The sequence below is a fragment of the Bufo bufo genome, chromosome 3 (assembly GCF_905171765.1).
Source record: "Bufo bufo chromosome 3, aBufBuf1.1, whole genome shotgun sequence".
In the NCBI taxonomy this organism is placed as follows: domain Eukaryota; kingdom Metazoa; phylum Chordata; class Amphibia; order Anura; family Bufonidae; genus Bufo; species Bufo bufo.
Window position 1 is genome coordinate 289,120,088 of NC_053391.1, and position 930,414 is coordinate 290,050,501.

The following is a 930,414-nucleotide window of genomic DNA, read 5'->3' on the forward strand; positions in this document are numbered from 1 at the left end:
TCTATCAGATCCGATAAAATCTGAAAAATAGAAAAAAGAAAAACATAATAAGTAAATAGGTGAGATATTAGACACCATAAGTGATCACAATACCAGAGTACAAAATGAAGGAGACAAATCCACAGGAGAAACGGGAGAATTCCCGCAAAGTCACACTACATAATATTCCATTTAAAATCGACATTCAGGCCCTGTAGTTTAAGGGTCTGAAGACGATGTATCCAACGCAGTTCCCTTTGTTTAAGGGTCAAGGTGCGATCCCAACCTCGTCTAGCCCTTGGGACCTGGTCTATTATCATGCATTTCAGTTCTCTCTCAGCATGGCCATACTCAACAAAATGTTTAGGAACCGGCAAATCTGTTCTTTTACGCCTTATAGAAAAGCGATGGTTATTCAATCGTGTTTTCATGTCACATGTGGTCTCCCCCACATAGAGGAGACCACATAGACATTGCAACACATATACGACAAACGAGCAAAAAATGACGGATATCAAATTGTGCTCCCGTACCCGGGTGTGTGAAAGAACTTCCCTTGATCATATAAGGGCAGTTCACACACGTCAGGCACGGGAAACAACCCGTTTTTCTTGAACCAAAAAAGGTTTGCACCTTTCTCTTGACGGGGACATCCGCCCTAACCAACTTGTCACGCAAGTTGGTAGGACGCCTGTATGACAAGAGTGGGGGAGAAGAGAAGGACTCTATCATGGGAAAATTACTCTTTAAGATGGGCCAATGTTTCCTCAAAATATCGGCCAAGTCTCTACTTTGTTCTGAATATGTAGTGACAAATGGTATCTGTCTAGGTTTGGGTTTCTTTTCTCTCGCCTCCATTCCCTGAGGGTATTGTATCTTCCTCAGATGTTTGTAAAGGTTCCCTCGTGGGTACCCTTTCTGTCAGAATTTTTCAATCATCTGCTCATAACGGATAGGTAAACACTCTGGGTCTTGTACAATCCTCTTGAGACGTAGCAGTTGGCTACGTGGTAGGGATTCGATGCTAGGTCTGGGATGACAGCTCTCATAGCGCAACAAAGTGTTGCAGTCAGTCGGCTTGGTGAAAATGTCAGTAGACAGTCTGTCACCAACGATAGACACCATTGTGTCAAGGAACTGTACCTGTTTGTCAGAATGTGTGAGTGTAAAAGCAATCTCACTGTCCAAGTTATTCAGGAAACCATGAAATTGCTCTAGAGACTCAGTCACCTTGCCAAATGAGGAAGACGTCGTCTATGTACCGCCACCAGCCCAACACCTTGCTGAAGTCGTGGGATACATAGACAAGGTCCTCCTCAAGAGCCGCCATGAAAACATTTGCATACGTGGGGGCCACATTGGACCCCATTGCGGTCCCATGTAATTGCAAAAAGAACTGGTCCCCGAACATAAAATAGTTATGTCTCAGGACCAGATTCAATAGTTCAATGATAAAATCACAGCATTCTGTCGAATAGTCGCTATGTTTCAAACATCTCCTCACCGCATTAACTTCCCGTACATGATCGATCGAAGTATAGAGGCTGGTGACATCAAAGGATGCCACCAAGCATTCATCAGGCAATATCACAGTGGAAACTATTTGCAAAAAATCCTCTGTATCCCTGATATAGGATTTGGTATTAGTAGCGTACATGCGGAGTATGTGGTCCAGGAAGATGGAAATGTGTGAACAAGCGGAGTCAATACCCGACACGATGGGTCGCCCAGGGGGGTTCGTCAGGGACTTATGTATTTTTGGCAATACGTAAATAATTGGTGTACGTGGATTCTCTATCAATAAAAAGGAATGAGCTTTTTTGGAGAACTACAACCATTGATGACCGTCTTGCCCATGGTCTGAGGATTTTGCACCAGGATCTACCATTAAAGGGCTTCTGTCACCCCACTAAACAGTTTTGTTTTTTTTTGGTTACTTATAATGCCTATAATGCGATTTATGCATACATACTGTAATTAATCATTTTCGTTCAGCAGATTGTTAAAAACGTACTTTTAAAATATGCAAATTACCTTGCTACCAGCAAGTAGGGCGGCTCCTTGCTGGTAGCAGCCACATCCTCCTATCCTAAAGACGCCCCCTCAGGGCTCCAGATGGCGACCAAAATGGTCGCCAATGCGACTTAGAATTTACAAATGGCGACAAGACTTTTTAGTCTTGTCGCCATTTGCGACTAGACCCGCCGCCGTAGCTCTGCTCAGTACAGCGGCGGGGCACAGGAGATGATCGTTCTCACCAGCGCAGTGGAGGAGTCTCTCCCTCCCCCCTGTGCTGCTGCTGCCTCCGCCAATAAGAAGAGACGGGAGGAGGAGGGGAGGGGCTGTGGCCACTGCGCCACCAATGAAGAAAACTGACCTGTAATACAAATACAGGAGGCGGGTGCCGGAATCAAATAGCCGACACCCGACCTTTTGTGACAGGGAGCTGCGATCGGCTGCAGTTGAGTTAACCCTACAGGTGCGGTACCTGAGGGGTTAACTGCCGCTGATCGCAGCTCCCTGTCACAAAGGTCGGGTGTCGGCTATTTGATTCCAGCACCCGCCTCCTGTATTTGTATAAGAAACATTGGTGGCACAGTGCCCCCCCCAGTATAATAAACATTGGTGGCACAGTGGGAAGTGCCAATGAGGGTTAAAAATAATAAAAAAAAATAAACTCTCCTCCTCCAGTTGATCGCATAGCTGCCGGTCTCCTGTTCTTTCTTCAGGACCTGTGGTGACGTCACTGAGCTCATCACATGGTCCATTACCATGGTGATGGATCATGTGATGAGCACAGTGATGTCACCACAGGTCCTTTGACAGGTCCTGAAGAAAGAACAGGAGACGATCAATTGGAGGAGGTGAGTTAATTATTTTTTTATTTTTTAACCCTCATTGGCACTGCCCACTGCGCCACCAATGTTTATTATATTGAGGGGGGGCGCACTGCGCCACCAATGTTTATTATATTGACCTTCTACTATGCATTCTGTATTAAGAATGCTATTATTTTCCCTTATAACCATGTTATAAGGGAAAATAATACAGTGAATAGACTTTCATCCTAGCAACCATGCGTGAAAATCGCACCGCATCCGCACTTGCTTGCGATTTTCACGCAGCCCCAATAACTTCTATGGGGCCTGCGTTGCGTGAAAAACTCACAACATAGAGCATGCTGCGATTTTCACGCAACGCACAAGTGATGTGTGAAAATCACTGCTCATGTGCACAGCCCCATAGAAATGAATGGGTCAGGATTCAGTGCGGGTGCATTCCGGTATTTTGAATGCCAGATCTGGCACTAATACATTCCTAGGGGGAAAAATGCTGGATCCGGCATTCAGGCAAATCTTCAGTTTTTTTCGCCGGAGATAAAACCGTAGCATGCTGCGTTTTTCTCTTTTGCCTGATCAGTCAAAATGACTGAACTGAAGACATCCTGATGCATCCTGAACGGATTAGGGCTCTTTCACACCTGCGTTCTTTTCTTCCGGCATAGAGTTCCGTCGTCGGGGCTCTATGCCGGAAGAATCCTGATCAGTTTTATCCTAATGCATTCTGAATGGAGTGAAATCCGTTCAGGATGCATCAGGATGTCTTCAGTTCCGGAACGGAACGTTTTTTGGCCGGAGAAAATACCGCAGCATGCTGCGCTTTTTGCACCGGCCAAAAATCCTGAAGACTTGATTTAAACGTAATATTTTAGAGTACTTTCACACTAGCGTTTCTTCTTTTCCGGCATAGAGTTCCGTCACAGGGGCTCTATACCAGAAAAGAACTGATCAGGCATATCCCCATGCATTCTGAATGGAGAGTAAGGCCTCTTTCACACTTGCGTTGTCCGGATCCGGCGTGTACTCCACTTGCCGGAATTACACGCCGGATCCGGAAAAACGCAAGTGTACTGAAAGCATTTGAAGACGGATCCGTCTTCAAAATGCTTTCAGTGTTACTATGGCAGCCAGGACGCTATTAAAGTCCTGGTTGCCATAGTAGGAGCGGGGAGCGGTATACTTACAGTCCGCGCGGCTCCCGGGGCGCTCCAGAATGACGTCAGAGCGCCCCATGCGCATGGATGACGTGCCATGCGATCACGTGATCCATGCGCTTGGGGCGCCCTGACGTCACTTGCTGCAAGGCCGGATCCAGAATTAATGCCCATTGAAAGGCATTGATCCGGATCCGGCCTTAAGCTAAACGTCGTTTCGGCGCATTGCCGGATTCGACGTTTAGCTTTTTCTGAATGGTTACCATGGCTGCTGGGACGCTAAAGTCCTGGCAGCCATGGTAAAGTGTAGCGGGGAGCGTGGGAGCAGCATACTTACCATCCGTGCGGCTCCCGGGGCGCTCCAGAGTGACGTCAGGGCGCCCCAAGCGCATGGATCACGTGATCGCATGGCACGTCATCCATGCGCATGGGGCGCTCTGACGTCATTCTGGAGCGCCCCGGGAGCCGCGCGGACTGTAAGTATACCGCTCCCCGCTCCTACTATGGCAACCAGGACTTTAATAGCGTCCTGGCTGCCATAGTAACACTGAAAGCATTTTGAAGACGGATCCGTCTTCAAATGCTTTCAGTACACTTGCGTTTTTCCGGATCCGGCGTGTAATTCCGGCAAGTGGAGTACACGCCGGATCCGGACAACGCAAGTGTGAAAGAGGCCTTACTCTCCATTCAGAATGCATGGGGATATGCCTGATCAGTTCTTTTCTGGTATAGAGCCCCTGTGACGGAACTCTATGCCGGAAAAGAAGAAACGCTAGTGTGAAAGTACTCTAAAATATTACGTTTAAATCCCCCTTTCCCAATTTTACATATAAAATATATAAACAATAAATAAATAAACATATTACATAGCGCTGTCCAAACTATTAAATTATTAAAAAATATCTCCTATGCGGTGAGCATTCGCCATTTTTTAGTCACCTTGTCACCCCAAAAAATAGCATAGGACAGTTCTATTATGGGCCGAATGTTTCATAAAATGCGAAATGCACGCGGCTTTTATTGGTGTTTTTTTTTTTGCGCGGTATTGAGTATCGCAATACTTTTTTATGGTGACGAAAGCGAATCAAAATTTTGGTTTCAAAACAACCCTACGCCAATCTGATCGGCGTAGCGTTGTCACGATACCAAAATTTTGATTCGGTTTCGATTTGGCTCCTAAATTTTTCAGTTCAGGAGCCAATGGCTACTAGGTATTTTTTTTTTTTTAGTCTGGACCACTGCCCCTCCGCATGCTGATTGACAGGGCCAGCGGACGGGATCTTTCTCTGCTGGCCCTGTTTGCATTCAAAATCTGGCGCAGGCGCCAGAGGTCTTCAGTCGGCGCAGGCGCACTGAGAGGCGGACGCTCGCTCGGTCGCTCCATCCTCAGTGCGCCTGCGCCGATGACGTAACATCTACACCCGGCGCAGGCGCATTGAGGAAGGAGCGACCGAGCAAGCGTCGTCCTCTCAGTGCGCCTGCGCCGACTGAAGACAGGTACGGCGCAGGCGCCAGATTTTGAATGCAAACAGGGCCAGCAGAGAGAGATCCCGTCCGCTGGCCCTGTCGATCAGCATGTGGAGGGGGCATCTTTAGGATAGGAGGATGCGGCTGCTACCAGCAAGTAGCCGCCCTACTTGCTGGTAGCAAGGTAATTTGCATATTTTAAAAGTAAGTTTTTAACAGAATCTGCTGAACGAAAATGATTAATTACAGTATGTATGCATAAATCGCATTATAGGCATTATAGGTAACCAAAAAAAATAAAAAATGTTAAATGACATAGGTGTCTCTCATCGATAATAAGACGATGTACAAGAGGCATTATTGTGGAAAGAAAACATTTCTCAGCTTTTATTTACATTTGAGCAAAAAGTGTCCAGTCCAAAATTGACAGAAGTTGATTTTTTTAACTTCATTTTTTTCAATCCCTGTCGGCTGAGGAGTGGGAGGGGCGTGGCCTAACCAGATCAGGGGCATGTCCTTTTGAACAGCTCACACTCAGACAGCAGCACTGTGCTGTCTGAGTGTGAGCTGCAGAAAGAAAGTCACTGTCCCTCCCACCCCTGCAGAGGAGTAGAAAGGGGTGTGGCCTAACTGGGGCAGGTTTTTAAGTTCGAATTTTGAGGGTGGACACATTGTGTCAGGGGGCGTGTCTGAGCTCCTTCCTGCATGAGTGGCGCCCCTCCGGTCACCTTACTGGCTCATTTGCATACCAAATAAACTGGATTTTAAACATCTATTTCTGGAACAAAGGCACATCTTGAAATAAGGTACTAAGTGCTATTAGGCCATGACACCTGATGTACCTGTGTGCCAAATTTCGTGATTGTAAATTTGACGGTGCGGTGAGGCTCCCATAGGAATACACAGAGAAACTGGCTTCCTGTCCACACATAAGATGCTGTGTTATTTGGAGAGTCTGAGTACATTCACTACAGATTACATAATGTACCTTTCTAACAGGTCAGAGAAATTTCTTTTTTTGCGGGAGTTCTTCTTTAAATCCCTGCAATCTCTGTTAGGCCCCTTTCACACGAGCGAGTATTCCGCGCGGATGCGATGCGGGAGGTAAACGCATTGCACCCGCACTGAATACTGACCCATTCATTTCTATGGGGCTGTGCACACGAGCGGTGATTTTCACGCATCACTTTTGCGTTGCGTGAAAATCGCAGCATGCTCCTCTTTGTGAGTTTTTCACGTAACGCAGGCCCCATAGAAATGAATGGGGTTGCGTGAAAATCGCAAGCATCCGCAAGCAAGTGCGGATGCGGTGCGATTTTCACGCACGGTTGCTAGGAGACGATCGGGATGGAGACCCGAACCCTTATTATTTTCCCTTATAACATGGTTATAAGGGAAAATAATAGCATTCTGAATACAGAATAGCTAAGTAATAACAGGGCTGGAGGGGTTAAAAAAAAAAAATCATTTAACTCACCTTATCCACTTGCTCGCGATGCGGGCATCTCCGTCTGACTCTTTTACTGTATAGGACCTGTGGAGAGCATTAACTATAGTTTAAGGACCTGGGATGACGTCACTCCCGGTCACTCACATGGTACGTCACATGATCTTTTACCATGGTAATTCACCATGGTACAAAAGATCATGTGATGACCAGAGTGACGTCATCCCAGGTCCTTAAACTATAGTTAATGCTCTCCACAGGTTCCTATACAGTAAAAGAGTCAGACGGAGATGCCCGGCATCGCGAGCAAGTGGATCTAAGGTGAGAGTTAAATGATTTTTTTATTTTTTTTTAACCCCTTCCAGCCCTGTTTTACTTAGCATTCTGTATTCAGAATGCTATTATTTTCCCTTATAACCATTGTTATAAGGGAAAATAATACCTATTTACAGAACACCGATCCCAAGCCCCGAACTTCTATGAAGAAGTTCGGGTTTGGGTACCAAACACGCGCGATTTTTCTCACGCGAGTGCAAAACGCATTACAATGTTTTGCACTCGCGCGGAATAAATCGCGGGTGTTCCCGCAACGCATCCGGACATTTTTCCGCAACGCCCGTGTGAAAGAGGCCTTAGGCCCCTTAGGTGACTGATTAGGTCCGGGTGCGTTCAGTGAAACTCGCACCATTTTGAAAGCAAGTTCAGTCAGTTTTGTCTGCAATTGCGTTCAGTTTTTTCCGCGCGAGTGCAATGCGGTTTTCATGCGCGTGATAAAAAACTGAAGGTTTACAAACCTCTCCTAGCAACCATCAGTGAAAAACACATTGCATCCGCACTTGCTGCCGGATGCAATGCGTTTTTCACTGAAGCCGCATTCACTTCTATAGGGCCAGGGCTGCGTGAAAAAATGCAAAATGTAGAACATGCTGCGTTTTTCACACAACGCAGTGCGGGTGCTATGCGTTCATATCACGCATTGCACATGCGCGGAAAACTCGCTTGTTTCAAAGGGGCCTTAGACATTAGCCCCGGGTGTCTGCTGTATGAAATGCCAGAAAGCCAGCAACTGTGAGCCGCTGCAATTGCGAACAGTCATGATTTTTATGGTCCGGACTTCTGCCTGGAAATGGTTAAATCCTCTATGCTGCTAAATTGATTGTAAAGGGATAGGCTAAGATTATGATTGAATGGGGATGAGCTCTAATACCAAACGCCAAGAGTTATTTTTTACTGTTTTATTGGGAAGGGGGGGGGAGTCATAGTTCCATGCAGTCTAATCAATAATTTTCCTTTGTTCAGGCTTCATTAAGCATTCTATAGTCAAATTGCTAATTGTGGCTGACCATGAGGAGGTACTTACACCTAGTAAATGTATGACAAAAGATTGTTTCAGTAAGCAATGGTCAATATTCTTGGAAAAAAAAAATCAAACTTTATTTCTACTTTTTTATGGTAAAAGTATCCACGACTTCAAAATACAAGTTTTACAGAAATCACGGTGGATGAATATCGAATGGTGCTGGCGACTGGTAAGACTATGCTGAATCACCTTGTGTGACTGTATGAAAGCACATTTATAGAATGAAAGGCTTACTTCTGCTTTATGTTTATGTTTTATCTCGTTGAGACTGAGAAATCTCAACCATAACACTCTGTTCTGTAAGTATTCTGCTGAGTGGTAACATATATCAAGAGCTCAGAAATCTCCTATATTATATGCAAATTAATGTTCAGTTTCCCCAAATATCACTGGAGATAGTGATTGCTGAATGTAAGACCTGAATATTTCTATTCTGTACCCGTCTTGTACTGTTTATTGCACCCAAACAGAATAAATATCCTTTATACTGACAGATTCTCTGAAGCAGATGGATGAGATGAAAAAAGGAATGTGGAAGAGGCTCAAAGACAAGTTTAATGTGAAATCCCCTCAGGACGATGTTAAGGAGTAACACCATATTGTTCATATCGCAATTTGTGCTCGCTCCCTTCCTCCTGTACACACTCTATTAGTTCCATATATGAAGTCTCTTAATAAACAGACTTTTTCTTCCCATTTCTTGCAAGCTCTTGTTCTTATCCACAAAAATTGGGAACTCTTGCCCATGGTTTGTCCTGTATATTTTATTCTCATTTACTGTACACTAAATAACCATGTTTTGGCATTATACAGATTTTTAGATGTAAAGTTCTTTGTAGACTGTGGAGGTATATGCCAGGAAGGTCTGTTGTATACCGCCAAAGGAAATTTGTTATGTATGCCGCTCTCTAGTCATGGGCCACAATGTTAAAGTACAGTAAGTACACATGCAGTATATGTTTTTGCAGTGGCCGGCATTATAGCAAAGTGCAGTTTGCTGTGCAGCTGAATAAGCAAGTAGGTATCTCCCAAGAAAGTGAACCATTTTGTCAGAGCCACCTACGGCCTCTTTCAGACGGGCGTTGCGGGAAAATGTGCGGGTGCGTTGCGTTTTGCACTTGCGTGAGAAAAATCGTGCGTGTTTGGTACCCAAACCCGAACTTCTTCACAGAAGTTCGGGCTTGGGATCGGTGTTCTGTAGATTGTATTATTTTCCCTTATAACATGGTTATAAGGGAAAATAATACATTCTGAATACAGAATGCATAGTAAAATAGCACTGGAGGGGTTAAAAAAATAAATAAAAATCATTTAACTCCCCAAGTCCACTTGATCGCGTAGCCGGCATCTCCTTCTGTCTTCATCTTAGCTCTGTGCAGCAACAGGACCTGTGGTGACGTCACTCCGATCATCACATGATCCATCACCATGGTAAAAGATCATGTGATGACCGGAGTGACGTCACCACAGGTCCTGTTCCTCCACACAGCTAAGATGAAGACAGAAGGAGATTAACCACCTCCGGACCGCTGTACGCACAGACGCGTCCTGGAGGTGGTTGATTCATTCCGAGTGGACGCGCCGGCGCGTCCTCTCGCGATGGCCGAGATTTCCTGTGAAATCTGGGTGAGATAAATATCTTGGTAAAATGCCAACTTTGTATAAAAAAATGGGAAAAGTTGTCTTTTGCCAAGATATTTCTCTCACCCAGCATGGGTATATGTAAAATGACACCCCAAAACACATTCCCCAACTTCTCCTGAGTACGGAGATACCAGATGTGTGACACTTTTTTGCAGCCTAGGTGGGCAAAGGGGCCCATATTCCAAAGAGCACCTTTCGGATTTCACAGGGCATTTTTTACAGAATTTGATTTCAAACTCCTTACCACACATTTGGGCCCCTAGAATGCCAGGGCAGTATAACTACCCCACAAGTGACCCCATTTTGGAAAGAAGAGACCCCAAGGTATTTGCTGATGGGCATAGTGAGTTCATAGAACTTTTTATTTTTTGTCACAAGTTAGTGGAATATGAGACTTTGTATGGAAAAAAAAATAAAAAATCATCATTTTCCACTAACTTGTGACAAAAAATAAAAAATTCTAGGAACTCGCCATGCCCCTCACGGAATACCTTGGGGTGTCTTCTTTCCAAAATGGGGTCACTTGTGGGGTAGTTATACTGCCCTGGCATTTTCCAGGGGCCCTAATGTGTGGTAAGTAGGTAAATGACCTGTGAAATCCGAAAGGTGCTCTTTGGAATATGGGCCCCTTTGCCCACCTAGGCTGCAAAAAAGTGTCACACATCTGGTATCTCCGTACTCAGGAGACGTTGGGGAATGTGTTTTGGGGTGTCATTTTACATATACCCATGCTGGGTGAGAGAAATATCTTGGCAAAAGACAACTTTTCCCATTTTTTTTATACAAAGTTGGCATTTGACCAAGATATTTATCTCACCCAGCATGGGTATATGTAAAAAGACACGCCAAAACACATTCCTCTCACTTCTCCTGAATACAGAGATACCGATATGTGTGACACTTTTTAGCAGCCTAGGTGGGCAAAGGGGCCCATATTCCAAAGAGCAACTTTCGGATTTCACTGGTCATTTTTTACAGAATGTGATTTCATACTCCTTACCACACAATAGGGCCCCTAGAATGCCAGGGCAGTATAACTACCCCACAAGTGGACCCCATTTAGGAAAGAAGAGACCCCAAGGTATTTTCGTGATGGGCATAGTGAGTTCATAGAACTTTATATTTTTTGTCACAAGTTAGTGGAATATGAGACTTTGTAAGAAAAAAAAAAAAAAAAAATCATTTTCCGCTAACTTGTGACAAAAAATAAAAAGTTCTATGAACTCACTATGCCCATCAGCGATTTCCTTAGGGTGCTGTACTTTCCGAAATGGGGGTCATTTGTGGGGTGTTTGTACTGTCCTGGGCATTGTAGAACCTCAGGAAACATGATAGGTGCTCAGAAAGTCAGAGCTGCTTCAAAAAGCGGAAATTCACATTTTTGTACCATAGTTTGTAAACGCTATAACTTTTACCCAAACCATTTTTTTTTTTTACCCAAACATTTTTTTTTTATCAAAGACATGTAGAACAATAAATTTAGAGCAAAATTTATATATGGATCTCGTTTTTTTTGCAAAATTTTTCAACTGAAAGTGAAAAATGTCATTTTTTTGCAAAAAAATCGTTAAATTTTGATTAATAACAAAAAAAGTAAAAATGTCAGCAGCAATGAAATACAACCAAATGAAAGCTCTATTAGTGAGAAGAAAAGGAGGTAAAATTCATTTGGGTGGTAAGTTGCATGACCGAGCAATAAACGGTGAAAGTAGTGTAGGTCAGAAGTGTAAAAAGTGGCCTGGTCTTTAAGGGGGTTTAAGCACTGGGGGCTGAGGTGGTTAAGATGAGTTAAATTATTATTATTTTTTTAACCCCTCCAGCGCTATTTTACTATGCATTCTGTATTCAGAATGCTATTATTTTCCCTTATAACCATGTTATAAGGAAAAATAATAATGATCGGGTCTCCATCCCGATCGTCTCCTAGCAACCGTGCGTGAAAATCGCACCGCATCCCCACTTGCTTGTGGATGCTTGCGATTTTCACGCAACCCCATTCATTTCTATGGGGCCTGCGTTACGTAAAAAAACGCACAAAGAGGAGCATGCTGCGATTTTCACGCAATGCACAAGTGATGCGTGAAAATCACCGCTCATGTGAACAGCCCCATAGAAATGAATGGGTCGGGATTCAGTGCAGGTGCAATGCGTTCAACTCGCGCATCGCATCCGCGCGGAATACTCGCCCGTGTGAAAGGGGCCTAAGTGGCTGAAAAAATGGTATACAGATATATACATCCTAACTGGGTGACTGTAGCCCTATGGGTGTGTTTGGCATTAATGTTGAGAGCTTTTCCCAGCATGTATGACATAAGGTTTTAACACTGTGTGCAGAAAGCCCAGCATGTTTCTGACCTTCAACTTTTTTTTATTTTTTTTATTTTTTTTTACTTTGTTAAGAATATCTCTATCGTACTGTATTGCCTTCGTGAAGGTCTTTCCAAAGTTTCAGCAAATATCGTAAGACTTACTTTGTCTTGCCTCTATCACGTGTCACTTCATTTATTTGCATATATTACGGTTTCAAAATATGAAGCCGAACTCTGCTTCGTGTCTCATTAACAATGGTTTTTGAATTTAAGGTTTCCCATCAGAACATGGCCCAAAGCATTACACTGGCTCTGCTGGGTTTCCTTCTCTTGCTTAGGTAATGCTCCTTGCAGACGAGCGTGTGTCATGCTGCAAGTCTGCAGCGCAGCTCCCTGCCTGACCTCCCAGCACTGATTTATTGATTTATGATGCTATGTAAGCCTTACAGTTCGGTAATGTATTGGATAACACTAGCAGCATTATGTCAGTGTCATCTAATACATTCCAGAACTGTAAGGGTTACATAGCATCACAAATCAATATAATGCTATGTGACCCAGTCAGTGCTGGGAGGTCAGGCCGCGAGCTGTGCTGCGTACTCACAGTGTGACACAGGCTCGTCTGCAAGGGGCCTAAGTGATGCGCACACACACAACCAGCCATGCACATTGTGCAATGTCATTCATCAGACTAGGCCACCTGTTTCATTGCTCCAAGGTAGGGTCCTAATGCTCATATGCATCTTTTCACCATCAAAAGTGCAAATAAAGCTGTACAGCACTGTATATTCTGGCAGCTTTCTGTCATAGTCAACATTATATTTTTCTGTACTACAGTATTTCTGTTGGGTCAGACTGATCTAGTCTGCACTAGACATGCATCAATATGTACTGGCCATTCATTACCTTTCATTACCTTGTGGCAGAGTTCACTATGTCCTTCTTTGGACTGCTTTTGGTATGTACTAACTACTGTATATGGGAAGAAGACCTGCTATTTTGCAGATGTTCGGCTCCAGTTGTGTAGTCTTCACATTAGGCCCTTGTGTAAGTTGTGCAGTTCCTTATACTTGCCTAAATTTTCCTACTTCCAAAACACTTCAACTTACAGAACAGACTGCTTACCTCTTGTCCAATATGTCCTACTACTTTATAGGTGCCATTCTTACAGCAATGTTAGTAACTTCACCTGTTGGTGGTGTTAGGCTTGGTTTACACGATCCGATTTTTTACAAAGTTTTCAAAGCCATATGGGGCAAATACTAGCTCATGTCTTTAATTCACTCCTGGTTTTGGCTCCAAAAACCAATCGGAAAACCTGAACATGGAAATCCAGCTTGAATAACTAGAAGGAAAAAAATAGAATATGTAAAAGACAAATAAACACAGCCAAACTAGAGACAGAGAGCTTAATTGCCACAGAGTAAAACTAAACCTAAAATGTTCTTCAATTATATAAATGGTAAAAAGTATAAATCTGAAGGTGTTGGCCCTTTACAGAGTAATGTGGGGGGGGGGGGGTGTTGTAGAGAGCGATGTGGAGAAAACAAAGCTATTTAAATATTTTTTTCTCCCTTTCATCCTCCACGACGGCACATACAATGAGATGACCCTCCTTCCACTTGGTAGGGACAGGAAGCAATAAATGAGATCCTCCTTCAGCTCCACCTCAGTGTCTTCCTGTCCTTTCCAGGTGGGGAGGGAGTAGGCAGCAGCTCCTCAGCAAATTCTGATGGTCTTACCTAGTGGTAGTCGTGCTGGCTGCCTGGTGCACTGCGGTCTCCGGATCCGTCTCTCAGGGGGGCATGGCCATGCCGCGGCTTCTCACGTGGGCAGGCGAGCAGGATGCGAGCCTGCGTCTAACGTAGTGCGTGAAGGAGGGTAGGAGATCTGCCTCTAGGACGCAGTCGGGAGTGATGTCCTAGGCGCTAAGATTCAAGGCGGATGTCGCCCTCTGATCTCAAGAATGAAGATGGGGGATAAAAAGTTGATTACTTAGGCGGAAACAGGAGACTTAATGGAATCTGCCCAGGGCCCTGGAGTTCTAAGTTTGGCAGTATTTCTGGTCTAGCTGTTTGAAGTATCTGCTATTTATCAGCTTTTATGTTGTTCCCCTTTTTTCCTTCTGGTGTGTTTGACTATCTAGAGTGACAGACATAGTACTTTGAAAGCAAAAACTGCAGCCAATGCATCACAATACAGAAGTATTGTGATGCATTGTAAAGGGGATCAGACCCCCAGAGTGGGACAAAAAATAGGGCGGGTATCGGCGCTTCCATCAGGTTCCCGTGCTGCTGTGACGGGGACCCGATGGCATGGAAGGCAGCCTGATGCCTTCCGGGGCTGCCTTCCGGTGGAGAGCCTGTGAGATCCAGCCCCCTGGATCTCACAGGCAGGAAGCTGTGTGAGTAATACACACTGTATTACTCATACAGCCAACGCATTCCAATACAGAAGTATTGGAATGCATTGTAAAGGGGATCAGACCCCCAAAAGTTGAAGTCCCAAAGTGGGACAAAAAATAAAGTGAAAAAAAAGTTAAAAAAATAAGTTTTCCCCCCCAAAACATTATATTTCAAGTAAAAAAAAAAAAGTCATTTCCCAAAATAAAGCAAAACACAGTAGTGTAAAAAAGGTAGGACATATTGGGGTATCCGCCCGCGTCCATAAGCAACCTTGCTCTATAAAAATACCACATGACCTAAACCCCTCAGTGTGAACACCGTAAAAAAATAAAAATAATTACTATGTCAAAAAATGGCTTTTTTTTGGTCACCTTTACATGACAAAAAGTGTTATAGCATGCGATAAAAAATAGTCAATACTGCACCCCAAAACTCATACCACTCAAACAACCCGTAAATCTCATCCAGCAAAAAAAGACCTATGAAGCTGTCAGACTATGGGAGACACTAAAACATATTTTTATTTGGTTCAAAGATGCTATTCTTGTGTTAAATGTAAAAAAATAAATACGACATATTAGGTATCAGCCGTGTCCATAATGCTACCTGCTCTATAAAAAATACCACATGACCTAACCCCTCAGGTGAACACCGTAAAAAAGATAAAATAAAAACGATGTCAAAAAAGCATTTTTTTTTGTCACCTTGCATGACAAAAAGTGTAATAGCAAGCAATCAAAAAGTCATGCACTCTAAAATAGTGCCAATCAAACCGTCATCTCGTCTTGCAAAAATTATACCCTACCTAAGACAATCACCCAAAAAATAAAAAACTATGGCTCTCAGACTATGGAGACACTAAAACATGAAATCAATTATTATTTTTTTGTTTAAAAAATATTATTGTGTAAAAATTAAATAAATAATAAAAAAGTAGACATATTAGGTATTTCCACATCCATAACTACCTGCTCTATAAAAAATATCACATGACTTAACCCCTCAGTTGAACACTGTCAAAAAAATTAAATAAGAACTGTCATAAAAACCATCTTTGTCACCTTACATCACAAAAAGTGTAATAGCAAGTGATCAAAAAGTCATATGCACCCCAAAATAGTGCCAATCAAACCGTCATCTCATCCCCCAAAAATGATACCTTACCAAAGACAATCGCCCAAAAAATAAAAATAAACTATGACTCAGACACTAAAACATGATTTTTTTTGTTTGTTTCAAAAATATTATTGTGTAAAAATTAAATAAAATAAAAAGTATACATATTAGGTATTGCCACGTTCGTAACAACCTGCTCTATAAAAATATCACATGACCTAACCCCTCAGGTGAACACTGTAAAAAAAAAGTGTAATAACCCCTCAGGTGAACATCACAAAAAGTGTAATAACAAGTGATCAAAAAGTCATACACACCCAAAATCATACCAATCAAACCGTCATCTCATCCCGCAAAAAATGATTACCTAAGACAATCGCCCAAAAATTATATTATTGTGTTTAAATGTAAAAAATAAAGTAAAGTATACATGTTAGGTATTACCGCGTCCGTAACAACCTGCTCTATAAAAGGTGTAATACCAAGCGATCAGAGTCATATGCACCCTAAAATAGTACCAATCAAACCGTCATTTCATACCAAAAAAAATTAGCCTCAACATAAACATACCAAAAAAAAAAAAAAAACTATGGCTTTCAGAATATGGAGACACAAAAAAAAAAATTTTTTTAAAAAATGCTTTATTGTGTAAAACAAACAACCAAAAAAAAAGTTGGCATATTTGGTATGGTCGCGTCCGTAACAACCTGCTCTATAAAAATATAAAATGATCTAACATGCCAGATGAACATTGTAAATAACAAAAAATAAAAACTGTGCCAAAACGGCTATTTTTTGTTGCCTTGCCTCACAAAAATCAGAGCAACAAAAAATCATATGTACCCAAAAATAGTAGCAATAAAACTGCCGCCTTATCCCGTCGTTTCCAAAATGGGGTCATTTTTTTTTTTTTAGTTTCTACTGTAGGGGTGCATCAGGAGGATTCTAATGGGACATGGTGTAAATAAACTAGTCCAGCAAAATCTGCCTTCCAAAAACCATATGCCGTTCCTTTGCTTCTGTGCCGTTCTGTGTGCCAATACAGCAGTTTACGACCACATATGGGGTGTTTCTGTAAACTACAGAATCAGGACGATAAATATTGAGTTTTGTTTGGCCCTTGCTTTGTTACTGGAAAAAATGGATTAAAATGGAAAATCTGCCAAAAAAGTTAAGTTCTGAAATTTCATCTCCATTTTCCATTAATTCTTGTGGAACACCTGAAGGGTTAACAAAGCTTGTAATATCAGTTTTGAATACCTTGAGGGGTGTAGTTTCCAAAATTGGGTCACTTTTTTGGAGTTTCTACTTTAGTGGTGCATCAGGGGGGCTTCAAATGGGACATGGTTTTAAAAAACCAGTCCAGCAAAATCTGCCTTCCAAAAACGATATGCGTTCCTTTCCTTTTGTGCCCTTCTGTGTGCCAATACAGCAGTTTACGACCACATTTGGGGTGTTTCTATAAACTTCAGGGCGATAAATATTGAGTTTTGTTTGGCTGTTAACCCTGGCTTTGTAACTTGAAAAAATTGATTAAAATGGAAAATTTGCCAAAAAAGGTTCTAAGCCTTCTAGTGTTCCCCAGAAATAAAATGGCATTCACAAAATGATTCAAACATGAAGTAGACATATGGGGAATGTAAAGTAATAACTATTTTTGGAGTTATTGCTATCTATTATAAAAGTAGAGAAATTTAAATTTGCTAATTTTTAGTACATTTTTTTTAATTTTTTTAAATATAAATAAAAATGAAATATTTTGACTATATTTTACCACTGTCATGAAGTACAATATGTGACGAGAAAACAATCAGAATGGCCTGGATAAGTAAAAGCGTTTTAAAGTTATTTCCACATAAAGTGACGCATGTCAGATTTGCTAAAAATGGCCTGGTCCTTAAGGTGAAAAATGGCAGGGTGCTTAAAGGGTTAATCCCAAAAATACTGATTCCGGTAAGCAATGACTGTGTGGAACAGGTAGGTGGAAGGTAAAATAATTTTTTTCACGAGGAATGGGGAACAGTATCCACAAGTCTGTGGATTCTAAGTTTAATAAAAAATGGATATTCCAGTCCTTTTCTGTCTCCCCCTCACCCGTATTTCAAAATAACTAGTTCAGAAATCCCTTCATCTTCGAAAAGCATTAGGAGGATGACATTCAGGACTTGCTGTTGGGAAAAGGTATTGTTGGCAGTCCCTCCAGCTGAATATGGTTGGGGATACAATTGGACGTTTTTTTCTCGTGAAAAAACCCAGCGGGAAGTTCCAGATTGGTAATAAATCAAAAAAAGGAACAAATTATAGAATACAAGAAAATAAGGAGGAACCTAAAATCCATGATAAATTTACTTCAGGAAGGGGACTAGCTTCCCTAGATCTTCAGGATGTTTCTATTTGCTTGAAAGATCAAAAATTCCTGAGACTAGCGGTATACATAAAAGGGGAGGTAAAACACTTTCAGTTTCAGGCTCTTCCTTTTGGGTTAACAACAAACCCCCGGGTATTCACAAAGATAATGTTAAAAGTAGTAGCCCACCTAAGAAGGAGGAATGTTTTGATTGTTCTATATCTGGATGATCTGTTGGTGATAAGCAACTTGGCTACCTTTTTGGAGAACTCAGTCCTCCAAACTGGTCAACTCCTGAATCATCTGGGGTGGATTATAAATTGGAAGAAGTCCAGTCCGTCTCCATCCCAGAGGTTGGTTTATTGGGAGTCATGTTAGACTCAGTCAGTCAGATGAGTTTTCTCCCGGTTGAAGAACAGGAAATAAAATCCTTGACTTTGTGATAAGAATTTCAGAAATCGGTCCTTTCTCTCCATTCGTCAGGCGATGGGATCCCTAACAGCTGTATCCCAGCAGTTTGTTGGGCCCAGTCTCACACCAGATTACTTCAAAGTGCAATCCTAGACTCTTGGAACAAAACTCAGGAGATTCTGGAGGATTCGCTTTTTGATCTCTCGAAGTCTGTCCTTGACTTGGTGGGTGGATTCAAGGAGTCTACAAACTCTGGTCACTTGGAATTATAACCAGTTGACTATAAATAACGGACAGACGCGAGTCAGTGGGGCTAGGCGGCCCCAATTTTCCCAGACATCTCTTTAGGGAAATGGTCTCGGGAACAGTTAGAGAGGTCCTCCAACTTAGTGGAGTTTCTGGCAGTCTGGATGGCCCTGTCAGCACTGTCCAGTCAGATACTGGATTACAATGTTCAGATAAGGTTCGATACTGTAACAGTGGTCTGTTGAGTAAAACTAGACCCCAAGGAATGGTCCCTGGATCAACGGGTATTTCTGTAGATTGTAGACAGATGGAAGAGCCGCAAATAGACTTGTTTACCTCAAAGTTCTATCAAAAGTATTGACGGGAAATGGGGGAATAGGAGTGGAGGCATTGAGTCAGGAATGGAACTATCATCTAAGTTATGCGTTCCCTCCCCTTCCTCTGATTCAAGAGTACTAAAAAAAGATCAGGAAGAAAAGGCGAAAGTAATCTTTTTTTTTTTTTGTTTCAATCGTTTTTTATTGGCATTTCAAAGTAATACAAAATTACAATAAAGGTGCATTACAATCGTATCTGTCAGTCGAGTTATTTATAACAACTACAATACAATAACATAACTGTTGTACATATTGATTTCACGGATTTCTATGACGACATCCATGTCTGGCGCATATTTATCACATAGCCATATTTTTTTAATACTTCCAAGAGTAAAGCCTTAACTCTCTGAAAACCTGTCAATTAGATAAACCACCCCCTCTCCTTAATATGATAAACTGTATTCCCGTACATTTATTGGTAATCCAAAGCGCACATATACATGTACCTAGTCAAAGGCAGATCAAATATATTCTTCCCTCTCTCCTTCTACCCCATTTTACATTGCGGAGATGCTATCCAAGCTTGCCACTGTTTCGTAAATTTTTGGTAGGAACCATTCCCTAGTGCTATGATTCTTTCATAGGCAAAAGTGGTATTGATAGCTGACACTAGGTCTCTTAGTTGCGGTACCTCATGAGATTTCCATCTCTGCAATAGCAGCAATTTGGCCAGGACACAAAGAACGCATATTAGTTTCCTGTTTTCCACAGGGAAATCTGTCACTCCAACCAAAAGTAGGGCAAGTTGCGGTGTCCACCCAAACCTCTGTGGGACCAATAGGCCCAACATTTCTCCACATGCTTTCCAATATTTTGTTATCAATGGGCATTGCCAAAGAGTGTGAAGAAGTGTACCCCTACCTCCACAGCCCCTCCAACACTCACCGGACACTCCCTCATACATATATTGCAACTTTTCGGGAGTATAATACCAGTGCAAAATTGTTTTCAAAGCCGATTCCACGTGAGTAGAACAGTGTAAGTGAGAATGTATCAGCTTGATTGTTTTCTGCCAATCTCTTTCGGTTATATTAATATTCAGTGATCTTTCCCACTTACACATGGGGTGAGATTTTTTAAAATTGGGTTGGCTGGAGCAATGTTTCATATAGTAATTTAATCCCTTTAAAATTACCAGAATGGTATATCATACCTATTTAAGTGCAGCTCAAATTTGAAGGGCTTAGTGTTTGTAACAAATGCCAGATTTGTAGGTACTTAAAAAAATCTGACTTGGGAAGCAGTAGTTGTTCCTGCAAGGATTGGAAGGATTTCAGCGTCCCATTTTTATACAGCCATTCTATTGTGCTTTTAGTCTCCATGTGCCATCTAGAGAGTTCTGCGTGCGGGAGTAAGGCTCTAATAAGAGAAAAAGGCAGTGAGACCAATGTTGGCTTGCACCCCTCATTATTAATGCTATGAAATTGTTTCCATGCCGTAACGGATGCCAGTATTGTTGGATTCAAGTTTTTAGGGATCTGAATATTCCAGAAAGGTAAATGTATTAAGTCTGGCAAAGTAAAAGGTGCTGCCTGCGCCTGTTCTACTTGTACCCAGGGGATCTCCAATTTTTCTTGCTTCCAGTTTCTGAGCATAGATACTAACGTGGCGAGATAATACAGTTTCATGTCTGGAACCGCAAGACCTCCCATTGCTCGGGGCCTTTGAATAATGTTTCTAGCCACCCTCTGTTTCTTATTTTGCCAAATATATTTGGATAGTATGTGTTGCACCTTATTAAAGAACCGTTTTGGCAACAAAATTGGGACCGTGCGTTATAGATATAAGAAACGAGGGAGAATAAACATTTTAAAAGCTGCAATCCTGCCTAGCCATGATGTTTCATGTTTGTGGAATTCTTCCAGATCTTTACCCACCTCTGTTAGCAGGGATTCGTAATTAAGACTATATAGTTTTGACACCGAGGGGGTCATGTTAGTACCGAGGTATTTGATGCTATCCGTGCACCAGTCAAAGTCCCATTGTTCCCTAAAGGACTTTGTTAGAATTTCCGGGACGTTGATCGGCAAAGCTTGTGTTTTGGAGGAGTTAAGATGATAATATGAAATGTTGCCATACAATTCTATTTGGTTCATAACCGCTGCTAATGATGTTTCCGGATTTGATAATGACAGTAAAACGTCATCTGCGTAAAGTGAGATTACATGATCCTGCTCTCCAATCTTAACCCCCGAGATTAAGGGATCCAATCTAATAGCTTGAGCTAATGGTTCCATGGCTATAATGAAAATCAAAGGGGACAGTGGACAGCCTTGTCTGGTGCCATTGGTTAAACCAAACGTCCCCGACAAGGCCCCATTGACATACAGTATACACTAGCCGTGGGGTTGCTGTATAGGGCCTCTATTGCGGACATGATGTGGCCACTAAATCCCATAACCAATAACACCGAGAAGGCAAAAGACCATCTTATTCTATCAAATGCCTTCTCGGCATCCAAGGCCAGAACCAACAAGGGGCTTTTCTGTTGTATGACTTGATGGAAGATGCCCAGCATTCTCCTGGTGTTGAAATAGGACTGGCGAGTCGAGACAAAACCTGTCTGGTCGGTATGAATTATGGAAGGGAGTATTGTAGCTAACCTAAGAGCTAGAAGTTTGGCATATATTTTAATATCCTGATTCAATAAAGATATGGGCCTGAAGTTCTGGGGTCTATCAGATGTCTTACCCGGTTTAGGTAAAGTAATAATGATAGCTTGTAAATTTTCTTTAGGGAAACGTCCAGAGGATAGGGTGGACTGACAGAAGTCCCAAAGGAAGGGGCTTAAGATATGTGGGAACCGTATATAATAATGGCTTGCAAAACCATCCGGGCCAGGTGCCTTATCCTGGGGCAAGGATGCTATTACTTTCTCAACCTCTTCAGTTGTTATTTGGGCATTAAGGGCTTGGAGTTGTATGTTTGTTAGGATAGGTAGGTTTAGGGTACTGAGGTATGTACTCGTCACGTCAGCCAATTTTAGGGATGATGGTATTGAATCCCTTAAATTATATAAATCATGGTAATATGTCTGAATGCCCTCTGCTATATCTAGTGGGGAGTACAATTTAGTTAGTGTTTTAGGATGTAGGAGGTAGTGTATTTTACTTTTTGTTCGCTTCGCCTTAAGGCTAGCCGCCAAAAGCTCCCCCGCCTTATTCCCTTGGGAGTAGTATCGTGCTTTGGTTTTTCGAAGCCCCTTCTCAAAGGATTCTAACATATGGTTCCTCAGGTCTTGCCTGATTTGTTTTAAGGCCTCCACGTTTGAGGGTGAGGGGTTGTTTTTGTTGCTATCCTCCATTTGTTTTAATTTGGTGAGCAATTGTGACATGGTCTCCTCTAATTTCCTTTTCCGCACCGCACCCTGTTGTATGAATGACCCTCTGATACATGCTTTATGGGCATTCCATAATATCACGGGGTTAGTAGCGTCTAGTTTGTTAAGATGGAAGAATTCTTTCAAGTCTGATTCAATGCGCCGACCATGCTGTGGACAAGATAGTAGGATAGGATTGCTCCTCCAGAGATATCTTGGGGAGTACTTGTTGTCCTCTGACAGCTTCATTGTTATTGCAGCATGATCGGACCATTTAATCTGTCCTATCTCCACGTCTACCACTTTTAACAGTGCCACCCTATCCACCAAGAACATATCTATGCGAGAATAAACATTATGTACCCCTGAGTGAAACGTAAAATCCCTGTCTGGATGCTTAATGCGCCAGATGTCAAACAAATCTACCTTCCATAAAGTATCACTTAAGGACTGAACAGTTCTACAGGAGGAGGAGGACGTGTCTATTTCAGGGTCTGTAGTGAGATTGAAATCTCCAAACATTAATAGTTGCCCCTTCTTTTTCTTATTAGTTAATTTTAATACTTTCTTAGGTGCATATACCGATACCAGAGTGAAGGGTGCGTTGTTCAAAGTGCATGCCAGTATTACAAATCTCCCTGCTGGATCGTTTACAAGTTCTATCAATGTGAACGCTAGGGTGTTTTTTATAGCTATCATAACTCCCCTGGTTTTGGAGTTGGAATGGGCTTGAAAAATATGGGGGAATTGAGCGTTTTGTAATTTGTGAGCATCTTTAACTAGTAAATGGGTTTCCTGTACTCCTAAAATATCACAATTAAGAGATCTGGCCTCCCTCCACAAGTGTGATCTGCGCATTGGACTATTTAACCATTAGCATTAATACTTGCAAAAGATATTACCATAATAAAGCAGTTTAAAGAGTAAGGTATATAAGTCGCATAGTAAACTGTAAAAAAGGTGCAGGACGCCTCCCAGCCAGCGCGCCCGCAACCATAACACGAAGGTGGTGGAGCATTGTACAGGCATAAGTTTAGCACCATTCATGGATGTGACATCATATAACAGTGGTAAAATATAATAAATAACCAAAAGCATAAACCTGTAGGTGTACCCGTAAGAGCCAACAGGCTCCCCGTTAACCTGAAGAACTTGGGGTATTAAAGTCCCGTCTGAAGCCTAGGTAGTAACCTGACTTGGCAGATTTTCAACCCCGGCAATTGGCACTGAGAGCTATTCCACCCTCTGGTGACTCTTTTCAGCGAGCAGTGTCCCAATCCTTCTGGATTTTGTCAGGAGGCGCCCGATGTTGCTCTGTCTGCGGATCTATAGGAACGTCCCAGCTCTGCAACACTTTCCTTCCTTCCTCTATGGATTTTATAGCATATATTTCTACCATATGGTGGATCAGAAGGCGCACAGGGAACCCCCATCTATATTGGATCTTGGTTTTTGTAAGGCAGATGTGATAGGTATCAGGGCCCTTCTTTGCCTGAGTGTAGCAGCCGATATCTCAGCATATAGAGATATTTTATGGCATGATGCTGGTAGACCTCCATTTTGCCTGGCAGAGGACATCAGTTGCTCCTTGATAGTGTAAAAATGAACTCTAGCGAGAACATCTCTTGGAACGTTTTCGTCCAGGTGTCTGGGACGCGGGACTCTGTGCGCCCGATTGATCTCTAAATCTTTGTCACTGCAGTGAGGTAAAACGCATTTAATCAGTGCTTTGACATATGAAGGAATGTCCTTTGCCGCCACGTTCTCTGGAATACCTCTTAGCTTGATGTTATTGCGCCTACTGCGATCCTCCAGATCCGCCATTTTATTTTTTATAACCTCCACTTCAGCTTCTAAAGCATAGTGAGCGTCAATGAGGTCGTTATGGGAGCCTGCAAACTCCCCAAATTTGCGTTCCAGATGGTCTGTTCTAGCCCCGAGGTCCTCCACCTCTACTTTCAAAGGGGCCACTATCGAGCGCATATCATGTAAAAGAGAGCGCCTCTGTATCAGAAGCATGTCCCTCATGGCAGTGTCCGTCAGGACCATGTTAGTGACTGGCAGCGCCAAGAATTCTGCCTCCCCTGTGTCTTGGAAGTCTCTATGCGTTCCCAGTGTACCTGCATGATCGATACCTTCATCAGGAGATCTGGTACGTGGTGTGTTATGTGGAGACTCCGCTGATCCTGTTGCCGCTTCTCTCCCATTTATTCGGGTTGAAGCGGTCGCGCCACATTCTCCTTCCTGCCCAATATATGATTCTCCGTTTTCGGATGCAGGTCTCGGGGAGTTCGGTGCAGCCGGCTCTTTCCCAGGGTCCGGGCGACTAGCTGAATGAGTGTCGTCCTCTCGGTCTCTTACGGCGGCATTTCCGTCCCCGGCGCCATCTTGGGATCTTCCCGCCTCCCTGGTAAAGTAAAACTTTGTCAGCTTCGGATGCTTCAGCACCCTTTTCTTTCGCCCCGTCATATTCAGAAAGGGTTTGGTGCTTATTCCTTCCAGTTTTTGATATGTTCACCGTGGTTTTTGTCGCTGTATAAGTCGCTGAATGTAGTACTAACTCCGGAGCTGTAACACACTACATCCGCGCGCCTCGGCAGCCAGACCACGCCTTCCTCGGCGAAAGTAATCTTAATCTCCCCCATATGGACAAACAAACCTTGGTGCCCATTAAAAATCCTAGCTGGGGGGGCCTCTTCCATTGACCCAAAACCTTTTGACTCAGGGACCAATCTTGCATCCACAAGGGGAATGTTTACATTTAGCTGCCTGGATGCTGAAAGATTAAAACTAAGAGCTAAGGGCCTTTCGGATGGAGTGATTAGCACTATGTCCGCAAGCAGGAAAGAGCAAACATCTAAAATATATTCTAGAATTTGGAATAAATATCGCAATTAGTGTAGTAATGAGAAAATTTTATCTGATTATTTTTCTGTTCAGGCGATGTTAGGCCTAGATTAAAGTCCCTAGTTCATCCTTGGGATCTTAATATTGTTCTTTGAGGCTTATCTGAGTACCCGTTTGAACCACTAGAAGACATTTCTATTACGCTCCTTACTCTTAAAACAGTTTTTCTTGTGGCAATCACCTCGGCAAGAAGGGTACGGAGATCCAGGCCCTTAAATCTAAAGAACCGTTTTAAAACATTTTGGATGATAGGATTATTCTAAAGTTAGATCACGCTTTTTCTCCAAAAGTGGTGATGAATTTCAACAGACAGGAGGAGATTGTTGTTCCTTCTTTTTGTGATAAATTCACATCTACCAACGAAGAGACACTTAATAGTTTGGATGTTAGATGCTCGGTGATTCAGTATCTTAAATCCACCAGGTCATATAGAAATTTGGATTTTTTGTTTATACAGTTTCAAGGTAACGGTAAGGGCTATAGAGCCTCTAAAGCGTCCTTGAGTCATTAGATTAAAATGGCTGTGAAGCTTACAAGGCAAGAAATAAGGATCCTCCATCTAAATGGAAAGCCCACTCTACCAGGGCTCTGTCTATTTCATGTGCAGAGCTGAGAGGGGCTTCAATTGATCAAATATGTAAGCATTATAGAATTGATGTGCTTAGGGCTGATGAGGTAGCTTTCGGTAGAAATGTGCTTCAGGCAGTAGGCCTGCCCTAATGTGTTAGTTATCTGGTAGGTCTCATTGTATGTGCCGTCATGGAGGATTAAAGGGAAAAATCTAATTACACTTACCGGTAATTTCCTTTCCATGAGACGGCACGGTTTAGTTCCCACCCAAAAAAAAAAAAAGTAGGTATATAGATGAGAAATAGAGAGATAAAAAATTACATAAATAGATATGTTGTATGTGGTGGTGCTGCTGATTATCCTAGGCTGTCTGGTTCCAGTAAGACACTGAGGTGGAGCTGAAGGAGAATCTGATTTATTGCTTCCTGTCCCTACCTAGTGGTAGGAGGGTCATCTCATTGTATGTGCCGTCGTGGAGGATTCATGAAAAGGAAATTACTGGTAAGTGTAATTAGGTTTTCTCCACTGTATTTAGTGAGGAAAATAAACTGTCAGATGAAATGCAGAATGTAAAATTAAATTCCCCATTAACCCCTTAAGGACACAGCCTTTTTACACCTTAGGACCAGGCCATTTTTTGAAAATCTGACCAGAGTCCCTTTAAGTGCTGATAACTTTAAAACGCTTTGACTTATCCAGGCCGTTCTGAGATTGTTTTTTCGTCACATATTGTACTTCATGACACTGGTAAAATGGAGTCAAAAAAATAATTTTTTTTGCACCAAAAAATACCTAATTTAACAAAAATTTTGAAAAATTTGCAAATTTCAAAGTTTCAGTTTCTCTACTTCTGTAATACATAGTAATACCCCCAAAAATTGTGATGACTTTACATTCCCCATATGTCTACTTCATGTTTGAATTGTTTTGGGAATGATATTTTATTTTTTGGGGATGTTATTATAAGGCTTAGAAGTTTAGAAGCAAATCTTGAAATTTTTCAGAAATTTACAAAAACTCAATTTTTAGGGACCAGTTCAGGTCTCAAGTCACTTTGCGAGGCTTACATTATAGAAACCACCCAAAAATGACCCCATCTAAGAAACTACACCCCTCAAGGTATTCAAAACTGATTTTGCATACGTTGTTAACCCTTTAGGTGTTGCACAAGAGTTATTGGCAAATGGGGAGGAAATTTGAGAATTTCATTTTTTTGTCTAATTTTTCATTTTAACCCATTTTTTCCACTAACAAACCAAGGGTTAACAGCCAAACAAGACTGTATCTTTATTGCCCTGACTCTGCCGTTTACAGAAACACCCAATATGTGGCCGTAAACTACTGTACGGCCACACAGCGGGGCGTAGAGGGAAAGGTGCGCCGTATGGTTTTTGGAAGGCTGATTTTTATGGACCGGTTTATTTACACCATGTCCCATTTGAAGCCCCCTGATGCACCCCTAGAGGAGAAACTCCCTAAAAGTGACCCCATCTAAGAAACTACACCCCTCAAGGTATTCAAAACTGATTTTACATACGTCGTTAACCCTTTAGGTGTTGCACAAGAGTTATTGGCAAATGGCGATGAAATTTGAGAATTTCATTTTTTTGCCTAATTTTCCATTTTAACCCATTTTTTCCACTAACAAAGCAAGGGTTAACAGCCAAACAAGACTGTATCTTTATTGCCCTGACTCTGCTGTTTACAGAAACACCCAATATGTGGCCGTAAACTACTGTACGGGCACACAGCGTGGCGTAGAGTGAAAGGTGCGCCGTTTGGTTTTTGGAGGGCTGATTTTGCTGGACTGTTTTTTTGGCACCATGTCCCATTTGAAGCCCCCCTGATGCACCCCTAGATTATAAACTCCATAAAAGTGACCCCATCTAAGAAACTACACCCCTCAAGGTATTCAAAACTGATTTTACAAACTTTGTTAACCCTTTAGGTGTTGCACAAGATTTAATGAAAAATAGAGATACAATTTCAAAATTTCACTTTTTTGGCAGATTTTCCATTTTAATATTTTTTTTCCAGTTACAAAGCAAGGGTTAACAGCCAAACAAAACTCATTATTTATGGCCCTAATTCTGTAGTTTACAGAAACACCCCATATGTGGTCGTAAACCGCTGTACGGGCACACGGCAGGGCGCAGAAGGAAAGGAACACCATATGGTTTTTGGAAGGCAGGTTTTGCTGGACTGTTTTTTTTTACACCATGTCCCATTTGAAGCCCCCCTGATGCACCCCTAGAGTAGAAACTCCAAAAAAGTGACCCCATTTTAGAAACTACGGGATAGGGTGGCAGTTTTGTTGGTACTAGTTTAGGGTACATATGATTTTTGGTTGCTCTATATTACACTTTTTGTGCGGCAAGGTAACAAGAAATAGCTTTTTTGGCACCGTTTTTTTTTTGTTATTTACAACATTCATCTGACAGGTTAGATCATGTGGTAATTTTATAGAGCAGGTTGTCACGGACGCGGCGATACCTAATATGTATACAATTTTTTTTATTTATGTAAGTTTTACACAATGATTTCATTTTTAAAACCAAAAAAATGTTTTAGTGTCTCCATAGTCTAAGAGCCATAGTTTTTTCAGTTTTTGGGCGATTATCTTAAGTAGGGTCTCATTTTTTTGCGGGATGAGATGACTGTTTGATTGGCATCTATTTTGGGGTGCAAAAAATGGCTTTTTTTACACCGTTTTTATTTTTATTTTTTTACGGTGGTCATCTGAGGGGTTAGATCATGTGATATTTTTATAGAGCCGGGCGATACGGACGCGGCGATACCTAATATGTATACTTTTTTTTTATCTATGTAAGTTTTACACAATGATTTCATTTTTGAAACAAAAAAAATGATGTTTTAGTGTCTCCATAGTCTAAGAGCCATAGTTTTTTTCAGTTTTTGGGCGATTATCTTGGGTAGGGTATGATTTTTGCGGGATGAGATGACGCTTTGATTGTTACAATTTTGGCGTACATGCGACTTTTTTGATCACTTTTATTACCTTTTTTGGGAAGTAAGGTGGGCAAAATTTCAATTTCATCATAGTTTTTTTTTTTTTTTTTTATGGTGTTCACCGTTCGGGTAAAGTAACATGACCGTTTTATAGATCAGGTCGTTACGGACGCGGCGATACCAAACATGTGTAGGGAATTTTATTTTTTTCATTTTTTATCAGTGATAAATGTGTTTTTTGATTTTTACTTTTTTTTTTCACTTTTATTCACTTTTTTTTGACCCAGACCCACTTGGTTCTTGAAGATCCAGTGGGTCTGATGTCTGTATAATACAGTACAGAACAATATATATTGTACTGCACTGTATTTTACTTACACTGAACAGATCTTTGCCTTTCAGCATAGATCTGTTCAGCACCATGGATAGCAGGACGCCTGAGAGGGGATCTCTCGGGGGGCTGTCTGGGGGCTCTCTCCCTCTCCATCGGGGGGCTGCAAAGGCACAGCAGCCCCCCGATGGGAGAGGGAGGGAGCTCCCTGCGCTGTTAACCTTTTCCATACAGCGGTCCGTACCAGGGATGGACTGGGACAATAAAGTGGCCCTGGACTTCAGCCAGACCGGCCCACTTTATTTTTCCCAAACACACTAAAAAAAAAAACATGTGAATGGCGCTGTTATGGAGGGGATCTGTGAATGGCACTTTTATGGAGGGGATCTGTGGATGGCACTGTTATGGAGGGGATCTGTGGATGGCACTGTTATGGAGGGGATCTGTGGATGGCACTGTTATGGAGAGGATCTGTGGATGGCACTGTTATGGAGGGGATCTGTGGATGGCACTGTTATGGGGGGATCTGTGGATGGCACTGTTATAGAGGGGGATCTGTGGATGACACATACCGTATATAGCATCTTATGCTATGTGTCATCCACAGATACCCCTCCATAACAGTGCCATTCACAGATACCCTCCATAACAGTGCCATCCACAGATCCCCCCCATAACAGTCATCCACAGATCCCCCCATAATAGTGTCATCCACAGATCCCCCCATAACAGTGTCATCCACAGATCCCCTCCATAACAGTGTCATCCACAGATCCCCTCCATAACAGTGTCATCCACAGATCCCCCATAACAGTGTCATCCACAGATCCCCCATAACAGTGTCATCCACAGATCCCCCCATAACAGTGTCATCCACAGATCCCCCCCCATAACAGTGTCATCCACAGATCCCCCCCCATAATAGTGTCATCCACAGATCCCCCCCATAATAGTGTCATCCACAAAACACTGTTATGGAGGGGGATCTGTGGATGACATTGTCATGGGGTGGATCTGTGGATGACACATATAGCATAAGATGTTATATACGGTATGTATCATCCACAGATTCCCCATAACTGTGCCATCCACAGATCCCCCTCCATAACGGTGCCATCCACAGATCCCCTTCCATAACGGTGCCATCCACAGATCCCCCTCCATAACAGTGTCATCCACAGATCCCCCTCCATAATGGTGCCATCCACAGATCGCCCCCATAAGTGTCATCCACAGACCCCCCCCCCCCCATAAGTGTCATCCACATGACAGACCCCCCCCCATAACAGTGCCATCCACGGATCCCCTTCCCTATAACAGTGCCGTCATCCATAGATCCCCCTCCCCGCCACTCACAGTAGTATACATTAATAAATCGGTATCCTGCAGGCTGCAGACAGTAACTTTAATTTTAACACAGCGCTCATCTCTTTACTACCTTACATTCAGCTCCCTCCAGTAACAAGTGCGGGCGGCAGCGCTCACTCACTGACGTCACGCGCCTGCGCCGCCTAGTGGGAGGAGCAGGCGTGTGACGTCAGTGAGTGAGCGCCGCCCCCACACTGCCTGCTGTTACTGGAGCTGAGTCAGTGTAAGATAGTAAAGAGATGAGCGCTGATTTTAAAGTTAACACACTGACAGCAAAAAAATTAAAATGGCTCGGGACCGGCCGGGCCCCCCCGGGGTCCGGGCCCCTTACTGGGGTATCGGCTTTACCCCCCTGATGGCGGCCCTGGCCGGCCCATAATTCGATCGGCCCACCGGGATTCTCCCGGTACTCCCGATGGCCAGTCCATCGCTGGTCCGTACGGACCGCTGTATGGAAAGGGTTAAACGGCTGACATCGCATCGCAGATGTCAGCCGTTTATACCAGGGTGCCAGCAATGTGCTGGCACCCTGGTATACCCACTGAACACCAATGAATTTTCAAGGGGAGGCGGGCGGGGGATCGCGATCCCGCCTGCCGCACCGCCCGCCTCCCGCACCGCCCGCAACCCTCCCCCTGCACCTCCCGCCACCATAAAAATCATTCGGGGGTGCAGGGGGGGGGGGGTGAATAAAACTTTTTTTAGGCATATAAATTTTCTGATCCCCGCGGTCAGGGACCAGAAACTGCAGAAATCGCAGCAAACCGCAGGTCTGAATTGACCTGCGGTTTGCCGCGATCGCCGACATGGGGGGGTCACGGAACCCCCCCGCGCATTTAGCCTAGGTGCCTGCTCAATGATTTGAGCAGGCACCGTGTTCCGATCACTGTGTCCTTAAGAGGTTAAAAGTGCCCTGTCTAACCCAAGAAGAAGTACAGCGGCATCTTAAAAAGATTAAAATAGACAAATCGCCGGGACCAGATGGCATACACCCCCGTATCCTAAGAGAATTAAGTAATGTCATAGCCAGATTGATATTTAAGGACTCTATAGTAACAGGGAGTGTTCCACAAGATTGACGCATAGCAAATGTGCAAATATTCAAAAAGGGTCCAAAAACAGAGCCCGGGAACTATAGGCCGGTGAGCTTAAAGGGTTTCTACCACTTCGTTTTCACCTAATTAGCTTTCAGACACTAGCGATCCGCTAGTGTCTGCTCTCCCAAACCATCCTAATATAACTGTTTATTGTCCTGCCGTTTCGCTAAAAATCAAACTTATATAGATATGCTAATGAGCCTCTAGGTGCTATGGGGGCGTCATTAGCACCTAGAGGCTCAGTCTACCTTCACAAACTGCTGCCGCCCAGCGTGTCCCTCCAGCCTGCCCATCTCCTCCGGAATGCGATCCTCCCCGTGCGCGTCTGTATTCGGCGCATGCGCAGTTAATGTCTGACCGCTTCCCTGCTCAGACATCTCCACTGCGCCTGCGCCGATGACGTCATAGTGCTCCGAGGAACAGGCGCAGTGGAGATGTCTGTGCAGAAAGCGGTCAGACATTCACTGCGCATGCGCCGAATACATACGCGCACGGCACATGCGCGAAATTCGTCCGATGGCTCACAGGGAGGATCGCATTCGGGAGGAGATGGGCGGGCTGGAGGGACGCGCTGGGCGGCGGCAGTTTGTTAAGGTAGACCGAGCCTCTAGGTGCTAATGACGCCCCCATAGCACCTAGAGGCTCATTAGCATATCTATATAAGTTCGTTTTTTAGCGAAACGGCAGGACAATAAACAGTTATATTAGGATGGTTTGGTAGAGCAGACACTAGCGGATCGCTAGTGTCTGACAGCTAAATATGTAAAAACGAAGTGGTAGAAACTCTTTAACATCTGTCGTGGGTAAACTGTTTAAAGGTTTTCTAAGAGATGCTATCTTTGAGTACCTCAATGAAAATAAGCAAATAACTCCATATAAGCATGGCTTCATGAGGGATCGGTCATGTCAAACTAATTTAATCAGTTTCTATGAGGAGGTAAGTTCTAGACTTGACCACGACGAATCAATGTATGTTGTATATCTTGACTTCTCCAAAGCACTTGATACTGTACCACATAAAAGGTTAGTATATAAAATGAGAATGCTTGGACTAGGGGAAAATGTCTGTATGTAGGTAAGTAACTGGCTGAGTGCTAGAAAATAGAGAGTGATGTGAGCGAGCATGCTCGGCCAAATATCTGTTCTGCTCGAGCATCGCTATGCTCGGCACATGGCGGTACTCGACCGAGTACCGCATGTGCTCGAGTCTCCTCCCCACGCGTTTCGCAGGTTTTAAGCAGCCAATAAAGGTGCAGGTAAGTACTGCCCTCACTGTAATGCCAGTAGCCATGTTGGCTGCTGGAATTACAGTAATTGGCTTGCCGGAATGCGTCATTGGGTGCTATATAGCGCCCGATGACGCATGTTCGGCTCAGATGTAGACAGGGATAGCAGAGCGTTGGAAGGGAAAGACAGAGTAGGGAGCGAATTTCACAGTTTTTATTCGGAGAAAGCCAAAAGTCCTTTTAAGGACTACTGTGTGTGTGTGTGTGTGTGTGTGTGTCTTTTACAGTAGCAATCTATTTACCTGCAGTCTCAGGGACAGCGCTGTAGTTTCAAAACATTTTTTATTGAGGAGTATAGATCGTTTTTTTTTTTTTTTATTATTGTTTCCGTAAAAGAGTAATACTTTTTCTTAAAAGGTCAGATGTGCAATGATGATTTTACAGAAAATAAAAAATAAGGCTAATCAATAATCACATATAATGCGAAGAGTAAACATTAAGTAGATAATGGGGAAAAAAGGGGGGGGAGGGTTTACAGCTTGTTAAGTCGTCAAGTCTGGAATACAAACCAACTGGAGATTTCAGTCTACTATAGGGATTTGTGTAGTGTTACTGGATAGCCATTGCTTTTCAAAGCCTCTAAATGACACCCAAGGGTACCAGGTCTTCTGAAAAGCTTGAGTGGATCTGGTTTCCCAACCAGCTATCTGCTCCATTCTATAGATATCATCACATTTATTAAACCACATAGCTAATGTGGGAGGTGAGTCACATCTCCATTTAGAGGCGATAATTATCCTAGCAGAGGCCAGCAAGGAGGTTATCAGTTTCTTTGCATGTCTAGGGAGTGGTATCGGATCCAACAGGTTAAATAGGCATAGTTGTGGTGTTGGTTGAACTTTGGTTTCACATATCTCACTAATCGAAGAACATATAGTATTCCAAAAGGAAGCTATATGGCTACATTGCCACCATATGTAAATAAATGTACCAGATTCCTGTTTACAACGGACAGTGCTGTAGTGTAGGGAGAGAAATTTGCTGTTTTTACTACCAAAAGCTTTTCAAAGACCCCAAAGTCCTTTTAAAGAGGACCTTTCACTAGTTTAAAAACTAATTATATCAGTGGGCAGAGTGGCGCCCAGGGGTCCCCCTGCACTTACTAGTATGTCTGGGCACCGCTCCGTTCACCCGGTATAGGCTCCGGTGTCTTCAGCTCCCTCTGTTGTACTGGGCAGAGTTTTTGTATTAGGGTTGTCCCATGTTGCAGCGCTGGCCAATCGTAGCGCACAGCTCATAGCATGGGACTCCCAGGCTGCAGCAAGTGACAACCCTAATACAAAAACTCCGCCCAGTACAACAGAAGGAGCTGAAGACACCGGAGCCTATACCGGGCGAATGGAGCGGCGCCCAGACATACTAGTAAGTGCAGGGGGACCCCTGGGCGCCACTCTGCCCACTGATATAGTTAGTTTTTAGTTTTTAAACTAGTGAAAGGTCCTCTTTAAGGATTACTGTGTGTGTTTGAAAGCAGCAAGATATTTTTATTTTATACCTATTAGTGACATATACTGTACATCATCCGCAGACTGTGTCTTTAATAATCTGGGCCACATCTAGTGTCCACTAGCTTTGTGTAAAAAAAAAAACTACTGAACTACATCTGCAAACAGTGTCTGTATTGCAAATTCCAATAATCTGGGCCTAAAATAGTGTCTATAATCTGTGGTGTTCTGTAACCAATACTGTACTACATCAGAAAACAGTGTCTGTATTGCAAATTCCAATAATCTTTGCCTGACATAGTGTCCATAATACAGTCCTGATCAAAAGTTTAAGACCACTTGAAAAATGGCAAAAAATCATATTTTACATTGTTGGATCTTAACAAGGTTCCATGTAGAGCTTCAACATGCAACAAGAAGAAATGAGAGTGAGACAAAACATTTTTTGAGCATTCAATTAATTGAAAATAACGATTAAACTGAAACAGGCTGTTTTTCAGCTGATCCAAATTTTAGGACCACATGCCTTTAAAAGGAAAAATCTGTGCAAAGATGTGGATTCATTGTTATTTTCTGTCAGGTAGTCACATGTTGTGATGGCAAAGGCAAAAAAACTCTCCCTTTTTGAACGTGGTCAGGTTGTTGAACTGCATAAGCAGGGTCTCTCACAGTGCGCCATCGCTGCTGAGGTGGGACGCAGTAAGACAGTCATTTGGAATTTCTTAAATGATCCTGAGGGTTATGGAACAAAAAGTAAAGTGGAAGACCCCAAAAATTTCATCAGCACTGAGCCGGAGGATCCAATTGGCTGTCCGTCAAGACACTGGACAATCCTCGAAATTAAGGCCCTTACTGGTGCTGACTGCAGCCCCATAACCATCAGACGGCATCTGAGACTGAAGGGCTTCAAAAACAAAAAACGTCTTCAAAGACCTTGTCTCCTTGAACGCCACAGAACTGCTCGTTTGGACTTTGCAATAGAGCACCAAACATGGGACATTCAAAGGTGTAAGAAAGTTTTATTCTCTGATGAGAATTTTTTTTTACCTTGATGGTCCTGATGGTTTCCAACGTTACTGCCATGACAAGCAGATCCCACCTGAGATGTTTTCTACGCGCCACAGTGGAGGGGGCGCCATTATGGTCTGGGTTGCTTTTTCCTTCAGTGGAACAATGGAGCTTCAGGAAGTGCAGGGGCGTCAAACGGCCGCTGGCTATGTCCAGATGTTGCAGAGAGCATTCCTCATGACTGAGGGCCCTCGTCTGTGTGGTAACGACTGGGTTTTTCAACAGGACAACGCTACAGTACATAATGCCCGCAGGACAAGGGACTTCTTCCAGGAGAATAACATCACTCTTTTGGCCCATCCTGCGTGTTCCCCTGATCTAAATCCAATTGAGAACCTTTGGGGATGGATGGCAAGGGAAGTTTACAAAAATGGACAACAGTTCCAGACAGTAGATGGCCTTCGTGCGGCCGTCTTCACTACTTCGAGAAATGTTCCCACTCACTTCATGGAAACGCTTGCAGCAAGCATGCTGAAACGAATTTTTGAAGTGATAAACAATAACAGCGGAGCTACTCATTACTGAGTTCATGTTTGGAAGTTGGATTTCTGTTTTAAGGTGTTGTCCTAAACTTTTGATCAGCTGAAAAACAGCCTGTTTCAGTTAATTTGTTGTTTTCATCAAAGTGAATGCTCAAAAAATGTTTTGTCTCACTCCCATTTCTTCTTGTTGCATGTTGAAGCTCTACTTGGAACCTTGTTAAGATCCAGCCATGCTAAATATGATTTTTTTGCAATTTTTCAAGTGGTCTTAAACTTTTGATCAGGACTGTATGTTGTGTTCTGTAGCCAATACTGTCCTACATCAGAAAACAGTGTCTGTATTGCAAATTCCAATAATCTGGGCCTAATATAGTGTCTATAATCTGTGGTGTTCTGTAACCAATACTGTACTACATCAGAAAACAGTGTCTGTATTGCAAATTCCAATAATCTGGGTCTAATATAGTGTCTATAATCTGTGGTGTTCTGTAACCAATACTGTACTACATCAGAAAACTGTCTGTATTGCAGGTTCCAATAATCTGGGCCTAATATAGTGTCCATAATCTGTGGTGTTCTGTAACCAATAGTGTACTACATCAGACAACAGTATCTGTATTGCAAATTCCAAAAATCTGGGCCTAATATAGTGTCCATATTCTGTGGGTTTTTGTGACATGTGCTGTCCTGCATCCAAAAACTGTGTCTTTAGCGGACAGTAAAACAATCTGTACCACATCTACTGACAAAACCATTAATATGAAGATGGCGAGCACTAAGGGACGGGGAAGTGGCCGTGATGCTGATGGTGCACGCAGAGGCCGTGGCCCTGGGCGCAATTAAACTGTGCCTGCTGCCAGTGCACCAGAAAAAAAAAATCCACCATACCCAGCTTCATGTCCAACTTAGCTGGGCGGTGCAGGACAACACTGTCCTAGTCGGACCAGTGCGAACATTTGGTCAGTTGGATTGCTGAATATAATGCTTCCATTGGTTAAGCACCACCCTCTCTTCCACCAAGTCCAGTCTCTGTAGCCAAGAGTCTGGTCAACCGAATCCTCACTCTGATCATCCTTCTTCCCACTATGGAGAGGCTTGCCAAACGAGTGATCCCACACTCGGATATTCCGAGGAGCTCATTCTAGCGCCACTATTACATTTGGCCCTCGCGCCCAGCACGCTTGAAGAGGCACCTGAGATATTGTGCCCTGATTCCCAACCTCTTGAGCCTTCACAGTCTCAAGAAGATGACGGTGGTGAATGGCAATCATTCGTTCACGAGGTGGATGATTATTAGACACAGTTGTCAATCACTGAGGTTGTGGTTAGGTCAAGTCAGGAGGATTAGCAGAGTTAGGAAGTGGAAGAGGAGGTGTTGGACGATGAGGTCACTGACCCAACATGGGAAGGTGAAAAGCTGAGCGAGGACAGCAGTACAGGGGAGAGGGATCCGCAGCACTGCAACAGGCTGGAAGAGGCAGTGGGGTTGCAAAAGGGAGAAGTCGGCCCACATCAAACAGGCCCGCAACCATTACACCGAGCACCCCCATGCGTGAATGTACCGTGCCAAGGGGTAGGTGTTCCGCAGTATGGCGCTTTTTTGAGGAAAGTGCAGATGACAAAAGAGTGGTAGTTTTTAACCTGTGCCGTACCAAAATGAGCCAGGGCGTGAACACTAGCAACCTCACCACCCCCCTGACTAAGCTTGAGGCGAAAACCTGGTCGGGTGTGCACAAGGCTGCTGTGTTTTACCTTTGACTTGTCTATACTTTTATGGAAGTTTGTGAGTATAATAAATACCTGTTTATACATACATTGGAGACGGTGCTTCACTATTAGAGCAAACACCTTGTAGGATCACCAATGGGAAGGAGGACCATGGATGTGCTCATAACTATAGCGCTTGTCTGAAGTGTCTGCATATCAACGTGCGCCTGTGAGTATATTATCAGGAGTGCATACAGCTAACAGCAGCAGTATATCACTATCAGTGTTATTTTCTGACATTCCATAGGAATAATTGGAGGAGGAAAGATACCTGTGGAGACTAATATTTTACCCATACATGCAGGAGTGGAGTGGCTACCTTGAAAATCGCGCGGTCCACCAAAACGTATTGAACTGACTTAATGTTAGGCTGCCTTTCCCGCGACCCTCGCATTATACGCATTTTAGATAGCACAGATTACTGGGTGTTCACCCTTCTCGACCCCGCTACAAAAAGAACTTCTCATCTCTTAATCCTGTGGTGGAGAGAACGAGTAAAACGGTGCAATACCAGAAGGTACTTGTTGAGAGATTGCTCCAAAATTTTCCATCTGACAACGCGGCCGGCAGAGTCCGTACTTCCTTAGGCAACCAAGGAAGGGAGACAACGGGAACACACTGAAGTTCCAACAAAGGCAGGGCAACACTCTCCAAGGCATGGGACACTTTCATGACACCCTGCCAGCAACCTCACCCTGAAGCGCGGCCTAGTGGTACATGGAGGGAAATGTTTTGGAAGATGGTGAAGGAATACATAGCAGACCGTGTCAACGTCCTAAATGATCCCTCAGTGCCTTACAACTACTGGGTGTCCAAGCTGGACACGTGGCACGAACTTGCGCTCTACGCTTTGGAGGTGCTGAGCGTGTATTTAGTGCTGCTGGTGGCATTATAAAAGATAAGCGTATCCGCTTGTCCACTGGCAATGCTGACAGGTTGACTCAGATAAAAATGAACAAGGCCTGGATTGCCCCTGACTTCTCAAATTCACCAAAGGAGAGCTGAGCTGATGATGAACGTAAAGACAATTTCAATCTATCATTGATAATGTACTCAATCTACTGTAGTGGATTCCCATGCACCTTTTCCACCACAAAAAAAGAGTATATGGTTGAATCTTGTTTTCTCCTCCTCCTTATCCAGATTGTATATATTACCTCCACTCTAATTTATTTTTATAGGGTCAGCTCAACTGCAGGCCCTCAACTCAATTTTTTTTTACAGGGTCAGCTGAACAGCATGCACTTGCATATAATGTTTTAGAGCGTCAGCTGTACAGCATGCACTCGCATATAATGTTTTAGAGCTTCATTTGAACAGCATGCACTCGCATATAATGTTTTAGAGCATCAGCTTACCTGACGGCACTCGCAAATAATGTTTTAGAGCGTCAGCTGAACAGCATGCACTCGCATATAATGTTTTAGAGCGTCAGCTCACCTGCAGGCACTAGCATATAATGTTTTAGAGCGTCAGCTCACCAGCAGGCACTCGCCCCTCATGTTTTGAATGGTGAGATCAGCAAGCCCTTGCTCCAAATGTTTTTGAGGGTCACCAGCAGGCCATCAATCATAATTTTTCAAAAGTGTGTATGATGCCCTCCTTTATGTGCTACAAAGGGTGTTTAGGAGTGCCTTGTAATTTTTGGCAGCCCACTTAATGCATAGGCTTTAAGAGTGTAGGAGTCCCACTACCTGAATAATTGTACCACAATGTGAATGAGGCCCTCCTTTATATGATATATAGGCTGTTTCGGAGTGCCTCTTGCTTGTAATTTTTTGCAGCACTTGCACTATATATACAATTGAATATACAGGAAAGAATGTTTCCTAACAATTTTTCCTGTAAAATAGATTTTTTGGGGGTCATTGTGCTTATTTTTGTCAGTCTGTAAAACTGTACAACTCGGACAACATGGTTCCCAGCAGCGACCCGGGAGTCTGAGATGCATTCATACATCGTCCCCATGCTGTTCCCGACCCATTTTGATGGTGTTTATGTCACTTTCTGACTTTTTCCATTGGACCAGTCACCCTCCCCTCTTCAGAGCAGGGCGTGCCTGGTTGTCTCCCATTGTCCGCCATTATACTCGTGTCCTCGGTAGAGCGCGCTAATATAGCAATGTGCTCGAGCTGAATACTTTGGTGCTCGATCATCACTATGGTACACACTCAGATTGTGTCACTGTCACTAGTGGGGTACCACAGGGGTTATAGTTATTAACGATCTTGTAAAAGGCTTGCACAGTAAAATATCAATTTTTGCAGAAGACACTAAACTTTGTAAAGTAATTAACACAGAAGAGGACAGTATACTGCTACAGATCGATCTGTATAGATTGGAGGCTTGGGCAGAGAAGTGGCAGATGAGGTTTAACACTGACAGGTTATGAAAATGGTTATGCACATGGTAAGGAATAATGCAAGTCACCAGAACATACTAAATGGTAAAACACTGGGTAACGCTGACATGGAAAAGGACTTAGGAATTTTAGTGAACAGCAAACTAAGCTGTAGAAACCCCAGTATCAGGCAGCTGCTGCCAAGGCAAATAAGATAATGGGTTGCATGAAAAGGTGCATAGATGCCCATGATGAGAACATAGTCCTGTCACTTTACAAATCACTAGTCAGACCACACATGGAGTACTGTGTACAGTTCTGGGCTCCTGTGAAAAAGGCAGACATAGCAGAGCTGGAGAGGGTTCAGAGGAGGGCAACTAAAGTAATAACTGGAATGGGTGGACTACTATAACCTGAAAGATGATCAAAATTAGGGTTATTCAATTTAGAAAAAATATGACTGAGGGGAGATCTAATAACGATGTATAAATATATCAGAGGTCAGTCCAGAGATCACTCCCATCATCTCTTTATCCTCAGGACTGTGACGAGGGGACATCATCTGCGTCTAGAGGAAAGAAGGTTTGTACACAAATATGTTTTGTGCGGACATCCTAGTATCAAGAGTACTAAAGAGCTGGTATCCAGGTCTTATTGGTGGCCCACCCTGTTCAAGGATATCAAGTCCTATGTGTCGGCCTGTAAGGTATGCTAGGTCCAAAACCCCTAGGACTCGTCCTGCTGGTGAACTGCGACCCCTACCCATTCCCAGTAGACCCTGGTCCCATATTTCTATGGACTTCATCACGGATCTGCCACCTGCTGAGGGTAAAACTGTGGTTTCGGTAGTGGTTGACAGATTCAGTAACATGGTATACTTTGCACCCCTTGCTAAACTTCTGAATGCTAAAACTCTGGCCTCTGTATTTGTGGAACAAATTGTACGTTTGCACGGTGTACCCGAGAACATTGTGTCTGATAGAGGTGTCCAGTTTGTGTCGAGATTTTGGAGAGCCTTCTGTCAGAGGTGCCAAATCTCATTGTCCTTCTTGTCTGCCTATCATCCTGAGAGTAACGGGCAGACGGAGCGACTTAATCTGTCTGTGGAACAATTTCTCAGGTCATATGTCTCTGGTGATCAACAGTTGTGGGTTAAATACCTTCCTTTGGCAGAATTTGCGATTAACAACCATGTTAATTCCTCCGCTGGTGTCTCCCCATTCTTTTGTAACTACGGTTTCCATCCTCGTTTTCATTCTGGGTCATCTGTCTCCTTGTATAACCCTGAGGCGGATAAGGTCTCATATCTGAACTGTGCACAGTTTGGGCCCGGGTTCAGTCGAACCTAGAGAAAGCTCAAAATAATCAAAAAATCAAAGCTAATAAGAGACGTTCGAGGGGGATTGATTTTCAGGTTGGGATCAGGTGTGACTGTCCTCTAAGAATGTGCCTCTCAAGATGGCCTCCAAAAAGTTTGCACCTCGTTTTATAGGTCCATACGAGATTACGGAGGTAATCAATCCAGTGTTGTTTAGATTTAAGGTTACCTGATTCGTTCCACATCAATGATGTCTTCCATAAATCTCTGCTGAAAAGACATGTTACTCCTGTTGTTCCTTCACAGCTCACTCCGAGCGCCAGTACTGGTAAATAATTCTGAGGAATTAGTGGTTTCAAAAATTTGAGATGTCAGGAGAGCCCACAACTCTTTAGGTCCTGGGTACCAGCTAAGGATGTTCACGCCACTAGGCTTGGCCAAAAATTTCATTTGGAACATCCTGAGAAGCTGTCGTCGGGGGCCTTGGGTCCGGTGGCCCCGCGGGGAAGGGGGGGTACTGTCACGATGCGCTATGTGCGTGGTTCCAGGAGGCGGGCATGGCCGAAGCGCTCTCGCGTCATCAGCACACCCGGCGTCGCCCGTTCCCGTGGGAACCACATTGGGGCTAAGTGCCGAGCTGATCAGTCAGCGCTCGGTTGTATAGGCTGCATTGGAACTCAGGAGTCATGTGACGCTGGCCACGTCACATGACTCCACTAGTGCACTATTTAAACAGGCAATCTGCTGGCTACAGATTGCCTGTTATTGAGGTCCTTCCTGCATGATACTCACCTGGTTTGTTTATTCCTGCTTGGCTTCTGATTTCCCGTCCATCTCATCCTCAGGTCTTGGCGTGCTCTCCTGGTTTGACTTCGGCTTGTCCTGATTCTCTGCTTGCTTCTCCGGTACCTTTTCTGCTCTCTTGGTTGTGACGCGGCTTGTTTGACCTTTCTGTTTGTGTTATTTGTCTTCCCTGCACTATCCTAGCTAAGGTTTGTTGACCAGTTGTCCCTTGTCGCTAGGACTTGCGAGGCAAATAGGCAGGGTCAGGGGTGAGGGTGGAATTCAGTGGTCACTACCCCACCCCCTGTGTGTGTGACAGACTCCCTATGTTAATTATACCGCAGCTCAGCCAACTAATGTTAATCAGACTCCATACAGACCTCAGATAAGACCCCTGATGTTAATCAGAGTTCAGAGAAGAAGAAAAAAACTCACCTATCCTGTTCCCGACATCAATGCCGCTCTTCCTGCTGTGCTGTTCTGTGACCTGACGTTGCACATTGTGAGGTCACAGAGCACGCCTACATCTTTAGGCCTCTTGTAAAATTAATACAAATAAGTCACAGGCGCCTGATGGGATACACCCAAAGCTATTAAAAGAGCTCAGCGGCAAACTAGCAAAACCATTAACAGATTTATTTAACCAATCACTGGCAACAGGAGTCCTCCTAGAAGATTGGAAATTGGCAAATGTTGTGCCCATTCACAAGAAAGGTAGTAGGGAGGAATCGGGCAACTATAGGCCAGTAAACCTGATATCAATAGTGGGGAAATTAATGGAAACCATACTTAAGGAGAGGATTGTGGAACATCTAAAATCCCATGGATTGAAAGATGAAAAACAGCATGGGTTTACTTCAGGGAGATCATGTCAAACTAATCTTATTGATTTTTTTTGATTGGGTGACTAAAATAATAGATGGCGGAGGTGCAGTAGACATCGCTTATCTGGACCTTAGTAAGGCTTTTGATACTGTCCCACATAGAAGGCTTATCAATAAATTGCAGTCTTTATGCGTGGACTCCCATATTGTTGAATGGATTAGGCAGTGGCTGAAGGACAGACAACAGAGGGTTGTAGTCAATGGAGTATATTCAGACCATGGTCTTGTTTCCAGTGGGGTACCTCAGGGATCTGTTCTGGGACCCATATTGTTTAATATCTTTATCAGCAAATTTGCAGAAGGCCTCGATGGTAAGGTGTGTCTTTTTGCTGATGACACAAAGATTTGTAACAGGTTTGATGTTCCTGCAGGGATACACCAAATGGAAAAGGATTTAGGAAGACTAGAGGAATGGTCAAAAATCTGGCAACTAAAATTATACTGTTGATAAGTGCAAGATAATGCACCTGGGGCATAAAAACCCAAGAGCAGAATATAAAATCAGTGATACAGTCCTAACCTCAGTATCTGAGGAAAGGGATTTAGGGGTCATTATTTCAGAAGACTTAAAGGTAGGCAGACAATGTCATAGAGCAGCAGGAAATGCTAGCAGAATGCTTGGGTGTATAGGGAGAGGCATTACCAGTAGAAAGAGGGAGGTGCTCATGCCGCTCTACAGAGCACTAGTGAGACCTCATTTGGAGTATTGTGTGCAGTACTGGAGACCATATCTCCAGAAGGATATTGATACTTTGGAGAGAGTTCAGAGAAGAGCTACTAAACTAGTACATGGATTGCAGGATAAAACTTACCAGGAAAGATTAAAGGACCTTAACATGTATAGCTTGGAAGAAAGACAAGACAGAAGGGATATGATAGAAACTTTTAAATACATAAAGGGAATCAACAAGGTTAAAGAGGAGAGAATATTTAAAAGAAGAAAAACTGCTACAAGAGGACATAGTTTTAAATTAGAGGGGCAAAGGTTTAAAAGTAATATCAGGAAGTATTACTATACTGAGAGAGTAGTGGATGCATGGAATAGCCTTCGTGCAGAAGTGGTAGCTGCAAATACAGTGAAGGAGTTTAAACATGCATGGGATAGGCATAAGGCCATCCTTCATATAAGATAGGGCCAAGGGCTATTCATAGTATTCAGTATATTGGGCAGACTAGATGGGCCAAATGGTTCTTATCCGCCGACACATTCTATGTTTCTATGCACGCGACCGTATGGCTTTGTCTGTATTTTGCGGTCCGTTTTTCACAGATTCGTTTTTCCGTTTTTGTTTGAGTAGTGTTTCTGCTTCCGTTCCATTTTGCAGTTCCGTTTTTCCGTTTGGTGTCAGTTTGTGATCCGTTTTTGCGGATCGCAAACGGAAATGGAAGCATACAATAATGTTTAAACAGTAAGTACATAAAAAAAATTGGGTTGGGCATAACATTTTCAATAGATGGTTCCGCAAAAATAGAATTGATACGGAAGACATACGGATATATTCCGTTTTTTTTGCAGACCTATTGACTTGAATGGAGCCACGGATCGTTATTTGTGGGCAATAATAGTTCTATCTTTCAGCGGAACGAAAATACGGAAACGGAATGCATACGGAGTACATTCCATTTTTTTTTTGGCGGAACCATTGAAATTATTGGTTCCGCATACTGACTGCAAGCATAATCTGCAAAAACGGAAAGGAAACTGAAAAAGAATGCAGCATGCAGCACCTGCTGGAGGAGACCAGGAAGCAGTGAGTACAGAGCCGGCACAGGAAGCAGCTGCATTTACTGCTCCCTGGTCCTGCTGATGGAAGTACTAATTAGTATTCATCCCATAACAAACACATACATTCTTTTGCCACTTTGGGAGGGGGAAAAGTGTGTCTTATAGGGTGAAAAAAGATGGTAGTTTTTCTTATGTTTTCATAAAGAAGATTAAAAAAATGTATTTGCATTATCATATTCTGACATCCATAACTTTGTAGAGTTTCATCTACGGAGTAGTGTAAACAGGGGTGCACCGCCAATGAGGCGAGGTGAAGCGATAGCCTCAGGCAGCACCAGGTAGGGGCAAGAGGGGGGCAGCGGAAGGGCCATGAGCAAAGAGCACTTCCACTGTGGAAACGCTCATCTCTACAAATTCAACTGCATCGCTGTAGTCAGGACAGCAATACAGTTGAATGTCGCGACGGGGCATGGGAGTGATGTCTCCCTAGCCCACCGTTTCCTCTAATAGGCTTCAGGAACTAGGACTATAGCCTATCAGACGCCGGTGTCATCATTATCACACTGCCTGAACCGGGCTGCATAGAGCTCAGGGCACAGACTAGAAGAGGTCTGTGTCTTGCACTGCATCACTGACAGCAGAATTGAGGTAAGTATTTGTGTTTATTATTTTTATTTGACAGCATGCTGTTGTGCCACAATGGGTGGGGGTCATTATTTTGTAACTGAAGAAAGCACTATAGGGACATTGTGGCTGTAAAAAGGAGGATTTTTGTACTGGCACACATTATAAGGGGGCAACTATGGAGACATCCTTTCTACTGGGGGCACTAAAACGGAGTCGTTTTTTGTGCTGACACACGTTATAAGGGGGCATTTTTTGTACTTAGCGCATATGATAAGGGTGCATTTTTGTACTGGCACACATTATAAGGTAACCACTATGGGGACATAGTACTGGAACACATTATAAGGGAGCAATTTTGTACTGGTACCCATTGCAAGGGGGAATTATTTTACTGGCAAACATTATAAGAGATGGCTGAAAGAAACGCTATGGGAATTAGATAAAACTAATACTTTATTAAATATGCAAAAAATAGAGGAAAGGAAACCTACTAACTATATAAAAATCAAAGTGACCAGAGTGTATCCACAATTCCTGTGGCGGATTGAGGTAACACCAGAAGGACCACGATCCGTGGTACCACTCAGGTGTGGGTACGGTCACTAAGAGATCCACTTCAGGTGCACTATAGTTGATTGCATAACCATGCCTACGGGTATAGTGATCTATGCACAACCAAAATTGTGCACCGTGGCACGGACAAGGTGCTCAGCTCATTCACCCAGTTTAGATGGCCCTGGACTAGATTAATAAATAGACTAATCCATTGATAAACATCTACCCTTAGGATCCGACATGCATCAAGAACCACCTGTCATGTGTATGAACCAGATGTCTGATTGTCGGCCCTTAGAGCACGAATCGAGGGACACTAACTACCTGGGTGTGAGCAAAAAGAAGCTTGAGTGCATCTGTTCACATATGGCAGAGGGCTGAAAAAACGCAGACCACTACTGCCATGTAAACGCCATTCAAGCAACAATCAGAAACATAAGTCTGCCCCCACTAATTGCTAGACACGTTTCACCATACTCTTGCTCGTCAGGAGCACAAGTTGTGGGTAAAAAGACAAACAAACAGATTAGCTGCTAGCCTCCGTGACAGAGGCTGCAGCTATCAGCACTGAGTGGCCGTACGGGGCCGCAAGGACACGCGCTATATAAGGAGGACACTCCTCTCCTCTTTCCAGATCAAGCCCCTGGAGCGGCCAATAAGGAGGAAGGAGGCACGGCGACGCCGCAACAAACTTCCCGCCCAACTTACCCGCCCCCTCTATGAGACGATCGCAGATGAATGTCAACACATTCACATACTGTTGTTAAAGGGACAAAACGGCAGTTTAAAAATAATAATAATAATAATGTAGCAGGGCATTGCAGGGACAGGGATCATTGTCAAATTCTGGTAAGTGATGTTGTGTAACTAATAGCTAGTGTAGTGTTCGTCACTAACACAAGATAGGTCTTACAAAATACAAAATGGAAAGTGGGAGATTGTCCAGGGAAATGGAGGTGATGTATCATGTGGAATTTTTATATAACACACCACCTACCCAACTCTAGAATAACTTGCCTACATCGGGACTCAAAGGAAGCATACAAAAGAGTTGTACTCATTAAGTCCCTCTGGTTGGAGTGTGCGCAAACGGTAAATCCACTGTGTCTCTTTTTGTAGCAATTGCCTATCAAAATCACCTCCTCTTGGAGATCTTCTCACCACCTCTATGGCCTGGAATTTCATCACGTCCATATTGCCACCATGAGAGGTGGAAGTATGTCTCGCAATTGGGGTATCAGCCCCCTTGTGAATATCATTGAGATGTTCTGCTATTCTTCTGCGGAATTCCCTAAAGGTTTTCCCCACGTATTGTTTTCCACAGATACATGTGGCCAAATACACCAAACCTCTAGTCCTACAATTAACGAAGGACCTGATGGTGAACGTTTGCTCTGTTACGCTGCAAGTAAATGTAGCGCCTAGTTGAACAGCAGAGCATGCCACACATCTTCCACATCGAAAGGTCCCTTTGAGGTTGGTACTCAGCCAAGTGGTTGTGGGGGCGGCTTGAAAAAAACTGTGGACCAGGCGATCCCTTAAATTACGTCCACGTCGGTAAGTAATCAAGGGTGTATCTCCTACCAGATGCCCAATGTCTGGGTCTGATTTTAAAATGCCCCAGTAATTGGTAAGTAGTTCTCTTACTGTGTCGTGTGCCTCATCATAAGTGGCCACGATACGCAATTGCTCTGACCCAGGGGGCTCTGATTTTGGTGGCAATAAGGTGTCACGATTCAGGGCCAAAGAGTGTTGGTAGGCCTTAGCTAACACATGTTGTGGGTATCCCCTACTTCTGAATCTTGACTGCAGATCATTAGAAGCAGCCCTAAAGTCAGACATCCTAGAGCAATTGCACCTTACCCTCAAGTACTGCCCTTTAGGGATTCCTCTTTTGAGGGGAAGGGGGTGGCAACTGTCCAACCTAAGTAGACTATTCGTGGCCGTCTTTTTGCGAAATAGACACGTGCCAATGTTGCCATCACCATCCCTGAAAATAGTGAGGTCAAGAAACGCAATTTGCGATTCTTGAATTTCGCAGGTAAAAAAACAATCCCAATGTGTTATTATTCAAGTCTGTGACAAAGCTCTTGAAATCAACTACACTTCCTGACCACAAAATTAGCACATCATCGTGGTAAAGTAACCATAAATTAATATGGTCAGCCCATTTATGGTTATTCTCATCGAACACAACTTCCCGTTCCCACCAGCCAAGGTACAGGTTGGCGAAAGTGGGGGCACAGGGGCAGTAGGACTAAGTCCAATCTGAATAAGAGTGAAATAGATGCATTGCTCTCCCTGGAACGTGATACCTCCCTTGTCATCAAACCATCTGACAATGGCGGAAACATTGTTGTCATGAATCACGATCAGTATAAGACCATGTGCCTCAGCATCCTCAGTGACGAACTGTGCTATCGTGTGTTGGAATCCAATCCAACTGAGGTGTTTCAGAAAAAACTGAAAAACCTCTTGGATACATCACAGGAGCACGGTCTGATCAGTCGAACAGAACATGATTTTTTGTTCCCCAAACACCCACAGACCCCTTGTTTTTATGGATTGCCCAAAGTACATAAGGGCTTATCACCATTAAAGGGGCGTCCCATTGTCTCTGGGACAGGAAGTTTGACACATCCTATCAGTACGTACGTGGATCAGATTTTGCGCCCGTTCGCGGTGGCCCTATCCTCGTACGTACGTGACTCAATGGATGTGATCAAAAAATTGGAGGGGATCCATATTGGTGAAACTTTTATGCTTGCCAGTTTGGACGTGGAGGCACTTTACAGCTCCATACCTCATGATAAGGGGTGTGGAGTTGTAGCCTCGTTTTTAAATCAGCGTGGTATCCATCTTTGGCAGCATAATGAGTTTGTCCTTGAACTTTTCAGTTTTATTCTTGAGCACAACATATTTATTTTTAACCATCGCCTGTACCATCAGCTCAGGGAGGTGGCGATGGGGAGCCCCTGTGCCCCCACTTTCGCCAACCTGTACCTGGGCTGGTGGGAACGGGAAGTTGTGTTCACTGAGAATAACCATAAATGGGCTGACCATATTAATTTATGGTTACGTTACCTCGATGATGTGCTAATTTTGTGGTCAGGAAGTGTAGTTGATTTCAACAGCTTTGTCACAGACTTGAATAATAACACATTGGGGTTGTTTTTTACCTGCGAAATTCAAGAATCGCAAATTGCGTTTCTTGACCTCACTATTTTCAGGGATGGTGATGGCAACATTGGCACGCGTCTATTTCGCAAAAAGACGGCCACGAATAGTCTACTTAGGTGGGACAGTTTCCACCCCCTTCCCCTCAAAAGAGGAATCCCTAAAGGGCAATACTTGAGGGTAAGGCGCAATTGCTCTAGGATGTCTAATTTTAGGGCTGCTTCTAATGATCTGCAGTCAAGATTCAGAAGTAGGGGATACCCACAACATGTGTTAGCTAAGGCCTACCAACACTCTTTGGCCCTGAATCGTGACACCTTATTGACACCAAAATCAGAGCCCCCTGGGTCAGAGCAATTGTGCATTGTGACCACTTATGATGAGGCACACGACACAGTAAGAGAACTACTTACCAATTACTGGGGCATTTTAAAATCAGACCCAGACATTGGGCATCTGGTAGGAGATACACCCTTGATTACTTACCGACGTGGACGTAATTTAAGGGATCGTCTGGTCCACAGTTTTTTTCAAGCCCCCCCCCCACAACCACTTGGCTGTGTACCAACCTCAAAGGGACCTTTCGATGTGGAAGATGTGTGGCATGCTTAGGCGCTACATTCACTTGCAGCGTAACAGAGAAAACATTCACCATCAGGTCCTTCGTTAATTGTAGGACTAGAGGTTTGGTGTATTTGGCCACATGTATCTATGGAAAACAATACGTGGGGAAAACCTTTAGGGAATTCCACAGAAGAATAGCAGAACATCTCAATGATATTCGCAAGGGGGCTGATACCCCAATTGCGAGACATACTTCCACCTCTCATGGTGGCAATATGGACGTGATGAAATTCCAGGACAAGAGGAGGTGATTTTGATAAGCGATTGCTACAAAAAGAGACACAGTGGATTTACCGTTTGTGCACACTCCAACCAGAGGGACTTAAGGAGTACAACTCTTTTGTATGCTTCCTTTGGGTCCCGATGTAGGCAAGTTATTCTAGAGTTGGGTAGGTGGTGTGTTATATAAAAATTCCACATGATACATCACCTCCATTTCCCTGGACAATCTCCCACTTTCCATTTTGTATTTTGTAAGACCTATCTTGTGTTAGTGACGAACACTACACTAGCTATTAGTTACACAACATCACTTACCAGAATTTGACAATGATCCCTGTCCCTGCAGTGCCCTGCTGCATTATTATTATTATTTTTAAACCGCCGTTTTGTCCCTTTAGCAACGGTATGTGAATGTGTTGACATTCATCTGCGATCGTCTCATAGATGGGGCGGGTAGATTGTTGCGGCGTCGCCGCGCCTCCTTCCTCCTTATTGGCCGCTCCAGGGGCTTGATCCGGAACGAGGGGAGGAGTCTCCTCCTTATATAGCGCGTGCGGCCACTCAGTGCTGATAGCTGCAGCCTCTGTCACAGAGGCTAGCAGCTGATCTGTTTGTTTGTCTTTTTACCCACAACTTGTGCTCCTGACGAGCCAGAGTATGGCGAAACGCGTCGAGCAATTAGTGGGGGCAGACATATGTTTCTGATTGTTGCTTGAATGGCGTTTACATGGCAGTAGTGGTCTGCGGTTTTTCGGCCCTCTGCCATATGTGAACAAATTGCACTCAAGCTTCTTTTTGCTCACACCCAGGTAGTTAGTGTCCCTTGATTCATGCTCTAAGGGCCGACAATCAGACATCTGGTTCATACACATGACAGGTGGTTCTTGATGCATGTCGGATCCTAAGGGTAGATGTTTATCAATGGATTAGTCTATTTATTAATCTAGTCCAGGGCCATCTAAACTGGGTGAATGAGCTGAGCACCTTGTCCGTGCCACGGTGCACAATTTTGGTTGTGCATAGATCACTATACCCGTAGGCATGGTTATGCAATCAACCATAGTACACCTGAAGTGGATCTCTTAGTGACCGTCTCCACACCTGAGTGGTACCACGGATCGTGGTCCTTCTGGTGTTACCTCGATCCGCCACAGGAATTGTGGATACACTCTGGTCACTTTGATTTTTATATAGTTAGTAGGTTTCCTTTCCTTTATTTTTTGCATATTTAATAAAGTATTAGTTTTATCTACCGTATTTTTCGCCCTATAAGACGCACCGGCCCATAAGACGCACCTAGGTTTTTGGGGAGGAAAATAAGAAAAAAAAAATTTTAACCAAAAGGTGTGCTTTTGGTGGGTTTGGAACTAATGGTGGTCTGTGGATGGCACTGTTATGGGGGGGATCTGTGAAGGACACTGTTATGGGGGATCTGTGGATGACACACTGTTATGGGGGTATCTGTGGATGACGCACTGTTATGGGGGGGATCTGTGGATGACGCACTGTTATAGGGGGATCTGTGGATGACGGACACTGTTATGGGGGGGAATCTGTGGATGACGGACACTTATGGGGGGATCTGTGGATGACGGACACTGTTATGGGGGGGATCTGTGGATGACGGACACTGTTATGGGGGATCTGTGGATGACGGACACTGTTATGGGGGATCTGTGGATGACGGACACTGTTATTGGGGGAACTGTGGATGACGGAAACTTATGGCGGGATCTGTGGCTTGCACTGTTACAGGGGGATCTGTGTATGGCACTGTTACAGGGGGGGTCTGTGGGTGGCACTGTTATATATGTGCCATCCACAGACCCCCCCCACCCCTTAACTGTGCCATCCACAGATGTTCCCCATAAAACTGTCATCCACAGATCCCCCCCCCCCCGCCGCTCCAGTATACTAATATAAAATGTCTTATTCAATGAAAAGTTATTAAACATGCCCCCTCACTCCTATTATTACCGTACATCCTAACCGCTTCAGTAGAATGCAGGCAAGCAGGCCGGGCAGCCGGTGCGTCACTCACTGACGTCACTTGCCTGCGCCGCCTGCTTCATTCATAAAGTAGGCCTCGCAGGCACGTGACATCAGGGAGTTACGCTGCCGCCTGCCTGCATTCTACTGAAGCGGTTAGGATGTGCGGTAATAATAGGAGTGAGGGGGCATGTTTAATAACTTTTAATTGAATAAGAGATTTTATATTAGTATACCGGAGCGGCGGGGCTATAGTACACTGACTGCACCGCCCCGCCGCTATTGCCGGCCCCCAGCTCCTCCTCCCAGTCCCTCCCCGCTCGCTCGTACATCGCAGCCTGCGATGTAAAACTGCCAGCATTCGCCCCATAAGACGCAGGGGCATTTTTCCCCCATTTTGGGGGGGGGGGGGGAGTGCGTCTTATGGGGCGAAAAATACGGTAATTCCCATAGCGTTCCTAACTACAGTGATATTATAATTTGATGGTGGAACGTCTACCTATATTAGCCTGTCAGTGATTTGATGGCTGAAAGAAATCATCATGCTGGTCTGAATGGAGAAGATAAAGAAAGAGAACGTCAATGGATGTAAGAGATACCTGGCACTGTATTACCCTGTATGTTTTGTAGCTCTGTATGCAATGTTTTCCAAATATGTCTTTAACAGTAGAGCTGGTGGGAAGGGGTTAGGTTAAGAAATTGGCATGGGGTGGGGGGTGTTTCAGTTTTCGCCTCAGGCAGCAAAAAGGCTAGGTGCACTCCTGAGTGTAAGGATTACATTTTTACAAGCTGATCTGTAATTTTCATTGATTTTATTTGAGGTGTATATGACTTTTATGTCACTTTTTATTCAGTATTATTTGGGAGGTGACAAAAACTGCAAATTGACCATTTAGATTTTTTTGTTATGCCATTCACCGTATGGCATAAATACTATAATATTTTAATAGTATGGGCATTTTCAGACACAGCAATGTGAATAATTTTCAAATTTTTATTTGTTTATTTTTATTTATTTTTTGTAAAATGAGGACAGGCGTGATTTGAATATATTTTTTTTATATATATATATTTTTAAAAATGTCCCATAGCTTTTTCATTTTTCTGTTGTCAACATAGCAGTATTGGCTTGTTTTATACAGGACAAGTTGTATTTTATAGTGCCACCATTTTGAGGTAACTCTACTGTATTATATAATATTTAAAACATTTTTGGGGATGATATTGTGAAAAAACAACACCATCAATTTAGGGTTTTGTTTTTATAGTGTTCACTGCACAGTGAAAATGATGTACGGTATTAACTTTATTCTGCAAGTCAGTACAGAAAATAAAAGTATATAATTTTATAATCTTTTACTGCTTTCAAAAATGATCTCCAAAAGGCATGAAGTTAAAGATGAAACACACTTTCCATCATTTTAGGGAGGTGTATCTTGCAAAAGTATGGGAACCCACAAAGATGTGAGCGTTCAACTTTGACCAAGGTATAGGGCTTTAAATAGTCTGTTAGGGTGAAGGCTTGTTCACAATCATCATTGGGAAAGGCCAGGTGATGCAAACTTAAAAGCTATAAAAAATTCCCAGACTCGGGATGTGGCTTGGTCGCTGAGCAAAATGACCTTGTGAAGCAGCAGCTTCTCAAAAGCACATCTCTAACATACACTCACCTAAAGAATTATTAGGAACACCATACTAATACGGTGTTGGACCCCCTTTTGCCTTCAGAACTGCCTTAATTCTATGTGCATTGATTCAACAAGGTGCTGATAGCATTCTTTAGAAATGTTGGCCCATATTGATAGGCTAGCATCTTGCAGTTGATGGAGATTTGAGGGATGCACATCCAGGGCACGAAGCTCCCGTTCCACCACATACCAAAGATACTCTATTGGGTTGAGATCTTGTGACTGTGGGGGCCATTTTAGTACAGTGAACTCATTGTCATGTTCAAGAAACCAATTTGAAATGATTCGAGCTTTGTGACATGGTGCATTATCCTGCTGGAAGTAGCCATCAGAGGATGGATACATGTTCTCATTCTGTTTACGCCAAATTCAGACTCTACCATTTGAATGTCTCAACAGAAATCGAGACTCATCAGACCAGGCAACATTTTTCCAGTCTTCAACAGTCCAATTTTGGTGAGCTCGTGCAAATTGTAGCCTCTTTTTCCTATTTGTAGTGGAGATTAGTGGTACCCGATGGGGTCTTCTGCTGTTGTAGCCCATCCGCCTCAAGGTTGTGCATGTTGTGGCTACACAAATGCTTTGCTGCATACCTCGGTTGTAACGAGTGGTTATTTCAGTCAACGTTGCTCTTCTATCAGCTTGAATCAGTCGGCCCATTCTCCTCTGACCTCTAGCATCCACAAGGTATTTTCGCCCACAGGACTGCCGCATACTGGATGTTTTTTCCCTTTTCACACCATTCTTTGTAAACCCTAGAAATGGTTGTGCGTGAAAATCCCAGTAACTGAGCAGATTGTGAAATACTCAGACCGGCCCGTCTGGCACCAACAACCATGCCACGTTCAAAATTGCTTAAATCACCTTTCTTTCCCATTCTGACATTCAGTTTGGAGTTCAGGAGATTGTCTTGACCAGGACCACCCCCCTAAATGCATTGAAGCAACTGCCATGTGATTGTTTGACTAGATAATTGCATTAATGAGAAATAGAACAGGTGTTCCTAATAATTCTTTAGGTGAGTGTATGTTCCTACACTTTCCAGCAACAAAATAAGCACTAAATTGGAACCCCAGAGAATCAGACCAGGCAGGAAAAGAATTTATAGGGCTTCTACACCCCTCAGACACAAGGTATCTCACTTTATTTAATCAAGCAGCCTCAGCCCAAGATGGCGCCGGAACTTTCTCAGATGAGTCTTCCAGCTCCTTCAGCTTCAGTTCTGTGGCATCAAAGGAACCCTGGTAACAACCCAACATAAAACAAGGGCGCAATCCCCACAATAGCCTCCAAAACCCCCTATGAAGCCAAGAACTGCCAGGAAAAACATAGAAGAACCGCCATTGCATATAACAAAGGAAAAGCGGATAACAGCATCTAAAATGGCAGACGTCTCTCAGCTTACAAGTGCATCTAAAATGGCGGGCACCCCTGACTATGCAGAATCTGTCACCTTATTTCACACCACAGAAGATGGCAACAAGATGTTTAATGATCCAGAGAAGGACACTTTGCCAACATTTGGTCCTTTAAAACAGAAAAGCAAAAAACAGAGTCAAAGCACAGAGGAAAATTTGAGTACTGATTGCAATGCTGTTCTGTCTTCCACTATGTCACTAGATAATTTTGCTGAGTTCCAATCTAGTGATAAAGAGCTAGCTGCTCAGCTCATAAGAGACATGTTGTTAGCATTACACAACTCCATACATGGAGATTTCAAGCAGGCCATTATGCCATTTCAGCAGTCTATTAGAGAGTTGGGAGACAGAGTGTCTCCTAAAGAAACAAAGATGGAAAGCTTTGCCACCTCAAACAATGAGCTGGTGGATTTACATAACAAAATGGAACATCTTGCAAGCTAAGTTAGAAGACAGGAGCAGACTCAATTACATAAAATTTAGGAGCATCCCTGAAACCATGGCAAGCAATGCACTAGTGCCCTACATCACTACCCTGATAAAGCTCCTGATTAGAGATGAGCTAATCGACTTCCGATGAAGCATCTGTAGTCGATTCTCATAATACTTCGTTTAAATACTGTACGGAGCGAGCACTCCGTACAGTATAAGAATATATTGGCTCCTATGATCCGAAGTTGTTACTTTGCAAAGTCTCGAGAAACTTTGCATAATAACTTCATAAATAGGGTTGAGCGAACCCGAACTTTAGGATTTTTGGACCCCGGACCCGAACATTTCAGTAAAAGTTCGGGTTCGGTGTTGGCACTTTTTTAAATCAACAAGCGTTTAACTCTGTGCCCTTAGAAGCCACCACAGCCATGCCTATAATGGCATGGCTGTAATTGGCCAGTGCAGCATGTGACCCAGCCTCTATATGAGCTGGAGTCACATAGCGCTGCACGTCACTCTGCTGTGCTTAGTGTAGTGTAAGGGGTTACACTCTCAGGCTGGGCGGTGATGACAGATTCTCTTGCAGACCACATGGTTAAAGTCTAAATGCTGCTTTATTTATCCCACTCCGGCAATACAGGCAACCCCAGTTATAATTCACTGGGTAAGGTGAAGGTCCAGCACCACAAAAAATAAACACCTGCCCGTCTGGGCCCTGGCTAATACAGTGAAGATCCTAGCTTACCTATTGAACACAGGTCACACAGAGAACTCGGCTTCTCTAGCCAGCAGGGCAGCCAGCTTCCCAGACTTTCTCCAAGCATTACTCTCCTCAGACTGACAGCCTGGACTGTGCTTTATTTCCCCTTGATGATCCCAGCTGAATCCCTCAGGCTAGGGGAAAACCTGTCCCGGAATGGGGTGGACTGGGGAGGTCCCTCTACCAATCCTACCTTCTCCCAGTCCAATAAAATCCAGCCCATAAACTTAACAAAACAGTCTCAGCAACCTACACATTGCTGAGACCATTTTAACCTTCTTGATTTTATTTACCTCACCCAGTTGAGGAAGCTGGGTGGGATATACACCCCTTCCAGGACTTTACCATACACTTTTCTGTTCACCTTACCACAGTAGGTATAGGATGCTGCTGTTGTGAGGGAGAGAATAGGAAATAAACTTTATTCAGAACTGCAATTGAACTCAGCGATCTACATAGATTTTGTTGTGTGGGTGCAGTGCACAATCTTTTTACCCTGCCCTGAGCCCAGTGACTAAGAAAAATAACTTTTATCCGTCTGTTAGTTAGGTGGGTGGCGGCGGCCATTTTATGCAAGCTCAATGCACCAGCACTGCATATGTGCTTTAGTGACATTGAAATCCAAGCTTGAAATACTGCAATAATAATCTGGGTTTAAAAAAAACACCCATTTTTGGCAATATCCTACATCTGGTGCCTTTGCAGCATTAGTCAGTGTGCAATTTAAGCTAGAAATACAGCTATCATTTTCTGGGTTTTAAAAAACACCCTTTTTGGGCAAAATACTCAATTTTAAAGCCCTTGCTGCATCTGTACGTGTGAAATTCAAGCGTTATATACTGCCGTCATATTCTGTTATTCAAAAAACACCCATTTTGGGCAAAATACTTAATATTGCAGCCTTTGCTGCATCTGTGATTGTTAAAAACAAGCTTAAAATACTTCAATAATTTTCTGGATTTGAAAAAACACAAATTTTTGGCAATACCCTCCATCTGGGGTCTCTGCCACATTAGTCAGTGTGCAATTGCAGCTAGAAATACAGCTATAATTTTTGGGGTTTTAAAAAAAAAACACCCATTTAGGGCAAAATACTTAATTTGCGGCCTTGTCTGCATCTGTCAGTGTGAGGCCTCATGCACACGACCGTATTTTTTTGCGGTCCGCAAAACGGGGTTCCGTTTTCCCGTGATCCGTGACCGTTTTTTCGTCCGTGGGTCTTCCTTGATTTTTGGAGGATCCACGGACATGAAAAAAAAGTCGTTTTGGTGTCCGCCTGGCCGTGCGGAGCCAAACGGATCCGTCCTGAATTACAATGCAAGTCAATAGGGACGGATCCGTTTGACGTTGACACAATATGGTGCCATTTCAAACGGATCCGTCCCCATTGACTTTCAATGTAAAGTCTGGAGTCCCTTTTATACCATCAGATCAGAGTTTTCTCCAATCCGATGGTATATTTTAACTTGAAGCGTCCCCATCACCATGGGAACGCCTCTATGTTAGAATATACTGTCGGATATGAGTTAGATCGTGAAACCTCATTTCCGACAGTATATTCTAACACAGAGGCGTTCCCATGGTGATGGGGACGCTTCTAGTTAGAATATACTACAAACTGTGTACATGACTGCCCCCTGCTGCCTAGCAGCATCCGATCTCTTACAGGGGGCCGTGATCAGCACAATTAACCCCTCAGGTGCCGCACCTGAAGGGGTTAATTGTACTATCATATCCCCCTGTAAGAGATCAGGGCTGCCAGGCGCAGGGGGCAGACCCCCCCCCTCCCTAGTTTGAATATCATTGGTGGCCAGTGCGGCCCCCCCCCCTTCCTCCCTCTATTGTAATAATTCGTTGGTGGCACAGTGTGCCCCCCCCTTCCTCCCTCTATTGTAATAATTAGTTGGTGGCACAGTGTGCGCCCCCCCCCTTCCTCCCTCTATTGTAATAAATCGTTGGTGGCACAGTGTGCGCCCCCCATTGGCCCCCCCTCCCTCTATAGCATTAACAACATTGGTGGCCAGTGTGCGGCCTCCCACCCCCCCCCCCCCCCCCGATCATTGGTGGCAGCGGGTTACTAGCAATAGTACAATAGTAAAAGATTCATACTTACCTGGGAGCTGCGATGTTCGTGTCCGGCCGGGAGCTCCTCCTACTAGTAAGTGACAGTTCATTTAGCAATGCGCCGCACAGACCTGTCACTTACCAGTAGGTGGAGCTCCCGGCCGGACACGAACATCGCAGCAGCAGCAGGTAAGTATGAATCTTCTACTATTGTACTATTGCTAAGTAACCATGGCAACCAGGACTGTAGTAGCGTCCTGGTTGCCATGGTTACCGATCGGAGCCCCAGCGATTAAACTGGGACTCCGATCGGAACTTCGCTGCCACCAATGATGGGGGGGGGGGGGGGGAGATGGGAGGCCGCACACTGTGCCACCAATGTTGTTAATGCTATAGAGGGAGGGGGTGCCGATGGGGGGCGCACACTGTGCCACCAACGAATTATTACAATAGAGGGAGGGAGGGGGGGGCGCACGCTGTGCCACCAACGAATTATTACAATAGAGGGAGGGGGGGAACGCACTGGCCACCAATGATATTCAAACTGGGGAGGGGGGGGAGGGTCTTCCCCCTGCTGCCTGGCAGCCCTGATCTCTTACAGGGGGCCGTGATCAGCACAATTAACCCCTTCAGGGGCCGCACCTGAAGGGGTTAATTGTGCTGATCACGGCCCCCTGTAAGAGATCGGGTGCTGCCAGGCAGCAGGGGGCAGTCTTGTACACAGTTTGTAGTGTATTCTAACTAGAAGCGTCCCCATCACCATGGGAACGCTTCTGTGTTAGAATATACTGTCGGTTCTGAGTTTTCACGAAGTGAAAACTCAGCTTTGAAAAAGCTTTTATGCAGACGGATCTTCGGATCCGTCTGTATAAAAACTAACCTACGGCCACGGATCACTTGACACGGATGCCAATCTTGTGTGCATCCGTGTTCTTTCACGGACCCATTGACTTGAAAGGGTCCGTGAACCGTTGGCCGTAAAAAAAATAGGACAGGTCATATTTTTTTCACGGCCAGGAAACACGGCTCACGGATGCGGCTGCCAAACGGTGCATTTTCAGTTTTTTCCACGGACCCATTGAAAGTCAATGGGTCCGCGAAAAAAAACGGAAAACGGCACAACGGCCACGGATGCACACACCGGTCGTGTGCATGAGGCCTGAGAAACACACTTTACATACTCCTGTGCTATTCTGGTATTAAAAAAACACCCATTTTGGGCAAAAATCTTAATTTGCGGCCTTGTCTGCATCTGTACGTGTGACATACACCCTTTAGATACTGCTGTGCTATTCTGGTATTAAAAAAACACCTATTTAGGGCAAAAAAATAAATTTTGCAGCCTTTGCTGCATATGTCATTGTGAGATAAACCCTTTAGATACTGTTCTATTCTGCTATAATGAGATACATGTCTTAGATACTGTTGTTCTATTCTGTTATTAACCGCCTCCGGACCGCCTAACGCAGGATCGCGTTCCGGAGGCGGCAGCTGCAGGCAGAGTCACACATATACGCGTCATCTCGCGAGACGCGAGATTTCGCTCAAAGCCGGCCCGCGCATGCGCATCGCGGGCCGGCAAAAGTTAGAGGAGTATTTCATCACCAGCCTGCCAGCCAATGATCGTGGCTGGCAGGTTGATGATTTTTAAAAAATCGAATCACAAGCCATCTAACACCTTATATTTATAAATATAAGGTGTTAAATGGCTTCTCTGCTCCTCTGCTGGTCCTTTTGGTCGGTTGGTTCCAGCAGAGGAGCAGACATCACAGTGAGTAGCCACCAAACACTACACTTAGCCCCAGATCACCCCCCATCACCCCAATTAACCCTTTGATCACCCCTGTCAATCACTAGTGAAAGGGAAAAAAGTGATCAGTGTAAACTGTCACATTTTTTTTCCACTAGTATTGACTGTTAGGTTTAGGATAGTTTAAGCCCCTTGGTTAGGTAGTTAGCGATCGTTTAGCGCCCAGCCCACCGCACCGCAGTCACCTATTCGCTGATTAGCGTATCGCTAATCAGCATTTGTACTTTTATAGTATCTGTAAGTGATCAAAACTGATCACAGTCAGATCTATAATAGTATTAGTGTCACCTTAGCTCGCCCTCCACCCAAAATGCTGTGTCTGCCCGATCAGGCCTGATCGGTCGCCCACACGTGCGTTCACCCACGCCCGCCCTGCCGCAGTGACAAAAAAAAAAATTGTTTTTTGATCTCTGCACAATAACTTTACAAGCAAGCCTGTCTTACAAATGGGAGGCTAGCAAAATTTAGGGGTATTCCCTGAGACTACCCAAGAAAAAAAGCATTCCTCATCCGACTGGGTCAGAAGCCTGTAGGCCTCTTCAGAAGAATACCCCCTGTTTGACATTTGGACTACAAAATTTAGGGGTATTCCCTGAGACTACCCAAGAAAAAAAGCAAGCCTGTCTTACAAATGGGAGGCTAGCAAAGTCAGAGAAAAATTTATATATGGATGTCGTTTTTAAAAAAAAAATTACAACTGAAAGTGAAAAATGTCATTTTTTTTGCAAAAATTTCGTTAAATTTCGATTAATAACAAAAAAAAGTAAAAATGTCAGCAGCAATGAAATACCACCAAATAAAAGCTCTATTAGTGAGATGAAAAGGAGGTAAAATTAATTTGGGTGGTAAGTTGCATGACCGAGCAATAAACGGTGAAAGTAGTGTAGTGCAGAAGTGTAAAAGTGGCCTGGTCATTAAGGGTGTTTAAGCTAGGGGGGCTGAGGTGGTTAAAAAAAACACCCATTTTGGGCAAGATCCTAAATTTGAGAAATATTAGGAAAGCGTCAATAAGGGATGTGGCCCAGGTTGTGGTGCTGCTGGTGGAGCTCCTGTTGCTGTTGGTGGTCGATCTGTGCCAGCTACACGCACAAGCAAAACACCTTCCTCAGGTGCGAGTAGGCGACAGAACGGTATTTGGTCGGGGCTAATGCGGCTCTACGAATGGTGAGGCCAGAACAAGTACAGGCGATAGTAGATTGGGTTACTGACAGTGCCTCCAGTTCCTTCACATTGTCTCCCTCCCAGTCTCCTGCTGAAAGATCAGAGTTGGCACCTGCAGCCGATGTCCATCAGTCTTTTACCTCACCCCCTTGCAAATCAGCCCCAAGTCATGCAGCAGTCTCTTCTGCTTTTTAATGACTCTGTTAGCAGGGTTTCTCTGGGCCATCCACCTAGCCCTGCCCCAGAAGTAGAAGAGATTGAGTACACCGATACCCAACCACTTATGTTTCAAGATGAGTACATGGGAGGACCATCATAGCACTTCTCGGATGATGACGAAACACAGGTGCCAACTGCTGGGGCTTTCGAAAGTGTGCAGACCGACAAGGAGGGCAGGGGTGAAGACTGGGTGAAAGATGATGTGGAGGACGATAATGTCCCCGAACCCACATGGAATCCAGGTCATGCGAGTGACCTGTGTAGTTCGGAGGAAGAGGCGGTGGTCGCACAGAGCCACCAGCACAGCAGAAGAGGGAGAAGGGTGCAAAAGCGGAGCGGCCTTCCCCTAGACAGTACGCCTTCTACTGCCCACCGCAGCAAGGAACCAAGCACACCAAAGCCAGCTCGAAGGAGTTCCCTGGCGTGGCAGTTCTTCAGACAATGTGCTGACAACAAGACACGAGTGGTTTGCATGCTGTGCAATCAGAGCCTGAAGCGAGGCATAAACGTTCTCAACCTGAGCACAACCTGCATGACCAGGCATCTAAGTGCAAATCACGAGCTGGAGTGGAGTATACACCTCAAAACCAAGAAAGGTCTCGGGCTCCTCCTGAAGTCTCGGCCTCTTCATCCACCTCTGGAGTTTCAGTGCCATCTGCCACCCCGCAAACAGAGGATCTGCCAGCAACACCACCATCTGGGTCACCAAGCGTCTCCACAATGTCCCACGGAAACGTTCAACTCTCCATCTTCCAAACACTGGAGCGGAAGAGAGGTACCCCCCCTACCCACCCGCGATACCTGGCCCTGAATGCCAGCATTTCAAAATTACTGGCCTTTGAAATGCTGTAATTCCATCTTGTGGAGACGGAGAGTTTTAAAAGCCTTATGGCTGTGCCTGTCCCACAGTACGTCATGCCCAACCGCAACTACTTTTCCAGGCGTGACATCCCTTCCCTGCACAACCAAGTGGGGGACAAAATCAGGTGTGCACTGCGCAACACCATTTGTGGCAAGGTGCACCTCACTACGGATACGTGGACCAGTAGGCACGGTCAGGGATGTTATATCTCCATAACAGCACACTAGGTCAATGCAGTGGCGGATGGGCCTGAGGCGGATAGCAGTTTGACGCATGTCCTTCCACCACCGAGGATTGCAGGGCGCTTCAGTTTGCCTCCTGTTGCTTCCTCTTCCTACTCCGCTTCCTCATCCTCTACCGGCTCCTCATCTTGTCAGCATAACACCTTCACCACCAACTTCAGCACAGCCAGGGGTAAACGACAGCAGGCAGTTTTAAAACTGCGCGGAGCTGTGGACGGGTTTTGAACAACAGACCGATGAGTGGTTGGTGCCAGTAAGCCTCAAGCCCAGCCTGGTGGTGTGCGATAATGGGCGAAATCTCGTAGCAGCGTTGGGACTTGCTGATTTGACGCACATCACTTGCCTGGCGCATGTGCTGAATTTGGTCGTACAGAGATTCCTTAAAAATAGCCCCGATATGTCAGAGCTGCTGCATTAAGTGCGGGCGGTCTGTGCGCGCTTTTGGAGTTCTCACCCTGCTGCCGCTCGCCTGTCAGCGCTGCAGAATAACTTCGGCCTTCTCGCTCACCGCGACGTGCCCATAAGGTGGAACTCCACCTTGCACATGCTGGCCAGACTGGGCGAGCAGCAGCAGGCGATAGTGGAGTTTCAGCTGCAGCACGTACGGGTGAGTCACTCTGCGGAACAGCACCACTTCACCACCAATATCTGGGCCTCCATGCGAGACCTGTGTTCCTTGTTGCGCTGTTTCGAGTACTCCACCAGCATGGCCAGTGCCGAAAAAATGCTTCGGGAGATGATGGAAGAGGATTGTCACCGCCAGTTCTGTGAGAATGTCTGTTAGACGTTCTTCTCTACCTCTTGCATGACGTTCTTTGTTTTGGTTTCACTTTGTCATCTCCTTTCCTTCTCCCAGCTGACACCTATTTACACTAATTGTCTCCCTTTATATTCCCTCCCATACTGCCTCACTTTGCGGTTTATACTACTTCCTGGATGAGTTGTTCACTGCTGGAGGCTGCTACTGCTGATTCCTCAGATAAGTATTTTTCCTTTATTTGTGTTTCCTTGCTGGCTTGATTCTAGGTGACCCTGACTCCGTCTGTATTAAGTGCAGGGAGCCGGTGGTCGTGTCCCCTCACTATTATAGGGTTTTCAGGTGTCACACAGTATTAGGTACGTGGTCATGCAATCGTCTACCATAAAGACCTTTGCATGGGCATAGCAGTCAGGGCGAGCTCTAGGGGTTTTATAGGGCTCACCCATATGCTCCTTAGTTTGGGATCAAGCCAGTCGGATGTTTATCTATAAGTTCCAGCTTTCTGCAATACCACCCGTGATAAGGATGTGGCACATGAGGAGGAGGAAGAGGGATCATTTGATAGGGTTTCTGGCCAGTCATTCACAAGTGGCTCTGAAGTTGGGTTCCTGCACCCACAAATGCCAGGTACACAATTGTCCAGCCAGGGCACAGTTCTGGAGGATGACGAGGTAGAGGATGAGGAGGGGGAGGAACCATATTCACAGCAGGGTGGCACCCAGACCAGCTCATGGCCATCACTGGTGCGTGGCTGGGGGGATACAGAGGACACAGACGATACACCTCCCACAGGACAGCTTTTCGTTGCCTCTGGGCACACATGAGCGATTACATGCTGCAGTGTCTCCGCAACGACCGCAGAGTTGCCCACATTCTAACTTGTGCTGATTACTGGGTGGCCACTCTGCTGGATCCCCGTTACAAGGACAACATACCGTCCTTAATTCCCTCACTGGAGCGTGATCGTAAGATGCGTGAGTACAAGCGCATGCTGGTAGACTCGCTGCTGGTGTCAATCCCACCTGACAGCGGGGGCACAGTGGAAGTACAAGGCGAAGGCAGAGGAGGAGGAAGAGGTCGCCAACGCAGCTGGGGCACCGCCAGCACCTCAGAAAGCAGGGTTAGCATGGCCGAAATGTGGAAAAGCTTTGTCAGCACGCCACAACTACCAGCACCACCAGCTGATATGGAACGTCTTAGCAGGAGGCAGCATTTCAGCAACATGGTGGAGCAGTATGTGTGCACACGCCTACACGAACTGAATGATGGGTCTGCCCCCTTCAACTTCTGGGTCTCCAAATTGGGCACATGGCCTGAGCTTGCCCTTTACGCCTTGGAGGTGCTGGCCTGCCTGCAGCCAGTGTATTATCTGAACGTGTGTTTAGCACGGCAGGGGGCGTTATCACAGACAAGCGCAGCCACCTGTCCACAGCCAATGTGGATAAGCTCACGTTCATTAAAATGAACCAGGCATGGATCCCACAGGACTTGTCCGTACCTTGTGCAGAATAGACATGTATACCGGCCTTAACCAGCCATTGTTATACTACAGCGCAATTGCTCATTCTTGTATTTTGGATATTTCACACTCTTTTGGAGTGTACCCTAATAAAAATAAAAAAACTGTGTTGGCTACTTTGTCCTCCTCCACCGGCTGCTTCCACCTACACCGCTACGTCCACCGCCTCCTCAAACTCCTACTCCATATGGACCTCCACCTCATAAATCTATATATTTTTTTTATTTGTACGTATTTTATTTTATGTCATTTCACTAAATTGTGTATTAAATTTTCGGGTGAAATTCACCAATTTTTGGGTGTGATATACCACTGCTCTACCTAGTAGACAGGTAAAAAAAATTCACAAATTTGTCTGTTACATTTTCGGGTGAAATTCCCCAATTTTTGGCTGTTATAGACCCCTGCTCTACCTAGTAGACAGGTTAATAAATTTCCCAAATCTTTCTGTTACATTCTTGGGTTGACATTTTTAAAATAATCTGTTCCATTGGTGGGTGACATTAACCCATTTCTGGCGATGAAAACCCCCCTGCTCTGCATAGGTGACAGGGACTGAACGTGTGTTTAGCATGACTGGAGGGGGTTATATTTGCCAATGTTTTGGGGTGTACCCTAATTTAAAAAAATATAAATAAATTTAAAACCAAAAAGAAGTGTAGGCTACTTCTTCCTCCACCACCGCTTCCACCTACACCGCCACATCCACCGCCTCCTCAACCTCCTACTCCATATGGACCTCGTCCTCCTAGATCAAGATTATTATTTTTTATTTTTACGTATTTTATGTTATTTAAAGTCATTTCCCTATGCACATTTGTTTGCAGAGCACTTGCCATGCTCTTAACCACATTTTTATGCCATTTGCAGTCCTCTAGCCCTTTCCATTACATTTTTACAGCCATTTTAGTGCTCAAAAGTTCGGGTCCATATTGACTTCAATAGGTTTCGGGGTCAAGTTCGGGTCCCGAACTCGAACTTTTTTGTGAAGTTCGGCCGAACCCGAACAACCAGGTGTCCGCTCAACTCTATTCATAAATTAATTTCTACTATAAAAAAACATCTCCCGAACTCGTGTTCGCTTCCAACTTTTTCAAAACTAGTGCAATGAAGCTGTGAAAAATGAAAGGTGGAATCAGTTTGATAAATTATATATATATATATATATATATATATATATATATTGAAAAAAAAAATTGGCACTCTCAAACACTTTATTCACTCCTGTGGTCGCAATGTTTTCTGCTCATTCAGAGCCTTTTTTAAGCTATGAGCTAAAACGTTGCGACTAGTGTTGAGTGAACTTGTGTTTCAAGTCCGGCGTACAAGGTTCAGGTTATCTAATTCACACGTCCGCAACTGTTTTGCGGTCCGCAAATTGTGAATCCGCCAAACACGGACACCGGCCATGTGCGCTCCTCATTTTGCGGACCACACATGGCCGGTACTATAATAGAAATGCCTATTCTTATCAGTGGCTGCAGACAAGAATAGGACATGCTCTATTTTTTTCGGGGCCACGGAACGGAAGTTCGGATGCGGACAGCACATGGTGCTGCGCTTCTTCTGCAAAATTGCAAATTGGATGCGGACTCATTATGCGGACGTGTGAATGGACCCTTGTACACCAAACTTGAAACCCAAGTTTGCTTATCCCTATTTGCGACTACAGGGGTGAATAAAGTGTTTTTCTTTTCACTCATATTTTTTGTGAGAGTGCTGCCATTTATTTTACTGTAATTCTTATATTGTCCTGGATTTGTTGCCAGATCCATTGTCCTGCACCTCCATATTTATATTTGGCCTGATGTGCTGCCATTATTATATATTAGGGTTATTCCTGCAGTATATAAATCTTTTGCTAGAAGTAGTTGTGCATTGTGTGTATGTGCATATATACATTACTCTTTTTATGATGCAAGGTAACCAAAAAATGGCTGTTTTTATTTTTTGTTTTCTTACAATGTTCACCTGACAGAGTAGATAATGTGATATTTTTATAGAGCAGGTCGTAACGACAATGCGATACATAATATGTCTTTTTTTAATATTTTTTTTGATTTACACAAATAAAAATTTTGGAAAAAAATCATGATTTTGTGTTTCCATTTTCTGAAAGCCATATTTATTTTTTATTTTTTGAGCAATTGTCTTATGTAGGGGCTCATTTATTGTGGGATGAGGTGATGGTTTGATTGGTACCATTTTGGGGCACTTATGACTATTTGATGGCTTAATATTACACTTTTTGTGATGTAAGGAGATGAAAAATAGCTTTTTTGGCACTTTTTTTTTTACAACATTCACCAGACGGATTGGATCACATGCAATTTTTATAGAGCAGGTTGTTACTGACACAGCGATGCCTAATATGTGCTTTTTTTATTTTATTTAACACAATAAGAGCATTTTTGAAATAAAATCATGTTTTTGTGTTTCCATTTTATGAAAACCATATTCTTTTTATTTTTTGGGCAATTATCTTATGTAGGGGCTCATTGATTGCGGGATGAGATGACGGTTTGATTGGTACCATTATGGGGCACATATGACTTTTTGATCGCTTGGTATTACACGTTTTGTGTTGTGAGGTGATAAATGGATTTTTTGGCACGGTTTTTATTTTGTTTTTTTTACTGCGTTCACCAAATGGGTTAGCTCATGTGATATTTTTATAGAGCAGGTTGTTACGGATGCGGCGTTACCAAATATGTCTTTTTTTATATATATTTTGGTTTTACACAATGAGAGCATTTTTTAAACAAAAAAATCATGTTTTAGTGTCTCAGTTTTCTGAAAGCTATATCTTTTTTTTATTTTTTGGGAGATTGTCTTATGTAGGGTCTCATTTTTTGCGGGATTAGGTGATGGTTTGATTGGTATCATTTTGGGGCACATATGACTTTTTGATTGCTTGATAGTAGACTTTTTGCGTAAAAATTTTTGAACCAATTATATGTGCTGATAGGATTAAGTTAGATTTTTTTTTTTTTTTACACTTTTTTGACCCAGACTCTCTCGGTTATTGAAGATCCAGTGGGTCTGATGCCTCTACAATAAACTGCAGTGCACTGTATAGTGTACTGCAGTGTATTGTTATTCACAGTAAGGCCTCATGCACACGACCGTTGTGTGCATCCGTGGCCGTTGTGCCATTTTCCGTTTTTTTTCGCGGACCCATTGACTTTCAATGGGTCCGTGGAAAAATCGGAAAATGCACCGTTTTGCAGCCGCATCCGTGATCAGTGTTTCCTGTCCGTCAAAAAAATATGACCTGTCCTATTTTTTTGACGGACAACGGTTCACGGACCTATTCAAGTCAATGGGTCCGTGAAAGAACACGGATACACACAAGATTGGCATCCGCGTCCGTGATCCGTGGCCGTAGGCTACTTTCATACAGACGGATCCGAAGATCCGTCTGCATAAAAGCTTTTTCAGAGATGAGTTTTCACTTTGTGAAAACTCATATCCGACAGTATATTCTAACACAGAGGCGTTCCCATAGTGATGGGGACGCTTCTAGTTAGAATATACTACGAACTGTGTACATGACTGTCCCCTGCTGCCTGGCAGCCCCCGATCTCTTACGGGGGGCTGTGATCTGCACAATTAACCCCTCAGGTGCTGCACCTGAGGGGTTAATTGTGCATATCATAGCCCCCTATAAGAGATCAGGGGCTGCCAGGAAGCAGACCCCCCTCCCTCCCCAGTTTTAATTTCATTGGTGGCCAGTGCGGCCCCCCCTCCCTCTATTGTAATATCATTGGTGGCCAGTGTGCGGCCCCCCCTCCCTCTATTGTATTATCATTGGTGGCCAGTGTGCGGCCTCCCCTCTCCCCCCGATCATTGGTGGCAGCGAAGAGTTCCGATCGGAGTCCCAGTTTAATCGCTGGGGCTCCGATCGGTAACCATGGCAACCAGGACGCTACTGCAGGCCTGGTTGCCATGGTTACTTAGCAATATTACAATATTAGAAGCATCATACTTACCTGCTGCGCTGTCTGTGACCGGCCAGGAGCTCCTACTACTGGTAAGTGACAGATCATTAAGCAATGCGCCGCACAGACCTGTCACTTACCAGTAGGAGGAGCTCCCGGCCGGTCACAGACAGCGCAGCAGGTAAGTATGATGCTTCTAATATTGTAATATTGCTAAGTAACCATGGCAACCAGGCCTGCAGTAGCATCCTGGTTGCCATGGTTACTGATCGGAGCCCCAGCGATTAAACTGGGACTCCGATCGGAACTCTCCGCTGCCACCAATGATCGGGGGGGGGGGGAGAGGGGAGGCCGCACACTGGCCACCAATGATATTACAATAGAGGGAGGGAGGGGGGGCCGCACACTGGCCACCAATGATAATACAATAAAGGAAGGGAGGGGAACCGCACACTGGCCACCAATGATAATACAATAAAGGGAGGAAGGGGGGGCCGGGGGAGGCCGCACACTGGCCACCAATGATATTACAATAGAGGGGGGGCCGGGGGAGGCCGCACACTGGCCACCAATGATATTACAATAGAGGGAGGGGGGGCCGGGGGAGGCCGCACACTGGCCACCAATGATAATACAATAAAGGGAGGGAGGGGGAGGCCGCACACTGGCCACCAATGATATTACAATAGAGGGAGGAAGGGGGGGCCGGGGGAGGCCGCACACTGGCCACCAATGATAATACAATAAAGGGAGGGAGGGGGGGCTGGGGGAGGCCGCACACTGGCCACCAATGATAATACAATAGAGGGAGGGGGGGCAGGGGGGGGCCGCACACTGGCCACCAATAATATTCAAACTGGGGAGGGAGGGGGGTCTGCCCCCTGCTGCCTGGCAGCCCCTGATCTCTTACAGGGGGCTATGATATGCACAATTAACCCCTCAGGTGCAGCACCTGAGGGGTTAATTGGGCGGATCACAGCCCCCTGTAAGAGATCGGGTGCTGCCAGGCAGCAGGGGGCAGTCATGTACACAGTTCGTAGTATATTCTAACTAGAAGCGTCCCCATCACTATGGGAACGCCTCTGTGTTAGAATATACTGTCGGATATGAGTTTCACGATCTAACTCATATCCGACAGTAAATTCTAACATAGAGGCGTTCCCATGGTGATGGGGACGCTTCAAGTTAAAATATACCATCGGATTGGAGAAAACTCAGATCCGATGGTATAATAGGGACTCCTGACTTTACATTGAAAGTCAATGGGGGACGGATCCGTTTGAAATTGCACCATATTGTGTCAACGTCAAACGGATCCGTCCCCATTGACTTGCATTGTAATTCAGGACGGATCCGTTTGGCTCCGCACGGCCAGGCGGACACCAAAACAACTTTTTTTTCATGTCCGTGGATCCTCCAAAAATCAAGGAAGACCCACGGACGAAAAAACGGTCACGGATCATGGACCAACGGAACCCCGTTTTGCGGACCGTGAAAAAATACGGTTGTGTGCATGAGGCCTAAGCCTGATCATGCTCCTGCCATATTTAAGATGGTACTACACTCCAAGTAAAGTACATATCATGATTCAGAGTTGTCCAGATGTATGCTGGAGATAGTGTGAGAAAGTGGGCACTCTGTTACACACATTATGAGAATATGATCATATTAGGCCTCTCTGGAATGCAGCTAAGAATGTTTTGGGGTCAATACTGGGATATGACATACAGGTCTCTCCACAATTGGTGCTGCTCCTCATAGGTTTGGGTGATTATCCACCAGAACAAAGGTAAATTATTGCACATATCATGATGGCTACCAAACTTGTGATCACTAAACACTGGAAGTATCGAGATACTCCCCACATACAAGAGGTTCTGGGATCGGTAAACATTACTTGCTCCTATGAAAGAGTGATTGCACATATTCAAAACCGCATGTCCATGTTCCAGTTCAGATGGGCCAGGTGGATAGAGAGTAAATATTATACACCTTTAATGGTGAATATCATGTTAGAACTGCAAGTTAGTTTACACATTACTATTATTGATATATTTTCTTTTCTTTTAAGTTGGTATGTACACTCACCTAAAGAATTATTAGGAACACCTGTTCTATTTCTCATTAATGCAATTATCTAGCCAACCAATCACATGGCAGTTGCTTCAATGCCTTTAGGGGGGTGGTCCTGGTCAAGACAATCTCCTGAACTCCAAACTGAATGTCAGAATGGGAAAGAAAGGTGATTTAAGCAATTTTGAGCGTGGCATGGTTGTTGGTGCCAGACGGGCCGGTCTGAGTATTTCACAATCTGCTCAGTTACTGGGATTTTCACGCACAACCATTTCTAGGGTTTACAAAGAATGGTGTGAAAAGGGAAAAAACATCCAGTATGCGGCAGTCCTGTGGGCAAAAATGCCTTGTGGATGCTAGAGGTCAGAGGAGAATGGGCCGACTGATTCAAGCTGATAGAAGAGCAACGTTGACTGAAATAACCACTCGTTACAACCGAGGTATGCAGCAAAGCATTTGCGAAGCCACAACACGCACAACCTTGAGGCGGATGGGCTACAACAGCAGAAGACCCCACCGGGTACCACTAATCTCCACTACAAATAGGAAAAAGGGGCTACAATTTGCACGAGCTCACCAAAATTGGACTGTTGAAGACTGGAAAAATGTTGCCTGGTCTGATGAGTCTCGATTTCTCTTGAGACATTCAAATGGTAGAGTCCGAATTTGGCGTAAACAGAATGAGAACATGTATCCATCATGCCTTGTTACAACTGTGCAGGCTGGTGGTGTAATGGTGTGGGGATGTTTTCTGGGCACACTTTAGGCCCCTTAGTGCCAATTGGGCATCGTTTGAATGCCACGGGCTACCTGAGCATTGTTTCTGACCATGTCCATCCCTTCATGACCACCATGTACCCATCCTCTGATGGCTACTTCCAGCAGGATAATGCACCATGTCACAAAGCTCGAATCATTTCAAATTGGTTTCTTGAACATGACAATGAGTTCACTGTACTAAAATGGCCCCCACAGTCACCAGATCTCAACCCAATAGAGCATCTTTGGGATGTGGTGGAACGGGAGCTTCGTGCCCTGGATGTGCATCCCTCAAATCTCCATCAACTGCAAGATACTATCCTATCAATATGGGCCAACATTTCTAAAGAATGCTATCAGCACCTTGTTGAATCAATGCCACGTAGAATTAAGGCAGTTCTGAAGGCAAAAGGGGGTCCATTCACCGTATTAGTATAGTGTTCCTATTAATTCTTTAGGTGAGTGTATATATACAGTACAATTGAAAAAAACTGATATGATACCTAACCAAACGCAATAAGACTTAATATCTGCATTTTTGCATTACTCTTTGAATACGTGTATTGCAATATTTGCTTTGACGTTTGCTACTTTCTGATGAAACTATAATAAAGGAATATTTAATTGTTCAGGTATATATATATATAAAAAGGAGATACACAAATATATAATGATGTTAATGAAACTGATCTCATACTTTCATATTTAAGATTATCTGTGAAAAGGATATAAATTTACATTGATGTAACTGTGGTTGATGTCATACTGTCTCGTTATTGATTTTCCTTTTTACTCATTTTTATATGTTATTACTCAAAATATACTCAGACTCCTCTAACCTTGTCCCAAAAAACAGCAGCCATGAATTCTAAGCAGCTGCCCAACACTCTGAAAATGAAAATAGTTGAGGCCTACAAAGCAGGAGAAGGTTGTAAGAAGAAAGCAAGTGTTTTCAGGTTGCCATTTCCTCAGATTTGTACCTATGACACTAGCTGACCTATTGTATGTGCGCTTGGCAGCTGAAGGCATCTGTGTTTGTCCAATGTTCATATGTGCCTACATTGCAAAGAAAATGAATTTAAGCAAATTAGTCTCTAGGAGCAACAGGGTATTGCTGTTAAACTTAGGGGCTCCGCTTTCACTACAACTGCTGGGCTCCCTGCACTTTGATTGACATTGCCAGGCAGGTGTGATCACATTTACACTGCCTGGCCCTGTTAAAGTGCAGAGGGCACAGCAGTTGCAGAAAAAGCAGAGCCTCTAGGTGTAACGACAATGCCCACGTTGCACCTAGAGGCTCATTTACATATATTAAAACACAATTTTTCTCAGTAATGCAGGCAAATATGAACATAGGACCAACATAGGCCTTCAGCTGCCAAGCGCACATGTAACAGGTCAGCCAGTTTCATCGGTACATATCTTCTGAAGATGCCTTTTAACCCCTTAAGGACACAGGGTACGCCCTGATGTCCCGGTACTTAAGGACACAGGGCGTACCTGTATGTCCTGTGTAGTTCCGATCACCGCCGCGCGGCGGGCAGTGATCGGAACCTGGTGCCTGCTCAAATCATTGAGCAGGCACCTTGGCTAAATGCGCGGGCGAGTCCCGTGACCTCCCCGTGTCGGCGATCGCCGCAAACCGCATGTCAATTCAGACCTGCGGTTTGCATCGCTATTTTATGTTTAACCCCCCACTGCAGCCCTCTGTGTTATGTGCAGCGGGGAAGGGGGGGGGTGCGGGGCGGTGTGGCAGTGCAGGCGGCGATCATCAGGGCGGTGCTGGGGGGGGCGGGCAGGCACGCGATCATCCACCCGTTCCCTCTCTAAAGATGGCCGAGTGGTTCGCAGAGTGTCAGCACATTGCGTTTAACCCCTTCCATGCCGCAGTCCGTAGGGACCTCTGTATGGAAGAGGTTAACAGGGAGGGAGCTCCCTCCCTCTCCCATCGGGGACTGCTGTGCCTTTTCAGCCCCCGATGGGAGAGGGAGGGGCCCCCCTCCCTCCCCATCACCCACTGCTCTGCTGTGGCAGCGAGAGATGGTTACCATGGCAACCGGACACCTTCACAGGCTAAAGGCAGAAGTCTAATCAGACTTTGTAAAGTGAAAATACAGTACAGTACACTATATAGTGTACTGTACTGTATTATACAGACATCAGACCCACTGGATCTTCAAGAACCAAGTGAGTCTGGGTAAAAAATAAAAAAAACATATTTATCATTGATAAAAAATGAAAAAAATAAAATTCCCTACACAACTTTGATATCACCGCGTCCGTAACGACCTGATCTATAAAACGATGTCATGTTACTTTCCCCGCACGGTGAACGCCATAATTTTTTTTTAATAAAAGCCATGATGAAATAGAAATTTTGCCCACCTTACTTCCCAAAAAATGTAATAAAAGTGATAAAAAAAGTCGTATGTATGCCAAAATAGTACCTATCAAACCGTCACCTCATCCCGCAAAAAATGAGCCCCTACATGAGACAATGGCCCAAAAAATAAAAAAACTATATAAAAATGATATTATTGTGTAAAACTTACATAAATAAAAAAAAAAGTATACATATTAGGTATCGCCTTGTCCGTAATAACTTGCTCTATAAAAATATCACATGACCTAACCCCTCAGGTGAATACCGTAAAAAATAAATAAATGAAAAATCGGTGTAAAAAATTTAATTTTTTGTCACCTTACATCACAAAAAGAGTAATAGCAAGCGATCAAAAAGTCATACGCACCCCTAAATAGTGCCAATCAAACCGTCATCTCATCCGGCAAAAAATTAGACCCTACCTAAGATAATCTCCCAAAAACTGAACAAACTATGGCTCTCAGACTATGGAGACACTAAAGCATGATTTTTTTGTTTCAAAAAGGAAATCATTGAGTAAAACTTACATAAATAAAAAAATTGTATACATATTAGGTATATTAGCGCATCCGTGCAACCTGCTCTATAAAAATACCACATGATCTAACCTGTCAGATGAATGTTGTAAATAACAAAAAAAAAGTGCCAAAACAGCTATTTCTTGTTACCTTGCCTCACAAAAAGTGTAATATAGAGCAACCAAAAATCATATGTACCCTAAACTGCCACACTATCCTGTAGTTTCTAAAATGGGGTCACTTATAAAATATTGAGTTTTGTTTGGCTGTTAACCCTTGCTTTGTAACTGGAAAAAAATGATTAAAATGGAAAATCTGCCAAAAAAGTGAAATTTTGAAATTGTATCTCTATTTTCCATTAATTCTTGTGGAACACCCAAAGGTTTAACAAAGTTTGTAAAACCAAATTTAAATACCTTGAGGGGTGTAGTTTCTAGAATGGGGTTTGGGTGGTTCCTAATATGTAAGCCTCACAAAGTGACTTCAGACCTGAACTGGTCCTTAAAAAGTTGATTTTTGAAAATTTCTGAGAAATTTAAAGATTTGCTTCTAAACTTCTAAGCCTTGTAACGTCCCCCAAAAATAAAATGTCATTCCCAAAATGATCCTAACATGAAGTAGACATATGGGGAATGTAAAGTAATAACTATTTTTGTAGGTTTTACTATGTATTATAGAAGTAGAGAATTTGAAACTTGGAAATTTGTAAATTTTTGCAAATTTTTGGCAAATTTGGTATTTTTTTAATAAATAAAAATGATTTTTTTTTTACTCCATTTTACCAGTGTCATGAAGTACAATATGTGACGAAAAAACAATCTCAGAATGGCCTGGATAAGTCAAAGCGTTTTAAAGTTATCACCACTTAAAGTGACACTGGTCAGATTTGCAAAAAATGGCCTGGTCCTTAAGGTGAAATATGGCTGTGTCCTTAAGGGGTTAAAGAGGTTGTTCGGTCCCAAAATCAAACTTCTCATTCTGTGCTCCTTACACCCCTCACAATGCAGACATATGTCCCCAATACCTGTTTTTCATTTCTGAGCTTTCCTTCCCCCCTGATCTCATATAAGTGACATCCACAGCGCTCCCATAAAAGTGACATCCACAGCGCTCTCATAAGAGAGACATCCACAGTGTTCCTGTAACAGTGACCTCCGCAGTGTACCCATAATAGTAACAACCACAGTGTCCCCATAACAGTGGACATCCACAGTGCCCCATAACAGTGACATCCACAGTGCTCCCATAACAGTGACCTCCACAGTGCCCCTTTTTGCCATCCATTGCGCTATCCAGTGCCCCATTGTGCCAACCAGTGTCCCTTGTGTGCCATCCAGTGCCCCCTTTGTCATCCAGTGTCCCTTGTATGCCATTCAGTGCCCCCTTTGTCATCCAGTGTCCCTTGTATGCCATTCAGTGCCCCCTTTGTCATCCACAGCGCCTTTTGTGTGCCATCCAGTGCAACTATTGCCATTCAGTGCCCCTCATGTGCCCCCATTGCCATACACAGTGCGCCTTTGTCATCTACAATGCCCCTTGTGTGCTATCCAGTGCCCCTTTGCCATCCACAGTACCCCTTGTGTGCCATCCACAGTGCCCCTCATGTGCCTTTCAGTGCCCCCTTTGCCATCCACAGTACCCCTTGTATGCTATCCAGTGCCATCCACAGTGCTTCTCATATGCCTTCCAGTTCCCCCTTAGCCATTCACAATGCCCCTTGTGCCATCCAGTGCCCCCTTTGCCATCCACAGTGCCCCTCATGTGCCCCCTTTGCCATTCACAATGCCCCTCATGTGCCCCCTTTTCCATCCACAGTGCCTCTCATATGTCCCCTTTGCCATCCACAGTGCCCCAGTGACCTGTAAAGCATAGAGATCAAACTCTATGACTGATTGCTATGCTGAGACTCAAACACAGCGCTTACATCATGCTGTGTATGAGTCGGTACAGGCTTTGCATAGAAGCCTGTACACTCAAGACAGCCAGGTCTCGACGCATACACAATAATGTGCATGAGTTGGGATCTGGAAAGGCCGGCAGAAGGCGGTGATGTCAGCAGTGAAGTTCCATCTCCTGCCTCAGGGAAGAAACGAAGACGACGGTGCTAGACCGGAAGACTCGAAAATGCTACAGGAGCAGTCATGTGACCATGAAGATGATCCTGGGAACCACTGCGTTGCAGAAGGTAAGTATACCTGTAATATACTTCCCCCCACAGGTAGGGGCCGGAGAACCCATTTAACAAATGGCAGTTAACAGGAACAGTGGAAATCAAGAGAAGGTCTGGAAGACCAAGAAAAATTTCAGAGACACCTGCTTGTAGATTTGCTAGAAAGGCAAATCAGAACTCCAACTTGACTGCAAAAGACCTTCAGGAAGATTTAGCAGACTCTGGAATTGTGGTACATTCTTCTACTGCCTAGCAACGCTTCAGAAGAAAACCTCTCTTGTCTCCTCACCAGAAAATTCAGCATCAGAAGTTTGCAAAAGAACATCTAAACAAGCCTGATGCATTTTAGAAACAAGTCCTGTGGGTCGATGAGTTTAGAGTGGTTGTCCAAATTTTAATATTAATGACTTATCATCAGGACTAAGCTGGCAGCACTTCTCATGACAAATCATTACTAACTGAATTTCCAGTGATTTGTTTAAAACTTGTTGCTCCTGGTCAGTTATCTAGCTTAATTCTATTGAAAATGGTGTTTGTTACAAATTCTATGTTTCGTAACATATTTACATGAGTAAACATACTGGCCTTCATAATGTAGCCTGAGACAGAATTGCCAGAATCAGCAGTTATTATGTACTATGGATGGAGGGCATTTTATTAAGACCAGCATTACACATGCTGGCCTTCATCTGAAATGCGCTCGAGATGCTCTATATTTAGAAGTGCACACCAGAAAACAACTACACTGTGACACTGATCGCGCGACAACGTGGCCAGGATCACAGAGTAGCGGTGATACCATTCTGATCCAAACACTACTGGAATTCTGGCGACTTTCGCAGCAATTCTATTAATTTCTATGGGATTACAGCTACTCTGCGATCCTAGCCCCACCAGTGTGGCTCTGTAGCGGAAACCTTATTAAAGTTTCACTTCAAACTTTTTAAATGCAACATTCTTAAAAATTACTTTAGGGATTTAGGTCACAAACTTAGGACAAGGACCTCAAAGGTAGTGTTTTCCAAAACACCGGGTTCCTGGAAAACTGGGCTGACTGCTCTGTTGGCTACAGGCTCTATCGTAGGGATGGGCTGCACTTCAATGAGGAACATGCAGCTGTTTTGGGGGAGAAGATGGCTAGAAGGTTGGAGGAGTGTTTAAACTAAGGACTAGGGGGAGGGTAATTACATTACAGGAGGGTAAGATAGTGCAGATGGAGACCGGGGAGAGGTAATGGACCTGGGAGAAAAATGGAAGGAGGGACTGGAACAGTTCATAAGGAAAGGTATAGGGCAAAAAATATACATAAACCACACAATTGTATGTACTGTGACACAGTGAGGGTTTGTGTCTGGCAAGGCAGGTATTTTCCTCCCAGCATGTGCGGCTTGGCTGGTTTCCAGCCAGGTGCGGTCAAATACCGGACAGGAGTTTAAGTGCCGTTCCGGGTTTTGGCAGCACCTGGCTGTCCTTAAATAGGCAGCTGGGCTGGCAGAGATGTCTCTTTTGGGATGAGGCTTTGTGCTGTGCTGGAGGGCTGAGAGCTGCATGCTGGGGAAACAGGCCCCCTAAAGCCTGCTGTGGACTACTGGAGGCAGAACTGCCTGCAAGGTGACTTGTGTTATATGAACTTTCCATTGTGTGTGAATTAACACCAAGACTGCAAAGTTACGAGCTGTTTTGTGCAATTGCCTCAAGTGTGAATAAACACTGCCGTATTGAGTTAAGAACTTGCATTTTGACTCTGTACTGCACCCGCTTACCCTATCTACCAGAGCAAAACCCCACAATTGGTGGAGGATGCGGGCAAGAGGTTTCTGCATTTTTCAGGCACGGTTGTATGTCGTACATTAAACCAGCTTTATTAAAACCAGTGCCCCACGACAAAATGGAGGCCATTGTGAAGGCCCTCATGGAGGCTAATCTGCAGCAACGAGAGACAAACCTGCAGCAATGCGAGGCTAATAAGCAGCAGCAGGAGACTAACCAGTTGCTGCTATAACACGTAATGGCTTTGCAGACAGCAGGAGCAACCTCGAGCATCCACAATGCCCGGAAAGCAGTCTGTGCCGCGATCCCTAAGATCACCCACGCAGACATCGAAACCTACCTGGCGGTGTACGACAAAGTGGCCATGGGGGAAAAGCTATCCCGTGAGGCGTATTGTACCAACCAAACCCACCAGGGGTGTACCCTCTACGGACCTGGCTCTGATAGTCTGTTGGCGGTGTCAGGAGCCAGGCCATGTAAGAGCTGACTGTCCCCATCAGGTGGAACCCATGGATACTAACTATGGCTACCGTCAATCGCTATATGCTAGGAAGCTGTGTGCAGCAGGTACCCCAAAAACTCTAAACCACCTGTGCCAGGTGGAGGTAGGAGATACTCCATCGGAGGCTCTGCTGGACTCAGGGATTCTGGTGTCCCTAGTAAGGGCTCCCCTGGTACGGTCAGCAGAGTATACTGGCAGAAAAGTCAGGGTCATGTGCACCCATGGAGACCTTAAAGACTATCCCACCGCCCTGGTGTCTCTAACCACAGGGGCTGGCAGATGGACTAACAAAGTGGCAATTGCCCCAAATTGACACTACGAACTTCTAATAGGGAGAGACTTCCAGGCACTGTGGCCTGCTATGAGAGTGACTGATACCCATGAGACAGGGGTAACCCTAGCAGAGTGGCCCAGCTCAGGGGGGAGACCAGAACCCTGGGAACCTGAGACCGAAGGGCCAGCGGTAGGGGTGACCGCCACTTCAGTGGAAGGGGGGGAGACAACCCCGCTAAGTGTGATTGTGGTAGACGTGGAGGACTTGCCGCCGGGTCCTAAATTGGCAGACCTCAATGTCTTCGGGGATAATTTTGGTACTGCCCAACATCGGGACCCAACTTTATCCCGCGCCTGGGAAAATGTGTTAATAGTAGATGGTGAACCACAACAACCTGGGGCGGAGTCAGTGTTTCCCCGTTTTGTGGTTCATCAGGATATGTTGTATCGGGTAAACCAACTACGGGGTGAGCCTATTGAACAGTTAGTGGTCCCCAGGGCTTATCACAAGCTTGTGTTAGATCTAGCCCACCAACACATTTTTGGGGGTCACCTGGGGCTGCAGAAAACTCAGGATCGTATTTTACTGCGGTTTTACTGGCCCAACAAATTCAAAGAGGTGGAAGAGTTTTGTAAGTCTTGCCCGACCTGCCAGATAACTAGCCCCCAGACACATTTCTGAGGTTCCTAGTACCTCTCCCGATTATCGAAGTACTGTTTGACCGAATAGCTATGGACCTCATAAGCCCAGTACCGAAGTCTGTCAGAGGGCATAAACACATCTTAGTCATTCTAGACTACGCCACTCGGTACCTGGTGGCGGTGCCACTGCGACATACCTCGGCCAAACTCATAGCTAAGGAATTAATGGAGATGTTTTCCCGAGTAGGACTACCTAAAGAAGTTCTGACCGACCAAGGGACCCCTTTTATGTCCAAGGTGATGAGGGAACTCTAAGTTGCTGCACATAAAACAACTACGGACGTCCGTTTACCATCCGCAAGCAGACGGTCTGGTAGAACAGTTTAACCAAACATTCAACATTTTAAAAAAAGGTAGTGTCTAAAGATGGGAAGGACAGGGAACTCCTTCTGCCCTAACTCATGTTCGCAGTGCGAGAGTTACCCCAGGCCTCTACTGGGTTCTCGCCCTTTGAACTGCTATATGGCAGACACCCTCGCGGTCTCTTGGACGTGGCCAAAGAGGCGTGGGAACAACAACAACCCATTCCACATAAAAGTGTCATTAATTACGTTACCCAGATGCAAGATCAAATAGAGAGTGTTGCCTCTTGGTAGGGAGCATATGGAGGCAGCTAAACAGACTCAGGAGGCCAGGGAGTTCGCTAGTCGGAAAACAGATGTGTTCTCGGACCTCCTTGGATGCACTTCCATAATCCAGCATGACTGTCACTGAGCCTCAGGCAAAAGTCTGATTAAAACCATACCGGGTACCCGAGGCTCAGTGACAAGCCATATCGGAGGAGGTGAAGCTAATGTTGCAGCTAGATGTCATTGAGGAGTCAAAAAGTGAGTGGGCTAGTCTTATAGTATTGATACCCAAGCCGGACAGGACGTTGTGGTTTTGTAAAGACTTTCGAAAACTTAACAAGGTTTCCAAATTTGATGCGTAATCCATGCCCCGGGTGGATGAGCTCCTCGAGAGGTTAGGACAAGCCAGGTATTTTTCTGTTTTGGACCTCACAAAAGGGTACTGGCAGGTGTCCTTAACCCCTTAGTGACCAAGCCTGTTTGGGCCTTAATGACCAAGCCAAATTTTGGAAATCTGACATGTGTCATTTATAGCTTAGAATAACTTTGTAACAGTTTTGCACATCAAAGTAATTATGACATTGTTTTCTCGTCACATATTATACTTTACTTAGGTGGTAAAATTCTACCGATAAAATATGCGTATCTTTATTAAAAAAGTGAAAATTTGTAAAAATTTCAACTGCAATATTTCACATACATACATAAATTCTATTCAATATTTTTATCAGAAATATATTTCCACATCTTTACTTTATTTTGGCTGCACTTACAATTTTTTTTAACTTTTTAAAATTTTATTTAGGAGACTTAACATTTTAACATAAATGTTAAAATTTTTGAAGTACATATTTTTTCCTGCAACAAGCCAAGTTTGCAGAGGCTTATAAGTGTCAGAGTAATAGAACCCCCCAAAAGTGAACTTATTTTAAAAACTAGGCCCCTTAACGTATTTATCTATGGGTGTAATGAGTTTTTTGACCCACTAGTTTTTGAAAGAAATTAATGCTAAGAAGGTAAAAAAAAAAAAAAATCATTTTTTTACACAAAATATTAATTTAAAGACATATTTTTCCTACAGAGCACATGAAAATGAAGATGTACACCCCAAAATGTAATACCTCAGAAATACCTCCATTGTGGTCCTAATCTTATGTCTTGACAAACGGCAGGGCCCAAACATAAAGGAGCACCCAGGAGCACAAAATTTGCTTGAAAAATGTTCAGGCCCCATTGCACACTTGTAAGGGTTCCATTTGTATATAGACACATTTGAAGATTCTTTAGGTAAAATCGAGATCCAGGGATATCCGAAAAATTCTATTCCAAACCAGGTTTTCTCACATATAAAGGTGGGGCATGAACAGGGGGATGTCAACCACTGATGAAGGGGTCACTGCTCTAAAACCCCTAAAATGCATCTTGTACTACCCCCATTTGGAAAGCACATCGACAGACCGAGGCAGGCATGGACACTATCTTATGAAACATCGAACCGCCTAAGAAAAACCTTCACTGCACGAACGATATCCAGCATCACTATAAGATCACGTGTGTTCAGAGGTTTGGCGCGGAATTTAAAACCAAACAAAACAGCCCTTGAGACCGGAACCTAAATCCTCAAAAAAGGTACACAGTGTCGAGGGCATGAAGTCCATTCAAAAGACCTCCCGGTAAGACTGTGCTAATTCCTTCCGAAAACAAGCGATCGCATTCTGTTGAAAATACAGCGGGACGCCGCTTTCTGCATACAGTGAGTGGGACGCCGCTCCATATGCTACTGACTTTCATTGGTGTTTTAAATCGAATAACACCTGACTATCAACTTTGTTTTGTGCTAAAAATCGGATAGTACCTGGTACATAGTTTGAACACTTGAAAAACCTGATGTTCTATTTTCTTACGATTTTTCCATTATCGAATTTTATCAGCCAATTCTATTTTTCGAATATTTATATCGAATACCGCATCTGGTCGATAATTTTACCACTTGTCTTATTGTGATTTCTTTTAAACCATCAGAGAATTCACAGATTGTTGTTTTTTTAGGAATTACATTATTAATTGGGATCCATATATTTATGTATAATATTGTATTGTTTTTATTCTAGAGTTTAAGGACTTCTAAATATATTAATATTGTTACTTATTGTTGCTAATTAATTTGAACTGTACTATATTCTTGACTTTAAACTATTTATTGTCAAAATTTTATCCGATTATCAATAAAGATCCCATTACTATAGAGAGTGCCCCACTACTACAGTATTTATTTATTTATTCACACTTTGTCAGACTGGGTGTTGTCTGTCAGTGGGAGCACCTCTGAGAGATCCCCTCTCACTCTAGTGCGACATATGCTGCCAAAACAATAGAAAACCCCCATAATGGACCCCATTTTGAAAATGAGACCCCCTAAGGTATTCATCTAGGGGTGTAGTGAGCATTTAGACCCCCTAGTTTGTTGTAGAAATTAATGCAAAGCAGGCCGAAAAAATTTTTTTTTCATTTTTCACACAAAAGTGTCGATTTAAAGACTGATTTTTTCCTACAGAGCACATGAAAATGAAGCTATACACTCCAAAATGTATCACCCCGTTTCAGAAATACCCCCATTGTGGCCCTAATCTTATGTCTTGACAAACGGCAGGGCCCAAACATAAAGGAGCACCCAGTTGTTTTCAGAACACAAAATTTGCTTGAAAATGGTTCAGGCCCCATTGCACACTTGTAATGGAGTTGAGCTGCCAAAACAATAGAAAACCCCCATAATGGACCCCATTTTGAAAACTAGCCCCCCTAAGGTATGGTGAAAAGGTGAAAAAAATCATAAGGGGTAAAATTGGCGACATTCACATTAATTTGGGCAGTGGATCAAAATTGGGGTACTTGGGGGAAAAATGAAGTGGCAGGAACCCAAGTAGCAAAAGGGACGGGACCGCTGGGTAGAGAACTAGAGGAGGTGGCGACTTCTACCACCATAGGGCTATGGGGTCTGGGGATGGAATCGGAGTCCCCGCTATCTGAAAATATTTCCACCTCTGAAGCGGTGTCAGATTCAGAGTGGTCAGAACAGAGAAATTCGTATGCCTGCTCTGCACTGAATAATCTCTGAGCCATTATTTTTTTCTGTACAACTCAGAAAGAAATTAAAATAACTGACTGTCCCTAATAGACTGGTAATGGACGGCAAATGACTGACACCCACTGACGGACTGACACCCACCGACTGACTGACACCCACCAACTCACTGACACCCACCAACTGACTGACACCCACTGACCTCCAGTAACAGACGGACACAGGGTCCCTAATAAAGATAATTGACAGTCACTAATAGACGTCTAATGACGGACGCCTAATAACGGACACCCACTGACCGCCAGTTACTGACGGACAGTTTATAATTAGATTTGTTTTCTTTTTTTTCCACAGTATGTAATCACAGAGCCAGGACAGAAGTCTGATCTCTCTCTCCTCACAGAACAACTGCGTTGAGGGGAGAGAGAAGCGCAGCCCCTGTCCTGGCTCTGTTTTGTAAATATAATGGATGTGATCTCCATGATAGGTTTATCATGGAGACCACATGATCAGGGACCATTATTATTGATCCCTGATGGTTACTGTGCTGAAGGCAGATCTTCAGCACAGTAACCAGTGCGCATGTCTGCGCCATTTTTTTTAAAATTAGATGTGGGGGGGGGGGAGCGCCCTAATAACTTTATTTAAACATATTTGGGGGCCAAATTGGGGGCCCGATCGGGGCATAATTTGAACTTCTCTCTCCTCTCCTGAGGAGAGAGACCTTACTGTGAGCGGCGGCGGCCAGCTTTCAGTCTGCGCATGCGCCGGGCTGCCGCGGCCATCTTTCTTTAGGGTAAGAGGGGGTGGGGGGTGAGGATCGGGACCCAGCTTAGGGTCAGAAGAGCTGGGGGACCCGATTGCTGCACCGGAGACTTTCTCCCTCCGCTGCCGGCATTTTCTGTGATCGCCGTGATAAAGTATATCATGGCGATCACGTGATCAGAGACCGCTTGTAACAGTCTCTGATCACTGCCCCGAGCCCTCAGCTACCTCAGGAGCTACAGCGATTGATTTTATTGCTAACTTGGGCTGAAATGCCGCTGTAAAAAGGCGGTGCTCCAGCCCAAGGCCCTTTAGTGACCGCCGTAAGAACTCGTATGGGTGGTCACTAAGGGGTTAACGGAGGCTGCCAAAGAGAAAACTGCCTTCATCACGCCTGAGGGGCTGTATCAATATAAGGTCTTACCCTTTGGTCTGCATGGCGCCCCCACCACTTTTCAGTGACTAATGGAAATTTTGCTTCGTCCACATCGTCGGTACGCTTTGGCTTACCTGGACGATATTGTTATCCACAGGGAAAGTCACCTACCCAAAGTGCAGGCTGTAGTGGACTCCCTTCGGAAAGCTGGCATAACCTCTAACCCCAAAAAATGTGCGATAGGGTTAGAAGAGACTAAGTACCTGGGGTATGTCATTGAAAGCGGAGTCATCAAACCCCAAATGAACAAAATAGAGGCGATACGGAATTGGCCCTGACCTGTCACCACTAGGCAAATAAAGTCATTCCTGGGAATGGTGGGCTATTATATGAGGTTTGTTACCCACTTTGCTTCTCTAGCCACGCCCTTGACAGGGCTCTTGAAGGGACGAAAATCAGTGATGGTTCGCTGGGATGATCAGGCGGAAGAGGCTTTTGCTGCTTTGAAATCGGCCCTGTGTGGGTCAGCGGTTTTGGTGACACCCGACTTCAAGAGGGAGTTTGCAGTACAAATGGATGCCTCTGAAGTAGGCCTCAATGCTGTACTGTCTCAGGAAGTCAACAGGGAGGAGCATCCCGTTGTGTTCCTAAGCCGCAAGCTCACCCCATACTGGACTTAGTATTAACCAATAGAACTGACAGAACAACAGAAGTGCAGATTGGGGGACACCTGGGAAATAGTCACCATACAATAATAACCTTTCAATTGTCATTCAAAAGAGTGTTTATTCAGGGAGGAACAAAAATACCAAACTTCAAATAAGCAAAACTTAGCCAACTAAGAGAGGGCATTGGCCTAACTAACTGGGACAAAGTCCTCAAAAATAAAAAAAAATACAGCCACAAAATGGGATATTTGTAAAGGCATCCCAAACTCTAATTCTGAGAGGTACATACTGTACCTTATGGGAATAAAAGGGTAAGGAACAAGAGCCAATGTGGAAAAATAGAATTGTAAAGAAAGCAATAAATGACAAAAAGAAAGCAGTAGTGAGGACGCATTGAAAAACTATAAGGAAAAAAATAGAATATGTAAAAGACAAATAAAAGCAGCCAAACTAGAGACAGAGATTTATTGCCAAGAGAGTAAAACTAACCCTAAAATGTTCTTCACTTATATAAATGGTAAAAAGTATAAATCTGAAGGTCTCGGCCCTTTACAGAGTGATGAGGCATTGATGAGGAGAAAGCAAAGCTATTAAATATTTTTTTTTATCCACTGTATTTACTGATGAAAATAAACTGTCAGATGAAATGCAGATTGTAAAAGTAAATTCCCCATTAAAAGTGCCTTGTCTGACCCAGGAAGAAGTACAGCAGCATCTTAAAAAGATGAAAATCAACAAATTGCCGGAACCAGATGGCATACACCCCCGTATCCTAAGAGAATTTAATAATGTCATAGTCAAACTGTAACAGAGGCTGCTGTGCGCTGCTGTTCCCCTGCTTATCGTTGCGGTCCCGGGCGCCGTGTTTAGTGGTGATCTGCTGCCAGTGCTTCTCCATTCACTGCTGCAGTCCTGGGCTCTATGTAGGTACTGTTCTGGGATCCGCTCAACAGTTTCCTTTCAGCCCTGGCCACAGTATGCTTGCTGCTTGTTCCCTGCAGCACTTCCTTAAGGGCCGGTGCGCGTTACTTCCTGTGCTTCATAGGTTAGATCATTTGACTTCCCTGACCAATCCTAGCCCTCCTGCACATACATAAGTAGCTCAACCCCCTTCCCAGATGCCTCAGCGTCAAGGTCCTTCTGTCCTGCTAAGGTTGCTGGCATCTCTGTTTGTGTTCCTGGACTCCGTTACCTGTTTGATCCCTTTCTGCTTGCCTTGACTCTCCTGTTGTCAACCCGGATTGCCTGCCCTGTACCTGTGCCGCCTGCCTTAACCTATTGCTTGTTTGACTTCGCCTCTGCCTCATCCTTCAGTCCTCACTGTTGCTCCTGGTTATTACTCGGCCTGCTGACTATGTCCTGATCCACCTTGACCAGCTGCCTTGTGTGTCAATCCTCCTTAGAAGAGAACGACCTGGTGTTCCCCTCGGGAAAGTCTATCCCCACCATCAGGGGTACTGTGAAGATTGAGGGGTTTACTTAGAAAATGCCCTTAGAGGAGGTAGGACATGTGGCACAGTGGGTCCACTTCCGCTGGTTCGTGACAGTATGCTGAGGTCATGGACCCCGCTGGTCACCCCAAGCGTGTCATTCAGGAATTGTTACATGAAGTGAGGCGTCAGAGCGAACGTCAGGATGTCATGGTGCAGTTCATGCAAAATGTTGCTGCTCGTCTGGATGCCATCTCTTCTCCAGCTACTGCAGGGTCGCCAGTCGCTGCTACCCCTGCAATACCCACTCTGGTGAATTCAGATTTGTGTCCTGCTGGTGTGCAACTCCCTCTGCCATTACACTATGTAGGACATCCAAAAACCTGTTGTGGCTTCCTGAACCAGTGCCTGATCCACTTTGAGTTGCATGGGCAGAAGTTTCCCACTGAGCAGTCCAATGTTGCCTTCATTGTGTCCCTGCTGTCTGATGAGGCCCTTGCTTGGGCAAATCCTATTTGGGACTATGGAGGTTCAGAGACCACTAATCTGCAGTCTTTCCTGGTTACTTTCCAGCTGGTCTTTAAAAACCCGGATGCACGTCCTCCGTGGCATCAACCCTGCTGCGTCTACAACAGGGTTCCTTGTCTGTGGGTCAGTACGCCATCCAGTTTTGTACCCTGGCTGCCGAACTTGCATGGAACAATGAGGCTCAACTGGCTGTTCTGGGAGGCCATTTCTGACCGGATTAAGGATGAATTAGCTGGTTGGGACCGTACGTCTTCTGTGAATAACCTGATCACCTTGGTCACAAGGATAGCTATGAGTTTCATGGAACTTTCTAAGGAGGTTGCAGGCACCAGAAGACAACATCTTTGGGTCATGAGCCCATGCAAATAGAGCGCCTTCGATTGTCTGACCAGGAACGTTTACACCGCAAAGCAGAGAACCTGTGTCTGTATTGTGGAAACAAGGCCCGCTTTGTGCATAATTGTCCACAGAAGCTGGGAAAAGCATTTCCACAGAAGCTGGGAAACGCCAGTGTCTACCATCAGTTGGAGAGGTGGTCCTAGACCAGGAGAAGTCTTCTCGGAAACTTTCAGTTCCGGTTGCTCTCTCACAAGGGAGTCACACGGTCTGTGCCTGCATTTTTGGACTCTGGGTCAGCCGGTAACTTCATTCAGCAAGCTCTGGCCCATCAGTACCGACTCCCTACCATCCATCTAGAAAGGCCTCTGTCAGTGGCTTCCGTAAATGGACTGCCACTTCCTGAAACTGATTATAGGAATGAATTAAAATTAGTGGCTTCACCTGTATACCTCAGAATACGCTGGTGCACACCCCACGACCTACCCAAGGTCGTGTGAACCGTAGTAAATATGTAAATATATATCTATAGAAATAAATATATATACTAAGTGAGGGGCCTTCAGTCTTATGGTAGAAACTGTGCTTTCTGTTACTATGCCCCTTAAGTTGCAAATAGGGGTTCTACATTCAGAGATTATCTCCTATGTGCTGCCAGCGTCCATGAATCTGGTCATCCTTGGTCTTCCCTGGCTGCACCAGCACACTCCAGTTCTGGACTGGCACTCCAGTCAGATTCTGCGGTGAGGATCATCCTGTCAGTCCACCTGCTTATCGGAGGTCCGATTCGATTCCTCGCCTACTGTACCTGTAGACCTGCTTGGACTTCTGAAGCAGTATGCCAGTTTCATGGATGTCTTCAGTAAGAAAGAGGCCGAGACCCTGCCTCCTCATAGCCCATATGATTGTTCGATTGACCTTCTGCCTGGTGCCACTCCTCCTTGTGGTCGAATCTACCCACTCGCGCTTCCCGAGACCCAAGCGATGTCTAATTACATCAAGGCGAATCTCAAGAGGGGGTTTATCTGGAAATTTACTTCACCAGCCGGTGCAGGGTTCTGGAGAAAAAAGATGGATCCTTACGGCCCTGTATCGACTATCGAGGTCTGAATAAGGTCACGGTCAAAAATCAATACCCTCTCCAAACTTTGACAGGATCCAGGCAGCAAAGGTCTTCATGAAATTAAGAGGTAGCGACCTGGTGTTCCCCTCAGGAAAGTCTATCCCCACCAGGGGTACTGTGAAGATCGAGGGGTTCACTTAGACAAAGCCCTTAGAGGAGGTAGGACATGTAGCACAGTGGGTTTACTCCGGCTGGTTCGTGACACAAACCCTTATTTCTGATATTTAAGGACTCTTTATTGACAGGGATTGTTCGACAGGATTGGCGCATAGCAAATGTGGTGCCAATATTCAAAAAACAGATATTGGAAACTATAGGCCGGTAAGTTTAACATCTGTCTTGGGTATACTGTTTGAATGTTTTTTAAGAGATGCTATCTTGGAGTACCTCAATGAAAATAAGCAAATAACGCCATATCAGCAAGGCTTCATGAGGGTTCAGTAATGTCAAACTAATTTTATCAGCTTCTATGAGGAGTTCTAGACTTGACCGCGGCGAGTCAATGGATGTCATATATCTTAACTTCTCCAAAGCATTTGATATACCACATAAAAGGTTAGTATATATGTTAGTTACATGTCTGTATGTGGGTAAGGCCTCATGCACACGACCGTTGTTGTGTTCCGTGTCGTTGTTCCATTTTCCGTGATTTTCTGCGGACCCATTGACTTTCCATGGGTCCGTTGAAAACTCGGATAATGCACCGTTTGTCATCCTTGTCCGTGATCCGTGTTTTCAGTCCGTCCAAAAAATATGACCTGCCCTATTTTTTTCACGGACAACGGTTCGCGGACCCATTCAAGTCAATGGGTTCGTGAAAAAACACGGAGGCACACAAGATTGTCATCTGCATCCGTTTTTTTCCTATCATTTGCAAGGCAGACTTGACTTAGATTTTTTTTCACTTTCCTTCATGTCTGGTGATCCTCCAAAAATCAAGGAAGACACACGGAAACAAAAACGGAAACGGATCACGGAACAACGGAACCCCGTTTTGCGGACCGTGAAAAATTACTGTCGTGTGCATGAGGCCTAAGTAACTGGCTCAGTGATAGAAAACAGAGGGTGGTTATTAACGGTACACACTCAGATTGGGTCGCCGTCACTAGTGGGGTACCACAGGGGTCAGTATTGGCCCTATTCTCTTCAATATATTTATTAATGATCTTGTAGAAGGCTTGCATAGTAAAATATAAATTTTTGCACATGACACTAAACTGTGTAAAGTAATTAACACAGAAGAGGACAGTAGATTGTTACAGATGGATTTGGATAGATTGGAAGCTTGGGCAAAGAAGTGGCAGATGACAAATGTAACGTTATGCACATGGAAAGAAAAAAAAATACATGTTATCAGTACATACTAAATTGTAAATTTACAAATCACTAGTCACACCACACACTGTGGAGTACTGTGTATAGTTCTGGGCTCCTGTGAACAAGGCAGACATAGCAGAGTGGGATAGGGTTCAGAGAAGGGCAATTAAAGTAATAACTGGAATGGGTGGACTACAGTACCCAGAAAGATTATGAAAATTAGAGTATTTCAGTTTAGAAAACGGCTAAGGGGAGATGTAATAACTATGTATAAATATATCAGGGGTTAGTACAGCGATCTCTCCCATCATCTATTTATTTCCAGGACTGTGTCGAGGGGACATCCTCTGCATCTAGAGGAAAGAAGGTTTGTACACAAACATACAAGAGGATTCTTTACGGTAAGAGCAGTGAGACTATAGAACTCTTTGCCTGAGGAGGTGGTGTTGGTGAATTCACTAAAAGAGTTCAAAAGGACCCTGGATGTATTTCTAGAGTGTAATAATATTACATGTTATAGTTACTAGAGATGGGTTGTTGATCCAGGGAGTTTTTCTGATTGGAGTCAGAAAGGAATTGTTTTCTCCTGAAGTCAGAAAAATTGGATTCTACCTCACAGGAGGTTTTTTGCTGTCCTCTGGATAAACTTGCAAGAACGTCTTTTTTCAACCTTATAAACTATGTTACTATGTAACTCACTTGTTCATAGAGGTATGCCATCATCCATCATCTTTTCAGTTGCTACTCCATCTCCCATCAAGATAAGGCTCAAACCAATGTACATGGTAAAGACTGTTTAATTTTAGAGAGGGCTATTGTATTCTGTCTATTTTTGTGTTTGCTTTACTTTAAAGGGGTTTTTCGGGAGTACAATACTGATGACCTATAATCAGGATAGGTTGTCACTATCAGATAATTGGGGAGGACAGACTTCTGATACCCCTGCATTCAGCTGATTCAAGAGGCTTTAGTTCCAGTTACCAGGCCTACAGTATGTGCATTTACAGTGTTTTTTACCTGTTTTGTCTCACATTGTACAAGTCACCAGAATAAGTGCAGGATACAAGCGTCAAAAAATGCAGCACAGTTATGAAATGAAAACAGAATCCAAATCCAGTCCCATGATTACACACATTTGAGTATTTTATTAAGAGGTAAGGAGAAACTATTTTATTACCATTTCTATGTTTTACTAGTTACACAACCTCCCCTTCTTCTCTGTAAACAGTAGTTTTCTCAATTAGCAAAATGCCTATTTCATCTGCAACAGGCCACGTCTATGAAATGAGACATAGGAATATGCACATGTAATATTTGTAAACCTATAAATTTTTCACAATTGCAATTAAACCATCCAAACCAACCAAGTACACAAAAATTATATACTTGCGGGTCTATTAAGATTTTTCATCTGCACTGAAATTAACATCTATATTTGCTGTACCCAGTCAGTACTATTTAAGGATTGGTCTATTACCACTAATCTGACCTCATTCAATATTTAACTTCACTTCTAGTCTGAGGAATAGTTAATGGTGCAATCTGCCTCAACATCTAAAGCAGACTATGCAAAATGAGTCAATAATTGTATCAATCTTATTAATAGCCTGACACATTGCCAATAGCGCTTGGAGTACTAGGTAGGTGCTGCTAATTATTTGTGGTAGTGAAAGATTGCATTATATTAATCTTCTTTACAATATCAAGAACCATTTAACAGGATTAATACATGTTCTAATTGAACTTTGTGCAAAGGGCTTTTTCCCCTTTGTGTTTTTAATATTTCATTCCAGTGTTGTTCATAAAATCCCTGTGCATATAGACATTTACAGATATTGCACCACAGCATGTCTGCCTGGATCCATTTTAGTTCCAGGAAACTTGGTTCTTCATTGCTACTATCATGTCCTGCACTTACATACCCAAAAACCTCCTTGTTTCACATAAAGAGCAGCAATATCATTATGATGCATATCAATGGCACAGTGTTAAACTACGGTCTTCAGCAACATTTTATGGTGCACAGCTAATTTTCAGTCTTTCCACTCTGTCATTGACTAACTACAGCTTGGTTGCTGGCCATTGAGTGCCCCACATTCGCCTGTACATCCACAAATCCCATTCTCTGCCGCCGCTTCCGTTGCTCAGTCATCTAAATGAAAAAAATGTACAGGAGAATTAACAAATATTTCTCTATATTGGTTTCTGCCTCAGTACTTACACTCTGAAGTCCAGCATATACAGGTGAAACTCGAAAAATTAGAATATTGTGCAAAGTTAATTTATTTTAGTAATGCAACTTAAAGGGTGCAACTAATATATGAGATAGACTCATTACATGCAAAGGGAGATATTTCAAGCCTTTATTTGTTATAATTTTGATGATTATGGCTTACAGCTTATGAAAACCCCAAAGTCACAATCTCAGGTACCCTTTGTTTAGGGGGCTATGGATTAATTAGCTGACTAGAGTGTGACACTTTATGCCTAGAATACTGAACCTTTTCACAATATTCTAATTTTAAGTTGCATTAATGCAACTCCTTTTAAGTTGCATTACTGAAATAAATAAACTTTTGCACGATATTCAAATTTTTCAAGTTTCACCTGTACTAATCTCTAAGGAAAGTTAAGCAAATAATAAATTACTTGCAGAGTGTTTGAAGGAATTCCAGAAGAGTTGAAACCTTGACATCCAATACTAAAGCAGTAAAACGGAATTCTTTAATATGGAAAGGGTGAGAGATCCATTATCTTCTAGGAATAATTATTCACCATCATAATAAACACTAGAAAAAGTCAGCCTCAGACCTTCTATAGCCATAATAGTTATTGGTGGCTGAATGTGTTGTTCATTGGTAGACAAAGCCAAGAATATCCAAATCATCCAAGTATGCATGTGGCATGTTAAAACAGATGGCATATTGCAAACATATAGTTTTATAATATAGTGCCACACAATGGCTCCATAGTATGACTCCTTAAAGGACTTCATGTACCTCCTCTACAATTTACAGGGGGGTGCATGTACAGGCTGAGCCACATGAGCTCTGTTTAGATGCAGATTTAGCCAGCCAGATAGCAATCCAATGGTAAAATGTAAACACATTTTAATCACAACAATTCTAAAGTTATTTTAGAACTATGTGACTATATGGTGCTAGTCTGTGACATCATCTATTTTCATACTAAGCTGCCACTGTCGTTTATGCCTCTATAAAATATCCATCCATTCCCACACTAGCTAACTACATAGGCTTTGTGACTGCCCATTGCCCTCTGTTAGTGAAACGGATTAAGGTGAATTCTGTACCTGTTCTTTGAGTTCATTGAGCTGCGATGTTAAATGAGTAACCAGCCGCATGGTTGAGTTCAGTTTGTCCTGGAGGCTACGTATCTCATTTTGCTCTCCTTCTCCTTCGTTACTGACTAGAGACATTGCTCTCATCCTGGGGAACCAGTCCAGGTTTTTACTCTGCAAAAGAAGTCATTAAATGTAATGAACACATATTGAAATTGGTTCAACAAACGTATTTAACTATATGCCCACTCAAATACATATCTGCAGATGTCTTGTTTCCTCCCTGCATATATTTCCTAATCTTGTCAAATTTTTAGACAGAGTAAAGAGTAAATCTCTGTATGGAAACAGGTGCTTTTCCTCATATTCAGCATGATATACTGCCCTGAAATGATGATTTAGGTGTCTGCAATAATTTGTTCCCAATAATCAACCCAACAATTACCACTTGTAAATCCCACGTTAAGTATAGAGAGATTTAAAGGGGTATTCCCATCTGAGACAATGGGATATGTCCCCATTGTCTGATAAGTGTGGGTCCCACTTATCGAGAACGGAGCAGGGACAGTGGTGGCTGGAGGACCTCGGGTTTCCGCTGTTCGGCCACCACCAAGTGCTCTTTCCATGGAAGTGAATGGGAGTGCACCATGTTTACGCGGGCCACTGCTCTCATTCGTTTCGGCGGCCCCATAGAAATGAATGGAGGTTGGCTGCATATGCACAGTGTGCCCTCCACCACTTTCAGGGCTCCATTGTCAGTAACACCAAGCTGTTATTGTACCTGAAATGAAGTCTAGAGCAGTTAATGCATTATGCTACCCCACACCAAAATCCCGGGAGTAGGACTGGTATGACATTTCCTTGTGAAGGCCTCTTCATGGTTTTGTCCATGTGGTCTACAGATCAATCTCTGGCTATCACTGTGTCGGAGACGAAAGTAGGATGCTGAAGAGAACAGACCTACATTCCAGCTTCCATTGCAATCTTGATGTGCATCATGATAGCCTTTTGAGAGTGGTGGTGTGAGGTCAATGAACACCTGTAGCTGGACGTCTGGCTCATAGCCCAATTTTGTCCAAATGCCTTCTGATAGTTTGTGGAAACTGTTTGCCACCTTGACATAGGATGCATGTCCAATTTCACTTGCAGTACAAAACGTATCACTACATGCCATTCTTCTAATTAGATGATCTGTCCGTGCAGAGATTCACCTCTGTGCTCCTCTTGCTATCATTCCAGTTTCTAATTGTTCTCCCAAGTACTGGGGGTATGCATTGCTGAACTGTGCTGAAATCTTGGCTTAGGTGCATAGCGAACTGCTGGAGTGATAAACCAAGGTCTCTCAGTTCAATGATTATGTCCCTCTCAGTTTGCTACAAGTGGCAAGAACTGGTATGTCGATGAGCATTGCACAATCATCCCACATGACTTGATTTTTGAGGTTTCATGTGGTTGAAAAACTTTTCTTTCAGTCTAGCGTTTATGCCCCTTCCACATTCCACAGATTGGAGCAGAGTGTTTAAAAATGTGATCATTTGCAGATTTTAGCAATACCTGCTACTTCCTCAATTTGCATAACCTTGTGGTTAGTCCTTCTTGATACTGCAATTTCATTGTTGAGGAGTATATACAGTATATCAATCTGCTCAGCTCATTCTGTTAATATGCTGCCTGCAAATTGCACTGCACATTGTGGTGACAGGCCCTCTTTAAATTGAATATCCACCTTTGTATAGCATTTTTTCTTAGTCATTCCAAAATCCTAGCTGATTGATTTCTTGATATATCTAAACAGTAGTTGGAGTTATATTTCTGTTGGAGTTCCACTACCAGCAGTGGTTAACTTAACACGCCCTTCCAAGATTGAAAGGGTCCATCGAATTAGTCCTCTGTTACAAGTCATTATGCGCTTCCTTGATTACATAGACAGGGAGGCCATCTTGAGCACATTTCGGGCAGGAAATCTTCGAAACAGCTCAAGGGCCACCAGATGCTCCTTTTTGCAGACTTATCTGCAGCAGTCACTACGAGGAGCCACAAAAGTATCAATGTCTGCTCTCTTCTTGTCAAGCGGCAGATCAGATTTCAACTACAAAACAGTCTTTTGGGTGACAACCATAGAGGGGAAAACACTCACCTTCCGGGCTCCTCAAAAAGCGGACTTCCTGCATTCCTTGGATTCTACTGTGCCAGAGAAGAAACTCGGGGGTCACAACATCTATGCTGGATATTCGCGTTTCTCCTCCCCCAGGATGTTGTGGTCAGAGGTAGTTTCAGGAGCAAGGGTGCCAAAACAGGAGGGCCTAACTCTGAGGAGCCAGCATCCTCTTTGCTCAGGGAAACCTGGCAAGATTATCCACCCCTCGGATTGACTCCAGTGACCTTTTCTTGTTGTTGGCTGGGGCTGTCACTGTTGGAGGGGTGGTAGGCTTGTTTGTCTACGCTCTATGAGAGCTAGTATTATCGGTTTTACCAGGAATTTTCCTATGCATATGGTTTTCAATACTTAACTGTATAGGGGGACTGGATCGGTACAATCCCAGAAAAAAATGAGATCCATAATGCAAATATGGTGGGATATTTTGCTAGCAGCAGTTTGTTTTTTTGTGTACTGTTTGGTCGGGAATTGGGGGGATAGTTTGGTTATGGAGTTTTGCGGTCTTCGGCTCTCTCAATTTCCAATCTAACGACAGCTGTCATATCTTTGGGACCCCTGCCTGTGGGTATTGAAATTCAGATGCAGAGATCATTGTGCATTTATTACTACACGGGTCATTTCCTGGAACATTAAGGGATTACAATCTCCACAGAAAAGGATGATGTCGCTGCGTTACCTTAAGAAGCTCAAACCAGACGTGGTGCCCCTTCAGGAGACACATCTGAGTAGTTGGGACTTCGACAAAATGAAAAAATTGTGGCTAGGCCAAGTATTTGGCTCATCTGTTATAAATAGAAAAGCAAGGGGTCTTTATCAAATTCTTAAACCCTTCCCACGTCAGGTCACATAGGTTGCTTCTTATGACCAGGACCACTGGATACACATAGATACCCTGGGAGATCATTTAGATACCCTTGGAGATCATTTCATTCAGGGATGTTCGGCGCTCGGTAACAAGATCTGTTTTGGCAGTCCTTGATCAAGTGCATCTCAACAAGGTGATGGGTGAATCTCCAGCCCTACTTACCCTGGATGCAGAAAAAGCTTTTGAAAATGTCGGGTGGGTTTGGCTGGAAGTAGTTTTGGACAGGATGGGCTTTCGGGGTGGGGGGGCGGGGGCTTTTGGATCTGTCAGGTCTGTATGCAGTTCCCAGGGCTCAGAAATACACTCCAGGTTTCCTGTCTGCCCCTTTTACCCTTCAAAAGCGAACTCGTCAGGGATGCCCCCTATTCCCATTAATACTTGATCTAGCTATTGATCCACTGGGAAGTTTCCTTTGTGACTCCCCATTGGAGGGTGTATCAGTCACGAACTGTCGAATTAAAGCAGCTCTATTCACCGACAATATCAAGTGGAGCTTACTCTGGCTACAAAATTAACATCTCAAAGTGTGAACTTCTGCCGCTGTCTTCGAAGAGAGGTAATAGGGTCTTTCGGGCCTGGATCTCACCCTTTACTATTGCTAAAACATACATCACCTAGCTTGGAATTAAAATTGGACGCACTCCCGATAGTCTGATGTACCCCGCTTTAATAACAAAAATAGAATATGACTTAGTTTGCTGGTATTCTATACCTCTTTTATGTCTTGGCCTCTGTCATCTAATCAAGATGATGAGTATGTCTAAACTGCTTTATCCCTTACAGATTATCCCCCTGCTCCTAAAACATTCGGATGTCAAAGGTGTGAAATTCGCTTTTTCTAGATTTATCTGGCAGGGGGCCCAACCACGGATATCTCTGACTAAACTCATGATGCGTCGTGAACAAGGAGGGGTGAACTTTCCAAATTTGAGGGGTTACTCGAACTTGACCCCTGAAGAAGCGCTGGTGTCACCATAGGATATTAGGGCTAATGTACAGAATAAACTTTCCCATCTACCATCCTCTATTAAGAGATCTTTAATGTTTTGTGACTCCGTTCTCGCTTGGAAGATCCTTCATAAACAGTTTGGCATCTCATATCAAGTTTCCAAACATTACCTGATTTCTTACCAGGACATGCTAGTACATTGTTCAGGACATGGTCTGAACAGGGGGTTAGGGTACTGGGAGACTCCTACAGAGATGTCCCCTAGGTTTGGTCTGAAGGGCACTAATTGTTTGCAAGTTATGCAGCTTAAGTCTTATTGTAAACATTTACTTTGTGATATGTTCAAAGAATGGGCTCCTAATATGTTTGATTCCTTTATTTTGAGATCTCAACGCCCCAGTATATCTCTATTGTATCGTGACTTAAAAGACAGATTTCTCACTTCTCACCCAGATAAGGTGTTCAAGCGCTGGGAAACCATCTTGAATATTGCAGATGTAAAACAACTTGTCAACCAGGGCTTATTGGCAATCTAGAATCATATAGTCAATGAAAAATGGAGGGAGACACACCTAATTTTATTCACCAGGCCATATATGCTTTAAAAGTTCCTCGCACCCCAGCTACACTTTATAGATTGACTGCTTGTCTGCAATGTGCTCAGACATAAACCAATAAACAAGAACACACATATACATAAATAACAAATATTGTATTAAATAGTCACATAAAGGACAATCAGACTGACAATAATAAATATAATTAGTACATAGCAGTAATGCAGTAGCGCTGCGAATCAGCGCCACACCAAGGTTACACCGGATCACTGTACCCCCACAGTGCACCCCTCCTAATGGCCTGCAATAATGTAAGTGCAGAGATAAAAAATCTCCCCAGCAGGCCAAAGGAAAACGTGCATTGTGATAGACATACAGGTGAAAACATGCCAACCAAGTTGCAATGGTAATTGGAAATAATATGTAATATCAGTATCAAAAACATCAGACACACTCATGTGCCAAATCCATCTGGAACCCAAATAACCGCAACAGGCATGTAAAACACTAATAAAGCATGTAAAGGGGGACACACCTTAGAGCCCTGGTGAGCGCACCCCGACGCGCGTTTCACTCGGCTTTTTCAAAGGGGCGTCGGGGTGCGATCACCAGGGCTCTAAGGTTTGTCCCCCTTTACATGCTTTATTAGTGTTTTACATGCCTGTTGCGGTTATTTGGGTTCCAGATGGATTTGGCACATGAGTGTGTCTGATGTTTTTGATACTGATATTACATATTATTTCCAATTACCATTGCAACTTGGTTGGCATGTTTTCACCTGTATGACTATCACAATGCACGTTTTCCTTTGGCCTGCTGGGGAGATTTTTTATCTCTGCACTTACATTATTGCAGGCCATTAGGAGGGGTGCACTGTGGGGGTACAGTGATCCGGTGTAACCTTGGTGTGGCGCTGATTCGCAGCGCTACTGCATTACTGCTATGTACTAATTATATTTATTATTGTCTATCTGATTGTCCTTTATGTGACTATTTAATAAAATATTTGTTATTTATGTATATGTGTGTTCTTGTTTATTGGGTATATTGAGTTTATGCTCACACATGATATTTTCATCTTTGTTGATGATTATTTCGGTTATAATGTGCTCAGACAGCCACAGACTTAAATCATGGTCTATGGTTCAGTCCTCTTTATTAAATATATTGAGACCAGGTGGGTAAACTTTTGTAGAATGTCAGCACATTCCATAGATCAATGCAGAATACAATAATACTCTTCCATTCAGGGTCTCTGTCAGTGGACAGTAGTGGGGGCACTCCTACAGTAGGATTCCAGCCATTGGTCACTATTTTAATAGTGGCCAAAAAATGCCTCCTCCAAATCTGGCTCCATCCGAAGGTCCCTCCAGGGGAGTCAGGTGGTCTCTCTGACAACTAAGATACTTTTCTTAGAGAGGTTGGAAGTTCTTAAGTATCAGGAGAGGCCATGGAAGATGTTTATTATGTGGCTATCTCACCCCTGTGGAAATAGGGAACTTTGAGTCCTTTTCGCCTTACCCCCTGCTACCTGGAGAAGGATTTCAAGGGGACTTTAAGTGGGCTTTGTGGGGGACTTTAAGTGGGACCCAAAGGGATTATTAGGTGCTGCCATTTGGGGTGGGTGAGTTTGATGCCGCATGGGGTAGAGGGAAGGGCTTTACTAGTAAATTATAGGGCTTGGCTCTGAGAATACCTCATCGGGGGAATTCTGTTTATTCTGGATATGGACATTTTGATTACTTGTGCAATCCTCTGTACATTTTCTTTCTTTATTGTACTAAGTCATTTGTTGATATGCCTTTATATTTTTTATGGCTGCATTATCTTCTGAAAACTTTAATAAAAAGAAAAAAAAAACACCAATACGGCACATATGTTTTTTTGTGGCAAAAAAACAAAACTGTGGAGGTCTATGGAAGAATGCCAGGCAATTAGGGAAAAAACACCAGACTCAATGCATGCTACTGACCCAAAAATGCACCTCAAAGATGAAAAAAACAAAAAAAAGTCAGTTTATCCTACATTTAAAATTTGACATAGACTTTCATGCAATATCTGGAGCTGACATTTTTTGCCTTGAAAAGCCATAACAGCAGCTTCACAAAACATGACAGCAGCTTTACAAACTTTCGTATATATACAGTATATATACACAGTATACAGGGTGGGCTATTTATATGGATACACCTTAATAAAATGGGAATGGTTGGTGATATTAACTTCCTGTTTGTGGCACATTAGTATATGTGAGGGGGGAAACTTTTCAAGATTGGTGGTGACCATGGTGGCCATTTTGAAGTCAGCCATTTTGAATCCAACTTTTGTTTTTTCAATAGGAAGAGGGTCATGTGACACATCAAACTTATTGGGAATTTCACAAGAAAAACAATGGTGTGCTTGGTTTTAACGTAACTTTATTCTTTCATGAGTTATTTACAAGTTTCTGATCACTGACACTAAACTGTGTAAAGTAATTAACACTGAAGAGGACAGTATACTACTACAGAGGGATCTGGATAGATTGGAGGCTTGGGCAGATAAGTGGCAGATGAGGTTTAACACTGACAAATGTAAGGTTATGCACATGGGAAGGAATAATGCAAGTCATCCGTACATAGTAAATGGTAAAACACTCGGTAACACTGACATGGAAAAGGATCTAGGAATTTTAATAAACAGCAAACTAAGCTGCAAAAAACAGTGTCAGGCAGCTGCTGCCAAGGCCAATAAGATAATGGGTTGCATCAACAGGGGCATAGATGCCCGTGATGAGAACATATTCCTACTACTTTACAAATCATTAGTCAGACCACACATGGAGTACTGTGTACAGTTCTGGGCTCCAGTGAACAAAGCAGACATAGCAGAGCTGGAGAGGGTCCAGAGGAGGGCAACTAAAGTAATAACTGGAATGGGGCAACTACAGTACCCTGAAAGATTATCAAAATTAGGGTTATTCACGTTAGAAAAAAGACGACTGAGGGGAGATCTAATTACTATGTATAAATATATCAGGGGTCAGTACAGAGATCTATCCCATCATCTATTTATCCCCAGGACTGTGACTGTGACGAGGGGACATCCTCTGCATTTGGAGGAAAGAAGGTTTGTACACAAACATAGAAAAGGATTCTTTACGGTAAGAGCAGTGAGACTATGGAACTCTCTGCCTGAGGAGGTGGTGATGGTGAGTACAATAAAGGAATTCAAGAGGGGCCTGGATGTGTTTCTAGAGCGTAATAATATTACAGGCTATAGCTACTAGAGAGGGGTCGTTGATCCAGGGAGTTATTCTGATTGCCTGATTGGAGTCGGGAAGGAATTTTTTATTCCCCTAAAGTGAGGAAAATTGGCTTTTACCTCACAGGGTTTTTTTGCCTTCCTCTGGATCAACTTGCAGGATAACAGGCCGAAATGGATGGACAAATGTCTTTTTTCGGCCTTATGTACTATGTTACTACTATGTTACTATGTTACTTATAAAATGTGTTCAATGTGCTGCCCATTGTGTTGGATTGTCAATGCAACCCTTTTCTCCCACTCTTCACACACTGATAGCAACACTGCAGGAGAAATGCTAGCACAGGCTTCCAGTATCCGTAGTTTCAGGTGCTGCACATCTCGTATCTTCACAGCATAGACGATTGCCTTCAGATGATACGAGATGTGCAGCACCTGAAACTACGGATACTGGAAGCCTGTGCTAGCATTTCTCCTGCGGTGTTGCTATCAGTGTGTGAAGAGTGGGAGAAGAGGGTTGCATTGACAATCCAACACAATGGGCAGCACATTGAACACATTTTGTAAGTGGTCAGAAACTTGTAAATAACTCATGAAAGAATAAAGTTACGTTAAAACCAAGCACACCATTGTTTTTCTTGTGAAATTCCCAATAAGTTTGATGTGTCAAATGACCCTCTTCCTATTGAAAAAACAAAAGTTGGATTCAAAATGGCCGACTTCAAAATGGCCGCCATGGTCACCACCCATCTTGAAAAGTTTCCCCCCTCACATATACTAATGTGCCACAAACAGGAAGTTAATATCACCAACCATTCCCATTTTATTAAGGTGTATCCATATAAATGGCGCACCCTGTATATACATACATATACAGTGCTGTGAAAAAGTATTTGCCCCCTTACAAATCTCTTGTTTTTGCACATTTGTCACGCTTAAATGTTTAAGATTATCCAACAAATTTGAATATCAGACAAAGATAATCTGAGTAAATACAAAAATGAAGTTTATAAATGATGATTTCATTTATTAAGGGATAAAAGCTATCCAAACCAATCTGGCCCTATGTGAAAAAGTAATTGCCCCTTAAACCTAATAACTGGTTGTGACACCCTTGGCGGCAACAACTGCAATCGTTTGCGATAACAGGCAATGAGTCTTTCACATCTTTGTGGAGGAATTTTGGCCCACTACTTTTGCTGAATTGTTTTGATTAAGCCAAGTCGGGTTTTCAAGCATGAACGGCCTCTTTAAGGTCATGCCACAGCATCTCAATTGGATTTAAGTCTGGACTTTGACTAGGCCACTCCAAAACCTTTCTTTTGTTTTTTTCAGCCATTCAGAGGTGGACTTGCTGGTGTTCTTTGGATCATTGTCCTGCTGCAGAACCCAAGTATGTTTGAGCTTAAGGTCACAAACTGATGGCTGGAAATTCTGGTAGAGAGCAGAATTCATGGTTCCATCAATTACAGCAAGTCACACAGGACCTGAAGCAGCAAAGCAGACCAAGACTATCACACTACCTCCACTATGTTTGGCTGTCAGTATGATGTTCTTTTTTTAAAATGCTGTGTTAATTTTTTACGCCAGATGTAACTGCACGCACACCCTCCAAAAAGTTCCACCTATGTCTCATCAATCTATTGAATATTTTCCCAAAAAGCTTGGGGATTATCAAGATGTTATTTGTGAGACGGGCCTTTGTATTCTTTTTTTGTCAGCAGTGTTTTTCGCCTTGGAACTCTCCCATGGATATCATCTCTTTCTCATTGTTGAACGATGAGCACAGACCTAACCTGAGACAAATCCACAAAGTGAAACAGCCGGCACTCCACTATTCATGCGGGGTGCACGTGTCCGGGGTCGGTGTCCCGCAGATTCACAAAGGAGAAGACCGACACTCGCTAAAGTAGATGCAATGGTTCTTTTTATTGCCACATGGAAGAAACCAAGTAAGTGTATTCGATTACAGAGTCGAAACGCGTCACTTACTTGGTTCCTCCATTTGGCAATAAAAAGAAGCATTAAATTTACTTTAGCGAGTGTCGGTCTTCTCCTTTGTGTGTTGCTTACCTGAGACAAGTGAGGCCTGCAGTGCTTTAGATGTTGTTATGGGTTCTTTTGTGACCTTCTGGATGAGTCGTTGATGCACTCTTGGTGTAATTTTGGTAGGCCAACCACTCCTGGGAAGGTTCACCACTGTTCCAGGTTTTCTCCATTTGTGGATAGTAGTCTCACTGTGGTTCGCTGGAGTCCCAAAGCCTTAGAAATAGCTTTGTAACCTTTTCCAGACTTATAGATGTCAATGACTGTGTTGCTTTTTGAGATCTTTTAGCCTACTTCATGTTGTCACACAGGTTTTAAGTGATTTCTTGATTCGACAGTTCTGGTAGTAATCAGGCCTGGGTGTCTGTACTGAAATTGAACTCAGCTTTCCAAAAACTGTGGTTAATCACAATTCATGGTGAAAGGGAAATTATTTTTTCACATAGGGCCAGGTTGTTTGGGATAGCTTTTTTCCCTTAATAAATGAAATCATCATTTAAAAACTGCTTTTTGTATTTATTCAGGTTATCTGTGTCTGATATTCAAATTTGTTTGATAATCTGAAACATATACGTGTCACAAATGTGCAGAAAGAATATAAATCTGTAAGGGGGCAAATACTTTTTCACAGCACTCTGTGTGTGTGTGTGTGTGTATATATATATATATATATATAAAACTAAAAAATAGAGCAGCACTCCAGGTTGGTGCTGCCATTCATTGCATATACACTCACCTAAAGAATTATTAGGAACACCATACTAATACGGTGTTGGACCCCCTTTTGCCTTCAGAACTGCCTTAGTTCTACGTGGCATTGATTCAACAAGGTGCTGATAGCATTCTTTAGAAATGTTGGCCCATATTGATAGAATAGCATCTTGCAGTTGATAAAGATTTGAGGGATGCACATCCAGGGCACGAAGCTCCCGTTCCACCACATCCCAAAGATGCTCTATTGGGTTGAGATCTGGTGACTGTGGGGGCCATTTTAGTACAGTGAACTTATTGTCATGTTCAAGAAACCAATTTGAAATGATTCAAGCTTTGTGACATGGTGCATTATCCTTCTGGAAGTAGCCATCAGAGGATGGGTACATGGTGGTCATGAAGGGATGGACATGGTCAGAAACAATGCTCAGGTAGCCCGTGGCATTTAAACTACAATTGGCACTAAGGGGCCTAAAGTGTGCCCAGAAAACATCCCCCACACCATTACACCACCACCCTGCACAGTGGTAACAAGGCATGATGGATACATGTTCTCATTCTGTTTTACGCCAAATTCGGACTCTACCATTTGAATGTCTCCACAGAAATCGAGAGTCCAATTTTGGTGAGCTCGTGCAAATTGTAGCCTCTTTTTCCTATTTGTAGTGGAGATGAGTGGTACCCGGTGGGGTCTTCTGCTGTTGTAGCCCATCTGCCTCAAGGTTGTGCGTGTTGTGGCTTCACAAATGCTTTGCTGCATACCTTGGTTGTAACGAGTGGTTATTTCAGTCAACGTTGCTCTTCTATCAGCTTGAATCAGTAGGCCCATTCTCCTCTGACCTCTAGCATCCACAAGGCATTTTTGCCCACAGGACTGCCGCATACTGGATGTTTTTCGCTTTCACACCATTCTTTGTAAACCCTAGAAATGGTTGTGCGTGAAAATCCCAGTAACTGAGCAGATTGTGAAATACTCAGACCGGCCCGTCTGGCACCAACAACCATGCCACGCTCAAAATTGCTTAAATCACCTTTCTTTCCCATTCTGACATTCAGTTTGGAGTTCAGGAGATTGTCTTGACCAGGACCACCCCCCTAAATGCATTGAAGCAACTGCCATGTGATTGGTTGACTAGATAATTGCATTCATAAGAAATAGAACAGGTGTTCCTAATAATTCTTTAGGTGAGTGTATATATATATACACCTGCAGTACTAAGAGCATTTTCAGTGTTGAAGCTGACCTTTATCATCTGTGCCACATAGCTCTCTGGACCAGTGTAATCTGTCTTGTTCTTCACTCTCACCAACACGATGAAGTACAGATAATTCCAGATATTGTGCTCTTCCTTAATGTGCTCCTCAAAGGACACGGTCTTATTGTCAAACTTATCTCTCTCCAGTCCTGCAGAAGTGAATAAGATTCCCATTTTACAAGCAGATAAGAATATTGATAGTATGTGTGACATTAAGACAATCTTTAGTGCAGCTGTGTCTGTGATAAACCATATTCAGACTGGGGCAACTGCATAAGGCTACTTTCACACAGGTGTTTTGGTTTCTATTTCTGAGATCCATTCAGGGATCTCACAAGCGGTCCAAAACGGATCGGTTTTGCCCTTAATGCATTCTGAATGGATAAGGATCCGCTCAGAATGGCTCAGTTTGGCTCCATTCCGCTTTGGAGGCGGACACCAAAACGCTGCTTGCAGCGTTTTGGCGTCCGTCTGACGAAACTGAGCCAAACGGATCCGTCCTGACACACAATGTAAGTCAATGGGGACGAATCAGTTTTCACTGACACAATATGGCACAATAGAAAACTGATTTGTCCCCCATTGACTTTCAATGGTGTTCAAGACGGATACGTTTTGGCTATGTTAAAGATAATACAAACGGATCCGTTCTGGACGGATGCATGCAGTGCAGATCCATGACGGATCCGCACCAAACGCGAGCGTGAAAGTAGCCTAAGACAGGTATTGAAAGATAACATTTTTATTGTTTTATTATATATGTGATCTACTGAAATTTTTCTTTAATCACAAGGGAAGTAATAAATTGAATTTTTTCTCTTTAGAAAAAAAACTGAATTAAAACAATTTTAGACCTGAATTACCGTACGAAATGGCAAGAATTTACATTTCAAAGTTATAACATCATCTTTGTCCAGTATAAATGAAAGCAGCTGCACTATAAAATATAAGAAAATATAAAAAAATAAAAATACTGGAAACTGGAAAGTCTATCCAAATGGCCTTATGGTTTTGACAGGCCTCATGCACACGACACATGTTTTATTCCATGTCCGTTGTTCCGTTTTTCGTGATTTTCTGCGGACCCATTGACTTTCAATAGGTCCGTTGAAAACTCGGCTGATGCACAGTTTGCCATCCGCGTCCCTGATCCGTGGTTCCAGTCCGTCCAAAAAATATAACCGGTCCTGTTTTTTTCACGGAAAACGGTTCGCGGACCCATTCAAGTCAATGGGACCGTTAAAAAACGCAGAGGCACACAAGATTGTCATCCGCGTCCGAGCGTCCGTGTCCGTTTTTTTCCTATCATTTGCATGGCAAACTTGACTTAGATTTTTTTTTACTTTCCTTCATGTCTGGTGATCCTCCAAAAATAAAGGAAGACACATGGAAAAAAAAACAGAAACGGATCACGGAACAACGGAACCCCATTTTGCGGAACGGAACACAACAACGGTCGTGTGCATGAGGCCTAAGTATTGGAAAATGTCAGAAAGATAATGCCATGCATGATGAGAAAGGGAGCCACTTCCTATTCTTTTGATTGTGTTTACTCTTGCTCCCATTTGTATATGCACTAGGTGCCGACAGTTTGATACAGAATGCGAACTGGGACAGAGACGGAGGATAGAGTTGAACATTTTTTCCTTATGACTAGTTTTATACGGAATGGTCTTACTATCTGTACTACAAAGTTGCCATTTTCATATTATGCATACTTTATATGCATATCATTATAAATCGCTGCCTCGGGAAGGAGATGCTGACATTTTTGGAGTGAAAAAAAAAATGTTAAATCATTTTTACATGTAGAAAATGTCACTAATTTCTGGCATTTCACACAGATTTAATGCTGTTTTTAGTGTAGTTCACTGAGTTACCCTCAAGCTTTCCTCTCATTAAAGTAACTGTCATTAGCTGAAATGACAATTTGGCAACATGAGTCTTGATAGTCTAGTGACTAGTTTGTACAGTACTTGCTGATGAGGTTTATATTTATAATATAACATAGCTTGTGCAATTAGTATGTCAGCTTGGGATATTAGTTTTGGTGTAAAACACCTCGTGCCTGAACCAAGGTGACCTTTTACTGGTTACAATGAGACTTAATGGGCATCTGTCTGCAGATTTGTATCTATGAAACTGGCTGACCTGTTGCACGTGCGCTTGGACGCTGAAGGCATCTGTGTTGGTCCCATGTTGTGCCCACATTGCTGAGAAAAACAATATTTTACTATATGAAAATGAGCCTCTGGGAGCAATGGGGACATTGCCATTATTCCTAGAAGCTCAGCTTTCTCTGCACCTGTGCCCTCTCCACTTTGATTGACAGAGCTAGATATTATGATGTTTTATTGCCTGGTCCTGTCAAACTGCAGGAGGGAGGCAGTTGCAGACAGAGCAGAGCCTCTAGGAGTAATCGCAACTCCCACGTTGCTTGTAGAGACTCATTTGCACATATTAAAACATCATTTTTCTCAATATTGTGGGCACATATGAACATGAGACCAACAAAGATACCTTCAGCTACCAAGCGCACATGCAACAGGTCAGCCATTTTATACAGTGTGGTGATGTATACAGTATAAGTCCTGGGAGGAGTGTATATCCCACCCATATACCTCAGCTGGGTGAGAACTGAAATCCAGAAAGCTGCAGTGGTTTCAGCAAAGTGTAGTTTGCTGAGACAGTTTTGTCTAGATGTTGTTCTGAGCTGGATTTCATGTGGACTGGGGGATAGGTTTGGTAGTGGGATCTGCCAGTCCACACCCTTCCACTACATGTATTGTCTTTTGCCAGAGGTGATTGCAGGTGAGGCCTTTGTAAAGCTTGAAGTTTGGGGGGCCCAGCGACGCCTACGGAAAGAGGGTTGAACGGTCAGAGTAGGGAGGACTTTGGACCATCTCCCCCCAAGGGTGCTGGTGTGGTCACAGTCTAGAGGCTGCTGGACCGTATATGGCTGAGGAAGCCAGATCTAATCCTGTATGTGAACGGTGCTCTATTGGTGAGGTAGAGACGACACATGTATTAGGTAGAGCCCAGACAGGCAGGTGTTTATTTTCGATGTTTGTGTGTGATGGTGCTGAAGTGCCCAAAATAAAGCACCCTATGGACTTGAACACCATTGTCAGAGGAGAAGTCTTTGATTGTGACCCCCCTGAGAGAGAGCGATCCCTTACAACAGGTACAAATCTGCTGACAGATGCCCTTTAACCCCTTACGGACACAGGGCATACAGGTACACCCTGATGTCCCGGTACTTAAGGACACAGGGTGTACCTGTACGCCCTGTGTATTTCCGATCACCGCCGCGCGACAGGCGGTGATTGGAACTAGGTGCCTGCTGAAATCAATCAGCAGGCACCCTGGGTCAATGCCAAGGGGGATCCTGTGATACCCCCTGTATCGGCGATCGCTGTGGATTAACCCCTTCTATGCCGCTACCGCGGCATAGAAGGGGTTTGTGTTTGAGGGAGCCCATCGAGTCCCCGTGCTGCTGTGGCAGGCACTCGAGCCCGGTGCCATGCAGAGGCTTCCCAATGCCTTGCACTGCATAGGGAACTGCCTTCTACGGGAGCGGAGGAGATCTAGCCTCAGGCTGGGTCTCCTAGGTAACCTGTTAGTGTATTACTCTGTGTAATACACTAACAAGCAATGTATTACAATACAGACGTATTGTAATGCATTGCAGAGGGGATCAAACCCCCAAAAGTGAACATCAGAAATAAAGTAAAGAAAAAAAAAGTAAAAGAATGTTTTTAATAAAATTAATCATGTAAAAAAAACACCCCTTTCCACTTATTTTATAATAAAAAACAAAACAAAACACACATATTAGGTATCGCTGCGTCCGTAATGACCGGCTCTATAAATATATCACATGATCTACCCTGTCCAATAAATACCATAAAAAATAAAAATTAAAATGGTGTAAAAAAAAGCCATTTTTGTCACCTTACATCACAAAAAGTGCAACACCAAGTGATCAAAAAGGCATATGCCCTCCAAATAGTACCAATCTAACTGTCACCTCATCCCGCAAAAAATGATCCCCTAACTAAGCCAATAGCCCATAAAATTAAAAAAACTATGGCCCAGAATATGGAGACACTAAATCTTTTTTTTTTGTTTAAAAAATGCTGGTATTGTGTAAAACTTAAGTAAATAAAAAAAGTAGACATATTAGGTATCGACGCATGCGTAAGAACCTCCTCTATAAAAAATATCACATGACCTAAACCCTCAGGTGAACACCGTAAAAAAAATTATATAAAGACTGTGTAAAAAAAAGCCATTTTTTGTCACCTTACATCACAAAAAGTGTAATAGCAAGCAATCAAAAAGTCATACGCACCCCAAAATAGTGCTAATCAAACAGTCATCTCATCCTGCATACGAAACCGTCATCTCATACCCTACCAAAGATAATCGTCCAAAAACTGAAAAAACTATGGCTCTCAGACTATGGAGACACTAAAACATGATTTAATTTGTTTAAAAAAAGAAATCATTGTGTAAAACTTAAATAAATAAAAAAAAAGTATACATATTAGGTATCGCCGCGTTCGCAATAACCTGCTCTCTAAAAATATAACATGACCTAACCCCTTAGGTGAATACAGTCACCTTACATCACAAAAAGTGTAATAGCAAGCGATCAAAAAGTCATATGCACCCTAAAATAGTGCCAATCAAACCGTCATCTCATCCCGAAAAAAATGAGCCCCTACACAAGATAGTCGCCCAAAAAAAAAATATATATTTTTTATGCTTTGTTATGTATAACTAACAAATAACTAAAAAAAAGTAGTCATATTTGGTATAGTCGCATCCGTGACAACCTGCTCTATAAAAATACTGCATGATCTAACCTGTCAGATGAATGTTGTAAATAACAAAAAATAAAAGCAGTGCCAAAACAGCTATTTCTTGTTACCTTGCCTCACAAAAAGTGGAATATAGAGCATTAAATTCACTTACTAACAAACCAAGTATCTGGTTGTAGACTGGCAAGTCTGGCTAGAGTAAAATTTGGCTTTTTGAAAAAAAATATATAACACATTTCCTGTAAAAGCTCAGAAAAATTGCTTATGTAAAACATGCTTATAATAAAAAAGATTTTATTTATAATTAATAGCATATCACATTAAAAAATGAAGCACTTTTTGCAATAAGAGGTAAAAGAGCATTACTTGCAGTAGCCTTTTCTCTCCCATATATTGAAGAATTTGGTTAGTACTTTGTATTGATATCTGTAAGCCAAACCTAGGAGTGGGCCAAATAGACAAAAAGTATATTCATGTCTTCCAAGATGGAAATCCACTACTGGTTTCAGCTTGCAAAGTACTGACCAAAATATTCCACATGTGAAAGTGGTAAGGAAAGTTAGTAAAATCTGGCTACAAAGGGTTCTAAAGGGTTACATACATAGGATTACTAAGGCCAGAAAAGTTAACTACTTCAATTTATTTATATAGATTTGAAGCTATAGAATACTTCTATGACATGACATCAGCACACTGTATGTAACACATCTATGAAAAGATGGAATAAATCCTGCACTGAATGCAGATATACAGGAACCAGTCTTTGGGAGAGATACAAATTCAAGATTTAAATATAATATTGCCCCTCTATAAATCCCTTCTTAGGCCTCATTTTGGGGGGTACGGTTTTGGGCACACTGTAACATGGACATAGAATTATAGGGGAGAGGGATTTAAAAAACAGACATTAGCATATACAGTGGATATAAAAAGTCTACACGCCCCTGTTAAAATGTCAGGTTTCTGTGATGTAAAACAAAAGAAATGAGACAAAGATAAATAATTTCAGAACTTTTTCCACCTTTAATGTGACCTATAAACTGTACAACTCAAATGAAATACAAACTGACATCTTTTAGATACAGGGAAGAAAAAAATATAAAAATAAAATATGGTTGCATAAGTGTGCGCACCATTAAACTAATACTTTGTTGAAGCACCTTTTGATTTTATTACAGCACTCAGTCTTTTTGGGTATGAGTCTATCAGCATAGCACATTTTGACTTGGCAAGATCTGCCCACTCTTTGCAAAAACACTCCAAATCTGTCAGATTGCGAGGGCATCTCCTGTGCACAGCCCTCTTCAGATCACCCCACAGATTTTCAATTGGATTCAGGTCTAGGCTCTGGCTGGGCCATTCCAAAACTTTAATCTTCTTCTGGTGAAGCCATTCCTTTGTTGATTTGGATGTATGCTTTGGGTTGTTGTCATGCTGAAAGCTTTCTAGCAGAAGCCTGAAGGTTTTGTGCCAATATTGACTGGTATTTGGAACTTTTCATAATTCCCTCTAGCTTAACGGCCCCAGTTCCAGCTGAAGAAAAACAGCCCCAAAGCATGATGCTGCCACCACCATGCTCCACTGTGGGTATGGTGTTCTTTTGGTGATGTGCAGTGTTGTTTTTGCGGCAAACATATCTTTTGGAATTATGGGCAAAAAGTTCAACCTTGGTTTCATCAGACCATAACACCTTTTCCCACATGCTTTTGGGAGACTTCAGGTGTGTTTTTGCAAAATGTAGCATGGCTTGGATGTTTTTCTTTGTAAAAAAAGGCTTTCGTCTTGCCACTCTACCCCATAGCCCAGATATATGAAAAACACGGGAGATTGTTGTCACATGTACCACACAGCCATTACTTGCCAGATATTCCTGCAGCTCCTTTAATGTTGCTGTAGGCCTCTTGGTAGCCTCCCAGACCAGTTTTCTTATCGTCTTTTCATCAATTTTGGAGGGAGGTCCAGTTCACTGTTGTGCCATATTTACTCCACTTGATGATGACTGTCTTCACTGTGTTCCATGGTATATCTAATGCCTTGGAAATTCTTTTGTACCCTTCTCCTGACTGATACCTTTTAACAATAAGATCCCTCTGATGTTTTGGAAGCTCTCTGTGGACCATTGCTTTTGCTTGTGGGATGCGACTAAGAAAATTTCAGTAAAGACCAACTAGAGCAGCTGAGCTTTATTTGGGGTTAATCAGAGGCACTTTAAATGATGGCAGGTGTATGCTGACTCCTATTTAACATGATTTTGAATGTGATTGCTTAATTCTGAACACAGCTACATCCCCAGTTATAAGAGGGTGTGCACACTTATGCAACCACATTATTTTCGTTTTTTTTGTTTTCTTCCCTCCACCTAAAAGATTTCAGTTTATTTTTCAATTGAGTGGTACAGTTTATAGGTTACGTTAAAGTTTAAAAAAAAGTTCTGAAATGATTTATCTTTGTTTCATTTTTTTACTGCACAGAAACCTGACATTTTAACAGGGGTGTGTAGTCTTTTTATATCCACTGTATATATATATAAAAATATATATACACTGTATATACATACTTGGGAACACTTACAAAACACTATGAGGGGCAATGCTGATAGCAGTACAGCAGTGCTCATTCAACTTGTGTCTGCACTGCAAAGGGAACCGGACAATCCCTAGCATGCACTTGATCAGAGTCATCACAAGCTCCTAAGGGAGCAGGGCTAAAAGTGAAATGTCTGCAGTCATGGGAGTACATAGAAATCATTGGGCCCCATAGCAAGAATCTAAACTGGGCCCCCATGCCTGATATATAGCCCCTCCTGCTACCTATTCCTTGCCCCTCCCCTTACTCCGTGAACTGTGCTTGCTGCTGTTGCGTGTTATACAGTGTGCCATCAGGGTTGGACTGGGATTACAAAACAGCCTGGCACACAAACCCCACCAGCTATAAATTATATTGTATAATACACTGCTCAAAAAAATAAAGGGAACACTTAAACAACACAATGTAACTCCAAGTCAATCACACTTCTGTGAAATCAAACTGTCCACTTAGGAAGCAACACTGAGTGACAATCAATTTCACATGCTGTTGTGCAAATGGGATAGACAACAGGTGGAAATTATAGGCAATTAGCAAGACACCCCCAATAAAGGAGTGGTTCTGCAGGTGGTGACCACAGACCGCTTCTCAGTTCCTATGCTTCCTGGCTGATGTTTTGGTCACTTTTGAATGCTGGCGGTGCTTTCACTCTAGTGGTAGCATGAGACGGAGTCTACAACCCACACAAGTGGCTCAGGTAGTGCAGCTTATCCAGGATGGCACATCAATGCGAGCTGTGGCAAGAAGGTTTGCTGTGTCTGTCAGCGTAGTGTCCAGAGCATGGAGGCGCTACCAGGAGACAGGCCAGTACATCGGGAGACGCGGAGGAGGCCGTAGGAGGGAAACAACCCAGCAGCAGGACCGCTACCTCCGCCTTTGTGCAAGGAGGAACAGGAGGAGCACTGCCAGAGCCCTGCAAAATGACCTCCAGCAGGCCACAAATGTGCATGTGTCTGCTCAAACGGTCAGAAACAGACTCCATGAGGGTGATATGAGGGCCCGACATCCACAGGTGGGGGTTGTGCTTACAGCCCAACACCGTGCAGGACGCTTGGCAACACCAATATTGACAAATTCGCCACTGGCGCCACTGAGCACATGTGACAGAGTCTGGAGACGCCGTGGAGAACGTTCTGCTGCCTGCAACATCCTCCAGCATGACCGGTTTGGCATTGGTCAGTAATGGTGTGGGGTGGCATTTCTTTGGCGGGCCGCTCAACCCTCCATGTGCTCGCCAGAGGTAGCCTGACTGCCATTAGGTACCGAGATGAGATCCTCAGACCCCTTGTGAGACCATATGCTGGTGCGGTTGGCCCTGGGTTCTTCCTAATGCAAGACAATGCTAGACCTCATGTGGCTGGAGTGTGTCAGCTGTTCCTGCAAGACGAAGGCATTGATGCTATGGACAGGCCCGCCCGTTTTCCAGACCTGAATCCAATTGAGCACATCTGGGACATCATGTCTCGCTCTATCCACCAACGTCACGTTGCAGCACAGACTGTCCAGGAGTTGGCAGATGCTTTAGTCCAGGTCTGGGAGGAGATCCCTCAGGAGACCGTCCGCCACCTCATCAGGAGCATGCACAGGCGTTGTAGGGAGGTCATACAGGCACGTGGAGGCCACACACACTACTGAGCCTCATTTTGACTTGTTTTAAGGACATTACATCAAAGTTGGATCAGCCTGTAGTGTGTTTTTCCACTTTAATTTTGAGGGTGACTCCAAATCCAGACCTCCATGGGTTGAAAAATTTGATTTCCATTTTTTTATTTTTGTGTGATTTTGTTGTCAGCACATTCAACTATGTAAAGAACAAAATATTTCAGAAGAATATTTAATTAATTCTGATCTAATGTGTGTTATTTTTGTGTTCCCTTTATTTTTTTGAGCAGTGTAATAATGGTGCACAATGCACACTGCAGAGGTGAATTTCGCTTTACTTGGTCATGTCATGACCCTATGTAAACCGTTAATACAAGAAAGGAAATAAGATTGTCCACAAAAAATGCTAATCACGTGGTCATGGACATACGTTACCCTCCCTAACAGCAACACATACACAGCAGCATCTAATAACCAGCATGCAGCATAAATTATCTCCCAAGCTTCACCATATAAATACAACATAGCAGCACAAAATACTTCCCCAACAGTGCTAAATAATTATCACCATGAAGTAAAAAATACCCAGCTTTATTGTCCCCTCACAACCCCTAACCCATAGGCAGCAACATTGTCCTCATTGAAATGTCTCACCTCTTTTTGGGACTTGCAGGACAGGAGCAGTGAGGCGGGAGTTGGAGGTAGCGAGCCTCCTGGTAGATGGTAGAACAGAGTGGGTAAAAGGAGGTGTGATGTTACAGGTCACATTTCCAATGGTCAGATAATAAGAGGTATAATAGATGCAGTTGTACAGATATATAGTATATACTGCAGTGTACTGATATGATAGTCTGCCTCCATTGGAGGTACACCACTGTTTGCAGTGAGCCTGTGATGAAACCAGGGAAATACTGGGAATAAAAAGCAGCCATGGCACACAAACTCCACCAACCCATATCCTGTTCAGAACACATGACGTACCGGTACGTCATGTTGTCCTGGTACTTAAGGACACATGACGTACCGGTACGTCGCGTATGGTTCCGATCACCGCCGCCCGGCGGGCGGTGATCGGAACCCGGTGCCTACTCAAATCATTGAGCAGGCACCTAGGCTAAATGCGCCGGGGGGTCCTGTGACCCACCCATGTCGGCGATCGCAGAAAACCGCAGGTCAATTCAGACCTGCGGTTTTCTGCGTTTCCGGGTTATTCCGGTCTCTGGGTACCCGATAACCCAGAACAGGATGGTGATCGGTGGTGTGATTTTACCCCACCAATCACCATCCTGCGATCCTGAGTGGTGATGGTGACATCACCTCTCAGGATCGCCTCTGATTGGTTGGTGGGCGGTCCGACGGGAGATTCAAATGTTGCCAGCGCTCCTCTCCTCCTCCTTTTGTGTCCCGGAGCCGGAGGAGAGAGGAGCTGCCTGCACGTCGTCGATCTGTGCCAGCATCACCCCATCTGTGCCCCCCAGGACCCGATCTGTGCTCCAGCACCCCCCATCTGATTAGCAGGTACTTTTATTGCATCTTTTATTGCATCACCCTAAGTAGGGTGTCTGGGGTCCACAGCACAGCTGTGTGACCCTAGACCACCCAGGGGTGCTGCCGCTTGCCCCCCCCTCAACATTTTTGGGGTGCAGGATTATAATTATTTTTTTGTGTACGCTGACTGTGGCCGGCACTCTTAGCATACGGCCACTGTTAGCGCATCGCACACCCCACCGCTGATCAACTTCGGACGGTTGATCAGCAGTTTTTAATTTTTTGCCCTTTTTTTAAGTTAGTCTTTTTTTTTTATAGTTTTAGGGTGAGTTCGCGAACACCCATGCCCCCACACACACGCACACCAAATAAAGATTTACACGCACGCACATACACACGCAGACACACATTCCCCTATGGCCCGCCGGACGTTCTCGGCCGAGAAAGCATACGCCCAGCTTGCCTCTGACTCCGAGAGTCCCAGTGAAGACGAGGAGGACCCCACTTTCCTGTTGTCATCCGCGTCCTCCTCATCATCTAGCGATGATGATGAGCCCCCAAGGCGGCGGAGACGCTGTGGCCTACCCTAGTACGAGCAGCTCTGGGGCTCGTACTGGAGCCCCCTGCCGGTGAACTTGTCTGGTGTACCCCAGAGCGATATGAGCCCGCGATTCCTGATTTTGTAGGCCAATCAGGAATCCAGATTTCCACAGTGGGCTACACTGAATATGACATTTTTTTGTCATTTTTTCAGTGACCCACTGGTAAATCTGATGGTGGAGCAGACGAACCTGTACGCCCAACGGTTCGTTGCTCAACACCCGGGCTCCTTTTTGGCTAGGCCCGGTGGCTGGACGCCGGTCAGTGCAGCCGAGATGAGGACATTTTGGGGCCTCGTGCTGCATATGGGCCTGGTCAAGAAACCCAGTGTCAGGCATTACTGGAGTGGGGACGTCCTCTACCAGACCCCACTTTACAGTACGGCCATGACACGCTCCCGGTTTGAGGCCATCCGGAAATGTCTGCATCATTCAGGAAATGCAGCATGTCCCCCCTGAGGTGATACTGCCCATGACCGTCTGTATAAGATACGGCCAGTCATCGATCACTTTGGTGTCAAATTTGTACAGGCCTATGTACCTGGAAGGGAGGTCGCGGTTGATGAGTCTCTCATTGCGTTCAAGGTGAGACACATTTTCCGCCAGTATGTTCCCTCAAAGCAGGCGAGGTATGGCGTGAAGCTATACAAACTTTGTGAGAGTACCTCACTTACAAGTTTCGTGTATACGAGAGGCGAGAGTCACGTTTTCAACCCCCAGAATGTCCCCCCACTCTGGGTGTTAGCGGGAAACTTGTGCGGGACCTTATGCACCCACTGCTAGATAAGGGTTAGCACCTCTACGTGGATAACTTTTATACTAGTATCCCCTTGTTCCAGTCACTTGCCGCCAGATCCACGTCCGCTTGTGGGACCGTGCAGAAAAATCAACGCGGCCTCCCTGCCCTCCAGTTACTTATCCCCAGGGGTGAGACCCGTTCCCTTACCACTGGAAACCTGTTGCTGGTCAGGTATAAGGACAAGAGGGATGTCCTTGTACTGTCCACAATTCATGGTAACGGCATCACCCCTGTCCCTGTGCGAGGTACCGAGGCAACGGTCCTCAAGCCCGATCGTCGACTACAATCGGTATATGGGAGGAGTTGATCTCGCTGATCAATTCCTCAAGCCATATAATGCCATGCGCAAAACCCGGGCATGGTACAAAAAATTTGCGGTCTACTTGGTGCAGGTTGCCATGTACAACTCTTTTGTGCTGTCCCGGAGCGCTGGCAACACAGGGACATTCCTTCAGTTCTATGAGGCAGTCCTCAAGGCCCTGATCTTTTCTGACCGGGAAAGAGCAGGCCGGAGCGTCCCTGGCCAACACTTTCCAGGTTGGTCCCCCATACTGGAAAGAAGGGATGAACCCAAAAAAGGTGCAGAGTGTGTCATAGGAGGGGGATACGGAAGGACACCACTACTCAATGTGACATGTGCCCCGATCATCCGGGCCTCTGCATTATTGGTTGCTTCAGGGAGTACCACACTTCCATGGAGTACTAAATGTATATCCCAATTTAGCCACTGACATCGGATAAAAAAACTGCTTCTCAGACTTGAGACACCCAAAAAAATTGTAAAAAACTAAAATAATTTATTAAAAGTATACAAATTATTTATCTTAGCGTCGGTAATAATCTCCTCTATAAAAATACCCCATGACCTAACCCCCCAGATTAACACGGTCCAAAAAAAAAACCAGTGCAAAAAAAGTATTTTTTTTTGTCACCTTACATAACAAAAAGTTTAATAGCAAGCGATCAAAAAGTCATATAGCCCCCAAAATAGTGCCAATAAAACCATCCTCCCATCCCGCAAAAAATGAGCCCCCACATAAGATAATCAGCAAAAAAAAATAATAATGACTCAGACTTTAGAGATACAAAAAAATTTTTTTTGTATCAAAAAGGATAATATAGTCTAAAACCTAAATAATTGTATAATATTTATTAGGTATCGCCGCGTCCGTAAGAATCTACTCTATAAAAATACCTCATGACCTAACCCCCCAGATTAACACGGTCAAAAAAATAAATTTAAAACTGTGCCAAAACCACTATTTTTGGCACTTTTCCATTTCAATCCGTTTTTTCCGGTAACAAAGCAAGGGTTAACAACCAAACAAAACTTTATATTTATTACCCTGATACTGCAGTTTACAGAAACGCCACATTTGTGGTCGTAAACTGCTGTATCAGTAAAAGGGAGGCCGCAAAAGGAAAGGACCGACATGGTTTCTGGAAGGCCGATTTTGATGGCCTTTTTTTATTGACACCATGTTCCATTTGAAGCCCCCCTGATGCTCCCTAGAGTAAAAACTCCCTAAAAGTGACCCCACCTAAGAAACTACACCCCTCAAGATATTCAAAACTGATTTTACAAACTTTATTAAACCTTTAGGTGTTCCTCAACAGTTAATGGCAAATAGAGATGAAATTTCAGAATTTCAATTTTTGGTAACCTTGCCTCACAAAAATGTAATATAGAGCAACCAAAAATCATATGTACCCTAAAAATAGTCCCCAAAAAAACGCCACCTTATCCCATAGTTTCCAAAATGGGGTCACTTTTAGGGAGTTTCTACTCCAGGGGTGCATCAGGGGGGTTAAACCACACTGACTGATCACCAGTCAGTGTGGTTTAATATAAGAACTGTGAAAGAGTCCCACCACACAAAAACAAAAGTTTTAGATTTTAGAAAAACAGACTTTTCAAAAATGAAATTAGTCATAAATGAGTCCTTATCAGACTGGAACGGATTACATGGAGTCCAGGAGAAATGGGACTACTTAAAAGGTGCATTATTGAAGGCAACAGAAAATTGCATTAGACTTGTCAGTAAAAGCAAAAAAAGGAAGAGACCACTGTGGTACTCAGCAGAAGTGGCCCAAATCATTAAAAATAAAAAGCTAGCATTTTGGAATTATAAAAAAAACCAGAGCAATGAAGATAAGGAAATCTACAAGATTAGGCAGAGAGAGGCCAAGCAAGTTATAAGAACTTCTAAAGCGCAGGCAGAAGAAAAACTAGCTCAGTCTATGAAAAAAGGGGATAAGACATTCTTCAGATATATAAATGAAAAAAGGAAATTAAAACAAGGAATAACTAAATTAAAAACAAAGGACGGAAGGTATGTAGAAGAGAATAAAGGGCTAGCCGACTGCCTTAATGAACACTTCTGTTCAGTTTTTACAAAAGAAAAAGGAGAAGGACCTCCACTAGAAAGGATGACTAATAAATCATTTGATGCATGTATCTTTACAGAGGAAGATGTTCTAAGTTTGCTGTCTAAGGTGAAGACAAATAAGTCACAGGGGCCTGATGAGATACACCCAAAATTATTAAAAGAGCTTAGTGGTGAGCTGGCAAAACCGCTAACAGATTTATTTAACCAATCATTAGTAACAGGAGTCGTCCCGGAAGATTGGAAATTGGCAAATGTCGTGCCCATTCACAAGAAAGGTAGTAGGGAGGAATCGAGCAACTATAGACCAGTGAGTCTGACATCAATAGTAGGCAAATTAATGGAAACCCTATTAAAGGATAGGATTGTGGAACATCTAAAATCCCATGGATTGCAAGATGAAAAACAACATGGGTTTACTTCAGGGAGATCATGTCAAACAAATCTTATAGATTTTTTTGACTGGGTGACTAAAATAATAGACGGTGGAGGTGCAGTAGACATAGCATATCTAGATTTTAGTAAGGCTTTTGACACTGTCCCACATAGAAGACTTATCAATAAACTGCAGTCATTGAGCATGGACTCCCATATTGTTGAGTGGATTAGGCAGTGGCTGAGTGACAGACAACAGAGGGTTGTAGTCAATGGAGAACATTCAAAACAAGGTCATGTTACCAGTGGGGTTCCACAGGGATCTGTACTGGGACCAATTTTGTTTAATATCTTCATAAGTGATATTGCAAAAGGCCTCGATGGGAAGGTGTGTCTTTTTGCTGATGACACAAAGATATGTAACAGGGTTGATGTTCCTGGAGGGAAACGCCAAATGGAAAAGGATTTAGGAAAACTAGAAGAATGGTCAGAACTCTGGCAACTGAAATTTAATGTGGATAAGTGCAAGATAATGCACCTAGGGCGTAAAAACCCAAGGGCAGAATATAGAATATTCGACACAGTCCTGACCTCAGTATCTGAGGAAAGGGATTTAGGAGTAATTATTTCAGAGGACTTAAAGGTGGGAAGACAATGTAATAGGGCAGCACAAAATGCCAGCAGAATGCTTGGATGTATAGGGAGAGGTATAAGCAGTAGAAAGAGTGAAGTGCTTATGCCGCTGTACAGAACACTGGTGAGACCTCACTTGGAGTATTGTGCGCAGTACTGGAGGCCATATCTCCAGAAGGATATAGATACTCTAGAGAGAGTTCAGAGAAGAGCTACTAAACTAGTACATGGATTGCAGGATAAAACTTACCAGGAAAGGTTAAAGGACCTTAACATGTATAGTTTGGAAGAAAGAAGAGACAGAGGGGATATGATAGAAACTTTTAAATACATAAAGGGAATCAACTCGGTAAAGGAGGAGAGCATATTTAAAAGAAGAAAAACTACCACAAGAGGACACAGTTTTAAATTAGAGGGGCAAAGGTTTAAAAGTAATATAAGGAAGTATTACTTTACTGAGAAAGTAGTGGATGCATGGAATAGCCTTCCTGCAGAAGTGGTAGCTGCAAATACAGTGAAGGGGTTTAAGCGTGCATGGGATAGGCATATGGCTATCCTTCATATAAGATAGGGCCAGGGGCTATCCATAGTATTCAGATATATTGGGCAGACTAGATGGGCCAAATGGTTCTTATCTGCCGACACATTCTATGTTTCTATGTTTCTATGACACGGTGTAAATAAACCGGTCCATAAAAATCAGCCCTCCAAAAACCACACGGCGCTCCGTTCCCTCTACGCCCCGCCGTGTGGTCGTACAGTAGTGTACGACAACATATGGGGTATTTCTGTAAATGGCAGAGTCAGGGCAATAAAGATACAGTCTTGTTTGGCTGTTAACCCTTGCTTTGTTAGTGGAAAAAATGGGTTAAAATTGAAAATTTGGCAAAAAAATGAAATTCTCAAATTTCATCCCCATTTGCCAATAACTTTTGTGCAACACCTAAAGGGTTAACGGCATTTGTAAAATCAATTTTGAATACCTTGAGGGGTGTAGTTTCTTAGATGGGGTCACTTTTAGGGAGTTTCTACTCCAGGGGTGCATCAGGGGGGTTGAAACAGGACACGGTGTAAATAAACCGGTCCATAAAAATCAGCCCTCCAAAAACCACACGGCGCTCCTTTCCCTCTACGCCCTGCCGTGTGGCCGTACAGTAGTGTACAACCACATATGGGGTGTTTCTGTAAAGGGCAGAGTCAGGGCAAAAAAGATACAGTCTTGTTTGGCTGTTAACACTTGCTTTGTTAGTGGAAAACATGGGTTAAAATGGAAAATGTGGCAAAAAAATGAAATTCTCAAATTTCATCCCCATTAGCCAATAACTCTTGTGCAACACCTAAAGGGTTAACGATGTTTGTAAAATCAGTTTTGAATACCTTGAGGGGTGTAGTTTCTTAGATGGGGGTCACTTTTAGGGAGTTTCTACTCTAGGGGTGCATCAGGGGGGCTTCACATGGGACATGGTGTAAATAATCCAGTCCAGCAAAATCTGCCTTCCAAAAACCATATGGCGCACCTTTCCCTCTACTCCCTACTGTGTGATCGTACAGTAGTGTACGACCACATATGTGGTGTTTCTGTAAAGGGCAGAGTCAGTGCAATAAAGATACAGTCTTGTTTTGCTGTTAACCCTTGCTTTGTTAGTGGAAAAAATGGGTTAAAATTGAAAATTTGGCAAAAAAATGAAATTCTCAAATTTCATCCCCATTTGCCAATAACTCTTGTGCAACACCTAAAGGGTTAACGACGTTTGTAAAATCAGTTTTGAATACCTTGAGGGGTGTAGTTTCTAGAATGGGGTAATTTTTGGGTGGTTTCTATTATGTAAGCCTCGCAAAGTGACTTCAGACCTGTACTGGTCCCTAAAAATTGGGTTTTTGAAAATTTCTGAAAAATTTCAAGATTTGCTTCTAAACTTCTAAGCCTTGTAACATCCCAAAAAAATTAAATATCATTCCCAAAATGATCCAAACATGAAGTAGACATATGGGGAATGTAAAGTAATAACTATTTTTGGAGGTATTACTATGTATTATAGAAGTAGAGAAATTGAAACTTGGAAATTTGCAATTTTTTTAAAATTTTTGCTAAATTTGAAATTTTTTTCTTTATAAATAAAAATGTATTTTTTTTACTTCATTTTACCAGTGTCATGAAGTACAATATGTGACGAAAAAACTATCTCAGAATTGCTTGGATAAGTCAAAGCGTTTTAAAGTTACTACTTAAAGTGACACTGGTCAGATTTGCAAAAAATGGCCTGGTCCTTAAGGTGAAATAAGGCTATGTCCTTAACCACTTAAGGACCACAGGTTTATACCCCCCTAGTGACCAGGCCCTTTTTTACAAATCGTCACTTCACAACTTTAGCGGTTTATTGCTCGGTCATGCAACTTACCACCCAAATGAATTTTACCTCCTTTTCTTCTCACTAATAGAGCTTTCATTTGGTGGTATTTCATTGCTGCTGACATTTTTACTTTTTTTTGTTATTAATCAAAATTTAACGATTTTTTTTGCAAAAAAATTACATTTTTCACTTTCAGTTGCAAAATTTTGCAAAAAAAACGACATCCATATATAAATTTTTCTCTAAATTTATTGTTCTACATGTCTTTGATAAAAAAAAAATGTTTGGGTAAAAAAAAAAAAATGGTTTGGGTAAAAGTTATAGCGTTTACAAACTATGGTACAAAAATGTAAATTTCCGCTTTTTGAAGCAGCTCTGACTTTCTGAGCACCTGTCATGTTTCCTGAGGTTCTACAATGGCCAGACAGTACAAACACCCCACAAATGACCCCATTTCGGAGAGTAGGCACCCGAAGGTATTCGCTGATGGGCATAGTGAGTTCATAGAACTTTTTATTTTTTGTCACAAGTTAGTGGAAAATTATGATTTATTTTTTTTTGCTTACAAAGTCTCATATTCCACTAACTTGTGACAAAAAAAAAAAACTTCTATGAACTCACTATGCCCATCAGCGAATACCTTGGGGTGTCTTCTTTCCAAAATGGGGTCACTTGTGGGGTAGTTATACTGCCCTGGCATTCTAGGGGCCCAAATGTGTGGTAAGTAGTTTGAAATCAAAATGTGTAAAAAATGACCGGTGAAATCCGAAAGGTGCTCTTTGGAATGTGGGCCCCTTTGCCCACCTAGGCTGCAAAAAAGTGCCACACATGTGGTATCGCCGTACTCAGGAGAAGTTGGGGAATGTGTTTTGGGGTGTCATTTTACATATACCCATGCTGGGTGAGATAAATATCTTGGTCAAATGCCAACTTTGTATAAAAAAATGGGAAAAGTTGTCTTTTGCCAAGATATTTCTCTCACCCAGCATGGGTATATGTAAAATGACACCCCAAAACACATTCCCCAACTTCTCCTGAGTACGGAGATACCACATGTGTGACACTTTTTTGCAGCCTAGGTGGGCAAAGGGGCCCATATTCCAAAGAGCACCTTTCGGATTTCACCGGTCATTTTTTACACATTTTGATTTCAAACTTCTTACCACACATTTGGGCCCCTAGAATGCCAGGGCAGTATAACTACCCCACAAGTGACCCCATTTTGGAAAGAAGACACCCCCAGGTATTTCGTGATGGGCATAGTGAGTTCATGGAAGTTTTTATTTTTTGTCACAAGTTAGTGGAATATGAGACTTTGTAAGGGGAAAAAAAATAAAAAAATAAATCATCATTTTCCGCTAACTTGTGACAAAAAATATAAAATTCTAGGAACTCGCCATGCCCCTCACGGAATACCTTGGGGTGTCTTCTTTCCAAAATGGGGTCACTTGTGGGGTAGTTATACTGCCCTGGCATTTTCCAGGGGCCCTAATGTGTGGTAAGTAGGTAAATGACCTGTGAAATCTGAAAGGTGCTCTTTGGAATGTGGGCCCCTTTGCCCACCTAGGCTGCAAAAAAGTGTCACACATGTGGTATCGCTGTACTCAAGAGAAGTTGGGCAATGTGTTTTGGGGTGTCATTTTACATATACCCATGCTGGGTGAGATAAATATCTTGGTCAAATGCCAACTTTGTATAAAAAAATGGGAAAAGTTGTCTTTTGCCAAGATATTTCTCTCACCCAGCATGGGTATATGTAAAATGACACCCCAAAACACATTGCCCACCTTCTCCTGAGTACAGCGATACCACATGTGTGACACTTTTTTGCAGCCTAGGTGCGCAAAGGGGCCCACATTCCAAAGAGCACCTTTCGGATTTCACCGGCCATTTTTTACAGATTTTGATTTCAAACCACTTCTCACGCATTCGGCCCCTAAAATGCCAGGGCAGTATAACTACCCCACAAGTGACCCCATTTTGGAAAGAAGACACCCCAAGGTATTTCGTGATGGGCATAGTGAGTTCATGGAAGTTTTTATTTTTTGTCACAAGTTAGTGGAATATGAGACTTTGTAAGAAAAAAAAAAAAAAAATCATCATTTTCCGCTAACTTGTGACAAAAAATATAAAATTCTAGGAACTCGCCATGCCCCTCACGAAATACCTTGGGGTGTCTTCTTTACAAAATGGGGTCACTTGTGGGGTAGTTATACTGCCCTGGCATTTTCCAGGGGCCCTAATGTGTGGTAAGTAGGTAAATGACCTGTGAAATCCTAAAGGTGCTCTTTGGAATGTGGGCCCCTTTGCCCACCTAGGCTGCAAAAAAGTGTCACACATGTGGTATCGCCGTATTCAGGAGAAGTTGGGCAATGTGTTTTGGGGTGTCTTTTTACATATACTCATGCTGGGTGAGAGAAATATCTCGGCAAAAGACAACTTTTCCCATTTTTTTATACAAAGTTGGCATTTGACCAAGATATTTATCTCACCCAGCATGGGTATATGTAAAATGACACCCCAAAACACATTGCCCAACTTCTCCTGAGTACGGCGATACCAGATGTGTGACACTTTTTTGCAGCCTAGATGCGCAAAGGGGCCCACATTCCTTTTATGAGGGCATTTTTAGACATTTGGATCCCAGACTTCTTCTCACGCTTTAGGGCCCCTAAAATGCCAGGGCAGTATAAATACCCCACATGTGACCCCATTTTGGAAAGAAGACACCCCAAGGTATTCAATGAGGGGCATGGCGAGTTCATAGAATTTTTTTTTTTTTGGCACAAGTTAGCGGAAATTGATTTTATTTATTTTTTTCTCACAAAGTCTCCCTTTCCGCTAACTTGGGACAAAAATTTCAATCTTTCATGGACTCAATATGCCCCTCACGGAATACCTGGGGGTGTCTTCTTTCCGAAATGGGGTCACATGTGGGGTATTTATACTGCCCTGGCATTCTAGGGGCCCTAAAGCGTGAGAAGAAGTCTGGAATATAAATGTCTAAAAATTTTTACGCATTTGGATTCCGTGAGGGGTATGGTGAGTTCATGTGAGATTTAATTTTTTGACACAAGTTAGTGGAATATGAGACTTTGTAAGAAAAAAAAAATAATTTCCGCTAACTTGGGCCCAAAAAATGTCTGAATGGAGCCTTACAGAGGGGTGATCAATGACAGGGGGGTGATCAGGGAGTCTATATGGGGTGATCACCCCCCTGTCATTGATCACCCCCCTGTCATTGATCACCCCCCTGTAAGGCTCCATTCAGATATCCGTATGTGTTTTGCGGATCCGATCCATGTATCCGTGGATCCGTAAAAATCATACGGACATCTGAATGCAGCCTGACAGGGGGGGTGATCATTGACAGGGGGGTGATCAGGGAGTCTATATGGGGTGATCACCCCCCCTGGAAGGCTCCAGGGAGACGCCTGTATGTGTTTTGCGGATCCGATCTATCAGTGGATCCGTAAAAATCATGCGGACGTCTGAATGGAGCTTTACAGGGGGGTGATCAATGACAGGGGGGTAATCAATGACAGGGGGGTGATCAGGGAGTCTATATGGGGTGATCACCACAGTCATTGATCACGCCCCTGTAAGGCTCCATTCAGACGTCCGTATGCGTTTTGCGGATCCGATCCATCTATCAGTGGATCCGTAAAAATCATGCGGACATCTGAATGGAGCTTTACAGGGGGGTGATCAATGACAGGGGGTGATCAGGGAGTCTATATGGGGTGATCAGGGGCTAATTAGGGGTTAATAAGTGACGGGGGGGAGTAGTGTAGTGTAGTGGTGTTTGGTGCTACTTTACTGAGCTACCTGTGTCCTCTGGTGGTCGATCCAAACAAAGGGGACCACCAGAGGACCAGGTAGCAGGTATATTAGACGCTGTTATCAAAACAGCGTCTAATATACCTGTTAGGGGTTAAAAAAATCACATCTCCAGCCTGCCAGCGAACGATCGCCGCTGGCAGGCTGGAGATCCACTCGCTTACCTTCCGATCCTGTGAGCACGCGCGCCTCTGTGCGCGCGTTCACAGGAAATCTCGGCTCACGCGAGATGACGCCAATCGGCGTTAGCGTAGCCTGGGGGAGCCGCCGCGATGACGCCTTTCGGCGTTACAGTTGCGGCAAGTGGTTAAGGAGATATACAATATCCCCCCGAAACATAGAAAAATGGTGGTGTGCAATGTGTGCTATGAATCTTTATTTAACTGTTTATGTCCCTCATCCCTCCCTTGTGTATATGTAAACCACACCACATCATGACCACAAGACAAAAAATAATAGTGGACACTAGAAACACCTAATCACCCGGTCAGGGACATTGCTACACAATGGACTGGTGTATATACTGAATACTGCTGTAGAATGGACTGGTGTACATATTGTATACTCCTGGAGAATGGATTGGTATACACTCTATACTGCTGGAGAATGTACCAGTATATACAGTACAGACCAAAAGTTTGGACACACCTTCTCATTCAAAGAGTTTTCTTTATTTTCATGACTATGAAAATTGTAGATTCACACTGAAGGCATCAAAACTATGAATTATGAATGTGGAATTATATACATAACAAACAAGTGTGAAACAATTGAAAATATGTCATATTCTAGGTCAGTGATGGCGAACCTTTTACAGACCGAGTGCCCAAACTGCAACATAAACCCACTTATTTATCGCAAAGTGCCAACACAGCAATTTACCTTGAATACTACAGTCCAATATAGAATATCTTCCATGTACTTTATCATTTATTTACAATATCCCGCCTACATTCAATGCGCTGCCTGTGCTGTTCATAGTGCGCCCTGCGCTGCTGAATGGCAGGAAAAGTCTAAGGCTTATTGGTACACCATAGACTTTTTCCAGGGTGTGGGTGCCCACAGAGAGGGCTCTGAGTGCTGCCTCTGGCACCCGTGCCATAGGTTCGCCATCACTGTTCTAGGTTCTTCAAAGTAGCCACCTTTTGCTTTGATTACTGCTTTGCACACTCTTGGCATTCTCTTGATGAGCTTCAAGAGGTAGTCCCCTGAAGAAATGGTTTTCACTTCACAGGTGTGCCCTGTCAGGTTTAATAAGTGGGATTTCTTGCCTTATAAATGGGGTTGGGACCATCAGTTGAGTTGAGGAGAAGTCAGGTGGATACACAGCTGATAAATTTGTATTATGGCAAGAAAAAAGCAGCTAAGTAAAGAAAAACTAGTGGCCATCATTACTTTAAGAAATGAAGGTCAGTCAGTCAGCCAAAAAATTGGGAAAACTTTGAAAGTAAGGGCTATTTGACCATGAAGGAGAGTGATGGGGTGCTGCGCCAGATGACCTGGCCTCCACAGTCACCGGACCTGAACCCAATCGAGATGGTTTGGGGTGAGCTGGACCGCAGAGTGAAGGCAAAAGGGCCAACAAGTGCTAAGCATCTCTGGGAACTCCTTCAAGACTGTTGGAAGACCATTTCAGGTGACTACCTCTTGAAGCTCAGCTGTAGTATAGTAGTAGGACTATCAGCTGTGTATCCACCTGACTTCTCAACGCAACTGATGGTCCCAACCCAATTTATAAAGCAAGAAATCCCACTTATTAAACCTGACAGGGCACACCTGTGAAGTGAAAACTATTTCAGGGGACTACCTCTTGAAGCTCATCAAGAGAATGCCAAGAGTGTGCAAAGCAGTAATCAAAGCAAAAGGTGGCTACTTTGAAGAACCTAGAATATGACATATTTTCAGTTGTTTGACACTTGTTTGTTATGTATATAATTCCACATGTGTTAATTCATAGTTTTGATGCCTTCATAGTCATGAAAATAAGGAAAACTCTTTGAATGAGAAGGTGTGTCCAAACTTTTGGTCTGTACTGTATAATATATACTGCTGTAGAATGGACTGGTGTATATACTGTATACTGTTGGAGAATGGACCTGTGTATATACAGTGTACTACTAGAGAAATTTGAGACAACTAAATTTGTGACTTTTTTATGCTGCTCTAACTTCTTTTACCTAAAGTGGGTGGAGTTCAGTTGGAGTGGCTGCAACTGTGTGAATGTGTAGTCCGTCACATTTATTATAATTTAGGCCAGAAACAAATTATAATGCAAATCTATGCCAGCTCATAGCTGACATTGCTAGCATTTAGTCGCTTGGACTGCTTAAAAAGATGCCTAATTTATTAGGAATACGCCTCTTAATCTGCCCCATGGTGTTTTGTAGATTTTTTTTTGCAGTGTGGATATGCATGCATGTATATGGGAGAGTTGTGAGGGATAAAGTGCAGCACTGCCATGTGCCACGCTAACAACCTACAGTAGGCCTACAGTGATAATGTCCTTACGCTTGAGTAAGGACGTTCTGAGCGGGACTTAGAGTCAGCATCGCCTCCTTGCTGTCTTAGAGTACAGGAGCATTGTGGCAGGAAGAGAAGAATGAGGCAGCAGGAGGCGGCTTTAAGAGTGAGCACATTGCTCGGAGCACAGCACAGAATGCTCAAGGGGCAAGTTCACCTTTTCACTACAAAATAACAGTGAGACAAAGTTGGCACTGTGATTTTGTAGTAAAAAGATCACGGAGAGGCACGGAGCATTATCAATCATGTTAATGCTCCGTGTCTCTGCTGTCCAGAGCGGGGCTTGGCTGTCTTTCACGCAGCGGATTCCACGGACGGCGTGTGAAAGAGCCCTTACTCATCCAAGCCATTCTGAGATTGTTTTCTCGTCACATATTGTACTTCATGACTGTGGTAAATTTCAGTCAAAATATATATTTAATAAAAAAAAAAATTTCAATTTCTCTGCTTTTAAAACAGATAGTGATACCTCCTAAAATAGTTATTACTCTTCATTTCCCATATGTCTACATCATGTTTGGATCATTTTGTAAATTATATTTAAATTCTTTTTTTGGGACATTAGAAGGCAAATCTTAAAATTTTTAAGAAGATTTCCAAAACACAATTTTTAGGGACCAGTTCAGGTCTGAAGTCACTTTGTGGAGCTTACATAGAAACATAGAATGTGTCGGCAGATAAGAACCATTTGGCCCATCTAGTCTGCCCAATATACTGAATACTATGAATAGCCCTTGGCCCTATCTTATATGAAGGATGGCCTTATGCCTATCCCATGCATGCTTAAACTCCTTCACTGTATTTGCAGCTACCACTTCTGCAGGAAGGCTATTCCATGCATCCATTACTTTTAAACCTTTGCCCCTCTAATTTAAAACTATGTCCTCTTGTAGGAGTTTTTCTTCTTCTTTTCTTCTTACATATTAGAAACCACCCATAAATGACCACCTCCAGGTATTCAAAAAAGGAGTTTACAAACATTGTTAACCCGTTAGCTGTTCCACAAGAATTAAAGGAAAATGTAGATGAAATTTCAGAATTTCACTTTTTTGGCAGATTTTCCATTTTAATCAATTTTTTTTTTCAGCTAACAAAGCAAGGGTTAACAGCCAAAAAAACCTCAATATTTATTACCCTGATTCTGTAGTTTACAGAAACACCCCATTTGTGATGGTAAACTGTTGTACGGGCACACGGCAGGGAGCAGAAGGAAAGGTGCATCATATGGTTTTTGGAAGGCAGATTTCACTGGGATAATTTTAAGTTGCCATGTCACATTTGAAGCCCCCCCTGATGCACCCCTAAAGTAGAAGCTCCAAAAAAGTGACCCCATTTTGGAAACTATGGCAAAAGGTGGCGGTTTTGGTACTGTTTTTATTTTTTACAATGTTCCTGTGCTATGTTAGATCATGTGCTATTTTTATAGAGCAGGTTGTTACGAAAGCGACTACTTTTTTGTTGTTTGTTTCAGTTTTATATAATAAAGCATTTTTCTTTACGGTGTTAACCTGAGGGGTTAGGTCATGTCATATTTTTATAAAGCAGGTTGTTATGGAAGCGGCAAGTAATATGTATGCTTTTTTATTTATTTAAGTTTTACGTTTTACGTTTCGGTCACATAGGACCTTCATCTGCGGTCACATTTTTATCTGTGGTGGCGGGTATGTAGGCATGTGGGGTGCTGGATGCATCCAGCGCCCCACATGCCTACATACCCGCCACAACAGATAAAAATGTGACCGCAGATGAAGGTCCTATGTGATCGAAACGTCCGGTTTAAGAATAGTGTTCATACTTACTAAAATAAATATTGGGCGAACGGATGAAACTACTATATGATTTGATTTGAATGAATAAATTCCTTTTGAAATTGCAATACTGAAAACTGTGTGCCTCAAACTTTACTATCTGTGTCTGGATAGACCTCACCACAGGATCTAGCTGCTGCCTTGAGAAGGAGAAAGTACAGGGTGGGCCATTTATATGGATGCACCTTAATAAAATGAGAATGGTTGGTGATATTAACTTCCTGTTTGTGGCACATTAGTATATGTGAGGGGGGAAACTTTTCAAGATGGGTGGTGACCATGGCGGCCATTTTGAAGTCGGCCATTTTGAATCCAACTTTTGTTTTTTCAATAGGAAGAGGGTCATGTGACACATCAAACTTATTGGGAATTTCACAAGAAAAACAATGGTGTGCTTGGTTTTAACGTAACTTTATTCTTTCACGAGTTATTTACAAGTTTCTGACCACTTATAAAATGTGTTCAATGTGCTGCCCATTGTGTTGGATTGTCAATGCAACCCTCTTCTACCACTCTTCACACACTGATAGCAACACCGCAGGAGAAATGCTAGCACAGGCTTCCAGTATCCATAGTTTCAGGTGCTGCACATCTCGTATCTTCACAGCATAGACAATTGCCTTCAGATGACCCCAAAGATAAAACTCTAAGGGGGTCAGATCGGGAGACCTTGGGGGCCATTCAACTGGCCCACGACGACCAATCCACTTTCCAGGAAACTGTTCATCTAGGAATGCTCGGACCTGACGCCCATAATGTGGTGGTGCACCATCTTGCTGGAAAAACTCAGGGAACGTGCCAGCTTCATTGCATAAAGAGGGAAACACATCATCATGTAGCAATTTCGCATATCCAGTGGCCTTGAGGTTTCCATTGATGAAGAATGGCCCCACTATCTTTGTACCCCATAAACCACACCATACCATCAATTCTTTTGTTCCAACAGTCTTGGAGGGATCTATCCAATGTGGGTTAGTGTCAGACCAATAGCGGTGGTTTTGTTTGTTAACTTCACCATTCACATAAAAGTTTGCCTCATCACTGAACAAAATCTTCTGCGTAAACTGAGGGTCCTGATCCAATTTTTGTTTTGCCCATTCTGCAAATTCAGTGCGCCGATCTGGGTCATCCTCCTTGAGATGCTGCAGTAGCTGGAGTTTGTAAGGGTGCCATTTGTGAGTAGCTAATATCCGCCGAAGGGATGTTCGACTAATGCCACTCTTCAGTGACATGCGGCGAGTGCTACGCTGTGGGCTCTTGCTAAATGAAGCTAGGACAGCCTCTGATGTTTCTTCATTAGAGACAGATTTCATGCGTCTACATTTTGGCAAATCCAACACTGAACCAGTTTCACGAAACTTAGCAAGCAGTTTGCTAACTGTAGCATGGAAGATGGGTGGTCTCGTAGGGTGTCTTGCATTGAAATCTGCTGCAATGACCCGGTTACTCCGTTCACCAGACATCAACACAATTTCTATCCGCTCCTCACGTGTTAACATCGGCGACATGTCAATGGCTGTAAACCAAGAGAAACTTGTAAATAACTCATGAAAGAATAAAGTTACGTTAAAACCAAGCACCATTGTTTTTCTTGTGAAATTCCCAATAAGTTTGATGTGTCACATGACCCTCTTCCTATTGAAAAAACAAAAGTTGGATTCAAAATGGCCGCCATGGTCACCACCCTTCTTGAAAAGTTTCCCCCCTCACATATACTAATGTGCCACAAACAGGAAGTTAATATCACCAACCATTCCCATTTTATTAAGGTGTATCCATATAAATGACCCACCCTGTAGATCTGTGTTTTACCACAGCAAGGGGAGAGGGGCAGGGGCAACACTCCCATGTCAATCAGACAGCAATCAAGTCCCGCAAACAACCTTAGTGTGCACACAGCATGGCCAGGTTTAGCAGACACATGAGAATAGCACACTCTGTCTAAGGGGGCGGGGTTAAAAGAGGAATGTCACATGATGGGCAGACAAGCATCATTCTGCATCACTGAATTGTTAGGATAGTGTCATGTGACTGCAGGATTAGAGCGGAGAAGGATCCCAACCTGAAAATAAGTAATTATTAGCAAGTAACTTGCTTTCTAGAGGTATATGTATAGTATTTTTACACATCTATTTTTACCTCACTGAACAACCCCTTTAAGAAAAATTACCAATTTTCTAAATTTTTATTTCTCTGCTTCTACAGGCTATGGACACCTTTGATGCAAGTTTTCTATTATTGCATTGCACTAATTTTGAGCTAAAAATCACTTTTTTAGTTGGTATTTATTAACTTTTTGAGCCCTTTTCTCTGTACAACATTAAGATTCTCTAGTAGCATGCTCTGTATTTTTACTGTGTTCTGTCAGACAGCTCAGCTGACGACTCCTTATTTCCGACCTTACAAACATTCATTATAGCTCAATTCTTACTGAAAAGAACATGGCTTAAATAAGTGTTTTTGAGCTATTAGCAATTAAGAGATAGGGGTTATTGGATGACTGACACAAAAGTGAAAGTATGATTCTCGCAGCTAGGCAAACATTACCCCTTTATGACAAAGCTCCTGAATATTGTTAATAAAAAACAATTGAAAAAATTATTTTAAGCCTAAAATGAGTAAAATGCAATCATAAAAAAATGATCCCTTAGGCCGCTTGCAGATGAGCATTCCTCCCGCAGAGAGTACGCAACGCAGCTCCCGGCCTGACCTCCCACCGCTGCCGGGGGTCACATAGCATTATATTGATTTATGATGCTATGTAACCCTTACAGTTCTGGAATGTATTGGATAACACTGGCATTAGCCCTGCAAAAAAAAAAGAACATGTCCTATTCCTGTCCGTTTTGCGAACAAGGATAGGCATTGTTACAATGGATCCGCAAAAAAAACAACGGATGCCTATTTGCGGACCGCAAAACACATACGGTCGTGTGAATGTAGCCTAAGACAGATAGTGATACCTCACAAAATACAGTGGGATGCAAAAGTTTGGGCAACCTTGTTAATCATCATGATTTTCCTGTATAAATCGTTGGTTGTTACGATAAAAAATATCAGTTAAATATATCATATAGGAGACACACACAGTGATATTTGAGAAGTGAAATGAAGTTTATTGGATTTACAGAAAGTGTGCTATAATTGTTTAAACAAAATTAGGCAGGTGCATAAATTTGGGCACTGTTGTCATTTTATTGATTCCAAAACCTTTAGAACTAATTATTAGAACTCAAATTGGCTTGGTAAGCTCTGTGACCCCTGACCTACATACACAGGTGAATCCAATTATGAGAAAGAGTATTTAAGGGGGTCAATTGTAAGTTTCCCTCCTCTTTTAATTTTCTCTGAAGAGTAGCAACATGAGGGTCTCAAAACAACTCTCAAATGACCTGAAGACAAAGATTGTTCACCATCATGGTTTAGGGGAAGGATACAGAAAGCTGTCTCAGAGATTTCAGCTGTCTGTTTCCACAGTTAGGAACATATTGAGGAAATAGAAGACCACAGGCTCAGTTCAAGTTAAGGCTCGAAGTGGCAGACCAAGAAAAATCTCGGATAGACAGAAGCGACGAATGGTGAGAACAGTCAGAGTCAACCCACAGACCAGCACCAAAGACCTACAACATCATCTTGCTGCAGATGGAGTCACTGTGCATCGTTCAACCATTCGGCGCACTTTACACAAGGAGATGCTGTATGCGAGAGTGATGCAGAGGAAGCTTTTTCTCCGCCCACAGCACAAAAAGTGCTGCTTAAGGTGGGCTAAAGCACATTTGGACAAGCCAGCTTAATTTTGGAATAAGGTGCTGTGGACTGATGAAACTAAAATTGAGTTATTTGGCCATAACAAGGGGCGTTATGCATGGAGGAAAAACAACACAGCATTCCAAGAAAAACACCTGCTACCTACAGTAAAATATGGTGGTGGTTCAATCTTGCTGTGGGGCTGTGTGGCCAGTGCAGGGACTGGGAATCTTGTCAAAGTTGAGGGACGGATGGATTCCACTCAGTATCAGCAGATTCTGGAGACCAATGTCCAGGAATCAGTGACAAAGCTGAAGCTGCGCCGGGGCTGGATCTTTCAACAAGACAACGACCCTAAACACTTCTCAAAATCCACTAAGGCATTTATGCAGAGGAACAAGTACAACGTTCTGGAATGGCCATCTCAGTCCCCAGACCTGAATATAATTAAAAATCTGTGGTGTGACTTAAAGAGAGCTGTCCAATCATGCTCGGAAGCCATCAAACCTGAATGAACTAAAGATGTTTTGTAAAGAGGAATGGTCCAAAATACCTTCAACCAGAATCCAGACTCTCATTGGAACCTACAGGAAACATTTAGAGGCTGTAATTTCTGCAAAAGGAGGATCTACTAAATATTGATTTCATTTCTTTTTTGTGGTGCCCAAATTTATGCACCTGCCTAATGTTGTTTAAACAAATATAGCACACTTTCTGTAAATCCAATAAACTTCATTTCCCTTCTCAAATATCACTGTGTGTGTCTCCTATATGATATATTTAACTTATACAGGAAAATCATGACGATTAACAAGGTTGCCCAAACTTTTGCATCCCACTGTACTTACTAATATCCATCATATATCTACTATGTTGGCATCATTTTGTAAATGATATTTAACTTTTGTAGGATTTTAGAAGGCTTAGAATTTGTTAAGCAATTTTTCAAATTTTCAAGAAAATTTCTATAACCATATTTTTTAAGGGCTGTTTTAGAAACTACACCCCTCAAATTATTATTAATTAATTTTTTCCTGTAGCAAAGCAAGGGTTAACACCAGAACAGACTTCAATATTTAATATTTTAACCTCAATAATTATTAATATATGATTCTGCATTCAGAAACATCCCATATGTAGTCGTAAATTGCTGTATGGACACATGGCGGAAGGGAATAGAATGGGTTTTGGGTATCATGTCACATTTTGGCAACTACCAGCCTCAAGGAATTTTTGAAATGTAATTTCTTCCAATATATGTTGCTTTAGCCCTAATTTTTTTTATTTTCACAAGGGGTAACATGAGAAAAAGCACATTTGTTACACACTTTCTCCTGAACATGGAAATACTCAATATGTGGTCGTAAACTCATGTATGTAGTAGCAGGGCACATGGCAGGGTTCTAAAAGAAAGGGGCACCATTTAGAGGCCAGATTTCACTGGAATTGTTCTCGGGTGCCATGTCACATTTGCAGAGCCCCTGAGGTAACAGCACAATGTAATACCCCAAAAAGTTACCCCATTTAGGAACTAAAACCGTTCAATAAATTCACCTAGTGTCACGACCTATCGCTGACCCTGTGGTGCCTGGGGTCAGAAGGTCGCAGCGGGTGGCTACTCACTTGTTTTCAAGGGATTGCTCCATGACCTAGTTGTGGGAATGGTATCCGGTCCAGGTTTTCCTGTTTTGGTTTGCGATCCTTTTTGTCCTTATCTAGGTATCGGTAGTTTTCCTTTCAGTTGTTCTTTGTCTTCCACTCCCACCTACTATATATTCTCTCTTCCTACTTCCCTTCCTGGTGGTGTTGGAGTTGCTTTGGAGCTGCTGGAGCAGTTGGAACCGGTGCTGTCGGATCTTCGGTTCTCTCCAGTTTGTTGTCTCCCTTTGGGAATTATATGTGGTGTTTGTGTTGTTTGTCCACTCCCTGTTGTTACCCTAGGTGTCAGTGGTGAGGACTAGTGCTCCAACTGCCCTACTCACTACCTAGGGCTTCTTTTAGGATAAGCCATGGACGAGGCATGTGATCGGCATATGGGTGAGCAACCCGTCTAGGGACGTCAGGGCAGCCAGGTACCAGGTGAGTTAGGGGTCACCACTCCTCGCTCTCCCTTGCAAAAGCGCACCCTCCTTCCCTTTTCTCTGCACCGCACGTCTGTTACCTGCCATAGCAGACGTGGTACCTAGGGGTATGGTGATTGGCTTGTTACTACAGGTGTTTCATAGATTTTTTTTTTATTATTGGAACATGAGATAAAGCATTACAATTTTATTTCAATTATATGTACTTTTTGCTTCAAATGTTTAATTTTCACAAGGGGTAATAGGAGAAAATGAACCCTATGTGGTCATAAACTGCAGGGTTCAGAAGAGAAAGGGCACCATGTGCATTCAAGGCTAGTTTGGTGATTTATACAGCAGAGGCTCTGAGGTTAAAAAAAATAAAAGAAACCTCCAAAAAGTGACCACATTTTACAAACTACACCCCTCACAGAATTTACAGAGGGGTGTAGTGACCATTTTGAAGCCACAAGTGTCTTGCAAAAATTAATTTAAGGCCTCATGCACACGACCGTTGTTTTATTCCGTGTCCGTTGTTCCGTTTTTCGTGATTTTCTGCGGACCCATTAACTTTCAATGGGTCCGTTGAAAACTCGGCTAATGCACCGTTTGTCATCCGCGTCCGTGATCCGTGGTTCCAGTCCTTTAAAAAAATATAACCTGTCCTATTTTTTTCACAGAAAACGGTTTGCGGACCCATTCAAGTCAATGGGACCGTGAAAAAACGCGGAGGCACACAAGATTGTCATCCGCGTCGATTTTTTTCCTATCATTTGCATGGCAAACTTGACTTAGATTTTTTTTTACTTTCCTTCATGTCTGGTGATCCTCCAAAAATAAAGGAAGACACACGGAATCAAAAATGGAACCCCATTTTGTGGAACGGAACACAACAACGGTCGTGTGCATGAGGCCTAAGGCAGATGGTGCAAAATGAAAATAGCAATTTTTACATATGCCATTTTAGTGCCCATTATGCTGAGTCCAGCATGTGCCAGTGTCTCTTCTGAGATGCACACCAAATAGGCAGGTTCTACTGGGTATGGAAATGCCATATATGTTGAGGGAAGCTGCTATATGGGCACATGTCAGGGCTCAGAAGGAAAGGAGTGCCATTTGGCTTTTGAAGCATGGATTTTGCTACAATGGTTTTCGAATGGTACATCACAACTGCAGAGCCCCTGAGGTAACTGTGCAGTTGGAAACACCCCTTAAGGTACTTATCAAGTTATCAAGGGGTAGAGTGAGAATTTTGACACCACCGTATAAACTACTATTTGGGTATGCTGCAAGGTTTAGAAGGGAGAGACCAACTTTTGACTTTTGCAGCACAGATTTTGATGGATTGGTTTACAGGTGCCATCTTGCTTTCGCAAAGCCTCTGGTGTACCAGTACAGCTATTTTCTGAGAACCATCCATTTTTTATTTTTTTTTATCTCAAAGGAGCTACGTAAATGGTCTTGTGTGAGGACGTGTTTTTTGCAGGATGATTTGCCATACCATTTTTGGGGACATACAATGTTTTGATTGGTTCATACTGTGGCAGAGCCTGACTGGCTTCTGTAGCTGGCAAACCTGGAGGCCTTTCTAAGGCCTCGGGCTGCCACTGCAATATTTGACACCCCACAATCGCATCACGGGGAGCCAATGGTGCGAGAGGGAGCTCCCTTCCTCTACAAACTGTCTAGATCCAGCAGTCAGCATCGACTGTGGCATCTAAGGGGTACTGCTGTCATCAGAGTTTTCAAGCACACTCCTTGCCAGCTGAGCAGTACATGTATGAAGCATGTCGGAAAGAGGTTAGCATTGCCTAAAAATAAATAATAATAATAAACCTATTTTTAAAGCACAAGTGCAGTCGCATCATGTCTGTGTGGTGTATACTGCACTATTTGTACCAATTCATTAAAAACAGATGTGAGAGAGATTGGAAAAGTTCAAATTAAATCAATAATGGGTAGGAAGGATCTCCACTAAACCTACTTGTGGCTTAGTTAAGACCAAACTAATTTTAAAATTCAAAACTATTACTTCCTTTAAAAATGCAATATACAGAGTTACAGGTATTTTATGCTGTATATTAAATCAAGGCATCTAGCAAGTTACTGGTAGGGATCTGGAAGGAATTACTGCTATGTGGCTTACTGGTCTATGCTGAGTGGTTTTAGCCTTACCTTGGAATTAAATAAGCTATGTTAGGCCTCATGCACACAACCGTTGTGCGGCCGTTACGTACATTGGGGACCGCAATTTGCGGTCCACAATGCAGGGCAACGTCCGTCCAGCGGCTGGGATGGATCGAGACCCATTGAACTTGAATGGTTCTGTGATCCGTCCGCACCGCAATTTTGCGCAGGCACGGACAGAAACATCACGGAAGCACTCAGTAGTGCTTCCGTGCCTCCGTTCCGCATCGCCGCTTTGGATTGCGGAACCATTCAAGTGGGGGGGGGGGGGGGGGGGCACACGCTATTTGCGGGCCACAATACGGCCACAGCCGGGCAACGGCTGTGTGCATGAGGCCTAAGTGTTAGGATATGGGTACATGTGGCAGGTTTGTTGCAAATTTTCTGTAGTGGAAAATCTGCAGCATATCAGCTGGAATTCAGCTGCACCAAAATCCATTTGATTTACTGCATCATTTTAGTTGTAGTGAATTAATTGCACAAATGCTGGCCACAGATTTCACCATCATTGAAAGTGAAGAAATGCAGAAATCTGCAACATAAATTGACATGCTATACATATAAAATCTGCACCACATGTAGAAGTTGCAATAATGCTAATACTGGTGTTATAGACAACTATACAAGTAATTTTTATGCTTTTTAAAAACACTCTGGTTTATTTATCATTTGAGGTTGTTCATGTTTCAGTTTTAAGTCTGGCCTTGCTTTGTGTGCCTGCAAAATATATGAAATGGTGCACCTTAATATATCTAGCGTCATAGAAAATGCCACAAAAAAAGTTGTAGTTACCACGACTTGCAATTTTTTTAACCACAAAACTGCTATCCTTGTTGTGTCAGTGATTTTTATGGACCCACAGACTTCAATGGGCGTGCTTGGTCTGCATCACGGATCAAAGTAGTGCCGTGATTTTTTTTATTATACTCACGGTCAGTAAAAAAAAAATACTGAAATGTGAACAGACACATTTAAATCAATGGGTACGTGTGCTGTCTGCAGAAAAAGCGATCAGCACACGTCAGTGAAAAACAGAAATGTGAACGAGGCCTTACAGTGATTGGCTGGAATGCACTAGTATACAATGTATACCAATGCATTATTCTAAAAGTAATCTTCCCCCAATAAGTATGAAAAATAATAAAGTTTAACAGAGTTTACTAAAATAAATAAATAAATATACACATGCACGCATATATTATATATCGCCACCACACGTATAATAAATATAACATTATTTAAACTGCCCCATGAACAAGATAAAATAAAGGTGAAAAACTTACCAAAGACATTTTATTTTTTTCTTCCAATACACCTCCCCCCAAAATATGACACCATATTTTTTGGACTATAAGACACATTTTTCCACTAAAAGGTAAGGGAAAAGTTGCAGTGCATCTTATAGTCCAAATGGTAATGACCGGTTCCATTATGGAAGTGGTCATCATCATGCGGGATGCACAGGGAGGTGAGGGCAGCCCTGTGCTGGCTGTACTCACCATCCCTTGTCTTCTGTGACTCGCTGTGCAGTTTGTCCTAATGGTGCACAACGTCAGGATGTAGTGCACGTAGGCACGCACTACATCCGTCAGGCTTCAGTACACAGCGGGACCCGGAAGAAGCTGTGCAGGGACCAATGAGTCCTGGAAATGCAGTGCCGTCCGGAGCAAGCAAGATAAGTGATCTTAGGTCTGATGGGCGTCTGATCTGAGGCTGATGGGGCCCTATGTGAGACAGATTGGGGGTCTCATTTGAGTCTGATGGGACCTGGGGGGGTCCGAAGTGTGGCTGATTGGGGGTATGATCTGAGTTTGAGGGCTGGGGGGTCTGATGGGGGCTGAACTGAGGATAATGGAGACGGGGGAAGGGGTTTGATCTGAGGCTGATGGAGGTTGGGGTGTCTGATCTGAGGCTGATGGAAGTTGGGGTTCTAATTTGGGGTCTGATCTGAGGTCTGATGAAGAACGGGGATCTGATTTGGGAGTCTGCACTGAGGTCGCTAGTTGCGACTTATAGTCTGGTACGTCTTATGCCTAACGTCAGTGTTTTGGTAGGGATTTCCATCAGTGATTGTGAGCCAAAACCAAGAGGGGCTCTAACACAGAACATGCGCAGATCTTTCCCTTAAGGCTCCATTCACACGTCCGCAAAATGGGTCCGCATCCTTTCCGCAATTTTGCGGAATGGGTGAGGACCCATTCATTCTCTATGGGGACGGAATGGATGCGGACAGCACACAGTGTGCTGTCTGCAGCCGCAATTGCGGAGCGCGGCCCCGATTTTGGGTCCGCAGCTCCGCAAAAAGATAGAGCATGTCCTATTCTTGTCCGCAGCTTGCGGACAAGAATAGGCATTTCAAAGGGGGTGCCGGGCTGGTGTGTTGCGGACCCGCAATTTGCGGGTCTGCAACACACCACGGACGTGTGAATGTAGCCTAAACCATATACATGTCTGTGAAGGCTCAAATCCTGGTTTTGGCTTACAATTACTGATGGAAAAGAAAACTGGCTTAAATGAAGATACATTGGTTGGGGCAACTGGCCACATCCCCTTCCCCACACTTGCCATGCCCCCTTTAAGGAAAGTGGTGAGGGTGGCGTTAAACTGACAGATGCAACAATTAAAAAAAAAAGTCCCATGTGCGACTTTTTAACACCACATTTCAGGCGTAAGAGAGATGAAAAATCTCCCCCCAGTGGGTCTTGCCACAAGAATTTTCTTAATGGAGTTTTTCTTTATAGAGAAAATGTTGTTAAATGCCTGCATGCTGCATTTTTTAAAGAAAGACAAAAATGTGATCTAACTTAGGGCGCAGTACCAGCAAGGTGTATGAGAATAGACAATTTCATGTACACTTTGCAGTATTTTGACCTGCTGTGCGCATTTCCAAATCTGCAGAATGTCAATTATGTTTGCAATTTTAGCTGCATTTAACCCTTTTCAAATGAAGGGTGAGATCTGTGGCAAAACCACATTAAGGCTTTGGCTACATGGTGACATGTTGCTAAAAAGTCGTGCAACGTTTTTTATGATAGTCAATGGTGTCAAACTGCAACATGCTGCAACACAACAGTCGCAAAAAATCCATCCATGTTGCATGTCACAGTGCAACACCATTGACTCTCATTACAAAAAATGTCACGCTACATTGGTGTGACATGAATGACATATTGTAGTTGTTCCCTGTTTGTCACATGTCGCAGTGTAGCCCTAACTTAAATACATTCTCATTTTGCATTTTTGTTATGCATTTTCTCAGTAACCACCACAGTTGTAATTTTCATTTTTTGTGATATATGAAGCTTATTTGTTATATTTTATTTTAGTAGTTTGATAGACCATTGTAACCACATGAAAACTCCTGGCTCAAAATGCATCTGGTTGCAAGGATAAAATTTACTTCCTTTCATAAAGGGATTAGGAGCAATAACAACACTTTCCCACATTTATTAATCAATACTAATTTAATTTACAGTGGATATTGTATACACTTAAAATAACCTAATAGTTTAATGGTTGCTAACTCCTTTCTTGAATAACAGTAAATCAGACTAAATGCACCACAGATTTATCAGTCTTTCTTACAGGATCTTTAATATACTAGGAATCCTAGAGATGAGCAAAGTTTTGAAAAATTAGATTTGGCCGATTCACCAAACTTCGACCAAAAATTTGACTAGTTACAAATTATTTGTCTCGAATCACTATAAATTAGTAATACCTGTAGGTCACGGTGGCTGAGGCAATGTATGGAGCAGGTTGCCAGCTGCATCATTGGGAATGGCGATCCCACCTAACCCCATCATTTAACATCTCAAATGCCGCAATCAACACTGATCGTGGCATCTGTGAGGTAAGGCTCTGATTGGTTACCATGCCATGAAACAGCTGAGAAGCCAATTGTCCCATTACTTTTGGTCCCTTAACAAGTGGGAGGCAGCCCTCTCTCTCAGGCTTCCTCAGCCTTTCTCTCTCCAAGTCATGCACATAGGGTTGTTTTATCCCTCCGTGATTACAGCAGCAGGCCTCACCTGCGATCACCTCCGGCAAAAGACAATACATGTAGTAGAAGGGTGTGGACTGGCAGCTCCCACTACCAAACCTATCCCCCAGTCCACATGAAATCCAGCGCAGAACAACATCTAGACAAAACTGTCTCAGCAAACTACACTTTGCTGAAACCACTGCAGCTTTCTGGATTTGATATCTCACCCAGATGAGGTATCTGGGTGGGATATACACGACTCCCAGCACTTATACTGTACACATCACCACAAAATACAGTATATATAGTGTATATGTGTGTGAGTGTGTGAAAGTCTTCAATGTCTTGCTACTTTAATGATAAGGTCCAGTACCGTATATTTGGTTGAAAATATGTATTCTATAAGATTATTGGATATACAGTACACATATATGGGATCTGGTAGGACCCAACTGAAAATATAAAATAGCCTTGCATTTTATTACTGTCGGAAACAATTATTCAGCAATCAGAAAATAACTGAGAATTAAACTCTACAATTTCAGTGGTACATATAGGTTATCTCCTGCAGTTTTCTAAATTATAAATCTGACCTTGAATTTGTGGCCTATTTTATTAGTAGAAATAGGACCTAGTGATAGTTGTTCTTAAACATACTATGGGCAGTTTTAAAGGTAATAAATTTATTGGAGGAGAGTAGTCAGCACTGCTAGGTATCATAGATGTCCAAAAAAAAATATGGAGACAGCACGTCCAAAAGGCGGAATTTTATTCCAGATGCAATGTTTCGGCTTAGTGATAGCCTTTGTCTTGCTTGACAAAGGCTATCACTAAGCCGAAACGTTGCATCTGGAATAAAATTCTGCCTTTTGGACGTGCTGTGTCCATTTTTTTTTTTTTTGGACATCTATGAGTTGTTAATTTTGGGGGGCTTTTTACCACCTTCCTTGGAGACGAGCACCCGCAGCATTATTACTAAGGAGTGCTGTTCACCAGTGTTTTTGCCACTGCTAGGTATCTACAGCATGCACTCTTAGCGGAGAAACCAGAATATAGGTGCTGTATTTTATGAAATAATGAAATGAAGAACATAGAATTTTATGGTGAGTGCCACACTTTCTCGCTTCTTTTTCTTTAGTTTTAAAGGCAATCTTTAAAGTACCCTTTCTACATGATTTTGCACTCATTCACATGTCAGTGTTTTTGTCTGTGATTTCCATTAATGGCTATTAGCCAAAGCCAGGAGTAGAGCCTACACATAGATTAAGTATAATGGAAAGATTTGCACCTATTCTTTCGTTTTGACCCCCACCTGGTTTTGGCTAAAAGTCACTGATCACTAACCAAACACTGACTGTGTGACCTAGGCCTTAAACTGCGCTGTTGATTCTTACCACAACTGAGATCTGACAAATTCTTACCACAAATAAAGCAGGTAGTCTTCAGGACCTCTTCTTTCTTTTGTTTCTCACTCCTCAAATCAGCAAATGTGTCAATAATAACACCAAAAATGAGGTTCAGAACAATGATAATAACAATGAAGAAGAAGAGAAGATCATAAATCACACGGGCTGGAAACAGGGATTCCTGTTAGCAAAACACAAAAGGTATTCGTATTCAAATACAGGAACATGAATGAAGTCGCTTAATGTGCTGTGAAAACGTATTTCCTCCTTCCCACTTTCATCTGTTTTTGCATATTTGTCACACTTTAAAAAAAATTTCGTTTTTAAATTATTTATCATTTATTGAAGGGTAATGTTGTTCAGTCCTGCCTGGCCCTAACTGAAAATGTAATTGCCCTGTAGCTATTAAATAAACCAGTTAACAATTGGGTCCAAAGTCATTGGCCCAAACCAAGCATGATTACTGTCAAACTTATTGAATCTGAACATCACTTAAATATAACCTGGCTGGCAACATGAAGCAGACTAGATAGTCTCAAAAAGCAGCACATGTTGCTCTGTTCTAAAGAGATTCAAACACAGATGCAAACAAAGTCACTGAAATGTAACAGTCTGGAAAGGGTTATTAAGCCAATGCTAAAGCCTCAGGGACTCCAACAAATCTATAAATGGAGAAAACTTGGAAGAGTGGCAAGGCTTCCTAGGAGTGGCCAGCCTGCCGCCAATTTTCACTAAGAGCCCATCCAGGAGGTCACAAAAGAACTACAGGCATCACCAGTTAAGGTCAGTGTACAGAATTCCACATTATCAAAGACACAGGGTAAAATGGCATCCATAGAAAAGCTGCAGAGCGCAAACCACTGCTGAGCAAAAAGAGCACAAAGGTTTGTCTCACATTTCACAAAAGACATCTAGATGAACTCTAAGATTTTTGGGATAATATTCTTTGGACAGGCGAGTCAAAGGAGGAACTTTTTGTAAGACATATGTCCTGTTAGATCTGGTATAAAGCTAACATCGCATGTAACCACAAGAACACATTAGCAACAGTCAAATATGGTGGTGGTAGTTTGGTGGTCTGTGGCTGCTCTGCTTCTGCTGGACCTGGATGACCCATGAATTCTGCTCTGTATCAGGAAATACTAAAGGAGAATGTCTACCCAATAGTTTGTGTGCCTTAAAGCTCAAGCACTGCTCAGTTATGTAGCAGCAAAATGATCCGAATTACACAAGCAAATCTAACCTTGAATGTCTCAAAAGAAATAAAATTAAAGTTCTGACAAAGTTCTGACTTGAATACAGTTGAGATGCTGTGGCAAGACCTTAAATGCTCAAAAACCCTACAATGTAGCAGAATTAAAACAATTCTGAAAAGAAGAGTGGGCCAAAATTTCTCCAAAGCAATGTAAAAGGCTTATGACACAAATGTTAGATTGCAGTTGTTACTACCAATATTTTGAATAAATCTTTAACTTCAATAAATGGAAAGATCATTTGAAAGCTTGTGTTGCCTGTATCAAAATTAGTTGGATAAACTGAAACATTTAAATGTGACAAATTAGAAAAAACAGAATACATTAAGCCAAATACTTTTTTACAGCACTGCATATTATATTATGTGTATCTCTCTCTCTCTCTCTCTCTATATATATATATATACACTGCTCAAAAAAATTTAAGGGAACACTTAAACAACACAATGTAACTCCAAATCAATCACACTTCGGTGAAATAAAACTGTCCACTTAGGAAGCAATACTGAGTGACAATCAATTTCACATGCTGTTGTGCAAATGGGATAAACAACAGGTGGAAATTATAGGCAATTAGCAAGACACCCCCAATAAAGGAGTGGTTCTGCAGGTGGTAACCACAGACCACTTCTCAGTTCCTATGCTTCCTGGATGATGTTTTGGTCACTTTTGAATGCTGGCGGTGCTTTCATTCTAGTGGTAGCATGAGACGGAGTCTACAACCCACACAAGTGGCTCAGGTAGTGCAGCTTATCCAGGATGGCACATCAATGTGAGCTGTGGCAAGAAGGTTTGCTGTGTCTGTCAGCGTAGTGTCCAGAGCATGGAGGCGCTACCAGGAGACAGGCCAGTACATCAGGAGACGTGGAGGAGGCCGTAGGAGGGCAACAACCCAGCAGCAGGACTGCTACCTCCGCCTTTGTGCAAGGAGGAACAGGAGGAGCACTGCCAGAGCCCTGCAAAATGACCTCCAGCAGGCCACAAATGTGCATGTGTCTGCTCAAACGGTCAGAAACAGACTCCATGAGGGTGATATGAGGGCCCGACGTCCACAGGTGGGGGTTGTGCTTACAGCCCAACACCGTGCAGGACGTTTGTCATTTGCCAGAGAACACCAAGATTGGCAAATTCGCCACTGGCGCCCTGTGCTCTTCACAGATAAAAGCAGGTTCACACTGAGCACATGTGACAGACGTGACAGAGTCTTGAGACGCCGTGGAGAACAATCTGCTGCCTGCAACATCCTCCAGCATGATCGGTTTGGCATTGGGTCAGTAATGGTGTGGAGTGGCATTTCTTTGGAGGGCCGCACAGCCCTCCATGTGCTCGCCAGAGGTAGCCTGACTGCCATTAGGTACCGAGATGAGATCCTCAGACCCCTTGTGAGACCATATGCTGGTGCTGTTAGCCCTGGGTTCCTCCTAATGCAAGACAATGCTAGACCTCATGTGGCTGGAGTGTGTCAGCAGTTCCTGCAAGACGAAGGCATTGATTCTATGGACTGGCCCGCCCATTCCCCAGACCTGAATCCAATTGAGCACATCTGGGACATCATGTCTCGCTCTATCCACCAACGTCACGTTGCACCACAGACTGTCCAGGAGTTGGCAGATGCTTTAGTCCAGGTCTGGGAGGAGATCCCTCAGGAGACCATCCGCCACCTCATCAGGAGCATGCACAGGTGTTGTAGGGAGGTCCTACAGGCACGTGGAGGCCACACACACTACTGAGCCTCATTTTGACTTGTTTTAAGGACATTACATCAAAGTTGGATCAGCCTGTAGTGTGTTTTTCCACTTTCATTTTGAGTGTGACTCCAAATCCAGACCTCCATGGGTTGAAAAATTTGATTTCCATTTTTTTATTTTTGTGTGATTTTGTTGTGAGCACATTCAACTATGTAAAGAATAAAGTATTTCAGAAGAATATTTAATTAATTCAGATCTAGGATGTGTTATTTTTGTGTTCCCTTTATTTTTTTGAGCAGTGTATATATACACACACACACACACACTCATTGACAAGAAATAATGCACCCATATAGAAATGTTGAATTGCTGCAAAACTTGGCATGCAGTTATGTCTCTGGCAGATATGTAAATAATTACAGGTATAGTCTGATCAGACACTGCATCCTGCCACAAGAGCGCATAAAAGCACTTCCCCCACTGCCCTAAGAAAAGGATCCCAGTGGCTACTTTTTGCTAGTGTAACTCTTAGGGCTCAGGCACACGAGCGTTCCGTATAAGGGACGTATTTTTATTCCGTATATACGGAACCATTCATTTCAATGGGTCTGCAAAAGATGCCGACAGCACTCTGTGTGCTGTCCGCATCCGTTGCTCCGTTCCGTGGCCCCGCAAAAATTATGAGGAATGTCCTATTCTATGCGTTTTGCGGACAAGAATAGGCATTTCTATAATGGGCCTCCTATTCCGTTCCGCAAATTGCAGAAGGCACACGGGCGGCATACGTTTTTTGCGTATCCGCAATTTGCGGACCGCAAAAAACGGCACGTTCGTGTGCATGAGCCTTTAGAATAGGCATAGGCAGCCCCTTAGGGCTCATGCACACGACTGTGCCGTTTTTTGCGGTCTGCAAATTGCGGATCCACAAAGAACGGATGCTGCCCGTGTGCCAGTAGTGAGGATTGTTTGACCACTGACAAGCACAAGTAGCTTCCACAATTTTGTTGTACACCATCCAGACACAAGTGGCCTCTTGATTACATATCCTTCTTCCCAGACCATTTCCAGGCACTTAGCAGAAGGGAATTTGGTGTCATGGTATCCATTACGTGTCCTGCCATTGACAGCCAGCCACTATTGCCTTTGTTTGCAGTGGTGACGTGAATGAGACATTTGCACTGCTACTGTTTAGGATCCCCAAACAAGGTAGTCAACTATGTAGGCCTTATCGTGAGCTCTTCAATCCTGCCTTTTCTCTGGAGCGGCACAATGCCCTAACTGATCTGGGTCACCTCTCAGTGATATGTGCATGTGACATTCTGCGGCCACATGTGTTCCCTCTCATAGCAGAGCTTCCAACTGTAATTTTTCAGCAGGATAAGGCCTCATGCACACGACCGTTGTGTGCATCCGCGGCCGTTGTTCCGTTTTTTTTTCGCGGACCCATTGACTTTCAATGGGTCCGTGGAAAAATCGGAAAATGCACCGTTTTGCAGCCGCATCCGTGATCCGTGTTTCCTGTCCGTCAAAAAAATAGGACCTGTCCTATTTTTTTGACGGACAACGGTTCACGGACCCATTCAAGTCAATGGGTCCGTGAAAAAACACGGATGCACACAAGATTGGCATCCGCGTCCGTGATCCGTGACCGTAGGCTACTTTCACACAGACGGATGCGCAGATCCGTCTGCATAAAAGCTTTTTCAGAGCTGAGTTTTCAGTTCGTGAAAACTCAGATCAGACAGTATATTCTAACACAAAGGCGTTCCCATAGTGATGGGGACGCTTCTAGTTAGAATATACTTTGAACTGTGTACATGACTGCCCCCTGCTGCCTGGCAGCACGCGATCTCTTACAGGGGGCTGTGATCTGCACAATTAACCCCTCAGGTGCTGCACCTGAGGGGTTAATTGTGCATATCATAGCCCCCTATAAGAGATCAGGGGCTGCCAGGCAGCAGACCCCCCTCCCTCCCCAGTTTTAATTTCATTGGTGGCCAGTGCGGCCCCCCCTCCCTCTATTGTAATATCATTGGTGGCCAGTGTGCGGCCCCCCTCCCTCTATTGTATTATCATTGGTGGCCAGTGTGTGGCCTCCCCCGGCAACCCCTCCCTCCCTCTATTGTAATATCATTGGTGGCCAGTGTGCGGCCTCCCCCGGCACACCCCCTCCCTCCCCAGTTTTAAATTCATTGGTTGCCAGTGGGCCCCCCCTCCCTCCCTTGTATTTAACACATTGGTGGCCAGTGTGGCCGGCCCCCCCTCCCTCCCCTGTAGTTAACACATTGGTGGCCAGTGCGGCCGGCCCCCCCTCCCTCCCCTGTAGTTAACACATTGGTGGCCAGTGCGGCCGGCCCCCCATCCCTCCCCCTCCTAATTAAAATCTCCCCCCCTATCATTGGTGGCAGAGGAGCGCTCCTCCTACTGGTAAGTGAAAGGTCTGTGCGGCGCATTGCTTATAGCACAGACCTGTCACTTACCAGTAGGAGGAGCGCCGGCCGGTCACAGACATCACAGCTCGCAGGTAAGTATAATGCTTCTAAAAATTGCTAAGTAACCATGGCAACCAGGACTGCAATAGCGTCCTGGTTGCCATGGTTACCGATCGGAGCCCCAGCTGCCACCAATGATAGGGGGGGAGATTTTAATTAGGAGGGGGAGGGAGGGGGGGCCCACTGGCCACCAATGAATCTACAGTACTACAGGGGAGGGAGGGGGGGCCGGCCGCACTGGCCACCAATGTGTTAACTACAGGGGAGGGAGGGGGGCCGGCCGCACTGGCCACCGATGTGTTAACTACAGGGGAGGGAGGGGGGGCAGGCCACACTGGTTACCAATGTGTTAACTACAGGGGAGGGAGGGGGGGCCGGCCGCACTGGCCACCAATGTGTTAACTACAGGGGAGGGAGGGGGGGCCGGCCGCACTGGCCACCAATGTGTTAACTACAGGGGAGGGAGGAGGGGCCGGACGCACTGGCCACCGATGTGTTAACTACAGGGGAGGGAGGGGGGGGCAGGCCACACTGGCCACCAATGTGTTAACTACAGGGGAGGGAGGGGGGCCGGCCACACTGGCCACCAATGTGTTAACTACAGGGGAGGGAGGGGGGGCCGGCCGCACTGGCCACCAATGTGTTAACTACAGGGGAGGGAGGGGGGGCCGGCCGCACTGGCCACCAATGTGTTAACTACAGGGGAGGGAGGAGGGGCCGGACGCACTGGCCACCGATGTGTTAACTACAGGGGAGGGAGGGGGGGGCAGGCCACACTGGCCACCAATGTGTTAACTACAGGGGAGGGAGGGGGGCCGGCCGCACTGGCCACCAATGTGTTAACTACAGGGGAGGGAGGGGGGGGGGGCGGCCGCACTGGCCACCAATGTGTTAACTACAGGGGAGGGAGGGAGGGGGGGCCGGCCGCACTGGCCACGAATGAGTTAAATACAGGGGGGGGTCTGCCCCCTGCTGCCAGGCAGCAGGGGGCAGTCATGTACACGGTTCTTTTAGTATATTCTAACCTGAAGCGTCTCCATCACCATGGGAACGCCTCTGTGTTAGAATATACTGTCGGATCTGAGTTTCACAATCTAACTCAAATCCGATGGTATATTCTAACATAGAGGCGTTCCCATGGTGATGGGGACGCTTCAAGTTAAAATATACCATCGCATTGGAGAAAACTCAGAACCGATGGTATAAAAGGGACTCCTGACTTTACATTGAAAGTCAATGGGGGACGGATCCGTTTGCAATTGCACCATATTGTGTCAACGTCAAACGGATCCGTCCCCATTGACTTGCATTGTAATTCAGGACGGATCCATTTGGCTCCGCACGGCCAGGCGGACACCAAAACGACTTTTTTTTCATGTCCGTGGATCCTCCAAAAATCAAGGAAGACCCACGGAAGAAAAAACGGTCACAGATCATGGACCTACGGACCCCGTTTTTGCGGACCTTAAAAAAAAAACCGGTCGTGTGCATGAGGCCTAATGGTCGCACACATGCAGCATGGGTTTTCCAAGAATGTCTCTTCCAGATTGCAACACATCCACAGCCTGCAGGGTTTTCAGATTTATCACCAATTGAGCACTTAAGGGACCAGCTGGGTGGCCAGCTTTGGCAACCTATGGGTGCGTAATATCTAAAGGCCCAGCTGCAACATCTGTGGGCAAACATGTCGCAGGATACAATACAGAACATGCCTCCATGCCCAACCATATGTTATCTTGTACCCAGGCTAGAGCCAGGCCAGCAGTTGTATTCAAGCCTTCTTTCAATTGTACAGTTTTCCCAATAAACATCCTTTTGATCGAATATTGTACATATATCATCATTACATTCACACATATATGGGCACATTTATTAAGACAGGCATTTTAAACACTGGTCTTAATAAACCCCCATTGCTGGCAGTGGATCATCGAAGTTATGCAGAGGCGCAGGCCTCTTTATAACTTCGGCGGATCCAATGCCTAAAACAGGCGTAGAAAAAGGGAGATGAGATGGGCCATCTGGCCCGTCCCCTTCCCCACCAACTTATTTAGACCTAGCATGAGCGGGGAAAAGTCGCAGATTGCGGCACAAAGGACCTTTGCGCGCAATCTGCGCCAGAAATATGCCTAATATAGCATATTTTAAATAAATTACCCCCATAAAGTTTCATTTGATTCTAACAACTCCTTCTTGATGCTTTATTTGACAATGAGTTTATATATATATTATTTAGTGACTTTATGTGGAATAAATGTTAACTTTCTTACTTCTTTAGAGGGTTTTCTCAAAATGTCTCCCACACCTCCTCCGTTTCGCAACCCATGATTAAGAACGGTGACAATGCACATGAGCAGTGTATCACAAGCTCTCTCTGTGCCATCATCCTCATCTAAAAAGATAAGAGATTAGTAAAGAAAATTAAAGGTAGAAGAAATATAAGACGGTAAGTTTTATTTTTTGGTGCAAAGGGAAAAGTGGAAATGCGGCTATTTGTTGTAACTTTTGAATTAGCTTCTCAAAAAGTGATAGTAATTTTTTTTAAAACATTGGATGGATTGAACATGCTGACATTCTGAAGTGATTTAAAAAGCTAGCTTGAAGCTGATAACTAATATGGCCCACTTCTTGTTATTGACTATTGTTTTAAAGGGAATCTGTCACCAGTTGCATGCTGCTCTATCTGACATCAGCATAAACTGGTGACCATGAGCAATACAGTGGATCACTCACTTGAATAGACCCAGCAATACTGCTAAAATCTGTATTAGGCTCCATTCACACGTCCGCAATGTGTTTTGCGGATACACGGAGACACGGATCCGCAAAACACGGAAAGCGGCAATGTGTGTTCCGCATTTTGCGGACCGCACATTGCTGACATAATAGAATATGCCTGTTCTTGTCCGCAATTGCGGACAAGAATAGGACATGTTCTATTTTTTTGCGGAAACGGAAGCACGGATGCGGAAGTGCGGATCCGCAAATGTGGATGCGGACAGCACATTCCGTCCCCATAGAGAATGAATAAGTCTGCACCCTTTCCGCAAAATTGCGGAAAGGATGCGGACACATTTTGCGGACGTGTGAATGGAGCCTTAAAAGCAGCTCTCCTCTCTGATGACTGACATATTCTTCACCCTGCAATGAGCAGTGGCGGAAAACCAATGGGAAAAGTTGGAAGTTCATGAATATAAGGACTCCCTGCACTGAAAAGCTCCAGAACTTGGGTCATGCTGAAAATGTTCAATAAACAGCAAACAGAATAATGTAAGTAAGTGCTCACAGCATTTGTCATCAGTTCATGTTGCCCTCACGTAGGGCAGCATAAAACTCGTGGCCGATTTAGGGCCTGTTCATAAATGTTACCAGATACTCTGTCAATACCCTGCTAACAAAGATTAACAAAACAATCTACTATATAAATATCTCTATATAAAATATCAACATAACATTTTTATAGGCTTCCTTCACACACACTTTTTGTGGCTATTTTTTTCTGCTGCATTGTTTTTCTTGGTGACATATATATTACACATTTTGTTATGTTTTGAAGGGCCACTAAACCCAGAATCCATACATGGGAAAAAGAACAACCAACTAAATTAACATAATCTGCTTTTGTGTCTGTTATTTTGCACTTGTTTTGTCAGATATCACAACTGCAGACCATGAAAAGTAAACTAGAAAAGCAATGCATTGTTCTCTCAGGCTGCAGCCATCTCTTCTCCCCTTCCCTCTGATGTTAATGCAAATGAGCCAGGAAGATTAGGAGGAGGGAGCTGGGTTTAGTCTGGATTATTTTTTGTTTAGTTGGATTTTATTAATTTTTTTTTAACAGTACCAGCCAAAGAACATACAGCTTAATTTCTACGGTTGGTTCACATCACGTTTTTGCTATCCGTTTAACGTACACAAAAAAAACATATACATTAACGTATGCCTCAGACTGATGCCATATGGTGGCATCCGTTCACAATAGAGTTCCACTGTTAAAAAATAATGTATACGTTAATGTATACTTTTTTTTTTCCACAGAATCTGTAGGATACAAAAGTTTGGTGTGCTGCGTTTTTGTATCTTTTTATTTTTTTAAAACGTACCCGTTAAACGTATAGCAAAAATGTGATGTGAATCCTAAGATGCCTAGTCCTTCCTTCACTGCATAATTGTGCAGATTTGCCTTTCAACAGCTTTGGAAAGTTGGGTAGCATGTCCAGGTATGCAGAAGATCACACTACATATATAGTAGATACACACTGTCTTCATTACATTTATGTAAATATTTTATTCAGAATAATATATGCACCAAGTGTGGCCTCCATTTAAACTCTGAAGAGGTTGCAGCCCAGCTTTCCCAGACGCTGAATTCCAAATTTGCCTAAATATGAAATGAGAAATCAATTATAGATAAAACAGCTTGCTGCTCAGGGTTCTGGAAAAGCTTGGTGACAACACTGTGCAGCTGCATTTTGTGTATTTTATATAACCAATATGCCCCCCTCCTTCCCCCCAGAGATTGCTAACCAGCTTTCCCAAAGTGCAAAATGCCAGATCAGCCTATTTATGAATCAGTAAATCCCCATTATTGTACAATATCTATCTGTAATGTGCTAGCTAGGAGCCTGGAAAGTCTGAGCAAGAATCTCAGTGGCAAATAATCCATACTGTAGCATAGCTAGACCATTTTTTCATTCCTGGGAAGGCTGGATAACCAATTAATAATGATGATGATGATGATAATGTCTAAAGTGCTGCGGAATATGTCGGTGCTTTATAAGTGAGTAAAATAAATAAATTATATGGACCTGTAATAGGGACTGCTAAATAATAAGTCTACCTAAATAAGTCATTCTCCTTACTCCTAATTGGTGCCATAGCTAAGCAGGTTTACCTTTTAGGGTCCTAGGAAAGCTGGGTTACCACCATGAGGAACTGTAATAGATTGCAAAATGCTAAATCTACTATGATAAATCACCATTGTGACTCTCAAATAGCGTCACAGCTATGGAGATTTGCCTCTCAGGATAATGGGAAAGCTGTGTTATCACCATGTAAGCTGTAATAGAAAAAAATAAGGGGTTGGGTCAGCACAACCTGCCTGCAGGTGCACATCACTATGGCGAAATACATATACAAACGGAAAATGCAAATGTGATCGCACACTGCATCCAGCACTCTGCCCTCCATGCTGGATGAGACATTGGTTTACTATGAGTGGCTTACTATGCTTTGGCCAAAATATAAACCAATGTCTCATCCAGCATGGAGGGCAGAGTGCTGGATGCAGTGTGCGATCACATTTGCATTTTCCGTTTGTATATGTATTTCGCCATAGTGATGTGCACCTGCAGGCAGGTTGTGCTGACCCAACCCCTTATTTTTTTCTTTGCAGTATATATTGGAGGCGTGGCGATCTCCTTGGAGTCATTGCACACCTGACCAGTTAATCTGTCCTTGAGGCTGGTTTTAAAGTCAGTATAAAACTGAGTCTGCTTGTATAGAACCTACCATTAGCCATCTGGCTCCAGGAGAAGTATATGGTGGGTTCAGCATGCATGTTGGTACTTGCATCCCTGGATCCGATGAAAGCTGTAATGGCACCGGACGGGGTTACAAGCAAAGTGTACTTGGCTTGCATGCTGACTTGCATTCCCTGGATTTTATGTGGCTGTCATGGCCCATGAACAGGTAGGAACAAGAGTTAGGGACCACTCATGAGACAACCTTGACGCGGTGAGTGGCTTACTATGCTTTGACCAAAATATAAACCAATGTCTCATCCAGCATGGAGGGCAGAGTGCTGGATGCAGTGTGCGATCACATTTGCATTTTCCGTTTGTATATGTATTTCGCCATAGTGATGTGCACCTGCAGGCAGGTTGTGCTGACCCAACCCCTTATTTTTTTCTTTGCAGTATATATTGGAGGCGTGGCGATCTCCTTGGAGTCATTGCACACCTGACCAGTTAATCTGTCCTTGAGGCTGGTTTTAAAGTCAGTATAAAACTGAGTCTGCTTGTATAGAACCTACCATTAGCCATCTGGCTCCAGGAGAAGTATATGGTGGGTTCAGCATGCATGTTGGTACTTGCATCCCTGGATCCGATGAAAGCTGTAATGGCACCGGACGGGGTTACAAGCAAAGTGTACTTGGCTTGCATGCTGACCTGCATTCCCTGGATTTTATGTGGCTGTCATGGCCCATGAACAGGTAGGAACAAGAGTTAGGGACCACTCATGAGACAACCTTGACGCGGTGAGTGGCTTACTATGCTTTGGCCAAAATATAAACCAATGTCTCATCCAGCATGGAGGGCAGAGTGCTGGATGCAGTGTGCGATCACATTTGCATTTTCCGTTTGTATATGTATTTCGCCATAGTGATGTGCACCTGCAGGCAGGTTGTGCTGACCCAACCCCTTATTTTTTTCTTTGCAGTATATATTGGAGGCGTGGCGATCTCCTTGGAGTCATTGCACACCTGACCAGTTAATCTGTCCTTGAGGCTGGTTTTAAAGTCAGTATAAAACTGAGTCTGCTTGTATAGAACCTACCATTAGCCATCTGGCTCCAGGAGAAGTATATGGTGGGTTCAGCATGCATGTTGGTACTTGCATCCCTGGATCCGATGAAAGCTGTAATGGCACCGGACGGGGTTACAAGCAAAGTGTACTTGGCTTGCATGCTGACCTGCATTCCCTGGATTTTATGTGGCTGTCATGGCCCATGAACAGGTAGGAACAAGAGTTAGGGACCACTCATGAGACAACCTTGACGCGGTGAGTGGCTTACTATGCTTTGGCCAAAATATAAACCAATGTCTCATCCAGCATGGAGGGCAGAGTGCTGGATGCAGTGTGCGATCACATTTGCATTTTCCGTTAAGCTGTAATAGAGTCTGCAGAATACTAAATCTAAAAAGGTAAACCCCCTTCTCACTTCCAAACAGTGCTATAGCTAGGCATATTTGCCTTCCAGGGTCCTGGAAAAGCTAGGTTACAAACATGTGGTGCTGCAATAGACTGCAGAATACTAAATGTTCCAAGATAAATCCCCCACCTCACTCATACATAATGCTACAGCTAAGCAGATTTGCCTGGTAAAAATGTGTTACTTGCACAATATAAGGGCTCATGCACATGAACGTATTTTCTTTCCGTGTTCGTTTTTTGGGGGACCGTATGCGGAACCATTCGCTTCAATGGGTCCGCAAAAGAAAACGGAAGTGCATTCCATTTCCGTATGTCCGTATTTCCGTCCCGCCAAAAAATAGAACATGTCCAATTATTGTCCGCATTACGAACAAGGATAGTACTGTTCTATGAAGTGCCAGCTGTTCCGTTCCGCAAAATACAGAATGCACACAGATGTCATCCGTATTTTCTGCGGATCCGTTTTTTGCAGACCACAAAATACATACGGCCGTGTGCATGAGCCCCAAGGGTTACATTTCACGGACATTGTACAGCTCCACAAGACTTGTAATTGAGGTCGCCAACACTGATGAATGTCAAATTTGCCTGGACAGACATTGAGAAATCCCTCCTGTCTATATTGGCAAAATTGCTATTCATACACCTGTGAAACCTGGGTAGCACTTTCTGTAATTTCAGTGTCCTGGTCTCTTTAGTATCCTTGCACACATACAGGGGAATTGTAAGAAGCTGATGCAGTTTCGCTGTGCTCTGAGTGTCAATTGAAGTGAAAGCAGTGTTAAGCCCCGCCCCTTTCCAGAACTTCCTGTTTGCCTGTAAGTTCATGCTAGTGCACAGAGTCAAATTTAAACTGAAGATGGAGAGGCCGGGAGAAAGGAGATATTCATCTGACTGCACAATATCTGTTTAACAGGTTTTTTTGCAGCACTTTGCCAATGTCTATGAAAAAAGAACCGGTTTTGCCAAAACACGCGTTGGGGTGTGCGGTTCTCCTGAGGTGATTATGTATTATGGGCAGGTTACGAGTTTCATGATTTATCCACTGGTTGTTATTGTAGGAGGGAGTTATTTATGATATACTGCTGCATTATTGTTTAGGCTAATGATTTATAGTATTACTTCTTATCTATTATCTACTTTGCAGTTTAGTAATCATTCTTTACAGCTACCCTCCACTTAGACTATACCTCCATATTCTCCCTCGGGTAGTACCGCACTTTACATTGATGTGATGCATCTCTTTTTATTATGTTTTGTATATTAATTTAATAAAGACTGTTATATGTTTTGAGCTATAAGGATGTCTTTTTATGTAGTTTACATTGTTCAGAGTCACCTCATATATATTTATCTCCTATTTTAGGGTGTTAATATTTGTTCTCATGTTTGGTAAACCTTTATGTGATAATGCTATAGCTTAGTCACATAAGTGCTCAGCCTTGTATGTACAGATCTTAAGTTCAAGGCTTAGGCTACTTTCATAATTGCGTTTGGGGTTCCGCTTGTGAGATCCGTTTGAGGGCTCTCACAAGCAGCCCCAAACTGATCCGTTCATCCCCAATGCATTCTGAATGGATAAGGATCCGTCCAGAATACATCAGTTTGGCTCCATTCCGCTCTGGAGGTGGACACCAAAACGCAGCTTGCAGCGTTTTGGTGTCCACCTGGCCAAACGGATCCGTCCTGACTTACAATGCAAGTCAATGGGGACGGATCCGCTTGACGTTGACACAATATGGTGCAATTGCAAATGGATCCCCGTCCCCCATTGACTTTCAATGTAAAGTCAGGAGTCCCTATTAATATACCATCGGATCAGAGTTTTCTCCAATCCGATGGTATATTTTAACTTGAAGCGTCCCCATCACCATGGGAACGCCTCTATGTTAGAATATACCATCGGATTTGAGTTAGATCGTGAAAACTCAGATCCGACAGTATATTCTAACACAGAGGCACATAGTGATGGGGACGCTTCAAGTAAGAATATACCAAGAACTGTGTACATAACTGCCCCCTGCTGCCTGGCAGCACCCGATCTCTTACAGGGGGCTGTGATCCGCACAATTAACCCCTCAGGTGCCTCAGATATTACTGGTGTCTATAATCATATATTATGCTTGTGAATAAAGCAGAAATATGTATATAAGCTTTCTGAGCATATCTCAATGTGGTTAGGCTACAGTACGTGGTGTATATGATGTGTACATGCGAGGATACAGCTCTGCTCTCAGTATGCTGATGTCTAGTCCTGTTAATAAAGGGGGGGGGGTGTACAGAGCACAGAGGGTGTTACAAAGCAGTGCTCAAAGGATTCAGCACCACCCCCTGGTGTTCCAACTTGCTCATCTGCATATGAATACAAACACAGAGATCTCTGCAGCTGTTTACCATACAGAAATAAAGAATAGTATTATTTTAATCAGCATGATGTGCCCTACCAGTTAGTATGCCTGGTCAAGGTTTATCATGCTGACAGAGCCTCTGTAAAGGCTACTACAAGATAGGCCAGTTTAGGAAAAGGTTTTTTTTGGTCTGTTCTCATTAAAGGTGTTTTCTGGAAATAATTAACTAAAGGCCCATGACCTCCATTGCCTATTGAAAGATTCATACTTACCTGCTCCAGGCTGTTCCAGTGCTGTGCACTAGCTCCCTTTCCTTTATCTTCCCATTCCAAGATTTCTACTCTACCAGCCAGGTATGGAACTTGGCCTCGGGTGCCACTGCAGCCAATCACTGGATTCAGCAGTAATGTGTGATTAAGGGATACTTCACTACTGAAGTCAGCCATTGGCTGCAGCAGCGCATAAGACTATGTCCAAACCCAGCCAGAAGCCAGGGACTGTTAAATGAAGGAACTAGAGTGGTGGAAAGCAGATAAGTAGACAATGCAGTCTAGGGCCTTCAGTTAAGTTATTTATGGAAGATTTCTTAATATCGTTTTTTTTTTTCTTCTCTATCTTCCTTGACAATGATCGTTATCTATAGGCAGGTATGTGTCACTAATTAAACCAGAGTCACAGATTTCTATGGATGCCAAAAGAAAATAAATCTTTAATAAGTAATCTTGATTAAAATGGGTGAAGAAACCCCTATCAGACCCAAAATCTCTTGTTAAACTATATTATATGAACCTTATTATGCCTGATAACTCAGACCCCCCCCCCCCCCCCAAGCAGTAGGCATTCCCCTGCTAATGACATTAAGGGGAATTTCAGGCAACCAAGGAACATAATCCATATGGGCAAGTAGTCCCTGGCATGAGAAGAAGCCTATGTCCTTATCCAAAAACTGTTGATTAAATTGTAGAGGCTAGTAGGGTTGTTTCGATACCAAAATTTTGATTCGGCTTCTATACCATAAAAAAGGAATGCGACACTTGATACCATGCGGGGGAACAAGGCGACTAAAAAAAGTTGACGAATCGCACAGTTTTCATTTATTTTTTTTCTGTTACGGCATTCACCGCATAGGACTTTTTAAATATTTTAATAGTTTGGACTTTTCGGATGTGGCGATATGTAATATGTTTATTTATTTATTGTTTATATATTTTATATGTAAACTTGGGAAAGGGGTGGTTTATACTTCATATTTTGGTGATTTTTTTATCTTTTTTTTTTAAAACTTTTTTTTTAAATAACTATTTTCCCCCTTAGGGGCTAGAACCTTGGATCTTTTAATCCCTTGTCCTATTCAACCTAATAGAGCTCTATTAGGGTGAAGAGGATCTCACACTCTCCCTGCTGCTCTGTGCTTTGTGCACGACATGCGTGGCGAACGTGTCCTGGGAGCCGGCCAAAAGGCCGAGACACTGCCACCACATGTACAAACACCAAACGTTGCCACGGGCAGCCACAGACAAAGGGAAAATGTCAGAGTGCATACAAAACATAAAACACAGTGCACACCAGACATTCAGAAGACACACCTAACAGACAGGTTGCCAGGTGCAACCGCATGCACATTGCAGCAAGCTGCCTAGCACCAGCTCAGGCTGCTATACTGCGACAATACAAAACAACTTGTTGCCCGCGGCAGTGAGGCAACACACTAGCGGCCCTCACCTGTGGTTGAACACCCAAACCAAACCGCAGGCAACAGCATGCGGTTCAAGAGTCACGACAATGACCATGGCCGTGACACCAGCTCATTATTATTCACTGGCTGGGCGGCTTTTACAGTCCCCGATCCTCCCGAGCCGACGCAGGCGCAGCAGGAGACGCTGGCATTGAATAAGGGACGCAGGCGCACTGCGAGTGAGGGTGCCGGGCAAGTTATCCGGCGCACGCGCAGAAGGTACAAGTGAGTTCAATGCAGCAGGAGACCCTGTTTTTACATGGATTAAAACGCCGACAGGGGGTACTCTTATGTGATTGTAATACACTTTAATAGACCTATGACTGCATAGGAATAACTAAATATGTTTATCGGGCCTGTCAGTGTCCCTTTAAGGAGGAGCATGGCCCCTAGACCACCAGTTAATCGTGAGAACTTGTCCTAAAACACACACTTACACAAAAGATATTCTCTTTCTTTTTTTGTATACATAAAGACAATTGAATATTTCATCTATATAGGGTGGGAATAAATCCCGGGTGCTGTCATAGGCTTATGGAAAAGTGATTACTGGTGAGTGTAATCTTAAATTTCCCTTACACCCATGACAGCACCCTTGAGAGACGACTAGAATAGAAATCCTTTTATGGGGGGGGGGGGGGGGTACTGCCTGGAGGACTTTCCTACCGAAAGCTAACTGCTCTCTAGAGCCTAGGTCTAGTCTGTAATGACGAAAAAAGGTACACGGAGACTGCCATGTGGCTGCTCTACAAATCTGTTCTAAGGTAGCATCAGCCCTCTCTGCCCAAGAAGTGGAAACTGATCTGGTGGAATGAGCACCAAAACCTTTCGGGGAAGTTTTCCCTGCTGAAGAATAGGCCAAAGTAATGGCGCTCACAATCCATCTGGAAAGTGATTTAGGAGAGGCTGAGAGACCCTTGATTTTTCCACTGAATTTAATAAAAAGCTTAGAGGTTTTCCTCCATTGACTAGTAATGTCCAAGTAATGGGATAGACATCTTTTTACATCTAAGCAATGGAGTTTCTTCTCTTTTTCCATTATTTGGATTTTGGCACAGAGAGGGAAGGACAATGTCCTGTGTTCTATGGAACATAGAAACTACCTTCGGCAGAAAGGAAGGGTCTGGCTTAATAAGTACCCTGTCATCCAAGATGTTAGTATAAGGTGGGGATGTTGAAAAGGCTGAAATTTCCCGACCCTTCTGGCTGAGGTGATTGCCACCAGGAAGGCAGTTTTGAATGAAAGGAGTCTTATAGATAAGTCCTGTAACGGTTCAAAGGGAGGCTCCATGAGGCTAGTGAGGACTAAGTTGAGGTCCCAAGGTGGAACTGAGGGTCTGAGTATCGGTCTAACTCTGCTGATGGCTTTAAAAAATCTCCTAACCCAGGTATGGTTAGCGATCGGGGAATCAAAAAAGGCTCTAAGAGCAGGTACCTGTACCTTGAGAGTGCTAGGCCTCAAATTCTTCTCATGACTGGTTTGTAAGAAATCTAAGATCTTACACATAGGAGGAAGGTTTAAAGGATTAACCAGATTCTTAGCAAACTTTTGGAAGGTCTTCCAAATTCTGAGGTAAATCGAGGAGGTAACCTCCTTTCTGCAAGATGGAAACTACTTTCTTGGAGAGGACTCTACTTTCTAGGATTTCCCCCTCAAGAGCCATGCTGTTAGATGCAACTGTCTTACATTCGGATGGATGACAGGGCCTTGAAACAAAAGATCTTGCCTCTCCGGGAGAACCCAAGGGTCTGCTAGGGAGAGTTTCCTCAACCAGCTGAACCAGGTTCTTCGGGGCCAAAATGTAGCAATTAGGATCACTCTCGTTCGTTCTTGTTTTAAATTTTGGAGAAACCTTGGAAGGAGTCTTAGCGGAGGAAACGCGTAGAGAAGCTGATTCGGCTAATGAAGGGAGAAGGCATCTATCCCCGTTGGTGAGTTTCTTGCCCTGAGGGAAAAGAACAGTTGGCATTTTCTGTTCTCCCTGGTTGCAAATAAATCCAGATGCGGACGACCCGAGAGGAGAATTATTTGGTTGAAGATTTTTTGATTTAGACACCATTCCCCCTGGTCTAGTGTGTTTCTGCTTAAGAAATCTGCTACCTTGTTTTCCATCCCCTTTAGATGTACCGCCCTGAAGGTTTTACAAGAGAAAAAAATGTCTGCGGCCAACAGCATAAGACTTTCTGATTTGGTTCCTCCTTGTCTGTTCAAATAGGAAACGACTGTGGCGTTGTCTGAGAAAATCTTTATAGCTTTCCCCTGAATTAAAGGAAGAAATTCTTTTAAGGCAAAAAGAACTGCTCTCAGTTCTCTCATGTTTTGAGAGTCTTGACTCTCCTCCTTTTTCCATACGCCTTGTCGTAAGTTTCCCTGACAATAGGCCCCCCAGCCGAAAGGACTTGTATCGGTGGTAAGGGTTACGAAATTCTGTTCATTCCAAGGGAGACCTTGGGACAGATTTAAAGGATTCAGCCACCAGCGTAAAGATTGAATTACCTGAGGGGTGAGTGTGAGTGGTGCATCTAGTGGAAAAAGGGCGCCCCGCCATTCTTTCAGGATTTGCCACTGGAGGGGTCTGGAGTGAAGCTGGCTCCAACTGACCACCGGTATAGTGGAAGTCATTCTGCCCAACACCGCCATTGCCTGCCTGATAGTACGGTTCTTTGCGATATCAGGGACTAAACGCCTTCTGTTAATTTTTGTATCTTGTCTTGGGGAAGGATACAGCATGATTTCTGCGAGTCCAGGATCATTCCTAGAAAGACACATTCTTGGGAGGCTATTAGATGTGATTTCGCCCAGTTTATCTGCCAAACGAGCTTTTCTAGGATCCGCACCACCTCTTTGAGATGCAAGTCCAGACTGTTCTTTGACTCTGCTACCACCAAAAGATCGTCTAGATAAGGGATTACTAGAATGTCTATTTCTCTTATGTGGGCCATGACTTCTGCCATTACTTTTGTGAAGAGTCTGGGAGCCTTAGAAATTCCGAACGGAAGAGTTGTATATTGTAGGTGATGGATCTGATCTTCTATTGAAACTGCGACTCTGAGAAATTTTTGATAGTCTGCGTGAATAGGGATGTGGTAGTATGCATCTATTGTGGCCGTGAAACAGCCCTTTGAATAGATGTTTTAAAACTGACTGGATTGACTCCATTCTGAACTTCTTGTAAGAGAGAAATTGATTTACATCTTTTAAGTTTATAATAGTTCTGAACGTGCCATCTGGTTTGGGAACCAGAAAAAGGGAAGAATAAAAACCTTTTCCTTTCTCTGACTCTGGTACTGGAACCAGGACATTTTTCTCTAAAAGAGAAACAATCTCCTGTTGCAAATCTTGGTTTTTTACTGAATCTCTTAGGATGTTTGTGACTTTGAATCTGTCCGGCGGGCGAGAGACAAACTCCAGATGAAAACCTTCCCTTATAATGCTCAAAATCCAGAGGCTTGAGGAGATTTCCTCCCAAGCGTGAAGGAAATGAGAGAGTCTGCCGCCCACAGGAGAGAAACAGTCATTGCTGAGTGGGTCTGGAACCTGAGGAAGATTGGGAATTGAACAGGAAACCCTTGTCTTTCCTATTTTTATTACCTGCTCTGAAATCTTTTCTTTGTCCCTTATAAAATTCCTTTTTGTTCTTTCGAAAAAAACGCAGGGGTCTGGAGACAGGGAATCCTTTTTTATTGTTGAATGCCTTATCCAAAAGGTAATCTAAAACAGACCCAAAAAGATAATCGCCCTGACAAGACCACCCTTTGAGCCAAATAGCTCTCCTTGCTGAATTAGAGAGTACGGCTGACCTAGCATTTAATTTCAGCGCATCTCCTGAGGCGTCTGAAATGAAATCAACCGATTTAAGGATAGTGGGAAAAACAGCTAGCAATTGATCTCTCTGGGTTTTATTTTGAATGTGAGATTCCAATTCTTGTAGCCATAATTTTAAAGATCTAGCAGTGGATGTGGCGGCAATATTTGGCTTGAAGGCCTGAGCTGAGGTCTCCCAGACTTTTTTGAGGTAAACATCAGCTCGTCTATCCATAGGATCCTTAAGAGTGCCAAGGTCCTCAAATGGTAAGGCCGACTTTTTCTAAATTTTAGCAACTGGTGCATCTAGTTTAGGAGGCCTGTCCCAATTAACAGAGTCCGCCTCATCAAAAGGATATTTCCTTTTTAAAGGGGTTGTCCCACTTCATTAAATCTGTTTAACCCAATTTACTTTCCCCAATGAACATTTATTCCTATCTATGTCATTAAAAAAAATGCTTCAATCTTCTGCAAACAGCTTCTATTAGAAGCTGTTGTTTACCCTGGTGTCCCATGGATACGGCCGGCTTTTTGCCGGCCGCATCGTTTCGCCGCGCCTGCGCACTACAGGCAAAGAAATACTCGGCCGGCCTCTCCATTACATGAACGCGAACGACCGCGCATGCGCAGTATATCCACCGGGTCTTAGATAGAGCTGCGCATGCGCGGCCATCCGAACAGTTCGGGCGAGTCAGCGGAGTGAGCGGACGGACGTCGGAGTATACTGTAAGTATAATATCTAATGGCCCACTAATAGACCAACGATTATTGAACTCTGCAATAGAGGGGGTTCATAGTGAATTCAATAGGGGCATATTTATATATAGAACTTTGGGCAACTATATTATCTCTATTCACACTGGGGGCAACTATATCAATTTTATGCACAATGGGGGCAACTATATCAATTTTATGCACAATGGGGGCAACTATATTATAACTATGGACACTGGGGGCAACTATATTTATTTTATGTACAATGGGGGCAACTATATTATATCTATGGGCACTGGGGGCAACTATATTATATCTATGGGCACTGGGGGCAACTATATTATATCTATGTAAACTGGGGGCAACTATATTATATCTATGGGCACTGGGGGCAACTATATTATATCTATGTAAACTGGGGGCAACTATATTATATCTATGGGCACTGGGGGCAACTATATTATATCTATGGGCACTGGGGGCAACTATATTATATCTATGGGCACTGGGGGCAACTATATTATATCTATGGGCACTGGGGGCAACTATATTATATCTATGGGCACTGGGGGCAACTATATTATATCTATGGGCACTGTGGCGAACTATATGAGTTTTATGCACAATGGGGGCTACTATATTATATGTATGTACACTGGGGGCAACTATATTATGGGGGCGGATGGAGGAGGCACTTATGGGGGCGGATGGAGGAGGCACTTATGGGGGCGGATGGAGGAGGTACTTATGGGGGCAGATATGCAGAGATGTGTATATGGCGGTTTAGAATCAATGCGGGTGAAATATAGAATCAGATGTAGCAGAGCTGAATAAGCGCTGTTCAGTCACAGTACTAATGGTGAAGGAAATAGACGGATTTAGCAGAGATGTGTATGTGGCGGTTTAGAATCAATGCTGGTGAAAGAGAAACAGATGAAGCAGAGCTGAATATGCGCTGTTCTGACACAGTGCTGGTTGAATAGAAAAACAGATGTAGCAGCTCTGTATATGTGGCAGGTCAGCATCAATGCTGACAAAAGAGAAACAGATGTAGTAGAGCTGAATATGCGGCTGTTCTGATACAGTGCTGTTTGAAGAGAGAAACAGATGTAGTAGAGCTGAATATGCGGCTGTTCTTATACAGTGCTGTTTGAAGAGAGAAACAGATGTAGTAGAGCTGAATATGCTGCTGTTCTGACACAGTGCTGGTTGAAGAGATAAAAGGACAGATGTAGTAGAGCTGAATATGCGGCTGTTCTGATACAGTGCTGTTTGAAGAGAGAAACAGATGTAGTAGAGCTGAATATGCGGCTGTTCTGACACAGTGCTGTTTGAAGAGAGAAACAGATGTAGTAGAGCTGAATATGCTGCTGTTCTGACACAGTGCTGGTTGAAGAGATAAAAGGACAGATGTAGCAGAGCTGAATATGCGGGTGTTCTGACACAGTGCTGTTTGAAGAGAGAAACAGATGTAGTAGAGCTGAATATGCTGCTGTTCTGACACAGTGCTGGTTGAAGAGATAAACAGACAGATGTAGCAGAGCTGAATATGCGGGTGTTCTGACACAGTGCTGTTTGAAGAGAGAAACAGATGTAGTAGAGCTGAATATGCGGGTGTTCTGACACAGTGCTGGTTGAAGAGATAAACAGTCAGATGTAGCAGAGCTGTATATGCATCTATAAAGATACATAGTGTGAGGTTTATGCACAACTGGAGTACAGCTGTAATGGAAACAAATCTGCATCAGTGCTGGGGGGTGGGGGTCGGTCAAGCTTTTGGGCTAATGTATAATATGGAATTATAGTTTTTGATGCACAGAATGGGTTTGTAAAAGATCAGACAGAGATTTTATGTGTAAAACTGTACACTGAGCTCACTTCACATGGCTCTGAGTGACCATTCCCCTCACAGACACTGCATACGGATGAGTCATACTCTTCACATGAACGAGCAGCGCTCAGTGTGATGTCATAAGGAGGTGTGGCCGGCCTTCACTCTAGCTGCCTAAGCCCGCCCAGCCTTAGCTGCAGAAAACCAGGAAGTACCAGCAGAGCTGGCTGCAGGTGAAGCTGATTTAGCAAAGTGGGAAAACCCCTTTAACCCCTTAAGGACCTAGGACGTACCGGTACGCCCTATTTCCCGAGTCCTTAAGGACCCAGGACGTACCGGTACGTCCTGACTTAAAATCTGTATTCCGGCGCCCCAGGGGTTAATTGGAACGGGATTTCGGCTGAAATCATTCAGCCGGCATCCCGTAACAATGCAGGGGGGGGTCATTTGACCCCCCCGTATCGGCGATCGCAGCAAACCGCAGGTCAATTCAGACCTGCGGTTTGCTGCGCTTTTTGCAGTTTCTGATCGCCGCGGTCCCTGACCGCGGGGATCAGAAACTTTAGAGTGGCTAAAATAAATATTTTTCACCCCCCCCCTGCACCCCTGCACGATTTTATGCCGGAGGGTGGTGCGGGGGGGGGTGTCGCAGGCGGTGGGGGCGTTGCGGGAGGCGGGCGGTGCGGCAGGCGGGATCGCGATCCCCCGCCCGCCTCCCCATGAACGATCGTTGGCTTCTAGTGGTTGTACCAGGGTGCCAGCACATTGCTGGCACCCTGGTATAAACGGCTGACATCTGTGAAGATGTCAGCCGTTTAACCCTTTCCATACCGCGGTCCGTACGGACCGCTGTATGGAAAAAGTTAACTGTCATCGGTCAGGGAGCTCCCTCCCTCTCCATCGGGGGGCTGCTGTGCCTTTGCAGCCCCCCGATGAAGAGGGAGAGAGCCCCCAGAGAGCCCCCCTCAGCCCCGTGCTTACCCTTCCCCGTCTGCGAAGTTCTGAGCAGACGGGGAGGGTTCCCATGGCAACAGGACGCCTGCTCAGGCGTCCTGCTGTCCATGGTGCTGAACAGATCTATGCTGAAAGCATAGATCTGTTCAGTGTAAGTAAAATACAGTACAGAACAATATATATTGTACTGTACTGTATTATACAGACATCAGACCCACTGGATCTTCAAGAACCAAGTGGGTCTGGGTCACAAAAATGTAAAAAAAAGTGAAAAAAGTTAAGATAAAAAAAAAAACATTTATCACTGAATAAAAATTAAAAAAATAAAATAAACTACACATATTAGGTATCGCCGCGTCCGTAACGACCTGATCTATAAAATGGTCATGTTACTTTCCCCGCACGGTGAACGCCATAAAAATAAAAAAATAAAAACTATGAGAAAATTAAAATTTTGCCCACCTTACTTCCCAAAAAAGGTAATAAAAGTGATCAAAAAAGTCGCATGTACGCCAAAATAGTACCAATCAAACCGTCATCTCATCCCGCAAAAAATGAGACCCTACTCAAGATAATCGCCCAAAAGCTGAAAAAACTATGGCTCTTAGACTATGGAGACACTAAAACATGATTTTTTTTTTTCAAAAATGAACTCATTCTGTAAAACTTACATAAATAAAAAAAAAGTATACATATTAGGTATCGCCGCGTCCGTATCGACCGGCTCTATAAAAATATCACATGACCTAACCCCTCAGATGACCACCGTAAAAAAATAAAAATAAAAACAGTGTAAAAAAAGCCATTTTTTGCCATCTTACGTCACAAAAAGTGTAATAGCAAGCGATCAAAAAGTCATATGCACCCCAAAATAGTGCCAATCAAACCGTCATCTCATCCCGCAAAAAATGAGACCCTACTCAAGATAATCGCCCAAAAACTGAAAAAACTATGGCTCTTAAAATATGGAGACACTAAAACATTTTTTTGGTTTTAAAAATGAAGTTATTGTATAAAACTTACATAAATAAAAAAAAATGTATACATATTAGGTATCGCCGCGTCCGCGACAACCTGCTCTATAAAAATACCACATGATCTAACCTGTCAGATGAATGTTGTAAATAACAAAAAAAAAAAACGTGCCAAAAAAGCTATTTCTTGTTACCTTGCTGCACAAAAAGTGTAATATAGAGCAACCAAAAATCATATGTACCCTAAACTAGTACCAACAAAACTGCCTTATCCCGTAGTTTCTAAAATGGAGTCACTTTTTTGGAGTTTTTACTCTAGGGGTGCATCAGGGGGGCTTCAAATGGGACATGGTGTAAAAAGAAACAGTCCAGCAAAACCTGCCTTCCAAAAACCGTATGGAATTCCTTTCCTTCTGCGCCCTGCCGTGTGCCCGTACAGCGGTTTACGACCACATATGGGGTGTTTCTGTAAACTACAGAATAAGGGCCATAAATATTGAGTTTTGTTTGGCTGTTAACCCTTGCTTTGTAACTGGAAAAAAAATATTAAAATGGAAAATCTGCCAAAAATGTGAAATTTTGAAATTGTGTCTCTATTTTCCATTAAATCTTGTGCAATACCTAAAGGGTTAACAAAGTTTGTAAAATCAGTTTTGAATAGCTTGAGGGGTGTAGTTTCTTAGATGGGGTCACTTTTATGGAATTTCTAATCTAGGGGTGCATCAGGGGGGCTTCAAATGGGACATGGTGTCAAAAAACCAGTCCAGCAAAATCTGGCTTCCAAAAACCAAACTGCGCACCTTTCACTCTACGCCCTACTGTGTGCCCGTACAGTAGTTTACGACCACATATGGGGTGTTTCTGTAAACGGCAGAGTCAGGGCAATAAAGATACAATCTTGTTTGGCTGTTAACCCTTGCTTTGTTAGTGGAAAAAATGGGTTAAAATTGAAAATTAGGCAAAAAAATGAAATTCTCAAATTTCATCCCCATTTGCCAATAACTCTTGTGCAACACCTAAAGGGTTAACGACGTATGTAAAATCAGTTTTGAATACCTTGAGGGGTGTAGTTTCTTAGATGGGGTCACTTTTAGGGAGTTTCTCCTCTAGGGGTGCATCAGGGGGCTTCAAATGGGACATGGTGTCAAAAAACCAGTCCATAAAAATCAGCCTTCCAAAAACCAAACGGCGCACCTTTCCCTCTACGCCCCGCTGTGTGGCCGTACAGTAGTTTACGGCCACATATTGGGTGTTTCTGTAAACGGCAGAGTCAGGGCAATAAAGATACAATCTTGTTTGGCTGTTAACCCTTGCTTTGTTAGTGGAAAAAATGGGTTAAAATGAAAAATTTGACAAAAATATGAAATTCTCAAATTTCCTCCCCATTTGCCAATAACTCTTGTGCAACACCTAAAGGGTTAACAATGTATGCAAAATCAGTTTTGAATACCTTGAGGGGTGTAGTTTCTTAGATGGGGTCATTTTTGGGTGGTTTCTATTATGTAAGCCTCGCAAAGTGACTTCAGACCTGAACTGGTCGCTAAAAATTGAGTTTTTGTAAATTTCTGAAAAATTTCAAGATTTGCTTCTAAACTTCTAAGCCTTATAACATCCCCAAAAAATAAAATATCATTCCCAAAACAATTCAAACATGAAGTAGACATATGGGGAATGTAAAGTCATCACAATTTTTTGGGGTATTACTATGTATTACAGAAGTAGAGAAACTGAAACTTTGAAATTTGCTAATTTTTTTCAAATTTTTGGTAAATTAGGTATTTTTTTGTGCAAAAAAAATAATTTTTTTGACTTCATTTTACCAGTGTCATGAAGTACAATATGTGACGAAAAAACAATCTCAGAATGGCCTGGATAAGTCAAAGCGTTTTAAAGTTATGAGCACTTAAAGTGACACTGGTCAGATTTGCAAAAAATGGCCTGGTCCTTAAGGTGAAAATGAGCCCGGTCCTTAAGGGGTTAAGTTTTTAGGAACAAAAATTTTTTTATCAGGTTTTTTCCACTCTTTTTGGATCAGGAATTTTATGTTTTCATTTACGGGAAAAACTCTGGATTTTCTCTGTCCTAGATCGCCGAACATAATATCCTGAACGGATTTCGGATCTCTGGATTCATCAACTTTCATCGTAGGACGGATTGCTTTTAGTAAAGCTTCTGTATCATCAGGAGAAAAAAGTGGCCTGCCAGTGGTTTCTTCGTCAAATTGGCCATTTTGACCCTTTTTCCATTACGCCATTCGCCGCATTGGAAAAATATTTTTATATTTAAAAATAGTACGGGCATTTTCGGTCGCGGTGATACCCATGATGTTTATATTTTTTCTTATTTATGGTTTTTTTTTTCTGTGGAAAGGGGCTGATTTAAACTTTTACATTTAAAAAAAAAAAATTATACTTTTTTTTTTAACAGTTTTTAGCTATAGCCTGTAATATTATTACACTCCAGAAATTCATCCAAGCCCCTCTTGAATTCTTTTATTGTAATCACCATCACCACCTCCTCAGGCAGAGAGTTCCATAGTCTCACTGCTCTTACCGTAAAGAATCCTTTTCTATCTTTGTGTACAAACCTTTTTTCCTCCAGACGCAGAGGGTGTCCCCTCGTCACAGTCACAGTCCTGGGGATAAACAGATGATGGGAGGGATCTCTGTACTGCCCCCTGATATATTTATACATATTAATTAGATCTCCCCTCAGTCTTATTTTTTCTAAAGTTAATAACCCTAATGTTGATAATCTTTCAGGGTACTGTAGTTGCCCCATTCCAGTTATTACTTTAGTTACCCTCCTCTGAACCCTCTCCAGCTCTGCTATGTCTGCCTTGTTTACAGGAGCCCAGAACTGTACACAGTACTCCATGTGTGGTCTGACTAGTGATTTGTAAAGTGGTAGGACTATGTTCTCATCACGGGCATCTATGCCCCTTTTGATGCAACTCATTATCTTATTGGCCTCGGCAGCAGCTGGCTGACGCTGGTTTTTACTGCTTAGTTTGCTGTTTATTAAAATTCGTAGGTCCTTTTCCATGTCAGTGTTAACCAGTGTTTTACCATTTAGTATGTACGGGTGATTTGCATTATTCCTTCCCATGTGCATAACCTTACATTTGTCAGTGTTAAACCTCATCTGCCACTTCTCCGCCCAAGCCTCTAATCTATACAGATCATCTGTAGCTGTATAGTGTCCTCTTCTGTGTTAATTACTTTACACAGTTTAGTGTCATCTGCAAAAATATTTTACTGTGCAAGCCTTCTACAAGATCATTAATAAATATAATGAAGAGAATAGGGCCCAATACTGACCCCTGAGGTACGCCGCTAGTGACAGTGACCCAATCTGAGTGTGTACCGTTAATAACCACCCTCTGTTTTCTATCATTGAGCCAGTTACTTACCCACATACAGACGTTTTCTCCCAGTCCGAGCATTCTCATTTTATATACTAACCTTTTATGTGGTACAGTGTCAAACGCTTTGGAGAAGTCCAGATATACGACATCCATTGATTCGCCGCTGTCAAGTCTAGAACTTACCTCCTCATAGAAACTGATTAAATTAGTTTGACATGACCGATCCCTCATAAAGCCATGCTGATATGATGTTATTTGCTTGTTTTCATCGAGATCCTCCAAGATAGCATCTCTTAGAAAACCTTTAAACAGTTTACCCACAACAGATGTTAAACTTACCGGCCTATAGTTTCCGGTGTCTGTTTTTGCACCCTTTTTGAATATTGGCACTACATTTGCCATGCGCCAATCCTGTGGAACACTCCCTGTCATTATAGAGTCTGTAAATATCAGAAATAAGGGTCTGGCTATGACATTACTTAATTATCTTAGGATACGGGGGTGTATGCCATCTGGCCCTGTCGATTTGTCTATTTTAATCTTTTTAAGTTGCTGTTGTACTTCTTCCTGGGTCAGTCAGGGCACTTTTAATAGGGAATTTACTTTTACATTCTGCATTTCATCTGACAGTTTATTTTCCTCAGTGAATACAGTGGAGAAATTTTTTTTTATAGCTCTCGTCGCTCCCTGCAATTCCCCCCTCATTGCTCTGTAGAGGGCCGACATCAGATTTATACTTTTTACCATTTATATAACTGAAGAACATTTTAGGGTTAGTTTTGCTCTCTTTGGCAATTAATCTCTCAGTCTCTAGTTTGGCGGCTTTTATTTGTTTTTTACATATTCTAATTTTTCCCTTATAGTTTTTCAGTGCTTCCTCGCTACGCTCCTGTTTTAGTGATTTAAATGCAGTTCTATTTATCCACATTGGTTTCTTCTTGTTCTTGTTCTTTAACCTTTTATTCCCATAGGCCTAACTAACTGGGACAATGTCATCAAAAATAAAAATACAGCCACAAAATGGGATATTTTTAAAAGCATGATAAAATCTAATTGTGAGAGGTACTCTCACAATTAGATTTTATCATGCTTTTAAAAATATCCCATTTTGTGGCTGTATTTTTATTTTTGATGACATTGTCCCAGTTAGTTAGGCCTATGGCCTCTCTTAGTTGGCTAAAGTTAGCTTTTGTGAAGTTTGGTATTTTTGTTCCTCGAAACAAAAATACCGCTCGTTTGAAGGATAATTGGAAGGTTATTAATTTATGGTCACTATTTCCCAGGTGTCCCCCAACCTGCACATCTGTTGTTCTGTCAGGTCTATTGGTTAATACTAAGTCCAGTATGGACGTCCCTTTAGTCGGGTCCTGAACCAGTTGGGAAAGGTAATTGTCTTTGGTTATTGCCAAGAACCTGTTTCCTTTATGAGATGTACAGCTTTCAGTTTCCCAGTCTATATCTGGGTAGTTGAAACCAATTGCTGGCATCATCATTGGCCACAGAGGATGCCGGTAAGAAGCCTGGAAGCACGAGCTTCTGGGTTTTTCACCCTTTAGATGCTGTGATCTTACTTTATCACGGCATCTAAAGGCTTTAATGACCACGATCGGCATTATTGCCAGTTGCGATCATTAGCCGCAGGTCTCTTCTGTTTGAAACAGTGGAGATCCCCAGCCATGCCCATCTCTCCAGCGCCGTACATTTACAGTGCTGGTAGCGAAGGGGTTAAAAGAACACTGAACATAGAAATTATTAGTTGGTAAGGCTGATTAGTCAGCCTGCATTTGTGGGAGGGGCGGAGGCTCTTCATATACGAGCCACAGCCTCACTCACAGGCGTGTGTTCTCAGGTGCACAGCTGCTGCTGGGTGTCATTAGCAAACTAGCTTCTCTGGTGGTAGGATTCTTTCTTTGCAGCATGGAGCCAGAATAGAGCTTGTTATACTCTCCTACCGTAGCATGCACGCGCCATACTACGTAAGTACGTTGGGCCGGGGCCGTCTCTCCTGGCCAGTCAGAACCGACTTTTCTAGCGAACGGGAGGCTTTGCCTCAGAATCTGCTACCCCAGGTTTGCTCGTTGGGGCTAAATACTTCTATTTCTTTTCAACTTTGTTTGTTGGTAATAGAAGTTGGTTCCTATAAATCTTACAAGTTTTACTTCGCTTTGTTCATCTCGTATGAAAAGTTACTTCAGCCGATTTGCTGTAAAGGAAGAGTTACCCGGGCTGCACGTGACGTCATGTTTGGAGATCAGACGCAGGGTTTATTATTTAGGCTTCTTGGTGTAGCTGTTCCTTGCCACGTGTCTCCCCCTCCCCCCGCTACCACCATCTTTAGACTTCACGTATTTCACTGCTCCATGTACTTAAAAACCCTGCCGCACTTTTATGCTCTGCTGTTATCCTGAGCAGCATTTACACTTTCGGCTTTTATTTCATGTCTTATGCTGCATCCGCACGTCTTTACTGTCCTGCACTTTCCTACTTTTGGTTCGTATTCACTCAGATTGGTCTCACATTCAAGCTGCGGTTACCTGTTGGCTGTTACATCTCATTCCGTACTCCGCCGACAGCCGGATCCGTATTACACGCCTGTTATTACATGTTGTGTACTCGGCTTACAGCTGCTACTGTTACTCCTTTTTTTTCTCGGGACGCACCACCCTGGTGTTCACACCTTGTTCCACTCACAACCAGAGCTGCATTCATGCGTCGACTGGTATACCATGTTTGCTCTGCTCACTGTGAGAGCTGTGTTTACACATCCGCTGTCACAACATATTCATACTAGGCTTGTTTCAGAGCTGCATTCACGTTCACTGTTACATCATGTTTATGCTCCACTCACATTTAGAGCTTCTGTTCTACCAATTTCATTCTCGGCCACACCCAGAGGTGCATTCACACTACGCTGTCAAATCATTTTTTGCACTCCACCCTCGACCAGAGTTGCATTCATCTGTCTATCGGTATATCAGGTTTACTCTACTCGCACCCAGAGCTGCGTTCACATGTCCTATGCTACTACAGGTTCTTTCCAGGCCCATTTCAAGAACTGCATTCATGTCGCTGTTACATCTATGTTATGCTCCGTTCACAACCAGAGCTGCTGTATTACCAAATTTCATGCTCTGCTTATACCCAGAGTTGTGTTCACACTTCTACTGCTACACCAGGTCGTATACCCCACTCACCAAAGCCATTTTCCATGTCTGCTGTCACATCAAGTTGATATTCCGTTCACATCCAAAGCTGCGTCCGCATGTCTGCTTTTACATCTTGTCCTATACTCCATTCACTACTAGAGCTGCGTTCACGTGTCTGCTTTTGCATCACGTCAATACTCTGCTCACTTTCAGATTGCATTCATACGTCTGCTTTATACCATGCTTTTCATGCGCTACCCATACTCAGAGCTGCGCCCATACCATGTTTTTTAGGTACCACTCACATCCAAAGCACCATTTACCCATTTGTTGTTACATCATGTGTTGTACTCTGCTTCCACTCAAAGCTGCATTCTCCTGTTCATTGCTACGTCATGGTTTTACTCAATCTCACCGGGGCAGTCTGCACCCACCGCTCTGGTACCTCTCTCCCGAAAAAAACATAACTGTGTTCTTTTCAGGCTTGCGTTCCTTTCATCGGTGGTCTGTAACATTCCATAGGCCTACTTTTCTGTTCACCTCAGGGAGAATTTTTATTTTTTTGGGGTCTTCTTTAATCCTGGTTCATATTCAGTCTCCTTTTACTTCTGGTTTGTATTCACTCAGATTGGTCTTCTGCCCCAGTTCACCAACCAGCTCCTCAGCGGAGGTCAGTGGGCCAATAAGAGTAAGTTTCCTGCTATGTTTTCACAAGCTGTTCATTTGTTTGTCACGATAAGAGACTTCTCTTAGCGAACTTGCAATGCCTCAGGCTCTTGTTTTTCTCCCACCTCTGTTTCAATTTCATGTTTACGTTTTATGGTTCGCGGTGGTTAGTGTTTTATGTATGCACGTGCTTCGGATTACTAATGTCTATATTTTCAACTCCTGTTGGCAGTTAGGTTCTTTAGGCCACCTTCTAGCCAATACAATCATTCAAGTCGCTGCATATCCCATCAGGTCCGGCTTACGTTTTAATTACTTATCGTCACCGCAACGTCATCCCTCTGGCTTCGGAGGCCCTATGACTGATCCGGCCTCATGGCTCTGGGGGGCCGGGGGCCCCATGACCGTTTTTCATGTTTTGTTTTGTTTGTTAGGGGTATGGCATGGTTGTAGGCTGGTTAGTGTCCCAGGTTTGCTGTTGGAGGGGGTCATGGTTATGCGAGTCCCAAAGGCATTCTGGTGCTGCATAAGTGGTTTAAAAAAAACAAAAAAACATAAGAGGCTCGCCTGAGTGGCTCTTCGCTTATAGGACCTCATGATTGGCACCGACACTTGTAGTTCGCACGGCCATCTGATACTTTTCTCCGCCATAAGAGTCTCGCACGCATGGCTCCTCCCATAAAGACTCGCATGAGTGGCTGTTCGCTTATAGGACCTCACGACTGGCATCGCCATTCGTAGTTCGAACGGCCATCTGATACTTTTCCCGCCATATGAGACTCGCACGCATGGCTCCCACCATATGAGACTCGCACGCATGGCTCCCGCCATATGAGACTCGCACACATGGCTCCCGCCATATGAGACTCGCATGCATGGCTCCCGCCATATGAGACTCGCACGCATGGCTCCCGCCATATGAGACTCGCACGCATGGCTTCCGCCATATGAGGCTCGCTGGAGTGTCTCTTGGCTTAGAGGAGTTCACAATTGTCATCGACATTGGTAGGTCATACGGCCATCTGATACTATTTTCCATGGCACACCTTTCAGAAGTTTTCTTTTGTTCATTTATATTTTACAGATTAGTACTTGCGGTTCATTTCAGCCTCATTTCATTAAGAAGCTTTACCCCATGTCTTTGTTCCTTAATTCTAAGGTTCGCATCCCGGTGGCTGCCCGGCCCATGGTGGTTGTTTCGGCCCCATGGCTTCAGGGGTCCGACCAATGGTTGTCTGTCCACCTGTGCAGCTATGCTTTTGGTTTTGAATGACTCACATCTTTACCTGCTTGCCAGCTTATGTTATTTAGGTTCATTTTAGTTAATGTCCGTTATTATCTCCATTTTCTGTCACGTTTCCCTTCGTCTTTTCAGGTCATGGAGTTGAATTCATGTTGGGGGTCACCTTCCACATCGGTCAGGTCTCGTTCCTAACGATATTTCACCTTGAATGTCATTCAGGCCACGTAGTTTATCTTAGGTATCGCCTGCCACATCGGTCAGGCTCATGGTTTAATTTCACCAGGTTACTTATTATAGTTATAATTTCTAGATTTAAAAAAAATAAAAATAAAACTCGGCCCCATGGCTTCGGGGGCCCGATGACGGCTTCGGCTCCATGGCTTCGGGGGCCTGATGACGGCTTCGGCCCCATGGCTTCGGGGGCCCGATGACTGTTTTCAGTCCTGCTGGGCTGATTGCCTGGTTGGTTGTCCATCTGTGCATCTGGGCTGATTTGGCCCGTATGTATCACATACATACCTGCTTCCCTAATAACCCATGTTGATCGCTCACTTTATGTTTTGACCGCAAACTGGTCCGGTTCGCCCTACAGCATCATTGTCATGTCTTACGCAGATATTTTGTCTTGCTTTAATTGTTCATGCTTTCGTTCAGGTCTTGCCAGAGGAGGAACAAGTAGGGTAATTCCCTCTAGCATTTCAGTCTCTGATCGTAGTCGATCATGTCTTGTCAACCAGGTCCGCGCGCAAAGTCTTTTTACCACGACCAGGAATTCATTTTCACCGGTAGCTTCATTGCAATTGCAATCCCTCACTCATGGGAGGGCATAGACAGAATCTTGTATATTATGGCTTCGTAGCTTCTTGCCGCACTAACCTTAGACTCCCTACAACCATGTTGAATCGGGTTTTGGACAAGGTTCAGCATTTCCTCACGGTAGAAGATTCAGATAGTAGGTCTCAAGCGTTAAAACAATTCTCAGGGGCACACAGTAGAACAAAGTGCGTACCACGGCTAGCAGATAGCTGTTGTCTGGGGAACTATTCAAGGATTCTCTTCCTATCTACATAGTTCTTGTTGGCCCTGATTCCGGCATAGTCTAGGCAGTTAGGTTGCGGTCCAACGATCTCCTGAGGCTAGGACATTGCCAGTACTCCCTAGAACCAAAACTTTACAAGGTTCAGTTGGTTTTCATGATCCATTTCACAACGTATTCCCGGTCGCCCATTCCGCTTTTGGGCAGTATCCGCAATATTGAGCATCATGTCTCTGGCCTTGTCATCCACAAGATGGGTTGTAGGTCTCCTTCTGGCCTTGCCTCATACACCCCAAATTTTTCGCTCTAGATCCCTGACGCCTTGCAGTTGGCTTGGGGATTAGTTTGCACATGCCATTAGAGTTCCTTTTCTACCCTACTTGGGTTTGTTTTTGCCCACTTTTAGGCCTACCCACGATCATGGCTTAGGGCACACAACAAGCCATTTAGTCAGGTTAGCTAAGACACGCCTAGCTGGGTTAGGTTGTTCCCGTTGTTTCTCTCCCTAGGGTTCTTCGGATATCTCTTGGCCGTAGCCATGACCACAAGTTGGTAAGGCTGATTAGTCAGCCTGCATTTGTGGGAGGGGCGGAGGCTCTTCATATACGAGCCACAGCCTCACTCACAGGTGTGTGTTCTCAGGTGCCCCACCCTCCCTCCCTTATCTTCTCATTCCCACAGGGTATGCCCACTTATAGGCCTACCCACGATCATTGCTTAGGGCACACAACAAGCCATTTAGTCAGGTTAGCTAAGACACGCCTAGCTGGGTTAGGTTGTTCCCGTTGTTTCTCTCCCTAGGGTTCTTCGGATATCTCTTGGCCGTAGCCATGACCACAAGTTGGTAAGGCTGATTAGTCAGCCTGCATTTGTGGGAGGGGCGGAGGCTCTTCATATACGAGCCACAGCCTCACTCACAGGTGTGTGTTCTCAGGTGCCCCACCCTCCCTCCCTTATCTTCTCATTCCCACAGGGTATGCCCACTTATAGGCCTACCCACGATCATGGCTTAGGGCACACAACAAGCCATTTAGTCAGGTTAGCTAAGACACGCCTAGCTGGGTTAGGTTGTTCCCGTTGTTTCTCTCCCTAGGGTTCTTCGGATATCTCTTGGCCGTAGCCATGACCACAAGTTGGTAAGGCTGATTAGTCAGCCTGCATTTGTGGGAGGGGCGGAGGCTCTTCATATACGAGCCACAGCCTCACTCACAGGTGTGTGTTCTCAGGTGCCCCACCCTCCCTCCCTTATCTTCTCATTCCCACAGGGTATGCCCACTTATAGGCCTACCCACGATCATGGCTTAGGGCACACAACAAGCCATTTAGTCAGGTTAGCTAAGACACGCCTAGCTGGGTTAGGTTGTTCCCGTTGTTTCTCTCCCTAGGGTTCTTCAGATATCTCTTGGCCGTAGCCATGACCACAAGTTGGTAAGGCTGATTAGTCAGCCTGCATTTGTGGGAGGGGCGGAGGCTCTTCATATACGAGCCACAGCTTCACTCACAGGCGTGTGTTCTCAGGTGCCCCACCCTCCCTCCCTTATCTTCTCATTCCCACAGGGTATGCCCACTTATAGACCTACCCACGATCATGGCTTAGGGCACACAACAAGCCATTTAGTCAGGTTAGCTAAGACACGCCTAGCTGGGTTAGGTTGTTCCCGTTGTTTCTCTCCCTAGGGTTCTTCGGATATCTCTTGGCCGTAGCCATGACCACAAATGAAAGTAAACACGAATTATAGTGGTCCTCATTGTTTTTCAGTCTGCAGTATGTTCTGCATGGTACTGACGCAAACAGTCTTTTAGCAATCCCGCAAATAACAACAAGAGTTACGGTAAACTCCCGTTGATCTATCGCATCTTTGGCTGGCGACACAGGGACTAGGGCTTAGCAAAGGGGGCTTAAAAATCTTTTGGGTCTACTGCAGACAGGGTGGGGACGGGGAGCTCTTGCTCCAGCCAGTTGTCTTACAGTAAGAAGCAGAAGAAAGGACATAACTGAGCTCCTGGGACTCAGAGAAGTTTTCTTTACATATTTCTCAGATTTAATAGTAAAATGACACAAAATAAAAGGAAAATAGGAGCTTAAGGAAGGAAGTGCAGGTGTGTTTTCTGGTAAATTAAATGTTCCTTTAAAGTGTAACTGCCGTTTAATTTTTTTTTTTGCTAATGTGTAGGGACAGTGAACATTTTTGTAATATACTTTATTTAGGGAAAACGTTTATTTGTGGTAGAAAACTTGGTCTGAAATGTCCGTTGGCAGCACTCCTTCATAACTGTCCCTTTCATAACAGCTTCCCCTTGCCTCCCTGTAGTGAGCGCTTACTATTCACACAGGCATCGCTCCTGGCGGCTGGTTCATTAGTCAGCATGCCGGGAGTGCAGGGGGAAAGCTCACTGACAGCGCTGGTCAGTGAGCATAAACATACTGTAAAATGGGAAATGTATATTTAATTTAAATATACCACGCTCCTATCCCCACCAGGATGTGAGGGAGCAGGGCAGGCAGAGGCCCGCAGCTCCTAGCACAGCCCGTCTCTCTAGTCAGCACAGTACTATGCTGATAGAAGACGGATGTTCCTTAGAAATGCTTTTTTGAAAGAGGGACATATCAGACCAAGTTTTCTACCACAAATAAATGTTTTCCCTAAATAAAGTATATTACTAAATATTTCCTGTCACTGTCCCTACACATTAGCAAAAAATAAAATAAAAATTAAACTGCAGTTACACTTTTAAGGCCTTTCAAAGTAATACTACCATAAGCTGTACTGGGATTTCCCACTGGGAAATTTCCCTGTAAGATCTATGGCCAATGTTGAATGCACATGGCTGGTATCTGTATTTTGTAAATCCCTGATTTGTGGACCGCAAAAGCACCAACGGTCGTGTGCATGACCCCTTAGGAGTATGCAAACACTGTTTTAAAAAAAAATAGTTTCCAATGTGCCTAGGGAAAATTCTTGATGAGCTGAATAGAAAGATACAGAGGTATATTGAAAGCGTAAAGTATTTATGATTGTCAGACTAAGACAGAGTGCCATAACCAGTTTATAGCAGTAATTTTTCACCATATCACCAGGATATTCACCTTCAGGATTATCAAGTACTGTAACCTCAGAAGTGCAGTCAGTTTGGTCCGTTCCACAATATTCTGCAAAGGAGTTTGGTCCCACTGACTGAGTCATAGTCCGAGGGGCTGTGGAGAAACAAACTCATTCAAATTACTTTCACAGTATTACAGCTTATTATGCAGTCGGTTATAATGTGTAAAAAAAAAACTTTCCTAAATAAAATTTTTTGATTAACTAGCATAAAATCAATGTTATAATGCAATCAGATACCATGGCTTTCCACCTGTACTGCAGAAAGACTATTCCTCTACAACTCACCCTGGGGAAGCCGATCCACTTCCATAATGAAGTCATCTTTCAAGAAGAGGAAGCCCACAATGGAGAAGAGGTAGACCAGGATCAGTGCAAGTAGGGCAGTCAGGAGAATTGATCGGCCGTTTCGTGTTACACTCTTAATTACATTAAATAGTGTTTCTTCACGATATATCAGGTCAAAAAGCTTAAGTTGAAGGAAAAGAGGATGAAATTAAAAAATCAACAAATTAAAAATCAACCAAAACCAAATATTAACATTCTCCATTCCATGAATGGAACTGTAAATAGGATTGGCTTTAATGTGTTTTTCAGTTCAGCATCTATTTGCAGCTTTCTTTTAATGACTTTGTTTCTTGTAGCTACTTTATGACATTCCTAAAACTATAGCACCAGGTTTTCGAACAACAGACTTGGACTGCTTAAAGGGGTTGGCCACCATAAGTATAAAAAACAATAAAGTGCCCCAGACAATAACTAAAGCCAAGAGGAATTTGTATCATGACAGATATACTGTATATACACTGCTCAAAAAAATAAAGGGAACACTTAAACAACACAATGTGACTCCAAGTCAATCACACTTCTGTGAAATCAAACTGTCCACTTAAGAAGCAACACTGAGTGACAATCAATTTCACATGCTGTTGTGCAAATGGGATAGACAACAGGTGGAAATTATAGGCAATTAGCAAGACACCCCCAATAAAGGAGTGGTTCTGCAGGTGGTGACCACAGACCACTTCTCAGTTCCTATGCTTCCTGGCTGATATTTTGGTCACTTTTGAATGCTGCCGGTGCTTTCACTCTAGTGGTAGCATGAGACGGAGTCTACAACCCACACAAGTGGCTCAGGTAGTGCAGCTTATCCAGGATGGCACATTAATGCGAGCTGTGGCAAGAAGGTTTGCTGTGTCTGTCAGCGTAGTGTCCAGAGCATGGAGGCGCTACCAGGAGACAGGCCAGTACATCAGGAGACGTGGAGGAGGCCGTAGGAGGGCAACAACCCAGCAGCAGGACCGCTACCTCCGCCTTTGTGCAAGGAGGAACAGGAGGAGCACTGCCAGAGCCCTGCAAAATGACCTCCAGCAGGCCACAAATGTGCATGTGTCTGCTCAAACGGTCAGAAACAGACACCATGAGGGCCCGACGTCCACAGGTGGGGGTTGTGCTTACAGCCCAACACCGTGCAGGACGTTTGGCATTTGCCAGAGAACACCAAGATTGGCAAATTCGCCACTGGCGCCCTGTGCTCTTCACAGATGAAAGCTGGTTCACACTGAGCACTTGTGACAGACGTGACAGAGTCTTGAGACGCCTGCAACATCCTCCAGCATGACCGGTTTGGCATTGGGTCAGTAATGGTGTGGGGTGGCATTTCTTTGGAGGGCCGCACAGCCCTCCATGTGCTCGCCAGAGGTAGCCTTACTGCCATTAGGTACCGAGATGAGATCCTCAGACCCCTTGTGAGACCATATGCTGGTGAGGTTGGCCCTGGGTTCCTCCTAATGCAAGACAATGCTAGACCTCATGTGGCTGGAGTGTGTCAGCAGTTCCTGCAAGACGAAGGCATTGATGCTATGGACTGGCCCGCCCGTTCCCCAGACCTGAATCCAATTGAGCACATCTGGCACATCATGTCTCGCTCTATCCACCAACGTCACGTTGCACCACAGACTGTCCAGGAGTTGGCAGATGCTTTAGTCCAGGTCTGGGAGGAGATCCCTCAGGAGACCGTCTGCCACCTCATCAGGAGCATGCACAAGCGTTGTAGGGAGGTCATACAGGCACGTGGAGGCCACACACACTACTGAGCCTCATTTTGACTTGTTTTAAGGACATTACATCAAAGTTGGATAAGCCTGTAGTGTGTTTTTCCACTTTAATTTTGAGTGTGACTCCAAATCCAGACCTCCATGGGTTGAAAAATTTGATTTCCATTTTTTAATTTTTGTGTGATTTTGTTGTCAGCACATTCAACTATGTAAAGAACAAAGTATTTCAGAAGAATATTTAATTAATTCAGATCTAGGATGTGTTATTTTTGTGTTCCCTTTATTTTTTTGAGCAGTGTATATCATTTTTCTACTGCATTCGGCATAGCATGCTCCCATTAATGAGAGGCTGTGTGGGCGGAGCAGCAGCAAAGTTAAAGTAAAAATCCCAGCATGCATCACAGCAAAGCGTCTCCAGGGGAGCAGTCACATGACATCTCTGCCTACTTGTGATACCATAGTGACAACAGAATATTAGGTGTCATTTCATCAGTGCTTTAGCATACCTCCCAACTTTAGAATAGATGGAAGAGGGACACTACGTGCCCAAGGCTACTTTCACACTTGTGTTTTTTGCGGATCAGTCATGGATCTGCAAAAACGGTTCTGTTACCATAATATAACCGCATGCATCCGTCATAAACGGATCCATTTGTATTAGGTCTTCTATAACCATAACGGATCCATCTTGAACACCATTGAAAGTGAATGGGGGACGGATCCATTTTCTATTGTGCCAGAGAAAACTGATCTGTTCCCCTTGACTTACATTGTGTGCCAGGACGGATCCGTTTGGCTCAGTTTCATTAGGCGGACAGCGTTTTGGTGTCCGTCTCCAAAGAGGAATGGTGACTGTACGGAGGCAAACTGATGCATTCTGAGTGGATCCTTTTCCATTCAGAATGCATTAGGGCAAAACTGATCCATTTTCGACAAACCTCCCCCGTACCAGGACTGCCATTGAAATCCGGGACTGTCCTACCGGATACTGGAAGGAGGTATGGCTTTAGGCCTCATGCACATGACCGTAGCCTGCCTGTGCCTGTATTGTGGCCAGCAAACAGGGGGTCTGCAATATACAGGCACCAGCCGTGTGCGCACCGTATCAAGTGATGGGTCTGAAATCCGAAAGATACGGTGTGGTGTGGAATGGAAGCGCAGATCGGAAACCTATGGAGTGCATCCATGGGTTTTCTGTCTATGCCTCCGCACTGCGAAAAAGTACTGTCGGATGCAGATTGCAGACCCCATTTAAATGAATGGGTTCATGTCTGCAGACAGTGGACACACTGTCGGCGCCCATGCATTGCAATGTACACACACACACACACGTGTGTAAATATATGTATATAAATATGTATATATACATATGTGTATGTATAGTCATATATATATACATACAGTGGGATGCGAAAGTTTGGGCAACCTTGTTAATCGTCATGATTTTCCTGTATAAATCGTTGGTTGTTACGATAAAAAATGTCAGTTAAATATATCATATAGGAGACACACACAGTGATATTTGAGAAGTGAAATGAAGTTTATTGGATTTACAGAAAGTGTGCTATAATTGTTTAAACAAAATTAGGCAGGTGCATAAATTTGGGCACCACAAAAAAGAAATGAAATCAATATTTAGTAGATCCTCCTTTTGCAGAAATTACAGCCTCTAAATGCTTCCTGTAGGTTCCAATGAGAGTCTGGATTCTGGTTGAAGGTATTTTGGACCATTCCTCTTTACAAAACATCTTTAGTTCATTCAGGTTTGATGGCTTCCGAGCATGGACAGCTCTCTTTAAGTCACACCACAGATTTTCAATTATATTCAGGTCTGGGACTGAGATGGCCATTCCAGAACATTGTACTTGTTCCTCTGCATAAATGCCTTAGTGGATTTTGAGCAGTGTTTAGGGTCGTTGTCTTGTTGAAAGATCCAGCCCCGGCGCAGCTTCAGCTTTGTCACTGATTCCTGGACATTGGTCTCCAGAATCTGCTGATACTGAGTGGAATCCATGCGTCCCTCAACTTTGACAAGATTCCCAGTCCCTGCACTGGCCACACAGCCCCACAGCATGATGGAGCCACCACCATATTTTACTGTAGGTAGCAGGTGTTTTTCTTGGAATGCTGTGTTCTTTTTCCTCCATGCATAACGCCCCTTGTTATGGCCAAATAACTCAATTTTAGTTTCATCAGTCCACAGCACCTTATTCCAAAATGAAGCTGGCTTGTCCAAATGTGCTTTAGCCCACCTCAAGCGGCACTTTTTGTGCTGTGGGCGGAGAAAAGGCTTCCTCTGCATCACTCTCGCATACAGCATCTCCTTGTGTAAAGTGCGCCGAATGGTTGAACGATGCACAGTGACTCCATCTGCAGCAAGATGATGTTGTAGGTCTTTGGTGCTGGTCTGTGGGTTGACTTTGACTGTTCTCACCATTCGTCGCTTCTGTCTATCTGAGATTTTTCTTGGTCTGCCACTTCGAGCCTTAACTTGAACTGAGCCTGTGGTCTTCCATTTCCTCAATATGTTCCTAACTGTGAAAACAGAAGCTGAAATCTCTGAGACAGCTTGCTGTATCCTTCCCCTAAACCATGATGGTGAACAATCTTTGTCTTCAGGTCATTTGAGACTTGTTTTGAGACCCCCATGTTGCTACTCTTCAGAGAAAATTAAAAGAGGAGGGAAACTTACAATTGACCCCCTTAAATACTCTTTCTCACAATTGGATTCACCTGTGTATGTAGGTTAGGGGTCACTGAGCTTACCAAGCCAATTTGAGTTCCAATAATTAGTTCTAAAGGTTTTGGAATCAATAAAATGACAACAGTGCCCAAATTTATGCACCTGCCTAATTTTGTTTAAACAATTATAGCACACTTTCTGTAAATCCAATAAACTTCATTTCACTTTTCAAATATCACTGTGTGTGTCTCCTATATGATATATTTAACTGCCATTTTTTATCGTAACAACCTACGATTTATACAGGAAAATCATGACGAATAACAAGGTTGCCCAAACTTTCGCATCCCACTGTATATATATATCTTTATATGTACACATACTTAGGCTCCATTCACACATCAGCAATTCCATTTCGCATTTTGCAGAACGGAATTGTGGACCCATACATTTCTATGGGGCCGCACGACGTGCGGCCCTGATCCGGAATTGCGGACCCACAATTCCGGGTCCGCAATTCCGATCCTGAAAAAAATAGAACATGTCCTATTCTTGTCCGCAATAGCGGACAAGAATAGGCATATTCTCTTAGTGCCGGCAATGTGTGGTCCGCAAAATGCGGAACGCACATTGCCGCTGTCCGTGTTTTGCGGATCCGTGGATCCACAAAACACACACGGATGTGTGAATGGACCCTTAGACATAAATACATACACACACATACATATAGATACATACACACATATATACATATATATACACGTACGGTCAGTGCCCATGCATTGCGGACCGCAATGTATATACACATATAAATATATTAAACACGTGTGTTATATTTTGTGTATAAATAAATGTGTGTGTATATATATATATATATATATAGCAAAACAACAGCACTCTCATTAGATGAAAATAGAAAGATTATTCACCCATGTGGACGCGATGTTTGTATGTATATATATATATATATATATATATATACACACATCTCTATCTATATATATATATATATATATATATATATATATATTCCAAAAAGCAGGCAGCACTCCAAGGTAAAGGTGTATGTGTGTGTATATATATATATATATATATATATATATATACAGTACAGACCAAAAGTTTGGACACACCTTCTCATTCAAAGAGTTTTCTTTATTTTCAGGACTATGAAAATTGTAGATTCACACTGAAGGAATCAAAACTATGAATTAACACATGTGGAATTATATACATAACAAACAAGTGTGTAACAACTGAATATATGTCATATTCTAGGTTCTTCAAAGTAGCCACCTTTTGCTTTGATTACTGCTTTGCACACTATTGGCATTCTCTTGATGAGCTTCAAGAGGTAGTCCCCTGAAATGGTTTTCACTTCACAGGTGTGCCCTGTCAGGTTTAATAAGTGGGATTTCTTGCCTTATAAATGGGGTTGGGACCATCAGTTGCGTTGAGGAGAAGTCAGGTGGATACACAGCTGATAGTCCTACTGAATAGACTGTTAGAATTTGTATTATGGCAAGAAAAAAGCAGCTAAGTAAAGAAAAACGAGTGGCCATCATTACTTTAAGAAATGAAGGTCAGTCAGTCAGCCGAAAAATTGGGAAAACTTTCAAAGTAAGGGCTATTTGACCATGAAGGAGAGTGATGGGGTGCTGCGCCAGATGACCTGGCCTCCACAGTCACCAGACCTGAACCCAATCGAGATGGTTTGGGGTGAGCTGGACCGCAGAGTGAAGGCAAAAGGGCCAACAAGTGCTAAGCATCTCTGGGAACTCCTTCAAGACTGTTGGAAGACCATTTCAGGGGACTACCTCTTGAAGCTCATCAAGAGAATGCCAAGAGTGTGCAAAGCAGTAATCAAAGCAAAAGGTGGCTACTTTGAAGAACCTAGAATATGACATATTTTCAGTTGTTTGACACTTGTTTGTTATGTATATAATTCCACATGTGTTAATTCATAGTTTTGATGCCTTCATAGTCATGAAAATAAAGAAAACTCTTTGAATGAGAAGGTGTGTCCAAACTTTTGGTCTGTACTGTATATATATACACACACAAAATCATAGTTCCTGGCTAGATGTCCTGCTTTCCATGTTGGTTACGGGGCATGGCCTAACGGAGCCGGTGGGCGTGGCTTAGCGGGTCGGCTGTGTGGTGCAGGGGGGGATGGGGATTGACAAATTAGCTACTGCAGTTGGGACTCGGAAGGTTTTTACTACAGCCAGCTTCTGACAGGAATCAGCTGTTTGTAGAGCGGGAACAAGCAGCTGATTCCTGTCGGAGTTGGAGCGGGCAGCAGGGAGCTGACCACTGACAGGAGCAGACTGCATATGCGCATGGACGAGCTTCCTCTCAAGCTCCTCCATGTCGCGAGCAGCCATGGACGAACTCAGCTGCAAGGTAGAGTAGGACTAAGGGGGAGTGGCTTATAACTGAAAGAGAAGCAGGCAGGTGTGTTTAATGAAGTATATTAGGAACTTCATTTTTTCCCTGCCTGCCACACTGTAGTGGAGAGTATTTAAAGAGTGGCCAACCCCTTTAATAAAAAGGAATTTACAGGGGGAAAAGGAGAATTGGTGCAAAGTCTGTTAAATCAGTGATGTTTAGCATAATAATGCAGCTGTGTAGACTTTTTGCTGACCTCCATGATAGCGGTGCTGATGCCATCTGGCTCGAGACAAATATATTTCTTTGTACAATATTGTCTCAAAGATTTAGCTTAAAGGTCCATTTACATGGGACGATATTACAGCAGATTGTCAGGAAGAAAGCATTCCTTCCAGACAATCTGCTGCTCCCAGTCTATGGGGAGGAGCGATCGCTAATGTCATCGCTCTTCCCCATAAGGACTCGCTGTTTTCCGGCAGGAGATTGTGTTTACACGACACAATCTGCTGCTGATAAATTATCATTTTTGAGTGCGCACAAACGGTCAGATTACCTGATGAACAAGCGTTTTGCTCATTCATCAGGTAATCAGCGGTACATTTACACTGCCCAATCATCGCTAACGAGCATTACTATGAACGCTCATTAGCGATAATCTGTGCAATTCTCAACCCATATAAAGTGCCCTTAGGCCTCTTACACACAAATGGTTTTTTTCCGTTTCCATTCTGTTTTTTTGTGCTCCGTTTGCGGTCTGTATGCGGAACCATTCACTTGAATGGGTCCACAAAAACAAAGGAAGGTACTCCGTATGCATTCTGTTTACGTATTTCTGTTCCAAGATAGAACATGTCCTATTATTGCCTGCAAATCACGTTCCGTGGCTCCATTCAAGTCAATGACTCCGCAAAGAAAAAACTGAATGCATACGGAATACATCTGTATGTCTTCGATATCCGTTCCGTTTTTGCGGAACCATCTATTGAAAATTTTATGCCCAGCCCAATTTTGTTATGTACTTACTGTTTAAACATTATTGTATCCTCCCGTTTCCAATCCGCAAAAAACGGATCACAAACGGAAAGGAACGGAAAAATGGACCGCCAAATACAAAAAAAAGCCATACAGTCGTGTGCAAGAGGCCTTAATCAGTAAGGTTGTGATGCGTAACTCACGGCTATTGCTACTTCTAAACCCAGAAATATTATAGTCAGTCAAAATACTGCATTCAATAGCCAAGCTTGCATGTGGTACACCAATTACTTACCAAGATGCTGTAAAACAGTTCATGAGCAAAGATTCCTAGGAAACTGGTAAGGATGTAGGCCACGTGATAAAGAAATTCCATATCCATTATCATTGCCTTATAGCCACGGATGAAAGTTCCTCGATTGCCCACAAAACTAACCACAAAAACTATTTTGTTTGTCAACTGTTGGGGAAGAAAAAAAGCGTTGAGAGTTGAACAAATAGGGCATGTTTTGGTAGAAAGAATATAGAAAATGTACAAAGTTTATTCTACATACGAAGCAGACTAAGGCCTCCTGCACACGAACGTATTTTTTTGCGGTCCGCAAAAACGGGTCCCGTTTTTCCGTGATCCGTGACCGTTTTTTCGTCCGTGGGTCTTCCTTGATTTTTGGAGGATCCACGGACATGAAAAAAAAGTTGTTTTGGTGTCCGCCTGGCCGTGCGGAGCCAAACGGATCCGTCCTGAATTACAATGCAAGTCAATGGGGACGGATCCGTTTGACGTTGACACAATATGGTGCCATTTCAAACGGATCCGTCCCCATTGACTTTCAATGTAAAGTCAGGAGTTAATATAGGATGGGAGTTTTCTCCAATCCGATGGTATATTTTAACTTGAAGCGTCCCCATCACCATGGGAACGCCTCTATGTTAGAATATACTGTCGGATATGAGTTAGATCGTGAAACCTCATTTCCGACAGTATATTCTAACACAGAGGCGTTCCCATGGTGATGGGGACGCTTCTAGTTAGAATATACTACAAACTGTGTACATGACTGCCCCCTGCTGCCTAGCAGCATCCGATCTCTTACAGGGGGCCGTGATCAGCACAATTAACCCCTCAAGTGCCGCACCTGAAGGGGTTAATTGTACTATCATATCCCCCTGTAAGAGATCAGGGCTGCCAGGCAGCAGGGGGCAGACCCCCCCCTCCCCAGTTTGAATATCATTGGTGGCCAGTGTGGCCCCCCCCCCCCTTCCTCCCTCTATTGTAATAAATCGTTGGTGGCACAGTGTGCACCCCCCCCGCCCCCCCCCCCTTCCTCCCTCTATTGTAATAAATCGTTGGTGGCACAGTGTGCGCCCCCCCCCCTTCCTCCCTCTATTGTAATAATTCGTTGGTGGCCAGTGTGCGCCCCCCCCCCCTTCCTCCCTCTATTGTAATAAAACGTTGGTGGCACAGTGTGCGCCCCCCATCGGCCCCCCCTCCCTCTATAGCATTAACAACATTGGTGGCCAGTGTGCGGCCTCCCATCTCCCCCCCCCCGATCATTGGTGGCAGCGGGTTACTAGCAATAGTACAATAGTAAAAGATTCATACTTACCTGGGAGCTGCGATGTTCGTGTCCGGCCGGGAGCTCCTCCTACTGGTAAGTGACAGTTCATTTAGCAATGCGCCGCACAGACCTGAGGCTGTCACTAACCAGTAGGTGGAGCTCCCGGCCGGACACGAACATCGCAGCAGCAGGTAAGTATGAATCTTCTACTATTGTACTATTGCTAAGTAACCATGGCAACCAGGACTGTAGTAGCGTCCTGGTTGCCATGGTTACCGATCGGCGCCCCAGCGATTAAACTGGGACTCCGATCGGAACTCCGCTGCCACCAATGATGGGGGGGGGGGAGATGGGAGGCCGCACACTGGCCACCAATGTTGTTAATGCTATAGAGGGAGGGGGGGCCGATGGGGGGCGCACACTGTGCCACCAACAAATTATTACAATAGAGGGGGGGGGATGCCGCACTGGCCATCAATGATATTCAAACTGGGGAGGGGGGGGGGAGGTCTGCCCCCTGCTGCCTGGCAGCCCTGATCTCTTGCAGGGGGATATGATAGTACAATTAACCCTTTCAGGTGCCGCACCTGAAGGGGTTAATTGTGCTGATCACGGCCCCCTGTAAGAGATCGGGTGCTGCCAGGCAGCAGGGGGCAGTCTTGTACACAGTTTGTAGTGTATTCTAACTAGAAGCGTCCCCATCACCATGGGAACGCTTCTGTGTTAGAATATACTGTCGGTTCTGAGTTTTCACGAAGTGAAAACTCAGCTTTGAAAAAGCTTTATGCAGACGGATCTTCGGATCCGTCTGTATAAAAACTAACCTACGGCCACGGATCACGGACACGGATGCCAATCTTGTGTGCATCCGTGTTCTTTCACGGACCCATTGACTTGAATGGGTCCGTGAACCGTTGGCCGTGAAAAAAATAGGACAGGTCATATTTTTTTCACGGCCAGGAAACACGGATCACGGATGCGGCTGCAAAACGGTGCATTTTCCGTTTTTTTCACGGACCCATTGAAAGTCAATGGGTCCGCGAAAAAAAACGGAAAACGGCACAACGGCCACGGGTGCACACAACGGTCGTGTGCAGGAGGCCTAAGGCCTTATGCACACGACCGTATTTTTTTGCGGTCTGCAAAACGGGGTTCCGTTTTTTCCGTGATCCGTGACCGTTTTTTCGTCCGTGGGTCTTCCTTGATTTTTGGAGGATCCACGGACATGAAAAAAAAGTCGTTTTGGTGTCCGCCTGGCCGTGCGGAGCCAAACGGATCCGTCCTGAATTACAATGCAAGTCAATGGGGACGGATCCGTTTGACGTTGACACAATATGGTGCCATTTCAAACGGATCCGTCCCCATTGACTTTCAATGTAAAGTCAGGAGTTAATATAGGATGGGAGTTTTCTCCAATCCGATGGTATATTTTAACTTGAAGCGTCCCCATCACCATGGGAACGCCTCTATGTTAGAATATACTGTCGGATATGAGTTAGATCGTGAAACCTCATTTCCGACAGTATATTCTAACACAGAGGCGTTCCCATGGTGATGGGGACGCTTCTAGTTAGAATATACTACAAACTGTGTACATGACTGCCCCCTGCTGCCTAGCAGCATCCGATCTCTTACAGGGGGCCGTGATCAGCACAATTAACCCCTCAAGTGCCGCACCTGAAGGGGTTAATTGTACTATCATATCCCCCTGTAAGAGATCAGGGCTGCCAGGCAGCAGGGGGCAGACCCCCCCCCTCCCCAGTTTGAATATCATTGGTGGCCAGTGTGGCCCCCCCCCCCTTCCTCCCTCTATTGTAATAAATCGTTGGTGGCACAGTGTGCACCCCCCCCCCCGCCCCCTCCCCCTCCCTTCCTCCCTCTATTGTAATAAATCGTTGGTGGCACAGTGTGCGCCCCCCCCCCTTCCTCCCTCTATTGTAATAATTCGTTGGTGGCCAGTGTGCGCCCCCCCCCCCCTTCCTCCCTCTATTGTAATAAAACGTTGGTGGCACAGTGTGCGCCCCCCATCGGCCCCCCCTCCCTCTATAGCATTAACAACATTGGTGGCCAGTGTGCGGCCTCCCATCTCCCCCCCCCCCCCGATCATTGGTGGCAGCGGGTTACTAGCAATAGTACAATAGTAAAAGATTCATACTTACCTGGGAGCTGCGATGTTCGTGTCCGGCCGGGAGCTCCTCCTACTGGTAAGTGACAGTTCATTTAGCAATGCGCCGCACAGACCTGAGGCTGTCACTAACCAGTAGGTGGAGCTCCCGGCCGGACACGAACATCGCAGCAGCAGGTAAGTATGAATCTTCTACTATTGTACTATTGCTAAGTAACCATGGCAACCAGGACTGTAGTAGCGTCCTGGTTGCCATGGTTACCGATCGGCGCCCCAGCGATTAAACTGGGACTCCGATCGGAACTCCGCTGCCACCAATGATGGGGGGGGGGAGATGGGAGGCCGCACACTGGCCACCAATGTTGTTAATGCTATAGAGGGAGGGGGGGGCGATGGGGGGCGCACACTGTGCCACCAACAAATTATTACAATAGAGGGGGGGGGATGCCGCACTGGCCATCAATGATATTCAAACTGGGGAGGGGGGGGTCTGCCCCCTGCTGCCTGGCAGCCCTGATCTCTTACAGGGGGATATGATAGTACAATTAACCCTTTCAGGTGCCGCACCTGAAGGGGTTAATTGTGCTGATCACGGCCCCCTGTAAGAGATCGGGTGCTGCCAGGCAGCAGGGGGCAGTCTTGTACACAGTTTGTAGTGTATTCTAACTAGAAGCGTCCCCATCACCATGGGAACGCTTCTGTGTTAGAATATACTGTCGGTTCTGAGTTTTCACGAAGTGAAAACTCAGCTTTGAAAAAGCTTTATGCAGACGGATCTTCGGATCCGTCTGTATAAAAACTAACCTACGGCCACGGATCACGGACACGGATGCCAATCTTGTGTGCATCCGTGTTCTTTCACGGACCCATTGACTTGAATGGGTCCGTGAACCGTTGGCCGTGAAAAAAATAGGACAGGTCATATTTTTTTCACGGCCAGGAAACACGGATCACGGATGCGGCTGCAAAACGGTGCATTTTCCGTTTTTTCCACGGACCCATTTAAAAAAGTCAATGGGTCCGCGAAAAAAAACGGAAAACGGCACAACGGCCACGGGTGCACACAACGGTCGTGTGCAGGAGGCCTAAGGCCTTATGCACACGACCGTATTTTTTTGCGGTCTGCAAAACGGGGTTCCGTTTTCCCGTGATCCGTGACCGTTTTTTCGTCCGTGGGTCTTCCTTGATTTTTGGAGGATCCACGGACATGAAAAAAAAGTCGTTTTGGTGTCCGCCTGGCCGTGCGGAGCCAAACGGATCCGTCCTGAATTACAATGCAAGTCAATGGGGACGGATCCGTTTGACGTTGACACAATATGGTGCCATTTCAAACGGATCCGTCCCCATTGACTTTCAATGTAAAGTCTGGAGTCCCTTTTATACCATCGGATCGGAGTTTTCTCCAATCCGATGGTATATTTTAACTTAAAGCGTCCCCATCACCATGGGAACGCCTCTATGTTAGAATATACTGTCGGATATGAGTTAGATCGTGAAACCTCATTTCCGACAGTATATTCTAACACAGAGGCGTTCCCATGGTGATGGGGACGCTTCTAGTTAGAATATACTACAAACTGTGTACATGATTGCCCCCTGCTGCCTGGCAGCACCCGATCTCTTACAGGGGGCCGTGATCAGCACAATTAACCCCTCAGGTGCCGAACCTGAAGGGGTTAATTGTACTATCATATCCCCCTGTAAGAGATCAGGGCTGCCAGGCAGTAGGGGGCAGACCCCCCCCCCCCCCCCCTCCCCAGTTTGAATATCATTGGTGGCCAGTGCGGCCCCCCCCTTCCTCCCTCTATTGTAATAAATCGTTGGTGGCACAGTGTGCGCCCCCCCCTTCCTCCCTCTATTGTAATAAATCGTTGGTGGCACAGTGTGCGCCCCCCCCTTCCTCCCTCTATTGTAATAAATCGTTGGTGGCACAGTGTGCCCCCCCCCTTCCTCCCTCTATTGTAATAATTCGTTGGTGGCACAGTGTGCGACCCCCCCCCCTTCCTCCCTCTATTGTAATAAATCGTTGGTGGCACAGTGTGCGCCCCCCCCCTTCCTCCCTCTATTGTAATAATTCGTTGGTGGCACAGTGTGCGCCCCCCCCCCCTTCCTCCCTCTATTGTAATAAATCGTTGGTGGCACAGTGTGCGCCCCCCATCGGCCCCCCCTCCCTCTATAGCATTAACAACATTGGTGGCCAGTGTGCGGCCTCCCATCTCCCCCCCCCCCCCCTCGATCATTGGTGGCAGTGGGTTACTAGCAATAGTACAATAGTAAAAGATTCATACTTACCTGGGAGCTGCGATGTTCGTGTCCGGCCGGGAGCTCCTCCTACTGGGAAGTGACAGTTCATTTAGCAATGCGCCTTACAGACCTGTCACTTTCCAGTAGGTGGAGCTCCCGGCCGGACACGAACATCGCAGCAGCAGGTAAGTATGAATCTTCTACTATTGTACTATTGCTAAGTAACCATGGCAACCAGGACTGTAGTAGCGTCCTGGTTGCCATGGTTACCGATCGGAGCCCCAGCGATTAAACTGGGACTCCGATCGGAACTCCGCTGCCACCAATGATGGGGGGGGGGGGGGAGATGGGAGGCCGCACACTGGCCACCAATGTTGTTAATGCTATAGAGGGAGGGGGGCCGATGGGGGGCGCACACTGTGCCACCAACGAATTATTACAATAGAGGGAGGGAGGGGGGGGGGGGCGCACACTGTTCCACCAACGAATTATTACAATAGAGGGAGGGGGGGGCCGCACTGGCCATCAATGATATTCCAACTGGGGAGGGGGGGGGGGGGGTCTGCCCCCTGCTGCCTGGCAGCCCTGATCTCTTACAGGGGGATATGATAGTACAATTAACCCTTTCAGGTGCCGCACCTGAAGGGGTTAATTGTGCTGATCACGGCCCCCTGTAAGAGATCGGGTGCTGCCAGGCAGCAGGGGGCAGTCTTGTACACAGTTTGTAGTGTATTCTAACTAGAAGCGTCCCCATCACCATGGGAACGCTTCTGTGTTAGAATATACTGTCGGTTCTGAGTTTTCACGAAGTGAAAACTCAGCTTTGAAAAAGCTTTATGCAGACGGATCTTCGGATCCGTCTGTATAAAAACTAACCTACGGCCACGGATCACGGACACGGATGCCAATCTTGTGTGCATCCGTGTTCTTTCACGGACCCATTGACTTGAATGGGTCCGTGAACCGTTGGCCGTGAAAAAAATAGGACAGGTCATATTTTTTTCACGGCCAGGAAACACGGATCACGGATGCGGCTGCAAAACGGTGCATTTTCCGATTTTTCCACGGACCCATTGAAAGTCAATGGGTCCGCGAAAAAAAACGGAAAACGGCACAACGGCCACGGGTGCACACAACGGTCGTGTGCATGAGGCCTAAGAGTGGTTTCATACACACCTTTTTGTTGAAAAATGCCACTGCAGTTTTTGATGCAGTCTTCTGAACCACAAGATGGATCCAGCATAATGTATAAGCTCTACCTTCATTTTACCTTTTTTTTTTTTTGACTTCTGGCTTTGGTTCAATACTGCATCAAAAGCTGCAGTGGCAGTTTCCCAATAACACTGGGGCAGATTTCCTAACCTACAAGTGGCATAAACTTAGGCTGTCTAGATCTGCACCAGATTTATCACAGTGGCTCAGGCTTGATTATAAACCTGGTGCAGGGCTAGACAATTTTTTCTAACTCTATATCAACTTTTGGTTGGCTTAGTTTGAGACAGAATTTTAAGCCAGAATCCAAGTGAAGTCACACCCCTGTTCTCTCTAAGACCCAGCCCCTTTTCAAGCGAGTCCGAAAAAATTGGTGGCATCTGTCATCATAGAGTTTCATTGTAAAAACATATACATTTTTTTGCAGGATTCTACAGGATGGAAAAGTGTGGTGTACTGCGCTTTTGTATCCTTTTTTTCAAATATAAACATAGGGCAAAAACATGATATGACCCATAAGACAAGAAAAAGAACCACATGGAGATTATACATGCAGTCAGTGGGTTTCGATGGATATGTTGTTGTTTTCCCTGAATAGTACGACAGAAAATATATAGCTGATATTGGAGTACTTTAAACTTGCGACCAAGCTTGGTGGCTCAAATAATCCTGGATACAATAAGTAGGTGAACCCACACTTAGCTAACATTGCTTGAATGACTTTACTAGCTTAGAGGAATGTGACGTCTAAGGGCTGTTTCACACGAGCGGATGCCATGCGTGACATCCGCTGCGTGAATGACAGTCAAGACCCGATGCAGACTGCAGAGGCACGGAGCATTAACATGACTGATAATGCTCCGTGCCTCTCTGTGATCTCTTTACTACGAAATCACAGTGACAACTTTATCTCACTGTGATTTCGTAGTAAAGAGATCACAGAGAGGCACGGAGCATTATCAGTCATGTTACTGCTCCGTGCCTCTGCAGTCTGCATCGGGTCTTGGCACTCTTTCACGGAGCGGATGTCACGCACGGCATCCGCTCGTGTGAAACAGCCCTAACAATCCCATTTGAAGCACAAACAAAGAACAGAACACCGAAAAAATATGTTCTGATTCTATGTGAAGATTTATAAAAGTGCCTAAAGTAAGGCTGGGTTCACACGGGCGTCACGTTTTGGCTCAGGATGTGTCCCGGGTGCATTGCGGCAAACCCGCGCTAGTAGGTACGCAATTTTAGTCAGTTTTGACTGCGATTTCCTTCCATTGTTCAGTTTTTATCGCGTGGGTGCAATGCGTTTTGCATGCACGTGATAAAAAACTGAATGTGGTACCCAGACCCAAACTTCTTCACTGAAGTTCAGGTTTGGGTTCAAGGCCGTGTAGATGTAATTATTTCCCCTTATAACATGGTTATAAGGGAAAATAATAGAATTCTTTAATACAGAATAGGTGGTCAATTGAGGGTTAAATAATTTTTTTTTTAAATAAACTCACCTTCTCCAATTGATTGCGTTGCTGCTGGTCTCCTGTTCTTTCTTCAGGACCTGTCAAAGAACCTGTGGTGACATCAGTGAGCTCATCACATGGTGATGGACCATGTGATGTATCATGTGATGAGTACAGTGATGTCACCACAGGTCCTGAAGAAAGAACAGGAGACCGGCAGCAACGCGTTCAATTGGAGGAGGCGAGTTAATTTAATTTTTTATTTTTTTAACCCTCAATTGATTACCTACTAAGCATTCTGTATTAAAGAATTCTATTATTTTCCCTTATAACCATGTTATAAGGGAAAATAATACAGTGAATAGACTTTCATCTTAGCAACCATGTGTGAAAATCGCACCGCATCCGCACTTGCTTTCACGCAGCCCCATTCACTTCTATGGGGACTACGTTGCATGAAAAACGCACAATATAGAGCATGCTGCGATTTCCACGCAACGCACAAGTGATGCGTGAAAATCACCGCTCATGTGCACAGCCCCATAGAAGTGAATGGGTCCGGATTCAGTGCGGGTGCAATGCGTTCACCTCACGCATTGCACCAGTGCGGAAAACCCGCCTATGTGAACCCAGCCTAAGAGTGGCTTTGTTGCTCTTAGCAACCACAGCACAGCTTTAATTTCTAATAGTGCTTTTTAAAAATGAAAGTTTCTCTGTGATTGGTTGCTATTTCTTATAGGCAGTTTCATAAATCTGCCCCTAACTACATGCTGTGTGCAATACACATACAAAAGGTAATGGTATTTCCTGCCATCTACAATCACATAAAGCCTTACATTCAGAGCTCCCAATATGTAGAGTGTTGGACCGATTCCCAGGTAGTACACGGAACGCAAGATCAATGCCACAATAAGTGGTCGAAGACCATAACGCTTTGTGAAAAGGGACATAACTGAGAAGCAAACCATGGTCCAGAAAATAAGAGAGATAAGGGGTGAATCCAATATTCCTAAAAAAAAAAAAAAAATAAGTGTTACAGAACGAATATTAGATTTATTTTAAAAACATTAAGACCAATATTATTTTACAATAGGTTGATGGAAATAGCTCACTAGCCTCACACACATGGAAGGTGCACAATCTAAGTTGATTCACGTTAAGCTAGTAACAGTAGAAGATTGGCACACTAGCACATACGGAGCGACACGGGATATGCTTCACAATTTATCACAGCTGTATATACTGATTAAAATGAAATACAATAAAAATGCACATAAATGAATGAATATAAAAAATATAAGATACAGTATTCCCAATATGCACAATGAATTCAATTAATGTCTCGCAATGTCATGGTCACCTGATACCATCAACATAGAATCAACCGCTAATTAATGTCCACAAATTATGCAGGTACTCTAGGTGTTTCTTTGGTATACGTCCTACTTTGTTGTTATGCAAAAATAGTGCATAAGTTGTGGATCCTACTTTAGTAGATAGCAAAATGTTCATATAGCTAAATAGCGCATGTAGCGATAGTTTGAGCCGCAGTAAGAATGCACAAAGTCCACAGGTATAACAAGATGGTAGTTAGGACTTTTCTAGTGGACGAGAGTATAGCTTGGCAGCAAACAGGTGCGTTTATCCACTTCTAAGTGCGGCCAACCCAATTTTCAAACACACTGGATCCGATGTTTGAAAAGTGAAAATATTCACAAAATTCGCATAAAAGGTCAATACTGAAGATATTCGCAAGGTGCGCATAAAAGTCAATACTAGTGACCCACGTTCGTGGGCTTACCTTCTTTTGTTCCCAGCTGGTTTTTAGTTTCTTGTGTTAATTGTTATTTTACATGTATTTAAGACAGGACTTGTTTCAATGGTGTATTACAGTATTAGGCCTCATGCACACGACCGTATTTTTTCACGGTCCGCAAAACAGGGTTCCGTTGGTCCGTGATCTGTGACCGTCTTTTCGTCCGTGGGTCTTCCTTGATTTTTGGAGGATACATGGACATGAAAAAAAAGTTTTGGTGTCCACCTGGCCGTGCGGAGCCAAACGGATCCGTCCTGAATTACAATGCAAGTCAATGGGGACGGATCCGTTTGACGTTGACACAATATGGTGCAATTTCAAACGGATCCGTCCCCCATTGACTTTCAATGTAAAGTCAGGAGTCCCCTATTATACCATTGGATCTGAGTTTTCTCCAATCCGATGGGATATTTTAACTTGAAGCGTCCCCATCACCATGGGAACGCCTCTATGTTAGAATATACTGTCGGATATGAGTTAGATCGTGAAACTCATATCCGACAGTATATTCTAACACAGAGGCGTTCCCATAGTGATGGGGACGCTTCTAGTTAGAATATACTATGAACTGTGTACATGACTGCCCCCTGCTGCCTGGCAGCAACCGAACTCTTACAGGGGGCTGTGATCCGCACAATTAACCCCTCAGGTGCTGCACCTGAGGGGTTAATTGTGCATATCATAGCCCCCTGTAAGAGATCAGGGGCTGCCAGGCAGCAGGGGGCAGACCCCCCTCCCTCCCCAGTTTGAATATCATTGGTGGCCAGTATGCGGCCCCCAGCCCCGGCCCACCCTCCCTCTATTGTATTATCATAGGGGGCCAGTGTGCTGCCCCCCCTCCTTCCATCTATTGTATTATCATTGGTGGCCAGTGTGTGGATTCCCCCGGCCCCCCCTCCCTCCCTCTATTGTAATATCATTGGTGGCCAGTGTGCGGCCTCCCCCGGCCCCCCTCCCTCCCTTTATTGTATTATCATTGGTGGCCAGTGTGGGGCCCCCCCCCCCGCCCCCCCTCCCTCCTTCTATTGTATTATCATTGGTGGCCAGTGTGTGGCCTCCCCCGGCCCCCCCCTCCCTCTATTGTAATATCATTGGTGGCCAGTGTGCGGCCTCCCCTCTCCCCCCCCTCCTTCCGATCATTGGTGGCAGCGGAGAGTTCCGATCGGAGTCCCAGTTTAATCGCTGGGGCTCCGATCGGTAACCATGGCAACCAGGACGCTACTGCAGGCCTGGTTGCCATGGTTACTTAGCAATATTACAATATTAGAAGCATCATACTTACCTGCTGCGCTGTCTGTGACCGGCCGGGAGCTCCTCCTACTGGTAAGTGACAGGTCTGTGCGGCGCATTGCTTAATGATCTGACACTTACTAGTAGGAGGAGCTCCCGGCCGGTCACAGACAGCGCAGCAGGTAAGTATGATGCTTCTAATATTGTAATATTTCTAAGTAACCATGGCAACCAGGCCTGCAGTAGCGTCCTGGTTGCCATGGTTACCGATGGTGGCACACTGGCCACCAATGATATTACAGTAGAGGGAGGGGGGGCCGCACTGGCCACCAATGAAATTAAAACTGGGGAGGGAGGGGGGTCTGCCCCCTGCTGCCTGGCAGCCCCTGATCTCTTATAGGGGGCTATGATATGCACAATTAATCCCTCAGGTGCAGCACCTGAGGGGTTAATTGTGCAGTTCACAGCCCCCTGTAAGAGATCGGGTGCTGCCAGGCAGCCGGGGGCAGTCATGTACACACTTCGTAGTATATACTAACTAGAAGCGTCACTATCACTATGGGAACGCCTCTGTGTTAGAATATACTGCTGGATATGAGTTTTCACGAAGTAAACAGACGATCCGTCTGTATGAAAGTAACCTACGGCCACGGATCACGGACGCGGATGCCAATCTTGTGTGCATCCGTGTTCTTTCACGGACCCATTGACTTAAATTGGTCCATGAACTGTTGTCCGTCAAAAAAATAGGACATGTAATATTTTTTGGACGCACAGGAAACACGGATCACGGATGCGGCTGCAAAATGGTGCATTTTCCGATTTTTCCACGGACCCATTGAAAGTCACACAACAGTCGTGTGCATGAGGCCTTAAGATAAAAAAATCTACAGAATGTAATTACCATATTTTTTTTATTTTCCCCAAAAGTGGGGGGGAAATAGCACTGTGTCTTATGGGGCAAATGCTGCAATTTTACACTGATGCATCACTGCCGCGCTGCTGCACAGCGCGGCCAGCGTGTGTATCAGCGGAAGGGAGGAGGGAATGGGGGCCGGCATCTTGTTTTGTAATGGCAGCGGGGCCCGGTGCAGTAACTGTATTCTACTACACCGGGCCCCGCTCACTGTAGTAATCATATAGGCAATGTTAATTCATCTCCAATCCAGGCTGTAGTACGGTACTTACTACTAACTTCCATAGCAGGCAGGAGGCCGGGCGAGCGGGCGGGAGCATAACTCACTACGTCACGCGCCTGCTCCGCCCACTTTATGAATGAAGCAGGCAGCGCAGGCACGTGACGTAGTAAATTACGCTGCCGCCTCCCGCCCGCTTGCCCGGCCTCCTGCCTGCTATCGAAGTTAGTAGTAAGTACCGTACTACTGTCACCGCCAGCTGTCTGAGAAGATCTGGCAGACGTTCTTCTCTACCTGTTGTATGATGTTCTTTGTTTTGGTTTCACTTTCTCATCTCCTTTTCTTCTCACAGCTGTCACCTATTTGCACTGATTGTCTCCCTTTATATTTCCTCCCATACTGCCTCACTTTGCGGTTTATACTTCTTCCTGGATTGTGTTCACTGTTGGAGGCTGCTTCTCCTGATTCCTCAGATAAGTCTGTTTCCTTTATTTGTGTTTCTTGCTGGCTTGATTGTAGGTGACTATCAATGGAAGATTGGCACACTCATACATGCGGAGCCCCACAGAGTTTGAACAATTTATTATAACTGTATCTGGTAAAATACAATAAAATACAATAAAAATGCACACTAGATAAAATATCTAAAATAAAAATGGATTAAACAGTAGATTCAGTTACTTCCAATGTTACTCAACTTTTCTTATTGCAGATACTGATATATACAGGTATCTGCAAGGGTTGCAAATGCCCTGGATATTTCTTTAATATAGCCTACTCTGCTAGTATGCAGACGGCTATAATGGCACATAGATTATGGCTGCTATCTTAGTAGGCGTGTTTCTATGTCTGGTTGTTATATATCACAATGGTTGAAATAAAAATACATTCAATTATGGATATCTGATGTATCTCAGCAGCGAAACAACAGCACATAAATATACACCACTACTTGTCGATGCAGTCCATATATTTTCAAATGCTCTGTAATTAATTCTCATGAAAATGTTCACAAAATTTCATATGGACTTTCGTTTTAGATTTTCATTCGAAAAAACGGCTTGAAAAAAATCGGCACAAAAAATCATATGAAAATGTTCACAGGATTTCACATAGACTTTCGTTTAGATTTTCGTTCGAAAAAATGACATGGAAAAATCGGCACGAGATCACATGAAATAGTCTCCTACAGGCAGGAACAGTACTGGTGATATTTCGCAGGGTGTAAGTCAAAGTCAGTACCAATAACCCACGCTCGTGGGCTTACCTTCCCTTTTTATTCAGCTGGTTTTTTCGAGTTGTTGTTAGTTTCCGATTGCAGGCCGGCGTCCCGGTTTTTGCTGTATCGGCGTCTCGATGATCTGTAAGTCACATGGGTTCTGTACATACCTACCTTAAATCAGCTGGACACTATCACTGGGAACACAACCCATGTGACTTACAGATCATCGAGACGCCGATACAGCAAAAACCGGGACACCGGCCTGCAATCGGAAACTAAAAACAACTCGAAAAAACCAGCTGAATAAAAAGGGAAGGTAAGCCCACGAGCGTGGGTTATTGGTACTGACTTTGACTTACACCCTGCGAAATACCACCAGTACTGTTCCTGCCTGTAGGAGACTATTTCATGTGATCTCTTGTGCCGATTTTTCCATGTCATTTTTTTTAACGGAAATCTAAACGAAAGTCTATGTGAAATCCTGTGAACATTTTCATATGATTTTTTTTGCCGATTTTTTTCAAGCCATTTTTTCGAATGAAAATCTAAAACGAAAGTCCATATGAAAGTTTGTGAACATTTTCATTCGAATTAATTACAGAGCATTTAAAAATATATGGACTGCATCGACAAGTAGTGGTATATATTTATGTGCTGTTGTTTCGCTGCTGAGATACATCAGATATCCATAATTGAATGTATTTTTATTTCAACCATTGTGATATATAACAACCAGACATAGAAACAACACGCCTACTAAGATAGCAGCCATAATCTATGTGCCATTATAGCCGCCTGCATACTAGTAGAGTAGGCTATATTAAAGAAATATCCAGGGCATTTGCAACCCTTGCAGATACCTGTATATATCAGTATCTGCAATAAGAAAAGTTGAGTAACATTGGAAGTAACTGAATCTACTGTTTAATCCATTTTTATTTTTGATATTTTATCTAGTGTGCATTTTTATTGTATTTTATTGTATTTTACCAATTATAATTACAGTTATAATAAATTGTTCAAACTCTGTGGGGCTCCGCATGTATGAGTGTGCCAATCTTCCATTGATAGTTACTTAAATTGAAGGGTGAATTCATCAGATTGTGCACCTCCCGTGTTTGTGTTGTTAGTGAGCTATTTCCAAGATATTTTATCAAGTTTGATTGTAGGTGACCCTGACTCCATCCGTATTTAGTGCAGGGAGCCGGTGGTCGCGTCCCCTCACTATTATAGGGTTTTCAGGTTTCACATAGTATAAGGTACGAGGTCATGCAATCGTCTACCACAAAGATCTTTGCATGGGCATAGCAGTCAGGGAGAGCTCTAGGGCTTTTATAGGGCTCACCCATATGCTCCTTAGTTTGGGATCAAGCCAGTCGGATGTTTATTTATAAATTCCAGCTTTCTGCAACACCATCCGTGACAACTACAGCCTGGATTGGAGATGAATTAACATTGCCTATATGATTACTACAGTGAGCGGCGCCCGGTGTAATAGAATACAGTGACTGCAGTGGGCCCCGCTTCCATTACAAAACCAGATGACGACCCCCACCCCCTGTATTGGGGGTCATTCACTACACAGGAACACTGTTATTTTTCAATCTGTGGATGACACATATGGTAGCATAAGATGCTATGTGTCATCCACAGATACCCCCCCATAGCAGTGTCATGCCATTCCCAGATGCCCCCCATAGCAGTGTCATGCCATTCCCAGATGCCCCCATAGCAGTGTCATGCCATTCCCAGATGCCCCCATAGCAGTGTCATGCCATTCCCAGATGCCCCCATAGCAGTGTCATGCCATTCCCAGATGCCCCCATAGCAGTGTCATGCCATTCCCAGATGCCCCCATAGCAGTGTCATGCCATTCCCAGATGCCTCCATAGCAGTTTCATGCCATTCCCAGATGCCCCCATAGCAGTGTCATGCCATTCCCAGATGCCTCCATAGCAGTTTCATGCCATTCCCAGATGCCCCCATAGCAGTGTCATGCCATTCCCAGATGCCCCCATAGCAGTGTCAAGCCATTCCCAGATGCCCCCATAACAGTGCCATCCCCAGATGCCCCCATAATAGTGCCATCCCCAGATGCCCCCATAACAGTGCCATCCCCAGATGCCCCCATAACAGTGTGTCATCCACAGACCCCCATAACAGTGCGTCATCCACAGATACCCCATAATAGTGTCATCCACAGACCACCAATATTTGTTTTCTTATTTTCCTCCTCAAAAACCTAGGTGCAGCTTATGGGCCGGTGCGTCTTATAGGGCAACAAATACGGTACTTATAATTTACTAATAAGTCACCATCACTTTGCCTTTAGTGATCACGCAATGAATGCTCTACCCCATCACAGAAGACTATCAGGTTTGGACTGCTGTCGCCGAACCGGATTTGTTTTAAAAATTTGTCAACAATATAGGCTCTGTCATACTGTAAAATGTATGGGCACCACTGAGGTGTTTGCGAACTTGCAGCAAATTTCACGAGACTTACTTTGTCTCTCATCTATGACGTGACACTTTGTTTATTCGCATAAATTACAATGTCAAAATCCAAAGCTGAACTCAGCTTCTTTAATGAGACAGGAAGCAGTGTTCAGCTTCAGATTTTGACACTGTAATTTATTTGAATGAACGAAGTGTCATGTCATAGATGCGAGACGGTAATCCAAACCAGATTCGCTCAACACTACTCCTCACTGCCAACAAAGTGTATGTGTAGTAATCGTCTGCCCACACCTCTCCTTCCCTGATTAGTATCTCATCTCCAGTCTTAGCTGTTCATCAACTTATCCCCCATCCACCCCCTGCCAGAAGCTCCCTCCCACCAGTCTCACACATGTCTCACTCAATGTCCACACTTACCTTTCTGCAAACTCTGCTCCACTATCCATTGTGTCCCACTGTACCTCTTCCACTGCCATTAACCTTACACAGTGCATTTATATATTCAGGTCTTTCATCCTCACTTTTCCTCCCTGCTTTTACCGCACTCACCAAGATCATCTAACACTCCCTTTTCGAAACCCCTAATTGTAGCCTTACATAAGTTAGGGATATTTGGCTTTTGGGTGAAATTTATGGAAAACGTAAAATGTTCATGCTACAGTGATATTATATCATGAAAGTAGGGCATTTACGTAGAGGCATACAATGGTGATTTGCTCATCTCAAACAATTTATTGAAACAAAAACCAACAACAGTGGTGGGCATGCCCCCACAAAAATGTCAATGTCTCAAAAACTCGTCATGTGGTCTTGAGCATCAATTACAGCTTGACAATGACATCTCATGCTGTTTACAAGTTGACTTATTGTCTGCTATGGCATGGCATCTTCTTGAAGGGCAGCCCTCAGGTCATTGAGGTTCTGGGATACAGAGTTACGAGCCTCTACATGGCAACTCAGCTGATCGCATAGGTTTTCAATGGGATTCAGGTCTGGAGAAAGTGCAGGCCACTACATTTGAGGTACCCCAGGCTCCAGCAGCTTTTCCCTGATGATGCAACCTCAATGAGCTGGTGCATTGTCGTCCATGAAGATGAAATTAGGTCTGTGTTGTTCATGCAGAGGTACAATGACTAGATTAATTATGTTATTTAAGTAGTATGGGCTTGTCACTATACCATTCACAAAGTGTAGGGCAGTTTTGTATTGACAAGACACAACAGCCCACACTAACACCACAACCACTGGTGACAACCACTCTCTCCTTGATGTCTCCAACATCATTGGCTGTCATCATTTCTGCTCAATGTGAATCGACTTTCATCAATGAACAGCACTGAGGCCCACTGGTTCCTCGTCCATTGTAGATGCTCCCTGGCCCATGCAAGACAATGCCAACTGTGCCAAGACAATGACACCTGTGCCTGGTGGTGTGATTAGGTACCTTTGCAGGTCGTCTAGCACGCAGACCACGCTGATGTAAACTGTTTACAGTGGTCTGACGTGACACTTGGGTGTCTCTCACCTCCCTTAAATGTGTCTGGAGTTGTGTGGCATTCATCATCTGGTTCCGCAGGGCATTGTTCACAATGAGAGTGGTCATCAGCGTGGGATGTGGCCAAAGGACGTCCACTTCTATGCCTTTCTGTGACTCTTACAGTCTCTCTCTATCTCTGTTGAAACCTGCTAATGACACTCTGTGGCACTTTAAGCTCAGTGGCAACTTCCAACTGAGAACATTCTGCTTGAAGCATCACAACGGCGAGGTACTGTTGATCAATTGTTAGGTGCCGTCTTGTTCTCAATATGTCAAAATGTGAACAGCATGATGAGAAGGAATGTTTAAATACCACTTATAACTAAACCAGGAAATTTATTGGGCGATTCAAGGATCAAAAAACTGTTCTGAATTTTGCCATTTTGCAGCTCCTTGTTAAAGAACAGCAAGTAAAATTCTAAAACAATGAACAGTTGGACATCTGCATTCAAAAGGTCACATTCAGTTCACCTGTAAAGGTTAGAGTGCATCTTAGGTTCATCCTAAAATTTCACCCACAGTTACCTGTCTGTAATCCTTCCCATGTCATTCAACCAACAAACAATGCGATAATATTTTTGTCTTCCAGTACTCTATCTTTACCTGCTATCAGGTATCCTTCATACCAGACTGCCATGCAATCCGTCCAGTTTTCAATATATACATCTCCCTCCCCTTCTCTCACTGCACCCCCTAACAATGATCAGCTGTTCAACCTTCCTCACAGCCCAATAAACTGTTATACAGTACATCACTATGTTTCTTACCAATAGAAGTACCCTCTACATAGGGATAGAAAAAGGCTATGATCAGGTTAATAAAAACCGCCAGGTTGAAAGAAATGGTTCCCCATAGTGTCATTCTACGTGAAAACCAATATATTAACGGCATACCTAAGGGAAAAGCACAAAACAGACAAAAATAATATGAGCTATTTGTTTTTAATAAAGTAATATTCAATGTAATATACAGTAATAAATAATAGTATTTGGTTCAGAACATTTTTTTACTGTGAAGTCCACATTTAAATTTGTATTTTCTCATTTAGGTTTTTTTTTCATTTTCTTTCTTTAGCTTTTTCTATATTTAGTTCATAAAGTTAATGCAGACTAGGTCTGAGGTGATAACGCATTGGACTTTTCTTTTCTAGCTCTTTAAGAATTTGTTCACATGTGCAGTTGCTTTTGTGTTATGGGTGCTATGTTGATTTTAATAAAACTTTTTTTTAGAGATTACTGCAGTTTACTATTTTTTTTAAACATCAGCCTGCTTTTTACTTTATTTTTTATCAACAGCAAAAAAATGCTGATGTAAAAAGCCACAAGTTAAGGTTTTTACATGTGGCACCATATGTGTTTTTAAATTAAGATTGATTAGATCATGATCAGACAAGGGACTAATGAGGAGAAATTGTCTTCTGCAATATTCCAGACTGTTGCTACCATTTTCTTAAAACAACTCTACTTTGATGACATTTGATCAATATGGGCAATATAACTTTTTATTTGCGTTAGATTTCTTACTGTCAATATTATGATCTATGATGGAATACCTTCTATTGGTAAAGAGGTAGAAATCATTGAGCTTTATATATATAAATACTAGCAGAAGGACCTGGCTTCGCACGGGTATATTTCATCTATTTTATTTAATGTTTGTGTGTGTCGTTAAAAGATAGAAAGTATTCACTATAACAGTGACATCTATAGTACCCCGCCCCTTTAACCGAGACCTCCACAGTGGTCTGCACCCTTAACAGTAACAACCACAGCGCCCTCCCCTTTAACAGTGACCTCCACAGTGGCCGTCCCTTTATTAGTGACCTCCACAGTATCCCGTCTCGTTAACAGTGATTTCCATAATAACCCACCCCCTTAACAGTGACCTCCACAGAGCTCCGTTCCCTTAAAATGTGACCTCCACAACACCACGCCCCTTAATACTGACTTCCATAGCGAACCGCCCCCTTAACTGTGACCTCCACCGTTCCCTGCCCCCTTAACAAGAACCTCCACAGCGCCCGCCCCTTTAACAGTGACCTCCACAGATGCCCACCCCTTAAACAGTGACCTCCACGGCATCTCGCCCCCTTAACAGTGACATTTCCTCAGCAGCCTGCCCCTAGGGTTGCCAGAGGTCCAGTTATGGAAACCTGGAGTAAAACGGTGTATGCGGAGGCTAACAGCCTGCGAGCTTCTTTTGGCTGATAAGGGTCATGTGACCAAGCTTCTATTGGCTAATGCATTTTTTGGGGAATATCTCAGGAACGGTACGTCCTAGAGAGCAGAGACCTGGTCTAAAACCATCCTGAACATCTGATGTACCTGTCTACCAAATTTTGTGATTGTAAATGCGACAATGTTGATTCCTTTAGCGGACATACATACACACACATACACTGAGCTTTATATATATATATATATATATATATATATATATATATACACACATACTGTAAGACGGTACCTGAAATCATCGTGGATGGAAGGTATGTGTCACCAAGGTTGCTGTCCTCTGTGAAGTAAGAGCCGGTACTTTATGTGTCAGCAGCAGCTGTTGCTAATTGACACCTAAAGATTTAGCATGGCTGTTATAGCTGATCCGGGACGGCTCTTACTCCCTATGTTCCAGGCTGGGTTTTGCCAGGCATAAAAACCAGACAGCACTGCCAGGCGTGTGGATTTACCTCCCTCTGACAGTGAAGCTCAGGAGTCTGTGTGTTGTGAACTGAGGGCTCTGCTGGGATTTAAGGTTTGGGTCGGGCTGGAGAACTCAGGCCCCTCTAAAAGGCGAACAGGCCACCTATGGACTTGATGAGGCTGAACAACTAACAGGGTGTGAATTAACATCCAGGAGAAAAGGTGACCTATTGTTTATGGATTTTCCTTGTGTGTGAACAAACACCAAGCCACCTGTGTTTTGTGATACACCTTATCTGCATTTTGTTACACACCAATGTGTGAATAAACACCGCTGTTTGAATCAAGAACTGTCTACTTTGCCTCTATACTGCATCCGCTAGTCCTAGTGCATTTCACAGCTTATGTAGGGTGCATTAGGGGACGATCCATAGAGAGAACACAAAAATCAAGGTCGTCCCACAGATGCTCAAATTGGGTTAAAGTCTAGGGAATTAGGGGGCCCGGGCAGTACTTTGAAATCTTGGCTATGTTCTTCTAACCCCTGTCAGACATTTTTAGCAGTGTGACATATCGCATTGTCTTGCTGTAGGTGGTGGTGCTCTGCAGTTTCCACATCACTTATTCAAAATAGTACCATTTATTTACTCAATACACTAAACTGCATGGTTTTAGAAATACTGCCACCCTTGGCCCTAAAGCCAATCATTCCTTTTTGCAACTCTGATCAATTGCCCCTTTTACCCATGGCAGCAACAAGGGATACCCACCAAGCCAGCTCAGGATGACTTCCTTCATGAGCTATGCGCTGCCGATGTCAAAAGTAGGAAGTGGACATAAAAATGTGACTCGACTGTGTGTGTGTATATTTATATATATATATATATATATATTCACAGCCCGATGCCCCCATAACAATGTTCTCCATAGTGGCCTCCACAGCAGCTCAACCCCTGAACAATGACATCCACAGCACCTCATCCCCTTAACAGTGACCTCCACAGAACCTTGTCCCTTAACTATGACCTCCACAATGCCCTGCCCCCTTTACGCTGACCTCCCCAGTGGCCTGCCCCTTAACAGTCACCGCACAATGCCCCGCCTCCCTACAAGTAACCCCTGCAGTGGCTTACCCCTTAACAGTGACCTCTACAGCACCTCGCCCCCTTAACATTGACCTCCTTAGTACCCTGACACCTTAACTGTGCCCTGCATAGCGGCCCGCCCCTTAACAGTGACCGCTACAGCACCCCACCCTCTTAGCATTGACTTCTACAATACCACACCCTCTTAAACCTGATCCCCACAGTGGTCTGCATCTTTACTGTGACCCTCCACAGTGATCTACTCCTTCCTCAGTGCCCTTAACACCCCCTTAACATTGACTCCACAGCATTCGGCCCCCTTAACTGTGACCTCCACAGCGACCTGCCCCTTAAAACTTACCTACACAGGGCCCCTAATTTTAAGAGTGACCCCCCCACTGTACCATGTCCCCTTAATATAAGACTTCCACATCACCCTGCCCCCTTAAAATGTGACATCCACAGTACCTTGCCCCTTAACAGTGACCTTTACAGCACCATGCCCCCTTAATAGTGAGCTCTAATAGTGAAGAAAAATGGCTTTGTTATGGAAACATGGTGTAACTGTGTATGTCAAGACTGAAGGACCTGCAAGTTTCTATTGGATAATAAGGGTCATGTGACCGTGTGAATGGCAGTTAGAATGTGAGTGAAGCTGCAACCTCCTATTGGCTAATACGTTTTTTGGGAATATCTCAGGAACGGTCTAAAACCTTGGTGGGTCTGTTCTGAGGTCTAATCTGACATCTGATGAGGAATAAGGGTCTAACAGGGGTCTAATCTGAGGTCTTATGAGGACTCGGGGTCTGATCTGAGGTCTGATGAAGATTGGGGGTCTGATGAAGATTTGGGCTATATCTGATGACTGATGAAAAATATTGTTTTTCTCATTTTGCGTGCGTCTTATGGTGTGGGGGAATACGGTACATTTATTTATATTTTACACAGCATCCCAACTTTTTGGGAATTGGGGTTGTATATACAGTGCCTTGAAAAAGTATTCATACCCCATGAACTTTTCCACCATTGTTCACAGTACACCCACAAAATTAAAAGTAATTTATTGGGATTTTATGTGGTAGACCAACACAAAGTGCCAACTATATGTGAAGTGAAAAGAAAATGATACATGGTTTCCAAAATTTTAATAAATAAAAATCTGGTAAGTGTGGCGTGCATTTGTATTGAGCCGCCTGTACTCTGAATAATGTACTCCCCTAAAGAATGTAATATAATTTATTGTCAGCATAACTATGGCTGTACTGTGAAGGCCTCAGAGGTTTTTTAGAGAACATTAATGATCAAACACAATCATGAAAACCAAGGAACACACCAGACAGGTGAAGGATAAAGTTGTGGACAAGTATGGATATAAAAAATATCCCACGCTCTGAACATCTCACGGAGCACTTTACAATCCATCATCTGAAAATGGAAGGAGTATGGCACAACTGCAAACCTGCCAAGACATGGCTCTCCACCTAAACTGACAGCCCAGGCAAAGAGATCACTAATTAGAGAAGCAGCCAAGAGGCCCATGGTCACTCTGGAGGAGCTGCAGAGATAAACAGCTCAAGTGGGGGAATCTATCCACAGGACAACTATTAGTTGTATACTCCACAAATCTGGCCTTTATGGAAGAGTAAGAAGGAGAAAGCCATTTTTGAAAGCAAGCCATAAGAAATCCCATTTGCAGTTTGCTACAAGCCATGTAGGGCAGCGGTCCCCAACCGCCGGGCCGCGGCCCAGGACCGAGCCCTGGAAGATGGTTTGCCGGGCCGCGGCGATCAGGGCAGTCTTTAACTCTGTACTAATGAAGCGCTTCCATTATGGAAGCGCTTCATTAGTACAGAAGGACCAGGAAGCGGTGAAGGATCTGTACTCACCACTTCCTGGTCCACGGCTCGGCTATCGGCTGTGCAGGGCTGCGCACAGCGTGAGGTCGCTCTGTGACCTCACACTGTGCGCCGCTATACACAGCCAGCCGACAGCAGAATGAAGAGGATCGCGGGAGAGGTAAGTGTTTTTTTAATTTTATTTTATTTGCACGGGGGGCTGATAGCTAACCTGGGGGACATATGGCTCACATGAGGGGCTGACATGAGGGGCAGGCATGAGGGGCAGACATATGGCTGACATGAGGGGCAGGCATGAGGGGCAGACATATGGCTGACATGAGGGGCAGACATGAGGGGCAGGCATGAGGGGCTGACATATGGCTGACAAGAGGGGCAGGCATGAGAGGCAGACATATGGCTGACATGAGGAGCAGAAATGAGGGGCATACATGAGGGGCAGGCATGAGGTGCTGACATATGGCTGACATAAGGGGCAGACATATGGCTGACATAGGGGGGGCTTATGGCTGACATTAGGAGGGCTTATGGCTGACATATGGCTGATAGATGGCTAAAGGTTTGGGGGTCTGATCTGAGGTCTGATTAACATTGGGGGTCTGATTGCTGGTCTGACCTGAGGTGTAATGAAAATATTTTTTTCTTATTGTTCTCCTCTAAAACCTAGGTGCATCTTATAGGGCGAAAAATACGGTACAGTGCAGCAGAGACCAGTGCAGCAGAGACCAGTGCAGCAGAGACCAATGCAGCAGAGACTATATTCAGTTTATATAATCGTTATATAGTGTTATATATTTTAATATGCACCTTGTGTTTTGTTATGCGCGTGAATCAGTCATCCCCGCCCACGCCCCCTTCCCCCCCACCCCACCCGGTCCCTGGGAAAATTGTCTTGCATGAAACTGGTCCTTGGTGCAAAAAAGGTTGGGGACCACTGATGTAGGGGATACAGCAAACTAGGCCATTCCAACACATTTTCATGTTTCCCCTTAAACCAGTCAAGTGTTGCTTTAGCAGTGTGTTTGGGGTCATTGTCCTGCTGGAAGGTGAACCTCTGTCCTTGGCTCCAACTTACGAACAGAGTGGTACAGGTTTTGCTCAAGAATATCCCTGTATTTATCACCATCCATCTTTCCCTCAACTCTGACCAGTTTCCCAGTCCCGGCTGCTAAAAAACATCCCCACAGCATGATGCTTCCACCACTATGTCTCACTGTGGGGATGGTGTTCTTTGGGTGATGTGATGTGTTGGGTTTGCGCCAGACATAGCGTTTTTTGATGGCTGAAAAGTTCAATTTTAGTCTCATCAGACCAGGGCACCTTCCTCCATACATTTTGGGAGTCTCCTACATGCCTTTTCGAAAACTCACAACGTGCCTTTTTGTTTTTTGCTAAAAATAATGGCTTTCTTCTGGCCACTCTGCAATAAAGCCCAACTCTATGGAGCGTATGGCTTATTGTCGTCCTATGTACAGACACTCCAGTCTCTGCTGTGGAACTCTGCAGCTCCTCCAGGGCTACCTTAGGTCTCTGTGCTGCCTCTCTGATTAATGCCCTCCTTGCCCGGTCTGTGAGTTTTGGCAGGCAGCCGTCTCTTGGCAGGTTTGCTGTTGTGCCATGTTCTTTCCATTTGGTTATAATAGATTTGATGGTGCTCCTGGGGATCATCAAAGATTTGGTTATTTTTTTATAACCTAACCCTGACTTTTACATCTCAACAACATTTTCCCTTACTTGTTTGGAGAGTTCCTTGGTCTTTATGGCAGTGTTTGGTTAGTGATGCCTCTTGCTTAGGTGTTGCAGCCTTTGGGGCCTTTCAAAAAAGGTGTGTATATGTAATGACAGATCATGTGACACTTAGATTGCACACAGGTGGACATCAGTTCACTAATTATGTCACTTCTGAAGGTAATTGGTTGCACCAGAGCTTTTTATGGGCTTCCTAAGAAAGGGGGTGAATACGTACACACATGCCAATTTTCTGTTTTCTATTTCTAAACAATAGTTTTATTTATATAGTTTTCTCATTTCACTTCACCAACTTAGACTATTGTGTTTTGATCCATTACATAACATTCAGATTAACAAAACATTGAACTTAAAGGGAACCTGTCACCATTTTTATGGTGTCCTAACTAAGGGCAACATAAATAAGTGATTGATTCTCTTAGCACAATGCTGGGTCCCTTTCTTTAATCTGCCAACATCTTGTATTGAAAAGCTCCAGCTGATAATGATGCGTCATGAATATTCATGAGCTCCTGACTCTCCCTGCCCACCTGCTGCAGAATGACAGTTTGTTTCCATATGAATCAGCAGCAGGTGGGCAGGGGAGTGGCTATAGCTCTGAATTAAATATACGCTGGACTCAATGACATCACGCTGGACTCGAATCAGCTCATTAGTATGCGGCATCTTTGTGTGTATATTATGAGGTAACCATCTGTCACACCAGTAAGTGAATACATCTAAAGTACTTTTTAGTAGTTAATGATTGTATATAATTAGTTAAATTATAATCAAATATCCACATGACAGGTTCCCTTTAAGGCTGTAATATAACAAAACACGAAAAAAGTCAAGGGGGGGGGGGGTGAATACTTTTGCAAGGCACTATATATATATATATTATATAAAGCTGAGTGTATGTATGTGTGTGTGTGTGTATGCATGTCCGCAAAAGGAATCCGCACCGTTGCATTTACAATTACAAAATTTGGCACACAGGTAAATCAGTTGTCCGGGAAGGTTTTAGACTGGGTCTCAGCTCTCGAGCTTGTACCATTCTTGAGATATTCCCAGAAAAATGAATTAGCCAATAGAAGCCTGGTCACATGACCCTTATCAGCCAATAGAAGCTCGCAGGTACTTAGTCTCCACATACACACAGTTTTACAGCAGGTTTCCATAACAACCCAGCCATTTTGTTTCACTGCTGTAGGTCAGCTTTAAATTGAGCAGAGTGCTGTGGAGGTCACAGTTCAGGGGCAGGTAAGGTGGCCATTCAGGCCACCCTCAAAAGATGGACTTAAAAACCCTGCTCCCAGGTTCTGCTAAGCCACACCCCCAACCCGGTTAGGTCACACCCCTCCCACATTTCGCAGCCGACGAGGATTGAAAAAAATGAAGGTAAAAATCAACTTCTGTCAGCTGCAGGGAGGGTGACTTTCTCCCTGCAGATCACATTCAGACAAGCACAGTGCTGCTGTCTGAGAGTAAGCTGTTCAAAAGGACATCCCTGTGTCCGTCCAGGACCTACTCCGGATGACAGGGAGTCTGAAAGCCGGACTGTCCGGCCTAAAACTGGACCTCTGGCCACCCTAGGGGCAGGCTGCTGTGGAGGTCACAGTTAAGGGGACAGTCCGTTATGGAGGTCAGTGTTAAGAGGCAGATTGCTGTAGAGGCCACTGTTAAGGGAATGAGTGTTGTGGAAATCCCGGTTAAGGAGATGGGGTACTGTGGAGGTCACTAATAAAGGGGCGGCCACCGTGGAGGTCACTGTTAAAGGGGCAGGCTGCTGTGGAGGTCACTGTTAAAGGGGGCCGACTGCTGTGGAGGTCACTGTTAAAGGGGCAGGCTGCTGTGGTGGTCACTGTTAAGGGGGCAGGCAACAGTGGAGATCACAGTTAAGGGAACGGTCCGCTGTGGAGGTCAGTGTGATGTAGAGGTCACTGTTAAGGGGGCAGGGTGTTGTGGAGGTCACATTTTTAGGGAACAGAGCTCTGTGGAGGTCACTGTTAAGGGTGCAGGTTATTGTGGAAATCATTGTTAACGAAACGGGGTACTGTGGGGGTCACTAATAAAGGGACAGCCGCTGTGGAGGTCACTGTTAAAGGGGAAGACGCAGTGGATGTTACTATTAAGGGGGCAGACCGCTGTAGAGGTCACTGTTAAAGGGGCGGGATACTGTCTGTAGATGTCACTGTTATAGTGGATACTGTCGATATCTTTTAATGACACACACAAACATTAAATGAAATAGATTAAATATACCCGTGCGAATCTTCAATTCTAAAAGTAATGGCATTTCATCACATTTGGTCATTTATCAGTAGCAGAATGTGTGAAAATTAGGTCTGATGAACTTTTTAATGGTTGTTGTATCTAGTCAAAAAACTGCTTCTGACGTTTCTCAGAATAGTTGTAGGTAAAGATTGGTCTAATTGTCAGCACTCTGTGTACAGATGTCAGTCAACCAATTATCATCTGTTTTCAGTGCATAAGACACTTTCGGCCTTATCCATTTCTTTTTAGGACTGGAACAAGTGCTGAAACCACACAACAGTTAATTTCCTGAAAAAAACACATTAAGAGCTTATCTGAAAAGGCCATACTGCGCAATCTCTTCTGCCACTCCATCTCATTATGAAGGAAAGATGACTGGTCAAAGAAATCGCTAACTTTGCTGCTTTGTTCGTCCTGCTCTGTGGTAGTGAATACTCTGTGCTTTGTCTCTTCTGTGAGGAACTTGCAGATATTTGGAACAGGAAACACAATTTGTTCCATACTTCGGTCTGAACGTACAATCTATGGAAAGCAAACACACAATTCATGAGGCACATCAAAAAAAGTATTCACGCAATTGGCAATGTGTAAAATAAATGTGTACAGTAATAGAGCTGAGCATACTGCTGCCTGAGGCAAAACCAAAGCTTCATGATTCTCACGATTTATGCAATCTATTACTTTCACATTTACATTGCTGAATCTTTCTCAATAATTAAATTCACTGAGGACAAATTTTATCTGACAACGGCAGGAGATACTGGGGGCACATTTATCAAAACTACCTAAAGGAAAGTGGTCTTTGATGTCCTTAGCAACCAATCACAGCTCACTTTTTAGAGCAGTTTAGAAACAAAAGCTGAGCTGTGAATGGTTGCTATGGGCTATTTTCTTATAGACAGTTTTGATAAATTATCATTACCTTGGTTTATCATTCTAGTAGATCGCTATGCGCCTAGGCCAAGATGCCAGCACTGTTCAACACTGCATGTCCCAGGGGTACTTTTACATTTACATCACCAAAAGTTTCTCAGTAATTAAATTCACTGTGGAAAAATTTTATCTGACAACTGCAGGAGATACTGGGGCACATTTATCAAAACTAACTAAAGGAAAGCTTGTCTTTGTTGTCCATAGCAACCAATCACAGCTCAGCTTTCATTTTACCAAAGCAGTTTAGAAATGAAAGCCGAGCTTTGAATGGTTGCTATGGGCTATTTTCTTGTAGACAGTTTTGATTAGTTGTATTTATATGATTTCAAACCACTTTCCTGGCCTGAATTAATATACTCCAAGAAGGACCAGCTGTATGGTTATGCAAATCAATAAAGTAGCAGGTATCACTAAGCTCTGCAAATGATCAAATTTCCAACCAACTAAATCAAATCTGTGGCATATAGGAGGGGCATAAAAGCTGGATTAAAAGCAAGGTTGATCATTACCTTGGCTTATCACTCTGGCAGATCTCTATGTGCCTAGGCCGAGGTGTTAGCACTGTTCAATATTTCATGTCCCAGGGGTTGAGAACTGGAATGACAGCAAGAGGTGCACAGAGGCGAACCTCTACACAGACAGATTGTCTGATTAGAAGAATGGTCTGTAGTGATCCATTCTTTACTGCAAGTGAAAAAGGATATCACTTCCCAAGCCTAGTGGCAAACAGTGTCTACACAAACTATTAGAAGGCCAGATGTCCAGCTACAGCTGTACCCCTGACCTCACAGCACCTCTCTCACAGGTTATTATGATGCACAGCAAGACAGCGATGGACACTAGAATGGGGGTCTATCATCTTCAATGATGATTTCCGCTTTTGTCTTAGACACAATGATAGCCGTGGACTGGTCAGCAGACCACACAGGCAACGCCATAAAGAAGTATTCAAATGGAAACATCACTCTGGTTCTACTCCCAGGATTACGGTGTGGGATGGTGTAATGTATGGTAGCCGAACCCATCTAGTCTTCATTTCAGGTACACTAACAACTCTGTGTTACATTGATTTGGTCATGGAACCAGTGATACGGCCATTTCTCCAAAGTGTACCACAAGCCGTTTTTCAAACAAGATAATGCCAGGCCGGATGTTGCTCATGCTACTGTGAGCAGCCTGCGTGGCCTAAATATGCTACCATGGCCTGCTGCATCTGCAGACTTTTCTCCCATCGAGCACATCTTGGGGCATCATTGGTCCGCAATTGCAAAAGGAGCTGCTAGCAGCGGATCTTAAAGATTTACATGCCCAAGTTCATTCAGAATGGCAGAACGAACCTCAGAAAACCATTAATAACCTCATTCATAGCATGCCAAGGAGTGTGTCTGTGTACTTCTGCTTGTGGAATTCATATTCTATACTCAAACAAAACGTTTTGAATATATTCCATTTTTATTTGTCATACAACTTTTCCTTCTTGCTGTTGCAGTTTCAATGCTGAGGAGTGTACTATCCTAACTGCCTCACAACTGACCTGTTCCTACACTTTTTCCATCTATTACTAGAGGTGCCTATATACTTTAGTCTAAAGTTGATCAAAAGGATTTCAACCAAAGCTAACATTCATTAGTTGAATTTTAACAATGAACAATAATTTTAGTCGACTGATTACACACCATTATTGTCTGAAAGTAAGTTGGACGTTTTTAATATTTTCATCCAGTAGTTGGAAGAAAGACCTTTCATTCAAAAAAGGTAATTCACAGACAAAAGATCTTTCGTCCTTCGCGTGGTTTCATTGAACATGTATGGCCAGTTTGAACATCTCTAACGGCCAATAAGGTCCATGGCTGATTTGCTAAACAAACAGTCATCAAATTAGTTTTTTTTAACTACTGTTAAATTGTAAACCAACTACAAGGTAATGTGTATGGCCAACCTATGTAACAAGATTACCTCAATTTGTGCAGTATGCTTGGCATAATATACCAGAGGATCTTCTTTTTCTTCCTCCACTGGGGCAGTTTTCGCCTTCAACATTTGTGTCAGCTGTTTATTATTTAGGCTGAGCTGCAAATTAAATGTATGAAACACGAGTAGCTCATTAATAAGATTAATGTATTCTCACTTTCTAAAGTTCTTTTTACAGTTGTTATTATATGCTGTTCTAAATAACCAGAATAATAGGAAAATATGGACTATCTGATAAGTTTCACCAAACTTCACATGTCATATACCAAGCATTCTGAGCTAAGAATATTGGCTGTATCTTGATTTTACACTGGCACCTTTAAAAATTTTGGTGCCTAATATACACCAGTAACAGGTACTGAAATGCCACTGTTGATATTATTCAATTTAGGTATATGAACATCCATGCATCAGTTTATTAACTTTCTAAAAAACATTATTCTCAGGCCTCTTGCACACGACCGTATGGCTTTTTCAGTATTTTACGGTCTGCAAAAAACGGATTCGCAAAAAATACGGATGACGTCCTTGTGCATTTCGTTTTTTGCGGAACGGAACAGCTGGCCCCTGATAGAACAGTACTAGCCTTGTCCATTATGCGGACAATAATAGGACATGTTATATATTTGAACGGAACGGAAAAATGGAAATTCGGAAACGGAAGGCATACGGGTCCGTATAAGGAACGCAAAAAAAAAAAAAAAAAACGTTTTTGTGCAAGAGGCCTCAATATGATAAGTGTGTAGACTTTTCTTATGGGATGAATGTGGAAGAAAAAAAATATCTGAATAAAAATACTTCAAAGTCTCTGCTAAGATTCAAACCAGGCATCTCTACATGCAAAAGTTTTATCTTAACATCTAAGCTATAGCATCACCACATAGAGGTGTATGGTTTTTCTATACATATAAGATAATGCATATTGCCAGTGTCTGCATAATCATATATTGTGTGGGGATAAAGCAGTAATATGTATATTAGCTTATAATATCTCAGTATGGTGAAGCTATAGTACAGTGTATACAGTAGATATGTATAAGCCAGGCACATCTCTGCCCTCAGCCTGAAGTCTTGCACTGTCAATCAAGGAGAGGGGGATGTGTGCAGAGCAGTGCTCACAATATTCAGCCCCGCCTCTTAGTGCTTGAATTGCTCATTTGCATATGAATACAAATGCTGATATCTCTGCAGCCGTTTAACATACAGACAAAAGAAATGTATAGTTTTAAATCAGCATGATAAGCCCTACCAGGAGTTGATCCTGGTGACAGAACCACTTTAAAACATGGATGAAAATTTGACAAAAAATGAAAAGTGACTGGTTAAAGGGGACCTTTCACCTGGATATCCTTAATCTAATTATTATTCTACCTTATAGTGCAGCCCCCACTGATGTCTTGGCACTTTTTTTTCTCTCTAAAGTTCGTCCGCTGTGGTCCCCGTATCTTTTGGCGCCTCATATGCTAATGAGGCGACTCGGTTATACTAGGCATGGACTTGTATTTCTCCTGGGCGGGGTTATCTTCTCCCTGGCTGTGAGCGCATCCAATCAGAGTGCCCCACTCTTAACCAGGGAGAAGGAGCTCAAGTTCTCGCAGGAGAAGGAGCTGCGACTCTCGCGAGAAATTGAGCTCCTTCTCCCTGGCTAAGAGCGGGGCACTCTGATTGGATGTACTCGCAGCCAGGGAGACGATAACCGTGCCCAGGAGAAATACAAGTCCACGCCTGATATAACTGAGTTGCCTCATTAGCATATTAGGCGCCAAAAGATATGGGGTTCTTTAGAAAAAATAAAATAAAAAGTGCCAAGACATCAGTGGGGACCGCACTATAAGGTAATGAAGTAGGTTAATGATTAGATTAAGGATATCCAGGTTAAAGGTCCTCTTTAACTTTAGTTAGCTGGAGGTGTCCTATAAGCTATAGTCAAAGCAGACAATGTAGAGAAAAGCTTCTAAGCCTTTTCACTATGTTTGCCTGCAGCCAGCACATTGATCTGTGTACAGTACTCCAGGGTTATCAGTTAATTTCACCAGAAAACTACGGTTTGTTCGAGACTTGGTTTGTTCGAGACTTTTAAATGAATCAACATGAATTATTGATGCTTATTTCCCTTTACAAAATGTTTTATCTTTCTATAAAAGTAAATAATTTAAGGCAGACAACTGTCATTAATTGTTTCTGAGTTATACATGTTCTGGATTGTGGTTGTTTTTACTCATAAAAATGGGTGGTCGTAACCATGGAAACGAGCAGTGTATAATGTGATGAAAAAATTATTCCAGCCAGCAAAGGAAACACTATGGATAATAATACATTAGTAAGTGCCTTGTATTAACTTTCTCTACATAATAAATGCCATTTGCTGAAGTGAGACAACCCCTTTAAATCTGAAATAGAGGCAAGTGAGACTAGTGGATGTGAAGATGTGTTTGGGGTCAATCTGATAAAAGGTGGATGGTTAAACACATATATATTAATGTGTATACTGTAGCTAGTATTACCATAGTAGAGATACTTTCTTCTTCCTCTTGAATTCTATGGATAGGCTTCAAAAGATGTTGTAGGTGCCTGTTGTGACGTGACAGCTACAAGAAAATATCAAGACACAACATTTCATGACATTCTCTCAATTATTGAATGGTTTGAGCAGTTTGTGAACAAAAAACAACAGATACAAAATTGTGCCAAATTACATTAATTAACTGTATATTATAGAGAGGGGAATTAGCCATTAGCTGAACTGCTGATCTCATGTTTTAAAGGGGTTATCCAATTTCTGAAACAGCCCCCCCATGTGCTGGGCCACTCACAGGTAATATACTTACCCCGCTCCCGGCGCAGCTCCTGTTCCCCGCACCGCCGCTGCTGCTTCTTCCTGTACACGGATGAAAACATCCGGTGTCGGGGGGGAGGGGGGGAGCAGCCAATGGAAGGCGGGGACGAGCCTCCCTAGCATTGTGGGTGACGCTAGGGAGGCTCGTACCTGTCCCCACATGCCATTGGCGGCTCCCCCCTGACACCGGATGTTTTAATCCGTGCACAGGGAGAAGCAGCAGTGGCGGTGCGGAGACCAGGAGCAGCGCCACTGTGAGGGGCCTGGCACACGGCTGGGCTGTTTCAGAAATTGGATAACCCCTTTAAGTAGCTACATCTATCACTCGGTCTGTGAATAGCTAACTGTTTCTTTTAAATGACATGTCAATCAAAGAATCAAAGGTAAAATGGTGACTGTGTGCAGTGACCACCAGGGAGAGCATAAGATCTTAACGCATACTCTTTTATCGGATTTAAAGGAATTTTTAAGGAATGGTATGATAACGTACTCCAGCAACCCATCCAGAAAGTGACTAGGGTGGGTTGCTTTTACTTCTACAGCTGCTTGGGGGGTGGGGGTGGGGGGGGGGGGGGGGGTCATTACACATACTTTACAGCAGGAACTATGCTGTACTATAGAGATGAGGGGCACTCCGTATAAGGGAACAGGAGGCGGTGGTGAAGGATTAAACTTTAATTAAAAATAGCACACTAATACATCAAATGGTCATAAATACAAACGTATTATCATATCACAATAAAATAAAATAAAATAAAATAAATCAATGAGAGCAGGGCCCTAGAATAACCAGATAATAATAAAAGTTCAAGGGTTAATGGGACACTCCCCACAATGTAAGTCAGTCCCAGCAGGTTAAATCAAACTAGATGAGGCTCCAAAAGCGCATAGCTCAGACGGAGGGTATGAATATCCAACACTGTCCAACTTCACACCTCCACAGTAGGAGTATAGACAATTGTGTCAAGTCCAGAAAGGTATAATTATTCGGATGTTGTAGCGAATAAGTGGCAAAACGTCTCTTACCCTGTGTCTTCATTTGGCTTACTGCGGTGAATCCAGGAAACAGCCGATCAAACGCGGCGTCTCACGTGATGTAGAGTCTAAACGTGACGTCTCACGTGACTCATCGGCTGGAGCTGTAGTAACGTAACCAGTTGAATTTGAAAGCAGCCCCTCATGCGAGACTGGCTATGCAGATCACCCCGACCGATGTGATTTCTTCTCGGTCACTTGTAGTGCTTGGGGGAAAAAGGCTCACTGTCCCGACTTGCCCACATTTATTGCCCTTGTCCAACGTGATATTTCACAAGCTTTGCGGGATTTGAGACAAAGTGGGTGTCATTTAACCCATAATCTCTCACAGGTTGAGAAAACAAGCTATTCATGATTTAATACAGGGCAACACTTTGATTCTTAAACCTGCAGATAAAGGAGGGGCTCTTGTCCTTATGGACAAAGAGTATTATACCTCTGAAATTTTGGGACAACTAGCTAACACTGAGGTTTATCAACCATTACCAGGGGATCCTGTCTTTGCTATTAAAAATAAGCTTTGTACCGTAGTGGACATATATCTACAGGATAAAACTATAGACCAAAAGTTGGACCAATTCTTGATCAATCATCATCCTGTCACGCCAGTGTTTTATACACTTCCCAAGATACATAAGTCCCTTAATCAGCCCCCTGGTCGACCAATTGTTGCTTTGACCGACTCTATTCTGTCCCCCCCAGCTATTCTGCTTGATAAGGTTTTGACACCCCTGACTAAAATCATGCCTTCTTTCCTCCTTGATACTCAGGATTTTTTTAAACAAATTATGACACTGGCATTACAGGATGACGATTTGCTGGTAACTTTTGACGTATGTTCGCTATATACCTGTATTATTTATTCTAAGGGTATACGTGCGGTTGATTGGCTATTATCCCTCTCTACTTACACTATGCGTGAAAAATCCTTTTTTCTGGATTTATTAGAAATTATTCTACATGAGAACTATTTTCTTTTCCAAGATACATTTTACAAACAATGTTGTGGGACCGCAATGGGTTCGAATGCCACACCGCCGTACGCAAACACATATATGTCATGGTTCGAAGACAAATATATTTATCCTAATGATTTATTCAATTTCCATTGTATTTTTTGGCGAAGATTTGTTGACGATGTGTTTTGCGTGTGGCAGGGCGGCATTGGAACCCTTCAATTTGCTGATTATTTAAATTCAGTGTGGAGTGAACTTCAATTCACTCTACACTATGATGTCAATAGGATTAGTTTCCTTGATACGGTGGTTATAAAAGGGCAAGATGGATTGCTAGTAACTGATTTGCATATTAAGAGTACAGACAGAAATTCTCTTTTACATTATTCTAGCAACCATCCCCCCACTCTAAAAAAAGCATTACCTCACTCGCAGTTTCAGAGGATCCGTAGAATTGTTTCTCAGACTGATATCAAGGAAACTCGCCTCAGCGAGATGAGCGATAGGTTTAGACATCGCGGTTACCCCATTTCTTTACTTAATCAGGAGAGGAATAAGACCCTTCCTACAGTTGATAAAACTATTAAAAAATCCCGCATCCCTTTTGTTTCAAAATTCCACCCTTGGATCCACAAATGCAGATTAATTATTAATCACCATTGGAATATATTATCTAGGGCTTATCCCTCAGTTGAGGAATTCCAGAATCGTCCGTTGATCTGTTATAAACGGAACAAAAATATACGTGATATGGTGGTGCGGGCTGATATTGGCAGTGTTCACAAGACACCACGACAAATGACTTTATCTACACCAAAAAATTGCACTTTTCCCTGTTTAGGCTGCATCCATTGTTCCAGCGTGATTAAAGGTGAGTCTTTCTCACACCCACATACAGGAAAACAATTTCCCATCAAGGGTTTCTACAGTTGTAATAGCAACTTTATTGTTTATTTACTAAGGTGCCCATGTGGCTTATTATATGTAGGCGAGACCTCGATGGGCATGCAGGATCGTTTTTCCAAACATAAATCTACCATACGGAAAAAGAACCTGCTTCTACCTATACCGCACCACTTTGAACGTTGTAACCACAATATTTCGCAACTGCGGTTCCAGATGATAGAACATGTTTCACAACCCCGTAGAGGTGGTGACAGGGTTAAGATGTTGAAAAAGCGTGAGTCCTATTGGATTCACACTTTGCAAACATTGGAACCCAAGGGCTTGAACCGCCCTCCACAGCTTTTTGTGAATCTCCAGTTCCCGTGAGATATATATATTTTTTGTTGTATAACCCTTTTGTATAGAATAACATGTACCATTGTTGCAAACCAATGTATCAAATAACTTGTTTACTCTTTACTTTTAGGGCTCTTTCACACCTGCGTTATTGTCTTCCGGCATAGAGTTCCGTCGTCGGGACTCTATGCCGGAAGAATCCTGATCAGGATTATCCTAATGCATTCTGAATGGAGAGTAATCCGTTCAGGATGCATCAGGATGTCTTCAGTTCCGGTACGGAACGTTTGTTGGCCGGAGAAAATACCGCAGCATGCTGCGCTTTTTGCTCCGGCCAAAAATCCGGAACACTTGCCGCAAGGCCGGATCCGGAATTAATGCCCATTGGAAGGCATTGATCCGGATCTGGCCTTAAGCTAAACGTCGTTTCGGCGCATTGCCGGAGCCGACATTTAGCTTTTTCAGAGTGGTTACCATGGCTGCCGGGACGCTAAAGTCCTGACAGCCATGGTAAGTGTAGCGGGGAGCGGGGGAGCAGTGTACTTACCGTCCGTGCGGCTCCCCGGGCGCTCCAGAGTGACGTCAGGGCGCCCCAAGCGCATGGATCACGTGATCGCATGGATCACGTCATCCATGCGCATGGGGCGCTCTGACGTCATTCTGGAGCGCCCCGGGAGCCGCACGGACTGTAAGTATACCGCTCCCCCGCTCCCCGCTCCTACTATGGCAACCAGGACTTTAATAGCGTCCTGGGTGCCATAGTAACACTGAAAGCATTTGGAAGACGGTTCCGTCTTCAAATGCTTTCAGTACACTTGCGTTTTTCCGGATCCGGAGTGTAATTCCGGCAAGTGGAGTACACGCCGGATCCGGACAACGCAAGTGTGAAAGAGGCCTTAGAAAACTTGAAGACATCCCAGCGGCATCATTATTTTGAAACTTCATTTAACCCTATCACTGCTATTATGGAATACTTACTATTTGAATTGTCAATTGATTGCGGCTGGGATCCTTTCTTCATTTTCTTCACCTGCTACATCTCAATTGTTTAATTATTTAGTTGATATCGTCACCATGGTAATGTGATGTCATTTCCGCCTTGGCTGGCTATTTAAATGCCGTGTGCTTATTCCTGTTTGTACCATATCCTATACGTCTGAGGAAGGCTCCAGATGTGAGTCGCAACGCGTCACGGATTATATGTGACAATAAAGATTTCCTTTTCTTCAAGCTACAGTGAGTGCCGGTCTTTCCTTACTACTACTACAGGGATGCCAGCTGTCCGGACCCACTGAGACGAGAGAAGCAGACCTTCCGTACAGCGAGTGAGGGGAAGAAGCAGGACAGGACCTGTGTGGTGTGTCAGCCAATCGATGTGCTGCACACAGTCAGCTTTAGCCAATCTACCAATCACTGGTAGGGAGGAAGGAGTTGGCTCCGCCTACATTGTTTCTGCCCGGAGTGAGTTCTGTGGATATGCACAGCAGGTTTCTTCAGTCCCTGCTCTGGAGAAGTGGCCTCCATGTGTAAGGAGGGGAGGTCAATGTCTGCACCAGGTCAGGGCTGCAGGGAAGAGGATGGCTGTCCAGCAATTGGAAAAGGAGCATAAGTCAGTGTCTCTACCTGGTCAGGGATGCAGTGAAGAGGATGGCTGTCCAGCACTGGGGAGGAGGAGGCTTTGGACATGTGCTGGCAGCAATCATCTTCACTATGTTATCTGTGGGCAGAGCTGAGGCAGTGAGGGCTGTGGACGATCTCCCTGTGTGTATAACCTGTATCAGCCTGTCCGAACTGTGTCATTCACATGTCTCTAACACACAAGCATTAAACCCCCTATAAAATTTGCCAGAGTGCCCCCATAATCAGTGAGTGGTCAGAGTCCCTCTGTAATATGCATCATCAATAATAGCAGAGTGCTCCCACAGTCAGTGAGTGGTCAGTGTCCCTCTGTATGGCAGCATCAATAACAACAGAGTGCTCCCACAGTCAGCGAGTGGTAAGTGGTCCTCTTAGTGGTATGCTAGAAATGTGAGGATTATTAATTTAGTGGCCCCCAATCTGTGTGCAGTAGCCACACCTATTGGTGTTTAATCTGGACCTCCACCTTACAGCAGATCCAATTATGTGAACCTTTACAAAAAGTAGATAAGTGAATCTTATGGGGGCGAATACTAATGAGCGCTCATTAGTACAGGAGTACCTGGGCTCTGTACTCACAGCTTCCTGATCTTCCTCGGCCACTCACTATGCTGTGACTGAGAACGTTGGCGCTCTGAACTCAGCCTGAGCAGGAGAGGTAAGTTGATTTATTTAATTTTTTTTGTCTGCACTAAACATGGTGGTCTGAATAGGAGTCATTAGGGCTCTGATCAGAGGTCTAAATGGGAGGTCTTCTTAACATTGCGGCTGTGATCTGAGGTCTAATTGGGGATGATTCACATTGGGGGTCTGATCTGAGGTCTGATTGGGGTATTAACATTGGGGGTCTGAGCTGAGATCTGATTGGGGGTCTTTATTAACATTGGGGGTCTGAGCTGAGGTCTGATTAGGGGTCTTATTAACATTGGGGGTCTGATTGGGGCTCTGAGCTGAGGTCTAATAATATATATTTTTTCTTATTTTCCTCCCTAGTTCTGTCGTATGGGCAGGTACGTCTTATAGGGTGAGAAATACGGTATATATGAATACAGCCATGTCAGGAGGGTCAGCATCCTCTTTAACTAAAGCAGATTGACTTTTTGTATGCCCCGCTGGCAGGGACATACACATCTCATAAGGCCCATAGCAAAACTCACTACAGTACCCTTCCGTCCCACCCAGTTCCCCAGTATGCTTGCATCAAACTCTCCCAGGCAATGCAGAATGCAAAGAGGGACTCCCCAGATTTCTGATGAATGTAAATATTTTTTATCAAAAGGAATAAATACAGTTATCCCCAGCCTCACAAACTTTATCTGACTCCTATGTGAGAAAAAGTGAAATATGCTGCTCATTCTGAACACTATGGGGGAGATTTATCAAACTGGTGTAAAGTAGAACTGGTTTAGTTGCCCATAGCAACCAATCAGAATCCACCTCTCATTTTGCAAAGGAACTGTCAAAAATGAATGGTGGAATCTGGTTGCTATGGGCAACTAAGCCAGTTCTACTTTACACCAGTTTGATAAATGACGCCTTGTATTTCTATATTTATTTACATCAGACATGTGGCATAAATACATTGTAAAAAAGAGGTGTCTGGCTGTGGCTCTCCTCTCTACTTGTTCGGTCTTTGGTTGTTGGTCGAGTGTTTGGCCGACATGTATTGAAGGTGTATGGGCAACTTAGGATACAATTTCTGTATGATACACTGATTTGCTGATATCATAATCGGACATTCAGTCAATCTGAATTAGGCCACATGCACATGACATGTCTGTTTTGTGGTCTGTGATCTGTGTGCTTTCCGCATCTGTATGTCTTTTCCGCAAAGAGTTAGAACATGTCCTATACTTGTCCACAAAATGCTAAATCAATAGGAAATTGAATCAAAATTGAAGTCAATAGGTCAGTAAAAAATGTGGATGCCACACAGAACCGCATCTGTATTTTGCAGATCCATAATTGCAAATGCAAATGGTTGTTTGTAAAAGGCCTTAGGCCTGGGCTACACCGACATTTTGTAGGGCAACTAATTGATTTTAACTATTGAATGGCAGTTGCAGTCCACAAGATTGCATTCAAATGAATTCATTAATTTGGACTACAGCTGTAGTTAAATAGTTAAAATTAATCAGTCGCGCTACAAAAAGTCCCAGTGTAGCCCAGCCCTTAAAATTAAGTCACCTTTTATGTAGTTTGTGTTGCTCCTTTATACAAAAAATATACATTTACACATGACAGAATCATAAATTGTGTGCATAACAACATTTGAAAAGTACCCTACGACTACATTATAATTAGTGATGGCCTTGCGGTTCGCCCGGCGGTCGGTTTGCGGCGAACATCGCGATTCGCCGAACATGTGAACATATGGCGATATTCGCACCCGCCATATTCTTTTACATTGTGAAGAACTTTGACCCATGACACATCCAGGGCTGTGGAGTCGGAGTCGATGGCAATTTTGGGTAACTGGAGTCGGCAAAAAATGAACCGACTCCGACTCCCACTACACTTAAATTGGAATAAAAAAAAAAGCAAGTTTAAATGTCCCAATTCACAAAAAGTTATAATTAACTACCGTATTTTTCGCCCTATAAGATGCACCTGCCCATAAGACGCACCTAGGTTTGTGAGAAGGAAAATAAGAAAATAAATATTTTGAACCAAAAGGTGTGCTTTTGGTGGGTTTTGAACTAATGGTGGTCTGTGGATGATACTATTATGGGGCATCTGTGGATGGCACTGTTATGGGGGCATCTTTGGATGGCACTGTTATGGGGGCATCTGTGGATGGCACTGTTATGGGGGCATCTGTGGATGGCACTGTTATGGGGCATATGTGGATGGCACTGTTATGGGGGCATATGTGGATGGCACTGTTATGGGGGATCATTGTGGGGGCATCTGTGGATTGCACTGTTATGGGGGCGTCTGTGGACACATATATAGCATCTTATCTTATGTGTTATCCACAGATCCCCCCATAACAGTATCCCTGTGTAGTAAATGGGGGCCGGCATCTGTTTCTGTAATGGCAGCGGGGCCCGGTGCCTGCTTCATTCATAAAGTGGGCGGAGCAGGTGCGTGACGTAGTGAGCTACTCTACGAGCGCCCACCCGGCCTCCTGACTGCCAAGAAGTTAATAGTAAGTAGTACAGCGCTAGATTTAAGATGATTGGAATACTTTAACAATACCCACAAGTTAGATATGGTTACCGTATACTACAGTGAGCGGGGCCCGGTGTAGTAGAATACAGTGATTGCACCGGGCCCCGCTGCCATTACAGAAACAGATGCCGGCCCCCAGCCCCTCCTCCCTCTCAGCCTATTCACCGGACGGTCGCAGCAATCGCCCCATAAGACGCACTGCTATTTTTCCCCCACTTTTGCGAAAAATACGGTACTTCTCTACTGTAAGAATAAAGGTCAATGCATGCAGTGCGTCACGTTACCGCAAAACGAACACATTAAGTGACCATGAAGAAGCATGCTTTTCATATGCTTCACTATATGGCACGCAACGCACAGTTAAGGAGCGACAATACTTATACTTTCCATTGTGTTGTGTTCCGCTGTTACAGGGAACGTAACGCCCATGGTTAACCTAGCCTCTCACTGATAACTGATTAGGAAATATGTTTTTTGCAGGACTAGACACTTGTATAAGTGACGGGAATGGATAGTCAATGCTCAAGACTGAAGCTGTAAACCATTAGAAAAACTGCTGTCATTCAGCTAAAGCTATAAAAACTTGTAAACTCAGATTGTTAGCTTAAACTTTAAACATAACTATGGGATTGTACTAGGGAAATCATGTTTTACAATAAATGCCCCTTACTGGATCCTCCCACTACCCTATCTTCAGCAGAAGATCAGCACACAAAGGAGAAGGCAGCAGCTTCCTAGCCAGTAGTTCTGTGGTAATGACATGACATTCCTTCAAGGAATGTATAAAATACATTTGCATATTAAATACAGAGGAGCCAGAGTCGGAAGTACCAAAAACTGAGGAGTCGGAGTTGGAGTCGAAGCATTTATCTACCGACTCCACAGCCCTGGACACATCCATCTGATGGTACAGGAGAGCCAATAGAGACGTTTCAGCACATGGACATACACCCTACATTATAAATAGACCCAACATTTTACATTCAGGGCCAGATTTATCATTAGTTCAGGTCAGAATAATGGAGTGAAAAAGTCCCAAATGTTAAAACTGCGCACAAATTTGCGACTTTTTTCTGCTCTGCACTATGCTCGCCAGTTTTCTGAAAGTGGGCGTGTTTTCTTATGTAAATGAATCTCTAGACAGATTTACTATTGGGACTATTTAAAAAGTCGCAATTTGACTCCAGTGAGGACCATGCTTATCTTATGAGACTTTTTAATAGAACATGCGACTTTTTCATAAAAACGTGCGACTTTTTCGTAAAGATGTGCGACTTTTGTAAAGCTGCTTACTGACGGATAAACTGCTACCGTCAAACCACATTTATTACAGTCTTAAAGGGCCGATGCTAAAACTGACTTTAGCCATATGTTAAAGTGGAGTGAGCTGTCAGAGTCATGATAAATCTGGCCCTCAGTCTTTTGTCAGTGTAGGGAAAGGTTGCTGTGTGGAGCATGGACAGACTGTTAGGGACAAAAACGTTATCAAATAGGTCCACAAAAGTCCTTTTAAGGACTGGTATAGGTTTGTTATCGATAGGTGTGATATACTGAGGAGTGTAATACACTTATAATATACTTTCTAACATAGAAAGCATATTATAGTGGATTTGTATTGTGCAGCGGTGGTGAGCGGTTCTGCAGCGATACTGCAGCTACACAGAGTGACAAACGCAATTAGAAAAAATAATTATAACTGGTGTTATATACCAATCGCCCCCCCAAAAAAACTGATAGAAACGGGTTATGTTATGTACCAATAATATACTTTCTATATAGTCCATTTGGGTACAGCAGCATTTGTTTGCTTTTTTGCTGCGTTCCCTCTGCTACACACAGTGACAAACGGTATTGGAAAAAATAATTATAAGTGGTGTGCGCATGCACGTCCGCGAAAATTATATTGTCGATATTTTGCATTGAAAAAAATAATGAATGGAGATCGCAAATTCGAATAATACATCTGGTATGTCACTGTCCATGTTGTGGGACTATTTGTGCACTTCTAGTAATTATTTCTTGGCTGCAAATATGAGCTGAAGGTTTTTCAGGCTCGTCTGCCATTAAAATGAATGGGACCCACCGCAAACTTGCGGTTCGCGAACATTTGATCGCGTTCGTGCGAGCGAACTGTCCCTGCAGATGTTCGTCCATCACTAATCATAATAGCTTAGAGCTAACTTCATCAACATTTTGTGGTAACTGATTCAATAGCCAGCAATACAGGGTACTGGAAAAATGATAAGAAAAAAAGATGTGAGTCCTGACCTGCAAAGCAAGGATGTAAATGTTATGTCCAACTTCTTGTGGTGACACATCAGAGCTGTCCCCTTCATCTTCTTGATAATAAGCCTTCTTGATAACATCCACCTAATTAAAACATTTGTAAGTTTAGATACAAGTCTGCATACATTTAGATCACGCTTACAGTGTGCGCGTTTTATATACTGGTATAGCTAGGCCTTATAGTGCTAAGATGGCACTTCTAGAAATAAAATCAATCACATTTTATCATTTATGCACTTTCAAACTACAGCAATGTCAGTGCAGAAGACCCTGTCTTGATGAGCTCAGCACAATACACAGGTATTAGAGTTAAAATAGTATAGTAACGTACAGTATATTAATTTTACATGTTGTGTTGCTGATTTTCACAATTTTTCATTCTGCCAGTTGACTAAAATCTATTTTGATTTATAAAATTCACTTAAGACATTTTTGCATGATTTTTTGTGTGTGCAATATTACAGGTTTTGTAAAACCACAGCATGCTCTAGACAATTTTCTTTCAGGAAAATGCCTAAAAAAAGCATGTGATAAGCATACAGTTAAAAACAAACTGTACAAAAATGCTGCAAAATAGGTAAGAAAAGGTAAAAAAAAGGAATGGCTTTTTACCACTTTGAAAATAAAACACTAACTAAAATTATATGTGAAGAAAAGCTAAATGAGTCATACTACATGTGACTCGGAAGCCCCACCCAAATTCTCCAACACATCCACATGCGATAGAAATAGAAAAAGTACCATAACATTTTCATAAATTGCTTTCTGACACAGTGTTTAACTCAAACACCATATTTGTCAATGTATTTACACCAGAAAACTATGTTGCAAATACACTTATAAATCTACCATGTTTTGATTTTTTTATTCCATTGATACATTCTTAAGGAGCTTCATGAAATTATTCTGTTCATAGCTCCAATGAACAATACATAGTATACAGTTGCAAGAAAAAGTATGTGAACCCTTTGGAATGATATGGATTTCAGCACAAATTGGTCATAAAATGTGATCTGATCTTCATCTAAGTCACAACAATAGACAATCACAGTCTGCTTAAACTAATAACACACAAAGAATTAAATGTTACCATGTTTTTATTGAACACACCATGTAAACATTCACAGTGCAGGTGGAAAAAGTATGTGAACCCTTGGATTTAATAACTGGTTGAACCTCCTTTGGCAGCAATAAATTCAACCAAACGTTTCTTGTGGTTGCAGATCAGACGTGCACAACAGTCAGGAGTAATTCTTGACCATTCCTCTTTACAGAACAGTTTCAGTTCAGCAATATTCTTGGGATGTCTGGTGTGAATTACTTTCTTGAGGTCATGCCACAGCATCTCAATCAGGTTTAGGTCGGGACTCTGACTGGGCCACTCCAGAAGGTGTATTTTCTTCTGTTTAAGCCATTCTGTTGTTGATTTACTACTACGCTTTGGGTTGTTGTCCTGTGGCAACACCTATCTTCTGTTGAGCTTCAGCTGGTGGACAGATTGCCTTAAGTTCTCCTGCAAAATGTCTTGATAAACTTGGGAATTCATTTTTCCTTCGATGATAGCAATCCGTCCAAGCCCTGACGCAGCAAAGCAGCCCCAAACCATGATGCCCCCACCACCATACTTCACAGTTGGGATGAGGTTTTGATGTTGGTGTGCTGTGCCTCTTTTTCTCCACACATAATGTTGTGTGTTTCTTCCAAACAACTCAACTTTGGTTTCATCTGTCCACAGAATATTTTGCCAGTACTGCTGTGGAACATCCAGGTGCTCTTGTGCAAACTGTAAACGTTCAGCAATGTTTTTTTTGGACAGCAGTGGCTTCCTCTGTGGTATCCTCCCATGAAATCCATTCTTGTTTAGTGTTTTACGTATCGCAGATTCGCTAACAGGGATGTTAGCATATGCCAGAGACTTTTGTAAGTCTTTAGCTGACACTCTAGGATTCTTCTTCACCTCATTGAGCAGTCTGCGCTGTGCTCTTGCAGTCATCTTTACAGGACGGCCACTCCTAAGGAGAGTAGCAGCAGTGCTGAACTTTCTCCATTTATAGACAATTTGTCTTACCGTGGACTGATGAACAGCAAGGCTTTTGGAGATACTTTTATAACCCTTTCCAGGTTTATGCAAGTCAACAATTCTTAATCTTAGGTCTTCTGAGAGCTCTTTTGTGCGATCATCATTTACATCAGGCAATGCTTCTTGTTAAAAGCAAACCATTAACTGGTGTGTGTTTTTTATAGGGCAGCTGTAACCAACACCTCCAATCTCATCTCATTTATTGGACTCCAGTTGGCTGATACCTCCCTCTAATTAGCTCTTGGAGAGTCTAGGGGTTCACACACTTTTTCCACCTGCACTGTGAATGCTTACATGGTGTGTTCAATAAAAACATGGTAACATTTAATTCTTTGTGTGCTAGTTTAAGCAGACTGTGATTGTCTATTGTTGTGACTTAGTTGAAGATCAGATCACATTTTATGACAAATTTGTGCAGAAACCCATATTATTCCAAAGGGTTCACATACTTTTTCTTGCAACTGTAACTGGTTGTGACAAATGGTTGCAAAGACCTGTAGTAAATCTGTTCAATGCAGCTGTTTCTGTCATATGCCAAAAAATTATATTTGACAGCAATGGATCACAGCAAAAGACCTGTTACAGTTCAGAACGTGCACTTTAAATCCCGATATACCCTATACTAATTAACATGGTCATAAAGAGGGAAGTGAAAGCTTATCTTCTCCATTTTGCTTGTATCAGCAGGAATTTATTCCTGCTGACGGGCAGTCTGCTATATGAGTGCGTTACAGCGGCAGAGCGTGGCTCTTGCTGCTCTGCTTACCTCTCCATGTGGTCCAGACCCACCTCGCTCTATCTCTTTCCTGGAAGCCGAGCCGCTGGGCTTGCTCTGTTCCTCCAACAGGCTGTGGCTTGCCTTCTGGCAAGGCCTCTCCTCCAGTGCCCTTGGGTGAGCGTGCATGCTCCCTATGGCTCTGAAAGGGCCGATGCATGTGCACCCTATTCTTCACCAGCCAAGACTGGCAACCCTTGGGTACTTAAGGCATCTTCCCCTGTGGGGCTAAGGTGTTCTGGATTTGTTTGTCTCCTCATAATCTGACTTCTGCCCATTTACTGTATTCTGACCTCTGCTGCCTGCCCTTACCTCAGACTTGCTCATACTCTTCATTGGTCTGTCCTTAACTACATTTTTCCCTGACCACTTGATGCTCTGCGCCAGCGTCTCTGACCAGGCTGCTACCACAGGGACTACTCCAGGTAGTAGCAGCCTGGTGGTTCCCCTGCAGTGAAATTCAGATCCTTGTACAGGGCTTATAGGATAATGGCCAAAAGCCATATTTGTTGGCTGCCACAGTGGTTCCACACCCACTGCCATAAGTGGAGTGTGGTAACATTTGCTAATGATCTCCAGCTACAGTATTTATTTGCTTTTAGCATCGGCTTACTCTACGGGTGTCCATAGCTTATACAAATATGGGGAGCATGCAGTTTTACCATGAGTTGCCATGATTTTCCAACTTTGGAAGCAGGGTTTAGATTTGCACCAACTATGTGTGCCATTTCCTCCTAATTCACATATTAAGCCCAAACTACTGTTTCTTTGGAGTCCAAGGACTTTATTGTTTAGAAAATTCTTGATAAAAAATTTTCACAAATTTACAGTGACCCACATCATTACCTCCGTTATTTTATTAGTACAGTGTATGCCTTAAATCTTGAATACATTTCTTAACAAAGGTAGAGCAGGCCATTTTATGATAGTCTCCTGGGCAGCTATGCTCTAAAATAATTTAATATGGTGATATGCTTACCAATTCTTGGGGTCGTAGACTGATCAGAATTCTTTCTGCATTTTCACTGTCATGACGACTTTCCATGAGAGCTAAAAGCAGTTTTGATGCATTGTCCTGTAACAAGTCAAATTTAAGTATCAAACAGATACAATATTTAACATATGGGATAATGTATTCTCTTCTGAAAAGTATAAGTAGTTACAAAGGAGAACTATAACAACATAAAATAGTGAAGAAACAACAAGTCTAGCTGAAGGTTCCCTATAACCATGCCCACTACAACACTTTCCAAACATGGACCCAAATAGTGCATGCCACATACAGCCAATACCATTTTGGCCGCAATAACATTTTGGACCAGTACATTGACTCCTTTAGAAATGTAGTACAGTCTACAATACTGGACAAACATATAAAAAACATTCAACATCAACATACAGGAAAGGAGGGCGATTCAAACCTTAAAAAACAACAAAGGAATCACCATAAAACCTGCAGATAAAGGTGGCGCTATAGTCCTTTTGAACACTTTGAACTATTTAGAAGAAGCACATCGACAACTTACAGACACACGATACTATATCAAAATGGAGGGAGACCCAACTCAGAAATATTTGAAAGAGTTGAAAAAGGTCACCAGGGGTCTTCCTGCAGGATCCAAGCAACTTTTAGACTTGGTACCTGAGAATCCCAGGATCGGAGTATTCTACATGCTTCCCAAAATACACAAAGCAGGGAATCCAGGGAGACCGATCATTTCAGGTGTGGGAACCCTCACTGAAAATATCTCAGGTTGGATAGAGGTCATCCTGAAACCATTAGTGAGGAACACAACAAGTTATCTACAGGACACTACTGACTTATTGAACAAACTGTCAACCATAGGTCCCCTCGCTAGAGGCACAATCTTGGCAACCATGGATGTGGAATCCTTGTATTTGAATATCCTGCACAATGATGGATTAACTGCTTGCCTAGTATACTTGGAGGCGAATGGGATCGTCTCAGAGTCTGTACTACAATTGACCAAATTCATCCTCACCCATAGCTATTTCTCTTTTGACAAGGAGATATATTTACAGTCCACTGGGACCGCCATGGGCATTAAAATGGCACTGCAAATTTCTTAATGGCAAAACTGGAAAATTACTTTTTGGTATCCTGCCTCAAAAAACCCTTTACCTATTTCCGTTTCATTGATGACATCCTAATAAACTGGACCGACTCTGAACATGAACTGATAAAATTTCATGAACAATTCAACAAATTCCATCCCACCATAAACCTGACCCTCAACTATTCACACACAGAAGTCAGCTTTCTGGACACCAAGATAAAACTTCAAGACGGCTCAATACAGACACCCCTGTATCGAAAACCTATTGATTAGCCTACATACCTCAAATGGGACAGCTTCCACCCCAAACATATTAAAAAGTCCATCATCTATAGTCAAGCCATCAGATATAACCGAATCTGTTCCAGCCCATCAGACAGGGATGAGAATTTACAATATCTGAAATGGACATTTTTACACCAGGGCTATCATCCTGCTTCAATTGAAGATCAGATCACAATAGCCGCCAAGATCCCCAGAAGTCAACTTCTCTAATACAATGAAAAGAAACAGAACCAGCGAGTACCTCTGGTTGTGACTTACAACCCACAACTAGAGGTACTGAGGAAAACTGCCAAAAAATTACATCATCTCCTACGTAAAGATGAACAACTAAAAACAATCTTCCCAGATCCCCCCTTACTAGCTTACCGACAGCCTCCAAATCTAAGGAACATTCTGATAAGATCCAGTTCAAGGCCATGTACCACAGAAAAAGGAACCCATCCCTGTAATATAAGAAAATGCAAAACCTGTTCCCATATAATGACAACAGATAAGATCCGGATCCCCAACACACAGCAGGACTATAGGATCCCTGGGACATTCACATGTTCTACATCTAATGTTGTTTATCTGATTCTCTGCACTAAATGTCCGGTTGGAGGCCTCTATGTTGGAGAAACAGGAGAGAGACTCAATGAAAGGTCCCACCGCCACACAATTAAAGAGAAGAAGCTACACTTTCCTGTGGCTAAGCATTCCTGTAGCCCAGGACACAATGAAGAACACATGAAAGTATTTGGGAATACAAATTTATAACACTGCTTGACACTTTCAATACTGGACTAAATTTGTCCCCAGGATTTATGACACACTACAAGATCTATCTTGTTGCAGCCTTGTCGCACTCTGTTCAACTTTGCTTGGAGTAGGGTTCCCGCCCCAATTATACATGAAGAAAAAGCGTAATTTGAATAATCTTGCTTTCTTTTATTGTATGGTTACGTTTCGGCCGAATGGCCTTCTTCAGACTAATGCCGCTGGTGATGGAGAGAGATCAAGCGCACTGCAGAGGTCAATTGCGGAGATACCGCTAGTGAAGATAGCGCTATCTTCACTAGCGGTATCTCCGCAATTGACCTCTGCAGTGCGCTTGATCTCTCTCCATCACCAGCAGCATTAGTCTGAAGAAGGCCATTCGGCCGAAACTTAACATTTAAGCCGCAATAACCATACAATAAAAGAAAGCAAGATTATTCAAATTACGCTGGAGTCTTTTTATTCATACACTACAAGATCTAAAGAGTCTTCTATAGACATAGTCGGGGCACCAGGTCTCTGAGATAACATCAATTTAGAGACCATAAAACTTTCACACCCCTTATCTGTAAGGACTCATTCTCAAGAGCTTTGATATTATGTTCTGTTTTTTTTTTTTTCAAATGTCCATTCATTCCCCCATGTCTCTGTTCTTATTGTATATATATATATTGCTGTTTCTTCATGTATTCTTGTAGTACGCCTGATGAAGGGACTGGTGATGTCTCGAAAGCTCGCTATGTAACATCATTACTTCTATTTTTGTTGGCCATTAAAAGGTATCAAACCTGCAATACTCTTATTTTGTTTCTCTTAATGAGAGCACTAAACACATACAGCCAGTCACGCAGTGCAGTGTCTGCCAGGGCCCCAAATATTGCCATCTACCATGCCATTAATACATTTCTAGAAGCAAATATCCCCATACAGTGCAAGTCACAGTGCCCCTCATATGCCGCAAGAAAAGATCCCCACAGACAGTGGCAGCTACAGATCTTGATGTTAACCTCTGCAGTTGCACACAATTTTATTATATACAAATGTTGTTATTTACATACTGTAAATGCAGGGCCGTTGCAACCATATAGGCGAACTAGGCGTTCGCCTAGGGCGCCGGCCTGCTGGGGGCGCCCTGGTGGGCTCCCCCTGAATGGGGCTGCAGCCCTTGGTGAGCGGCTCGAGAGCCGGCCCTAGTGCCGTTACAGGGGGGCCAGGAGGTGGAGGTCCTTCTTAAATATGGCAGAGCAGGCATCTGCTTACCCTGATGGCAGGTGCCTGCTCTCCCAGTAAATTACCGGAGGAGAGGAGGCGGGTGGCAAGGGAGGCTGTTCTATCAGCTCCCCACTCCTCCCTCGTGCGCCCTCTGTGATGCCGGAATATGACGTCATTCCGGCCCCGACATATTAAACGGCGCGCTGGAGGACTGAGGAGTTGCACCACACTGGACCCCAGGGAGGTGAGTGTTTAAGTGTTTGACTGAGTGAGTGTCTGCCTGTGTATTTATGTCAGTGAGTGAGTGTATGTATGTCTGTCTTTCTGTCAGTAAATGTATGTGTGTCTGTCATTGAGTGTCTGTGTGTGTATGTCAGTGAGTGTGGATGTCTGTCGGTCAGTAAGTGTCTGTGTGTTTGTCAGTGAGTATGTGTATGTTTGTCAGTGAGTATATGTGTGTGTTTGTCTGCCAGTGAGTGAGTGTCTGTCAGTGAGTTTCTGTGTGTTTCAGTGGGTAGGTGTATGTCTGTCAGTGAGTGTCTGTCAGTGAGTGAGTGTATGTGTGTCTGTCAGTGAGTATGTCTGTCAGTGAGTTTCTGTGTACGTCATTCAGTGAGTGTCTGAGTACGTGTCTGTCTGTCAGTGAGTGTATGTCTGTCAGTAAGTGTATGTCTGTCTGTCAGTGAGTGTATGTGTGTCTGTCAGTGAGTTTCTGTGTACGTCATTCAGTGAGTGTCTGAGTGCGTGTCTGTCTGTGTCTGTCAGTGAGTGAGTGACATGAGGGGGCGGCAAAATGGATCTTTGCCTAGGGCGGCAAAAATCCTTGCACCGGCCCTGTGTAAATGTCAATAGAAAATACATCAAATATATTTTATTACAAATTAAGGTTACTTGGGGCTGCAGCACCATCATAAGTTTTTTTTCTATTACAGACTTAACAGAAAAGAAAAAAAAACTTGACATGGACAGAGAGGTTATACCTTCATTCCCTATATTGCCAAATAGGTCAACTATTTCCTATACAGTCCGTGAAAAAGAATGTGAAATGGTTGTGCCTGCTGTTACTTGATGCTTCAATGCCTATGTCACTGACAGAAAAATCTGAGCTGAGCCGTCTCTGTCACTACCACTGATTTTGATTGAGTGTCAGGGTGCATGCTCTATCAACTCTCCAGTCAAGCTCCTCCTGGCCGCAGTGGGTGACTGTGGGGGGTCTCAGAGATCAGACCACCAATCTAGCATTTCTAACCTATCCAGTGGATAGGTGCTAAAGGCTTCTGGCTGTAATACCACTTTGTCAAAGCTTAAATATTCATAATGCTTCAAATATGTCAAATTATGATACAAAACTATAAAAATGATCTGACTTAAAAAGCGAAGAACTCTGATCTTTGTACTAGTAGTCTTGGGAAGGAGGTAGTGTCATGCCTTCACAAGTATTAATATCAGTTTTTATTATGTGCATTTCATATTCCCTATTGTAATGTATTGCTCTTGCGAATTACTTTGCCAACAGCGCCATCCGCCGTCTTGATGCAGCCTGTTTTACACCATTTCATATACTAGTAATTAGCTCTTGCTGAGCTCTCTTAAGTTTGGCCATTCCAGTCACCTTAGTTTTCCCATCAACCCCTTGGGTCCTGCCACTTCTTCTTGCAGAAGCCATCTTGTTCTCATGAAAGCCAGATATGTTGTCTATCTCTCGACAACCATTTAGCTTCATCCTGATGTTTAACCCTACCATAGCACAGTCGGTGAGTCTTACTACTTTTCTACTCATCCCACACTGGTTATCTTTGTATTGCTGTTCTCTTTGCTGTACCCATGCTAGTACTATGCAGTCAGCCATCTTGCCCACATCTGTCTTATTCATGCCCATATGTATTTCAATATGTTTGTTTTTACATTTGCTCTTATTATACTGTGTCATGTATATATTTGTCATGTATATATTTGCCTATATTTACTGTTATTTTCCTTGTTGTAGTTTTACACTGATCCTTTCAATAAAAGCTGTAAAGGACCCCCAGCGTCTACCTCAGTGCATTGTTAGGAAAGAGTTTAGCTGCCTGTCAACTCATTCTCTTTGTTAATATGCCATTTGATTATGTTGAGTTAAAAAGAGGAATCAGGGTGGAGAGCAATAAGGAAAGGGGACATCCCTGTCTAATAGTTGAAACGTTAGCTATTATGATAAAGGGGGACCCAGAGATTGCAGGGTTTGGAGTCAGGGGTAGAGGGGACAACATTTCATTATTTGCTGACAAGCTTTAAATTTTTTTTAGATGGTGCAATTATGTCACTTACATAGTTAATATGGTTGAAAAAAGACTATAGGTGGGGATGTAATTTTAGAAAAAAGGGTAATGAGACACAGATTTCTACCCATTTTGATAAGCATTAATGTAATTTACTTTTAAGAATTCATCTAAACTTTTTTTTTAAAATACCAACTGTTCCTGCTGTGACCACGTCCTGAGGGATATTATTCCACGGATGTACAGTTCTTACAGTAAAAAAGCCTTGACACCTCTGGAGACTGAGATTTCTGTTGTTATTTGAGGTGATTTTACATGGAACAGCTTTTCATCATAATTTTTGTATGGCCCATTTATATATTTGCACAGGTTAATCATGTCTCCCCTTAGATGTCTCCTCTCAAGACTAAATAAATGTAATTATTTTAATCTTTCCATTTCATCCACCATGACAGCTACACATTAGATTGACCCCTTGACCTCTATAGGGGCAGGAACACAGAGTTTAAAAGGCCACCGTCCACTCTCACCCTCAGTGTTTCTGTCCGTATGGAGCACCTCACAGAGAGACCGCCCAATGGGAGGTGATGTTCTAATTTTATTTCTTTAAGAAGAGGTTACCTTTTTTATCTCCTTCCCCTCAGCCCTCCTGCGGTTTCTAATAAAGTTGGGCAGAGGTTATATACGGGAGTTGATTCTCATCCCTGACAGCAGGGGCCTGTTTTCACTGCATACCACTGGATCTTCCTTCCCTTCTGTGAGGAAGCAGACCGGTAAAGGAGCTCGCTGCACGCCGTGTCTCATGCGCGCCGCAGTTTTCGCTCTGTTCCCGGCTTTGCAGGAGGGGGCAGGGCCTAGGTTCACTGTGAAGAGAGCGCCCGCACACCTGTGATGTCAGACGCTGAGCTGGGTGAAAAAGAAGGGGAGAATTCAAACTGCCGCTGCCTCCACTGTGTTTCCTGCTCCGGTGAGATGTCAGCTCCTGATGCCCCTGCACAGATGGATATCGCAGAACCGCCCTCGGCTACTCCTATCGTGAGTTTCCCTTTGGGGTAAATATCTGTGATCTTACACTGTTTATGTATTTACAAATATCTGATACTTGGTTGCTCCTCTCTTTATAGGAAGTGAAAGAGTCCAAGGTCAAATCTAAGTACACAAGATGCGCAACTTGTTCAAAAAGACTCCCTGAAGGTCACAAAAAGAAGCTCTGTCAGTCTTGCATTAATGAGCTTGTAAAGGAAGAACAACCATCTATCCTCATGGAAGTTAAATCCATGATTCAAAGTGAAATAAGATCCTCCTTGGCTTCCCTTAAGTCTGTTCTTCCTATGCCTCCGGCCAAAAAATCCAGAATGTCGGTTCCATCCTCCTCTGACGCAGAGGACATGGACGAGGAGGCTTCCACCTCTAGACAAAATATAGAGGATGATATATTGTCTGAGGGGGAAATTGTGGAAGACGAAAATAAATTTTACTTTTCCTCTGAGGATATTGAGGAGTTACTGAGGGCTGTGAGAGCTACTATGGACACTGAAGATGTTCAAAAGCCCCGGTCAGTTCAGGATGAGATGTTTGGGGGACATGGATCAAAAAAATCTAAAGTTTTCCCTGTAAATGAAAATATGTGTTAACAAAAATTTGGCAGGGAGTCCTAGACTTGAAAAAATTATGTGTGGTATTACAAGTTCCCGAGCGAGAAAGGGGAAGGGGCTTCTATTCAAAGTTATTTTTAGTCCAAAAAACAGGCAGATCGTCCCGTACTATTATAAACCTAAAGAGATTAAACAAGTCTATAACCTACAGAAAATTCAAAATGGAGTCAATTTCATGAATAATTCCCCTGGTCAAAAAAGGAGCATATATGACATCCATCGATCTAAAAGATGCTTACTACCATGTTCCCATCCATCAAAAGTCACAAAGATACCTCAGATTCTCACTGAAAGAAAAAGATGGCATAGTCAGTCATTTTCAGTTCACTGCCCTACCATTCGGCATATCTTCCGCCCCAAGGGTGTTCACAAAGCTGATAATAGAAATGATATCCCCTCTCAGACTAGAGGGCTTAACATTTTTTCCCTATTTAGACGACTTCTTCATAGTACAAAACTCAGAGCTGTAAACGTCCAGACAAACCAATTTACGTGATACAGAAGATCTCAGAATTGGGCTGGTTGGTAAACGTGAAAAAAATCTTGCCTAGTACCAGCTACAAAAAATAAAGTTCTTAGGGGTAATGCTAGATTCAATTACCCAGACTTCATCTCTCCCACAAGAAAAGTCTGAATCTTTCAGGGAGAGAATAAGGGTATTCCAGTCAGAGGGGCAATGAGCATTCTAGGAATGATGACATCATGCATTACAGCAGTTGCATGGTGTCAGGATCACACCAGGTTAACACAAACCTGGATTCTAGGGAAATGAGACAGAAAACAGTCCTCGATAGACAAAAAAATAAACGTCCCTTACCACGTAAAGTGGTTTGAACTGGTGGAAGAGAAGGGAAAATCTGTAAAAAAAAAAAGGGGTAGCCTGGCTAACCGTTCCAGAAATTCAGATTATGACAGACACAAGCGGCATCGGATGGGGGTAAAAGTGGCCTCCTCAAGCTGGCAGGGCAGATGGTCATATGAAGTAAAGAGCAGATCATCAAATTACAGAGAACTGCGAGCAGTCTGGGAAACCCTGAAAGTATCTCAACACATGTTATTCAAAAAGCACCTGAAAATATTTTCCGACAATACGACAACTGTGGCCCATCTAAAACACCAGGGAGGCTCCAAGCTTGAGGGAACTGGCAGAAAGAATATTCTTCCGGGCAGAAAAGTATGTCCTTTCAATTACAGCAATCCATCTTAAAGGTTCAGAAAACATAGAAGCTGATTATCTCAGCAGAATAACGTTAGACCCAGGGAAGTGGTCTCTAAACCCAAAAATTTTTTAGAAGATTTCCAAAAGATGGGGAGTACCTCAAATAGACCTAGTTGCTTCAAAAACAAATGCGAAAATAAGGCGGTTTTGTTCCTTAAATCCAAGAGAAGAACCATGGGATGTCAACGCTTTCTCAGTCAGGTAGACTTGGAACCTCGCATACGCCTTTCCTCCCTGGGCCCTAATCCCTCAAGTTTTGCAGATGTTATTAAAGGACCCAGTAACGGTGATTCTAGTAGTCCCCTACTGGCCCAAGAGAAGCTGGTTCTCCATATTAAAGGAAATGGCTGTGGAAGAACTGTGGAAAATACAATTTCAGAGGGACATTCTGTTGCAAGGCCTAATCCTTCATCAGGACCCCAGCCTGTTCAAGCTATCAGTCTGGATCCTGAAAGCGAGATCTTAAAAAGTAGGGTGCTTTCGGAAGAAGTCATTAATATCTTGAAATCTAGCAGAAAGAAAGTCACCTCGGCTATATATCTCAAAATCTGGAAAATATACGGTAATTGGCTAGGGGCAGTCTCCCCGAATAGGTCACCCCCCCCATGTATCCAGAAAATATTAGATTTTCTCCAGAGGGGGTTGGATATGGGTCTTAGACCCAGCACACTAAAGGTCCAGATCTCTGCCTTGGGGGCTTTCTACTACATAGACTTAGCCAACCATAGATGGTTAAAAAGATTTATAAGAGCTGCCTCCAGACTAAGACTATCTCTAACCCTAAGGGTTCCCCAGTGGGATTTAAACTTGGTCTTGAGGGGACTAATGAAATCTCTGTTTACTCCTATATCAGGCATTTCAATTAAACACCTTTCATTTAAAGCAGCATTTTTATTAGCTATAACATCAGCTAGACGCCTGGGAGAAATTCAGGCTCTCTCCTGCCGAGAACCCTACCTTTCAATTTTTCCGGACAGAATAGTACTGAGATTAAATCTGGGTTTTCTTCCAAAAGTGGTCTCAAATTTCCATAGAGATCAGGAAATCATCCTACCTTCTTTTTCTATGGACCCACAAAATTCACCTGAAGTTCTCTAGTTACTGGACGTAAGAGATACAATTATCCAGTACCTGACAGCTACTAAAGAATTTAGGAAGGAGAACAACCTCCGTATTCAGTTCGCAGGTCAAAATAAGGTGAAAAAAAGCTTCCAGGGCCTCCATTGGTCGTTGGATTAAAACCACAATATCCTGCTGTTACTCAATGGCGGGTCTTACTAGTCCCACTAACGTTAGAGCCCATTGCACTAGGGCAATAGCATCTTCTTGGGCGGAAAAAGCTGGCGTTTCCCTTGACAGGATCTGTAGAGCGGATACCTGGTCAAGTATAAATACAGTCAATAAAGCATTATCATAAAGCTGTTGCCTCCCTACCAAGTAATCTGGTCGTTCTCATGTGTAGCCGTCATGGTGGATGAAATGGAAAACTGTAATTAGACTTACCGGTATTTCTGTTTCCTTGAATCCACCATGATCGGCTCGGATATTCCCTCCCTTAGTGGATCAGATTTTGAGTATGAAGGAATACTCAAAAATATAAAAAAAGTTATATATATAAATATATATATATATATAAAATACATAAGAAATATAATATATGCTTGCACCCACTTTGGTAATTTGCAAACACTGAGGGTGAGAGTGGGTGGTGGCCTTTTAAACTCTGTGTTCCTGCCCCTATAGAGGTCAAGGGGTCAATCTCATGTGTAGCCGGCATGGTGGATTCAAGGAAACAATTACCGGTCTAATTACGGTTTTCTTCATAACCAAGACCCTCCATGCCCCTTATCAGTTTAGTTGCTCTCCTCTGTACTTTTTCCAGCTGCAGAGCGTCCTTTCTATGGACTGATATCCCATCCTCGATATAATTAATAAATAAATAAAATAAAAGAGGACCCAGCACTGAACCTTGGGGTACACCACTTATAACCCGGGACCATTCTGAATAGGAATCATTGACCACAACTCTCTGGACACAGTCCTTCAGACAAACTATACTTTCCAAGCCTATAGAGCTTATTTTGCCTAATAAACGTTTATGAAGGACAGAACCAAAAGCCTTTGCAAAATCCAGAAACACTACAACCACACCTGCCCCTCTATCCAGGCTTCAACTCCCCTCCTCATAAAAACAAATCAGGTTAGTCTGACAACTTCTGTTCTTGGTAAATCCATGTTGGTTATCACTTATGATATTATTTACAGTCACATACTCTAACTGGTCTATAATTACCTGTAGAGGGGGCGTGGCCTGGACGCTGATGGCGCTGGCTGCCTAGTTGAGGAGCTCCGCTTCCAGCACTACAATCCGGCTTAATCTCAGCCTTTCCTGCTACCAAATTTATGAGGATCTCTCCTCCTGCATCCTGTCCACATATGGGGTGAGTCAAGAAGCGCCAGGCTCTGGCAAAACTCAGAGTTCTTTCACAAACCTCCGCCGTTGAGTGGAAGCCCGAAGCTGCCCTCCACGCCATCTTGTGATGGCTCCTCCGCTTCCTCGCCAAGCGAAGTTCGCGCCACATCCCGACAACTATCAGATAGCTCTTCACCGCTTACAGAGGAGCTGCTCCGGAGTATGCTGGATTCCCTATGATCTTCCACAAAAAAGAGGACTTCCACATCGTTCTCAGGGAAGTACAAGCTGAAATAACACAGCTGGGAGATCACTTAGCATCTAGAAGGCAAGATGGCGGAACTTACCGCCTCACATAATCTGCTGATAGACGCTAACGCTGCCCTTGAGGAGGAGATAGGCAAGCTAACATCTAAAGTTGCCGACATGGAGGACCGGAGTCGACGAAACAATGTAAGACTTCGCGGTGTGCCCGAGAAAGCAGGAGTTTTAATAGCGATAAAAAGGAATGTAGCGTTAACTTTGTCCTCTTTAATGACGGACAGCAAGGGCAGATATATTATAAAAACGGGTCTATTAGATAACCTACAAGTGACTATAGCCACCATCTATGCACCTAACAGCAAACAAATATCCTTCTTCTGCCGTTTTGTTTCCGCTAACTTAAAGCAGTGGCGTCAGGCTCCACTGTGATTGGGGGTGACTTTAATATACCGGCAAATGCAGATATGGATTGTAACAATCACACCCTGACACACAGACGGGACCTCAAATACTTGGTCTGATCATGGTCCCATAACTCTTGAGATCCAAAGAGGTTTCCCAAGTCCCTCCCCTCCACAGTGGAGACTGAATGCTTACTTGCTGAAACGACTAGAAAGGGTGAATATATAGACAAATCCATTGGTGAATTTATTGATATAAATGATAGTCCAGGGATCTCGGCATCTACCCTCTGGAACACACACAAGGCGTATATGAGAGGTATTCTACTCCAACTTGTATTCTACCTCCTCTCAGAGGCGCTAAAGTCACTTTCCAAAATTGACTCAGAATATAAACTGCACCCCAGCCCTTCACTCCAAAAACAACTATTTGATGCAAGGGCTAATCTTAGGATCTGTTACACGACCATAAGCGCTCGCTTAGACGAATGAAAACCACCTATTATAATATAGGCGACAAAGCGAAATCCCTACCCGCTAGAAGGGTAAAATCCAAAAATGTGACAAGCAGAATTGCCCATCTGAAATCAGAGAATTCCCAACTCATCACCCATCCCCAAAAGATTTCGGATACTTTTGCAGAATATTATGAAAACGTATATAACCTACGTAATAGTAGCTCCACTCCCCAGCCCCAGTCTGAAGGCATAGCAGCCTTCTTAGATCGTTTATCTCTCCCCCGCCTGTTAGAGTCTGATCTAAACACCCTAAATGCCCCTATAGAAGCTCTATAAATAGAACGGGCGATACGCTCAGCCAAATTACATTTTGCCCCTGGCCCAGATGGTTACATAAACGAATACTATAAAACTTTCCGGAATTCCCTGACCCCACTCCTGCAGAAGCAATTTAACACCTTCTTATGCACAGGCCACATCCCCCCTGAAATGCTAACCGCGACGATAGTCACATTACCTAAACCTGGTAAATCTGCAGATTCCCCTGGCAATTTTAGGCCCATATCCTTATTGAACACGGATATCAAACTTTTTTCAAACATTTTAGCTTCTAGACTCCACAAAGTTCTTCCAACTTTGGTGGATATTGACCAGGTGGGATTTGTGGCCGGCAGGCAATGCAGAGATGGGACCAGGCGCATCATAGATCTCCTGCATATGTCAGAGCTTTCTAGGTCCCCCACAGTGTTCCTGTCTCTAGATGCTGAGAAAGCATTTGATAGGGTGAACTGGGGGTACCTGAAAAGAGTACGGTACTCCAAAAATGTGGCTTCTCGAAACCTATCGTGAGAGGTATCATGGGGTTATACTCGAGCCCTTCAGCCAGAGTATTGGCATCGGGGTTCCTCTCCAGGACATTCCACATAACAAACGGTACCCAACAGGGGTGCCCCCTGTCTCCTTTAATCTTTGCACTGGTAATGGAACCCCTTGCAGAAGCCATCAGGTCAAATAGTGATATAGGAGGCATCCCTATCTGTGTGCAACATCACAAGTTGACCTTATCTGCTGATGATGTGATCTTAACCATGACTAATCCTGAAAAATCACTAGTAGCTGTGTGGGATGTCTTACAGAGGTTTTCTGAAATCTCCTATTACAAAATTAATGTCTCAAAATCCAATATACTACCCCTGTTCATACCTGATTGTGTTCAAAATAACATCCAGAATAAGTTTCAGTTTAACTGGGAATTTGACCATATCAGTTACTTGGGCATTATGCTAACCCCATCAACCCAACAACTGGTATCCACAAATCTTAAAGCTTTAAAGAATAATCTGCAAAAAGTCTGCTCACAATCTGTCCTGGATAGCTAGGATAAACCTAGTTAAAATGCTAACCTTACCAAAGATTTTGTATAAACACCAGTGTATTCCAATGCAGGTGCCCATAAACACACTCACCCATATCCAGAGGGAGATGCTGAGATTTATATGGGGCAACACTAAACATAGGATTTTTAAATCGGCTCTCTATCCAGCCATACGTAGGGGTGGTTTGGGGGTGGCAGACGTGAAGACGTACTATTGGGCCTCATTACTCTCTCAGGCAAAGGAGTGGTGGTGTCCGTCCGGTCCGCAGAGATGGCTACAACTTGAGGAGGCGTTAATTAAAGGATCTTCCCTTAGTAGTTACCTCGCTGCTCAATCTCTGGGGCAGCTTCACATCAATTTACCCACAGGGCCTATGGTGGCTACCTCTGCGGCTTGGAAACATATGCTATCTAGCCTTAAATTTTCAATTCACAGATTGGAAACAATTTCCTTTAAAAACACTAGAGTTCCTTTTTCCAGGTTTGTCTCTTTCCCCTTGGTATTCTAGGGGCATTGAAACCATAGGGAAACTCTTTGATGGCCAACATGTAGTACAATTTGAGTCTCTGCATAGTCAATACACCCTGCCTAACCACAATTTCTATCAGTATCTCCAGGTCCGGCACCTCCTGAGCTCACTCCCTCCTCTTACAAATGAGAGATCCCCACCCATGGTCATAGCAGCCGTTAAATTCCTCACCCTAGCTCCTTCTACAAAAAAAGGGCTATCCATATTGTACCAACTCGTGACCTCACATTATACTGAGCACAAATTGCAATTTATGACCAGATGGGAGGAGGACCTTGGCACTACGTTTCCACTGACAGTATGGCAAGACACGTTGTTTTGGGCAGTTAAACCATCCAAATGCATTAACAATGCAGAACAAAACAGAAAAATTCAGTTCAGGTGGTACCTTACACCTGATAGGCTAGCACATGTATCAGCAGGTTACTCGCCCATTTGCTGGCGGGGTTGCGGCCAAAAAGGTACTCCTGCTCACATGTGCCCTCTTATTATTCCCTTATGGCGACATGCACGTGATCTCATTGCCGAAGTTACTGATCTACCCATTGATTTACCCCACAACTAGCTATACTGTGTATCGGGCTCAATGATGCTCCCTACGACCATAAATGGGTGATTGCACACATACTTACGGCTACGCGCAAGGTCATTGCTCGTCACTGGAAACAAAACATTACTCCCCCTTTTCTAGAAGTTAACCAGCTGGTAAACCAGCATATGCAACACGAAATTATCTACTCGCCTGACCTGCAATCTAGAACCAGGTCCCTTAATCAATGGATGCCATGGCTCTCAAGTGTACACGCTGTAACTCTCCCTGATGCTATACTATAACCGGAATGTTAAGGTATTTCTAGCTCATTGGACAAAAAATAAAGTAAAAAAAAAGTTTAAAAAAAGTTTTTCTAAAAAAAATTAAAGTTTCAAGTAAAAAAAAATATACAAATATCCTTTTGCCAAAATAAAGGTATTTTTTTTTAAATAGGGAAAAAAAAGAAAAGTTGACCAGCTCTATAAAACTATCACATGACCTGACCCCTTAAGTGAACACCGTCAAAAAAATTTAATAAAAGCTGTGCTAAATAAACCATTTTTTGGTCACCTTATATCACTAAAAGTGCAACACCAAGCGATGAAAAAGGCGTATACCCTCCAAAATAGTACCAATCTAACCATCACCTCATCCCGCAATAAATGAGCCCCTACCTAAGACAATCGCCCAAAAAAGAAAAAAACTATGGCTCAGAATATGGAGACACTAAAACATTTTTTTTTTGTTTCAAAAATGCTGTTATTGTGTAAAACTTAAAACGTAAAAAAAAAAAAGTATACGTATTAGGTATTGCCGTGTCCGAAACAACCTGCTCTATAAAAATAGCACATGAACTAACCACTCAGGTGACCACCGTAAAAAAATAAAAAGGTGTCAAAAAAGCAAATTTTTTTTTTACATCACAAAAAGTGTAATTGCAAGCGATCAAAAAGTCATAGGCACCCCAAAATAGTGCCAATCAAAGCGACATATCATCCCGCAAAAAATGAGCCCCTACATAAAACTATGGCTCTCAGAATATGGAGACACTAATACATGATTTATTTTTTTTTAACCTCTTGGAGACACAGGGCGTACAGGTATGTCCTGTGTATTTCCGATCACCACCGCGCGGTTTGTGGTGATTGGAACAGAGTGCCTGTTGAAATCATTCAGCAGGCACTCTGTGACAATGCCGAGGGGGTCCTGTGACCCCCACCGTATTGGCGATCACTGCAAACCGCAGGTCAATATAGACCTGCGGTTTGTAGCGCTTTCGGACGTTTTTGAGCCCCGGTCCGTGACTGCAGGGATCAGAAACTTCAAAATGACACATCTGCTCTCTCATTTCCAGGATGGCCGAGCGGTTAGCAGAGTATCAGCACATTGCTGACACTCTGCTTGAAACGGCTGACATCTGTGCTGGCACAGATGTCAGCCGTTTAACCCCTTCCATGCAGCGGTCCGTAGGGACCGCTGTATGGAAGGGGTTAACAGGGAGGGAGGGAGCTCCCTCTCCCACCGGGGGTTGCTGTGCCGTTTCAGCCCCCGATTCTTGACGGGATCACAGAGGGAGGGGGCCCACCTCCCTTCCCCATCACCCGCTGCTCTGTTGTGGCAGCGGGTGATGGTTACCATGGCAATCGGACACCTACACAGGCTTCCGGCTTGCCATGGTAAGGCTAAGTCTGATTAGACTTTTGCTAAAGGCAGAAGTCTGATCAGACTAAGTGTAAAGTGAAAATACAGTACAGTATATAGTGTACTGTATTGTATTATACAGACATCAGACCCACTGGATCTTCAAGAACCAAGTGGATCTTCAAGAACCAAGTGGGTCTGGGTCCAAAAAAAAGTGAAAAAGTGAAAAAAAAAAGTAAAAAATAAAGTAAAAAGAAAAAAAAAATTTAGCACTGATTAAAAAAAAAAAAATAACACATATTTGATATCACCACGTCCGTGATGACCTGCTCTATGAAACGGTCACTTTCCCCGCACAGTGAACGCCATAAGAAGATAAAAATAAAAACAATGATGAAATTGAAATTTTGCCCACCTTACTTCCCAAAAAAGGTAATAAAAGTGATCAAAAATGTCATATGTACGCCAAAATGGTACCAATCAAATTGGCACCTCATCCTGCAAAAAATGAGCCCCTACATGAGACAATCGCCCAAAAAGTAAAAAAAAAAATATGGCTATGGAGACACTAAAACATGATTTTTATTTTCTAAAATGCTGTTATTGTGTTAAAGTAAAATAAATAAATAAACTATACATATTAGGTATCGCCGCGTCCATAAGAACCTGCTCTATAAAAATATCACATGACCTAAGGGCTCTTTCACACCTGCGTTATTGTCTTCCGGCATAGAGTTCCGTCGTCGGGACTCTATGCCGGAAGAATACTGATCAGGATTATCCTAATGCATTCTGAATGGAGAGAAATCCGTTCAGGATGCATCAGGATGTCTTCAGTTCCGGTACGGAACGTTTTTTGGCCGGAGAAAATATCGCAGCATGCTGCGCTTTTTGCTCCGGCCAAAAATCCTGAAGACTTGCCGCAAGGCCGGATCCGGGATCAATGCCCATTGAAAGGCATTGATCCGGATCCGGCCTTAAGCTAAACGTCGTTTCGGCGCATTGCCGGAGCCGACATTTAGCTTTTTCAGAGTGGTTACCATGGCTGCCGGGACGCTAAAGTCCTGACAGCCATGGTAAGTGTAGTAGGGAGCAGTGTACTTACCGTCCGTGCGGCTCCCCGGGCGCTCCAGAGTGACGTCAGGGCGCCCCAAGCGCATGGATGACGTGATCACATGGATCACGTCATCCATGCGCATGGGGCGCCCTGACGTCATTCTGGAGCGCCCCGGGAGCCGCACGGACTGTAAGTATACCGCTCCCCGCTCCTACTATGGCAACCAGGACTTTAATAGCGTCCTGGGTGCCATAGTAACACTGAAAGCATTTGGAAGACGGCTCCGTCTTCAAATGCTTTCAGTACACTTGCGTTGTTACGGATCCGGCAGGCACCTCCGGCAACGGAAGTGCATGCCGGATCCCAACAACGCAAGTGTGAAAGAGGCCTAACCCCTCAAGTAAATACCGTAAAAATAAATAAATAAAAACGTTGTCAAAAAAGCCATTTTTGGCACCTCACATCACAAAAAGTGTAATAGCAAGCGATCAAAAATTTATATGCCTCCCAAAATAGTACCAATTAAACCGCCATCTCATCCCGCAAAAAATGAGCCCCTACATAGGACTATCGCCCAAAAAAATAAAAAAATATGGCTCTCAGACTATGGAGACATTAAAACATGATTTTTTGTTTAAAAAATGATGAGATTATGTAAAACTTAATAAAAAAAGTATACATATTAGGCATCGCCGCATCCGTATAAACCTTCTCTATGAAAAAAAACACATGACCTAACCCCTCAGGTGAACACAGCAAAGAAAATAATATAAATACGGTGCCAAAAGCCATTTTTGTCACCTTACATCACAAAAAGTGTAATAGCAAGCAACCAAAATGTCATATGCACCCCAAGATAGTGCCAATCAAAGCGACATCTCATCCCGCAAAAAATGAGCCCCTACATAAGACAGTCGCCCCAAAAAAAATAAAAATAAATATGGGTTTCAGAATGTGGAGACAAAAAAAAATATTTTTTCAAAAATGCTTTATTATGTAAAACAACAACAAAAAAAGTAGTCATATTTGGTATTGTCACGTTCGTAACAACCTGCTCTATAGAAATAGCAGATCAACGATGTAGACAAAAAATAAAAACGGTCCCAAAACAGCAATTTTTTTAACAAATTTTCAATTTTAATCAATTTTTCCAGTAACAAAGCAAGGGTTAACAGCCAAACAAAACTCAATATTTATTGCCCTGATTCTGTAGTTTGCAGAAACACCCTATATGTGGTCGTAAACTGCTGTATGGCCAAACAGCAGGGCACAGAAGGAAGGGAACGCCATATGGTTTTTGGAAGGCAGATTTTGCTGGACTGGTTTTTTGAAGCCCCCCTGATGTACCCCTAGAGTAGAAACTCCAAAAAAGTGACTCCATCTAAAAAACTACACCCCTCAAGGTATTTAAAACTGATTTTACAAACTTTGTTAACCCTTTAGGTGTTCCACAAGAGTTATTGGCAAATGGAGATGAAATTTCAGAATTTCCATTTTTTGTTACCTTGCCTCAAAAAAAGTGTAATATAAAGCAACCAAAAATCATATTTACCCTAAAATAGTACCAATAAAACTGCCACCTTATCCCGTAGTTTCCAAAATGGGGTACATTTTTTGGAGTTTCTACTGTAGGGATGCATCAGGGGGGGCTTTAAATGGGACATGGTGTAAATAAATCAGTCCAGCAAAATCTGCCTTCTAAAAACCATATGGCATTCCCTTCCTTCTGTGCCCTGCCGTGTGCCCGTACAGCAGTTTACAACCACATATGGCATGTTTCTGCAAACTACAGAATCAGGGCAATAAATATTGAGTTTTGTTTTGCTGTGTTACTGGAAAAAATGGATTAAAATGGAAAATTTGCCCAAACTTTTTTATTCTGAAATTATTCTGAAATTTATCTCCATTTGCCATTAATTATTGTGGAACACCTAAAGGGTTATCAAAGTTTGTTAAATTTGTTTTTAATACCTTGAGGGGTGTAGTTTCTAGATTGGGGCCATTTTTGGGTGGTTTCTATAATGTAAGCCCCACACTTGACTTCAGACCTGAACTGTTCCTTAACCACCTCAGCCCCCAGTGCTTAAACACCCTGAAAGACCAGGCCACTTTTTACACTTCTGCACTACACTACTTTCACCGTTTATTGCTCGGTCATGCAACTTACCACCCAAATGAATTTTACCTCCTTTTCTTCTCACTAATAGAGCTTTCATTTGGTGGTATTTCATTGCTGCTGACATTTTTACTTTTTTTGTTATTAATCGAAATTTAACGATTTTTTTGCAAAAAAATGACATTTTTCACTTTCAGTTGTAAAGTTTTGCAAAAAAAAACGACATCCATATATAAATTTTGCTCTAAATTTATTGTTCTACATGTCTTTGATTAAAAAAAAATGTTTGGGTAAAAAAAAAATGGTTTGGGTAAAAGTTATAGCGTTTACAAACTATGGTACAAAAATGTGAATTTCCGCTTTTTGAAGCAGCTCTGACTTTCTGAGCACCTGTCATGTTTCCTGAGGTTCTACAATGGCCAGACAGTACAAACACCCCACAAATGACCCCATTTCGGAAAATACACACCCTAAGGTATTCGCTGATGGGCATAGTGAGTTCATAGAACTTTTTATTTTTTGTCACAAGTTAGCGGAAAATGATGATTTTTTTCTTTTTTTTTTTTTTTCTTACAAAGTCTCATATTCCACTAACTTGTGACAAAAAATAAAAACTTCCATGAACTCACTATGCCCATCACGAAATACCTTGGGGTCTCTTCTTTCCAAAATGGGGTCACTTGTGGGGTAGTTATACTGCCCTGGCATTCTAGAGGCCCAAATGTGTGGTAAGGAGTTTGAAATCAAATTCTGTAAAAAATGACGAGTGAAATCCGAAAGGTGCTCTTTGGAATGTGGGCCCCTTTGCCCACCTAGGCTGCAAAAAAGTGTCACACATCTGGTATCTCCGTATTCAGTAGAAGTTGGGGAATGTGTTTTGGGGTGTCTTTTTACATATACCCATGCTGGGTGAGATAAATATCTTGGTCAAATGCCAACTTTGTATAAAAAAATGGGAAAAGTTGTCTTTTGCCAAGATATTTCTCTCACCCAGCATGGGTATATGTAAAAAGACACCCCAAAACACATTCCCCACCTTCTCCTGAGTACGGAGATACCAGATGTGTGACACTTTTTTGCAGCCTAGATGGGCAAAGGGGCCCACATTCCAAAGAGCACCTTTCGAATTTCACTCGTCATTTTTTACAGAATTTGATTTCAAACTCCTTACCACACATTTGGGCCCCTAGAATGCCAGGGCAGTATAACTACCCCACAAGTGACCCCATTTTGGAAAGAAGAGACCCCAGGGTATTCGCTGATGGGCATAGTGAGTTCATGGAAGTTTTTATTTTTTGTCACAAGTTAGTGGAATATGAGACTTTGTATGAAAAAAAAAAAAAAAAAAAAAAATCATCATTTTCCACTAACTTGTGACAAAAAATAAAAAATTCTAGGAACTCGCCATGCCCCTCACGGAATACCTTGGGGTGTCTTCTTTCCAAAATGGGGTCACTTGTGGGGTAGTTATACTGCCCTGGCATTTTCCAGGGGCCCTAATGTGTGGTAAGTAGGTAAATGACCAGTGGAATCCGAAAGGTGCTCTTTGGAATGTGGGCCCCTTTGCCCACCTAGGCTGCAAAAAAGTGTCACACATCTGGTATCGCCGTATTCAGGAGACGTTGGGGAATGTGTTTTGGGGTGTCTTTTTACATATACCCATGCTGGGTGAGATAAATATCTTGGTCAAATGCCAACTTTGTATAAAAAAATGGGAAAAGTTGTCTTTTGCCAAGATATTTCTCTCACCCAGCATGGGTATATGTAAAATGACACCCCAAAACACATTCTCCACCTTCTCCTGAGTACGGAGATACCAGATGTGTGACACTTTTTTGCAGCCTAGGTGGGCAAAGGGGCCCATATTCCAAAGAGCACCTTTCGGATTTCACTCGTCATTTTTTACAGAATTTGATTTCAAACTCCTTACCACACATTTGGGCCCCTAGAATGCCAGGGCAGTATAACTACCCCACAAGTGACCCCATTTTGGAAAGAAGAGACCCCAGGGTATTCGCTGATGGGCATAGTGAGTTCATGGAAGTTTTTATTTTTTGTCACAAGTTAGTGGAATATGAGACTTTGTATGAAAAAAAAAAAAAAAAAAAAAATCATCATTTTCCACTAACTTGTGACAAAAAATAAAAAATTCTAGGAACTCGCCATGCCCCTCACGGAATACCTTGGGGTGTCTTCTTTCCAAAATGGGGTCACTTGTGGGGTAGTTATACTGCCCTGGCATTTTCCAGGGGCCCTAATGTGTGGTAAGTAGGTAAATGACCAGTGAAATCCGAAAGGTGCTCTTTGGAATGTGGGCCCCTTTGCCCACCTAGGCTGCAAAAAAGTGTCACACATCTGGTATCGCCGTATTCAGGAGACGTTGGGGAATGTGTTTTGGGGTGTCTTTTTACATATACCCATGCTGGGTGAGAGAAATATCTTGGCAAAAGACAACTTTTTCCATTTTTTTATACAAAGTTGGCATTTGACCAAGATATTTATCTCACCCAGCATGGGTATATGTAAAATGACACCCCAAAACACATTCCCCAACTTCTCCTGAGTACGGCGATACCAGATGTGTGACACTTTTTTGCAGCCTAGATGCGCAAAGGGGCCCAAATTCCTTTTAGGAGGGCATTTTTAGACATTTGGATACCAGACTTCTTCTCACGCTTTGGGGCCCCTAGAATGCCAGGGCAGTATAAATACCCCACATGTGACCCCATTTTGGAAAGAAGACACCCCAAGGTATTCAATGAGGGGCATGGCGAGTTCATAGAAATTTTTTTTTTTTGGCACAAGTTAGCGGAAATTGATATTTTTTATTTTTTTCTCACAAAGTCTCCCGTTCCGCTAACTTGGGACAAAAATTTCAATCTTTCATGGACTCAATATGCCCCTCACGGAATACCTGGGGGTGTCTTCTTTCCGAAATGGGGTCACATGTGGGGTATTTATACTGCCCTGGCATTCTAGGGGCCCTAAAGCGTGAGAAGAAGTCTGGAATATAAATGTCTAAAAAATTTTACGCATTTGGATTCCGTGAGGGGTATGGTGAGTTCATGTGAGATTTTATTTTTTGTCACAAGTTAGTGGAATATGTGACTTTGTAAGAAAAAAAATAAAATTCCGCTAACTTGGGCCAAAAAAAAGACTGAATGCAGCCTTACAGAGGGGGGGGGGGGGATCAATGACAGGGGGGTGATCAATGACAGGGGGGGTGATCAATGACAGGGGGGTGATCAGGGAGTCTATATGGGGTGATCACCCAACTGTCATTGATCACCCCCCTGTAAGGCTGCATTCAGACGTCCGTATGATTTTTACGGATCCGATCAGTCTATCAGTGGATCCGTAAAAATCATGCGGACATCTGAATGGAGCTTTACAGGGGGGTGATCAATGACAGAGGGGTAATCAATGACAGGGGGGTGATCAGGGAGTCTATATGGGGTGATCACCACAGTCATTGATCACTCCCCTGTAAGGCTGCATTCAGACGTCCGTATGATTTTTACGGATCCGATCAGTCTATCAGTGGATCCGTAAAAATCATGCGGACATCTGAATGGAGCTTTACAGGGGGGTGATCAATGACAGAGGGGTAATCAATGACAGGGGGGTGATCAGGGAGTCTATATGGGGTGATCACCACAGTCATTGATCACTCCCCTGTAAGGCTGCATTCAGACGTCCGTATGATTTTTACGGATCCGATCAGTCTATCAGTGGATCCGTAAAAATCATGCGGACATCTGAATGGAGCTTTACAGGGGGGTGATCAATGACAGGGGGGTAATCAATGACAGGGGGGTGATCAGGGAGTCTATATGGGGTGATCACCACAGTCATTGATCACTCCCCTGTAAGGCTCCATTCAGACGTCCGTATGATTTTTACGGATCCGATCAGTCTATCAGTGGATCCGTAAAAATCATGCGGACATCTGAATGGAGCTTTACAGGGGGGTGATCAATGACAGAGGGGTAATCAATGACAGGGGGGTGATCAGGGAGTCTATATGGGGTGATCACCACAGTCATTGATCACTCCCCTGTAAGGCTGCATTCAGACGTCCGTATGATTTTTACGGATCCGATCAGTCTATCAGTGGATCCGTAAAAATCATGCGGACATCTGAATGGAGCTTTACAGGGGGGTGATCAATGACAGGGGGGTGATCAGGGAGTCTATATGGGGTGATCACCTCCGTCATTTATCACTCCCCTGTAAGGCTGCATTCAGACGTCCGTATGATTTTTACGGATCCGATCAGTCTATCAGTGGATCCGTAAAAATCATGCGGACATCTGAATGGAGCTTTACAGGGGGGTGATCAATGACAGGGGGGTAATCAATGACAGGGGGGTGATCAGGGAGTCTATATGGGGTGATCAGGGGTGATCAAGGGCTAATAAGGGGTTAATAAGTGACGGGGGGGGGGGTGTAGTGTAGTGGTGCTTGGTGCAACATATTACTGAGCTGCCTGTGTCCTCTGGTGGTCGATCCAAACAAAGGGGACCACCAGAGGACCAGGTAGCAGGTATATTAGACGCTGTTATCAAAACAGCGTCTAATATACCTGTTAGGAGTTAAAAAAATCACATCTCCAGCCTGCCAGCGAACGATCGCCGCTGGCAGGCTGGAGATCCACTCGCTTACCTTCCGATCCTGTGAGCGCGCGCGCCTGTGTGCGCGCGTTCACAGGAAATCTCGCGTCTCGCGAGAGGACGCACCGGCGCGTCCACCCAGAACAACAGGACCGCCGCAAAGACGCAATCCTGCGTACGGCGGTCCTGAGGTGGTTAAAAAGTGGGTTTTGGAAAATTTCTGAAAAATTTCAAGAATTGCTTCTAAACTCCTAAGCCTTGTAACGTCCCCAAAAAATAAAATGTCATTCCCAAAATGATCCAAACATGAAGTAGACATATGGGGAATGTAAATTAATAACTATTTTTGTAAGGTATTACTATGTATTATAGAAGTAGAGAAATTGAAACTTGGAAATTTGCAAATTTTTAAAAATTTTGGTAAATTTGGTATCTTTTTTATAAATAATAATGATTTTTTTTTACTCCATTTTACCAGTGTCATTGTACAATATGTGACGAAAAAACAATCTCAGAATGGCCTGGATAAGTAAAAACTGGTCAGATTTAAGTCCTTAAGGGGTTAAGGTGAAAATGAGCCTGGTCCTTAAGGGGTTAAAAAAATTTAATCATTGTGTAAAACTTACATAAATAAAAAAGTAGACATTAGGTATCGCCGCGTCCGTAATAACCTGCTCTATAAAACTATCACATGAACTTACCCCTCTGGTGAACACCGTAAAATTTTTAAAATAAAAACAATGTAAAAAAAGCCATTTTTTGTCACCTTACATCACAAAAAGTGTAATAGCAAGCGATCAAAAAGTCATATGCACCCTATAATAGTACCAATCAAACCGTCATCTCATACCGAAAAAATAATGAGCCCCTACACAAGACAGTCGCCCAAAAAATAAATAAAACTATGGCTCTCAGAATGTGGAAACAGTAAAAAAATCATTTTTGGTATTGTCAAAAATTACAAATATAAAAATACCACATGATCTAACCTGTCAGATGAATGTTGTAAATAACAATAAATAAAAACGGTGCCAAGACAGCTATTTTTTGTTACCTTGCCTCACAAAAAGTGTAATATAGAGCAACAAAAAATCATATGTACCCTAAAATAGAACCAAAAAAAACTGCCACCTTATCCCGTAGTTTCCAAAATGGGGTAAATTTTTGGGGAGTTTCTACTCTAGGGGTGCATCAGGGGGGGCTTCAAATAGGACATGGTGTAAAAAAAACAGTCCAGCAAAATCTGCCTTCCAAAAACCATATGGTGTTCCTATCTTTATGCGCAATGCCGTGTGCCTGTACAGCAGTTTACGACCACATATGGGTGTTTCTGTAAACTACAGAATCAGGGCCATAAATATTGAGTTTTGTTTGGCTGTTAACCCTTGCTTTGTAACTGGAAATAATTGATTAAAATGGAAAATCTGCCAAAAAGGGAAATTCTGAAATTTCTTCTCTATTTTCCATTAATTCTTGTGGAACACCTAAAGGGTTAAAAAAGTTTGTAAAGTCAGTTTTGAATACCTTGAGGGGTGTAGTTTATAAAATGGGGTCGCTTTTTGGAGTTTCTAATCTAGGGGTGCATCAGGGGGTCTTCAAATGTGACACGGCAGCTTAAAATTATCCCAGTGAAATCTGCTTTCCAAAAACCATATGGCATTCCTTTCCTTCTGTGCAATGCCGTGTGCCCTTACAGCAGTTTACGACCACATATAGGGTGTTTCTGTAAACTACAGAATCAGGGCAATAAATATTGAGTTTTGTTTGTCTGTTAACCCTTGCTTTGTTAGTGGCAAAAAATTGATTAAAATGGAAAATCTGCCAAAAAAGTGAAATTCTGAAATTTCATCTCCATATTCCATTAATTCTTGTGGAACACCTAAAGGGTTAACAAAGTTTGTAAAATCAGTTTTGAAATACCTTGAGGAGTGTAATTTTTAAAATGGGGTCATTTTTGGGTGGTTTCTAATATGCAAGCCTCAAAAAGTGAATTCAGACCTGAACTGGTCCTTAAAAAGTGGGTTTTGGAAATTTTCAGAAAAATTTCAAGATTTGCTTCAAAATTTCTAAGCCTTCTAATGTCCCCAAAAAATAAAATGGTATTCGCAAAATGATCTAAACATGTAGTAGACATATGGGAAATGTAAAATAATAACTATTTTTGGAGGTATTACTATCTATTACAAAATTATTGAAATGTAAATTTCCAAATTTTCCACATTTTTGGTAAATTTTGGAATTTTTTTCATAAAAAATAATCATTTTGACTCAATTTTACCACTGTCCTGAAGTACAATATGTGACGAGAAAACAATCTCAGAATGGCCTGGATAAGTAAAAGTGTTTTAAAGTTACCACATAAAGTGACACATGTCAGATTTGCAAAAAATGGCCTGGTCCTTAAGGTGAAAAATGGCAGGGTCCTGAAGGGGTTAATCTATGTTTAATTGAAATAGAAGCTTTCTTTATATTTTTGTAAACATTTTCCCATTGCAGTGCGATTCCACACCCCATCTCTTGCTCCCAATTCTCACTCTTAAATTCTCTCTCCTCCTCTGCTAACCATAGATATTTTTACTTAATCCGGACTTGCTTTCTTCCCCATATCAAATCATGTATAATTCTTTCTAACAAGTTAAAAAACGAGTCTTCTATTCAGATTGGGCAAGCAGTCAATATACATAGGACTTGCGGGAGTATTACCATTTTCACCAGAGCAATTCTTTTCACTCGGGCCAGCGGGAGCTTCTGCCAAACTCTTATCTTTTACCTTATTAACCATCAGAGATAGATTTAATTTATTATAATCCTTCAAGTTAGCAGTAATTTTTATCCCCAAATACTCAAACTGTTCTGTAGGTTTAAGCATTCAAACACCGGTAGTATTACCACCCACTTGTCGGTTCAGTGGCAACAATACCGATTTTGCCCAATTTATTTTGGTGAACCCGACATAGCACCAAAATCATTTACCATCTTAATAACATATGGGAGAATTTTCCATCCTGCTTTCAAAAAAAAAATAAAAACATCATCTGCATAGAGGCTTATTTTATTTCTAATCCCACCTTCCCCAAATCCTACTATCTTATCACACAACCTGATTTTACAAGCAATTTTACAAGGTTCTATGAAAATTGAGAATAATAGAGGAGAGAGTGGACATCCCTGTCTAGTACCTCGATATAACTTAAATTAGTATGACCATACTTTATTTACATTTATTCTAGCAGTAGGGAAACTATATAATAACCAGACCCACTTAATAAAGTTTTCTCCCATATTCATAACCTTCCAGAAGAATTTCCACTCCACCCTATCGAATGCTTTCGCTGCATCCATAGACAGGATGGAGCGGTCCTCCCCCAATTGAATATTTACCAGTACTCTGCAAATATTTGTTTGAGCATGCCTTTTAAGGATAAACCCTGCTTGATCAGGATGAATCAGCTTATTTATCACTTTCTTAAGCCTATTTGCTAGTACTTTCGCGCAAATTTTTAAATCTGTATTCAATAAAGATATTGGTCTATATGATCCTATTTCCTGTCTATCCTCATCTTTCTTTAAAATAAGCGTAATAACCGCATCAGATAGAGAGGATTGTAGACTTCCTCCTTCGCAGGATTCATTCAGAACTTGATACAAATTTGGTAACAACACCTCCCTATATTGCCGATATATTTTAAATGAGAGTCCATCTAAGCCCAGGGAAGAATTCCCCCAAATATCTCTTACGGCTTCTCTTAAAGGGATTCTGTCACCTCTCATAACACAAATTCAGATTTTAAACCAGTCATGCTCCACAGCTTACCTTGAATCGGCTGTGCTGTTCTATATTGTAATCCGTCCAGTAGTTTTGCAGAAAAACTACTTTTATAATTATGCAAATTAACCCTGAAGGTGCCCAGAGGGGCGTTATGTTCCCCTTTGTGTGCCCAGTAACGCCCCTCTTACAGTGCCCAAAACGCCTTCCTCCAGAATCCCTAACCGCCCACAGCGTCTCATCCCTCTCCTCCCCCTCCCTGACGGCCGAGCGAAGTCTCGCGCAGACGCAGTACCCACTGAGGGCTGCGCCAGTGCGATTTGCTGGAGACTGATGGAAGAGCGAGCATCGGACGTCACGGGGCTCGGCGCATGCCCAGTGACGACGATGAAGCTCCTGCCCTCAGTCTCCAGCAAATCACACTGGCGCAGCCCTCAGTGGGTACTGCGTCTGCGCGAGACTTCGCTCGGCCATCAGGGAGGTGGAGGAGATGCTGTGGGCGGTTAGGGATTCTGGAGGAAGGCGTTTTGGGCACTGTAAGAGGGGCGTTACTGGGCACACAAAGGGGAACATAACGCCCCTATGGGCACCTTCAGGGTTAATTTGCATAATTATAAAAGTCGTTTTTCTGCAAAACTACTGGACGGATTACAATATAGAACAGCACAGCCGATTCAAGGTAAGCTGTGGAGCATGACTGGTTTAAAATCCGAATTTGGGTTATGAGAGGTGACAGAATCCCTTTAAATCACATAACTGTATGGGGGTGTTTAAATTCTCTCTTTCCTCCTCCAATAGAGCTGGGATATCTATCTTATTCAGATATGTCTCTATTTCCTCATCTTTCCCTCCCACCTCAGATTGATATAATGTAGAATAATAGCCAACAAACTCCCGCCTAATAAATTCCGGATTCTAAGTTATATTACAGTCCTTCTTCTTAATACACCTAATATGTTTATTCTCTTTTTTGATTTTGCACTATCGATGCTAATAGTCATACTGGTTTTCCTGCTTCACAAAAATATCTCTGACCATAAAAAAAGATTTAAAGTTGTGCTTTATTACATAAGTAGTTTCTCTAATCCACTAACACTCTCCTCTAACTGCTTCTCCATTTTAACAAATGTTGACCTCATTATCCTTATTTTACCATAATATAAAACCCTAAGAAATGCTTAAAGTGCGTCCCAAACAAAATGGATATGAGTTGATCCAACATTTCTATTCCAAAACTCTCTAATCTCATTACCTATGAGGTCTTGTTCTTTAACTAAAATAATCAAATAAGGATTCACTCTAAACCTCCTAACCTCCCTGTACAGCTCCTTTTCTTTCACCACCAACAATATAGAAGAGTGGTCAGAGACACTATGTGCTTCATATTTCATACTAACCACTTTCTATGAAATCACGACTGGTTAATGCAAGATCAATTCTTGACATCGCGTTATATGAACAACTATCGCTATATAAATGACGCCAGATATCCATTAATGCCATTTCCTGACATGTTCTAAAAAGCAACGTGCTACCTCCTGTGGTTTCTTTTCGAATAGGTATGGTAGAGACTCTATCCTTCTCCAACTCCATTACACAATTAAAGTCTCCCACCACTAATATCGGGCACTTGCTCTTACTACAATTTCAGCTAACTGTGACATAACCTGCATTGCAAATGGTGGAGGAATATCTACAAAAGCCAACATACTAATAATCCCATTCCACCGACAGTATGAAAAAAAACTAATCTTCCCTCCCTATCTATCATCTGTCCTATTGGCTCATATTCTACCTTCTTATGTATATATACACACTCACACCACGTGAATGTGTTGAAAGACATGAGGGATATTCATACTGAGCCCACTTTTTCATATAATCCATATTCTCTGATATCAAATGAGTTTCAACCAAACCTACAATCGCAGGAAGATGTCTAGTTACTAAATCAAAAACTGCTCTCCTTTTTATCTTTTCCCCTAGCCCTCTCACATTCCACATCAATAAATACCCTTAGAAATAAGGTTTGGGTCCACGCTGAAGGTGCTTAATGTAGAGGTCAGTTCACACACAATTCCTTTTCCAGAGGCCGTTTCCTCAGTCTCTGGCTTTAGCCCCCTCGATCTCTGAGCCAACCGGTAGCAAAAACTGTTGTTATCCCTTCAAATGGAAACATAGTGCAGACCCGCAAGTAAAAGAATTCTCAGTGCTTTATTGTACTTACAGAATCTGTTCTTTTAATATCGCACATAATAGTATACCCTATTGCTCATGATCCTATATTATACAGGGTGGGCCATTTATATGGATACACCTTAATAAAATGGGAATGGTTGGTGATATTAACTTCCTGTTTGTGGCACATTAGTATATGTGAGGGGGGAAACTTTTCAAGATGGGTGGTGACCATGGCGGCCATTTTGAAGTCGGCCATTTTGAATCCAACTTTTGTTTTTTCAATAGGAAGAGGGTCATGTGACACGTCAAACTTATTGGGAATTTCACACGAAAAACAATGGTGTGCTTGGTTTTAACGTAACTTTATTCTTTCATGAGTTATTTACAAGTTTCTCTTTGTTTACAGCCATTGACATATCGCCGAGGTTAACACGTGAGGAGCGGATAGAAATTGTGTTGATGTCTGGTGAACGCAGTAACCGGGTCATTGCAGCAGATTTCAATGCAAGACACCCTACGAGACCACCCATCTCCCATGCTACAGTTAGCAAACTGCTTGCTAAGTTTCGTGAAACTGGTTCAGTGTTGGATTTGCCAAAATGTGGATGCATGAAATCTGTCTCTAATGAAGAAACATCAGTGGCTGTCCTAGCTTCATTCAGCAAGAGCCTACAGCGTAGCACTCGCCACATGTCACTGGAGAGTGGCATTAGTCGAACATCCCTTCGGCGGATATTAGCTACTCACAAATGGCACCCTTACAAACTCCAGCTACTGCAGCATCTCAACGAGGATGACCCAGATTGCGCACTGAATTTGCAGAATGGGCAAAACAAAAATTGGAACAGGACCCTCAGTTTACGCAGAAGATTTTGTTCAGTGATGAGGCAAACTTTTATGTGAATGGTGAAGTTAACAAACAAAACCACCGCTATTGGTCTGACACTAACCCACATTGGATAGATCCCTCCAAGAAAGTTGGAACAAAAAAATTGATGGTATGGTGTGGTATATGGGGTACAAAGATAGTGGGGCCATTCTTCATCAATGGAAACCTCAAGGCCACTGGAAATGCGAAATTGCTACATGATTATGTGTTTCCCTCTTTATGCACTGAAGCTGGCACGTTCCCTGAGTTTTTCCAGCAAGATGGTGCACCACCACATTATGGGTGTCAGGTCAGAGCATTCCTAGATGAACAGTTTCCTTGAAACTGGATTGGTCGTCGTGGGCCAGTTGAATGGCCCCCAAGGTCTCCCGATCTTACCCCCTTAGACTTTTATCTTTGGGGTCATCTGAAGGCAATTGTCTATGCTGTGAAGATACGAGATGTGCAGCACCTGAAACTACGGATACTGGAAGCCTGTGCTAGCATTGTTCCTGCGGTGTTGCTATCAGTGTGTGAAGAGTGGGAGAACAGGGTTGCATTGACAATCCAACACAATTGGCAGCACTTCAAACACATTTTATAAGTGGTCAGAAACTTGTAAATAACTCATGAAAGAATAAAGTTACGTTAAAACCAAGCACACCATTGTTTTTCTTGTGAAATTCCCAATAAGTTTGATGTGTCACATGACCCTCTTCCTATTGAAAAAACAAAAGTTGGAGTCAAAATGGCCGCCATGGTCACCACCCATCTTGAAAAGTTTCCCCCCTCACATATACTAATGTGCCACAAACAGGAAGTTAATATCACCAACCATTCCCATTTTATTAAGGTGTATCCATATAAATGGCCCACCCTGTAGTATACAATCAGATCAATCCTTCTACCATCTTTATCCTCAGTGGCTCCTGCGATTACTCCCTCCCTCCCCCTTCCATCCCTCCCTCCCATCAACCCATCTTCATAGATAGACCACCTCATAAACCTCTTGCCATCTGCCTAACCCCCTCCTCCCCCCCCCCCCCCGCATGCATGACAATACCCATGAGCTCATATCTCCACAGAAACAGAAATATAAATAGCTTATAGTCCCTTACTATCTAACCATTCCGCAGCTTCTTCAGGTTTGGGGAAAAAAATAACTTGGTCCTTATATATTATTATAAGTTTTGCCGGGTATAACATGGAGTTTTAATTTTAGCCTGCATAAGTCTCCTTTTGACATCACGATATTCTCTCCATTTATTCTGTTTCTCTTGAGAAATCGGGATATATTTCTATTCTACTGCCATTATATTCTAATTCCTGCATTTCTCTCTTTCTTCTCAACACCAAATCCCTATCCTCTGAACCCATCACCTTTGCCAGGATTGCTCTCTGTGGCCTTCCAACAGGAGTTTTTTTTTAGTTGGTATCCTGTGGGCACGTTCCACCGTCAACCATGGGGATAAATATTCAGAACCAATTTCCTCTATCGTCCACTTTTGGATAAACCCTGCTGGATCCTCTCTACTTCTTCAGGGAAACCCACTACCTGAAGATTTTATGTCCGCTCCCTATCCTCTAAATCGGTAAGCTTCTCTTTCAGCATCTTTTTATCAGATTCCATTTCATTCATTCTTTTATTGTTCCTAACCACCTCCTCTTTCACATCTCTAACGGCTATCTCTGCCTCCTTAATCCTATCCCGCATTTTATTCACTTCATCTTTTATCAGGGTAATATGATTTTGGACTGAGGCAACTTTTGCAGTTAAAGCTACCAAATATTGTATTTATTCACTGCACATAGTATATCTTCCAATTTGTTATCAATCATATTTATCTTGCAATCAAACCCCTCATTATTACTCTGGACATCCTCTTGCCCCCTTTCTTGGGGTTCCCCAATATTATATTGATCACCACCATCCTTCTTTCCCTCCATAAATCCCTGATTTTTCTGTGCCATTCTGGTCTTACCTTAACGGACTGACTATTTGCCCCACCTCCTTTAGGTGATACCATACCCACAGATTTCCTATTCTGGGCTTTATCAGGCATTTTTCTCCCTTCCACTTCCTTTTTTTTCCCTTTTTCCTTCCCCCTTCCCCTTTTTTTCTTTCTTTCTTTCTCCTTTCCTTTCCCCCCTCCTTTCTGTTTAACAATTCACACAGTGATTAATTTGTTTCTTACTAATATAATCCAAACAGCATAATACTTTAAATACAAAAAAAGAAAAGAAAAACAACCCCAATTTCATGATATCCAGTGGTTAACCCAAATATGCATCAATCCTAATTAATAGACTCAACACCTTAAATAACAAGATGGTGGACATTCAATCTTAAACAAACAAAGTCCTTTTATATTATGGTTATTTCTTCTTCATGCTTTACCCGTCTTCCTAACTTTAGTTTATAACCAGTCCGTTTGGGCTAAATCCTCATCTTACCACTTACAGAGAATAAAGTGCTTTAGTGCCAATATATCAATAAATTAGGCAAGAGAAAATACCATAATCCATAGTTCATAATGTCCAATCAATGTCACCCAATTACTTCTAAAAATTGAAAATCTACAGTGGTTATATTGGTACTCAGATAAAGAGCAAGTGTATAACTGCACTCAGCCACTCAAGCTCCTTGTCTGTTAGATAATATGTACTGCGCCATTAAACCTTCATTCTCCAGCATCTGTTTAAAGAAGGATTTCACCTTGGGGTTTACTTATATTAAGTTGTTTTTAATACCGTTCAAAACGCCAATCCAAAATGACCCTTTATAATATGTCATAAAAATATAGACCCAGGTTTTTCTCCGATTATCTGCGGGTGCCTGCCGAACTACCTTTTCAAAAACATGAGATCACATAAACCTAAGTCTCGGGTCACCACCACAGCACCAAGGGAAAAGGAGCTGGACACCTAGATGACGTCTGGACGATGGTAAGTGACCAGAAATTATATTCTTTGCACACCTTAGACTCACACCAGCAACACCATTTAGGTATGAGGTGATGTTTCTCAATGAAGTAAAAACTTGCAAGTTCACGCTTCCTCCATCAAACCACCAACCTGCCAGCTTCTCACGCACTAGAGAGGGACCGGCTCCAAAGGCTCACATACATCATAGTTCTCCACCACCACGCCGATAAGTCAGCTACACCGTTGGCTCACCACGTCTTTACACATCTTTGCACCACGTGACTAATGGCACCAAAACTCAGTGGTATACCGCTGGTTCACTCCTTCTTGTCAACTTCTTACGGCTTCTCCAAGTTCTTTCGGGATCCTCCTGCAAACCATGTGAGCTCAAAAGCTAAGTCAGGTGCTCTGCAATGAAGGGAATCCACCCCCCTGCACTCAACCAGGAACGCCAGGCTATTGTTGCACGAGATCGTACTGTGGGGGTGAAAAGGAGGGAGAAAGAGGGAGAGGGCGGGATTGCGACACACCCACGTCCTTACTTCAAAAAGATACAACTGACCCCTTTTTGTCATTTATTGCCATTCTTACAGTAGCTGTAAGCCATGGGGGTGTCACGGACGTTTGATCTGTGGTTTGATCTGACATGTTTTCAGTTTGGATCAAATAACGTCTGTGTTGTTTCTGGTGCTTGCCACACCTTCTTTCCCCAGGTGTGGCTATTATGGTAATTTAACCTTCTCTATTTATTGTTGTTTCTCCCACTATGCTATGCAGTTTATAGCTTCAGTTTGAGTTGTGGATAGCTGGTATGTGGATCTCGGCTGAGTTCCTGGTGCTGTCATAGCCACTTGAAGTTAAGTGTTTTCTTTCCCTTTTGTATTTTGTTTGGGCTATTTTGAATGTTTCATTTCCCTGTCATTTGTATCAAGGCCTGAGGGAGACTCCTGTTCGTCCTTCCTTTTGGAGGAATAGGTTGTCTCAGTCCTGACATTAGTACCAGGGTCCTATAGGGCGAGTTAGGACATTAGGTATTCCGGTCTATGAACCTAACTCTGGGGTCTGTTCATACTGGTAGTTAGTCAGGACTTTGATTAGGGTTTTACCAGGAGGTGTTCATCTGCTTTTCCTAGTTTCCAGGCCTTATTCCCTCACCCTGTTGTGCATTTTCATACGTATACAATATTATCTAATGACATTATAACCAAAATGAATGCTCATCTCATTGCCTTTAAGAATAAAATCAGCCTGAACCAAAGTTATATTATGTGGCTGAGGAAGCCAAGATGAGTTCATGGCAAGTTCAGTTTATATAAAAATAATTGTGAACATGAACGGACATTGTATTTAAAAGTTATTACTAAAGATATGAGATTATCTATGGGGAGTAAACTAGCTTCCTCAGACATGTCTGTCTGAAGGGAACAAGGTTGTTTCATGGATAAGACATGACGTGATAAGGATTCATATCCTTGATGCACACCTGCTGTATGAGGTTCAATTTATATATTCATAATTAGATTACATATATTTCTGTATGGTATATTTAGTTTACAACATATTTTAATCAATAATTCATATAATGCGTTATCAATGTGTAACAATGTATCGATTTATATATATGTTATACCATGTATTTATCATTTAGAAGGTATTGTAGAAGGTACAGAAACATTGAAGTTTATGTTAATTGGATTTCTGAGAAGAGTAAATGTTATTTCAAAACAATAATTATTCATGGATGTAGATAAGTGAAATGTACAAGTTTCGATGCCAAGCATCAAAGCCATTATATAAAATTTTCATCAAGTTAACACATATTTAAAAAAGATAGGAGAAGACAGCCAACTCCAACAAGTCCAGGATATAGGTAATTAAAAGTGTCAGGAAAAGACCTTCCTCAATGATGTATATTAAAAAGGTCAAGATGGTCATGTGAATGTATTATTAGATATTTAGTTTTAAATGCTTAAAATTGTGATGTTCATCTGCAATACCACTGGAGGCAGATGGACAATATTATATTATTTCATTATTTGTTCTATGCCATATTAGGAGTTAACATGAGATCATTGTATTATTAGCATGCGAATACACCCACCTTACCTGATTGGGAATCCCTAATCTAAAGGGGATGATTCTTAGATAAGGGGGGAATAATTACTCATGTACAGAGCATTAGGACAGATCTATTGATCCATCCATTCAATCAAAAAGAAAACTTTACCAGAAGAAACTTGGATTATTTTTTGGGGATTACTAGGAGAATTCTTGAGAACTGGTCCCATCTGAACTCTGTCTACCTTTGACCCGTATATTTTGTGATATTAATAAGATATTTCTCTCTGTATATAGCCAAGAGTTCCCATACTGTGAGAATATATAGTGTTAGGTGCCTCCATAATGCTGATTATTCTCTTAGCAAAGATGCATATTGTTAATGGAAGATCTGACATTATTTGAAAAGAGGACTAAAACCCTTGGAAAGTTATTTTCCATAGTCTGATTGCCGAGCTGAATATTTTATCATATTAATATCATATATTTTTGATTGGTCATAGGAAAACAATTATTTTCCTGTATAATCCGTTTGTTTATTGTTATAACCTGTTTGATAAACAGATCCTAAGTTTCTCTAGGTATATGAGTCTGTTTGTTAAAAGTATGACACTGTTTGTTAAAAGTATGACAATCATACTGTGCTGGTGAGATAGGGGTGTGTTAGCGCCACCGTGTGGTACATTTTCGGTATTATTTTCTAACTTCATCATTTGATTTGCAATTGTATTGATTTTATATAATTTGTTTTATAATAAACGATTATATATTTCGCATATACAATTGTCCCTTTGTTTCACTGCTTGCACAAATCAAATTAAGATACTTGATAAAAAGAACTTAGAGGCGATTATGTCCGCCTGAAAGAAAATATAATTTTTATGATTTTTTTTTTATCCTCTCTTTTATAAGAAGATTCTTTTCAAATAGAAGATATATGACAACCCCTTTCCCTCCTATGTTCGGTGTGGTGTTTTCCTCCCACACCCGAACATGACAGGGGGGTTTTATTTTAGCAGTTTATACTTGTTACCTAAAGGAATACATTTTTTAGTGCAATTACTCAATGTGTATTTAAAGCTCTCCCATCTATCCTCAATATTATTATGTGACAGTAGCTACTCCCATTCTATGCCCTGAAATGCTGCCCTCAACCCAGGGAAATTAGCCTTTTTAAAATTCTGCGTTTTTGCTCTACCAGCCAGAGTTTGCTTCTTATAGTTCAGGGGGAATTTAATTATATTGTCATCACTATTACCTAGTGTTTCTCGAAGAGTAACATTTCCAACAAGCTCTGCATCATTGAAAATTACCAGCTCCAACAGAACATTGCCCCTAGTGTGCTCTTTTACAAACTGGCCCATGAAGTGGTCCTGCAGCAAGTTGAGGAATCTTCCCCCTTTTGCAGTTCAGGCAGAACCATGACCCCATTCAATGTGTGGGAAGTTAAAATCTCCCATTATGCCCACTGTACCAACCTGTGCAGCATGCTCTATTTGATTATACAGTTGAACTTCTATCTCCTTTGTGATTTAGGGGGTCTATAGATTACACCAAGTATTTTTGTAATTCCACTCATAAGGTTTCATCATCCTCACTATCCTCAACCAGAATTGCCTCTTTCACACTCTCCTTCATATCACTCCTCACATACAGGCACACACCACAGCCTTTTATATTGACCCTGAACCACCTCCCTCCCTCCCCCCAAATCCTAATTTAAAAGCTCCTCCAACCGTCTAACTATTCTTTCTCCCCAGAGCAGCTGCACCATCCCCATTAGGGCTCATTCACACAACCGTGGTTTGGTTCCACATCCGAGCTGCATTTTTTGCGGCTCAGGTGTGGACCCATTCAATTCAATAGGGCTGCAAAAGATGCAGACAGCACTCAGTTTGCTGTCCGCATCCGTTGCTCCGTTCCGTGGCCCCGAAAAAATTATAAGTCATGTCCTATTCTTGTCCGTTTTGCGGACAAGAATAGGCATTTCTATAAAGGGATGTCCGCTCTGTTCCGCAAATTGCCGAAGGCACACGGGCGGTATCCGTGTTTTGCGGACTACAAAACACGGCAGGGTCATGTAAACAAGCCCTTAAGGTGCAGTCCGTCCCTACTGTAGAGCCTGTAGCCGACAGAGAATCAGCCCAGTTCTCCATGAACCCAAACTCTTCCTTCCTGCACCAGCTTCTGAGCCACTTATTTAACTCCCTAAGCTCCCGTTGTCTCTCTAGTGACGCTCATGGCACTGGTAGTATTTCTGAAAACAGTACCTTGGAGGTCCTGGACTTGAGCTTCTCTCCTAGTTCCCTAAAATCATTCTTAAGGACCTTCCATCTCCCCCTGACTTTGTCATTGGTGCCAATGTGTACCATGACTGCCAGGTCTTCCCCAGCCCCACCCAGCTATCTGTCAATCTGATCCGCAATATGCCGAACCCGAGCACCTGGAAGACAACACACTTGTCGGCATTCATGTTCTCGGTGACACCTGGACCTTTGCAAGCACCATCAGCGACCACATCCACTTCCGTGTCACAGAGCAGCGTCCAAATGTCCATACCCAAGGCCTTTGAATGCAAGCGAAAATACCCAGCCACCCGCCCACAGGCCAAAGCACTAAATGCGCAGCTTTCTAAATTACTGGCCATGGAAATGTTGCCACTTAGGCTTGTGGACACTAAGGCCTTCCCGCAGTCTGATGTCGGCGGCCATCCATCATTACCCAGTCCCCAAACGCCACTATTTTTCAAGGTGTGCCGTGCCAGCCTTACACCATGTGTCCCTTAAAATCACAAGTGCCCTGACCAACGCAGTTACTGGGAAGGTCCACTTAACCACGGACACATGGACAAGTGCTTTCGGCCAGGGACGCTACATTTCCCTGATGGCACACTGGGTGAATGTGGAGGCCGGGAGCAACTCGTACTCTGGGATGGTACAGGTGCTACCGACGCCAAGAATTGCGGGCCCTAATTCCATCAGGGTTTCCGCCACCACCTACGTTAGTGGCTCCAACCCCCACTTTTCCTCCTCTGCCTCCTCCTCCACTTCCACCTCAGAATTATCCTCTTACAGCACCAGTCAGCCATCAGTTGGTAGCTGGAAGCAGTGTAGCACTGCAGTGGGGAAGTGGCAACAGGCCGGCTAAAGCTGATATGCTTAGGGGACAAAACAGCACACCGCTGCAGAGCTGTGGCAGGGGATAAGAGACCAGACTGAGCTGTGGCTCTCGACACTCAACCTAGAACCCGGCATGGTTGTGTCTGATAATGGCCATAACTTGGTGGCGGCTTTGGAGCTGGGCAACCTTAGACACATCAAGACACAGCCTTGCCCATGTATTCAGCATTGTGGTTCAGCGGTTTCTAAAAACATACCACAATTTGCCTGAGCTGCTGGTGAAGGTGTGCCGTGTGTGTGCACATTTCCGCAAGTCATCAACATCGTTGAAATCCGCAAGCCGGTCTGTCAATGCTGCAGCAGCGCTTGAAATTGCCAGCTCACCGGCTGTTGTACAACGTGAGCGCGCACTGGAACTCGACGTTCCATATGTTGGCCAGGCTTTGTGAGCAGCAGGGGGCAGTAGTGGAATACCAGCTGCAGCATGGTCGTCGCCTTTCCAGTCAGCTTCCGCTATTCAAAAGCGAGGAGTGGGCATGGATGTCTGACCTCTGTCAAGTTTTAAGAAACTTTGAGGAATCAACACAGATGGTGAGCGGCGATAACGCTATTATCAGCGTAACCATCCCACTTCTGTGTCTACTCAAACGCTCGCTGCTCACAATTAAGGACGAAGCTTTGCATGTGGAAGAGGTGGAAATGGGGGAAGACAATACACAGGGTGATAGCCAGACCACCCTCAGTTTGTCTTCTCAGCGCGAATTGGATGATGAAGAGGAGGAGGAGGAGCAGGAGACGGTTGCCTCCGCTACAGAGGGTAGTATTCAAGGAAGTTCAATTCCATCTCTTCAGCGTAGGTGGACAGAAGAGGAGGAAGAGGATGAGGAGATTGAGAATGATCCTCCTGATGATGACAGCGAAGTCTGGCTGACTTCATGTTAGGCTGCATTTCCCGCTACCCGTGCGTTATGTGCATTTTAGACAACATGGATTACTGGTTGTTCACCCTTCTCAACCCCCACTACAAAGAGAACTTCTCATCTCTCATTCCTCTGGTGGAGAGGACGAGCAAAACGGTACAATACCAGAAGATCCTTGTTGAAAAATTTTCTCAAAAAATTTCCATCTGACAACGCTGGCGGCAGAGTCCGTAGTTCCTTGGTCAACCGAGGAAGGGAGACAAGGGGAAACACGCAGAAGTTCCAACAAAGGCAGGGCAACACTCTCCAAAGCCTGGGACAGTTTCATGACACTCTGCCAGCACCCTCACCCTGATGCGCGGCCTAGTATCACAAAGAGGGGAAAATTTTGGAAGATGGTGAAGGAGTACATAGCAGACCATGTCAGCATCCTCAATGATCACTCAGTGCCTTACAACTACTGGGTGTCCCAGCTGGAGGTGCTGGCCTGCCCTGCCGCCAGTGTTTTGTCTGAGCGGGTATTTAGTGCTGCTGGTGTCATAACAGATAAGTGTATCCGCCTGTCAACTGAAAATGCTGACAGGTTGATTCTTATAAAAATGATTGACCATGAATTCTCGACTCCACCAGAGGAAAGCTGATGAACATAAAGGCACTTTAAATGTGTTGTCTATAAGGTACTGAATACACTGTATTCCCATGCACCACTTCCACCACGAACAAGGGTATATGGTTGAATCTTCCTTTTCTCATCCTCCTTATCCTCTTCTATCATATCAACACATGCTTATTTGTCGCATAAATGCCCTTCGCATATAATGTTTTACAGGGTCAGCTCAGCTGCAGGCCCTCGCATATAATTTTTTAGAGGGTCAGCTCACCAGCAGACCCTCGCATATAATTTTTTAGAGGGTCAGCTCACCAGCAGGCCCTAGCATACAATGTTTTACAGGGTCAGCTCACCAGCAGGCCCTCGCATATAATTTTTTAAAGGGTCAGCTCACCAGCAGGCCCTCGCATACAATGTTTTACAGGGTCAGCTCACCAGCAGGCCCTCACATATAATTTTTTAGAGGGTCAGCTCATCAGCAGGCCCTCGCATATAATATTTTACAGGGTCAGCTCACCAGCAGGCCCTCGCATATAATGTTTTACAGGGACAGCTTACCTGCAGGCCCTCACTTACAACCTTTTAGATGGTCAGCTCACCAGCAGGCCTGCACCTAAAATATTTTACAAGGTCAGCTCACCAGCAGGCCCGCACCTAAAATATTTTACAGGGTCAGTTCACTTGAAGGCCCTCGCATATAATGTTTTAGAGGGTCAGCTCACCTGCAGGCCCTCACCTACAACCTTTTAGAGGGTCAGCTCACCAGCAGGCCTGCACCCAAAATCTTTTACAGGGTCAGCTCACCAGCAGGCCCTCGCATATAATCTTTTACAGGGTCAGCTTACTAGCAGTCCCTCGCATATAATTTTTTACAGGGTCAGCTCGCCAGCAGGCCTGCACCTAAAACCTTTTACAGGGTCAGCTCACTAGCAGGCCCTCACATATAATTTTTTTACAGGGTAAGCTCACCAGCAAGCCCACACCTAAAATCTTTTACAGGGTCAGATCACTTGCGCGCATGCTGCCTTGCTTGGATGTGGTATCCGTAGCTGTTTCTCAGGCTCCCTCTCCGGAATCGAACCCTCATTCCCTGTTAGCCATAGTCATCATGGTTTGCGCTGACAATAACATCAAAAGTTGATAGGCCAGACATCCGAATGGCTCGTTGCCATCACGGGGACGTGCGATCAGCCCCAGGTTATCTAGAGTCACCAAAGCGGCAGCCATAATATTTTAGATGGTCAGATCAGCAGGCACTTGCTCCAAATGGTTTTGAGGGTCACCAGCAGACCATCGATCATAATTTTTCAAGGCTGTGTATGATGCCCTCCTTTATGTGTAACAAAGGGTGTTTTGTAGTGCCGGTTCCTTGTAATTTTTGGCAGCCCATTCACTTAGTGCATAGGCTTTATGAGTTTAGGAGTCCCACTACATGAACAATTGTACCACAATGTGAATGAGGCCCTCCTTTATGTGATATACAGGTTGTATCGGAGTGCTTCTTCCGTGTAATTTTTGGCAGCACTTGCACTTTATACACAAGTAAATATACAGGAAAGAATGTTTCCTAACAATTTTTCATCTAAAAACTATTTTATCTTAATTTTTGTGCGTATTATCAGTCTGTAAAAGTGGCGTACTACTTGGACAACATCGTTCCCAGCAGCGACCTTGGAGTCCAAGATGCATCCAGACATCCTCCCCATGCTGTTCCTGAACCATTTCGGTGATGTTTCCATCAATTTGTGACCTTTTCCTATAAACCAGGCACCCTCCCCTCTTCAGAGAAGGGGGTGCCTGGTTTAATGCTCGGGTTCTCCTGATGTGTTCGGCCCGAGCCCCTAAGCACCCGAGCACTATGGTGCTCGATCAACACTAATGTACACCAAGATACACTTTCCCTGCATGCCGGGAAATAGCTGATTTAGAAAGCGCTTTGTGACAAATTAATTCGGATCGAATCAATAAAAATATAAAAATTCAGCAAACATAGCTCAACTCTAATGGCAACTCAAAAATGCTTGTATTGTGTAAAACTGAAAACATGGTGAATGTTAATAACTATTTAGTGAGTTATCACTGTCTAAAAAGCATATAAATTCAAATATAGAAAATAGAAAATGTTTACAATTTTTGGAAAAATTTGGATTTTTTCTATAAACATATCGACCCAAAATTATCACAAAAATAAAGGACAATTTGTCAGGAGAAAATCTTCTAAGAATGGGTTCAATAAGTAAGAGCTGTATTACACCACCAGATTATCTGACCAATTTCTGTCCAATCAGACCAACAGCTGGTGTGTATAACAAAATATCTGTGCATGTAAACGGCCATCTGATGATCAATGCCGCTCAGGGACATATGGACCGCTCACGGACCGTATATCTCGGAGGGCATACGGTCGTGGGCAAGAGGCTCAGAATCCTTTTCATCCAAAAAGATATCTATTAGGATGAATAGGACAAAGGATCAAAAGATCCCAGTATCTAGCCCCATTCATGAGAAACTACCGTATTTTTCACCCCATAAGATGCATTCCCCCCCCCCCCCCCCCAAAGTGGGGGAAAAATGCCCCTGCATCTTATGGGGCAAATACTAATGAGCACTTCTATTATGGAAGCGCTCATTAGTACCGGAGGACCAGGAAGTGGTGAAGGCTCTGTACTCAATGCTTCCTGGTCCTCGGCTGTCGGCCAGTTCACAGCACAGCCGACAGCAGGAGGAAGAGGATCGCGATGTAGGTGAGGGGCGGCGGTGTCCAGGAGCAGGAGAGGTAAGTGTTTTTTTATTTTATAAAACATGAGGGGGCTGAGAGGCATAATGGGGGCTGAGGCATAATGGCTGATAATGGGGGCTGAGAGGCATAATGGGGGCTGAGGTATAACTGCTGATAATGGGGGCTAAGTGGCATATTGGGGGCTGAGAGGCATAATGGCTGATATGGGGGCTGATGAGAGGCATGGGGCTCTTATCAGAAGTCTAATTGGGGGTCATTTACATTGGGGTCTCAGCTGAGGTCTGATTTGAGGTCTTATTAACATTGGGGGCCTGATTGGGGCTGTCAGCTGAGGTCTGATTAACATTGGGGGGCCCAGCTGTAAACGCTGATGTCATCAGCAGATTAACCTCTTATATGCTGCAATTAACACTGACTGTGCCATATAAGAGGAATGCAGATGGAGGAGGCTCCCGCTGCCTCTCCATCAGCCCCCAGGCTGGTTCTCACAGTGTGAAACTGACAGTTTTAATGTAGTACAATACAGCAAGTCCCTGTACTGGAACTAAAATAAAAAGTTTAAAATGTAATAAAAAATGTTTCATAAAAATAAAAAATAAAAACTTTACAGTAAAAAAAAAGTTATAAAAATAGACATTAGATATTGCTGCGTCCGTAACGAGCGGCTGTATAAAAATATCACATGACCTACCCCCTGAATGCCGTGAAAAATAAAAACTGCCAAAACAGCCATTTTTTGGTCACCTTGCCCACAAAAGCTTAATATTGAACAATCAAAAAATCTTAATTACTCAAAAATGGTACAAATGAAAATGTCAAACTCTTCCTGCAAAAAATGAGCTCCTATACAACATGACTGGCAGAAAAATAAAATAAAATATGGCTTTCAGAAAATGGAGCCACAAAAACATAATAAAAAAAAAAGCTTTTTATTGTGTAAAACATAAATAAATAAAAAAATAGACATTAGTTATCGCTGCATCTGTAACGACTAGCTCTTTAAAAATAAAAGATGATCTGTCCTGTCAGATAAATGCCATTAAAAAAACTAAAATAAAAACTGTGAGAACAGGCATTTTTTGGTTACCTTGCTTCACAAACAGTGTAATATCAAGCGATCAAGAATCATATGCACCCCAAAATAGTACCAATAATACTATCACCTTATCCCGTAGTTTCCAAAATGGGGTTTCTACTGTAGGGGTGTATCAGGAGGTCTTCAATGTGACATAAAATTATCCTAGCGAAATCGGCCCTCCAAAACCCATATGTGGCTATTTCCGTTCTGCGCTCTGCTGTGTGCCCATACAGTAGTTTTTACCACATATGGGGCGTTTCTGTAAACTGCAGAATCTGAGTAATTAATATTGAGCTTTGTTTTGCTGTTAACCCTTGCTGCCTTACAGGAAAAAAAATTATTAAAATGGAAAATCTGCAAAAAAGGGTCAACAAAGTTTGTAAAATCATATTTGAATAACTTGAGGGGGTTTAATTTCTAAAATGGGGTCATTTATGGATGGTTTCTATTATGTAAGCCCCACAAAGTGACTTCATAACTGAATTGGTCCTTAAAAAAGAGGGTTTTGGAAATTTTCTTAAAATGCAAAAAATCGCATCTAAAAACATAAAATAACATTTACAAAATGATTATTTTTTTACTTCTGTGCCAGGCATAGTACGGTATATTACCTAAACAGTGTGACAGAAGAGTGCAGACACCAAAACAAAAGGAATTAACAAGCAATTAATGCTATATATATGACAAAGGATGATTTACAAGCATTCAATTCCAATATAATATATTGTATTGCCTCTCCTAGTTCTGTATACTATACCTTCAGCTGTAGAACTAGGTCCATCCTATATTTACACAAAGGACTGATGTCATTTAAAATTAAGGCTGTTATGATGTCAATGCCATTGGAGTCATGTGTAACTATACAGGTCTGCAAAAGAAAAAAGTTATATTATGTTTAACACATTTCTTAATTTAGTCTAAGCTGCTTGAGGGATTTTAACAGCTTCCTGCACACATGTTTATCACTGCATTAACCTTTACCCTGCCAGTGTGGCAATTCAGTAGCCAAGGACGTACCTTGCATGTCCAAGGTACTGATGGCGGGATCTCAGGCTGTTTAACAGCTAGCGATTCCAGCTTGGTCTTGTTTTAAAGATGACAATCAAGACTCTAGCTGTGACAAAGCTGCTTATACTGGTCCTGCAGCTTTAATCCTCAATATGATTTCTAAATGCTCTAAGAGCCTATAGCTCTTGTTTAAAGCTGAGATTGTAATGAATGTTACACAGCCGAGATATGCCAGCAGAAGGCAGCCCTCCCCTTCAGCTGGCTGAGATGTCAACCAGCTGAGAAGGAGGGGGGCAGTGGGGGAAGAGCTGACAGGCAAAGACATAGCTTATCTCTCCCTGTCGGATTGAACATGTCCCCAGGGGAAGGATAATATGGACTGCTGTGCATGCTATCAACCCCTTTCACCCATATGCTCTCCGATTGTCACATATGGGGGTCCTTCTTTGCAGAAAATGTGTGAGAAGATGATCATTTGCTCCTCTAATCACCCCTCTGTGGCTAATTAGGCTATTTATTGATGCTATGAACTAGACATTTACCAGCATCTAGATTACAGCTCCAAATACGTTACACCAAACATACCACAAGCGTCAGTAAAGTTTACAATTTACGCTGTCCCTATCCTGTCCATACACGATCTATAGAGTAAAATATACGAATCACTTCTCTAGTCATACCTGTTACACGCAGCAGTAATAGCGATAATAATTACATTAGAGAGAAATATCTAATATATTTAGATGGAAAAAAATATTCATCAGTCAGAAAATACATTTTCACTCACTGACTGACCATAAACGATGGTTTTAATTATTATTATTTTTTTTAGCCGGTATTCAGACACTTTTTCAGGTGCAATAATGGGCTTTTCTTTGTGCCCCTGAACCAGGACCTACTGCGGTTCATTAGAACCATTGGTATGGCACTCTAACTCATTTTCTGATTAACTACAGGAGGTTTAGGTGTTTGGGCCATAACACAGGGGTAATAAAGTACACATATTATACCCGTCTAAAAGTGTTATTAGTTAATACATTATATTCATTTTAGGAATGTATTATTATTAATTAGGATTATAGATATATAGATGAAAATTCTATACTACACCAGGGCTTGACAAATTTCCTTGGAATCTAGGAGCCAGCTAAAAAATTTGGGAGCCGTTTTTTTTTTTTTTACCTTATAAAGCCTTATTTTCAGTGACAAAAATAACACCTCTTAAATTAACATATAAAGAAGTCTAGAACCAAACAACATGGGAATTGTTTATTATCAGTGTACTGTGACGTCACTGTGTGCTGCATCTCTTCAGTGTTTTTCAGTGTACTGTGACGTCACTGTGTGTATAATCCCTGCGCTGTGACGTCACTGTGTATAATCCCTGCGCTGTGACGTCACTGCATGTATAATCCCTGCGCTGTGACGTCACTGTGTATAATCCCTGTGCTGCAGCTGACAGAACTGAGATCCCTTCCCCAGGATGTTTGGTCCCGGCTCATCATTCATCTCATAGTTCTTCTCTTGTAAACATATTTTGTGACTAGATAAAACTGAAGCAGCGCTGGGTTTGAAGAGAAATGTCCCTTGCCGCCTGTATCCGCCGTGACTGCGGGATCACTGCCCTTCTGCCTTCCCGGATTATTTGTCCTGTCCGGAGATAATGCAGTCGCTGTTGTCGGCGTCTCCGGGGCCGTTCTTGTGCTCCCTCCGCTGTGGAAGCGCACTAAGTCCAGGCCGGGATTTGGTTCCATCTCTTGCCGGATTTACATCCCGTGCTGTGATGGGGAGGGGGTGGGGCTGCGGTCCTGTTTGTCGGAGGGATCTCGGAGTCCTGTCAGTGCGTTAAGCCTCATGCACACATCCGTGGAACACGGACGGTGTGATACCGGCCTGGATTTTTTCTGAATGCAGGAGCGCACGGCATCATTGGTTGCTATGACGCCATGCGCTTCCTGCTGCCGCAGTACAGTAGTACACTGGTATGATCTATACCAGTGTACTACCGTACTGTGGCGGCAGCAGGAAGCGCACGGCATCATAGCAACCAATGATGCGGTGATGAGACGGCTCCTCTCCGGGAAACGCTGGAAGAGTCTTCGTGCAGGAAAATGGAAACCCCACCGTAGTCACCTGCGCCGCTCCCGGGACATGGGGCGTGCTGTGAAGAGCGCCTAGCGGGCAGGTGAGCGCTGCCACGTACATGTCGTGTGTCACTCCGCGGCCAGCTGACACTGACAGCCAGCGGGGAGAGGGAATGATGTCACTCGGCTTAACCCGTCATCTGCACCGCCTGTACAATTGTTAGCCTCGCGGTCTTAAAGAGGACCTTTCATCTGGCAAAAAATTGTAAACTAAGTATCATGATATGTACAGCGGCGCCCAGGGATCTCACTGCACTTACCATTATCCCTGGGCGCCGCTCCGTTCTCCTGCTATGCCCTCCGGTATGTTCGGTCACTTGGTTATAGTAGGAGGAGACTGCCCTTGTTCTCCTGGGCGTCTCCTTCTCCAAGGCTGTAGCGCTGGCCAATCGCAGCGCAGAGCTCACAGCCTGGGAGAAAGAAAACTCCCAGGCTGTAGCGCTGGCTAATCGCAGCGCAGAGCTCACAGCCTGGGAGAAGGAGACGCCCAGGAAAACAAGGGCTGTCTCCTCCTACTATAACCAAGTTTCCTAAGTCTCCGCCTACTATAACCAAGTGACCGAACATACCGGAGGGCATAGCAGGAGAACGGAGCGGCGCCCAGGGATAATAGTAAGTGCAGTGAGATCCCTGGGCGCCGCTGTACAGATCATGACACTAAGGCCTCATGCACACGACCGTATTTTTTTGCGGTCCGTGACCGTTTTTTCGTCCGTGGGTCTTCCTTGATTTTTGGAGGATCCACGGACATGAAAAAAAAGTCCTTTTGGTGTCCGCCTGGCCGTGCGGAGCCAAACGGATCCGTCCTGAATTACAATGCAAGTCAATGGGGACGGATCCGTTTGACGTTGACACAATATGGTGCAATTTCAAACGGATCCGTCCCCCATTGACTTTCAATGTAAAGTCAGGAGTTAATATACCATAGGATCTGAGTTTTCTCCAATCCGATGGTATATTTTAACTTGAATCGTCCCCATCACCATGGGAACGCCTCTATGTTAGAATATACTGTCGGATATGAGTTAGATCGTGAAACTCAAATCCGACAGTATATTCTAACACAGAGGCGTTCCCATGGTGATGGGGACGCTTCAGGTTAGAATATACTAAAAGAACTGTGTACATGACTGCCCCCTGCTGCCTGGCACGTGCTGCCAGGCAGCAGGGGGCAGCACCCCCCCTGTAGTTAACACATTGGTGGCCAGTGCGGCCGGCCCCCCCCTCCCTCCCCTGTAGTTAACTCATTGGTGGCCAGTGGGCCCCCTCCCTCCCCTGTAGTTAACTCTTTGTTGTCCAGTGCGGCCGGCCCCCCTCCTCCCCTGTAGTTACCTCGTTGGTGGCCAGTTGGCCCCCCTCCCTCCCCTGTAGTTAACTCGTTGGTGGCCAGTGGGCCCTCTCCCCTCCCTCCCCCTCCTAATTAAAATCTCCCCCCTTATCATTGGTGGCAGCGGAGAGTACCGATCGGAGTCCCAGTTTAATCGCTGGGGCTCCGATCGGTAACCATGGCAACCAGGACGCTACTGCAGTCCCGGTTGCCATGGTTGCTTAGCAATTTGTAGAAGCATTATACTTACCTGCGAGCTGCGATGTCTGCGTCCGGCCGGGAGCTTCTCCTACTGGTAAGTGACAGGTCTGTGCGGCGCATTGCTTAATGACCTGTCACTTACCAGTAGGAGGAGCTCCCGGCCGGACGCAGACATGGGGCAGTCATGTACACAGTTCTTTTAGTATATTCTAACCTGAAGCGTCCCCATCACCATGGGAACGCCTCTGTGTTAGAATATACTGTCGGATCTGAGTTTTCACAAAGTGAAAACTCAGCTCTGAAAAAGCTTTTATGCAGACGGATCTTTGGATCCGTCTGTATTAAAGTAACCTACGGCCATGGATCACGGACACGGATGCCAATCTTGTGTGCATCCGTGTTCTTTCACGGACCCATTGACTTGAATGGGTCCGTGAACCATTGTCCGTCAAAAAAATAGGACAGGTCTTATTTTTTTGACAGACAGGATACACGGATCACAGTCTCGGCTGCAAAATGGTGCATTTTCCGATTTTTCCACTAACCCATTGAAAGTCAATGGGTCCGCGAAAAAAAAAGGAAACCGGCACAACGGCCACGGATGCACACAACGGTCGTGTGCATGAAGCCTTAGTTCACAATTTTTTGCCAGATGAAAGGTCCTCCAGTGGCTGCGCCCGGCTGCTGGTGTGCTGGGCCTATTTTTAAGCAGGGGCAAATACCCAGGTGCCAGGACAAAATTCCTGATCGCCATGGCGACCTGGGATTTGTCGAGCCCTGTACAATTCCCAATACTTGCATGCAAAAGTTATTTGGTGCATTCCTGACGTTTTGCATTTGTTTAACACATGAAGCATTGAATGTAGACATGTGTGATATGTATGCAAAAAACTGCAAGATGTGAGGAGTTCAGACTATATTTTGTGTGCATAAGGACTCTGCTAGAGTATGCATTGTAGTCACAGATTAAAATTTTTGTCCAATTTTTGCGAATAATCACTGTTCTGCAAAGTTGCATAAAGGTGGTTTTGTGTATTAGATTATATTTGTATACACAGTACGTTTTGCACTCTCAGAAAATGTAGATTCTGATAACCTAAAAGGGTTTGACGTGTATAGTATAAATTTTTAACACATATGTAGATGACGATCATATGTTACATGGCCTATGTTCCAGCTGTGGTACATATGAGATTTGCACACCTTAATATATTACATATATGTATTTATGTGTAAACTTCTGCTTGGATGTACTTTATAGATGCAAATGTTTGTTTTGATGCATTTTTTTTTAATTCCTGTTTGTCACAAAGTTAGGGCTCATGCACACGACTATGTATTTTGTGGTCCGCAAAAAACGGATCGTAAAAAAATATGGAAGACGTCTGTGTGCATTCCGTATTTTGCAGAACGGAACAGCTGGCCCCTAATAGAACAGTCCTATCCTTGCCCGTAATGCGGACAATAATAGGACATGTTTTATTTTTTGCGGAACAGAAATACGGACATACGGAAATGGAATGCACACGGAGTACCTTCCGTTTTTTTGCGGACCCATTGAAATGAATGGTTCTGCATACAGTCCGCAAAAAAAAAACGGAACAGACATGGAAAGAAAAATATGTTCGTGTGCATGAGCCCTTACTTGAAGGTAGACACGGTTATCAATAATTTGTCAAGGCAACAGCAATCAGGTTGTCTTCAGGAAATATATAGGTTTTGGAGGTGCATTACTTTTAAAGGACGGTAATCCCCGTATTTTACAGATTGCTACTTTTTTTTAATTCTCAGTTTTAAACCAGGATTTTTGTTCTTTCAAGTTCTGATGATTTTATGAAGATATGTGAATGTAAATTTAGGCCGAAGTGGTATGGACCATATCACCTTCTGCATGGGTATCATTTTTACTGTTATCAACTTTTATGAAAATGTTCACTTTAACACAAAGTTGCATGGCATTTCGACAATGTATTGGGTGTATACTTTCAGAAATTATATGGGTATGAGCCGTAAGTATGATTTTTTATTTTATAACTTGTGTTTTATTTGTACAAATAAAACTGAGAAAATTGTCCTGGCAGCGAAAGGGTTAAATTATTATTATTTATTATTAAAGTGCCATTTATTCCATAGCATAACATGAACAATAAACTGATAGAGAAAGAGAGAGAGGACCCTGCCCATAAAGGCTTACAATGTATATATCCATATGAGGTAAGCTCCTAACATTGCATATTAGTATTGCATTGTTGCTGTGTTTTTTTTTTCCCGCTGTAAGAGTATGTTCACATAGGCCGTGCACGCTGATAATTTTCTACTGCGGTATTGTGGGTGTTAAATCCACAGCCAGTGGAGTAACTAGAAATGTCTGGGCCCCACAGCAAATTTTTGAATGGGTCCCCACCCCAGCAACTTCCTCACAAACCCCTCCTCTCGTGAAACCCCCACTCTTATGGCTAGTCAAGATCTCACTCTCAGATGAAGCCCGGCAGCCGCTTGGTCAGTTTTCTACAGTGTCACTGTATGTAATGTCATTTTATAGTACTGTTGAGGGGGCCCTGACAATAAAATCTTTTAGTACTCATCCTGGGTGGGCCCCTTCTGAGTTTGGGCCCCAAAGCAGCTGCTTCCCCTGCTTCCCCTATAGGTACGCCACTGTCCACAGCCTTTTACTGTAGCTGGATAATGATGAGATGTAAACAAATCTTATTCACATACCCTGTAATAATTCTGTGCAACTGGAATGCGTAGTGGATTAAAATTTGTCACATGTCGAAATGTACTGCAGATTTGCATCATAGTGTTCACCCTTTAAAATGTCACAATAACACCTGTAGAAGCATCATAGACTGTGGGCCAGATTTATCATTCCACTCCACTTTCACATATGGCTAAAGTCACTTTTGGTTAAGTCAGATTTATGATTGGCCTTTAAGACTGTAATAAATGGGTTGACGGTAGCAGTTTATATGCGTCAGTAAGCAAGCTTTACAAAAGTCGCATGTTCTATTAAAAAGTCGCATAAGATAAGCATGGTCCTCCCTAGAGTGAAATTGCGAATTTTTTGGCGACTTTTAAAATAGTCGCAATAGTAAAATCTGTCTAGAGATTCATTTACATAAGAAAACACACCCACTTTCAGAAACTGGCGAGCATAGTGCAGAGCCAATAAAAGTCGCACATTTTGCGCAGTTTAAGCGATTGTGCAAAAATTTTGCGACTTTTTTAACTCCATTATTCTGACTTGAGCTAATGATAAATCTGGCCCTGTGTATTTTTCCACATGGTCTTTTTCTACTCAGGACCACTGTATCAGCAGCCTGCCGGGTCCGGCACACAGGAAGCCCTGCCGCTCATGGACATCTCCAGACTAAACAGCACATTATGTGTACAGGACCTGTGGTGATGTCACAGTCATGTGATCTACCAAGTGTGGGGGAGGAGTAAAGCGAACTCCTGAGAGTCCGTGTAGGACTGTGCTGGGTATGAAGGTTCCTTAGTGGAGCATGTGTACCATATAAAGCAGGGCTATGTAAGCATGTTGTGCAGTTTTCTGTGTGGCAGAGCTGTGTATGCAGTTAGCACCATGTAGCAGAGTGGTGTATGCAGTCAGCACCATGTTCCTCCCAACAATCGTCTGCTCACTAGCTGAGAAGACCGCTGTTATTACATGCAGCAGCCTTCTCTGCAGCATGGGGAGGAGCAATCACTATGCCATCGTTCATCCTCACGCAGTATATTTTCAGACAGCAGGTCGTGATTAGACACCACAATCTGCCACCTGCAAAGAATATTTTTTTAACATGTTAAAATATTTGAATTACCTGATAAATGAGTGTTTGCTGTGGCATGGGCAGATGTAGCAGACTTATGTCAAGAGGGAAGAGCTCCTTCCCATCATACGAGGAGACAGTAATCTCCTCAATATAGGGGTGAATGATCGCTAATGCAATGCTCGTCCCTATACATTCTCATTGTTTGCCGTCAGCGGAGCGCTTATTAGATAGCACAATCTGCCGCTGGCAAATAATGACGATTTTTTAGCATGCCTAAGGATCCCGATTACCCGATGACTGTTCTTCGGGTAATTGGCAGCAGTACTTCTCTTCCAGATGATCGCTAATGAGCGTCACTACAAACGCTTGATAGTGATCATATTAACGATAATCCCTCTTGGTTTTAATTTTTTTGGTTGAGCACCCACAATACTGCTTTGTTCTTTAATCTGACAGTGCAATAGGCCTTTAAACTGAGAGATGATTGCTAAAGAGCGTTCATATGAACACTCGTTAGCGATCATTGGCCAAAATACCGGCTTGTGTAATACAGGGCTATATACTACATTGTGTGTAGTGAAAGAGTAATCACTAATGGTGCATTTTCACAGCCTGAGAATTGGGCAGATTACCCGAACTAGAAAACTGTACATATGTGTATCGCCAGATTGATTTGAACTTTCATCCCAACTTCTGCAGCATTCTGTACTATAGCTGCAGTACATGGCAGCCTCCTCTCTATGGCTTTTCCGCAAGTACTACTAGTGCATATTTATGGCACATATAAGAGCATACCCAATGCCAACCCTGGACTATCCTGGCATCATCTGTGTGTGTGCACAAGCTCAGACTGGCCCACAGGGGATTCCCCTGTGGGCCCCTGAGCAAGGTGGACCCCTAGTCTCCCACCCCCTGCACAAGTGGCACATAACACAGTAGACTTACTGCGCTACATACAAATATTCAATGTACAGCTCCTCAACCAGCCTATGTTCATATAAAAACCTTGTTAGATTATTTATTATATTTGAAATGTGTCCATATGGTGGGCCCCCAAAATAAATTTTACTGGTGGGCCCTAGGTACCCCAGACCGACACTGTGTGTGCATATATGAGTTCCAAATTAACCAGCTGTAGATGGCAGAGCAGAGTGGGGAGGCTGCCATGTACTGCATGCTTTATTACTGAAGGTTGCTCTCACATCACAGCCTGACCTCTCCTGTATCTTCAAGTCACTGCTCGCACACATCCCACTTACCCCCCCGACGTGCCATTCATCCTCCGCTGCTCACACAGCCCATATCTCACCCAGCACTGCCCGTATCTCACACTGCTCATCCAATATCTCGAAGTCACTGCTCGCAAACCCCCCCCCCCCCCCCCCGCCCTCCGTGCATTTTTATCCTCTGCTGCTCACATAGCCGTATCTCATACGTACAAGCCTGTCTCTCCAAGTCACTGCTCATTCCAAACCCCCAGCCATGTGCCATCCATCCTCCGCTGCTCACACAGCACAGTCCTGTCTGGCAACGTGGGCTCGGGCAGCATACCTGAAAGAGCAAGTGGCAATGGGATAATGGACAATGGGCAGTGAGTGGTCCCCCAGTTTGATAGCACTATGTGTGAGGTGACATGAGTGGCCAGAGCGCTGTCATTAGCATACAATGTGTATGCTAATTACAGCATTGGCGATTGTGTTAGCACCTGCCAGGGATGTGTTTTACAGCCCCTAAGGGCTTGTTCACACGACCGTTCTGTTTTTTGCGGTCCGCAAAAAACGGATGCCGCCCGTGTGCCTTTTGCAATTTGTGGAACGGAACAGGAGGCCCATTATAGAAATGCCTATTCTTGTCCGCAAAACGGATGAGAATAGGACAAGACTCAATTTTTGTGGGGCCACGGGACAGCGCAACGGATGCAGACAGAACACAGAGTGCTGTCCGCATCTTTTGCGGACCCATTGAAATGAATGGTTCTGTATACGACAGAATGCGGAACGCAGAAAACGGCCTGTATACAGAACACAAAATACGTTCATGTGAACGAGCCCTAATAGACATGGCAGGACTGATAATGAAAGTGCAGACGCCTGGGATGTATATTAGGAGCTATAAAACACATCGTGGAGACACTGTAAATCCACTGAGAGCAACCTGCTGTGCATAGGAAGCACAGCAGGTTGTAGAGCAAAAACGAAAAAAGAAAAATAAATACAACCAATTGGAGAAATGATTTCCTCCACAAAATTAAATTAGTGGTAATATTTTTTTTATTTTTTGACACAAAGGTGTGGATAGCCTTTAATGAATAATAAAACAATAGACATACCTGGTTCTCATGACATGGTCCTTGGCAATATTCTGTGAGGGTCTCCAAAGTCTGGGTTATAAGGGCCACATTTTTTTCATTGATGTATAGACCCAACAGACCAGACCCCCTGTGGTGCTCCACACATGATATCCAGGAACTGTAAAGTCTCACATACTAAGTTGTAATGGGTCCTTATTATTCTGATTCCGCAAGAAATTCTGATAGAAAAAAAAAATTGATTAAATTAAAAATAAGCCTTTCTGCAGATTATGCATACGACAAAAATGTGCTAGTTTTTCATACAGCATGCAGGAAATGTTAACATTATTGAGGCAAATACACGAGCCAGGGCATAACTACAATAGCGGCAGACCATGCTTATCTCCTCTTCTACTGGAGGTGAAAATTTGGTCAGGCCCCTGCACACGACCGTATGTATTTTGCAGTCCGCAAAACAAGGATCCCAGAAAAAATACGGATGAAATCTGTGTGCATTGCATATTTGCGGAACGGCATGTTATAAGGGAAAATAGTAAAATCTACAGAACACCTAACCCAAACTCGAACTTCTGTGAAGAAGTCCGGGTTTCGGTCTGGGTACCAAATATGCAGAATTTTTCTCACGCGCGTGCAAAAACGCCTTAAAAGGCTTTGCACTCGCGCGGAAAAATCGCACATTGTCCCGCAACGCACCTGCATCTTGTCCTGCCTCACACGCGACGCCCGTGTGAAAGAGGCCTAAGGGTACGTGCACATTTCCAAATGCAGTATCAGCAAAGTGAATGAGATTTGAAAAATCTCATGTACACTTTTTTTATTCCATACGGAAATAGAAAACAGAACATTGACATAAAAATACAGAAAAAAAACAGACAAACAACGCAACAAAACTTGCGATAAATACAGCGGATTTATGTGTTTTTTGTACGGTTTTGGTGCATATTTCATGCAGCTTTTCTGTATACAAGTATGCACTGTGTTCAGGTACCCTTGATGTGTCATACAAATTCTGAGCTAGTTTTGTTCCTCATCAAATTGTCCCTGCAGCCTAACTTGCAAAGTTATAATAAAAGGAAAAAAATAGTTTTGAAAAAACACTGATTAAAAATGGCACCCCTAAAAACAGGCATTCATTTTCACAATACAAAAGCAAAAAAACAAGTGTCACACCACCCTAAATTTATAATTCAAATTTTGAGCCTTTGTTCTCACAGGCACACAGTGGTATAGAAGACTTAAGGCCTCTTTCACACGGGCGTTGCGGAAAAATGTGCGGGTGCGTTGCGGGAACACCCGCGATTTTTCCGCGCGAGTGCAAAACATTGTAATGCGTTTTGCACTCGCGTGAGAAAAATCGCGCGTGTTTGGTACCCAAACCCGAACTTCTTCATAGAAGTTCGGGCTTGGGATCGGTGTTCTGTAAATAGTATTATTTTCCCTTATAACATGGTTATAAGGGAAAATAATAGCATTCTGAATACAGAATGCTAAGTAAAACAGGGCTGGAGGGGGTTAAAAAAAATAAAAAATCATTTAACTCACCTTAATCCACTTGCTCGTGATGCCGGGCATCTCCGTCTGACTCTTTTACTGTATAGGACCTGTGGAGAGCATTAACTATAGTTTAAGGACCTGGGATGACGTCACTCTGGTCATCACATGGTACGTCACATGATCTTTTACCATGGTGAATCACCATGGTACCATATTAAGGCCCCTTTCTCAATTTAAATTTTGATTTTTTATATTTTATTTTAATTTCTCTGCTTTTAAAACAGATAGTGATACCTCATAAAATAATTGTTAATGTACATTTCCCAGATGTCTACTTTATGTTGGCATCATTTTGAAAATGTAATTTTATTTGTTAGGACTTTAGAAGGCTTAGAAGTCTAAAAGCAATTCTTAAATTTGTTTTAGAAAACCTCCAAAACCCACTTTTTAAAGAACCAATTCAGTTAAGAAGTGACTTTGTGGGGCTTACATAGTAGAAACCATCCAGAAATGTAACTACATCTTCAAGTTATTCAAAACTAATTTTAAAAACTTTGTTACACTTTAGGTGTTCAACAAGAATGAAAGGAAAATGTAGAGCAATTTTTTTGCAGATTTTCCATTTTAATCTATTTTTAGCGTAACACAGCAAGGGTTAACAGCCAAACAAAACTCAATTTTTATTACTCCGATTCTGTAGTTTACCACTTATGTGGTTGTAAACTGGTGTATGGGCAAACGTTAGAAAGCAAAGTGAAGGAGCAACATATGGATTTTGGAGAGCAGATGTCGCTGGGATAATTTTATGTTGCCATGTTGCTTTAAAAGACCCCCTGATACCCCCTACAGTAGAAACTCCCAAAATGTATCCCCATTTTGGAAACTATAGTTTTATTGGTACTATTTTGGGGTATATATGATTTTAGATCGCTCAATATTATGCTTTTCGTGAGGTAACCCAAAAAATGGCTGTTCTGGCACAGTCTTTATTTTTTATTTTCTTACAGGGTTCACCTGACAGGATAGGTCATTATAGAACAGGTCGTTATGGGTGCGATGATCCCAATTATGTGTATTTTTATTTAGTTTGTTTCAGTTTTACATAATTTTTCTGAAAAGAAATCATGCTTTTGTGTCTCTATATTCTGAAAGCCATATTTTCTTTATTTTTCTGCTGATCGTCTTGTGTAGGGGCTTGTGTTTTAAGGGAAGAGTGGATGTTTTTATTGGTACTATTTTTGGGTACATATGATTTTTTGATCGTTTACGATCATACTTTTTTGGGACTTAGGTGACCAATAAATGGCTGTTTTGGCACGATTTTTATCTTTTATACGAAGTTCACCTGAGGAGGGTAATTCATGTAGGGTTGTTTCGGGTATCGAATTTTCGATACCCAATCGATACTTTTGTCCTGGTTTTGATACCGGGATTTGCCTTTTATCGATACTAGGCTGTGCTACTGCACAGCCCAGTATCAGAGATAATGGATCTCGCTGCTCTCAGCGCGGCCATGTTCCCTCAACAGCACGGGGAAAAGATAGCGGTCTCTCCCTCCCCCCTGTGCTGCCGCTGCCACCAATGGGAACGAAGAGGAGAAGAGGGCACACTGCGCCACCAATGATAACTAACGTTTAATACATTACAAATACAGGCGGCAGAAACACATTGCCGACACCTGACCTCTAACAGGGCACTACGTCCGCGGCAATTAACCCATCAGGTGCCGCACCTGAGGAGTTAATGCCGCTGACCTATTAACTAGCTCTTTGTTTAGAAATACAAATATGAGGTACCTTATAATTGGGTCACAAAAACTGATGAGAATATGGGTAGCCTTTAAAATATAACTTTTAATATTATATATATAAAATATATGCCCTTAGATAATAGTGCAAATTCAATCAGCGAGATGTGAGACCACCCCACTGTGAGGTGGGTAAGTCCTAATACTAGGGAGGGAAAGGAGAAGAGGGGAAGGGGCTGCTGGGTCTCTGCCCCTACTACACACCCTGGTTAAAAAGCCCTTCTCCAGGTCCACCGCAACCTCCTACAGTCCCTATGTCCTTCCCTAAACAGTGCTCTGACTGCCCAGCTTCGTCCTGAAGGGGAAGGAAAGAGAGGGGAGGGATCCCTAGTAACACTAATACCCACACACAAGGTTGCGCTCCCAGAGCCCTGGGACACACCTATTGGATGCAGCGCTAGGATGATGGAACCCTGCGTCCTGCATAGACAAAATCGTCAGGTGTCACAGTCCGTGAAACACCCGACAAACATGAAGTTACTGATGACAATAAATGCTGTAGAAGACACCAGTTAGTAGCCCGACGCGTTTCTCTGATGTTTGTCAGTTCGTCAGAAATAAATCCAGGCCCCTCTTGAACTCTTTTAGTGAATTAACCATCACCATCTTCTCAGGAAGAGCGTTCCATAGTCTCACTGCTCTTACCGTAAAGAATCATCTTCTATGTTTGTGTACAAAACGTCTTTCCTCCAGATGCAGAGGATGTCCCCTTGTCACAGTCCTGGGGATGAATAGCTGCAAAAAATGATACCCTTAAAGAAAATCACCCAAAAAATAAAAAAGCTATGGCTCTCAGACTATGGAGACACTAAAACATCATTTTTTTGGTTTCAAAAATGCTATTATTGTGTAAAACTTAAATAAATAACAATCTTCTCTATAAAACTGTCACATGACCTAACCCCTCAGATGAACGCTGTAAAAATAAATAAATAAAAACTGTTCCAAAACAGCCAATTTTTTGGTCATAAAGTGTAATAATGAATGATCAAAAAATCCTATGTACCCAATAATGGTAACAATAAAAACCTCAACTCTTTCTGCAAAAAACGAGCCCCTGCACAAGACGATCGGCAGAAAAATAAGAAAAATATGGCGTTCAGAAAATGGACACACAAAAACATAATTTCTTTTTCAAAAATGCTTTATTATTTAAAACTGAAACAAGCAAAAAGAGAGTAAACATATTTGATATCACTGCGTCCGTAACAACCTGCTCTATAAAAATAGCACATGATCTACCCTGTCAGATGAATCTTGTAAAATATAAAAAATAACAAAACGGTGCCAAAACAGCCATTTTTTGGTTACCTTGCCTCACAAAAAACTTAATATAGAGCAATTAAAAATCATATGTACCCCAAAACAGTACCAATAAATCTGGCACCTTATCCCCTAATTTCCAAAATAGGGTCACTTTTTGGGAGTTTCTACTGTAGGGGTGCATCAGGGGGGCTTTAAATGGGACATGGCATCTAAAAGCCAGTCCAGCAAAATCTGCCTTCCAAAAACCATGCGACGCTCCTTTTCTTCTGCGCCCTGCCGTGTGCCCATACATCAGTTTACGACCACATGTGGGATGTTTCTGTAAACCGCAGAATCAGGGTAATAAATATTGAGTTTTGTTTGGCTGTTAACCGCCTGGCTATGAGCTGAGCGCTGTGATTGGCCAGCGCTACAGCATAGTAGAAAGAGACGCCGGCAGGTTCCCCTGGGTGGAGCAAAACTATGAACATACCGGAGGCTATAACCGGAGAACGGAGCGGCGCCCGGGGATAACAGTAAGTGCAGGGGGATCCCTGGGCGCCGCTCTACACGTCTATATAGTCAGTTTAGATACTTTATTCGGGTGAAAGGTCCTCTTTAAGGTGAACCGGTCACCACAAAATGTAATGCAATCTGAAAGCACCATGTTATAGAGCAATAGAAAATGAGAAGATTTGTGGGAACAGATTCAGTAAAGCCTGTAATTTATACATTGATATATTTTCTTTTTCTAAGAGCTATTGGTACAAGGAGGAGGAGTTATCAGTGACTAACAGCTATCCCTGTATTCACACTTATACACACAATGCTATCAATAACTGATAACTCCTCCCTCCGGTACCGATGCTGTAACAGCAGGTAGAAAAAGCAGAGATATAAATGTAAAAATTATAGGCTTTACTGAATCTTTTCCCACAAAACTATATATAAATCTGGTCAGCTTCTCCTGCGGTGCTTTCAGGTTACATTGCATTTTGTGGTGACAGTTCCTGTTTAATCAGTAGTCAAATTCTATTCTGTCAATTATATCCCATATGCATATGAACTGTTTCTCAGATTCAACTTTATTGTACACGTGACTGTCAACTTTTTATAAGGACAGATATACAATGCATTCGGAAAGTCTTCAGACCATTTCACATTTTGTTGTGTTGCAGCTTTGTGCTAAAATAAAACAAATACATTCCCCCTCCCACATCAATCTGCACTCAATATTCCATATTGAGAAAGTGGAAACAGAATTTTAGAAATTTTTGCAAATTTATTAAAAAAGAAAAATCCAAAATTCACACTGACATAAGTATTCAGACCCTTTGCTATGACACTTAAACTGTCTGGAGTTTACAAAAAAAGCACCTAAAGGACTAAGACTGAAAAAAAAGATTCTCTGATCTGACGAAACAGAGATTGAACTTTTTGGCTCCAAATCAAGCGTCATGTTTCGAGAAAACCAGACACTGCTCATCACCTGCCCAATACCATCCCTACATTAAAACATGGTGGTGGCAGCATCATGCTATGGGGATGTTTTTCAAAGGCGGGGACAGGGAGACTGGTCAGGGTTGAGGGAAAGCTGAATGTAGCAAAGTACATATATACAGTCATTTCCATAAATATTGGGGCAATGACACAATTCTAACATTTTTGGCTATATACACCACCACAATGGATTTGAAATGAAACTAACAAGATGTGCTTTAACTGCAGACTGTCAGCTTTAATTTGAGGGCATTTACATCCAAATCAGGTGAACGGTGTAAGAATTACAACAGTTTGCATATGTGCCTCCCACTTGTTGATGGACCAAAAGTAATGGGACAGAATAATAATCATAAATAAAACTTTCACTTTTTAATACTTGGTTGCAAATCCTTTGCAGTCAATTACAGTCTGCAGTCTGGAACGCATAGATATCACCAGACGCTGGGTTTAATCCCTGGTGATGCTCTGCCAGGCCTCTACTGCAACTGCCTTCAGTTTTGTCTTCAGCAAATGAAATGCATGCTCAATCAGATTCAGGTCAGGTGATTGACTTGGCCATTGCATAACATTCCACTTCTTTCCCTTAAAAAACTCTTTGGTTGCTTTTGCAGTATGCTTTGGGTCATTGTCCATCTGCACTGTGAATCGCCGTCCAATGAGTTCTGAAGCATTTGGCTGAATATGAGCAGATAATATTGCCCAAAACACTTCAGAATTCATCCTGCTGCTTTTGTCAGCAGTCACATCATCAATCAATACAAGAGAACCAGTTCCATTGGCAGCCACATGCCCACACCATGGCACTACCACCACCATGCTTCACTGATGAGGTGGTATGCTGAGGATCATGAGCAGTTCCTTTCCTTCTCCATACTCTTCTCTTCCCATCACTCAGGTACAAGTTGATCTTGGTCTCATCTGTCCATAGGATGTTGTTCCAGAACTGTGAAAGCTTTTTTAGATGTCGCTTGGCAAACTCTAATCTGGCCTTCCTGTTTTTGAGGCTCACCAATGGTTTACATCTTGTGGTGAACCCTCTATATTCACTGTGGTGAAGTCTTCTCTTGATTGTTGACTTTGACACACATACACCTACGTCCTGGAGAGTGTTCTTGATCTGGCCAACTGTTGTGAAGGGTGTTTTCTTCACTAGGGAAAGAATTATTCGGTCATCCACCACAGTTGTTTTCTGTGGTCTTCAGGGTCTTTTAGTGTTGCTGAGCTCACTGGTGCGTTCCTTCTTTTTAAGAATGTTCCAAACAGTTGTTTTGGCCATGCCTAATGTTTTTGCTATCTCTCTGATGGGTTTGTTTTGTTTTTTCAGCCTAATGATGGCTTGCTTCACTAATAGTGAGAGCTCTTTGGATCTCATCTTGAGAGTTGACAGCAATAGATTCCAAATGCAAATAGCACACTTGAAATGAACTCTGGACCTTTTATCTGCTCATTGTAATTGGGATAATGAGGGAATAACACACCTGGCCATGGAACAGCTGAGAAGCCAATTGTCTCATTACTTTTGGTCCCTTAACAAGTGGGAGGCACATATGCAAACTGTTGTAATTCCTACACCGTTCCCCTGATTTGGATGTAAATACCCTTAAATTAAAGCTGACAGTCTGCAGTTAAAGCACATCTTGTTTGTTTTATTTCAAATCCATTGTGGTGGTGTATAGAGCCAAAAATGTTAGAATTGTGTTGATGTCCCAATATTTATGGACCTGACTGTATGTGCTCTGGACCTCAGACTGGTCCGAATGAGAAAACACAGGGAGGGACAACTCTGTGAATGTACATACTTGAGTAGCCCAGCAAGAGCCCTGACTTAAACCCAACGCTTAAAAATCATTGTTTGCCGGCAGCAAATTGTGCTGTCTTATTACGATCTGCCGCTAGACAGCATGGGGTTGAGTGATAGCATAGTGATCACTCCTCCCCATGCTGCAGAGAAGATCGCTGCATGTAACAGCAGCGGTCTTCTCCGCTAGCTATCAGGCGATTGTCAGGAGGGAACGCTTCCCTCTCAACAATCGCTTGCTCAATCGGCTTGTGTAATACAGGCTTTAGCATCGGGCAAAAGACACTTTAAACGAGTGCCAATCAACTTGTGCATCCAAGTACATGAAATTCAAATCGTTAAAAGCCATGTAAAAAGTGTATTGCAACATCTCTGGTAAATATAGATATGAAATAAATATGGAACACAATATAAGTACCGTGGTGGTATGAAAACAAAAAAGTGTCCTGCATCATCCTAAAGCACAAAGAGCAAGGCAATGAAGAATTTAAAATTAGTGGCCTAGTCTAAGAGGGCATCAGCAATACATATGCGGAAACTGGTGTCATACAGACTGGAGGGTTTAACTTCAAATTTTTCAAAACAGCTTGCTATTGCTTTTCACCCTCCTCTCTCCATTTTTCGTTCTCCAATGATGATCTGTAGACACAACATTTGACTGCTATAACCAACCTCAATGGTGTTGGCATGACACTGCTTTGCCAGTGATTTTTGGCAACAGGCACATGTAGTGTCTACAGGTAATCACTGGAGCCAGAAAAACTGAGATTGGCAAGGTATCAGGAAAGCATCAGCATTGGAGCAACAGCATAGTACTCCATCTGGTATACACATCTTATGTGTAATGTCCCATTGGGTCATAAAAGAGATATACCTATACCTTTAGACATCTGAGAGGAAAATATGCAAGTTAGGCCTCTTGCACACGACCGTTGTTCTGGTCCGCATCCGAGCTGCAGTTTTTGCGGCTCGGGTGAGGACCCATTCCCTTCAATGGGGCCGCAAAAGATGCATACAGCACTCCGTGTGCTGTCCGCATCGGTTGCTCCATTCCATAGCCCCGCAAAAAAAAAAAAAAATAACATGTCCTATTCTTGTCCGTTTTGCAGACAGGAATTTCTACAATGGGCCGCCTGTTCCGTCCCGCAAATTGCAGAAGGCACATGGACGGCTTCCGTGTTTTGTGGATCCGCAAAAAACAGAAAGGTCGTGTGCATGAAGCCTTAGAATTGATTAAATTGGTTCTCCGGGCATTTCGTCTAATTGATGTAATGTGCGAACCTGTGGAGGTAAGCTCTTTTACAGTAGTACTTCCCTCCTCACTTTGCACTGTCAGTTCATTAGAGTCAATGCAGCTCAACAGGAAAAGAAGTGGCCACATTTGGTCGAACAGCTGCAGCGCATGCCAGTACAGTGGAGACCCACAATGTAGCAAATAAATCCAAGTGGGCGCTAAATCTTCAATTCATGTATCCTTTATTTCATCTTTGCAACAATGGACGCGTTTCGGCCCATCTAGCCTTTGTCAGCTGACGAAGGCTGAACGGGCCGAAAAGCATCCATTGTTACATAGATGAAATAAAGGATACATGAATTGAAGATTTAGCGCCCGGTGGGATTTCTTTGCTACATTGTGGATTTCTTCCTTCCCGTGTGGGAGCGTCCCACGAGGTTGAAAGTGCTGAACGCTCCTGACTACGTAGTACAGTGGAGACAACTGCGTTGGAGGGTAAGTACTATGCAAAAGAGCTTCCCTCCACTGATTAGCACCATACATTAATTGGCCAAAATGACCAGAAAACCCCTATAAGCGCGAAAGAAAAATATTCCCACAAGTTGCCTATGGTTTCAAAGTAATATTTTGACATTTGCTGACCAGGAACTGGTGTTTCTTCTTACCTGTAGGTCTGGATTGTGGTTTTCACACAAGAGCTGAAGAAATCTCAAAATGGGTTCCATAATTAGTACAACAGGACCAACTTCATTACCTTCACCAAGCTCTCCCCCTTCATGTCCTTTGCGATGTTGGGGTCCTCCTGTTAGGACCCTTGAAGTAGGCACCACAATCCCTTAAGAGATAAAAGTAATCAGCAACAAATGGTTAACATTATACGTTTTAACAACTACTTATCTTAGGCTACTTTCACACTAGAATTTTTTGCGGACCCGTCATGGATCTGCAAAAACGCTTCCGTTACAAAAATACAACCGCATGCATCCGTCATGAACGGATCCGGTTGTATTATGTCTTCTATAGCCATGACGGATCCATCTTGAACACCATTGAAAATGGGAGACGGATCCGTTTTCTATTGTGTCAGAGAAAACGGATCCTTCCTGGTAAGTCAATGGGGACGGATCCATTTGGCTCCGCTTAGTCAGGCGGACAGCAAAACGTTCCAGGCAGCATTTTGGTATCCGCCTCCAGAGTGGAATGGTGACTGAACGGAGGTAAACTGATGTATTCTGAGCGGATCCTTTTCCATTGAGAATGCATTAGGGCAAAACTGATCCGTTTTGGACCGCTTGTGAGAGCCCTGAACGGATCTCAAACGGAAAGCCAAAACGCTAGTGTGAAAGTAGCCTTACCCGTCTTCATCAGAATAACTTTATCTTACTAAAGTTTATATGTGAAAATCTAAAAAGCATTCCTATTGTTTACATTTTTTTGATAAATTATTAGTGTATGCAAAGATCAACTGTAATGTAGCTTTTTAACCCCTTAAGAACTAGGCCATTTTTCACCTTAAAGGACCAGAAAGATTTTTGCTAATCTGACATGTGTCACTTTATGTGGTGATAACCTTAAAACGCTTTTACCAAGCCATTCTGAGATTGTTTTCTCGTCACATATTGTACTTCATGACAGTGGTAAATTTGAATCAAATTATTTCATTTTTATTTATAATAAAAATACCAAATTTACCAAAAATTTTCTAATTTCCATTTCTCTGCTTTTAAAACAGATATAGTGATACCTCATCTAATACTTATTACTTTACATTTCCCATATGTCTACTTCATGTTTGGATAATTTTGTGAATGCCATTTCATTTTTTGGGGACGTTAGAAGGCTTCTAAAAGTTTAGAAGCAAATCTTGAAACTTTTCAGAAAATTTCCAAAACCCACTTTTTAAGGACCAGTTCAGGTCTGAAGTCACATGAGGCTTACATAATAGAAACCACCCAATAATGACCCCATTTTAGAAACTACACCCCTCAAGGTATTCAAAACTGATTTTACAAATGTTGTTAACCCTTTAGGTGTTCCACAAGAATTAATGGAAAATTAAGATAAAAGTATTGCCACACGGTAGGGCGCAGAAGGAAAGGAATGCCATATGGTTTTTGGAAGGCAGATTTTGATAGACAGTTTTTTTACCGTGTCCCATTTGAAGCCACCCTGATGCACCCCTAGAGTAGAAACTCCAAAAAGTGACCCCATTTTAGAAACTACACCCCTCAAGGTATTCAAAACTGATTTTAAAAACTTGAGTTAACCCTTTAGGTGTTCCACAAGAATTAATTGAAAATGGGCAGATTTTTTTTGGGCAGATTTTCCATTTTAATCATTTTTTTCCGCTAACAAAGCAAGAATTAACAGCCAAACTAAACTCAATATTTATTGCCCTGATTCTGTAGTTTACAGAAACACCCCATATGTGGTTGTAAACTGCTGTACGGGCACACGACAGGGCGCAGAAGGAAAGGGATGCCATATGGTTTTTGAAGGGCAGATTTCATTGGGATAATTTTAACTTGCCATGTCACATTTGAAGACCCCCTGAGGCACCCCTAGAGTAGAAACTACAAAAAAGTAATTCCATTTTGGAAACTACGAGATAAGGTGGCAGTTTTATTAGTACTATTTTAGGGTATAGATGATTTTTGGTTTGCTCTATATTACACTTTTTGTGAGGCAAGGTAACAAAAAAAAAAAATAGCTGTTTTGGCACAGTTTTTATGTTTTGTTATTTGCAACGTTCATCTGACAGGTTAGATCATCAGCTATTTTTATAGAGCAGGTTGTTACAGACGCGACAATACCAAATTTGGTTGTTTGTTTCAGTTTTAGATAAAGCATTTTTGGAAAAATATTTTTTAGTGTCTTCATATTCTGAAAGCCATATTTTTTTTTATTTTTTTGGCGATTGTCTTATGTAGGGGCTCATTTTTTTCAGTATGAGATGACTGTTTGATTGGTACAATTTTGGGGTGCATTTGACTTTTTGATCGCTTGCTATTACAAAATTGATTTTTGACACAGTTTTTATTTTTTACGGTGTTCATCTGAGGGGTTAAATCATGTGATATTTTTATAGAGAAGGTTGTTACGGACACGGCGACAAATAAATAAAAAAAGGTATACATATTAGCTAAGTTTTATACATAAATATTTTTGAAACAAAAAAATAAAATAAAAATCATGTTTTAGTGTCACCAAAGTCCGAGAGCCATAGTTTTAGATAATAAAGCATTTTTGAAAAAAATGATTTTTTAGTGTCTTCATATTCTGAAAGCCATAGGTTTTTTTTTTTTGGGCGATTCTCTTAGGTAGGGTATCATTTTTGCGGGATGAGATGTCGGTTTGATTGGTACAATTTTGGGGTGCATATGACTTTTTGATCGCTTGCTATTACACTTTTTGTAATGTAAGGTGACAAAATGGCTTTTTGACACAGTTTTAATTTTTTTATTTTTACGGTGTTCACCTGAGGGGTTAAATCATGTGATATTTTTAAAGAGAAGGTTGTTACAGACGCAGCGATACCTAATATGTATACTTTTTTTTTTTTTTTTTTTACATTTAGCACAATAAAAGCATTTTTGAAACAAAAAAAATAAATAATGTTTTAATGTCTATATCAGGGGTCCTCAAACTACGGCCCGCGGGCCACATGCGTCCCTCCGATGACACTGATCCGGCCCGCCGGGTGTTTTGGCCGTTTCAGCAATTCTGGCAGGGCACAGCAGGAGATGAGCGCTGCGCTTCCATTGCGCTCATCTCCATAGTGATCTGCATCGCCTTCCTCAGGACAGCGATACAGATTGCTGTGCTGTGGCAGGGGAGGGAGATACGTCTCCCTTCCCTGTTCCTCTGATAGGCTGCAGGCCTTGTGCCGGCAGCCTATCAGAGGCCAGTGCAGACGGCGCGATTACATCAGACGGCTTGAGCAGTACAGAGCGGGACACAGGCCAGAAGAGGCTTGCACCACACCGCATCGCAGATGGTAAGTATGAGTGTTTTTTTTATTTTATTAAATCGGCCAATTTTTTGGCCCCACTTATTACTGGCACATGGGGGGGCAGCAATTGGCACTTATTACTGGCACATGGGGGGGTGGCAGCAGAGAGGAGACTGGCACATGATGGGGGAGAATTGGCACTTATTACTGACACATGAGGGGTGGCAGCAGAGAGAAGACTGGCACATGATGGGGGGGAGAATTGGCACTTATTACTGGCACATGGGAGGGTGGCAGCAGAGAGGAGACTGGAACATGATGGGGGGGAGAATTGGCACTTATTACTGGCACATGGGGGGTGGCAGCAGAGAGGAGACTGGCACATGATGGGGGGGAGAATTGGAACTTATTACTGTCACATGGGGGGGGTGGCAGCAGAGAGGAGACTGGCAAATGATGGGGGGGAGAATTGGCACTTATTACTGGCACATGGGGGGGGGCAGCAGAGAGGAGACTGGAACATGATGGGGGGGAGAATTGGCACTTATTACTGGCACATGGGGGGTGGCAGCATAAAGGAGACTGGCACATGATGGGGGGGAGAATTGGCACTTATTATTGGCACATGGGGGGATGGCAGCAGAGATGAGACTGGCATATGATGGGTGGGGGGGAGAATTGGCACTTTTTACTGGCACATGGGGGGGGTGGCAGCATAGAGGAGACTGGCACATGAGTGGGGGGGGGAGGAGAGTAGCACTAATTACTGGTACATGAGTGGCGGGGAGAGGCACTTTTCACTAGCACATGATTGGGGGGCATCTATGGGGGCACCTCTTACTGGCACATTATTGGGGGGCACTATGGGGACATTTACTGAGGCCACAAAGAAGGGGTATTTTATATGGGGGGCTCTGTGTGGCACTAATATTATCAGTGGTATTATCTGTTTCTGCAGTATAGTATTGGGGAGCTCTGGGTCCGCCACTGGTTCTATTCATCTTGCCGCGCAGGCGCACCTCCTTCCAGACCTGTGAACCTCATGTGCAGCTGCGTCACAGGAAGTCCGGAGAAGAAGAAAGGAGAAGGAGACGTTCAGGGGTAGGGAAATGTGTTTTTTCACTTCAAAATAAGATATGTGCAGTGTGCATAGGAATTTGTTCATAGTTAAAGGGGTTTTCCCATCTTGGACAATGGGGGCATATCGCTAGGATATGCCCCCATTGTCCTATAGGACCCGCACCTATATAGAGAACGGAACCCCGAAAGTGAAGGAGGGCGCACTACGCATGCCCAGCTGCCCTCCATTTATTTCTATGGGGCTGCCGAAAATAGCAGAGCGCTGGCTCGGCTATTTCCGTTGGCCTCATAGAAATGAATTGGAGCATGAGCAGTGCATGCGCGGTACGCTCCCATTCACTTTCGGGGCTCCGTTCTCTATATAGGTGCGGGTCCTAGCGGTGGGACCCGCACCTAACTATATGCCCCCATTGTCCAAGATGGGAATACCCCTTTAAACTATAGTCCGGCCCTCCAACGGTCTGAGGGACAGTGAACTGGCCCCCTGTTTAAAAAGTTTGAGGACCCCTGGTCTATATAGTCTGAGCCATAGTTATTATTTTTTGGGGCGATTGTCCTATGCAGGGGCTCATTTTTTGCAGGATGAGGTGACAGTTAGATTGGTATTATTTTTGGGGGCATACACCTTTTTGATCGCTTGGTGTTGCACTTTTTGTGATGTAAGGTGACAAAATGGCTTTTTTTTACATCGTTTTTATTTTTTATGGTGTCTATCGGACGGGGTGGATCATGTGATATATTTATAGAGCCGGTCGTTACGGACGCAACGATGCCCAATATGTGCGTTTTTTTTTCTTATAAAATCAGGGGAAAGGGGCATTTTTATTTTTTTTTAACTTGAAACTTAATTTTTTTTATTCAAAACACTTTTTTTTACTTTAAGATAAAACTAAACAAGAAAACTTTACTTCTGTCCCACTCTGGGACTTCAACTTTTGGGGGTCTGATCCCCTCTGCAATTCATTACAATACATGCATGTATCTCCTCGGCACCCGTAGAAGGCAGGTCCCGATGCCGTGCAAGGCATTGGGCAGCCTCTGCACGGCATCGGGCTGCCATCTGACACATCGAGTCCCCGCCACAGCAGCGCGGGGACGCTATGCGCTCACTCACCCGCCGGAAACAACTTCTGTGTCTTGGTCAGCGTGGACCGCGGCATAGAAGGGGTTAATCCGCCTGCATCGTTGTAAACAGCGATGTCGGCGGATACAGCAGAGGCCCGGCTACCAGGGACTGCCAGGCCCCTGCAGTGATCGCGCGCGCACCACTTCAGTGCCCACCCGATCAGCCAGCCGTGCATGTATACGGCGGAATGCATTCTGGCAATGCATCCCCCGTCGTTCATTCACCGCGTTTTGCGTTTAGGGGTTAACAAAAACAACTTCTTGATCCGTATTTTGTCCCTACAGCGGGCTACTGCACTGTCTGTAAAGGCTGTATTACTCCGGATTTTGATGATCGCTAACGAGCGTGCATCGTGCAGTGTAATACTGCCGCTGATTGCCCGATGAATGAGGAAAAACTTGTTCATCGGGCATAACGATCGCTACTCCTCATGCTGCTGAGGACAGCGCTGCAGTGGTCTCCTCCACTAACTAGCAGGCGATTGCCGGGAGGGAACGCTTCCCTCCTGACAATCGCTCGCTCAATAGTCCTTTGTAATGTCTACACCAAAAATCTGTGTAAAAAGTGCCACAAAATGGAGCATCAAGGGTTTCTACACTTTTTCTGACATACTTGACAAGGGGGTGGGGCATAGCAGAAGAGGAGCAGCTTTGTGTGAAAGGGAGAGACATGAAATGTGCCATTTTGCACCAAACATTAGTGTTGAATTTCCTTGTGCTTCGTGGTAACTAATAAATTTTCCCTGAAATGGCGATAAAATAAAAAAAATAACAAAATAAAAAATATAAAAATATTCATACCTCATCCTCTTGAGAGCAAAGAGGCCGCCTCAGCCATCTTGCTTGAAGATCCCGCGCAAAATCTCATCAAGCACTGCGTGAGATTTCTCACTGGATCTTCAAGCAAGATGGCCACAGCAGCCTCTTCGTGCTCAAATGAATAAGGCCTCTTTCACACAGCTTTTTTTTTTTTTTGCATTCACGGGGGTTTTTTTGCGTTCCGTATACAGATATTCATTTCAATGGTTCCGCAAAAAAACAGAATGTACTCCCTACATATTCGCCGTATTTCCGTTCCGTTGAAAGATAGAACATGTCGTATTATTACCCACAAATCACGTTCCGTGGCTCCATCCAAGTAAATGGGTCCGCAAACGGAACACATGCGGAAATTAATCTGTATGTCTTCCGTATCCGTTCAGTTTTGGCAGAAACCATCTATTGAAAACGTAATGCCCAGCCCAATTTTTTCTATGTAATTACTGTATACTCTATATGCCATATGGAAAAACGGAACAGAAAAGGAACCAAAAAACGGAACAACGGATCCGTAAAAAACAGACCGCAAAACGGTCGTGTGAAAGAGGCCTAAGGTTGAGAGCCCGCAAGTCCTTTTTTTTTTAAGATTAACCACTGATAGGCCTTAATATTAATCTCAGGTGCTGTGGTCAGCCATGAACACGGTATCCAAGGGGTTCAATGATGGGGAGGCACAATCGCTGTTCCCAGTCATTGCGCCTGCTACCTACAAATAATTTTTTTGAAAAATTTGGTGAATCATTTATTTATATTTTTTAAGAACTTCGCTCATCTCTAGCCACAATTATGGTGTAAAAATCAATCTCAAAGTAAACCAACCAATAGTTGGGATAAAGTCAGAGAAAAGTGTCTATTCCTGCACCAGGATTGTCATCCAGCCTGAGCCACTGCAATAAATCTGTACAGGTCTAGACAGCCTGTCTAAGTTTATGCTATCTTTATGATTAGTAAATCTGGGCCTATGTGAGGAATAGGGGAGAAAGACAGGGTTCTTGCACATAGAAATTCTCCCGTCACACAGATCATGGTCTAGTAAGTATTCTACTACTGCTGTGTGCTGAGGAGGGGACATCAAACAGCTTTCAGTTCTCATGAAGGGGTGCTGAACACAGTAGTGAACTTCGTAGAAAACGAACTCAGGACACTGATTAGGGCCCTCTTCATTAGAAGGAATCATTACAAATATCAGTGGTGCTAGGTGTTGGAGAATATTATAGCCCCCTCTGGAGCTAAGCCCCCCCAAGAAAACCGAGCCTGCAGGGAGTGAAAACTGGCAAAAAATGATTCATACAAGTAAAATTATGGTCATGTTATTACAGTACACACAATGAATTGATACTGAAAAGTCACCTGGACTGGTATACATTAAAAGTTTAAAGCAAAACATTATTTTTGTTTGCAGGAAAGCCCAACCTGCGGCCCTCCAGCTGTTGCAAAATTACAACTCCCAGCATGCCTAGAGACAGTCTACAGCTATAAGGGCATGCTGGGAGTTGTAGTTTTGCAACAGCTGGAGGGCCAAGCATCCCTGCTTTAGGGCATGTTCACATTTACGCTAATATTTCCCTTTTTCTGCTGCGTTATAGGAGCAGAACAACGAAAATAACAGAACTGACAGGAACAGAGTCAAACAGACCCTGGACTTTTTCATTTTTGGCAAACTCTGTGATGGAAGTCCCAAACAGAGCCTCCAGCACAGGTGTGGATTTCTGTTTTATTTAAATGTATTTTACTTCTTAATGCTGAAAACACATATAGGTATTTTGTACAGTTTTTCTGGTTTTAGTGCCTTTAGGGTTGTTTTTGCTCCAGATGATAGCTGAAAGTCTATGGATGAGATATGCAGAGCAGATTAGTGTTCTGGTGGATTGGTGGAATTTTTGTTTCTCTGAAGATTTTTTTAAAGGAGCATATTGAAGCTTTCTGCATTTTTCAGGCATTTTTAATACCCTTCTTTATAGGAAACAAATGCCTGCAAAAAACAGCATCCACGCATTCATTTTGCAAAAAGATGTATAAAAACTCCATAACAATGCATGCTGTATACAAAAACGCAATAGGACTTTAAAGCTTTCTTTACTGCCAAAAACACCAAAGCAAATTCATGCTTATAGGGTCCCATAAGAAGGGGTTTTTCAGGAATTAGAAATTGATGACCTGTCCTCATAATAATAGGTAGGTCATCAATATCAGGTCATGAAATGAATGACCTGTCTTCATGATAGGTCATCAATATCTGATACCCCACCGATCAGCTGTTTCAGGCTGCTTTGTAGTTTCTGGTAGTGGCTTACTGCAGCTGTGGATGAGAGCTGAGATACAGTATCCTGGCACAGCCACCACACAGTGGATGAGGTCTTCGGATTCTGCTTCCAACCACTGTATAGTTTCCAGCACTGGCTGCTCTCTGAAACAAGGGGCATAACGGGTGTTGGACCCCCACCGATCTGATATTAATAACATATCCTGAGGATAGGTCAGCAATAGCTAAGTCCTAGAAACCCCCTTTAACAACTTATACACATACTACTATAAAAGTAAAAATATATTAGTACTGTGTTAGCCAATAAATAGAAAATATATTTAAAAAAATGATTCCTTAGTAACTAACTGGCAAACTGAAAAGATGATGACAAAATGGCATGCTTTCAATGCTACTCAGGTCCATCAGACATGGTATAATACAGTATCTTAAGATTCATAAAAAGGTTTTGTGTATAAGTGAAACTTCAGATACTGTGTTATAACATGCCTGAGGAAGAGACCTGTGTAGTCTTGAAAGCTTGTACTTTTTTCTTTTCCGTTAGCTATTAAAATGTATTAATATGTTACCTTTTGTGGTAAGATTTCCACCCGCCTCATAGGTTTCATTTGACCCCAGATCATTCATGTTCACAGACATTGTGGATTTTATTTCCTGCTGAGCACTTTTAATTCTTTCAAACAGGACCTTGAAAAACTTTTCTGACTTGATGTCACCCTTCATTAAATTGTAAAATGAATTCTGGGAACAAACAGATATGTAAATCTAATTAACATTTATTTTTTTTGTTTACAGACAAACATTGTGTCTTTGTGTATAAGGTACAGTATTTTGCTTTGCATTTTAGTGTGATTTTCTGTATGCTTACATACTGTAAATATGGTACACTGCAACGGGAAAACCATTTTTAAATAGAGAAACCTTTTTGCGTATGTCTGTTTCTCAACTGTGTCAGATACACGGAAAGTCTTGTCAGATCAGGTCCAAAGTGTCCCTTATATGGCTGCCTTTACATTTTTAGTCCATATTTTGATGTACCATATGTAAGGCATGTTGCGGGCTTAATCCCAAAGCATCATGCATACAACCGAATTTTGTATCTGTGTTCAATCAGCATTTTTTCCGGATTGCATAAGAAACCATTCATTTCTTAGGGTCTGCAAAAGGAACGAAGCACCGTTCTGCAAAAGATAAAAACATGTCCTTTTCTTGACCGCAAAATGGACCATGGACCCAGTGAATCAATCGGTCCCCAAAAACAGATAATACAAGGACATCACCTGCATTTTGCAGACTTCAAAACAGATACGGTTGTGTGCTTGAGGCCTATAGCTGACAAAACCCAATGATATTGAGCAACTGGTATATGTATATTATAAGAACATTTTATCTTTTAAAGATATTTATTTTACATAGGTGAGTAGTATTCAGTTGTGTATACAATAATTTCCTGAAAGTTCCAAATATTACAAACTCAGTTCTTCAAAGGGGTTTTGTTATAATAAAGTGATAGCATATTCCTATCATTTACTGATCAATGGGGTTATAACTGCCAGTACCCTCAACCAATCCTCAGAATGAATGAGCAGTATTACTGGTTGAATGGGCCTGAGCTGCTGCTCCCTATACAATAGGTGTCAAGGTGCACTGCTGTGCAGGAAATAAGTCAAGTCCCTTTATTCTCATTATTTTCAGTGGTCTCAGATTTGGACTCCGACCAGTCAATGTTATTACATATCGGTGGCATGACCTAACAATGGTGGAGTAAACACACGCTACAGTGGAGCTCCTGACACAGAAGTGCTACAGCACAGAGCATACCTTCCTTCCTTACTGCACCCAATGGTGAAGAGAAATCAAGGGGGTATTTCAGCATGGACCCAGAAAATCCCCACTACTGAGAGAGGCGGCCTACACTTATCTCCACAGCATGGCCTCCTCGCAGAGCAATAAGAGAAGCTACGTTACAAGGGCTATGCCATCACACCTGTACCTCTGCTCTGGCCAACTACCACAACAGATTGTAGAGAGGTGAGAGCCAAGAGTAACATCTGTCCTTGCATATTCCCAGTTCTGGATATGTTCAGCCGTAATGAAGCCTTAGCTCCCCTTGCCACCTCATAATTGTGAATGCCAGAAGCAGCCTTTAGCTCCGACAGAGTCAGCTCCTTATGGACTTATCGACTAGGGTATTGCAGCAAGTGCTGGGACATCTATTTATATTGCTGAGCATGCTGCAGAGCCTGGGCATTCTTCACCAGGGCAGGGCTCTCATTGGGACTGGAGGGAGCATGCGAAGGGACATTTTGAACCCAGAGGCGCAGGCGTTAGATGTTAAAGTTAATGAGGTTTGTACGTGTGAAGAGTACCTCTTCTCCAAGGTAGATAGTATTGATCTCCAGTGGGACACTCATGAACAACACATAACTGTAATCGGGTTGATGCAGAAAACAGGAGTCAGAGGAACAATATTAGGATCAGGGGCCTACATGAGTCTGTTAACACTATAGACCTTCTACCTATGCCCCAGAATATATTCAATGATATTCTAAGCAACCCAGGAAGTGCTAGAGATCAACAGAGCACACAGAGCTCTGGGCTCCATTAACCTAGATGTGAGTAGGCCTCATAACGTGATCGGTCAAATGCATTACTACTCTGTGAAAGAGAAAATTATGCGCTGGAAGAGCATAATGTGGATCACTATGAATATGGTGGAGCCCAGATCATCTTTTTGCAGGACTTGTCATGTTCTACATAACTACTATACAAAGCATTGTGCCCCCTCCTGGATCTCTTGAGTGAATATGAGATTCCTTACCTCCTAGTGATTTCCATTCCAGTTGGTGGTACACAGGAATGGGGGGCACCTGGAACTCTGCAACCTGGCAGACCTACATCATTTTCTGTCAGCTCTAGATTTTCCTGCATTGGCTCTACCTGATTGGTCCCCCATCCCACCCATGTCAGTATGCCATAAATCTGGGAGAGATGATCAGGAAAACCGGGAGAATGGAGTATAGACCTGGACAATCTTCTGGAGCTGATGACAGAACATAAATATGCAGTAGGAGTTTGGTGAAGCTGGAGCAGCTCAGTCTTGTTAGGAGACATGTTAAACTACGGCTTTGTAGTTATTCTGCGCTTACTTCAGGCTTTTGCTCCTGCACTAATGTGCAGTGGCCTCCATTGGTACCAACTTGCTGTAAGAGGCATTTGATATATTCACAAGTTGAACAAGAGGCCCGGGGGAGAAGAGGGGAGCCCACAGTGGGGCTATGGGAGTTCAATCCCATGTGGGAGAACGTTTCACTTATGTTTCTATGTTCTTACGCATTTTACACATTACAGTCTTTGATACTCAACCTTGTTAGTCCATAGAGGGAGGAAATGCAGTTATTTAGGTATTACAATAATTCTGCATCGTTCTCTCTATTATTGTTTGTGTTGGTCCACACCACTTTAGGATAGACGTCTTTAAGTGTTATGTTGGCAAGTGGACTTTTGTTTTCTGTTCAGGTTACACCCTTTCTGACCCGCCCTTAGGTTGAAATGTCGAACAGCAGTATTAAACTAGCCTCATTAAATGTCTGAGGTTTCAATTAACCTCAGATCATATATACAATGCATAGGCAGAAGGTTCATGTCCTTTTTTTGCTGCAAACACATTTTAAAGGGCATCTGTCAAGCAGATTTGTAACTATGAAACTGACTGATCTGTTGCATGTGCGCTTGGCATCCGAAGGCAACTGTGTTGGTCCAGTGTTCATATGTGCCCATATTGCTGAGAAAAATGATGTTTTTATATATGCAAATGAGCCTCTTGGAGCAATGGCGGCATTGCCGTTACACACTCAGCATTCTCGATACTATAAGCTCCAGATCCACCTGAAGGTGTACACAATTGGCGATGTGTATCTTTACAATCAGGGTAAAGCTCTTAAGGACATATTGCTTCAGACTGTTTCTTTTATTGAAGGGGTCTCATATTAGGAGGGGATTACAACTTTGTCATAGACCCCCCTCCCTGGACTCCTCCTCCGGCAGGACCTTGGTCCCCCACTCTTACTAATGATTGGCTAAGGACACCTTACGGGATCACCAATTAGTGGATGTTTGGTGGATCTAGAGACAAAGATTATTCATATTATTCCCCAGCTCATGTGTCACACAGCAGATTTGATATTTTTTTCATTTCTCAATATACCCTGACCTTTAACCCAATGGCTTAGATTGGAGTCAAGGTGTGGTTGGACTATGCCTCAATCTTGATGACCTTGTGTCTGCCAGAATTGGAGTCCAGGGAGCAGTAGTGGCATCTCAATGAGTCTCTTACAGGGTGTAGTCTGTAGGAGTGCAGCAGAGAGAGCAATCTTGAACATTATTACTGATCATGCCTCTCACTGTACTCCTCTTCCCATTTAGTGGGACGCATTATAATGTGTAGTTGGGGAGGTACTGATTCAAGAGGGTCAAGACTCAAAAAAAAATACAGATACTTTCCAACAACTCCTTACTAAGTTGACAGAACTAGATAGGACTCACAAGGAAACACTGACCAGAGAAAAATTGAAAGATGTGATTTCCCAGATTTATAAAGAGAAATATAAGAATATGAACGCGTAAATAAAAAGCGGTAAGGCCCTTGCTAGAGTCATTCACCTCAGACTGCTGGTATGCCACACAGCCTTGATCAGAAATTTGGGAGGAACTGAAATTGATAACACCAGACATATTACGAATATTATTTAGTATTATGAATCCTTATACAATATAGAAGGTCAGTAGGCTAATCTTCCGATATCTTCTCTTGATGCGAGATTATGTAGAAGACACCAATCTTGTTTTTCAAGATGATCTAGTGAGAGAGTTACACTCCCCGTTTACTGAGAAATAATTAGGGTTAGTTGTCTCTTAAAGGGGGGGAAAGTCTGGGTCTGGATGATTTAACGGTTCTATTATACAAAATGTTGCATACATCCTTGTTAAAGGGTTTCTATCACTTTGTTTCACCTATTTAGCTTTCAGACACTAGCGATCCGCTAGTGTCTGCTTTATCTAACCATCCTAATATAACTGTTTATTGGGCAGCCGTTTAGCTAAAAAAATAACTTATATAGATATGCAAATGAGCCTCTAGGTGCTATGGGGGCGTGATTAGCACCTAGAGGCTCTGTCTACCTTAACAAACTGCCGCCGCCCAGCGCGTCCCTCCAGCCCGCCCATCTCCTCCGGAATGCGATGCTCCTCGTATTCGGCGCATGCGTAGTGAATGTCTGATCGCTTCCCTGCTCAGACATCTCCACTGCGCCTGCGCCGATGACGTCATAGTGCTCCGAGGAACAGGCGCAGTGGAGATGTCTGAGCAGGGAAGCGATCAGACATTCACTGCGCATGCGCCGAATACGAGGAGCATCGCATTCCGGAGGAGATGGGCGGGCTGGAGGGACGCGCTGGGTGGCGGCAGTTTGTTAAGGTAGACGGAGCCTCTAGGTGCTAATCACGCCCCCATAGCACCTAGAGGCTCATTTGCATATCTATATAAGTTATTTTTTTAGCTAAACGGCAGGACAATAAGCTCTTATATTAGGATGGTTAGATAAAGCAGACACTAGCGGATCGCTAGTGTCTGAAAGCTAAATAAATGAAACAAAGTGATAGAAACCCTTTAACTCTTTTGACTAAGATATTCAATAGAATCTCTTCAACATTCCCACTCCCTAGACAGGCCTTGTAGGCCCGCGTGGAGGTTTTGTCCACACCCAACCAGGATCCATCAATTTGTAAGAAAAAAAATCCATCAATTTGCTCTAATTATCACCCTACAGTATTTACCTAATCAACTACATGGTTAAATTGTATTCTAAATTCCTGGCTAATTAGGGAAGGATTATTCCTAATATTTTAGATAGAGATCATATTTTTATAGCTTTATATTTTTTTTAAATAAATAAAGTGAAAACAGTTCTTACTGGCCTCCATGAATCAGATTGGCTTGGGCCCCAGTGTCATAGACAGAGCGCTGGTGTTATACCCTCCCCACACATTTTGATTCCATGCATTCTCTGAGAAGTGGACTAGCTTGGCAGTTTGAGTACCTTTAAAGGATTACTGTCATTTTTATTTGCTAGTTTATTAGCGCTATGCATGTATACCTGAGTTAGTTAGTCTGTCAATGATTGCTAAAAGATCTGTAATTACCGTACAGGGAGTGCAGAATTATTAGGCAAGTTGTATTTTTGAGGATTAATTTTATTATTGAACAACAACCATGTTCTCAATGAACCCAAAAAACTCATTAATATCAAAGCTGAATATTTTTGGAAGTAGATTTTAGTTTGTTTTTAGTTTTAGCTATTTTAGGGGGATATCTGTGTGTGCAGGTGACTATTACTGAGCATAATTATTAGGCAACTTAACAAAAAACAAATATATACCCATTTCAATTATTTATTTTTACCAGTGAAACCAATATAACATCTCAACATTCACAAATATACATTTCTGACATTCAAAAACAAAACAAAAACAAATCAGTGACCAATATAGCCACCTTTCTTTGCAAGGACACTCAAAAGCCTGCCATCCATGGATTCTGTCAGTGTTTTGATCTGTTCACCATCAACATTGCGTGCAGCAGCAACCACAGCCTCCCAGACACTGTTCAGAGAGGTGTACTGTTTTCCCTCCTTGTAAATCTCACATTTGATGATGGACCACAGTTTCTCAATGGTGTTCAGATCAGGTGAACAAGGAGGCCATGTCATTAGATTTTCTTCTTTTATACCCTTTCTTGCCAGCCACGCTGTGGAGTACTTGGATGCGTGTGATGGAGCATTGTCCTGCATGAAAATCATGTTTTTCTTGAAGGATGCAGACTTCTTCCTGTACCACTGCTTGAAGAAGGTGTCTTCCAGAAACTGGCAGTAGGACTGGGAGTTGAGCTTGACTCCATCCTCAACCCGAAAAGGCCCCACAAGCTCATCTTTGATGATACCAGCCCAAACCAGTACTCCACCTCCACCTTGCTGGCGTCTGAGTCGGACTGGAGCTCTCTGCCCTTTACCAATCCAGCCACGGGCCCATCCATCTGGGCCATCAAGACTCACTCTCATTTCATCAGTCCATAAAACCTTAGAAAAATCAGTCTTGAGATATTTCTTGGCCCAGTCTTGACATTTCAGCTTGTGTGTCTTGTTCAGTGGTGGTCGTCTTTCAGCCTTTCTTACCTTGGCCATGTCTCTGAGTATTGCACACCTTGTGCTTTTGGGCACTCCAGTGATGTTGCAGCTCTGAAATATGGCCAAACTGGTGGCAAGAGGCATCTTGGCAGCTGCACGCTTGAGTTTTCTCAGTTCATGGGCAGTTATTTTGCCCCTTGGTTTTTCCACACGCTTCTTGCGACCCTGTTGACTATTTTGAATGAAACGCTTGATTGTTCGATGATCACGTTTCAGAAGCTTTGCAATTTTAAGAGTGCTGCATCCCTCTGCAAGATATCTCACTATTTTTGACTTTTCTGAGCCTGTCAAGTCCTTCTTTTGACCCATTTTGCCAAAGGAAAGGAAGTTGCCTAATAATTATGCAAACCTAATATAGGGTGTTGATGTCATTAGACCACACCCCTTCTCATTACAGAGATGCACATCACCTAATATGCTTAATTGGTAGTAGGCTTTCGAGCCTATACAGCTTGGAGTAAGACAACATGCATAAAGAGGATGATGTGGTCAAAATACTCATTTGCCTAATAATTCTGCACGCAGTGTATAATAATATAATGCCCTCTGTCCCTTTCCACTGCTCCCTTAAAAGACCGTTGCTAGGGCTCATCTGTCTCCCAACTTAATGTAAACAAAAGACAGAGGGGCGGTCCTTCACACTGCCTGCCTGCATTAGGCTTCAGAGTGAGGAGCCGTGTCTTTCAGTAATATAATCTGATTGGCTGGCAAGAAGCTGCTGGCTACAGCAAGTGTGTATGGGAAGGGAAGGCAGTTTTGGCCTCAGAGAGCTGGTAGAGGAGCCATCTTGAGAAGATCCTCATATTGTAGGATTCAAGACAGCCGTAACTAAGGGGAAAACCCAAGGAAAACGGTGGTATGTGAAGAAACTAAAGATTGCTTTATGCATAATGCTGCATATGCTAAAATAGATTTTATGATGAAAACATGACAGTTATCCTTTAAGGTTAATTTGTTAAAATCAGGTGTAAAGTAGAACTGGCTTAGTTGCCCATAGAAACCAATCAGATTCCACCTATCATTTTTGACAGCCCCTTTGGAAAATGAAAGGTAGAATCTGATTGGTTGCTATGGGCAACTAAGTCAGTTCTACTTTACACCAGTTTTATAAATGACCCCATAAATGTTTCCCTTGCAGAGCAAATGGTCCAATCCCCTCAGAGCAATTTTTCCTTCTGGTGACAAGGTCGGTGTATCACTTACGCAGTGATTCCATTTCAATCTCATTGTTTGTTTACTCTCAATACTTACCTTTACAGAAGAAACTGACCTGAAGTGGTATAATTTAAATCCTGCTTCGTTATGCTGAGCGTAGGAAAAATGGAAATCTTACATAGGTTCCAATATCAGTTTCAAACATTACCACTATATATTCCTGTTACCTTCTTTAAAGTGTAACTGTCACGTTTTCATTTAAAAAAATAAAATTTAGCATATGTTACTGCTGCAGCTGCATTATGCATAAAGCAATCTTTAATTTCTTCACATACCACAGTTTTCCTTGAGTCTTTCCCTTAGTTACGGCTGTTTAAACATTTACAATATGAGGACCTTCTCAAGAAGGCTCCTCTGCCAGTTCTCCGAGGCCAAAACTGCTTTCCCTCACTTTACATAAACACTTGCTGTAGCCAGCAGCTCCCTGCCAGCCAATTAGATTGGATTACTAAGAGACACGCCTCCTCCCTCTGAAGCCTAATGCAGGCATGCAGTGTAAAGGACCGCCCCTCCGTCTTCCTGTCTTCTTAGCCAGAGACAGACAAGCCATAGCAACTGTCTTTTAAGGGAGCAGTGGAAAGGGACATAGGACATTAATGGAAGCTATTATTATAAGGTAATTACAGATCTTTTGACAATCATTGACAGACTAACTCAAGTATACATGCCTTGCTCTAATAAACTAGCAAATAAAAAAAATATATAACAGTTACACTTTAAGGCTGTACAGAAATCTCTTCTCATTTGTTTGGCGCAAAAGCAATCCTAGGCTAGGCAGAAAGATGACAGTGCTGGTTTCCCTGATTTTAAGCTACACCATGAGATGGCAGTGCTATCATGCATTAAAGATTGGGCACATAATGGTACAAAGAAACTGTGGGTGTCTTTACAGTTGACATTGACACCAGTAGATCTAAGGCAGATTCCTTGGTTGGCTCCAGGGGACAGACCATCTGCAAGGAGGTTACCATTTCTGGTTCCTTTTGTATTAGGCTATTTTCACACTAGCGTTTTGGTTTCCGTTTGTGAGATCCGTTCAGGGATCTCACAAGCGGTCCAAAACGGATCAGTTTTGCCCTTAATGCATTCTGAATGGATAAGGATCCGCTGAGAATGCATCAGTTTGCCTCCATTCAGTCTCCATTCTGCTTTGGAGGCGGACACCAAAACGCCTGATGAAACTGAGCCAAAGGGATGCATTCTGACACACAATGCAAGTCAATAGGGACGTCCCCCATTGACTTTCAATAGTGTTCAAGACGGATCTGTTTTGACTATGTTAAAGATAATACAAACGGATCCGTTCTGAACAGATACATGGGGTTGTACTATCTGAACGGATGCGTTTGTGCAGATGCATGACGGATCCGCACCAAACGCGAGTGTTAAAGTAGCCTTAGCTGTCTGGGATAAGTGGGTCACCTCTAACCTTTGTGTAGCCAGGTCCTGTGCTCCCATTGCTGCAGAATCCTATCTTTCAGCCTGGTCTCTCTGTCAACTCTTTTATATGGGACACAGCGACTGCTCCCTATCTCAGGCAGGTTATGGATGGAAATAAGTTGATCTCTACTCTACAATTCCAAAGCAATGGCAAGAAGTTATCATGGCTCTAGTATCGACAATTAAGCTTCTCTCCTGCTCTAACCAACTTTGAGAAATTGCTTTTCTGTCCCTCTGCTATACCTCAATAGCTCTCCTTTCTGCACTAGTTGCTTAGTATGTGCAGTAATAGGGAACAAGCCCCACTCTTTCACAAATGGGAGGAGAAATTGGGTATCACTCTTGCTTCTATGGATACTGTGAAAATTTGCATCTTTACGTATGTCATGTCTATGGCAGCTCAAGTCAAGGAAAATAAGTATAAGATTGTCTGTAGCTGGTATTATTATCCTGTCTGCATTCACCTCATGTTTCCCACTACCACGGACCTCTCCTGGCTATGTGGGGTAAACAGGGGTACCATGGTCCATACTCGGTGGTAACCACTTATATTAGTCATTGGCTCTCGGAGTTACACAGCATCATGAGAATGGAGGAACTGGTAGCAGATGCACACGACTGCTCATCTGCAGACAGTGGCACTCATTTGTAGAGACTCTATTTTAAGAGATTGACTTAAAGGGGTTGTCCGGGTTCAGAGCTGAACCTGGACATACCCTTATTTTCACCCAGGCAGCACCCCTGATGTTGGCATCGGAGCATCTCATGCTCCGATGCGCTCCCTTGCCCTGCGCTAGATCGCGCAGGGTACGGGCTCTTTTGTTTACAATAACACACTACTAGGCAGAAGGTTCCACCTGGCAGTGTGTTCGGACCACTTTACTGGCTAGGGCAGCGCTAAAGCCCACCCATCAGTGTCGGTGACGTCACCGGGCTTCCTGGCAGCTCTATAGAGAGCCCGGTACGTCACCGCAACTCTTGAAAATGCCTTTGCCCTGCGCGATTTAGCGCAGGGCAAAGGATAGCATTGGAGCATGAATTGCTCTGATGCTCAAGTCAGGGGGCTGCCTGGGTGAAAATGGAGGTATGTTCGGGTTCAGCTCTGAACCCGGACAACCCCTTTAAGGTCCAAGCCCATCGGGCACAGTTTTTGAAAGACATCACGGATGGCAACTGTGGGGACTCTACTATTAGGAGCTGATGGCATCAACTTCTATCCTCATTCCCCTCTCCTCTTGCCCCCAGACTACCCTCCCCATCCTCCTTTTTAAATTATTTTTCTTTATTGCATATGTTGATAACTTCGGCAAGATATGGCTTAAATCCAGAATTTGTAGCGTGTTATATTATCACGTTATGTTATCTAAAGATGCATGAATATCATATTTGCTACAGTCAGGTCTATAAATATTGGGACATCGACACAATTCTAACATTTTTGGCTCTATACACCACCACAATGGATTTGAAATGAAATCAACAAGATGTGCTTTAACTGCAGACTGTCAGCTTTAATTTGAGGGTATTTACATCCAAATCAGGTGAACGGTGTAAGAATTACAACAGTTTGCATATGTGCCTCCCACTTGTTAAGGGACCAAAAGTAATGGGACAATTGGCTTCTCAGCTGTTCCATGGCCAGGTGTGTGTTATCCCCTCATTATCCCAATTACAATGAGCAGATAAAAGGTCCAGAGTTCATTTCAAGTGGGCCATTTACACATCAAATCTGTTGCTGTCAACTCTCAAGATGAGATCCCAAAAGTTGTCACTATCAGTGAAGCAAGCCATCATTAGGCTGAAAAAACAAAACAAACCCATCAGAGAGATAGCAAAAACATTAGGTGTGGCCAAAACAACTGTTTGGAACATTCTTTAAAAAAAGGAGCGCACAGGTGAGCTCAGCAACACCAAAAGACCCAGAAGACCACGGAAAACAACTGTGGTGGATGACCGAAGAATTCTTTCCCTGGTGAAGAAAACACCCTTCACAACAGTTGGCCAGATCAAGAACACTCTCCACGAGGTACTTCACCAGAGTGAATACAGAAGGTTCACCACAAGATGTAAACCATTGGTTAGCCTCAAAAACAGGAAGGCCAGATTAGAGTTTGCCAAACGACATCTAAAAAAGCCTTCACAGTTCTGGAAAAACATCCTATGGACAGATGAGACCAAGATCAACTTGTACCTGAGTGATGGGAAGAGAAGAGTATGGAGAAGGAAAGGAACTGCTCATGATCCTAAGCATACCACCTAATCAGTGAAGCATGGTGGTGGTAGTGCCATGGTGTGGGCATGTGGCTGCCAATGGAACTGGTTCTCTTGTATTGATTGATGTGATGTGACTGCTGACAAAAGCAGCAGGATGAATTCTGAAGTGTTTCGGGCAATATTATTTTCTCATATTCAGCCAAATGCTTCAGAACTCATTGGACGCGCTTCACAGTGCAGATGGACAATGACCCAAAGCATACTGCGAAAGCAACCAAAGAGTTTTTTAAGGGAAAGAAGTGGAATGTTATACAATGGCCAAGTGAATCACCTGACCTGAATCCGATTGAGCATGCATTTCACTTGCTGAAGGCAAAACTGAAGGGAAAATGCCCCAAGAACAAGCAGGAACTGAAGGCAGTTGCAGTTGAGGCCCGGCAAAGCATCACCAGGGATGAAACTCAGCGTCTGGTGATGTCTATGCGTTCCAGACTTTAGGCTGTAATTGACTGAAAGGATTTGCAACCAAGTATTAAAAAGTGAAAGTTTGATTTATGATTATTATGTCCCATTACTTTTGGTCCCTTAACAAGTTGGAGGCACATATGCAAACTGTTGTAATTCCTACACCATTCACCTGATTTGGATGTAAATACCCTCAAATTAAAGCTGACAGTCTGCAGTTAAAGCACATCTTGTTCGTTTCATTTCAAATCCATTGTGGTGGTGTATAGAGCCAAAAATGTTAGAATTGTGTCGATGTCCCAATATTTATGGACCGGGCTGTATATTCAGGTATATCACATCTGGCAATGTTCATTTGCATTGTATTGGTCCCTTTTGATTGTATGGCATTATGCTGTTGATATACTCATGTGGTGGAATGTTATGTAATCTTGTTTCTATACTAATAAAAAGAGAGTATACATAAGTTATGACATAATTCAGTGATATATCAAAACATTATTAGATTGCAAAATCCCTTTATCTATGTTTTAAATGTAGGGAGGCTATCGCTTTGACTGTTTTACAATACCTGTATTTCTGTGTTACCACCGTCCAATAATCTATTGGCCAATAAAATGCTTTCTTGAAAGATCTTATCATTTTTGGAACTCATTATAAGGTCAGCTACAAGTTTTGTTGCTCCTTCTCGGTCCAGCTTACATTGAATTGGTGCTATTAAAGACCAGTCCTGGTCCAGACCTATCAAAAAAATTGGCAATATAATTTAACAATACAGCAAATAAAGTAAAAAGAGGAAAATTATGACTGTCAGGGGAAAAAAAGAAATGAAAAAAATAAAACATGAAAAATATACTGTTACTATAATACTAACAGAAAACTATAGACAATGGTCATAAAATTTTAAATAATAGCAAGCAGCAGTACAAACAGCAATGTTGCTCCTGCACTGAAACTATGAGTGCCAAGAAAAATGCTGATTTATCAGGAAGGTGAAATGTTTATTACCAGTGGCAAAGGTGTCAGTTGTCTCGCCTTTAGCATTTGACTTCTTGTTTTGCAGGTAATTATTTAGAAGGGTTTTCCTTAGTAAATTTCCCTATGGGAGCAGAAGGGAGAATCTAGTCATAAAGAGAAGGAGGAAAACTTGGAAGATTAATTTATAAAGATATTAAGAACCTGCATGATAACAATGAACATGCAGAGCTGGAGGAGATGCTACTTATCTGTATTCTGGTAAAGAACAAAATGCTGTACATATTGATGCTGAACACCCTATGATTAAAGAAATGCAATAAGCACGTCATACATGCTTAGATTTCTCCATTCACTGCTATGGGACTTCTGGCTATCTTCAGTAGACCCATAACAGTGAATGGAGAAGATGCCATGCTTGGACAGCATGTTTTTTCATTCATGGTTGGGTCCCATTCTTGAGAAAAGAGAGAGTTCCAAAGCTGGTCCCAAAACTGCACCTATCCTTGCTATATGCCATAAATGTCCACATGGGACACCCCTTTAAGGCTGTGCTCACATCCGCGTTGGGGCCTTCATGACAGATGGGCATCGTGGTGGGTAATTTGTTAGCACTGGTTCCTTGCAGCACTGTGTTTCAATCCTGATTGAGGACAACATCTGAATGGAGTTTGTATGTTCTCCCCATTTTTGCATTGGTTTCCTCCAGTTTCCTCCCACACTCCAAAGATATACTAATAGGGAACCTAGATTGTGAGCTCCAATGGAGACAGGAAGCAATGATAATGCCTGTAATGCACTGCAGAATATGTCAGCGCTATCTAAGTGAGTAAAATAAATAAATAAGATGCAGTCAAAAATGGCAAACTAACAGCATGTTGCACAATTTTGCTGGTGTCTAATGTGTCTAGTCTGGCACTTCCACAATTTTCATTGTTCTGATCCTATGATAGAGAAGCACAGCTGAAATCAATAGCACAGATGTGAATGGAGCCTAATGGTGGATTTACAAAAAGAACTGACAAAAAGAGGTTCCTAGAGAGTGAAGCCCATGGGGATTTTGAATAAAAAACTGAGAGGATTGATAACCCAAAAAATAGTCCCTGTACAGTGTCACCCTCATTAAGATAAACATAACTTTTACTATTTATGCTAAAAGGAAATACAAGTGTGATCCATTAAAACTATCTGGGTACCGCTGTCATGCTATTATGTTATGGTGGACAGATCATGTCTTTCATCTGATAGGATATTAAAGTGAGGTGCTGGCTCAAAGTGCACATGAAATTCTGGTGAGGGGTTGATCCACCAGTATTTTAGGGTGAATCTATAGGTATCTAGATTACCCAATACGTCCCAGGTCTAGTGGTCTCTGTGTGGTCTGGCTGCAGGCTACTTATTGGATTCTTCCAAAGAGGCAGAGAAGTAAATACTCGCATTAATGAGCTGTCACTGATAGGTGTGGAGAGTGACCTCTTCCACTCCTGAGAAGGTACGTTCAGATCAGACATACACACTCCTATCAGAAACTAGGTGTGGAGAGAGACCTCTTCCACTGCTGGGGTCTTCCCTGGGCAGTATGCCTTCTTCCCCTTCTCTTTTCCCGCTTAGGCGTGTAAGAAAAAAGGGGAGACCCCGGCAGTGGAAGAGGTCTCTCTTAACACCTAGGTAGTGATAGGAGTGTGTATGTGTGATCTGAACGTACATTCTCCCCCTCTCTCCTTCGCCTGTTTAGGGGTGTAAGAAAGGAATAAGGGGAGATCTCAGGAGTGGAAGAGGTCACTCTCCACACCTATGTATGACTGTTCCTTAAAGCGTGTATTCACAAAATCGAGTACTCCTCTGCCACTTCGAAAGAATCCAATAGGTAGCCTGCAGCCAGACCACAGAGAGACCACTAGACCAGGGACGTATTTGATCATCTAGATACCAATAGATTCAACCTAAAATACTGGTGGATCAACCCCCCCACCAGAATTTCATGTACACTGAGCCAACACCTCACTCCAGTATCTATCACGTCTGGTATGGCATGTACCAGACGAGCAGCACAGAGGCAAGGGAGACCGGGTGCTTTAACACAAGGGAGAGGGAGGAGTGGTGACCCCTAACTCACCTAACACTGGCACCTGGCTACCCTGATGTCTCTGGACAGGTTGCTCACCTATACTCAGATCACATGCCTCATCCCTGGCTTACTCTGGAAATAAGCCCTAGGTAGTGATTAGGGCGGTAGGAGCACTAGTCCTCACCACTGACACCTAGGGTAACAACAGGGAAAGGACAAACAATATTAACACAACATATAACCCTGAAGGGAGACAACAAATAGTAGGAAACAAGCTGGAGAGAATCGGAGAGCCAACCGAACTGGTTCCAAAAGCTCCAGCAGGTTCCACAGCTACACCACCTGAGGTCAGAATAGATAACCTGGAAGGAAGGTCTATATCTGGCAACAAGGGAAGCAGTAAGGGAGAATATATAGTAGCTGGGAGTGGCTGACAGAGAACAGCTGAAAGGAAAAGCTACAGATTACTAACAGGGACAAAAAGGATTGACAACCTAAGCAGGAAAACCTGGACCGGAATCCATTTCCACCACTAGGTCATGGAGTGATCTCTTAAAACAGAGTGAGTAGCCACCCACTGCAACCTTCTGACCCCAGGAACAACAGGGTCAGCGATAGGTCGTGACAGTACCCCCCCTTTCTACGAGGGGCCACCGGACACTCAGGACCAGGTCTTTCCGGATGAGAAATGTGGAAAGAACGAATTAATCTGCTGGTGTTTACTTCTAATGCTTGCACCCACATTATTTCTTCCGAACCATACCCCTTCTAATGCACCAGATATCAGCCATACGTTTATATCTGTCTGCCATATTTTTCAAATTGCTTTGAATCTTCTGCCATACAGAGGAGAGTGACGACGTAAACCGTTCTTCCGGAATCCCAGACTGCTCCCCCTCACTGAAAGTACAAAACTGAGAATGAAAATCATATGCACCAAAAAATGGTGACTTACCAGTTGATTCTTGACGGTGATTGTTTATAGCAAACTCTGCTAAAGGTAAGCAAGATGAACATTCCTCCTGATTTTCACACACAAAACACCTAAGGTAAGTCTCTAGGATTTGGTTGGTGCGTTCAGTCTGGCCATTCGACTGCGGATGGAAGGCTGAGGAAAAAGACAAATGTACCCCCAGACGAGAACAAAAAGGTCTCCAGAATTTAGAAATAAACTGGGTTCCCCGATCCGAAACATCGGAAGGGACCCCGAGAAGCTTCACAATTTCACTGATAAAAACCTGAGCCAGGGTCTTAGCATTTGGCAAGGCGTGTAAAGCAAAGAAATGCACCATTTTACTGAACCTGTCTACAACTACCAGGATAACAGTTTTACCCACAGATACAGGTAGTTCCATGATTAAGTCCATCGACAGGTGTGTCCATGGACTGTTGGGAATGACCAGTGGTAACAGGGACCCCTGCCGGACGAGTATGAGAGAGACTTTAGCGCGTGCACAGGTTGTACAGGTGGACACAAAATCAACTACATCCTGATGCAACCTCGGCCATCAAAAACGATGAGACAATAGCGCCGGGGTTTCCCTACTGCCCAGGTGTACTGCGAGTACAGAGTTATGATGTTCTCTTAATATTTCAAGGCGCAAGTTCAAAGGCACCAAACTTTCCTGGGGGGTAGGCGACCGGAGACACCCTACCCTCCAGGTCTGAGTGTAACGCAGAGACAACCACCCCTTTTGTAAAATAGGGACCGGATCAACAACATCACGCCCTCCAGGAAAACTTCGGGATAATGCATCAGCTTTGGAATTTTTAACCCCCCGGACGATAGGTGATAACGAAATTAAACCTGGCAAAAAACAAAGACCACCTGGCTTGTCTAGGGGTAAGAGGTTTAGCATACTCAAGGTATAACCGGTTTTTATGATCTGTAATCACCATGACGGGATGAGCTGCCCCCTCCAAAAAGTGACGCCATTCCTCAAATGCTAATTTAATAGCTAAAAGTTCCCTGTTGCCTATATTATAATTTTTTTCAGCTGCCGACAATTTCTTAGAAAAGAAAGCACAAGGACGCCATTTACTAGGAGATGGAACCTGAAACAGTACAGCCCCCACCTCTGACGCATCAACTTGCGCAATAAAAGGTTGAGAAACATCCGGCTGGACCAGTATGGGTGCCGAGGTGAACCTCGATGAATAGTTCTGAATACATTTTTGATAGAAATTGGCAAAACCCAAAAAACGCTGCAGTGCTTTCAGGTTCTCCAGAAGATCCCATTCAAGAATGGCACGGACCTTCTAAGGATCCATACGGAATCCCAAAGCCGATAGCAGGAATTGTACCTCCTATACGGCAAATACACATTTCTCCAATTTAACATATAACTTATTCGTCCACAAAATCTGGAACACATACCTAACATGTACTTTGCGTATCTCCAGATCGGGTGAATAGATCAAAATATCGTCAATATATATTACAACAGATCTGTCGATAAGATGACAAAAAATATCATTAACAAAGTGAAAAAAGACACCAGGAGCATTGGTCAGGCCAAAAGGCATGCCCCTCAGGAGTGTTAAACGCAGTCTTCCACTCATCCCCCTCTTTAATGCGAATCAGATTGTACGCTCACCTCAAATCCACCTTGGAAAACCATTTCGTACCAGCAATCTGATTAAACAGGTCGGGAATGAGAGGGAGAGGATAGGGGTCTCGAAAAGTTATCTGATTTAGATCACGGAAATCTAGGCAAGGACGCAGGCCCCCCCATCTTTCTTCTTCACAAAGAAGAACCCTGCAGCCACGGGTGAAGTAGAGGGTTTGATATGTCCTTTATCCATACTAATCATGGCTTGTCTTTCAGGGCCAGAAATATTACATAACCTGGTGTGGTAAGGTGAACAGAAAGGTGTATGGTAAAGTCCTGGAAGGGGTGTATATCCCACCCAGCTTCCTCAACTGGGTGAGGTAAATAAAATCCAGGACAGGTTTTCCCCTAGCCTGAGGGATCCCAGCTGAAGCCAGCTGGGATCATCAAGGGGAAATAAAGCACAGTCCATGCAGTCAGTCTGGGGAGAGGAATGCCTGGAGAAAGCCTGGGAAGATGGCTGTGTTGCTGGCTAGAGAAGCCGAGTTCTCTGTGTGACCTGTGTTCAATAGGTGAGCTAGGATCTTTACTGTATTAGGGTTCTTTCACACTTGCGTTGTTCTGTTCCGGCATAGAGTTCCGTCGTCGGGGCTCTATGCCGGAAGAATCCTGATCAGAATTATCCCCATGCATTCTGAATGGAGAGAAATCCGTTCAGGATGCATCAGGATGTCTTCAGTTCCGGAACGGAACGTTTTTTTGGCCGGAGAAAATACCGCAGCATGCTGCGCTTTTTGCTCCGGTCAAAAATCCTGAACATTTGCCGCAAGGCCGGATCTGGAATTAATGCCCATTGAAAGGCATTAATCCGGATCCGGCCTTAAGCTAAACGTTATCGACGTTTAGCTTTTTCTGAATGGTTACCATGGCTGCCAGGACGCTAAAGTCCTGTTTGCCATGGTAAAGTGTAGTGGGGAGCAGTATACTTACCGTCCGTGCGGCTCCCGGGGCGCTTCAGAGTGACGTCAGGGCGCCCCACGCACATGGATGACGTGATCGCATGGATCACGTCATCCATGTGCATGGGGCGCCCTGTCGTCATTCTGGAGCGCCAAAGGACCCGCACGGACGGTAAGTATACTGCTCCCCCGCTCCCCACTACTACTATGGCAACCAGGACTTTAATAGCGTCCTGTGTGCCATAGTAACACTGAACGCATTTTGAAGACGGATACGTCTTCAAATGCTTTCAGTTCACTTGCGGTGTTACGGATCCGGCGGGCACTTCCGGCAAATGGAGTACACAACGGATCCGGACAACGCAAGTGTGAAAGAGGCCTTAGCCAGGGCCCAGACGGGCAGGTGTTTATTTCAGTTTGGTTTATGTTTTGTAGTGCTGGACCTTCACCTTACCCAGTGAACTATAACTGGGGTTGCCTGTATTGCCGGAGTGTGATAAATAAAGCAGCATTTGGACTTTAACCCTGTGGTCTGCAAGAGAATCTGTCATCGCCGCCCAGCCTGAGAGTGTAACCCCTTACAATTGGTGTCGGATGCGGGCAGGCGTACCTGCTAAAAAAAGCCAACAGTCGGTTGCTAAGGGCAACGGCGTGACAGTAAATTATTTCCTGTCCTGGGTGAAAGCTGCTGCAGCTTTACCAAGTTCACCAAATACCATGGAGGAAATGATGAAGATGTTGTTACAGGCCAATCTGGAGGAAAGGAAAAGACATGCTGAGGATAAAAAGAGACACGAAGAAGCCTTACGTATCCAACAACAGGCTAATGCGCAACAACAACAGGCCATGGCACAGCAGCAGGAAACTAATCGTTTGTTGATGGAGCAGATTGCTGCAATAAGAGAGACTGCTGTAACTCCAGCCCCACAAGTGGAGGTAAGCCCCCCAGAGACTTTCAATGTGAGGAGGGTTGTGCAGCAGGCCTTGCAAAAACTGACACTTGATGATGATATCGAGGCCTACCTGACCGTATTTGAGAGGGTGGCGGAAAGAGAGAAGCTGCCAATAGCAGAGTGGGCAGAGGTCCTTGCGCCCTTTTTGTCCGGCGAACCACAAAAGGCCTACTATGACCTCAGGGAGCAGGATGTCCGGGACTATGTCAAATTAAAAATGGAGATCCTGGCTCGTTTGGGCGTTACACCAGCGGTTCGTGCCCGGAGGGTCCACACGTGGAGCTACACCATGGACAAGCCTGCCCGATCTCAGATGTTTGACCTCCTCCATCTTGTACGGAAGTGGCTGAAACCTGAGACTTCTACACCAGACCAGATTGTGGAGAAAGTAATGGTGGATCACTACTTTAGAGCCCTCCCAGCGGAGCTGCAACGGTGGGTCGGACATGGAGACCCCAAAACTGCGGATCAGCTCGTAAACCTGATGGAAAGGTTCCTGTCGACCGAGGACTACCTCCGTGATGTCCCTACCACACCAACACCTCCCCGGAGTGCCCGACCTGTGTCATCTGTGGGTAAGAGAGTTCCGGTTATTGGGGGTGTGTGGAAGGGTGCAAGAGGGAATAAGGCTCTAGAGGTTAGGCGTGGGCATAAGACTGAGTCTCCCGGGAAGTTGGGACCCGGAGAGGTTTTCTCACCTAGAAGACCTGGGGCGACCCAGTGCTGGAGGTGCCGTGAGTGGGGACACATTGCTGCCTATTGCCCTCTGACCTAAGAGCCCATGGAGTGTGTCGGGAGCCGGAGACAGTCGCTGTATGCTGTGCCAGCGTGTGCGGCCTCCCCAGGACTAGAGACTGAGCCGCAGATGTGTACCCTGGTGATAAATGACTGCTCTGTCAGGGCTCTGTTGGACTCCGGTAGTCTGGTCACCTTAGTGCATGCCAGCTTCGTGGCTGGTAATTATGTGCCGGACAAAAGAGTAAGTGTGCTGTGCATCCATGGGGATGCAAAATCATACCCGGTGGCTTGCGTTAAGCTGGAGACTCCGGCTGGGACTGTATCCTATGAAGTCGGGGTCGTAAAAAGACTTATGCATGATATGATATTGGGCCGGGACTTCCTCTTGTTTTGGAAGTTGTGGGAGAAGAGAAACATTCCTGCAGAATCTGTGCCATCTCCTTTAAATAATCATTGCTATAAGGGGCCCATTGAATCCAATGGTTTACAGGAAAAGACCATTGAAAACAATGGTGCCGATAAGGTGCAAAATGAAGATGTCATGGTAACTGAAATGTCTGATGAAAGTATGGGGTTATGTGACATACCTGATAATGACACTTTTCCATTGCAGGTGTTAGCTGGTGAAGATGAAGGTTCCCCAACTGGGGAAAATGTGTTGGACTTAGGGGTGTCTCGGGGTAACTTTGGTACAGAGCAATTGAGAGACCCCACTCTCATGAGTGCTCACGAAAATGTTACCGTGATAGATGGTGTACCACAGGTACCAGAAGCTGACCAAAAATTTCCGCATTTTGCCATGAATGGAAACCTGCTGCATCGAGTTAATAAATGCAACAATGAAAATGTGGAGCAGCTTCTGGAGCCAAAACCCTATAGACGTATGGTACTAGATCTTGCACATAACCACGTACTTGGGGGTCATTTGGGTGTTAGCAAAACACAGGAGAGGGTACAAAAAGATTTTTCTGGCCTGGAGTATACAAGGAAGTGGAAATATACTGCGAGTCCTGCCCAACCTGCCAGATAAGTGCCCCGACCTCACATTTCCGGAGTCCCTTGGTGCCTCTTCCCATCATTGAGGTACCTTTTGAAAGAATTGCCATGGACTTGGTGGGTCCCATTGTTAAGTCAGCTAGGGGGCACCAGTATATCTTGATTGTGTTGGACTATGCCACATGATACCCAGAAGTGGTACCCTTGCGAAACATGGCATCCAAAAATATTGCCCGGGAATTATTTTTCATGTTCTCCCGCACGGGGATCCCTAAAGAAATTCTCACGGACCAGGGTACCCCCTTTATGTCGAAGGTCATGAAAGAGTTGTGTAAGTTGTTCAAAATCACCCAGATACGTACCTCGGTGTACCACCCACAGACAGATGGGTTGGTCGAGAGGTTTAACAAGACGCTGAAAAAAAAAGTAGTAGAAAAGGACTGGGACTGACTCCTGCCATACCTTATGTTCTCTTTTAGGGAGGTGCCTCAGGCTTCTACAGGGTTCTCACCATTTGAGTTGCTATATGGCCGTCACCCGAGGGGTTTACTCGATGTAGCTAAAGAAAACTGGGAGACTGAGGCTACTCCCTATAAGAGCATCATTGAACAATGCTGACATGCAAGACAGGATAGCGACAGTAATGCCCATTGTTAAAGAATATCTGCAAAGAGCCCAGGAGGCTCAAAGAAGAATTTATAACAGGTCTGCCAAGGTAAGGGACTTTAATCCCGGGGACAGGGTCCTGATTCTAGTTCCCACTGTAGAAAGTAAGTTTTTGGAAAAATGGCAGGGTCCCTACGAGGTTGTGGAAAAAGTGGACGAGGTGAACTATAAGGTGCACCAACCAGGAAGGAGAAAACCCTACCAGATTTACCAAAAGATCTGATCAAGCCATGGAAAGATCGGGAGTCATTGGTGGCCGCACAGACCATGAGTAAGGAGGTGTCACCACCAATTCCTCCGGTAAAAATTTGTGAGGCATTGTCAGTACCCCCAGAAACAAGAAGTAAAGGAGTTTCTACAGAAAAATAGAGGAAGGTTTTCTGTCCTACCAGGCCGTACCCACCTGAGTAGACAAACTAATTGAGAGGCTTGGGAAAGCAAGGTACATCACGACCCTTGACCTTACAAAAGGGTATTGGCAGATACCATTATCAGATGATGCAAAAGAAAAGACGGCATTCTCCACTCCAGAGGGACTGTTCCAGTACACAGTGATGCCGTTCGGGTTACATGGAGCCCCTGCTACATTTCAGAGGTTGATGGACCTGATCTTGAAGCCACATCGTGACTATGCTGCTGCTTACCTTGATGATGTGGTCATTTTTTCATCTGATTGGAGAAGTCACCTCTGGAAGGTACAGGCCGTTATAGACTCCATTAGTGATGCTGACCTAACCATAAACCCTGAGAAGTGTGCAGTGGGTTTAGAGGAAGCAAAATATCTGGGCTACATTATTGGTAAAGGGCTGGTTAAACCCCAGATCAATAAAGTAGAGGCGATACAAGACTGGCCTAGGCCCTTAACGAAGAAACAAGTCAGGGCCTTCCTTGGCATGACAGGGTACTACCACCGGTTCGTACCGAATTTTGCCTCGATGGCAACACCATTGACTGACTTAATGAAAGGCCCTAAGTCAGTAATGGTGAAGTGGACCCCAGAGGCAGAAAAGGCCTTTCAAAGCCTAAAGTCCGCTCTCTGTCAACAGCCGGTGCTCATTTCCCCGGATTTCAGAAAAGAGTTTCTGGTCCAGACTGATGCATCTGAGACAGGCTTGGGAGCGGTCCTGTCACAAGTGATAAATGGGGAGGAGCACCCAGTGATGTACCTAAGTAGGAAGTTGACCCCAGCAGAGAAAAATTATGTTATAGTGGAATAAGAGTGTCTAGCTATTACCTGCTGGGTAGGAAATTTCTGTTGGTAACAGATCACGCTCCTTTAACTTGGATGAAACAAAACAGGGAGAAAAACGCAAGAGTGACCAGGTGGTTTCTCTCCCTGTAAAATTTTCATTTCAAGGTTGAACATAGGCTGGGGAAATTACAGGGGAACGCAGATGCTTTGTCCAGGATACACTGCTTGTTGGCTAAAAATATCCAGACCTCCGGTCTAGAGAAGAGGGGGGGGATATGTGGTAAGGTGAACAGAAAGGTGTATGGTAAAGTCCTGGAAGGGGTGCATTTGGACTTTAACCCTGTGTTCTGCAAGAGAATCTGTCATCGCCGCCCAGCCTGAGAGTGTAACCCCTTACACTGGTCTTAGGTAAATTTGCTCCAGGGAGCAGGTTAACCGGGGGGTAATCATACAGACGATGGGGTGCTAACTCTTGACATCCCTTCTCAGAGAAAACATCTTCAAAATCATTCACAAATGTTAGTAAGGTTGTAATGGAGGTGGCTGAGCAACTGCTACTTAAAGGGTTTCTGTCACCCCACAAACGCATCATTTTTTTTTTGGATAGTTAGATTCTCATAGGGCGATATAGGAGAATATAATAGTATTACTTACTTCATGCGGCCGATTCTTTATAAAACGAAGTTTTATAATATGTAAATGAGGGCTCTACCAGCAAGTAGGGCGTCTACTTGCTGGTAGCCCGCAGCAGAAAACCGCCCCCTCGCCGTGTTGATTGACAGGGCCAGCCGTGATCTCCTCCTCCGGCCGGCCCTGTCAGTAATTCAAAAATCGCGCGCCTCTGCTCATTCGGCGCAGGCGCTCTGAGATGAGGAGGCTCGTCTCTCAGCACTCCCTCAGTGCGCCTGCGCCGATGACATCACCGAAAGAGAAGACGTCATCGGCGCAGGCGCACTGAGGGAGTGCTGAGGAGACGAGCCTCCTTATCTCAGAGCGCCTGCGCCGAATGACCAGAGGCGCGCGATTTTTTAAATACTGACAGGGCCGGCCGGAGGAGGAGATCACGGCTGGCCCTGTCAATCAACACGGCGAGGGGGCGGTTTTCTGCTGCGGCTACCAGCAAGTAGGCGCCCTACTTGCTGGTAGAGCCCTCATTTACATATTATAAAACTTCGTTTTATAAAGAATCGGCCGCATAAAAGTAAGTAAGACTATTATATTCTCCTATATCGCGCTATGAGGAATCTAACTATCCAAAAAAAAAAAAAATGAGTTTTGTGGGGTGACAGAAACCCTTTAAGCAATTGTCCCTACAATGTTCACTCCACTCCATTATCAACAACATGATTATGCGCCACCAACCAGGGAAGACCTAATACCATAGGAGTAGGAAGCCCTTCCAGAACATAGAAAGAAATAACCTTATTATGGAGGGCCCCCACCCAAAGATGTATGTCATGTACAATGTGTGTCTGATTCCCCTGAGTAAGAGGAGCAGAGTCAATAGCAAATATGGGATAGATCTAAACAACGGACTAAAAGAAAAACCCAAAGTCCGAGCAAATTGGGTATCCACCAAATTGACCCCCGCCCCACTGTCTAAGAAAACAGAAATCTTCTCAGTTTTATTACCTGAAACTACAGTAGCTGGCAAAACAAACTGAGACGTTCGTATAGAGGAAATTTATACGCCCAGGTTGTCATCCCCCGCACAACCTGGGGTCAGTAGTTTTCCGACGGTTGTTTCTTTTTCTTAGGTACCGATGGACAAACACCAATTAAATGACCCCTCTGACCAAACAAAAAACAAACCCCAGATTTACGACGAGCCCCAGGAGGACCATCCTGACGAGTGGCTCCCCCTAGCTGCATAGGTTCGTCTGCGTCAGAACAAGCTGACTCCTGGTTGAGAGCAGTCGGTGGGGGACAAGAACTCCTCAGCCTATACCTAAGGTGTCTATCAATTCTTATAGATAGTGACATAGCGACCTCAAGGGATATAGGAGTCTCATACAGCGCGAGCGCATCATTTACCTTTTCTGACAACCCTTGGCAAAACTGACTCGTGAGAGCAGGGTCATTCCACTTAGTATCAGTGGCCCACCTTCGAAATTCGGAACAATAAACCTCTGCTGACTGATCTCCCTGCTGAAGCCGCCGTAATCTGGACTCGGCTAGAGAGACTCGGTCAGGGTCATCGTATATGAGACCAAGGGCCTCAAAAAACCCATCTACCGACCGGAGGGCCTGGGTACCAGCTGGCAGTGAAAAAGACCAGGATTGAGGATCCCCTTGAAGAAGGGAGATAACAATCCCCACCCGCTGTTCATCATTACTAGAGATGGCCTTGCAGTTCGCCCGGCGGTCGTTTCACGGCGAACTTTGCATGTTCGCAATTCGTCATATTCTTTTGCATTGCGGGGGCGTAGCTAGCCGACCACGTTGAGCTCCCGCATACCCTCGGGCTTTTTATCCTGATACACCGATTTATATATCCTACCTGGACCCCCTCAAGCTGCCCTAAGGTGTACTGAACCTTCCGGTATCAAGATCCTGAGGAGCGGCGCGAAAATGGCCAGCCGGAGAGGAGCTAAAGGTGCCGACAGGGACCTCCAAGATGGCGCCGGACCCGACACTCCGAGACGCCGGGAACGCACTGGGGAGGTTCAGCGCGAAGCTGCAGCCAAGCTGGGCAGGTATGCCCGTACTACCACCTCTTCCCCAGCAAAAGACTCCAGCGGCAAGTGCTATAATTCTCCTGCAGATGATGGCCCTGACTCAGAGGGGGAAGGTGCTGCTGTAGATGCTGCAGCGGAGCATACCTCTACTAAAAGTAACCCCCTGCTGCCCTGTAAGATCAGACCTGAGCTGTATGCCTTGGATTCAGAGCCAGAGGAACCCACTCTTAAAGATGTCCTGCAAGCCATTACTAAATGCAGTAAGTCCTTAACTGCTCTCACAATGCAAGTGGGTACTATTAAAGAGGACGTATCCATAGTGCGCCATGACTTAAAAAGGCTGGCGGAACGCACCACTGCTCTGGAAGGCCGCATGGGGGATTTGGAGGACGCCATACCATCTCTCAGACGAGAAACAAGTGAACATGCACGTAAGCTGGATGCTATTGTGGCCAAACAGGACGATTTGGAGAACCGTCTCCGTAGAAACAATGTGCGGATTGTGGGAGTGCCGGAGAAAGTGGAGGGACAGAACCCTACTGATTTCTTTGAAAACTGGATTAAGGAGCAATTTGGGACAGAGTCCTTGACCCCACTTTTCGCAATAGAAAGGGCTCACCGGGTCCCGACTCGCCCCTTACCACCAGGGGCTCCACCCAGACCGGTGCTTATGAAAATACTTCACTACAAAGATCCGGACATTATCCTCAGAAAGGCATGTGAAATGCCTGCAATAGCTATTAATGGCCAGAAGGTGTCACTCTTCCCCGACTACTACCTGGATGTCCAGAAAAGGAGGATGAGATTTCTGGATATAAAGCGTCGACTGCGAGGACTTAATGTGTCTTACTCAGTGCTATATCCAGCAAAATTGAGAGTAGTTGCCTTTGGGACTACTGCCTTTTTTGAAGACCCGAGAGAAGCGGTGCGTTGGCTGGATCAGCATGAGCGTCAACTCCGCGCGGCGGAGCCACAGGTGGACGGAGACTGAATCATCTCTGCTCTTGACCGTCACTGAATATTTGAGTATAATATACTGAGAGCATGCATGAGAATATGTGCCTGAGTGTGTGTACAGATGTGTACTAGAGTTTCTATTCTGATTGCAATGCTTTCTTTCCTATTAAGAGAAATATGGGGGGATCCGTGGAGGCTGTATGGTGTAGTTAGAATTAAGTTAATATTACAATTACATAGTCCGAAGGAGCAACAGCGATTGTGGAATCTATTTTCATTGTTCCGTGATATATTTTTTAGAGTTTATTATTGCATTTGACTACCTCGCCCCTCACGGGGTAAGTTAACTTTGGGGCTGGGCCCGGTAGCGCTGACAGGTTTTTGTTATTGAACCCGCGGTCCTGTTATGGGAGCTTTTGCGGGGACCTGTTGGTGCGGCCGGTATCCGTCCTTTGGTTCCAGTTGTTTACATGGGGTGGGAGCATGGGGGGTTCTAGGGATTGCGGTCAGGGAAGATTGGGTACTTAAGAGGTACACTATCTGTTCATTTGCTGATATTTGATGACTATGGCTAGCGCTGTTAAACTCTTGAGCTGGAATGTGAGAGGGATTAAAGATGCCAATAAAAGAAAAGCGGTTTTAGACAGTGTAAGTCAGCACCAGCCTCTGATCTGTTGTTTGCAGGAAACGCACTTACTCCCCTCTGACGTACACTTGCTCACTCCCTCGTGGGCTGGGCATAGCTTTCATGCTACATACGCCAGGGGAGTGAGTATTCTTGTTCATAAAAATATTCAGTTTACCTGCATCACCAGACGAACTGATGAGGAAGGGAGGTATATATACCTGCACTGCACTTTGTTTAATGTTGAATGCGTTCTTATAGGGATATATATCCCTCCACCCTATTCACCGTTACTGGTTAGGAAGATGTTTTCTTTTATTGCAGATCTGCCACAGATTCCCACCTTACTTTTTGGCAACTTTAATACTGTACCTTGTCAACAATTGGACAAGCTCGGCAGGTCCTCTAGTGTGGTCAGTGAGGGCGTTACCCCCTTTGAACGCTTAATGCAGGAGGTGGCGCTCTTTGATTTCTGGAGAAAGAGAAATCCGGATGCACGGCAGTATTCCTGCCACTCTAGTTCGTATGGCTCATTATCCAGAATTGATTTGGTGATAGGAAATGAAGTTATGGGCGGCTTTATACAGGATATTATATATCTCCCCAGGAGGTTATTGGATCATTCTCCGCTACTGACAGTTGTTACTCTGCAGCCGCGCTTGGCGCAGGGAGATAGGTGCTGGAAATTTAACCCGAGCTGGCTGCATATACTAGTAGATGTAGCGGGTGTTAAAGAGAAACTAACAGAATTTTTTTATTTTAATTTACCTACCGCCTCAAGACTGATAGTTTGGGACGCGTTGAAAGCTTTTCTGCGCGGTCTATTAATAGCGAAGGTTAATGGGAGGAAAAAAGAAACTAGAGAAAAAGTGAGGAGACTGACACAAGAAGTAGCGGAGACGGAAGCTGAGTATATATTAAATCCATCTATAGACTCTGAAAATAAATGGAAAGAGGCCCAAAGGATGCTAAATGATAGACTGCTGCTGAACGCACAAAATAGGAGATTTAAAAAAAAAAAAACAGCGGTATTATGAGGAGTGAGCAAAGGCGGGGAGACTATTGGCTCTTTTAACCAAGGCCCAACATCAGTCCAGCTTTATAGCAGCTCTACGTAACTCAGAAGGGAACATCTGTACTTCCCCGGAACAGGTGGTGGGGATCTTGTATTCCTTTTATTCTGATTTATACTCTTCAAATATTACTGCTTCAGAAACTCAGATGGAGGACTTTCTCACCCTGCTTAGTCTCCCTGCTATTACTCGAGATCAACAATCCCAGCTGGATGCCCCAATTTCCCTTATGGAATTGGAAACGGCATTGCGAGACATGTCCAATAATAAAGCACCCGGGTGGGATGGCCTGCCGGCTGAAATATACAAACTGGGGCACAGTAGTTGGAGGTGTTTAAGGAGGCTCAAATTGGTAATTCTCTCCCAGCTTCTTTGAATGAAGCCATTATTGTGGTTATTCCAAAACCAGAGAAGAATGCTTTAGAGGCAGAATCATATCGACCCATTTCTTTTTTGCAGGTCGACGTCAAAATGCTAGCGAAGGTGTTGGCTAACCGCTTTAACTCTGTGATCACGTCCGTGATCCACTCTGATCAAGCCGGATTCATACCTAACATGTCGACGGCAGTGAATATTAGACGACTGTACCTGGCAATCCAGGTGGGCCAGATCCACGCGTCGGACGCAGCGGTCGTGTCCTTGGATGCGGCCAAAGCTTTCGATAGTGTGGAATGGCAATACCTCATTATGGTGCTAAAAGCCATGGGATTTGGGTCAGTATTAATTATTGGATCCGGGTATTGTACGCACACCCTACAGCTAGAAGTGAATGGCAGGCTTTCTGACTCCTTTGAATTACACAGAGGGACTAGGCAGGGGTGCCCCCTTTCGCCACTTTTGTTTGCGATCGCGGTGGAACCTTTGGCAGCAGCTCTCAGGAAGGCAGAGGCAGTGAAGGGTATCACTTGTGGGGTCGGTAACAGAAAAGGTCGCTCTCTATGCGGATGACCTTTTGCCTGTTTCTAGACGACTGGACTTCTTCTCTACCGGCAGCTATGGAGATTATTAATAATTTTGGACATCTTTCTGGCTTGACAATTAATTGGGCAAAGTACTAATGCCTTTGGGGGGGTTTCACAGACAGACCACAGATGTACGGCGGGGCTTACAGATTGTAGCCTCCTTCAAGTATCTAGGTGTTCAGATATCAACGAATCCTCAGGATTTTATCCGTCTGAATTTATTGCCGCTGATGGATAATTTCAGACGGAAGGTCCAAGTATGGATTAAAGGTGTTATCCGACTTAAATAAATCTATTCTAATGCATTTATTGTAGACTAGTGAAAGATTCTTAAAATCACTTTCATTACCTATCTATCACTATTTGGGCCAGTTCAGTTCAGGGTCATGTGACCCCTGACGTCAGTAACCCTGCTCTGCTGGTGACGTTTCGTTTACAAGCTTTTCCTGCTTGAGGGAGTGTCCAGGCTGTGTAAACGAGACGTCAGAGCCTCTGGTGCCCTCCCCCCTCCCCCTCCAGCTCTCCTCACACTGCCCGGCTCTGCTCTGCTGCTGATGATGTCTCGTTTACAAGCTTTTCCCCGGCTTGAGGAGTGTCCAGGCTCTGTAAACGAGACGTCAGAGCCTCTGGTGCCGCTCCCCCCTCCCCCCTCCAGCTCTCCTCACACTGCCCAGCTCTGCTCTGCTGATGATGTTTCGTTTACAAGCTTCTCTATGCTTGAGGGAGTGTCCAGGCTCTGTAAATGAGACGTCAGAGCCTCTGGTGCCCTCCCCCCTCCAGCTCTTGTCACTGGCCTCGCTCTGCTATGCGATCGCTCATGTGCAGTACAAACCAGAGCCGAGGTGATCTCCAGCAGCACAGGTATGTTTGTCCCTCCTGCATTCACTGGGGCTAGAGGTGGCAGTTTGTAAACGTTCCCCTCTGCATCTGGGGATCGTTATTACAGCCCTGCCCCCCCTCCCCCACTAGTACACATTCAACACCCCCTGGGAAATATAAATAAATTATTGGCCATCATTATTATGATCATCATCATCATTATTCAGCTATATAAAATCCTTATCTGCCACCAATATATGGATTTATCTAAGCAATATCCTTATTGAATATATATTTGAATAATATAGATATTGCTTAGATACAGATAATGCTAATGATATTTTCACACTAGCGGCAGGACGTATCTGACAGGCTGTTCACCCTGCCGCTATTTGACGGTGCCGCTGGACGGATCCGTTATTGCAATTCATTTCTAGACGGATCCGCACCTGGATCCGTCTACAAATGCTGTCACTTGTCACACTGATCGGCGCATCCAGCAGGCACGCAGCTCCGACGATCCGGCGTTGCAAAACAACTGAAGGACGGATCCGGCCCTTCCGGTCTGCGCATGCGCAGAACATGAAAAATGTGAAAAAGGACTGACAGAGGGATCCGTCCATCCACAATGACAAGCGGATAGACGGATCCATCCTTCCGGTCTACGCATGCACAGAACATGAAAACTGTGAAAAAGACTGAAAGAGGGATCCGTCCATCCACATGACAAGCGGATAGACGGATCTGTTATTGCAATGCATTTCTAGATGATCCGCACCTGGATCCGTCTACAAATGCTGTCACTTGTCACACTGATCGGCGCATCCAGCAGGCACGCAGCTCCGACAACGGAGCTGCCTTGCGGATCCGGCGTTGCAAAACAACTGAAGGACGGATCCGCCCTTCCGGTCTGCGCATGCGCAGAACATGAAAGCTGTGAAAAAGGACTGCAAGAGGGATCCGTCCATCCGACATGGCAAGCGGATAGACGGATCCGTTTTTGCAATGCATTTCTAGACGGATCCGCACCTGATCCGTCTACAAAATGCTGTCAGTTCAGTTGTCCAACACTGATTGGCGGATCCGGCGGGCAGCTCCGACGATGGAACTGCCCTGCCGGATCACACTAACGCTAGTGTGAAAGTACCATAAAAAGTCGAAAATCCAGGACTTTTAGTCAAGTGGCCGACTCGCTGTGCACTGCCGTGCTGCGCCATAGCTCCACCACCGTCCCCTTTATAGTCCAATGGTGACAGAGCGGCAGTCCAGCGGCACGGCAAAATAGCGGCTGGCCGGATCCGACAGGGTGAACAGCCTGTTGGATCGATCCTGCCTCTAGTGTGAAAGTACCCTTAGGCTCCATTCACACATCCGCAAATGGGTCCACATTTGTTCTGCAATTTTGCGGAACGGTTGCGGACCCATTCATTTCTATGGTGACAGAATTTGGAATTAGTGCAAATACGTCCTCCTTGATATACTGTAATAACAGAAAGAACATTTTTAGACTAGAAACAAACCAAACATGAAAGAAATGTATGTAAAATAACATAACTTACACTGTACAGCTGCAATGTGACAGGGAGGTCTTCTGCCCGTGTGTGTGTATTTTTATATTTTTTTTTTGCAAAGTGCAGAGCAGGGGGAGGAAAGGTCAGGTTGTTCACACCCAGAAATATTCATGAGGCAGAGCTCAGGCTTTGTTGTTATACGCCCCCTCAGCATGTACTTCAGCATGTAAACAAAGCAATGACAGAACCATGAAAAGGTGCAAATATGGGTTTTAACTTGATGAAATCAAGCTTAACCAAATTATATGTATATCCTGATGGATTTTAAGTGTTTTTTTTTTATTTTTTATTAACTCGGATAACCCCTTTAAGGGTTTCTATTACTTCATATCACATATTTAGGTGTCAGACACTAGCGATCCGCTAGTGTCTGCTCTAACAAACCATCCTAATATGATAGGTTTTGGGGCAGCCGTTTTGCTAAAATAAGAACTTATATCTATATGCTAATGAGCCTCTAGGTGCTATGGGGGCGTCATTAGCACCTAGAGCCTCCGTCTACCTTCCTAAACTGTCGCCGCCCAGCGCGTCCCTCCAGCCCGCCCATCTCCTGCTGAATGCGATCCTCTCCGTGCGCGTCTCTGTTCTGCGCATGCGCAGTGAATGTCTGACCGCTTCCCTGCTCAGACATCTCCACTGCGCCTGTTCCTCGGAGCACTATGATGTCATCGGCGCAGGCGCAGTGGAGATGTCTGAGCAGGAAGCGGTCAGACATTCACTGCGCATGTGCAGAACAGAGACGCGCACGGAGAGGATCGCATTCAGCAGGATATGGGCGGGGCTGGAGGGGACGCGCTGGGCGGCGACAGTTTAGGAAGGTAGACGGAGCCACTAGGTGCTAATGACGCCCCCCATAGCACCTAGAGGCAGCATTAGCATATAGATATAAGTTCTTATTTTAGCAAAACGGCTGCCCCAAACCTATCATATTAGGATGGTTTGTTAGAGCAGACACTAGCGGATCGGCTAGTGTCTGACACCTAAATATGTGATATGAAGTGATAGAAACCCTTTAAGCTCCCTTTGTCCGCTTATTGGCACGCATAATCTGTTGAAGATGATCCTTATGCCACAACTTTTGTATATGTTACATAATGCCCCGACCTGGATCCCAGTTACGAATATTTCATACTATCCAATGCAATATTCGAGATCATCATCTGGAAAAAAAAAAGATACCTCGTATAAGGCTTACTGTTTTGTGTAGACCCAAAACTCAAGGGGGGCTGAGCGTCCCTGACCCGCGGATGTATTATATTGCAGCCCAATTGCACACCTTCGGGGATGGGGAGAGATGGATAAGTTAAATACAGCTGGGAGAGTTGTGCAGCAACTTGTTCATAACAAGAATTAATAGCAGCATTAGAGGGCGCACTTTTTATGACAAAGGCAGGCAATTTTACGCAGCAATTCACTCAGTATGGTGGAAAGCTAAAGAGATTCTAGGGGTATACCCGAATTCACCCCAATCTTGGCTAACTATATGTATAAGGAGCTAGAATATGGTAACTAGTGTAAAAATTTGGGACACCTATGGTCTTAATCGATGTGTCTGGCTGTATGAGAATAATTGTCTAAAGTCCTTCAGTATGCTACAGCAAGAGTTTGGATGCCTAAAACCGTGTTATATGTCTACCTTCAGCTACGACATGTTGTGCAGATACAGGACCGTAAGGATAAAATAGTACCTGCTGATACGCATTTGATTATCACTCATACGGCCTCCAGGGGGATACAAAGGGTGTGATCTCTTCGTATTACTCGAGCTTACTAGAGGCATTACATAAGGCCCATCCCCTGCAGCTACACGCTAAATGGCAGCAAGATATCGCTGGCTTGACAACAGAACAATGGGAGGAGATTTTGGAAGATTTTCCTGTGGTAGCGGTGAGTGAGGGCCCACTATAGTCTCACAACTGCTATTACTACACAGAGTATATAGAACTCCGGCCTTGTTACACAGGATGGGATACAGGACGTATGATACTTGACCTAGATGCGGGGCACATAATGCTGATTTAATCCATTTAATGTGGAACTGCCCGAGGCTGCGGCGATACTGGTCTGATGTTGTGGATCTAATCCGACTGTGATTGCTATAACTATTGATTTATCTCCTACAGTATGTATATTGGGGTATACTAAAACACTACCTGCTACTCTTGAGCTTAAAATAGCTATTTTGTGAATTCTTACCAGGCAAGGAAGCTAATTGCATTTCACTGATTGCCTCTGCTCCTCCGGTCATCCAGGATTTAGGGATAAAATCCATATTCTGGTGAGGCTAGAGAGTTAGGTGTATAAAAAAACGAGGGAGTAGTAAGAAATTCGAGAAAATATGGTCTCTGTGGGTAGCACCCTATAATATTATGGTTTAACATGATAAGCTTGCTGATCTGTATGACTATAGGTATCTACTGCATGGTGATTTGTGCATAAGACTGGTTGACGGATGGCGTGACGGCAGGATGTAGTTGTGGAATTGGAGACTAGTTGGAAAATCAAGCACTAGACCACTCTGACGGTCTTACTGGACCCTGGACTTTGGAGAAATATGAGAACTCTTTCGGTGCCTCTTCTGTGGACTTTCGTGCGACCGCAAACCTGGGACTCAGGGTGAGGGGTGGGGGGGAGGGCATGTGTTTTCAGGGTGTTTGCAATACTATTGTTAAAACTTAATAAAAATGATTTGATAAAAAAAAATCCATCCATCAGGTGGGACAGGACAGACAATTGAGATGTTTAAACACATGGACACACCCCCACCCTATAACGGAATCCGATCTGGCAGCCATTTTACATTCTGTGCTTTGCCAGTGTAGGGAGAGGTTACTTTGTGGAGCAGGGACAAGCTGGTAGGGACACCGAACACTAGCTAATAGGGCCACAAAAGTCCTTTTAAGGACTGTATAGGTGTGCCTATTAATAGGTGTGATATACTGAGGGGTGTGATATACTTATAATATACTTTCTAACATAGAAAGTATACTATAGTGAATTTGTATTGTGCAGCAGTTGTGTGCGGTTCTGCTGCGATACCGCAGCTATATAGAGGGACAAGTGCTATTGGAACAACTATTTGCAATGGGTAGTGATATACCTGTTGCCACCAAAAAAAACTGATTGAGGGGTGTGATATACCTGCTTCAAACAAAATACTGATTGAGGGCTACGATATACCTGTTGCCCCAAATAAACAGGGTGGTATGATATAACTGTTGTAGCAAAAAAATTATTGAGGGCTGTGATATACATGCTTCCACAATATACTGATTAAGGGGTTCGATATACCTGTTTCTACCAAATATTGAGGTATGCGTATACCTGCTTTCACAAAATACTGATTAAGGGTTTGATATACCTGTTTCCACCAAATATTGATTGAGGCCTGCAATATACCTGTTACACAAATACTGCTCTTCTCTAGGGACAGGCACAGGGTAATTTTGAAAATGACAGGCAGAGGAAGAGGCAGGCCATTCTGCAAGGGGTCGGGCAGGTGCACCAGGCCGGAGCGCAAGTGGGAAGTTGGAGAAGGCGTGTGTGATTACTTCAAATGACGCACCAGCCTTCCGCTTCTGCACCCTCCTCATCCTTTGTATCTGCACCCCCCTCACTCTCTGCTGGGTGCTCCCCCAAAGACACCACCACCACAGCCCCCCCCACTCGAGTCAGAGGAATTATTTTCCCATCTATTCCTAGACCATACCGATGCGCAGCCAGCCATTCATGACATCGGATGAGGAAGAGGAGGTAGCAACGGCTGCCAACCAGCGGTCTGACGACAGTACCCAGATCAGCCCTAGGAGTGTGGTCCCCGCTGTTGCTGCCTACTCCGAGATCTCAAATGTCAGTGGTGGAGAAGAGGACGATGATGACGTTTTGATGACGTCACGTGGGTGTCCACAAGAGAGGAAGAGGAGGGGAGTTCAAAGAGAGAGACGGAGCAGCAGAGAGGGAGGAGAAGGAGGAGAAGCAGACAGAGCTCGCAGGGCACAGGAAGGCAAAAAGCAGACTGCAAATGTATCTCGAGCGAGCCATCCACGGTCACTTCTGGCGCTCCCAGGACTCCGGCACATGGCTCCGAAGTGTGGGCTTTTTTTTTAACGTGTTAGGTGCTGATAATAGTGTTGCCATCTGCAGCCTATGCTGTCAATACATAAGTTGCAGTAATCCCAACATTCACCTAGGGACGACCGCCTTAAGAAGGCACCTGCCCTCCCATCACCGAGCCCAGTGGGAGCAACGGTGTCAGAACCCACAAAGCCACACTACCGGCGCTACACGTCCTGCCTCTTCTTCTCCTCTCCTCCCATTTGTCCTCCACTCCACCTTCCACCAAGCCATCATCGCGTTCATCTGGCAGAAGGCAGGCTTCCGTAGCCCAAATGTAAGAGCGTAAAAAGTTGATAACGCCGGATAACCCTCTTGCCCAACGGCTGACCGCTGGATTGTCAGAAGTGCTAACCCGCCAACTACTGTTGTATAAACTGGTGGACTCGGAGGTCTTTAGAAAATGTTTGGCAATTGGAACACCGCACCGGAAGGTTCCTGGAAGGAAATATCTCTCCCAGAAGGGCATCCAGAGCTATATGGCCACGTTTAGCTAGACATGTGGTCTAGCAAACATGGGCAGGGAAGGTACATAACTTTTACTGCCCACTGGGGTGAACCTTCTGATGGCTGTCACGCATGTAACCCGTTGCTCACGAGTGGATTTGGCGTTACCCGCCAGGGATTTCATGCAGGCCTGCCTATTCTTCTTCTCCTCCTACTCCATCCTCCGTCTCCTCCTCGGCTGACTCCTCCTTTTCCACTGCTATCGCCTCTTCTGCTGCGCCCCCCAGAACCTATTCAATGTGCCAGGTGAGACGTTGCCATGCCGTGCTGCGGCTGTTATGCCTGGAAGCCAAAAGCCATACCAGTCTTGCACTCCATTCAACTATGCGCTCACAGGAGCCGATCAGCGGCTAACCCCGCTCAATTTGACAGTTGGTAAAGTGGTGTGCGACAACGGTGCCAATCTGCTGAGCGCGCTGAAACAGGGCAAAATGACACACGTGCCTTGCATGGCACACGTTCTGAACTTAGTCGTGCAGCGATTTGTTGCCAAATACCCCAGGGTCCAGGACGACTTGCGGCAGGCCAGGAAAATCTCACCTACAACCTGCCCGTCAGACATCCGTGACAAACCGACGCGCTCAAACTCCACCTTGTATATGCTTGATAGGCTGCTCCAGCAGCAATGTGCCGTTAACGACTACTTGTACGAACTCTGCAGCAGGACAGGTTCTGGGGAGCTTGGTTTCTTTTCACCCAGCCAGTGGATGCTCATGCGCGACCCATGCAGGCTTCTGCGGTCATTTGATGAGATCACCAAACTAGTCAGTCACAGCCAGGGCGCCATCAGTGACATCGTACCTTACACCTTCTATCTGGAGCATGCATTGCGTCGTGTTATTGATCAAACCAGTCGAGGAGCAGGAGCTAGAAGATGAGGGGGAATTACTCCATCTGAGACAAGTTATCAGGAGTCTGAAGAGGAGTCAGAGGAGGATGGTGGCTGGGGGGAGGAGTGAGAAGGAGCAAGAAGAGCAGGCTTTGAGGGGGAATTCAAACTTTTCGGGATCCCTGATGTTGTTAGTGGCTGGGCGAGGAGAATGAGGACGACATTCTCCTGGCCGATGAGCAGGAGTCAGGGCACTCCACCGCTTTCAATTTAGTGCAAATGGGGGCCTTCCTGCTCCAGTGTTTGAAGAGGGACCCTGATATAAAAAACATAAAGGGCAAGGAACCAGTACTGGCTGGCAACGTACTTAGACCCCCGGTACAAACATAAAATGGCGGACATGTTACCAGCATCACAGAGGGCTGTCAGAATGCAGCATTTCCAGGCCTTGCTGTGAGAGATGCTGCATCCTGCTGTTGCAGGCGCTGGCAAAGGAATTTCCACCCATAGAAAAACAGGTGCAGGTACCAATCCTATCGCGCATGCAAGAAGAGGGCGGTTTGAAGATGTGTTGGTCACTTCGGATATGAGATCATTCTTGCAGCCAACCCATCGACAGCCGCCCTCCGAATCCAGCCTCAGGGAACGCCTAGACCGACAGGTGTCCGACTACATTGGGTTAACGGCTGATGTGGACGCTCTAAGAAGCAAAGAACCCCTGGACTACTGGGTGTGCCGGCTTGACCTGTGGCCAGAGCTGGCACAGTTTGCCATGGAACTCTTGGCTTGTCCCTCGTCGAGTGTCCTGTCCGAAAGGACATTAAGCGCAGCAGGGGGGATTGTGACCGATAAGCGCACTAGCTCACAACAGTGTGAACTACCTCACATTTCTAAATATGAATGAGGCATGGATCTCTGAGGAATTCAACACCTGTGACGACCACGTGTAATTGAATTTCCTCATGCCAGCCCACACATATCTGCCCCCAGCCAGAACATAGAATAGTCCTTGTCTTATGTACATACAGCAGCATAAAAGGCCTTTTCTGTCAGGTAAATGCCTAATTTTGGGGTCTCTAACTCTAGTGGCCTACAGTAAAAATTTTATCCAGTGACCGCCTAATGTACCTCCAGCCACATAATCACAAGTTCTTTTCTGTCAGGTGAATACCTAATTTTCTGAGCCTGTACCGGCCTACAGTAAAATTTTTAGCCAGTGACGGCCTAATGTACCTCAAGCCACATACCGTAATCACAAGTTCTTTTCTGTCAGGTGAATACCTAATTTTTGGGGCCTGTACTCCTGTGCCCTAAAATAAAAAATTTCTAGGCTCCAGCAGGCACATTTTTAAGAGTTCCCCTTTTAAGACGCATAAAAATGGCCCCTGATTAAAATAAATATTTTTTGTGGGAAGTTTTGCCAATGATCCCCCTCTGGGATGTCACTGTCCATGTTGTGGGACTATTTGTGCACTTCTAGTAAGTATTTGGTGGCTGCAAATATAACCTGAAGGTTTCTCAGGTTCGCCTGCCATTAAAGTCAATGGGGCCTGCCCGCGAACGCACGGTTCGCGAACATTTGATTGCGAACGCGAACCGTCCCGGCCGATGTTTGTTCATCACTACTCATTACCCGGAGAACTTGGGCGCAGCCTGAAATACAATTTACAGGCTTCACTGAACACCACAAATTTGTCTCTTCCTCCAGAAAATCTGTCAGGGAGAGAAACCCTAGGTTCCGGATTGACCTGGTTACCCATGGCAACCACTGGGCTCAAGGACTGCTGCAGCTCCTGGTGCTGAAGGATTCTTCAATTCTGTCACTTTATGAGACAGACCTTGAAACTGCTTTGCCAAAGCAGCAATAGGATCCATAGTGGATCTTAAAAAATTATATATATTTTTTTTTCTTCAAAATAAGGGCCAGATATAATATCACGTGTGGTATGGCAGGTACCAGGCACAGAGGAAAGGGAGACCGGGTGCCCTAACCCAACGGAGAGGGAGGAGTGGTGACTCACTTAACACTGGTACCTGGCTACCCTGATGTCCCTAGATCGTTGCTCACCTGTACGCCGATCACATTCCTCGTCCCTGGCTTACCCTGAAAGAAGCCCTAGGTAGTGAGTAGGGCTGTGTGAGCACTAGTCCTCACCACTGACACCTAGGGTAACAACAGGGAATGGACAAACAATATAAACACAACATATAACCCGGAAGGGAGACAACAAATAGTCGGAAACAAGCCGGAGAGAACCAGAGATCCAACCGAACTGGTTCCAACAGCGCCAACAGGCTCCACAGCTACACCACCTGAGGTCAGAATAGATAACCTGGAAGGAAGGTCTATATCTGGCAACAAGGGAAGCAGAAAGGGAAATATATAGCTGGGAGTGGCTGACAGAGAACAGCTGAAAGGAAAAGCTACAGATTCCTAACAGGACAAAAAGGATCGCAAACCTAAGCAGGAAAACCTAGATCGGAATCCAATCCCACCACTAGGGTCATGGAGTGATCTTTTGAAACCGAGTGAGTAGCCACCAGCTGCGATCTTCTGACCCCAGGCATAACAGGGTCAGCGATAGGTCGTAACAGTATCCTATGATGATAGACATGATCTGTACACCATAACATAATAGAGTGAGAGCGGTACCCCGATAGTTTTAATGGATCACAATAGTATTTTCTTTTTTTTTCCATAAATCTCTCTTTTTATTGAAAGTATTGTCCACAGAATGCAATTGAAAATTTCAACAACAGATGAACTGCACGCAGGTGGCCTATGAACCATAGACTATAAAAACACTATTCTCTAATTGTTGCAATAAGCCCACGAATGCATCATCATGCCCACTTAAATGTCCTGATATTTGTGAATGATTAGGGCTACAGATATGGAACCTAAATTCAATTTAGAGATAAAAGTGCTCTCAATAGATTCAAAATAAAATAAATACATAAATAACATAAAAATAACAAAATAATAATGACGAGGTTGTACAACTGACACACTTTGGTTCAAGAGTGTTGTGACTTGTTTAATGATTATTTGGTACCATGTATAAATAAAATGCTGTTGTAGAGATAGTAACAGGTACATCTAGAAAAACAACAAAGTAACACAAGTGGGTAATCACATTTAGGGCCTCCATATCCGTAAAAACTGTTTGTGTCTGCGGTCGATCCAGGTGGTAAGTTCCTCAAGCCTGCAAATCTGATCAACCCTATTTAACCATTCCCGTTGAGAAGGGGGACAGGCACTCAACCAATGTAAAAGGTATTAAAAATTTGGCTGCAAGAATAAGGAAAGTGGACAATGCCGTTTTGTTAGGGCTGAAAGAGGAGGTGTCTTGCCATAACAATATTAGGGTTTTGGCGTTAAAGTCGGGGTTCAGGACAGACCTTCCTTGATTGTTTCCTCCACCCCTGTCCAGAAGGCTTAATCTTTTCACAGAACCAGCATATGTGTGATATGTTCCTAGGTTAGATGACATCTCCCGCAGACATCTGGTATCTACCACTCCCCTTCACATACAAGTATGCTGGTGTCCTGTACCATCTAGATAATGTCTTATATGAATTTTCTTGCAGACGAATACATCTGGAAAAGCCGATGTGATCTGCTGGGCATCTGTGTTGAAAAGGAGGTACGTAGTTCCACCTCCCAGTCTTTTAAGAACGTTGGTATTTCTGTTGTCGCGTCATTTAGTATTAATTTGTAAATTTTGGACATTGCCCTCGGCAAGGGTCGAGCAGAGAACAGTGGTTTTCTCAAGTTCTGTGATTTGTCTACTATTTGAGCTACTAAAAATAGGCTTTTTGCAAATATGATGAAAATGTGAGTATTTTGCGCCTGCGCCGATGACGTCTTCTCTTTCGGGTTAGGGGTGACGTCATTGGCGCAGCGCGCACTGAGGGAGTGCTGAGGAAGCGAGCGTCGGGGTGGCAGTCGGGGTGGAGAAAGGGTATTCTATCTCTAGATAATTGTATGTGTACTTGGTTAAGCAAGGGATCGTAATTCAGGTCAAAAACCTTAGAAAGATCATTAGGTAGCTTCATTCCCAGATATGTTTATAGAGGTAGTTTTCCGGGGCAAAGGGAGTGGAAGCTTTCAGGTTCTCCTTTTCTTCTGTTCCTAGAGTAATTTGAAGAACTTCAGATTTCCCCAGATGTATCTTGATATTGGATAACTGTCCCAAATCTTGAAATAGGGAAAAAACATGTGGGGATGCGTGTGCTGGGTTGGTAAGGAATATTGAAAAGATCATCCGCATACACGGCTGCAGTATGGATACCCAAGGGGGCTTGTAATCCACAAATATGCGGGTGTTGTCTTTTTGCTTGATCAATGTTTCCATACACATAACAAATAGGCTGGGCGAAAGGGGACATCGCTGTTGCGTGCCGTTGGCAATGTTATAAGTTGGTGACAGTGAGTTGTTAAAGGGCTTCTGTCACCCCCCCCCAAAACTCATTTTTTTAATTTTTGGGCATTTTATAATCCTTATTGTACGACTATTCAATATATAGGGCTCTTACCTTGTTCTGTCGCTTCATTTCATTAAAAATCGATCTTTAAAAATATGCAAATGACTTCACTACCAGCAAGGACGGCGTCTACTTGCTGGTAGACGCCGCATCCTCCTTTTAAAAAAAACGCCCCCCTCCTCCAGTTGATTGACAGGGCCAGCGAGCGCTCTCCTCTCCGGCTGGCCCTGTCAGCATTTCAAATCCCGCGCCTGCGCCTTACGTGTCTTTATTCGGCGCAGGCGCTCTGAGAGAAGGACGCTCGCTTCCTCAGTGCGCCTGCGCCGATGACGTCTTCTCTTTCGGGTTTAGGGGTGACGTCATTGGCGCAGGCGCACTGAGGGAGTGCTGAGGAAGCGAGCGTCCTTCTCTCAGAGCGCCTGCGCCGAATGAAGACACGTAAGGCGCAGGCGCGGGATTTGAATTGCAGACAGGGCCAGCCGAGGAGAAGAGCGCTCGCTGGCCCTGTCAATCAACTGCGAGTAGGGGGCGTTTTTTTAAAAGGAGGATGCGGCGGCTACCAGCAAGTAGACGCCCTACTTGCTGGTAGTGAAGTCATTTGCATATTTTAAAAGATCGATTTTTAGTTAAACGAAGCCACAGAACAAGATAAGAGCCCCTATATAGGAATAGTCGTCCAATAAGGATTTTAATATGCCCAAATATGAAAAATTCATTTTGGGGGGTGACAGAAGCCCTTTAACCTTGACTCTTGCCGATGGGAATGTATATAGCGAAAAAATAGCATTGAGAAGAGGCAAACCAAACTTAAGCAGCGTCCGTGCCGAGAAGAACCATAGGTATTTTATTGGATTTGGCAAAATGTATGGCGTTTGGAAACTCTATTAGCGTTGTCTTTGGCTTCCCTGGATGGGATAAAGCCTGCCTGTTCCTTATGTATCAAAGGAGGAAGAAATACCTGTATGCGTCTAGTCAGTATTTTTTGCCCACAGCTTGACATCACTGTTTAAAAAGGGAAATGGGGCGGTAGCTACCACATAGCTCCAAGTTCTTGCCCTCCTTTGGCAAGATGGCAATGTGTGCCTCCAATGCCTGTCTAGGGAGCTCCCCATCCTTCACTAACATCTGACAAAGGGATTGAAAATGAGGTAACAGAATATTTTGGAGTTTCTTGTAATAGCTTATGGGAAGACCGTCAGGCTTTTCCCTACAGGTGTCGATGATAAAGCTTGTTGGATTTCCAGCATAGAAGTTGGTGCTAATAGTTGAGAGGCTTCCCCAAGTGAATGAGCAGGAAGATGTAGATAATCCACACATTTTATGATATCCCCTGCTCACTCCTCTTTCTCCTCCAAACTCATGTTTAAGTTGTATAATTGCTCATAGAAATTGGCAAATTGAGAAGCTATTTCTTCAGTTTGATGCAACTAAGAGTTTGTGGAAGAGCGTATATAGGCAATGTGAGAGATGGCAGAAGGGACCTTAAGCAGGGCAGTAATCATCTTCCCCCCTGTATCCCCATGAACATATAAGCGCTGTTTTGAGTACATTAGGTTTTTCACAAATTTTACCCCCAGTAAATTTTTTAGCTGGCTTCTTAAGTGAGATAGCTCAGTGAGTTGTGAGACTGCTAGAGAACGTTTATGTACTTTCTCTAAGGCTGAGATCCGGCCTAGCAGAGAGTCAACCTCTTATGAGCTCTTTTTTTTTTACAAATGTTCCTAAAGCTATGAACTCTCCTCTGATGTAGGCCTTATTCCCATATCACGGGGAATGAGACATCAGAAGTGATATTAGTGAGAAGGTAGAAAAGTTTCTCACCTAATGCTGAAATTGTGGTATCATCTTGTAAAAGGGTTTTGTTGAGTCTCTAGGACCAAGCTTTCCGGCCAGGAGATGGAAGCTGTAGAGTTACATGAATTGGAGCATGATCTGAGACTGAGATTGACTCTATACCAGCCGATCTCACCCCAGCTAACTGTGCCTGAGAAATGAAAAGATAATACACTGGTATGAGTGGTGCACCTGTGGGGAAAAAAAAGTAATCTTTAGCATCTGGATGAATGTCTACTAAGTGGAGACTCTCTAAAGAAGCCTTCAGAGTACGTAAACTTGTGAATGAAACAGCATAACGAGAGGATGATAAATCTAATAACGGATTAGGAGTGTCATTGAAGTCTCCGACGAACAAAATTATACCTTCCGCAAACAAATGCAGTTGTTGGATAATGTTAGTTAGCCATTTCACCTGGCCCCGATTTGGGCTATTACACATTTGCTAAGGTAATTGGAATGTCGTCCACCTTCCCTTTTACAAATATAAATCTGCCTTCTGGATCAGATTTGGATCGGGGACAAGTGAAGGCCAAACCTTTTTTTAAAGCGATACTAACACCCATTGATGACTGAGGACCATTACAGCTGTGAAACCATTGGTTGAAAGGTGAGTATTGGAGTTTGGGAATTTTTGAGTTTTAAAGTGTGTCTCCTGTAAGAAGAGGGTGAGCTCTTGCGTATCAAAGAAAAAAAAACTGAGATCTCTTTTGAGGTACATTGAACCCCTTCACATTGAAGGGGTAGACCGTGTGTCTTGTCATGTCACAAATTGAAGAAGGGTAGGTCCCCCATAGATAGTGTGCTCCCTCGTCTCACCCGCGGGCCCCAGCAAGCAAACAAAATAAAACTTAACATAATTGAAAGATTGCATTAATAAGTACAAAGGAGGTAATATTTTGACGAGCTCAAGTCGGGCTGACTCCACCGGATTGGGCTCGTCTAATGCGAAAGGACAGTCGGGGTGGAGTTGGTGCAAATGTGACACCATTACTTAAGCCTGCCCCACATAGGCAGGCAGACCTGGCTAGCATAATACCCAGAGGAGGGCATCAGCATTGAGATGACCAATAAATTGTATGCTGTGGAGTCTTATAGTAGAACAACAACAAGGATGGATGAGGGAAAAGGGACCTCAACATAGATTTTGGACCCACCAAGTGGCTACATAAACATATGGCGTCAAACCCTTTCTTAACTTCTGAACCAGAAAGTATACCTTACTTATTATGGATCCGGCGGTGCAGGCAGAACCGGTAGATCATTCTCCATCGGGACCGGCATCCAAGAAAAAACTTGTACTGGTGGGATTTCCACTTTAGACCAAGCAGCCTGTAGGTCTTCTGGTGTACGAATGACCAATTGCTTGTTGTTTTTCACGATCACAATCCTAAAGGGGTAAAGCCACCTATATATTAGGCCATGAGCTCTTAGGTGTTCCAGTAACGGCTTAATGGTTCTTCTTTTGGCTAAGGTGGTAGGAGAGAGGTCCTGATATAAATGCACTGTAGCAGACTCTAGCAGGATGTCCCCTTTCTCTTGTGCTTGACGTAGGTTTGCAGAAGTGTCTGCAAAGTTCAGCAATTTACATATTACATCCCTCGGAGGTTCAGCCGAACCCGGTTTGGGACGTAGGGCTCTGTGGATACGCTCAATATTATAAAGAAAATGGTGGCAGCTACCTGATGAAGATCCTCTGCAGCATGCTTTTCCGGTATGCCTTTAAAACGCAGTTTATTCCTGCGATTGCGATTTTCTAAGTCCTCTAACTGGTTAAAGGCAGCATTAAGCTGGCGCTGCTGTTCCATGAACTTGAATCTCACCGAATCGCTGAAGGTAAGTATCGCAGTTTGCTGGTCTTCTAGTGTATCGACGCGGCCTCCCAAATGACAGAGGTCCACCCTGATATCCATTAGTTTTTTCATAATTGGCAGCATGGCCTGCAAAATGGTTTGCTTTAAAAAAGTACGAGTGATGGCTCCAAATCTTTCACCCCTCCTGCTGCGCTGTTTGTGTCCGATTCCTCTGCTGCATCCGAGTCTAGTGTATCAGCAGCCGGCGCCATCTTGGTCACCACAGCTCCGGCAGCAAGATCCTTGTTTTTTAGAAACTTCTCCATCTCCGCCTGCTGTTTCAGGGGTCTGGGGGTACCGGGGTCTCCTTACTTCTATCCCTGCCGATTTTCCCCACGGTAAGGCTGCTGATAGCTGATAAAAAGCCAAGTAAGGCGCCAAGTGGGAGAGGAGCTCCAGACTACACTTCCTTCTCCATGTACGCGCAGGCTCCACCCAAATTGTATTTTCTTTTAGCATAAATAGTAAAAGTGATGTTTTTATTAAGACCCTGTACAAGAACTATTTCTTGGCTTATCAACCCTGTCATTCAGTAACGGTGGATTGAGACAAACCAATAACAGTCTAGATTATCAGGAACAACCATTCCTGTGAACGTAGGTTACCGATAATCGGGCCAGCTAAATGTGCCACTGATTACCCGATGATGTGCAAAAACACTCGTTCATTTGGTGATCTCATCGTTCATGCAGGCACACCAATCATCATTTCTGGAGAGCCGATTGTGCGGTCTAAACAGTGATCTGCTGCCCAGAAACAATGATTCTGTATGGGGACGAGCGACCACTATAGCAATGAGGACAATCATACTATGAAGGAGATTTCTGCATGTAAATACAACGGTCTCCTTCACTGAGTGAGCAGCCGATTCGATTTACCAATACCAATCTAAGCTTTATGGTCTGAAAGAGTAACATGACAGGGCTTTACTTGCTAATTTTATTCAGGCTACAAACCTGCTCAAAAGTAATTTAATACAAAGAAAAAGTTATTTTCAAATGAATTTGAAGTAAAATATACTTGAAAGCCTGAGTTTAAGGGCCCATGCAGAAGACCAGGTGCATTTCAGCCCATAATACTTTGCCTATTATGGAACCGTATTTTGCAGCATATTGCACCATACACCATATTTCCATGTCATACACCATATTTGCATGACGCCATAGTTCCATGTGAGATACCATATATCTGATAAAGTGCTCCGTGAAAACACTGCTTCTAGTACAAAACTGTGTGCATGGTGAGGTTGGCAGAGATTAAAATGTTTGGCCAGTTTAAGACTACTTGGATTGTCTGAACACTAACATTTTTAAAACTACTGTCGCGTAATCGGCTAAATCTTGCCATTCCCCGGCTGCTTCCGATACAATGCTTGCTGGGTCCTCTCTGGTATCCAAATTCTGGTCCCATCACATAGGAAATGTCACCATCTTAGGGCAGAGTATCCATTATTTTATTGTTTTACAACAAAATTAGCTTTTATTTTTATTCAGTGGCTGGTCAACCAGTATATCACTTCTCAATATGGTGTAGTTTTCATAAAAGCACAGCTGGTCAGATGCAGTGCAACCTGGGAGCTGTGAGGCAGGATTCATTAGCTGTGTGCTAACCAGCCCACCCCTGCTGATCAAAAGCTTTCTCCCACATTCCTTTTAACTTCATCATAACTACATGTTTTGTATTGTATATGTATTTTCATACAAATACACTTTTACATAAATGAATTGCAGGATACTAAATAGCAGAGGAAGTATGTGCCAGTTGTAACAACTTACCCGCTCTTCATAGTTATTTTTTTTTTCTGCAACATTTGCTGTAATGGTTCTTAAAACTTTTATACAGAGCTTTTCTTCACTAGACATAAGATTTTTAGTGTGCTGAATAAGTCTGCAAAAAGTTAGAAAAAGGAACTAATTTAAAAGTTCGAGCATTATACATGACACAATAATAAATCAATTCTGCTCCTGTCCCACCAAACATATATTGCCTATGTGAACTAGTTATGATACATGTTATTTCTGTTGCTAAATCTAGTCCAGATTCTAAAATTCTTACTTGGAAATAAAGCCTCCACTCTCACATCGTGAACGAGGGTCAGTTCCTTCAGCGAAGAGTAATTCAGGGTGATGGAGAACATCTACAAGAACAGACTGTTCTGCTTCTACAAGAGGCTTCAGCTGTTGCTCTAGCACATGTATAATATCCTGAAAAGACACAGGTCAGTTATGTAGTTAATGCAAGACATTTGCTTCTCATGCAAAGTATAGTGTGTTAACGGGGTTGTCTCATCTCAGACTTTTCTAGCATAGGATATGGCGTCAAAGTCAGATAGGTTTGTGTCCCTCGAAGCATAGCTCGCTGTGCATGTGCGGGTCCCTGTCTTCACTTCTATGGGAGTTTAAAAAATAGCCAAACGAGAATGCTCGGCTATTTTTGGAAGCCCCATAGAAGTGAATGGAGAGTATGCTGCGTATGTGCAACACCTCTTCATTCACCTCTATGGGACTGCTGTAAATAGCTGAGCCAGCACTTGGCTATTTTTGGAATTCCCATAGCATGAATGGAGGGAGGCCTTGCTTGTGCGGTGTGCTCTACTTCACTTTGGGGGGCCATCCTAGAGATATGCCATGAAAGTCTGAGATGAGACAACCCCTTTAAACACCTGTTCCCACACACATTTATGTAAATTTAAGAAGCAACTTATGAACTCATAGAGTACTACTTATTCCACTGGATAACAATGTTCTTACAGTAATTTACTATGCTTGTTTGCTTGACAAAAGGAGTATTAAAAAGGTTGTCTCACTTCAGCAAATAATTATCATGTATACAAAATTAATACAAGGCACTTACTAATCTATTGTGATTGTCCATACTACCTCCTTTTTCTGGTTTCATTAATTTTTCCATCACATTATATACTGCTAATTTCCATAGTTATGACCACCCTGCAATCCATCAGCGGTGGCCGTGCTTGCACACTGTAGAAAAAAGGATCCGCCTATGCACACTCCTGTGGTCTCGGCCACCAGAGAGGATGGTGCTTTTTCCTTTAAAGTGCAAGCACGACCATGCTGCTGGATTGTAGATTGGTCATAACCGCTGGATACGAACAGTGTATAATGCTATGGAAAAATGAATCAAGGCAGGAAAGGATGCAATATGGGAAACAACAATACAATAGTAAGTGCCTTGTATTAACTTTCTCTACATAATAAATGCTATTTGCTGAAGTGAGACAACCCCTTTAATGATTGAAAATAAACCACGATGGAAAAAGGTACCAGTTACCTGTATTTTCATTTTGTATTTTGCGTATATGCCCTTTAAAGATTAAAGTATAACTGTAATTTCAGTTTATTTTTAAATATTGTGTGGGGACAGGGACGCTATAGATTTTTGTAGTATACTTTATTAGGGAAAGATATTTCTTTGTACTAGAAAACAGGGTGTAAAGAGTCTTCTTAGCAAAGCTGATTGTTGGAAAGTAAGAAAGTCTGTCTTCAGTCCTACAGAGCACTCCTGGATGCAACATATAGAGCCTTCCAGCCAGCCTCTTGTCAGTGTCTGTCTATGTACAGGTGCCCCAAATATTACTGCCCAACACCCTGCCTTCCTGACTTGTTTTACATAGGTGTGTTCAGCACTCATTAGAACCGAATACTGAAGACAGGCTCTCTTTAGCAACCCCTTCGTTAGAGCTTTGCTAAGAAGACTCTTTACACCCTATTTTCTAGTGAAAAACATCCTTCCTTATAAAGTAAATTACAAAAATCTTAAACATCTCTGTTCCTACACTATATTAATAATAAACTGAAACTACAGTTACACTTTGAAGCTGGGGCTACCCAGTGACATAAATATCACAATGTCGTCCTGCAACATTGCATATAATGATTCTTCAATTGGGTGACCATGAGAAAAAGCAACATGCTGCTACTGTGACAACAGTTTTTTTGCCCGCAGATTCCAAGTCTTACACAACTTTGCAGTCATTGAACACTATGCATGTCATGTGTGACTGACTTGTCTGCAACATTTCTGAGATCTAGCTGTGTTTTTATAGCCAAATCCTAGCTCTAAAATAGTTGCCCCGGCATATACATAGTTATCTCCATACAAAATTTCATTGGTGGCAGATTAAATAATAGTTGATGCCTGCCACATTACATGAGGTCCCAACTATTTCTCCTTCCTGCTGACCTGCAACTTCTCTACAATGTTCTTGTAATCCCACTGGTTCTGTGTAGCACTGGCACGAGTAAAGGTTCTTGAGGATGTAGCTTGCTTGTAGGCGGGCTGATTTCTCTGAAGTGAACTTGAGGAACTGTTCAGTAAAGAACTAACATGCGAATCTAAATCCATGGGAAGTGATATGTTGCGACTCTTTGCTAAAAAAAAAAAAAAAAATATACAAAAATGAAATAAGAGAATATAAAAATGTATGTATCTCATTATACTGCACTGTCAGCATACATCCTCACAGAATGGAAAAAATCCATTACACAAATTTCCTCCTCATTCTCATGTGGATTTTCTTGCCATGGGTTTCACCCTATACATTTCAAAAGGTGAAATCCTGGTGAAAGTCTGCAGAAAAATGTACATGTTGCAGTTTTAAAATCAGAAACGCAATAATTTACACATTTTAACAAGTCGTTTGGATGAGATGTGTCACATACTACTGTAATATGTGGTGGATCTGCAGATCCAGATAGAAAGTCCACAGCATAGAGGGTTTTGTACCCTGATGTTTGTTTTTAGAAATTATTTTGCACATTATGTATTTTAGTTTTACATTTTTATTAAAATGTCATGCCTAGCATCAGGCTGTTCAGTTAAAATAATGTAAAACTTCTTACCAACCACAGCCAAGGCCCTTATGCATGCTTCTACTGATCCCTTATACTGCTGCTGAAGCCAAGGACACTCTAAAAGCCGAGTAGTTGACTGCAGAAGTTGGACTACTATTGCTTGATGAGTCTTAAAAACAGTAAATTGATTAGTACAAGTCTCATTCTAATATAATGCAATTTATATTACTTAATATATAATATTGATGACTAACAAGTTCAAGACTAACAGGATAACACAGTGAGTATTAAGTCAGTGGACAAATTCAGTGTCCCCCCCCCCCCCCCCCCCTTCATCTCATGTTTGGTTGTAAACTGACCACACAACTTCACAAACATTAACTATTTTAAATAACTGAAGTCTTTAGATATATTATAGAGACAATATAGAATGTACTTCTTTAAGTCTGTCAATACTGTGGTATAGCATTCAGCAGTGGGCTTGTACTCTTTCATTCTACAAGGAGGTGCCTCAGGTCCTGTACTCCCACTGAATAAAACTTTCCATATATCTCTATGACATATTAGAAAGTCTTCTGAAATTATAGTTAAAGGGGTTGGGCCACTAATATAAATATATTCCACCCAACAGAAATTGCTGCTATATTACTTTCCCCAAATACCATTTTTCAGAACTGCCTTCAATTGTTGGTTACATCCTGTAGTGGAGCCTTTTATTACAGGACACAAAGGCTCACAGCACTTCTTTTCTTTTCCTTCAATAACCACTCCTCTATGTGCAGTGTCAGTTACGGATGGATGGACAGATAAATAGATAGATAGATAGGATAGATGGATGAATTTTGCTCTAACAAATGATGAAAATTAGCACAAGTTGTGCCTGTTGTAAAACAAGTTACACAATGCATTTTGACTATGTGGAGGTAAAAAATGGACTGGTTAGTGTCACATTTCCTACTGATGTCAGGATTCAAGCATGGTGGATAAGAGAAAACTGAAAATTAGGTAAATTTGAAAAAATTGGAAAAACACAGTCCAAGGAGGAATAGGAGCTAGATTACTTGATGAAAATAGTAGTTTATGGAACAACCTCTAACATCTTAAAGATTATTCACAGTTTTGATGGTCATTTTAGCATTGTTACAGTAATGATTAAAAGAACTGCTTCTGTCTTCTCTTTTTAATAAGCGCTATGTAGTGAATAAAGGCAACAGTACGGCTGCTGCTCATATTGAACCTCTAATGTTTTCCGCTCTATAGAAGCCCTAGTAAAAGTGACAAACTGAAATAACGATGTTTCCCAGGTGTCTTTAAAGGACCTCTTGGCAGACATATTATGTAAAAAAAATAAAGACAAACATAAGAAAAAAAGTTTTATAAAAGAAATCAATTTAAATACAGAAAGACAATATATTTTTTCTTTAGCAATCATTAAATTAAAAAACAAAAACCTACACATATAAGGCTACTTTCACACGAGCGTTCGGAGCGGATCCGTCTGATGTTTCATCAGACGGATCCGCTCCGATAATGCAGACATTTGCATCCGTTCAGAACGGATCCGTCTGCATTATTACTTAGAAAATTTTCTAAGTCAGAAAGTAGCCTTAGCGGATCCGTTCAGACTTTACATTGAAAGTCAATGGGGAACGGATCCGCTTGAAGATTGAGCCATATGGTGTCATATTCAAGCGGATCCGTCCCCATTGACTTCCATTATAAGTCTGGACGGATCCGCTCGCCTCCGCACGGCCAGGCGGACACCCGAACGCTGCAAGCAGCGTTCAGGTGTCCGCTCACTGAGCGGAGCGGAGGCTGAGCGCTGGCAGGCGGATGCATTCTCAGTGGATCCGCCTCCACTGAGAATGCATTGGGGCCAGACGGATGCGTTCGGGGCCGCTCGTGAGCCCCTTCAAACGGAGCGCACGAGCGGACACCCGAACGCTCGTGTGAAAGTAGCCTTAGGCATCTACATGACTGTAAGTATGGTTATTAATTCAATGGATTATTTAGTATTAAAGGTGAACATTGTAAAAATGCCCAAAATTGTTCTTTTCTTTATTACCATCACAAAAAGTATGTAAATTGTACCCCAAAAGCAGTGGCAAAACAGAAAACAATTTCTCCCTTATAAAACAAGTCCTCATACAGTCACGAGTGAAAAAAATAAAAGTTAGACTGCAGAAATGCAGAGTAAAAAATTTAAAATATGAAGCCAATCATTAAAGTCTTGTGAAGTCTCGCATCTGTATGTTGACTTCAGGGTTCGGCGCAGGCAGTACAGTAGCGTCCCAGACAATAGATTCTGTACTGTATCTCTGCCAAACACTAAAGCCAATCTGCAGAAGAGAGACTTTGGAACACTTTGGTGCTAGGTTTGATTACTGCTTCAGTACCTAGCCGTCAGTCAAAGTGGTGGTGGCGCAGTAAGCAAGTGAGTGAGTGGAGCCTCTGGGTGCAACAAAATGCAACGGCACCACCCACGTTGCACCTCAGAGCTCAACTGCATATTATTAAAAAGTGGATTCCTCAGCAATGCGGGCACATAGCGAGATGGAGTCAACACCATCCCTCTGGTCAGCTGGTTTTATTGAGATATATTTGGTGACAGATTCCCTTTATGGGATTATGTAATTTTAATCAAAATTAGCAAAGCTATATAGAAAGGCTAGCATGAATTTTGCTGTGGAAGGTCACATACCTGAAGAGAGGTGCTGTTCTCTGAAAATGGTGAGTTAAAGAAGGATCTTATTGTTTCCAAAACCACAGTGAGAACATACTTTTCTAAGGTAGGATCTGAAAGGCGTTTCTCTCGTTTATTACATACCTGTAAAAACAGAGGCAATTATGTAAATAATATTGTAGAAATTTAGCGATATATAGACATGAATGTTAGCCAGAAAAGGAAGTGAAATACTAGTTGCAATAATAGGAACCCACAATCTGAGGAAAAAAATATGTTTTATGATCTGCTAGATCCCTTTTGTGTTCTGAGCTTACTGGGTGCTATGTTTTTTTTTTATAGAGACCTCCTAATAATTATTTGTGGTCTGTTCTATAGCTTTTGTTAGAACAATTCTGTTGTAGAATATGTTAGTACTTTGTCACAGGATTTCTAGATAGAAGATAATTTGTTATCTCCAGTGTAGGTGTGATGAAATTCAATCTCTTGCGGTCTTCACGGCCCCTTGCAGAGGTGAGAAAAGTGTCTTCAGATAGGGTGGTGGTTCTTTGGAAGGAATTTTTCAAGATACCTTCAGATAACCCAGTCTGAAGAAATAACGAAGACTTGGGCTTGTTATTTAAATGAATGGTCGCTAATGTAGTTCCTCATAATCCTTTTACATTAGTTACAGGGCATATTAGCCATTTTTTGTAAAGAGCTGTAAAAATGTACTAGGCTGTTAACATCCACACTCTTGAAATATGTCTGTGTCTGTAATTGAGTTAGAGATATGCCCAAAGTAATGTGGTTCACTTTTTTTTTTCCTTTTTTCAAAATCCTGGGCCTCATGTTTACTGCTGTCCCATAATATAAACAAATTATTGATATAGTGTTGGAAATTTACCAGTTATGGGTCATACCTAGGGCTATTAACTACAAGAGCATCTTCGAAAATTGTAAAGATTGTAACTGGGGGGAAATCTTTTGCCCATTGCAGTCCCCTTCTTCTATAGAATAAATTGAAATGTAATAGAGAAGTAATTATGTTCTAATATAAATGTAATGTTGTTTAATATAAAAGGTTCCCTGTCTGGGACTCATAGGTAGATCCTTAACGTTTCAGCTATTGTCCATATACTCAGATCATGGGTGTACATCTACACATGACATCCAAAGTTGGAAGGATGAATGAATCCCTCCATGATATTGAGTTGAGATCTAGTATCAGTTACTATGAGTCTCACAGGTAAGTGAGTAGTTGGGGCACATCTTTTTGTAAATGTTAAATGTTGATCTAATTTTTTTTGGTGTCCCAGAGAACTTTTAATAGTACAAAACTTTTCTTTCCTTTTGGGATATGAAACAATAAATGACACCAAAAGCTAGGAATCACACTTACTCGAGCCATGTCTAGAATGAAGTTTTCAAAAAGGGTCCAGATGTGGTTGCTTGTATATATTTCTTTCATTTCCACCTCAGTGTCCACATAACAGTGATTTACAAAGTTCACATAGGATATTTTTACCTTTGAAAAAAAGTTGTTCATAATGGTTAAACAAAGTGCCGAAATATCCATAAACCAACACGAAATATGGGAAACATGCTATTAAAATCATATTTAGAACTGCATATTGTATTGAGGCATATATTGCTGTACAGAAGAAATACTATCTTTATCTTTACTCTGCATTAGATCAAGAGGCTGTTCAGCATTTATGTTTAATACATGCTTTAAGTAAGGGAGTATAAATGTTTTACTACACACATTAAAATGTACTACATCTCTAAACTTATAATAACTACATACTGTATTTTTTGCCCTATAAGATGCACCTGGCCATAAGACACCTATGGTTTACAAGAGGAAAGTAAGAAAAAAAAGCAGACCTTAGATCAGACCCCAATGTTAATCAGACCCCAATGTTAATCAGACCTCAGCTCAGACCCCCCTTTTTTTTTCCTTCCTCCTTTCTTAATCTTTATTTTAATCTTTTCATTATAGAAAAAACATTGAACAACAACTCCCCATCCGAATCACACAAATTAGGGATTTATACAATTCTAATATAAAATTATATATCTATATATCTCACACAATTGCCCCGTTTCCCTTCCCTCTCCCTAAAACCCTGCCCCTCCCTTGAGACAGAGAAGGCACTGCGACTTAAAAAAAATTTTTATCTGGGTAATCTATGATTTCCAATACTTCTAATGTAACGCCTTCTTCCCCTTATTTTGATATATAACCTTTTCTTTTTTCATCATCTACTGCATTTTTCCATTCCAAATATGTAGGTGGTTTTGCTATGTTCCATTTTTTTAGGATCAATAATCTGGCTTCAAACATGACTTTCCCAATCACCAATTTAATTCTATTTGGTATACTTAGCCATCTCATGCCCCCCAGAATACACACAATTGGGTCTCTGTCTAATTTATAGTCATATACTTTCTTAACTGTTGCAATTATCTCAAACCAATATCTAAAAAATTTTGCGCATCTCCATAATAAATGTACCAACCTATGTTTTCTTTTTTGCACCTTGGGCACTCACCTATTTCTCTCACCGCCATTCTTTATAGCTTAAATGGAGAACGGTGCAATCTATGCACCAATTTTTTTTTAGATATTCTATGGGAGGCATTAAAAGACACCTTTTAAAGGAGAGCTAGTTATATCTATCTATACTTTATTCTCTATTATTCCAACATTATTTTCCCATTTACCCCTTGCAGTCACTGTTATGTTATTATTTTTTGCCCTCAAAACCACCTTATACATTATCGCTAATGCCCCTTTCGATTTCAAAATCCTTAAACAGATCCTTAAATTCCTGATCCTCTTCCTTCTTATACCTTTCTGGATCAAGTGACGAGCCAATCCTTACGTGAAATCTAATATTCACTTACCAATTTACCAAATTCCTTCATTATCCGTCCTTCAAATATTTAACTTAATCTACTCATGCCCCTTTGTTCCCAATTAACATATTGCCTAATTTTTTGTATTTCTTGTAAATATACATTAGTCCATATAGGAGTGAATTCTAAATAACCCTTCATCCCCATAATTACTTTAACCTCCTCCCACATTTTATTCATCAAATACAGTACTGAATTTACCCCACTTTTACTGCTTAAAAGCCCTGTTTCCAACACCTGAAATATTGAATCATAGTTAATTTAAACAATTCATCCTTTATAATATCATTCATCTCAAAATTATTTATGTGAACAAATTGGTATATTTATTATTTGGTTGCACAATCAGGTAACGTCAATCCCCCTTCCTTCCCAGGTAATTGTAGGGTTTCCTTTCTAATTCTTCCCTTCTTACCCCTCCAAATAAACCCTCTAGTTATTTTATCTAATACTTTAAATATACTCTTAGGAATTACCATTGGTGTGTTTTGAACAACAAAGAGAACTTGAGGAAGAAAGATTAATTTTCAACAAATTAAATCGGTCCTATCATGGACATTGGAATCCTACACTATAAACGTCTTCACCCTAAACTTACTCACCAAATGGAGAACATTTAACTTAATATACATATTTACATCTGATGTAATATGAACGCCTAAATATTTAATACTACCTTCTTTCCCTATTACTTTTGCTATGGTATTGACATTCAATCTTTACGTGGATCTAACACCATATAATCCCTTATCGCCACCATGAGATAGTTTTGTTTATCCACCATATATTTATGTAATATACACTCACCTAAAGAATTATTAGGAACACCATACTAATATGGTGTTGGACCCCCTTTTGCCTTCAGAACTGCCTTAATTCTATGTGGCATGGTGCTGATAGCATTCTTTAGAAATGTTGGCCCATATTGATAGGATAGCATCTTGCAGTTGATGGAGATTTGAGGAATGCACATCCAGGGCACGAAGCTCCCGTTCCACCACATCCCAAAGATGCTCTAGTGGGTTGAGATCTGGTGACTGTGGGGGCCATTTTAGTACAGTGAACTCATTGTCATGTTCAAGAAACCAATTTGAAATGATTCGAGCTTCGTGACATGGTGCATTATCCTGCTGGAAGTAGCCATCAGAGGATGGATACATGTTCTCATTCTGTTTACGCCAAAATCGAGACTCATCAGACCAGGCAACATTTTTCCAGTCTTCAACAGTCTAATTTTGGTGAGCTCGTGCAAATTGTAGCCTCTTTTTCCTATTTGTAGTGGAAATGAGTGGTACCCGGTGGTGTCTTCTGCTGTTGTAACCCATCGCCTCAAGGTTTTGCGTGTTGTGGCTTCACAAATGCTTTGCTGCATACCTCGGTTGTAACGAGTGGTTATTTCAGTCAACGTTGCTCTTCTATCAGCTTGAATCAGTCGGCCCATTCTCCTCTGACCTCTAGCATCCACAAGGCATTTTTGTCCACAGGACTGCCGTATACTGGATGTTTTTCCCTTTTCACACCATTCTTTGTAAACCCTAGAAATGGTTGTGCGTGAAAATCCCAGTAACTGAGCAGATTGTGAAATACTCAGACCGGCCCGTCTGGCACCAACAACCATGCCACGCTCAAAATTGCTTAAATCACCTTTCTTTCCCATTCTGACATTCAGTTTGGAGTTCAGGAGATTGTCTTGACCAGGACCACCCCCCTAAATGCATTGAAGCAACTGCCATGTGATTGGTTGACTAGATAATTGCATTAATGAGAAATAGAACAGGTGTTCCTAATAATTCTTTAGGTGAGTATATAGCACCTGTGGCTTGTAAGGAAGGGGTATATAGATATTTGCTATCACCATACATATCCCCTCGATCATACATGTTACAAAGACATATCTGCCTTGATCAGCTACTTGAGATGCAATAAACTCATATTTTATCTTACTATGAATAAATATGGTTACACCCCTAGAATAGGAATCTTTTGACCATCTACCCTACCGAATCCTTATCCAGATGCGTGTCTTGAAAGCAGATGATTGCCGGAAGATATCTCTTCACCCAATCAAAAATGGCATATGTTTCTAATTTATCCCTTACATTCAATTATAATCATTTATCTATAAATAAAAAAGAGAAAACACACAATCTACTCATCCCTGGCGTTCCCTGCCTCCGAACCCACCCCACCCTAACCCTCCTCCCTTTCCCCCTTCTTAGCTCCCATAAACCTTAAATAGGAGAGCTCCAAAACCATGCATAATCCCTATCCCCCTCCCCCCCATTTATTGCCTATAAGGAGGAGGGGGGATATATTTCTGCCTTTCTTTACTTGTATTCAAAGAATAGTCGGGGAATATCATAATTTTTTTTACCCTGTATTTAAAAATTGTCTGATGTCCTTGTAATTTGTACAATCCTGACTCTCTATTCCTTCCGTTATTCTCAGACATCTTAAATTTGTTCTGCGTGCCCTATCCTCCAGCTCATTCACTTTATTTTCTAATGCAAATTTGTTGTTTTAAGTAAAGCTACATCTTTCTTCAAATCATAAACTACATCCTCAACTTCTAATACTCTCTCCTGCATTGTGTGGATCTGATCTATAATTTTCCCCATATCATCTTTTATAAAGCTCAGGTCGGATTGTACCATTCTAATTTGACTAGCCAGATTACCCATCATTCCTTCCAACTTGGTTACCATATGAAATATTTCTTAATAGTTTTTGCATCTTACTGCATACTCCTCTCTCCATACTTCTCTCCTCTCTGGTCCTGCCACCATTTTCTCTCCCTTCTCCTCTCCCACATTTTGCCTGAGTTTAGGGGATTGGGAAGGAGTAGCTGCTGACATATATTTGTTCATTGCATTTTGTTTTGACAGAGACTCTATACCCACAAACCCATCCCAGACCTCCTAAACATTTCCCCCTTGATCCTCTTTTTTGGACGGCATTTTCCCCTTTTTTTTCCCTTTTCTTTTTCTCCTTCCCTTTCCCTTCCTTTCTCCAAAGAAACACTTAAATGGCAATATATAAAATTATACCCAAAAAGTTAAAAAAAGAGAAAACAATTAGAGGAATATACTAAAATTGCCGGTTGTCTTGTAAGTTATTTCAATTACTATTGACCAGATACTCTCTCCTCCCCCCAACCTCCTTCAATCCAACCACCAACCCCTTTCACTATTAAAAACTAAAAGAAAAAAAAAATAAACACTCCCTCTTGGAATATCAGCAGTTCCTTGGTCCTTGATCTTTTATAGTAAATTATCAAAGGTTAGGTGACAGTTTATATTAGTTCAGCCTTAGTCCCGAAGTAAGCTTCGTTAGCAAAAAACAAATCAGAGCAGTAAGGGAACACAGATTCTTCTCCTCCCCCTCACAGGTACGACAAAACTGAACACCACCAGGTCCACAGTGAAATGTATTATAGTCAGTCTAGTAAAGTTACTTTAGTTTACCGAAGTTAACATGGATTAGCAGTAGTTGACAGGTTTAATTAGCAGCGTTAGTTTAGTTACCAAATTTGGCTCTTGCAGCTGTATGGACATCACATTTCTGGAGACTTTACTCTCTGGCAGCTTTACACCCTGCTCCAACAATACTCCAGTTTACCAACTAAACCCAAGTTCGTTGACAATTTGAATTACTTCAGCCTTAATCCTGAGATTAGCTTTGTTCAAAAATAAAACACTCAAGGAAGCTGAGAAACATCGCTTCTTCTCCTCCCCCACACAGATACGGCAAAACCAAGCGCGGCCAAATCCAAAGTAAAATACAGCCAATTAAACCTGGCTATATAGTATATCAGATTATCATAGTTACTCTTAGTGGTAAGGTTAGTTTAGTTGGCAGAAATTTACGGGGATTAGCAGGAGTTAACCGGTACGATAAAACTGAAGACAGCCAGGTCCAAAGTGAAATGTAGCAAATTAACCTGACTGGAAATCAGATTATCCTAGTCCGTTTTATTGGTATAGTTTAGTTCGCAGAAGTTAAGGATTAGCAGGAGTTAGCAGGTTTAATTAGCTGAGTTAGTTTAGTTAACAAGCTTAGTTCATGTAACTCACAAAACATCACTTTTCTGGCAGCTTTACACCCTGCTCCAACGTTGCTCACGCTTATCCACTGCACTACTTCACTGCTCAGCAGGGGCGTTGTTAGGTTAAAACATTTTGGGGCCTGGGCCCCTGATGTCTTGTCCCAGGCCCCGAATGTCCTGCCTGCTAGATACAACTGTATTGCCCTCCTCAGGACGGCAATACAATTGAATCTAATGCACTGTAAAAGCTGAAGGACCTGTGGTGACATCACAGGTCATGTGACCAGCAAAACAGGCAGTGTTTGGGAAGGACCTGCAATGATGTCACCATCATGTGACCAGTGCAGGAGAGGAGGGAAGTGAAGAGGAGAAGTCCTGGGGGAAGAAGCTGTGCTGATGTCTGCTACATGAGGAGAGATAAGTTAAGGGAGAGTCAAAGCAATGCTTGGAGTTGTAGTTATTTAACTGAGACTGTATGTTAGGGCTGAAGGGAGGGATGTTATTTACATGGGACTGAATGTTGAGTGGGTGATGTTATTTACATGAGGCTACATGTTGGAGGTGGTTGGGGCAGAGTGATGTTAATTACATGGGACTGTATGTTTATGGTGGTGTGGGAGGGAGTAATGGTTTTTGCATTGGACTGTATGTTGATGGTGGCTGTGGGAGGGAGTGATGCTATTTACAAGGGACTGAATGTTGGAGGTCACTGGAGAGGGGATTATGTTATTTACATGGGACTGTATGTTAAAGACGGTTGTGGGAGGGAGTGATGTTATTTACATGGGACTGTATGTTAATGGCGACTGAGGGAGGGAGTGATGTTATTTACATGGGACTGAATGTAGTAGGGGGCTGAGAGAGGGGGTGATGGTATTTACATTGGACTGTGTGTTGGAGGTGGCTAGCGGGGGTGGGGTGATGTTATTTACATGGGACTGTATATTGGAGGGACTGAAGGGAGGGGAGTGATATTTTTTTACATGGGACTGTATTTTGGAAGGGACAGGATAGATGGTGTGATGTTATTTAGATGGGACTGTATGGTGGATGGAGGAATATAACTAGAGGGGGCATTATAAATACTGGGGGCACTGTAGGAGCATTTTAAATCCAGGGGGCATTATAGGCGTTCTTATTACCACTGGGGGAACAGTAGGGGGCCTTATTTCTACTGGGGGCTCTGTGAGGGTATTTTTAATACTGGAGGGCTCTTCTACTAATGGGGGCACTCTTGTGGAGTATGATCACTGTGGGGTACTGTAGGGGGCAGTATTGTGGAGCATTATCACTGTTGGGGGTATTACTAATGGGGGCATTCTAGAAGGGAATTACTATTGGTGGAACTATGAGGAGCACTATTACTATGGGGGCACTGATATTTCTTTAGGATAGTATTTGGGGTTATCGGGGGGCACAGCGAGCAACAGGATAACACTGTGGGCACTCCAAGTTGGGGGAAGATGTCCGTGTCACACTCTGTCCGGACCAAATGGAGAAGATGATGACAGAGAAGATTTACATCAGAGGAGATGTCACCTGGAGGCCCTGGAAGTGAGAGATACGTGCTGCTGTATAGCAAGTACAGTAAAATGCTGGCGGAGGGGGGGTGGCGACTTAGAAAACTGGGCCATATTCATTGGGGCTTGGGCCTCGGATCTTTTGAGACCCTAGCAATGCCCCTGCTGGTCAGCCACATGTTTAGGCACAACTCGCACTCAGACCGACGACTTCATATACCTCTCCAGGGCTTCTCATTTCTGTTTCCCTCAACGGAACCGCCGTCTTCCTTTCTCCCCTCTCTCACAGGTGATCTTCACCACCACCTCTCTGGGTTCCCCTCCACTCCAGCCGCCACTCAAAACTGCAATTTCACCCCCCAGAGGGAACTCCAAAGACATTCGGCTCATCCGGCTCACCGCAGCGAATCTTCAGCGTTAGTAATCAGCTAAGGCTATGTTCACATCAGCGTTCAGCCTTTCCGTTCTCCTTCTCCGTTATAGGATCATCTTCTGAGCGGAAACCTAACGGACCCCATTATAGTCTATGGGGGTCTATGAGGTCCGTAGGCTCCGTTCGGCTCAGTTATGAGCCGAATCCGTCCTTTCCGTTTTCCTGCTCCTATAACGGAGCAGGAGAACGGAAGGGCTGAACGCTGATGTGAACAAGGCCTTAGACAGCTCCCGCCTCACAGCTCCTGTCTCTCCACACATGGCTCCCAGCAACTCCACAATCCCCCAGCGTTGCTGCTCACATCTCCCGGCAGCTACTTTCTCAGCAGTCCCTTCGGCAGACAAACACACCTGGCCCTCCTCACATCCTCCAAGAAGGCGGATCAGTCGTCCTGTGTCAGATGCTCACCATGCTCCCCCAATGTTAAAACAGACATCAAATCAGACCCCCCAATGTTCATTAGACCTCAGCTCAGACCCCCAATGTTAATTAGATCTCCAAACAGATCTCAGATCAGAACTCTAATATTAGGCTACAGCTCAGATCCTCAAAAAGACCTCAGATCAGACCCCCAAACAGACCTCAGATCAGTTGGGACCCAATGTTAATTAGATCCCAGCGTGCCTACATCCTTGCGCTGTGCGCTTGCAGGAGAAGACCAGGAAGCAGTGAGTACAGAGCCAGCACTGGAAGCGCTATATTCACCACTCCCTGGTCCTACTGTACTAATGAGCGCTTCCATAATGGAAGTGTTTATTAGTAATTGTCCCATAAGACGCACTGACATTTTTCCCCCACGTTTGGTGAAAAATATGGTAATTAAAGAATTTATATTAAACAGTAACTATTTAATGAAGGCACTTCACAATTCAGGGCATGATCTTATAAGAGAAACACAATAATCTCCAAAAGGTAGACCACACATTTTTATTACCATTCCTTGGACTTGTCCTGATTCAAACTTATCCTGTATAAACCTAGTTTCAAGGACTCGTCTAGCTGACAAAATCCATCTTTATGCACGCTATTAGATAGCTCAGAGTTAATAGAAGGGGTCCTCTGTTCAGGATAGTTATTTCTTGGCCTTTACTTTACTCAAACAAAATGCTGATGTGCATTGACACGACAGTATGCTATGCTTATTTTCTTCTGTGGTGGAACTACAATGTAACTGAACATTTACTGCTGGGTTACCCCATAGTTCACTGCTGATTGCTAAGTCTGTAATCAGCTTATGGTAAAGAGACCCTACTAAATTACATTTTCTCCAAAGTGGACAACCCCTTTAAGATTTTTATAGGTACAGTAGCATCTATGGATCCATCAAATATAAGGGAAAAGTGGAACAGTTAGTTTCATGCTTTAACCAAAGCAGAATTTAAAAATCTGACCTCTGTAATGCAGTCTTCATGAGTTACGACTCGTACAACATCCTCCAGAGGTAACAAAGACGTGCACTTGATCTCAGTGTAGACATTTTTGCCCTCGGCGCAAGCAGCTAGAAGATCAACTAGTGAAATGTGATACATAAGCGGACTGTTCTCATCTACACCTTCACGGGCTACTGCCATCATTTCCAGCATTGATGTAAATGAAGTTTTGTCATTGTAGAAAACAACAACATCATCTCCTGCATTTGTGAGCTGCAGAAACAAATACAAAACATACTTTTACTTGCTACTGGGCAGGGATAGGGCAATCAGTCAGACAGTAATTTACAATAGTCTTTCAATTTGTTGTAGAGATTAGGGAGCTTGTAGAAGAAAACATATTTCCAATTCAGCAAACAATAAAAGTTAAAACATCTTTCCCTAAAAACTAGCATACTGAAAAGATAAAGTAAAAAATGTATTACTGTTATGTACAGTTTTCTACCTTTTAGTTTACATTCCTTTTGTATTTATCACATTAGGACCTGCAATCACAACCTACAGTTCCTGTTTGCTATAATACAGTTTAATTTTATATAGACAACAGCATTTCTGGAATTTAATCAACTCAACAAATACATTTTAGCCTAATTTTGGGTTGCCCTATACTTTATCCTGTTATCCAGATGTAGACAACTAGACAATCTTTACCTCTGTCATGATCATGTCCTGACATTTTTTTATATATTTGCCTTCAGCTTTGATGATGGTGTGCAGGAAGTCTAAGTATTGCACATGTCTCCCATGTGTGGCTAGACAATGGATAAAGTGTTGAAGAACAGTCTCATGGATCTCAGTGCACAGGTGGTAATTATTCAGAAAAATGTGTTGCATAGTCTCAGCCTCTAAGAGCTAAAAAACAGAACAAGGAAACAAGAGTTAAATTTGTACAACCTATCACAACCTTTAACAATATGATCTTATTGAAGAATAAAGGAATCCAGCTAATAACTTCATTCATTCAGCAACCCCAAACCAAAAAAATCGTAAACAGAAACAAATGGTAGGTTCACACGGCCTAATAGTCAGGCAGATTATCAGGGACCAACAGTCCTGCGAAGCTCATTCCCGACAATCTGCCTGTCTAAAGGTGCAGCGATCACCCGATGAATGAGCAAATGCTTCCTTCCCAATGATCGTCTGCTCCTTGGCCCATGTAAACCCACCATTAAGCTAGTCATGCACACTGGGCTAGATTTAGGCTGCTTTCACACTGAGTGTTTGATCAGTGATTTCCATCAGTTAAGGCTCATTCTGATGACCATATGAATGGGTCTGCATCCACTCTGCAATTTTACGGAACGGGTGCGGACCCATTCATTTCAATGGGGCTGTAAAAGATGCAGACAGCACACCATGTGCTTGGTAATAGATGTCGGGCGGCACTGCTGGGTTGTGGGTGCACAGTCCGCAGGCGTCGCCCCAGGTACTTGATTGGAAGAAAGAACCGGCACTCCTTGCGATGTAGTTATCAATATGACGCGCGTTTCGGCACGTGCAAGTGCCTTTGTCAAACTCAAGCAAACAGCGAGTGGCAATGAAATGAACATGAACATATGTTTAAATAGCCTGCCCCTCGTCACATGATAGAAGCCTTCAAGTCATATGATTCTGACGTCATGTTGGCAAGACAACCAAGGTATGTTTACTAACATCCAGAAAGAAAAAAAGGAAAATAAATGTGATCCTTCTGTATCATCGAAGATCGCTATAGATCAGTTACACTGCGGAGACACATAGGAAATATGAGAACGAAAATAATTACTTAAATCTAGCACCAATGCATGGTTATATACAATAATCATCTCCTACATGTTTTCATAGGAAGCTGCTCACCGCGTACTCCCGATTCAACCCCTTGGGTGTCATCGTTTGTAGGCGGTGAATTCAATAGGCTTCACGCTTCAATAATAGCATAACCCTATTACCTCCCCTTCGAGGGGGCAGTACCTCCTCGATAATTTGGAATCGAAGTTGGGACACATTATGTTTCTGTTGGAAAAAATGCAAAGGAATTGGCAATAGTAGATTTTCATTACGGATTGTCGATTTGTGTTTAGCAAATCGATCTTTCATCCGCATCGTGGTCTCACCTACATAGCAGAGCCCACATGGACATTTCAGCAGGTATATAATGTAGGAACTATTGCACGTAAAGTGACCTTTTACTGGAATTTGTTCCCCACTATGTGGGTGTGAAATATAAGGACCTTTTATTATGCTGGAGCAGTGAATACAGCTTAGACAAGAGAAGGTGCCTTTCCTGACAGTAGAAAATGTCATTTGTCGGGGGCCCTTTTTAATAGTGCCTATATCCACTCTAATAATTTTATCTTTTAGATTACCTGCCCGCTTGTAGCATAACATAGGGGGGCTTTGAAATCCTGCAATCTGGGGATAAGACCTAGTCATAATGTTCCAGTGCTTATGAATGACTTTCCTTATGCGATTAATCCAAGGGTGGCACTGTACAACTAGGGGGAGTCTATTCTGTGGTGTCTTACTCTGCTCTATTGGAGATGTTTCACATTTATTATGCTGATGTGTAAGTAACCATTCCGGGTATCCCCTTTGCCCAGGGTGTTCACTCTTAGGAGGCATATAATGGCTTTTCAGCCGTAAACCAAATTGCTTCAAAGTCAATGAACCAGTAATTTCATCAGAATGTCCAATGTCCCCTGATGCGGACTCTCTCTCCTTAGAGAAATGAGCTTTTAGCCGCATAGATTGGAAAAAACGTTGGAGATCCATGTCCAAATTAAAGGTGTCAAGAGGTGCAGTGGGGCTAAATGATTTTTTGGAAGCGTTTCATAGACGATGTGTTTTGCATATGGCAGTGCGACATTTTGATCCTTCAAGAATTTTTTGTCTTCATCAATAGTATATGGCCCGAATTAAAGTTCACAGCACATACTGATTTTTCCAAAATATCTTTTCTGGACAAGGGTCAAGATGGTGAATGTCAAACAGATTTATATACCAAAAATACAGATCGCAACAGCCTGCTTAGCTACGAGAGCAATCACCCACCTGCCACTAAAAGGTCTATACCTTATTCACAATTCCAGAGGATCAATAGAATTGTTAGTGATCCCTCTACCCGTACTGTTCGTCTCCAAGAAATGACCAACAAGTTTAGGCAAAGGGGATACCCGGAATGGTTACTTACACATCAGTGTAATAAATGTGAAACATCTCCAATAGAGCAGAGTAAGACACCACAGAATAGACTCCCCCTAGTTGTACAGTACCACCCTTGGATTAATCGCATAAGGACAGTCATTAATAAGCACTGGAACATTATGACTAGGTCTTATCCCCAGATTGCAGAATTTCAAAGCCCTCCTATGTTATGCTACAAGCGGGCAGGTAATCTAAAAGATAAAATTATTAGAGCGGATATAGGCACTATTAAAAAGGGCCCCCGACAAATGACATTTTCTACTGTCAGGAAAGGCACCTTCTCTTGTCTAAGCTGTATCCACTGCTCCAGCATAATAAAAGGTCCTTATATTTCACACCCACATAGTGGGGAACAAATTCCAGTAAAAGGTCACTTTACGTGCAATAGTTCCTACATTATATACCTGCTGAAATGTCCATGTGGGCTCTGCTATGTAGGTGAGACCACGATGCGGATGAAAGATCGATTTGCTAAACACAAATCGACAATCCGTAATGAAAATCTACTATTGCCAATTCCTTTGCATTTTTTCCAACAGAAACATAATGTGTCCCAACTTCGATTCCAAATTATCGAGGAGGTACTGCCCCCTCGAAGGGGAGGTAATAGGGTTATGCTATTATTGAAGCGTGAAGCCTATTGGATTCACCGCCTACAAACGATGACACCCAAGGGGTTGAATCGGGAGTACGCGGTGAGCAGCTTCCTATGAAAACATGTAGGAGATGATTATTGTATATAACCATGCATTTGTGCTCGATTTAAGTAATTATTTTCGTTCTCATATTTCCTATGTGTCTCCGCAGTGTAACTGATCTATAGCAATCTTCAATGATACAGAAGGATCGCATTTATTTTCCTTTTTTTCTTTCTGGATGTTAGTAAACATACCTTGGTTGTCTTGCCAACATGAAGTAAGAATCATATGACTTGAAGGCTTCTATCATGTGACGAGGGGTGGGCTATTTAAACATATGTTCATGTTCATTTCATTACCACTCGCTGTTTGCTTGAGTTTGACAAAGGCACTTGCACGTGCCGAAACGCGCGTCATATTGATAACTACATCGCAAGGAGTGCCGGTTCTTTCTTCCAATCAAGCACACCATGTGCTGTCCGCATCCGTAGTTCCGTTCCGCGGCCCCACAAGAAAGATAGAGTAAGTCCAAAAATAGTCATGTCTATCATACTTGAAGGCCATGTGTGGTCCGCAAAATACAGAATGCACACAGCCGATATTTGTGTTTTGCGGATCGCAAAACACTATGGCCGTCTGAATGAGCCCTTATTATGAGCCAAAACCAAACTGTTTGCCCAGACACATAGCTATGGTTCACCAGATTAAAACATCTTTCTTTTGTTGATCCGAGGTTCCATTCTTGAGGTGATACTTTTTAAAATGCAAACTAGGCCTTTGGTTCAATGAGGGTGTCACCATTGCTCTTGCTGCACCCAAGCTCTGCTCCTTTTTGTGGCTAGCCCCTCGCTTACTGCTTTTACAATACTTGGCCCTGTCAACGAAAGCGGTGAGGGAGGGGAAGGCCACAGAGAGGAGAGGAGCGTGCAACAAGAGCAATGGCGACACTCTTCTTGCACCAAAGGCCTAACTTGCATATTAAGAAAAGGTGCCATAACTCGGAATGCAGCCTTGGATCAACAAAAGAAAAACAGCATTTTAATCAGGTGAACCACACCTATGTGTCGATGTATCCATTCTTATTTTGTCTCTTGATGTACTTTCTGCATAACAATGTATTAAATACCCCCTTTCAAAGGCTTTTTCAATGGCTTTTGTTGTCTTTTACTACACTGGCTCACAGAGACTGTTTAAGAATGGATGCAGCTGTATCTATGCAAACAGTTCATTAGGGAGGTTGCTGGTGACAGATTCCCTTTAAGCTGCCCATACACCTTTAATAGCTGTCTGCTAATAGCTCTCTCTTTCGATTCCGCCAGATACACACTTGGTTTGGCTTGCATATGTGTTTTTAATGAGAAGAAAGGAGAACGCCATTGCCAGACACCTGAGGCCCCCTTACACATTAGTGAATTGTCAGCTGAAGACTCTAATGTGTATGGGCTGCTACTGACAGATGATGTCAGGGAACAGAGGGATCAGGCGAAATAAATATTTTTGTCCGATCAGTTTGTTCTCCTGGGAGATAAGTGTCTGGCAGCTGCTTTCTCCATTTCCCCGATAAAAAACACATTCAGCTGATGAGAATGTTTATGTGTAATGGGAAGCATTGAATGTGTATGTGGGCCTTTAAGGTGGCCATACACATAAGATAGTCTACAGCCATCCGCCATGCTGGAAAACTTCGGCCATTCATCGTCCGAAACTGCATGTTGATGACATGATCAGCTGAATTCCGCCAATAATTTACCATTAAAAACAGACTCACTGGTCGGCAGTTCAGTTGGTGGAATCGTTCATAGGAATGATCCCATGGACAACTGATCGGCCGCAGTGTATCTCAAATGTATGGCAAGCTTTAGACTAGACAGTCTAAAGATGTGTCAGATTTATAACAGTGGCTGATATGGCATGACAAATCTGATGCACCTTCAAGCAGTCTTGTTTAAGTTCATACTCGCTGTTTGTTTTTTTCTTAATATTCTGATGTAACTGTGGTACATACTGTCACATCTCAAGCTACACCCTGCTAAGCCACACTCCTTGTCATGAATGGCGAAACAGTTTCTAAATAAATGTGATGTAAGGCCAGATATTAAGCCAGAATTTTTATGTACGGTTGACTGAAGACATCGAACATCTAATGTGAATGGGTCCTCCCAATTGTACCCCTAAGACAGATGATGGGGCAGAGAAGGATCAGGAGGTTAGATTTCAACTTATACTTTTGTTCTCCGGGAGATAGGTCACCTGTCAGAGATGGGAGGCAGCAACTTTAGTCATCTCATGGTATGGCCAGCCTAGATAGCAATGACTGACACTCTGGATATACCAAGAGTTATAAAGTAGGACTATGGAGATAACTAGACAGGAGAAGGAAGGGACAAGCTCACTTCAATAGGGATGGTATTTGGTCTAACTTTATAGGCTTTAACAAGAGATGTGTCTAGAGGTAATCTCGCAAGGGCAGAAAGAAGAAACTGAGCCAAGATATCCAATTTAGAGACTTTTCTAAGTAAAACAAAAGAGATATCAGAGGCTCATCGTTAATTGCCGATATGGAATAGGGGTGCAAAAGAAAAAAAATGTAACATAGTAGGCACACCCAAGTCTGGATAAAATTCTCAGAGTCACAAATATATTATAAAATACTTTATTTTCTAAAAAATTAAATAACAGAATACACTGATATCATAGCAGGGCCCTTGTTATTATAAAATACCTTGTATCCTATAAATAATAACAATATAAAATAGACACAAGTCCTGTGATCTCTTAGGCCCCTTTCACACGGGCGAGCTTTCCGCACGGGTGCAATGCGTGACGTGAACGCATTGCACCCGCACTGAATCCTGACCCATTCACTTCTATGGGGATGTGTACATGAGTGATGTTTTTCATGCATCACTTGTGCGTTGCGTGAAAATCGCAGCATGTTCTATATTCTGCGTTTTTCATGCAATGCAGGCCCCATAGAAGTGAATGGGGCTGCATGAAAATCGCATTGCATCCGCAAGCAAGTGTGGATGCAATGTGATTTTCATGGATGGTTGCTAAGGAGATGATGTTAATAAATAGGGATGACATTGGCCATTTACTTTATTATTTTCCATCATAACATGGTTATAATAGAAAATAATAGCATTCTTTAATACAGAATTCTAAGTAAAATGTTCATTGAGGGTTAAAAAAAAAAAAATAATTACTCACCTCATCCACTTCATTGCGCAGCCGCTATCGTCTCCTTTCTTCTTCTTGCAGGACCTGCTAAATGAAGATAGAAGAACCTTCTGTATTGAAGAATGTTATTATTTTCCATTATAACCATGTTACAATGGAAAATAATAAAATCTACAGAACACTGAACCCAAACCCGAACTTTAGGGAAGTCTGGGTTTGGGTCTGCGTACCAGCATTCAGTTTTTTTATCGCACGCGTGCAAAACGCATTAAAACGCTTTGCACTCGCGCGGAAAAAACTGAACAACGCAACGCAATCATAGACAAATTGCCTGAACCCGCCCGCAACGCATCCGGACTGAATCCGGCACGCTCATCGGCAAGGGGCCTTATAGTAATTAGGTTGTCATAGTAGGTATACCAAAAGGTTAATCCAATAATGGTAGTAGATTAATAATTAGTTGTTAGTAAGTCCCAATGTATAACTCTGTTTCATATATATTTGTAAGTTCATAGGATATTCAATCATAAATACTCACATACATATCAGTTTAAATAAGTCGCTCTGCAGAGCATCTTACCACCCCCCTCTGTAGTCCAGGCTTCAAAGACAATGAGTTGAGAGCAGATACAGGTGCACAATGCAGATAAGGTATAACCTTACAGGCAGTGTCGGACTGGGGTGCCTAGGGCCCACCAGTAAAATTTATTTTGGGAACCCACTGTACAGATACATTCAAATATTACCTGCTCACACAACAGCAAGTCCCTGCAGCAACTTTGAGAAGGATATTGGATAGCTTTCCTCTATACCTAGAAGTCATCTCAGCTATCTGATCGTGTCTAATAAACTGGGGAGTTTCTATCAATAATCTATCAAGTTTTTTTATATGAACATCGAATGGTTGAGGTGCTATACATTGAATATATGTATGTAGTGCAGTAAGTCTACTGTGTTATGTGCCACTTGTGCAGGGGATGGGAGGGCCCACCAAGGGATTCACCTTTACTCCCTGTGGGCCAGTCCGAGCCTTCTTGCAGTTATCCGTGGGGCCAGAGTGGAGTGTGTCTCCCTTACAGATGCACTCACATAGTCTGGCTGCTTGATATAATAATAAACTGCTTGTTCTCAGCATGTCCCATGTGGTATAGCTGCTGTAGTCAGCTTGTTGCAAATATCATGCACGACAAGCAGATCCTCGCTGATTGCATTATGCACTCACTGCATGACTTAGCCTGGGGATGGCGGTTAGGTTGTGGTAAAGTTGTGGTTACTATGCCAGATGCGTTTCAAAGATAACCAACTTCTTTCTCAGTGGCAGTACCCACACTAAAGTATCTAATCTGGGGCAAAAGATAGCACCTTTTATAAAAAAAAAATGTAAAGGAGGGGAATACAATTTCAAATTGGATAGGCCTGAAAGGTTTTTTTCCGGTGTGGGATTTGTAAGAACACTAGTTGTTCGGGAAAAAAAAATATAAAAAACCTGTCAGTCACATCAACACAAAATATGTACAAATGGGAGATAAAAGAAGCGCTGACAAGTTGCTCTACGAACGTTATATTATTGAGTGTCCATGTAAGAAACAATATATAGGACATACAAAACGTACATTGAAAAAAAAAAGTAGCTGAACATATCTACAACATTTGGACAGGTTATGAGCAACACTCCCTGTCCAAGCGTTTTAAGGACCATAATGACAGCGATCCATCAGGTCTCTCATTAAACATCACTGGATTGGGGAGAATCACATAATGAGAATGTCTTGAGCAGAATCCAAAATGATACATGAGTTTGGTACAATCAGTCGAGGAGGTCTGAATGTGGAACTTGAATTATTTAGTTTTTTTATCGTGTCAAGAGTGGAAGTGCTCTCCAGTGATGCGACAACAGAGTCAGGCTGCATTTCCAGCACTCTGTTGTCTCTTCCCGTCTTACCCCTATACTAGGTATAGAAATTGGTTATAGTGATTTATACCAGTGATTTATAATAAGTAATATATAATAGCACTATTTACATTAGATATACTATTATGGGTGAATGTTAATTGATTTTCAGACTTAGGATGCAAATTTAAAGATCATTTCATCGATTGAGCACATTTTTGACTGATAAGTTGTAATAGAAGGAATAGACTAGAAAGACAAAAAAAAGCATAAAAAATGCATCAAAAACACAATGTCAAATATAATAGCAAAATGAAGTGTTACTGACAGATGGTAATACAATAAAATACAATATTTCAATGAAAATGTGAGGTTTTCGTATATTTACCGGTAAGTATATTTTGGGGAATTAGACATATACACTCACCTAAACACTTATTAGGAACACTATACTAATACGGTGTTGGACCCCCTTTTGCCTTCAGAACTGCCTTAATTCTACGTGGCATTGATTCAACAAGGTGCTTATGGCATTCTTTAGAAATGTTGGCCCATATTGATAAGATAGCATCTTGCAGTTAATGGAAATTTGAGGGATGCACATCCAGGGCACGAAGCTCCCGTTCCACCACATCCCAAAGATGCTCTATTGGGTTGAGATCTGGTGACTGTGGGGGCCATTTTAGTACAGTGAACTCATTATCATGTTCAAGAAACCAATTTGAAATGATTCGAGCTTTGTGACATGGTGCATTATCCTGCTGGAAGTAGCCATCAGAGGATGGATACATGTTCTCATTCTGTTTACGCCAAATTCGGACTCTACCATTTGAATGTCTCAACAGATATCGAGACTCATCAGACCAGGCAACATTTTTCCAGTCTTCAACAGTCCAATTTTGGTGAGCTCGTGCAAATTGTAGCCTCTTTTTCCTATTTGTAGTGGAGATGAGTGGTACCCGGTGGGGTCTTCTGCTGTTGTAGCCCATCCGCCTCAAGGTTGTGCGTGTTGTGGCTTCACAAATGCTTTGCTGCATACCTCGGTTGTAACGAGTGGTTATTTCAGTCAACGTTGCTCTTCTATCAGCTTGAATCAGTCGGCCCATTCTCCTCTGACCTCTAGCATCCACAAGGCATTTTCGCCCACAGGACTGCCGCATACTGGATGTTTTTCCCTTTTCACACCATTCTTTGTAAACTTTAGAAATGGTTGTGCGTGAAAATCCCAGTAACTGAGCAGATTGTGAAATACTCAGACCGGCCCGTCTGGCACCAACAACCATGCCACGCTCAAAATTGCTTAAATCACCTTTCTTTCCCATTCTGACATTCAGTTTGGAGTTCAGGAGATTGTCTTGACCAGGACCACACCCCTAAATGCATTGAAGCAACTGCCATGTGATTGGTTGACTAGATAATTGCATTAATGAGAAATAGAACAGGTGTTCCTAATAATTCTTTAGGTGAGTGTATATTAAACTTATATTGTAATCCATGCCGCGTTTTGATTAATACTAGAAGAATTCCATGCCACCTTTGGTAATCTTTTTGTGATCCCTATAAATATTCAGCCGTCTGACAAAATGGTTACTGCCACTGAGGAAGAAATTTGTTAACTTTGAAACGCATAGTAACCACAACCTAACCGCCATCCCCAAATAACAGGCTAAGTCATCCATTGAGTGCATGATGCAATCAGCGAGGATCTGCTAGTCATGCATGGTATTTACAACAACCTGACTAAAGCAGCTACATCACGTGGGACATGCTGAGAAAGAGTAGTTTATTATTATATCAAGCAGCCAGACTACGTGAGTGCGTCGGTGAGAGAGACACTCCACTCTGGCCCCACATATTTTTTTACTCTACTCCATCCCCATGGATTACTGCATTGCGCACCTATATCTGCTCTCAACGCTACAGATCGACGTTTTTTAAATGATATATATTTGAGCACATTTTATGATTGAGTATCCTATGAACTTACAAGTAACTCATATGAATCAAAGTTATACATTGGGACTTACTAACAACTAATTATTGATTTACTACCAATACTGAATTAACCTCTTGGTATACCTACTATGACAACCGAGTTACTATAAGAGATCACAGGACTTGTGTCTATTTTATATTATTATAGGATACAAGGCATTTTATAATAGCTAGGACCATGCTATGATTAGTGTATTTTGTTATTTTATTGTTTAGTAAATAATTTATTTTTGAATATATTTGTGACTCTGAGAATTTTATCCAGACTTTGCCTACTTTGTTATTTATTTTTTATTTTTTTTGCAAAAGAGATATTAGCATTATGTGTTACCATTTTGAGTCGAATACAGACATTTATCTTTATCTCAAATCCTTACTGTACATCAGTGTTCCCTAACAATTAATGCCACATTTGACTCTTGGGCTTGGTATATTTGACTTGCCAGCTAGATACAATAGCGCCTGGCACCATTATTACACTAGAACAATCTGGTACTAGGATCAAAACTGTATCACTGCCAATGAATACTTCATATGATGGAAGACTTTATACTTTTTAATATGCAAATTAGGCTTTTGGTTCAATGAGGGCAAGGTTCACTTTTGGCCACATATCTAAAAAGATTCTTCACTTTAACTATTCAGTGTACAAACAGTGATAGAATTAAGAGAGAAATAAAATATAGGCCTGTATTGAACTGGCTAAGGGTTGGGCAGATTATCGCTGGAATGCTCGTTAGCAATGATCTGCCTGTGTAAAAGTGCTGCCGATTACCCGAAGAATGAGCAAATGCTCGTTCATAAGGCAATCACATCTTTTATGCAGGGTAAAAAATTGTTTGCTGGCAGCAGGTTGTGCTGACTAATCACGCTCTGCTTCCGGCAAATAATGATTCTGTATGGGGACGAGAGATGGCATTAGTGTAATTGCAGCTTCCTTCCTGACAATTGTAATGTTCATCTACTAGTCTAATACATTATTACACAATTCTGTGTGCTTATCTATGGCAATGTGAAAAACAAGATAAACTGGATCATATCAATGTAGTATGTGATAAACACCGTAGACATAAAAGTAAGTCTGTATAGTCACCACTGCTTATTGCATAAAGAAATTAATTATTATGATTGCAAACAACTGTTGCTTTTCTTTGAAGATATTAAATATTTGACAAATACAGTAAAGAATGCAAATATCCTCATCAGCAGTACAAGATAATGCAGTACAATATAAAAACTGGAGGCTCAGATTCCAGTGCTATACTCCCCATCTGCTGTAACTTACACCAGGAGTTAGGAATAGAGACAAGTGCTTGTGTAAAAGAGCTTGATTTTCTGGGTTTCCGGCGCAGAATTTCTGCAGAAACTGGTGTGTGTACTTCAAAATCTCCTTCATTTTCAAGTCTCCCTGTAAAAACAGTACAAACCAATTAGTAAAGTGGATTTTCGTCTTTTGAAGTCATGTTCACAGAGTCCAGTTTCTGAAAGGGGTTTAAAGTTTTTTTTTCCCCCACTGCTGATGTTTATTACTTATTCTCAGTATAAGTGATAAATATATCATTACTGGGTGTCCCTATTGATTACTAGAATGTGGGTTCTGGGTTCCACCCAACCGCCTGTGGGTAGACACTTGAATGGAACAGCAGTTGTGCATGCTCTCTGCCTCTCCATTCCGTGTCTGTATGGCTGTACTGCAGCAAACAGATGAACACTGTACATGGCTGTCTCCATCAGTTCCATACACTTTGAATGGAGACGCTGTTATATCCGGTGCCAACAGATGCCTCCACTGCAGTGCTACCAGCGTCCGGTTGCTATGTAGATAGACGGGACTCGCTGTGCCAAGTGCTTCATGTGACCAGGAGGCGCAGACTATTTAAACAGGCAACCTGCTGGCCACAGATTGCCTGTGAATGGTTATTCTTGCCTTACTACCTACTGCACTACTAACATTTAGACCTCTGATTTCTGACCTTGGCTACTCCACTGACCCGGATTTTTGGATTCTAATGTTGGCTTGGCTGTACTGTTTCTCCCTGGCTTGGATCTACCTGATGGATTTGGACCCTGTTGTAACCACTCGTGTTTGACCTTGGTTTGGTACCGTACTACTCATTGTCTTCTTTTGGTTCTGCTTCTTTTATTTCCCCTAGTGCTTGCCTGTCACTACATTTATTGTTTACTCGCCTTGTTTTCTCCCTCGTAAACCCCAGCACTCAGTTAAGCAGGGAAAGCTGGCCAGTTGTAGTCCGCCGTTCAGGTATGGACAGAGGTGCAGGTGGTGTCTAGGGCTCACTTCTCCCTACTGTGAAAGAGGCACTGTGCATGCTCAACTGCTGCTCCATTCAAGGGAACCCAATGACAGGGCACCTAACATATGTGTATGAAGTGGTACTGTGAAAAACATCAAAAGTGTAGAAACTTCAAATGAACTATTTTCCAAGGTTTCAAACTTATTCTGACTAAATATAAGCAAGTATTATGTATGAGATGTCATATCTGATACCCAGCTACTCTCCTTAAAGGCTATGTACACCTTCAGAGGCAAAAAAATAAATTATGATAGCATTTTTCTCATTTTGGGAAAAACAAGATTTTTGTATAACTTACCAGTAAAATCTCTTTCTCGCTCTTTCCTTGGGGGACACAGAAGACCTTGGGTATAGCTCATCTCCATAGGAGGCGTGACACTAAGTGAAAGCTGTTAAGCCCCTCCTCCACAGCTATACCCTCAGCCTGGAGAGAGAGACTGCCAGTTGCGTGTCCAAGCAGTGAGAAAAGGCAAAGTCCAACAAAGAACCAACAAGCCAACTACCCAACGGGTAACACAAACTCGGAAACCGTGTAGAGAAAAACAATGAATGGGTGGGTGCTGTGTCCCCCAAGGAAAGAGCGAGAAAGAGATTTTACTGGTAAGTTATACAAAAATCTCGTTTTCTCGCCCAGTTTCCTTGGGGGACACAGAAGACCTTGGGACGTTCAAAAGCAGTCCAAAAGGGGAGGGACCACAGCTCCAAGGCGAAGCACCCGAAGGCATCAAGGAACCGCCGCCTGCAGACCCAGGTGGACCAAAGCAGCATACGCCGAAGCCAGAGTATGCACCCTGTAGAACTCTGTAAAGCGTGCAAGGAAGACCTGTGGCCGCCTTGCTCAAATGCATGGCCGAAGCCCATACCTCCGGCCCAGGAGGCACCGACCGCTCTGGTGAAATGAACGGTGACAGCAAAGGCAGAATCCTGCCCTCGGTGCGGTAACCTCAGCAATAGCCAATCTGATAAAGCGGAGGAAAACGACCCTGGAGTCCGTCAACTCTAAGCGCGGACCTCCAGGAAACCCAAGAGACCGAACGTCGACAAGAGTCGGAGATCTCCAAGTAAAACCGGCAAGGCCCAAACAACGTCCAAATCGGTGAAGTGTTGAAGCGAAAGGCAACACCACCTTCAGAAGGAAGGAACGCGATGTAGAAACAGCCCTGTCCTGGGAAAAGACAGAAGGCTCAGAACAAAAAAAGGGGCCATTCAGGCACCCGTCAGAGACACGACTGATACGGAAACACAACCGTACAGGACAGGCGGGGTAGAGAGAACTTCTGTAACGGCTCCAAGGAAAAGATTGGAGCGCCGAGAGCTCAGTATGTAGTTCCCAGGGCGGTACCGAAGGACAGTACAGAGGAACCCAAGAGCCATTTCAAGTAAGAAGGTCTTGACAGGCCCAGAGGGCCGGGGAACGCTGGAAGAGGAAGAACAGCGCTGACACTTGACACCTCAAGTAAAGGAATCTCAGTCCCAGGTCCAGGCCGGACTGGAAAAAAGACAGAACCATGGGGAGAGAAAAAGTCAGAGTGGGGAATGCACAGCTTCCCACAGAACCCCAGACAAAAAAAAAAACCATAAGTCTTACGACAGATCCTGGACGAAAATACAGCCAGGAGCGGACAATAGCGAACCCGCTGGAGTCGCCTGGCAAGCGGGCGAAAACCCAATGTGATCAGGCGCAGACCAGTAACACGGGCAGAAGTCGACAAAACTGGTCCAGTCGGCCCCCGAGCAACGTTGTCCCGTATCCACCCAGTGGGGGAGCAGAAGGACAGACGGAACGGAACCAAAGGGTCCGCCCAGTATCCGCCAGATGCCAGGACAAGACAGGCTAAAGTCCATGCTGATGTAGCCATGTTCTACAGTCCCGGTGTGGGAGATCAAAGGACAATCTGGACCGAAAGGTAGTCCCCCCAAGTTACCGAGAAGGTAAGTCTACAGCAGGACCATTGTCTTAGAATGGACCACGCAATCTGCACTCAGCGGGAGGACAGAACGCGGTAGACTCGGTAAATAGGCACAGCCAATACAGCCAGTGTGAACAAGGGAGACAGAACGAGGCCAAAAGGAACACCGGAACCATCCACATGAACAACCATGCTCTTCCCAGAGGGGAGGACAGTGAAGGAACAGCCTCTGAAGTCTGGCGGGACAGAAGCCACATCGGAGTGATCTGTACCGAGCGGGAGCCAAACAGAGCCAGCGAGATAAGGTAGTCGAGACAGAGGCCGGCATAACACCCTCCAACCGAACGGAGGAGTGGGCAACAGGGAAGCCATAGGACAGCTCAAAAGCAGAACCCTGCTACACTGCGAGATGCCCGGTTCACCGCCTCGCAGAAGGCGAATACCCTGAAGAACCCAAGGTGGAGGTCCTCCGACCTGGGTAATCGAGCACCCAAGAGAATTTGGGTGACCTTCCCGAGAAAAGCAGCCCGCACTTGGTAGCAGATCAGACTGAAGCGTAGAGGCGCCAAGAGGAAGGACTTATACCACACTACATCCGAAGAGGAGGAAATTTGAGCAGGCAAGGGAACCGCAGTCCTGCCAGAGCCAACGAAGAATTCGAGGGGCGCTCCAGACAACAGCACTCTCGACCATGTGACCACTAGCGCAGGGAAGCAATACCGCGGAAGGACGAATGGGCACGCATCTAGGAACCACGAACACTCCCTGGGATGAAGGGCCAACTAAATGAATGAGTACCACCCAGCTCCGTGCAGCATAGAGCAAGTAGAGCCCGTCCGGGTCAGGTGGACAGAATGAACTCCTTAGAGACGAGTGCAAGGCTTGCGGCAAGCATCGTATCCCAAGAAAACAAAAGTATGCCGCAGGAAGCAGATGAGGCATACGTACGAGCAGCTCGTAAGCAGTGAGAAGGCCAACCCACCTACAGGAGGAGAAGGCATACACGGCCCAAACAACGCACAAGAACGTCCGCTCACTGCAAAAGGTTAATTCAGCGAAAAAGGGGGCTCGCCACAGAGTGCCACAGCATGTACGTAATTGCAAAGTGCAACCTGCAAGGGAGTTATGCACAAGCCTAGTATAGCATGCGATGGAACGCAAGCAGTCCGCCCCGAAAGGGGGGAAATTGTATCTGGCAAACTGCAGTCGGCAAGAGTGCAAAGGCCGGTCCCAAAAGGGAGTGATGCCTAAGGCCGTACCTACTTCAGAGAAGCAGGACATACCATATAATCCAGCAGGAACGCAGGAGGTCCACCTAGTGAAAGGGGAACATGCACAGGGTTATCCTAGCATTAAGTGAGTGTGCAATAATACACCCAACACTGACTTAGCGAGAGTGCAACTACTCTGCCAATGAAGGGGGACATGTACAAGTCCAGCACAGCCATACAAGGACAGCCGTGAATCTCATGAGCGTGCCAAATTCTGCCCATGGAATGTGGGGTGGTCACGCACAAGGCCAGCACCGTATCCAATGGGAGTGCAAGCGTTCCACCCATGTTAGAGGGCCATGCTCATGGCCAGCAAGGTATCCGGTGAGAGTGTAGCATGCCGCCCAGACAAAAAGGGGGGGTAATGCACATGGCCAGCATCTCATCCAGGGAGAGTGCGTGCACCCGCCATGTATGGGAGTCATACACATGGCCAGCAACGTACTGGCGAGAGACAAACACAGTCAGTGAGAATGTATGTATGTCACCTGAGGAAGGAAGGCATGCCCATGGCAGGCAGCGAATCCAGCGAGAGTGCGTACACCGCCCACGGAAGAGGGGTCATGCATATGGCCGACAGCGGATCCAGCGAGAGTGCAAGCACCCCGCCATGTATGGGGTACATGCACATGGCCAGTAACGTACCTGCGAGAAAACACCACAGACAGAGGGATGTATGTATGCTGCCTGAGTCATGCCTATGGCTGGCAGCGAAACCAGTGAGAGTGCAGCATAGTAACATAGTACATAAGTACATCATAGCCCATCAGAGAGAGTGCAGCGTTCCGCCTATGGAAGGGGGTCGTGCACATAGCCAGTACCGTATCCGGTGAGAGTGCAGTATTCCGCCTAAAAAGGGGGGGTCATGCACATGATCGGCAACTAATCCAGTGAGAGCGCTGCCTTCCGCCCATGGAAGGGGGTCACGCGCATGGCCGACAACGAATCCAGTGAGAGCGCTGCGTTCCGCCCATGGAAGGGGGTGACGCACATGGCCGGCAGTGAATCCAGCGAGAGTGCAGCGTTCCGCCTAGAGAAGGGGGTCGTGCACATGGCCGGCAGCAAATCCATAGAGAGAGTGCAGCATTCCGCCTATGGAAGGGGGGTGTGCACATGGCCAGCACCGTATCCGGTGAAGGTGCAGTATTCCGCCTAAAAGGGGGTCATGCACATGGCCAGCCGGCAGCCAGGGAGAGTGCAGTATCCCGCCTAGGAGGGGGGGGATGCACATGGCAGGCACCATAACTGGAGAGATGATGAATGCTGCCTACGGAAGGGCCGCATGCACTTGGCCAGCGCCGTATCCTGGAAGAGGGCAGGAAAACCGCCTAAAAGGGGAAATGCCCTAGCAGCGACGCAGGTTGGGAGCGCAACACTATGCCGCCTGTGGAAAGAGGGCATGCAGACATGCAGCACTACTGATGAGGCTGCAGCGTCCTGCGCAGTCCAAAAGAAATCTGTTATTATTATTATATATATATATTTATTATTATTTCTTTTTCTTTTTTTTTTTTTTTTTTTTTTTTTTTTAAAAACACAGCCTCTCTGAGGCTAAAGGGTGCCACCATATAGGGGCACAGATAGTCAGGAAAAAGGAAAAAGGGGGGCCAGCCATACCGGCCCATTGGGATCCGGCCTGTACCCAAAGGGTTAACATGGATCCGGCCTGGAGGGCGGCGCTGCGATCCCCTGGGGGCGGAGGAACCTCCCGGCGGGAAAAATTCGCGCCTGGAGAAGTTCCCGCCCCCTCCACCAGAGGCCGGAATTTTGCGGCCTAGTAGGCCGTGAAGCCGGGGACTAAATTTGCGGCGCCCGGTATGTACCGCCAGGACCTGAGGCGGAGTGGCGCATCAAACCGGCCGCGGGTGCCCACCCCGCGGGCCGGTCGGAATTGCGGCCCAGCAGGCCGCGAAGCCTGGGCCAAAATTTGCGGAGCCCCACCGACCGGCACCGACGGTCGGCCGGGGCCTGCTGGGCCTAGAAGTCAAGCCCAAAGCCGGCCGCGGGAGCCCACCCCGCCGGCCGGAGGAGTCAGGGGCCCAGAATGGCGGCTTGCCGGCCGCGGGAGCCCACCCCGCCGGCCGGAAGAGTCAGGGGCCCAGAGTGGCGGCTTGCTCGGAATGGCGGCTTGCCGGCCGCGGGAGCCCACCCCGCCGGCCGGAAAAGTCAGGGACCCGGAATGGCGGCCTGGCAGGCCGCGGAGCCTGGGCTAAGATTTTTGCGGCGCCCGGCCGCACCGGAATACCAATGTCGGCCGGAGGCGAGGCCTTACTCCACAGCCGTCAGGAGCCTCAGGCCTGGAGCAACACTCCGGTAGGAGATGTAGGGGGGGACCCAGAGACCGGGTGCCTGTGCTGATAAAGAAATAAACTATGTTGCCGCTTCTGTAGCTGGCTGTGGAGACAGCCACTGGCTGCATGTCCCAGGCAGGAAGGGGGCAGAAGGAGATTGCCGCTCTGCGGCACCCCAGGGGCCAGCATAGATCCAGCAGGGGACTAGAGGCCCAATATGGGGGTCAGGCACGCAGGAGACCAGGGTGGGGGGGTGGGAGACGTAGGGCTGGAGAAGCCAATCTCTTACCACAGCCGTCTTCACCCTCGGTCCATTCCAGCAGGGTCGCCCCTTCAGCTACTGGCACCGTAGTGGCAGGACGCTGGAAGAGGGACTTGGCGTGCGGGCGACCCTTGCGCTGGCGGGATGTAGGGGAGCTGGGCTGCCCTGATCCACCTTGTCTTCTGTGGGGGAGGCAGCAGTGCGGGTGACCGGCACTGGCGCAGCTCAACCCCGGGAGAACAGAGAGGTCTAGTGCGTCTCTGTTATCCCTGATGATCTGGAACAAAAAGAAAAGAAAAAACTAAAAAACTAAAATTTAAACAAGGAGAAACCAGCCCTGCAGAGCAGGGAGTGTCTTGCCTCCTTGGACACTAAGCAAAAAACTGGCAGTCTCTCTCTCCAGGCTGAGGGTATAGCTGTGGAGGAGGGGCTTAACAGCTTTCACTTAGTGTCACGCCTCCTATGGAGATGAGCTATACCCAAGGTCTTCTGTGTCCCCCAAGGAAACTGGGCGAGAAAAACATTTTTTCAATTGGTCTTTATTAAAAATATTGAGGCATTCTGTCACAAAGAGATAACTGTTTACCTGTGTGAAATGTACATTTTACTTTCACTGTGTCATCTAATAACCGTTATTTCTAATTTACTAACAGGCTATAAATACTTATTTAAGCCACATTCTTATGAGTAAGATAAGAACTGAGCAACTGAACTGAGTGTTTATAATAGCAGAAAGCAGAGATAAGGAGCGTGTCAAATTAGATAGCTGATGGAGCAGAGAGAAATTTCTGATTCCTCTGTTAGAGCATCTCAGCTATGTACAGAAAAAAGGTTCCATATTTGTAATAAAGACCAATTTAAAAAAGATTTTTAGCTCACAATGGGTATAATACAAATTGTACATAGTGAGTTGTCTCACTTCAGCAAGTTGCATTTATCATGTAGAGAAAGTAATACAAAGCACTTATTCAGTGGTGTGACTAGAGTGTTATGGGCCCCAGTGCAAATTCATTTTATTCTATCTCATCCAGGGTGTCGCTCACAGTAGTTATGCCAAATTGTGTGCCCCCTCACAGTAGTTATGCCAGATTAGGTGCCCCCTCACAGTATGTATGCCAGATTAGTGCCCCCTCACAGTAGTTATGCCAGATTTGTGCCCCCTCACAGTAGTTATGCCAGATTAGGTGCCCCCTCAGTAAAGATGCCCACTTTTGTGCCCCCTCACTCTAGTTGTGACCGCCCTTTTGCCTCCAGTGCCCTCTCCAGACTGCAGCTTTATGAAAAAAAATAAAAACACATACTTACCTTCTTCCCTGATGACGTGACATCGCGCTGCTGGCTGTGCTGGAGACAGATTCCTGGAGCTCAGAAGAACAGTGAAGCAGGGAGCAGAGAGGGCTTCCTGCTTCACTCTGGAAACAAACAGCCCGGCAGTGACAAGAACTGCTGGGTGGGTGCGCATGCTCGTCATTGCCTCTGCGTCCCCTGCCTCTGCAGCCCCCCTTGCCCCCTGCGCCCGGGGAGCATATTATACATGTTTGAAGAGCGCTCTGACGGGGCCCGGCATTGTCACTGTACTTCATGCTGGGCCCAGTCAGAGCGCTCCCTTTACATGTGAGTACAGCGGGCCCCCTCCCCCCGCCTGGCCCGTTACGCCCCTGCACTTACTAATTTGTTGTGATTGTTTAGATTGTTTCCTTTGCTGGCTTAATTAATTTTTCAATCACATTATACACTGCTTGTTTCCATGGTTCCGACCACCCTGCAAGCCATCAGTGGTGGTCGTTCTTGCACACTACAGGAAAAAGTGCTGGCCTCTCTGGTGGCCGGGATCGTGGGAGAGGACATATGCTAGTGCTTTCTCTATAGTGTACAAGCATGACTACAGGTGCAATCCTGCGTTCAAGAGTGCACTTTTCTAACTATTTCTTCCTCCTTCTAAGCTATAGCTATAAATCTTTTTCCCCAGATAAGAAATCAATGTATTGCCTGGGCCCTGTCAAACATTTTTTCAGGGACAATTTCATGTGAATTGAGGATAATTTGGAAGAAAAATGTCCCATTTATAATTTGTGCCTCATTTAGATGAGAACCGCCTGAGGAAGAAAAGAAAGCAAAGAGAACTAACACTAAACTACAGCTATAATTTACGTGCTTCTAGAATGTTCCATCTATGTGCAGAAAGCAAGAACAATACAATGTGACATTATTTGCCATACTTAATATATACTCATTAAATTTTATAGGTTTGCAGTATGAATGTAAAACATGATCTATTCTGTATGCATGTGTTATTTAATAGACTGTAGAGAATTACATATGCATTTTCTTTTCAGCACCACATTAAAGTATTAAGCTTTGCAGTTCAGAAAGAAACACAAACATAAAAATGCAAATAAAAGATCCAAATATTATATCCAGATATATTAGATGGTGAAAGACAGTTAATGAATATAATGGATATAAAGACCAAACTGCCTAACATATACCGTACTCCACAAGATACGGTAGGTGTTTCACAGTTTCTAACTGGGAAACATTAAAGCATTTCCTTGCCTGCATAATGAAAAATGGTCACCACTGACATTTCCTACAAATTACTATGATCACTTTACTGTAGGCGGTCCTGCTCCTGTTAGATGGAGATTAGTCATTTGCAGGAAATCAATGTGCATTTTGCAGGGGCAAAACCTAATTTATAATATGATGGTAATCCATAGAACCAGAGCCAAAAGGGGAGTTATTAAAGAAAGTAATTTTAAATTATGACAACAAATTAATTTCTGTGGACAATTAAGTAGTGTGTTGTCAAAACAAAGTTCTTTCTTCATTTTTAGGGAAAGTGCCATAGTAGAGTTCTGACTTCAAAGTCAATGGATGACAGAACACTACAACTGCCTAACTGCCCTAGTATAATTCTTAAAGGGAGAACTCTTTGTGTAATATATTGCTGAGCCAAGAAATAAAGATGCCAGGATAATGTATTTTTCCTGAGGCATTATTGATTCAAGGCTCCTTGCAGATAATTATCATAGCCACCTCTTGCTATTACACAAATAGGACCTAATATGAGAAGGGAAAATAAGCTAATAAGAAAATGGGAAGATCTTAAAACTCTGTTATCGCTACTGATTCGGATTTCCTAGTGTGGCTTTAAAGGGAACCTGTCACCTGAAAAACGCATATTAAACCGACCACAGTACCTTACAGTATCCCCCAGTGTGTTGCTAATCATGTTTTTCTTGCCTCATGATTAGCAACACACTGGGGGATACTGTAAGGTACTGTGGTCGGTTTAATATGCGTTTTTCAGGTGACAGGTTCCCTTTAAAAAAGCTAATTTTGTACTCGCCATACGGCCACATTCACATGACGGGATAGGATGCGGACCCATTCATTCAATGGGTCCGCAAAAAAAATGCTGTTCGCATCCGTACTGTATGTCCATTCTGTAGCCTCGCAAAAAAAGATAGAACAGGTCTTATTCTTGTCTGTTTTGCAGACAAGGATAGGCACTGTTACAATGGATCATCCAAAAAACGGATGCAACATGGATGTCTTCCATATTTTTTGGGGATACACGCTTTGTGGACCACAAAATAAATATGGTCGTGGGACATAAAATCATTAAAATGAATCACCACTTTTTATCATGTTTTCATTAGCTTTGTGTCTCTGAGCTTTAAATCCCCTGCATTGGCAAAGATTCTGCACTTGAAGACCTTTTACACTGGTTTGGGCAGATTATCCCCATACTGTGGATGAGATCGCTTCATGTAAATGCAGCTTTCTCCTCCGCTGATGAGCAGGCAATTGTCAGGAAGGAACACTTCTTGACAATCACTTGCTAAATCAGACCATGTGAAGGAGCCTTTAGTGAAACAGTATTATCAAGCCACTGGTGCCTATGTCTGATAGTTTAAATTGCTTACCCTTTTTTTACTGCATTGATTCTTACTCATAGTCCAACACTTCAGTCCCAAAATGGCTGATGATGGATGGAGCTGGGCACATAACCCTCCATCAAAGGGCCATTTTGGGACCAGATTACCAGACTGTAAGAATCAATGCAGTAAACAGGGGGTAAACAATTTAACCCCTTAAGGATCTTACCACTTGTCACCTTAAGGACATGGCCGTTTTTAGTAAATTTGACATGTGTCACTTTATGTGGTAATAATTTTGAAATACTTTCACTTATCCAAACCATTCTGAGATCGCTTTCTCGCGATACATTGTAATTCATGATTTTGAGTTGATATAATTCACCTTTATTTAATAATCCAAATTTTACAGAAAATTTTGAAAAATTCACAATTTTTTAAATGTTTATTTCTCTGCTTTTAAGGCACATCGTTATACATCATAAAAGAGTTATTACTTTACACTTCACACATGTCCACTTTAATGTTTGGATTATTTTTTCAATGTAATTTAAATTTTTTAGGATGTTATAAGGGGCTTAGAAATTTAGAAGCAAATTTTAAAATTTTTAAGAAAATTTCCAAAAACCCACTTTTTTTTAGGACCAGTTCAACTTCTGACATCACATTGTGGGGCTTAGGGCTCGTTCACACGAACGTTTTTTGCTTTCCGTATACGGGCCGTTTATTGCGTTCCATATACGGTCGGTACTCCGTGAGCATTCAGTTTCCGTATGTCCGCAATTTCGTTCCGCTAGATTTTGAGTCTTGTCCTATTCTTGTCCGCAAATCACGGTCGGTGGCTCCATTCAAGTCAATGGGTCCGCAGAAAAAAACGGAACACATACGGAAATGCATCCGTATGTCTTCCGTATCCGTTCCGTTTTTTGCGGAACCATCTATTGAAAATGTCATGCCCAGCCCAATTTTTTTCTATGTAATTACTGTATACTGTATATGCCATACGGAAAAATGGAACGGAAAAACTAAACCGAAACGGAAACACAACGGAAGCAAAAAAAAACAGAACAACGGATCCGGAAAAAACAGCCCGCAAAACACTGAAAAAGCCACACGGTCGTGTGAAAGAGGCCTTACATAGTGGAAACCACTCAAATGACCCCATTTTAGAAACTATACCCCTCAAGTTATTCGAAACTGATCTTACTAATTTTGTTAACCCTTTAGGTGTTTCACAAAAATTAAAGAAAAAAGGAGATGACATTTAAATTTCACATTTTTTGGGAAGATTTTACATTTAATAAATTTTTTACATCAAGGGTTAACAGTCAAAGAAAACTCAATGTTTATTACCCTGATTCGGCATATGTCGTTGTAAACTGCTGTGTGGGAACATGGCAGGGCACAGAAGGAAAGGAGCGTCATATGGATTTTGGAGGGTAGATTTCACTGGGATAATTTTAAGTTGCCATGTGACATTTAAAGATGCACCCCTAGAGTAGAAAATCCCAAAAGTGACCCTATTTTGGAAATTACAGGATAAGGCTACACACGAGCGTTGTTTGTTTCCGTGTGCTGTTCACATCAGTATGTCCGTTCCGTTGCTCCACATTAAAAATAGTGCATGTCCTATTTTTTCTAGTTTGCAGACAAGGATAGGCATTATTACAATGGATCCGGAAAAAAAAAAAAAAAGAGGCCATACGGAACATAATCCGTTTTTTTTTGCAGACCGCAAAACACATACGGTCGTGTGAATGTAGCCTAAGGTGACAGTTTTATTGGTATGGCTGTTCTGGCACAGTTTTTATTTTTAGTTTTTTATGGCGTTCACTTGACAGGTTAGATCATGTGCTTTTTATAGAGCAGGCTGTTACGGATACGACAATACCAAATATGTCTACTTTTATTTTTATTTTGTTTCAGTTTTACATAATAAAGTATTTTTGAAAAAAAAAAAAAGTTTTTGTGTCTCCATTTTCTGAAAGCCATATTTTTTTTATTTTTCTGCCAATCATCCTATGTAGGGGCTCTTTTTTTGTGGGAAGAGTTGACGTTTTTATTGGTATCCTTTTCAGGTACATATGATTTTTTGATCAGTCAATATTACACTTTTTCGGGCAAGGTGACCAAAAGATGGTTGTTTTGGCACAGTTTTTATTTAATTCTTTTTTACAGCATTCACTTTATGGGGTAGATCATGTGATATTTTATAGAGCAGGTTGTTAGGATGCTAGTCAGACCACAAATGGAGTACTGTGTACAGTTCTGGGCTCCTGTAAACAAGGCAGACATAGCAGAGCTGGAGAGGGTCCAGAGGAGGGCAACTAAAGTAATAACTGGAATGGGGCAACTACAGTACCCTGAAAGATTATCAAAATTAGGGTTATTCACTTTAGAAAAAAGACGACTGAGGGGAGATCTAATTAATATGTATAAATATATCAGGGGTCAATATAGAGGATCTATCCCATTATCTATTTATCCCCAGAACTGTGACTGTGACGAGGGGACATCCTCTGCGTCTGGAGGAAAGAAGGTTTGTACACAAACATAGAAAAGGATTATTTACGGTAAGAGCAGTGAGACTATGGAATTCTCTGCCTGAGGAGGTGGTGATGGTGAGTACAATAAAGGAATTCAAAAGGGGCCTGGATGTATTTCTGGAGCGTAATAATATTACAGGCTATGGCTACTAGAGAGGGGTCGTTGATCCAGGGAGTTATTCTGATTGCCTGATTGGAGTCGGGAAGGAATTTTTTATTCCCCTAAAGTGGGGAAAATTGGCTTCTACCTCACAGTTTTTTTTTTTGCCTTCCTCTGGATCAACTTGCAGGATAACAGGCCGAACTGGATGGACAAATGTCTTTTTTCGGCCTTATGTACTATGTTACTATGTTACAATACCTAAGGCTTCGTTCAGATGACCGTTCAGCCTTTCCGTTCTCCTGCTCTGTTTAGGAGCAGGAGAACGGAAAGGACGGATTCGACACATAACTGAGCCGAATGGAACCTAGGGCCCCCATAGACTATAATAGGGTCTGTTAGGTTTCCGCTCAGAAGATTATTTTGGAGCGGAGACAAAAGTTGTGCATGCAGGACTTTTGTCTCCACTTCAAAAATCTCCCTCTTTGCCCTCAAATAAAGGGGATTCTGGGAACAAGTAGAACACAAATTAAACCAAATATGTGGCACCTCCATTCATCTATTGCCCTCGTCGGTCTCATTGTGGATCCCGTCAGACAACTGGACTCCAAAGGCATCTGATTTGCCTACTTGGATGGTCCAAGCAGCTAGGTACCTAATCCCCTTGCACTGGCTTAGCCCCAACCCCCCAACTATTACTCAATGTGAGTCAAAAATCGATCATGGAGGAATTAGCAAGCTGGGCAAATAGAACTCACTCTAGATTCCTAAAAACTTGGGCTCCTTGGAAAGAATCTTCCTCTGAGCAGAAACCCAACTGACCCCATTATATAGTCTATGGGGTCCTTAGGTTCCATTCGGCTCAGTTATGTGCCAAATCCATCCTTTCCGTTCTCTGCTCCTAAACGGAGGAGGAGAACGGAAAGGCTGAACAGTGATGTGAACGAAGCCTAATTTGTCTAATATATATATATATATAAAACATATCTTATGTAGGGGCTTTTTTACGGCATGATTGATTAGTAGTATTTTTGGGTACATACAACTTTTTGTTCGCTTGATATTATACTTTTTTGTGATGTAACGTGAAAGAAATATGGCTTTTTCGCATAGTTTAACTTTTTTTAATGGTATTCACCTGACGGGATAGATCATGTGATATTTTTATAGAGCAGGTAGTTACAGACGCGATGATACCCAATTTGTCTATTTTTGATCTTTATTTTGTCCCCATTTTCTGAAAGCCATATTTTTTTTTTTTTTCGGTGAATGTCTTATGTAGGGGCTCATTTTCTTGCAGTATGAGGTGATTGTTTGATTGGTACTATTTTGGGGTATATACAACTTTTTGATCGCTTCATATTACACTTTTTGTGATGTAAGGTGACAAAAAAAATCACTTCTTTTGGCAGTTTTTTTCTTTTACAGTGTCCACCTGACGAGATAGATCATGTGAAATGTTTAAAGAGCCAGTCTTAACGGATGCGATACTTAATGTCTGTTTTTTTTTTTCAATTTTTTTGACAATTTTGTATGTCTTTTACGTTGTGTGCATCCGTGGCCGTTGTGCCGTTTTCCGTTTTTTTTTCACGTGATCCGTGTTTCCTGTCCATCAAAAAAATAGGACCTGTCCTATTTTTTTGACGGACAACGGTTCACGGACCCATTCAAGTCAATGGGTCAGTGAAAGAACACGGATGCACACAAGATTAGCATCCGCGTCCGTGGCCGTAGGTTACTTTCATGCAGACGGATCCGAAGCAATATTACAATATTAGAAGCATCATACTTACCTGCTGGCTGCTGAGATGTCTGTGTCCGGCCGGGAGCTCCTCCTACTGGTAAGTAACAGGTCTGTGCGGCGCATTGCTTAATGATCTGTCACTTACCAGTAGGAGGAGCTCCCGGCCGGTCACAGACATCTCAGCAGCCAGCAGGTAAGTATGATGCTTCTAATATTGTAATATTGCTAAGTAACCATGGCAACCAGGCCTGCAGTAGCGTCTTGGTTGCCATGGTTACCGATCGGAGCCCCAGAGCGATTAAACTGGGACTCCGATCGGAATCTCTGCTGCCACCAATGATCGGGCAGGGGGGGAGAGGGGAGGCCGCACACTGGCCACCAATGATATTAATACAATAGAGGGGGAGCGCACACTGGCCACCAATGAAATTACAATAGAGGGGAAGCGGGGGGGGGGGGGCGCACACTGGCCACCAATGATATTCAAACTGGGGAGGGAGGGGGGTCTGCCCCCTGCTGCCTGGCAGCCCCTGATCTCCTACAGGGGGCTAAGATACGCACAATTAACCCCTTCAGGTGCGGCACCTGAAGGGTTAATTGTGCTGATCACAGCCCTCTGTAAAAGATCGGGTGCTGCCAGGCAGCAGGGGGCAGTCATGTACACAGTTTGTAGTATATTCTAACTAGAAGCGTCCCCATCACTATGGGAACGCCTCTGTGTTAGAATATACTGTCGGATATGAGTTTCACGATGTAACACATATCCGACAGTATATTCTAACATAGAGGTGTTCCCATGGTGATGGGGACGCTTCAAGTTAAAATATACCATCGGATTGGAGAAAACTCCGATCCTATGGTATATTAACTCCTGACTTTACATTGAAAGTCAATGGGGGACGGATCAGTTTGAAATTGAACCATATTGTGTCAACGTCAAACGGATCCGTCCCCATTGACTTGCATTGTAATTCAGGACGGATCCGTTTGGCTCCGCACGGCCAGGCGGACACCAAAACGACATTTTTTTCATGTCCATGGATCCTCCAAAAATCAAGGAAGACCCACGGACGAAAAAACGGTCACGGATCACGGACCAACGGAACCCCGTTTTGCGGACCGTGAAAAAATACGGTCGTGTGCATGAGGCCTTATGGGAAAGGGGCATTTTTTTCTTTTTTTTTTTCTTGAAACTTACATTTTTTATTGTTTGTCCCACTATGGTACTTAAACATTTAAGGTTCTGATCCCTGTTTCATTGCAGTCCAATACATCTGTATTGTACTGCATTGACTATCAGGGTATTACACAGTGTAAAACATTGACAGTTTGCCAATGAGACCCAGCCTGGGGGCTGGGCCTCATAGGTCTCTGTAGCTGCCGACCCCAAGGCCTTTAAAAGGCTTGGGGCTGCCATGGCAACCACAGGGTCCCCGTCACCGCAGGGACACAATAATCAGGACCGCGGCACATGTCGGGTTAATCCAACAGCATCAGCATTGTCACCGATGCTGGTGGATGCAGCAGGGGTCCGGCTGTCAGTAACTGCTGATCTAGACAGCACAAGTAGGGCAGGAGAAGGGCCGCAGTTTAAAACGAGTATTCTCATCCTAGGTCCTTAAGGAGTTAAACAAACAAACACTGGCACCAATAGATTAAGGCTGGTTTCATACTGGCGTTGCGGAAAAAGATGCGAGTGCGTTGCGGGAACATGCGCGATTTTTCAGCGCGAGTGCAAAACATTGTAATGCGTTTTGCACGCGCGTGAGAAAAATCGGCATGTTTGGTACCCAAACCCGAACTTCTTCACAGAAGTTAGAGTTTGGGTTAGGTGTAATGTAGATTGTATTATTTTCCCTTATAACATGGTTATAAGGGAAAATAATAGCATTCTTAATACAGAATGCATAGTACAATAGGGCTGGAGAGGTTAAAAAAAATAAAAAATAATATAACTCACCTTAATCCACTTGATCGCACAGCCCGACTTCTCTTCTTTCTTCAGGACCTGGGTAAAGGACCTTTGATGACATCACTGCGCTCATCACATGGTCCATCACATGATCCATTACCACTGTGATGGATCATGTGACGGACCATGTGATGAGTGCAGTGACATCACCACAGGTCCCTTTCCTGTGCACAGCAAAGATGAAGACAGAAGAGAAGGCGGGCTGCGCGAACAAGTGGATTAAGGTGAGTTATATTATTTTTATTTTATTTTTTAACCCCTCCAGCCATATTGTACTATGCATTCTGTATTAAGAATGCTATTATTTTCCCTTATAACCATGTTATAAGGGAAAATAATAATGATCGGGTACCCATCCCGATCGTCTCCTAGCAACCGTGCGTGAAAAATCGCACCGCATCTGCACTTGCTTGCGATTTTCACGCACCCCTATTCGATTCTATGGGGCCTGCGTTGCGTGAAAAACACAGAATATAGAACATGCTGCGATTTTCACGCAACGCACAAGTGATGCGTGAAAATCACCGCTCGTGTGCACAGCCCCATAGAAATAAATGGGTCCGGATTCAGTGCGGGTGCAATGAGTTCACCTCACGCATCGCACCGCCGCGGAAATCTCGCCCGTCTGAAAGAGGCCTAATAGTGTATCCCCAAAGTGCCTTTATGTGCTGTTTCCAGCATATGTGCAGAAATAAACATATATGGGGTCATTTATCAAACTGGTGTAAAGTACAACTGGCTTAGTTGCCCATAACAACGAATTACATTTCATATTTTATTTCTGACGGCTCCTTTGGAAAATGAAAGGTGGAATCTGATTGGTTGCTATGAGCAACTAAGCCAGTTCTACTTTACACCAGTTCGATAAATGACCCCAATAGTGGCCAAACCTTTTAAAACTTACATATTGATTTGTTTATGTCTCAGTTACATCTGGCAGTTAGATCATGTTGACTCCCAATATGAATCTCATAGGAATAAACAGAGAAACTTACTTCCACACAGCAGGCACTATGAGATTCAGCAACTCTCATGGGGTTCACATCATTTAACTAAACTCATATAATGGAGGCTGAAAGTACTGTACATCAATAAATCAATGTATAAGTTTTTTTTTTAACCACTTGCCTACCGCCGCACTTTCTACGTTGTGGCGGTAGGCTCTTATCTGTAACCTAACGTATAAAAGCATTGGGTTACATTGCGATCTGCCAGCGGCCAGTGTGCATTACACTGAAGAAGCCGGCAGGGAGCGTTTTTTCTTATGTAAATGAAATGTCAGCCTGCAGGCTGGGAATTAATCTCTTCTTGCCTAAATGTTTTAAAAAGATATACAGTCATGTGAAAAAATTAGGACACCCTTTGAAAGCATGTGGTTTTTTGTAACATTTTTAATAAATGGTTATTTCATCTCCGTTTCAACAATACAGAGAGATTAAAGTAATCCAACTAAACAAAGAAAACTGAAGAAAAGTCTTTTCAAGATCTTCTGTAAATGTCATTCTACAAAAATGCCTATTCTAACTGAGGAAAAAGATAGGACACCCTCACATGTATTCCCTCTTAAATTGGCTCAGATCTCACACAGGTATATCACACCAGGTGCACATAATTAGTAGATCGTTACTCTGCATGTTGAATGAGGCTTGCCCTATTTAAACCTCAGACATTTAGTTTGGTGTGCTCCTGACTGTTGAAGTGAGAGTGAGCACCATGGTGAGAGCAAAAGAGCTGTCAGAGGACTTCAGAAAAAAGATTGTAGCAGCCTATGAGTCTGGGAAGGGATTTAAAAAGATCTCAAAAGATTTTGAAATCAGCCATTCCACTGTCCGGAAGATAGTCTACAAGTGGAGGGCTTTCAAAACAACTGCCAACATGCCCAGGACTGGTCGCCCCAGCAAGTTCACCCCAAGAGCAGACCGCAAGATGCTAAAAGAGGTATCAAAAAACCCTAAAGTGTCATCTCGAGAACTACAGCAGGCTCTGGCTACTGTTGATGTAGAAGTACATGCCTCTACAATCAGAAAGAGACTGTACAAGTTTAACTTGCATGGGAGGTGTGCAAGGAGGAAACCTTTGCTTTCCAAGAAAAACATCGAGGCCAGACTGACATTTGCCAGCGATAAAGTTGACAAAGACCAGGACTTCTGGAATAATGTTCTTTGGACAGATGAGTCCAAAATTGAATTATTTGGACACAACAGCAGAGGACATGTTTGGCGTAAACCAAACACAGCATTCCAAGAAAAGAACCTCATACCAACTGTGAAGCATGGAGGTGGAAGTGTCATGGTTTGGGGCTGCTTTGCTGCAGCAGGACCTGGTCAGCTCACCATCATAGAATCCACGATGAATTCTACTGTGTATCAGAAGGTGCTTGAAGAACATGTGAGACCATCAGTTCGAAAATTAAAGCTGAAGCGGAACTGGACCATGCAACATGACAATGACCCAAAACATACTAGTAAATCAACCAAAGATTGGCTGAAAAAGAAGAAATGGAGAGTCCTGGAATGGCCAAGTCAAAGTCCAGATTTGAATCCCATTGAGATGCTGTGGGGTGACTTGAAAAGGGCTGTACGTGCAAGAAACCCCTCAAACATCTCACAGCTGAAAAAGTTCTGCATTGAGGAGTGGGGTAAAATTTCCTCAGACCGATGTCGAAGACTGGTAGATGGCTACAAGAACCGTCTCACTGCAGTTATTTCAGCCAAAGGAGGTAACACTCGCTATTAGGGGCAAGGGTGTCCTATCTTTTTCCTCAGTTAGAATAGGCATTTTTGTAGAATGACATTTACAGAAGATCTTGAAAAGACTTTTCTTCAGTTTTCTTTGTTTAGTCGGATTACTTTAATCTCTCTGTATTGTTGAAACGGAGATGAAATAACCATTTATTAAAAATGTTACAAAAAACCACATGCTTTCAAAGGGTGTCCTAATTTTTTCACATGACTGTAGCAATAGTTACTATTAGGCTATGCACACATCCCTCCTTTTTCGTTCATAAAAAATAAAATAAATATATACTTTATATATACCGTATTATTCGCCCTATAAGATACACCGGCCCATAAGACGCACCTAGGTTTTAGAGGAGAACAATAAGAAAAAAATATTTTCCATTACACCTCAGGTCAGACCATCAATCAGACCCCCAATGTTAATCAGACCTCAGATCAGACCCCCAATGCCTCAGATCAGCCCCCATATGTCAGCCATCTATCAGCCACCATGTCAGCCCTCTATTAGCCCCCATATATTCAGCCATCAGCCCCCATATATCAGTCATCTATTAGCCCCTATATACAGTATTCAGCGATCAGCCCATATATGTCAGCCATCAGCCCCCATGCAAATGAAATAAAAAAACCTCACTTACCTCTCCTGCTCCTGGACGCCACCGCTCCTTATCATCATGATTCTCTTCATCCTGCTGTCAGCTGTGTATCGCGGCGCATAGTGTGAGGTCACAGAGCGCAGCCCTGCACAGCCGATAGCCAAGCCAAGGACCAGGAAGCGGTAAGTACAGATCCTTCACCTCATCCCGGTCCTCCGGTACTAAAGAAGCGCTTCCATAATGAAAGCACTTCATTAGTATTCGCCCCATAAGACTTTGGGGGAGGGGAAAGTGCGTCTTATGGGGCGAAAAATACGGTATTTATTAGTTTTAGCAGTAGTATAGTGGAATGTGTGTAAAATATACAAACATACACACATTTGTTTATTTTAAAAATCTAGGTATTTGTTTTAGCTATATTTTGAATAGCAGGGTCTTTTTTGAGTAAAATATACAAACACTAAAAAATGTAAAAAAAATAATATATATATTTTTTTTTAATGTTTACATTTTCCTCAAGATTAATACCTTAGGCGAATAAAAAAATAAATAAAATAAGAGTCACTTTGAAGGAGCTTATAACGTTTTGGCGCTGTACAACAGTTTTCTGGCATTATGGAGCCATAGAACCAGCAATAGAAAAATAGGCCACCAAAATCCAAAATGCACTCCAGTCTTTTGAAGTCTTACAGAGGGCCCAGCCAGTAGATACATAAAGAGCATCCATTTTCAGTGTACAAACGTACGGGAATGGTTTTAGAAATGTTTTGTCTTTAAACCTTTTGTAAAAGTTTGAAAATAAATTGATAAGAAAGGAAAAAAATAAAAATCTTAATTTTTTCACTTTTTCCCTAAAAATGTTTTGTTTGAAATATTTTATCCATCATCTAATGGCACAAAAGAAAGGTCTAAAGCATCAAATACATGTAGGTTGGCTTAGAAATGTATCAGTTATTTGCAGTTAGATAGACCCATTGCTACAACTGAAAAAACTGGCCTGGTAAGGAAGAGGGATAAACATTCCGGTAAGGCCTCATGCACACGACTGTTGTTGTGTTCCGAGTCCGTTGTTCCGTTTTACGTGATTTTCTGCTGACCCATTGACCTTCAATGGGTCAGTTGAAAACTCTGATAATGCACCGCTTGTCATCCGCGTCCGTGATCCGTGTTTCCAGTCCGTCAAAAAAATAGACAACGGTTCGCGGACCCATTCAAGTCAATGGGTCCGTGAAAAAACACGGAGGCACACAAGATTGTCATCCGCGTCTGCGCGTCCGTTTTTTTCCTATCATTTGCAAGGCAAACTTGACTTACATTTTTTTTCACTTTCCTTCATGTCTGGTGATCCTCCAAAAATCAAGGAAGACACACGGAAACAAAAAACGGAAATGGATCACGGAACAACGTTTTGCGGACCGTGAAAAAATACTGTCGTGTGCATGAGGCCTAATGAAGTGGTTAAAAAATATAGTACTATTATTATACAAACCAAGTACAGGACTGATGCTGCAAGGCCAGGTGACTATTCTTCTTGTATTAGATCAACCACACTAAGGCCTCTTTCACACGAGCGTGACGGATTGGCTCCGGATGCGTTCAGGGTGTCTTCAGTGAAACTCGCACCATTTTGCAAGCACGTTCAGTTTTGTCTGCGATTGCGGTCAGTTGTTCCGTTTTTTCAGTGCGGGTGCAATGCGTTTTGATGCGTTTTTCACGCGTGATAAAAAAAAAACCTGAAGGTTTCCAAACAACATCTCCTAGCAAAAATCTGTGGAAAACGCATTGCATCTGCACTTGCTCACGGATGCAATGCGGTTTTCAGCCAGCCCCATTCACTTCTATGGGGACAGGGCTGCGTGAAAAACACAGAATATAGAACATGCTGCGATTTTCACGCAACACAGAAGTGATGCGTGAAAAACAACGCTCATGTACACAGACCCATTGAAATGAATGGGTCCGGATTCCGTGCGGATGCAATGCGTTCACGTCACGCATTGCACCCGCACGGAAAAAAAAAAAAACGTTCGTCTGAAACCGCAAAACCTTGGGGATCCTGGACAACCCCTTTAAGTAAATTAGAATTTCCCAATGTTATGATGGAAAACTAATGTATAACGATTATCTAGGATGTGCAATGCACTTCATTACTTTGGGCTTGTAAACACAAAATACTAAAGGAAATAATGATTTGTGAAAGGAATTAGGGTACATGCACATGTTCAGGATTTATGTGCAGACAATCCACACTGAAATCCGCAGGTGTTCGCAGGCAAATCCGTGCGGTCAATCTGCATGAATTGTTGCAGATTTACATGTGGATTTGCATGGTGATTTTACGAGTAACTCTCCATTGAAGTGAATAGAGAAAATCTGGTCAGGAAAAATAAAATAAATTGACATGCTGCAGATTTTAAAATCCGCACCGTAGGTCAAAATCTGCATGAAAAAAAATCAGCATCGTGTGCATGAGAGTTTCACATTCTAATAGAATACAATGTACATGACAAATGTGCATGCAAATCTGCACCCAATCCTGATCGTGTGCATTTAGCCTTAGTGTGAAGGTATCAAATAAACTAGCAAAATACAGTAAGCATCCTATGTCAAGGAAATTCAGTGATTAGTATTAAAGGGAACCTGTCACCTCAAAAATGCATCTACACCTGCTAGCAGTACCTTTAGGCCCCTTTCACACGGGCGAGTAGTCCGCGCAGATGCGATGCGTGAGTTGAACGCACTGAATCCTGACCCATTCATTTCTATGGGGCTGTGCACACGAGCGGTGATTTTCACGCATCACTTGTGCGTTGCGTGAAAATCGCAGCATGCTCCTCTGTGCGTTTTTCACGTAACGCAGGCCCCATAGAAATTAATGGGGTTGCGTGAAAATCGCAAGCATCCGCAAGCAAGTGCAGATGCGGTGCGATTTTCACGCACGGTTGCTAGGAGACGATCAGGATGGAGACCTGATCATTATTATTTTCCCTTATAACATGGTTATAAGGGAAAATAATAGCATTCTGAATACAGAATGCATAGTAAAATAGCGATGGAGGGGTTAAAAAAAAAAATCGCGCATGTTCCCGCATCGCACCCGCACCTTTTCCCGCAACGCCCGTGTGAAAGGGGCCTTATAGTAGCTCACAGCCTGTTAATAATCATATGTTTCATCCTGTTGTCCAATGCTGCATATGTTCAAAAAACTGTTTTATTCTCCATCGCATTGAGCCACTGAAACCCAGCTAACAGGCGGCAGCAGGAGATGGGATTACTACAGAGCGCACCGCACATGCGTGAGACTTGGGGAATCGTGGCCGCACTGCAGGCTGTCACTCTCAGGCAAGAGGGGATGGTTACCTTGACTTGAAGCAAGGAGGCCGCTGCCCCTATGACTTCAAGATGGCCAGCAATATAGGGCTGAAGGAGAATAAAACTGTGTTTTTTGCACTTATACAGCATTGGATGAAACATATGATTATTAACTGGCTGTGGGCTACTATGAGGTACTGCTGGTGGATGTAGATGCATTTTTGAGGTGACAGGTTCCCTTTAGGTATATTATTTTGTTGCAGTCATATGTCTTATAACATAACAGGTGTTCTCATTTTGCACTGATAAATATGTTAACATACCTTTTCATATGGGATTTGGAGAAGATCAAGCATAACCTTATGAGCATCCATATTTTTCAGCAGTCTTTGTTGCTTTTTGCGAACTTGTTCACCAACACCGCACATTTTATTCAGTCTTTCTAATATCTAAATAAATAAAAGTATAACATTTTTCAGGGTAATTACATCTGAAAATGTTTACCATGTAATTCACCTACTGTATGTGATATTTACTGATAAATAAAAAAACAATAACTGAAGATTAAAGTCTAACTATCATTCTATATATTTTTTTTGTAATGTGTAGGGGCAGTGATCCTGACCATTTTTGTAACATTCTTTAATTATGGCAATCTTACATTTCTATTAGAAAAATAGCTGTAAAAGATTTTCTGCCTTAGCAACGCTCCCCATTTTCTGTTTACACAACTGTGGAGCCATGGTCCACACTGATTACTGCTGTCCTCACTGTTTTTCTATAGGTGTGTGTGTGTGTGTGTGTGTGTGTGTGTAATATATATATATTTCTGTGCACGTTTTGCACAGATTTCGAATAAGTATTCTTTGGATATTATTTTGTTAAATGTAGAGTACCTACAGAGAGAAATCCACACTTTGAGATCAAGTTTGGAACAAACGGAGGGAGAACTGAGGTCAGCACTAACCCCTGAGAAATATCTCAGCAATTGCAACATACATCTGGAGAAACTTAAGCAAGATTTACAGTCCACAAAGAGGAAAAAGTGGCAGAGGGATATGGAGGACTACAGCACCGGATTTGTATATAGTTGGCAGGGGGGACAGAGGACTGTAAAGAAGGGTTTCAAGAGGGTTGAACGATCCTTCCCTAGGAATAAAGGAATGGGACTCTCTAGTCAAGGGGACAAACCAATGGTTCCAGAAATGGACAACCCTTTGGATGTCGCCACAACATCCAATACTGATATATCCACCACAACTGCTCCTTTTTTAGATCTGGGTCCAGACCCCACCGGACCAGACGAGGCGGTAGGAGACAACAGAAGTGGCGCAAAAGCAAGCCAGATGAAACCGCGGAGAACCATGCGGAAGAGACAACCGTGGTAAATATATCATCCACTGTTTTAACCCCTATGCAAATGTCTGTTTTAGAAAAAGGATTATCCTTCTGTCCATTTAGGAATATTGACTGGTTTCAATTGGAGCTCGATCTGCATAGATTTTTTATATCCAATAAGCTTAAAATCTGGTTTGATAAGCAATCTACTGAAGCTAGGATTGCTGGGCCTGCTAGTGGTTCGGAATTAACGCTCAATGATGTACAGCTACATCTAAAAAGTGACTTCACACCAGTTGTCAATCATGTGGCATTTGATACCTTTGTGAATGCGGTCAGAATTGACCTAGAGACCTTAAAAATATCAGGTCACGATGGAATGTGTGTGAAAAGGAATATGAAATTGGATGAAACAAATGCCCTGAGAGAACTCTCCAATAACCCTTGTCTGACCATTAAACCGGCAGACAAGGGTGGAGCGGTAGTGGTTATGGATACAACAGACTATGTGAATGAGGTCTATCGCCAACTGAATAACCAAAATGTATATCGCAGACTTTCAGGTGATCCTAAGTTTGAATTTTTTTTTAAAATTCGTAAGGTCCTTGATTCCGCTAGAGAAGAGGGTGTAATTGATGATAAGTTGCACTCCTTTCTCTATGTGGAACGACCGAGAACCCCTGTGATATACATATTACCAAAAATTCACAAGTCACTTGTTTCCCCACCAGGCCGCCCCATAGTATCGGGCATTGGTTCCCCTTTTTCTCAAATTGCCATTTTCCTGGATAGGATTTTATCACCATATGTTTTGAGAGCTAAATCATACATAAGGGACACCACACATTTCCTAAATGAGATCAGCAAGGTACAACTTCCGGCACATGTCATTTTAGCATCATTTGATGTGGTTAGCCTGTACACATCCATTTCACATGTTAGGGGGGTGAGTGCAGTCAGGAATTGTCTGACTGACTCACCTTACTCTATGAAATGCAGAGATTTTCTGATTACGCTTTTGGATATTGTGCTCACCTGTAATTTCAGGATGAGTACTTTATCCAATTACGTGGGACCGCAATGGGCTCAAATGTAGCGCCAAATTACGCCAACATTTATATGACGCACCTAGAGGAGATGTACGTCTATGTTAGCCACCACTTCAGACAAGTTCTGAGGTGGTGGCGTTACATAGACGACATCTTCCTATTGTGGACGGGTTCCGTTGAGGAGCTGCACCAATTTGGTGATTTCCTCAATGAGATTGACCCTGACGTCAATCTCATTGACCCTGATGTCATCGCGCCGCCTGAGCCAGCGAGGGACACAGGCCGGAAGAGGCCTGCATCGCATCCTGGAGGAGGTAAGTATAAGTTTATTTTTATTTTTTTATATGTAAAAATGACAATCCTGGCACATAAGGGGGGCTGCTGGGCTGGCACAGACATTAGGGGGGCTGCTGGGCTGGCACAGACATAAGGGGGGCTTCTGGCACATAAGGGGGTATACTGGCTACTGGCACATAAGGGGGGCTGATGGCACATAAGGGGGGCTACTGGAACATAAGGGGGGCTGCTGGCACATAAGGGGGGCTGCTGGCACAGACATAAGGGGGGCTGCTGGCACAGACATAAGGGGGGCTGCTGGCACAGACATAAGGGGGGCTGCTGGTACAGACATAAGGGGGGCTGCTGGGCTGGAATAGACATAAGGGGGGCTGCTGGCACATAAGGGGGGCTGCTGGCACATAAGGGGGGCTGCTGGCACATAAGGGGGGCTGCTGGCACATAAGGGATAAGGGGGGCTATTGGCACATAAGGGGGCTACTGGCACATAAGGGGGGCTACTGGCAAATGATAGGAGGCTACTGGCACTTGATAGGGGGGCTACTGGCACTTGATAGGGGGGCTACTGGCACTTGATAAGGGGGCTACTGGCACTTGATAAGGGGGCTACTGGCACATGATAGGGGGGCTACTGGCACATGATAGGGGGGCACATCTTACTGGCACATGATATGGGGGCACATCTTACTGGTACATGATTGGGGGGCATCTATTGGGGCACTTATTACTGGCACATTATTGGGTGGCACTATAGGGACATCTACAGAGGCTAAAAAGGGGTATTTTATATGGGGGCTCTGTATAGGGGCATTTTATACTGGGAGGGAAAGAAGGGGCCAGTTGCTGCCCATGTGTGGACTAAGGCGGCGGCCACGGGCACTGGCAGCCTGGCTGTCAAGACCGTCACTGGCAATTTTACTTGCATCCCTGTTCTCTAAAGGGGCGGTTTTAGGGGGCGGTCCTAGGGGTGGGTGGGGGCGGTCCTAGGGGTGGGTAGGGGCGTGGCCAGGGGAGGGGGGGGGGTGAGTTTCACCACATTTTCTCTGAGAAAAAAAGCCCTGTGTGTGTGTATATATATATATATATATATATTACACAAATGGTGCAGCAGCACAGTCAGACACGGTGTACCGGGTGCAACTCCCCACAGAGGTCGGCTATTCCTCCACGCTATATATCAAACAAATGATGAGGCAGCACTTCCAGCTTTGAGTGAACGGGTGAGGACCCCAAACTTTATTCCAAGCGACGTTTCGGCCTGCTCAATGAGGCCTTTATCAAGCTTGATAAAGGCCTCATTGAGCAGGCCGAAACGTCGCTTGGAATAAAGTTTGGGGTCCTCACCCGTTCACTCAAAGCTGGAAGTGCTGCCTCATCATTTGTTTGATATGTATGTATGTATGTATGTATATATATATATATATATATATATATATATTACACAGTACAGACCAAAAGTTTGGACACACCTCATTCAAAGAGTTTTCTTTATTTTCATGACTATGAAGGCATCAAAACTATGAATTTACACATGTGGAATTATATACATAACAAACAAGTGTGAAACAACTGAAAATATGTCATATTCTAGGTTCTTCAAAGTAGCCACCTTTTGCTTTGATTACTGCTTTGCACACTCTTGGCATTCTCTTGATGACCTTCAAGAGGTAGTCCCCTGAAATGGTCTTCCAACAGTCTGGAAGGAGTTCCCAGAGATGCTTAGCACTTGTTGGCCCTTTTGCCTTCACTCTGCAGTCCAGCTCACCCCAAACCATCTCGATTGGGTTCAGGTCTGGTGACTGTGGAGGCCAGGTCATCTGGCACAGCACCCCATCACTCTCCTTCATGGTCAAATAGCCCTTACTTTCAAAGTCTTCACAATTTTTCGGCTGACTGACTGACCTTCATTTCTTAAAGTAATGATGGCCGCTCGTTTTTCTTTACTTAGCTGCTTTTTTCTTGCCATAATACAAATTCTAACAGTCTATTCAGTAGGACTATCAGCTGTGTATCCACCTGACTTCTCCTCAACGCAACTGATGGTCCCAACCCCATTTATAAGGCAAGAAATCCCACTTATTAAACCTGACAGGGCACACGTGTGAAGTGAAAACCATTTCAGGGGACTACCTCTTGAAGCTCATCAAGAGAATGCCAAGAGTGTGCAAAGCAGTAATCAAAGCAAAAGGTGGCTACTTTGAAGAACCTAGAATATGGCATATTTTCAGTTGTTTCACACTTGTTTGTTATGTATATAATTCCACATGTGTTAATTCATAGTTTTGATGCCTTCAGTGTGAATCTACAATTTTCATAGTCATGAAAATAAAGAAAACTCTTTGAATGAGAAGGTGTGTCCAAACTTTTGGTCTGTACTGTGTGTATATATATATATATATATATATATATATATACACATACATACATACATACACACACACTGGATATAAAAAGTCTACACACCCCTGTCAGGTTTCTGTGATGTACAAAAAAAGAGACTAAGATAAATCATTTCAGAACTTTTTCCACCTTTTAAAGGGAATCTGTCACCTATTTTGACCATATAAAACCGTTAACATAGCAATGTGCAATAAAGTACCTTCATTCCTGCATGTGTCTTCTTTTATTCAACTTTTCATTCTTATTAAAAAGCGATTTTTCTGATATGCAAATGAAGTCTCAAGGTGCCCAGAGGGACGTTATAACTGTGCTCTAGTGCCCAGTAACGCCCCCCTTCAGTGCCCAGCTGGACTTTCCTCCAAGACCAGCACGCCTCCTAAGAAATAAATGTCCTCCCACATACTTGCCGAACGGCGCCGCCCCCTCCCCACTACGTCATTTAATTTATTCACTGCACCGTCTTTGCTTCCTCCCCTCTTGGCCTACGGCGCCGCCCCCTCCACTACGTCATTTAATTTATTCACTGCACCTTCGTGGCTTCCTCCTCTCTTGTCTTCCGAAATCCCGCGCAGGCGCAGTATCGCTGAGTGCCTGCGCCTGTGCGAAACTCCTGCTCCAGAGGGCAACAGCGCTCTGATTACGTCACTGGGCTCGGCGCATGCCCAGTGACACTATTGAGGCTGTTGCCCTCTGGAGCAGTAGTATCCTACCGGCGCAGGCACTCAGCGATACTGCGCCTGCGCGGGATTTCGGAGGACAAGAGAGGAGGAAGCCACGAAGGTGCAGTGAATAAATTAAATGACGTAGTGGAGGGGGCGGCGCCTTAGGCCAAGAGAGGAGGAAGCAAAGACGGTGCAGTGAATAAATTAAATGACGTAGTGGGGAGGGGGCGGCGCCGTTCGGCAAGTATGTGGGAGGACATTTATTTCTTAGGAGGCGTGCTGGGCTTGGAGGAAAGTCCGGCTGGGCACTGCAGGGGGGCGTTACTGGGCACTAGAGCACAGTAATAACGTCCCTCTGGGCACCTTGAGACTTCATATCAGAAAAATCACTTTTTAATAAGAATGAAAAGTTGAATAAAAGAAAGAAGACACATGTAGGAAAGAAGGTACTTCATTGCACATTGCTATGTTAACGGTTTTATATGGTCAAAATAGGTGACAGATTCCCTTTAATGTAACCTATAAACTGTACCACGCAATTGAAAAACAAACTGAAATATTTTAGGTGGAGGGAAGAAAAAAAACATAAAATAATATGGTTGCATAAGTGTGCACACCCTCTTATAACTGGGGATGTAGCTGTGTTCAGAATTAAGCAATCACATTCAAAATCCTGTTAAATAGGAGTCAGCATACACATCATTTAAAGTGCCTCTGATTAACCCCAAATAAAGTTCAGCTGCTCTAGTTGGTGTTTCCTGAAATTTTCTTAGTCGCATCCCACAGCAAAAGCCATGGTCCACAGAGAGCTTCCAAAGCATCAGAGGGCTCTCATTGTTAAAAGGTATCAGACAGGAGAAGGGTACAAAAGAATTTCCAAGGCATTAGATATACCATGAAACACAGTGAAGACAGTCATCAAGTGGAAAAAATATGGCACAACAGTGGCATTACCAAGAACTGGACGTCCCTCCCAAATTGATGAAAAGACGAGAAGAAAACTGGTCTAAGAGGCTACCAAGAGGCCTACAGCAACATTAAAGGAGCTGCAGGAATATCTGGCAAGTACTGGCTGTGTGGTACATGTGACAACAATCTCCCACATTCTTTATATGTCTGGGCTATAGGGTAGAGTGGCAAGACAAAAGCCTTTTCTTAAGAAAAACATCCAAGCCATGCTACATTTTGCAAAAACACATCTAAATTCGCACAAAAGCATGTGGGAAAAGGTGTTATGGTCTGATGAAACCAAGGTTGAACTTTTTGGCCATAATTCCAAAAGATATGTTTAGCGCAAAAACAACACTGCATATCACCAAAAGAACACCATACCCACAGTGAAGCATGGTGGTGGCAGCATCATGCTTTGGGGCTGTTTTTCTTCAGCTGGAACTGGGGCCTTAGTTAAAGGGACTCTGTCACCACTTTCTAACCCCCCCTTTTAAAAGTATTGTTATCTCCATGGCGCCCCTGTGATTACAAAGGTGTTGTTAGAAGATAAATTCGCCGTCTCCTTTTGATAAAAAGAGCTTTTATCTAACCTGTCAATCTTCTTGATAAGGTGCCCAGGGCGTTTCTGTTGGTCTCAAGCTGCCGCCCGCCGCCGCCGCTGTTGGTGCCCAGCTCCTCCCCTGATGCTTTCAGCGCCGCCTGAATGTAATGAAATACGCCTCCGGCTCTCGCTCAGTGCCCCCTCCTCCTTTTCAAAGATCCCGCGCGTGCGCACAGGCCTGTGCCTGATGCGCCCGTGCGGACATTTACAATCAGCCTCATTGAGCGAAGTGCGCATGCGCGCACTTCGCTCAACCTCCTCATCAGACGAGCACTGCAGCCAGCCGGCTGCAGTGCTCGTCTGATGAGGAGGTTGAGCGAAGTGCGCGCATGCGCACTTCGCTCAATGAGGCTGATTGTAAATGTCCGCACGGGCGCATCAGGCACAGGCCTGTGCGCACGCGCGGGATCTTTGAAAAGGAGGAGGGGGCACTGAGCGAGAGCCGGAGGCGTATTTCATTACATTCAGGCGGCGCTGAAAGCATCAGGGGAGGAGCTGGGCACCAACAGCGGCGGCGGCGGGCGGCAGCTTGAGACCAACAGAAACGCCCTGGGCACCTTATCAAGTAGATTGACAGGTTAGATAAAAGCTCTTTTTATCAAAAGGAGACGGCGAATTTATCTTCTAACAACACCTTTGTAATCACAGGGGCGCCATGGAGATAACAATACTTTTAAAAGGGGGGGTTAGAAAGTGGTGACAGAGTCCCTTTAAGCTAGAGGGAATTATGAACAGTTCCAAATACCAGTCAATATTGCCACAAAACCTTCAGGCTTCTGCTAGAAAGCTGAATATGAAGAGGAACTTCATCTTTCAGCATGACAACGACCCAAAGCATACATCCAAATCAACAAAGGAATGGCTTTACCAGAAGAAGATTAAAGTTTTGGAATGGCCCAGCCAGAGCCCAGACCTGAATCCGAAAATCTGTGGGGTGATCTGAAGAGGGCTGTGCACAGGAGATGCCCTTGCAATCTGACAGATTTGGAGTGTTTTTGCAAAGAAGAGTGGGCAAATCTTTCCAAGTTAAAATGTGCCATGCTAAAAGACTCATACCCCAAAAGACTGAGTGCTGTAATAAAATCAAAAGGTGCTTCAACAAAGTATTAGTTTTAGGGTGTGCACACTTATGCAACCATATAATTTTATTTTTATATTTTTTCTTCCCTCTACCTAAAAGAATTCAGTTTGTTTTTCAATTGAGTTGTACAGTTTACAGGTCACATTAAAGTGGAAAAAGTTCTGAAATGATTCATCTTTGTCTCATTTTTTTACATCACAGAAACCTGACATTTTAACAGAGGTGTGTAGACTTTTTATATCCACTGAATATACAGTGCTGCCCATAATTATTCATACCCCTGGCAAATTTTGACTTAAAGTTACTTTTATTCAACCAGAAAGTAATTTTTTGACGGGAAATTACATGGCTGTCTCCCAAAAGATAATACGACGATGTACAAGATGCATTATTGTGGAAAAAAAAACATTTCTTAGCTTTTATTTACATTTGAGCAAAAAGTGTCCAGTCTAAAATTATTCATACCCTTCTCAATAATAAATAGAAAAGCCTTTATTGGCTATTACAGCAATCAAACGCTTCCTATAATTGCAGACCAGCTTTTTGCAGGTCTCCACAGGTATTTCTGCCCATTCATCTTCAGCAATGAGCTCCAAATCTTTCCGGTTGGAGGGTCTTCTTGCCATCACCCTGATCTTTAGCTCTCTCCACAGATTCTCAATTGGATTCAAGTCTGGACTCTGGCTGGGCCACTCCGAAACGTTAATGTTGTTGTCTGTTAACCATTTCTTCACCACTTTTGCTGTGTGTTTTGGGTCATTGTCATGCTGAAAGCAGCAGTGAGCGGCAACTGCTGTTCCATCAACCAAATCAGTCACACTCAGTGACAGACACAAGCGTTGCCAGCGAGGAAGCAGGAGCCGTTGTGTGACATGACATACTGTCACTGACAAGCCATTAGTGAGAAGACAGTTGTATGGACTGACGAATGAGGGCCTCATTTATTATGAGGTGTATGCCACTAAATAAATTAGGTGCACATAACTTCATTGGGCTTCTTAGTAACACTGACGTAAGAAACATTTTGTTGCAGTGCGGCTTTCAGTGGTGTGCATGAATATGGGGGAGTTGTGAGGGATAGCTGATGGCCTAGGGAGCGTTTGAACGTCAGCTATCTAAATTGTATGAACATCAACTGGGGGATAAGGCCACACTAAAGTGCTTAGGGCATCATGAACTCTAAATATGGCCCTGGCTGAAGGTATTATGCTGTATACTGTGTGGGGCTGCAGATGCTATACTATTCACTGTGAGGGCCTGAAGGTGTTATACAATTACTGTGTGGGGGTGAGCTGTTATACTATATACAGTGTGCAGTTGGGGGGGGTATTATACCATATACTGTGAGGGAGGCTCGAAGTCCTATACTATACACTGTGCGGGGCTGCGGATGTTATACTATATACTGTGAGGGACTGGGGGTGTTATACTAAATACTGTGTGAGGCTGGGGGTGCTATACTATATACCATGAGTGGCTGGGGATGTTATACTTTATACTATGTGGTACTGGGGATGTCATACTGTTGCTGCATGCAGGCGGGGGTGTTATACTATATACTGTCTGGGGCTGGGGGGGTTATAAGATATACTATTTCTTTAAAGTAATTAAAACTATTTTACTAAACTGACTCAATGTGAATGTTGGTATGATACTTCAGAATTTGGGGTCCCACTTTTAATTTGCCCAGGGCCATATTTTGTCTAAAACTGGCTCTGTTAGACCCTACTGTTCAAACGTCCATCCACGGGTATCAGAGGAACCAGCATGAGGAAAATGTCTCGGGAAGAGCTCCAGCACTCCAAAAGTATTAAAAATAATTATTTCCAACAAGTCAAAAGATGAGAATGTGCACCCCGAGGAATCGCTGAGACATTTCAAAGCAAGACTGGTTCTTAATCATATTGCTGCTATAATTAAAAATCAATCTTAGTTTGAAGCACTGACAAGAAGAGTTCATCGACTAATGCTGCCTGTGACAAATTCTACCTCCTCCTATCAGCAAGGTGCAAAAGACATCTGGATTCATATGACAAGATGAGGTTTTCCACTGCTCGGTGATCCAATGCTTGTACTTTTTTGTCCACTGGAGTCTTGCCCTTCTGTTTCTCTTAGACAGCAATGGCACTCAAACTGGTAATTTGGTAATATATAGGCTACCCATGCTAAGTAACAATTGTGCATTTGGACATGTTAGTCGTAGCACCAGCACTGTATTCTTCTGCAGTTTGCTTTAATGTACATCGTCAGAATGATTCTTGACATCCTCTGACCTTTTTTGTCGATCACCTTTTGCTAGATGTTTTCCTTGATTCTGGGTATTCTCTCAACACCACTGAAGAAAATCTTATAATGTTGTCAGTTTTTGAAATACTGGTCCTGGCTAGTTTAGCCACGATAACCACGGCTCATTCGCACTATATTTTATGTTGCCCCTTGGGGTCATGTGTCTAATTCCCATACAAGGAAGCTCCAGTTCTATATACAATGCAGTCACAAAGTCTTCAGACCTGTTATGCTAGAGACCTGTGTCTGCCTCTGTTCTGCTTTCCCAGGCAGGTGTGGGCATCGCTCCACTCTCCCTAGTGCTCAATGAACTTCTCTCCAGCGCTGCTAGAGTTAATCCTGCCCTACAGCAGCTGCTGACTAAGGTGCTGATCAGCCTTCCTATTTAGCTGGGCTGTGGTTCCACCTCCTTGCCTGAGCTTTGGGTATGCTATATATCAGGGATGGCCTACCTGAGGCTCTCCAGATGTTGCAAAACTACAACTCCCAGCATGCCCGGACTACCAACATCTATCAGCCTACAGCAGGGCATGGTGGGAATTGTAGTTTTACAACAGCTGGAGAGCCACAGGTTGTCCATGCCTGCTATATATAATATAAGTGAACTTCATTACCAGTTTGATGTATATCGTGCCAGTGCATTTAGGTTGCGAGTGACACTTCAAACATGAGAATGTGCACCCCGAGAAATAGCTGAGACATTTCAAAGCAAGATTAGTTCTTACTAATGTATTGTGTTTCTCCATATTGCTTTCTTTGCTGGCTTGATTCATCACAATATACTCTGCTCGTAGCCTAGGGTTACGACCACTCTATAATCCAGCAGCAGTGGTCGTGCTAGCAAACTATAGGAAAATGTGCCAGCCTATGTGGTGGCTGGGACAGTGGGAGTGTGCATAGGCCAGAGCTTTTTCCTACAGTGTGCAAGCACGGCCGCTGCTGCTGGATTGTAGGGTGGTCATAACCCCTGGAAACAAGCAGTGTATGATGTGATGGAAAAATGAATCAAGACAGCAAAGGAAGCAATATGGACAATCACAATACATTAGTAAGAGCCTTGTATTAACTTTCTCTACATGATAACAATTATGTAGAAAAAGTTTATTACATTTTCTGAAGCGACACAATCCCTTGGAGGATGTTGTGTTCGTGACAGTGTGGTCTCTGTACATATTTACTCAGAAATGGGAGGCCCTAATCTATACATTTCAAGTGGCATAGAAAGGGGTTTGAACACTTACAGTATGTGCATGTTTTCAAACATTTCTAAAATTCAGTTTTCACTTTCTCACTATGGGGGCATAAGTGCAGATTGATGGGGGATTTTTTTTTCTTTTAGCACAAGGCCGCAACAATACAATGAATTGTATATTGCATAGCTGCCTTAGATCTTTGCAAGTTAAAGGGCATCTGTCCACAGATTTGTACCTATGAAACTGTCTGACCAGATACATGTGCTCTTGGCAGCTGAATGCACCTGTGTTGATCCCATGTTCATATGTGCATGCATTGCTGAGAAAAAGTATGCTTCAATATTTGCAAATAAGCCTCTAAGAGCAATGAGGACATTGCCGTTGCATCTAGAGCAGTGATGACGAACCTGTTAGAGACCGGGTGCCCAAACTACAGCCCAAAACCCACTTATTTATCGCAAAGTGCCAACACGGCAATTTATCCTGAATACTACAGTCCAGTATAGTATATTTTCCATGTACTTTATCATTTAAGTATAATGACCTGCCTACATTCAATGTGCTGTTCGTGCTGTTCATAGTGTGCCCAGCGCTGATGAATGGCTGGTAAAGTCCAGAGTATATTGGTACACCATAGACTTTTTCCAGGGTGCGGGTGCCCACAGAGAGGGCTCTGAGTGCCGCCTCTGGCACCCGTGCCATAGGTTCGTCATCACTGATCTAGAGGCTCAGCTTTCTCTGCCACTGCCGCACCCTCTCCACTTGTTTGTGTGAGACAGGGCCAGGTGTTTTCAATTGAAGTGCAGGGGGTGGGGGCGTAGCAGTTGCAGAGAGAGCTTAGCCTCTCGGTGTAATGGGAACACCCCCGTTGCTCCTAGAGACTCATTTTCATATAGTAAAATATTGTTTTTCTCAGCAATGTGGGCACATATGAACATGGGACCAACACAGATGCCTTCAGCACCCAAGCGCACGTGCAACAGGTCAGCCAGTTTCATCAGAGATACAAATCTGCTGACAGGAGCCCTTTGAATGATTCCATTACCTCTTTTACAATTTGATAGTTTTCACTGCTCTTCTCCACAGCTGGTTTTCCAGATCCCTCCTGATTTTCATTATGCTGTGAATAAAATAATAAATAATGCTTTTTTATATACATGTCATGATAGTCAGAGAAACACATACATGTCAGATAACAGACAACAGAATGATTCTAGCTTTACAGTATATTTTTTTAAACGTTCTGTACTTTCATTTAGGTAGTTTGTTGCCATTTCACATCATTAACCCCTTCACTACCGAGCAATTTTTCACCTTAAATCCCAGGCCAATTTTTGCAAATCTGATGTTTCACTTTATGTGGTAATCACTTTAAAACGCTTTTACTTATCCAGGCCATTCTGAGATTGTTTTCTCGTCACATATTTTACTTCATGACACTGGTAAAACTGAGTCAAAATATTTCATTTTTATTTTTAAAAAAATTAGGGTCTTTATCACCACCTCTTGAAACTGTAGGAATGTTCTTGGATGGCCTCTAGATTTAAAAAGCACAAACACATTGTACAGCACCATCTGTACGAGGTGCACAGACAGCTTTTTGTACCACACTTTTGTTTTTCGTGTGGCATTGTAGGGCTTCAGAACTGTGTTTATTGTAGTCCAGGATGCAGTCTGGCTTGGGGACAGTACAGGGTGGGCCATTTATATGGATACACCTTAAAAAAATGGGAATGGTTGGTGATATTAACTTCCTGTTTGTGGCACATTAGTATATGTGAGGGGGGAAACTTTTCAAGATGGGTGGTGACCATGGCGGCCATTTTGAAGTTGGCCATTTTGAATCCAACTTTTGTTTTTTCAATAGGAAGAGGGTCATGTGACACATCAAACTTATTGGGAATTTCACAAGAAAAACAATGGTGTGCTTGGTTTTAACGTAACTTTATTCTTTCATGAGTTATTTACAAGTTTCTGACTACTTATAAAATGTGTTCAATGTGCTGCCCATTGTGTTGGATTGTCAATGCAACCCTCTTCTCCCACTCTTCACACACTGATAGCAACACCACAGGAGAAATGCTAGCACAGGCGTCCAGTATCCGTAGTTTCAGGTGCTGCACATCTCGTATCTTCACAGCATAGACGATTGCCTTCAGATGATACGAGATGTGCAGCACCTGAAACTACGGATACTGGAAGCCTGTGCTAGCATTTCTCCTGCGGTGTTGCTATCAGTGTGTGAAGAGTGGGAGAAGAGGGTTGCATTGACAATCCAACACAATGGGCAGCACATTGAACACATTTTATAAGTGGTCAGAAACTTGTAAATAACTCATGAAAGAATAAAGTTACGTTAAAACCAAGCACACCATTGTTTTTCTTGTGGAATTCCCAATAAGTTTGATGTGTCACATGACCCTCTTCCTATTGAAAAAACAAAAGTTGGATTCAAAATGGCCGACTTCAAAATGGCCGCCATGGTCACCACCCATCTTGAAAAGTTTCCCCCCTCACATATACTAACAAACAGGAAGTTAATATCACCAACCATTCCCATTTTATTAAGGTGTATCCATATAAATGGCCCACCCTGTAGTTGTGGTACCTCGTACAGCGGCAGGGGAGCTGGTGTTAGTGTGAATGGTGGTCAGTAAAAGGACATCCTCTTGTCCTTGTACTTAACCACCAACATGTTCTCATTGAGGAGAGCAAGGCTGTCTCCTTTTCTTAGTGGTTGCCCTACCAGGGATCTAGGAAGGCCTCTCTGATCTTTGCGTACGCCACAGTACCTCTGGAAGCTAGAGACTGGAACAGTGGTAGACTCATGTAGTAATGATCCACGTTGAGATGGTAACCCTTATCCAGCAGTGGGTGCAGTAAGTCCCACACTATCTTCCCACTAACTCCTAAGATGGGGGGCGGGGGGTATACTGGGGGTTCAAGCCGGGTGTCCCTTCCTTCATAAACCCAGAACTTGTGAGTGTACCCAGAGCTACTCTCACAGATTTCCTAAATTTTTATGCCATACCTTACCCGCTTGCTGGGCAGGTACTGGCAGAATCTTATCCTCCCTTTGAAAAGTAATAGGGATTCGTCTACACAGATTTTTTTTTCTGGGGTGTACACTTCTTAAAACTTTGCGTTGAAGTGGTCAATGATGGGCCTAATCTTGAACAGACGGTCAAATGCGGGGTCATTCTGGGGTGGGCACTGTGCATTATCGTTGTAATGCAAACATTTCAGGATTGCTTGGAATAGATTACGGGTGGCCAGACAAGAATAGGACATGCTATATTTTTTTGTGGGGCCATAGAACGGAGCAACAGATGCAGACAGCACACAAAGTGCTGTCCACATCTTTTGCGGCCCAATTGAAGTGAACGGGTCCACACCCGAGCTGATAAAAATGCAGCTCAGATGCAGACCACAACAACAGTCGTGTGCATGAGGCCTAAGTAAGTGAGAAAACAAAATCAGTTTCCAGAAAAAAACGTCACCTTGATTCTGGTGTTTTTTCATACCAGGTAATAACACAGAAGTCCTTGTATAAAGCAGAATCCACGTGCTTTCACACAAACAAGGTAGCAGGTCTTAATCCTGGCCCAAACTCCCAGGCCCCAACACAGAGACTGGTAGCACTCCACTATCAGAGAGGACTCATCCACACCACCTGACCGTGCTGCCTGTGTTTTATATCCTAAACCAAGACTCGGCCTGGAACGTGGGGAGTAGCCACCCACCCATCACTTTGACTACTCCAAATAAGAGCCGTCCCGGGTTAGCTTTGCAGCCATACTAAAACAGCTGAAGTGTCAGACTGCAATCTACAAAACTGACACTGAGAAAAACCGACTCTTACCCAGGAGCCTCGGTGACACGTACCGACCATCAATGACGACCCCTTGTTCCTTCCTACAACCCCTAAATACAGTTTCTTCTTTTTGACCCCAAAAAAAAGGAAAAGTTGGCAAAAAAAATTAACACAGATGTGGAAAAAAATTAATAAAAATAAAAATAATCTCCAGGTGCTGATCAGGCAGGTATGCACTGAACAGCACTTGGCGGTCACAGCTCACACGCAGAAAAAGTTGGGCAGAGCTGGAAAATTGTAAAAATAAAAAATAAATGCACGGACCAAATGGCATTCGGAAAAAAAGGACGGAGGAGAGGGATGGGAGGGGGGGGGTCGGGAAGGGACAGGGATGGAGGGTGGTTTAGGGATCTAGAACTGCTGCAAATGAAAATAAATAAATCACTGCAGCAGTTCCAGATGTTCTTCTTTCCAGGAACAGTTGAAGTCGCAGTAGTGGTGCACCACAAGTCCCAGCAAGCCAACCAGCAGCACAGACGGGCACAGAACCTCTCTGCATGCAGACACCAGCTAGAATGGCTGCATGCAGGGAAGTTCAGCCCTTTCCTCTGCAGCTGTAGCGCTGCATTTGGCTGGAGTGTTGTTCCAGCCAATAGCAGCACTGGCAGGGGACGCCAAACACTGGTGTCCCCTGCCTGACCCAAGGGGACAGGTGGTGACAAGTTCAGCACCAGTCACCCCTGTACAAACCCTGTTCCACCCCTCTGCAGCTTCCTGGATGAATGAAAAATCATCCGGAGCTGGGATTGGCGAGTCTACAGAAATCGGCCAATCTCAGCGATCGATGTTGCAGGGGGGCAGAAAAACGTCCCTGTACCCCTAGGGAAGATGGCTGCTTGCCATCGTGAGCAGCCATCATCACCAGGTCACCGAGCGATTTCGCTCAGGGACTGGGTGAACACCGCACCGTAGCTTTACTGCGCTGGTATTTTGTATCTAGTTCGCAGCGCCGTACAGCTACGGCGCTGGTAGCGAACGGGTTAAACTACTGTTGATTGTTGTTCAGACACTGTCATATAAAAAGTATTTGTTTGTTCCTCTGTTTTCTACAGAGATTATTGTCATCATTCACATGAGTCCATGCAGGGAAAACAGTGTAGTTATAAGAGTAATGGTCTTCTATATCTTAGAGAGGCAGGGGAGAAGCGAGTCTTTTTTTGGTACAGGATATGCAAATTTCTCATGCCTCTTTTTATACTTATACAACACAAATGTACCACCTCCTTTTTCTCCTTTTTGTTTCCTTCTGTGGAGCTGCCATCTCCTTTTTCCTTTTTATCCACCCAGAGTTCAGATTTTTCTACCATAGTCCTCAGCCTATCCAGCTCAGATTTTATAACCTTGTAATTATCAACATCCTGGGCAGAGATAAGTAGTTGAACCTAAAAAATTAAATAACAAAAGAGAATGCACAATAAAAAAAAAAGTTCCTAGAAAAGATGAAAATTACTGATAAAAAATACCACAAATTAACTTAATAAGAAATATTTGTCTGCATTGTTGCTAAAAAAAAAAGGTCTGTTCATATGTATTTGGGGCATTATCACAATTATTAATTCTTATTACGCAATTATTTTTTTAAACTATAGGACACTGGTGGGTAACAGCTATTGCTTTTTACATTTAACAATTTGTTACAGGCAAAGTAAGCCAGCAACAATCCACTTATCAGTAAAAAGGCTAAGGCCCCTTGCAGACGAGCATGTCCGGATTAGGTCCGGATGCGTTGCGTTTGCGATTAGGGAAAATCGTGCGAGTAGGTACGCAATTGCAGTCAGTTTTGACTGCGATTGCGTTCAGATGTTCAGTTTTTATCACGCGAGTGCAATGTGTTTAGTACGCGCGTGATAAAAAACTGACTGTGGTACCCAGACCCGAACCCGGACTTCTTCACTGAAGTTCGGGTTTGGGTTCGGTGTTCTGTATATTTTATTATTTTCTATTATAACATGGTTATAATGGAAAATAATAGCAATCTTTAATTCAGAATGCTAAGTAAAAGGTCCATTGTGGGGTTAAAAAGAAAAAAAAAGTTTTACTCACCTCATCCACTTGATCGCGCAACCGGGCTCGTCTTCTTTCTTCTTCTTGCAGGACCTGGCTGGAAAAGGACCTTCGGTGATGTCAGCGCAGGTCCTGCTTAATGAAGATAGAAGAACCTTCTATCTTCATTCAGCAGGACCTGCGCTGACGTCACCGCGCTCACCACGTGGTGAGAGCGATGACGTCACCGAAGGTCCTTTTCCAGCCAGGTCCTGCCAGAAGAAGAAATAAGACGAGCCCGGCTGCACGATCAAGTGGATGAGGTGAGTTACATTTTATTTATTTTTTTTAACCCCACAATGGACCTTTTACTTAGCATTCTGAATTAAAGAATGCTATTATTTTCTATTATAACCATGTTACAATGGAAAATAATAAAGTAAATGGGGTCCCGGGTAACTCATCCTTTGTCTCCTTAGCAACTATGCGTGAAAATCGCATTGCATCCGCACTTGCTTGCGGATGCTTGCGATTTTCACAGATCCCCATTCATTTCTAGTGCCTGCGTTGTATGAAAAACGCACAATATAGAATATGCTGCGATTTTCACACAACACACAAGTGGTGCGTGAAAATCACTGCTCATCTGAACAGCCCCATTGAAGTGAATGGGTCCAGATTCAGTGCGGGTGCAGTGCGTTCACCTCCCGCATTGCACCAGCGCGGAATTCTCGCCCGTGTGAAAGGGGCCTAAGGCTACTTTCACACTAGCGTTTTTACTGGATCCGGCAGGGTTCAGCAAAAATGCTTCCGTTACTGATAATACAACCATCTGCATCCGTTATAAAACGATTCGGTTGTATTATCTTTAACATTGCCAAGACAGAGTCAATAGAGGACGGATCCGTTTTCTATTGTGGCAGGTTGTGGGAGAGAAAACGGATCTGTCTCCATTAACTTGCATTGGGGGTTATGCCGGATCTGTCTTGTTCCGCATCCCAGGACGGAAAGCAAACTACATGTTGCGGTTTGCTCTCCAGTATGGGAAAGCAACTAAACGGAACGGAATGCATTTTGGTGCATTCCGTTCAGTTCAGTTTTGTCCCCATTCACTATGAATGGGGATAAAATTGAAGCGTTTTTTTCCGGTATTGAGCCCCCATGACGGATCTCAATATCGTAAAACTAAAACGCTAGTGTGAAAGTAGCCTAACTCATAAATCTCAGAGACTGGAAACCCCATTTCATATTGACAAACGGTGCTCCAGTTCTAGAGCCAAGCTCCCTTCTACTTCTCTTCCTATCCCCACTGGACTAGAAATGTAACATGCCTCAGTGGTGATGTGTGCAGATATGGCATGTGAATACTGCTAATGCTGAAGCCATTTATTCGCCAACTGTGGTGATGAATGTGTAGTCTTTCTTTTTTTTAATACTTGGACACTGCCTGGCAATATTAAAAGGGGTTCCCATCTTTTAATCATGAAAATACCATTAAATCTAGAGATGAGCGAATTTCCGGTTAAGAAATTTGTTTGCGATTCGTTTACTGGTAAAAGGTGAATTGCATTATGGATTCCGTTACCACAGACCATAACGCAATTCTATGATGGAATGCATAGCGAAATGCCTTTAGAGGCATTCCGTTATTCATTCCGTCATATTAGAAGTCTATGGGCTGCATAACGAATCCATCCCGTTTCCGTTATGCAGGAGAGGACTCCCCTGCATAACGGAAATGGGACTGATCCGTTATGCATTCCGTCATAGAATTGCATTATGGTCTGTTGTAATGGAATCCATAAAGCAATTCTCCTTTTACCAGTAAAAGAAGCGCGAACGAATTTCAGAATATGAAATTTGCTCATCTCTAATTATATCTGGCAAACATGCAAACACAGACTAAATTATTACATCACAGTGATTGTTAATAGCAACATAACCATGCCAAACCAATAACGGTAATCACTCCATAGATTCGGGTTCAGAGGGGATAAAACACACCCTAGTGTTGCTCTTAAATCACTATACCTTAGAAAATCCTGCACCTCACATCAATCATCAAATTACTCCACAATCCGTATGGTATGTAGAAATTTAATTTAATTTGCCACCATCCAGGGCATTTCTCCATCAAGGGACAATGCTAACCGAATACACTGGAGACCAATGATGCAAAGATTTACCCATGATGCGATTGCTCACTTATCAGGTGATCAGTGGCTCCTTTACATGGGACGATTATCAAGAATGAGTTTTGTACAAGCAATTGTTCCCAATAATCAGCCCGATAATAGACCAGTGTAAATGCACCACTACTTGTAACCAGAACATCCAAATCTTTCTTTTGTTCTGTTGTCCCCAGTTTTATTCCATGCAATGTATATGCCATATGATTACTGTGGCGTTTTTTTTTTTACATTTATCAACAATAACATTTCTCTGCCATATTCTTGTCCATGTTACAGGCTTATCTAGGTCTCAATGTGATTGATACCTGTTTGAAGGTATGCAGCACTTCTTGTCTTTGGCTAAAATGTTTAAATAGAAGTTGTAGGGATCCAGAGATTAAAGCTGGATAGTCATTCATTGTTAGTTGTATGAGGACTCGCAGAAACATTCTGCCACCTTCATCATCTACCTCCAACATAGAATTCTTCCTGTAGTGACAAAAATAGTATTCTGTTAAGGCACCAAAGAAGTTATTTTTTTCTGGTTTACCACTCATTTTACACTTAGTTACTCTTACCCTACACAAAACATAGCTTCTGCTTGTTCTCCAATGCGCTCTACATTTAAAGAAGCATCTGTAAAATAAAGAGGACTTGCAGTATTGTTACACTGGCAATTATTCCTTACTAGAAAAATAAGACTCAATATACTCATATGACCTCCACCATCAACACCTCTTCTATGTTTAAATGGTAAGACCTACGTATAGTTATCTTTCAAGTCTCTGCATGTAGCCTTAAATAACTTTGGGAACAGCTTTAATATTGCTATAGATTTAGGCTATTTTCCCATCAGCGTTTTCCTTTACGGTATTGAGTTCCGTCATAGGATTTCAAAACCAGAAGAAAACACTTCAGTTTTGTCCCGATGCATTGTCAATGGGGACAAAATTGAACTGAGTGAACCAGAATTCATTCCGTTCTGTTTGGTTGCATTTCCAAGCCGGACACAAAAGTGCTGCAAGCAGTGTTTTTGTGTGCGTCATGGGATACTGACATGAAACACAATGTCAGTCAATGGTTCTGGATCCTTTCTTATAATAATGGTAGAAATTTGGGTAAACTAAATATGATAACAAGTATGATATTGTCATGTGTGCCCTGTCCCTAAAGGATATGTAAATTGATTTGTTATGCTGTATGTTAAACTAAACAAACCTGTTCTTTACACATGCATCTATGGCAAGCTTAAGCAGTAATACAGCCTGTGTATTTACTTAATTGGAGAGGATCTGTATGGTATCCTGAATGAATTTACAGAAGTTAAAGGGAACCTGTCACCGGGATTTGATGTATAGAGCTGAGGACATGGGTTGCTAGATGGCCGCTAGCACATCCGCAATACCCAGTCCCCATAGCTCTGTGTGCTTTTATTGTGTAAAAAAAACGATATGATACATATGCAAATTAACCTGAGATGAGTCCTGTCCCTGAGATGAGTCTAGAGTGAAGGAGCCCAGCACCGCCCCGCATCCTCAGAATCTCCTCCTTGCTCCCCAACGTGAGGCTGATGCCAGCACAGGGAAGGAACGCTATGACGACACTGCGCCTGCGCTAGCTCGCGCATCGCAAGATTACAGCACTCTAGCTTTCTGACGTCGGGGAGCAAGGAGGAGATTCTGAGGATGCGGGGAGGTGCTGGGCTCCTTCACGCTGGACTCATCTCACGTACAGGACACATCTCAGGTTAATTTGCATATGTATAAAATCGGGTTTTTTACACAATGAAAGCACACAGAGCTATGGGGACTGGGTATTGCGGATGTGCTAGCGGCCATCTAGCAACCCATGTCCTCAGCTCTATACACAAAATCCCGGTGGCAGGTTCCCTTTAAAGGTAGAAAAAACTGTATTTCACAGCTGTATACTATTAAGAGAGGTGCAATGGGCTGTTTCTAACAAAGTGTACTATCCAATACACCTTTTACACAGTGGGGGTAATTTATCAAAGACCAACATTTTCATTTACCTGGAGGACAAGCCTAACTTAAGGTGTCATAAACTAGGCACATCCACCGGCAGTCCTTATGCATAAAATGAAATCTGCATTAGCTCAAACTAGCGTAAATGATGATAAATGTGCCGAGGCTGATGATGCCGCCCATACTCCCCTCCCTCCATGCCACTTTTTCGGAAACTGCATTAGAAAAAGTTGGGCTTGCAATGTTTTTTATGCCAGAAAACTGGCATGGGGGGATGACCAGGACCAGAGTTTTATCTCCTGGAAGTAAATAATGAAAGTTTCTACTGAGGCCTCATGCCCGTATTGCGCCCCTCAAACAGCGGGTCTGCATTATGCGAGCACTGGCCTTGTGCTCCCCGCATGAACGGGTCTGTAATCCGGTGCTGAGGTGACCATGAATGGGTCTATTTTTTTACGTTGCAGACAGATCACGGACCCATTCAACTTGAATGGGTTTGGGTCCATCGCGGCTGCCACACGGATGGGGCCCGTCCATTGCGGTCCCCAATGCACGGCTGTGTGCATGAGGCCTGAATAAGACCAAGGTGAGATTTTGAAAACCTGCTCGTAGCTAATTCAGAAAGTATATTGAAAAATTGTGTAACTTTTCATCTTCACATTTATTATTTTTACGTATTCTAGACCATTTTGGCTTTATGTGGTTTACTTGTATTATCAAAAGCAGGAGCAGTCCCATCTGCTGCACTATCTTGCATAGGGAAAACCTCAACAAACTCCTTCTTGAAGACAGAGAGTAGGTAAGATATCCTGTAATCCAGTCGTACATTCAGGATGAACTGCAAAGAATCAAACCAGTCATTATATCACACAATTGGGCAATACTAATCATGTTAAACCTAGACATCCTCAAATAGCACAAGGCCTTAAAGGGGTATTCCGGTAGGTACAAGTTATCCCCTATTCCTAACTATCAGATCAGTGCGGGTCTTACCGCCTGGACCACCATCGATCAAGAGAATGGGGGTCCCATAAACCCTACAGGCCCCTTGCTGCTACCCTAAAATGACAGGAACAGCCAGGCGAACATGCATGCGGCCACGCCATTAATTTCTATGGGACTTCCATAGATAGCCGAGTGCTGTACTCCGCTATCTCCGGAACCCCCATAGAAATGAATGGAGCGGCCGCACACATGTGTGACTGGCTGCTCCGGTCATTTTAGGGGTGCAGAAAGGGGCCTGCAGGTGGTACGAGGACCCCGTTCTCGTGATCAGTAGGGGAACGAGTGGTAGGACCCCCACTGATCTGATAGTTATCCCCTATCCTGTGGATAGGGGATAACTTGTACCTACTGGAATACCCCTTTAAAGAGGACCTGTCATGATGAAAAGCAGTGTAATCTGCAGGCAGCATGTTACAGAGCACAAGCTGCTAAGCAGACTGATATATAGTTTTGTGGGAAAAGATTCAGTAAAACGTGTCATTTTGTACACATAAACCTCTGCTCTTTCTGAACTTAAATGGGTTGTCCACCCCTGAGGAGGTGGGGGGGGGGGGGCAGACCTGCGGAGGGAACCATTCCCACCTGCCTCCCCTTCCCAGAGCTGGCTCCCTGCTCCTTCTCTCCCTTGCCTTAGCTGCTCCGCTGCTCTCCCAGGATGTAAACATCCGTTTTGACTGGCTGCAGTAGTGACCTGCTCGCATTGTGTCAGGTATGCGTGATTCCCTTAGAACAGGGATGCTCAACCTGTGGCCCTCCAGCTGTTGCAAAACTACAACTCCCAGCATGTCCTAATAGTTGTAGGCTGTCTAGGTGCTGGGAATTGTACTTTTGCAACAGCTGGAGGGCTGCAAGTTGGGCATCGCTGCCTTAGAAGATCTGGTCAAAAGGGTAGGTTTGCCCCCATGTACAATTGAAGTAAAAAAGAGAAGATATTTAAAGGGGTTCTCCAGGCTTTTAATATTGATGACCTATCCTCAAACCCCCTCCGATCTGACATTGATGACCTATCCTGAGTATAGGTCATCAATATTAAAAGCCCGGAGAACCCCCTTTAAATGGAAAAATTACAAGTTTCACTGTATCCTCCCACAAAATCGATATATCATTCTACTCAGCTACTTATGCTCTTTCATGGTGACATGCTCTCTTTCAGGCCCTTTAACATGGGCCAAGGATTAAGGCAATCATCAGGGAAGAGTCTTTGTACATATGTTTGTTCCCACTAATTGCCCATGTAAATGTGCCACCAGTCACCTGATAAATGAGCAAGCGTTTGTTCAAAGGGTGATCACATCTTTTATGCAGTACATAAATTCACTGTTTGCCTGCAGCAGTTGCCCTAATGTAAAAGAGCCTTCATACACAAGTGAGCTTTTTTGCATATCTACTTTGCCCAGTGGGTCACCAAATACTAAAAAAATGGTTAATTCCAAGTCAGTTATGAATGAAAATAGCATGCATATTAATCTGTTAGTAATACCCTGTACCCAATGTATGCAAACCTGAAGGATCTCCAGGATCTTCAGCTTGGTCTCCATCACAGTAATGTTTTCACTTCCGATAGTCTTCCTCTTAGAAGCTTCCTGACCCACTACAGAATTCATGAGTGAAGAGGAATTGAACACAGATGGTTTTCGAGTCAGCACCATTGTGGACATCATTTGTCCCATTCCTTGTATAGATCGCCTCACATTTTTTTCTGGCAAAGTAAAAAAGCATCAAAGCTATCCAAGAACTGACTGCTTGAGTATTACCTTTACTTTTACATAGAGTACTGTATATTGATTAACCACATAAAGGGGATTTCCATACTCTAGATATTGTTGACCTATTCTTAGGATAGATCATCAATATCAGATCGGTGGGGGTCTGACACACAGCAACCCCACTAATCAGGTGTTTTCATCAACTGCCCAACACTGGAAAAAAAAAACTGCGTATGGAGTCAGAAGAAGAAAGCTCCATCCACTATGTAATGGTAGTGACGAATACTGCTTTTCAGCTCCCATTCAAGTGAACAGCTGATATTGATGACCTATCCTAAGGCTGGGTCACCAATATGTAGAACGCAGAAAACCCCTTTAAGGACAGGACCTACTTTGATCTTCAAGACATTGAGCTTTTTTTTCCATTCCCACATTCCGAGAGCCTCAAAGAGGACCTCTCACCACTCCTGAAATCTCTGTCTTAATAGCTACTTGTATTCCCCATGTAATAGCAAATCTGGAGCATTTATTCTCATGTCTGTATGATGTCCCATTCCTCTATTATTTCTACTAGAAGTTATGAATAATTGCTAGCTGTCTGCAGTAAGGGTACAGAGGGGAGGAAACAAGTTGGGGGTGTGTACCTTCACAGTCTGAAAATGGCAGCACTGATTGGATAGAGTGAGTCTGTGCAGGGACACACCCCCACCTGGTTACCACCCCTCTGTACCCTTACTGAAGGCTAATAGCAATTCATTTATAACTTCTAGTAGAAATAATGAAGGAATGGCCCATCATACAGACATAAGAATAGATGCTCCACAATTGTTATTACATGGGAAATACATGCAGCTATTAAGGGATCTTTCACACTTGCATTGTTGGGATCCGGCGTGCACTTCCGTTGCCGGAGGTGCCCGCCGGATCCGTAACACCGCAAGTGAACTGAAAGCATTTGAAGACTGATCAGTCTTCAAAATGCGTTCAGTGTTACTATGGCAGCCAGGACGCTATTAAAGTCCTGGTTGCCATGGTAGTGGTGGGGAGCGGGGGAGCAGTGTGCTTGCCGCCCGTGCGGCTCCCGGGGTGATCCATGCGAACGCGTGGTCCATGCGCGTGGGGCGCCCTGGCGTCGCTCTGGGGCGCCCCGGGGGCCGCGCGGACGGTGGGTGTGCTGCTCCCCCGCTCCCCACTACACTTTACCATGGCAGACAGGACTTTAGCGTCCTGGCAGCCATGGTAACCATTCAGAAAAAGCTGAACGTCGGATCCGGTAATGCGCCGAAACGACGTTTAGCTTAAGGCTGGATCCGGATTAATGCCTTTCAATGGGCATTAATTCCGGATCCGGCCTTGCGGCAAGTGTTCAGGATTTTTGCTGCGGTATTTTCTCCGGCCAAAAAATGTTCCGGTCCTGAACTGAAGACATCCTGATGCATCCTGAACGGATTTCTCTCCATTCAGAATGCATTGGGATAATCCTGATCAGGATTTTTCCGGCATAGAGCTCCGACGATGGAACTCTATGCCGGAAAACAACAACGCAAGTGTGAAAGAGCCCTAAAACAGGAATGTCAGGAGAGGTAAAAGGTCCTCTTTAACATTTGTATTTTTTCCACTAACAGAGCTGCATAGGAGCTTTCGTTTTTGTGGGACAAGCTGAATTGGTCTAATTTTAGGATACATGCCACTTTTTCGTTAATTTAATAAAAAAAAATTGGGAGAAGGATGAACCAAAAACATCAATTCTTCAATTGTTTTTTATTTTTTAATCATTTTTTTATCCTGTTCATTAGACCGTCTAATTAACTTTGTTCTGTGGGTCGACTATGGCAACACCAATGTTTTACTACTTTTTATACTGTTTTTAATGGTACTATCTTGGGCTACTAACAACATTTTCTATTCCTTTTTGGGGGGGTCAGGACGAAAAAAATATCAAATTTTAAATGGTCTTTTTTACAGCATTCATGGTGTGGGATAAATAGCAAATTTTTTTCATAGTAAGGGCTCATGCACACGACCGTTGGTGTTTTTGCTGTCCGCAAATCTGCAAAACACAGATATCGGCCATGTGCATTCCGCATTTTGCGGAACATAACGTCTTGCCCTCTATAGAACAGTCCTATCCTTGTCCATGTTCTATTTTTTTGTGGGGCAGCAGAATAGACATACGGATGCGGACAGCATACGGTGTGCTGTCCCCATTTTTTGCAGCCCCACTGAAGTCCACATTCAAATTATCAGATGCGGACAAAAAACATGATTGTGTGCATGATCCCTAAAGCTCATTATGGACGAACCAATATTAAATGTGTACCGTAATATTTTTGTTTATTCTTTCAGTATAATAAAGCATTTTTTAATATGGCTTGTATCATTGCTTGTACCGGCTTGTTTTGGTGATTTGCATTCTGGAAAGTGTCATTTTTGCAATATTTATAATAATTTGCAAACCTCTATTAATCCCTACATCTGCCTAAAAAGCTTCCATACATGGCAGACCCACAGGCCATTAACATGTCTCCAGCTTCTATAGTAACCCTTCTATAACCTGCAACTGCCTCATGGGATAGCCAATAGAGAGACAGAGGGAGCCCCCTTCCTCTGTGCAAACACTTAGATGTCATGGTTGCACAGCTAAGGGGTCAAAAAGGCTGGAATCAGAGCTAGCTCCAATCCAGCTCCTGTGAGAAAGTCATATATACAACTCATGCCTGTACAATCACCATGACATAGTATTTTGTCAATACACATGAACTGTACAGTCCCCATGATGTAATAGCACGTCACTAGATGGGAAGGGGTTAAAGGGTAAGCCCACCTTTGTATACCATTTTGCAGTTTATATACAGACATCATCTACATGACAAGTTGAGTAACATGAATTTATTTACTTGCCTTGTAGTGATCCTGAGTTACAGCATATACTGTATCATAGATCTGCACTAACAATCCTGTAAACAGACAACAAGCTTGTTGGAAGATACGTCCCAAACAGCTTAGCTGAGCTGTTATAGTGCAGTAAAGGACTTCCTACATCAGATTACAACACTGAAGTCAAAATGTACCCAAAAAACTGGTGTGCATGCTTTGAAGTCAAAATGTACCCAAAAAACTGGTGTGCATGCTTGGCACCACATTTTTTAAGTATCTGTCAACAGTTTTACGCTGCTCTATCTGGAATCGACTCCTTACAGAGATTGCTGCCGGGAGTCCTCATATTCATGAGCTCCTGCCTCTCCACACTCGTTGATATTTTTCCTACTACGATCAGCAGCAGAGAGGCGGAGAGAGCCAGAGGCTCATGAATATGAGGGTTCCTTGGTGTGTTCTCTGTATTGAGTGGACTCAGCTCAGACTATAACTGTTCAGTACAGAGATAGCAAAACAACTGGGTCAAATCAAGTATGTGACCCAGGGTTTTGCTCAAATTCTCGGTCTCACATTTATGCCACCCTCAGATAGAGGAGAAAGCTGCTGCCAGACACTTCTGGTGGCGACTGATCTCATGGGAGAACAAAAGTATTGGGAATACAAAGTCAGATGATGCTCCTACATACACATTAGATTGTCAGCCAAACCCGCCATTCTCTGCAGGTTCAGATGAAAATGCACTTAAAGGGAACCTGTCACCGGGATTTTGTGTATAGAGCTGATCACCGCTAGCACATCCGTAATACCCAGTCCCCAAAGCTCTGTGTGCTTTTATTGTGTAAAAAAAAAACGATTTGATACATATGCAAATTAGCATAAAAGAGTCATATCTTACTTGTGTGACCAGAGAAGAGTCATATTTTCAAGCTCTGACTCATCTCAGGTTAATTTGCATATGTATCAAATCGGTTTTTTTACACAATAAAAGCACACAGAGCTATGGGGACTGGATATTGCGGATGTGCTAGTGGCCATCTATCAACCCATGTCCTCAGCTCTATGCACAAAATCCACGTGACAGGTTCCCTTTAAGTGTATGGGGGAACGGATTTGTCATCCAGAATCAGCCACTTTGATAACCCTGGTGCATTTTTAACCCTTGTAGTTTAAATTTACACTGTCTAAATGTTAAGCTGGCTATACGTATTTAAATGTGTATCTGCCATAAGCCAAAGATCTGTTTTGCTAACATTGTTGTGTTTTATCTTTAAAGGGGTTGTTCAGTGGCATAATATTAATAACTTACCCTCAATATAGTTCATCAATATCGGATCAGTGAGGGTCTGACATACAGCACCCGCCAATCAGTTGTTTTGAAGGGGTCACAGCGCTTGTGCGAGCACTGTGTCCTCTTCAATACTTACCAATACATATTAGGGGTTTGTGCAGTGGTATAATATTGGTGACCTATCATCAGGAATTGAATAGAAAGAGCAGTTGTAATTACACTGCACCACTGCTACAAGAGAGTTAGCATTAAAGAAGATGCAGCACTCTCATTAGTGCCACAACTCCTTCAAACAGCTGATCAGTGGAGGTGCCGAGATTCGGTGAAGGTGTCGGGATATCCAGAGGATAGGTCATCAAGATTATGCCACTGCACAACACCTTTAACAATTTTATAGCAATTTTATAGAATTGACCAACAATTCTGTACAGCACACACTAGTGATGAGAGAGACAAATCCAATGAAGTGCTTGCTATATAAGCTACTCCACCCTCCAGACGATGTTCCCTGTAGAGCATAGGAAAATAACTGTCAATCATCGTCTGGAGGGTGGAGGCAGCTTGTCACTAAACTATGCTGCCCTCAGAGACGGCAGCATACAGGAGCTGAAAGGTTCCCTTTAAAAAGTGTATCTAAACTTTTAACTAAACTTTATTAAATCCTATTCTAAATGTGCTAAAAACAATAACTGTAATACACTTTAATTTTTATATATATATTTTTTTCCTACTCTTCCATGCAAAATAGGCACCTGAAATTCAGGTGCAGATCACACTTTAAAATCCATATCCAGCGCTGTGTATGGGAGTACGGATCCTTTTGTGGCCACACTGAGCGTTGTACAGGCCGGAGCATCGCCGCTCTTGCCTGTACCAGCGCTTCCCCGGTAAAGCCTAGCATGCATGGGCTATGTCAGCCTTTACCAGAGCAGGCAGAAGAGCATCGTCTTGTGCTAAAGCCTGACACAGCCCATGTATGCCAGGCTTTAGCGGAACAGCGTTGCTACAGACAGGAGGCAGGAGAAGCAATGCAAAATACAATATATACTACAAAATATATTTTTAGCACATTTAGAATAGGAATTAATAAAGTTCAGTTAAACGTTTAGGTACACTTTAAGTCTAAAGCCTAAAGAACAGTGAATGCCACTTTTGGCTAAAATACAGGCTGTATCTTAGGATCAGTATAAGATAAGTAATAGTATAGTATTTACAAAGTTACTCAACTTCTACACAGATTGTCCTCTAGTCTAAATGACCAGTTTTTATGGTGCAATCAATACAGATGTATTCACAATAAGAAAATAACAGTAAAATCTTCCATGGCTTACAAAATTTTTAGCTTTGAAATTTCCATTTTGTGTGATTTTAAGCATCTAAACTAAACACTGGCCAGCCAAATTCGGACAACTATTTATTGTGTATCATCATATGGAGCCTACAAGCTGGTTTCACCATGTTTATTGACCAGAAAATATTGAAACATTCCTAATGCCAAATATTTAAAAATTATTACATATACACATAGCAATTTATACAGATACCACTACACAGTGGTAATGTCAAAACCTTGGCAACTGATATTAATCTGCATGTGGTTAGAGCAAGAATAGGCACCCTAAGACCTTAAAATAAGGCTCAATTTCTATATTGTATAATGCCACTTATGATTTGACATCTTTGCATCTGCTTCTAGTATACTACATATTTTATGCAGAAAATCTTACTGCCCAGTTGTTGCATACCTGCTGCATCTTCGCTGTACACGGGATGTGGCACTATTGCCTGTGAATTCTGAACACAGTCTATAATTCCCAGTAGAGTCCTTGTCAGCCTCAGAAGTTCACTAAAGCTATAGAATCCAAAATATATCAAATGACGTGCAAGGCTCACCACCTACAAAAATTAAGTAGCTAAATTAGCTATAGATAATCAAACAGATGCATATTGATATCTCAATCCTTTATTCTAGGCAACAATTACATTTATGTCAATAACTAAATATAAAATAATCATTAAATAAAAACAGCTATATAAAAATGAGAACACATGTATGTATACTTAAGACAGCAAGCATATAATGGCTTGTTCCTGATCATCGGCCCAAGTAAACATGGTGCCTATCGCGTCACAAGAGAGCAAATGCTTATTTGTCGGGTGATCACTAGAAATCATGGTTTGTCGGCTGCGCATTGGCCCATGTAAAAAGGGAATGTGCTGCCAAATGAGGACAAACAATCATACTTACAATGATTTCCACGTGTAAATTGCACTCAAAATGGCATATGGCATAAAATACAGCACAGAGTAAATCTGTCTTTATTTGTTTAAATGTGTAAATTATATAATGACCTCAAATGTTAGCTTGTTCTTTTCCTCATTGGCAAATGGCATAGCTTCACTGACCACTGTGTTGAGATAATCTTCCACAAATTCCATTGTGTTTGTGAACTTATTCTTCTTGTCATCTCTTGAATCATTCAGGTTGGAGTCATAGCTTTGAGTAGGAAAATAAAAGAATTGTCAATAGCAATGGTGAATACATCTGCTAAACTCAAATAACCTGCTCCCCGTTACTCGGTTGGGACTCTGCGGCTCCTGAGCTGTAAACTTCCTGCACGGACAGGCTCACATGCACGGCTGCAGCCAATGACTGGCCTCATTAGAGACATGTCCCCAAGCACCAAGTGACCCAAAAGTGATGCTTGGAGACATATCACTGCTAGGCCAGTCATTTGCTGCAGCGGTGAATGTGACCCTGTCCATGCTGGAGGTCTACACACGTAGACCAGAAATCTGGTGAAGACAGACTGAGACCCGTGGACCCAAATGGAGCAGCAGGATGCAGGTAAGTATACTTCTCTTCACAGGTCCAGCTGTATTTAAGAAAACATCCTTGTTAATTAATTTAATAGATATTATTGAAAGCCATTGTCTTCATGAAATAACATACTTGTAAAATATAATTCCCTTACTCTTTAATGGTGATGCTTGTAGGGATTTCAGTCCACAGGCGGGCATACTTTACTGGAGTCACCAGTTCTTGTGGGTCTCTGTCAACATGGACATGCAGCATAAGATGACAGAAAGAAGCTCTGATCTCAAAAGGCAGCATCTCATCAGCCATACAAAGGAAGATCAGGTCAACACTCAGTTGCTTCGAGATTTCATGGATAGCCAGGTACTGACGGTCTAGGCACATTCGTGCAAAAAGTTTCAACTGGTAACTGGAATATACACACAAAGTGAAAACATTATCAACTGAAAACCCAACATCTTCTAATATATAAAGGTGAGTGGATGTTTGTGTGTGTGTGTGTATGTCTGCTAAAGGAATCCGCACCGTCGCATTTACAATCACGAAATTTGTCAGACAGGTAAATCAGGTTTCCGGGAAGGTTTTAGACCAGGTCTCAGCTCTCTAGGATGTACCGTTCCTGAGATATTCCCAAAAAATGCATTAGCCAATAGAAGCTTGGTCACATGACCCTTATCAGCCAATAGAAGCTCGCAGGTCCTCCAGCCTCCACATGCACAGTTTTACTCCAGGTTTCCATAACAACCCAGCCATTTATCTTCACTGATGTAGGAGAGCTTTAAGCAACTCTGTCACCAGGATATTGCTATTGAAGTAAAGCCATGGCCTAATAGCACTTGGTACATTATTTCAAGATGTGCCTTTGTTCCAGCAATAGATGTTTTTATCCTCTGAAAATCCAGTTTATTTGGTATGCAAATGAGCCAGTAAGGTGCCCAGAGGGGTGTCACTCTTGCAGAAAGGAGACCACGCCCCCTGCCACAATATGTCCACCCTCAAAAGACTTAAAACTGGTTAGGCCACGCCCCCTCCCACTTCTGAGTGGGGATTGAAAAAGTGAAGGTAAAAATCAACTTCTGTCAGCTGCAGGGGTGGGAGGGAGGGTGACTTTCTCCCTGCAGCTTACACTCAGACAGCACAGTGCATCATTCAGACGTCCGTAGTGAATTGCGGATACGCAATACACACGGCCGGCACCCCCATAGAAATGCCTATTCTTGTCCGCAATTGCGAAACAGAATAGGACATGCTCTATGTTTTCCGGAGCTGCGGACCGGAAGATCGGGGCCGCGCTCTGGAAATGTGGATGCGGACAGCACACTGTGTTCTGTCCGCATCTCTTCCGGCCCCATAGAGAATGAATGGGTCCGCACCCGTTCCGCATAATTGCAGAATGGATGCGGACCCATTCTCGGATGTGTGAATGGACCCTTAGAGTGAACTGTTCAAAAGGACACGCCCCCGATCTGGTTAGGCCACGCCCCCTCCCACTCCGACTGAGATTGGAAAAAATTAAGTTAAAAATCAACTTCTAGGTCGCGCTAAGCCATGCCCCGATCTGGTTAGGTTACGCCCCCTCCACTCCTCAGCCGACAGGATTGAAAAAATGAAGGTAAAAATCAACTTCTGTCAGCTGCAGAGGTGGGAGGGAGGATGACTTTCTCCCTGCAGCTCACACTCAGACAGTACAGTGCTGCTGTCTTAGAGTGAGCTGTTCAAAAGGTTCAAAAGGACACGCCCCCGATCCAGTAAAGGCCACTGTTAAGGGGGCGGGCCCCTGTGGAGGTCACTGTCAAGGGGGTGGTATGCCGTGAAAGTCACTGTTAAAGGGAAAGGCTGCTGTAAAGGTCAAAGTTAAGGGGGTGGGCTGCTGTAGAGGTCCAATTTTAATGGACGGGGCACTGTTGGAGGGTCCATGTTAAGGGGTGGGGGGCTGTGGAGGTCACTGTTTTGGGGGTAGAGTGCTGTAGATGTCACTGTTATAGTGGATAGTGTTATCTTTTAACGACACACACAAACATTAAATGAAATAGATCAAATATACCCGAGCGAAGCCGGGTCCTTCAGCTAGTACATTATATAAATGGCCAGTATGTAAGCAGTATAGAAAAATGTCAAGAAGAAAGAAGGGAGAACATTTGTCATGCAAGAAATCCACTGAATGCATTTTCTAATTAGTAGTAGTTATATGGACTTGACGGTATCTATGTATATTTATTAGTGAACCCACTATTATTTATATAGAGTTTAAGAAACACAGCTGTCCATTGTGATTGGACAGCTAACAGCCAGGGAGAAGGAGATGCTCCCTGAGAAATGCGGCCATCTCCTCCTCTCTGTAGAAATGTTATTGATTAGCATACAGGGCGGCAAAAGAGAACGGGGGGCACATCACCAAATTGGAGCAGCGTATCAGAAATTTTTTTGACGCGATGCCATCTCTTAAACATGCCCTATAGTGCAAGGTATTATAAGGTCAGAACCGTTAAAAAGTCCTCTTTAAGCTGTATAATAAAAGCAAGCTTACCGATAATACGTCAATACATTCTCATCATGGACGTTTCCAGCCCTTGCCTCTTGTGATAACTGTCGGATGCTCTTCTCATGGGTATCATTGTTTTTGTCTAACCAGACTAGCCAGACTTCATCTTCACAGTACTCAATACTCATATATTCTGGGGACTGGGACATCTCTTTTACTGGTCTCAGCCTTCCAAAAAAATAGTACATCAAAGATTGTAGATCCACATTGGTTGTAAATTTAGTCATGACAACTGGTGGGATTATTACTCTGAGAGGGGATGCTGTTGTTATGTTATAATCATCTAATAACCTTTCAGTTATAAAATGACTATGTTTCAAATTCAATAGTTCAAAACAATTTAAAATGTTAAAAGGACACTTCTTGAAAAAAAAATTGTCACATATTAACAACAAAAAAAACAGGCTGATGCTTTTCTGGAATCAATTTTCAAAGGTACTCCATGTATTCTACTTCCTGTCCTGGCTCTTTATATTCCTCTTTGTTTGGATTTTAGCACAGTAAGGCCCCTTTAACACGGGCGAGATTTCCGCGCGGGTGCGATGCTTGAGGTGAACGCATTGCACCCGCACTGAATCCGGACCCATTAATTTCTATGGGGCTGTGTACATGAGCAGTGATTTTCACGCATCACTTGTGCGTTGCGTGAAAATCGCAGAATGCTTCTCTTTGTGCGTTGTCCACACAACGCAGGCCCCATAGAAGTGAATGGGGCTGCGTGAAAATCGCAAGCATCCGGAAGCAAGTGCGGATGCGGTGCGATTTTCACGCACGGTTGCTAGGAGACGATCAGGATGGAGACCCGATTATTATTATTTTCCCTTATAACATGGTTATAAGGGAAAATAATAGCATTCTTAATACATAATGCATAATACAATAGGGCTGGAGAGGTTAAAAAAATAATAATAATAATTTAACTTACCTTACTTAATCCACTTGCTCACGCAGCCCGGCTTCTCTTCTGTCTTCATCTTTGCTGTGTACAGGAAAAGAACCTGTGGTGACGTCACTGCAGTTCATCACATGGTCCGTCACATGATCCATCACCATGGTGATGGTTCATGTGATGGACCATGTGATGAGTGCAGTGACGTCATCAAAGGTCCTATTCCTCAAAGAAGAAGACAGAAGAGAAGCCGGGCTGCGCGATCAAGTGGATTAAGTTGAGTTAAATTATTATTATTATTTTTTTAACCCCTCCAGCCCTATTGTACTATGCATTCTGTATTAAGAATGCTATTATTTTCCCTTATAACCATGTTATAAGGGAAAATAATAAAATCTACACAACACCGATCCCAAACCCGAGCTTCTGTGAAGAAGTCCGGGTTCGGGTTTGGGTACCAAACATGCCGATTTTTCTCCCGCGTGTGCAAAACGCATTATAATCACTTGAAAGGGTCTGCAATCTGGAAGGTCTGGTGCGGAGCGGAGGCACGGAACCCGACGGAAGCACTAAGGAGTGCTTCCTTGGGGTTTCTGCCTATGCCTCGGCACCGCAAAGAAATAGAACATGTTCTATTTTTTTGCGGTGGGGACGGATCACGGAACAATTGAAGTTGAATGGGTCTGGATCCGTCTGCGGAATCTGCATGGATTTTGCCCATGCATTGGAGACGGTCCCCAATGCACAGAAAGGCCGACCAACGGCCGTGTGCATGAGCCCTAAGTGTGAGATAGCTGTCAAGGAGGCCATACACATAAAATTAAAGTCGGCCGGAATGGCAGATTTCATCCATTCTGGCCTACTGTTGTTCGAAAAACTAGCGAGGACAAGTGTTTGTGATAGCCAGCAGCAGACTCTTGTCTGCAGAAAATGTAATCCGCCATTCTGGAAAACTTCGACAGTTCATCTGCCGAAACTGCATGTTGATGGCATGATCAACTGAATTCAGCCGATCACCTGCCATTGTGCTCAAACACCAGGGAGTCTGTTTTTATTAAAAACTGACCCCCTGGTCGGGCAGTTTAGTTGGTGGGATTGTTCGTACTAATGATCCAATGGACGACTCATCGGCTGCAATGCGGCCGATCATTATCTCAAATGTAACTATATATCAATCTGCTCAGCTTTTCCTGCTCTATAACGTACTGCCTGTAGATTGCTTTGCAAATTGTGCTGACAGGTCCTCTTTAACTTTTTCTGTCATAATATAAATTTAAAAAAATATAGATGCACATATACGTTTTTAATATATGCTAAAAAAAATTATGGGAGTGTTAAACAGCATATAACCATAAGCAAACCAACATAAACTAGTCTTAAGCAAATCTTAATCATGGTAAAAAAGCTGCATTTCACTGAAAAGTGTACTTACTCAGTCTTTGTGAGGATATCACTGTTTTTGGGATCTAAAACACACTTACAGATGAGCTCTTGAGTTACTGGGATTGCAATATGATTTGATACACACAAGTCAGAAAGATAATCCAGAAATCTAGAAGACACATATATATGCAGTCATTTGTGGAATAATTTTAAAATGTTACATTTGTTGTGTATCTTAAACAGAATTTGTCACCGGTTTTATTCTGCCCTATCTCTGGTCTTGTGCAAAACACTGGGTCACTTTTTTGTATTGACCCAGTTGTGCTACAATCTGTATTTTGCAGCTCCACTGGGAGCCAAGCACTGTAGTTCCCTCAATACACTGCACAAGTTTGAGAATATTCGTCTTCAAGAACTCCAGGCCCTCCCCACTACCCTACCACTGGTTGATAGCTCTTTTCCTATAGCAATAAACAATATCAGGACTGTGTTGCAAGAACTCAATACTGACTTTGCTCAGGGATATGCTGCCTTCTATGACAGTGCAGAATAAAATGTTGACAGATTCCCAGCAACAGAATTTTCAGAGGTTTTAAAAAAGCTGGTACAGAGATAGTGGTTAATAATATTAGAATCTAATTATATTATAATAACAATATAAACAAGAAACTCTTGAGCCAATTTCACTCAAGCGTATTCAGTGTGAGAAATACACTTCGTGTGTCAGAGGTATTTCCAGTCCTGAATGCTGTTCCTATGACATGGACCCACAGCATTAGAATGATTTAAAATGCTGTGTGTTCCTGCCCAATCTCAACTCTAATGAATTGTACTCACATATTGTACTCACATAACGCTGTCAGTAGAAATTATTGATTTGAGGTTAGGCAGAAACACACAGCATTATAAACCATTATAATATCATGGATCCATGTCACAGGAGTAGCATTTGGGACGGGTAATACCTCTGACACAAGGGGGAAGATTTATCAAACTGTTGTAAAGGAAAACTGGCTTAGGCTACTTTCACACTGGCGTTTCTGGGTCCGCTTGTGAGATCCGTTTCAGGGCTCTCACAAGCGGCCCAAAACGGATCAGTTCAGCCCCAATGCATTCTGAATGGATAAGGATCCGTTCAGAATGCATCAATTTGGCTGCATTTGGTCTCCAATGCGTTTTTTAGACGGTCACTAAAACGCAACTTGCAGCGTTTTGGTGACCGTCTGACGATGCGGAGCCCAACCGATCCGTCCTGACTTACAATGTAAGTCAATGGGGACGGATCCGTTTTTCACTGACACAATGGTGCAATTGAAAACGGATCCGTCCTCCATTGACTTTCAATGTAAGTCAAGACGGTTCCGTTTTGACTTAGACTTTTTTTTAAATGAATAATGCAAACGGATCCGTTATGAACGGATACAAGCGTTTGCATTATCGGTGAGGATCCTTCTGTGCAGATACAAGACGGATCCGCACCAAACGCAAGTGTGAAAGTAGCCTTAGTTGCCCATAGCAAACAATCATATTACACCTTTCATTTTCCAAAGGAGCTCTGAAAATTGAAAGATGGAATCTTATTGGTTGCTGTGGTCAACTAAGGCTGGTTTCACACGGGCGTTGCGGAAAAAGATGCGGGTGCGTTGCAGAAACATGCGCGATGCGCGAGTGCTAAATATTGTAATGCATTTTGCACGCGCGTAAGAAAAATCGGCATGTTTGGTACCCAAACCCGAACTTCTTCACAGAAGTTCGGGTTTGGGATCGGTGTTGTGTAGATTGTATTATTTTCCCTTATAACATGGTTATAAGGGAAAATAATAGCATTCTTAATACAGAATGCATAGTACAATAGGGCTGGAGGGGATAAAAAATTTATAAAAAATAATTTAACTCACCTCATCCACTTGTTCGCGCAGCCCAGCTTCTCTTCTGTCTTCTTCTTTGAGGAATAGGACCTTTGATGACGTCACTGCGCTCATCACATGGTCCATCACATGATCTTTTACCATGGTGATGGATCATGTGACGGCCCATGTGATGAGCGTAGGTTTTCTTTCCCTATTGTACTATGCATTCTGTATTAAGAATGCTATTATGTTCCCTTATAACCATGTTATGAGGTAAAATAATAATGACCGGGTCCCCATCCCGATCGTCTCCTAGCAACCGTGCGTGAAAATCGCACCGCTTCCGCACTTGCTTGCGGTTTTCACATAGCCCCATTCACTTCTATGGGGCCTGCGTTGCGTGAAAAACGCACAATATAGAACATGCTGCGATTTTCACAAAACGCACAAGTGATGCGTGAAAATAACTGCTCATGTGCACAGCTCCATAGAAATGAAAGGGTCCGGATTCAGTGCGGGTGCAATGCGTTCACCTCAAGCATTGCACCCGTGCGGAAATCTTGCCCATGTGAAAGGGGCCTAAGATAGCTTTCCTTTACACCAGTTTTGATAAAACTACCCCAGAGAGTATTTCGCTCACTGAATATGCTTGTGTGAAATTGTTCTGACTCACCCTTTAGTCTGGGTTCACACGGTCGTCACGTTTTGGCTCAGGATGTGTCCCGGTGCATTGCGGCAAACCCGCGCGAGTAGGTACCCAATTGCAGTCAGTTTTGACTGCAATTGCGTTCCGTTGTTCAGTTTTTATCGTGTGGGTGCTATGTGTTTTGCATGCGCGTGATAAAAAACTGAATGTGGTACCCAGACCCGAACTTCTTCACTGAAGTTCAGGTTTGGGTTCAAGCTTGTGTAGATGTAATTATTTTCCCTTATAACATGGTTATAAGGGAAAATAATAGCATTCTTTAATACAGAATGCTTAGTAGAAGGTCAATTGAGGGTTAAAAAAATAAATAAACATTAACTCACCTCCTCCAATTGATCGCATAGCTGCCGGTCTCCTGTTCTTTCTTCAGGACCTGCCAAAGGACCTGTGGTGACGTCACTGAGCTCATCACATGGTCCATCACCACTGTGGTAAACCATGTGATTGGACCATGTGATGTGACATCACCACAGGTCCTTTAGCTGGCAGCTCATGATTAAAGAAGTAATTAGAGATCGGCATCAAGAGGAGGAGGTGAGTTAATTTTTTAAAAAAAATTTAACCCTCAATTGACCTTCTACTAAGCATTCTGTATTAAAGAATGCTGTTATTTTCACTTATAACCATGTTATAAGGGAAAATAATACAGTGAATAGACTGTCATCTTAGCAACCATGCGTGAAAATCGCACCGCATCCGCACTTGCTTGCGGAAGCTTGCGATTTTAACGCAGCCCCATTCACTTCTATGATAAACGCACAATATAGAGCATGCTGCGATTTTCACGCAACGCACAATTGATGCGTGAAAATCACCGCTCATGTGCACAGCCCCATAGAAGTGAATGGGTCCAGATTCAGTGTGGGTGCAATGCGTTCACCACACGCATTGCATCCGCGTGTAAATCTCGCCCGTGTGAGCCCAGCCTTAAATGTCCTGCTGCTCCAGCACCATGCTCTGATCTTGCAAAGATGATGTTGCATTCATTGTTTACATGCCTGCTGCAGCCAATCACTGGCCTCAATGGTCATGTATGTATGAATGGTGCATGACTGTTGAGCAGCAGCGATCAGGTGAATGGTGAACATGATATCATTACTGTGGGACCAGCAGGGAATGGAGCAACTGGTACTGAAATACAGTGCCAGAGTGACGGCACATTGAAAGGTGAGCAATGGTGTTTTGCTTTATTTTATACAACCCCCTGCTCTGTGACAAGCTTTAAAAAATCTTTAAAAAACCTACTGAACATACTTTTAATGGCTCATGCACACAACCGTCTGAATTTTACAGTCCGCAAAACACGGATTTGCAATAAAATGGATGACATCTGTGTGATATCCATGTTACATTCTGGTTTTTTTTCAGATCCATTCTAACAATGCCTGTCCTTGTCTGCAAAATGACACGGACATGGACAAAAAATAAGTTTGTGTGCATGAACATATAATGTGGGAGATTTATCAATACTAGCACACCAAACAAATGGTGAGCCAGTCAGACACCTAATACAATGGGGCACATACAGTTTCTGCGTCTGTTTTTAGGCATAAAAATACTGTTTTAGACTGTCTTATTTTTTTAGTTTCATTTACTACTGAAAATGTGCCAGTTTTAGAGGTATTTGCGCCTCGTTCACCTATTTAGATTTTTTGACTAATTCAGAACGATTTTCTGACATATTTATGTAGGTGCACCTGATTTAGTCAGAAGAATAGTCTAATTTCTACTCCACTCCAAGACTGGCACACTTTTCTGCATCTCTTTTGAGTGGTGAGTTGCGCAACACTTTGTCCGACTCACTGAGAACGCCGCACATACTCAGTTTCATCCTTCAACTGCCTCCTGAGTTGTGATAGGGAGACATGGACACGCCCCTGAGCTGCAGCAGAAAATACACTCCCTGGAGCTGTCAGCTAAATCTAGCAAAACAATGAAAGAGGAGATCTCTGGACCCATGTGTGGTACCGGGCTTATTCTAGCTTTGTTAGAAGGAGATTGTCATGTACAGTATGATTTTAAATTTTCATTTATTTTACATTAATCATGGAATAACCGCTAAACTAACCCTAAACCGCCTTAGGGTACTTTCACACTAGCGTTGTTAGAATCCGGCAGGCAGTTCCGGCAACGGAACTGCCTGCCGGATCCAGCAAGCCGTGTACAAACGGATAGCTTTTTTTCCCCGGATCCGTTACATGGATTCGGTGATATACCGGATCCGTCTCATCCGGAAAAACGGATCCGGTATTTAAATTTTTTTAAAGATCAAAAGCCCGACGCATGCACAGACCGCAAAACCGGATCCGGGGATTCAGCAATTTCAGGAACACTTGGTACCGGATCCGGCATTAATACATCTCTATGGAAATTAATGCCAGATCCGGCAAGTGCGGTATTGTTCCAGGATTTTGGCTGGAAAGAATACTGCAGCAAGCTGCAGTATTTTGCCCAGTCAAGTACCGTACAAGGAACGGAAGACACCCTGATGCATACTGAACGGATTGCTTTCCTTTCAGAATGCATTAGGACAAAACTGAGACCCTTTACCGGATTTCAATACCGGAAAAGAATAACGCAAGTGTGAAAGTACCCTTAACTATGCAAATCAAGAGTCAGTTGTACTAAATAATCCGCAATCTAATAGTGAACACAAGCTCCTTATTCTATTGAAACTGCACTTACCTTGGCTCGCGGTTTTTCCTAACCAAGCTGACAAACGTCTCAACCTCAGTCTTAGTGATGTGTTTTTCTAAGAGTTTCCGATTGTTATGCAGCAGTGCAGTTATTGTGTCCTCGGCTAAAATATCGTATCCAATCTGAGACTGCATGACTCCAAACTGCTTGGCTATGTGCTCCTAAAGTACAAGACAGAAATACATATAAAATTGATCATTCAATGTTCTGACTCATACCTCTAAAATATAAATAACCCTTGACTGCTCAACTATGATGCTCATCCACTCATAGCCTCATTTTTCTGTACAGAAATATCAAACTGTTATAATTTCTTGTTAGTTGTGTGTTAGTTGTGCAATTTCTATCTCTATCCATCCAACTTGTTGCTTTTCATTTTCTTTATGTTTTTTCAACATTTGGTATAGCTAGCTTTTTTAGTGACACATTCAATATAAGAAGGCTTAATTTTAGTAGTTTGTCACAATTGTCACACTTTGGTATTGTAAAGATTTGCCGCCCACAATAAGCCACAGAGAGTTTGACAGCATGGATAACTCTTTGAAATCTCATCGTAATTTTGAGACTTCCAGATATTTCATCTTTACCCTAAGAAGTACTATTTCATTATTTTATATAGGGAAAACATTAGCATTATACATTTCCTTATGCTTACATAATTTTGAACTCTGTATGGGATGGTTTGTGGTTCATGTAATGCTATTAGTAAAGTATTACACTAGAGCTAGTGATATACATTAGGATTTCATATCTAGATTAATGTTTATAGAATTATATATTGATATGTTTCTATTTCATATGTAGTGTGATAAAGTGAGGGGGTTAATTTGGCAATGGAGAATCCATATACCACAACAAAGACTTCACAAGGTGTGAACTGTGTCTTATTACCAAAAGGGAAAAATAACTGTGTTTTATTTTGGAGTTTGTGCTGCCATAAAGCATAATTCTGTTTACTATTTGATCCATGCTAAATAAAGCTACATTTACGTTTGATGGACTATATGTTGGTTGGAAATAAACTACTAGCCATTGTTTTGTTGAAGAAACCTGGACGAAGAGTGTCTCTTTGCTGAAGCTAATTCCCCAAATTGTTACATATGGTGGGGGATGTAGGCATTTATTATGCTACCTGTTTGTTGCTAAGTGAATTTGCCAGTAGCACCAGGAACCAGCAAAACATAGGTCCTGGGTAAAAGCTGCTGTTCTGGACGCTAAACAATTGACAAACATGAAAGAATTAATCCAGCAGTTTGTGCAAGCTAACATCCAGCAACAACAGGCAGATACAAAGGCCATGCAAGTACAAAAGTAAACAAATAAACTGCTAATGGAGCAACTGGCTGTATTAAAGGTGACTTGGACTGTTCAACAGGCCTCATTTCAGACCGTTGCCCTGGACAACCCGCAAAAGTTGGTACAAATGCAACGGATGGTAAAAGAGAGAATGTAGAGGTCTACCTGGCGTTGTTTTAGCAAACCACTGAAAGGGAACATTTGCCAGAATCTCAGTGGGCTGAAGTCCTGGCACCGCTACTTTCAGGTGAGCCACTAAAAGCTTATTGTGATTTGTCTGCTGAGAATGCTAAAAGTTATATGTAGCTTAAAGCAGAGATACTTGCACAAGGGGGAGTCACCTTGGCTGTTCGTGCCCAGAGGGTGCATGAGTGGCAATACGATACCAGTAAGCCTCTCCGGTCACAGGTGCCTGATCTTATGAAGTTAATGGATAAATGGCTTGAGCCAGAAAACTCATCCTCACAGGATGTAGTGGACTGGGTCACTGTGGAACAACTACGTTGTGCACTTTCCAGAGAACTGAAATACTGGGTAATGTAGAGTGATGCCCAGACCACTGAACAAATGATTGGCACCCTGAAAAGATATGCCTTAACTGAGAGCAGTGCCAGGAAAACTGGTGCGGTTCCATCATCTCATCTCAGGGGAAAACGCGACTACCAGGAAATATTGTGGAAAAGAGTAGGAGACCAAGGGTTGCCACTCTCAGACTCTTCCATCCAGTACAGTTTCTTTGCCAGGGGTATGCCTACCTCAATAACCTCCTGGACCTCATTGCTGGAAATTAGGGGCATTGCTAGGTTAAAACATTCGGGGCCTGGGCCCCTGATGTCTTGTCCCAGGCCCCGAATGTCCTGCCTGCTAGATACAACTGTATTGACCTCCTCAGGACGGCAATACAATTGAATCTAATATACTGGAAGAGCTGAGGGACTTGTGGTGACATCACAGGTCATGTGACCAGCAAAACAGGCAGTGTTTGGGAAGGACCTGCGATGATGTCACCATCATGTGACCAGTGCAGGAGAGGAGGGCAGTAAAGAGAAGTTCTGGGGGAAGAAGTTGTGCTGATTTCTGCTACATGAGGAGAGGTAAGTGAAGGGAGAGTCAAAGCAATGCTGGGAGTTGTAGTTATTTAACTGGGACTGTATGTTAGGGCTGAAGGGAGGGATGTAATTTACATGGGACTAAATGTTAATTGGGTGATGTTATTTACATGAGGCTACATGTTGGAGGTGGTCGGGACAGAGTGATGTTATTTACATGGGACTGTATATTGATGGTGGCTGTGGGAGGGAGTAATGGCTTTTACATGGGGACTGTATGTTGATGGTGGCTGTGGGAGAGAGTGATGTTATTTTCAGTGAGGAACAGAAGTATTTGAACACCCTGTGATTTTGCAAGTTCTCCCACTTAGAAATCATGGAGGGGTCTGAAATTCACATTGTAGGTGCATTCTCACTCTGAGAGACAGAATAAAAAAAAAAAAGGAAATCACATTGTATGATTTTTAAAGAATTTATTTGTCTTGCACTGCTGAACATAAGTATTTGAACACCTGTTAATATTTGGTACAGAAGCCTTTGTTTGCAATTACAGAGGTTAAACGTTTCCTGTAGTTCTTGACCAGGTTTGCACACACTGCAAACAGGGATTTTGGCCCACTCCTCCACACAGACCTCCTCTAGATCTGTCAGGTTTCGGGGCTGTCGCTGAGCAACACAGAGTTTCAGCTCCCTCCAAAGATGTTCTATTGGATTTAGGTCTGGAGACTGGCTAGGCCACTCCAGAACCTTGATATGCTTCTTACGGAGCCACTCCTTCGTTATCCTTGCTGTGTGCTTCGGGTCGTTGTCATGTTGGAAGACCCAGCCACGACCCATCTTCAATGATCTGACTGAGGGAAGGAGGTTGTTGCTCAAAATCTCACAATAAATGGCCCTATTCATCCTCTCCTTAATACAGTGCAGTCGTCCTGGCACCTTCGCAGAAAAACACCCCCAAAGCATGATGTTACCACCCCCATGCTTCACAGTAGGGATGGTGTTTTTGGGGTGCAACTCATACTTCTTTTTCCTCCAAACACGACGAGTGAAGTTTAGACCAAAAAGTTCTACTTTGGTCTAATCTGACCACATGACTTTCTCCCATGCCTCCTCTGGATCGTCCAGATGGTCATTGGCAAACTTCAGACGGGCCTGGACATGTGATGACTTGAGCAGGGGAACCTTCCGTGCAATGCATGATTTGAAACCATGACGGCATAGTGTTCTACCGACAGTGACCTTAGAAGCTGTGGTCCCAGCTCTCTTCATGTCATTGACCAGCTCCTCCCTTGTAGTTCTGGGCTGATTCCTTACCTTTCTCATCATCAGTGATACCCCACGAGGTGAGAACTTGCATGGAGCCCCAGTTCGAGGGAGACTGACAGCCGTCTTTAGCCTCTTCCATTTTCTAACAATTGCTCCAACGGTTGATCTATTTTCACCAAGCTGCTTGGCAATTGTCCCGTAGCCCTTTCCAGTCTTGTTGAGGTCCACAATTTTGTCTCTGGTGTCTTTTGACAGCTTTTTGGTCTTGCTCATGGTAGAAGTTGACGTCTGACTGACTGTGGGGTGGACAGGTGTCTTTAAAGAGTTCAGACAGGTGCTACTAAGTTAGATTAATGAGTGGAGTAGAGGTGGACTTTTATAAAGGCACAGTAACATGTCTTCGAGAGACAGAATTCTTGCTGTTTCTCAGGTGTTCAAATACTTATGTTTAGCAGTGCAACACAAATAAATTCTTAAAAAATCATACAATGTGATTTCCTGTTTTATTTATTTTTTATTCTGCACCTACAATGCACATGTCAGACCCCTCCATGATTTCTAAGTGGGAGAAGTTGCAAAATTGCAGGGTGTTCAAATACTTCTGTTCCTCACTGTACATGGGACTGTATGTTGATGGTGGCTGTGGGAGGGAGTGATGCTATTTACATGGGACTGTATGTTGATGGCAGCTGTAGGAGGGAGTGATGATATTTTTTACATGGGACTGAATGTTGGAGGTCGCTGGGGAGGGGATGACGTTATTTACATGGGACTGTATGTTGAAGGCGGCTGTAGGAGGGGGTGATGTTATTTACATGGGACTGTATATTGGAGGGACTGAAGGGAGGGAAGTGATATTATTTACCTGGGACTGTATTTTGGAGGGGGCTGTAGATAGAGAGGGATGTTATTTACATGGGACTGTGTATTGGAGGGGGCTGAAGAGATGGTGTGATGTTATTTACATGGGACTCTATGGTGGAGGGACAAAGTGTTATTTACATGGGACTATATATTGGAGGGGCGAAAGGGAGGGGAGTGATGGGTTTTACATGGGACTGTATTTTGGAAGGGACAGGATAGATGGTGTGATGTTATTTAGATAAGACTGTACGGTGGAAAGAGGTTTATAACTACAGGGGGCATTACAAATACTGGGGGCACTTTAGGGTGAGCATTGTAACAGTAGGGGGCAGTATAAATACTGTGGTAATTGTAGGAGCATTTTAAATCCAGGAGGCATTATAGACATTCTTATTACAACTGGGGGAACAATAGGGGGCCGTATTCCTACTGGGGGCTCTGTGAGGGTATTATTAATACAGGAGGGGTCTTCTACTAATGGGGGCACTCTTGTGGAGTATTATCACTGTTGGGGGCACTGTAGGGGGCAGTATTACTGATGGAGGCACTATTGTGGAGCATTATCACTGTTGGGGGCACTGTAGGGGGCACTATTACTAATGGGGGCATTCTAGAAGGGAATTACTATTGGTGGGACTATGAGGAGCACTATTACTATGGGGGGCACTGATACACACTCTGCAGAGACAAAGCCACTGAAAGAAGTTGTCCGGACCAAATAAAGAAAATGATGACACAGAAGATCTACTTCAGAGGAGATGTCACCTGGGAGGCCCTGGATGTGAGAGGTATGTGCTGCTGTATAGCAAGTACAGCAAAATGCTGGCAGAGGGGGATGGCGACTTAGGCTGGGTTCACACGGGCGTTGCGGGAAAATGTGCGTTGCGGGAACACCCGCGATTTTTCCGCGCGAGTGCAAAACATTGTAATGCGTTTTGCACTCGCGTGAGAAAAATCGCGCATGTTAGGTACCCAAACCCGAACTTCTTCACAGAAGTTCGGGCTTGGGATCGGTGTTCTGTAGATTGTATTATTTCCCCTTATAACATAGTTATAAGGGAAAATAATAGCATTCTGAATACAGAATGCATAGTAAACTAGCGCTGGAGGGGTTAAAAAAATTGTCCTTTGGTGACGTCACTCCGGTCATCACATGATCCATCACCATGGTAAAAGATCATGTGATGGATCATGTGATGACCGGAGTGATGTCACCAAAGGTCCTTTACCTGTAATTAATGCTCACCACAGGTCCTGTTCAGCAAAGGAGACAGAAGGAGATGCCGGGCTACGCGATCAAGTGGACTAAGGTGAGTTAAATTATTTTTTATTAACCCCTCCAGCGCTAGTTTACTATGCATTCTGTGTTCAGAATGCTATTATTTTCCCTTATAACCATGTTATAAGGGAAAATAATATTGATCGGGTCTCCATCCCGATCGTCTCCTAGCAACCGTGCGTGAAAATCGCACCGCATCCGCACTTGCTTGCGGATGCTTGCGATTTTCACGCAACCCCATTCACTTCTATGGGGCCTGCGTTGCGTGAAAAACGCAGAATATAGAGCATGCTGAGATTTTCACGCAACGCACAAGTGATGCGTGAAAATCACCGCTCATCTGAACAGCCCCATTGAAATGAATGGGTCGGGATTCAGTGCGGGTGCAATACGTTCACCTACCGCATTGCACCCGCGCGGAAATCTCGCCCGTGTGAAAGCAGCCTTAGAAAACTTGGCCATATTCATTGGGGCTTGGGCCCCGGATCTTTTGGGACCCTAGCAACGCCCCCGCTCGAAATGTCATGAGCTTGGGCACACCATGGCTAAGTGCCCACATACTACGGAGCCTGTGGACTGTAGCGTGACCTGGCGAAAGTCGTTGTTTGCTCACTCCCTGAGTTTTTCCTCTGCAGTTCCCCAGGACTCTTGGTGGAGTTGTGAGGTGTAGATAGAAGGCCACCAGGTAGTAGTATGAGAGATAGGATTTATTTCTCTATATATATAATGTGAACGTCCTGTATTACTCTTTTCTGTCCACTAGATGGCAGCAAATCAAATCAGAACCTTGTGTGCATTTCTTTGTTTTAAGGTCATAGTGCGGGGGGGGGGGGGGGTGTTAGATTGCTATTTTCAAATGTGCCAATGAAACTCAGGGATAAAGTTGGCAAACTACTCCCATTTTGGCAAAGAGCCAATAACCTTTCTTTAAGGACCACCCTTTTTGTCTACCTCACATTTCCTATATAAGAATAAAGGATGTCATATTTTCCATGATAAACTGCGATTGTAGTAAAGAAAAGAGTGTCACTGCACTTAACCAATAACGAATCCCTTGTGTCGACACACTTGTCACCAGGGTACTTGGCAGGAATATTTATGCGGCATCGCTGCTGCCGGTGGTGCTCTGTCCAGCGTGTAACCAGGCAGTTACTGCTTCAATAATATTGCACATTCAAAATACAAACGGACGGCACTCACCGATGCTTGCTGAAACAATTCCTGGTAGAGAGCGGACAACATACACAAGTGCTCCAGCTGAGTTAGGCGACGGCCGTTTCGCACCTCAGTGCTTCGTCTGGCCCATAATCAGGTGAAACAATTCACCTGCTCTTAAAAGACTCAAGCTGTGACGTGGTTCTCTCTGCGCCGCACCAATGATACGCTGCTACAGCGCTCACCTGTGCGCGTTAGAGAGGACCACGTCATTGTGAAAAACAAATATTTAAAACTGTACCATATAACCTTTTGATTAATTGTGCAACTCCTTGCTGGGAGGGAGCGGGTACCTACAAGAAGACCCCCATATCAATCTTGTTATTCAGGCCTAACGGCCCCATTGCGCCTGCGTGCAGGATCCACTTACTTTCTCTCCTAAGGAGATCCTTACGTCTATTTCCCCCTTGTGGTAGACTATGTACTATCTCTATTCCTGCGAAACTGAGGGTCAGATAATTGCCTGCATGTTCCTTTCTCACATGTTCGATCAGCCGTAAACAGCCCTTTCCCGTGGTGAGTGAGTTTATATGTTCTCTGATCCTCTCCTGGAGACATCTTATGGTTTTTCCTATATAGAACCTGCCGCATTTACACTTTATGAGATACACCACGTATTTACTTTTACAGGTGATGAGGGTATTCACTTTATGTTGGATCCCTCCAAAGATTAGTGTATCCCATTGCGGGTTGAGCTTACAACACGAACAGTGACCACATCTGCGGTTACCTTTTGGTCCCCAATTCTCTAACCAAGTCATGGATTTCTTTTCCTGAAATCTACTGCGGACCAGTTTATCCTTCAGGGTGTGACATTTCCTGAAGGCTATAATTGGTGCCACATTTTTAATCCCTTTCAGGGATTCATCTCTTTCAAGTATGGACCAGTTGTCCTTGATAATTTTTCTGATTTGGGAGGCCATTGGTCCAAACCTGAAGGAGAAGACAAAGGGGTGGGAACTACACTCATCCGCTGTCTCTTCTGTCTGACCATGCCCAGTGAATTTGGGACTCTTTGGAGATTTGGTTAGTGAGGCCTTCTTCATGACCTCATTGAGTAGCTTCAAGGGGTACCCCCTGGCCAGAAGCCTGTTTTTCAAATCTAAGGCTTGTCGTTTATAATCTGCGTCATGTCTGTTAATCCGCTTAAGCCTGACAAACTGGCCATAGGGGACAGCTTTCTTAACACTGGGGGCATGATAACTCGAATAGTGTAGAAGCGAGTTGGTGGCCGTGGGTTTACGGTACCCCTTGGTCACCAACTCACCATCCCTCACCGATATCTCGACATCGAAAAAATACAGATGCAAGCCTCCAAACTTATGTGTAAATAACATATTCATGTCATTAACTGTGTTTAGATACTGTACAAAGCAGGCAAAATCAGCCTCTGTCCCTGTCCATACTATGAACACGTCATCAATCTATCTTAAATACGTGTGTATATAGGAGAGGAAAGGAATAGAGAGCGCATATATATACCTATCCTCAAATTTTGCCAAATAGAGGTTTGCAAAGGTACAGGAGACTGGTGTGCCCATGGCAGTGCCAAACTTCTGCCTTGTACCACGCATCCCCGAATCTAAAGGCATTGTGTTTGAGAATGAGCCCCAATGCATTACGGACAAAGTTGGAGAACATCTCACTTTTGCCGGTACTGGTCAAAATGTCAATGACTACCTCAATGCCTTTATCTTGGGGGATGTGCGTGTACAGGCTCTCAACATCCAGGGACACCAATTGAAATCCCTCCCGCCACTGTATTGAATTCAACACACGGAGGAGGTCCGACGTGTCCTTGAGATAAAAAGGTGCAAAACTGACCATGGGCCTGAGCAACCAGTCTATATACCGCGACAGAGGTTCAGTCACTGACCCAACCCCAAACACTATGGGCCTGCCTGGGGGCTGGGTCAGTGACTTGTGAATCTTGGGTACGAAGTACCATGATGGTTTCGAGGGGAAAGATGGCAACAGTTTTTCTGCTGTCTTCTGTGACAAGGTGTTAAGCTCAAAATACTTATGAAGTAATCTCCGTAACAGGCCCTGCACCTGGTGTGTAGGGTCTGTCTGTAATTTCTCACACACCTCTTTGTTGTGGAGCTGTCTATGCGCCTCTGCTACATAATATTCTTTAGTCATCAGGACCACATTACCACCCTTGTCTGCCGGTTGTCTGCCGGCTTTATGACTATATCGTCACGAGTTTGCAGCCACTTCAAGGCCTTTTCTTCTCCAACCTCCAAAATTTTGGTAGCCCTGGGGTATACTAATGCTTTCACCCCTTCTATGACTTTTTGTTGGAAAATATCAATCGAGCTGCCAGCAGACAAGGGGGGATTAAATGTGGACCTAACATCCCCCGAAAATCCCCCCCCCTCCAATTGTTGAGTGGGGGTATCAAGTGATGAATTTGTCATCCATTGTAGACACGCTACCTCTGTGGGGTCAAAATTGGCCGTGGTGCTAAACCCTAGAGGACCTATAAAGGCTGGCGACTCTCCCTCACCTCCTTTTTTGTTGTGGATGGGATTCATTTGAACAGTTTGTTCAATGTTAACTTTCTTACTGCCTTATACAGGTCTATTTCAAACCCGACCGGGTCAAACTGCTCCACCAGGCTGTAAAAAAAGTCAGAAAAAAGAGGGAGACCCCAGCTGTCCCAAAGAGGGATGGAGGACAGTGCCTACCCAATGTGACCACAGGCTGTAGTTGAGCCCCCGATTGAGGACCCTCACACAGTCTGTTAGCAGCACGGAACCGGTCAGGTTGATGACCAAACTATGTGAGTGGTTCAGAGGTGCTTGATCGACTAACTTCTCCAGGATACCTGCTTCCTTTTGTATCCCTGTTTTTTGTGTGTTTTTCCCTTTGCTCCTCCCCCTTCTTGTGTGTTTCCCACAAGGGCTGTTTACGGCTAATCGAACATGTGAGAAAGGAACATGCAGGCAATTATCTGACCCTCAGTTTCGCAGGAATAGAGATAGTACATAGTCTACCACAAGGGGGAGATAGACATAAGGAACTCCTTAGGAGAGAAAGTAAGTTAGGCCTGAATGACAAGATTGATATGGGGGTCTTCTTGTAGGTACCCGCTCCCTCCCAGCAAGGAGTTGCACAATTAATCAAAAGGTTATATGGTACAGTTTTAAATATTAGTTTTTCACAATGACGTGGTCCTCTCTGACGCGCACAGGTGAGCGCTGTAGCAGCGTATCGCTGGTGCGGCGCAGAGAGAACCACGTCACAGCTTGAGTCTTTTAAGAGCAGGTGAATTGTTTCACCTGATTATGGGCCAGACGAAGCACTGAGGTGCGAAACGGCCGTCGCCTAACTCAGCTGAAGCACTTGTGTATGTTGTCCGCTCTCTACCAGGAATAAAGGAATTGTTTCAGCAAGCATCGGTGAGTGCCGTCCGTTTGTCTATTGAATGTGCAATATTTTCCATAATACCAGCCTGTATTGGTCTTACTGAGAAAGCTCTATGAGCTCATACTTACAATCCTAATTGATTTGGCACCACACAAAGAAGAAGAGAATCTCATGAATTGCGATAATTATTGGCGTCCCTGGGTGGGGAGACAGCTTGTGTAACTTCCGATTCAAACGCCACAAGAGACTTGCGCAAAACCATCAGGCAAGGTCTCATGCTGCAGCAAGGTAAGAAGCTTTTTTTCTTACAAACCTTCTCTGAGCCTTTTGCCCAAGTAGATTCTCAAGAGTTGAATTGGTGTTATCGCGATAGAAGGGTTCAAATTATAGCTGATCTGTCCTTTAGAATGAAAGAACTCGATTGAATATTCCTTCTTTGTGTGGCTTTTCATGCTGTATTGACGTGCTGCGCAGAACCGAAGTTGTTAGACATCTGATAGTTGCATATCCTGTGACGTAGAATTGGATGCCAGCCAGACTCTGACGAGAGTTCTTGGTAAAAGGAAGGTTTGTATTCCCATAATCGGAAGAATCTAGATTATATAGTTTTGAGTTCCCCTAATTGGATACATTTTTGTTAAAATTATTATTTTTTGTTTCATTTTCTTTTTTTGTGGCTTCCCAATTAGGAAGAATGTAGGTTAAAAATGTTGTGATTTCCCGGTTAGGCTAGATTCACACCTGCGGCACTGTGATCCGGCGGGCAGTTCCGTCGTCGGATCTGCCGATCTGGATGTGACTGAAAGCATTTGTGAGAGACATCCAGATGCGGATCCGTCTCACAAATGCATTGCAAGAATGGATCCATCTCTCCGCTTGTCATGAGGACAGACGGATCCGTCTTGTATCTTTTTTCACATTTTTAGGATGGATCCAGCATTCCGGTATACATTCCTAAGGGGAAAAATGCTGGATCTGGCATTCCGGCAAGTCTTCAGGTTTTTTTTGCCGGAGATGCATGCTACGGTTTTATCTTTTGCCTGATCAGTCAAAATGACTGAACTGAAGACATCCTGATGCATCCTGAACGGATTACTCTCCATTCAGAATGCATGGCGATATGCCTGATCAGTTATTTTCTGGTATAGAGCCCCTGTGACGGAACTCTATGCCGGAAAAGAAAAACGCTAGTGTGAAAGTACCCTTAGGAAGAATCTAGGTTAAATATTTTTGTGGTTTTCCGACTAGGAAGAATCTAGAAAAAGGAATATCTTTAAAATTGTGTGTCCCTATTAGGAAGAATATTAATAAAATATTAATACCGTATTTTCCGGCGTATAAGACGACTGGGCGTATAAGACGACCCCCAACTTTTCCATTAAAAATATAGGGTTTGGGCTATACTCGCCGTATAAGACTACCCCTGAATGCCCAGCCCTCCCTGTCCTCAAGACAATCTTCTCCAGTCCAGGGAACTGACTGGGATCTGTGGATGGCACTGTTATGAGGGGGATCTGTGGATGACACTGTTATGAGGAGGGGGATCTGTAGATGGCACTGTTATGGGGAGGGGGATCTGTGGATGGCACTGTTATGGGGAGGGAGATCAGTGGATGACACTATATAGCATCTTATGCTAAATGTGTCATTCACAGATCCACCCCATGACAGTGTCATCCACAGATCCCCCCTAAACAGTGCCATCCACAGATCCCCTCCCCATAACAGTGCCATCCACAGATCCCCCTCCCAATAACAGCGCCATCCACAGATCCCCCCTTAACAGTGCCATTCACAGATCCTCCTCCCCATAACAGTGCCATCCACAGATCCCCCTCCCATAACAGTGCCATCCACATCTCCCCCCATGACAGTGCCATCCAAAGATCCCCCTCCCCATAACAGTGCCATCCACAGATCCCCCCCCTAAACAGTGCCACCCACAGATCCCCCTCCCTATAACAGTGCCATCCACAAATCCCCCTCCCATGTGTCATCCACAGATCCCCCCCATGACAGTGCCATCCACAGATCCCCCCTAAACAGTGCCATCCACAGATCCCCCTCCCCATGTGCCATCCACAGATCCCCTCCCCATAACAGTGCCATCCACAGATCCCCCTCCCAACAGTGCCATCCACAGATCCCCTTTAACAGTGCCATCCACAGATCCCCCTCCCAATAACAGCGCCATCCACAGATCCCCCCTTAACAGTGCCATTCACAGATCCTCCTCCCCATAACAGTGCCATCCACAGATCCCCCTCCCATAACAGTGCCATCCACATCTCCCCCCATGACAGTGCCATCCAAAGATCCCCCTCCCCATAACAGTGCCATCCACAGATCCCCCCCCTAAACAGTGCCACCCACAGATCCCCCTCCCTATAACAGTGCCATCCACAAATCCCCCTCCCATGTGTCATCCACAGATCCCCCCCATGACAGTGCCATCCACAGATCCCCCCTAAACAGTGCCATCCACAGATCCCCCTCCCCATGTGCCATCCACAGATCCCCTCCCCATAACAGTGCCATCCACAGATCCCCCTCCCAACAGTGCCATCCACAGATCCCCTTTAACAGTGCCATCCACAGATCCCCCTCCCCATAACAGTGCCATCCACAGATCCCCCTCCCATAACAGTGCCATCCACATCTCCCCCCCATGACAGTGCCATCCACAGATCCCCCCCTAAACAGTGCCACCCACAGATCCCCCTCCCCATAACAGTGCCATCCACAGATCCCCCTCCCCATGTGTCATCCACAGATCCCCCCCATGACAGTGCCATCCACAGATCCCCCTTAAACAGTGCCATCCACAGATCCCCCTCCCCATGTGCCATCCACAGATCCCCCTCCCCATGTGCCATCCACAGATCCCCCTCCCATGTGCCATCCACAGATCCCCCTCCCCATGTGCCATCCACAGATCCCCCTCCCCATGTGCCATCCACAGTTCCCCCTTCCCATGTGCCATCCACAGATCCCCCTCCCCGCCGCTCAGAGGAGTATACATTTATTAACTGTAATCCGTAACTTTAACTTTAAATCAGCGCTCATCTCTTTACTAGGGTACCTTACTCTCAGCTCCGATAACAGGCAGTGCGGGCGGCGCTCACTCACTGACGTCACACGCCTGTGCCGCCTAGTGAGTGAGCGACGTCCGCACTGCTTGTTACCGGAGCTGAGAGTAAGGTACCCTAGTAAAGAGATGAGCGCTGATTTAAAGTTACGGATTACAGTTAATAAATGTATACTCCTCTGAGCCGCGGGTCCATGTATATTCTAACCCCCAGGCAAGCGTCCCTGTCACCATGGGAACGCCTGGGGGTTAGAATATACCATCGGATCTGAGTATACCCGGCGTATAGGACGACCCCCGACTTTTGAAAAGAATTTCTAGTGTTAGAAAGTCGTCTTATACGCCGGAAAATACGGAATATAAAATGGGTAACTCAAATGTTGCAGGACATGATGAGGAGATGATAACAGCAGCTCAGCTGATGAGAGAAAGAGAAGGGAAAGTTTAAGTAATTAAGTTAAAATCATTCATGTGTGCAATTGGTATGCCAAAAATCTGTAGATTAACTGAAAAATTATGGAAAAATAAATTGCAGGAAAATTGAGGTTGGTTGAGAGATAATAATAGGCTGATGCAAGCAAAGTTATGGTGGAACTTGTCCACTCACGTGACGGATGGAAAGTTGAGAAAAATGGACAATATTTCTATTGTAAGATGGAGGATTTGGATGTGGTAGCGAACAAAGAACAGGACAGTCTGCCATGTGGCATCCCTTCCCCCACCACATCTGCTGTAACCTCCGATAGTAGTTCTTAGTCTTGTAGTTCCACAAAAACTCCTATTGTTCCTTCTGTCAGCCCCTCCTCTGCACTCTGTTCTGGAATGTTCTCCTTTCCAATAGAAACACCTCCCACTTTGCTTTCTGCTCCTTCTATCCTTTGCCCATTTGTGTTTGCAGGCACAAGAATGCTGACACTAGTAACATGTGTGTTATCTGTACATCTCAAAGACAGGGCACAATTCCTGTTATAGATCCCAGTACTGAATTATATCAAGCGATGTCTGCAAACATCCCTTCCCAATTGTATGTCCCACAAATGTTACAAATGTGCCTGCAGTGATTGCCCCTATGATGCCTACTGGAAGTGTCCCAGACCAATCCACTCAATCTAGGGCGGCACCCATTTTAAGTCCTCTTTTAGACATGAGTGGATTTCAGACACAAGAAAATGTGGGGTTTCCAGCATCATTGTTTGATGTGCGAAAACAGCTGCACCCAGTTTCCCCAGTCGTATCATTCATGCCAAATCCACCCCAACCAAATCTACCCTATCGTAAGCCCAGGCACCCCTAGTGAGATGCTGGCCATGATGAGTAGATGTCACGGCCTTTGCTGTTTGCACCGTGACACTTTTGCCACGCTTGTAGTTGCCGGTGGCAACGTGTTGCTGTTAGGGCATGTCGTGGCAGTGTCTCAGCTTTTGCTGTGGCAACTCATTGCTTGTTGGCTGGTGTATGCACTTCCCCTTTTAGTAGTTTCCTCCCTCTGTCTGGTGCTGGAAGGGTTAACTCCCTGACTGGGTGTGGTTACTTGGGTTTTATTACCTGTGGCTCCCTGGCTGGGGTCAGTTGTACTTCAGCTGTCGTTGGTGCTGGAGCTTTGCTCCAGTCCATGGTGTTCTATCTGCCCAGTCTATGAGGGCCACCTTGTAGGACATCGATGTCATCTGCAATGTCATTCCTTTGTCTCCCTTGTATCCTCAGTGTACTCAACCTCACTTGTTGTTTGTTTGGTGTGGGTTTGTGTTCAGGGTTTGTTGTACGTCTTGTTTGTTGTTGCATGTCTGGGATGTTGTTGGTGTTTGTCCCTGCATGTGTGCAAGACGTTTCCCTGTGCGTGTTGCACCTCCGGAAGGGGGCTGGTTTCCCGGAGGGGTGAACCATAAGTCTGTCTGCAGTGCTGCCTGGGGCTGCAGTGCACCTTGCTGTTTGGGGCCCAGGCAGTATCAGGAGTGCTTGATACCGGTGTGTGGTGTTGTTTTTACGGTGTCCTATTTGGTGTGTGGGCACCTGTACTTATGCACGGGTTCCAGTCGTGATGGCTGCGGAAGTTAAGTGTGTTTCTGGTGTTCTTACCTGCCGACTCTGTTGCTGCATATGGTCTTTTCCTTTCCCTGCTGCTAGGTCATTTGAGATTCCTGTTCATACTTGTCTGGGAAGAACAGGTCGTCTCTCCCCTGCTCCTTTGTGAGGGATTATCAGGGCGACTCAGGGCCAAAGGTATCCTGGTATGAGCCGTCCTACCATCCAGGTCCGCTCATACGGTGAGGCGTTAGGGTGAGGATTAGGGACGCAACAGGAGGTGACCTGCTCCCTGATTCCGACGTCCTGGCCTAGCTGCTTCCCCTTTATACCTGACATTGTACGGTGGGGGGTTTTCACCACTCCCCACCGTGACAGTATGTCCTACAAAGGCTCCCCTGTCTGAGCCTTCGGAAGAGGGCCCAGCATGTGTCGCCTGCCATTTTCTGGCGCACATGCTTATCCTCCGGAGGGAGGATATATGGTGAGATGCTGTTAACAGTGCGGTTCTCAGTGACAGGTGTTGCAGTTGGTGTGAACCGGCACTTGTGTTTGTGTCTCCCCTTGTCCATGTCTCAATGGTTTGTTGCTTGTGTTGTGTTGCTGGCTGCATTCCTTTGGTGTTCTGGCAGTGTGCTGGTTGGGGAATGCTTGCTGGTAGCAACCTTGTGTAAACTGGGTCTGAGGTGGATACAGCATTCAGTGTGGTCTCTTCGAGCTGTTTGTTGGCTGGCTGGCCGGTTTCTAGGTGGTTCGGGCATGCTGGCGGCAGTCTTGGAGAGACCTCCTTGCACTGAGGTTGATTCTGCAACTCTTTTTTTTTCTCCTCCCCCTGTTGTTTATTGGTGTTCCGTTTTAGTTTCCCCTTTCTCAGTTGAGGGGGAACTTTGAGGGGTGTGAGTGTCATGGCCTTTGCTGTTTGCGCCGTGACACTTTTGCCACGCTTGTAGCTGCTGGTGGCAACATGTTGCTGTTAGGGCATGTCGTGGCAGTGTCTCAGCTTTTGCTGTGTGCGCCGTGACATGGTTGCCACGCATGCTGTTGCCTGTGGTAATTCGTTGCTTGTTGGCTGGTGTGTGCACTTCCCCTTTTAGTGGATTCCTCCCTCTGTCTGGTGCTGGAAGGGTTAACTCCCTGACTGGGTGTGGTTACTTGGCTTTTATTACCTGTGGCTCCCTGGCTGGGGTCAGTTGTACTTCAGCTGTCGTTGGTGCTGGAGCTCTGCCCCAGTCCAAGGTGTTCTATCTGCCCAGTCGCTGAGGGCCACCTTGTAGGACATCAATGTCATCTGCAATGTCATTCCTTTGTCTCCCTTGTATCCTCAGTGTACCCAACCTCACTTGTTGCTTGTTTGGTGTGGGCTTGTGTTCAGGGATTGTTGTACGTCTTGTTTGTTGTTGCATGTCTGGAATGTTGTTGGTGTTTGTCCTTGCATGTGTGCAAGATGTTTCCCTGTGTGTGTTGCACCTCTGGAAGGGGGCTGGTTTCCCGGAGGGGTGAACCATAAGTCTGTTTGCAGTGCTGCCTGGGGCTGCAGTGCACCCTGCTGTTTTGGGCTCAGACAGTATCAGGAGTGCTGGATACCGGTGTGTGGTGTTGTTTGTACGGTGTCCTATTTGGTGTGTGGGCACTTGTACTTATGCATGGGTTCCAGTCATGGTGGCTGCGGCAGGTAAGTGTGCTTCTGGTGTTCTTACCTGCCGACTCTGTTGCTGAATATGGTATTTTCCTTTCCCTGCTGCTAGGCCATTTGAGACTCCTGTTCATCCGTGTCTGGGAAGAACAGGTCGTCTCTCTCCTGCTCCTATGTGAGGGATTATCAGGGCGACTCAGGGCCAAAGGTATCCTGTATGAGCCGTCCTACCATCCACGTCCACTCATACGGTGAGGAGTTAGGGTGAGTATTAGGGACGCAATAGGAGGTGACCTGCTCCCTGATTCCGACGTCCTGGCCTAGCTGATTCCCCTTTATACCTGACATTGTACGGTGGGGGGTTTTCCCCACTCCCCACCGTGACAGTAGAATCCCCAATCCAGAGGACTTACACATGCTGTTCTGTAGGAAGTTAGCGAAGATACGGAAAGCTTTCTCATGTTGTTGGGGGGATTTGGAAGATTTAGTCCAGTGTAAAGCTGGTGATTCTTTCTCTCAGATAATAGCCTCTACGGTGGGATCTTGTGAGGGAGACGATACTATGTTGTCCGGTGACCAAGACATAGTGAAGCTCACGGAATGGGGCAGAAAACGATTAGGTGATCAGTCTTTTACATTGTCTGATATGCATCAGGACAGAACAAAGTGTGTGGAGAAATTTTTCACTAAACTCCAGCAAAGATGGGTGGATTTGGGTTTTGAGCACACCTTAGACATGCATGGGAGAATCTTGAGTGCTGCTTTTGTGGATTGTCTTAGGGAAAGCATTTGCAAGGGTCTGGTATCAGCTAGGCCTGAATGGAGAACAATACAGCCCTCCATTTTGTTGCAAGTAGCAAAGGGTGTAGAAGCCGAGTTAAACAAACGACCAAAAACGGGTGTGGCTGCTTACCAGCCCTCTCCCCAATAACGGGGAAGTAAACTACAATATCCCTTAAGATGTTTTAAATGTGGCAGGGTGGGGCACTTTGCATGAAGTTGCCGATCTCCTCGCCCATGGGAGGAGGAAGAGGAGGAGAATGCTCAGCCCCCTCAAGTGCAACGCCCATAGGGTGTTGGCAATCCAGCGTCAAATGCTGTGCCCCTATTAAATATGCAATTCTTAGGGCCTGCCCCCATTGTCTCCTTGGCAATCAATGGGGGGAGCCTATCCCCTTTTTGATTGACACTGGAGCAGCCAAAACCTCATGTCTAAGGATAGTATTCAATGTGTAGGAGTAGATGGTAATGAGGTTCCTACTCTCACAAAGCCAATACAAATTGCATTTGCCCCAAACCAACAAATGCTAAGTCGTCTCTTAGTCAGTGACAACGGCCCTGTTAATTTGCTAGGAGCAGATTTGTTGCAGAAAATATATGCGCAGATAACGCATCTTCCTGATGGTACTGTGAAGTTACAAGGCAAACTAGGTGAAGAAGGATATATGTCTCTTAGCAGCCTGTGACTATAATCCATTTCACATGTACGTGTCTACACTCTCTGAAGAGGGTGTGTCCCTTCTGCTGCCTCAAGTACTTGCATTTCTGTGGGCCTCTGGACCCACAGATGTTGGCCATTTATGTGTCCCTCCGATGATGATAGAACGTAAACCTGGTGCTCCTTTACCTCGAAAGGCGCAGTATCCCCTCAGTATACAACAAACAGATGCTATCACCAAAAAAGTATGTGATTTTGTTGATAATGGGGTACTAATTGAAACCACCTCTCCATGTAACATCCCTTGTACACCATTAAGAAAAGGGGAGGGGGTCAGCCAATGCAGTATAGAATGGTACATGATTTTAGGGCTGTTAATGAGGCTACAGTTTTTAATACCCCTGTGGTACCAAACCCACATACATTGTTGGCACAGATTCCCCACACTACTACCCATTTCACTGTGATGGATCTTGCAAATGCATTTTTCTCAGTTCCATTACATCCGGATTGCAGATATCTTTTTGCTTTCACTCATGACAATATACCTAGACGGTCTTACCACAAGGTGCACATAATTCACCCAGTATGTATAATACTGCCTTAGCCCAAGTTTTAGCGGATTGGCCCATTCCATCTAAAGGAGTTGTCTTACTTCAACATATAGATGACTTACTTCTTTGCTGCCCAGGAGAGGAGGTGTGTAAACAAGCCTCGGCATCTCTCCTCACCTTCCTGGCTGCAAATGGCTGTAAAGCTTTTCGCAAGAAGCTTCAATTTTGTTGTACCACGGTCACCTTTCTAGGGCACTGTATATCTGCTGGGATTAGACATCTCACCCCAAACCGTATAACTGCAATCCAACAAGTTCCTCTGCCTACTACTGTGAGGGCTCTGAGAATTTATTTGGGTCTCATACTGTAGGCCTTGGATCAGGAATGCCTCTGCTGTTATGCAACCCTTGTATGATTGTCTCACCTCTCCTCCTTTTTCATTGACAGATGGGGCTGTGGAGAACTTCCATACATTAAAACTAGTCATCAGTTCCACACCAGTATTGGGTCTACCAGACTACAATAAAGATTTTAGACTCTATTGCACTGACTGTCTTCGCCATGCTTCAGCTGTTCTCACCCAAGCTAGGGCTAGCTAACAGCGTCCAGTGGCATATTACTCCTGCCAGACTTGATCCAGTGGCTAGAGGAGCGCCATCTTGTGTCTGTGTAGTAGTGGCTGTACAACTCATGCTTGACAAAAGCTCTGAGATTGTGCTCAACTATACAATCACTGTTTATGTCTCTCATGACATCTCGGCCATTCTCACACAAGTACAGCCAAAATACCTGTTCACTGCCAGACACCTTAGACTAGAATGTGCACTACTTATGCCACCAAATGTCACCCTTAAAATGTGCACATCTTTGAATCCAGCTACTCTGCTGCCTCTGGCAAAAGTATGAGTCATTTAGTTGAGTATCTTCCTGACCCGGAAGCTAAAAACGAATGTATCTAATTAATGTCCCAAGAGACAGCAGGGTTTGATCACGTGGTAGATATTCCCTTAGAAAATCCAGATTTAGAGCTCTTTGTGGGTGGATTGCGGTAGGGTGTCCAGGGGAAGTTTTATACTGGTTATGCAGTTGTCACTCAGCACGATACGATCAAAGCAGAGTCACTACCCTCTCATATATCTACACAGGAAACTGACCTTAAGGCTTTGGAAGAGGCCTGCAGGTATGCGGAGGGTAAAACTGCAAACATCTATACGGATTCCAGGTATGCTTTTGGGATCACAAAATGATTATGGTCCAATTTGGAAGGCTAGATATTTCCTTACAGCAAATGGCAAGCCAATTAAACATGGCAAAGGGGTCAAAGCCCTAATGGACGCTCTTCTGTTGCCAACGAGGGTGGCCATTATGAAAATTAAAGGCCATTCGTTAGGAAAAACCCTTGAAGCTCAAGGAAATAATCAAGCTGATCTGGCAGCAAAAGCTGCTGCACAGAAACCCAGAGATGATCCTGTAGGGATAGCAGCAGTACAACAGCAAATCTCCCTGCCAGTTAGCTTTGAAACATTCAAAACCTTACAGTCTCAAGCAACCAAAGAGGAAAAGGCAGTATGGCAAGAGAAAGGAGCTGTGCTGACCCCAAAAGGAACATGGGAATTTAGAGGAAAGCTGTGTTTGCCCTGTGCTTTGTTCCCAGTCACAGTCCAGGCCACTCATGGGAATACTCACCTGTCCAAAACTGTGATGACTGCTCTTGTTTATAAACACTGGTATGCCCCAGGATTCAGTGTAGCTGCAGCCAAATTCACTCAGGCTTGTATGATTTGTGCCCATCACAACATAGGAAGGACGGTAAAAACACCTTTGAGGAACACTCCCAGGCCCGATTTCGTCTTCCAAAAACTGCATATAGATTACATCCACCTACCCAGAGTTGGGACCCTAGAATACGTCTTGGTATGTGTCGATCTGTTTTCAGGGTGGCCAGAAGCCTATCCTGTGGCCAAAGCCACTGCACAAAACACAGCCAAGAAACTTCTGAATGAGATAGTTTGACGATATGGGGTCCCAGACACAATTGAGAGTGAACGAGGCTCTCACTTTACAGGGGGGGGTCATGCAGGAAATTATGGGAGCCCTGGGCATTGAGCAAGCTTTTCATACAGCGTATCACCCACAAAGCAGCGGTAGAGTAGAGCGATTCAACGGCACAATTAAATCTAAAATACAGAAGGCCATGGCTGAACTGAATAAGCCATGGACAGAGTGTCTACCCTTGGCAGTCTTCTCCATCCGGTATACACCTAACCGGAAGACAGGCCTGAGTCCATATGAAATACTCTTTGGGAATGCCCCTAGATTAGGACTCTATTTTCTACAACTCCAGATGTAGCATAGTAGTCTTTCAAAGTACGTTATCTGTCTTACAAACAGACTGTCTAATGTGTATTCCCAAGTTTCTGCTTCTCTACCAGATCCAGAAAGCATAGGGGCAACTCATTCTCTACAACCAGGAGACTGGGTAGTGGTGAAACGACACGTGCCTAAAGTCCTAGAACCATGGTTTGAGGATCCACATCAAGTACTGTTAACCACCACCACTGCTGTCAAGTTGGAAGGAAAGCCTAATTGGGTCCACGAATCACAATGTAAAAAAGTACCTGAACCTCAAGTGCCGGAATGACTGCAAGGGCCGTAATGTTTTTGCATGCCTTACTGTACATTCTATATTGTACAGGGGGAAAGGAACAGTTAGATCGAATCCCAGATTCTGTATTTAGAGTAATAATAAGGATAGGGGATCAAAGTTCAGTTACACCTATACCTCCTACATCTGTACCCACAATGGACATTAAATATTTGGCCAACCTAAAGTATGAAGACAAATTGGCCTCAGAGACAGATACAAATGTAGGGATAGAGTGGATCCGCTATACAGTTCTTTCCCAGAAGCGATCCAACTGCATAGCCAGTGCTGCAGCTCGACCTCATTTGGGTACAGTGCCTTTCCCTTTAAATGAGATTACCGATCCTGAGGGTTTCAAGTGCATCCTTAAGATGTACACTGAAACTATTCCTAGTAATGACAACTCCCGCTGCAGGACAATAGAATTACTCTATCCTACTGTTCATGAGAGAGACCATATGGGTTTGAGTATAACACCATGCCCTGGAAATTATGCCTGTTTTAATCGTAATGGTACATGCAAAGACCTTGGTGTTTTCCCTCCAGGATATTGTTCCTATAACATCTATCTAAATAGGACAAGTAGTGACCTTGATGCTTACACTGACGGATGGTTTAACAACCAAGATTATCAACACTCGGATATCTGGTCGTTGTGTGGAGACTTGAAACTCCGACCCAGGATACGAATAGAATGGATTGGACAATGTACCCTGATTAAGGTGCTGATGCCATTTGTTCTATTTTCGCCTCCTGAGTGGGATCAAGTCAGTAAGCAAACCAATGTCCGGTCACGGCAAAGGAGGTCACTCTCTACATCTTTTGATTCTCATGTTTATATAGATGCTATAGGAGTCCCTAAAGGAGTTCCTGATGAATTAAAGGCTAGAAACCAGATAGCTGCAGGTTTCGAATCAATATTTCCTATGACTGGCATAAATAAAAATGTAGACTGGATTAACTATTTGTATTATAATCATCAGAGATTCGTGAATTATACCAGAGATGCGGTGAAAGGAATAGCGGAACAACTGAGCTCTTCATCTGTGATGGTGTTACAGAATCGACTGGCCCTCGACATGATCCTGGCGGAAAAAGGAGGCTTCTGCAAGATGATTGGAAGTTTCTGCTGCACCTTTATTCCGAATAACAATGACCCTGACGGAAGCATCACCAAGGCTTTGAAAGTACTGACGGCTTTATCGAACGAACTGGCGGAAAACTCTGGAATTAATAACCCGTTTACTTCATGGCTAGAACAGTGGTTTGGGAACTGGTCTAGTGTGTTGGCTAATCTGTTAATTACCCTGGTGGTAGTATTTTTGGCATTGGCTTTAATAAGGTGTTGTGTGGTTCCTTGTTTTAGGAAAATAGTTTTTAAAATGTTCAATTCTACCATGTCTGCAAACACCATGTACATGCATTGTGACTCTGTCAAAACCAAAGAATATTATGAGCACCTCTTTGAGGAACACGATTCCGTCCTAAAACAAATAAAACCTTGTTGACAGTTGCGGAATAAATAGAACAACATGAAAGCAAACCCAAAAGGGAGTTGGGGGGACCTGGTGAAGTAATGAGGAAAGTCCTGCTCTTCGCCGTTTAGGGCATTGGGATAATACCTCACTTTGCTTATTCATCTTGTATCTATTTACCGCAAAAGGAGGGATTTGTGAGAGATAGGTTTTATTTCTCTATATATATAATGTGAACATCCTGTATTACTCTTTTTTGTCCACTAGATGGCAGCAAATCAGATCAGAGCCTCATGTGCATTTCTTTGTTTTAAGGTCACAGTGTGTGTGTGTGTGTGTGGGGGGGGGGGGGGGGGGGATAAGATTGCTATTTTCAAATGTGCCAATGAAACTCAGGGATAAAGTTGGCAAACTACAACCATTTTGGCCAATAACCAATAGCCAATAACCTTTCTTTAAGGACCACCCTTTTTGTCTACCTCACATCTCCTATATAAAAGTGTATGTTACTTGAATAAAGGATGGGATATTTTCCATAATATCAGCCTGTATTGGTCTCATTGAGAAAGCTCTATGAGCTCATACTTACAATCCTAATTGATTTGGCACCACACAAAGAAGAAGAGAATCGCATGAATTGCAATAACAATAGCCTTCCTGGACAATTGCAGTGTGATCACCTTGCTTCGGGCTAATATTCCCCATAAAATTGTGTTCCCCAAAACAAAACTTTCAGTATATTGCGTGCATGGGGACACAAAAGAATAGCCCCTTGCTGAGGTCTCTGTTCAGACTTCTCTGGGAACTGTTACTTGCGAAGTGGGGGTTGTGCCTGGACTGATACATGAACTTATTCTGGGATGTAACTTTCCTCTTTTCTGGTCACTGTGGGAAAAAGCTCTGGGCAATTCCCAGGGAAAATTTTGCAACTGCTCAGTTGAGAGATCCGAGCCTTAACCCCTTCCCGACACATGACATAATAGTACATCATGGGGGCAAGTGACTTCCCGCATTTGGACGTACTATTAAGTCATGGTGATAAGCAGGCACACTGCAGGGGTCCGGCAGTCCCTGATAGCCGGGCCCCTGCTGTATCGGCCAGCTGTAAAAGCCGATGCCGGTGGATTAACCCCTTCTATGCCGTGGTCAGCGCTGACCACGGCATAGAAGGGCTTTGCAGCGGGTGAGGGAGCCCGTGCTGCAGTGGCAGGGACTCGATGGGTGACAAGACAGCCCAATGCCATGCAGAGGCTGCCCAATGCCTTGCACGGCATGGGGGCCTACCTTCTGTGGCTCCAGTGACTAATGTCCCACATGTCAGATTAGCGCTCCAATGCTACAATTCTGCAGTCCTTTAGTTCCCTCCTTTTGAGCGTATAGCAATGGATCTAGTAGGTCCCCTAGCCAAGTCTGCCAGAGGTCACTAGTACATCCTTCATGTGTATTACTGATGATGGGCTTCTTTCTGGCAAGCCTGCAATAAAGCCCAGATTACTGGAGTGCAGCAGTGATGGCTGACCTTCTGGAAGTTTCTCCCATCTGCACAAATGATCTTTGCAGCTCAGCCAGAGTGACCATTGGGTTCTTGGTCATCTCTCTTACCAAGGCCCTTCTCTCCCCATTAATTAGTTTGACATGGCGGCCAGATCTAGGTAAAGTCCTGGTTGTTCCAAACTTCTTACATTAAAAAATTTTGGAGGCCACTATGCTCTTGGGAACTTTAAGTGCAGATTTTTTTTTTGTAGCCTTCACAGATCTGTGTCTCCACATAATCCTGTCTCTGAGCTCTACAGACAGGAATTTTCTTGTCAAGGCTTGTTTTTTTCTCTGATATGCATTGCCAGCTGTGGGACCCTATATAGACAGGGGTACGCTTTTCCAAATCATGTTCAGCCAACTGAATTTAAAAATATGTGGACTAAAATGTAGAAACATCACAAAGATGATCAAGCGAAATGGGAAGTCCCCAGAGCTATGTTTCATAGAAAAAGGTCTGAATACTTATGTCCATGCAATTTTTTTATAAATTAGCAAAAAAAATTGAAATTCTGTTTTTACTTTCTCATTATGGAGTTTTGAGTGCACACTGATGGGGGAATACTTGAATATTTTTTTATTTTAGCTCAAGGCCACAAGATAACAAAATATGATAAAAGTGAAGGGGTCTGAAGACTTTCCGAATGCATTGTATATAAAAATATCTGAATAACCCAATAGCTACATTACCTGGTTCTTTCGATAATCATCCTGAGAGTGACGGAGGACTCTGTAGCACAGTCGGAACATGTACTGGTATGGGGCATTTTTCTGGTCAGAGAGCTCTTCAAGTCTAAGTAGAGGACCCTCACCACCTTTGTCTTTGAATGGTGCTTTAAGGATACCAAATACCTACAAAAAAGAGATAGATAAAATCAAGTGAGACCAAGTATTACGAAAGCTAAAAAGGCAAAAAATTTAATAAAGTCACTTTACATTTAACTATGGCACTAAATCTACAGGAAACAGTCATAAATATTACAGGCTATAGCTACTAGAGAGGGGTTCGTTGATCCAGGGAGTTATTCTGATTGCCTGATTGGAGTCGGGAAGGAATTTTTTCCCCCTTAAGTGGGGAAAATTGGCTTCTACCTCACAGGGTATTTTTTGCCTTCCTCTGGATCAACTTGCAGGATAACAGTCCGAACTGGATGGACAAATGTCTTTTTTTGGCCTTATATACTATGTTACTATAAATGAGAACATAACAAATAGCACATAAATGTGTATAGCAGAAAACAGGGATGAACGTAAAAATATATTAAGAGATAAACAGCAATAAAACATTTGAGGCAGCAGAAGTCATATAATGTGAGAAACAGGCATAAAATCTGTAAAAACACAAGACAACATACAAGCACATGATATTAATGTATCTGACCTGCTTAAGTATGTTCTGCTCCCTCATAAGCTTTTGTCGCTCTCTGTTGGGCTTGGAAATCACAATATCCAACACGTTTTGACCGTTATTGGGAACACCCACGACAAAGAAAACCAAATCTTCTAAGAGTTTTATGGCAAATCTTAAAAAGAAGCAATTACATACAAACTGATTTTTATATTATATTATATTTTACAATACAGTGAAAAGATATTCAAATATACTATAGAAATAATTGTATATGACTAAAGAATGAATTTACAACATGAATATTTTATTATGGCAATTTAAGGAATAGAGATTCTGAAATTTGAGGATGATGGATATCACAGACCACTGGAGAACCAGCAAAAAATAAAGTGCACACATGCAAAATCACAGTTTTTACTAGGCAAATGACCTAAAAACAAGTGTGACCAATGAACTCAAGAAAATTTTCCATAGGGCAACGTTAACCCGTGTGGCCAGAAGCTGTCAGGACACAGCCAGTGTTATTGTTAAAAACATCAGTTGAATAGCAAGATTTTGCTGACCAATGTCCAAATCATTTTACCCCTCAAAAATTTTAGATTTCTTGAACAGAATGTGAAATATCTGTTACAAACTGTATTGTTATGGGTAGACAGTTATTAAAACCATAGAAACCAAAGTTTGCCACAATATAATAAGGTCTCATTGAACTGCATCCCATTATTCAGATTTTATATACATTAAGCAGGATCAAAATAAATAGAATTATTGTGTATAAATCATTCTCCAAATCTGCAAAAAAAATAAAAGTTAGGCCGAGTGGTGTTTGGATGCCATCCTTGCCACTTCCTAAAAAGGGGCAGTGACAAGGGTGGAGTGTGGTATGGGCCTCAGCACAATGATTATCGTGTACACAAATGAGTGAAATCTATTCCAACTACCAGCTGGTGTAAATTTCAGTCTATGCACATGGACGGCCAGAGGATGGAGGGAATGTGCCTCGTCATAAATTAAGCGCATCCTCCGATAGCGAAAGGGATATCAAAGACCAGATTAAAAGGTGATCTCAGCCATAAGGCTGATCGCATACATTTTCCCTTTAAGATGCCGTGGTCAAATGTGACCATGGCATCTGCGCAGTCCGGAAACGGAAGTCGCGCACTTCCGCTCCGGTCACAGTGTTCCCCGTCTGAGATTGGGGAACCTATTACATTGATCTAATAGGCTGAAGCCTCAAGCAAGCTTCGGTGCCTATTAGATGACTATACCAATACAGGACACTAGGAGGCAGCATTATATTTGTATAGTGCAAATTAAGTTTTTAATGGTGTCTATATAGACTTAAATGAACACAATAGTTATTGTGACTTCAAAAAAGTTTTAAAAAATGCAATTATAAAAAAATAATAAAAGTTCAAATCACCCACCTTTCCTTCAAAAGTTTTAAAAAATGCAATTATAAAAAAATAAAAGTTCAAATCACCCACCTTTCCTTCAAATAAAAATAAAAATACTATGTGCGAAAATGCCCATAATATTAAAATATAACAATATTAATGGCATATAGCAAATGGCGTAACTGGAAAAAAAAAATAAAGACAGCCAATTTGCCATTTTTTGTCACTTCAACTACCCAATCATTTTGTTATAAAAAGTGATGAAAAATTCGCCCACACTTCAAATTAGTATCACTAAAAAGAACAGATCGTCCTGCAAAAAATGAGCCCTCACACAGTCCCGTATAGTGTACAGTGTAAAAATAAAATAAAAACCTTTATCAGAATTGTGTTTTTCCCCAATTCTACCCCATTTGGAATTTTTTTTCCCACTCCCTACTACATGGTATGCAACCAAAATTGGTGCCATTAGAAAGTACAATTTGGCCCACAAAAAATAAGCCCTCATAAGGCTATGTGAATGGAAAAATAAAAAAGTTAGGACTATGTGAACGTGGGGAGTGAAAGAACGAAAACGCAAAAATGGAAAATCCCAGGGTCCTTAAGGGGTTAAAATCTAGACGTGTCAGGCAAATGCCGAATTCATATTTGGAATCAGTGCGCTCATTTTAGTATAAATCACATGTTTTTCTCTTAGTAGCAAAATCATTGTTGCGCGGTGTAAGAAATGGCAGTTAACAATAACATTGGAGGTCAAGAGAAGGTCTGGAAGACCAAGAAAAATTTCAGTTGCTCGTAGGATTGCTAGAAAGGAAAATCAGAACCCCCTCTGGACTAAAAAAGATTCAGCAGACTCTGGAGTTGTGGTATATTCTTCTACTGTTCAGCTGCACAAATACGGCCTTCATGGAGTCATCAAAAGAAAACCTCTTCTGTGTCTTTGCCACAAACTTCTGCATCAGAAGTTTTCAAAAGAACATCTAAACAAGCCTGATGCATTTTGGAAAAAAGTCGTGTGGAACAATGAGGTTAAAATAGAACTCTTTGGTTACAATGAGCAAAGGTATATTTGAACAAAAAAGGGCACAGAATTTCATGAAAAGAACACCTCTCCAACTGTTAAGCATGGGGGTGGATCAATCATGCTTTAAGGTTGTGTTGCAGCTAATGGCACAGAGAACATTTCACAAGTAGAGGGGAGAATGGATTACCTGTAAATGAAATTCCAGCAAAGTCTGGAATAAAACAACACCGACTGTAAGAAAGCTCAAGTTGAAAAGAGGATTGCTTCTACAAATGGATAATGATTCTAAACATACCTCAAAATCCACAATAGGGATAGATATATACAAACCCTCTCCTCCCCTCTCCCTGCCCAGCTCTATTGTTTTATCACCATTTTTGTTGTTGGTATCATTGGGGCTCATGTTTGTTAATACTTCGAATTATATATATTTTAGATGTAACATTAATAAAGATTAATTGTTATGACACTTTCAATGAATCCAGTAAAATTTAGCAGTGTCTAAACTTGGATCAGCATATCGGCTATACAGGTACTTCAGTAATTTGTGTCCACAATAGATTACCTCAAAAGGCGCAAGCTGAAGGTTTTACCATGGCCCCTAATCTGAAAATCATTGAAAATCTGTGGATAGACCTCAAAAGAGCAGTGCATGCAAGACCGCCAGGGAACCTCACAGAACTGGAAGACTGCTGCAAGGAAGAATGGATGAAAATCCCCAGACAAGTAATGAAAGACTCTTGGTTGGACACAAACAGCCTTTATAAGCATGCAGGGTGCCAAAAGGTTAGCATTTTTTTGAAAATGTAAAAGATGAAAAAAATAATTGATTTTGCTTAAAATATAAAGGGCATGTGTCATCTTTAACTTTGGACATTTGGAAGATAATTTCCTCTTTAACTTGCTTAAAGGGGTTTTCCAAGATTTGTATACTGATGACCTATCCTCAAGGGGACCCCTGCCGATTAGGTGTTCAAGAAGGCAGCTGTGCCCTATGAGCACTGCGGCCTTCTCTCTGCTTTTCCTAGGCCAAATGGTGACACGTTCATGTGTAATGTGGACTAGGTGCAGCTCGACCCCATTCAAGTGAATGAGTGTGATATCAAGCACAGCCGCTATACAATGTATGGCGCTGTTCTTGGTAAGCTGCAAGTGAACCCTTCAGAATTTTTCAGAAATGTATATTTCTGCAGAAATGTGACCTAAAAAAGTTAACCACATCAAACAAATGAGTCAAAAATATACTCAACATTGAAATTGCAACACCAAGACACCAAGAAGGACAATTCATGGAATTATGTATAGGCCATGCAGGGTGCATTTTGTACCATTAGCAACATGCAAACTGGCATTGTCCTGTTGAAAAACGGCTCCTGGAACAATTTTGAGAAATGGCCATATCACTGGTTCCATGACCAAATCAATGTAACACTGAACTATTAGTGCAACTGAAAAAAATTGTAGAGGGCTCTGGATACATACACTACGCCACAATCCCAGGAGTAGGACCAGCAATACTTTTCTTTGTCTCTCATGACATTGCCCTTCTGGTCTCCAGACCAGTAATAAAAGCAGTCGTACATTACTTGGTCATCATAGACTTGGGTAAGAAGGGCAGTTTAAGAAAATAGCTCAAGTTTGGCAGTTATAGTTATGAGGTGGGGGTTGTGAGGGTAGAATGTGAGCGTGACAGCTGTGCAGGCGGGTTACAGGTGGGATGAAGTTAACAGAAGAGGTTTATAATCTGGACTGGAGGGGGGATAAAGCAAATTCCTTTTGTGTTTAGGAGACACCCATCCAGGAAGCTAATAGGTAATGCATGCAGTATTTCATTGTCAGGATTGGGCACCTCCCCCTGGTATTTGGATGACCAAAAGGTCAGTCTTTAACCTTTTTGTGCAAGTGAGAATCAGTTTTGTGTCACAACTGGTCAGTCCAATTTGCGTCATTCAAGTTAAACTAGCTTAGCGAGTATATTTTGACCACAAAAGCAGTTTACGAAAAAAAAAAAAACACTGTCTAGGAAGATTTGACAATGTTTTTCTCTTTTCCCTTTTATTAGATCCATTTAAAGAAGTGCAATTCCTCCAGGAAGGAGTTACGCCTCTATAACCTGGACATGGGTCATGCAAGACAATGCACTAAGTCTATTGTAAATGTAACTACAAGCAGCATTTACATTTACTGTTTGTACTGCTGATCATGATCATTTTTAAAGTGGAGCGATTGATAAAGATCAACATAAAGGATAGATACATTATTTACATTCTTCCTTATTCACAATGGCTCATTATTGTAAGGCTCAATCAGAAGTAGAAGTAAGTGTAAGTTGAACTTACGGTACATATGTGGATACGCCATAAATTCTCAAAATGGGCAACCTGGCACATGCTTTCTGTGACTAACTAATTCTCTGTTCCAAATAGTTTTAATTTACTGTACTACCATATGCTACTAGTTCATAGAGCACTTATATTGCTCAAAGAAAAGTCCAGCTCACCCAATTATCCAAACACCTGCGTGCACGGAAAAGGCTGGTGAGCCTGTATATCCTTGATATGAAAACACAATGAAATTCCAGCACTCACGATTTTGGTAGCTAAAATCTTCGTCTTTTATTCAGGCAGTAGACAATTTAGACAGGACATCCACCCACAAGTGTAGCAACTTTGACGCGTTTCGAACAGTAGTTCTTAGTCGTAACCAGGTTACGACTAAGAACTACTGTTCGAAACGCGTCAAAGTTGCTACACTTGTGGGTGGATGTCCTGTCTAAATTGTCTACTGCCTGAATAAAAGACGAAGATTTTAGCTACCAAAATCGTGAGTGCTGGAATTTCATTGTGTTTTCATATCACTTATATTGCTGCCTGAAGTATTCTGAGGATGGTGTTATGAACTAGTAAAGAGGAAGTCATGAAGGCATGCTAGTTGGCAAACTGCCTCTTGGATGTTGGTCACAGAATACCTGATGCCCATTACATTTATAATTCTTCAGGAATTTTCTGCTGCCCCTCAGTATTTTACATATTTCTCCACTGTGAAAATATTGTTGGCTAAAGGCTCACCTAGACTTGAGGGGGCCTTCAAGTATTATATTTCTAATAAACTATGCAACACAGCACAGAAAATATTAACTCAAAAAGGATTAAATGACACAGGAATTACCGTAGTATCAAAGTACTTAAGAGTCTAGCTAATCTTTGTTCTGCATGCACCATATAAAGACTGTGCATGTCTAAGACAACAGGAATGAAGTCATTGGGTGTGGGCAATAGAGAATTTTTACCATTCATAGAAGGATCAACAGACACAATTTCACAGCAGACATGGAAGTATTCTGCACACTCAACAGGACTAGACTAGAAATACAACCCCAGGGTAAGAACATCCTGAGTTAATCCAACACAGTGCACAATGCCTCACTGCTATGGATGTGGCTAATCTGAGCATCAGTACTGAACTGGCTGCTGGAGCCGAATTCTGAGATATGTGTATATATATATATATATATATATATTAAATGAGTGAATAATAGTGAACTATACATAGTACATTAATGAGATGGTGCAATAAGCGTCTTCTATCTGGAGGCTGTTCAGGCTGTTATCTGTGTTTGTGTAGTGAACGGATACTCATTGTTACATCATAAATGTGCATGCTGCAGATAAGGATTTGTTTAACAATTCATTGAATAGTTACTGGGATCAGTCTGTGATACAGCTGCTATTGAACCTACTGTACACATCCTATTAATAAACTTAACAGAGTGGTTTGAATTGAACCACCAATATACAAGTAGTTTTGTGTGTTTTTTTTATGTATTCAGCCCTTTAACCATTTTTTATTCCACAATGTTACATTCCATTTAGTTACTACTGCACAACAACATAAAGTGTTTTTGAGAACAGGTATGCTGATGCCATATGATATATAGTACAATGGTTATAGCTTTATATAGAGTACATATGCCATCTGATCATCTTGGAAACACGGACACTGAACAGGGCCCTCTGTTAGTTCATTAAGAGCCATCGCAGACGTCATTGCTCCTGAGTGTGGGAGAACATCACAACAGAAAACTGACTATTTAGAGAAAAGATGTGCAAAGGGAGAAAAAAATGCATAATGTTGGTGACATTACGTAAAGGAAATGTGTCACCCAATATTTAATCTGCCAATTAAAACCAGATAGTAGGACATAACTTTTTTTATAATCTTTTTTTATTTTCTGATTGCAGATTGATTTATTCTATTTACGGAACATCATGATGGGGGTGACCATCTTGTCTGAGCTGTTCTTAAACAGCTTTTACAAGGCATTAAGAAAATTGCTTTACGGCAGCTCCATGGTCCATAGACCCAATGGTCATTGACTTCTATTGGAAAGTCTTCTAGGCATGCTCTGTGACCTGTGCAGCGGTCACTGTACAAGGAACGAGTAGATAAGCTTTGACAATCACATATTGTATCTATCATTCTAATCCTGCCTATAATGATATCCCCTCTGCGAAACAGATAACTGCAGTAAAGTGATCTGTACAGACCACAAAGTTTTTGACATATTGACAATGAAAATAAGATCACCAAAAATTATTTAAAAACATGTTAAACATAAAAACGTGATTTAAATCATCAGATTTAATAATTTTCTGGTGACACGTTTCCTTCAAGTACACACACAGTAGTAGACATTTATCAATGCCTTTACACTAAATTATGTTGCACGCCATATTTGCAGCAAAATTTGTAAATGTTTAAGGGGTGGGGATTATCAGAGGGGGTGGGGCTTAGCATGGCCTGCCAGGTTTACTATAATTTATGCCTGAAACTCCTGGCTGGCAAAGACTTGAGTTTATGACTGCCAGAGATGCGATCAATTTATTAAGAGTCATCTCCTTCTTAATAAATTAGGAGCATCTCATGCCAGCGTAGAGAGATCAAGACTGGCGTATGGGTATGCCAATCTTGATAAACCTCTTCTAATAGTTTTTTTCTGAAAACTGCTATTTTCTTTGGTGTGGAAATTGATCTGCCGTGCAGATTTTGAAATCTGCAGCATGTCAATTGTTGTTACATTTTTCTTGTATGACTTTAAGGACTCTATACTGACAGGGAGTGTTGCACAGGATTGGCGCATAGCAAATGTGATGCCAATATTCAAAAAGGTCCAAAAACAGAGCCCGGAAACTATAGGCCGGTAAGTTTAACATCTGTCGCGGGTAAACTGTTTGAAGGTTTTCTAAGAGATGTTATCTTGGAGGATCTCAATAGAAATAAGCAAGTAACACCATATAAGCATGGCTTCATGAGGGAATGGTCATGCCAAACTAATTGAATCAGTTTCTATAAGAAGTTCTAGACTTGACCACGGTGAAACAATAGATGTCGTATATCTTGACTTCTCCAAAGCATTTGACACTGTACCACATAAAAGGTTAGTACATTCAATGAGAATGCTTGGACTGGGAAAAAATGTCTGTATGTGGGTAAGTAACTGGCTCAGTGATAGAAAACAGAGGGTGGTTATTAACGGTACACAATAAGATTGGGTCACCGTCACTAGTGGAGTACCTCAGGGATCAGTATTGGGCCATATTATCTTCATTATATTTATTAATGATCTTGTAGAAGGCTTGCACAGTAAAATATCAAGTTTTACAGATGACACTAAACTGTGTAAAGTAAGTAACACAGAAGAGGACAGTATACTACTACAGAGGGATCTGGATAGATTGGAGGCTTGGGCAGAGAAGTGGCAGATGAGGTTTAACACTGACAAATGTAAGGTTATGCACATGGGAAGGAATAATGGAAGTCTCCCTTACATAATAAATGGTAAAACACTGGGTAACACTGGCATGGAAAAAGACCTAGGAATTTTAGTGAACAGCAAACTAAGGCTACTTTCACACTTGCGGCAGTGTGATCAGGAGGGCAGTTCCGTCGTCGGAACTCTATGCCGGAAAAGAAAAACGCTAGTGTGAAAGTACTCTAAGCAGTAAAAACCAGTGTCAGGCAGCTGCTGCCAAGGCCAATAAGATGCAATGGGTTGCATCAAAAGGGGCATAGATGCCCGTGATGAGAACATAGTCAGACCACACATGGAGTACTGTGTACAGTTCTGGGCTCCTGTGAACAGACATAGCAGAGCTGGAGAGGGTTCAGAAGAGGACAACTAAAGTAATAACTGGAATGGGGGGACTACAGTAAAGATTATCAAAATTAGGATTATTCATTTTAGAAAAAAGACGACTGAGAGGAGATCTAATAACTATGTATAAATATAACAGAGGTCAGTACAGAGATCTCTCCCATCATGTATTTATCCCCAGGACTGTGACAAGGGGACATCCTCTGCGTCTGGAGAAAATAAGATTTGTACACAAACATAGAAGAGGATTCTTTACGGTAAGAGCAGTGAGACTATGGAACTCTCTGCCGGAGGAGGTGGGGATGGCGAGTTCACTAAAAGAGTACAAGAGGGGCTTGGATGAATTTCTGGAGTGTAAACCTCACAGGTTTTTTTTGCCTTCCTCTGGATCAACTTGCAGGATAACAGGCCGAACTGGATGGACAGATATCTTTTTTCGGCCTTATAAACTATGTTACTATGTAAATGCAACGGTGCGGATTCCTTTAGCAGACATACAAACGCGCACACTCATACATACACTCAGCTTTATATATCTAATACTACAGGGTGGCCCACAAAAAGTAGCCTGCCTCCAATATTTCCAAATCAACTGCCTTATAGTAAATCTGTCTTAGTTGTCCATAGCAACCAATCAGAGCTCAGTTTTCATTTTTTCAGAGCCCTGTAAGAAGTGAAAGCTGAACTATGATTGGTTGCTATGAGAAACTAAGACTGATTTATTATTCAGATTGATAAAAGTGGCCTATTGTGTCAGAAAGATGGAGGTCTCCCTGGAAGACCGAAAAGTGATTGTGGAAGGCTATGTGTGAAGCAGATCGATTAAGGAAATGCAAGAGACCTTTGCTAACAAGCACCCAGGAACAAAACCACCAGCTAAATATTGTATTCAGAGTCTGGTTCAGAAATAGCATCAAACTGGCTTTGTTGCAAACATAAAGAAACTAAGGCCTCCATGGATCAGGACAGCTGAAGTTGTGCATGAAATTCAGCAGCGGATTACAAGTAGCCCCTGAAAATCAACTCGAAGACTGTCGCAGCAAGTTGGTGTTTAATGAACGACGCCTCAGCGAGTGCTAAAATCTCTGAACATGAAACCGTACCGAATAATGTGTGTACAGTAACTGAAAGAGTCTGACAAAGCTAAATGTGTAAATTACGCTGACTATAATTGCTGACAGACATTTGGACCCATTGCTGTACTTTATTTATAAAGGTCATGCAGGGGTGTAGCTAAAGGCTCATGGGCCCTGGAGCAAGAGTTCAGCTTGGGCCCCCCTTCCCTCAGTAACTCGGGCTAGGGAAGCACATAGCTGTCACGCTGCCTGGGACAAAAATTTAAATGCCCCCCCCCCCCCCCCCCCCCCATACCCAATTCTTGACCTAACCCCTTCCCTCCAGTCAAACGTATAATTTGACTTTCATGCAATCTCCATAATATAGGTGTCTTCTTATGCGGCACAAGTGTCTCTGCACCCCTATAGCTATGCCCCTGAGGTCACGTACATAACCAGAATACGAGGTACTGGTCTGCTGAAAATCCCCATTTGACTCATGAAACACTACTTCACGACCATAAATTGGCGATTGGTGTACCGTGTCAAGAACATGAATTGTGGGCCCAATTTTCTTCAAAGCTACTGTGAATACCACAATTTACACACCCTGAATATAGAGCAGTGTACTAATGTGAGAAGTACAAGGTATAATAGATGCAATGTGTACAGATATGTGGTCAGTTATACTGTATATTATGGTTATTGTGTGAGGTACATAATGTAACGGTCTGTACTAATCTCTTATATTATAAAAATGAGTTTCTGTCTGGACGTTCTTTATGTGCGACCATACCACTGGACCGATCTTCACCAAATTTGGGCCACAGGTACATCAGGTGTCAGGGAAGGTTTTACGACACATGGAAACATGAAATGAAATAGATGATTAAATATACCCGTGCAAAGCCGGGGGCAGGGGGCCACTATTAAACGGACGGGCGCTGTGGAGTTCCCTGTTAAATGGGCGGGCACTGTGGAGGTCACTGTTAAAGGGGCAGGCACTGCGGAGGTCACTGCCGGGTCCTTCTGCTAGTCTCATATATATAAAAACGAGTTTGTCTGTCTGTTCTTTATGTGCGAACTAACGACTGGACCGATCTTCACCAAATTTGGCACACAGGTACATCAGGTGTCCGGGAAGGTTTTAGACTGGGTCTCAGCTATCTAGGACTTACCGTTCCTGAGATATTCCCCAAAAATGCATTAGCATTAGCCAATAGAAGCCAGCAAGCCTTTCACTTAAATCCGAACTGCCATTTACATGGTCACATGTCCCCTTATTAACCAATAGAAGCTCACAGGTCCTACTCCAGGTTGCCATAACAACTGATCACAGGTTTTAGCAGTTTGCAGGTCCTTATACACTGCGTGCAGAATTATTAGGCAAATGAGTATTTTGACCACATCATCCTCTTTATGCATGTTGTCTTACTCCAAGCTGTATAGGCTCGAAAGCCTACTACCAATTAAGCATATTAGGTGATGTGCATCTCTGTAATGAGAAGGGGTGTGGTCTAATGACATCAACACCCTATATTAGATGTGCATAATTATTAGGCAACTTCCTTTCCTTTGGCCAAATGGGTCAAAAGAAGGACTTGACAGGCTCAGAAAAGTCAAAAATAGTGAGATATCTTGCAGAGGGATGCAGCTCTCTTAAAATTGCAAAGCTTCTGAAGCGTGATCATCGAACAATCAAGCGTTTCATTCAAAATAGTCAACAGGGTCGCAAGAAGCGTGTGGAAAAACCAAGGCGCAAAATAACTGCCCATGAACTGAGAAAAGTCAAGCGTGCAGCTGCCAAGATGCCACTTGCCACCAGTTTCGCCATATTTCAGAGCTGCAACATCACTGGAGTGCCCAAAAGCACAAGGTGTGCAATACTCAGAGACATGGCCAAGGTAAGAAAGGCTGAAAGACGACCACCACTGAACAAGACACACAAGCTGAAACGTCAAGACTGGGCCAAGAAATATCTCAAGACTGATTTTTCTAAGGTTTTATGGACTGATGAAATGAGAGTGAGTCTTGATGGGCCAGATGGATGGGCCCGTGGCTGGATTGGTAAAGGGCAGAGAGCTCCAGTCCGACTCAGACGCCAGCAAGGTGGAGGTGGAGTACTGGTTTGGGCTGGTATCATCAAAGATGAGCTTGTGGGGCCTTTTCTGGAGTCAAGCTCAACTCCCAGTCCTACTGCCAGTTTCTGGAAGACACCTTCTTCAAGCAGTGGTACAGGAAGAAGTCTGCATCCTTCAAGAAAAACATGATTTTCATGCAGGACAATGCTCCATCACACGCGTCCAAGTACTCCACAGCGTGGCTGGCAAGAAAGGGTATAAAAGAAGAAAATCGAATGACATGGCCTCCTTGTTCACCTGATCTGAACCCCATTGAGAACCTGTGGTCCATCATCAAATGTGAGATTTACAAGGAGGGAAAACAGTACACCTCTCTGAACAGTGTCTGGGAGGCTGTGGTTGCTGCTGCACGCAATGTTGATGGTGAACAGATCAAAACACTGACAGAATCCATGGATGGCAGGCCTTTGAGTGTCCTTGCAAAGAAAGGTGGCTATATTGGTCACTGATTTGTTTTTGTTTTGTTTTTGAATGTCAGAAATGTATATTTGTGAATGTTGAGATGTTATATTGGTTTCACTGGTAAAAATAAATAATTGAAATGGGTATATATTTGTTTTTTGTTAAGTTGCCTAATAATTATGCACAGTAATAGTCACCTGCACACACAGATATCCCCCTAAAATAGCTAAAACTAAAAACAAACTAAAAACTACTTCCAAAAATATTCAGCTTTGATATTAATGAGTTTTTTGGGTTCATTGAGAACATGGTTGTTGTTCAATAATAAAATTAATCCTCAAAAATACAACTTGCCTAATAATTCTGCACTCCCTGTATATTCAGTCATATGAGGTGTGTCAGTCAATATAAGTTCATATTTAATTTATCCAGCTTTTCATAACAACACAGCCATAAATAGACTGTACACAGGGTCACATGTCCCTTATCAGCCAAAAAGTCACAGTTAAAGGGGCGGGCACTGTGGAGGTCACTGTTAAAGGGGCAGCCACTGTGGAGGTCAGTGTTAAAGGGGCAGGCACTGTTGAGGTCACTGTTAAAGGGGCGGGCACTGTTGAGGTCACTGTTAAAGGGGCGGGCACTGTTAAAGAGGCAGCCACTGTTAAAGGGACGGCCACTGTTTAGATCACTGTTAAAGAAGCGGGCACCGTGGAGATCACTGTTAAAGGGGCAGGCAGTTTGGAGGTCATTGTTAAAGGGGCGGGCACTGTGAAGGTCACTTAAAGGGGTGGTCACTGTTAACAGGGCGGGCACTGTGGAGGTCACTGCTAAAGTGACGGCACTGTAGAGGTCACTGCTAAAGGGGCGGGCACTGTAGAGGTCACTGTAAAAGGGGTGGTCAATGTTAAAGGGGTGAGCACAGTGGAGGTCACTGTTAACAGGGCGGGCACTGTGGCGGTCACTGCTAAAGGGGCAGGCACTGTAGAGGTCACTGTAAAAGGGATGGTCAATGTTAAATGAACAAGCACTGTAGAGGTCACTGTTAAATGGGAGGGCACTGTGGAGATCACTGTTAAAGGGGCAGGCACTGTGGAAGTCACAGTTAAAGGGGAGGTCACTGTTAAAGGGGAGGGCACTGTGGAGGTCACTGTTAAAGGGGCGGGCACTATGGAGGTCACTACTAAAGGGGCGGCAACTATATAGATCACTGTTAAAGGGGCGGTCACTTTGGAGGTCACTGTTAAAGCGGACGGCACTGTGGAGGTCACTGTTAAAGGGGCGGGCACTGTGGAGGTCACTGTAAAAGGGGCGGGAAATGTGGAGGTCACTGTTAGAGGGGCAGTCACTATTAAAGGGACGGGCAATGTGGAGGTCACTGTTAAAGGGGCGGGCACTATGAGGTCACTGTTAAAGAAGCGAGCACTGTGGAAGTCAGAGTTAAAGAGGCGGCCACTGTTAAAGGGGCGGGCACTGTAGCGGTCACTGTTAAAGGAGGAGCCACTATTAAAGGGACAGCCAATGTGGAGGTCACTGTCAAAGGGGCCGGCACTGTGGAAGTCCGTGTTAAAGGGGTGGCCACTGTGGAAGTAACTGTTAAAGGGTAGTCAATGTTAAAGGGGCGGGCACTGTGGAAGTCACTGTTAAAGGGGCGGGCACTGTGGAAGTCACTGTTAAAGTCACTGTTAAAAGGGTAGTCCCTATGAAAGTCACTCTTAAAGGGACACTGACAGGCCCAATAGGCATAATTAGCTGTATCTATGCATGCACAGGTCTTCCATTGAGTATTAAAAACATATAAGTCTAACCCTTGTCCACCTTATGAATACTGCAAAATGATGTTTTATAACCTGATGTAATTGCTCGTCTTTCTGCCGAAGGGGCGGCGTTTAAGCTTCACTTCTGCCCAGCCAGCCTCCCCTAACCGCCGTTTTGAAGCGCCGCCCAGCTCATCAATATTCACTTCGCTGGGCGGCTTCTGCTGTCCCGACGTTCCGAGATCCGGAGCATGGCCAATAGAAAGCTATGGGCATCGGACTCACTTTCAGCTTCTGCGCATGCGCCCAACACCCATAGCTTTCTATTCGGCATGCGCCGGATCTCGGAATGTCGAGGACAGCAGAAGCCGCCCAGCGAAGTGAATATTGATGAGCTGGGCGGCGCTTCAAAACGGCGGTTGGGGGGAGGTTGGCTGGGCAGAAGTGAAGCTGAAACGCCGCCCCTTGGGCAGAAAGACGAGCGATTACATCAGGTTATAAAACATCATTTAGCAGTATTCATAAGGTGGACAGGAGTTAGACTTATATGTTTTTAATACTCAATGGAAGACCTGTGCATGCATATATACAGCTAATTATGCTTATTGGGCCTGTCAGTGTCCCTTTAAAGAAAAGGTCAATGTTAAACAGGAGGGCACTGTGGAGGTCACTGCTAAAGGGGCTGGCACTGTGAAGGTCACTGTTAAAGGGGCAGCCACTAAGAAAGTCACTGTTAAAGGAAGGGTCAATGTTAAAGGGGAGGGCACTGTCTAGGTCACTGTTAAAGGGGTGAACACTGTGGAGGTCACTGTTAAAGGGGCGAACACTGTGGAGGTCACTGTTAAAGGGGCATGGTGCTGTGGAGGTCACTGTTAAATAAGTGAACACTGTGGAGGTCACTGTTAAAGTGGCGGGCACTGTGGAGGTCACTGTTAAAGGAGCAGTCACTATTAAAGAGGCAGGCACTGTAGAGGTCACTGTTAAATAGGCAGGCACTATGCAGGTCACTGTTAAAGATGTGGTCATTGTTAAAAGGGTGGGCACTGAGGAGGTTACTTAAAGGGGCAGGCACTGTGGAGGTCAGTTAAAGGGACGAGCGCTGTGGAGGTAATTTTTAAAGATGCAGGCACTGTAGAGGTCACTGTTAAAGGGGCTGGCACTGTGGAGGTCACTGTTAAAGAGGCAGGTGCTTTGGAAGCCACTGTTAAAGGGGCAGGCACTGTAGAGGTCACTGTTAAAGGGGCGGGCATTGTTAAGGTCACTGTTAAGGGGGCGGGCACTGTGAAGGTCACTGTCAAGGTATTAGGGTGCTGTGAAACTCATTGTTAAAGGGGCAGGCTGCTGTGAAGGTCAAAGTTAAGGGGATGGGCTGCTGTGGAGGACCCATTTCAAAGTGGCAGGGCACTGTAGGGGGTGGCAGTGTTAAGGGGCGGGGTGCTGTAGAGTTCACTGTTAAGGGCGGAAACTGTCGATATCTTTTAACGACACAGAAACATTAAATGAAATATACCCGTGCAAAGCCGGTTCCTTCTGCTAGTATTATATATATATATATATATATATATATATATATATATAGGAAATGGGGTGCAAGTGAAGAGAAGGAAGACCTACTCTTATCACTCCATTCTAGTCTCAGTGGAGAACTCATCCTGCATTTCTTCTCCATGCTGTTGGGAGTTGAAGGACCTGTGATGATACTCTGTGCAGTTCCTTTACTAGATGTACAGGGCCTATGATGATGATGATGTCATCACAGGTGCTGGCAGATTATCCTATCTAACCAGGGAGCTACAACATTCTTTGGGCAGTTCCTTTACTAGATGTGCAGATGAAGTCATCACAGGTCCTTTAGCTTTCTCTACTGATGATAGGGATACTATACTGGAGCTGCACAGTAATGAGTGTAATTAGGTGGCGGGGCCTTTGATTCCCTACGAGCCCCATAAATCTACCCCAATGTCTGCAGCTAAACTCAAATTTTCTAAAAACTGTTCACAAATAGCGTTTATAAAATCCATGGGAGTCATTTATCAAACTGGTGTAAAGTAGAACAGGCCCATAGCAACCAATCAGATTCCTCATTTAATTTTTCAAAGGAGCTGTCCAAAATGAAAGGTGGAATACAGTACAGTACATCACAATCTTTAAAATACCATTATAAAAACCATCATATCTCATCTAATATGCAGCAGTTCTTCTCTGACAAAAAAAACAAACAAAAAAAAAACTGGACATTAGAAATCTGAATCAAATGTTAACAGCAAATGTGACTCTTAAAGGATTTATCCAAGTTAAATACCTCCCATCCCAGAACCAGTTAATGTGATAAAATGTTCTCCCCTGCCACTTCCTGCTATGTGCTCAAGTTCTTGGCGCCGCAGTTTGTTTCCCTTGGTGCAGGGGTGATGTCTTGTACATACCACATCACCACTGCAGCCAATCACTAGCCTCAGAAATTAAGTGCTGTATACTGCCGAGGCAAATGATTGCCTGCACAGTGACATGCTGTGTAAGGGAGAGGCAGAAGGATGATGGACTGGAGCTCAACAATGGAAGCGGTGGAGGAATAAATGGTAATTTTGAATTATTTTGTTATTTTATCACATTTGCTGTTTAACCTTGACAACCCCTTTAAGGTTTATTCACTGTGGAAGCAAATACTACCTGCGGTCATTCTGGCTAATGAATCCGTCATTCAAACGTTCGACAAAATTGGCCAGCATTGAACTAGCATCGTTAGCAAAATCCAAGTCACGAATCTCAGACACAGGCACGGATACAATAGCAAAGGCCTCTTTATCTTCTTTAGTGGGACATGTGCCAAGCTATTCAGACAAAAAAATTGAGAAAAGTAGAGGCGAGTTAGCCCGCCGCAGTTAACAAAGATTTGTTCACATGTTTCCGTGTAGATTGTAGATATATTGCATATATCTGCACATAATAAAAGCATGTTTTCTTCAGGTTTTTTTTACAAGTTTTTTTTTTGTGTATGAAAATTGTTAAAGCGATTCTACTGGATTCTGATGACCTATCCTCTGGATAGGTCATCAGTATCTGATCAGTGGGGTCCAAAATCTGGGACCCCCACGATCAGCTGTTTGAGAAGGCTGTTTGAGCGGTTTGAGGCGGCCTCCTTCATGCTTAGTAAGCACAGCGCTGTACATGATGATGTCATCTGGAAAACCCCATTAATACAATGTATGAAATGCAATCGATGGACATGCCATAAGTGTGTTGAGGGGCACAATATAAGGTTACTTCAGGAATACACATACATGTGCATCTCAATAAATTAGAATATCATGAAAAAGTTAATTTATTTCAGTAATTCAATAAATTAGAAATTCAGTAAGTTAAACTTGTACATTATATAGATTTATTACATACCGAATGATTTATTTCAAGCTTCTATTTCTTTTAATGTTGATGAATATGGCTTACAGAAACTGAAAAGCCAAAAGTCATTGTCTCAGGAAATTAGAATATTATATAAGACCAATTTAAAAAATGATTTTTAATTCAGGAATGTAGGCCTATTGAAAAGTATGTACAGTATATGCACTGCTGAGGTGTTCTGGAAGCCCAGGTTGCTTTCCTCGCAGCCTTCAGCTTGTTTGCATTGTTGGGTCTGGTGTGTCTCATTTTCCTCTCTATGAGTTTTAGGTCAGGCGAGTTTGCTGGCCAATTAAGTGCAGTGATACTGTGGTTATAAAACCAGGTATTGGTACTTTTGGCGCTGTGGACAGGTGTCAAATCTAGCTAGAAAATTAAATCTGCATCTCCATAAAGTTTGTCAGCAGAGGGAAGCATGAAGTACTCTAAAATCTCCTGGTAGACAGCTGTGCTGACTCTGGACTTGATATAACACAGTGGACAAATGTGAGCAGATGACTTGGCTCCCCATACCATCACTGTCTGTGGAAGCTTCACACTAGACCTCAAGAAACTTGGATTGTGTGCCTCTCCACTCTTCTGCCAGTCTCTGGGACCTTGATTTCTAAATGAAATTTACTTTCATCTGAAAACAGGACTTTGGCACTGAGTAGCTTTCTCCTTAGCCCAGGTAAGACCCTTCTGAAGTTGTCTCTGGGTAATGAGGGGCTTGACACAAGGGATGCAACAGTTGTAGTGTGTGGTGGCTCTAGAAGCAGTGATTCCAGCCACAGTCCATTCCTTCTGAATCTCCCCCAAATCCTTAAATGGTGTTTTCTTGACAATACTTTTAATGCTGCAGTTATCCCTTTTGTTTGTGCACCTTTTTCTACCACAATATTTCCTTCCACTCAACTTTCCATTAATGTTCTTGGATACAGCACTCTGAACGGCCAGCTTTTTTACCTTTTGTGGCTTACCCTCCTTGTGGAGGGTGTCCATGACTGTCTTCTGGACAACTGTCAAGTCAGCAGTCTTCTCCATGATTGTGTAACCTACAGAACCAAATTTAGGGACCTTTTAAAGGCTTAGGAAAACTTTGCAGGTTTTGTGTTGATAAGCACATTAGAACGTGACACCATGAGTGTACAATATTGAACTTTTTCACAATATTCAAATTTTCTGAGATAGTGATGGGTTTTTATTAGCTGTAAGCCATAATCATCAACATAAAACAAAATAAACACTTGAAACAGATCACTCTCAATGTAATGAATCTATATAACATAATTGTTTCAATTTTTCAATTGAATTACTGAAATAAATTAACTTTTTGATGATATTCTAATTTATTGAGATGCACCTTTGTGTTTTTTTTTTTGCTTTCCCTTTAAAGAGGACCTTTCATCAGAAAATAGTGTATTAAATTCTTATACGACCTTATGGGGCTGCTCTCACTGATGTCCGGACCCTTTTTTTTTTCAAATGGACCCCCATTCGCCCGCTACGCTCTCCGTTAGTTTTGTCGCCTCATATGCAAACGAAGTTATAGTAGGCGTTGTTCTCTAAGTTCTGGTGACTCCAAGATGGCGCTCGGTCCGGATGTCTATAAGCTCAAGTTCTCGCGAGCTCCTTCTCCCTGGCTAAGAGCGGGGCGCTGCGATTGGATGCGCTCGCTGCCAGGGAGAGCATAACCGCGCCCACCAGAACTTAGAGAACAACGCCTACTATAACTTTGTTGCCTCATTTGCATATGAGGCAACGAAACTAACGGAGAGCGTAGTGGCCGAACGGGGGGTCCATTTAAAAAAAAAAGAAGTGTCCGGACATCAGTGAGAGCAGCCCCATAAGGTCGTATAAGAATTTAACACACTATTTTCTGATGAAAGGTCCTTTTTAAATAGTTGTTAAAAAAAAGAAAAAAGTATAGAAAAAAAAGACATCATATGTGCAATCTACAATATTACATCAATAATAAGACATACTTTTATATTTGTTTGTACACATTGACAAAAAATACTGTTACAAATCATATGGAATTACCATTATAATTGTTATATAAAACGCATTAAAGTGTCAGAAAACACTTAGGGGGGTAACTTGCTATCAGAAATACACCAATATTAAAGGGGGTCTGTCACCACATTTGAGCATATTAGACTGATCAAATAGCGTTATATGTGCCACCCAGAACTTAAAAACGGTACCTTTGTTGTATCTAATGGAGTTTTCTTTCAGCCAAAAATGAACTTTTAAGATTCTGTAAATGCGCCCTCTCAAGTGCCCAGGGCGGCGTCTCAATCGTCCGAGCCCCAGGCAGCACCTCCTCAACGGCTCATAACCCCGCCATGGTCCAAATTTAAGACAGCAAGGAAGCTGGCTTACATTTAGACCAGTGGTGGATGCGCTGAAGTTATGTAGAGGCTGGCGCCTGTACATAACTTCGGCAGATCCACTGACAGCTTAAAGGGCTTATCAAGACCGCTGTCTAAAACGTAAGTCTTAATAAATGACCCCCTTAATATTCTAAAGTTCCAACATAAAAAATATAAATCATATAAAAGTGAGGCAAAATACAACAAGCACTGCTAATATGATTCACATTTTAAGAATGATAAGGATTTAGGTGTTTTCAGAATAGATAATACTTAAGAACCAATGACTACTTGGGATGATTTTTTTTTGGATGTCCTTTCACTAACTGAAGAAGGGTGCATTCAGACTTTCTCTAACCTTAAAGGGTTTTTCCGAGACTGATATTACTTATGGCTCATCCTCAGGATAGGTCATCAGTATCTGACTGGTGGGGTCCAACACCCAGGACCCCCGCTGATTAGCTGTTTAAAAAGGCACTGGCGCTCGCAATAGCACTGTGCCCTTCTTTCAGCTTTCCCTAGGCCAAGTGATGCCACGTTCATTGGTCACATGGCCTAGGTGCAGCTCAGTCTCATTGAAGTAAATGAGGCTGAGCTGTTATACCAAGCACAGCCGCTATACAATATACGGTGCTGTGCTTGGCGAGCAGGGAGAAGGGCTGTGAGTGCTGGTGCCTTCTCAAACAGCTGATCAGTGTGGACACCGAGAGTCAGACCCCCATTGGTCAGATACTGATGACCTATCAAGAGGATAGGTCTTCAGTATATAAGTCTGAGAAAATCCTTTTAAAATGGTTGATTACCTAAACTGTGCAATTAATAGCAACTACAAAAGTTATCATTTAGGTTTAGAGCCCAACCAAATTGACATTAATTACTACCATTCTTTACCTGTAGAGCTGGATCATATAGAAGAAATTGCTTAATTTGCAAAATATTAGACATGGAGGTCAACATGAAGGTTTCATTTTAAAAGACAGACAAATTGATCAATGCAGCCAACATGGAGAACAATATAAAATTTTCATTTTAAAAGATAGCAAACTAAGCCATGTATGTAGCGATGTATGGAGATTTGCATACATGCCAATTTTATAGGTAAATAACGCTTGAAATTTAAAGGGGGCTATTCCATAATTACACATCAGTTTACTTTGTTAGATCAGGCAAAACATAGAGGGTTCTTTTCTATCAGAAATATGTCTATATTAGGCGAATTTCTTGCGCAGATTGCAGCGCAAAGGTTATCTGCGCCGCAATCTGTGACTTTTCCCCCCTCACGCCAAGTCTTGAAAAGTGGGTGTGGCATGGGCGGGAAAGGGGACGGGTCGTTAAGCCAACAAGGAAGCAGGTTTACATTTAGACCGGCCGTGGATACGCCAAAGTTATGTAGAGGCTGACGCCTCTACATAGCTTCAGCAGATCCACCGGCAGCTAAAGGGCTTATTAAAGGGAATCTGTCACCTATTTTGACCATATAAAACCATTAACATAGCAATGTGCAATAAAGTACCTTCATTCCTGCATGTGTCTTCTTTCTTTTATTCAACTTTTAATTCGTATTAAAAAGCTATATTTCTGCTCTAGTGCCCAGTAATGCCCCCCTGCAGTGCCCAGCCGGCCTCTCTTCCAAGCCCAGCACGCCTCCTAAGAAATAAATCTCCTCCAACATCGGAGCCGAACGGCGCCGTCCCCTCCCCACTACGTCATTTAATTTATTCACTGCACCGTCTTTGCTTCCTCCTCTCTTGGCCTACGGCGCCGCCCCCTCCACTACGTCATTTAATTTATTCACTGCACCTTCGTGGCTTCCTCCTCTCTGGTCCTCCGAAATCCCGCACAGGCGCAGTATCGCTGAGTGCCTGCGCCTGTGCGATACTCCTGCTCCATAGGGCAACAGCGCTCTGATTATGTCACTGGGCTCGGCGCATGCCCAGTGACACTATTGAGGCTGTTGCCCTCTGGAGCAGTAGTATCCTACCGGCGCAGGCACTCAGCGATACTGCGCCTGCGCGGGATTTCGGAGGACAAGAGAGGAGGAAGCCACGATGCAGTGAATAAATTAAATGACATAGTGGGGAGGGGGCGGTGCCGTTCGGCAAGTATGTGGGAGGACATTTATTTCTTAGGAGGCGTGCTGGGCTTGGAAGAAAAGCCGGCTGGGCACTGCAGTGGGGCGTTACTGGGCACTAGAGCAGAGTAATAACGCCCCTCTGGGCACCTTGAAACTTCATTTGCATATCAGAAAAATCGCTTTTTAATAAGAATGAAAAGTTGAATAAAAGAAAGAAGACACATGCAGGAATGAAGGTACTTTATTGCACATTGCTATGTTAACGGTTTTATATGGTCAAAATAGGTGACAGATTCCCTTTAAGACCGGCATCTAAAACCAGGTCTTAATAAATTACCCCCATAGTATTTCAAATGGAATCAGTGGAACTGAGCTACTCAGCATATGTGATTACCACCACAACAAAATACATTTTTAGGAAAACAAAAAAATGTTGGCACAGCAAGGTTCAAAAGGAAGCAGATACTCCTCCAATTAATAGCAACAATTCAAATCCACAGTAACTTGTGCAGCACATAGTGGGTAAGTTGGGGGATAATCAGGGCCGGCGTCAGCACCCGGCACACCTGAGCAAGTGTCGAGGACCACTGCCCCTGGGGGGCCCACTGTGCCCGCTCACTCCTGCACCTGTGTTCTGTTCTGAATTCTAGTGCAGCTTACCCCAGCAATGCAGACAATTTTTCGCCATGTGCACTGCTGGGGTGGGCGGCCCCAGGACTCAGAACATAGTAGAGTTTCCTACCGGTTAAAGGACCTTCCTGATATCATCCGCCCATGTGACCAGTGGGGGAGGAGCCACAGAGAGCTGTGTTCCTGTATGGAAAAGAGCTAGGCTGGAATGTGGTGAGGCCTAGCTGTGTGCGTGTGTCTCTCCCTGTGTGTCTGTCCCTGTGTGTCTGTCCCTGTGTGTTTGTGCATGTCCCTGTGTGTGTGGGTGTGCCTGTCCCTGTGTGTGTCTGTCCCTGTGTGTGTGTGCATGTCCCTGTGTGTGTGGGTGTGCCTGTCTCTGTGTGTGTGGGTGTGCCTGTCCCTGTGTGTGCATGTCCCTGTGTGTGTGTGTGCATCTCCCTGTGTGTTTGTGCATGTCCCTGTGTATGTCGGTGTGCCTGTCCCTGTGTGTGTGTCTGTTCCTGTGTGTATGTCATCCCCTGTGTGTGGGTGTGTCTGTCCCTGTGTGTGGGTGTGTCTATCGTCTGTCCCTGTGTGTGTATCTGTCCCTGTGGGTATTTGACCGTTCCAGTGTGTGTTCTTGTGTGTATGTGTCTATCCCTGTGTGTGTGTCTCTCCCTTGTGTGTATGTGTCTCTCCCTGTGTGTGTGTGTGTGTGTGTCTATCCCTGTGTGTGTGTGTGTGTGTGTGTGTCTCTCCCTGTGTGTGTATGTGTCTCTCCCTGTGTGTGTGTGTGTGTGTGTGTGTGTCTCTCCCTGTGTGTGTATGTGTCTCTCCCTGTGTGTGTATGTGTCTCTCCCTGTGTGTCACCATCACCATGCCCACAGTGTTCCTATGTTTTGACGCAGCTGCGTCAGGACTTTCTGTGCGGGGAAAGAAGAAGAAGATGGAAGAGGAGGTGGCGCCACCAGCATGGAGTCCGTGGGAGAGACACAGGGAGGCACACTAAGGACATAGGTAACACTACCACATGATCTACACTAGTGTTATCTGTGGTTTTACATAGGACTGCAGGTAACATTACCACATTATGAGCACTAGTGTTATCTGTGGTTTTACATACAGTAGGACTGCAGGTAACACTACCACAATATCAGCATTAGTGTAGTCTGTGGTTTTACATAAAACTGCAGGTAACACTACCACATTATCAGCACTAGTGTTATCTGTGTTTTTTACATAGGACTGCAGGTAACACTACCACATTTTCAGCACTAGTGTTATCTGTGGTTTTACATAGGACTGCAGGTAACACTATTACATTTTGTGTACTAAGATAGCCATCACTGAGTTATCTGTGCTATTACATAGGATTACAGGTGATATCTACTATATTATCTGTACTCAGAGAGCTATCACTGTGTAAGGGGGCCCTTTGAAACTTTATCGCCCAAGGACCCACATGAACCTGGAGCCGGCCCTGGGGATAATAGTAGCAAGAACACAGCACTTAAAATTGTTCTCTACCAGTCGTGCAAACACATAGGCTATTCAAATCTTTCCCTTGTTGATATTAGCTTTACATGCTTATCATGAAAATCCTCCTAAATCCCTGCAAGAGATAAGGACTACCCTGCCATAGTGAAGCATGAAATCAAGTTCAGATCACTCAAGAATTCATTGCACTTAAAAAGGGTAGATTTAGCACATGTCCAGCATTACCTCTAAGAACCACCCACCCAACTTGAGTTTTTGAGTCTGCTTCTATTGGAGTTTTCTGGTGGAAACTTCAGAAGAAATAGACTTGCAAAACTCGAGATGGGTGGGCTAAACCATTTAATAAATGTGTTGCAAAGTCTATATGCATATTTTTATGACAATTGAGGCAGAATTCTGGCACATTTTTGAATAATACATTTTTACAATTATATTTTGCCTGAGTTAACAAAGTAAATACATTTTAATTTGTGAGACAACTCCTTTAAAAGACCACCAAATTCCATAAAGAATAGCCTTATATCCACATAGCGGGTCATTTACAAACAGATATAGGTGTATATCTGTCGCAGATTGCAGCACAAAGGTTATTTACGCCACAATCTGCAACTTTTCCCTGCTCACGCCAGGTCTGAAAATGGGGGCGTGGCATGGGCAGGGAAGGGTGCAGGCTGGTAGGCCCATCTCATTTATCATTTTCTAATACATTTTCTGTTTTAGGCAAAGGAGCTGGCGTAGATTTAGACAGGTGGTGAATATGCCGAAGTAATGTAGTGGCTGCTGCCAGCTAAAGGGGTATTAGCACTGGTCTTAATAAAAGACCCCCATAGTTTCTATCCATGCTATTACCATGAGACGTATCGGCCGTTCTTCATCAACATCTATAGGGACATTGGTGCTCTGAATCCAAGTGTTGGTGCACAGATGTCGTAGTCTCACAAATGAATTTCTGACAAAAGAAAACAAGCACATAATTTAAAGGGATTTTACAGTTTTATCAAATAGAACATTTGTAGAAATTTCTTAACCTCTTAGCGATCAGCCTGTTTTGGGCCTTAATGGCCAGGAGATTGTTTTCATTTTCCATTGTCACCTTCCAAGAGCTGAAACATTTTTATTTTTCCGTCTATGTAGTCGTATGAGGGCTTGTTTTTTGCATGACCAGTTGTAGTTTTTAATGGTGCCCTTTTGGGGTACACATAACTTACTGATTAACTTTTATTAACTCTTTCTGGGAGGTAGAAAGGAAAACAGCAAAACCGCCACTGAGTTTTTGTTATAAATTTAGTGCCATTTTGTTGTTTTCTTTTTCGTTTTACTACATTTGTACAATAAAAAACACTTTTTAAAAAAAAAGAAGAAAATGCTTTTGCATCGCTCGCATCCCAAGACTTATAACATTTAGATTTTTCTTCCTATGGAGCTGTGTGTGTGCTTGATTTTTGCAGGACTACTTGTAGTTTTCATTGGTATCCTATTGGGATACACAACACTTTTTGATCGCATTTTATTTAGTTTTTTTGGTGGCAACTAAGCAAAAAGCAGCAATTCTTGCATTTTTTTAATAGTTTTTTTTAAGGTGTGTATTTACGTTTTTAAACATTTTTTTTACCACAAAGGCACTATAAGAACGCTTATTAGCAATAATCAGACTTACATCTTTGGAAGTTCATTTCCCTCAGGCAGAAGGTTAAGGACTTCTTTAACATTGTTGCTGCTAAATCCCTTTAAGAGCTAAGGAATTTCATAAATTCTACTCTACTCCTATATAATCTAGAATATCATTCACAAAAAGGATTGCTTGACTTCACTCCTGGGTAGATTCTGATTAACTCAATCCTTTAATCCATTCATGCCCCCTCCAAATAACCTTGTAGCTCCATTCACTAAAGCGGAACTTGAAAGAGTTCTTAATTTCATTCCCACAGGCAAAAGTCCTGGGTCACATGGCCTACCAATCATTTACTACAAAAAATCTGTCAATTACTTCAGCATTTTCTTGAAGTTTGCAACTCTCTCCTCAAAGATGAATCCCTTCTAACCCAATCTTTAGATGCTTACATCACAGTGCTTCATAAGGAATGTAAAGATTCAGGGGTAGTAGTTATAGACAGATTTACTTGCTAAATGAAGACCTCAAATGGTGGTCAAAACTCCTAGCATATCACATAGCACTTTTGATATCTAACTTAATTGACCCTGAACAAGTTGGGATTGTCTCTGGGAGGGAGGGAAATCATAATGTAAGGAGAGTCCTTAACATTATCTATACCACTAAACACAAGAAAGTCCCACTAGTCCTTCTCATTACTGATGCCAAATTGTGAGATCTGTTCAGGGCTCTCGCAAGTGGTCCAAAACTGATCACTTTTGCCCTAATGCATTCTGAATGGAAAAGAATGCATCAGTTTGCCTCAGTTTGCCTCCGTTCCGTCTCCATTACGCTTTGGAGGCGGACACCAAAACGCTGCTTGCAGCGTTTGTGTGTCCGTCTGACGAAACTGAGCCAAACTGATCCGTTCTGACACACAATGTAATTCAATGGGGACGGATCCATTTTCTATGACACAATCTGGCACAATAGAAAATTGATCCGTCCTCCATTGACTTTCAATGGTGTTCAAGATGGATCCGTCTTGGCTATGTTGAAGATAATACAAACGGATCCGTTCTGAATAATGTAGACGGTTGTATTATCTGAACGATCCGTCTGTGCAGATCAATGACGGATCCGCACCAAAAGTGAGTGTGAAAGTAGCCTAAACCGATAAATACCTCAGCTATCTAAATAATACAAATAGGGCCTAGTAAATATGTCCAAAAAACCTATAAGGAGAAACTAATAACCCAAGTAGAATAAGACAAGAATATATATATAAAATATATCAAAATTTATTAAGAAATATACTCTTAAATAAATATACTCTGAAGGCCATATTTGTGCTAGTGTCACTGAACAGTAAAACAATATACCACAACTCCAGAGTTTGCTAAATCTTCCTGAAGGTCTTTTCAGTCAACTGGGGATTCTGATTTGCCATTGTAGAAATCCAACAAAAAGATATTTCTGAAATTGTTATTGGTCTTCCAGACCTTCTCTTGACATCCAAATGCTCCTATTAACTGATATTTCTTATTTACATTTAAAACTGAGGAAATGGCAAACTGAAAACACTTTCCTATCTTGTTATAGTTTTCCCCTGCTTTGTGAGCCTCAACCATTTTCAGAGTGTTAGACAGCTGCTTAGAAGAACTCATAGCTGCTGTTTTTTTAGGAGAATGTTAGAGGAGTCTGGGTATTTATAAAGCTTTGAAATTTGCATCACCTAGCCTTTCCTAAAGATGATTATGAACAAGCATTAACACTAACAGGGTATTTAAGGTGTGAGACTTCAGTCAAAGTTATCTGAGCGCTCAAATCTCCTTTGGTTCCCATACTTTTGCAAGGTACTCTTTTTCTTTTTTTACTCTAAAATTGTACAAAACCAAAAATAATATCTTGATATTAACTAAAATGTTGAACAGTTTTTTTCATCTTTAACTTTATGCCTTTTGGAGATAATTTCATCTACAACTTGCTTAAATGTTCACAGTAACAGTAATTTTGACCAGGAGTGCCCAAACTTTTACATGCTACTGTATATATAGAAAACTTGTCTTACCTGTAATTTTATTTTCAAGTCCAAAGGCAGCACAGAGTGGGAGATTATGTCCCCTAGTCTCCACCCTATGACTAGCCCACCTAGAATACTAAATTAAGAATTAGTATAATTAATTGTTGGTGCTATATGAACCTTCTCTCACAGCTCAATCATGTGTTATATAGACGAATATCTGCAGAATTATTGAGGGGGTATGTATGTGTTGCCTTTGGACTCGAGGAAAGTAAAATTACCAGTAAGACAAATTTTCTAGTTTCTCATCATCCTCAGGTAGCACAAAGCAGGATGTGAATAGCAAAAAAGAAAGGGAGGGTAAATTTTGTAGAGTGACAATTAATAGAAAATTGGCCCTCTGTGCCCCAGGGCTGGAAGCTAAACAGGCAGATCAGGCCCTACCTGAAAAAGGAGAAGACTCCTACATATAATAGAATTTGGTTTAATACCTAGACACTGGCGCACGACACATGTCCCTAATATGAGGGAATGATATCAGGAAATGTTGTATATTTCTAGAATGGAGGAGATCTCATCAGAAGCAAATGAAGAGTCCTCCAAATACCTCAAGATTTGGTCAAAATGGATAGATTTTCAGGAATTCGCTGGCTTTCACTCCATACTCACAACTCCATACTCACAACTCTTTTCTCTCTCCTTGCTTCCCCCTTTCTTACTTCACTCTCTTTTCTTTAAAGGGGTATTCCCATCACAATGATCACTGTTAAATCTCTTAATGATTTGACAGTGATCATTTTTCTAAATACATTTTATTACCCAATTCCCACCCTTTTTGAGAAAATAAGTCCCCTCTTACCTGATTGTTGTTTTTCGTCTCCCCTGGTTACGGCCACCTCTCCTGTCGAATCCCGCCGGGCCGGGCTTGCGCAGAAGACTAAAGATTCTTTCCCGGCCGGGCAACACAATGTCCTAATTGTGCACGCCGCCGCGCATGCGCCATGATGACTTCTTCCTGGCCAGTATAGAACAGAGCCGCGAACGCGCACGACGGCTCTGTACTATACAGGCCAGGAATAAGTCACCATGGCGCATGCACGGCGGCGTGAGCGCTCAGGCCATTGCGCGGCCCGGCCGGGAGAAAAACTTCAGTCTTCTGTGCAAGCCCGGCCTGGACGAGAGAAGACGTCAATCAAGCACCGCCAAATCCAGAAAGTGAACGTCACGCTGGACGAAGGTAAGTATGAAAACTGAAGATGGGAATACCCCTTTAATTTAATCGAGACTATAGATTTTAAGCTACCTTTGTGAACAAACTTAGAAAGTCAATTTTTTCCAATATATGTATACCGTAATAGTTACTTGCTTTCACATGTTTGACTTGTCAATCCCTCCTTGAGAATTGCATATTGTATATTGATATAATACTTAAAAATGTTAAATAAAAAATGTTTAAACATAATAGAATTTGTTTTTTTTAACCTTCCAAGAATGTACAGTTGTGGCCAAAAGTTTTGAGAATGACACAAATATTAGTTTTCACAAAGTTTGCTGCTAAACTGCTTTTAGATCTTTGTTTCAGTTGTTTCTGTGATGTAGTGAAATATAATTACACGCACTTCATACGTTTCAAAGGCTTTTTCGACAATTACATGACATTTATGCAAAGAGTCAGTATTTGCAGTGTTGGCCCTTCTTTTTCAGGACCTCTGCAATTCGACTGGGCATGCTCTCAATCAACTTCTGGGCCAATTCCTGACTGATAGTAACCCATTCTTTCATAATCACTTCTTGGAATTTGTCAGAATTAGTGGGTTTTTGTTTGTCAACCCGCCTCTTGAGGATTGACCACAAGTTCTCAATGGGATTAAGATCTGGGGAGTTTCCAGGCCATGGACCCAAAATGTCAACGTTTTAGTCCCCGAGCCACTTAGTTATCACTTTTGCCTTATGGCACGGTGCTCCATCGTGCTGGAAAATGCATTGTTCTTCACCAAACTGTTGTTGGATTGTTGAAAGAAGTTGCTGTTGGATGGTGTTTTAGTACCATTCTTTATTCATGGCTGTGTTTTTGGGCAAAATTGTGAGTGAGCCCACTCCCTTGGATGAGAAGCAACCCCACACATGAATGGTCTCAGGATGCTTTACTGTTGGCATGACACAGGACTGATGGTAGCGCTCACCTTTTCTTCTCTGGACAAGCCTTTTTCCAGATGCCCCAAACAATCGGAAAGAGGCTTCATCGGAGAATATGACTTTGCCCCAGTCCTCAGCAGTCCATTCACCAAACTTTCTGCAGAAGATCAATCTGTCCCTGATGTTTTTTTTGGAGAGAAGTGGCTTCTTTGCTGCCCTTTTTGACACCAGGCCATCTTCCAAAAGTCTTCGCCTCACTGTGCGTGCAGATGCGCTCACACCTGCCTGCTGCCATTCCTGAGCAAGCTCTGCACTGGTGGCACTCCGATCCCGCAGCTGAATCCTCTTTAGGAGACGATCCTGGCGCTTGCTGGACTTTCTTGGATGCCCTGAAGCCTTCTTAACAAGAATTTAACCTCTTTCCTTGAAGTTCTTGATGACCTTATAAATTGTTGATTGAGGTGCAATCTTAGTAGCCACAATATCCTTGCCTGTGAAGCCATTTTTATGCAATGCAATGATGGCTGCACGCGTTTCTTTGCAGGTCACCATGGTTAACAATGGAAGAACAATGATTTCAAGCCTTACCCTCCTTTTAACATGTCAAGCCTGCCATTTTAACCCAATCAGCCTGACATAATGATCTCCAGCCTTGTGCTCATCAACATTCTCACCTGAGTTAACAAGACGATTACTGAAATGATCTCAGCAGGTCCTTTAATGACAGCAATGAAATGCAGTGGAAAGTTTTTTTTGGGATTAAGTTAATTTTCATGGCAAAGAAGGACTATGCAATTCATCTAATCACTCTTCATAACATTCTGGAGTATATACAAATTGCCATTATAAAAACTTGAGCAGCAACTTTTCCAATTTCCAATATTTATGTAATTCTCAAAACTTTTGGCCATGACTGTACATTCTATCCAAAGAAAATATGCCGGATAAGGAAAGACTGCAGGCAGACATTATCATGTAAAAAACAGATCTATGGTATCACCTGAGATAACTCCAAGAGTAACGTCATTTGGAGCAACAACAAAAAAAATCACATAATCATTGACAACGTTTATTCCACTGTCTAGGCTGTTAGAGAGACACCTGCCCCCTCCAGGTCCTGAGGAAGCAGGCTGTCTCTTTCCCCCTTTCCACCATCTTAGGGATTTTAGGGAATCTGCAGCCTTAGGCACGGGGGCACGTTGATTTCCACCTTTAGGGTCTGAACGTGGGCACAGAAGTCCAGGGAGAGCTGGTAGGGATTTGTGACCTTTATCACCAGCTTCTGGCCTAGATGCTTGTTTTGTGGTTTTCTGTGTGTCTATTGTATCTTGTATCCTACCCAGCATGACATTACTGTAATGATCAGTCCTGATGTGGAAGAAATATCCAAAAATCTCTTAGAGGAACACCACAGTCCATGAGAGGCCATGTCTGCTTCTCCTCTAAGATCCTGAGGAGGAACAACAAGAAAATTATTGCTTCAACTCAAAGAAAGCTTCATCAGTATCAAATTTGCATCCTGCAGAGCACAAATTCAACTACAGCTGAGCTTGGCAATTCCAAAACTGGAGCTCATTATTGTTCCTAGAAATGTGAGAAATTCAGGGCAACTCTGATGTCATATGACTTCCATCTGATATAAGCTAACCAATAGCTACATCACTCGTACTGGGTTATTGAAAATAACTTGAATATACTATGCTAGGGTCCATGATACACTGGACTTCTTGGTAAGTTCCTTTAACTTGATAGCCAACATCTGCAGAAACTAAAATTTGGTTTTCATAATGGCCTCTTGCAAGGTGCTCCACCTTTAGCCATAGGATACCCCCAAAGCGTGGCATGCACTTTATGACAGAGTCACCTCCCCTAGGCCTGAAGGCATACCTGAAGCCAAAACAGAATGTAACATCAGATGCCAGGGCTCTCCACCATAGCGTGACAAGCACATGATGCCACGGACAACCCTCTAGGACCTAAGGCACATCTGAAATCAACATGGCCTGTAACATACCAGATGCCAGGGCCACCCCCCAAGGCATGCGATTCTTTAAGACTCAGTGGAAATGGATCTAATGCATCTTTCTTGGGGATTCATCTTATGTGAATTAAAGATCTTTTTTATGGGTCAACAGAAACAGGTGGACTTTAGCATACTTGTAGGTGGGGGTCTTCTGAAGACTTGCAGGATCCATCCACCTGACATAAATGCAAACCAAAATTATAGAACTTCTTCACTCTTCAAAATAGGATCATCAGAAAGACCTTCAATATGTTTCTCACAAGCAGTGGAGTCAGGAAATAGAGATTCTTTACAGTTCCTAGAGTTTAAGGATGATTTTCACTGCTGATAAAACAGCTACCCAAGACTGTCACAAGAATAAATATTGCTTGCTGCATAATTCCACTACTTCCTGGGGGAAACCACCATATCTGCAGGAATCAGAAAAGTACTGTTATCTTCTGATAGTAGTGAACACCTAATGCAAAGGACTCCATGTAAAGAACTGTTGTTCATGAAAGAAACCTCTACCTAAGGAGAAGCAGAGGAACCTTGATTGAAGGCTATAACACTGGTAAAATGTAGAAGGCACAAGTGCACCATCTGTATTAGACCTTTAGTTTCTTCCACAGAAGCTCAGCTAGAAAGACATCAAATATCAGAACATAAACTGATAATTCACAGACCAAAAAAAAACAAAAAAGGTTCAAGAACTCTAAGCCAGGACTCTACACAATGAAGAGAACAAGGAAAAAGGCAGCTGCATACTCTGTCAGAATCCCCCGAGAGCGAAATGATATACCTACAGACTCAACTGTCCAGCGGCTTAAAAAGAAAGCAAGAAGACAGCTACATAGGCTACACCAGCCAGGGCGGAGAAAGCCAGAGCAGGGGTACCATGTAAACTTACTTAAACCATGGAAAGACAGGGAGACCAGCACGGACAACAGCCCCTGGCCTAATTTCCTAGGGGTAGAGTTTCCAGTTCCACAGTCTGATACAAGGAAAGCAGTTGCCACTGTAAAGATTGCTGACAACCTTTCCTCTAAACAGACTCAGGAGGTCACAGAGTTCGTCAGCAGAAACACAGATCATCTGACATGACATTGTCACCGAGCCTTAGGCCAGAATCCGTTTGAAACCATACCGGGTACCTGAGTCGCGTACAAGCCATCTCGGAAGAAGTGCAGCTGATGTTACAGCTACGTGTCATCGAGGAGTCAAAAAGGGCCAGTCCGATAGTCTTGATACCCAAGCCGGATGGGACGTTACGATTCTGTAACGACTTCGGCAAACTTAATGAGGTTTCCAAGTTTGACGCATATCCCAGGCCCGGAGTGGATGAGCTTATTGAGAAGTTAGGCCAAGCCCGGTATTTTTCTGTTTTGGACCTCACCAAAGACTACTGGTAGGTACCCTTGACGGAGGCTGCCAAGGAAAAAAACGACTTTCATCACACCAGCTAGTATCCATGGTTTCCCCCCTGATGGGGACAGTCGGCCCTTATGTGACCAGGCTCTTAACATCGCCAACAGACCATCGGAGCTGGGTCTGTAGGGAGTATATCCCGAGCGGGTTTTGCTGTCCTTAGCCTCCTGGTCGAGGGTGGATACTTCCGGGGTTTAACTGCCCCCCCCCCCCCAAAAGAACCCCCCTGTAGATTTGTGGTGGCCTCATAGTGCTCCACCAGGTCGACCATCTCTAGGGCATTACCAGGAGACGCCTGGCCGATCTAGTGCTGGAGAGAGTACGGCAAAGCCCTCCAGAACACATCCGCCAACAGACGGTCCAGCATAGCAGTGGGACTCAGCACATCAGGCTGCAGCCATTTTTGCAACCGATGTAGCAGATCATAATATTGCGGTCTGGCGGGTTCAGCCGGGTTAAATTCACAATGACGCACCCACTGGGCCCGGACCAATACATTCACCCCCAATCTTGCCAGAATCTCACCTTTTACGGTTGGGTAGTCGGCTGCTTGATCATCTGGTAGGTCAAAAAACACCTGCTGGGGTCCAGAGGCCAGGAACGGAGCGACGACCTCAGTCCATTGGTCTTGAGGTAACTTCTCCCTCAAGGCCACCTTTTCAAATACTGCTAGATAAGTCTCAATGTCATCCGAGGGGGGTCATCTTAGGGATCGCCGCGCGGACAGCTTTCCGGGCATTGTGGACGTTCTGGGAAGCTCCTGCCGCTTGTAACGCCATCACATGCTGTAATAGCAGCTGGTTGGTTTCTTGCTGCTGCTTCCCGCTGCTGCAAGTTAGCCTCCACGAGGGCTTTCATGACCGCCTCCATTTTGTCAGGAGACACGGGTCGCAACCTTGCCGGCTTGATATAAGACATACACCCGTGCCCAGAAAAACTAAAACTTTTCGGCCTTCAGGCCAGCCTCACTGCGTGTGCACACATCCTCCACCAATTGGTATTCGCTCTGGTAGGCAGGTTAGCGGACGCAGTATAGAGGCAATAACAAAGTCTTTAAATTAAACAGTTCAGTGTTTATTCACACTTTAAGTAAGTGACAAAAAAAAAAAAACTTTCCAGAAAAAACTGTCACCTTGATTTTGGTGTTCATTCACACCAGGCAGTAATGCAGAAGTCCTTCTATAAAGCAGAGTCCACGTGCTTTCACACAAACACAGTAGCAGGCCTTAATCCCGGCCCAAACTCCCAGGCCCCAACACAGAAACTAGTAGCGCTCCACTGTCAGAGAGGAGTCATCCACACCACCTGACAGTGCTGCCTATGTTTTATATCCCAAACCAACACTCGGCCCGGAACGTGGGGAGTAGCCACCCACCCATCAATTTGACTACTCCCAATAGGAGCCGTCTCGGATTAGCTTTGCAGCCAATACTAAAACAGCTGAAGTGTCAGACTGCAAACTGCAAAACTGACACTTTGAGAAAAAATGGCTTTTACCTCACCGAGGCCAATGGACCTCGGTGACACGTACCGACCATCAATGACGACCCCTTGTTCCTTCCTACAACCCGCATAGTGAAGAAACTTCTCACCAGCAGGAGGTAGACCTGGAGCAGGACCTAAACCAGCAGGTGGTGGCATATTTGGACAGCACCCTGCCACCCCACATTGAAGATCCGCTGGACTACTGGGTAGCCAAACTGGATTTGTGGCCACAACTAGCAGAGTTTGTCCTGGAAAAGCTGTCCTGCCCGGCCAGTAGTGTGGCATCAGAGCGGGTGTTTAGTGCGGTAGGGGCAATAGTTACCCCAAGGAGAACTCGCCTGTCCACCCAAAATGTGGAGAGACTGACCTTTGTCAAGAAGAATCAGGCGTGGATCCGCCAGTATTTTCAACCACCAATTCCTGATGCATCAGACAAGATAATCCATAATGCCACACCAACACTTTGATGAAAGAGACCGGTTTCTTCTGACTACCTGTCTCAGCTACTACTCTGATGCTGCAACCTGCCTGATGCCACACATCTGATGCCTAGTGCTCCTTCTTGCACCCACCTTCGTCAGCGGGTACTGTTATTGACACCCACCGCCCCACTCTGTTACCGCCCATTATGCTGCTGCCAAATCCATACTATGTCGCCTTGCCACTCTGTGGTCTCCTGATGCTGCTGCTGCCATCTCCACACTATGCCACCTTGCCACTCTGTGGTATCATGCTGTTGTTGCTGCTACTTCCATCTCCACATTATGTCACTATGCTACTCTGTGGCCTCCTCATGCTGCTGCCATCTCCACACTATGTCACTTTGCCACTCTGTGGTATCCTGCTGCTGCTCCAATCTCCACACTATGTCACCTTGCCACTCTGTGGCCTCCTCATGCTGCTGCCATATCCATACTATGTCACCTTGCCACTCTGTGGCCTCCTGATTCTGCCACCACCTACAAACTATGTAACCTTTCCACTCTGTGGCCTCCTCATGCTGCTGCCGTTTCCACACTATGTCACCTTGCCACTCTGTGGTATCCTGCTGTTGCTGACATCTACAGACTCTGTCATTGTGCCACTCTTTCAAAGTGGGTTTTTTTTTCCGGTAAAAATGATGGGTGACTGAAAAACTCCTTTTGCTGTATGGACCGAATGACGTTATGTGAGGTCGTGTGACGTCTCAAAGTGTGAGGAAAATATATATTATGAAACAACAAATAAACAAAAAGTACATGAAAACAATGGCAACCTCCTGATGCTGCCGCCACCTCCACACTCTGTCATTTTGCCACTCGGTACCCTTCTCCTGATTCTGCTGCTGCATCCGCCACCTCCAGACTCTGTCATTGTGCAACGCAGTGGCTTTCTCCTGATGATGCCACCTCCAGACTCTGTCATTGTGCCACTCTGTGCCCTCCTCATACTGCCGCCACCTCCAGACTCTGTCATTGTGCTACTCGATAGCCTCCTCATACTGCTGCCAAATCCAAACCCTGTCATTGGGCCACTGTGTGGTCTCCTCATGCTGCTTCCACCTCACCACTATGTCATAGGTCTACTCTATGCTGTTCCCACCCTCCTCACTTCATGACTGGTCCACTATTTTGCCTTTCGGCCTGGCTGACATCATCATTTATTTGACCCTTCTTCTGATCTGTCAGAAGGAAGGAAAAATGAGACACACAATGGATCCTGTCTGTGTAGCAGCTGTAAGGCCTGTATGGTCCCATCAGAATTGGCTTATGATTTGGTAGCCAAAAGCAGGAGTGGGTAGAAAACACAGAAGACATGCAAATATTCCATTCAAATATCATATCTGTTTTACATCCACTCTTGTTTTTTTTGGCATTAGCAATACTGATAGATTATTGAGCAAATGCTGACCAAGTGAAGGCATATGATCCACAGACAGGATCCGTTTTTTGTTAGTTATTGTTCCGACGGATCATAAGAAGGGCAAATTAATCAGCGACTCTGTCCGGGGGGGCTCTACTTGTATACGCGTTTAATAGAACGGGTTCTGATAACATCTATGTGAAATAAGCTGGCGACGGTGTAAAAGGAGTGCACTTCTTCTTGGCACTAACATCGAACTGTAAGACTGAGTTCATATTTGAGTTATTTGGTCAGTTTTGGCCCCGTGACTGCCCTAATAAGTGAAGTGTGCAGTGATTTTAAGAGCGACGACTGTGATCTGCATGTCACTACCAAAATAGACTCCCTATGCGTGTTACTATAAGGCACAGTGTTCTACACCACTGTAAAGGCTCTCAGCAGCCAGGAATTAGCCATTTTTAACGCAAATAAATTTGTAACAAAGCAAATTTTTCCCAAAAATTCGACAAACCAGCCGAATCGAATTTTTTAAAAATTCGCTCATCTCTATTTGTGAGTATGGAATAAAACCTAGGGTTTTGCCTACCAGTATGCACTATTTACCTCTACATTCCATCTAGTGATCTCTCCCTTTTGAGCGACTTGCCGCACTGAACTCTCTATCCTATATTCCTTTTAAGGTAGGGGTGAGTCTCTGAAGCCTCTGCTTTACTGTTGGATGAAGTGTTATAGAGCCAGTATTACATGTGTCTTTTTTAGTAAAGTGTAAATAGGAGCTTTTGGACTTGCTCTTGGTTTCTCCGTGCTCCACTTCGTCTATGCAGTTAGGCGCCTAACTACATTTATATTTACATATGGCAGCCTTGGCTGGACTATAGCTAGGAGCTCTTAGGAATGATCTATTTCTTTCTACTATGTTGGTTTATACCCCAGCAGATATGTCTGCACTCTAAATATCTCTAGTCCCACTATGTAATTTCAAGCCACAGATGACCCCTACCATTTAAAATTGCACTACAGGCTGATTTAATCTCTGAATGATTTTCTGCTCGCTTCGTTGTGTTTATCTGTTTATTATGGAATCAATCACACAGAGACTCAGGATGCCCTTAAAACTCTTCTCAAGCCTTGTGTTGGATGAAACATTCCCAGCCTTTGCAGACTCTCATGTGTGTTCTTTGCATTTTGAGGATGTCAACACATAGATGTGATTGTATTTTGTTTTTTATGATATTTCTTTAAGGCCTAGCTCACACTTCAGTTATTTGGTCAGTTATTTCCATCAGTTATTGTGAGCTAAAACCAGTAGTAGCCTATACAGAGATTATGTGTAATTTACAGAATTTCACCTATTCTCTGGTTTTGGCTAACAATAACTGATCAAAATAACTGACTAAATAACTGAAATGTGAACTTAGCCTAATAGAGGTTACATTAAAAAACAGCATGGAAGCATGCAGCTATTATACTGTTCAGAAAAAAACACACGTGCTGTCTCCTATCGATGGACATAGGGTAACAAGGGGAAGGAAGCAGCCTTCTTATACGTATTAAATCCATCTTAACCACCTCAGCTCCCCTAGTTTAACCACCCTTAATGACCAGACCACTTTTTACAATTCTGCACTACACTACTTTCACGGTTTATTGCTCGGTCATACAACTTACCACTCAAATGAATTTTACCTGCTTTTCTTCTCACTAATAGAGCTTTAATTTGGTGGTATTTCATTGCTGCTGACATTTTTACTTTTTTTGTTATTAATCGAAATTTACCGAAATTTTTGCTAAAAAATGACATTTTTCACTATCAGTTGTAATTTTTTTTTTTTAAAACTACATTTCTATATAAATTTTTCTCTAAATTTATTGTTCTACATGTCTTTGATAAAAAAAAATGCAATAAGTGTATATTTATTGGTTTGGGTAAAAGTTATAGCGTTTACAAACTATGGTACAAAAATGTGAATTTCCACATTTTGAAGCAGCTCTGACTTTCTGAGCACCTGTCCTGTTTCCTGAGGTTCTACAATGCCCAGACAGTAGAAAAACCCCAGAAATGACCCCATTTCGGAAAGTAGACACCCTAAGGTATTCGCTGATGGGCATAGTGAGTTCATAGAACTTTTTATTTTTTGTCACAAGTTAGCGGAAAATTATGATTTTTTTTCTTTTTCTTACAAAGTCTCATATTCCACTAACTTGTGACAAAAAATAAAAACTTTCATGAACTCACTATGCCCATCACGAAATACCTTGGGGTGTCTTCTTTCCAAAATGGGGCCAATTGTGGGGTAGTTATACTGCCCTGGTATTTTAGGGGCCCTAATGCGTGAGAAGTAGTTTGAAATCCAAATGTGTTAAAAATGTCCTGTGAAATCCTAAAGGTGCTCTTTAGAATTTGGGCCCCTTTGCCCACCTAGGCTGCAAAAAAGTGTCAGACATGTGGTATCGCCGTACTCAGGAGAAGTTGGGCAATGTGTTTTGAGGTGTCTTTTTACATATACCCATGCTGGGTGAGAGAAATATCTCTCTAAAAGAACAACTTTTTTCCATTTTTTTTATACAAAGTTGTCATTTGACAGAGATATTTATCTCACCCAGCATGGGAATATGTAAAAAGACACCCCAAAACACATTGCCCTCCTTCTCCTGAGTACGGCGATACCACATGTGTGACACTTTTTTGCAGCCTAGGTGGGCAAAGAGGTCCAAATTCTAAAGAGCACCTTTAGGATTTCACAGGGCATTTTTGACACATTTGGATTTCAAACTACTTCTCACGCATTAGGGCCCCTAAAATGCCAGGGCAGTATAAATACCCCACAATTGACCCCATTTTGGTAAGAAGACACCCCAAGGTATTCCGTGAGGGGCATGGCGAGTTCCTAGAATTTTTTATTTTTTTGGCACAAGTTAGCGGAAAATGATGATTTTTTTCTTTTTAATTTTTTGTCTTACAAAGTCTCATTTTCCACTAACTTGTGACAAAAAATAAAAACTTCCATGAACTCACTATGCCCATCACGAAATACCTTGGGGTGTCTTCTTTCCAAAATGGGGTCACTTGTGGGGTAGTTATACTGCCCTGGCATTTTAGGGGCCCTAATGCGTGAGAAGTAGTTTGAATTCAAATGTGAAAAAATGTCCTGTGAAATCCTAAAGGTGCTCTTTAGAATTTGGGCCCCTTGCCCACCTAGGCTGCAAAAAAGTGTCACACATGTGGTATCTCTGTACTCAGAGGAAGTAGGGCAATGTGTTTTGGGGTGTCTTTTACATATACCCATGCGGGTGAGGAAAAATCCTCTAAAAGACAACTTTTCCAATTTTTTTATACAAAGTTGTCATTTTAGAGAGATATTTCTCTCACCCAGCATGGGTATATGTAAAAAGACATCCCAAAACACATTGCCCAACTTACCCAACGATACCACATGTGTGACACTTTTTTGCAGCCTAGGTGCACAAAGGGGCCCAAATTCCTTTTAGGAGGGCATTTTTAGACATTTGGATTCCAGACTTCATCTCACGCTTTAGGGCCCCTAAAATGCCAGGGCAGTATAAATGCCCCACATGTGACCCCATTTGGAAGAAGACACCCCAAGGTATTCCGTGAGGGGCATGGCGAGTTCACAGAAGATTTTTTTTGCCACAAGTTAGCGGAAAATGATTTTTATATATTTTTTCTCACAAAGTCTCCCTTTCCGCTAACTTGTGACAAAAAATTCAATCTTCATGGACTCAATATGCCCCTCAGCGAATACCTTGGGGTGTCTACTTTCTGAAATGGGGTCATTTGTGGGGTGTGTTTACTGTCCTGGGCATTTTGGGCGGGCTAAATTGTGAGCAAACCCCGTAAAGCCTAAAGGTACTTCGTTAGACTTTCGGGCCCCTTTACGCACCTAGGCAGCAAAAAAGTGTCACACATGTGGTATCGCCGTACACAGGAGAAGTAGGGCAATGTGTTTTGGGGTGGTATTTTTACATATACCCATGCTGGGTGAGAGAAATATCTCTGTAAATTGACAACTTGTATCAAAAAAATTAAAAAGTTGTCATTTACAGAGATATCTCCCTATTTGGAAAGAAGACACCCCAAGGTATTTCGTGAGGGGCATGGCGAGTTCATGTAAAATTTTATTTTTTGTCACGAGTTAGTGGAATATGAGACTTTGTAAGAGAAAAAAAAATAAAAAATAATTTTCCGCTAACTTGTGCCAAAAAAAAAATATATTCTAGGAACGTCTCGCCATGCCCCTCATGGAATACCTTGGGGTGTCTTCTTTCTAAAATGGGGTCACTTGTGGGTATTTATACTGCCCTGGTATTTTAGGGGCCCTAAAGCGTGAGAAGTAGTTTGGAATCCAAATGCGTAAAAAATGCCCTGTGAAATCCCAAAAGTACTCATTGGAATTTGGGCCCCTTTGCGCACCTAGGCTGCAAAAAAGTGTCACACATGTGGTATCGCCGTACTCAGGAGATGTAGCGCAATATGTTTTGGGGTGTATTTTTACATATTCCCATACTGTGTGTGAGAAATATCTCTGTAAAATGACAACTTTGTATAAAAAAATGGGAAAAGTTGTCTTTTACAGAGATGTTTATCTCACCCAGCATGGGTATATGTAAAAATACACCTCAAAACACATTGCCCTACTTCTTCTGAGTACGGCGATACCACATGTGTGACACTATTTTGCAGCCTAGGTGCGCAAAGGGGCCCAAATTCCAATGAGTACTTTTAGGATTTCACAGGGAATTTTTACGCATTTGGATTCCAAACTACTTCTCACACTTTAGGGCCCCTAAAATGCAAGGGCAGTATAAATACCCCACAAGTGACCCCATTTTAGAAGGAAGACACCCCAAGGTATTCTGTGAGGGGTATGGTGAGTTCATGTAAAAAAAAATTTTTTGTCACAAGTTAGTGGAATATGAGACTTTGTAAGAAAAAAAAAAAAGATATAAAATCATTTTCGGCTAACTTGTGACAAAAAATAAAAACTTCCATGAACTCACTCTGCCCATCAGCGAATACCTTAGGGTGTCTACTTTCCGAAATGGGGTCATTTGTAGGGTGTTTCTACTGTCTGGGCATTGTAGAACCTCAGGAAACATGACAGTAAATTCACATTTTTGCACCATAGTTTGTAAACGCTATAACTTTTACCCAAACCAATAAATATACACTTATTGCATTTTTTTGTTATCAAAGACATGTAGAACAATAAATTTAGAGAAAAATGTATATAGAAATGTAGTTTTATTTGAAAAATATTACAACAGAAAGTGAAAAATGTCATTTTTTTGCAAAAAATTTGGTCAATTTTGATTAATATCAAAAAAAGTTAAAATGTCAGCAGCAATGAAATACCACCAAATGAAAGCTCTATTAGTGAGAAGAAAAGGAGGTAAAATTCATTTGGGTAGTAAGTTGTATGACCGAGCAATAAACCGTGAAAGTAGTGTAGTGCAGAATTGTAAAAAGTGGTCTGGTCATTAAGGGGGTTTAAGCTAGGGGAGCTGAGGTGATTAATGATCCTGGAGCTTCAAAGAGAAATGTTCGGGAATAATGCTAGGTAGTTCTATTTTCCAGTAGGGTTACTGGAACAATAGCATAATAGACATAGGACAACTAATAAAAACAGAATTTACACACAACTACACACAACCTATTACAGCAAACACAGGCCCTGTGAATCAATACTACAAATAAGAGCAGGGCAGGAGCATAATTTATCTTTACATGTCATCATTTTTAGGTTGTATTGTAGTTACCTGGGCACAAATGAATCTGTCTTCTGTAAAGTAGTGGGATCCAGTTCAAACAGTGAGGCAATATCATTCCCATGTGGTACAGCAACAAGGCGATACTTAATCTTCTCCCCTGCATTCCTGCGGTTGGCACGACTATTCACTACCTGAGAGAAGATCGGTGGTCAATGAAGAGATGGCAGAAGCTGAAAGTTGAGAGATAAAGAAAAAGCCAAGAGAAAGAAAAGAAATAAATCTACTAAGAGGAATAAAATTTATGGCTGTGTTAAATAATTCAGGAATACCCAGGAAAAAGAAGGCAGAGAATCCGGAATTTAATTGATTTACTGTAATAAATAAGGAACAGAGAGACATTAAAACTACAGAATTAGGATATGAAATACTAAGAATATATTAAGAAAAAGAAGAACATGTAGACTACGGCAGGAGGGAAAAACAGAGCAGAAATAAGATGCCATAGAAAAAGGTCACTTTTCTCATATTGAGACACTAACAAGTCTAGGGATGTTTGGCAAGCCTATTTGTTATTTTTAAGGGGACCTGTCACCTCTCCTGACATGTCTGTTTTAGTAACTACATACATTTCCCATGTTATAACAATTTTGAAGCATCTATTCTTATGACTCTATGCTATGCCTTTCCTGTATTAGTCTTACTAGAAGTTTATGAATAAAGGAACAAATGGGTGTTAACAGTTGGGTATGTTACCAATATGTCCCTGCACAGTCTGACACCGACAACACTCATTAAACAGTGTCTGACTGTGCAGGGACACACTCCTAATTGTTAACACTTAGGCCCCTTTCACACGGGCGAGATTTCCGCACGGGTGCAATGCGTGAGTTGAACGCATTGCACCCGCACTGAATCCTGACCCATTCATTTCTATGGGGCTGTGCACATGAGGGGGTGATTTTCACGCATCATTTGTGCGTTGCGGGAAAATCGCAGCAAGCTCTATATTCTGTGTTTTTAACTGCAATGCAGGCCCCATAGAAGTGAATGGGGCCGCGTGAAAATCGCAAGCACCCGCAAGCAAGTGCGGATGCGGTGCGATTTTCACGCATGGTTGATAGGTGACGATCGGGCCGGGGACCCGATCTGTATTATTTTCCCTTATAACATGGTTATAAGGGAAAATAATAGCATTCTGAATACAGAATGCAAAGTAAAATAGTGATGGAGGGGTTAAAAAAAAAATAATAATTAACTCACCGAGTCCACTTGATCGCGTAGTTGCGGATCTCTGTCTTCTTCTGTAATGTTGAGCTGCCGGCTAGGGACCTGTGGTGATGTCACATCACATGATCCAATTACATGGTCCCTCACCATGGTGATGAACCATGTGATTGGACCATGTGATGAGCACAGTGACGTCATCAAAGGTCCTATTCCTGTGCACAGGAAAGAAGAAGACAGAAGAGATGCCAGCTGCGCGATCAAGTGGATAAAGGTGAGTTAAATTATTTGTAATTTTCAACCCCTCCAGCCCTATTGTACTAAGCATTCTGTATTCAGAATGCTATTATTTTCCCTTATAACCATGTTATAAGGGAAAATAATACAATCTACACAACACCTAACCCAAACACGAACTTCTGTGAAGAAATTCGGGTTTGGGTACCAAACATGCCGATTTTTCTCACGCGTGTGCAAAACGCATTACAATGTTTTGCACTCGCGCGGAAGAATTGCGCATGTTCCCGCAATGCACCCACACCTTTTCCCGCAAAGCCTGTGTGAAACCAGCCTTAGGGTCCATTCACATGTTTGCAAAATGGGTCCGCAATCATTTTGTGGAACGGGTGCGGACCTATTCATTTTTAATGGGGCTGCAAAAGATGCACGGTGTGCTGTCCGCATCGGCACTTCCATTCCGCGGGCCTGGAAAAAATAGAACATGTCCTATTCTTGTCCGCAGCCACAGACAAGGCATTTCTATCATAGTGCTGGCCATGTTCGGTCCGCAAAATGCAGAACGCACAAGGCCAGTTTCCGTGTTTTGCGAAACCGTGTTTTGCGGATCCGCAATTTGCGGACCGCGAAACACTTGCGGACGTGTGAATGGACCCTTAGTTGTATCTTTATTCTGAAACTTTTACCAGGAATAATAGAGCAATGGCAAAACATTCAGTCATAAGAATAAATGCTCCAGAAATATTATTTCCTGTGGAATCCAATTATTTGCTAAAATAGACATGCAGGAGTGGTAACAGCATCTCTGCAGTGTTACAGTGAAATGAAAATGAAATGGCAGCATTGGGTAGTAGTTTGAGAGGTGTAGATTAATTTCTTCTCGCCTGGGAGATGGACTAGATATGTTATTTCAGGAATGTAGGTCTTGTTTTTTTTGTGAGTAATAGGGCAATGTATTATATAACAATCTCCAAGTATCTACATCGTCCATTCTTTGTGTCATAGACTGCATTACCTTTCTCCTTGGCAAGCATTGTAAAATATTTTAGCTTATACTGCACATTTCAAGATCAAGTTGCGTTTTGCTAAACTGTTATGTTCTTTTATTAAAACATGGATAAAAAACTTTTAAGTAGAAAAAAATACTTACAGATGACGTTACTGCATAAGATGATCCAGACTTCGATTCTGGGGCATCCCCTTTATAGGTAGGGTTTTCCTTAAAAAAATTAATTAAAAATACACTTAACTTGTGCAGAATAAGGGAGAAAAAAAGAGAGGGACTGTCATAACAGATGTATTCTTTCACAGTAAATGTATTATGAGTGATGGCAAAATGTAAAGTACTTTGGAAGCACAATAACATTTTATCTCCACCACCACCATCAGAATGAAGCTTTCCATCCACACAGCTGTCGCTACCTACTTGAACGATCCACTTTAAATGGTAGTACAAAACTTGACGGTCCCTAATATGACTAAGTGCTGGGTCCTAAAACTAGTGGGGTAAAAGAGTAGTCAGACAGAAAGAGGTCCAAACCAGACAGGCAAAACCAGGATGGGGACAAAATCCAAAAGCCAAGTCAAAATCAGGCCAGAGTCCTAACCAAAGAGAGATGGCAGAACGAACACAAAATATAAACACATACTCAAATTCCAGAGTCAGTGCCAAGAGATAATTTCAGAGGAATAATCAGCAGTCAGTGGCAAGGTCACGCTAGTGAGGCTAAGAATACTAATCTCAGGCACCTGTTACAAGCAGCTGCCTGTTTAAATCTACCATTGACTGGAAGCATGTGACGTCAATACCAAGTCTGATTGGCCCGATGCCCCTGCTCCCGCATAGGCCGACCGGCTCAATTGTCAGTGGGGCTGGTTGCCATAGTAATGGAACGACCCCTGGCTGCACTGCAACAGAGAGGCCAGGCTCGCCACAGGAGCACGGACAGGTAAGTACTTGACATATGGCACAGCATAGTCTGATACTCTACTCAATACATAGGCACCCTTGTAAAAAACATATACCATGTGGGATGTCTATGTATGGAGCAGAGTAGTATATACCAAATACTACTGGTGAGCCATGCCATTGTATGCCTATATAGCTGGCAACATTGTAAGCATTTGTCAGATGTAAAACATGGGAAAACCTCTGCCTCCCCTGAAGCACACATCAAACACAATGGGGGAATTTATCATGAAGAGAATATTTGAAGTCAGTTTTCTGGAGTCTGTGTTGGAGAACTTTGTGCAACATTTATCAAATGTCACAGGTTGTTTGATAAATTTGGCTTGTCTTTAAACTTAATGCTTCTGAGAAGCTCCTCCAGTTTTCCTACTCCACCCTCCTCTTGGAGTGAGATTGCGACTTATTTGCGACTTTTTAAATAAGTCGCAATGATAAATCTGGAGTGAAACTCATTAACATAGCTAACCACACTCACTTTCCACCCATATAACAAAACTGGAGTGAGTGGTGTAAAAATGCAAAAAGTCAAAAAAATTGGCGCGAGTGTAAAAAGTCATAACTTTTTGCGCAATCGCTTTCATTTTAATGCTATCATTCTGGAGTGAGGGTATGATAAATCAGGGCCAATGTGCTTTGACTCTTTTTCTTTTGTCTAAATGAACACTGTAATATAAGGACTCATCCGGATTGCAAAACAAACCACAAAAACCAAAAACAATATCCATAAGATTATCTAGCCAATAATGAGAGTCCATTTCTTCTTGTAAGGCTTTATGCACTCATCCGTATCTGTATTTTGGTCCGCAGACAACTCTGCAAAATATGGATACCATCAGTGTATATTCCGCATTTATCTCACTCCCATCGATAAAAAGGACTATTCTTGTCTGCAATATGGACAAAAATAGGACATGTTCTATAACTTGCAAATGGCCACATGGATCCGCAAAAAATACTGATGTGTGCATGGCCCCACTGGATTGAATAGGGCAGTGTGCTATCTGCAAAAAAATGTGGATAGCTCATGGATGAAAAACACAGGTATGTACATGAAGCCTAACAAATCAAAGGAATGGCATAAGTGTGTGAAATGGAAACAGCAATATTCAATTAAAAAAATGAATTTTTCGGACTATAAGATGTACTTTTTTTCGACCAAAAATGAAGGGAAAATGTTGTCTTATAGTCCAAATGCTAATGACCACTTCCATTATGGAAGCAGTCATCCGCATGCAGGAGAGGCAGGCAGCAGCACAGTGCTGGCTCTACTCACCCTCCCTGCTTCTTCTGGGTCCCACTCTGACGTACCGAGTCAGGATGTAGTGCACGTAGGTGCGCACTATGACCTGACGCTGTATGGCAGCGCCGTCCGGAGCAAGGCTATTAATCTAGGATCTCTTATTAGATGATCTAAGACATAACTTTTATTCTTAGTTGCTGATCAAAATGAAAATAAAAATTATAACATGCAGGTGCAATATTTCATGGAGGTAGGTGCCTTGGTTATGGTATCTTGCTGGATTAGGAAGGTGACCGCAGTAAAGCAACTGGTAGAGGGTGCTTTCTGCAGTACAGCAGCCAATAAATGGTACATTAAGCCACAATCTGTAGGTGTACATACAATTCTGTCAGCCTGTGGTACTATAGGTTCTGTCCCTACTACTTGATACTGCAGATAAAGCGGAAAAGTACCCTGGCGCGGCTGTAGTCGGAGCACCCGCTCTGAAAAGAGCGACCCCCAGCCTCCTGGAACCTCGGACCTAGGCTCCCTAAACCTCCCCTAAACTCTACCCTCATCTCCAACATGTACAGTATACCAGGCTGAGGAAAGCAAATGGCAGTGGCAAGTGTGATGTGCAGAACAGGTTTTTCAATACAGAGATATTTAACCCTTTCAGCCCCAGAGGTTTCATTTTTCACTCCCTGCCTTTCTGGGGCCATAACTTTTTTATTTTTCTGTTTAGATAGCTGTATGATGGCTTGTTTTTTTGTGGGACAAGTTGCACTTTCTAATTCCATGATTTATTACTTTTATGGGAAAAATTTGGGGGGGAAAATGCAATTTGGGAATTTTTTTTAATTTTTTTTTTTGCTTTTACGGCATTTCCTATGCGATAAAACTGACCTGTACTTTTATTCTCCAGGTCAGCATGATTATGGCAATCTTTTAAAAAAAATATATATATATTATTTCACCACCATATTCTGACCCTTATAATTTATTTTGCAGTTATGTATATGGAGCTATATGAGGTTTGAGGGCTCTTTTTTGTGTGGTAATCGGTACTTTTCATTTATACCAGTTTGGGGGGTGTGTATGACTTTTTGATCACTTTTTAGGGAGGTAAAGTGACCAAAAAAAGGCGAATCAGCCATTTTGACTTTTTTTTCCTGTTTCGTCGTTTGCTATATGGGATAAATATTTTTATATTTTAATAGTACGCGTATTTTCACATTCAGTGATGCCCATGATTTTTATTTTTTTTTTATGTATTTTTATTTTTATTCTGGGGAAAAGGGGGTGATTTGAACTTTTATATATTTTTTAAAAAGTTATTTTAATTTTTTTTACACTTTTCTATAGTTCCCATAGAGGTTAAAAGATGTGCAAAGCTGGTAGAGATATACCCCAAAAGACTTGCAGCTGTAATTGCAGTGAAAGGTGGTCGTACAAAGTATTGACTTAAGGTGCTGGATTACAAATGCATACCACACTTTCCAGATATTTCTTTATAAAAATGTTTGAAAACCATGTATCATTTTCTTTTCACTTCACACATACATGCCAATTATTAAACATAGTGGCCAGTGCGAAAACTGCAGGTATTTTGGGTTTAGTTGAAATATATAAAATGACAGGGAAAATTTAAAATAACATAATCAAATATTCTCAAAAAATATGTTAACCAAAAGAAAGTGATTTAACCCCTTAACCTCTTGGGGACACAGGGCATACAGGTACGCCCTGATGTCCCGGTACTTAAGGACACAGGGCGTACCTGTACGCCCTGTGTATTTCCGATCACCCGCCGGGCGGCGGGGCGGTGATCGGAACAGAGTGCCTGCCGAAATCATTCAGCAGGCACTCTGGGACAACTCCCTCCCCCCCTGAAGCCCTCATGCGGGGGGTGGGGGGGTGGCATCCTGTCCGCACCCTCTCATTTCCAGGATGGCCAAGCGGTTTTAGCACTCTGCTTGAAACGGCTGACATCTGTGCTGTGATGTCAGCCGTTTAACCCTTTTCATGCCGCAGTCCGTAGGGACCGCTGTATAGAAGGGGTTAACAGGGAGGGAGCTCCCACCCTCTCCCATCGGGGGCTGCTGTGCCGTTTCAGCCCCCGATTCTTGACGGGATCACAGAGGGAGGGGGCCCCCCTCCCTCCCCATCACCGCTGCTCTGTTGTGGCAGCGGGCGATGGTTACCATGGCAACCGGACACCTTCATAAAAACTGTGTAACAAAAGCCATTTTTTGTCACCTTACATCACAAAAAGTGTAATAGCAAGCGATCAAGTCATATGCACCCCAAAATAGTGCCAATCAATCGCCCCAAAACTGAAAAAACTATGGCTCTCAGAATATGGAGACACTAAAACATGAATTTTTTTTTGCTCAAAAATGATATTATTGTGTAAAACTTACATAAATAAAAAACATATTAGGCATAGCCGCTTCCGTAATAACCTGCTCTATAAAAATATCACATGACCTAACCCCTCAGGTGAATACCGTAAAAAAAAAAAAAAAACGGTGTAAAAAAAGCCATTTTTTGTCACCTTATATCACAAAAAGTGTAATAGCAAGCGATCAAAAAGTCATACGCACCCCAAAATAGTGCCAATCAAACCGTCATCTCATCCCAAAAAAAAAATGAGCCCCAACACAAGACAGTCGCCCAAAAAATAAATAAAACTATGGCTTTCAGAATGTGGAGACACTTTTTTTTAAAATGCTTTGTTATGTAAAACTGAAACAAACAACCCAAAAAAGTTGTCATATTTAGTATTGTCGCATCCGTGACAACCTGCTCTATAAAAATACCACATGATCTAACCGGTCAGATGAATGTTGTAAATAAAAAATAAAAACGGTGCCAAAACAGATAATTCTTCTTACCTTGCCTCACAAAAAGTGTAATATAGAGCAACCAAAAATCATATGTACCCTAAAATAGTACCAACAAAACTGCCACCCTATCCCGTAGTTTCTAAAATGGGATCACTTTTTGGGAGTTTCTACTCTAGGGGTGCATCAGGGGGGCTTCAAATGGGACATGGTGTCAAAAAACTAGTCCAGCAAAATCTGCCTTCCAAAAACCGTATGGCAATTCCTTTCCTTCTGCGCCCTGCCGGTGTGCCCGTACAGCAGTTTACGACCACATATGGGGTGTTTCTGTAAACTACAAAATCAGGGCCATAAATAGAGGGTTTTTTTGGCTGTTAACCCTTGCTTTGTAACTGGAAAAAAATTATTAAAATGGAAAATCTGCCAAAAAAGTTAAATTTTAAAATTTTATCTCTATTTTCTGTTAATTCTTGTGGAACACCTAAAGGGTAAACAAAGTTTGTAAAATCAGTTTTGTATACCTCGAGGGGTGTAGTTTCTAAAATGGGGTCACTTTTTTGGAGTTTCTACTCTAGGGGTGCATCAGGGGGGCTTCAAATGAGACATGGTGTCAACAAAACAGTCCAGCAAAATCTGCCTTACAAAAACCGTATGGCATTCCTTTCCTTCTGCGCCCTGCCGTGTGCCCATACAGCAGTTTACGACAACATATGGGGTGTTTCTGCAAACTACAGAATCAGGGCCATAAATATTGACTTTTGTTCGACTGTTAACCCTTGCTTTGTAACTGGAGAAATAGATTCAAATGGAAAATATGCCTAAAAAGTGAAATTTTGAAATGTTATCTCTATTTTCCATTAATACTTGTGGAACACCTATAGGGTTAACAAAGTTTGTTAAATCAGTTTTGACTACCTTGAGGGGTGTAGTTTGTAAAATGGGGTCATTTTTGGGTGGTTTCTGAAAGGAATCCATGTTCTTTATTATGTCAAAATGAATTCTGCTTTTTGCTGAAGTTTTGTTTCTATGTTAGGTACTAACTCTGATTGCTGTGAAACTAATATACTGTAAGGTTTCTATTCTCTGTAACCCTGAATCTTATCTCTTTGGCACTACTCCCGGACAATATTCCTAATATGGAAGTTCCGTTTTTTGTTTCTATTTCTCTGAGCGTAGAATGAAACGTGTTAATATGATAGGTTAAATACATAACATACGATGATATGCTAATAAAGAGGGTAAAGCCCCCTCTATATAACCTGTGTGCATTAAAAATAAACCTCAGAGTGTTCATTCAGTACATCACTGTTGTGTCTTTCGTTACTTACTGAGTGAAGCGCTCTCCTGACGTCAGAAAAGGACTCAAACCAAGCCGATACTAGAAGTTTGGTGCCAGGGGGTACCAGTGGGACTCAGAGATTCCTATCAGTTTGGGGGCTCGCGTCCGGGGATCGGGAAGGTTTCCTCGTGTTCGGTAAGGAAGGCATCTGTTATTGTCCTCTGGCCGATCCGAGGACCACGTCCCGATCTAGTAAGTAGAACCTACAACTTCTAGTATAATTACTGTATCAGGGATACAGGGGTACAGACTCCGGGAGTCTGGGGGAGTGACCCGGGGACTCCGGGAGTCCGCCGTGAGGATCACTCAGAGAAAATATAGTGCGCACTACATAATATTGTCTCAGGGAGACAAGGATGGAGCTTGGTTTGACTCTTTTAACGTTGTTTTAAAGTATAAGATTATTAGAGTTGAGATAAGGATACTGATGTCCGGGTGGTAAGTGTACAGACTGAAGTTCACTATTTGCATAGAGTTTTAAGGACATTGCATTGTTGTTTTACTGTGTTGCGGAGGTCTGCAATACGCCCCACCCCCGGCTGGGAGCAATCCATTAACCCGCAGATAGGTGAACACAAGCGGCAGACCAAAGCAACAAATTATATGTTTGATGAGACACTCTGATATTTTCTGATCAGACCTGAGTCCTTTGCCTAGTTGACAGCATTAATTTGTCGAATCCTTAACGCTTCAGTGCAGCCAGTCCTAGGAAAGTAGCATCATTAAAATATCAGACGGAATGGGGTCACAAGGGTCTAAAACAAATCATCCCAAACCTGAGACGGGAGAAACATGCAAAGTTTATGTTGCAACGGTGTAGTCCCACAAATTACTTCCTATTTAACCCATGGGTGGATAACTTAGCTGGATGGACTGAGTTCATGCAAGCTGCTAGCCCCTTTTTCCCAGGGACGGCGATAATAGCCCGTACCACATGGACATGATAAAGGGTCTTTGTCTGGGAGACAAAGAAGCATGGCCACATTTTGACCATGACCCGTCCTAGGATATGGATTACATGATACAAAGGAGTAGGGAATCCTGCAGAGTAAGTGATGTTATATGTGTAATATTATTATAGAAGACAAAAATTGTTCAATAATTTTCTTTCCCCAGCAGTGTAATGTGAGAATCCAGTTTTTAACTAGAATTATTATATATGTACAACATTAACTAAGAACACCTGACATATAAAATGATTTGGGTTTAACAAAATGACTTTATGATTATAACATGTATATTGTCTTACAGCGACAGACCATCAGCAATTCTGGGTGTGGTGTGGAAAGCTGTGTTTGTCTGTGCTGCAAGTTTTGGGATGAAACAAAGACAATTGTGTGATTAGGTTGGAAGACAAATGATTCAGTGGAATGTGAATGTGTGTGGCTCTGAGTTGTAGTGGAGTTGAAAGTGTGAAAGAGCCCTAATGGATGCTTTAGGAGAGCTGTGTGTGCAATTCAGTTTTTATGTGTAAGGGCGTGGTTATGAGCTGTTTTGTGAAGATGAGTACATGAAATGTATATGAATGTGTATGGAGTACGATATTTGTTTTCATATAATATGCGCATTGAGAATTTTATTTTATTTTTCTTGGAAGTTTTTGGTTTTTATTGGTGCCAACAGCATTGATTAAGCTGTAAAAAAAATTTTATTATTGAAGTCAATGAAAAGTTTTTATGGGCCTTTTGTGCGTTTATGTCTGTATTGTCAGATCTGTTTGTTTCAATGTTTGAAGTTATGTGTTACATGTTCAGTGTTGTGCTTAACATCAGAGCTCTGTTCTCACGGACAGAAGGTGGACCACAGCGTCCGACTAAAAGGGGTGGACTTAGATGACTGAGAGTAGGATTCATGGTAGATAGCAGTGCAACCTCAAGTGTGTTAAGTAAAGATTTGTTCATTAAGCTTGACTTACAAATGTCAGCCAAAAATCAGGGCATAAGAGTACACTCAGATCTCATTCCAGTCTCTACACCAGTGCCACTGATTCTTGCAAACATACAGAACCACCCAGAACTTAACAACATTAACCCTGCATTATGGTCTTCAAATGAATATGACACAGGATTCATAGATTGCACACCTTACAAAGCTACTGTAAAACCAGGTGTCATTTCAGTGTTCCAGAAACAATACCTACTGCCAAAAGAGAAACTTGATGGACTTAGGCCAATGATAAAAGAATTCCTACAAAAGGGAATCCTGGAAGAGGTGATTTCACCCTACAGCACGCCCGTGAATCCAGTGACAAAGGCAGATGGTGCTGCCCGCTTTGTACAGGATTTAAGGGCCATCAACAACATCATTGTGCCTATAGCCCCTGTTGTACCTGACATCACTCAATTACTATCTGCCATTCCAGCAGACGCTGTTTGGTTCAGTGTGATAGATCTGAAAAATGCATTCTTTTCTATCCCAGTTGACAAGAAGACCAGACTAATTTTTGCTTTTTCCTTTGACAGATGTCAATTGACCTGGGGCAGAATGCCCTAGGGATGTGCTGATTCACCTGTAGTGTACAGCATAGTCCTCCAAGCCACGTTAAAACCATGGCACCCCCCCCCCCCCCCAAGGTTCCGTGTTGTTGCAATACGTGGATGATTTACTGTTGTGCAGTATGTCAGTGGAGGCCAACATTGAGGATGGTATATCACTGTTACAATGGTTGTTTGAATGTGGACACAAAGTGTCATTAGGGAAAATGCAATGGTGTAAACAGCAAGTCGAATACTTGGGGTTTGCCCTGACAAAGGGGGAAAGGAGGATCAGTCCAGGGAGAGTTCAGTCTGTAGCGGGCTTGGTCACCCCGCTCTCCAAGAAGGAAATGCTATCCTTCCTTGGAATGATAAACTACTGCAGACAATGGATCCCAGACTGTTCCTACTATGATAATATCTTGAGACAGGCAACACTGCAGGACAAACCTGATTTAATAAGATGGTCTTCAGAAATGTACAATGCATTTGATTATCTGAAATGTTTATTAATGTCAAGTCCAGGATTGGGCCTCCCTGACTACAAACTTCCACATGTTTGCACGACAAAATTGTAAAACCATGGCGGGTGTACTGACACAAGAACACGGAGGCAAGTTGCGTCCTTGTGTATTTTTCTCAAAGGTAATGCCCACCCCTGTTCAAGGGATGCCGGCATGTCTGTGTTCTCTTGCAGCCTGTGCTATGATGGTAGAGTTGGCAACTCCTTTCACAATGTGACGTTACACCATTTTTGCACACTACACATGATGTTATAGGCCTACTCAAGGACATCCACACTCAACACAGCAGGCAGCTGAGCTCATTGCACTCACTAGAGCATGTATTCTACATACTGATAGATCTGTCACCATTTATACTGATAGTAGGTACGCACATGGGGTAGTGTGGGACCATGGTATGATTTGACAGAGGAGAGGATTCACGGCAGCAGATGGTAAGGATCATGTCTCACAGGGCAATGCGCTGGCAGATAAGGTGGCGAAACGAGTGGCCAAATGCAACCCCACAGGTCCATGTAACCATTGGGAGATGCCATGTTTGGCACCTCCAACCCCTGAGATGTCACAAATGCTTACTGATCTTCAAAGATATTCCACTGAACAGGAACAGCAAGACTGGTGTTATCCAGTATTGCAGAAAAATCCTAAGACAGGATTAGTCTGCAAAGAGGGGGTAGGATATAACAGTATTGAGAATCCTTACAGATACTCATGGGAAGGCCTTTCCCCACCCCCTGGGCAAGACGCCCAATGATAGTGCAGGAAGGTGATCTTGATTTAATAAGGGAAGAATATGTCACCAAATTGATACAGGTTCTTAATAAAACTGAGGAAAAAGTTGCTTGTAAGTCTCCCTCTCTTCCACAGGAACCCACCCACCCATACAGGGTGGGGGATGAGGTAGTGATCAAAACACTGAAGAAAGGAAAATCCCAAGGTGACTTCGCATATGGCCAACCCACTACCGTGGTCGCAGTAACCAGAACAGCCGTGCTGACTGAACAGTCTCCAACTTGGATCCACGCCACCCGAGTGAAGCTTGTGAGAACAAGAGAGGAGGCAGGAACGGAGGCAGACAGCCTTGGCCTTGAAGAAGGACAAGAGGTACTAACGGGGACAGACAGCCCTGACCTCCAACAAGGCCCAGAGGTACTAACGGGGGCAGACAGCCCTGACCTCTAACATGATGAGCTCCTCACCCCTTTCTGGGAAATGGTTGAATGTACTGACTAAGATTGCTTCAATAATCTTGTTGATTTTACCAATTAGTAGTAAGGGAGAAGTAGCCGCAACTAGCAAGGGCGGCGTCATCACCTTTTGGTATAATTCATCTAACACTCACGTAGCTACCTACACCTTTTGGCTTTGTGATATATTGAAAACATGTTCATATTATAACTATTGTTCCAACGACTATGTAGAAGGACAGGCCTATATATGTGTAACAGACTCATACTGGGAAAAGGTTGTGGATACTGGGGATCAGTGGGATGGAATACAGGGACAAAATGGGGATATAAACCAGAAAGCGCCCTCAAAAGGAGGGATAAAAATTCTAAGTCCCTTTTGACTAGAATGACACTCCTTGAGAGAGGGACGTGTTATGTGGACACCTCCTCATTGAATTATTGCAAAAAAAGGTCAGCGGAAATGAAAATTGTATTGACAATAGACAACCCTGGTAAATATGATGAAGGAGATTATGTATTGGGATGGTACTTCCATAAAATGTGGGGAGCTGAGACTTCTCAGGTAACACAAATGTTCAAACTTAGAGATATGTATAAGTCTAAGGAATACCAACCCATCACAGGTGTCCCCAAAAACCCACTAGCCCCGCATATAGTTTCTCTAAAAAACCTAAGGGCCATATCTAATCCCACATATGAGGATACTTTGGCCATGGGGACGGGTTTTTCTGATGTTAATTTGTGGCTGGAGTGGATGAAATATAGTGCAGCCTCTGTGAATAAAAGTAACTGTTACATATGCGGTGCTGCCAAGCCACACCTAGGTACCGTACCCCTAGTGTTACCAGAAAGTGTTGAAGAATGTTTTTTGACTCTTTTTGTTAATATGTCTTATAACCACAGTGCATGTACAGAATGGAAATCAAAATACCCTCTTTTGTTAAAAAATCCTTGCCCAGGGGCAGGTATCCAGGTATATCCAGGTAACTACACATGTTACAAGGGGAGTACACATGGGAGGAATGTACAGAATTTCACCAAAGGTTATTGTCACAAATACAGCAATCTGAATATATCCCTCACTCAGAACCAAGTGTACTCCATAGGAGATGTGTACTGGATCTGTGGAGATGGAAAAATAAGATCCAGATTGGAAGGTGCCTGGAAAGGTGAATGTGCGCTTGCCAAAGCTATCATGAACATGCACATTTTTACTGAATCAGATATTATAGACAAAGGGGTGCTAAAGATAAACAAAAGAAGCAGCCCCCTTTCAAGTTTTGACCCCCATGTGTATATAGATGCAATAGGTGTTCCAAGAGGGGTCCCAGATGAGTTCAAAGCTAGAGATCAAGTAGCCGCCGGATTTGAATCAATATTTCCCATTATTACTGTGAATAAAAATGTTGATTGGATAAATTACATATACTACAATCAGCAAAGGTTTGTAAACTATACCAGAGATGCATTTCTAGGGGTAGCAGAAGAACTACAAGCGGACTCGATCATGACATTCCAGAATCGAATGGTGTTGGATATGATTCTTGCAGAGAAGGGCGGAGTGTGCCGAGTATTGATTGATCCAACCTCCTGTTGCACATACATACCAAATAATACTGGCCCCACTGGTAAGGTCACAATAGCTATAAAGAAGCTTGAAGATCTGTCAGTAGAACTGAAAAAGAACTCAGGTATAAATGATCCATGGGATCAATACTTTGGATGGTTCACAAGTTGGAAACAAGGTCTCATGCAAGTAGGGATTGTCATACTAATAGTAATTGTAGTAATAGGTGTAGTAGCATTATGTGTTATTCCTTGTGTGAGACGAATGCTAGAAAAAGGGCTCTCTAATATGTCATTATATCAGACTACTGTACCCCAGGAGGATCGAAGCCCAGATGGGTATAAGAATTACCTAATATCATATAGAGAGAAAAAGGACAAGAAAGGAAAGAACCATGTAGTGTGATCCACTAAAGGTTCTTAAGAGGGGATTTGAAAGGAATCCATGTTCTTTATTATGTCAAAATGAATTCTGCTTTTTGCTGAAGTTTTGTTTCTATGTTAGGTACTAACTCTGATTGCTGTGAAACTAATATACTGTAAGGTTTCTATTCTCTGTAACCCTGAATCTTATCTCTTTGGCACTACTCCCGGACAATATTCCTAATATGGAAGTTCCGTTTTTGTTTCTATTTCTCTGAGCGTAGAATGAAACGTGTTAATATGATAGGTTAAATACATAACATACGATGATATGCTAATAAAGAGGGTAAAGCCCCCTCTATATAACCTGTGTGCATTAAAAATAAACCTCAGAGTGTTCATTCAGTACATCACTGTTGTGTCTTTCGTTACCTACTGAGTGAAGCGCTCTCCTGACGTCAGAAAAGGACTCAAACCAAGCCGATACTAGAAGTTTGGTGCCAGGGGTACCAAGTGGGACTCAGAGATTCCTATCAGTTTCTATTATGTAATCCTCACTGTGACTTCAGACCTGAAGTGGTCCTGAAAAAGTGGGTTTTCGAAATTTTCAGAAAAATTTCAAGATTTGCTTCCAAACTTCTAAGCCTTCTAACGTCCCAAAAAAAAATGCCATTTACAAAATGAACCAAACATGAAGTAGACATATGGTAAATGTAAAGTAATAACTATTTTAGGAGGTATCACTATCTGTTTTAAAAGCAGAGAAATTGAAATTTTGAAAATTGCAAATTTTTCCAAATTTTTGTTAAATTTGGTATTTTTTTATAAATAAAAATGAAATATTTTGACTCAAATTTACCACTCTCAGTATGTACAATATGTGACTAGAAAACCATTCCAGAATGGCTCTGATAAGCAAAAGCGTTTTAAAGTTATCACCACATAAAGTGACATGTCAGATTTGCAAAAAATGGCCTGGTCCTTAAGGTGAAAAATGGCAGGGTCCTGAAGGGAGTTAAACAGCTGATCATTTTCTGATTAAACATTTCCCTTAAGTTGGTCTATCACATAAAATCCCAATAAAATAAATTTAAGTTTGTAGAGGTAACGTGAAGAAAATGTGGAAAAGTTCAAGGGGTACGAATAGTTTTTCAACGCACTGTTATTCACTCTCTGCCTTAGGCCTCATGCACACGGCCGTTGTTTTGGTCCGCATCTGAGCCGCAGTTTTTGGAGGCCTCGGGTGCGGACCCATTCACTTCATCGGGGACGCAAAAGATGCGGACAGCACTCCGTGTGCTGTCCACATCCTTTGCTCCGTTCCGTGGTCCCGCAAAAAAAATATAACATGTCCTATTCTTGTCCATTTTGCAGGCAAGAATAGGCATTTCTACAATGGGTAGCCTGTTCCGTTCCGCAAATTGCGGAAGGCACACGGGCGGCTTCTATGTTTTGTGGACCGCAAAAAATGGAACGGTCGTGTGCATGAGGCCTAAGGCTCGATTCAGAATTCCGCAAATGGATCCGCATCCGTTCATTCTGGCGGACCCATTCATTCTCAATGGGGCAGAACGGGATGCGGAGAGCACACTATGTGCTCTCCGCAACCGCATTTCCGGAGCGCGGCTACGCACAAAAAAAAGAACATGTGCTATTCTTGTTACCAATTGCGGACAAGAATAGGCAGTTCTATGGGGGATGCCGGCCAGGTGTATTGCGGATCCGCAATACACCACGGATGTGTGAATGGACCCTAACTCATAATACCAACCTTCTAATTCTATTCATGCTATTTGAACAAAATTAAAAGCATCACTTCCTTTTCATTTGAACAATTTTGTCATGATTTTCCTGCTACTTGCAGTTGGCAGAGAATCAGTGACTATTTAACTGTGCCAAGGACACAGTCTGTACCGTGCTACTTGACTTTAAAAAAAAAATTCTTGTTTCAAGCTTTTTATATTCTGTAAGAATAATAGGGATACATTTCTGGAAACATTTCCTAGAATCTTATTCTTAAACTCAAGAATAGTGTTGACACAAGTGCTGTCTGCATCTTTCGCGGCCCAAAGTGAATGGGTCAATTCCGAGCCCCAGAAAATGCGGCTCAGATGTGGACTCAAACAAACAATGTTCGTAACACTACAAGACAACCACAAACATCTAACTCTACTACACACTCTATGCTATTATACAACACTCAACTATTTACAGCAAATGTAACTAATATCACTGCAGCCTATAGTCGGTTCCTTCATATACTATTTTACAATGAAACCTGGTATTATACAACCAAACACTCCTTAGCATCTTCAGATGCAAACCTCATTGCTCCCAAAACTCCCTACAGAGCTGTCAGTTCAAATGTATTGTATTTCTTTCTACTTGTCCACACTTGTTCACAATTCCCTTCCATTGTAAGAACTGCTTAGCATAGTAATGCCACTTGTTCTGTCTGCATTGAGCTTGTTGCCTAATTCTTTCTGAACTATGACTATATAAAGTCCTTTACCAAAGGCAGATTACCTACTAATAAACAAGCACGGATCAACAATCTCGCATGTTGATCGGCGCTCATTTAGTACATTTAAATGTAGCAATTATTCTACCAATTGTTGGGATGAACAGTCATTACAGGGAACCTGCCACACTGAATATGACATCAGAGCTGAAGAGGTCATGTTGTATAGCAAGAGGAGCTGAGCAGATTTTGTTGGAAAAGAAAACAGTTGAAAACAGTTTTGTTGGAAAAGATTCGGTAGAACTTGCAATTTATTCATTTACATTTCTGTTTATTCTGGGCTTTACAATCAAGGAGACGGTCCTACCAGTAATTGACAGCTATCTCTGTAGATGCAGTCACAAAGGAAGGCTGTCAATCACTGATAGGACCGTCACAGCTCAGAATGTGCAGGAATTTAAGTAAAAGACTGAAATACAAGTTCTACTGAGTTTTTTCCCCACAAAAATATATATCAATCTGCTAAGCTCTTCCTGCTCTATCACATGCTTCCTGCAGATTACTTTTGCATTTTCATGGTGAGAGACAGGGCCAGTACAACATATTTTTGCTAAAAGTGCCCCCCTCCATGCACAATTCAATTCAAATGGACGGAATGGACTGGAAAAGGTCCCCCAATTTTATAAGACACACATCAGTTGATACAGAATAACATAATACACATTTCCGCTAATGCTGAATAACATAATACACATCTCAGCCGATGCTGAATAACATAATACACACCTCAGATGCTGCAGAACATTCTAATACACAACTCAGTTGCTGCAGAGCTTTATAATACACCACTCAGGTTCTGCAGAACATCCTAATACACCCTCAGTTGCTGCAAAACATCATAATGCACACCTCATCTGGTGCAGAACATCATAATGCACACCTCATCTGCTTCAGAGCCCATAATACACACCTCATCTACTGCAGAGCATCAGAATACACACCTCATCTGCTCCAGAGCTTCATAACACACCCTGCTGCAGAACATCATAATACACACCTCAGCTTCCGCAGAACATCATCATACACATCCCAGCTGCTGCAGAACTTCATATTATATAACTCAACTGCTGCAGAACATGATAATACAGATCTTAGGAGCTGCAGAATATCTTAATACACGCTTAAACTGTAGTACATCATAATTTACACTTTAGTTGCTGTTTTTTTTTATTCTTATTTTATAAAGATGAGGTCATCAATGGTTGACAGGCATCTGCCCCTTAGGGCATATCAGGATGGAAAATATCAGTCACAGATATCACCTCAACTTTTGTGGCAAAACTTGCATAGTTTACATGTGGACATACCTTATAGGAATAAAAGGATAAGGAACAAGAAAAAAACAATGTGGATAAATAGAAATGTAAAGAAAGCAATAATAACAAAAATAAGTATTTAAATCACTAAAACAAGAGGGCAGCGAGGAAGCATTGGAAAACTATAAGGAAAAAAATAGAATATGTAAAAGACAAATAAAAGCAACCAAACTAGAGACAGAGAGATTCATTGCCAAAGAGAGTAAACCTAACCCTAAATGTTCTTCAATTATATAAATGGTAAAAAGGATAAATCTGAATGTGTCGGCCCTTTACAGAGCGATGAGGGGGGAGTTGCAGACAGCGACGAGGAAATAGCGAAGCTATTAAATATTTTTTTCTCCACTGTATTTACTGAGGAATATAAACTGTCAGATAAAATGCAGAATGTAAAAGTAAATTCCCCATTAAAAGTGCCCTGTTTGACCCAGGAAGAAGTACAACGGTGTCTTAGGCCACTTTCACACTTGCAGCAGGACGGATCCGACAGGCTGTTCACCCTGTTGGATCCGTCCTTCCGCTATTTCGCCGTGCCGCCGGACCGTCCCCATTGACTATATTGGGGACGGGGCGGCGCTCCGGCGCATTCCGGAAGTTCGCGGTCAGAGGCCGCTGGACTAAAAAGTCGGACATGCAGGACTTTTAGTCCAGCGGCCTTTCGCCGTGCACTGCCGTACTGCGCCGGAGCGCCGCCCTGTCCCCATTATAGTCAATAGGGGCGGAGCGGCGGCACGGCGAAATAGCGCAAGGAAGGATCCGACAGGGTGAACAGCCTGTCGGATCCGTCCTGCCACAAGTGTGGAAGTACCCTTAAAAAGATTAAAATAGACAAATCGCAGGGACCAGATGGCAAGATTGCATACACCCCCATATCCTAAGAGAATTAAATAATGTCATAGACAGGCCCTTATTTCTAATATTTTAGGACTCTATACTGAGTGTTTCACAGGATTGGTGCATAGCAAATGTGGTGCCAATATTCAAAAAGGGTCCAAAAACAGAGCCCGGAAACTAAAGGACAGTAAGTTTAACATCTGTCGTGGGTAAACTGTTCTTGGAGTACTTAAATGAAAATAAGCAAATAATGCTTTATCAGCATGGCTTCATGAGGTCATGTCAAACTAATTCAATCAGTTTCTATGAGGACCATAGCGAATCAATGGATGTCGTATATCTTGATTTCTCCAAAGCATTTGATACTGTACCACATAAAAGGTTAGTATATAAAATGAGAATGCTTGGACTGAAAGAAAATCCCTGTATGTGGGTAAGTAACTGGCTCAGTGATAGAAAACAGAGGATTGTTATTAAGAGTACACAGTCAGATTGGGTCACCATCACTAGTGGGGTACCACAGGGGTCAGTATTGGGCCCTATTCTCCTCAAAATATTTTAATGATCTTGTAGAAGGCTTGCACAGTAAAATATAAATTTTTGCAGATGACACTAAACTGTGTAACTTAACACGGAAGAGTATACTGCTACAGAGGGCTCTGGATAGATTGGAGGCTTAGGCAGATAAGTGGCAGATGAGGTTTAAAACTGACAAATGTAAAGTTATGCACATGGGAAGGAATAATGCAAGTCACCCGTACATACTAAATGGTAAAACACTGGGTAACACCGACATGGATAAGGATCTAGGAATTTTAATAAACAGCAAACTAAGCTGCAAAAACGAGTGTCAGGCAGCTGCTGCCAAGGCCAATAAGATAATGGGTTGCATCAAAAGGGGCATAGATGCCAGTGATGAAAACATAAGTCCTGTCACTTTACAAATCACTAGTCAGACCACACATGGAGTATGGTGTACAGTTCTGGGCTCCTGTGAACAAGGCAGACATAGAAGAGCTGGAGAGGGTTTAGAGAAGGGCAACTAAAATAATTACTGAAATGAGTGGACTACAGTACACAGAAAGATTATCAAAATTAGAGTTATTCGCTTTAGAAAAAAAGACAACTTTTGGGAGATCTAATAACTATGCACAAATATTTCAGGGGTCAGTACAGAGATCTCTCGCATCATCTATTTATCCCCAGGACTGTGACAAGGGGACATCCTCTGCGTCTGGAGGAAAGGTTTGTACACAAACATAGGAGAGGATTCTTTACGGTAAGAGCAGTGAGACTATGGAACTCTCTGCCTGAGGAGGTGGTGATGGTGAACTCACTAAAAGAGTTCAAGAGGGGCCTGGATGTATTTCTGGAGTTTAATAATATTACAGGTAATAGTTACTAGAGAGGGGTCATTGATCCAGGGAGTTATTCTGATTGCCTGATTGTAGTCGGGAAGGAATTTTTTCCCCCTAAAGTGAGGAAAATTGGCTTCTACCTCACAGTGTGTTTTTTTTTGCCTTCCTCTGGATCAACTTGCAGGATAACAGGCAGAAATGGATGGACAGATGTCTTTTTTCAGCCTTTTAAACTACCGTATGTATGTTTTGCTGAAGAATCGGCAGATATTTTACACTATGCTTTGCAAAGGATGATATCCACACTGAAAATCTGCACAAACAATTGACATGGTGCCAATTAAAAATCCTCACCGCAGGTGTATTCCTTAATATAGTGTGGTACATGAGGACATACAGTAGCATAACTTTTCAAAGATGGCTTCTGCAGCAGCTGTTATAAAGAAAGGGAGAATAACCCACCTCCAGAAGTGCCTGGCAGCAGCTTTCTCCTCGCTACCCAATGAAAACACATGCACACTTGCCCACACCTAACGTATATATGTAGGCTGAATGACCGTTCATTGGACAGTCATTGAAGGTTTATGAGCATCTTTACAGTCCATTCACATGTATCAGATTTGAAACAGATGTTGGCATAAAATCTAGGGACAATCTGCATTCCATCCATATAAATGGGGTTTCCTCAACCCCCATTCACATGTAGCGGAAACAATCTGGGTGGATTTTTACCACTGCAACAGCATGCTTCTCATTTCTGCAGATACTGCTTTGAAATGCTGAGGATTAGCCCAAATGAATAAAAATGAGTGTATTCCTCGTGTGGATCTGCTGCACACCCAGAAGTACAACCACAGTGTGTTGGCGACAAATTTTTTCTGGGTAAATACAGGCTGGCTTTTATACAGACATGTTGTGAACATGCCCATCATAGTCTAAGGGTCCATTCCGCAAATTGCGGAATGGATGTGGACCCCTTTCATTCTCTATGGGATAGGAATGGATGCGAACAACACACAGTGTGCTGTCCGCATTCGCATTTCCAGAGCCCGCCCCCAATCTTCCGGTTCACGGCTCCGGAAAAAATAGAACATGTCCTATTCTTGTCCGCAATAGGCAGTTCTATGGGGGTGCCGGCCGGGTGTATTGCGGATCTGCAATACACTATGGACGTGTGGATGGACCCTAATGTTACAGTATTGTACTTCCCCAAAGCTAAAATACAGATATACAATATATACCTATCTTAGGCTAGGGCTACATGGTGACATGTGTTGTGCGAAAAAAAGGGTACAAATACATTGTGACATGTGTCGTGCAACATTCATGCACCAGTGTTGCACAAAATTCTTTATAATGATAGTCAATGGTGTCATACTGCAACATGCGACATGCTGCGAATGTGACGCAACAGTCGCACAAAAATCCAACATTTTCTATCCAGAGCAGTTTCTGTTTATGGTAAAGGTGACTATTATCTGTCATCTAGGTCTGCACAAGAAGTGCCCGGACAAGAATCTTTCCTCCACATTTTAAATTATACAACTGCCTCCACTAAAACAGCATTAGGCAATCAACCTATCAGAATATCAGTTTAGTTTAAAACGACCGAAAGACTTATGATTATGGTTGAAATTTGTACTAGCCACTTGTGCTCCACATGTTAGTCAATGGGTAAAAATGGTATAAGAAGGAAGGCTGAGGGAAGGTTAAAGGGAACCTGTCACCGGGATTTGATGTAAAGAGCTGAGTACATGGGTTGCTAGATGGCCGCTAGCACATCCGCAATATCCAGCCCCCATAGCTCTGTGTGCTTTTATTGTGTAAAAAAAACGATTTGATACATATGCAAATTAACCTGAGATGTGTCCTGTACGTGAGATGAGTCCAGCGTGAAGGAGCCCAGCACCGCGAGATTACGGCGCTCTTTCTTTCTGATGTCGGGAAGCAAGGAGGAGATTCTGAGGATGCGGGGTGGTGCTGGGCTCCTTCACGCTGGACTCATCTCACGTACAGGACACATTTCAGGTTAATTTGCATATGTCAAATCATTTTTTTTAAACAATAAAAGCACACAGAGCTATGGGGACTGGGTATTGCGGATGTGCTAGCGGCCATCTAGCAACCCATGTCCTTAGCTCTATACATGAAATTCCGGTGACAGGTTCCCTTTAAGGTTGGATGAACTGAGGTAACATCATTCTGGGTATAAGTAGGTTCATTGATCTTAAGAGCTATAACCTTGCTGTATCTGGGTCTGATAATCAGAATAAAGCTTCATCTCTGAAAAAGAACCGAGGATTGCTGGCATCATCATTCATAATTTTTCATCATTCACGTGTATTAACAACACATGTGTGGTCTGACTAGTGATTTGTAAAGTGGCAGGACTACTGTATTTTTCACCCCATAAGACGCATTTTTCCCCCCAAAAGTGGGGGGGAAATGCCCCTGCGCCTTATGGGGCGAAAAACTAGAGCGTTTCCATTATTAAAGCGTTCATTAGTACAGGAGGACCAGGAAGCAGTGAAGGCTCTGTACTCACCGCTTCCTGGTCCTCGGCTGTGCAGTGGCTACGCACAGCGTGAGGACGCTCTGTGACCTCACACTGTGCACGCCAGTTCACAGCACAGCTGACAGCAGGAGGAAGCAGATGAGGAGCGGCGGCATCCAGAAGCAGGAGAGGTAAGTTTTTTATTCTATAAAACATGAGGCTGCTTGGGGTCGAGGCAATGGGGGTGATGAGAGACATAATAGGGGCTAATAAGAGGCATAAGGCTGATAACGGGGCTAATAAGAGGCATAAGGCTGATAACGGGGGCTAATAAGAGGCATAATGCTGATAATGGGGGCTAATAGGAGGCATAAGGCTGATAATGGGGGCTAATAAGAGGCATAAGGACTGATATGGGGGCTGATGAGAGGCATAAGGGCAGATATGGAGGCTGATGAGAGGTGTTGGGGCTGATATGGGGGTGATGAGAGGCATAGGGGCTGATATGGGGGCTGATGAGAGGCATGGAGGCTGATGAAAGGCATGGGGCTCTTATCTGAGGTCTGATTGGAGTCTTATTAACATTGGGAGTCTGATTGAGGCTGTCAGCTTAGGTCTGAGTAATATTGGGGGTCTGATTGGTGGTCTGACCTGAGGTGTAATGAAAAATATATTTTTTCTTATTGTCCTCCTCTAAAACCGTCTTATAGGGCGAAAAATACGGTATGTTCTCATCACGGGCATCTATGTCCCTTTTGATCGAACCTATTATCTTATTGGCTTTGGCAGAAGCTGCCTGACACTGGTTTCTACAGCTTAGGGCTCATGCACACGACCATATGTATTTTGCGGTCCGCAAAAAACGGATCTGCAAAATATACGGATGACGTCCATGTGCATTCCGTATTTTGCAGAACGGAACAGCTGGCCCCTAATAGAACAGTACTATCCTTGTCCGTAATGCGGACAATAATAGGACATGTTCTATTTTTTTGCGAAACGTAAATATGGACATACGGAAACGGAATGCACACGGAGTAACTTCCTTTTCTTTGCGGACCCATTGAAATGAATGGTTCCGTATACGGTCCGCAAAAGAAAAACGGAACGGACACGGAAAGAAAATACATTTGTGTGCACGAGCCCTTAGTTTGATGTCCACTAAAATGTGGATTTTTAGTATAGATTTAACCCTTTGCGTTGGTGAGATCAGGACAAATCTGGATCAAAATCCGCAAGTAGCACACATGAATTTTGGGGCGGAAACGCAGAGAAATCCCCACAAAAAATCTGTTTGTAGACTGCTTTACATGCAGCGATCTTCTCCAGAGTGTGGGGAGGAGCGTTCGCTAATGCCATCGCTATTCCCCATACTGACTCGTTGTTTGCCAACAGCAGATCATGTTTACACAGCACGATCCACTGCAGGCAAATGACAATTTTTGTGTACGCATAAACGTTCGTTATGAATGCTTGTTAGCATCCTGTGTAAAGGACCCTTTAGTCTCTCATTATCTATCTCTCAAATGTATATTACAGGAGATTAGATAGACAGAAAGATGATAAATAAGAGATAGACAGACATATAATAGATATGAGATAGATAGATAGATAGATAGATAGATAGATAGATAGATAGATAGATAGATAGATAGATAGATAGATAGATAGATAGATATGAGATAGATAGATATTAGATAGATATTAGATAGATAGATATGAGATAGATAGATATTAGATAGATAGATATGAGATAGATAGATAGATAGATAGATAGATAGATTATAGATAGATAGGAGATAGATAGATAGATAGATAGATAGATAGATAGATAGATAGATAGATAGATAGATAGATAGATAGATAGATATGAGATAGATAGATATTAGATAGATATTAGATAGATAGATATGAGATAGATAGATATTAGATAGATAGATATGAGATAGATAGATAGATAGATAGATAGATAGATAGATAGATAGATAGATAAAAGTCCAAGCGGCTGGGCAGCACTGCAAACAATAGTAGAACAAAGTAGAATAAAAAAAGGCGGTAATTCTGCCGTCAAACCATAAATGAAAAAGGAAATTCCAAGGCACTTCCCAAAAATAGATACGTGTTTATTTCACCAGATGCAACGTTTCGGTTCCCCCTTTGGAATCTTTTTCAAGCACTGATCCAATCACATCGGAAAGCGTCACAGCCAGGGAGGGAAAACCTCCCTGGCTGTGACACTCTCCGATGTGATTGGATCGCGGCACAGCCAAGGAGAAGGAGACTATTGAGAAACCCTGGCGTCTCGTCCTCCCTGTTCCGATGCTCAGTATTTACATACTGAGCGCGGAAACTTCAGGAGGGCGCAGCGGGGCATAGGAGCGATGTTTAAAAAAATAAAATAAATGGGTAGAAGCATCAGTGGGGGGTACCCCGCAAATACAGGTATTTAGCTCCTATAACTAAAACAGATGACAGGTCCTCTCGTAATACAAGTGTGACAAGGAAGGGGAGGAGGTACAATCAAAATGAAGGACTTGCATGCCCCTGCCCGGTTTGAACAAACTTAAATCCATATTGCGTCTTCTTGTTCCCACTCTGCCAAAATTGTGCCCCCTCCTGCCAGACAGAGGTAGAGCCCTAGGCAGATGTCTACCTCTGTCTACCTTTTGTCCCAGCCCTGGAGACAAGTTCCCTTTAATACACTCTTTCATCCCCACTCAGTTGCTGTTTAAGCAGGGAGATGTGCTGCTGACAAACGAGTATTTTTATGCCACATAAATGATGTGATTAGCCAACTAATAAGAGTCTGCACATCTTTTGTTTGATCAGCAGCATGTTTACATGGTGCAATGACTGGGATGGACTGTTTGTTCGCCCAGTCATTGGCCTGTATAAAAGTAAATTACACTACTACTCTTTTGCAGGTAACACTCTTTTTGGTATGTTCCTCGAGCTCATTTATACACTGCAAATTCAAATCCAACCTAGTTGACAAATATACAGCATAATATTGGTATGTTCTCACTCCAGGATTCTCACACTCTACAAAATTGGCTTAGGCCAGTTGGCTTGCCATGACATTCTTCTAAAACTGGTAATGGCACGTACATGTATATATAAAAAACAGCAGTTCAATGAATATATCCACTACAAAGAATGGCAGAATATACAGTGCTTTGCAAATGTATTCGCCCCTCTTGACTTTTTTTGTATTTTGGTGCCTCACAACCTAGAATTAACATGGATTGTTTGAGAAAATTCATCATTTAATTTACAGAACATGCTCACAACTTTGAAGATTATTATATTTTTTTTTATTGTGAAGCAAACAACAAATAGGACAAAATACCAAAAAAAGGCAATGTGCATAACTATTCACCCCCCCCCCCCTAAAGTCAATACTTTGTAGAGCCACCTTTTGGGGCAATCACAGCTCCAAGTCGCTTTGGATAAGTCTCTATGAGCTTGCCACATCTTACCACTGGGATTTTTGCCCTCCTTGCAAAACTGCTCCAGCTCCTTCAAGTTGGATGGTTTGCGCTTGTGAACAGCAATATTTAAGCCTGACCACAGATTTTCTATTGGATTGAGATCTGGGCTTTGACTAGGCCATTCCAACACATTTACATGTTTCCCCTTAAACCACTCAAGTGTTGCTTTAGCAGTGTGTTTGGGGTCATTGTCCAGCTGGAAGGTGAACCTCCGGGCTAGCCTCAAATCACGCACAGAGTGGTACAGGTTTTGCTTAAGAATATCCCTTTGTTTAGCACCATCCATCTTTCTCTCAACTTTGACCAGTTTCCCAGTCCTGGTTGCTGAAAAACATGGTGTTCTTTGGGTGATGTGATGTGTTGGGTTTGCGCCAGACATAGTGTTTTCTTTGTTGGCCGAAAAGTTCAATTTTAGTCTCATCAGACAAGAGTACCTTCCTCCATACATTTTTGGAGTCTCCCACATGCTTTTTCGCAAACTCACAACGTGCCTTTTTGTCTTTAGCTGAAAGTAATGGCTTTCTTCTGGCCACTCTGCCATAAAGCCCAACTCTATGGAGTGTACGGCTTATTGTTGTCCTATGTACAGAAACTCCAGTCTCTGCTGTGGAACTCTGCAGCTCCTCCAGGGCTACCTTAGGTCTCTGTGCTGCCTCTCTGATTAATGCCCTCCTTGCCCGGTCCGTGAGTTTTAGTGGGCGGCTGTCTCTTGGCAGGTTTGCTGTTGGGCCATGTTCTTTGCATTTAGTTATGATAGATTTTATGGTGCTCCTGGGGATCATCATAGATTTGGATATTTTTATTTTTAGAACCTAACCCTGACTTGTACTTCTCAACAACATTGTCCCTTACTTGTTTGGAGAGTTCCTTGGTTTTCATGGCAGTGTTTGGTTAGTGATGCCTCTTGCTTAGGTGTTGCAGCCTTTGGGGCATTTCAAAAAAGGTGTGTACATGTAATGACAGAACATGTGACACTTAGATTGCACACAGGTGGACATAATGTCACTAATTATGTGACTTCTAAAGGCAATTGGTTGCACCAGAGCTTTTTATGGGCTTCTTAAGAAAGGGGGTGAATAGATACGCACATGACAATTTTCTGTTTTCTATTTCTAAACAATAGTTTTATTTATATATTTTTCTCTATTCACTTCACCAACTTAGGCTATTGTGTTCTGATCCATCACATAAAATTCATATTAACAAAACATTGCACTTAAAGCTGTAATGTAACAAAATACAAAAAAAAAGTCAAGGGGGGGGGGGGGGACTGAATACTTTTGCAAGGCACTGTAGATAACATAATATATAAAACAACCTAACACATTTCACTTTGTGCAGAGTAGCTTCCCTGAAAATGTTCACAAGTTTGAGGACCCACTCAGAGGCTGCCTGGCAAATTCCTCAAAAATCTAATTTCAAAATAACTTACAAACAATGGCTCTAATCAGACTGCTGTAGCCCAACCACTTGACAGAATAGCCCTAGTTTTCATTTTACAGGGCACATGAAATAACAGAATAACACAGGAAATAATTTCTGCAAGTTCCTCTTTTACTCTTAAAGTATGCTCTTTATTGTATCAAATAACTCTAAGTTACAGTTTAATTTAGTTGTTATTAGGGTACAACCACACTGCACGGTCACAGGGCGTTCAGGATGCAGCCATGCTGCGGTCGAGTACTACCAAATAGGCTGCAGCTTCCTCTTATTTAACCGATGTAGACTGCACTGAATAGTCAGTCTGCATTGTTAATGACCGCACAACATCTTCAATACCACGCAGAAATTAACAATACAGACCTACTCAACAGTGCAGTGTCATTATTTTAATTAGAGGCAGCTGCAGCCCATACAAAAGCAGCGGTACTTGTCCGAAGCACGGCCGCATTACAACTGCTCAGTGTGGTGGTACCCTAACACATTTAAAGAAAATTTCCATCAATAGATCTGTGACTATATTTAAAACGTATATTTAAAAGCGTTTTTCTGTGAAAGTTTTTATTTTGTAACATTTTATTCAAGCATTTTCTGCAGCAGTCCTATAGAGAGGTAAATGGTAAAAATACCAGAAAAACACAATTTTGATAAACACTTGCCCCCAAAACTACACAAAAAGGCTACAATCCAAAATGTTTAATATTTTATATGCAGCGTATTCTGTATTTCACTTTAGACTTCCAAATACATCTGATCACAGTGTTTTTTACCAAAAAAATCCATAAAAACACCATGAAACATTATGTTTTGCTACTATTGACTATATACAGTGCGATGGTGTCCTGAAATCCTGGCGTTGTACCGTTGAACACAGTCATAAACACTTATTTAAAGGGAACCTGTCACCGGGATTTTGTGTATAGAGCTGAGGACATGGGTTGCTAGATGGCCGCTAGCACATTCACAATACCCAGTCCCCATAGCTCTGTGTGCTTTTATTGTGTATAAAAACCGATTTGATACATATGCAAATTAACCTGAGATGAGTCCTGTCCCTGACCCATCTCACGTACAGGACTCATCTCAGGTTAATTTGCATATGTATCAAATCGGTTTTTATACACAATAAAAGCACCCAGAGCTATGGGGACTGGATACTGCGGATGTGCTAGCGGCCATCTAGCAACCCATGTCCTCAGCTCTATACACAAAATCCCGGTGACAGGTTCCCTTTAAGCCACATTCTTATCAGTAAGATAAGGATTGAGCTTTAATTAGTGTTAACATAAGGAGCCCATCAGGAGCATGAGGAAATTCAGATTCTGCTAGTAGAGCATCTCAGCTCTGTACAGAGAAAAGGACTCCATATTTTTAATAAAGATCAATTGAAAAAAATATATTTAGATCATGAGTACAATGCACTAATAATAAAAAAAAATTGCCAAAAATTACATAGCCAAGCGTTTAGTAAATGATGTACTACATCAGCGTAGCGATGTTACTGTTGAGGTCTAGACAGGTCTGCTTGGACTGCTTTGATCTATAACCCATGTTGACACATTTTCACACAGATGAGCAAGTTTAAAAAAGGAGTGAAAGTAAAAACAATCCCAAATCGAAGGATTACCTAAAAAAATCAGCATGGTGTACATTGAAATTCATTATCAGAAAACAGAAAATGTACAAACTTTTCTCAGCCTCGGGCCTCCAGCTTATATGTGGTTACAGAACTGCACATTTAGGGCTCTTGCACACGAACGTTTTTTTTTCTGTTTCCGTTCCGTTTTTTGCATTCCGTATAAGGAACCATTCATTTCAATGGATCCGTATGCCTTCCGTTTACGTATTTCCGTTTTTCCCTTTAAAGATAATGCAGATGCAGATATCCTATTATTGTCCGCATAACGGACAAGGATAGTACTGGTCTATCAGGGGCAGGGTGGTCAGTAAGGTTTGATTTAAATCATAGTTTTCTACATAAAGACTAATTCTTGCTGGTATAACTTATAATATGCAAGTAGATGAAGATTTTTAGAATAACAACTTTTCATATTAGTTTGAGTAGGTTGATTCTGTATTAATAGGTTTGTAGAAGTTCGGATTAAGGTCTTTTTCTCAACTCTGTTCATGTTATAACATTTTTGCTGTGAAGAAGAGGCATGTGATCTCTGCTGAGTCAAATTCAGTTTTGAGAACTGCAAAAGTAAACCAAGCATCTGTGATAATATCTTGTAGGCAGAGAAACTGCCCAATAATCTTAGGCCTCATGCACGCGACCGTTGTGTGCATCCGCGTCCGTTCCGTCATTTCTCACAGTTTAGCGGAGGTCCCATTCTTTTCTATGGAGCTGTGAAAAAAAACTGATAGTCCTCCGTTTTTTCTCTGTGTCAGTGATCCATGATTCCAGTCCGTCAAAAAAATATAACCTGTCCTATTCTTGTCAGTGGAAAACAGAGGACGGACCCATTCAAGTCAATGGGTCCGTCAAAAAAAACGAATGCACAACTGGTATGTCATCCGTGTCCGCGTCCGTGTCCGTTTTTTTCTACAAGACCTTGGTGCAATAAAATTACACTTTTCATTACCTTCCTTTTTTTTCCCCTGTCAGACAAAAAAAAAGGAAGACACAAGGAAACACAACTGAAGCAAAATCGGACACGGACCACTGAAGCCAAATCACTGACAGTGAAAAAACACTGTCGTGTGCATGAGGCCTTACTAAAACCTCTGGAAGAGCATGACATTGTGAATGGATTAATGGAGTTTATTTACCAAAACAATTTAACATATACAGCCTTATTCTACATAATTAAAAAACTAATCTTTATTTCATGATGGAATAACCTTTGGATGGTAATATATTTTCCTCAAAAATCAGATTTTTTTATATATTTTTTTTTAAATCATTGATTTTTATCCACCCTGATCAGGTGCCAGCTGTTCCGTTCTGCAAAAAACGGAATGCACACGGACGTCATCCGTATTTTTTGCGGACCGCAAAATACTGAAAAAGCCATACGGTCGTGTGCAAGAGGCCTTACTCCCAATAGTGCTGTATTTTGCATCAAACAGCAAATACACAGCAACAATCATGCTTACATCACATTATTCTAGATAACTATGGCAGTCCTGCTGTCGGGAATGTTCAAAAGCAACGAGAAACTATAGCTATAATTGCTGCGACACTGCTAGAATACTATACATAAAGAGATATTCACCCATAACCTAGTACAACAGATGCTATGTGATGTACTGGTAGGAAGTGAGAGACAGTAAAAGTGAAACATCTCATAGCTATTATATTTTTGTGCATCCAAGCTACTATGCTTCCTACTGTCAAATTAAACATTAGCTACCAGCACAAATAACTCTTTTAAAGTACAATCACCTGTTAGGTGTATTGATAGCACATCATGCATCACTATAGTGTAAGGCCCCAAGCCTACCTCTGCTGCAAGGTAATTCCCTGTTGCAAGATGTTTAAATCTATATAAACTGTTCCAGTGACCGGCACCTCCTCTACACGGATCATGATGTACAACCTGCAGAAAAAAAAAAAGACTGTGAAGCATACAAAATCCTGGTAGAAACTTAGAACTACTTAAACCCTTTGAGGACATGGCGATTTCCCATTTTTGTTTTTTATTCCCTTCCTTCTCAGAACCATACGTTTTTAAAATAAATAATTTCATTTTTTTTGCAGCAAAAGTTGCACTTTCTAGTGTCACCAATAAATATTGCATATGATGTAGTGGGAAGCTCGAAAAAAAATTCGAATGGAGTGGAATTGGAAAAAACAAACAAAATTATGCCACAGTTTTATGGGATTTGTTTTTACAAAGTATGCTATGCAATAAAACTGACCCATGCCCTTCATTCTCTGAGTCCGTACAATGACAATGATACCATATTTGTATAGTTTTTTTGGTGTTTTAATACTGAAATATAAATATTTTTGTCATCTCCATATTCTGACCCTCTTTTTTTTTTTTTTTTTATATATATATATATATATATATATATATATGAATACAGTACAGACCAAAAGTTGGGACACACCTTCTCATTCAAAGAGTTTTCTTTATTTTAATGACTATGAAGGCATCAAAACTATGAATTAACACATGTGGAATTATATACATAACAAACAAGTGTGAAACAACTGAAAATATGTCATATTCTAGGGTCTTCAAAGTAGCCACCTTTTGCTCTGATTACTGCTTTGCACACTCTTGGCATTCTCTTGATGAGCTTCAAGAAGTAGTCGCCTGAAATGGTTTTCACTTCACAGGTGTGCCCTGTCAGGTTTAATAAGTGGGATTTCTTGCCTTATAAATGGGGTTAGGACCATCAGTGGCATTGAGGAGAAGTCAGGTGGATACACAGCTGATAGTCCTACTGAATAGACTGTTAGAATTTGTATTATGGCAAGAAAAAAGCAGCTAAGTAAAGAAAAACGAGTGGCCATCATTACTTTAAGAAATGAAGGTCAGTCAGTCAGCCGAAAAATTGGGAAAACTTTGAAAGTAAGGGCTATTTGACCATGAAGGAGAGTGATAGGGTGCTGCGCCAGATGACCTGGCCTCCACAGTCACCGGACCTGAACCCAATCGAGATGGTTTGGGGTGAGCTGGACCGCAGAGTGAAGGCAAAAGGGCCAACAAGTGCTAAGCATCTCTGGGAACTCCTTCAAGACTGTTGGAAGACCATTTCAGGGAACTACCTCTTAAAGCTCATCAAGAGAATGCCAAGAGTGTGCAAAGCAGTAATCAAAGCAAAAGGTGGCTACTTTGAAGAACCTAGAATATGACATATTTTCAGTTGTTTCACACTTGTTTGTTATGTATATAATTCCACATGTGTTAATTCATAGTTTTGATGCCTTCATAGTCATGAAAATAAAGAAAACTCTTTGAATGAGAAGGTGTGTCCAAACTTTTGGTCTGTACTGTATATATCTTATTTTTTTGTGGGGAATTCTGCACTTTTCATTAATACCACTTTTTATTCAACTTTTTGGGGGAGGTGAAGGGGAAAAAAATGGCGAATCGGCCATTTAGATTTTTTTTTCAATTAAACCGTTCACAATCTGAAAAATATTTTTTATATTTTAATAGCATGGGCCTTTTGGGATATGCAATGCCTATGATGTTTATTTTTTATTGGGGGGGGGGGAAAGGGGGGAATCTTATGGGGCGAATGCTGACATTTTTACATCACTAACGCCTGATACATCACCGGCTGCGATACTGCACAGTGCAGTGATGTATCTGCGGGAAGGGAGGAGGGTCTGGAGGCCGGCAACTCACGGCGGGGCCTGGTGCAGTCTATGTACTCTTACACCGGGCCCCTCCGCTCACAGCAGTATACGGCAGGCGGAGCAGGCGCGTGACGTTATGCCGCCGCCCGCTCTGCCTGTTACCGGAGCTTGATTGTAAGGTAGTAAACAGGATAGCGCTGCTTTAAAGTTAAAGTTACTTGAGGTTAAGGATTACTGTTTAGATATGTATACTGCTGTAAGCTGCGGGGCCCAGTGTATTGGGGGACACTGTTATGGGGGGATCTGTGGATGACACATATAGCATAAGATGCTATATAGTGTCATCCACAGATCCCGCCATAGCATGGTCATCCACAGATCCCCCTCCCCATAACATTGTCATCCAAAGATCCCCCTCCCCATAACAGTGTCATCCACAGATCCCCCATAACAGTGTCATCCACAGACCGCACACCATTTGCTTCAAAATATTTTTTTTCTTATTTTCCTCCTCAAAAACCTAGGTGCGTCTTATAGGCAGGTGCGTCTTATAGGGCGAAAAATACAGTATTTATTTTTATTATGGGGAAAGAAGTGATTTTATATTTTTCTTATTTTCTTCATTTTTAAAAGTGTTTTTTTTTTTTTTTAAAGGGAACCTGTCATCAAGTTTATGGTGCCCATACTAACGGCAGTATAAAGTAGAGACAGGTGAGTTGATTTCAGCGATTTGTCATTTAAAAGTAAGTGGTTGCAGAGAAGCAACATCACAATCGTTGCAGACTGGGCCTAGAAAAGAGTCACGGCCACCTGAGAAGAGTCATGGTTATTCATAAATTTCTGCTCTCCCTGCCCACCTGCTGATGATTGAGTCTTCTACCTAGTTTTCTCCCTATCTCTCTAGGAGACAATTGCCAATCATCAGCAGATGGGCGTGGAGAGCAGGAGATTATGAATAACCATGACTCTTTTCAGGTAGATTTGACTCTTTTCAAGGCCTGGTCTGCAACGATTATGATGCTGGTTCTCCTCAACCATTAACTTTTAGCTCATGAGTGACACACTGCTAATATCAGCATTTCTGTCACTATTTTATGCTGCCCTCAGTGAGGTCAGCAGAAAGTTGATGACAGGTTCCCTTTAACAATATTTTAAAGTTCCACTGGAAAACTTCAACATGTGATTATCAGATCGCTTCTCTCAAGATGAATTAGTATTGAAGTCTATGAGAAATGTAATATGTTCCTATGGAGCAGGTAGCTGTAGCAGCCTCAGATCCTTGAAAGGGACTGCGCCTGCCACAGGGAATGAACAGCTTCCCTGATTGCTGCTAGGGAGAGCAGCTCTCATATGTTTTATCGCTCATATGCCATGATCACATGTGACCATGGCATCTTAGGGGATACATTTCTCTCAAGAGGGGTCTAGATGTATTTCTAGAGTGTAATAGTACTACAGGTTATAGTTAGTAGATTATTGGCGAAGGGTCGTTGACCCAGGGAGTTATTCTGATTACCAGTTTTGGAATCAGGAAGGAACCTTAGACCCTAAGATGCGGAAAATTGACTTCTACTTCACAGGGGTTTTTGCCTTCCTCTGGATCAGTTTTGCACGATAACAGGCTGAACTGGATGGAGTTATGCTTTTTTCAGCTTTACAGTCTATTATACAATTATTATCTTATAATGTTACTGTCTTACCATCTATGGTACTGGAAGAAAAAACATAAGTTCACGGGGTGCAGGAATAATGTCCAGAAAAGTGTCTCAATTTCCTAAAATGTATAATCCTATCCAAAAATACCTGATTGAGGCCAATGGTATTTTTAGATATTAATATCATGTGTGGAGTTTTCCTCCCAAACGCAGTCTGCCATAGACTAATATAAAAAAAAAAAAGTGTAGTCTGTGGCATAGGTTTATGGTTGTATACAGTTGTACACAATTGACTATGCTTTTTAGTAGAGCTAGGCAGTGGTTTCACAAAAGATTAAGTAACCCTTTATAGCATTAAAAGAAAAGACACAGGCTTCTTACCTCTACTTCCCAGAGTGCATTGGAGCTAGTAGCTGAAGTGGCTGACTGGCGCAGGGTGGTGCGTAGAAATACATGGTGCCGAGATTTATATTCATCACATGTGAGAAACTTCTCTTGCTCAGCATGAAAGAGACGGACCACATCCCCCTATGAATATTAAACACAAGTTAATGAGTCAGTAAATATGTGCATCTAAGGGCTCATGCACACAAACGTTTTTTGTGCTCTGTATACGGGCCGTATTTTGATTCAATAGACGGCCCTCATACGGAACCATTCATTTCAATAGGTCCGCAAAAGATGCGAGGCATGTCCTATTCTTGTCCGTTTTGCGGACAAGAATAGGCATTTCTATATGGGCCTTCTGTTCCGTTCTGCAAATTGTGGAAGGCACAAGGGTGGCATCAGTTTTTTGCAGATCTGCAATTTGCTGAACAAGTCTGTACCGGTCACACACAAGGTGAGGCAGGGGATACCAGTGTTTTGGGTCCCCTGCCAGCGCTGCTATTGGCTGGGACAACACTCCAGCCAATGGCAGCGTTATAGCTGCACAGAAGGAGGCAGAACTTCTAGCTGGTGACTGCATGCAGAGAGGTTCTGTGCTTCTCTCTGCTGCTTGTTGGCTTGCTGGGAATTGTGGCCATTTAACCCCTTTCCTGCTGAAAAGAAGAAAAAAAAAGATAAAGAACATCTGTAATAGCTGCACAGATAATTTTTTTTTCATTTGCAGCTGTTCCAGATCTCTAAACCACCCTCCATCCCTTTCCCGCACCCCCTCCCTTTTTTACAGACGCCATTTGGTCTGTGCACTTTTTTTTGGTCTTTTTATATTTTTTTACTATTTTCCAGCACCACTTTTTCTGCGTGCGAGCTGTGACCACCAAGTGCTGCTCAGTGCATACCTGCCTGATCAGCACCTGCGGATAATTTGTGCTGATTTTTTGGCACATTTTTTATTTATTTATTTTGTTAAAAAAGAAGATAAAAGTAGTTAGTGCTATATATAAATATATATATATATATATATATACAGAGAGAGAGAGATCTATATTTCTATATGTATAGATATAAGTTAAATATATAAGTTTTAGCCAGTGTTCACTGTAGTGAATTTTTATACTACAGTTTTTGCACGTGCATGTTGCAGAGCACCGATCAGTAGTGTGCTCCATAGCATCTGCATCTTATAGTCAATGGGGACGGAGAGGCGGTCCGGCGGCACGGCGAAATAGCGTCAGGACGGATCCGACAGGGTGAACAGCCTGTTGGATCCGTCCTGCCGCTAGTGTGAAAGTACTCTTACTGATTGTGTCTGCTCAGTTTGCACTGCTAGTTTTTTTTTGTGCAGAAAAGACCATTTTTTTTGCAAAAAATACAGTTTTTTGCCCAAAAGACTTATTTGCAGAACTTTTTTTGCAGAAAATACTTTTTTTTTATTTTTTACAACTTTTCTTCTAAATTTAATTTCAAATTTATTACAAGCCCTTTCACGTGTGAAAACACTACATACACACCCCACACTAAATAAAGGTTTACACCTTTAACACATCACACCACAATAAAATAAAAATGGCCCGTCCATCTCAACGTGTATACTCAGCTGAAGAGGCATACGCCATGCTTGCCTCTGATACTGAGTCTGCCAGTGAGGGAGAAGAGGATGCCACTTTCCTCTACTCCTCTACCCCTCTACCCCCTCATCATCATCATCATCCGCTGAGGCAGCCCCCCAGAGTGAACCCTTACGGACCCCATCCCCTGATGATTATCAGACCCAAATTCCTGAGTTTGTGGGAAACTCTGGAATCCAAATAGACTGCACGGGCTTCACCAGAAATTGATTTTTTCTAAATCTTTTTCTCAGATTTTATAAATTTGATGGTGACCCAAACAAATTTATATGCCCAGCAATTTATTTCCCAGAACCCTACTTCGCCATGTGCTAGACCCCCTAGGTTGGACCCCAGTAAGTGCAGCAGAGGTGATGACATTTTGTGGACTCGTGCTGCATATGAGTGTTGTAAAAAAAACAACCATTAGGCAATATTGGAGTTCGGACATTTTCTACCAGACTCCAATTTACAGTCAGACCATGACCCGGAATCGATTTGAGTCAATTCGGAAATTCCTACACTACAATGACAGTGCCCACCCGAAAACGACCCAACATTTGACCGTCTGTTCAAGGTTAGGTCCGTCCTTGACCACTTTAACACCAGGTTTGCTGAGGTGTACACCCCTGATAGAAATGTCTGTGTAGATGAGTCCCTATTACTGTTCAAAGGGAGGATTAGATTCCGCCAGTACCTGCTTAGCAAATGGGCAAGGTATGGCATAAAAATATACAAACTTTGTGATAGTAGCTCTGAGTACACCCACAAATTCTGCGTTTATGAAGGAAGAGATTCCCAGATAGAACACCCAGAATGCCCCCCATCCTAGGAGTTAGTGGGAAGATTATGTGGGACTTACTGCACCCACTGCTGGATAAGGGTTACCACCTCTATGTGGATAACTATTATACCAGCATGCCCCCTATTTAGGTCCCAAACTGCCAGAAGTACTGTGGCTTGCGGCACAGTGCGCAAAAATCAGAGTGGCCTCCCTAGATCCCTGGTAGGGCAACCACTGAGAATGAGTGAAAGTAGGGCTCTCCTCTATGATAACATGCTGGTGTTTAAGTACAAGGACAAGAGGGATGTCCTTGTACTGACCACCATTCACACTAATGCCAGCTCCCCTGCCCCTGTACGTGGTACCACAACCACTACCCCCAAACCAGTTTGTATCCTGGACTACAACGAGCACATGGGAGGGGTGGATTTTGTAGATCAACTTATGAAGCCCTACAGTGCCACACGAAAAACTAATTTGTGGTACAAAAAGCTGCAGGCCACAGAGGAACTTTCCTTCAGTTCCAAGAGGTGGTAATCAAGGCCCTATTTTTTCAAACCTAGGCCGGGGAGGGTCCCAGTACTTCAGGAAGTTACAGTGCCCGTGTTGTACCAGGGCAAAATTTTCCAGGTCAAGTCCCCCAGACAGCAAGGAAGGGACGGACCCAAAAAAGATGCAGGGTGTGTTCCTGTTCACTGTGAAACCTGCCCTGAAAAACCTAGCCTGTGCATGCAGGAGTGTTTTAGAATCTACCACTCATCCATCGAGTATTAATTTATTTCATATTTTTTTCTGAGACAAGCGTGCACTTTCCACCCCTTAAAATGTTCGTACGGGGGTACACTTTCCAAAAAGGGTCACTTGTTGGGGTTTTTCATTTCTGGGGACCTCAGGAAATTTATTTAATGCGACATGGCAGCTAAAATCCATGTCTGTTTATTCATACCTGCAAAAAACAGTTTTTCGCACTTTGCCTCTAGAGACCTGCTGTGCGCCAATACAGCAGGCTACGAGCATATATGGGATGTTTTCAAAAAGGGGAGAAAATGGGGAACATATACTGGGGTGCATTTTCTCCTTTCTCCTTGTGAAACTAATAAATTGGGGTCTGCTAGTAATTTTTCATTTCTACAAATGTGTGCTTTAAAATGTTCGTACGGGGGTGCTCTTTCTGAAATCGGGTCAGTTCTTGGGGGTTTTTCATTTCTGGGTATCTCAGGAGATTTATTTAATGCGATATGGCAGCTAAAATCCATGTCTGTTTATTCAGGCAGGTTTAGAGTAGGACCCGCCTGAACTGAGACCACTTTGTCGCTTGGTAGGTGGTCTTAGATGTGTTTTGATCAAAATGTATTGACCAAGTGTCTCAGATTTTATCAATAGAGAGAGGGCTTAGTCCATATGTTATGCTTGCATCTATTATTATAGTGCATTATTTTCTGTGACTGTATAAATGTAACAAATAGGAAATGGCCAGCTCACAAGAAGTAAAATAAAACTTATTTATTCCTAACTTGTAAAATCACGCCTATAATTGACCAATTGTACATATGAATAGTACACTAAAAGATAATGACATAACTATACACATATAGCAATATAAAAGTAATATAAATGTAAAATATAAGTGTGCCTACAATAGTCACGGTCCCTCCTTTATAATAAGCTGTGGAGCTCTCGCAGCTTACAATTTCAAATTATGACTGCAATCCTTTATAATTTTCCTTGCAATTTCCTGTGTTAATATGTAGCGGCTTAATGAATGATTTCACGATCCTTGTACAATATTATACACAGTGTCGCTATTGTGTAATTTTTATTACTGATGTATATGTGAAGAATGTTGTGGATTTTATAACAGAATGTAAATCAAATATAGCAATGTTTAAAGAGGACCTTTCATCCGAATCAAGTATGTAAACTGAATATACATACATGGAGAGCGGCGCCCAGGGACCCCCCTGCACTTACTATTATCCCCGGGCGCCACTCCGTTCTCCGGTGATAGCCTCCGGTAAAGTCATAGTTAGGCTCCACCCATTTGAGCCTGCCGGCGTCTCCTTCTCCTATGCTGTAGCGCTGGCCAATCGCAGCGCTCAGCTCATAGCATGGCTAAGAGCTGAGCGCTGCGATTGGCCAGCGCTACAGCATAGGAGAAGGAGCCGCCCTTTAGGGGGGAGGGCTCTGGTTACTGACACTTTTGGGGGGCTATTGTTACTGGCTAGTAAGGGCAGGCGGGATTAGCCTCAGGGTGATGGCAGTGGCGGTCATCTTAACTGAACAGTGAAATTGCAGTTTTATGTAGACTGGTTGCTAAAGGCTGAATCTTATTAAATATGGGGTAAGTCAGTCTAATAGTAACTGATTCTGGAATACCATGTTATTAGTAACTACATATATGAAAATTGAAATTAGGGTCTAAATGTGACAGTTATCCTTTAAAGTACACATGCGCGCAGTTTCACTATCGGAGAAAAACAACTAATGGGGCCGTGAGCGTCCGGAAACAAGTACTACGCAGGCGCACAGTGCCGGAGATTACCTGAGAAGCTGCCGATGTACAGCTTGAATACGAACAGGTGTCACTCCGCAGATAACCACAAGCATCTGGTAAGAAGCGCGTAGCGCTATACACCACGCGAAAGGAAAGCTATCCAGTACACTACACCACATGTAAGACGGCTAAGTGATATCAATCTACCACTAACAAATATCAGACGCATCTACGTCTGTGCGCAAATATACTGGACACTTACCCAAGCTCCATGGAATTTTTTATTTCACAGTTGGGATTATATCAACACAGGAAATTGCAACGAAAATTATAAAGGATTGCAGTCATAATATAAAATTATAAGCTGCGAGAGCTCCGCAGCTTATTGGAGGGACCGTGACTATTCATATGTACGATTGGTCAATTATAGGCGTGATTTTACAAGTTAGGAATAAATACGTTTTATTTTACTTCTTGTGAGCTGGCCATTTCTTATTTGTTATATACGATTAGCTATGGGATGGTAGTAGGCCGTGCTCTATTCTGGTGAGCTTCCCATAATTCTTTATGCATATACTGTATAAATGTAGATGTACATCAGCAACATTCATTAACATATCGTCCAGGATATTTTATATATTTTATTCCGTGATCTGTTTATTCAGGCCTGCAAAAAACTGTTTTTGCACTTTGCCTCTAAAGACCTACTGTGTGCAAATACTGCAGACTACAAGCACATATGGGGTGTTTGCAAAAAGGGGAGAAAATGGGGAACATATACTGGGTGCATTTTCTCCTTTAACCCCTTGTGAAAGTGAAAAATTGGGGTCTGCTATTAATTTTTCATTTTTACAAATGTGTGCTTTGAAATCCTATCTCTAGTATTTTTGCCTTCTGTGAGACACCCGTTTGCTGAAAAGTACCCTTTCTACCACTTAAAATGTTCGTACGGGGGTGCTCTTTCCGAAATGGGGTCACGTCTTGGGGTTTTTCATTTCTGGGGACCTCAGGAATTTATTTAATGCGACATGGCACCTAAAATCCACATCTGCCAATTCAGGCCTGTCAGCAAGTTTCATATATTGCCGTTTGTCTGCTGTGCGCCCATACAGCAGGCTACAAGCACATATGGGGTGTTTCCTGAATGGGGAGAAAATGGGGAACACAACCTGGGGTGCATTTTCTCCTTTAACCCCTTGTGGAAAAAAAAATTGGGGTCTGCTATTAATTCCCCCCCCCCACACACACACACAAATATGTGGTTTGAAATGCTTTCACAAGTATTTCTGTCTTCTGAGAGACACCTGCTTGCTGAAAAGTACCCTTTCTACCACTTAAAATGTTCGTACGGGGGTGCTCTTTCTGAAATGGTCACTTATTTGGGTTTTTTATTTCTGGGGACCTCAGGAATTTATTTAATGCAACATGGCACCTAAAATCCAAGTCTGCCAATTCAGGTCAGCAAAATCCATGTTAGCTGTTTGACTCTAGAGCCCTGCCATGCGCCCATACATCATTTGAGCACATATGGGGTGTTGGTGTATTGGAAGGGAATGGGGAACAAAATGTGGGGTGCATTCCGGAATAGGGTCACTTTTTGGGGGTTTCCACTGTAAGGCCACCGCAGGGTGTCTTCACATGCGACATACAGTCAGGTCCATAAATATTGGGACATCAACACAATTCTAATATTTTTGTATCTATACACCACCACAATGGATTTGAAATTGAACAAACAATATGTGCTTTACCTGCAGACAGTCAGCTTTAATTTTAGGGTATTTACATATAAATCAGTTGAATGGTATAGGAATTACAACAGTTTGCATATGTGTCTCCCACTTGTTAAGGGACCAAATGTAATGGGACAGAATAATAATCATAAATCAAACTTTCACTTTTTAATACTTAGTTGCAAATCCTTTGCAGTCAATTACAGCCTGAAGTCTGGAATGCATAGACATCACCAGACGCTGGGTTTCATCCCTGGTGATGCTCTGCCAGCCCTTTACTGCAACTGTCTTCAGTTCCTGCTTGTTCTTGGGGCATTTTCCCTTCCGTTTTGTCTTCAGCAAGTAAAATTCATGCTCAATCGGATTCAGGTGCGGTGATTGACTTTGCCATTGCATAACATTCCACTTCTTTCCCTTAAAAAACTCTTTGGTTGCTTTTGCAGTATGCTTTGGGTCATTGTCCATCTGCACTGTGAAGTGTCGTCCAATGAGTTCTGAAGCATTTGGCTGAATATCAGCAGAAAATATTGCACGAAACACTTCAGAATTCATCCTGCTGCTTTCGTCAGCAGTCACATCATCAATAAATACAAGAGAACCAGTTCCATTGGCAGCCATACATGCCAACGCCATGACACTACCACCACCATGCTTCACTGATGAGGTGGTATGCTTAGGATCATGAGCAGTTTCATTCCTTCTCTGTACTCTTCTCTTCCCATCACTCTGGTACAAGTTGATCTTGGTCTCATCTGTCCATAGGATGTTATTCCAGAACTGTGAAGGCTTTTTTAGATGTCGTTTGGCAAACTCTAATCTGGCCTTCCTGTTTTAGAGGCTCACCAATGGTTTACATCTTGTGGTGAACCCTCTGTATTCACTCTGGTGAAGTCTTCTCTTGATTGTTGACTTTGACACACATACACCTACCTCTTGGAGAGTGTTCTTGATCTGGCCAACTGTTGTGAAGGGTGTTTTCTTCACCAGGGAAAGAATTCTTCGGTCATCCACCACAGTTGTTTTCTGAGGTCTTCCGGGTCTTTTGGTGTTGCTGAGCTCACCGGTGCGTTCCTTCTTTTTATGAATGTTCCAAACAGTTGTTTTGGCCACACCTAATGTTTTTGCTATCTCTCTGATGGGTTTGTTTCGTTTTTTCAGTCTAATGATGGGTTGCTTCACTGATAGTGAAAGCTCTTTGGATCTCATCTTGAGAGTTGGTAGCATCAGATTCCAAATGCAAATAGCACACTTGAAATTAACTCTGGACCTTTATCTGCTCATTGTAATTGGGATAATGAGGGAATAACACACACCTGGCCATGGAACAGCCGAGAAGCCAATTGTCCCATTACTTTTGGTCCCTTAACAAGTGGGAGGCACATATGCAAACTGTTGTAATTCCTACACTGTTCACCTGATTTGGATGTAAATGCCCTCAAATTAAAGCTGACAGTCTGCAGTTTAAGCACATCTTGTTTGTTTCATGTCAAATCCATTGTGGTGGTGTATAGAGCCAAAAATGTTAGAATTGTGTCGACGTCCCAATATTTATGGACCTGACTGTAGCTCCCAAATACCATTCCAGTTAAATCCTCTCTCCTAACTGCCATATGGTGCTCCTTCCACTCTGAAGCCTAGCATAATTTTTTGAGAACATATGTGGTGTTGGCGTATTCAGGGGAAATGGGGAACAAAATTTGGGGTGCATTTTGTCCTGTTACCCCTTGTGAAAGTGAAAAATGTGGGTGTAAAGCAACTTTTATTGGAAAAAAATTTAATTTTCCATTTCACAGCCAAGCGTTTCCTAATTCTGTGAAACACCCGATGGGTCAAAGTGCTCACTATACACCTTGAAATATTCCTTGTGGGTTTAGTTCCCGGAATAGGGTCACTTTTTGGGGGTTTCTACTCTAGGGGTACCTCAGGGTGTGTTCAATTGCAAGATGGCGCCTGTCAATTATTCCGGTGAAATCTGCCTTTCAGAAGCCATTTGGTGCTCCTTTCCTTCTGACCCCCTGTGGTATGCCCATATAGCAGTATACAAGCACACATGGGGTATTGCTGTAATCTGGAGAAAATGGGCAATAAATTAGGTGCATAAATTAAGTCAATAAATAAATTATTTTTCTGGAAAAAATTGTAAATTTTCATTTTCACAGACAATTCCATGAATCACTGTTGAGGCCAAAGTTCTCACTACACATCTTGAAATATTCCTTGAGGGGTGTAGTTTCCTGAATAGGGTAACTTTTTGGGGGTTTCCATTCTAGGGGTACCTCAGGGTGTCTTCATATACAACATAGCTCCCAAAAGCCAATCCTGCAAAATCTGTCCTCCAAAAGCCCTATGGCGCTACTTCCCTTTTGAACCCTGCCATGCACCCATACACATATAGGGTGTTGGCGTTTTCAGTGGAAATGGTGAACAAAATGTGGGGTGCATTTTGTCTTGTTGTTACCCCTTGTGAAAGTGAAAAATTTGGCTGTAAATCAACTTTTTTAGGAAAACATTCTTTATTTTTCATTTTCACAGCCAAGCGTTTCCTAATTCTGTGATATGCCTGATGGGTCAAAGTGCTCACTACACACTTTGAAATATTCCTTGAGGGGTGTAGTTTACGTAATGGGGTCACTTTTTGGGGGTTTCCTCTGTAGGGCCACCTTCATATGCGACATAGCTCCCAATTACCATTCCAGCTAAATCCGCTCTCCCAAAGACATATGGTGCTCCTTCCACTCTGAAGCATGCTGTGCGCTTATACATCCGTTTTTGAGCACACATAGGGTGCTTCTGAAAACTCCAGATTCAGGGTAATAGATTTTGAGTGGTTTTTTTTTTGCTGTTAACCGTTGATGTGTTGCAGAAAAATAGATAAAAATTTAAAATCTGCAAAAAAAAAAAGTGAAATTTTGAAATTTCATTCCCATTTTCATTTAATTCTCGTGGGGCACCTAAAGGGTTAACAAAGTTTGTAAAATCCGTTTAGAATAGCTTGGGGGTGTAGTTTCTAAAATGGGGTGATTTATGGGTGGTTTCTAAAATGTAAGCCCCAGAAAGTGACTTCATAACTGAACTAGTCCTGGAAAAAATTGGGGTTTGGAAATGTTCTTAAAATTTTTAAGATTTGCTTCTAAACTTCTAAGCCTTCTAATGTCCCCAAAAAATAAAATGCCATTTTCTGTGTGTGTATTAGTGTCTATTCATTGAACCTCTCCCTGCAGCACTGCAAAAGGTAATTCTCATTTTTGCTCGGTGTTCAGCTGTTTCACTAATGAGCTCATCAGACCTCCAATATACGCTGGGCTTTTTGTTCCACCCCTGGCATGAGCAATAGATTCCTTTTGGTTTCACTCGCTTGCTAGGCCCTTCAAAAGAGCTATAATCTGCTTGTCTGTCTGTGTACCGACTTCTGCCTGATCCCTGCATCCTGAATTTCTGCCAACTGAGCTGCCTGACTTACGTCTGAACTGTTTCTCAGATTCACACATACTCTGTGTGCCCTGACCTCTGGCTGTTTCCTGACTATGTGTGTTGCATGATCCCCTGGTGCTTTGCAGTCAGTGAGCAGCCAACTACACCGGAACTATTCCAAGAGGTAGAGAGGCCTGCTGGCTCTACTGCAGTGAAGGCCAGATCCCCGTATAGGGGTTAAAAAGTGAAAGCCAGGGGACCGCCAAGATAATGTCCTCAAGACTATCCCAAAGCCAAACTAGTTGGTAGGCACAGTGGTTCCACACTCACTGCCTTTAACACTGTGAAGCAACTAGCTTTTGTTATGTCAGCTGATATAAGGAATTGACAATGTCCTAAAAGATAAAATATCTGAAAACTGAATTACATAATAAATATGTTATTAAAAACAGAATTAAAATAACACATTTGTAATGGGCTTTTCTCACAGGGACTCAAAGTGCAAGGATAGTTGTGCTGCTGGGGCAACTCCCTGGGAAATCAGTGGCTGCCATATATGCAATCGACCCCAACGTTTTTGTTGGATGCCAATTAAGCAAGTTGTATAGTTTTTGGAGTGTGGGATGAAATCTGGAAGGTAGTGCCTAGAAGAAACCCTGCAAACACAGGAAGAACATACAAACTCTATGCAGATGTTGTCCCTCGTCGGGTTCATACCGATTACTGCAAAGCATCAATGATAACCACTGAGCCACCGTGCTGTCTTTTAAAACAAATGTTACCACATCATAATGTATGCTAAAGACTATGGGCACTTTTGCAACCATTTTCTATTAATCTAATATGTTTAAAAAATGAAAAAGTTTTACAAATAATGAGTAGGGATCGACCGATATAGATTTTTTAGGGCCGATACCGATAATTTCTGAACTTTCAGGTCGATAGCCAATAATTTATACCGATATTCTGGGAATTTTCATTTCTGAGAAAAAAAAAATTTCCTACACAAATCTGCTGAAAATTAATATGTTTATTGTTAATGTGTATTTTTTTTTTGTAAATCTTTTTCATTTATACGTAATATTTTTGTGGTTTTTTTTGTTGTTTTTTTTTTTTTACTAACTTTTAGCCCCCTTAGGGACTAGAACCCTTGTCCCATTCACCCTGATAGATCTCTATTAGGGTGAATAGGAGCTCACACTGTCCCTGCTGCTCTGTGCTCTGTGCACACAGCAGCATGGAGCTGAACATGGCAGCCAGGGCTTCAATAGCGTCCTGGCTGCCATGGTAACCGATCGGAGCCCCAGGATTACACTGCTGGGGCTCCGATCGGAGGAGCAGGGGAGAGGGGATCCTGTGGCCACTGCCACCAATGATTAATACTGGGGGGGGGGGGCGCACTGCGCCACCAATGTTTTTACTATTGGGATTAGGATGGGGGTGGGGGGCAAACTGCGCCACCAATGATTAATACTGGGGGGCTTGGGGGGGGGGCGCACTGCGCCACCAATGTTTTTACTATTGGGATGGGGGTGGGGGGCGCACTGCGCCACCAATGATTAATACTGGGGGGCTTGGGGGGGGCGCACTGCGCCACCAATGAAGATAAGTCTCTCAATCATTCATATACAGGAGGCGGGAGCTGGCTGCAGAATCACATAGCCGGCTCCCGACCTCTATGAGCGGTAGCTGTGATCCGCGGCACCTGAGGGGTTAACTACTGCAGATCGCAGCTATTGCTCATAGAGGTCAGGAGCCGGCTATGTGATTCTGCAGCCAGCTCCCGCCTCCTGTATATGAATTAATGAAAGGCTTATCTTCATTGGTGGAGCGGTGGCCAGAGCCCCTCCCCTCCTCTTATCTTCTCTCCTCTCATTGGCGGCAGCGGCAGCAGCAGCACAGGGGGAGGGAGACACTGCTTCCTTCTCCCCTGTGCTGCGGAGGGAACACAGAGAGCGCTGAGAGCAGCGCGTTCTGTGTTCCCAATACGTTATCGGTATATCGGCAAAATAGATGCCGATACCGATAACGGTCAAAATCCTGAATATCGGCCGATAATATCGGTCAAACCGATAATCGGTCGATCCCTAATAATGAGTAAAAATATCCTGCCATTGCACATCTCCATGCATACAAATAATTCCTATGTGTAGTCTGATCCCATAGCCATACTGTCTTCCTTCTGCCATACTGCCCTTAGGTGCACGAAAAGAGGAGTAAAGTAACATATGACTGTATGATCAAACTACACAGATACTACATAATGTAGTCTTTTCAAGTGAATAGGGCAGAGCCATTCTACTGAAGTGAATGGGCATGGCGGAGTTGTAGTTACACTGCAATGTCGATGGCTTTCTCTTTAAACAGCTGAGGGTGGCGGCAGTCAGACCTCTGCTGATCTGATAATGATGATCTATTCTGAAGATAGGTCATCAATATAAAAAGCAGACAACCCCTTTAATGTCACGGCTGAGGATGGGGAAAACCTTCAGCCGTGCGATGCCAGAAGATGGTGGTCGCTGCTCGACCAGGACGACAGAATTGGGGAGCAGGTCACCTCCTATTACATCCCTAACTCTGACCCTGACTCCTAGCTGTATGAGCTGACCCTGATGGTAGGAGGGCTCATACTCCGGAAACCTTGGGGTCCCTACTAGCCCTCAGGGAGCCCCTGAACTAGGAGACGGGTAAGACTACCTGTTCCTCCTGGATACGGAGGACCAGGAGTCTCACTGGCCAAGCTGCAAGGAGATGGGGTACATGAACAGACATATGGATATGGCAGGAGAACTACTCTAGTTCAAACCTACCTGCCACAGCCTTGCTGACTGGATCCCGTGCTCACAAGCTGATGTCCACACCATACATAAATGGACACAGCAAACACACATACACACACAGAGAACCCAGATCCATAGCTGCATTAAACATGAAGGGAAAACAACATCAACTTAACATCACATAAAAACATTTATGACCACAAGGGTGGCCCTCACTGGCAGATGGTAAAAGACCAGGAGGATAACTCCAGCTTACAAACAAGGCTGGAGTACCCCTCAGACTTCTGATTTTAACTGAGGCTTTATAGCCCATGTAGCCACACCCACACACAGTAACACCCAGTGTTCACACAAAGAAGGGAGTTAACCCTTCCTACACCAGGTCAGGGAAGACAGCCACTTAAAGGGGAAGCGAACACACAAATAAACCCTGTGCACACCAAAAAGGGAAAGTGCACACATATAACACAAGTTGCCTGAGACAACCGCCTGCTATGACAGCGAGCAGCCTAGCAACCAGCTCCAGCTGCTCTACTGCCACAAACCTTATGTTGCCAGCGGCAACCACAAGTGAGGCAACATACTAGCGGCCCTCACCTGTGATTGAACAACCAAACCAGACCGCAGGCAACAGCCTGCGGTCCAGGAGTCACAACCATGGTCGTGACATTTAAGTGTCCCTCTATTTGGTATCAAAGCAATAAGGATGATTATTAGAAAAAAATAGCTGTCTTGCTTGTTCTGGAAACATGAAAGAAATAAATCATGGATTTCATATTTCTGTTCTTACCCCTTTCAGGACATCCTCCATGTAGTCTTTGTATTGCATGAACAGATTGATCTTCCAGCTGGTGTTAGAATTTAGGGAGTTTACCTTAAGCAGAGAAATTCCAGTCAAATACTAATGCATTACTACAGTCTAACAGCTTAAATGGCATCATGTTCTGTATTAAATACTTTATGTAGATGTGACATGAAAACCTCTTGCCCAAATTAACCACTTGGTGCAATGCAATGTACATTATGTTCTTCCCACACATAACTGTTAGGGCTCAGGCACACAAACGTATTTTATTTCTGTGTCCGTTCCTGTTTTTTTTGCGGACCATATGCGTTACCATTCATTTCAATGGGTATGCAAAAAAAAACAGAAGTTACTCCGTGTGCATTCCGTTTCCGTATGTCCGTATGTCTGTTGCGCAAAAAAATAGAACATGTCCTATTATTGTCTGCATTATGGACAAGGATAGTACTGTTCTATTATGGGCCTGCTGTTCCATTCCGCAAAATACGGAATGCACACGGATGTCATCCGTATTTTTTGCGGATCCGTGTTTTGCGGACCGTAAAATACATAGTCGTGTGCATGAGTGGTTATTGTAAATTTGTAAGGCACAGGTATAGGAGCTTTTCTTGTGCTATTTGCAGGAGTGTATTAGCTGTGCAACAACCAGAATCGGCGATAACTTTGATCCAGGCTGTTTTTATAATTACCACAGCAGTTGTTAGAAGAAGGGGGCTCCCTTCGTCAACACATCGGCACTCCTGCAGTACAATCACAGGGTGCCACTGTATTGCCATGGCAGCTGAGAGTCTAAGAAATACTACAGAGGTACTGCAGCATTTTGTGCAAGCAATCAAATTATCTATTATTCCCCGAGGAAGCTGACGCGAAACACGTGTTGGCGTGTTTTGGAGGTGCAATTTTGAGGCTGTATTTCATGTTTTAAACTGCTAACATGTTTTTGTAATTTGATAGGGGTGCCAATTGGCAAACGGTTTTCATGGTATAACCATTTCTCCAATAGATTGTACTTCTTGCTTGCTTCTGCATTCTTGGACTCTTTTGTGGCATACTCCTGTGGTGTGTGTTTGTCAATACCAATTTATTTATGTGTTTTATCTCAATTTTAAATAAAAAAAAAGATGACTTTTTTTTAAACAATTTGTATATTGGTGGTCCCAGTGTGCTTTAGATATTTCTTATAGGTGGTAATATTACTTTTCCAGCACCTGCAGTTTTACTGTTTGGTGTCTAATCTGGCCCATATTTTGATATGTATTGTGCAAATTATCAAAGGGTCAAGTCCAATAAACTGGAATACATTTTTGTAAAAAAAAACATGCAAAGAAGAGCTATAAGAAGCTACCACATCACTTGTCACTGTAGAACACCTTATTTTATCCAACAGCAGCTACACATGTGCACAAAATAGTTGGTACCCTTCCATTAAAGAAAGAAAACCCCACAATAGTCGTTGGAATAACTTGAAACTGACAAAAGTAATAATAAATAAAAATTTACGAGAATTCATTAATGAAGATCAGACATTGCTTTTGAATTGTGGTTGAATTGAAAATTTAAAAAAAACAAACAAATAAAACTGGCCTGGACAAAAATGATGGCACCACTATAAACAAATTAAAAATATTTGACGACAGGGACATGTTAAACTAAGGTGTGTCCTATAATTAGCATCAAAGGTATCTTCAAACTTGTAATCCGTCAGTCTGTCTATTTAAAGAATGAAACACAGTCACTGTGCTATTTGGTATCATGGTGTTTACCACACTAAACATGGACCAAAGAAAGCTAAGGAGAGAGTTGTCTCAGGAGATTAGAAAGAAAATTATAGACAAACATGTTAAAGGCTACAATACCATCTCCAAACAGCGTGATGTTCCTGTTACTTATCAGAAGTTTAAGCGCTAAGGGACTGTAGGCAACCTCCCTGGATGTGGCCATGAGAGGAAAATTTATGACAAATTGAAGAGACGGATAATACGACTGGTATCCAAAGAGCCCAGAACACCTTGCAAAGAGATTAGAGGGGAACTTCAAGGTCAAGGTACATCTGTGTCAGATCACACCATCAGTTGCTTTCTTAGCCAAAGTGGACTTAAAGAGGTTATCCCATGACTAATGGAAAAAATGGAAAACAGACATCATATAGTACATGACAACCTCTTTCTAACACAGCTAGAACCAGCCCTGTACCTCACATGGATCCAGAGATCTCCACATTCATTGCTCTACTAGATTTATATCAAGCTGACAGCTCAGGAAGAGTGTCTTTTCTGCTGCAGCTCAGGGGCGTGTCTCAGCTCTCCCTATCACAGCTCAGGAGGCAGTTGAAGGATGAAACTGAGCATGTGTGACCATCTCAGTGAGCAGGTCAAAGAAATAAGAAAAAAATTACATGCAATTACAAAAGTATTCAGATCCAGGTGCTGGTTTGAAAATTGTAGAATAGTTTTCGTGCGACAACCCCTTTAATGGAAGACGACAGAGGATGAAACCACTGTTAAAAGCAAATTATAAAAAAGCAAGATTGGAATTTGGTAAAATGCATAATGACCACCCACAAAGCTTCTAGGAGAATTTTCTTTAAACAAAACTAGAGCTTTTTGGCAAGTCGCAGCAGCTCTATATTCACAGTAAAGACCATAGGGGGGTCATTTATTATCAGATATATGCACCGCAATCTGTGACTTTTCCCCACTCACGGCAGGAAAATGCCGGTCTTAATAAATGACCCCCAAAGTACATACTGTGAAAGATGGAGGAGGCTCAGTTGTATTTTGGGCTGCTTTGCTGCATCTGCCACTGGGTGTCTTGAATCTGTGCCGGCGTAAAGTTATATTTCCCTACCTCGTGAGATTTCTCTACCCTCGTCACTTCCGGTCGCACCGGACATGACATGAGGAGGTGTGCCGCGCAGGCGCACAACGACGGGTTAGGGAAATTTCACAACAGAGTACGCATGCACCGGGAGCCTCGCCGGCGGTTAGGGTAGGGAAAAATTATGGGCCAGTGCGGAGGCGCAGTGAACGGATGAATGTTCTCAGCTGGACACCGGCCGACACTGCGCATGCGCTGGGAGCCTCACCAGCGTTTAGGGTAGAGAAAAAGCACTGGCCCGTACGTAATTTTTCCCTAACCCGTCGTTGTGCCCCTGCGCGGCGTGGCACACCTCCTCACGTCATGTCCGGTGCGACCGGAAGTGACGAGGGTAGGGAAATCTCACAAGGTAGGGAAGTATAACGCTACACCGGGTACAATGAAATCTCAAGATTATCAAGAAATTCTGGAGCAAAATGTGCAGCCCAGTGTCATAAAGCTTGGTCTCAATTGCAGGTCATGGGTCCTCCAACAGGATAATGACCCAAAGCACCCTTTAAACCAGTTTGCTCACGAGGACTGAGCCGAATGAACTGTGGATAGGTGCAGAAGTCTCACTGAGAGTTACAGAAATTGTTTGATCGCAATGTTTCCCTTGTGCAACAAAACATTAAGTTAAGGGTATCATCATTTTTGTCCAGGCCAGTTTCAATAGTTTGTTTTATAAATTTTTCTGTTGAACCACAATTCAAAAGCAATGTCTGATTTTCATTAGTTGATTTTCAGTAATTTTTATTTTATTACTTTTGTCAGTTTCAAGTTATTCCAGTGACCATTATCGGTTTTCTTTCTTTAACGGATGGGTGTCAACAATTACCATATTTTTCTCTCTATATTTTTCTCTCTATATACGCACAGGCCCATAAGACCCCACTAGGTTTTAGAGAAGGACAATAAGAAAAAATATTTTTCATTAGACCTCAGGTCAGACCGGCAATCAGACCCCCAATGTTAATCAGACCTCAGATTACAGGTCCAATCAGATCCCCAATGTTAATAAGACCCCAATAAGACCTCAGATCAGACCCACAATCAGACCTCAGCTCACACCCAAAAGTGAATGACCCCCAATCAGACCTCAGATATGAGCCCCAATATAAATAAGACCCCATTCAGACCTCAGATCAGACCCCCAGTCTCCAATCAGGCCCCCATGCCTTATATGATCAGCCCTCGGTCTCATATTAGCCCCTATGCCTCAATTGATCAGTCCCCAGCCTCATATCAGCCCTCATGCCTCTTTTGACTAGCCCCAGTCTCATATCAGCCCCATGCCTCTTTTTATCAGCCCCCATTGCCTCTTTATCAGCCCCCATTGCCTCTTTTTATCAGCCCCCATTGCCTCAGATGACATAAAGTAAAAAAAACACTTACCTCTCCTACTCCTGGACGCCGCCGCTCCTCACAGCCCGCACTCTTCTTCCTCCTGCTGTTGGCTTTGCTGTGAACCGGCACGCACAGTGTGAGGTCACAGAGCGCCCTCACGCTGTGCGCAGCCTACACAGCCGACAGGCGAGGACCAGGAATCGGTGAGTACAGAGCCTTCACCGCTTCCCGGTACTCTGGTACTAATGAGCGCTTCTATAATGGAAGCGCTCATTAGTATTCACCTCATAGGGGGGAGGACTGCATCTTATGGGGCAAAAAATACGGTATGTCCATGTGTGTAAATCTGTTTAGTATTCTCTGACTTAGAAAGGGATTATTTTTCAGCTAACTGTAGGTGGTGATGAGGCATACTTGTTTAGACAGGGAGGAACACCTTGGAAGTCGGGGATACCATCCAATTACCATGCTAAACCAAATCGCCAGAGCTATCAGAGCTCTTACAATACAAAACAAGAAAAACATTGGGTACCTCTAGTAGTCACCTACAACCAAATCTGGAGATTCTAAGGACGGTTGTTCGGAGACAACATCCAATGCTACAAAGTGATTAGCCTTTGAAATCCATATTTCCTGACTTCTGTGCTATAGACAGACCTCAGAAAACATCATAGCCAGAAGCTCACTGTCCTCTCCAACAAAGTACTGATACCCAATACACATAAGAACTACAAAATCTCAGGTACCTTCACCGCGCAACACCAAATGTGGTCTATTTGATTGTATGCATCAAACATCCTACTAGGGTTCTCTAGGTCGGTGAAACTGGTCAAAAGCTTACAACAGGAATGAACTCTCTTCACCAAACAATAAAAAAAGAAAGGATATATCTACCTGTACCAAAACACCTTTACAGCCATGACCACAATATCACATACATTACAGTCTAGATATCAAAATGGAATTTCAAATCTCAGAAAGACAGAAGAGTCTGGGAATACAAGAGTAATGCAATTCATCTCACCTAACCGTTGTACAAACAGCCAACCTCACATACTCTGTGCAGATAGCACGTATATAAACGGTTAGGCAGCCCTTTAATAGCAGCGCTGTAAGCTCCTGCAACCTAGCAGGAGCCGGTCAGATCCCGGCTGTTAAATACAGCAGGGACCCTGAGGAAAAGACAGGAGCGGTTTATTACCACTCTTGCCTTCTATGGTAGCGGCAGTGCACAAGCACAGGTAGCGAAAGTAGGAAGTGGCCGAGCCGCTTCCTCTATTGGACCTGCTGATCACGTGACTGCAGGGTGTCTAGGAGCAAGAGCAGAGCTGCAGGGTCTTAGGAGACCCTTATCAGCTCTGCTTGTGTGTAATGCCTCCACAGGGGGCTGTTTTTCTCTATAACTGGGGCTCCTGTGGATGCCCCAGTTACAGTGGAAATATAGCAAGTATAAAAAAAAATTCTGGGTCCTCTAAAGGTCTTATAATGACCTCTTGGGGGACATATTATGTGTCAAAAATAAATTAAAATATAAGTAAAAAAATAATAATTAAAAAATACAAATACAATATTTTTAAAAAATGCCGTCGCTAACGGAAACCGTCCCCATAGTTGCCCTGTATCAAAATGATCAGCACAAAATAGGGAACCAAGTGCAATAATTAATTTTGGTTTGTCTTAATATTTAAAAAAATAAAACGCCATCGTTTGAAAAAAATTACTTTTTAATAAGAATTAGGAGTTTTTCCCAAATTAAACCTAAAAAAGAAAAAAAATCTAAAAAAAAAACCCATGCTAATAAAAAGTCCTAAGCGTCAAGTAAAAAACATTGCAAAAAATAAAAAAGTTAGGGTCACTAAACCACAACGTGCATAAAATCATGAGAAATTGCCTGGACATTCAGGCCTTTTTTAGGCCCAGTCATAGTCACAGCAATGTAGTCCATAAATCGGTATCTTAGCAAAACAGCATGACCTTTGACACATTCAGCTTAGGAATGAATGTGTCTCATGGATTTACGTCCTTTACATGTCTTAAAGTGTTTCTGTCACCTGAAAAATGGGTATTAAGCTGACTGACCTTAGCGATGTGCTAATGTCAGCTGAACATAACTATATTAGTACCATCTCACTGCCTAAAGCCTTTATTGAGAAAAACAAACTTTTATAATATGCTAATTAGCCTCTAGGAGCAGGGGGGGAGGGGTGTTGCATCTGCTCCTAGAGGCTCTGTTTGCCCACCTCTTTTCACGCCCTTCTTTTCTTGATTGACAGGGCCAGGGCAGCGCTGCTTTCCTCCCGTCTGCAGTTTAAATCTCGCGCCGTTCAGTATTCGGCGTAGGGGCAGTAAGGGAAGGACGCTTGGCGGCTACTGGCTTCCTCACTGCGTTTTGGCTATGTTAAAAATAATACAAACGGATGCATGCGGTTGTATTATCTGAACGGATGCGTTTGTGCAGATCCATGATGGTTCCGCACCAAACGCGAGTGTGAAAGTAGCCTTAGTCACTCAGACACACCTGCAAATCAAATCTGGAAAGTCAATAAAAAGCATAGTCAGCTTGAACTTACTGGACAAAAGCATGTACTTTATAGTCATTCACCAAACTGTAATGCACAGGAAACAACTGTATCTTTCAAGTTATGACATTGTAAAATACATTTGCATGCCTAAATAGCACAAGGGCCCATCTATCTATTGTTCTCACCTCCTTGCATCCTGGATTGTCACTTAGTTCATAGTTACTAGCATGTAGAGGTTGCCCAGCATTCACAGGGTTAAGATTTACTTTATCACCAACAACCACCTATAAGAGAGATGCATGTTCATTTCACATTCAGTATTGTTTTACACGGAATACCATATTACTGCTATTTGTAAAAAGATCTACTTAAAAGGAATGTGCCATCAGAAAATGTTGTGTCACTACCTGTATTATACAAAAATGTATACAATCCTGCAATTTTCACACTGGCCACTAGGGCTAATAATAGGTCATAATTTCCTGTTCTATACAAACTTTTAAGTAGCTATTTTCAGCTATTTTTCCAAGCAGAATAACAATGAACATCTCTATATAGATAAAACAAGATCCACCATTCACAATAGATAGTATCACAGATTATATGCCCCCTCCTGATCTCTGGACAGGTCACAGAGCATGCCTAGAAAACTCTTGCATATAAGTCAAGGGGGTCCATTGTGTGTATTGTGTCTATAGCCCATGTAGCTGAACCCAAAGGACAAGAATTCTTAAAGGGGTTATCCAGGAAAATTGATTTATGACTTTTCCTCAGAATAGGTCACCAGTATCAGATCTGCAGGGGCGAGTCACCTGTGACCCCTGCCAATCAGCTGTTAGAAGAGGCCTTAAGCACTGCACCCTTTTCCTAGGTCAGTTACATCACTTTACATTGGTCACATGGCCTAGTTGCAGCTCAGCACCATTCAAGTCAAGTCATGGGCTCAGCTGCAAAATTAAGCACTGCCACTACAAAAAGTACGGCGCTCTCCTTGGAAAGCTGTCGGGAGCTTGCATCGCTAACTAGAGCTTCAGTGAGCACAGCGGCTCCCTGAAACAGCTGATACGTGGGGGTGCCGGGACTTGGACTGCCTCTGATGTGATAATGATGACCTATCCTGAGGATAAGTCATCATTATCTTTTCCAGGGTGTCCCTTTAACATATTTCAGGCCTAGTGGCCAGTGTGAAAACTGCAGGATTGTATTCTTTTTATACAGATAGTGGCATGGAAAAAATAAATAAAAAAATCACCAAAAATTTTTTAAAAAAATTGTTTAACATAAAAACACGATTTAAAGGGGTTGTCCAAGTTATTTTTTGTTTGTATGTTCTTTCTATGTTTCTAACTAACCAAATGTAAGTGGTTTACAATTCACTTTCTGCAGTGGCTCGTTTCTCAGATTTCACTGAAGGTCACATGACCTATGATGTCAGCTTCTCTCCCTGCTCTAATGATGTTAACGTGCATAAGCCTGGGGAGCGGGTTTGTGCCTGTGCACGAAACGTCACTATGTTGGCCACACCCCCTGCACTGCCATTGGCTGCTTTCTGCCCACTGGATTCTTTAGCAAAGTTTAATCCGTTCTACCATTAGCAGCACAGACTCACCTACAACATGAGTATCCCAGTAGTTAGACATTTAACTCAGGGCAGCAATTTTATTTACTACATTTACAGAGTAGGGGGAGGGGAAAGGCAGTCTTTGTTGATGTCCACAAATATTCATTGTTTACTGCATGCAACCAAAGGGCCAGAAGAGAACTCGGGTATGAGTAAATAATTTTTTTTGGCCTAAAACTTGCTTAGATTATGTATATATTGCTGACCGTCAGATTTAGGCCTCATGCACATATTTTCTTTCGGTGTCTGTTCCATTAATTTTTTTGCGGACCGTATACGGAACCATTAATTTCAATGGGTTCGCAAAAAAAAGGAAGTTACTCCGTGTGCATTCCTTTTCCGTATGTCCGTATTTCCGTTCTGCAAAAAAATAGAACATGTCCTATTATTGTCCGCATTACGGACAAGGAAAGTACTGTTCTAATAGGGGACAGCAGTTCTGTTCCGCAAAATACGAAATGCACACTGACGTCATCCCTATTTTTTGCGGATCCGTTTTTTGCGGACCGCAAAATACATACGGTCGTGTGCATGAGGCCTTACAGTGCTGCATTTTTTTTTAACATAACTCAGACAACCCCTTTAAACAATGCGTAATTTTTAGATGACATATTCCATTTAAGCAAATTTGCTTTATGTCATGTTCAAAGATGTATTCATCAAAATGCTCAATAGTCCTACAGACATTACTAGCACTAGAGAATAGTGGTCCCACTGAAAAATAAAATATGGAGCATTTAGCTAGATATACTCAGGTTTGGATTAAAGTCATACTTTAATGTCTATAATTTTTCCTCTGCTGTCAACTTTATTTTCCAGTTTCCCAAGTCCATTGTATGTTTCAGGGATTTCCTTACATTGTCTCCATTACTGCGCAGTTTCCAAAAGGGTTGGATGAAAAGCCAGGACCCTTCATTTCCAGTTGCATCAAGAGTAACACGCATGGCATTCTTTTCCAGCAGTGCAGGAAGGCGTTTATTCACAGTAAGGTACTTGTTACTCTTCATATGAAGCAGCTATAATGAAGTACAGTTATGTGAGTATACTATACAGTGTGAATGCAGGATATCTTTCATGTATAAATTCTTATCACGGGATCTTCGAGTAACATGCCATGGTTAGACATGGCTTGAATTGCATAAGACTGTTTCTCATTTCCTGATTAGTGCTGGCTGGGATGTTAAAGGGGTTGTCTCACTTCTGCAAATAGCATTTATTTTGTAGAGGAAGTTAATACAAGGCTCTTACTAATATATTGCTCTTATCCATATTTCTTCCTTTGCTGGCTAGACCCATTTTTCCATTACATTATACACTGCTTGTTTCCATGGTTACGACCATCCTGCAATCCATCTGCAGTGGCCGTGCTTGCAGATTATAGAAAAAAGCACCAGCCTATGTGAGCTCCCATGGTCCCGGCCACCAAAGAAGCCAGCCTTTTTACTATAGTGTGCAAGCACAGCCACCACTGATGGATTGCAGGGTGGACGAAATGAGCAGTGTATAATGTGAAGGAAAAATGAATCCAGCCAGCAAAGGAGGCAATATGGACAATCACAATACATTAGTAAGAGAATTGTATTCACTTTCTCTACATGATAAATCCCACTTGATGAAGTGACACAACCCCTTTAATCGCCTTGTATAGCTATAGCACCTTCAAATTATACAACAATAAAACCCCTTTTGAACAGACAAAGCTCGTCCGTGTTCTAGACGGATGGATTACTTATTAAACGGACCACACACTGGTAGCATCCGTGTGTGGTTCAATTTTCTTGCAGACCCAGTGGAGCACATTAACTAAGGCCCGCTTTTTACGCCGGTCTTAGTATCCCCTTCTGGGCTGCCATAAGATCCGTCTATTTTATGACGTGGCGTGTGCCTCATCATAAATTAGGCATGTCTATGGCAATCGGTGCGTCTGGAGTAAAAACTTCCAGTTTCTATCTAACATTTGCGCCTGCAATGTAAGTAAATTTGCCGAGGCTGGAGTCCAAGCACTGGCATGGCCCCCGACAAGGCCTGGCCCCTATCCCGCCTAACTGGCCTACACGGCGCAAAACCGGCTGTGCACACAATATTTTTGCACGGCCAGACAGAAAAGGGGACGTGCAACACTTTTTACGTCTAAAAGTGTCGCAAGTCCCTTAGTTAATGTGCCATATTCACTTTAGATAATAAGACTTGGGTCTCTTTCACACGACCATTTTTTTTCCCGTTTACAGACCGTTTTTTGCGTTCCGTATACGGTCCGTATATGGAACCATTCATTTCAATGGTTCCGCAAAAAAAAGGAATGTACTCCGTATGCATTCCGTTTCAGTATTTCCGTTCTGTTGAAAGATAGAACATGTCCTATTATTGCCCGCAAATTATGTTCCGTGGATCCATTCCAAGGCTGTCGAGTCGGTAGATAAATACTCCGACTCCTCAGTTTTTGGTACTTCCGACTCCTCTGTATTTAATATGCGAATGCTTGCGATTTTCACGCAGCCCCATTCACTTCTATGGGGCCTGCGTTGCGTGAAAAACGCACAAAATAGAGCTTGCTGCGATTTTCACGCAATGCACAAGTGATGCGTGAAAACCACTGCTCGTGTGCACAGCCCCATAGAAATGAATGGGTCCGGATTCAGTGCGGGTGCAATGCGTTCACCTCACGCACTGCACCCGCGCGGAAAACTCGCCCGTCTGAAAGAGGCCTAAGTATTGCAGCTCCTTAACTGTGCATTGCGTGCCATATAGTAAAGCATATGAAAAGCATGCTTCTTCACGATCACTTAACGTGTTCGTTTTGCGGTAACGTGACGCACTGCATGCATTGGCCTTTATTCTTACAGTAGAGAAATAATTAATTATAACTTTTTGTGAATTGGGAAATTTAAACTTGTTTTTTTTATTTTTTATTCCAATTTAAATTTTGTAGGAGTCGGTTCATTTTTGCCAACTCCGACTCTAGGTACCCAAAATTGACTCCGACTCCTCGACTCCGACTCCACAGCCCTGCTGTAATTACTGTATATGCCATACAGAAAAACGGAATGGATAAGCAGAACAGAAGCACAAAACGGAACAACGGATCTGTGAAAAACGGACCACAAAACACTGAAAAAGCCATACGGCCGTGTGAAAGAGGCCTCAGGGAAATCAGAACAAAATGAAATATGCTGCAATTTCTCTACATGGAGCTATGGTGCATGTGGAAAATTACCCATGTGAATTTACCTCTTGAATTTAATGGATCATTATTTGGTCCATGTGCTGTCTATTTAAAATCAGACAAAACTCAGACTAAAAAATCACCCATCCGAAAGCTGCCTTTTCACACGGGCGTTGCGGGAAAATGTGCGGGTGCATTGCGGGAACACGCACGATTTTTCCGCGCGAGTGCAAAACATTGTAATGCATTTTGCACTCGCGTGAGAAAATCACGCGTGTTTGGTACCCAAACCCGAACTTCTTCACAGAAGTTCGGGCTTGGGATCGGGGTTGTGTAGATTGTATTATTTTCCCTAATAATAGCATTCTGAATACAGAAAGCATAGTAAAATAGCGCTGGAGGGGTTAAAAATTATTTAACTCACCTTAGTCCAGTTGATCGTGCAGCCCGGCATCTCTTCTGTCTCCTTTGCTGAACAGGACCTGTGGTGAGCATTCATTGCAGGAACAGGACCTGTGGTGACGTCACTCCGGTCATCACATGATCCATCACATGATCCATCACCATGGTAAAAGATCATGTGATGGACCATGTGATGACCGGAGTGACGTCACCACAGGTCCTGTTCAGCAAAGGAGACAGAAGAGATGCCGGGCTGCACGATCAACTGGACTAAGGTGAGTTAAATTATTATTTTTTTACCCCTCCAGCGCTATTTTACTATGCATTCTGTATTCAGAATGCTATTATTTTCCCTTATAACCATGTTATAAGGGAAAATAATAATGATCGGGTCTCCATCCCGACCATCTCCTAGCAACCGTGCGTGAAAATCGCACGGCATCCCTACTTGCTTGCGGATGCTTGCGATTTTCACGCAACCCCATTCACTTCTATGGGGCCTCCGTTGCGTGAAAAACGCACAAAGAGGAGCATGCTGCGATTTTCACGCAACGCACAAGTGATGCGTGAAAATCACCGCTCATGTGAACAGCCCCATAGAAATGAATGGGTCAGTATTCAGTGCGGGTGCAATGAGTTCAACTCACACATCGCATCCACGCGGAATATTCGCCCGTGTGAAAGGGGCCTTATGGTGAAACTGCACAGCTCAGATTTACCTGTGGACCAGTACAAAGCAAGTGAATGTGATTTTACAAATCCTCTCCACATGCCAAGGATATTGCAGGAAAAACTAGCATGCAGTGGATTTTCTGATCCACAGCATGCGCATTCTATTGTGCATTTGTTGCATATTTTCATGTCGGATTTCACCACTTTCAGTGTAGTAGACGTGAAATCCGTGATGAATCAGCAGCACAATCCACACCAAATCCACATGTAGCACATGCATATTTTGCTGCCTATTTACTACAGATTTGTGGAAAGATCTGCGGTAGAAATATTCCGTCACATCTGAACATATTTGTTTTCCATGTTCGTGAAGTTTTTTTTTGGCCCGTAAGCAGAACCATTCACTTCAGTGGGACCACAAAAAAACGGAAATTAATCCATGTGCATTCCATGTCCGCATGTCCTCATGGCCGTTCCGCAAAAAAACATAACTTGTCCTATTATTGTCCGTATTACAGACAAGGATAGGACTCTTCTATTACATGGCTGGCCATAGAGTTCCGCAAAATGCGGAATACACACAGCTGGTATACGTATTTTGTGGATCCACAATTTGCGGACTGTAAAACATCTAACAGTCATGTGCATGAGCCCTTAGACCAGGACTGACAATGTTGGGAAAAATAAGCTAGACACTACCGATGGTCAGTGTTGGCAACTAGAATTTTTTTTTTTTCTGGACAACTTACCCTAAAATCACAGACAGCCAACATTTTTTACAGACAAATTAGAAAAGCATAATGAATGATAAAGATTATAAGTAATCCATGTCTATGGCTCAATATACTGATAAGACCTCATTACCAGCATTTACTGCAAGCTGCAAAATAATGATACTTACCATTAAAATTATCTAGTCAAGTACCACCAGCCTCAGAAAAAAATCACAGACACATCTCTTTTTTATCACAGACACAGAAAAAAAGTTGCCTGTTTTTATGGACTGTCCAGAAGTTTCTGGATGTTTGGCAACCCTGCCCGTGGTGTCTTCCCTAATAACATCATTCCAAAAGGATAATACAGAAAAACCTTTAGACAACCACTCAAAAATACATTTGAAAAATGGTATTGGGTAAGAGTGCTCTTCGCAAAGAAAATACACAGAATATGAAGAAACTGAAAATCTTTCACAGTAAATCTAGTCTAGATACAGGTGGGGGTGTTTTGGATGTTTTCACAGTATACAGTATATTCCCTTATATATTACCTTAGTTAATTGGAATGAATTGATTGACCTCTCTGAAATTACATAGGACATTACTTACCTGTATTACACTGCCATACTTCACCACCTCACCATGAACCTTCTTATTCTCGGTCTCGTTTTGTTTTTGCTCCATTGTTGCTGCATGCTGCAAATAAGAAGACACAAACTGCTCACAAACACACAACTTGTCCACACAATAATAAGCTTCTGTAAAACTGAAAACACGTTTCACATTTTACTTAAAGGAGCTGTAACACAGTGAGGAGCTGTGACACAGGAGTCTGGCAAGGCAGGTATTTTCCTCCCAACATGTGCGTCTGGGCTGGTTTCCAGCCAGTCCAGGTTTTGGCAGCACCTGGCTGTCCTTAAATAGGCAGCTGGGCTCAGCAGAAATGTCTCCGTTTTTTGGGATCTGAGGCTTTGTGCCATGCTGGAGGGCTGAGAGCCGCAAGCTGGGGAAACATACCCCCTAAAGCCTGCTGTGGACTACTGGTGGCAGAACTGCCAGCAAGGTGACTTGTGTTATATGAACTTTCCATTGTGTGTGAATTAACACCAAGACTGCAAAGTTACGTGCTGTTTTGTGCAATTTCCTCAAGTGTGAATAAACACTGATGTTTTGAGTTAAAAACTTGTATTTTGCCTCTGTACTGCACCCATTTACCCTATCTACCAGAGCAAAACCCCACAGAGCGCACAGAAGAAAAAAAACATGCAAAGTAAAGTTTCTCCATAGCTCTATATGCAGGAACATCTGCAAGCTGCTACAGAAAGCATTTTAGCAAAATCCTTCACTCAAATAAATAACTACTGCATCTTCGGCTGTGGACCAACTTTTATCTCTTTCTGTACCTCAGCATGACCTCACAATCAAAACTGGAAGGGGTTGTCTGAGATTTTTCTTTGAAGGGCATCAGTAGATTTGTACCTATGAACTGGCTGACCTGCTGTGCATGCACTTGACAGCTGAAGGCATCAGTTTTGGTCCCATTTTCCTATGTGCCCGCATTGCTGAGAAAAATGATGTTTTAATATATGCAAATGAGCCTCTAGGAGCAATGGTGCAGAGCCCATAGGAGTAAGGGCAAAGCTCCCCATTGCTCCTAGAGACTCTCTATATTACAACATCATTTTTTCTCAGCAATGTGGGCAAATATGAACATGGGACAAGAACAAGAACAGTTGCCTTCAGCTGCCAAGCACACATGCAACAGGTCAGCCAGTTCATAGGTACAAATCTCTTGGACAGATGGCCCTTTAAATCCCACTCCCAGCCAGCGGGAGCTGTATAAAGAGATATCCTTACCTGATCCCCACCTGCTCCTCCACCAGCACGCGACCTAGCAGTGATGTGCCACTGCTGAGGTCAGTCATTGTCAACGGCGGCAGACGTGACCCCGTTCGTGCAGATATTAACAGATAGAGACCAGAAGTAAAGTACAGCAAGCCCAGGAGCTGGAACTGAGGTGGGGAGCAGACTAGTATGTTTGCCTTCACAGGTCCTGCTGGTTGGGGGATGGATTTAAAAAAAAATCCAGACAAACCCTATAATGACCATTTATTTCAGTACACACTGACATACCCTGTATATGTGCAGGTATAATACACAATAACAGGACACTGACACTGTTCCAGGTGCCGGTATGGTTACTTAGGGCCTGTTCACATGGCACTGTAAGCTGTTGGATGTTTGGTGTGGACTCTGCAGCACAATTCAGCAGGGCTGAGAAGTGTCCTTCTCCCAATATTTTCTCACTGGGAGGTAGCACTGCAGTTCACCTGGCCAGTGGCTTTAAACTGTTAGGCCTCTTTCACATGGGCGTTGCGGGAAAAGGTGCGGGTGCGTTGCGGAAACATGCACGATTTTTCCACGCGAGTGCAAAACATTGTAATGCGTTTTGCACGCGCGTGAGAAAAATCTGCATGTTTGGTACCCAAACCCGAACTTCTTCACAGAAGTTCGGGCTTGGTATCGGTGTTCTGTAGATTGTATTATTTTCCCATATAACATGGTTATAAGGGAAAATAATAGCATTCTGAATACAGAATGCATAGTACAATAGCGCTGGAGGGGTTAAAAAATTAAAAATCAAATTTAAAGAGGACCTTTCACCGATTCTTACCCTATGAACTAACTATACAGATATGTAGAGCGGCGCCCAGGGATCTCACTGCACTTACTATTATCCCCGGGCGCCGCTCCGTTCTCCTGCTATGTCCTCCGGTATCTCCGCTCACTAAGTTATAGTAGGCGGAGATACCAGTCCCTAAGTTATGGTAGGCGGAGTCTGCCCTAGCGCTGCCCAATCGCAGCGCAGAGCTCACAGCCTGGGAGGTTATTTTCTCCCAGGCTGTGAGCTCTGCAATGCGATTGGCCAGCGCTAGGGCAGACTCCGCCTACCATAACTTAGGGAACGGAGATACCGGAGGGCATAGCAGGAGAACGGAGTGGCGCCCGGGGATAATAGTAAGTGCAGAGAGATCCCCGGGAGCCGCTCCACATGTCTGTATACTTAGTTCATAGGGTAAGAATCGGTGAAAGGTCCTCTTTAACTCACCTTAATCCACTTGATCACGCAGCCCGGCTTCTCTTCTGTCTTCTTCTTTGCTGTGTGCAGGAAAAGGACCTGTGGTGACGTCACTCCGGTCATCACATGGTCCGTCACATGATCTTTTACCATGGTGATGGATCATGTGATGACCGGAGTGACGTCACCACAGGTCCTTTTCCTGCACACAGCAAGGAAGAAGACAGAAGAGAAGCTGGGCTGCGCGATCAAGTGGATTAAGGTGAGTTAAATAATTCTTTTATTTTTTTTAACCCCTCCAGCGCTATTGTACTATGCATTCTGTATTCAGAATGCTATTATTTTCCCTTATAACCATGTTATAAGGGAAAATAATAATGATCGGGTCTCCATCCCGATCGTCTCCTAGCAACCGTGCGTGAAAATCGCACCGCATCCGCACTTGCTTGCGGATGCTTGCGATTTTCACGCAGCACCATTCACTTCTATGGGGCCTGCGTTGCGTGGAAAACGCACAATATAGAGGATGCTGCGATTTTCACGCAACGCACAAGTGATGCGTGAAAATCACCGCTCGTGTGCACAGCCCCATAGAAATGAATGGGTCAGGATTCAGTGCGGGTGAAATGCGTTCACATCACGCATTGCACCCGCACGGAATACTCGCCCGTGTAAAAGGGGCCTTAGGGTCCATTCACACATCCGCAATGTGGGTCCAGATCCGTTCCGCAATTTTGCGGGACGGGTGCGGACCCATTCATTTTCAATGGGGCCGGAATGGATGCGGACAGCACACTATGGCCCCTTTCACACGGGCGAGTATTCCGCGCGGATGCGATGTGTGAGTTGAACGCATTGTACCCGCACTGAATCCCGACCCATTAATTTCTATGGGGCTGTTCACATGAGCAGTGATTTTCATGCATCACTTGTGCGTTGCGTGAAAATCGCAGCATGCTCTATATTCTGCGTTTTTCACGCAACGCAGGTCCCATAGAAGTGAATGGGGTTGCGTGAAAATCGCAAGCATCCGCAAGTGCGGATGCAGTGCGATTTTCATGCACGGTTGCTAGAAGACGATCGGGATGGAGACCCGATCATTATTATTTTCCCTTATAACCATGTTATAAGGGAAAATATTACAATCTACAGAACACCGATCCCAAGCCCGAACTTCTGTGAAGAAGTTCGGGTTTGGGTACCAAACATGCGCGATTTTTCTCACGCGAGTGCAAAACGCATTACAATGTTTTGCACTCGCGCGGAAAAATAGCGCGTGAGTTTCCGCAACGCCCGTGTGAAAGGGGCCTTTGTGTGTCACCGCCAGCTCTGTGAGAAGATCTGGCAGACGTTCTTCTCTACCTGTTGTATGATGTTCTTTGTTTTGGTTTCACTTTCTCATCTCCTTTCCTTCTCCCAGCTGTCACCTATTTGCACTGATTGTCTCCCTTTATATTCCCTCCCATACTGCCTCACTTTGCGGTTTATACTTCTTCCTGGATTGTGTTCACTGCTGGAGGCTGCTTCTCCTGATTCCTCAGATAAGTCTGTTTCCTTTATTTGTGTTTCTTGCTGGCTTGATTGTAGGTGACCCTGACTCCGTCCGTATTAAGTGCAGGGAGCCGGTGGTCGTGTCCCCTCACTATTATAGGGTTTTCAGGTGTCACATAGTATAAGGTACGAGGGCATGCAATCGTCTACCATAAAGATCTTTGCATGGGCATAGCAGTCAGGGAGAGCTCTAGGGGTTTTATAAGGCTCACCCATATGCTCCTTAGTTTGGGATCAAGCCAGTCGGATGTTTATTTGGCGCCTGGGATGAGATTAATAGGGCAGTCGTACTCCCGGTGCAGGGGCAACTCCTGGACACCACTCTCGGAAAACACATCCGAAAATTCAGAGAGAAAAGATGGCACAGTCTTGGTAAAAATCTCTGAAAGAGACGCCGTGAGGCAATTCTCTCTGCAAAACTCACTCCAACCATTTATTTGCCTTGCTTGCCAATCAATGGTGGGGTTAGGTTTAGTGAGCCAGGGTAGCCCCAACACTAGAGGAGTAGGTAATCCGCTTAAGACGAAACATGACATATCCTCAACATGAGCGTCACCCACAGTCAAACGGATATTGTGAACTATGCCCTTTAACGATCTTTGAGAAAGTGGAGCGGAATCGATAGCAAAAACAGGTATATCCTTTTCCAAAGTGAACACCTGGAAACCATGCGTTATTGCAAATTGATTATCAATGAGATTGACAGCTGCTCCACTATCTACAAAAATCTCACAAACCATGTTCTTGCTGTCTAGCGCCACCCTGGCAGGTAGGAGTAAAATGGCAAACCTTCAAATAGCAAACCTTCAATTTCCGCATCAACCTTGCCAATAGTAGCAAATGGAAAGTTTTTAGAGGGTTTTTTTTCTTTTTGTTTTTCTTTTATTACCCTCAGAAAACTCCATGAATCTCCTAGAGGGGCAAACATTAGCCAAATGATTTATACCCGCACAACAGAAACAAACCCTCCTCTGAGAGCTCAATCCTCTACTATCAGAGGCAAGCAAACCCAGCTGCATGGCCTCCTCCTCAGAGGGGATTGAGAGAGACTGAGACCCCTGCGCACTGAAAGAGACAGCCCCACTGTCCTTGGACTGAATATGACAGGAAGGAGTAGTCTCCTCTCTCTCTCTAAGACACCTGTCAATGCGAACAGCTAGAGACATGGCTGACTCTAACGATGCTGGTCTCTCATGAAAAGCAAATACATCTTTCAATCTTTCCGAAAGACCATGGCAAAATTGACTTCGGAGTGCAGCATCATTCCAACCAGTATCAACTGCCCATCTCCGAAATTCTGAACAATATATCTCTGCGGACTGTGTACCTTGGCATAAAAGACACCGTTTAGATTCAGCCAGAGCAATACGATCCGGGTCATCATATATCTGTCCCAGGGCTACAAAAAATTTATCCACCGATCGGAGGGGCCGTGCCCCGAACGGCAGCGAAAAGGCCCAAGACTGAGCGTTATCCCTGAGCAGCGAGATGATGATCCCCACCCTCTGCTCCTCATCACCAGAGGAATGGGGAAGTAGGTGAAAATGGAGTTTGCAAGCCTCTCTAAAGCGAACAAAATTCTCACTACCCCTGGAGAACGTATCCGGAAGCGAGATCTTAGGCTCGGAACAAACTCCATGAATGCAAGCAGAACCGGTCACCTGAAACTGAGACACAGTTTTACGGAGATCTGCTACCTCCAGTGAAAGACCTTGCATGCGGTCAATCAAGGCTGAAACCGGATCCATGCTTAAGATGGTTATGTCGGTTTATAATGTCACGGATGGTGTTGCAGAAAGCTGGAACTTATAAATAAACATCTGACTGGCTTGATCCCAAACTAAGGAGCATATGGGTGAGCCTTATAAAACCCCTAGAGCTCTCCCTGACTGCTATGCCCATGCAAAGATCTTTATGGTAGACGATTGCATGCCCTCGTACCTTATACTATGTGACACCTGAAAACCCTATAATAGTGAGGGGACACGACCACCGGCTCCCTGCACTTAATACGGACGGAGTCAGGGTCACCTACAATCAAGCCAGCAAGAAACACAAATAAAGGAAACAGACTTATCTGAGGAATCAAGAGAAGCAGCCTCCAGCAGTGAACACAATCCAGGAAGAAGTATAAACCACAAAGTGAGGCAGTATGGGAGGGAATATAAAGGGAGACAAGCAGTGCAAATAGGTGACAGCTGGGAGAAGGAAAGGAGATGAGAAAGTGAAACCAAAACAAAGAACATCATACAACAGGTAGAGAAGAACGTCTGCCAGATCTTCTCACAGAGCTGGCGGTGACAATGTGCTGTCCACATCCCCACATCCGGATCCGCAATTCCGTTCCCGAAAAAAATAGAACATGTCCTATTCTTGCCCGCAACTGCGAACTGCAACTGCGAAGGCATTTTCTATTATAGAGCAGCCGATGGGCGGTAACCAAAATGTAGAACGCACATCGCCGGTGTCCGTGTTTTGCAGATTCGCAATTTGCGGACCGCAAAACACCTATGGATGTCTGAATGGACCCTTAGGAAGGAGTGATTTCTCTGTCTAGGCAAATTTGACATGGTGGGGAAGATGAATGACTAGTCTTCAGAAGTTGTACACAATGTTCTTATACATAATGTTACCCTAATATTAAGTGGGGGGAGGGATTTATATTTATATATTTAGTATTCCCCCAGTATCTATTAGAGCAGCACATGTTTTTAACCCAGATTTGCCAGGACCCCGAATATGGTACAATTTAGGAGTTAGGAAGGAGATTTATTTACATAGACTTAGTATTTAGCAGCCCTATTGCAGCTCCACATAATTTGTGTTACCCAGCTTTCCCAAGATATTATATGGCAAATCTGTCAAGTAGTGCTATAGTATGGAGGATTTGTCAGGGGGATACTTACTCAGCTTTTCCAGGCTCCTGGATAGAAAATCCAGCTAGGTATTGTATACTACTGGGGATTTACCAATTCATAAGCAGGCTGAACTGGCATTCTGCATTTGGAAAAGCTGGGTCACAATGGGGTATGATAATGTGAAATACAAACAGTGCCGCATTGGTACTGTGTGAATCTTTCATATGGTACCAGGGCACCATAATCACGTGTCACTGATGTCCACAGTGCTGTCATTCAGCTTCTCCAGGACTCGGATGGCATTTATCACTACATGACTTGGAAATTTGGAATTCAGCAAAGCTAGGTGACAGGAATGTCATAGAGACCACACTTGCTACATTCAGTACACACTATTCATACATATAGACATGCTACCTCACATTTTAAAGCTACAGAAAGGCCAATCTCCCCAAAGAAAGGAAATTTCAGAATTAGCTCTTTAAATAGGCAGAGCTGCCATTCAAAAATCCATTTTGTACAATTGGTAACTAGGAGATTCCTACCAACATAATGGCCATACCTACTGATGAGACAAAAAGTATGCAGTCTAAACCCAGCTCCCTCTTCCTACACTGACTGCCTCACGTGCACTAGCATCAAATTCACTGCTTTTCTATTTTATTTATATGGTATGCAATTGTGATATAGGACAAGACAAGAGCAAGAAAAATATAGAGACAATGACATGTTTTGCTCGCTATTCTTCCTTTTTGTTTGCATTCTCTGCTCTGTGTTTTTTTAAGGTGGGTATATAACCTAGATCTCGTTTGGTCAGCCAGTATTCCTCACTCTCCATAAACATGGACAGTAGGCTCAGTTAAGCATGCTTGTGTATTCAATAGGGACATCTGGTGACATCTTAGAGAACAATGGATGTTAACATCCAACAGCCTGATCTTTTTTTCCCCATATATCTGTCATCAGTGTGGAGTTGGGACAACCCAAAGACTTCAGGTAGTTGGCCAGACATGGCGAAAATGGCTGGTCCAGCTGACATTCATCTAATATCATTTCCTACCTTTTATCTTCTATCCTCAGAAGAAGGGATAACTAACTGATCAGTGGGGGTCCAACACCTGAAATCCTATTTTCCTGTCCTGATGAAGCGGCAGGCCAAGCAGTATAACTGGATCACTGGGCAATGGAAAAAACATTGCCTGCCCAGATGAATCCAAATTTCTATTCCCCCAGACCAATAGGAGGGTCTGAATTTGCTATAGGTAGCATGAAACAATGAACCCTGTCAGGTGTCAACAGTTCAGGCTGGTGGAGGTCAGGTCATGGTGCACGGAACGTTTTGTTGACTGGGTCCTCTTATAGCAGTGGATGGAAATTTGGTTAGTACGGATTACTTCACAGTTTCCAGATCTTAATCCTATACTGCATCTATGGGACAGGGTAGAGTTAGCTGTTCAGAGCATCCCTGTCTAACTTGTGGCAACTAAGAGAAACTATTCTGTCCACATGGACCAATATTTTTGCTGAAACATTTCAATACCTACTGGCATATATTCAACCCTGAATTGCTGCAGTTCTGGAGGTATAATATGCTACTAGATAGGTGTTTATAATAAAGTGGTCATTCTGTGTACATGCTTATTGTTAATTATATTTATGAAAATTGGAGGATAGTTTCTATAATTCCATTAAGAACACTATAAACATGCTCACTGCCATTATACATAATTAATCAGAGCTATACCCAAAAATATATCACAAATAAGTATAGCAATGACATCACACAACCTACATAGGCTACTTTCACACTTGGGTTTTGGATTTCCGTTTGTGTGATCCGTCATGGGCTCTTACAAGCGTTCCAAAACAGATCAGTTTTGCCCTAATGCATTCTGAATGGAAAAGGATCCACTCATAATGCATCAGTTTGCCTCTGATCAGTCACCATTCCGCTCTGGAGGCGGACACCAAAACGCTGCCTGCAGCTTTTTGCTGTCCGTCTAACGAAGCGGAGCCAAACGGATCCGTCCTAGCACACAATATAAGTCAATGGGGACGGATCAGTTTTCTCTGACACAATCTGGCACAATAGAAAACGGATCTGTCGCCCATTGACTTTCAATGGTGTTCAAGACAGATCCGTCTATAGAAGTCATAATACAACCGGATCCATTCATGAAGGATGCATGCGGTTGTATTATTGTAACGGAAGCGTTTTTGCAGATCCATGATGGATCCGCAAAAAAAAAACTAGTGTGTAAATAGCTTTACACTATAATACAGCAAAAACTAGAGCACATAGATTTCTCTAATCCTCCATTATTAGTTGGCTGAGTCCAACAGATATAGCTAATTGCCTCATGCCAAGCTGCTTCTAGTGTTGTTTGTATGTTACCTGAAGCTTCTGGAGAAGAAGGACATCTGAGATCTTTTCCTTTTCCTGTTTGGCCTGCTTAGCCTTCCAATATTGCTTCTGAGCAGAATATCTATTCATAGGACAGACTTTAAACAGGCAGTCTACAGAAAAGAAAAAGACACAAGCTTTAAATATATAGCAGAATGACATATGTATTCATATTTAAAGGGATTCTGTCATCTCGTTTTCGGTTATAGAGCTGCGGACATGCACGGCTAGATCGCCGCTAGCATGTCCGCAATATACCGGTCCTATAGGGCTGTGTCCTTTTATTTTGTTTAAAAAACGACTTTAGAGACATGTAAATGAGCCTGGTAAGGTGCCCAAGGGGCTGTACGAACCACCCCTGTGAAGGAGCCCAGCACCGCCTATGTCCTTCGAATCTCCTCCTTTCGACACAGTTAGATTGCTGTAATCTCGCGATGCGCGAGCTCGCGCATGCGCAGTACCGGTATAGTGTTCCTTCCCTGTGCTGGCATCAGCCTCAGGGAAGGAACTGCGCATGCGCAAGCTCGCGCATCGCGAGATTACAGCAATCTAACTGTGACTAAAGGAGGAGATTCGGAGGACATAGGCGGTGCTGGGCTCCTTCACAGGGGGTGTGGCTGGGCACCAGGAAGGTTAGTGCAGCCCCTTGGGCTCCTTACAAAGCTAATTTACATATTTCTAAAATAATTTATAAACAAAATAAAAGGACACAGCCCTGAAGGACCGGTATATTGCGGACATGCCAGCGGCGATCTAGCCGTGCATGTCTGCATCTCTATAACCGAAAACGAGGTGACAGAATCCCTTTAAAAGATGTGAATGCCTTGAGGATAACTTCAGTTTCTATCTCCTTTGAAATATAGGTAGACATGTAAAGGTGTTGGCCCATGAACAACACTTGTCACTTATCCATAGGATAGATGATAAATATATGATCACTGGGAGTCCAACACAAGAAAGGGGCCCTCAAATTCCCTGTATGAATTGAGTGGTGGTGCACATACGTGACCACTGCTCTATGCACTTCAATGGTCCTGGCAGAGATATACTCAGCATTGCTGTACTACGCATTCCCATAGACAGTAAATGAAGTGGTAGCCATAATGTTCCATTCTCACATGGGAATTAGGAACCTCGATTCTCATTATCGGTGTTCGTAGATGATGAATGGTGTTCAGGGGCCAGACTATTTCAGGCAGCCATGTTCTCAAAGTTATGTCTTTAGGTAGAAGGTCACCTTCTTCCGAGAAATCCAGAGAAACATTGCCTGGACTATTAGACTCATCAAGCCAATTAAGGCATTTTCTATAAGTACCCCAAAATGTATACACGCTTGAAAATGTGAAATCATTCTTCAAATACAGTTTTTGAGACAAATATGAGTGAAAACATTTCCGAAGAATATACAAATGAGTCATGTCCTCCTCACCTCTGAATTTTTTGGGCGGGTTATCTAGGTCTCCTGCAGCAGGCTCCACCACACATCTGTCATCAACCAAACTGCAAGAAAGACAAGTGATGAAATAAAAATGAAAAAAATAGACCATACCAACAGCATAACAATTACAGTAAGTGGAAAGACACCCAAGTAACTGTGCCCTATAATATTGCTAGGCATATGTCTTTCTGTCTCTGTTGGCAAGATGTTAGGCCATCTTGCCTTTGAAGAGGCTAAAAATGAGTCTGGAACCCATCTAGCTCTGGGCACCAAATTGGCTGGAGGGCAGGACACACTGATAACATTATCTGTTAAACATCTGATTTGGAAAAGCAGATATAGGTGTGTTTGCCAAGGAAAACTTTTGAAAAACCCACCTGAATATGTGGGGGGGAGTCTGTGAGTGTGGAGCTATGCCATAACATTGAACCACAGCTCTCTGGATAAAGAACTACAATAACTGAATGCCAAGCTCCACTGGCTTCTTGGCAAGAAGGAGCTGCTGTCAGATTTCAGCTATATAATATAAACCAACTTGGGTCTGCTGTTTAAAGGTCTCTTTATGCGAGTTGTCTGACAAGGCAACTATCGGAATCAAAGATAATTGCCTGAGCATCAGCAAAGGTTACATGCAGCAATCATGTCCTCTGTATGGGGAAGAATAATTGTTGTCCCCATACAGATTCAATCTTTCTGGGCAGCAGATCCCTGTTCACATAGTGCAATCCGCTTCCCAAAACAATGACTTTGGGTGTCGCATCAACAATGCTTTCACTCAATCAACAAGCGTTTGTTCATTTATTGGGTAAGGCTACTTTCACACTAGCGTTCGGGTGTCCGCTCGTGCGCTCCGTTTGAAGGGGCTCACGAGCGGCCCCGAACGCATCCGTCTGGCCCCAATGCATTCTCAGTGGAGGCGGATCCACTGAGAATGCATCCGCCTGCCAGCGCTCAGCCTCCGCTCCGCTCAGACTTACAATGTAAGTCAATGGGGACGGATCCGCTTGAAGATGACACCATATGGCTCAATCTTCAAGCGGATCCGTTCCCCATTGACTTACAATGTAAAGTCTGAACGGATCCGCTCAGGCTACTTTCATACTTAGAAAATTTTCTAAGTTTTAATGCAGACGGATCCGTTCTGAACGGATGCGAACGTCTGCATTATCGGAGCGGATCCGTCTGATGAAACATCAGACGGATCCGCTCCGAACGCTAGTGTGAAAGTAGCCTAAGCGGTAGTACCTTTACACAAGCCATTTCTCAGGAAGGAATATTTGTGTCCAGTTTATAACAAAGTTAATGGTAACATTCAGACTTTGAGAGTCATAACTATGCCTCTGTCTACTATTTTATTAACTGTACATAGTTGTTAAGGTTGGAAAAAGACCATCAAGTCCAACTTGTAATCCTGCTATATCGATCCCTGGATCAATGTCCATCTTCCTTTTAAAAAGGGGTTGAGCCAAAGGGAAAAGGTGCGTAGAACAAGATTTCTATACATTGTAATAAGCCTCAATGTTATTTTGAATTAAAAAGTCATCTAAACCTTTTTTGAAGCCATCTACTGTATTTGCTGTAGCCAGCTCCTGCGGCAGGCTATTCCAGAGATTCGCAGATCTTACTAAGTGTAACGAATGCGTGTCGCCTCTTATGACTTAATCTTTTTTTCTCCAGTCGTAGGCAGTGGCCCTTTGTTTTTTGAGGGGGTTTAACACAGAAAAGCTTCCCTTGATAATTTTTGTATGGTCCTTTTATATATTTGTACAGGTTAATCGTGTCCCCCTTAGACGTCTGTTTTCAAGGCTAAACAAATTCAGTTAATTTAATCTTTGCTCATAACTAAGATCTTCCAGGACCTTTGCGTTTAGACGCTCTCCTCTAGGGCTGCAGCTATGGACTATTTTTGTAATCGAGTATTCTATCGATTAATCCAACGATTAATCGAGTACTCTAATAACAAAAAACTAATTAAAATAACTTTTTTCTTTATAAAAACTCATCAGCCCTCCTGTGCCATCAGCTGCCCCCCATGCCATCAGGTTCTCCCCAGTGCCATCAGCTGCCCCCTCAGTGCCATCAGCTGCCCCCCCCCCCCCCCCGTGCCATCAGCTGCCCCCAGTGCCATCAGGCTCCCGCCTAGTGCCATCAGCTGCCCTCCAGTGCCATCAGGCTTCCCCCTAGTGCCATCAGCTGCCCCCTCAGTGCCATCAGCTTCCCCCCAGTGCCACCAGCTTGCCCCCCAGTGCCATCAGGTGCCCCCCAGTGCCACCAACTTGCCCCCAGTGCCATCAAGTTTCCCCCAGTGCCACCAGCTTGCCCCTCAGTGCCATCAGCTTGCCCCTCAGTGCCACCAGCTGCTCCCTCAGTGCCACAAGCTTGCCCCTTAGTGCCACCAGCTGCCCCCTTAGTGCCATCAACTGCCCCCTCAGTGCCACCAGCTTGCCCCCCAGTGCCACTAGCTTGCCCCCAGTGCCATCAGCTGGCCCCCAGTGTCATAAGGTTCCCCCCAGTGTCATCAGGTTCCCCCCAGTGCCACCAGCTGCCCCCTCAGTGCCACCAGCTGCCCCCTCAGTGCCACCAGCTGCCCCCTCAGTGCCACCAGCTTGCCCCCCAGTGCCACCAGCTGCCCTCCAGTGCCACCAGCTTGCCCTCAGTGCCACCAGCTTGCCCCCCAGTGCCACAAGCTGCCTCCTAGTGCCACCAGCTGCCCTCCAGTGCCATAAGCTTGCCCCCCAGTGCCACAAGCTTGCCCCCAGTGCCACCAGCTTGCCCCCCAGTGCCACCAGCTGCCTCCTAGTGCCACCAGCTGCCCCCCAGTGCCATAAGCTTGCCCCCCAGTGCCATAAGCTTGCCACCCAGTGCCACAAGCTTGCCCCCAGTGCCACCAGCTTGCCCCCCAGTGCCACCAGCTGCTCCCCAATGCCACCATTTACCCCTCCTAGCCATGTCCCCAGCACCAGTGAGATAAAATACTTACCTCTACTGTAGGGGCGGCGCTCCACAGCTCGTCCATCTTCTTATCCCGCGCGCTGCATTGTCGTCCTGACGTCACACACCGTCAGGTCATAGTGCTCGCTTACATGCACTATGTCCTGATGATGTGTCAGGAGGAAAGTGCAGTGCGGTGTGGGCCGGCGAGTGACCATGGAGCGGTTAGTAAAAGCAAGCGCTTCACTCCCGCTTCGTGGTCACATGACACAAATAAATCCTCGATGCAAAAAAAATTTATGCGTCGAATTACTTGATTCAAACGAGTAATTGTTTCAGCCCTACTCTCCTCTGTACTATTTCTAACTCCAGGGCATCCTTTTTATGGACTGGTGACCAGTACTGAGCATATTCCAGTTGAGGCCACGCCAACATTTTGTATAGTGCCAATATTACATCTCTGTCCCGTGAGTCCATACCTCTTTTAGGCCTCATGCACACGACAGTATTTTTTCACAGTCCGCAAAACGGGGTTCCGTTGTTCCGTGATCCGTTTCCGTTTTTGTTTCCGTGTGTCTCCCTTGATTTTTAGAGGATCACCAGACATGAAGGAAAGTGAAAAAAAATCTAAGTTTGCCTTGCAAATGATAGGAAAAAAGCGGACGCGGATGACAATCGTGTGTGCCTCCGTGTTTTTTCACGGACCCATTGACTTGAATGGGTCCGCGAACCGTTGTCCGTGGACAAAATAGGACAGGTCATATTTTTTTGACGGACTGGAAACACGGATCACGGACGCGGATGACAAACGGTGCATTATCCGAGTTTTCAACGGACCCATTGAAAGCCAATGGGTCCGCAGAAAATCACAGAAAACGGAACAATGGACACGGAACACAACAACGGTCGTGTGCATGAGGCCTTAATACAAGACAAAATACTGTTGGCCTTAGAGGCATTCCTTCATTCAAGCTTTGATTTGGTAATGAGCCAAGCCACAACTATGCACACAAGAACTGCATGTTTTAACAAATGTATCTGTTAACTTCAATCCATAGTTTGTATGGCAACAATGCTAACTCATAAGCTTTGTGAAAAAAATTTGCAAACACTCATGCTCTAAATGAGGAAATCTGAAACAAAAATCACAAAAATAACATGCAGCCTGCCACCAATATAGAGAATGCTGCAGATTTGCAATATAGTTTGTTAATAGGATTTAATATAAGTTATAGTCCTTACAGTGCAACATCTGGCCGCTGAGCCAAGAATGCTGCAAACCCACATTATGTAAATGCTCTTAAATGGCTAGGCAACACACCGTGGCCACGCTGCAAGAGTCCAATACCATGTGGCCATACAAGCTACAGCAAGATCATATTAACTAATTAGATCAAAAATTTTTATTTGGTGTTCAGTATTAAAGGGCATGCGGTTTTGTGAGTTACCATACCGCCATCAACAATGATGCCGTAAGCAGCACTGTACTTGACCTGATCGCAATCACAGTCGTGCGGCCATTTCTTTAAAGGGATTGTGAAGAGTCATGATAACTAATGACCTATTCAAGGGGTAGGTTATCAATATCAGACAGGTGAGGGTCCGAAACCCAGCACCCCCGTCAATCAATTGCTTGAAAGGTACTTGTCACGGAAGGTGAGGGAAGGGAAGCAAACAAAACACAACAAAATTACACAAAACAGCAGGCCAGGCCCCCACAGCTAGGGAGCAGGGAAAGGTCACCACCTGATAGTCCCTGAGCCTTTCCCTGGCTGCTACCAACACATGAACAAATCTCGATGGTAGAAGTGTTTATGCACTCGAACCTAAGCCCTCCTGCAACTGATACAAACCCTCAGCTAGGGAGCAGGAGAAAAGACAACCAGTTCCTTGCACCAGATGAAGGAACCCGTGTCTACCTAAGGCCTAGCCCGTACAAACAACAGAAGGGAAGAAAGGAGGACTTGATGAACTGGGAGCAGGAGATCCACAAAACACCAGCAGCGAACTCCAGGAGAAACTATAAACCGCAAGGGCTATAGTGAGAGGCAGGTATAAATAGTATCACTAACAAACTAATGAGAAGAACCTGTGAGGGGGTGGGATCCTGCCCAAAGCCAGAACAAAGCAATCTGTCAGATAGAATCACGTGCAGCAAGTCTGATAGATCTTCTCAGATCACTCACAGGGCAGGGCATGACAGTACTTGTGCGAGCGCTGCCTCTTCATTGCTTACCTGCACGCTGTCTGCATTGCAGAGGTGGTGCAGTGTAATTCCTCTCATATTCACTTGAATGGAATGAACATCTGTACCGCCACTACAATCTAGGCAGTGTGCAGGTAAACAATGAAGAGGATGCAGCACTCGCACAAGCGCTGCATCCTGTTCAAACAGCTGTTTGCCTAAGGTACCAGGTGTCAGGCCTCCAACAATTTGACAATAATGACCTATCCTGGGTCATCAATATCTGCAGCCCAGACAAACCTTTCAAAGTGGTGAGATGAGAAACTCCCAAAATTTGCACTAGGAATGTATCATGCTGCCAATTTAAATTGGCTTTAATGCTCTTGGCCTTTGGCAGTTTCAACAGCTTTTCCATGTTTTATACATTATGACATCCTGCATCTGAACAAAGGATCTTCTTTTCCCTGGAAATTAAAGTTCTTCATGAGTGTTACTTTTGTTAGAAAATTACCAGAGTATAATACAATTCTTATCCAAATCTGTGCCATCAAAAAACATAACTGTAATCCCTCATTTAAGGGGAACCTGTCATCAACTTTATGCTGTCCATACTAACTGTAGCATAAAGTAGAGACAGGTGAGTTGATTTCAGCGATTTCTCATATAAAAGTTAAAAGTAAGTGGTTGCCGATAAACAACATCACAATCATTGCAGACTAGGCCTGGAAAAGAGTCCCGGCCACCTGAGAAGAGTCCTGGTTATTCATGAATTCCTGCTCTCCCCGCCCACCTGCTGACGACTGACGGGCTTCTACCTAGTTTTCTCCCTTTCTCTCTAGGAGAGAACTTCCAATCATCAGCAGATGGGTCGTGGAGAGCAGGAGATTATGAATAACCATGACTCTTCTCAGGTAGATTTGACTGTTTTCAAGGCTTGGGCTGCAATGATTATGATGCTTGTTCTCGGCAACCACTTCCTTTTCGCTGCTGAGTGACACACCGCTGAAATCAGCATTTCTGTCACTATTTTATGCTGCCCTCAGTGAGGTCACCATAAAGTTGATAATAGGTTCTGAGCTAGAGAAAGCCCCTCTAAAGAGATGTTGGGAAGCCAAAATAATTTCAATTTTAAAACCAGTCATGGACCCACTGTCACCTGCGAGTTATAGACTACTAAATGTGGAGATTGCGCATAGATATTCTTATTTCCCCTGGATCAGATAGGCTGCAATCCATCAGTGGTGGTCGTGCTTGCACAATATAGGAAAAATGACCAGCCTATGCGCACTCCCGTGGTCACGGCCACCAGAGAGGCCAGCACTTTTTCCTATAGTGTGCAAGCATGGCCACCACTAATGGATTGCAGGGTGGTCGTAACCATGGAAACAGGAACTATATAATGCGATGGAAGAATGAATCCAGCCAGCAAATAAGTCAATATGGCCAATCACATTAGTACAGGAAAAGGATGCCTGAGATTGATCAAAAATGTAAAGGAGAAACACAATATAAACTCAGAATGTCTCTCATTTACGGGATTACAATGGATCTTGCAACCCGCTGGCAGTATGGATAGACATAAACGTCTCCTCCTCTGTGAAGCAGAATGGATCATTCGGACAGGCGCACTAGGACCATGTGGTCATAATGAGAGGAATAACTAATCCTCCTTTTTATAATGTGTGTTTTTCTATGTGTCCTGTGTGTAGCTATTTTGCATATGTGTGAGCTAATTAGGTACTGGGGATTTAAGTGGGTTGACCTTCTATCCCATCATGCCTTGAAAAAGCATCTCTGTACGCGAACCAGCTGTAGGCTGTATCTGATTGTACCACTTGAGCTACCCCTTAGTGCTGTTTTAAGGAATTGAAATAAAATAAACTTTTATGGCCTGGTGAGTGCTCTGGATCTATTTTTTTCTTTCTATTGGATTTTGCTTATGTCCTCTTTGTTCCACTGAGTAAAAACCAAACACAGCTCTGCTGCTCTATCTGACATGTACTGGTGCCGACCATGCTCTTTTGATTGGCCATTCTGAGTTATGCTGGAGAGACTGTAGGGCGACAGGCAGTGGCGTAGCTAGAAATGACTGGGCCCCATAGCAAATTTTAGAATGGGGCCACCCTGACCCAGTAATTTTTACAAATCCCTTCCTTTCATGCCGCCCCCATTCCTGTGGCTAGTAAAGATCGCTCTCCCAGACCAGGCCTGGCAGCTGTTCCATCCATTTCTACACCTTCTATACTGTCACTGTATATAATTTCATTGTGTAATACTGTTGAGGGGGCCCTGACAAAATCTTTTAGTTCGCTTCCTCCTCCTGGATGGGCCCCTTCTGGGTCAGGGCCCCAAAGCAGCCGCTTCCCCTGCTTCCCCTATAGCTACACCCCTGGCGACAGAGAACATTCTTCATTTATGGTGGGAATGTCCCAAACTTGAAAAATTCTGAGAGGGACTTTTTGGAGTGGTCTCTAAATTTTATTGTAGGGTCATCCCACCTCTCCCAGGACTGGAATTGCTAGACCTTTCTATGGAGATTCTTCCAACTAGGTGGAGATGGGTGGTCAACCATATTTTTACCACCAGGAGCTAAAAAGCAAAAAAAAATAAAAAAATGTAGAGGGGTGTAGTAACTTTTACATTAGATAAGGTAATATTTTAGGTTAAACAGTTTCTGTCGATTGAGAGTGTATGAGCGCATATTATATACACTGTTAAAAAAAATAAAGGGAACACTTAAACAACACAATGTAACTCCAAGTCAATCACACTTCTGTGAAATCAAACTGTCCACTTAGGAAGCAACACTGAGTGACAATCAATTTCACATGCTGTTGTGCAAATGGGATAGACAACAGGTGGAAATTATAGGCAATTAGCAAAGGAGTGGTTCTGCAGGTGGTGACCACAGACCACTTCTCAGTTCCTAATGCTTCCTGGCTGATGTTTTGGTCACTTTTGAATGCTGGCGGTGCTTTCACTCTAGTGGTAGCATGAGACGGAGTCTACAACCCACACAAGTGGCTCAGGTAGTGCAGCTTATCCAGGATGGCACATGAATGCGAGCTGTGGCAAGAAGGTTTGCTGTGTCTGTCAGCGTAGTGTCCAGAGCATGGAGGCGCTACCAGGAGACAGGCCAGTACATCAGGAGACGTGGAGGAGGCCGTAGGAGGGCAACAACCCAGCAGCAGGACCGCTACCTCCGCCTTTGTGCAAGGAGGAACAGGAGGAGCACTGCCAGAGCCCTGCAAAATGACCTCCAGCAGGCCACAAATGTGCATGTGTCTGCTCAAACGGTCAGAAACAGACTCCATGAGGGTGATATGAGGGCCCGACGTCCACAGGTGGGGGTTGTGCTTACAGCCCAACACCGTGCAGGACGTTTGGCATTTGCCAGAGAACACCAAGATTGGCAAATTCGCCACTGGCGCCCTGTGCTCTTCACAGATGAAAGCAGGTTTACACTGAGCACATGTGACAGACGTGACAGAGTCTGGAGACGCCATGGAGAACGTTCTGCTGCCTGCAACATCCTCCAGCATGACCGGTTTGGCATTGGGTCAATAATGGTGTGGGGTGGCATTTCTTTGGAGGGCCGCACAGCCCTCTATGTGCTCGCCAGAGGTAGCCTGACTGCTATTAGGTACCGAGATGAGATCCTCAGACCCCTTGTGAGACCATATGCTGGTGCGGTTGGCCCTGGGTTCCTCCTAATGCAAGACAATGCTAGACCTCATGTGGCTGGAGTGTGTCAGCAGTTCCTGCAAGACAAAGGCATTGATGCTATGGACTGGCCCGCCCGTTCCCCAAACCTGAATCCAATTGAGCACATCTGGGACATCATGTCTCGCTCTATCCACCAACGTCACGTTGCACCACAGACTGTCCAGGAGTTGGCAGATGCTTTAGTCCAGGTCTGGGAGGAGATCCCTCAGGAGACCGTCCGCCACCTTATCAGGAGCATGCACAGGCATTGTAGGGAGGTCATACAGGCACGTGGAGGCCACACACACTACTGAGCCTCATTTTGACTTGTTTTAAGGACATTACATCAAAGTTGGATCAGCCGTTAGTGTGTTTTTCCACTTTAATTTTGAGTGTGACTCCAAATCCAGACCTCGATGGGTTGAAAAATTTGATTTCCATTTTTGTGTGATTTTGTTTTCAGCACATTCAACTATGTAAAGAACAAAGTATTTCAGAAGAATATTTAATTAATTCAGATCTAGGATGTGTTATTTTTGTGTTCCCTTTATTTTTTGGAGCAGTGTATTTCAAGTGAGAACCCTAAAGAGTAAGTTGACTGAATGGATGGAGAACTTTCCAGATTTGGCAAAACATATTGTTCCTATTAGGCGTAGGGAATGTTGCCTGTTCCTAGGTGCATATCTATTTAGGGGGACATTTATTAAGACCAGTGTTTTTCATGTCGGTCTCGACTCCCCCTGTGCAGCCAGAGGATGTACCAAATTTATGTAGAGGCACAGGCCTCTCAAAGATTGGTCGCATCCTCCGGCAGGCCATGTGACAGTCGAAAATCTATGGCAGCCTCCCAACTGCCATAGATTTCTGTCTTTACTACGTCCCCTTTTCTCACCACTTCTGAAAAGAGGCATAAAGCCGGAAAAGTCACAGATTTTCCACAAAAAATGGTGTGTGACAAAATCTGCAACTTTAACACGCCACTATTTTGGCATAAATCACTTAAAGGGGTTATCCCATGAATAATATAAAAAATGAAAATCAGACATCGTATAGTACATGGTAATCTCTTTCTAACAAAGCTAGAACCAGCTCTGTACCTCATATGGATCCAAAGATCTCCCTATTTATTGCTCTGTTAGATATATATATAGCTGGCAGCTCAATAGGAGTGTCTTTACTGCTGCAGCTCAGGGGCGTGTCCATTCTCTCCCTATCACATCTCAGGAGGCAGTTGAAAGATGAAACTGAGCATGTGCGGCCTTCTTAATGAGCCGCTCAAAGAAATTGGAAATTAAGTGGGGCTATTCAGATACATTTTATTGAATAACTCAGCGGCTATACAAAATGTTTAATTACATGCAATTACAAAACTATTCAGATCCAGGTGCTGGTTTTAAAACTAGAATATTTTTCATGGGACAACCCCTTTAATAAATGACTCCTTATTCTTAATTAATTTCTGTTTCTTTTCCTTCTCTTTTTTCTTTCCCCACCTCTATGTGAAGCATTTAATTGGCTTTGTATACGTGGTTTTTGTGTTATTGCAGATATTCATAAAATAAAAAAACTCACTTTTTCAAACTGGTGTGATATGACGAAGTATAGCCAATTTGAACTGCAATAACCAATATAGACTAAAATCGTTTAATCATTCGTTCAGTGTTTTTTCAACAATCAACCTAGTGCTATCTAATGTATGAATGTATCGCCCCTCTATTGCCCTTCCAGCTGCACCCCATACACAATGTCCTCGTGAATCTCTTAACCCCTTTAGGATCAGGACACAACCAGTTTTCAAGTTTTCACCTTATGGACTGATCAAAATTTTGATCTAAATTTTGAAACGTGCTAATAACTTTGCAATGCTTTTACTTATCCAACTGATTCCGAGACATTTTTCTCATGAAACATTGTACTCCATGTTGGTGGTAAATTTGAGTTGATATGTTTTACCTTTATTTATAAAATTCTAAATCCGCAATTTTATAAATTTTAATTTCTTTGCTTTTAACTCCTTCTACCCCAGGCCAGTTTCACTTTCCTACCCAAACCTATTTTTGCTAATCTGAAATATGTCCAATAACTTTGGAATGGTTTAACCGATTCTGAGAATGTTTTCTCATGACACATTGTACTTCATGTTTGCGGTAAATTTGGGTGAATATTTATTTCCTTTATCTATCATAAAATTTTAAATGTACATAAAATTTGGAAAAATTAGCAATTTCGATTTATATACTTTTAAGACACATAGAGATACCTGATAAAATAGTTATCAAACAACATTTCCCATATGTGTACTTGGCATCATTTTGTAAACGTCATTTTATTTTTTTAGGACATTAGAAGGCTTAGAATTTTTTGAGGTCAGATTTGCTTAACCACCTCCGGACCGCCTAACGCACGGATGCGTCCGGAAGGTGGTTGATTCATTCCTCCTGGACGCATCCGTGCGTCATCTCGCGAGACGCGAGATTTCGGTCAGAGCCGGCCCGCGCATGCGCATCGCGGGCCAGCAAAAGTTAAAGTACAAGTTCGTCACCAGCCTGCCAGCAACGATCATTGGCTGGCAGGCTGGCGATTTTCAAAAAAACGAATCACAAGCCGTATAACAGATCATATTAGTAAATATGATCTGTTATATGGCTTGACTGCTCCTCTGCTGGTCCTTTTCGTCGGTTGGATCCAGCAGAGGAGCAGAGATCACAGTGAGTAGCACCAACAGTACACTTTAGCCCCAGATCACCCCCTGCACCCCAATTAACCCTTTAATAACCCCTTTGATCGCCCCTGTCAATCACTAGTGAAAGGAAAAAAGTGATCAGTGTAAACTGTCACTTTTTTGTTTTCACTGGTATTGACTGTTAGGTTTTAGGGATAGTTTAGGCCCCTTGGTTAGGTAGTTTAGGGATCAGTTAGCGCCCAGCCCACCGCACCGCAGTCACTTATTCGCTGTTTAGCGTATCGCTAATCAGCATTTGTACTTTTATAGTATCTGTAAGTGATCAAAACTGATCACGGTCAGATCTATAATAGTATTAGTGTCACCTTAGCTCGCCCTCCACCCAAAACGCAGTGTTTGCCCGATCAGGCCTGATCGGTCGCCCACACGTGCGTTCACCCACGTCCGCCCCAGCGCAGTGACAAAAAAAATTGTTTTTTTTTTATCACTACACATTCACTTTACACGCGCTGCGGCGATAAAAAAATCTGTTTTGATATTTTTTATCAACCGCAGCGGCCTCCGGTACTTCGCTAGCCTCCCATTTGTAAGACAGGCTTGCTTTTTTTCTTGGGTAGTCTCAGGGAATACCCCTAAATTTAGTTGCCCAAATGTCAAACAGGGGGTATTCTTCTGAAGAGGCCTACAAGATTCTGACCCAGTCGGATGAGGAGTGGGTACCCTCATCTGATGAATCTAGCGGGTCAGAATATGAACCTGTAGAAAGCAGTGGCTCTCTGACCCAAAGTTCGGACGAGGAGGCTGAGGTCCCTGATAGCACCAGGCGCACCCGGCCCGTGTCGCTAGACCACAGGTTGCGCAGGATCCGCTTCAAGAGCAGCAGAGTGGGGCTGGCGCTGTCGGATCACGTGGTGAGGCATACACCAGCAGCGCAGCCCTTCCTGGACCTAGTACCAGCACTGCCGTACAACATGGTGAAGTAGCGAGCACCAGAAGGGCAGTTGAAGCTGGTACGGTGGCACGTGCAGTAGTTACCCCGTCGCAGCCACCGCACAGACAGGCCCGTAGAGCCCCTAGAATCCCTGAGGTGCTGGCAAACACTGATTGGCAGTCACCAACTTCAGCCGCACCATTAGTTCCCCCTTTCACCGCCCAGTCTGGAGTTCGGGTTGAGACGGCTCAGATCGGTTCGGCCCTGGGATTTTTTGAGCTGTTCTTGACTGCGGAGCTCTTAGACTTAGTTGTGGCAGAAACAAATCGGTATGCCACACAATTTATAACCGCCAACCCGGGAAGCTTTTATGCCCAGCCTTTCCGGTGGAAACCAGTCCAAGTTTCCGAAATTAAAATTTTTCTGGGCCTTCTCCTCAACATGGGTCTAACTAAAAAGCATGAATTGCGGTCATATTGGTCCACGAACCCAATTCATCACATGCCCATGTTCTCTGCTGCTATGTCCAGTACACGATTTGAGACCATCCTGCGTTTCCTGCATTTTAGCGACAACACCACCTCCCGTCCCAGAGGCCACCCAGCTTTTGACCGGCTCCACAAAATTCGGCCCCTCATAGACCATTTCAACCAGAAATTTGCAGATTTGTATACCCCTGAGCAAAACATCTGCATAGACGAGTCCCTTATACATTTTACCGGGCGCCTTGGCTTCAAACAATACATCCCAAGCAAGCGTGCCCGGTATGGGGTCAAATTGTATAAGCTCTGTGAAAGGGGCACAGGCTATACCCACAAATTTTGTGTCTATGAGGGAAAAGATCAGACCCTGGAGCCGGTCGGTTGCCCTGACTACCTGGGGAGCAGTGGGAAGACAGTCTGGGACTTGGTGTCACCCTTATTCGGCAAGGGGTACCATCTTTATGTGGACAATTTCTACACAAGTGTGGCCCTCTTTAGGCATTTGTTTCTAGAACAGATTTGCACCTGTGGCACCGTGCGACCTAGTCGCCGGGGCTTCCCCCAACGGCTCGTTACCACCCGTCGTGCAAGGGGGGAGAGGGCTGCCTTGTGCAATGAAGAACTGCTCGCAGTGAAATGGACAAGCGTGACGTTTACATGCTCTCCTCCATTCACGCAGACACGACAATCCAAATTGAGCGAGCAACCCGTGTCATTGAAAAGCCCCTCTCAGTCCACGACTATAATGCGCTCATGGGAGGGGTGGACTTCAATGACCAGATGTTGTCTCCGTATTTAGTGTCCCGCAGAACCAGACGCTGGTATAAGAAGGTGTCTGTATATTTGATTCAATTGGCTCTGTATAATAGTTTTGTTCTCTACAGTAAGGCTGGGAGAACACGATCCTTCCTCAAATTTCAGGAAGAGATCATCGAGAACCTCCTCTATCCAGAAGGTTCCGTGGCCCCATCCACCAGTGTAGTTAGCCGTCTACACGAGCGACATTTCCCCAATGTCGTTGCCGGTACCTCAACCCAACCGTCACCCCGAAAAAGATGTTGTGTCTGTAGCAGGAGTGCAATAAGGCGTGACACCCGCTATTTCTGTCCTGACTGTCCTGACCACCCTGCCCTATGCTTAGGGGAGTGTTTCCGGAAGTACCACACACAGGTACACCTAGCATAGGGATCACATCTCACCAGGACAGGCACACAGGGCTATTAGGGCCCATTCACTCACAGCTGCTGCAAACGTCTCCTTTCACCTGGGACAAAGTGCATAACGCACTTCGCCACATCTTTGGGCGATTTGCGCTTTGCACATTGACCCATGGGGAAGGAGAGGTTTGTTCTATAAAGGTAAAAAAAAAAAAAAAACACCAGTAAGCAAAAAGGTTAATGTTCAGTTCAAAAAGTTAAAGTTTATATGTTCTCTTCCAACGTTAATAAAATTATTGCGTTGCGGCCTGGTTTTTTCATTTTTATTTTTTTTTACCTTCCAGGTGGACCAACCGATCGACTAGCTGCAGCACTGATGTGCATTCTGACAGAAGCATTGCACTGCTGTCAGATTACACGCAAGTCGGTGTATGCGGCGCTGCAAGACGAGATTTCTCCTCTGCAGTAAAAGATACGTTTGCCGAGGCATATGAGCTGAGGAGGTGGCGGTGTTCCTATGCTTTGGCAAACACTTTGTATATAAAAAAAAAAAAAAAAAATCACGGCAATGATTTATTCATCCACATCGATTGATGTGAATGGAGAAATCTGGTTTGCCAGGGCATACGAGCTAAGTGGGTATGGATGTTGGGCGGAGCTCCTATGTTATGGCAGACACCTTTCCCCTCCTTTTTTTTTTTGGCAGAGATTTTTTCATCCACATTGATAGATGCGAATGAAGAAATCTGTGCCGTTCATTTTTTTCTTTTAGCACAGAGGCTGAACGGAAAAAAAAAATCTCATTACCTGTATGCTCAATATAAGGAGAATAGCAGAAACTCCTAATGCTGGCCATACATGTAATGATTGCGGAGACCCTCAAATGCCAGGGAAGTACAAACACCCCACAACTGACCCCATTTTGGAAAGAAGACACCCCAAGGTATTCGCTGAGGGGCATATTGAGTCCATGAAAGATTTAAATTTTTGTCCCAAGTTAGCGGAAAGTGAGACTTTGTGAGAAAAAAAAAAGAAAAAATCAATTTCTGCTAACTTATGCCAAAAAAAAAAATTCTATGAACTCGCCGGGCCCCTCATTGAATACCTTGGGGTGTCTTCTTTCCAAAATGGGGTCACATGTGGGGTATTTATACTGCCCTGGCTTTTTAGGGGCCCTAAAGCGTGAGAAGAAGTCTGGGATCCAAATGTCTAAAAATGCCCTCCTAAAAGGAATTTGGGCACCTTTGCGCATCTAGGCTGCAAAAAAGTGTCACACATGTGGTATCGCCGTACTCAGGAGAAGTTGGGGAATGTGTTTTGGGGTGTCATTTTACATATACCCATGCTGGGTCAGAGAAATATCTTGGTCAAATGCCAACTTTGTATAAAAAAATGGGAAAAGTTGTCATTTGCCGAGATATTTCTCTCACCCAGCATGGGTATATGTAAAATGACACCCCAAAACACATTGCCCAACTTCTCCTGAGTACGGAGATACCACATGTGTTACACTTTTTTGCAGCCTAGGTGGGCAAAGGGGCCCACATTCCAAAGAGCACCTTTCGGATTTCACCGGTCATTTTTTACACATTTTGATTTCAAACTTCTTACCACACATTTGGGCCCCTAGAATGCCAGGGCAGTATAACTACCCCACAAGTGACCCCATTTTGGAAAGAAGACACCCCAAGGTATTCGCTGATGGGCATAGTGAGTTCATGGAAGTTTTTATTTTTTGTCACACGTTAGTGGAATATGAGACTTTGTAAGAAAAAAATAAATAAAAATCATCATTTTCCGCTAACTTGTGACAAAAAATAAAAAATTCTAGGAACTCGCCATGCCCCTCAAGGAATACCTTGGGGTGTAGATCATGCGATATTTTTATAGAGCCTTTTGTTGATATTTTTATAGAGTCTTTTATTACGGATATGGTAATACCTAATATGTCTATTTTTCTTTTTTTCTTTACAATTTTATATGCTTTGATTATAGAAAAGTGGCTTTTTTTTTTGCTGAAACTTTAATTTTGGTATTATGTAAAACACTTTTTATTTTTGTCCCACTATCGGACTTCAACTTTTGGCATCTGTATGGCAGTGGGCTGCCATGACAGCCATTGAGATCCCCAGCACCAGAGCGTGTACGGCGCTTGGTGGCATGTTAAATCTCGCTGTGCCGTACATGGACGTCGATGGTCAGGATAGGGTTAAGACAGATAGTAATACCTCATAATATAGTTATTAATATACACTATATATCTACTTAAGGGTCCATTCACACATCCATTATTTGGGTCCGCATCTGTTCCGCAATCTGCGGAACAGGTGCGGACCCTTTCACTTTCAATGGGGCTGGAACTGATGCGGATCCACATTTCCAAGATCCGCATCCGCATTTCCGGGATCCATATTTCCGGGATCCGCAATTCCGTTCCCGAAAAAAATACAACATGTCCTATTCTTGTCCGCAATTGCGGTCCAGAAAAGGCATTTTCTATTATAGTGTCGGCGATGTGCGGTCCGCGAATTGCGGATCGCACATTGCCGGTGTCCGTGTTTTGCGGATCCGCAAAACACTTACGGACGTGTGAATGGACCCTTATGCTGAAATTATTTTGCAAATATAATTTTTGGGGGGATGTTAGAAGACTTACAATTTTAGAAGCAATTTTTGAAAATTCCCAAAAGCAACTTTTTTAAGGACCAATTCAGTTTTGAACTCAGTTTGAGGGGCTTACATATAGAAAACAACCATAAATTATTTAAAAACTATTGGGGTCATTTATCAAACTGGTGTAAACTTGGGTGTAAACACCATAGCAACCAATCAGATTCCACCTATCATTTTTGACAGCTCCTTCGGAAAATGAAAAGTGGAATCTGATGGGCTATGAGCAACTAAGCCAGTTCTACTTTACAACAATTTGATAAATGACCCCATATATCCTTCAAATTATTAAAAACTGATTTTACAAACTTTGTTTACCTTTTAGATGTTCCACAAGAATTTCAAAATTTCACTTTTTTGAAGATTTTTCATTTTAATCCATTTTCTGTTCTATAGCACAGCAAGGGTCAACAGCAAAACAAACCTCAATATTTATTACCCCGATTTATTTATTTTTATTTATGTTATGCACTTATATAGCGCTGCTACATTACACAGCTCTATACAGATATTAGCATCAAGCTGTCTCCAATAGGGGTCACAATCTAAGCTCCCTATCAGTATGTATTTGGAGTGTGTGAGGAAACTGGAGCATCCGGAGGAAACCCACGCAAATATGCGGAGAACATACAAATTCCATGCAAATGTTGTCCTTGGTCGGATTCACACTTAGTTCCCGTGCGCTGCTTAGTTCCCGTGCGCTGCAAGCACCAGTGCTAACCACTGAGCCACCCTGCTGCCCGTGATTCTGTAGTTTACAGAAGTTCCCCATATGTGGTTATAAACTGCTGTATGGGCAGACTACGGGGCTCAGAAGGGAAGGAGCGCCATATGGATTTTGGAGAACAGATGGTTTTTGGGCACCATATCGCATTTAACAAGACCCCTACAGTGGAAACCCTCAAAAAGTGACCCAATTTTGGAACATACATCCCTCAAGAAATTTATTGAGGGGTGTAGCAAGTGCCCACAGATGTTTCATAGAATTTGCAAACACTTGTAAACACTCTGAAAATGAAAAATTTCATTTTTTGCAATAAAATGTTGGATCTAATCTTTTGACTGGACATACACCAGTGCTAAGGAGTAAAATAGCACCATTTGCATTTGAGGCCCAATGTGGTGAATTACACATCTTGTGTTGACAACTGTAGAGGGTCTGGGGATAAATAGTATAGGGAAACTCTGAGAAATGAACAGTACACTCAGCAAAGTGAAGTTTTCCACAGATATGGCATTTCAGTGACCAATATGTTGTATCTAGCAGGTGCTATCTAAGACTGACACCACACTACTTGAATTCATAGGTGGGTTCTACTGGGTATGGACATGACATAAATGTGGATGTAAGTTGCTGTATGGCCACACAGCAGGGCACAGAATGGCTTTTGGAGCACAGATTTAGCAGAGCCCTGACCACCTATAAGTGACCCTATTTTGGAAACTATACCCTTCAAGTTATTTATCAGGGGGTGGAGTGAGTATCTTGACACCACTGGTGTTTTGCAGAAATTAATAAGCAGAGGACTGTGTGAATTGAATACTGCAAGTTTTCCATGGATATGGCATTCTAGTGCACAATACTAAGTGCCCATCAGGTGCCATCTGAGACACAACACCCAAATTGTTAAGACAGGGTTCTACTGGGTATTGGAAAGCCATACATGTGGATGTAAACAGCTGTTTGGGGTCACTGCAGGGTTCCAAAGGGAAATACCAACTTTTGGCTTTTTTTTTGCAGTGCAGATCTTGAAGGATTGTTTTATGGGCGCCATGTTGATATTGAACAACCTCTGGGGTATCTTCAGTAAAAAGGTTCAAGAGCCGACAATGCGGAAAAATCCCTGTGGGGTTGAAAAACTTTAGTCCAGACAAATTCAGCCCAAATAAATAGAATAGGAATAAGCAGGATAAGGTAATTTCTCTACTAAAGGAAAAGTAATTAATTGAGTAGACCCATACATTCCCCCACCCACTCACTATCGCTTGTTGGCTATCTTCTGTTTGATCCCAAGTACATTTGAAACCTATTGGAAAGCTAACAAAAGTTAACTAGATGGTGTCGTTTCTGAAGAAACTACTGGATTTTAGCTTGAAAATGCTAGAGATATAAGCAAAGTCTATTTAACCCAGTTTATTAAAATTTGAACCCAAGTCACCCAATGACTGACTGTGCCAAATTTGAAGACCCTGCCATTAACAGTCTAAGAGTCACAGCAATTTAAAATTTCCCATATAAAACGAATGGCCGAAATGTGATTGGCCTCTGGCTTCAAAACTGTGAGAATGGAAGTATTTGAAAGTTTTACATTGAAGTCAATAGGTGAAATCTGATTGGCAGTTTTAGGCTCCACCCACTTTCCCTAAATTTTGACCGCAGTCACCCGGTGAGTAATTGTACTAAGTTTGGGACACTTGGCGTCTAAACTGTGATAATAGAAGCAGTTTCTCTTTTTTTCATTAAGGTCAATGGCTAAAATCTGATTGGCTGGAAGCAGTTTTATTTTTTTCTATTGAAAATCAATGAGTGAAAGTTGATTGGTTGTTGGTGGCCCCGTCCACTTTTTCTAACCTTGAAGTGGAAACACCCAATGACCACATTTGTGATAAAAACTTAATAAAACATAGTTATAATAATAATAAGCTGAAATAATCAAGCCAACATAAAAATGTCTATCTGACTCATTGCTTGCACTGGGATTATTTAATTACCTTAACTGTTTCTGTTTTGGACCAATGCTTTACTATAAATACTTTAAACATTAAAAAAAAAATGTCTTTGTGTGGTATTCTTTGTGCTTCTCTGTGTCAAGTCTATCAGTAGCAACATACAGTATTTGTATAGCTGAGTTTCTAGCTCAGCCTATAGCCACATTGAAGATTACATAGAGTAAATGGGGGATCCCCTGGTATTACTCCCTAAGCAAAAATCGGAAGTGGAAATTGAACGAATTCCATGCCATGTGTCTGACAATGTAGCCTGACATCTACAGCATACCATCAATCTGTCTGAGCAAGATGCTGCTAACAGGAGATTAAAACCATGGATGGCTATGTGAATAAGAGATATATCAAACCCCTTATGCCTGAAGTGTGGTGACAAAAAGTGGCAAATTTTTGCATAAGTCCCATTTTGCGTACTTTTTTTGTTTCGAACAGAAGCAAATGAATCGGCGCTGCTCTCCCACTAAGCTCCGCATTAGCCTCTTAATAATTTTGGATCATCTCATGCCATTGCAAACTACATCAAGACTGGTGTTACAACTGGTCTTCACCCTGACTATACCTATTGGATCATTGGCAGGGCAACTCATTAAAGTGGTTGGTGATAACTTCATAGAAACATAGAATGTGTCGGCAGATAAGAACCATTTGGCCCATCTAGTCTGCCCAATATACTGAATACTATGGATAGCCCCTGGCCCTATCTTATATGAAGGATGGCCTTATGCCTATCCCATGCATGCTTAAACTCATTCACTCCTTCATTATCAATCCTGCGTGACTTACAGAAGGAAAATAGTTGCATGTATTTTTAGTAAATAGTACCTTCGGCACATCTTTCTCCAAATTATTTTTTTAACCTCTTGTATACTGCTTGTTAACCAGTTATGTCCGGGTAATATACTGTATATCTTTGCACCAACGTTTTAAAATGTCCATGCAGAGACGTTGCTCCTCGTCCAGCTGCGGGAGCAGGGGTGGCCCGCTGTCAGTGACAACACTGCCACCCATAGAGAAGGAAGGGAAGGCTTTTGAGCAGTGTGTACAAGGATCAGGAAGCAGCAATGCAGCTTCCTGCTCCAATCCCAGCAGTCATGTGATCACTGGGGTTCGGGAGCTTTCATGAGGTGATGGGTCTTAGCAGACCCAGGTGAACTCTGCAGTGAGACTGTACATCTCATGTACAAACCTTCTGGTGGCTGTATTCCTATGTCAGCCACGGTTACAGGAGAAATCAGCAATAAAAAATATGGAAAGATAAATGTCCCTCATAGGTCTTGACCTTCTGTGGGGCAAAAAGTGTAAAAGAAAAGAATGTTAAAAAAGACAAAATTAAAAACATTCCAGCACTTGTCACATTGCAGCTTTTAGCCCCACCTCCAGCCACCATAACCCATGCATCCCATACAGTCAGGTCCATAAATATTGGGACATCAACACAATTCTAACATTTTTGGCTCTGTACACCACCACAATGGATTTGAAATGAAACAAACAAGATGTGCTTTAACTGCAGACTGTCAGCTTTAATTTGAGGGTATTTACATCCAAATGAGGTGAACGGTGTAGGAATTACAACAGTTTGCATATGGGCCTCCCACTTGTTAAGGGACCAAAAGTAATGGGACAATTGGCTTCTCAGCTGTTTCATGGCCAGGTGTGTGTTATTCCCTCATTATCCCAATTACAATGACCAGATAAAAGGCCCAGAGTTCATTTCAAGCATGCTATTTGCATTTGGAATCTGTTGCTGTCAACTCTCAAGATGAGATTCAAAAAGCTGTCACTATCAGTGAAGCAAGCATCATTAGGCTGAAAAAACAAAACAAACCCATCAGAGAGATAGCAAAAACATTAGGCGTGGCCAAAACAACTGGTTGGAACATTCTTAAAAAGAAGGAACGCACCGGTGAGCTCAGCAACACCAAAAGACCCGGAAGACCACAGAAAACAACTGTGGTGGATGACTGAAGAATTCTTTCCCTGGTGAAGAAAACACCCTTTACAACAGTTGGCCAGATCAAGAACACTTTCCAGGAGGTAGGTGTATGTGTCTCAAAGTCAACAATCAAGAGAAGACTTCACCAGAGTGAATACAGAGGGTTCACCACAAGATGTAAACCATTGGTGAGCCTCAAAAACGGGAAGGCCAGATTAGAGTTTGCCAAACGACATCTAAAAAAGCCTTCACAGTTCTGGAACAACATCCTATGGACAGATGAGACCAAGATCAGCTTGTACCAGAGTGATGGGAAGAGAAGAGTATGGAGAAGAAAAGGAACTGCTCATGATCCTAAGCATACCACCTCATCAGTGAAGCATGGTGGTGGTAGTGTCATGGCGTGGGCATGTATGGCTGCCAATGGAACTGGTTCTCTTGTATTTATTGATGAGGTAACTGCTGACAAAATCAGCAGGATGAATTCTGAAGTGTTTCAGGCAATATTATCTGCTCATATTCAGCCAAATGCTTCAGAACTCATTGGACGGCGCTTCACAGTGCAGATGGACAATGACCCAAAGCATACTGCAAAAGCAACCAAAGAGTTTTTTAAGGGAAAGAAGTGGAATGTTATGCAATTGCCAAGTCAATCACCTGACCTGAATCCGATTGAGCATGCATTTCACTTGCTGAAGACAAAACTGAAGGGAGAATGCCCCGAAAACAAGCAGGAACTGAAGACAGTTGCAGTAGATGCCTGGCAGAGCATCACCAGGGATGAAACCCAGCGTTTGGTGATGTCTATGCGTTCCAGACTTCAGGCTGTAATTGACTGCAAAGGATTTGCAACCAAGTATTAAAAAGTGAAAGTTTGATTTATGATTATTATTCTGTCCCATTACTTTTGGTCCCTCAACAAGTGGGAGGCACATATGCAAACTGTTGTAATTCCTACACCGTTCACCTGATATGGATGTAAGTACCCTCAAATTAAAGCTGACAGTCTGCAGTTAAAGCACATCTTGTTCGTTTCATTTCAAATCCATTGTGGTGGTGTATAAAGCCAAAAATGTTAGAATTGTGTCTATGTCCCAATATTTATGGACCTGACTGTATATCAAAACAACCATAACTATAACAAAAAATAAATAAATTGAAAAACATACTATTTCCACCTTTTCTTTTACATTTTCCTAGTTAAGAAAAATACAAAATAAAAAATACTTAAATAAAAGTGACAAAACTAAAGCCCCATTTATCACTGAAAGTAGGTGCTACATAACCAAATGGGAAAAAAGTTATGGCTTTCAAAGACACAAGTACTGGAAAAATAAGGAAAATGTACCCGGTCAGAAAGGGGAGTAAATGGCTTGAACTGGTTAAGTTTCTTCTCATCTTATTTATTTTATTATATAGACTAGCAGGATGACCCAGCTTTGCACGGGTATATTTCCACTATTTGTTTTAATGTTTGTTTGTGTGGTTACAAGATATCCACAATGTTCAACATAACAGTGACCTCTACAGCACCACTCCTCCTTAATAGTGACCTCCACAGCTGACCGCCCCTTTAACAGTGACCTCCACAGCGCCTGCCCCTTTAACAGTGACCATTTACAGTGCCCCACCCCATTAATTGTGAACTTTACAGCCCCAATAACAGTGTTCTGTACAGCGATACATCCCCTTAACAATGACCCTCCACAGTACCCTGCCCCTTTATATTGACCTCCACAGAACCCTGCCCCTTAACTATGACCTCCACAGTGGCCCACCCCCTTAACAGTGGCCTTAATATAACCCCGCCCCTTAACTGTGACCTCCACAGTGGCCCACCCCTTAACAGTCACATCACGATGTTCCACCCCCATAAAAGTACCCTCTACAGCACCTCGCCCCCTTAACAGTGACCTGCACAGTGGCCCACCCCCTTAACAGTGACCTTCACAGAGCCATCCCCCTTAACAGTGACACCACAATGCTCCACATCCTTAAAAGTAACCTCTACAAAGCCTCGCCCCCTTAAAGGGGTTGTCCGGGTTCAGAGAACCCGTACATACCTCCATTTTCACCCCGCAGTCCCCCTGACTTGAGCATCGGAGTAGTTCTTGCTCCGATGCTCTCCTTTGCCCTGCGCTAAATCTTGCTTCAAGTCAAGATAACCACGCCCGCTTCCCTGCCTCTTTGCTGTGACTGACAGCCAGCAGTTTGGCTGGCTTTGCCGAACTCTCTGCATAAGCGCTGTCAGTCACAGCGAAAGGGCAGGGAAGGGGGCGAGGTTATCTTGACTTGACGCAAGAGGCCGCTGCCCCCTTGACTTAAAGCATGACTAGAGAAGTGCGCCGGCAGGGGATAAAAGAACGTTTTCTAAGCTTTAGCCACATCGGCCTTCAGGAAGAAAATTATCGTCGGAAACACGCTGCTGGCTACTGTCAGGTACTGCTGGTGGCTTGGGATAGTTTTTGGAGATGACAGGTTCCGTTTAAGATAAGGTATTTTCAACTCAATAATGTATAAAAAAAAAACTTACATAGTCCTAGAAATATTTTGACAGGGTGCGAGTCTATTCTCAACTACTCAGACCCCCTCCAGGACTATCTGTCTACATAGGGAGCAGCATGTGGCAAAAGGTAGTGGGAATGAAGGTATGGAACACTCAGTACACCCTCGCTTGTATACCCCAACAACCAGTGAATATCTATTAAGACTCACACTGAATCATAATGTGCAACCCTATGCTGGCTACAACTAAGTCTTGCTTCCTCTTATTTAACGCTCGAAGCGTTTCTTTAGTTGCTTATAGTTTGCAACTTAGTCTTCAGGAGCACTGTACAAGCTGGTCAAAACAAAGACTGCTGCACGCTCTGTTACATGGGGTGCAGCCACGTAGCCTGCGGCACTGGGATGGCCTTGACATGGCTGCTCAGCACTGCTGCTAAAGAAGAAAAGACCACGCCTCCTGGGCCGGCACAAGCCGTGTGGGAGCCAATGAGTCAGGGACACTGCCAGAGTTCGGCGCGCCTCTGCCCCGCCTATTGACATTGCTGGAGGAGGCGCAGGAGGTGAGTACAGCATAGGAGTGAATACGGGCGGCTACATATGATCCAGAACAATTAATCGCCCAGTAAAGTCTACAGCATGGAAACCCTTCCGGGTGGCAATCAGCAGAGATAAACAATTGCTACGGATGCATTTGCACTTAATGACACAATATGTGACACCTAGTCAAAATTTGACATATAGGTCAGGAGCCCGAATGATGGATAAACACATGATTAGATAATAACCATATCCTTAGTGTTAACATACTACAGCATCCCCAAGAGAATACTTGGTAACATAATGTGTGGCACCTTGTCAAGGATTGACATACAGACAGGGAGCCCACATGATTAGTATAGAAAAAGAGAAGAAGTCCAAATTCTATTCACTGATCACATTCCGTAGAGGTGGCAGGGGGGAGAAAGAATCAATTGAATCCTCCCTCCGTCTCATGAAACTATTACTAGAGGAAGAGAAAAATATTCTAGCTAAAACTACGACTGAGTTGAAGGAATACTTTCCTGTCTCAAAGAAATTCACACACCTTCATCCCCACTACCTTTTGCCACATGCTGCTCCCTATGTACAGTCATGTGAAAAAATTAGGACACCCTTTGAAAGCATGTGGTTTTTTGTAACATTTTTAATAAATGGTTATTTCATCTCCGTTTCAACAATACAGAGAGATTAAAGTAATCCGACTAAACAAAGAAAAATGAAGAAAAGTCTTTTCAAGATCTTCTGTAAATGTCATTCTACAAAAATGCCTATTCTAACTGAGGAAAAAGATAGGACACCCTTGCCCCTAATAGCGAGTGTTACCTCCTTTGGCTGAAATAACTGCAGTGAGACGGTTCTTGTAGCCATCTACCAGTCTTCGACATCGGTCTGAGGAAATTTTACCCCACTCCTCAATGCAGAACTTTTTCAGCTGTGAGATGTTTGAGGGGTTTCTTGCATGTACAGCCCTTTTCAAGTCACCCCACAGCATCTCAATGGGATTCAAATCTGGACTTTGACTTGGCCATTCCAGAACTCTCCATTTCTTCTTTTTCAGCCAATCTTTGGTTGATTTACTAGTATGTTTTGGGTCATTGTCATGTTGCATGGTCCAGTTCCGCTTCAGCTTTAATTTTCTAACTGATGGTCTCACATGTTCTTCAAGCACCTTCTGATACACAGTAGAATTCATCGTGGATTCTATGATGGTGAGCTGACCAGGTCCTGCTGCAGCAAAGCAGCCCCAAACCATGACACTTCCACCTCCATGCTTCACAGTTGGTATGAGGTTCTTTTCTTGGAATGCTGTGTTTGGTTTACGCCAAACATGTCCTCTGCTGTTGTGTCCAAATAATTCAATTTTGGACTCATCTGTCCAAAGAACATTATTCCAGAAGTCCTGGTCTTTGTCAACTTTATCGCTGACAAATGTCAGTCTGGCCTCGATGTTTCTCTTGGAAAGCAAAGGTTTCCTCCTTGCACACCTCCCATGCAAGTTAAACTTGTACAGTCTCTTTCTGATTGTAGAGGCATGTACTTCTACATCAACAGTAGCCAGAGCCTGCTGTAGTTCTCGAGATGACACTTTAGGGTTTTTGGATACCTCTTTTAGCATCTTGCGGTCTGCTCTTGGGGTGAACTTGCTGGGGCGACCAGTCCTGGGCATGTTGGCAGTTGTTTTGAAAGCCCTCCACTTGTAGACTATCTTCCGGACAGTGGAATGGCTGATTTCAAAATCTTTTGAGATCTTTTTAAATCCCTTCCCAGACTCATAGGCTGCTACAATCTTTTTTCTGAAGTCCTCTGACAGCTCTTTTGCTCTCACCATGGTGCTCACTCTCACTTCAACAGTCAGGAGCACACCAAACTAAATGTCTGAGGTTTAAATAGGGCAAGCCTCATTCAACATGCAGAGTAACGATCTACTAATTATGTGCACCTGGTGTGATATACCTGTGTGAGATCTGAGCCAATTTAAGAGGGAATACATGTGAGGGTGTCCTATCTTTTTCCTCAGTTAGAATAGGCATTTTTGTAGAATGACATTTACAGAAGATCTTGAAAAGACTTTTCTTCAGTTTTCTTTGTTTAGTTGGATTACTTTAATCTCTCTGTATTGTTGAAACGGAGATGAAATAACCATTTATTAAAAATGTTACAAAAAACCACATGCTTTCAAAGGGTGTCCTAATTTTTTCACATGACTGTAGATAGATAATCCTGGAGGGGATCTGAGGAGTTGAGAATAGACTCGCACCCTGTCAAAATATTTCTAGGACTATGTACATTTTTTTATACATTATTGAGTTGAAAGTAGCTTATCTTAACCAATTTAATAAAAGTTACAGTATATTTTAGCGACAGCCTTCTAATAGTCATAATAAAGAACATGTTTAACCCCTTCACGCCTTTGGACGTAACTGTACGTCCAAATCGCAAGTAATTTGGCGCATTTGGACGTATGGTCACGTTAAACTGCTTACCGGGGCTGTGACACTATAAAGTGTCACAGCCCCGGAGTCTCCACTCTCCCAGAGAGCAAAGACACCAGAGAAGCTGGCAAGGGACCAATTAGAGTGGTCCCTTGCCGGCGATTGCTCTGATTGATTAGTCTCTGCAGACTAAACAATCGTAGTGCTTCAGTAAGAAAATGACGGTTTCAGGCTGTGATCTCCACGCTGGAGATCACAGCCTAAAATCAGCCATACCCCCACTGTGCCCCCAGTGTCCCTGGTGACTTCATGACCCACAGTGCCCCTTATGATGCCCCCAGATGCCGCCATTGCCCACCAATGACCCCTGCAGCTTGTCTCAGTGTGATGGTAGCGGCTCAGGAACAGAGCTGCTGCCATAAGCAGAGAGTGTCAGCTGTAACTTACAGCTGACACTCTGCTGCAATGGCCGAAATCAGTGCTGGCACCGATCTCGGACATTTAACCACATAGATCCCGCGGTCAGTAGCTGCCCGCGGCATCCATGCTGTTGAGAAGGAGGAAGCTCCTTCTCTCTTCCATTGGGCAGAATAAAAAAAAATATATAATTTTTTTAAAAACTAAAAAAAACTTAATTGGTATCATGGCGTCCGTAATGACCTGATCTATAAAAGTATCATGTTACTAATCCCGCGTGGTGAACGCCGTAAAAATTTTTATTAAAACAAAATGACCGAATTCCTGTTTTTATGACCTCACCTCCACAAAAAAATAAATAACAAGTGATCAGAAAGTCATATGTACCCCAAAATGATACCAATAAAAACGACAGCCATCCCACAAAAAAACAATCCCCCGCACAGCTACATTGGCGAAATTAATAACTGTATCAACCCACAGAATAAAAGTATCATATCACATTTACCACAAGAGGAACCCCATAAAAATGAAAATACTGACAGAATTGCCATATTTACCCACTTTACCTCCACAAAAATGTGTATAAAGACGTATGCACTCCAAAATGATACCAATAAAAACTACAGCCTGTCCTGCAAAAAACAAGCCCTCATACAGCTACACTGGTGAAAAAATTAATATTTTATGGATGTTAGTATATGGTGATGCAAAATATCATTTATTTTAAACACAAAAATGATTTTATTCGGAAACAGTAGTAAAATATAAAAAACTATATACATTTGGTATCGCCATAACCGTCTCAGCCAACAGAATAAAATTATCATATCATATTTACTACAAGAGGAACCCCATAAAAAGCAAAAATTAAAAACACTGACACAATTGCCATTTTTACCCATTTAACCTCTACAAAAAATGTTATAAAAGGTGACCAAAAAGACATATGTACCCCAAAATCATACTAATAAATACTACAGTGGTGAAAAAATAAAAATGTTATTGTCCCTAAAACAATTTCAGCAAATTACATGTTAGAAAATCCTGATACCGCTCCTTCCCTTCTGAATGCTGCCGTGCCCCCAAACAGAAGTTTGCGACCACATATACAGTGTTGCAGTATTCAGGGGAAAAATGCATAACAAATTGTGGGGTGCATTATGTCCTGTTAGCCCTTGTGAAAAAAAAAAAATTGGGGCTAAAGCAACATTATATTGGAAATAAAAGTTAATTTTTCCTTTTTCACAGCCATGCGTTTCTAAATTATATGAAAAACATATTGAGTCAAAGAATTCACCCCTAGATTTATTCCTTGAGTGATGTAGTTTCCAAAATTGGTTCACTTTTTGGGGTTTTCTTTCTAGGGGCACCTCAGGGTCTCTTCAAATGTGACACTCTGCCCTCGACTCTCCTTTCCTTCTGCACCCTGCCGTGTCCCCATACAGCAGTTTACGACCACCTATGGGCTGTTTCTGTAAACTGCAGAATCAGGGTAATACATATTGAGTTTTGTTTGGCTTTTAACCATTGTTGTGTTATGGAAAAAATTGATTAAAATGAAAAACCTGCACATAAAATTAGCAATTTTAAAATTTCCCCTCCATTCTGCTTTCATTCTTGTGGAACACCTAAAGGGTTAACAAAGTTTGTAAAATCAGTTTTGAATAACTTGAGGGTGTGGTTTCTAAAAATGGGGTCATGCATGGGTGCTTTCTACTATATAATCATTACAAAGTGACTTCATAACTAAACTGCTCCTTAAAAAAGTGGTGTTGGCAATTTTCTTAAACATTTTCTTCTAACTTCTAAACCTTCTAACTTCCTGAAAAAATAAAATGACATTTACAAAATGATGCAAACATAAAGTAGACATATGTGGAATGTAAAGTAATAACTATTTTATGAAGTATCACTACAGTTGCAAGAAAAAGTATGTGAACCCTTTGGAATGATATGGATTTCTGCACAAATTGGTCACAAAATGTGATCTGATCTTCAGACAATCACAGTCTGCTTAAACTAATAACACACAAAGAATTTAATGTTGCCATGTCTTTATTGAACACACCATGTATACATTTACAGTGCAGGTGGAAAAAATTTGTGAACCCTTGGATTTAATAACTGGTTGAACCTCCTTTGGCAGCAATAACTTCAACCAAACGTTTCCTGTAGTTGCAGATCAGACGTGCACAACAGTCAGAAGTAATTCTTGACCATTCCTCTTTACAGAACTGTTTCAGTTTAGTAATATTCTTGAGATGTCTGGTGTGAATCGCTTTCTTGAGGTCATGCCACAGCATCTCAATCGGGTTGAGGTCAGGACTCTGACTGGGCCACTCCAGAAGGCGTATTTTCTTCTGTTTAAGTCATTCTGTTGTTGATTTACTTCTATGCTTTGGGTCGTTGTCCTGTTGCAACATCCATCTTCTGTTGAGCTTCAGCTGGTAGACAGATGGCCTTAAGTTCTCCTGCAAAATGTCTTGATAAACTTGGGAATTAATTTTTCCTTCGATGATAGCAATCCCTCCAGACCCTGACGCAGTAAAGCAGCCCCAAACCATGATGCCCCCACCACCATACTTCACAGTTGGGATGAGGTTTGGTTGTTGGTGTGCTGTGCCTCTTTTTATCCACACATAGTGTTGTGTGTTTCTTCCAAACAACTCAACTTTGGTTTCATCTGTCCACAGAATATTTTGCCAGTACTGCTGTGGAACATCCAGGTGCTCTTGTGCAAACTGTAAACAGGCAGCAATGTTTTTTTTTGGACAGCAGTGGCTTCCTTTGTGGTATCCTCCCATGAAATCCATTCTTGTTTAGTGTTTTACGTATTGTAGATTTGCTAACAGGGATGTTAGCATATGCCAGAGACTTTTGTAAATCTTTAGCTGACACTCTAGGATTCTTCTTCACCTCATTGAGCAGTCTGCGCTGTGCTCTTGCAGTCATCTTTACAGGACGGCCACTCCTAGGGAGAGTAGCAGCAGTGCTGAACTTTCTCCATTTACAGACAATTTGTCTTACCATGGACTGATGAACAGCATAGCTTTTGGAGATACTTTTATAACCCTTTCCAGCTTTATGCAAGTCAACAATTCTTAATCGTAGGTCTTCTGAGAGCTCTTTTGTGCGAGGCATCATTCACATCAGGCAATGCTTCTTGTGACAAGCAAACCCAGAACTGGTGTGTGTTATTTATAGGGCAGGGCAACTGTAACAAACACCTCCAATCTCATCTCATTGATTGGACTCCAGTTGGCTGACACCTCACTCCAATTAGCTCTTGGAGATATCATTAGTCTAGGGGTTCACATACTTTTTCCACCTTTACTGTGAATGTTTACATGGTGTGTTCAATAAAAACATGGTAACCTTTAATTCTTTGTGTGTTATTAGTTTAAGCAGACTGTGATTGTCTATTGTTGTAACTTAGAAGAAGATCAGATCACATTTTATGACCAATTTGTGCAGAAATCCATATCATTCCAAAGGGTTCACATACTTTTTCTTGCAACTGTATCTGTCTTAAAAGCAGAGAAATTCTAATTTTGAAAAACGATTTTTTTTCCCCAATTTTCTGCAGATTTTTGATTTTTTTTTATGCATAAAGGTAAAACGTATCAACTCAAATTCACCACTAACATGACGTTTGATGTGTTACAATCTCAAAATGGCTTGGAAAAGTAAAAGCTAAATGTTATTACCAAATAAACTGATTTGAAAAAAGGGGACGCTGGGATTTTGTCTAAACTGGCTGTCACTTGAAGAGGTTAAAAACTGACACAAAAAGTTTTTGGACATGGAAAAATAAATGGTGCCGCCATATTTATGAATATAGCATCTGCCTTTTTTTCCTGTTTTCTCTTGGCTTAGGCCCCTTGCAGACGAGCGTGTCCGGATTAGGTCCGGATGCGTCCCTGTGCATTGCGGCAAACCCGCGCGAGTAGGTATGCAATTGCAGTCAGTTTTTACTGCGATTACGTTCCGTTGTTCAGTTTTTATCTCGCGGGTGCAATGCGTTTTGCACGCGCGTGACAAAAAACTGAATGTGGTACCCAGACCCGAACTTCTTCACAGAAGTTCAGGTTTGGGTTCAAGGTTGTGTAGATTGTATTATTTTCCCTTATAACATGGTTATAAGGGAAAATAATAGCATTCTGAATACAGAATGCATAGTACAATAGGGCATGGTGATGGATCATGTGACGGACCATGTGATGAGCGTAGTGACATAATCAAAGGTCCTATTCCTCACAAAAGAAGACAGAAGAGATGCCGGCTGCGTGAACAAGTGCCCTATTGTACTATGCATTCTGTATTCAGAATGCTATTATTTTCCCTTATAACCATGTTATAAGGGAAAATAATAATGATCGGTTCCCCATCCCGATCATCACCTAGCAATAGTGCATGAAAATCGCACCACATCCGCACTTGCTTGCGGATGCTTGCGATTTTCACGCAACCCCATTCATTTCTATGGGGCCTGCGTTACGTGAAAAACACACAAAGAGGAGCATGCTGCGATTTTCACACAATGCTCATGTGCACAGCCCCTTAGAAATGAATGGGTCCGGATTCAGTGCGGCTGCAATGTGTTCACCTCCCGCATTGCACCCGCGCGGAAATCTCGCCCGTGTGAAAGGGGCCTTACAGGTTTTTTTGTTCTATGGTGAAAAATATTGCATAAGAATAGTACCCCCTAAACCTGACAAAGGCCTCTCACCTAGTTAATCAATTCCCTCTGCTTTGTACTGATGAAAGGCAATTATCCCGATATAGCTGTCTGCATATGAGGTACTGGCTTAGCTATCAACATATGTTATGCTTCAAGGCCTGTTTAAAAGGTTGAGCTTTGATTTAAAGGACAGCTAGCTTACACCTGGTGGAATCAGAGACCTGGTGGAATCAGAGACCTGGTGGAATTTGAGAAGGGAATACATTTGCATACCTATTTTCAATATGAACACATCATTTATAAAGTGCATTCACCTGTTCAAGACCCAATGCCACTATTACAGATATCTTGTTCAAACTACAGAAAGGTATGTTTCCAATATGGCATTGTCAAAATGCATCGGTCTATACATTCTGACACCAATGACTAAAATGTATGTGTACTGGTTTATCTTTATGTGTACTGGTTAATTAGTGTGTATTAAATACATAAAATAAAATCCAAAATCGCATTGACTGATATTGAATTTTACTGGTTTATGATTACAGTGTTAAAAGGGTTATCCAAGACTATAAAATGCCCCCCATATGCCGGGGCCCCTCACAATGAATATACTTACCTGGTTCCCCGCACCCCTCCTGGTCCCCACACTGTCACTGCTGCTTCTCCCCGTGGGTGGATGAAAACATCCAGTGTCAGGGGGGAGCAGCCAATGGCAGGCAGGGATGGATACGAGCCTCCCTAGAATCGCGGGTGACGCAAGAGAGGTTCAACCCCGTTACCGCCTGCCATTGGCTGCTCCCCCCAACACCAGATGTTTTCATCCACGCACGGGGAGAAGCAGCGGCGCGGGGACCAGGAGCGGCGCAGGGAGAGGGGGTGGCCAGATAAGTATATTCATTTTGAGGGGCCCGGAATATGGGGGGGGGGGGCATTTTATAGTCTTGGATAACCCCTTTAAGGTCCCTTTACATGGGACGACGATCTAGAAGATTGTTGGGAAGGAAATGTTCCTTCCCGACAATCTGCTGATCACTAGCGGAGGAAACGGTGCATTTAAATGCACTAATCTTCCCGAGAGTATGGGGAGGAGCGATCGCTAATGCCATCGCTCTTCTCCATACTGTCTCGTTGTTTCCCGACAGTAGATCGTGTTTACACAGCATGATCTGCCACTGGGAAACGATGATCTTTTGTGCTACACATAAGATCCAATTATCCGATGAACGAGCGTTTTGTTTGTTCATCGGGTAATCGGTGGTGCATTTACACCGCCAGATCAACGCTAACGAGCAGTACTAGTAATGCTGGTTAGCAATGATCTGTTCAATTGTTCGCCAGTGTAAAGGGCCCTTTAATGTTAGAACCCCACAAAAAAAAACATTTAAATCTTCTGTCAATGACATTTTCATTTTATTTAAAGTCTGACACACTTATCCAAAATCCCAGAACAATAATATTCACAACTACATGCTGACATGACCTGAATTCTTTTTTAGAAATAGCAGCCTGAACTAGTTAAGAATTTCCATATCTTTGATTGACAGCAGAAATAATATAGCAAAGCTCAGTGGCTCCTGATGCTGCTGAACTCCTTCAAACATACTGGGGGAAACTTGGCGTACTTCTTGGCGTACATTTATCAATGGTCTCATGCTAAAACCTTTGTGACTTTTTTAAAACTTTAAAAAAAAGTCTAATGATAAATCATTAAAGGGGTTGTCTCACTTCAGCAAATAGCATGTATCATGTAGAGGAATTTAATACAAGCCACTTACTAATGTATTGTTATTATCCATATTGCTTCCTTTGCTGGCTTGATTTAGTTTTCCATCACATTATACTCTGCTAGTTTTCATGGTTACGACCACCCTGCAATCCATCAGTGGTTGTCGTGCTTGCACACTATAGGAAAAAGTGTCGGCCTCTCTGGTAGCCGGGACCGTGGTAGCACACATAGGTTAGTGCTTTTTCCTGTAGTATGCAAGCATGGCTGGATTGCAGGGTGGTCATAAACATGAAAACAAGTAGGGTATACTGTGATGGAAATATGAATCCAGCCACAAATGAGGCAATATGGACAATCACAATATATTAGTAAGTGCCTTGAATTAACATTCTCTACATGATAAATGTAGAGAACCCCTTTAAAATAGCTAAGCACACCTACTTTACCACCCATAGGACGCTTTCACACAGTCAGTATTTGGTCAGCGATTTCCATCAGTGATTGTGAGCCAAAACCACAGTGGAATCTACACAGAGATAAGATATAATGGAAAGATTTGCTCCTGTTCAATGCTTTTGACCTGCACCTGGTTTTGGTTCTTAATCACTGATGGAAATCAATGATAAAATACTGTGTGAAAACGACCATATTTCAAAACTGGATTGAGTGGTGTAAAAATGCAAAAAATTGTGACCATAAAGTAATAACTTTCTAATTGTCATTCAAAAGAGTGTTTCTTCAGGGAGGAACAAAAATACCAAACGTCAAAAAAGCTAAATTTAGCCAACTAAGAGAGGCCCTAGGCCTAACTAACTGGGACAAAGTCCTCAAAAATAAAAATATGCCACAAAATTGGATATTTTTAAAAGCATCCTAAAATCTAATTGTGAGAGGTACATACCTTAAGGAAATAAAAGATTAAGGAACAAGAAAAAAACAATGTGGATAACTAGAAATGTAAGAAAGCAATAAATGACAAAAAGAAAGCATTTAAATAACTAAAACAGGAGCTTAGCAATGAAGCACTGAAAAACTATGCGGAAAAAAATAAAATATGTAAAAAATAAATAAAAGCTGCCAAACTAGAGACCGAGAGATTAATTGCCAAAGAGAGCAAAACTAACCATAAAATGTTCTTCAATTATATAAATGGTAAAAAGTATAAATCTGAAGGTGTCGGAGTAATGAGGGGGGAGTTGCAGAGAGCGATCAGGAGAAAGCAAAGCTATAAAAAAATAATTCTCCACTGTATTCACTGAGGAAACTAAACTGTCAGATGGTATGCCGAATGTAAAAGTAAATTCCCCATTAAAAGTGCCCTGTCTGACCCAGGAAGAAGTACCAGCGGCGTCTTAAAAATATTAAAATAGACAAATCACCAGGACTGGATGGCATACACCCCAGTATCCATAGCCAGACCATTATTTCTGATATTTAAGGACTCTATACTGACAGGAAGTGTTCCACAGGATTGGCGTATACCAAATGTGGTGCCAATATTCAAAAAGGGTCCAAAAACAGAGCCCGGAAACTTTAAGTTTAACATCTGTCGTGGGTAAACTGTTTGAAGGTTTTCTAAGAGATGCTATCGTGGAGCACCTCAATGAAAATAAGCAAATAACGCCATATCAGCATGGCTTCATGAGGGATCGGTCATGTCAAACTAATTTAATCAGTTTCTACAAGGAGGTAAGTTCTAGACTTGACAGCGGCGAATCAATGGATGTCATATAGCTGGACTTCTCCAAAGCATTTGACACTGTACCACATAAAAGGTTAGTATATAAGATGAGAATGCTCGGACTGGGAGAAAACGTCTGTATGTGGTAAGTAACTGGCTCAATGATAGTAAAGTATCAATTTTTGCAGATGACACTAAACTGTGTAAAGTAATTAACACTGAAGAGGACAATATACTGCTACAGGTGGATCTGGATAGACTGGAGGCTTGGGCAGATAAGTGGCAGATGAGGTTTAACACTGACAAATGTTAAGTTATTCACATGGGAAGGAATAATGCAAGTCACCCATACATACTAAATGGTAAAAGACTTGGTAACACTGACATGGAAAAGGATCTAGGAATTTTAATAAACAGTAAACTAAGCTGCAAAAACCAGTGTCAGGCAGCTGCTGCCAAGGCCAATAAGATAATGGGTTGCATCAAAAGGGGCATAGATGCCCGTGATGAGAACATAGTCCTACCACTTTACAAATCACTAGTCAGACCACACATGGAGTACTGTGTACAGTTCTGGGCTCCTGTAAACAAGGCAGACATAGCAGAGCTGGAGAAGGTCCAGAGGAGGGCAACTAAAGTAATAACTGGAATGGGGCAACTACAGTACCCTGAAAGATTATCAAAATTAGGGTTATTCACTTTTGAAAAAAGACGACTGAGGGGAGATCTAATTAATATGTACAAATATATCAGGGGTCAGTACAGAGATCTATCCCATCATCTATTTATCCCCAGGACTGTGACGAGGGGACATCCTCTGCGTCTGGAGGAAAGAAGGTTTGTACACAAACATAGAAAATGATTGTTTACGGTAAGAGCAGTGAGACTATGGAACTCTACTGGAGGAGGTGGTGATGGTGAGTACAATAAAGGAATTCAAGAGGGACCTGGATGTATTTCTGGAGCGTAAAAATAATATTACAGGCTATAGCTACTAGAGAGGGGTCGTTGATCCAGGGAGTTATTCTGATTGCCTGATTGGAGTCGGGAAGGAATTTAGGCTTCTACGTCACAGTTTTTTTTTTTGCCTTCCTCTGGATCAACTTGCAGGATGACAGGCTGAACTGGATGGACAAATGTCTTTTTTCGGCCTTATGTACTATGTTATTATGTAACTGAAAGAAAAAACATTTTATTTTTTATTTTGTATTATTATCATCATTATGTCTATTTTTATAAGTATTTTTAACCATTTCATCCAGTATATAGACTTATTAGATGCACTGCCGTTTCCAATAACAGGCCATTGCCCAAATGTATAAATTATTTGACTCCCTGTATCTTTAAATATGGTCCCCTCTTGCGTCCCACTGTGGAACGCGGAAGTAATTAGCTCTTCTATATACATTCTATTTTATTCTTTTATTTTTATCTCCCTCTCCACCCTATTGCATACTATAAGATTATTACACCTCCCCACCAACAGGTGACCTAATTCTATCAATTTTAATTTCATTGGTTTCTCAATGCCCCCAGAAGGACCCGATGCCGCACTACGGCTATTATGCGTTCCACCAATGGAACGCATGTCAGGCCCCGGATATCACTTGAACGGAATTGAACTTCCAACGCGTGTATACAGGCCCTGAAACTACCCATACAGACGGGGACACAACCAATAAGGCAGCCTGACAGCTACTCCTGCCGTAATATGTAATCTGAGTGCCCATGCGCATCCAATTCTAAATATAATTTGGTGGATTCGGTCTATGCGTTCCATGGGCCACATGACCGGGAGGAAGCGCTCCACCACGTGGAACTCTTTCTTCTGTGTGACCATGTATAAAATGCCTTTCTGTACTTGTTTTTCTGTATTGCAATATGCTACTGAGGAAGGGGTTTTTATATGCCCCGAAACGCGTCGAGCTTATAAAATAAAGTTACCTTGTGCTACATCCGAAGTCCCTTGGGTCATCAATTAACAGGACAACAAGGGGAACTAGCATTCTACAGGTAACCTCGGCGAGGGGGGACCTGGCATCAAGTGTCTTGAGTTTATCTTGTGCCAACCCCTCCTGGAGAAGTGAGTGAAAACGCACGACTGTGTATATTTATTTTACTAAATAGTATAGTAATTGTACTTGTTTTTATTATTTCAAATGTAAAAATTATTTTTATCTTCACCCTTTCAACTGGCTTTACATCACACGGCTTCCTTCACTTTCAGTATGGTCCTGTAAGCCTCCATTAGTCACATTTATTTCTTTTCAACGTTTGGCACTCCACTGGTCTTTTTCTGTGCATTCACTATTTGTCGCGGCCTGCGACTCAGGCCGGTTGAACCTTGGCTGTACATAGTAACATGGTAACACAGTGTATATAGCCGAAAAAAGACATTTGTCCATCCAGTTCGGCCTGTTATCCTGCAAGTTGATCCAGGCAAAGGCAAAAACAACACTGTGAGGTAGAAGCCAATTTTCCCCACTTAAGGGGGCTCCATTCAGGCAATCAGATAACTCCCTGGATCAATGACCCCTTTTTTAGTAGTTATAGCCTGTAATATTATTACACTCCAGAAATACATCCAGGCCCAGCTTAAACTCTTTTAATGAGCTCACCATCACCACCTCCTCAGGCAGAGAGTTCCATAGTCTCACTGTGTCACGGATGGTGTTGCAGAAAGCTGGAAATAAACATCTGACTGGCTTGATCCCAAACTAAGGAGCATATGGGTGAGCCCTATAAAACCCCTAGAGCTCTCCCTGACTGCTATGCCCATGCAAAGATCTTTATGGTAGACGATTGCATGCCCTCTTACCTTATACTATGTGACACCTGAAAACCCTATAATAGTGAGGGGACACGACCACCGGCTCCCTGCACTTAATACGGACGGAGTCAGGGTCACCTACAATCAAGCCAGCAAGAAACACAAATAAAGGAAACAGACTTATCTGAGGAATCAGGAGAAGCAGCCTCCAGCAGTGAACACAATCCAGGAAGAAGTATAAACCGCAAAGTGAGGCAGTATGGGAGGGAATATAAAGGGAGACAATCAGTGCAAATAGGTGACAGCTGGGAGAAGGAAAGGAGATGAGAAAGTGAAACCAAAACAAAGAACATCATACAACAGGTAGAGAAGAACGTCTGCCAGATCTTCTCATAGAGCTGGCGGTGACACACTGCTCTTATCGTAAAGAATCCTCCTCTATGTTTGTGTACAAACATTTTTTCCTCCAGACGCAGAGGATGTCCCTTTGTCACAGTCACAGTCCTGGGGATAAATAGATGATGGGAGAGATCTCTGTACTGACGCCTGATATATTTATACATAGTAATTAAATCTCCCCTTTCTAAAGTGAATAACCCTAATTTTGATAATCTTTCAGGGTACTGTAATTCCCTCATTCCAGTAATTACTTTAGTTTTCCTCCTCTGAACCCTCTCCAGCTCTGCTATGTCTGCCTTGTTCACAGGAGCCCAGAACTGTACACAGTACTCCATATGTGGTCTGACCAGTGATTTGTAAAGTGGTAGGACTATGTTCTCAACACAGCATCTATGCCCCTTTTTATGCAACCCAGTATCTTATTGGCCTTGGCAGCATCTACCTGTTTTACCATTTAGTATGTATGGGTGACTTGTATTATTCCTACCCATGTGCATAACCTTACATTTATCAGTGTTAAACCTCATCTGCCACTTCTCTCCCCAAGCCTCCAATCTATCCAGATCCATTTATAGCAGTATATTGTCCTCTTCCGTGTCAATTACTTTACACAGTTTAGTGTCATCTGCAAAAATTTATATTTTACACGTCCGTAGTGCATTGCGGATCCGCAAATTGTGGATCTGCAATACACCCAGCCGGCACCCCCATAGAAATGCCTATTCTTGTCCGCAATTCAGAATGAGTAGAGAATGAATGGGTTCGCACCCGTTCTGCACAATTGCGGAATGGGTGCGGACAACACTTGCGGACGTGTGAATGGAGCCTTACTGTGCAAGCCTTCTACAAGATCATTAATAAATATATTGAAGAGGATAGGGCCCAGTACTGACCCCTGAGGTGCTCCACTAGTGACAGTGACCCAATCTGAGTGTGTACCATTAATAACCACCCTCTGTTTTCTATTACTGAGCCAGTTATTTACCCACATACAGATGTTTTCTCCCAGTCCGAGCATTCTGATTTTATATACTAACCTTTCATGCGGTACAGTGTCAAATGCTTTGAAGAAGTCCAGATATACGACATCCATTGATTCGCCGCTGTTAAGTCTAGAACTTACCTCCTCATAGAAACTGATTAAATTAGTTTGACATGACCGATCCCTCATGAAGCCATGCTGATATGGCGTTATTTGCTTATTTTCATTGAGGTGCTCCAAGATAGCATGTCTTAGAAAGCCTTCAAACAGTTTACATACAACAGGTGTTAAACTTACCGGCCTATAGTTTCCGGGCTCTGTTTTTGGACCCTTTTTGAATATTGGCACCACATTTGCTATGCGCCAATCCTGTTGAACACTTCCTGTCAGTATAGAGTCTTTAAATATCAGAAATAATGGCCTGGCTATGACATTATATAATTCCCTTAGGATACGGGGGGGGGGGGGCATCCGAACCTGGCGATTTGTATATTTTAATATTTTTAAGACGCCACTGTACTTCTTCCTGGGTCAGACAGGGCACTTTTAACGGGGAATTTACTTTTACATTCTGCATTTCATCTGACAGTTTATTTTCCTCATTGAATACATTGGAGAAAAAAATATTGAATAGCTTTGCTTTCTCCTCGTCACTCTCTGCAACTCTCCCTTATCACTGTGTAAAGGGCCGACACCTTCAGATTTATACTGTTTACCATTTATATAATTGAAGAACATTTTAGGGTTAGTTTTACTCTCTTTGGCAATTAATCTCTCGGTCTCTAGTTTGGCCGCTTTTACTTGTTTTTTACATGTTCTGTTTTTTTCCTTATAGTTTTTCAGTGTTTCCTCACTACCCTTCTGTTTTAGTGATTTAAATGCTTTCTTTTTGTCATTTATTGCCTTCTTTATAGTTCTATTTATCCACATTAGTTTCTTCTTGTTCCTTAGCCTTTTATTCCCATAAGCTATGTACCTCTCACAATTAGATTTTAGGATGCTTTTAAAAATATCACATTTTGTGGCTGTATTTTTATTTTTGAGGACTTTGTCCCAGTTAGTTAGGCCTATGGCCTCTCTTAGTTGGCTAAATTTAGCTTTTTTGAAGTTTGGTATTTTTGTTCCTCCCTGAAGAAACACTCTTTTGAATGATAATTGGAAGGTTATTACTTTATGGTCACTATTTCCCAGGTGTCCCCCAACCTGCACATCTGTTGTTCTGTCAGGTCTATTGGTTAATACGAAGTCCAGTATGAACCAGTTGGGAAAGGTAATTGTCTTTGGTTATTGCCAAGAACCTGTTTCCTTTATGAGATGTACAGGTTTTTGTTTCCCAGTCTATATCTGGGTAGTTGAAGTCCCTCATAATAACAACCTCATTTATGATCTGCTGCCTCATCTATCTCATTTAGTAGCAGATTTTCTGTGGACTCTGGTATATTAGGTGGTTTATAATAAACTCCTATTAATAATTTATTATTGTTTTTGCCTCCATGTATTTCTACCCACAGTGACTCCACATGTTCATGTCCCTCACTTATATATTCCCGGAGTGTGGGCTTTAGACAGGACTTTACATAAAGGCAGACCCCTCCCCCTCTCCGGTTTTTGCGATCCTTTCTAAACAGACTGTAACCCTGTACATTAACGCCCAATCATAGCTATCATCCAGCCATATCTCAGTTATTCCAACTATGTCATAGTCCTCCTCACACATCACTAATTCCAGTTCCCCAGTTTTATTAGTCAGGCTTCTGGCATTAGTATACATACATTTAAGAGGTTTATGAATATTTTTTACCCTACACCTTTCCTTCTGAACAGTTCTAGTCCCTCCATCCATTCCTCCCCCAGTCCCATTACCTTGCCCCCGGTCTCTATCTGGACTATCTTCTCCTCCTATAACGTAATCCTATAACCTTGGCTCCATTTGGCTCACAACTTTTTTCTTCTTTCCTTGGTTTTTGGCCTTGCTTGTGGTATCCCTTGGCGCCCCAGCTTCCCCTTCCCTCCAACCCGCACCCTATTCCATTTGCCCTAATAACCCCCTCCCCCTTCCCACCTTTCCCCCTCTCTGACTTGTACCTGAGGAGGTGGTGATGGTGAGTCTACTAAAAGAGTTCAAGAGGGGCCTGGATGTATTTCTGTACTGTAATAATATTACAGGATATAGCTACTAAAGATGAGTCATTGATCCAGGGAGTTAGGGTCCACTCAGACGTCCGTAGTGCATTGCAGATCCGCAATACACCCGGCCGGCACCCCCATAGAACTGCCTAGAATAGGACATGTTCTATTTTTTTCTGGAGCTGCGGACCAGAAGATCGGGGGAGCGCTCTGGAAATGAGAATGTGGAGAGCACATAGTGTGTTCTCCGCATTCATTCCGTCCCCATAGAGAATAAATGGGTCCGCAACCGTTCCGCAATTTGTGGAACGGATGCGGACCCATTATACGGACGTGTGAATGGAGCATTATTCTGATTGCCTAATTGGACTCGGGAAGGAATTTGTTTCCCCTTAAGTGGGGAAAATTGGCTTCTACCTCATAGGGATTTTTTGCCTTATAAACTATCTTACTATGATACTTTGTCTCAAAAATGTTGCATACGTGGGCCCAAAAAGTTGCAAAAGCCGCATTTAGAGACTTTTTGAAGCCAGAATTCTGGAGTGATGGCACGATGAATCAAGTCCACCATTTTTTCAGCATTTTTTTATGCTTGTAAAAAAAAACTCCATAAATTAGGCACATACTAAATTTAGGTGCAATGGCATTTAAAAAGTCCAAAACAAAAGGTTTGCAACTTTTTAATGCTAGAAAACTGTTGTGGGGAAATTATAAATTAGGGGGGAGTTCCAAGCAATTTCTGTGTATTTTAAAATTTAAAACATTTTGTTCAAGTACATTTTTTGGCATCTTTAAGGCCTCATGCACACGACCGTTGTTTGGGCCCGCATCCGAGCCGCCATTTTGGCGGCTCGGATGCAGACCCATTCACTTCAATGGGGCCGCAAAAGATGCGGACAGCACTCCGTGTGCTGTCCGCATCCGTGGCTCCGTTCCGCGGCCCGGTTAAAAAAATATAACATGTCCTATTCTTGTCCACGCTTTACGGACAAGAATAGGTATTTAAATTTCCAGCACCCGTTCGGTTACGCAAATTGCGGAAGGCAACACGGGCGGCTTCTGTATTTTGCAGATCCGCGGTTTGCGGACCGCAAAAAACGGCACGGTCGTGTGCATGAGGCCTAACACAGACTAAGGCCTCTTTTACACAACCGTATAGCTATTTCAGTGTTTTGCAGTTCGTTATTCACGGATCCGTTGTTCTGTTTTTTGTTTCCGTTGTGTTTCAGTTCCGTTTTTCCGTTCAATTTTTCTGTATGGCGTATACAGTATACAGTAATTACATAGAACAAATTAGGCTGGGCATAACATTTTCAATAGATGGTTCTGCAAAAAACGGAACGGAAACGGAAGACATACGGATGCATTTCCGTATGCATTCAGTTTTTTTTGCGGACCCATTGACTTTAATAAAGCCACGGAACGTGATTTGCGGCCAAATATAGGACATGTTCTATCTTTGCACGGAACGGAGATACGGAAACACGGAAGCGGAATACATATGGAGTACATTCCAGTTTTTTTGCAGACCCATTGAAATTAATGGTTCCCTACACGGACCGTATACGGAACGCGAAAAACGGCCTGCAAAACGGAAAAAAAGAACGGTAGTGTGAAAGAGGCCTAATTTTGCAAATCTGACGTGTCATTTTATGTGGTAATAACTTTAAAACACTTTTACTTATCCAGGCCATTCTGAGATTGTTTTCTCATCACATATTGTACTTCATGACAGTGGTAAAATTGAGCCAAAATATTTCATTTTTATTTACAAAAAATACCAAATTTACCAAACATTTGGAAAAATTTCCAAATTTCTATTTCTTTACTTTTATAATAGATGGTAATACTTCCAAAAATTGTTATTACTTTACATTCCCCATATGTCTACTTCATGTTTGGATCATTTTGAAAATGAATTTTTTTTTTTTTTAAGGACGTTAGAAGTTTAGAAGCAAATCTTAAAATTTTTAAGAAAATTTCCAAAATCCTATTTTTTCAAGACCAGTTCAGTTATGAAGTCACTTTCTGGGACTTAAATATTAAAAACCACCCATAAATCACCCCATTTTAGAAACTACACCCCTCAAGCTATTCAAAACGGATTTTACAAACATTGTTAACCCATTAGGTGACCAACGGAGGCAGATTTTCCATTTTAATCCACTTTTTTATGCTTTTTGGGTTAACAGCCAAACAAAACTCAATATTAATTACCCTGATTCTGTAGTTTACAGAAACACCCCATACGTGGTCGTAAACTACTGTACGGGCACATGGCAGTGCGCAGAAGGAAACGAGCGCCATATCTTTTCTGGAAGGCTGATTTCACTGGACTAATTTTAAGTTGCCATGTCACATTTGAAAACCCCCTGATGCACCCCTAGAGTAGAAACTCCAAAAAAGTGACCCCATTTTGAAATATACACCCCTCAAGGTTTTCAAAACTGATTTTACAAACTTTGGTAACCCTTCCACAAGAAGTAAAGGAAAATGTAGATTAAATTTCAGAATTTCACTTTTAATCAATTTTTTCCACTAACAAAGCAAGGGTTAACAGCCAAACAAAACTCAATATTTATTAGCCTGAGGCCTAGTTCACACGATTGTTGTTTTTGCGAGTGTACAGGCCGTTTTTTTGTGTTCCGTATACGGTCCGTATACGGAACCATTCATTTCAATGGTTCCGCATTAAAAACGGAATGTGTTCCGTAAGCATTCTATTTCCGTATTTCCGTTTTTCCATTCCGTTGAAAGATAGAACATGTCCTATTATTGCCCGCAAATCACGTTCCGTGGCTCCATTCAAGTCAATGGGTCTGCAAAAAAAACAGAACACATACGGAAATGCATCCGTATGTCTTCCGTATCCGTTCCGTTTTTGCGGAACCATCTATTGAAAATGTTATGCCCAGCCCAATTTTTTCTATGTAATTACTGTATACTGTATATGCCATACGGAAAAACGGAACGGAAAAACGGACGGAAACACAACGGACCTCAAAAACGGAACAACAGACGGACCGCAAAAAACTATAAAAGCCATACGTTATACGATATGTATACTTTTTTTATTTACATTTTACACAATATCATTTTTTTAACAAAAATAAATCATGTTTTAGTGTCTCCATAGTCTGAGAGCCAAAGTTTTTTAAATTTTTTGGGCGATTGTCTTAGGTAGCATATCATTTTTGCGGGATGAGATGACAGTTTAATTGGCACTAGTTTGGGGTGCATGTGAGGTGACAAAAAATGGCTTTTTTGACACAGTTTTTATTTTATCTTTTTTACAGTGTTCACCTGAGGGGTTAGGTCATGTGGTATTTTTATAGAACAGGTTGTTATTGTTGCGGCGATACCTAATATGTCAACCTTTTTTTTTTTTTACATTTAACACAATAAAAACATTTTTTTAATCATGTTTTAGGCTAGGTCTACACGACGACATTTGTCGTGCGACAAAATGGAGTTGCACGACAGCTAGGGCACAACTGCACTGCAACATTTGTAGCACAACATTTTGTTGTACTAATGTCACGCGACAATTTTTATAATGGCAGTCTAGGGTGTCGCACTGCAACATGCTGCGACTGTGACACAACAGTCGCAGAAAAATCCATCTCGAATGGATTTTCTGCAACTGTTGCGTCGCAGTCGCAGCATGTTGCAGTGCGACACCATAGACTGCCATTATAAAAATTGTTGCGCGACATTAGTGCGACAAATGTCGTCGTGTAGACGTAGCCTTAGTGTCTCCATAGTCTGAGAGCCATATTTATTTATTTTTTTGGGCGATTGTCTTAGGTAGGGTATCGTTTTTGTGGGATAAGATGACGGATTGATTGCCACTATTTTTGGGGTGCATATGACTTTTTGTTCGCTTGCTATTACACTTTTTGTGATGTAAAGTGACAAAAAAAAATTTTACACTGTTTTAATTTTATCTTTTTTACGGCGTTCACCTGAGGGGTTAGGTCATGTGGTATTTTTTATAGAGCAGGTTGTTAGAGATGCGGTGATACCTAATATGTCTACCTTTTTTTTTTTTTTTTTTTTTTTTTACATTTAACACAATAAAAGCATTTTTGAAACAAACAAATTTTGTTTTAGTGTCTCCATAGTCTGAGAGCCATAGTTTTTTTTTTTTTTTTTGGGCCATTGTCTTAGGTAGGCGCTTATTTTTTTTTTGCGGGATGAGGTGACTGTTAGATTGGTACTATTTTGGGGGGCATATGTTTTTTTGATCGCTTGGTGTTGCACTTTAGTGGTGTAAGGTGACAAAAAAAAGTTTTTTTAGCACAGTTTTTATTTTTTTGACGGTGTTCAGCTGAGCGGTTAGGTCATGTATTATTTTTATGGAGACGGTCGATACGGACGTGGCGATACCTAATATGTCAACGTTTCTTATTTTCCCTGTTTAAAAAAAAAAAAAAGGACTTTATTTTCGGAAAAATTTACTTTCTTTTTTACTTGCAAAATTACTTTTTTTATTATAAAAAACTTATTTTTTTATTTTTTTTTACTTTTTATATTTGTCCTACTTTTCAGGGTTTGATCCCTGTTTCAGTTCAGTACAATACATTCTGTATTGTACTGAATTGAACTGTCAGCGCATTACACAGTAAGACGCTGACAGCTGCCTAGGAGGCCCAGCCCTCAGGCTGGATCTCCTGGGCTTCCGTAGCTGGCAGGCTCCGATGCAATGGCAACTGATGGCCCCCTGCCAGCAAAGCACAGGGGGGCGATGGAGTCAGAGGGAGCCCCCTCTCTGTGAAAACACTGCACGTGCCGCGCTGACTGCGGCATGTGAAAGGGTTAATCCGCCGGCATCACCGCATAGAGCGATGCCGGCAGATGCAGCAGGGGCCCGGCTATCAGTAAAAGCCGGGCCCGTGCTGCGGATCGGGCGGGTGCAGCTCCTGCACCCACCCGATCACATCACGTACATGCACGTGGGAATGCGGTAAGGCACCACATTCCCCCACATACAGTGAGGAACAGAAGTATTTGAACACCCTGCAATTTTCTCCCACAAATCATGGAGGGGTCTGAAATTCACATTGTAGGTGCATTCCCACTCTGAGAGACAGAATAAAAAAATAAAAAACAGGAAATCACACTGTATGATTTTTAAAGAATGTATTGTCTTGCACTGCTGAAAATAAATATTCCTGGTCAAGAACTACAGGAAACGTTTGACCTCTGTAATTGCAAACAAAGGCTTCTGTACCAAATATTAACACTGATTTTCTCAGGTGTTCAAATACTTATGTTGAGCAGTGCAAGACAAATAAATTCTTTAAAAATCATACAATGTGATCTCCTGTTTTTTTTTTATTCTGTCTCTCAGAGTGGGAATGTACCTACAATGTGAATTTCAGACCCCTCTATGATTTCTAAGCGGGAGAATCGCAGGGTGTGCAAATACTTCTGTTCCCCACTGTACGTGTATGTGAAAATACGGGAAGGGGTTAAAGTCCGATAGAGGATCCTATGCACTTGCATCTTCTCCATAGTTTTTGGTAACTTGGATTCTTCTGAGTTATGTAGTACTGTTTCTGTATGCAACCAATCCCATGATGCATTTCTCTTTTCTCAGCAAAACCTCCAGCACTGCCTCTAACAACGTCCAGCTCCTCTTAGCCAGCTAATTACACAGAAACTCCCCTATTAATGCCCCTATTGCTGCTTTGACAGGCCCATGGACATCAAGTAAATAATAAAGAGCTGCATGGGCATGGTGATGTGACCAGAGCAAAAAAGATAAAATAAATATATCACTAAATTACAGCTACATTCATAAATGATTATTTTAAAGGATTCTGATCCACAGAAATCTATGGGAAAGCCTCCTGTTTTACACAGAAGATAACTAGTGTCTAGTGCCTGAGTCCATAATTGTCGATAATGCCGATCATGGACATTTAACCCCTCTGAGGCAGTGGTCAATTGTCACAATGATTGTGATTGGTTAATTGCTGGGAATGCTGCGCTCCCTTTGCCTGATTGGCTCCTCTGCGCCAAGACTGCAGGAGCCATTTGGTTGATATGGTAGCCTCAGGCCTTCTGAAGGCTCCGATGCCTGCCATGGTGAAGTCCCTATCAAGCCTTGCCCATAGCAGGGTTTAAAAGGAACACAGTAATTCTCCCATAGACTGCTATGGTAAATCATTGCTGTCTATAAGAGAACAAATTACTGATCTCCAAAGGGAGTAAACTGCATCTAGTTCTTGATGTAATCATAACAGAATTAAAAACAAATACTTTGGAGTAGGGTACTCAAAAATTCTACTGATTTACTGTAAGTATACACACAATCCCTTTATTACTTGTACTAATTGTGGTTTGTAACATTTAAATGTATATTATGCCCCTTTCACACGAGCGTGACAAATTAGGTCCGCATGCGTTCAGGGTGCGTTTAGTGCAACTCTCACTATTTTGCAAGCAAGTTCAGTCAGTTTTGTCTGTGATTGGGTTTAGTTGTTCAGGTTTTTCCGCGCGGGTGCAATACGTTTTGATGCACCTGATAAAAAACTGAAGGTTTACAAACAACATCTCCTAGCAACCATCAGTGAAAAACGCATTGCATCCGCACTTGCTTCCATATGCAATGCGTTTTTCACTGAAGCCCCATTCACTTCTATATGGCCAGGGCTGTGTGAAAAACACAGAATATAGAACATGCTGCTTTTGTCACGCAACGCAGTACTGGTGCGTGAAAAAAAAACACTCATGTACACAGACCTATTGAAATGAATGGGTCAGGATTCAGTGCCGGTGCTATGCGTTCACGTCGCGCATTGCACCCATTCGGAAAACTCGCTTGTGTGAAAGGGGCTTTAAAGGGGTTGTCTCATCTCGCCGTTACTAAGGCGAGATGAGACACAGTCCCGACCACCTCCCAGCCAGGAAACAGCAGAGCACTCCAGCACTCTGCTGTTTCAGTAGCTCTTATTGCCGTGCATGAGAACTACTGAAACAGCGTAGCACAGCAAGCTATGATGTTTCCCTGGGTTCACACCTGAGCGTTTTACAGCGCGTTCCTACGCGCTGTAAAACACTCAACAGGCAAGAACCAATGCTTCCCTATGGGTATGGTTTTCACCTGAGCGTTTTACAGCGCGTACGAACGCGCTGCAAAACACCCTACGCCCCAAGAAGTACAGGAGCTTCTTTGGGGCGTAGTGTCGCGCGTCCCTGTACATAGACTTCCGGGAACGCGCGACAATGGACGTTCGCATACTTCTGGAGCCGCGTATGTGAGACACCCGGAGAATCGCGCATACAGAGCACTCAGGTCAGTACGCTCAGGTCTGAACCCAGCGTCACTCTGAAACAGTATAGCTTGTTGTCCTATGCTGTTTCAGTAGCTCTCATGCACAGAAGAGAGAGCTACTGAAACAGCAGAGTGTCAGCTCGCTGCTGTTTCCCGCCTGGGAAGTGGTTGGGACAGTGTCTCATCTTGCCCCTTTAAGGCTCAGTTCACACCTGAGCGTTCTGAATGGAGCGCTCTGTATGCGCGATTGTACGGGCGTTTACAAGCACGCATACAGAGACAAAGTGAACACACATTGTCGCGCTTTCCCGAAAGTCTATGTACGGGAACGCGCGACAAACGCCCAAAAAAACGCTCATGTACTTGTTTGAGCGTCGGGCGTTTTACAGCGCGATCGTACGCGCTGTAAAACGCCCAGGTGAGAACCATTCCCATAGGGAAGCATTGGTTTCTCCTTGTTGAGCGTTTTACAGCGCGTTTGAACGCGCTGTAAAACGCTCAAGTGTGAACCCAGCCTTAATCTGTTTGGTTTGACGACTGACTGGTGGTGTCTCTGTATGTTAATCCACTAGCTGAGGCCTCCTACTCTAGGGATCCCCCTCACTGAATGCATTTTTGTTGAGACTGTAATGTTTACAGCAAGAACTAGATGCAATTGACTCCCTTTGGAGATCAGTGATTTCTTATTTTGTAAAATGCATGATCATGATCAGTGATATGTGAGTCTATGGAAGTAACAATCAGACAATCACATGTTAAAGTATCCTAGGGGAACTAAAAATACTTTTAAAACAAAGTTTTAAGACTAAAAATATATAAAAATTCAACTCACCCCCCCCTTTGTAAAAATAGAAATAAACAATAAAAAATTAGATCAGTATCACTGCCTGCCTGAACTATTATTCTGTACAGTGAATAGGGTAATAAAAAAAAAATCAAAATGCCGATTCGCCGGTTTTGGTCACTTCACCTTCCAAAATAGTGATCAAAAAGTCATACAAACCCCAATATTGGTATCAATGAAAAATACAGATTGCCCTGCAAAAAATGAGCCCTTACACAGCTCCATATAAATAAATATAAAGTTATGGGGTTAGCATACGGCAATGTAAAGAAAGATATTTTTTTTTTCAAAATTTTCTTTTTTAAATATTAAAACACAAGAAAAAAATGTGTTATCAATGTAATTGTACTGAACTGCAGAATAAAGGGCACAGAAAACTGCATAGGAAACGCTGTAAAATCCAAACCACAAAACTATGGAAGAATTGCATTTTTTTCCCCAGTTCCACACCATTTAGGCCTCTTTCACACGTGCGAGAATTTCGTGAGTTCACCTCACGCATTGCACCCGCACTGAATCCGGACCCATTCACTTCAATGGGGCTGTTCAGATGAGCGGTTATTTTCACTCATCACTTGTGCGTTGCGTGAAAATCGCAGCATGTTCTATATTCTGCGCTTTTCACGCAACACAGGCCCCATAGAAATGAATGGGGATGCGTGAATATCGCAAGCATCCGCAGGCAAGTGCGGATGCAATGCAATTTTCACACATGGTTGCTAAGGAAACGAGGGATGAGTTACCCGAGACCCCATTTACTTTATTATTTTCCACTATAACATGGTTATAATGGAAAATAATAGCATTCTTTACGGTGACGTCAGCGCAGGTCCTGCTGAATGAAGATAGAAGAACCTTCCATCTTCATTCAGCAGGACCTGCGCTGACGCCTGCACTGACGTCACCGCGCGCACCACGTGGTGAGCGTGATGACGTCACCGAAGGTCCTTTTCCAGCTAGGTCCTGCCAGAAGAAGAAGAAAGAAGATGGCTGTGCGATCAAGTGGATGAGGTGAGTTACATTTATTAATTTTTTTTAACCCCCACAATGGACCTTTTACTTAGCATTCTGAATTAAAGAATGCTATTATTTTCCATTATAACCATGTTATAATGGAAAATAATAAAATATACAGAACACCGATCCCAAACCTGAACTTCAGTGAAGTAGTTCGGGTTCGGGTACCACAGTCAGTTTTTTATCACGCGCGTGCAAAACGCATTGCACACGCACGATAAAAACTGAACATCGGAACGCAATCGCAGTCAAAACTGACTGCAATTGCGTACCTACTCGCATGATTTTCCCTGATCGCAGACGCAACGCATCCGGACCTAATCCGGACACGCTCGTCTGCAAGGGGCCTTAGAATTTTTAACTCCCCACTGCATTGTATGCAATATTAAATGGTCCCATTAGAAAGTACTTGTCCCGCAAAAAAAAAAAAGGCCCAAATATGTGAACAGAAATAAGAAAAAAGTTATGGTTTCTGGAAAGCCAGGAGTAAAAAAAACTAAAACAAAAAAGAGAAGGAAAATCACTGTTTCAGGAAGGGGTTAAAGTAACATCTTGCTGCAGTGTTTTTGAGCTGAAAAATTTTGGGAAAATACTGACGAAAATGCTTTGGAAACCACAATAAAAAGCATCTGTCATCTCTAAAATTTTCATAGTTGGGTATTCAGGTTCTGAGACCCTCCAGTTTGTTAAAATGAAGGGAAAGAAGCCTCAAGTGATTTCCGTGCCCCTTTGTACTCATTTCGAGTTACAGGAAACTGAGTAGAGTGGGTGGGCAGACTCATGTAAAGTATATTGCCCCTAAAGGTAAACAGAGACTTGGCACTTTTTAATGTAATGTAATATTTCTATATTTTATCGTATTAAAAGCACAAGTGAATGGGTCATCAGAGTAGATGACTAAAAATATACCTTTAAAGTCATTGTACTTTCAAACAATTTCATTCAATTGATGTAAGTAGCACATTTCTAAATCACTTAATTTAAAAAGTATGCCTGCATCCACCTGAAAAAAGCTGTAAAGTCATGGCTGCTAGGGGTCTGATATTCACCTGTAATTTGCAGTCCCCTGCATGCTGCCAGGCAAGACCCGTCCCTAGTAACAGAGACTCACAAGCCGGCTGAAATGAAATGGGGGCACGTCACAGCTAGGTGAAATACTGAGCGTGATTAAACAGCTGCTTCTGCACAGCTTTTGAAGATTATAGGAGCCTCCTGTGTGTCTGTAAATTTGAGGCTCCCCTCCATATCTATTCTGTGAGCTCCAGAGTTAGAAACAAACAGAGTGGGAAGTAAAGGAAAGGATGTCACAGCAGTACAGTGCTCGCAGAGTTCACAGAAGAGATACACCCCCTGCTTGTGAGTGAAATGCATCTAGAAGTGCAGCTTAAACAGGGAATAATATTACTAAAAATGACTTTAGGGAAGCCGAAAAACCACCTGTTACTTCACAGTTACGATTGTACAAAGAAGCACAGTTGTAAAGCAAATTTTAATTTTTTTTTTTTTTTGAAAACTCAAGTATGTTTTAAGGCTACGGCCACATGGTCAGGTTTCTTGATGCTGTTTTGGAAGCCAAAACCACAATTGATTTAAAAAAAATGTTGCTGTCCTTTATGCTTTCTCTCCTTTTATGATCCACTCTTGATTTTGGCTTCCAAAACTACATGCAGAAACCTGACGTGACCGCCCCTTTTTTGGGACACTTCCATCAGATAGGAGTACTTTCTTAAAGGGCATCTGTCAGCAGATTTGTACCTATGAAACTGGCTGACCTGTTGCTTGTGCGTTTGGCAGCTGAAGGAATCTGTATTAGTCCCATGTCCATATGTGCCCACATTAATGAGGAAAATTATGTTTTAATATATGCAAATGAGCCTCTAGGAGCAATGGGGACATTGCCATTATACCTAGAGGCTCAACTTTTTCTGATTACTTGAAGTACTTGAAGTAGGGCAAAAGTGCTGTCAAATGAACAACAAACAAAGGCGCAACATAGGGTAAGTACGTTCAAAGTGCAGTACCTTAGTCAAGGTTTCCAATTGGAAGCTTACCTAATAGAGTTGTGGTACACATAGGCACAACTCTATTGTAGGCGTATAGATGAAATTTGTTCTGGTCCTTTGGTGTGCAGCCGCAGACAGATTCTCCCACGCAGGAGATGCCCTTTCCCCAGGAGGATAATTCACAAAGTCCAGTCGATATTACTGCATGGCGCAATGACCCCCACGACCAGGATGTGTAGAGGATCTTCTTTTATTGGTACAGTATCTTAAAGCAACATATACAGTAAGGAACAGAAGTATTTGAACACCCTGACTTAAATATCATGGAGGGGTCTGAAATTCACATTGTACGGGTAGGTGCATTCCCACTCTGAGAGACAGAATAAAATTAAAAAAAATTCAGGAAATCACATTGTTTGATTTTTAAATAATTTATTTGTCTTGCACTGCTGAACATACAGTTGCAAGAAAAAGTATGTGAACCCTTTGGAATTATATGGATTTCTGCACAAATTGGTCATAAAATTTGATCTGATCTTCATCTAAGGCTACTTTCACACTAGCGTTCGGGTGTCCGCTTGTGAGCTCCGTTTGAAGGCTCCCACAAGCGGCCCCGAACGGATCCGTCCAGTCCTAATGCATTCTGAGTGGATGCGGATCCGCTCAGAATGCATCAGTCTGGCACCGTTTGTCCTCTGCTACGCTCAGCAGACGGACACCTGAACGCTGCTTGCAGCGTTCGGGTGTCCGCCTGGCCGTGCGGAGGCAAACGGATCCGTCAAGACTTACAATGTAAGTCAATGGGGACGGATCCGTTTGAAGTTGACACAGTATGGCTCAATTTTCAAACGGATCCGTCCCCCATTGACTTTCAATGTAAATTCAAAACGGATCCGTTTGCATTACCTTCCAGGAAATCCATTCTTGTTTAGTGTTTTACGTATCGTAGATTCGCTAACAGGGATGTTAGCATATGCCAGAGACTTTTGTAAGTCTTTAGCTGACACTCTAGGATTCTTCTTCACCTCATTGAGCAGTCTGCGCTGTGCTCTTGCAGTCATCTTTACAGGACGGCCACTCCTAGGGAGAGTAGCAGTAGTGCTGAACTTTCTCCATTTATAGAAAATTTGTCTTACCTCGGACTGATGAACAGCAAGGCTTTTGGAGATACTTTTATAACCCTTTCCAGCTTTATGCAAGTCAACAATTCTTAATTGTAGGTCTTCTGAGAGCTCTTTTGTGCGAGGCATCATTCACATTAGGCAATGCTTCTTGTAATGCTTCTTGTGAAAGGAAAACCCAGAACTGGTGTGTTTTTTATAGGGCAGGGCAGCTGTAACCAACACCTCCAATCTCATCTCATTGATTGGACTCCAGTTGACACCTCACTCCAATTAGCTCCTGGAGATATCATTAGTCTAGGGGTTCACATACTTTTTCCACCTGCACTGTGAATGTTTAGATGGTGTGTTCAATAAAAACATGGTAACATTTAATTCTTTGTGTGTTATTAGTTTAAGCAGACTGTGACTGTCTATTGTTGCGACTTAGATGAAGATCAGATCACATGTTATGACCAATTTATGCAGAAATCCATATCATTCAAAAGGGTTCACATACTTTTTCTTGCAACTGTAAGTATTTGAACACCTGAGAAAATCAGTGTTAATATTTGGTACAGAAGCCTTTGTTTGCAATTACAGAGTCAAACGTTTTCCTGTAGTTCTTGACTAGGTTTGCACACACACTGCAACAGGGATTTTGGTCCACTCCTCCACACAGATCTCCTCTAGATCTGTCAGGTTTCGGGCTGTCGCTGAGCAACATGGACTTTCAGCTCCCCCCAAAGATGTTCTATTGGATTTAGGTCTGGAGACTGGCTAGGCCACTCCAGAACCTTGATATTCTTCTTACGGAGCCACTCCTTGGTTATCCTGGCTGTGTGCTTCGGGTCGTTGTCATGTTGGAAGACCCAGCCAGGACCCATCTTCAATGCTCTGACTGAGGGAAGGAGGTTGTTGCTTAAAATCTCACAATAAATGACCCCATTCATCCTCTCCTTAATACAGTGCAGTCGTCCTGTCCCCTTCGCAGAAAAGCACCCCCAAAGCATGATGTTACCACCCCCATGCTTCGCAGTAGGGATGGTGTTCTTGGGATGCAACTCATCCTTCTTTTTCCTCCAAACACGACGAGTGAAGTTTAGACCAAAAAGTTCTACTTTGACCTATCTAGCAATTTTTACCTGATGAAGGGGAAGCTAAAATCCGTGAAACGCATTGTATATGTTGCTTTAAGATAATGTACCAATAAAAGAAGATCCTCTACACATCCTTGTCGTGAGGGTGATTGCGCCATGCAGTGATATCTACTGGTTCTACTTTAAATGACAGAGCCAGGCGGGATAATGTTTTACTGCCTAGCCCTGTCAACAAAGTGCAGAGGGCATGACTTTTGCAGAGAGAGTAGAGTCTTTAGGTGCAACAGCAACACCCACGTTGCTAATAACGGCACTTTCATATATAAAACATAATTTTTTTTCTCAGCAATATGCGCACATATGAACATGGACCAATACAGATGCCTTCATCTCAATTGTGACAGAAAACAAGCTTTTAAATAATTTTTGACTATTTTTATTTCAGTAGTACTAGCCATTGAAAATAAAGGTATAAAAATATTATCATTTTGTAGCAGTGGAGATAAATTTTGCAATCCTGCTGCAGAGGGAAGGGTTTATCTGCAAATTAATCTTCGTTAGAATGGTAGGTGGGGACTGGAATGACTGACAAAAATACAAATCTATTGTTCTCTTGATAGATAAATACTGGCAAAGGACAGTGCATTCATTATTAGAGTGGGAGAAACCCTCACCAGTACTGTTATAGCACAGGGGAGGTGTTGTGCTTTAATTAATTCACCACCCCTCACTCCTCCCAGTTCTAACTGATGTCAGACAAAGAGTATTAGGCCCCATCCACACAGAGCATTTTGATAACTGAGTGTAGAACGGATTCTGTGCCAAAAACTCTGCGCCCAGTGAGTTCTGGCACAGAATCCTGTGTCAAACTGCACTGTGGAAATACTCCCTTCACAGTTTCTTCCGGAGGAGCATGTCACATGCACTGCTCCAACCAATGACTGAATTCAACGGTGACATGCTGCTTGTGGCCACATCACTGAGGAAGCCAGTCAATGGCCAAAGCCCATGCACCTGGAATCAGAAGATGTAGTTAGCAGAGGCAGCACAGAGGGGACCGGAGTGGCGGGGGAGCAAGTAAGTATAAATATTCCGTTTCAGGGGGCAAGCTGCTGGCACTTCCTAAAAAATGTTTATTACTGGGGAAAAAATTTAACCCCTCCAGGACCTCCGCTTGTACATGTACGTCCGAAGTCCGGTCCCTAAACATGCCACTGGGTTTCTGCAATTTTAAATAACACAGACCCGCGGCACATGTATGAGATCAGCCATAAGGCTGATCGGCATACATTTTCCCCTCCAGGTTGCCGCGGTCAAATGTGAACACAGCATCTGATCAGTCCAGAAGCGGAAGCTGCACGCTTCCGCTCCCGGGTAACAGCGTTCCCCGGCTGAGATCGGGGAACCTGTTACATTGATCTAATAGACCGAGTCTCAAGCAGGCTTCAGAGTCTATTAGATGAATATACCAATACAGGCCACTAGGTGGCAGCACTGTTAATATTCAAAATTAAAGGGATTCCTTCATGAGATTTTAGCCCTATAAGCTAAACATATGCCCATGTCCGTACTAATAACATGAATCCTAAACTGGCCTTATTAAACCTGCTTGTGGTTTTTTAACCGGTCAATGGCCTACCTAAGGTGCCCAAGGGGACGTCAGTTAATACAGGGTGCGCCGGCCGTCTGGTGCCCAGCACCTCCTTTCCAGTCTTAATCGCTGCTCTCCCCTGTCTACAGTGCCGCCTTCCTCACCTCAGCACCGCCTCCGCCAGATCCGGCCAGCCCTCTGCCAGATCCGGGGCCTGCGCACTATGCTCAGCCTGATGCGCCGCAGACTCCTGGCAGCGGCTTCGTTGAGCGAAGTGCGCAGTTTGCCATTGATATTATTAGATTTTAATTGTGTGGGCATTTTAGCACGCGGCAATGCCCATGCTGTTTTATTTTTTATGGATTAAGTATTTTTATTTTAAGGAAAGGGGGGGTGATCTGAACTTTTTAGATTTTTTTTTATTTTTTTTATATTTGTAAAACTTTTTTTAAAACTTTTTTATTAAGTCATCCTGACTTTAAAAAAAGTAAAAAAAAAAAAAGTTTTACAAATATAAAAAAAATCTACAGGGAGTGCGGAATTATTAGGCAAATTAGTATTTTGACCACATCATCCTCCTTTATGCATGTTGTCTTACTCCAAGCTGTATAGGCTTGAAAGCCCTACTACCAATTAAGCATATTAGGTGATGTGCATCTCTGTAATGAGAAGGGGTGTGGTCTAATGACATCAACACCCTATATTAGGTGTGCATAATTATTAGGCAACTTCCTTTGCAAAATGGGTCAAAGAGAAGACTTGACAGGCTCAGAAAAGTCAAAAATAGTGAGATATCTTGCAGAGGGATGCAGCACTCTAAAATGGCAAAGCTTCTGAAGCGGTTGATCATCGAACAATCAAGATCGTTTCATTCAAAATAGTCAACAGGGTCGCAAGAAGCGTTTGTGGAAAAACCAAGGCGCAAATAACTGCCCATGAACTGAGAAAAGTCAAGCGTTTGCAGCTGCCATATGCACTGCCACATTAGCCACACCCCCAGATTTGGCCCATATTTCAGAGCTTCAACATCACTGGAGTGCCCAAAAGGCACAAGGTGTGCAATTACTCCAGAGGGGACAATGGCCAAGGTAAGAAAGGCTGAAAGACGACCACCACTGACAAGACACACAAGCTTGAAACGTCAAGACTGGGCCCAAGAAATTAATCTCAAGACTGATTTTTCTAAGGTTTTATGGACTGATGAAATGAGAGGAAGAGTGAGTCCTTGATGGGCCAGATGGATGGGCCCGTGGCTGGATTGTAAAGGGAAGAGAGCTCCAGTCCGACTCAGACGCCAGCAAGGTGGAGGGTGGAGTACTGGTTTGGGCTGGTATCATCAAAGATGAGCTTGTGGGGCCTTTTCGGGTTGAGGATGGAGTCAGCTCAACTCAGTCTACTGCCAGTTTCTGGAAGACACCTTCTTCAAGCAGTAGGTACAGGAAGAAGTCTGCAAACTTCAAGAAAAACATGATTTTCATGCAGGACAATGCTCCATCACACCGCGTCCAAGAACTCCACCAGCGTTGGCTGGCAAGAAAGGGTATAAAAGAAGAAAATCTAATGACATGGCCCCTTGTTCACCTGATCTGGAACCCCATTGAGAACCTGTGGTCCATCAGTAAGTGTGAGATTTACAAGGAGGGAAAACAGGTACACCTCTCTGAACAGTGTCTGGAGGCCTGTGGTTGCTGCTGCACGTAATGTTGATGGTGTGAACAGATCAAAACACTGACAGAATCCATGGATGCAGGCTTTTGAGTGTCTTGCAAAGAAAGGTGGCTATATTGGTCACTTGATTTGTTTTTTGTTTTGTTTTTGAATGTCAGAAATGTATATTTGTGAAGTGTGAGATGTTATATTGGTTTCACTGGTAAAAATAATAATTGAAATGGTATATATTTGTTTTTTGTACAGTTGCCTAATAATTATGCACAGTAATAGTCACCCTGCACACACCGATATCCCCCTAAACTAGCTAAAACTAAAAACAAACTAAAAACTCTTCCAAAAATATTCAGCTTTGATATTAATTAGTTTTTTTGGGTTCATTGAGAACATGGTTGTTGTTCAATAATAAAATTAATCCTCAAAAATTACAACTTGCCTAATAATTCTGCACTCCCTGTAAAAATCTAAAGTTCAAATCACCCCCCCCTTTCCTTTTAATAAAAATACTTAATCCCATAAAAAAAATAAACAGCATGGGCATTGCCGCGTGCTAAAATGCCCATACAATTAAAATATCATAATATCAATGGCAAACTGCGTACTGGGAAAAAAAATACAGGCAATTTGCAATTTTTTGTCACTTCAACTCCTCAATAATTTTTTTATAAAAAGTGATCGAAAAGTCGCGCACACTTCAAATTGGTATCACTGAAAAGTACAGATCGCCCTTCAAAAATAACCCCTTCACACAGCACCCCGCATACATAACAAAAAAGTTATAGGGGTCAGAATATGGTGATAACATTTTATTATTTTTTTTTCTCAAAGGTTTCTAATTTTTTTTCAGTAATAAAATGCAAGAAAAATTAAACAAGTGTGGTATCGTTGTAACCATACTGACCTGGAGAATAAAGATAACAGGTCAATTTTACCGCATAGTCGTACGGTGTAAAAAAATAAAAATAAAAACACCTTTCTCAGAATAGCGTTTTTACCCATTTGGAATTTTTCTTCCGCTTCCCAGTACATGGTACACAAACCGTAAATGACACCATGAGAAAGTAAACTTTTCCCGCAAAAAATAAGCCCTCATAAGGCTATGTGAACGGAAAAATAAAAAAGTTAAGACTATGGGAAGGCGGGAAGTGAAAAAACAAAAACGCAAAAATGGAAAATCTCAGGGTCCTCTAAGGGTTAAGTGACATTGTCTGGCATTTAAAAAGTACAGACAGAGAAGAAGAGCCAGGACAAGAACTAGCATATATGGAGTGATTTCATAAAGGTACAGTGCCTTGCAAAATTATTTGACTTTTTTCGTATTTTGTTACATTACAGACTTAAGTTCAATGTTTTGTTAATCTGAATTTCATGTGATGGACCAGAACACAATAATCTAAGTTGGTAAAGTGGAATGAGAAAAATATATAAATAAAACTATTGTTTAGAAATAGAAAACAGAAAATTGGCTTTTGCGTATGTATTCACCCCCTTTGTTAGGAAGCCCATAAAAAGCTCTGGTGCAACCAATTACCTTCAGAAGTGACATAATTAGTGAAATGATGCCCACCTGTGTGCAATCTAAGTGTACATGATCTGTCATTACAAGTACCCTACACCTTTTTTTTGAAAGGCCCCAGAGGCTGCAACACCTAAGAAAGAGGCATCACTAACCAAACACTGCCATGAAGACCAAGGAACTCCAAACAAGTAAGGGACAATGTTGTTGAGAAGTACAAGTCAGGGTTACGGTTCTAACAAAAATCTTAATCTTGGTTGATCCCCAGGAGCACCCATCAAATCTATCATAACCAAATGGAAAAAAAACAGGCACAACAGCAACCTGCCAAGAGACGGCCCGCCCACCAAAACTCACGGACCGGGCAAGGAGGGCTTAATCCGAGAGGCAACAAAGAGACCTAAGGTAACCCTGGAGGAGCTGCAGAGTTCCACAGCAGATACTGGAGTATTGTACATAGGACAACAATAAGCCGTAACGCTTCATAGAGTTGGGCGTTATGGCAGAGTGGCAAGAGAAAGCCATTACTTTCAGCTAAAAACAAAAAGGCACGTTGTTAGTTTGCGAAAAAGGCAATGTGGCAGACTCCAAAATGTATGGAGGAAGGTGCTCTGGTCTGATGAGACTAAAATTGAACTTTTCGGCAGTCAAAGAAAATGCTATGTCTGGCGGCAAACCCAACACATCACATCACCCAAAGAACACCATCCCACAGTGAAACATGGTGGTGGCAGCATCATGCCTGTGGGATGTTTATTTAGCAGCTGGACTGGGAAACTGGTCAGAGTTGAAGGAAAGATGGATGGTGATAAGTACAGGGAATATTCTTGAGCAAAACCTGTACCACTCTGTGCGTGATTTGAGGCTAGGATGGAGGTTCACCTTCCAGCAGGACAATGACCCAAACACACCTGCTAAAGCAACTCTTGAGTGGTTTAAGGGGAAGACAATGTAAATTTACTGGAATGGCCTAGTCAATGCCCAGATCTCAATCCAGTAGAAAATCTGTGGTCAGACTTAAAGATTTCTGTTCACAAGCGCAAACCATCCAACTTGAAGGAGCTGGGGCAGTTTTGCAAGCAGGAATGGGCCACAACTCCCAGTGGTTAAGATGTGGCAAACTCATAGAGACTTATCCAAAGCGACTTGGAGCTGTGATTGCTGCAAAAGGTGGCTCTACAAAGTAATTACTTTAGGGGTGTGAATAGTTATGCAGATTGCCTTTTCTGTTATTTTGTCCTATCCAGGTTGTAAGGCACCAAAACACAAAACAAGTCAAGGGGGATGAATACTTTTGCAAGGCACTGTATATGCAGAAAACCCATCCACTAATTTTATTATATAACAAAAATACACAAAATAAAGGTGTTTGGTGAAGGACTGGCAACACAGGTACCGTGGCAGAGAAGGTGAATGAGTGAATGATTTTTTTATTTTATTTTAAAGCATTCTATGGCATGGAGCAATTTATACCGTAATTATCTCGGTCATACACCCCTTTAAATGACGCATAAGGCTACTTTCACACTCGCGTTTTTGGGCTGATCCATCATGGATCTGCAAAACCAGATCTGTTACAATAATACAACCGCATGCATCCGTATGAACGGATCCGTTTGTATCATCTGTAACGGATCCGTCATGAACTCCATTGAATATTAATGGTGAGCGGCTCCATTTTCTATTGTGCCAGATTGTGTCCGAGAAAACGTCCCCATTGACTTAACCTTGTGTTGTCAGGACGGATCCATTTGGCCTCAGTATCGTCTCAGCGGCACCGCCAACCGACTGCAGGCAGCGTTTTGGAGTCCGCCTCCAGAGTAGAAGGGAGAACTGATCGGAGGCAAACTGATGTATTCCTGAGCGGATCTATTCCATTCAGAATGCATATAGGGCAAAACTGATCAGTTTTGGACCGCTTTTGAAGAGCCCCATGACATATCTCACAAACGGAAAGCCAAAACGTGCGTGTGACAAGTAGCCTAACTAAAACAATTTTAAGAAAGCGGCTCACTTGCAGGATAAAACAGGCCGTCCTGTATGGACAGATGTCTCTTATTTCGGCCCTTATATACTATGTTACTATGAATTTCTCTCTCCGGAAATACATGCAAAATAGTGGCTAGCCTGCAATGCCCATCTGTGTAGTAAATGAAGCAGCCTGGATATAGGAAGCTGGCTGCTCATACCGCAGACACATGGGAGTTGTTTCAGGAAGCGCAGGTTACTAATGGAAAACAGGGTTAAATATAGCTTAGAGATATCATCTTCATCAGAACTTTTCCTCAAGTCTTGGGTGGATTATAACTTGCTACTAGTGACCACCCTAAATTATAATAATACCAGAGTAATTCATGCAAAAGTAATAAAAACTATAACAATTCCAGCTCTCATATATCTCCTACATCTGTTATGGCCAAGTGGGGACTGTCCCCCTATAGCAAAGTAAGGAACTCCCAGAAGGGAATTACACTGATAATTATTTAAACAAGAGCTTAACATTCTAAAAGAAAGCGTTTTAAAGGAACACTACACCTAGAAATGAATGCTAAAAGTAAACAAGAAATTCACAGTACTTTCTCCTATTCTGCAGCTTTTTCTGCATGAGCCTGACACAAACAATACTGTACAAATTTTGTGGAGATCACATCTCTCCCTGATCTAATCCATCTTTGGGCTAATGAGGCAGGGCTTAAAGGGGTTGTCTCACTTCAGAAAGTGGCATTTATTATGTAGAGGAAGTTATTTCAAGCCGCTTACTAATGTATTGTCATATTGCTTCCTTTGCTGGCTGGATTCATTTTCCCCATCCCCATCCTACAGCCAGACACAGGACAGCAGTGATGGCCAGTTTGCGGTGTTTGCCGACGAACACATGCGATCTGCCATCTTTATTCCCAAGCCCGGTGATGCAGAGGTAAGTCCTTACCTGTGCCTGCGCCGTGAGCCGCTCTGAAACACATGCGGTCACCGGGAGCAGGCAGTTCCGAGAACAGCCTTCATCGGGCTGTTCTCGGAACTGCCTGCTCCCGGTGACCGCATGTGTGTCAGAGCGGCTCGCGGCTCGCGGCTCGCGGCGCAGGCACAGGTAAGGACTTAGGAATAAAGATGGCAGATCGCATGTGTTCGTCAGTGAAGTGTAGGGGGGGGGGGGACATGGTTGATCCCCTGATACATGGAGAAAATATTTTGTATTGTAAGGTTTTTATTGATGAGATAACATTGGACAAAGGGAAAGGAGGAGATGAGGGAAGGAAGTGCTAGGATCTATTTTGTGCATTTTTTGGTGTTTAACCCCTTCCTGACCTATGACGTACTACTATGTCATGGGAACCACTGCGTTTCCGCAATTTGACGTAATAGTACATCATGGTGATTGCGCGCGCACGATCACTGCAGGGGCCCGGCAGTCCCTTGTAGCCGGGCGCCTGCTGTATCAGCCGGCATTGCTGTAAAAGCCGATGCCAGCAGATTAACCCCTTCTATGCCGCGGTCCGCGCTGACGGCAAAATAGAAGGGGTTTGTGTCGGGTGAGTGAGCGCATCGAGTCCCCGCGCTCCTGTGGCAGGGACCCGATGCGTGACATGGCAGCCCAATGCCGTGCAGAGGCTGCCCAATGCCTTGCACGGCATCAGGACCTGCCTTCTACGGGTGCCCATGAGATCCAGCCTCAGGCTGGGTCTCCTAGGCAACCTGTTAGTGTATTATTCTGGGTAATACACTACCAGGCAATGCATTACAAATGTACAGATGTACTGTAATGCATTGCAGAGGGGATCAGACCCCCAAAAGAGAACATCAGAAATAAAGTAAAGAAAAAAAAGTTGAAAAAAAGTGTTTTTAAAAAAATTAATAAAGTAATAAAATAAAATTAAAAAAAACGCCCCTTTCCCCTTATTTTATAATAAAAAACAGAAAAAATTAATAAAAACACATATATTAGGTATCACTGCGTTCCTAATGACCGGCTCTATAAATATATCACATGATCCACCCTGTCTCATAAACACCATAAAAAAATAAAAATAAAAACTGTGTAAAAAAAAAAAGCCATTTTTGTCACCTTACATCACAAAAAGTGCAACACCAAGCGATCAAAAAGGTGTATGTCCCACAAAATGGTATCAATAAAACCGTCACCTTCTCCTGCAAAATATGAGCCCCAAAACATGGAGATACTAAAACATCATTTTTTTGTTTCAAAACTGCTATTATTGTGCTAAAGTGAACTACATTAAAAGAAATATACATATTAGGTATCGCCAAGTCCGTAATAACATGCTCTATAAAAATATCACATGACCTAACCCCTCAGGTGAACACCGTAAAAAAAAAAACGGTGTAAACAAAAAGCCATTTTTGTCACATTACATCACAAAAATTGCAACAGCAAATGATCAAAAAGACGTATGCCCACCAAAATAGTACCAATTAGACCGTCACCTCATCCCGCAAAAAATTAGACCCTACCTAAGAGAATCGGTCAAAAAATAAAAAAGCTATCACTCTCAGACAATGGAGACACTAAAATATGATAATTTTTTTCTACAGAACTGCTATTATTGTGCTAAAGTGAAATAAAAAAAGTATACATATGTCTGTAACGACCGGCTCTATAAAAATGTCACATGACCTAACCCCTCAGATGAACACCGTAAAAAAAAAAATGTGTAAAAAAAAAAAAGCCATTTTTGTCACATTACATCACAAAAATTGCAATACCAAGCGATCAGAAAGGCATATACCAAACCAAAATAGTACCATCACCTCATCCCGCAAAAATTGGTCAAAAAATAAAAAAGCTATGGCTCTCAGACTATGGATACACTAAAATATCATTTTTTCGGTTTAAAAAATGCTATTATTGTGTAAAACACAAGACATATTAGGTATTGCCACATCCGTAACGATCTGCTCTATAAGAAAGTCACATGACCTAATCCCTCAGGTAAATGCTGTAAAAATAAATAAATAAAAACTGCGAGAAAGCAGCCAAAAGTGTAATAATGAATGATCAAAAAATCATATGTACCCAAAAATGGTACCAATAAAAACATCAACTCTTCCTGCAAAAAACGAGCCCCTGCACAAGACGATTGGCAGAAAAATAAAAAAAATAGGTCGTCCAGAAAATGGAGATACAAAAACCTAATTTTTGTTTTCAAAAATGCTTTATTATGTAAAACTGAAACAAACATCATAGAAAGTAGACATATTTGATATCATTGCGTCCGTAACCACCTGCTCTATAAAAATAGCACATGATCTAACCTGTCAGATGAATGTTGTTAAAAATAAAAACGGTGCCAAAACATCAATTTTTTGGTTACCTTGCATCACAAAAAGCTTAATATAGAGCAATTAAAAATCATATGTACCCCAAAATAGTACCAATAACTGGCACCTTATCCCGTAGTTTCCAAAATGTGGTAACTTTTTTGAGTTTCTACTGTAGGGGTGTATCACGGGGGCTTCAAATGGGACATGGCATCTAAAAAACAGTTCAGCTAAATCTGCCTTCCAAAAACCATATGGCGTTCCTTTCCTACTGTGCCCTGCCGAGTGGCCGTACAGCAGTTAACGATCACATGTGGGGTGTTTCTATAAACCTCAGAATCAGGGTAATAAATATTGTGTTATTTGGCTGTTAACCCTTGCTTTGCTACTGGAAAAAATAGATTAAAATGTAAAATCTGCCAAAAAAGTGAAATTCTGAAATTTCAATCTCCATTTTCCATTAATTCTTGAGGAACACCTAAAGGGTTAACAAAGTTTGTAAAGTTTTGTATACATTGAGGGGTGTAGTTTCTAAAATTGGGTCATTTTGGGGTGGTTTCTATTATGTAAGCCTCACAAAGTGACTTCAGACCTGAACTGGTCCTTAAAAAGTGGGTTTTGGAGATTTTCCGAATAATTTCAAGATTTGCTTCCAAACTTCTAAGCCTTCTAACGTCCCCAAAAAATAAAATGGCATTTTCAAAATGATCCAAACATGAAGTAGACATATGGGGAATGTAAAGTAATAACTATTATATGAGGTATCACTATCTATTATAAAAATAGAGAAATTGAAATTAGAAAATTTTGAATTTTTTTTACATTTATGGTAAATTTGGGATTTTTTCACAAATAAAGGAGAAATATATTGACTCAAGTTTATGACTATCATGAAGTACAATGTGTCATGAGAAAACAATCTCAGAATGGCTTGGATAAGTAAAAGTGTTCCAAAGCTATTACCACATAAAGTGACGCATGTCAGATTTGCAAAAAATGACCTGGGCAGGAAGGTGAAAATAGGCCCGGGGTTGAAGGGGAGGTTGTCCGGTCCCAAAATCTAAATTCTTTTTATGTGCTCCTAACACCCCTCACCATCCATACATATGCCCCCCAATACCTGTTTTTCCAGTCTGAGCTTTCCTTCCCCCCTGGAAGACATCACATTATCCTGACAGATCTGTTTACTTTCTCCCCTTCTTGTTTTGTTGAATACATAACTTTATTGATACACAAGCCTAGCTGCACTGCACAGTGATGAGTCACAGGCTGGCCACGCCCCCCACTCTGCTCTGCATGCTGCTGCTACACCCAACTACAACTTCTGGTGTCCATCTTTCCTGCACACAGACATAAATCTACTTCTCCACTCGGTGTCTAAGGCTGCATTTCACATGTCCGTGGTGTGTTGCGGACCCGCCAAATTGCGGTCCGCAACACACCAGCCCCGGCAGCCCCCCATTGAAATGCCTATTCTTGTCCGCGAAGCTGCGGACAAGAATAGGACATTGCTCTATCTTTTTGCGGAGCTGCGGACCCAAAGATCGTGGCCGTGGCACCGCAAATGCGGATGCGAACAGCACACTGTGTGCTGTCCGCATCCATTCCGTCCCCATAGAGAATGAATGGGTCCATACTGCCCGTCCACAGGCTCCTTCCCTCACCATCTCCAGAGTGCAATAAACAGCATGAATCAGCAAGCAGAACAAATCACTTGTGTATCTAATCCTATCATGTATGATACACAGCCTGTTCGTGTGCGATACTACCTTCTGAGTGGTGTATCTAATTTCATCTTGTATGATCCTGCCTACTGAGTTGTGTATCTAAACCCTTGTGCACATGACCGTATCCATTTTGCAATCCACATTTTTTTGCAGTCCCCATTGAGTTCTATGAATTTGGAGGACCCTCATTTTGAGGACCAGAATAGGACATGTTTCTACCTTTACTACAACTGACATACCGGATGTAGAAAACACATTGAAGATGTCCATGTGCTTGCCACATCCGTATGTCAGGTTCTGCAAAATGTAGGACATGCCCTATTCTGGTCCTCATAATGCAGATCTAAAACCCATAGAACTCAATGGGACTGCAAAAATAGTGAATCGCACACGGATTAGTAACCTTGTTTAGTGGATCCGCGACTTGCAGACTGCAAAACGGATATAGTTCTGTGCATGAGCCCTAATCACTATACTGAGCATCCACTGTGCCCCCAAAGTGCCCATGTTGCCACCCATGGTGCCCCTAATGGACAGCCACAGTGCCCCCCAAAGTGCTCCCCCAATGACCTCCACAGCATAGCGATCAGCCCTCTGTGGCTGATCGCTATGCGGTCACTCGTGTACTGCGCTTACATTGCGCTCAGGGACATAGCTAGAAGTAACTGGGCCCCACAGCAAATTTTTGTAGTGGGTCTCACCCCCCCACTCACACACACTGTCTGTCATGTATGCGAAGGGGCCCCGGCCTGGCCTGAAAAACTTTATTAGATAATCAACTCAGTCTCTCAAGAGAAACTTGAGAGCCAGCCAGGACAGGTGAACAGAGCAGCGGCGGCACTGAGATGACACAATGTTATGGGGGATCTGTGGATGACACTGTATGGGGGATCTGTGGATGAACTCTGTTATGGGGATCTGTGTATGACACTGTTATGGAGGATCTGTAGATGACACTGTTATGGTGAGATCTGTGTATGGCACACTGTTATGGGGGACTTGTGGATGATACTGTTATGGGGGATCCGTGGATGGTAGATGTTATGGAGGATCTGTGGATGACACTGTTAATGGAGGATCTGTGGATAACACTGTTATGGGTGATCCGTGGATGGCACTGTTATGGAGAATCTGTAGATGATACTGTTATGGGGGATCTGTGGATTACACAATGTTATGGGGTATCTGTAGAAGGCATGCTGTTATGGGGGATCTGTAGATGACACTGTTATGAGGGATCTGTGGATGACACTGTAATGGGGGATCAGTGGATGACACTGTCATGGGGGATCTGTAGATGACACACTGTTATGGGGGATCTGTGGATGACACACTGTTATGGGGGATCTGTAGATGACACACTGTTATGGGGGATATGTAAATGACACACTGTTATGGGGGATCTGTAGATGACACACTGTTATGAGGGATCTGTGGATGACACACTGTTATGGGGGATCTGTGGAGGACACACTGTTATGGGGGATCTGTAGATGACACACTATTATGGAGGATCTGTGGATGACACACTGTTATGGGGGATCTGTAGCTGACACACTGTTATGGGGGATATGTAAATGACACACTGTTATGGGGGATCTGTAGATGACACCACTGTTATGAGGGATACTGTGGATGACACACTGTTATGAGGGATCTGTGGATGACACACCGTTATGGGGGATCTGTGGATGACACACTGTTATGGGGGATCTGTAGATGACACACTGTTAGTAGCCCCTCAGTAAACAGTCCAGTGTGTATACTGTGCCCAGTGCTCGCCTGTATGCCGCCACAGATCTGGTCTGCAATACTTCTGTGCAGCCATCACCCCCTTTTGCAGGTCTTTTTGTCTCTCAGGCCTGGAGGGGGGCTGTGTGTTATGGTTGCGGATCCACCTTACTTATCCTTCAGCATCATGTCCCCAATCCCTCACACTCCTCACATACAACCCCAGCTCCTCACGTTATCTGCGCTGCAGGAACAGCACGTACCTTGCTGTATATGGCCTGCCAGCCATTACCATGCTGCAGAGTTACATGGCCAGTCCCGCCCCTGCTTTCACTCTGACATTTTGGCCCCCCATTTTGTGGGACAAAAAAATGCGTCTTATAATTAAAAAATATGGTACATTTCCTTGGTTTCTGCATGGTTACAGTGTCTGTTTCCTGTATCTACCACATCCCCGTGCAACACCCATCAGACATAGCACACATCGGACATAGCACACATCGGACATAACACCATTGGACATAGCACCCATCGGACATAGCACCCCATCGGACATAGCACACATCGGACATAGCACCACATCGGACATAGCACACATCGGACATAGCACACATCGGACATAGCACACATCGGACATAGCACACATCGGACATAACACCCCATCGAACATAACACCCATCGAACATAACACCCATCAGACCATAACACCCATCAGGACATAGCACCATCGGGCATAGCATTCATTGGACATGGCGCCCATCGGACATGGTGCCATTGGGACATGGCGCCCATCGGACATAACACCCCACGTCATGGACACTCACGTTCTCTTGGTGTGGGAGTGATACCTGACCTGTCCGGTCAGATCCCACAGAAGATCTGCTGTAATGTAAATTGCTGACAACATCAACATTACATTACTGCTTGGGGGGGAAGAATGATGTATGTGAAGGGGCCTGGCCTGGCCTTGAAAAAACTTTTATTAGATAATCAACTCAAGAGAAACTTGACAGCCAGCCAGGAACAGGTGAACAGAGCAGCGCGCACTGAGAGCCAGGACAGGGCGAACACATATCTGAAAAGCCCGGCACAGATGAGTGACTGATGTGCGCACGCTGCCGTGCTGCTCCTCTCTTGCCCTGTCTGTCTTGCCTGCGTTGTTTCTCAGGTCAGGATTGACTCGGTTGGGCGGGGGCAGGGGGGGGTGTTGTGAGCTGGTGAGATGATGGCACGTGCCGGCGCCGCACTGTATGTGAAGGGGCCCGGCCTGGACTGAAAAACTTAATTAGATAATAAAATCAACTCAAGAGAAACTTGGTGTTCACGCTACCGGGCGCCGGGCCCCTTGTCAGCCCGGGCCCCGAAGCAGCTGCTTCCACGGTAGTTACGATTTTTCACTGTACATGAGTCCGTACAGGCTTCACTTAGAAGTCCCCGGCGCATGCTGCAGTAGGAAGGTAGGGAAAGAAGAAGACGGAGGCCGGCGCTTCCACTTGCAGGAGGCTCTGGTGACGTCATTAGTGACGATCCGTCTCCTGCTCAAGGCAGGAGAGAAGAGTGGAAGACGAGGAGACAGACTTTGCCCCGAAGAACAGAAAAGCCATCTGGATGAACCACATGGACGGGAGGCAGATCTCAAGAACTGGCTGCACTGTGGAAGGTAAGTATGTGCGCAATAATCTTTCCTCCACAGGTTTAGCTTTGAATAGACAAAAAAAGGGTTAACAGTGGCAGCTCATACTTTTTCCCCTACCTGATTACTTCATGATTTTCCATGTGGTGTCACATGTGGATTAGTCGGGTCCCACTGAATTGGGTTTAACCCATGAGTGGATCCATGCCATATCAAGCTGCAATTCTGCGGCAGAAATATGAGGGTCAGCCTAGGATTTCTGCTGCAAACTCTCTTGCAAACCCTACATGAAATATCGCTTGTGTGAACACAGCGCAATACTGGTTCCTGGGAACCTTGTAAGCAAATACATTTCAATGATAAAACTGGTATAATATATCACCAATCTAAAATCGTAATTACATGCCTCTCTAGCAGTCCCGTAGCACCACTGAAGCTCAATGCTGCCATAGATTGCAGTCATTATTAATGCAGCTTCTGGTGCAAATAATGATGACTGCGCTAGGGCCAGTGGCCTCTCCACCCTTGCCTCTTCCCTTTTCAGAAACTGGTGAGGATGGTTTAAAAATCTGTTGCAATTTAAAAAGTCGCAATGGCTTTTTAAAAAGTTACAAAAAAGGGGTTTTGCTACTTTTTAATACCCCAAAAAAATGTGTACAGGAAATGATTAATTTACCAGTAAATGTTAGCATCCAATAGAGTAAGAAAACAGGTGTCGTATGGCATTCAGACAATAAAAATACAATATGTTACTTTTATTGAGCTAAATCCAATAACGATAAATTATTGAATGATTAAATCCAATTAAACATTTTCACAAGAGACATAGGTTGTAAAGGCTCATGTACACGACCGTTGCCTGTTTTGCAGTCCGCAAATTGCGGATCCACAAAACATAGATCCCACGCCTTGTGCGTTTCGCATTTTGTGGAACAGAACGTCTGGACCATAATAGAACTGTCTTATCCTTGTCCATATAACGGACTATACATAGGACATGTTCTATGTTTTTTTGCCAAATTAAACACAGACAAATGAAACAGAATGGCACACGGAGTAAATAAAAAAAATTTATGCAGACCAAGTGAAGTGAAGAGATGCCGCAAAAAAACAAACATCACCGGGAACAGAAAAATATGTGCAGGAGCCCTAAAATCCTTTAGATGGAACGGCACGACAGCCGTTTTCGCGTCTCATGTGACTCTTCATTCAAATGTTTCCTATCACTTTGCCCAAATTTTTACAAAAAAATAAATAAAACTGCCACTACTTTTGATTAACTAGACTTTCAGCAAATGTTATATTTACTCTATCTACAAATATAACTTGTTAGACTAGCAAACTTGCAGAGGAGGATTAGGCTCCGTTCACTTGTCTGACACGCCTGATACGGTACAAGTGACCGCTGCCGGCCACAAAAAACATTGCATGCAATGTTTTTTTTCTAGCTGAAACCCATCATTTATGCTGGAAAGTGGCCTGGATCACCACTGGGCCCCATTATAGTCAATAGGGATGCAGAAAAGCCTTACCAAATCCCCTGCTGCAGATGTTGAAAGTACCCTTACACCCCCCAGAATAAATTCACAGCCTTTTATGGACTACCAACTCTTTTGCATACAAATGGGTGATATTTACAATAGGGATGAGCGAACCCCGAACTGTATAGTTCGGGTTCGTACCGAATTTTTGAGGTGTCCGTGACACGGACCCGAACCCGAACATTTTCGTAAAAGTCCGGGTTCGGTAGTTCGGCGCCTTTCTTGGCGCTTTTTGAAAGGCTGCAAAGCAGCCAATCAACAAGCGTCATACTACTTGCCCCAGAGGCATCACAGCCTTGCCCTACTATTGGCATGGCTATGATTGGCCAGTGCAGCATGTGACCCAGCCCTCTATATAAGCTTGGGTCACGTAGCGCTGCACGTCACTCTGCTGATTCAAGATAGGGAGAGGTTGCTGCTGCGACGTATACCTCTCATCCTAGGGCTAGATTAGGCAGAATTAACTCCTCCAAACGACTTAATTCGTGACTCGATCCTCCAGCTGTGGATCATTGAAGTGCTAATATTGAATTGCTCACTTTTTTAGGCTGCCCAGAGCGTTTTTATATCACTTTTTTCTGGGCGTGATCGCGGCCATTTTGTGGCTTGTGGTGCGCCAGCACAAGCTACCAGCCAAGTGCATTTAACCATCAATAGCTGTGGTTATTTTTTGCTATATCCTACATCAGCTGCAGGCTGAGCCTGTGTCACCCAAGTGCATTTAACCATCAACAGTGTGGTTATTTTTGGCCATATACTACATCAGGTGCAGGCTGAGCCCTGTGTCACCCAAGTGCATATAACCATCAACAGTGTGGTTAATTCTTTTGGCCATATACTACATCAGGTGCAGGCTGAGCCCTGTGTCACCGAAGTGCATTTAACCATCAACAGTGTGGTTAATTTTTGGCCCATATACTACATCAGGTGCAGGCTGAGCCTGTGTCACCAAGTGCATTTAACATCAATAGTGTGGTTATTTTTTTGGCCATATACTACATCAGGGGCAAGTTGAGCCTGTCACCCAGCGCTAAAAAATAGACCTGACATTTATATTCCTCCAAATCAGTACTGTTTTAGCTGGTCAAGTTATTTGTAGTGACCGTAAAAGCACAGTTTTTGTTCTGGGTTGAAAAAACTATTCCCAAATTTGCCATTCTCAAAATTAGTAGTTTCTGCTATATCAGGCCTACTTTAAATCTATCCCAAAAAGGGTATATTAGATTCAAGGTGCTGATAGTGTCATTCTGAAAACTTAAACACACACGCTACCGTGCAGATACAAGTCCTAATTCCTGTGATTAAAGGTATATCTGTCACACAGCGCGAAAAAAATAGGCCCTCACATTTCTATTCAACCAAAATCTGTACTGTTTTAGCTGGTCAAAATTATTCGTAGTGACCGTTAAAAGCACAGTTTTTGTTCTGGGTTGAAAAACTATTCCCAAATTTGCCATTCTCAAAATAACTAGTTTCCTGTATATCAGGCCTACTTTAAATCTATCCCAAAAAGGATATCTTAGATTCAAGGTGCTGATAGTGTCATTCTGAAAAACTTAACCCACACACGCTACCGTGCAGAATACAAGTCTAATTCTGTGATTAAAAGGTATATCTGTCACACAGCGCGTAAAAAATAGGCCCTCAATTTCTATTCAACCAAATCTGTACTGTTTTAGCTGGTTCAAATTATTGTAGTGAACCGTTAAAAGCACAGTTTTTGTTCTGGGTTGAAAAACCTATTCCCAAAATTTGCCATTTTCAAAATTGTGGTGAACGGGAACAATGAGGAAAACATCTAATAAGAGACGCGGACGTGGACATGGTCGTGGTGGTGTTAGTGGACACTCTGGTGCTGGGAAGAGGACGTGGCCGTTCTGCACAGCCACACGTCCTAGTGAACCAACTACCTCCAGGTCCAGTAGCAGCAGGAATTTACAGCGATATTTGGTGGGGCCCAATGCAGTCTCTAAGGATGGTAAGGACTGAGCAGGTCAGGCATTAGTCAATTGGGTGGCCGACAGCTGCATCAGCACGTTCACATTATCTCCCACCCAGTCTTCTGCAGAAAGCGCACAGATGGCGCATGAAAACCAAGCCATCGGTCTGTCACATCACCCCCATGCATATCGGGAAACTGTCTGAGCCTCAAGTTATGCAGCAGTCTCTTATGCTGTTTGAAGGACTCTGCTGCCAGGGTTTCCCAAGGGCATCCACCCTAGCCCTTCCCCAGGGGTGGAAGAGATAGAATGCACTAACGCACAACCACTTATGTTTTCCTGATGATGAGGACTGGGGAATACCACCTCAGCACGTCTCTGATGATGACGAACACAGGTGCCAAACTGCTGCGTCTTTCTGCAGTGTGCAGACTGAACAGGAGGTCGGGAGGAAGACTGGGTGGAAGACGATGCAGGGACGATGAGGTCCTAGACCCCACATGGAATGAAGGTCGTGCCACACACTCCGACTTTCAGAGTTCGGAGGAAGAGGCAGTGGTGAGACCGAGACAACAGCGTAGCAAAAGAGGGAGCAATGGGCAAATCAGAACACCCGCCGCCCAAGAGACTCCGCCTGCTACTGACCGCCGCCATCGGGGACCCGAGCCACCCCAAAGGCAGCTTCAAGGAGTTCCCTGGCATGGCACTTCTTCAAACATGTGCTGACGACAAGACCCGAGTGGGTCTTGCACGCGGCTGCCATCAGAGCCTGAGCGAGGCATTAAGTTTCTGAACCCTTAGCACAACCTGCATGACAAGGCACCTGCATGCCTAAGCATGAACTGCAGTGGAGTAAACACCCTTTAAAAACAAGGAAGTCACTCAGGCCTCCCCCTGCTAACCTCTTCTGCTGCTGCCGCCTCGGCCTCCTCTCTGCTGCTGCAGCCTCGGCCTCTTCCTCCGCCTCTGGAGGAACGTTGGCACCTGCCGCCCAGCAAACATGGGATGTCCCACCAACACCACCACCTGCGTCACCAAGCATCTCAACCATGTCAACAGCAGCGTTCAGCTCTCCATCTCACAAACAATTTGAGAGAAAGCGTAAATTCCCACCTAGCCACCCCTCGATCCCTGGCCCTGAATGCCAGCATTTCTAAACTACTGGCCTATGAAATGCTGTCATTTAGGCTGGTGGACACAGGACAGCTTCAAAACAGCTCATGTCGCTTGCTTCCCACAGTATGTTGTTCCCAGCCGCCACTACTTCTCAAGAGAGCCTGTGCCTTCCCTGCACAACCCAAGTGTCCGAATAAAATCAAGTGATCACTGCGCAACGCCATCTGTGGCAAGGTCCACCAACCACAGATCCGTGGACCCAGTAAGCACGGCAGGGAGCTATATTCCCCTAAACTGCACACTGGGTAAATGTAGTGGCGGCTGGGGGCCCCCAGGCGGAGAGTTGTTTGGCGCACGTCCCTTCCGCCGCCAAGGATCGCAGGGCACATTCTTTGCCTCCTGTCTCCTCCTCCTCCTCCTCAGCTTCCCTCCTCCTCTTCTTCCACCTGCTCATCCAGTCATCCCACACACCCTTCACCCAACTTCAGCACAGCCGGGGTAAACGGTCAGCAGGCCGTTCTGAAACTCATATGTTTGGGGGACAGGCCCCACACGCATCAGGAGTTGTGGCGGGGTATAGAACAACAGACCGACGAGTGGTGCTGCCGGTGAGCCTCAAGCCCGTCCTGGTGGTGTGCGATAATGGGCCTAAACCTCGTTGCAGCTCTGGGACTAGCCGGTTTGACGCACATCCCTTGCCCTGGCGCATGTGCTGAATTTGGTGGTGCAGAAGTTCATTCGCAACTACCCCGACATGTCAGAGCTGCTGCATAAAGTGCGGGCCGTCTGTTCGCGCTTCCGGCGTCACACCCTGCCGCTGCACGCCTGTCTGCGCTACAATGTAACTTCGGCCCTTCCCGCTCACCGCCTCATATGCGACGTGCCCACCAGGTGGAACTCCACCTTGCACATGCTGGACAGACTGTGCGAGCAGCAGCAGGCCATAGTGGAGTTTCAGCTGCAGCACGCACGGGTCAGTCGCACTGCGGAACAGCACCACTTCACCACATTGACTGGGCCTCCATGCGAGACCTGTGTGCCCTGTTGCGCTGTTTCGAGTACTCCACCAACATGGCCAGTGGCGATGACGCCGTTATCAGCGTTACAATACCACTCTATGTCTCCTTGAGAAAACACTTAGGGCGATGATGGAAGAGGAGGTGGCCCAGGAGGAAGAGGAGGAAGAGGGGTCATTTTTAGCACTTTCAGGCCAGTCTCTTCGAAGTGACTCAGAGGGAGGTTTTTTGCAACACCAGAGGCCAGGTACAAATGTGGCCAGACAGGGCCCACTACTGGAGGACAAGGAGGACGAGGATGAGGAGGAGGTGGATGAGGATGAAGCATGTTCACAGAGGGGTGGCACCCAAAGCAGCTCGGGCCCATCACTGGTGCGTGGCTGGGGGGAAACACAGGACGATGACGATACGCCTCCCACAGAGGACAAGCTTGTCCTTACCTCTGGGCCAGCCTGGCACACATGAGCGACTACATGCTGCAGTGCCTGCCTAACGACAGCAGAGTTGCCCAACATTTTAACGTGTGCGGACTACTGGGTTGCCACCCTGCTGGATCCCCGGTACAAAGACAATGTGCCCACCTTACTTCCTACACTGGAGCGTGATAGGAAGATGCGCGAGTACAAGCGCACGTTGGTAGACCCGCTACTGAGAGCATTCCCAAATGTCACAGGGGGAACCAGTGGAAGCCCAAGGCGAAGGCAGAGGAGGAGCAAGAGGTCGCCAACGCAGCTGTGTCACAGCCAGCTCCTCTGAGGGCAGGGTTAGCATGGCAGAGATGTGGAAAGTTTTGTCACCACGCCACAGCTAACTGCACCACGACCTGATACGGAACGTGTTAGCAAGAGGCAACATTTCACTAACATGGTGGAAACAGTACCTGTGCACACCCCTCCACGTACTGACTGATGGTTCGGCCCCATTCAACTTCTGGGTCTCCAAATTGTCCACGTGGCCAGAGCTAGCCTTTTATGCCTTGGAGGTGCTGGCCTGCCCGGCGGCCAGCGTTTTGTCTGAACGTGTATTCAGCACGGCAGGGGGCGTCATTACAGACAAACGCAGCTGCCTGTCTACAGCCAATGTGGACAAGCTGACGTTCATAAAAATGAACCAGGCATGGATCCCACAGGACCTGTCCATCCCTTGTGCAGATTAGACATTAACTACCTCCCCTTAACAATATATTATTGTACTCCAGGGCACTTTTATTTTCATTTTACCATTATATTGCGGGGCAACCCAAAGTTGAATGAACCTCTCCTCTGTCTGGGTGCCGGGGCCTAAATGTGTGACAGTGGCCTGTTCCAGTGGTGGGTGACGTGAAGCCTGATTCTCTGCTATGACATGAAGACTGATTCTGTGCTGACATGAAGCCAGATTCTCTGTTAAGCGACCTCTCTCCTCTGCCTGGGCCTAAATATGTGACAGTGGCCTGTTCCAGTGGTGGGTGACGTGAAGCCTGATTCTCTGCTATGACATGAAGCCTGATTCTCTGCTATGACATGAAGCCTGAATCTCTGTTACGGGACCTCTCTCCTCTGTCTGGGTGCCGGGGCCTAAATATGTGACAGTGGCCTGTTCCAGTGGTGGGTGACGTGAAGCCTGATTCTCTGCTATGACATGAAGACTGATTCTGTGCTGACATGAAGCCTGAATCTCTGTTATGGGACCTCTCTCCTCTGCCTGGGTGCCTGGGCCTAAATATGTGACAGTGGCCTGTTCCAGTGGTGGGTGACGTGAAGCCTGATTCTCTGCTATGACATGAAGACTGATTCTCTGCTGACATGAAGCCTGAATCTCTGTTATGGGACCTCTCTCCTCTGCCTGGGTACATGGGCCTAAATATGTGACAGTGGCCTGTTCCAGTGGTGGGTGACGTGAAGCCTGATTCTCTGCTATGACATGAAGACTGATTCTGTGCTGACATGAAGCCTGAATCTCTGTTATGGGACCTCTCTCCTCTGCCTGGGTGCTTGGGCCTAAATATGTGACAGTGGCCTGTTCCAGTGGTGGGTGACGTGAAGCCTGATTCTCTGCTATGACATGAAGACTGATTCTCTGCTGACATGAAGCCTGAATCTCTGTTATGGGACCTCTCTCCTCTGCCTGTGTACATGGGCCTAAATATGTGACAGTGGCCTGTTCCAGTGGTGGGTGACGTGAAGCCAGATTCTCTGCTATGACATGAAGACTGATTCTGTGCTGACATGAAGCCTGAATCTCTGTTATGGGACCTCTCTCCTCTGCCTAAGTGCCTGGGCCTAAATATGTGACAGTGGCCTGTTCCAGTGGTGGGTGACGTGAAGTCTGATTCTCTGCTATGACATGAAGACTGATTCTCTGCTGACAAGAAGCCTGAATCTCTGTTATGGGACCTCTCTTCTCTGCCTGGGTGCCTGGGCCTAAATATGTGACAGTGGCCTGTTCCAGTGGTGGGTGACGTGAAGCCTGATTCTCTGCTATGACATGAAGACTGATTCTGTGCTGACATGAAGCCTGAATCTCTGTTATGGGACCTCTCTCCTCTGCCTGGGTGCCTGGGCCTAAATATGTGACAGTGGCCTGTTCCAGTGGTGGGTGACGTGAAGCCTGATTCTCTGCTATGACATGAAGACTGATTCTGTGCTGACATGAAGCCAGATTCTCTGTTACGGGACCTCTCTCCTCTGTCTGGGTGCCGGGGCCTAAATATGTGACAGTGGCCTGTTCCAGTGGTGGGTGACGTGAAGCCTGATTCTCTGCTATGACATGAAGACTGATTCTGTGCTGATTAGAAGCCTGAATCTTTGTTATGGGACCTCTCTCCTCTGCCTGGGTGCCAGGGCCTAAATATGTGACAGTGGCCTGTTCCAGTGGTGGGTGACGTGAAGCCTGATTCTCTGCTATGACATGAAGACTGATTCTCTGCTGACATGAAGACTGAATCTCTGTTATGGGACCTCTCTCCTCTGCCTGGGTACATGGGCCTAAATATGTGACAGTGGCCTGTTCCAGTGGTGGGTGAAGTGAAGCCAGATTCTCTGCTATGACATGAAGACTGATTCTCTGCTGACATGAAGCCTGAATCTCTGTTATGGGACCTCTCTCCTCTGCCTGGGTGCCTGGGCCTAAATATGTGACAGTGGCCTGTTCCAGTGGTGGGTGACGTGAAGCCTGATTCTCTGCTATGACATGAAGACTGATTCTCTGCTGACATGAAGCCAGATTCTCTGCTATGGCATGAAGAGACTGATTCTCTGCTGACATGAAGCCAGATTCTCTGCTATGGCATGAAGAGACTGATTCTCTGCTGACATGAAGCCCGATTCTCTGCTATGGGACCTCTGTCCAATTGATATTGGTTAATTTTTTTTTTTTTTTTTTTTTTTTTTAATTCATTTGCCTATCCACATTTGTTTGCAGGGGATTTACCTACATGTTGCTGCCATTTGCAGCCCTCTAGCTCTTTCCTGGGCTGTTTTGCAGCCTTTTTAGTGCCGAAAAGTTCGGGTCCCAATTGACTTCAATGGGGTTCGGGACGAAGTTCGGGTCGGGTTCGGATCCCGAACCCGAACATTTCCGGGAAGTTCGGCCGAACTTCTCGAACCCGAACATCCAGGTGTTAGCTCAACTCTATTTACAATACAAAGAAAGCTTTGGTATATTTTTTTTTTCAATGAGATTTGACAGATGCAACGGCATGGGATACAGTTACATATGTCCTGGACCATATTTTTGTTGAATACAGTATATTGAAGCATTTTCCAGGGTTATATGTAAAAAGGCAGTGTAAACACAGCCCAATTCTCAGGAACAAAAGTTCCTATGCCCATTCATTAGCTGCTTTTACATGCAGCAATGATCTAAGCTGTATGGGGATAAACAATTAATACTACAATCATTCATCTCATACAGTTCCCTTCTTTGACGGCAGTACATCCTTGTTTACATAAGGCAATATGCTGTCGACATTTGCAGAGGGTAGTTTTCAGGAATAAGTGCTCATATGAGTGTTCATCCCTAATAATTGTCCTCGACCCATTTAAAAGTATCTAAAGCTACTACGAGGGGTTAAAGGGGTTGTCCGGGTTCAGAGTTTCAGAGCATTTTCAGGGGTTCTGGTGACGAACCAGGCTCTCCTTAGGGCTGACAGGCGGAGGGTTACGCCCAGCAGTGAGTCCGGTGACGTCGCCTGTAAAACGGCTAGAGCAGCGCTAAAGCCGGCCCATCAGAGCCGGTGACGTCACCAAATACACTGCTGGGTGGAAGCTTCCGCTGATCAGTGTATTGTGTTGAATAAAAAAGCCCTTGCCCTGCATGATCCTGCGCAGGGCAAGGGAGCACATCGGAGCATGAAATGCTCCGATGCTAACATGAGAGGGGCTCATGCTAACATGAGAGGGGCTGAAACCGGACAACCCCTTTAAAGGGTTTCTGTCACCCCGCAAAACTCTTTTTTTTTTTTTGGGATAGTTAGATTCCTTATAGCGCGATATAGGAGAATATAATCGTCTTACTTACTTTCATGCGGCCGATTCTTTATAAAACGAAGTTTTATAATATGTAAATGAGGGCTCTACCAGCAAGTAGGGCGTCTACTTGCTGGTAGCCGCAGCAGAAAACCGCCCCCTCGCCGTGTTGATTGACAGGGCCAGCCGTGATCTCCTCCTCCGGCCGGCCCTGTCAGTAATTCAAAAATCGCGCGCCTCTGGTCATTCGGCGCAGGCGCTCTGAGATGAGGAGGCTCGTCTCCTCAGCACTCCCTCAGTGCGCCTGCGCCGATGACGTCTTCTCTTTCGGTGATGTCATCGGCGCAGGCGCACTGAGGGAGTGCTGAGGAGACGAGCCTCCTCATATCAGAGCGCCTGCGCCGAATGACCAGAGGCGCGCGATTTTTGAATTACTGACAGGGGACGGCCGGAGGAGGAGATCACGGCTGGCCCTGTCAATCAACACGGCGAGGGGGCTGTCCAACGGCGAGGGGGTTGTCCAACGAAAAACATTCTGCAGTTTTCAAACCAGCACCTGGATCTGAATACTTTTGTAACTGCATGTAATTAAAGAATTTGTGTAGCCACTGAGTTATCCAATACAATGTATCTGTATTGTGCAACCTGCTTCTTATTTCTCTGTCCACTTCACTGAGGTGGATTCAAATGCTTAGTTCTATCCTTTAAAGGGATTCGGTCACCAGGATTAACAATATGTAGATATTTATATGTGCCCATTAGTCTTCATGCAGTGTTTACAATGATCCCTCTGTTTATGCTCTGTGTGCCTTATATTCTTATAAAAGCGATCTTATTCATATGTATTTATGTACTAAATCACCTCGATCCAGAGCCCAGCACCGCCTACCACTTAATTATTCACTGCACTATCCTGACATCATGTAATCTCTGCTCCGTAGTCTCGCAGGCGCTGTGGACACTGTAGTCTGCGCCCGTGCGGACTACTGGCACCGGCTTCAACTTGTCCACTGCGCATGCGCCGTCTCCCTGCGCACCCCGATCGGACCGGAAAAGACTTTCTTTCTCTGCGCAAGTAGCGGCGGCATGAAGCGCACGGCGTCATAGCAACCAATGACGCCGTGCTCTCCTGCTCTGAACAGGAATCCAGCCCGGCATACCACGGACCGCTCTCGGCCGCGGAACACGGCCGTGTGCATTCGGCCTTAAGGACACAGCCTTATTTCACCTTAAGGCCTCTTTCACACGGGCGAGTATTCCGCGCGGATGCGATGCGTGAGTTGAACGCATTGCACCCGCACTGAATCTTGACCAATTCATTTCTATGGGGCTGTGCACACGAGCGGTGATTTTCACGCATCACTTGCGTTGCGTGAAAATCACAGCATGTTCCTCTTTGTGCGTTTTTCACGTAACACAGTCTCCATAAAAATGAATGGGGTTGCGTGAAAATCGCAAGCATCCGCAAGCAAGTGCGGATGCAGTGTGATTTTCACGCACGGTTGCTAGGAGACGATCGGGATGGGGACCCGATCATTATTATTTTCCCTTATAACATGGTTATAAGAGAAAATAATAGCATTCTGAATACAGAATGCATAGTAAAATAGGGCTGGAGGGGTTAAAAAATTAAAATTAAAATTAAACTCACCTTAATCGACTTGCTCGCGCAGCCCGGCTTCTCTTCTGTCTTCTTTTTTGCTGTGTGCAGGAAAAGGACCTGTGGTGACGTCACTCTGGTCATCACATGGTCTGTCACATGATCTTTTACCATGGTGATGGATCATGTGATGGACTATGTGATGACCGGAGTGATGTCACCACAGGTCCTTTTCCTGCAATCAGCAAAGAAGGAGACAGAAGAGATGCCGGCTGCGCGAGCAAGTGGATTAAGTTGAGATTAATTTTTTTATATTTTTTTTAACCCCTCCAGCCCTATTGTACTATGCATTCTGTATTAAGAATGCTATTATTTTCCCTTATAACCATGTTATAAGGGGAAAAAAATACAATCAACAGAACACCGATCCCAAGCCCGAACTTCTGTGAAGAAGTTCGGGTTTGGGTACCAAACATGCGCGATTTTTCTCACGCAAGTGCAAAACGCATTACAATGTTTTGCACTCGCGCCGAAAAATCGTGCATGTTTCCGCAACGCAACAGCACCTTTTCCCGCAACGCCCGTGTGAAAGGGGCCTAAGGACCAGGCCATTTTTTGCAAATCTGACCAGTGTGACTTTAAGTGGTGATAACTTTAAAACGCTTTGGCTTATCCAGGCCATTCTAAGATAGTTTTTTCGTCACACATTGTACTTCATGACACTGGTTAAATGGAGTCAAAAAAATTCATTTTTATTTATAAAAAAATACCAAATTTGCCAAAATTTTTGAAAAAATTAGCAAATTTGCAAGTTTCAATTTCTCTACTTCTATAATACATAGTAATACCTACAAAAATAATTATTACTTTACATTCCCCATATGTCTACTTCATGTTAGGATCATTTTGGGAATTAGATTTTATTTTTGGGGGACGTTACAAGGCTTAGAAGTTTAGAAGTAAATCTTGAAATTTTCAAAAACCAACTTTTTAAGGATCAGTTCAGGTCTGAAGTCACTTTGTGAGGCTTACATAATAGAAACCCCCCCAAATGACCCCATTCTAGAAACTACACCCCTCAACGTATTCAAAACTGATTTTACAAATGTTGTTAACCCTTTAGGTGTTCCACAAAAAATTATGGAAAAAAGAGATACAATTTTTAAAATTTCACTTTTTTGGCAGATTTTCCATTTAAAATTTTTTTTCCAGTTACAAAGCAAGGGTTAACAGCCAAACAAAACTCAATATTTATGGCCCTGATTCTGTAGTTTACAGAAACACCCCATATGTGGTTGTAAACTTCTGTACGGGCACACGGCAGGGCACAGAAAGAAAGGAATGCCATACGGTTTTTGGAAGGCAGATCCGCTCCGAACGCTAGTGTGAAAGTAGCCTAACAAGAAATAGCTGTTTTGACACTGTTTTTTTTTTGTTATTCACAACATTCATCTGACAGGTTAGATCATGTGGTATTTTTATAGACCAGGTTGTCACGGACACGGCGATACCTAATATGTATACTATTTTTTTATTTATGCAAGTTATACACAATGATTTCATTTTTGAAACAAAAAAAATCATGTTTTAGTGTCTCCATAGTCTGAGAGCCATCGTTTTTTTAAATTTTTGGGTGATTATCTTAGGTAGGGTCTCATTTTTTGCGGGATGAGATGACGGTTCAATTGGCACTATTTTGGGGTGCATATGACTTTTGAATGCTTGCTATTACACTTTTTGTGATGTAAGATGACAAAAAATGGCTTTTTTTTACACCGTTTACATTTTAATTTTTTTTACGGTGTTCACCTGAGAGGTTAGGTCATGTGATATTTTTATAGAGCCGGTCGATATGGACGCGGCGATACCTAAAATGTATACTTTTTTAAATTTACTTAAGTTTTACACAATAACAGCTTTTTAAAACAAAAAAAATTATGTTTTAGTGTCTCCATATTCTGAGCCATAGTTTTTTTATTTTTTTGGCGATTGTCTTAGGTATAGGCTCATTTTTTGCAGGATGAGGTGACAGTTAGAATGGTACTATTTTGGTGGGCATACGCCTTTTTGATCACCTACTGTTGTACTTTTTGTGATGTATGGTGACAAAAATGGTTTATTTAGGAAAGTTTTTATTTTTTACGGTGTTCATCTGAGGGGTTAGGTCATGTGATATGTTTTTAGAGTCGTCGATACAGACGCGGCGATACCTAATATGTCTACTTTTTTTTTTTCCCCTATTTTTTACCAATTTTTTTAACTTTATTTGGGGGAAAAATACGTTTTTGTTTATTTTTACTTGAAACTTTAAATTTTTTGGGGGGAAAAGCTTTATTTTTTAAACTTTTTTTTACTTTACTTGCAAAGTATTCACCCCCCTTGACTTTTTTGTATTTTGTTACATTACAGCCTTAATTCCCCCGCTTGGACCCGCACCTATATTGAGAACGGAGGGGGGAGCGCTGTGGCTGGAGGATCCCAGATTTCCCGGGGTCATCCAACCACCAAGCACTAATCCCTGCCTCTCCATAGAAATGAATAGGAGCGTGCCACGCATGAGCGGCCCCTGCTTTCATTTATTTCTATGGGGCAGACGGCAATTTTCGGCGGCCCCATAGAAATGAATGGAGGGCGGCAGCTGCGCATGCGCAGTGCACTCTCCTTCACTTTTGGGGCTCCGTTCTCGATATAGGTGCGGGTTCCAGTGGTGGGACCCGCACCTATAAGACAATGGGGGCATATCCTACCGATATGACCCCATTGTCTGAGATGAGAAAACCCCTTTAAGTTCAATGTTTTGTTAATCTGAATTTTATGTGGTGGATCAGAACACAATAGTCTAAGTTGGTGAAGTGAAATGAGAAAAATATATAAATAAACTAGTGTTTAGAAATAGAAAACAGAAAATTGGCATGTGCGTATGTATTCAACCTCTTTGTTAGGAAGCCCATAAAAAGCTCTGGTGCAACCAATAACCTTCAGAAGTCAATAATTAGTGAACTGATGTCCACCTCTGTGCAAGCTAAGTGTCACATGATCTGTCATTACATATACACACCTTTTTTGAAAGGCCCCAGAGGCTGCAACACCTAAGAAAGAGGCATCACTAACCAAACACTGCTATGAAGACCAAGGAACTCTCCAAACAAGTAAGAGACAATGTGAGAAGTACAAGTCAGGGTTGGGTTATAAAAAATATCCAATCTTTGATGATCCCCAGGAGCACCATCAAATCTATCAAAACCAAATGGAAAGAACATGGCAATCAGAGAGGCAGCACAGAAACCTAGGTAACCCTGGAGGAGCTGCAGAGTTCCACAGCAGAGACTGGAGTATCTGTACATAGGACAACAATAAGCCGTACGCTCCATAGAGTTGGGCGTTATGGCAGAGTGGCCAGAAGAAAGCCATTACTTTCATCAAAAAACAAAAAGGCACATTGTGTGTTTGCGAAAAGGCATGTGGGAGACTCCCAAGATGTAAGGAGGAAGGTGACTGGTCTGATGAGACGAAAATTGAACTTTTCGGCCATTAAAGAAAATGCTATGTCTGGCGCAAACCCAACACATCACATCACCCAAAGAACACCATCCCCACAGTGAAACATGGTGGTGGCAGCATCATGCTGTGGGGATGTTTTTCAGAAGCCGGTACTGGGAAAGTGGTCAGAGTTGAGGGAAAGATGGATGGTGCTAAATACAGGGATATTCTTGAGCAAAACCTGTACCACTCTGTGCGCGATTTGAGGATGGACGGAAGGTTCACCTTCCAGCAGGACAATGACCCCAAACACACTGCTAAAGCAACACTTGAGTGGTTTAAGGGGAAACATGTAAATGTGTTGGAATGGCCTAGTCAAAGCCCAGATCTCAATCCAATAGAAATCTGTGGTCAGGCTTAACCCCTTAAGGACTCAGCCCTATTTCACCTTAAGGACTTGGCCAATTTTTGCAAATCTGACCAGTGTCACTTTTAAAGGGCTTCTGTCACCCCACTAAAGTGATTTTTTTTTTTTTGGGCTAGTTAAATTAGTTATATAGAGATATCTGAAAATATAATAGTGTTCCTTACTTTGATCCAGCAGTTTAGTCAAAAAACGAAGTTTTATCATATGCAAATTCGGTCTCTACCAGCAAGTAGGGCGTCTACTTGCTGGTAGCTGCTGCAGAAATCCGCCCCCTCCTCTGTTGATTGACAGGGCCAGCCGTGATCTCCTCCTCTGGCCAGCCCTGTCTGCATTTCAAAAATCGCGCGCCAGTGTTGAATCTGCGCAGGCGCTCTGATATGAGGAGGCTCGTCTCCTCAGAACTCCCTCAGTGCGCCTGCGCCGATGACGTCTTCTATTTCGATGATGTCATCGGTGCAGGCGCACTGAGGGAGCTCTGAGGAGACGAACCTCCTCATCTCAGAGCGCCCTGCGCAGATTCAACACGGTAGCGCGCGATTTTTGAAATGCCGACAGGGCTGGCCGGAGGAGGAGATCACGGACTGGCCCTGTCAATCAACAAGAGGAGGGGGCGGATTTATGCAGCAGCTACCAGCAAGTAGACGCCCTACTTGCTGGTAGAGACCGAATTTGCATATGATAAACTTTGTTTTTTGTCCTAAACTGCCGGATCAAAGTAAGGAACACTATTATATTTTCAGATATCGCTATATAACTAATTTAACTAGCCCTCAAAAAAAAAATCACTTAGTGGGGTGACAGAAACCCTTTAAGTGCTCATAACTTTAAAACACTTTGACTATCCACGCCATTCTGAGATTATTTTTGCGTCACATATTGTACTTCATGACACTGGTAAAATGAAGTAAAAAAAATACATTTTTTTTGCATAAAAAAATACCTAATTTACCAAAAATTTTGAAAAATTTGCAAATTTCAAAGTTTCAGTTTCTCTACTTCTGTAATACATAGTAATACCCCCAAAAATTGTGATGACTTTACATTCCCCCATATGTCTATTCATGTTTGAATTATTTTGGGAATGATATTTTATTTTTTGGGATGTTACAAGGCTTAGAAGTTTAGAAGACAAATCTTCAAAATTTTCAGAAATTTACAAAAAAACAAATTTTTAGGGACCACTACAGGTCTGAAGTCACTTTGCGAGGCTTACAAAATAGAAAACGCCCAAAATGACCCATTCTATAAACTACACCCCTCAAGGTATTCAAACTGATTTTACAAACTTTGTTAACCCTTTAGGTGTTGCACAAGAGTTATTGGCAAATGGGGATGAAATTTGAGAATTTAATTTTGTTGCCTAATTTTCCATTTTAACCCATTTTTTCCACTAACAAAGCAAGGGTTAACAGCCAAACAAGACTGTATCTTTATTGCCCTGACTCTGCCGTTTACAGAAACACCCCATATGTGGCCGTAAACTACTGTACGGCCACACAGCGGTGCGTAGAGTGAAAGGTGCGCCGTATGGATTTTGGAAGCCAGATTTTGCTGGACTGGTTTTTTGACACCATGTCCCATTTGAAGCCCCCTGATGCACCCCTAGAGTAGAAACTCCATAAAAGTGACCCCATCTAAGAAACTACACCCCTCAAGGTATTCAAAACTGATTTTACAAACTTTTTTAACCCTTTAGGTGTTGCACAAGATTTAATGGTAAATAGAGATACAATTTCAAAATTTCACTTTTTTGGCAGATTTTCCATTTTAATATTTTTTTTCCAGTTACAAAGCAAGGGTTAACAGCCAAACAAAAACTCATTATTTATGGCCCTAATTCTGTAGTTTACAGAAACACCCCATATGTGGCGTAAAAACTACTGTACGGCCACACAGCGGTGGCGTAGAGTGAAAGGTGCGCCGTATGGTTTTTGGAAGCCAGATTTTGGTGGACTGGTTTTTTGACACCCATGTCCCGTTTGAAGCACCCCTAGAGTAGAAACTCAAAAAAGTGACCCATTTTAGAAACTACGGGATAGGGGTGGCAGTTTTGTTGGTACTAGTTTAGGGTACATATGATTTCGGTTGCTCTATATTACACTTTTAGTGCGGCAAAGGTACAAGAAATAGCTTTTTTGGCACGTTTTTTCTTTTGTTATTTACAACATTCATCTGACAGGTTAGATCATGTGGTAATTTTATAGAGCAGGTTGTCACGGACGCGGTGATACCTAATTGTATACAATTTTTTTACTTTATGTAAGTTTTATACAATGACTTCATTTTTAAAACCAAAAAACTGTTTTAGTGTCCTCCCTAGTCTAAGAGCATAGTTTTTTCAGTTTTTGGGCGATTATCTTAGGTTAGGGTCTCATTTTTTTGCGGGATGAGATGACGGTTTGATTGGCACTATTTTGGGGTGCATATGACTTTTTGATCGCTTGCTATTACACTTTTTTGTGACGTAAGATGACACCGTTTTTACTTTTTCTCTTTTTTTAAGGTGGTCATCTGAGGGGTTAGGTCATGTGATATTTTTATAGAGTCGGTCGATACGGACGCAGCGATAACCTAATATGCATACTTTATTTTTATTTATGTAAGTTTTACACAATGATTTCATTTTTGAAACAAAAAGAAAACATGTTTTAGTGTTTCCACAGTCTAAGAGCCATAGTTTTTACAGTTTTTTCGGCGATTATCTTGGGTAGGGTATGATTTTTGCGGGATGATGATGACGGTTTGATTGGACTACTTTTGGCGTACATGCGACTTTTTTGATCACTTTTATTACCTTTTTTGGGAAGTAAGGTGGGCAAAATTTCAATTTTCTCATAGTTTTTATTTTTTTATTTTTATGGCGTTCACCGTGCGGGGAAAGTAACATTAACGTTTTATAGATCAGGTCGTTGCGGACGCGGCAATACCTAATATGTGTAGTGTATTTTATTTTTTTAATTTTTATTCAGTGATAAATGTTTTGTTTTTTTTCTTAACTTTTTTCACTTTTTTTTTACTTTTTTTTTGACCCAGACCCACTTGGTTCTTGAAGATCCAGTGGGTCTGATGTCTGTATAATACAGTACAGAACACTATATAGGGTTCTGTACTGTATTTTACTTACACTGAACAGATCTCTGCTTTTAGCATAGATCTGTTCAGCACCATGGACAGCAGGACGCCTGAGAAGGCGTCCTGTTGCCATGGGAACCTTCCCCGTCTGCCACAACTTCGCAGACGGGGAAGGGTGAGCACGGGGCTGCGGGGGGCTGTCTGGGAGCTCTCTCCCTCTCCATCGGGGGGCTGCAAAGGCACAGCAGCCCCCCGATTCGAGAGGGAGCTCCCTGACCGATGACAGTTAACCTTTTCCATACCGCAGTCCGTACGGACCGCGGTATGGAAAGGGTTAAACGGCTGACATCTGCACAGATGTCAGCCGTTTATACCAGGGTGTCAGCAATGTGCTGACACCCTGGTATAACCACTAGAAGCCAACTAATTTTCAAGGGGAGGCGATCCCGCCTGCCGCACCGCCCGCCTCCCGCAACGCCCGCAACACCTGCGACACCCCCCCTGCACCTCCCACCCACATAAATCATGCAGGGGTGCAGGGGGGGTGCAAATCGGCATTTTGGGCATTTTAAAAGTTTCTGATCCCCACGGTCAGGGACCGCGGGGATCAGACCCCCCTGGCGTTGTGACAGGATGCCGGCTGAATGATTTCAGCCGGCATCCCGTTGCGATTAACCCCCGCGGCGCCGGAATGCCTATTTAAAGTTAGGACGTACCGGTACGCCCTGAGTCCTTAAGGACTCTGGACATAGGGCCGTACGAGTACGCCCTGCGTCCTTAAGGAGTTAAAGACTTGATGTACACAAGGCACAACAATCCAACTTGACGGAGCATGGGGCAGTTTTGCAAGGAGGAATGGGCAAAAATCCCAGTGGTAAGATGTGGCAAGCTCATAGAGACTTATCCAAGCGACCTTGAGCCTGCTGTGATTGCGCAAAGGTGGCCTCTACAAAGTAATGACCTTTAGGGGGAGTGAATAGTTATGCAGATTGCCTCTTTCTGTTATTTTGTCGTATTTGTTGTTTGCTGCACAATAAAAAAAAAAACACCTCTTCAAAGTTGTAGGCATGCTTCTGTCAATTAAATGATGCAATTTCTCAAACAATCCATGTTAATTCCTGGTTGTGAGGCACCAAAATATGGGAAAAGTCAGGGGAGGGGTGAATACTTTATGCAAGGCACTGTATTTTACATACCTTTAGAATCAGAATATGTTCGCAGTATAAGTAATTTACCCGCCTGTCTAATCTGCCTCAGCTAAAGCATTTCCTATAGAGGCAGTTTTTTTTATTTGTCTGTCCCACACATTTTATGACTATGCTTGCATTGTAAAACTTATATTTTCTCATGGGTGTTTATTTATAGTATTTTAGCATACGTACGGTAATTGCTCTGTATTGTTCCTACTTGGACTGACTGCAAAACAGCAGTATAAAGCATAGAGAAACAGTATCCTACTAAAATAGGCAATAGACCCTTAGACAATGTGACTAATGTCATGATCATAGTCGGGCCAAAAGATAATAAGTAATAATGCACTCATTTCTACTTACACAAACTTAACTTCTACTTCTACCCATTGGTAAATATCCAACAATAGCATCTCCTGTGCGCGGGTTACACGGGGTCAGCCAAAGGTCATTAAACATGCTATATAGTATTTCTATCTATGGCACAGGCAACTTATGATTGTCCCGTATTGAGACCGTTATTGTGAAAATGTACAACCAAACGTTGGGCCAGCACAGTGGATCAGTGGTTAGCGCTGGTGCCTTGCAGTGCTGGGGTACTGAGTTAGAATTGATTAGGAACATTTGCTTTGATGTTTTTGTGGGTTTCCTCCCACACTCCAAAAATATACCAAATAGGCAAAATTGGCTTCCTACGAAATTGACCCTAAGTGTGATGGGCTTCGAGAGCCTATGGCAGCCTTGACTTCCAGGGAGTTGCTCAGCCACACAACATTCCCTAAGCTTTGAGGTCCCTGTAAGAACGATTTGCATTCTAAATGTTTGTCATTGTCATGAGCCTTAAGTGGGTTATATGGGAATTTGATATTGATGGCCTATCCTCAGAATAGGTAATCGTTTCAGATAGGCTGTTCAAGAGACCGTTATCGCTTGGTGAGCGCGTAGACCAGTGACATCACTGTATATCGGTCACATGGCCTAGGTCAGTGACGGCTAACCTTGGCACTCCAGCTCTGTGGTAAAACTACAACTCCCAAGATGCCCCCCTTGCTTGGCCTTAGCTCTCAGAACTCTATAGAAATAAATGGAGCATGCTGGGAGATTGTAGTTTCACACAGCTGGAGTGCCAAGGTTAGCCATCACTGGCCTAGGTGAATGGACCTAAGCTTCAATACCAAGCACAGCCATATACAATGTACCGTAGAATGTGATGTATATCAATAAGACCGCTAACAAACTATCTCCCAACATCCCCTTCTAAATAAGGCCTACTTTCACACTAGCGTTTTGGCTTTCCGTTTGGGCAGCTACCGTATGGCTCTCACAAGCGGTCCAAAACAGATCATGTTTTGCCCTAATGCATGGGATTATAGATTATATGACCCCAACCACCCGCCTGAAACCTACTACCCATAAAATAAAAGACACATGGACAACATTATATAATTTGATAAATTAGGCCACGGCGAACTTTAAACAGCCGTGGCGGTCGATTTCATTCCTCGTTGAACGCGCCGACGCCGTCATCTCGCGACCGAGGCGAGATTTTCTGTGAACGCGTGCACACCGGCGCGCGCGTTCACAGGATCGGCAGGTAAACTAGTGATCTACAGCCTGCCAGCGGCGATCATTCGCTGGCAGGCTGTAGATCCGATTTTTTTAACCCCTGAAAGGTATATCAGATGCTGTTTAGCTCTAACAGGTCTAAATATACTCTGCTACCTGGTCTCTGGTGGTCCCTTTTGCTTGGATCGACCTCCAGAGAACCACAGGCAGCTCTGTAAAGTAGCACCAAACTCCACTACACTACACCCCCTTGTCACTTATTAACCTCCTTATTAACCCCTGATCACCCCATATAGACTCCCTGATCATCCCCCTGACACTGATCACCCCCCCTTGTCATTGATCACCCCCCCTGTAAGGCTCCATCAGACGTCCGCTATGTGTTATGCGGATCCGCAAAACAACATATCGGAGTCTGAATAGAGCCTTACAGGGGGGTGATCAATGACAGGGGGGGTGATCACCCCATATAAGACTCCCTGATCCACCCCCTGTCATTGATCACTCCCCTGTAAGGCTCCATTCAGACGTCCGTATGTGTATTGCAGATCCACGGATTCGCATTACAGGGGGGTGATCACCCCATATAGACTCCCTGATCACCCCCCTGTCATGCTCCATTCAGACGTCCGTATGTGTTTTGCGGATCCGATCCGCGGATCCGCAAAACACATACAGACGTCTGAATGGAGCCTTACAGGGGGGTGATCACCCCATATAGACTCCCTGATCACCCCCCTGTAAGGCTCCATTCAGACGTCCGTATGTGTTTTGCGGATCCGCGGATCCACGGATCCGCAAAACACATACGGACGTCTGAATGGAGCCTTACAGGGGGGTGATCACCCCATATAGACTCCCTGATCACCCCCCTGTCATTGATCACCCCCCTGTAAGGCTCCATTCAGACGTCCGTATGTGTTTTGCGGATCCGCAAAACACGGACACCGCGGATCCGCAAAATAAGGACACCGCGGATCCGCAAAACATGGACACCGGCAATGTACTTTCCGCATTTTGCGGATCCGCACATTGCCAGAACTATATAGAAAATGCCTTTTCTTGTCCGCAATTGCGGACAAGAATAGGACATGTTCAATAGGCTCTACAAAAAACGTAGTGTTCGCCCGATCAGGCCTGATCTTGTGTGCACACTTGCGTTCCGTCCGCCCCACCGCAGTGATCTGATCTGATCACTGCAAAAACACCGTAAAAAAATACACCGTAAAAAAATGGGAAAAGTTGACTTTTAGAGAGATATTTCTCTCACCCAGCATGGGTATATGTAAAAATACACACCAAAACACATTGCCCTACTTCTCCTGAGTACGGCGATACCACGTGTGACACTTTTATGCAGCCTAGGTGCGCAAAGGGGCCCAAATTCCAAAGAGCACCTTTAGGATTTCACAGGGCATTTGGATTCCAGACTTCTTCTCACGCTTTAGGTCCCCTAAAATGCCAGGGCAGTATAAATACCCCACAAGTGACCCCATTTTGGAAAGAAGACACCCCAAGGTATTTTGTGATGGGCATAGTGAGTTCATGGAAGTTTTTATTTTTTTGGCACAAGTTAGTGGAATATGAGACTTTATAAGGAAAAAAAAAAAAAACATCATTTTCCGCTAACTTGTGACAAAAAATAAAAAGTTTGATGAACTCACTATGCCCATCAGCGAATACCTTAGGGTGTCTACTTTCCGAAATGGGGTCATTTGTGGGGTATTTCTACTGTCTGGGCATTGTAGAACCTCAGGAAACATGACAGGTGCTCAGAAAGTCAGAGCTGCTTCAAAATGCGGAAATTTACATTTTTGCACCATAGTTTGTAAACGCTATAACTTTTGCGCAAACCAATATACACTTATTGCATTTTTTTTTATCAAAGACATGTAGAACAATAAATTTAGAGAAAAATTGATATAGAAATGTATTAAAAAAAATAATAATAATTACAACTGAAAGTGAAAAATATCATTTTTTGGCAAAAATTTCGGTCAATTTCAATTAATAACAAAAAAAAGTAAAAATGTCAGCAGCGATAAAATACCACCAAATGAAAGCTCTATTAGTGAGAAGAAAAGGAGGTAAAATTCAATTGGGTGGTAAGTTGTATGACCGAGCAATAAACCGTGAAAGTAGTGTAGTGCAGAATTGTAAAAAGTGGTCTGGTCATTAAGGGGGTTTAAGCTAGGGGAGCTGAGGTGGTTAAAGAGGACCTTTCACTACAATTAAAAATCTAAACTAAGCGTACAGACATGGAGAGTGGCGCCCAGGGATCTCCCTGCACTTACTATTCTCCCTGGGCGCCGCTCCGTTCTCCCGGTATAGGCTCCGGTAGCTTCATATGTTCGGCTCAACTGGGAGGAGCCTGCCGGCGTCTCCTTCTCCCAGGCTGGAGTGCTGGCCAATCGCAGCGCTCAGCTCATAGCCTAAGAGAGAAAAAAAAACCTTGGGATAATCATAATCCCATGAAGATCCCTCCAAATGGGATCTTTGGGATCCGAACATTCTTAATGGAAAAGAATCCGCTCAGAATACATCAGTTTGCCTCCGTTCAGTCACCATTCCGCTCTGGAGGCGGAACTTTTTGGTTCCATAAGCTCTGGAAGGGGCTGTCCCCGTTTAATTGCACATGTTAGCAGGGATCTCAAGTCTCCCTGAAGTTCAGGGAGTCTCCCGCTATTAGATAGCCGCATGTGAGACAGCATGTGAGACAATATATCCCGGAAAGGTTTACTGATAGCAGAGCAGAGAGATAAGAGAAGTGACAGGACACAGAGTTTAGATTACAGGTTGAATTAACCCTTTAGGGTCAAATTGGCTTCTCAAGGAGATATATATATATATTCTTCTGTCTCATTCAGTAGCTATATAACTATTGAGAGAGATGTATTTTTTTTAAATACATTTACACATTTAACCCTCCATTTTAATTATATTATTTACCCCAGTGTTAAACCCCCCCCCCCCCCCCCCGGATGCTTTCCTACAGTGGGGTAGATAATTACACACAGGGTTCACTTGCTTCTTGTCAGCTCAGCGAATGAACCGAAGATTCGATTCATGAATCGGTTCATTTGAATGAACTGATTCAAATGAACCGATTCATGTGAAAGATCCGAACTTCCCATCTCTAGTTTACTCGCAGTAAACCTTTCCGGCAACCTGTAGCAGTGTCCCCTTCTCGGCGCGTGCGCACAGTGCAAGAAGAAGCCGATGCCAGCAGTCCGCAACGGCGCATCTGGCTGAGCCTGTGCGCACGCGCGGGATCTCAAAGAGGGAGGAGGGGGGAGGGAGGGAGAGGCGGCGCTGGGCACGAACGGCGATGCGTGCGGCCAGGCACCATGCATCCACAGACCTCCCCTGCTTGGGCACCTTAATTCAATGATTGACAGGTTAGTAAAACCTGTTTTTGCGCAGAATAAAGCCACAAATAGCTTTTATAAGGCCACCTTAGAAATCAGAATGCTACCCTGGACCTGAGCAGATGTTTAGCTCACAGGACTTATAGGTGGTGACAGAATCCCTTTAATCATATACATAAATATGATAATTTGGGGCAGGGTAATGAGCCCAGTCCTCCACACCATAGAGCAAAGTGTGCAGATACTGCATAGGTTTGGAAAATGTAATAAAAAGTTTGTGAAACAAAAAAAGAAAAAGAAAACCTCCCTGAAATGAGAAGTGCACCTCCCTGAAATGAGAAGTGCACCTCCCTGAAATGAGAAGTGCACCTCCCTGAAATGAGAAGTGCACCTCCCTGAAATGAGTTTTTGCAGGTTGGGATGTCTGTGTTAGGGAGGCACTTGGGGGCAACCCCAAGGTGCTAAGGTTTTCAGGTATAGAAACAGTCCCAATTCCATCTCAAGGGCATAGCAAAAGGCTCATGGGCCCTGGTGCAAGAGTTCAGCTTGGGTCTCCCTTCCCTCAGTGCTTTGTGGCAAGGGGCAGGGGTGCACATAGCCCTCTTGCAGCCTGAGGCAAAAATTGAAATGACACATATTATTACCATCCATAGTAGAGTAATTTAGTGAGGCCCCGCCCCCTCACCACCCTAGGCACCTCTGCCAGTCCTGTTGACAAGTTGCAGGTGGCCATTTTAAATAATTTCTGGCAGACCCCTTTAAAGTCACAGGCAATGTTTTCTCCCAGGACATGTTCTTGTTTGCGTTTATCTATATAAAAGGGTTGTCTGAGTTAAATAAAAAATGTGTAAATGGCAGGGAACAGGTTAACATAATAAAACATGTTATATTTACCTCCACTCCAGCATCAGCATTCTGGTCTTCCCAGCCAGGCTTTGTTTACATGGCTGCAGTGGTTATGTGCCCATGCACCAGACATGTCCACTGCCCGCAATCACTGGCCTCAGCAACATTGTGCCATATGGCACTGAGGTCAGTAGCTGGCCGCAGTGGACACATGTGGTGGATGTGTTTGAACCGGTAAGTATCAATCCTGAGTGGAGGAGGTTTTAAATGAAAGCATAACTTGTTTTATTATTTTAACCTCTTCCCTGCCATTCAGCAATTTTCATTCTAGAGCAAACAACCCCTTTAAAGTGGTTCTCCAGTTTCTATAACTTCGGTTATACAGAAGCTAAAATTTTCTAATTTAAACTCCTGAATAGGGATGAGCGAATTGACTTCGGATGAAATATCCGAAGTCAATTTGCATAAAACTTTGGTCAAATACTGTACGGAGCGAGCGCTCTGTACAGTGTTAGAATGTATTGGTTCAGATGAGCCGAAGTTATTACTTTGCGAAGTCTCGCGTGACTTTGCGTAATAAATTCATGGATTAATTTTTACTGTAAAAAAACATTTCCTGAACTCGGGTTCGGTTCCAAGGTACCACTTCGAACCAAACCCGAGTTCGGGAAATAGTTTTTTTACAGTAAAAATTTATCTATAAAGTTATTACGCGAAGTCATGCGAGACTTCGCAAAGGAATAACTTTGGCTCATCTGAGCCAATACATTCTAATACTGTACGGAGCACTTGCTCCGTACAGTATTGGAGCGAAGTTTTATGCGAATTGACTTCGGATGTTCCATCCAAAGTCGATTCACTCATCCCTACTCCTGAACAATCCCTAAGCTTGTCCATATCACAGTCTTGTGACCTGCTTGTACACAGCTCTCATGTATATGGGTATGCAATAAACAACTGTAACTCATTCAGTGGCAGTCTATAAGAACCAGTGATGTATTCATTGTACAATAGGATAGCTCTCATGATCTGCAATCACTCAATGCTGAGGGACAGGCCAGATCAAGGTTGGTGGATTTCAGCAAAAAAAATGATGGGGCTGTCTCAGTAACAATGTCATCTAATACGTGGCTGACAAAAACAGAAAAAATGATCAGTAGATGCCTTTCTTGTCAATAGGACCAACACCAATCCAGTGCATAGGACAGCAGCCCCACCATAACCCAACATCTGAAGCGAACTGCATGGTGGAGGCACTTAGGTGGCTGAAATACCACCTCACTACAATGCAGCCCTGCATCCTGAGGGTATAGCCACACGGTCAGGTTTCCTGATGCAGTTTTGGAGGCCAAAATTAGAAGCGGATCATAAAAGGAGAGAAAGTATGAAGGACAGATACGACTTCTCCCCTTTTGTTTAATTCACTCCTGGTTTTGGCCATCAAATCTGCATGCAGAAACCTGACCATGCGTCTATTCATGGCAACTCCAAGGAACATACTGAATAGGTGAGTGGTCATGGCCATAAATCAGCTTAATAGTGCAGACAATAGGAGATAAGAGGATGGAAAAACATCGCTTATTTTCCATTCTAAAAATTCCTTAGATTCTTCTATGGTGGAAAAACCTGCTAAGCTTGACTTATTGAGAAAAAAGGGTCAAAGAAAATATTCGACAATGTAATTATCTGACTACAGGTAAAGATCAGTAATAGACTTAAAACGTGAAAAAATAGGGTGAAGCTGGATTCTAATGTCTTCTTGGGAAATCTATTCTGCCAGGAGCAAACGGTTAATGAACCTGTAGCTGGTCAAACTTCCCGCTGTCTTTCTAGTTCCTTCTGCAAATGTAGGAATGTTTTCACTTGAGGACATCAGCACATTACCAATCTGTAAGTATTTATTACGTAGTATACAAGGGAATTACATCAAGTGTCTAATGGAACAAACAACCTGCAAGATGTGAGGTCTGACAGTAAATTCTGTAACACGCCATGTAACTGCAATTACTACAATGGTGGCTCCGTGTAACAAAACATATCTGTCACCACATACCTGCATGTGCCTGGTCTCTTGAATAAGATGTTTTTTCTCCCTTCCCAGACAGCGGCAATGTAATCTCATTCCTGGGCGTTTGCTGGGGATCAGCACGCATAGAATGTAGGCCTTTGTGCGCCGATCCAGGTGAGATTACTTCACCACTGCCTGGCCCTGTCACTCAAAGCTGGGGGGTGGGCAGCAATAGGGAGGGTGGCTGTCAGGGCAATGTGGTAAAACAGTGACACCCTCATTGCAATGATCTAGTCATTTGCATACCAGATAAAGCAGAATTTCTTCAGAATGTGGGTACCAATCAGGATGGGAGAAGGCGTTTTGCTCAGGAGACCAGCGCACATCTAAGGGCTGTATTACACCTGCAGATAGCCAGGCAGATCATCTCTAAAAAGCGTTCATAGTAGTGCTCGTTGGCGATCATCTGCATGTGTAATACAGCCCTAAAAGTGCAGATGATTACCCCATGAACCAGCAAATATTCAAAATCATTGTTTGCCGGCGGCAGATTGTATTGTCTAATGAGGGTCTGCTGCTGGCAAACAATGCTTCAGTATGGGGACGAGCGATGGCATTAGCGATCGCTCAATCCCATACTGAGGAGGAGATCGCTGCATGTATGTAATAGCATGCGATTTCCGGGAAGGAACGCTTCCCTCCTGACAATCGTCAGCCACTGACCTGCTGGTCTATCAGCCTAACAATTCATTTGGACTGATATGTCGCTATGTGGTCACAATAAAAGTCAGTTTCAACAAAACTTTACTTTTACACGAATGGGCTCTGCTGATCCTTATGGCAATGGCTGGATGACAGGACAAGGAGCCGAGTATCCTTCCTCTTTCTCTCCCCACCACTTCATTTCCTCTCTTTATCTGGAAGGCACAGTGACAGACCTTTCTTTAACCCATTCAAGAGACATCTCGGGCACGAGTGACAGACTACTTTAACGGGACGTTGAGAATTTACTAACAGTTCACGCGCCAAATATGGAGAAAAGACACGTATCCGAACATGCTAGTAAATGCAGATCCCAATGAAGCAGCTCTACACTGCTGTTGTTCCTATACAGAGTGTCTATGGGGAGAAGTCTGTCTGATGTGCGTATCTACATATGCTATACATGGCCTTTAAAAGGACTCTGCTTTTCCTGAAACAGGTTAGCCCACGGTATTAACTTGCCTAAAGCCTAATGGTCTCTTAATCATGGTCCAGCAGCTAGACAAATTCCACATAATTACATAGTAAAGTATAGAAACCTGTAGGGTATTGACTAGCAAAGACTTGCCTGGCCTGTATTTCTAGGGTCTCGAGGGTACCAATATCAGATTACTATTGGCCAAATTATCAGTAAACTGACAGCGATCGCCTATGTCTCCCCATTAACTTGAGTCTCCTGGCACCACATACCTCTGGGATGAATAATGGAGCAGACAGAGGTTCCCACAAGATCAATGGGGTTCTCTAGCAAATTCCCATTGGCTAGGGGCAGTTTAAGATCAATACATAGCATAGCTGGTCCCAGCGGTCCGACATAGTTATATGTGCACACTATCTCAGCACCGCACCCTTTACACTCATTGTGCAGTCCCTTTCTCCAAATACTCACTGTTTACTCACTGTGCGGTCACACTGCGCAATGCTAACACCTACACGCTTTCTAACACCCCCATTACCTCTCCGTCTGCCTATAGGTGTGATATCAACTATTATAAATCCTGACTTCCTCACTCTAAATTTCCAATTACAACTGCACTAGACAACTACTAATATACAAATTTGAAAGCGTTTGAATATGAAAAGAAGGTATTCCTTGACTATAAAAAGAGTAGATGTTTGGGTATGTTTGCTTCGCTTCCTGTACAATCGATTTTTTTAGGACAGGCAGTCATAGAAGTTACAAAAAGGAGATGGAAGCATTAAAGGGCATACGGTTCTTCTTTTAGCATGTACCTTAAATGTATATACTGTACAGAGGTATATACAAAACGTGGCGTGAACAGGCCTAAGCCTGATTCTTTCCCAGGTCCAACTGATTTAAAGGGTATGATCTGAAGAAGGTGGAGAATTAGACTATGGAAGGTTTCTTTACAGACTGTACCCATGGAGAGCCATAGGTCTCGATGACATCTGTATGCACAAAACGGAAAGATTTTTTAATTCAAGACTTTGATATGAAGTCGCTTCAGCCAGTCTTTCTTGGTGCATCTTGACTTTGGCAAATACTGGGGGGAAATCCTTACAGTGCGCTCAGAAGGCAACTCATTTCTTTTTACTTTTTGAACCAAGCACAATTATGCTTTAAATCAGTTTAAGGCCATGTTCACAACGCAGATTGGAAAGAGAATCTGTGGCAGAAGTCTATGACTGCCCTTCTGCGTTTTGACTCTTATTTGCAGTTTGTCACGCCGTGGATCTGCATGCAGTTTGGCTCTACTTAAAGAACCATTCCACCCAGAAATTCCCCCCAACCCCTCCCCTGCCACGACAGCACTGTGGCTCCCATGCTCTCTGACGGTCTTTAGTTGCTTGGCTGAAGCAATGACGTGCCCATGTACCCATGTGACGGCTGCAATCAAAACCTGCAGTGGTCATGTGGGTATACACGGCATTGCTGCAGCCAAACAAAGAACTAGAGCAGCACTGCTGAACTGGAGTGGGATTTTCAAGTTATTGTCTTTTCATTTTATCTAATTTCCTATGGTCACTTTTTTTTCTAAATTCAGAAAACCCCTTTAAGGGTGTTTTTTTGTCCGCAGCAGAAATTCTACAGCACGTCTAGGCAAGATCCACTGCAGCGAAAATTCACACCAAAGGGGTCATGCACACGACCGTTGTTGTTTTGCGGTCCGTTTTTTTCCCCTCTAATTTAAGTCCTCTTCCGTTCCATTATTCCACAAAACATATCCTTATGGTTTCCGTATCCAATCAGTTTTTGTGGATCGGAAACGGAAACAGTAACTTATTAATCACCAAACACATGAGCAATATGGGCTGGGTATAGCATTTCTACAGTATGGATCTGCAAAATACGGATGAAATACGGATGACATACGGATGTGTTCCGTGTGCGTTATGTATTTTTTGCGGACCCATTGACTTGAATGGGGCCTCGGACAGTGATTTGCGGACAATAGGACATGCGCTACTTTTTTGCGGGAACGTAAATACGGAAATGGAATGCACACGGAGTACCTTCCGTTGTTTTTGTTGACCCGTTGAAGTGAATAGTTCTGCATGCGGTCCCCCAAAAAAACAGAACGGAAGCGGAAATAAAATACGTTCGTGTGCATGAGCCCAAATAGTGTGGATTTTGCTTTATATTATTGGGCGAAAATGCTGTGGATTTTCCTCAGATTTCCCCCTCTGCATTGCAAATTTTCTACAGAAATCTGCAACCACAACTAACATGCTGCAGACTGCAAATCCAAGCCACATGTCAAGTTATGTGCTGATCCACTTGGCTGCTACTGTAAATTTGCTGAGGAAAATCGACCGCATTTACATTACATGTGGCCGTACCCGAAGGGATAGGCCATCAATATCAGATTGGTGAGGAACTTGGTCTCTGTGAAAGGGCCGTAATGCTTTTGTGAGCGCTGTGGCCTCTATATGGTTTACGTGGGGCTGTCTACTTGCACAGTCCCATGTAAATAATGCCGTTTGGCCTCAGCAGTGCCCGTGACCACGGACGAGCTGTCACCCTTCACGTTGGCTGGGGAGAACAGGAGCCTCATTGCTGAAATGGGGCGACATTTAGTAAGAAGGGCACTTTTTGCTCCTGGCCCTAAATAATATTAGTTTTAGGTCAGACCGCCTCTTTTCTTCATTTCTATGCACAGTGATGTCCGACCATTTGTAGAAGATTGAAGAAGCCTCAGCCTAGTAATGGGTATTGCTGGTGACCACACTGCTAGGGCTACAAGAAGGTTTTGGAGCAAGACGCCTCAGATTTGTCATGAAACGCCCAATTAATTTGCCCCCCATCCAGGCTCGGACTGACCCACAGGGGTACAGGTAAATCCCCTGGTGGGCCCCTGAGCAAGGTGGATCCCTAGTCTCCCACCCCCTGCACAAGTGGCACATAACACAGTAGACTTACTGCGCTACATACATATATTCAATGTACAGCACCTCCACCAGCCTATGTTTATATAAAAAACATGTTAGATTATTTATTATATTTGAATGTACCCATACGGTGGGCCCCCAAAATAAATTTTATTGGTGGGCCCTAGGTACCCCAATCCGACACTGCCCCCATCACTTGGTCCTTCCCTACAGCTGGCCATACAAGCCACCATTTTCAGACCCGTTCTCCGCTGCTTAGTTTATATGGAGGAGGAATCTATTGAACGTCTATAACTGATTTCAATTACATTTTGCATATATGTAAATTTCAATATGGCTTTAAAAAACAACAATCCCATCATGTGCAATAGGCATAAAGATGGGCACATTCTGCTGCCATACCAGCCTGGGAGGAAGTCACTGAAGAATGACATCACTATTACTTTTAGCAGACTTCTCCAGACTAGCTTTCATTGTGTTGTACACACCCAAGAAGCCTCCTGGAGTCCCAATGGTGCCACTTACCCCAGGGTGCTGATAAAGCCGCATACCGTGCCCTCAGCGTAGAGGGACACGATGTCCCCGATGTGCAGGAAGCTGGACTTGTCACTCATGGCTAGCAGCACTCTTCTCACTTCTAGCTCCTTGGTGTGTCAGTGGCAGCCTGGCATGCAAGACTTGCCCAGAGATCTTTTCCCGGTCTGTGAGCACAGCCTCCTCCTTCCCTCACTGTCTCTCTTCACCTGTACAGAACCAGGAAGTTTTCGTGAATGCAAATAGTGTCTACTGCTCTGGCACACCCCTGCATTCTCTCCACACAGCCCGGGTTAACCCTCTCCGTGCCCTTCCTGTCTGCATGGGGGGGGGGGAGAAAGTAGCAGTGCCACAACGCTGAGAGTAGGTCGTATTCTGCCAGGTTTCATGGTCACACAAATACCAGCAGGAGTACAGCTTGGCACAGAGATGTAATGGGCACAATGGGCCTCTTCTCAAAAGTGTGAAAAGGGGCTTCAGAGGGTAAAGAAAAACCATGTTTTATCAGATATTTTTATGGAAGGTTTCAGTGCCATATTAGTTTCATGCCATGTACACAAACAGTCCTTCATAGTCCATAGGGGAAATCCAGAGAATACCCGGGGTTAGTGACATACAGCGCCAGTTTCAGGACATCCAAATATCCTTCACTAAAACTGTACACATATAAAACCCATCCCAGAACATCATTTTGACATGCAGCAGGTTGTTGCAGTATAAATGGGGAAAGTGTTGGAGACTCCCTCTAGCCCAGGGGTGCACAACCTGCGGCCCCTGATACCATTCTGTGCGGCCCCCAACCATCTGCTAACAGACATGTATTTCTACGTCTTGTGGCTGCTCACATGGATCTTTCATGTATTCTCCCATTAGATGGCAGTACTAGAAGTGTAACTAGACATTTATGTACCCTTTACCCATTTATATTAATACCCTTTTAAGTTTTGTTTTCGGCCTTTGGGATTGGTTCAGGCTGACAACGTGGCCCCCAACCAGAAAAGGTTGTGCACCCCTGCTCTAGAGTGTAGGACGTGGAGAGATGTTCTCTGGCAAGATTCGGGTAGGGCCCAGTTCATACCATATTTGTGCTTCTTGGTCAGCATGTGCCTATCCCCTGATGACCAATGGTAGACCTGCACAACAGTATAGATACACAGTTGCATAGGACTGGGCATAGATTTGGTGGGATTGTTTCAAGGAATCCCGGCAAACGTACTAAACAACTGCATAGTCAATAAAGGCAGTTTTAACATGAGGATATTTAAGGGCTCATGCACACGACCGTATGTATTTTGAGGTCCGCAAACAAACGGATCCACAAAAAATACAAATGCTGTCCGTGTGCATTCCGTATTTTGCGAAACGGAAAGCTGGCCCCTAATAGAACAGTACTATCCTTGTCCATAATGCGGACATTAATAGGACATGTTCTTTTTTTTTTGCAGAACGGAAACAGAATGCACACAGAGTAACTTCTGTTTTTTTTGCAGACCTACTGAAATGAATGGTTCTGCATATGGTCCCCCCAAAAAATGGAATGGACACAGAAAGAAAATACGTTTGTGTGCATGAGCCCTTAATTAGTATGATGGTGCTTTCACACAGATTATTTTCTGACTTTTTTCTTCACTTAGGTTAGTATTACATTCATTAAAACTATCCAGAAGGCTGTTCCGGCAGAGGAACAGCCTGTCGGAGTTCATTGTATCCTGCATAGGCCAATACTACTTTTCCTCACTGGAGTCCATTGATTATAATGGAACCAGGCCTATATAATGGAATTAGTGCCGGGATTCAGCCTGACAAAAACAAGGGCAAGCACCATTTTCTGTCCATCAGAATCCCGGCACTAATCCCAGTACCCGGATGGATCTCGCCTGGTCCCTTTATAGTCAATGTGGTCTGGCAGTGCAACAGCCTTTTCCGGCAGTTTTCTGGCAGGCTGAAACTAGACTTTTGCAGGGTATTTTTATCTCTTTTTTTATGCATGGTATTTTTGGTGCGTATTTTTGTTTTTACAGTAAAAGTACCAGCTCGAAATGTTGGCTGAAGATTTATGGGGAATATGAAACACAGGACACAAACATTTTTTTCTGCTACTCTGTTTTTGCTCATTAGGTGGCATTTTTTTGTCTTTCTGGTTTCTTTTCAAAAATGCAGCAGGCTGAAGATTTTGGCATTTTTCGAGGCATCTTGACAACACCTTCTGTATAGGGAAAAAACACCATGAAGAAAATGCCAGTGGTAAGGCACACTGTGCAAAAGACATTAGAGAAAAGCCACAAAAACCGCAGGTGGCCAAAAAAAAGAAACACCAAATTGATGTTTGTAAAGACCCTTTTATCAGTTTTTTTTTTCTGTCAGTAATAAACATCTAATGTTAAAGGGGTTCTGCAGTTTGTTTAAACTGATGATCTATCCTCTGGATAGATCATCAGCATCTGACCGGCGGGGGTCTGACACCCGGGACCCCCACCGATCAGCTGTTTAAGAAGGCAGCGGCGCTCAGGCAGCGGCGCTCCAGCAGTGCCGCGGCCTTCTCTCTGTTTACCGCAGGTCCAGTGACGTCACGACTAGTATCACTGGCTGGGTGGGCGGGGCTAAGCTCCGTTCAAGTGAGCAGAGCTTAGCCCCGCCCAGGCCAGTGATACTAGTCGTGACGTCACTTGGCCTGCGGTAAACAGTGAGAAGGCCAAACAAACTGCAGAACCCCTTTAACCTCTTGGTAATTGGCAATACATTTTTTTTTATGGCGGTCACTAAGGGGCCTTAGGCTGCCACCTTTTTACAGCGTCCTAGTCTAGGCTTGGACTGATCCACGGGGGAATACACCCGTGTTGTATTGCCTCATTACCTACACCTGGCTCCACCCCTTAATCAGGTCTGATTCTAGCCTTTGTGCTGCCTGTAGGCCCCCTAAGTACACCTAATAGCATCCCCATTAGTAATAATACCCTCCATATTGTGCGTAATAATAATGCCCCAACAACACCCCTAGAATTCATAATGACCCCATAGGGCCCCTAGAAGGAAAAGGTACCCCTATAGTGGCCCCAGTAGTAACAAGGCCCCCTATAGAGTTACCAGTATTCAAATGGGCAATCTATGAGGCACCCCTGTAGAACACTACAGTAGTAATAAAGCCCCCTTTAGTGGATCCAGTATTTATAATTCTCCCTGTAGTAATCCCAGTATTTATAAAGCCCAGCTGCAGTGTCCTCTGTAGTCATAATGACCTCCTTGAGTGCCAAAACATATAATGACCCCCCCTCTAGTACCCATAATATAACAAAAACAAAGACAGGTGCACTCTGCGGTCTTACTAAGCCCTCAAACTGGTGTTAAAATTGAGAGATTAGCCAACATGTCCTACGTGAGGACATGTCTGAGCCCGAGCACCGCGCCAAGGTTTCTCAAGTAGTTCGGGACCTAACGCTATACCTACCCCTTGTAGTGCCTCTGGCTTCTATTATAATGCCCCCTGTACTGCTCCAGCATGTATTATAATGCCCTTCCCCCGTAGTGCTAGTATGTATAATGCCCCCAGCATATGTAACACCCCAGAGTTGTGTTACTACACGCCTCTACCCTGCTACTATCTTCTAAGAGCCTTTACATTGTCATCTGATGTAATTTATATTATGTCTTCACCAATGTGCATATAAAACCATGTTAAACACAATTGTTTCTTGTAATTTTCCAGGTTTACCAGCAGGTGGCAGCAATGCATTGGCCAGGTACAAATCTCAGTTTAGTAGATCTAGGCTGGAATGGATTATTGCAGCTTAGCTCCCCCTCTGTGGAGGTGTGGACTGTTCCCACATCCTGCAGCATGGGTGGAGAAGGAAGTTAGAGTTAGTGTAGCCTACCCCTTGCTAGGGAAAGGCTGTGTGATAGCGTTCAGGAGATCCCCTGCATAGGGAAGACAGCAGGGATCTTGCCTCGGCTGAGACCTGATCATATGCCCAGCCTGAGCAACTTCAGCCTCAGCTGGATGAAAGAAGCAGAAAATCACAGACAACCTCCAGAGTTCCAGGAAGAAAGCATCCTCTGAGAAACCATCTGATAGATAAGTCCAGAGACCTAGGAGAAGCCATTCCTCCTCAGCTAGTCTGTCCCCACAATGCAGAAGTTACAGAAAAGTGCAGAAGATTAGTTCCTGCCACAATTACAGAGCTACCAAGCAGACGGATTATCCTGCAAGCTCACATTTAAAGTGCAGAAGTATTTGTTCCTGCCAATGATTACTAAAACCTGCTGGGACCAGAGACCAAAGCTGTACACTGCTTGGATACAAGTTATCTTCAGTAAAGAAACGTTTGAACTTCATCTAAAGGTTTGGACATCATTTCTGCTGAAAAAACCTCTATTACTCCTACTATCACTACACTCAAATTTTTTGCAAGTGAGCCAGGAGCCAGTAGTCCAGCCCTACACAGGTAGGAGACACCGTTGACACAATTATCACCACCCTATAGAGACATTATAAGCCATTACACCACTCTGGCATTCCTAATCTGGGACGTGCGTTATAACACCTTGGAAGGGCCCTGGGGTAGTACCCTGCGCATGCTGCAATTGGCGTCACGACAAATACAGAACTATTATCCACCCGTATCCTGGCCCACTGCATAAGTGGCGTCAGCATACCCGTTCCTGGTCACTGCACATAGTCCTTCTGTATTATAATTCCCTGTTGTTGTACCCCCTGTACTATTAATGGCCCTCTGTAGTGCTAGCATGTATATTGTATCTCATCCACTCCATAGTATAATGCCCCCCTGTAGTGGCAGTATATATATATATAGCGCTCACCGCATAGTTTAATGCCCGCCTGTAGTGGTTATATACTGATCTACCCCATAGTCCCTCAATAGTATAATACCCCCTGTATTGGCAGTATATATAAAATGCACTCCCCCTGTAGTATGTGCCCACCTGTAGTGGTTATATAATACTCTCCCCCCTGTAGTCCCCAGTAGTATAATGCCCCCTATAGTGGTTGCATATATAATTCTCTCTAGCCTGTAGTCATTCACAGTATAATGCCTCCCTGTACTGGCAGTTTACATACAATGCACTCCCCCTTGTGGTATAATACCTGCCTGCAGTGGTTATATAATGCTCTCCCCTTAATGCTCAGATCAGACCCCCATATCAGGAGCTCAGATCAGACCTCCATATCAAAAACTCAGATCAAACCCCCATCAGACCTCAAATCAGACCATAATCAGACCTCCATTAGACCTCAATGTCAGGCGCCCATCAGACCTCAGATCAGACTATCAGACTTCCATGCACAAAGAAAAGTCCAGCTCAACCCAATTATCCAAACACCTGCGTGCACGGAAAAGGCTGGTGAGCCTGTATATCCTTGATATGAAAACACAATGAAATTCCAGCACTCACGATTTTGGTAGCTAAAATCTTCGTTTTTTATTCAGGCAGTAGACAATTTAGACAGGACATCCACCCACAAGTGTAGCAACTTTAAAGTTGCTACACTTGTGGGTGGATGTCCTGTCTAAATTGTCTACTGCCTGAATAAAAAACGAAGATTTTAGCTACCAAAATCGTGAGTGCTGGAATTTCATTGTGTTTTCATATCAGACTTCCATGTAAGAACCCCTTCAGACTTACAGATAAAATAAATAAAATCACCTACCTTTCCTGCTCCGGCACTACTCTCCAGGTTCAGGGGTCTTTGCAGTAGTTGCACTCTCTTGTGAAGCGCAGCCCCAGGGAGGAAGACCAGGGAGGGTGAGTACCAGCAGGACTCGCAGTGCTTCACTCCCAGCACCTACTGCATACTAGTGAACACTTCCATAATGGAAGAGCTCACTAGTATTCACTTAATAAGAGACACTGCCATTTTCCCCCCACTTTTGGGGGGCCATACAAAGTTAAAAATACAGTATATATTTTTTTAAAAACACCATACCTGAGTTCAGCTCCATGCTGCTATGCAGGCCCTGGAGTGTCTTATCCCAGCACAGGCAGTTGCGATGACATAATCGCGACCTCCTGCGCTGGATGACGGGCAGTGCAATGACGTGGACGCGAACGCCTGCATCAGGGCTCAGTTCATGACCACGGGATCACGCCGCCCATGACTCGTGGCAGGAGGTCGCAATGATGTCATCACAACCTCCTGCAGCATTCCACTGTCTCATAGACTTAATACCTAGTGGCATGTGGCCTATGAGGTTGAACAGCGAGGATAAGAGCCATAGGCTAGCTACCACCTTAGGTGAGATGCTCATTTTGCCTTATGGCAGAAACAGCCCTTCCCTTACCACCACCCCCATTACTGCACAAACACCTTGGAAAGCCGCAGTGTTAGCCTACTCACGGTTTAGCTCCCTTCAATAGAGATAAACTGAAAGCAGGACCACACTATGCAAAACTAAAACCCACAGAGTGGTTTTTGTCCTGGGATATGCAGTACACAGTAGATGTTGACGCAGTCAAAATCCATCATGTGAACATACCCTTACTGTGCTTACCCTGCTCCTACATCCTGCAGCTGCTTCACAGCCACATGACTTTAGCATTTTCATCTGACCCTGTGATGTCAAAAGGTCCTCATGGTGCATGGGGACTGCCCAGTGCCCACTACTATCCTTATAATGTCTGTCAGTATTGGCCATCTGCAGCAACCGGGTCCGCAGGGCAACACGTGAGGCTACGGGGGGGCCGATGGGGGTAGTGGTAGTTTTTGGTACTCACGGTTAGCAGAGCCTCCCTGAACCGGCGCGCAGTGATGAGGAAGACAGCACTAACTCCTCCGGGGCACTCTCTATTGCAGGCAACACCAGCCAGATGGAAGTTGAGGTGCCCTTGATGGTAAAATGGGTATGCTTACGGTGCTTTGGTGGCTGGGCCCCTGTGTTCATGACACCAGCACCGTTAGGTGCAAATGAAGTTGGTAGTGGAAGAGATGAGGAGTCAATTGTAGTAAACAACAGAACTTTTACTAAATCCCTTGTCTTCACGTACTCAGTACAGTTCATTAGGACAGAAGAAGGTAATAGTCCAAATATCAAATAAGCAGTAATCCTTCTATCAAGCTGGGCAGTTGTCAGTTGAGGAGTTTTCTTAATCCTGTTACTTTACAAGCAAGAAATAGATTGTTTCTGGTATACAATTATCTAGGTCCACTTTCTAGCACTCAGGTACTGAATATAATACTTTCTTTACTTTATATTGAGCAATCCAATAAGGACGTTCTCCCTCGTGGCAGGCAAACTCTCTGCTACATTATTTTATGTAGGATGCTCTCCTGAAGTATTTATGGTTCACTATGTCCCAAAAGGCATATAGTGAAAAAGGATAATTAGGTGCCTTTAATAATCTGGCTGTGTCAATATTCAAATTCGCAATATTTCGCAAATATTTTGTAGAATATTCATCGAATATTCGTTATATTCAACATTCTTTTTTTTTAACTCGAAAATCGGCAAGGTAATGATCACCTAATATGCGAATATTACACGATCAATACAGGCGTGGGTCAAAAACTAATATATAGCACTATAGAATATAGTGCTATATATTCGTTTTTTAGAATATTCCTCATTTTTTCCATCTGAACATATGATTGGCCCAAAAGCTATTTAAACAGAGAAGACTCATGACTTCATATGGAAAAAAATGACAAATATTGTAAAAAAACTAATATATAGCACTATATTCAATATAGTGCTATATATTAGTTTTTTAGAATATTCGTCTTTTTTTCCACCTGAAGTGAACAGTATTTAATATAGTGCTATATATTTGTTTTTTAGAATATTCGTAATTTTTTTCCATCTGAAAGTCACGATTCCTATTTTATATTTGTTTTTTATATTCGTAATTTTTTTCCATCTGAAGTTCCTCCCTGCTTAAGTTGCTTGTGGGCCAATGGCCCACAAGCAAGAAGCAGGGAGGAATCATGACTTGAGATGTAAAAAAATTACGAATATTCAAACAATGAATATATATAGCACTATATTCGAAATATTCGAGAAGTTTCGAAGTTGTGATATTCGAGATAAAAATTTGCTTTTCTAATATTCGCGCTCAACACTATTATTCACCAAAGAGAGAAGCTGAACAGACATTCACTCTACTAAGAGCTGTGTTTTATGGAAGCAGAGAGGACAAAATAGGTATTTAAAACAGTTATATAATGTTCCTACTGTTAATATAGTAATTAGAACTGTATACGAAACCAGTTATATGTGTGTTTACTTACAGTTCCACCAATTGCAAACTACAAATTCAATTGTAAACTACAAAGTTCACAATCCAAATTCAAATTCCATATTGCAATCCAAATTGCATACAACCATACCAGATCATACTGCTAACTGCATACTGCAAATTGCGACCAAATTCAGCAAGTAGAACTATTAGTTAGACCTCAGATATACCTCTCAGAGAGATCATAAAGTGCTTAAATAACTTAAAGTGAGAGTACAAATACTGAAGAGAGAAATATATCCACTATTTTATGTTGAATGACAAGATTGAACAGTTGAACCACCATCTTATGCATGCCGCCATTTTGTGATATCTTTTCAACATGTGTTTTGTACATGGACTATCTTCTGGGGAGGTGGCAGTGTTATATGATGCAAACTCAAAAATCAAACAGTCACTGATCTTTGTGGCTACTTATCGACGCTGCAGATCCACCAAGCGACGTCGGTAAAGTTCGCTTCACAGTCAAAGTTCCAATATATGTTGATCGCGCTGCCTATGAGTGTAGAATTCCAATCCCAGACTCTTATCCCAATTGCGCAGTAGTTACACCTTGTAGCCAAACAATCGGTTTCCAGAGGCTGGTGCACTCACGTACACCTGCACCCTAGAGAGAAGTTATAACACAATAGTGATGTTTTACCAGGTAATTCCGCATCAAGCAGTTTTATTCTACTTACAAAAAGGACATACAATTTCAGCCTTTAAAATCAATATATTCTCGTCACAGAAAGTCCGACCCGGGTTTCGCCAGTCCAGCTTCGTCAGGGGCGATGGTATCCTCTCTCACAGGTGCGGTATTTATTGGTCCTAGATCACATCTATGTACCGCCCATCTATACACAAACCTTTCCTTTTTTTGTTTCTCCCGGATACTCATCAAAACTCAAACAATAAATAAACATAAATTCCTAAAATCCACAAATGGTAGCGGTACTTTGACATAAAAATATGTTTCTATCTCTGCTTCACAGAGCGTATAATCCACACATTTCCAATAACCCTCCCCTTTCCATTCATAAAGAGGTCACATGGTTACGCTCCGATCACATGGTTCCCTAGAGCCAATTACAACCCACTATATTCTGTTCATTCTTAGTAAACTTTAACAGGTATCCAATGACAGCGGCAACACCCCCCCCCCCCGCTTACTCATTCCACCAAGCACGGCTTCAGATCGAACTCAGCATTTAACCCTGCTGGTTTCAGGGTCCCTAATCTATATATCCATCCAACTTCCTTGCGGTTGATATTGGCAACAGGATCCCCTCCTCGCCAATTGCTCTCCACCTTTTCCAGACCACTAAACCTCAAGCCCGCCGGGTTCTTCCCATGCATAAGCTTGAAGTGTAGTGGAACACTGTCATCCTCTTTGCCTTTCCTGATATTCCCTATATGTTCCTGCAATCGGGTCTTCAGTTTACGTAGGGTTCTACGCACATACTGGAGCCCACAAGAGCATTCCAGCATGTAGATAACCCCCATCGTCTCACACGACATTTCCCCTTTTATCTTATGTACAGGGGCGGGCTGGGCCGGGGGGCAGGGAGGCAATTGCCCCCCGCCCTATTATTTTTTTTTTATTATTCTTTAGGGCCGCACCGCCGATCACCACAGGCGGCGCGGCCCTGGATGTCATTGCGGCCGTGCTGTGTGCTGTGGGGCAGGGGAGGGAGAGGCGTGTCCCTCCCCTGTTCTTCTGATAGGCCGCAGGCACTAATGCCTGCAGCCTATCAGAGGCCGGCTCAGGCAGCGCGATGACGTTATTATCATCGCGACGCCTGAGCCCGGCAGCACACAACAGGGACACAGGCCAGAAGAGGCTTGCATCGCTGCTGATGGAGGTAAGTATTAGTGTTTTTTTTTTTTTTTCTTTGCGGGGGGCTGGCACTATGGGGGGGGGGGGATCTGGCACTATGGGGGGGGGATCTGGCACTATGGGGGGGCTTGCAGTATAGGGGGGCACTATAGGGGGAGCTGGCACTATAGGGGATCTGGCACTATGGGGGGGATCTGGCACTATGGGGGGGATCTGGCACTATGGGGGGGATCTGCCACTATGGGGGGGATCTGGCACTATAGGGGGGCTGGCACTATAGGGGGGGCTGGCACTATTTGGGGGATTTGGCACTATGGGGGGGATCTGGCACTATGGGGGGGATCTGGCACTTTGGGGGAGCTAGCACTATGGGGGGCACTATAGGGGGAGCTGGCACTATGGGGGAGCTGGAACTATGGGGGAGCTGGAACTATGGGGGAGCTGGCACTATGGGGGAGCTGGCACTATGGGGGGCTGGCACTATAGGGGGAGCTGGCACTATGGGGGGCTGACACTATGGGGGGTCTGGCACTATGGGGGGGCTGGCACTATGGGGGAGGAGCTGGCACTATAGGGGGGGCTGGCACTATGGGGGAGCTAGCACTATGGGGGGGGGCTGGCACTATGGGAGGGCTGGCACTATGGGGGAGCTGGCACTATAAGAGGGCTGGCACTATGGGGGAACTGGCACTATAAGGGGGATGGCACTATGGGGGGGCTGGCACTATGGGGGGGAGCTGGCACTATGGGGGAGGGAGCTGGCACTATTGGAGGAGCTGGCACTATGGGGGCATTTCTTGCTGGCACATTATGGGGGGGCACCATGGGGGAGAGGAGCACTATGGGGGTATCTGGGGGCTCTAAAGGGGCTTTTTTTTTCATTATTGGCACATTCTGGGGGGCACTATAGGGGAGAGCAGCACTATGGGGCATCTGGTGTTACTATAGGGGCATTATTTGGGGGCACTATGGGGAAGTGGGGGCTCTAAAGGGGCCTTTTGTATTGGAACATTATGGGGGGCACTATGGCATTTGGTAGCAATAAGGGGGCATTTTTTACTGGCACATTATGGCAGGCACTATAGGGAGGAGCGGCACTAGGGGCCATTATTTGGGGGCAACTAAGGGGGAGTGGAGCACTTTAGAGGGCATATGGTGGCACTAAGAAGGGGAATTTTTTTACTGGCACATTGTGGGGGAGAGGAGCACTATAGGGGCATCTGCTGGGGGTACTAAGGGGCATTTTTTTACTGGCATATTATGGGGGACACTATGGGGAAGGGGGGGAGGAGCAGTATAAGTGCATTTACTGGGGCACTATATAGGGGTATTTTATACTGGCATACATTATGGGGACATTAGCTCAACTGCGGGCACTAAGCAGGGGTATTTCATGTACTGTCATATTATAGGGAAAATTATTACTACTAGGGGGTATTATGGGGAGCTTTACTACGACTGGGGGGCTATGAGGAACATGATTACTAGGGCACTATAGGGGCATTATTACTACTAAGTGTGCTCTGGCAGAGAATTATTTCTATTGGTGGGATTTTGGGGAGCACTGTTACTTTGGGGGCACCCTAGCATAGTATCAGCTTAGCACAATTATTTTTGGGGGACATTATCTTTATACTATTAGTGTCTGAGCGCAGTTATTTTTTAGAGCACTGTGTGCCAATAATTGTTTATGGGGGCACTATCTGTGTGGTAGTAGTATTCTCAGGGGTACTGTTTCTGCAGTATAGTATTGGGGGCACTATCTGTGTGGTAGTAGTATTTCCAGGGGGACTGTTTCTGCAGTATAGTATTGGGGGTGGCAGGAAACTAATGTCTGTTTCTCAATCTCTGCAGAGACGGGAGATGACAGAAAAATCATCATGGCGGTCTGGTCTAAATGGAGAAGATGAGGAAAGAGACCGTCTACATCAAAGGTGACATCACTGGATGTAAGAGGTATGTGGTGCTATGTAGGAGAGGAGATGCTCCGGCTCCTCCCCCTGCCATTTGCAGAAGGAGGATTCAGAGCTGGGTGAGGACGACGAAAGGGGGCAGCAGGCCACGGGCGGGTGGCAGATGGTGCGGGGGAACCACAAGCCTTGAGCAGGATCAGGGGAGGGAGGAGAGCGGAGGAGCTTCCTGGCTGAAGCTTGTTATATAAGCAGGCAGTGCAGCCAGGACAGACCCTTCCCCCTCTCCGTATGATGTGTAGGACAGGCCTCAACTATAGAATGTCAGCTGTACAGTGTGTGTTGGGAGAGGCCTATTATATGTAGGAGGGGCTTTTAATAATGGGCGGGGCTAAAAATGGGCCACTTGACTGGATTTGCCCCCCAGGACTAAGGCTGCCAGCCCTCCCCTGCTTATGTACCGCCCTCCTTCGATACAACTTCCTGCTGGTTCTTTCTCTTCTCGTCCTCTCTGGTGCGGTTTCTGCAGACACTGCAGAAACCGCACCAAGTGAACTGGTCTCTACTTGGTTTTTTGTTTTTCACTAAGCAGCTATGTACTAGTGCATCTCGCAAATGAGGTGCTCTTTTAAACAGGACTCTCGGCCACTCGGGGATGACCTGTCCCAACACTGGGTCATTTTTTTAAATGAACCAGTTTTTCTGCAAAGAGTTCTTCAATGGTCCTACCTGCGTGTTATATTGGGTGAGGAAGGTAAATTTGAAGTTCAACATTTTATTCTCCTTATCTATTTCCTTATTTCTATTGATATTTTTGTTGAACCCCCCTTCCCATTCTTCCACTTCTTTCCTGATCTTCTCCAAAGCCTCTGGATTATATCCCTTCTCTTCAAACCTCTTCTGAATCACCCTACTTTGTTCTCTGTAGTCTCTGACCTCGCAATTACGACAAACACTTATAAATTGCCCCTTAGGGTCAACTCCAGTAGTACCATAAAGGGGTAGTATATTGTCTAGCGCAATCTACCACCCGAGGAGAACCAAGTACCACAGTGCCGCACAAATTATTACGCCAGTATTTGCAGTATTTTGTGCTGCACTGTAGTATTTGGTTCTGCTGGGGTGGTATATTGTGCTGTGCCGTAATATTTGGATTTTCTTGGGTAATAATTTGTGCTGCACTGTGGTATTTGGTTCTCCTGGGGTAGTATAATGTTCTTCAACAAAACCAAATACCACAGTGCAGCACAATATACTGCCCCAGAAGAACCAAATACTACAGTGCAGCACAATAAACTGCTCCAATAGCACAAAAACATGCCAACATGAGAAGGTAGGGTCAAATCAGTAGGCAGGGCCAGTAATACCATAAAGAGGTAGTATATTGTGCTGTACTATGATATTTGGTTCTGCTGAAGCAGTATATTGTTCTACATTTTGGTATTTGTTTCTGTAGCAAAAGCAAATACCAATATACTGCGCCAGCAGAATCGAATACCACAGTGCAGCACAAAATACTGAGTTAGCAGAACCAAATGCTACAATGCAGCACAATATATTAGAATAGGGGAGCCAAATATCACAGTGCAGCACAATCTACTGCGTTAGCAGAACCAAATGCTACAATGCAGCACAATATATTACCATAGGGGAGCCAAATATCACAGTGCAGCACAATAACCAAATACCAAAGTGCAGCACAAAGTATTACCTCAACAAATCCAAATACCACTGCACAGCACAAAATACTACCCCTGAAGAACCAAATACCGTATTGCAGCACAGTATACTTCCCCAGCAGAAACAAATACTACGGTGCAGAACCAGCTACCATAGTGCAGCACAATATACTGTATATAGACAAAAGAACCAAATACCACCATACAGCACAACATACCAACCCAGGAGAACCCAGAAGTACCACTGTGAAGTATATCACACAGTGACAGATGCGCAGGGAGCAGGACATAGCACTCAGGGTCCAGCCCAGCCAGCCACTGCATCGACCACCGCGTCCTCCCCCAGTCAAACATTCTGCACTGACCGGTTGGCGGCCCTGGGCAGCAGCACCACTACAAATGAGATTGTGGGGTGCCAATGTCTTAACATGGCAGCCAGGGGCCTAATGAAGGCCCCCAGGCCTTCCTTTAGTGTATGCCAGAGGCGTACACTGATATTGCCTGTCAGTATTATAGAAGTGATCAAAGGATCGCATGTCAAAGTCCCCTTGTGGCACTAATAAATAGTAAAAGTGAAATAGAGTTAAAAAAAAACTCTAAGTTAAAAAATACTCAATTTTTTATGAGAAAAGCTGCTAAAATAATATCCGGCGTCCATAACATATTTGGTATTGCTGTGTCCCACATCATACAATTATATTGTAACGTATCCTGCATGGCGAATGCTGTAAAAAAAAAAGCCAGAATTGCAGTTTTTTTGCTTATTTGACACAAAAATCTGAATAAAATGTGATGAAAGGTACCACTAAATCACCAATGAACCCACAAAAATCAAGCCTCACACAGCTCTGTAGAAGAAAAATAAGAGTCTTGAGATGCAGTGATCCCAAAACATTTTCTTTTTTTTGTAAAAAGTTTTGTTTTATTGTGACCTTCATGTCAGACCCCCATCAGATCTTAGATCAGACTTCAATGCCAGGACCCTATGTGAACTCCATGTCAGACCCCCATCAGATCTCAGGTCAGACTTCAATGCCAGGACCCTATGACACCTCAGATCAGAGATAAAATATAGATCTTCACATACCCCTTCTGCTCCTCCACTCCTCTCCAGGTCCGGCGATTGCTCCTCCAGTTGCGCTCCCTTGTCTTCTCCAGCCTGCGTTGCACTGTCACCTGACTATATGCAGCGTCGGGCCCTAGTGCACGCACTATGTCCTGGCACTAGACATGGTCGGGACCTGCAGTGCAACGTGGGCCACAGAAGAAAACAAAGGAGGGTGAGTACTGGCGATCATAGCACTTTACCCGCTTCCTGCACTATTGAGTGCTAACATAATGGAAGCGCTCACTAGTATTCGCTTTACAAGACGCACAGCCATTTTCCCCCCTCTTTTGGGGTGGAAAAGCGTGTCTTATAAAGTGAAAAATACGATATTTGGTATCACTGTAATTGTACTCACCAAGAAACTAAAATTATACTCATTATGGGGGTCATTTATTAAGGCCAGCGTTTTAGACGCTGGTCCTAATAGAAACTATATCTGGCGGTGGATCCAGCGGCAATATAATTGTAAGCCAGCTTCCTTGCTGACTTAGATTTAGACCATTTTCTATACCTAAAACTGGCCTGTCCTTTTCCCCGGCCACGTCACGCACACTTTTTTAGACCTGGCTTGAGCAGGGAAAAGTCGTAGACTGCACCAGAAATATGCCTAAAATAGGTGTATTTCTGGATAATAAATGACCCCCTATATGTACTGACACTACAGTGGACATTATAATACAGGGTGCACTACAACCTTGTTACTGCTGGGGGCACTATAGGGGGCCTTATTTCTACTGGGGGCATTATTATTATTGTGAAGAACATGGACGGCAGTACAACTAATGGGGTTGCTATTGGGGGTACTGTAGGGGGAGCTATTATTATTGAGGGCAGTGTGGGAGCATATTACTATGGGAGACTATCTGTATAACAGGGTTTGGATTGAGAATTTGGCATGGGAGGGAGGAGAGAGGGGGCACCATTTCAATTTTAGCCTCAGGCAGCAGAAAGGCTAGAATCGGCCCGGCCCTAGAAAGAGTTAAAGGGGTTGTCTCAATTCAGCAAAATGTATTATGTAGACAATGTTAATACAATCCACTTACTAATGTATTGTTATTATCCATATTGCCTCCTTTGCTGGCTTGATTCCGTTTTCCATCACATTATACACTGCTTGTTTCCAGGGGTATCTGTACCTGCGCTGCAGCGGTGGCCAAGATGGGAGCTACTACGCATGTGTGCCTATACACACACCCATGGCACTTTTTCCTATAGTGTGCAAGGGTTCAGTATCAGTGGCCATATTCCTGGAAAGCAGTGTATAGTATGACTGAAAAATGAATCAAACCAGCAAAAGAGGGAATATGGACAATAACAATATATTAGTAAGCGTCTTGTGTTACCTTTGTTTACATGATAAATGCCATTTGCTGAAGGGAAAAAACCCCCTTTAATAAAGGTTAATAAATGACATGTGTACCCCAAGATGGTGCAACAAAAAAATACAACTTGTCCTGCAAAATACAAGTCGTCATAAGGCTACATTAAAAAAAAAAAAAAAGTTGTAGCTCTTGGGATGCAACAATGAAAAAATTGTGCTTGGTCACTAAGCCTCAAAACAGGCCGCTCACTAAGGGGTTAAAGGAATTTTCTAGGAAATAAATATTAATGACCCATACTAAAAATAGGACAGCAATATCTGATTGGTGGGGTTCCAACACCTAGCGCCTCCACTGCTCAGCTGTTTGAAGGGGTTGTGACCAGTGATGGCCAGTTCGCATTGTTCGCCCGCGAACATATGCGGGCTGCCATCTTTTTTCACAAGTCCAGCGAGGCACAGGTAAGCCCTTACCTGTGCCTGTGCGCGAGGCGGTCTGAAAACAAGTGCGGTCAGCGGGAGCAGGCAGTTCCGAGAACAGCCACCGGGGGCCTTCATCGGGCTGTTCTCGGAACTGCCTGCTCCCGGTGACCGCACTTGTTTTCAGACCGGCTTGCGGCACAGGCACAGGTAAGGGCTTACCTGTGCCTCGCCGGACTTGTGAAAAAAGATGGCAGCCCGCATATGTTCGCGGGCGAACAATGCGAACTGGCCATCACTGGTCACAACCCCTTCAAACAGCTGAGCAGTGGAGGCGCTAGGTGTTGGAACCCCACCAATCAGATATTGCTGTCCTATTTTTAGTATGGGTAATTAATATTTATTTCCCAGAAAATTCCTTTAACCCCTTAGTGAGCGGCCTGTTTTGAGGCTTAGTGATCAAGCACATTTTTTTCATTGTTGCATCCCAAGAGCTACAACTTTTATATTTTTTTTAATGTAGCCTTATGACGACTTGTATTTTGCAGGACAAGTTGTATTTTTTTGCAATGCGAACTGGCCATCACTGGTTGTGACCTCTTCCTTGGCTTGTGACATCACTTCCATTGGTAACATGACCATAGGATTTAACTACCAGTGTTGCAAGCATTGAAGCTGCTATAGGGCCCAATATCTAAGGGGTCCCTGTCCACTCAGACATATGTGCAGTTAGTGATATACTATTATACTATATATGGACAATGGAAGACTATTACTTTTAACAATATTTCTGTGCTGTGACATCACAGATTTATTCTGTACATCACCATGGGTATTCATACTATTGTGATATGACAGTGAGCTTTATTTCAGTAGTATGCAGTAATATTGCATCATTGTGCACAATGGGGGACATTTATCAACACTGGTGCTTTCTGTGCTTTCCTTGATAACTCTTGCACTGCTAATTGATGATAAGACACATGCTTCGTCATAAATTTGGCGCATCCTCCTGCAATCCGTTCGCCTAACCAGAAATTTACGACAGCTCAGAGCTGCCATAGATTTCTGGCTTCATTTATACCAGAAAACTGGCCGAAATGAAGAAAAATGTGTTGCTGCTACCCAGAGGTTTACAAAAAAAGGGGGAGGGGACCTAATCTGGGTAAAGGTGTTTGTATACACATATATATTAATGCCAAGAATGGCCTAGACATATCTTGACCCAGGTATAAAGTGTGTATTAAAACTCCACTTTTAATTCGACGACATAATGATAAAAGGGCTGTCAGCCATAACAAACAATTAAAACACTTTCACTCCTATTCACTACAACTAAATCTGCAGAGCTTGAACATAGGGGGGCAATGTGTGGATAGACTAATGTAAGCAAACTACCTGTAGTTGCCTTCAAAAACTTATTAAATGGAATAGGTGACTGTGCTCCTACACAGCGAAGCATGGGTAAAGGCACTCAGTGTCTCGGCTCACGCACCCGCTGCCTGCGCAGGACATGCGCTTTGGAAAGCATCATCTCGCTGATTTTCTAAGTTGGAGCGCAGTGACAGCTAGCGCATGATGTCATAAGGAGACCTCCTCTGCCCTGCTTTCATTAGTCAACAACAAAATAGGGAGGGCAGCTATTCCAAATCTTTTGCGTTCTTATTTGTCACTTGGTGTAGCTTGCTTAACAGTAATTGGCTACCACACAAATCAATCACAGAATTGCAGCATATATACCACCATCATTAGTGATGTCCCGAGCTATTCGCCGGCGAACAGTTCACGGCAAACATAGCTTGTTCGCGTTCGACGCGGCGGGCGAACATATGCGATGTTCGGTCCGCCCCCTATACATCATCATTGAGCAAACTTTGACCCTGTACCTCACAGTCAGCAGACACATTCCAGCCAATCAGCAGCAGACCCTCCCTCCCAGACCCTCCCACCTCCTGGACAGCATCCATTTTAGATTCATTCGGAAGCTGCATTCTTAGTGAGAGCAGGGACAGTGCTGCTGCTGCTGATTTAATAGGGAAAGCGTTAGCTAGGGCAGTGTTCTGTGTCCACAGACTCATCTGCTGGTACATCAGTCTGCTTTTTTTAATTTTTTTTATATATATATTTATATATATATATATATATATATATATATACACTGCTTAAAAAAATAAAGGGAACACTTAAACAACACAATGTAACTCCAAGTCAATCACACTTCTGTGAAATCAAACTGTCCACTTAGGAAGCAACACTGAGTGACAATCAATTTCACATGCTGTTGTGCAAATGGGATAGACAACAGGTGGAAATTATAGGCAATTAGCAAGACACCCCCAATAAAGAAGTGGTTCTGCAGGTGGTGACCACAGATCACTTCTCAGTTCCTATGCTTCCTGGCTGATGTTTTGGTCACTTTTGAATGCTGGTGGTGCTTTCACTCTAGTGGTAGCATGAGACGGAGTCTACAACCCACACAAGTGGCTCAGGTAGTGCAGCTTATCCAGGATGGCACATCAATGCGAGCTGTGGCAAGAAGGTTTGCTGTGTATGTCAGCGTAGTGTCCAGAGCATGGAGGCGCTACCAGGAGACAGGCCAGTACATCAGGAAACGTGGAGGAGGCCGTAGGAGGGCAACAACCCAGCAGCAGAACCGCTACCTCCGCCTTTGTGCAAGGAGGAACAGGAGGAGCACTGCCAGAGCGCTGCAAAATGACCTCCAGCAGGCCACAAATGTGCATGTGTCTGCTCAAACGGTCAGAAACAGACTCCATGAGGGTGATATGAGGGCCCGACGTCCACAGGTGGGGGTTGTGCTTACAGCCCAACACCGTGCAGGACGTTTTGGCATTTGCCAGAGAACACCAAGATTGGCAAATTCGCCACTGGCGCCCTGTGCTCTTCACAGATGAAAGCAGGTTCACACTGAGCACATGTGACAGACGTGACAGAGTCTGGAGACGCCGTGGAGAACGTTCTGCTGCCTGCAACATCCTCCAGCATGACCGGTTTGGCATTGGGTCAGTAATGGTGTGGGGTGGCATTTCTTTGGAGGGCCGCACAGCCCTCCATGTGCTCGCCAGAGGTAGCCTGACTGCCATTAGGTACCGAGATGAGATCCTCAGACCCCTTGTGAGACCATATGCTGGTGCGGTTGGCCCTGGGTTCCTCCTAATGCAAGACAATGCTAGACCTCATGTGGCTGGAGTGTGTCAGCAGTTCCTGCAAGACGAAGGCATTGATGCTATGGACTGGCCCGCCCGTTCCCCAGACCTGAATCCAATTGAGCACATCTGGGACATCATGTCTCGCTCTATCCACCAACGTCACGTTGCACCACAAACTGTCCAGGAGTTGGCAGATGCTTTAGTCCAGGTCTGGGAGGAGATCCCTCAGGAGATCGTCCGCCACCTCATCAGGAGCATGGAAAGGCGTTGTAGGGAGGTCATACAGGCACGTGGAGGCCACACACACAACTGAGCCTCATTTTGACTTGTTTTAAGGACATTACATCAAGTTGGATCAGCCTGTAGTGTGTTTTTCCACTTTAATTTAATTTAAGACCTCCATGGGTTGAAAAATTTGATTTCCATTTTTCAATTTTTGTGTGATTTTGTTGTCAGCACATTCAACTATGTAAAGAACAAAGTATTTCAGAAGAATATTTAATTAACTCAGATCTAGGATGTGTTATTTTTGTGTTCCCTTTATTTTTTTGAGCAGTGTATATACAGTACAGACCACCAAATGTTTGGACACACCTTCTCATTCAAAGAGTTTTCTTTATTTTCATGACTATGAAAATTGTAGATTCACACTGAAGGCATCAAAACTATGAATTAACACATGTGGAATTATATACATAACAAACAATTGTGAAACAACTGAAAATATGTCATATTCTAGGTTCTTCAAAGTAGCCACCTTTTGCTTTTATTACTGCTTTGCACACTCTTGGCATTCTCTTGATGAGCTTCAAGAGGTAGTCCCCTGAAATGGTTTTCACTTCATAGGTGTGCCCTGTCAGGTTTAATAAGTGGGATTTCTTGCCTTATAAATGGGGTTGGGACCATCAGTTGTGTTGAGGAAAAGTCAGGTGGATACACAGCTAATAGTCCTACTGAATAGACTGTTAGAATTTGTATTATGGCAAGAAAAAAGCAGCTAAGTAAAGAAAAACGAGTGGCCATCATTACTTTAAGAAATATAGGTCAGTCAGTCAGCCGAAAAATTGGGAAAACTTTGAAAGTAAGGGCTATTTGACCATAAAGGAGAGTGATGAGGTGCTGCGCCAGATGACCTGGCCTCCACAGTCACCGGACCTGAACCCAATCGAGATGGTTTGGGGTGAGCTGGACCGCAGAGTGAAGGCAAAAGGGCCAACAAGTGCTAAGCATCTCTGGGAACTCCTTCAAGACTGTTGGAAGACCATTTCAGGTGACTACCTCTTGAAGCTCATCAAGAGAATGCCAAGAGTGTGCAAAGCAGTAATCAAAGCAAAAGGTGGCTACTTTGAAGAACCTAGAATATGACATATTTTCAGTTGTTTCACACTTGTTTGTTATGTATATAATTCCACATGTGTTAATTAATAGTTTTGATGCCTTCATAGTCATGAAAATAAAGAAAACTCTTTGAATGAGAAGGTGTGTCCAAACTTTTGGTCTGTACTGTATATATTGCAGTTGCCTGCCTGTATGTGAGAGGCTGCAGGCCCACAGACTGTACTGTGTGCACACCATTCATACAGGGTGTCACAATACCTTGCAGATAAAACTAAAGTCAATTTATTTTTCTCTGTAATAAATATAATCGCAGTTGCAAGCTATTGAGTGTCTGGCCCACACAGACTGTACTGTGGCCACTGGCCAGGCCACCACTCATACCGTTACAGGGTGTCACAATACCTTGCAGATAAAACTAAAGTCAATTTATTTTTTCTCTGTAATAAATATAATCGCAGTTGCAAGCCAGTGAGTGTCTGGCCCACAGACTGTACTGGGGCCACTGGCCAGGCCACCACTCATACCTTTACATGGTGTCATAATACCTTGCAGATAAAACTAAAGTCAATTTATTTTTTCTCTGTGATATAATCGCAGTTGCAAGCCATTGAGTGTCTGGCCCACACAGACTGTACTGTGGCCACTGGCCAGGCCACCACTCATACCGTTACAGGGTGTCACAATACCTTGCAGATAAAACTAAAGTCAATTTATTTTTTCTCTGTAATAAATATAATCGCAGTTGCAAGCCAGTGAGTGTCTGGCCCACACAGACTGTACTGTGGCCACTGGCCAGGCCACCACTCATACCGTTACATGGTGTCACAATACCTTGCAGATAAAACTAAAGTCAATTTATTTTTTCTCTGTAATAAATATAATCGCTGTTGCAAGCCAGTGAGTGTCTGGCCCACAGACTGTACTGTGGCCACTGGCCAGGCCACCACTCATACCGTTACAGGGTGTCACAATACCTTGCAGATAAAACTAAAGTCAATTAAATTTTTTCTCTGTGATATAATCGCAGTTGCAAGCCAGTGTGTGTCAGGCCCACACAGACTGTACTGTGGCCACTGTCCACCACTTATATAGGGTGGCACAGTACCTTGAACTCATAGTACCACTTATCTAAAAAAAAATGTCCGTCGTGGTCGTGGTGCTGTGATTTCCACTGGCCCTGGAATAATGCCCAGTGTTCAGAGGCCACGTACCCTGAACCCGAAAAATTCTGAGGACATAGTTGACTGGCTTACACAGGACACCCAATCTTCAACAGCTTCCGCTAAGAACCTTGACGCACCATCCTCCTCCAGCTCAGCTTCGGTCACCTGCTCTCAAGTTACCACTCTCCCGCCCACCGCCACCACCACCACAGCCACCACAGCCGCATCACTTGATCCGTCAGAGGAGTTATTTACACATCAGTTGGATGAAATTAGTGATGCGCAACCATTATTGCCAGAGGATGTAGATAACAGGGATATGTCTCAGTCAGGCAGGATTACACACATGGACGTACAGTGTGATGATGATGATGATGTTGTACCCGCTGCTGCTTCCTTTGCTGAGGTGTCAGATACAAGTGAAGTGGTTGATGATGACGATGTGTCCGGGATGCCACGTGGGTGCCTGCTCGAAGAGAAGAAGAAGAGGGGGAAAGTTCAGAAGGGGAGACAGAGAGAAGGAGGAGACGAGTTGGAAGCAGGGGGAGGTCGTCACAAGGAGCTAGTGGCACAGTCAGACAGCATGTATCAGCACCCGGGGTCAGCCAGACAGTACGCTAATCAACGCATGCTGTTGCCACCACCAGAATGCCGTCATTGCAAAGCTCAGCAGTGTGGCATTTTTTTTGTGTGTCTGCCTTTGATAACAGCAATGCCATTTGCAACCTATGCCAAAAGAAACTGAGTCGTGGGAAGTCCAACACCCACCTCGGTACAACTGCTTTGCGAAGGCACATGATCTCACATCATAAACGCCAATGGGATCAACACATGAGTACAAGCAGCACACAAACTCAAAGCCACCATCCTCCTTCTGGTCCAGCATCTTCAGCCACGTCGACCACTGCTGTCCTCCTTGCCCCCTCTCAACCACCCGCCTCCCCGCCTCTCACCTTCAGCAGTTCCATCTCATCTGCCCACAGTCAGGTGTCTGTCAAGGAAATGTTTGAGCGTAAGAAGCCAATGTCACAGAGTCACCCCCTTGCCCGGTGTCTGACAGCTGGCTTGACGGAACTCTTAGCCCGCCAGCTTTTACCATACCAGCTGGTGGAGTCTGAGGCCTTCAAAAAATTTGTCGCTATTGGGACACCACAGTGGAAGGTACCCGGACGAATTTTTTTTTTTCAAAAAGGCAATCCCAAACCTCTACTGTGTTATTGAAAAGGAAGTCATGGCATCTCTGGCATACAGTGTTGGGGCAAGGGTCCATCTGACCACTGATACCTGGTCTTCAAAGCACTGTCAGGGCAGGTATATCACCTACACTGCGCATTGGGTCAACCTGCTGACGTCTGACAAGCATGGAATGTGTGGCTCTGCAGCGGAGTTGGTGACACCGCAACGACTTGCAGGCAGGCCTACTGCCACCTCCTCTACTCCTCCTACTCCATCCTCTTCGATAACCTCCTCAGCTGAGTCCTCTTCTGCTGCGGCGTCTGGCTGCACATGAACTGAATCCCCCCAGCTCCCCAGGGGCTATTCCACATCCCGGATACGACAGTGTCACACTGTCTTGGGGTTGACTTGCCTGAAAGCACAGAGCCACACCGGACCAGCACTCCTGTCCGTCCTGAACTCACAGGTGGATCAGTGGCTGACCCCGCACCAACTGGAGATCGGCAAAGTGGTGTGTGACAATGGAAGCAATTTGTTGGCTGCATTGAATTTGGGCAAGTTGTCACATGTGCCGTGCATGGCACATGTGTTGAATCTCATCGTACAACGCTTTGTGTTTAAGTACCCAGCCTTACAGGACGTCCTCAAGCAGGCCAGGAAGGTGTGTGGCCATTTCAGGTGCTCCTACTTTTCCGATATTCAGTGGCGAAACAACATGCCAGTGAGGCGCTTGATTTGCGACAGCCCGACATGTTGGAATTCAACACTCCTAATGTTCGACCGCCTGCTCCAACAAGAAAAAGCCGTCAACGAGTATTTGTATGACCGGGGTGCTAGGACAGCCTCTGCGGAGCTGGAAATTTTTTTGCCACGTTACTGGACGCTCATGCGCAATGCCTGTAGGCTCATGCGTCCTTTTGAGGAGGTGACAAACCTAGTCAGTCGCACCGAAGGCACCATCAGCGACCTCATCCCATTTGTTTTCTTCCTGGAGCGTGCCCTGCGAAGAGTGCTGGATCAGGCTGTAGATGAGTGTGAAGAGGAAGAGTTGTGGTCACCATCACCACCAGAAACAGCCTTGTCATCATCGCTTGCCGGACCTGCGGCAACGCTGGAAGAGAAGTATGAGGAAGAGGAGTCAGAGGAGGAATGTGGCTTTGAGGAGGAGGAAGACCAACCACAGCAGGCATCCCAGGGTGCTCGTTGTTGTCACCTATCTGGGACCCGTGGTGTTGTACGTGGCTGGGGGGAAGAACAGACCATCAATGACATCAGTGAGGATGAGGAACGGGAAATGAGTAGCTCGGCATCCAATCTTGTGCAAATGGGGTCTTTCATGCTGTCATGTCTGTTGAGGGACCCTCGTATAAAAAGGATAAAGGAAAACGACCTGTACTGGGTGGCCACGCTACTAGACCCCCGGTATAAGCAGAAAGTGGCAGAAATGTTACCAAATTACCGAAAGTCAGAAAGGATGCAGCAGTTCAAAACCAAACTAAAAAATATGCTTTACACAGCTTATAAGGGGGATGTCACAGCACAACGGGAATCTAACTGGGAAGAGGTGAAAGTAATCCTCTTCCTACCACGACCACGGCGGCAAGGACAGGACGCTTTACAGATGTGTTGTTGATGGAGGACATGCAGAGCTTTTTCAGTCCTACACATCGCCACAGCCCTTCGGGATCCAGCCTTAGAGAACGACTCGACCGACAGGTAGCAGACTACCTCGCCTTAACTGCAGATATCGACACTCTGAGGAGCGATGAACCCCTTGACTACTGGGTGTGCAGGCTTGACCTGTGGCCTGAGCTATCCCAGTTTGCGATAGAACTTCTGGCCTGCCCCGCTTCAAGTGTCCTGTCAGAAAGGACCTTCAGTGCAGCAGGAGGCATTGTCACTGACAAGAGAAGTCGCCTCGGTCAAAAAAGTGTTGATTACCTCACCTTCATTAAGATGAATGAGGCATGGATCCCGAAGGGACTGACAGTGGGGGATACGTTTGACTAACAAAAGGCCTGATGACATGCCTTGGCCTCAAAATGGTCCCCACGCTGCTGTATTTAATGTCTGCATACCTGAGGACTTTCGTGAATTCTCCGCCACCAACTAGGGTTCAAGCCGCAATGTTTTAGTCACCTTTCTGCCTGGAAAACATAAATTTTTCCGGCCGCTGCTGCAACAATACCATTATTTTTGAGGCATGTGTACATGCCTAATTTTTCTGTCCTCTGGTGCTGCACTGTGGCTGCAAAAACAAAAAAAATAAAAATAAGGCACATACAAGTGTCAATTCCCCTTCGTGATCGTTACCTTGTTGTGGTGAAGGGGCTTGCGTATCACAATAAAGCGATCATCACCTCTATGAGTGTGTTGGCAATGTTGCCACACCCCAGATAATAAGGCCGTTGCTTCATTATGATCAGACCAAAAGCGATCGGCTGGATAATTTTTCAGAGAAAAAACATAATTATTATTATTTTTTTTTTTTAAGTTGTATGGGTTTTTAATACATAAAATAAAAAAATCATAATAAAGTCTCTTAATAGTTTATTAGAAATAATGCAGACAATTTAAAAAAATCCCCATCAATTCCAATACAAAGCAAGTACAGAGCTCAGAACTAAATTATTTCAGGATGTCGTAATGGTTTGTTAATTCGACAATGGTTAATCAATTCGACACACGTCCCCGGATAGGGGACGTAACAGGGATTAAACTGATAGTACTAGTACTAGTTAAGACACCACTCATATAGAGTGTCACAGCACATTGCTCTGTGCACGCACAGTGCCCCAACTTGGGAGTAAGAGGACCGACCAAGCTGCTTTTTCCATCTCCCGATTCCTAAAATCAATTCAGTTTGGTGTATCAGAGTTTGGTCTGTCACTGTGAAGGCAGTCGAAGGTACCCGGCCTAAATTTTTTTTCACAAAAGGCAATCCCTGATATGGGACGTAACAGGGATTAAACTGATAGGAATAGTACTAGTTAAGACACCACTCATATAGGGTGTCACAGCACATTGCTCTGTGCACGCGTAGTGCCCCAATTTGGGAGTAAGAGGACCGACCAAGCTACTTTTTCCATCTCCCGATTCCTAAAATCAATTCAACACAAGTCCCCGGATAGGGGATGTAACAGGGATTAAACTGATAAGAATAGTTAACACACCACTCATACCGTGTGGCAGAGCACAATGCACGGCGCACGCGCAGTGCCCCAAATTGGAAGTAACAAGAAGGACGCACACAGATAAATCACATTTCTGCAAGGAGTTTGTCAACTTTTGACAACTGTTTGCGGTTGTCTAAAATCCATTCAATACATGTCCTGATAGGGGACGTAACAGGGATTAAACCGATGAGAATAGTACTACAGAAAATACCACTCATATCGGGTGTGACAGTAAATTGCACGGCGCAGACGCAGTGACCATGGATTAAAACAAACGGGAGAGAGACAGCGTTTTTTTAACCATCTCCCCGTTCGAAAAATCAATTCAATAAATGGACCCCAGATTGGGGACGTAACAGGGATTAAACTGATGAGAAGAGAACTACAGAAAATAACACTCATATCGGGTGTGAGAGTAAATTGCATGGCGCAGACGCAGTGACCGTGGATTCAAACAAAGGGGAGGGAGCCAGCGTTTTTTTTAACCATCTCCGCGTTCGAAAAAATCAATTCAATAAATGGACCCCAGATTGGGGACGTAACAGGGATTAAACTGATGAGAAGAGAACTACAGAAAATACCACTCATATCACGTGTGAGAGTAAATTGCACGGCGCAGACGCAGTGACCGTGGATTCAAACAAAGGGGAGGGAGCCAGCGTTTTTTTAACCATCTCCCCGTTCGAAAAATCAATTCAATAAATGGATCCCAGATTGGGGACGTAACAGGGATTAAACTGATGAGAATAGTACTACAGAAAATAACACTCATATCGGGTGTGAGAGTAAATTGCATGGCGCAGACGCAGTGACCGTGGATTCAAGCAAAGGGGAGGAAGCCAGCGTTTTTTTTAACCATCTCCCCGTTCGAAAAATCAATTCAATAAATGGACCTTAGATTGGGGACGTAACAGGGATTAAACTGATGAGAAGAGAGAACTACAGAAAATAACACTCATATCGGGTGTGAGAGTAAATTGCACGGCACAGACGCAGTGACCGTGGATTCAAACAAAGGGGAGGGAGCCAGCGTTTTTTTAACCATCTCCCCGTTCGAAAAATCAATTCAATAAATGGATCTCAGATTGGGGACGTAACAGGGATTAAACTGATGAGAAGAGAACTACAGAAAATAACACTTATATCGGGTGTGAGAGTAAATTACACGGCGCAGACGCAGTGGCCGTGGATTCAAACAAAGGGGAGGGAGCCAGCGTTTTTTTAACCATCTCCCCATTCGAAAAATCAATTCAATTCACCTTTCGGGGACCCTTGGTGTTGTACGTGGCTGGGTGGAGGAAGAAACCTTCAATGACATCAACGGGACATGGCTAGCTTGGTATCCAACCTTGTGCAAATGGGGAGTTTGCGGTTGGGCAAATGGACTGTTTGCGGTTGTTTGCGGTGCATTAAAAGGGGAGTTTGGTCTGTCAATGTCTGTGAAGCGGGCGTAACTCTTACACTACCTGATCGATACAACATCATACCTGATCGTATACACACACTGGATGTTTTAAACCACGTTGTTCAAATAAATTTTGGATTGTTAGGTGATTTATGCCCTTTATGGATTAAAAGCCAACTCTGCGTCAACTATGTAATTTTCCATGGGAGTTTTGCCATGGATCCCCCTCCGGCATGCCACAGTCCAGGTGTTAGTCCCCTTGAAACAACTTTTCCATCACTACTGTGGCTAGAAAGAGTCCCTGTGGGTTTTAAAATTCGCCTGCCTATGGAAGTCTATGGCGGTTCGCCCGTTCGATAACATTTGAGGAAATTCGCGTTCGCCGTTCGCGAACTGAAAATTTTATGTTCGCGACATCTCTAACCATCATGTCTGTTGTCTTCAATTCTGCCCAAACCCCTGAAGAAGCCAGTGATGCGGTGAAACATGATTGTTTTAAACAATTGTTGTCCACTCCAATGTTGCTTATTAGCTTAGAAGTCCTTGTGTAGAACATTATATAATATATATGTGTTACCCAGAGGTGTACATAGAAATCATTGGACCCCATAGCAAGAATCTGAATTGGGCCCCCCTAACTCCACCCACTACCCACCCCTGGACCATTCCACATCTAAACTCCTTGCTGTTGATGCTTAGGGCTCATTCACATGACCTTATGAATGGGTCCATATCCGTTTTGAAATTTCAATGGGGCTGCAAAAGATGGGGCCGTGTGCTGTTATTCTGTTCTGCTGCCCTGCAAAAATATAGAGCATATCCTATTCTTGTCCACAATTGTGGACAAGAATAGGCATTTTCTATATAGTGCCGTCCCCGTGCATCCCACAAAATGCGGAACGCACATGGCCAGTATCCATGTTTGGCATATCCGAAATTTGCGAACAATAAAACACAGCATGGTCATGTGAATGCACCCTTAGTGTGAATCAGACCCACCCACCACTTCATGATGACTGAGTTGGCATGGGCACACTCTATATGAGCAATTTAACAGCAAGTAGAATTCATGGGGGAGGGGGGGCTGGAGCACACTGTCCTGAGTCCTCTACATAATAATGAGCCTACAGAACAGTGTCCTCCCAACCCTGCAGGAACTCTGCTTGCTGCTGCCCTCTGTCTCCTCCCCCCCATGAACCTTTTATAAAAAACAGTCACTAACACTCACTGCTGTGCTGATTGTGGTTAGGTGGCACTGGCACACAACAGGAGCAACTGTTGCTGCCTGCTGGGCTGGCAGTGATGCTGGGGCAGGGCTGTTGGAGTCCGTTCTCTTCTCTGGTCCGGTGGGTGGCTGACTGAGGCAGGCAGTGTGTGAGAGCAGTATACAACTACCGCCCGCGCCCACCTGCACAGTTCTGCCAGCTGAGCCTCCTGCGAGCGATGCACTAGGAGCTTTGCACTGCTAAATGCTGATTGGCCAGTGCGGTGGCCAGCAGACAGAAGAGAGAGCGTTATGCTCGGTGTCACTGACATAATGTATAAACTGAGTCCGCAGACGTAGGGGGCGGGGCCTTCTATGCACTCTGGGCCCCCCTTGCCACTGGCCCTATAGCAGCTGTGTGGTCTGCCTATATTGGCGGTATGCCACTGCTGCTACCTGCCACACCCCCTTTTAAAAAGGGGATATGCTACAATTTTGAAAAAGTCGGGGATAAATAGTCGCAGCTGCGATTTTTTAATGCCACTTTTTGGGTGTAAAGGGAACGATAAATCTCCCCCATTATTCTTGTGCTATAACTTCACTATGTGCATTATCCCTTAGTTTTAGGAAAACCAACATAATTAGTTAATGTTCTGAAATTGCTACTGAAGGTAGTCATAGTGGAGTGGAGTGGGGCCCCATTGCAAGTTTTGCTATGGGACTCATGAGTCATTCTTATGTGCCTACACATGTGCAGCGACCCCCTGAGCAGCCAGTGTATAAAATAGGAGTGGTGGTGGCTCTGATATAGTGTTGTGTCAAGGTGTACTCCTCAGGCCATTGCCCACTAGAAATTGGTGCAGTGGAAATATAGTACTGAAGAATGAGGCCAGAATTGAACATAACAAAGTCTTTTTTTTTTACTAAGTGCAATGTAAAACATGTCCTCTGACACTAGCAAGGAATCTGGAGGCAGTTCAGATGGCTGCAATTCTGCACTTAGGTGATGCTGGCCTAGTGGTTGTTTAGAGATGGGTGGCGTGGATGCAACCCAACACCTGGCAGCAGTGTATTCAATGGTGGTGGTAGCAGTTCACACTGCTGGCTAAAATCTCAAGCTTCACTTGAGGCTAATTGGAGTAGTTATCTCTGGAAAATGTGTAACAGGAACAGGAGATCAGGCAGTGTGCTTTCTCTCTTCTCTGAGGTTACTCATGGACTCCCCCACTTGGCATGTAGCAGGTCCAGCCCACTCCTACCAAGAAGAGAGGAACAGGTTGGTTAGCCCTGTTCCTTGCCAACCTTTGCAATCATTCCTTGCTGGGAACTACAGCCAGAAGCAAACAGTAAAATACCTAATAATGTACATTACAATACAATTTGTTGACCCCCAGGTCTGGGGTACTACACATCCCCTTGGTGAAAGCCAGGCCATATTCAGTTTGTGCTTGTTGTCTTTCCTGGTAGTCTTTACAGGGCTGCTGTTCATGCTGACCCCATCCCTGCCATTGTTGTGGAGAAACCAGGTTAAGCAGGGATGCACCTAGCCTTTCTGCTGCCTGGGGCGAAAACTGAAACTGCGCCCTCCCCTGCCACTTTCTTAACCTAATCCCTTTGCCACAATGAAAGCACTCATTGCCCATGGCCCTTCTGCTGCCCCCCTCTTGCCCCTTCCTGGTGCTGCCTTAGGCAATCGCCTCATCTGGCCTCATTGGTGGTGCACCCCTGAGGTTAAGTGCTTATACATACATATGTACATTGCCTAGGCTAACAATTCTAACAACTAGAGGGACATACTGCTGCTAGCACCTGAAGGGGACAAGTCCATGATGGTGCCAAGGAGGGCTGCTAGCATTCCTAAAATAATACGATCCCCAGCTGTCCAGAGTCCTGGAATCCACAGTGGAGTAGGCAGGATCCTTCAGCAGTACTCCAGAGTCCCGGAAACACAGAACCCAGGCTCACCTTTACTCAGGTAGGGTTGAGTCCTGAAGATGGGTACCAAATTTGTTGCAGAAATGTTGCAGAAAACAAATCACTTGTGGCTCTTAAGGAAGAGTCGCAGAAGCACAGGTGAGGGGAACAAGAAGCTCTGGTATGTTTCAGCCTTTCCTTCCTCTCAGGCACCCCTTCCTCTCAGGCAAGATGGACCCAAAAACCTGATAAATGAAGGGGAAATGCACATCATGTGCAACTTGGATGAAAGGGGGGCACCATACAGTCTATGTCAGTCTATAGAGTCCCATACTACTGAGGTTTTTAGCCATAGAAAATTTTTCATATGCTAGCATTAACTCCTTAGTGACTACTGATATGTGTCTTTACGGCGGTCACTAAGTGCCCCAGTCTAAGGCAGCCCAGTCTAAGCGCTGCACAGATCCTCCATGCAGTGGGCAGCGGGGACCCGGCTCTCACATGAAAGCCGCAGCTGCTCTAACAGCCCTGACCGTCAGGAGTGCCGATCTGGGCTGTTTAACACTTTACATGCTGCGGGCTATGGTGCCCGCCGCATGTAAAGCGGTGACAAACGGAGCAGATTCCCTCTGTCTCCCATCGGCACCCCACAAATGCGATTGCGGGGTACCAATGTGTGTGAAGGCTGGCTGGGATCTAATATAGGCCCCAGACAAACTTTGAGTCATTTCCAGCAGGCTGTGCCAGAGAGGCGCAGTAAGAATAGCATTGTCATTAAAATGCAATGCACTATAGTAGTATAGTGGGACATGTCTCGTCAAACTCAAAGTGACAGGTGCCCCGCCCCTTTTCCACACCATAAACCCTCCCAAAAACGCCCTAACCCCGTCCAGATCCGCCTATTTCTCTCCCCTCGCCGTCCCAAACCACGCCTAAATGCCTCCCACTTTGATATGATTTTCCCCTCACCCATGACAGCACCCTATGTGACTCAGGACCTCCCATCTGGACAGGAAACCTGAGAAGATAAAATGAACACACCCCCACCAAGCACCAGTTCAGGTTTTCTGTCCTCCGGATGGGAGATCCTGAGAAGCAGGGCAGAAGACATACCTCATAGTAAGCACCTGCCGCTGGGGTAGGTCTGTGGCCGGTTGCCGTAGGAGACCTTTTCCCAGGGAAGCGGTAGTTCTGTGGCCATGCCGGAAGCTGCTCCCCGCAAGTCTGCCTCCTTCTGCGCTACTTTCCGGTCCTGCGGGGAGCCGCTTTGGCCGTGTTCAGGCGGCTCCCCTCTCTTAAGCCGGCGTGAGGGCCGCCGCCAGTACCCAAGATGGCGGCCGCATGTATTATTAAGCGCTTGTGCGCATGCGCGCGGCCACACACAAGTTGGCGCATCTGATGATGTCAGCAGGTGGCGGGGCCTTCTCCCGGACCGCGGAACCGGAAGTAGAAGCCGAGGCGCGTCTTTAAAATATAAATGCGGGTGCAGGAGCAGGCAGCCAGCGGAGAGGCACACAGTGTTTGTACTGAAGAGGTTCCCAGCTTGGGCAGTATGACGGAGCCCTCGGATGGACGCGCTGAACCCCTGGAACCCTTGAGGCCCGCAAGCCCGGTACCGGTCCTAAGGAGTGGGGAAGAAAAATTTCTTCGCTATGGGTGAGAACGTTCTTTTCCTTACTTATGGGATATTATTTGATTGTTGTAGACCTCAAAGCCGCCTAAAAAATCTTCTAGCAAGACTAAACATAAGGAGTGTGCAGGATGTAAAACGGCCCTATCTGCTTCATATCTTAAACCACTGTGTTCAGCATGCATAGATAAGCTTGTGGCGGAAGAGTCCCAGAGTTTAACCAGGTCCATGAAATGTTTAATTAGGTCAGAAGTGAAGGCTTTGCTTAAAGCATTCAGTAAAGGCCGTACCAAGTCCCCGGATAGATCTACGGAATAGGAAAGCGTAGATATTGACTCTTCGGATAATGAAGATAAAGAATCAAGACAGTTGTTTTCCAGCGACTCTGATTCCTCTGATGATGAATATTCAGGAAGATTTTTTTTTCCCCCTGAGGATACGCAGCCATTACTGAAAGCTGTAAGATCCACTATGCAGCTGGAAGATATTAAACAAACTAGATCTGCTGCGGACCAAGCCTTCCAAGCTCTAGGCCCTAAGAAACATAGGGTTTTTACTATGCACGAAAACTTACAAGCTCTAATAAAAAAAGCAACACTTCCCTTTGATGATCTAGGTTGTCTTTCCGATCCACTAGATAAGAAAGTCGATACTTATTTAAAATGTGCCTGGGAGACATCAGCCACTTGTCTCAGACCAGCTATCGCAGCTACCTGGGTATTTAGGTCTCCGTCTTTGGTTGGACCAGTTAGAGATTCACCTTAAAGAAAAGAAACCTAGGGAGGAAATCCTAGCATCCTTACCTACATTCTCTAAAGCTGCAGATTTTTAAACTGATGCATCTACTAATGTTATCCGTTTTACTGCCAAATCCTCGGCCATGACTAATGCCGCTAGAAAAGCAATTTGGCTTAAATCATGGAAAGGAGATCAAGGTTCTAAGGCCAGACTCTGCGCCCTTCCATGTGAAGGAAACAGACTTTTTGGATCTTGTCTGGATGAAATACTTGAGAAGGCCTCGGACAAGAAAAAAGGGTTTCCTAGACCTCAGAGGAATCCCTTTTTTTGTAAACCCCAGCAGGGTTTTAGGAGACAGAGGAGCAAACCATATGACAAAAAAGAGAGAGACAAGTTTCAGAAAAAATCAGGTGGATTCCTCTTTAACCACTTGCCATCTGGGCCATTTGCCCCCTTCCTGACCAGGCCTAATTTTGCAAAACTGACATATCTCACTTTATGTGGTAATAACTTTGGAACGCCTTTATTTATCCAAGTCATTTAGAGATTTTTTTCTCGTGACACACTGTACTTCATGATAGTCATAAATTTGAGTGAAAATATTTCACCTTTATTTATGAAAAAATCCCAAATTTACCCAAAAATTTGAAAAATTCGCAATTTTCTAAATTTCAATTTCTCTGCTTTTAAAACAGAAAGTGATACCTCATAAAATATTTGTTACTTAACATTCCCCATATGTCTACTTTATGTTGGCATCATTTTGAAAATGTCATTTTATTTTTTTAGGACGTTAGAAGGCTTAGAAGTTTAGAAGCAATTCTTCAAATTTTTAAGAAAATTGCCAAAACCCACTTTTTAAGGACCAGTTCAGGTCTGAAGTCACTTTGTGGGGCCTACATAGTGGATACCCCCATAAATGACCCCATTGTAGAAACTACACCCCTCAAGGTATTCAAAACCGATTTTACAAACTTTGTTAACCCTTTAGGCGTTCCACAAGAATTAAAGGAAAATGGAGATCAAATTTTTAAATTTCACTTTTTTGGCAGATTTTCCATTTTAATCCAATTTTTTCTTTAACACATCGATGGGTAACAGCCAAACAAAATTCAATATTTATTACCCAGATTCTGCGGTTTACAGAAACACCCCACATGTGGTCATAAACTGCTGTAAGGGCACACGGCAGGGCGCAGAAGAAAAGGAACTCCATATGGTTTTTAGATGCCATATCCCATTTGAAGCCCCCTGATGCACCCTTACAGTAAAAACTCCCAAGAAGTGACCCCATTTTGGAAACTAGGGGATAAGGTGCCAGTTTTATTAGTACTATTTTTGGGTACATATGATTTTTTGATCATTCATTATAACACTTTATGGGGCAAGGTGACCAAAAAATTGGTTGTTTTAGCACAGTTTCTATTTATTTATTTTTACAGCGTTCACCTTAGGGGTTCAGTCAAGTGACATTTTTATAGAGCAGATTGTTACGGACGTGGCGATACCTAATATGTATACTTTTTCTCATTTATTAAAGTTTTACACAATAATAGCATTTTTGAAACAAATAAATTATGTTTTAATGTGTCCATGTTCTGAGAGCTATAGTTTTTTTATTTTTTGAGAGATTTTCTTATGTAGGGGCTCATTTTTTGCGGGATGAGGTGACGGTTTTATTGGTACCATTTTGTGGGACATACGCGTTTTTGATCACTTGGTGTTGCACCTTTTGTGATGCAAGGTGACAAAAATAGCTTGTTTTGACACAGTTTTTTTTTTTTTACGGTGTTCACCTGAGGGGTTAGCTCATGTGATATTTTTATAGAGCTGGTTTTTACGGACGCGGCAATACCTAATATGTATACTTTTTTTATTTGTTTCACTTTAACACAATAATAGCATTTTTGAAACAAAAAAAATGATGTTTTAGTGTCTCCATGTTCTAAGAGCTATAGTTTTTTTTATTTTTTGAGAGATTTTCTTATGTAGGGGCTCATTTTTTGCGGGATGAGGTGACGGTTTTATTGGTACCATTTTGTGGGACATACACGTTTTTGATCACTTGGTGTTGCACCTTTTGTGATGTAAGGTGACAAAAATTGCTTGTTTTGACACATTTTTTTATTTTTTTTTACAGTGTTCACCCGAGGGGTTAGGTCATGTGATATTTTTATATAGCTGGTTTTTACGGACGCGGCAATACCAAATATGTCTATTTTATTTTTTCTATTTTAAATTTTTTTTTTTTATTCCTTTTTACATGAGAAACTTTTTTTTATTTTATTTTTTCAACCCTTTATTTTTAATTTTATTTTTTTACACTTTTCGTCCCCCATAAGGTCATACAAGACCTCTGGGGGACATCTACTTCACTTTTTCTTTTTTTTTTTCACTGTTGATTTCTCCTGTAACTGGGGCTGACATAGTAGCCCCAGTTACAGAAGAAATGCACCCCCTAGAGAGGCTGTACAGCGTAAGGCCTCTTTCACACTTGCGTTGTTGGGATCCGGCATGCACTTCCGTTGCCGGAGGTGCCTGCCGGATCCGGAAAAACGCAAGTGTACTGAAAGCCGTCTTCCAAATGCTTTCAGTGTTACTATGGCACCCAGGACGCTATTAAAGTCCCGGTTGCCATAGTAGTAGTGGGGAGCGGGGGAGCGGTATACTTACAGTCCGTGCGGCTCCCGGGGCGCTCCAGAATGACGTCAGAGCGCCCCATGCGCATGGATGACGTGATCCATGCGATCACGTGATCCATGCGCTTGGGGCGCCCTGACGTCACTCTGGAGCGCCCGGGGAGCCGCACGGACGGTAAGTACACTGCTCCCCCGCTCCCCGCTACACTTACCATGGCTGTCAGGACTTTAGCGTCCCGGCAGCCATGGTAACCACTCTGAAAAAGCTAAATGTCGGCTCCGGCAATGCGCCAAAACGACGTTTAGCTTAAGGCCGGATCCGGATCAATGCCTTTCAATGGGCATTAATTCCGGATCCGGCCTTGCGGCAAGTGTTCCGGATTTTTGGCCGGAGCAAAAAGCGCAGCATGCTGCGGTATTTTCTCCGGCCAACAAACGTTCCGTACCGGAACTGAAGACATCCTGATGCATCCTGAACGGATTACTCTCCATTCAGAATGCATTAGGATAATCCTGATCAGGATTCCTCCGGCATAGAGCCCCGACGACGGAACTCTATGCCGGAAGACAATAACGCAGGTGTGAAAGAGCCCTAAGGCTACTTTCACACCTGCGTTTAGGTCGGATCCGTCTGGTATGTGCCCAGACGGATCCGCACCTATAATGCAAACACTTAGATCCGTTCAGAACGGATCCGTTTGCATTACCATGAACAAAAAAAAAAAAATATATATATATTTTTTTTTTTTTGTTCATGATAATGCAAACGGATCCGTTTTGACTTTACATTGAAAGTCAATGGGAGACGGATCTGTTTGAAAATTGAGCCTTACTGTGTCAACTTCAAACGGATCCGTCCCCATTGACTTACATTGTAAGTCTGGACGGATCCGTTTGCCTCCGCACGGCCAGGCGGACACCTGAACGCTGCAAGCTGCGTTCAGGGGTCCGCCTGCTGAGCGGAGCGGAGGACAAACGGAGCCAGACTGATGCATTCTGAGCGGATCCGCAGCCATTCAGAATGCATTAGGGCTGGACGGATCCGTTCGGGGCCGCTTGTGAGCCCCTTCAAACGGAACTCACAAGCGGAGCCCCGAACGCTAGTGTGAAAGTAGCCTAATTCTGCGCTGTACAGCCTCAGTGCAGGGCTGATCGAGGTCTGTGGATGACCTCACTCAGCCCCTGCACTCTCCGGTCCCTGCTCTGCATACACAGCGCTCGGTGAGCGCTGTGTCTGCAGCGATCCAGAAGGCAGGGACACCTGGGCACTGTCCCTGCCTTCTCTCTGGGTTGCCCTGCTGTCACTGACAGCGGGCAACCCGATCAGCAGCTGCACGATTAGCGTGCAGCTGCTATTTCTGAAAGGACGTTTTAAAACGTGCTTTCAGAAATAGAGGTCCACCCATAGGACGTTTATATCCTATGGGCGGACGGGAGGAGGTTAAGACCCAGGATAATAGACCGAAAGTAAAGCAGCAATGACGCCAGACTCCAGGTTGGGGGAAGGTTATCTTGCTTTTTCCCGGCTTGGAAAGGGATTACCCAGAACAAGTGGGTCCTGGGGGGGATAAGGAAGGGATTCCGGTTGGAGTTCCTCTCTTATCCTCCAGACTCTTTCACCTGCACTCCCCTTCCGAGAGACTTCCAAAAGTCCAAGGTGCTAGAATCGGAAGTCCGTTTATTATTAGACAAAGGAGTAGTCTGCCAAATACCCAAGAGGGAAGAAGGCAAGGGGTTTTACTCCTCTCTATTTTTGGTCAAAAAAAACAACGGATCCTTTCGCATGATACTGAACTTAAAAAAGCTAAACAAGTTCTTAAAATACAAAAGGTTTCGTATGGAGACAATGAAAACGACCCTAGATCTGTTATTCAGGGACTGCTGGATGGCAAGCATAGATCTAGAGGATGCTTATTATCATATCCCAATTCATGCTTCCTCCCCAAAAATTTTGAGAACAGCGGTCTACATGCATGGTCAGCTTCTGCATCTACAATACAGGGCACTCCCCTTCGGTGTCTCACAGGCCCCGAGAATTTTCACAAATGTGGTGGCAGAGATGGTGTCTTTTCTCCGACTGTCCAGGGTAGTGTTGCTACCTTATCTGGACGACTTCTTGTTCATTGCCCATACAAGGGACCAATTACAAAAAGATCTAGTTCTGGTATGCTCCCTTTTTAAGGATCTCGGGTGGAAGATAAATCAGGGAAAGTTTTGTCTAACCCCGTCTCAGAATTGCACCTTTTTAGGAATGCAGTTAGACTCCAGGTCCCAGAAGACAATCTGTCACGACCGCTATCCCAGCAGCAGTCGTGTCGCACCAGACGGAGGGGAAGGGGGACCCTTATCTACGGATGGGAAATAGAATGGCCACCCCTGACTAACCCTAACCCCTTAAGGACATAGGACGTACCGGTACGCCCTATTTCCCGAGTCCTTAAGGACACAGGATGTACCGGTACGTCCTGACTTAAAATCGGCATTCCGGCGCCGCGGGGGTTAATCGGAACGGGATGCCGGCTGAAATCATTCAGCCGGCATCCCGTAACAATGCAGGGGGGGATCATTTGACCCCCCCGTATCGACGATCGCAGAAAACCGCAGGTCAATTCAGACCTGCGGTTTTCTGCGTTTCCGGTCCATTCGGGTGTCATGTGACCCGATGAACCGGAAAAAGACTGCGATCGGTGGCGTAATTATACACCACCTATCGCAGTCCGAGGATTTGGAGAGGCGGTGCTGGCCCTGGTGCTGAACGCCGCTGTCCAGGGTGCTGATTGGAGCAGGGGAGAGAGGCGCGAGATTCAAACTTCCTGCGCTCCTCTCTCCCCTCCTCTTCCTGTCCAGCACCCTGACCGTGCAGCACCGTTCGGCACCAGCTCCTGCGTCCCCCTAATCGCCATCCATCACCCTCCTGCACCCATCGCCACCCAGGTAGGTTAGGGTCAGTGAGGGAGAGGCACCGTTAGGCAGGGAAAGAAGGGAAAAGTTAGAAAAAAAAAAAAGTTCTTTTATTTCAAAACTTTTTTTGATCCATCCATCAGACCCCAGACCTCCCCCCTGCCACTTTTGTACTATCCCGAAGCGCTGGCAGCACAGGGACATTCCTCCAATTCTATGAGGCAGTCCTCAAGGCCCTGATCTTTTCGGACCGGGAAAGAGCAGGCCGGAGTACCTCGGGAATTGGAGGCGCCCGGATCGTCCCTGGCCAACACTTTCCAGGTGTGGTCCCCCATACTGGAAAGAAGGGACGAACCCAAAAAAAGTGCAGAGTGTGTCACAAGAGGGGGATACGGAAGGACACCACCACTCAGTGTGACACGTGCCCCGATCATCCGGGCCTCTGCATTATCGATTGCTTCAGGGAGTATCACACTTCCATGGAGTACTAAATTTTTATAATCCCCAACAGTCCACTAGAAAACATAAAAAACTATGGCTCTCAGACTTTGGAGAAACGGAAACATTTTTTTTTTCCCCAAAAAATATTAGTTTTAGTGCAGGCATCCTCAAACTGCGGCCCTCCAGATGTTGTAAAACTATAACTCCCAGCATGCCCAGACAACCTACAGCCATCAGCAGGGCATGGTGGGAATTGTAGTTTTACAACATCTGGAGGGCCGCAGTCTTTAGGATGCCTGCTTAGTGTCTCCAAAGTCTGAGAGCCATACATATTGGGCATCGTCGCGTGCGTAAAAGTCGTCGCTATAAAAATAACTTTTGCCCAAACGCCTCGGATGAACGGTGTTAAAAATATAAAATAAAAACGGTGCCAAAACACCCATTTTTGGGCAAAATTTCCATTTGAATCCTTTTTGCCGGTAATAAAGCAAGGGTTAACAGCCAAACAAAACTCAATATTTATGGCCCTGATTCTGTAGTTTGCAGAAACACCCCATATGTGGTCGTAAATGGCTATATAGCCGCACGGCAGGGCATAGAACGAAGGGAACTCCATATGGTTTCTGGAAGGCAGATTTTGATGGACAGTTTTTTTTTTGACACCATGTCCCATTAGAAGCCCTCCCTGATGTAGGCTAGACTAGAAACTCCAAAAAAGTGACCCCATCTAAGAAACTACACCCCTCAAGGTATTCAAAAGTTACTTTACAAACTATGTTAACCCTTTAGGTGTTCCACAAAACTAAATAGCGAATGTAGAAACAATTTTAGAATTTAATTTTTTTGTTACATTGCCTCAAAAAGAGTAATATAGAGCAACCAAAAATCTAATTTACCCCTAAAATAGTCCCAAAACAACAACCACCTTATCCCGTAGTTTCCTAGATGGGGTCACTTTTATGGAGTTTCTACTCTAGGGGTGCATCAGGGGGCTTGAAAGGGTACATGGTGTCAATAAACCAGTCCAGCAAAGTCTGCCTTCCAAAAACCATATGACATTCTCCTTCTTCTATGTCCTGCCGTTTAGCCAAACAGTAGTTTACGAGCACATATGGGGTGTTTTTGCAAACTACAGAATCAGGGCAACCCATTTTGAGTGTTGTTTGGCAGTTAACCCTTGTTTTACTCCTGGAAAAAATTGATTATATTGGAAAATTTTCCAAAAAATAGAAATTTCAAAATTGTTTCTCCATCTGCCATTAAAGGGTTAACAAAGTTTGTAAACCCAGTTTTGAATACCTTGAGGGGTGTACTTTCTTAGATGGAGTCACTTTTTTGAAATTTCTATTCTAGGGGTGCAACAGGGGGCTTCAAATGGGACATGGTATAAACAAAACCAGTCCTGCCAAATCTGCCTTCCAAAACCCATATGGCGTTCCCCTCCTTCTATGTGCTACCGTTCGGCCAAACAGTAGTTTACGACCACATATGGGGTGTTTTTGCAAACTACAGAATCAGGGCAACCCATTTTGAGTGTTGTTTGGCAGTTAACCCTTGTTTTACTCCTGGAAAAAATTTATTATATTGGAAACTTTTCCAAAAAATAGAAATTTCAAAATTGTTTCTCCATCTGCCATTAACTCTTGTGGAACACCTAAAGGGTTAACAAAGTTTGTAAACCCAGTTTTGAATACCTTGAGGGGTGTACTTTCTTAGATGGAGTCACTTTTTTGAAATTTCTATTCTAGAGGTGCAACAGGGGGCTTCAAATGGGACATGGTATAAACAAAACCAGTCCTGCCAAATCTGCCTTCCAAAACCCATATGGCGTTCCCCTCCTTCTATGTGCTACCGTTCGGCCAAACAGTAGTTTACGACCACATATGGGGTGTTTTTGCAAACTACAGAATCAGGGCAACCCATTTTGAGTGTTGTTTGGCAGTTAACCCTTGTTTTACTCCTGGAAAAAATTGATTATATTGGAAACTTTTCCAAAAAATAGAAATTTCTAAATTGTTTCTCCATCTGCCATTAACTCTTGTGGAACACCTAAAGGGTTAACAAAGTTTGTAAACCCAGTTTTGAATACCTTGAGGGGTGTACTTTCTTAGATGGAGTCACTTTTTTGAAATTTCTATTCTAGGGGTGCAACAGGGGGCTTCAAATGGGACATGGTATAAACAAAACCAGTCCTGCCAAATCTGCCTTCCAAAACCCATATGGCGTTCCCCTCCTTCTATGTGCTACCGTTCGGCCAAACAGTAGTTTACGACCACATATGGGGTGTTTTTGCAAACTACAGAATCAGGGCAACCCATTTTGAGTGTTGTTTGGCAGTTAACCCTTGTTTTACTCCTGGAAAAAATTTATTATATTGGAAACTTTTCCAAAAAATAGAAATTTCAAAATTGTTTCTCCATCTGCCATTAACTCTTGTGGAACACCTAAAGGGTTAACAAAGTTTGTAAACCCAGTTTTGAATACCTTGAGGGGTGTACTTTCTTAGATGGAGTCACTTTTTTGAAATTTCTATTCTAGAGGTGCAACAGGGGGCTTCAAATGGGACATGGTATAAACAAAACCAGTCCTGCCAAATCTGCCTTCCAAAACCCATATGGCGTTCCCCTCCTTCTATGTGCTACCGTTCGGCCAAACAGTAGTTTACGACCACATATGGGGTGTTTTTGCAAACTACAGAATCAGGGCAACCCATTTTGAGTGTTGTTTGGCAGTTAACCCTTGTTTTACTCCTGGAAAAAATTGATTATATTGGAAACTTTTCCAAAAAATAGAAATTTCTAAATTGTTTCTCCATCTGCCATTAACTCTTGTGGAACACCTAAAGGGTTAACAAAGTTTGTAAACCCAGTTTTGAATACCTTGAGGGGTGTACTTTCTTACATGGAGTCACTTTTTTGAAATTTCTATTCTAGAGGTGCAACAGGGGGCTTCAAATGGGACATGGTATAAACAAAACCAGTCCTGCCAAATCTGCCTTCCAAAACCCATATGGCGTTCCCCTCCTTCTATGTGCTACCGTTCGGCCAAACAGTAGTTTACGACCACATATGGGGTGTTTTTGCAAACTACAGAATCAGGGCAACCCATTTTGAGTGTTGTTTGGCAGTTAACCCTTGTTTTACTCCTGGAAAAAATTGATTATATTGGAAACTTTTCCAAAAAATAGAAATTTCTAAATTGTTTCTCCATCTGCCATTAACTCTTGTGGAACACCTAAAGGGTTAACAAAGTTTGTAAACCCAGTTTTGAATACCTTGAGGGGTGTACTTTCTTAGATGGAGTCACTTTTTTGAAATTTCTATTCTAGGGGTGCAACAGGGGGCTTCAAATGGGACATGGTATAAACAAAACCAGTCCTGCCAAATCTGCCTTCCAAAACCCATATGGCGTTCCCCTCCTTCTATGTGCTACCGTTCGGCCAAACAGTAGTTTACGACCACATATGGGGTGTTTTTGCAAACTACAGAATCAGGGCAACCCATTTTGAGTGTTGTTTGGCAGTTAACCCTTGTTTTACTCCTGGAAAAAATTTATTATATTGGAAACTTTTCCAAAAAATAGAAATTTCAAAATTGTTTCTCCATCTGCCATTAACTCTTGTGGAACACCTAAAGGGTTAACAAAGTTTGTAAACCCAGTTTTGAATACCTTGAGGGGTGTACTTTCTTAGATGGAGTCACTTTTTTGAAATTTCTATTCTACAGGTGCAACAGGGGGCTTCAAATGGGACATGGTATAAACAAAACCAGTCCTGCCAAATCTGCCTTCCAAAACCCATATGGCGTTCCCCTCCTTCTATGTGCTACCGTTCGGCCAAACAGTAGTTTACGACCACATATGGGGTGTTTTTGCAAACTACAGAATCAGGGCAACCCATTTTGAGTGTTGTTTGGCAGTTAACCCTTGTTTTACTCCTGGAAAAAATTGATTATATTGGAAACTTTTCCAAAAAATAGAAATTTCTAAATTGTTTCTCCATCTGCCATTAACTCTTGTGGAACACCTAAAGGGTTAACAAAGTTTGTAAACCCAGTTTTGAATACCTTGAGGGGTGTACTTTCTTAGATGGAGTCACTTTTTTGAAATTTCTATTCTAGGGGTGCAACAGGGGGCTTCAAATGGGACATGGTATAAACAAAACCAGTCCTGCCAAATCTGCCTTCCAAAACCCATATGGCGTTCCCCTCCTTCTATGTGCTACCGTTCGGCCAAACAGTAGTTTACGACCACATATGGGGTGTTTTTGCAAACTACAGAATCAGGGCAACCCATTTTGAGTGTTGTTTGGCAGTTAACCCTTGTTTTACTCCTGGAAAAAATTTATTATATTGGAAACTTTTCCAAAAAATAGAAATTTCAAAATTGTTTCTCCATCTGCCATTAACTCTTGTGGAACACCTAAAGGGTTAACAAAGTTTGTAAACCCAGTTTTGAATACCTTGAGGGGTGTACTTTCTTAGATGGAGTCACTTTTTTGAAATTTCTATTCTAGGGGTGCAACAGGGGGCTTCAAATGGGACATGGTATAAACAAAACCAGTCCTGCCAAATCTGCCTTCCAAAACCCATATGGTGTTCCCCTCCTTCTATGTGCTACCGTTCGGCCAAACAGTAGTTTACGACCACATATGGGGTGTTTTTGCAAACTACAGAATCAGGGCAACCCATTTTGAGTGTTGTTTGGCAGTTAACCCTTGTTTTACTCCTGGAAAAAATTTATTATATTGGAAAATTTTCCAAAAAATAGAAATTTCAAAATTGTTTCTCCATCTGCCATTAACTGTTGTGGAAGACCTAAAGGGTTAATAAAGTTTGAAAAAACAGTTTTGAATACCTTGAGGGGTGTAGTTTCTAGAATGGGGTCACTTTTTTGGAGTTTCTAGTCTAGCCTACATCAGGGAGGGCTTCTAATGGGACATGGTGTCAAAAAAAAAACTGTCCATCAAAATCTGCCTTCCAGAAACCATATGGAGTTCCCTTCGTTCTATGCCCTGCCGTGCGGCTATATAGCCATTTACGACCACATATGGGGTGTTTTTTTGGGAGGTTTCTATTATCTAAGCCTCACAAAGTGACTTCAAACCTGAACTGGTCCATAAAAAGTGGGATTTTGAAGATTTCTGAAAATTTCTAAATTTGCTTCTAAACTTCTAAGCTTTGTAACATCCCCAAAAAATAAAATATCATTCCCAAAATGCTACAAACATGAAGTAGACATATGGGGAATGTAAAATCATCACAATTTTTGGGGGTATTACTATGTATTACAGAAGTAGAGAAGCTGAAAGTTTGAAATTCGCTAATTTTTCAAAATTTTTGGTAAAAATTGTATTTTTTTATGCAAAAAAATTAACTTTTTTGACCCAATTTTAGCAGTAACATGAAGTACAATATGTGACGAAAAAACTATCTCAGAACGGCCTGGGTAAGTCAAAGCGTTTTAAAGTTATGAGCACTTAAAGTGACACTGGTCAGATTTCCAAAAAATGGCCTGGTCCTTAAGGTGAAAATGAGCCCGGTATTTAAGGGGCTAAGCTGGCACCTGTCTGCCCTGATACCCTAGACGGGGTGTGAACCCGTGCGGCGAGCAGGATGCCTAAACCCTCACTCACCCTAACAAGACTAGACTGGGGAAAGGCCGATGGGAGCACTAGTCACCATCACTCACGTCTAGGAGAACAACAGGGGAAGACAGCAACAAACAAACAAACTATCTACAGCAGAGATAGACTTATCCAGTCACGAGCAGAGAAGGCGATCCCAAACACGACAGTCCACGCCGGGCAAGAGCTCCACAGCAACACCGTCAAACGATCTCCTTCAAAGGTCAGAATAGCACTGGAAGTAAGGACTATATCTGGCTATGACTGCAAGTGAAACTGAAATTAATATAGTAGCTGGGAGTGGCAGACAGGACTCACCTGAGAAGGATGCCTACAAACTCCCAGTCAGGACAAAAAGGTTCACAAGGCAAAACCCAGATGACATACCCTGAACCACGGAGCAAACTCACAAGCTATCGCGAGTAGCAAGTCGCTGCGACCTTCTCCTCCCAGACCAGTCTGGATCAGTCACAGTCGTGACACAATCCTCCCACAGAGGAAAGTGTCGTCCACCATAGAGCATGTCTGGGCCCTGTATCGTTCCTTCCAGTGTTCTTTCAGACAAGCAATGATAGTACTGGGACATTTGACGGCTACAATTCCGGCTGTACCCTTCGCGCAGATACACACAAGACCACTGCAGGTGGATATATTGCAGGCTTGGAATGGACTTCCACAAACACTGGAGAAAAGGTTCCATCTCTCCTCCAGAGCAAGATCATCCCTTCTGTGGTGGACATCTCAAAATAACCTCTCTGTGGGAATGCCTTGGTCTTTTGCAGATCCCATCATGATAACTACAGACGCCAGTCCCTGGGGCTGGGGTGTACACTCCGAAAGAAGATACTGGCAAGGAAGGTGGGATTTAAAAACAAGAAAATGCACTTCAAACTTCAAAGAGCTCAAAGCAGTAGAGATGGCCCTAAAAATTTCAATTCCAGAAGTCTCAAACAGAAAACTGGTCTTCTACTCAGACAACTCAACAACAGTGGCTTATATAAATCACCAGGGCGGAACAAGAGTACCATCCTTTCTCTCCCTCTGCCAGGAGATTTTTCAGGTAGCGGAAGAGAGGAGCCTTTTTCTATCCGCAATCCATCTAAGGGGGAAAAAAAATATTCTAGCCGACTTTCTAAGTCGAGTCAAGCTCAGTGAAGCAGAATGGAGTCTGAACGAGGAAGTATTCTCTCAGATTGTGTCAAAATTTGGATCTCCGACAATAGACCTCTTTGCCTCCCGGAAAAACAGGAAGGTGGAGAGATTCTTCTCCCTAAATCATTCAGAAAATCCTACAGCAATAGACGGTCTAGCTCAGGACTGGAATCAGGAGTTTGGATACGCCTTCCCTCCCTTTTCCCTAATTCCCCAAGTCCTGAAGAAAGTTCAGAGGGAAAGAGTCTCCATCATATTTGTAGCCCCAAGATGGCCAAAGAGAGTGTGGTATTCAACCCTGATAAACCTATCCAGGGAGCCCCCTTGGATCATTCCTCCAAGGGAGGATCTTCTCTCCCAGGGCACCATCCTACATCCCAATACAGAGATTCTGCAGTTATCAGTATGGAAGTTGACAGGGATATATGGTTAGGAAGAGGCCTTTCCGACAGAGTGGTTTCCACCCTTTTAGGCAGCAGGAAAGTTACTATGGCTAGAAAGTATATTAGAGTCTGGAAAATATTCTCTTCTTTTTTGGGATCCAGTCCAGATCCGTTTAGTCCTCCAGAAATCCCTAAGATCCTGGATTTCCTGCAAGCGGGTCTGGATGAGGGGCTCAGGGCACGTGGCGGCTTTGAGCTATTTTTTCGACTTCCAACTAGCTGTCCATCCTTGGGTTAAGCGTTTTTTATCTGCAGCAGATAGACTCCATCCTTCCCTAAGACCCCTCTCCCCTCCCTGGGATCTAAACAGGGTATTGACAGCACTTGCCCAGGAGCCCTTTGAACCTCTGTCTAAAATTACGATAGACATCCTGTCCATAAAGATGGCTTTCCTCTTAGCCATCACCTCCGCTTGGAGGATCTCAGAAATCCAAGCCTTCTCGGCTTATCCTCCTTACACTACTATTCAGGAAAACCAAGTAGTCATCAGACCCCTTCCTACCTTTTTACCCAAAGTACTCTCTGACTTTCACAGGAACCAAGATATTGTCTTTCTTTCCGAACCCTTCCAACAGTTCAGAACAAAAATTCCACTGCCTAGATGTTAGAAGGTGCCTGCTGGCCTATTTAAACGCCACTTCCCCTTGGAGAAAGGATGAAAATCTCTAAGCAAAAACAAAGGGTGCAAGGTGTCTTCCGGGGTCATTGCTAGATGGGTTAAGAAGGCCATAGTTAAGGCTTATGTTTTCTTAGGGCTTCCTCCTCCATCAGGATTCGGGGCCCACTCTACTAGAGCAGTCTCGACCTCCTGGGCAGAGAGAGCAGATGTTTCTCTAGCTCAAATTTGTAGGGCAGCCACCTGGAGTTCTCCACATACCTTCCTTAAATATTATAGACTGCAGCTTCATTCTGATGCATCCTTCGGAGAGAGGGTTCCTTAGGCTGTAGTCCCTCCCTAGGTTCCAATTTATAGTCTATCTCCAATTTTAATTTATTTTTTAGGGAGGGAATTTTGGAGGGTGCCGTCATGGGTATCGAGAAAAATGATTACCGATAAGCAATGTTGTTTTCCTATCATTTTATATGGTTTAATATAAATTTGATATCAAATGATAAGCTTTTTATATCACTTTATAAGTCCTTATCAAATGATAAGCTTTTATTAACACTTTATATCCCATTTATAACATTTTGATACAGTTTTATACCACTTTTATGTCATTTTGTGATTTGATATCACTTTGATATCATTTTGATATGCCTTTTATATATTGGCATGCCCTTTTGATACAGTTTTATACCACTTTTATGTCATTTTGTGATTTGATATCACTTTGATATCATTTTGATATGCCTTTTATATATTGGCATGCCCGGACATGTCCAAAAGACGTATGCTACACGGCTGGGCGTCTTTTAATTATAAAAACAACGATAAAAAAATCAAGTATGACAAAATTTAAATCATTTTAAAAAGTTTTATTAATTTAATTATAATGCTACACCATGTAAATTAAAAGCGCTCTTATAACTGCCCCAAGCTTACAGTGTATGCATGTCTATGAAAAAGTGAGTTCAATCTACCTCTTTTGTGAGTGCCTGAGTGTAATTTAACTCCCACCACACCGGACAGCTAAGTCAACACACTGAATTTGAATTAAAAACCTGAAATGTCACATTCCTGCTATAAATGTACATTTTCCCACAGGTCCACAAGCGTACAGTAGATTGGCTGGAACCGAAACAAAGTTCGGTAGAAGGTTTGAGAGACTGGTGGGGGAACCTAACTGTCCATGGGATAGTAACTACATACTTAAAGTAACTACATACTGTAAAGTTTAAGGAGTTTGTTGTTGAGTTACCAAATGGTCTTGCTGTACGGAACATTTTAGTCTCTCTGTTATAATGTAATATTTATTTCTTTGTTGTTCTATTATCTCTCCATATACTATATACTTATCAATAATAATAACTGTAACATTGAATTTCCATATTATATTAATAATATAATTATAATTATTATAATAATAATATATTATACACTACTATGTTTTGTGTCTCATTTATTACACCCAACCTTCGAATCAGACCAAGTCAGAGGGTGTATTATATATAGTAAATATTTAAACAGGTTTTCTGAGATTTCGGTGTTGGACCCCCACTGATCAGATTCAAATTAGTGTAAGAAATTATTATGTATAAATAAAAATTAAAAGGGTTTTCTGAGATTTTCATACTGATGACCTGTCTTCTGGATAGGTCATCAGTATCTGATTGGTAGGGGTATGACACCCAGGACCCCTGACGATAAGCTGTTTGAGAAGGCACTAACGCTTTTGTGAGCACTGCAGCCTTCTCTCAGCTTTTCCTAGGCCAGTGACGACAAGTTTATCTGTCATTTGGCCTAGGAGCAGCTAAGCCCCATTCAAGTGAATAGGGCTGACCGAGATACCATGCACAGCCGGTATACAATGTATGATGCTGTGCTTGCTAAGCTGTGAGAAGGCTGCAGGAACGCCGATGCCTTCTCAAACAGCTGATCAGCAGAGGTCCTGGGTGTTGGACCCCGACCAGTCAGATCCTGATGATCTATCCTGAGGAAAGGTCACCAGCGTAAAAATCTTGGAAAACTCTTAATATTATGGTAATGTGTATGGTAAAGTAGTGGAGGGAGTGGATATCTCACACAGGTTCTTTAGCTGGGTGAGATAGCTGAAATCCAGAAAGATACATTTGCTTCAGCAGAGCATAGTCTGCTGGAGCTCTTTGTTTAAGTTTAAATGGGCTGGAATTCTTTGGCCTGGGAGATGGGGTTGGTTGATCGATTTCCCGGTCCACACCCCACCATTACAGGGTTTTTCCTTAGCCCGAGGTGATCCGAGATGAGGCCTGTAGGGATCATCACGGGGGGAATAAAGCAGACCTCAGAATGCCAGTCTGGGGGAGAATAAGTTTTACTTCTGTTGTGGGAAAAATGTTTGAAGGAATCTTAAGGGACTATATACAGGAGTATTTGACTATAAATAATATTATAAGTGATAACCAGCATGGGTTTACCAAGGACAGAAGTTGTCAGACTAATCTAATTTGTTTTTATGAGGAGGTGAGTAGCCTGGACAGAGGGGCAGCTGTGGATGTAGTGTTTCTGGATTTTGCAAAGGTTTTTGATACTGTCCCTCATAGATGCTTAATACAGGGAGTGCAGAATTATTAGGCAAGTTGTATTTTTGAGGATTAATTTTATTATTGAACAACAATCATGTTCTCAATGAACCCAAAAAACTCATTAATATCAAAGCTGAATATTTTTGGAAGTAGTTTTTAGTTTGTTTTTAGTTTTACCTATTTTAGGGGGATATCTGTGTGTGCAGGTGACTATTACTGTGCATAATTATTAGGCAACTTAACAAAAAACAAATATATACCCATTTCAATTATTTATTTTTACCAGTGAAACCAATATAACATCTCAACATTCACAAATATACATTTCTGACATTCAAAAACAAAACAAAAACAAATCAGTGACCAATATAGCCACCTTTCTTTGCAAGGAGACTCAAAAGCCTGCCATCCATGGATTCTGTCAGTGTTTTGATCTGTTCACCATCAACATTGCGTGCAGCAGCAACCACAGCCTCCCAGACACTGTTCAGAGAGGTGTACTGTTTTCCCTCCTTGTAAATCTCACATTTGATGATGGACCACAGGTTCTCAATGGGGTTCAGATCAGGTGAACAAGAAGGCCATGTCATTAGATTTTCTTCTTTTATACCCTTTCTTGCCAGCCACGCTGTGGAGTACTTGGACGCGTGTGATGGAGCATTGTCCTGCATGAAAATCATGTTTTTCTTGAAGGATGCAGACTTCTTCCTGTACCACTGCTTGAAGAAGGTGTCTTCCAGAAACTGGCAGTAGGAATGGGAGTTGAGCTTGACTCCATCCTCAACCCGAAAAGGCCCCACAAGCTCATCTTTGATGATACCAGCCCAAACCAGTACTCCACCTCCACCTTGCTGGCGTCTGAGTCGGACTGGAGCTCTCTGCCCTTTACCAATCCAGCCACGGGCCCATCCATCTGGCCCATCAAGACTCACTCTCATTTCATCAGTCCATAAAACCTTAGAAAAATCAGTCTTGAGATATTTCTTGGCCCAGTCTTGACGTTTCAGCTTGTGTGTCTTGTTCAGTGGTGGTCGTCTTTCAGCCTTTCTTACCTTGGCCATGTCTCTGAGTATTGCACACCTTGTGCTTTTGGGCACTCCAGTGATGTTGCAGCTCTGAAATATGGCCAAACTGGTGGCAAGTGGCATCTTGGCAGCTGCACACTTGACTTTTCTCAGTTCATGGGCAGTTATTTTGCGCCTTGGTTTTTCCACACGCTTCTTGCGACCCTGTTGACTATTTTGAATGAAACGCTTGATTGTTCGATGATCACGCTTCAGAAGCTTTGCAATTGTAAGAGTGCTGCATCCCTCTGCAAGATATCTCACTATTTTTGACTTTTCTGAGCCTGTCAAGTCCTTCTTTTGACCCATTTTGCCAAAGGAAAGGAAGTTGCCTAATAATTATGCACACCTAATATAGGGTGTTGATGTCATTAGACCACACCCCTTCTCATTACAGAGATGCACATCACCTAATATGCTTAATTGGTAGTAGGCTTTCGAGCCTATACAGCTTGGAATAAGACAACATGCATAAAGAGGATGATGTGGTCAAAATACTAATTTGCCTAATAATTCTGCACGCAGTGTAAGTAAAGTAAGATCTATTGGCTTGGAAAGTATAGTTTGTAATTGGATTGAAAACTGGCTGAAGGACCGTGTCCAGAGAGTTGTGGTCAATGATTCCTATTCAGAATGGTCCCAGGTTATAAGTGGTGTACCCCAAGGTTCAGTGCTGGGCCCTTTATCATTTAATTTATTTATTAATGATATTGAGGATGGGATTAATAGCACCATATCTATTTTTGCAGATCACACTAAGCTGTGTAGAACTGTACGGTCTATGGAAAATGTCCACAAACTACAAGCTGACTTGAACACTCTGAGTGATTGGGCATCAACTTGGCAAATGAGGTTCAATGTAGACAAATATAAAGTTATGCATCTTGGTAGTAATAATCTCTGTGCTTTATATGTCCTAGGTGATGTAGCACTGGGAGAGTCCCTTATAGAGGATTTAGGTGTCCTTGTGGATGGTAGATTAAATTATAGTATACAATGTCAATACTATACTATCCACCAGGATATTGTCATGCATTAAACGAGGCATGGACTCGCGGGGCAGGGATGTAATACTATCACTTTACAAAGCGCTGGTGCGGCCTCATCTGGAATACACAGTTCAGTTCTGGGCACCAGTACATAGAAAGGATGCACTGCAGCTGGAAAAAAGTACAGAGGAGAGCGACTAAAATGATAAGGGTCTTAGTTACGAAGAAAGATTAAAAGAATTGAATTTATTTAGTCTTGAGAAGAGACGTCTAAGGGGGGGACATGATTAACCTGTACAAGTATATAAATGGGCCATTCAAAAAATATGGCAAAAAGCTGTTCCATGTAAAATGTGCACAAAAGACAAGGTGGCACTGCCTCCAACTGAAGAAGAAAAAGTTCAGTCTCCAGAAGCGTCAAAGCTTCTTTACTGTAAGAACTGTGAATCTGTGGAATAGACTTCCTCAGAACGTGGTCATAGCAGGAACAGTGGACAGTTTCAAAAAGGGTTTAGACGAATTCTTAAAAGTAAAAAACATAAATGCTTATGAAAACGTGTAGAAATCTGAGTCTCACTTCCTTCTGGGATTCGCGTCCCCACCTATCCCTTGGTTGAACTTGATGGACGGTTTTCAACCGTATTAACTATGTAACTATAAAACCTGGAGAGCTAACCTGTGTGGTTAGAGCTTGGTGACTGGCTGACCATGAGACTCAGTGAAGCCTGAAATTTCCTGGTGTGACCAGGACTCTATAGGTGAGACAGGAATCGCCTGTACAGTTAGGCCCATATATATTTGAACAGAGACAACATTTTTAAAATATTTCTTCTGTACATTACCACAATGGAGTTTGAACAAAACAATGTCTGACAACCTCTGTCCTTGGTAAACCCATGTTGGTTATCACTTAAAATATTATTTACGGTCACATACTCCTGTATATGGTCCTTAGGGCTGTTTCACACGAGCGGGTCCATTGCGAGAATCACGCTCCGTGTGTGAGTGTGATCCTCTGCTCTGGACTTGCAGGAGCGCACGGCATTATCATGATTTATAATGCTATGTGTCTCTGCATGGCCTTTTTGCCACAGAATCATAGTGACATAAAGCTGTCAGTATGATTCTGTAGAAATAAGGTCAAGCAGAGGCACATAGCATTATAAATCATGATAATGCCATGCGCTCCTGCAAGTCCAGAGCAGAGGATCACACTCACACACGGAGCGTGATTCCTGCAATGGACTTGCTCGTGTGAAACAGCCCTTAAGGCCTCTTTCACACGAGCGTGTCCGGATAAGGTCCGGATGTGTTGCGGCAAACCCATGCGAGTAGGTACCCAATTGCATTCAGTTTTGACTGCGATTGCGTTCCGTTGTTCAGTTTTTATCGCGCGGGTGCAATGCATTTTGCACGCGCGTGATAAAAAACTGAATGTGGTACCCAGACCCGAACTTCTTCACAGAAGTTTGGGTTCAAGGTTGTGTAGATTGTATTATTTTCCCTTATAACATGGTTATAAGGGAAAATAATAGCATTCTGAATACAGAATGCTAAGTAAAATAGGGCTGGAGGGGTTGAAAATAAAAAAAAAAAATTTAACTCACCTTAATCCACTTGTTCGGGTAGCCGGCATCTCTTCTGTCTTCATCTGTGAGGAAAAGGACCTTTGATGATGTCACTACGCTCATCACATGGTCCATCACATGATCCATCACCTTGGCCCTATTTTACTTAGCATTCTGTATTCAGAATCCTATTATTTTCCCTTATAACCATGTTATAAGGGAAAATAATAATAATGATCGGGTCCCCATCGTCTTCTAGCAACCGTGCCTGAAATTCGCACCGCACCCGCACTTGCTTGCGGATGCTTGCGATTTTCACGCAGCCCCATTCACTTCTATGGGGCCTGCGTTGCGTGAAAAACGCACAAAATAGAGCTTGCTGCGATTTTCACGCAACGCACAAGTGATGCGTAAAAATCAGCCCCATAGAAATGAATGGGTCCGGATTCAGTGTGGGTGCAATGCAATCACTTCACGCATTGCACCCGCGCGGAAAACTCGCCGTGTGAAAGGGGCCTAAGAGTCCTTCAAACATTTTTCCCACAACAGATATCAAACTTAGGCCTCATGCACACGACCGTTGTGTGCATCCGTGTCCGTTGTTCCGTTTTCCGTGATTTTCTGCGGACCCATTGACTTTCAATGGGTCCGTTGAAAACTCGGAAAATGCACCGTTGTTCTTCCGTGTCCGTTATCCGTGTTTCCCGTCCGTCAAAAAAATATGACCTGTCCTATGTCCGTGTCTGTAGGCTACTTTCGCACAGACGGATCCGCAGATCCGTCTGCATAGAGCTTTTTCAGATCTGAGTTTTCACATCGTGAAAACTCAGATCCGACAGTATATTCTAACACAGAGGCGTTCCCATGGTGATGGGGACGCTTCAAGTTAGAATATACTAAGAACTGTGTACATAACTGCCCCCCCCGATCTCTTACAGGGGGCTGTGATCCGCACAATTAACCCCTCAGGTGCCGCACCTGAGGGGGTAATTGTGCGTATCATAGCCCCCTGTAAGAGATCGGGTGCTGCCAGGCAGCAGGGGGAAGACCCCCCTCCCTCCCCTGTATTAAATTCATTGGTGGTCAGTGCGGCCCCCCTCCCTCCCTCCCCTGTATTAAATTCATTGGTGGCCAGTGCGGCCCCCCTCCCTCCCTCCCCTGTATTAAATTCATTGGTGGCCAGTGCGGCCCCCCCCTCCCTCCCTCCCCTGTATTTAATTCATTGGTGGCCAGTGCGGCCCCCCCTCCCTCCCCTGTATTTAATTCATTGGTGGCCAGTGCGGCCCCCCTCCCTCCCCTGTATTTAATTCATTGGTGGCCAGTGCGGCCCCCCTCCCTCCCCTGTATTAAATTAATTAGTGGTCAGTGCGGCCTCCCCTCCCCCCCATCATTGGTGTCAGCGGAGAGTTACGATCAGAGTCCCAGTTTAATTGCTGGGGCTCCGATCGGTTACCATGGCAACCAGGACGCTACTGCAGTCCTGGCTACCATGATTACTTAGCAATTTTAGAAGCATTATACTTACATGCGCTGTCTGTGACCGGCCGGGCGCTCCTCCTACTGGTAAGTGACAGGTCTGTGCGGCGCATTGCTTATAGCACAGACCTGTCACTTACCAGTAGGAGGAGCGCCTGGCCGGTCACAGACAGCGCAGGTAAGTATAATGCTTCTAAAATTGCTAAGTAACCATGGCAGCCAGGACTGCAGTAGCGTCCTGGTTTCCATGGTAACCGATCGGAGCCCCAGCGATTAAACTGGGACTCTGATCGGAACTCTCCGCTGCCACCAATGATGGGGGGGGGGTGATTTGAATTAGGCGGGGAGAGGGGAGGCCGCACTGGCCACCAATGAATTTAATACCGGGTGAGGGAGGTAGGGGGACCGCACTGGCCACCAATGAATTTAATACAAGTGAGGGGGGGCCGCACTGGCCACCAATGAATTTAATACAGGGGAGGGAGGGAGGGGGGCCGCACTGGCCACCAATGAATTTAATACTGGGGAGGGGGGCCGCACTGGCCACCAATGAATTTAAAACTGGGGAGGGCGGGGGGTCTGGCCCCTGCTGCCTGGCAGCACCTGATCTCTTACAGGGGGCTATGATACGCACAATTAACCCCTCAGGTGCGGCACCTGAGGGGTTAATTGTGCTGATCACAGCCCCCTGTAAGAGATCAGGTGCTGCCAGGCAGCAGGGGGCAGTTATGTACACAGTTCTTAGTATATTCTAACTTGAAGCATCCCCATCACTATGGGAACGCCTCTGTGTTAGAATATACTGTCGGATCTGAGTTTTGACGATCTAACTCAAATCCGATGGTATATTCTAACATAGAGGCGTTCCCATGGTGATGGGGACGCTTCAAGTTAAAATATACCATCGGATTGGAGAAAACTCCGATCCGATGGTATATTAATAGGGACTCCTGACTTTACATTGAAAGCCAATGGGGGACGGATCCGTTTGCAATTGCACCATATTGTGTCAATGTCAAATGGATCAGTCCCCATTGACTTGCATTGTAAGTCAGGATGGATCCGTTTGGCTCCGCACGGCCAGGCGGACACCAAAACGACTTTTTCCTTCATGTCTGGTGATCCTCCAAAAATCAAGGAAGACACACGGAAACAAAAACGGAAACGGATCACGGAACAACGGAACCCCGTTTTGCGGACCGTGAAAAAATACTGTCGTGTGCATGAGGCCTTAGATTGTTGGAGGGTACTCTGATCTCTGGAAGTTATGAGGAAGTGTAATATAGTATAAAATAAATTTATTCTAAAACCAAATGCTAATATAAAATTACAATTGCAAAGAAATATAAAATTGCATAACAATACTATAGAGAATTACAAATAACAGTAATAAATAAATATATCGAGTAGAAATAAATTGTAAATTCAATTCTGCGGCTGTTAGAGCAGTGGCTGTCCCCAGATGGCTCACCAATATCCAACCAGCCAGTTTAGGAGACTAAAGAGAAACTGCACATTGAATGAAGAATTTGAAAAAGAGGCCATACAACTAAGTCTACTTTCACACTCGCGTTTTGGCTTTCCGTTTGTGAGATCCGTTCAGGGCTCTCACAAGCGGTCCAAAACTAATCCGTTTGCATTCTAATGCATTCTGAATGGAATAGGATCCACTCAGTTTGCATCAGTTCAGTCTCCATTCCGCTTTGGAGACGGACACCAAAACGCTGCTTGCAGCGTTTTGGTGTCCATCTGATGAAACTGAGCCAAACGGATCCGTCCTGGCACACAATGTAAGTCAATGGGGATGGATCCGTTTTCACTGACACAATCTGGCACAATAGAAAACGGATCTGTCCTCAATTGACTTTCAATGGTGTTCGACGGATCCGTCTTGGCTATTTTAAAGATAATACAAACGGATCCGTTCAGAACGGATGCAGCGGTTGAACAATTTGAAATAAAAAATTACCTAATGGAGATAATAGAATTATCACTAAACAAAGTGAGAAACATGAGTAGGGAGACATTTTTTACAACCCGAGTAAAGGAAACTAAACAAGAAAATGAGTTACGACTTATATTCCCATTCCATTCACAGCACAGAAAAATAGAAAAAATAATCGACAGACACTGGCATAATTTACTTAAGGACAAGGTGATAGTGTCCTCATTGACATCCAAACCAACCCTTTTTCAAACGGTTTTCATAGTTGTAGTCTCTGTAACTACTGCAGAATAACAAATTTTCCCAAAAATACATTGGAGGTAGATTCTACTCATAATTCATTCTGCCATAGAATTAGGGAAAGCTTATCATGTAATTCGACTGATGTAATATACATTTTAGAGTTCCCTTATCGCAAGCAGTAGATTGGACGCACGAAAAGAATAAATAAAAAAACGGATAGCAGAACATGTCAACAACATCAGAATGGGATTCGAGAACTACTCAGTCTCACAACATTACAAACAATTTCATAACAAAGATCCAAGTACACTCAAATTCGTAGCCCTGGAAAAAATTGGAAGGCCATGGCGGGGTGGTCATCACGTGGCAAATATGTCTAGGGCAGAATCCAGAATGATCTTTGAATTTGACACCTTAATGCCCACTGGTCTCAACACGGAGATGGAACTGTTTGGTTTCTTATAGAGGAGGGGTGATTGTTGGTGGGGGACGTGAAATCGACACCAGGCTGTTTTATCAGCGCGTCGATCTCTCCTTCCCTGCTAACTATCATCCCCGTACTTCTATCAATACTATTGTCAATAATCAGCATCTTACCAGCATTGTATATACTTATCAACAATGACAGTAAAACAACTTTACATATTCTTATGATTTTTTTTATATATCCTCCAATTTATGAATGAATGATTCTTTTGAGTCGGGAGTATGCCTGCAATGAACGAATCCCAATTAGAGATATAGGAGATATGTTATTTCTTGCATTGTTACATAAAGACGCATTGATAACACAATAGCGGTTTATTTTTGTTTATGTTTATTATTTTCGGTCTTGTCTTGTTTTTGTTTATTAACATTTTATACCTCAATCAGCGAGACTATATAAAATAATTTTATTGAGAGGAGGAAGTATATTGAAAGAAAAAATCTATTTGAGAGGATATCCACCGATTTTAAGATCTGGGGGACTACTACAAACCGGATTCCCAAAAAGTTGGGACACTATACAAATCGTGAATAAAAACTGAATGCAATGATGTGGAGGTGCCAACTTCTAATATTTTATTCAGAATAGAACATAAATCACGGAACAAAAGTTTAAACTGAGAAAATGTACCATTTTAAGGGAAAAATATGTTGAATCAGAATTTCATGGTGTCAACAAATCCCCAAAAAGTTGGGACAAGGCCATTTTCACCACTGTGTGGCATCTCCCCTTCTTCTTACAACACTCAACAGACGTCTGGGGACCGAGGAGACCAGTTTCTCAAGTTTAGAAATAGGAATGCTCTCCCATTCTTGTCTAATACAGGCCTCTAACTGTTCAATCGTCTTGGGCCTTCTTTGTTGCACCTTCCTCTTTATGATGCGCCAAATGTTCTCTATAGGTGAAAGATCTGGACTGCATACTGGCCATTTCAGTACCCGGATCCTTCTCCTACACAGCCATGATGTTGTGATTGATGCAGAATGTGGTCTGGCATTATCTTGCAGGGTCTTCCCTGAAAGAGATGACGTCTGGATGGGAGCATATGTTGTTCTAGAACCTGAATATATTTTTCTGCATTGATGGTGCCTTTCCAGACATGCAAGCTGCCCATGCCACACGCACTCATGCAACCCCATACCATCAGAGATGCAGGCTTCTGAACTGAGCGTTGATAACAACTTGCGTTGTCCTTGTCCTCTTTGGTCCGGATGACATGGCGTCCCAGATTTCCAAAAAGAACTTTGAATCGTGACTCATCTGAACAGTCTTCCATTTTGCCACACTCCATTTTAAATGATCCCTGGCCCAGTGAAAACGCCTGAGCTTGTGGATCTTGCTTAGAAATGGCTTCTTCTTTGCACTGTAGAGTTTCAGCTGGCAACGGCGGATGGCACGGTGGATTGTGTTCACTGACAATGGTTTCTGAAAGTATTCCTGAGCCCTTTCTGTGATTTCCTTTACAGTAGCATTCCTGTTTGTGTTGCAGTGTCGTTTAAGGGCCCGGAGATCACGGGCATCCAGTATGGTTTTACGGCCTTGACCCTTACGCACAGAGATTGTTCCAGATTCTCTGAATCTTCGGATGATGTTATGCACAGTTGATGATGATACATGCAAAGTCTTTGCAATTTTTCGCTGGGTAACACCTTTCTGATATTGCTCCACTATCTTTCTGCGCAACATTCTGGGAATTGGTTATCCTCTACCCATCTTGACTTCTGAGAGACACTGCCACTCTGAGAAGCTCTTTTTATACCCAATCATGTTGCCAATTGACCTAATTAGTGTTAATTGGTCTCCCAGCTCTTCGTTATGCTCAAATTTACTTTTTCCAGCCTCTTATTGCTACTTGTCCCAACTTTTTTGGGATTTGTTGACACCGTGAAAATTGGAATCAACGTATTTTTCCTTTAAAATGATACATTTACTCGGATTAAACGTTTGATCTGTCATCTACCTTCTATTACAAATAAAATATTGACATTTGTCATCTCCACATCATTGCATTCAGTTTTTATTCACAATTTGTTTAGTGTCCCAACATTTTTGGAATCCAGTTTGTATTTGGGAACAACTAATTCCCTCCTCCCGACCACACTCTACCTGAGTCACACACCCTTTTAATTAAACATCTATTATAAAATTAGTGGAAAAAATTGTATACTGTTGACCACTGATGAAGGGACAGCAGGTCCCGAAACGCATTTGGTGAAAAGTGGAGAAAAGCAGTATACCAGTGACATATCGCACAGTGTAATTTAATCCAATTCTGGCATTTGAAAGCAGGTACGCCAAGTATCCCTGCACCAGTACCCCCACGTGGGCATATTCAAGGGGAGGAACCAAAGGAGAAACTGGCCTCTCTTCATACCACGTGGGATGCCACAAGTTACGCTGATAGAGTGCATCCATTCAAGCCGGATAGAACGCATTCCCCCAGAGGTGCTGCGACATACACACACATTCGGAGCACGGATCCAAACATCGGTGGACAGGTAAAGTAGCCAGTGTGGCACTGCGATTAAATAAGGAGAGTATTTGACTATGTATTTGACAACACACTATCAGCCACTTAACAGACTGTGCTACTAACCAAATACACAGGGTCCTATAGATGTACAGCTGCAACAAAGTCAACAGCAGTGTACAATCCTACTGAATCTTGCACAATTGGGAATACAATTTCTGTTCCATACTAAAAATAGCCACAATATACTCCGTGTTACTTATTAGACACACAGGACTTTTACACATGTACAGCTGCACCAGAACTAGCAGCAGTGTATAAGCTTACTGGATGGTGCGTGAACCTTGTGTATAAGTGACAAAGACAGCCACTGCTCTAACAGCCGCAGAATTTTATTTACATTTTATTCCTACTCTATATATTTATTCATCACTGTTATTTGTAATTCTCTATAGTATTACTATGCAATTTTATATTTCTTTGCAATTGTAATTTTATATTAGCATTTGGTTTTAGAATAAATTTATTTTATACTATATTACACTTCCTCAAAACTTCCAGAGATCAGAGTACCCTCCAACTATCTAAATTTGATATCTGTATTATTGTATTTACAGGCTCGGGGTGTTGCCCTAGGAGAGAGCACCTACTCCGTGGTACTACTCGCTGGTGAGCCACTGACATTTGAATAATTTTTTCCCACAACAGAAGTTAAACTAATTGGTCTATAATTACCTGTGGAGGACCTAGATCCTTTTTTGAATATGGGCACCACATTTGCCTTGTGCCAATCACTTGGCACTGTACCAGTACCTAGAGAATCTTTAAAAATTATAAACGGGGGCAAAACAATGACTGAACTGAGCTCTTTAAGCACTCTTGGGTGTAATCCCAGAGCCTTGTTCATATTTACCTTATTTAACTTATCTTGGACCATATCTACAGTTATCCAATTGAGTATATTACTGCAGCACCACAGATATCAGCTCCTTTCTCTTCTTTTGTATATACAAAGCTAGAAAACCTATTTAGTAACTCTGCCTTCTCCTTATCTTCAGTGACTAACCCCCCTTTTCCATTATTTAGGGACCTACCTTGGTTTTTTAGCATTTATATATTTAAAGAATTTTTGGGGATTTGTTTTGCTCTCTTTTGCCACCTGCTGTTCGTTTTGTATTTTTGCTAATTTTATCTCCTTTTTACAGATTTTATTAAGCCCTTTGTAAACTTCAAACCCTACAGCTGACTCCTCAGATTTGTATTTTTTAAATGCCCTTTTTTTTGTCTTTTATTGGCCTTTTTACAGTAGCTGTAAGTCATGGGGGGTTTAATTTTAGCCGGCTTACTATGACCTCAGGGGGCAGGATGACTGGGACTATGCCAAACTAAAAGTGGAGATACTTGCTTGCTTGGGAATTACCCTGGCTGTTCGTGCCAGGGGTGTTTACAATTGGAGCTACACCATGGACAAGCCTGCCCGGTCTCAGATGTATGACCTCATCTCTCTAGTACAAAAGTGGCTGGAACCTGAGTCCTCTACACAGGCCCAGATCGTGAAAAAGGTGGTGGTGGATAATTACTTCAGGGCCCTCCCTGCGGAACTACAACGATGGGTTGGACATTGAGACCCCAAGACAACTGACCAGCTGGTGAACCTGGTGGAAAGGTTTCTAGTGACTGAGGACTACCTCTGTGATGTCCCTGCAGCACCAACACCTCCCCGGAGTGCCAGACCCGTGACATTTGTGGGTAAGAGAGTTCTGGCTATTGCAGATCCTGTTTGTGTGGCTTCACCAGGACAAGAGACTGAGCTGCAGATATGTCCTGCGGTAGTGAATGGCTGCTCTGTCAAGGCCCTGTTGGACGGTGGAAGTGTGGTCACTTTGGTTTATGCCAGCTTTATAGCTGGGGATTATGCACTGAACAAACACATAAGTGCGCTGTGCATCCAATACCAATGCTTACCCTGTGATCCTTGTTAAGTTTGTGACTCTGGCTGGAACTGTGAAATATATAATCGGGGTGGTAAAAAGGCTCATGCATGAGGTGCCTTGGGCCGTGACTTCCCATTGTTCTGGAAATTATGGGGGAGTAAAAACATTTACCCTGAACTGTAAAGCGCTGCAAAATATGTTGGCACTATATAAATAAAGATGATTATTATTATTTCTGCAGCCAGTGAAGAAGCTGCTGCAGAATCTGTGCCTTCCCTTTCAAATGTTCATTTAAGTGAAATGCCCATTGAAACCAATGGTTCAAATAAAATTGTGGGATTACCTTTAATGCATGATGATGATGATGACATTTTTCTATTGCAGGTGTTAGCTGGGGAAGAAGAAGCTTCCCCCTCTGGGCAAAATGTGTTGGATTTAGAAGTGTCTCAGGGTAACTTTGGTACTAAGCAGTTGAGAGACCCCCCCCCCCTCCTGTGAATGCTTAAGAAAATGGTAGCTTAATAAATGTTGTACCACAGGAACCTGAAGCTGACCAAAAATGTCCACATTTTGCCATGAATGGTGATCTTATGTACTGGGTTACCAAAGTCAACACTGAAATTGTGGAGTAGTTTCTGGTATCAAAATCGTACCGACGTATGGTGCTAGACATAGCACATAATCAAGTACTTGGGGGGCAATTGGGGACTATCAAGAGAGGGTCCTACAAAGGTTTTACTGGCCTGGGGTGTATGAGGAAGTAAGGATATACCATGAGTCGTGCCACAACTGTCAGATAGGTGACCCAACATCACACTTTCGTAGTCCCTTGGTGCCTTTTCCCATCATTGAAAAAGCATTTGAAAGAATTGCTATGGATTTGGTGGGTCCTATTGTTAAGTCATCTAGGGGACACCAGTACATTTTGGTTATGTTTGACTATGCCCCCCATTACCCTGAAGCTGGGCCCCTATGAAGCATGACGTCCAAAAATATTGCATGAGGGTTGTTTACATGTTTTTAGGCACATGGATCTCTAAGGAGATTCTCACGGACCACAGTACACCCTTTATATCTAAGGTTATGAAATAATTATGCGAATTGTTTAAAATCACACACATTCATACATCTGTGTATCGCCCCCAGACAGATGGGTTAGTCGAAAGATTCAACAAGACCATGAAGCAGATGTTGAAAAAAGTAGTTGAAAAGGATGGCTATGACTGGGACTGCCTGCTACCCAACATGATGTTTTATATCAGAGAGGTGCCCCAGGCTTCTACAGGGTTTTCACCATTTGAGTTAGTCTATGGCCATCACCCAAGGGGTTTACTAGATATGGCCAAAGAAACCTAGGAGACTGAGGCTACTCCATATAAAAGTGTCATTGAGCATGTGGCCCAGATGGAAGACCAGATAGCACCTGCAAAGAGCTCAGAGGAGAATTTATAATTGATCTGCCAGGATGAGAAGCTTCAATCTAGGGGACAGAGTCCTTATTTTAGTGCCCACGGTGGAAAGTAAGTTCCTGGCAAAGTGGCAGGCATCCCTACGAGATTGTTGAAAAGGTGAGTGAGGTGAACTACAAGGTGCGCCAGCCAGACAGTAGAAAACCGTTCCAGATTTACCACGCAAATCTAATCAAGCTATCGAAAGATCGGGAATCCTTGGTGGCCACACAGACCATGTGTCACGGGACGCCGAGGCGCTCACTCTCCTCAGCGCCGCCGGCGTCCCGTTTCTGTGCAGAAAAGTGAGTTCACCTCACTCACCTTTTCAACAATCTCGTAGGGATGCCTGTATATCCTTACTCGTCTCCTTGTTGATAGGGGGCGGGATGGACTGGCCTGTATAGGGATGCCTGTATATCCTTACTCGTCTCCTTGTTGATAGGGGGCGGGACGGACTGGCCGCGCATGTCTCCTCCGCGTCCCCAGTTCCCCCAGCAACCAGGCGAGGTCTGAGCACCGAGCTGGGCACTCTGTGCTCAGCTGTACTTCCTAGTGCAGGTCATGTGACACTGGCCACGTCACATGACCCCAGCTAGCTAGTATTTAACAGGGAGCCTGCTGGCCACAGGTTGGCTGTTTATTTAGGTTCCTGGTGATTTTTGATTCCTGTATACTTACCTGATCCTGTGTTCCCTGACCATCCTCTGCCTGCTCCTCCTGTACTGCGCATCTCTCCTGGTATTCTGACCCCGGCTTCCACCTGACTATTCTTTGCCTATCCCTCTGTACTGCATTGCTCTCTTGGTATTGACCCGGTCCGTTCATGATCCGTTATTTGTCTTGTTTGTCCTCCCAGCATGTATCCTAGTTAGGGACTGCCGTCCAGTTGTCCCCTGTCATCAGTACTCGTGAGACAAGTAGGCAGGGCCAGGGGTGAGGGTGATGTGTTGCAACCAATTCACCCGGTAAAAATTAGTGAGGCACTGTCAGTGCACCAGAAACAAGAGGCAAAGGCCGTACACCATGTTAAAACTGAGCCTCACAGTAAGGTGAACCTAAAGCCATAAAGGATACCAGAAGCATGCAGAAAGGCGGTATCCTCTGAGGTCAGGCGCATGCTCGATTTAGGGGTCATTCAGGAATCTACCAGTGAGTGGTCGAACCCTATTGTACTAATCCTGAAGCCCAATGGGACTGCAATGATTAAAGTTAAATGAGGTGTCAAACTTTGATGCGTATCCCATGCCCAGAGTAGATGAACTGATTGAGAGGCTTGGGAAGGCAAGGTACTGTATATCACAACACTTGACCTTACAAAGTATTATTGGCAGATACCATTGTTAGAGTAGGCTAAAGAGATGATGGCATTCTCCACTCCAGTATGTGGTGATGCTATTTGGGTTACATGAAGCCCCTGCTACATTTCAGAGGTTGATGGACTTAATCTTGAGGCCACATTGTGACTATGCTGTCGCATAACTTGGTGATGTGGTCATTTTTTCATCTGATTAGAAAAGTCACCTCTGTAAGGTACAGGCTGTGATAGACTTTATTAGTGATGTGGGCCTAACCATAAACCCTGAGAATTGTGCAGTGGGTCTAGATTAAGTGAAATACCGGGGCTACATTATTGGTCTGGTTAAACCACAGGTCAATAAAGTGGAGGCAATACAGAACTACCCTAAGCCCTTAACAAAAAAACAAGTCAATGCCTTCCTTGGCATAATTTGGTACTACTATTGGTTTGCACCAAATTTTGCCTTGATCGTAGCACCATTAACTGATTTAATGAAAGACCCTAAGTTAGTAATGGTGAAGTGGACCTCAGAGGCATAGAAGGCTATTCAGAGCCTAAAGTCTGCCCTCTGATGCATCTGATAAAGGCTTGAGAGTGGTCCTGTCACAGGTGGTAAATGGGAAGGAAAACCCAGTGATGTACCTAAGTAGAAAACTGACCCCAGCAGAGAAAAATTATGCCATAGTGGAACAAGAGTGTTTGACCATTAAATATGGAGTCACCTAAATATTATTTACTGGCTAGAAAATTTGTCTTGGTGACAGACCATGCTTCTCTGGCCTGGATGAAGCAAAACAATGAGAAAAATGCAAGAGTGACTAGGTGGTTTCTCTCCTTGCAGAATTTTTATTTCAAAGTGGAACATAGGCGAGGAAGATTGTAGGGAAACGTGAATGTGTTGTCCAGAATACACTGTATGGTCGCTAAAAGTGCCCAGACCTCCGGTCTGGAGAAGAAGGGGTGTGTGGGGGGGGGGGGAATATGTGGTAATGTGTATGGTAAAGTAGTGGAGAGAGTGTATATCTCACTAAGTTTCCATAGCTGGGTGAGATACTGTAGCTGAAAGCCAGAAAGATGCATTTGCTTCAGCAGAGCATAGTTTAAGTTTAAATGAACAAGACTCTATAGGTGAGACAGGAATCACCTGTGTATTAGGTAGAGCCCACACTGGCAGGTATTTCTTTTTGTTTTATGTTATATATGTTATTCTGATGCTATAACTTCACCTCACCAAGTGACACTATAACGTAGATGCTACCCTGTTATGCTGAAGTGACCAAATAAAGCACAGTGTGGACTTTGAAACCCACTGTGTCTGTGAAAATCTGTCATTGCCAAACCTACTGCTAGTACAGATCCCTACAATATATATTTTTACATACACTACTCACAAAAAGTTAAGGATATTTGGCTTGTAGTGAAATTTCAGGATGAACCTAAAATGCACTCTAACCTTTACAGGTGAACTTAATGTAACCTTCTCTAAACTTTTGTATGCACATGTCCAACTGTTAAATGTTTCAGTACTTTTTGCACTTGCTGTTCTCTAACAAGGAGCTTAACGGCAAAATTCACAATAGGTGTTAGATCCATGAATCGCTCAATACATTTCCTGGTTCAATTAGAATTGGTATTTAAGCAGTCCTACTCATCAAGCTTTTCACATTTTGACATCATGAGACCAAGGCGACAAACTAACAATTAATCAATTGCGAGGATTCAAGCAGGATGTTCTCAGATGGATGTGGCCACTGAGCTTAGAGTGTCATCAGCAGGTTTCAACAGAGAGACTGGAAGAGTCACAGAAAGGCATAGAAGTGGATGTCCTTTGGCCAGATCCCACACTTATGACCGCTTACTCGTGAACAATGCCCCGTGGAACCGGATGATGAATGCCACACAACTCCAGGCACATTTAAGGGAGGTGAGAAGCACCCAAGTGTTACGTCAGAGCATTTAAAACCGTTTACATTGGCGTGGTCTGCGTTCTAGATGACCTGCAAGGGTACCACCAGGTATAGTCGTCATCGTCTTGCATGGGCCAGGGAGCATCTACACTGAATGAGGCACCAGTGCTGTTCACTGATGAAAGTCAATTCACGCTGAGCAAAAATGATGGCCGCCAACAATGTTGGAGACATCAAGGTGAGCGCTATGCATCGGCCATTGTTGTCACCAGATGTAGAGGGAAGGGTGATATTTGAATATATATATATATGTATAACCGCCGTAGTAGTAGTAAGTCGCACGTAGTTTAGTTCAGTGGAGTGTATAGGCGACAGAGGTAGCTAATTAGCAAATTAGCCGATTAACATAGTTAGTTTTACTTTTATTGTATAAATAAGCGGAGTCATCACTAGACGACTCACGCCTATTTATGAATATTAATTATTGAGAGTACCCTAAATATCAATAATTAATATTTCCCTTAACATTGCTAGCTAGGCAATTAGCTAACTAACATAGATAGTTTCCTATTTTAGGCATAAATAGCCGGACTCATCACTAGACGATTCATGCCTATTTATGAATATTAATTATTATATATATATATATCTATATCTATATCCTTAACCCCTGCATTCCCTACCCTGCAGAGCATTAACCCCTGCAATCCCTGCACCCCAGTTCTCCTGCATTCCCTGTGTGCAGCCCGAGCATTAACCCTTGTTGGGCTGTATTAACCCTTCCTTACCCCTGCCTACTAACATTGTTAACCCTTTCCTGGGTTACCCCTGCCCCCAGTCCCCTGTGTGTATCCCCAGCATTCCCCCTGTATTCCCTGGCCTGCACAAACCCTTGCAGTGCCACAATCCCATTAATCCCTACAGCAGTAACTCCTTCACTGCTGCTGCCCTGAACCCCTGCTGCAGTACCCAGCAGCAGATTAACTCCTGTATTACATTAACCTGTAACCCAAGGCTACATCCCTGTCTATATCCCTGGCCTGCAAGTATTAACCCTTGTAGTGCCACCATTGCGTTAACCCCTTGTACCCCGTAAGGACAGTGAGTAGCCAGGCGGGTGGGTTGCTGATATACGTATGAATGTATGTAAGTGTAATGTATAGATAGTGTGTGTGTGGTGGAATATGAATGGTGTATTGTGTAGTGTAGTTAGGTTTGTATTGTGTTTACTGTAGTGTTATTACTGTACTGTGTTGTGTGCGTCTATATGTATATATATTTATAATTATTGATTTATAAATATATATAGATATAGCATATTATTAGACTTGTATAATTGTATTGTGTAATAAATATTTTATTATTCATAATACAGTGTATGGTGTTTTTAGTGACCGCCGTAGTAGTAGTAAGTCGTACGTAGTTTAGTTCAGTGGAGTGTATAAGCGGCAGAGGTAGCTAATTAGCAAATTAGCCGATTAACATAGTTTTCCTTTTATTGTATAAATAGGCGGAGTCATCACTAGATGATTTACGCCTTTTTATGAATATTAATTATTGAGATTACCCTAAATATCAATAATTAATATTTTCCTTAACATTGCTAGCTAGGCAATTAGCTAACTAACATAGATAGTTTCCTATTTTAGGCATATATAGGCGGAGTCATCACTAGACGACTCATGCCTATTTATGAATATTAATTATTGGTATTGAAAGGATTTGGACCTTTCTGGACCTCTACTACCACCTTGGTTTGATCTTAGTGATGTCAGGAGAGATATTTCTCAGCCGGCAATAACATGACACACACTCAGGTATCACTGAGAAATACTCTAACTTTATTATGCTATAGCTTGGCCTTATATAGGCAGTATAAAAGTTTGCATAACAACAGCGTTAACCTCTTAAGGACACATGACGTACCGGTACGTCATGATGTCCTGGTACTTAAGGACACATGACGTACCGGTACGTCATGTGTTGTTCCGATCACTGCCGCCCGGCCGGCGGTGATTGGAACCCGGTGCCTGCTCAAATCATTGAGCAGGCACCTAGGCTAAATGCGCGGGGGGGTCCCGTAACCCCCCCATGTCGGCGATCGCGGCAAACTGCAGGTCAATTCAGACCTGCGGTTTGCTGCGATTTCTGCATTTTCTGATCCCCGCGGTCCCTGACCGCGGGGATCAGAAACTTTATTTGCCTAAAATAACATTTTATTCACCCCCCCCCTGCACCCCCGAATGATTTTATGGTGGCGGGAGGTGCAGGGGGAGGGTTGCGGGCGGTGGGGGCGGTGCGGGAGGCGGGCGGTGCGGCAGGCGGGATCGCGATCCCCCGCCGCCCTCCCCTTGTATAATCGTTGGCTTCTAGTGGGTATACCAGGGTGCCAGCACATTGCTGGCACCCTGGTATAAATGGCTGACATCTGCGATGCGATGTCAGCCGTTTAACCCGTACGGACCGCTGTATGGAAAAGGTTAACAGCGCAGGGAGCTCCCTCCCTCTCCCATCGGGGGGCTGCTGTGCCTTTGCAGCCCCCCGATGGGGAGGGAGAGAGCCCCCAGACAGCCCCCCGACAGATCCCCTCCTTACCCTTCCCCGTCTGCGCAGTTCTGAGCAGTACTGAGCAGACGGGGAAGGTTCCCATGGCAACAGGACGCCGTCTCAGGCGTCCTGCTGTCCATGGTGCTGAACAGATCTGTGCTAAAAGGCATAGATCTGTTCAGACAAAGTGTAAAATACAGTACAGTACAATATATATTGTACTGTACTGTATTATACAGACATCAGACCCACTGGATCTTCAAGAACCAAGTGGGTCTGGGTCCCAAAAAAAGTGAATAAAAGTGAAAAAAAAGTAAAAATCAAAAAACACATTTATCACTGATTAAAAATGAAAAAAATAATTTCCCTACACATGTTTGGTATCGCCGCGTCCGTAACGACCTGATCTATGTTACTTTACCCGAACGGTGAACGCCATAAAAATAAAAAATAAAAAACTATGATGAAATTGAAATTTTGCCCACCTTACTTCCCAAAAAAGGTAATAAAAGTGATCAAAAAAGTCGCATGTACGCCAAAATTGTAACAATCAAACCGTCATCTCATCCCGCAAAAATCATACCCTACCCAAGATAATCGCCCAAAAACTGAAAAAACTATGGCTCTTAGACTATGGAAACACTAAAACATGATTTTTTTTGTTTCAAAAATTTAATCATTGTGTAAAACTTACATAAATAAAAAAAAAGTATACATATTAGGTATCGCCGCGTCCGTATCGACCGGCTCTATAAAAATATCACATGATCTAACCCCTCAGATGACCACCGTAAAAAAATAACAATAAAAACGGTGTAAAAAAAGCAATTTTTTGTCATCTTACATCACAAAAAGTGTAATAGCAAGCAATCAAAAAGTCATATGCACCCCAAAATAGATGCCAATCAAACCGTCATCTCATCCCGCAAAAAATGAGACCCTACTTAAGATAATCGCCCAAAAACTGAAAAAACTATGGCTCTTAGACTATGGAGACACTAAAACATTTTTTTTGTTTTAAAAATTAAATCATTGTGTAAAACTTACATAAATAAAAAAAATTGTATACATATTAGGTATCGCCGCGTCCGTGACAACTTGCTCTATAAAATTACCACATGATCTAACCTGTCAGATGAATGTTGTAAATAACAAAAAAAAAAAACGGTGCCAAAAAAGCTATTTCTTGTTACCTTGCCGCACAAAAAGTGTAATATAGAGCAACCAAAAATCATATGTACCCTAAACTAGTACCAACAAAACTGCCACCCTATCCCGTAGTTTCTAAAATGGGGTCACTTTTTTGGAGTTTCTACTCTAGGGGTGCATCAGGGGGGCTTCAAATGGGACATGGTGTCCAAAAAAAACAGTCCAGCAAAACCTGCCTTCCAAAAACCGTATGGCATTCCTTTCCTTCTGCGCCCTGCCGTGTGCCCGTACAGCTGTTTACGACCACATATGGGGTGTTTCTGTAAACTACAGAATCAGGGCCATAAATAATGAGTTTTGTTTGGCTGTTAACCCTTGCTTTGTAACTGGAAAAAAAAATAAAAAATGGAAAATCTGCCAAAAAAGTGAAATTTAGAAATTGTATCTCTATTTTCCATTAAATCTTGTGCAACACCTAAAGGGTTAACAAAGTTTGTAAAATCAGTTTTGAATACCTTGAGGGGTGTAGTTTCTTAGATGTGGTCACTTTTATGGAGTTTATAATCTAGGGGTGCATCAGGGGGGCTTCAAATGGGACATAGTGTCAAAAAAACAGTCCAGCAAAATCAGCCCTCCAAAAACCAAACGGCGCACCTTTCCCTCTACGCCCCGCTGTGTGGCCGTACAGTAGTTTACGGCCACATATGGGGTGTTTCTGTAAACGGCAGAGTCAGGGCAATAAAGATACAGTCTTGTTTAGCTGTTAACCCTTGCTTTGTTAGTGGAAAAAATGGGTTAAAATGGAAAATTAGGCAAAAAAATGAAATTCTCAAATTTCATCGCCATTTGCCAATAACTCTTGTGCAACACCTAAAAGGGTTAATGACGTATGTAAAATCAGTTTTGAATACCTTGAGGGGTGTAGTTTCTTAGATGGGGTCACTTTTAGGGAGTTTCTCCTCTAGGGGTGCATCAGGGGGGCTTCAAATGGGACATGGTGTAAATAAACCAGTCCATAAAAATCAGCCTTCCAAAAACCAAACGGCGCACCTTTCACTCTACGCCCCGCTGTGTGGCCGTACAGTAGTTTACGGCCACATATTGAGTGTTTCTGTAAACGGCAGAGTCAGGGCAATTAAGATACAGTCTTGTTTGGCTGTTAACCCTTGCTTTGTTAGTGGAAAAAATGGGTTAAAATGAAAAATTAGACAAAAAAATGAAATTCTCAAATTTCCTCCCCATTTGCCAATAACTCTTGTGCAACACCTAAAGGGTTAAGAACGTATGCAAAATCAGTTTTGAATACCTTCAGGGGTGTAGTTTCTTAGATGGGGTCATTTTTGGGTGGTTTCTATTATGTAAGCCTCGCAAAGTGACTTGAGACCTGAACTGGTCCCTAAAAATTGAGTTTTTGTAAATTTCTGAAAAATTTCAAGATTTGCTTCTAAACTTCTAAGCCTTATAACATCCCCAAAAAATAAAATATCATTCCCAAAACAATTCAAACATGAAGTAGACATATGGGGAATGTAAAGTCATCACAAATTTTGGGGGTATTACTATGTATTACAGAAGTAGAGAAACTGAAACTTTGAAATTTGCTAATTTTTCCAAATTTTTGTTAAATTAGGTATTTTTTGGTGCAAAAAAAATTATTTTTTTGACTTCATTTTACCAGTGTCATGAAGTACAATATGTGACGAAAAAAACAATCTCAGAACGGCCTGGATAAGTCAAAGCGTTTTAAAGTTATCAGCACTTAAAGGGACTCTGGTCAGATTTGCAAAAAATGGCCTGGTCCTAAGGTGTAAAAAGGCTGTGTCCTTAAGGGGTTAAACCAATCATAAAGATACACATTTTGTTGTTCATACACATACTACCGGAACATCCTTATATGGTATGTGTACGTGCAGTAAGCAAAAAGAATAGGTTTTAATCAGTCACATATAAGAATGTATGCAGTTGGGCCGAATGACCCTGAATAAGGCAAGGACGTTTGTACTAGTTCTGGGAGATTCCCAGAATCTGTCCTGGGACAGATAAGCGAAACTTAACTCACAGTGGGGGAACTTGAAACAGTGCGTGGGTGAGATGTTATCACAATTCTTTACATATTTAGAGCAAACAAGATGGAGTCACATTTCTCTTCAATCCCCTCTTAGAACCACATTTCTTAGATAATATAGTTCTTACCCTTGCCCTTTTCCCTGTATACCGCCAGATATTTTCTATATGACAGTCCCCTCCGTTGATAATTGTCATTCTACAAACGGAAAATGCAAATGTGATCGCACACTACATCCAGCACTCTGCCCTCCATGCTGGATGAGACATTGGTTTATATTTTGGCCAAAGCATAGTAAGCCACTCACCGCGTCAAGGTTGTCTCATGAGTGGTCCCTAACTCTTGTTCCTACCTGTTCATGGGCCATGACAGCCACATAAAATCCAGGGAATGCAGGTCAGCATGCAAGCCAAGTACACTTTGCTTGTAACCCCCGTCCGGTGCCATTACAGCTTTCATCGGATCCAGGGATGCAAGTACCAACATGCATGCTGAACCCACCATATACTTCTCCTGGAGCCAGATGGCTAATGGTAGGTTCTATACAAGCAGACTCAGTTTTATACTGACTTTAAAACCAGCCTCAAGGACAGATTAACTGGTCAGGTGTGCAATGACTCCAAGGAGATCGCCACGCCTCCAATATATACTACAAAGAAAAAAATAAAAAAATAAGGGGTTGGGTCAGCACAACCTGCCTGCAGGTGCACATCACTATGGCGAAATACATATACAAACGGAAAATGCAAATGTGATCGCACACTACATCCAGCACTCTGCCCTCCATGCTGGATGAGACATTGGTTTATATTTTGGCCAAAGCATAGTAAGCCACTCACCGCGTCAAGGTTGTCTCATGAGTGGCCCCTAACTCTTGTTCCTACCTGTTCATGGGCCATGACAGCCACATAAAATCCAGGGAATGCAGGTCAGCATGCAAGCCAAGTACACTTTGCTTGTAACCCCGTCCGGTGCCATTACAGCTTTCATCGGATCCAGGGATGCAAGTACCAACATGCATGCTGAACCCACCATATACTTCTCCTGGAGCCAGATGGCTAATGGTAGGTTCTATACAAGCAGACTCAGTTTATACTGACTTTAAAACCAGCCTCAAGGACAGATTAACTGGTCAGGTGTGCAATGACTCCAAGGAGATCGCCACGCCTCCAATATATACTACAAAGAAAAAAATAAGGGGTTGGGTCAGCACAACCTGCCTGCAGGTCCACATCACTATGGCGAAATACATATACAAACGGAAAATGCAAATGTGATCGCACACTACATCCAGCACTCTGCCCTCCATGCTGGATGAGACATTGGTTTATATTTTGGCCAAAGCATAGTAAGCCACTCACCGCGTCAAGGTTGTCTCATGAGTGGTCCCTAACTCTTGTTCCTACCTGTTCATGGGCCATGACAGCCACATAAAATCCAGGGAATGCAGGTCAGCATGCAAGCCAAGTACACTTTGCTTGTAACCCCGTCCGGTGCCATTACAGCTTTCATCGGATCCAGGGATGCAAGTACCAACATGCATGCTGAACCCACCATATACTTCTCCTGGAGCCAGATGGCTAATGGTAGGTTCTATACAAGCAGACTCAGTTTTATACTGACTTTAAAACCAGCCTCAAGGACAGATTAACTGGTCAGGTGTGCAATGACTCCAAGGAGATCGCCACGCCTCCAATATATACTACAAAGAAAAAAATAAGGGGTTGGGTCAGCACAACCTGCCTGCAGGTGCACATCACTATGGCGAAATACATATACAAACGGAAAATGCAAATGTGATCGCACACTACATCCAGCACTCTGCCCTCCATGCTGGATGAGACATTGGTTTATATTTTGGCCAAAGCATAGTAAGCCACTCACCGCGTCAAGGTTGTCTCATGAGTGGTCCCTAACTCTTGTTCCTACCTGTTCATGGGCCATGACAGCCACATAAAATCCAGGGAATGCAGGTCAGCATGCAAGCCAAGTACACTTTGCTTGTAACCCCGTCCGGTGCCATTACAGCTTTCATCGGATCCAGGGATGCAAGTACCAACATGCATGCTGAACCCACCATATACTTCTCCTGGAGCCAGATGGCTAATGGTAGGTTCTATACAAGCAGACTGAGTCTGCTTGTATAGAACCTACCATTAGCCATCTGGCTCCAGGAGAAGTATATGGTGGGTTCAGCATGCATGTTGGTACTTGCATCCCTGGATCCGATGAAAGCTGTAATGGCACCGGACGGGGTTACAAGCAAAGTGTACTTGGCTTGCATGCTGACCTGCATTCCCTGGATTTTATGTGGCTGTCATGGCCCATGAACAGGTAGGAACAAGAGTTAGGGACCACTCATGAGACAACCTTGACGCGGTGAGTGGCTTACTATGCTTTGGCCAAATATAAACCAATGTCTCATCCAGCATGGAGGGCAGAGTGCTGGATGTAGTGTGCGATCACATTTGCATTTTCCGTTTGTATATGTATTTCGCCATAGTGATGTGCACCTGCAGGCAGGTTGTGCTGACCCAACCCCTTATAATTGTCATTCTACTAATCAAGGATTTACCATTCTTATCCTTTCGATTAAGGGCATTCTGTGGTTTATACCCACAGTCTTCTCCTGTATTCCATCCTACTGACCCCCAGTATGCACATCTATTACCCCAATAAGGGTCAGTAATACAGATATAAGCCTGTCCATTCTTATAGTGGTTGCCACATGTCGTGGAAGGACTGCACTTCATTATGCTGCATAAACAGAAGGAGTAAGTTGCAACGTGAGTACTGGGGGAATTGTACCAGAAGGTAGTGGTTCCACCTTTCTGAGTTATAGCAACTTCGGCTTTGTTATCTACTGAGGAAAAGGGAGGTCCCTCGAAACATGTCTGGCTGATCCTGTGAGAGACAAACTACCCACCTGAACCCGAGCAAAGATCAAGTTATTTACTGCTGATCCGGACGCCAGAGAAAGTGAAACTGGCTCAAGTTATCGCGAGACTACTCGATTCCTGCTGAGTGCTTCCAGGTGATACGCAACAGCACCACGTGGAACGCCGAGACCAAGCAGCAAATACAAAGTATCGGATCTCATACTGAGAGATACAAAGGATTCAGCAATCAGCAAAGCAGCAACTACACAAGCGAGGGGCATCTGAAGGCAAGGTAAGAGGGTTGATAAAGAGGGGGACGCCCCATTTACAAAACCCGAGTTCCTTAATATATGCCTTACTGAACCCTGAGTGTGGACTTTATAAGCTGGTTGTCCTGTCACAGCAGCGTTATATGCTATTGGACACAGCTTTCTGCAAGATAATTTACAGCCACATTAACGCTATACTGTATGGATACAATATCCTTATAAGAAGATACTATACTTCTGCAAGTTTTTTCACTTCTGCAAGTTTTTTCACAAACTTTTCTTCACAGAATATTCCACAGAAATATTTAAGTAGAATTATTCCACAGGACAATATATATATTTTTTTCACTGGATATACTTTTTCACAGGACATTTGTTCACTTATTTTATTACAAAAAATGTTTTCAAAAATTTTTTCAAATTTTTTTTATTTTTATTTATTAAAAAAAAATTTCACTTTTTTTTTAATACTACTGTATATGCACAGACTTGTTTGAAGTATATTGTTATCCTGCAACATATCTCATGTGATAGCTATCTGCACTTCGATCCTAGTGCACATGTTTTTATGATACATTGTGTTTTATACTCATTATTTTATGGGATTTTACTATTATTAAATAATCTACTATAGACATACCAGTTGGTGAGTGCCTGTTTTTATCTTTTTCTTATTTGTCATATTTGTTATATTGGATGAACAGGTGAATCATCCTAAAACAGAGCACCCTAACCATACTAGCTGATACGGGTGAGCCACGATATAAATATATTTAATCATTGTCTGCAGTAGTTTATCATAACCAAGGAAAGATAATATTTCTTTCTTGGTGTGCGGGGTGACCAGGCCCGCAACAGACTGGACTCTTTCTGTGCTGATTCTTCTTTCTCCCTTTGTGAGAACAAAGCCCAAGTATTCAACTTGCTTTTTACACCATTGCATTTTCTTGCGTGACACCTTGTGTCCACATTCAGACAACCATTTCAACAAAGATAAACCATCTGTTACATTGGCCTCCTCTGACACACTGCCCAATAACAAATCATCCACGAATTGCAAGAGTACAGAACCCTGGGGGGGGGGGGGGGTGCATGGTTTTAAACTGGCTTGGAGGACAATGCTGTACACTACAGGTGAATCAGCATATCCCTGGGCATCCTGCACCAGGTTAGTTGACGACCCTCAAAGGAAAAAGCAAAAAGGAGTCTGGTCTGCTTGTCAACCGGGATAGAGAAGAAAGCATTCTTCAGGTCTATCACGCTGAAACAGACAGCATCTGCAGGGATGGTTGAAAGCAGTTGTGTCACATCAGGTACAATGGCACAATAGGATTATGAGACTATTAATTGGCCTTAAGTCTTGTACAAATCTTACCGTACCATCGGCCTTCGTCAACGGATTGATGGGTGTACTGTATGGTGAGACAGTGTCCTCTAGAATTCCTGTATCATGGGTCTTAACCCTTCGATTTTCTCTTTCGATAGTGGGTATGTTTTTGGTACACCGTGGTTGCATCTGCTCTGAGTGTGGCCCTATATGGAGTACAGTCAATGAATCCTGTGTCATAGTCTCCGATGACCACAGGTTAGGGTCAATGTCCTCCAATTCTTGTGACTCAAATGTGGTGAGTGTAGGAAAAAAATGATGATGATGAGGGTTTGGCAATGGGTATGAGATCTGATCGCACATCCAGTCCTCCCTGAGATGCAAAAACCTCGAGTTTCAACTTGCAGAACAAATCTCCACCTAAGAGGATTACTGGACACTCAGGGATGATGCTGAAAGTGTGGTCAGTGATGTAATCTCCGTCTATGGTTTCAAGTGTCAGTGGGTCAGTTTTGTATGTTTTTGTAAGGACTCCATTGATTCCCATGGAAGGATCGGACTTTCTTAAAGGACCTTTGTAAAAACCCCTACACAGGACACTGGATGTGGCTCCGCTATCTACCATGAAACCTACCTTTCTCCCCGCTACTGTTAAGAGAATGACAGGTGAGTCTTTCCAATGTTTTGTGACCTGTGTGAAAGTGGGGGTACCATCCTCTGGGCAGCATCAGTTTTGACCCTGTTGGTTCCAGTCAATGGGAAATCTTGGGTTCTGGCTATCCCTTACCTGGGGCTGAGTGCCAGGGTTTGAGTAGCGCAGTCGTCTGGGCAACGGGCATTGCCTCGCCCAGTGTCCCTCTTTACTAGAGATGAGCGAACCCGAACTGTATAGTTCGGGTTCGTACCGAATTTTGGGGTGTTCGTGACACGGACCCGAACCCGAACATTTTCGTAAAAGTCCGGGTTCGGTGTTCAGCGCTTTCTTGGCGCTTTTTGAAAGGCTGCAAAGCAGCCAATCAACAAGCGTCATACTACTTGCCCCAAGAGGACATCACAGCCATGCCTACTATTGGCATGGCTGTGATTGGCCAGTGCAGCATGTGACCCAGCCTCTATTTAAGCTGGAGTCACGTAGCGCCGCACGTCACTCTGATCAGTGCAGGGATAGGATGCAGCTGCTGCTGTTAGGGCCAGATTAGGCAGGGATTTACTTACTGAAGTGATCGATGTACAGCTGTGTATCATACAACCTCTGCAATTCAATTGCTCACTGTTTTAAGGCTGCCCAGAGCGTTTTTCAGTCACTTTTTTCTGGGGTGATCGACGGCCATTTTGTGTCTTGTGGTGCGCCAGCACAAGCTGCCACCAAGTCCATTTTTAACCATCAATAGTGTGTTTTTTTTTTGCTATATCCTACAGCAGGGGCTTGGCTGTGCTTGCTATTTATTGAGGGGTAAAATACAATTGCCAAATAGCAGTACCCTAAATCTGGTGTTTCAGCTGTGGCTAGCCAATTGTAATACTGTCTGCTGTCTGCCAAAGCACAGTTTTTGTTCTGGGTTGAATACAATTCCCAACTTAGCAATTCCCTAAATAATTGTTTTCTGCTGTATCAGGCCAAGTTTAAATCTATCCATAAAAGGGTATATTAGATTGAAGGTGCGGATAGGGTCATTCTCAATAACTTCAAACGCTTCCATGCATCACCAAGTCTAATTCTGTCCGTAAACGTATACCTGTCATCCACCGCCAAAATACTAGGCCTCCAATTTATACTCAGCTAAATCTGTGGTTACTGCTGTGCCTGGCAAAGTTATTTAGTGTCTGCCAAAGCACAGTTTTTGTTCTGGGTTGAATACAATTCCCAACTTAGCAATTCCCTAAATAATTGTTTTCTGCTGTATCAGGCCAAGTTTAAATCTATCCATAAAGGGGTATATTAGATTGAAGGTGCGGATAGGGTATTCTCAATAACTTCCAACGCTACCGTGCATCACCAAGTCTAATTCTGTCTGTAAACTTATACCTGTCATCCACCGCCAAAATACTAGGCCTCCAATTTATACTCAGCTAAATCTATGGTTACTGCTGTGCCTGGCAAAGTTATTTAGTGTCTGCCAAAGCACAGTTTTTGTTCTGGGTTGAATACAATTCCCAACTTAGCAATTCCCTAAATAATTGTTTTCTGCTGTATCAGGCCAAGTTTAAATCTATCCATAAAGGGGTATATTAGATTGAAGGTGCGGATAGGGTCATTCTCAATAACTTCCAACGCTACCGTGCATCACCAAGTCTAATTCTGTCTGTAAACTTATACCTGTCATCCACCGCATAAATACTAGGCCTCCATTTATACTCAGCTAAATCTATGGTTACTGCTGTGCCTGGCAAAGTTATTTAGTGTCTGCCAAAGCACAGTTTTTGTTCTGGGTTGAATACAATTCCCAACTTAGCAATTCCCTAAATAATTGTTTTCTGCTGTATCAGGCCAAGTTTAAATCTATCCATAAAAGGGTATATTAGATTGAAGGTGCGGATAGGGTTATTCTCAATAACTTCAAATGCTACCGTGCATCTCCAAGTCTAATTCTGTCCGTAAACGTATACCTGTCATCCAGCACCTAAATACTAGGCCTACAATTTATACTCAGCTAAATCTGTGGTTACTGCTGTGCCTGGCAAAGTTATTTAGTGTCTGCCAAAGTACAGTTTTTGTTCTGGGTTGAATACAATTCCCAACTTAGCAATTCCCTAAATAATTGTTTTCTGCTGTATCAGGCTAAGTTTAAATCTATCCATAAAAGGGTATATTAGATTGAAGGTGCGGATAGGGTCATTTCTCAATAATAACTTCAAAAGCTACCGTACATCACCAGTCTAATTCTGTCCGTAAACGTATACCTGTCATTCACCGCCTAAATAATAGGCCTACAATTTATATTCAGCTAAATCTGTGGTTACTGCTGTGCCTGTATTAGTGTAATACGGTACCTAAGTAGATAGCTAGATAGTGTTAGGTGCCTGTAAAAAAGGCCTGAATTTGAATTCAATACATTGGGCCCAAATTTTTTTTTCTTATTGTGGTGAACGGTAACAATGAGGAAAACATCTAGTAAGGGACGCGGACGCGGACATGGTCGTGGTGGTGTTAGTGGACCCTCTGGTGCTGGGAGAGGACGTGGCCGTTCTGCCACAGCCACACGTCCTAGTGAACCAACTACCTCAGGTCCCAGTAGCTGCCAGAATTTACAGCGATATTTGGTGGGGCCCAATGCCGTTCTGAGGATGGTAAGGCCTGAGCAGGTACAGGCATTAGTCAATTGGGTGGCCGACAGTGGATCCAGCACGTTCACATTATCTCCCACCCAGTCTTTTGCAGAAAGCGCACAGATGGCGCCTGAAAACCAAGCCCATCAGTCCTGTCACATCACCCCCATGCATATCAGGGAAACTGTCTGAGCCTCAAGTTATGCAGCAGTCTCTTATGCTGTTTGAAGACTCTGCTGGCAGGGTTTCCCAGGGCATCCACCTAGCCCTTCCCAGCGTTGGAAGACATAGAATGCACTGACGCACTAACCACTTATGTTCCTGATGATGAGGACATGGGAATACCACCTCAGCACGTCTCTGATGATGACGAAACACAGGTGCCAACTGCTGCATCTTTCTGCAGTGTGCAGACTGAACAGGAGGGTCAGGGAGGAAGACTGGGTGGAAGACGATGCAGGGGACGATGAGGTCCTAGACCCCACATGGAATGAGGTCGTGCCACTGACTTTCAGAATTCCGGAGGAAGAGGCAGTGGTGAGACTGAGCCAACAGCGTAGCAAAAGAGGGAGCAGTGGCAAAAGCAGAACACCCGCCGCCAAGAGAGTCCGTCTGTAACTGGCCACCGCCATCTGGGACCGAGCACCCCAAAGGCAGCTTCAAGGAGTTCCCTGGCGTGGCAGTTCTTCAACAATGTGCTGACGACAAGACCCGAGTGGTTGCACGCTGTGCCATCAGAGCCTGAAGCGAGGCATAACGTCTGAACCTTAGCACAACCTGCATGCACCAGGCACTTGCATGCAAAGCATGAACTGCAGTGGAGTAAACACCTTAAAAACAAGAAACACTCAGGCTCCCCCTGCTACCTCTTCTGCTGCTGCCGCCTCGGCCTCTTCCTCCGCCTCTGGAGGAACGTTGGCACCTGCCGCCCAGCAAACAGAGGATGTACCACCAACACCACCACCTCCGTCACCAAGCATCTCAACCATGTCACACAGCAGCGTTCAGCTCTCCATCTCACAAACATTTGAGAGAAAGCGTAAATTCCCACCTAGCCACCCTCGATCCCTGGCCCTGAATGCCAGCATTTCTAAACTGTCATTCAGGCTGGTGGACACAGACAGCTTCAAACAGCTCATGTCACTTGCTGTCCCACAGTATGTTGTTCCCAGCCGCCACTACTTCTCCAAGAGAGCAGTGCCTTCCCTGCACAACCAAGTATCCGATAAAATCAAGTGTGCACTGCGCAACGCCATCTGTGGCAAGGTCCACCTAACCACAGATACGTGGACCAGTAAGCACGGCCAGGGACGCTATATCTCCCTTACTGCACACTGGGTAAATGTAGTGGCGGCTGGGCCCCAGCGGAGAGCTGTTTGGCGCACGTCCTTCCGCCGCCAAGGATCGCAGGGCAACATTCTTTGCCTCCTGTTGCCTCCTCCTCCTACTCGGCTTCCTCCTCCTCTTCTTCCACCTGCTTATCCAGTCAGCCACACACCTTCACCACCAACTTCAGCACAGCCCGGGGTAAACGTCAGCAGGCCATTCTGAAACTCATATGTTTGGGGGACAGGCCCCACACCGCACAGGAGTTGTGGCGGGTATAGAACAACAGACCGACGAGTGGTTGCTGCCAGTGAGCCTCAAGCCCGGCCGTGTGCGATAATGGGCAAAATCTCGTTGCAGCTGTGGGACTAGCCGGTTTGACGCACATCCCTTGCCTGGCGCATGTGCTGAATTTGGTGGTGCAGAAGTTCATTTACAACTACTCCGACATGTCAGAGCTGCTGCATAAAGTGCGGGCCGTCTGTGCGCGCTTGCGGCGTTCACATCCTGCCGCTGCTCGCCTGTCTGCGCTACAGCGTAACTTCGGCCTTCCCGCTCACCGCCTCATATGCGACGTGCCCACCAGGTGGAACTCCACCTTGCACATGCTGGACAGACTGTGCGAGTAGCAGCAGGCCATAGTTGAGTTTCAGCTACAGAACACACGGGTCAGTCGCACTGCGGAACAGCACCACTTCACCACCAATGACTGGGCCTCCATGCGAGACATGTGTGCCCTGTTGCGCTGTTTCGAGTACTCCACCAACATGGCCAGTGGCGATGACGCCGTTATCAGCGTTACAATACCACTTCTATGTCTCCTTGAGAAAACACTTAGGGCGATGATGGAAGAGGAGGTGGCCCAGGAGGGAGGAGGAGGAGGAGGAGGAAGAGGGGTCATTTTTAGCACTTTCAGCCAGTCTCTAGAAGTGACTCAGAGGGAGGTTTTTTGCAACAGCAGAGGCCAGGTTCAAAAGTGGCCAGACAGGGCCCACTACTGGAGGACGAGGAGGGACGAGGATTAGGATGAGGTGGAGGAGGATGAAGTATGTTCACAGCGGGGGTGGCACCCAACGCAGCTCGGGCCCATCACTGGTGCGTGGCTGGGGGGAAAACGCAGGACGATGACGATACGCTCCCACAGAGGACAGCTTGTTCTTACCTCTGGCAGCCTGCACACATGAGCGACTACATGCTGCAGTGCCTGCGTAACGACAGCAGAGTTGCCCACATATTAACGTGTGTGGACTACTGGGTTGCCACCCTGCTGGATCCCCCGGTACAAAGACAATGTGCCCACTTACTTCGCTGCACTGGAGCGTGATAGGAAGATTGCGCGAGTACAAGCGCACGTTGGTAGATGCGCTACTGAGAGCATTCCCAAATGTCACAGGGGAACAAGTGGAAGTCCAAGGCGAAGGCAGAGGAGGAGCAAGAGGTCGCCAACTGCAGCTGTGTCACAGCCAGCTCCTCTGAGGGCAGGTTACCATGGCCAGAGAGGTGGAAAAGGTTTTGTCACCACGCCACAGCTAACTGCACCACCACCTGATACGGAACGTGTTAGCAGCAGGCAACATTTCACTAAAATGGTGGAACAGTACGTTGCACACCCCTCCACGTACTGACTGATGGTTCGGCCCCATTCAACTTCTGGGTCTCCAAATTGTCCACAGTGGCCAGAGCTAGCCTTTTATGCCTTGGAGGTGCTGGCCTGCCCGGCGGCCAGCGTTTTGTCTGAACGAGTATCAGCACGGCAGGGGGCGTAATTACAGACAAACGCAGCCGCCTGTCCTACAGGCAATGTGGACAAGCTGACGTTCATAAAAATGAACCAGCATGATCCCACAGGACCTGTCCATCCCTTGTGCAGATTAGACATTTATAACTACCTCCCTTAACCATATATTATTGTACTCCAGGGCACTTCCTCATTCAATCCTTTTTTATTTTCATTTTACCATTATATTGTGGGGCAACCCAGTTGAATGAACCTCTCCTCTGTCTGGGTGCCGGGGCCTAAAAATATCTGACAGTGGCCTGTTCCCAGTGTTGGGTGACATGAAGCCTGATTCTCTGCTATGACATGAGCCTGAATCTCTACTATGGGACCTCTCTCCTTGTCCTGGGTGCGGGGCCTAAAAATATCTGACAGTGGCCTGTTTCCAGTGTTGGGTGACATGAAGCATGATTCTCTGCTATGACATGAAGCCTGATTCTCTGCTATGGGACCTCTCTCCTCTGTCTGGGTGCCAGGGCCTAAAAATATCTGACAATGGCCTGTTCCAGTGTTGGGTGACATGAAGCCTGATTCTCTGCTATGCCATGAAGCCTGATTCTCTGCTATGGGACCTCTCTCCTCTGTCTGGGTGCCGGGGCCTAAATATCTGACAATGGCCTGTTCCAGTGGTGTGTGACGTGAAGCCTGATTCTCTGCTATGACATGAAGCCTGATTCTCTGCCATGAGACCTCTCTCCAATTGATATTGGTTAATTTAAATTTATTTTATTTTTATTTTAATTCATTTCCCTATCCACATTTGTTTGCAGGGGATTTACCTACATTTTGCTGCCTTTTTCAGCCCTCTAGCCCTTTCCTGGGCTATTTTACAGCCTTTTTAGTGCCGAAAAGTTCGGGTCCCCATTGACTTCAATGGGGTTCGGGGCGAAGTTCTGGTCGAGTTCGGATCCCGAACCCGAACATTTCCCGGAAGTTCGGCCGAACTTCTCGAACCTGAACATCCAGGTGTTCGCTCAACTCTACTCTTTACCACAATTAAAACATACAGTGGCAGATGGTGGCTGCTGCTGCTCAGGGGTTTGATTTGGGCTGTAAGGTTTCTGCTGAGACTGGGGTGGACCTCTGTTACCTTGACCTCGATAGCCTCTGTTCCTGTCCCCCCGTCCCCTCTGGTTTCTGTTGCCGGCATACCCATGAGTAGTTATAAATTTCCTTACCTCGAAACAGCCTGCTGCCTCTTTCTGTGCTCAGGCTGTATGTAGTAGCATCGGGGGCTGTCTGAATGAGGCTAATGCTGGGTATTTTAACCCAATCCTAACCTGAGTGCATCCCTATTATACCATCCACTATCAGCTTCATATCCTCCTGTGTGTAATTTCTCCCCTTACATGCCCTTTTCAGATAGGTGATAGTACCTAATGGTGCTGTAGTGGGTTTGGGATAATCCTATTGATGTCCTCTATTTCTATGGGTTTCTTCATTAACTGATCTCCTATTGTCATAAAGGGGAATGAATCCTCATGTCCCTTCGAAGAATCCCCATGACCCTTATCCTGTTTTTTACTCCTAGTGTGTAGAGCGATGGGACTGGTTAACCTATCTTCTTCCCTTTGTGTCTTTTCAGTGAAACGTGTGTTTTTTTGTACAACCTGTGTGTGTGTGTGGGGGATGGGGTAGGTGGGAGATGTCGCGTTGATGAGACACTAGGGGGTGATTTGTTGAATATCTAAATTTTATCCCGAACACTGGGTGATTCTATTGGTGTGAACGCTTGTCCTCCTGTTGCTTCAGTGGAAGAATCAGGTTGTTGAAAGGCAGACGCTGATATCAGTTCCACCAAAGACACAGGCGGGCGGGGTGCTGTGGGCACTGGTTGCAGGACCACAGAAAGAAGGGTAGAGCTTCTGAATGCTCGATTTCTTTTCAGTCACCGTGTGGTTTTTGGTTACACTTGGGGCTTTGTATGGCGGTGGTTTTTCTAGGATTTTGTTCTCTCTTCCCTTTCTGAGGTCCGCCTCAAGATCGTGTTTCTTTGAGTCATTGGGTACATTTTTAGGTGATTTGGCCTTTTTTGTGGGTCTATCATACCAATGACATGCTATTTCTAACCATTGTTCTCCTCCTTTTTGCATATATGTTGTGTCTCACTGTGGGTCTGGGTCAAAGTGTGGCCAGGCGACTTTGTCTCCCAAACACAGTCCTTTGACCATATACATGTGATAGGGACTATTGTCACCGTCACGTGGAAATGGACTACATGCGTCCATAAAGTCTGTCCATCCTGCCAGGTTATCTACCCACGGATTGATGAGGTAGTAATTTGTGGGACTAACCCTTGCAACATATTCTTTACATGTTTCTCCTACATTTGGAGGAGGAAACTCCACTTTTGAACCTTGTCCACCCATAATAATGTATGACAATACACAGCAATAGTAACAAGGAGGTATGTCTGTACACTTACCACCCAGACAAGACCTCCACAAAACAAGACAGATAATCAATAATTGATCTTATCACTTTATAGTAGTAGTAATCTTATCTATATGGATCAAACCAAGGTAGGTCAGTCTACCTGAGACTTTTTGCCGTGCGTGGTACTTCAAGTGCCGGCCTCATTCATGAAAGTACTCCAAGTACTTATTATAAACTCCCTGAGTCTATTTTTAAGGCTTAACAATGTATCCCGGATACATAAAGAAAACTCACGGGTAGAGATGTGGCCAGTGCCCTCGGACCGGGCAGTGGACAAAAGAGATGTCTCTCTTACCAGACACGAGGATGGCCTTCTCTATCCCGGACGGAGCCCCCAGACTGAAAGTATTTGGACCTTTCTGGACCTCTACGACCACCTTGGTTTGATCTTACTGACATCAGGAGAGATATTTCTCAGCCGGCAATAACATGACACACACTCAGGTATCACTGAGAAATACTCTAACTTTATTATGCTATAGCTTGGCCTTATATAGGCAGTAGAAAAGTTTGCATAACAACAGCGTTAAACCAATCATAAAGATACACATTGTTGCTCATACACATACTACCGGAACATCCTTATATGGTATGTGTTCGTGCAGTAAGCAAAAAGAATAGGTTTTAATCAGTCACATATAAGAATGTATGCAGTTGGGCCGAATGACCCTGAATAAGGCAAGGACGTTTGTACTAGTTCTGGGGGATTCCCAGAATCTGTCCTAGGACAGATAAACAAAACTAAACTCACAGCGGGGGAACTTGAAACAGTGCATGGGTGAGATGTTATCACAATTCTTTACATATTTAGAGAAAACAAGATGGAGTCACATTTCTCTTCAGGTATTATCAAAATATCATTAATTAATAATTCCCTTAACACCAGACAACACTGGTGTTAAATTGTGGACAGGTGTGTCTAGTCAATACAGAACTGCCTGTGAATGGTACAGTGACAAGCCCATACTACTTGAATAACATCATTAATCCAGTCATTGTGCCTCTGCATGAACAACACAGGCCTAGATTCATCTTCATAGACAACAATGCTCCAGCTAATCGAGGTCACATCATTAGGGAACGGCTGCTGGAGGCTGGGGTACCTCAAATGGAGTGGCTTGAACTTTTTCTAGACCTGAATCCCATTGAAAACCTATGGGAACAGCTGAGTCGCCATGTAGAGGCTTCTAACTCTGTACCCCAGAACCTCAATGACCTGAGGGATGCCCTTCGAGAAGAGTGGGATGCCATGACTCAGCAGACAATAAGTCGCCTTGTGAACAGCATAAGATGATGTTGTCCAGCTGTAATTGATGCTCAAGGCCACATGACAAGTTATTGAGACATTGACATTTTTTGTGGGGGTATACTCACCACTGTTGTTGGCTTTTGTTTCAATAAATTGTTAGAGATTAAAAAAATCACCATTGCATTCTTCTACTTAACCGCTTGCCATCACGGTAACGCCAATAGGCGTCCGGACGGCAGCGCTCTCAGTGACGCCTATTGGCGTCAACTCGTGAGACCTGAGATTTCCTGTGAACACGCGCTCACAGGAGCGCGCGTTCACAGGATTGCGCAGTTCACAAGTTGAACTACAGCCTGCCAGCGCTGATCATTGGCTGGCAGGCTGTAGATTTTTAAAATAACCAATCAATTAGGTATATCAGACGCTATTTTGTAAATAGCGTCTGATATACCTGCTACCTGCTCCTCTGGTGGTCCCTTTTGCTTGGATCGACCACCAGAGGACACAGGCAGCTGTGTAAGTAGCACCAAACACCACACACACATTACACCACCCCCTGTCACTTATTAACCCCTGATCACCCCATATAGACTCCCTGATCACCCCCCTGTCATTGATCACCCCCCTGTAAGGGTCCCTTATCACCACCAGTTACTTAGCTACTTGTTAGGTAGTTAGCGCCCAGCCCACCGCACCGCAGTCACTGATTAGTCGCTGATTAGCGTCATCGCTGTTGCTAATCAGCACTAGTACTATATAGTATCTGTAAGTGATCAAGACTGATCGCAATCAGATCTATATAAGTACATTAGGGTCACCTTAGGCTCTACAAAAAACGCAGTGTTCGCCCGATCAGGCCTGATCTTGTGCCCACACTTGCCTTCAGTCCGCCCCACAGCAGTGACCGAATTTTTTTTTTTCTGATCACTGCAAAAACACTGTAAAATCGCTGCGGCACTATAAAGATCACTTCTGAGCTTTCTGGATCTTTATTAGCGATCGCAGCTTTACTTCGCAAGCACTCCTTTTTACTAGGCAGGTGTGCTCTTTTTCCTGGGAAGTCTCAGAGGAATACCCCCTAAATTTAGTTAGCCCAAAATTTCAAAAAAGGGGTATTCCGCTGAAGAGGCCTACAGGATTCTGGCCCTGATGGATGAAAGCGATGGGGACGCCTCACCCGCTGAATCCAGTGGTTCAGAATATGAACCTGTAGACAGCAGTGGCAATCTAACCGCTAGTGAAGATGACGAGGTTGAGGTCCCTGCTATGGTCAGGCGTACCCCAAACCATGTCAGTGTTCTGCATACCCCGTGTGATGAGCCTCATTTGCAGCAGAGTGGTGCTAGCGCTGATCTTTTTTATGGTGCGGCATACACCAGCAGCGCAGCACATCCTGGACCTTCTACCAGCACTGCCGTATTCCCTGGTGAAGTGGCGAGCACCAGAAGGGCAGTTCAAGCTGGTACGGTGGCACGTGCAGTAACTCCCCCTTCGCAGCCACCACGTTCACAGGCCCGTAGAGCCCTTAGTCTCGAAGAGGTGCTGGCAAACCCAAATTGGCAATCCCCTGCTTCCGCCGCACCCGTATTGCCCCCTTTAACCACCCAGTCTGGAGTTCGCGTGGAGACAGCTCATTTAGGATCAGCCCTTGAGTTTTTTGAGCTGTTCTTCACCGCAGATCTCTATGACTTTGTTGTGGCAGAAACCAACCGCTACGCCACACAGTATATAACCGCCAATCCGGAAAGCTTCTATGCCCAGCCTTTCCGGTGGAAACCAGTCACAGTTTCCGAATTTAAAATATTTTTGGACCTTATCCTCATCATGGGTCTAACTAAAAAAAATGTATTGTGGTCATATTGGTCTAAAGACCCAATACATTACATGCCCATGTTCTCTGCTGCTATGTCCAGGGCACGTTTTGAGGTTATCATGCGCTTTATGCATTTCACTGACAATAAAACCTGTCATCCAAGAGGCCACCCTGCTTATAGACCGTTTGTCATCCAGGTTTGCAGATGTGTATACCCCCAATCAGAACATCTGCATAGAAGAGTCCCTTGTACATTTTACCGGGCGCCTTGGCATCAAACAGTACCAGCAAGCGCATCTGGTATGGGGTCAAACTGTATAAGCTCTGTGAAAGGGCCACAGGCTATACATATCGTTTTAGGGTCTATGAGGGAAAAGACTCAAAACTGGAGCTGGTCGGATGTCCTGACTACCTGGGGAGCAGTGGCAAGATTGTCTGGGACTTGGTGTCACCCTTACTCCACAAAGGGTACCACTTATACGTGGACAATTTTTGTGGCCCTCTTTCGGCACTTACATATAGTCGGAATTCAATGCTGTGGCACCGCGCGACCTAGTCGCCGGGGCTTCCCCCAACGGCTCGTTAATACCCGACTTGCACGGGGGGGAGAGGGATGCCTTGTGTGACCAAGAACTGCTCGCGGTGAAGTGGAGGGACAAGAGGGATGTTTACCTTCTGTCCACTATTCACGCAGACACGACAGTACAAATTGAAAGGGCAACTGGAGTCATTGAGAAACCCCTCTCTGTCCACAACTATAACCTTCACATGGGAGGGGTGGACTTCAATGACCAGATGTTGGCTCCCTATTTAGTGTCCCGCCGCACCAGACGCTGGTATAAGAAGGTGTCTGTTTATTTAATTCAATTGGCTGTCTATAATAGTTTTGTTCTCTACAGTAAGGCTGGGAGAACGGGATCCTTCCTAAAATTCCAGGAAGAGATCATTTCAGAACTCCTGTATCCAGGAGGGTCCGTGCCCCAAGTCCCTGATGTAGTTAGCCGGCTACATGACAGACACTTCCTGAGTGTCTATCCGGGTACCCCAACTCAGCGTTCCCCAAGAAAAAGATGTTGTGTCTGTAGCAGGGCTGGAATAAGGCCTGTGTCACCGCCAGCTCTCTGAGAAGCTCTGGCAGACGTTCTTCTGTACCTCTTGCATGATGTTCTTTGTTTTGGTTTAACTTTGTCATCTCTTTTCCTTCTCCCAGCTGTCATCTATTTACACTGATTGCCTCCCTTTATATTACCTCCCATACTGCCACACTTTGCGGTTTATACTACTTCCTGGATCGTGTTCACTGCTAGATGCTGCAACTGCTGGTTCCTCAGATAAGTCTTTTCCTTTATTTGTGTTTCCCTGCTGGCTTGATTCTAGGTGACCCTGACTCCCTCCGTATTAAGTGCAGGGAGCCGGTGGTCGTGTCACCTCACTATTATAGGGTTTTCAGGTGTCACACAGTCTAGGTACGAGGGCATGCAATTATCTATCATAAAGATCTTTGCATGGGCAGAGCAGTCAGGGAGAGCTCTAGGGGTTTTATAGGGCTCACCCATATGTTCCTTAGTTTGGGATGAAGTCAGTCGGATGTTTATTTATAACTTCCAGTTTTCTGCAACACCATCCGTGACAACATTACACCACCGTTTTTTGTCCTGACTGTCCTGACCAGCCTGCCCTATGCATAGGGGAATGTTTCCGCAAGTATCACACACAGGTACACTATTAGTGTAGGGATTGCGTGACACAGGACAGGCACACAGGGGTCTTAGGGCACTTTCACACATAGCTGCCACAAACGTCTCCTTTCACCTGGGACAAAGTGCATAATGTACTTCGCCACATCTCTGGGCGATTTGCGCTTTGCACATTGTCCCATGGGGAAGGAGAGGTTTGTTCTCTAAAGGTAAAAAAAAAAAAATAATCACAGGTAAGCAAAAAAGTTAATGTTCTGTTTCAAATGTTATGTATTAAGGCTGGTTACAGCCTGTATTTGTGGGCGGGGATGCTTGCTATATCTTCTCACGCGACCTCACCCTGAGGACGGTCGCTTCATGCAGGCTTTCCTCGGTCCGTTCCGTCACTTCCGGGTAGGTCTCGGCTCTCTAGGCTTCCTCAGCTGGGGGCAGCGTTCGTCCGGCTCCCGGCCGGGCTTCCTCTCCCCTCCAGCTCCGGGGGGAGCCTCCTCACAACAGGTGTGTTTCTCTTGTCCGCGGCTACGGTTCTGCAGGACCGGCATACACGGCACTTCAGGTGGGGCGGACCGTTCCGCCTGGCTCAGCCTGCGCCACAAGTTCCTTAGACCCTACCATCACTAATTCACGCACGCCTCGTTTCATTTTATGCAACCGATCTGACTTGTCTGGCACAGAGCTGAAAATGTTAACCCAAAAAAAAAACAAAAAAAAAAAAACAGCATGCCCAGCACTTCTGCCTCTGTATGAATTAGTGTTCTACCAAGCAGGCATGTGCATCGCACCGCATTTTATACGGCACGGCCGTGTTGTGCCGCCCTCCTATGCCATGTCAGTGACACCTATTATGCCGCCCTCCTGTGCACAGGTACATCACACCGCATGTCATCCCGCCCTCCTGTGCACTTGTTTATAGCGCAGTGGTATGATGCCGCCCTCCACTGCACAGGTGTTCGGCACCGCTATTTTGTCCCACCCTTCTGGGCACATTACACGGCTTAGCGGTGTTGTGCCACCCTTCATGCTCGGGTACCTGGCACAGCTGTCTCGTGCCGCCCTCCTGTGCACATGCGTGTGGCACCGCCGTGTTATACCGCCCTGATGCGTGTATGGGGAGGGCGGGATAACCCTTAAACGGGCCTTTCCTTTCTCAGGTGGAGATGCTGTTTTCCGGTTGTCTTATGTGCCAATTCGGGCTCAGGGCTGTCTTTATGAGCTTGTTGTCTTTACCTAGGTGCTGATAAATTTTTCCAAAATGAACAGGGCTGCAGTACCGTCTGATATCCAGTCTTCCCGTTCAGCCAAGTAGCTGCTCAGCTTCCTGAATTTCTTCAGGTATCACGCATACGTCATTTTGTCTGTTTTCCATGCTTCTTGTCTCGCTCTCACACATCATCTGTAGTCTCCCTGGATCCCCCAGGCTCGTTCTGTCTCTGTCATCCTGGATCGCCCAGGCTCGTTCTGTTTCTGTCATCCTGGATCCCCCAGGTACACGCTGTCTCTGTCATCCTGGAGACCTATACTACCACTAGCCCAGGTCAAGTTTAAGTTGGAACCTCCAGTGGACCCCTATACCCACAAGTGCCAATCAATTGCTGCACAATCACTCTATGCCTCCTCGACTGGGGCCAGAAACTGCACCTTCCACTGCTGCTACTAGATGTTATCCCCTCTAGTGTAGCTAACTCCATGAATGTTGTCTTAGTAGTGGGGTTTTTGTTGCCGTGCTATTTTCCGGTTTCCTTAGGTACCATTTTGGGCAATCTTTTCTTAAAACAAACAGGGCTGCGGTACTGTCTGATATTCAGTCCTCCCGACCAGCCAAGTAGCTGCTCATCAGCTTCCTGAATTCTTCAGGTATCACGCATACGTCTTTTGTCAGTATTCCCTGCTTCTTGTCGCACTCTCACATCATCTGAGGTCCCCCTGGATCTCCCAGGCTCGCTCTGCCTCTGTCATCCTGGATCGCCCAGGCCCGCTCTGCCTCTGTCATCCTGGATCACCCAGGCTCGTTCTGTTTCTGTAATCCTGGATCGCCCAGGCTCGCTCTGCTTCTGTCATCCTGGATCACCCTGGATCACCCAGGCTTGCCCTGTCTCTGTCTTCCTGGATCGCCCAGGCTCGCTCTGTCCCTATCATACTGGATCGCCCAAGCTCACTCTGCCTCTGTCATCCTGGTTCGCCCAGGCTCGCTCTGCCTCTGTCTTCCTGTATCGCCCAGGCTCGCTCGGTCTCTGTCATCCTGGATCGCCCAGGCTCGCTCTGCCTCTGTCATTAAGGATCTTCCAGGCTCGCACTGCCTCGGTCATCCTGGATCGCCCAGGCTTGCTCTGCCTCTGTCTTCCTGGATCGCCCAGGCTCTCTCTGTTTCGGTTATCCTGGCTGGCCCAGGCTCGCTCTGTCTCTATCATCCTGGTTCGCCCAGGCTCGCTCTACCTCTGTTATCCAGGATCGCCCTGGCTCGTTCTGTCATCCTGGATCGCCCACGCCCAGGCTCGCTCTGCGCCTGTCATCCTGGATCGCCCAGGCTCGCTCTGCTCCTGTCATCCTGGATCGCCCAGGCTCGCTCTGCTCCTGTCATCCTGGATCACCCAGGCTCGCCCTGTCTCTGTCATCCTGGATCGCCCAGGCTCGTTCTGTCTCTATCATTCGGCATCGCCCAGGCTCACTCTGCCTCTGTCATCCTGGATCGCTCTGCCTCTGTCTTCCTGGATCGCCCAGGCTCGCTCTGTTTCGGTTATTCTGGATTGCCCAGGCTCGCTCTGTCTCTGTCATTCTGGATCGCCCAGGCTCGCTCTGCCTCTGTCATCCTGGATCACCCAGGCTCGCTCTGCCTCAGTCATCCTGGATCGCCCAGGCCCACGTTGCCTCTCTCATCCTGGATCACCCAGGCCCACGTTGCCTCTCTCATCCTGGATCACCCAGGCTTGCTCTTTCTCTGTCATCCTGGACCGTCACTTTACTAACTACCCTGTGCCTTCCCGAATCGCTCAGGTCATTTAACAGCCCAGCTCCTGCCTGAATCGCTATTTTCCTCCTATCAGTGTGGGTAGTCTTTTTGCCCACTTATTAAGGCCTACCCCGCACTGGCTCCGGGCACAGTTCAGCCAGATAGATCATGGAGGGTGATAGGCATCCCTCCCAACTCGACGCCAATGTACACCTCAGCCCCTACCACAAGTATTAAGGCTGGTTACAGCCTGTATTTGTGGGCGGGGCTGCTGGCTATATCTTCTCATGCGACCTCACCCTGAGGACGGTCGCTTCATGCCCCACCCTCCCGACCCTTCTTTCTTTCATTCCACTCTCTTGGGTGGCCCACTTATTCAGGCCTACCCCGCACTGGCTCCGGGCACAGTTCAGCCAGATAGATCATGGAGGGTGATAGGCATCCCTTCCAACTCCACGCCAATGTACACCTCAGCCCCTACCACAAATAAAGTTTATAAAAGTTGATGTTAATAAATTTATTGCGTTGCTGCCTGTTATTTTTTTTTTTTTTTTTTTTAGCTTCTAGGTGGTCCAAGCGATCAACCAGCTGCAGCACTGATGTGCATTCTGACAGAAGCATTGCGCTGCTGTCAGATTACACAAAGTCGGTGTATGCGGCGCTGCAAGACGAGATTTCTCCTCTGCAGTAAAAAAGATACGTTTGCCAAGGCTTATGAGCTGAGGGGCGGTGTTCATATGCTTTGGCAAACACTTTGTATAAAAAAAATAAAAATTCTGGCAATGATTTATTCATCCACATCGATTCATGTGAATGGAGAAATCGGGTAAGCCAGGGCATATGAGCTGAAGTGGGTTTGGATGTTGGGCGGAGCTCCTATGTCCTGGCAGATGCCTTTCCCCTCTTTTTTTTTATTTTTTGCACATTTTTTGGCAGAGATTTTTTCATCCACATTGATTGATGCGAATGAAGAAATCTGTGCCGTTCATTTTTTCTTTCAGCCCAGAGGCTGAATGGAAAAAAAAAATCTCATTACCCATATGCTCAATATAAGGAGAATAGCAGAAACTCCTAATGCTGGCCATACATGTAATGATTGTGGAGACCCTCAAATGCCAGGGCAGTACAAACACCCCACAAATGACCACATTTTGGAAAGAAGACACCCCAAGGTATTCGCTGAGGGGCATATTGAGTCCATGAAAGATTGAACTTTTTGTCACAAGTTAGCGGAAAGGGAGACTTTGTGAGAAAAAAAAAATACCTACGGAATACCTTGGGGTGTCTTCTTTCCAAAATGGGGTCACATGTGGGGTATTTATACTGCCCTGGCATTTTAGGGGCCCTAAAGCGTGAGAAGAAGTTTGGAATCCAAATGTCTAAAAATGCCCTCCTAAAAGGTACTCATTAGAATTTGGGCCCCTTTGCGCACCTAGGTTGCAATAAAGTGTCACACATGTGGTATCGCTGTACTCAGGAGAAGTAGGGCAATGTGTTTTGGGGTGTCTTTTCACACATACCCATCCTGTGTGTGAGAAATATCTCTGTAAATGACAACTTTTTCCATTTTTTTATACAAAGTTGTCAATTTACAGAGATATTTATCTCACCCAGCATGGGTATATGTAAAAATACACCCCAAAACACATTGCCCTACTTCTTCTGAGTACGGCGATACCACATGTGTGACTCTTTTTTGCAGCCTAGGTGCACAAAGGGGCCCAAATTCCAATGAATACCTTTAGGATTTCACAGGGCATTTTTACGCATTTGAATTCCAAACTACTTCTCACGCTTTAAGGCCCCTAAAATGCCAGGGCAGTATAAATACCCCACAAGTGACCCCATTTTGGAAAGAAGACACCCCAAGGTATTCCGTGAGGGGCATGGCGAGTTCATGTAAAATTTAATTTTTTGTTAGTGGAATTGGAATTTGGGCCCCTTTGTGCACCTAGGCTGCAAAAAAGTGTCACACATGTGGTATCGCCGTACTCAGAAGAAGTAGGGCAATGTGTTTTTGGGTGTATTTTTTACATATACCCATACTGTGTGTGAGAAATATCTCTGTAAATGACAACTTTTTAATTTTTTTATACAAAGTTGTCAATTTACAGAGATATTTCTCTCACCCAGCATGGGTATATGTAAAAATACACCCCAAAACACATTGCCCTACTTCTTCTGAGTACGGCGATACCACATGTGTGACACTTTTTTGCAGCCTAGGTGCGTAAAGGGGCCGAAAGTCCAACGAGTACCTTTAGGCTTTACAGGGTTGCTCACAATTTAGCCCCGCCCAAAATGCCAGAACAGTAAACACACCCCACAAATGACCCCATTTCGGAAAGTAGGCGCCCCAAGGTATTCACTGAGGGGCATAGTGAGTCCGTGGGAGATTTTTTTTTTTTTTTGCCAGAAGTTAGCAGAAATGGAAACTTTATTATATTTTTTTTTTCTCAGAAAGTGTCATTTTCCGCTAACTTGTGATTTTTTTTTAAAATCATTTAATCATACATGAACTCACCATGCCCCTCCGTGAATACTTTGGGGTGTCTTCTTTCTAAAATGGGGTCATTTGGGGGGTATTTATACTATCCTGACATTGTAGCACCTCAAGAAACATGACAGGTGCTCAGAAAGTCAGAGCTGCTTCAAAATGCGGAAATTCCAATTTTTGTACCATAGTTTGTAAATGCTATAACTTTTGCGCAAAACAATAAATATACACTTCTTGGATTTTTTTTTATCAAAGACATGTAGCACAATAAATTCGGACACAAACTTGTATAGAAATGTAATTATATTTGAACAATTTTACCCGAAAAATTTAAAAATACACTTTTTTTTTGAAAATTGCGGTCTTTTTGGATTAATATCAGAAAAACGAAAAATCTCAGCAGCAATCAAATACCACCAAAAGAAAGCTGTATTTGTCAGAAGAAAAGGAGGTAAAATTCATTTGGGTGCCAAGTTGCATGACCGAGCAATAAACCGTTAAAGTTGTGAAGTGCCGATTTGTAAAAAAGGGCCTGGTCACTAGGGGTTATAAACCTGTGGTCCTTAAGTGGTTAAAGAGGACCTTTCACTAGAATAAAACATCTAAACTAACTATACAGACATGGAGAGCGGCGCCCAGGGATCCCCCTGCACTTACTGTTATACCTGGGCGCCGCTCCGTTCTCCCGTTATAGCCTCCGGTATCTTCATATGTTAGGCTCCACCCAGTTGAGCCTGCCGGCGTCTCTTTCTCCCATGCTGTAGCGCTGGCCAATCGCAGTGTTCAGCTCATAGCCTGTGAGAAAAAAACCTCTCAGGCTATGAGCTGAGCGCTGCAATTGGCCAGCGCTACAGAATGGGAGAAGGAGACGCCAGCAGGCTCAACTGGGTGGAGCCTAACTATGAAGATACCGGAGGCTATAACGGGAGAACGGAGCGGCGCCCAGGTATAACAGTAAGTACAGGGGGATCCCTGGGCGCCGCTCTCCATGTCTGTATACTTAGTTTAGATTTTCTATTCTAGTGAAAGGTCCTCTTTAAATGCCCTTCTTTCATGATATAATATCACTCTAAAATGATCTTTTTATGTTTTCCATAGATTTCACCTGAACACCAAAAATCCCTAACTTTTGTGAGTAGTGTGTAATTTCTTACACTTCAAAATCTCAGGGCATCTCCAGACAGTTTCAAGTGTGCTACGTGTGTTTTACAATACTTAGGGTAGCATTTTAAATATCTGAGTGAAAACACTTGAAATACTAGTCCAAAATCTGTGTCAGGGCATTTCCAAGCAATTCAAGTGTTGGTGCGTGTGTAGGGGGAAATAATCTCATAGTACAGTAGGTTGACAACTTGCGTTTTAAACTAGATAAAGCTTTTTTTCTGACTATACATATTTGAGCACACATAAGACATTAGGCCCAAATCTGTTATTGGTGCAGATACTGCATTATTTCCAAAGTTAATTGTCATTAGCAGTGTCTTCAGTGCATTTGTGGAAAGGGAAGGACATTTTATTGCCCCTCTCTGTCTTTAAGTCCCAGAAAACAGACATGCCAACCAGTTAATAGTTTATGTGACTGTGCACATTAGGCCCAAAAATATCAGGAAAAAAGAAGGGTTCCAAACTAAAGACCAAGGGCCAGGTCTTTCCCTTCCAGAGCCAGAATGTGAGTAGTAGCAGCAACAGAAATCTTGACAAAAGTAGTGGTAGTACGCTGCAGTTGTTCCTGGTTTTGGAAAGGCGAAACATTTTCATTGAGGAGAAAGAGGATGAGATTGTGGATTGGATGACTCACTCCTACTCTCAGTCAAAGCAGGATCACATGGGGGTCACTTTTTAGACTGACACCATGCCTTGGAGCCAGGGGTCACAGTATTCCTCCTGCTCTGAGCCCTGAGGAGCAGGTTTAGGAGGAGGATGCAGACCCATGCATAGCTGTGTTGGTGGTGGTAATAGTGGCACCCACATTGGCAGTGGTAGTTGGGGCAAATGCAAAGCAGGGAGTCAGGAAGGTGTCCAAGGAGCCCACCATGATATCTTGCAGTCTAATAAAATTTGCATATAGGATGAAGACTTCAATGATAATTGCGTGTTTGAAAGAACCTGTGAGCCGGATAGAAGTGCAGAGGAGGAAGAGGAGGTAACATCAGAGGAGGGTGGTGGCAGCAGCAGCAGCAATAAAAAGCAGAGGTGACGTACCTCCCAAAGAACTGCTATGGCCATATCTGCTTTACTGCACTGCTCTATTGAACAACCCCATCCAGAGACAGAGGTAGCCAACAGCTACTGCAACAAGAGTTCCTCCTTCTATTGGTCACCCTTGCGCCAGCCAGGTCACATCCATGGGCAGTAAGGTCTTTCACATCGTCATCATCACTTTCTGCTTCTCCCGCTCAGACTTCTCCTCCTTCACTCTGTCGTCAGTCATTGATAACGGAATGCATGGTCAAGAAACAACTTTACATGTGCAGCAATCCACTGGTGCGAAAGCTTAATTCCCACCTGGCCAATTTGCTGGTCGTGCAGTTGGTGCCTTGCAATTTAGTAGAGTGCTGTCTTTAGGAAGCTCATGGCGTGCACTCAGCCTCACTGGAAGATGCCTACATGGCATTTTTTTCCCCAAAAAGCCATTTCTGCCTTGTACTCTCATGTGGTGGAGAACGTGGGCCGCTCCTTATGATTCTCGCTATGTGGTAAGGTGCATGCCACAGTGGACACCTGGAGCTGTTATGGGCACGGACAGTAAATGTTTTTCACAACCAACTGGGTAAATGTTTTTTGTGACAGCGGCGAGGCAGAACCTCAGCAACAAAACGAGGCCTTTTTGACTCCCCACAGTTGTGTCGGCCTGGCTGCCACACCAGACACTTATCCACTGCCTCCATCTCCTCCTCCATGGACACGCTCCTGTCCCAAAAAGCAAGTCAAGTGTCTATTCAAGTGTTGCCAAGTGGTATTACAGCTGATTGGTAGAAATGAGCAGATTTTTTAAAAATTTGATTCGGCTGATTCGCCGAATTTTACAAAAAATTTTAAAAAAATTTGCTTTGTGATGAATTAATTCGTCATGAAGCGCATTTTTTGTAACTAGTGGGGGCAATGACAGGGAGCTGCAATAGCACCGCCCCCCGTCATTGTACCCCTCAGATGCCACATTCATACATTATCGCGGCATCTGAGTGTAAAAACAGTGTAAAATTAACAATTAATTTTTTTTTAAACAAACTTAACGCGTCCATTTGCTCGCGACAGGCCGGCCGCCGCCATCTTGCTTGAAGATCTGGCGCGAAATCTCACTCAGTGCGAGATTACGTCATCACGCCGACCGACGTGGTGATGTCATACGTCACCGCGCATGGGATTACGGTCGAGATCTTCAATCAAGATGGCGGCTGGCGGCCCATCGCAAGCAAATGGAGGAGGTAAGAATAATTTTTTTTGTTTTTTATACTATTTCAGGTTGAATCGATTCGCTTACACAAAGCACGAGGAAATTCGGCTTCAAGGCGAATCAAATTTATCATGAAATTCGGATCGAATTCCACTTCGTGGGATTCGATTCACTCATCTCTACTGATCGGCATAGGCAAGAGTATCCACACAAGTGAGCAGTTGCTAATGTACATCAAGCAGCAAACATCTCGCTAGCTGTCACCCTGCAGACTCAAACTGGCCAAGGTGGTTAGCGACAATGGCCGCAAAATCGTGGCCACTCTAAAACTAAATGAAATAACACATGCTCCCCTTGCACATAATTAACCTAGTCATGCAACACTTTTTTTAAAAAGCACACTGGCTTAGCAAGGTGCTGGCAATATCCAAAGTGCTTACTACACCCCTTGAAAAACTCCTTTGGGGAGTAGTTTCCCAGATGTCACTTTTTGGGGGTTTCCACTGTAGGTGGTACCTGAGGTTCTCCTCAAATGTAACAACAAATAACATAATGTAATTCAATAATACAGAATAAGGTCGCTCCTATTATTCAAACTGTGCGGAAGGGAAGTGTTGAGGAGGAAACTCCAATGAGTTGAGGAGGAAAATCGTCAAACCATTGGACGTTTTTTTTTTTTTACTTTATTCTGTGGGTAGCTACCATTATAGTAACATAGTAACATAGTAACATAGTACATAAGGCCGAAAAAAGACATTTGTCCATCCAGTTCGGCCTGTTATCCTGCAAGTTGATCCAGAGGAAGGCAAAAAACCCTGTGAGGTAGAAGCCAATTTTCTCCACTTTAGGGGAATAAAAAATTCCTTCCCGACTCCAATCATGCAATCAGAATAACTCCCTGGATCAACGACCCCTCTCTAGTAGCTATAGCCTGTAATATTATTAAGCTCCAGAAATACGTCCAGGCCCCTCTTGAATTCCTTTATTGTACTCACCATCACCACCTCCTCAGGCAGAGAGTTCCATAGTCTCACTGCTCTTACCGTAAAGAATCCTCTTCTATGTTTGTGTACAAACCTTCTTTCCTCCAGACGCAGAGGATGTCCCCTCCTCACAGTCACAGTCCTGGGATAAATAGCTGATGGGATAGATCTCTGTACTGACCCCTGATATATTTATACATATTAATTAGATCTCCCCTCAGTCATCTTTTTTCTAAAGTGAATAACCCTAATTTTGATAATCTTTCAGGGTACTGTAGTTGCCCCATTCCAGTTATTACTTTAGTTGCCCTCCTCTGAACCCTCTCCAGCTCTGCTATGTCTGCCTTGTTTACAGGAGCCCAGAACTGTACACAGTACTCCATGTGTGGTCTGACTAGCGATTTGTAAAGTGGTAGGACTATGTTCATATCCAGTGGCGTACCTCCAATAGAGGCAGACCACGCAGCTGCTATGGGGCCCCTGGGGGAAGGGGGCCCGCAGTGGAGGATAGGCCCCGCCCACTAATTACACTTGTCTGGCTACCTGAGAAAGTAAGAGGTGGAGAAGGACCTTTGGTGATGTCATCAACCATGTGACCAGTGCAGGAAGCCAATGAATAGCAGAGCAGGAGAAGTCTAAAGGACCTTTGGTGATGTCATCAACCATGGGACCAGTGCAGGAAGCCAATGAATAGCAGAGCAGGAGAAGTCTAAAGGACCTTTGGTGATGTCATCATGTGACCAGTGCAGAGGACTGGTGAAAGACCTGTGGCATATCACTGTGAGGGGGCGGAGCTTCTGTGCGGTGCCTGAAGGAGAGGTTAGTGGTGTTCTGGGATAACATAACATCCTAGAAAAGCTGGGAGTTGTAGTTTTGTCGTATTATATGTTTCTCAATGTAATTTAAACGTATGCCCTAGTACAGGCTGGTAATGCTGGGAGTTGTAGTTCTCTCCTCTTATACCCTCTCTTTGGAATGTATACTGATGACCCATAATAAGTCTGGCCATACTGGGGGTTATAGTTATTTCTTTTTAAAGCTCTTATCTGGTACAACTAGATGATGTCCTATAATCTGGACATGCTGAGAGTTGTAGTTCTCTTTTCTTAGGCTGGATTCTCATCACAGTTTAGTTTTCCGTTTTGCATGCAGGACTTTTTTCTGTCTAAAATAACGGATCTCCGACAGAAATGGCATAAACGGATGCCAAATGTGCAGAACTGATGCTTGAAATACAGGATAATTTTTTTTTCTTTATTTTTCTGTTTATCTGATGGATCAGAAGAACTGAAAACTAAACGGTGATATGAACCCGGCCTTATACTCTGTGTAATATCTACTTGTATCTGGACATGCTGGAAATTGTAGTTCTCTCCACTTTCACCTCTCCCTGTGTTGCTCCCTAATTTCCAATAATAATCTGGTGATGATGAGACTTGTAGTTCCCTTGTCACTATTATAATGTTCTGCAGCAGCTGAGGTGTGTATTACTTGTTCACTTCTGTGCTGGTGACGTTCGCTGTTCTGCCGTCATAGGAGCACAACAACAAAAATCACTGCAGTTCCGGATCTGGCACTTCATGGACGACAACACCTGACGGATCCCGCTGACTATGATGAGATCTGTCAGGTTTCCATCTTCCAGGCTATAAAATTGTGTCCAGCATTTATGACCTGATCCACGAATGAGGCCCCAACACAGATGTGAACGAAGCTTTATATGTTCTGCAGCAGCTGAGGTATGCATTAGGAGGTTCTGACAGTTCATAAGGCAAGGGGGGCTATGGTGGCACTGGTATACTATTATGCCAGCACCACCATAGCACCCCCTGTGTGCTGCTTATAGTGGACAGTGCCCTCAGACAATGAATGGGGACAATCAAAAGCGGGTTTTTTCCCGGTATTGAGACCCTATGACGGATCTCAATACCGGAAAATAGAAACGCAAGTGTGAAAGTAGCTCCTAATGTCTACACGGCTGCAACTGCTGGGGGTATGGCAGGGGAGAAGCCAGGGCAGGTGGTGGGATGGGCCAGTGGACGGAGTTAGTGGGGCCCCATTAAGATTCTTGCTATGGGGCCCAAGGATTTCTATGTACGCCCCTGTTCATATCACGGGAATCTATGCCCCTTCTGATGCAACCCATTATCTTGTTGGCCTTGGCAGCAGCTGCCTGACACTGGTTTTTGCTGCTTAGTTTGCTGTTTATTAAAATTCCTAGATCCTTTTCCATGTCAGTGTTACCGAGTGTTTTACCATTTAGTATGTACGGGTGACTTGCATTTTTCCTTCCCATGTGCATAACTTTACATTTATCAGTGTTAAACCTCATCTGCCACTTATCTGCCCAAGCCTCCAATCTATCCAGATCCCTCTGTAGTAGTATACTGTCCTCATCAGTGTAAATTACTTTACACAGTTTAGTGTCATCTGCGAAAATTGATACTTTACTATGCAAGCCTTCTACAAGATCATTAATAAATATATTGAAGAGAATAGGGCCCAATACTGACCCCTGAGGTACTCCACTAGTGACAGTGACCCAATCTGAGTGTGTACCGTTAATAACCACCCTCTGTTTTCTATCACTCAGCCAGTTACTTACCCACATACAGATGTTTTCTCCCAGTCCGAGCATTCGCATTTTATATACTAACCTTTTATGTGGTACAGTGTCAAATGCTTTGGAGAAGTCCAGATATACGACATCCATTGATTCGCCGCTGTCAAGTCTAGAACTTACCTCCTCATAGAAACTGATTAAATTTGTCTGACATGACCGATCCCTCACGAAGCCATGCTGATATGGCGTTATTTGCTTATTTCCGTTGAGATGCTCTAATATAGCATCTCTCAGAAAACCTTCAAACAGTTTACCCACAACAGATGTTAAACTTACCGGCCTATAGTTTCCAGGCTCTGTTTTTGGCCCCTTTTTGAATATTGGCACCACATATGCCACGCGCCAATCCTGTGGGACATTCCCCGTCAGTATAGAGTCTGCAAATATCAGAAATAAGGGTCTGGCTATGACATTACTTAATTCCTTTAGGATACGGGGGTGTATGTCATCCGGTCCTGGCGATTTGTCTATTTTAATCTTTTTAAGTCGCTGATGTACTTCTTCCTGGGTCAGACAAGACACTTTTAATGGGGAATTTATTTTTGCATTCTGCATGTCATCTGACAATTTATTTTCCTCAGTGAATACATTGGAGAAAAAAATATTTAACAGCTTTGCTTTCTCCTCGTCGCTCTCTGCGACTCCCCCCTCATTACTCTTTAAAGGGCCAACACCTTCAGATTTATACTTTTTAACATTTATATAATTGAAGAACATTTTAGGGTTAGTTTTACTCTCTTTGGCAATTAATCTCTCGGTCTCTAGTTTGGCCGCTTTTATTTGTTTTTTACATGTTCTATTTCTTTCCTTATAGTTTTTCAGTGCTTCCGTGCTACCCTCCTGTTTTAGTGTTTTATATGCTTTCTTTTTGTCATTTATTGCTTTCTTTACAGTTCTATTTATCCACATTGGTTTCTTTTTGTTCCTTAACCTTTTATTACCATACGGTATGTACCTCTCACAATGAGATTTTAGGATGTTTTTAAAGATATCCCATTTTGTGTCTGTATTTGTGAGGACTTTGTCCCAGTTAGTTTGGCCTATGGCCTCTCTTAGTAGGCTAAATTTAGCTTTTTGAAGTTTGGTATTTTTGTTCCTCCCTGTAGAAACGCTCTTTTGAATGATAATTGGAAGGTTATTACTTTATGGTCACTATTTCCCAGGTGTCCCCCAACCTGCACGTCTGTTGTTCTGTCAGGTCTATTGGTTAATACTAAGTCCAGTATGGCCGTCCCTCTAGTCGGGTCCTGAACCAGTTGGGAGAGGTAATTGTCTTTGGTTATTGACAAGAACCTGTTTCCCTTATAAGATATACAAGTTTCAGTTTCCCAGTCTATATCTGGGTAGTTGAAGTCCCCCATAATAACCACCTCATTATGATTTGCCGCCTCGTCTATCTCGTTTAGTAGTAGATTTTCTGTGGACTCTGGTATATTAGGTGGTTTATAGTAAACTCCTATTAGTAATTTATTGTTGTTTTTAGCTCCATGTATCTCTACCCACAGTGACTCCACATGTTCATGTCCCTCACTTATATCTTCTCGGACTGTGGGCTTTAGACAAGACTTTATATAAAGGCAGACCCCTCCCCCTCTCCGGTTTTGACGATCCTTTCTAAACAGACTGTAACCTTGTACATTAACTGCCCAGCCATAGCTATCATCCAGCCATGTCTCAGTTATTCCCACTATGTCATAGTCCTCCTCACACATCACTAATTCCAATTTATTTTTATTTTTTTTGTTTTACTACTTTTGCATTATAAAATTTTATATATACTTTTTTATAAAATAAAAAATGTATTTTGCATCTCCATATACAAATTTCCAGAAAATTTTAATTTTTCTGCCAATGTAGCTGTCTGAGGGTTTCTTTGTCTTTCTAGTCTTGGATCTGAACGTGTGAGATACACACTTTAGATACTGTGGTTATATTCTTCTGGGGCTCTATACTGGATAAGAACTGGTATATCCCTATGATTTCTGAATGGAGAGTAATCCGTTCAGGATGCATCAGAATGTCTTCAATTCAGTCGTTTTGACTGATCAGGCAAAAGATAAAACGTAGCATGCTACGGTTTTATCTCCAGCGAAAAAAATTGAAGACTTGCCTGAATGCCATTTTTCCCCATAGGAATGTGTTAGTGCATTCAAAATACCGGAATGCCGGATCCGTCCTTCCAGCCTGCGCATGCGCAGACTGGTAAAAATGTGAAAAAAATACAAGACTGATCTGTCTGTCCGCATCCGGATCCGTCTCACAAATGCTTTCAGTCACATCCAAATCGGCGGATCCAGCAGGCAGTTCCGACGACGGAACTGCCTGCCGGATCACACTGCTGCAAGTGTGAAAGTAGCCTAAGCGGAAGCGGAAAGAAAATACGTTCATGTGCATGAGCCATGCACACAAACGTATTTTCTTTCCTCTACCATTCAGTTTTTTTTGCAGACTGTATGCGGAACCATTCACTTCGTGTGCATTTCGTTTCCATATTTCCATTCCGCAAAAAAGTAGTGCATGTCCTAAAATTGTCCGCAAATTACGGTCTGAGGCCCCATTCAAGTGAATGGGTCTGCAAAAAATATGGAACGAACACGAAACAAATCCGTATGTCATTCGTATTTCAGCCCTGCCCATATTGCTCATGTGTTGGTGGTGATTATTAAGTTACTGTTTCCATTTCTGATCCTCAAAAAACGGATCCCATATGGATATGTTTTGTGTAATAACGGAACGGAAGAGGACTTAAGGGTCCATTCACACGTCCGCAAAAGGGTCCGCACCCGTTCCGCAATTTTGCAGAATGGGTGCGGACCCATTCATTCTCTATGGGCCCGGACGTGAAGCGGAGAGCACACTATGTGCTCTCCGCTTCCGCATTTGCGGAGCGCGGCCCCGAACTTCCGGGTTTCGGCCCCGAACTTCCGGTCCGCAGCTCCGCGAAAGATAGAACATGACCTATTCTTGTCCGCAGCTGCGGACAAGAATAGGCATTTCTATAGGGGGTGCCGGCCGGGTGTGTTGCGGATCCTCAATTTGCGGGTCCGCAACACACCACGGACGTGTGAATGGACCCTAAATCAGAGGAATGTTGACAATAAAATTCCTACCAAGCACTAATTAAATAATTAGTAAAACCCACCCCTATAAAGGGCAGACTGCCCACATCCCAGTGCTTTATTATCAAGTAGGAACTAAAACAAGGGTGGGAAATTTGTGTGCTGCTGTTAGGATTAAGGGAAAACAAATTTACGTTAAAAATAACGCTTCCCTTACGTCCTAACCAGCAGCACAAGTGGGGACCTAGCAAGTAACACGAACAAATTGGGAGGGTCCCCTAATAGGTACTCAATAACGCTTTTTTTCTTATGAGAGGGCGGCAGACAGAATGGTGAGTCCGAATGCCACCCCCTCAGAGCGCCTAGAGTCTAGGCGATAGTGTTTGACGAAAGTGCTGTGGGAGCTCCAAGAAGCCGCAGCACAAATCTAGCAGGACTAAACCTTTTTCCGCGAAGGATGTCGATATTGCCCTCGTGGAGTGGGCAGTGACAAAGGATGGAGGAGCCAACCCCTGGGCTAGAAAAGCTTCCCGGATTGCCTCTTTTACCCATCTACATAGAGAGGGTTTAGAGGCCTTTAGACCTTTGCTTTTACCGGAGAAGGAGAGCAGCAGGTGCTCTGATTTTCTAAAGTCCGCAGTCCTGTTCAGGTAGATTTTGAGATTCCTGGAAATGTCCAAGGAGTGAAGGGATTCCTCTTTAGAAGATGACGGAGTAGGACATAGGACCGGCAAGGAGATGGTCTGATTTCGGTTACCGAATGAGGGAACTTTGGGAGCAAAGGTCGGTAAAAATCTCAACAGGACAAGGAGAAAGAGGGTATAAGGCTGAGCGGCCGCCAAGGCCTGTAACTCTCCAATCCTTTTGGCCGATGTTATAGCCAGTAGAAATGTGACCTTTAAAGATAGGAATCTAAGGTCTACATTCTCTAGGGGTTCAAAGGGGGGAGAGGATAGCCCCTTTAGAACAATAGATAAATCCCATTCAGGGATAGGGCTCAGGATTCTAGGTTTTAATCTTTCGGCTCCCTTGAGGAATCTCCTGAGTAGGCGGTCTTGAGATAATGGTCTACCTAGAAAGGAAGAGAGAGCACTGGTGTGGACTCTGAGAGTAGACAGGCTTAGACCCTTGTCCAAGCCGTCCTGCAGGAATTGTAAAATAGCTGAAAGGGGAGGATCTGAGGGTACTACCTCTTTAAAAGCACACCACTGAAGAAAGATCTTGTGAATTCTTGAGTAAGCCTTGTTTGTAGACTCCGCATGGGAGTGTGAAATAGTTCTCAAGACCTCCGCAGAAAGCCCTCTAGCTTCTAGTAGGGACCTGTCAATCTCCAGGCTGTCAGATTGAGTTTCCTCAGATCTAGGCAGGGTCCTGTGTCCTGATACACAAGGTCCTGCATTAGGGGAAGTCTCCAATATGTGCCCTGAATCTTCATGAGCAGGGTGAACTAAGACCTCTTCGGCCAAAATGGTATTATTGCAATGACCGGGGTCTGGTCTTGTTTGTTTTTCGTCAATACCATTGGTATCATGGAAAGTGGAGGGAATATGTATGCCAGCCTGAACTTCCATGGAATGGACAGGGCGTCTATCGCCACAGGGTTGTCCTCCTTGTAGAGAGAGGAGAACTTGTCCACCTTCGCATTCAACCGGGTCGCCATCAAGTCGATCTCTGGAGGGCCCCAACGTAGAGTGATCTGGGAGAAGATGTCCCTGTTCAGTGACCATTCGCCTGGAACTGGCAGACCTTGACTGAGTCGATCCGCAACTATGTTGAGATCTTCCCTGATGTGAACTGCGGAAAGGTCGGATAGACTGAGCTCTGCCCAAGAGAGGATTAGACCAACTTCCTGGAGAAGAGGTCGAGACCTCGTACCTCCCTGTCTGTTGATATAAGAGACCACAGTTGTGCTGTCCGAACGGACTCTCACCGCCTTCCCGCGGATTAGAGGAGCAAAATAATAAAGAGCTAGTCGTACGGCTCTTAGTTCTCTCATATTGGACGAGAGAAGCCTCTCCTGTGGAGTCCAGGTACCCTGTACTGGACTGTCTTCCAGATGGTCTCCCCAACCTAGAAGGGAGGCGTCTGTGGTCAACGTGATCCAACGAGGTTGAATCAAGGACCTCCCATCTGATAGGTTCCTCCACCATTTGAGTGAGGACCGGACTTTGACAGACAGGGAGTGAGTCTTGTCCAACCCCTTGGGGTTGTGGTTCCAGACTGCTAACACTTCTTCTTGAAGTGGACGAAGGTGCAAAAGGGGCCAAGGAACTGCTTCCGCAGATGCTGACATGTGGCCCAACATCTTCATAAGTGTTCTGATGGGCACTCGTCGAGGTGCCATGAGGAACTGTGCGGCTCTTATGACTCAATCTTTCCTTTCCGGGGAGAGAGAGAGCGTCATTCTTTGAGAATTTACTATAAAACCCAGGAATACCCTGGAGGTGGAAGTCAGGATCTGGGACTTCTCCCAATTTATCAACCAGCCTAACCGCTGGAGAGTCTGAAGAGCCAGAAGATGGATTTGAAGAACGTCTAGAGACGCGGCTTTTAAGAGCCAGTCGTCTAGATATGGCACGATTTCTAGCCCTTGAAGCCTGAGCTTGGCAACAACCGGAGCCACAACCTTGGTAAAGGTGTGGGGAGCGGAAGAGATGCCAAAGGGTAGAACAGCAAACTGGTAATGCTTTACCACACCCTTTATGGAGACCGCAACTCTTAGGAACTTTCGGTGAGTTGGATGAATAGGGACATGAAGATAAGCGTCCTTTAGATCTATGGTGACCATGAGGTCTCCGGGACTTAGAATATTGATTAAGGAGCGGATGGTCTCCATTCTGAAGCGCTTCTGCCTTATAAAGGGATTTAGGTAGCGCAGATCTATTATCATGCGCCAGTCTCTGGAAGGCTTTGGGACTAGAAATATGGGGGAATACACCCCTCGCCCTCGTTCGTGGGAGGGAACATCCTCTAGGGCTCTTTTGTGAAGGTAAAGGAGTACCGCGTCCTCCAGGATCTTCTGTTTGGTTTGACGTAGAGGCCGAGTTAACACAAACTTCTCCTGAGGGGGAGACATGAAATCTATTGTGTAGCCGGACAAAATTATATTTAGGACCCACTGGTCCGGAATTTCTTGCAGCCAGGCTTGCTGAAAAAAAAACTAAAAACGACCACTGACCGGAGGAGAACTTAGGAGTTGTGCGTCGCAGGAAGGGCCTGGAGGGGAAGGGGGAAGGTAAGCGGTCATAGAAGTCATAGGTCCGCTCTGCGATCTTTGCCCCGACCACGACCACGTCCACGTCTGGAGGACCCCTGGTGTCTCTGGGACCTAGAGAGGCCCTGGGGTCTTGTGTTCCGGACCTACTGCAGCCCGGAAAGGACTGTTGAGGGAGATTTTTCCCTTTTTTGTCTGCCAGGCTCTCCATGAGCTTGTCCAGCTCGGAACTAAATAGCCTCCCTGGCTCATAGGGCAGACCGCATAAATTGAACTTGGAGGCGTTGTCAGCGATCCAAGGGCGCAGCCAGAGGGGCCTACGGCTGGCAGAAAAAAGCGCCATACCTTTTGCAGCCAGCTTTAAATGTTGCAACGAAGCATCGCTTAAAGAAGGGTTTTGAATTGATCCAGAATGTCCGTTCTGGCCACTCTGGCCTCTAAGTCAGACTGAATCCTCAGTACAAAGTCCGCGACCTCAGAGGAGGCAACAGCCACCGAAGCGTAGGCTGCCGCCGCGAAGTAATTACGCCTTAAGGTGCATTCAACCTATCGGATCTAACGGGCCTTGGAGGTTACTACCGTCATCTGACGGGACTAAGGTCCTTTTAGACAATTTGGAAATCGCCATGTTGACCTTCGGAGGCGGTACCCAAAGGTCTGCCTCCGACTCATGCAGGGGAAACATTAATTTAAACCTCTTGTTGAGGACTGGACCCTTTTCCGGGTGCTTCCACTCGGTTAGCATAAATCTCTTAAGGTTCTCGTCCACTTTGAAGGTCCTTAACTCCCTAGAGGTGGACGGCGGAGCTTCCCCTTGCTCGACATCACGATCCCTTGACCGGATAGGGCGCAAAAGCCTTTGGGTTTTCTCGGCTGGAAGCAAGTACAGCGAGTCTTCATCATCCGAGGAAGAGGAGGAGCGGTCGTCCACGGAGATAACGTCTTCCGCCATAGGCACCGGACCCGGTGAAGATATTCTTGCTCTCTTGGAAGAGAGGGCACTCTTGATTTCGGAAATGGAGTTTCCCATGAAGTCCTTCATCCAGCCAAACATGTCGGTTATGGTGGGCTGCGACTGAGGAGGACGACACAGCGGAGACCTATTATACTCATAGGAGTCTGGCATTGGCATCTGGCAAGAAGCGCAGACTAGGTGTCTCTGCTTGTGGGAAGCCTTCCCACGCTGATCGCCATTAGGAGACACCATCTAGAAGGAAAAAAACGTTAGAAAGTTTTAGTAGTAGCCACAGAAGCGCAGCAATAGCTTTCTGCAAAGAAAGAGGAAGCGCTCCACTTGTTTGTGGGTTTATATAGGTGGAAAAACTCCACCTTCCCCCTTAGCTCTGCCCCGCCGATAGTCCCGCCTCTATACCAAAATTTCCTCTTAATCCCACAGGAATATTTGGCCTTTATACAAACCGGATTCCAAAAAAGTTGGGACACTAAACAAATTGTGAATAAAAACTGAATGCAATGATGTGGAGATGGCAAATGTCAATATTTTATTTGTAATAAAACGTAGATGACAGATCAAACGTTTAATCCGAGTAAATGTATCATTTTAAAGGAAAAATACGTTGATTCCAATTTTCACGGTGTCAACAAATCCCCAAAAAGTTGGGACAAGTAGCAATAAGAGGCTGGGAAAAGTAAATTTGAGCATAACGAAGAGCTGGGAGACCAATTAACACTAATTAGGTCAATTGGCAACATGATTGGGTATCGCAGAGCAGGAGGAGCCGGCGATGGGACGCAGGAGGCCCGATGCCGGCCAGGCAAGCAGGTAACAGACTGCCTCGTTAGGCTCCGCCCCTCCCGCCCGGACTGCCGAGCAAGACGGCGGACCGCAACAACCAGCAGACGCAGCAAGGCTGGAGGGATTAGAGAGTCGGCGGGGACGGAGCTGAGGAAAAACCAAGGATTAAATTGGTAGGAAAAAAATATAAAAATAAGGAATGTCTTTTAAAGTAACAGGCCGCAGCCTGACCCGTCCTACTGTCCACAGGGGATATGTATAAAAAGGAAAGAAAAAAAAGGGGATGCGGTTACCAAACACTACCTAAGTACAAAGTATACAACAGGTAGAAAAGAACCAGAGGCGCCAGAGATGATGGACAAAGAAGTTAATAATAAAAATGATAGTAATCTTATAGAAAATAATAATAGAGAAGGCAGCTCAGACCAGTGTTAGCAAAGCTACACACTTAATAAACAAGTGAAGAGATAGATAAAGGATGGGCCGTGAGCGCCTGAAACGTCAAAGAAGGACGTCTCAAGACACCTAAAAATAAACAAAGGACAAACAAACAGATAACAGTGCCACTCTCAGCAATAAATAATATTAGTGGCCCATGAGCGAGCCTCAGGGTAAATATTAACTCCTTAATGAATACCAATATAACTAGCGTACACTATGTACTATATATTAACGGTATTTTAGGAGAAGAGATAGCACGAGAAAGTAAAATATACCCTGAATAACGTGTTGAATTAAAATATACATTAATTCAGTGGTAAATTGAAATGGAATTAAAATCAAGGTAACGAAACACCCTGATGCACTCACTTCACAGGGGGTGTGCCATCAGGATAAAGCTCAAGACACCTGGAGCAGAACCCCCCAGCCAAGATCGCCTGTAGTATGTAGAAGATATGACGCCAGCGCTCCAATCTTACCAAGATGGAAACATACGGCACGTGGGACAGCGATTCTTCATCAATCTTTTTTTATTCCAATAAAATGGCTCAACGCGTTTCGGGGAGAAACAAACAATCCCCTTCATCAGGAGCAAAGTATATACTTTGCTCCTGATGAAGGGGATTTTTGGTTTATTTTGCACCCCTGCCTTCCAGAGCTATAACTTTTATTTTATTTTTACTGTGTTCATTATGCAGTGTGCATTATGCTCTTCATTCTACAGGTCAGTACGAATCCAGCGATACCACATGTATGTATAGTTTTTCTTGCATTTTAATACTGAAAAACAACTTTGGCAAAAATTATTATTTCTTTATGCCATATTCTGACCACAATAACTTTTTTATAGTTATGTCTACGGAGATGTGTGGGGCGCTATATTTGCAGAACGATCTGTAGTTTTTCATAATCACAAAGAACATAAAAAAGAACTCACGCCAGCTTCAACTACAGCAGTATAGAACCTCTGTGCACAGGACTCAGAGGGGTTAAAAAGTATTTCCAGCTATATTGAGGATACATGTTAAAAAAATTCCAGGGCCATACCGCTTTGCCATAATCCCTCAACGCGTTTCAACTGTTACACAGTCTTACTCATGACTACGGCCTCTTGCACATGAACGTTTTGTGTCCGTATTGCGGCCCGCAGAAGGCGGGTCCACAATACACTGGCACCGGCCCGTGTGCACTCCGCATCACTGATGCGGACCCATTCACTTGAATGGTGTCACGGCCGCCTATGTCTGTGCGCCTGTGACACTGTTACTACACTTGTGGTTGCCCGCAGCAACGTGTTGCTGTGTGAGCATGCGGTGGCAGATGTCTCGGCCTTCTGGGTGATTGCCTGACATGGTTGCCACGCATGCTGTTGCCGCGTGGTAACGTGTGGCTTAGTTTGCTTGTGTGTGCACTTCCCCTTTAAGTGGCTTCCTTCCTCTGTCTGGTGTTGGAGGGGTTAACTCCCTTCCTAGTGTTTGGTGAACACTGGGTTTATGTGTGTGTGGTGTGGCTGCTTGGGCTATTTAGCCTCTGCTGGATGCCTGAAGCTGAGGGGTACTCCAGCTATGGTGTATGCTGGAGTGTATCCTCCTGGTCTTTATATTCCATCTGTCCAGTGAGGGCCACCCTTGTGGTCATAGATGTTTTTATGGTGTCTCATGTTTATGCATAGTAAAATAGCGCTGGAGGGGTTAAAAAAATAAATTAAAAAAATTTAACTCACCTTAATCCACTTGAACCGCGGAGCCAGCATCTCCTTCTGTCTCCTTTCTTCAGGACTGGGTAAAGGACCTGTGGTGACGTCACTCCGGTCATCACATGATCAATCACATGATCTTTTACCACAAAAAATGCGCACAGCACACCGTGTGCTTTCCACATCAGTATGTCTGTTCCGTAGCCCATTAAAAAAAAATAGAAACATGTCCTATTCTTGTCGGTTTTAGGCATTGTTACAATGGATCTGCAAAAAAAACGGATTGGTATACGGATGTTATCTATTTAACCTCTATTTCTGAAATGCTTCTGCTGGGATTTGAACTCGCAACCTTCTTCATTAGAGGCAAGAACCTTAACCACTGAGCTATGAAGCTCAATGCTAAACTGTACTAGAAAAAACCTCATAGTAAGTTGCTCATGTATTAGGAATTCTTATTCCTAACGATATTTTCTTCCTGCAGGCAGAGAAGCAGAAGCTGTAAAAACGTTCTTTAATCCCCTACCCGGCGCGCTTCTCTAGTCAGGCTTCAAGTCACGGAGGCAGCAGCCTCCTTGCTTCAAGTCATGGTAACCATGCCCCCTTCCCTGCCCCTTCACTGTCATTTACATTGCTTATGAACGACAGTTCAGCTGGCTTTGTCGAACTGACGGCTGTCAGTCACAGCGAAGGGGTGGGGAAGGGGGCGTGGTTACTGGGACTTGAAGCAAGGAGGCCGTTGCCTCCGTGACTTCAAGCCTGACTAGAGAAGCGCCCCGAACAGGGGATTAAAGATAGTTTTTACAGCTTCTGCTTCTCTGCCTGCAGGAAGAAAATGATCGTTACAAACATGCTGCTGGCTACTCTAAGGTACTGCTACTGGCTTGGGATGTTTGTTGGAGATGACAGGTTCCCTTTAAGGATTACTGTTTAGATATGTAGACTGCTGTGAGCGGTGGGGCCCGATACAGTCACTGTACTCTTACACTGGGCCCCGCCGCGAGTTGCCGTCCTCCAGTCCCTCCTCCCTCCCCGCTGATACATTGCTGCATTGTGCAGCATCGCAGCCAGCGATGTATCAGCGTTAGCGATGTAAAAATGGCAGCAGTCGCCCCATAAGACGCACTGCCATTTCCCCCCAAACTTTTTGGTGGGGTAAAGTGCATCTTATGGGGAGAAAAATACGGTATATATATACAGTACAGACCAAAAGTTTGGACACACCTTCTCATTCAAAGAGTTTTCTTTATTTTCATGACTATGAAGGCATCAAAACTATGAATTAACACATGTGGAATTATGTACATAACAAACAAGTGTGAAACAACTGAAAATATGTCATATTCTAGTTCTTCAAAGTAGCCACCTTTTGCTTTGATTACTGTCTTTGCGCACTCTTGGCATTCTCTTGATGAGCTTCAAGAGGTAGTCCCCTGAAATGGTCTTCCAACAGTCTTGAAGGAGTTCCCAGAGTTGCTTAGCACTTGTTGGCCCTTTTGCCTTCACTCTGCGATCCAGCTCACCCCTAACCATCTCGATTGGGTTCAGGTCCGGTGACTGTGGAGGCCAGGTCATCTGGCGCAGCACCCCATCACTCTCCTTCATGGTCAAATAGCCCTTACTTCAAAGATTTCCCAATTTTTCGGCTGACTGACTGACCTTCATTTCTTAAAGTAATGATGGCCACCGTTTTTCTTTACTTAGCTGCTATTTTCTTGCCATAATACAAATTCTAACAGTCTATTCAGTAGGACTATCAGCTGTGTATCCACCTGACTTCTCCTCAACGCAACTGATGGTCCCAACCCATTTATAAGGCAATGAAATCCCACTTATTAAACCTGACAGGGCACACCTGTGAAGTGAAAACCATTTCAGGGGACTACCTCTTGAAGTTTCATCAAGAGAATGCCAAGAGTGTGCAAAGCAGTAATCAAAGCAAAAGGTGGCTACTTTAAAGAACCTAGAATATGACATATTTTCAGTTGTTTCACACTTGTTTGTTAAGTATATAATTCCACATGTGTTAATTCATAGTTTTGATGCTTCAGTGTGAATCTACAATTTCATTGTCATGAAAATAAAGAAAACTCTTTGATGAGAAGGTGTGTCCAAACTTTTAGTCTGTATTGTATATATATATAAAAACATACTTCAGATTAGGGTTGTTGTGGGATATCGAAATTCGATACCCAATCGATACTTTTGTCTCGGTATCGATATGATACCCGGATTTCCATTTTTTAGATATTGGGCTGCCCTGCTGTGCAGTCTAGTATCTCTGAAACATGAGCGCACTGCTGTCAGCGCGCTCATGTTCGCTCAGCAGCATGGGGAGAAGGAAGCAGTCTCTTCCTCCCCCTGTGCCGCTGCCACCAATGGGGAGAAAGGGGCAGAGAAGGGGCGGGCGCACTGCGCCACCAATGATAGGAGGACCTTTTTTATGGGTTCGGACTTTGTAAGTTAGCAGGACATGTTAGAGCGGCGCCCAGGGATCTCCTTGCACCTACTATTATTCCTGGGCGCCGCTCCGTTTGCCCGCTGTGCCCCATTACTGTCTCCTGCTCCGTATGCCAATTACTACTATCGGAGCGATGGAGAGGAGACATCAGCTTCTCTAGTGGGCGTTCCTTTTCCCGGCTGTAGCGCTCTCCAATTGCAGCGCAGCTCAGGGAGAAGGATCGCCCACTAGAGAAGCTGATGTCTCCTCCCCATCGCTCTGATAGTAGTAATTGGCATACGGAGCAGGAGACAGTAACTGGGGCACAGCGGGGCGAACGGAGTAGGTGCAGGGAGAATAATAACTGGGGCACAGCGGCGAATAATATTAGGTTCAGGGAGATCCCTGGGCGCCGCTCTGTGTAGCCTGCTAACTTAGCTAAGTCAGAACCCACGATAAGGTCGTCTTTAACACATAATACAGGGGCCGCCAGCAGAATCACATTGCGATCAGCAGCAGTTAACCCCTCAAGTATCAGTACCCGCCTCCTGTATTAAAGGTTAATTATCATGGTGGCGCAGTGCGCCCACCCCCCTCCCCCCAGTATTAGAATCATTGGTGGCGCAGTGCCCCCTCCCCCCCTCAACCCCCCCAGTATTAAAATCATTGATGGCCGTGGCCACAGAGTCCCCTCACCTCCTCTCATTGGTGGTGCAGTGGCAGTTCTGATCGGAGCCCCAGCAGTATAATCCTGGGGCTACGATCGGTTGCCATGGCAGCCAGGATGCTACCATAGAGCTCTATCAGGGTGAATAGGACAATGGATGAAAAAATCCCAGGTTCTGCGCGATTCGCCATTTAAAAAAATGCAGAATGCACGTGGCTTTTTTGGTTTATTTTTTCGCGTGGTATCGAGTATCGCAATACTTTTTTATGGTATCGAAATTGAATCAAAAATTTGGTATCGCAACAACTCTACTTCTGATATATATGAATGCATAATATGTAGGAAACTACTACTGAGGTTTTTAGCCATAATATATGTACAGCAAGTTAACTGAAGCTCTATAGCCCAGTGGTTAAGGTTCTTGACTTTAATGGGCTCATTTGAGGGAAATCTGTCTTTTTTTTTACAAACCATTTTGGGGTGTGTATGACTTGATCACTTGTTATTAAATTTTCTTGGGAGATAAAGTGATGAAAAAACTGCAAATCAGCCTTTTTTTAAAAAAAATTCTGTTACATCCTTTACCATATATAACTTTTTTTATATTTTAATAGTATGGGTATTTTCGCATGCGACGATGCCCATGATTTCATTCTTTTTCTTGTTCATTTTTGGGAAAAGTGGGGGGATTTTACATTTTAAGTTTTTTTTTATATTTTCAAAACTTTTTCTTTTACTTTTCATCAGATTGCAACTTATACAGAATAATGGAAATTGCTCCATTATTCTCTATAGAAATCACTAGATCACAGTTTAGTGCTGCCACCTAGTGGCCTGAACTGGGATATACTAAAAATGAGCCTGGAAGCCTAGTACAGGCTGCGGCTCATTTTTAGAGCTCGGGGAAGGCACGTCTGAGCCCGTGCTTCCGTTTTTTAATACTCTCAGATGCCATGGTGACATTTGACAAATGCCACAAGGGGGTCCATTGAGATTTTATCGCCCAAGGGCCCACATGAACCTGGAGCCGGCCCTGGGCACTACATGACACCTAGGCTGCACACTCACTGTCAGTGTTTTGTTTGACACTGATCTTTCCTTTAACCCGATTAATTTAATCGCTTGCCTGTTCATGCCTCCTGCACCTCAAAAACATATCTAGAATACAGGGGCGGACTGTCCCATAGACCATACAGTGAAATTTCTGATGGGCCAATGCCAGGGATCCGCCCGAGCCCTCTTCTTTGCCACTGGGAGCATAGGTACTTATGTAACTGGCCAGTGACCGCAGGTCCCCCTCCTGAATTCAACTGTATCTGTATCCACAGTATACTGGGGCAGAGCATTGGAGCCCATGGCTCCCTGTCCTGCTATTTCCCTTCATAGGCCACAAGCCACTATATTTGTCAGTGTACAAATGGTGCAGGGGCACAGTCATGTCAGGCCACAGGGCTTGTCATTACTAGAAGAAGTCTGGGCAGCATGCTAAGAGCAGTGCTAGCTTGATGCTGTGACCCACATCTCACCTTCTAAGCACCTGCTCTGTATCTTAATTAGGATAATTGAAGGACAGAACATGAAAGCTAATGAGGGCCACAACAGAGGGACAGCTATTTTGGGCTACACTATGGTATTTGGTTCTGCAGGTACTGTATTTGTGCTGCACTATAGTATGAATCATCCCTCCTACTTGTGTGGGCCCCATCTACTGTGCGTTGCACATACAGATCTTTTGTTATACACACCAACTATTGGTCTGTTTGGAAATAAATTAATCAGATAATCTGTTGGTGTAATACAGCCCTAACTCTTTTTGTCTGAACCAGATCCTTCAAACACAACACTGTCAACCACACCACATGCACTCAAAAGCACTACAGATATCAGCTGGTGACTGGCTTATGGAGCCCTATATCTACTCCTATTGTGTTAAAAAATAACTGGGACAACCCCTTTGTTCTTTGTATGTTTTTAACTAGGCAAATGAAAGAAACCTTATAATTCACTTACTTTATCTCAAGTTTCTGGTTTCTCAGATTCACTGAGGGTCATATGACTATGATGTCAACTTCTCTTCCAGCTCTGGTGCACAAGCCTGAAAGAGCAGATGTGTGTCTGTGCAGGAGATGTCACTGTGCTGGCCACGCTCCCCTTCACTGCTTCTGCTCTCTCCCTGGATTCTTAACCCCCTTCAGCTGCACAGACTCAGGGCTGAAGGCTTTACTGAGTAGCTGCAGGCAGTGAGGAGACAAATGCTGGGCATAGGAGCTCTCAGACTAGAGGAGTTCTGCACAAAAACAGGTATGGAGAAGATCCTGTGTGTATCAGCAGTGTCATTGTTGTGAGAGATGGACTTTGTTTCTCTGTGTATGTGGTGTAAACATTCTGTAGTACACATTATTGTGTAGTACACATTTTTGTCCACAAGATGGCCGCAAACCAGATGTTTTCAGCCATGTGTGCATTCTTTTGTTTAAGGTCAATAAGGGAGGGGGAAAATGGGGATTACATTACAGTTTTCAAATATACCTATGAACTCAGTTGAAGTTGCTGAAACCACTCCTATCAGGTTAAGGAGCCAATAGTCTCTTCTCAAGGAACACCCTTTTTGTGATGTCATGTCTGCTATTTAACCCCTTAAGGACTCAGCCCTATTTCACCTTAAGGACTTGGCCATTTTTTGCAAATCTGACCAGTGTCACTTTAAGTGCTGATAACTTTAAAACGCTTTGACTTATCCAGTCCATTCTGAGATTGTTTTTTTGTCACATATTATACTTCATGACACTGGTAAAATGAAGTCAAAAAAATTAATTTTTATTTATAGAAAAATACCAAATTTACCAAAAATTTGAAAAAATAGCAAATTTCCAAGTTTCAATTTCTCTACTTCTATAATACATAGTAATACCTCCAAAAATAGTTATTACTTTACATTCCCCATATGTATACTTCATGTTTGATCATTTTGGGAATGATGTTTTATTTTTTGGGGATGTTACAAGGCTTAGAAGTTTAGAAGCAAATCTTGAAATTTTTCAGAAATTTTCAAAAACCCAATGTTTAGGGACCAGTTCAGGTCTGAAGTCACTTTGCGAGGCTTACATAATAGAAACCACCCAAAAATGACCCATTCTATAAAACACATCCCTCAAGGTATTCAAAACTGATTTTACAAACGTTGTTAACCCTTTAGGTGTCCACAAGAATTAATGGAAAATAGAGATGCAATTTCAAATTTCACTTTTTTGGCAGATTTTCCATTTTAATCATTTTTTTCCAGTTACAAAGCAAGGGTTAACAGTCAAACCAAACTCAATATTTATGGCCCTGATTCTGTAGTTTACAGAAACACCCCATATGTGGTCGTAAACTGCTGTACGGGCACACAGCAGGGCGCAGAAGAAAAGGAATGCCATACGGTTTTTGGAAGGCAGGTTTTTCTGGAAAGTTTTTTTTGACACCATGTCCCATTTGAAGCCCCCCTGATGCACCCCTAGAGTAGAAACTCCATAAAAGTTACCCCATCTAAGAAACTACACCCTCAAGGTATTCAAAACTGATTTTTTAACAACGTCGTTAACCCTTTAGGTGTTCCACAAGAGTTATTGGCAAATGGAGATGAAATTTCAGAATTTCAATTTTTGGGCAAATTTTCCATTTTAATCCATTTTTCCCAGTAACAAAGCAAGGGTAACAGCCAAACAAAACTCAATATTTATGGCCCTGATTCTGTAGTTTACAGAAACACCAAATATGTGGTCGTAAACTGCTGTACGGGCACAGAAGGAAAGGAATGCCATACGGTTTTTGGAAGGCAGATTTTGCTGGACTGTTTTTTTTGAAACCATGTCCCATTTGAAGCCCCCCTGATGCACCCCTAGAGTAGAAACTCCAAAAAAGTGACCCCATTTTAGAAACTACGGGATAGGGTGGCAGTATTGTTGGTACTAGTTTAGGGTACATATGATTTTTGGTTGCTCTATATTACACTTTTTGTGAGGCAAGGTAACAAAAAATAGCTGTTTTGGCACCGTTTTTATTTTTGGTTATTTACTAAATTCATCTCACAGGTTAGATCATGTGATATTTATATAGACCAGGTTGTCACGGATGCGGCGATACCTAATATGTATACTTTTTATTTATTTATGTAAGTTTTACACAATGATTTCTTTTTTGAAACAAAAAAGATCATGTTTTAGTGTTTCCATAGTCTGAGAGCCATAATTTTTTCAGTTTTTGGGAAATTACCTTGGGTAGGGTATGATTTTTGCGGGATGAGATGACGGTTTTATTGACACTATTTTGGGGTGCGTGTGACTTTTTGATCGCTTGCTATTACACTTTTTGTGATGTAAGGTGACAAAAAATTGTTTATTTAGCACAGTTTTTATTTTACGTTTTTTACGGTGTTCATCTGAGGGGTTAGGTGATGTGATATTTTTATAGAGCCGGTCGATATGGACGCGGCGATACCTAATATGTATACTTTTTTTATTTATGTAAGTTTTACACAATAATATCATTTTTGAAAAAAAATCATGTTTTAGTGTCTCCATATTCTGAAAGCCATAGTTTTTTCAGTTTTTGGGTGATTATCTTAGGTAGGGTCTCATTTTTGCAGGATGAGATGACGGTTTGATTGGCACTATTTTGGGGTGCATATGACTTTTTGATCGCTTGCTATTACACTTTTTGTGATGTAAAGTGACAAAAAATTGTTTATTTAGCACAGTTTTTATTTTTTATTTTTTACGGTGTTCATCTGAGGGTTTAGGTCATGTGATATTTTTATAGAGCCAGTCGATACGGACGCGGCGATACCTAATATGTATACTTTTTCTTTATTTATGTAAGTTTTACACAATAATAGCTTTTTTAAAACAAAAAAAATGATGTTTTAGTGTCTCCATATTCTGAGCCATAGTTTTTATATTTTTTCGGCAATTGTCTCAGGTAGGGGCTAATTTTTTGCGGGATGAGGTGACAGTTAGATTGGCACTATTTTGGTGGGCAAACGCCTTTTTGATCGCTTGCTGTTGTACTTTTTGTGATGTAAGGTGACAAAAAAATGGTTTATTTAGCACAGTTTTTATTTTTTACGGTGTTCATCTGAGGGGTTAGGTCATGTGATATGTTTATAGAGCCGGTCGATACGGACGCGGCGATACCTAATATGTATACTTTTTTTTTCCCTATTTTTTCCCAATTTGTTTTTACTTTATTTGGGGAAAATGATATTTTTGTTTATTTTTACTTGAAACTTTTAATTTTTGGGGGGGAAAACTTTATTTTTTCCACTTTTTTTTCACTTTATTTTTTGTCCCACTTTGGGACTTGAACTTTTGGGGGTCTAATCCTTTACAATGCATTCCAATACTTCTGTATTGGAATGCATTGGCTGTATGAGTAATACTGTGTGTATTACTCATACAGCTTCCGGCCTGTGAGATCCAGAGGGCTGGATCTCACAGGCTCGTCACCGGAAGGCAGCGCGATGCCTTCCTTAGCCATCGTGCTGCCTTCCATGCCATCGGGTTCCCGCTACAGCCGCATGGGGACCCGATGGCACCCCCACACGCCGCCGCAAACTGCAGGTAAAGCCGCAAACCGCAGGTCTGAATTGACCTGCGGTTTGCGGCGATCGCTGACACAGAGGGGTCCCGTGACCCCCCCGGCGTTGTGACAGGATGCCCGCTGAATGATTTCAGCGGACATCCTGTTCCTATTAACCCCCGCCGTGCCGCAATTTAGTTTTAAAGTTATGACGTACCGGTACGTCATGGGTCCTTAAGGACTCGGGAAACATGCCGTACCGGTACATCATAAGTCCTTAAGGGGTTAAGTCAATGTAATGTGAATAAAGTGTGGCTCTTCTACCATGGCTCAAAGGGGATGAGAAGATGCTTTCATGAAACCACCTAGTGTGTCTGGTCTCATTATGAAAGCAGAATGGCACGTGCATACTTATACTTCTAATTGATTTGGCACTACACAAACAAGATGAGAAGCGCATGAATTGCGCTAACATTGTACAGCGGGGACTTGTAGTTCTACACATACTGCTGAGTCTCCCAGCAGGCAGACATGTCACTCAGGGCAGTACTTGTATTTACTCCATTTGCAGAGCAGGGAAATGAGGAAATAATAATAATTTTTTTTACCTAAAACTTGCTTAGCTCAGTTATATATTGCTGCCCATCAGATTTAAGCTACATGCACATGACTGTCCCGTTTTTTGCAGTCCACAAACCGCGGATCTGCAAAAAACGGAAGCCGCCCGTGTGCCTTCCGCAATTTGCGGAATGGAACGGGCGGCCCATTGTAGAAATGCCTATTCTTCTCCGCAAAACTGACAAGAATAGGACATGCTATTTTTTTTTGCGGGGCCACGGAATGGAGCAAAGGATGGGGACAGCACACGGAGTGCTAACCGCATCGTTTGCGGCCCCATTGAAGTGAAAACTGCGGCTCGGATGCAGACCTGAAAAACGGTCGTGTGCATGAGGCCTTACAGTGCTCTATTTTTTTTTTTTCAGACAACCCCTTTAAGATGGCTGGACCATTGTGCAAATCATGCACTTGTTACCCTCTATCTGCTCATAAATTGTCAGCTCTTGAGAGCAGGGCCCTCATTCCTCTTATTAAAAATTTTTAGGCTACTTTAACACTAGCATTGTTCGAATCCGGCAGGCATTCTTTCCGGCAAACTGTATGCAAACGGATATCTTTTTTTACTGGATCCGTTAGACTGATCCGGTAAAATACTGGATCCGTCTCATCCATTATAATCCGGATTCAAACGGAATAAGTGATCCAGTATTGAAATTTTTCAAAGATCAAAAGAACCAATTGCAGATGCAAATTGTACAGTAGCTATAAAAGACAACCGAAGGTCACATATCCCTCAGATGCTGCATCAGAAGATAGCAAACATGATGCCGGACCAGGCACTAATCCTTGTTTCCCGCTGGAGGAGAAGCCTTCGAGCCAGGCGGAGCCGTCACTATTGGGTGCATCCGATCACTTCTGCCCAAATGAGAAGGGGTGCATTTGAAGTTCTTTTTCCCGAACTGCGGAATTATCCTGACACCTACGGATGAGCGTCTCCAGTTTTGACGATCTGCTACAAAGGGTCTCTCATCGCATCGAAAGACAGGATACCATTTTCTGTCTAGGTATTTCACCTACAGAACGGTTAATGCTTACCATAAGGTAATTATTATATATTTTTTTCTGTTATTTTTGTATGCTTTTTTAACGTAGCTTTTCTGGGTTCAAAGCTGAACCGATACATATTTACCTACCCCATGGTATAAAAATTTTCTGTATTTTATACTGTACTCTACCTAGCGCAGCTCTTGATTGTGCAGGGCTTTGGAGGCTCTGTATTAGTATTGTTCACTGTGACTTCACCGGTTCCTATGGTCAGGCTTTACCTCCATCTCGATCATTAGAGACGTTGACTTCAGGGCCGTCTTTAATATTGATTGGACCCTGGGCAAAAATGTACTTGGGCCCCCTGGATCCCGCCTTCCCACATCCTAGCATGCAATCACGCGCTCCACCACAACACACACAAAAATAAAATACACACACCTGGTAGAGTACAGTGAATGACTGTAAATACTTCCAGTTCTGAAGACTCCAGCGGCTCAGTGCTCTGGGCAGCTGGGCTCAGGGCTAGAAGTGTTCACCGCTCTGCAGTTCAGCAAGGAGCCCAGGGCTCGGCTCACCCTAGCGTTACAGTGCACCCCAGCACCCCACAGCATGCAGTATTGCACCTTATAGTATACAGGACCCCACAGTATGCAGTATAGCACCCTATAGTATACAGCACTCCACAGTATACAGTAGATCAGTATAGCACTCCACAATATACAGCTCCCCACAGTATACAGCACCTCACGGTATACAGCACCTCACAGTATACAGTATACAGCACCCCAAACTATACAGAATACAGCACCTCACAGTATACCGCAACCCACAGTAAACAGTAGAGCAGTATAGAACCCCACAGTATACAGCATCCTGCAGTATAGCACCCCACAGTATACAGCACCCCATATTATACAGTAGAGCAGTATAGCACCCCACAGTACACAGCACAGCAGTATAGCACCCCACACTATACAGCACCCCACAGTATACAGTAGAGCAGTATAGCACCCCACACTATACAGCATCCCACAGTATATAGCACCCCACAGTATACAGCCACCCACAATATACAGCCCCTCACAGTATACAGTAGAGTAGTATAGCACTCCACAATATACAGCTCCCCACAGTATACAGTAAAGCAGTATAGCACCCCACAGTATACAGCAACCCAACGGTATACAGCACCCCACAGTATACAGTAGAGCAGTATTGCACTCCACAATATACAGCACCTCACGGTATACAACACCCCCAAACTATACAGTATACAGCACCTCACAGTATACAGCACCCCACAGTATACAGCACCCCAGGTATAAAGTAAAGCAGTATAGCACCGCACAGTATACAGTAGAGCAGTATAGCACCCCACAGTATACAGCCCCCCACAATATACAGCACCCCACAGTATACAGCACCCCATAGTATACAGTAGAGCAGTATAGCACCCCACAGTATACAGCATCCCACAGTATACAGCACCTCACAGTATACAGCACCTCACGGTATGCAGTATACAACACCCCAAACTATACAGAATACAGCACCTCACAGTATACAGCACCCCACAGTAAACAGTAGAGCAGTATAGCACCCCACAATATACAGCACCCCACAGTATACAGTAGAGCAGTATAACACCCCACAGTACACAGCACCCCACAGTATACAGTATCTTACAGTATAATAGCATAACAGCCCATTTCACCTTTTCCTGATGTAATCTTCACAAAAAAAGCTCCACAGTTAAGGCAAACTTCTCCTGCAGCAACACTCCTGATAGACAGGACCTTAATGACCTCATCGTCATGTGACCAGTAATATTGCTAGGTTACTGGTCACATGGTGATGATGTCATCTAAGGTCCTTTCTCCTAAGAGAATCACAGCTCTCACAGTTTGCTGCCTGGAGTGCCGGCAGGCAGGCATGGCATGGCAGCACCCCCCTGTGTAGCTGACAGCCTGACACCCGGGGCAGTGGCTAGCAGGGCTCAAGAGGCAGCTGCCTTGGGCCCCCCAGGAGCAACTGGTACCCGGGGCAGCTGCCCCTTTTGCCCCTTGTTAAAGACGGCCCTGGTTGACTTTTTTTCTGTGAGCAATGCTAGCCAGAAGCATACGCCTATCGTTATCCATGGAGAGCCCGTTCTATCACCGGATTTCCCAAAAATTTCCTTTGCCCTGTGAGAATGACCACATAAAAAAAAGGTCCAAAACAAGGCCAATCAAATTATATAGCTTGTATTGTTTTTTGGGGCTTTTATTTTTACATATTTGCTCATTTTTATTTACACTTTACACTACAGGAGAGAGTTTGACATCCCTCCATTATCAGTTTCGTCTAGGAATATCCACAGAATTTATACCTCATCCAAGTAGGCAACAGTGGATCGAAATTTCAGAAAAATTTTGGGAGGTGTGTCAGTTTCCTAACTGTCTTGGGGCAGTGGACGGGAAACATATACAGTCAGGTCCATAAATATTGGGACATTGACGCAATTCTAACATTTTTGGCTCTATACACCACCACAATTGATTTGAAATGAAACAAACAAGATATGCTTTAACTGCAGGCTGTCAGCTTTAATTTGAGTGTATTTACATCTAAATCAGATGAACGGTGTAGGAATTACAACAGTTTGCATATGTGCCTCCCACTTGTTAAGAACCCAAAAGTAAATGGGACAGAATAATCATCATAAATCAAACTCACTTTTTAATACTTGGTTGCAAATCCTTTGCAGTCAATTACAGCCTGAAGTCTGGAACGCATAGACATCACCAGACGCTGGGTTTCATCCCTGGTGATGCTCTGCCAGGCCTCTACTGCAACTGTCTTCAGTTCCTGCTTGTTCTTGGGGCATTTTCCCTTCAGTTTTGTCTTCAGCAAGTGAAATGCAAGCTCAATCGGATTCAGGTGATTGACTTGGCCATTGCATTACATTCCACTTCTTTCCCTTAAAAAACTCTTTAGTTTCTTTTGCAGTATGCTTTTGGTCATTGTCCATCTGCACTGTGAAGCGCCGCCCAATGAATTCTGAAGCATTTGACTGAATATGTGCAGATAATATTGCCCGAAACACTTCAGAATTTATCCTGCTGCTTTTGTCAGCAGTCACATCATCAATAAATACAGCCATACATGCCCACGCCATGACACTACCAACACCATGCTTCACTGATGATGTGGTATGCTTAGGATCATGAGCAGTTCCTTTCCTTCTCCATACTCTTCTCTTCCCATCACTATGGTACAAGTTGATCTTGGTCTCATCTATCCATAGGATGTTGTTCCAGAACTATGAAGGCTTTTTTAGATGTCATTTGGCAAACTCTAATCTGGCCTTCCTGTTTTTGAGGCTCACCAATGGTTTACATCTTGTGGTGAACCCTCTGTATTCATTCTGGTGAAGTCTTCTCGTGATTGTTGACTTCGACACACATACACCTACCTCCTGGAGAGTGTTCTTGATCTGGCCAACTGTTGCGAAGGGTGTTTTCTTCACCAGGGAAAGAATTCTTCGGTCATCCACCACGGTTGTTTTCCGTGGTCTTCCGGGTCTTTTGGTGTTCCTACTTTTTAAGAATGTTCCAAACAGTTGTTTTGGCCACGCCTAATGTTTTTGCTATCTTTATGATGGGTTTGTTTTGTTTTTTCAGCCTAACGATGGCTTCACTGATAGTGACAGCTCTTTGGATCTCATCTTGAGACAGCTCTTTGGATCTCATCTTGAGAGTTGGCAGCAACAGATTGCAAATGCAAATAGCACACTTGAAATGAACTCTGGACCTTTTATCTGCTCACTGTAATTGGGATAATGAGGGAATAACATACACCTGGCCATGGAACAGCTGAGAAGTCAGTTGTCCCATTACTTTTGGTCCCTTAACAAGTGCACATCTTTAAACTGTTGTAATTCCTACACCGTTCACCTAATTTGAATGTAAATACCCTAAAATTCAAGCTGACAGTCTGCAGTTAAAGCACATCTTGTTTGTTTCATTTCAAATCCATTGTTGTGGTGTATAGAGCCAAAAATGTTACAATTGTGTTGATGTCCCAATATTTATGGACCTGACTGTACATACTATCAAGCCCCTGGTTCTGAGTGCTTTAATTACAAAAAATATTTTTCCATTATATTAATGACCATCGCTGATGCCCAATACCGTTTTTTGGCAATCGAATTTGGGCTTATGGCCGAACCAATGATTCCATGGTCTTCAAAAATTCTGACATGGGGCGAAGAGTATACAATAGACATTTAGATTTTCCACCTCCTCAACCAGGTACTGATGCTATCCCCATGCCCTTTGTGTTGGTTGGTGACAAAGCGTTTCAGATGTGTGGAAATCTAATTAAACCTTATTGCAGCCGCGGAGCAAACACATATTTAACTACCGCCTGACTAAGGCCAGAAGAATGGAGGAACGCGCATTCGGCATTCTGCTAGCTAAATGGCGGATTTTCACCAAAACCATTCAACTAAAAATATAAACTGTTGATGAGGTAGTGAAGGCATGTGTTGTGTTACACAACTACCTCCTCATAAAAGAACCGCTACATGTCGAACAGATCCCTGAAAACAGCGATTTGGCCAGTATTGAAAATTTTGGACCAAGGACCACTGTAGCAGTTTCCAGGATGAGAGACTCCTTTGCTGAATATTTCTGCTCTGCTGCAGGAAGAGTGGACTGGCAGGACAAAATGATTTAAATTATTAAAGTTTTTTTTAATTAAAAATTAAGGTAATTTGAATATATTCTAGATGCAGTTTGGTTGCGTCGTTCTGTGGGTGGGTGGATACAGTAGTGTGTTTATTGATTTTCAAAACCTGTTTTGTAAAATTAGTTTCAGTTTATTAAACTTTTTTTTATACTATATACTGAGTCCTTATATACTGAGTATACTATATACTGAGTCCTGCATATATTGATCTCCCCACGCTGGAGGAGCGACAAGTACTTGTGTTGCTCCGCCAGCGTTGGGAGATTATGTCAGGCCTCTCTTTTCCACACTAGTCTTCTCTTGTCAACATACTCTCCCCACGCTGGAGGAGCAACAAATATTTGTGTCACTCCACCAGCGTAGGCAGAATATGTGAGCACTAGAGCCCTCCATCTCCCTACACTGGTGGAGTGACAAATACTTGCGTCGTCCGCCAGCGTTGGGAGATTATGTCAGGTCTCTCTTCTCCACACTACTCTTCTCTTGTCAACATCCTCTCCCCATGCTGGAGGAGCAACAAATACTTGCGTCCCTCTGCCAGCGTAGACAGAATATGTGAGCACTACAGCCCTCCATTTCCCTACGCTGGTGGAGTGACAAATACTTGTGTCGCTCCGCCAGTGCAGGGAAAATTTAAGGGTTAAAAAAAAAAAACTTTTTTGACAACAATTGTGGTCTTAAAGGCTATGGAACTTTCACATAAACAGTCTCTAGACCCGAGGACCCTTAATGAAATCAGCACGGCTAGGGAGCAACCTCAGAGGATTCTTACAGAATCCACATAGAGAAACGCTGAACGGTTTCGCAGTTATCTATTTGAAAACTCTAATAAACCTGGGAAAACCCTAGCAAGACTTATTCACCCCCGACAACAAGTGAGCTATAACCTCATGATTAAAGATACAAAGGGTATACCAGTTCACCACTCAGCTCGAATAGCTGGGGCCTTTCAGTCATATTATGAATCACTTTACAACATAAAGGGACAATTAGCTGACATGCAGGTGGTAGACTTGGAAGGTCGGATAAAGTCATATATAGAAGAAACTGCATTACCCCCAATGTCGGAAGAGGCAAACACCAAAACGGAAGGGGTATTCTCCGAATTGGAGATTAAGGAGGTTCTAATCTCCCTGAAAGGGGGGAAGAGTCCAGGCCCAGATGGCCTTACTGCACCTTTTTAATTTTTTTTTTGAGATCTCCTAACACCTTTTCTCTTGAAGGTTTTTAATAGCATTTCACCCTCCTGCCCTTTTCCCAAACAAGCTTTAGAAGCACATATAGTTGTGATCCCGAGACTTAATAAAGATTCATCCATCTGCAAGAACTACTGGCCAATTTAGTTAATTAACTGCGATATCAAAATATATTCCAAATTACTAGTGAACCGCCTCAACAAAGTGATCCCTGGAGTTATTCACAGAGATCAGGTGGGCTTTATACTAGGCAGAGAAGCTAGAGACAATACTAGCCGAACTATCAACCTTATTTCCACAGCGCAGAAGCGTCAAGACCCTCTATGCCTATTGTCGGTCGATGCAGAAAAGGCATTCGATAGGGTAAATTGGAGATTTATGATAGCTGCATTAAGACAAATAGGACTGGGCCCCAAATTTGTAGATAAAGTATGTGCTCTCTATATCAATACCACGGCTAGAGTCAAGACTAGTGGTATGCTTGCTTCTTCCTTTTATATGAGAAATGGGACTCGCCGGGGATGTCCGCCCTTGCCCCTGCTATATGTTCTAGTTATGGAACATCTACTGTAGCTAACACACTTAGGAAAAATCTGGACATCACAGGAATAAGAATAGGGGATCATCAGCATAAACTGGCTCTCTATGCAGTTGACCTTCTTATGTACGTCTAAAACCCCCACATCACACAAGTGAAATGCTGAATGTTTCGCTCCCAGCCACAGTAGTCCAACAGGTACAGAGTAATTTCTCTTTTAAGTGGCAGACCAAGAGCATAATCTACTTAGGGCTACAAATACCCACTCATCTGCATCTTTTATACCAGCTCAATTACTTGTCTTTACAGAAAAAAAAACTTTAGAGGACTTACAGAAATACTCCCTGAAGTCTTTGTCATAGTTTGGTGGGATTAGTGTAGTAAAAATAGATATTGTACCAACATTTTTGTATCTCTTCCAAACAATACCCATATGTGTGCCCAAGAAATTTTTTCTGGCCCTCTATAGAGCCATAATGCGCTTTATATGGGGTTACGGTAAATCCAGGATAAACTTTAAGACATTGACTAAACCTAGACACAGAGAGGGAGTAGGTTTGCCAGACTTACAACTGTATCATACATCGGCAATACTCAGGCGGATATTAAACTGGTCACATGAGTCATCTGGAAAACTTTGGGTCCAGCTAGAACAGGATATTTCCTCAATGAAACTACTCAAGATAATAGACCCCCAATTGAGAAGTGGCCGTACTTCGTGTGCAACACCCTCTCCCAATAGGACAGACCGGGTCCCATGTCCCCTCTCATGGCCAATCCAGCTTTCATACCAGGATTTAGGGTGAATAAGTTCTTAATTTGGCATAGATCCTCATAACCTAGGGCCCGAGACGTACTTAAAAATGCAAAGGTAGTACAATATGAATCCCTCATCCCGGATAACAGGAGACAAGGTTCAATGTGGTTTGCTTATGCTCAGCTGAGAGCATTTGTAGGTGGCCTGTTCGCTCATCAGCAATGTCCTGACATGACGGACTTGGATACTCTTTTTCTAAAACCTGACACGCATTGTAGTCTGCTATCACAGTTGTATAAGATCTTGTTAGATCAAAGCAATCCAGACATAGCTCCCTATTTCAGAAAGTGGGAAACAGACCTACGGTACAACTCACCTTTTCAGCAGAAGATATCCTCAGGATGTGTACGTTCTCTCATGTATTGTTCACAGCAACACATGCAAAAGAAAAGAACTTTAATTAAGATCCTTTCCAGATGGTACTAGTGCCCATCGACTCTACATAGAATGTTCCCCAGTGTCTCCAATATGTGCTGGAGCTGTGGAAGAGAAGAAGGAACTATGCTCCACATTTGGTGGTCCTGTTAGGCTATAAAACAATTCTGGGATCAGATACTTCAAATATATAGCAAATTCTCAGGGAAAATTATAGCCAACACACCCAAAGTGACACTCCTTTCTCTTACTCAGAGTACTCTAGCTCAGATGAAAAAAAAATGCTTTGAGGTTTTTCCTCATGGCAGCGCGTATGTTAATACCGAGGCACTGGAAGTATTACTGAGAGAGCTTGCTGGAAGATAAGTTATAGCGACGAGATGTGATTTTGGTCTGATACTCACCTTTTACTTTCCCCTTTTTCCCCCTCTACTTGATTTTTCTTTTCTATTCTTCTTTTTATTTTCCTGTTCATACAGTATATAAGTACACGCTAGTACTGGATAGCACTTCAAATGAATCCGCAATAAGCGGTATATAATAGTACTATTGACATATGTTTGAAATGTTGATATAAAATGTGAACTGTGAGTGTCTGTATGCATAGAATGAAGCTTTGTATTCAAATAATACTTCTGTTTAATAAAATGAAAGTAAATCCCTAAAGAACCCATTTTTGATACCCAACTTAAAAAACCCAATAAAAAAAAAAACTAAGACAAATAGATTTTCAAAAACATTTATTACGAATATATAAATTTTTTCATAAAAAATAAATAAATAAAAAACAATATTTTCAGTTGCCTAAAAACAGGCCTGGGGGGACTAGAAGAGTGGGGGTGGAGGGCATTGCGGAGGGTTGGGACCCCTCTGTCCTGTTGCTTTTCTGCCACTGTGGACAAATAAGTGCGCGTTGGAGCAACGTGCGAGAAAAAATAAAAAACATAATTAGACTAATGACAAAATATTACAGTGGGGCTTGCTATAATCCAACTTGACATACCGTATCATGTCAGCGACGTCGGTGAGGAGGAGTGCTCCCGGCGTCACTTGAAGAAGATATGTCTATTAAAAAAAATAATAATAAAATTTGAACTTTACACTCGACAAGCAGACCCACGTGAATATTACTTACTTTGCATTCATGCAAATGTTCAGGGCCAGCTGGCAGGCAGGAAGGCTGGCTGACTGGCAGGCGGGCAGGCTGATTGGCAGGCAAGCGGGCAGACATTTTTTTTTCCCTAAAAAATAAATTCGAGGAATGGTAGTTATATTCTTATACCTAGGTACTACTACTCCTAGCGTCCCCTATGTACTTATACTACCAGCAGTCCCTATTTACTATTATATAGGGACTGCAGGTATTATAAGTACATAGGGGATGCTAGAAGTTGCAGTAACTAGGACTACTACTCCTAGCATCCCCTCCACAGAGTGCGATCGCTTTTTTTTAGAAACAAACTAGCACGATCTTACCGGGAGGTCTTCAGTGGACTTTGTTGCCCTCGACACGGTATACCTTCTGTAAAAATCAGGGTTCCGGTCTCAAGGGCTGTTGCTTTTGTTTGAATTCTGCGCCAATCCTTCGAACACACGTGACCCCGCGATAAATCAGGGTTTCGTCCGTGCAGCGAAAGTTGTTTATTAAATACCTGCGGATTATTAGAACAATGCTCCCGATGATCACTGGCTTGCAATCTGCGGCAAGTCTACAGTGATCACGTGGGGCACTTGGAGCGTGACGATAGGGGCGCGCGCGCACGGGAGAGCAGACAGGCAGGTATCGCGGACAGCGCATGCGTGATTGAATTACAGGATCGCGCTCGAGTCCGCGTGAAAGACGGGATCGAGCGGCGAATGAGGAGGACGGCGCATGCGCAGCCTTGACAAGCGCGGTCCCAGCGACTGAGCCGGCTGTCAATTACAGTGCATAGAGGCGGCGTTAGTGTAGGGGAGGTACAGCCAGAGGTGAGGGAAGGGCTAGCCCCTTGACTTCTAGCGTGACTGTTGGAGCAGGAAATCATAACTTTATAAGATGATTTTTTAATGCATATACAGCGCATGAAAGCAGCACAAGGATGTATAAGAACACACTGAAGATGATCTATAAGGTACTGTTGCTAGTTTATAAAGTGAAAATGAGGTGAAAGGTTCGCCTTAATTCTACGTGGCATTGATTCAACAAGGTGCTGATAGCATTCTTTAGAAATGTTGGCCCATATTGATAGGATAGCTGTAACGGTCACGTCCACACACACACACAGGGGGAAGGGTAGTGACCACTGCGCTCCACCCTCACCCCTGGCCCTGCCTACTTGCCTCACGAGTCCTGATGACAGGGGACAACTGGACGGCAGTCGATAACTTAGGATATGTGCAGGGAAGACAGACAAGACAAAATACGGAACATGAACGGACCGGGTCAGAACCAAGAGAGCTACGCAGTACAACGTATTAAGCAAAGAATGGTCAGGAGAAGCCGGGGTCAAATACCAGGAGAGTAGCGAAGTACAAGAGGAGTCCTAAGAGAGTAGTCAGGTGGGAGCCGAGGTCACAATACCAGGATGGATGCGCAGTACAGGAGGAGCAGGCAGAGGATCGTCAGGGAACAGGATCAGGTAAGAATTCAGTAGTCCAACAAATAGCCAGGAACCTAGAAATTAACAGGCAACCTGTGACCAGCAGGCTGCCTGTATTTATAGTGGGGAGTGAGGGTCATGTGACGTGGCGAGCGTCACATGACCGACAGACCAACCAGTCGAGCACCGAGTGATCAGCTCGGCGCTCAAGGCAGACTAGGAGCAGGGAGCCACCCAGCAAGCAAAGCTGCACTGGGAATGAGGTCAAGCACAGATCCTCATTCCCAAAGCTAAGCAACAGGTCTGCGGGAAATGGGGGACCAAGTGCACCTTCGGAACCCCGTGACAGTACCCCCCCTTTTACGAGGGGCCACCGGACCCAAGACTTCAGGCGATGGCTTTTCACGGTGTTCTAAATGAAATTTACGAACAAGTCTAGGAGCATGAACCTCCCTAGCAGGTACCCAAGATCTCTCTTCAGGTCCATACCCCTTCCAGTGAATCAGGTACTGCAAGGCATTACGCACCTTCCTGACATCCACAATTTTAGACACCACATACTCGACAGCATCATTAACAAGAACCGGCGGAGGCGAGGCTTTTGATGGTACTACTGGTTCAAAATATTTTTTAAGCAGAGATTTATGGAACACATTATGAATGTGGAATGACTCGGGCAGCTCCAACCTAAAAGATACCGGGTTAATTACTTCCGTGATCTTATATGGTCCAATAAAACGAGGAGCAAATTTTTTAGAAGTTACCTTGAGAGATAGATTCTTGGAGGACAACCATACTTTATCCCCAACCTGAAAGTCCCCCCCCCCTTGAACGTCTCCTATCGGCCTTGAGTTTTTGAGAACTTTGAGCCTTTTCTAGGTTCGATTGAACCCGGGCCCAAACTGTGCACAGTTCGGAGGAGAGTTTATCCGCTTCAGGGTTAGAGGAGGAGACGGACGACCCAGAATGAAAACGGGGATGAAAACCATGATTACAAAAGAAAGGGGAGACCCCAGCAGAAGAATTGACACGGTTATTCAAAGCAAATTCAGCCAACGGAAGGAATTTGACCCATAATTGCTGGTCATCAGCAACATACAACCTCAAGAATTGTTCCACAGACTGATTAAGGCGTTCAGTCTACCCATTACTCTCAGGATGGTAGGCGGAAGAAAAAGACAATGAAATTTTACATCTTTGACAGAAGGCCCTCCAGAATTTGAACACAAACTGCACACCCCTGTCAGAAACAATATTTTCCGGGATGCCATGTAAACGAACAATCTCTCTCACAAAAATAGACGCCAGGGTTTTAGCATTCGGAAGTTTAGACAGGGGAATGAAATGAACCATCTTGCTAAACCTATCGACCACTACCCAAACCACAGTCTTACCCTCCCGCCAGCGGTAGGTCAGTTATAAAGTCCATCGAGATATGGGACCAGGGTCTACTGGGAATGGGTAGGGGTCATAGGTTACCAGCAGGCCGAGTCCTAGGTGTCTTAGACTTGGCACAAACCTCACAGGCTGACACGTAGGACTTGACATCCCTGGTCAGAGTGGGCCACCAATAGGACCTAGAAACCAGATCCTTAGTGCCCTCAACACCCGGATGTCCACAAAAGGCAGAATCGTGACACTCCCCCAACAGCTGGAGACTAAATTGTACTGGAACAAACAACTTATCTGTTGGAGTGGATGCCGGTGCCAGATGTTGTTCAGCCTCAATGCGAGCCGAGATATCCTGGATTAGAGCTGCTAAGAAGATGTTTGCTGTTAGGATGGATTCAGGCGGCGTCTCAGTGGGTTGAAAGGCATGTAAGCTCCGGGACAATGCGTCTGCCTTCACATTTTTACTTCCCGGCCTGAACGTAATGGAGGAATCAAAACGGGTAAAAAACAGAGCCCATTGGGCTTGTCGGGGATTTAACCTCTTAGCTGACTCGAGAAACATTAGGTTTTTATGATCAGTGACAACAGTTACTCGATGCCTTGCCCCCTCGAAAAAATGCCTCCACTCCTCAAATGCCCATTTAATAGCCAGCAGCTCCCTATTCCCAATGTCGTAGTTTCTCTCCGTGGGAGAGAATTTCCTGGAGAAGAAGGCACACGGTCTCAGGTTAGTGAGGCTAGCAGGACCCTGTGAAAGAACTGCTCCTGCGCCGTCCTCGGACGCATCTACCTCCACAATAAAGGGTCTCTCCTGATCAGGCTGGATCAGAATGGGAGCGCTACTAAATGCCTTTTTTAATGTTTCAAATGAAGAAATGGCCTTGGTAGACCAATTCTCCAAATCCGCCCCTTTCTTAGTAAGGTCGGTCAATGGCTTAGCAATTACAGAAAAATTCATGATAAATTTACGATAGTAATTAGCGAAACCCAAAAACCGTTGTAAAGCCTTTAAGGATGAAGGCCTTACCCATTCCTTAATTGCTAAAACCTTACCAGGATCCATCTTAAAGGCGTGAGGAGTCAAAACATGCCCTAGAAACAGTATCTCCTGTACACCAAAGACACATTTCTCTTTCTTAGCGGAGAGCTGGTTCTCCCTCAACACCTCTAATACTTGTTTGACATGAGATTCGAAATCAGGAGAGAATATCAAAATGTCGTCAAGATAGACAATAATAAATTTACCTAAGAACTCTCTAATAATATCGTTCATTAAGTTTTGGAACACAGCTGGGGCATTGCTGAGTCCAAAAGGCATCACCTGATATTCAAAGTGTCCTATCGGAGTATTGAACGCTGTCTTCCATTCGTCTCCCTCCTTGATTCGGATTAGATTGTATGCCCCTTTCAGGTCAATCTTGGAAAACCAGGTTGCCCCCAGAACCTGGTTAAATAAATCCGGAATCAATGGGAGAGAGTATCTATTTTGGACAGTGATCTTATTTAATCTCCGGTAATCAATACAAGGCCTAAGACCACCATCCTTCTTTATAACAAAGAAAAACCCTGCTCCCATAGGAGAGACTGAAGGTCTAATATGCCCATTAGCAAGGCTCTCCTTAATATAATCTTCCCTAGCCTTGCGTTCGGGCCCTGAAAGATTATAAATTCGCCCTTTAGGAAATTCGGCACCCTCTATTAGCTCTATGGCGCAATCATAAGGTCTATGGGGGGGTAGAACCTCTGGAATAGGGGATGAGAATACATCAGAATATTCTTTAATAACTGAAGGTAATGTATTAGACCTTACTGAAACCCCAGCCTGGACCACGGACAAGCATGAGTCACACTTAGGTCCCCATTTCACCAACTCTCTTTTGAACCAATCAATTGTGGGGTTATGTAAACGGAGCCAAGGCAACCCTAGTACCACCTCAACCGGTAGGTTCCCCAAGACAAAAAGAGAACATCTCTCAGAGTGGCACACACCCACGGTCAGAGAAATCTCAGAGGTACATGACCTTACCGTACCACCAATCAGGGGAGTAGCATCAATAGCCATGACATGGATAGGTGTAGGTAAAGCAAACATTGGAATACCCAATTTACTAGCAAATTCTAAGTCAATAAAGCTGGCCGCTGACCCGGAATCAATAAAGGCCTTACCCGGCCACTTATTAACCCCCAGAGAAATTGTTATGGGTACCAAAAGCTTATATTTAGAAAAATCAGGGTGTACCTGGTCTTTAGGTTGTCTTGCCTTAGGAGACTTGTCAGAGAGGACCCTCTTAGGACACTTGTTGGTCCAATGGCCAGGATCTCCACAGTAGAAGCACTCTCCACGTCTGCGACGAAGATTACCCCGGGTCATGCCAACCTGCATGGGATCCTCGGTGGAGACCTCAGTGTTGTCCCTGGAAAAGGCCTCTGGCTGGACCACCATCTGAGAACAGAACTGTCGTTCTTGTCGTCTCTCTCTAACTCGTCGGTCAAGTCTGACAACTAGGGTCATCATCTCCTCTAAGGTCTCTGGAACTTGATAACTGTCTAATAAATCTTTTAAATTATCAGACACCTTTCTTTCCCATTCTGACATTCAGTTTGGAGTTCAGGAGATTTTCTTGACCAGGACCACACCCCTAAATGCATTGAAGCAACTGCCATGTGATTGGTTGACTAGATAATTGCATTATTGAGAAATAGAACAGGTGTTCCTAATAATTCTTTAGGTGAGTGTATATATATCCACTTTCTATGATTGCTGCTATTCATTTTAAGTGAAATATTTGTTTTATTAGTAACATAGTACATATTATTGACCTATCTATATAATTGTACTAATCATTATCTGAATTTTATCTTACATTTAATAAAATCCGAATACTATAGGGAGTGCCCCACTACTATTTATTTAAATTTATTATTTATTATTATTATTTCCTGAACATGATTTTGGGTGCAGCTGTACTGGTTCTGATCAATGGTCAGGTAGGTTGATACAGTGCTCCAAATTAGATAGATAGATACGTGCATGCACGGCGAGAGAAATAACACTGACACTCTATATAAGGTCAAAGCAGAACTCTAATTTATTAGGTGGGGGCTTCACATTATATACCCTTTATATAAGTGGGAGGAGTGGGCTTACATGATTGGTCTTTTTGCAAGAAGGAATGTAAACAGGAAATAAGTTTAAGGCATATGTATGATAGACTCAGAGGAATTCCTGACAGTTTCAAGTCTTTGCTGCAAATAGTTTCAATCATAGAATGCATACTGGGGGTTGTCTCTCGGACAGACACCATTTTGTAAGTGACAAGCAAGTGTCCATTATATTCCATAACACAGCCATCTTTCCTGAGCTGTTTAGCATTTAGAAATATTATTTACAGCAGTCTGGGCTATAAACACAATGGACAGGATGGTACCTCCTTGACCTCCATGAGAGAGTTTTCTAGGCATCCTCTGTGACCTAGCCAACCAACAAAAAAAAACAATAACCCCATATAGAATAAGAGAACACACATATAAAATATATGTAGTTTATTAAAGACACATTAAATGACAATAAATATAACATAAAGGCACAAAGTAAAGGGGGGGGGGGGGTGCGCCCCATGTGGTGGGACCAAAATCAACCTCCCTCACATATACCGGACTAACAGGGAAAAGGGGGTCACAGACATTGGGTATAAAGCTGCATACTAATGGGAGAGCTGTAAGTTCACCCAAAGTAACCTATAACCATGTGTATGCTACATACAATAATACAAAAAAGTCGATGTGGTCACACACAGCACACCTACCCCCCAATGGTAACATAGATGGCAATCTGATAAATGCGGATTACCAAATAGTAACACAATCAAGGGCAGAGCAGGAATGCTGTGTGTAAGCAATAAATCATACTGAATTAACAAAGTAACAATGCATGAAACAAAAACACAAATTACCCATGGTATGCCGGAACCCAAGGTCTGTGACCAGAGCCGCACCTTGACACGCGTTTCGCCGAGAAAGGCTTCGTCAGAAGGTAAAGATAACAAACAGTGTCCATCTTTAAATAGTGTGGTCCACAGCTGGCACTTGATTAGCGCATACGCCCAGTGATGCAGAGCGTGACATCACAGAGGCGCGCCACCCACTCCCAGGAACCAGATGAGGCCCGCCCAGCACATCACATGACCGGGCAGGGAGGAGGGAGCTGCACCTACTGCGTGCAGCCACTCCCCTCTCCCGTCCGATCACATGACATGGGGGGCGTGCGTTAGCCGGCTCACAAGGGACAGGTATAGGAGCGCCACCGCGATGCCCCCCCGCAGGGCACCAGTGCGATGCTCTATTGCCAGGTGGAGATAGCGACTGACCAGTACAACAGATCGCGATGTTTATCAGGATGTATTTTTATATTATAATTTAGATTGTAATATTGAAAACGGGATCCGGCATACCTATGCAGCAATAAATGGACAACATAATGACAGGATACATCTCAGATACAATTTATATTCCAATCTGATGCATATAAGAACGGAATCCCTATGTAACCCCCATGTTTACAAATCTCTAAAGCTGGAACAATCATATTCATACAGTGGGATGCGAAAGTTTGGGCAACCTTGTTAATCATCATGATTTTTCTGTATAAATCGTTGGTTGTTACGATAAAAAATGTCAGTTAAATATATCATAAAGGAGACACACACAGTGATATTTGAGAAGTGAAATGAAGTTTATTGGATCTACAGAAAGTGTGCTATAATTGTTTAAACAAAATTAGGCAGCTGCATAAATTTGGGCACTGTTGTCATTTTATTGATTCCAAAACCTTTAGAACTAATTATTGGAACTCAAATTGGCTTGGTAAGCTCAGTGACCCCTGACCTACATACACAGGTGAATCCAATTATGAGAAAGAGTATTTAAGGGGGTCAATTGTAAGTTTCCCTCCTCTTAATTTTCTCTGAAGAGTAGCAACATGGGGGTCTCAAAACAACTCTCAAATGACTTGAAGACAAAGATTGTTCACCATCATGGTTTAGGGGAACGATACAGAAAGCTGTCTCAGAGATTTCAGCAGTTTGTTTCCATAGTTAGAAACATATTGAGGAAATGGAAGACCACAGGCTCAGTTCAAGTTAAGGCTCGAAGTGGCAGACCAAGAAAAATCTTGGATAGACAGAAGCAACGAATGGTGAGAACAGTCAGAGTCAACCCACAGACCAGCACCAAAGACCTACAACATCATCTTGCTGCAGATGGAGTCACTGTGCATCGTTCAACCATTCGGCGCACTTTACACAAGGAGATGCTGTATGCGAGAGTGATGCAGAGGAAGCCTTTTCTCTGCCCACAGCACAAAAAGTGCCGCTTGAGGTGGGCTAAAGCACATTTGGACACGCCAGCTTCATTTTGGAATAAGGTGCTGTGGACTGATGAAACTAAAATGGAGTTATTTGGCCATAACAAGGGGCGTTATGCATGGAGGAAAAAGAACACAGCATTCCAAGAAAAACACCTGCTACCTACAGTAAAATATGGTGGTGGTTCCATCATGCTGTGGGGCTGTGTGGCCAGTGCAGGGACCGGGAATCTTGTCAAAGTTGAGGGACGGATGGATTCCACTCAGTATCAGCAGATTCTGGAGACTAATGTCCAGGAATCAGTGACAAAGCTGAAGCTGCGCCGGGGCTGGATCTTTCAACAAGACAACGACCCTAAACACTGCTCAAAATCCACTAAGGCATTTATGCAGAGCAACAAGTACAGACCTGAATATAATTGAAAATCTGTGGTGTGACTTAAAGAGAGCTGTCCATGCTCGGAAGCCATCAAACCTGAATGAACTAAAGATGTTTTGTAAAGAGGAATGGTCCAAAATACCTTCAACCAGAATCCAGAGTCTCATTGGAACCTACAGGAAGCGTTTAGAGGCTGTAATTTCTGCAAAAGGAGGATCTACTAAATATTGATTTCATTTCTTTTTTGTGGTGCCCAAATTTATGCACCTGCTTAATTTTGTTTAAACAATTAAAGCACACTTTCTGTAAATCCAATAAACTTCATTTCCCTTCTCAAATATCACTGTGTGTGTCTCCTATATGATATATTTAACTGACATTTTTTATCGTAACAACCAACGATTTATACAGGAAAATCATGATGATTAACAAGGTTGCCCAAACTTTCGCATCCCACTGTATATAAAGTATGAAAAAGAACTACAGTAGAAATAATGACCCAAAACGTTAGCCCACTATGCCATATCATAATTGGGGCATATAGGTGACCTATCTCATGAATAAAGAGCTAACACTATGAATAAAAACAAAAAATATTATTTTTTATTTTTTATATACAGTGATATAATACCATATAACATGATAGTAGTATAGTGATACACAAGAAAATAATAATATAATGGTAAAATAATGTGACCAAATAGTCAAAAACTGTGAGGATGATGTGCCGTCAGAGACATATCAATGTAAATAACGGCCCCACATCATCACTTACTAAGGCCCTGTGTAAACAGAGCAATTCATATAATCAATAATTCATAATAAGTGCATAGAAATGTGAACAAAATATAAAAAAAGTGACACATAATAAATATACAAGTGACAATAATAACGCAAAAATTGATAAGGTGACTAGAATAGATGCTAGAGTAAAGTGCATAGTGCAAAGTAGCCCTGAGATAGTAACCATAGAGTTAATGTATACTGCACGCCTAATTCGTGCCAATAAAGCCCCCTAACAAGGTGGCCAAAATCCTAACAATTAGGGGTTATAAGGGATAAAAATCAGCTGCCACAAGTATCCTCCCACTCCATAGTGAGGGTGTTGGGGTTTTGATAGATGTCCATTGCTCAATAGAGAGATGTTCTGCTCTAGGGCCGAAACTCGCATATCTCCAATGGGACCACACGCAGTCGCATTAATCAGATGTACTGTGAAATACAAATAATGACAATAAGTATATAAAAGGACAACTAACAATAAAGGTTAAAAAGCACGATTTATAGAAAAGACTTGAAGCTAACCGTCTCATTGATACCTTTAGGGATCTCACTCTTCAATAGAACAATCCATTTGGTCTCCAATTGCAGGAGGCGTTTCTTAATATCACCTCCATGGCAGCCCATGGAAACCCTGTCAATACCCATACACTGTAGCCCTCGGGGATCACCATTATGTTTATCCCTAAAGTGCAGGGCTATAGGTTGAAATTGGGTCAGTTCATCGTGTGCAGTGGTAGCTGCCTGGCGGATCTTGCTTGCATGTTCGAATACCCTGACGCGCAGCTCCCTGGTGGTCATCCCAACATACAGGAGATTACAAGGGCAGGTGATCAGATATATCACAGATGCAGTCCTGCATGTGATATGATGTACAATGTGATAATCTCGTCGGCCCTCGGAATCCCTGAATGTGGAGGACCGAACCATATATCGACATGCCTGGCAGTTATTGCACGGGTAGGAACCCCATTTGGGCCCCTTACTCCCAAAAAATATAAGATGGTGATGGTGATACATAGTGACTGCTGGTGAGCATATCACTCAGGTTTTTGGAACGTCGCCATGTAACCTGGGGATATTCTCGAAGTGTAGCCCGCAGGTCATTGTCTGATAGCAAGATAGGCCAGTGTTTGGTAAGTATTTCCTGTATTTTACTCCATTGCATGTTGAATGGTGTGATGAATCGACAGCTGGTATTGTCGAGCTTTTTTCTATTGCTGGTCAAGAGGGCATCCCTATTGGTAAGTTTGGCACGTGCATACCCCTTCTTGATGTCATGTTGATTGTATGCCCTATTGCGAAACCTACTGGAGAGCTCGCCAGACTGCACCTCAAAGTTAGCGTCACTGGAGCAAACACGTCGGATTGCCCCACCGGGATTGCCCTGATCGTCTGTGGGTAGTGTGCAGACTTAGCATGCAGGAGGGTATTGGTGGAAGTGGGCTTCCTGAAGAGATCCGTGGAGACCCGACCGTCACTCTCCCTACTGATGAGAATGTCCAGGAACTCAATCCTGTCCCGGCTGTAGTGCCATGTCAGTCTGATGTTGAGGTTATTGTTATTGAGCTGCTGGAGGAAGGCAGGTACTGGACTATCTCTCTCTCCCACAGTCCGAGGAACAAATTAGCGTAGGAGGGCGCACAAGTCGCCCCCATCGCTGTTCCCCGGAGCTGTAGAAAGAGGCGGTCCTTAAATGTAAAATAATTGTGTCTCAAAATAAAGTCCAAAACTTCAATCACAAACACAATAATGTCCGGATCTAAATTTGCCATATGCATAAAATACTGGCAGGCCCTGGTCCCGTGGTCGTAGCATATCGACGTGTAGAGGGCCTCCACATCGCACGTGACCAGCCACATGTCTCCCTCCATGTAAAAATACATCCTGATAAACATCGCGATCTGTTGTACTGGTCAGTCGCTATCTCCACCTGGCAATAGCGCATCGCACCGGTGCGCTGAGGGGGGGCATCGCGGTGGCGCTCGTATACCTGTCCCTTGTGAGCCGGCTGATGCACGCCCCCATGTCATGTGATCGGACGGGAGGGGGGAGTGGCTGCACACAGTAGGTGCTGGGCGGGCCTCACCTGGTTCCTGGGAGTGGGTGGCGCGCCTCTGTGATGTCACGCTCTGCATCACTGGGCGTATGCGCTAATCAAGTGCCAGCTGTGGACAACACTATTTAAAGATGGACACCGTTTGTTATCTTTACCTTCTGACGAAGCCTTTCTCGGCGAAACGCGCGTCAAGATGCAGCTCTGGTCACAGACCTTGGGTTCCGGCATACCATGGGTAATTTGTATTTTTGTTTCATGCATTGCTACTTTGTTAATTCAGTATGATTTATTGCTTACACACAGCATTCCTGCTCTGCCCTTGATTGTGTTACTATTTGGTAATCCGCATTTATCAGATTGCCATCTATGTTACCATTGCGGGGTAGGTGTGCTGTGTGTGACCACATTGACTTTTTTGTATTATTGTATGTAGCATACACATGGTTATAGGTTACTTTGGGTGAACTTACGGCTCTCCCATTAGTATGCAGCTTTATACCCAATGTCTGTGACCCCCTTTTCCCTGTTAGTCCGGTATATGTGAGGGAGGTTGATTTTGGTCCCACCACATGGGGCGCACCCCCCCCCCCCTTTACTTTGTGCCTTTATGTTATATTTATTGTCATTTAATGTGTCATTAATAAACTACATATATTTTATATGTGTGCTCTCTTATTCTATATGGGGTTATTGTTTTTTTTTTTTTGGTTGGCTCAGTATATCATACTAGACCCCAGTGTATCTATATACCCAATTTGATGTCTTTTCTTATAGGTTGGTCTAATCCTCTGTGACCTATGCAGAAGTCAGGAGGGAGTAAATCATCTGTGATATCACCCATTGTCGATGGTGGATCTTGTATTATCTAGATACAGGTGATATCTGCCATTGTAATCATGTCTGTTATAATGAGATGGCTGCAAAAAATTATCTTAACAGAACAAGAAATGGCACGTATAATTAGGTTTAGTGGCCAGTGTGAAAAAAAGCAAGAGATTAGCATTTTTTAAATATAGATAGTGACATGGAAAATTAAAAATAACAAATACCAATATTAATTAAAAAAACTGACGTGGACAGTAGAAGGCTAGCCTTTGCTCCCCCATGCATCAATGAGCCTTTGGTGCTCATGATCCTGTGGCCAGTTCACTGGTTATCCTTTGAACCACTGAATACAAGGAACTTGAACGGCCATTTTGGAGATGCACTGACCGAGTCAACTAGCATTCACAATTTGACCCTTGTCAAAATAACTTATTATTCATGCTTTCATTTTCTTTATAAATGTGTGAAATAGAGGCACCTACTCTCTGGTATAGAGATTGCTGGGCAGATGGATTCATAACATATACTCTGGACCAGTTTGTAGAAAGCTAATCAAAGTGGTCTTTAAAATAGATGTACAAAAAGAGATACAATAATTAATTTATTTAATTTACGTTTGTACTGATTTTGTTCATGTGCCCTGTAACAAAGCTGTGTTCACCTTCATTTAGAAAGAAGAAAAAAATGAATGTAGACTATCTGAATACATGTAACAGTGTCACTGTTTTTGAAGACTAAGAAACTGAACATTTGCAAGACCACAGGCAGAACAGGATCAAGATAACCCTGTACATGGCTGCTGCTTGTCTGGTTTTGAACAGGACAATCTAGTTTGGATTGTCCAGTCAAGTTTTTAGAATTTTGGGATTTTTTGTAAATGAACTATACATAAATGTATCTTCTGAAAAGTGCCATAAGCAGAAATGCAATCCTATCCTGGAGCTGTAATGGGGTCCCTGGGCAGGTGGCTATAATGCTGGCTTAGAGATAGAGAACCTGAGATGAGAAGAGGAACTTTTGCATAAAGGCCTCAGGCAGCACAGGATCAAGATTACCCTGTACATGGTTGATGTTTGTCTGGTTTTGAACAGGACAGTCATTTGGATTGTCCAGTTGCAGCGAACCAGACACCCTAGGGGCAGGGGCGGACACAGACAGCAGAGGGTCCCTGTGCAAAGAATGTGCCTGGGCCCCCTCCCCTCCAAGCCAAGTTTTCAACATAACCAATTCTGTCCTAACATTACTTATAGCAATACAAAACATACAGTGTCACTGTGATTTTGTAGTAAAAAGGTCACAGAGAGGGACGGAGCATTTTCAGTCATGTTACTGCTCAGTGTCTCTGCTGTCCAGAGCGGGGCTTGGCTCTCTTTCACGCAGCAGATTACCCGCACAGGATCCGCTCATGTGAAAGAGCCCTAAGCCCAATGCATGGCTACACTCACCCAGTCCTAATAAAATCTGGTCCTACCGCATTCCGGGAAGTCGCTGGCGTCGGCGTGATGTCTACTGGATCAGAACAAGGTCCCTGTGGTGATAGAGAAAAATAATAATCACATAAGGAAGGGATGGTGAGTGCCCCTGTGAAATCGCCAGCAGGGGGCGCTGTGCTGGCCTGTAAGACTGAGCCATGCCAATGTATAGCAGGTTAATCTAGTGCTACCATACAGTACTAATGCCCACATTGTGGCCCCTTGCAGTAATTAAGCCGTCAAAATAGTTATGTCCTCCTTGTGGCCCCCCACAGCAATTATACCCAGATATGTGCCCCCTCACAGTCGTTATGCCCAGATATGTGCCTCCCTCAGTCGTTATGCCCAGATACCCGTATTTTTCGCCCCATAAGACGCACTTTTCCCCCCCAAAAGTGGGGGAAAAGTGCCCCTGCGTCTTATGGGGCGAATGCTGGCAATTTACATCGCAGTCTGCGATGCATTAGTGAGGAGGGAGGAGGGACTGTAGTAGGCAGGGAGAGCGGCGGGGCAGTGCAGGCACTGTACTCTGGCCCCGCCGCTCAGTATGTACTGTATTATACGTAGTGTTAATCATCATATCTAAACTGAATAATGATGCGCTCCCCCTGCTCCCCATGTGTACCGTACTTACCGGTACACATGTCACGCTCCTGTAGTAAGCACTAGCAGTTAGCAGGCAGGCCGGGCGGCCGTAACTCACTGAGGTCACGTGCCTGCCCCGCCTACTTTATGAATGAAGTATATAAATGTGTGTGGTAGAGACCTCTAGTGGTGGAAACATGTAGTGCATGTTATCAACCTGTAATATGGATTTAGCAGCATAGACAAAGGAATAGTGCAAAATGACATCATACAATATATAACAATTTGGAGTAGACCATACACACATATGTGGGACACTACACAGTCAAGTTTTTAGAATTTGGGGAATTTTTGTATATTAACTATACATAAATATATCTTCTGAAAAGGGCCACAAGCAGAAATGCAATCATGTCCTGGGGCTGTAATGGGGTTCCTGGATAGGTGGCTATAGTGCTGGCTTAGAAATAGAGAACCTGAGATGAGATAAAGGCCTCAGGCAGAACAGGATCAAGATTACCCTGTACATGGTTGCTGTTTGTCTGGTTTTGAACAGGACAGTCATGTTTGGATTGTCCAGTCAAGTTTTTAGAATTTGGGGAATTTTTGTAAATGAACTACAAATAAATGTATCTTCTGAAAAGTGTCACAAGCTGTAATGGGGTCCCTGGACAGGTGGCTATAGTGCTGGCTTAGAGATTATTATTAGAGAAAATTAGGGAATATACTGTATATAGCAATGTCCAGTGGGGGGTTATAAAGAGCAATAGTGTAAGAAAATTAAGCACAGGAGGAGGAAATGGGTGGGGTTAAAATGATGAATGGTGCAGATAGCACAGTACAGTGTAGGTTAGTTTAACCTGGACAGTTTTTCACCCTCCTATTGCTAGTTCTTTTTTGGCCTTTGTAAAACAGACCACCACACTATGCATACCATGCTTCATGAATCGCAGAGAGCAGAATTAAAGATAAGGAGGCTTATCAGTGGGGAAGGGGAGGGTTCCCATTTGGACTGACCCATAGAGTCATAGGCTGGTTAATGTAACAAATTACTACTTGGGGGTCAGCTGCCTTAAAGCTGTCCTTTATGGGCAAATGCCCTGCTGTGTAGAACCAGAGGTGTAAGTAGGCGCGATGCTGCATAGCACAGGGGTGTCATCAACTTTACAATGCTATTGTTAAATAAAGGGTGATCATATAGTGTTATACGTTTACAGGTAAAAGTTATAGGTCATTTCTCTCTAAATACAATATATTTGCTATTGTTAATGTTCTTTTGCTTTTATCACACAGAATTATACTGTATATCATGTTCTTACTATTTAACCCTTTCTACCCCAGGCCAGTTTTCACCTTTCTGCCCAGGCCATTTTTTGCTAATTCAACATGTGTCACTTTATGTGGTAATAACTTTGGAACACTTTTACTTATACAAGCCATTCTGAGACTGTATTCTCGTGACACATTGTACTTCACGACAGTGCTAAATTTGAGTCAATATATTTTTCCTTTATTTATTAAAAAAAAAATCCCAAATTTATCAAAAATGTTGAAAAATTCACAATTTTCTAAATTAGATTTTCTCAACTTTTAAGACAGATGATAATGCCTCATTAAATAGTTATCAGTTATCATTCCACATATGTCTGCTTTATGTTGGCATCATTTTGTAAATGTCATTTTATTTTTTTAGGACGTTAGAAGGCTTAGAAGTTTAGAAGCCCTTTTTCAAATTTTCAACATTTCCAAAACCATTTTTTTAAGCACCAATTCAGTTAAAAAGTGATTTTGAGGGGCTTACATAATAGAAACCAACCATAAATGACCCTATTTTAGAAACTACACCCCTCAAATTATTCAAAACTGACGTTACAAACTGCCAAATTTCAAAATTTCATTTTTTATGCAGATTCTTCATGTTAATAATTTTTTTCTTGCAACACAGCAAGGGTCAACAGCAAACTAAACCTCAATAAGCATTACTCTGATTCTGCAGTTTACAGAAATACCCCATATGTGGTGGTAAACTTCTCTATCAGCACGCGTGGCAGTGGTCAGAAGGAAAGGAGCGCCATATGAATTTTGGAGGCAGATTTTGCTAGAATGGTTTTTGGGCCCCATTTTGTATTTGAAGAGACCCTGACGTACCCCTACAGAGGAAACCCTCAAAAAGTGACCCCATTTTTTAAACTAAACCCTTCAAAGAATATATTAAGGGGGTACTGAGCACTTTGACCCCCTAAGCGTTTTGCGGAATTTGAAAACACTTGGCTGTGAAAATGAACTGTTTCATTTGTTCCAATAAATGTTGCTTTAGCCCCAAATTTTTCATTTTCACAAGGGGTAACAGGAGAAAAAGCACTGAAAATGTGTTACCAATTATCTCCTGAATACGGCAACACCCCATATGTGGTGGTAAACTGCTGTGAAGGAACATGGCAGGACTCAGAACGGAAGGCGCGCCATATGGCTTTTGCATAGCAGATTTTGATGGATTGGTTTATGGGCGCCATTGGTTTTTATTTTTTGAGTAATTGTCTTATGTAGGGGCTAATTTTTTGCGAGATGAGGTGACCTTTTCATTCGTACCATTTTAGGGTACATAAGACTTTTTGATCGCTTGGTATTAAACTTTTTGTGAGGCAAGGTGAAAAAAAGACTGTTTTGGCATAGTTCTTTTTATTTATTTTTTAAAGTATTCACCTGAGGGGGCATATAATGTGATATTTTTATAGAGCAGATTGTTATGGACACGGCGATACCCAATATGTCTATTATTTTTTATTTTTGTTAAGTTTTACACAGTAAATGCATTTTTGAACAGAATTAAATCTTGTTTTGTGTTGCCATTTTCTGAGGGCCATATTTTTTTAAATTTTTGGGAGATTGTCTTAGGTAGGATCTAATTTTTTGCAGGATGAGATTACAATTTGATTGGTACCATTTTGGGATAAATACGCCTTTTTAAATCGCTTGGTATTACACTTTTTGAGGGAAGGTGACCAAAAATGACTGTTTTGGCACAGTTTTTTTTTTTACTGCATTCTCCTGAAAAGGTAGATCATGTGATATTTTTATAGAGCCGGTCGATACGGACACGGCAATACCTAATATGTATGCGTTTTTATTTTTCCTATTTTTGAAAAAAAATAAAAGATTACGGGAAAACGCGTTTTTTTTTTTTTTTTTTTTACTTGAAGCTTTTATTTTTTTTTATTATGCAGAACTTTATTTTAACTTTTATTTAACTTTTTTCCCCCACAACTTTTTGGGGTCTGATCCCCTGTACAATGCATTACAAAACTTTTGTTTCGTAATGCATCGGCTGTAAGTGTACACTTGCAGCTTTCCTGCCTGTGAGATCCAGGGGGCTGGATCTCACAGGCTTAGGTCTCATGCACATGGCTGTTGTTTTGGTCCGCATCCGAGCCGGAGTTTTGGCGGCTCGAATGCGGACCCATTTACTTCAATGGGGCCGCAAAAGATGCGGACAGCACTCCGTGTGCTGTCCGCATTCGTGGTCCGAAAAAAAAACATAACATGTCCTATTCTTGTCCGCACTTTGCGGACAAGAATAGACAATTATATCAAAGGCTGTCCGTGCCGTTCCGCAAATTGCGGAACGCACACGGACGCCACCCGTGTTTTGCGGATCCGCGTTTTGCGGACCGCAAAACACACAACGGTTGTGTGCATGAGGCCTTACATGAAAGGCAGCCCTGATGCCTGTGGAAGGCATCTGGCTGCCTTCCCTGCCATCGGGTCCCCGTCAGGTCAGCGCTGACCGCGATATAGTGAAAGTTAATGTGCCGGTATCTGTGTTTTTACCGATGTCAGTGCATACAGCAGGGGTCCGGCTAACGGGAACAGCAGGTCCCGGGAAGGAATTAAAACACGTTTTATGTAAACACATTGTTTTTTAAATAAAATGGTGTCAAATACTTACAAATTCGAAATAATTTAGACCAATGTAAAATTCTTGAAACAAGTGCATCTGATGAGCCAACCAAGTATGTTTTGAATTGTTAAAAGTACATGCTACATTTTTTACAGTCAGTATGCAAGATAAGTCCTGGTCCCCACCCCATCACATCAGAAACAGTGGAACAGGGTTTTTCCGACTAAGGCTACTTTCACATTAGCATTTTTTTCAAATCCATCATGGATCTGCAAAAACGCTTCTGTAACGCCCTGCATTACTACCTTCTTGTAACCCCTACTATCTCCTATAGTTATTCTTATGTCATCTTGTGTCATCATATGTATTTATTGCCATATTCTGCATAATGTGTATTCATATTTCCTTGCAAATGTTATGTTTAAGTGTAATATGCCTGGTCTACCAGCAGATGGCGGCAATCTTGGCAGAATTAGTTTCCCTGGAGAGGAACCTTCTAGTTCCTTCTAGCCCTGTCTAGAGAGGGAGGAGTTAGCTAGGGTTAGCAAGTCCAGATTACCCCTTCCTTTTGGAAGGAGCAGGCTCTTGCCCCTGCTGGGCGAGCCTGCAGAAGGCAGTCTAGCCTTCCCCTCTTTGGGGAGAGGTTGTTTCCAGCTTACCCCCTGTAAGGGGATGGCTGTGTGCTAGCCAGCAGAGCACTATCTGCTGTGCAGGGCCAAGAGGCCTAAGCTGAAGAGCCTCTTGAGTAAGGATAAGGATAAAGATAAAGGTAAAGATCAGAGTTAGACTACAGAAAGCTAAGTTCCAGCAGAAGAGGAAAAGTTCCTATTTAAGCCAGCTGACATAGCAGAGCTGAGAGAGTACAGATGTAGTAGAGCTAAGAGTGTTTGCCTGCCAAAACTAATGCCAAAATCTGCTGATGACCGAGATAGAGTTTGGAAGATTGTTCTCTGATGAAAGTTTTTTCAAGTAAAACTGTGTTCTACATTAATACAAAGTCTGGACTCAATTATTTCTTCATCATCCAAGTTAATCACCCCTTTTGAACTGCTTCGGACAACCACGTCTGGGATCCAAGGATATCCAGGTAGGAGCACCATGACATGTGCATACAACACCTTCAGGGAGATTGTAGGTCCCTCTACACCACTCTGGCAATCCTACATCTGGGTAACAACATCACTATACTTAAAGGGGACTCCATGTCATCGTTGCTTCAATGCAACTGGTGTCACAACAACTTGCTCTAACAGATGGACATATATCGTAAAAACCTCTTAAAGGGTAAGGGATACCCCAGACGCGGGCACCAAACAGTCCGCTGCACTTCCGTTTTACCATAATACAACCGCATGCATCCGTCATGAATGGATCCGGTTGTATTATGTCTTCTATAGCCATGACGGATCTGTCATGAACACCATTGAAAGTCAATGGGGGACGGATCCGTTTTCTATTGTGCAAGAGAAAATGGATCCGCCCCCATTGACTTACATTGTGTGTCAGGACGGATCGTTATTCTGTCCGCGATGTGAGCGCAACCAAATGGAACGGAATGCATTTTGGTGCATTCCGTTTCCTTCAGTTCAGTTTTGTCCCCATTGACAATGAATGGGGACAAATCTGAAGTGTTTTCTTCCACTATTGAGTTCCTATGACTGATCTCATTAGCGGAATTGAAAACGCTAATGTGAAAGTAGCCAAACAATAGCTTCTTACATGCAAGAAGGGAAAAATAAAAATACTTTATTTCCTGTTTTACTGCTGTGTATGCACCACATGACTTAAGTGCCCTGTGAGTACCATCCCCAAAATGTTATACAGTTGCAGAAAATAAAATGTCATTGCATTACGATGACACAAGATTCAGCAGGAGTCTTTGGTGATTAGTGGCATGGAAACAGCAATATATATATATATATATATATATATATATATATATATAGTGGGGATTCGCTCTGGTAGACAGGCTTGCGGACGCAGTACAGAGGCAATAACAACATCTTTAACTTAAACAGTGCAGTGTTTTATTCACACAGACGTAAAGTGACAAAATAACAAGTTCAAGGAAAAACAGTCACCTTGAGTCTGGTGAATGTTCACACCAGGCTGCATCACATAAGTCCTTGAATGAAGCAGTAGTCCATGTGCTTTTGTCCGCAAACAATGTAGCAGGCCTTAGGCTCCGTTCCCACGTCCGCAATTCCGCATTTTGCGGAATGGAATTGCGGACCCATTCATTTCTATGGGGCAGCACTTCCGGGTCTGCACTTCTGTTCCGCAAAAAAATAGAACATGTCCTATTCTTGTCCGCAATTGCGGACAAGAACAGGCATATTCTATTAGTGCTGGCAATGTGCGGTCCGCAAAATGCGGAACGCACATTGCCGCTGTCTGTGTTTCGATTGGATCCGCAAAACACGTTGCGGACGTGTGAATGGAGCCTAAACCCCAACCCAAACTCTCAGGCTTCAACACCAAGTCTGACAGAGCTCCACTGTCATAAGGAGGATAATACACCCAGCTGGGACTGCTGGCTGGGTTTTTATCCCAAACCAAAACCCGGCCTGGAACCGTGGGGAATAGCCACCCACCCTGCTCTTTGGCTGTTCCCAATAAGAACCGGCCAGGATCGGCTTTACAGCCATACTAACAGCTGAAATGTCAGCCTGCAATTGCAAAACTGACACTTTAGGGAAAAATCCGGTTCTTACCTCACCGAGGCCAGGAACCTCGGTGACACGTATCTTCTGTCAATGACGGCTCTTTGTTCCTCCTTACATACCTCCTGTCATGGGGCGCCAAAGGCACACTCGGTCTCCCATCAGCCGCAGACCTGCTGCTTAGCTTCGGGAGCGAGGATCTGTGTTTGGCCTCGTTCCCAGGGCGGCTTTGCTAGCTGGGAGGCTCCCTGCTCCTAGGTCTGCCTTGAGCGCCGAGCTGATCACTCGGTGCTCGATTTGTCTGTCTGTCGGTCATGTGACGCTGGCCACGTCACATGACCCTCACTCCCCACTATAAATACAGGCAGCCTGCTGGCCACAGGTTGCCTGTTCATTTTTAGGTATCTGGTGATTGTTTTGTTCCTGCATACTTACCTGATCCTGTGTTCCCTGACTATTCTCTGCCTGCTCCTCCTGTACTGTGCATCTCTCCTGGTATCCTGACACGGGCTTCCACCTGACGATTCTTTGCGGACTCCTGTTGTACTTCGTTTCTCTCCTGGTATTTGACCTCGGCTTTTCCTGACTATTCTCTGCTCATTCCTTTAGTACTGCGTAGCTCTCTAGGTATTGATCCGGTCCGTTCACATTCCGTTATTTATCTTGTCTGTCTTCCCAGCATGTATCCTAAGTTAGGGACTGCCATCTAGTTGTCCCCTGTCATTAGGACTTGCGAGGCAAGTAGGCAGGGCCAGGAGTGAGGGTGGAGCGCAGTGGTCACTATCCTCCCCCCTGTGTGTAGTGTACGTTACCGTCACACCTCCCTCTTTGTTCAACCCTGAGGGGGTGAACACTTGCCAGACAGTGTACGCGGGACAGGGCATCCGCGTTTCCCTGTAACCTGCCTGCCCTGTGTTCCACGGAAAACTTAAAGTTTTGCAAAGATAATAACCAACTGGTGACCCGAGCATTCCTCTCTTTGGCCTGGCTCATCCATTTGAGAGGGGAGTGGTCAGTCACCAGACGGAACCTTCTCCCCAAAAGATAATAGCGTAGAGACTCGAGTGCCCACTTGATGGCCAGGCACTCTCTCTCCACTATACTGTACCTAGTCTATGCTGGGGTGAGCTTCCGGCTGAGGAAGACAACGGGATGCTCCTCCACGTTAATATCTTGAGACAGTACAGCAACGAGACCTACCTCGGAGGCATCGGTCTGCACTATAAACTCCCTTTCGAAGTCGGGCGTCACCAAAACCAGGGACCCACACAGGGCCGACTTCAAAGCGGAGAAAGCCTTTTCCGCCTGCTCATTCCAGTGGACCGTCACTGACTTGCGTCCCTTCAATGCTCTGTCAATGGTACGGCGACTGTAGCAAAATTGGGGACAAACCTCATATAGTACCCCACCATACCCAGGAACGACTTTACTTGCCGAGTAGTGACAGGTCAGGGCCAATTCCTAATTGCCTCAACTTTGTTCACCTGAGGTTTGATCATTCCGCACCCAATTACATAGCCCAGGAACTTGGTCTCTTCTAACCCTATCGAGCACTTTTTTTGGGTTAGCGGTTAAGCCAGCCTTCCTAAGGGAGTCCATTACAGCCTGTACTTTAGGTAAGTGACTTTCCCAGTCAGTGCTATGGACAATGATATCGTCCAGGTACGCCGAAGCGTATCGACGATGTGGACGGAGTACAATATCCATTAGCCTTTGAAACGTGGCAGGAGCGCCATGTAGACCAAAGGGTAATACCTTGTCCTGATACAGCCCCTCTGGCATGACGAAAGCCGTTTTTTCTTTAGCAGCCTCCGTCAAGGGTACCTGCCAGCACCCTTTAGTGAGGTCCAACACAGAAAAATACCGGCCTTGGCCCAACTTTTCAATAAGCTCATCCACTCGGGGCATGGGATACGCGTCAATCTTGGGCACCTCATTAAGTTTGCGGAAGTCATTACAGAACCGCACTGTCCAGTCTGGCTTGGGTATTAATACTATCTAACTGGCCCACTCACTTTTTGACTCCTCGATGACATCCAGCTGGAGCATTAGCTGTACTTCCTCCGTGATGGCTTGTCACCGAGCCTCGGGTACCCGGTACGGTTTTAACCGGACTTTCGCCTGAGGCTCAGTGATAATGTCATGCCGGATTACAGACGTGCGCCCAGGGAGGTCTGAGAACACATCCGTGTTCCGACTAATGAACTCCTGAGTCTGTTTAGAGGAGAGCCTGTCAGCAATTTTCACTGTGGCAGCTGCTTCCCCTGCTTCAGACCGAGGGGCCGAAACCGCTTCCCCTAGGAACCCTGATCGTGGGCTATCTTCCGTACAGGTTTCCCTTTCCTTCCATGGCTTGAGCAGATTCACATGGTACACCTGCTGCGGCATTTACCTCCCTGGCTGGTGTACTTTCCAATCTACCTCTCAAATTTTTTCAAGTACCTTGTAGGGCCCCTGCCACCTAGCTAGTTACTTACTGTCTACAGTCGGTATCAGAACCAACACCCGATCACCCGGGTTAAAGTTTTGGACCCGAGCCTGTCGATTATAGACCCTACTCTGGGCTCGCTGTGCTGCCTCCATATGCTCCCTAACCAGAGGTAACACTGTTTCCATCCGTCCCTGCATCTGGGTGACGTACTCAACAACACTTTTGTGCGGTGTGGTTTGTTGTTCCCACGCCTCTTTGGTCAGAGTTCCCTCATGACCTTGGACATAAATGGGGTCCCTTGGTCAGTTAGAACCTCCTTAGGCAGACCCACTCTAGAAAACATTTCCATTAACTCCTTAACTATGAGTTTGGCTGACGTATGACGCAGTGGCACCGCCTCCGGGTACCGCGTGGTGTAGTCGAGGATAACCAGGATATGCTGGTGCCCTCTAGCTGACTTCGGTACTGGGCCTATGAGATCCATAGCGATCCGCTCGAATGGAACCTCAATAATCGGGAGAGGGACCAGAGGACTACGGAAATGTGGCTGGGGGCTGGTTATCTGGCAGGTTGGGCAAGACTTGCAATACTCTTCTACCTCTCTGAACAAACTGAGCCAGTAGAACCGCTGTAAAATCCGGTCCTGCGTTTTCTGCTGGCCCAGGTGTTCCCCAAGAACATGTTGGTGGGCTAACTCCAACACGAGCTTGCGATATGCCTTGGGCACCACCAGCTGTTCAATATGCTCACCCCGTAAGCATCTCCTGTTGAACCACAAAAAGGGGGAACATAGATTCGGCCCCCGGTTGTTGCGGCTCACCCTCAACTACTACCACATTCTCCCATGCTCGGGATAAAGTCAGATCCTGGTGTTGTGCTGTACCGAAATTATCCCCAGAGACATTGAGGTCTGCCAGCTCAGGACCCGGCGGCAAGTCCTCTACTTCTCCCACCATCACACTTAACGGGGTTGTCTCCCCCTCTTCCACCGAAGTGGCGGTCACCCCTACTGCTGGCCCTTCTGACTCAGGTTCCCAAGGTTCTGGCCTCCTCCCTGAGCCAGGCCACTCTGCTAGGGTTACATCTGTCTCCTGGGTATTGGTAACTTTCGTATCCGGCCAGAGTGCCGGGAATCCGGGGACGTCTCTCCCAATTATCAATTCATACAGTAACTTTGTGGCGACGGCCACCTCATGCATCCACCTGCTGGCCACCATTGACAGAAAGACCAGGGCTGTGGGATACTCCTTTAAGTCCCCATGAATGTAGACAATGCCGACTCTTCGGCCAGTATACTCAGCCGGCCGCACCAGGGCAGCTCTTACCAGGGACACCAGGCTCCCTGAATCCAACAGTGCCACCGCTAGAGTGTCCCCCACTTTCACCTGGCACAGGTGACTATTGTTTACAGTCTCGGATGTACCTGTGACACATAACTTCCTGGCATACAAAGAGTGATGGTAGCCATAGTTGGTATCCATGGGATCACCCCGATTGGGACAGTCAGCTCTTATGTGTCCAGGTTCGTGACACCGCCAGCAGACCACCGGGGCTGGGTCTGCAGGGGGTATGTCCCGGGCGGGTTTGGCTGGAACCAGCTGCCGGGTTTGGAGTGGAGATTGGTTTAACTGGCCCCCTCCCAAAAGAACCCCCCTGCAAATTTCTGGTGGCCTCATAGCACTCCACCAGGTCGACCATCTCCAGGGCATTATTCGGAGACACCTGGCCGATCCAGTGCTGGAGAGGGTACGGCAAAGCCCTCCAAAACACATCCGCCAACAGCCGATCCAACATAGCAGTGGGAGTCAACATGTCAGGCTTTAGCCATTTTTGCAAACGGTGCAGCAGATCATAATATTGTGGTCTGGCGGGTTCAGCTGGGTTAAATTCCCACTGATGCACCCTCTGGGCCCGGACCAATACATTCACCCCGAGTCTCGCCAGGATCTCACCATTTACTGTCGGGTAGTAGGCCGCCTGATCATCGGGGAAATCAAACAATACTTGCTGGGGACCAGACGCCAGGAACAGAGCAACGACCTCAGCCCACTGGTCTCGGGGTAACTTTTCCCTCACGGCCACTTTTACGAAGACCGCCAGATAGGTCTCAACGTCATCCGAGGGGGTCATCTTCGGAATCGCTGCGCGGACAGCTTTCCGGGCATCGTGGACATTCTGGGATGCTCCTGCCGCCTGCAATGCCATTACATGTTGCAATAGCAGCTGGTTCGTTTCTTGTTGCTGCTTGTTAGACTCCCGCTGATGCAAGTTAGCCTCCACGAGGGCCTTCATGACCGCCTCCATTTTGTCAGGGGACACGGGTCGTAACCTTGCCGCCTTAATGTAGGATATGCACTTGTGCCAGGGAAAAACAAAAACTTTTCTGCCTTTAGGCCTGCCTCACTGTGTTTGCCCGCATCCGACACCAATTGTGGGGATTTCCTCTGGTAGACAGGCTTGCGGACGCAGTACAGAGGCAATGACAACGTCTTTAACTTAAACAGTGCAGTGTTTTATTCACACAGACGTAAAGTGACAAAATAACAAGTTCAAGGAAAAACAGTCACCTTGAGTCTGGTGTTTGTTCACACCAGGCTGCATCACATAAGTCCTTGAATGAAGCAGTAGTCCACGCGCTTTTGTCCGCAAACAATGTAGCTGGCCTTAATCTCAGCCCAAACTCTCAGGCTCCAACACCGAGACTGACAGAGCTCCACTGTCAGATGAGGATAATCCACCCAGCTGAGACTGCTGGCTGGGTTTTTATCCCAAACCAAAACCCGGCTTGGAACCGTGGGGAACAGCCACCCACCCTGCTCTTTGGCTGCTCCCAATAAGATCTGGCCCGGATCGACTTTACAGCCATACTAACAGCTGAAATGTCAGCCTGCAAATGCAAAACTGACACTTCAGGGAAAAATCTGGTTATTATCTCACCGAGGCCAGGAACCTCGGTGACACGTATCTTCCGTCAATGACGGCTCCTTGTTCCTTCTTAGAATATATATTAAAATTGTGTAAAAAATGGTATTAGATGTTGAAAACACCAATTTGAAGAACACTAACCTTAGGTTTCTTTTACACAGGCAGACAAATTTTTTGTCCTGAAATGAGTGCCAATCTATAACATAGCATGTTGAGTGCATGAGTGCAATACAGCATTCTGTTAACATCATTTACATAGAGGAATTGTTGAGTCACGTACACTTTCTGGGAATGATGTAATTAATTATTAAGGATTGGTTGCCACCAGAGCTGCTAAGGGGGTGAAGGGGCAGGGCCTCACTGCCCACTATGCTCTGGCATTTGCATATACTACATATTGGTGAGTTTTCCTGTCAAGCTGCTCAGCCATGATGGCATATCATATACAGGATCATTACCATCTATTGTAGAGTTGTGTAGTGTGCAGTGGGGCCCCGTCCACTTGCCCCGCTAGGTAGCTCTGCAAGTGAAAGCAACCTGTCCTCCTCACAGGTTGCTGGCGGCCATCTCAAAGCATTCCTGGGGAACCCCTTTAAGGTGGCCATACTCTTTAGAAAATAGTTTGAAGAACAAATAACCCGACCCCCATAAAGACATGGATAAACCACTGCCATTGAGGGACAGTTAGGATACCTCCATGCAATTGAGCCCACCAAAATTGGCTGACATTCACTAGCACCAGTATCCAGTAGTCTGGCAATATTTTCAGCAGCCTATTGTTTTAAAAGGGGTTTCCCAAGAATACGCAATAGTTCCAAAAACCTCCTGGATGAAGCCTTCAGCGACATGTATGTCTTGTTACATGTTTTATTTCTGCCTTATTACTATTTTTAATTAACTATCACTGTATTTTTTATGATTAGAAGGCACTTATTTGCATAATTTTATTATATATGTAACTTATTACAGTGATTTATTAATAAATATAGATGTTGTAAATGTAAATTTTGTACATATGGTACATACATACGGAATCCAAAAGTTATCTCTCTAATTCCTTTAAAGATATGTTCTGACATTAGTGAGAGTATCCACTGTGATAGTATCCACTGTTGCATGGGCATTTGACAGCTGAACAGAGGCGTATCTAGTGAAAATGGCGCCTATGGCAAGCACTGAAACTGCGCCCCTGTCAAAATATTTTAAACCCATCTTTCAGATAACCTTAACAAAAAAAAAAACAGCTGACAAATCTTCAAGTCAAACTCTTTAATCTTCCAATTAAAGTTTTTGTTGCCTAAAATTAATGTTTGTAAGGTAGAAAAACAGAATAGTGTAATGATTCTGTTAAAAAACGAGTAAATACTTATTAAATTCCTTCATCTATATCACCTCCGGCGTTCTAGTTTCTGTTCTCTCATTCACTTCCTGGCTTGCGGCGCTCGTTCATGTAAGAACTACATTTCCCAGTATGCATTGCAGCACGCATAGTAATTCACATCTCCTTGATGTCTCTAACACGTAGAGAGCGTCCTGCCACACAGATGTAGTTCCCAGGAGGGGGTAGGAACAGTGTACACACTGATTCGAAAGCGCCACTGCCCATTGAAATCAATGGGCAGCGCCCCCGAACCGCCAGCAATGCACCGCTGCAAGCTGCATTTTGCGGGCGGTTTTAACCCTTTTTGGGCAGCTAGTGGAAGCTCAAAGTCCTGCGAGCCGCATATTTGAGGCGCCCTGCTAGCGGCTGAATAGCGCCGCAAAAACTACAGTAAAGCGCCGCTCAAATAGCGACGCTTTACCGCCAATAGCGCAACGCCCCAGTGTGACAATAGCCTAAGCCTGGCATCATGACAGTCTCAAACAGAAGCAAGCAGCCCATCCAATATAGTGCTTGCACAATATGGATTAAATTAATTATAATTATGCATAGCCATAGATATAAATAAAGTGATTTGTGCAACAGCAGGTACAACTTGCACAAATCACTTTATTTAGGATATCTATGCATAATTCTAATTTATTTATTCCATATATTTAGCAGCACTATATTAGGTATTTAGCAAGGTTACATTTATTAGGTTGCCTGCAGTGCTTGGCAGATTGCAGAATGTCAGTACATCATTATACAGTGTGATCATGATGTGTGTGTGTACCGTAGCAGACTAGCAGTGCTGCCTGGCTGGGGGTCCAATCGTCCAACTTCTCACAGTTCTTCTCCTCACTTCACCTCAGTGCAGTCAGTCACGGTGACTGAGTCACCTCACGAGTGACACGCTTGGATAAATGAAGCTACGATACGCAGAGGAGGGTAGGCGGAGCTTGAGGCGGAGCTGGAGGCGGAGCCTCTGCAAGTTAGCAGATACACGGACGGACTGGGCGATCCCATTCATAGAAAATCATGGGGGCACCTGTCTTTCTCCTACATGCCAGCCCTCAGTCCAGACTGTCCAGCCAAGGTAAAAGTACTTTCCAAGTTAATTTGCGTGCCGCCGCCAGCGCTGGGGCTAAAGGAGGTGGCTGCAGAATGGGTGGGAATTTTTTTTTCATGATATTTTTTTTTTTGTCGCCCCCCCCCCGCTTGGCGCCTATGGCACTAGCCATGGCTGCCATAGCTTGGATACGCCACTGCAGCTGAAGCATCTGTTTTGCTCCCATGTTCATACTTGCCTGCATTGCTGAGAAAAATGATGTTTTAATGTATGCAAATAAGCCTCTTGGAGCAACAGGGGTGTTGCCATTACACCTAGAGACTCAGCTTTCTCTGCCAGGCAGGCCAGGCAGTAAAAAATGTGACCAAGCCTGGTCCTGTCAATCAAAGTGGAGAAGGTGTGGCAGTTTCAGAAAGAGCAATGCGCCCATTGCTCCTAGAGGCTCATCTGCATATACTAATCCCTTCAGGACCCTGCCATTTTTCACCTTAAGGACCAGACCATTTTTTGCTAATCTGACATGTGTCACTTTATGTGGTGATAACTTTAAAACGCTTTTACTTATCCAGGCCATTCTGAGATTGTTTTCTCGTCACGTATTGTACTTCATGAGAGTGGTAAAATTTAGTAAAAATAAATAAAATTTATAAAAAAAATTGCCAAAAATTTGGAAAAATTATAAAATTTTAATTTCTCTACTTTTATAATAGATAGTACTACCTACAAAAATAGTTATTACTTTACATTCCCCATATGTCCACTTCATGGAAGTTTAGAAGCAAATCTTGAAATTTTTCAGAAAAGGACCAGTTCAGGTCTGAAGTCACTTTGAGAGGCTTACATAATAGAAACCACTGAAAAATTACCCCATTCTAGAAACTACACCCCTCAAAATATTCAAAACTGATTTTACAAACTTTGTTAACCTTTTAGGTGTTCCACAAGAATTAAGAGAAAATAGAGATACAATTTCAAAATTTTACATTTTTGGCAGATTTTTCATTTTAATAATTTTTTTCCAGTTACAAAGCAAGATTAACAGCCAAACAAAACTCAATATTTATGGCTCTGATTCTGTAGTTTACAGAAACACCCCATATGTGGTCGTAAACTAATGTACGGGCACACGGCAGGGCGCAGAAGGAAAGGAATGCCATACGGTTTTTGGAAGGCAGATTTTGCTGGACTGGTTTTTTGACACCATGTCCCATTTAAAGCCCCCTTGATGCACCCCTAGAGTAGAAACTCCAAAAAAGTGACCCCATTTTAGAAACTACGGGATAGGGTGGCAGTTTTGTTGGTACTATTTTAGGGTGCATATGATTTTTGGTTGCTCTATATTACACTTTTTGTGAGGCAAGGTAACAAGAAATAGCTGTTTTGGCACAGTTTTTATTTTTTTGTTATTTACAACATTCATCTGACAGGTTAGACCATGTGGTATTTTTATAGACCAGGTTGTTAAGGACGTGGCGATACCCAATATGTATACTTTTTTTTTTTTATTTATGTAAGTTTTACACAATGATTTTATTTTTGAAACAAAAAAAATCATGTTTTAGTGTTTCCATAGTCTGAGAGCCATAGTTTTTTCAGTTTTTTTGCGATTATGACTTTCACACCTGCGTTAGGTGCGGATCCGTCTGGTATCTGCACAGACGGATCCGCACCTATAAATGCAAACGCTGGTATCCCTTTTAGTACGGATCCGTCTGCATAACTTAGTAAAAAAAAAAAAAATCTAAGTCTAAGCTAAACGGATCCGTCCTGACTTACATTATAAGTCAATAGGGGACGGATCCGTTTACAATTGCACCAGATTTGTGTCAATGTAAACTGATCCATCCCCATTGACTTATATTGTAAGTCAGGACGGATCCGTTTGGCTCCGCACCGCCAGGCGGACACCAAGACGCTGCAATCAGCATTTTGGTGTCCGCCTCCACAGCGGAATGGAGGCGGAACGGAGCCAAACTGATGCATTCTGAACGAATCCGCATCCATTCAGAATGCATTGGGGCTAAACTGATCCGTTTGGGGCCGCTTGTGAGAGCCTTGAAATGGATCTCACAGGCGGACCCAGAAACGGCAGTGTGAAAGTAGCCTATCTTGGGTAGGGTATGATTTTTGCGGGATGAGATAACGGTTTGATTGGCACTATTTTGGGGTGCGTGTGACTTTTTGATCGCTTGCTATTACACTTTTTGTGATATAAGGTGACAAAAAAATTGTTTATTTAACACAGTTTTTATTTTTTATTTTTTTACGGTATTCACCTAAGGGGTTAGGTCATGTGATATTTTTATAGAGCCGGTCGATGCGGATGTGGCGATACCTAATATGTATACTTTTTTTATTTATGTAAGTTTTACACAATAACAGCTTTTTTAAAACAACAAAAAATTATTTTAGTGTCTCCATATTCTGAGCCATTGTTTTTTTATTTTTTGGGCGATTGTCTCAGGTAGGGGCTCATTTTTTGCGGGATGAGATGACGGTTGGATTGGTACTATTTTGGTGGGCATACGCCTTTTTGATCGCTTGCTGTTATACTTTTTCTGTTGTAAGGTGACAAAAAAATGGTTTATTTAGCACAGTTTTTATTTTTTATTTTTACGGTGTACATCTGAGGGGTTAGGTCATGTTATAGGTTTATAGAGCCAGTCGATACGGACGCGGCGATACCTAATATGTCTACTTTTTCCCCGCCTATTTTTTCCCCATTTTTTTTTACTTTATTTGGGGAAAATGACGTTTTTGGTTTTTACTTGAAACTTTTAATTTTTTGGGGGGGAAAACTTTATTTTTTCAACTTTTCTTCACTTTATTTTTTGTATCACTTTGGGACTTCAACTTTTGGGTGTGTAATCCTTTAAAATGCATTGGAATACATTGGCTGGAGCTCACAGGAAGCAGGGCCGATGCCTCAGGAAAGCATTGCGCTGCCTTAGGAAAGCATTGCGCTGCCTTCCATGCCATCGGGTCCCCGCTACAGCCCCACAGGGACCCGATGGCACCTCCGCTGCCGCACCATAAAAAGGCGCAAACCGCAAGCGTGGGACCCCCCCACGCATTTACCCAAGGTGCCTGACCAATGAGTTGAGCAGGCACCTTGTTCCGATCACCGCCCGCCGGGCGGCGGTGATCGGAAATACACATGACGTATCGGTACGTCATGTGTCCTTATGTACCGGGACAACATGCCGTACCGGTACGTCATGTGTCCGGAACAGGTTAAAACAAAAAAACACGATGTTTTAGTGTCTCTGTAAGCCGTGTACCAGGGTGGGCTCACCAGGATACAGCGAAGTCACAGACAAGAAAAGCGACACTGACACCAGCTTTATATGCAAGAACAGAAACTTTACTTAAACAATAGTGAAAACACAACAATATAAGTATACACCGACTAAGTTATACCCCAGGCCCACAGTCACCGTCCCTGTCCGAGGGACAGGCCTAGCCCGATGGCGCGCACAGCAGAGCCTGCAAGTCGTAGTGTGCCGCTAAAGAGGACACACCTAGCCAGTGGCGGACGCAGCAGAGCCTGCAAGTCAAATACTGCGCCGCAGTCCAGTACAGTAAGGCTTAGCAAAACATATAACTGTAACTATCTAACTATTATAAGGCCTAGGCTAGTCTCTGTTACTTCAGGCGCCACACAGTAGAATACAGTAATCAGTGTGTACTGACCTGCGTCCGTTCTGGGCCAGAAGATGCCGCTTACCCGGGATGGCCACCAACCTCTCAGCAACCGTGCGGCCTTGCTTGATAATAAAACTGCCCACACGCTGTACACTGTCTTCCTGGAACAATCTCTCTTTCAAAGAGCCGGATCCAGTAAGGGGACAACAGCTAATCTCCTTCCTCTGCGTGTCCATTCTCTCCCGGACTTCCGCAAGCCAGGATGGAATCGTATTCAGTCTCTCAAAGAACATTGCTTCCACCATGTCAGATCAGCACTTCCTGGTTTTAGAAGCAGCAAGTATGAGTCATCATCTGCTTTACATATACAGATCCCAGAGTGTGCTGCCTGTGCTGCAAAACAGTGGCCTCTAGTGCCCGGAATGCCAAATGACAGCTCCAATACAAATTAAACATGAACATTATACAGGCAGAGTTTATCCACAATCTCACATCTCCATATTCTGAGCTATAGTTATTTTATTTTTTGGGCGATTATCTTAGGTAGGGGCTCATTTTTTGCGGGATGAGGTGATGGTTAGATTGGTACTATTTTGGCAGGCATATGGCTTTTTGATCGCTTGGTGTTGTACTTTTAGTGATGTAAGGTGACAAAAAAATTGTTTATTTAGCACAGTTTTTATTTTATTTTTACGGTGTTCATCTGAGGGGTTAGGTCATGTGATATGTTTATAGAGCCGATCGATACGGACGCGGCGATGCCTAATTTTTTGCTTTATTTGGGGAAAATGACGTATTTTTTTTTACTTGAAACTTTTCTTTTTTTTTTGGGGGGGGACTTTTTTATTTAAACTTTATTTTTCACTTTCTTTTTTTTTCTACTTTGGGACTTCAACTTTTGGGGGTCTGATCCCCTTTACAATGCATTCCAATACTTCTGTATTGGAATGCATTGGCTGTATGAGTAATACAGTGTGTATTACTAATACAGCTTCCTGCCTGTGAGATCCAGGGGGCTGGACCTCACAGGCTCTCCACCAGAAGGCAGCCCCGATGCCTAAAGAAGGAAAGTGCCGATCCCCGCCGGACATCGCAGTGTCGCGGTCAGCGATGACCGCGGCACATGAAGGGTTAATGCACCGGTATCGGTGCGGCTATCAGTGACTGCCGGACCCCTGCTGTGGATCAGGCGGGCGCAGCTACTGCACCCACCCGATCCCCATGAAGTACATGTACGTCACGGGTCTTTAAGTCCCGCAAAGAAATAACGTACATGTACGTCATGGGCCCTTAAGGGGTTAAAGCATCATTTTTAACAACAAAAATCATGACTCCACCACTAGTCTAATTTACTTATCACATGAATGTGTCCTGTGTGCTGACCAAGCAGATGTATGTCATTTAATACTTCTTACTGAATGTCAGGGTGTAAAGAGCTTCACATGATTGATGCCAAGTTTCAGTTAGGGTGAGGTAGTGAGACAAAAAAAGGGGGACTGGTGGGTGGGGATACCCTCCAAATCTCGCCTCTTTTTTATATAAACCCTTGTGGGCGCCAATAGAGGATTAGTGTTGGGCTGTTAGAGTGTGTGATAGCTTGTTGTTAGCGTTATGTTATATTAATATGTAGAGGGATATCAATTGTGTAGGAAAAAATTGTACAGGAAAAAATTGTATATACATGTATGTAAAAAAAATAAAAATTTTTTAAAACAAGCGAAATAAAACAAAATCTGCATACAAAGAGCGAGTGAAAAGTATACACATATAAAATCTGCTGAGAGAATAAAAGGATAAAAAATAGATTGTACGTAAAAGTGGGATCACTGTATACAGCCTCTATTGCCTAAGAGGCCGTGTTCTGCAGCGTCGTACACAATAGATGTGGTACAGTAGGATAGAACAATGGATAAAAGGTTTTTTTGTTTAAAAATACCGACATATATATTATAATATTGTGGTATCATAAGTAAGTTTACTCACTTCACGAGGGGGGCGGTTTACCAGGATAAGCATAATACACCTGTAAACCGAGTACCCCCCCAGCCTGGATCGCTTCTAGAGTTATAACGGATGAAGGCAGCCAAACAACACGGGTGCTTCTCTTCAAAGGTCTTTATTTGCATGTAAAAAATCCGGCTCAACGCGTTTCGGGACAGGCACGTTGAGCCGGATTTTTTACATGCAAATAAAGACCTTTTGTTTTATTTCGCTTGTTTTAAAAATTTTTTTTTTTTTTTTACATACATGTATATACAATTTTTTCCTGTACAATTTTTTCCTACACAATTGATATCCCTCTACATATTAATATAACATAACGCTAACAACAAGCTATCACACACTCTAACAGCCCAACACTAATCCTCTATTGGCGCCCACAAGGGTTTATATAAAAAAGAGGCGAGATTTGGAGGGTATTCCCACCCACCAGTCCCCCTTTTTTTGTCTCACTACCTCACCCTATACAGGCAGACTTCCTTGTCGACCTGACCAAACCCGGAGCAGCCTCTAGCATCTATCACCCTACTTTCTCTCCACCCCGCTCCTATCCACCCGAGGCGCCTCAAGTCTTTCAGATCTAGTGGAAAGCCATTCCAAGAGATCCGTTTGACCCTCACACTTTCTCTCTCTCTCTCTTATAAGTTTCAGTTAGGTCATTGATGCATTACACAGGACTGATACATGGGCTATACCATTCTTCTGTATATAGGGGTCAACTGCCTGCTGCCTGATATAAGAAAGGTATGTATGCAGAATTTCAAATATATGTATATTAGTAAGGCCTCATGCACACGACCGTTTTTTTTTGCGGTCCGCACAAACGGGTTCCGTAGTTCCGTGATCCGTGTCCGTTTTTTCTTCCGTGGGTCTTCCTTGATTTTTGGAGGATCCATGGACATGAAGGAAAGTAAAAAAAAAAGTAGTTTTAGTGTCCGCCTGGCCGTGCGGACCCAAACGGATCCGTCCTGACTTACAATGCAAGTCAATGGGGACGGATCCGTTTGACGTTGACACAATATGGTTTAATTGCAAACAGATCCGTCCCCCATTGACTTTCAATGTAAAGTCAGGAGTCCCTATTATACCATCGGATCGGAGTTTTCTCCAATCCGATGGTATATTTTAACTTGAAGCGTCCCCATCACCATGGGAACGCCTCTATGTTAGAATATACCATAGGATTTGAGTTAGATCGTGAAACTTAGATCCGACCGACAGTATATTCTAACACAGAGGCGTTCCCATAGTGATGGGGACGCTTCAAGTTAGAATATACTGAAAACTGTGTAATAACTGCCCCCTGCTGCCTGGCAGCACCCGATCTCTTACAGGGGGCTGTGATCCGCACAATTAACCCCTCAGGCAGCGATCGGAGTCCCAGTTTAATCGCTGGGGCTCCGATCGGTTACCATGGCAGCCAAGACGCTACTGCAGTCCTGGCTGCCATGGTTACTTAGCAATAGAAGCATTATACTTACCTGCGATGTCTGACCGGCCGGGCGCTCCTCCTACTGGTAAGTGACAGGTCTGTGCTTCTATTGCTAAGTAACCATGGCAGCCAGGACTGCAGTAGCGTCTTGGCTGCCATGGTAACCGATCGGAGCCCCAGCGATTAAACTGGGAATCCGATCGGAACTCTCTGCTGCCACCAATGATGGGGGAAGGTGATTTTAATTAGGGGGGGGGAGAGTGGAGGCCGCACTGGCCACCAATGATGGGGGAAGTTGATTTTAATTAGGGGGGGAGAGGGGAGGCCGCACTGGCCACCAATGATGGGGGAAGGTGATTTTAATTAGGGGGGGAGAGGGGAGGCCGCACTGGCCACCAATGATGGGGGAAGGTGATTTTAATTAGGGGGGGGAGAGGGGAGGCCGCACTGGCCACCAATGATGGGGAAGGTGATTTTAATTAGGGGGGGGGAGAGGGGAGGCCGCACTAGCCACCAATGATGGGGGAAGGTGATTTTAATTAGGGGGGGGGAGAGGGGAGGCCGCACTGGCCACCAATGATGGGGGAAGGTGATTTTAATTAGGGGGAGGGAGAGGGTAGGCCGCACTGGCCACCAATGAATATAATACTGGGGAGGGAGGGGGGGATGCACTGGCCACCAATGGATGTAATACAGTGGAGGGAGGGGGGGTCTGCCCCCTCCTGCCTGGCAGCACCTGATCTCTTACAGAGGGCTATGATAGGCACAATTAACCCCTCAGATGCGGCACCTGAGGGGTTAATTGTGCGGATCACAGCCCCCTGTAAGAGATCGGGTGCTGCCAGGCAGCAGTCTTGTACACAGTTCGTAGGATATTCTAACTGGAAGCGTCCCTATCACTATGGGAACGCCTCTGTGTTAGAATATACTGTCGGATCTGAGTTTTCACGAAGTGAAAACTCAGCTCTGAAAAAGCTTTTATGCAGACGGATCTGCGGATCCGTCTGTGTGAAAGTAGACTACGGCCACGGATCACGGATGCGGATGTCAATCTTGTGTGCATCCGTGTTTTTTCACGGACCCATTGACTTGAATGGGTCCGTGAACCATTGTCCGTCAAAAAAATAGGACAGGTCATATTTTTTTGACGGACAGGAAACACGGATCACTGACGCGGATGAACAACGGTGCATTTTCCGAGTTTTCAACGGACCCATTGAAAGTCAATGGGTCCGCAGAAAATCACGGAAAACGGAACAACGGACACGGATGCACACAACGGTCGTGTGCATGAGGCCTAAATTGTATGATTTCCTATTATACAGGATGGCCCACGAAAAAGTAGCCTGCCTCCAACATCTCCAAATCAAAGTGCCTAATAGTAAATCTGTCTTAGTTGCCCATAGCGACCAATCAGAGCTTAGCTTTCAGTTCCTATAGGGCTCTGAAAAAATGAAAGCTGAGCTCTGTTTGGTTGCGATGGGCAACTAAGACAGATTTACTAGTAGGCAGTTTGATAAGGCCTCATGCACACGAACGTTTTTTTTGCGATCCGCAAAAACGGTTTCCGTTGTTCCTTGATTTTTGGAGGATCCACGGACATGAAAAATGAAAAAAAAAATCTAAGTCAAGTTTGCCTTTGAAATGATAGGAAAAAACGGACACGGATCACGGACACGGATCACGGACGCGGATGACAATCTTGTGTGCATCTGTGATTTTTCACAGAACCATTGACCTGAATAGGTCCGTGAACCGTTGTCCGTGAAAAAAATAGGACAGGTCATATTTTTTTCACGGACTGGAAACACGGATCATGGACGCGGATGCCAAACGGTGCATTTCCTGATTTTTCCACGGACCCATTGAAACTCAATGGATCCGCGGAAAAAAACGGAAAACGGAACAACGACCGCGGATGCACACAACGGTCGTGTGCATGAGGCCTAAGGATAATGTTATACATACAGTATTATGAGTTTCTATATGTAAAACATAAGATCATTCATATAAGACAAGAAAGACAATGTATAATTAGGTTAATAAAATTAACATTTATAATTCATATGTAGAAATATACTGTGTTACTGTATATAAAAGATTATATAGAAGGCATTGAGGCACTAGGACATTGATAGGTGAAGTCCAGGAGGCTAATCAGGAGGGCTCATCACATATAATTCTGATGTTACCAATTCTTCAGATGAATATTGTAGAAATAATTCAATGGCATATGACATTAGACCTTTTATCACCATTTACATTTAGCAGTCTCCAACAGTTAGGAAAAGGAAAGTTCAATAGGATTTCTGGTAATCTGTTAGGTGTTTGTATTCAGCTAAAAAGAAATACACTTTTTTTTATATAGCATAGATATTATTATATATAAAAAATATATTGTGTAGTTGCCTACCAGTGGCGTAACTGTAGGAGTCACAGCAGTCACAGTTGCAACAGAGCCCACAAGCCATGAGGGTCCATAGGTCTCCTCACCACACTAAGGCCCCTTTCACATGAGCGAGTTTTCTGTACGTGTGCAATGCGTGAATTGAATGCATTGCACCCACACCTAGTCCTGACCCATTCATTTCTATGGGTTTGTGCACATGAGCGGGGTTTTTTTCATGCATCATCTCTGCAGTACGTGAAAATCGCAACATGTTCTATACTCTGTGTTTTTTTACACAGCCCTGGTCCCATAGAAGTGAATGGAGCTTCCGTTAAAAACACATTGAATCCGGATGCAATGTGTTTTTCACTGATGGTTGCTAGGAGATATTATTTGTAATTCTTAATAATTTTTTTCATGTGCGCAAAACTGATAGCATCCGTGTGAAAAGAAAATCTGAACAACTGAACACAATCACAGACAAAATTGACTGCACTTGCGTGCAAAACCATCAGGTTTTTCCTGAACCGATCCAGATACAATCTGTGTTGTTCGTGTGAAAGAGGCCTAAAGATGATTGTAGTTTTTTGATCATCTGTCTGATCTTCTTTGGTGTCTGGCAGCCTTTGTATCGTAATTATTTTTTGCACTGTTATTCTGAAGTGAGGAGACAGATGAAGAATGTTTTGGGATACACAGGCTGCTGGACATCCTCCACTGTCAGCAAGGAGATCATTAACCCAAAATTAGCGGCATATAGTCAAGGAACGGAGGCTGTAGAGATTAATGCAGGAGGGTGTCTGCAAGGATTACAGTGTTGTCTTAGCATATGTCTGTATCGAAGAAATTCCTGAGCTGTACAAATGACTATACTGCACCATGACCACTACTTACAGTGATGATGGTGTGCATCTGGAAAGTCTTCAGCCCTTTTCACTTTTGTATGTTGCAGCCTTGTGCTATAATTAGGGTTAAGTGAATCGAGCTTAGGATCATAGGCCAATAAAATGTATGTGCTCCGTCTAGGAAAACTTTGTCTTGGCCAAAGTTGCGCAAGACTTCAGTAAATGACTTCGGTATTCCTATCTGCGTATTTAAAAACATTTTAAAATAGTCGGCTTCCGTACCGAGGTACCCGCCAGTACCGAAGTCGACTTCGGATTCCTATTTTAAAAGGGAACCTGTCATCAACTTTATGCTGCCCATACTAACGGCATCATAAAGTAGAGACAGGTGAGTTGATTTCAGCGGTCTGTCATTTAAAAGTTAAAAGTAAGTGGTTGCTGAGAACCAACATCACAATCATTGCAGACTGGGCCTGGAAAAGAGTCACAGCCACCTGAGAAGAGTCATGGTTATTCATAAATTCCTCCTCTCCCTACCCATCTGCTGATGACTGACAGTCTTCTACCTAATTTTCTCCCCTTCTGTCTAGGAGAGAACTGACAATCATCAGCAGATGGGTGAGAGAGCAGGAGATTATAAATAACCATGACTCTTCTCAGGTAGATTTGACTCTTTTCAGGGCTTGTGCTGCAATGATTATGATGCTGGTTCTCGGCAACCACTTACTTTTAGATCATTAATGAAACGCCACTGAAATCAGCATTTCTGTCACTTTTTTATGCTGCCCACAGTGAGGTCAGCATAAAGTGTATGACAGGTTCCCTTTAAAATGTTTTTAAATATGCATATAGGAATACCAAAGTCATTTACAGAGGTCTTGCACATGCATTTTAATGCTGTACGGAAACAGCATTACAAATAAAGTTTTTAAGGAATCGACCTTGGATCTATGATCCGAAGCTCGATTCACTCAACTCTAGCTATAATAAAAAAGTTCATAATGACGTACATTCACAGAATTGCCCCTAAGTCACTCCTGTGTCGTCTTTGCTATGTGCTTATGGTCATTGTCTTGTTAGAAAGTAAACCTTTGACCATCTGAGGTCCAGAGGACTCTGGATCAGGTTTTCATTAGGAATATCTCTGTACTTTGCTCCTTTCAACTTTCTCTCAACTCTGACCAGTAGCCCTGTCCTATATGATGAAAAACAGCCCACAACTTGATGCTGCCACCACCATGCTTCACTGTAGAGATGGTATTGGGCAGTGCCTGGTTTCCTCCAAACACGAAGCTTACAGTTGAGGTCAAAATCTTCAATCTTGGTTTCATCAGACCATATAATTTCATGTATATTTTACTGAGAAGAGGCTTCTTTCTGGCCACTCTGCCAAAAAGCCAAAATTGGTGGTGTGCTGCAGTGATGGTTGAACTTCTGGAAGTTTCTCCCATCTACACACAGGATCTTTGTAGCTCAGCCACAGTGACCATTGGGTTCTTGGTCAGCCCCATTACAAGGTCCATTTCCCCCGATTACTTAGTTTCGTGGGGTGGTTAGCTCTGGTTATTTCAAACTTCCTTTATTCAAGAATTATGGAGGCCACAGTGCTCTTAGGAATTTTTAGTGCCAGAATTTTTTTTTGTAATCTTCTCTAGATCTGTGCCTCTACACAATTATGTCTCTGATCTCTACAGGCAGTTCTTTCCTCCTTGTGGATTGATCAGCTGTAACACCTTATATAGACCTTATATAGACAGCTGTGTGTCTTTCCAAACATGTCCAATCAACCTAATCTCCCACAGGTCCAATCAACGTGTAGAAAAAGTTATTCGTGAGAAATGGGAGACCCCCAGAGCTAAATTTCAAGTGTCATAGCAAAGAGTCTGAATAATTATGTCCATTCAAAGTTAAATTTTTTTTTTTTTTTTTATAATTTGCTAACTTTGCTAAAATTCTGTGTTAACTTTCTCATTAAGGAGGATTGTGTGCAGATTGATGGGGAAAGCTTATTTTTTTTTCATTTTAGATTGCAAGATAGCAAAATGTAAAGAAAGGGAAAGGGTCTATAGACTTTCCGACTTCATTGTCTTACTGGTGCTCGAGTTAGACATATCGCTGATTGGCTTAACAGATCACTGGGGGGGTCTGGGGAAGACCCAGTAGTCATGATGCACATTGGCACCAATGACAAAGTTAGAAGTAGGTGTAGTGGTGTTAAAATGGGACTTAGGTTGCAAGCTCAGGGCAAAAGGTAGTATTTTCTGAAATACTACCTGTACCACAAGCCACACCAGAAAGGCAATGAGAGATTAGGGAGTTAAAAACTGTCTTGAGAACTGGTGTGTGTAGGAAGGAGGGGTGTGAGTTTCTGGAGAACTGAGCCGACTTCTCGGTTGTCTACAGGCTCTAGCTCCGCATAATAACTTCAGAAATTGATTTATACTGTAAAAAGCCATTTCCCGAATTCTGGTTTGGTTCCAAGTGGTGGGTAATCTAAAATTTAATATTTATTGGTAATGCAGATAAAAAATAGGTTCCAAAATAAAGTGTGCTAAAGACGAACCTTGGGATAGAAATAATGTATAAACCCTAGGGAAACCCAGGCATCTATCCCAAATGAAAAATGACAAAAAATACACAATAATAGTGCACGGCGGCACCAGTAACCGTTTTGTCCTACCGGTACCGCGGAACAGGATGCGGATCGATCACCACCGTCGTCAGACCTTCGATAGAGGTTTCTCCAATACAAAAAAGTTTGAAGAAAATATATGAACATCAGGCAGTGATGCACATGTGTGCAGGGTCCCTGTTAAGGCCCTAAGGCTAGCTAGGAGGTATATCCCTAATACTAAATGTAGGTAGCAGCCTCACCACAGGGCACTCGTCCTGACAAGGACGACCCCGTGCGGATCCTGTCCCTGAAATGAATTAACTATGTGTCCCTAAAAGAAAAAAGAACTCCCTACACGCATGTTTCACTGCCTAAAAAACAAAATTAAAAGGCAATTCATCAGGGGAGAGATGAGGGAAAACGTACTAGGGATAGGTATAAGATGGACACTTATCCCTAGAGACCAGCCTAACTAAATATGTCAGCCAGTAGTGGGGGTAACCAGATGGTGGATACCTCCTTGGGCGGTCTCTGTAGATAAGGAGACTATGGTGCATGCAGTGACATGATATAGGAGAAGCTGCACATGGGACGCCAACCTGTCTGGCGTTTACACCATGTTTAAATATTCACCTCGTTGCCGCCTCCGCCGCCCACGATGTAGCAGGGCCAATGGGCGCATCCGTGCGCTCGCACGTCGGCGCCACGCATGCGCTCACCGCAGAGTCAGAAGCGAGGTTTGGAACGCAAGGAAATGCCATAGATGCCGGCTCTCTCCTGCGCATGCGCGGCCTCGTTTGTTCTCACGATGCCGCGGCTGTCAGCTGTTTGACAGCAATACTATAGACAGAAACTAGTAGCAGTTGTCTATTAATGATGCGGAATGGCAGAACGCTCGGAACTCATCCTGTCAACACCGCATCTTAGCCCAGAATCGGGCCATCAGTAAAAGGCGGTATTTAGGCAATCTAGTCAGGTACAGACTAGACAAAAAATCTCTGGATTATGGAAAAAACAGACACTATGATGTGAAGGCCAATAGATGTATCTTGGCACAAAATATTGTAGATAGAGTGGAAAAGGTAACATGAGTAAATATAGACAGACTTGATACAGCCCTAAACAGTGTCTGCACCCATATTAAGGTGGAGGCACAGCTGAATCTTTCACAAAAAACAACTGTAATTCAGCTGTTCGTTTAGGCCAGTTGGTGCGACTGTTCGCAAAAGGAAGATCCAGCGGGCTTCACGCTGTAAGAGGATCTTATCCCAATCTCCTCCCCGTTTGGGGGGGGCGACTGCTTCAATACCACTAACTCTAATGGCACGTGTATCACCTTTGTGAAAGTCGCACACATGTCTGGCCACAGCCGTATCTCGTCGTTTGTCAATATCAAGGAGATGTTCTCCTATTCGCCTACGTAATTCACGTTTGGTCTTTCCAATGTACTCTTTTTCACAGATGCATGTGATTTTATATATAACACCTGCCGTTCTGCAAGAGATGAAATCCTTGATATCAAATGTGCGCCTGAGATTGCTACTGAAGAAGGTCTTTCCAGTGGCAATGCTGTTACAGGCCACACAGCCACTACACCTAAAGCTGCCTACCGGTCGACGACTAAGCCAGGTGTCCGGGGCAACCGGTGGCGTAAGGTGGCTGTGTACCAACATGTCTTTGAGGCTCTTGCCTCGTCTAAATGTGACCTGGGGGTAATCAAACAAGACATCACTCACGTCAGGGTCCATCAAAAGAATGGGCCAATGGCGTTCGAGGATTTCTCTTGACTTCTTGGCAGAGCCATCAAATGTGGTTATAAACCTGATTTTCTTGTCCGTCTCCTGCTTCTTTTTGGGGACTAACAGTGTGTCTCTATTGATGTGGGCTGCTCTCTGAAACGCCTTCTTCAAGACACAGTCAGGATAACCCCTAGCCAAGAATCTCTGTCTGAGGTCAGCCGTCTGCGTCTTGAATTCATGTTCTTCCGAACAGTTCCTCCGCAGGCGCAGGTACTGCCCATAGGGAATACCTCGCTTTAGGGGCATGGGATGGCTACTCTGCCAGTGGAGGACTGAATTAGTCGCTGTGGATTGCGGTAAATACTTGTAGAAAGCTCCCCCCCACTTTTTTTAGATATAAATACATCAAGGAAAGGTAGTGTATGGTTGTCAATCTCATACGTGAAATGCAGACCGATGGAATTATTATTAAGGAACTCTACAAAAAGCTTAAAGGCTGCATGGCTGGCATTCCAGATTATGAGGATGTCGTCGATGTACCGGGCCCACAAAATAATGGGCCCGGTCATCGACTCACCCTCACCAAAGACGGTAATGGCCTCCCACCAGCCCAGGAGCAAGTTGGCGTAGGACGGAGCACAGGAGCAACCCATCGCCGTGCCCCTGAGCTGGTGGTAGAGGCGACCGTCAAACATGAAGAAATTATGCGTTAGTAGAAACCTGAGCAGCTGTAGGACCAGCTCATTGTGAGCCGCAAACTGCTGTCCCCGCATACTCAGGTAGTAACCAACAGCTCTCAAGCCCGCCTCGTGTGGTATCGAGGAGTATAAAGCCTCAACATCAACACTAGCGAGGCAGGAATGATCATCAATACATACTCCATCGACCCGCTTCAACAAGTCCGTAGTGTCACGAGTAAAGGACGGGAGGGCGATGACAAAGGGCATCAATATCCGATCAATATAGATCCCTATGTTTTGTCCCAGACTCCCGATGCCGGCCACGATCGGTCTCCCTTTGAGTGGTTTAAGTCCTTTATGGACTTTAGGGAGGCTATAGAACGTGGCCGCCACCGGGTGCCGAGGATACATGAACTCAAATTCTTCATGAGAGATGAGCCGGTTAGTTTTAGCTGCAGACAGGATATCTCTTAACTCCACCAGATATGGAGCCGTGGGATTCGAGGTCAGGGTTTGATAACTACTCTTATCTTTCAGAATTTGTTCACACATGGACTGATAACTAAGTCTGTTCATAATAACGGTGTTTCCACCTTTGTCTGATGGTTTTATAACTATAGTATCGTCCTCTCTCAGGGATTTAATGGCCCTCTGTTCCTCTGCGGAGCAGTTCTTAGATCTATGTGGATTCTGAAGTTCCATGATGTCTGCAGTAACTAGTTGTAAGAAGACATCCAGACAAGATATGTCTCCTGCTGGCGGCATTTTATTGCTCTTGTTACGTAAGGGAGTGAATGGACCTAGTCCCTCAAAAGTTTGTACATCAGTTGATATACTATGCAGTAATTCTACATCTGGCAATAGATCTGTAGGAATCCCCAAAAGTTGACTTTTCTTCCTATCTGTCAATTTAAATTGTTTGTGCCAACGGAGCTTCCGTATAAATAGGTGTAGATCTTTCACCCACGTGAACGCATCGTGCTGGCGAGTTGGGACAAAGGAAAGTCCCTTAGACAACACCGCCATTTCGCTTTTAGAGAGGGTGTCGTTAGACAGATTGATTACCTCTGGGCCGACTGATCTCGGTTGTTTGGACGATTCCTCAGGTGATAATTGACTCCCTGATCTAAAAAAACGCCGGCCATTAGAGTTAGTGGTATTGAAGCAGTCGCCCCCCCCCCCCCAAACGGGGAGGAGATTGGGATAAGATCCTCTTACAGCGTGAAGCCCGCTGGATCTTCCTTTTGCGAACAGTCGCACCAACTGGCCTAAACGAACAGCTGAATTACAGTTGTTTTTTGTGAAAGATTCAGCTGTGCCTCCACCTTAATATGGGTGCAGACACTGTTTAGGGCTGTATCAAGTCTGTCTATATTTACTCATGTTACCTTTTCCACTCTATCTACAATATTTTGTGCCAAGATACATCTATTGGCCTTCACATCATAGTGTCTGTTTTTTCCATAATCCAGAGATTTTATGTCTAGTCTGTACCTGACTAGATTGCCTAAATACCGCCTTTTACTGATGGCCCGATTCTGGGCTAAGATGCGGTGTTGACAGGACGAGTTCCGAGCGTTCTGCCATTCCGCATCATTAATAGACAACTGCTACTAGTTTCTGTCTATAGTATTGCTGTCAAACAGCTGACAGCCGCGGCATCGTGAGAACAAACGAGGCCGCGCATGCGCAGGAGAGAGCCGGCATCTATGGCATTTCCTTGCGTTCCAAACCTCGCTTCTGACTCTGCGGTGAGCACATGCGTGGCGCCGACGCACGGATGCGCCCATTGGCCCTGCTACATCGTGGGCGGCGGAGGCGGCAACGAGGTGAATATTTAAACATGGTGTAAACGCCAGACAGGTTGGCGTCCCATGTGCAGCTTCTCCTATATCATGTCACTGCATGCACCATAGTCTCCTTATCTACAGAGACCGCCCAAGGAGGTATCCACCATCTGGTTACCCCCACTACTGGCTGACATATTTAGTTAGGCTGGTCTCTAGGGATAAGTGTCCATCTTATACCTATCCCTAGTACGTTTTCCCTCATCTCTCCCCTGATGAATTGCCTTTTAATTTTGTTTTTTAGGCAGTGAAACATGCGTGTAGGGAGTTCTTTTTTCTTTTAGGGACACATAGTTAATTCATTTCAGGGACAGGATCCGGACGGGGTCGTCCTTGTCAGGACGAGTGCCTGTGGTGAGGCTGCTACCTACATTTAGTATTAGGGATATACCTCCTAGCTAGCCTTAGGGCCTTAACAGGGACCCTGCACACATGTGCATCACTGCCTGATGTTCATATATTTTCTTCAAACTTTTTTGTATTGGAGAAACCTCTATCGAAGGTCTGACGACGGTGGTGATCGATCCGCATCCTGTTCCGCGGTACCGGTAGGACAAAACGGTTACTGGTGCCGCCGTGCACTATTATTGTGTATTTTTTGTCATTTTTCATTTGGGATAGATGCCTGGGTTTCCCTAGGGTTTATACATTATTTCTATCCCAAGGTTCGTCTTTAGCACACTTTATTTTGGAACCTATTTTTTATCTGCATTACCAATAAATATTAAATTTTAGATTACCCACTTTCTGATTATTGGCCCTATACTTGGTAATCTGGAGCGCCAATTTCTATCATTGTGACCTCCTATGTCAGTACACTTAGTTCATTGGTTCCAAGTGGTACCTTGGAACTGAACCAGAGTTCAGGAAATGTTTTTTTGCAGTATAAATCAATTTCTGAAGTCAATATGTGAAGTCTCGTGAGACTTCGCATAGTAATAACTTCGGCTTATCGGAGCCAATACATTCTAATACTGTACGGAGCGCTTGCTCTGTACAGCATTGAAACAAAGTTTTATGTTTCATCTGAGGTCGATTCGATCATCCCTATTCATAAGGAAAAGCGTAGGATAAAAAATATCCAAAAATCTCTTAATTGTATGTACTGTATATTAATGCCAGAAGCCTTTCTAATAAAATTTGTGAACTAGAATTAATAATGTCTAACTAGTACTGCATACCTCCCAAGTGTCCCTCTTTTGGAGGGACAGTCCCTATTTTGGACCCAAGTCCCTCTTGTCCCTCTTTTCTCCTTAAATGTACCTCTTTTTGATCTGAGGTATAGATTTGCATTGTTATATTTACAATATTGATGAAAAAAGTGTTTGGTTCCTGTCTGTATATTTGACTCCCACCTTGCACACACAAAGAACCGTAAGGCTAGTGATACTTGGCAACCTTGGATTTCTTGCAACTGTTTTGGCAATACCATTAATTTCTATGGGATCTCTGCTTTTCAGCGATCCTAGCTGTAACGAAATCTGAGGTGAATAGACAGATAGATCTCATATTCTCCTGAGTTTCCTGTTTCCTCTTTTCAGACTCATACCTGTTTGTCCACTTATTATATCTAATATTATATGTTGTCTGGTTACCTAACTTTGGTGAGCGCTAGATTCAGGGGGCGGTATAGTTAATTGTGTGTACGACAGATATTTTTAAGGATCAACCTTATAAACTCTTATATTCCATTATGGGATCTGTGGACCATGCAGACCCGGTGGAAAAATGATTAAAATTGGAGCTTTGTAAATGGTGAACCAGGCTTGCCCGCTGGCCCAACCAATACACTGTGACGAACCCGCCCCAGACGTGTGTAGCATAGAGCATGCTCCGGTAGGCGCACTGCTTGCGGCGGCTGTAACATGTGCCACTCAGATGTTGGAGTCTCCGCTCCTTGGAGACGGCCGGCTGCTTGGATGGTTACCTTGCAGTATTGATACGCCGCTGTACTAAGCGCTTCCTGGAACTGCTCAGTCATGTGACCGGGGGTTGAACAGGTGACGCCTCACGTGACCAGGTCGGATGACGCTGTATGATGTAAGTGGGTGGGAAATGGGCGGAGCAACACGGCTTTTTAAATGAGCCGCAAATGTTTCTCCATTGCTACTGCCACATGCAGGACGCCGAGGAGCAGCATCCGCCTCATCGATCTGTGGACAGTTGACATCCAACACTGGACAGATGAGTGATCTTTGATTTTGTGCTTATATATCATTGCTGTTTAGCACTTAAGAGCACACGCCATTGAACAGTCTCTGAACATTATGTAAACAACAGGTATGGGGGGGCACACTACAAAAGGGAACACCAGGCAGTATACTGATAATACACTTTATTGTGTTAAAATATTTAAGAACATACCCCTAAAATATACATAAAATATAGACCATATACAAATCTATGTAATGCACACAAGGTAATGCCGCAAAAAGCAACCGTATAGAAGCTGGTGGTAAGTAGTTTCAATCCTATAGTAATGTCCACAATCACTGTGATATCCAGCAAATGTCCAGATGTGGTGGATTGATACTAAACAGTTCTTATTTAATAACCCTCAGAAATGTGAATGACAGTCTTAAACTTTGGGGCCAAATTTGATCCAAAGCACTTGCTGGGTATGGCCTATAGTGATAGGCTCAATACCGCTGCCTCCCACAATACGATATGTATGCTCTAACTGAGCTCGGTCTTACCGGTCTTCACTGCTAGTACTGCAGCGTTGGTCTGAAAGGCCGCACACCCGCAGCGTCTTACGTGGTGTGCTTCTGCCTGAACGTAGCGTCCCACGTGACCGGGTATCCAAGGAGACCGGATGCTTACTTTGATGACGTCAGTATTGTGCGACAGCTTTCACAGCAGCGCTGCTTAGTCCGCTTTTCTTCCTTTCTTTGCCGGCTTTATTCCTGTTCTTTGGCTTTAGGTGGATCAACGCTCACTCTAACAACCGCCAGACGCGTTTCGGGGTCTCTCGCCCCTTCCTCAGTGCCCTACTGAGTGAACGGATCCTCACTCTTTATAAATGGTTAACTCCACCCACCATCCTCCATATTTTTTGTGCATATTGTATTCTACGGAGTGGATTCACCCTTTATGGAGCGGGTCATCTGTACATTTATATTTGTACATTTCAACAATTCATTGAATAAAAACCATAAAACAATAAATATACCCTATATATATAGACCCCCCGTTAAAATATAGGCAATTGGAGAGGACTACAAAGTCACATACAAAATATCAATGAACGCGCAGAAAACGCATTGAAACCGCTGTTATGCTACATGCGTTTTCTGTTGCGTTTCTTCCTATTAATGGAAGGCTAATTGTCTGGAGATGATTTTGCACACCTGCCACATCTAAAAAACCCATTAACTGCTAACCAGTTTTCTTTTTTCTGGGTTTCTTTCCTCAACTTCACTGTTGGAGCTATTTTGCCGGCCAGATTATTTGCCCTGGTGTACGTAATTTGAGGGGCTTCACTCAAAAGGGGACCAATTACTTTATCATTTAATAAATGTCCCCAATGTTTGCGGATACTTTTTTCCATTGTTTTATACTGAGAATTGAATGGTAATATAATTCTCAATACCTCATCTTGTGGTTGGGGATCACTAGCCAAAAAGAAATCTTTTCTTTCCATTTTTTTCACTTTTTCCAGTGACCTATCTATCACCTGAACTGGATAGTCTCTTTCTAGCAGTTGTTGCTTCAACGCAGTCGCTTCCTCCTCAAATTTATTGTCATCAGTACAATTTCGCCTAAGTCTCCGAAATTGACTGGTTGGCACATTTACCAGCCAACGAGGTAGGTGACAGCTAGCATATCTAATAAAGCTGTTCTTAGCGACTGGTTTGAAATAAGTGTTGCAATATAATTGGTCCCCCTTTACCTGTATTTCCAAATCTAGAAATTCCACTTTTAGCTTACTCACTGTGGGGCTGAACACCAAATTTTTTTCATTCATATTAATGTCCTGAAGGAATATATCCAAGGATTCAGACGTATTTTGCCATATAAACAGGATATCGTCTATGTAGCGCCGCCATAGTACCAGATCCGTCCCCAGCCTGGGCTTGATGACCTCCTCTTCCCATTGCGCCAAAAAAAGGTTGGCATAGCTGGGGGCGAATCTGGTACCCATGGCAGTGCCAGTGCGCTGTACATAGAACTCCTGATCGAATGCGAAATAGTTATGGGCCAGTATATATCTTACCCCTCCCAATAGGAACTCCAACTGCTCATTCGGGAGGCCGACTTCTCCCGACATTTGTTCCTCTAACGCCTGCACACCCTGAGTATGATCAATAATTGTGTACAGGGATCCTACGTCCAGCGTCCCCAAGATCCATCCATCCACCCACTTGATTGTCTCCAGGGTACCAACAATGTCAGTGGTGTCACGTATATATGACGGCACCTGTTTCACGTGGGGTTGAAGCCATTGGTCAATATATTTAGATAAATTGCATGATATGGATTCAATCCCTGACACTATCGGGCGACCTGGAGGTGACTGTAGATTTTTATGGATCTTGGGGATGCAATAAAACATCGGGATCCTTTTTTCCGTGTTCAAAATGAACCTCGCTTCCTGCTCAGAAAGAAAGCCCATCTCCCGGACGGCTTCTCCTAAGCTACAATAATAACAGAATTTCCCACTCTCGTCTGGCAAAATCATCTCCAGACAATTAGCCTTCCATTAATAGGAAGAAACGCAACAGAAAACGCATGTAGCATAACAGCGGTTTCAATGCGTTTTCTGCGCGTTCATTGATATTTTGTATGTGACTTTGTAGTCCTCTCCAATTGCCTATATTTTAACGGGGGGTCTATATATATAGGGTATATTTATTGTTTTATGGTTTTTATTCAATGAATTGTTGAAATGTACAAATATAAATGTACAGATGACCCGCTCCATAAAGGGTGAATCCACTCCGTAGAATACAATATGCACAAAAAATATGGAGGATGGTGGGTGGAGTTAACCATTTATAAAGAGTGAGGATCCGTTCACTCAGTAGGCCACTGAGGAAGGGGCGAGAGACCCCGAAACGCGTCTGGCGGTTGTTAGAGTGAGCGTTGATCCACCTAAAGCCAAAGAAAAGGAATAAAGCCGGCAAAGAAAGGAAGAAAAGCGGACTAAGCAGCGCTGCTGTGAAAGCTGTCGCACAATACTGACGTCATCAAAGTAAGCATCCGGTCTCCTTGGATACCCGGTCACGTGGGACGCTACGTTCAGGCAGAAGCACACCACGTGGGACGCTGCGGGTGTGCGGCCTTTCAGACCAACGCTGCAGTACTAGTAGTGAAGACCGGTAAGACCGAGCTCAGTTAGAGCATACATATCGTATTGTGGGAGGCAGCGGTATTGAGCCTATCACTATAGGCCATACCCAGCAAATGCTTTGGATCAAATTTGGCCCCACAGTTTAAGACTGTCATTCACATTTCTGGGGGTTATTAAATAAGAACTGTTTAGTATCAATCCACCACATCTGGACATTTGCTGGATATCACAGTGATTGTGGACATTACTATAGGATTGAAACTACTTACCACCAGCTTCTATACGGTTGCTTTTTGCGGCATTACCTTGTGTGCATTACATAGATTTGTATATGGTCTATATTTTATGTATATTTTAGGGGTATGTTCTTAAATATTTTAACACAATAAAGTGTATTATCAGTATACTGCCTGGTGTTCCCTTTTGTAGTGTGCCCCCCCATACCTGTTGTTTACATTATATTTCCCACTTGGTCCTGAGGGTGGGACCTGGGGGTGAGCACCATTTCCATATAGAGAGGAGGTGAGCCGCTGTATCTTGTTTATAGTCTCTGAACATTTCCTAGTGTGATTAGACCAGGAGAGCTGTTTTAATGTGTGTTAGCTAATACCTCAATGAACAACATTGAATGGAATCAGATCTGGGTTGCGTTATTTGTACCTTGACAATATTCACACCGATGAGTAAATTTATATATCAGTTGTGATTGGTGACCTGAAGACTTGTGGTCACACGAACTGAGGGGAGACTTGGCCATAATTGTCTGGAATCTAATTGACGTATGGTTGAGGTTTACATAGAGACCTGTTGGTGATTTGACTGGCAAAAGGATATTGTATAGGCACCAGCAACCAGGATTGATTGCAGTGCATAATTTTGGAGTTTTATAAAGTCGGGTCTTCTATGCACTTCCCACTTGAGCAAAGTGACCTAATACCAAGGGGTCACTGATACAAGATTTGGTCCCCTGAGGAATCAGTAACTATTGAGGAAACGCGTCGGGACTCTTCATTAACTTGATAGCAACATAGCTATTATTGTAAAGAGTGTTGATTGCACTGCGTGTTGCTGGCTATCAACAGCCACACTGCGACTTAGTCCAATCAACCTCATTATTCTGTCAGTTCAATTGCTCTCCTTATAACCGGTAGATTAATTTGGGATCCTATGGACCTTATTCTGTCTGTCGGGCAAAGCTGGGAAGTCCATGTTTAGGGAGGGTGACAGCAGGGACATTATATTAGATAAGGAGGACGAGAGATAGAGTTAGGGACACCTAGAGTGTTCGACCCAGCACTGTGTCTCTATCTATGCGTCTTTTCCTCTCACTCTATTTGTTTTTGACACTGCTATCCCTGCTTTGGTCCTCTCCCATCTTCTTGTTAGCATTGCTTCCAAAGGAGATTAATGCAGCCAATTGGTTGTATTCTTTGTGTGTTTCATTATTTCAGGGCCTACAAATATATTCTTGGACATTATTAAATGTTAAGTTTTAATAAGCTACCCATTAGTTGTGAATATTTTTTATATATTTTTTATATTATAAGCCACCTAATATAACAGAGTCAACAGAAAATCTACTACTAAGGAAAATAGATTAAGCGGCTAACTATAATGAGGTTGTTATTATGGAAAACTTCAACTACAAATCACTGAAGCTAGTAAGTGTACCCTTTAAAACATCACTTTTATAAAAATTAAAATAGGACCCACCAAATATATATATATATATATATATATGATAAATAATGTAAATATTGGGACAGATATCCCACTGGAACTTCAGATCAAGTCAATAAAGGCAAAAGACAGAGGGGTTACCGCCGTGCGGTTACTCACGGTACCGTGGATCTTAGGTGGAATTGCATGGAAAATGATGCGTCCAGGACTTGATCACCAATTCTTGATAGATGCCAAATGATGGTTAATCAAAAAGACCCAGAAGAGATGTAGGATGTGAAAGAAGTTTGAGGTTCACATGCACTAATAGGCAAAATGGGATAACTCTCCCTCACAGCCTATACTATCCCTACCTAAAGCAGGACAGTACCCCAAGGTTGGAGAACTATCCCACTTATAAACGTAGCCCCTGGAATTAGAGTCCCTGCCTAAAATATCCCAAAGTAGGTATTGCCTAAAAAACGATAGCCATGAAGTCCTGTAGGAGTTCCATATTCAAAATAATATCCTCCAACGCGTTTCCCCAACTTCAATGCAAAGGTTCATCAGGGGAGAAATCGAAGCGCATAATGGCCAATGTGATGACCAGCGGCGCACATAGATTACTGCCACCAGTTTAAATTCCCACTCACCTGATGTGACCGCGTCCTCATGTTCTAACTGCGCATGCGCGTATCGGACATCAGTGCATGACGTCACTGTAATAGTCTGAGTTCTCAGGAGAATTCCGGGAAACAATGCGCATGCGCGAGGACTCAGAAGAGCCTGTAATCACGGGTCTCTCGATATCTGGAATGCTGGCTGCAAAAATAAATACGGGACGAACCTGATACCTGCGTCCCCGCGACCATAGCACCCAAACAATGCATACAGCGTCCACCAGATAACATAATGGTTCGGGGTAAATATATAACAACATGAAAATTAATAAATCTTTGTTATCATTGGCTCTAAGAGTGTGGGTAAATAAAGTCAATGGATATAAAGGTCTGGGAGGTTTTTGATCAAGAACAGATATAGACCAAAAATGTGATACCCAAACATTCCGATTTGTCATTGACCAAAATAAATAAATGGTGGAAATTAGATCCAAGGGATCAAATAAATCCAAATGGACCAAAAATATATAGTGAACACACAATGGATGAATATTGAAGGGCGTAACCAGGGTATATACACTCACCTAAAGAATTATTAGGAACACCATACTAATGCCTTCAGAACTGCCTTTTACGTGGCATTGATTCAACAAGGTGCTTATAGCATTCTTTAGAAATGTTAGCCCATATTGATAGGATAGCATCTTGCAGTTGATGGAGATTTGAGGGATGCACATCCAGGGCACGAAGCTCCCGTTCCACCACATCCCAAAGATGCTCTATTGGGTTGAGATCTGGTGACTGTGGGGGCCATTTTAGTACAGTGAACTCATTGTCATGTTCAAGAAACCAATTTGAAATGATTCGAGCTTTGTGACATGGTGCATTATCCTGCTGGAAGTAGCCATCAGAGGATGGATACATGTTCTCATTCTGTTTACGCCACATTTGGACTCTACCATTTGAATGTCTCAACAGAAATCGAGACTCATCAGACCAGGCAACATTTTTCCAGTCTTCAACAGTCCAATTTTGGTGAGCTCGTGCAAATTGTAGCCTCTTTTTCCTATTTGTAGTGGAGATGAGTGGTACCCGGTGGGCTCTTCTGCTGTTGTAGCCCATCCGCCTCAAGGTTGTGCGTGTTGTGGCTTCACAAATGCTTTGCTGCATACCTCGGTTGTAACGAGTGGTTATTTCAGTCAACGTTGCTCTTCTATCAGCTTGAATCAGTCGGCCCATTCTCCTCTGACCTCTAGCATCCACAAGGCATTTTTGCCCACAGGACTGCTGCATACTGGATGTTTTTCCCTTTTCACACCATTCTTTGTAAACCCTAGAAATGGTTGTGCGTGAAAATCCCAGTAACTGAGCAGATTGTGAAATACCCAGACCGGCCCGTATGGCACCAACAACCATGCCACGCTCAAAATTGCTTAAATCACCTTTCTTTCCCATTCTGACATTCAGTTTGGAGTTCAGGAGATTGTCTTGACCAGGACCACACCCCTAAATGCATTGAAGCAACTGCCATGTGATTGGTTGACTAGATAATTGCATTAATGAGAAATAGAACAGGTGTTCCTAATAATTCTTTAGGTGAGTGTATATATATATATATATATATATATATATATAAGTTGGGATCAATGGTTGGGTTGAAAGGGATTTTTCATAAGTCTTAACCGCTAACAGACACCATCCTGTAACCTAATTTTAAGATCAAGAAATGATATATGGTCATCATGGAGTTCGTGTGTAAAATGCATTCCTATGTTGTTGGCATTAAGGACAAGCATAAACTCCTGAAAGGCATACCCAGATATAGACTGGGAAACTGAAACTTGTAGATCTTATAACGGAAACGGGTTCTTGGAAAAAACTACAGGATCTGACTAGAGGAACAGCCATACTAGACTTAGTGTTAACGAATAGACCTGACAGAATACCAGTCATGCAGTGTGGGGTACACCTGCGAAATGGTGACCATAATATAATAAACTTCCAATCATCATTCAAAAGAGTGTTTTCTCAGGGAGGCAAAAAAACACAGAACTTCTAAAAAGCTAAATTTGACCAGCATAGAGAGTCCATCAGCCTCACTAACTGGGACAATGTCCTGAAAAATAAAAATACAGTCACTAAATGGAATATTTTTAAAAGCATTCTAAACTCTCATTGGGAAAGATATACACCTTATGCAGAAAAAAAAACAATAATGTGGATTAATAGACATGTAAAGGGGGCAATAAATGGCAAAAAGAAAGCATTTAAATTGCTAAAACATGAATGTAACAAAGAAGCACTAAAAAACTGCAGGGAACACGGGCATAGCTATAGGGAAAGCAGGGGAAGCGGCTGCTTTGGGGCCCTGACCAAGAAGGGGCCCATCCAGGAGGAGGAGGACTAAAAGATTTTGTCAGGGCCCCCTCAACAGTATTACAAAATGAAATGATATACAGTGACAGTATAGACAATGTAGAAAACGGATGGAACAGCTGCCGGGCCTGGTCTGAGAGAGCGATCTTTACTAGCGACAGGAATGGGGGCGGCATGAAAGGAAGGGGTTGCGAAAAACTTACTGTGGAGGGGGGCCCCATTCAAAAATTTGATGTGGGGCCCAGTCATTTCTAGCTAGTGACTCCCTTTAAACTAAAACTTGATTAAAATTATGAGAAAGTATACTTAAATTTGCCAAACCTGGCTTAATAACTCAAGTATGAGCTCTGCCTTATAGGTCGATGTTAGTGTCAAGAAGCACACTCCTTTTACACCCTTGTCAGCTGTTTCCACATAGAGGTCTACAGAACCTATTCTATTACACGCTTATACAAGTAGAGCCCCCCTGACAGAGTGGAGAGGATGTCAGCAATAAGTTTGTGTTGACGTCACTGATTAATTTTCCCTTCTTTTGATCCATCAGAACAATAACCCACAAAAAACAGATCCTTTCTTAGGAGCATACGCCTTCACTCGGTCAGCATTTGCTTAGTATTGCTAATGGCAATAAAAACAGGAGTGGATCTAAAACAGAGATGACACGTGAATTGAATATTTGCATGTCTTCTATGTTTTGTACCCACACCTGCTTTTGTCTACAAAATCATAAGCCAATTCTGATGGGACCATATAGGCCTTACAGCTGCTACACAGACAGGATCTGTTGTGCGTCTCATTTTTCCTTCCTTCTGACAGATCAGAAGAAAGGTCAAATAAATTATGATGTCAGCCAGGCCGAAAGCCAAAATAGTGGCGCAGTCATGAAGTGGGGAGGGTGTGAACAGCATGTAGAGTCCACAGAGTGTCCCTATGACATATTGGTGAGGTGGAAGTAGCATGAGGAGACCACTGTCATGCCCCACTCTGACGATGTGCGGAGGTCAGCCAGGATTGCAGCACGAGTCTAGCATTTGTTTTGATGCTGTGCTGGATCCGCCTCGCATCAGGTGCACTGGGTGGAGTCATTAGTTTAAATGATCTCCAGCTAAAGTGCTCTGAGCGGATTATACTGTTCATTAGTGTCTGGGAAGTTTGGAACGAAGGTTGGCTGTTGGTTCCTGCTCTCAGCAGATAAGTGTCGTTTCTTGTTTGGTTGTTTATGTCATCTTACCCATCCAGGTTCTGTGCGAGCTGGCTGCTCCTTTCTCCCCACTTCACCATCTGAGGGAGTTCAGGGTTCTGTTAGTTTAGGCTGGTGGACACAGCAAATCTACCATCAAGGTTTGTCTGTGGGCTGAGCATTGCAGGGAAAGAGGTCAGGGATGAATTAGGAGGTGACCCTTCCCCTGTCTCTTGTCCAGAGCCTGGTTGGTGTGTTGTCTGTTTAACTGTGCACGTCCGCCGTGACATTATAATCCGCCATACTGTGACTGCCATTGCTCTGCGTTTATGTGATGGCGTCAATTGATGCACTGGTTGACCGCATGCAGGGTTTGTCCCTGGAGGTTGTGGATCTACGTAGTACAGTCACACAGTGTCAGAGGGTGTTGGCTTCAGGTACAGGTCAAATTGTTGGGGAGCCTAAAGTCGCTCTTCTGGAGAAATTTGCAGGGGGTACTGATGATTTTTTCCGTTTCAAGGAATCATGTAAGTTGTACTTTCGATTGTGCCCATTTTCATCAGGTAATGAGGATCAGAGGGTGGGTATCGTCATGTCTTTGCTGAAAGGGGACGCGCAATCCTGGGCTTTTTCCCTGCCACCCGGTTCTCTGGCTCTCCGGTCGGTGGAGGAATTTTTTAAATCCCTGGGATTGATTTACGATGACCCAGATCGAGTTTCGATGGCAGAGTCAAAATTACGTAACTTACTACAGGGTAAACATACTGCTGAGGTTTACTGCACAAAGTTTAGGAGGTGGGCTACTGAGTCAGGGTGGAACGACCCCGCGTTACGTAGCCAGTTTTGTCAGGGGTTATCTGAAAGGTTGAAGGATGCTCTGGCTTTTCATGAATACCCAGATACTTTGGAAAATGCAATGTCTTTGGCGATACGTTTGGATAGACGTATCAGAGAAAGGTGTATGGGTCCCTCTGTGCAGGGGATTCCTCCCGCGTGTGGTTTTGTTTCACCAGCTGCCCAGGGAGATATTGCTTGTTATTCTGGAGTAGGAGAGGAACCCATGCAATTAGGTCAGATATCTTTCCATTCGGATAGTAGAGACTTTCGTAAAGCGCACAATTTATGTTTCTTTTGTGGAAAGAGGGGTCATTTTGTTTTTTCTTGTTCGTATGTTGAATCACAGGGGAAAGTGATAAAGAAAAAAGAAAAATAAAAAAAAAACTCCCTCACACTTGGTAGTATGAATGGTGTGGTAGAGCAGACTGGTATGCAAGTTCCCTGCAGTTCCCGTTTTCTCCTTTCAGCTATGGTGGCGCTAGAGTCTCAAAATGTGTTTGTTGATGTTTTTCTTGATTGTGGTGCTGGGGTAAATTTAATTGACTTTCTGTTTCTTGAGGGTTTGGGACTAAGTATTTGCATGTTAGAGAACGAGATTCGTGTTTTTGCCATTGATTCTTCCCCTCTTTCTCAAGGGAGCCTTACTCACGTTGTTCATGATATTCATTTAAGGGTGGGTGATTCACATGCTGAGATTATTTCCTGTTTCGTCATGAAGGATTTGCCAGCTCCAATAGTTTTGGGGTTGCCATGGTTGTCTAAACATACCCCAATTATAGACTGGCAGGCGAGACAAATCATTGGTTGGAGCAAGTTTTGTTCAGATAATTGTCTTGTCACATCTATTTCTGAAGTGTCCGTTATGGCCTTGCCTCAGTATCTCTCAGATTTTTCTGACGTGTTTGCGGAGGGTGGGGCTCAGGAATTGCCCCCTCATCGTGACTATGATTGTCCTGTGAATCTCATTCCGGGGGCTAAGTTGCCCAAGTCTCGGCTCTACAACCTCTCTCAACCCGAGAGAGAGGTCATGTGAAAGTATGTCGCCGAGAGTTTGGCAAAGGGTCATATTAGACCATCTAAGTCTCCAGTGGCTGTAGGTTTGTTCTTCGTGAAGAAGAAAGATGGATCACTGAGACCGTGTTTGGATTTCCGGGAGCTGAATCGTATTACAGTCCGGGATCCATATCCCCTGCCTTTGATCTCTGATCTTTTTGATCAGATTGTTGGAGCCAAGGTGTTCTCCAAGTTGGATTTGAGAGGAGCATACAATCTGATCAGGATCAAGGAGGGGGATGAGTGGAAAACGGCCTTCAATACGCACGAGGGTCATTTTGAGAACCTGGCAATGCCTTTTGGGTTGACGAATGCGCCAGCGGTATTTCAGCGATTCGTCAATGATATTTTTCATCATTTGGTGGGGAGGTTCGTAGTAGTCTACCTTGATGACATTTTAATTTATTCTCCTGATCTGAAGATCCATCAGGATCATGTGAGACAGGTTTTGACGATCCTGCGGGAGAATAAGTTATACGCCAAATTGGAGAAATGTTTGTTTGCGGTGCAAGAGCTTCCATTTTTGGGATACATGCTTTCTGATTCTGGTTTTCGTATGGACCCCGAAAAGGTCCGGGCGGTTCTGGAGTGGGATCGACCGGAGAATCAGAAAGCTTTGATGCGATTTTTGGGGTTTACGAATTATTATAGAAAATTTATTTTGAATTATTCCACGTTAGTCAAACCTCTTACTGATATGACCAAGAAGGGCGCTGATGTCTGTCTGGTCGGATGAGGCATTGCAGGCCTTTTCGGCTATTAAGGAGCGTTTTGCGTCTGCTCCCATTCTGGTGCAGCCGGATGTATCTCAGCCATTCGTGGTCGAGGTTGATGCATCAGAGGTGGGGGTTGGGGCGGTGCTTTCGCAGGGTCCTTCTCCTGGCAAGTGGGTCCCATGTGCCTTCTTCTCCAGGAAGCTCTCGGTCGCCGAGAGGAATTATGATGTTGGAGATAGGAAGTTGTTGGCGATCAAGTTGGCCTTTGAAGAATGGCGTCACTGGTTAGAGGGGGCTTCTCACCCCGTTACTGTGTATACAGACCATAAGAATTTGGCTTACCTGCAATCTGCCAAGCGTCTGAACCCTAGACAGGCCAGATGGTCATTGTTTTTTACCAGGTTCAAATTTTGTGGTTACCTTTCGCCCAGGGGTCAAGAACGTCAAGGCAGATGCCTTGTCTCGCAGCTTCCCTGGGGGAGGTGATTCAGAAGAACCAGCGCCGATTTTGGCGGATGGAGTGGTGGTCTCCGCTCTGTACCCTGAATTGGAGATGGAGGTGTTGGGAGCTCAGGAGGGGGCTCCTGGTTCGGGTCCCCAGGGAGGTTGTTTGTTCCTGAGGGCCACGATACAAGGTGTTCAAGGAACATCACGATACTGTTCTCGCTGGACATCCTGGTGGTAAGTCCACCTGTGATCTGGTGTCCCGGAGGTTCTGGTGGCCAGGTTTGCGTAAGAGTATTGAGAATTAAGTGGCAGCTTGTGAAACCTGCGCTCGGTCTAAGGTTGCTCAGACTCGACCGCCTGGTTCACTTCTTCCATTGTCTATTCCATCTCGTCCTTGGACACATTTGTCCATGGACTTTATTACGGACCTACCGAGTTCCTCCGGGAGAACAGTGATTTTGGTGGTAGTCGATCGTTTCAGTAAAATGGCTCACTTTATACCACTAACAAGTCTGCCTAACGCTAAGACTCTGGCGCAGATTTTTGTGGATAATATTGTTAAATTGCACGGTATTCCTTCGGATATTGTCTCTGATAGGGGCACGCAGTTTGTCTCCAGGTTTTGGAGGGCGTTCTGCTCTCGACTTGGCATTCAACTTTCTTTCTCGTCGGCTTTTCATCCACAGTCGAATGGTCAGACGGAGCGTATCAATCAAAACCTGGAGACCTACTTGAGGTGCTTTGTGGCTGAGAATCAGGAGGACTGGTCCTCATTCTTGCCCTTAGCAGAATTTGCATTAAATGACCGTAGGCAGGAGTCCACGGGTAAGTCGCCATTTTTTGGCGCATACGGTTTCCATCCTCAGTTTGGTACCTTTTCTGGGTCTGGTTCCTCCGGGATGCCAGAGGAGGAGAGATTCTCTTCTGCTTTATCCTCTATCTGGCGGGGGATTCAAGGGAATTTGGAGAGGATGGGTGAGAGGTATAAACGAATGGCTGACAGGAGACGTGTGACTGGTCCGGACCTGTGTGTGGGTGGTTTTGTTTGGTGTCCACTAGGAATATCAAGTTGAGAATGCCATCTTGGAAACTGGGTCCAAGATTTGTTGGTCCATATAAGATTTCTGCTGTGATCAATCCTGTGGCATTTCGACTTGATCTGCCACAGACTTGGAGGATCCACGATGTCTTCCACAAGTCTTTACTAAAAAAGTATGTTAAACCGGTGGTACCATCGCCATTGCCTCCTCCTCCTGTTCTGGTAGAGGGAAACTTGGAGTTCGAGATCTCCAGGATTCTCGACTTGAGAGTTCTGCGGGGTTCCCTCCAGTACCTGGTTCACTGGAGGGGATACGGTCCTGAGGAGAGGATGTGGGTTCCGGCGTCAGATGTCAACGCCAGCCGTCTGGTGAGGTCCTTTCATAGGTCCCATCCGGATAAGGTTGGTCCAGGGTGTCCGGAGGTCACCCGTAGAAGGGGGGGTACTGTCATGCCCCACTCTGACGATGTGCGGAGGTCAGCCAGGATTGCAGCACGAGTCTAGCATTTGTTTTGATGCTGTGCTGGATCCGCCTCGCATCAGGTGCACTGGGTGGAGTCATTAGTTTAAATGGTCTCCAGCTAAAGTGCTCTGAGCGGATTATATGGTTCATTAGTGTCTGGGAAGTTTGGAAGGAAGGTTGGCTGTTGGTTCCTGCTCTCAGCAGATAAGTGTCTTTTCTTGTTTGGTTGTTTATGTCATCTTACCCATCCAGGTTCTGTGCGAGCTGGCTGCTAATTTCTCCCCACTTCACCATCTCAGGGAGTTCAGGGTTCTGTTAGTTTAGGCTGGTGGACACAGCAAATCTACCATCAAGGTTTGTCTGTGGGCTGAGCATTGCAGGGAAAGAGGTCAGGGATGAATTAGGAGGTGACCCTTCCCCTGTCTCTCGTCCAGAGCCTGGTTGGTGTGTTGTCTGTTTAACTGTGCACGTCCGCCGTGACAACCACACAGTGGCCCAATGACAAAGTCTGGAGGTTGGCAGCAGCATCAGAAGGCCACAGTGTGGCACAATTACAGTGTGGAGGTGGCAGCAGTATGAGGAGGCCACGAGTGGCACAATCACAAAGTATGTAGTTGGCAGCAGTATCTGGAGGCCAGCGAGTGGCCAAGTTACATAGTGTGGAGATGGCAGCAGCAGCATGATACAACAGAGTGGCACAGTGACATAGTGTAGACATGGCAGCAGCAGTAGGCCACAAAATGGCAAGGTGACAGTGTGGAGGTGGGTGGCAATACTAGTACTCGCTGAAGATGGTGGGTGAAAGAAGGAGCACTTGGCATCAGGCGGGTAACAGCATCAGAATAGTACCTGAGGCAGGTAGCCAAAAGAAAACGGTCTCTTTTGTCAAAATGTTGGTGTGGCACCATGGATGATTTAGTCTGATGCATCAGGCATTGGTGTGTTGAAATCCTGGCTGATCCCCGCCTGATTCATCTTGATGCAGTGTCCCACTATGTGCTATATGTGGCCACTTTAAACTCTTGCTAAATGTCATATAAAATGTATTGTGGTATCATGCTGTAGTTCCCTTTAACAGGCAGGTAGTATCATTTACCTTTATTCGCTCCTAGGTGGTGCAGGAACCACTTAGATATATAGCTGGGGGTGTGTGTGTAAAGTTAGTGTGTCCGATGTTAATGAAGAGGTGAGGAAGTTAATGGAGGAGGTGGAAAATTTTATTTCCACCAAAATAATTCACAAAAGATTTTACCGCATATAAGTGCAGCGCTTAAGGCTGTCATGCCCCACTCTGACGATGTGCGGAGGTCAGCCAGGATTGCAGCACAAGTCTAGTATTTGTTTTGATGCTGTGCTGGATCTGCCTCGCATCAGGTGCACTGGGTGGAGTCATTAGTTTAAATAGTCTCCAGCTAAGGTGCTCTGAGCGGATTATACTCTTCATTGTGGTCTTGGAAGCTAGAAAGGAAGGTTGGCTGTTTGTTCCTGCTCTCAGCAGATAAGTGTCTTTGGTTGTTTATGTCATCTATCCCATCCAGGTTCTGTGCGAGCTGGCAGCTCCTTTCTCCCCACTTCACCATCTCAGGGAGTTCAGGGTTCTGTTAGCATAGGCTGGTGGACACAGCAAATCTACCTTTAAGATTTGATCTGTGGGCTGAGCATTGTAGGGAAAGAGGTCAGGGATTATTAGGAGGTGACCCTTCCCCCGTCTCTCGTCCAGAGCCTGGTTGGTGTGTTATCTGTTTAACTGTGCACGTCCGCCGTGACATTATAATCCGCCATACTGTGACCGCCATTTCTCAGTGTTTATGGGATGGCGTCAATTGAAGCACTGGTTGACCGCATGCAGGGTTTGTCCCTGGAGGTTGCGGATCTACGTAGTACGGTCACACAGTGTCAGAGGGTGTTGGCTTCAGGTACAGGTCAAATTGTTGGGGAGCCTAAAGTCGCTCTTCCGGAGAAATTTGCAGGGGGTACTGATGATTTTTTCCGTTTCAAGGAATCATGTAAATTGTACTTTCGTTTGTGCCCATTTTCATCAGGTAATGAGGATCAGAGGGTGGGTATCGTCATGTCTTTGCTGAAAGGGGACGCGCAATCCTGGGCTTTTTCCCTGCCACCCGGTTCTCTGGCTCTCCGGTCGCTGGAGGAATTTTTTAAAGCCCTGGGATTGATTTACGATGACCCAGATCGAGTTTCAATGGCAGAGTCAAAATTACGTAACTTACTACAGGGTAAACATACTGCTGAGGTTTACTGCACAGAGTTTAGGAGGTGGGCTACTGAGTCGGGGTGGAACGACCCCGCGTTACGTAGCCAGTTTTGTCAGGGGTTATCTGAAAGGTTGAAGGATGCTCTGGCTTTTCATGAATACCCAGATACTTTGGAAAATGCAATGTCTTTGGCGATACGTTTGGATAGACGTATCAGAGAGAGGGGTAAGGGTCCCTCTGTGCAGGGGATTCCTCCCGCGTGTAGTTTTGTTCCACCAGCTGCCCAGGGAGATATTGCTTGTTATTCTGGCCTAGGAGAGGAACCCATGCAGTTAGGTCAGATATCTTTCCATTCGGATAGTAGAGACTTTCGTAAAGCGCACAATTTATGTTTCTTTTGTGGAAAGAGGGGTCATTTTGTTTTTTCTTGTCCGTATGTTGAACCACAGGGGAGAGTGATAAAGAAAAAAGAAAAAGAAAAAAAAAACTCCCTCACACTTGGTGGTATGAATGGTGTGGTGGAGCAGACTGGTGTGCAAGTTCCCTGCAGTTCCCGTTTTCTCCTTTCAGCTATGGTGGCGCTAGAGTCTCGAAATGTGGTTGTTGATGTTTTTCTTGATTGTGGTGCTGGGGTAAATTTAATTGACTTTCTGTTTCTTCAGGGTTTGGGACTAAGTATTTGCACGTTAGAGAACGAGATTCGTGTTTTTGCCATTGATTCTTCCCCTCTTTCTCAAGGGAGCCTTACTCACGTTGTTCATGATATTCATTTAAGGGTGGGTGATTCACATACTGAGATTATTTCCTGTTTCGTCATGAAGGATTTGCCAGCTCCAATAGTTTTGGGGTTGCCATGGTTGTCTAAACATAACCCAACTATAGACTGGCAGGCGAGACAAATCATTGGTTGGAGCAAGTTTTGTTCGGATAATTGTCTTGTCACATCTATTTCTGAAGTGTCCGTTACGGCCTTGCCTCAGTATCTCTCAGATTTTTCGGACGTGTTTGCGGAGGGTGGGGCTCAGGAATTGCCCCCTCATCGTGACTATGATTGTCCTGTGAATCTCATTCCGGGGGCTAAGTTGCCTAAGTCTCGGCTCTACAACCTCTCTCAACCCGAGAGAGAGGTCATGCGAAAGTATGTCGCCGAGAGTTTGGCAAAGGGTCATATTAGACCATCTAAGTCTCCTGTGGCTGTAGGTTTGTTCTTCGTGAAGAAGAAAGATGGATCACTGAGACCGTGTTTGGATTTCCGGGAGCTGAATCGTATTACAGTCCGGGATCCATATCCCCTGCCTTTGATCTCTGATCTTTTTGATCAGATTGTTGGAGCCAAGGTGTTCTCCAAGTTGGATTTGAGAGGAGCATACAATCTGATCAGGATCAAGGAGGGGGATGAGTGGAAAACGGCCTTCAATACGCACGAGGGTCATTTTGAGAACCTGGTAATGCCTTTTGGGTTGACAAATGCGCCAGCGGTATTTCAGCGATTCGTCAATGATATTTTTCATCATTTGGTGGGGAGGTTCGTAGTAGTCTACCTTGATGACATTTTAATTTATTCTCCTGATCTGAAGACCCATCAGGATCATGTGAGACAGGTTTTGACGATCCTGCGGGAGAATAAGTTATACGCCAAATTGGAGAAATGTTTGTTTGCGGTGCAAGAGCTTCCATTTTTGGGATACATGCTTTCTGATTGTGGTTTTCGTATGGACCCCGAAAAGGTCCGGGCGGTTCTGGAGTGGGACCGACCGGAGAATCAGAAAGCTTTGATGCGATTTTTGGGGTTTACGAATTATTATAGAAAATTTATTTTGAATTATTCCACGCTAGTCAAACCTCTTACTGATATGACCAAGAAGGGCGCTGATGTCTCTGTCTGGTCGGATGAGGCATTGCAGGCCTTTTCGGCTATTAAGGAGCGTTTTGCGTCTGCTCCCATTCTGGTGCAGCCGGATGTTTCTCAGTGTCATGGTCTTACCTTCTTGCTGTTCTCCTTCGTTTTGACATGTGCTGGCGGCCATCTTGGTTTCTGGGTTTCTTGTAGCCTCCCACCCTGCGGCTCCTCCTTCCCACTGGGAGGAGCTGGATGCCTAGCTCATATATATAGGAGGTCTGTGGCTTCAGTTCCTTGCTTGGTCCTCCTGTGTTCACATGCTTCTAGACTGCTGCTGCTTCTGGTTCCTGATCCTGGTTTCGTCCGACTACCCTGCTGGCTCCTGATCCTGGTTTCGTCCGACTACCCTGCTGGTTCCTGATCCTGGCTTCGTCTGACTACCCTGCTGGTTCCTGATCCTGGCTTCGTCTGACTACCCTTCTGGTTCCTGACCTCAGCTTCGCAAAGACTCTGCTTCGGTTTCGCCATCCGTTTGGACTTTTGCTTTACAGCTTTATTTTCAATAAAGCCTTCTTATTTTCACTTATCCCTTGTTGTACGTCTGGTTCATGGTTCCGTGACATTAGGACCAAGCCATGAATTCTGACGGTACAGGGCCATCCTCGCTACCCACGCTGGTTGCCAGACTTGATCAGCAGGATCACCTGTTGGGTCGGTTCGCTGTGGCGTTGCAAACCCTGCTTGAACGCACGGCTCATTTCGCTCCCGTTGCCGATGGGTCGGTTGTCGCTCGTGGGCCCGCTCCTACTGCCGCTCCGGTTGTTGCGCCAGAGTCTACCCCGACACCTGTTGTTGCACCTGCGGTGTTTCGGGGTATGACCGGTTCTGCCCCTCTTCCACAGCGCTTTGGGGGAGAGCCAACTCAGTGCCGAGGTTTCCTTAACCAGGTGGGCATTTATTTCGAGTTGCTGCCACATGCCTTTCCCACTGAGAGATCAAAGGTGGGCTTCTTGATCTCGCTGCTCTCGGACAAGGCCTTGGCCTGGGCCAGCCCTTTATGGGAGAACAACAATCCGGTGGTTGCCGAGTTTTCCGGTTTTGTCGCTTCTCTTCGGAAGGTATTCGATGTGCCGGCTCGTGCTGCCTCTGCTGCGAAGCTCCTTATGTCCATCAGACAGGGTTCACGATCCGTAGCTGAATACGCCATTGAGTTTCGTACCCTGGCAGCAGAGGTGGGCTGGAATAATGAGGCTCTGGTCGCTGCTTTCTCTCATGGTCTCTCGGATGCCTTGAAGGATGAGGTTGCAGCTAAGGACCTACCAGTGGAGCTCGAGTCTCTTATTTCTTTCCTGATTTTGATTGACACCAGACTCAGGGAGAGACCTTCCTTTAAGGAGAGCCTGCGGAGGTTTTCTAACAGATTGGCGCCTACGTTTGCTGTCCCACCCGTGCCTCCCTCTCCTCCCACGCCTCCTGGGGATGACTTGTCTGGGGGTGAACCCATGCAGCTGGGGTTTGCTCGCCTGTCCGAGGGGGAGAGGGTACTCCGGAGACGCGAGGGCCGATGCATGTACTGTGGTCTCGGTGGGCATTTTCGGTTGGCATGTCCGAACCGTCCGGGAAACGCTCGCACCTGAGATCCTGTCGGGGGCAGATCTTGGGTGGAGTCTCCTCGTCCCTGGTTTCCCGTGTTGACAAACCACTGATCACTGTTGTCCTCTCCTGGGTCGGGGGCTCGGTGACGACCCAGGCGTTGGTGGACTCTGGTGCTGGTGGTTTGTTCATTGATAATGTGTTCGCTGCCGCCAATTCCATTCCTCTGCAGGCTCGAGGTTCCCCACTGGCTCTTGAGGCGATAGACGGCAGACCCCTTCTGCCGCCACACGTGACTCATGAGACCCTTCCAGTGGGGATAGCCATTGGTGCCGTTCACAGAGAGTCGGTCTGCCTCCAGGTTATTTCGTCTCCACACTACTCGGTGGTCTTGGGGTACCCCTGGCTCCGGAAGCATAATCCGACTTTCGATTGGAGATCGGCCGAGATCCTCTCGTGGTCACCGCAGTGTGGGGCTAGTTGCATCCATGGGTCTGTCAAGTTGCTGTGTACTTCCTCGGACTCTCTGTTGCCTCCTGAATACGAGGAGTACCGGGATGTATTCGATAAGGTGCGCGCGGTTGCCCTACCTCCGCACCGCCCATACGATTGTGCCATAGAGTTACAATCTGGTGCCGTTCCTCCTCGTGGCAAGGTCTATCCACTGTCGGTAGCGGAGAATGAGGCCATGGAGGAGTACGTGAGGGAGGCGCTTTCACGCGGACACATTCGCAAATCCTCGTCCCCGGCAGGGGCTGGATTTTTCTTTGTGAAAAAGAAGGGCGGTGAGTTGAGGCCTTGCATCGATTACAGGGGTCTCAATCGCATCACGATCAAGAACGCTTACCCGATACCCTTGATTTCCGAGCTGTTCGATCGCCTTAAAGGGGCCACGGTCTTTACCAAACTCGACCTGAGGGCGGCATATAACCTGGTAAGGATCAAGGCGGGCGATGAGTGGAAGACCGCGTTTAACACCAGGACCGGTCATTATGAATCCTTGGTTATGCCCTTTGGGTTGTGCAATGCGCCCGCAGTCTTTCAGGAATTCATCAACGATGTTTTCCGTGACCTGTTGCAGCAGTGTGTGGTGGTCTATTTGGATGACATCTTGGTATATTCTGAATCCATGGAGGCCCACATTCTGGATGTCAGACGAGTGTTGCAACGGTTACGAGAGAACAAGCTGTTCGGTAAGCTTGAGAAATGCGAATTTCACCGATCCCAGGTAACCTTCTTAGGTTACATCATTTCCGCTGAGGGGTTCTCCATGGATCCTGAGAAGGTTTCGGCTGTCTTACAGTGGCCCCAGCCCAGTGGTCTTCGTTCCCTGCAGCGCTTTTTGGGCTTCGCCAATTATTATCGGAAGTTCATCAGGGACTTTTCCATGCTAGCCAAGCCTCTCACGGATCTGACCAGGAAGGGCAGTAATTCCCAGGTCTGGCCGCTCGAGGCCATCCGAGCTTTTGAGGCTCTAAAGTCCGCCTTTGTGTCGGCTCCGATTCTGTCGCATCCCAACCCTGGGTTGCCCTTTGTCCTCGAGGTGGACGCGTCTGAGACGGGAGTAGGCGCCCTTCTGTCTCAGCGTAGAACACCAGAGGGTCCTCTGCTTCCTTGTGGGTTTTACTCCCGGAAACTGTCTTCCGCGGAGTGCAACTATCAGATTGGTGACAGGGAGTTATTGGCCATCGTGCAGGCCCTTAAAGAATGGAGGCACTTGCTCGAGGGTTCGGTGGTTCCGGTCCTCATCCTGACGGACCACAAGAATCTGACCTACCTTTCTGAGGCCAAGAGATTGACACCACGTCAGGCCAGATGGGCTCTGTTCTTGTCACGTTTTAATTACGTGGTCTCCTACCTACCCGGTTCCAAGAACATCAGGGCGGATGCCTTATCACGGCAGTACTCCGAGCTGTCCAGGGAGGAGTCGATTCCGACTTCGGTCATACCTCCGAATCAGATCTTGGCCGCCATTCGCACCAGCCTGACCTCTCCCCTGGGTGAGCAGATTTTGGCGGCTCAATCTGGTGCTCCCTCTGGGAGACCCAACGGCAGATGTTTTGTGCCTGAGGAGTTGCGCACTCGGTTGTTGCGAACCTACCATAACTCCAAGACCGCGGGGCATCCTGGAAAGAATCAGCTGTCCTGGGCTGTTTCACGTCTGTTCTGGTGGCCTTCCCTACGTTCCGACATCGCCGCATATGTAGCGGCATGCTCCGTTTGTGCCCAGAGTAAGTCCCCTCGGCACCTTCCGTTGGGCCTTCTGCAACCCATAGCCACCGGGGAGCGCCCATGGTCACACCTGGGGATGGATTTCATTGTGGACCTCCCTGCATCCCGAGGCCATACGGTCATTCTCATGATTGTGGATCGGTTTTCCAAAATGTGCCACTGTGTTCCTCTCAAGAAGTTACCCTCTGCACAAGAGTTGGCCACGATTTTTGCCAGGGAGGTCTTCCGGTTGCACGGTTTGCCCAAGGAGATTGTGTCGGATCGGGGGAGTCAGTTTGTGTCCAGGTTCTGGCGCGCCTTTTGCTCCCAGTTGGGGATTCATCTCTCCTTCTCCTCGGCCTACCACCCTCAGTCCAATGGGGCCGCAGAACGATCCAATCAGGCCTTGGAGCAATTCCTTCGTTGCTATGTCTCCGATCACCAAGACAATTGGGTTGACCTCCTGCCTTGGGCTGAGTTTGCCAGGAACACGGCGGTGAACTCTTCCTCTGGGACGTCTCCCTTCATGGCCAATTATGGGTTCCAACCTGCCGTGTTACCGGAGGTATTCTCTCCCCAGGATATTCCGGCTGTGGAGGATCACCTTTCCGTCCTACGTGCTTCTTGGGTACTGATCCAGAAGTCCCTTGAGGTCTCTGCGCAGCGCCAGAGACTCCAGGCTGATCGCAGACGAGCGCCTGCTCCTTCCTACCAGGTCGGAGACCGTGTATGGTTGTCCACCCGCAACCTCAACCTTCGAGTGCCCACTCCCAAGCTGGCGCCTCGCTTTGTTGGTCCCTTCCGAGTGCTTCGCAGGGTAAACCCGGTAGCCTATGCCCTTGCGCTTCCTCCTGGCATGCGGATCTCCAACGTGTTTCATGTCTCCCTGTTGAAGCCACTGGTGTGTAATCGTTTCACTTCCTCGGTTCCTCGGCCTCGTCCGGTCCAAGTGGGTAATCGTGAGGAGTATGAGGTGAGCAATATCCTGGACTCACGCCTGGTCCGCGGTCGGGTGCAGTTTTTGGTCCATTGGCGTGGTTATGGTCCAGAGGAGCGTTCCTGGGTTCCCTCCGCAGATGTCCATGCTCCTGCCTTGCTCCGAGCCTTCCACGCACGCTTCCCTCAGAAACAGTTCTTTACTCCGCGGAGGAGGGGCCCTTGAGGGGGAGGTACTGTCATGGTCTTACCTTCTTGCTGTTCTCCTTCGTTTGACATGTGCTGGCGGCCATCTTGGTTTCTGGGTTTCTTGTAGCCTCCCACCCTGCGGCTCCTCCTTCCCACTGGGAGGAGCTGGATGCCTAGCTCATATATATAGGAGGTCTGTGGCTTCAGTTCCTTGCTTGGTCCTCCTGTGTTCACATGCTTCTAGACTGCTGCTGCTTCTGGTTCCTGATCCTGGTTTCGTCCGACTACCCTGCTGGCTCCTGATCCTGGTTTCCTCCGACTACCCTGCTGGTTCCTGATCCTGGCTTCGTCTGACTACCCTGCTGGTTCCTGATCCTGGCTTCGTCTGACTACCCTTCTGGTTCCTGACCTCTGGCTTCGCAAAGACTCTGCTTCGGTTTCGCCATCCGTTTGGACTTTTGCTTTACAGCTTTATTTTCAATAAAGCCTTCTTATTTTCACTTATCCCTTGTTGTACGTCTGGTTCATGGTTCCGTGACACTCAGCCATTCGTGGTCGAGGTTGATGCATCAGAGGTGGGTGTTGGGGCGGTGCTTTCGCAGGGTCCTTCTCCTGGCAAGTGGGTCCCGTGTGCCTTCTTCTCCAGGAAGCTCTCGGTCGCTGAGAGGAATTATGATGTTGGAGATAGGGAGTTGTTGGCGATCAAGTTGGCCTTTGAAGAATGGCGTCACTGGTTAGAGGGGGCTTCTCACCCCGTTACTGTGTATACAGACCATAAGAATTTGGCTTACCTGCAATCTGCCAAGCGTCTGAACCCTAGACAGGCCAGATGGTCATTGTTTTTTACCAGGTTCAATTTCGTGGTTACCTTTCGCCCAGGGGTCAAGAACGTCAAGGCGGATGCCTTGTCTCGCAGCTTCCCTGGGGGAGGTGATTCAGAGGATCCAGCGCCGATTTTGGCGGATGGAGTGGTGGTCTCCGCTCTGTACCCTGAATTGGAGATGGAGGTGTTGGGAGTACAGGAGGGGGCTCCTGGTTCGTGTCCCCCAGGGAGGTTGTTTGTTCCTGAGGGCCTACGATACAAGGTGTTCAAGGAACATCACGATACTGTTCTCGCTGGACATCCTGGTGGTAAGTCCACCTGTGATCTGGTGTCTCGGAGGTTCTGGTGGCCAGGTTTGCGTAAGAGTATTGAAAATTACGTGGCAGCTTGTGAAACCTGCGCTCGGTCTAAGGTTGCTCATACTCGACCGCCTGGTTCACTTCTTCCATTGTCTATTCCATCTCGTCCTTGGACACATTTGTCCATGGACTTTATTACGGACCTACCGAGTTCCTCCGGGAGAACAGTGATTTTGGTGGTAGTCGATCGTTTCAGTAAAATGGCTCACTTTATACCACTAACAAGTCTGCCTAACGCTAAGACTCTTGCGCAGATTTTTGTGGATAATATCGTTAAATTGCACGGTATTCCTTCGGATATTGTCTCTGATAGGGGCACGCAGTTTGTCTCCAGGTTTTGGAGGGCGTTCTGCTCTCGACTTGGCATTCAACTTTCTTTCTCGTCGGCTTTTCATCCACAGTCGAATGGTCAGACGGAGCGTACTAATCAAAACCTGGAGACCTACTTGAGGTGCTTTGTGGCTGAGAATCAGGAGGACTGGTCCTCATTCTTGCCCTTAGCAGAATTTGCATTGAATAACCTTAGGCAGGAGTCCACGGGTAAGTCGCCATTTTTTGGCGCATACGGTTTCCATCCTCAGTTTGGTACCTTTTCTGGGTCTGGTTCCTCCGGGATGCCAGAGAAGGAGAGATTCTCTTCTGCCTTATCTTCTATCTGGCGGGGGATTCAAGGGAATTTGGAGAGGATGGGTGAGAGGTATAAACGAATGGCTGACAGGAAACGTGTGACTGGTCCGGACCTGTGTGTGGGTGATTTGGTGTGGTTGTCCACTAGGAATATCAAGTTGAGAATGCCATCTTGGAAACTGGGTCCAAGATTTGTTGGTCCATATAAGATTTCTGCTGTGATCAATCCTGTGGCATTTCGACTTGATCTGCCGCAGACTTGGAGGATCCACGATGTCTTCCACAAGTCTTTACTAAAAAAATATGTTAAACCGGTGGTACCATCGCCATTGCCTCCTCCTCCTGTTCTGGTAGAGGGAAACTTGGAGTTCGAGATCTCCAGGATTCTCGACTCAAGAGTTCTGCGGGGTTCCCTCCAGTACCTGGTTCACTGGAGGGGATACGGTCCTGAGGAGAGGATGTGGGTTCCGGCGTCAGATGTCAACGCCAGCCGTCTGGTGAGGGCCTTTCATAGGTCCCATCCGGATAAGGTTGGTCCAGGGTGTCTGGAGGTCACCCGTAGAAGGGGGGGTACTGTCATGCCCCACTCTGACGATGTCAGAGGTCAGCCAGGATTGCAGCACAAGTCTAGTATTTGTTTTGATGCTGTGCTGGATCTGCCTCGCATCAGGTGCACTGGGTGGAGTCATTAGTTTAAATAGTCTCCAGCTAAGGTGCTCTGAGCGGATTATACTCTTCATTGTGGTCTTGGAAGCTAGAAAGGAAGGTTGGCTGTTTGTTCCTGCTCTCAGCAGATAAGTGTCTTTGGTTGTTTATGTCATCTATCCCATCCAGGTTCTGTGCGAGCTGGCAGCTCCTTTCTCCCCACTTCACCATCTCAGGGAGTTCAGGGTTCTGTTAGCATAGGCTGGTGGACACAGCAAATCTACCTTTAAGATTTGATCTGTGGGCTGAGCATTGTAGGGAAAGAGGTCAGGGATTATTAGGAGGTGACCCTTCCCCCGTCTCTCGTCCAGAGCCTGGTTGGTGTGTTATCTGTTTAACTGTGCACGTCCGCCGTGACAAAGGCATAATACAAGTTTTTTTTCCACACAAATATTTCAAAAGAGATTTTAGCGCATATCAGTGCAGCGCTTAACGCTGAATGCAAGATTTTTTCTGAAGTGAACGGGACTTAGCGGAAGAAGCAGGTCCATGCTGGAAGAGCGAGACGCGGACCTCGTGCGGTTTCTGTGCTGCAGAAAACTCCCCATAGTGTCCAGTAAGCAATACCGTAGATAGATGTGGGCTGGTGTGAATTATTTCACATTTTTGTGCAGGGTTAGTGCATAGTGTATTCACCTGTATTGGTGCACTGCTCTTATGGACGTCGTCACGTAAGTGCGCAGTGTGTGAAACGTAAATACAAAATTTTAACACAACGTAATTCAGTCCATACCGCAAAAAGGACTTTCCCACATATAACTGCAGCGCTGAACACTGAATATATCTTGATTTTTGTACAGAAATACGCTACTAAAAGGCGTTACCTAATATAACTGTAACAGTGAAAGCGGAATATATATTTTTTTTCTACTGATATACGTCAATAAATGTTTTTCAAGATATAAGTGCAGCAGCGAATGGCGAATGTATATTACTTTTTCTACTGCTATACGTGAATAAAGTTTTTTCAAGATATAAGTGCAGCAGCGAATGGCAAATGTATATAAATTTTTCACTGGTATAACTGATATATTGTATACGTTCCACCTATCAAAATTAAATCACTGTCGTTAGGAACGCTATATTTCTGTTAAAACTTTTACTTTATTAATCAGAAAAACAAAAGGAAGGGGAGCTAACCTATATTAAAATTCTAGGACACCATCCACTCAGTATAGGGTCGATGTACGGACCTATAAACCGCCAATGCGGTAAATACGACTGCGGATGGGGTCACCAGAAGTGCCGCAGGCTGGTGCTGTGCTGCAGGTTAAAGTAGAGGGCCATGGGGCCGTACTCATCAGATCCACAGAGGTAAGCACTATATCGCGGTCAGAGTGCTCTGAATCACTGCCAGCTAATGGATCCCTCGACTAAAGTTATGAATGGACTAATCCAGTGATAAACATCTGCCTGCAGAAGCCGATCTCAATTGAATCCATCCGTTCAATAAAACGGATGTCTGAGAGTCGGCCCTGCAAACACGAATCACTGGATCTAAGCTAAGCTGGGTGAAACAGACAGAACTGGATTGCCATTGCTCATTTACTTGCAGAGGGCTGAGAACCGCAGACCTCAACTGCAGTATGAGCGCAATGCAGATGCATATGAACATAAATTCATCCCCACACCACACTCGACGCGTTTCGCCATAAGGCTCGTCAGGAGCGTGTATCTGTGGTTAACAGGATAAATATTCAAAGCTGCTAAGCCTCCGATACAGAGACTGCAGCTGTAAGTACGAGGTGGCCGAACGCGGCCGCTCAGGTGCACAGAATATGAGGAGAGTCCTCCTCCCCTCTACTGGACCCCGCCTACAGAACGGCCAATGAGGATGCAGGAGGCGCGGCTTTGCCGCATACTCCATCCCGCCCCCATTGTGCCGCCCCCTCAATGAGACCGGCCCAGATGAATGTAATAACATTCTATGTTAGAGTTAGAGTAAATATACACGGCGACTTACTATCCTGGCGACATGGGTATAGCACCGATCGGGACGGGGATCATACAGTGGTATGAACCGCATTATATTTTATTATATTTTTATTATTATTTATTTGTTTTGTTTCATTAGTTAAGGACATCAATCAGTAGTGGTGGAGACAATACAGTTTTTTACTAGATGGCGATGCTGTGATAGGGCTGATGTACATAATGATCCCTTCATACATAAAAGGGGCAGTGCGTGGTATAAGTATTCAAAACCAATAATTCCACTATTCTGCCCCTAGTGTCTCCTGGCCCGTCAGTGGCCTAGGTGATCTGATAACATGGGATCATTACTAGTCAGTCCCACTGGGACACATGGATCATGGGCGGTGTGTCATTACCCATAATATTCCCCTGTTGCACCTCCCCTCCAGGGATCTAGAGAAAGCACACAAAGGAATTATACTCATTGAGTCCCTGGGGCTGGAGCGTACACAGGCGGTAAATCCATTGTGTCTCTTTTTGTAATAAACGCCTATCAAAGTCGCCTCCTCTTGGTGATCTTCTGACCACCTCCACAGCCTGAAATTTGATGACATCCACATCACCATTGTGCATGGTCGATATATGTCTAGCAATCGGGGTATCCGCCCCTTTGCGGATGTCATTTAGATGTTCTGCTACTCTTCTACGTGGGTCGTCACAGACCAACTGAGAAAGCTCGACACATTGAAGGGGACTGAGTCCAATCTCCGGAAAAGGGAGATTGAGGCCTTAATCTCATTGGAACGCGACAACTCCCTTGTCATTAAACCTTCGGACAAGGGAGGGAATATTGTCGTAATGAACTGTGACCAATATAAGACCATGTGTTTGAACATTCTCAGTGACAAATCATGTTATCGTGTGCTGGAATCAAATCCCACTGAGATGTTCAGGAGGCAATTGAAGGACCTCTTGGACACAGCACACGACCATGCTCTTATCAGTAGGTCTGAATTTGAGTTTTTGTTTCCCAAATATCCCCAGACCCCCTGTTTCTATGGGTTACCCAAGGTGCACAAGGGACTTACCCCTCTAAAGGGACGTCCCATTGTGTCAGGGACTGGGAGTTTGACACATCCAATCAGTACATACGTGGATAGGATTTTACGACCATTCGCGGTGTCCCTATCCTCGTATGTACGTGATTCTATGGATGTAATCAAAAAATTGGAAGGAATACATCTTGGTGAGAACGTTATGCTGGCCAGCCTGGATGTTGAGGCCCTATACAGCTCGATACCCCACGACAGGGGGTGTGGAGTTGTGGCCTCATTTCTTAGTCAACGCGGCACCCACTGCTGGCAGCATAACGAGTTTATCCTTGAACTAATGCAATTTATCCTTGAACACAACTGTTTTACTTTTGACCACCGCATGTACCACCAGCTCAGGGGAGTGGCGATGGGGAGCCCCTGTGCTCCGACCTTCGCCAATCTCTACCTGGGCTGGTGGGAACGTGAAGTTGTGTTCGCGGATAATCAAAGATGGGCTGACCACATTAATTTGTGGTTACGCTTCATCGATGATGTATTGATTTTATGGTCTGGGAGTGTTGAGGACTTTAATCGGTTTGTTTCAGACCTGAACATTAATACTATGGGATTATTCTTTACATCAGAGATCCAAGAATCTCAAATCAACTTTCTGGATCTGACTATCTTCAGGGACAGGATGGGCAATATTGGCACACGACTGTTTCGCAAGGAGACTGCGACAAACAGCCTCCTTAGTTGGGACAGCTGCCACCCCCTGCCCCTGAAGAGGGGAATTCCAAAAGGGCAATACCTTCGGGTAAGGCGCAACTGCTCCAGCATGTCGGATTTCAGAACGGCATCCAGGGATTTACGAACAAGATTTAGGAGTAGGGGATACCCACAACAGGTACTAACTAAGGCGTACCAGCATTCGCTGGCACAAAACCGGGATGCCCTCCTTACCCCGAGGACGGGATCGGCTGGAATGGACCAGTTGCGAATCATAGCCACATATGATGAAGCACACAACACAGTGCGTGATCTGCTTAAGACCTATTGGGGTATTCTTAAATCAGACCCAGATATTGGGGATATGATAGGCGATGTACCTTTAATTACGTACAGACGTGGACGTAGTTTGAGGGATCGCCTGGTCCACAGCTTCTTTCAGGGCCCGACCACATCCACATGGCTAAGTACCAGCCTTAAAGGGACCTTCCGCTGTGGCAGTTGCGTGGCTTGCCCTGCAATTCAGACTGGCGCCACATTTATTTGTGGCGTCACGGAACAGAGATTTACGATCAGATCATTTGTTAATTGCAAAACAAGAGGCCTGGTATATTTGGCCACTTGTATTTGCGGAAAACAATATGTGGGTAAAACCACAAGAGAATTCCGTAGAAGAGTAGCAGAACATCTAAATGACATCCGCAAAGGGGCGGATACCCCGATTGCTAGACATATATCGACCATGCACAATGGTGATGTGGATGTCATCAAATTTCAGGCTGTGGAGGTGGTCAGAAGATCACCAAGAGGAGGCGACTTTGATAGGCGTTTATTACAAAAAGAGACACAATGGATTTACCGCCTGTGTACGCTCCAGCCCCAGGGACTCAATGAGTATAATTCCTTTGTGTGCTTTCTCTAGATCCCTGGAGGGGAGGTGCAACAGGGGAATATTATGGGTAATGACACACCGCCCATGATCCATGTGTCCCAGTGGGACTGACTAGTAATGATCCCATGTTATCAGATCACCTAGGCCACTGACGGGCCAGGAGACACTAGGGGCAGAATAGTGGAATTATTGGTTTTGAACACTTATACCACGCACTGCCCCTTTTATGTATGAAGGGATCATTATGTACATCAGCCCTATCACAGCATCGCCATCTAGTAAAAAACTGTATTGTCTCCACCACTACTGATTGATGTCCTTAACTAATGAAACAAAACAAATAAATAATAATAAAAATATAATAAAATATAATGCGGTTCATACCACTGTATGATCCCCGTCCCGATCGGTGCTATACCCATGTCGCCAGGATAGTAAGTCGCCGTGTATATTTACTCTAACTCTAACATAGAATGTTATTACATTCATCTGGGCCGGTCTCATTGAGGGGGCGGCACAATGGGGGCGGGATGGAGTATGCGGCAAAGCCGCGCCTCCTGCATCCTCATTGGCCGTTCTGTAGGCGGGGTCCAGTAGAGGGGAGGAGGACTCTCCTCATATTCTGTGCACCTGAGCGGCCGCGTTCGGCCACCTCGTACTTACAGCTGCAGTCTCTGTATCGGAGGCTTAGCAGCTTTGAATATTTATCCTGTTAACCACAGATACACGCTCCTGACGAGCCTTATGGCGAAACGCGTCGAGTGTGGTGTGGGGATGAATTTATGTTCATATGCATCTGCATTGCGCTCATACTGCAGTTGAGGTCTGCGGTTCTCAGCCCTCTGCAAGTAAATGAGCAATGGCAATCCAGTTCTGTCTGTTTCACCCAGCTTAGCTTAGATCCAGTGATTCGTGTTTGCAGGGCCGACTCTCAGACATCCGTTTTATTGAACGGATGGATTCAATTGAGATCGGCTTCTGCAGGCAGATGTTTATCACTGGATTAGTCCATTCATAACTTTAGTCGAGGGATCCATTAGCTGGCAGTGATTCAGAGCACTCTGACCGCGATATAGTGCTTACCTCTGTGGATCTGATGAGTACGGCCCCATGGCCCTCTACTTTAACCTGCAGCACAGCACCAGCCTGCGGCACTTCTGGTGACCCCATCCGCAGTCGTATTTACCGCATTGGCGGTTTATAGGTCCGTACATCGACCCTATACTGAGTGGATGGTGTCCTAGAATTTTAATATAGGTTAGCTCCCCTTCCTTTTGTTTTTCTGATTAATAAAGTAAAAGTTTTAACAGAAATATAGCGTTCCTAACGACAGTGATTTTATATAAATTTTTCTACTGATATACGTCAATATAGGTTTTTCTACATATAAGTGCACCGGCGAATGTATATTTCTTTTTATCCTGCAATACGCCAGTAAAGGCTTTACCAGATATAACTGCAACAGTGAACTGAGAATATATTTTTCTTGTAGTACTGAAATACGCCACTATACGCTTTCACCAGAAATAACTGCAGAAGTGAACTGAAAATATACAGGGAGTGCAGAATTATTAGGCAAGTTGTATTTTTGAGGATTAATTTTATTATTGAACAACAACCATGTTCTCAATGAACCCAAAAAACTCTTTAATATCAAAGCTGAATATTTTTGGAAGTAGTTTTTAGTTTGTTTTTAGTTTTAGCTATTTTAGGGGGATATCTGTGTGTGCAGGTGACTATTACTGTGCATAATTATTAGGCAACTTAACAAAAAACAAATATATACCCATTTCAATTATTTATTTTTACCAGTGAAACCAATATAACATCTGAACATTTACAAATATACATTTCTGACATTCAAAAACAAAACAAAAACAAATCAGTGACCAATATAGCCACCTTTCTTTGCAAGGACAATCAAAAGCCTGCCATCCATGGATTCTGTCAGTGTTTTGATCTGTTCACCATCAACATTGCGTGCAGCAGCAACCACAGCCTCCCAGACACTGTTCAGAGAGGTGTACTGTTTTCCCTCCTTGTAAATCTTACATTTGATGATGGACCACAGGTTCTCAATGGGGTTCAGATCAGGTGAACAAGGAGGCCATGTCATTAGATTTTCTTCTTTTATACCCTTTCTTGCCAGCCACACTGTGGAGTACTTGGACGCTTGTGATGGAGCATTGTCCTGCATGAAAATCATGTTTTTCTTGAAGGATGCAGACTTCTTCCTGTACCACTGCTTCAAGAAGGTGTCTTCCAGAAACTGGCAGTAGGACTGGGAGTTGAGCTTGACTCCATCCTCAACCCGAAAAGGCCCCACAAGCTCATCTTAGATGATACCAGCCCAAACCAGTACTCCACCTCCACCTTGCTGGCGTCTGAGTCGGACTGGAGCTCTCTGCCCTTTACCAATCAAGCCACGGGCCCATCCATCTGGCCCATCAAGACTCACTCTCATTTCATCAGTCCATAAAACCTTAGAAAAATCAGTCTTGAGATATTTCTTGGCCCAGTCTTGACGTTTCAGCTTGTGTGTCTTGTTCAGTGGTGGTCGTCTTTCAGCCTTTCTTACCTTGGCCATGTCTCTGAGTATTGCACACCTTGTGCTTTTGGGCACTCCAGTGATGTTGCAGCTCTGAAATATGGCCAAACTGGTGGCAAGTGGCATCTTGGCAGCTGCACGCTTGACTTTTCTCAGTTCATGGGCAGTTATTTTGCACCTTGGTTTTTCCACACGCTTCTTGCGACCCTGTTGACTATTTTGAATGAAACGCTTGATTGTTCGATGATCACGCTTCAGAAGCTTTGCAATTTTAAGAGTGCTGCATCCCTCTGCAAGATATCTCACTATTTTTGACTTTTCTGAGCCTGTCAAGTCCTTCTTTTGACCCATTTTGCCAAAGGAAAGGAAGTTGCCTAATAATTATGCACACCTAATATAGGGTGTTGATGTCATTAGACCACACCCCTTCTCATTACAGAGATGCACATCACCTAATATGCTTAATTGGTAGTAGGCTTTCGAGCCTATACAGCTTGGAGTAAGACAACATGCATAAAGAGGATGATGTGGTCAAAATACTAATTTGCCTAATAATTCTGCACGCAGTGTATATTTCTTCTCGGACTGAAAAAGGCCACTATATGCTTTCACCAGCAGTGCGTATGTATTTATATTTTTTTAATGAAATAAGCCCCTATACTCTTTCACCAGAAATAAATGCAACCGTGCAGTGCGTTTAAATGTTTCGTGCTTTACTGAAATACCTCCCTATGCTCTTTCACAAGAAATGACTGCAAATTATTTTAGTGTAAATAACACCCCTGCTTCAATCAATTTTTTTGGGGGGGGGCAACTGGTATATTACACTAGTAGAAATTATTTGTTCCAATGGCGTTTGTCACTCTGCGAGCTGAGGTAACGCAGCTAAACCGCAAACAAATGCTGCACTACCCAAATGCACTATATAGAAGGTATATTATTGGCATATCACACCCCTGCTTCAATCAGATTTTTTTGGGGTGCAACTGGTATTTCACACCAGTAGAAATTATTTCTTCAAATAGTGTTTCACTCTGTGTAGATGCAGTAACGCAGCAAATCCGCAAACAAATACTGCACTACCCAAATGCACTATATATAAAGTATATTATTGGTATATAACACCCCTGCCTCAATCTGTTTTTTTGGGGGGCAACTGGTAAATCACACCAGTAGAAATTATTTGTTCCAATAGCGTTTGTCCCTCTGTATAGCTTCAGTATCACAGCAGAACCGCACAGAACTGCTGCACAATACAATTGCACTATAATATACTTTCTATGTTAGAAAGTACACTCACCTAAAGAATTATTAGGAACACCATACTAATACGGTGTTGGACCCCCTTTTGCCTTCAGAACTGCCTTAATTCTACGTGGCATTGATTCAACAAGGTGCTGATAGCATTCTTTAGAAATGTTGGCCCATATTGATAGGATAGCATCTTGCAGTTGATGGAGATTTGAGGGATGCACATCCAGGGCACAAAGCTTCCGTTCCACCACATCCCAAAGATGCTCTATTGGGTTGAGATCTGGTGACTGTGGGGGCCATTTTAGTACAGTGAACTCATTGTCATGTTCAAGAAACCAATTTGAAATGATTCGAGCTTTGTGACATGGTGCATTATCCTGCTGGAAGTAGCCATCAGAGGATGAATACATGTTCTCATTCTGTTTACGCCAAATTCGGACTCTACCATTTGAATGTCTCAACAGAAATCGAGACTCATCAGACCAGGCAACATTTTTCCAGTCTTCAACAGTCCAATTTTGATGAGCTCGTGCAAATTGTAGCCTCTTTTTCCTATTTGTAGTGGAGATGAGTGGTACCCGGTGGGGTCTTCTGCTGTTGTAGCCCATCCGCCTCAAGGTTGTGCGTGTTGTGGCTTCACAAATGCTTTGCTGCATACCTCGGTTGTAACGAGTGGTTATTTCAGTCAACGTTGCTCTTCTATCAGCTTGAATCAGTCGGCCCATTCTCCTCTGACCTCTCGCATCCACAAGGCATTTTTGCCAACAGGACTGCTGCATACTGGATGTTTTTCCCTTTTCACACCATTCTTTGTAAACCCTAGAAATGGTTGTGCGTGAAAATCCCAGTAACTGAGCAGATTGTGAAATACTCAGACCAGCCCGTATGGCACCAACAACCATGCCACGCTCAAAATTGCTTAAATCACCTTTCTTTCCCATTCTGACATTCAGTTTGGAGTTCAGGAGATTGTCTTGACCAGGACCACACCCCTAAATGCATTGAAGCAACTGCCATGTGATTGATTGACTAGAGAATTGCATTAATGAGAAATAGAACAGGTGTTCCTAATAATTCTTTAGGTGAGTGTATATTATGAGTATATCACACCCCTCAGTATGTCACACCTATCGATAGCACACCTATACCAGTACTTAAAATGACTTTTGTGGCCCTATTAGCTAGCGTTTTGCGTCCCTAACAGTCTGTCCCTGCTCCAGACAGCATCCTCTCCCTACACTGGCAAAAGACTGGATGTAAAATGGCAACCAGATCAGGTTTATTTATAAGGTAGGGGGTATGTCCATGTGCTGAAACGTCTCAATTGGCTGTCCTGTACCACCTGCAATGTGAAAGAATATGGCGGGCGCGAATATCACCTTATGTTCGCCCGGTTGGCGAACAGCTAACGGGCAAAGTTTGCCGCGAAACGTCCGCCGGGCGAACCGCAAGGCCATCTCTAGTCTGCAGTGACTTGTGACATCTGTGCAATACCTTCTGTGTGTCAGGACAAGAGATAAAAAAAATATAAGTGAAAACTAGTATATTCTTTCCATACTTTTTCTATGGAGGGTGTCTGCAGTGACTTGTGACATCTGTGCAATACCTTCTGTGTGTCAGTGCCAGAGATAGAAAAAATATAAGTGTAATCTATTTTCTTTTTTCCATACTTTTACGTACTTTTTCCATATACTGTGCTTGCTGTGAACTGTGACATCCGTGCCACATCTTGTGTGTCAAGCGTGCATAAAACATTTAATATGAAGAAGGTGAGCATAAGGGATGGGGAAGTGGCTATGATGCTGATGATTCACGCAAAGGCTGTGGCCCTGGGCGCGTTGAAACTGTGCCTGCTGCCAGAGCACAAGAAAAACAATCATCCATGATACCTAGCTTCATGTCCCAGTTTGCAGGGCGTTACAGGACAAAACTCTTGAAGTCAGACCAGTGCGACCAGGTGGTCGGATGGATTGCAGCAGATAATGCTTCTAGTTGGTTAAGCACCACCCTGTCTTCCACCAAGTCCAGTCTCAGTAGCCAAGAGTCTGGTCAACAGAATCCTCAACCTGATCCTCCCTCCTCCCACCATGGAGAGTCTGGCCAAACAAGTGATCCCACACTCGGAAATTCCGAGGAGCTCTTTTCATCGCCATTACTTGATTTGGCCCTCTCGCCAAGCATGCTTGAAGAGGGACATGAGATCTTGTGCCCGGATTCCCAACCTCTTTAGCATCCACAGTCACAAGAACATGACGGTGGGGAACAGCAATTAGTGTTTAATGAGGTGGATGATGATGAGACACAGTTGCCAATGAGTCAACCACAATTACTGTCTCAAGAGGTTGATGAAGAGGATGAGGAAAAGGATTTAGGAAAACTAGAGGAATGGTCAAAAATCTGGCAACTAAAATTTAATGTTGATAAGTGCAAGATAATGCACCTGGAGCGTAAAAACCCAAGAGCAGAATATAAAATCAGAGATACAGTCCTAACCTTAGTATCTGAGGAAAGGGATTTAGGGGTCATTATTTCAGAAGACTTAAAGGTAGGCAGACAATGTCATAGAGCAGCAGGAAATGCTTGCAGAATGCTTGGTTGTATAGGGAGAGGCATTATTAGTAGAAAGAGGGAAGTGCTCATGCCGCTCTACAGAGCACTAGTGAGACCTCATTTGGAGTATTGTGCTCAGTACTGGAGACCATAGCTCCAGAAGGATATTGATACTTTGGAGAGAGTTCAGAGAAGCTAAACTAGTACATGGATTGCAGGATAAAACTTACCAGGAAAGATTAAAGGACCTTAACATGTATAGCTTGGAAGAAAGACGAGACAGAGGGGATATGATATAAACTTTTAAATACATAAAGGGAATCAACAAGGTAAAAGAGGAGAGAATATTTCAAAGAAGAAAAACTGCTATAAGAGGACATAGTTTTAAATTAGAGGGGCAAAGGTTTAAAAGTAATAACAGGAAGTATTACTTTACTGAGATAGTAGTGGATGCATGGAATAGCCTTCCTGCAGAAGTGGTAGCTGCAAATACAGTGAAGGAGTTTAAGCATGCATGGGATAGGAATAAGGCCGTCCTTCATATAAGATGGGGCCAAGGGCTATTCATAGTATTCAGTATATTGGGCAGACTAGATGGGCCAAATGGTTCTTATCTGCCGACACATTCTATGTTTCTATGAGACACAGTTGTCAATCACTGAGGTTGTGGTTAGGTCAACAAATCAAGAGGATGATCAGAGTGAGGAAGTGGAAGAGGATGTGGTGGACCATGGGGTCACTGACCCGACCTGGGAAGGTGGAAAGCCGAGCTAGGACAGCAGTACAGAGAGAGGGAGGGATCTGCAGCACCGCAAAAGGCTGGAAGAGGCAGTGGGGTGGCAAAAGGGAGAAGGCGGGCCACACCACACAGGCCGGCAACTGTTCCACAGAGCACCCCCTTGCGGAAATCTCCCTTTCCAAGGGGTTGGTGTTTCGCAGTATGGCGCTTTTGTAAGGAATGTGAGAACGACAAAAGAATAGTAGTTTTCAACCTGTGCCACACTAAAATGGCCAGCTTTTACTGTAAAAAACTATATTGATCAGAAGCCTTGGTGTCGGCTGCCATCAATTGGTATCACCGGATATGCGATCCTGGCCAGGGGGGCAGTTAGTCGCGGGTGTCTTGAGCTTTACCCTGTGACTATCCCCCCTGTGAAGTGAGTACTCACATCTTGAGCACTTTTATCAGAATTATACCTCTTCTGGAGAATATTCTGTATAACGATCACCCTCCAGAGATGAGGGGGCATTAATCACCATATTCAATTCCTCTACATCCTTTGGGAGTGGCGCCTTTTATAGTGTTTTCTTTTGAACCAGGTCATGGTTGGATCCATCTACTCTGGCACCACCAGACCAAGTTCACCCACCATCCACACCAAAATGAGACGGGGCATGAACAACACCACCACTAGCATTATCCGCCACATGGCATCCAAGCACCGCAATAAGTGGGACGAATGCATGGGTACACAATCTGTGTCTGTGGGTCACACCACTGACTCCTCTTCTCCTATGGTACGTGCTGGCCAATCGCCTGTTGAAGGCGGAGGCGAGGATGCCTCCCACCCTGCACCTGGACCTTCGCAAGCACTATCAGCGACCACATCCACTTCCCTGTCCCAGTACAGCGTCCAAATGTCATTACCCCAGGCATTTGAACGCAAGCGCAAATACCCAGCCACCCACCCACAGGGCATAGTACTAAATGCGCACCATTCAAAATTACTGGCCCTGGAAATGTTGCCATTTAGGCTTGTGGACACTGAGGCCTTCCACAGCCGAAACTATTTTTCAAGGTGTGCCGTGCCTGCCTTACACCAACATCTGTTCCAGTGGCGTTGCGAGGGGGGTGAGGTGGGTGCGGGCCGCACCGGGTGACACCAGTCTGATGGGGTGAGTGACGTCACCTGCCGGACCCAACACCACTAGCACCACCTCCCGTTAGGCGATCTGTCTGCTAGCACTGTCAGTGACTACAGACCAGGACCGGATCTGTATCTGCTGCAGGACCTGGGATGATGTCACTGTCATGTAGTCAGGAGGGGCGGAGCTCAGCAGTGGAGAGAAGTGGTAGGAAGGACCTGTGATGATGTCACTGTCATGTGATAAGTGCAGGGGGCGGAGTGTTGTATGAAGTAGAAGAAAAGAGAGAAGGGATGGATTTATTGAGTGAAGGAGATGCTGGGAGTTGTAGTCCTCTCCTCTTCTACCTACTCCTGTAATGTCCTCTGATATCACATAATAACAGGCTGGACATGCTGGGGGTAGTTGTCCTCCCAGCTGGGATTACTTTCAGCACTTTCTGGTAGGACTCCCATCCTCCCCTCTCTGAGAAGTTATTTCCTGCCTCTTAGATCATGTCTCCTGAAAAGTGGCAAAATACAGTCACATCTCTTGGATTTTACGCCTCGGTCTTTTCTAAAGGGGGCGTGACAAGGGTGGTCAGGGGCAGTGGTGTAGCGTAGGGGGGGCCAGGGGGGCCATTGCCCAGGGCGCCAGACTGCTGGGGGCGCTGGCCGACGCTTGCGCAAAAAAATCTATGAACTTACTGAGTTTCGCTTTTCTGCACTGCGCAGCGCCGCAGAGTGAGGAGCAGTATCAACAGAACGAGCGCACGCCCTGATGAATCACCAGGGCGCGCATGGCAGTACAAAGCTCCGCCCACCTTCCGGGCGGAAAAGACACTGTGGAGCCGGAGCAAGAAGAAGAAGATAGCTGCTGCAGTTTGCCGCTTCAGGACTCCACAGCAGGCAGCCTGAATGAACGTCGAGCGACACTGACAGTGAGTCAGTCATACTGTCAGTGTCACAGCGTGAGTGTTAGGTGTGGGGTGTGCAGGAGGTATATTAAGGGTAATACTGGTGGTAGGCCTGGTATATGGACTGGACAGCAGAGATTGCATCCTCTGGGCAGTACTGTCTCTGGTCATCCTTCACCAGCACCATGACTGCCCCCTGCGTAGCCTGGCTCTCATGGCACTTCACTGCCTGCTTCTTGGCTATCAGTGAGTGACAGTCAGTGTTACAGGCTACGCAGTCAAGGTGCTGGTGAAGGATGACCAGAGACAGTACTGTCCAGAGGATGCCATGTCTGCTGTCCATATACCAGGCCTACCAATATTACTCCTTCATATACCGCCTGCCCGCCTGGTCAGGGTGACCAGGCGGTTCAAGAAGGGGTAATACTGGTGGTAGGCCTGGTATATGGACAGCTGAGATCAGTATTATTAGTACATTATATAATAGCCTCCTCTGTATTATTAGTATATATATAATAGCACCCTCTGTATTATAATATATAATTGCCCCTTTGTATTATTAGTATATATAATGGCCCCCTGTGTATAATGATAGTAAAGTATAGTAGAGGATAATAGTAAAGTGAGGAATCTAAAATAGTTTTCTGTGAAACTCTGCAGAGATGAGACGCGGCTGAAAGAAGGTGTCATGGCGGTCTTATCTCTGAATTGAGGAAAGTCTACATCACAGGAGATGTCACTGGATGTAACAGGTATGGTGCGGTATTCTACTGTATATAATAATGTCCATCCACATATCTGTTTCACGGTAGGGTTGAAGGATGGATATAGAATTTGGCCCACCCTGTCGCATCCTGGCCCCAGACTTCAGGTCACACTGTGCGTGTTCTGAAATCTGGGGCCTCACACCCATCTACTACATTATCTGTACTCAGAGTTATCACCGTGTTTTCTGTGGTGTTACATAGGATTGTAGGTGGCACCTACTACATTATCGGTAAAACGGTTCGTGTCCACAGGTTGGGGTGGGGCTTGGGGGGGTGACACCATTTTCTACCGCACCGGGTGACACCAGCCCTAGCAACGCCACTGATCTGTCCCGAAACGTCACACGTGCCCTGACCAACGCAGTTACTGGGAAAGTCCACCTAACCACGGACACATGGACATGTGCATTTGGCCAGGGACGCTACATTTTCCTGACGGCACACTGGGTGAACATTGTGGAGGCTGGAAGCTAATTGTACCATGGGAAAGCACAGGTGCTACCGACGCCAAGGATTGCTGGCCCTAATTCCATCAGGGTTTCCGCCAGCACCTACGCTAGTGGCTCCAACCCCCACTTCTCCTCCTCCGCCTCCTCCTCCACTTACACCTCTGAATTATCCGTGTGCAGCACCAGTCAGTCATCAGCTGGTAGCTGGAAGCAGTGTAGCACTGCAGTAGGAAAGCGTCAACAGGCCATGCTGAAGCTGATATGCCTAGGGGACAAAAAGCACACCGCCGCAGAGCTGTTGCAGGGAATAAGAGACCAGACTGAGATGTGGCTCTCGCCACTCAACCTACAACCAGGCATGGTTGTGTGTGATAATGGCCGTAACTTGGTGGCGGCTTTGGAGCTCGGCAAGCTAACAAACATCCCATGCCTAGCCCACGTCTTAAACGTAGTGGTTCAGCGGTTTCTCAAAAACTTCCCCAATTTACCTGAGCTACTGGTGAAGGTGCGCCGCGTGTGTGCACATTTCCGCAAGTCATCGACAGCTTCAGTCGGTCTGTCAATGCTGCAGCAGCGCTTTAAATTGCCAGCTCACCGGCTATTGTGCAACGTGAGCATACGCTGGAACTCGACGTTCCACATGTTGGCCAGGCTTTGTGAGCAGCAGAGGGCAGTAGTGGAATACCAGCAGCAACATGGTCGTCGCCTTTCCAGTCAGCTTCCGCTAATCAGAAGCGATGAGTGGGCATGGATGTCTGACCTCTGTGAGTTTTTAAGAAACTTTGAGGAATCAACACAAATGGTGAGCGGCGATAACGCTATTATCAGAGTAACCATTCCACTTCTGTGTCTACTCAAACGCTCGCTGCTCACAATTAAGGACGGCGCTTTGCATGTGGAAGAGGTGGAAATGGAGGGAAAAGACATTACACAGAGTGACAGCCAGACCACCCTCCGTCCGTCTTCTCAGCGCGAATTGGACGATGAAGAGGAGGAGGAGGAGCAGGAGACGGTTGCCTCCGCTACATAGGATAGTACCCATGGAAGTTTAATTCCATCTGTTCAGCGTGATTTTTTTTTTTGGGTTTTGTGCGTATTATTGTCAGTCTGTAAAAGTGGCGAACTACTTGGACAACATGGTTCTCAGCAGCGATCTGAGAGTCCAAGATGCGTCGAGACATCCTTCCCATGCTGTTCCCGAACCATTCGGTGGTGTTTCCATCAACTTCTGCCCTTTTCCTATGAACCAGGCACCCTCCCTCTTCAGAGCAGGGGGTGACTGGTTTAATGCTCAGGTTTCCCATTACCTTCCATTATACTCGGGTGCTCGGTAGATGTGTTCGGCCAGAGAACCCGAGCACTATGGTGCTCGATCATCACTACTGAGGACTACTCATTTATTGTAAGGCTGGATTCTTACAGGTGATAACAGCCGAGACTTCCTGATTATTATCACCTTACTGTGGATATATAGAAAATACACTGTGGCAATCATCCAGTGGACTATCACTGTCTGTACAGCCAATAAATATCTATACTGCTGATCAGCTTACATTTTAACATCCACTTAAAATCTTAATATCCACAGGCTATATTGGCCGAGAACCAACTAAGGGGCTACCGGCAACTGCACCACTGATGAACTGAGTTTTCCATTTTTATTTATACTCCCATTTTACAAATCCTGGTGGATCATTCACACTTTTTTCTATATATCATTTTTCTATATATAATTTTTTATATATACAGTGCCTTGCAAAAGTATTCACCCCTTTGACTTCTTTTGTATTTTGTTACATTACAGCCTTAAGTTCAATTTTTTTTATCTGAATTTTATGTGATGGATCAGAACACAATAGTCTAAGTTGGTGAAGTGAAATAAGAAAAATATATAAATAAAACTATAGTTTAGAAATAGAAAACAGAAAACTGGCATGTGCCTATGTATTCACCCCCTTTATTAGAAAGACCATAAAAAGCTCTGGTGCAACCAATTATCTTCAGAAGTCACATCATTAGTAAAATAATGTCCACCTGTGTGCAATCTAAGTGTTACATGATCTGTCATTATATACACACACCTTTTTTGAAAGGCCCCCAAAGGCTGCATCTCTTAGTCTTCACTGCCATGAAGACTAAGGAATCTCCAAACAAGTAAGGGACAATGTTGTTGAGACGTATACACTCACCTAAAGAATTATTAGGAACACCATACTAATACGGTGTTGGACCCCCTTTTGCCTTCAGAACTGCCTTAATTCTACGTGGCAATGATTCAACAAGGTGCTGATAGCATTCTTTAGAAATGTTGGCCCATATTGATAGGATAGCATCTTGCAGTTGATGGAGATTTGAGGGATGCACATCCAGGGCATGAAGCTCCCGTTCCACCACATCCCAAAGATCCTCTATTGGGTTGAGATCTGGTGACTGTGGGGGCCAATTTTAGTACAGTGAACTCATTGTCATGTTCAAGAAACCAATTTGAAATGATTCGAGCTTTGTGACATGGTGCATTATCCTGCTGGAAGTAGCCATCAGAGGATGGATACATGTTCTCCTTCTGTTTACGCCAAATTCGGACTATTTGAATGTCTCAACAGAAATCGAGACTCATCAGACCAGGCAACATTTTTCCAGTCTTCAACAGTCCAATTTTGGTGAGCTCGTGCAAATTGTAGCCTCTTTTTCCTATTTGTAGTGGAGATGAGTGGTACCCGGTGGGGTCTTCTGCTGTTGTAGCCCATCCGCCTCAAGGTTGTGCGTGTTGTGGCTTCACAAATGCTTTGCTGCATACCTCGGTTGTAACGAGTGGTTATTTCAGTCAACGTTGCTCTTCTATCAGCTTGAATCAGTCGGCCCATTCTCCTCTGACCTCTAGCATTTTTGCCCACAGGACTGCCGCATACTGGATGTTTTTCCCTTTTCACACCATTCTTTGTAAACCCTAGAAATGGTTGTGCGTGAAAATCCCAGTAACTGAGCAGATTGTGAAATACTCAGACCGGCCTGTCTGGCACCAACAACCATGCCACGCTCAAAATTGCTTAAATCACCTTTCTTTCCCATTCTGACATTCAGTTTGGAGTTCAGGAGATTGTCTTGACCAGGACCACCCCCCTAAATGCATTGAAGCAACTGCCATGTGATTGGTTGACTAGATAATTGCATTAATGAGAAAAACAGGTGTTCCTAATAATTCTTTAGGTGAGTGTAAGTCGGGGTTAGGTTATAAAAAAATATCCAAATCTTTGATGATGTCCAGGAGCACCATCAAATCTATCATAACCATATGGAAAGAACATGGCACAACAGCACACCTGCCAAGAGACGGCTGCCCACCAAATCTCATGGATCGGGCAAGGAGGGCATTATTCAGAGAGGCAGCACAGAGACCTAAGGTAACCCTGGAGGAGCTGCAGAGTTCCACAGCAGAGACTGGAGTATCTGTACATACTGTAGGACGACAATAAGGCATATGCTCCATAGAGTTGGGCTTTATAGCAGAGTGCCCAGAAGAAAGCAATTACTTTCAGCTATAAAAAAAAAAAAGGCACGTTGTGAGTTTGCGAAAAGGCATGTGGGAGACTCACAAAATGTATGTAGGAAGGTGCTCTGGTCTGATGAGACTAAAATTTAACTTTTCAGCCATCAAAGAAAACGCTATGTCTGGAGCAAACCCAACACATCACATCACGCAAAGAACACCATCCCCACAGAAAAACATGGTGGTGGCAGCATCATGCTGTGGGGATGTTCTTTAGCAGCTGGGGCTGGGAAACTGGTCACAGTTGAGGGAAAGATGGATGGTGCTAAATACAGGGATATTCTTCAGCAAAACCTGTAGGTAACGTGTGCGTAATTTGAAGCTAGGATGGAGGTTCACCTTCTAGCAGGACAATGACCCCAAACACACTGCTAAAGCAACACTTGAGTGGTTTAAGGGGAAATATGTAAATGTGTTGGAATGGCCTAGTCAAAGCACAGCTCTCAATCCAATAGAAAATCTGTGGTCAGACTTAAAGATTGCTGTTCACAAGTGCAAACCATCCAACTTGAAGGAGTTGGAGCAGTTTTGCAAGGAGGAATGGGCAAAGATCCCAGTGGTAAGATGTGGCAAGCTCATAGAGACATTTATCCAAAGCGACTTGGAGCTGTGATTGCTGCAAAAGGTGGCTCTACAAAGTATTGACTTTAGGGGGTGAATAGTTATGCACATTGACCTTTTCTGTTATTTTGTCCTATTTGTTGTTTGCTTCACAATAAAATAAGAAAAAACATCTTCAAAGTTGTGAGCATGTTTTGTAAATTAAATGATGCAATTTCTCAAACAATCCATGTTAATTCCAGATTGTGAGGCACCAAAATACGAAAAAAGTCAAGGGGGGTGAATACTTTTGCAAGGCACTGTATACATTCTTTAAATTTTTGCATATTTTATTAGTATATTTTAACGATAAGAAGGGAATGAAATTATTTTATATCAAACATATTCTGTCTGCTCTATGCTTGTCTCCAGATATAGTGTGCCAGGCTATTAACCACATCTATCCAAACTGAGGACTGTTCATCGGTTGATCAATGAGAAGTTGCAACAACAAACCCCAAAGGATCATCAACCGTTGCAGAATACACCCTTGTCGCCAGGTGACAGAGTATTGGTTCGTGCTAAAAGACCCACAGATAAATTGGATGACTGCTGGGAACCGCAGCCATATATTGTGATGGCCCAGTCTACAATGTCCAAAAGGAAGACTCTGATAGTGTCACGAATGGGAGTAGGGGAAACCCCCATCGCGCAATGTCCTCGGCTACCGGGCTGCAATGCAGGGAAAAAGGGAGCTCGTCACCTCCTAAAACTTCCCTCAATAGGCCCCAGTCTCCTAGCTGTATGAGCCCCCTTCAAAGGTAAGGGAATTTATACCCACGTGCCTAGAAGTCTAGGAATCCCTGCATTGCCCTACAACTGGTGACAGGGCAGAGAACACCTGTTTATCGAGGACACGGATGACAGACGTCTCCAGAGGCCCAGTAGCTGTCATGGTGCAAGATGTTTAGAGAAACAGTACGGCAGGCAAATAGCACAGCAATACAACAAATGCTATCTGTCATGGTTTTACCTTCTTGCTGTTCTCCTTCGTTTGACATGTGCTGGCGGCCATCTTGGTTTCTGGGTTTCTTGTAGCCTCCCACCCTGCGGCTCCTCCTTCCCACTGGGAGGAGCTGGATGCCTAGCTCATATATATAGGAGGTCTGTGGCTTCAGTTCCTTGCTTGGTCCTCCTGTGTTCACATGCTTCTAGACTGCTGCTGCTTCTGGTTCCTGATCCTGGTTTCGTCCGACTACCCTGCTGGTTCCTGATCCTGGTTTCGTCCGACTACCCTGCTGGTTCCTGATCCTGGCTTCGTCTGACTACCCTGCTGGTTCCTGATCCTGGCTTCGTCTGACTACCCTTCTGGTTCCTGACCTCTGGCTTCGCAAAGACTCTGCTTCGGTTTCGCCATCCGTTTGGACTTTTGCTTTACAGCTTTATTTTCAATAAAGCCTTCTTATTTTCACTTATCCCTTGTTGTACGTCTGGTTCATGGTTCCGTGACACTATTAACACTTACCTGCCACAGCCGAGATGGAATGACGGCACAAACGACAATCTGGACCTCCCTGCGGCTACAAGATGCATGAAGGCTCCAGGCTGGGAAGCACACCGTCTTGCTTTTGCTTAAGCCACTCCGGGAACGCAAACCCCTTCCGGAGCAACATACACACACCAAAAGGAACACGTCAAGCAGCTATGCTGGTCACAACACCACAAATACCAGACATGGCACACCACACTAGACATACAACAAAACTAGAGAGGAAGGGTACAGGAAACAGACACCAAGGGGTAAGCAATGGACATAGATAACAACAATGACAACTAAGGGTGGCTCACACAGAAGGTACACAAACAGCCCAGGAGCAGAGCTCCACACCAAGCTGACAACAAGCAAACTGACCTCAGGCTCCAATACATCAGAATATAAAGAAACCTGAGGCCACACCCAACACACTCCAACAAGTTTAATCCCGTGCAAACCAAAGCAGGGAAAACACCATTAAAAAGGGAAAGACACGCACATGTAAACAACATGTTGATTAGGCAACCACATGTGCGACAACCGTGCCTCGGCCAAAACAACCAGCCGAGACACCTGTTGCCAACGGCAACCGCATGTGAGGCAGACATACATAAGCCACACATGCAGCAACCATCAAATGTTGCCACAGGCAACAAGATGAAGCCACGACCTTAACACAAGGTCGTGACAGATAGGCCTACTCGAATATTACACCGTAACATGCTCAGACCTTGTCTTTCAGAGAGTCGTTTTCCCACAGATAATTCTGGCGGTGTTCAGGTGAGGCAATCGAAACCTGTCAGTCCAAGGGACTAAGGATTACAGCTGCAATCAAAGGGACAGACATCATTTACCTGTGGATTACAAATAGGGAAGTCTGATTTAAAGAGACAGACATTTACCTGTGTATTACAAATAGTATAGCGCAATATTTAGGGTGCACCCCAATGAGGAACTTGTCCAGGAACATACAAGTGCAGCTAGGCTGCTTAATGAACTTTGGGGAAAACATCACATTTACTGGTTTATTGTTAGGCTGTGTTAAAGTTGGTTTATTTTCTGTGTACCAATCTGTTTTATATATTCTCAGCTTCTTGTTCACTATATTGTTCAGTAAACTCAACTGCTGGGAAAGAACCGTTGTCTGTGTCTGTGTGGTATCATGTACCCTCTGTACCTGTGGGCCCAGCCCTCGGTTTTCTTTCAGAATGCAAAATCCATGAAGGAAACATTATGCCAAAGGGAGGGAGATGATCATGCTCTGCTTCAGTATGTCCCTCAATGAACTGTAGCTCCCCACAGCCGGCAGCGCTCATGCACACTAAACCATGACACACCCACCACCATATTTGACTGTAGGCAAGAGACACTTGTCTTTGTACTCCTCACCTGGTTGCAGCCACACACGATGGACACCATCAGAATCAAATAAGTTGATCTTGGTCTCATTAGACCACAGGACATGGTTCCAGTAATCCATACCCTTAGTCTGCTTGTCTTCAGCAAACTGGTTGCTGGCTTTGTGTATCATCTTTAGAAGAGGCTTCCTTCTCGGACAACAGCAATGCAGACCAATTTGATGCAGTGTATGGTCTGAGCACTAACAGGCTGCCCCCCCCCCACCTGATTGACCTCTGCAGCAACGCTGGCAACACTCATTCATCTATTTTGAAAAGGCAACCTCTGGATATGATGCTGAGCATGTGCAATCAACTTCTTTGGTTGACAATGGCGAGGCCTGTCTTGTTGAGCTGTTGTATAGTCTTGGCCACAATCTTCTTATAACCTAGGCCAGGCATGCTCAACCTGCGGCCCTCCAGCTGTTAGAAAACTACAACTCCCAGCATTCCCGGACAGTCTACAGCTATCAGCCTACAGAAGGGCATGGTGGGGGTTGTAGTTCTACAACAGCTGGAGGGCCGCAGGTTGAGCATCCCTGACCTAGGCCATGTTTATGTAGAACAACAATTCTTTTTTTCAGGTCCTCAGAGAGTTCTTTGCCATGAGGTGCCATGTTTAACTTCCAGTGACCAGTATGAGAGTGTGAGAGCAATAACACCAAATTTAACACACCTGCTCCCCATTCACACCTGAGACCTTGTAACACTCACGAGCCACATGACACTATGGAGGGAAAACAGCTAATTGGGCACAATTTGTGTATTTTTCACTTAGGGGTGTACTCACTTTTGTTGCCAGCGGTTTATACACTAATGGCTGTGTGTTGAGTTATTTTGACGGCACACCAAATTTACACTGTTATACAAGCTATACACTGACTACTTTACATTGTATGAAAGTGTCATATGTTCAGTGTTGTCCCATGAAAAGGTATAATAAAATATTTACAAAAATATGAGGGTGTACTCACTTTTGTGAGTTACTGAATATAGCTGAGGCAAAACGTCAATTAGATTATATAGAAGTATACAGAAAAGTATATGAAGATCCTACTAGAATGATTAATAAAGAAATAGATGATTTCCTCAAGGAATCTATAGAGACTGGCATAATCACAGAAAATGTATTCAATGTACTAAAAAATGCCAATCTGAGGGTTCCTTTGTTATATATGTTACCTAAAGTGCACAAGAATTTAGAGAACCCACCCAGGAGACTCATTGTCTTCAGGGTGGGGTCACTAATTGAACCCCTCTGTATGTGGACTCCTTGCTTCAAAAGATTGTGAGTAGGGATGAACGAACTTGTGTTTTAAAATTCGCCGTACAAGGTTCGGGTTATCTAAGGCCTCTTTCACACGGGTGTGTCCGGATTAGGCCCGGATGCATCCCGGTGCATTGCGGCAAACCCGCGCGAGTAGGAACGCAATTGCAGTCAGTTTTGACTGCGATTGCGTTCCGATGTTCAGTTTTTATCGCGCGGGTGCAATGTGTTTTGCACGCGCGTGATAAAAAACCGACTGTGGTACTTAGACCCGAACTTCTTTACAGAAGTTCAGGTTTGGGTTAGTTGTAGTGTAGATTGTATTATTTCCCCTTATAACATGGTTACAAGGGAAAATAATAGCATTCTGAATACAGAATGCATAGTGCAATAGGGCTGGAGGGGTTAAAAAAATATATATTTTTTTTTAACTCACCTTAATCCACTTGTTCGCGCAGCCGACATCTCTTCTGTCTTTAACTGTGAGCAATAGGACCTTTGATGACGTCACCGCGTTCATCACATGATCCACCACCATGGTGATGGATCATGTGATGAGCGTAGTGACGTCATCAAAGGTCTTATTGCTCACAGTTAAAGACAGAAGAGATGCCGGCTGCGCGAACAAGTGGATTAAGGTGAGTTAAAAAATTTTTTATCCCCTCCAGCGCTATTTTACTATGCATTCTGTATTCAGAATACTATTATTTTCCCTTATAACCATGTTATAAGGAGAAATAATAATGATCGGGTCCCCATCCCGATCGTCACCTAGCAACCGTGCGTGAAAATCGCACCGCATCCGCACTTGCTTGTGGATGCTTGCGATTTTCACGCAACCCCATTCATTTCTATGGGGCCTGAGTTACGTGAAAAACGCACAAAGAGGAGCATGTTGCGATTTTCACGCAACGCACAAGTGATGCGTGAAAATCACTGCTCGTGTGCACAGCCCCATAGAAATGAATGGGTCAGGATTTAGTGCGAGTGCAATGCGTTCAACTCACGCATCGCATCCGCGCGGAATACTCGGCCGTGTGAAAGGGGCCTAAGAATTCCGTTATGGATTCCGTTACCACAGACCATAAGTTATGGTCCGTGGTAGCGGAATCCATAACAGAATTTTTAGATAACCCGAACCTTGTACGGCGAATTTTAAAAAACAAGTTCGCTCATCCCTACTCACAATCTATTGTAGGAAGGAGTCCACATACAGAGGGGTTCAAGTAGTGACCCCACCCCGAAGAAAACACAAGTTTGCGCAATACTAATTGTGAGTAAATTACCACATTGTCTTAAAAGATACAAATTATTTTTTGGAAAGGGTACACAGTTTAGAGTTGGAAATGTTAGATGGCAATGGGGTTTTGTTGTGCACTGTAGATGTACAGAGTCTGTAGAAAAATATTCCTCAAAGAGAAGGTTTGGAAACTGTTAAAGAAAAATTATGTGAGGATAAAACACTTGATAACCATATGATAATGTTTTTGATGACAAAAACAAAACTTTCGTTTTGAGAGAGAATATTATTTGCAGCTGCCAAGTCTAGCTAACATTTTCATGGATCAGAGCAACGGTATGTTTTTACATCCCCATCCCCACATTAAATTACATCCAGAATGGAATAAACATGAAATATCATATTTATGCCGAATGTACACGGCCGTGTTCCGCGGCCGAGAGCGGTCCGTGGTATGCCAGGCTGGATTTCTGTTCAGAGCAGGAGCGCACAGCGTCTTTGGTTGCTATGACGCCGCACGCTTCATGCCGCCGCTGCACTACAGTAATACACTCGTATAGTGTATTACTGTAGTGCAGCGGCGACATGAAGCGCACGGCGTCATAGCAACCAATGACGCACGGCGTCATAGCAACCAATGTCACACAGTATAGAAGGGGAAAAAATTATGGATAGATTTTGGGGAATATTACAATATTAAAACTACCAATATGGAAATTTGTTTAAAGAAAAAGTACTGATGGCCTATACAAAAGGCAAGAGTATTAATAATTATTTAATAAAAGCAGACATCTGTAACAAAAAAATGGACAAAGACGAGAGAGATTAAAAAAAGGTACATACCCCTGCCTTAATTGCCAACATTGCAATTCCATAATTAAAGGTGAAATAGTGTATCACCCTATGAATGGTAAGAAAATAAAATTGCACTAATTACCAAAATGCCCATGTGACAAAGGATATGTTGGTCAAACAGCAAGAGCAATGAAAATATGGCTTAATGAACATAAATCATCTATGAAAACATATAAAGAATAAATGAACAAAGAAAAAAAAAACAGGGACAGATCTTGTAAAAACATATGGAGAAACCAGTGTAAGGGTCCATTCACATGTTCGTAAGTGTTTTGTGGCTCCGCAAAAAACGGACACTGGCAATGTACATTCTGCAATTTGCGGACCGCACATCGCCGGCACTATAATAGAAAATGCCTAATCTTGTCCGCAATTGCGGACAAGAATAGGACATGTTCTTTTTTTTGGCGGAAACGGAAGCACAAATGCAGAAGTGCGGATCCACAAATGCATATGCGGACAGCACATTCCGGCCTCATTGAAAATTAATGGGTCTGCACCCGTTCCGCAAAATTGCGGAACGGATGCGGGCCAATTTTGCGGACATGTGAATGGACCCTTACTCTATATTTTTATGATAGCATAATGTCAGTGAATTAAGATGGCAAATATTGGATCAAGTAGAAAGCATTGAAGGGGTTAGTTCCAGAAGACTATTGCAGAGGGAAGTTTTTGGGATTTAGCAGCTTGATACACTGAATCCAAAGGGAATGAATGAACTTTGCAATTTAAATGTGTTTTTGTAAATATGGGACATAGAATGTATCCACCACTGTGATTGTCATTTTCTATTGTAACATTGTTACTATTATGTTTTTCAGCTAACCAATGAGTATAAACTTCATAGAGTATTTAAATGACAGACTGAAGACACATCATGATGACGCTTGAGAAAGATGGAGTGCTACTGCTCCCTGTCTTGAATGAACTTGCCCAGAAAAAGAGATACTGACTGAGTGCACAGGTAAAGGACACTAATTTAATTTATTCCTGGTTATATATAACATATATAGATTACATGGAGAGTGGAAGTCCAAATAATCAGGATAAAGACCAGCCAATAATAATCTGCAAAGCCAATCCTCAAGCCAATGCTCTGTCTGGGTAAAGTTCGAGTCAAGTCGGCATAGTTTGCAACCTCACTGGCACTGACACTATTGCTTTTTGGTGCTAGAAAATGGCTGGGTAGATTTACCAGCCTTTTTAAAGCAGCGGTTCATTGAATGAGCACCCCCACAAAAATACCACTCATGTCGATAACGACAATTCCTCATGCGTTTACAACTAGCCTCATTAATGGCAAAACAGACTCCCTTTCTGAGAGTGTTCTGCCCGGGATTAGCCTATTTAACAACCGCCGTTGAGGCAACATATGGGATTAGCCTATTTAACAACCGCCGTTGAGGCAACATTTAACAACCGCCTTTGAGGCAACATGACACCTATGTTGAGGCAACATAGGTGTCATGTTCCGGAAGACCAGCAGACCTCCAGAACGTCTTTCAAACAGGAAACAGGCAGATTACAGACCAGGAAACAAACTGAGTACTTTATTACAAATGTAATAAAGCAACATGACAGTAATGCAAGACAAGAAGGTAAGGCAATAGTGGTAGCACTTCCGTTGAACCAAGTGCACTGGTAGACTAGAGGCAAACCCCAGAGGGCAAAGAGACAGTGAGCCCCATTCTTCACAGAGCCCCTGATGGTGGGGATTACCTTGGCTGAGGGCTTACTGGTCGCACCTCCAGGAGGATGGTCCCAGAAGAATCGTCTGCTATCGACAGAGAGCCACGCTGGTGCAAGCATCAGTGGTAAATACAGACAACAGAAGGACTGGAACACAAACAAACTCAGGACATGGATCAGACAAGACAAACTGGAACCAGCACACAAGCAGATGCCTGGACCCCATGATGAATGGAAGCATAACTGTCACAGACAGAGCTGCACATACAGGGAGTACAGAATTATTAGGCAAGTTGTATTTTTGAGGATTAATTTTATTATTGAACAACAACCATGTTCTCAATGAACCCAAAAAACTCATTAATATCAAAGCTGAATATTTTTGGAAGTAGTTTTTAGTTTGTTTTTAGTTTTAGCTATTTTAGGGGGATATCTGTGTGTGCAGGTGACTATTACTGTGCATAATTATTAGGCAACTTAACAAAAAACAAATATATACCCATTTCAATTATTTATTTTTACCAGTGAAACCAATATAACATCTCAACATTCACAAATATACATTTCTGACATTCAAAAACAAAACAAAAACAAATCAGTGACCAATATAGCCACCTTTCTTTGCAAGGACACTCAAAAGCCTGCCATCCATGGATTCTGTCAGTGTTTTGATCTGTTCACCATCAACATTGCGTGCAGCAGCAACCACAGCCTCCCAGACACTGTTCAGAGAGGTGTACTGTTTTCCCTCCTTGTAAATCTCACATTTGATTATGGACTACAGGTTCTCAATGGGGTTCAGATCAGGTGAACAAGGAGGCCATGTCATTAGATTTTCTTCTTTTATACCCTTTCTTGCCAGCCACGCTGTGGAGTACTTGGACGCGTGTGATGGAGCATTGTCCTGCATGAAAATCATGTTTTTCTTGAAGGATGCAGACTTCTTCCTGTACCACTGCTTGAAGAAGGTGTCTTCCAGAAACTGGCAGTAGGACTGGGAGTTGAGCTTGACTCCATCCTCAACCCGAAAAGGCCCCACAAGCTCATCTTTGATGATACCAGCCCAAACCAGTACTCCACCTCCACCTTGCTGGCGTCTGAGTCGGACTGGAGCTCTCTGCCCTTTACCAATCCAGCCACGGGCCCATCCATCTGGCCCATCAAGACTCACTCTCATTTCATCAGTCCATAAAACCTTAGAAAAATCAGTCTTGAGATATTTCTTGGCCCAGTCTTGACGTTTCAGCTTGTGTGTCTTGTTCAGTGGTGGTCGTCTTTCAGCCTTTCTTACCTTGGCCATGTCTCTGAGTATTGCACACCTTGTGCTTTTGGGCACTCCAGTGATGTTGCAGCTCTGAAATATGGCCAAACTGGTGGCAAGTGGCATCTTGGCAGCTGCACGCTTGACTTTTCTCAGTTCATGGGCAGTTATTTTGCGCCTTGGTTTTTCCACACGCTTCTTGCGACCCTGTTGACTATTTTGAATGAACCGCTTGATTGTTCGATGATCACGCTTCAGAAGCTTTGCAATTTTAAGAGTGCTGCATCCCTCTGCAAGATATCTCACTATTTTTGACTTTTCTGAGCCTGTCAAGTCCTTCTTTTGACCCATTTTGCCAAAGGAAAGGAAGTTGCCTAATAATTATGCACACCTAATATAGGGTGTTGATGTCATTAGACCACACCCCTTCTCATTACAGAGATGCACATCACCTAATATGCTTAATTGGTAGTAGGCTTTCGAGCCTATACAGCTTGGAGTAAGACAACATGCATAAAGAGGATGATGTGGTCAAAATACTCATTTGCCTAATAATTCTGCACGCAGTGTATACTGTAGACTACATGTGCTCCCTCTGGAGAACCCAGGAGCCCTCTCATGAAGGCAGGACATACACAGGACAGGAACAAAAGCTGTAAGGCACTGCCAAGCAAGACATGAAACAGACAGGA

At 43.7% G+C, this 930,414-nt stretch overlaps 2 protein-coding genes and 3 long non-coding RNA genes across 5 annotated transcripts in view; 3 read left to right on the top strand and 2 right to left on the bottom strand.

Moving 5' to 3' along the window:
- LOC120993752 (ubiquinol-cytochrome-c reductase complex assembly factor 2) overlaps positions 1-8,943 on the top strand; it is a 48,668-nt gene extending 39,725 nt beyond the window's left edge. The window contains exons 3-4 of the mRNA XM_040422223.1: positions 8,347-8,416; positions 8,742-8,943. Coding sequence (XP_040278157.1) covers positions 8,347-8,416; positions 8,742-8,839 — 168 coding nt within the window. The 3' untranslated portion in view covers positions 8,840-8,943. The remainder of the gene's footprint in view (positions 1-8,346; positions 8,417-8,741) is intronic.
- Positions 8,944-91,301: 82,358 nt separating this feature from the next.
- On the bottom strand, positions 91,302-696,609 carry ITPR3 (inositol 1,4,5-trisphosphate receptor type 3). The gene is given in 60 exon segments (XM_040424182.1): positions 91,302-92,333; positions 93,495-93,656; positions 105,256-105,416; positions 144,482-144,647; positions 152,170-152,291; positions 181,742-181,849; positions 182,043-182,223; positions 190,156-190,320; positions 199,288-199,460; positions 208,619-208,744; positions 217,766-217,958; positions 220,326-220,439; positions 222,845-222,928; positions 233,490-233,591; positions 237,342-237,437; positions 282,248-282,358; positions 292,276-292,384; positions 292,386-292,447; positions 292,449-292,475; positions 302,004-302,173; positions 311,147-311,318; positions 323,724-323,893; positions 324,161-324,251; positions 358,335-358,446; positions 358,615-358,763; positions 360,763-360,950; positions 361,422-361,542; positions 364,075-364,200; positions 365,438-365,563; positions 374,350-374,601; positions 375,040-375,240; positions 386,561-386,683; positions 410,540-410,665; positions 423,120-423,194; positions 427,169-427,330; positions 430,429-430,591; positions 430,681-430,738; positions 432,793-432,922; positions 434,592-434,788; positions 440,706-440,856; positions 441,313-441,457; positions 441,936-442,187; positions 444,306-444,488; positions 446,642-446,761; positions 451,834-452,006; positions 477,267-477,428; positions 477,958-478,099; positions 494,522-494,682; positions 502,634-502,733; positions 520,070-520,212; positions 522,633-522,701; positions 551,873-551,968; positions 555,723-555,869; positions 569,325-569,408; positions 576,250-576,348; positions 578,543-578,701; positions 583,248-583,334; positions 592,522-592,643; positions 593,960-594,030; positions 696,387-696,609. Coding segments are annotated over 60 exon segments (8,031 nt in total). The 5' UTR covers positions 696,476-696,609; the 3' UTR covers positions 91,302-92,231.
- On the top strand, positions 487,048-487,515 carry LOC120995159. Its single transcript, XR_005777542.1, has 2 exons — positions 487,048-487,175; positions 487,342-487,515. It is a non-coding gene; the product is annotated as an uncharacterized LOC120995159 (long non-coding RNA).
- Positions 539,265-556,948, top strand: LOC120995160. The gene is made up of 3 exons (XR_005777543.1): positions 539,265-539,482; positions 550,748-550,752; positions 556,913-556,948. It is a non-coding gene; the product is annotated as an uncharacterized LOC120995160 (long non-coding RNA).
- A 164,204-nt stretch (positions 696,610-860,813) lies between the features above and the next one.
- LOC120993369 lies at positions 860,814-881,265 on the bottom strand. The gene is made up of 3 exons (XR_005777233.1): positions 881,255-881,265; positions 873,895-873,904; positions 860,814-861,262 (listed from the first exon to the last, which is right to left on the bottom strand). It is a non-coding gene; the product is annotated as an uncharacterized LOC120993369 (long non-coding RNA).
- Between the last annotated feature and the right edge of the window lie 49,149 nt (positions 881,266-930,414).